This window comes from Mobula birostris, chromosome 31 (assembly GCF_030028105.1).
Source record: "Mobula birostris isolate sMobBir1 chromosome 31, sMobBir1.hap1, whole genome shotgun sequence".
NCBI lineage: Eukaryota > Metazoa > Chordata > Chondrichthyes > Myliobatiformes > Myliobatidae > Mobula > Mobula birostris.
This window is the reverse complement of record NC_092400.1, coordinates 20,648,444-21,787,090: the sequence shown is the minus strand read 5'-3', so window position 1 is coordinate 21,787,090 and position 1,138,647 is coordinate 20,648,444. Positions and strand designations below refer to the sequence as shown.

General features: G+C 41.8%; 12 protein-coding genes and 2 long non-coding RNA genes across 33 annotated transcripts; 8 read left to right on the top strand and 6 right to left on the bottom strand.

The window, feature by feature from the left end:
• The first annotated feature begins 9,725 nt into the window (after positions 1-9,725).
• On the top strand, positions 9,726-16,328 carry LOC140190779 (zona pellucida sperm-binding protein 3-like). Its single transcript, XM_072247612.1, has 10 exons — positions 9,726-9,806; positions 9,887-10,071; positions 10,156-10,265; positions 11,166-11,257; positions 14,308-14,488; positions 15,146-15,257; positions 15,477-15,565; positions 15,732-15,826; positions 15,904-15,984; positions 16,155-16,328. The coding sequence occupies exons 1-10, from the start codon at positions 9,743-9,745 to the stop codon at positions 16,262-16,264; spliced, it is 1,119 nt and encodes a 372-aa protein (XP_072103713.1). The 5' UTR covers positions 9,726-9,742; the 3' UTR covers positions 16,265-16,328.
• Positions 16,329-24,909: 8,581 nt separating this feature from the next.
• mtfp1 (mitochondrial fission process 1) lies at positions 24,910-43,118 on the bottom strand. Its single transcript, XM_072248039.1, has 4 exons — positions 42,767-43,118; positions 34,482-34,609; positions 30,531-30,763; positions 24,910-25,931 (listed from the first exon to the last, which is right to left on the bottom strand). Exons 1-4 carry the CDS (start codon positions 42,837-42,839, stop codon positions 25,865-25,867), a joined length of 501 nt encoding a protein of 166 aa, XP_072104140.1. The 5' UTR covers positions 42,840-43,118; the 3' UTR covers positions 24,910-25,864.
• Positions 43,119-48,576: 5,458 nt separating this feature from the next.
• Positions 48,577-111,194, bottom strand: sec14l8 (SEC14-like lipid binding 8). The gene is made up of 13 exons (XM_072247696.1): positions 111,112-111,194; positions 110,517-110,744; positions 98,837-98,912; positions 91,854-91,897; positions 85,990-86,052; positions 80,098-80,286; positions 78,120-78,215; positions 77,127-77,187; positions 71,377-71,460; positions 65,579-65,685; positions 62,918-63,057; positions 61,530-61,699; positions 48,577-52,902 (listed from the first exon to the last, which is right to left on the bottom strand). Exons 2-13 carry the CDS (start codon positions 110,568-110,570, stop codon positions 52,739-52,741), a joined length of 1,248 nt encoding a protein of 415 aa, XP_072103797.1. The 5' UTR covers positions 110,571-110,744; positions 111,112-111,194; the 3' UTR covers positions 48,577-52,738.
• Positions 111,195-113,071: 1,877 nt separating this feature from the next.
• rnf215 (ring finger protein 215) lies at positions 113,072-140,440 on the top strand. The gene is made up of 10 exons (XM_072247667.1): positions 113,072-113,396; positions 124,991-125,125; positions 127,622-127,693; positions 127,966-128,051; positions 130,284-130,338; positions 131,515-131,619; positions 132,304-132,423; positions 133,333-133,470; positions 135,217-135,319; positions 137,397-140,440. The coding sequence occupies exons 1-10, from the start codon at positions 113,109-113,111 to the stop codon at positions 137,417-137,419; spliced, it is 1,125 nt and encodes a 374-aa protein (XP_072103768.1). The 5' UTR covers positions 113,072-113,108; the 3' UTR covers positions 137,420-140,440.
• Positions 140,441-146,510: 6,070 nt separating this feature from the next.
• LOC140190700 (coiled-coil domain-containing protein 157-like) lies at positions 146,511-179,851 on the bottom strand. 5 transcript variants are annotated; one of them, XM_072247513.1, is made up of 11 exons: positions 179,831-179,851; positions 172,793-173,134; positions 164,409-164,568; positions 161,761-162,472; positions 161,393-161,470; positions 159,867-160,057; positions 155,471-155,647; positions 152,445-152,613; positions 149,755-149,894; positions 149,379-149,473; positions 146,511-146,833 (listed from the first exon to the last, which is right to left on the bottom strand). In XM_072247513.1, the coding sequence occupies exons 2-11, from the start codon at positions 173,038-173,040 to the stop codon at positions 146,587-146,589; spliced, it is 2,217 nt and encodes a 738-aa protein (XP_072103614.1). In that variant the 5' UTR covers positions 173,041-173,134; positions 179,831-179,851; the 3' UTR covers positions 146,511-146,586. The 5 variants fall into 5 exon arrangements, with proteins under 5 accessions (XP_072103614.1, XP_072103612.1, XP_072103613.1 ...); XM_072247511.1 differs by having other exon boundaries at positions 179,269-179,847; XM_072247512.1 differs by having other exon boundaries at positions 179,306-179,847.
• Positions 179,852-180,161: 310 nt separating this feature from the next.
• sf3a1 (splicing factor 3a, subunit 1) lies at positions 180,162-200,803 on the top strand. Its single transcript, XM_072247555.1, has 16 exons — positions 180,162-180,289; positions 182,972-183,084; positions 183,178-183,370; positions 184,613-184,870; positions 185,138-185,212; positions 186,292-186,442; positions 189,245-189,441; positions 189,683-189,800; positions 191,112-191,297; positions 192,711-192,832; positions 193,414-193,656; positions 194,557-194,764; positions 195,509-195,657; positions 197,849-197,950; positions 199,218-199,289; positions 200,328-200,803. The coding sequence occupies exons 1-16, from the start codon at positions 180,239-180,241 to the stop codon at positions 200,427-200,429; spliced, it is 2,340 nt and encodes a 779-aa protein (XP_072103656.1). The 5' UTR covers positions 180,162-180,238; the 3' UTR covers positions 200,430-200,803.
• A 14,016-nt stretch (positions 200,804-214,819) lies between these two features.
• tbc1d10ab (TBC1 domain family, member 10Ab) lies at positions 214,820-285,270 on the top strand. Its single transcript, XM_072247597.1, has 9 exons — positions 214,820-215,349; positions 247,866-247,965; positions 263,356-263,463; positions 264,139-264,245; positions 265,319-265,433; positions 270,223-270,288; positions 272,070-272,259; positions 273,389-273,543; positions 283,287-285,270. Exons 1-9 carry the CDS (start codon positions 215,138-215,140, stop codon positions 283,773-283,775), a joined length of 1,542 nt encoding a protein of 513 aa, XP_072103698.1. The 5' UTR covers positions 214,820-215,137; the 3' UTR covers positions 283,776-285,270.
• Positions 270,846-303,225, bottom strand: LOC140190765 (uncharacterized). The gene is made up of 3 exons (XR_011883680.1): positions 303,178-303,225; positions 302,201-302,286; positions 270,846-275,207 (listed from the first exon to the last, which is right to left on the bottom strand). It is a non-coding gene; the product is annotated as an uncharacterized lncRNA (long non-coding RNA).
• A 40-nt stretch (positions 303,226-303,265) lies between these two features.
• Positions 303,266-343,124, top strand: brap (BRCA1 associated protein). Its single transcript, XM_072247727.1, has 12 exons — positions 303,266-303,461; positions 307,931-308,095; positions 309,529-309,760; positions 317,573-317,762; positions 317,874-317,987; positions 318,434-318,582; positions 319,296-319,371; positions 322,167-322,305; positions 327,484-327,593; positions 336,818-336,907; positions 337,133-337,236; positions 340,601-343,124. Exons 1-12 carry the CDS (start codon positions 303,386-303,388, stop codon positions 340,956-340,958), a joined length of 1,803 nt encoding a protein of 600 aa, XP_072103828.1. The 5' UTR covers positions 303,266-303,385; the 3' UTR covers positions 340,959-343,124.
• A 6,649-nt stretch (positions 343,125-349,773) lies between these two features.
• atxn2 (ataxin 2) lies at positions 349,774-487,529 on the top strand. 4 transcript variants are annotated; one of them, XM_072248016.1, is made up of 24 exons: positions 349,774-350,182; positions 371,569-371,605; positions 395,189-395,248; positions 400,229-400,300; positions 406,990-407,149; positions 422,908-423,029; positions 430,366-430,457; positions 431,997-432,194; positions 434,827-435,005; positions 441,452-441,649; positions 452,257-452,433; positions 465,359-465,580; positions 466,014-466,112; positions 466,492-466,562; positions 469,813-470,135; positions 473,040-473,106; positions 475,294-475,446; positions 475,621-475,693; positions 481,857-482,044; positions 482,393-482,522; positions 483,887-484,035; positions 485,225-485,452; positions 486,255-486,426; positions 486,934-487,529. In XM_072248016.1, the coding sequence occupies exons 1-24, from the start codon at positions 350,094-350,096 to the stop codon at positions 486,960-486,962; spliced, it is 3,288 nt and encodes a 1,095-aa protein (XP_072104117.1). In that variant the 5' UTR covers positions 349,774-350,093; the 3' UTR covers positions 486,963-487,529. The 4 variants fall into 4 exon arrangements, with proteins under 4 accessions (XP_072104117.1, XP_072104118.1, XP_072104120.1 ...); XM_072248017.1 differs by having other exon boundaries at positions 475,621-475,687; positions 486,934-487,528; XM_072248019.1 differs by lacking the exon at positions 441,452-441,649 and having other exon boundaries at positions 486,934-487,528.
• Positions 487,530-494,794: 7,265 nt separating this feature from the next.
• Positions 494,795-669,481, bottom strand: sh2b3 (SH2B adaptor protein 3). 4 transcript variants are annotated; one of them, XM_072247477.1, is made up of 9 exons: positions 669,225-669,408; positions 665,477-665,597; positions 657,611-658,435; positions 539,641-539,742; positions 531,734-531,840; positions 520,653-520,747; positions 514,169-514,383; positions 513,173-513,344; positions 494,795-495,395 (listed from the first exon to the last, which is right to left on the bottom strand). In XM_072247477.1, exons 2-9 carry the CDS (start codon positions 665,486-665,488, stop codon positions 495,103-495,105), a joined length of 1,821 nt encoding a protein of 606 aa, XP_072103578.1. In that variant the 5' UTR covers positions 665,489-665,597; positions 669,225-669,408; the 3' UTR covers positions 494,795-495,102. The 4 variants fall into 4 exon arrangements, with proteins under 4 accessions (XP_072103578.1, XP_072103577.1, XP_072103579.1 ...); XM_072247476.1 differs by lacking the exons at positions 665,477-665,597; positions 669,225-669,408 and adding an exon at positions 669,417-669,481; XM_072247478.1 differs by lacking the exon at positions 665,477-665,597 and having other exon boundaries at positions 669,225-669,407.
• A 9,037-nt stretch (positions 669,482-678,518) lies between these two features.
• On the top strand, positions 678,519-689,169 carry pheta1 (PH domain containing endocytic trafficking adaptor 1). Of its 2 annotated transcripts, XM_072247721.1 has the most exons (3): positions 678,519-678,603; positions 679,153-679,208; positions 683,132-689,169. In XM_072247721.1, the coding sequence occupies exon 3, from the start codon at positions 683,142-683,144 to the stop codon at positions 684,024-684,026; it is 885 nt and encodes a 294-aa protein (XP_072103822.1). In that variant the 5' UTR covers positions 678,519-678,603; positions 679,153-679,208; positions 683,132-683,141; the 3' UTR covers positions 684,027-689,169. The 2 variants fall into 2 exon arrangements, with proteins under 2 accessions (XP_072103822.1, XP_072103823.1); XM_072247722.1 differs by lacking the exon at positions 679,153-679,208.
• Positions 689,170-730,967: 41,798 nt separating this feature from the next.
• cux2b (cut-like homeobox 2b) lies at positions 730,968-1,092,783 on the bottom strand. Of its 9 annotated transcripts, none has more exons than XR_011883734.1 (23): positions 1,092,431-1,092,783; positions 900,207-900,317; positions 894,665-894,712; positions 862,741-862,819; positions 835,370-835,507; positions 819,221-819,350; positions 817,326-817,402; positions 810,151-810,217; positions 799,876-799,924; positions 794,353-794,451; positions 790,772-790,963; positions 788,830-788,888; positions 786,550-786,598; positions 786,217-786,319; positions 766,882-767,550; positions 764,003-764,104; positions 762,748-763,514; positions 759,052-759,211; positions 756,282-756,557; positions 751,588-751,776; positions 745,037-745,310; positions 734,717-739,740; positions 730,968-733,860 (listed from the first exon to the last, which is right to left on the bottom strand). XR_011883734.1 is itself a non-coding variant. In XM_072248032.1 (22 exons), exons 1-22 carry the CDS (start codon positions 1,092,491-1,092,493, stop codon positions 738,891-738,893), a joined length of 4,551 nt encoding a protein of 1,516 aa, XP_072104133.1. In that variant the 5' UTR covers positions 1,092,494-1,092,783; the 3' UTR covers positions 730,968-738,890. The 9 variants fall into 9 exon arrangements, 7 of the variants coding, with proteins under 7 accessions (XP_072104133.1, XP_072104134.1, XP_072104135.1 ...); XR_011883735.1 differs by lacking the exon at positions 730,968-733,860 and having other exon boundaries at positions 735,423-735,445; positions 736,593-739,740; XM_072248032.1 differs by having other exon boundaries at positions 730,968-739,740.
• On the top strand, positions 922,857-926,056 carry LOC140190900 (uncharacterized). Its single transcript, XR_011883714.1, has 2 exons — positions 922,857-922,956; positions 925,619-926,056. It is a non-coding gene; the product is annotated as an uncharacterized lncRNA (long non-coding RNA).
• Positions 1,092,784-1,138,647: the final 45,864 nt, after the last annotated feature.

The following is a 1,138,647-nucleotide window of genomic DNA, read 5'->3' as shown; positions in this document are numbered from 1 at the left end:
CATGAGCCTCCTTTGAACCTCTGCAGCACATCCTTAAAGATAAGGGGCCCAAAACTGCTCACAATACTCTAATTGAGACCTCACCAGTGCTTTATAAAGTCTCAAATTACATTCTTGCTTTTATATTCTAGTCCTCTCTCATTAAATGCTAACATTGCATTTGCCTTGCTCACCACAGACTCAACCTGCAAATTAACCCTTGGGGAATCCTGCACAAGCACTCCCAAGTACCTTTGCAGCTCAGTTTTCCGTATTTTCTCTCCATTTAGAAAATAGTCAAACCTTTCATTTCTTCTACCAAACCACATGACCAAACACTTTCCGACACTGTACTTCATCTGCCACTTCTTTGCTCCTCCTCCTAATCTGTCTAAGTCCTTCTGTAGCCTCTTTACTTCCTCAAAACTACCTGTCCCTCCACTGATCCTCATACTGTCTGCAAACTTTGCAACAAAGCCATCAACCCCATCATCCAAATCATTGACATATAATGTAAAAAGAGTCGGTCCCAAGACAGACCCCTGTGGAGCATCACTGGTCCCTGGCAGTCTCCTGTCATTGTCAGGCACGACGGACAACCACCATATTTTATAAATCGTACACAATGCAGCCACTGTGCATTACTGGCAAAGGGAATGAATAAGCATTTATTCAATCCTAACTCAGGTGTTTTAGTAATTTATACACAAAAATACCCAACATGTTATCGTTAAAGATATACGCTCCTGAAACCTCTTTCCCATATGGAAAGCATTTTTAATTTGGCATGAATTGTATCAGCTTATTTTAATGTTTTGAATACAGACACTTACTTTACTTTACTTTATAGTCGCCAAACAATTGATACTAGAACGTACAATCATCACAGCGATATTTGATTCTGCGCTTCCCGCTCCCTGGATTACTAATCAATAGTAAATTTTTAAAAATTAAATTATAAATCATAATTAGAAAATAGAAAAATGGGAAGTAAGGTAGTGCAAAAAAACCGAGAGGCAGGTCCGGATATTTGGAGGGTATGGCCCAGATCCGGGTCAGGATCCGTTCAGCAGTCTTATCACAGTTGGAAAGAAGCTGTTCCCAAATCTGGCTGTACGAGTCATTTGCCTTTAAACTCTCTTCAGTTAACCAAGTAATTAACGAACACCAATCTGCAAGAAGAAACTGATCCAACTAACTGGAATAAAGCTAACAGCCCCAGTAGCATAGCGGTTAACGTGATGCTATTACAGTTCGGGGCGTCGGAGTTCGGAGTTTAATTCTGGTGTCTTCTGTAAGCAGGTTGGTAGTTCATTCCGGTGTGCATGCGGGATTCCTCTGGGTGCTCTGGTTTCCTCCCACAGTCCAAAGACGCAGCGCTTAGTGTTTATTTAGCGACAGGCCCTCTGAGTGGTGCTACCCCAGCAACTCCCCAAAACTCTGATTAAACCCTAACCTAATCATGGGACAATGCACGATGACCAACTGAGCTACCCGGTAGGTCTTTGGACTGCGGGAGAAAACCAGAGCGCTCGGGGAAAAGCCACGCGTTCAAGAACATCCGGCCTCCTTACAGATGATGCCGGAACTGAACTCTGAACTCTGCCGCCCTGAGCTGTAATAGCATCACACCAACCGCTCTGCTACCAGGGCGCCCCGCAGTTAATCAGTCATTGTAAATTGTCCCATGATTAGGCTAGGTTTAGATCAGTGGGTTGCTGGGTGGTGCTGCCTGAAGGGCCAGAAAGGCCTGTTCCACATGGTATCTCTAAATAAACAAACAAACAAACAAATAAATAAATGTGCTATTAATAAGAAAAGAAAAAGAAACTGTAATTCAACTGGCTAAGCTGTAAAGTTGAAGGCATACTATTGGAACACTATACCTAATGATAACATCGGGGAACTAGAACAGAAGAGCGCCTCCCAATACCGAGGCCTCTAAACCTGAAGGTCCAATCGTTTGAAAAAAGAGTGAACTGAATTCAGAGGATGGCAGAGAGATTCCTTTGGGCGTGTTCATGTTCCCAGCTCTGCCAGCAGTAGAACCTAAGGTTGCCTTCTGTCCTGATTTCAGATTGCTTGCGTCGAAGTTTGCACTCCTAGCAAAGGCACAAGAGTTCGATTTTATTAACCCATGTCTGTTATGTCACATTAACTCAAAGGGAGGAAAGGCTTTGGCATCGGCCTTCTGTGGCTGATGGCAGGCTCCACAGTAACACCTGACAGGTCCTAAATGCTGAATAAGTCTTTGTAATGAGGCAAATTACGTGTGGGGTAAAATTAAAATGAGGCATTGCACCTTTGCTGGTTCTTTGTAAGAATTTTCCGTGTGGGATTTCGTGCCACAGCCAGCTGTGGTGGTCAAGTCATTTGGGATATTTAAAGAAGAAGTGGATAGGGTTTTGACTAGTAAGGGTGTCAAAAGAAGGCAGGAGAATGGGGTTGAGAGGAATAATAAATCAGCCACGATTGAATGGCAGAGCAGAACTGATGACCAAATGACCTAATTCTACTCCAATATCATATGGTCTTACAGTCTTCCAATTGGCTTCTCCCTGTTGTGATTTTCCCCTTGTCTATTATGTATCCAACTCCTTTTTAAAGCTGTTATTTTGTCACCTATTCTGGGAGTGAATTCCAATCTATAAAAACATGGTGCAACAAAAATGTTTCTTCCGAATCCTTCTGGTACATTTAATTATTAACCTAAATTGCCTCCCCTGGTTATAGACCCCCTGTCAGTGAAATAGTTTATCTTTATTTATGGAACAATTTATAACTTGGAGCAAAATGTCTTACAAGTCTCATTGTTTCACAAAATGAATTTGCCTCCATTTGTATGAAAAAAGGTGAAAAATATACAAAGTGCTGAATGAAGGGGAACATTGGTAAGGATCTAGAAACACACGTTAATTACAATAAAAACTTCTATTTCTTGTTACTCTTGATTTTTCTCACTTATATTTTCTACTTGTTATCTCTTGTCTTTGATCCCCTTCACCAAAGGGTATGGTCTCCCATCACCCAACCCTTTACCTTTCCTACCCACCTGGCTTCACCTATCACGTTCTAGCTATCCTCCTTACCCTCCCCTCAACCCTTTTATTCTGTCGCTTACCCCTTGCCTTTCCAGTCCTGATGAAGGGTGTCAGCCCGAAACATGGACTGCTTGTTCATTTCCATAGATGCTACCTGACCAGATGAGTTCCTCCAGTATTTTATGTGTGTTTGCATTGTCCATTTTATTCAGATTATCAAATACTCCCCCTCAGAATTCTTTTCTCTAAAGAAAATAGTCCCAGCCCCTTTAATCTATCTTTGTAAATAAATCCTTTTGCAACCTTCCTAACCAACTTCACAAACTTTCTATGAAGTGGGACCCAAAATAAACACAACAATCTAGCTGAAGGTGTGTTATAAAGGCACAGTATAACTTTGCTGCTTTTCCACTCTGTGCTTGTACTGACAGATCCCAGAGTTGTACATACTTTACTAGCTGTATTTTCATTCTGTCTGCCACTTATTTATATTTTTATATATTTTATATATTTATTTTTGTTTAGTGATGCAGCACAGAGTAGCCGAGCTGCCTCAGCACCACCTTATTAACTCTAACCTAATAATGGGACGAATTCCAACGACCAGTTAACCTCCCCGGTATGTCTTTGGGGTGTGGCAGGAAACCGAAGGACCCAGGGGAAACCCACGCATTCCATGGGGGGGACGTACAGAGACTCCTTAAAGGGTGGCCCTGGAAACAAACTCCGAACTCCAGTAAGTCCCGATCTGTAATAGCGTTGTGCTAACTGCTACATGATTGTGTGTGTGTGTGTGTGTGTGTGTGTGGTGGAACCATCCATCCGTCCATTCCTACACCCCTGTTAGAAATGTACATTATATTCCACATCACCTCTCCTTTTTCTGCCCACCAAAATGCATCTCTTCGTATTTTCCACTTTAAGTTTCATCTGCCTCTATGCCAGCCTATTGCGCCCATCTCTTCATTTGGCTCCATTCAACCAATATCCTCTTCAAACTGCCAGGTTTTATGTAGTCCAAATTGTATATATATTGGATGAAGCATTCTTGTTCCTTTGAATAATTCATTATGGGTTATATGTAGAAATACAGGATTTGTATATACCATCACATTACCACTTGATACGTGCAAGCCTCGCTTAAAGTAAACCTGAATTTAGACTGCATTTTGGACTCCTGTGTCTTCTTTTGAATTGATTTAAAGTTTTGAAGTTACAAAAAGCAATGGCGTAACTCCAGTCTCAGGGGAACACCACCAATTATCTTCCCCCATTTGGAAAGGTAACCATTAAACACCATTCCTGGCTATCTATTACTTTGCCAATTTCCTGTCCACGTTATCAATGTCTCTTTTATGCATATACTTCAACTTCGTTAATACACTTCCAGGTGACAACTTATCAAAAGCCTCTGGAAGCCCATATAAACCAATTCAACTGCATTAGTCTCATCAATTCTGTTGCTTCATGAAAAAAAATCAATTAAATTATTTAAGTCTGACTTACTCTCAAACCAATTCATACCATTTGCCTTATTTAATCTATTTTCCTCCAGATGACTGTTAATTTATCCTGGATCAATATTTCTAAAAGTGTTCCAACTTCCAAGGTTGAACTGTCTAGTTTATAGTTCAACAAACTACCTTTATCCACTCTTTTGAATAAACTAACATTTGATAAGCTGGCACCACTTCCATATCCAAAGAGTTTTGGAAGTGGTTGGTCTCCACGCCTGTAAGTTCCTCTGCTACTTCTGTTAAAATCCGAGAAGACATCCCTTCTGGTCCTGGTCGCCTAACTTAAGTTCAGCTAATTTTTCTAAGACAGTTAAGTGGTAACATTTAATGCATCCAGCATCTCAGCTATCTCCATCATCAATAGTACTTTGAAAGTACTCTTAAAAAAGAAGAAAAGAAATAGGAACAGGACTATGCCATCTGTAAACACAAAATAATCTGCAGATGCTGTTGTCAAAGGAACACTCACAATGCGCTGGAGGAACTCAGCAGGTCAGTCAGCATCAGTTGAAAAGATTAGTCGACGTTTCGGGCCGAAACCCTTCGTTGGGGTAGGTGAGGCAACACTTCACTTGCGAATCTGTTGGGGTCATCTATTGCATCCAGTGCTCCCAGTGTGGCCTCCTCTACATCGATGAAACCCGACGCAGATTGGGGGACTGCTTCATCGAGCACCCCCACTCTGTCCGCCACAACAGACAGGATCTCCCGGTAGCCACCCACTTCAACTCTGCTTCCCACTCCCATTCAGATATGTCCATATATGGCCTCCTCTACTGCCATGATGAAGCTAAACTCAGGTTGGAGGAGCAACACCTCATATACCGTCTAGGTAGTCTCCAGCCCCTTGGTATGAACATAGAATTCTCCAACTTCCGGTAATTCCCTCCCCCTCCCTTCCTCTATCCCTATTTCACATCACCTCCCTCATAGTTCCGCCTCCTTCTACTACTGCGCATTGTTCTCCTGCCAATCACCTCCCTGCTTCCCCTCCCCCACCCCTTGGTCTTTCAAATTACTGTTTTTTTTCAACCACCAGCATTCTTCAAACCCTCCCCAAAGTTCTTCCTTCAGTCCTGACGAAGGGCTTCAGCCCGAAACGTCGACTAATCTTTTCAACTGATGCTGACTGACCTGCTGAGTTCCTCCAGCGCATTGTGAGTGTTACTATGCTATCTGGTCAATCGAGCCTGCTCCACTATTTAATAAGATGATGGCTGAACTGGCCATGGACTTAAGCTCTACCCACCTGCTTTTTCCCCATAACCCTAAATTTCCCTTCTATGCAAAATATCTATCTAAATGTGTCTTACATATATTTAATGGGGTAGCCTCTACTGATTCTCTGGTCAAGGGATACCACAGTTTCACTTCCTTCTGTGAAAGAAGGTTCTCCTCATTTCTTCTCCCGAATTCATAAATCTATTTCCTTAAATCGTGAGATATGTCCCCTAATTCTAATCTTACTTACCAGTGGAAACAACTTTTCTGTCTCTGTCTATCCCTTTCATAATTCCATATGATTCTACAAGTCCCCTCTCGTTCCGTTGAATTCCAGTGAGTGTAGTCTGAGGCAACTCAAATCTCTCCTCATAGGCCAACTCCTTCCCCAGAATCAACCCGGTGAAGCTCCAATGCACTGCCTCCAAAGCCAGTATATCTTCGCTCAAGTAAGGAGACCAGAACTGGTGAATTTTCCTGGTGGAAAAGATGCAGAGTATTTACTTAGTACCTTAACACCACTCTCCACTCTGCATGCATGTTCACTTTCTTTTCCTTAGTGACTACAATCTTCCGTGCACTATCATTTTACTGCTTCCAACTCTGTGCAGCACTTCTAAATTTCCATTTACATTGGCAGCTAATATGCTCTCTTTGCTTCTTTATTTACATTTCATTCATTTGATTCTTTTGTAATCAACTTGGTTCTCACTGGAACTTACAACTCAAAATTTGAGACTTTTTCTTGCTTTTTTTAAAAAAAATGTGCATCTCTTTCATTTACCACAGAACTCTAGGTTTGTTTGTTATTCCATTGGCTTTTATGAAACCATGCTTCAAATGCTTAAAGATTTACCTGTCCACTTTCGTTTCCAATTTACCTGGGCCAGCCCCACTCTCAACCTTTTGAACTTAACCATCATCCACTTAATTAACTCTTATTTTGTAATGCATTTTCTCCCTTTTTCGCTAGTGATCATAGCATCTTATTACGCCGTGATCACTATTCCTTAAATGTTCCCCAACCTAGAGTTTGTGTTCTTGATCATTTCATTTCCCATAAAGAGGTCAAGAAATGTCTTCTTCCCTGCTGGACTTGAAAGTTATCCTGATTGTATTTGAGAAACTGGTCACCAATACTTCAATACTGTTATTAACTAAGGTTGCATTAGGCTAATCAATGTCTCTTGTAACAACTACCTGAGAGTTTTTGCATTTCTCTACACTTTGCCTGTATGTTTGCTCATCTATATCTCTCCCATTTGTGTGACCTCTAGACTACAACCAATAGAGTAGTGTTCCCACTAACGTTTAACAAACAGATTCTGTCTTTGACCTCTCTCTGTGGATGTAGGGTGTTTGATCAGTAAGTCTGCAGATGACACAAGGATTGGCAGAGTTGTTGATGATGCTGGGGGTAATCTTGGGCTGCAGGGTGATATTGGTGTGTTGATGAAATGGGCTGAGAAATTGCAGATGAAGTTTAATCCAAACTGATGTGAGCTGATGTATTCTTGGAGTATCAGTGAGGTAGGACATACACCACGAGTGGCAGTATTGAGGAACAGCAGAACTTTTGTGTAGAAGGTCCTTGAAAGTGGCAGCAAATGTGGTTAATGTCATTCTGGAGGCTCCTGGGATGCTAGCCATCATTAGTTGGGGCACTGATTACCAAAACAGGGAGGTTGTGTTCCAACTCTTGGTCCAACCCTCAGCTAGGGTGCAGCACGCAGCTCGGCTCACCACACCACAGGGACGATGTGGTAGCACTGGAGGGGTTGTAGAGGAGATTCGCCAGGATGTTACCTGGGATTGCACAGGGAGAGGCTGGGGTTGTTTTCTCTGGCGTGGAGAAGATTAGGAGAGGACATGATTAAGATATATAAATTATGAGGGTATAAATAAGGCAAGTTACTGGAAACGCTTCCCCCTATTACAGGTGAATAAAAGTAGAGGACATAAATTCAAGTTAAGGAGTCAGAGACATCAAAGGGATTGGGGGAGGGTCTTTTTCACTCAGAGAGTGGTGAGTACCTGGAATGCTCTGCCTGAGAGAGTGGTGGAGACAGAGTTGCTAACAGTATTTCAAAACAGTTGAGAGGAGGACTTGTGTGACCTCGGCCAAGTGCTGGAAGACAGGAATAATACAGTTGGGTAGCCACTGCTAAGCATCGACGCGATGGGCTGAATGGCCTGTTTCCCTGCTGTTCTACTCTCTGGGTCATGGCCTTTGACTCTTCACCCTCTCGCTTCAAGCTACGCAGTAACATCTTTGGGCCCGGCACCACTGGAGGCAACCGACCCCTCTGGGAGCCCGGGAGCCATGGCTACGGCCTGTAACACAACACACCGCCAGGCGCGTTAGCCCACAGTCATCAGGGTTATCGCTGTACCGGGCTGAGCCAATGTGGGTGGCGGAGCAACTCAGTCAGATCAAACTGGCATGAAGAGCAGTATTAAATGGCACCGCCTGGCAGTGTTCGGATATCCCGTGCCAAGTAAAGAAACTCTATGAGATGAGAGGCTGCCCATTTTTTTCAGCTAACAACTGACACCGACAGGCTGGAAATGGTAATGAAGTAACTCATGAGAAAATAGTGAAGTATTTTAGGATGATATCTAACTAGTCCCTTTTAATTAAAGTGTGCAAATCCTTCGTGAACAACACGATGTTAACCTCTGTATTACCTATGACTTTGACCTGGCACACTGTTGGCAGTATTACAACAGTGAGGCAACTGTTAACTCTTCTCTTTCCACTTCTGACTACTTCCAGGATGCGTTGGTGGTGGGTCTGTATCAGACCTTTTGCACTGGCTGTGCAAAGCCTTCTCGCTAGCCCCCTTACCCCCTACACACACACCTTGTTATTCTGGCGTCTTTCCCGTCCTGAAGAAGGATCTCGGCTGGAACTGCCGACTGTTCATTTCCACAGCTGCTGCCCGACCCGCTGAGTTCCTCCAGCATTTTGAGTGTGAGTGTGAGAGGGTGTTGCTTTGGAGTTCCAGCAAATGCGGCTTTTCTCGCGTTTCGAGGGAAGGTGAGGCTGGACAAACTTGAGTTGTTTTCTCTGGACTAAGCATCGGAGGCCGTGGGGAGATCTGACAGAGGTTTATCAGATTCCGAGAGGCGTGGATAGAGAGTATCTGTTTCCCAGGGTTGAAATGTCAAATACCAGGGAGCTTGCATTGAAGGCGAGAGGGCGCGGGTTCAAAGGGGTTGTGAAGGGCAAGTTCTCTACTCAGAGAGTGGTGGGTACCTGGTATGGTAATAGAGGCAAGTGCATTAGAGGTTTGTAAGAGGCGTCTAGATTGGCACATGGATGCGAGGAAGATGGAGGGATATGGACATTGTGTAGGTAGGAGATTTGTTTTTTTTTGTTGTTGGTTCGGCACAACATTGTGGGCCGAAGGGCCTATTTCTATGCTGTACTGTTCTATGTACGCAAACACGAGGAATTCTGCAGATGCTGGAAATTCAAGCAACACACATCAAAGTTGCTGGTGAACGCAGCAGGCCAGGCAGCATCTCTAGGAAGAGGTACAGTCGACATTTCAGGCCGAGACCCTTTGTCAGGACTAACTGAAGGAAGAGTTAGTAAGAGATTTGAAAGTGCCCACTTTTAAATCTCTTACTAACTCTTCCTTCAGTTAGAGATGCTGCCTGGCCTGCTGCGTTCACCAGCAACTTTGATGTGTGTTTCTGTTCTCTGTACAATAATCAAAAATCTTGCGCCGTGAGAAAGGGATACACTTTCAGCGGTGATATCTCAGGGACCTCGATGCGCGTTGTCACATTAGGCATGGTAGTGAATTAAACGAGGGAGAATTCCTGCGTGCCTCTCCTTCCATCCCTAGACTTAAATGTTTTTGACCTTGACTGGCCCAATAATTGGATCAGCAGCGGTCTAGCTCAGGAATTTTAATGAGCTAGTTAGTAGCGCCTGGTATTTGCTTGCAATCGACAGTCTACTCTTTGGTGAAGATGGGTCCGGTGGTGAGTTTAGCGGCGCTCTTGGTGGCTACCGTGATGGGGCAGGAACAGACAGGTTGTTTGGATTCTAGTGTCCTTGCATCTTCAAACTGCGGCGTGTTCTCTTCTCCAGCGTCACTTTCCTTTTTATTTCAGATCTTCCGCCAGGTATCACTTACTCCTGCGGTAAATCCACCCTGACGGTGTTTGTAGAGACAGCTGTGCTAGCTGGCGCTCCTGCCTCGCTTCTGCGGCTGGGAACTTGCCCTCCTTCGGGCTTTAAATCTCCCCACGTTCTCTTCTTCCAGTACGGACTCCAGGATTGCTGGGGAGGTCAACTGGTGGGTGTCACCCTTCCTGCTTTAGTCAAACTCCAATTTGCGTGCCTTTCCTATTTCCCGTTTTGTTTTTTTTTTCCCGATCAGGTATCGGATACGGAGATAATTTTCTGGAATTACCTGAAATTTGAAGAGAGCCCAGCCATTGGGGTGGACTGGCCACAACTCAACACTCGCCTAGAATGTCGCTACCCAGTGTAAGGGCTCTGCACGACAGTGAGATTCCCACTTTGACCAAGAGCTCAAGTTTGTCTGTCAGTGGCTGATTTACAACTCAGTGAGATAGAGGCAACTTGTGATGGGGCAATTTGGTTAAAAATGGGAATATTTATCCCGTTTTACTCAAGTACAAGGGATTTTGCAGATGCTGGGAAATCTGGAGCGTCACTGGCAAAGTTGGAGGAATTAGGCAAGTCTGACAGTGTCTCTGAAGGGACATTTTGGGGCGAGGCTCGTCATCAGTCCTGATGAAGGGTCTTGGCCTGACATGTTGTCGATTCATTCCCCTCCATAGATGCCGCCTCCAAGAGGACAACAACCTTGTAGGGTTTGGAGGCTGCGGACTTCAATGACCCGGAGTGCAAAGTTGGCTGGAATCGGGGCTTTTTACTTCGGATCTTGGTAGGGTCACCCATGCCAAACAGATCAAAGGGTCGGGGCCAGACTAAAAGTGGTCCACTAGTCGTCCAGGTTCAGGGGTTCATCTCAGGGCTAACAACCTTGACTGGTGAAGCAAAACTGTTAGCGGAACGGCAATGAAGAATCCTTCTACATCTGAGTGTGACGGTATTCCTGAGTCTCCACCCCCGGGTCCTGCGTGACTAACAGCAGTGAAAACCGAGAGGAAGCTACTGACATGAAGAAAGCCCTGACCACCACCAGAGATGGAGGACCTTCATTGCTGCTCCATAATGGGCATTAAGTTTAGATGTTACCTGACTTGCTGAGTTCCAACAGCATTTTGTGTGTGATCCTGTTTTAACCAGATGATCCATGCATTCGATGACTGCATTTGCTTAAGTTTGAAATAATATTTTGTGTTTAAATTTGCCAATGAAACTCCCTTTGCATTGAATTGATGAATCCCCTCTCCCTAGGAATGAGGTAGCAATGCCTGAGACAACGGTTCCAGTTACTGGTGTACTATCTGGAGATGGCAAACTGATCTTTTCAATGAATATAATGACAGGTGAGCTTTGCTTTAGATGGTGACATCTCTTGTACCATGTACCTTGAAGTGGCAAGACTTCAATTCTACCTCTTGCACTTCTGTGCTCGGAGTACCTGGTCTGTTGGTATTGCATGGAGTCATCCTCGTGGTCTTTAGATGAGTTTGATGTACTGGTCAAATATGTCTTTCAGATAGGCCTATGACTGTGAGGAAAATGGCAAGATATAGACATGGTGTAGGCAGAAGAGATTAGTTGGCTGTTTGATTACTAATTTAATTGGTTCTGCACGGCACTGTGGGCCAAAAGGTCTGCCCTATGTAAATTCCCGACCAAACTCAAAATCAATTTTAAAGTTTATGATTGGGTGACTTCCAACCCTTGTAGGTGTTCAGAAAGAGTAATTGCCTAAAATGCCTGCCCTAACAACCTAGATTGCAGTTAATTGGTCTGTTGTAAAACATTAGTAACGAGCAGCAATCCTCCACCGCCCCCCCCCCCCAGACTCATGCACTTGAACCCCATGAGTCTGGGCTGGTTCCTTGATGTATCAAATTCTGAAACTGGTGTGAGGGAAGAGACAGTCGAAGCTGGGCGGCAACTGTAGATCAACATTTTGGGTTAAAGATAATTTCCTGGAACTAGGAGGGAAAACCAGTTTTCTGCTGCTGAAAATAGATTGGGCAAAGATTTGATGTCACTAAAAAGGTGATGAGCAAATTGGTGGACATGTAGATAAACCCCTTGGTCCAGCGTACTGAATGAAATGGCAAAAGTTGTAATAGATGCATATGTGACAATTTACCTAAATTTACTTGGAACTTGTTATTTAAGTATATATGTCACCATATACAACCCTAAGGCATACTCAATAAGTCCATAATAGAATCAAAGAAAGACTGCACGAACTTGGGCGTTAAGTCAATGTCCAAAAGGCGGCAAACTGTAAATTAAAAAAAAATTAAATTAGCAATAAATATCGAGAACATGAGGTGAAGAATCCTTGAAAGTGAGTCCATAGGTTGTGGGAACAGTTCAGTGATGGGGTGAGTGGTTATATCCTTTGGTCCAAGAGCCCAGTGGTTGAGGGTAATAACTGTTCCTGAACCTGGTTATGAGAGCCCTGAGGCTCCTATACCCCCTTCCTGATGGCAGTAACGAGAAGAGAGTAAGTCCTGGGTGGTGGGGGTCCTGATGATGGATGCTACTTTCCTGTGACAGTGTTTCATATATAAGTGCTCAGTGGTAGAGAGGGCTTTACCTGTGATGGACTGGGCCGTATCCATTTCATTTTGTACGATTTTCCATTCAGGCTGCAGTACAGCCAGTCAATAGGAGGATGAGAGGAGACATGATAGAATTGTACAAGATAATAAGAGGAATAGATAGAGTGGACAGCCAGCGCCTCTTCCCCAGGGCACCACTGCTCAATACAAGAGGACATGGCTTTAAATTAAGGGGTGGGAAGTTCAAGGGGGATATTAGAGGAAGGTTTTTTACTCGGAGAGTGGTTGGTGCATGGAATGCACTGCCTGAGTCAGTGGTGGAGGCAGATACACTAGTGAAGTTTAAGAGACTACTAGACAGGTATATGGAGGAATTTAAGGTGGGGGCTTATATGGGAGGCAGGGTTTGAGGATTGGCACAACATTGTGGGCCAAAGGGCCTGTACTGTGCTGTACTATTCTATGTTCTAATATACTCTCCACCACACATCTGTATGAAATTGTCAAGGCTTTAGATGTCACGTTGGATCTTCGCAAACTCCTAAGCAAGTAGAGGTGTTGCCAAAATTACCAGGGCCTGGCAGATGGGAAGACAGTGAATGCGAGGCCACTTTTTTTTTAAAAAAAGGGATACAGGCAAAAGGCAGTTAACTATAGGCCAGTTAGCTTAATGTCTGTAGTCGGGAGGCTATCATTTAGGAATATACAGTGAGCCGCTTGGATAGTTGTTCCAGCATGCAGAAGCAGCATGGATTCATGAAGAACAGCTCCTCTTTGACAAACTTACTGGGGTCCTTTAGGATGTAACGAGTGCAACTGGTAGTGAAACAGGTGGATATTGTATACTGTACCTGGATTTCCAGAAGGTGTTTAAATGCCCCGTGAAAGATTTATCCACGAGGATGCATGAAGTTGGCTGCAGTTTATTCGCATGGAAGGAGGATTGGTTCACCAGTAGAAGGCAGAGCTGGAAGAAAAGGCTGTTTCTCTCATCGAGCAGAGTGCTGCTGGGCCCCCCAATGGGCACAATGTACGTGATTAGGAAGAGGGATCCAAGTGTAGCCCACTCAAGTTTGCTGAAGACATAACACTTAGTGGAAAAACAAATCGTGAGTTATTTCTGGAGATAGGGTAGATGGGTAAGGGTCTTGAAGATGGAAAGGAAAAACAGATGGTCAGGTTTTTTAAATGGAGAAAGATTGCAGTATGCTCATGCAGAGGGACTTGGGGATTGCATGAAAGTTGGCTTGCATTTATCAAGAAGGCAAACAGAATGCTGACTTTCATTACCAGAGGGATTGAATTTAAGAGCATGGAGGCTGTGCCACAGCTGTACAGGGTACTGGTCGGCCACTCCTGGATTCATGTGTAGTTCTGGATAGATCCGTTATGATTTTAACCAATGGTGGAGTGGGTTGGATGGTCTACTCCTGCCATCCCTGTCCTTGAGAGTGGGGACTAGGGGTACCACTGGTTTGGTCCAGTCAAGTAGTGTCCTTTTCTGCACTGCCTTAGCAGTAGAGAGGCCATGACTGCATTCTTTACCCTTGTTTGGCTACTTTCCTCTCGCAGTTGTGCTATTTGTTGTCCCTGCAGCTAGAAAGCTCAGTGATGAACACTGAGGGGAATTGCTAATCTAAACAGCTGGGTCTGGCTTGGCTTCTTGCTGGAAATACTTGCCTTGTGTCCAATTTGATGTATTTTCATCTGCAGCAACTAGTTTGTCTGGCTGGAACCAACACTTTAGATTAAACCCTGACTGATACTTTTTTTTCCCCCCTGTTGTAGGGATAACTTGCATATAGCCTTGTAGCAAAATCCTAATGATACAATATCTGCTGCAGATGACTGGGCTGCTGAACGGCCAGATTCTCTGTTCTTCCTGGGAGCTTCCATCAACCTACAAGCCTCGGTCCTTGCCACATATCACCAGGCCCTTCGTCTCTACATGGATGAATGTATTGCCACACCAACGAGCTCATTGGGAAAGTCTCCAGAGAACTATAGCATCATAAACAATCATGGGTAAGAGTGAAAAGATAGAATTACTTGATTGGTTATTAAATTGACCGTGGCTTGCATACAAGACCACAAGCCATAGGAACAGAATTAGGCCATTTGGCCCATCCAGTCTGTTCCACCATTTCATGATGGCTGATCCATTTCCCTCTCAGCCCCAATCTCCTGCCTTCTCTCTGTGTCCCTCCGTGCCCTGACCAATCAAGAATCTATCAATCTCTGCCTTTTAAATATGCTCAATGTTTTTGGCCTCCAGAGCTGCTTGTGGCAAAGAATTCCACAGATGCACCACCCTTTGCCTAAAGAAATTCCTCATCCGTGTTCTAAATGCATGTCCCTCTATTCTGAGGCTGCCCTCTGGTCTTGGACTGCCCCACCATAGGAAACATTCTCTCCATATCCATTCTATTGAGGCTTTTCGACACTCGCTATGTTTCAGTGAGACCACCCCCCAATCTTCATTCCAGTGAGTAGAGGCCCAGAGCTATCAAATGCTGCTCTTATAGTAAGCCTTTCAATCCTGGAATCATTTTTGTGAACCTCCTTTGAACCCTCTCCAATGTCAGCACGTCCTTTCTTGCCTAAGGGGCCCAAAATTCAGGTGAGGCCTCAACAGTGCTTCATAAAGCCTCAACATCGCATCCTTCTGTTTCTCTTCCGCAGCTGTCTAATTGATGGGAAAACTGGAAACTCCAAGTTCTTGCCCAGAAATGATGGGTCACTCCTTCAATTTGTTGTGCAGGCATTTAAATTCAACAGTCGAGAGGATGCTGATGTGAGTTGGAAAAGTTGTTCAAGTCTCAAGCGTGAAGAAACTCTTTATTAGTCAATATAACTGACAGTGTTTGAGTTTGTTTTGGCATTGTATCAGAAGGCATTAACATTGATTAAACAGATTCTGACCACTTTATGAATCTGAGCAAATATAGTATTTCAAATCATTATATACACAGTGCAAGAGTTAACATGAGTGGCACTTCATTTAATCTTCCAGATTTTCATTCACTGCAAAGCCTTGGTGTGGGATCCTAAGTGGGATGACCTGTTGCATAAAGCTTGCTTTTTTGACCAGCAAACAAAAAGGTGACTAAGATTTTCAATTTAGTAAACTCCAGCAGGAAAGCCTGCTTTGAGCTTGGTATCATGAAGTGAAGTTCCCCCTGCCAACCCACCTACAAAATCACCAAATTGTCTTCCCCAAGTTCGAATTATTAACATTTTACGTTTGCTTTATTATTTTTCTTCTTAGTTGGCAGCTTTTGGATGCCCCATTACAAAGCTCCTTCTGTGACTGCTGTAACGCAGTCTGCCAGCCTATCCAATCCCGTCATAAACGAGCCAAAGGTAATATTCCCATTTCTGATGATGGTTTGGATAATGGCTTTCATGACATTACAATAATTTCTCCACTTTTTTTTTAGAAGCAGAGACTAGTGTTGCTCACGTAATCAAAGTGGGTCCCTTGAGAGTAATCAGCAAGCAATCTAGATCCAAGACTTTGGGTAAGAAACAAGATTTAAATCTTGTTTAATATTAAATTTAATTTCATTTTAACCTAGTAAGCATCTGGGTTCATGGAATCAATGACGCTACTGTAAGAAACTTCACAAAAGATCAAATTTTGGATAGATCCATTAAACAATCCTTGACTGACTTTTTTTTTCTTTTGTAGAAAATCAAAGGGTTCTGCTTTTGGCTACACCATTGATAGCTTGTGTTTTGGGAATTGTGCTTCTATTCCTGTATAAATGGAAGATCAGGCATGTACAGCGTAGCTGCTGAAACAGCAAAGGCTGAGCTGCAGACAATCTTGATCCTAACTGTGTATTTAATGCTGGTGTTTGAATAAAGTCTCATTTTGCAGACTTGTGCATAGTTTCCAGTGTTGGCTGTGTTTAATCAATCTACCTTTAGATCAGTCAGTGAACTTTACACTATCTGAACGGAGCCTTGTTTCATTACAAACTTGAGGCCAAAGTGACCGTCTCGGCCTGAAACGTCGACTGTACCTCTTCCTAGAGATGCTGCCTGGCCTGCTGCGTTCACCAGCAACTTTGATGTGTGTAGGCCAAAGTACTGAGTACTTTCATCTTGCAACTAATTGTTTAATATTTGATTAGTTTTAAATAAGCAGTTATGACTATTAGCAAATATTTGCTGTAAGGCCTAGTTTGAACATAATTTGACTCTGATCATGGCTACCCCTGGGCCTTGACTCCTAGCTATAAACACCAGGCCACCGTCTTCTATGCTGGCACATCTCTTGCACTGCAGGAGATCTCCCTTCATGATCAACCTTAAACTTCCTTCTATCTCTCAGATTTACAACCAGAACTGTGCCGAGAGGCCCGTTGTTTCTGTCTGCTTCTACCACCCCCAACTCCTCTCATTCTTTAACTCCACCCTCTCTCCCCCTTCTTCCCCACCCCTCCCACTGTCTCTTCTTTACTGTGGATATCCACTCTAAAGCTAAAACCATCTACTTGCTGCAGTGAAGATCTGACTTGCCCTACCAATTACTCTTTTGATTCCTTTCCTACAAATCAAAGATGACACTGGGCCCCAGCTACATCTTTCTTTGGCTACCGGGGATGGTCTTTGTTCCAAACTTGCAGTAAAACTCCAACTGTTAACCGGCCACAGGAGTGGTACTACCGCACAGAACTTGTCAATTGTATCACCAAAACTACTAATGTCCACATTGCTCTCAATTTTGCTTGGACCATTGCTGGCACTCTTGTCCTCCTCCTAATCTTCTGCCACCCTGAGCCAAATTTTGGTAGATGAACTATCAACTGACAGGAGCTATAAATCCATTTATCTCTTTTTGCCACAAGGGATGACGTCCTTCCTTCCTGGTATCTGTCTTGGCTCCATCTACTTTCAAGTTGAGGCCTTCCATTCCATACATCTGAAACGTAGTTCTTTAATAACTATGGCTACTGGTCTACAGTGAATGTTGCAGCATTCCCCCATAAATTTTTTGCCTGGTTCTCGTGCTGCTCATTTCAGATTTCCAGCATTTTTTGACTGATTTCTTTTATTCTTTGATTTGTTACAATTTGTTACTAGACTGGTAGACCTACCAGCTGATGGGTTGATTCTTCATTGTAAATTGTCCTGTGATTAGGCCAGGGATTAAATTGGGGGATTGCTGGGTGATTTAGCTCAAAGGACCCACTCTGCACTGTATCTGAAATAAATAAATTTCCTTTATATTTTGAATTTTCTGGAATTGTATCTCAGCACCATTCTGATAGTGAACCTTGGGGAAATGGGAGATTGCAGTTGGGGCATTTTGCAAGCAATGGTGGACTTTGCACAATGATGTCCTGGTTCTCAGCTGCCCATTAGACCTGGCATATTTTACAACATTTTCTCTAAGTCCCAGTCTCTAGAGAATTCTGCTTGTCAATTGTGGAGTTCCTGATTCAGTAGATTAGGCTTTTTAAAGGCTTTAAATGATTGATGGAGTTGATTAGATTTTTGAGCTAGTGTAGAATCAGTGGGCTGAATGGCCTCTGATAGCATAGGGAGATCTACAAAAGTTGCTTTCAAGTAATCTTGTCCCCTGGGCTGCTGATCAGTATTAGTGTTTTAGTATACGAACAGACCTTTCAGCTCACAATGTCTAAGCATGTTGATGCAAGTTAATCCTATCTGCCTGTACATATTGTATATACCATCATTTTGTGGTTGTTCATGTGTACCTAATAGCTTCTTAAACATTACTATTGTGCCTGTTTCTCACGACAGCACCTACTACCATGTATACCCAAAAACAAACTTGCTTTGAATCTCCTATACCCGCTAGTATTTTGTATTTCCACCCTGGGGGGGGGGGGGGAACACTTATCGACCCTTATCTGCACCTCGTGATTTTTGTATTGTCTATCAGGTCACCGCTTGGCTACTGATGCTCTCTAGAGAAAACAATCGCAGGTTGTCCGACTTCCTCATAGTTAAGCAACACATAAAAATTGCTGCTGAAAGCAATTTTTATTTGTTGCTTGAAATTCCAGCATCTGCAGATTTCCTTGTGTTTGCGTTCCTCATAGTTAAAGCTCCCTGATCCAGGCTACACCCTGGTGAACTTTTTCTGTGCCTTCCCTCCTACAAAGACCCCATGTCCCTTGTGTAAGGTCGTGATCAGAACTGTGCACAATACCCCAAATGTGGCCTAAGCCAAAGTTTTATCTACAGCAGCAACATGACTTCCCGTCTTTTATACTGATGTGAATGTGGTATGCCTTTTTTAAACCACACTATTTGTGCTGCCACTTTCAGAGAGCTTACGAACTTGCATGCCAAGATCCCACTATGTATCACAGCTCCTAAGTGCTCTGCCATTTGCTGTACAGGTTCTGCGACACCTCACACACTTGTCTGGAATTAACTCCATCTGTAATTTCTCTGCCCACATTCCTAACTAGTCCTTTGACAGCCTTCCTCACTATCTATAAACTCTTCCAATTTTTGTGTCATTTGCAGTTTTCTAATCAGCTTATCTATGTTTCTGTCCAAGTCATTCATATCAAGGTTCAAAAATGCCAACGTAGTCTGGTGTGCTTATATTTAGAGGACTCATTTCTCTCATAGAATCTACGTTGAAATGACTTCAACATGGCAAATAGCAGCATAAAAGTAACCTGGGACAATGTTTAATTACTATTAAAAAAAAACAATTGCACGTCAACATGTTCCAATTGCATAGTGTCATTAAAAGGCAGCTGTTAGTCTTGCGAGACCATGGATCTGCACCTGGAAAGTCTTCACGCTCCAGAGTGCAGGCCTGGGCAAGGTTGTATGGAAGACCAGCAATTGCCCATGCTGAAGGTCTCCCCTCTCCATGACACCAATGTTGTGACCCATACAGCTTGGCACCAGTGTTGTGGCAGAGCAATGTGTGATTAAGTGCCTTGCTCAAGGACACAACACGTACCCTCGGCTGGGGCTCGAACTCACGACCTTCAGATAGCTAGTCCAATGCCTTAACCGCTTGGCCACGTGCCCGCATAGTGTCAATACTCTGTGAATGTGCTTTCATTGGCCCTCTGCCTGGCGTCAGCTCCAATATAACCTGTCAATTTTTTTCAGAATCCAACAATAAGTCAATCAATATCATCAGAACTTTCACCTTCCTCACCTCACCTGATGCCTGTTAAGAGTTGGCAAGTAAATATGCAACTGAGTGTTCAGTAATACAAAAAGCAACACAGCAATGGTGGGAATACTCTGCAGTCAGGCAGCATTTGTGAAGGAGCAAATCTGAGATAACTTAGACTGATGTCCTTTCATCAACCGGAGCATTTGAGCTGCGTTCCACATGTATTTCAAGCATTTACATTTTTGAATACCTGCAGTATTTTTTGCCGCAAGCTCAATTTAAATACAAGTGAAAATGTAGAACACACTTTCCTGACATTAGTTCAAATTGTTACAAGTTAATGCATTAGGTCCATGAAATTATTGAGATTTGCTGAGGCTTAAAAAATGAAATTGTAGGCATGTCATCATTCATCATCATGTGGCATGTCATATGACATGAGGGATCAAGGTGTCCATGACCATGATTGTTCTTGCCAAGTTTTTCTACAGAACTGCTTTGCCATTGCTGCCTCCTGGGCAGTGTCTTCACAAGACGGGTGACCCCAGCCATTATCAATACCGTTCAGAGGTTGGCGTCAGTGGTGGCAGAACGAGGACTTGCGATATGCACCAGCTGCCCATACGACCGCGACCCTGATCGGCAGGGGGAATAAGCAGCCGCTACTCCTTGCCCAAGGGTGACCCGTAGGCCAGCGGAGGGAAGGAGCACCTTACACCTTTTATGGAGACATATCTTCACCCACCACCTAGATGGATTTCCATATTAGGTTGTACTATAACACTGCATCCTCAACAGGGTAACTGCAGCTTAAGCAATTCTTTCCTGCTAAACATTAAAAGGTTCCTTCCCTCGAGCCACACTGCACTGGACAGGAAGGACAGGTTGCTTTTGTATGTATCATGCTAACATTTCAGTTTCTTATATCCTTTTTTTTTTGCAATTTACTACTTCCATCTGTTTTCATTGAAAAATTAGTTTACAGGAAGCTATTGTAACTTTTATAAATCTCCATTTAGATTATCTTTTTAATAGCTTTCTCAGGATCTGGTTAGTAGGGGTGAGACCCACACCTAGAGCCTATCCTAATTCTCCTTGAAATGGTGGTAGTGAACACGTCCTGTTAAATAGGAGGCTTCTCTATTTGAATGTTGCAATAATGGCTCAAAGGAGTAGATTAATGAACCGTTTTAGAATTCAACAGCATAGGATGGATCTGGAGCCAAATATGGATCCGATGGGGCAAAAAGAGCAAATTTCCTCCCCTAGTGCTGATGGAATACTTTGGTAGATTTGTAATCTTGGTAACTAAGCAGTAGTTGTTTACAAAATTCCAACTTATGAATCAAATATAAATTCCACTATGCCGGAGTGGAATTCAAAGTTCTAGTTCAAAGAAAATTTATTATCAAAGTACATATGTTCCCATATACAACCCTGAGATTCGTTTTCTTGTGGGGCACGCTCAGTACGCCCAAGAGCCATAATAGATTCAATGAAAGACTGTGCCCAACAGGGCGGACAAACAACCAACATGCAGAAGACAACGAACTGTGTGAATACAAAAGGAGAACAGAAATAATAAATAAATAAGCAATAAATAGAGAACATGAGATGAAGAGGCCTTGAAAGTGAGTCCATAGGTTGTGGGAACTGTTTGGTGATGGGGTGAGTGAAGTTCTCCCCTCTGGTTCAAGAGCCTGATGGTTGAGGGGTAATAACTGTTCCTGAACCTGGTGGTGTGGGTCCTGAGGCTCCTGTATTTTCTTTCTGATGGCAGCAGCGAGAAGAGAGCATGGCTTGGGTGGTGGGAGTCCCTGATGTTGGATGCTGCTTTCCTGTGACAGTGCTCCATGTAGATGTGCTCAATGGTGGGGAGGGCTTTACCCATGATGGACTGGGCCTTTTCTTTTACTTTTTGTAGGACTTTCTGTTCAAAGGCATTCGTGTTTCCACACCAAGCTGAGAAGCAACCAGATAATATACTCTCCACCAAACGTCTAAAGAAGATTGTCGAAGTTTTAGATGTCATGCCAAAATTTTTGCAAACTTCTAAGGGATTAGAGGATTTGCTGTGCTTTCATTGTAATCGCACTTGAGTGCTGGGCCAGGACAGAATCCCTGAAATGATACCATGGCCCTCCGTTTCCTCCTCCTGAAGTCAATAATCTGCTCCTGATCTTGCAGACGCTGAGAGAGAGATTGTTGCTGTGGCAGCACTCCCCCAGTTTTTCAGTCTCCCTCTTATATGCTGATTTGTCACCACATCTGATTTGGCTTATGACAAAGTCCCGAGTTCGAATCCGGCTGGCTCTCTTGCACGCCCTCCATCCGTGCCTGGGTTGAGTGTCAAGCTAACAACGCGACCTCGTAAAAAAAAAACCTGGAGAGGGATGGGGTCCACCAGGTTTCAGATGCCCAAGTCACACCGTACAATGAGCAAACCAAAAGCTTGTCATTACGGCACCCTGACGACTCCACCAGGACACACACAGACACACACACACACACAAACACACACAGTGGTGTCCTCAGCAAACATAAATATGGCATTGCAGCTGTGCTAAGCCACACAGTCATCAGTGTAAACGGAGCAGAGCTGGGCTAAACACACAACCCTGTGGTGCACCTGTGCTAATGGAGATCGTGGAGGAGATGTTTTTGCCAATCCGAACTGACAGGGGTCTGCAAGTGAGGAAATCGAGGATCCAGTTGCACAAGGAGGTACTGAGGTCAAGCTTATTGCTTAATTTTGCGGGGATGATGGTATTGTACGCCGAGCTGTAGTCTATAAACAGCATCCTGATGTATGCACCTTTTCGTTGTCCAGACGTTTCAGGGTTGAGTGAAGAGCCAAATGAAATGGCATCTGCTGTGGACCTGTTCTGCCAGTAGGCAAATTTAAGGAAATCCAAGTCATTGATGTGTTTCAATGCCAAACTCTCAAAGCACTTCATTACAGTGGATGTAAGTGCTACCAATGATAGTCATTGATGCAGGTTATCACGTTCTTCTTAGACACCGGATAATTGAAGCCTTCTTGAAGCAGGCGGGTACTTCAGACTGCCAAAGTAAGAATTTCGGTGAACACTCCAGCCAGTTGATCAGTGCATGTCTTTAGCACTTAGCCAGATTCCCCCATCTGAGCCAGATGCTTTCTGCGGTTTCACCCTTCTCCTATTGGCCTCGGTGACTGGAATCACAGGGCCGTCACGGGCTGTGGGAGTTCATGAAAGTTCCCCCATATTTTGAAGGTCAAAACGAACATAAAAGGCATTGAGCCCAACTGGGAGCAGAAGCCTCTGTTGTCACTCGTGTTGCTTGGTCTCACTTTATAAGAGTTGACAGCATTACAGCTGCCGAGTATCCTTCAATGATTCAAGTTTATCTGGAATTTCCACTTCATATGTGAGATGGCTTTCTGGAGATTGTACCTGGACCTGTTGTATTTCACTTGGTCGCCAGACCAGAATGACACTGACCTGGCTCTCGGCAGATTGCGGATCTCATGGTTCATCCAGGGCTTCTGACTGGGGAGGACTCTGGATGATTTTGTAGGGACACACTCATCTGCAACTGTTTTTATAAAGTCTGTGACAATCAGGTCATTCAGCCACCACCCGAACCACTCTCACAAATCTCAACATAATCCTCTATTAATACTCTCACCATTCCTCCCCCACCCTTACATTATTCATTCCACTTGTAAATTAGCTTTTCATTGTGATTAATAAAATTGGTCACTGAAGCTTATTGCAGAAGTGAATATATTTGCATTGTAATTCTACTTGTAGTACAATCATAACAGCAGCTATAGGTGTTCAAGGTTTTAATATCAAGTTGTGTCTGAAGTTCAGGTACAGACATACAATCTCCCATTTTGACGACTTAGCTGAACAGAAGACAAAGTTCTACTTTATAGTCAGTGGGAAGTCACAGATAAAGACAAACACTGAATGTTTTGACTTCAACTGCTGGCTTTTTCCAGACAGCATTTTTGTTGACATTTGTATGATGAACCGACACATCTGTTCATTAAAGCCTGACATAGAGGGAGTCCTGTCTGAATCCTTTTCATGAAATATAGCTGTCTAGAAAAGTAACGCAGTCTGAAACTCAAGAATTCGGCTCTGTCCTGAAACGAAAAGTGTTGTCTTCTGATGTGTCTAATTTTATTAAGCTGATAAACTTCTGAGCCTAACAGGCTTTCCAAGGTATTATTGTTCGGAAACAATATTCCTTCTTAGGGTAATTGTGCAGTACACTACACCGCTAATAAAACACCTGGTTTCTTTGGCACTACCTAAGAATTTGTCTATCTCCAAAGCAATAACATTCAAACCAAGGGAATAAAGCCCTTCCAATGAAATACACTTAGAAATGTTAACTTTATGATCTTGTGGGTAAATGACTTTAAGATGAGGAGTTCATCAAAACCATCTTTCTCAAATGATATTAGACAAGGATATTGATTTGACTAAGAAACTAATATACATTTAGACTAAGACAAAACTCTACAGGCTTTATAAGGCATTGGTTAGGCTACACGGAGTATTGTGAGCAGCTTTGGGCATTTTATCTCAGAAAAGATGTGCTGCCATTGGAGCGGATCCAGAGGGAGTTCACGGAAATGATTCCAGGAATGACAGGGTTAATGTATGAGGAGTGTTTGATGGTCTGGGCCTGTACCCACTGGAGTTTAAAAGAATGAGGGGAAGATCTCACTGAAACCTATTGAATATTGAAAGCCCTAGACAGTGTGGGTGTGGAGAGGATGTTCCCTATAGCGGGGGAGTCTAGGACTCAGAATAGAGGGGCACCCATTTAGAACCGAGACGAGGAGGAACTTCCTTAGGCAGGCGGTGGTGAATCTGTGGAACGCATTGCCAAGTCATTGTATATTTAAAGCTGAGGTTGATAGGTTCACAATTAGTCAGGGCATCAAAGGTTATGGGGAGAAGGCAGGAGAATGGGGTTGAGAGGGATAATATATCAGCCATGATGGAATGGTGGAGCAGACTCGATGGGCTGAATGGTCTAACTCTACTCCTAAATCTTAAGGTCTAAACATAGCTAAGAGAAGTTAATACAAGTTGATAGTTAACAACATACCCATGATGAGAAAGTGAATTGGACAGATGTTGTCACCTCTTGAAAGTTTGAATCAATCTTTGGTTTGCTAATATATTGGACGCTAACTATATTTTTTATTCCAACTGCTTATAAGCACTTTGTGACGCTCAGACCTATGTCCGATTTCTCCAAGGAGGGATGCTGTTACAGAGCAGACTTCTCCAATCATCTCCAGGCACTACAAGAGTTACGTTTCTTCCAACTTTATTGAGGTATAAGGGCCAAAGTAGTGCATAGTGTACAGTGGACAAATTGCGATTATGAGCAGTTCAGATTTACAACACAATTGTGGCATGCTGTTGTGTTTATTTTCTCTTTAACACATTAAATTGTGCACCTTTAAGATAAAGTACAGTTGGAAGCATACTTTATAGACCATAACTTGTGCAAGTTAAGATACCATTTAGAGGTGACTGAGTCTGTGAATTGCTTAAAAGGAATGGAGTAGCTAATGAGGATGGTACAAGATACTAATTGTCTTTTGTGAAAGCTGATACAGTGTTTCCCCCATTAATAGGTTTGAAAGCATAATGTAGATACAATTGTTTCAGCAAGTTGCTTTGCACAGTGTTAAATCATACAACCCTAACTGCTTCCATTTTTATTAACATTGGAGTTTTGATCCACACTCGCACTCGTGACTAGCAGCTCAGATGGGCCCCTGCCCCTGGTGTCAGACAAGAGACTGTATAAAACTTTAAAACAGATATGTGGCGAATTCAACAAAACTCTGGCAATTGTGCTTAGATGGTTAAAAGTAACCAAATCTGTACATTTGTTATTTTAATTGCTATATAAACAGAGTATCTTTTAAATAGAAGAGCTCGTCCTGTTCAATTATCTATTTTAAAAAATCATCTTTTCATGAATATATTATATATAATATATATAATATATTCATTAGAAGCAAAGTTATAATATTATATATAGAAAGGCACATAATTCTATACTTTGGCAACAGACTTCAATAATGTATCAAGCACCCGGATCTCCATTATAAATCACCTCATACTCACTTGATTGGAAAAAATCTCCAGAGTTGGAGAACAGGAATCAATGCCTTGCAATGTTACCTAAAGCTACCGTGTATACGAATCTCACTGTTAAAATTGGCCCATGGCAAAAGTTCCAGTTGCCTTTGGTTATGGCTTGTGTTCTTCTGTTCCATACAACTTTCGTAATGTAGAATCCAAAAGAAAATCTACTGACCTGGAAGTAGCAATAAGAATGTATTTTTAAAAACGCACACACTGGAAGAAGCATTGCTGTAAACCAGGGGTTCCCAACCTTTTTTTATGCAATGGACCCCTACCATTAACTGAGGGGTTGTGGCCCCCAAGTTGGGAACCCCTGCTGCAAACAGAGACACATTGGAATGAGGTAATATAATTTTCCAAAGCACTGCTTTCTTAAGGTTTAATAACTTGCAGAAATGACAAATAACTTCCCCTTACCACCACCTACTGGAATAAAATAACTGATCTTCTCAATAGCTATTTACCTGGGAGAAAATTGTTGAAGATACAATCCAAATGCATTCAGGTTCTACGTGATAAAGCAGCATTCTAACTTCCATATTTATCAGGCAACTTCTGCTTCAAAGCAGACAACTCTAACTATATTTTCTTACAACATAGGGGGCCAGTTGGCCCATCAAGTCCCTACAAACTCAGATTGATCCCCTTCTCCCACTAATGACACTGTAGCTGTTCTCTTCACGTGTTCATCACCTTCACGCTGACTTGTCTGTTACCCACTTTCACCAGAGGTCATTTACAGTAGCAATTAACCAACCAGCATGTCTTTGGGAAAGACCTCAAAGCTCTCCGCTTCTCTCTCAATAACTGAACCAGCCACCACCACCCTCCTCTGTCTGGCAGAACTGGTTCTCACCCTCAACAATTTTTTCCTTCAGCTCCTCCCACTTTCTCCAGACTTGAGGGGTGGCCATGGGCACTCGCGTGCGCCCCAGCTATGCCTGCTTTTTCACTGGCTACGTAGAACAGACCACGTTCCAAGCCTTCCACAGTAATGCTCCCTAACTCTTCCTCCGTTACATTGATGGCTGCATTGGTGCTGCTTCATGCACCTGTGCTGAGCTCATCAATTTCATCAACTTTGCCTCCAACCTCCACCCTGCCCTTAAATTCACTCAATCCATTTCTGAGAGCTCCCTCCCCTTTCTCGATCTCTCTGTCTCCATCTCTGGAGATGTCAATCGACATCTTTTATAAACCCAGTTCCCACAGTTATCTTGACTATACCCCTTCCTACCCTGTCTCCTGTAAAAATGCTATTCCTTTTTCACAATTTTTTGTCTCCACGCACCTGCTCCCAGGATGAGGCTTTCCTTTCTGAGACATCAGAAATGTCCTCCTTCTTCAAAGAATGGAGTTTCCCTTCCTTCACTATTGATGCTGCCCTCACACGAATTTCCTCCATTTCCCGAACATCTGCGCTCACCCCATCTTCCCACTGTCTTAACAGAGACAGACTTCCTCTTGTCCCTACCTACCACCCCATGAGTTTCCACACCCAACGCATCATTCTCCGCAACCTTCACCATCTCCAAAGGGATCCTACCACCAAATATATCTTTATCTTCCCCCCCCCCCACACTGCTTTCTGCAGGGATCACTTCCTCCATGATTTCCTTGTCCATTCATCCCTCCCCACTAATCTCCCTCCGGCACTTATCCCTGTAAGTGGCCAAAGTACTACGCCTGCCTATACACCTCCTCCCTCATCTCAAGTCAAGGCCACAAACAGTCCTTCCAGGTGAGGCAACACTTCAGCTGCGAATCTGCCGGGGCCGTCCATTGTGTCCTGTGCTCCCAATGAAACCTCCTCTACATTGGTGAGACCTGTCACAAATTGGGGGGAGCCACTTCGTCAAGCACCTCTGCTCCATCTGCCAAAAGCAGAACTTCCCCGTGGCCAAATATTTTAATTCCAATTCCGAGTCCTGTTCTGACATGTCAGTCCATGGCCACTCCTTGTGCCACGGTGAAGCCATGCTCAGGGTGGAGCAGCACCACCTTGTATTCTGTCTGGGTAGCCTCCACCATGATGGCATGAACTCGATTTCTCCTCTTGCTAATAAAAAATTCCATCCCCCTCCCCTCTTCTTCTATTCCCCACTCTGACCTCTCACCTCATCTCACCTGCCTACCACCTCCCACTGGTGCCCCTCCTCCTTCTCTTTCTCCTATATCCACTCTCCTCTCCTGTCAGATTCCTTCTTCTCCAGCTCTTTATCTTTCCCACCCACCTGGCTTCACCTATCTCCTTCTAGCTGTCCTCCTTCTTACTCTGGCATCTTCCCCCTTCCTTTCCAGTTGCAAAGAAGGGTCCTGGCCTCGACTGTGTCCTCATTTCTATAGATGCTGCCTGACCTGCTGAGTTCCTCCAGCAGCTTGTGTGTGTTGCTTTGGATTTCCAGCGGCTGCAGAATTTCTGGTGTTTTATGTCTCCGAGTTGTTGGAGGAACTGTCAGAAGTGATTGAGGCATGTAAAGGACACTCAGACAAGCGCACGGATAGGACAAGTTCAGTGGGTCAAATGCAGGCAAATGGGACCAGCTCAGTGTTGATGGGTTTGACTCAGGGGGCTGTTTGTGCTGCATTTCTCAACGGCTCCAAGGAAAATCTGGTTACAGGGAAAATGTGTAACTTCCACGCAGACAGCAGAGGTCAGGATTGAAAATGAGTCACTGGAGCTACAGAACTGTGACCTGTTTTGCAGACATCCCACCTCTCCCGGAAGTTCCGGGAGTCTCCCGCATATTGATAGCGGCTCCCTGATGCCTGGAATTCAATTTTTTGACAGAGCGAGAGAGCGAGAGAGGGAGAGAGAGATGGCAGAGTGTTCCAAGAAAAGAAAATATAAAACGTACATCACCCCAGACTACACTAAAGTGTACCCCTGCCTAATAGGGGTCAAAAATAATGACAGTGTTGCTCGCTGCACTGTTTGCAACAATGACTTTTCTATTGCCTATGATGGGTTAAGACTCTAAAAGACATGTTGAGGTGAGTTAACAGGTGTCATTCCTTCATTAAAATAGCTAACATTGTTTAATCTAGCTGGCTAGCTGCTAAGGAGCTACTCTATTGCAGACATCCCACCTCTCCCGGAAGTTCTGGGAGTCTCCCGCAAATTAATGGTGCTACCTCCCTGAAATGAGTTTTTGCAGGGTGGGATGTCTGTGTTTTGCCACTGTTCCCAACCTGGGGTCCACGGACACCTTGCTTAATGCTCTTAGTCCGTGGCATAAAAAAAATGTTGGGAACCCCTGTGTTAAACAGATCCTTTCAGGCTTTGAAAAGCAAAATTACCAGCTGAATGGGAGGGTGGTTTATGTGGCGTACTAATTAGAATTCCAGTGTGGTTGTGAATAGAGCTTTATAAGCGGGCTGATGAGAGTTCACGTTACATGTGGAAACTTCTTTCAAACAAAAGACAAAATCAGACAATTCCATGTAAATTCCATCACCCATGTCTACTTTAAAAGCCAAGCCTCCTTTTAAGCTGCAGCTCTTTGATCTTCAATTTTTATGATTCAGACAGAAATGTATACCCTTGTCCCTGGTGGCAAATGTAGAAGGATAATGATTCTATTAACAGCATCTACTATTGTCACCTTAACTCGATGATTAGCTGCACTGAGACAACTTGTTTAGTGAACCTGTAACAACAGGATAAAAGACAGAAAAAGATATTCTGTATCCTGTTTAACCTAATTCCAGAATCAATCTATTAAAAGTTTTCAAAACCCTGTTTTGAAGGTTAAAGACCTCGGTAGCAAACCAGCTACCAAGTGGAACGTGGGAGTAAAAATTACTCTGGTATCAGTAGGGAGGAGATTCATAAGAAACTGAGCATGTAGCAATGTTAGAAATGTAACATGGAATTTCAGCACATCAAGCACATACTTTGGTCCCTCCAGTTTTTTTTGCCCCTCTTCTGAGCTTAGCCTCCAAGAGGATTACAACCTTGTCATGGTTTGGAGGCTTATGTGTCTCAAAGACCCAACAGCTATGTTGGCTGGAGTCAGGGCTTGATGCTTTGGCTCTTGGTAGGGTCAACCATGCTAAACAGGTCAAAGGGTAGAGGCCAGACTAAGAGTGGCCCACTGGTCCTCCAGGTTTGGGGGTTCAGCACAGGGCTAACAGCCCTGAATTGTTACGGAAACAGTAATGAAGAATCCTTCTACATATGAGTATGACAGTATTCCCGAGTCCCCACCCAGGACTTGCATGACTGACAATAGTGAAAACTGAGCTCCCGACATGCTGCACTGTAACGCCAGTGGCGTTACGGGCAGTAGGGAGAGTTTAGGTTCTGCGAGTTGGCGAGTCCAGAGTCCTTGAAGATTGAGTCTGCAAGTCCCAGCCAGGAGCTGGGGGCTGGAGGCCCGATGTCTGCGTGTTTGAGAGTTCGAGACCAAGGACTGGAGGCCCTGAGGCAGCCTGTCCGAGGCTGAAAGGATGGGTGATTTGGAGGGTGGGAAAGGGGCTTGTTTTCTTGTGGTGGTCTTGTTCTGTTCTGTTGTTGTTGCTCGTGTTGTTCTACTGAACACTGTGGGCAAGCTATGTTGATGCCAGAATGTACAGCAACACTTGTGGGCTGCCCCCCACAAACTGCTTGGGTGTGTTGGTTGTTAATGCTAGCCATGCACTTCACTGTATGATACATTATACGTGTGAAAAATGTGTCGGAATCTGATGGTAACCTCCACCAAAAAGCCAAGCTCCGTGGTGGGCTTTAGATTCATGAGGTCAAGAATGACACAAGACAAGGCCTTACCTATCGATGGGAGTTATAATAACTGGAATGGCAGACAGCCCAATAGCCGTGGTTGTCCACTTCCTCACAGGCAGTGGCCACCTTGTAGTTTTCCCCAGGAGGAAAAGGGAAGCTGCACACAGTCGATTGATGGTGAAACCCGGAATCGCAACTGACGCCAAAGCCTGCCAGATGAAGGTGTCCACGACTGCCGCGCTGACCTTCACAGTTCTCCCAGGCCTGTCTCCGTGAGCCTGGGGAGGGTAGAGCGAGGATGATTAGGATCAGAAACACTATCAAAAATATTAAACCTTCAATCATTTTTTTTTTGGCAGCAGCACATTGTGATTCTGTGCTACATTATTGTGACTGCACTGCAGACGTTAACAACAGGGAGCTTTAGGATTCCATTACTGTTGAATGGTGTCTATCTTTACTTTCTCCCAGTATAGTGCCTACTTATCAATTGTCTCTTTCCTCTCTTTTAAGCTGGCCCCATCTCATGTTCTTGCTGTGAGGTTGTGCGGCACTGAATATCCCAGTCACTCAGTTCCCTTACGTACTCCTCAAACTTCAATCACTCTCAAGTTAGCTCTTTAACTCTTTAAGTTAGTCAGCTGCTGCAACAAATCACCGACATTGCTTCTGTGACTTAGCTCACGAAACAAGGAGAATTTGTGAGCGCTATCTCCAGATCAATGTGATCCCCCATTACATCTAACTCATTACCAGGTGCTGCATGAAAACTGTACAGAATGTTCCATGCCATTGCTGCATCAGTTAAAGACACTACAGTGCGGCAAAGTAGCGGTTAGCCTAACGCTATTACAGAGCCAGCTGTAAGACAGGGGTTCGATTCCTGCCGCTGCCTGCAAAGAGATTGAATGTTCTCCCTGTGACAGAGAGGGGTTCCTCCCACATGCCAAAGACATACCGCTTGGGGCTAGTAAATTGAGGGCATGCTACGTGGGTGCCAGAAGCACAGCGACACTTGCCCGGCACAATCCTCGCTGGTTCGAGCTGACATAAAACAACACATTTGCTGCATGTTTCAATACAGCAAGTACCGCTAATCTTTAGATATTCTGTGTGGGGCGGATTGTTCAAAGTCAGGTTCATTGTCACTTGAACAAGTACCTGTATGCAAAGGTGCAATGAAAAGTTGCGTTCCTTACGAAAATGGTTTGATTTCTTTTTCTTGTGAATGCTGCTTTATGAGTCTGCCTGTGATGCTTAGTGTGAGAGTCCCTGTATCCTGGGGTTGTCTGCTCTTATTTCCCCTGATTTTATGAATTTTCCTACATAATTAAGTTCTGTCTACAACCTATCGTGAAAGACTGTAAGTGTTTCAGTTTATGATGAATGGATAAAGCTACACAGCTTTATGTTCACAACTTTGCTTATCTAGATCAAAACCTGTAATGAGCTCAACCATACTCACTGCTTTCAAAGTGTTTAAATTAAAATATTTTAATGTTTTATTAAGATCTGTGTTTAGAACCACAGAGAAAAACATTAAAGTTCAAAGAACATTTATAATCGAAGTTTGTATACTTTATACAACCTTGAGATTTGTCTCCTTACAGGCAGCCACAAAATAAAGAACCCCTATAGAACCCATTAAAAACAAAAGATCATAAAACACCCAATGAGCAGATTAGATTAGATTAGATTATGAGGACACTCAGTCCTCGTTTATTGTCATTTAGAAATGCATGCATTAAGAAATGATACAACGTTCCTCCAGTATGATATCACAGAGACACAGGACAGACCAAGGCTAAAACTGACAAAAAACACATAATTATAACATATAGTTACAACAGTGCAAGAATACCATAATTTGATAAAGAAAAAAAAGAGAAAGAAAAAAAAACAAATCATTATTTATCAAAGCTAAAATATTAATGGGAATTACCCCCAACACTCTTGAATTTCTGGCATACTGCTGGTGCCTTCCACAGTGAAGACTGATACCAAATACTTACGTTTATCTATTATTGTTTTTGTCCCCCATTACCTCGTCTCCAGCGCCATTTTCCAGCTGTCAGACATCCATCTCATCTCTCTTTTACTGTTTATATATCTGAAAAAAACTTTTGCTATTCCCTTTCCCCCTTATGACATTGACCCATCTACCTGCCTCCTGCATCTCAGGAGTGACTACCTCCCTGTAGCTCCTGTCTATCACTCCTCATTCTCTTGTATGAGCCGAAGGTCACCCAGCTGCAGCTCCAGTTTCTTACCGTGGTCTCTAAGGAGCTGCAACTTAATGCACCATGCAGATGCAGTTATCACAGAGGCCGGAGGTCTCCTCAAATTCCCACATCTCACACAGAGAACATACCACCAACCCTGGGTCCATTCTCAACACACTAGCTATGTGCTAGTAGACAAAGAAAGAAAAAGAAAAACTCACGAGAAACTTATGTAGAGCGTTCACCTGTTCTCACTAAAGCCTGTTGAGCCAAAGCCTCTCACTCCAACCCTACTGGCCCTTGCTAAATTTCTAATAACCCAAGCAATCTTCCACTCCACAGACAAGCTATGCTTGTAGGTTACGGCTCTTCAGGAGCTTGTCTACTTTCTGAATACAACAGGGATTCCTACCAAACCCTCAGCAACTGTTTTTCCATTAAATTAATCACAAGAAGGGGAAACAATATCAGATGGTATACTTCTCTCATCTTGAATGCCGCTTGTTTGCACCAAGATTGGTTCTGGGCAGAGCAAATTTCTCTCTAATGCAGAACGGAACCTATGGCCTAAACCATTCATGCTGGCTCTCAAGGCTATCAACACTAATCCATTTGCTTACAGTAGGCCTAAATTCTATCCAAATACCTTTGTAAATGCTGTGATTTTATCTGCCTCCACCCCTTTCTGGCAGGTTGGTTGGGGATCTTTATTTTGAAGGTGTTAACTGCAAAGTCCATCCTATAATTTGTTTATAGTGAGTAATTTGTTGAGTTACCACACCTCCAGGTTCAGGAGCAGTTATTATCCTACAGCCGTCAGGCTCCCCAGCCAGCAAGAAGTATAAAAAGAGTTTGGGGCCTTTCAGCAGGCTTCAATCATAATGATCTATAAGGCGCTTGGCAACGGCCAATAAAAAGAAATGAGGTGTAGGTGGAGCAGCCATTGTGGGCGTGGACTAGTGTTAGAGTGATCAGGCTTTTGCTCAGCAGGGAGGTAAATTTGAGACTCTAGTTCCTGTTTGCTAAGGTTTGGAATGTCAGTGGGGATGCCTTTGGCTCCCCAGTCTCTTCTTTACACTTGATATATGGCTTTTCACTTCCTTGTCAGTCACAGGCGACAGCAAGGCTGGACAAGATAGTTTGCAGAGGGGATAGAGTCAGGGACACATGTAAAGGTCAGTAACGATTAAGGATGTTTTCACCTTCCTTTGTCCTCCAAGTTCACTTTCATTCACGGGTCTCAGCAGAATGAGTCCCTGGATACTTGGACCAGAGACGGCCTTAGAAAATCCGTGTACGCCACTGCAGAACCTGATGCGGAGCTGCGGAACTGATCCTGTCGGGATACTTTGAGGCCAGGGTCGGAAGTGATGCAAGCCACCGGAAAGGTGTGTTTGACAAGGAAGTTAGCTCGAGCTGGAAACTCTAGCAGCATTGAGGGGAAGGAAAAGGGCATCTGCAGGCTGAGGCCCAGCAGAAGGTCTGTGATCTAAACAATATACGGTGGAAGAAAAGAGACACAGTAACTTATCGAGTAAACCTACTGAAAAAACAAATGGAATCTACTGAGATAGAGTTTGGGGACAGGTTCTAAAGTGTGAAACAGTAGGTCCATAGGTACCTCACTTGTACCTCAGTCGCGAGCATCTAAGTAGCAGATGAACAGAAAATGCTGAACCTTGGCCAACCTAACTTAAAACAGCTGCTGATAGGAATATAAGAAGAAAAACAATAATGTTCGACATGTTAGAATTTGTACCACATCAGTACTTACGGCAGCTGCTTTCTTTCCCTTGTCCACTGCATCAGCTGTCACATATGCAGTTGATATTCCATAACTGGCCCAGACCAGACCTACAGGTACCAGTGCCCGGAATGCTTCACCAACTTCATTAGCATATCCTTAAGCAAAGAGAAGACAGTAAAAAAAAAAAATTGCTGCAATGAACAGTTCTATATGCCTAATAAAATACATTCTGCATTCATGGAGTCACAGAACTGCAACCATCACCACTAATCTTGCTCCCCAAAACAGAAACCAGGAGATGCAATCTCTTGAAGTCCAGGACTGTGGCATTCAAGTCAAGCGACCTTGACCTTTACAAGGAATCGAGATATGACCTCCATAAAGCTATCAGGGAGCCCAAGAGACAATGCCAGTCCAAAATAGAGTCCCAGACCAGCGGTCAGCTCTGGCAGGGCTTACCTGCCATAATGGGCTACAAAGCAAAGTCAGACAGCATTGCCGACAACAGTGCATCACTTCTCGGCGAGCTTGACGCATTCTACGTCCATTTTGAACAGAAGGGGATTGGAACGTCACCACCTGCCCCAACAGCTTCCATCGTGGACCCAGTCTTTCGGAGAATGATGCTACAGAAAGCCCCTGGCCTGGATGGCGTTCCTTGATCTTGTTTACATCCGCATGAGGATATGCAGATATTTTTAACCTCTCCCTGTTTCAATCTGTAATTCCACCTGCTTTAAGACCATTATTACCTCGGTATCCAAGAAACACACGGTAACCTGCCTTATGACTACCACACAGTGGTTCTGACATCCAACATCCTGAAGTGTTTTGAGAGGCTGGTCACGGCATGCATTAATTCAAGCCTTGCAGACATTCCAACCTTGTCTATACTCCTCTCTGGAGCATCTGGACAGTAAAAGCACCTGTGTTAGAACACTGTTTATTGACTACAGATCCAGCTTCAAGACCATAACTCCAAGCAGACTCATCTCCAGACTCCTAAACCTGTTACTCAAAGTTCAAAGTAAATTTTATTATCAAAGTACACATATGTCACCTCATACAGCCCCGAGATTCATCTCCTTGTGAGCGTACTCAATGAATCTATAGAATAATAACCATAACAGGATCAATGGAAGGCCACTCAACTAGGACGTTCAACCAGAACTGCTCAATAGCTCCCTTTGTAACTGGATCCTCGCCACCCTGAGCAAGAAACCACTGAAACGTCCACCATGATGATTCTCAACACTGATACTCAAGGCTGCATCCCCTACTCACAATAGATCCCGTTCTAACTCCATCTACAAGTTTGCAAGTGATACCACCACAGTGGGTTGTATCTCAAATAACAATGAGTCAGAGAACAGGGAGGAGATTGAGGCTACGTCCACACTAGACCGGATAATTTTGAAAACGCCGGTTTCGAGTAAAAACAACAGGTGTCCACACTAGGCGTTTTTCAAAATACCTCTGTCCACACTAAAACAGATATCTGGGCGAATCTCCTCCTACTGGGCATGCACAGACACACCTACAGAAAACAAGCAAAGAGGAAATGGTATAATATTTACGTTTCCGCGGCGGCGTTGTGTTATTTCCATTGGTCAAAAACTAGAATACCAACAACAACAGCAAAAGGAAGTTTTCAAAAATGTCTTCGAGGAATACAAAGAAAACCACCGCTGGAGAAAGCAGACCGGACTTCTTTGTTTAGACAGACAATGAAGTCGAGCTGTTTCTGCAAGTTACAAACAACTACAAAGTCAGCAAAGCAGTGGAGATGTTTAATTCCAAACAAGCTATTAATGTAGACAATAAAGTAAAGAACACATGCATGAAGCCATCCTCTATCCAAGATCAACATTATCAACAATTACAAAATGTTAAATGGTCATAGACTACCAATCCCACATCAAACCCAAATCTATTAGGAGCAGACGAGGGCACTCAACTCAATTTGAAATACTAACTACTAAGTCAGATGTGTACAGCAATTCATTTGTCCCCTGCACAATTAAAGCATGGAATAATCTTAATCCTAACACAGTCACACAACCAAACCCAATTACATTTAAGGCAGCTTTTCGTCTTCAAAAATCTCCTTCTTAAGCCCTCCCTCCGCCACCTCCAGTTTAAATTCCATGCGGAATATTTTGGAGGATCAAGAACCAAGAACCAAGAACAGCCGCCTGGCAGATCTTGCACAGTCCCAAGCAGAAGCAGAAAAAACATTGTTGCTGTCATGTTGTCATGACAACGTTTTTAAATCTCTCCGTTTACCCTGTCCACACTACAACGCGAAACAATCGTTTTCAAATTTACACACTCTGGAGAGTGTTTTCGAAAATCTCCGTTTTCGGGAGATGAAAACGCCATTTCAGTGTGGACAGAAGGTCAAAACGAAGAGAAAAAGCTTTGTTTTCAAAATTATCCGGCGCAGTGTGGACGTAGCCTGAGAGCCTAGTAACATGGAGTCATGACAAGAACCTTTCCCTCAACGTCAGCAAAAAAGGGCTAGTCATGGACTTCGAGAGAGGGTGGGATGTGGGCAGAGCACATGCTGCTGATTATGTCAACAGTGCTGATGTCAAGAGGGCTGAGTTCCAAGTTCTGGCAATGAACATTACCACATTACTCTTTACCTGTGCTGCGCACTTCACATGTTTTTTAAATTACATTTTATCAACTGATTTGTGGTAATATTTTGTTCATGTGCTGTGCGTGTTATATGTCGTGTGGGTGCACTGTGATCCAGAGGAACTGAAATAAGGAGGCTGGTCTGGAAAGGCAGAGCAAAGTGACACAAGCTGTCCTGGGAAAGAAAAACAAAATGCACAAACCACTTCCAATCCTTTTCATGATTAGAAAGACACACTATGTTCCGAAAAATACTTCGGCATACAGTTTTGGGACTGTAAAGGATACCTCAGGGATTTACATACAAGCCATTTTATACTTGTAAATTTAGTATCAAAGTAAGTATTTGTCATCATATATGACCATAAAATTCATTTTTTCGCAAGTACTTCCAGGAAAAAATAACTGCAATATTGCCACAGTTGTCTGTACGATTTCCCCGTGACTGCGTGGGTTTCCTCCAGGTGCTCCAGTTTTCTCCCACAGTCCAAAGACGTACCGGTCAATAGGTTAATTGGTTCATTGTAAATTGTCCCGTGATTAGGCTAGGGTTGAAATGGAGGGTTGCTGCGCGGCGCAGGTCAAAGGGCCAGAAGGACCTCCTCCGCACTATATCTCAATAAATAAAATAGAAATCAATGCAAAACTATACGTAAACGTAAGGAGGAGGAGAAGATGGCAGCGTGACATCCGGTGAATGATATCTGTAATCTGTCAAGTAGGGGACCGTGCACAATTCTGATTTGATGGAGACAGATGTGAGAGTAGGGAGGAACATCTGGAGAAACTTCTGAAATGCCTTCTTCGCTGCCGCTGCTACTGTGTGGTAACCGGAATCTCTGGAGCAGAAGGCCCCGAGTCCTCGGCTTTGCTTGTTTCGGCGGCCGGGGCTAGGTCGAAGGCGCTCGGGAGGCTGTATCGGAGAGGCTGGTCGGAGGCTCAAAGATTTTGGATGGACGGACTCGATGTCGGCTGTGGTCGGCTGCTTCCAAGGCATCAGCAGTTGTCGGTGCCTGGAGGTTTATGGCAGGGAGATTCTCCCTTTTGCCGCCTGCTATCGGGGACTCGGGAGTCGATCGGGACTTGAGACTTTTTTTTTACCGTGCCAATGGTCTGTTCTTTATCAATTATGGTACTGATTTGCACTGCTGTAACTATATGTTAGAATTATGTGGTTCTGTCAGTGTTAGTCTTTGGTTTGTCCTGTTTTCTGTGATATCACTCCGGAGAAACATTGTATCATTTCTTAATGCATGTATGCATTTCTAAATGACAATAAAAGAGGACTGAGTGTCCTCATAATCTAAGACCGAAAAACAACCAATGTGCAAAAGAAGACAAACTGTGCAAATAAGAAGTAATTCTGAGAAGTGATATTACTAACTTCAACAGCAGCTATTCATATAGAAGTAATATTTTGCACAAAACTTAGGCATACAAAGTTCAGCTTCTTTAATGAAGATTAATATCTTCAATCAGGAGCTTGAATCAACGTAAAAAAATTATCGATGCTGGTGTTCTAAACTAAGAGCAGAAACAGCTTGAAATATTTACAGTTTTAAAGAGTAGATAAAAATTAATGACATTTCAGTTTGGTTAACTTTTCTATTTCCAGGACGTACCTTAACACTTCATTCTTTTGTATGAGGCACTAAACCCCAAACAGATCAGATACATAGATGTTCTGATGCTGCTTCAAGTTGTTAATTGCAATTGTGCATAAGTGTATTTGTACATTTGACAATAAACGACTTCTAATTTGACTTACTTATGCAATGTAAACTGCTGATGTGATGTAAATTAGTTTGAAAATAAGAGAGGGAACATGAACCGTTTCAAAATCGCTGTGATCTATTGCAAGGGTAATGCTATCTGATTCTATGATAAACTTACAAAAGATAAATTGGACATGTAGTTAAAAATGATCAAATTATAGGCACATGGGAAAGGTGAAAATTGCATTTTTTTTTCCAGTCAGAATCAACATGATAATCCAAATGGTCTCCTTCATTGCCAAAAAATTCAAACTTATTGGGTAATTCACCTGATGCACATCTTAAATTGATATCACTTATATCACCTTAGTATCTGGGTATTTTTAGTTTATTTCAGTATTCACCACATACTGAATGATCACAAGGTAATGATGACAGAGGAAATAATTCAGACTATTTTAATTCAAGTATGCAGAAATACCCTAAGTTTCCTCATTGTGCAACTAATTGATTCTTCTTAAACACAAGAACGTCTGCAGCTACTGGAAATCCAAAGCAACACACACAAAAAGCTGGAGGAACTCAGCAGGCTGCCTGAGCCATTGAGTTCTTCCAGCATGTTGTCTGTTGGCTTACTTGGTTCTTGAAAGATTCCAAGTTTTCCATTTTCTACTTGGAAGTTGGTGTATTTGTGATTACTTTGTGCCAGGAACCCGCAGAACTTAAATATGAAATTTGCTTTTTATTAGGATGAAGTTCCAAATTAACTTTTGTTTTGTTGTACTTCTAAGATGTTGTCTTATTCTCTACAACTCCCTTAAGTTTCTCTTTAACTGCGATCTGGCTTCCACTGGCAAAAGCGGCAGTTATTTTCCATCCTCAATTGCCATCAAGGAAGCAGTTAAGCAAGTATTCCCAATCTGGGGTCCACGGGCCCCTTGGTTAATGGTAAGGGTCCATGGCAGATAAAAAGTTGGGAACACCTGCAGTAAACTTTGTTGAACCTATAAAATAACACAAAAATGAGTTGGTTAAATTATACAAACGGGTTTTCAGTTAAAGAACCTCAAGTTCCTTTGAAGAAGATTCTCTGACAATGCTACTGGATAGGAAGTTCTAGTACTTAGAACAGCTGTAACAGAGGTATATATATATTTCCAAGTCAGGATAATGTGTGACCAGAAAGGGAACATGCAAAGAATACTGTCCCCATGTGCTTGTTGAATCTGTCCACACAAGTGGACGATGCCTTTAGAATATCACCTGGCTAATTATAGTTTGCTTGTGAAACCTTATCTTGTAATTATACCGTCAGCAGAACTGTGTGGTGATCTTCAAAAATGGGATCACAGATATAGACTATAAACTAGTTAGCATCGTTAACCTGTTTCTTCCAATAATGAGCAGGTGGCACCAAAGGTTAATCTTGGGACCACAATCAATATAGCAGGTTCATTTTGGAAGCATCCCAGTGTAAGGGCATTAGAATCAGAAGTGCAGAGAGCAAAGTTGAACAACGTGTACAAGTGGAAAGGTTCTGTTAAAGAATGCTAGAAAAAATTGCTGGTGTGTTTTGTAAAATCCACACTGCAAATAGATAGATAGATAGATATACTTTTTGATCCCGAGGGAAATTGGGTTTCGTTACAGCCGCACCAACCAAGAATAGAGCATAAATATAGCAATACAAAAACCATAAACAATCAAACAACAATATGCAAACTATGCCAGATGGAAATAAGTCCAGGACCAGCCTATTGGCTCAGGGTGTCTGACCCTCCACGGGAGGAGCTGCAAAGTTCGATGTTTAGTGTGGAGGATCAGGGAGCTGCAAAGTTTGATGTTTAGTGTGGAGGATCAGCTGTTGTCCCCTATAATTCGTAACTCTACAAATTACATTTATGATTCTTCCATGTATTGCACCAGGACCTGGAGAAGTCCTTTGCCTCTCAGCGACAGCAAAGAGACACAGGCAAAACTAATACTACATGTTGATAAACATGAGAAAGTCTGCAGATGCTGGAAATCCAAAGCAACAGACAGCGTCTATGAACGTGAATAAACAGTCAACGATTCGGGACAAGACCCTTCTTCAGGACTGAGAAGGAAGGGGGAAGACAGGAGAACAGAAAGGTGGGGGGAGGGGATGGAGGCTAGCTGGAAGGTGATAGGTGAAGCCAGGTGGGTGAGAAAGGTTGGGGGCTGGAGAGGAAGGAATCTGACAGGAGAAGAGAGTGGACAATAGGAGAAAGGGAAAGAGAAGGGGACCTAGGGCGAAGTGAAAAGCAGCTGAGAAGAGATAAAAGAGTGGGGAATGGGGGGGGGGGTTCCTATATATTTAATATTCTGGCTTTTATGTTTAGCATTGCTGACAAACGCTATTGATTAACTGAGCATATCAAACATAAAACTGTTGCAAATTTTGAGGCCTTTCACGTCTCGAAAAATGATGTGTACCACCCACTCCTCTGAGCTATCCATAGACTGAACACTCAAATTTTGTCTAGTGTTTACTTTTTACAGTATTTCACATCCACTCCTGGTTCTTGATGCAACAAGAGGTCCAGAAAGCCACCTCATGGGTGCATTGTTGTAGGGAAGCAACATCTAACATCAGAGAACCCCAACCATCCAGGTCATGCTCTCTTCTCGCTGCTGCCATCGGGAAGGAGGTGCAGGAGCCCCAGGAATCACACTACCAGGTTCAGGAACAGTTATTACTCCTCAACCATCAGGCTCTTGAACTGAAGGGAATAACTTCACCCAACTTTACTTCCCCATCACTGAAATGTTCCCACAATCTATGGACTCACTTTCATGGACACTTCATCTCAAGTTCTTGATATTTATTGCTTAATTATAATAATTCTATCTTTCTTTTTGTATCTGCCCAATTGGTGTGGTCTTTCACTATTCTATTATGGTTATTGGATTTATTCAGAATGCCCACAAGAAAATGAATCTCAGGGTGGTATATGGTGACATATAAGTACAGTAATTTGATAATAAATTTACTTTGAACTTTGACCTGGAGTTTAGTATTTTTGCAAACTGAAGTAAGTTGTATTGACTAGTGGTATCAACAAGCTTTATTTTGATGCTCCCACACTTAAACAGTTTGCCTCAACAAACATTTTAAACAGTTGAATATACTGCAAAAGGTATCAGTAGATAAGTTTTATCTACTGATTAACACAGTGTTGTTAACTGATACACACAGCTTTGTACTAGTGTTCAGTTCTGTCCCAGGAACAGTCATTTTGCCTAAAATATTTAATTTCTCTCTCCATTGATGCTTCCAGACCTTTTGAATCTTTTCAACATAAGCTGTTTTGATTTTTTTTTAATTTATTCTCTGCTGAGTAACAAGACTCCAGAATTTATAATTACTAGGGAGGCTAAAATAATTGAGGGTTTTGGTTCTGCATATAAAGAGGAAAGAGCGGGATTCTGGGTCGGACAGCGGAAGTGTTTGGTGAAAACCGAACTTCTCAATCACACAATACAGGAACTTTTACGCGACAACAAAACAAAGAACTGGGATTTCAGAGAAACTATTGCAGATCGCAGATTAACTGTCACTGATAGCTGCTTTTACATTATGTCTTATTAATACATGTTTGTACGCAGCGTTCGGGGCCGGGCTCGTTCGGCGCACACAACTGCAGGCAATCTTTATACGTGAATTACTGTATACGGGGGATGCCGGAGGGTAGGAGGATCGATATGAATTATCCTCTGATTTGCTAGCTGAGGCCGCCAAGGGGTGCGGCGTTGCACTAATTTTACTTGAGGACATTTACTGGGCAGGATTGGGCCGTGAATAAAAATTAAAAGGCGTCCCTTTAGAGGGGAGACTAGTGTTTAGTCAGGCCGAGATCAGCCTGATCTATGACGGGTTCCCTCTCCAGGAACGCCGATCCTTTGCACTCAAATTGCCCCAGCGCCCCTTACCAAGGAAGCGGACCCACGTGTCTCGGTAGATGTCGACCTTCCTCTCGCTAGCCGCAGATTCCGGGCCGTCCATCCCGGTTCCTTTTCACTGGACTCCTCGTCCCGCCCGGAGGGAGCGCCGGTAAAGAGACGGGGCGGGGTGGCGGGGTGGCGGGGACGCCAGGAAAATGCCGGGGCCGTGGTGACTTCCTGCCCAGTGGCTCACGTCAGAAATACCTCCGCTCTGGAGTGCCGGGGCGTCTGTCTGTATCTCGTTTTACGGCGGTTGGCATCCAGCTTAATGGTGCATTACCGCCACCCTCCGCTCCAGAATGTGCAGTAGACATACATTCTAAATCCCTTCACACACACACACACACACACACACACACACACACACACACACACACACACACACACACACACACACACACACACACACACACACACACACACACACACACACACACACACACACACACACACACCTACCTACCTACCTACACTTCACCCTCCCATCTTTGACCATCCTAGTATCCTATTCCTGTTTATTCGTCATATTCTATTAAAAAAAAACCCTGTACCCCTTGTGCCGGGGCGTCGCCGAGCTCCCCGGTTTAAAAACTCGGGTGAGTCACGGCGCCAGTGACCCGATGCTGGGCCAGGAGAGCGTGATCTAGTCCAGTCGCAACGTGCCCGCGCACATTTCATCCAAATGACCTTGGTAAACACACACATGCTGCTCACACACAGCAGCAGCAGTAAAAATAAGGCTCACTCAGGACAGCTCGTTGAATATCCTGCTGCAGGAAACGTTGTTTGTCCTCCCTCCCTCCCTCAACCCCAGCTCTCTTCCATTAGTGCAGTGCTTGCAAAATCAGTGGAAAATTACATGCCAACCGGCACCTCTGAAGCTGGTCCAAGGCAATTTCTCCATCATTATTGCACCAGTTATAGGGATGGCATCTCTCACTCGTTTGCTTCCCATTTTCTTTCGTGAGGTAACTCACTCATCGTGGTTGGCATCATTCCCATGACAAATCAACCTAATTAACGCAAGCAACAGATGCCAAATGCTGGTGGAATGCAGCAGGCCAGGCAGCATCTATAGGAAGAAGTACAGTGGACGTTTCGGCATCTGCAGATTTGCTTGTGTTTGCATAATTAACACAAGAATGCCACTCTTCCCGAGTAGACTTTCCAGCTAAATCGTTGAATTTGTTTCAATGCAGTAGATAGCGTCCGTTGCTCACAATGACACTTCTTTACACCGAGGCGGCCAAACGCAGACTGGGTGGGTTGCCTGTCGTTTGCAGATGTGATTGAGGCGATTTTAATCCGCCGAACACTTCTGCAATCTCAGCAACACACGCAAAATGCTGGCGGAGCTCAGCAGGCCGGGCAGCAGATAAACAGTGCAGTCGACGTTTTGGGCCGAGACCCTTCGGCATCCTGGGAAGATTTAAACTTCTTCAGGGTGGGCATCTGTGAAAGGGACTTAACAGTGTGGTAAACCATCAACTTTGATCTCTATCGTCACTCTCCTGTACTACAACGTTGCCATGAAGATCAACCTTGGGACAATATGTCATCTTTTGATTGGACATTTTGAGGTCCTTTGGGCAATAATGAGTTCAGGAGTTTCGGATACAACCAATGTCTCCGTTTTCTTTCAGACTCAACTACTAGTATTTCCATTTTCACCTCTTCCAGGCCTTACTGTGTTTTAACCAATCTCCCTTATGACCTTTTGCCTTGGAGGATCATGAGCTTTTGAGGTTAATTGAAGTATCATGGCAGATATTTTCTTTGACTGCCACTGAAGTTAAAATCGTATTCTTAAATGCACAATAGTACAGGCAGTGTATTATTTCAGTGAAATATTTGATGAACTTCCATCAGAATTGGGAAAAGCTAGAAGTACATTAGTTTAAAAGTAAGTTCGGGGGACGTGTCTGTCTTGTATTGGTGGGTGGGGGTAGCTGAACGTTTTATACCGTGTTGGCCCCTTGTTCTTTCCTTCCCTAACTTTCTCCCAGCTTTCTCCTAACTTAATATCTTTCTATCCTGGTTTCCTCCACCTGTTTCAGTTCCCTCTATTTTCCAAAGACATACAGGTTATTACGTTAATTGGGCACATGGGTGTAATTGTGCATCATAGGGTTGTTGGACTGCAAGGACCTGTTGTCGTGCTTTATCTCTAAATAATAACTTTTCCTAATTCTGATGAAAGGCCATTAACCTAAGTTCGCTTCTCCTTCCTTCCTCAATGATGAATTGGGATGGTTTCAACAGCAAACCGAGCAGTCTTCCAGCTGTTCCCAAAGATGCTGCACGTGGGCAATCACTGGAAAAAAAACAACTCCAGTTGAAGTTAGGGATGGAATCAGATGTACATCAGCTCTGGCTGGGTTTGCAGGTGAAACCTAACACCACGAATGGCTGTGATGTTTCACTCCCAGATGAACTCAACACCTTATGCACACTTTGAAGGGGAGAGTAAAACTACAGCTGTGTAAATCCCTGCACCTTCTGGTGACCCTGTGACTCCAATCTTGGAGGCCAATGGCAGAACATCTTTCCAGAGGACAAACTCTCGCAAGGCACCAGGGCCTGATGGTGTATCTGTTAGGGCACTGAAAAGCTGTGCCAACTGACTGGCGGGAGTGTTCAAGGACATCTTCAATCTCTCACTGCTGCAGTCAGAGATTACCACCTACTTCAAAAGGGCAACAATCATAGCAATGCCCAAGAAGAGCAGGGTGAGCTGCCTCAACAACTATCACTCAGTGGCACTCACATCTATGGTGATGAAGTGCTTTGAGAGGTTGGTTATGGCCAGAATCAATAGTGGTGTCATTGGCAAATTTATAGATGGTGTTTGAGCTGTGCCTAGACACACAGCTGTGGGTGTAGAGAGATTAAATCAGTGGGCTAAGCAAGCATCCTTGAGTTATGACAGTGTTGATTGTCAATGAGGAGGAGATGTTATTTACAGTCTGCTCTGACTGTGGTCTCCCAGTGAGGATGTCATGGATCCATGGATAATTTTGCCTATGCACAGATCTAGACCTGCTGCATTTTGCTGTTTCCACAATAGGTCTACAGTGGATGCATTCTCATTGGCTCTCCACTCAGCCTTGGATTACCTGGACAATAGTAATACCTACATTAGACTGCTCTTTATTGATTACACCACATAATCATACCCTCATTTCTAATCAATAAGCTCCAAACCGTGAGCCTCTATACCTCCCTCTGCAACTGGATCCATGACATCCTCACTGGGAGACCACAGTCAGAGCAGATTGTAAATAATGTCTCCTCCTCATTGACAATCAACACTGTCATAACTCAAGGATGCTTGCTTAGCCCACTGACTTAATCTCTCTACACCCACAGCTGTGTGACTAGGCACAGCTCAAGCACCATCTATAAATCTGCCAATGACACCACTATTATTGGCAGAGTTTCATATGGTGACAAGGTGGTGTACAGGAACAAGATGGATCAGCTGGCTCCTTAACTCTACCCACAATGATTCTATATTTTTTCCTTCCTATGTGCACTCTTTCTAAGGATTTAATTTCTTCTTTTTTATCAGCAGAGCCACACCACCCCCTCTGCCTCTCTGTCTGTCAATACAATGTGTATCCTTGGATGTTAAGCTTCCAACAATAATCTTTTTTCAGCTATGATTCAGTGATGCCCACAACATCATACCTGCAATCTCTGTGCTACAAGATCACCTGCCTTATTCTGTACACTGCATACATTCAGGTATAACACCTTCAGTCCTGTATATATTGCCCTTTTCAATTTTGTCCCTCATTATATTGCAATTCATTCCACTGACTGAAATTTTGCCTTATCATCTGCCTGTGCTTCCTGACAGTCTCATTACACATTGCTCCTGCTTGTATACCAATTGCTCTATCCTCAGCCCTATGACGTAGTTTCCCATTCCCCTGCCAAATTAGCTTAAGCCCTTCCCAACAGTTCTTACAAACCTGCCCACAAGGGTATTGGTTCCCCTCGGGTTCAGGTGTAACCTGTTCCTTTTGTACAAGGCAAAGATTCAAAATACATTTATTATCAAAACGTGTATACAGGACACAACCCTGAGATTCTGTTGAAGGTCATACCTTCACTAGAAGAAATCCCAATGATCCAGAAATCTGAAACCTTGCCCCCTGCACCAGTACCTCAGCCACACATTCATCTGCCAAATCATCCCATACTTACCCTCACTGGTGTGTGACCAGCAATTACGACCCTGGAGGTGATGATTTTCAGCTTTCTACCTAGCTCCTTAAATTCTCTCTTCAGTACCTTTGTCATTGGTGCCAACCCTTCCCCTTTTGAATGCCGTGGACCAGATCTGAGTCGTCATTGACCAAGGCACCTGCAAGCCCACATACCATCCGGGTGTCTCTATCGCCTTCTTAGAATCTCATGTCTACTCCTCGAACTATGGAATCCCCTATCACCATTGCAGTCTTCTTCCCTCCCCCCACTTCCCATCTGAGCCTCAGTGCCAGAGACCCAGTTACTGTGGCTCCCCTCCCCCACCCCGGAAGGTTGTTTTCCCCCTCCCTCCCTCCCTCCTAACAGTATCTAAAATGGTATACTTATTATTGAGAGAATGGCCACAGGGTACTCCACACAGGCTGCTCATTTCCTTTCCCACTCCTGACAAGTCATCCAGGTCCCTGCCTCCTGCAACTTAAAGGGTGACTATCTCCATGTAACTCCTATCTATCATCCCCTCAGTTTCTGGTATGAGCTGAAGGTAATCGAGCTGCAGCTCCGGTTTTTTTACCATGTTCCCGGAGGAGCTGCAGCTCAGCACATGTGGTTATCCGGAAGGCTGGAGGTCTCCCAGAATTCTCACCTCTCACAAAAAGAACACAAAACAGCCCCTGGAGGCAGTCTCACTGCTCCATGTACTAACAGATGAAGAATGAAGAAGAAACTTACTTCGCTCAAGCCCGTTCTTGACAAAGCCTGATGAGCCAAAGCCTCCTCACTCTAACACTGGTTCACTCCAACAATGGCCGCTCTGCTTGTCTCTGCCTTGTGTTTATTTGCCCTTGCTAATGAATCGTGATTTGATCGGGCTACCAGAAAATGCCTAAAGTCCATGAACGCTTCCTCTTAAATGTCACTCATGGACCTGTGAGTCACCTCCTCTCTTGCTCCTGTTTTGATTGAGTTGCCAGAAAAATGTCAAAAGCCTGTGAAAAGTCCTTTTAAACCTTACTAGCAGAATTGTGAGTCATCTCCTCTCTATCAGCCTTGGGTAATAAATCTAATATTTACACAATGAATAAAAGATTTTTTAGGGGAGTGGTCTTGGAATATTACAGATTCAAAGACTGCTGAATTGTGAGAAGAGTTGAAATTATTGTGATCATACTAAAAACGCAAAATGTTCAAAATAATCCTAAAATGCAGTAAATCCTAATGGTAAACGCAAACTGATTTATAAGGAGGGGAAAACAGAGGTCATGGCTAGATATATGGAGAAAAGCTATAAACTAAATGGTCCTGACGAAGGATCTCGGCCCAAAACGTTGACTGTACTTTTTTCCATAGATGCTGTCTGGCCTGCTGAGTTCCTCTAGCATTTTGTGTGTGTTGCTTGAACTAAACTCAGCATAAGAGGCAGCATCCTTGCATTTAAAATTGTCTTATTTTGACCAAATACCATCTATTGGATATATTTCTTTACATATTCTTATTTAGAGTAGAAGATTAAAATCAGGAAAATAATGTTGAAAGATTTGATTCTCCAGGGAAAGGATATTAGAGGCCATTAGATCATCTGAATAGTTTTTATTCCACTTCCACATTCTTGTTTGGTAATCAAACCAGATACAGTAATGATTAATCCAGATCAATTGCATATTATTTCTCTGTAAACAGCAGCACAGATATAACAGACTGATAACTCTTCTGTGACTGTAAAATTGACATACACATACTCAAAACAGCAGTAATTCAGAAACTGGGTTATTTCAGATAAGAGTAAACTCTTCGTGGCTAATATATTAATTAACTGACTAACATAATCCAAAAATGAGTCCAGCAAATACTTTGAAGAGTACATTGTTATTCAACTTTGCAGACACAAGATACAATGGTTAAGATAACAATTACAGATAACATTACTCAGCCTTATTATAAGTAATGCATTTAAGGATCTGGAAAAAAAACAAGCTCAGATTTTTGGAATTCTAATAAATTATTCTTGATATCTGTGATCTTATAAGAACCAAGGCTTTTATACCGCAGTATTTCAAAATTACCTGATGTCAATAATCCATTCATATTGTCAAGTAAGAAAGTAAACCCGGAGAAATTCCAAAGTCTTTTTTAAAAAAAAAATCTCTTCATTACAAATTACTCTTCAGTTATTTTTAATATTAAATTACAAAGTCTCAGTCTTGATACATAAATATTAGGTACTTATTCTTTTGTAGATTTTGCATTAAATAAACTCCAAAATGAATGGCACTTCAAGTAACAGAGGTACTGAGATGAAAACAGTTATGTATAATGGGATCCTGTCAGTACTGTGCAAGCACATCTGCAGCTTCAAATCAATATACTGACGCAGAACCAACTGTTGTCAATCTTCTGCTCTCATTCACCTGAAGCAAACTTTTGGTTACTTTGGAATGCAGTTGCCAATAAAGAAAATGTTGGCATAAATAATATGTGTTGTTCTTGCAGGGAGAACTTGTATTCAGAATGAATGGTTACAACATGTTAACCCAAATTAGTGCTCCTGTTAGGTGAAAGGAGAGCTGGAAATTTATTATCAGTAGTCTATTTCTTTAAAGGTAATGACTGGCATGCAACTTTCATAAAATGAGGGAAAGTAATAGCTTTTGATATCCCTGGTGTTCCATTTTCTCTTAACTTCTTGATGTTGTGGATGCATGCTGAATAGACAATACCATGGATACAATCCTTCACCACCTTGCCCCAATGGTCATTCAGTTATGAATCTAGATAGGAAGGTCAGCGGGATAAACAAATAGAAGTGCAATGAGGCCAAAGCAAATCAACTGGCACCATCTTCTGATCTGAGACCAGCCAACTCAGTACACTGCAGAAGAATACTTGAGAACTCCTCTGGGGAAGACCTGAACCATTGAGATTGATAGAATTTTCAATTTGGCCCCGTTGGAGCACCAGCAAATTAAATGAACTTTCTCTTGGAAAGGCACAGACTATTGTTGCTGATTTATATCAAGCAGTTATCAGTTATATAGTCTTGATCAGTAAACAAAAGTAGTGCAGGTGTAGATTTAAAGACTTTGAGTACTTGAATCATCTGTGGCAGTCCACTATTAGAACTTGGTGCACTAGAGTAAACTTTCTCAATCTTCGTTAACCTATTCATTGCAGATCAGCACCAAGGTAAGTATACTATTAGTGCAAAACAAAGTCTGGCTTCCCTTGGAGGTCTCAATACAGCTACAGACCCTGGAAGTTATTAATGCTGTTTGTGCCAATCTACATAGCCTCACCTATCATTTCTTACTGAATAGAAGTAGAGAAAGCTCAGTAAATATTGATGTATCAAACCTGAAAACTAAATCCTTACAGTTTCTTAAAAAGGAAGACACTCAAAACAATAAAGCAGCTTTAAATGTCTACTGAACTAAAATCCTTCATATAGAATAACTCATAGCTAGAGACACGTACTTAAGTGCAGGCTTGTTATGGAGTTAATTCAATACATTTAGTATACCTAGTCAATTATTTCTCATGTTGCAAGCTGTGGGTCCAATAACAGATTTAATTTTTTTTCAAAGTATAAAGTTGAGAATGTGAAGATTTTAATGCAGTGGATAATTAATGTAAAAGGTCATAAGTCTGAAGGACCAACTCCAATGCTGCCTGACATTTAGACGGAGACGTAAAGATTTTTACTCCTCATGTATGAGAAGGATGCAAGAGATAAAGTCAATTCAATTCATATCTATGTTTTTTTCAGCATTTCTGTTTTTCAGATCTCCAACATCTTGGAATTTTACTTTTTGCAAAGCGAGAGCAGATTTCCTAAGGAAAGATGCCTGATAATTTAATCTAGTTGGCATTCATTAAGACTTCGAAAGACAACTGAACGTATTGTGTATTGCCAATGGTACTGGTGGGTAGAATAAATGGACCAGGCAAGTGCAACAAGTAGTTAAGAGGGCAAGCAATATATTGGCCTTTATTGTAAAATGGTTGGAACTTAGCAATAGGGAAATTTTGTAACTATTGTACAGGGTGTTGTGGTCCCCTTACCAAAGAAAGGATGTAATGTACAGTAGTAGCATTTGAGGTGGTTCAAAGATTCACTCAGCTAATTCCTGAGGTGAAAGTATTGTCCTGTCAAGAGAAGCTAACAGGCTGGGCCTGTATTCTTTGGAGTTTAGAAGAATGACTTTTTGAAACACATAAAATCCCAAGAGAGTGTGATAGTAGATATTAAGATGCTTTCACCAATGGGACAGTCTCAAATAAGGGGACATAGTTTCAAGATAAGGGGCCAGTCATTTAAAGTCAAGTTAGATAGATTCCTACAGATGCTGCCTGGCCTGCTGCGTTCACCAGCTTCCTACAGATGCTGCCTGGCCTGCTGCGTTCACCAGCAACTTTGATGTGTGTTGCTTGAATTTCCAGCATCTGCAGAATTCCTGTTGTTTAGATAGACATGTCTTCTTGCAGAGGGTAGTGAATCTCTGAAATTCTCTACCCCAGAGAATAGTGGAGGCTAAATCCTAGTAAGTGTTTAAAAGTAGAGGTAGAGTCTTTTTTTAACAAGATCAAGGGATTTAGCATAGAGGACTTGAGGCCTGGAGTGGATCAGCATAATCTATTAACTGGCGTAATAGACTCAAGGGGCTGGATGGTCTATTCTAGGTCCAAGTTTCTTGTGTGACATTGCAGTTACGGTTATTCATGATCTGAAATTTGACAGCAATAAGAGGCATTGAAGGACATTAAAATGAGCCAGTGAATAGGAAAGTTTTCTATTAATAAAGAATTTGATCTATGTGGAAAGATATGTTTATAAGTTACTAGAAATCCATAAAGAAACAATTAATTGTGGTAATATTTTTGTTCATACCTCCAGACCAATTCATAACTGCCCATTTAATTTGACACAGTAAGATAAATCACTCGTCAGTAATCTTTGTAAATCCTTCTACCTTGGATCATAGGTAGGCCTTCAAGAGAAATGAGAGAGGGGCAATGGGATTGATGCAGACGGCTGGTTGGTAATTAATGGATGGAAGAGCCTATTTCTATCCTGAACAACTATGACTGTGGCATTAAACAGTCCAAAAGCCAAATATTCTGATATATCCATAACTGCAGACCAATTTGGCCATTTAGATAAAAATAATAGACTCCATGAAGAACATTAGATGAGGAAACACTTGTCAAAATGGTTTGGTGTATCCTGTTGGTCCTATTTATGGTACAATTAGCATGCATAATTTATATATTCCAATTTTGGCTCGATCTTTATAATCCCTAGCTCTCCCATCGCCAGTCCCAAGCCCAGCTGCAGGAGGAGGAGGGTTGACCATGGGGCTAGCAACTCTACCCTGTAAAAACTCAAGAGCTGCAGGAACACCAACCAAAGCTCCAAAGACCTCATCCCTGGGAGAGGAAGCTCTTTGCCTCGAAGACATATGAAGTCGCATGGTGAAGGTGAAAGCGGAAGCCACAGAAGCGATCAACCTTCAGCGCAGGACAGGGGGCCCTGGCGAGTTGCTGTCAGCAGCCTATGCCCCAAACAGGGGTGACGTGCTTCAGAAGAAGAATGATAACCCATGGATTATTCAACGGCATCCCATTTAGGACAAAATATACACATTACTGATAGCTGTTCATGAATCATTACAACATGCCATTGCGTTCACTGTCCACACAGCACTAAAACAAAAGTCAATTCATTATAAAATAGCCTCACAGTCTCCTTTAATCATGACTTTGCAATTTTTCATTGACGTCCATTTCTTCCGTCTTCTTCCCAAGGTCATCCATCTGTGCTTCCGACCCCTTATCCGGGAGCAGCACTTCCACCGAGTAGCTAACCTTCTTGGAATGGATGATGCTGTATGTATTGTCAAACCTTAAAACATCTGGGGAAAATCAAATCAAAGTGACAAAAAGATAAATGCTCTAATTTATCACTTGTAAGGTCATCCAAATAAATCAATGAAATTCTGCACAGTTTGTGTTAGGACTATTTATTCCTTTAGTGATACAGCACAAAGTAGACCCTTTGGGCCACGTCGCCCCAGCAATCCCTCAACCCTGATTAATCCAGACCTAATCATGGGGAAATATCCAATGACCAATTAACGTTAGGACTGTGGGAGGAAACCAGAGCACCCGGGGAAAACACACGTATTTCACGTGGAGGACGTACCAAGACACCTTACAGAACGGCGCTGGAATTGAACTGCAAACTCTGGAAGACCCCGAGCTGTAATAGCGTCTAACTGCTACACCACCATGGCAATAATTTAAAAAAGGAATAGAAAATGATAGTTGGTAAAGTATTATTCTTAAATAACTTGAGTAGTGTGCATAGATTGATGATTAATTTCAACAGTCATACTGTTTGTACTGGAGAGGGTAGGCATTGGTGGTGCATTGATATAGGATTTAAGCTCAATTTCAAATTCATTTTATTGTCATTCAGCCATACACATGTATAATCGCCAAATGAAACAACGTTCCTCTCGACCAAGGTGCACAACACAGTACATATAACTCACACACAGCACAAAGTAACATTACCACAAATAAATGAATGAATAAATGTATATGCAAGTTAAATATAAACACCGTAACACTAATGGTGCTTCATACATGATGAGACGTGGGTGGTGGCTGGGAGTGCAGTAGCCCTGTGGGCCGGGGCAAGAAGCTGTTTCCCTTCCTAACAGTTCTTGCCCTAAAGCCACGGTACCTCCTGCATGACGGTAGGGGGGTCAAAGAGATTGCTGGACGGATGGGAGGGATCGTTGACAATGCTAAGGGCCCCGCATAGTTAGTTCTCTTTGTCAAGCCTCTGCTCATTTCCTTAAATAGCTTCTTTGATAGTTGGTTTGCCATCACAATGGGGGTATACATGCGCCATATCTACCCATCTGCAGTAATTTAGAATACTGTTCTAAAGCCAGTGATCAATAAACAAAGCAAGAGAAATCAGGATGTAAATCTGTTGTGATGTTAAAATCCAACTGGACTTTTTCCAGAGGTGCACATTAAATGGCAGCTTTTTGCTGGCAGTTGAGAGGAAATAAACAAAGGTAACTAGAACAAAAAAATATTATTTTAAAAATATTGGGGATGATGTGCTGGTTTAATTATCCTATTAACTGAAGTTCACACCTCAGTGTACTTTGAGAAATTGCAAGATGAAATTTACATTTGTAACCAGCCCCTGAAAAACTTTACTACCTATAAAGTTCAAACTTAATCAGATGTAAAGAAGCATGTTTAGGAAATGGTGCAGGATCTGAAAATAATGAACATCCTGCATCATCACGATTTTCAGCACATGGTGCATTTGGTCTCTATACATCAATGTACAGGAAAATGAAAAATAACAATGAATATCTGGAATTTGGAAAGTAATGGATCAAAAATGTGTTAGAGACAGTATGCACTGAATCTTTTAGAACACAGAACTGTACAGCTTAGGAACAGTCTGCACAGCCCACAATGTCCACACCCTAATCCTGTCCTGCAAATTTCTAACTCCCACCCAACATTCACAAACAGAACTGTTCAGGTAGGCCCATTGTTTCTCTCTGCTGTTGCCCCATTTAACGCTTCTCTTCATAATCATGTCTTGTAGCTCCTTAAATAGTCCCTCCCAGCCCACACCAAAAACACCTCACATGCTCTCCACTATTTCAACAACTTTCAATCCCCCGGCCATCTTTCCCGTCCCTATACACTTCCATCCCCCATCAGGAAAGATTTGGGGCTCTCAGATTCTTCCTAGAACATTTCTTCCACTTCAGATGAAGGGTCCCTCCACAGATGCAGTCTGACCTCCTTTCCTCCAGCAGTTTGCTTACTGCTCAAATGTATGCAAATTGTTTATAATATTTACATATTATTTGTTTCCTTCCAATCAAATGAATAGAATTAGTTTTACATTATCAGCCAAATGTACGGCAGCTTTTCCGTGGTAAATCTGAGCAACTACTGCAGTTTGATAATCTGATGCTGAACTCCAAGAGGTGTCCTATTTACATATTGACATACCCCCTTTCCGGCCTCTCGAGCCTCATCACCCAGCAATCCCCAATTTAATCCCAGCATAGTCACCCCACAATTTACAAAGACCAATTAACCTACCAACTGTACGACTTTGGACTGGAGGGGGGGGGAGGGAAACCCACACATTCACGGGGGGAACATACAAACTCCTTACTGGCAGCGGCGGGAATTGAACCTAGATCAGATTTCAAGAATACCATTTAAACCCATTTCCTCATCTGTAGCATAACCTGCAGTTTAAACATTCTACTCCTAGCATTAAACAGTAAACAAGGGATTTTGTTGATACATCCCATAGTTCACCCAACCTTAATCTAGTTAATTTAAAAAATTAATTACATTTACTACCAGCAGCTCCTCTGCGCTTGCCAGCACAAGTGAAACTATACACCAAGTGAAACAGAAACTAGATTGAACATGGCTGTGGAATCACCCTCAGAGGTTCCTCTTTCACTTCTTCCCTTCATATTTGTGTTTTCCTTTGTTCTATTCACACCCTCTGCAATTTAAAACAAGCTTGTTTCCTCTCTCCCCAATTTTTGACTTGAAATCTTAACTAGATTTCTTTTTCAACATCCGCTGCATAACCTGACGAGTCTTTCAATCATTTTATTTTGTATTAGATTAACATATCTGCAAATATTTTTTTTTCAAATGAGAGAAGAAAGTTGCAGAGGGAGATACAGACGTAAGGACAAAAGGAGTCATCTCTGTGATCGGGTGGAGACCAAAGCTGCTCAAGTGACACAATGCTTTTGCAACACTGACAACACGCTGGAGGAACTCAGCAGGTCGGGCAGCATCCGTGGAAACGATGAGTCAACGTTTCGGGCCGGAACCCTCCGTCAGGACTGTAGAGGGAAGGGGCAGAGGCCCTATGAAGAAGGATTAAAGTGACAGGCAATTGGAAGCTGAGTCACCCACATGGACTGAAAGGAAGAATTTTGCAAAATGGTCACACCCAAGCTGCATTTGGATACTCCAGCGCAGAAGTTCATACATTTTGAGTACTGAATGCAATACACTAAACTGAAAGATGTGCAAGCTGCTTCAGCTGAAAAGACTATACAGATCCTTGGATTGTGGGAAAGATCTTATAACTAGTACAGCTGCGTGGAAAGTGTAGAGACAAAGGAAGTGGCTGGTGATGATGGAAGAGCAAACCAGGGAGGCAAGGTGAAGGGTCCTTTTGGAATGCTAAAAGAGGAGGTGTTTTCAATGACAGTGAGATGAATTAGGGAGGATGATTTGTTGAACTTGGAGGCTGGTGGGCTAGAAGATGAGGACAGTGGGGAACCCTGGCTATATTCTACATGAGATATCTGGAGAGACAGAAGAAGTTGATAGCAGAATTGGAGAAATAGAGATATAATTGACAGACAAGTTAAGGAAAGGTGAAAACATCTCAGAGACACTGAAAAGAGATATGATGCAGAGAGAGAACCTGGGAGAATAGAGTCTTTACGAGAAGCAAGTGCAGGGGGAAGATGTTATTGAGATGCACATTTCATATTCAATCTTTTTATAATGAAAAAAGATGAGTGGAGTTAAAGGAACAGTTATTCAAGATATGAATAAGTTCAGTCAGATGAAGGAATGTAAAGGATGAAGTGGAATGGCTGGCTGTTGAATGAGTAAGTAAAGGATCCTCAGGCCATCTTTGTGTAGGATAAAGGTGTAGTCTCAAGAAATAGGACATCTTGTGAAGGTAAGCCAATTGCATCCTGAGAAAGGTAAAATGTAGATTGGTGGAGGACATCACAAATGCAAATGAAACAATGACCTCTCCTTGTCCCAGAAAACCCAATACCAACAATAGTCCCAATACCACATTTTATGCTAAAGTTTACTGAGCATTTTCCTAGGAGTGGTCAGATATCCTATCAATTAAATGAAGGCATTAACTTGTAAAACAAGTAGTTGGCTTGCTTTAGTAGTTCACCCAGCCTTTTGCCTACATTTATGAGGTCGCTACAGAAAGAATTAATCAATGAATTGGTCAGCAGGCTAAGGCCTAGGTCCTAACTAGTATGATGGCTGTTTTGACAATTAGATTGCTTTCACAACAGAACTCATTACAGAAAAGAGACGCTCAGCCCAACATTAAATAAAATTAGGGTTGAGCTATGATTTAACTCGCATCATCATGTATTACTTTGGTTAACAAAAATCTACCAGATTCATGCTTAAAGTTAACAATTGATCACTTGTCATTCAGAAAATGCTTCCCCACCCTTTGCTACCACAAATTATACCATGCTTTGCAGAATTATGCTCTAAATTCACTTCTGGAAAAATTAACTTCACTGTTTAGACAATGAATTCTAGCCCCAGTGTTTCAGCCAGTGAAGTAGATCCATTGTGTTATATCAATTAAATCACACCACAATCTTTTACACTCTAAGGAATTCAACCTAAATTTGCATATTATTTTCTTGTAATTTGACTGCTAGGATTCTAAGTATTTTTCACAAATCTACGTCACACTTCCTCATAAGACCAATAAGGTCTGGCACCTAAAACTTTTCCCTGTACACAGGATATGGTCTAATCATGGCTCTGGATAGTTGTCACAAGAACTTTTTTTTCATTTATTCTAGACCTCTAAATATATGAACGGCAGTATTCCTTTCCTTTTGATAATTTTCTTTTCCAGTCCATGATCTTCAAGTTTCTATGGATCTCCATATGTTCCAGTTATTTCTCTAGAAAGTATCTGTTCTATTTGGGTCCAAGGTGGGTGCCTTTGCACATTCCCATTGACCAAACTGTTCAATATTTATCTGCAGTTTTACAATCTGCTGTTTACAACATCATCGTTCTCGTGTTGTTAACAAGGTTGGATCTGCAGATTTCTATCCCATCATCCAAACTGCTAATACATGTGGTGTCCCCAGGGAGACCCCATGACTGCAGATGCTGGAATCTAGAATCAAACCCAAATCCTGGAAGAAATCAGTGGATCAAGCAGCATCTGCAAAGGCAAAAGGTGTATGTCGATATGTTGGGTTAAGACACTGCATCAGGATTGAAAGGAAAGGGAACCTCTTCAGACACCAGATAGTTTCAAGATGTAATGAGGAAAAGTTATCATTAGTGTCAGTCTTCTATCACTCAGACAGTTTTCCAGCCAACCCATGAACTGGCATTCAATTCCATGAGCTTCAACTTCATCTAATAGTCTCTTATAAAGGACTAGATTAAATATCTTCTAAAGGTTCATATGTATTTATACATATATACACAGTGGATTCCAGTTAATCTTGACACATTAGGACCAATACATTTTAGCAAAATTAGGTGACTTCCCCAATTAGCCGGTTTCATAGAAATATTTAAAAAGATGTAATAAAACTACTGTTTAACTGATTAACAAATTGTTCATTTAAATGAAATACAGAATAAATTAGAACACTACTGAAACTACTGCAGTAATATAAAGTTGTGTACTAGTTCCCAACAATTATCACCGGAGGAATTCATCCAGTGTACGCTGCCGCGTTCTTTAGATTGATTGTAAATTGACAAAATCAGCGCAGACACCTAGTGCAGGTAGTGGACTATCTTCAAACACTGCTTATGACGACTGCAATCTTGAAATCTTCATTTTCATTTAATGTTCAGCTGATTATCGATACCTTCATATTCTTTGTAATTTCCAAGTTGAAGGAGTGCAATCGTTTCATTTTCACTCCTGGCTTTTTATGGTTTCTTTAGGAGGGATAACGGCGCCTAACGGCAACTCCTCTGCTTGCATCTTCGGAAGCAGCTCTATTTTCACCTTTAATATCTTTATTTTTTCCCTTTCAGGGTTCTTTTGAAGACCCTGACCTGGAGTTACACACAGGCTTCGGTTCTTTGTGGGAATAGGACCCGTTATCGGGGTTCCACGACTGGCCGTTATTTGACATGCCAAGGGTGTGGCCTGAGAGTCTCGATCGTATTCGGAAGCCTAAGATCTTGGGGCTCCGGAGTCGGGCAGATGCGAGGATCGGTGTCACAGCAGGAGACTCGTGTGTCGTCGGGGAGGCTGGAAGATCTTTCGCTGTGGGCCCAAAGACCCGAGATCTTTGCTACCTTTGGACACAGAGCTCAAAACAAGCGACGAAATGGACTTTTAACATTGTAAACCAGCGGGTTGTTGTTATGTCTCCCGCTCGCTGTGAAAATGGGGGACATCTCCCTCTCCCTTATTAAGGAGAAAGAGAACCTGTGGTTTGTTGAATGTCGGATGAAATGCGAAGCCTTTGGTCTGTGTCTTTGCTATTGCTTAGCACACACACGGGCTCGGTGATGGTACCGATGCGCTTTTTTTTGCTGGTGGGGGGAGGGGGGATCGTTGCTCGCTGCCGCTTATGCGCGGAGGGGAACTGGGGAGGGACTTTGGGGCTCTCACGTTTAACTGTCGTTCATTCTTTGGAGCACTTCTCTGTTCTTGTGGATGTTTGCAAAGAAAAAGCATTTCAGGATGTATATTGTATACATTTCTCCGACATGAAATTGGACCTTTGACCATTAAGCCTGAATGCTTGAAACACAGTCAGCAAACCAGTTCTGAATTGTCTTACTGCTTATTACAGGTTTCTGGGGATGGAACTGGATTCCCTGGTGGTTGTGACTGAGTGGAGCTGCAGAGGCTATGGAGCATGATGGACAATTCCTCTCACCCCCTCCCTGACATACTGGACAAACAGAGGAGCACCTTTAGTACAGACTGATTCCACCAAGGTACACCACAGGAGATCCTTTCTCCCTGTGGCTACAAGACTCCACAACTCCTCCTCCTTAAGTATATAAGTATATGGTTTCAGTGCACATCTGTACTTTGCACGATGACTTTTTAATGCACATTTTGTTTCTTTCGTACCACAATGCTTATATTTTGTATTTTAAAGTATATATTTCTGATGGTGCAACCTTGCAACAATAATTTCCTTTGGGACAAATAAAGTTTTATCTTATCTTTTCTTCACTCTAGGCACGATGTAGTGTCTACCAGCCACACGACCTGCAAACAACTGACACTAATTAGAAACTGTTAGACAACAGTCTCCTGTCCCAAATGAACAGAACCCCAGCTATTTGCTTCATTTGTTTTTGTTCTTCAAGAGTTGTCCTAAATAAGTGACTGCCCCAATTAACCGACAGCCCAACTAACCAGAAACCACTGCACATACAGTGGATTCCAGTTAATTGGGAGACCTTGGGACCAATATATTTTGGCCCAAATAAGCAGCTGCCCCAAATAACTGAACCTTCATGGAAATAGTTTTTAAAAAGCTACCATTTAACTGAGTAACAAATTAAGTATTTAAATGAAATACAGAACAAATTAGAACACCACCAAAACTACTACAATCCTATAAAACTTGTGTATTAGTCCCTAATAGTTATCGATGGCAGATTTAATCTAGTGCATGCTGATGTGTTCTTTTTGATTGACTGTAAATGAACAAAATCAGCATAGCATAGATACCTAGTGCAGATAATGGACTGCCTTCAAACAGTGCTGTCGACAATTGCATCCTCCAAATCTTCACATTTATAGCAACATTCAAGGTGATTGTTGGTGCCTTGAAGTTCTTTGTAGTTCCTAACTTGAAGTAGTGCAGTCATTTCATTTTCACTCCTGGCCATTTCTGGCATCTCCATGCTTGAATGCTTGAAACTGCAGTGAGCAAAACAGTTCTCAATTGTCTTGCTGCTTAATGCTAGCAAACTATCAGTGACAAAAATCTCTGCTGTCTGAACACAAACACGTGCAAAAGACACCATTTAAAAACTGTTCACTTTAAGCACAGTGTCTGATGGCCACCGAATTTGCAGGCAAATGATGCTAGTCAGAAACTAAAACACACAAAATGCTGAAGGAACTCAGCAGGCCAGGCAGCATCTATGGAAAAGAGTACAGTTGACGTTTTGGACCCTTGTGTCCTGTCTTAATTAAGTGGCAGAGTGTCCCATATAAACAAGGCGAATCCCGGCTACTTTCTCGATTTTAGTTCTTTAAGACTTGTCCCAAATAAGCAGGTGCCCTGGTTAACTGATAGCTGAATTAACTGGAATCCACTGTATATAAAAAACCATCCATAGATACTTCTTTTTTCAATTAAAAAAATTAAAAGTACAACATGCTTTGTCAACTGTAACAATAAAGAATACAATCCCATTGCCACCTTTGACTACAATGGAATCAAAGTTATCAAAACATTACCATAGGTCCAAGAACAATGCCCTGGACGTGCCTTACTATTATAAGCAGTTAAGCATCAGTGGGAGAAAATGTTTAGAAACTGTAAATGTTGATGATCAAGTATTATCAAATTTTGTAAATACACTATGTCTAGATATTATAAATACACTCAAAAGTTTTTAGAAGTACTACAGTAACTGGGACCTGAAAACACTGAAAGGATCTGGTTTGGAATTGAAAGAAGGCACATCATTGTTAAGCTTACTGACGTACAGATTCCAGGTTCCACGCAAGTGAGTGTTCCATCCTCAGGCACCAGGTGACTATTGTATCGCTGGTTGGCAACCATTTCCACCATTTCACCAGCCCTCTGTCGTTCTCCAATCTTTGTCTTCAGATATACACCAAACCCAATGTCTGCATTCTCAGTCATGAACTGCCACCTAGAAACCCAGAATAAGAAGTCAGAGGCCATGAAACAGCCCACCGCTTTATATTTACAATTTCACCACTGTATTTCAAAACTTCTCTATCCCTTTAATATTCTTCAGTTCTATAATCTTCCATGAAATGCACTCTTCTAACTCTGTCCACCTGTGCATCCCATAATCTTGTTGCCACACCATTAACAGATGTTCATGGATATTTGACTATCTGCAACACAAGTTCTGGAATTTCCATCAATATACCTACTACTCGTTTTTTCAGAGTGATTCAGTTTTTGGACATTTTCCTGTCATCCCCCTTAATTTGATGTTGACTTTTCTCAATTATAGTACTAATTCAATAAAATATATTTTCAGAACTACTGTATTGACTGAATAAAAACAATGTATAACAAATTAAAAGTCATTGTGTAAGTATAACCATGAGTTAAAGCTGTAGTAAATAATAAATTTGTAATTTGAATTCTACTGACACTCCAGTCCACATAATTCTGCTACTGTTACTATTCTTCCCCTTAGCAACAAGTGAAGAATTCTTTGCTCACAGCTGCCAGCTCTGAACAGTTTTGCAAAAATTTCCATTCTATCTGACTGCGCAATAGGTGTCTCACTATCTAACAGATAAGAACTTTAACTGTGAGAGGTGCTAAGATTCAAGTGTCAGTGCAGGGTAAGATTCAAACTCAGCCACTGTCTATGAGCATTCAATAGCCTTTCAGAGAGTTGAACGGTATTTCTATAGGGGTGGGGGGGAAATGGAAAAATATGTATCGAAAGACAAAGCAACAATTCCAAGCAATACACATCAAAGTTGCTGGTGAACGCAGCAGGCCAGGCAGCATCTCTAGGAAGAGGTACAGTCGACGTTCGGGCCAAGACCCTTCGACACTTTGTTAGTCCTAAGTGTTAGTCCTGACGAAGGGTCTTGGCCTGAAACGTCAACTGTACCTCTTCCTAGAGATGTTGCCTGGCCTGCTGCGTTCACCAGCAACTTTGATGTGTGTTGCTTGAATTTCCAGCATCTGCAGAATTCCTCGTGTTTGCGTTTTTAAATTCTAAGCAATATTTAGAGTTTCTCTATCATTTTGATATGATCTTCAGGAAGAGTTTTCATTGTTGATACAGGATACAAAAAACATACATTTTGAGTATCATGGAAGAACATTTATTCTGCCCAGAACTTCAATACAAATAATACAATAGGCTTAATCTCACCTCAAAACACAGCCGGGGAAGAGAATCTCATATTCAGATTGAAAGGAAGATCCTCTGTTCACTGTGACTATGTTGTCATATTGTTGTTTAATAGAGTCAAGGATGTAATATGACTTTGGTACATCACCACCAAAGTTTATCTAATTAAAGAAACACAGATTTTTAATTGTATACATTTTGACATTTTTAGAGTCAACTTTTAAGTGAGCATGCATGTTTGCTAATCTGAACACTGTACACATACCATCTTATTGTCCTGTTGCTTTGGGCCTATCTTCTAATTTAAAGGAATCATGTAAATAGAAATCATTTTTTTAAATACTATTTCTACATTTTTATTAACAGCAATGTTAAAAGTTCCTCACAAAAGAAGCTTATTTGCATATCCATGCTATTTACCAGATTGAAATACTTCACACGAATGATCTTCCTGCATCTTTGACATTCGGTCTAATTTTTGCTCTAGTTCAATTAAGAGGCTTAGGGTTTTTGTTAAACATAATATCAAAGAATAGTTCCAAGGAAAAAGGAATTAAGCTACACTGCCAATCCAATGCAATGCTAAGGAAGTGCTGCACTGTTGGAGATACTACTGTTTGGATTAGGTGTTGAAGCTTTTTTCTCCCCACTTTCAGATGAATGTAAAAGATTACATGGCATTATATCAAAACCAAGGAGAGCTATCCTTGATTTCATAATCAATATCAATTTCTCAAACTATATAATTAAAATAATTGTTGTATGGGAACTTGCTATTTGCAAACTGGCCACTGCATTCCCGCACTACACGAATGTAAATTGCCCAAAACTGCTCCTTTATTAACTACAGCAAAATGTTATGGTCAGATTTAGTTATCAATAACTAGTCTTAAAAACTAATTTGTTCTAAATATTAACTAGAACATGTTTTCAACCAAGTCTACTTTTCCTTCCATTTCTAAAGATAGTACTTTCAAAACCAACAGGTCTGAAGTAAAGTGAGAAAGTTTCAAAGATGTTTATTTCCTGCGAGTTTATTTTATGGATTTCCTAATTTACATTTCCGTACATTCACCATTGAGCAGGCATTTAATTTGAACATCTGGCTGCAGTTCTCTGATAATGTTCACACTTAAGCATGTTCACACGAAAGCCATTGGTGCTTCAAAATTTAACTTAAGTATTTAAAGTTCAAACTAAATTTATTATCAAAGTACATGTGTGTCACCATATGCAACTCTGAGATTCATTTTCTTGCAGGAAATAACCGTAATAGAATCAATGAAAGACTGCACCAACAGGGTGGACAAGCAGTATACAGAGACAACAAACTGTGCAAATATTCAAAGAAAGAATAAGTAAATAAACAAACAATAAATATCAAGAATATGAAGAATCTTTGAAAGTGAGTCATAGTTGTGATTTGAAAAGATAACTTATATATACATAAATTTCCTCTAAAACTAATCAGAATTCCAGTGGATAATTCTTTATTGGTGTGGTTAAGGAGTTTTTGTCTAATCTTACACTCCATCATAAATCTCAAGTTTATATGTTTCCTGATGTTGACAGCTTTGCCCCAGAGACAGAAGGAGTAATGGACAATTGGTAAGTTTAGTCATCTTTTTCTCATCGTGGGACAGAACCTCTGCTCGCCTAGCGGCACAATCAAAATCTGGAATTCATCAACTGATGAGCAACTGTGTAAATTCCCGTTTTATCATTAGATAAGTTATTGCATCAGTGATTCTGTGACAGACAATTGCATGCTTCCTATCACCTTTTCATTTATATAACTAAATTTTATTGAAACTGTTAGTGCCTATTCTATAGGATGTAAGATTACAGTAAAATTAACTGAATTTAAGGATTAAAAGAAACACTAAAACTTGTTCATAAATGAATACATTATTTAATGAGTTGTCAATTTCTACAAAATCATTCCAAGGAGAAACTAGGTATTTACAGGAGTGAAAAGTGAAAGTTGAAATGCTAAAGTGGACAGAATGGAACTAGACTTGTGAAAAGTTAGGGTTAGACAGAATATAAATACCAGCCAGACTGGTTAGACTAAACGTACCAATTTCTTTGCAGAGACAAATACAAATATATCAAACACTAACGATACTTGTTAGTTTTTGTATAGTGAAATACGACACAAGAACAATTTTGGATGCACTACACTGACACAACAAAGGTCTTAGTTTAAACTATTATGAATATTGCTTACCCAACGCATTCTATAAATCTCCCTCTCCACCCACCCTATAAAAAGGCATACCAACACAGGCAATGCTTATATACACAGCTTGGGAAGTGTCATTTCTCAGTTAACTAATTTATATTGCACAGCAAATCTAGAATACAACATTGAACATCTTTTAAGATCTGTGTCAGGGACATAGTGTATTAGAACTAACTGGACTCTGAGATTTATTTTAATGAAATAACAGGACTAATAGGATAAGAATAACAAGGCATAAGGAGTATGGGTTTGGTAACTTGAAACAAAGATGAACATCAATCAAAAGTCTTTTTCAGTAATAATAATATGGATTTTATTGAGGAAAAATGTACTATTTTGGGTTAGATTCTTCAAAGAGTACAACATAGATAGCACTTCTCAAAATCAGTGGGTATTCTTCTGTCCACAAGGAGCTCCAAAAGGAATAAAGAAATTACCTTGGATGTACACCGAGGATTGCCATCTGGATCTGTAAGAGTTCCACCATAATAAAGAGGAAGTTGTTCTGCATCAATATTTTGTAATAGGACCTCCTTCCAATTACCTACCAATCAAACAAAGTACACAAGGACTGAGGACTGGGCTGCAGGTCTGCACAGATAAAACAGTGTCACTTGTTTTTAAATTAGCTGTGACACATTCCTGCCAGAGATGAACGTGCTCACTACTGAGCCCCCATCTGCCTGGAAGTGTTTTTGCCCAGGAGGAGCTGTTCGTATGTTCAAATCCCAACATGAGGTGAAGACATTCCAGTGTAAAAGGTTCAAAAGAAAGGGAATGATTGTTAATGTTGCCTCAATATAAAACTTAAGTTATTGTATTACAAGGTGGTCACAGGCCTCTATTGGATTGTGAGGATCTTATAACTCAGGATTGGTATAAAACTAGATTACACTCTACAATTTCACAAAGAAACAGTTTCACGTTGCACTTCTAGAATCCATTTGACATCCACATGAAACCCAGCTCTCTCTGACTGACGACCCGAAGCCTCAGGTACGTTACCACATGAGCCTTGCCTAACACCTGCTCAAACAATCTTCCCAATAATTATCACCCCCATGGAGTAGAATAAGGCCCAATAACACACAGTTATTCTTGCACTATCCATCCCATCAATCCTCACGTCACATGATCTGGATTGACCTCACCGCACTTTTTTCTTTTTGGAGGACATGGGTATCACGTGTGTTCCCCATCGAAGTTTGGCTCTTTATATTGCAAATGTCAGACCACCTTCTCTTGTCTCCAAGGGACTGTTTTCAAAAGAACAAAGTGACCCTGTGGCCAGCAAAACAAGGCTGTGGCCTGCAGCACTTCTTTTACAACATGACTTAATTTACTCCTGACCCTGCTGAAATGGAACGACTGAACTGAATCATCATGTTGCACTTTCACCGATAGTTCTTCTACACAAATTAACCTGGACAATATATTCATAACAGGGGTTGGCTGTCAGTTTGGGTAATGTTTTGGCTTCCTTCCATTCCTCCAATCCAGCTTGTTGGTGAAACTGTCGATTTACTGACTGATGGCTAATTGGATTGAGAACATTGGGTGTAACAGCAATGTTATATACAGGAGCCTGTGGTTAAACTTGGTAGACTAGAAGCCAGAAATCAAAACATTGGTGGAGGGACATCACACACAAAATACTGGAGGAACTCAGCAGGTTAGGCAGCATCTCTAGAGGAGAATAAACAGTTGACATTTCGGACCAAGGCACTTCATCAGGCCATGAGTTTGAATCTCACCATAACAACTAGGTAATTTAAATATAAATAAATGAATCCAATTTTCTTAAAAAAACATGTATTCTCAATAATGGTGCCCATTAAACCTCAGATCGTTGTGTACAAAAACTATCAGGTTTCATAACATCAATCAGGGAAACTAATCAGTAAATCTGTGATACAGACCCCATCAGACTTACAGGTGACTGTAGACCCAGCAATATATTTGACTTTTAAAAGTTCATTTCAACTGTGGCATAAATGAAACAATCTTGAAAGTTAGATTAGAGACTATATAGTATAGAGTAATTGTGAGAACTAATGGTAAGAAAGTCTGAAATACTTATTGCACAGAAGTATTGACCAAACGGGTTATAACATTTTAGTCCAGCACCCTTGCATCCCACTGGTCCATTGAAAATTCAGACAATAGAAATTGCCTGCAATCATCTTCTACTAAGTTGGAGAACTGTTCTTTTGAAGTATAGCGCAGGTGAGACTTGTGGCCGTAAGCAACCTCAGGTTCTGGACCTCCTCTGTGGTGCTTGTAGGAGATGACTCTGGGACAGTAGGAAGTGGTTCTGACAGTTCTGTATACCTTTCTTCCAGACGTGCTGGCATCCCAAAAGGTGCATGGCAAGCTGCTCGATCTGCTGATCTATACCCAGGCCACCAGACAAAGCTTTGAGCCAACACTTTCATCTACACACCTAGATGACCGGCCTGTAGCTCCTCTAACACTTTGGCTCTCAGCTTGGATAGTACAACTCGCAATCCCCACATAAGGCAACCACAGTCAAGGGCGAGTTCATCCTGGTACTGGTAAAAATAGGGGAAACTGAATTTTTGCTGCACGTGGGTTGCCATGTAGACCTCGAACTAGCGACCTTCAGATCACTAGAAGAATGCCTTAACCACTTGGCCACTCGCCAACACACTGTATAGATGTACACCACAGATTTCAAAGCATGCCAGACCACAAAATGTCAGTACTGCGCCGTACTGTACTGCTCTATGTTATATGTGGTGTTCCAGATGCTTTTTGTATAAAAGCAGTGGTTTGTGCCCCTGACATCAGAGGTCACATTTCCACTGAGAAGATAAGATAATTATCCAAGGATACAGAAAAAGTAAAGGGAAACCAGTCAGAGTCAAGTCAATTAAGAGCATGAGACATACGAGTAGAATCAGGCCATTTGGCCCATTGAATCTGTTCCACCATTTCATCATGGCTGATCCATTTTTCCTCTCAGCCTCAATCTCCTGCCTTCTCCCCGTATTGCTTAATGCCCACACCAATGAAGAATCTATCAGTCTTTGCCTTAGATATACCGAATTATTTGGCCTCCACAGCCTGCTGCGGCAACAAATTCCACAGATTCACCACCCTGTGGCTAAAGAAATTCCTCCTCAGCTCCATTCTAAAAGGACGCCCCTCTATTTGGGGGCTGTGTTCTCTGGTGCTAGACTCTCCCACCATAGGAAATATCCTCTCCACATCCACTCTATCAAGGCCCATGTTGGGTCTTATGAAAGGAATCGTCCAACCAGGATATACTCTGACCACTTGAGTAAAGCTGTATACTCTAACTACATTGTAAAGTTAGGGAGCAGTTATTTAGATGGCTGGTAGTTGGCCGTTTGTGCCTGGTTTATTAATGGAGTGAAATAATTAAGAGAGTGATGGACAGACTAACTCTTCAAAATTGAGCATTTAACATCATGCAAACATGATGAAAAGAGCACAGCCACTTTGGTGCAACTAATGCTAGTTTTGCGTTAACAGTTTAATGGAAATCAAAAGGATTATCAACAATACCATTGTTGCTGCCTCTATTCAACACTGAAAACCAGCAAACTGAATCAGAGTCAGATTTAATATCACTGCATATGTTGTGAAATTCCTTATTTTGTGGCAGCCGTACATTGATAAACAAAAAACTATAAATTATTAATATATTTTATATATAAATATTTATAAGTAGGGCAAAAATAGAGCAAAAAGTGGATGGGTTCATAGAAACAACTATGACAAATGCATTATATCACAAACAAGAGAGAATCTGCTGGAAATCCAAGTAACATCCACAAAATGCTGGAGGAAATCAGCAGGCCAGGCACTCTCTTCTATGGAAGAGAGTACCGTCGACATTTCGGGCCGGGATCCTTCAGCAGGAATGGAGAGAAAAAAAAAGTATTATATTGTACTGTTAAACTCTGATGATCCACTGTCTAACTACTCAGACATCTCCGTGGTTTGGCATCAGGCTCATCAAGTGAAGTTGGTCACACTCACCATTCACTCACTGAGTCCCAGGTCCTCTGCTCCCTCCCCACCCTCTAGGTCCCTGGTTTCATTATCCCTTTACATTTATTTCTTGTCTTGTTACATACACCTGCTTTTTACTGTGTGAACTAAAGCGTGAAGTGTTAATAAAATAACATCCAATAGTCTGAAATATATTTGGTCCGGTACACTAAAGTCCCAAGCATGCCAGATTAACTGAATCTTACTGTATTGTGATCATTATTCTAAACGTCACTTCTTCATGTGAGCAAATAAATCACTGTATTTCTTAAACCTTTGGATAACCCTTGATCCTTTGTAGAATTAAGATCTTACACATGACTATATACAATGTGATTGCTGCTGTTCCGGATATACCTTGGCAATCGCAGTGTTTACTGGGTTATTTGTTCCAATTAAATCAGATTTTACTTAGAATAACCCTTTTAAGGGGTTTGTCCAGCAGAGTCTGCTTCAAACACAGCAAAATAAAGGGAGCAGATTTCCATGATGAATAATTAATAATGCATTGGAAGGCATGTAAGAAGAACTGTTATTTATTGTTATGCTACTGTGCTTTAAAGTAAGTTCAAGACATCCAGTAATGACAGCAATGTGACCATGAATCCTACATCACAAACTGCTCTACTTTTGCCATACATTTTGGCAATGCTCCAACTAATTAGGCCACATTTTATAATGTCACACTGTGTATAAGTAGGCCCTTTGGCCCATCAAGTCTGCACTGACCATCAAGCATCCATTTATGCAACCCCACTTTATTTTCCTCATATTCTCTTCAATCGTTCTGGATTCTACCACTCACCAACACCCCTGGGCAATTTACAGTGACCAGTTAACGAAATAACCTACATGTCATAGTGTGTTGTGGTGTACTAAATTTTGTAAAAATATTAGACTCGGCAGGATTTTGTAAAAATATTAGACTCAGTCCGAAACATCGACTGTACTCTTTTCCATAGATGCTGCCTGGCCTGCTGAGTTCCTCCAGCATTTTGTGTGTGTTGCTTGGATTTCCAGCATCTGCAGATTTTCTCTTCTTTGCGATTTCTTGCACTCTAGGTCTGTTACGTGTTTGCTAACAGCGGCTGGATTCTTTTTGGACTTGGGCATTAGTGGCATGAGAACAAAAGACTGAAGAGCTTATCCGTCTCTGCGCATCTCTCAATGCTGATGGATTGAAACCCAATTTATTGAGGCATATTCGCTTGGTTCTTGGGACTTCACCTCGACTGAGAGATCAAGACTGGTGCCTTAGATGGACCCGGGGTGATTTCATGGGTCAGAATTTGGCGTTCCCCCGACAACAGTGATAATCAGTTTCCCCCAGCCACAGCAACAATCAAGTGGATACTACGAATCGTGAGCCTGAAATTTTTGTAGCTTGCTACATAGTATTTAGTGTGGTTTATTTGTACTTTCTGTTTTATGATAATAAATTAAGCTTAAGTTAATTCGTTGTGCTGGTATGCTTATTACTACATTTCCTGGACACCCAAATTGGTTTAGGTCTTTAGGGTCTGATCAACACAGCCCATTACATATAGTTAGTTATCTGCGAAGAAACTGGAGACTGCAGAGAAAATCCATGCAGTCGCAAGGAGAATGACTTCCCCTGGTCATCACCGGAAGTCAGGACTGGATCTGGGTCAAAGGATCAGTAAGGTAGCAGCTCTACAAGCTCCGGACTAGTCTTTGTTCACTCAAAGGAAATGGAGTACTTTGCATTACGGCCCTCTGTGCCTTGGAAGTGGTGAAGAATTTTGTGAGTCACTCACTACAGTCGGCCTTTGGCATTTTCTGCCTGGTTATTAATGGTGGAAGATGTAACAATGATAATGCCAATGGACTGTAGCAGGGTAAGTGGCGAATGGGATTGTTTGAAGTGTCGGCAATTTCTCAATGGTCTCTTGTCTTGATAAGAAAGCCTGATATATGAAATATGAAATAATGAATATGAATGTCATGGGGTGGCATTCATTGCCTTAAGAACCTTGAACATTCATTACCCTACCATTAACACTGCATACCTGGGCCAGTACCTTGCTTAAGAAGCACTATTACATCTTCCTAAGGCTTCTTCAATAGCTCCTCCAAATACACCTCTAGAACGTTCAGGATAATTTATACCTTGACATTCAAATTAAAAGACTAATATGTACAGCTTGCAATAACCATCGCATAAGAAGCTTACCACCTAGAACCTGGATTTTCTTGCGCGTGTCTTCACTAAGAAAATGTTTTATAAGGTTGTAGGCCACAGGGAAAATTTTTGGTGCTGTTAAAAAAAAACACAGGAAGAGTTAGTAACCAAAACACTGAAAATCCGTTAATAATTCAAACCAACATAACATTTGTCTCTTCATGTCTCCTGAAAACAGCGATTCCCATTAGCAACTGCAGTTCAGCATTATTCTCCAGACACTGGACTGGATTTTAAGTGAGCTCACCCAGAGTGGGATAGCTTAGGGCTAAATTGTTATTCTCTTTCCCAGTTTTTCTATGCACAGATTTCACGTTACTCGCTGATAGTTTCCAAAATTTTCTGGTTTTATTTCAGTTGGATTCTTTCTGCCGTTGATAAATCCCAAACAAAGTTGCACTCATACATGCATCCTAGCTTGCACGCAATATCAACTCTAAATCAAAGAAAGCTCAACACAGTCATGGATTGGAAATTATGACAAGAGGAGATCTAAGTAAATATTTTCGTTTGAAATTTAATTCTGGGCCAGGAATGTGGTTTTCTCACAGCATTTCTCAGACAGCAACAGTACCAGAGGGTGGAGACTTGAGTGAGGAGGGTCATAGAGTAATAGAACATAAATAGGCCCTTTGCCTCAGCTTTTTGAGTGCCTGCTCACATTTGCTTGAATTAGGTCCATATCCTTCTATTCAAATGCCTCTTAAACATTGTAATTCTGCCACTTTCAGTTATCAACTATTCTCAACTTTAACCTATTTCCTCTTGTTTTTGATACACCTACCATGGGAAAATGATTCTGATCATCTGTCCTATTGATAACTCTTATCATTTTATGTGCTGCAGCATCCTTTGCTCCAGCAAAAACAAACCCAGCCTATCCAATCTCTCCCTATAACTAAAATCCTCCAATTTCAGACTGCAGCCTGTTGAATCACCTCTGCATCCTCTCCAGTGCAACCACATTTTTCCAACCAAAACTGCACATAACACTTCAAGTGCTGAATAACCAAAGTTTTGTAAAGCTGGAAAGTAATATCCCAACTTTTACATTTCATGCCGCAACTCATGAAAGCAAGCATACCTTCTTCATTAGCCTAGTTATGTGTGTTGCCACTTTCAGGAAACAATGGACTTGAACCCAAAGGTCCATCAACATTCCTTCGTGCCTTAATTGTCATACATTTTAACAATTTTTTTAAAAGAATTTAGAAAGTAAGATTTGCAGATGACATAAAAATTGCAGTTGGTAACAGTGAGGAAGATTATCTTAGGCTACGGAGCAATATTGCTGAGTTGGTAAAATGGGCAGGACAATTGCTGATGGAATTTAATCCTGATAAATATGCAATGACACACTTTGGGAGGACTACAAAGATAAGACATACACAGTGAAGGGTGGGACCTTAGAGGGACTTGGTATACAAATGCTAATATTCTTGAAGGTGGTCGCACAGGTTGTTAAGGTACTGAAAAAGCATATGGGATGCTTGAATTCATTAGACAGGGCAAAGAGTACAAGAACAGGAAAGATACGGTATAATTCTGTAAAGCATTAGTCAAGCGACAGTTGTAGTATTATAGACAAAGCTGTACTAGAGTCCTATTCTCCATTGTACACATTCACCATTCTATGAGGTGGATGCATTGGACTGCAGAGGTGATCCATCAGGATGTTGTCTGGGTTGGAATGTTTCCTCTACAAGGAGAGACTGGACAGACTGTATTTGCTTTCTTTAGGGCAGAGGAAACCGAGGGGGACCTAATATCATAAAAAATTATAAGGGGAATAGATAGATAGCTGGAGACTTTTCCCCCATGGACTCTAGGGTAAAGGGTAAGAGGATTACTGGGGTTCAGAGGAGCAATGATTTCTATCCAGAGAGTGGTTAGATATTGGAATGCATGGCCTGGGAGGGTAGTGGAGCAGGTATCTCACAATGGTGAGAAGTATCGAGACGGGGACTTGAATTGCCGGGGCAGAGAAGGATATAGGCCAGGTGCTGGTTTAAGGAATTAGATGGGTACTTGATGGTGAGAATAGACATGGTGGGCTGAGGGGCTTGCTTCTGTGCAGTTTGACTCAGTAAGTAGTAGTAGTCCAATAAACAGTTTAACTTATCTTTTATCCATGCCTGATCCGTTCACATTCTGGATCATTGCAACAATGTGCTGTCTCGTGTAAAAATAATTAGCAGAATTACAGTAATTCACCTTGAGTGAGCATGTAATAACATAATGAATAGGCACAATCACTTTTACATCCTCAAGCTATCCCAAAGAGCTTCACAGTCAATAAAACTGTTGACGTTTAATCAATGTAGGTATTTCATAAACAGCAAGTAAAATCAATTATCACAAAATCTTTTCTGAGTGAAAATGACTATCAGCCCATTATTGAAAGAACACCCATGGGACTCTTACATGATCCATCAAAACATTGTCCTGCAATCCCCATTCATCATAAAAGATAATCGTGTGCTTATTCATTCAAATAACACTGTATGGATTGGGTCAAATAAAGCCTATAGATCTCTTTGACAATACAGTATTTTGATTCTCACTATTCTTGATATTAGCTTTTAAATCTGGATTATATAGTTATTTAATTTAATTTCACCTGTTGCTCTTGAGGCATCTGCCAGTCTCTTAATCGAATAATTTAATCACTTTGTTTGTCATGTGCCATGGTGTATGACATGGGCGATCACTCTCTTTCCATGATTATGATTGTTATTGGCCTTTTCTTCTACAGAAGTGGTTTGCCTTTGCCTTCTTCTGGGTGGTGTCATTACAAGACAGGTGACCCCAGCCATTATCAATACTCTTCAGAGATTGTCTGCCTGGTGTCAACGGTCACATAACCAGGACTTATGATATGCACCAGCTGCTCGTACGACCATCCACCACCTGCTCCCATGGCATCACGTAACCCTGATCGGGGGGCTAAGCAGGTGCTACACCTTGCCCAAGGATGAACTGCAGGCCAGCAGAGGGAAGGTGCACCTTACACCTCCTTTGGTAAGAATCTATCTTCACCCCGCCATCCAAACTAAACTAGCCAAAAGCTCCTCCAATGAATAAATCATCAGAGTGCACTATATATAAAACACAAACTTTGAAGCTGCTCTCTTCAACAACAAACATCATCCAAGGCAAGTAGCACAGCTGATTAGCAGCCCATTCACTAGTTACACATTCATTACCTACACTGGTTACATACTATGGCTATAGTGTGTACCGCTTACAAAATGCAGGATTTGATCAAGTCTTTGACAATTCCCAAACTCACAATCTCTACCTTCCTTGAAAGGCAACAGAATGGGGTATATGGGAATGCTGTCTTTAGTTGTTAACCATTTTAACTTTGTTTAGCACTGTACTGAAGTTTTATTTATGCATTTATGCTCCGGGAACTTCAGGATATTCTAATGCGTAAGTGATACTACATAAATGTAGGCTGTTATTGGAGGCAAGAGATGCTATTTTCCATTCAGCAGGCTGACACTTAAATTTGAGTAGTAGCTTAAAGAAGTGCTTTTATCTAAACACCAATCAAAGCTTATACACCTTCCGCTGTATGTAAAGCACTGAGGAGCTTGGAACATGGCCAAATCCCATTGTTCATATGCAACTGTATTCATACAGTTCACATTTCTCTTCTCACTGTTTCTGACTCCACCACAAACCTAGTCATTGGTTTATAATTAAACTATTTCTTTTTTCATTTTCTACAGATGGCAAAAGCTTTATTTCCAGTAGGAATGATTCAGTAATGCCCAAAGCTTTTTGCCACTAGTGCTATAGAAATTACAAGTGGGCACTTACAACCAAAATGGTCATTGTCCTACTAAGCAGCAACCACTTAATGAGCTTACATCACTCCCACAGCCCCCCCAATGACCCTGTGATTTCAGTCGCTGAGGCTGACGAGAGATCACCCTTCAGGAGGGTGAACCCACAGAAGGCATCGGGCCCAGATGGGGTACCTGACTGAGTACTAAAGACCTGTACTGATCAACTGGCTGGAGTGTTCACCAATATCTCTAACCTCTTGCTTTGGCAGTCTGAAGTAGCCACCTGCTTTAAGCAGGGTTTCATTATGCCAGTACCCAAGAACATGGTAACCTGCCTCAATGACTATCATCCCGTACGACTTGCACCTACTGTGACAAAGTGCTCTGACAGGTTGGTGATGAAGCACATCAGCTCCTGCCTGAGAAGTGACTTGGATCTGCTCCAATTTCCCTACCATCACAACAGGTCCTCAGAAGATGCCACTTCAGTTGATTCTTCACTCAACTCTGAAACACCTGGACAGCGAAGGTGCATACATCAGGATGCTCTTTATCAACTACAGCTTGGCATTTAACACTACCATCCCCTCAAAATTAATCAATGAGCTTTAAGGCCTTGGCAACACTATACCCTTATGCAATTGGATCCTTGTTTTCCTCACGTGCAGACCCCAGTCAGCTCTGGTTGGCTACATCTCCTTCACAATCTCCATCAGCCCAGACGCACAATAATCCTGTGTTTACAGCCCTCTGCTCTACTCACCTTATACTTACCACTGTGAGGCTAAGCTCCATTGCCATATTTAAGTTTTCTGACAACACCACTGTCGGCCAAATCAAAGGTGGTGATGAATTAGCACACAGGAGGGGGATTGAAAATCTGTCTGAATGGTGCCAAACAACAACCCTTTATTCAATGTCAGCAAGACCAAAAAGCTGATCGTTGACTTCAGGAGGGAAAAACTGGACATGAGCCAGTCCTCATCAGAGGTGGAAAGAGTCAGCAACTTTAAATTCTTCAATGTTATCACTTCAGAGGACCTGTCCTGGGCCCAGCACATAAGTACAATTATGAAGGAAGCACGGCAGCACCTCTACTTCCTTAGAAGTTTGCGAAGATTTGGCATGACATCTGAAACTTTGACAAACTTCTATAGACCTGTGGCGGAAAATTTATTGACTGGTTGCATCGCAGCCTGCTATGGAAACACCAATGCCCTTCGACATAAAATCCTACAAAAAGTAGTGGATCCATCACGGGTAAAACCCACTCCTCCACTGAGCACAGCAACACAGAGTGCTGTCACAGGAAAGCAGCCTCCATCATCAGGGACCCCCATCACCCAGGCCAAGCTCTCTTCTCACTGCTGCCATTAGGATGAAAGCACAGGAGCCCCACCAGGTTCAGGAACAGTTATTACCCCTCAACCATCAGACTCTTGAGGCAGAGGGGATAACTTCACTCGACCCATCACTGACCTGTCCCCACAACCTTTGGACTCACTTGCATCTCATGCTCTCAATACTTATTGCTTATTAATATTACTTATTTTCTCCTTCATATTTGCAGTTTGTTGTCCTTTGCACATCCGTTGCTTGTCCAGTCTTTCATTGATTCTGTTGTGCTTCGTGGATTTACTCTGTACACCCATTAGAAAACAAATCTCAGGGTTGTATATGGTCTCATACAGTATACAGTATGTACTTTGATAACAAATTCACTTTGTACTTTGAGTTTTATCGCATTAGCAAAGAATTGCATTGCACCCTGGTTTATAGGACAATAAACCAATCTGAATTTCTGTACTCACATGAGAAATCTTAGGAATTCATACTTCTTAAAAATATATTTACTGTAATCTAGACCATAAATAGGCACAAATTTAGAAAATTCGCAAGCATTCTCCACCCATGTGGGAATGTAGTCAATCTAAAACAGCTTACCTTTGATAATAAACAATGACTTTAATCCCTCAGGGTAATTGTCCTCAAACATGGTAAGTACCTGGTTAAATCACAATAGTTATGATTGATTAGCTTCAGTCAATGTCTGTTTAGGAGACCAGTCCGTTCACTTTTACCTCACAATAGACCTAGAACACTCCCTGTTGTAGCAGGGATTGTACACCCAGCCTTTTTTCTTTAATGTATTGCAACATACAGCAAAGAGATCAAGCATTGTTGAGGATCCCCACCACCCATCCCACAATCTCCTTGACCCACCACCGTCAAGGAGGAGGTACAGAAGCATCAGGACTAGGACTGCCAGACTGGTGAACAGCGTCTCCTCACAAACTGTGAGGCTAATGAATACCCTGCCACCACTGAGGTCTTGTCACTGGGACAGCGAGCTGTTTACTGTTTACCTGTGCTGCGCTTTGCTACATGCATGTTGAATATTTTATTAATTTATTCATAGTATAATATTCTGTTTTGTGTGCTGTGTGTGATACATCTTGTGTCGGTGCATTGTGGTCTGGAGAAACGGTTGTTTCATTTAGTTGTATATATGTACAGTCAGATGACATTAAACTTGAAATTGAGGCAGCAAGTTACATCCTAACACCTTTGTGCATATTGATAGTCACTGTATGATATGATAATTCTATACCAGGTAAAGCAAGTTCAAACGGAACTCACCAATAAATATTAGAAAACTATAGTACCATTGTAATCTGACCTCCAGAATCAGGTGACAAATTATATGTGGATTAATACAACACATTATTTTCCATGATCCACTCAGTTACTATCATTGTCACCTTTCTCAAAGAAATTACCAGTCACAGCTACTGGATTACTGCCTATGAACACATCACCTTTTAATGCATTAAGGTTTATATAACAAGCTATCAGAAACCTTGGATTAGTATCGTTTAAACGTTATTCTTCAGTACAAATGGATTTTTTCACATGCTGAATTATATGTTGCCTTACTTCTCCGTACAGTTCAACTGCAGGTTTCCATAAATGCTTCATTCCTAGATTCTCACAGTCATAGATCATTGTGATTGTTTCAATATGCTTCCCATGCTGCAAGAAAAAAATCACAGAATCAATATTAGCTGGGAAATTAATTTGTCAACCATGTCAGTTTCTTATTATACCAAACAGGAACTCTCTTTTGGTGTTCAAGTGTAATTTAAATTAATAACTTGCTTTTGGCATAATGAGATTCAATATTAGCTCAAGACATTATAACTGACAGAATTGGCAATATTTACAAACACAGGAAATTCTGCAGATGCTGGAAATCCACAGCAACACACACAAAACGCTGGAGGAGCTCAGCGGGCCAGGCAGCATCTATGGAAAAGAGTAAACAGTTGACGTTTCGGGCCGAGATCCCTCTTCAGGACTGAGAAGGAAGGGGGAAGATGCCAGAATAAAAAGTTGGGGGGAGGGGAAGAAGGCTAGCTGGAAGGTGAAGGGTGAAGCTGGTTGCGTGGGAAAGGTCAAGGGCTGGAGAAGGAAGAATCTGATAGGAGAGGAGAGTAGACCATGGGAGAAAGGGAAGGAGGAGGGGACCCAGGGAAAGCAATAGGCAGGTGAGAAAAGCAAAAGGTCAGCGTGGGGAATAGAGTAAGGGTGGGGGGGGGGAAGAATTTGTTTACTGGAAGTTGAAATTGAAATTCATGTCATCAGGTTGGAGGGTACCCAGACAGAATACAAAGTGTTGCTCCTTCGCCCTGAGGGTGGCCTCATCTTAGAACATGAAGAGGCCAAGGATCGACACGTCAGAATGGGAATTAAAACGTTTGGCCACCAGGAAGTCCCATTTGTGGGGGATGGTGCGAAGGTGCTTCATGAAAGTGCCCCTCAATTTACAACAGGTCTCGCCAATGTCCAACAGGTCAAAAGCACAACTTTAAAACCAAACCAAAAGAGATTTCAAGGATCATACACAGCCAAGAAGGCTACAAAGACATAGGCTCAACAATTAGATACAGATTTCATGTATGATCATAGCAGGAAATAAACAATTTTTTTCCACTTCATTCACTATGATCATATTTTCTTACCCTAGACACTATTGACTCGTACGGTAAACATACAGCAAAAAAAATAGTTAGTTCACAATTCAGATAACAGAAATCTGAAGAGGCATTTCTTTAAAACATTTAAGTTCACAGTGCAATCTACAGTTAAATTGGACTGAACTATATATGACTACACCTATACATGAAAAATTGTGCCTTAGTTACTAAATGTCAAATTTTAATCTATGCTAAAGAGGAGAGAAATTGAGATGAGGATTAATGAATCCCAACAATGTTATCTACTTTCACTCTCACCTCATTGTTGCTTTTATTTTGTGTTAAGAACCTACAGCGAAACTGGGTACTTCTCTCCTGACAGATTGTAAGGGTGCCTGACCAAGACAGTATATAAAGTCATACTAAGAATAAAATAATTCTGAAATTGTAATGGATCAGATTTGCCTGCATTTAGAACAATGCACCAGATCCCTATGATGCAACCAGAGTGCTGCGACTTTGATTAACGAATATTCTTTCTTAAGCTTATGAACCTGAAACCTCCATTCATTGATGTTATTATGTGGAGATTTCATCATTTCTGAAGCATATTTAGAATGCCATATTTTCATAATCTTTTATATGATGATTTTGTTCTGTTTTTTTAAACTCCTTCACTAGAATAAAAGTAACTACTTAAAGTTTATTTTTAAAATCCTCAATTGCTCAACATTCAAAACTAAAATGATTATTCCAGCATTAATAATAAATGAAAATCAATGTACTAGATTCCTTAAGAGTTAAACATAATTCAACTTTTAACCTGGAAGAGTTCCAAATTTCTAACGTTATGCCTAAATTCAAAAAACTAGAAAGTTTCATGATTCTGCACTGCTTATCCAGATGGTTTCTATTTTCAATTCCAACAGACTCCTTACCTTTTTTGATTGTTTAATACACTCTTCTCGCAGCCGTTCACAGTCTCGGATTTTTGTTTTTAAAAAATCCTGTTTAGAAGCTGAATGCATCAACCCTTTTGCATCCAGAGGGCCAATTACATCATACCATATAGGGCTGCCATCTTTGTCATAGCCACACATGCCTCCAGAAAAGTAACGAATGATAACCTGGCAAAAAATATCCTACAGTCAACGTTCTTTTAAAACATTTTATCTACTTTCCCTGATTGCCAATACTTTCCTACCCATCTTAAGAACTCCCAGAAAGAAGGGGGTTTAGCACATGAACTTCTGCATTGGTAAGTCGAATGTGTACAGAACTAACATAGTTAATGCTAGTTACTTTACTTTTAAGAGGATATCAGTTTTTTAAAGCTGCCCCTTTTAGTTTTTAAAATGGATTAAAAACCAGCAGATGTGGCTCACATTTGTCTAAAAATGCATTAAACTAAAAATCCCTCAATAGGATTAGAAAAGAATACACAAATTAGGAGGCCCTTCCAAACACCTAACTAATCTTTCCATATTAACTTGAAGAGCTCCTCCCTCATTAATCTACCTTTTATGCAATCATGAACTTGTCTTATTATTAATCTTTCTGAATGCATTCATGTTCTTACTTCTTATTAAAATCATTAACAAGATACATTTTCTATTGCTTCTTGTAACTCAGTCCTTTGATACTTATCAGTCAATGAGCTGATGGCAGCTCTTTTATGCCGCAGAGATGAGATAAAAATCACAAAACATACAAATTAACCACAACGTTTACTCTTCATCTACCACCATCACATGGAAACTATTATTCAGAACAGTTTCATTTTAATTCCTGTCTAATTACTCAGAGTACACACTACCATTTTTACACTTGCCTGTTTGATATTTTATTGCCACTGTCATCTAACTTCTAAGTTGCTTGCCTAGATACTAATTTATGATCATTTATTCACATCAAAAACAGTAGCAGCTATTAACGCCGTGTTCCAGAACAGTTAGTTTACTTCATTGCCCCAGTCCAACATCTCCTCCGTAAACGTTACTTCTGTTGCAATTATTTCTCATCCATTTTCATTTCTTCTCTGTGATACCCACTGTATTAATTTCAAATAGTAACCCTTCACAAGGAACTCAAGACCTTATCTTTTGCTAGTGGTATGACTTCCTCAATTAAAACAACACACACAAAATGCTACAGCTTCCCCAGCATTTTGTGTGTATTGCTCTGGATTTCTAGCACCTGAAGAAATTCAGAGGTAAAGCCACTTCTCACCTGCCTATTACTTCCTCGTGGGACCCTCCTCCTTCTCCAATGGTCCACCCTCCTCTCCTATCAGGTTCCTTCTTCTCCAGCCCTTCATCTTTTCCACCCGGCTGGCTTCACCTAACGCCTTCCAGCGAGCCCCTTTCTCCTCCCCCACTTTTGTTATCCTGAAGAAGGGTCTCGGCTCAAATCGTCGCTTATCTGTTCATTTCCATAGATGCTGCCTGACCTGCTGCATTTTGTGTGTGTTGATCTTCAGAGTCTCCTGTGTTCCTCAATTAAAGGATGCCAGTCAAATGGAAAATCCCCATTTTGAAATCAAATTGGCCACTGTTTGTTTCTTCTTTTTGATGAAAGTGCTCCTCAACTTTGTTCACAATTACAGGTTAATTTACCTGGTCAGTTTATTGCTTTCCTCAAACGTTGGTAACCTGTTTTATTCATGACTCATTTCTGCTGCCAGAATTACCAAGAAGAGCAAAGATCCTACAAATTTTATAGCAGCATTCAATAGAATGTTTTGTTCCATTTCACGTCCAGGATCAGACCAGACTGAGGAGCTAACTCAAAAGGTTGCCGCTGCCCGTAAGAAGTTTGTACGTTCGCCCCGTGACCATGTGTGTTCCTCCGGGTGCCCTGGTTTCCTCTCACCGTCCGAAGATGTACCACTTGGTAGATTCATTGGGCATTGTAAATTGTCCCGTGATTAGGCTAGGATTAAATCACGGGGGACTGCTGGGCATCGCGACTGAAGATGAGAGGGACTCAGTAAAGATGGAGGTTTACATTGCACAGAATATGTTAAGATGATGGAGGGGATTGTATCATGAAAGGGTTCATGAAGAAAGCACAGACAGGTAGGGATTCCCAAAAAGCAAGAGAACATAGATGAAACAAATGTGCATGGGGGGTGGGGGGGAGGAGTGAAAATGCAGGAGTAGGAGCGGCAATAATTAAAAGCACCTCACTCAGTCTCTTTCCCAGCTGTTATTGCAAAGAGCTCCCAAACTTGAAGAACAAAGCATCCTTACTCACTGCTCCACAGATATATCTAAAACCTCTACAGTTGAAATGGAAGACAACAGATCTGTGCTGCACTAGCAAGTTTCAATTTAATCCTCAATCCACTTGTGCTTATCTTGGAGGCGGAGTGAGTTTGTGCATTGCTAAGCGGTGATAAATATTTCTCCATTATCATGCTGTTTAGGATTTAGACTATATTTGGGCTAAGAGGGTACCCATTTAAAACAGAGATGAGGAGAATTTTTTTTAGCCAGAGGGTTATGGATTTATGGAATTCATTGCCGCATACAGCTGTGGAGGCCCGATCATTGAGGGTGTTTAAGGAGGAGATTGATAGGTATCTAATTAGTCCGGGTATCAAGGGATATGGGGGAAAAGCCGGAAATTGGAACTAGATGGAGAATAGTTTAGCTCATGGTGGAGTGGCGGAGCAGACTCAATGGGCCAAATGGCCTACTTCTGCTCCATTGTCTTGTGATATTGTGAAGAAATTATTTGTCCTCTAATATATGCTTTAAAGGTATCCCATATGACAAGGCTATAAGTCTCATCCACCGTATTCTCTTCAAAAAAGAGAGTAATTTGCCTCTCCAAGAACTTTAAGAAATCCTTGTCAGATAACAAAGTTAAATTAAAATGCCAGAATCAAACCAGGAAGATTTATGGATAAAAGCACAGGAGCATGGTCAGAAATAGCAATCTCTTTATATTCACAAGATTACCACCCAATAAACTGAAGGTACAGTGCATATGTAATAGATGTGTTCAAAACAATAAATAATTGAAGAAGGGATACGAGGATAAAGCGGGAGCTTGGCTGCTCTTCAAGTTCACTAATGTTGACTCAATGGACCAAATGGGGCCCTTCCATTTGCAGCATCCAATGAGTCTGTCATTGCTAGTTCACCATCAATATCTCCACATTCATAAATTTTACTTCAGATGACTTTGTTCAGGCAAAAAGCAGTACAGTCAAAATATGCATTCTTCGCCCATTATCTGCCAAGCAGGCATCTGTAGATCAAAAAGGGAAGAAAAACTGCAGACGTTGGAAATTGGAAATAAAAGAATAGAAACCACTAGAAATGCACAGCATATCCATAGAGTGAAGAACCAGCAACAAACAAAGGTTAAGGAAGAACTCAGCAAGTCAAGGAGAATTTGTGGGAGGAATGGAGACCTGATGGCATGAAGATTGATTTCTCTAACTTCTAGTACTGATGTCCCCTCCCTCTTTCTCTCTTTTTCCATTCCTCATTCTGGTTACCCTCTTACCTCTTCTCCTCAGCTGCCCATCACCTCCTCCTTCCCTTCCTTCTACGGTCCGCTGTTCTCTCCAATCAGATTCCTTCTGCTTTAGCCCGTTACCTCTTCCACCTATCACCTCCAGCTTCTTATTTCATCCCCTGTCACCCATTCAGCCACTTTCCCTTTCGCCTAGTCTCACCTATCACCTGCTAGCTTGTACTTCTTCCCCTCCCTACTTTCTTATTCTGGCTTCTCCCCTTACTGTCCAGTCCCAATGAAGGGTCTTGGCCTGAAACGTCAACTGTTTATTTCCCTCCATAGATGCTGCCTGACATGCTGAATTCACTAGCATTTTATGTAAAGTTACTTAAAATTTCAAGCATCTGCAGAATCTCTTGTGTTGATGGTGAGACCTTGATAGTTGCAGTTGATCATTACAGCAGGCAGAAGGATGAGAACACAGGGGAAAGGAGGAAAAGAAGATACTCCTAGAATCATGAGTTACAGAACAAAGTTCAATCATTGAATCTGATGCTGACTTTGAAATATACCTAGGAGAAAGATGAAGTGTTGATTTTTGATCCTATACCATTCCAATCAATCTGATCTAAGATGCCAAAGAGAAGACTCTGTTATCAGTCCTCAGTTAGATTTTCAGCAACAAGTATTTTCCAGAAAATCTGGAACTTATGTGTTTGAGCAAATGACTCTCAGAAGTGATGCAGATCTAGCTGCCCCTAAAAGTACCACTGGGCCTCTGTACCTCCCTCTGTAATTGGATCCTCGACTTCCTAACTGGAAGACCACAGTCTGTGCGGATTGGTGATAACATATCCTCTTTGCTGACGATCAACACTGGTGCACCTCAGGGGTGTGTGCTTAGCCCACTGCTCTACTCTCTGTATACACATGACTGTGTGGCTGGGCATAGCTCAAACACCATCTGCAAGTTTGCTGACGATACAACCATTGTTGGTAGAATCTCAGGTGGTGAGGAAGAGGGCGTACAGGGGTGAGATATACCAACTAGCGGAGTGGTGCCGCAGCAACAACCTGGCACTCAACATCGGTAAGACGAAAGAGTTGATTGTCAACTTCAGGAAGGGTAAGATGAAGGAACACGTACTAATCCTCATAGAGGGATCAGAAGTAGAGAGATTGAGCAGCTTCAAGTTCCTGGGTGTCAAGATCTCTGAGGATCTAACCTGGTCCCAGTAGTCATAAAGAAGGCAAGACAGCGGCTCTACTTTATTAGGAGTTTGAAACGATTTGGCACGTCAACAAATACACTCAATAACTTCTATAATTACACCGTGGAGAGCATTCTGACAGGCTGCATCACTGTCCGGTATGGAGGGACTACTGCACAGGACCGAAAGAAGCTGCAGGAGGTTGTAAATCCAGTCAGCTCCATCTTGGGTACTAGCCTACAAAGTATACAGGACATCTTTAGGAAGCAGTGTCTCAGAAAGGCAGCGTCCATTATTAAAGACATCCAGCACCCAGGACATACACTTTTCTCACTGTTATCATCAGGTAGGAGGAACAGAAGCCTAAAGGCACACAATCAGCGATTCAGGAACAGCTTCTTCCCCTCTGCCATCCAATTCCTAATTGGACACTGAATCTTTGGACACTACCTCACTTTTTAAAAAATATACAGTATTTCTGCTTTTGCACTTTTTTAAATAATCTATTTTGATTTACTTGTTTAGTTATTATGTTTTATTTTACTTTTTGTTTTTTTTTTCTCTCTCTCTCTCTCTCTGTTAGATTATGTATTGCATTGAACTGCTGCTGCTAAGTTAACAAATTTCACGTCACATGCCGGTGATGATAAATCTGATTCTGATTCTGAAGTACTGCCCACCACTATTCCAGATTCTCAATTTAAGGTCTTTGAGGATGCAGCTAGAGGATTTAAGACCTACAAACCATAAAAGCAGATTAATACTCATACCAAATTTAGCATGGGGAGGATAGTTATAAAATCTTGAAATGTGACAATACCATTTGTGATTCTCAGTCAAAGCAAGTTATCACAAAAAAGGTTTGTAGTTCCTCAAGTCACTATGCTGCTGGACTTCCCATGGCATTAATTGTATTCTATTCCATTATAAAACAAGCAATTACTTTTCCATAAAGTGTAGACTGAATCAGGTAGTTCATGCTAACCTTTAAAAATCTTTATAGCATTTAATCAGAGTTAGGTAATATAACTTATAAAATTGCTGATTAGAACGTTGAATTTCTTGTTCAAGGTTCACAGATCTGTTTAATCAGCTTTAAGTCATATCATAAAGTTCCCTCTCCCAACATACACAGTACTTCAGTATTACCTCCGGAGGTTCCCAACCACTAGTGAGTGTGTCAACTTTCATTTGTCTTCTGAACTCTACATGCTAAAAATAAACATGAAGACAAGTTAACATTCAACACAGCTCCATGTCAAGCAGCTGAACTTCATTATCCATTAGCATAAAATTAAATAATTGAGTCAAGCAGCTTTGAGCTTTCTGTAGCATAAATTTAGTATTTCCTTAGGTAATGAAACAGAACAGGGATAACATTTAGGTATGAGTATGAGGTGGCAAATAAAGTTCACATCACACAAGTACCAGGTACTGACCAATCTGGGAAATGGAAATTAAATTGGTTTATTATTGTCACATATACAGTGAAAAGCTTGTCTTGCATTACTGTTCACACAGATCAAATCATTACACAGTGTATTCAGTTAGTTTGAAGTATGAGTGCAGAATAAAGTGCACCAGCTACAGAGCTGCAGTCAAGTAGACAATGAGGTTCAAAATGAGTAGAGTAGTGGTTAGTACAATGCTCTACAGTACAGGTGACCCAGGTTTAACCCCTGCTGCTGCCTGTAAGGAGATTGTATATTCACTTCATGACTGCATGGGTTTCCTCCCACAGTCCAAAGGAGTACTGGTTGGTAGGTTAATTCGTCATTGTAAATTGTCCCCGGTTAAATCAGGAGACTGCTGGGCAGTGCAGCTGGAAGGTCCTGTTCCTCACTATATCACAATAAACAAGCACATATCTAAATAAATCAATCTTAATGCACTAGCGTTTAAAGCAGCATAACCACCTTCTGTTGATGTTCACCACTATAACCATCAGCATCAGCATTCTGGGAGATCATCACTGATTAGAAGCTAACAGAATCACTCACAGAAATATTTCAACTTCTCACGAACTGCTCAGAGCCTGGATACTACACGGGAAGTGACTCATTTCCTGGCTCCTCTAAGTCATTCCAATTACAAGGCAAAAAAACAGGACCATTATGCAATACACTCTAAAAACTGTTTTACAGTAGATCAACTCTATCCAGGCAGGCAAAAGAACCCATTCACCATTCTAAACGTTCTTTCATCACCAGTGCAACATGACTGTAAGCTGTACTAACACGGTGTCAGCACCTCCAAAATCTGCAACATGCATCTTGAATCATTGAGCTGTGCAACACAGAGACAGCCTCTTCAGCACACTACATTCACGCTATCCTTTTTGGCCATCTGCACAAATCTCATTTTCCCACATTAAGTTTATATCCTTTTTTGTTTTAATCACCTGAACAAATGTCTCTTTAACATAATGATAAGTATGATTTCATCAACTCTACATGCAGCAAGTTCCAGATACCAACTACTCTTTAGGTAAAAAGCTTTCCCCTTAAATCCCATTTAAAAATGCTACTTCTAACATTTGAATGTATGCCCTCTTCCTCTTGATACACTTATCATGGAAAAACGATACCAATTTTATACGTATCAATCAGGTCACCCATCTGCCTTCTTTGCTCGAGGGAAAATAAGCCCAAGCTATCCAAACTTTCCTCTGTAACTAAATTTCTCCAGTCAAAATCTTAGTGAATCTCCACTACACTTTCATCAGTGCAGCCACATTCTTCCTTTATGGTGATGACCAGAAATAAATACAATGGTCCAAAGTTCGAAAGTTCAAAGTTCAAAGGAAATGTTATTATCAAAGTACATCTATGTCACCATATACAATCCTGAGATTCATTTTCTTTGGGCATACTCAACAAATATATAGAATAGTAACTACAACAGAATCAACGAACGTACACCCAACTGGAGCACTCAACCAGAGTGCACGAGACAGCAAACTGTGTAAATGCAAAAAGAAGAACCAACAATATCAATAGGTAAGCAATAAATATCAAAAACATGAGAGGAAGGATCCTTGAGAGTGAGTCCATTGGGAACATTTCATTGATGGGGCAAGTGAAGTTGAGTGAAGTTATCCCCTTTGTTCAAGAGCCTGATTGCTGAGGGGTCATAGCTGTTCCTAAACCTGGTGGTGCATGAGTCCATGTGCAAAATAATCAACGTCTTATAAGGTTACAACATAATATCCCAACTTCCAGACCAGATGAAACATCTCAACCTGAAACGTCAGCTGTCCATTTCCTTTTACAGATGTTTCCTATTACAGTTCATCCAGTGGATTGGTGAATGCAGCAGGCCAGGCAGCATCTGTAGGAAGAGGTGCAGTCGACGTTTCAGGCCGAGACCCTTCGTCAGGACTAACTGAAGGAAGAGTGAGTAAGGGATTGGAAAGTTGGAGGGGGAGGGGGAGATCCAAAATGATAGGAGTAGACAGGAGGGGGAGGGATAGAGCCAAGAGCTGGACAGGTGATAGGCAAAAGGGGATACGTGAGGATCATGGGACAGGAGGTCTGGGAAGAAAGACAAGGGGGGGGGTACCCAGAGGATGGGCAAGAGGTATATTCAGAGGGACAGAGGGAGAAAAAGGAGAGTGAGAGAAAGAATGTGTGCATAAAAATAAGTAACAGATGGGGTACGAAGGGGAGGTGGGGCCTTAGCGGAAGTTAGAGAAGTCGATGTTCATGCCATCAGGTTGGAGGCTACCCAGACGGAATATAAGGTGTTGTTCCTCCAACCTGAGTGTGGCTTCATCTTTACAGTAGAGGAGGCTGTGGATAGACATGTCAGAATGGGAATGGGATGTGGAATTAAAATGTGTGGCCACTGGGAGATCCTGCTTTCTCTGGCGGACAGAGCATGGATGTTCAGCAAAGCGGTCTCCCAGTCTGCGTCGGGTCTCGCCAATATATAAAAGTCCACGTCGGGAGCACCGGACGCAGTATATCACCCCAGTCGACTCACAGGTGAAGTGTTGCCTCACCTGGAAGGACTGTTTGGGGCCCTGAATGGTGGTAAGGGAGGAAGTGTAAGGGCATGTGTAGCACTTGTTCCGCTTACACGGATAAGTGCCAGGAGGGAGATCAGTGGGGAGGGATGGGGGGGACGAATGGACAAGGGAGTTGCGTAGGGAGCGATCCCTGCGGAATGCGGGGGGGGGGGGGAGGGAAAGATGTGCTTAGTGGTGGGATCCCGTTGGAGGTGGCGGAAGTTGCGAAAATGGACCAGGTAAGCTTCAGGGCAGGATGAAAGTTGGAGGCAAAGTTAATAAAGTCAACGAGCTCTGCATGCGTGCAGGAAGCAGCGCCAATGCAGTCGTCGATGTAGCGAAGGAAAAGTGGGGGACAGATACCAGAATAGGCACGGAACATAGATTGTTCCACAAAGCCAACAAAAAGGCAGGCATAGCTAGGACCCATACGGGTGCCCATAGCTACACCTTTAGTTTGGAGGAAGTGGGAGGAGCTGAAGGAGAAATTATTAAGAGTAAGGACTAATTCCGCTAGACGGAGCAGAGTGGTGGTAGAGGGGAACTGATTAGGTCTGGAATCCAAAGGTGGAGACGGAAGAATTGCGAGAAGGGGATGGCGTTTTTGCAAGGGCGGAGACGGAGGAATTGCGAGAAGGGGATGGCGTTTTTGCAAGGGTGGAGACGGAGGAATTGCGAGAAGGCGGTGGCGTTTTTGCAAGGGCGGAGACAGAGGAATCTGCTCTCAGGATGAGGCTTTTCATTCTAGGACGAGGGAGATGTCTTCCTTTTTTAAAGAAAGGGGCTTCCCTTCCTCCACTATCAACTCTGCTCTTAAACGCATCTCCCCCATTTCACGTACATCTGCTCTCACTCCATCCTCCCACCACCCCACTAGGAATAGGGTTCCCTTGGTCCTCACCTACCACCCCACCAGCCTCCGGGTCCAACATATTATTCTCCGTAACTTCCGCCACCTCCAACGGGATCCCACCACTAAGCACATCTTTCCCTCCCCCCCCCCGCATTCCGCAGGGATCGCTCCCTACGCAACTCCCTTGTCCATTCGTCCCCCCCATCCCTCCCCACTGATCTCCCTCCTGGCACTTATCCGTGTAAGCGGAACAAGTGCTACATATGCCCTTACACTTCCTCCCTTACCACCATTCAGGGCCCCAAACAGTCCTTCCAGGTGAGGCAACACTTCACCTGTGAGTCGACTGGGGTGATATACTGCGTCCAGTGCTCCCGACGTGGACTTTTATATATTGGCGAGACCCGACGCAGACTGGGAGACCACTTTGCTGAACATCTACGCTCTGTCCGCCAGAGAAAGCAGGATCTCCCAGTGGCCACACATTTTAATTCCACATCCCATTCCCATTCTGACATGTCCATCCACGGCCTCCTCTACTGTAAAGATGAAACCACACTCAGGTTGGAGGAACAACACCTTATATTCCGTCTGGGTAGCCTCCAACCTGATGGCATGAACATCGACTTCTCTAACTTCCGCTAAGGCCCCACCTCCCCTTCGTACCCCATCTGTTACTTATTTTTATGCACACATTCTTTCTCTCACTCTCCTTTTTCTCCCTCTGTCCCTCTGAATATACCTCTTGCCCATCCTCTGGGTACCCCCCCCTTGTCTTTCTTCCCGGACCTCCTGTCCCATGATCCTCACGTATCCCTTTTGCCTATCACCTGTCCAGCTCTTGGCTCTATCCCTCCCCCTCCTGTCTTCTCCTATCATTTTGGATCTCCCCCTCCCCCTCCAACTTTCCAATCCCTTACTCACTCTTCCTTCAGTTAGTCCTGACGAAGGGTCTCGGCCTGAAACGTCGACTGCACCTCTTCCTACAGATGCTGCCTGGCCTGCTGCGTTCACCAGCAACTTTGATGTGTGTTGCTTGAATTTCCAGCATCTGCAGAATTCCTGTTTGCGTCCAGTGGATTGTTTTGTTTTTGCTCTAGATTTCAACATCAGCAGTCTCTTGTTTCCCAGCTTTTATATCTTATGCTTCAACCTAGGAAAGCAAGCACAAGGTAAACTTCTTCATGGCCCTGTCTACCCACGTTGCCACTTTCAGGGAACTTAGAACTTCAACCCGAGGATCTTCAGTTTGCAATATTTCTTAGCACCCTGCTACTTTATGTATATTTATATCACTGACTGAATGACTGAAATGCATCACCTCACACCTAAGATTAACTTTAATCTTTTTATACTCCACACAACAGACTGAATATTTTGTCTTTAATTTGTTATTTCTGAAATTGATGTGAACATTTGCAAGTAGAGTGAAACTGTGGTCTTGTTAGTAAATGTGAAAACAAACCCTGATTTAATACTATCTGCGTGCCTACCAGATTTATCACAACGTTCAGTGAATCATTTAAGTAACCAGCTAAGAATTTGATAGAGTCCTGAAACAGCTTTGGAAAATATGAAACTGGAGATCTCCGATGGGAAAGATGAAGCTACAAAATAACTTGATATATGAATCTAACCAGTGTTAGTGCTCATACTTTGCAACACATGATAGGATAAAGTTATGAATCTTAAATGACCCAAACAGCAAGCTAATGATTTTGGCCAGTCTAGTGACTAGAGTTTCAATCATGGAGTAATGGAAATTTGAAACAACCAGGGCATGCACAATTAACTTACAAGAAAACTAAATAAAAGGATAAGGTACTAGGAGATGAACAATGTCCTTTCAATAGGACTCAAATCTGTGTTAAGATTTTTACCATTTAGTATTCTTTCTCTCCTTTTAGAGTCCAAAGTAAATGATCTTAACATTGGTTTAACAATTAAATCCATTTGCCACTTTTTTTAACCACTCTTTTTTTCAATTTAATCACAGCTTTGGAAATACAATATTTGCCAATTCCTCCCATCAGATCTAGGAAATGAATTGAGAGGAATGGTTGCTTTTCCCAAAAAAAAGTAGGGAAGGTCTGGCTCCTATTGAAGAAAATGAGAAACACCAGCAGTAGTATATCTAACAGATTTTCCTACCTTGCGAACCATATGCTCTGCCTTCTGAAGATTGAAACTCCTGGCTGTAAATACAAGCTTACAGTTACTTTCTTTTATTTGCAGATTAAAACATATTTCTTACTTGGAATGCAAATAAGATGAAGCTTTAGCTTAAACAAAATAGGAGAGCAGTTTTAACTTATAAAAGTCTTTGGAGGTTTAAAGTATTTAAAGTAGTAAAGTAGCATTTAAGATAGTAAACCAGATAGAACACACTTCATTTCCTCAGCTTTGTTAGCTAGTCACTATTTTAAGTCACATATTCGGCTTCCTCAACCTAGGATTATTGGCCATTTGCTCCCTACTTCTGCTCATATCCACGGCTCGTCTGGAAATCCAGCATCACTTTCACTCGCCTGATATTTACTTTCCTCTTCTGATCTGAAAAATTGTGAAAATCTAAGAATATATTTAAGGTAAAAATTCACTTATTCACAAATCCCATTTTACATATTTCAAAGCATTGGAGCAAAATATGTTTAATGGAAGTTGTAATTTTCTACATACTACAAATCCCATTAATTGGCAATATGTTTCTGCCATTATTTTAATTTTATGTTATAGAAAGTAAATGCAAAGCATGTCACTTATCCCACATTATTTTTTAATATCAGTGTTCCATATTTATAATTTTCTTGGTTGCTGTGATAGTCACATATAAAATATATAAATGACCGCATTGTCTTTTCACTTGCTCCAAACTGTTCAAGCTCAGAATTATCATTTACCCAACTAATGTGACAAAATTCATTGTAAAACTTAGTTACTTGTTTATCTTTCACTTTAAACCATGTGTAATCAAAATATCTACATGCACATAACTGATATCATAATCAATGCAAAGGTCAACCATTTATCAATGTACAGGAGAAATATGGAAAGAAAATGAAGTAACACAACATTGCTTTCTGGATACTCTATTAGACATAGTTTGGACAATTTTAATGGCATTAGGCAGAAATGTATTGAGGAAGTTTCTATGAATCACCAAGCACTCCACTATAAGTAGTGATAGTTATTTATAGATTGCAATTCACTTATTCAGGTACAAAGTGCAGACTTTGACTCATGGTTTCAAAGGGAAATGCCTGCATTCAGCAGATCCCACGTACTTAAGTCCAAGATTTACATGACACATATTTTTTTAAAAAGCTGTAGCTCTGCAGTAAAAACAGAACACATTGAATGCTTAGGAAGTCTGGCATGATCTGAAGAAAGAAAGAAAAATATCAACGTTAACATTTCTCTTTCCACAGATGCGGCCTAATCTGCTGAATATTTCCAGCATTATCTGTTTTCATTCCAGATGCACTGCAGGTCCAGAATGTGTTCCAGTAGGCAAATGCTACTGAGTTTTCACACATTTTTAATATTTTTTGGGGTTTATATTTTTATTAGAAACTGATAAAACTTGACATCATCTTGGACAGAATGCGCAACTCTAACCCAGTGTAATCTCCTGTCAATCAGGCTATTCTTTGGGTGGGGCTCAGGCCAACTCTCAGCAACAGAGTGTCAGCTCAATTTTACCCACCTTACTGAAACGTGCTTTAGACTTTTATCCAATAATAAGTCATATAAGCATCTCTACATCAATAAAGCACTTCATCATATCAAACCTGCTTTTCTCCATTTATTGCATTTTTGGAATCCGAATCAGGATGGTGCATCCTTTGGAAACTGCAAGTGGAAGCACACCCACACGCTTGCTGCCTTTGTTCCTCGAGGTTTTGGTGGTGCTGTCAGAATAGCCAAGGCTAGTCACTGCAGTGTCTCTATAAATGACACGCATTGCAGCCACGTGCATTGGAAGTGGAGGGAATGATTGTTGAGGTGGTTTGATGAAGTACCACTCAAGTTCAAAGCACTGTACATATGTCATATACAACCCTGAGATTCACTTTCTTGCAGGTATATGCAATAAATCCATAATAGAATAATAACTAAAACAGAATAATGACCATAATAGAATTGATGGAAGACCACACCTACCGGGGTGTACAACTAGTGTGCAAATACAAAAATAAATAATAATAATAATAATAAATAAGCAATGAATATTGAGAACATGAGATGAAGAGTCCTTGAAAGTGAGCCCACATGTTGTAGTGATGGGGCAAGTGAAGTTGACTGAAGTGAGCCACTTTGTTCTGCGTGGATCAAATTTCTTGAGAAACATGGGAACTGTAACCATCCTACTGCAGATTGTTTCAGCAGACTCCTGAAACGTGCCTCGTAAACAGTAGAAAGACATTGATAAAGATGACCTGAATTAGCATTGTACCTTTAATTAAAAAGCTTCTTAATTTTTCATAAGCTCCCCAGACTCGCCCAGCTAATTCATGATACTTTTTCATCTGACCTGGTCTTCTGTTATGGTGGACTTCAGCCTGTTTCCTAAAGCCCTACTGTATCTCAACCTCCTGCAGGTACCCATGCAGAAAAAAAAGATGTCTTTAATCAACTTGTTTTTTAATCACTTTAAGTACAACACCTGTCATTTTAGCAAATACAACAGTTACTCTTCACTCTCAGTCCAAAAGAGACCAGTTAATCTATTTCTGATGCAGCAGGTTGAAAAAGGCATGCAAACCAAGATGGTTTGTTCCTCTTTGATTCATACCATGAGAGCTTAATCATTTAACTAAGCAGGTAAATACAATGCCATCTTAACTAAAGTATAACGTGACATATTGTCAATGTGCATTGCTAAAGCAAATTGAGCATCTGCCAAACACGTTCAGTTAAAATTATCTACCAAATGCCTAATGTTGGGTTCAAGTACAAAAGCAGCCTACTTGATTAAATTGTGTAGTTGTTTTCTCACAATTTCTATAGATGCACCGTGGAGAGCATGCAAACTCGCTGTGTCACCGCCTGATATGGGGGTGTGGGGTGTGCTACTGCACAGAATCGAAATAAGCTGCAGGAAGTTGTAAATTTAGACAGCTCCATCATGGACACTAGTCCCCACATAGTATCCAGGACGCCTTCAAGGAGCGATGCTTCAAAAAAAAAAAGGCAGCATTCATCACAAAGGACCCCCATCACCCAAGTTATGCCGTGTTCTCATTGCTACTGCCAGGAAGGAGGTACAGAAGCCTGAAGGCACGCACTCAACAGTTCAGGAACCGCTTCTTCCCCTCTGCCATCCGATTTCTGGACAGATATTGAACCCAAGAACACTACCTCACTACGTTTTTATTTTTGCACTACTTGTTTAATTTAACTATATATTGTTTTTCCACTGTTTTTGCTCTATTATTAAGCATTGCGCTGCAGCCACAAAGTTAACAAATTTCACGACATATGCCGGTGATAACAACCTTGTTTCTGATTCTCATTGTGTAGACTGACTGAGTGACTGTGATTATGAATGGGGCAGTATGGCAGTGTTTGATGAATGGTTATCAATCAAGAAGCCCATAACACTCTCCTTAATTTCCATTTCAAAGAATATCAGAGAAAACAGAAGTGTGACACGCGTGCATTAGCGTGATGTGCAAGTGCTGCTGAAGGTTGATGAATGTGATGAAACCTTAAGGCAATGGTTTTCAAACATATTTTTAGGTGACCCTGTTTAACTAAATGGCTCATAGAAGAGGACACGATAGTAATAATAATAGTAAGTTCTCTGGTCAGCAGACTAGCACTTATTTGGAGGGGTGGAAATAATTAAGCATTTTTTAAACATCTCTCATCCTTCCTGTTCCCCTCCATATTGAAAAGTCACTGTCTTAAGGTCAACTATTGCAACTTCGTATGTACTATGCTATTATCAATGGAAGTCAAGTGTAATAAATAGATGTTTGTGATAATAAACTACCTGGTACAGTCGCACCACACTCCAATCAACAATCAATCATAAAAGTTGCATGCTAATTAGAAATAAGGGAGAAGACATTGTGCCTCTTGAGGTTCTGAAATTTGGTGAAGAGAAAATCCAGTCACAAATTCATAATTTATCTCCATATCTAGGAAGACAAGGGCACAAAAGGGGAACTCAGATACCATTAATCATAAAAGAAAGAAAATGAATTCAATTACACTACTGTAATCAAAGTCATCACAGCAAGAAAGATCCTTGCCAGGGTCTTCCTTGGTCACCTTCTTTCGGCAGCTGAAGAATCGTCCCTAATATTACAAAGCAGGTTCTATCCAGAGGCAAAAGGGCAGGAGGTCCATTACATATTAACTCCAAGAGAAATGCAGGAACAGGATACATGGCCTTTTTTTCCCACCTACCAATGTATTTAATCCATCATACAAAGAGTGTTCAATTGCACGTGCAAATTTATCTCTGCTTCAGGTCTGCTTCATGGATTGCATGCAAGCAGTGAATTTCTCTAACAATGTCAGTGCAAGGTTGCATTGCGTCACTGCCCCAATCCCGTCCTCAAACTTTTGCAGTGTAAAGCTACACCTCATCTTCAAGAAGCTGCTAAATGAAATAGAGCTAATCCTCAGGACAAATGGGAAACAGTTTAACCAACACTCAGTCCACCTCGAAGCCAAAATCATCCCAACAAATTGCAGTACCGTCTCAGGTAAACCTTGATTGCACTTCTGTTGCATGTATATCTTTCCATAAGAAGGGAAACCTGATCTACACACAATATCCATGTGCAGTTTTATTAGGGCCATATTTAATTTCAGCAATCAACACCAACATAGTTTTAGTCTTCTTAGGTGCTTACTGTACTGCAGATTACTTTAAAATGATTCCTGGAACAGGATAATCAAACCTCTCTGAATAGCAATACTTTACAAATTCTCGCCCTTTAGAAAATACTCCATGTAGATGACCTTGCATTTTTCTATGTTATTTGCAACCTGCCACATCCTTTCACTGAGCCAGCCTACGTCCTCCTCGTAACCCACAATCTCACTCATTCGTCATGGCTTCCGAAGCCAAAATGACTTTTCTTTTTATTCCCTGTCTGTTGTCCATTATTACAACCAACCAGTTCATTATCCCAATCCAATCCTCTAGTTTTGTTAAATAATCTCTTAGTTGGCACTTTACCTGTATTTGCATATATAGCTTATCCATTTATTGTCCATCAATTCTGATTAAACCTCAGAAAACCATAAGCGGATCTGTCAAACCAATTTCCTTTTCATAAATGTATGTAAACTCTGCCCAATCATATTTTTAAATTTCTGAAGGTTCCAATTATTGTCACAGTTTTGTACCGTTGCTGTTACACAAATAGGAGGGAGAATGAAAATCTTGTTAGGTGGGGACACAACGACAGTGTCAGCAAAACCAAAGAGCTGATTACTGACTACAGGAGGAAGAAGTCAAAAGTCCATAAATTAGCTTTCATTTGGGGATCAGTGGAGAGAGTCAGTAACTTTAAATTCCTTGGTACTAACATACAAGAGAAACTGTCCTGGGACCAGCAATTAAGTGTCATCACAAAGAAGGCATAACAGTTCCTCTACTTTCTTGAAAGTTTGTATAGAATTGGCATGTCATCAAAAACTTTGACTAACTTCAATAGGTGCACATTGGAGAATGTCCTAGCAGGTTGTATCACTGCCTGGCATGGAAACACCAAAGTCCAAACATGGGGGGAGAAAAACTACAGTAATTGGAAGGTACAGCCCAGTCCATCACAGGTAAAGTCTTCCCCACCATTGAATATATTTACTGTACATGGAGCCGTTATCAAAGACCACTGCCATACGGACCATGCCCTCTTCTCACTACTACCATTGGGCAAGAGGTACAGGACCTTTATTCCCACACCTGGAATAGTTACTACTCTGCAACTACCAGGCTCCTGAACTGGCATGGGTAACTTCGTTCACTACTCTGAACTGATTCTACAACCTACTGATTCATTTATAAGGACTTTTTTAACAACTCATATTCTCAGTATTATATGTCTTGCACATTGATTGTTTGCCAGACTCATCTGTTATGTCCATTTTTTTGTAAAATGCATTGTATTTCTTTTTTCCTGTAAATGCCTGGAAGAAAATTAATCTCAAGGTAGTGTATGGTAACATATACATACTTTGATAAGTTTACTTTGTACTTCTGAACTTTGAACTTGTTTTCTGGCTTATAGGACTATACAAAAGCAAGTTATGTTCCAATAACTTTTCCAAAAAATGGTAAAGATGTAGTGGCAATTGAAATATTATGCAAAGTACAAGTTTATATTCCAATAATGTTGATTATATTCATTGGGTTGCGCTTAGCTCTAACACTTAGTAAGATTTTAGCTATTTAATTAGTTATTAGAATCTCGGTAGTTAATGAAAAATCTAGATGACAAACATATATTGATGTGACCTGCAAAATCACGCAACTGACAGAAATGCTGAACAAGCAGATTTGCTAGCATTGCATTGAAAAGTGCCCTGTAAACCCACACAAATGATTCAGTGGCCTTCAACTATAAGGCTTGCAATAGTGTCAAAAGAATTTTCTATACAGTCCACAATGATAACAATACCTCACAGTAAAATAGACTGATTGTCAATGAAACACAGTCTGGTATTCTCCAATGTTGGCAAACCATTAAAAAAAAGCAAATATTTAAGTAGGTTGGCTAAAATTAACTAACATAATGGGATAAATTATGATGACGAGTCATTTAGACTTTCAGAGATTATAAAACAAAGTGTTTGAATTGCCTAGATCCTGAGAAAGCAAGTTGAGCCCGACTCTGCTAACACTTCTAGCCTTTTTGTTTCTGAATTATGTGGATGCTGATCCACATTTTCCCTGAGCATGATAAAGTATTGATAGTTTACCCAGCACCACATACAGCACGAGGAGAACAGTCTCACAGCTTAGGCTGGGGCCTCTCGGTTGGTTATTTTTTGAATTCTTGGTGTACTGTATACTTTGGTGAAAACTAAATCTATGCGCAAAGCACGGGAAAACAAGAAGGAAAGAAACAGCATAATTTGCTATTTTTAATATATTTGCTAAAAGTCGGCACCTCTAAGCCATCGCAGCAGGAAGTGGTCATCCTGAACAGGAAGATTGGGCAAGATATCTTGAATATTCTCTCGGAACTGTAAACATAGAGAAAAAAATATATAATCAGACCGATATCACATTTATAACTGTAGGTCCAAATGCACGACAATCAGCAGTATGTAGTGTTTGCTAATACATGCAGAACTTAAAGTGTAGGACAAACAACAGCAATGCTTCACAAGCACTTGGCCCTGTCATATAGCTAATTCCATTAAACAGCATGCAGATAGGATCTCTTAAGCTTTGATAAATTGTTTTCTATCCACACCATAAAAAGTTCTGTGTACACACTGTGCACACTCACCTCTGTTTGGCAAGCACCACAAATATTTGGAATCAAAAAAAAAGTGCTCTATCACAGCCCTTAAGAAATATAGAACTTAGCGTAAACTGATGATGTCTACATGTATTGTATTTGTTACCATATGTAAAACAACAGTCATTAATGTGTTTCTGACTATTTGAAGAACGTGTCTAAGTAAAACATTGGAATCTTAAATTAATTATAATTAAGCACAAACCAGTTTGTTACAGTGAAAGACTAATGAAGATAAACTAGTGAGCGCAGATTTGTGAGAAGATTAAAGTCCAAATATTTCAGTACACATGCAAATTTAATTACAAATTAGATTAATTCCTATATGTTTTTGGGACATTTGTTATGGCTGGAGGGTGCATTTTCAAAATGTTCATATGACCTTTAGTTCAATGAAGAATTAGCTCTATTGCATAAAATTACATGCTGATTTTCTAATACAGAAAACAGTTATAAAGTAAAAGGAGGTCAGGTAATATTTATGGAAAGAAAAACAGTGATTGTTTCAAGTCAATTGTGTATTTAATATTTCAGTAACATTTGAGTAATATTGTAAATATATTGTTTGATTGAGCATTCTTTGTTGTTTACATAATTCATTACAGATTATATGTAAAAGCACGTGAACGACATAGGTCATTATGCCACCACGTCATAAATGCACGCGTCACTAAAGTGATAAAAGAAGTACACATGAATTTCCCAGCTCTGCGATTTTCTTTCAACTAGTTTTATGTTTTGGAGTTACAAAACATAACAGCAATGAGCTTCTGACAGAACATTGAAAATTGAGCAAGTTGGTTAAAATTGTTGAGCATCAATGTTACTGCTAATAATTATTAGTGATAATAATAAATAAAATTGATTAAACAAAAACTGATGACCTCCTCTATTTGAAAACTACACTTTCACATTTTGTTATTTGGAATTTAAATCAGCCCAGATACTTCTGAATGATCAACATTTCTTCCACGCTAGTTGAAATTTCAGATACTTTTTGGCTTATGGCATACATGAGCAAGACTGTAATGATGGGCTGTGCATGGAAAGGAAGCACCGCCCAGATGCTGTGAGTATGCTCCAGGTACGCTAAGCTGATGTCTTTGAAGAAGTATAGGATGGACTGTATGCAGTACATACTCATTCAGCACAAGCTCTAGGAGTTTTCAAGGCTGAGATGAAAACAAAAATGTTTCTTTCCCAACACTATCATCTCTCACCAAGATCAGCATAAATGGGTTCCTTCAGCCAATTTTGTATATTTTGTTCAAGCCGATCTCCATGATTTCCAGGAGTTGCCAATGGGCAGAGTTCACATTTTGCTTTTCTTCACAACTACACTACCTTGTCACACAGTTAAATGGAACTCTACTGCCCAGAAATCACTGTGGTAGAGATACTCGCGATATTATAAATTCAGCTATTGTACTTGTCTGATATTGTACTTATACAGTAAAACTGCATTTAGGTCCAGAAAAGTGTACGGCTGAAAACACATCTTACCATGGCAACTGCAAATTGAAATTCAAATAATTAAATAAATCTGGAATAAAAAACTGATTTTAGAACTGTTGGCTGTGAAATTTTTTGGGTTGTGCCATCTGATTTACTAAGATTTAAAGAAAAGGAAGTCTGTCATTTCCACAACAGAGTGGTTAACTCTTTGATGGACCTCATTAGCTCCTTTATCACCCAAAAGGTATTTCATGACAGATAATAAATTTTGGCCCTGCTGGAAGATTATAAGTGAATTAAAATGCTGGAAATGTGAATTATAGTTGTGTCATGCATGGAAAAAAAAGCACCAAGCAGTGTTCATTTGGGAAAGGCCAAGTGTGCTTTTTGTGTTTTGCTCTTTGTGAATTCTACCGCATAGAGGGACAATATCACAATTGTAAGTTTGCTTGGAAACCTAATGCTATTCTTCCAACTATGGATGAACGTTGTTGCCATGCCATAGGTGCTGAATACAATAACCTCCCGCAGTTATGGTCAACTACATAAAGCAAGCAGAGTAAGTGGTAGTGAGTATGGGAATCAGAGAGTAAAGATCAGATGAACATGTGCCTATTGCTTTAGTCATCTGGATCAGTGGGACCAGTTCAAAAGTACATAGTTCAAAGTAAATTGTATTATCAAAGTACATACAGTTGAAGTCATAAGTTTACATACACGTAGGTTGAATTCATTAAAACTCATTGTTTAACCGCTCCACAGGTTTCATATTAGCAAACTATAGTTTTGGCAAGACGTTGAGGACATCTACTTTCTGCATGACACAAGTAATTTTTCCAACAATTGTTTACAGACAGATTATTTCACTTTTAATTGACTGCATCACAATTCCAGTGGGTCAGAAGTTTACAAACAAAATCAAAAGAAAACAGCCAAGACCTCAGAAAAAAAAAATTGTGGACCTCCACAAGTCTGGTTCATCCCTGGGAGCAATTTCCAAATGCCTGAAGGTACCACGTTCATCTGTACAAACAATAGTACGCGAGTATAAACACCATGGGACCACGCAGCCGTCATACTGCTCAGGAAGGAGACGCATTCTGTCTCCTAGAGATGAACGTACTTTGGTGTGAAAAGTGCAAGTCAATCCCAGAACAACAGCAAAGGACCTTGTGAAGATGCTGGAGGAAACAGGTAGACAAGTATCTATACCCACAGTAAAACGAGTCCTATAGCGATATAACCTGAAAGGCTGCTCAGCAAGGAAGAAGCCACTGCTCTAAAACCGCCATAAAAAGGCCAGACTACAGTTTGCAAGTGCACATGGGAACAAAGATTTTACTTTTTGGAGAAATGTCCTCTGGTCTGATGAAACAAAAATTGAACTGTTTGGCCATAATGACCATTGTTAAGTTTGAAGGAAAAAGGGTGAGGCTTGCAAGCTGAAGAACACCATCCCAAATGTGAAGCATGGGGGTGGCAGCAGCATGTTGTGGGGGTGTTTTGCTGCAGGAGGGACTGGTGCACTTCACAAAATACATGGCATTATGAGGAAGGAAAATTATGTGGATATATTGAAGCAACATCTCAAGACATCGGCCAGGAAGTTAAAGCTCGGTCGCAAATGGGTCTTCCAAATGGACAATGACCCCAAGCATACCTCCAAAGTTGCAGCAAAATTGCTTAAGGACCACAAAGTCAAAGTATTGGCCATCACAAAGCCCTGACCTCAAACCAATAAAAAATTTGTGGGCAGAACTGAAAAAGTGTTTGCGAGCAAGGAGGCCTACAAACCTGACTCAGTTACACCAGTTCAGTCTGGAGGAATGGAACAAAATTCCAGCAACTTACAGTGAGAAGCTTGTGGAAGGGTACCCAAAACGTTTGACCCAAGTTAAACAATTTAAAGGCAATGCTACCAGATACTAACAAAGTGTATGTGAACTTCTAACAGTGTGATGAAAGAAATAAAAGCTGAAATAAAATCATTCTCTCTACTATTATTCTGACATGTCACATTCTTAAAATAAAGTAGTGATCCTAAGACAGGGAATGTTTTCTAGGATTAAATGTCAGGAATTGTGAAAAACTGAGTTTAAATGTATTTGGCTAAAGAGTATGTAAACTTCTGACTTCAACTGTATATACCACCATATACAACCCTAAGATTCTCTGCAATTATCTGCAAATCTATAGAATAAGAACTATAACAGGATCAATGAAAGATCATCTAGGTGTAGAAGACAACAGTCTGTGCAAATGCAAATATACAGTAATAAACAACTAGAACATGAGATAACAAGATAAAGTGTCTTTAAAGCAAGATCATTGCTTGTGGAACATCTCAATGGATGGGCTAGTGAGTGTAGCTATCCCCTTTTGTTCTAAAGCCTGGTTCTTGAAACTCCTGGTGTGGGTGCTGAGGCTCTTGTCCCTTCCACTTGGAAGCAGCAATGGGAAAAGAACATGGTCTGCTTGGTGTGGACCTTTGATGATGGATGTTGCTTTCCTATAGCATCTCATGTAGGTGTGCTCAACAACTGGAGGGCTTTACCCATGATTTACCGGGTCAAATCCACTATGTTTTGTAGGATTTTCCCTTCAAAGACATGGCTGTTTCCGTACCAGTAAAGACAGGACTGGTTGCATCTGAACAAAAACGGGACTAATGCCCCAACAGGGAGATTTGCTAGTACTGTCGGGAGAAGTTTAAACAACTTGGTTGGGGGAATGGGCCAGAGGAGAGATGTAAAGTTGAGGAGATGGAGCAGTCAGAAATAGAAAGTAAATTCAGTCCAGTAGTCAGGGCAGTCGTGGGGCGGATAAGACTTACGGGAGAAATGCAAGACTAAATTGCATTTATTTTAATGCAAGCAGTCTGATGAATAAATAAGGCAGAGATTGTTAACCAGCACATGGGTAGAATTTAGGAGCAAAAAGGGAGGCCAGGTACCTAATAGAGGAGTAGATGGAGGAACAGTTACATAGATGAATTAGAGAGATGCAAGTAAGATTCAAGTAATAGTGGGTTTCAATATTGATTTTCAGTGTCAGAGGGGATGGAATTTTTAAACTACATCCAGGAAAGGTATTTGAGCCAGAACACAGACCAAAAGAAGGGCTAATATTCCCAGGACAGAAATTGGGAGTCCATTGGAAGCTGTAGGGCATGGCAGAGAGATGTCTCTGCCACTGCTCCGCCAACAGGAGATGTACCAGGGCTAAGGGAATGAAACGTCACCGTCATTGAGCTGGCTAATGGGGCCAGCTGGTGGCCTAATGGCATCAGCACTGGACTTCACGCAGATGAATGCAAACCCAGTCGGGTCCCAACCTGGGCAGCAGCAATATCTGCGCGGAAGAAAGGCCTGGCAATCTGCTTCCGTATCTTGCCATGAAAACCATGAGGTCACGAAGAATCAGACTTGACTGAACGACTGAACAACACCAAAACTTGGCTAATGAGCCTGCAGCTGACCCAAGGACACTGATGGAGGTGCAGCAAGCAGCAATACCAATCAGGAATCAACGTCCCGTAAATCTCATTGACCAAATCGTAGAAATTATAGCCAGTGGGAGAGTTTATCTGAGACAGCGACTATAGCTCAAACACTTTAAGTTAGTTATGGGACAAGATAAGGATCATTTAAAACTAAGGGCCTGGTTTGTGGAAGGCTGTTTGCCAAATAAAAAGGTAGAACCCGGCAAAAGTAGATTGGGGAAAGCTATCTGCAGCAAGGTCTACACTGACAGGTGGAGAGCATTTATATGCAAAACTACGAAAATTCAAGGCCAATGTGCTCCCAGAAAGATGAAAATACAGGGAGCCCTAGACATCAAAGGATATCAAAATCTGGAAAACGAAATATTTGGAAGCATACAACAGGAATGAGAACTGAAAACAGAGGAGGCCCTTCATGAGAACACGAACTTAATAAAAGGTCAGGGCAGCAAACAGGGTGCATGAATTATCATATTGAACAGAATTAAGAAAAAGTACAAAGAAAGGTATAATTAAGACCAAATTGGGTAAACAGAGAATAAGAAGGGCCCATTAGAGACCAAAACAATAATCTGTGTGTAGTGTTCAGAAGACATACTTTAGGTGAAGTTGTAAATGAATACCTGTCATGTTTACTCACTATGAAGAAACATAATGCAACTTGAGAATTCAGTGACAGGAAGAGTGAAATTCAAAACATTACCATCAAAGAGGAGGTATTAGGTGTCTGGCATGCTTAAAGGTTGCTAAGTCCCCAGGGCAGGGGTAGAGATTTTGTGGGTCCTGCTAGAAAATTTTAAATCTTTGCTGGACACAGATCTCAAATGACTAGAGGATATCAAATGTACTACACTTATTCTAGAAGGGCCCCACAGACAAGTCTGGTAGCTACAGGCCTGTGAGCCCAACATCAGTGCTAAGGCAGTTATTAGAGACAGTCTGTGGCACAGGATTAATCCACACATGGAAAGACAGAATTAATTGATTATAGTCAGCATGGTTGAGCTATGGGTAGATCCTGTCTGACAAAGTTGACTGAATTTTTTGAAAAGCTAACAAATTAAATTGATAATGCAGTTGAAAGCATACATAGACATAAGTAAAGTCTTTGACAAGATCCCATACGAGGCTAGTGACAGTCATTCTGAGACTGAACAGATTTGATACTGCTTCCCAATATCAGCTGGTGGAAATCTTGCTAGTAAATCAAAAGGTTGCCGCTCAGTGCAGTATGCTCAGAGGTGAAAGAAATGAAGTCCGCCCTACTTTTTCAGCTGGACAGAAAAGTCCAGGACAATATCTTAAGGAGCAAGAGTTATCCTTTGTTTCCTGTCTAATACTATCCCTATTTCTTATTTAATAATTTCCCACTCTGGATCAATAAAATATTTACTATTGTTATTATTTTATCATTGCTAAAATAGTCTATTTTAAAAGAAGCCATTTTAAAATTCACCCTACTCAGAAACAAATCACCTGTCATTATGTGAACACTCATTTTTTAAAAAAATACATAAAATTTACTTGTATTCTAATCTAATCACTTACAATTTTAAGGAGTTCATGAATATTTTAATGATTTTTTTGTGTGGATTCTTCAAGATACAGTCACAACACTGGCTGTCGGCTAGTTCACACTGTGACAGTGGTCAAAGAACTGCCAAATATACAAATTAGATGGTATTATAGACTTTGGGTAAAGCTATACAAAAAATCACTTTTTTTTAAACAGGGAACACACAGAGTTGTGAATCACCGCAGGAAATTCTGGTATGCTATAATTACTAGTCCATGTCATTTGGTTTTACTATCTTGGAAATGGCATAGAGTGTACCATAGAGGACTTTATAGGCAATCCCTCAAGATTGAGTTTTGTGGGATAGGAGATGGCTGGTGAGCACTAAATGGGAACTGCCACCTATGGGGCAGCTGGCATTTGATGGGTTTAGAGAAATATTATTTATACCTTCTATTGTTGTGTGCACATTTGTTCCTTGTTCTCCTGTCACAGAAATTCAAGGCACTCAGTATGTTCACATATATATCCCTTTTCCATGATGAAACCTTAATGTAGTTACAGGTCAAGATCAGGGCTTTACAATTGTTTCAAGGGGATTTTGAGAACATCCTTGAAGCAATTTTCTGTTCTGGGGAGTTCTTGCTGTGATGGAACTTGAAGTAAAATGCTTTTTCAAGATGGTACTGAGCTGAGGTCTCCATTGAGGTTATAGCTCAAATTTAGTTGTTTTTTTTTTGGTTTGTAGGATTGGTTTTGGGGACGGAAAGGAGGTTAAGGTTTACGGAGAGGGACGTGGGGGAATTAGAAGTCAGGCCGGAATCTAAGCCTCCACTCTGCACTCGAAGACCAGCAATGAGGATGTGGGACATCCGTGGTCAGATATTGGGCTGGCTGATCAATGTGGACGAGGGTCAGCGATTTGTCGGCAAGTTTTGGAGTCGGAGTTCAATGCGGACAGGAGTAACCAGGTTCGATATCCCCCCTCCACCCCCACCAGGTATGCAAATTGGGGAGGTTGGAGTCCAAGGCCTAAGCTCAGAGGGTCCTGTCATCTGCAAGTCTGAAGTTCGACGCCTAGTGTTCGCAACAGGGTCCTGGGGATAATGCTGAGTATAGAGGTCTGAGGGTCAATTCAGAACTTCAGAAATCAAGGCCAATAGCCTGAGTTTGCGAATCTCTGCAAGTCTAATGGGGAGGTCAAAACCTGTCAGCGAATCTGTGTCCAGGTCTGCTGGAGGCTGCAAACAGCCTGTCCTGGGATTGGGGGACTGTGCGTATTCATGTTTTGCCTTTGTTGTTTTGTCACTTGTTGTGCTCTATGTTGTTCTGCCAAGCATTATGGGCATGCTATGTTGACGCCAGAATGTGTGGCCACACTGGCATGGCTGCCTCCATCACATCCTTAAATGTGTTGGTTGTTTACACTTAAGGGGAACATGAGGGCAAACTTCTTCACCTCGATAGAGGGTCATTGGAGTATGGAATGAGCTGCCAGCACAAGTGGTGCATGGAAGCCCAATTTTTCACCATTTAAGAGAAGTTTGGATAGGTACATGGATTGTAGAGATATGGAGGGCTATGGTATCGGTACGGGTTGATGGGAGTAGGCAGTTTAAATGGTTTCAGCATGGACTAGATGGGCTGAAGGGCCTGTTTCTGTGCTGTACTTCTCTATGACACATTTCACTGTATGTTCTGATGTACACACGATAAATTAATTTGAATATTGAATCTTGGTTTGGAAGTCTGCTGTCATGGTATAGCCAGTACAACTGAAAAAAAAACAGCACAACAGCCTCACTGCTGAAGCTGGTTTCCCTAACCTATGAAAGAATTTGTAAAATTATGCACAGAGAGCATAAGTGCTTTAAGGTTCCTACTGTACATTGTCTATGCCACTGAAGCAATCAGTAGACCACAAGGCTTGGTGTCCAATTTGAGGTCTTGACCTTTGAAAGCATGTCCTTGACTGACTGCTGAGAATGGTGAATTTCATCATCTGTTGAAAAGACCACATTAATAGATGACTCCCAAGATTGGAAAGTACCCCATGTTTTTGAGTCTCACCATTGCTGGGTGACAGTATTGCATGGTGGGGGCAAAATACAGAAGACCTCTGTTTAGTGTAAGATCCATCCTCGTTTGTTTCTCTGAAGGAGCCAACAATGACCCAGCCAGGTCTCCAAATGCGCATACAGTATGCACAAACTTTGTCCATGAACTGTAAAGCAATGATCGGATTTGAGGTGATTTTTGGGGTTTCCAGTTCAACGTGTAGACCAGCTGCACTCCAAGGGAAGTTTGTGGGAGGTAGAGTGTTGTGCAATAATCCTGGTGGAGAGAATCCTATTACATCTCAAAACCTGTGCCATCAACTGGCTGGAGAGTTCAAGGACATCTTCAATTGTCACTACTTCATCGGGGGTTCCCAATTGCTTCAAAAGGACAGCAATCATGAAGGAGAGCAGGGTGAGTGAGCTTCTATAACAGCTATCGCCTAGTAGCACACACGTCTACTATGATGAAGTGCTTTGAAAGGTTAGTCATGGCTCGAATCAACTCTTGCCTGAACAAGGATCTGGATCTGCTGAAATTTGCCTACCGCCACAACAGCTCTACAGTGGATGCGATTTCACTGGTTCTCCCTTTGCCCTTGGACCACCTGGCAACATTGGGCTGTTATTTATTGAATGCTGAGGCATGATCAACACCAGCACCCCCTCAGTAGCTTCCTCTGGACTTCCTTATCAGGGCACCTCAGTGCGGAAGGGAAATAACATCTCTTCCTCATTGACAGTCAACACCGGCACACCTCAAGATGCATGCTTAGCCCACTGCTCTGTTCTCCCTACACCGACAACTGTGGCCAGGCACAGCATCAACACCATCTATAAATTCACTGATGACTCAACAGCTGCTGGCAGAATCTCAGGTGATGACAAGGAGGCGTACAGGAGTGAGACAGATCAGATGGCTCACTGGTGTCACAACCACAACTTCCCACTCAGCATCGGTAAGACGGCACACCATGGCATGGTAGCGGTTAGCGCAACGCTACCACAGCTCGGGGCATCAGAATTCAGAGTTCAACTCCAACATCATCTGTAAGGAGTCTACCTCCTCCCCATAGAATGCACAGGTTTTCTCTGGGTGCTCTGGTCTGAAAGATGCACTGGTTAGTAGGTCAATCAGTCACTGTAAATTGCCCCCTGATTAGGCTAGGGTTAGATTAGGGGGTTGCTGGGCAGTGTGGCTCATTCCACGATGGATGGATGAATAAATAAAAGACTAAGAAATTGACAGTAGACTTCAGGAAGGGGAAGGCAAGGGAGCAAACAGCAGTCCTCATTGAAAGATCAGCAGTGAAAAGTGAGCAGCTTGGACTTCTGGGTGGCAACATCTCAGAGGATCTCTCCTGGACCCAACATATTGATGTGATCATGAACAAGGCACGTCAGTGGCTATATTTCATAAGGCGTAGGAGGAGATTTCGTATGTCACCACAGACTCGAGCAAGTTTCTACAGGGGCACTGTAGAGAGCATTCTGACTGGCTGACTGGCCGAATGGCATGGAGGTTCCAAAGGCAGAGAATCAAAAAAAAAGCTGCGGAGGACTGTAGTCTCAGCCAGCTCCATCATAAGCACTGGCCTCCCTACCACAGAGGACACCTTCAAAGGTAATACGCACAACCTGCCGGAGGAGCACAGCAGGTCAGGCAGCATCCACGGATGGGAATACTGTAAACAGTAGACGTTTCGGACCGAGACCCTTCATCGAGACCGGAAAGGAAGGGGGAAGAAGTCAGAATAAGAAGGTGGAGGGGGGGAGGAAGAAGGGGTGGTGCCTCAAGCATTTGTTATTAAGGACGGTCAGCACCCAGGAGAATGTCCTTTTCTCATTACTACTATCAGCAGGGAGGTACAGGAGCCTGAAGGTGCACACTCAATATTTTAGGAACAGCGTCCTAACACCATAAGATTTTTGAACAGTCCACGAGCACTACCTCCCTATTTTGTTCTCTGCTTGCACTATTTTATACATTTTTTATTGTAACATAGGAATTTATTCCGTATTGAACTGAACTGCTGCCGCAAAGTAACTAATTTCACGACATATGCCAGCCGTAATAAACCTGATTCTGATTTATGAACAATTTTCTTCATTTCGAATTACTGATATTTTACGATACTATAACCAAATATCTTTAGATTTAAGTAATGACATACCAATCGACACAAAGAAAATTATGCAGCATTGATTGCATGGCTAGAGGCAATACTTGCTACAACAAGGACAATAAATTAATTACGTAAAGCCAGATTTGAAAGCGAAAGGATAGCCATGACCTTCGGTCGCCTCCAAGCTAGTCTCCTTCCCAAAACTTCCAGTTCAGATCTCAGCACGGGGAAAGCAATACCATCTCGGCGGTTATCAAAAGCGGAGTGTGTGCAAACATTTGAATGTCGTTCCATGACCACAGATGACCTGTACTAACTTTCGCCCTTGCGTTTTGCTGATGAATTCTTCTATCTCGCAATTGGGTTTAGTAATCTTAATCTGATTGATGTAGTATTGAACTCTGCACGCACAACACTTTCAACCTTAATACTGTCAAACCGATATCCTCGGTTTACTTTCCATTCCTACAAGGCCTGGGGATCATAGCCGGTATACAGTACATCTTCCTAGTTTTTCAATTAAGGGGTGAGCCGTTATTCGCCAGAAGGTCCCTAACCCAGCGTGAGAGGATCTAATGTTGGGTTATACACACAATATAAACCCCGTCCTGACCGAAGCTGGTTGGTTTGATTCATCTCTGAGCCGCACTCTACTTCACCCGCTTACCTTAGCGAGAGTTTCCGCCTGCTTGGGACTTAGGTCGCCGACTCTGCCGCTCATTGCAACCTCTGCGGTTGAACTGACAACACGCCTCTGGGTGAAAATGTAGCTACGCTTCGCCTCGCCCTTGACGCATCGCGCCGCCTCTCCAATCTATTCCTCCCTCTGCTGGCCTGACCCGAGTGTGTGTATATAAATGGAAAACGTCACGCTGGATTTCTCAGAAAACAGAATCTGTTCCAAAACACAAACAGTGCCATCTATTTAAACTGAAAAGATTGTTAAAGCTGCAATTATATCACACGGCAGGAGAAGAAGAGCCTCGGTGTTTCAAAACGAAATACACGGGGCTCAAGTGCAAATATCGCGCTGAACTATTTAATAACAAACAGTCAGTCAGCTTCCACAAATATGCTGGTGACACCCGGCTGTTCAAGCCGCCGCTTCTCCGCTTGTCCAATCCAGGATGAAATTCAATTACCTAATAAGGGAATAACGAAGTAATTGTCTTTGTACCACAACATAAAACGCTGTATCATTCAAGTCAATTATTTCTTCCTCCACAACATCTAGCTCTTTTATTTCGAGTGGGTGTATCTACCTTTGAAAGTCCTCTCCATCTCCGGTTGACTATTACAATGCTCATACAGTCTGCAAATTGATGGTAGTTCAAATCCCTGTGCGTTCACCAGCCCAATCCACTACCTGACTCGCATTTCCTCCGTTTGCAATTTAAAGTACGCAATTTACATATCGAAGTACCCTCTGCCAATCCATCGACCTTTCACGTCAGTCCTCTCCTTAAACCTACTTTTTGAGCAAGTCTTAGTTCCACCCTGCGTTGATTATACATCTCACAATCGGCATTTGTCGTGAAATTTGTTAAACTGTACGGCAGCAGTACAATGCAAAACATAATAGAAACGAAATTGAATTACAGTATATATATAATTTAACTATTATATATCGTTAAAGTATATGTATAAATTTTATGTCTGTTTTTGCACTACTTGTCTAATTTAACTATAATTAAATTAGACAAGTAGAGCAAAAACAGATATGAAAAAGTAGTGAGTTAGTGTTCATGGGTTCAACGTCCATTCAGAAATGTAACGGCACAGGGAAAGAAGCTGTTCCTGAATCGTTGAGTGTGCGCCTGATTAATCTTGGAGCACTTTGTTTAATAGAATGAGTAATTGTTAACATCGGTTGTGGCATTGTTGTGGGCTACCATTGACTATTGTCTACCCTGAAGTCAATAGGAACAGGTGTGCTGTGGTGCAAAACGAAAGCGCTCATTTATTCTTTCACGTATGGGGTAGGTTCATTTCCCCATCCATCTGGGTGACCCAGCTGTCCAAGTGGGAGCAAGTAAATGTTTTTAGTACCACCGTTCAAAGATTTCTCGCAAAGCAAAACATTTATGTAGACTTCGGTTTGCACCGCTAGCAAACCATTCCCTATGTTGGTTTAGTGGTTAGCGCCACGCTTTACAGTACTAGAGACCCGGGTTCAATTCCTGTCCAGTGAAAGTATGGGGTTTCTTCGGGTGCTCCAGTTTCCTCCTACTGGTTGGTCATTGTAAATTGTCCCGTAATCATATAAAATAATGAAATAAAATATTGATTAAAGTTAAACTCTCTGTATACGGGTATATCTTTAAACATTAGCGGTATACTGCAATTGGTCTATATTGTATTTCCATTTTTTTGCCTTGATTTACCCTTAATACACTGTATCAGCCCCACTCCTAGTCCCAAAGTAGCTTGAGACATGCTAGGCCGACCCTTTCTCTTCGTGGAAATCTGTTTACTCTGAATCTCCTTACACTATTCCCAAAAAAAATCTATTATAATGTTTTAAATTAGATGTCACAATTGAGTTTAGTGTAAATTATTTAGCTTAAATATTATTTTCTTTCCTAATTTTTTTTTGCCCTAGTTCGGATACCATGTTTTCTTCATCAATATCTGATACATTCTGAAAATGCTCCCTTAGTTCCCCCATAAAATGTGCAAACGCGTTATAACAAAAAAAAAGAATTTTATGTGAGACGAATGAAAACAAAAACAGAAGATGCTGGAAACCCTCAGCCGGGTGAGCTGCATCTGTGGCAAGAGAAACAAATCTCTAATGTTCAGTTTCACTTTCTTTCCTCGCTATCAGATGCTGCTGACTTGTAGCACCCTCCCTTTTTTTTGGTTTCAGTTGTGACATCGCCGTTTGCTCCGAGGGAGCAGGTGAAGCTCCATCGCCTTTCGAGGCCAAACTCTTTATCGCACCTTATGTTGCAAAGATTTTGATCACTTGCCTCCAAAGGGTGTCCGTAATCCGGCAAAACGGTGACATCTTAATATTTATTCATTTGCGGGTCTCTGATTCCAACAAAAGACTAATTTGGCCTAAGGGGAGACTTTTACCTTCCTTGATCTCTCTAAAGCTCCCTTAACTCTAAGTAAAGAGACTGGCCCCGGGAACCCCAGGCTGGCTAGCGCCGTTGCTCTGGTAACGGGCGACCTCATCCGGTGTCAAGCGCCGGTGACCCGGAAGGCATTGTGCTTTGATGGGCAGGCGACGTGGGTTTGGGGCGGAGAGAAGATGGTGGTGGGCTGTTGGAAGCGGCACGGCTTTTATTTACTGTTCGCCGGCTGCTTCTTACGCTGGTGCGCGGTGGCAGCCGAGAAGGTGGCGTTGGTGGACGTCTTGCTGATGGATTCGCAGAGAGGCTGGTCCGCGGAGCTTGGCTTCAAGTCGGGCAGCAACTACCGCCTGCAGGGTACTGTGTTAGCCCTTGGCAGCGGGCCTGACAACCCCGGCCAAGGTAACAAGCGGCTGGGCGCCTTTCCCAAACATAACCAGGACAGCTTAGAAGGAAGCTTAATATTAGTAAGTGTTGCATTGCGTCCCTTTGTGGATGTCCGATGCATAAAATGTTAATGTAAATGCTCTCATCTTGGTGCCTGTCTGTATCCTCTGCCCTTTCTCTCTTCACCCAGTCCTCTGAAATCTGTAGTTTTATTGTGAGTTGGCTAACCTTATCCCTTCTTCTTAAAAAAAAATCCCAGAAGTCATCCCCACACCCTATATTAATACCTCACATCAAAAGTCATCTTATTAAAGCATTGTTGGCACATTGTTATCTGTTGCAATTTGTGGGTGCATCCCGGTCGCTGCATTGGGGGAGGGGGCGAATTGCTGTACTCGCCAACGAATCCTCATTGTTTGTCAAGTTGCTTTTGTGCAATACAGTAGTGAACGTAAGTCTTTCTTTCTATAACGGTAATGCAGTTGCTTAGAGTATTTTGATATGTCTTCGCCTTAGAGATCTTGTAAAATTTGTGTTTTGTTCTGATCACATTCGGAATACCCGAAGGAGCATCAGAGTGTTTACGTTAACAGACAAAGAAGCGTGGATTTTCTTCCTCCAGTAACTGCAATTTTTATTGTAGTCAGAGGATGTTCTTTATAAATTGAGGATTGTTTGTTTGTTTCATTGATTTTTGGAATATGCTGTCACTAACAGAGGCAGCCTTTATAGACCATCCTAATTGCTCACAGAATAATGGCGAGCTATCTTCTAGAGGTGGGTTGCAGGGGATTCGTTGCTACATCTACGACCAGTCTATTGAAGAAGATGGGGGTGAGGGGTCACTCCCTTCAACAAGCAATCAAGTCCTTGTCAAATGCAGCAGAAGAAAACAGCAATTGGATTTGGATTAAAAGGAAAGACAACAACTGGGCTGCAAGATGAAGACAGGAGGGTATGGAACTGAGGGGGGTGTATCTGGGACACCAGGTAGCACAGTTGAGCCTTCTGGAGACGTTGTGGGCTTATCAATGAAACGTCAAAGAAGGAGGGGGCCCACCTGATGACCCTGATGATGTACCCACCCTCCCTCCTTGTCACCACTCCAAGCCCACTGCCAACATCGAGAGTGCCGATTTACCATAGGGATTGAAACATCAAGTCCTAGTAGCTCTACTCTACTACTGAGGTGGACTCTGTGGCAGAAATTGACATAATATTTAGATTCAGTGATAATAAAGGAAGTGCCACATATTGCCAAGTTGGATCAGTGTGTCATGAAAGAGAACTTGCAGGTAGTGGAGTTTAGATGCCTTTGTCCTTCTGGGTAGACAGTTGGAACTGTTGTTGAAGAAGCCTTGGCAAGTTGCTGATTGTACATGTTGTGCTGGCTGTGGATGGAATACGAGTCAAATGGGTTACTTGTGTTGGAAAGGTGTTGGGTTTCTTAGACTGTTGTTGAGTTGAACTCCTCAAGGCAACTGAAGAATATTCTCTTTCATTTTTAATTTGTAGATGATGCATTGCTTTCCATAGAATATCTTGTTTCTGCTATGGTCAGCTAGCCACCTTTTCATGCAATTATTTGTTCGTTCATTATGTGTCATGTTGTATGACGTGGGTGATTGTGCTCTTTCCATGACCATGATTGTTCTTGGCAAATTTTTCTACAAAAGTGATTTGCCTTTGCTTCTTTACAAGACAAGTGACCCCAACCATTATCAATACTCTTCAGAGATTGCCTGCCTGGTGTCAGTAGTTGCATAACCAGGGCTTGTGATGTGCACCAGCTGCTCCTGTGACCATCCACCACCTGCTCCTATGGCTTCACGTGACCCTGATCGGAGGGCTGAGCAGGTGCTACACCTCGCCCGAGGGTGACCTGCAGGCCATCAGAGGGAAGGAGCACCTTACATCTCCTCTAACTGGAAAGGTCAGTTACAAGCCAAATTGAGGCAGCAAGGTCCAGGCCCCAGACCATAATGATTGGAGTGAACTCGATGTTTGGACGGAGAATTGAGCGCTGTGCCGCATTGGAAAGGTTGGTTACAGGCTGAATCGAGGTGGTGAGGTCCAGGCTCCAAAGCGTATGGAGGCTCTTGAACCTGATGTTTAGTCATCGATTTAGGCAAAAGGGTCAGGGTGTTGGGGCCCTGAGGCTAGGGGTGGGTCAGTTCAGATTGCTTCTCTGCGAGGCTTACTGGGCTCTACACTGAGCTATGGGACTCTTGCAGGCTTCATTTCAGAATGCTACTTGCTTGAGGTTTTTTCCCTCTGTACATTGGGTTTCTTTGTTTCGTGGCTGCCTGTTTGGAGATGAATCTCAAAGTTTTATAACTTCGATATTAAATGTATTTTGAACCTTGCTGGAGATGTATCTCCACACCACCACCCATGCTTAAATTATTAACCAGTGATAATTTCCAGGATGTTTCTGGGAAGTCCAGTCTTATTAAATTCAGAGGATGAGTGATTACATTTTTTTGTTGTTGCTGTTGAAATGGTCATTACACAGCAGTTGTGTGCCTTGAATGTTACCTAACACCCGTCTGTGCTCAAGCTCAAGTGGCTTCATATGTGGAATTAAATCTTCTTAAATCATTTGCAATTATTCTCACTTGTTGTATATGATGACAGATAAGTCTTTAATTAAGAAGCTTAAAATGATTGGGCATAGGACACTGCCTTGAGAAACTCGCGCAGCGATTCCCTGGGGCTCCAGCAGTCCTGTGCGTCTTATAAACCTGAGAAAGTCAGTAGATACTGGAAATCCAATGCAACACACGCAGAATACTGGAGGAAATAAATAATCAGTCGACGTTTTGGGCCCATCCTGAAGAACGGTCTCGGCCTGAAACGTTGACTGTTCATTCATTTCCATAGGTGCTGCCTGACCTGCTGAGTTCCTCCAGCATTTTGTGTGTGTTGCCCTGTACACCTTACTTGCTAATGAACAAATTATTTTCAAGCAGCAATTTACTGGAAAAAGATAGGTTTTGTCCTACCTATATTAGAATGTACTATATTGATGTAATATAATTTGATTCAAAAGATTTAAAATGTCCCGTGTACAAAGGGAAGAGTAGCCACTTTGCTGTTTTATGACCTTAGATGGAATTTGAAGTATTTTGTTTTCTGTAGAAATTCACCATAATTTCAAATTTTATCTTTTGCTTACAATGTAGGAGGCCATTTGGCCCATCAGGTCTGTGTTACCTTCTTGGCACAATCCCATTCTCCTACTGATTTCCCTGTAAACTATTCTATCAGACATGCCCAGTAAGACCCTCTCCCTCAGTTCTCCCAGACATATACACAAGGGGTCATTTTTGTCACAAGTTAAACTGGCATTCAGCATATTTTTGGAACATGGGGGCGGGGTGGGGGGAACCTTAAAGACGTAAGGAAAATACGCAACCTTCACATAAATGGCTTTTCTGTTCTGATCCTGGGGATTAATGTTTCCATACCAGGTTATGATGCAACCAGCTAGGATGCTCTCCACTACAGAAGTTTGTCGAAGTTTTATATGACATGCCAAATCCTTACGAAAGTGGAGGTGCTGTTGTGCCGTCTTTTTGATGACACTTGGGTGCTGGTCCCAGGACTAATCTTCTGATACGACAACACTAGGGAATTTAAAGATACTAACCCTCTCCACCTCCAATCCCCTAAAGAGACTGCAGGCTAAAAACGGGCACATTCGAAGCTACTTAGCCACATTACCGCCTATCTATAAGTTCAGCTGCTCAACCCTTTTCATCTTGCACAATGTAATTGCCTTTTATTTAAGGTTTTTGAACTGCATTTGCAACTCTGAAATAGAATATGAAATTCTATCATGTTGCTCATGAAGATTTTTAATCATGTGATTGCTAGTTGATCCAATCTCATTACACGTGTTACAAGCAAGAGAAAATCTGCAGATGCTGGAAATCCAAGCAACACACACACAAAATGCTGGAGGAACTCAGCAGGCCAGGCATCTGTTGTGGGGGGTGGAATTACAGTCAACGTTTCAACTGCCAAAGGATTTTGGCCCGAAACGTCAACTGTACTTTTTTCCATAGGTGCAGTCTGGCCTGCTGAGTTCCTCCAGCATTGTGTGTGTGTGTTCGTTGTACATGTTAAATTTATGTAAATTATATTTGTCATGTTTTTAATGTACTGCGCTGCTCTTCAAAAAGCTAATTTTCATTGCATTTATATTTGGGATATGTATGCTCATAGCTGGCCTGTGGCATCAGCACTGGACTTGGAGGTGAGTGACCTAAGGTTTGTCCGGCTCCTTGAAGGCTTTCCATCTGTGCTGGGTTGAGCGTTGAGCTAGCAACTCGGCCTTGTGGAAAAAAAACTGAGCAAAATGCTAAAGGCACAGAGAGACTCGTGATGAAAACTTTGAAGTTGAGATGTACAATAGACTGTTTCCTGTTGGCTCCGCAACATCAGTTGTAGATATGGGTTGATGTGAGTTTTCTGGTTACTGCAGTCCCATCATCTGTAGTCCCTTTTCTGTGCTGTTGTCTCCAACCTTGCAGACTTCATTAAAAAAAATTACTTCAACAATTAGGCCAGCCGTGATGATATTAATTTAATTTTAATTGCAAAGTAAGCTCTTATGAATTCAAAAACTTCTTGGGAGCCCTGCATCAATCTCCCACTGGGCTGTAGTGTCCTGATTTAATTGGCTTGTGGACTTTATTAGCCTGTGGGAAAACATGAATGTATTTTTTAATATAGTTTAATGGTTTATGATTAGATTATGAGAACACTCAGTCCTCGTTTATTGTCATTTAGAAATGCATGCATTAAAACATGATACAATGTTCCTCCAGAGTGATATCACAGAAAAACAGGACAAACCAAAAACTAACACTGACAGAACCACATAATTATAACATATAGTTACAGCAGTGCAAAACAATATTATAATTGATAAAGAACAGACCATGGGCACGGTAAAAAAAAAGTCTCAAAGTCCCGAGTCGATCGACTCCCCGATAGCAGGCGGCAAAGGGAGAAACTCCCTGCCATAAACCTCCAGGCACCGACAACTGCCGATGCATTGGAAGCAGCTGACCACAAACCTTCAATGCATAATGAGAAACTAACCCACCTTGACTGTCCATCAGACTTGTAATACTTCCATTGTGGTTAATTCATTGCAACTTGCTGATCTCAAATCAGTCAAAAGCCTGCACTTTTCGCCTGTATCTAGGACAGACTCTGTTGCCGGGGTTCCCAACCTGGGATTCGCAGACCCTTGCTTAATGGTATTGGTCCATGGCATAAAAAAGGTGGGAAGCCCTGCTCTGGTGTGTGTTCTGCAATATGTGCATTGTGTTTAAAAATGCTATGAGAATTTGATAGCACCTTAGGGCATTACTTCATCTGCCATTTCAGAAGAAAGCAATTAAAATTGGCTAGAAGCAGCTGCTTTGCGCCATGTAACTGCAAGGTTAATTAACCAGAGTATAACAGAATATGTTTGCTTGTTCTGATTTATCTAAAAGCAGGTCACAGGCTATCACTGTGCATCCTTTGGCTGATATATTGTAGGTCGGGTTTTGATTAAAGGACAGTTATTTTTATTCAGCCTTTGGAATAAAGACAGTGGATTCTGGTCAATTGGGACCAGTACATTTTGGCCCAATTAAGTGGCTGCCCCAATTAGCCGAAGTTTCATGGAAATAGTTAGAAAGGTATAAAAAAGGCAAACTGTCGTTTAATTGAGTAACAAAATATGCATTTAAATGAAATACTGAACAAATTAAAATATTACCGATATTATTATAGTACTATAAAACTGGCATGTGGGCACGTGGCCAAGTGGTTAAGGCATCCGACTAGCGATCTGAAGGTTGTGAGTTCGAGCCCCAGCCGAGGTGACGTGTTGTGTGTTATGTCCTTGAGCAAGGCACTTAATCACACAGTGCTCTGCGACGACGCTGGTGCCAAGCTGTATGGGTCCTAATGCCCTTCCCTTGGACAACATCGGTGGCGTGGAGAGGGGAGACTTGCAGCATGGGCAACTGCTGGTCTTCCTTACAACCTTGCCCAGGCCTGCACCCTGGAGAGTGAAGACTTTCCAGGCGCAGATCCATGGTCTCGCAAGACTAACGGATGCCTTTACTATAAAACTGGCATAAGCACTGGCCTGATGGGCCACAAGGCTCGTGACAGACTTTAAAATAAAAAATAAAACTATGTATTTGGGTTCCTAATAGTAATTGACAGAGGAATTCATTCAGTGTATACAGCCCTGTTCTTTTGATTGACTAAACAAACAAAATCAGTTCAGACCCCTAGTGCAGATGATGAACTACCTTCATACAATGCTTTCGACAACTACATATTGCAAATTTTTTATTTTCATTGTAACATTCAAGATGATTGTCAATACCTTCAGATTCTTTGTAGTCCCTAACTTGTTGAAGTAGTAAAATGGTATCATTTACTCTCATGGCTGTTCCCGGCATCTCCTGAGCAAAACGGTTCTGAATTGCCTTACTGCTTATTTCTCACCAACTATCAGTGACAAAAATTCACTGCTTTTGAACACAGATGTCGCTTTTTAAGAACTGTTTGCTCTAAGCACAGTTTAGTGTCGAGCAGCCACACAAATGCACACAACTAGTTGGAAAGTATTCAGCAAGTCTCCTGTCCCAATTAAGTGGCACAATGTCCCATATAAATGAAGGAAATCCTGGCTATTTTCTTGATTGGTTTTTGTTCTTTAAGAGTTGTCCCAAATAAGTGGCTGCCCCCATTAACCGTTGGCCCAACCAATTAAATGGCGAATCTGCAGGTATTTAAAAAAATGATTATGCAGAAGGCCATACTTACCACACAGGTTATCAAAACTATCAAATATGTTACCAGTGTACAAACCCTTAATGCGCATAAGACCGTTCAAACCCCATTGTCTAAAAGCTGAATCGAATGTGGAGGGAGGAAATAAATGGTTTTTATGAATGGGGCCCAAAACTGAAGCTGATATGAATTTATAGTGGCAGCGAAATTGATTAAAAATTTTGAGGGTGGAGAGCACGACTGGGTTAGATGTGAATTGAGAGGATTTCAATGGTAAGGAAGAATACACCAAAGCTGGGAGAGACGAGGAGTGGCAAGACCGTGACTCAAGCAGGCACCAGATTATATCTGGCCGGTGAAGCCAAAATAATACTTTTTGAATGTTCGATGCCCAGTAATAATGAATAAAGCTGGGAAGACCCACTCCACCTACGTCACGACCTCTTTGAAGAGTGTGCTTATTAACCCTTGGGACCTTATTTTTCCAAATAAAGGAGGTTATAGCTTGATCGACTGATTTAAAAAATAACTTAGATAAGAAAACTGGCAAACACTGAAACAAATAGAGAAATCTAGGAAGTATAGTCATTTTCACTGACTGAATTCTCCCAGCTATAGTAAGGGGTAAACTGCGCCATCTCTCGAAATCAGCCTTCATTTGGTTAACCTGAGGCCTGTAGTTAACTTCAAACAGAGATGTAAAAGAGCGAGTAATATGTATTCCTAGGTATACAAAACCATTTTGAGATAAAGGAAAGGGCAAGGATTCCTGTCGGATCTGTAGGGCCAAGTTATTAATGGGAAAGCATTTGCTTTTTTGAAAGTTCAGTTTATAGCCAGAGAAGGCTCCAAATTGACCTAGTAATGACACAATAGCAGGACTACTACCTACATGGTCGCTAACATAAAGTAAGAGGTCATCAGCATACAGGGAAACACAGTGTTCCATGTTCCCTATTCTAACACCTTGAAATAATGTAGTTGACTTAAGTGCAATAGAAAGATGCTCAATTGCAATTGCAAAAAGAAGAGGGGACAATGGCCTTGGTGAGTGCCATTTGTTAATGGGAAATAGGCAGATCGAAAATAATTTGTCTGTATATCTGCTAAAGGCGAGTGGTATAATAGCTTAGCCCAAACTATAAATATTCTGCCAAATCCAAATTTCTCCAAAACACTAAACAAGTATACCCATTCCACTCTATCAAATGCCTTCTCCGCGTCCAAGGAGATAACAACCTCTGGACTTGGAGAATCACTGGGTGAATAAACCACATCAGCCAGTCGACGGATATTAAAAAAAAGAATAGCGATTTTTAATAAAACCTGTTTGATCATCTGAAATTATCTTGGGAAGGGGATGTTCTAAACGACATGCAAGCACTTTAGCCAAAATTTTCACATCTACATTCAAAAGTGAGGTGAGGTGATATGATACACATTGAGTCGGGTCCTTGTCCTTTTTAAGAAGTAGTGAAATAGCTGCCTGTGAAAGAGAAGGGGGTGAGGAGCCGTTCTCCAAAGATTCCTGAAACACTTCTAGAAGGACCGGTATGAGCTTATCCTTAAATTTCTTATAAAATTCTATTGGATAACCATCAGGACCTGGGGACTTACCACTCTGCATAGCCATAATGGCATTATTAATCTCTTCCTGCCCAAGAGCCCAATCTAGGTTCTCCACTTCCTCTGGTTCAAGAGTTGGTATTTCCAAATTATCTAAAAAAGTTCCATATTTGTTTTATCTGAGGGGAACTCTGAGGCATACAGAGAGGAATAAAAAGTTGCAAAGATGTTGTTAATCTCTTTTGGATTGCTTGTCAAGTTCTGGTGCATGTCTCTTATCTGGGGAATAAGTCGTGATGCAGCTTGACATTTCAACTGATGAGCCATAAGCCGGCTCGCCTTGTCACCATATCCATAATAGAGGCCATGTGTCTTAAGAATTAATTGTTATGATAGGTTTGTAGATAGAAGATAAAACTTCGCTTGCAAATCAACCCAGCTTTTATATAATTCCACAGTGGGTGCCTCAGAGTATTTTCTATCCAGGTCCCAAATAGATTGCAATAACACTTGCATTTCCTTCCTACACTCTTTATTGGCATGTGAAGTATAAGATATTATTTGACCCCTCAAGTAAGCTTTTAAAGTTTCCCAAAGTAAGGAGTACGATACCGACTCAGTTTTGTTAGTGTCGAAGAATGTGTCAATGTTAGCCAATATATAACTACAAAATTTCTCATTAGAAAGCAAAAGGGGGTTAAGTCTCCACAGAGGCCGTTCTCTGACGTTTAAAGGAAAACATAGGTCCAGTTTCACGGGTGAGTGATCAGATATAACTATAGCTGTGTATTCAATTTGTCTAATCCTAGGTATCAAGGAGTTATCTATAAAGAAATAGTCTAGCCTGGAATAGGAGTGAACATGAGAGAAGAAAGAGAATTGCCTGACTGATGGATTCAAAAATCTCCAAGGATCCATATAACCATTTTGTTGCATAAACATCGAGAAGGCCTTTGCCATACCAGAAAATGTTCCCCTAGGGCAAGACCTATCAAGCAGTGGGTCAATAGCACAGTTCAAATCTCTGGAAAAGATTAGCTTATGTGTATTCAGGTTAGGTATTAATGACAAAACCTTATTTGCAAATTGGACATCGTCCCAATTAGGAGCATAAACATTTACCAAAATAACAGGTATCTGAAAGAGAGAGCCAGAGACTATAATAAAGCGACCATTAGGGTCACTGATTACATCAGATGGTGTGAACTGCATTCTTTTGGTGATTAATATTGCCACCCCACTGGACCTACTATTAAATCTGGAATGAAAAACCTGACTAATCCATGCTTTACGAAGTCTATTATGGTCCTCCACTCTTAAATGTGTCTCTTGTAGAAATAGTATATCTGCTTTTAATTGTTTCAGATGAGAGAAAACTTTAGCTCTTTTAACCGAGCCATTGAGCCCCTTTACATTCCAAGAAATAAACCTCACAGGGTGGCCTCCATCAGCAGCACTCACGTTAACCATATCAAAAGGCACACAGGGCCTACAATCCAAAACAGTGCGAGGGCATAAGTTGCACACAATAATGCACAATGAAAAGAAAGTCTGATCAATCTGTAACACACAAAAGAATAAACTGCCATGGTAATCCCCCTAAACACTCCCCCCACCCCTTTACGCAAACAAAAAAACCCAATTAACCCCCGAAACCTAGATCTACCTCCCCAATTGAGGATGATCGCAGGCAGTACCCAACAAAAAACTTCCAAGGTGTTCCCCATACAACCCAACTTTCAATCTAATCTAGGGTGGCTCCCCTCCTTGACATTTATCCTATCACTTATACTACTTTTAATATAACATATAGGCTAAAGATGACACAGGTCAAGCTAAGCATTAAAAACAAAAAAAAAACACTAGGCAACTTAAACGCCGGAGATACAAATCCCAAATATTTACATTTTGCTGGTTGAAAGTTTTCGTTAATCAGTTTCGGCAGCATAGCAGTTCGACCCGATCGCGTTCCACAAATTAAACTGGAAAAAATGAACAAAGAAGTGGATTGTGAAAATTAACAGTTTGCTTCGGCATGAGGCCCCTTCAATGCTGCATAAATAACCTAAAAAAAAAGTCATTGCTCTTCTCGTTCTTCCACTCCCCAGCACGAATGGTAAAACTCTTTGGCCACCTCTGGTGTATGGAAATAATGCTTTTCACCTTCATGCACGACCCGGATCCGGCTGGGCAGGATACAAGAGGCTAAACCTGACCCCTTTCCCGTAAAGCAGGGATTTCACCTCCCTGAAAGCTGCTCGTTTTCTCCCCAGCTCCGCACTAAAATCTTCATAAAAAAACACGCGGTGTCCGCGGAAATACAGCTCCTGCTTCCGTCTATTGATGATGCGTTGCTTATCTTGAAAGAAGTGAAAGCAAACCAGGAACGTTCTTGGTCTCGTTTGCTTGGCTCCAGAGACACCGGATGGTTTACGTCCGACTCGGTGAGCACGCGAAAGTACGAGAGGCCTTGGGAAAAAATCTGTCCCCAGCACTTCGTCAAAAAACTCAGTCGTAAATTTAACAGGGTCCGAACCTTCCAAGTTTTCAGGAATGCCGACCACTCTCAAATTGGATCTCCGCGACCGATTTTCGAGGTCATCTAGCTTTCCCTTCAGAAATGCGTTTTCGCTCTGCAACGCTGCAATGGCGGCTTCGGCGCTCACCAGTCGGTCACTGTAATCATTCAGGCCGTCTTCAACCTCACGAATGCATTTGTCGTGTGACTCGTAAGCAGACATAATTTGTTCCATGGTAGCAGTCACTGGTGATAAAGCATCTTCAAGTTCTCTTTTTAGGGCAGAATGCACTGCTTGCGTCATGTCAGAAATAAGTACTAAATGGAGCCTCTCCAAGTCATCGGGTAGCGCAGGTCCGGGTCCAGGTCCAGCAGCATGCACCGGTGCCATTACTGTAACATCCGCCTTCTTGCTCGAGGCTTTGCTATCTTTTTCCCCAGTTTTACTTCGAAGGTACATTCTACTTGCCATTTCAATGTCCAGCTATGCCCGCGTTGTTCACAATGGTAAATATTCAGTTATCTCAAGCATACGGCAAAGATAAACAGGTAGACTTTCAGTAAAAATCGGGAGCCACACTCACACACACCAACTCACTCCATTCTCGACCCCGGAAGTCCTGAATCATGTCTTTTATTGTACTAGAATAATATTGAGCATGTATGGTGAAGTATTATTGCATTTCAAATTTCTTAAAGCATTATTTTAATACAATTTTCCCCAGCTTTCAGATTTTTTTTTTGGTAAATAAAGCGGAGGTTATTGGTTATTTTAAGGTTAAAGATGAGCCATTGGATATCCAGCCAAACAAGGGAGAGAAATGGATTGGAGTTGTTTCTGTTGATGAAGACCAGGTTGAAAAAAAAGGAAGTAGCAAACAGGAATCATTTGCTGCTGCAGTTATCAGTAAGGCAAGTATCACAATGTGTTTTTAATTTTGAAATAAGCTTGCTAAACCCTATTTTGTAATTCATAAGTGCAGAGTGGTATACTATGTAGAAATTAACCCTCTGGACTTTCATACTTATATAAATACTGTTCTGAACTCCGTTTCGGGCTGAAACCCTTGGCAGGACTGGAGAAAAAATCTGAGGAATAGATTTAAAAGGTTGGGAGAGGGAAACACCAGGTGATAGGTGAAACTTGGAGGGGGAGGGATGAAGCAAAGAGCTGGGAAATTGATTGGCGAAAGAGATAGAAGGCAATGGAAGAAAGTAAAAGGGAGGAGGAGCACCAGGGGGAGGTGATGGGTGGGCAAGGAGACAAGACGAGAGAGGGAAAAGGGGATGGGAAATGGTGGTGGGGGCATTACCAGAAATTAGAGAGATCGATGTTCATGCCATCAGTTTGGGGGCTACTTAAACAGAATATAAAGTGTTGTTCTTCCAACCTAAGTGTAGCCTCATCACAGTGGAGGAGGCCATAGATGGACATATGGGAATGGGATGTGGAACTAAAATGGGTGGCCACTGGGAGATTCCACTTGTAGATAATTGCACTTGTGTTCCTCCTTGCCTTTTAGCTTTAATTTATATGTTGTAAGAAATCAGTCATACAGCCTAATTCTAAGATAATTTCATTACAAACGTTATTCTGTATCAAAAAAACTGTCATAAGTTACAAGATTCAATAGTTATCATATACTTTAACAAGTGACCCTTTTAAAGTGCAATAATTAGAAATAAGGTACAAACACTTCAAAAAGACAATATTTGCATTAATTAGCAATTTTATTTTAGGAACTCGTTTCAGGGTGCAGTTTCATCCATAGGTTTGGAGAACTGTCTAATTATGTCTTTTGTGTATGGATGGAGTTTACCATCATAGTTTTGACTGTGACATCTCTAAAATACAGTTGAAACTAATAGAAGACTATAAATCAGTATTGTTGGTGCAAGACAGTTATTAACTCTCATTAAACAAAATTATCTGTTATTTGGACTATATTTCCATGAGTTATTTTCCCATTCTGTTCAATTTTCTCACTTAAAGACAACATTTGAGGATCTTGGCAAATCCTGTATCATATGTGGGAATTTGGATGCCATTTAAAAATGGGTGTTCTTATGTTATTAGCTCTGTAAATGTTTGTATTTCAATACTGCATTCATATTTGGCATGGAATATGACAGGAAAGTTACTGGAGAAGATTCTTTGGGATAAAGTATACCAGCATCTGGAAAAGTGTGAATTTATTAGGAATAGTCAGTATGCCTTTGTATTGGGGTGGTGATGTCTTACAAACGTGATAGCTTTGAGAAGCTGACGAGGATGCTTGTGAGGATAAGGCAGTGGCTATTGTATATATGGACTTTAGATTATAGTAGACTGATCCAGAACATTACAACACATGGGATCGAAGCAGGTTTGGTAGATTGGATTAAAAAATTGACTTGGCCTTAGAAGACAGAGTGTAGTAATGGAGAGATGTTAGTCTGACTTGGGGTCTTTGATCAGTGATATGTAACAGGGACAACTTTTATTTGTGAGATAGAAATGATTTGGTCAAAAATACAGCTGAGCTGATTAGTAAGTTTGCAGACAACACAAAAAAATTGTTAAGTGTTGTGGATAGTGAGGAAGGTTGTCAGGAAACAACAGGGTATAGATCATTTGGAAATACGGGAAGATAAATGGCAGATGGAGTTTAATCTTAGCTAGTGTGGAGTGCTCTACTTTGGGAGATCTCATTTAATGTGAAGTATGCAGTAAGTGGCAAGGGCTGTTAGGATCATTGATGTAGAGGGGGATCTTCGGGTGCACATCCATAGCTCCTTGCAAGTGGGAATACCAGTAGATAGGGTGGTAGAGAAGACATACAGCTTATTTTCCTTCATTGTTGTGGGGCATTGATTATTAAAAAATTGTTATGTTGCACCCTGGTTGGGCCACACGTGGAGTATTGTGCGAATTTCTGATCACTACGTTCCAGAAGGATGTGGAGGCTTTGGAGAGAGTGCAGAAGAGGTACACCAGGATGTTGGCTAGCTTAGGGAGCAAAGGTAAAAGTTGGACAAACTTATCAATGTTGAATTGATAAGCTGTAAACACAACTTTGCCCCTGCAGAGATTTTTAATGGCATAACGTTGCATAAATGGTTAAGGACATAGGTCTGTTATTTTAAGTTTTCCTAAGATTGAATTTGCGTCTTTGATCATTTATTATTAGCTTGTATATTAATCCCAATTCTTGTTCAGCGGGTTATATTCGTCACTGAATCCTTACCTGAACTTCAAATTTGAAGAATAGTAGAATCAAAGAATCAGCAGATCTTTCCAGTTAAATATATATTACAGCAAAGCCTAGAGATTGTTAATCTGATGTTTTATAGATGTGCATTTTGTCAGACTTGATGCTAAAATGTGCTTTCTAATAGTTGAAGTAAAAGGTGACTTTTTTGTTGCAGATGAAGAGAGCCCTTGTTTTGGGAGCATCAGCTCTGTTTATTTTGGTTTTAAATCAAAACACCTTCACTGAGGTAACTTTTTTAGTTACACAGATTTTATTCACAGTGATCTCCATATTCCAGTTGAATTGTCTAATTATGCAGTTATTTAGTTTTGCACTTATTTGCTTTAGTGTTACATGATAAATCCAGAAACAAATAGCAATTCAGCCTTAATTTTAAGAAGAGTGTAAGAAGATGCAGCAATTTTCTAATCAGATGGTAGTTGTGAAATGTTCTGAAATTTGTGTATTTCATGATGCATGTTGTTACCATAATGAGAGATTTTAAAAATTCTTATTAAGATGGACATCTCTCAAGTGCTTTCGAAACCTGTGGTTGTAATGCAAAGCTCTGAAAATGTAACCAAACTTCTGGGAGCCTTATTGAGGTGAGCCAATACATGATGGTGTTCAGTTGTATTAAGTGAATCTCATTTACATTTAGCATTGTGGTCAAGTCTGCAATATTTTCATATTATGCTAGGAAATATTTTTTCCAAATAAGTCCGTTTATTTAAGTACAAGATAACTCCAAGACACTTTTTCTAATTTTTAAGTCATTATATAGTTCATCTTATGACTTGCATCTTGAAAAGTTAACACATTAATACCCACATTTTGCTTAATGGTATGTTTTTTTTTTACTGGTACAGTGCTACTATCTTCCCCCTTTCTCACTTCACTGGTGCAATGACTGTATCCCACAATCAACGCCTTACTAAGTTCATCTAGGAAGTAATGAGGATGGCTGAAAGAATACAGTGGATTGCAGTTAATTGGGACACAGTAGGACCCATTTTGGCCCAATTAAGCAACTGCCCCTATTAGCTGAAGTTCCATGGAAATAGTTAAAAAGGTATATATAAAAAAAAGACAAACTATCATTTAACTGAATAACAAATTATGCATTTAAATTAAATATGGAAGAAACTGTAATACTATCAATAATACTACAGTACAATAAAACTTAGTTTCTAGCAGTTATTGATGAAAAAAATTCATTCAGTGTATGCAGCCATGTGTGTAAATGAACAAAATCATTGCGACACCTAGTGGGACCGCCTTCATACAATGCTTTTGACGACTGGATCCTCCAATTCAAGATGCTTGTTGATACCCTCAAATTCTTTGTAGTTTGTAACTTGTTGAAATGTAAAATCGTTTCATTTTCACTCACAGCTGTCTCTGGCATCTCCAATTCTGAATGCTTGAAACCACAGTAAGCAAAAGAGTTCTGAATTAGCTTTCTGCTTATTTCATGCCAACTGTCAGTGACAAAAATCACTGCTTTTTGAACACAAACACATTCAACTGACAATATTTAAAAACTGTTCGCTCAAAGCATTGTGTAGTGTCTAGCAGCCACACAAGTGCATGTGACTGGCTTTAGAAACTGTTTGGCAACAGTCTCATGTCCCAATTAAGTGGCATAATGTTCCAAATATATGAAGGATATCCCGCTATTTATTTAATTTTGATTCTTTAAGAATTGTTCCAAATAAGCTGTTGCCCAAATTAACTGACAGCCCAATTAACTGGAATCCACTGTGTTGTCTTTTCTCGTAATCTCAAATACTGCCCTGGGATAAATTTTCTTGTTGGTTAAATTGAAATAGGGAATAAAAATTTGCTTGAGGAAATTTATGTGAGGAGAAAAATAACTAAATATGAACTGTGAAAGAAGCAACAAATTTTGTCAGTTTTTGTCATGGGTTCGCATTATAAGTCTTCTCGGAACGCAACCCCTCTGTACCACGGTGTACAGTACAAAGGAAGAAAACGTGTTCTAGTCCTGTCTGCTCTGAATAGAGAAACAGGAAGTATTAGTTCATCGATGAGTTTCTGTATGGGTAATCCTGAAAATTTAGCACTTAAGTCAAAACCTTTGAGTCGTTACATATTCTCCAAACAGCAGAAGAATTTTGATTTTTATAGCAGTGTCAACCCACATCTCAACCTACAAATACTAATTTTGCTTTTGAGATCTGTCATATTTCAAGAGTATCAATGGGTTATGAAATTACTGCTTTAAAGTTGGGAGTTCACTATTGCATTATTGAAGATGTACAGTTAAGTCAAGTTTATTGTTATTTAACTATATACATGTATATAACTATATAATGTATATAAAAACCTTTCTCTGAATCGGTGTAAAGCACAGTGGTGGATATAACACACGCTAACTTATGGAGTTAAGGATAAAATCAGCAGATGAATCAGACATGAATAACAAGCTAAAGTGCATTAATGTTAAATATCGCAAGGAATGGAACAAATTAACCAGTGACAAAATACGATGCGGCAGGGAGTTCAGAAGCCTAATAGTCTGGGGGAAGAAAGTGTTCCCCATCCTGACCATTCTTGTTTTTATGCATCGGAGTCTCCTGCCTGGTGGTAGAAAGTCAAAGAGGATGCTGGATGGATGGGAGGGATCCTTAGTAATATTAAGGATATTCAGTAGAATTCTTGCTGCTCTTTAATGATGCAGCAGATATCTTAACAGGAGGTTAGGGCAAATTATGCTGAGCATAATGTCCTAATTTTTATGTAAATGAACTATGATCATAAATAAATATTAAGCATACAAAAAGTGTTTTTCATTCTTTTTTTTCCAATTGCAGTGGTCTTCGTGCATCTGCTAAAATAACTTTTAAAAGCATAATTCAGAATGATCTGGTATGTTAATTTATTTCATTTAGAGATAGCAGTTTAATTCCTGAATAATTTTAAAATGATTGTACCTATTTATTTTTATTTGTGTCATGAATTTATCTAAGTTGTTGCAAGTGCCTTCAGATGAAATGTCTTCAGTTCTGTATTTTTATCAAATTACTATCTCCTCTGCACAAGACAGTGAATTCTAATGCTTCTGTATACTGTCTTCTCCTGACAGGTTTTCATTATCGTCATGGAATTAATTACCCATTTGTCTTGTACTTTCCTTTTTGCTTTCCAAATTTTTCACTCGCCCGAATGCCCTCTGTAAAATATATTTACAGCCTGGATGCTGCTCCAAACGTAATTCAAAGGAAATTCATCCCAAAGGAGCGGTTTCCTCTTTCCTCTGTACAAGGGCCAGCTTCTGCCACATCAATTTTTCTGCTTGTTTAGCACAACATCCTTTTTCCTATCTCTGTTATTAGTTTTCACATGGAAAATGATGACTGGATCCGCCCCCTTCCACTCCATGTTCCTCTCCTGCCCTGAAATGCCCTTAAACCTAGCACGGGGCTATCTTCTTGCCTCGTACTCCTGGTTACGGAAACCTATGTCTATCCATCTCAATAGACATATATACTAGATTCCTTTCTACTGCTGAGTAGTCCACGTACCACTTATTGTTCTCTGTGGATCAAGGTGGTTTTCATTAACTGCCATGGAGTACGTTTGCAACACATAAGTTGCCCTGCTGTATATGTCTTAATTTAGTTATTTAATTATTTTAATGTAAAGCTACACCATTGCCTTTGGCTCAAGGTCCACATTCTGTCAACAGTGCATTCTGTAGCCAAACGTGAAATGCACCAAACCTGAATTTGATCACGACCAGTGTTGCTGAGTTCTCCTCACAAGCGTGGAGACTGGTTTGCCTCTGCTACTAAGGAGGCAGTGAACACCTAGTAATCCCACTAAATGTAACCTCAATGATTTGGAAATGCATATTTCTCCTGAAGCTGAAGAACTCCCTCCCATTTGCAACAGAATGTACCTTAGCCAGAGGACTGCAACAAACCACTGAGCGGTTCACCTTTAACTCTGAGGAGCAGTTATAAGTGGACAATAAACTTTGGCTTTGTTGAGATGCCTGTCAGGTAAAGTGGTTTTAATAATCATCTTTCTCATCACTATCAGGGAGTAACATTAACACTGTGGTCAACCTGTGGGCGTTCACGAGGTGGACTTTACGGGGAATGGCAAGGAGTTATTTGTACAGGAGAGAACAGCTCTCAGGTTCAGGTAAGGAATAGAATAATATCCTTGCAGACTTGCTTGAAGAAGATACTCATTTCTGGTGTAGCACCCATTTCAGTAAAAAGTAAGAAAAACCAAGAGACTGTGTGAGATTATAGTGCTGTCAAACAACATAAAGATTGGCTCTATTCGTCACATATACATCAAAACGTGCAGTGAAATGTGGTGCTTGCTTCAGCAACCAACACAATCCAAGGATGTGCTGGGGGCAGCTTATAAGTGTTACCGTGCTTCAGGTGCTAACATAGCATGCCCACACCTTACTAACCCTAACCCGTGTGCCTTTGGGATGTGGGAGGGATCTGGAGAGAACCTGTAAACTCCTTATAGACAGTGGCAGAACTGAAGCTGGGTTGGTGGCGCTGTAATAGCGTAGTGCTCACCATGTCGCTATTAGTAATCATTTCTGAATTATTATTTGTGTGGATTATAGATCTCTCATCACTAGTCCACTGCATTGGTTGATGAGGTGTTCAGTAAGAAGCCAAAATATTTCAAACAAATAACTTAAAATTGAGAATAACTTAATAAAATGAAATAGAAGCTGACTCACAAGGTGATAAGTGAGAAACTTAATGCATTCCAATCAAACAAAATATATTGTTAAACTATAATTAACTATGTTGTCCCATTTGTGGTTTGAGAAATGCATTTCATTTTCCTTTGCAGAAATATCTACATCAGCTGTGGAACACTGTCCTGTTGGTGGGTTTAATCTTGTGTACTGGAGTTATTGTGCAGGCCCAGTGGCAATATAGACACTATGAGTCAAGCGCTGAAGATTTGGAGGTTTGTGTTGCATCCCTGTGTAAACAGAGTAAGCTGTGCTTAAAGATGCAATTATGTGAATGGATCTTATAATAAATTTTTTTTAATTTTTGAGTCGGAGAAAATGGGACTTTAAATATGTTCAGAAATATAAAGATGAGGAGCTGTGTTTAGTACTTGGCGATTTTGTGGAGTTTATTTGAAGTAATATTAATGGGCTTTAAGGAATTAATCTGGCCTGTCAATCACTTTTCGTACACCAAATTTTTCTCACAGCTTCCTGCAGTTCTGATTGAGCTGAAGGCCTGTCTGTCATTGCCATAGCCAACCTACGAAACAGAGTTGGCAGCAAGCAGCCACCTGATCTAGAGGTCCTGTTCCTGACTGCCTTGATGGTTATTTTGCTATCTCGTTGCCATAAAAGGCCTTTGCACTGTTTTGATCTCTGATATTCAAATAGATAAAAGTAATTAAAACACAAACTATTGAAAGAAATTTACATTTACTTAATAATTAAAGTTTAAAATCAAAACCAACACATGCCCAGACTTAGCTTTACAGTCAAGGTTGATGAACCCATTCAAATGAATGGTTTAATGCCATATTAACCATGCCTGGTGTAATGTTGAGGAGCCAGATGCGAAGTACTTCCTACACATTTGTAATCAAAGTCTTCTGTCAGTGCAGAGTCAGGGAGTGATGAAGGAGGTCAAGTGTGCTAATATGACCTCCAGCTTGTCTCTAATCTCCATGTAATAATGTACAGGTATGGAAGTTAGAGATCCGTTAACGTAAGAAACGATCCTTGCTTGTAGTTCTCTGCTGAAGTAAAGGAGAGGATAAATACTTTTCAGGCCAATGAAATCTGCTTTACAATTTAACTAAATACTATTAACAAGAATAATGATTTCTCTGTTCAAATATTTATAGATGAGCTTGAAGCAACAAATATTAAAGCAGTTATCAGCACTGAAAACAAGGAAATATTTTCCAAACAAAAGACAGAAAACACAGTCACAAGAACATGAGAATTGTGCAGTGTGCTTGGAAGAATTCCATAAAAATCAGGTGTGTTTCATGTTGTGATTATAAGGACACAATTGAAATGTTAACTTCTCTTTCACATTTTTAGATTTTTAATTTGGTTACATTTTGCTGTTGAGCATCACAATGGGTTAATAGCTCAGTGACTTTAAATTGAGAGTTAAAACAGTAGCTGTGGTTTAATAGTAACCTGTGAAGTCAACAATGGCCTTGTATTGTGAAACCAACATACACAGTAGAGTTAAATATAGAAATGTTGATGTTTCTGGCAGTGATCTGCTACTCCTTAGGAGATAGGAGTCGGTTCCTACTAGTATTTTCAGTTGTAAGTTCTAGGAATCAAATGAATTGATGAGAATTAGAAATATAATACAAATAATTCTCACTGTAAGGCATTATGAAAATGCTATTCTTGTATGTAGTATGAGTGTTACTAATTCATAATAATCGATTGACAGCCCCTTTTTAATTATCTGTGTGTGGAAATACTTCCCTCAGATCAATATTGTAAGATTGATATTTTAAGTTATTTCAACTTTTGCCTTAATCTCCTGTATGTTTCGGTTTTCTCACTATAAGATATTATTTGTCGTCTATAAGCATTCTTCACTGCATAAACATAAGATTCTGCAAATACTGGAAATCTTGAGCAACATGCACAACACAGTGGAGGAACTCGGCACGTCAGGCAGCTTCTGCGGCGGGGAATAAACAGTCACCGTTTCAGGTCCTTCAGGATTGGAAAGGAAGGGGCAAGAAGCCTGATAAGAAGGTGGGGGAAAGGGAGTACAAGCTGGTGGGTGGTAGATGAAAGATGGGTGGTTGGGGCGGGGGGGAATGAAGTAAAAAGCTGGGAGGTGATGGGTGAAAGACATGAAGGGTTAAAAAAAAGAGGAATTTGATAGGAGAGGACAGTGGACCATGGAAGAAAGGGTTACCAGAGGAAGGTGGTGGGCAGGTAAGAAGAAAAGAGCTGAGAGGGAAACCAGAATGGGGGAAGGAAAAAGAGAGAAGGGAAGGGGGTGAAATTAGCAGAAGCTTCATGCCATCTGGTTGGAACCTACCCAGATGGAAGATGAGGTATTGCTCCTCCAGCCTGAGAGTGCCCTCATTGCGGCAGTAGCGGAGGTCAGGGATCGACATGTTGGAAAGGGATTGGGAAGTCGAGTTAAAATGAGTAGCTACCAGGAAATCCCATCTTTTGTTGCAGATGGAGCAAAGGTGAATTCTTCAAGTGATTTCTTCAATTGTTAATTTGCTGTGAGTGTTCAATGTGATTGGCTTCTCAAACTGGGGAATGGAGATCTCCTTGATCTAAATGTTAGAAAAGGGGAAGTCCTTGGTACAGAGAATGAAAGCTATTTGTGAAAAGTTTTCTTCAAGATCAGCAATGAGTGCTTCTAACAGCAAAATCCTGGACATTGGTTTCTGGTTGAACCTTCAGACCACTATGAAAATCTGATTTTTCTGTTGAAATATCAAAAATCTCTGAAATTTTCAAATTATTGTGTGTCTTTATTTGATATTCACACCATGTAAGTCTTCTGTATATCTTTTTATTCTTTATGATTTGGCTTCGCTTAACTGGATATGGTTATGGTACAAGCTAATAATGTAATTAAGCCAGACTACGATGTTTGAGGGTTATTTAGTAAATTTATTGAGCATAAGTTAATTGATTAAAATTATTGTTAGAAGAAAATTAAGAATGTTTGATTCAGCTTTTTTATTCAAAAGAGTAAAAGGAGTTTGATTTTTTTTTATTTCTAGTGTTTGCGAGTACTACCTTGTCTACATGAGTTTCACAGGGACTGTGTTGATCCTTGGTTGCTACTTCAACAGACTTGCCCCCTGTGTAAGCGAAATGTACTAGGTAAGTGTCCTTCATTTGTACAAAGGTTATCAAACTAATATTAATAAAGTAGTTGAGAGGAATGTGTTGGATTGTAGGTGGCCAAGGTAATTCAATTTAAGGCAACTTCTGAAAAGGACTGTGTGACTCCTGGTTTCTGAATAATGGTTACGGGATACAGTGACACATACAAAATGCTGGAGGAACTCAGCAGGCTAGGCAGCATCTGTGGAAAAGTACACAGTTGATGTTCAGGCCAGGCCCAAAATATTGACTGTACTCTTTTCCTGGGCTGCTGAGTTTCTCCAGCATTTTGTGTGCGTTGCTTTGGATTTCCAGCATCTGTGGATTTTTTCTTGATTGTGATGGGATGCAGTGACTTATTTCCCTTGCCTCTTTACTAATAATGCAGACTTAAAATTCACCATACCATTTGTAGGATCGGCTGTCAATGAACAAAGCAATACCATGACATATTACATCAATAGTAGAAACCATTATTAGCTAAGAAGTCAAACAAGTAGGTGATTTTCTTCCAAAAACTCTTATTGTTACTGCTCTCTGGTGGGCAGAAGAAAATTTTTTTAAAAAATAGGTTGAAGCAGCACAGACAAAATGCTGGAGGAATTCAGCAGGTCAGGCAGCACCTATGGAAATGAATGAACAGTTCAACATTTGGACTGAGGCCCTTTTTCAGGACTGGAAAGAAAGGGGAAGATGACAGAGTGAAAAGGTGGAGGGAAGGGACAGAGGATAACTGGAAAGTGTGTATGAAAGTTAAAGGGCTGGAGAGGAAGGAATCTGATGGGAGAGGAGAGTGGATCTAAGGAGGAGGGACCCAAGGGGGAGATGAGAAAAGGTGAGAGGCCAGAGAAGGGAATAGAAGGAGGAGGAAGGTATTCTTTTTAACCAGAGGGAGAAATTGATATTCTTGCCAGCTGGTTGGAGGCTACACGGACAGAATATAAGGTGTTGCTACTCCACCCTGAGGGTGACCTGACCTCATCATGGCACAAGAGGTGGTCGTGGGCCAACCAACGTGTTGGAACGGGAATGGGAATCGGCATTAAAATGTTTGGCCACTGGGAAGTTCTGCTTTTGGTGGATGGAGTGGAGGCCCTTGACAAAGTGGTCCCCCAATTTATGATGGGAACTAATACTAAAAAAGCTGGCTGGTGGTGTAGTACATCCGCACCGGACTTTGAGGCAAATGGTCCTGGTTCAAATCTGACTGGCTCCTTGCACATTTTCCATCTGTGCGGGGTTGAGCGTTGACTTACAACTTGGCCTCGTAAAAAAAAAAGAAGAGACAAATGCTAAGGAAATGCCATGGTGCTGCACAGTGCGCCACATGGCACGGAAAGGAATATGTATAATTTTTTAAATGGGTTCATTGATCTGACTTTTCCTGTAACTGACAGAAAAAGTCAGTTGCTAGTTTGACGCTCAACTTCACACGGATGGAAAGCGTGCAAGGAACCGGCCAGATTTGAACCCGGGACCATTTGCCCGGAAGTCTGGTGCTGATGGTACTAGGCTACTGGCCAGCTTTTTTAGTATTAGTTCCAAGCATAAATTGGGGGACCACTTCGTTGAACACCTCCACTCCATCCACCAAAGTGGAACTCACCAGTGGCCAAACATTTTAATTTTGACAAGTGTTTAGAAAATTCTGGGGTCTTGTTTCATTTGTTAAAGATACAGGTGCTAAATTTGCAATGAAATTGCTTCTCTTTGGCTCATTGGTAGCTGGGAATAAGTTACTGAATTCTACAGAATAGCAACATCCCAGACTTGGTCTACATGCCTTATGGAATATTGGGATTATTGCAGGGAGCCATGGCATTTCTGAGTTAATACTGTATTAGGTGCCTGTTCTGTCTTTTTACTATACAAAATGTACAAAATGACCAAGAACAGTGCCATTTCTCCTTTGAAATTTGCCGTCCTGCATTCTCTTGAGATCTGTACACAGAAGAATTTAATTTATGGTCATACGTCTATCTGAAGTCCTGCAATGTTACAGTATTCAGCAAAGTTCTGGAATAAGGAAAAGTTCACAAAATTAACCTTTACCTGTTGTCTTTTTTTTAACAAGGTGATCCATATGGGAACAGCTGACTTTATTCTTCATTTGAAGAGAAGGAAAAGCAGGAAACTACCTTGACTCCATTCCTGTAAACAATTTGAAACCTTTTATATTGCACTTTATTTGTATAATTCTGCACAACCAATTAAATTTGGGGAATTAAGTGAACATTTGAGCTTAAAATTCAGAGCAAGATATTCTCCGTAATCGTGTTTGTAATTCTAAGTTTATTGACTTGCACAAACATGATGTGAAGTATACCAGCTATAATAAATCTGTGATGCAAAGTTGACCTGTTTTGGAATTATTCAGGAAGAGCTAGTTAGTGTGTACTTTTGTGACTCGTGGTTAAAATTTTAGAGCACTGTAAATATATTCAATGTTCACACTAAAAGTAGAGATGCTCATTCTACCCTTTATATCGTGTATGCATTCTTTATAGCTAATTTTGTATTGCAAAAATGCACTGAAATTTATTTGGTGTGTGTTGATAAACCATCAGTGGCTACTGTTGGAGAAGAATATAACCATCTGTCTAAATCCTTACAGACAGATGATGGACACATCTGCATCTGGAGCATTAAAACCTCTGAAAGCTGTTATTAGTTTTTAGTAATTTGAGAACCGGGCTTGTGGTTTAATAGTTGCTGTACCCAAGAGTTAATTCTGAACAATTAGTTTAGTATCCCCCTAAGAAGATTGTATGTTATTATTTGCAATCTTCAAAAATAACATCAAGTTACTGAGAAGCTTGTAGTTCACCATCCAACCCTCTAAAATTTACAGTACAATTGGTAAAGAACTTGTTAACTGATCTTCCTCATGACAACTTACTGTTGTAAACTGATCAGGCACTTGTAGAGTTAACTACACGACCACTGTGATCTGGATTTTAAAAAAAATAGAGGCTCACCTGAAGAAGTTGTTCTGAGGTTTCTTTAGCAGATGATAAAATAGAATTGGTGGAGCATTCCATATCTGACCAATTATTTTTCAGAAAGGGTTAAAAACATTCAATAATAGTTGAAAGCATTTATTTTGACAAGAAAGTACAAATTCCCAAAGTATGCATTTTGCATTGTAACACATTCTTAAATTTTGTGAGCGGAGGCATTAACAAGTTGACGATTGTGATAACAAAACGTTATATTTTCTTGTTGTTACCTGAAAAGTACCTGAACTCAAACATTTAGTGTGCCTCAATATGTATTTTCCTTCCGGTTCCCCATTTTCTGTCATCTTCTGCCACTGATTCTCCACATTTTTGGAATGCTTTATATTTTGTGGTAACCTACCCTCAAACAGACATTAAATGAAGTGAGCAGATCAGAGAAGAATGTCTTAAAAGTAATTCTTTAGAACTCAAATATGGTTTAGATAATTTAAACAGTTGCATTTCAAATATTATTTAAAATTCTAAAGGACTTTGATAACGTAGCAAAGGAAAGGAATGCAGAATTTCAATGTAAAGTGAGACTACAAACGAGCACAAGAATTGATTGTGGATTTAATTTAAAAATACCATAGATATCTGTAATTTGAGTTTTTTAAAAAGTAATAAATGCAAACTATTCTGTTCATTAAATGGAATGATTCTCTAAAATTATACTCACATCCCATTTACCTTGCTTTTCAAATATTTACCCACTTCTCAATGAAGTAACCAATTGTGCATAACTTGGCACTTGCTTTTGAGCTCATCATCTGCAGGTTGTTCCTAACAGTTTTGTGATGCCATAGCTAGATAAAAACACTAGATAGAAATGTTAGTGGATGAAGGTCAGGCAGCAGATCCTGGCCTCTGCTCCCTGCATCACCCCGAAGGCCTTCTGACAGCTTGTGCTGTCTTTCCATTCTTTCTAATCACTTTTAAAATGCATTTGATTAACGGCACACAGTAGTGCAGCAGTTAGTGCTGTTGCCTTGTGGTTCCAGAGACCTGTCTTTTCACCATAAACTTGATTCCATTTCTGGAGTTTGCATGTTCTCCTGCAAAGATATGCTGGATGGTAAATAATTGGCTACAATTGCCCCTATTATGGTGACATGTCACGGTTTATGTAGATAGTTGTCTGATCATCAGTGCAAACATGACGGGCCAGAGAGGGCTTGCTTCCATACTATTTGGTTCTGTGATATTAACATAAATGAATTAAAGAAGAAGAAAATCGCAAAATACTTGTCCTTTTCCACCCAGGTTGGAGATTCCATTTGGTTGAATGAGCTTGTGCAGATATGTCAGTTGTGGATATCGTGAAGCTGAAACTTACTTTCTGCCCATTACCCTGCTGGTGTTTAGGGCAGCAATGAAGGTCCTCTATTTCTGTCTGTCCATACCATAAAATTTTCTTTTTTCACCCGACAGGGTTGTTGGCCCTGAGCTGATCTCCCCCCCCCCCCCCCCCGCGCAAAACCTGGAGGACTGGTGGACCACTCTTTGTCTGGCCTTCACCCTTTGACCTGTTTGGCATGGGTGACCCTACCGAGAGCTAAAGCACAAGGCCCTGACTCCAGCCAACAGAGCTGTCCGGGTCATTGAGGCACACAAGCCTCCAAACCATATGACAAGGTTGTGGTCCTCTTGGAGGATGAAGCTGAAAGGCCAGATAAAAATCTGCCCCACCCCTTAGCTTAGCATCTTACAGAATCTACAGTGACATTTTGCTGAGGCCATGTGTACAAGAGGTCTGATACGCCAGTAGAAATAAGCAAAGCATTAACAGGTCATCTATAGATCGGTTAGCTCAACATTAGTGCATTCCAGACATTGTATTTGCCATCTGTAGCTTTTGATCTTGTTTGTACTTTGTGCATGAAAATAAATCCGTAGATTTTGTGATTTTCTTTGCCAGGTTTAGGAAAAGCCAGTCGAACAAATGTTTGATTATTCACCCTGAAAATGTTTCATAATTTTACCAAGTTCTGTCAGATCTTTATGAGCAGTTGGTAATTTTTGTACCTTTCTCTGTGTATTTCATTTCTGTTATTGCTCTGCTGACTATTTGTGTTTACTTTCTTCATATCTTTAATATTACTTAAATTAATACGTCCCATGAAGCTTAAAATAAAGTTTCAAATGTATCTTTTTATTTGTTGTTATTATACATAGATATAGAGGGAATCAATTATTTTCTTTACCTTTAATTTCCAAGCTTCTTTGAGCTAACTGAATTCTTTTTATTTCTGGGATACAGCAACAAGCTAAAAGAGCAATGTTCTGAATTAGGATCTCTGTTCAAATACATGTTACTTAATGAAACAATGCCGTTTGAAAATCCAGAGCATCACACAAAATGCTGGAGGAACTCAGCATTCATTTTTAAGGAATCCATACATGCTACCATCCACTAAAAATTCCTTGGGATATACAGCGCTGAGAACATCAGCAATTTATTATGCATGCTCTTGAATGTAAAGAGTCAGTTTCTTGAACCACCATTGTAAATTTAGTGAAGACACTTGTATGGTACCATTGGTCAGAAAATCCACAGCTTAGAGCCAATGACAGAATGACTCAAAATTTTGTAATGCAGATGTTGAGTAAATTATATTTGGTGTTAATATGTGATTGAAATACAAAATACTGAGTTACTCTGTCATTATCATTGGTTCTAAGTTGTCTAAGGGGGCTTCTTCTCCTCTGCCATCCAATTCCTAAATGGACATTGAAGCTTTGGACACCACCTCACTTTTTTAATATATATTATTTCTGTTTTTGCACATTAAAAAAATCTATTCATGTGCATAATTGATTTACTTGTTTATTTGTTTTATTAATATTTTTCTTTCTGCTAGATTATGTATTGCATTGATCTGCTGCTGCTAAGTTAACAAATTTCACGTCACATGCCAGTAATAATAAACCTGATTCTGATTCTGAACTCTCCACAGAGTACACAACACAGTAAATCTTGCATTAAATTGTCAAAAGAGATTGCATGAATATTTGTTTTCTAATTGGTCATTTGGGTGGCAAAATAGCTGGTCATTTTCACCAACTAACACTACAAAGGCAAAGCAATTTTTCTTGAAACTTATTTACATCTTTCTCCAGTCTTACTGATTTAATTCACTCGACATTGTACAGCATAGTTGCTGTATTTAAAATAGGATTAAGTTGCATCATTTCATATCAAAAACAAATTTTCTTTTGGGTTTGGGACCATGAGCCAACTCTTTTCAGACAATATATACTTTCAAGTTGTTTTAACAAAGGACATAAATTGGGATTTTCTCCATTTTGTTGTTGTACCTTGTATAATACAGTAGACTTAGAAATGGTAATTTTGTTTTATCATCCAGTGCTTAATGCACAATATTTTGGTGAAGGTAAATTAGTTTTGCAGATTTTTATTGGCCCAGGATGAACTTCATTTAAGATATTTATATTTCTGCTACTGAAATTTGAGAGTTTTCTTAAGGGTTGGAAAAATGGGAAACAATATAGGTCAGACAAGTTCTGGGATAATCCGTGAGCAGGAGTTGGTACAAATACCTGAGTTTTAGGTGAAGTTGTGAAGAATAGGAGGCCAGCCTAAAAACATTTAAGTAGGTCTGGGAGTACGAACAGAAGATAAGAATGCAGCTTTTGGGATGCAGAATTATTTTATATATAGACCATGAGACTTGTACCTTGAGAAGTTTCCAGGGCGCAGGCCTGGGCAAGGTTGTATGGAGGACTGGCAGTTGCCCATGCTGCAAGTCTCCCCTCTCCACGCCTCCGATGTTGTCCAAGGGAAGGGCATTAGGACCCATACAGCTTGGCACCAGTGTCGTCGCAGATCAATGAGTGGTTAAGTGCCTTGCTCAAGGACACACACGCTGCCTCAGCCAAGGCTCGAACTAGCGACCTTCAAAGCACTAGACAAACGCCTTAACCACTTGGCCACATGCCAACTCTGGGAGGCAGAGTAAATTAGCTCAGACTAATAAAGACAAATAGGTCACAAATGCTCTAATATTTACTGCTGGTTTGGTAGCTTACTTGCAGCCAAGATGTCAATATACTGTATTTATTTTTGTTCAAAAACTGCAAGTGATCACTACAGTTGCTAGAAAACACAGATTTTCAAAGTTCCTGCATTTTATGGCCTTGTATTTGCAAACTAGCATCTCCGTTAAGTTCAGAAAATTGTTCCAGGATTGTCAACCTAGATGGGTAAATTCTGGTTAGTAAGAACATAGAAGCCTAAGCTACCTTCTCACCCAGCATCAGTTCAGAGCATGATCATTAGTTGGAAAATATGTTTTCAATGGAAATAAGTAGGTAGCACATTGGGGCAGCTAGTTTCATAGCTTCAAAAGCCTGGCTCCAGTTTCTTCCTACATCGGCTGCAGTTTAGCAGATTAATTGGTCATTGTAAATTTTGCTCCTAGTGTGAAGGTGAGTGGTAGAATCTGAGACGGAGCTAACGGGAATGTGGGGAGAATAAAGTGGTGTCGGGTAGGATTAGCCCACTTAACCTGTAGTGGTTAGTACAATCCCTTTGCATTGCCATTAATCACTGATCGGGGTTCGATCCCTGACACTGCCTGTAAGCAGCTTGTATGTTCTCGTGACTGCATGGGTTTCCTCCGAGTGCTCCAGTTTCCTCCCACAGTCCAAAGACATATGGTTAGGGTTAGTGAGTTATGGCAGGTAATGGTGGTGCCGAAGGTATGGCAATTCTTGGGGGTTGCACCCAGCACAATCCTAACAAGATAATGTAATTCACTATGTTTCAATGCATGTATGACAAATAAAGTTTGTCTGTATCTTTATAACCGTGTAAAAATGGGTGTTTGATGGTTGGGATAGATTTGCTGGGCTGAAGGGTCTGTTTCATAGCTGTTTCTGTTTACATCTGTGTGGAAGGATGTTAAAACCTGTCGATGCATTTAAGCACAAGCTGAATAAGGATTTGGGTGGGTGGGTAGGGAGGGGAGAAAAGAAATAGAGAAGTGTATTGGTTTGGTTAAGGTGGCAATAGCATCCTATGAAGCATTAATGCTGTTGACAATTGGGCTGAATGTCGCCTCTGCTGTAAATGCTTCATGGCACTTAATGTTAATTTTGGTGCATTTTATTTTTTGCTGCAGATTGAACTTTATCCTGTGTGATTCGCCCAATAGTTTTGCAGTTGAACGTTATTCAAGATTTAAGATTGTTTAATGACATTTCCACTACACAAATGTAAAGGAGAATGAAATAATTGTTACTGTAGATATGATGCAGCACAAAAAAACGCAATAAGGTAAAGAGCACAATAATTAAAAAAACAAATACTATACATAAGATAGCTTATATACATTGATCGTATGTACATAGGGAGTGTCTGTACATAAGGTGACTGACAGGAAATTATAAACTAGTGGTAGAGGGGTGGGTGAGTGGGTGGGGGTGTTGATCTGACATACTGCTTGGGAAAAGTAACTGTTCTTGAGTCAGGAGGTCCTGATGTGGATGCTACATAGCCTCCTCCTTGATGGAGTGGGATGAACAGTCCATGAGTAGGGTGGGATCCTTCAAGATATTGCCGGCCTTTTCCAGCATTTTTCTGTATATACATCCTTGGTGGCGGGCAGGCTTGTGCCAGTGATGCTTTGGGCAGTTTGACTATCCATTGTGGAGCTTTCCTGTCTGCCAGAGTGTAGTTTCTGTTCCATGCAGCACGTGAGGATGCATTCTACTATGCATCTGTAGAAGACGGTGAGTATTGATGTGCATAGTCCCGCTCTCTTCAGCCTATTCAGACAGTAGAGGCAACGGTGAGCTTTCTTGGTTGTGTAGGATGTTTTCTGGGAACATAAGAGGTTGTGCAAGATGGGCACTCTTGGGATATGTTACTTTATTCTCATATTTTCCTGTCTTAGCCAACAATTCAAACTATATTCCATTTAAATCTACTCGATGAAGTATTATATTTGAACTCCAATACATATGTATTAGCTTATTTCATCAGTGATCTGAAACACTTGGAGATCATTGCTCCTTTAAGTATTAGTTTGACTGCTCGAGTATTTATCTGAAATTCAGTGAAAAAAAATAAGACAGCTATAATTAGCAAGCAGCCAAGCTCTTTATTTTATTTGATAAACTAAAAACAGATTTTTAAAACATGGATCAATCCCACCAATTGCTAGTGTTTGACAAGCATAGATTCAATTTTTGAAATTCCGAGTAAAATACCAAGTAACCATTTGTATGTGTTTAGAACAAATTGGCATTCTCAATTGCGCTCGAGAGCATTCAGTTTTAGTGTAGAGGGCAGAATTTAGAATGGTTATCATGTGATTATCTTCTGATCTTGATTGGGTCAATTGAAATGCTTGTTCAGCAGGTTATAGCAAATAAAAAGCTGTCCTAGCACCAGAGCTGCAGAACCTTGACAACTGAATTTGCAGGCTAATTACAACTTTGCCCCAGAGTCATGGTATAGTTCAGAAACAGGCTAGTTAGTCTATGCTGGCTTTCTTGCCCATCTACACTAATCCCATTTGTTCAGATTAGTTCTGTATCCTTCTATACCTTGCCTCCTGAAGTGCCTGTGTAAATGTCTCTAAAACATAGTAATTGTGTCTGATGCCACCACATTCTCTGGCAGTGAAGACAGAAAACTCCTTCCCCTCACCTTTAAAAGATTTGTTTTTGATAACCCAGCCTTCGGGAAAAGATTCATACTATCAATATTGTCCACATATTATAATTTTATATACCTCAAGTCACCTCTCTTTTACTTAAGGAAAACGAACCCACCCTATCCAGTCTTTCCACATGACTGAAGTCCTCTAACCCAGGCAACCCTGGTGAATCTCCACTGTGTTCCTTCCGGTGTTGCCATACACATCCTATTGTGTGAGAACAAGTACTGTAGACAGTACTCCAAGTGCAGTCTAACCAAAGTTCGTCACAGCAAGTCAGAACTTCGTGGACAACTGGTAAAGGCAAGCATGACCTATGGTTCTTCACTATCCTATCTACCCCTGTTGTCACTTTCAGGGAACTATGGTCTTGAACCCCCTAGAGGTGCCATGGTATTGTAGTGGATAGCACAACGTTACTAGAGATCGAGTAATTCCAGAGTTGGCAATTCAATTCCGGTGCTGTTCTGTAAGGAGCCTCTGTACGTCCTCCCCGTGGAATGCATGGGTTTTCTCCAGGTCCTTCGGTTTTCTCCCACAGTCCAAAGACATACCGGGTAGGTTAATTGATTGTTGTACTATAAATTGTCCTGATTAACCCGTTTGGGTTTATTGGGGGTTGCTGGGATGGGGTGGCTTGAAGGACTGGGAGGGCCTTCTCTGCGTGATATCGCTAAATAAATAAACAAATCTCAACTTTGCCTAATGTCCTGCCAATTGCTTTATATCCAACCCTTGCTTGACTTTTTAAAATACATCACCTCACACTTCGCGTGATTATTTCTCCAACACTGCCCAACTCTGTCTGATCCTGTATCCAGCTGTACTCTTTGACATCCATTGAGGTGTTAGATTATCCACATAACTGATATTGTATATATGACTTCATCTGTATTATTTAGTGAAAGTCTCATGACTTTTCTAGCACTTGATGCTAATGCCAGTCAGCTATGCATGGCACTAGCTCTGGAAATTCCCACTCTGCTAACTGTAACCAGGTTTAGCTTTAACATATAATTTCCAAGATATCAAACAACCAAATAATTATACCTATAAATTTTAATTATATAAATATTATAAATTGACATATTTTATTCAGCTTCCAGAAAATTAGTTAAAAATCCTAAAAATGTTTGTTAAATTAAGCATTCCACAACAACTTCAAGTCAACTTTATGTCCCTTTGACATGCAAGCCTCCTGTGGACTACTGGGGTATGCATGTTTAAATCAGTTTCTTATTGCACTAAAAGTTTCAGTTATGAAGCGCAGGAATAAAATGTTCCAAGCATACAGGCAGTGGATTTCAATAAATGTAGAATAATCATTTATGGCCTTTATTTTACATTAGAAAGAAACAATTAGCCAGCAGCCAACTTCAGCAATTTCTTCCCCTTCAATCTTCCATTCTAAATTTTTGTCGAGTATAACAAAAAACCTATATTACACTAGTTATCCTCTAGATCAGGGGTTCCCAACCTGGGGTCCATGGACCCCTTGGTTAATGGTAAGGGTCCATGGAATAAAAACGTTGGGAACCCCTGTCCTATGTTACAGTATTGTTCACATAATTACATAACCCTAATGTAATTTTCTGTGGTGGTTCTTCGTGTTGTCAGATACAGGTTTGTTACCCATTAAAGCCCCAACCTTTTTGAGCCTTGTATAAACACCAATAGCAGATATTTCTGGTGGATTGAGGACATTTGTTGCAGGCTCATTTTGCTGTTTGGTAGGAGGGGAAGTTCCCCTTTGCTCATTCCAGAATCTTTGGTTGGATGGTGGTCTGGTATTTACATCTTCACTTCTTGTAGCTTTTGATGTCCTTCTGTAAAGTTGATATTTAAATTGTTTACATTTTGTTATTATATCAGAAAAGTGCCTATCTCTTATTCAGATTCTAGCCACTTCAGCTAGTTTCAATATTCTCCTTGTATTAGGCCTGCTGAGTTCTCTATGAACTCTCAGATTTAATAAAGCCTGTGGAAGGTCTGGAGGGAGAGTTCTTGTCTACTCAGTCTCTCCTTGTACAGCAAATCCATCATCCCCGAAACCAATTTAAGAAATCACCTCTGTACATCTTTTTCAACAAATATATCCCTTATTAGCTAAGTAGATCAAAAATGGTACATAATTCTCCAAGTGTCATCTCACCAGTGGCATATATAATTGCAGTATTACACTTTCACTTCTGTAGTCACATCTTCTTGTAATGCAGCCCAACATACTGGATGCCTTCCTAACTGATTGTTATATCTGCGTGTTGGCTTTCAGTGACTTGTGTACACAATTAAGTCCTTTGAAAAATCACCATTTAAATAATGCCTTACTTTTCTGTTTTGTACACCAAAATGGATAATTTTTACATTTTCCGAAACTAGATTGTGCTTGCTATGTTCTTGCCAATCGTCCACTTTGTATTGTCTTTAAGCTTCTTTACATCCTAGTCTGCTTCTCAAATCCACCTGATTGTGTGGATCATCAACAAATTTGATGTTTCCTGTAGTGCAGAAGTCTAGGACCAGAGGACACAGGGATACATAGGAGGTTATCCCTTTAGAACAGAGATGAGGAGGAACTTCTTTATCCAGAGTATGGTAAATCTGTGGAATTCATTGACACAGATGGCTGTGGAGATCAATTAGGGTGTCAAATGTTACAGGGAGATGCAAGAGAATGAGGTTGTGAGGGGTAATAAATTAACCAAGATGGAATGGCGAAGCAGACTTGAGCTGAATGGCCTAATTCTGCTCTGTCTTTTGGTCTTTTTTTTTTGTAGAGTCTCCTTTATCAAATTGTTGTTATATACTGTGAATACCAGGGCACAAGGTCCAATTTCTATGTTACTATAGTAGTCACAAGTTCTCAATATGAGAAAAATATGTTTCTTTGCACTCCTTGCTTTCTGTCCAATCGCCGATAATCTATGACCAGCCTCATGGGAGACCTTATCAAAAAGCTTCTAAAAATCCAAATACATCACATCCATTGGTTAACCCTTGTTTAATGTATTGTAATATCCTCAAAGAACTGAAATTGAGTCATTATACATGACTTTCCTTTCACAAATCCATGCTGGCTCTGTTCAATTCCTCTTTTCAAGGGTTTCAGTTATTATATCCTTCATTATAGAATCCATCACCTTCCCTATCACAAGCGTTAGGTCAATAGGCTAGTATCACCTATTTTCTCCCTTATTTCTTAAATAGCAGGGTCATATTTACTAATCTGCAAGAACAATTCTAGAATCTACAGAATTTTAGACAGTAGCCAAAGAACAAGATTCTAGGATCATTAGATCCTTGGGATTCATCATCTTTTAATCTAAATAATCTATCTAGCACTTTTCTCTTACTTAACCTCAAATCCTTCAATTCCTTGTTCTCACCAGACCTTTGGTTCTCTGATATTTCTGGGGTTTGTTTTCCATGAATATAGATACAATATTGGAGGAACTCAGCAGCTCAGGCAGCATCTATGGAGTGGAATAAAGAGTTGACATTTCGGGCCAAGACCCTTGTTTAGTTATCTCCCATTTACAGATACCTATAGAAGCTCTTTCAACCCATGTTCTCACCAGTTTACTCTTTTATTATAACTTAAACTTCTTCATGAATTTGTTGGTCCTGATTTGCTGAGTTCCACACATCCAAGGAAGAGTGTCAAACAAAACTAGAAGTTGACACCTGTTGGGTTTGTATGTCTTAAAGGAATATATATATTTTCTGAAAAATGCTAGCCACTGCCTGTCTAAGTCATGAAGAACTCTTCCTCATACCTTTATTGTTTCCTTTCTTTAGATTTAAGACCCTAGTTTCAGATTGAACTACATCGATGCAAACTTAAATTTGAAAAATTATCTTATCATATGGTCACTCTTCTCTACTAGTCCCTTTACAAGATCAAAGCTGACTCTTTCTCATTGCATAAAACCAGATCTAAAATACTTCTTACCACAATATATTAATATAAAATAAATACTGATAGATGTTCCCTGGATTTGTCCTCTAGCTTATTACGAATGAATTTGATTTGTCTAGCTCAAATGTAGATTAAAGTCCTCATGTTACTTCTGTTACATGTTCCTCTAATTTTCCTGGTTTCCACTCAGCCCAAAGATACAACTAGTTAACTCCTACTTTCTTCCCACTTAGCTGTTTTGTAGAGCGATATATTCTCCCCACTGGACTGGTCGTTTGAGGTTTTGACTTCTCACAACCTCTTAACACTTGGATATATTCATATCTAATTAGTTTGAAATAGCAATGCTAGTATTTTGCAATTATTAAATTGTAATAAAGAATTTAATGGACCCATGATTTCCTCCCTTACCCACCCCAACCATCCTGGAAAGTGGAACGTGGTTCTCTTACATTGTGTTATGTCTGTTTCTCTCTTCACTCCCATCTGGTTTTAGTCCATCTTCTGATGGCTCTGTGGATGACCAAAGTTTTGTCTGTGGAATGACCTTAAACCATGAGAGAAGAAAAAGTTCATATTAAAATGAACAATTTTTATATTATGTATATTGTATTATTACAGTACATGATGTAAAATTGTTACAAATATTATGCTAAGAAATGGTTTTATTTTGCCAGGAATAAGTTTCCAGTAAGGATACAGCACCATCTCATTAAACAAGGAGATTTTCTGCAGTTTTATTTTGATGATTGCACACTGAAAATTTTTTAAAAAGGTACTATATAAAGGACTGGAGACTTTGACTGATTTAGAACTGTTGGATTTCACCTTCAAAGCTCCTTGTTGTGTAGTTTTTTGCAGCATTGTGAGAGTGTTTCTCAATCGAGAGTTCTCTTCTTCCAGGATATTGATACGTAAGCTGTTTGCTTGCAATTGCTTCTCCATGTCCAGTGCAATATCACCGGTACCTAACAGGAATAAAGTTACAACGGCTAAACTGCATTTATATTCTAAACTTAAACCACATCATTTTTCCCTGTTTGCAATATTTATGACTCCATTCTCATGACACCTTTGGCCCAATTAGTGGAGTTGAGTTGCACAGGTCAATCATCCTCAGGAACCTCACCCAGCTGCCTGTTTCAGTATGTGAGCTTTCTCACTGAGTATCAGTGGGACATGCAAATATTCAGAATATAAGGATTGAAAATCAATCACCCTTTCACACATCTTCATTGACTTAATTAGCATTGCTGATGTGCCAATAAAAAATAGAACAAAATTTAAAATTAAAAAGCGTAGGACAAGATCGTTTAATAAGTGGTGAACTGTTGCACCCAGAAAAACTGCTCAAAATATATTTGACAGATGGCTAATCCATGCCACCTTGCATGACCAAATGTGAAAATTCTCCAAAACACCACTTCTGAATGTCTGACATTTGAAAACAGCCTTTAAAAATAAAAATACTTAAACATAATTATAACATCACAGCACAGGTACGGGATTTTTGCCCCACTATGTACAGGTACATGTTGACCATTGTACTTAAACTAGTCCTATTTACACACTTTGGTTTTATAACCTTCTGTGCCTTGGCAATTCATGTGCTTGTTTAGATGCATTTTAAATATGTGAGAGTACCTGGACCCATTACCTTAGGTGGCCTATTCCAGGTCTGAATCATCTGTTGTGTGTGTGGGGTGGGTGGGGGAGTTGAGGGAACTCCCTCAGTTATCCTCTAAATCTCCCACCTCTCACCTTGTACCCATGATCTCTTGTTTAAAGAATTTCCACCAAGCAAAAACACCCCTATATTTTTCTTTACCTCTGTTAGAAAACCTCTCAGCTTCCTCCACTTCAGGATTAATAAACCCAGACCATCCAATCTCTCCAAGTGAGGCAACATACTGCAGAATCTCCTCTGCAACCTCTCCAGTGTAAGCTAAGGTGTGGTTACTGGAGCTGCACACAACACCAGTGTGGCCTAACCAATATTTATGAAGTTATAACATGATGTTCTTGCTGCTACATTCAATGCACAACTGATGAAGGCAGCATCACTTAGGGAGCATGCCTTATGAAAATAGGTTGAGTGAACTCAGCCTTTTCTCCTTGGAGCGACGGAGGATGAGAGGTGACCTGATAGAGGTGTATAAGATGATGAGAGGCATTGATCGTGTGGATAGTCAGAGGCTTTTCCCCAGGGCTGAAATGGCTAGCATGAGAGGGCATAGTTTTAAGGTGCTTGGAAGTAGGTACAGAGGATATTTTGAGGGTTAAGTTTTTTTACGCAGGGAGTGGTGAGTGTGTGGAATGGGCTGCTGGCAATGGTGGTGGAGGCGGATACAATAGAGTCTTTTAAGAGACTCCTGGAAGGATACATGGAGCTTAGAAAAATAGAGAGCTATGGGTAACCCTAGGTAATTTCTAAGGTAAGGACATGTTTGGCACAGCTTTATGAGCCGAACTATCACACATGCCCATTCTCACTAGCTGTACTTCCATATTCAGGGACCTGTAGACCTGTACCGCAAGGTCCTTCTGTTCACCAGTTCTCCCTCAGACTCTTATCAATTCTTATCCATATTTGACCTTCTAAAATACATCCATTTGCAATAACTTAAACAAAATAAGTACATATGAACAAAAGTGATTAAAAGATTTATATCAACTGTTAATGCAGAGGAAATTGTTGATATTCTATTATTGTTTAACACTATATTAACTAGTAAAATAGACTTTTTAATTGCTTGATGGGCCTTATTTTTCTGTAAAGTAACACCTTTCAGCTTTCCATTCACTTATCAAAGGGCTTATCAAAGATTGATGCTCCCCATCCACATAATCAAATTTACCTGATGCTTTGAACCTCCATGGTTTAAACACCCTAAATTTAACATATTGGTTGAATATATGTTCTTTCACATTAACCATAATAGTTGGACTGCAATCATATCAAGCACATATTAAAAATTCATTCATAAAATATAGATCTCCAAGTATCATTCATTGTTGGGAAGGGGAATGGGCATTCAGCAACAGTATCAAGAAAGGAGGTCTAAAACTTCCTCTCAACTATCATGGAGAACTGGATTTATCCAAGAGTAAAAAAAATGCTGGAGGAACTCAAGGGGTTCAGCAGCAACTGTAGAGGCAGAAGGATAGTCAAATGGAGACTCGAGACTGCCGCAAGAACACAAACTGTTTGCAGAACTTGGTGGGAAATGGCTTTATCCAATATGTCCAAGTCAAGAAGGTGTGTGACTTGAGGATGATAGTGTTCCCACATACCTGATGGCACTGTCCTTAGAGGTTATGGATTTGGTTTTTAATATATGAATTGTTTATGATGTCCTAAATTTGCCTATCATCTATCTGTATTTCTCAATTTGGCAAAAGGTTTTATTGATCAATCAAAGTAACAAATAATTCATGTTTCATTTTGAATACGTTATTCTTCAATATTCAGATGTTTAACTTGCACTGCTATTCGAATATTTAAAATAATCTCTTACTCTCACACTGTGCTTCCTCTGGCATGTTCAAGTCTGGAAAACTGACTAGAAGCCGTTGCTGCTCTTTATATTGTTGAACCTGATTTTCCAGCTGGGTCAGGTTATGTTTCAGCTCCAACATGGTTTTCTCCAGACCACGCTTTTCTTCCCGTAGGTGCTCTGTGTGCTGCTGTGATAAGAAAGGGAAGGAAAAGCAATTAATCTGCAGAGTGCACATTTGATTTTCACTATGTAGTAGTGTCTGGTGGATGAAATAATCCTAGGAGAAGTATTAGTACATATCGTTTAAATGTACTGTATTTAGTCCATCTGACATGAAGATTACAAGTAATTCCACAAAAGGATTGTGTTCATTTAAGGTTGGGCTAGAATTGAGACCCAAATGAGGCTCTTGCCTTCCCCACATTTGATAATCGATACAAATTAATTATGAGTGAATCTTGATTCAAAGGCTGCATTTCATCTTAACTTTTAAGCTACCAGGTGTGAGGATATCTTCTAGCAGTAGCAAAGATGAAATTGCTATAGTAACACTGTACCTAATAGAGAGGCATGGCAAAGTGGAGAAATACAGCAAGGATTCAAAGTACATTTATTATCAAAGAGTGTATAAATTATACAGCCTTGAGATTCATCTGCTTACAGGCAGCCACAAAGCAAGAAACACCAAAAGAACCCAATTAAAGAAAAGACCAACACCTAATGTGCAGAGAAAGAGAAAAAAAAAACCACAATCATGCAAACAATAAAAGCAAGCAACAGCATTCCGAACCGGATTGATTCCATAGACCCAGAGCAGCTGGAATAGGCCCGTAGCCTCGATCTCAGTTCATCAGTTTGCCGCAAATTGTCGCAAAGCTCGGAGATACAAAGCGCGTAGCAGCTAGAACAGTCTCACAACCTCAGTACCGCAAAGAGAGGAGTGAACATCACAGAAGAGCGAGTGGAATTGGCCCAACTTTCACCTCTGGTCCCAAAACCCTGTCTTTTCTGCCTACTTGGGCTGGTGTTTAAATCGTTCAAACACTGGGTCGTGCCCCACACTCGGACCTGGGCCCTACCGCAGTGATACACATTGAAAGCATTTCCAAGCATCCACTGTTACTCTAATCCTATCGTGACCCATCTCATTCTCCACCCATTCCCATTAACTCTGCCCACCAACCGCCCTCCACCCCACCATATACATTTGAAGTAATTTACAATGCAATGGCCAATTAGCCGAGCAAGCCGCATATTTTTGGGATGTGACAGGAAAATAGAGCATCCCAAGAAAGCCCACACAGTCGTAAGAAAAAACAGCAAACTCCGTGAACCAATAGTCACTCTTGAACCAGGTCACTGGAACTGTGAGGCAGCAGTTGCTCTGCCACTGAGCTGGCCGAGTGCACCACTGTGTTGGTGATGCACCTACTTACTGCCTGTTACACCACTGGTGATTAGGGCAATAATGAAGGTCCTAAATCTTTGTCTGCCGTTGGCCATCTTCTCTACTGTGCCTCAGGGGTGGCTCAAGGTCCTCATTTCTGCCTCTCTGGTACGGTGCCAAGTTGTCTTTAGTCTCCCACACTTCCTTCACCCTTCAGGGATCCAATGAAGTGCTGGCTTGATGGCCTCTCTTCTCATCATGTGCCCAATCCATCTCCAACATTTCCTCATGATGATTGTGGCCATGTCCTCTTAATGACACTGGAAAAGTAGGGTGTAGTTAGAGACCTTTCTTGGCCAGAAAATATGGAGGATCTTCCAGGGGCTCATGGTGTGGAATGACAACGACTTGGCAAGGTCGCTCTCTGTCATTCTGACCCATACAAGAGTGTGGATAGAAAACAGCTCTGGTACAGCTTCACCTTGGTGTAGATGCTGTACTTGGTTAATCCCCAGTTGATCTGAAGACATTTCTAGCTCTGATGAGACTGCACCGGATGTCGTCCTTGATCCCACCACCCTGCCGAAAGATGCTGTCCAGGGAAGTGAATCTGCTGGTGCAGGGTAAGTCGATGCCATGCGCCTTGACAGGAGGAGGAGACTTTGCATCGAGGGTCATGGTCTCAGTCTTTCTCTGGCTGACTCTGAGTCCAGCCCGTCCACCAAAGGTATACAGGTACCAAGTTTTCTCTTGCATTGTGTGTATGATAATAATGCAAGGTCACCTACAAAGGCAAGGTCTTCTAAAGTAGCAAATAGAATCCACCTAATGCCTCTCTGCTTATCTTTCTTTGTTTGCCTAACCCAGTCAACCCCCAGGTTAAATAATATCTCCGACATCACACAGCCTTGCCTGACTCCTGAATTGACTTCAAAGCTCAAATTGCAGACCCCAACTGTTCAGGTAAAATGAGCATAGAAACTCGTTACCAATGTCCTTGGATAAAGTTTTCTAGATGTGTTTTTCATTTGCCAGTGAAGAAAGAACAAAGTACGCCACTGCTCCGGAATGTTCTGAGATGCCATTTAACATAATCTTTATTATGATGGAGACAGATACACTAGTGAAGTTTAAGAGACTACTAGACAGGTATATGGAGGAATTTAAGGTGGGGGGGTTATATGGGAGGCAGGGTTTGAGGGTCAGCACAACATTGTGGGCCGAAGGACCTGTGATGTGCTGTACTATTCTATGTTCTATAACATGGAGTTATGTTGATAGCAAAATGCATGGAGCTGCAGGGTGTTATATCATAAAATAATACAAGTGGTACATGGGATTAACTTCATTTACTCTGAAACTGTAGTTTGCAGGGAAACTTAAGGAGAGGAAGAAAATATCAGAGGATTAGTAACCCCACCTGTGACACATTGTTCTTTCCTGTTGTGTGGTATTGTGTTAGATGAAGAACATCCTGCATATTCAGAGGAAGATTTTAGAAGCCTAAAGGGTAAATAACCAAGATACCAAGATAACCCGGGGGGGGGGGGTTGGAGTTGGAACGATACCCAATCCAAGTAAAGAAATTAGTTTAAGAGTTTGCAACAGGAAGTAAATTCAACATTATTAAAAACAACCTCACAATCTGTGCACCTACCAGTTGTTCTTGGAGTTGGCGCTGTAGGTTGCTTCTCTCTTCATTGACTGTCTTTAATTGCTCCTCCAGTTGATCAATTGCGGCTTCAGACTCGGCTAATTTTGTGTTCAGCCCTACACGTTCTTCATCCAATTCATCAACTTGCTGTAGCAGAACTTTAATCTTACCTTTCAGAGACTATGAAGTAAAATAAAACAAACCACAAACACTTTCCTCTGCATCCCTAATGGCCTTTTATAAAATCTGTAACAGGTTTTTGTATTTAACAATACCTTTTCAATGTGAATATTATTCAAACTGTAATCATAAGAATACTGTATTTTCTTAGGCCAAACTTTTGCAAGATAAAGCCCACTTTTTCAGATGTTTAACCTCTTTCCTTTCCCACCAAAACAAATTCCTAGCCTACTTCATGCATTGTGTAGTTGGAAAAGGTAGAGAGGTTGGAGAAGAGGAGAGAATCAAGACTAATGTCGATTTTGTAAGATTTTTAATAGAAAACTGACATGAACTCTGTGTGAGAAAACAGATGGAAGTAGAAAGGTAGATAAAGATTATATACCATTAACTGAATTCACAATTCACCTTCACAGCGGTGGTGTTTGGTAATGACTATGCTTTGGAAGTATTCTTCCTCTAAGGCATTTCTTTGGGATCAGAAATAGCATGTTTCCCTGCTGGGAGAGAAGAGTTTTATTTCTTAAGGATGGAGTTTGTTACAGCAGTGGATGCATGTGTTAGCAATCTGAGGTAGCTAATGAAGACAATGTGGAAATCACAACTGGAGCTCGTGGCAGATAGGATGGGGAGAGTAGGAAGTTAGTGAGGTGGAACATTCCTTCCATTGCTTATTCAAGGCTTCAGTGAGCTTCCAGTGCCTTAAGGTTGTTAGTACCATCCAAAATGGACTCTCTCTGTATTGTGCTGTCATTGGACAGAGGTTCCCAGATGTCACTGCCGGGGATGTTGCATTTCTTCAAGAATTCTTCCTTTAATCTTTTACTGTGTCTGCCTAGTAATCTTCTGCCAATGAGGAGTTAGAAATAGTGCATCTGTTTTAGGAATCCGGCGTTTGGCTTATGAACGATGGGACTGAGAGTAACCATGTCTCAATGCTTTTGATGGGGGAGAATTCTCACATGGTTTATTTACCTTTTAAGTGAATGTGGAAGATTTTGGAGTGGTAGTATTGGTGGTGTTTTTCCAACACCTTGATAAGCTGCTGTAGGCCATATATGTCTCAGAAGAACATAGGAGAAAAGGATCACTGCTATCCAACCAGTGGTCCATGAAATTTGCGCCAGGTCTGAGGTTCTGATTTTCATAAAATCAGTTCCTCAATCAACCAAAGGTTGTGCTGATGCATTGGGGACAATGATGAATTCCATCATTAATGTCTGCTTAGGAGCTGGTTCTCAACATGTGGGAAATGGTCCACATTTTCCAGGGTCTTATTGTGAATTTTTATAGAATCAGGGCATCATAGTGAGAGATTGGTAGAGGATCTTTGTCATGTGAATGCTGAATGTAAAGGCCCATCCTCATATATGCTGTAAACAAGTTGATGATGGATCAGAACTCAGCTCCTGAATATGTACAGTACATGTATCACCTTCATACTCTAATTTGATGGTTGAGGTTTAGGTATCATTGGCTCTATGTGTAATTGCCACAGGTTGACCAGTATCCCATTATTTCTAAAGATAAAACCTACTCCCACAAGAAGTTTGTCGGAGGTCAGGTGCACCGTCACAGTGATCAAGATTGAGAATAGTGTGGGAAAATGATGTGCTCCTGTTTGACACCAGTCTGCACTGAAATTAATTCAGCTGAGGTAGTGCCATGGTTAGTGAGGTTGAAGAATATCATGTATTTTTCTTAAAGGTGAATATTATGTTAACGATGCATCTGGATAGAGAGATCCCTACTGTGATGTGGGAAGCAGTGCTTTGTCCTCTGGGATTGGGTGGTTGAGGAAGATCCTGTTGTGATGAAAGAGGGTTACAAAAAGTACACATAGATTAAGATGTTAACTGTCCTGTGCTGGCACCAGTGGGATCAGCAGTTGATCTGCCACCTGTCTTCAGGAGAAAGAGAGATAAGGAAGACAACGGAGCAGCATTTGGAAATGTTAATGAAGAGATGAGAGAGTTTAACGGAAGGAGACACCGGTCTGAGAACTGTCAAGATCGGCTCCTTTTTGAAACCTGAACTGTTTGAAGAGTGATGGACAGGCAATACCCCAGCAGGGGGATAAAAAGGGACAGGTTCGCTAAGGCAGCACACACGACACCACGAGGTAACGAGACCCTGGAAGCGGTGCACCTCCCGCAAGTCGGTGGGAGTTTTTGGAGAGCTGGTCGCGGGACCAAGCCATAGACGCACAGGGTGGAAAGGTACGATCGGCGGGAACCTGGTGTGTGTCCGCCCTTGCCTGGGTGCCAGGTTCACTGCAGAGAACCGTATCTGAAACGGAGGGGTCACAGTCGGTGACCTCAGAAGACATTACAAAGGGCTCGCCTGAAAGCTGACTGTGAGGAATATCGAAGGTCTGTTTGGAATCCGATTTGAATATTCATTCGCTCTCTCTCTCTCCCACAGCGACGGCGATTACTGCGAACTGAACTAAACTGAACTCTGTCACTTTGAAACTGGTCATTTACCCCTAGACGACGATAGAGCGTGATTGATCCTATTATCCTAGTTCTGTGTACATGTGTGTTTATTCATTGCTAACCTGTTGCATTTATATCCTTACTATTAGAGTACTGTGTTGCTTATTACTTTAATAAAACTTTCTTAGTTCCAGTAATCCAGACTCCAACTGAGTGGTCCATTTCTGCTGGTTTGGCAACCCAGTTACGGGGTACGTAACACTGTCAATACATGAGATCACTTTTCATGTGGAAACAGCAGCAAGACCCCTTTAATAGTTAGCACAGTTAAATCAGTTTCCTTTCTTGAAGATGGTCGCGATACAGCAACTCCATGATATACCCTCTTCCCAGAAACGGAGAAGGAGATGGTGGGTTTCTGACTGAAACAGCTCACTGCTATGCTTTAAGATTTCAGCAGGATTCTGACTGCTTTGTCATTTTTTCAGCTGGAAAATGGCATACTTAACTTCTTTCTAGAAACAAATAGTAGCAACACAACTCAAATAAATTGCTGTGGGATGGAGTCCAAGGTGCTCATGTTAAGCAAAAAAGCTGTGGTTAAGGAACGCTGTAGTGTTCTTTACCAGGGGCATTGACTGACTTTCTGTTCTTTGTGAGTTCACCCTGCACTTGGCTGTCAGTGGTGAGGCCTGGGTGTTTGGACCATAGGTGACTTTTACAGTTCATTACAGATGTTAGTGATTTTCTGAGCCTTGGTGCTTCCTTCATCAACCACTCTTTCTTTAGTCCAAGGGTTTTCTGTCTGACTTCAGTCTTCAGGTTCTCATTGAGCTGTTTCTTTTCCTTTTAATAAAGATGGAGCTTCCAATCCAGAAAAAAAAGGAATCATCTTCTTGTCATTCTCACCAAACCAGTCCTTGCTCTTTTGGATAGGGAAGCCGAGAGTCACTTCACAGGTGCCATTCATGGTGAAGCCCATGATCCGTGGACATTCGGACATGACTCCGATGGGCTGGGATTTAAAGGGTAGGTTGCTGCAATGATGCAACAGCCACCATGATCTAGCACGAGCATTTTACATTTTAATACATTATTAATGATATCTCTCAGATACAAATATGATTAATACAGGTGAAAATTATCTCTAACATATTTTAAAATAAGTGCTATCCATGACTCTCAATAAACCTGATTTTAATATAACTGAAAATAACTTTTTAAAAACTTAAACGTTATCTTAGAATACATTTGTAAATTAAAAATAAAAGTAATTTAGAACACTTCAATGTCAATATCCTTGCTCCCAAAAGTTCCAGTTTGATTTTGGAACCTCCTTAAAGGCCCAAAAATGAACCCAAGAACCCAGATAATGATTGATTCACACTGAAAATAGTGGTAGCTTCTAATAATGATTACATTTTTGTTTGCTAACATTGTTTTTTATTATTTAGTGCACGGAATATATAACTTTGTTTACAAATGTTTGACTTAACTTTCTTGAATCTTCAATTTACAAACTTCTTCTTTGCAATAAATAGCATGCCACTCTGTGTGTAGGAATACACTGTATAAGACTAGTCTGTTTGTAACCTTTTACTAAATTAAGTGTTACAGGAATGTAATCTGTGTAGATCAAGTGATGTACCCATGTGTACAATTCTGGGATCGTTTACATAGGTTCTTCAAATATCAGAAAATGATGCCAAAGAATAATCAAGAAAATGGAGCAGAAACTCAAAGTAATCACAAAGTATTGTGCTTTTTATATTCCCATTTACCTCTTCATGTCTCAGCATGTTGTTAATTTTCATTTTTTCCTTTTCCAGTTCTTTGTTAATCATCTTAAACTGCTCCGTTGTCCTCTCTAATTGATTAGTTGTTAGTCTAAGTTGTTCTTCAAGAGCCAGCACCTCACTTCTATATGCCATCTTGGTTCTCATTTCTTCCAGCAAACTCTGCTTAGCGTCCTCTGTCCAGGAATAACAGCCAAAGTAAGAATAATTCCTCCTGTATTCCTCAGAGCTCAGTATTACTGAATACATTCTTGGCATAAGTAACTAAACGCTTGATCTCAGACAGTATTATAGGCACATAATACAGGTTACATCTAAGATGATACCATATTTAGCAGTGTAAATGCAAGGAACTGGTACATAGACGCCAGTATTCCCCGACTACAAATTAAAAGGCACATTATAAATATTGTTAACTATTAGACAGTTTGTTCCAGAGAGGAATGATGGATCTTATTTAAAAGCATTTTTATAAGCTTCTAATCATTTTTGGAGTACGGGGATCTCTAATCAAGATTAGGAACCAGCGTAAGTTTCTATCAATGATGATAAGGTATCAAATTTTTAAGAGACATTGATTCTTAATATTGTCCTGTTTTACAAATATCCCAAGTGCTTCTTTAAGTCTGTTTCCTGCATTAATTAGGAAAGCCATATTCCTTGGGTTTATTTAAGAAAAACATTTCCCCTTGATTACCTTTTAACATTTTTGCTGTTTATAGTCTTCAGGCATAGCCTCTAGAGCGTGTTTATAAGGAGTTAAATTGTAAAGTTATCCTCACGTTTCTGGCCAAACATAATCCACAACATAAATCACCTTATGTACAGGCACTCCTGTACCTGGTGTCACTTTAAGCACATTCAATCTATATATATATATATATATATATATATATATATATACACACACTATCTTACGTATTTATATTTATTGTGTTTTTATTATTGTGTTCTTTATCTTATTGTGTGTTTTAATTTGTGGTGCACTGGATAATGGAGTAACAATTATTTCATTTTCTTTTACACTTGTATACTGGAAATGGCATTAAGTAATCTTGAATATGTGTACTGGACTTTGTAAGCATTGGGTCTGTTGCCAATCACTGCAGGTCAATCAGAATATCATCAGATAATGTCCATAATCATATGGTGATTCAGATTTTCTGTTTTGGAGACGTGGGCTTTGAAAGTAGTGCAGGCATTACTAAATGATGCCCACTGGTATTTCATTAGATATGCTGCCATCTGCTTGATTTTAAAGCTACGTAGGTGGTAACTAGTTGTACAGAAAATTATGGAGCACAGGTGAGCTAATGGTGAAAATCAGATGATATCAAAGCAGCACTGAGGGAATGAGAGACCTGATCACCAGGTATGCACTGATGATCGGGTCCAAACACACACATCCCACAAAATCTGATAAATCAAGATTTTTTTTCTTAAATTTCACTCATAGCTGCTTCCTCCCTAAAGAATCAAAAAATACGAGGACTGGTACTTTGCAGACTTACCAAGCTCTCTAATGAGCACGTGTTGTGCCTGGATTTCCTCCTTTAGAACTGATAACTTTTCTTCCAATGTAGCATTTCCTAAAACAAACCTGTAGAATTAACATCAGGGAATCTAAAGACAATAGTTCATAGATTTACAACCTACTAGACATAAATTATTGAATACCAGACTACGAAGGGAAGCAACCTGTTTTTTACTGTGGGAGCAGCAAGCAAAGTGGTTTTAAAATGACAGTATTGCTTGAAATAAAGTGGATTTGCCCAATGCATTAAGTTGAATAAAGATTAATGCCAAATGATTTCCACATTATTTAAAATATATATTCTATTTTCTCACCATCCAGTAAATATGTCAAATCTTGGTTTACCTTTTCTGAGTGTCTCTTTATCTTTCTCGAGTTTTGCGACTGTCTCAGAGTTGTTCTTTTTAATCTCCTCTATTTGGTTGTTAAACTCTTTTATCTTCAAGAGCTGCTGCTCTTTCTCCTTTTCAAGTTCTTTATTAAAATTATCTACTTTCTTCTTCATTTTGTTTTGCTGCTCTTCGGTGGCTTGTAGCTCAGCCTTTAGTGGGTTAATGCTGTTCATGAGTTCAGTGAGATGTTTGTTGATTCGTGCTAAGTCTTTGTTCTGCTCAGAGGCCCAGTAAGCCACGTCAGTTGCTGTCATTATTCCATCCCCAAGGGTTTCCTTCACCACATCCTGAAACCTGCTTATAGCAGATGGAATATTCTGGTTATGGCAAATAGTGATAATGGAATTGCTGACATTTTTAAGGGTTGCTTGTGTGCGGGCACAGGCATCACATGGTACCAAGGCTGATTCCACTGTCTGTGAGCCAATGCTTCGAGTGTCCGTGGCTATACCTGGTACAGAATTCCTTGGAGTTCCACTTAGTGCAGAATGAAGGGTAGGTGTAGCAGACATCGGCACCTGTGTCATCACAGCAGATTTCATGCTGCTGGTGGTGGAAGATGAACCGGGAGATACAGGTGAACAACTCTTCAACCTTTCAATCTCTGCCTTGGAGTTCATTAAATCACTTTGTAGTTTAGCAATGTCATCCACCATTAACTTTTTCTATTAATAGAAGGCATGATTCATCAGATTTAGAGGCAGGTGCAGTACATCCTATTCAAATTCAACTATAACAAATGCATAATATAGTACTTTGGCAAGGTGGGTAATGTTTCACTATTTATGTAAAAATAACGCAAGACTAGCCCTTCACAATTCTTTAGCCAGTAGGATGGTCTAGTAACAGTACTTTTGTGTGTTGTTGTGAAGTCTGCCACATAACCCCACCTTGGTAATTCCACTCTGAATAAAAATCTTGACTGATACTCTTACCATTTCCAATTCTCACATCAGATAAGTGCAATTCTTCCCAAACGAGATGCTATCAAAATAAGTGGTTACACCATCAGCATAGCCTAAGAGAAACAGTGTAAACTTGATTTTATTTGCAGATTGGGAAGACTTGTATCTGCTGGAAATTGATGTAAATGTGGGAAATTGCAAATCAGTTTCTAATCAGAGGTATGTTGTCTGCATGGATTACCAAGAATTTTGGAGAGCTATGTGGTTAAACTCTAGATATTTCACATAAATTAATCTGTCATGGTGCGCAATTGAGATGCTGCAGTTTTAGGGTGATGTCTTTCTACTAAAATGTTAAAAGGAATCCTTAAGTGTCTCCCTTATAAAAGATTTCATGGCATTGTTTCAAAGAAGAGCAGAGGGTGTTTCCCCTGTGCCCTGTCTATATGATATTTATTTCTTAACCAAATTCTCCATTACACCAAATGTATTTGTATCATGTCACTACATGGTCACTATACTTTACAAGGCTGCAAAGAATTTTGAGATACCAAAAGTGCTAAATAAATACGTTTTTATTTCCTTTTTACTGCATTGTCGAAAACAGCTACAAATTTCTGCAGATCCTTGTAAGTGGAACAAGTGCTACACATGCCCTTACACTTCCTCCCTCACCACCATTCAGGGCCCCAGACAGTCCTTCCAGGTGAGGCAACACTTCACCTGTGAGTCGGCTGGGGTGATATACTGCGTCCAGTACTCCCGGTGTGGCCTTCTATATATTGGCGAGACCCGACGCAGGCTGGTTGATCATTTCGCTGAACACCTACGCTTTGTCTGCCAAAGAAAGCAAGATCTCCCAGTGGCCACACATTTTAATTCCACATCCCATTCCCATTCTGATATGTCTATCCACGGCCTCCTCTACTGTAAAGATCAAGCTGCACTCAGGTTGGAGGAACAACACTTTATATTCCGTCTGGGTAGCCTCCAACCTGATGGCATGAACATTGACTTCTCTAACTTCTGTTAATGCCCCTCCTCCCCTTCACACCCCATCCCTTATTTATTTATTTAATATATATACTTTTCCCCCTTTTTTTTCTCCCTCTTTTTTCTCCCTCTGTCCCTCTCACTATAACTCCTTGCCTGCGCTCCACCCTCTGGGCTCCCTTCCCCTCTTCTCTCTCTCCCCAGGCTTCCCGTCCCATGATCCTCTCCCTTCTCCAGTCTGGTATCCCTTTTGCCAATCACCTGTCCAGCTCTTGGCTCTATCCCTCCCCCTCCTGTCTTCTCCTATCATTTTGGATCTCCCCCTCCCCCTCCCACTTTCAAATCTCTTACTATCTCTTCTTTCAGTTAGTCCTGACGAAGGGTCCCGGCCCAAAACGTCGACTGTACCTCTTCCTAGGGATGCTGCCTGGCCTGCTGCTTTCCACCAGCATATTTTGTGTGTGTTGTCTGCAGATTTTCTCTTGTTTGTGATTCAACAACCTAGGTACTTTGACCTTAAAACTGTACCTTTCAGAAGAGGTTAATGTCAAGGAGAAACACAAAATGTTATGTTGGAATACTATACATTAAGAATTTCTATTTTCAGTTTGTATTCAATTTTCATCTTTAGAGTTTATGAATTAAATGCAAAGGAGTTTTACAAATATTGTAACAATGAATCCTAAGTTATCTCAGTGCTTACCTGCTGGTAGAAGGAAGCAAGTTTAAGCATGCTGTTCCAATACTTTCTTACTACCAGGCCCACAGACATAGACGGACCAACTGACTTGGAAACAGGGATAGTCTGATCCTTTATTAAAACATCAACATAGTGTGTGAAACTCTGAAGCAATAGCACCAGCCTAGAAAATGAAGTACAATTATATTAGTATCCATTCTAATATAATTTTATTTCAGCATAAGTTTGTTTGATTAAGCCAGCTATATGCAAATAATGCTAAGTTGTAGAGTGTTGTTACATTTATGAACAAGGGTAACTAAAAATATGTCACAAAATAATTTTTTTTGGTTAATGGCTTGGAAAAATGATGGCATGTTGATTACTGTTTTAAATAGGTGCTAGTATCTAATTAAACAAATTCATTCCAAGTTTTCTGCTTATCCTGTTGGTGAGTTTCCCTTATCTGTCATATGTTTGAAAATTCCTACTACAAAAGGCAAATGATCAGAATCATTTGAATATTTCATGTGAAGTAGTGCTAGCAGCTAAGTCTTTTTAAGGATTTGAGGATCATGTCCATTTAGATTCGTTTTAAGAAATCTCTAAAGGGGAGGGATGTCTAGATGGTAAACTTTCATTACAAATCTAATTATTGGGAACTACTGGGTCAAGTGCCTCTGGGGATGTCAAGAATGGCAACTAGTTCCACCAAATTTTGAATGGCTTCATTGGGAAAGAGAAAGCATGTTCAGATTGATCTGATAGCGATTTCAGAGAATAATGTTATATATCAAAGTCTGCAAACCCAAAATGTTAAGCAAGTTTAAATATGATACTGACCTTCGTCCTCCTTTACTTCCATGCAGTACCAGATCATCCCACTCCAAACTGCTTTCAGACTTTTTGAATGTTCTTATCAGTTTAATTTATTATTGAGTGCAGGAATTTTAGATATTTAATGCTAACTTTGCATGCTACCAGTGGTTTCTATAATTGTTTGCTCAATTTCTCTGAAACTAGTGAGTATAATCACATGTAGAGGGGACAGAAATCTTATCCAAGTAGAAAGTGCTTATCAAAGTTCAAAGTAAATTTATTATCAAAGTATGAATATGCCACCATATACTACCATGATATTTATTTTCTTGCAGGCATTCACAGTAGATGCAAAGAAACGCTATAGAATCAATGAAAACCGCCAAATGACAAAGATGTGCATAATAAGGCGATTACAAAAAATAATTAAAAATAAATAAATAACAAGTAATACTGAGACCATGAAAGGGAGTCCACAGGTTGTGGAATCAGTTCATTGTTGAGGAGAGTGAAGTTATCCACACTGGTTCAGGTTGAAGGGTGATTAAGGCTCCTGTACCTCCTTCCCAATAGCAGCAGTGAGAAGAGACCATGCCTTCGATGGTGGTGATCCTTGATGATGGATGCTGCTTTCCTGTGGCAGCACTCCCTGTAGATGTGGGAGGGCTTTTCCTGTGATGGACAGGGCTGACTGTATTCACAACTTTGTATAGGCTTCCCTGTTCATTGGTGCTTACTTAGAAGAATTCTCACCAGATTGATTTTAAGATTCCTGTGCAATGTGATTATTTCCAAGCCATAAAATTACCTGGAAATGCTATTTTTATTGGTTTAGTCTGCTTTTGTACATTTTACTGCGAAATCTGTTTCAAATATTTACTTCTCAGACACATTGGAAATTTTGAGAATCTGAAACGTAAGCAAGAATTCTGGAAACACATTTAACGATCCTGTCAGCAGTGAGTGTTGCCAGGTCTCAGGAGAAGAAAAAGCAGCACACCTGTTGAAATCAGGCCTCAGTCAGCACCTTGACTTCAGATGCTCCAGAATTTAAGCCAATGTTTTCCTGACAATGTACCTGAAACTTTTTCTCTTTAATTAAAAATGTTCAGTTGGAAGGCAAACCAGCTGAGTGACTGGAGCAGCACTGTATCACAGCAAAGCTGCTTCACAGCTGAACAGGTGAGAAGACAGCTGAAACGTCTCAACCCAAGCAAGGCTGCAGGACCGGATGGTGTCAGTACCAGGGTGCTCAAAGCCTGTGCCCCACAGCTATGTGGAGTACTTCGCTATGTATTCAACCTGAGCCTGAGGCTCCGGAGGGTTCCTGTGCTGTGGAAGACGTTCTGCCTCGTCCCTGTGCCGAAGACGCCGCACCCCAGCGGCCTCAATGACTACAGACCAGTGGCATTGACCTCCCACAACATGAAGACCCTGGAGAGACTTGTTCTGGAGCTGCTCCGACCTATGGTCAGGCCACACTTAGATCCCCTCCAGTTCGCCTACCAGCCCCGACTAGGAGTTGAGGATGCCATCGTCTACCTGCTGAACCGTGTCTACGCCCACCTGGACAAGACAGCGAGCATTGTGAGGGTCATGTTTTTTGACTTCTCCAGTGCGTACAACACCATCTGCCCTGCTCTGCTGGGGGAGAAGCTGACAGCGATGCAGGTGGGTGCTTCCCTGGTGTCATGGATTCTTGACTACCTGACTGGCAGACCACAGTACGTGTGCTTGCAACACTGTGTGTCCGACAGAGTGATCAGCAGCACTGGGGCTCCACAGGGGACTGTCTTGTCTCCCTTCTCTTCACCATTTACACCTTGGACTTCAACTACTGCACAGAGTCTTGTCATCTTCAGAAGTTTTCTGATGACTCTGCCATAGTTGGATGCATCAGCAGGGGAGATAAGGCTGAGTACAGGGCTACGGTAGGAAACTTTGTCACATGGTGTGAGCAGAATTATCTGCAGCTTAATGTGAAAAAGACTAAGGAGATGGTGGTAGACCTGAGGAGAGCTAAGGTACTGGTGACCCCTGTTTCCATCCAGGGGGTCAGTGTGGACATGGTGGAAGATTACAAATACCTGGGGATACGAATTGACAATCAACTGGACTGGTCAAAGAGCACTGAGGCTGCCTACAAGAAGGGTCAGTGCCGTCTCCATTCCCTGAGGAGACTGAGGTCCTTTAACATCTTCTGGACGATGCTGAGGATGTTCTACGAGTCTGTGGTGGCCAGTGCTATCATGTTTGCTCTTGTGTGCTGGGGCAGCAGGCTGAGGGTAGCAGACACCAACAGAATCAACAAATTCATTCGTAAGGCCAGTGATGTTGTGGGGATGGAACTGGACTCTCTGACGGTGGTGTCTGAAAAGAGGATGCTGTCCAAGTTGCATGCCATCTTGGTCAATGTCTCCCATCCACTACATAATGTACTGGGTGGACACAGGAGTACATTCAGCCAGAGACTTATTCCACCGAGATGCAGCACAGAGTGTCATAGGAAGTCATTCCTGCCTGTGGCCATCAAACTTTACAACTCCTCCCTTGGAGGGTCAGACACCCTGAGCCAATAGGCTGGTCCTGGACTTATTTCCTGGCATAATTTACATATTACCATTTAATTATTTATGGTTTTATTACTATTTAATTATCTATGCTGCAACTGTAACAAAAACCAATTTCCCCCGGGATCAATAAAGTATGACTATGACTATGACTGTGACTAAGTTGAAGTCAGTTATTAAAAAAAAACTGTTAACAAACTTACGAATTTAAAGAAATGTATTTCTCAAAATATCTGAAGTGATTTTTCCCTTTCAAAATAAAAAAAACTATGGGCACTATAGTAATGTAGCAGTTAGTGTGACACTATTACAGCTCAAGTCATTCTGGATTTCATTTCTGGCACTGTTCTGTAAGCTGTCTATGTACATCCTCTCCCTGGAATGTGTGGGTTTTCTCCAGGTCCTCATATTTCTTCCCACAATCCAAAGACTACTGGGTAGATTAATTAGTCATTGTAAAATACCTGTGATTAGGTTAGGGTTAATTGGGGTTGAGATAGCTGGGGCAGCGTGACTCAAGAGGGCCAGAAGGGCCTATTCTGTGCTGTTTCGCTAAATAAAAGACATAAGTAAAATAAAAGTCGCAGTATCATTGAAGCAAATTTTAAATGAATATGGAAGCTGTGACCTGGGGAAAAGAACATAAGAAGTAGAAGATGGAACACACCATTTGACCCTTGATTGCCTATTCTGTCATTCAGTGAGAAATATGTGATAAGAGGAGGGGAGGGAACGTCGACTCAGATCATGAGAGAGAGGCTTGCATTGGGCATTTTCATGCCTTACAAGGCGTAGATTGGAAGTCTGTGTGGGGCGCCACTCCTCACACAGACTAGAGCAATGTGTGGTTAAGTGCCTTGCTGAAGGACACAAACACGCTGCCACAGCTGAGGCTCGAACTAGCGATCTTGAGGTAACTAGACGAACTCCTTAACCACTTGGCCACATGATAAACTGGAAGATAAAAGAGATGGGATGATGAGGCAAGGAAAGTGAGGAAGGCAAACAAATTAAAGATGCATCAGGAAGTGTGAATCATTACTGGACTGGCACTATTCTTTGAGTTTCATTGAAAACGTGTGAAAACTTAATGATAGAGATGAAGGAGCTGGTGAATTAAAATGTTAAGGGATTGGTAGCTTGGGAACCAAATAGAAGTGCAAAATGATTGCCTATGTTTCTTTGGTCTTCTCACCGAGGAGGAAACCATATCATGAACATTAAATAGAACAGTGGTACACAATATACAGACAGGGAGTTGGATCCAACTACACACATTTATGGCCTGTCCCTGTCCAATACTCCCTTTTGCAGTTATCAATATAGTACTGGCAGTTTGGTTCCTGAAGCCAGCCCGTGATTGGCGAGGCCCAGTGCAGGAAACTGTTTTTATACTAAAAATAACAAGGTTCCCCAGCTTGGCAACAGTCAAAAAACTCTGACTACACATCTGACTGCAAATGTCTGTGCGATTCAAAGACAATCAAGAGTAATAAAATATTTAAATGTAAAACATTTACGAGAAAGAGTTATGTAATACCTGGAATTTACCCCATCACTTGGAACCATCTCTCCCCATTGAAATAAATTAAGTCAGGTTCAGAGAGTAAATTTCTCAGTTAAAGCAAAAAGAATCAAAACACTGTTGTCAATTCAACCTAAACATAACTGTTTCCCTTCCCGCAGATGTAGCCTGATCTGCGGAGTATTTCCAGCATTTTTTGTTTAAACTTCGAGCATCAGCAGTTTTTAAAGCACATGTATGTGCACTTCTGGAACAGAGTACATTAAAGTTTCATCTGGAAGGGGAACTTTGGGCTCACGATAGTAAGAAAAGAGGACGTGAAAGTGTGGATGTCTGATCTCCTACCTCTGTGTGGATGAGTATCAAGAGAAATGGAGTGGGCATTGGGAGTGCTGGATGAGTGGCCGAGATGTTTGTTGTGCAGAGAATGCTAGGAGGGGAAGAGAGAAGATTTCGTGCTTATGCAGAAATATTGGAGAATATTCTGTTGAATTTTGAAACTGGGAGCAGAGAAGGGTCAGAGGTAGTTGTAGCTGGTATTGCAAGGTTAGGGTAGGGTAGGGCAGGAAGGGGTGAATAAAACTGCAGTGAGGCAGAAAATGGTGCCCTTCTTAAATCTGGCCATTGATCTGAAACGTTAGTACTATTACTCATTCCAACATGTTGTTTATTTTTTTAGCATTTTCAGTTTCTAATCTATCTTTCAGAACCATAATATTATTAATCTATCAGGTACTCTTGGAAAGTAAGACACCGGACCCTACTTATTTTGCAACCCAAGCCATTTTCAAACTGCAGCAGTGACATCTGCTGGTGAGAAAGCACATTAAAATTTTATTCAGCAAAATGTATTGGTGATATAAACAAAATCAGGTTTATTAACATTGACATATGTTATGGAATATGGTAACATATAATTCAAAAGTATTTTAAATTCAATAGATATTCTTGATAGACGCATGAACATGCAGAAAATGGAAGGATATGCACATTGTGTAGGCAGAAGGCATTAGTTTAGTAGGGCATTTGATTATTTATTTAATTAGTTCAGCACTGCATTGTGGATCGAAGGGCATGTTTCTGTGCTGTACTGTTCTACATTCCATTTCATAAACATTTCATATTGGTGAAATGTATATAAAACATGAATAAAAGAGCTGAAGAATTGAAAGTGGGTTTCTAAATGTAGATATCGTAGAAGCTGAAGAGAAATATTAATGGAGTGGAACTTAGAGACTCAGGTTATGAGAGCATCTTGGTCATTTAAGGTTGATTTGAAAGAATCCTTCACATTATTATTCGCCAGTGTTGTATGATCAAAGGGTACAGGCTGAAATATAGATACAGAATCAATAATCGCAGGAAATATTCAGCAATGTTTCAGATTAATGTCAGTTTTCTGCTTTTTTAAACTGCAAATTAGGTCTAAATGTATTTAGAGAAATAGGCTGGGATAGATATGGTGCACTGAAGTTGTTGACAATTAGGTCCCTGTATATGACTATACTGAACTCCACCATGGACGATCCCTAGCCCAACTGCAGAAGGAGGAGGGTTAGGCACGGAGCTAGCAACCCATTCCGTGAAAACTTAGAGATGCGGAAATGCCAACAAAAGCTCTGAAGGAGAGAAAGGATCTTCGCCTAGAAGACATATGATACGCTACACCTGGGGAAGGTTGAAAGACTGACCCAGGACCGAGGATTCTGGTGAGCTGCTGTCAGCAGCCTGTGCCCCAGTAGGGGTGATGAGCTTAAGAAGAATATGAGTATATTGAGCAAAGAAACCTATTAAGGGCTTGCATGATAGAAGGGCTGGACTTCTATTCAGTGCTGAATTGCTTACCAGCATTCTTTGGGGCCAAAATGGAGACATGATGTTTGTGCATGAAAAAGTTAAGGAAGAGGTCAATAATTTAATTGAAAAAAAAACTCTTGACATTAAAGGAATGCTGGTAAGCAATTCAGCACTATTAGCCGAAGCCAAGGCAGAAATGGTGAAGCTGCAGAGAAGGTGATAGACAGAATAAATGTTTTGAATGTGAATTTGTCATTGAATAGTAAAACTCAGTAAAAGATTTTGGAAGGAGCTAAATTATGTCACTTTAGTCTTCCCAATTTTCTCTCATCCATAATAAAAACATGCTGGAATCACTCAGTAAGTCAGGCTCACCACCTTCTCTGCAACTTAAAACGTATTTTTCCCTTTCTCAATTCTGATGAAGAATCTTTAATCTGTTTCTCTTTTCAGAGTTGCTGCTTGACCTACTGAGCATAGCTGGCATTTTCTGTTTTAATTTCACATCTCAGGCATCTGCTTTTTTTTTGGTTTTCATTTACTTTCTTATCCATTATTTGAACGACATTGTTATAAAGGCACGTACTTGCTCATTATGTGCTGTATTGTATGACAAGAATTTTACTGGCAAATTTTTCTACAGAAGTGGTTTGCCATTGCCTTCCTCTGGGCAATGTCTTTACAAGATGGGTGACCCCAGCCATTATCAATCCTCTTCAGAGATTGTCTGCCTGGTGTCAGTGGTCACATAATCAGGACTTGTGATCTGCACCAGCTACTTATATGACCACCTGCTCCCATGGCTTCATGTGACCCCGATTCTGTGGGGGGGGGGAATAAGCCCACACCTTGCCCAAGGGTGACTTGCAGAAGGAAGGGGCACCTTAGACCCCCTTTGGTAGAGACAAATCTCCACCCCAGCGCCCAAAAGGTATGTAATAGAGATGCTAGAATTTTTTTTAGTTGAATGCCATCTTTTATTTTCTTAGTTACACAAGGCTGTTCTCTCCACCCTTGCTTTTTTTTAAAGTTTTCAAATGTTTTTTATTGTGAAGCAACATCAGCTTAACCACAACTGACAATGTCCTAAAGTACAATGCTTCTTTTTTTCTTTTCTTTCTTATAACAAACATAATGAAAGTCAAATGAACATATGTAAACAAGCAAAAAGAAAAGGAAACCCTACCACCCCGTCTCCTTTCCCCTTCCCAGCCCTCCCCTCCCCTCACCCCTCCCGTATGTGCCGTTTAGGTCCTACCGCCCCCCCCCCCCACACTTAGTTCAGCTGTCGGTCCCTTCTAAATACAACAGTAATGGTTGCCAGATTTTTTCAATTTCCTTGAGTCTGTGAGATGCTAGAATTTTAAGAGAACAATTTTAATGATAGATGAAATTTACAAAATAGCTTAAATGCTTTTTAAATATATTGCTTTTATTAGGGAACTATAAAGCAAATCTCCATTTGAAAATAAACTGTTACTGGAGACCAGAGCTAAAGAAATAGCTCTAGAACTTTGATATGTCATTGAGTACAACCTTATTTCATGAAAAATAGAAGTAACTTCTTGCAAAGCAAAGGCATGATGTGGGCATGAAATAAGTCCTTAAAGAATAGTCACTGTGTGTACATTGGTCAGAATTCCATTGAAACCCAGTGCATTCTGAAGAGAAAAGCCAAAGAACAGATTGTATTTTACCTGTCAATCACTAGTTCAAACAGCACAACATGAGAATGCTGTGTGAATTCTGGGTCATCTTCCATATAATCAAAACGCTCCAATAAGGTAACAAGATCCAAATCACATGAAGTTTTGTCTGGAAATTTCCATGATGGATAACGAACTGCACCAACCCGTGAAAACACATCTACGATTACTCCTTGTAGGTCTGTGACATCCTTGCGCAGACCATCCAAACAGTTTTGACTTCCTAGAAGTAGTGTCATTTTAAATATTCTCTGACACACTATTTCACCACAAACTTAGATTATTTAGTCATAAAGGAACTCTTTATGCAGCAGTTGAACAAGTACGATTAATCTGTACGAAATAGAAAATATTTTGAACAAGAACGTTACTTTCAGTAAAACAAGTTGGCATTTCAACAAAACAAGATCATACTTTTCTTATTTTCTCCTACACAATTTATGCACAAAAATTTAAGATATTTACAATAATTAAAATAATCTATGTTTTCTAAAAGGCTATTAGAATATGCCACAGTAAAAATAAAGGCAGTCCTTTAGGAGAGAGGAATGACTTGCTTCCTCTCCAGTTCTGTGGGTTCCATGGTGGCCGATGAGGCCAGTGTGAAACCTACAGGCTCTATTACACTGGGGTAGTGGGTCCACAATGGGACAGGGTGATTGGTCCTCAAATTAATATTTTCATATTTCCTTAATGCTATTTGGCCCTCACAGTACACCTGTCAGTCCCATTCCAACATTTATTTCCCTGAAATATCTTTTTTCACATCCCTGTCAACTCTTTCTAGTTTTCCTGACACCCACCTGCACTATAGACAATTTACAGTGGTCATATCTTTCAGATGTGGGAGAAAACCCAGACTACCTAGGGAACTCCATGCAGACAAAGAGTGTTCAAATTCTACACAGACAGTGGCAGAATCAAGCCCAGTTTACCGGAGCTGTGCAGCAGCAGCACTAGCTGAAGAGATGCTGCACTCTGTCTGCCACTTTTGCTGGACTTTTGGTACTTCCGACCCATGACTCTGAGAACCATTTCAAATGCACACTCACAATGCGCTGGAGGAACTCAGCAGGTCAGTCAGCATCAGTTGAAAAGAATAGTCGACGTTTCGGGCCGAAACCCTTCGTCAGAACTGAAAGAACAACTTTGGGGAGGGTTTGAAGAATGCTGGTAGTTGTAAAAAACAGTAATTTGAAAGACAAAGGGGTGGGGGAGGGGAAGCATGGAGGTGAATGGCAGGAGAACAATGCGAAGTAGTAGAAGGAGGCGGAACTATGAGGGAGGTGATGTGAAATAGGGATAGAGGAAAGGAGGGGGAGGGGATTATCGGAAGCTGGAGAATTCTATGTTCATACCAAGGGACTGGAGACTACCTAGACAGTATATGAGGTGTTGCTCCTCCAACCTGAGTTTAGCCTCATCATGGCAGTAGAGGAGGCCATGTATGGACATATCTGAATGGGAATGGGAAGCAGAGTTGAAGTGGGTGGCTACCGGGAGATCCTGTCTGTTGTGGCGGATGGAGTGGAGGTGCTCGACGAAGCGGTCCCCCAATCTGCTTCGGGTTTCACCCCCTTGGTATGAACATAGAATTCTCCAACTTCTGGTAATTCCCTCCCCCTCCCTTCCTCTATCCCTATTTCACATCACCTCCCTCATAGTTCCGCCTCCTTCTACTACTTCACATTGTTCTCCTGCCAATCACCTCCCTGCTTCCCCTCCCCTACCCCTTTGTCTTTCAAATTACTGTTTTTTTCAACTACCAGCATTCTTCAAACCCTCCCCAAAGTTCTTCTTTCAGTCCTGACGAAGGGTTTCGGCCCAAAGCGTCGACTAATCTTTTCAACTGATGCTGACTGACCTGCTGAGTTCCTCCAGCGCATTGTGAGTGCTCCTTTGACAACAGCATCTGCAGATTATTTTGTGTTTACCATTCCAAATGCTCCTTCTTCACTTGCATAGTTAAAGGGCAAAGATTGCCAGGGGCTATCAGAGATGTTACATTTTTAAAGGGTGTTTTGAGGACTTACTTCATGGAATCGGCTTCTTTACCTGATAATATCTTTCCAAGACTTAAAATATGCATGTAGTATACAACCCCAAGATTCATCTTCATCACAGACAGCCACAAAACAAAGAAGAACCACCGAACTCATTCAAAGAAAAGAAACATCAATCTCCCCCACTTGCAAAAACTTCATGTAAACAGCAACAAAAAAATGAGTGAAAACACAGGATATAAAACATATAATCAAAAGGCATATTTCAGTTCAGCTCAGTGTTCATTATCAGCAGGTAGACCAAATCAAAATCCAGGAAGCTAGAACACATCATAAATGTCCACAATCCACAAACTGTCGATTAAACCTTGTTCCAGCACCATCCTCCTCGAGGGAGAGAGATGATTTGAACACAACAACCTTCCCTCAGGAGCAGTGAGTGAGAGGGAACAAAGTTCAGAATAGAATCTCTGTATTGGGAGTCTGCTGTCAGCCATATGAGTGAAATGGACAAGGAAAAAGAGCTGATTGAATGTAATTAGGGTTTTGATGTGGTTAGGGCAGCAGTGAAGGTCCTCCGTCTCCGGCAGTGTTCAGGGCTTCCTTCATCGTATCAATAGCTTCCCCTTGGTTTTTAGTACTATCAGTCATGCAAGTACCCGGTGGAGATCCAGGAATACCACTACACTCAGGGGTAGTTGTTTCATTGCTGGTTTCCATAACTCCTGGTGTGGGGGCCTGCTGACTTGGATTTGCATCACCTAAGAGGAGGAGAAGATGGCAGTGCAACGACAGTGCACGCAGCCTCTCCGGTGATGAGTATCTGTTATCTGTCAGGTAGGGGACCGTGAACGATCCTGATTTGATGGAGACAGACGTGAGTGCACAGCAGAACATCTGGAAAACTTCTGAAATGCCCGCTTCGCTGCCGCTGCTACTGTATGGAAACCGGAATCTCCGGAGCAGAAGGCCCCGAAATCCTCGGCTTTGCTTGTTTCAGCAGCCGGGGAGAGGTTGAAGGCGCTCGGCAGAGGATGGCGCTCGGGAGGCTGTATTGGAGAGGCTGCTCAGAAGCTTGGAGTTTTCGGACGGATGGACTCAGTGTCAGCTGTGGTCGGCTGCTTCCAAGGCATCGGCAAGTTGACGGTGCCTGGAGGTTTATGGCAGGGAGTTTCTCCCTTTTGCCACCGCTATCAGGGACTCGGGAGTCGATCGACTCGGAACTTTTTTACTGTGCCTATGGTCTGTTCTTTATCAAATTATGGTATTGCTTTGCACTGCTGTAACTATATGTTATAATTATGTGGTTTTGTCAGTGTTAGTCTTTGGTCTGTTTTGTTTTCTGTGATATCACGCCGGAGAAACATTGCATCATTTCTTAATGCATGTATGCATTTCTAAATGACAATAAAAGAGGACTGAGTGTTCTCATAATCTAATCTAATGGTTTCTTTACAGCATCTTAAATTGGCTGCTGTAAGTTGCCCAATTCTCTGAAGCCGGAATCACCGCTGCCAGGCAGACCATGAATTTTTCCTCAGACGAATAAATGTTGTATTGATGTTCTGAAGACCATGGTGTATTTCATCACCAACATTTATCTTCACTGATATCTGATTGTCTTCCTACGGATCTTTATCGTGGGGGCAAATCATTTGAGGACCTCTACTTTTTGAGTATTGAGCATAAGACATATTTTTTCATATGCTTCAGTGTACAAACAGTGACAATGACTTAGAGCCCAACCTCCAAGTGCAGACAAACTCAAACACTATTTGCATTCCTCTAATGAGACTACCGAGAATGGGGTGATCCTGATTCTCGAGGAAAAGTAGCGCAAGTGAGCAATTTCCCATCAGTTGTTGAGATTAGTTCCATTCTAGCATGACGTTTGCTGGAAGAAAGGTGCAGCATTGTGGTGAGAAACATTGACAAAAGCGTTGGGCTGTTGATGCAGCCCTGCTTAATGTCTACTTGCACCAAGATTAGACCTGTTGTAGTCAGGGGCTCATGGCTTGTTCGCTATCATCAAGTACAGAATTAGGAAATGTCTGTGGGCAGCCAAATTTGAGGAGAATGATCCACGGTATTTCCTAATTAACGGAATGACAGATTTCGGTAAATTTGAAGAAATCCACATACTCTGGATGTTTTACTTCCTGCATTTCTCCTGGAGCTGTCATCTGATTAAGATCAAATGCAATGTGCCTCAAGATAGATGGAATCTACGTGAGATTAAGGTAGCAGCTCGTTAGTCACTGGGAGGATTTGTTCGAGAAGGACACTGGTAATGAAATTCCCAGTGGTATTATATTCATTGTAATAGTAGTGTTTCCAAAAGATGTCTGACAGAATTTTCTGCCCTCAAGAATATGGCTGGAACCTATGTTGAGCTTGGGGTTGGTAAGCCATTATGTATCCTCTGTATAGGGTGTCCTGGGAGGGGCAGCACCTCTGGTGAAGGGGCTTGTCGTGTCCATTCTAGGACAACTCACTCACCTTTGGGCTCCTCTCACCTCTCTCTCTCACCTGTGACTCCCAGTAGCAGGCGACAGCGACCACAGCCCAGTACACCACTTCAACAGATGGGCTTAATCAGGTGATGGTCACCAGCGGGCATGATACACCGGATAGGGACATGCCTGTCCTATCATGTGAAGTCAGCTCTGGCGGACTGGGAGGAGGAGATCAACAGTGAGATCCAACGGCCAACAACCCCTCCCCCAGCTCCCTCATGGTTCCGTCTCCTTCTTCTACTACCCATTGTCTTCAGGGCTATGACGTCAATGCTTCCCCTCCCCCACCCCATTGTCTTTCAAATTACTGGTCTTTCAACTGAAGCTACAAACATTCTTCAAATCCTTCCCCATCTTTCATTCTTCAGTCCTGACGAAGGGTTCCGGCCCGAAACGTCCACTCATCGTTTCTAACTGATGCTGCCCGACCTGCTGAGTTCACCCAGCACACTGAAAGTGTTGCTTTGATCACAGCATCTGCAGATTATTTTGTGTTTGTGAAGGCGGTTCTACAACGCTCCATGGAGAGCGAAGAGTGTGTCAAGGCACAGAAGTGGTCATGGCCATCTACTGCAACCAAGGAAGACCCCCAGTTTACGATGACTACTCATACTGCTGCATCCATACTTCCGAGATCAAGAAAGTGGAACTGCCCTAGTGCGATGGCTTTTCCATTTTAAAAACTCTCCCTCACAGGTCTCCAGTCATTGTTGGACATGGTGAACAACCAACATGTATCCTTTACACAGAGGGAGTTCATCTCAGCATCATTGCAGTAAATTTGTACTAAAATTACAATCATTTACGTGGTCCATAATTGGATAAAAATTTCCTCTAGAGAAAGATCTTATTTGTCACTTAATGCACTAAATGTTATGACACCCCTGCTCCGATCAAGTCCTAATTAAACCTGACTATTCTAAATTTATGAAACACAAGGCAGCTGTTTACTAGTCTTGAATGAGTTCATCGTTTCAAATAGCAATTTTTGTCAGTGTTGAAATTGATTATAAAAGGTGATTGGGACCACAAAGGGATCCCTGAAACCATATGGCAAGTTGGAGTTCAGGTAAAGCTCAATGGATGCAATTACCTCAGCTATCATAACAGTATCCATACCAAAATCAACAGTTCATATTGTCACGGAACACATTAAAAATAATCTGAACCTTTACCTCTAGTTTCATTGTTCAGTTTTACCAGATTTGTTAACAGAATATGGGTATGTGGAAATGCGAATCACCAATTACTACTTATACTGTATATGTAAATGAATTTGCTAGAACCCTCTATAAAATAATCGTCCAGCATAATTTTTTAACAGGATGCACACAACTCTGTCCGAAGTTGTAAACAAATAAAATTAGCAGCCTGGTCATAACTATGTTCCGTATTTCCAGTGGAATGAGACTAGAACATCACAATGAGCTGGTACTGATAGGATGGGTCAAATGGCCCCGATTCTGAAATCCATTCTACAAGTCTGTGAATAGTTAAGAGAGGTTATTAGATAAAGCTTCTACTCCTGGTTAGTATGCATGAACCTCCTACTTTCAAGTGTCTTCGGCTGGACGAGAATGAGGACAGGATTATGTTTGGCTGCAGAGCCGTTGTAATTAACTACGGAACACATTTTAAAAGGAAAGAAATGAGGTGGTGAGGGTTACATTACATTCCTGGTCTTCAGTTTTCCTCAGCGGGGTGTCATTATGCAAAAATACACTTTTATATTTCTGAGCACAAACAAGAGAAAATCTGCAGATGCTGGAAATCCAGGCAACACACACAAAATGCTGGAGGAACTCAGCAGGCCAGGCAGCATCTATGGAAAAGAGTACAGTCGACGTTTCGGGCCGAGACCCTTCTCTTTTCCATAAATGCTGCCTGGCCTGCTGAGTTCCTCCGGCATTTTGTGCGCGCTGCTTTATATTTCTGAGACAGGGATTACCTTCAGCAGCCATATCAAAACACTTGAAAGATACTACCATTAGGTTCTTCACAACATCTTCCAAATTGTTTGGAAGAACAAGTGAACCAATGTCCTCTCCGAGACCAAAATCCTTATTCAATTCAATCGGTTGCTTTAGGCAGATTAGGTTGTTTGCGTGCTCCAGATCAGACGTTTTATCTCGAGTTCTGCCACAGGGCGAGATTGCCAGGCCGAGGAAAAGACGGAAAGATGCGCTGGAAGTTTATTTGAAGAAATACAAGATTTTCATTCACTTCTGGGGATCTCTGACCCATGGCTGTTCACAGCTGCACCGGGAGCACACTGAAGCCCTGCAGAAGCAGCGCACCAAATTTACACGGGCCGCCTGACATCTGCTGCTTCAGGCGTGAAAGATCCTCATCGACCCGCAAAAACCAGAGTGTCGGCAAGTCATCCTCGACTCAGAGGAACTGATCAAGGAGAATAAAACATGTTCTTCCCTCCAAATTAACGAAGCACTCAACTGCCCGGCTCCTATTAGGCGACCGTTCAATAATTATCGGGACCGTTCGATACCTACGACAAACCGTTCTTTGGCCTCGATGTTTGAGGCGCGTTGTCATGGAAGCACGCAAGCGTGTAATACGAGATGACGTATACTCGGTGCGTTTATCGTCCGGGTTGTACCATTGAAACCTATGATACACTTGGAAAGGTGGGGATAATTATTTCAAACCCTAATTTGTAGCAAAAGTAACATGGGAAGAGAAAATCACAAAATTAATTCTTAAAATTAACAAATTATAAATTATTATTGGAGGCTGAGACATAAACAGTGCGGGCTTAGGCACTGACTGTAAAAGAAATGCTTCCTGTTCCTCCCCGTGTTCGGGGAGCGGGTGGTGCAGCCGGCGGTCGCCATCTTGTTTACGCGCAGGTTTGTGGCTGGCGGACGAGGTTGGTTTGAGGCCGTCCAGCTGCATCGACGATGCCGGCCGGACCCGTGCAGGCGTTGCCTCCCCCTCAGACTGAAAATCAGGTGTGTTCTTCAAGCAGCAATGAAACGTTTGGCACCGGTGCCGAGGCCGGGCCAGGCACGGGGGGGTGGTGAACCTGACAGGCCGTGATGGAGGCCCAGCGTCTGTACTCTGGGCCCCCGTGGCCTGAGACCTGCAAGGAGATTCGGGGTTAAAGTGACGTGCAAAAGCATCGCACCAGTGCCCTACTAGTTTATTACTGTGCGAAGTTAGCCATTTCTGCCGCCCGAGTTGCGCTCAACGCTTCCCGGTCACTGAGGTTTCCTGAACCGTTGGGTTCCTCTGATGATTTATGCGTTGATTCGGATTCCAGCGATTGCAATCCTTTGTATCTGGTCAACGAGGCTCATTTGTACTTGCGCCTGTGCTCTATCTTTCCGTGCATATGAAGGGCCTCAACCCGAAATGTCGGCAGTCGATTTCTCTCGGTAAATGCTGCCTGACCGCCTGAATTCCTGCGGCCTTTCATATGTTGCTCCAGGTTCCAGCAGCTGCGGTCTCTTGTAACAGCATCAGTGCATTGCTGTGGACAAATCTATGGACACAGAAGTACAAGATCTATTATTAAAGAATACGATTAAAGGTCTAAAGTGAAATGCATTATAGAATCGTTAAAACAATAATTCTGATGGGAAACTTTTTTCTTTACTGAATAATTGCGTAGTTTCAGTGACACTGGAGTAGATATGAATATACCTTGCAGTAGAGAAGGAAGGAATCTTAGAGGATTTGAAATAAACCTTATTGATACCAGTCAAATTGTGATAGAAGTAAAGTAGTTGTGAATGGAGTATGCATCTTTGAAAGCAGCAGTTTCAACTCGAGCTATTGTTTGCTGCACCGACTTGTGGGGGGAAAAAAGGATGTGAAGGACCAGGAATTGCATCTCCTGTGTTTTGACAGTAATTCGCGAGTTAGAGGAGTGTTCTGGTGTAATGGATTGGGCTGAAGGGGGCTCCTTTGGAAATCCAAAGACTACTGCAAGATCTGGTGGCCTTCCACTGTAAAGTGTTGTAAAAGATAAAGATGAACAATCAGGGTGGAAGAAACTGAGAGGGGAGATCTTTTGTGGCTGTGTGAACGGAGAAAGATGAAGGAGATACAGTGGAAAGGAAATTGAAAGCGTTTGTACAAAAAGTGGCATTGTTAGAACAGTTGCAGTAGAGAACTTGGAAGAATGGCTAAAATCCTTACTGGAAACATGATTAAAGGAATCAACATAGTTGAGAGTTGAATGGATTGTCGTCTTGTTCATTTGAGATGGAAGAAGACAGGAGTTGGCCAAATTAGAGAAAGCTTCAGGGAAGATGGAAATTGAAGTGTTTTTCTTTCATGCAGTTGTTGACATTTTCCAAATCATTGCAAAAGTATGAATTGCCATTGATACAGCCATCATGGTGCTGAGAAAGGTGAAAGAAAGTTATGATTTGATCAAAGAATACTCGATTGTTAAATGAAAGGCTCAATATACCATGGCTGAGGTGGACAGATTTTTGAACTTGGTTGGCTGATGATATGGAAAACGGGTGGGAAAATCGAGCTGAAGCCAAGATCAGATCAAAGTGATCTGATGCAAAAGCTGGTGTGAAAGGACGTATGACCTCTTCCTCCTATTTCATGCTATATTAGGCTGGTAGCAATTCACTTGACTTGTTAGATGACATGTTAGTTACATTGCTATTTGAAAGAAATTAATGGTGTCTGCTATTCACATGAGAGCTCAGATTTATGCTTGTGCGATTGTTTAATTGTTTTTAGGATAAGGTTGGAGATGAATTTTGTTTTATGATCACTGACCTGAAAAGAGAAGAGTGGAACCTACTTTAGATAACTCAGTTTGCTTCAGAATGCTTTTGCTTCAATTGTTTTTTTTTTCAATTCTCTTTTGCATTAGGTGTTGGTCTTTTTTTTTATGTTTTTCTTTAATTGGTTTCTTTTGGGTTTCTTGCTTTGTGGCTACCTGTAAGCAAACCAATCTCAAGGTTGTATGCTTTATACATTCTTTGATAATAGTATACTTAGGATCTGAGAATAATGTACAGTAGTGTGCAAAAGCCTTGGGCACATACAAACATTTGTAAATGATAATTGGGCAAACTGGGCACTGTGGTACAGAAAAGTTCTTTACCGTGCTGTAATTTGTGCATCTAACTGGGACTAATAAAGGAACGAATTTTATAGTTGAGTAATTTTATACTTCTAGCTAATTAGAATTTAGAAGCATCCCAAAACATGATAGAATAGTTTCAGCTCGGGTTTGAATAAGTCTATATTTGTAGGGAATTATATTTGTTTCAGATTAGGCAGCCAGCTAGCATGGGATTACCATGATCTTAAACACAGTAATCGGCTGGCCAGTGGTGTAGTAGCATCAGCAATGGACTTTGAGGCTAGTGGTCCCTGGTTCGAATCCAGCCGACTCCTTGCATGCTTTCCATCCATGTTGGGTTGAGCGTTGAGGTGGCTATTCGGCTTCATAAGAAAACAGACAGAATGCTAAAGAAGTGGCCAGGTTGCTGCCGGATGCGCCACAGGCACAGAGAGGAATAATAAACACAGTAGTGGATTTACACACACAAGTGCCTGGTTTAATTTTTTTTTGAAGTACTTGTATGAGTGTGGAGCACAGCTAGATTATATAAATTCTGGAATTTTTAATTTTGTGTTACATCTTTATTTTAAAGATACCAGAAGAAACAAAAGATGAAACCTTATCTTCCAAACCAATTGTTGGTATTATCTACCCTCCACCTGAGGTCAGGAACATTGTTGACAAAACTGCTAGTTTTGTCGCCAGGTAAGCAGTAAATTCAGTTGAATGTACATATGCATTTGCTGTAGCGCTATTATAGGCCAAGTTTAAATGTGCATGTTCTTTTGTGTTGACCAGAAATGGCCCTGAATTTGAAGCCCGTATTCGTCAGAATGAAATAAACAACGCCAAGTTTAATTTCTTGAATCCAAATGATCCTTATCATGCATACTACCGACACAAAGTTAATGAATTCAAAGAGGGAAAAGGGCAAGAGCCTTCAGCTGCTATTCCAAAGGTTATGCAACAACAGCAGCAGCTGCCACAGAAAGTAAGTAATTTCACTGACAAGAGTCAAATGCACAACTAATTTCTTAATATGTTAAAAATGTAACAGACATGAAACAAACAGTGGAAGTTGTGGTCAAACAGTCCTCAATGGTTGGTGTGATATACATCCATTTATGAGGTATAAACACAGAAAATACACAGGTAGCAAAGGCAGAGGATTTAAAAGCAGCCATTTAATGGAGGATTGAGACAAGATCATTGTTGAAAATTAGTACATTTATTGTGTGCACTACTATTTTCTAGAGGATATTTTCACAAGGAGGCTAGTAAGCCAGTGGCATAGGTATTAGCATGGCACTTTACAGTACAAGTGATCCAGGTTCAATTCTGGCTGCTGCCTGTAAGTGACCGTGTGGGTTTCCTCCGGGTGCTTCAGTTTCCTCCCACAGTCCAAAGACTCATCAGTTGGTAGGTTAGTCGGTCATTGTAAATTATCCTGTTGTTAAACTCAGATTAAATGGGGGAGGGGGGCTGCTGGGCAGTGTGGCTCGAGGGGCCAGAAGGGCCTATTCTGCACTGTATCTCAGTAAGTAAAATAAATGAATATTGCTGCACAAGTTGAGATTTGTTACATTAGCACAAGGAAAATAATAACATTAAGGAGGCATAAATGGTTTCATTTCATTGTTCTAAAAGGAGTGTTTGCAAATATTGTTGAGGTCCTAACTGATTTTCCAAAATTCTTGCAGTTGAAAAATTCAGCATGTCACTGCATTGTGTAACCAAGGTGAGAGGATAAACCAAGAAATTTGATATTTTCAGTCTTTGTCAGAAACTTAATAGAACCTGAGGTTTAGGATGGGTTGGCTTAGCATCCTGAAAGTTTTCAGTTGCTTGGATAGAATGATTAGGAATTTTTAGAGCGTACATGTCAAATGTGAATAACTTATGTAGTAGTCAAGTGAATGTTTAGGAAATGTCAGTGGATGTTATTTCAAGACATTTGATAAAAATCTTCTGAGAGGCTTGTCTTAAAAGTTGAAGCTTGTAGAATTGAAGGCATCTTATTCATTTGGTTAGGAAACTGGCAGGGTGCAGGAGACAGAGAGCAAGGATAATGGTCAGGCACTCTGATTGGCAAGGGTGACTAGTGATGTCATGCAGGAATCTTTCTTGAGGCCTTTCTTATTAGAAGCCACATAGCCAAGTTTGTTGATGACATCGTGATAAATGATCTTACAAATTCTGAGATTTTTTTTCCTCTTCCATGAACATTAAACAGGTGCAAGCTCAAGTGATTCAGGAAACTATTATCCCCAAAGAACCACCACCTGAATTTGAATTTATTGCTGATCCTCCATCTATCTCAGCATTCGATCTGGATGTCGTGAAGCTAACCGCTCAATTTGTTGCACGAAATGGTCGTCAGTTTTTGACTCAGCTGATGCAGAAAGAGCAACGAAACTATCAGTTTGACTTTCTGCGACCACAGCACAGTTTGTTCAACTATTTCACCAAACTAGTGGAGCAGTATACAAAGGTAAAAAAACTAAAACACAAATTGTTATATGTGAATGAAGTCAAGTACAGTGAACTAAGCCACACTAATAGATCATGCTCTTCATAGGATTGACCTTTGAAACTCGGGTTATGACTTGAAGGGTTGGGTATTTCCAAATATGCGATTATTCTTAATAAAGGAAATAAATTCTACTAAGTGGGGATTGTTAATGAATCGGTGAGTACTGTGATCAACTGGCAGGTATCCCTTATTGCCAGAGATGATATTTTTTCTTTATTTTTACAGATCTTAATACCGCCGAAGGGCCTACTTCTAAAGTTGAAAAAGGAAGCAGAAAACCCTAAAGAAGTTTTGGATCAGGTGAGACATTAGTGTTTTTTTTTGTTGTTGATAATATTTAACTAACCACAGTGATTGCTTAAATATTTGAACCATCTGTTACACATAATATTTGTAATTCATTATAAGGTATAAATATCTCAAGTAATTTTTTTTAGAAGGTTAGTAGTCCCTTTATTGGCTTTTGAAGTATAATACTTTGTAAAAAGGTTTAAATATTAGTTGTATTTGGTACACTGGAAGAAGTCCCCAGGCTTTCTCATCTATACATCTGTGATTTAATTAGAGATGAAATAAAGCAATAGATTTCTCAAACCTTTTCTAGTGTTCAAATAAACCAACCTTTTTTATGCCATGGATCAATACCATTAAGAAAAGTGTCCATGGACTTCAGGTTGGGAGCCTTTGTATGACCTGTATCTTTTCATCTATGCAACCTTGTGTTTTATTTTGTTTATACCTTTGATTTGGACATTTTAATTGATCCAGTCTCAGTAGCTTTTTTTGCAAAGTATATTTTATATTTTGAATTGATTTTCTTGTAAGCAGACAAGTTCGTATTTGAAGATTTCTAATATACCCCTCTTTCTAGATTTCTCCACCTGACTAAACCAAAATTTAATCTAAAATACCTAAATCAGATCACACAGTAAACTTCTACACTCAAGAACAGAAAGTTGATCTCTAACAATCTGTAACTATCTTGATCTTTACCTTATTTATGAGACTGCTGCACCGTCTCCTTGATCAGCATTTATTTCCTGAAGTACTTTATGTAAGACACATGAGCAAAAGGTCTTGCTATATCATAAGGCCTTGCTGCTGAGTTTAAACATGGTACTTTGCAGTAATCCATCACTAAGGGATTATGTTTGCTGGTTATCATTCATTAAATCCGCTTATTCCTGAATGTTAGTCATAATTAGTTTTGTCGCTCTACTATCTTTTAACTCCCAAGTTCCTAAACCTCAGCTGCCTGCCTTGTCATAAATACCTTGTGTGTTATGTATGAAATTATTCTTTATGAACAAAAGTTTTTTTTCCCCTCTGGAATGGAAGGCCAAGTCTCTCAGTTGTGCATGAATTGCTTTCCATGACAGGTGAGATACCGAGTTGAATGGGCCAAATTTCAGGAGCGTGAAAGGAGGAAGGAGGAGGAAGAACGGGAAAGGGAAAGAGTAGCCTATGCACAGATTGATTGGCATGACTTTGTGGTGGTGGAAACTGTTGACTTCCAGCCAAATGAGCAAGGTAAAGATTAATACGATAGTCATTTGATTTTGCATTGGAACCCAAATAAGTATGTTCTAGTGACCATATTTCCCTTAGCCTGACTTGGATATCTTGCTTAAACTTGATTTGGTTTTGCATTAAATTGGTTTGAAAGACCAATGTTCTAGACACTTTGGGTCTGCTTGTTTCAAACATTTAAATACAAACATTTCTAACCAGTGATGATTTTAAACATAAGTTGCATTTTTTTATAAAGTGTAATTATGCACTTAACTTTTGTGTTGCATGAAACTTGCCCAGTTACTAAAATTCAGTATGCCTTGTCTATAATAAGAGTTAAAAAGAATCTTTGTGCAAATCAATTATTTTCAAATGTTTAGTTTGAATTCCATAAAGTCTGATTTGTTTTCATTCAACCAAAAATGCAATTTAAGTTGTATATCACACCAAATTGCTGTACAATATTATTAATTTGTGCTTCATATACAATCTTGGAGTTTGGCAAAAATGAGATTATAAACCTTGGAAAACTTTGGCAATGAAGGTCGGGTGATTTTTTTTATTACTATATGTTGTTTTCTTCCGAGATTTGTAAATCTGGAATTCCTTACCAGATGACTCTGGGTGCTTGGTTGTTGAGTATTTTGAAGGCTAAGATAAATAGATATTTGGACACTAAGAGATATAAAGGATCTAGAGATTGAGTGGGAAATGAACTTGAGGTAAAAATAAGTCATTATATTTTAAATGGAAGAGCAGGCTTACAAGGCTCTAAGGCCTACACTTTTGTGTGACTACTTTTTTTTTAGGTAAAACTCCAAGTCAGTCCTTCCAGGAATGTAAATTGATACTAAGAAATGTACCTTGGACACGTGAAGCTCTGCTAGGTTGTACTATTCTATTGAAACCATCCATGACCCTTTGGTTGCTTTGGAGGTCTTGAAGCAGGAACCTTTTGTATATCACTTAACAGCTTTCTAATCCAGTTAGCAATTCACGGAAAGATTGCTGCCTTTGCTTGGCAACGTCGTCCTTGGTTCTCTATATATCCCAACTCCATACTGCTCTAATTTATCATTGTTATTTTCAGTTCTCCAACATTTGCTTATCGATAAATTTGACCCACCCTTGATTCCATTGGCATTCAGCACCATCCCACAACTCACATGCTAGGTTATTTTGCAAATGACTCCTTTTCCATTTTACAATTGCTGACACTAATTTTCATTTTTGTTGTTCATGAAAAGCTAATTCTTTTGCTTTCTAACCGTACTAACAACCACTCACTTTCCTTCTCATCAGACCCAAGATTCCTAAGTATGATATTTATGATACACATTTGTGTTAATTTCCCTTGCCTTTCTGTTGGAGTCTCTTCAATCAGATTTCCTTCCCTCCTACATATAGGGAAATATCCCGACCAAAGTTGTTGAATGTTTTCTACTATCTTTGGGCATAATATGTTTTCTGCTATCTTTAGACATAATTGTGCTTATACTTGTTTGTGATCTTCAGTGTAGAAAACAATTGCATCCTCCTTTGTCTAGTTTGACACAACTACTGTTTGTTTTATTTTTGCCCAGTTGAGTGTGATCTCCTCTTAGAAATGTTTTCTCTTGTGCCATCACCTCAGGAGTCCATTAAATCTATTCCTCTGTCCCTTATTACTCTTCGTTAATACTTTCTTGTATGTTAGTGATATCTAGCTCTATAATTCAATGCTGTGGTTATCTCTGCTACCAGGTGGCTCTCTCCTGGGTGAGCATTGCTTTCTGTGAGCTAAGCATTAGGATAACACAATAGTTGCATCTTCAGCCCTGTATAAACTGCATTATCAGCAGTAACAAGGCGTCACCTTGTCTATGGTTTTAGAAGTAAATTGTTTATACCCCCCAAACTCAGTCCATATTTCTGATTTTCTGAACATTCTGATCCTTCTCACTAATTTCAACCTTAAACATAAATAAAAATCAGTCCTTTTATTTTCTTCCTCCTTTGACCTTTCTTAAAACCTACCCATTCAATTATTTGGTCTCGGGCTGAAACGTCGACTGCACCTCTTCCTACAGATGCTGCCTGGCCTGCTGCGTTCACCAGCAACTTTGATGTGTGTCGCTTGAATTTCCAGCATCTGCAGAATTCCTGTTGTTTCCATTCAATTATTTGTTGTCTCCATTCCTTGGAAGAATTCAAACTTTTCCTTGCACTTTTTTCCCCCCCACATTATGTCATATAAGCAGGAATTTGTTATAGTTCATGCAAATCATTGAATATATTGTAATTGTCAACTTAATTCTGGAGAAAAGTTTATCATCAAAACAGCCATCAGTGTTCAGTTTGAGTTGACAAGGCAGTTGGTTAATTGTTCAAGTGGTGGAAGATGTCTTGTGCGCATAATCTACATTGAAGAGCCATGGCTTGTTTTTCAACAACCAGGGCTTTGCCAGGTTTGCCCACTTCCAATTAGTGAGTAAGATGAGACGTTAAACTGCTCTTTCCTGATGCTGGAAGGCCTGTGTCAATATTCATTGAGAATTGGGAAGCCAGGCACTTGTTCTCTCAACAAAATTTTCCATGAGGATGTGGATAAGTTTATCTACTACTATAAAATGCAAAATTTTAGCAAATGATAATTGAGTTCCATTCTCCTGAAATTCCCCATGTAACCAAATAATGGAATGGCATTTTCTGCCTTGAAGAAAATAGTATAATTTGAGATGGGTCTTTTTGTGAGGGGGAGGGGGGGAGAGAGAGAGAGAAACAGATGAAGTAGAGAAACAAAAGGCATGCAATATTAATAATTAACCTTTCTACTCGAAGGACATTTCCCTCCACCGACTACCCCAGAAGAACTTGGAGCGCGTATTTTGATGCAGGAGAGATACGAGAAGTTTGGTGAGAGTGAGGAGGTTGAAATGGAAGTTGAATCTGATGATGAAGTTGAAGAAACAGAAGAGAAGACAGAAGAGGCTCCAGCACAGTTGGATCAAGATACTCAAGTACAAGACATGGATGAGGTGTGCTTCTAAATTTGATCATGTTGTATGTTTAAATTGTGCTTTATAGTTGAATATTTCTAGTTCACTTTCCTTATCTAAGAAAGGGATGCTAGCAAGTTTATGTCCACCTGTGGAATAGCTGATACAACTAACTGTTAAAAATCTGGATTGATTTCAGTCCTCAAAATAGGAACAGAATATTAATAACTGAAAACTGCAAACATTTTTATAATTTTGTATCTGTATATGTTTCCCTTAGGGATCAGATGAAGAAGATGAAAGTCAGAAAGTGCCTCCACCACCTGATAATCCAATGCCTCCACCTCTCCCTCCTACGCCAGATCAGGTTATCATTAGGAAAGACTATGATCCAAAGGGTGAGTTTGCAAACACTAGAGGAAATTTAAGTTACATGGATCTAAAAGCTACTGATCCATCTGAAATGGTTGTAGTCACTCAAGTGCACTGGTAGTTTGAAATAAGTTAAGGGAATGGAACACAGGACACAATATATTCTTCCTGCAAAACTGCTGATTTTTTTTTTCTGCATGGATTTGGAATATCATTAAGTTTCCATTCTAAAGCTAAAACTTAAGTTGATCCTTTTTCTGCCGGCTCGATAATGCTAAATGCCAATTTCTCTTGTAGCTGTGTAATTTTGTATCTTTTTGCCTTCATCCATTTGACATTGGAAGCATAAAATTAAAAAAGGGGAAATTGGTAATCACTGAATTCTGTCAAAAAGCACAGGAGAATGAAAGCCCAGAAGCAATTGCTTACATTTGATTTGTCCTGCACCATGTTAACTACATCCACAGTATCAGTAAACTGAAAAAAAAGGTGGTTGAATAGCAGTCATTGACTTGTGTTTTTATGGTCTGTAGCTTAATTTAATGGTTTTATATTTTGAAGAACAGTGTGGCTTTCTATCACCACCATTTCTGATCCATCTATCTTGAGTATAACTATCCCCATTCCACAAAAGGTAGATCTTTTATGAACAGGCAACATGTGTAGTCTTGGTTTATCACACCTTCATTTTGAACCAGAAGATGAATTGTTCAAGTAGTATTATAAAACTTGATTTCATAGCCCAGTATTCTATAGAAATTGTTTCCTAGCCAGAGGACCAGTCCTGAGTTTGCTCTTTTGGACATGTGCGCCAATTTTGATGCCTTGCATACAGTGTGGGTAATACACTTCATTTGTATACTTAGCAAATATCTGGTTTTATTTAGTAACAGCAAAGGAAACAATTTGTTTTTTAAAATTCTAATTGGCCTCATGAATAGTGATTATTACATTGGGCAACATTATCTCCTGCTTCCTCTGGGTTCTCAAATATATATTAAGATGGCATTGGCAATACTGGGTTGAGATGGGAGTTCTACCAAAATGCAAAATTGTGAAACTATCTACTATCAGGCAAAGCAATTTGTCATTGCTTTTGATTTCTACCATTTAAAAACATTTATTCTCAGTACTCCTGGAAAATTTGTATAGTGTTAACATTGAAAGATGCTCATGCAATACTACAGATCAACTGTGTTCAGTGGGATTGGTGTCAGAGGTGGGCACTTGTGTGCATGCACGGGCACACACGCATACACCTTTTCTTAACTTGTATTAAATTGTGTAGTTTGGGTTTGGAGAATGTATGCTTATTTTCTTATCTTGGATTCACTTAGCTTCTAAGCCAGTGGCTGGCACTCCTGCACCTGATGAGTATCTCATCTCGCCAATCACCGGAGAAAAGATTCCAGCTAGCAAAATGCAAGAACACATGCGAATTGGGCTGTTGGATCCACGTTGGCTGGAGCAGCGTGAACGCTCCATCAGGGAGAAACAGAGTGAAGATGAGGTATATGCCCCAGGTGAGTATAAGTAATGATCAGCACTCTGGAGCACTGCCTAAAATTTGAAAAAGACTTGTTTTTATTATGTGGGTGAAGGTAGGGGGGTATCTTTCCCGTAGCTCACCACTGTTCACACTTGTAGTTGAGACAACTTATCCAGCCTTTTTTTAAATACAATTTACACATACAATGATGGATACAAATCAGATAGTTATTTTTGATCCCTTTGTATCAGCTCATTGAGAGCTCTCAGCCCAGGTTTCTGCCAATGATGCTGTGTGGACAGGCTGTAAGGATTTAAGAGTAGTTTCTGATCCTGACCACCTCATGATATCTCTTGATCAAAGAAATTGATTTTGTCAGGGGGTTATGGGAACATGTGCTTTCATTGAATTCTCAAAAATAGTGTATCCTGTGAAAAACCCTAAGTATTTTGATATTTTCAGTGTTCACTGCTTCTTGTGCTGTGGTCTACTGTGCTTTAGACAAATTACTGGCAGCATAGTAACATATGTTTTGTGTAGACTGGTGTAGTGTCAATTTGGCTTTATTGGTTTTATTAACGGGAGACATAGTGACATGGGAGAGGGCTATTTGGCCCATGCTGGCTTCCAGCAAAGCAATCCTGTCTGTCCTAATTCTTTCATTTCTCTATAACCCTGCAGCTTCCTCGTTATCAATTCCCCTTTTGATTCTTTTGACATTTACCTGCACCAAGGGGTAATTTACAGAAACAGCATAACCTTTCAGCCAATCTTGAATTCAGGCAAAACACAAGCAATCACAGTAAACACGAGTTAACTCTGAATCGAAACCAGATACCTCTAAGTTAGTAACATTAACTGCTGACAGCCCATACAGATGCATACAGTCGACCTTCACTAATCCGACTACCTGTAATCTGGTTCCTCAATAATCCAGCACTGATTATGCTTAATGTGATCCTTCTGTAATTCGGCATTTTCACTAATCCAGCTCTCCTCAGACCCCAATGGTGCCGGATTAGTGAAGGTCGACCTGTAGTAACATACATTCAGTGGCCAATTTATTAGGTACACATTAATGCAAATATTTAATCAGCCAATCATGTGGCAGCAATTCAATGCATAAGAGTATGCAGATGTGATCAAGAGGTTCAATTGTTGTTCAGATCCAACATCAGAATAGGGAAGAAATGTGATTTTTGTGACTTTTCCCATGTTGGTGCCAGATGGGGTGGTTTGATTATCTCAGTAACTGCTGATCTCCTGGGATTTTTCTAGCACAGCAGTCTCTGGAGTTTACAGAGAATGGTGTGAAAAGCCAGAAAAACTTTCAATGAGCGGCAGTTCTGTGGCTTTGTTAATGAAACAGGTCAGAGGAGAATGGCAAAACTGGTTCAAGCTGACGGGAAGGTGACAGTAACTCAAATAACGTCACTTTGTTTAATAGGTCTGGATATTGAAAGTAGCCTGAAACAGCTGGCTGAACGACGTACTGATATCTTTGGTGTGGAGGAAACAGCTATTGGAAAGAAGATTGGTGAAGAAGAAATACAGAAACCAGAAGAGAAGGTATGAATTCCCATCATTGTACAAATTTTAGGTATCATTTCACTGCTTGTATAGTATTTTGGGGTTGCTTGTTAATTCTGCAGTTTTACAAGAGTAATCAAAAACTTTTTCTTGTATAATCTCCACAGAAATAAACACTTAAGACTAACCTAAATTCACCGACCACGCCATACTCTCACAAAACTAGTACCAGAAATGAGTGGCAATATTGTAATTGAAAGTCTTTTCCAGTTTTCAGAGGTAGTTATATTTAAGGTAGTTAGCAATGTAAATTAAACTATGAAAATGCTGTCACAGTATAGAGAACAACATATATAAAGTTTGCTTGATTAACTCATTTAGAACTCATTTAAATGAACTCATTTAGAAATCAAACATAATTGTCAATTGCCTCAGTTAAAGGAGGCAGAAATCGTAATTTATGTGGATAAATTAATAGCAAATTGATTTGATATGAAATTATTCTACTCTAAAGTGATTTTTTTTCAGCATGTATGGACGTAGTTTTTATGTCTATTACCTTAAAAATGTATAAATGCATCAGTAAACTTGGCTTGTGTTTGTTCTTTCTTGTGGTCAAGGTTACTTGGGATGGGCATTCTGGCAGCATGGCACGTACACAACAGGCTGCACAAGCCAACATCACACTGCAGGAGCAGATTGAAGCTATCCACAAGGCCAAAGGATTAGTTCCAGAGGATGACACCAAGGAGAAAATTGGGCCCAGCAAACCTGCTGATTTACCACAACCCCCACCACCTTCATCAGCCCCAAATACTTCAATGAATGCTCCTCCAATTACATCAATGCCCAGACCACCTTCTGTAAGTTTGGCAGATATTTTGAAAATGTTTGGACGTTGTTTACAGTTAAGTTGAGATGCTTAGGATTGTGAGAAACAGTAAGGCACACAGAAGTATTATTGCCTCACTAACATGAAATTCCTCTGCATAGTTGGGGTTTCCACACGTGGCAAAATAGCCACAGCCCCAGTATTTATTAGTTGTAATTAAATAAGCAGCTGAATACTACTTTCCCATCTGTTTTGTGGTTTCAAATATGGGACTATTTCCAGTACGTATTTCTATTTCTGGTACTGCATATGCTGGGCAAATGAACTACATGATGCAGTGTAAGCAAGCTACTATTTTACTTATTCCTTTCATCAGCAACAGGAGAGGAAATCGATGAGAATAACCCTTTAAAAGAATATCGTTGAATCGCTTGTATTTTTCCACCTTTTCAGGTTATTTAATTATATTAATCATAGCTATTTCAATTACCTTACAGTACACTATTGTGAGTGCAAAATATTTTGTCAGCTATTGAAAATCACCTACCTGTATAATATCAATGTATAAGAAAATGTGAAAGTTAAGTAATTTGACCTTAACAGCATGGCTAAATGTTAGACTTGTCTCAGTGACACAGAAAACAAAATCAAGATTGTATGTAGTTTTATCAGACCACCCAAATTGTACTTCAGATCCTGTTGTTATGTGTATACATATTTTTCACTTAACATGTTGATTAATATTATTTATATTCAAATACAAGTATTAGAAGTGCTACTGAACCATTACAGGCCTGATGTGATTACAGCATGATCAGTTCATAAAGAGCATAGTTCTCCACAGACGGTGAAAATGGGAGAACTGGGCATTAAATTATTGTATTTTGGACAGTAAGTGAAAGTGCAATTATGTTGTTTTTTGTTTGTTCAGATGCCACCACCTGTGCGCAATATTATGTCGTCAATGCCTGTTATCCCCAGGCCACCGATGTCTCCTGTTATCCGTTTAGCACCAAGTCCTGTTTTATCAGCTCCCATGCCACCAATGATTCCTGGACCACGAATTAATGTAGTACCTATGCCTTCTTCGGCGCCACCTGTTCTGACTCCCCGACCACCACCAATGGTGGTACCATCTGGTAATGTTATTTTGGACATTTATGAATATGCATCTAAAACTTTGGTTATCAGTCATACCGGCAAGTGTAAGATTGGTTCACATGAGGAACGTCACATCGGTGAGATGTGTATCTGACATCGAACTGTAGTCCTCTTTACAGATAGATTAAGAATTTTGAAAAGAAATGAGGAAATAGGAAGGTTTTTTTTTAGTCTTGGGTGACAGCAAGGGTTATTAATAAAAGTTGCTCTTTTATCAAAAAAGTCTTTCAAACTGTATGGGGAATGGTTGGAGGGTAGAGGTGGGACGGTAGTGGGGGAAGAAGAAGACTTGTAAGCCCAGAAGCAGGGACTTAATCACATTATCTAGAGTAGCACAAGTGTACATTGGAATGCTGGGTTCCGATTACACAATGCTGGTGCTTAGTCTGTGCCGGCTGATGGACGTAAAAGACTAATGGGGGAGCCAGATAGTGTTCTTTCCAACAGCAATTTATTTCAGCCAACTCTATCCAACCTGGGGCTCCCAACCTTTTTTGTGCCATAGACCAGTACCATTAAGTGAGGACCCCAGATTGGGAACCCCTGCTCTGAACGATAGGTTGCAGATAGGATAGTAATTTTCTACTAACTCCCCTTGCATAAAAAATCACATGGAAAGATGTGACCTATTCATTTTTTTTAAAACACCTTTTTAAACATTAGAGAAGTTACAATTTAAAATAAGAATTATAAAGTTCTAATGTGTTTCTTTCACATTACAGCTTTTGTACCTGCACCTCCAGCAGTTCCTGCCCCAATGCCTTCTGCAATTCCACGACCACCTCCACCACTAGATGATGAACCAGCAACAAAAAAGATAAAGAGTGAGGATAATCTTATTCCAGAGGAAGAATTTCTACGAAGAAACAAGGTATGTCATACCACTGATTAAAGATGAAGCTCAATGTCCTTACATTTGAAGGATATTGGGCAATAACTCCAAACTGTCATATTTCACACTGTTGCTCAATCATTCATGTTTTTATGAATCCCTATCAATATTTCAGTAAATATTCATGCTTTATCTATGATTGTCTAAAATTTTCATTTGAATTTTAAGCTAATTTTATTTTTGATTTTTTTTTAAAGCGTAAAGGCATCGTGTTAGAATTGACAGGTTCTGGCTAATTATTTTTTAAAAATTCCATTGCTGGAGGGTGTCATCCCCTTAGCATTGTCTCACTGTTGGTCTGGGAATTTCTCAGAGCCTTGTCCTGATGTTGACCCAGATGCCCCAGCAGTACTCTACTTCTGGCTCTGAATTGGTGTTTACTGGAGGGCACCATTTTGATAATTGGGTATTTATTGTTTATATTTTTAATTGAAGTGACAATTAGTTAATAACAATATGCTAAATTTTCTCTAAGTTGTTTCTTTTTATCTTTACCATGTTCATTTTCTTAGCTAAAGAACATGCATTACCTGGATACGTTGGTGAATCAATGTGTTAATACATTAGACTAATCAAGCCTAAATGAGCCTCATTTACCTTTTTTTTAAAAAAAAGTATGATAGAACCGTACAGTCTAGAAAGAGGGAATTCATCTCCTTACAACTTTGATTTCATGGAGTAATCTGACAATCTGTTTTTATTTCTTTACGCCATGTTACCCACCTAAATCTCCATACCTTGTCCGTCCTGAACTCATCCAAATTTTTAGAAAAATACAATGATCTGTACTTCAACAAAGCACTGCCAGAGAATTAACAACGACTTGCCTTCCCAGCCCTTCATGTTTTTTGTTCCTGTTGTGCTCCATAAGTATCTGTCCTTGGCTCGCTTCTGTTTCTCGTTCATGTGAAGTACCTTCTGCTTCATTATGTGAAGATAATGTCAGTTTTCCTGTGTGCACTGACAGTGTCTAGCTCTCCTCTATTAACAGATGTTGACCTGTCCTCTGTCACTAAGTTGTCAGGCTGCTTCATCAGTACCCAATACAAGGGAATCGGAACATTTCTGTAATTCGATATTTGGAAAATCAATTGTGTTATCTTTGGTCCCTGTCACAAGATCCACTCCAAATCTTTCTTTATGGCAAATGCCTAAAATTGAACCAGGCTGTAGATGTTGTAAATTTAATATGTATTTAAAAAAAAAACAATTACTGGAAATGCTCTGGTCTGATAACATCTGTGGACAGAGAATAACAATTAGCATTTCAAGTTGATTTGCTTTCATTCGATGCAGTCCCAGCCAGGTTCCTTCTTTTTCTACTCCTCTTGAATCTGAGATGATTGAAAACTTTTATAACCAGGATAAAATCTTATTCATATAGTCCCTAGTATGGCAATATCTTTAAAACATTCACCCTTGTTCTCAATCTTTCTAAAGCTTTACTTCTCCCTGCCTGCGTAATCTCCTGTAATGTAAGATATTTTGATCTGTTTATCTTCTCTGAAAATAATTATGCCATCACCTATGATTCTTAACACCTACCAAAGCTCTAAATTCAAATTCCTTTCATACACCTGGTGCCTGTTTACCTTTTCTCCTAAAAAATCTTACCCTGGGGATTATGGAGGCTAGATCTTTGGGGGCTATTTAATGATTTTTAAAAATCAAGGAATATGGGGAACTGGAAAATGAGGCCTGGAGTAGATCAGCTATGATTATATTGAATGAGGGGGGCAGCTTGGGGAGTTAAGTTGCCCCCTCCTGCTCCTAAATTCCTAATATTATGTTTCTAGTCCTTTATTTATTTGAATCTTGCGGTGTCTTGACCTATCTACATCCTTGTATATACTAATTTTTAAATGTTTTGGCAGCATTAGTACTTGTTTTTTTCATTTTAAATGTAACATTATAATGTGCTAAGTACGGCAGCATATTAAAATAGATTTATTAGCAGAAGGTAAAATTTGTAATCCAGATTTGTCTGTTTAATCTAATAGTCATGGAGATCACATTATACAACTGTTTCTATTGTCATAGTTTTGAATTAGATGAAGAATTGTTGAAGTGTGATTATAGGTCCATATGAAAAATTATGATGCACACAATGTGAATCTTATATAAGAAAGTTAGTTGTAGCTTCAGTTGTATCCCCTTGTTTTTCTTTCAGGGCCCAGTCACGGTCAAGATACAGGTACCTAACATGCAGGATAAATCGGAATGGAAGTTGAATGGCCAGGTCCTTGTTTTCACACTTCCTCTAACAGATCAGGTATGGATTCATTGGGTAAAAAGGAAAATGCATCAACTGTAATAAGGATTATAATACTAGCAAAATAATGAACATTAATATCTTACTACCTTTTGGTTTTATGCATGGCCACTTCATCCATTATTTCATTTTATCCAGTCATCTCAAATACCTCTGGTAATACCAAGTTCAAAGGAACTTGATGTCAATTTTTCTGGTAGGAAAGCCCAGGTTAACAGGTAATTAAAAATAAGCATCTGACAGCCTGCTGCTGGAATGCAGAAATCACATCTTTCTAGTGATTTCTTTATTGCTGACACTGACTTTGCTCTGATACTGGATTCTTTATCTGGTCCAGCAGCAGATGCCATTCTTCAGTTTCCCAGCAGTTGTACTGGCAAATTTGCCTGCTGAACCTGGGCCACAATAGATGTTGCCTGGGTTCGACAATGGCATTCATTGCAATTGAAAATGAAAGGCTCACAAGGAAAGTAAGCTTTGTTTAATTTATCTTTGAATTAATTAAATTAAAATGTTAAATTGTTAATTTAGATGTACTTGAATGTCTTTAATTAGAATTATATAATGATTCTGACAATGAAGCCTCCATAACAAGTCTATGCTGACTCTTCAGTAATAAGTCCCATTCCTCCACTCTTTTATTTCCCATTGCCTGCAAATTATTTATGCTGTCAAAAGATTTGTCCAGTTCTTAAATAAAATGAAAAGATAAAAGAGCATTTTTTTTTTTTTTACTACCTTGCCAAAAATTTTAAATCTGTGTCCCTGGTCCATTAACCATTTGTTAATTGGACAGGCCCCTTCTACTACCTAAACCAAACCAGTCATGTATTACTTCACCTCTATCTTCGCTTCAAAGAAAACACCTCTCCATGTCCATTCTAATTTGAAACTAAATATTAACTTTTTTTTATTTGTAATGACTTGATTATTTTCATTATACCAGAGATATTCCCAAACACGTAACATTTGCTGGCCATTCAGACAAGGGGCACAAGTTTATTAGCTGTCAGAGCATTTTCAGGGATAGGGCTTGCTGTTTTCAGCAGGAAGCACCATTCAAAGCCTAACTGCAGGGGCAGTAAGTGGTGACGTTAGGTTGCTTGTCACTTACTAATGCTGAACGGGCTATGTCCTCTGCAAACTTTAGGATCAGAGGGTTCCCCCCCCTCACCCCCAATTCTTGTGCATTATTTTCCAAAATAAATTGTATCATTGCAGTATTTTGTTTTGTATTGTAATTAGAAGTGTTGAAATAATTTTTCAGGTGTCTGTTGTCAAGGTGAAAATCCATGAAGCTACAGGAATGCCTGCTGGTAAACAGAAGCTTCAGTATGAGGTACGTATTGGATTTGTTATTTGTGCAACAACATACTTGTGGAGTCTGCACTTGTTTGGGTAAACATAGGGACATGTATGTTGGTATCATTGATGGCCTGTTTCTCTCCACATTATGTTCTTTTAACTTCTTTCTAGCAGAAATGTTCTTAAATGATTGAATTGATGAGAGCTTTGTAAACGGTTCCTCGCTTTTAAGGTTTCTCTCAATAGCCCATTAACTAAAGTGCTTATGCTTTTAAGATGAACAATACCTCTGATACTAAAAACTAATTTAAAAATTACTCTAACTCCCTCATCTTTTTCCATAATTAAACTTTCATTTTTATTTTTTAAGTTTGCTTATTTACATCTTCTAGTTTAATTACGTGTTTTCCTTTCCCCTCCAAAATAAGATCCATATTCAATTCAGTTCAAGATAGAGGAGTTTTTTTTTGTTTCTTGGGTGTGAAGATTATTCAGTACTAGTGAATGATATCATTGTTGCTGGGTACTATAGATCCTCCACAGCTGAGTTATCACAAAGATCATTTGACCTTCTGATCAGCTTTCATTGAGGATAACAGCAAGTATGGTTACTTTGCTCCTAACTATTCATAGTTGGATCTAAGACATTCTTGGTCTTTGCACAACAAACAATAAAAACGCCCGCTTGTAAGCATGCCAGCCAGAGTAAGGGATTAGTCCATTAAGTTGATTCAAAATAATGATACACAATACTTAGGTTTTTATGCACAAGGTTAAGGTTTTTCTGATTCTACATTCTTAAGGTAATTAGTTCTTGGTGATGCCACTATTTCTAATTCTGCCTTACCTTTTTTTTTTCTCCTGAGTACTGCTGTTGAGTGGGTTCATTAGAAGATCTTAAATAAATTGGGGCCTCAACATGTATCCTTAAATGCTTCCATATATCCAACCTGACCTGTTTAGTGCATTTTGTGTATTTGTTTCAGGTTTCTATTATCTACTTTTTTTCCAATTTTCATTTCTAATTTGTTAGACTCTGCTTAAAAGTTTAACTACTTTCTTTTTGTTTTAGGGTATCTTTATTAAAGATTCGAACTCTCTGGCCTACTATAATGTTACAAGTGGTTCGGTTATCCACCTTGCCTTCAAAGAACGTGGAGGTCGAAAAAAGTAGCAAGTTACTGCAAATTATCACAATCTTTCTACACATATATGGGAATTTGAATCCATGCTATTCATTCTTAAATTAATAATATTAACTTGATTAGCAGGCTATTAGTATGCGGTTTTTTTGTTTAGAAAATAAAGCTATAGCGGAAATTAAAGAAACAAGAATTTTAAATTATATTTCATGTAGTTTCTTCGGTATGATAGCCTGTCATAAAGTCTGAAAAGATGTGGCAATTGAACTAAAATTTGGTTTGACTTCTGGTGCAGCTCCATTCATGACACCTGAATTGGTTATGTTTTCTTCCCTGTTCCTGTGTAAAATTGTTGCATTGTGTTTAGCTCTGAATATTTTTAATAAAACAATATTGTTACTTGTGACTGTAGATTATGATTTGTGTGAACAATTTTATAAATTGTCTTCCTTTACTGTACTTGAGTTACTTTAGCCATTCCATGATTCCAGTGCCCTTCGGTTGCAAAATCTAACCACACTAAAATGTTTTTGGAACTTTTGCTCAGCCTCTGACTAATGCTTCTATGTTTTGAATATAAATTTTCTTTCAGTCCTGAAATTGCCTTTAAGTTCCTTATCCTGATTCTGCAGTTTAAAGTAATTTTCTGAATTAATTTTTTGTTTTGATCAATATGCTGAGTATATCTTTCTATATTACTCTGTTCCCATTTGCTTTTTCTCTTTAGATACAAGTATTAACTTTTATTTTTCCTCCATTATATCCCCTCATTCTGCAGTTTAAGACATTTGTATACATTCCAGTCTTCCTTTATACCACACAGTAGCTTCATGTAACAATTATTTCAGTAATATAAAATATACCCATTTCTCATTATTAGTGGATTTATTTGGAAGTTGTGACTTTTCACACCAGCATCTTTGAAATTCTGGAAAAATTATTCCTGTTATTAATCATTGTCTGTATAAATATGGTAATTAGTTTCCAGACTACTCTTCTAATAGTGGCTGGATACTTGGGGGACTGTGCAGCCCAGTTAACTGATGTTCTAAAAGACATCAATATCCCTCTGGAACAGTCTGCTGTCCCTTCAGGTGATCATAATTCTGGTGCCCAGGGCCACAGTAACCTGCCTCAACGGCTACCGTCCAGTGGCACTGACCTCAACAATCATGAAGTGCAATGAGCGGCTGTTCATGGATTGCATTAAATCCCACCTTCCCGCTACATTAGGACATTTCCAGTTCACTTATCGCTCAAATCAGTCTACTGATGATACCGTAGTCTCTGCACTCCGCTGTCCTGTCCCACCTGGGGAAATGTTGCCTCATCTGGCAGGATGCTGTTATACCTCAGTGTTTAATATGATCATCCCTCAGAAGCTGGTGGGTAATCTGCTCTCATTTGGTCTCAACACCTCAAGTGGATCCTAGACTACTTGATAGCAAGGACACAGTCAGTCTGTGTTGGCAGAAACATCTCTAGCTCCAGCGCTCCCCAAGGCTGTGTGCTCAGCCTGCTGCAGTTCACACTGTTGATGCATGACTGCATTGCTAGATCCAGTTCAAACTGAGTCGATGTTTGCTGATGGCACAACAGGGTTGGCCTTACCAACAATGATGAGATGGTGTACAGCAACTGGTAGAATGGTGAGATCACAATTTGAGTCTCAACATGGACAAGACCAAAGAGATAAATGTGGACTTTAGGAAGGTGAACTGACCACTCCTCACTGCACACACACACATATATATATATATATATATACGGCTCCTCCTTGGAGAGAGTTAGCGCCAAGTTTCTGGGAGTGCACATAACTGAAGATCTCATCTGGTCCCTCAATGCCACCTCTTCGGTCAAGAAAGCACAGCAGCAGCGTCTCCACTTCTTGAGATGATTAAGGTGAGTCCAGCTCTTCCTCCCACCTCACCCCCCCACCCCATTTTAACTCAGTTCTTACAGGAGCACCATCAAGAGTGTCCTGAACAGCTGCATCGCCATCTGGTATGGGAATTGCAAGGCATCTGACTGTAAGTCCCAACAAAGGATTGTGAGGACTATCAAGGAGATCATCGGGGTCTTTTTTTCCACCCATTAGAGATGCCTATCAGGAGTCCTGTGTATACAGAGCCCTTGGCATTGTCAATGTTCCCTCCCATATGTCCAATAATCTCTCTGACCACCACCATCAGGTACGATACGAGGTACTGTAGCATTAGGACAAGAATAGTTGGGTGGGAAACATGGAATGGGGAACCTTATTGAACTCCCTGCCACCACCCAGGTCTCATCATAAATGAAGCGCCAGTAGTGTTACATGATTTTGCTTTTTAATTTGTAGATGCACCTTATTTATTAACTTATTTTGTGGTAACATTACTTTGTGTTGTGTGTGAGTTATATGTATTGTGTGTGCACGTTGGTCCGGGGGAACATTGTTTTGTTTGGTGGTATACGTGTGTACAATTGAATGACAATAAACTGAACTTGAACTTTGTTTGCACAGCTGCACATTAGATGTCAAAACTTCTCATTTGTTTCAAGATTCAATACATTCAATGGAAGTAGTTATGTTGTTCTGGCTTATATCAATGATTCCTATAATAACCATGTGCCCTCTGACTATTGCTCTCTACTCCCTAATGGGCTGCACCTACTATTTAAAAATAAAGTTGGTTCACAGATACTGCCTAGTTTTTCCAAACCCACACACTTAGTATGTCACAAGTTCAAAAAGAAACAGTATAATTGTTTATGTACTGTATTTAATAGCTTATTTGGGTATTAATAACTATGACCATTTTAGTTGTGGGCATTAAAATGGATTTATTTAGGCTAAAATTATTATTTATCGAATGTACTAGTCAAAAGCATTTCTGGAATGTATCTCCTGTGAATAAGAGATTAATTTAATCCAAAATGAATATTTAAAGAAAAAAAAACTGAATGGATAGGAAGAAATAGGATGAAGTAAATAACTTGAGGTAAAGTAGGTCAAACAGCTTTTCGCTTATGAAACTTGAGAGCATTTCCTTGGTCCTTGTTCTGCAATAGCCTCTTCAGATCAAGTGACGCACCTTCAACTAGCCAAGGTCATAACCAGCATTGTCTCAGTCATACTGGAATTTGTTTATTATTGTCACGTGTACTGAGGTAGAATGAAAAGCTTGTCTTGCATACAGATCAGTTCAGTACATCAAGACAGTACATGGCAAAACAATACAAGGCAGTACAGCAGCTACAGAGAAAGATTAGTGCAGTTGCAAGATCATAACGAGGTAGCAATACACACAAAATGCCAGAGGTGCTCTGCAGGCTGGGCATCTATGGAAAAGAGTAAACAATCACTTACAGGCATAACGAGGTAGACTGTGAGGTCAAGAGTCCATCTTATCGTACCAGGGAGCCATTGAATGATGTTAAAATGTTGGAAGTTGTCCTCGAGCCTGGTGGAATATGCTTTTAGGTTTTTGTCTCGTCTGCCCAAATGGAGAAGGGAGAAGAGAGAATGTCTGCAATGGGTGGCGTCTTTGATTATGTTGGCTTCTTCACTGAAGCAGCACATTGTATAGACAGAGTCCATCAAGGGGTGGCTGGTTTCCATGATCTCTGTCCACGACTCTACAATTTCTTGTCGTGGTTGGCAGAACAGTTGCTATAACAAGCTGTGATACAGCCAGACAGGACACTTTTTATGGTGCATCAGTATAAATGGGTAAGGGTTGATAGAGACATGCCAAATTTCTTTAGCCTCTTGATGAAGTAGAGATGATGGTGAGCTTTCTTTCTCGGCTGTGACACCAACAGGACACACAATTGATGTTCACTCCTAGGAACTTGAAGCTGTCAATATCAGCATCATTGATGAAGGCAGAAGCACATGTTTTGCCCCCTTCCTCAAGTCAATGACCAACTGTTTTGTTGACATTGGGAGAAAGGCTGTCATGACATCATATTACCAAGCTCTCCATCTCCTTCCTGTACTCCAGTTTACTTGAGATACAGCCAATTGGTGGTATCATCTGCAAAGTTGTTTTAGATGGAGGTGCAGCAGAAGCTGGCCACACAGACATGAGTGTATGGAGCTGAAGCAGTTGTGGGCTGTCAGTGTTGAGAATAATCTTTGTGAAGGTGTTGCTGCTGCTTATCCTACCTGACTACAGTCTATTGGTCAAGAAGTTGAGCACTGAATTCCAGGTGTTGAGTTTGGTGATGATTTTTGATTGGAATTATAGTAATGAAGGTGGAGCTGTGATCAATAAACAAGAGTCTAATATAGATTTACTGTCCAGATGCTCCAGAGATGAGTGCAGGGGCAGAGAGATGGCATTTACTGTAGAATTGTTCTGGCATTAGAATGCTCTAAACTGTCCAGGAAGGGATGTGCTGTTTGCAATGCTGGCCAACTTAGTTTTGTAGCCCATTATAGGATGCTACAACTGGAACTCAGTTTTGGATTTCTATTATCTCTAGGTATCTCTGACAGCTTTATGGAGGTTATATCTCAACTTCTTGTGAAGGCAAAGTCAGCTGTTTTGAATACTGGATTTTATGGAATAAGTTGTGAGCTATCTCCCCAGTAGCTCTGAGAACCTGTCTTTTCTTGCCACCTTAAAATCCAGCTCTGATCTAGTAATTGTACCCAGATGATTGAAATGTGGGGGTGGGGGAGGGAGGGTAGAGAATGGGACACTAAAAGCAATCATAAGACCAGACAGCACTAACAAGCAACATTTCAGGACAAGGACCCTTCATTAGGACTGGTTTAATTAGCAGACATGAGAGGAGCTGGAGTGACTGGGGAAATGCCACAGGTATAGAGACAAAATTTGTCAAGATTACAAATACTTTAGAAAGCTGCAGTTGGAGATAGAAAAAAGGAACACACCTTGAAAAGGAAGTTACAACTATAGCGGGGAGAGAAAGAAAATGTGTGTTCAAACTGTACAGAGTCAGGGAAGTGACATGTATCCCCTCACTTTATTGACATGTATCGTAGAGAGTAGAAATGTTTTCAAGTGGCTGAGTTTTGTTTCAATTTGGATTAATTATCATGAGTTTTCTTTTGTGAGAAAATTATATAATGTAAAAGGAGATACGCTTTATCACTTTGCTATGAGGTAAGAGTTCAAAGTAAATTTATTATCAAAGTGCATATCACCATATACAACTGAGATTCATTTTCCTTTGGGCATATTCAATAGATCCATAATAGAATAATCTGCAATTACATCCTGTGCAAAACCAATAAATATAGTAGTTTTGACATTTGATACACTATGGTTAACAATTTCTGAATGTGTTAAATACATACATTATTTGACACACATAAATGCATTAGAATCAAAAAATATGCACAAGTTTGGAATTACATTATAACTAGTGTACAATCAGCTGCTAAATACTGTGAGAATACAAGCACCTTAAATGTGATGACAAATTATTTTCTTTTTACTTTTTTATATAATATTTTTATAATGAGTTCTTGCTGTTATTTTTTTTACAAGCACATTTCATTTCTTTCCTCAATATAGTTGCTGGGTTTTACAGTGTTCAATTTAAAAGAGACTCTTAGAACACCATCAAACCAGGCATATAATATGAACTGCTGATGGGAAGGATTGGTTTCATTGAAGAGACACAGCTGTATAACGTTCCTGCACATACAAGTTTAAAAAAAAATAGACAAACTCTGGTGTCTTCTGGCAAAGGGAGAGAAACAAAAAGAAAATTTAAAAAAAGGTTTCTATTGTTTTCCCTGAGTTTTTTTTTAAACTTTGTGGCAGGAAATGGATATTTGCATTGTTAGCACTGGATGAGAAAACAGACAGTGGATTCTTGATGCCAATTATGCATATTCTTCCTTGCCTGAAATAGACCAGACTTCTGCAACAGATCTTTATGTCTGTTATTATTGGAATGTACTGTAGGAGGAGCTAAAAATCTGACTAAAACCAAAATATACTTTGCCAAACTGTTCATTATTTCAGATTCACATCAATTATTAAACCAATGAATAATTTATTAATGAAATTGCTCTATACAACTTGAAGCAATATTTTGAGATGCTTGAGTGAAATTGCTTTATTCCGGGCACTTGGCTTTCTCTTCATTCACAAGCTTGCCCTCAGATATAAAAAATATATTTGCTGGTAACATCTTGCTCTATCTCTCTGCAAATTACTTGATCCAACAATCACTTTTATTCCTGTGGTGTCTATTTTATAATAAGTTATGGTGAAATCAAAATCATCTCTAAATTTTGCAAAACCTAAACCTGTTAGTGTTGGGTTACACGAATGTTCCCTGTCACTGACAACCTCGCTAACTGTTCGTCCTTCCACCTTTTCTATATTGCCCACCTTCACTATTTTTTTACACCTCATACAATGTAAACTCTCATTCACACTTGTACAAATTTTACACTCAATTCTTCATTAATCTTCGCATTGGTATTCTAATATTCTACAAGTTGCCAATTTCTCCCAAACTCTATTCTGCCCTCAATGAATCAAAATTGTTCATTACCCTGTTTTTCACAGACTTAAGAGATGCTATACAAGGGTAGAATCTTAACATCAAACACAACCTTCATTGATTCAATGCCAGCAGATCCAATTGATGCATAAAAGTGGCAATTTATCTTGATGTGAGCCTACACAAGTCTATATCTGAAAACCGTCCAATTTTAGTTCAACAAAGGAAAAATCAAACCAAATGGACTGTAAAAAAAATCCTTCTGATGATTTAGTTCATTTCATTATTTCAAACAAACAAGTCTGAGTGTCTCTCAATAGATCTTTAATTCAGCAACTGACTTTGCATATTCCTGTACTGAAATACCTTTTGAAGAAGGGTCTCAGCCGGAAACATCAACTATTTAGTCATTTCCATAGATACTGCCCAACCTGCTGAGTTCCTCCAGCACCTTATGTGGGTAGCCTTGAATTTCCAGCAATCTGCACACTTTCCAGTGTCTTTAACACTTGCATTGCTTTTATTTCTTTTCATAACTATATGCAATGATTTTGACATTACCAGTAATATTTGATAGAAACAATTCTTGTCCATTGTTTGATTTTAATTTATTAATAGACTATCCACAAATATACCACCTTGCTACCTTATTTTCAAGAATTGCTGGCCTCTCTCCATTGTGCAAAGGGAAATCATTAGTAGAATTATTTCCTGTACAATCCAATTATTCCTAGTAACTGGCATTGGTTTTGAAAATGACACCAACTCTTCATCTTAGATTATATGGAATGCTATCTGGAAAGCCAATTATAGCAACAACGTATGAAGTAAAGTATAAATGAGTGATTGCATCTAATGCCACCAATTAGATTATGTAATTCTACTGTGATCTAACTGTGCCACTAGTCATTCAGTGGGACTATTTTGATGTGCTTCCCTCACACATACCATCCTTAGCGTTCTTGGTGGGAGAAGTCTTGGGTTTGGGAGGTGACAATGGATTTGCTTAGCTATGTAACTGCAATGCATTTTGTGGATGGTACACCCTGAAGCTGCAGTGTGCCACTGCTAAAGGCAATGATTGTTTAGGCTGGTGCATGGGATGTCAACCAAGCAGGTTGTTTGATCCTGAATGGCATCCGGTCTTCCTGTTCTCCAACTCTATAACTTCACATAAACACCAACTTATCTTTCTCCCCCTTCTCAATGTATCTTGCCTTCAAACTTAAAACCTTTAATTTCATTTGTGATCCTATCTCTGCCAGTGAACTCTCTCCCAAACGCATGAAACTTCCTGACGTTAGCCTCTTTTGTATCCATTGCTCTATTCCATTCAAATTAGCAAATCTCTCGCATGCTAATCCTTCTCCTTTCCTTTCTCTCTGAGTAAAACTTCCTCAATGCATATTTCATTAACCAAGCTTTTAATCATCCACCAAATACAGTGGATTCTGGCTAATTGAGACACATTGAGACCAATACATTTTCGCCCAAATAAGTGGCTGCCCCAATAAGCCAAAATGGAAATTGTTAAAAAAGTATAAAAAAAAGACAAACAACTGTTTAACTGAGTAACGAATTATCTAATTAAATAAAATATAAAATAAATTAGAACACTACCAAAACTACTACAGTACTATTAAACTGTTTATTAGTTCCTTAATGGTTATTGACGGAAGAATTTGGTGTATGCTGCTGTGTTCTTTTGATTGTCTGTAAATGAACAAAATCAGAGCAGACACCTAATCCAGTAATGGACTGCCTTCGAACAATGCTATCAATGATTGCATTCTCCAAATCTTTGTTTGCATTGTAATGTTCAAGATGATTGTTGATACCTTCAAATTCTTCATAGTTTCTAACTTGTTGAGGTAGTGAAATCGTTTCATTTTCACTCCCGGCCATTTCTGGCATCTCCAAGCCTGCATACTTGAAGCCGCAGTGAGCAAAATAGTTCTGAATCATCTTACTGTTTATTACACACCAACTGTCAGTGACAAAAATAACTGCTTTTTGAACACACACAAGTGACGGTATTTAAAAATTGTTCGCCCTAAGCATGGTTTAGTCTTTAATGGCCACATGACATACATGCCAGTTAGAAACTATTCAGCAACAATCTCCAGTCCCAATTTAGTGGCACAGTGTCCCAAATTAATGAAGGGCATCAGGGCTATTTTCTCGATTTGATTTTGTTCTTCAAGAGTAGCAGTTAGCGAGATGCTATTACACCTTGTGGTGTTGGAGTTATGAGTTCAATACCAGTTAGAAATCTTTGCACATCCTCCCTGTAGAATGTCAGGTGCTCCAGTTTCCTCCCACAGTCCAAAGACGTATTGGGTGGGTTAATTCATCATTGTAAATTATCTTGTGATTAGGTTAGGGTTAAATTGGGGGGTTTTGGGTTGGCATGGTTCAAAGGGCTGGAAGGGCCTATTCCGCGTTGTATCACTAAATAGATAAAAGCATTGTCACAAATAAGCGGCTGTCCCAATTAACTGGTGGACCCATTAAACTGGAATCCACTATGTCTTTTTCTGACTCGGTGCATTATAACAATATTTACATGAAAGGTAATGTAGGTGCAGTTATAGATGTTACTCTACTTCCAATTGACATCTTTAGTTTTCTGTTGTTGGGACCATAAATTGTAAAATAAATCATAGTCAGGTGTAAGCGATTTTCTGAAAATTTTGAATGTTTTTAAAATAGGCACTGGACCCACCAGAGCAATTTGCATTCCGCGCAAAATGAAAATTGTGCTAAATTGTTGCAGAGGTAAGCTTTATCACATGATTGAAATACTGTAAGTCTACCAATAGCTACATTGTTTTGCTTCACTGATAAACAGTTACATTTTGAAACTTAGCAAGGTTACTTTGGCAGCACCACTCTCCAACCAGGAAAAACAAAAAAGCAGTACAAATGGAACACCATTCAATTTCTGTTGTCAGTCACACAGCATTGTAGAGCAGTAGCCCATCAAGTTCATGCCAACTATTATATATCTATTACTTAAGCAACACACACAAAATGCTGGAGGAACTCAGCAGGCCAGGCAGCATCTATGGAAAAGGGCCATTTAACATTTTGGGCCGAGGACCCTGAGTTCCTCCAGCGTTGTGTTGCTTGGATTTCCGGCATCTGCAGACTTTCTTGTCTTTTAACTATTATCTATAGTAGTTATATTTTATTCTCCCTCTATTCTCATCAACTTCACCCCTCCCCACCACAGCTGCCAAATCTACATTAGTGGCGATTTTACCTTGGCCAATTAACTTACTAACCCAGATCTTCAGGATGTTGTAGAAAAGCAAAGCTATCACAGGGAGAACATACAATCTCCACACAGACAGCACTGGAAGTCAGCTGTGAGCGTGTGTCACTGGGGTCTACCAACTACACTACTATGAATGTATATTTATCACAGTCCTACAGTGTCATACAGCTAATATTCAGAAATTCTTTATCCTACAGCAGACCAGAAGGACTGGAGGAATCCAACAAGATCTTCTCAAACCAACTAGAATGGACAATAAATGTGCCTTTGCTTATGCCAAGAATAGACAAAGTGTACAATAATAACCAAGTTAATCTCGGCATTACTTATGTCATTAGTCATTATCAGCTTTTCAGCGATAATAACTTCAGCAGCTATACGAAGAGCATGTCTTATGAGTTCTGTCATTAATATCTACTCACATGAAATCAATTACATTAAAATAATTTTAAGTTTTCCTCTAACACACAGTATATTGTGTTGAGATTAGATGTGTAGCTAACGGTGACTTCATAGGAATTACCCTAATTACTACTTTCATATCTCAAAGAAAAAAAAACAATGAAGAGGACTGAAGAACAAATTTAGGTCTGAAGGTACACTGTGGGATGTAGTGGTGTTGGTGCAAATTTGGATCTTCTGTGTTGATTTGCCATTCCCGAGGTTTTCCCAGTGACTGTGTTGAAAGCCGCTCCTCAGCATTACTATGGTTTCACTTAATATTCAAATATGAATTCTAAAAGTACTATAAAAATGTAAATGAAGCACGAGAACCTATGTAGCATCTTTTACTCTCTCTGGATGGCAAAACCCCTCATCAAGGCTAACAAAATATTTGTGATGTGCAGTCAATGTTATAATGAAAAGGAAAACAAATACTAATTTTATGCAGAGGTCCCACATATTGGCAGTGAGATAAATGATCAGATAATTTGCTTGTTGGGGAACAAATACTAGTCAGGATATGAGGAAAAAGGACTGAAGCTAACCGAATTGCTTCAAAAATCTAGAACAGTCTTCAATGAGGTGTTAGCAGTGGGAAATGTGAGCAGCTTCAAGTTCCTGGACATCAGTATCTATCCTGGGCCCAAGACATTGATGCAGTCACTAAGAATGCACACCAGAATCTCTACCTTGTTAGGAGTTTGAGAAGATTCAGTTTACCACAAATTTCCATAGACATATGGTTGCATAACAGCCAGATACGGAGGCTTCAATGCACAGACAGCAGTAGGCTGTAGGGGCTTGTGGACTTGAGCCAACTCCCTCAGACACAACTTTCCATAGGTGTCCTCCATCAAGGACATCTTTAAGAGGGCAGTGCCTCAAGAAGGCAGCATCCATCATTAAGGACCTCCACCACCTACAGCGTGCCCTCTTCTTACTACCATCAGGAAGGAGGTATAGGAATCTCAGCACCCACAAACACCAATTCAGAAACAGCTTCATGGACACATGAACACCAGCTCTTTATTCCTTTTTTCGTAATTTATAGTCATTTTATGACTTTGAACTGCACTGCTGCCACAAAACAACAAATGTCACATTATATAACTCAGTGATAAAAAAAATCTAATTCTGATTTTGGGCAGAATAATCAGTGTAATGTGTTTTTCAAACTTTATTATTTGTTTTATCCACAGATATCTGATTTTCTTATGCGAAGTAATTACTTACCCAAAAGACAATACTTCTGTAAAGTCAAGCTAAATGATCTCCATGGTAGGTTCTGACACCCAGTTTTACCTTATTTCTCATAACAGCTCCATTGCTGCATAGCTCTCAGTAGATGAATTTCCTTGAAATAAATTCTGAGAAGACAGTTATCCATTTCTTATCCTGACCATTTGTCTTTAGTGCCTGCAGTAATTTGCTTGCTACTCTGTCAATGATACATCTCCAAAGTTGAACCAATGCCAGCAGGCTTCGTGTTATCCAGCATTCAAGTGTGTCCAACATCAGTACTATCTCTGTCACGCTATATATTTGCTGATCTGTCTTTGCTGGTTTTTGTTGAAACCTCATCCATATCTTTTTTCTCCTTTTCCTATTGATTTATTATTGTCACACGTACCAGGGTGCAGTGAAAAGTTCGTCTTGCATACTGAGGTAAAAAAATAACAATGCATAATAAAGTGTCAAAACTACAGAGAAAGTGCAATGCAGGTAAACAACGGCGGGCAAGATCATAATGATGCAGATCGTAAGGTCAAGCGTCCATGTTATCGTACAAGTTGTACCAAAGGTCTGTTCAAGAGTCTGATAACAACCTTTTAGAAGCTGGCCGACATCAGATCTTCCTGAAATTCTTTTTCTTCACAGACATCCGCGAAGACAGAGGAGTGCCCCAAAGAACGAATGACAGTTAAAATGTCAAATGTTATGACCCCTAACTCCCCCTCCCAAACACAAACAGTAGCAAGGCAACCCCCACCAGCAAAAAAGTATCAGTGCCCTCCACTGAGCACTCAGCATGCAGCAAAGCATCAATAAAGAAACAGACTTGCACAACCCCAAGAACTACTCGTTCACCTTGTAATTTGAAATACCACAGACTCTCTCTCCCCCAATAAGGGAAAAAGAGCTGTCCCTGTTTCACAGCGAAAGGGGAGACATAATAAATAACTCGCTGATATATGATGTTAAAAGTCTATCACATCGCATTTTGCGAGCTCTGTCTCTGGAGAATCAGCAGAAAAGAGCAGGGTAAAGAGCTCACAGAATAGTTAGAGCCCTGAAAAAGTATTCAGCCCTCACAACTATTTTCACATTTTACTGTCTCATTTTCGAGATCTCAAATATATTGAAGTAGGATTTTTCAGCTTAATCTACAAAGCATTGTGCATCATGTCAAATCAAAAGAAGAATTCCAGAACTTGTCAACAATTCACTAGAAATTAAAAACTAAAATTGTGAAGCTGTAATTACTATGCTAACTTTCCTCAGGTGCAATACTGTATAAGGTAATATACCTTACCCAACTACCCAATTTGTTGATTGATTGGAGGATCACCTGCTTCCAATGAATTCCTAGGAATAATTACCCCGCCCACCCCCAGTAAGATCCACCAGTATGGTAGATATTCAACAGACCAAACCAAAATGAAGGCAAAAGAGCATTAAGACAAGTCAGGAATATGATAATAAAGCACAAATCTGAGGAAAGCTACAAGACCAATTCAAAGACCTCAGAGCTCAGTGTAGTCCATCATGAAAAAGTGGAAAAAATATGAAACCACAATCACACTGATGAGGACAAATCACCCCTCTAAACTCAGTTGCTGGAGAAGAATGGTATTTGTAAATGAGGCTGCTATGATGCTAACAGTCATTATGAGTAAACTGCAGAAGTCAGTGGCTCCACAATCTCTAACGCCTTGCACAAGAAGGGTATTAATGGAAGTGTGGCAAGGAAGAAGCCCTGGCTAAAACAAAAGCAGATCCTTGCCTATAAAAACTTTGCGAAGTATCACTTAGAAGATACTGTGAAGATGTGGGAGAAGGTCTTGTGGTCAGATGAGACTAAATCAGAACTTTTTGGCCTCAACATTAACTGGCATATGTGACATAAATCTAATACTGCACATCAACCAGGTAACACCATTCCTGCTATAAAGTATAGTGGAGGTAACATCTTGCTCTGGAGATGCTTTCCAACAGCAGGGACTGAAAATCTAGTTAGGATTGATGGGAACATGAATGCTGTTAAATACAGAGAGATCCTGGAAGCTTGAACTGGGGAGGAAGTTTATCTTTCAGCAGGACAACGACCCAAAGCAGACTGCCTGAGTAACCATGGAGTGGAGTGGCTTCACATGACATCCTTGAGTGGTCCAGTCAGAGTCCTGACCTTAACATGATTGAACATCTCTGGCGAGACCTCAGGATTGCTGTCCATCACCACTCCACAGATAACCTGGCGCAACTTAAGCAAGGAGAACTGAGCAAATCTTGCTCCATCACATTGTGCAAAGCAAAAAAGAAACTTATCCAAAATGACTACTGGCTGTCAAGCTGCAAGAAGTGGTTCAATTAGGTACTGAGCAAAGGGGGATGAATACCTTTGAACAGCTAAAATTTCAGTTTTTGCTTTTTTTATGTTTTACACTTTTCCCTGTTTTTTTTGGGCTCTACTGTGGAAAAAAAAGAGCATATGATTCACAAATAAAAATTCTCAGTTAAATGAATCAAAATCCTTGGTTGTAGTTAGTGCTTACTTATGCGAACAAAGAGTTGGGGCTGAATACTTTTTCCAAAGCAACTGTATTGCGAGTTGCAAGATTCATTCTACTTTAAGTTAAGCATAAACTATATGCTTGGAAATTTCTGGGAAACTGTCAAAAACAATTGGTAATTTCTAAGCTGGTTTAAGAAGCAAATAAAAATAAAATCACCAAACCGCTTGCAGATGGATCTGCATGCACAGCCTGAGTTTTATCTCCGAGAGCAATAATTGGTGTCTATTTATTTCTCATCGGCCAGTCAGGATGCTATTTTCTGCCTCAGATCCAGAGGTTTTTTTTTCCTCTCTCTCATTCACTGAAGTGGAAAAAACTCTTATCTGCTGTTTATTATTTCAGTGACATAGCCTGGAGCAGTTCTCCCTTTTTTTTCCGGCAGATTTCGGGCGGAGCCTGCCGGCCAGACGCGCATGCGCACCTGCTCGTTAGCGGTGGGTGGTTCTCTTTCGGCAAGCCGGACGAGTTGGCAACGGCGACCCGTGGAAGGAAACGGCCGGTCGCGTATCGGGATCCAGCGCCGTCGCTCGGCTCGGCTTTTTCCTTCGCTGAAGCGAGCGATGCCACGCGAGTACCGGGAGCGACGTGACGGGACCTTGGAAAAGGCGAACGGCGCCGAAAGCGCCTGAGATCCCGGAGCGGCGGCGGCGGCGCGAGAGGAGGTTTCGGGGGGGAAAAGTTCCCGGGTGGTCGCGGGGGCAAAGAGATTGGTTCCGCCCGCCCCCTCCGCCCACTTCACCTGGCCATGAAGAAGAGCCGGGAGGACGAAATGAACGTGTCGCCGGAGGCGGCAATCAGCTCGCGGGGCACGACCGAGAGTCTGGCCGACCCTGACTCCGGCCTTCGCGGGGATGTCAGTTCCTTGGGCTCCGACTCCGAGATCAATGGCTTCGTCAACGGGGACCAGAAGATCGACAAGTACGGCTTCGTGGGCGGCGCGCAGTACACAGACGAGATGTAAGTAACCGGGCTTCAGCCACCTCCGGCCCGAACTCCGCGGTCCATCCGCAACCAGCATCGGTTACACCTATCAGCGTTAGTGCAGCCTGCAGTCTGAAAGTTTTGTGGAACTTTGCCCCAAGTTCTCACTTTCTTCTGTATTCTATTTACAAATTTCACTAGGCTTCTCCCCTAGTTTTTTAACTTCTTTCCTCCCCTCAGACTACTGAAGTTGGGCACTGATTCTCTTTAGCGAGGCCATTTCTTTTCCGGAGCAGGAGCAGAACTGCCCAAACTCTGATAGAGTGAAGTAACCATCAACCGTAACCATCTGCACCCTGCCAACCATACACTAGCTGGATTACACATTGAGGATATCCGTTAAGCCAACATGTTGATGCCGAAAGGTAATGCCGCTGCTTTCTTGCAAAAATAAAAGCCACTTGGCAAAAAAAAGATAAGGTCTAAAATCGTGGAAAATCTCGAGCGAAGTGAAAACAGTGCAATGCAACAGTATTTAGAGATGACATGGGAATAGTTGGAGCTTCAGTCGAGGTCTGGAAAATACATGTTTCGAGCCCTGTTTTTGCTAATGGTGGTAGGAAGCCACGAAGGCGTTAGTGATAAGTACCTTCTTGAATGTAAATACGTTTTCATTAATAAATGTATAATAGATGTAGTTTTAAAAAAACCTATTTGAAATGGATTTAAATATTTGGTATAATGATTAAGTGTTTTATTGTAACTGGGGTGAATTTAAAACTGAAAAGTTGCTCCTTAGAAACAACAAAAAAAATCCTAAGTAGGCCATTTGGCATCTGAGCTTGCCAAATTTGATCATAGTGGTTGATTATTACTGTATTTAATTATTTAGAGATTCATTACAATAACAGGCACTCAAAGGAGCCTGCACTCATGTGATCTGTTAACCTTGTCACTCTTTGGAATGTGGGAGGAAAGTGAATTACCCTGAGGGAACCTATGCTGTCACAGGGAAGACATGCAAACTCCTTACAGTGGTGGACTTAAAGCCAGGTCACTTGGCACTGTAATAGCATTACACTAGCTGTATTCCCTTCTCCCTGTAACCCTTTGACCTTCTTATGATAATCTTGCACCAATAGGCAGAATAAGTCAAAATAGTAGAATGGATTTGCACGCTATTTCTTGTGCTGCTGCTGAGATTATAAGCATTAATTGTTTTGCAAATAGCATCTGAGTAACCTGGAGGTCTCTTTGTCCTTTGTTCTGGTTGTCCTGTTATCTGAAACTGAAGGGGACGGTGAGAGAAAATACAGATTGGTGCATATGCTAAACTGCGCCGGCAGGTTACCTAAAATATTTATTTGTCTGCTCAAAAATTAGAACAGAATCATCTTTATTTCATTATTAAGGAAAGGATTTTTCAAAGGATTTACAGAAATGCTATTATTCTAGTTTGAGTTTTATTGAAATCATTTAATTGTGTGGCTGCAATGTTTAAGATAGAAATAGTACCGCCTGGTTCACATGTACCTCACCGCAGATTTATTTCTGAAAATAATCAGTCGCCAGACAAGTAATGCCAGTGCATCTATGCTTAAAAAAATTAGTAGTTCAAATATAAGCGCAAGTTGGCAATTTGGGTCCTATCTTAGTTCTTGGTTTCGTTGTTGAAGTGATGTTGACTTCAGCTCTACAGGGTCTATCACATAAACCCTTGATTTGCCTATTGATCAATAACTTTTCTTTCTCGGTCTTGAACATATTGAATAATGACATACAATGAGCATGAATTGACTTGACCTTGTCTTATCCCAGCACTTAACATAGAATCGTTTCTGAACTGCTTCCAGTGCAGGTTTATCTTTGCTATTAAATTAAGAGACCAAAACTGTGTGCATTCATCTTGGCACGTCCCTGCACTCTATCACAAGGAAATTTCCCTGCTTTTATGATACCTTTGCAATGTTCCTTTTTTTTTTTTGGCTATTTACATGCTGTACTGGAATGCTAGGTTTCTATTTCATGAATGTCAGAATCGGGTTTAATGTCATTAGCACATGATGAAATCTTAGTTTGTTGATGCCATATTCTTCAGCACTACATCATTCTTTAGTTTACCTCCATTTAATTAATATTTTACTGTCTTCCTATTGAACTAGGTAATATTTTTACACACTGTTTTCCAAATGCCAAAGTATTTGCTTTGTCTATACTTCACTGCAGGCTCTTCATGCCCTCCTCACAATTTAGTTTCCCACTTAATGTTTGTATCACAAGCATATCTGGCTACAGTACAATCTGGCCCTTCATCTACAGTATTATAAATTGTGTACATAGTGCCACAGCATTGATCTCTGTGCTGTCCTTCTAATTACAGATTACCAGCCTGAAAGCTGATTATTTATCCTGACTCAAATTTTTATTAATTTGTCTATTCTCCATAAATGCTAATGTATTGGCCTCGACAGCAGGAGTTCCTACCCTTTTTGTGATATTTTATGGCATCTACCAACTTGCAAATCCAGATAAACAACTCTCTTCACTCCACCAATTACATCCTCAATGAACTCTTGATGTGCTTTTCTTATCTATCATAAACCATATCAGTTCTGCCTGATAGTGTTACGCTTTTCAAAATGCTACGTTATTAGTTATTTAGGAGTTAGAACATTTTCACCATGACAAAACATTTGGTGAGTTAGTTTGTAAACCTGGTGTGAACGAAAGATGTTGGGAATGGTGAGGGTGGAGTGCCTCTCTGGAGGGGTGTGGAGAGGTGGCAGAAAAGGAGTGCCAGAGGTGTTTGGTGGGGGTGGGGTGCGGGTGAATGGGTGCAGACACACCTATCCCTGAGACACCAGGCAAGGTTATTTGATTCCAAACAGTTGGTTTATCAAGCATTACAGAATGTCTCTCTGGTGCCTCCCTCTCCCTTCCCTTTTTCCCATCCATGATTGCCCTCACCCTGCCCCTTCCCACTCAGTTCACAATAGAGACCCAATCAGAATCTGGTTTATCATCATTCACATGTGTCATAAAATTTGTCTTTTTTCTGCAGCAGCAGCAGTACAGAGTAATGCATAAAATTTCTATAATATTGTTCGAAAGTCTTGTGCTCCTTAGCTATGTATATGTGCCTAAGACTTCTGAACAGTACTGTACTTTACAGAACAGCCAGCACAGAGCCAATTGTTCTTGAAGAGGTGGTAGTGAGATACCATCTGAAATCACTGTGCTTCCTCTGGAGTAATTACTTCCACAGTAATCTTATTCATGGTAATCCAGGCTTTTGACCAGACAACATGCTGTATGAATTCAGGATTGTTTAATGTCATTTCCAGTACACAAGTGTAAAGGAGAATGAAGTAATTGTTCCTCCAGATCCAATGCAAAAAAACACAGTAAGATGAAGAACACAATGAAAATCACACAAAATATAAATATGTAAAGTAGTTTATCTACATAGATTGTACCTAAAAGTGACGCTAGGCACAGCAGTGTCTGTACATAAGGTGACTGACATGAAATTGTGTTGATTGGGAGTGTGGGTGGAGTGGGTTAGTGAGTGGAGGTGTTGATCAGCCTTACTGCTTGGGAAAAGTAACTTTTTTTGAGTCTGGTAGTCCCAGTGTGGATGCTACGTAGCTTCCTCCCTAATGGGAGTGAGCAAACATTCTATGAACAGGGTGGGTGAGAGATCCACTGGCCCATTTTCCGGTCCCTTTCTGTATATTTGTTCTTGATGGCAGATGGGCTGGTGTCCGTTATAGAGACTTCCTGCCCGCAGTGTAGTTTCAGTACCATGCAGTGATACAGCATATTAGGATGCACTCTACTGCGCAACTAGAGAATGACGTGAGTATTGACGTGCATAGTCCAGCTCTCTTCAGTCTCTTCTGAAAGTCGAGGTGTTGGTGAGCTTTGCTGATCATGTAGAATGTGTTCTGGGGTCGTGAGAGGTTTTGAGATGAGCACTCCCAGGAGTTTGAAACTGTTCGCAGTTTCCACTGCTGTGCCACCAGTGCAAAAAGGGGTGTGAGTTTTCCTGAAGTTGATAACCATCTCCTTTCTCTTATTGACATTGGGGAAGGGATGATTTGCGTGGCAACGGGCCCCTAGTTCTTCCACTTCCTTTCTGTACGTTGTCTTATCATTGTTGGTGGTGAGCCCCATCACTGCTGTGTCATTGGTGAACTTGACAACGTGATTACTTGGGTGTTTGGCTGTGCAGCCATGTGTGAGTATAGTGTACAGCAGTGGAATCAGCACACGGCCCTGGGAGACACCTGTGCTGAGGATGACTTGAGAAGGTGTTAGTTCAGGAGCAAATTTGGCTACATACCGACGGTGGAGGTTGTAGATTTGCAAATCACTGTTAAACAAGCTTTGCTTCTCAGGAGTTAGATATCAAGTCTTTCCTTGCAGATTATTCAGCCTCTGACCCCTTCTAGCTACGCTACCAATATAGCTGATGCAAGTTAAGTTTCTGATCACCTGTGGGTCTCGACTGAAATGAAGGGATTCAACATTTGTAATGCTATTTGAAAAAGGAGGGTGAATTAGGTTTTCTTGAGGATGGGGATTGTGTAGTATGAATGATGTGTCCCAGTTATCTTCTGTGGCCTGGATGTTGTCTAGGTTCTGTTTGCTTCTGGAACTGTGTTATTGTGTGAGAATTGTGAATGTTGCTCGACACCTTGCAGTTATCAGCCATTATCCCTGTTTCTGACAATGTAATTCAGTGAAGGAGCTACAGATAGTCAGGGCAGGAATAGGATGATAGTACAAATGAATGACTGGCTGAGGAAGTGGTTTAGGGGGCAAGGTTTTGGATTCTCTTCTGGGGTAGTTATAACCTTTACAAAAAGGAAGGATTACATCTGAACCTGAGGGGGACCAATATCTTTGCGAGCAGGTTTGTGAGTTGTTGGGGAGGGTTTAAACTAAGTTGGCAGGGGTATAGGAACTAGAGTGATGGGGCTGAGGATGGGGCAGTTGGTATACAAGTCGATACAGTGTGCAGTGAGATTGAGAAAGGACAGACAGGTGATAGGGCAAAATTTCAGTCAATGGGATGAGGTGAAGTGAAGGTAGAATCAAAAAGGGTGACAAATTATAGGACTGAAAGTGTTATATATGAATGCACACAGTATACGGAAAAAGGTAGATGATCCTGTAGTGCAGTTAGAGATTGGCAGGTATGATGTTGTGGGCATCTCTGAGACGAGGCTGAAAGAAGATCATAGTTGGAAGCTTAACATCCAGGGATACACATTGTATCGAAAGGACAGGAAGGTAAACAGGGGTTGGATTGTCCTGCTGGTAAAATACAAAAAATGAAATCAAATCCTTTGAAAGAGGTGACACAGGATCAGAAGATGGAGAATATGGGTAGAGTTAAGAAACAGCAGGAAACAGAAAAGGCATGTAATAAGGGCAGTGTTATGATAATCATGGGGAATTTTAATATGCATGTAAATTGGGAAAATCAGGTTGGTGCTGGATCCCTAGAGAGGGAATTTGTAGAATACCTATAAAGTGGCTTTTTGGAGCAGCTTGTGGTTGGGCCTACCAGAGGAAAGTCAATTCTGGATTGGGTGTTGTGCAATGAACCAGATTTGATTAGGGAGCTGAAGATAAAAAGGAACCCTTAGGAGACAGTGATCATGATACGATAGAATTTACCCTGCAGTTTGATAGGGAGAAGCTAAAGTCAGATGTATTGGTATTACAGTGGGGTAAAGTGAATTACAGAGGCATGAGAGAGGAACTGGCCAAGGATGATTAGAAGGGGATACTGTCAGAACAGCAATGGCTGGAGTTTCTGGGAGAGGTTCAGGAGGCGCAGGGTAAATTCATCCCGAAGAAGTATTCTCAAGTGAGGATGAGGGACCCGTGGCTGACAAGGAAAGTCAAAGACAGCATGAAAGCTAAAGAGAGGGCATTTAATAGAGAAAAGATTAGTAGGATTGAGAAGTTTTTAAAAATCAGAGGGCAACCATAAGGAGAGAAAAGATGAAATTTGAAGGTAAGCTAGCCAATAATATGAAAGAGGATACCAAAAGTTTTTTCAGATATAAAAAGTAAGAGAGGTGACAGTGGATATCGGGCCACTGGAAAACGGTGCTGGAGAAGTAGTAATGAGGGGACAAAGAAATGCCGGGAGAACCTAATAAGTATTTTGTGTCAGTCTTTACTGTGCAAGATACTAACAGAATGCCAGAAATGCAAGGGTATTGAGAAGTAAGTGCAGTTGCTGTTACGAAGGAGAGGTGCTTGGGAGCTGAAAGGTCTGGTAGATAAGTCACTTGGACCAGGTAGACTACACCCCAGGTCTCTGGAAAAAGGTAGCTGAATAGATTGAGGAGGCGTTAGTACTGATGCTTGAAAAATCAATAGATTCTGGAATGTTTCTGGAGGACTGCAAAATTGCAAATTGTCACTGCACTCTTCAAGAAGGGAGGGAGGTAGAAGGGAAAAAAAAATAGAGACCAGTTAGCCTGACTTTAAGCGGGAAGATTTTGAAGTCCATTATTAAGGATGAGGTTTCAGGGTACTTGGAGGTGCAAGATAAAGTAGGCCAAAGCCAGCATGGTTTTCTTAAGGGGAAATCTTGCCTGACAAATCTGTTGGAATTCCTTAAGGGAAATCAGGCTGGATAGACGAAAGGAGTGTCAGTGGATGTGGTTTATTTGGATTTTCAGAAGGCCTTTGACAAGTTGCCACACACGAGGCTGGTTGCCAAGATAGGAAAATTGGCTGACTGGCAGGAGACAAAGAGTCAGGATAAAGGGGACCTTTTCTGTTTGACTGCCGGTGACTGATGGTGTTCCACAGGAGTCAGTATTGGAACAGCTTCTTTACATGTTATGTCAGTGATTTGTATGATGGAATTGATAGCTTTGTAGCAGATAGTGTTGAGGAAGCAGGGAGTCTGCAGAAGGACTTGGACACATTGGTAGAATGAACTAAGAAGTGGCAGATAGAATATAGGGCATGGAAATGTATGGTCATGCACATTGCTAGAAAGAATAAAGGTGTAAACTGGTTTCTAAATAGGGAGAAAACTCAAAAAGCCTGGGTGCAAAGGGTTCCCCAAAGGTTAATTTGCAGGTTGAGTCGGTGGTAAAGAAGGCAAATGTAATGTTAACATCCATTTTGAGAGGACTAGAAAGAGCAAGCATGTGATTTTCAGGCTTTATAAAGCATTGGTTAGACCACACCTGGAGTATTGTGAGCAGTGTTGAGCACCTTATCTAAGAAAAGAGGTGCTGGCATTGGAGGGGGTCCAGAGGCGGTTGACAGGAATGATTCCAGGAATGAAAGGGTTAACATATGAGGAACATTTGATAGCTCTGGGCCTGTACTCACTGGAGTTTGGAAGAATGGGATGGGTGGGGGGGGGGGGGGAAATCTCTTTGAAACCTGTCTAATATTGAAAGACCTAGATAGACTGGATGTGGGGAGGATGTTTCCGTTACAGTGGCATGCAGAAGTTTGGCGCCCCGGTCAAAATTTCTATTACTGTGAATAGCTTTTCTTTCTTTTCTAATATTTTTATTAAATTTCATAAATTTACAAATTTACACAAATACAGAATTCATAAGGATACTTATTATATATCAAAATAAGGTGGCACAAAATGCACTATATATAAATCACACTGATACAATCACGGTATCCCATATTTGTGATCAATCAAACAAAATAAATTGGATTATGAAATACAATAGTATGGCTAATTATATTATTAAAAAAAAATCTACACCCACTACCAAGACAAAGCTGGTTGGTTTAAAAAAAAAAGAAAAAAGAAATACTTTTCCATATGTGTCTTTTATAATAATAGTCCAGACCTATATTTTAATAACATTAACAATTTGAAGATTTTCAAAATAGTCCAGAAAGAGTCCCCAGAGCATTTGAAAATCTTGATTAGTTTCAGAAATCGAACAACAAATCTTCTCTAAAATTAAACATAACATAACATCGCATAACCATTGAGCATGTGTGTGTGTGTGTGTGGGGGGGGGGGCAACCTCCTTCCATTTAAGCAAGATCACCCTCCTAGCCATAACAGAAATAAAAACCAGTACCCGCAATTGAGAAGGCTCCAAAATGATAGCTCTTTCCTCAACAGTACCAAATAAGGCAGTCAAAGGATTGGGCTTAAAATTAACTTTAAAAAGTACAGAAAAAATTTGGAATACATCTTTCCAATATTTTTCAAGGCTTGAACATGACCAAAACATATGAATTAATGAAGCCTCTCCATTATTACATCTCTCACAGTAAGGAGGTTACTGTGAATAGCTAAGCAAGTAAAAGATGAACTGATTTCCAAAAGGCATAAAGTTAAAGATGACACATTTCTTTAATATTTTAAGCAAGAAAACTTCTTTATTTCCACCTTTTACAGTTTCAGAATAACAAAAAAGGAAAAGGGCCCGAAGCAAAAGTTTGGGCACCCTGCATGCCAGTACTTAGTAACACCCCTTTGGCAAGTATCACAGTTTGTAAATGCTTTTTGTAGCCAGCTAAGAGTCTTTCAATTCTTGTTTGGGGGATTTTTCCCTCATTCTTCCTTGCAAAAGGCTTCTAGTTCTGTGAGATTCTTGGGTCGTCTTGCATGCACTGCTCTTTTGAGGTCTATCCACAGATTCTCGATGATGTTTAGGTCAAGGGACTGTGAGGGCCATGGCAAAACCTTCAGCTTGCGCCTCTTGAGGTAGTCCATTGTGGATTTTGAGGTGTGTTTAGGTTCATTATGTAGAAGCCATCCTCTTTTCATCTTCAGCTTTTTTGCAGACGGTGTGATGTTTGCTTCCAGAATTTGCTGGTATTTAATTGAATTCATTCTTCCCTCTACCAGTAAATGTTCCCTGTGCCACTGGCTGCAACACAAGCCCAAAGCATGATCGATCCACCCCCATGCTTAAGAGTTGGAGAGGTGTTCTTTTCATGAAATTCTGCACCCTTTTTCTCCAAACATACCTTTTGCTCATTGCAGCCAAAAAGTTCTATTTTAACTTCATCAGTCCACAGGACTTGTTTCCAAAATGCATCAGGCTTGTTTAGATGTTCCTTTGAACCTTTTGAATAGAACTTTTTGACCACAATGAGCAAAGGTATGTTTTGATAAATGATTACTAACGCGTCTACTATAACCTCCACCAATGCCCTCAGCACCCTGGGGTGCATCCCGTCAGGACCAGGGTACTTATCTACCTTCAGGCCCTCTAGTTTGTTCATCACTATCTCTTTAGTGACAGTGATTTTTATCATGGTCCTCACCTCCCATTTCGTCCATAACATCCTTCTTTGGCATATTAAACATGTCCTCCACCATGAAGACTGACACAAAATAGCCGTTCAATGCCTCAGCCATTTCCTTATCACCCAATATCAATTTCCCCTTCTCTTCTTCCAAGGGACCTACATTGACTTTAGCCACCCTCTTCCGCTTTATATATTTATAAAAACTTTTGCTATCTGTTTTTATATTTTGTTAATTTACTTTCATACTCTATCTTCCCTTTCCTTATTTCTAGTTTAGTTCTTTGTTGCTTTTTAAAGTTTTCCCAATCCACCAGTGTCCCACTACTCTTTGTGACTTTGTACACATAAGCTTTTAATTTGATACTATCTTTTATTTCCTTAGTTATCCAAGGCTGACTCTTCCCACACTTACTGTCCTTAGTTTTGACTGGAATATACTTTTGTTGAGCACTGTGAAAAATCTTTTTGAAAGTATTCCACTGTTCCTCAACTGTTCTACCAAATAGCCTGTGCTCCCAATCCACATTAGCTAACTCCTCCTTCATTCCGTTGTCATCTCCCTTGTTCAAGCATAATACACTAGTTTTAGATCTAACTATTTCATCCTCCATCTGTATGCGAAATTCAATCATACTATGATCACTCTTTCCAAGAGAATCCCTGACTACAAGATCGTTAACCTTACCTGTCTCATTACACGGGACTAGATCTAAGATAGCATTTTCCCTTGTAGCTTCACTAACATGCTGCTCAAGAAAGCCATCACGGATGCATTCTATGTAGTCCTCCTCAAGACTTCCTTGACCAACCTGATTCACCCAATCTATGTGGAAGTTAAAATCCCCCATGACAATTGTCGTTCCGTTCTTACAAGCCTCAGTTATTTCTTGGTTAATCACCTCTGCCACTGCAATATTTTTATTAGGTGGCCTATAGACAAGTCCCACCAGTGACTTTTTTTCCCCCTTTACTATTCTTAATCTCTACCCAGATGGACTCAACATTCTGCTCCATAGATCTTATATCGTCTTTAGTAGGTAAGTCTAGGACTAGAGGGCACAGCCTCAGAATAGAGGGACGTCCATTTAGAACAGAGATGAGGAGGAATTTCTTTAGCCAAAAGGTGGCGAATCTGTGGAACTCATTGCCATAGACGGCTGCTGGGGCAAGTTATTGGATAAATTTAAGACGGAGGTTGATATGGCTTTGATTAATCAGTGTGTCAAAGGGGCGATGACGGGAGAATGGGGTTGAGAGGGATAATAAATCAGCCATGATGGAATGGTAGAGCAGACTCGATGGGTCAAGTGGCCTAATTCTGTTCCTGTGTCTTATGGCTTATGGTGTAAAGATAACTGTTGTTAAATGGTAACCTATGCTGCAATATTCTTGGCTCTTATAATTGGCCTGTAATGGTAGCAACTTTTAAGCCATGTATAACTTTCCCATTTCCCTTTGACTCCCACTTTGGCTTCTTGAAGCTGCCTTTGATCAAATGCAGTCCTTGATGTTCTGCTGAGCTCAGCTGTGAAATTCAGTTCTTGACTAGGTTTGACCAAGGCTGCAATGAGCTCCGAAGTGAATGCTCCTGGAAGCCGCAAATAAGGCAGAGGTGAGCATCCGTGAAGGGTGAATAAATGTACTTTCTTCACCTTGCTCATAATTGTGAGTATACTTATTAGGTGAATGGCTGAATTAGATTTGTCATGTGTTCATGAGCAACTTCTATTTGTCTATGAGCAACTTGGACAGTGTGTTAGTGAAGTGGTAAATGCAATGCTTTACAGTGCTAGCTGTAGGATCGGAGTCCAATTGCCACTACTGTTTGTAAGGAGTTTGTACGTTTAGTTTTGGTGTTGTAATTTTTTTTGGAAGTAGGAAAGAGTTAGCAAGCAACAGACCATTCTCGTGACCTTGAAATTGCCATTGGAAGTTGAATGATATATTGGATGGCTTATTTTTTTAAAATTGTACCCAATAGCTTCAATATTGGATTCACCTCTGCCTTCAGTAGAGCACTGGAGGTAGATTTGAGGTGCATAAATTGGACCTTCAGGCATCTGAGAACTCCTCATCTAAAACACCCTGGCTCTGCCTCTAACTCCACTGAAGCATGATCTGTGTGTTCAATTCTGAGATTGAGGGTTTGAACTTGACCTTTTGACTTGTACTTGTGTGACTAACTTTAGGACCAAAAGTTCAGTTCTTGTATTGGTACTTGAACCTTTTTTTTTGTATGTTCTCAAATGAAGTGCCAAGACATTAAAGGCTTGTTTCTCTTCGCTTCCTTGGTTATTGAATAGTGGTGGATTGATAAGTAATTGTAGTACAATTGCAATACATGTTACTACAGTAACATCTGAAGTTGGTTATCAATTTTAATTAGATGTTCCTATTCCATGTGAATTGTTTGATCTGTAATCTCTTCAAATTATTATAACTTTAGCCAAAAGAGCTTTTGTACTCATGGCCATTTGATGTGGTTGCCAATTATATAATGTGCAAACAATAAAACTGAGCCACAAGTATGTTCTGATATATTTACAGAGGAGGCTATTTAATATCATTATGTGCATTTCTTTGGCATAAGTATTTATATATACATAAAATATAAGTATTTTTGACTGGTCAGGTGGAAGGAGCAGCAGTGGAAGAGATTACCTTTAGAAATCATAGTTGTTGGACTTGGCAGAGTTATGGAGATGAACAACATAAAATGGGAGTTGGATGTTTTGAAGCAATGAGAGGCCTCAAAACACACACTCAAGAGATTTGGAGTAATTTTTTTTCCACGGAGGCAAAAGATGGGATTGCCAAATTCATAGCCACCTGGGTGATAGTGGTGGCGATGGAGGCAGGGAAGAGAAGGGCGCCACGTTACCATGACACTATTACAGCTCGGCGTCATAGTTTGGAGTCCAATTCCAACATCATCTGTAAGGTACTTGTGCATTCTCCCTATGACCACGTGGGTCTCCTCTGGGTGCTTCAGTTTCCTCCCACATTCCAAGGGTGCACTGGTTAGTAGGGTAATTGGTCATTTTAAATTGTCCTGTGATTAGGATAGGGCTAATAGTTGGGTTATTGGGCTGGAAGGACCTGCTCGCAGTGTATCTAAATAAATATCAGCTGCCATGCTTAAAACTACAGTGAGCTGGAAAGAAGAATTAAGAAAACAGATTTGGGTGGGTAGGAGAAGCAGCTTTTTATATATAGTTACATAACGAGCAAGAGAGTAAGGAAAGAAAAGAACTTAATACAGTCTGAAATGGTAATGAATATGGAGGCAGGGGACACAAAAGATGGAGGATGCTGATGTTGCATTTGAGGATGAGATAATAGGAAGTATTAAAGGTTTTAGTATCTTTTGAAAATGAATACATTTCTAGGTCTAGTTAAAGTATAGAGAAACATGGGAGGGAATTAGAAATGCTGACTATCATTTTTCAATTGTACAAGTCTTCAGGACTGGTGATTACATTGTATTGTCTTTGGAAAGAGAAGAATGGATACATCAAGTCAATTATTTAGACACATTTGGAATTCATTCTGAATGTTAGTATAAAGACAGATCTTATTTCGTGAAGGTCCTGATGCAGGGTCTCAGCCTGAAACGTCATCTGTTTGTTCATCTCCATAGATGCTGCCTGCCTGCTGAGTTCCTCCAGCGTTTTGTGTGTGTTGCTTTGGATTTCCAGCATCTGCAGACTTATGTTTAGGTCTTATTTCTAACTTGATTGAATTTGGTTGAACGATTTAAGAGATAGCAAGGAAAATCTGTGAGAACAATTCATTTCATGTAGCTTGCGTGGATCTTCACAAAGCTTTTAACAAGGCCCAACTGAGTACCATGGTCAAAAAAAAAAGTAAATGCTCGTGGGATCTGAACAGTTTTGGGAATCTCCAACAAAATTGGCCCAGTGGCTGGAAGAAAAGGATAATGTTTGCCAGAAGTTTGTTGCAGCTGAAACATTGCTGGTAAGGTTCTGTCAAGCTTAGTATTTGTTCCTTTGTGAATGAGAGCTAAGAGCAGAAGTAAGCCATTTAGTCTTTCAAGATCATGGCTAATCCAACACCTCAATACTATTTCCCTTCTCTATCCCATATTTAGTGAACCTTGCTTTTAACTAATATCTTTTTGTCTTATTTTCATGTTTATTTTTATTTTCATGTTTGCACTTTATCTCTTTCTAAAGCACTTTGAATTACATTCTATGAAAAGTGCTGTACAAGTAAGTTTATTCAACTCCCTTGTCCATTCGTCCTCCCCATCCCTCCCCACTGATCTCCCTCCTGGCACTTATCCGTGTAAGCGGAACAAGTGCTACACATGCCCTTACACTTCCTCCCTTACCACCATTCAGGGCCCCAAACAGTCCTTCCAGGTGAGGCAACACTTCACCTGTGAGTCGACTGGGGTGATATACTGCGTCCGGTGCTCCCGATGTGGCCTTTTATATATTGGCGAGATCCAACGCAGACTGGGAGACCGCTTTGCTGAACATCTACGCTCTGTCCACCAGAGAAAGCAGGATCTCCCAGTGGCCACACATTTTAATTCCACATCCCATTCCCATTCTGACATGTCTATCCACGGCCTCCTCTACTGTAAAGATGAAGCCACACTCAGGTTGGAGGAACAACACCTTATATTCCGTCTGGGTAGCCTCCAACCTGATGGCATGAACATCGACTTCTCTAACTTCCGCTAAGGCCCCACCTCCCCCTCGTACCCCATCTGTTACTTATTTTTATGCACACATTCTTTCTCTCACTCTCCTTTTTCTCCCTCTGTCCCTCTGAATATACCTCTTGCCCATCCTCTGGGTCCCCCCCCCCCCCTTGTCTGTCTTCCCGGACCTCCTGTCCCATGATCCTCACGTATCCCCTTTTGCCTATCACCTGTCCAGCTCTTGGCTCTATCCCTACCCCTCCTGTCTTCTCCTATCATTTTGGATCTCCCCCTCCCCCTCCAACTTTCAAATCCCTTACTCACTCTTCCTTCAGTTAATCCTGACGAAGGGTCTCGGCCTGAAACGTCGACTGCACCTCTTCCTACAGACGCTGCTTGGCCTGCTGCGTTCACCAGCAACTTTGATGTGTGTTGCTTGAATTTCCAGCATCTGCAGAATTCCTGTTGTTTTTGTTTAAGTAAGTTTATTATTAATTTAACCCTTGATTTATCATATATATCCTTTGATTTTTTTTTGTCTAATATCCAGTAATCTGTTGACTTCCATTTGCAAAGTAATCAATGTAATAATCATCTGCAGTTCTTTGGAACGGATAATTCCAAAGACTTGCCACCTTCTGAATGATTAACTGATTGATTTGTCCCTGAAAAGCCAACCATTTATTCCCTGTTCTTCTTTCCTTAGCCATGCAAAATATCCATCCTGCAAATGCTGCATTGAGTCCTCCAAAATTTTGTTTGTGCCTGTGAAGCCATCTTATTCTACTGAATTTTAGAGAATTGGGGGAGAGCCTCAACCTCCTGATGGACCCACTGAGCTGGGAAATGTTTGAATCTTTCCCTCTGCATTCCTTCCTTTGAAAACATCCTTGTACATATAAGTAAATCAAAGTTGTACATGATGGGTCCTATATAGTTATAATAATTGTTGATCCACTTCATGGTTTGTGGTGCATCAGGTGGCAACCTTGCTGTTTCTTTTGCACTTGCCTGTGTTTTTTTAACAAGGCCGACCTAGCACAGATGGGAAAGCGGGCAAGAAATCAGACCAAGGACCATTCGCCTCAAAGTCCGGTGCTAATGCCATTACACCACCGACTGACAATTATAATAATTATTCTAACATTTTTACTCTTGTTTTTACTCTCAAATCATCAAGTAATAAAGGCCAGTATAACATTTGCCTTCCTAATGGCAAGTTAGCTTGCATTGACTTTTGTACAAAAAGTGTTCAACTTTTTTTAAAACTGAAATGGTTAACCTCTCATTTTTCCAGATGATACTTCATCTGTTTTGCTATTGCCCATTCACTTGGTGTTGCCTCGCTGGTAAAGTTGTATTTGACCCCCTGGCTAAATCCTCATTGCAGAATGTCGAAGTTCAGCCAGTCACCCCAAGAAGGACTCGTTTATTTGTAACCTTACTTTCTATCTAAATTTTTTTGTGCGTATCATAATTTACATTTAAGTGTAAAGGCCATAATTAACGTGCAGATATTGCAAATGTTGGCTGTACAGTTGACAGTGAGGAGGAAGCTACCCCAAGTTATAGATGATTGATGGAGAAGTGGCAAATGGTATTTAGCCCAGAGGTGTGAGGGTAAATGTTTGGGAAGGCACAACAAAGCAATGGGAAAACACAATAAACTGAGGGGTACAAGGGGAGAACAGAGGAAATGTATGTGTGCAGATCCTTAGAGGTCACAAAATGGGTTAGAGTGGTGTTTTCATTTTTTTTAAAAAAGCACATGGGGTATTTTCCTTGCTGAACCAAGGGATAAAACTTAAGTGTATGATGAGGTTATACATATAACACCAGCTCTACCACAGCTTGCTTATTGTGTGTGTGGTTCTGATTATTGTATTACTGTATAGGAAAGATGCAATTGTTTTAGATGGTGCAGACCTTTAAGGGGATGTTACCAAAACTGGGAATTTTTAGCTTATTTGTGTGATTTGAACTTCAGTGGAAATTCCTCTGGAGCAATAAAGAATGATTGGATATGTTTTTCTTCTAGAACGGAGAATGTGAAATGAGACTTAATTGACGTCTATAATGAGAGGCCTAAATAGAGTATGTAGAAAAGATCTTATTTTTATACTTGGCGTGTTAAGGGTCTGGACTTTGTTTCCTAAAAGTCTGGTAGTGTCAGAAACCCTGATCATATTTAAATAGTACCGCAGTAGTTGTTTGAACATCTGTATGGCTGCTAATCAAATGTCAGAGACATGGGACTAAGAATAACTTCTTTTTGACTGACTTGGGTATAATGAGCCAGTAGTTGTTTCCTTTGCTGTTTATTTTCTATATTAAAAATACCAGAAATTAAGACATATTAGATCTTCATATCTTTGTGCTGCATACTTGTTTGGCATTATTTCTATATCCATTGATGTAGCTGAAAAAGTTAACCAAGTAGGAAGCAGTGGGCGCTTTTACCGTTAGCCTTGTAATACGTATTAAGTGCTGTCTCTTAGCCAGTCTTTTCTCTCCAATTACCAGTCTCCCTGAACATGCTGAAACATCACCTTCACCCAATGCATGTTATTTCTTTCATCTGATTTGTATTCCACCAACAGTTTGGACCAACCTTGTCAAAGCTTGGTATGATGGATCTTGCTCTCAACTACCTTTTCTGCACTACAGTGTTCCATTGTCTCTGCTCTTGCTGAAATCTACACTCACACTGTTTGTTCTCTTTGCACTTAGTATTTCTTACTACCAATATCCACATAAAATTCCATTGGTTTACTGCCCACGTCATTGCTGATTTCTGTTACTATCCATCCAACCTACTTTATGTTCATAGCTGTAGTTTACAAATGCCTTTCCCACCAATATTGCTGCTGCTACTACTGAAATTCCTCCCATCTTGCTATATTCCTTGAATTAGAAAAGTACATCTCTTATTTCACTGCTGTTGCAATTCCCATGATCTTCATAAGAATGTTTGCGTATAAAGGTACCATTAACTGTATTAATTGCACTGCAACTTAACATATCAAATTGCCCAGAAATTTGGAGCAAGAGATTCCAACCAAACTTCCAAGATGTAAATTAACTTTGTACTGGCTAATGCACTATAAATTAGGTCTCCCTTTCGCTACTTTTGTCATCTATGTTGCACGAGGGACTGGTAAAAGACGTTGGTAACAACATCACAAAAGTAGCCTTAATCTTAAAAAGGGATTGTAAAAATGAAAAAAGGCCATTGCAACTGACACAGAATGTAATAACTGTGGACATCAGTGTCCTAAATTGCCAGACTTGGACTTTTTTGGGAGTTTAACTTAAAACTTTTGAAGTGGCTAAATTTTACCATCATATAATCTCTGGTTCACTGTCATCCATTCTCTTAATGAAGTAAATTTTTAAAAATCTATCTGAAGCAAATAAAACAAAACTAATTGTGGCCTAAGAACAGAACTGAGTCACAACTTGTTCCTGTTGATACTTCCTCTTTCTATTGCTAAGGGGAAGAATAAATTGTCAATGTATGCTCACCAATTTATGGTATAATTAATTGTAAGATAGTTATAGTGTAAAGCTTTAAAGTGTGTAGTTTGTGAAGAGAATTTCTGAACTTTGGTCTACTGCCTATTAATGGCAAATGTATTCCACCAATTTGCCTTCAGTCTGGAATAATGCACTTCTCAAAGGTTTGAAAGGGGAAGTGTTACTGTGGTGGCAGTTTGGGTTTTGTTTTGCATTTAGATTTGATTTCTTTTAATAACATTCTGATTTGACCTCAGAATCCATCCTCCCAAGTTCTCTGGAACTCAGCCTACCCTGGATATACAGTATAAACAGTCTTGCAGTAAAAGCTTGTTACTAATGCTGCTGAGGAGTGGTCAGAATGTATGAATTTCAACATGATACAAATGTTCAAACTGTGTGTGGGGGTTGGGAAATTAAGCAGTACCTTTTAAATCGTATCTCTTAGGTTTCACTTGATATCATGCCTTAGTTATTTCCTTTTTGTTCTCCTTAAATCCATTATGCTGTCTCACATCTATGTTAAACAATAATTATAGTTTGCTCCAGCAGGCAATGGGCATGCAATTAAATTACTATTGTACTGTTGCCATTATCTAAAATTAATAGACATTTCAGTGATAAATGGAATCAAAAGTACTGTCCTTCTTCCCTTTAGGTTTTGCTAACCATGACTGCTTAGAATCATTTGATGAAGTAATAGTTCCAATATTATTCCCAGCTGCATTGCATTAAATGGGAAGATTTAGCCTCCAGAATAGATGTCTTAATGGTTTTGGAAATTCAGTCATTTGATTTCTGCAAAAGTGACTTCTCATTTTCATTTGTTTTCATGGATTCTGTGAAGTTTCCCATTCACTGTTAAATGCACTTACAATTGTAGTACTAAAATCTCTTTGCTCAACGTTCACAAAATTGGAAATTAGCTGAAGTAAAAAAAAAGAAAACTTTGCTGTACGGACATAAGAAACCGTAGGAACAGACAAAATAAACAGGTAATATTTCCAGTGAATAACCTTTCATCAGAACAAGGCGTAGCAATCAAAACTGTCTGTCTGCTTTCCTTTTGCTCCACATGTTGAGGCAAAACCTGCAAAAGTAATGGGTGGGGTAGCGGGGAATAATTTAAAACATAATTCATGGATGGATTATGCCTCTACCTGGTTCAGAATCAAAATTGGACTCACTTTAAGGCTTGAGCAATAACTTTAAGATATTTGCTGGATTCCATAATGGTTTCTATATGTGACTTGCAGGCAGATTTGAATTTAAGCCAGTCCCTCTTTTGGGTGTATATTTTGTTTTCCTTTCTCTTATTAGTTGAGGCCAGTATTATCCAGCAGTTTAAGGCGGCTAAGAGAATGGGTAAGAAACAAGGTGTGTGTACATATAGTTGATGGCTGATTTCTTTGAAGTTTAATTGATTCATTTTCTGGACTGGTTTATGTTGTTATTATTAGGCTAACAGTATACATGTATGTGCATTTTGCATTCAAAGTCTATTCCCTCTATTCTGAGACAGAATGTAATATCTACCTTGGATTTGGCATAGTGACATTTGTTTTTTAATTTTGAAGTGTATGATAAGCACTTACGCTATGCAAACATCTTTGTTCTTCAGCATTGGTTCATGAGTGCTTAAGGTTAATCAGAGCCATTAAAATGAAAATAATGGGTTTGAGAATAAAACAAAAATTTTACAAGTTGTACTGTAGTTATTGGTGTGCTACATTTTCACTGTGGGTACAGATATTTGGGGAACATATAAATTGCGAGGGATCTCTGCTACTGTCGCTCTGACTCTGCTATGACATTGGACCCTTCGTAGGTCCATTAGTGGAGTGACAACTTGTAGTTGCTACCATCTGTACTGGAAATCTGCCTTGTTTCGTAATCTATGCTGGAAATCTGCCATTCATCCAGCAAAAAGGAATGATTCCAAGGGGAACAGAATGATTTCCGGGAAACTCCCACTTTTTTCTTTAATTGTTAATCTATTTAATTGCTCTAACTGTCTTAATTTTAAAAAGCGCTCTGATTTGGATTATTTTTATTTGTGCGAGACATTGACAATCTTTAGATGGCTGGCAATACCCCATGTGTGTAGGCTGTTGCAGCAGTTGAAGAGACTTATTTTCATCAAAAGCTAAAACAAAGTTGCTGGAGTAACCCGTCAGGTCAGCAGTTTGGTTTGTGCTGCAGTTTCCAGCATTTACAGTTTCTTGTGTTTCCATTTTCATCTGAGACCTTGCTACTCCATATCATCTCCCTAATGTGTTACCTTCAGGGAATGAGTTGTTGTCCAAAAGATGAAGCAGGAGACCTTGATAATTGCAATGAATTAATATGATTGACATATTTCATCTGTGTAATGTTGGCTTTACTTTGGCCTTCTTGGTAGCTGGGTAGTTAAATTTGCCTGTTAGCTGGTGTATGCGTCGACTGCTCCAACTATTGTGGTGTTTTTGTTTTTCTTTGAAACGGTGCTGTGTTTCAAATGCAAATAAAGCTGAAATCCATTTGTAAGATCTGAACTGTTACAGTGTGTGTGATGGTAAAATATTTCAGGAAAGCAAACAGCCTGGTGTTACGGTATTGGTTTACTATTCCCACACAGGGGTTCTGAATCTTTTCTGTCATGGACGAATATCGTTAAGCAAGAGTTCCGCGGATCACAGGTTAGGAACCCCTGTTGTCACATGTTCCATAATACAGTGAAAAGCTTGTCTCCTTGTTCAGATCACTGTGCATTGAACTGGAATAAGGTAAAACAAAAACAACGTAAAATAAAGTGTAAAAGCGTCCAAAGTGTGATGCAGGTAAACAATGAAGTGCAAGATTATTACGAGGTCGACTGGGGCCAAGAGTCCATCTTATGCAAGAGGTCCGTTCAAGAGTTTGACAACAGTGGCTATGAGGCTGTCCGTGCACTTGCTGGTTTGTGCTTTCAGGCTTTTCTATCTTCTGCACATTGGGAGTGGGGAAAAGAGGGAATGCCTGGAGAGGCCGGAATCTCTAGTTATGCTGGCTGCTCTACTGAGGCACAAGAAGCATAGGCGGGTTGGTTCCTATGATGTGCTAAGCTGTGTCCACAACTCTGTGGTCTCTGGCGGGTCAAGTGCAGAACAGTTTCCATACCGAGCTGTTCATGTATCCAGATAGAAAATGATTTCAATGGTGCATGGATAGAAATTGGTAAGGGTTGATGGGGACATGCCAAATTATTTAGCCTCTTGAGGAAGTAAAGCTGTTGTTGAGTTTTTTTTGGCAATGACGTCCAAATATTTAGATCAGGACAGGCTGTTGGTAATGTTCAAACCTAGGAACTTGAAGCGCTCAACCCCCTCAATCTGAACTCTGTAGGCATAGCCCGCCTTTCTGAAGTGGATGACCAGCACTTTCTTTAATATCGAAGGAAAGGTTGTGTCTTGACCCCTTGTCACTAATATATCTGTCTGTGTGTGTGTGTGTCTCTTTCTCTCCCCCCCCCCCCCCCCCCGACTCATTGTTATTTGAAATGCGGTCTGCTACAGTGGAAAAATCTGTAAATGAGCAGAGAATATGGCCACACAGTCATGGGTGGACACATCTCTATTAAATTTCATTTGCCAAATTCTGAAGCACTGAACTCTTGGCAAGGCAGGGGAGTGAAAATAAAAGTAAAATCTAAATGTTAGTATTTTATTCGGAAACTGGGTTCCGAGGAATTTAGAATTATACACTTAATTCCTTAACTGATTTAACTGCCTAGATACCAAAAAGGCCAAGGTAAAGCAAGCATTACACAGATTAAAATATGTCAATCGTATTAATTCTTGGCAACTATCAAGGTCTCCTGCTTCATCTTATGGAAAACAATTGGGTAAGGATATTTCTATCCAGGACTACTACAGCTGAAATCCAGTCACAGCCATGGGTACTTCAGTAAGCAACAATGTTTTAAGACATTTAAAAAATATATATCGATACTCAAGCTCAATGGATCCTTGACAGCAGACTCAGGATTGTGAGTGCAGTTTCTCTTTAATAAAAAGGAAGAGTGGAAGGCATGCTGGGCTGCAAGTAAGATTGGAACGCAGAGGCTTTATACCCCCCGCTCCTGACTATTCTTCCGGCAAATGGACAGTCTTTGGAAAGTAAAATTAAACACCTTCAAGAGCAAGATTGCTGTACCACAGAGACATCAGTGCCTGCTGTGTACTTTGCTTCACAGAAACTTGACTATCCCTGCCATTACAGATGTAGTGCTGCAGCCTGATGGATTCCCATCCTCCACAAAGACAGGACAGCTCAGTCTTTTAAAGGCACAGGAGGTGGAGTGTCCTTTATAATTAACTCATTGTGATGCACAGATGTGGCGATTCTGTCTCAGTCCTGCTCACACAAACTGGATCATCTAGAGATCAAATGTTGTACTTTTTATCTGCTGAGGGAGTTTTCTGCTGTCATCCTGGTAGTGGTGTGCATTCTGTCTCAGGCCAGCGTCACGCAGGCACTGGAGGAGCTAAGCTCTGTAATCAGCAGGCACGAAACAGTGCATTCTGATGCTTTCCTTATCATTGTGCAGGATTTCAACCAGGCCAGCTTGAATTCGTCTCTGAACAACTACCACCAACATATTACCTGTGGACCCACAGGAGCCAACGCACTTGATCACTGTTACACCACCATCAAGAATGCTTACTGTGCCATACCGCACTCACACTTTGGAAAGTCCAATCACCTGGCTGTACTTCTACTCTCAGCATATAGGCAGACACTAAAGACTGCAGCCCCATTGGTGAGGATCAAGAAGGGAGGTGGAAGAGCGCTTTCAAGACTGCTTTGAGTCAGTAGACTGGACAATATTCAGGGATTCATCTTCGAGTCTTAATAAATACGCTGACTTCATCAAAACCCATGTGGATGAGTGTGTGCCTTTGAGGTCTTACTGGACATATCCAAATCAAAAGCTGTGGATGAACTAGGAGATTCATAAGGGCCAAGACCGGTGATCCAGATCTATACAAGAAGTTCAGTTATAACCATAAAAATAGAAGGCTACTTTTAGAGCAAAAACAATTCTGATTGAAGTTAGAGATGGAATTGGATGCACATCAGCTCTGGCAGGAATAGCAGGCCATTACTTCCTACAAAGTGAAACCTAATATTATGAATGGCGTGATGCCTCACTTCCTGATGAGCTCAATGCCTTTTATACATGCTTTGATAGGGAGAATAAAACTGCAGTTGTGTGAATTCTTGCAGCATCTGGTGACCCTGTGATCTCTGTCTCAAAAGCCGACATCAGGGTGTCTTTCAAGAGGGTGAACCCTCGCAGGGCATCACACCTGATGTTGTAACTGGTAGAGCTTTGAAAGCCTGTGCCAACCAACTGGCAGGAATGTTCAAGGACACCTTTCGCCTCTCACTGCAGCAGTTAGGATGCCACCTGCTTCAAGAGGCCGACGATCATATCCGTGGCCAAGAAGAACAGGATGAGCTACCTCAGTAGCTGTCACCAAATGACACTCACATCTACTGTGATAGAGTGATTTGAGAGGTTGGTCAAGGCTAGAATCAACTCCTACCTAAGCAAGGACATGGACCCACTGCAGTTTGTCTATTGCTACACTAGGTCTGTAGCGAATGCGATCTCTCTTCCTCTCCACTTGGCCTTGTATCACCTAGACAATAGTAATACCTATGTCAGACTGTTTATTGACTACAGTTCAGCGTTCAACACAATCATGCTCTCAGTTCTAATAAAAAAAAGCTCCAAAACCTGGGCCTCTGTTTCACCCCTCTGCAACTGGATCCTTGACTTCCTCACCAGGAGACCACAGTCAATGCAAGTAGTAAATAAAATCTCCATCTCATTGATAGTCAACACTGGCTCACCTCAAGAATGTATGCTTGGCCCACTGCTTTACTTTCTACACCCACGACTGTGTGGCTAAGCACAGATCAAACAGCATCTATAAATTTGCAAATGACACAACAATTGTTGGCGGAATTTCAGATGGTGATGAGGTGGTGTACAGGAACAAGATAGATCAACTGGTTGAATGGTACTGCAGCAACAACCTTGCATTCAACATCGGTAACTCCAAGGAATTGATTGTGGACTTCAGGAAGGATAAGTCGAGGGAACACACACCAGTCATCATGGAGGAATCAGAAGTGGAAAGAGTGAATAGTTTCAAGTTCTTGGGTGTGAACGTCTCTGAGGAACTAACCTGGGCCCAGCATATTGATGTAATTACAAAGAAAGCATGACAGTAGCTACATTTCATTAGGAGTTTGCAGAAAGTTGTGTCACCAAAGACACTGTCAACTTTTTACAGATGTGCCATGGAGAGCATTCTGAATGGTTGCATTACTGTCTGGTACGGAGCGGGCACTACACAGGATCAGAAAAGGCTGCAGAAAACTGTGAAATCCATCAGCTCTGTCATGGGCACTAGCCTCCCCAGCATCCAGGACATCTTCAAAAGGAGATGCCTCAAAAAGGCGGCATCTATCCTTAAGCAACCCGCCCCCCCCCCCCCCAATCACCCAGGGCATGCCCTCTTCTCATTGCTACCATCAAGGAGGTGGTACAGGAGCACAATGTTTCAGAAATAGCTTTTTCCCCTCTGCCATCATATTTCTGATTTTATTTGCCCTTTCTTTTTGCCCTTAATTTATTTTTATACGCAATTTATAGTTTTATTTTTATATGCAATTTATAGCTTTTATTACTATGTATTGCAACGTACTGCTGTCTCAAAACAACAAGTTTCACCACATATACCTGTGATATTAAACCTGATTCGGATTTTGGATTGGAGACTTTCTTCCCCAAAGAACATTTGTGCACCAGATGGGTTTTTACAACAAACTGTTTACATAATTATCATTTCTAAGACTTGCTTTTTTTTAAATGATAAAACAAATGAACTGGTGTGGAACATTTTTCTTGTTTCCAGAGGTGAATTGTACATGTTTTGGCAGAGGCTTAAAATAAGTATTACAACAATTTTAGGCTGTATTAATGAAAAATGCATGTTTCTGTTCATTCTATTACATGCTCAATTTCTGTTTCATTACTTAGTATGTTAAATTAAACAGTAGCACCTTTGCGCAAAAAAAGGACTTCAAGTAACTGTTCACTTAAACTTGCAAATGTTTGACTTCTTGCTTTTGAAGTTGAGACTTTGGAAACTTAATTTTATAATTTTTTTTATTTCTCCCATCTCTGCCATTCAAGGTCATTAACATTTTCCTCTGCAGGCCACCATTTCTTGGACTTTATTGGTAAAGTTCTAGCAAGACACAACAAGAAACACTCTGCAGTGATTAATATTGTTGTTTCTGATATCAAGTTGCAAATACCTTCTAGTTTTCCCAGTTGAGAGTACTATGTCATCATCATCTATTCTTTATTTCAGCCAAAATTTGACCCAGAGTTACATTTTCAACCTATATAATATTTCATTGTTATTGTTCCATCCCCACTTGCAAGGAAAACCTTCATCCGTGGCATTCGCTCTTCTTTTCATAACAGCAAGTGTGGTTATCTCCTAGAAATAGTTATCATTTTTGGATGGATTATGCCTAATTCCTTATTAACTTGTGAGTTTTAGAATCAGAGTTCAGTTTAATGACAGTAAAAACACTGGAGGCATTCAGTGGATCATTCAACATCTATGGAGGCAGAGGGATAGTCAGTGTTCTGGTCAGACGCTCTGCGTCATATGTCAACCTGAGTTCAGATGCTGTTGAGTTCCTCCATCGAGTTGTTTTTTTAAAATCGAAGTTTCAAGTTTCACGGTACATTTATTATCAAAGAATGTCTAAGTTATACAACCTTGAGATTTGTTTGCTTACAGGTAGCCATAAAGCAAGAAACCGGAGAGCCCATTTATATATATTTTTAAAAAAAGACCAACACCTGATGCACAAGAGAAAAGGGGGGGAAAGAAACAACAAATCATGCAAACAATAGAAGCAGGCAACAACATCCTGAACCAAATCGAGTCCTTAGATCCAAACTCCAAAGCAGTCTGGAGTAGGCCCAAAGCCTCGGTACCAATTCATCATATTGGCGGGCATGGGGCACAGTAGCCTGGGCAGACTTCATAGCCTCTGCACGTGGAGAGAGGAGTGAACATCACGGAGAGTGAGTGAAATTGACTCTCACCTCCGATCCCAACACCCTGTCTTTACAGTCTATCTGGGCCGGTGTTTAAATTGTCTGAACAGCTTATTGTACCTCGCTTTGGGATCTGGGCACCGCTACAACAAAGGCTCCAGGCCTGGACCACGCTGCCCAGCGACTTGCTCCAGGTCCAGATTTCGCCACCCAGCCTGAAGCTGCTCTAAAGCTCTTCAATTCAGCTCCAGATCCCGCATCTGCAGCCTTGTCTTTGGTCTTAATGAAGTTTATTTACTTCAATCAGTTCCAAACCTGACTTCTGAAGGCACGTGATGCATTGGGGGGGTGGGGGAATGAACATTTTGGTTTTTGGGGGGGAAAATGAGCTACAGTATATCATCCAATCCATTTATCTGCAGTTACTAGACCAAATGACCATATATGCATTCTTTCTGGTTGGAAGGTGATGAGTCAGACGGGTAAAATGATTCCTAGCATCGTAGCCAGGCGTTTGAATCTCTTGATCTTTATGACAGTGAGCAGCCCTTACCATTTGGCAATCCAATTTTACTGATGGTGCAACTGGACTCCAGACTGTTGGAGTATGGGGAGGGAAATTATTAGGAGGGGTGTTGTGATTAGGAGTGACAGTTATGACGTTAAGTGCTGAACACTTTGAGTGTTTGTGTGTAAACAGCAAGATGGGGGTATTTGCAATGAATGGTTAGGTAAAGACACAACCTGCTATAACTTCTAAAGGTTGTTTGAATGACTGTCCACTTTTTGTTTCCTTTCAGTTGATTGATGTGAAAACCACAGTGATTTTTCTTAACTGTCTTTAAGTGGCTGGATATTAAACCATGCTGCACTCCTCCTCAGAAGAACACCACACTGACACAGACTCTGTATGAGTGTATTGTATTTCTATGTGTTACGGTAATTTATCATGTGGGTTGGGGCTTGGTAGAAGCAAATAAGTATAGCCATATATTCACACTTTGTCCTCATTAGTTTAGTTGAGAGGGAGTGAGTCAGGGAATGACTATTTTTGTTGACTCCTTATTTATAAGCTTCACTTATTTCACTAATTCTGCTAATTTCACTAATAAAGCTATACAGTACTAGATCATTTGTCTTTGCTGGTGTTGTAATAAAGAATTGAATGCAGTTTTTTCAACTTGGAAGCATGTTCTATAGCGTTAATCCCCTAACTCAGTCCCTCAGTGGTTTTGGTTTGTTTTTCAAGTAATCACTATAAACACGGTTTTAAAAAAAACTTCTCCAGGGATTTCCACACCAGTGGGCTGTGAAACAAAGGAAGTTGTGTTGCCAGTGCCCTTGAGGTCCAGTCACATTACAGCCCTTTGTGTTGCTGTTGAGAGGGGACAGTATCAACATAAGGGTCGACTCGTGGTGGTAAAATTGTAAAGTTATTACAAACATTTAAAAATTAGGACAACTTGTGTTTTAATTATTTACAGAAAATATCTGCATCTTGCTGAATGCATGGGTAAAATAATGCATCCTTTGCGTTGATTTTTAATTGGCTATGCAAAGCTGTCTAATTTTCAGTCATGATCTGAACCCTTTGAATGTTAAACCCAGAAGGTTGCTTTCATTCATAAGATGTTTCCTGTTTGTATTATTTAAATAGAAAAGTGAGATTGAGAATTTCACTATGGACCAATCCAGTGCTGTTTTGCCAGAAATATTCTGAGGCCTATTTTTGGAACAAAGTCAGATATTAAATAATGTACCATATTTAATAGTCACTTCCTCATCAATACAAGGGATGCCATACGAGGAAGTGACTGCTTGTTAAGAGTTGTTCCTTATTGTTCATCTTGTTAAAAATATAAGTAACTTGACTGGCATGTAGAATTTGTGTAGGTAACTAATTAAGATTTTTGCCTTAATTAGCTACTTCTACTAGGTGCAAAAGGGTAGAAAATTTAGTTTGCATTGTAAAGTTGTAACTTACTGCCTCTCTATCAACTTTGAAATGATTGACCTACCTTGGGAGGCACAGTGGTGAGGCTAGTGAAGTCACTGCATTACAGTGACCTGGGTTTGGTCCTGATCTTTAGTGCTTTCTACGTGGTTTTTGTGTTCTCCCTGTGACTGTATGGGTTTCCTTGGGTGTCCCAATTTCTTGCCACATCCCAATGAAGTGTGGTTTGCTAGATTGATTGGCCATTTTAAATTGCCCCTAATGAGGAGGTGAGTGGTATAATCAGGGATAAATAGAGGAGAATGTGGGATTAATTTATTGTATATCAATGGTTGGCATAGACTGTGAATTTGAGTCTATTTCCTCACTATGAACCTTTGAATTAATCCAGTGTCTAATTCAGCCTTGCATATTGAGAGATCCCAATTTAACCTGCTTTGTTAGGTAGTGTCAGTGGAGACACTACTAATTGACCATTGGAGTTACTTTTGAAATGTTCTTCAGTGTGCTAACGAAACTGATTTCAAGGAATTTGAGCTACTCTGAATATTCTGGTCCTGGGTCTCTTTTTGATGCTACCCCAAGCAGATGAAGATGGTATCTGACCTCAATCAAGTTTTTAATTAAAAGATTTACAATTCTAATTTCAACAAACTAAGATTACTTTTCAATCTTGCTTTCAGTTTATTGCAGATTAGGAATGAGATGGTTGCTTCTTGCCAGTCCAAACTAAAGTATTTTCTTAATATCTTTGGTATTTGATCAGTAATTTTTACTTTTAGAGTTTAAATGTTTTGCTTTCAATTTATGAACTTTTTAAAATCTAGAAATATGATTGGTAAATGGAATAGATTGTATGCTCCAAGTGTTTAAAAAAAAAACAAGCTTGTTGTGGCATTCTGATATCTTTAGAATTCGTTTTCAGACTCCTTGGGGACCAGTGCTCAGCAGTGAACTATATAGCAAAGCGAAGACAATTAAGATGTGGGCTTTCTGCAAACCAAAGCAGCAGGTGCTGTCAGCCTGCAGCAACTGCCCGCACTCACTGAGCTGTATTGGTGACGTCACTCACCCCTGCCCTTACAGGCAGCTTTTGCGTATCACTTCATTGGCTCCACGTTGAAACAGGTGGCAATGAGATCGCGTAATAATTTCAGTGTTATGGGAGTAACAGTTCAGGGCTGAATCCTCAACTTGGTTGTGAGCACAGCAGCAAGCGAAGGCAGGGACTACTGCTACATTCCTGACACAGCTGTACTGTGGTAAACATAGAAAATAGGTGCAGGAGTAGGCCTTTCGGCCCTTCGAGCCTGCAGTGCCATTCATTACGATCATGGCTGATCATCCAACTCAGAACCCTATACCTGCCTTCTCTCCATACCCCCTGATCCCTTTAGCCACAAGGGCCTTATCTAACTCCCTCTTAAATATAGCCAATGAACTGGCCTCAACTGTTTCCTGTGGCAAAGAATTCCACAGGTTCACCACTCTCTGTGTGAAGAAGTTTTTCCCTCATCTCGGTCCTAAAAGGCAAGAAGTGGTAGTGCACTTCTTGACTCCATTAGTATGCTTGAACTTGGGAATGCGCCTCAATACTAAGCAAAGTATTTTCTATTTATTAATGATGAAATTTTTCCAGCAATCTTGCTGCAAGGACAACTCCCACTTATCTAAGTCAATAAAATTGGCGGCAACATTGAGTTATCTGGCTTTCAGTAAACAAAGGACTACCATTTGCCAACCCTCAACATTTTTCAGCACAGCTTGCTAATGTCCATTGCTGCTTATGACTAAAATCATTGAATTAAACCAATTCTGCAAGTCAGTTTCTGTAAAATATCATTATCTGGGTGGTGGGTATTCCCATTCATTTCCAAATGTGCAGTTGTGCTAACTTGTGGATGTCAAAGAAGGTCAATTAATCCAGTGCCAGGTTTACCTTAAAAATGAAGGTGCATTTACATCGTTGCAGTTTTGTTTTGTGATGAGACCAGGATACTGTTCATCTGAGAATTTTCCTGCTAAGTCAGGGGTTGTTTTTCTAGTCCTGTGATAGCCATTCAACCAGAACATTAATACACCTCAGTGAAATAGCAATGGGTAGTAATTTGTGCTCTGCTTAAAGGTCAGCTTGTGGTTAAATAGTGTTTATAATGCTGCAAAGGAAATGGTTGCAACACACACAAAATGCCCGAGGACCTCAGCAGGCCAGGCAGTAGCTGTGGAAAAAAATCGTCGATGTTTCAAGCCAAGACCCTTGGGCAGGACTGGAGGAAAAAAGGGTGAGGACTAGATTTAAAAGGTGGGGTGAGGGGAGAGAAAAACACAAGGTGTTAGGTTGAAACCAGGAGAGGGATGAAGTAAAGAGCTGGGAAGTTAGTTGGTAAAATCGATACAGGGCTGGAGAAACGGTAATCTAATTGGAGAAGACAGAAGGCCATGGAAGAAAGAAAAGAGGGAGGCAGCCCAGAGGGAGGTGATAGGCAGGCAAGGAGATTAGGTGAGAGAGGGAAAAGAAGATGGGGAATGGTGAAGGGTTGGGGAGGGAGCATTACTGGAAGTTTGAGAAACCAATGTTCATCCCCTCTCTGTAGTCTGACTTTGCTGCTATGGCTTCTGGTTTAACTATCACATCCTTGCTTTCAGCCAACAGTTAAGTGTGATTTAAAATTTGTTGTAAACACCTGTCCCTCAAATATAATTATCTTTTATAACACAAATGTGGTTTAAGATTCAGAAGGGGTAAGAAACACAGATAAACTCTGTTCAAGTTAAAACTCTGTTCAAGTTAAGGCTATAAGCACCTGACGAGAAGTAATTTGCAACCCGTACATGATGTAATCATCTGACTATTGCCTAGTTCATCTGGACTATGACAGAATTTCCAAAATCATTGCTTATAATAGTATATGATAAATAGTACTTCCATTTTTCCCAAAAGGCATTAGTCTATGCAGTACCAGTAGTTTACATTCTCGGTTAATGGCCTATAGGGCATTTTCTGAAAAATCTTTAATAGAGTATTGGAGCAATGTTTTCTAATGTGGATGGAGATTAAGTAACTTAAATGTTGGTCCAATACAATGTGCATAATTTTTTTGGGGTGGGGTATAAAGGCAAATTTTCTCATATGGACAAAGATTTGGAAGTCACGGAGGTAGATCTCACTGACTCACACCTGAGTGAAATGTCATTGGGAGGTGGGGACAAATGACTTTGGTTAGATGAGAATTATAACCACTGCATAGAGTTCTGGGCATATTGTATGACAAGTATTAAAGCCTTCAGAAGGGATCAGTGAAGAGTAATACTGGATTACATTTGTGAAGGATTTTGATCTTTTCACTATCAAGGGAAAAAGCTTTGAGATTTAAAAGTCAAAGGCGCCATCAAAATACAAATTCTAATATAATTCATGTGGAACAAACCTTTCTGGGGTTTGAATTAAAATCAAAAGAATAATGGAGGAAATGAAAAGTTATTACTTTAATAGGCAAATGAGGCTCATTCTTTTCAAACAATTGGTAAGCATTTTAAAAATGTATAGGAGTATATGGGTAAGTGTTGAGAAATGCATTGTTCTGTGTTGAACATTACGTGCATGCTATGTTGGTGCCAGAATATGCGATGATGCTTGTGAGTTGCTCCAGCACATCCTTGGGTGTGTTGGTTGTTAACACAAATAACACAGTTCACTTGTATGTTTTGATGTGCATATGATAAATAAATCTGATTTTCAGAGGAAGTGGTACATGATGTATTAAACTGTTGTCTCCTTGGCAATAAATTCAGTAATATTTCTGTGGACCTGGGATATGGCCCAGGTCAATAGGTGAGGCAAAATGGTGCCAGTAAATGCATGGACACATGGAGCTGAGCTGGTTTAGAATGGCAAATATGTAAGAAATATCTTAAAATAATGGTGCAAATTCTGTGTGTGCATATGTGTTTAATATTTCCCTTCAAACCTTTAAATTATTTCTGTACCAAAGGAAGGTGACGGTTGAATGTTAAAGTGGCTGTTCTTTATACGAACTATGAGAAAATGGGCTTCAGGTGCCTGTTTCAGAAACCATTCATGTATCTGTGGAGCTATGAAATTTATTTATTTTATTTAGCAACACAGCACAGGGTAGGTATTTCTGGCTTTTTGACCCACCCCGCACCACCCCAGCAACTTCACAACTCTGATTAACCCTAACCTAATCACGGGACAATTAAACAATGACCAATTAACCTACCCGGTATATTTTTGGACTGTGGGAGGAAACTAAAGCATCTGGGAAAACCCACACATTCTAAGGGTAGGGTGTACAGAGACTCCTTACAGAAGGGTGTTGGAATTGAACTCTTGAGTACTGGAACACCCTGAGTTGTATAGTGTCACGCTAACCACTGCACTAGCATGGCACACAGAACCATTCAGAAAATAGTTTCTGAAGCAGGCACAAAGCCCATTTTCTCATAATTTCTATAAATTCTGAGCTACTGTCTCAGTGTCTTCCAGCAATGCCATCAAAAGCTGGCCAGTCATAGGATCTTGGCTGTAAAATAGTTTTCATATTTGCTGACGTAAAATCTTGTACTAAAGTGCTGCTTTTTAGATGTTCAATTCATTGAAGCTTGAGATATGGATAAGTGTTTTAATGTTTTTTGTTTTGAACCTACTTTCAAAATCAATAATTTATATTTCTTGGTAATTATATGTGGTGCTGTCTTTTTATGCTCCAATGCTTGAGTCCATAATATTAATTTAGGTTTTCTTAGCAATGCATTAAGTATTGAATTTTTAAAGTCTTTCATGGTACTTTTGGATGTACTTGGGCTATTTTTCCCTTCAACACTAAGCAAAATGTAAAAAAAAAATAGAAAATCAATTGTTTGAATGCTACACTTTATTTATTTCAATCTCCAATAACAGTAGTCTATATTTTGCATTCAATGACAAAGTAACAATTATTTTCACTGATCAAAGCTTCCACTCTTAAGCATGATATTTAAATTGTTTCCAGGCAACCTGAAATACCTCCTGAGGTACTTCGACAACGAGAATCCAAATGGCTGGACATGTTGAACAACTGGGATAAATGGATGGCCAAAAAACACAAGAAGGTAAGGCTGATCTTGTATAGTTTCTGTCTGAGAAAGCAAGGTAATCATTGAACTCAACATGCTTCAAAACCTTTGCTGCACTGTTTGTTTAGGTGACCCATGAGCAATTCATTTTTTTCCTTTACATGTTTTTGAACTTGGATGTACTTAGTCATAAATTGTAGTTTTCTGAGCTTTGATACTTCCATTAATATCAGCTACCTACTGGTCTTGTGGTTTCCAGCTGACTGGGGTTGGGGGATGGACATCACACAATTAATGACTCCATATCAAGTTAATGTAAATTAAGGGAAGGAATTGTAATCATTTATCTCCATGTATAATTAGGTTTAATTATAGTGAACTATAATATACCAGTTGTAGAATGACTGTATGGCTGATATATGCTGAATCATCACAAACCCAAAGGCGCATAGTCTATTTGCGTGGTGGATAAGATTTTGTAGGATGTCTGGCAATTGGATTCTCATGTCTTCGTAGACACATCAGCAGCTATTGGGGAAATGACTCCAGCACAACTCACTAATTATTACTTTTAATTTTGTTCCTGGTGTTTATATGTTGCCTTTCTCCTGGCTGTTGCTCCATTCTGTGCCTTGAAGCACATCAGGCAGCAACCGTACCATTTCTTTAGCAGTTGTCTGGTTTTATGAGGCAGAGTTGCTAGCTCAACGCTCAACCCAGCACAGATGGAAAGTGTGCAAGAAGCTGTTCGGATTCGAACCTGGGACCATTCACTTTGAAGGTCTGGTGTGGATGCCACTACTCTACCAGCTGGCTTTCTTCTCCTGGTGAACGCTGCTTGATTTAGTATTTGAGTTTCAGACTTCGATTCATTTGCTCTGGCTAGGTGATTTTTGCAATTTTCCAGTCTAAAGGGCAACTTGAGTGTGTTTCAGAGTTGTACTTTGAATTGTTATCACTTTGTCGGTTGGAAGTACAATATGTATCACCTGGAAACTAAAGGCCTCTCCATTCTTGGAGGAGGGAAGAAGAACTTATTGTCACCAGATGTGTAACCTAGCTAGAGTTTAGTCGTTTTGTTGCCATGGTTGCTAAACATGTCTGAAAGAATGGAATTGCTCCAGTTGCATAGCTCAATCTGTTTTTAAAGATTGTTGAACAATGTAAATTAATTGTATTAAGTATCTTTAAATTTTGAGTGTATCTACCAGGGCTTTACAATGTGACCTGTTTTTATTTTTTTATATATACATATATTCATTTTTATAGGAAAATTTTCTTCAGATTGCTCAATATTGGACAGTAATCGTGTACTAATCTGAATAATGGATAAATGGTAGGATGATAAATGAATTGAATTCTGATCAATTTTTCCCCTTCAACATTGAGCAAAATGTACAAAAGAAAATGGAAAATCAATTGCTTGAATGCTTTTGATTCAACACTGATCACCAATGGCAGTAGTCCAGATTTTGTAGTAAATGGCAAAGCAACAATCCTTTTCACTGATCGAAGTTCTCAGCTAAGACCTAGAAATCCTTTGTTTAAAAAAAAGGGGGGGGAACTTGCTCTTTATTCATGTCTGTTGTTATCAAGCTTGATTTAATTGGATCTCTGGTACCCAGCATTATCAATAAGTTGGTTAAGCATCAAATTATATTAAAGAATTATCAGGAGAAGATATGAACGCAAGAGATTTTACAGATGCTGGAAATCCAGAGCAACACACAATGTGATAGATGAACTCAGCAGATCAGGCAGCATCTATGAAGAGGAACAAATAGTCAATGTTTATTCCTTTCTGTAAATGCTTCTTGACCTCCTGAGTTTCTCTACTGTATGCGTGTGTGTGTTGCTCACAGGAAACCAGTTTCTCCAAATACTCCATATGATTGGGAGATCTGCATGGGACAAATTCATCTGGAATTGAGCTGCAGTGCTGTCCATACCTCCAAGGTATCTAGTAAGGCTTAATGTAGTCTCTGGTGGCACAGTGCTGAGGCCTTAGCCAAGAGGTGAAGCTTCCCTCAAGTCTTTGCGATAGTTTTAAACTTCCCTGATATTCAAAAATGCTAACATTGCTTGAAGTAAAATGATTAAAAATTTAAAAATTCATTCTAGCATGAAAACAATTTAAAGCATTGAAATAAAATATAAAGAGTAAATTACTCCTGAATTCTAGAATGGAAGTCCTTATTCAAATGAATGGGAATTCCTTTCGTATTCTAGGCCTGATTGGCACAGAAACAGAGAAACATTCTGCAGTATGATGCTGGGACTGGGAAATCTTAAGTGCAATTGATCTGGAATTTTGGACTGCAGCATCACAGCCATTTTCTTCTGAGCATTTCCTCCCACTCTGCATTTTGCAGCTTTTTGCATTTCTTATTTCATATTCTCTGTGTGAATCTCTTGTATATCAACAAAATAACTTCCAACAGCCTTCTCCAAGGCAATGTAAACTTGCTCTTGTAGAATGATTTCCTTCATCCTGTCTGACCCTTCTGGCTCATCCCACTCTTGCTTCAACTTGTAAGTTTTCTTTCCCTCCCAGTTCTGTTGGAAGGGTAATAGACGTGAACTCTGTTTCTCTTACCACTTTCTGTTTTTATTTCAGATTTCCGTGATTTTTTAAAAAAATTTTCACTTCAGAATTTATTTCAGTTGTTATGAAGTGAACCATCTTAACAGTTGTTTCACGTGGCTATCTTGGTGGTCTTTCCTGTTTGCCATTGTCTGTAAAGCTAAACGCTCGGTCACATACAGCTCCTACCATGAGAGAATGTTTAAGAGTGCAGTAATCTTGCTGTTTTACTTATTAGTCTTATAAAGTTTCTCCGTCTCAAACTGTTTGAATGTCCACTATGTTCCAAGTATGACCGATGTGTCACTACTACACAGGCATGCTTGAAACAATGGTGACACAGCTCTTTAATAGTCCAAGCTTTACAGAGTAATATATTTTGACTATTATCAGTTGAACAATTACTTATCTCTATAAAAGTATTGCATGGACACAATAATTAACATTTACATAACATGCTGCAATGAATTTCTGTCATGTAGTACAACTTTATCAAACATTCCACTTTAAAGGGTATTGGTTGATTTACACTCTTGGAAAATGGGGCTAGTTAAAGTTAAGTACATGCATGTGATTGCAGAGTAACTTTTAAAATGTTATATTAGTGAAGATGCTATTATGTGTGCAGTTCAGTTCGCTCAATACCTCTCTTAGATCTGCAGGTATTCAGTGACTTCCTTGTTCCCGCTGCAATCTAGATCTTAACATAAAATTATTCTCTAGGGCTTTACTTTAAAATAAACTTTATTGCATAACTTGCCATTCTTTTCTTGCCTCCTTCCCACCTTTCTTTATCATTTTCCCCTTTTCTTTCCCCACCCCCACAACCCTGATAAACGAAGATTCATTGGGCTGCTACATTCAATATAGTAGAATATATATGCGTGGTCAGATTGTGTAGGTCAAACTACGGTAGGGCAAGCTGACTGTAAAACTGTACTCTTGTATGAACTACCATCTTCAGGAAAAAGCTGTAAAAGGGAAAAAAAAAACAGCTTTAGATGTTTGCGGTTGGAATGATTTGGTTGCTTTTAGTAATGTAAAACTAGATTCTTTTTGGTTAGTGTGAGCCATTCCATTTAAAGGCATAACTCATGGCAATTGGAGATGAGGTCTCCAGTTGGAGAGCAGCTTTTGGTTATTTCTGCACTCTTTATTTATGATGTCCATTTGTCTCCAAGCAATTTTCCTGCATTTACAGATGGTGCCATGTAACTTAATTCTTTTTCACCAGTCTGCTTTTCATTAGAGAAAGAGGAAACATGGGCTGCTTGCTTGAGTTGCATATTCCATTCCTGCATTGATAATAACTTCTGCCAGCAAGGCAAGCCATCTCCCAAGTTGTTTTAGATAAGCCACTGTGAATCTTCATCCTGAGCTGCCACAGCATTTACTAACCTGTTATTCCTACAGTGCTGTTAAAAATAAGGATTCCATTATACTAATCTGACAACAATGAAGGAACTTTACAGTTCGGGATAATTTGTGGTTGGAAGGAAAGTCGGAGCTGGTGTTGTCACTAAAGGTTTAGATAATCACTGATGTATGAAGAAAATCTGCTGTTAAGCGATTTTGTTTTCGTTTTTGTCTGAGGTTTTAATATTACTGGATTCCCCTTTCTCTCATGAAGTTTTTTTCTAACAAAAAAAATACTGGCCAAGCTGCTTTAGACCCCGTAGTTTCTTGGAAACTGAAAATATGGTGTAATATGTATATTGATGCTTGAAGTCAGTAGAATACTTTAAGTCCTCCTTACAAATGCAAAATTACAGAATATACTTGTGGATATTTGTCCAAAACACAGGATGTTCTTTAGTTTGCATGTTTTCAAATCCCTGAAACGGTTTCCTTTCATTGTGTTTGGCCCTGAAATTCCTTTCCACACTCTTGGCCTCATTTATGAATTGGAATTGGTTTATTATTGTCATATGTACTGAGATACAGTGACAAGTTAGTCGTGCATACTTGTTCATATGTTATACTGCATTGAGATAAAACAAGGTAAAAAAGTAAGAGAACATAGAATTAAAGTGTACATTTACAGAGAACGTGCAGATAAATAAGGTACAAGATCAAAATGAGGTCAAAGTCCATTTATTTGACTACGGAACCATTCAGTAGTCATAACAGTGAAGTGCAAGCTGTTCTTGAGCCTCGTGGGACATATCTTCTGCCCAATGGAAGAGAGAATGTACAGGTTGAGTGGTGTCTTTGATTATGCTGGCTGCTTTAGTGTGATACTCTGAGCTGTGTCCTCAACTGTCTACTGTTTCTTGCAGTGATGAGTTGAGCAATTGCCATGCCAAGCAACTTATGCATCCAGATAGGGTGCTTTTTATGGTGCATCAGTAAATATTGATGATGGTGAATGGAGACATGCTGGAATTCTTTATCTTTAGCCTCTTGAGGAAGCAGATGCCTCGGTGAGCTTTCTTGGCTTTATCTTCAGTGAAATTAGACAGGACGGTCTCTTGGCATGTTCATTCCTAGGAACTTGAAATTCTCAACTTTAAACCTCAACAACATTGGTGTAGACAGGAGCATGTGCATTGCTCCCCTTCCTGAAGTCAATGGCCCGCTATCTTGTTTAGATGACATTGTGGGAAAGGTTGTTGACATGACATGACATCACTTGCCTCTCTGTCTCCTGGAGCTCTGACTTACTGTTTGAAATATGGCCCACTGTGATAGTGTCGTTTGCAAGTAAGGTAGAGTTGGAGCAAAATCTGGCCACGGAGTTGTGTACAAGCTGTAGAGCATGGGGCTGAGGACGCAACTCCGTGGAGCACCAGTGTTGAGAAATTGTGGCAGTCGTATTTCTGACTATCCTTAATGATTGTAGTCTATTGGCCCAGGAAGTCAAGGAGGGAGGCATTGATTAGTATTGAACATTGAGCTATAGTTGGTAAAGAATAGTCCGAAATAGTTATCTTGACTGTACAGGTGTTGCAGAGTTAAGTGTCGGGCCAGGAAGGTAGAGTCCGCCTTAGACCTATTTCAGTGGTAGGTAAGTCGCAGTGAGTTGAGTTTGTCTAGATGGCAGGAGTTAATACAGGCCATGATTAGCCCCTCAAAGCTGATGACGGTGGAGATCAGAGCCACTGGGCAGTAGACATCAAGGCACACTATCTTGATTTTCTTAGGTACTAGGATGATGGTGGTATTATTAAAGCAGGTGGGAACAACTAATTGAAGCAGGAAGTGGTTGAAAACATCTGCAGATACAGCTGCCAGTTGATTTGTACAGGATGTAAGGACACGCCTGTGGACTCCATCCTGGCCTCGTATGTCCGAAATGGGGACTGTGGATTTAGGTGCATTGAAGACAGTCGGGGTAGCTGGTGACATACCAATCTCCTTCTGTTCGAAATGTGCTTAAAATGCATTAAACTCATCGGGAAATGATTAGCTTTTGTCAGCAATGTTGCCCAACTTTGTTTTGTAGCCCATTATAGCATGTAAACCCTGCTACAACTGATGGCTAATCTTGGGCTCTATTTTGGACTGATACTGTCTCTTGGCATCCCTGATACCTTTACGGAGGTCGAATCTTGATTTCTTGTAAAGGTCAGGGGTCACCTGATTTGACCTAAACTCCAGTAGGGAGTGAATCTCCCGATTCGACCTGGGTTTTAAAACCTTAAAAAAACAGATTGTACTCTTTGTTACACAGGTCCTAACACACTTGCTGATAAAGTCTGTGGTGGTGGTGGTGAAATAATCATCTAGGCTGGCGGTTGAGTCTTTGAATGTGGACCAGTCTACTGACTCAAAGCTCATCTGTTTTCACAGTCAGGCACTGTATGACTTTCCGTGCTGGATCCTCCCGTTTCAGCTTCTGTTTGTGTGTGGTGATTAGGCACACAGCCTGGTGGCTTGATTTACAAGAGTGTGAGTAGGATAGTTAGTGGGTGGCCCAGTAGGCACCTTTGGTTTTATCACAATGGTCTAGGGCCCTAGGTGGCACAGGAGACATGCTGGCAGTATTTGGGTAACACACACTTGGTGGTGGCCTGGTCGAAGTTACTAGCAATGATGAAGAGGACTTTCAAGGCTTTAGACCACACAGTATTGTTTGTTGAGTGTGGGCTTCATGTCTGTCTGAAATGGGATGTAAACTGCCACCAGGATAGTTGAAGTAAGCTCCCATTGTAACTGATATGGGCAACACTTCACCGTTAGATATTCCGAGTTGGGTGAGCAGGAGCTCGCCAGGACCCTCACATCCTCTGCCTCTATCTCGACCCAAGGGCGCCATGTGGTGAATTGAGAAGCCAGCAGGTTGAATGGTAGAATCTGGTGAATCAGATATAGGCAGACTGGGCCTCTATTTTCTTTTTTTTTTTGTGTGCCTTATTCCAGTGTGTTAGAGCCGTGTCTGTTACTCATTCTGTACTTGCATTTAAACCAGGACTTCTGTCTCAATGCTCTGTTTTTGAAAGGGGTACCGGAGAACACAAGCACGCCAACATGTTTTTCCTCTAAGGGTCACTACTTAATCCTAATGACAAATTTATGGGTATACATTTGTATCATGCCATCTGGATACAGGCCCCTGTAATGAAGTGAGTGCCTTTTCTGGTTAGCTTCTTTCTCCTGCATTTAGAACTATGCTACCAAAACTTGGTTCCTGGGCCAAGATGTGAATATGAAATTAGTAAAGCCTAAAACTAAATTTTGTAAGTTCAGCGTTTCAGTAATGATAGCTGGTGTCTTTTTGAGCTTTGGTGAAAAGGTTGATGCCCTGTTCTGTTGTAATATGGAATGTTTTCAGTAACTAAGTCAAACATCCACAATAAGTTATTTTTTCTTTATGCGCTGTTTGTTAAAATACAATATCTTTTTGTTGTACATAGATGACTTTCTCCAGCTTTATGTTTCCATTGATAACCTCTAGTTAGAATGTTGTGTTACTTCAGTAACAAGTGTATTTTAAGTTTTATCCTTTCCTCCTGTAATAATTTAATTTTAGCTTAAAAATACTGTAATTCTTCAATTCTGGCAAAAAATTCTGCAATCTAAGCATTTGTTGCAATTTTATTCTGGCTTCCAAATATGAGCTCGAGAACACAATACCCTACAGGATTTTTAATTATCTTGTTAACCTTCCTGGACTACGATTTTACCAATATTAAATAATTATTTAAATATTCAAATTAATATTACACAAATTAAATTTGTGTAATCTGTAATCAGACCTCAGAAATGAGAGATGAATATCATTTTAAAATCATATCAATTTCTCCTTCCGGTGAACAAAAATCACCCCCCCCCCCCACCAATTCCCTACTCTGACCTTTTACTCTCACCTGCCTATTACTTCCCCCTGGGTCTCCTCCTCCTGTCCTTTCTCCCATTGTCCATTCTCCTTTCCTATCAGATTCTTCCTTCTCCGTCACTTGACCTTTCCAATGCAGCTGGTTTCACCGGTTCTGTTGAGAGTCTTGGCCTGAAACATCAACTGTACTTTTTCCCCATAGATGCTGCCCTGGCCTGCTGAGTTCCTCCAGCATTTTGTGTGTGTTGCTTGGATTTCCAGCATCTGCAGATTTTCTCTTGTTTGTGGATTCACCTATTACCTTCCAGCTAGTCTCTTTCCCCTCACCTTTAACTCTGACATCTTGGCTCTTCCCTCTGTCCTGAAGAAGGGTCTCGGCCCGAAATGCTGGTTGTTTACTCTTTTCGATAGATGCTGCCTACTTGAGTTGCTCCAGCACTTTGTGCGTGTTGCTTTGGATTTCCAGCATCTGCAGAATTTTTCGTGTTAGAAATCATGTACATCTGTGAAAAAAAAATCTTCAAATCAATATCATGCTAGGAAACATATTTGACTTGGATTTCCATGGTATCTTGGAGGATTAGAAATATGAATTGTTTTGAAAGAACCGATGATTTAGAAGCTCAAGTTTTTGAATTTGGTTAACATGCACGATTTCAAGGTAGATTTCTTTAAAAGAAGAAGTACAGATTTTGAAATGTATTAGTATTAAAAGGGTTAATGTTTCATGTGCATGACACGGGTTAATGAGTGTAAGATGTGAAATCTTTAACAGCCATATCTGTAAATGTGCACAATTTCTACAAGTTCTGCTTTTGAACTTTGAAAGATTTCTACTTAACTACATATTAAAGTCCATTCTTATGATACTGCCTGACTGAAGCCAGTACTATTCACGCCCTTTCTTGCTTAGTAACTGTTGCTCACAAGAATTCTTATCTGCCGTGTTTTCAACAGCCAGCAGTGTTTTTGTATGTTATCTAATAGTGGGTGTTACCTATTTTTTTTGTTGGTATTTTACACTTCATCTAATCCAGACTTGGAACCAGTTTACTGCACATTACTTTAGGAGAGATAGGAATCTCTGGGTAAATTACTTCTGAACACTTGGGAAATGTGCAGACTGGTACAGTGTAGTTGAAATAAATGTTCAGTGCATAGTTTCCAAATAGTTTTCCTTCCTGAGTAATTGTTCAGTTATGGTTAAATGCAAGAAGTGCCGCCTTTAAGCCATTACAAATGGAGTAAGTCATTAGAAGAGAATTTTTCACAAATGGCTCAAATTTTTTTCACCTTTCATTTTCAGAATATATTACGTGCATTAACCTCTAGAAATTACCACAGGCATTATTAGTCGTAAGTAATGAATGGGCTTGTGTGGCTAAACTTAGTAGATCTTGATGTGTTGGGTGGTGTAAGTTAGGTGAGGAGTAAGGTGCTCAAAGGGAAGAGTTTATTTAGGGAAACAACTGGCATGAATTGATGGCAGCTCGTGCAGAGCAGATGTCCAAGACTATAACTCACCAGGAAGCCTTTGGTAAAAGTATCAGCTCCAAGTCTGAATTTAATGAAAGCCGGTGTATCAGAGCAATTATACTGGGGGGGGAGGGGAGTGGAATTTGTAGATAACAAGATTTAGGTTTACACGCAAGTGAATATTCTACATAGACATGGATTGGAACGAAATGATAAGGAACAAGGGCATTAGAGAGACTTCTAGAGGGTATATATGGACTTGTCCAAGGGAAGTTTGAGGCTGGAATTTTTGGCGGGAGGTCAGACTATTGAGGAATAAAAACTGATTTGTTGAGGAAGTGATAAGAAACCCAAGGTCCTGAAGTGAGGAACTAGCGGTGGCAGTTCTGGGCTGATATCAGGCCTTGATGCAGAACTTTAAGTAGATTAAATAGTTGTCAATTAGAAGTGCTTTATAAAACTTTTTTTTTCTTCTTACTTCACATCAGTCAGTATCCTATTGAATGTTTGCTGTATCGTGTGCTGCCTTCTGTACTGTAGAGTCCACAACTGCCCACATTGTTCCTGTTCTACCACAGCTGTTTAAAGAAATACAATTGCATTTCAATTGTATCAGCTGAGGCCCCATATCAAAGAAAGGATGTTCTGGTGCTGTAATGTGTGGCAATCCCTGCGGACTTCTACCAGAATACCCTGGGTGTGTAGATTGTTAATGGAAATAGCACAAATGAGCTTGAATTTTCCATGGGAGAATGCTGGAGGAGGCTTACGAGAATGATCTTGGGTTTGAAGGGTTAATGTATGAGGAAAGTTTGATGGCTCAGGACCTTTGTATGCTGGAGTTTAGAAGAATGAGGGGCTATCTCACTGAAGTGTACTGAATATTGAAAGTCCTAGATAGAGTGGATGTGGAGAGGATGTTTACAATAGTGTGTCTCAGACTAGAGAACACAACCTCAGAATAGAAGGGCATCCATTTTGAAGTAGATGAGGAATTTCTTTAGACAGAGGTTAGTGAATTTGTGGAATTCTTTGCAACGGACATTTGTGGAGGCCAAGTCATTGGGTATATTTAAAGTAGAGGTTGGTATGTTCTTGATTAGTCAGAGTATCAAAGGTTACAGGGAGAAGAAAGGTGAATGGAGATGAGAGGGAAAATACATCAGCCATGATAGAATGGCAGAGCAGACTTGATGGGCCAAGTGGCCTAATTCTGCTCCAATGCCTTATGATAAGTTATTTTTCTCTGTGCAGCTAAAATGGATGACTTACATTTTTTCACTGGAGATAATCTTAAGACTTTTTTTTTTAACCTAATCTACAAATGCCCATTGCCTAGTTCCCCCTTCATTCTTTCTTTTATTTTAATACCAAAATGTGATGCCTCCTGTTTATAGTTGAAATCCATCTGCCACACTGTGTCCATTTGCCATCTTATCGATATCCTCTTCCAGGTTTCTTTCCTCCTTGAAATAGAGAAACATAATGTATTTGACCTTGTGTATTTCTGAAATTACCCAAAATGCTGTTACATTGAATGTATTACTACAAATATACATCAAAATTTGTAAGTAAGTATTCATTGTAGCAGGCTCATAACTGGCACTTCCACAAATAGTTCAAGCTTTAATTTGTCATTCGTGATTGCCTATATCAGTTGGATGAGACATTTTAATGCAATCTAACATTATTTTCAATTGGGTAACTTTATATTGGAACAAGTAAAAAAAATCTGTTGCATAGTTTGGCGATATTGTTTATATTTTGAAGAGGGATGAGGAAACTTTGCCTCTCAGTAATTATCAAAGCTTACTGTAACAAACTAAAGAAATGAGGAATTCTGCTGTGGAAAATGCACCAATGTTAGGGATAGTGATGACTGGAGTACATGTTGATTAAAGGAAAAAGATGGGAGGAGCAATAAAAAGACTCCTTTTTTCTGATAGGAATCAAATACAGTTTGTTTTCCCAAAAATTAGTATTTGGATCAGTTCTCTCTTGTTTATAAGTAACTGACTTGGGCTTGGTATAGTGTAGAGATTGAGTCTGTGGAAGATACAAAGAACTATAATGTAGTGAGAGAGCAACATGGCAGAATTCAGGAGAAAGCCGACTGGTGAAATGGTGTGTGGAAGGGAAATGTAACACAGTTAAGTGACTCAGTTTGGGAGGAACAGCATGGAAAGGCAATCCAATCTATTCTGCATATTTTCAAATTTTTCATAGTGGCAGGACAATTGATACAATAATCAAATAAGCATACATGGTATTCATTGCACTAATAGAGCATTACTAATACATGAACAAAGTAGTCTCTAAGCCTGGTAAGTTGTTGAAACATCAGTTGAAACAAGTGTAAAATTTTACATAAGCCACTTTTGGCTGCAAGCTTGAGGGATTTCAGAGACACCGGAGGTGTTGGAATTGTTCTTTGATCAGTACAGGTCCGGTAGAGAGGTTCAAAATTATAAGGTATTGATCAGGCAAGAAGGGAAAAGATGTTCTCTTGGGTAAGTGCACAGTCAGTTTGCAGCCATAGATTGAAAGTACTGGGAGGGGGGTGTTGCTGGAAAAGTGAAAGAAAATTGATTCTCCCTCCACCCCCCCCCCCCCCCCGCACATGCCTCAAGAATGCATTGCTATTAGAATCTGAATTTGTTCGGTGCTTTCATCTCCTGTCATGCCTTGGGTGAAGCCTTCTCCAGTTTGCAGTCTCCATACTCTTGGTCATCTTGCCCCATCAGATGTTAAAATGACCATATTAAATATTTTTTTCCCTGAATTCTCTCAATTACTAGTGCAGAATATGTGATTTTATGACACATGCTAGTGATATTGATTCTGTTAACTGATTTAAAAGAAAAAATTAAATCTGGAAATTGCTCATTTTTCCTAATATTTTCAGCGACTACATGTTCACAAACTGTTTCTTCCATTCCTTGTTTCCTCACACCACGCTTGTAGCCCTCCTAAATCTTTTAGTGGCATCTGATTTATAGGTTTTTCCAAAGTCCATGTCTGAGACCTCCCATGATTCCCAATACAGTACTGGTAAGTTCGCCTCTGCTGGCTCTTCCAATGCTTGATTATTCAAGCAGCAACAGTAAAGAGCTACTTTCACAATTTTGGCATCATGTTTCAGCTGCTGTGCCACTTGAGGGAGTAGCAGAATAGTGATCTTGTGCAGAGAAGGTGGTGAATGGGGTGTTCTGATTAGAGCAGAAATGATGCCTGGGAGCAGGTATTTCGAAAACAGCTTTATGGGTACAGGTGGTCCTAGCCATTCACTCTGTACCAAGGTGTAGGAATGTTGTCACGGGCAAAGGCTGTCATCAAGGTCAAGGGTGAACACAGGACTGGGAAATACGATGACAGGTGAGGGGAGAATGATGATATTGTGACGGAAGCTCCAAAGGCAGAAAACAACGAGCCCAACGGCACTGAAGATGCAGAGGAGGTCACCTACACTTGTATTTTGCATCCAGCAAGCAGTGCCTTTCATGCTTATTGTTGCACTTGTGTCCAAATAACTTAATTTGGCTTAGTACAAGATTAACCTGTGAATGTGGGGTGGGTTAAATGTGCTCAACTCAGCATGCTGTACCTCAGAATCATCAGGTTTATTATTACTGATGTGTCATGAAATTTGTTTTGCAGTAGAGTGCAAGACTTAAGAATCACTATTGTTACAGAATCAAAAGATGAACATTCAGAAATCTGATGGCGGAGGGGAAGAAACTGTTCCAAGAACATGGAGTGTGCATTTTCAGGCCCCTGACTTTGTCCCTAGCAGTAGTAACAAGAGGAGGTCATGTCTGAATGGTGAAGGTCCTTAACAATCTCAAATTCCGGCTGCTTGGGCTGGCAATGAAATACTCCAAAAATTTCCTTGTACATTACTAGACGTCCACTTCAATATCGAAGTAATGAACATGCAAAGTAATTTTAAGGTTTATGAGGGAAAATGCAAAGTCTTGTTATTCATCTTAAGCTGATATATTACAATAATTCCGTTGACAATCCAAAACACTGGCACTTCCCTTGGGACTTGTAAAAGTAAAGCTTTTGGCTCCTTGTGGTAATGCTTAGAATTTAAGCGCTGTGTCTATTTTATTTATTTGGATGTCAAGTGCCAAAAGAGGATACTAAATGTATTCCTTGGTCCTTTTTGATAACATGCAATTCTTAGTTGCAGAAAAGTTGCTACATCATCGGCTTTATTTCCTCCCTTTGTTTAATGAAAAACATATGAATTAATCTACATCAAAGTTGCTGGTGAACGCAGCAGGCCAGGCAGCATCTCTAGGAAGAGGTGCAGTCGACGTTTCAGGCCGAGACCCTTCGTCAGCTGCGACTCCAGCCTTGAACTCCAGGCCCTTTTTTTTTTATTATTTGCCGCTTCCTAGAGATGCTGCCTGGCCTGCTGCGTTCACCAGCAACTTTTATGTGTGTTGCTTGAATTTCCAGCATCTGCAGAATTCCTGTTGTTTATGAATTAATCTGTTCCTTTGCTGTTGCATTTTCAAATTGTGATTTTTTTTTTTAAATTCCACTCTTGCTAACCTATGACTTCACTTAAAAACTAATTGAAAACAGATTATTTTAAATGTCTGTATATGAAGTAAGTTACAAAGGCCAACTATTTCCTTTGGTTGATTTCAAGTTTTTAATTTTGCTACAAAAGATTTTTCTTGCATCTAGTAAGATGTATGCACCAGGGCAATGTAATCTTGTGTAAGCTATAAACAGTGTTCCAGTGCAGTAGAGTTTATTCACATCTCCATGCATGCAAGCTTGTTCAATTTACAGACAACACTAAAATGAGTGGAGCAACCAACTTTACTCGGGGGAATTTAATAAGTTATGTAATTGTGCAAAAATTGAAATATAATACTAACAAAGAATACTGTGTGTGTTGTAAATTTGGCTCAGATGCAAGTGGGATATGAGGGCAGTGGTAAACTTGTGATCACGTTTTGCAGATTTCTTCTTTAAAACAAAAATATACTTGCATATATTATAAATCTATTAAGGTATTTCTGAAACTTCTAACAGAGCAGTTTAAATTACATGTGTAGCCCTTGTAACAGACTGGTCATTATGCTTTAAAATCAAGACACTTGCTATTGGTGAGGGTAGAAAGGAATATAGTAATGATGATAATAAATGAAACTTCTGATCTTTAAAGACTTTAGTTTAAACAAACTTAAAGGTGATCTCATTAAAGCATTAAATAGAAACTCATCCATGATCTTTACTTTCCACATTGAATATTTTGATACTCTTGCCGTTGTATGTTAATCTCCTCAGAGTAAACGTGGAATGTCCAAAATTCAGCAAAATGAATCAAGTTCTGTTTAGCCATTATCTCTCTACCTGATGATCAGCCTTGGCTCCCAATAAAGTGTCTTGAATTTTAATTCTTCTTTTGAAACTCCTCCAGTGATCTTGCCTTTCTAGCCCCACCGTCATTAAGATGTTGATACTTTGCCAGCTGAGACCTTATTGCCAAATTTAATTGCTCCTCCAGTTGAGGTGAAGCTTACCAACATCCTAGTCTGTACTGAAGGACTGCCACTTTAGTAAAAGTTTTGCTTTGGTCATCCTCCTGTAAAGTACCTTGTTGTTTTGTAAAGATAGCTTTCATTTAAATGCAGTTTGATGCTCTTTTTGCTGAAGTTCATGGATCTTTTGTTGCATTAATAGTGTTGTTAGTGTAACCCTTTGAAATTAATGTAGAAACTTGCTTCTAAGGCCTGTAACTAAGATTGCCAGAAATTTAAAAGAAGCACTGGAATGTAAACATAAAATGGAATTCGGAATTTTTTTTTAAGAGTAGGAAAAATGTTTGAAATTTATGGAAGGTTAGCCAACTGGATTCATCTTGCAAAAGCTAAAGCAGGCTTAATGGGAGAAAACAATGGCTTTTTTATATAAAAAATCAGGTCAAAAATATTAAGTGCATTCATTCCACATTCAAAAGTTCATGTAGGTATATTAAAATACAAGGAAGATGAACCTTGTATGTTAAATCGCTTAAAGAAAACTGAATCTGTACTGTTTTTTGTTTCCTGTCTTTCTGATACAGGTGAAACTGCGGTGCCAGAAGGGAATTCCACCTTCGCTGCGTGGGCGAGCTTGGCAGTATTTGTCAGGGAGCAAAGTGAAAATGGAACAGAACCATGGGAAGTTTGATGTAAGTATAAATGGAAAACTTGTTGCATTGTATGCTGGTATTAGCAATGATTTTATTAAATGGTTTGTTGACATTACACCACTATCTGTTTCAAAGTGCTTTTAGTGCACCCTTACCAAACCCTGAGTCACAGGAGTGAAGTCATAAAATATTGTTCAGCACCTTAACCAAGTGCCTTCTAGTCAGTCTTGGCATTGAGAGCTGGCAGACTGTCTGCTGTGAGGCGCTTCATGTAGATATTCTCTTCGAGGTTACACTACAATGATTCCATACAGGAGTCCTGTTACGTTTTCTACATCAGCTATGTCCATTATAGACATCATTGGCCTAATTGGGGTCTGCTAAATCAGCAAGCCTCAAAATAGAATCCAAGCTTTTTGTATGGATAAGATGTCTTCATAATAATCTCTCTACTCCACCCACTCTACTCCAAGCCATAATAGCTGTTGTCAGCCCTTGTTCTCACTCTCATTTATAATTACTTCTAGCCTCCCTTCCTCCTTCAGTCCTGAACTTATTGTCATCATCTAAGTCAAAGTGAAGATTTTGCTTTTCAACAAGCATGGTTTGTACTTTGTATAACCTTCTGAAGTATTTGGAATTTTTGAAACTTTTTTTCTATCTATCAAAATAATAAAATATAAAGTTGATGATGTAATGATTGCTGTTCACTAGGAGATAGACCAGTCACCTGGAGATCCAACATGGCTTGATGTAATAGAAAGGGACCTACATCGCCAGTTTCCTTTTCATGAGATGTTTATTGCTAGAGGTGGCCATGGGTATGTTCAATCTTTTTTTAAATTCAATCCTTTGTGTTTTTCATTTAAATGTTAAAAAGATTATTTCAGCCTGTAGAACGAAAAGAAATCTATGCTAAAGCGTAAAACTGTAAATCTATCTATCTATATCGGTACATCACAAGTAGCAAATCTGAGAGTAACGTGGAGGCACTATTTAAACTTACAACAGTGAATACAAAGAAAACTGCAAAAATTAACAAAATGCTGCTCTTTTGGGACTGGATCATTATCCATAAAAATATATATTTCTTTTCATAGTATCTACTTATGGACGTTTCAATGTTGGGGCATCTATTTTGATCACATATTTTAAGAAACAGAAACAGAAATTGGTTCTCTGTATTACTGATGTATACTGATCAGCTTTGAAAAGTGTAAAATCAAACTATTGATAACTTGTATTTTAAAGGTTATTGAGTATATCTCAAGTTAAAAATGGAAATGTGACTGTAAGGATTAAACTTGAGGAAGTTTGAGCGAAATGTGAGAAGTTATTGAAAGAACCATTGGTAAATTGGGAGATCACCAAGCAGCAATGCTATAACTTGTGCACGGTAACGAAGCAACACAATTGCGTTAGAACACAGGTGATCACCAATCAAGGTTCAATTCCCACTGCTGCCTGAAAAGAGTTTGTAGCCCATAACTGCATGGGTTTCCTCTCAGTGTCTTAGTGTCCTGCCACTTTTCAAAAAGGTTAACGTTAGTAAGTTGTGGATATGCTACGTTGGCACTTGGAGCATGGTGACATGTACAGGTTGTGTCCAGCACAATCTTCCCTGATTTGATTTGATGCATTTCGTTGTATGTTTCGATGTACGTATGACAAATAAAGCTAATCTCTAGCCTCCAAATTTCAACTTTGTTCCTGTCCTTAAAATGGAAATGGAATCTGTGGATGTTCACGGTATGGTATAATGAAGAGGAAAATGATATTATCAGGTTAAAGCTAGATATACTGTAGAATGGCAATGCTTTCTTTCTTATTCTCCTTTTTTGTTTTACTTGTATCCTCTCAAAATTCAGTTGATTTTATTTTTGTTTTTATTAAGGCAACAAGACCTTTATAGAATTCTGAAAGCGTACACAATTTACAGACCAGAGGAGGGGTACTGTCAGGCACAGGCTCCAATAGCTGCTGTTCTTCTAATGCATATGCCTGCTGAGGTAATTATTCATCCTGTTTTATGTTTCCCTCATTGTTCAATTTGAATTTGGAATGTCTATTTGGAAAAAATGATGTCTGAGTGTTAAAAATGCTTGCAAAATGGGAAGCTCCACGGCCAAGTGTTCTTCCTAAGTAGAGGTTAGCACAGGAAAGGAAGGAAAAATAGGGAGAGTCACCTCCTCTTCTGATCACGGGAACTTTGGTCTTTGCAGGGAAGCATCGACTGTGAGTGCACAAGTGATCTAAATGGAATTGTAAGTCTGTGGAAAGAGGAGTAAACAATCTAAGAAGTTGAGAGGTGTGGTTATTATTTATGGATCCAGTTCCCTTTCTTTCCTTTGAAGATAGTTTCAAACTTATATGATGTTCCACAACTGACAGCTGCCTTGTACCATGGACAAACGGCTTTACTTTCTCATGTATAAAGATGCCCAAGGCGTTGAACTTCAGTGGATACTAGTGTACACCTTGGCACATTTCAGATGCCGCATGCTATCTAATGCATTTTTTTGACTATTACATTGACCACACTTGCTCATATTTCATGTTCACAAAACACTGATACACGTCATTTTTTAGAAATATACAAAGTGAGGGAGTTTAAAAACTACCAAACATTGTTCAAAGTAAATTTATTGTCATAGTACAAATATGTGACCATATACAACCTAGGGATTCATTGGCAGGGAAATAAATGAGCAGCCACCAGTTAAAAGCTACCCATTTAGAATTATCACAATGTTCAGAACTTTGCAAAATACTGTTCATGGACAATCATTTAATTTGTAATTTTTGACTTTTTTAAGATTTGAACTGGCTGTAGCGTTTACTGAGATCTTTAACCTCTTGCTTAGGCAGTCTGCGGTACCCTCTTGCTTCAAGCAGACTTCACTTGTACCAGTGTCTAAGAAGAACATGGTAAAAAAAAACTATCATCCAGTAGCACCTACCATCTACAGAGATGAAGTGCTTTTGAGAGATTGATGAATCAGAATCATTTTAATATCACCGGTATATATCATGAAATTTATTAACTTTACAGCATCAGTACAACAATATACACTGAATCACTGTATGTCTTCAAGCTTCTGTAACAATGAGAAGAGGGCATGTCCTGAGTGGCGGGGATCCTTAATGATGGATGTCGACCTCCTTGGGCACCGCTCCTTGAAGATGTCTTCGAAGGCTAGTACCCATGATGGAGCTGACTAATTTTACAAGTCTCTGCAACTTATTTTGATCTTGTGCAGTACCCCCCCCCCGCCATACCCCATACCGACAGTGATGTAGCCAGTGAGAATGCTCTCCATAGTCATAGTCATACTTTATTGATCCTGAGGGAAATTGATTTTTGTTACAGTTGCCCCAACCAGGAATAGAGTATAAATATAGCAATATAAAACCATAAATAATTAAATAGTAATATGTAAATTATGCCAGGAAATAAGTCCAGGACCAGCCTATTGGCTCAGGGTGTCTGACCCTCCAAGAGAGGAGTTGTAACGTTTGATGGCCACAGGCAGGAATGACTTCCTACGACGCTCAGTGTTGCATCTTGGTGGAATGAGTCTCTGGCTGAATGTACTCCTGTGCCCAACCAGTACATTGTGTAGTGGATGGGAGACATTGTCCAAGATGGCATACAACTTGGACAGCATCCTCTTTTCAGACACCACCGTCAGAGAGTCTCTATGGTACATTTGTAGAAGTTTTTAAGTGTTTTAATTGACAAACTAAAACTCCTCAAACTCCAAATGAAATATAACCACTGACTTGCCTCCCTTACAGCTGCATCAATATGTGTCCAGGTTAAGTCCTCAGCAATATTGACACCCAGGAACTTGAAATTGCTCACTCTCTCCACTTCTGATCCCTCTATGAGGATTGGTTCCTGTTCCCTCATCTTGCCCTTTCTGAAGTCCGCAATCAGTTCTTTGGTCTTGCCGACATTGAGTGCAGAGTTGTTGCTGCGACACCAAGCAATGAACGGGTATATCTTATGGTTGAAGGGTAATAACTTCACCCTTTCGAAACCATCTGAAATTCTGTCAGAAGTGGTTGTATCATCAGTAAATTTATAGAGAATTTATGATGAAACGTATCAACTCCTGCCTGAAAAGCAGCTTGGATACGCTCTAGTTTGCTTACCGAGGGCAACAGGTCCACAGCAGATGCCATCTCATTGGCTCTTCACTCAATCCTGGGACATCTGGACTGCAGAGATGCATACATCAGGATGCTCTTTTAGACCACAGCTTGGCATTCAATCTATCATCGCCACAAACTAATCAATAAGCTTCAAGATCTTGGCCTCAGTACCTGCTTGTGCAATTGAATCCTCGATTTCCTCACTTGCAGATCCCAGTCAGTTCAGCTGGCAACAATATCTTTCCACAGTCTCCATCAGCACAGGTGCACCACAAGGCTGTGTGCTTAGCTCTCCACTCTTACTCATTTTACAATTATGACTGTGCGGCTAAGCACAGCTCCAATGCCGTATTCAAGTTTGCTGACGACACCACTGTTGTAGGTTGAATCAAAGGTGGTGACGAATCAGCACTTGGGAGGGAGATTGAAAATCTGGCTGAGTGGTGCCACAAGAACAATCTCTTACTCAACATCAGCAAGACCAAAAAGCTGATTATTAACTTCAGGAGGAGGGAACCCAAGGTTCATGAGCCAGTCCTCATCGGGTGATCAGAGATGGGGAGGGTTAGCAAATTTAAATTCCTCCATGTTGTCATATCAGAGGACCTGCCCGAGACATTTCAGAGGACCTGTCAGATTGCAATTACATAGAAAGCGTGGCAGGACCTCTACTTAGAGCTTGTAAAGATTCTGCCTGACATCTAAAACTTTGACAAATTTCTATAGATGTGTGATGGAGAGTGTATTGACTGGGTGCATCACAGCCTGGTATGGAAACACCAATGCCTTTGAATGGACAATCCCACAAAAAGTAGTGGATTTAGCCCAGTCCATCAAGGGTAAAGCCCTCCACACTGAGCACATCTACACAAAGCATTATCACAGGAAAGCAGCATCCATCATCAGGGACCCCCATCACCCAGATCATGCTCTCTTCTTGCTGCTGTCATCAGGAAGAAGGTACAGGACCCTCAGGACTCACACCACCAGGTTCAGGAACAGTTATACCCCTCAACCATAAGGCTCTTGAACTAAAGGGATAACTTCACTGAGCTTTACTTGTCCCATCATTGAAATGTTCACACAACCTTTGGACTCACTTTCAAGGACTCTTCATCTCATGGTCTCAATATTTATTGCTTATTTATTATTATTATTATTATTGTTTTCTTTTTCTATTTACACAGTTTGTTGTCTTTTTCACATTGGTTGAATGCCCAGTTGTTGTGGCCTTTCACTGATTCTATTATAAGTTGTTATTCTATTATGGATTTATTGTGTATGCCCACAAGAACAGGACCAGCAACCCAGTTCAATCCCCGCAGCTGCCTGCAAGGGAGTCTGTGCATTCTCCCTATGACTGTGTCACTTTCCTCCAGGTGCCTCCCATCATCCAAAAGGCGTCCCAATTGGTAGGTTAACTGATCATTGTAAGTTGTCCCCTGATTAGACTAGAGTTAAATCTGGTTGCTGGGCAATGTGGCTTGACTGGTCGGAAGGCCTATTCTGTGCTATATCTCAATAAAATAAATAAAATTAATCTCAGGATTGTATATGGTAACATATGTGTATTTTGATAATTTACTTTGAACTTTGAAGATCTGTAACATTTCACATTCTTTCCACAGTAGGTCTTGTACAACAATTTGAAACCTGTGTTTAAAAATAAATAGTCTCCCTACTATCATTATAGTCTTTGTTTTTGGTAGTCATGCTTGCTTCTCTTGCAAAGGAAATTAAGGTCTGAAGTTAAACCTTCTGCTTTGTACTTGCCTTTCTCTGCATTCAAACACCAGCATGATTGCAATCACCAGACTTTATTTTCTCTTGAAGAAAAGATTTCTGAGAAACATCAGTGTTCAACATGAACAGTTAAACAAACCTGTGGTTAGACTGGAATGTGGTGGTCAGTTTTTGGCATAATTCCTTGAAAAATATATTGACCAGAGCTAATGTAATGGTTATTTGATAGAATGGTATCTTGAATCCAGAAGGTTAAATTATAAGTAGCAATTATATATGATGAGAGGGGAAGAGATGACTTGGTCAAAGTTTCCAAAGTAATCTGGTAGAATGAGAAATAGCTTCTGGTAAGGGAATCCAGGACTAGCAAATCATGACTTACCAATCAGGGCTGGTGAGGTTAGGAGACATTTCCAAGTGAAGGGTTGGAACCCTCCTCTGCAAACAATAACTGATGTTGGATCAGTTGTTAATTTTAAATCTGAAGTTGATTGTTGTCAGGAGTTATAAGAGGATACGAGGTAAAGGTGGAGTGTGAATTTGGATCACAGAAAAAATCAAGGTTTCATTGAATGATAGAACAGGCTTAAGGGGGGGCTAATTGTCATTGTATTTCTAAATTTTTTTTTTCTTTTACTTGCATATTTTACCTGGTATAGAAACTTGCCATTTTGGTCCTCCTTTCATAGTTCAAAGGCTTTGTTCGTCCAGTTTGCCTCTTGAGGCTTGCTGGGAGAGTCAACTAGCATACAACTCTAAATCTGATAAATTGACAATGTAATGATTATACCAAAATAGGCCAGCATTTCCTAATGCTGCACTTTTGTATTCTACTCTCAAATTGCTTCTGATCTCTGCATGAACATGTCTGATTTGTTGTCTTGTTCCATTATGCAGCAAGCTTTTTGGTGCCTGGTTCAGATTTGTGAGAAGTATCTTCCAGGATATTACAGTGCTGGATTGGTGAGTTTTAAAAATCAGGTGGGATTATTACATTTTTGAGACAATGCAAAGAAGAAAGTATGGCAGAAAAATGTGGTGAGAAATGTTGTTTTGTAGCCATACAGAATAATGTGGATGTACTGTTCTTTTGTAACTGAATACATGGGTCTGAATATCTGAGGGAAGTATAGTCAGAGATATCCCTTTGCTCAGCATATTTAGTATATCGTATGTTAGCTTTACAGACTTGATTTTACTACATCAGTACAAGATCCTTTGGAAAACAATGGATATTTCAGTTCATGTTGGGATTTGGTTTGTATATTTGCTCTCTCCTCTCTCCAATTGAACTGGTATAGGCCAGGGATAGGAATCTTCTCCTGGTTTGAATCACCAGCAGGTTGCTTCTTGACGTTTGCAGAGTTACTGTTGTGATGAATTTTTATGGTAATTTGATTGTTAGCAACAGGGAACTTGTTATTTGACTAATCAGATATTTGCATGTCACAGGAATGTGACAATCTGTATTTTTTATTAAGAAAAAGTACAACTTTTATTCATATGAGAATTGTACATCCTTTTAAGACCTTACAAAGTGGCAAAGATGTGTTAAAATCTTATATAATGTTCTAAGTAAATAGTTCAGATAAATTTCTAATATTGATTTCACAATGACATCCTTTTTTTAAATTCTATTTTTAAGGATATTACTGAAATATTGTTCGTCAATTGTAAGTTTACCTTTATTTTCCCAATGCACCAGAAAGACCTGCTCCGGAAGGTAGAAGTTAATCCTTAAACCTCTACTTGCACAAACACTAAGATATTATACATTCCTTTCCCTTTGGTTATAAGCTTTTAAAGTTCAGGGTAGACCTAGCATCCCAAAACTAGTTGTTGAACACATGTATTAATTTGGCTGCAATGCCATTCTGCTGTTTTCACTTTGTGAAGGAGCTAAGTTTTGCTCTCAGGCATTCCAGCCACTGTTGGTAAAAGTGTTCTTCCAGTTAGATTGTATTATGTCATATACAGTAGTGGCATTGTACAGAAAGCTCTTGTGTGAAACTAATACACTGCCTGGATTGCCACCTAAAGCTCTATAAATGAGATGAAATATATACTGTAACTGTCAAGAGATCGGCTTAGATACAGTTCCTCAAATATTTGTAAGTTCCACAGATATTAATGTATCTAGTTGCTAGTTACAGAAAAGTGACTTGTTTTTATATTGTTGTTCATTGGATTAGGTACCAAATGAGCTCGATTCTATTCACAACAAGTTTCTGGCCGGAATGCTGTTTTTCCTTGACCTTTGATCTCTGAAACCAGTTATAGCACTGGGACTGTCTTGGAACAAATTAAGAATTGAGGCAAAGAGTACAATTGCATGCCTCTCACCAGTTTTGGCTTTGCAGTAAACTTTCTCTACGGTTAACACTCAATATATTTTTCTATTAATTGTTTTTGATTTTTTGAGTTGGAGCATCTAACTCAGGTTATCTCTCTGTATCTATATCTGCTCCATTACCAGAATATAAATTCAGTTGACTACAATCTGTGTTGTATTTAAAGATTGGTTATGTAACAATGATACAGATTTTTGAAGTGCATCAGAGGCTTTATAGTTCTGGACCAGGGGTTCCCAACCTTATTTATTGCATAGACCAATACCATAAAGCAAGAAGTCCGTGGACCCCAGAATCTAGATGATTAGAGTTATAGTTAAATGTGCTGCTGAGCCACATTAGACTTTTTCAGAGAGAAGTGGAATAATTCATGCATCTGTGGTATCTTTTCAGGAAGCGGTCCAGTTGGATGGGGAAATCTTCTTTGCCTTGTTGCGCAAGGTTTCACCAATGGCATATAAGCACCTTAACAAGTACAAAATTGACCCCATCCTCTATATGACCGAGTGGTTTATGTGTGCTTTTTCAAGAACTTTGCCATGGGCATCTGTGCTGAGAATATGGGACATGTTCTTTTGTGAAGGTATGTAATTAAAATAATCTTGTATACACCAGCATCAGCCAGCTGACAACTATTGCTGAAGTACTAACTTGGCAGGAGAAGATGGGTAATTCCAGAGTGCCTTTTATGGCTTGGCTGCTAACCTATCCTCCTCCTTTATGAAGCATTTGTTTTGCTCAGCACCTTTCCAATGATGTAGTTTCAGAATTCTTCAAAGAATTCAGAACTTCTGCTTTCCATGTAGATATGTTCATATATCCACGTTCTTTTAGCTGCTACCGACCTTGTCTACACAGTGAGGTGAATTTATGTAGTCTTTGGATGATTTGTAGAAATTGTTGAGCCCTAAACAAAATTGCTTCTAATTGCCACTGGTCTTAATTGGCCTCAATGCAAAAAAAAAACATTACTAATTTTTTTATGCTGAGTCTAAGGTGTATTTTGCATTGCATTATTGTGGGATTAATGCACTAAAATTGTGGGTGGCAATGCTAAATGTAGCCGTGTCTCATTTTGGAAAAGCTATAAACAATGCTATAAGTATCAAATATGTTTCAGTTTTTAAAAAAATTGTCCAAAGTCATACAATAGTAGCACTTTCAAAGAAGGAATTTTTCAAAACCTGCCAATTAGTTTGGATCAATCACTTACTTAGAACTTTGAAACTTGCAGTGCACAGTTCCATGAACATTTCCTTTTTGCTGACATTTTCATATCCTGTTTTCCTTTCGTAATTCATAGACTTTGAATTTAGTTCTGAAATCATGATTGCTTTGTAAGTATTTTACAAGTGAAGGTTACTTTTGTACAGTTCTTCAGCAATTTTTTCCAGACTACCTTGAAGTCTTTGTGATCATGTTGAATAAAACACTTCTCTTAATGATTTGAAGGCAGGGGCACTACCTTTGTTGCTTTAAAAGCATTGTTTTACATTTTTTTTACTGTATGCTCTTATTTTAAGATCTGCTTGAAGTGGTCATTGTTGTTAAATTGTGAAGTAATTTGCAGGAAGTGAAATGAATGGTCAAAGTTCCAGGTTTGAAGATAATTCTGTTCCTTATTTAACTTAGCAGTTCCTTATTTAATGCAGCAATGGAGCGATCCTATTAGCTTGGCCAATTGCCATTTTCCTTGTTTTTGCTTTATCCAGGTGTAAAGGTGATATTTCGTGTTGGTCTCATTCTTCTGAAGTACACTCTTGGCTCATCAGACAAAGTGAAGAAATGTCAGGGCCAGTATGAGACAATGGAAAAGCTTCGCAGCATTGATCTCAGATATATGCAAGAAGCCTTTCTTGTTCGGGAGGTAAGAAACTGATCACAACTGTTTGATGTCTTAATGCTACGTGTTGGAATGTCTGTTGCAGCCTGTGCTTGAATCCGTGCTTTGAATGTTTTCAGGGGAGAGAGATGATTAAACTGCTAAAATTTATGGAGGGGGAGAAATGATGTTGGTCAGCTTTAGTCACATACTGTAGTAATATGGTGTATACCTAATATCACAAAACTTACTTGGCACCCTGTTTAAGAAAGAACAGAAAATGGTGGATTTACTCAGCAGCTTAGTCAGCACCACAGATGAGACAAACCATGTTCACATTTCAGATCAACAACCTCCTGAATGTTTCCAGTATCTGCAATTGTTTTTTGCATTTTGAGGCAGTATTAATATTGGAGGAAGCAATGTGACAAGCGTTAAAGGAAGAATTAGGAATAATGTCCAAATGCCTGATCAAAGGAATAGAATTGAGGATTATCTTTAAAAGGGGGACACTTGTTGAGAGTTGTTGAATGGTGTTTAATGTCACTAATGTGTTGCAAAATTTGTTTTTGCAGCAGCAGTACAGTGCAAAACATTAAAAAATACTATTAAATTACAATAAGAAATAGTGGATTCTAGTTAATTGGGACACATCGGGGCCAGAACATTTTGGTCCAATTAAGCAGCTGCCTCAGTTAGCCATAGATACATAGAAATAGTTAAACAGATATAAAAAGGACAAACAACCATTTAAATGAATAATATATTAAGTATTTAAATGAAATGCAGAACAAATTAGAACACTATCAATACTATTATAGTACTAAAAAACTGTATTAGTTCCTAATAGTTATCGAGAGAGGAATTCATCCACTGTATGCTGCCATATTCTTTTGATCACTATAAATGAATTAAATCAGTGCAGACACTTTGTGCAGATAATGGACTGCCTTCATACAATGATTTTGACGGTTGCATCCTCCAAATATTTATTTTCATTGTAACATTCGAGGTGATTGTTGAAACTTCATAATTCTTCATAGTTCCAAACTTGTTAAAATTGTGAAACAACAGTTTCATTTTCACTCCCGCCATTTCTGGCATCTCTACCCCTGAAAGCTTGAAACTGCAGTGAGCAAAACAGTTTTGAATTGTATTATTCTCCAACAAAAACACTGGTTTTGAACACAAACACACAAGTGATGCTATGTAAAAACTGTTTGCTCTAAGCACAGTGTAGTCTGGAAAATCTACTAGACTGGCAACACCAAAGTCAAGGTGGCAGATTCACAGTGTTTGACTGTGACGCTATCTCCATTTAGTAGGTCTCATTCTCTTGTGGAAATCCAAGGTTTATCGAAGTTTGCTGCAGTTTAAATAGCTGAATGTCACAACTTCCAGCTGGTGAAATTTGCCCCGGTGGGAAAATAGATTTTGTTCCTGCTTCTAATAATCCTTGTGTACTTTATCTTGTAGAAGTTGCCATACTTCAGATTTGTTTTGAAGTACAATAGCCATAGGTTTCTTGCAGTGGACTTTATGTAGCTAATGTAATTAATGTTATCTTGTAGAGGAAGTTCTGGGAAGTGTTACTGTCTTTCAGAGAGAGCTGCTGTTGTCCATTGCAGTGCTGAAGCCATTGTTTTCACTTAGATAATTTAACTATACAATTGCATTGCATTTTGTTTCAGATGTTATTTTTTGTTTACCTGCGAGTTAACCACAGAATAAACAATTATTCACATGTTAATTCATTACATGCCATCAGACCTAAATTTGTATTAGTGGTGTGATAACTTACATAATAAGCATTTGTTCATGTAGATGCAAATTATTTTGGGCATGGCATCTTAGCATTTATAATCCTTCAGTACATTTTCATTTGTATTTAAAAAATAGATAATAGGGTAATGTTATTTCATTAACTATATATAGTAGCAGAGTTATGTATTAAATATCACAATTTAATCAGAATTTATTTAAAAAATTAACTGTTTGGCTCAAACTGTCATGATTGCTCAAAAATGCTCAAAATTGAAAGAGGATACAGCTAATTAAAATAAAGTAGATAAATATGTTCCTAACAGACAAATTTATATCTAGTGGTATAGATGTGTGCACATGTGTCTCTACAATCTTTTCTGAGTTCACTTCTGTTTCTGCTTTGCATTCTGTATTTTTGACATTTGTCTTTGTTTACAGTAACTAGACTTAGTTCAATTTTCACATCATTATTCTCAGTCTCCCCTTCCTCTAACTTATCAGGAAGTTTGTCTGATATTCAGCACTAAACAGCATCTTTCTCCAAATACGTATCATACCCATTGTTTTCAATCCCTATCAGATTCTTTCTCAGCCACCTACTCCATTTCAGTCCCTGGCAACTTCTGAGGATAAACCAGGCTGCTTGCAACCTTGATGCCTTTTTTGAGCTTGCTCTTAACAAAAAAGATACAGTGTCAGAAGTTATCGAAACTATAAACTTCCACTTCTGCAAAGTTCTCTGACTTTACTCCTGTTATGCTTCTCAAGTATCCCTGTACTTTTCTTTTTGTGGATCACCTGTCTTTCAAATAAAAAGGCAAATTATTGTAGTTCGTCTTTTCATTCTTTTTAAAGATTCAAAGTTTCAATTATTATTGAAGTATTTGTGCAGTATACAACTGAGATTCTTCTTCTCCAGACAGCCACGGAATAAAGGAAACCATGAAAGTCAAAGAAAAACAGCAAACTCACCCAGAAACATGATCATCAACTCCCACCCCCCCCACCCCCCCAAACTGATGCCAAGGCTCCCATGATAATTCAATTTTCAAAACACTGGCAATTCTTGTATGGACTCATTGCTCATAATGGCATCATGAGTTTAATATAAAATGTCTTCTAAATGTTTATAATGGAGTGTATTAATGAACTAGTTCTGACTGAGTAAGAGTGAAGTTCTGCATATTTTTGAAGACTGAACTGCTGGGAAGAGTGCTTTTTAAGTAACTCCCTCACTTGGGTAAACACAGCCATTTTGATTCTGTTAACATATTTCTTTAGTTGATCAAATTTGTTCAGGAATGCATAGTGTGCACGTCAAACGAGTTGAGTTACAACATTCCAAAAAGTAGTGTCTCATTACAAAATCCGCCAACTACCGGCACACCCAGTAATTTTGTGATAGAAACTAGGGTTGAGAAGCTCAGGCAATCCAAAATGGAAATACAAGTTTCATCTTTGTCTACCAAGCTATGAATCAGTCACATCCACAAATTAAAATGAGGAGTAGGGTTAGGTTGGTGACAGATTTGCAAGGCTGCTCAAAAAGATTAAAATGAAAGTAAAAATCTTTCAAATTCTGAGGCCAAAATGCTCAGCAGCTTCTCCAGCATTTGTGCCGAATAAGTGCTTAATATTTTCATCAAAATTGAATAAAATAGCAACAATTACTAGGGAAAAAGACACACCAAGAAGTGTCTGTGAAGTGATTATTAGACTAAGTAACATCTTAAAACTGGAAAGAATATGTGCAGAAATTTAAAGTAAATGTTGTGGTAATAGCAAACTGAGTCAGACATGAAGTCAAAGCACAAAAAATGAGAAAGCTGGAAATGTACAGCTTTGGTCATTTAAAAAAAACAGAATACTGGCTAAATATAGAGGATTTACCAATTCCAAACAGAAAAGGAACAGTGGTGAAGTTCTTGTGTTCTTTCCGCACACAACCCTCTCCCTCCCTCCCATCCTGATAGCCACATAACTTTTACATTTTCAGATCAGTATAAAGTTATTGATCAGATTGTTGTAATGTCCAGCTAATTCACTGTTCTTCAGGAAAGTAAGTCTATCCCTTCTTACCCAGTGTGCCTTGATATGCAATTCCAAATGCATCAATCTGCTTGACTCATAACTAACATTTGGACTGGCCTGACAAGCTTCTTTTTAGGAGGTAATTAGGGATGACAATAAATGCTGGCTTTGACAGCAAACTCCACATCCAGTGAATGAAAGTGACCTTTTGTGGATGCATGGTAGTCAACAAATTTGTATTGTCCAGTCACTAGTGAGTGCAGGTGATTACAGTTACTTTTAAAACTCTTCCATCAAACAATAGGGCCATCATGCTGTCTAACAGACTCTAAGGAAGTTGCACTCCCTGACTTGTACTTCTACAGACAGATTTTCTTCCAGTGCTAGTCAGGCTATCATGGTGCTTCACCAGAGTTGTGGGATCTCAGCATCTGAAAGCATGCCAGGTTTTTAATTTAATTGTGAAGATCTTGGCCTTGTATTTATCCAAACACAACTGCATACTTGATTATCATTTAAAACCAGTCCTATTTGGCTTGGTTGCAGATTTGTTGTGCCATTCATGTTGCTGTTTTCTCTGATGACCATCTGACTGTGGATTCCTCTGTATCCACAGTATCATTGGCTCAAGTCCTGTCTCCACAGAAACCCCTAATTTAGATTCTGTAAGCACTTCACTTGCCCAGCTTTTCACAGACTAAGAGCTGGCAACAACATCCTGACAGTGATTTGGGAATTGTGGAAGCAGTCTTTGGCCATTGCTACATGAACTAAGACACAAAGTGGGTGTGTGGGAGAGATGAGAATAATCTGGAATCCTAATAAGAAGTTTCTGAAAGAAGTGGGATGAAGGTGTCATAATCTCGGCCAGCGGATGGAAACTAACATGCTCAGTGAAAGATGGTTGTTATGGTGAACTAAATGTTTGACCAACGGGAGTGGGTCAGAGGTCTAGTGCAGGGGTCTCCAACCTTTTTTGCACCACGGACCAGTTTAATATTGACAATATTCTTGCAGACCGGCCAACGGGGTGGGGGAGGAGGTTGTTAATCACAACCGGAATATAGGTAATAAGTCAACTATAAGTCACTTATAAGTGGCTAATAAACTCAATTTTGTTTCTAAAAGGGTTTAACAAATTTAATGTTAAACACAGCGCATATTTTCCTCACATGAATATAGTGATAAGTCACTTATAAGTCAATAGCATAACATTTTAAGTAACGTTTGGATATTAAACACACAGCGCATATTTTCCTCGTATGAACATATAAAATCATTGCAACACACCAATATCACTGAATCAGTGGGAGCCCTGGGCTTGTTTCCGGTAACAAGACGGTGCCATCAAGGGGTGATGGGAGACAGCAATACTCAAAGGGGGTTCCTTATGTCCAGTCTATTCCACTTGGCAGAGATATGTTGGAAATGGAAGCAATGTTTTCAGTGCTTTCGTGGCTATCTCAGGATATTCAGCCTTGACCTTGATCCAGAATGCTGGCAGAGATGTTATGTCAAACATACTTTTCAGCCCGCTGGCATTTACAAGCTGAAGGAGTTGATCATCTTCCTGCGCTGACATAGCGCGTGCGTAATGACCTCGCGTGCATTCAAGTTCAAGAGTGGGCATGACAGGGATTGAGGAAAGGTGCAGCTGACTCATACAGGGTTACCAGATTGGCTGTCCAATTCCAGAAATCTAGCTTTTTCCCAACTTGGTTGGCATCAGAAAATTCATTTGGCTTTTGGGCTTTTTCCTGGCTTTTTTACATGCTAAAATAATCTGCACAAAAATTACATACCATCCTTTTTCTAAAACATTTTCCTTTAAGAAAAATGTTTTTTGGTCAGTTACATTTGGCAATATTTCTGCCACCAAGAGTCTGGGCTGAAAGGCGCCAACCAGCAAGTCGGCAGCACAGTCACATCGCCAAATCATATCGTTTCCTCGCGGCCCGGTAGCATATGCTTTGCAGCTCGGTACTAGTCCACGGCCAGGTGGTTGGGGACCACTGGTCTAGTGCACCTGTCATGTGCAGTGTAATACTAATTCTGATCTTAAACTAGATGGTCAAAAACATGCAGTGAATTCAGAGCCACAAAATATATTAAAGAGACCATTATGCTTGATACAGTCTTTATGTAAGGTCTTTGATATAAAGTGTCACAGGTAGACTGGTCCAAAAGTTTAAAACCCATGGGCAAGTTGGTAGATTTGTTTTCAGAATTGGCTTAGTAATATAAGGTAGCAGGGCAATGGTGGAGGGTTGTTTTTGAGATTTGATGCCACTACCTGGGGTTACAACCCTGTCCAGTTTGTTAATGTATAATTAGTAAGGTCACAGAACAAGTATTGACATTGAGAAATGTTGTATTAAGCTGAAGGATACCAAGTTGGTAAGATGGATAGAAAACGACAGATGAAATTTAATCATGCTAAGTCTAAAGTGATATATTTTGGGAAGACTAGAAGACTAGGAGATACACAGTGAATGGTGAGGCTAAGGAAATGAGATCTTAATTTCCCAATCTAAGGGTCCCTACTGGAGGCAGTACACAAATAAGGTGGTGAAGAAACCATTGAGTTTCTTTGCATTTGTTAAGTTGGTTCATTAAATATAACGGCAGGGAGGGTCTATAAGACAATGTTTAGGCTACACCTAGATTACTATGTGCAGTTTTGGTTAGAACAATTTCAGAAGGACATGATTGTCCTTGAGAGTGTCAAGATTGAACTCACCAGAATGAAGCTGTTCAGTTGTGAGGTGAGGCTGGGTTTGCTTTATTTGGAACAGATAAAGCCAAGGGGTGGCAGGGTGGAATGAGTATCTACCAAAGGAGGTGTATGGTGCTCCTTCCCTCCACTACCCTGCAGGTCACCCTTGGGCAAGGTATTGCACCGGCCTAGTCTCCCAGTCAGGGTCATGCAAAGTCATAGGATCAGGTGGTATGAGCTTGTTTGTGTTTTAAGTCTGGAATACAGAAACCTTGGGAAGAAAACTGGTGTCACACACAAAATGCTGGAGGAACTCAGAAGGTCAGGCAGCACCTATGGAAATGAATAAACAGTTGACATTTCGGACCAAGATCCTTCAGGACTGGAGGAACTTGGCCCAAAACATCGACTGTTAGTTCATTTCGTAGATGCTGCCTGACCTGAGTTCCTCCAGCATTTTATGTGTTGCTTTGGATATCCAGCATCTGTAGATCTCTTGTATTTTTTTAATCTGGTTGCTACCTGGTTTGCTCATATGTTTTTTAAGTTTTCTCAGCCTCAGGCTATCCCAAAATGCCTTGAAGCCAGTGAGGAATTTTGAAGGATCACTCTGTATTTCTAAAAATTTCTTTTTGTAATGTCAGAGACATGGCAGCTAATGTTTGTGCACAGCAGGATTCTATTTTTTTCTGACAAGGAATGGGAAGTTTTAGTTTCGCTTGCAGAATAAATGTTTACCATCATCATCAAAGCCTGTTGCCATGTTCATGCATAAGGAACTTGAAAGCCAGATCCCTGTTCAGCATACACGTTCACCCTGGTAAGATTTTGGATCTTGCTTGAAAAGCTTGTTCAGATTGACTGCAACCAAAGAAAAAGGTCAATCCAAAATTCCAGTTGGCAAGCATCCCTAGAACAATAGTGGGCAACTTGTATGGAGGCCTGGTAACTATGAATTTGCCAACTTCCTTTTTGGGAGCTAGTGTTATTCCAGAAATTATTATCATAACCTAAAGTTCATCTCTAAAATCTCAGTGCTCATTTGACGAGGACTAAAGGCAACGCCCTTGGTACTTGCCCCTTTTTTCGTATCTAACTCCTATTTACTCTCAATACTTTGAACTTTTTTTTGTGATGGATCAGAGCTAAATCTTTCTAACACTGAGGTCACAACTTAAATTATTTTTGAAAGCTAATCAGATTAGAGATCTGCAGTAATAGCTTTTTGAATTTGCCTCTGTATGGATAAGCACATTTTCTCCTCATACAAAGCAGTTGGATTTACTACTACAGCTTAAATGTTGACTCTTTTACTTACTTGTCATATGGTAGCTATTAGAATAACCATTCTATTTATTCATAACATTTATCCATTACACAATATAACCTTTTTATTCAGTACACACTGTAGCAGTATGGAAATGTCTGGAGCCTTGGCTGTTTTGTTGGCTTCCTTCCAGCACATACCACAGCCATCTGGAGTCTAATGGAAATCTAAGATGTGGTTGGCTTAAAAAAAGATGACCAACTTTAAGAGATGGAACACTGTAGACAGCTTGAATTTTTGTTAGAAAGCCTGGGTTCACTTCTTGTCTGTTTGCATTTTGACATCCTCGGGCTTTGGGATAATATATTTTGTCTTGATGTCACTAATTTTGAACTTTAAAAAAATCATTCTGAAACAAAAGCAGAATTCAGCCAGTGACACATTTATGGAAAGAGAAATAAGTCAAACCTTTGGGTCAGTTACTCTTCGTCAGAACTGAGGAGAGGATGAAGGGTTTACAGTTTTCAAAGCAAAGCTGGGAGGTGGAATGAGGTGCAAGACAAAACTTAGAAGGAGATAACCTAAGACAGATCAGACAATGGAGAACATGTATACTGAAAATTAGCAAGACATTTTAAAGCAGGGCTCCCAACCTTTTTAAAACCATGGACCAATACCATTAAGCAAGGAATCTGTGGACCTCAGATTGGGAACTCCTGCTTTAAAGAAATGGGGTGAAATGTTAATCTTTTAGTTTGTGGGCCTCACTATGCCAGTGAAAGTGACCACAAATAGGTTGGAGTAATTGAGAATTAAAGAGGCATGCAACAGGAAGCTTATGATCAGCACGGGGGACTGAGTATAGGTGTTCCACCTGGTGATTACGCATTCTGTGATTTCTCCGATGTAGAGGAAACCACACTGTGGACACTGAATATGGCACACTAGGTGTTATCCATTACTCTATTCCCAATTGGACAATGTGTGTTAATAACAACCCCTCGCTTTCTAGCTTATCCTGGCAGTTTGCCTTGAATTCTTTTGCATTGTGGTCAAGGTGACTATTGCATAACTGCAGTATTTACAAAAAGAAAGTATTTAAAATTTGCTCTACATGAAAAGTATTCCAAAAAGGGCAAGTTTGATTTGTGTCTACCCTTGGAATAATGACTATGAACAGAGAAGCCCAGTGTTCATCAAGTTTAACAAAATTTAAAAACTGTCTAGTGTTCACAACACATGCTGTTAAACCCAATTACTCCACACTATTTATGCTGCACCACAGCTTCTTCCACCCTCCTCCAATTCACCCCAATATACTGTTTTTTCCCCTTTAGATGCATCAAAGTTATAACCTCAACTTAAACCTGTCTCCACAGAAAGATGTATCCTGAATCTCAAACTTGTTAAATTACTCTCTCCTTCCCCACACACCCCATGTGGTGAAGCCTTCTCTACTTCCACCCGAACCAAAATCCTTTCACAAGCTCAAAACTTCGATCAAATTACTTCTGTCTTTCCTCCTACAAATAATCCATATCTGTAATTTATGACATCTACATGCTAGTTGAGTACATCCTTGGTACTTTCTTAGCCTTCTTTTTCACAAAAGAAAATATTTGTACTACATATGTCACAAGTTAGCTCTTGAAATAATGTTTAAGTTTAAATAGCTATTTTAACATCAGAAATGTAGGAAAGAACTTGTATGCAAACAGAAAAGTGACAGTAAGTTAGTGATACTGATTTAAGGGATGATGTAAGCCAGAATACTGATCAGAAAAGATTTCCTTTAATGTGGTGCCATAAACATCATTTGTAACTACATCAGCTGGCAGACATGATTCCACTTTAACCACTTATCTGAAAACTGGAATGAGCCTAATTGCTCCCAGCATAATATAAAGGGAAAAAAATGAAAGTAGACACCAGATCAGGTTGTGGGGCCAGAGTTCCCAGTATTTTCATCAGTTCAAAGACTAATAAAATATCTTTACTGTATTTTAACAGGTAATTGATCTTCCTGTCACAGAAAGGGAAATTGAAAAAGAACATTTAATTCAGTTAAAGAAATGGAAGGACATGCATGGTGACCTCAAGTGTCATCCACCCCCAAGACTACATGGTGCCAAAGCCATCAACGAGGCAGAACCACATTCCCATAAAGCCTTGGTGCAGACACCCTCCATTGTGATACAGTCACCACCTGTCTCTCCCTCTTCAGATTCAAGCAGCAATTCAAAGAAGAACAAGAAAAGTTCAAAAGAGCAAAAGAAGGAAAAGAAGAAGCTGGAGAAAAAGATGGGGAAAACGGAATCAGTAGCAAATGGATCTGCTCCTGATGAGACCAAAAGAATTTTGAAAGACGAACGACATGGTGCACAACCGGCAGGTATTGCAGAGGAGATAAAGCAATCAATGCTAAAAAAGGACTCTCAACTCCAGCAGTCTGAACAGAGCCTCAGTTCAGAGGGAACAGAACAGGACACGTACTTGTGAAGTGTATCATTGGTATCTAAAGAAAGTATCATTCGGCGTTAAGTCATTCCATTAAATGGATCAATTGTCATTAACAAAATAGTCACCTTTGTGACCTAACTGTCTTTAAATGTAAGGCGTTGGAAAAAGAAACGAGTGTCAAAGACTAGTCATAACTAAGAACATGATTTCAAAGCTGGTGATTTAGGAAAAATCTGGTTAACAAGTTTACCTTTAGTGGGTTATTATTTAACTCTTAAAACTCTAATTGAACATTGTAAGCTGTTAAGTGTTATTTTTTAAGGGGAAAATGTAAATAGTTTTATACTATACTTTTCAGTCAGTGTAACTTGAGTGGAGATTATACAGTAAAGAATTCCTCTTGGCATTCATTCCAAGTTAAAATGAATTTATAGGACTTTATGCCTCGATTATTCTTTGGTCAGATACTGTACTACATCCATTTCCATTTTGAAGAAACAAAGTTTTCCATTAGCAAGGGAGAGACTTGTGAACTTAGACACAAAGTGTAAATTACAATTATTTGAATTAATTTAATCTTATGTCTGTGTATGCACACATTTGTGTTCATGTGTATTTGCTGAGGGGGAAGGACTTGGAAGAGTAACTTGCCTTTTTATGATCATTAAGTCAAAGTGACTTTCTGACTGTGGTTGAAGGATTTGTTTCCCTAATGTGTGATTTAAAACATTCAAAATGCAGGTTCACTTATTTGTAACATTAGTAATGTACAGGTAAAATATTGATGAACGTTATGACTGAGTTAAAAATGCCACTTTAGTGAATGTTTTCTGTATAATGTTGAATGCCATGTGTACAGTACAGTACTGAGAAGGATAGGTAACCACAATGCATAATAAAAGCAATGTACTTTATAATTTAATTTTCTAGCACTTTTTCCTTAATTTTGAGGAATGTAAATTTATGAAGCTGGTTTACAGGAAGTTTGATAAACTGACCACAAACAGTATAGGTGTTCGCTGCTCTTGTATAACCCAGCTTTTTTAAAAATTACCAGTGCACAATTGATTTGCAGTTATTGTTGATCTATTTAAGTGCTAATATAAACCTACATGGATCAAGCAATTTTTTCTGTGTAGAATACAAGAACATAACCGTATTATGCCTAATTTTGATTGGTGTTTCATTGATCTACATTCCTTGAGTCTATTAAAATCACCAAATATATTGATGTTCAAACACAAGGTTAAATCATTTAGTTGATGAGCTTTTCTGTTTTTTTGAAGAGTGATAAATTATGTGTCAATTTGTTTTGTGACATGCAACCTACAAAGAACAATATTGGACTTAACTGAATATTGTCTGATTCTGTGTGACCATTAGCGTAAGTAGCACAAGCTTAACATACCTTAAGTGATTTTTGTGCTGACCTACAAACTGTTACATGCATTAATAAGTTCATCCAAGCGACACAGCTTTATTTTATCTTGCTTATGCCATAGATTAATAATTAAACCCAATAAAATAATTTGGAAAGCATTTGTCTTTGTTTTGATTTGCATGTAACCTGCAGCAACTCTCATCTGAATGGATCAAAATAGAAAAAGTTTACAAGATCATTAAGAAATAGAAAAGCCTGCCCTGTCATTCAATAGGATCCAAGATATGATTTTTCAAATTAAATGTCCTTCCATTCCACCACAGCAGAGCAGTTAGCATAATGCTATTACAGATGGAGTTCAGATTTCAAATCTGCGCCGACTGTAATGAGTTTGTATGTTCTTCCCCATAACTGTGGGTTTCAAGCTAAATTTGTTATCGAAGTGCATATTGTGCACCCTGAGATTCATTTTCTTACAGGCATTAACAGTAACTACAAGAAACAATAGAATCAATGAAAAACTGCACACAACAAAGACAGACAAACAACTAATGTGCAAAAGACAAACTGTAAATACAAAAAAAATATCGAACACAAGTTGTAGAGACCTTGAAAATAATCTGTAGGTTGTGAAATCAGTTCAGTATTGGAGTGAGTGAAGTTCTCTTCTGGTTCTAGAACCTGGTGGTTGAGGGGAAATAACTGTTCCTCTGGGTGCTCTGATTCTTTCCACAGTCCAAAGATGTACTGATTATGAGGTTAATTGGTCATTGTCAATTGTCCTGTGATTAGGCTAGTATTAAATAGGTGGGTTGCTGGTTCAAGTAATATTTTAATCTTCCCATAAAAATACCTTCATCTTCTCACTATATTCCAAATGTCCACTCTTAACAATATTTGTAAATGATGACCATCTTGCAGTTTAGCTTCTCACCCATTTGTTATTTTGCACATTAAGCTAACATTTCTTTCTGTCAAATTAATAAATACCTTGTACACAGTCAACATTCTAGCTCTTGGTGAATGTTTTCTGGAAGTTCACATACCTAAGACATGGCCTAATTCTGCCCCTTCGTCCAGTCGAGTCTGCTCTGCCATTTCATCGTGGCTGATCCATTTCCCCCTCAATCCAATTCTCCTGCTTTCTCCCTGTTAACCTTCCATGCCTTGACTAATCAAGAACCTTTCAATCTCCACCTTAAATATACTCAATGACTTGGCCTCCACAGCTACCTGTGGCAACAAATTCCACCAATTCATCATCATCTGGCCAGAGAAATACCTCCTCACCTCCATTCTAATTGGACATCCCTCTATTCTGAGGCTGTGCCCTCTGGTCCTAGACTCTCTCACCATAGGAAACATCCTCTCCGCATCCACTCTATCTACGCCATTCAAAATCTGATAGGTTTCAAAGAGATTCCTTCTCATTCTTCAAAATTCCAGCAAGTACAGGCCCAGAGTCATCAATTGCTCCTCATAAGATAACCTTTGCATTCTGGAAGTCATTCTCTTGAACCTCCTCTTAACCCTCTTCGACGTCAGCACATCCTTTGGCCATAAGGGGCCCACAATGCTCCAAGTAGGGCCTCAGCATTGCACCCTTGCTTTTATATTCTAGTCCTCTAAGAATGAATGCTGACATTGCATTTGCCTTCCTCACCATCAGCGCAACCTGCAAATTAACCTTTAGGAAATCCTGCACAAGTCATTTTGCACCTTAGATTTTTGAATGTTCTCCCTATTTAGAAAATAGTCTATGCCTTTATTCTCTACCAAAGTGCATGACCATACACCTCCCAGCACTATTCCATCTGCCACTTCTTTGCCCATTCTCCTAATCTGTCTCAGTTCTTCTGCTGCCTCCTCAACTCTACTTGCCCTCCATCTATCTTCATATCATCCACAGACTTGGCCACAAAGCCATCAAGTTAGTCATCCAAATCATTGACATAAAATGTAAAAAGGAGTGATTCCAACGCAGACCCCCTGTGGAATACCACTAGTAACCAGCAGCCAATCTGAAAAGGCTCCCTTTATTCCCTCTCTTTGCCTCCTGCCAATCAGTCAATGCTCTATCTGTGCTAGTATTTTTTCCTGTAATACCATGAGCTCTTATCTTGTTAAGCAGCCTCACGTGTGGCACCTTGTCAAAGGTCTGAAAATCTAAGTACACATCCACCGATTCTCCTTTGTCTATCCAGCTTACAACTTCCTCAAATAAATCCAACAGATGTGTCAGTCAAGATTTTCTCTTAAGGAAATTATGCTGAATTTGGCCTATTTTATCATGTGCCTCCAAGTACTCCAAAACTACATCCTTAACAATCGACTCCAACATCTTCCCAACTGCTGAGGTCAGGCTAACTGGTCTATAATTTCCTTTCTTCTGCTTTCCTCCCTTTTTGAAGAGTGGAGTAATACTTGCAATTTGCCAATCCTTCGGAAACCTCCAGAATGTATTGATTCTTGAAAGATTGTTACTAATGCCTCCACAATTACTTCAGCTACCTCTTTCAGAACTCCATCTGGTCCAGGAGACTTATCTACATATACTGGTTCCTCTCTGTCCACTCTCTGATTGGGACTTCTCAAAAGGATTAGTATAACAAGAGATTAGCGTAAATGCATTGTTGATTATAAGCACGGACTCTGATCTGTCCATTCGTCCATCCAGAAATTCTGCCATCTACTCTAGATGCCCCCTCAAAGAAATGAATTTGAGGGGGAATTGCCTCTCATTCAACTCTGTCTCACATCTTCTCTTGCAAGTTCACAGACTGCAGATTGCAGGTGTTGGAAATCCAAAGTAACACACACAAGATGATGGAGGAACTCAGCATCTATGGAAAACATTTGATGTTTCAGGCCAAAACCCTTAATCAGTCCTGATGAAGGGTCTCAGCCCGAAACATCAACTGTTCACTCTTTTCCGTATATTGCCTGGCGTGCTGAGTTCCAACAGCATTTTGTGTATGTTCCCTCGTGAGTTGATCCCTTACCAACATTTAACCTGGTGTGTCTCTGAATGTCCTCCTGTGCAAATGTATTCATTGTTATACCCAGATCTGATTTCACAATGTAGCAAATCTTTCCTCCTTCATCGCCTTGGCAATACAGACCAACATTCCATTTCTCTGGCCAGTAACTTGCTCTACTTCCATGCAAACAGCCAGATCCTTCTCTGTCAGCATTCTTTAGTCTCTTTCCACTTCAACAATACTCTATTTTTATCCACTATCCAAATTGCTGGTCTCATTTATTCCCACATTATCACCATTTGCCAAATTGTTGTGTACTCATTGGCCCATAAATCAACCCATCTGCCTCTATGTGCAATCTGTCACTTTTTGTTTACATCTTGAGAGTTCCACCTAATCATTTTCATTTCCCTATCAATATCCTTTTACAGACTCTGCATCTAAATAATTTCTGCCCACCCTCACTCTAAATGTCTTGTGAATAATGTACTGTATTCTTTTGGATCTTTGTAGATCTAATTAAGTCTAGGCACTGCATTATGGAATTCTAATTGTCTAGACTATGAATAGAAATTAATTTAATATGATTTAAGGTGTCTGACTAAGAAGGTAATGACTACTTAAAGATAATCAAACAGCTAAACAAATGGAAAAGAAAACGGCAGATAAAATGTCTTATATATAATGCCAGAATTGCTGAACTGTACAATATCTTAGTAGCAGGCCTCTGCTGGTTGTCCTAGCTATCTACATAAGCCAATATGCAAGCCAAGCCAGTAGGAAATGGAGAGCAAGCTGTCGTCCATGCAGCAGGCTTCCCTCTCCATACAGCTGATGAATCCAAAGGAACGGCAGGGACCAGTACAGTATCTACCATAAATGTAATCTATTGTATTTTAAAGGTTACCATCTGTTTCTTTTTAAAGCATCTATACCAAAAATGTTTTAAAATCATCATTCTGCTGAGAAAATAGTAAGATGCTCATTCGGTATGCATCAAGTACTATGTGGGATTGAAATCAGTTAACTTTGAACAGGTTTCTAAGTAATCTTACAAATGAGCAAGTACAACTGTTAACAACCCTTATCTATGTCACCTAGTTCTATTTGACCAACAGTAATGATAACTAAAATTTTGAAAATAAGTTACTATCTGCATATCTAATTCAAGGGCTTTCAGATATGCACTTGGAATTCACGATATACTTGAACAGCAATTGCTGCATTTTTGGGAGAGATCTCTACCAAGAACGCCAGAGATTGTGGTAGATAGGCAAGGAAACGTAAGATGACAAAGCTCTTGAGTGGGGAAATTAAAGTAGCTGATAGGTGGTTATACAGGGTAAATAAAGATCATGGTAATGGACAACACAAGGAAATGTGCAGATGGGTAGTGAAGTATAGGAGTAGACAACCAAACCATAAAAAATGATTTTGCATGATGACTTTTAGAAATAGAGTTCATCAAATCTTGACTGAAAGCTGCTTGAAAAAAGTTCCACAGCAAGATGTTGAAACCATGCCAAGGCAAAAAGGGGCTTAAGTTTCACTAAATAACAATAGTCTATGGTGAACTTTGCTTCAGGCATGTGATTATATTCCAGACTGTGTAGTTGCACCTATCTGTTTGTGGTTCCACAAGTGTCTATAGATAATTACACACACATGAAGTTCTTGCAGATTTGAATTAAGAAAAATGTTTAGTAGGTGAGTTATTTTCAGATATAATCACTGAATTGTTGACATGTTATGTTGCTGCGAGAAGTGTGGCAACACTTGCTGGCAGCCCAGCACAATCCTTGTTGATTTGATTTAATGCAAAATGATGCATTTCACTTCATGTTTCAATGTACATGTGACAAATAAAGCTAATCTTTAAAAATATATTTAATCATTTGAATTGGAACTCAGTTTAAGATTAAAACAGAATTTAATAGCACAAGCACAGTGTTTAATTGGAATATCGATAAGAATTAATCATAAAGATCTCATGGAAAAGCAAACAAAATTGCTATACACGCAAACACAAACCTACAGTCTGATAAATTTAGACCTAAGCTTCCTATTATTTGAACACCAGGACTTACAGTTTTAATTAATCTTGTACTGATTGACCTGTGTTTAACTTGATGCTGCTAGTAAGAAAATTAAAACACTGGAAGTAAATATGAAAAAAAAGATGAGGTCCATAAAATTAATTTATCAGCACTGATAACCACTAGAATACGGTCCATTCCCAGTTTATTACTGATAATTGATTTCATTAAATTTTGTTTTCATTATTACCTGTTTGTTCCAGTTTCTGTAAACATTGTAGCCGGAAATCACGGAGCAGAGGTTATCAAAGTATAGTGAAAAAAATCTTTTTACACTACCACTGTAGAAGAGAACGTTTAATACTAATGATTACAAATGTCTACAGCACAAACATTACTGGTCTATTATATATTGCATTACATTTTTACAATATCACTGAAAACATTTACTTTAACTCTCCAGCTTATAGTTATGTACTGTACAACAATCTGCTGAATATGAGCAGCAACTGTGGGGGAACGTTTGGGGTTGAAAACCCACATTGACTTGCTTAGTGTGTCCAGCAGGTTGTTGCTCTGGATTGCAGCACCTGCAATCGATTATAGACAGACAAGCTATGAACATAACAGGGACTACAGCATCGATGGGCTAACAATATGAGAAACTTACTGAAAAGCAGGTATTAAAAGGATCAATTTTGTCTGAAAAGGAGGAAATGTTAGTTACACATATCTTTGTCAGACAATATTCAATACTAACCAATAACAATTTCACTGTCTAATAACACTCAGTCACAATCTCCAAGTTCCCTAATTATTATTTGAATATCATTCCCCATGTGAATATTTGGTGCCTTCTTATCTCAAGCACAAGTCTGCAGGTGCAAACTCTTTATTTGAGGGGCCAGATGATACTCAGCCAAGGAGTATCACTGCTTGTCCATGTGTATTTTGAAGGTTACCATCAGGTTTTTCTTACACTGTATACTATTTTCAAAGATTAAATATTAGTTTTGTCATGTAAACATTGAAACCTTCAAGGGAATGCATTAGAAAATGTTTGTGAACTCTTAACCTGAGAAAATCTGCTGGAATTCCAAAGCAAGAAACACAAAATGCTGGTGGAGGAACTCAGCAGGCCAGGCATCATCTATGGAAATGAATGAACAGTCGATGTTTCAGGCTGAGACACTTCATTAGGACTGATGACGGGTCTTGGCCTGAAACATGGACTTTTTACTCTTTTTTCCATAAATACTGCCTGGCCTGCTGAGTTCTTCTAGCATTTTGTTGCAGGAAACACATATTTTCTTCTAGGGATATTCATTATCCAGAACGGGTCACTAGAAAGTACTCATGAAAAGGAACTTTCCGATTTCTTTCCACTGTATCTGGGCTTCCCAACCTTTTTTATGCCATTAACCGGGTAGTTTGTGGACTCCAGGTTGGGAACCCTTCCTCTCTATCCAACTAGCTACACATCGTTGAATCTGGGGTGTTATTTATGGACACACTGAGGCAGAATGTAACTGGGGCTGTTAAAGGAATTTCATGTCAAATAAGGAGCAGCTTTTTGATGATGAGTCATGGAAATCTGTAACGTTACTCCAAATGGCAGAGGATATTGGGTCATTTAGTATTTTCCAAGTCAGCTGCCCCTTCTGGAAAAAGAGTCAAGGTTCAGAGACTAAAGGCAAATCAATGAACTGGAGATAATAGGCTGAGGACCCATTCTCTTGTTCCCATGCTAACTCAACATAGACCAACAGATAGATTTGACACTGCTTGTCAACATGATTTAGTATTTGTACATAAATAAATCAGTAGAAGCTAAGAATAAAGGAATTATTTACAAATATAGTACTGTATGTTTGATTCCCTTGAGGTCAGTAAGTTCAATTTTCCTCCTCCCTCTTCTCCTTACATGGGTCTGATCTGAATTCCTGGCATTCTTCCATAGACATTTGTGTATAAAAGCCAGTCTAATCAACAATAGATGTTAGTTACAGTGGATTGGATTCTGACTTCATACGGCTTCCAAATACATACTGCCATCATAAAGCACCAGTAGACATCTGATTATTCTCCCAGATTGTTGATTGTAATGCTCACCATAAAACACATACTGAACTTTGAATTTTGTAGTTTGCATGGCTCAGTCACACACTGTCTTTGCCAAATGAATGCTCAAAACAAATGGAAACACATCTCTGGACTCATTCTTACATATAGTCAACGTGTCGCAAGGTTCTGATCTACTAGTGCTTTTACCCAGTGTCATCATTCTGATTGTCACATCTGCTTCTATTTAAATTCCATTAATGACTTTAATGTAGACATTACAGAAGTAATTAGTACACTTGCAAATACATAATGATTTTTTTCAATCCTGATGCAGGGTCCCCTGATCCAAACATCCTTTGCTTCCACCCACTGAGTTCCTTCAATAGCTTGTTTTTTTTGCTCCAGCATCTGCGGTCTCTTGTGTTTTTGTGATTCTTGGAAGTTTGTATGTTTGGGCCCATATATTGATATCCTGATATGTTAACATGTTTACAGTAATGCATTCAAAGTAGGGAACCTGCAGGTTTATTTATGCAGGGAAGCCACTGAAAAATTACAAGCTAAGAGAGAATGGGTGATAATATTGACAACCAGATAAATTGCATAAGTAATGTAAAGCGGCAGAAATGACAGATTAGGATAAATTGCTTTAAAACAAAGGCAATCTATAGGGACAATAATAAGAAAGTTCTGCAGATGATATCATAGAGGGTGACCAGAATAAAACCAAGCCTTGGAGCTATTAGTTCCTCAAAAAATTCAGAAATAAATTGTGAGAAATACAATTTACAAAGGTTAAAATTTAAATTTTAAAATAATGGAAGAATTAGATGCCACCCGGTTCTGTTAGTTTTCTTGAACTAGGTAAGGATTGTAGGCCTGAAACTCAAAACCATGCTTCAAGAGCATCAAGTTCAATGCAGGACTTTTTTTTTTTAACTAAAAGATTCAGCTTCAGCTGAGAGAGATTTTATTATTTTGAAAGGGAACCACAAATAGAAGTCAGCAGTGGCAGATTCCCATTTGCTCAAATAAAGATATAAAGATTATAGGTTTTCATAGATATAGAGCAATGAAATAGATCCTTCAGCCCATCCAGTTCATGCCTAACATCAACCACCCATTTTCATTAGTACTATATTAATCTCATTTTTAATTCACCCACATTCTTACCAACTCTGCTGAGGAGATTCTACCATTCAGCTAAACACTACGAGCAATTTATAATTAACCAATTTAACCTAACAACAACTTTGGGGGTTTTGAAGCACCTGAGAGAAACCAACAGTGGGTACATGCAAACTTCACATAGACTCCATCTGAGGCCAGGATTGAACCCTGGTCTCTGTGGCTGTGCATGATGGCTCTACCGGTTGTGCCCTGATGCACACAGTATTTGGGTACTACTTTTAAGGAGGCAGAGAAAGGAAATTCCCGAGTTTTTCTTTCTCAAACATGGTGTCAGATGATGTTTCTTGGTTACTCAGGAAAACGCAGAAAGCCCATCCTTAGCTGGCTTTGAGAAGGTGATGGTGAATCACGTTTGAACTGTTGCATTTTCATAGCTTTATGTAACTTAGGTAAGAGACCACATTCATAAAAACATAGAAGTGAAAGACTAAAAAAAAATGTGCAGATATTTATAAATGTAATCCTCACAGAATGGCTACTTTCAGATCCATCGTTATAAACCAGTTCCTGATGTAGAATCACTTCTTGATGAAAATTTTGCCAAAGGCATTGTCAAACCATCACATTGGCATAGCGGTTACTGCGGTACTATTACAACTCGGGGCATCGGAATTCGGGGTTCAATCCCAGCGGCCTTGGCAGTCAAAGTGAAGGATAATCCAAAGAGCTTTTACAAGTATATTAAGAGCAAAAGGATTGTAACAGATAAAATTGGTCCTCTTGAAGATCAGAGTGGTCGGCTTTGTGCGGAACCAAAGGAAATGGGGGAGATCTTAAATAGGTTTTTTGCGTCTGTATTTACTAAGGAAGCTGGCATGAAATCTATGGAATTGAGGGAATCAAGCAGTGAGACCATGGAAACTGTACAGATTGAAAAGGAGGAGGTGTTTGCTGTCTTGAGGAAAATTAAAGTGGATAAATCCCCGGGACCTGACAGGGTGTTCCCTCGGACCTTGAAGGAGACTAGTGTTGAAATTGCGGGGGCCCTGGCAGAAATATTTAAAATGTCGCTGTCTACGGGTGAAGTGCCGGAGGATTGGAGAGCGGCTCATGTTGTTCCGTTGTTTAAAAAAGGATCGAAAAGTAATCCGGGAAATTATAGGCCGGTGAGTTTAACGTCAGTAGTAGTTAAGTTATTGGAGGGAGTACTAAGAGACAGAATCTACAAGCATTTGGATAGACAGGGGCTTATTAGGGAGAGCCAACATGGCTTTGTGCGTGGTAGGTCATGTTTGACCAATCTGTTGGAGTTTTTCGAGGAGGTTACCAGGAAAGTGGATGAAGGGAAGGCAGTGGATATTGTCTACATGGACTTCAGTAAGGCCTTTGACAAGGTCCCGCATGGGAGGTTAGTTAGGAAAATTCAGTCGCTAGGTATACATGGAGAGGTGGTAAACTGGATTGGACATTGGCTCGATGGAAGAAGCCAGAGAGTGGTGGTAGAAAATTGCTTCTCTGAGTGGAGGCCTGTGACTAGTGGTGTGCCACAGGGATCAGTGCTGGGTCCATTGTTATTTGTCATCTATATCAATGATCTGGATGATAATGTGGTAAATTGGATCAGCAAGTTTGCTGATGATACAAAGATTGGAGGTGTAGTAGACAGTGAGGAAGGTTTTCAGAGCCTGCAGAGGGACTTGGACCATCTGGAAAAATGGGTTGAAAAATGGCAGATGGAGTTTAATACTGACAAGTGTGAGGTATTGCACGTTGGAAGGACAAACCAACATAGAACATACAGGGTTAATGGTAAGGCACTGAGGAGTGCAGTGGAACAGAGGGATCTGGGAATACAGATACAAAATTCCCTAAAAGTGTCGTCACAGGTAGATAGGGTCGTAAAAAGAGCTTTTGGTACATTGGCCTTTATTAATCGAAGTATTGAGTATAAGAGCTGGAATGTTATGATGAGGTTGTAAGGCATCGGTGAGGCCGAATCTGGAGTATTGTGTTCAGTTTTGGTCACCAAATTACAGGAAGGATATAAATAAGGTTGAAAGAGTGCAGAGAAGGTTTACAAGGATGTTGCCGGGACTTGAGAAACTCAGTTACAGAGAAAGGTTGAATAGGTTAGGACTTTATTCCCTGGAGCGTAGAAGAATGAGGGGAGATTTGATAGAGGTATATAAAATTATGATGGGTATAGATAGAGTGAATGCAAGCAGGCTTTTTCCACTGAGGCAAGGGGAGAAAAAAACCAGAGGACATGGGTTAAGGGTGAGGGGGGAAAAGTTTAAAGGGAACATTAGGGGGGGCTTCTTCACACAGAGAGTGATGGGAGTATGGAATGAGCTGCCAGACAAGGTGGTAAATGCGGGTTCTTTTTTAACATTTAAGAATAAATTGGACAGATACATGGATGGGAGGTGTATGGAGGGATATGGTCCGTGTGCAGGTCAGTGGGACTAGGCAGAAAATGGTTTGGCACAGCCAAGAAGGGCCAAAGGGCCTGTTTCTGTGCTGTAGTTTCTATGGTTTCTATGGCCTCTGTAAGGCATCTGTGCATCCTCCCCTTGGAATGCGTGGGTTTCTCCCGAGCGCTCTGGTTTCCTCCCACAGTCTTGTAAGTAGGTTAATTGGTCATTTATTGTCTCATGATTAGGCTAGCGTTAAATCAGAGGGTCCCTGGGTGTTGTGGCTCAAAGGACCGAAGGCCTGCTGTGAATAAATAAAATAAATACAAATCCTGTGATCTCAGAAAGATCACTGGTGAATTTTTATGAAGAGTGAACCTTTAGCCAATCAAGATGCAGAAATTTTCCACATTATGAAGTCACTATGTAAATGTAATACTTAACCATACGACATTATCACTTCCATCATGGAGCTCCAGCATATCAGATTTACCAGACACACGAGGAAACACTCAACGAAAAAATTTTTAAAAAACGCAAGGAAGACTTCTGGTCTGGTTAAAGGTAATAATTAATGAAAAATTACATTCAATTACTCAAATATAATTCCTGGTGTAATCAGTGTTTGAACATTACTATTACTTTGTATATTTAACTCTATTGAAGTGAGCTACAATGGTCCAGCAGTGACCTCTTCTGTCAGAAAATGAAATTACAACAATGTCACACAATGGACAGAAGGCACAGAATCAGAATAAACGTTTTTTAAGAGCTGGAATGATATAATTAATAGTCTACCAAGAGAAGAGTTCTTGACACTCAGTTATTTACTATTTATTTTAAAGACTGGACGAGGGCAAAGTATTCAAGTTTGTCAGTAACACGCTGACAAATGCAAGTTGGTGGGAGGCCATGGTATAGTAAGGATTGTTGTGTTCGGCACCAGGATATACTGTAGATCAATTGAGTGGACAAAAACTTGGCAAATATGGAAAAGCGTGAGGTCATGCATTTCAGTAAGGGGAAACAAAAAAAGACAAATAATTAGCTAAATGGAGAGAAATCTTGGAGGCAGTCTATCTGAAAGAGAGTCACGAGAATAATTCCTGAGATGAGAAGGTTGTCCTATCATGAGCAGCTACAGGAGTTGGATCTGTATTCCTTGTACAGATTAAACATACAAGATTGCAATAGATAAAAAGTTTTCATTTAAAACTTAAGTCTGTAGTAATATCTTCCTGCAGAGGGTTGAGAATCTCTGAAATTCTTTCCTCCAATGATTGTGGAGGAAGATAAAGTTTTGGAAAGATTGGGGAATTCAGGGTTGTGAGGAACTGGCAAGGAAGAGCAGTGAAGTCTTGAGTAGTGGAGCAGGCTTGAGGAGCCTGGTAGTTTACTCCAGTTATTACTTATCTCATTCTTAAACATTACAAGGATTAAGGAGAGACAGGTACAGTGGAGTGGTAGGTGAATGGGATTAGACTAGGTACGTCTGCAATTGAACTGTGAAAGCATCTATTCAGAGATATGAAGAACAACAATAAATTAGAGTCGAGGTTGCTGAAAAGCCTTGGAGGATATTATTATTAACTGTTCCAAGACAAAGAAAATGATAATGCAATGCAAATTCTCAATCTGCACCCACAGCTTGGTTGAAGGGCTCAAACATGCACATGAAACTACACATAATCTGTCGAGATGAGGACATGGAGAAGCTTCATGAGGATATGAATAAGCTTAGTGATGGCAGGCAGAGCACTGAGTGGAAAATACATGGTTATCCGCCATGAAAGAGAAGAGATAGAAACGCTGTATTGATATTTTGATATTCAAGGAGTCCAGGGTACCCCTACACAAAACTGTAGATGCGGCAAGCAATGAAGAATGCAAATGGTATGTTTCAGTCCAAAAATATTTATTTATTGAACAAGCAACACACATCAAAGTTGCTGGTGAACGCAGCAGGCCAGGCGGCATCTGTAGGAAGAGGTGCAGTCGACGTTTCGGGCCGAGACCCTTCGTCAGGACTAACTGAAGGAAGAGTGAGTAAGGGATTTGAAAGTGGGAGGGGGAGGGGGAGATCCAAAATGATAGGAGAAGACAGGAGGGGGAGGGATGGAGCCAAGAGCTGCACAGGCACCTGTCCAGCTCTTGGCTCCATCCCTCCCCCTCCTGTCTTCTCCTATCATTTTGGATCTCCCCCTCCCCCTCCCACTTTCAAATCCCTTACTCACTCTTCCTTCAGTTAGTCCTGACGAAGGGTCTCGGCCCGAAACGTCGACTGCACCTCTTCCTACAGATGCCGCCTGGCCTGCTGCGTTCACCAGCAACTTTGATGTGTGTTGCTTGAATTTCCAGCATCTGCAGAATTCCTGTTGTTTTTATTTATTGAGACATAGTTCGGAGTAGGCCCTTCCGGCCCCTCAAGTCGCACCACCCAGCAATCCCCCGATTCCATCCTGGTCTAATCATGGGACAATTTACAATGACCAATCTACCAATCATTGGACTGTGGGAGGAAACTGGAGCTCCCAGATGAAACCCCTGCGGTCACGGGGAGAACATACAAACTCCTTACAGGCAGCAGCAGTAATTGAATGCGGGTCGCCTGTACTGTAAAGAGGTGACCTGATAGAGGTGTACAAGATGATGAAAGGCATTGATCGTGTGGATAGTCAGAGGCTGAGATGGCTGGCATGAGAGGGCACAGTCTTAAGGTGTTTGGAAGTAGATACAGAGGAGATGTCAGGGGCAAGGTTTTTTTTATGCAGAGACTGGTGAGTGCATGGAATGGGCTGCCGTCGAGAACGGTGGAAGCAGATAAAGAGTCTTTTAAGAGACTCCTGGACAGGTACATGGGGCTTAGAAAGATAGAGGGCTATGGGTAACCCCAGGTAACTTCTAAGGTAAGGACATGTTCGGCACAGCTTTGTGTGCCGAAGGGCCTGTTTTGTACTGTAGGTTTTCTATGTTTCTATGTTGTGATAACCACTATACTACCATGCCACCCTAAATATCACCTTGCCTAAAAAAAAAGTACTGGCTATAGGGGAAGTGCAGCAATACTTCAAAGGATGCTGGGCTTGTCATATGAGGAGAAATTGACAAAACAAGGCACAGTTCTCTAAATTTTAGAGGAGTAAGAAGATGTTCCCAAAACGTTGCGTCTGCGTGTCTTTCAGCTCTTGTACCTCCTCTCTGCTGGTAGTAATGAGAAGGGGGTGTGTTCTGGGTGATGGGAACCTGCAATGATCGATGCCGTCTTCTTCATCCATCGTATTTTGAAGATGTCCTTGATGTTTGGGAGGCTAGTGCCCATGAGGGAACTGGCTGGGTTTACAAAATTCTGCAGCTTTTTCCAATCGTGTGCATTGATACCTCCATACCAAAGGATGAAACAACCAATCAGAATGCTCTCCACGGTACATCTGTAAAGATTTACTAGAGTCTTTGGTGTCATACCAAATCTCCTCAAACTCTTAATGAAATATAGCCACTGGCATGCCTTCTTTGCAATTGCATCAATGTGTTGGGACTCAAAATAGATCTTCAGGGATGTTCCAGCAAGATGGCGGTGTGTTTGAAAGCAGGGTTTCAAAGGTGTTGTTTTCTTTGTAAAATTTTTTTTTTTGTGATTGAAAGACAATTCTATTCCAAGAACTTTGGGTACTGCAGGGCTACTGCATCAGTGAGCTGCTCATTGATCAGAGTAGTTGGACTGGTGTCGGCAGTGGAGCTGGCCAAGATGCCGAAGGGGCTGGCCAGAATGCTGGGGAAGCAGCCGGTTGGGATGGAGCCCGCCTCGATATCGGGAAAGGAGCCTGCTAGGACGTCGGAGAAGCCCGTCGGGATGTCAGGACAGCAGCCAGTCAGGATGTTGGGAAAGGAGCCGTCTGGGATGTCAGAGAAGCCCATCAGGATGTCGGGAAAGAAACTGCTTTGGGTTCAGAGGAACTGACCTGGCTGCAGACCATGTTGCTGACTGCTACTCACAAGCATCGGCGTTGGTGCGTGAAGGCAGCGTGCAGTATAACTGTGGGAGATTGTCTCGGACATTTCACTCACAATCACAAGACTATTAGACAGTGATAATGTAAGTTACCACAGACCTGTTACCCTTGTCTGGTGGCGCGACAGATGACATGGCAGCTCAATAGCCTTGATTATAATGAGGACTAGGCCTCGAGCCCTAGGCTCGCCTACTGGTGCAGACCAGGTGAGGAAATGCGCTCAGCTGGGGGCTGGCCTCCTGTGTTCAAGTGGTGGAATGACAGGCTGGATTGTGTGCATCTGCGCCCATCAATTGTGGGACATGTTGCTCAAGATCTCGGACTATATATATGTTTTTTTTGGGTAACCATGCTTCTTTGCTCACTATTTTGAATGTTGCTTGCTATTCTGACTATTTCTCGCTATTTTATATGTTTGCCCGCTATTCAGAATGTGCATTTTTTGTCTGTTTTACACCTTGGCCCCAGGGGTACGCGGTCTCATTTGGCTGTATCTATGGATGGTGAATGACAATTAAGCTTGATTTGATTTGTCACCAAGGAACTTACCCTTTTCACTGCTGATCCCTCAATGAGGACTTGTGTGTGTTCCCTCAACTTACCCCTCCTGGAAGTCCACAATCAACTTCTTGGTCTTGTTGTCGCAACACCTCTGTGGTGACATCACCGAACCAGCTGATTATCATGCTTCCTCGTCACCATCAAAAATTCTGCCAACAACAGCGTCATCAGCAAATTTATAGATGGGATTTCAGTTGTGCCTAGTCACGCAGTCAAGAGTGCCGAGAGTAGAGCAGCAGGCTAAGCGCCTGTGCGGACTGGTAGTGTGCAGGAAATGTTATTTCTGATCCACACTGACTGTGATCTCCCAATGAGCAAGTCATGGATCCAGGTGCAGAGGCCTGGGCTTTGAAGCTTGTTGACTGGTACTGAAGGCATGATGGTGTTGAACACTAAGCTATTATAACTAAACAGCTGCCTGTTGTAGGTCTCACTGTTGTCCAGCTGGTCAAGGTGTCCAGGTTAATTTTCTAAACAGCGAGAAAATTCAAAATTTGGAGCTGCAAAAGAACTTCAGAGTCTTTAAGGGTTAATTTGCAGGTTGATTTGCTGGTAAGGAAGATAAATGTAATGTTGGCATTCATTTCAAGAGGACTTCAATATAAGAGCAAGGATGTGATGCTGAGGCTTTATAAGGCACTGCTCAGACCACACCTGGGGTATTGTGAGGAGTGTTGGCAGAATTTTTGATATGACAAGGAGGCGTACAGGAGCATGATAATCAGCTGGCTCGGAGATGTCACCACAGTGGTGTTGCAACAACAAGACCAAGAAATTCATTGTGCTGGCATTGGAAAGGGTCCAGAGGAGGTTCATGAGAATGGAAGGGTTAATGTATGAAGAGCATTCAAAGGCTCTGGGCCAGTACTCACTGGAATTTAGAAGAATGAGGGGGATCTCACCGAAACATTGAAAGGCCTAGATAGAGAGGATATTTCCTATAGCGGGGAGGGAGTCTGAGATCAGAGGTCACAGCTTCATAATAGAGAACATCCGTTTAGAATGATGAAGAGGAATTTCTTTAGCCAGAGGGTGGTAAATCTAAGCAATTCATTGCCACAGATGGCTGTGGAGGCCAAGTCATATTTAAAATGGAGGTTGATAGGTTCTTTATTAGCCAGGGTGTCAAAGGTTATGGGGAGACTGGGGTTGACGAGGATAATAAATCAGCCATGATGGAATGCTAAAGCAAACTTGATAGGTTGAATGGCCTAATTCTATTCCTCTGTCTTATGGTCCAAGGCCCAGTGGAGAGCCTGAGAGCTTGCCTGCACCTATTGTGGCAGCAGGCAAGTTGCAGTGGGTCCAGGTCCTTGATTAGGCAGGAGTTCATTATAGCCATGACCGACCTCTCGAAGCACTCCATCACAGTCAACGTGAGTGATAGTCACTGACGCAGCCCACCCTGGTCTTCCTGGGCTTTGGTATGATTGATGCCCTTTTGAAGCAGGTGGGAATCTCTGATTGAAGTACTGAGAGATTGAAGGTGGCCTTGAACACTCCAAGTTGGTTGGCCTACCAGCTACACCATCAGGGCCCGACAACCTTGCGAGAAATCACCCTCTTGAATGTCGGCCTCTGAGACAGATACCACAGGGCTGCCAGATGGAACAGGAACTCACACGGTTTTATTTTCCCACAAAGTGTATTTTTACACTTTTTATTTTCATACACAGTGTGCATGAAAGGTGTTCAGGCAGGAAGGTAGAGCAGAGGCCAAATTCAGGTGAGCTCTGATCTTATTGAACGTTGAAGGAGATCAAAGTGACCGAACAGGCCGCTCTTGATTCCTTTTCACATGTTTTGTACAAAAAAAATGGAGTTTAGTGGAGGGAATTGGGACCAAGAGTTGGCAGCAAGTATTATACCAAGCACAGATATCCTACCTTTCAATGTGTGTAGCAGTGACAATCAGGAGCTGGATATAAGCCGGTAGGAAGGTCCATCACTTCAGTAACTTTCATTTCCCTGGCTAGGGGGAAGGAAAAGAACTCTCACTGCTCATTTACCTTCCTCTCAGGCATGTTCGCTCTGCCTCACCTTGTTCTCTCCCCCCCCCCCCCCCATTCATCTCTTGCCCTGGTTACCCTTGTATTCACCCACTCCTGCATCTTCACTCCCTCCCCCTCTCACTTCACACCCTCTCACCCTCTCTCCTCTCACTTCACTCCCTCTCACCCTCTCACTTCACTCCCTCTCACCCTCTCACTTCACTCCCTCTCACCCTCTCACTTCACTTCCACTCCCTCTCACTTCACTCCCTCTCCCCTCTCACTTCACTCCCTCTCCCCTCTCACTTCACTCCCTCTCCCCTCTCACCCTCTCACTTCACTCCCTCTCACCCTCTCACTTCACTTCCACTCCCTCTCACTTCACTCCCTCTCCCCTCTCACTTCACTCCCTCTCCCCTCACTTCACTCCCTCTCCCCTCTCACCCTCTCACTTCACTCCCTCTCCCCTCTCACTTCACTCCCTCTTCCCTCTCACTTCACTCCCACTCCCTCTCACCCTCTCACTTCACTCCCTCTCCCCTCTCACTTCACTCCCTCTCACTTCACTCCCTCTTCCCTCTCACTTCACTCCCACTCCCTCTCACCCTCTCACTTCACTCCCACTCCCTCTCACTTCACTCCCACTCCCTCTCACCCTCTCACTTCACTCCCACTCCCTCTCACTTCACTCCCACTCCCTCTCACCCTCTCACTTCACCCCCTCTCCCCTCACTTCACACCCTCTCCCTCCTCACCACTCCCTCTCCCCTCTCACTTCACCCCCTCTCCCCTCACTTCACTTCACTTCACTCCCTCTCCCTCTCCCTCTCCCCTCACTTCACTCCTTCTCCTTCTCCTTCTCCTTCACCGACCTTCCCTCACCAGACCGCTCCCTCAGCTTCTGGGTTGCCAGGGAAGCGGCGCCGCGTCAGCGGGGTCAGAGGTGAGCTCGCCGGAAGTGGAAGGCCCGTCCCGGTGTTTAGCTTTTGCCGCCGCCGCCTGGGGCTCCGGGCTGGATGCTACTCCTCCCGTCCGTTTCTTTTATTTTCAGCCCGATCAGCAGATCCGCGGGTTTAACATATGAGCGTTTCACTGGTCGCCATACGTCTGGAGCTAGCGAACCACTCGCTCCATCCGGAGGGTTTCGAGTATAGCGGTGAGTGGTGGCCTGGGTGGGACCGGAGCCGGGTGGCCGAGTGGCTGGGTGATGGGTTCGGAGCGCTGACGCACTGGTCATCGCTGCTCCGGAGACACGGTTGCGTTTTAATCCCTTTTTCTGAGCTGAAGTCTGAAATTAGAGACTGTCGTCCCCAGTGATTGACTTCCAGAGTAATACAGTATAAATTGTGAGGCACAAGGCTCAGTAGATGTTGGAATCTGGAACAACTATCTGCTGGAGGAGCTCATCGGGTCGAGTAGCATCTGTGGGAGGAAAGGAATAGTCTGCGTTTCAGCTCAAAATCCTGCCTCACAATTCAAGTTATGACCATTTTGTACTACAGCAGGTTTTGTTTTGTACTAATTATGTTTTTCTTGCTTTAATTGTTTTTCTTTTGTATCACTTTACATAATTTGTTTATTTCTTTCTTCTGAAGTTGGTGTTTCTGGTGCTGTGTGCCCGTGGTGCTGCTAGCAAGGAAGTTTTTCGTTGCATTTGCACGTATGTGTACTTGTGACTGAATTTGAAATCCTGATACCTGATAAAAACAAGTTTCTGTAAAGTGGACAAAATCTTAAGAAAAGTTCAAAGAGGTGTGAGTTTTTAAAAAAAAAATAACCTGTGTTAAGGAGAGGAATACTTGAATCTAAATCCATGTTAACGTGAGCAGTGGAGTTCCCGCAGTCATAACTTGCTGTCAGCTGGGTAGCAATTGTAGAATGGGTCAGACTTGTTGAAATATAATTCAATCTCCACAGTCCTCTGGAAGAGAAAAATCTTTTAAATTCCCTGTAATTCTCTGAGATAAATTCCTCCTTGCCTGGTTTTATTAAAACAGAAGAATAAAGCACATCAGATACAGAGTAAAATTTCCAAGCGGTTTATGAAGGACCCGTGAAAATATTGTTGCAGGTGAGGAGAACAAGAAATGAGTCAGCAAGTATTAATAAAGAAAAAGAGAGTTATTGTTCTTCTGTTCACAAGGCTCTCCCTATTGAAACCCATACTACTGTTGTAGAAATGTGAGAGAGAGAGACTGGGGGAAGGTGGAGATGGTCTGACTGAAGGAAAGAAGAAATGTGGAGGCAGAAGAAGAGCAAGCTGAGAGTGGACTTAGGAAAGGGGGAAGCTGAAGGAGGGAATGAGACCATAAGACATAGGAGCAGAATTAGGCCATTCAGCCCATTGAGTCTGCTCTGGCATTCCATCTTGGATCCCAGTGAACTCCATTCCCATCTTCTCACCATATCCTCTGATGCCTGACCGATCAGGAAACAATTAACTTCTGCCTTAAATATACGCACGGACTTGGCCTCCACCGCAGTCTGGTTAACAGAGCATTCCACAGATTTACTACTCTCTGGCTACAAAAAAAAATTCCTCCTTCCTTCTGTTCTAAAGGGTCACCCCTCTATTTTGAGGCTGTGCTCTCAAGTTCTGGAACCCTCTGCATTCTTCTAAATTCCAGTGAGTACAGGCCCAAAGCTGCCAAATGCTCCTCATATGTTAACCCCTTTGTTACCAGAATCATCCTTGTGAACCTCCTCTGGACTCTCTCCAATGACAACACATCCTTTCTGAGATATGGGGCCCAAAACTGTTGACAACTCCGATATCAGTTGGGATGATGAGGAAGTGGGGCCAGAGAGTGTAGATAGGAGCATGTGTACCTCTATATATAATTGGTGTGCGTCCTGGGCTAATGTAGTTTAAAAGCAATCAAACACAGCCGTCTTCTGCTGTGTCATGTACTGAAGTGAAAGCAAGCCTATACTGGGGTGGGGGGGGGAATGTATGATCATGTAATTGAGAAAATACAATGGGTTAAGGATGAAATGCCTACTATTTTATCTGGGAATGGATGAAGAATCAACCTTTAGACTGTGAAGAATGAGGAAGTGCATTGAAACACCAGCAACTAATGTTATTCTCTGAGGAATGTGGATTTACTGCATGTGCAAGTATATTCACGCAGCTTTCCAGCAAATGCCCTTTTGAGCAGATGCCAGATCGGTTACTGCAGTTTGTGCTTCTGCAGGTGCCTGAGCTGCATCAGTGACATAGAGAATCGGTTGCATTTTGCTTTCATTGGGATAGGCAGTGCCATGGAAGTCTTCAAAATGAGAGCAAGAGTCATTAAATATAATTGTAACTTTGAAATCACACCTAGGTAATTCAATGGTTTGCTTTCCTTCAATAGTTGAATGAGAATTGAAGGACAGATTCTTATGAAGTTTTTGTTTCCAGGAGCTAATCAGAATCAGGTTTATTATCAGTGGCATGTGTCGTGAAATTTGTTAACTAAGCAGCAGCAGTTCAATGCAATACATAATATATAAAAGAAAAACAAAATATAATAATTAAATCAATTACAGTATACATATATTGAATAGATTAAAAATCGTGCAAGAAACAGAAATAATATATATTTAAAAAGTGAGGTAGTGCCCAAGGGTTCAATGTCCATTTAGGAATTGGATGGTAGAGGGGAAGAAGCTGTTCCTGAATCGCTGAGTGTGTGCCTTCAGGCTTCTGTACCTCCTTCCTGTTGGTAACAGTGAGAAAAGGACATGCCCTGGGTGCTGGGGGTCCTTAATAATGGACGCTGCCTTTCTGAGTCACCGCTCCTTGAAGATGTCGTGGGTACTTTGTAGGCTAGTACCCAAGATGGAACTGACTAGATTTACAACCTTCTGCAGCTTCTTTCAGTCCTGTGCAATAGCCCCTCCATACCAGACAGTGATGCAGCCTGTCAGAATGCTCTCCATGGTAAAACTATAGAAATTTTTGAATGTATTTGAGTGCTGCATGTTTGGATTCTGAAAAATTAATTAGTGCCATTTTGTTAGTCCATCATGCAACCAATACTAAGCATTTTTTAAATGTATTCATTTGTGAGATGTAGATGTCATTGGAAATACAATGTTTTGTCTGTTACTCATTGCCTGTGAACTGAAAAGTCTGTTCAGGACAAACCACATCAATGTATCCAACTTGCGATTAGACCAGGCTGGGTAAGTTTCCTTAAGAGACAATGTGGTGATTTTTATAACAATCTTGTAGTTTTCTAAGACTTTAACAAAAAGATAGCTGTCTACATTTGAATGTGTTTCTATATGCAATACTTTGTCCATGGGTGTGACCCCATTGCTACTGTACCTCGAGGTAAATTAAGAATTTGTAATGGATAACTACAAAATAAATGGTTGTATTATTAAATTGTTTTCTTCCATGTTGTCACTAGGTTTTAGAAAAGCACACTTCATGTGTCCAAAAAGTATCAGGTCATATCCACTTACACAATGCAAAACATTCATTGACTTTGGCTTCATAAGAACATTGGCTGTATTTCAAGAGATAGCTGAGTTATATAATAGTAGAATGATTAAGTTAATGACATAAGCCACCGCCTGCAAGGAGTTTGTACGTTCTCCCTGTGACCGTGTGGGTCTCCTCCCATAGTCCAAAGATGTACTGATTGATGGGTTAATTGGTCATTATAAATTGTCCCGTGATTAGGCTCGGGTTGCTGGGTGAAAGGCTGACTCCTCGCTGTATCTCAATAAACAAATCAAAGTTAGAGCAGATAGTTTAAATATTTTTTTTTCTCCAGTGTGTTAGCACTGGTCTGCTTTAGTAACTTGGAAAGTAGGCTGTTTGCAAGGCATAGGCTTGATTAATTAAAACAATTGAAGTATTAAGTAACAGTGGGTTATGATTTATAGTTGTGAAACAGAATGTTAGGGTTGCTAGGAGAAGTGAATTTGTATGCAAGGTAAGCAACAAATTAAGAGAGAATTGAATCTTGGCAGAATGCTCCACTGACTATTGAGTTTGGCTTAATAATTCTTTCGGGTCATTTATTCCATCTGTGCGCTTAAAGTAACTTTTTACCTGACAATGTTTGCTGAAGTGTATTGCCTATGGGGAAAGAAAAGAGTAGGACCATTCATATCATAAATACAGCCAGTGTTCTTTGTTGTTGTTCTATTTCAGCCTTGCTTTAATTAACAAAAAACTATATACATTCTCTTAATTGAAACCTCATTGAAATATATTGACTGTTGAAAGGCCTCGATAGAGTGGATGCGGAGAGGATGTTTCCTATCGTGAGGGAGACCAGAGAACACAATCTCAGAATAGAGGGGCGTCCATTTAGAATGACGATGAGGAGGAATTTCTTTCACCAGAGAGTGATGGATCTGTGGAATTCGTTGCCACAGGTGGCTGTGGAGGCCAAGTGACTGGGTATATTTAAGATAGATTCTTGTTTAGTTGGGGTGTGAGGTGATACGGGAAGAAGGCAAGAGATGGGGCTGAGAGGGAAAATAGGTCAACCAGCCATAATGAAATGGTGGAGCAGACTCATTGGGCCATATGGTCTAATTCTGCTCCTATATCTTAGGGTCTTAATAATGAAAATAAAGGTACAAAATATGACTCTGCTTTGTTTTCTGCCTGCTTAGCTCTCAATATGGCAGATGACGAGAGTAAAGAGAAGAAATCATTAAGTTCAGCAAAGCTGTTGCTGGAGGGTAAAACAACTGGAGAGAAATCCACTATTTTGCATCAGCATATTGGTCGTCGAGAGATGAGAGACATGGTAATTGAAACTATAACCTCCAGCAAAGGTACAGTAAATAATAGTGCAATGTGTGAATAGAGAAAAATAAATCTTAGCAAGTCCTGGAGAAAAATATAGCTGTAGTGGCAAAAATTGATCCAAAATTAAAACAAAACAATTGCTGCCAACCTACAACCCCACAGAGTTGTTGTACTTATATGACATGCCCACAGCTCCAGTAATTGCTCCAAAGAGTCATATTCCCTATTTCAATCCTTTATTAGCAATTAGCAAACATTCATATAATTCATATTCTATGTGGTCTTCAAGAATAAAAGACCGCCTACGTAGGACGCACAGAACGAACACCCTATATACAATTCCATGCGCTAACTGTCACAGGAGTACATTCAGCCAGAGACTCACTCCACCGAGATGCAACACAGAGCGTCATAGGAGGTCATTCCTGCCTGTGGCCATCAAACTTTACAACTCCTCCCTTGGAGGGTCAGACACCCTGAGCCAATAGGCTGGTCCTGGACTTATTTCCTGGCATAATTTACATATTACTATTTAATTATTTATGGTACAACTGTAATGAAAACCAATTTCCCCCGGGATCAATGAAGTATGACTATGACTGACAAGAATTATATTGGACAGACTGGTAGGAAGCTATCAAGGGTACATGAACACCAACTGGCTGTAAACCATCATGATCAACTTTCCCTTGTATCTATACATTGTGACAGCGAAGCAGATCAATTCGACTGGACCAATGTCACTATCCTAGCCCAAGCCCCTCAACAACAAGCCCAAGAATTCTTAGAGGCTTTGTTCTCCACACAGAATTCTACAAACATGTCAAAATGAACCCAGTTTACATCCCACTTCGGCATCAAGTCATCAATCCAAAACCAAGAGCCAGTTCACACCTGATTACACACGTCAATCAATGAGGACACGTTAATCCTACGTAACGGTTGGTTGACTAACCCAACCTGGACAACAGTTATCACCTAATCGATTTTAATGAACCAATCGCGGATTACATAATCGGTAACCAATAGAAATGGCACATATACCCACACACGCAAACAGACTAATCACAGGACACTTAAAAGACAGACAATGCAGATCACCAGCACTTCATTCGAAGTTGCACTGATGATATTGCCTAGCTGGATAATGAAACATCGGCAAGCCGTTCACCTCAACCCGAGCTACAGATCTTTTCCAACATCCTAAAAGGTTGTAAAGATGAGAATAGAAGGCAAATCTCACAAGATACAACAGAGTATCTTTGATCTGCAAATGGAATCATCCAGTCTATACATAATTTATTAGATTATCTGACTTTGACATGGCTGCTATGTTGCTCCTTATTCATTAAACCTGTGAGTTGTGTTCACCAGATCTTTACCCCTTGAATTCTTTGTGCTTTTTTGATTTGTAGGTTTCTTTTTCCATGAGTGCCCTGACAAATTTGTGTTTTTACAGACAAAGATACTGTGGAATCTGCACTGAAGCCTGACCAGAAGACAACAAACAGTACTGACCCTATGGAGAAAACAAGTACCATTGATCCAAATGACAAGAGTAAATTGTACAAAGACCAGAGTGGGAATGCACCAGACTCACCATCTAAACAGCTGCCTGATCAAATCTCATTCTTCAGTGGAAATTCATCAGTTGAAGTAGTACATGGAATCATGCACCTCTACAAAACTGAGTGAGAACTTTTAAAGTTATCTTGCCTTCATAAGTTGGGGCATAGAATATGTGAGGACAGATACGAGTGAGGCCAAATTCAGAGTAAGGAGGATGAAAGGAGATGGGCAGTTGGTGCAGAGTACCCCTGTGGCCATTCCCTTCAACAATCGGTATGCCGCTTTGGATTCTGTAGTGGGGGATTGACCGAGCAGAGGAAAGCCACAGGGTCAGCTCTGTGGCCCGGAAGGGAAGAGGGGAGAAGAGGTGAGCTGTAATGATAGGGGATTTGTTGGTTAGGGGAACAGAAAAGAGGCTCTGTAGTTGAGAGCGAGATTCCTGGATGGTTTAGGCAGCATCCGTGGAAAAGACTGGTGGACGTTCCGGCCCGAAACGTGGACCAGTCTTTTCCACGGATGCTGCCCGACCTGCTGAGTTCCTCCAGCATGTTGTGAGTGTTGCCTTGACCCCAGCATCTGCAGATTATTTTGTGTTTCCTGGATGGTTTTTTGCTTCCCGGATGCCAAAGTCGGGGACATCACGGATCAAGTCCACAGCATTCTTAAATGGGAGGGTTGACAGCTAGAGATCATGATGCACGTCAGTACCAAAGACATAGGTATGATGGGTGATGAGGTTTTGCAAAGGGAGTTAGGTGATAAATCCCCAGGGCCTGACAGTGTGTTCCCTCGGACCCTGTGAGAGGCTAGTGCAGAAATTGCAGAGATATTTAAAACATCCGCAGCCACGGGTGAGGTGCTGAAGGATTGGGGGGTAGCTGACATTGTTCTGTTGTTTAAGACGGGCCCTAAGAATAAGCCAGGAAACTAGAGGCTGATGAGCCTGATGTCAGTAGTGGGAAAATTATTGGAAGGTAATGTCAGAGTCCTTCTCTATCTAAAAGTATCTTAGATAGAGAAGGACTGATTAGGGATCGTCAACATGGCTTTGTGCATAGTAGGTCGTGTCAGACCAATCTTACAGACTTCTTCAAGGAAGTTACCAGGAAAGTTGATGAAGGCAAGACAGTGGATATTATCTACATGGACTTTGATAAGGTCTTAAATTGGAAGTTGGTCAAGAAAGTTCAGTTGCTTGGCATTCAAGATGAGGCAGTAAATTAGATTAAACATTGGCTGAATGGGAGCAGCCAAAGAGTGGTTGTAGATGGTTGCTGCTCTGACTAGAGGCCTGTACCCCAGTGATTGGTGCTGTCATCTTTATCGATGATCTGGATGGTGTAGTAAACTGGATCAGCACATTTGCAGATGACATCAATATCGGGGTGTAGTGGGCAGTGAGGAAGACCACCAAAGCTTGCAGCGAGATCTGGACCAGTTAGAAAAATGGCAGATGGAAGGTAGTGCAGACTAGTGTGAGGTTTGCACTTTGGGAGGACCAACCAGGGTAGGTCCTATACCATGAGCGGTGGGGTACTGAAGAATGCGGTAGAACAGAGGGATCTGGGAATACAAATCCATAATTCCTCGAAAGTGGCATCACAGTTAGAAGGCTTTTGGCACATTAACCTGCATAAATCAGTGTCTTGAATACGGGAGTTGGGACGTTATGATGCAATTGTATAATGCAATATGAAATTGGTGAGGCCTAATTTGGAGTACCGTGTCTAGTTTTAGTCACCTATCCACAGGAAAGATGTAAATAGGTTTGAAAGAGTGCAGAAAAAACTTACAAGGATGTTGCCGGGACTTGAGGACCTGAGTTACAGGGAAAGATTGAACATATTAGGACTTTATTCTGTAGAAAGTAGAAGATTGAGGGGAAACTTGATAGTGGTATTCAAAATTTTGAGGGGTATAGATAGGATAATTGCAAGCTTTTCCCACTGAGGTTGGCTTAGTTGGTCATAGGTTAAGAATTGAAGGGGAACTTCACGCAGAGTGGTGAGAGTGTAGAACAAACTGCTAGTGCAAGTCGTGCATGCAGAGTCGATGTTAATGTTTAAGAGAAATTTGAATAGGTACACGGATGGGAAGGATATGGAGGGTTGTGGTCCGGATGCATTCATTCGAAGATGACGAAAATATAAAAGCAAGGACGCAATGTTTTATAGTGTTTCAATTTATAGTACTTGGATGAGAGAGTTGGTAGATGGAACTGGGCAGAAAACCAGGTTAGTATGGACTAGATGGGCTGAAGGGCCTGTTTCCCTACTGTAGTACTCAATCATTCGTATGGTACAGCTTTTTAACATTTTGGGTATTCCGTGCAATTCTGGTTGCCATGCTATATGAAGGAAGACATGTTGGAGACAGTTCAGAGGAGAATTACTGAGATGTTGACTGGATTGGAGCACTTTAGTCTGTGCTTCGTTTCCCAGGAGGGAAGTGGGGGGGGTGACCTAATTAAATTGTGTAAGGTAATGAGATTCACAGATAATTTAAATCTTTTTCACGTGGTGGAGGTGTCTAAAACAAAAGGTCAGAGGAAGTAGTTATGAAGGAGATCTGAGAGGGAAATTTTATTTTTACATGGAGAGTGGTTTATATCTGGAATGTATTGCCTGAGGAGGGGATAGAATTGGATACATCTAATACACTTGAATAAGTTAAGTAAGCTTTGAATAGGCATACTGGTATTTATTTATATATTCATTTATGCACATTTTATTCCATATTTGTCATCTAGCTTCAAACTTTATTAGCTTTTTTATAATTGTTGAATTGTTTTTGTTACATGTCATGCATTAACCAACACACCACAGCAAATACCTAACACATTTAAATGTATATGGTGAATAAAGTTGATATTTGCAAGCTCATGTGGTCCTAGTGAAGATAAATGGAATCAGTATAGACATCATGGGTCAAAAGGCCCTTTCTGTTCTTTATGACTCTTAATCTTTGATATCTCATTCAAATATTGCTTTATGGTTTGTAAAATGCAATCTTTCTTGTATTTCTTTTCCTGCTGGACTTGGTATGCACTGCATCAAAACAGTCCATGCAGTTGGAGACCTTTAGATATGACAGCAATATTGGGGGTGTAGTGGACAGTGAGTAATTCTTATCATGGCTTGCAGCAGGATCTTGACCAGTTGGAAAAATGGCAGATGGAATTTAATGCAGCGAATGCGAGGTGGTGTACTTCAGTAGGACCAACCAGGGTAGGTCTTACACAGTGAATTGCACGGCATTGAAGAATGTGGTCGAACGAAGGGATCTGTGAATACAGAGCCATAATTCATTGAAAGTGGCATCACAGTAGATGGGGTCATAAAGAAAGCTTTTGGCATATTGGTCTTCATAAATCGAAGTATTGGGTACAGGAGAAGGGATGTTATGTTGAAGTTATGTAAGGGGCCTAATTTGGAGTATTGTGCAGTTTTGGTCACCTACCTACAGGAAAGATATAGAGAAGGTTGAAAGAGTACAGAAAAAATTTACAAGGATGTTGCTGGGCCTGAAGGACCTGAGTTATAAGGAAAGATTGAATAAGTTGGGACTTTATTCCTTGAAATGTAGAAGATCAAGGGAGATTTGATTGAGGTATACAAAATTATGAGTATAGATAGGCTGCAGGGCCTGTTTCTCTGCTGTACTTTTCTATGACTCTATCTCCATATTTTGTCATTCAGGCTGTCCATGTACAAGAGTGAAATATGGTGACCTTAATATTGGAGAAAGATTATGCCAGTAGTTATGATGGCATTTCCTATTATTATTATTATTATTTTATTTTTTTCTCAGCTCAAGCTGGTGAAACATGAGATACAGGCATAGCCAAGCACACTCATTTCTCAATTGCTAGGAACTTTCTAGTGATGTTTAGTATTGTGGCTTTCTGAATATTTATATAAATATTCCTGTGTATCCCGAATTGTTTAATGCTATTGTGTAGTGACTTTGGGATGATACCAGTTGCAGATATTACTGTTGGGACAATGTATACCCTGTTCATGTTCCAAAGTCTTGCAGTTTCCTCTTATTCAGTATGTTTCTGCTGTTTTTCACTTACTAATTTCTGTAAGTTATGTGTGTTTGGAATGGCGATATCTATCAAGTTCTTGTTTATCCTGTAATATTATTATTAAATGCTCAATTTACATCTGTTCCCATCAAATATCAAGTAAATATGGTCACCCCTGGGATGTCTAGATGTAACTATTGATGGCAAGTAATAAATTAAAGTGCCTGCTGTTTTCTAACTCTTATTAACAAAATCGCCATGATCCATTCTTGGGCCTTGTATCTCCTCCTGTTTGCTCACTTTTACTTGACATAATTTTAAAAGGCTGTGTTGATTTTGATATCCCTTGCATTTCTTTTCATATTCTTTGGTTGCTCCTTTTATCCACCTTTCCACCTCTGATGTGCCTTCTGTCTGAAAGTTCAGCAACTTTTAGGTGGGATATAATGGAATTCTTCTGTAATATTTGGAGTTTTTTGTGACCTTCATTCTAGTTTTGATGCAGAAGTGAACCAATTCTGTTGCTGCAACTAAATTACATTTTCTGTAAAACAGCAAATGCTAATTAAGGAACATCTGTGAAGAGAAACAATTAAGTTGTTAATTTTCCATAAGAACACACTAGATTATTTGTGTTGTCATTTAAAATTAATATAACTTTGTTATGCATTTATTTCAGGTTACTCTTAGCACTAGAAGTGTTAGTTCCAATTATCTGTAGGGACTCCCAGCTTGATTCCCTATTACTCTAAGCCTATCTGGCTGGTATACTTGAAGCTGGCCACGCTGGACAAGACAATTGTGGAACTGAGTGACTTTTGGCCTCAACAATAATGTGGTCAGGAAAAGCTCCTGTCATGAAGTTTGGCAAAAGACAAAGCCACATTCTTGACCTTAATTTATGGTGCCTATAAAAGTATACCCCTCCCTCCGCCTGCCGGAAGTTTTCATGTTTTATTGCTTTACAACATTGAATCACAGTGGATTTAATTTGCTTTTTTGACACTACTAACAGAAAAAGACACTTTTGTGTCGAAGTGAAAACAGATCTCTACAAAGAGATCTAAATTAATTACAAATATAAAACACAAGATTATTGATTGCATAAGATTTTACCCTCCTCTTTAATATGACACACCAAATCATCACTGGTGCCACCAATTGGTTTTAGAAGTAACATAATTAGTTAAATGGAGATTTGTTTTTAGAGACGAGTGTGCAGTCAAGGGGTTTCAATTGATTGTAATAAAAATACACTTGTATCTGGAAGGTCCAACTGCTGGTGAGTCAGTATCCTGGCAAAAACTATGCCATGAAGAGAAAAGAACATTCCAAGCAACTCCGCAAAAAGGTTATTGAAAAGCACAAGTCAGGAAATGAATACAAGAAAGTTTTCAAGTCACTGAATATCCCTTGGAGTACAGTTAAGTCAATCATCAAGAAATGGAAAGAATATGGCACAGCTGTTTATCTGCCCAGAGCAGGCTGTCCTCAAAAACTGAGTGACTGTGCACGAAGGGGACTGGTGAGGGAGGCCACCAAGAGACCTATGACAACTCTGGAGTAATTATAGGCTTCAGTGGCTGAGGTGGGAGAGACTGCGCATACAACAACTGTTGCCTGGGTGCTTCACCAGTTGCAACCTTATGGGAGAGTGGCAAAGAGAAAGGCACCGTTGGGGGAAAAGAACTTATGAAATCTCAGCTAGAGTTCGCAAGAAGGCACGGGGGAGAGTCTGAAGTCAGCTGGAAGAATTTTCTATGGTCTGATGAAACAAAAATTGAGCTTTTTGGCCATCAAACTAAACACTATGTTTGGCGTAAGCCTCATCAAAAATACACCTACCTGAAACATGGTGGAGGCTGCATCATGCTGTGGGGATGCTTCACTGCAGCAGGCCCTGGAAGGCTTGTGAAGGTAGAGGGTAAACTAAATGCAGCAAACTTCATGGAAATCCTGGAGGAAAACCTGATGTAGTCTGCAAGAGGACTGTGACTTGAGAGAAGAGATTTGTTTTCCAGCAAGACAATGACCCCAAGCATGAAGCCAAAGCTACACAGGAAAGGCTTAAAAACAACAAAAGTTAATGTACTGGAGTGGCCAAGTCAGAGTCCAGACCTCAGTCCAGCTGAGAATTTGTGGCTGGACTTGAAAAGACCTATTCACTCACGATCTCCATGCAATCTGACAGAGCCTGAGCAGTTTTGTAAAGACGAATGGGGAAAAGTTGCAGTGTCCAGATGTGCAAAACTGGTAGAGATCTATCCACACAGACTCAAGGCTGTAATTGCTGTCAAAGGTGCATCTACTAAATACTGACTTGAAGGAGGTGAATACTTGTGCAGTCAATTATTTTGTGTTTTGTATTTGTAATTAATTTAGTTCACTTTGTAGAGATCTAGTTTTACTTTGACATGAAAGTTTTTTTCTGTTGATAAGTGTCAAAAAAAGCCAAATTAAATCCACTGTGATCCATTGTTCTAAAACACTAAAACATGAAAACTTCTGGGGGGGGGGGGGGCGGGGTGAATACTTTTTATAGGCGCTGTATGTCAAATTTTTAAAGTTATTCAGTATATTCAGGAACATTAAATAAGTTAAAAGAAAAAGAATCTAGTTAAAAGAAACTCTAACGTAATGAAATCATTAAAAGTTGTAAGGGGGAGAAAAACATTTAAAAAGACTTAACCTACCCTATTCCTACTTTTCATCCTTGCAGTGGTATATGATTGTATATCCAGACTTAAGAGCCATTTCTTCCCCACTGCTATCAGAGTCCTGAAGTGATCACCCTTTGAATGATTCCCAATGGTGCTGCTATGTTCTCATAATCCCTTCAGTTATTCTGCTATTGTCACTTTAATATTCTGTTGTGGCATCTTAGCTATATTAGGCTGTTTTGCACTTATCAATGTATTTATTGTTGCATATTGTGGGGGAACATATTGCGTCCTTTTCAAGGCGGTTAGTCCACCTTTGGTCCCCACCTGGCACTCAGCTCTCACCTGTGGCTCTCCGTAGCTGTTTGCATGTGACAGCGGCCACACCCTGGGCAACGGCTTCGACAAGCCGGCTAAACCAGGTGAGGGAAGCCGACGGGTCTCAAACCCTCGGTGAGATAGGGAGTTGTCTATCCCAGCATGCGAAGACAGATTCTGGCGGATTGAGCGGACGAGACCAATGGAAGGTCCAACGGTCAAGAAGGCGGTCTGTGCAAGCGTCGTGGAACGTGTAGAGCAGGAGAAGACACAGAAGACGTCCCATCTCCAGCCGTCTCGACTCTGTCTTGCCACTGGATCCAGATGGGAATTGGGAAGAGAGAGTGAGGCTGACGCTGCGCAACTCTCCCTCACTTAAATCCAAATCACGCGCTAGTCTCGACACCATCACCATCATGTCGGAGTCCCCATCGACGTTGACGATGGACGAACACACACATTGTTGCATTTATTATGACCGTGTATACTGTTAACTCTGAGAGCTTCATAAGAAGAAGGACTTTCATTACACCCTGGTGTATATGACAATAAACAAATGTAAATCAAGGTAATCGTCAGTCAAATGGATTGGCTGTCATATTCCATACAAGTTATGAGAGCAGATTCCCTAGTCACCCGTTTCTCCTTTGGTGACTAAGTGCACAGGGAAAAGGCCATCAGAGCTCAGCGGAGAAGTGGTCAGTCTATATTTCTTGGTATAGTCCTGCCATTTTGCAAGCAGCTGGATGGGTAAAATCACTGTAAAATGGCAGGCCCTTTGCTATTACTGAATTCTGAATATATTTGTACTCTCTAGCTTTAACCTTGGAGCTAAATATTAATCTGTTATTAGTATTCATGAATATTCATCATTATTATGCAATTTTTAAGCAATCCTAGTTACGTTTTCTGTTCTTTTCCCATAGCAAGATGACTTCCTTAAAAGAAGATGTGAGGCGCAGTGCCATGTTGTGTATTCTAACTGTTCCAGCCACCATGACCAGTCATGACCTTATGAGGTTTGTGGCGCCATTTGATGATTCGATTGAGCACATGAAAATAATAAGAGATTCCACCCCAAACCAGTACATGGTTCTTGTCAAATTTTGTTCTCAGGTAAGAGCGAAGTAATTGAGTTCCGGGCAAAATTGAGCACTTGGTTGGAAAATGGGTTAAATGTTTTGATTTTTTAAATTCATGTTTCAATCTTTGTACGTTCAATTTTAGGCAGAAGCAGACAGTTTTTATACTGCCTGTAATGGTCGGCAATTTAATTCCATTGAGGAGGATGTATGTCAGCTGGTGTATGTGGAAAGGGCCGAAGTAATCAAATCGGAAGATGTAGGTATTTTATCCTATTTATTAATATGAAAAGCATTGTAAAGGAATTAAATACTGTAGCTTAGTAGCAGCAGTGAATGCTGACTGGTGGGTTATGATATTTAATTGTTAGGATTTGCCAATAGATGACTAGACAAAACAAGTGGAGCACCCTGCCTTCTGCTTTATATTAACTAAGGGTAATGAAGCAGGAAATGATTGTGAGCAACTCCCTCCCCATTGAGAATTGATTGAGTAATCCCGGCAAGTGTGGAAAAGAAAAGTCTTTCACTGGCTGTCCTCCACCACCACCATATCCTTAATTGGAAGTCCGAATAGAGTTGAGGTTTATTTATTGTATCTTGATAGTATATCAATATTGTTTACCAGTTGGATTTGAGCCAACTTGCCAGAGTTGGACTTAGGACTTCATTTGGAATTGTTGATGTTGTGTTTTCTCTCTTCAGGGAGCAAGTCTTCCTGTAATGGGGGTAACTGAACTACCACCCTGCATTGTGTGCCTGGAAAGAATGGATGAGTCAGTAAATGGCGTTCTAACAATACTCTGTAATCACAGCTTTCATAGTCATTGCTTACAACACTGGGAAGATACAACGTAAGTTGCAACAAAAATAAATGATCAGAGTGAGATCTCTATAGGGTTCCTACAGTCTTCACAATTATTGTATGATATATTGCGCTATGGGGAAGGAATGTATTAAAGGTTTAATCGGTGGAAAGAATGTTGGATTGTACGCAATATTGTGAAAAATCCTTCAAGGAAATAATTTGGTTGAAATTGTCTCAAAATCTGAGAGCTATCTTTAAAGCTGGAGCAGCTGCAGAAGTAGTGTGGGACTACCCCGAACAATGCACAGGAACCACAGTTATACCGGTGCAGATGTGCAAGAGCCCAACTTCCACTGAGCTGTGGAAGGGTCTCGGCCCGAAATGTCAACTGTTTACTTATTTCCCTAGATGCTGCCCGACTTGCTTAGTTCCTCCAGCATTTTGTGTGTCTGTGTTGCACTGTTTTATATTGTTAGTTTGAGATAAAACTTTTTCACCTTATGATTTGGTAACTTGATTTGCTATCATTTTCTTTTCTTTGCATTAGTCTTTAATCATTATCATTTGGTAATTTATCTTCATGTAAATATTCAAATCAGAAAATGTTAGCTACCTTCATTTGGCTTTAGCGCAGAGAAAGTTGCTGAAATGTAAGGCATTACAATGCTCTTGTGACTTTAAAGAAAAACATGTATTTACCCCATGTAAAATGTCAAGTGCTGGACTTGATTAATGACCGGAGAATTTATTTTGTTTCAGGTGTCCGGTTTGCAGGTATTGTCAGACTCCAGAGCCAGTTGAAGAGAATAAATGCTTTGAATGTGGTGTCCAGGAGGTAAGATTTACAATGTAAATCTTTTTGTAATGCACAAAATGCTGAAAGAACTGATGAAGGGTCTCAGCCCAAAACCTCGACTGTTTGTTCCTCTCCGTAGATGTTGCCCGACCTGCTGAGTTCCTCCAGCATGTTTTGCGTGTTATTCTGGATTTCCAGCATCTGCAAAATCTCTTGATTTAATGTACTATAAATCTGTTAATGGGATTTTTTAAAAAAACACCTCAAGGTACTGATTTCTTTCCTTTTTAGGACTTTTGCCACATTAAGTGTTGTCTGGACACTGGAGTGAAATATATTACAGTTTTGGCATGATTTTCTCTTCAAGCTTTATTGCTCTCAGTTGGTTTGGAGAAAAATCTGCCTTAGCAATGTGCTTAATAAAAAAAAGAACAAGTAAATCCCTATTTTGCCAGGGTAAAAATTTCCATTCCTTAGGACTACCAAGAGGGATTGCTCACTTAAATTGAACCAAGGTCAACAATGTGTAGCAGTGTAGAGTGATAACACACTTGATTGCATTGCCCCAAACCCCTTGACATGACAGTTGTAGCCGGTTCTATCCCAAGTTTATCTTCTATGCTAATTTACTTAGAATAGATTCAAGCCCAAATTTCAAATTGAAGGGGTTGTACATTTCAGGTATCAATAATTTTGTGGTCTTATACTATCTGTGTTTCGTTACTGACCCTTTTGAACAAACTATTTAAAATGGGGATTAAATTCACTTTGCTGCTGATACTTGGATTATTCAGTTGAAACTGGGAAAAATAGATTCAGTACTGTAGCTTTAAAAATATTTGTTATTCTCTTCGTGTAATAATATTAAGTTAAATAAAGCAATTTTAAAAAGCATTTCAATTGCAGTATACCTGTAAGAGATGCAATTGTTCTAAATTTACTGTGTAAAACTGTGCTTGTCTGTGAAATAAACCACTTTCAGTTAATTCTCAATGGCTTTGAAGTGCTGGGTTATTTTCAGTTGGTGTGCTATTTACTTTGTGAGAAAAAAGGTATTATTCATGTTGTTATCTGCCCTTATCAAGACTCATCAATATGGTTGAATCAGTTCTTTGAAATAGTGATGTTATTTGCTGTGTGTTTTGTTGGCTCATTGTTGATTTCTGATTCATCCTGTGAAGATTTTAGCCATTTTCTTTGTGTTGGTAACCCAAAACTCTCACACAGATGTATTATTTAATATTTTGGACTCTGAATGATACATTAATTTCTGTATAAACTTACTTTGTTCATATATGTGAGAGAATGTGCAAATGTGTCAGATAAATAGTGAGATAATTAACAGAAATGCAAAACAGGCCCAAAATACAAACTTATAAAAGAACAAGTAATAAATTGTTATAAATTTTGAATAAACAAATTCAAAATGAAGTGGAGAACAACTGAGAAACATGGAACAAGTCAAAAGGGAAATATTAAAATGCAATTGAAAAATTAGCAACACAGTAAATACTGAACTCTAAACTGAAAACTAAATGTTAAAGATACTCAATTAGCAATGATGGAGAGAAAAAACTAGTCAACATTTCAGATAAAAAGTTCTTATAAAGTTACCAGTCTGAGGAGTTGTTTGTCTTCACAGATGTCTCCCTACCCGCAGAATTGTCCCAGCATTTTCTGGTTCTATACCAAATAATTGGATAGATAAATTTTCCCTTTAATTCTCTTTGTGAGAATGGAGTGTAATATTAGCCTTTAAACATGGTTGATGATTGTAAATGAAAGTTATTTTAAAATTCATTGTGTTCTTTCCTGGTTCAGCTCAGGGTATTCATAAACAAAGGAGACAGAACACTTGTTCAAGGCCAGAAGAAGACACTTTATTAGCACTAGCACAAATGCAATACAGAAAAATACAACAGATCTCTACAGTAGTAGCAGTACAGAAATCAAAATGATACTTATCATTCTCTAAATGAGCTGATCTGCAGAATACGGACAGACTCCTTAAGTCTCTCTAAGTCTAAGCCTAACTTTGATTCTTTCGAGGTACTATTCTCTATCTCGGCACTGGCCACTAGCCGTGACCTAGTCTAGGACAAAACTCTCTTTGCCCCCTTGCCCCTTTTATTCCCTTCAAGACCTCTTACACTGGTGCTTTTCCATGCATTTGGTACCTGCACCTGCACAATGACCTTGCCTTGCTGTGGAAAAAAATATTTTTCACCATCTTCCACCGTTATAACTGGAGACTTGTACTCCCTTAACTTTCTCAAAACATTGCTGTTACTTGTTCTCTTGTACTTTCTCAAAACAATCCCTCTCCAAGCTAACACCATTTTGTCTTACAGACTTCAATTTTATTTTTAGCATTTACCAAGGAGACAAACTTATAAAAGAACAAATAATGCTACTGTGACACTGTAATTTCCTTTGGGATCAATAATCTATTTATCTATCTACTTATCTCAAACAAATTCAAAATGAAGAAATAACAGAAACATGGATCAAGCCAAAAAAGGGAAATAATAAAAAGCAAATGAAAGATTAATAACACACAGTAAAACTGATACTGGACTCTAATCTTTAACCTTTTCCTTACAATGATTTATATTTTCTATTCATAATAACATGTATAATGAGGAGACCATTATAATGGAGTATCTCACAATTGGATAGAAGATGCTTCCAATTTGCTGAGATGATACTAGATCAGTGTAATTATAAACCTTGCAAAAGTTATATGCAAAGAATAGAAGAATATTCATGATTACCTTATTTAGAATGTAAGTTCTTTTATCGCATTTTTTCCTTCTATTTCTATCCCTCTGTAGAACCTGTGGATCTGTTTGATATGTGGACACATTGGATGTGGTCGTTATGTCAGTCGTCATGCATATAAGCATTTTGAAGAAACACAGCACACGTATGCCATGCAGCTCACCAATCACAGAGTCTGGGACTACGCTGGCGGTAACTATCCTTATATTGTTCTAGTTATTCACAAGCAAAACTTTTTAGACAAGTTGGTCCTTTAGCTGAATAAATCTCTGGCAGTTTCACTGTACCATGATTCAGATTTTGATTGGGGCAGCAAAGGAGTTGATCTTGAAAACATTGTATTATTATATGGATGAATTTATGGTGCTAACTTTTGAAACTTGATGTAGTACTGAAATCAGTTTCTTGAAATGTTCTTTTTTATTGCTATTAGAAAAGAAATTCTAGAGAAATTAATACTGAAATCCGATAAATCCTTGGACTCTATCTTCTTTATAGAAGTTTGAAAAATATGGCTACATTGAGATCAACTTCAAAAATTTTATGATTTCTCAAAAGGTTCTTGTAGCGGGGAGGTTAGTAATTTTGACCATGGTATTGAAAAGGAAATGAGAGAGAAATAGAACAGCCAACTAACCTAACCAGTCTTATTGAAAAAACAAACAACAGGAATCTGCAGATGCTGGAAATTCAAGCAACACACATCAAAGTTGCTGGTGAACGCAGCAGGCCAGGCAGCATCTCTAGGAAGAGGTACAGTCGACGTTTCAGGCCGAGACCCTTCGTCAGGACTAACTGAAGGAAGAGTTGTGCAACCACCAACTGCGACTCCAGCCTTGAACTCCAGGCCGGGTCTTTATGTGCTGCTATTGTGACTCCCGTCTCCCCTTCCCCCACCAATACTCTGCAATCCCGTCTCCCTCAGATCCCATCGTCAGCTCCTGGATACTCAGAGACTCCATCTTCCTCTCACCCCAACCCTCCCCTCTCCATTGACATCCCCAGCCTCCCCGCTCTCCCCTCTGATCACAGCTTTCATCCATGCCGGGTCTTTACCATCCCCTCCGACCTTCAACTGTCGGAGGCAGAACGCTCTGTTCTCAGTAAGGGCCTCATCTTTGTCCCCCTTCGCCCACACCTCAGCGAGTTCCGTGTTCGCCATGATGCAGAACTCTTCTTCCTCCGTCTCTGAGCCTACTTCTTCGGCAAGGACACTTCCACCCCCACCAATGACCCCTTCTCCTGTCTTCAACCCTCCTCTTCTTCATGGACACCCCACTCTGGTCTTCTGCCTGCTCTGGATCTCTTTATCGCTAACTGCCGACGGGACATCAACCGCCTCAACTTCACCGCGCCTTGTCCCCATTCCAACCTCACTCCTTCGGAACGCTGTGCTCTCCACTCCCTCCGCACTAATCCTAACCTTATTATTAAACTCGCCGATAAGGGGGGTGCTGTTGTAGACTGGCGTACTGACCTCTACCTTGCCGAGGCACAGCGACAACTCGCGGATACTTCCTCTTATTTACTCCTCGATCGTGATCCCACTAAGGAGCACCAGGCCATTGTCTCCCACACCATCACCAACTTTATCAGCTCAGGGGATCTCCCATCCACCGCTACCAACCTTATAGTTCCCACACCTTGCACTTCCCGTTTCTACCTCCTACCCAAGATCCACAAACCTGCCTGTCCTGGCAGACCTATTGTCTCAGCTTGCTCCTGCCCCACCGAACTCATTTCTGCATACCTCAACACGGTTTTATCCCCCCTTGTTCAATCCCTTCCTACCTATGTTCGTGACACTTCTCACGCTCTTAAACTTTTCGATGATTTTAAGTTCCCTGGCCCCCACTGCTTTATCTTCACCATGGATGTCCAGTCCCTATATACTTCCATCCCCCATCAGGAAGGTCTAAAGCTCTCCGCCTCTTTTTGGATTCCAGATCTAATCAGTTTCCCTTCACCACCACTCTGCTCCGTCTAGCGGAATTAGTCCTTACTTTTAATAATTTCTCCTTTGGCTTCTCCCACTTCCTCCAAACTAAAGGTGTAGCTATGGGCACCCGTATGGGTCCTAGCTATGCCTGCCTTTTTGTTGGCTTTGTGGAACAATCTATGTTCCGTGCCTATTCTGGTATCTGTCCCCCACTTTTCCTTCGCTACATCAACGACTGCATTGGCGCTGCTTCCTGCACGCATGCTGAGCTCGTTGACTTTATTAACTTTGCCTCCAACTTTCACCCTGCCCTCAAGTTTACCTGGTCCATTTCCGACACCTCCCTCCCCTTTCTAGATCTTTCTGTCTCTGTCTCTGGAGACAGCTTATCCACTGATGTCTACTATAAGCCTACTGACTCTCACAGCTATCTGGACTATTCCTCTTCTCACCCTGTCTCTTGCAAAAACGCCATTCCCTTCTCGCAATTCCTCCGTCTCCGCCGCATCTGCTCTCAGGATGAGGCTTTTCATTCTAGGACGAGGGAGATGTCTTCCTTTTTTAAAGAAAGGGGCTTCCCTTCCTCCACTGTCAACTCTGCTCTCAAACGCATCTCCCCCATTTCACGTACATCTGCTCTCACTCCATCCTCCCACCACCCCACTAGGAATAGGGTTCCCCTGGTCCTCACCTACCACCCCACCAGCCTCCGGGTCCAACATATTATTCTCCGTAACTTCCGCCACCTCCAACGGGATCCCACCACTAAGCACATCTTTCCCTCCCCCCCCCCCCCGCTTTCCGCAGGGATCGCTCCCTACGCGACTCCCTTGTCCATTTGTCCCCCACGATCCCTCCCCACTGATCTCCCTCCTGGCACTTATCCTTGTAAGCGGAACAAGTGCTACACATGCCCTTACACTTCCTCCCTTACCACCATTCAGGGCCCCAGACAGTCCTTCCAGGTGAGGTGACACTTCACCTGTGAGTCGGCTGGGGCGATATACTGCATCCGGTGCTCCCGATGTGGCCTTCTATATATTGGTGAGACCCGACGCAGACTGGGAGACTGCTTTGCTGAACACCTATGTTCTGTCCACCAGAGAAAGCAGGATCTCCCAGTGGTCATGCGTTTTAATTCCACATCCCATTCCGATTCCAACATGTCTATCCACAGCCTCCTGTATTGTAAAGATGAAGCCACACTCAGGTTGAAGGAACAATACCTTATATTCCATCTGGGTAGCCTCCAACCTGATGGCATGAAGATCGACTTCTCTAACTTCCGCTAGTGCCCCACCTCCCCCTCGTACCCCATCCGTTATTTATTTTTATACACACATTCTTTCTCTCACTCTTCTTTTTCTCCCTCTGTCCCTCTGACTATACCCCTTGCCCATCCTCTGGGTCCCCCCCGCCCCCATCTTTCTCTCTGGACCTCCTGTCCCATGATCCTCTCATATCCCTTTTGCCAATCAACTGTCCAGCTCTTGGCTCCATCCCTCCCCCTCCTGTCTTATATCATTTTGGATCTCCCCCTCCCCCTCCCACTTTCAAATCTCTTACTATTCCTTCAGTTAGTCCTGACGAAGGGTCTCGGCCTGAAACGTCGACTGTACCTCTTCCTAGAGATGCTGCCTGGCCTGCTGCGTTCACCAGCAACTTTGATGTGTGCTTATTGAAAAAATGCTGGAATCAGTAATAAAACATGGGGAAAAATAAAACTCCATTACACAATCTGCTTTGTGTGTATTATGAAAGGAAAATCATATTTACTTTATCTATTACGAGTTCATTGCAGATGTACCTAATAGAGTAGATAATGAAGAACTTACAGATCTGATCACAGTGGATTCCCGTTCATTAAGGCACATCGGGACCAATACATTTGGCCCAATTAAGTGGCTGCACCAATTAGCTGAAGTTTCATGGAAATAGAGAAAAAGGCATAAAAAAGACAAATTACTGTTTAACAGAGTAATAAATTATGTATTTAAATGGAATACAGAATAAATTAGAACACTACCAAAACTGCTACTGCTATAAAACTGTATTAGTTCCTAATTGTTATCGATGGAGGAATTTATTCAGTGTATGCAGAAGTTTACAGAATTATGTATTTATTATACGGAATAAATCAGAAAACTACCAAAACTACCACAGTACAAAAAAATGCATTAGTTCATAATAGTTATCTGGAATTCATTCAGTGTACACTGCTGTGTTCTTTTGATTGACTAAATGAACAAAATCAATGCAGACACCTAGTATTGATAATGGTCTGCCTTCATACAATGCTTTCAATTATTGTATCCTCCAAATCTCATTTTAATTGTAACATTTAAGATGATTATCAATACCTTCAAATTTTTCTTAGTTCCTAACTTGTTGAAGTAGATTTTTTTTTCCCCCATTTTCACTCCTGGCCATTTCTGGCATCTCCAAGCCTGAATGCTTGAAACTGCAGTGAGCAAAATAGTTCTGAATTGTCTTACTGTTTATTACTTGCCAACTATCAGTGACCAAAATCGCTGCTTTTTGAACTGAAATATGCAAGTAACTTATTTTAAAACTATTTGCTATAAGCACAGGGTAGTGTCTAATGGTCACATGACATGCACATGACTGAAGCTAGTTAAAAACTGGTTGGCAACAGTCTCCTGTCCCAAATAAACAAAGGGAATCCTGACTATTTTCTTGATTTGCTTTTGTTCTTTACGAGTTGTCCCAACTAAGTGGCTGCCCTGATTAACTGATTGCTATATTAACCAGAATCCGCTATATTTGGATTTTCAGGGTGGTTTTGATCGTATTCCAAACGGGAAATTACTGAGTATAGTTAGCGCAAATGAGATTGAATGATTTTAAGAATCTTAGTTCTAATAACTAAGATGCATAGATGAGATATTCTATTCACAATATCATTGTCACAACTGCATACTGAGTTACTAATATGTCCAGTTCTCAAAAAAAAAGTATGAATTCTAATCATATTCTTGACCAGAACTGTCTGATATCCTCTCTAGGATTCTGATTCTGTTCCACAAGCCTCCTTTTGTGAACCACAGATGCTGACACATATCAGACTAGTCCATATGCAGACTAATTTAAACATGGGAGAGACATGTCTATTTTGTCTCTCAAGTTACTGGTTAAATTAACTGAAGGAAAAACTTAGTTATTTTTGAAATATTTCCTCTAACAGAGGAACGTAGTAAAGAGTCAAGACACCTTTTCTTAATTCATGGAACTTCTGTTTTTATAATTACCAATGTATGTTTTTAAAAAATTGGTTTTAAATTAGAGAATTGGTAAATGCTATTAATTTCTGAGTATACGAGCTATGAAGAATGCAGATTAAAAGATATCAGGAAGATATTCTGTCAGACTCTTCATGATATCAGATTTTGAAGTTGTAATGTTTCTTCCAGATAACTATGTTCACCGCTTGGTGGCCAGTAAAACAGATGGAAAGATCGTGCAGTATGAATGTGAGGGTGACACATGTCAGGATGAAAAAATTGATGCTCTTCAGTTAGAGGTTAGTCAATTTTCCAAATCACTGTTCAAATTTCTCCTTCCTGTTGTCTTAGCACTTCCTCCCCTCCCCAACCTTCAGTTGGTTGGCTACCTCAGCCATGACAGAACTCTATTGACATTTTTTAGTCAGATGGAAAATGTAAAGATAGTGATTGTTCATATTAAATTATTGCTGTCCTTAACTCACCCCTGCAGGAAAATGAAATTTGATCATTATTTTGACCACACTCCAGATACAACACAATGATAACTTGCTGTCCATCATTTATTCCTGTAACTTGCTTTTTGCCCTTTGAGTGAGCTCAAAGTAGGAGTCCATTACCCCTACTAGGGTGTAGACTGCTGACAGCAGCTTAGTAGAGTCCTCAGTCCTGGAATATCGGCACAAGACTTCATACATGTTCTAGGTGAAGATCTTTCCTCACCCTGGGATGAGGCCTTTGGAGCTACTGAGACTTTGGGTTTTTACAGGATGGGGTTGCTACCCCCCCCCCCCCCCCTTTTGCAGCCAGGCTTGAGACTGTTCATGGCGTAGTTTTGGGTGAGCTTTAGCTATTAGTAACTGAAACACCAGATGGAGTGGTTTGTGGACACTTCAGTTGTTTTGGAGCAGATATGTTGTTGTAAAGCTGCAAAGTCACCTCTGCTTTCTATCAAGTGAGTTTAGGTTTTCAATTACAATTCCATCTGAATAAGATCCAATAGTGAAAAGCAATCATAGCATGCGATTTTCAAATAAATTGTTTTATCATTCATTCTTGGAATATAGGACTAAGTAGTTTCCAATTTGGATTTTGTGTTTTGTTCTAAATAGTTTTGTTTTACTACTGATATCTTGTTTAGAATAAAACCCACAAGGAACAAAGATATTAACATCCTGCAGCTTTTCTAGCTGAAGTCCTCCTTAATTGTATTGTATTATGTGGGGTTTCTATGGTGCTGGTAGAGGCCTCAGAATATGTTTAAGGGAAACATGAGTGGCGGGAGTGCGTAATGAACAGCTAGTTCAAGTGGTGGATAGAGCTTTGATTTCAATATCCAAAAAAATTATGGTTAGATACATGGGTGATGGTAGTGGAGGGCTACAATTCAGGTGCATGTCGATGGGATAAGGCAGATTAATGGTTCAGCACAGACTAGATGGGCTGAAGTGTCGTATGACTCCATAAAGTCTACAAAAAATAAAACCCTTAGAATGAGATTAAATCTTGTGCAGGATGCTATTGCCAGACAATGGTTATCCCAGTGAGTTCTCTTTGAATTCGTATAGTTGAAGTGATTAAAGTCGGTGTCTGATATCAATTGGTGCCTTTTTTTGTGGGCAATAGAAATCACAATGGTTTTTTAAATGTTCCTAGATAATCAAAAATACAGTGAACTAAAGATAAAGCGAGAAAACCATCAAATGCCTAAACCTTTGTTCCTGCAGTGAACTGTTTAGGCTCAAATCTGAGTACTTAAAATACAGAGGATAACTTTTGTAGGTTCTTTGAGACATTGATGTATTTAAAGTAAAGAGTTACAGTACATCAGTTCTCTGCTTAAACAGTGAGATTACATAATGAATGTAATCAAAGCAGTGAGATTACTTGGTGAATATAATGAAATCAGTGCATATAGAGGGCATAAAGCTGAAGTATTCAGGCTGGGGAGTCTTAAGTGCCGAACTATGGAAAACTATTTAAAGATCGAGTTACAGCTTTGAACTTGCTTAATAGCTTAAGTAAAAATCGTGTTAGTCAATAATTAGGTTGGCAAGCAGCACTAGAAAGTATGCGGCATAGTTTAGGTTGTGTATACATTATGTATACATTGTCCATTATCAAGTTTCTTCCAGTGGCTGAGTGCCGGATACATGACTTTGGTATGTACTGATCTCTTGACGATAATCTGGGTTCTTCCCCTGACCCTAAGTAAATGAGCCAATGTCAGCCTAAGTGCATATTCCCATCATTCCCAGAAATGTACAGACCCAAGGGCAGGTCTTACCTCAGTTATCATAATTAGGTGATGTTGCCTGTGCTTCAGTATTCTTCTGATGCTCACAGACTAGACTTGCAGATTAAAAACCAGCAACTGGGAATAGGCAGGTTGGTGATATGCAATTTTCCTTGAAGAGGGGAAAAAGGGTAAAGAAGTGGCATAGAGTATAGCTGCATCATTGACAACTAAGTATGGCGGGAACCCATGTAGTGCGGACCCACAGAGGCTCAGTTATTAGGGCAGTCTTGTTCCTGGAGTTTGAACATGCACAATTACATATACCCAACCCTTATCAAAAAAGTTAGCCACTTAGACATTATGGTGCTGTGTTGGAAATGTGGCACAAACACCTGCACTCCCACAGCGATAAAGTGAGACTGTAAGACCTTAAGATACAGGGGCAGAATTAGGCTATTTGGCACATGGAGTCTACTCTTCCACTTCATCATGGCTGATCCAATTTTCTTCTTAGACCCAATCTCCTGCTTTCTCCCCGTGTCCCTTCATGCCCTGACCAATCAAGAATCTACCAACCTCTGATTTGGCCTCCAAAGCTACCTGTGGCAAAGAATTCCACAGATTCACCACTCTCATGACTAAAGAAATCCCTCCTCATCTCCATTCTAAAATGACGCCCCTCTATTCTGAGGCTGTGTCCTCTGGTCTTTGACTCTCTCTCTGTAGGAAATAGCCTGTCCAAATTCACTCGATCAAGATGTTTCACCATTCGATTGGTTTCAATGAGGATTCTAGTGAATTCAGGCCCAGAGCCATTCAACACTAATCCTGAAATAATTTTTGTGAACCTCCTTTGAACCTTCTCCAGATCCAGCACACTCTTTCTAAGATAAGAGGCCCGAACCTGCTCACAATACTTCCAGTGAGGCCTCACCAGTGCTTTATAGAGTCTCAACATTACATCCTTGCTTTTATACTCTAGTCCTCTTGAAATAAATTTGTATTTGCTTTCCTCACCACAGACTCAACCTGCAAATTAACATTTAGGGAATCCTGCCTTTTGTGCCTCCACTTTTTGTATTTTCTCGCCATTTAGAAAATAGTCTACTCTTATTTCTTCTTCCGAAGTGCATGACCATACACTTCCTGGCACTGTATTCTGTCTGCCATTTCTTCGTCCATTTTCCTAATCAAAGTCCTCTGTACCCTCTCTACTTCCTCAAAACTACGCTGCCCTTCCACCCATCTTCATACCGCAACAAAGCTATCAATTTCATAATCAAAGTCATTGAAATATAACCTAAAAAGAACCGGTCCCAAAACAGATCCCTGTGGAACTCTCACTAGTCACTGGCAGCCAGCCAGAAAAGGCTCCCTTTATTACCACTCATTGCCTCTTGCCAATTATCTATTGGCAAACCACGGGCTTGTAGCTTGTTAAGTAGCCTCATGTGTGGCACCTTGTCAAAGGCCTTCTGAAAATCCAAGTCCTAAACATCAACCGATTCTTCTTTGTCTATCCTGTATGTTATTTCTTCAAAGAATTCCAACAGATTTGTCAGGCAAGATTTTTCTTTGAGGAAACCATGCTGACTACGGCCTATTTTATCATGTGCCTCCAAGTACCCTGAGACCTCATCCTTAATAATTGACTCCAACATCTTCCCATCCAGTGAGGTCAGACTAACTGGCCTATAGTTTATTTCCTTCTGCCTCTATCCCCTCTTGAAGAGTGGAGTGACATTTGCAATTTTCCAGTCTTTTGGAACCATTCCAGAATCTAGTGATTCTTGAAAGATCATTACTAATGCCTCCACAATCTCTTCAGTCACGTCTTTCATAAACGTGGGGTGTACACCATCTTGTCCAGGTAATTTGTCTACCTTCAGACCTTTGTTTCCCAAGAACCCTCTCTCATGTTATAGAACTTCACACACTTCATGACCCCTGATACCTGGAATTTCCACCACACTGCTAGTGTCTTCCACAGTGAAGACAGACGCAAAATACCTATTTGGTTTGTCTGCATTTCATTGTCCTCCATTGCTACCTCTCCAGCATAGTTCTTCAGTGGCCCAATATCCACTGTCGTCTCTCTTTTAACTTTATTGGCTCCTTACTTTGCTATTCCATCTTTACCTTCTCAGTGACATTTTTAGTTGCCTTCTGTTGGTTTTTAAAAGCTTCCCAATCTAAAAACTTCCCACTAATTTTTGCTTTATTGTATGCCCTTTCTTTGGCTTTTATTAGATTAGATTAGATTCAACTTTATTGTCATTGTGCTGAGTACGGATACAAAGCCAATGAAATGCAGTTAGCATCTGACCAGAAATGCAAAGAATAGTGTTATTTACAAGCATGCAATTTACAAAGCCAACATCCCCTGAGGTGGATTTTCCAGGGTAATCATTAAGGGATTGGACACGCTAGAGGCAGGAAACTTGTTCCCGATGTTGGGGGAGTTCAAAACCAGAGGCCACGGTTTAAGAATAAGGGGTAGACAATTTAGAACGGAGTGAGGAAAAACTTTTTCACACAGAGGGTTGTGGTTCTGTGGAATGCTCTGCCTCAGAAGGCAGTGGAGGCCAATTCTCTGCATTCTTTCAAAAAAGAGTTAGAGCTCTTAAACATAGCGGAGTGAAGAGATATGGGGAGAAGGCAGGAAAAGGGTACTGATTGTGGATGATCAGCCATGATCAAAGTGAATGGTGGTGCTGACTCGAAGGGCTGAATGGCCTACTCCTGCACCTATTGTCTATTTACAAAATAACTGCGAATAAAAAGTAAGTGCTACAGCACACAAATATAAAAGTACTGAGACAGTACAATACAGATGCTATACTGCTTAGCGCTGTGATGTGAGGTTCAGCAGGGTCACTGCCTCAGGAAAGAAGCTCTTCCTGTGCCTGCTGGTGCGGGAGCGGAGGCTCCTGTAGCGCCTACCGGATGGGAGGAGAGTAAAAAGTCCATGGTTAGGGTGAGATGCATCCTTGATAATGCTTTTCGCCCTGCCCAGGCAGCGTTTATGGTAGGTGTTCTCAATGGTGGGCAATTGAGTGCCGATAATCCGCTGGGTAGTTTTCACCACACGCTGGAGTGCTTTGCAGTCCGATACGGGACAATTGCCATACCACACTGAGATGCAGTTGGTGAGTATGCTCTCAATGGTACATCGGTAAAAGTCCGTCAGTATCCTGGGACAGAGGTGAGCTTTCTTGATGCTCCGCAGGAAATAAAGGTGCTGTTGCACCTTTTTGATCAGGAGGGAGGAGCTCAGGGACCAGGTGAGATCCTCGGAAATGTGGACACCAAGGAATTTGAAGCTTTATACACACTCCACTACAGCTCCGTTGATGTAGCGTGCCTAAAGTCCACAATGTTCTCCTTGGTCTTCTGGGTGTTAAGGGCCAGGTTGTTGTGGGCACACCACGCAGCCAGGTGCTGGACACGTTGGCTTTGACGACTCTTATTAGCCACAGCCCTCTTTGGAATGTATACAGTGTATCCTGTGCCTTCTGCTTTGCTTCCAGAAATTCCAGCCATTGCTGCTCTGCTGTCAACCTTGCCAGTGTTCTTTTCCAATCAATTCTGGCCGACTTCTCTATCATACCTCTATTTCTCTTTACTCCACTGTTATACTGATACATCTGACTTTAGCTTCTCCTCAAATTTCGGGGTGAGTTTGATCATATTATGATCACTTGCCCCTAAGTGTTCTTTTACCTTAAGCTCTAATCATTTCTGGTTCATTGCACAACTCTAAAAATGGCATATTGTAGACATTCCAGAAATTCCCCCAGCACCAACCTGATTTTCCTAATCTACTACACATTGAAGTCCCCCATGACTAATGCAACATTGCTTTTTTGGCATGCATTTTCTATCTCTCATTGTAAGTTGTAGGCCACATCTTTACTACTGTTTTGGGATCTGTGTACAACTCCCATCAGGGTCCTTCACCCTTGCAGTTCCTTAGCTCTACTCACAACGATTCAACACCTTCTGACCCAATGTCACATCTTTCTAATGATTTGATTTCATTTTTTTACCAACAGAGCAACACTGACCCCTCTGCCTTCCTGCCTGTCCTTTCAAAACAACGTGTACCCTTGGACATTAAGCTCCTAATTATCTTTCAGTGATAATTCAGTGATGCCTATCTATCTGTCCCCGCTGTCCCCTCCTGGAATAGGCCCTTCCAGGCTTTAGAGCTACACCTCCCAGCAACTCCTAATTTAACCCTACCCTAATCTCGAGACAATTTACAATGACCGATTAACCTTGGTACATCTTGGACTGTGGGGAGGAAATCCACCCGTTCACAGGGAGAACGTACAAACTCCTTACAGACAGTGGTGGGAATTGAACCCAGGCCGCCTGTACTGTAAGGTGTTGTGCTAGCCACTAACCTACCGTGCTGCCTATCTTGGTGTTGAATGAATTACCAAGGAAGACGCTGCTGGTATTGGGTGGGCTGGGGAGAGCAATGGGGACACAGCGGCTTTCTCATCTCCAACTGGAGTCGATGGGAGAGACTGTAGCATCCAGCTGCTTCCTCAGTAAGGGGGGCAACAATAGCCTGCACTCATCACAATCACCAGGTTGCAACCCTATGCCGTGCATTGTTATACTGAGTGGGCACACTGCTTGCGCGGCCCGCTTAACGCCTGCCATCCACAGGTAATCATTGCACATTGCCTCTGTGGCTCACTCCACACTGAATCACGCAGCAATGAGATTACTAAACTAGCCAAGGACTGACCCCTTAATCACGTTCCTGGCACAGCAGCACTATCATTAACACATTACTTTAACGATTCCTTTCAGCATTGATTCCATGAGCTTTTCATTCCTGACTACTAAGGAGAGTACCACTGTACCTTTATAGTGGATAAAATGCTTAGTTAAATTGGTACTCACAAATGAACATTTGAATTCAAGAAACAAAAAAAGCTACACAACTCTTTGCAGTCATCTTTGTTCTTTTTTCACCTATTCTGAAACAGACGATTTTTCCTTGCTCTAATCCCAATGTAAGCTCTGCAAATTGCGATCTTGCTTTAATGCTCTTTAAAGTGGCCATTGAAGATCAGGCATGAGCCCAATCATATTATAACCTATGTTATTAAGGAAGATTTGGTAGATGATAGTTAGGAGCAGGGATCTTCTTCCAACCTCTTTGTTACCAAGGTAACTTACAGATCTTAAAACCACCATGCTGAGCTTGGTAACTTTTGCACTGGAAAGCGGTCATCTTCTGATGTTTAGTTTCGCATTCATTGAGTCATTGGAACTGTTTTTAAATATTATATCATTTTTTAAAAAATGTTTTCCTTTAAGGGATGTAGGTTTTGCAGGGGCAGCCTTTCTGGATCACCCTTAAAAGGGTGACAGTGATCTGCCTTCCTGCTGACTTACAGGTAGTGGACAAGCTTCGAGGAGTTAATAGATGAGCTACTTGCCACATGATTCCTAGCCTTTGACCTGCTCTGAAGCTACGTTGTGTATACAGCTCCTCCAATTCAATTTCTGCTCTAAAGTAATCCTTGTGATAGTAATGCCATTGAGCGACAGAGTGATAGCTGGATTATCTCCTGTTGGATATTGTCATTGCCCTGCCCTTGTGTAGTGTGAATGTTATCAGGTGAGACCCAAATATTCTCCAGGTCTTGCTGCATTATCTGAGGAATTGCAAATGGTGCTGAACATTGTGCAGTCTTCACTGGGGATTACTTTGGACCTTATGATTGAAGGAAGGTCATGTGGAGCAATTAAAGATGGTTGGGCCCAGGATACCACCATGTGAAATGTTTGCAAAGATGTCCTGTGAGTGAGGTGATTGACCTCCAGACACACAGCATCTCCTTTGTGCTTGGCGTGATTCCAACCAGTGGAGGGTTTTCCTTTATTCTCATCGATGCCATACTTGATTAAAAGCTGCCTTGACCTCAAAAGGTCATTCATTTGAATTTGAATTTATTGAAATCTTACATCCATCCCACAATGTGAGGGAGTAAAAATCTTTGCGTTATGACTCTGTCGCAATGTACAACATGAATTTATAAGTCTAATGGCTTGTTAGGAAGAAGCTGTCCCATAGCCTGTTGATCCTGGCTTTAATGCTGCAGTACCCTTTGCCAGACGGAAGCAGCTGGAACAGTTTATGGTTGGTGTGACTAGTGTCCCCAATGATCTTCCAGGCCTTCTTTCTGCACCTGTCGCTATAATTGTCCTCAGTGGAGGGAAGTTCACATCCACAGATGTGCTGGGCTGTCCATACCACTCTCTGCAGTGCCCAGTTATCAAGGTTGGTGCAGTTCCCGTACCACATGGTGATACAGCCAGTCAGGATGCTTTCAATAGCGCCCCTGTAGAAGTTCTTGAGGGTTTGGGGGCTCATGCCGAACTTCAGTCGCCTGAGGTGGAGTTCAGCTCTAATGTTGATTTTAGGATCTAAATATCAGGAGCTGAGCAACTGGGTCAAACTCAAACTGGGTTCAGAGTACCATTCACTACCCTTCCATCACATTTCTAATGATCAGGTGTAGACAAATGAAGAGACAATTGGCCGGGTTATATTTGTCATGATTCTTGTGGGGAATTTTCTACATTGCTAGTGTTACGGCAGTACTGAAACAGCTACAAATTAGTGGGGGGTGACGTGGTAACGTAGCAGTTACCAATCCAAGTTCAATTCTGCCCTCTCTCAGGAGTTTGTACATTCTCCCTGTGACCACTTGCTTTCCCCAGAGTGCTCCAGATTTCAAAGGCACACAGGTTAGTAGGGTAATTGGTCACATGGGTGTAATTGGCTGGTGCCGGCTCGTTTGGCGAGAAGGACCAGTTATCATGCTGTACCTCTAAATAAATACATACAATTTAGATCTTATCTGTATTGTAAATGCTGTAGTATGCAAAGGAAGTGCAGGAAATTTCATAGTTATAAAGTTTCAAACCAAATTTCTTGGTTTGAAAGTCATTGAATTGTTCGTGGGAGTTTTGTACAGTGATCTTTGAAGCTCCAGCTTGCTGCATTAAGGATGAATCTTTACTGTTATTAGCTTCTTTGAGGGCATGTGGTATTCTCTGGTACAATGAACAGCTTTTGGTTCAAGTGTATTAATGAAATCTTCCCTCAGAAACAGCAGATCACAATCTAATTTTGGGAAAAGGAAAACGAGAAACAAGTGTTGATCTGCATTTCACTTGAGCAGGTTTCAATTTCTGTGTGAATCAGTTACATTAAAATGGTATAATATATCTTGAACGCTTTTTTTGAAACAGTATTCATACCTCCTTACCAGTCAGTTGGAATCTCAACGCATCTACTGGGAAAACAAGATCGTCCATTTGGAGAAGGATGCAGCAGAAGAGGTAAGTTGCTTTTGTAGGATTGCTTTTAAAAGGATGTCTCACAAATGCAGTACAAATATAGCTTGTATAGAAAATGATTAAATCCAAAAAATGATTTGTGCTAAAAATGTTGTGAAGTCCAGACCGAGTGTAGCTGGATGAAGGATTGTATAAACTTTGAAACATTTGGTAAATTGACTTCAGTGATGTTTTTCCAATTTGCTCTAATTTGGTTTCATCTTCCAGATCAACAACATGAAAACAAAATTCAAAGAAACCATTGAAAAATGTGACAGTTTAGAGCAGAAGCTGAATGAAATCATGAAAGACAAACAAGCTCTTGAAAGAAAGTAAGGAATTTTGCAACACATGTTCTGTCAGTACCTTTAACTCCAGAGAAGTAAACATTGGTTAAATGTGGCAGTGGCACATTCTAAAGGAGATGTGATAGGTTTTCCTCCTGTCTTGTATGCCTTCCCACCTAATGGTTGTCTGCAACCAAGGGTCAAGGCAGCTTACAGTATGGTTATATTTATGAACTAGATTGGTTTGTGTGAACAGGCTTTTAATTTGATAGGGAATGGGTAACTATCCTAGTATCCTGACTTTATCTGGTTTCACACATTGCCATGGATAGCAATCGAGAAAACATTTATATTCATTTTCTTGCAATCCTTCCCTTCTCCAAGTTATGGATAATGAATCCAATTACAATGTTCCACCTCGTCTTTCTTTTTCAAAAAAAAAGATCAGTGTCATTTATTATTTCATCATCGTTAATTTATGTGAGATTTCCCACTCTGGAGGGTAAAATAATTAGTACAGCTGAGACTTGACCTAAGACCATCAATCCACTGCAGAGTAATTAATTGATTGTGCCTATTGATCATGAAATTTTGCTGTTGATCTGTGTATATGGATAGATCTCTCAACAATTTGCAGCCAAAGTTTGGATGCAGGAAGACAGAAATTTTTAGTGTAGCGATTCTAAGTGGAATTAAGTGATATATAATCAAACCTTACATATTAGTTTTGGGGAGTTCAGTTTGGAACTGTGCAATTTTTTTGCAGCTATTGACAAGCTTGTTAATCTGTGTTTTGTAAGATGGTGAGAGTATCCATCTTGTCTGTAGAGAAAACAGATTTTTACTCCGTTCCCATTAACGTAAAGTTCAACTTGCCATGTTTGTAAAGTAGAAGGGAATTTTCTCAGGAATTGATATACTTTCAATAGCTGATAGGTTCATGTAAGCATTTTCATAAACATTTCTAGAAATACTTGTTTAAAAAAGAACTTAATGGTGGACAGATTTTTTTCTAAGGAGAGTCAAGTTAACTTGAATCACTTTGGGAAAGCTTTCATATGAAACATATTGAATTGACTATTTCTTACATGCTTCACATACATCAGGAGTAAAAATCTTTATATTATGTCTCTGACTGAATGTGTAAATTAGTAATTTGTAATAAATAGTATAGCAAATAGAATAGTATTTGTAATAATACAGTAAAATATACAACAGTACAGTCAATATAGCTTAGAAATACAATTGTGTCAGCATGAATTAATCAGTCTGATGGCCTGGTGGAAGAGCTGTCCCGGAGCCTGTGGAAGCAACACACACAAAAGTTGCTGGTGAATGCAGCAGGCCAGGCAGCATCTCTAGGAAGAGGTACAGTCGACGTTTCGGGCTGAGACCCTTCGTCAGGACTAAGAGCCTGTTGATCCTGGTTTTAATGCTGAGGTACCATTTCCTGGATGGTGGTAGCTGGATCGGTTTGTGGTTGGGGAGACTCGGGTCTCCAATGAAACTTTGGGCCTTTTTACGCTGTCATCGTAAATGTCCTGAATAGTCAGAAGTTCACATCCACAAATGTGCTGGGCTGTCTGCACCACTCTCTGCAGAGTCCTGCGATTGAGGGAAGTACAGTTCCCATACCAGGCAGTGATACAGCCAGTCAGGATGCTCTCAAATGTGCCCCTGTAGAAAGTCCGTAGGATTTGGAGACTTGTGCCAAATTTTTTATTTACTTGAAATTATTTTACAGTTTAAAATATCTGAGATGGATCCTAAAAAACAAGCTGGGTGTTTGATGTGTACTGCAGCTCCCATTTATAATTTTAAAGTATTACTTTGTGATAGTATTAGTAAGTACAAATTTATCTTGCTGCTTGCAGTCATTGGGCTGTTGAGCATCAGATTGAGTTCCATGTCTAATACAGTTCCATGCCTGAGTCAACATCAGCAGTTCAGATTCCTCACTAGGCAACTTCCATGTGAACAGTGAAATTGTTGATTTGGTGTCTTATCTGATGCATGAGCATTTCTGATATATGCTGTAGAAGAGATCTTCAACTCTCAACAGATATATTATTTGAATTACTAACAAAAATGTATTATTGTAAGCAAAGAATATTTTAAAATAATGGGAGATGTAGGTTGGATCAAAAAGCTAGCTTGTAATTTAGTCTGAGGCTGATAAATTTTAAAAAAATACACACAACCAAACATATTTAATATTTATATTAGTTTATTACTGTCAAGTATACCAAGATACAGTGAAAAGCTTGCCTTACAATCTGTTTATACAGATAAAATCATGACACAGAGCACTGAGTTAGAATGAGGTAAAGTAACAACAATGCAGAGTAAAGTTTAAAAGCCACAGAAAAGATGCAATGCAGGTAAATGATTAAGTGCAAGATCATAATAAGGTAGATCGTGAGGCCAAGACTCCATCTTATTGTTCAAGAAGTCCTTTCAATAGTCTGATACCAGTGGAATAGAAGCTGTCCTTGAGTGTGGTGCTGTGATTTCAGGCTTTTGTATCTTCTGCCGAATGGGAGAGAGGAGAAGAAACATTATCTGGGATGGGAGGGATCTTTGATTACCTTGCTTCTTTACTGAGGCACCAAGAAATACAGACAGAGTCCATAGAGGGGAGGCTGGCTCCTATGATATGCTAAGCTTTACCCACAACTGTCTGTAGTTTCTTGCAGTCACTTGCAGAGCAGTTTCCATACCAAGCCATTATGCATTCAGATAGAATGATTTCTATGGAGCATGGATAAAAATTGGTAAGAGTTGAGGTGACATGCCAGATTTCTTTAGCCTTCTGAGGAAGTACAGGTGTTGGTGAGTTTTCTTGGCCATAACTTCGGCCTGGTTGGACCAGGACAGCCTGTTGGTGATGTTCACACCTAGAAACTTGAGGCTCTCAACCTCAACACCATTGATGTCGACAGGAGCATGTGCACTGCCCCCCCCCCTTCATTTCTGGTGTCAGATTGCTATGCTATGCATCCATTTTGCATATCCACTAAAGAATTAAGAGCAAGAGTATATCGTAAAGCCTGGTCTACTACTTGGTAAGATAATGGTTGATCTGCTACTTAAATTTTAATTTTAATTTCAACTTCACACTCTATTCCCATTCATGAATTGTCAGGCCATATTAGATGATTTTGTCAGTGAAGATCTTAATCTGGCAGCATATTCTGAGCTACAATTTTTTTCTGTGAAAGCGAATACTATAATGATTAAAACCTTCAGTTAAGGCAATTTCCCAGTTCAGATGCAGATTGAGTTTGGAAATCAAGATGCCTTGCAGACTCAGACTTGAAAATCAAAAAAGCATTCAGCTCTTGTAAATTTCTGAATAGTATGTATCAGTGCTATTTGTAAGATGCCTCTTTTTGTGCTGTTATACTAGGTGTTCGCAGCTGAACAACAGAGTTTTGAAACTAGGCACAGAACTGAGAGAGGAGCAAGAAATGAACAAGTACTTGCGAACTAATCAGATCCAGCTGCAAGCCAAACTGAAAGAAGAAGAAAAAAAGCTGAAGGACACATGTGATGAGAAAGACAGACAGATTACTGAAGTACAGGAGCAACTGCGAGATGTCATGTTCTACCTGGAGGCTCAGCAGAAGATCAATGAAATGCCAGCAGATACACGTCAGGAGATTCAAGAAGGACAGATAAACATTGCAGTGGCATCTGCTGCACCTTCAACTGGAGCTATAACCAAACAGACACCCAGGAGGGGGAGAGGCAAAAGAAACAAATAGTTAAACTTTCTCATTTTTGAAAGAGAAAGGGAAAAAAAAGCAAAAAACATAAAAACCTCCTTGGAGGTGTGTGTATATTTGCTTAATTTTCATGCTGACTAGCAAGGTGTTATTGATTCAGAATTTAAGAATTGCCAGTTTTTATGGCAGTTGGGCTATATTCTGCAGTGGGCAGAAAATAATTATTTAATACAGCATTATTGATTTGTATTTGTTGGTATTAGAGTACGAAGCTGTCTAATTTAAAACTTTGCTGTACATCATCAATCCACTCAGACCATTCTCATAGAACAAATAATTCACATCGATTTACTGCTCCTTAAAACTAAAACTATTGGCTTGCAGATTTTTCAATCTGACATTTATTCTTTCAGTTTCTGTGAAGCCATTGTGTAGTAGTCTGTATGTATGGTTTAAATAGGAACAACAATATTGTTGACACTAGACTGAGAACTGCACACATTGTAAGGCACTGAAATCTTATATTAAAATATCATTTAATTTCTCATGTAGTCTTGTTTTTGAGGACCAGGCACTTCGGGTGATCTGGAATTCACCATGATTCCATGTCTGCCTATAATTTCAAGTATTCGACAAATACCTAAATTAATTTCAATTAAAATATTTAAATTTAAGGGCAAGGGAGAAATGTAAACATAATTTTAATGTTGTGGATTTTTTCCATAAGATGGATAAGGAAATAGTACAATGGTGTATTGCATTTGTCTACAAGTGAGAAATGTTGGCTAAGGGAAAAGTGATTCTTCAGGATCAGATGCCCTATGAAAGGAACAAAAATGTACATTTTCTACATAAGAAATCAAGTTTACTAAACTTCCTGATGCACTTAGTTGAGTGGATAAAGACACATCAAGTTAACTAATATACCTGTTTTTCAATGTTAATTTCTAAATAAATGTTATTCTAAGGATAGTTGACCAAGCCATTTAAAACGTGCATTATTGCAGGGTTTTGTGACAGTAAAGCCACTTTTGTCCAGAAATAAATGAAATGTTGCAGAAATAAAGATACCTGTCATGAACTATAAACCATACATCCAGACAATAAACTATCTCAACTATTGTTACTAGGTATTGCTTTATTTCAAGACTTTTGCAATTCATTTGCATATAGCAATCCAGTATTTCTATGCTAATGGAGAAACCTAATGGTGAACAGGCTCTTTTTTCTGAGATATTTTCTACTTCACCTAATTTTGTACTTGTTGACTTACATAACATTTTTTTCTTGTAACTCATTTGTGTTGATACCCTGAGCAGAACCCTATACAAAATATATTGGCAAGAATGGGTAGGAGCTTGACAAATTAGCAAGCCACCCAAGGTTCTTCCATTATCTCTGTGGTTGAGTCAGCAATAAATATTTTTAACTTGTAATATGAAGCTTAGAACACTTGAAAGGCTAGAGACAGGTGAATGTGTAGTTGCTGTAAACAATCAAATTTAGAAAGATTGTTATAACTAATATATTATGACATTTTAAAGAACCTTTTGAGTTCATGTACTTAATGTTTTGAATGAACCTTTATTCTCTTATTATGAGCATCCTGCTGTTAATAAAGTACTCTAAAAGATGTAAGTTTACATCCAACGTTTAGTGTGTAAATATAATAGTAAAATATTATGGATGATGTGTTAGCTGTAGATTAATAGATGTAGTGTGAATTGCCAAGGTGTAAATTGGAGCAATGTTGCCTGTAAGAAATATCTTCCACAGGTTTTTGAGAATGACTAACATTTACCCAGTTCACGTTATATGACAGCAGTTTACAAAACTATTTTTGCAGACATTTATGGGAAATCTTTGAAGAAAACACACAATTGTAAATTATGTGCAGCCAAACTGCATTACCACTTAATAGAGGCATAAAGAAAACATTTTGTAAATAACTTATTATGTGCTCAGTTATTAGTTGAGGGCTGTTGAAACTTGAAGTGTAAAATGATATATTTGGTGTGAAATTTTAAACTGGATCAGTGTATTTTAATTTTACTTAATTTGTTTCCACCTAATTTCAGTAAACTCAGCAAACTGCTGTAAAATAGGCAGACAGACATGACTGTCTATTCAGAATAAAGCAAATATGCTCTTTTGTTGCCTGGTTATGAATATTTTGTAGGAATGTTTAAACAGAATAAAAATTATTCCACAGAAAATGCTCAGTTATTGTCTTTTCTGTTGTCCCTTCCATATCATTTAATTTAATTCCTTCAGTCAACTGCATAAAGTAACCAACACAATAAGATGTTTTTATAGCAACACACACATAAAATGCTGGAGAACGCAGTAGGCCAGGCGGCATCTCTAGGAAGAGGTACAGTCGACGTTTTGGGCTGAGACCCTTCATCAAGACTAACTAAAAGAAGAGATAGTAAGAGATTTGAAAGTGGGAGGAGGAGGGGTGATCTGAAATGATAGGAGAAGACAGGAGGGGAGGGGTGGATCTAAGAGCTGTAGAAGGGAAAGGATCATGGGATGGGAAGCCTGGGGAGAAAGAGAAGGGGGGAGGGGAGCCTGGAGGGTGGAGAGCAGGCAAATAGTTATAGTGAGAGGGACAGAGGGAGAAAAAAGGGGGAGGGGAATAAAAAATATATATTAAATAAATAAATAAGGGATGGGGTATGAAGGGGAGGTGGGGCATTAACAGAATTTAGAGAAGTCAATGTTCATGCCATCAGGTTGGAGGCTACCCAGACGGAATATAAGGTGTTGTTCCTCCAACCTGAGTGTGGCTTCATCTTGACAGTAGAGGAGGCCGTGGATAGACATATCAGAATGGGAATGGGACGTGGAATTAAAACGTGTGGCCACTGGGAGATCCTGTTTTCTCTGGCGGACAGAGAGCAGGTGTTCAGAGAAACAGTCTCCCAGTCTGTGTTGGGTCTCGCCAATATATAGAAGGCCACACCAGGAGCACCGGACACAGTATATCACCCCAGCTGCCAGTGAAGTGTTGCCTCACCTAGAAGGACTGTCTGGGGCCCTGAATGGTGGTAAGGGAGGAAGTGTAAGGGCATGTGTAGCACTTGTTCCGCTTACAAGGATAAGTGCCAGGAGGGAGATCGGTGGGAAGGGTTGGGGGGGGGGGAACACAAATGAACAAGGGAGTCGCGTAGGGAGCGATCCCTGCAGAAAGCAGAAGGGGGGGAAGGAAAGATGTGCTTGGTGGTGGGATCCCATTGGAGGTGGCGGAAGTTATGGAGTATTATATGTTAGACCCAGAGGCTGGCGGGGTGATAGGTTAGGACAAAGGGAACTCTATTCCTAGTGGGGTGGCGAGAGGATGGGGTGAGAGCAGATGTGCGTGAAATGGGAGAGATGCGTTTGAGAGCAGAGTTGATGGTGGAGGAAGGGAAGCCTCTTTCTTTAAAAAAGGAAGACATCTCCCTCGTCCTAGAATGAAAAGCCTCATCCTGAGAGCAGATGCGGCGGAGACGAAGGAATTGTGAGAAGGGGATGGCATTTTTGCAAGAGACAGGGTGGGAAGAGGAATAGTCCAGGTAGTTGTGAGAGCCCATAGGCTTATAGTAGACATCAGTAGATAAGCTGTCTCCGAAGACAGAGACAAATGTTTTTTATAATAAAGATTATTTAAATTCATTAAAGTAAGGACTTCTAAGATATCAACTAAATAAAACTGGCCAAGATATGTAAATTATGGTCCCATTCAGAAGGAATGTGTGGAGGTCTAGACTGTATTATGAGAGAAAGTAAATGGGAGGGTGCTGGGGAAGGAGTGCAAGTGATCAGGTGTGGTTAAGAATGGAAAAGGGAGAGAGAGGAAGAAGATTAGTGGAAGGGGTGATCTTGTTAGAGAAAGTGGAAATGGCAGAAGATAATCTAAATACAGTAGGTAAAAAACACAATAATCCCTCTCAGGGTACTGTGCTGAGGTGAGGGTTTAAGCAAGGGAAATGATATAAATCTGGTCACAAGTCCAAGGAAAGCCCACAGCTGAAGAAAGAGGAGGATATTTTTGAAGCAATGCATTGTGCATAATGTAATTGTAGTGGACTAGCTAGGGACAGTAACCAGAGGAAGGAAATTGCGTCCTTTTAGGAGTGGGAAGTAATACAAAGTAGGCGGTTGTTAGAGATAATGATCTTATAATTAATGCTCTTCTACACGAGTAAGCCATGTCCAGGAAATAAAGAGCAAATTTGAACTGGTTAAAGGACGAGGAGGGGTGAAAACTTAAAAGAAAATTAATTATTTCCAATGTGGTCCTTCATCTATTTGACACCAGAATGGAAGCTGAATGAATAATATCAGAGCAATGATGTATGTACTGAATTCCAATTGCAAATTCCAGAGCAGGTTTGAACAAATGAATAATTTCACATTTACAGTATGTAATTAGTTGAACATTTATCATTAACTAGTCCATTGATTAAGAAAAATATTGCTAACAGAAGTTGAAAAGTGTTCTGTTTGTGTTCAGTACAGGCTTCAATAGAAGCTCTACAGCAGCAAATCACTCCTTATCAAATGTAAAAATTGCATGAAGCTGTAATTAATGGTTACTGGTAAGAAAAACATACAATAGCTATGTGATTGTAGCAATAACATAAATGGTGGTGAATCATATCCTCCTGGGAAGGGAGCCAGTTATCTACTCCACCTGGCCTATATTTCAACCAAAATATCATGGTTTCTCTTTATTGCCTCTTGCAATAGCCATGGAAGCTATTCAAGTTTTATTGCCCAATCAGCATTATTCAAGTCCTGAGAACAATATAAAAATTAAATTAAATGGACCAACTTTAAGTGGATTGAGTTTCTTGTAAAATACTTGAAAAAATACACATTTGCATAATCAAACATAAATTATACTAATATCACAAGAGCTTCAATGCTACTGAGTGCACAAAGCAATACTACTCAGCCTCAGTAATTGTTTTATCCCAACTTGGCCAAGGAAAATACAAAAAGCTCAATGGAAATGATAGTTGTTAGGAAATCGGTTAGACTTGTTGAGACCATTTGCACCAACTAACCAAAAAATACTTTATGTTCTGATAAAGTTTAAAGTTCAGGTTTCTATTTCTCCAGAGGCGCTATATTCGTACTAAGTATTTCTAGCATTTTCTATTCTTGTTTCAGATTTCTAACATCCATAGTTTTTTAAAATTTAATTTTACCATGATTAATCAGGTCTAATTCACTCAATACTTCCTTATATTATTAATGAAATCAGGAATTCATCCAATAACGTTCAGGCAATAGTGCTGAAGATATTTTTCAGAACTAGCTACACTTCCGGCTAAGTTCTTCCTACATTTTTAGTTACTGCACATGGTGTAGTTGGATGTGTGGCTAGACCAAATGGTTTGAAATATGGTTATGTGTACAGCCAACTGCAGCTGAAGGCTGGGATTGTGATTAAGCGCATGATTGGAGTCTCTGGGAAGGTACCAGACCTTGACAGGATCTGGGAGCTCGGACTTAGTGCTTAGTCAATGATTAAGCAGGTGTGTGTATATAAGCAAGTCTGGTAAGATGGGGTAACTCTTGTACGGTGGCAGTCTGCTTGAGTGCAGTGGCCACTTCGGGTTCAATCAAAAATGCATTTGTTCATGCTGTGTTTTTTTTATTCGCAAGTCACTGCTGGATACTAAGAACATCAGGTACTGCAGGTCTATGCCATCAGTGAATTGCTTGATAGTGACTAAGTTGGATTTATTGCATACTTTTGTTTAGTTGTCTGGACTTGTTCCATACTGTTGTGCTGAGGTGTGCAGTCCACCAAATGAAGCAAGTAATTGTCTTGGATGTTTTTATTGGAATCACAAGACCCTGGTGGACATTGGTAATGTAAAATACTGCAAGTCAGTTCACTGGTTCATTGGCGAGACTGGCAGTGGGGGAGTTGCTTTGCCATGGCTGTGGTGAGGACTAGGCCCACACTGCAGGGTCACCTGTTGCAGCTGACCAGGAGAGGCGATGCCAAGGTAGAGTGGGACTGCATCTGTGGGGCCCGCTGGAATCTATACTGGGTTCATGGCTGGCCCCTCCTGTTGGTGCTGCCCTCTGGTGCTCAGTGAGTGAAAAAACAAGCTGGGCCAGGATAACTTCCCATAAGTCTGCAGTCATGCAACTCAAAGACTTGGGCTGTATTATTTTTTGTGACACATGACTATGATTTCAGAAAAACATATGTGCTGTTGGTATTGTGTTTTGCACCTTAGCCCCAGAAGAACCTGTCACAGTTGGCTATATTCATGTATGGTTGAATGATAAACTTGAAGTGACAGCGAACTTGCAGGTATTAACCCCATGCAGCAGGCCCTAATCTCCAATCATTTTCAGCCCCTCTTGGCAACCTGCTCTGTGGTGACTAATGTGAAGCAAGTTAAAAAGGAACACCACAAAAAGTAGTTTGAGATGTGGGATATCAGGACCGATGGACAATTCTACCAGCGGGAGACCTGAACACAGCTTTGTCATCATAGCTTGTGCACTCAAGACACCTTAATATGAACATTATCACCTTTTCATACAAAACAAACTAGTTTGCAGTCTTAGTAATTCTTCCTGTGAATTGAAAAAAAGGCATTATATTTTAACTCACTTTGAAAGAAATCAACACTGTGGTCATCAGTGCATATGCTCCATTGTAAGTTTCTGATTACATCAAAGAAGACTTCTACTCAGACCATGACAGACACTCTGGTACACCTCCAAAAAGACCAACAGATCCACTTCAATGCCAGGTACAGGGACAAGTCATAGACGTATACAAAGCCTTCTTGAAAAAATGTAGCATCTCCAATTGACTCTCGGGACTCTGGCCCATGATTGCTCAAAGAAGAGAAGGGCCATTCAGGATGAAATTGAGAACCCTATCCCCATGCATTGGGAGCCCAGAGGTCCTGCTTAAGCAGCAGATGACCTCACAAGCAAGCTATCCAGCCACCATCTACCTTTTTGTGGCACTCACACTAGAACCCACAATGGACTTACTAGCCATTGCATAATCCACAAAACCCGCCTAGAAGTCATCCTGAAGCCCAAAGAAGCTTTCTATGAAGATTGGGAGGGGGGGGGGGTTACTACAGAAAAGTGGCATCCACTCAACAATATGGAAGGATACCCAGGGATGCCTTTCCTCAAAAAAAAACCCAAGACAAATCCCTTCCAGCCACAGTCTACCCTCAAATATCAACAAACTGGCTGAAAATGCTGCTGGAAATGACATATTCACCAATTGCCTGCTCACCAAGATTCACCACAGACTCACCCTGAAACACAGACGCTGATGTGCTAGCAAAAGTCCTGAATTCCATAGGTTACAGTGACTGCCCTTTACATCAAGCAGCCTTAATAAAAATTAAGTTAATGGAAATTAATAATACTTATGACTGTCTGAAGTTACAACTTGCACAAATGGGAATGTTAACAATAAGAAGTAACATCTGTGCTGCAAGTATTAGGCAAGAGTCTAACCACCTCCAAATGGCCAGAACATCAAGTCTAATACAATCAATACTCTGGGTGTACTCGTTCAACAGAAACTCAATAGGCTCAGCCACATTAAATGTTACAGACACAAAAGTAATCCAGAAGCCAGGTATCTGTGGTAAGTTACCTTCTGGCCCTCCAAAATATTTCTGTCACACATAAGACATACCAAGAGTGATATTAAAAGTGTGATCTCCTCAAATACTTGGATAAATGTAGCTCCAAAAATCACTCAAGAATTTCAACAGCATTCAAGACAAAGCAGTCCAATTAATTTGCACTTGGACCCTACTCCAAACACTTTTTTTCCCCTCCCACCTCAGTTACTACAGTATACAGCTGACAAAATAGACTGCAGTGATTTATCAAAGCTTCTTTCCAAATCAGTGGTCTCGACTATCCAAAGCAGAATAGCATCAGCTGCAAGCACCAGAGAAAATAGGCAGATGCTGGAAATCCAAGCCACACACACGAAGTACTGGAGGAACTCAGCAGGCCAGGCAGCATCTATGGAAAAGGAGCATATTCACGTTTCCAGCTGAGACCCTTCAAGCCCCCCCCCCCACCTTATCATACATGACCCTATTTTAGAATTATATCAAAATTCTTCAGTTACTCTGGATCTAAATTACAGATTCCCTAAATAAAGGATTTATATAAGGATTGCACTCGAAGGCCAATTTCCTACCACTTGCTCAATTAATTAGTATCCTTACCGGTGCACTACCCATTCTGTAAATGAATAAAATAAATGGTAACGTTCTATAATTAATGAACTAAATTTAGTTGGCAGTTTAAGAGACACAAAACCCTTCAGAAGATGGAATCTGCAAAGGGGAAGAAAGGAAGCTGCGGAAGAACTCAGCAGGTCGAGCTGCACCCGTGAGAGCACCGGGACGGCGAACGTTTTAGGTCGAGACCCTCCACCAGGGCAGTTTTAGTGAAAGAGCGTCGGGTTTTTTTTTTTGCAGAACACTTGATTCCTGACGTTATAAGCAGCTGTGTCTGAATTTAACCCGCCGGCTCCCAGCTTCGAGAGCCGCGTTCGCCATCAACCTTCCCTCAGGTGCCGCAGCCACCGCAACCCACCCGCCCAAAAAAAAATCTCCGCCACTGACAGTGAGGTCAAAGGAAGCCAATTATATACTATTATAACAAGAAATACATATTATATCTCGTATTGCAAGCAGGCAAAGGCTATATTTTTCGGTGGAGGGGCGGCACTTTATGCGCGCATGCGCGCTGGGGGCGGAATGGGCTCGGCCTTTCACGCTCTCCGGGATTGGTGTCGCTGCGCCGGGCGGTGCGCGCGCAGGCCGGCCCGGATCCTGTTTTCCCCTCCTCCCCTTCCCCCTCCCCCCGCCTCTCCCGCCCGCTGTGTTTTGGTGGCGGCTGAAGCTTTGCGATAGCAACGACGCCGACTAAACGGGCTCGCTCGCCCACCCACCCAGCCAGCCAGCCGGCCGGCCACTGAGTGAACCGGGACAGCCAGGGCGGGGTCGCGGCTCGCAGCCTCGCAGCTCGGGGCAGGGCTGACTTGCCCGCACGCCGTCACGTCCTGATCAGCCCTCCGGATTTACCCGCAGTCGTGGATGCCGGAGCGCGGCGTGTGATAGAAGGAGGATCTGAAGCGAGTCGAGCAGCGTCCTCATCATGTCCATGAAGCAGGCCAATAGCCGAAAGCCTGGCGGTGGCCTGGGCGCTGGTGGATCCGGAGGAGGAAGCAGGCAGTCTGGCGGCAGGTAATACACACCCCCTTCTCGCTGGCCTAGCATCGCCAGGCCCCGCGTTGCCCTTCAACGTGCCGGGCCGGCGTGAAGCGGACACGCAGAAACTTTGCTCGGGCCTAGTGTTCGGGCCTAACCTTCTGATGCCTAGCGGCCTACCACCAATCGTGGAGCTGGCACAGGCTGTTGTCCGCAGGAGACTTTTTGAAGTTAGTTGATTAAAGATCCAGATTTTTAAAAAATACAGAGGTGTGACTCCTTAAGGTAAAGAGCCATTAAGGAACGCACTGTCGGCCGCCACTGTTCAAAGTTTCAAAATTATTTTAGGTCTTGTTTCATCTCAGAAAAGCTATTTAAAAAGTAAGCGATGTTTTCTAAACAGTGTAAAGTGAAAGGCAAAATATTTGCAGAAAAATGCAAGACGGCATTTTAAGGGTTAACCGCATTTAATTTGAAGAGTAATAATGGGTATTTAAGTGGGTTGCTGTATAGTGATGGTTCTGAAACATGACATTCAAATCAGAACAATCTTGTAGCTTATTGCATAATGGAATGATCAAAATCAGTAGTGCTGTCATAGTTTATTGATCAGTGAAAGCCAAGTGTGGGCAAAGATACAAAACTTTCATTCCAGCTTAAAATGATACATGTATACTTTCATAATGAGGTACATGATTACCTTTTCCAAAATATTGTGCAATCTGCTTTTAAAGCTCTGACGTAATTATACTCTTCATTGGAAAAAGGCTTGGGTAAATGTAAGCTTTTATTTTGTGGTAACACGCAAAATGCTGGAGGAAAAAATGTAGGTCAGAGTAAGAAGGTAGGGGAGGAAGAAATACAAGGTAGTGGGTGATAGGTGTAACAAGGAGGTGTGAAGTAAAGAGCTGGGAAGTCAATTAGTGAAAGAGGTAAAGGGCTGGAGAAGGGGGAATCTGATGGAGGACAGAAGGCCATTGTAGAAAGGGAAGGGGTAAGGAGCACCAGAGAGAGGTGATGGGCAGGTAAGGAGATAAGGTGAGAGGGGAATGGGAATAGTAGGGTGGGGGCATTTCTGGAATTTCGAGAAATCTATGTTCATGCCATCAGGTTGGAGGCTACCCAGACGGAATATAAGGTGTTACTCCTCCAACCTGAGTGTGGCCTCATCGTGACAATAGAGGTGGCTGTGGACTAACATGTCAGAATGGGAAGTGGAATTAAAATGGGTGGCCACTGGGAGATCCCGCTCTTTCTGGCGGACAGGGTGTAGCTGCTTGGCAAAGCAGTCTCCCAATCTACGCCGGGTCTGACCGATATACAGGGGGCCGCACCAGGTACAGTAGACGACCCCAACAGATTTGCAGGTGAAGCGTCGCCTCACCTGGAAAGCCTCTTTGGGACCCTGAATGATAGTGAGGGAGGAAGTGTAGGGGCAGGTGTAGCACTTGTTCAGCTTGCAAGAATAAGTACCGGTAGGAAGATCAGTGAGGAGGGGTGAGTGGACAATGGAGTCATGCAGGGAATGATCCCTGTTGAAAGCAGAAAGTGTGGTGGTGGGGGGGGAATGGTGGTGCTTGGTAGTGGGATCCCGTTGGAGATGGCAGAACAGAGAATTATGTGCTGGACACAGAGTTGGTGGGGTGGTAGGTGAGGACAAGAGGAACCTTGTTCCTAATGGAGTGGCAACCTGATTGCATGAATATTGATTTCTTGAACTTCCAGTAATGCCTCCCCCTCCATTCCCTATTCCAGTTTTCCCCTCTCAGCTTATCTCCTTACCTGTGCATCACCTCTTTCTGGTGCCCCTCTCCCTTTCCTTTCTTCCATGGCCTTCTGTCCTCTCCTATCAGATTCCCCCTTCTTCAGTCCGTTATCTCTTTCACCAATTGACTTCCCAGCTTTACTTCACTCCCTCACCCTTCCCCGTTTTACCTATCACCCACTACCTTGTACTCCTTCCTCCCACCTTCTTACTCTGACTTCTCAGCTTTTTTCCTCAGTTCTGATGAAGGGTCTCGGGCTGAAACGTTGGCTGTTTACTGTTTTCCATAGATGCTGCCTGGCCTGCTGAGTTCCTCCAGCATTTTGTCTGTATTGCTTTGGATTTCCAGCAACTGCAGATTTTCTCGTCTTTTATTTTGTGGTAGTTACTAGTTTGCCATTTCAATCAGTGAATCTTTATTTGTGTTTGTAGTAAGTAATCGGGTTTAAAATTAACTTTGAAAGAGAGAAAGCCTTGTTTACAATCTTAGGTAATCCCGAAACATGTAATAGCTAATGCTTTTTGAAAAGTAGTCACAGCTGTGATAGGGAAACACGTCACTTAAATTTCATTTACTTTCACATAGCACGTTGGCCTGAATGCATCAACATAAGTATTGTGTTAAGTACTTTAAAATTGTTTGATATGAAAGATTAAAAAGATAAATTGGGGGTATCAATGTTATTCTACCTGTGTTTTCTGGAGTGATGTGTGTCCTATCTCAAATATGCTGTTGGAAATGTTAAATTAGACTTGATACTTTTAAACACAGTGGTAAGATTCCCTACATATGGGCTCATGTTTTTGGTGCTTGGAACTGTGTTGTGACCATTCAACAACAGTTTATAAAACTTTTTTTGTGTGGTGAATCATTCCACGGTAATTTACCATAACGTTGACAAATGTTTAAGTTTTCAAGGCTGTTTTTAAAAAGTAGCAGGTTTGGGGAGACCAAGTTTAGATTGGGAAACTGCTTTATCAAGCATCTTTGCTCCATCCACCACAAAAAGCAGGATTTCCCGATGGCCACCCATTTCAATTTTACTTTCCATTTCCATTCCGACATATCAGTTCATCGAGTCTTCTGCCATGATGGGCCACACTCAGGTTGAAGAAGCAATATCTTGTATTCCATCTGGGTAGTCTCCAACCTAATGTTATGAGCATCGATTTCTTGAACTTCCGGTAATTGCTCCCCATTCTCCTTCAGAATTCCTCATTCTTGTTTCCCCTTCGCACCTCTTCTTACCTGACCAGCTTCCTCTGATGTTTCTTCCTATTCCTTTCATCCATCATCTTCTGTCCTCCTCTCAGATTCTCCCTTCTCCAGCCCTTTATCTGTTTCACCGCTTAACTTCCCAGTTCTTTACTTCACCCCCACCCACTCTCCCGGTTTCATCTATTACCTGCCATCTTGTACTTTTTCCTCTCCCCCCCCACCTTCTTATTCTGACTTCTCCCCTTCCTATTCTGACTTCTCCCCTTCCTTTCCAGTCCTGATGAAGGATCTCAGCCCAAAACGTCAACTGTTTACTCACTTCCACAGATGCAGCCTGACCTGCTGAGTTTCTCCAGCATTTTGTGTGTGTTGTTTTGGATTTCCCTCATTCGCAGATTTTCTTGTGTTTGTGATGGGACTTTCTATTCGATACGGTACTAGACCTGAGGCATGAACAATAGGTAGGTGAGAGTTAGTAGAAACAAACACGTGGATTTCAGAGTTCTGAATAATATTTATTTAGGGTATGATGTGGCAGGCCACAAGTGCATTGTTATCATGAAGGCCAAATGTAACAAGATATAAAAAAGTGTTTACACTGCACATGAGCTGAGATGTAAGTATTACTGTGGGGAAATACATCAGTACATTGTGGTTGCAAAGTTTACTTTGGGATCAGATCTAACATAAAAGTTGTGCATTGACAGTTTACTGAGGTGGATGTCTGGAGGGGCATAGCATTTGTAGTTAGAGAGCAATTTGTGACAGGGATGGGGCTGCTGACATTGGTGTTCTCAATATGTAATTGGAGGAAAACTGTTCTTCAGACTGGATGAGCAGCAAGTTGGCTGGGGTAATGAAGCAATCAATAGATAGTGGGGGGTGGAACTCGATGTCAGCTGTTGGAGTCTGACGCTCTCTGGACCATGTTGCTGACAAGGAACAACTGGTAATTAAGGTGGGGAGGGGCACCTGAGGTAAATTTTTGAGCGGGAGGTAGGGGTTTAGCAGGGTTCATACTGTTGGATTGTGAAGAAGTTGGAAGAGTCCAATGAAGTTGATTTCTGTCTATGGTGGAATATATTAGAATAGAGCTGAGTCAGTGCAATTCCACCAGCTGCATTACGCATAAAGAGCCATTTGAAGTTGTGATTAACTGGGTCAAAAGGTTGAGAAAACTGAAGGGGCATAAATTAATCTTGTCACATAAGCTGTCATTTGTGACTTGCAATGAATGATATTTAGCAGGGGTGCCAAATTCATTCATTACTTTTATGAACATAATGACTAATTTTTGTTAGGGATAATGGATTTACGGTTGCATGCCAGCTATTAGCTAAAGAAAACTGAAGTCTGAATTTAAATCATTGGGTCTTTAACCGAGATGAACCTTGTACTGTTACAAGATCAGTAGTCTCTCTTCTATGTGTATGCAGTTTATTATTGATTACCTGTAAAATCAAAGTCCCTAATTTGACACCAGTGTACAATTTAAGGTTTCAAGAATTTGCTTGATCTTCAGTGGGGCATTGTAATGGCTGAGATGACTTAAAACATTGACTTTTATTTAAGTTAGATGTATTGTGTAAATATTTGGTAAGTCTGCAGATTTGTAGGCCAAGAGCAAGTAAGAGAAACTTGTATATTTAGTGCTTGAAAGGATCGGTGTCCCAGACCACTTTATAAGCAATAACATAAAATATTTGCATACAAGTGTCCCCGATTCATGTCACTGAGGCAGCCAATCTGTTCACTGAACATTTAAAGCAATGGGGCATAACTAGATAATATGATTTAGTATTATCAGTTGTTTAACATGGCTGAGATATTGAAGCAACATACATAAAATGCTGGAGGAACTCAGCAGGTCAGGCAGCATCTATGGAAATGAATAAACAGTCAACTTCTTGGACCAAGACCCTTCTTCAGGATATTGAAAGTGCATTCCTGCTCATCTTCATATAATGGATTCTTTTACATCCACTTTGAGAAAGCAATCAGTTTAGTTTGATATTTGACATGTAGCAATCTACTGATGCAGCACCAGAGTGTGTGCCTATATTGTCACATTCTTTGTGTTGAATTTTTTTTGTACTTGTATTTGCCAATTGTAGTGAGAGTAAATAGCATTGGAACTAAGTTGGTCAAACCTTTATTTTTTGCTTCATTGTTCAGTTATAGCATATACAGGTAAAAGTTCAATTTATCATGCACTTCTCTTAGCACAAAATAAAATTTTAATGTATTTTACTCATTAATTTAACTATATTACAGTACATTGTGTGAAAATGAGTTCTTAAAGAGCAGGCTTAAATTCTGATTCCCCAAACAAAATTTTAAATGTGTGAAAGGGCAGTATAGTAATTCATTTTGGTACATTCTTATCTTTGAGTTCATTTGGTACGTTCTTATCTTTGAGTTTCAGGTATAACATGTTCATTACAGTTCTATGAAATTTCCTATCCAAATTTTGTGTTGTCCCAGTTATTTGGCATTTGACAGTAATTAGTTTTCTTTTGTGGAATATTGGATGGGCTAGTTTAAGAGATGGCTGAAGAGGTACAAGATAGTCTTATTGGGTGAGTATGTCCTCTGCTGTGAGGTTCTACATTAGGTCACTCTTTAAGAGAAAGGAGTCATCCATTTAAGTTGATTTTTCTGAGGATTGTGAGTCTTTGAAGCTGTATCTTGTTTTACGGCGGTTGGCATCCGAAGCTCCCGAGTGATAGTGGAAGCAGTGACTTTGAATACTTAAGACAGAGTCAGATTATATGTCGTGAAATTTGTTAACTTTGTGACAGCAGTGCAGTTACATAATAATGGGGTGGGGGGGAGAACACCACTCCTTTGCTCCTTGAAGATGTCCTGGATACTGCAGAGGCTAGTGCCATGATAGAACTGAGTAATTGTACAACTCTCTGCAGCTTGCTTCAATCCTGTGCAGTAGCTCCCCCTCCATACCAGACAGTGATGCAGCCAGTTAGAATGCTCTCCACAGTACATCTGTATAAATTTGTGAGTGTTTTTGGTGACATACCAAATCTCCTCAAACTCCGAATAAAATATAGCTGCTGTCATGCCTTCTTTGTAGCTGCATCGATATGTCGGTGGTATTGGCACTGAGGAACTTGAAAGTGCTTTCCCTTTTCACTTCTGATCCCTCTAAGAGGACTGGTGTGTCTTCCCTTCTCTTGCTCTTTCTAAAGTCTGCAGTCATTTCTTTGGTTTTACTGACGTTGCGTGCAAGGTTGTTGCTGCGACACCACTCAACTAGCTGGTATATCTCACTCCTGTACACCCTCTTGTCACCATCTGAAATTCTGCCAACAGTAGTTGTGTTGTCAACAAATTTATAGATGGCATTTGAGCTGAGTCTAGCCACAGAGACAATGGGTGTAGAGAGAGTTGAGCAGTGGGCTAAGCACACATCCCTGAATGCGCCAGTGTCGATTATCAGTGAGCTGGAGATGTTATTTCCAGTCAGCCCAAATTGTGATCTTCTGGTTAGGAAGTCTAGGATCCAGTTGCAGAGGAAGGCACAGAGGCCCAGGTTCTGTAGGTTTTTGATCAGAACTGTAGGAATGATGGTGTTAAGCACTGTGCTATACTCAATAAACAACATCTTGACACTGGGTATTTGTGTTGAAGAATCAGAATCAGGTTTTATATTGCTGGCATATATTGTGAAATTTGTTATTTTGTGGAAGCAGTTCAGTGCAATACATGATAAAAGCTATAAATTAAATATGTATATGATTCCAGTTAATTGTGACACATCGGGACAGGTATGTTTTGGCCCAATTAAACGGCTACCCCAATTATCCAAAGTTTTATGGAAATAGTTAAAAAGGTATAAAAACATAAAGTACTGTTTAACCAAGTAACGCATTATGTTGTTAAATGAAATACAGAACAAATTAAAATGCTACCAATATTACTACAGTACTACAAAACTGTGTATTAGTTCGTAATGGTTACCAGTGGAGGAATTCTCAAGTGTGGGCTGGCATAGTACTTGATTAGTGAACTATTCATTCTTAGCCCCTTGAGGCATCACAGTTTAACACTTTTTACAATAACCAACAATTTATTTTTATCAGATCCCGACATATTTGCATAACACAACAACTAATGCGATCCATTGCTTTCTTTGAACCAGATAGTATTGTGTGTTTATAGCAAAGGTAACCATCCAGCATGGAGCAATAAATAAAAGGCCTGTTTCATTGGCATTGTAGATATCTGCACAAAACTTTAGAAGCAAATTAGGGAGCCTTGTAGATTTCCATTTATCAGCACTTGTAGCGTCAGAACTACTTTTCTTGCCATGTGCTTTCTTGAACTTAATGTGGTGTCTACATTTCCATCGAGACAACCAACCATCTGTTGCTTTAAAATCTTCATGACCAACTTCTTAGCTAGCTCTTCTGACTTGTTTTTTGTAACATTGTTCCACTGAAACGTACCCCCTGTCCAGTTATAATGGAAAACCATTGACTGAGATCCTCTTCGACATCTGTATCCCTACAATCATGCTTTCTGTTTTGGGTCTTCCCTGTTGTCCCTGAGTAATGTCCATACTTCTCACAGTTGATCTTGCTGATGTATCAAGCGTGTAATTGTAAATTTTGGCTCTCCAGGTATATATATCAGCTGAAGATGAATGGTGTTAGGCAGATGGCTTTGAATTTGGTTCAGTCTGGAAATTTTTTTTGGCTAGAATCAAGTTTTTTCATAGCAAGAGTCTCAAAAAAAGTTAAAGTCAAAATTAAAAAAACTAAATGATCAGATCACTGCTTTTTGAATCAGCGTCCATCGGCTTAAATGAGTAACATTACACAAGCCCGTGCAACTGACGCACCTATTCGCTCTAAACACGGTGTAGTGTCTAACAGTCACACAGCTGCATGTGACTGATCAATTCCTGCCCCAGTTAAGCAGCATAATGTCCCAAATGTGGTTGCCCCAATTAACTGATGGCCCAATTAACATATATGAAAAGTAAAATAAATAAGTGCAAAAAGAGATTGAAAAATAGTGAGGTAGTGTACATGCATTCATTGTCCATTCAAAAATCTGATGATGGAGGGGAAGAAGCTGACCCTAAAATGCTGAGTATGTGTCCCTCATGCTTCTCTGACACCTCTTTGGTGGCAGTGAGAAGAGGGTATGTCCTGGGTGATGGGGTCCTTAATGGTGGATGCTGCCTTTTTGATGCATTGCCTTTTGAAGATGCTCTTGAGCCTAGGGAGGCTAGTGCCCGTAATGGAGCTGGCTGAGTTTGCAACTTCCTGCAGCATCTTTCGATCCTGTGCAGTGGCCCCTCCATACTACACGGCGATGCAACCAATTAGAATGTTCTCCGCGGTACATTTGTAGAAGCTTGCTAGAGTCTTTGGTGATATATCAAATCTCAGCAAACTCCGAATGAAATATGGCTGCTGGTATGTGTGTCTCTGTATTTGCATCAGAATGTTGGACTCAGGTTAGACCTTCAGAAATGTTGGCAGATACTTGATGAGATGAGTTCTGGCTGCATGTTACAGCAGGAAAATCTATATTGTATGCGCTAGAGCAATGGACCTTTTTCTCCTACCAGTTGAGTTTGGGAATCAACACATTGCTGACTTGCATTGGTTAACCAGGACTTTGTGACCATTGGGTCCTCAAGATATCCTGCTAGTAGCGTGCTGTTGTCAAAGCACCCTTTGATATGCCCATTAAAAATAAAACTCAGAAACTGCTGGAAATTCTTAGATCAGGATTCTTGTATGAAAATAAGCATTATTTATTTAATCAGAATGGGGGAAATAGTTAGAAAACATGAGTTCTAAGATTTAGAGATTGGTGGAAGAGGAGGGATTAAATAATAAAAAGTACTTAGTACAAAGTAATAAATGCCCAGGTTAGATGAAAATGCAGAACAATGATCTGAAATTATGAAAGCAATTAAGGAGCAACATTGGAATAGAAATGCTGATTATTCAAAATTATTGAGTTTGATTTTGAATCCCAATGACAGTGAAAGTGCTGTTCTTTGACCTTAAAAGTAATTTCATTAATTGTAACAAAATCAGAAAATACTGGAAGTTCTCAGCAGATCAGACAGCATCGGTGGAGGAAAAAACGTTTAAAGTCAAAGACTTGCGTCTGGAAAGGTTTTCATTAATCATAAAGCATTTTCAGGTGACTTGAGATTATGAAACGTATTATCAATGAGAGTTTTTCTTTAATAAAACTGCTTGTAAATCTAAAGTGCTTACATATATGAACTTTAAATTTAGGGGATGGAGGTGACTGGCAAGTGAATATTGCCTGCATACCTACTTAGGAATGGATTGCATGGGGGGCGAGGGGGTGGAAATGAAGTGCCGGCAAAACAATGGACTTGTCATATCTTTGGGCAGAAATGAAGAGACATTGAATTCTCTTTTTCTGTTGTCTTGAATCTTAAAGCTAGGCTTGATCCCTGACCATCTAATTACCAATTATGCATATTAGTTATCTTGCTTATTGTTTTATACTTTTTAGGGTTTTGATGGTCATATTTGAGTGTATATTTTCTGTTATTATATTAAGATAGCAACATCACTGATAGCTATTCACAGCATACCATACTGTCCAGGTTGCCTTTTTCTATCATATACAATCAGGGTTTTCTATATTACGTAAATCTGTTATGCATTTGATAACCTTTGAATTATAGACCTGAAAAGTTGCAAGTACAACAATATTGATCAGAATGATGCACAATAAGGTTATGGGCCAACTTGTGGTGAATTTACCTCTTAGTCTGTGGTTCTAGTTGGTCCTGGTCAGCTGTACATACCCATGCCAGAACCAGATCCCTGACTTCAGTGACTGTTCTGGAGTTATAAAATTATGGAAATAAAACCTGTACATAATTTAACTTTTGACTGATACCTTGTGGGACATATTGATTCTGTCCCATTGAAACAACGTAGGGGGAGACAACAGAAGAATGTTCTTGCTATTAGCACATTGTTAAAGGTGTATTCCTGTTACTTAATGCAAAGTTCAGGACAATCCTGTTTTTTTGTTACTTTGGTTACATCCACACTAGACCCGATAATTTTGAAAACGCCGATTTCGAGTAAAAACGACAGGCGTCCACACCAAGCGTTTTTCAAAATATCTCCGCCCACATTAGAATGGATATTTGGCCGAATCTCCTCCTACTGGGCATGCGCAGGACACAAAACAAGCGAAGAGGAAGCGGTATACTTGGTGCGCGTTTGTCCAGTTACGGACTAGAAAAACTTTAAAGGAATTGCTGTTGGCTCTCGTGCAGGAGGATTTAAAACTAAAAAAACAACAAATACTGGAGGGTATGGAGGCAATCGACTGGGAGTTCATGGACAGTATGACCCGGCTGACGATGAACATTGAAAAATTGACTAACTCTGTTGCTTTAATAAAGCACCTTGTTAAATGTATAAAACATGTCTGCATCAGTGTTATCTTGTATTTCCATACAATGTTACATTAGGCTGTTACACATCTATTGTCAGAGAAGTACTTGCATAAATAGGTAAACCACCTTCATACAAACAAGGACAGAAAACAGGGCAAAGTGAGTATACTTATTTATTCAGTAAGCTATGGGTCAAAGTATTTGGTGAGTGCATTTCTAACTCTTCTGGCTTCAGTCTCGTTGCCGTCTGTTCCGAAATTGTTAGGTTACGTGGGGGGTTGCGTTCAAGAAAACAACGAAATGCCGCGCTACGGCTGTCTTTTCTGGCACGTCATGACAGCGTTTTTAAATAGTCAAAAAAGCTCACTTTACAATTTAACTCTCACGCCGTTCACACCGACTGCGCGTTATAACAGCTGTCCAGCAGTGCTTGCGCAGTACCAAGCAGAAGCAGAAAAAGCATTGTTGTTGTGGTGTTGTCATGACAGTGTTTTTAAGTATCTTCATTTACCCCATCCACACTACAATGCGCAACAATTGTTTTCAAATTTACACACTCTGGAGAGTGTTTTAGAAAAGCTCCGTTTTCGGGGGATGAAAACGCTGTTTCAATGTGGACGGAGGGTCAAAATGAAGAGAAAAAGCTTTGTCAAAATTACCCTGCGTAGTTTGGATGTAGCCTTAACCTTCTGGTTAGTTGTATATTCATAGGGTCTTCAACACTATAACAAAAAGTGTTTTTTTTTTGGGTGTAAGGAGTTTGAACTCAGCAGGTTTTGGAGCAGACACTAGTATCAAATAGAAACAGAAAACATACAGCACGATACAGGCCCTTCGGCCCACAAAGTTGCGCTGAACATGTCCCTACCTTAGAAATTATTAGGCTTACCTATAGCCTAGTTCAAAGAAGTTCTGCTAGTAGAATTGTGCTACCACTGTACATAGGTGATTCTGTAAAGTTTCTGACTATATTCAAAATGTTAAGAGTTAAGTAGATGATAGCAATTGGAGCTGTTAATAATTTATTGTTATATTTGTGTTGAAGTAAAGAGCATTGAGTCGGCAGAGTTAGATTCTGGCCTGAAGATTTACTGTGTGAATAAAGGTTTTTACATTTCCTTGTTACAACTTTTGTGGTTCAGTCTTAAGCCTGATTTATACTTCTGTGTCAAATGTACGCCGTAGGTACCGCATACCCTACGCCGTGGGGTGACGTTCACCTCCCCAAAAAAGTAACTCATATGTCGTGGCGACGAAGACCGCAACAACTGTGATTGGTTGGCTTGGTAGCACCGCATTTCGTCCTACGCATTTCCGGTTGCTTTTCTCCGCCATGTCTGTATACTGATGCGAAATAAATGGTTGGAGACGATGAAGTAAAACGTCAAGTCTACCTGCCGACATCCAAAAATATTTGAAATGCATTTCCTTGTCCATGTCTCTCACGAAGAAACTCAACACAGTGGCTTAGAAACCCCACCACGAACTAGTGTTTTAGTGGTGAATTGCAGAGCGACGCAGACACAAAAATGCATGCTCGCTATGGCGTAGGGCTATGCAGAGGTATAAATCAGGCCTACGGCGTAGCCCGTACACATAAGAATAAATCGGGCTTTAGTTATATATAACAGTGATCCTCCGCAGTGAAACCTTTGCAAGATGTAGGCCTTTGACTGCATATCTCAGCTGGAGAATGCCATGACAGTCTTTGAGGCAAAACTAGGTTGAGAACATTGTAATATCACACAAAATGCTGGACTAATCCTGAAGAAGGGTCTCGGCCCGAAATGTCACCCATTTGTTGATTTCCATGGATGCTGCCTGACCTGCTGAGTTCCTCCAGTGTTTTGTATTTTACTTTGGATTTCCAGCATCTGTAGAATTTCTTGTGATTATGTTATATTAAACTTGGATGTCTTTGTTTTAGCTATTCAGTAATACTTGAAAACAACAACATTAAGTAAATAGTAAATGAAAATTAACAACGCAAATTAATGAAAGTATCAAACTAGCATAAAACAATTACAATTACCACACACACACACACACACACACACACACACACACACACACACACACACCCCCACCCCCTGTTGGACACATTGCACAGTCTCATTAATTGAGCTTTTGCTAGAAGGAATGGTATGACAGATGGAGTAGTTTGATATGTTCATGGGTCAATAAGTTTGGAACATGCGTGAAAATAGTTGAACATGAGTAGTTTCCTTTGGAACTTCTGGGCACAGCCAACATAATTTAGTCTTTTGTTTCAGCTCATTACAACCAGGTGTTAGAGGTATAACTTGCTGCATTGTACGTGAAATGATTCTTGGTAGAATTAAGTCAAGTCAAGTCAAATTTATTTATAAAGCACATTTAAAAACAACCCATGTTGACCAAAGTGCTGTACAAACCATAACAGGTAGCTAGAATCACAAATACAAGAAACACAGATATAAACAACAAGGCACACAGCTTGTAGGCACAAAATAAGCCTAGACACAAGCCAAAAATCAGCCACATCAGGAAGATTCAAGCATTAGTGAATAAAGGTAAGTTTTGAGCCTGGACTTAAAAGAGTCAATGGAGGGAATGCTGTTTCACAGACTAGGGGCTATAACAGCAAAGATGCGGTCACCCCGAACTTAAATTTAGATTGAGGGACAGTCAGGAACCCCAAGTCAGCCGACCTGAGGGACCTGGAAGTAGAATAAGGGTTTAGAAGGTCTGTGATACAGGAGGGGGCCAACCCATTTAGGACTTTATAAACAAACAGGAGTACCTTAAAATCAATTCTAAACCATATGGTAGCCAGTGGAGAGAGGCTAGGATAGAATTAATATGGTCCCTTTTCTGGGCACCTGTCAGGAGCCTGGCTGTGGCGTTCTGGACCAGTTGCAGGTGGGACAGGGACGACTGACTAATCCCAGTATACAGGGAGTTGGAGTAGTCCAAGCGGGAGGATATAAGGGCGTGGATGACTTTCTTGGGAGAGAAAAGACTTGACTTTGGCAATAGTACGAAGCTGGAAAAAACTGGCTTTTACTACTGCACTAACTTGCTTGTCAAGCTTAACGGCGGAATCAAATATCACACCAAGGTTTTTGACATGGAGTTTGACAAGAGTGGACAGGTTACCAAGACTGTCGATAATCACTTTGATGGAGTCAGGGGGCCAAATAGGACAACTTCAGACTTGCCTTCATTCAGCTGTAGGAAGTTTTGTGCCATCTAACACTTTATGTCCTCAAGGCAGTTCATGAGGCTGACTAGATTTGACTGGTCATTTGGTTTCAAGGGGAGATAAAGCTGTGTGTCATCAGCATCACAATGGAAGGAAATACCGTGTTTTTGAATGATTTGGCCGAGGGGAAGCATGTATATAGAGAAAATAATGGGACCTAGGATGGAACCTTGTGGGACTCCGCAGGAAAAACTAGCTGTAGAAGAGGATAATTTGCCAATGTTGACGGAGTAGCTTCTATTTTTGAGGTAGGATGTGAACCAGTTCAAGGCAGTGCCATCAACACCAACCCAGTGTTGGAGACAGTCTATTAAAATGGCATGATCCACAGTATTGAATGCTGTGCTGAGGTCAAGAAGAATTAGGATGGCAGAGTCACCTGAGTCGGTAGAGAGGAGGAGATGTTGCAGTACTTCATTTCTGAGAATATCCCCACATAGTCAATGAATTGCAACTAGACCTGAAGTGACAAAAGCCTAAGGGCCCACTTCTGAATTACCATTCTGCCTTCTGATGATTTACACTCTCAAAAGACCTTTTCAACTAACTGTCTCAGTCTCGGATTATCAGCATCACTCTTGATTGTATTTCAAACAGAAGTAGTTAAACTACTGTGAATTAAAATACACTACCCTTCACTTCAAACTAATGGGTCTGTGCTAGATCACTTGCTGTGGGTGGCATGGAGAGACAAGGTAACTGCATTCAGACTCTTGGGACTGCCCAGTGCAGTCTTTTCCTCAGTGATCAATCCAGTAGTGGTGCAGAAGGTCATTTGCAGTTTATCTAATCTTCAGTGCATTTCCTTCTTCCTCACTGTAATACTAAGTTTATGAATGGTTTGATCTGTAGAAAGGATTTTGTCAATAGTTCCCTTGTGAATAACTTGCCAAATGTAAACATTAAGTTTTGATTTGCAGAGAAAGACTGGGGGAAAAGGGAACATGAAGGGAATTTGAAGATAAATTTGATGCTAGCGTTAAGGAGAAGATAATAGAGAAGAGTGGCATATTGGCACAGCAGTTAGTGTGATGATTACATTATCAACCTTGCAAAGCGACACAAGATGGGTCTAAGCAGGTGCTAATGGAATCAGCAGAATGCTTACCTTCCATATAATGCTTAGGTTTGAAAGTAGTGTATATTTTGTAAAAAGAAGTGATGCCATTTGGAGGTCATGTTCAGGATGGGACTGGAAATGGATCTTTTCAGGCAACTTGTATACTTGGCCAAGTTGCTTCCCTAGATTATTCTCTGGCATAAGGTGCAGAAACTTCTGATTTCATTCTTTCCATTAAGGTTGCCAATGCATTTATCATAACATTTTCTTTACTGAATACTGTTTGTGAAATTTTGAGTTCTAGTTTCAGTTTACAAAGAAGCATAGAAAACCTGCAGCACAATACAGGCCCTTCGCCCCATAATGCTGTGCCGAACATGTACTTACTTTAGAAATTACCTAGGGTTACCCATATTTTTCTAAGCTCCATGTATCTATCCAGGAGTCTCTTAAAAGACTATCATATCTGCCTCCACCACTGTTGCCGGCAGCCCATTCCACGCACTCACCACTCTCTGCGTTAAAAAAAAATACTCCTGGCATCTCCTTAGGCAGATGAATATAATGTGTGAACTTTGCGTCTGTCTTCACTGTGGAGGACACTAGCAGTGTGCCAGTGGTCTGTGAGTGTCAGGGAGTAGGAGTGAGTGCCATTGCTATTACAAAGGAAACAGTGTTAGGCAAACTCAAAAGTCTTATGGTGGATAAGTCACCTAGGCCAGATGGACTACATCCCAGAGTCCTGAGAGAGGTTGCTGAAGAGATAATGGATGCATTGGTCATGATCTTTCAAGAATCTCTCGATTCTGGCATGGTCCCAGAGGACTGGAAGATTGCAAATATCACTCCACTTTTCAAGAAGAAAGGAAGGCAAAAGAAAGGAAATTATACACCAGTTAGCCCAACCTCAGTGGTTGGGAATGTGTTGGAGTCTATTATTAAGGATGAGGTTTCGAGGTACTTGGAGGCTAATGATAAAATAAATCAAAGTCAGCATGGTTTCTGTAAGGGAAATCTTCCCTGATAAAACTGTTAGAGTTCTTCGAGGAAATAACAAGCAGTTTACTCTAGAAATTCCTTAGAAGGTTTTAAAATGTGGCTTTTATTTGTAAGTAGTAACTTTTAAACAAACCTGAGTGCAAATCAAATTAAATATTTCTTTTGCTTTGTATCCTAATCCTTACAATTCCAATAGATAGCACTGTTCTAGGCTTTCTTAAATCTTTATTGTGTAAAATAAGTCTTCAGGTAAGACTGTGATATGGATTTTCAGTAGGTTGGCTGAAATGGGTCAAACAGGCACAATAAAGGTTAAGGAATTTTGGGTACAAATCCCAATCAGCAGAGTTTTTCTTGTGGGGGCGAAAAATCCTTCCACTGGAAAAGGACCTTGGCTCCATATCAAAATAATAACTATGGGGAATTTCCACAGGGTTGTCATTTGCAGACCTTTGCAGGAGGTGAACTAGACATTGATTAAAATATTCTTTTGACAATTAAACTAATTTTCAGCTGTGTTAATAAGCATGCAATTTTTACCGTGATCACTGATTGCGACAGTGGCCAGGAACCCCTGCTTATTTAAGAAATTTCTTTGTACTCTTCATGACTTACAAAAGAAAGTATTATGCTTTTAAAATTCATATATAGTCTACTAAAATATAACAAATTGGACCAAAGGCTGCACCTCCCCCCGACCCTCAATTCAAGGATTTCATGTTGAAAAGTCTACATCCTTTCAATGATAGTTTACATATAAATACATTTTATTTAGCAATTTATAAATTGGCAGTGTGGTGTAATGTAGCTCAGTATCTTGCCTGGAGGACAATTAGAGCTTCTGATGAAAGTCAATGCGTAATGCACATCTGGGTCTTATTAACTACTTGAGCATTTTTCTCGGGATTATATATTGTTTCCAATTCTTCAATGAAATTTAAAGACCAATTTTTGCTCTGTTAACAAGGTAGTATTTGATGGAACTGATCTCCATAAGGAAGCAAGGCTGTATTATCAATCAGCAATTTGTATATATAGTTGCAAGAAAAAATTGGTGAACCTTTTGCAGTTATCTGGTGTTCTGCATAAATTGCGCATAAAATGCAGTCTGATCTTCATCTAAGTCACAATAATAGACAAACACAATCTGCCTAAACTGATAACACACAACAATTTTACTTCTCTTTAATACTGAGCACATCATTTAAGTCTAGGTTCAAAAAAAATAAGTGAACCTCTGGGGTAATGTCTTCTACAAAAGCTCTTTGCCGTCAGGTATTCCAATCAATGAGATGAGATTGGAGGTGTTACTGTAGAGGTGCCCTGTCCTATATTAAAAAAAAGGCACACAGTCTGGTTACTGACAGAGACTACTCTTTTCGAAAAAGAGATCTGTTTATGTGCAGCATGTCTTGATCAAAACAACTTTCAGAGGACCATAGAGGAAGAATTGTAGAGATGCATGAAGCTGGAAAAAGCTACAAAGGCATTTCTAAAGACCCGAGTGTTCATCAGTCCGCAGTGAGGAAACTCAGAACTGTTGTAGGAGTGGGCATCCTGCAAAGATCACACCAAGAGCACAATTTGCAATGCTGAAAGAGGACCCAAGTGTAACAGCAAAAGACCTGCAGAAATCTCTAGAACTTGCTAAGGTCTCTGTTCATGTGTCCACAATAAGAAAAACACTGAACAAGAATGGTGTTCATGGAAGGACAGCACAGGGGAAACCAGTGCTCTCCAAAAAACAAACATTGCTGCACATCTCAAGTTTACAAAAGACCACCTGGATTTCCACAACACATCTGGGATAATGTTCTGTGAATAGATGAGACAGAAGTTGAACTTTCTGGCAGAAATGCACACTGTTATGTTTGGAGGAAAAAGGTCACTGCATACCAACACCAAAGCTTCATCCCATCTGTAAAGCATGCTAGTGGTTTGGGGCTGCTTTGCTGCCTCAGGGCCTGGGCAGTGTGTAATCATTGTGTGAACAATGAATTCAAAATTGTGTCAAGACATTTTACAAGAGAATGTTTGGGTAGCAGTCCATCAGCTGAAGCTTAATAGAAGTTGGATGATGCAAAACAAGACAATGATCCAAAACACGAGTAAATCAACAACAGAATGGTTTAAAAAGAAGAAAATTTGTGTTTTGGGATGGCCAAGTCAGAGTCCAGACCTTAATCCAATAGAGATGCATGACCTGAAGAGGACTGTTCCTCAAGATATCCCAAAAATACTGATGAACTGAAACAATTTTGTATGGAGGAATAGTCTAAAATTCCTTCTCGCTGTTGTGCAAATCTGATCAGCAGCTGCAGGAAATGGTGGAAGTTATTGCTGCTGAAGGAGGTTCTAGCAATTATTAAGTAAAAGGGTTCACCTGCTTTTCCCAGCCTGGGCTGTGAATGAGTGTTCAATAAAGACATGAGAAGTACAAATGTATTTGTTATTAGTTTGGACAGATTGTGTTTGTCTATTATGGTGTATTGGATAAAGATCAGACCACATTTTATGAGTAATTAATGCAGAAAATCAGGTAATTGCAAAGGGATCACAAACTTTTCTTGTAACTGGAAATGGAGATAATTTATTCAATAGGGTAATTTAATCATGACACATGTACACAATGATTTGGTAGGGGAGACAAAAATACCTAAGCTAACTTATAGCACTAAAGTAACTTGGAAATTCTCTTCTGAACCCTGAGGTCTATTAAAATGTAATCCAGCAGACCTTTGAGCACTGCCCACTGTAATATCTAACTATATAAAAAGTGCAAAGTAAAAGTGTATTATTGAAGTACACATATGCCACCATATACTACCTTGAGATTTATTTTCTTGCAGACATTCATAGAAAGTATAAAGAAACACAATAGAGTCAATGAAAGACCACACACAAAAAACTCGGGCAAACAGTAAACTGTAAAATACAAATAAAAGCAAACAAAATAATAAATACATAAGCAATATACAAATGTTTGTATATCGGGAACACGGAATGATGAGTCCTTGAAAGTGAGTCCATAGGTTGTTTGATCAATTTAGTGTTTGAGTGTAGTTGTCCCATCTGGTTCAAGAGCCTGATGGTTAAGGGATAATAACTGTTCCTGAACCTGGTGATGTGGGACCTGAGGCTCTTGCGCTCCCTTCCTGGTGGCAACAATGAGAAAAAACCATGGCATGGATGGTGGGGCTACTTTCCTGTGACAGCACTGTTTGTAGATGTGCTTGATGGTGGGGAGGACTTGACCCGTGATGGACTGGGCTGTATCCACTACTTTTTATAGGCTTTTCTATTCAAGGGCATTTGTGTTTCCATAACAGGCCATGACGCAGCCAGTCAGTATACTCTCTACTATATACAAAAAACTCAAATCTTCTATGACTGTCTAAGTCAAGCTATGTGCAGCAATTCTGATCCCTTCAGGTGCCATAGTCTACTCATTTTTAAATTGAAAAGATTTGACTTTTTAAATCCCATTGTAGTAGTAAGTCTTTTTTTCTAGTTCTGTGACCAGTGATTCTTTTCTGAAGCTCTTCTGGAGATTCATCATCGTATCAAGTAGTATTGAGGGAGCAAAAATATGATGCTCTTTTACATTATGCCTAATGAAAGAATAATAACCAACCCCCCCCCCCCCCAAACCTAATGGTCTGTTTTATTTCTTCCTTTGCAGATTTATGAGATGACAGGAGCCTGTTTGGCACATTGGCTCCCAAAACACCATTCCCCCACTCATTTCCTTTTATGCCAGCAATTTATTATTTCTCAAGCATCAACTCCCTTTAATTTTTTGCCATTAACTGACTGATGCATCTTTGGAAAGTGGGAAGAAACTCGTGCACCTGCTGGAAAACCATGTGATTGTGCAGAGTGGTCTAACCAACATTTCATACACTCAGTGGCCACCCTACTTGGTACCTTCTGTGTATTGCAGTAACCTTGGTTGCAGTTCTCAATGGCACAGGGCTAAAGCTTTGGTGCACAACATATGACCCAGTGAGTTACAAGCCATATATGCTCACTTACCCACACTTAACTGCAGTTGCTCACATGCTGTTCACTACCTGCATGAATGGAGGACATGGATTTCCTTTAACATTCAAGTTATGAAATTTTAGGCTCCTGCCTTTACTTGATCTGAAATGTAACAACATGAGGTGGAAGTTAATTGATGGTAACAAGTGAACAGGAATCTGGATGTTACTGTGCTGATACCTCAATATAGTTTTAGTATTCCTTTATGAATTTTGTCCATCACCTGAGTTTTCAAGTGATTGCTTTGTAGATGCAAGGAATTTTGTTTTAAATAGTGGTTTAGATTATTTATAAAATGTAAATGTTTAGCTGCCCCCAGAATTGCTTTGACAGCCATTTAAGACCTATGTACATTAAGGCTTGGTAGCTAGCAAGGATATCAATGTTATTTGAAAGTCTGAGAGTGTCCTTGACATTGAAAATTTCTTACAATATTGATCATAACCTTTAATATTTTTTATTTATTTGATGTGTGGTGCGGAGTTGCATACGGGTCAGAAGGGCGACAGATTTCCTTCTCTTCCTGAGCTCATCGTTGAATCAGATGGGATGTTAAAACTGTCCACTAAGTACATAATTACCTTTACTGATGACTAGCTTTTTAAAATCCCTGATAAATTTCACTACTTAATTGGTGGTATTTGCACATGTGTAGATTCTAGTTCAATGACTTTTTGTTTTGTTAGCAAACGACTAAACAGCTTGAAGAACTGCTTTTGTGGCATATGATGTTGTAATTTAGATGGTTATTGAAGTGCAGTAAGCTGTCATTGTTTTCGATATGTTTATTCTGTGAATGAACAAAATGAGATTCTGCAGCTGCTGGAAATCTTGAGTAATGCACATGTTATGCTGGAAAAATCAGGTCAGGTGGTATCTATGGAGGGAAATGAACAGTTGACATTACAGGTCGAGACCTTTCATCAGGGCTCGAGTGTTTGAAATGAGTGTTTCAAAGTTTGCACTCTTTACTTACTGCTTATTACGCCACTGGTATTTCGGGCAACAATGAAAGGCCTCCATCTCTGTCTGGTTTTGGCAGCCATGCAAGTCCCGGATGGAGATCAGGAATACCGTCGCACACAGATGTCGAAGGATTCTTTATTGCTCTTTCTGTAATCAGTTAGGGTTGTTTTGTTTTACCAGTTAGTGTTGCTAGCCTGAGCTGAATCCTCGAACCTGGAGCACTGGTGGACTACTCTTAGTCCGGCTGCTACCCTTCAACCTGACTAGCATGCGTCACCCTAAGAGCCAAAGCACAAGGCTCTGACTCCGGTACAGGTATTGAGGCAGTCAAGCCTCCAAACCACGGCAAGGTTGTGTTCTTCTTGGAATTTGCTTACTTTGTACATATATATTGCAGGATAGGTTCAAAGCAATTTTCAGCTCCATTCCAAGTAAGAAAAATTGTTGCCAGTAGCATTGTCTTGAAGATTGATGAGGGTAGCTGCACTGGAGTTTTATTGTTGTGGCAGCTGAGTTCTGTTTGCTTATTTGTAAATGATTAAGTGTGCATGTTCAGGCAGTCTTTATTATGAAAAAAATGGAGTGATATTTGAACATTGCTCAATTCAAGTTTCAAGGTATTTTAGATAATTATCATACAACTTTACTATTGCTTCTGATCCTAACATGAGTCTAATAATGTTGTTTCAGAGGACGCAGCAGTGGAAAAGGAACTCCACAGCCTACAGTAAGTATAGTGTTTTGTTAATATTTTATGATTTAATGTTTTTTTTGGGTATCCACTAAATATAGTTAAAGTTTAATGAGTTATATGAGTAGGTAAAATTAACTAATTTGATTGTTATCGATTTTGTTTGTAATTGCATATTGGTGTAATGACATTTTTAGCATGCTAAATGGGGTCCCTTGTTTCCAGCAAATAAGTGTTTTGCGTAGCTAATTTAAGTCAAAAGTGTGAACTTTAAAGCTAGATGTTATTATTTCCAATACTGTTCCAAACTTCTGTGCAGTGGCAAGTCTAGGTTCTTGTAGAGGTTATTCATTTTGCGAAGATTGTTTCTGGCTTTCTCGTTTAGAAAGTCAAGAAATCCCCAGGAAAAAAGTAAAAGTCATCCAATTCAAATTCAAGTTCAAGTTCAGTTTATTCTCATTCAACTGTTCACATGTATACCGCCAAACAAAACAATGTTCCTCCAGTCTACGATGCACAACACAGTACATATAACTTCCACACTCAACACAATGTAATATTACCCTGCCATAAATTAATGACAAATAATAATTGCAACTTATTTTGTAACTAATGAACATTAAAAATTTTGAATTTTGAATTGGCAGAATAAACATCGAAAGCCATGCCTATTTTGTTTCTTGTTCAGAAAAGATTGAGTGTTTAGACAATGATTGATGACAAGCTAAATATGAACTCTTGATATGTGCTTCCAGCTGAAGTTGCTCAGCAAAATTAGGATCAATATTGCTATCACCTTGGAAGTCCTAGTTTGTAATATTTTCCTCCTTTCTCTATGCTCTCTGTACATGTTTTATTATTGGGTTAATTCCCAGTTCTGCAGGGTGGTACTCTAGAAGCAACAGCACCTTCTGCGATGCCCAGAAATTGGTGTTGCTGTAAAGTGTTGAAAGATGAATATAACACTCTATAAAATCACTAACATGCTAAAACAATGTATGCTTGCCACATTTGTGTACAGATTAGTTTTGAAGTTTAATTTTGTACAGCAGTTGCTCAGATTTATGATACTGGAATGTCTTAAGGCTGATTTATACTTGCGCGTCAACTCGACACTGTAGGTATGGCGTCGCGGCGAACCCTATGCAGAGCCTATGCGGATCCCTACGCCGTAGCCTGACGCGCACCTCTCCCAAAATGTAACTACGTGTTGCAGCAACGCAGACAGCAAGAACTGTGATTGGTCCACCTGGTAGCATCACATTTCCTCCATCGCTGCAATAGCTTCCCATTGGGCGACTGAAGGGCAGGGAAGGAACTCTGGCTGCAATGCTTTCCATAAAGCTTTACAGACCTCCGAAATTATGGAGGATGCACTTCGCTTTTATGAAAAAAGATTTTCGCTTTAAACTTGTTTACCTGGAGAAAGACTACCACAACCATGAAGTTTTGCGCGGGCAGGTGTGTGCGCATGCGCGACGTGCCGGAATTGCAGAGCGACACAATCACACCAACACAGAAGTATGAATGCTCACAATGCGCATAGGCCACTTGCGTAGGTTACGGCATCGAGTTGATGCACAAGTATAAATCAGCCTTTATAGTTAGCACGTGAAATTTCATGCAGTTAATAACATAACTAGGAATGAACATTAGAGACGGTACCATGGACTGTTTAATGTTTCCTGAAATTTTTATTATTACAAGTAAGGTAAAGCAACTATATTGCCAAAAAATTGTACTATTTGTAGAAAATATAAGCAGCCAAGTTCACTCTATGGAATTATTTATAACGTGTACTGCTCTGACAGCTAAGCAAATATATTGATAATTTGTAAAAGAGAGCATTTGAAAGGCATTAGTGAGGAATATCTAGACATTACAGAAGTACTTATGAAAAGAGATATGTGGTAATTCATTAGAGGGTTTTTAAAAGTTTATGATAGAATAAACCTTAGTCCAAAGGTAAAATAATTCTGTTGTAGGGGCTGGAAAACTATAAGTAGAAATTGAAGAAAGTAACAAGTAAACTCAATAGGTTGTCATTTTGAAAGCACTACTAGTAGTTGTGAAGAGCATTAGTGCATTGATGCAGAAGCTACATAAGAGCATATTGAGGGAAAATAAATGGAAGGCACTGGTAATAATATTTTTCTGTAGGAGATTTGTGTGAAGCACATCCTAACAAAGACTATTTGGGCCTAGTATGTACAGTTGCAAAAAAAACTTTGTGTACCTTTTGCAATTACCTGGTTTTCTGTATTAATCACTCATAAAATGTGGTCTGATCTTCCATCTAGGTAACAATAATAGACAAACACAATCTGCCTAAGCTAATAATACACAAAATTTGTACTTCTCATCAATACTGAGTACAGTATTTACACCGTTCATAGTCTAGGTTAAAAAAAAGTATGTGAACCTTTGGGGTAATGCCTTCTGCAAAAGCTATTTGGAGTCAGGTGTTCCAATCAGTGAGATGAGATTGGAGGTGTGGAAGACACACAAAGTAAGGTTACTGACACAGCCAGCTTTTCTCAACAAAGGTCTGCTTACGTGCACCATGCCACAATCAAAACAACTTTCAGAGGACCGTAGAAGAATTGTAGAGATGCATGAAGCTGGAAAAAGCTACATAAGCATTTCTTAAGACCTGAGTGTTCATCAGTCCACATTAAGAAGAAATGTCTACAAATGGAGGAAATTATGTTCTGTTCCAACTCTCCCTAGGAGTGGATGTCCTGCAAAGATCCACCAAGAGCACAACGTAGAATGCTGAAGGAGGTGAAAAAGAACCCCGTGGTAACAGCAAAAGACCTGCAGAAATCTTTAGAACTTGCTAAAGTTTTTGTTCATGTGTAAATAAAGGCATCCGTTAGTCTTGCGAGACCATGAATCTGTGCCTGGAAAGTCTTCACTCTCCAGGGCGCAGGCCTGGGCAAGGTTGTATGGAAGACCGGCAGTCGCCCATGCTGCAAGTCTCCCCTCTCCACGACACCAATTTTGTCCAAGGGAAGGGCATTAGGACCCATACAGCTTGGCACCAGTGTCATCGCAGAGCAATGTGGGGCTTGAACTCACAACCTTCAGGTAGCTAGTCCAATGCCTTGCATGTTCGTGTGTGCAGTATAAGAAAAACACTGAACAAGAATGGTGTTCATGGGAGGACAGCACAGAGAAAACCACTACTCTTCAAAAAAAAACATTGTTGCATGTCTCACGTTTGCAAAAGATGTTCAACAGTGTTCTGTAGACAGATGAGTCAAAAGTTTAACCTTTTGGCAGAAATGCACATTGCTATGTTTGGAGGAAAAAGGGCACTGCACACCAACATCAAAACCTCATCCCAACTGTAAAGCATGGCGGAAGACGCTTCAAGGTTTGGGGCTGCTTTGCAGCCTCAGGGCCTGGACAGCTTTCAATTGTTGAGTGAAACAATGAATTCAAAATTGTATCAAGACATTTTACAGGAGAATGTCAGGGCAGTTGTCCATCACCTAAAGCTTAATAGAAATTGGATAAATCAACAAGACATTGATCCGAAACACAAGAGTAAATCAACAACAGAATGGTTTAAAAAGAAGAAAATATGTGTTTTGGACCGACCAAATCAGAGTTATCCCCGAAGTATTGGTGAATTGAAACAGTTTGTATGGAGGAATAGTCTAAAATTCCTTCTCGCCGTTGTGCAAGTCTGATCAACAGCTGCAGGAAATAGTGGAGGTCATTGCTGCTAAAGGAGGTTTTACCAGTTATTAAGTACAAGGGTTCACCTACTTGTTCCAGCCTGGGCTGTGAATGATTAAACAATGTGTTTAATGAAGACATGAAAGGTACAATTGTTTGTGTGTTATTAGTTTGGGCAGATTGTGTTTATCTATTATTGTGAACTGGATGAAGATCAAACTTCATTTTATGAGTAATTGATGCAGAAAATCAGGTAATCGCAAAGGGTTCACAAACTTTTTCTTGCAACTAAATTTCAGTACTGCACTAGGTACCTAATGCAGAAGGTGACCATGCAGTAACAGTATTATTTGAACAAAATCAGAACGTCAGTAGAATGTGAGTAGAGGGCAAGTCATAAGTGGCCACTGTTTCATAAAATAGGTCGTTTTTTCTGTATAGTGGTCAGTTGGGATTTTTTGGTTGACTGCATAACAAAGCTTATAAAGGATCAGCAATTGTATTACTTACCTCTGCTTAAGCTGTATGTTTGCACATGATTCAAATTGAAATTGGAAACAAAACTCGTACATGCTTAGCAACACGGAGTGGAATGGGAGCACTGTTTTTACTCAAAAGTTCTACTAGGCAAATAAATCAGATTTAGTAGGTTTGTGGTTGCAGTAGATTGCAAAACATAATTTAAAAACACTATAAATTACAATTATTTATATAAAATTGTAATTTATGGTGTTTTTTTAAAAGAAAATATATATATATATCACACTTAGACAGACCCAGACATAGACACACGCAAAAATAGTGTACATGGGTTCATTGACCATTCAGAAATCTGATGGTAGAGGGGAAGAAGCTGCTCCTGAAATGTTGAGCGTGTGTCTTCAGGGTCCTGTACAACCTCCTTGATGGTAGTAATGAGAATAACACATGTATTGGGTGATGGAGGTCCTTAATGATGGATGCCACCTTTTTGAGGCATTGCCTCCTGAAAGTATTCTTGACGCTGGGGCCTATGATAGAGCTGACCGAGTTTTTGCAGCCTTTTCAGACCCTGTGCATTGGCTTCTTCATACCAGATGGTGATTCAGCCAATCAGAATGCTCTCCATGTAGAAATTTGCGAGAACCATTGGTGACATGCTAGTTCTCCTCAAACTCCTAATGAAGCATAGCCATTGTTGTGCCTTTATCATTGCATCAATATGTTGGGCTTAGGATAGATCTTCAGAAATGTTGACACCCAGAAACTTGAAACTGCTCATTCTATCCACTGCTGATCCCTTAATGGGAGGACTGGTGTGTGTTTCCTCAACTGCTCCTTCTTAAAGTTCACAATCAATTCCATGATCTTGCTGACATTCAGTGCAAGTTTGTTGTTGTGACACCACTTAACCAGCTGATTTATCTCACTCCTGTACACTTCCTCATCACCATCTGAAATTTTGCCAACAATAGTTGTAAATGGATGAATACTTGAGCTGCAGTTTGTGTCATTGACTTTCATGAAACCTTTTCATTCCTTATTTGCAATTTAAAATTGTCAGTGTGTTTGTTTAGAGTGAGGTAAATTGCTCAGGTTGAAGATCAAGTTCCCATTGCAATTTTGCTCTCTAAAATAGGTACTGACCAGATTATGTGGGAAATATTACACAGAAGCTATTCAGCCCAGCATGTCCATGCAGTAGTAGATACTCCAGTCGTAATTTTCCTTACTTATATTCATTATAATCGTCTGTGCACTTTATCCTCATGCACTTTCCAGCTTCTCTTAAATTCATGTATTTTATTTACTTTAAGCACACTCTATGGCAGTGCATTCCACAGTATCACTGTAAACGTAACTTTGCTGGATCAAATAACGACAGCACAAAAAGATCGTTACTTATCTTTTCACCCGCTTATTTCTTCGAGCTCAACCGGCGAGTGAACTTCGACCCAACATCAGGGAGAGACCCTTTCTCATCTCCCCAGCGGTTCTACAAGTTCACTGCCAGATGTCAGAGTTGTCAGAAGTTATAAGGCCACCGATACAAAAGAACAATGAGTTTGATAACCATTCTGGTCAAGTCAATGGACTATTGATACAAAAGTACAATCAATTTGTTGGACACTCCAGCCACCTTAATTAAAGAAAAGAATGTCCTACCTGGTTTGCTGGAGCCACAACTTAATGACAAAGATAAGAACATCCATCAGATTTGTGCTTTAATTAAGAAAGGAATGTTCTGTCTAATTTCCATCAGGTACAGCTTTTTGTCAAAATCAAAAGGTGTGAAAAGCCCAGATACATCTTATGTGGACCTGGACAAACTTTAACCCATATCTTGCTCTAAAGAAAGCAGCTGTGAGACTCTATTCAAACACACTGCAGTCACAGACATAGTCAGTACTGAATCCATTGTTTACAGGAATCTGAGAATTCCCCCATTCCCTTAAACTTTATCATCACAATTCTTCGTGCAGAGAAGGTTCATCTGAACTCCTGATTTCTTGATGACTTAACTCTGATGCTTCTTCACTTCTCTCCACCCCATATGGAAATATTTTCTGTATTCTTTTGTTTTACTGATCTTCTTTGGATTTTACCTCAGCCTCCTTTTCTTAAGATTAAAGACATAGTCTGTTCATCCTTTCTTGTATGTATGTCTTCACATTTCCTGTGTTGCCATTGTGAAGTCTTCTCTGTTCCCTCAGTTACTACTTTATCATTTTCATAATATAACAGCAAGTTCGATATTGAATTTGCATGACTCCCCTACTTTACAATTCTGTCACTCTAGAAATAAACTCTTGTCCTTGGTTTGCATAGTTATAATGCACTGTTTATTCACTGTTGTGTTAGTACTCCAAGATATCTTTGTTCCTCATCTATATTTGCACCTTCCAAATAATAAGTAACCTATGTATTTATCTGATTTATAGGTATATTGTTGCAATTATTGTAGGTTTAATAATTTGTTGCTGTTCTCCCCTATATTGCTTATCTCCTTAAATTTCTGTCATCTTCAAATTTGGAAATTATGTTCTTGGTTCCAATTATTAGTGCAAGTTGTGAAACAGCTTTTTATTTCAATTTTACATCTTCAAGCAAACTGGGAATTTTTCCTGCTGATCTTTTAATGAAGATTTCACTACTTTTTAATGCACTAACATGTAAAATACTATTTGGTTGTTTGCATATCCTAATGAATTGGCATCTGGTTCACTGCTTCTGTACTCACTTTAAATTCACTGGAACCCCGGTGCCCATGCTGCTGTGAAATTTGCTCTGTTCAGTGGAAAAGTTATATATGTTGACCTTCACTAATCTGGCATGATTGGGACCTGAGGAGTGCCGGATTAGTGAAAATGCTGAATTACAGAAGGATCACATTAAGCAATGGCTAACCTTCACCCATCCGGCATGATTGGGACCTGAGGAGTGCCGGATTAGTCAAAATGCCAAATTACAGAAGGATCACATTAAGCATAATCAGTGTCGGATTATCGAAGGAACCGGATTACAGGTAGTCGGATTAGTGAAGGTTGACCTGTACCAAAATGTATAATCAAAAAAGTGATTTTAATAATGTAAAACATAATATCCAATAGTTTGGAATCCTTAAAGCAGGGCACCACCAAACCCCTGATCTTGTCAGATTAATGGATTTTTATTGGTGCTATTAGTCTGTGACTGCCTTTACATTTTCCTAACTGTTGTCTTACACATGAGGTTGTGTTAACTATCTGATATTATAGTTTTTTTTCTAACAAATGACTGTGTAGTAATGCCTCTATTTATCTCTTTCCTGCATTCCTTTATGTTGCAGTCTATTTGGATTTAAGTTTTTATTGCTTCATTAGTTTATTTAATATATCCCTATTCTTCTCTATTAAAAACATGTTTGTTTTGCATCTGAGCATCTGATGTCATGACCACTGTTTAATCTCCTGGTTAAAACCTGAAGCTAGGTGCAGGTAATCCCCACGTTATGGGGAGCGGGGGGGGGGGTGCGGGGAGAGAAGAGAAGAGAGATTGCGTTCCTACAAAATTGCCAAGTCTCTTTTTTGTAATTTGGAGTCACATCTTTGGCACATGCTTCAAGAAATCTTAGTTAAAATGCATTTTGTTTGTTTATTTACCTTTTTAACATAAATTTCATAGTCACAAATTTTATTTTCTTCTTATCTCAGATTTTTGCTGGTGATCTGTGAATTTAGTAAGGGCAAATTTCCGTTACCTGAATGACAGAATTGCAGGGGTTGTCTATATAATATGTCTTTAAAATATTTTGTTTAATGTTCATTGATAATTTTATAGTTCCTCTTTCCCTTCTTAATTTTGACTTCACTCCTGATTGGTAAATTGATATTATTGTCACGTGCTGAGTCACCGGTACGTATAAATAAATTCTTTACATCAGTGCATTGAGTAGTACAAGGTATAACAAGAATAGAATGGCAGAATAAAGTGTTATAGTTACAGAGAACGTGCAGTGGAGGAAGATAATAAGATGCAAGGTTATAATGAGGAAGATTGAGATCAAGAGTAAGAGAGAACTGTCCACAGTAGTCCTGTAACAGCGGTGCTTTCAGGCTTCTGTAGCTCCTACCTATGATGGGTGGGTGGGTCTTAACCAAGGCTATAATAACCTTTGGAGGGCAGACTGGTTGCTATGATGTACTGAGCTGTGTCAATCACACCTGTGGTTTCTTGTGGTCATGGGCAAAACATTTGCCATACCAAGCTGTGATGTATCCGAATTAGGTGTTTTCTATGATGAGGCTCAAAGGGAACATGCCAAAATGTTTTAGCCTCCTGTGGAAGAAAAGGCACTGATGAGTCTTCTGGGCTGTAGAATCAATGAGATTGAACAGGGAAAGGCTCTTGGTAGCATTCATTCCAAAGAACTTGAAGATCTTCACCCTCTTGACTTTGGCACTGTTAATATAAATAGGAGCTTATGAACTGCAGTCCATAACCCTCCCTTTCTTGAAGTCAATGACCATCTCTTTTGTTTTGTTGACATTGAGGACAAGGTTGTTATGACACTGTCACTAGGCTCTCTATCAATTTCCTGTACTCTTGACTTATTGTTATTTGAGATAGAATCTGCAAACTGGAGTAGAGTAGAATCTAGCCAATAATGAGGGTATAGATAATAGCGGGGGTTGAGGACAGACTGTAAATTGTCTTAACAGTTACCAAATAGCTCTCAATTACCACTAGGCTAATACAAAGCTTAAGTACTCTTATTTCTGTTTCCAACCACCTTCCTATTTTAATGAATATTAAGTACTGTACAAAAGTCTAAGGCATCCTAATGTACATTGGTTCCTGAGATTTTGGTACAGTGCTGTATGGGATTAACTTGAATATATGTCTTGGTCAACAGGGACATGAATAGGCTGTAGGGCCTTTTTATGTGCTGTATGGCTCTGATTCCATCCAGCTCCTCCCTCAGTCCTGTGTGACAGAGTGGATCCAACTCCCAAATTCAGCTTAATGACTGAGCTGGAGATACTTATACAGATTGGAATAATTTGTTTTTGTGGCATTTTAGAGAAAAGCCCCTAAGTTGTGAGAATGTGGAAGATGGGCTTGCTGGGGAAGGTTTAGTTTGTTCTGTGTTAGAAAATTGACCACACAGAATGCAGAATAATAACTCAGATACTTTGAGTTGCATTACAAAATTGGGAGCTTATTGGGGGAAGAGCACGAGGGGAGACAATTATAAAAATGGGTTGATGCCCAAATATACAAATTAAGAGGGGAAAAGGTTGATCGTATTATTGAAGGGGTTGAAACCTCCACTAGGGGCTAGATTTTCGCGTCTGTGCCAAATAATTGTTTTTACAATGCTGTAGTCTATCTGAGGGAGGAAATCGTAGGGAGCTGTGTATGTCGTCTAAAGTGGATCGTCCTTACTTCTTGGACTTGGCACAATGCAGTAAAGGTGGAAAATACAGACAACACTCAACTGGTGAGGCAACACCTAGGGAAAGTAAAACAGTTATTGAAACAGAGTTATTGTTTCAGGGTGAAGACCTTTATTCTGACATTCTGAAAGGTTAACTCTGTTTCTCTTTCTACACATGCTGTGTGACCTGATTGTTTCTAATATTTTTATTTTTGATACCTACCATTGAAAGTTTTATTTTCACCAGCTGTGTTGATAATGCTGTCAGAGTAATTTGTTTTGTATGGAGGAACAAGAGATTGCAGATGCTGGAATCTTACACCAAATATAACCTGCTAGAAGAACTCATTGGGTTAAACAGTATCTGTGGAGGCAAAGAGATGGTTGATCTTCTGGCTATCAAGACAGAGCAGAGAGGAGATGGCCTATAGAGGTAAGAGGGAGCGATAAGATAGAAACTAGTAGATGATAGGTAGAACCAGTTAAGGGGAAGGATGATAGTCAGATGGACCCAGACAGGAGAGGGGATAAGAAAGGCAAAGCATGGAAGAACAATGGAGGCACACAAGATGGCACATGCTGGAATCTGCAGTAACAAAAAATCTGCTGGAGAAACTCAGCAGGTCAAGCAACATCTGTAGGAGGGACAAAATTGTAACCGTTTCATGTTGAAGCTGTATCAGGACATGATGCAAGGTTTTGGCCCAAACCTTTGACATTTCTGTCCTTTCTGCGTGGTGTTTACCCAGTGAGTTTCTCCATCAGATAGGCAGATGGAACGTGGTGATGAAGTTGATGGGGGGGGGGGGGGAGGGATGGAAAAGGTGGAAAAAGGAATAGAGTCTCTGGGTAGACTGATAGGAATGGGAAAAGAACATTGGGAGAGTGTGCTACCTAAGATGCTCATGCTATTGGGTTGTAAGCTACTTGGGTTGAATATTTGACACTATTCTAGTTCATATTGCCCCAACGTGGCAGTGGAGATGGCCAAGGACATACAGGGCAGTATGGAAAACCATGGGGAGTTGAAATGACATGCAACTTAAAGCACAAGATGGCTGTTGCAGACAGAGTGAAAGTGCTCTGTAGGACGGTTACGTAAACTATGCTTGTTTTTGCCAGGATAACGTAGGCACACAAGTGAGGCTGCTTAGGTCCCTAGATGGTGATGAGGGAGGAGGTGAAAGGATAATACAGTGCCTCCTCCAGATGCAGGGGAAAGTGCCAGGGAACAGGAGGGGAGTGAGGGAGGGATGAGTGGTCCACTGAGTCATGGAGAGAGTGGTCCCTGTAGAAAGGGAGAGGTAGAGGAAGATGTGGCTGGTTGTGGAATCTTGTTGGTGTTGGTGGAAGTGGCGAAGTACGAATTTCTGTAAGCTGAAGACCAGAAAAGTTATATCCCAATTCTCTCTGTGGATAAAAGGTAGTGAGAGCAAATGCGTGGGAAATTGAGAAGCTGGAGAATGCATGCAAAGGACCATCAACTACAGCAGGAAGGCAGCTGTATTTGCTGAAGGAGGACTTCAGAAGTCCTAGAGGGGAGAGCCTCATCTTGAGAGTAGATGCAGCAGAGGTAGAAAAGCTGAGAGAAAAAAGGATGACACCCTTACAGTAGCCAGGAAGGGAATAGATGTGGTCAAGGGAATCCAGAAATTTGTAGCAGAGATTAATAAATAAAATGCCTTTTCAGATGGGGGGAGAGAGATCCAGGAAAGGAGATGCAGAAATGGTCCACATGAACTTCAGGAAGTTGGTGGCATGAGTGCAGGAAGCAACACCAGTTGATATAGCAGTGAAAAAGTGTGGGAGGGGCATCAATGCTGTCAATTTCAATGTACACGCCAAACTACGTAACCAAGATATTACAAAGAATTCATCAGATGTAATCATGTCTCAGGCTACATCAGCTATTAAACAGGTAGAGATAAGGGTTTAGAGTTAATAACTGCGGGACAGAAAAAAATAAGCTTTTTCCACCATCACTTGCTTGCCTCTGTACTCTTGCTACTAATTAAATTCACTGGATTGGATAACCAGTATTATTTTGATCCATTGAGTCATATTTGACAATTTGTTGGATGTTGCAATATCCTGTACTGTTTTTGTGGTAAAAGCTACACTGAAATACAAAAAAAAATTGCCAGCTCTCAATAGCTTTCTAAAGCAATTATTGAAGCTATATGGTTGATTGAGCTCAATGGCCTAATAGTTTTCTTATATATAGTGGATTCCTGTTAATTTGGACGTTGGTTAATCAGTGCAGTGGGAAAACAGTCAGGATTTACTATTTGCTAAGTAGGCCCGCAGAAAAAGAATCTCAGGGCTATATGGTGACATCATGCACTCTATTTTGAACTTTGATTCCCTTTGTTTATTTGGGGCATTCTTTCACTTAGTTGGGACAGGAGACTATTGCCGAACAGTTTCTAACTAGCGTCATTCATGTTCACTTGTGTAGCCATTAGACACTACAGTACATTGTTTTGCGTGAACAATTTTTAAATAGCTTCAGTTGCACGCGTTTGTGTTGAAAAAGCAATGATTTTTGTCACAAGATAAGTTAGTGAGAAATGAGCAATAAGACAATTCAGAGCTGTTTTGCTCAATGTGGTTTCAAGCATTCAGGCTTGGAGATGCCGGAAATGGTCAGGAGTGAAAGTGAAACTAATTCACTACTTCAGCAAGTTATGAACTAAGAAATTTTGAAAGTATCGACAATCACCTTGAATGAGTCAGAATCAGAACCAGGTTTAATATCACTGGCATCTGTCATGAAATTTGTTAACTTTGTGGCAGCGGTACAGTGCAATACATAATAATTTAGGGAAAAAACTGAATTACACTAAGTATGCGCATCTCTTTCTGTCTGTTCCATCTATCCAAGTATCCGTACAAAAAAGTAGTGAGGTAGTGTTCATGGTTTCATTGTCCATTCAGAATTTGATGGCAAAGGGGAAGAAGCTGGTACTGAATCACCGAGTGTGTGTCTTCTTCCTTCCTGTTGGTAGTAATGAGAAGAGGGCATGTCCTGGGTAGTGGAGGTCCTTAATGAAGGACACTGGCTTTTTGAAGCACTGCTCCTTGAAAATGTCTTGGATAGTCTGGAGCCTAGTACCCATGATGGAGCTGATTAATTTTACCACTCTCTGCAGCTTACTTTGATTCTGTGCAGTAACCCCCCCCTCCCCGCCCCAATACCAGACCGTGATGCAGCGAGTCAGAATGCTCTCCACAGTACATCTGTAGAAACTTTTGGGTGTTTTTGGTGACATACCAAATCTCTTCAAACTCCTAATGAAATATAGCTGATGTCTTGCCTTCTTAGTAGCTGCATCATTGTGCTGGGACCAGGTTAGGTCCTCAGAGATATTGACCCAGTAACTTGAAATTGCTTCCTCGGCAAGGATTGGTGTGTGTTCCTTCGTCTTACCCTTCCTAAAGTCCAGAATAAGCTCTTTCAGCTTACTGACGTTGAGTCCAAGGTTGTTACTGCAACACCACTCAACTAGCTGGTACATCTTGCTCCTGTATGCCTTCTCATCACCATTTGTGATTCTGCCACAATGGTTTTATTATCAGCAAATTTATGAATGGCATTTGAGCTGTGCCTAACCTTACAGTCATGGGTGTAGAGAGAGTAGTGCATTGGGCTACGCACATATCTCCGAGGTGTGCCAGTGTTGATTGTCAGCAAAGTGGAGATGCTGTTATTAATCTGCAGTGATTGTGGTCTTCCAGTTAGGAAGTCAAGGATCCAGTTGCAGAAGGAGGTACAGAGGCACAGGTTCTGTATCTTTTTGATTAGGACTGTAGGAATGATGGGTTAAACGCTGAGCTATAGTCAATAAATAGCACCTGACATGGGTATTTATATTGTCCAGGCGATACAAGGCAGCTTGGAGAGCTAATGAGATCGCGTCCGTCATAGACCTATTGTGACGATAGAGAAATTGCAATGGGTCCAGGTCCTTACTGAGGCAGGAGTTGATTCTAGCCATGACAAACCTCTGAAAGCATTTCATCACCATAGAGCAGCCTTTCCCAACCTTGTTGCCCTGGAGGAACCCTTTAAATTATTTTCAGGGCTTAGGGAACCCTTGCATAAAAATTATTATATCTAGAGCTCACACTATGTTAGCATTGATCAGTAAGTTGTAGATAGAATAATCCAAAATAATTGTCAATGCTCTTTTGAGTAGAGAATGAATTTTTAGCCAACCTTTCTTGATAAAAATCATAGTTAAGCTTCGCTTACATTTAACTTGAGATAAGCACACACGGATTTCACCTTCAACTGAAATGAGATGATTTCTGACCTTGCTCTTGATGCTTGTTAAACAAAAAAAAGCTTGTTCACACATGTAAGAAGTTGAAAGCTGCAGCAAAAAGTCCGTTGCTTTCCAATGAATGCTAGGATACTTCTTTCACAGAAATCCAGAACTTGTCCAGGTGCAAGTCAGTAAATCTCACCTTGAGTGCAAGATCAGAGTGCAGCTCACAAAGTTCTTGATCTTCTCTCAAAGTCAAGTTCTCAGGCTGAGCAGAAGATTCAGAGAAAGGGTCACTCACCCACTCATGCACTTGTGTTGAAAGGGAGGAAAAATATTGTTCAGTTTTGTTTTGCAGTTCTACCAGGTGGGTTTCCAATAGGACTCAAGGCTTTCTGATCTCCTTCCTCACTCTCAAGCCCAAGCAGTGGAAACATTTCAAGATTTCCTTTTACAGCATGATTTTTCCAAAGATTCGGTTTCCTTTTAAATCCAAGTATCTTGTCACTTGAAATCAAAACGTTTTCTCCACGGCCTTTCAGAGACTTGTTCAACTGGTTCATATGATAAAATATCTCTGTTAAGTAGGCTGGTTACTGCAGCTATTCTTCATCTTCAAGGCACTTAGCAAAATCTGACGCGCTATTTTCTTGAAAGTATTCCTGCAATTCACCTTTCAGCTCAAACACCCTGCTGAGAATTCTTCCTATGCTAAGCCGCTGTATATCTGTATGTAGCAGGAGATTGGTGTGCTCTTTGTCCAGGTTTTCACAGAGATTTTTTTAAAGCTACTAAATAACTTGCTTCTTGCTTTTTTTTACTGTGACTTTATTTTCAAAAGCTTTAATCTGTTTGTTTTGAGATTCCAATAGTTTTTTTAAAATAATCAGTACTTTAGGTGTCATATAGCTGTGCTTTGTAGTTAACTGTCTGTTCAGCTTTACTGGAGCCATTGCTACATTTGTAAGTTGTTTGCCACGGACTAGGCACAATTAAATAGGACAATTTGGATCACCAGTCCATGTAAAACCCATTGATAAGTAGCTTTCATTGTAAAGATATGGTATTGGCTCATTAATTTAGACCTGCTCACTGCTTTTGTCTCCAGGACTCGGAAGAGGCTGGTGGACTTCTTAGAAACATAAAAAACCTACAGCACAATACAGGCCCATCGACCCACAAAGCTGTGCCGAACATGTCCTTACCTTAGAAATTACCTAGAGTTACCCATAGCCCTCTATTTTTCTAAGCTCTATTTACCTATCCAGGAGAGTCTCTTAAAAGACCCTATTGTATCCGCCTCCACCACCGTCACCAGCAGCCCATTCCACGCACTCACCACTCTCCGCGTATAAAAAAAACTTACCTCTGACATCTCCTCTATACCTACTTCCAAGCACCTTAAAACTGTGCCTTTTCATGCTAGCCATTTCAGCCCTGGGAAGAAGCCTCTGACTGTCCACGCAATCAATGCCTCTCATTATCTTGTACACCTCTATCAGGTCACCTCTCATCCTCTGTCACTCCAAGGAGAAAAGGCCGAGTTCACTCAACCTATTCTCATAAGGCATGCTCGCCAATCCAGGCAACATCCTTGTAAATCTTCTCTGTACCATTTCTATGGTTTCCACATCCTTCCTGCGGTGAGGTGGCCAGAACTGAGCGCAGTACTCCAAGTGGGGTCTGAGCAGGGTCTTATATAGCTGCAATATTACCCCTCAGCTCCTAAACTTAATCCCACAATTGAAGAAAGCCAATGATCTATATGCCTTATGCCTTAACGACAGAGTCAACCAGCACAGCAGCTTTGAGTATCCTATGGACTCAGACTCCAAGATCCCTTGATCCTTCACACTGCCAAGAGTCTTACCATTAATACTATATTCTGCCATCATATTTGACCTACCAAAATGAACCACTTCACACTTATCTGGGTTGAACTCCATTTGCCACTTCTCAGCCCAGTTTTGCATTCTACCAATGTCCCGCTATAACTTCTGACAGCTTTCCACACTATCCACAACACCCCCAACCTTTGTGTCATCAGCAAATTTACTAACCCATCCCTCCACTTTCTCATCCAGGTCATTTATAAAAATCACGAAGAGTAGGGGTCCCAGAACAGATCCCTGAGGCACACCACTGGTCACTGACCTCCATGCAGAATATGACCTGTCTACAACCACTCTTTGCCTTCTGTGGGCAAGCCAGTTCTGGATCCACAAAGCAATGCCCCCTTGGATCCCATGCCTCCTTACTTTCTCAATAAGCCTTGCATATGGGGTACCTTATCAAATGCCCTGCTGAAATCCATATACACTATATCTACTGCTCTACTTCCATCAATGTATTTAGTCACATCCTCAAAAATTTCAATCAGGCTCGTAAGACACGACCTGCCTTTGACAAAGCCATGCTGACTATTCCTAATCATATTATGTCTCTCCAAATGTTCATAAATCCTGCCTCTCAGGATCTTTTCCATCAACTTACCAACCACTGAAGTAAGACTCGCTGGTCTTAATTTCCTGGGCTATCTACTCCCTTTCTTGAATAATGGGACAAGATCTGCAACCCTCACCCGTCCCCATTGATGATGCAAGGATCATCGCCAGAGGCTCAGAATTCTCCTCCCTTACCTCCCACAGTAGCCTTGGGTACATTTCATCCGGTCCTGGTGACTTATCCAACTTGATACTTTCCAAAAGCTCCAGCACATCCTCTTTCTTAATATCTACATGTTCAAACTTTTCAGTCCTCTGTAGGTCATCCTTACAATCACCAAGATCCTTTTCCGTAGTGAATACTGAAGCAAAATACTCATTAAGTACCTCTGCTGTCTCCTCCAGTTCCATACAAACTTTTCCACTGTCACACTTGATTGGTCCTCTTCTCTCACATCTTATCCTCTTGCTCTTCACATACTTGTAGGATGCCTTGGGGTTTTCCTTAATCCTTTCTGCCAAGGCCTTCTCATGGCCCCTTCTGGCTCTCCTACTTTCATTTTTAAGCTCCTTCCTACTAGCCTTATAATCATCTAGATTTCTATCATTACCTAGTTTTTTGAACCTTTCATGAGCTTTTCTTCTTGACTAAATTTACAACAGCCTTTGTACACCACAATTTCTGTACCCTACCATCCTGTACCTATGCAGAACTCCACGCCAATATCCCCTAAACATTTGCCACGTTTCTTCCGTACATGCCCCTGAGTACATCTGTTCCCAATTTATGCTTCCAAGTTCTTGCCTGATAGCCTCATATTTCCCCTTACCCCAATTAAACACTTTCCTAATTTGTCTGTTCCTATCCCTCCAATGCTATGATAAAGCAGATAGCATTGTGATCACTATCTCTAAAATGCTGTCCCACTGAGAGACCTGACACCTGACTAGGTTCATTTCCCAGTACCAGATCAAATACAACCTCTCCTCTTGTAGGCTTATCTACATATTGTGTCAAGAAACCTTTCTGAACACACCTAACAAACTCCATCCCATCTAAACCCCTCGCTCTAGGGACATACCGATCGATATTCGGGAAATTAAAATCTCCCACCACGACAACCTTGTTATTATTACACCTTTCCAGAATCATCTTCTTGACTAACAGGAGGAATTGTGTCTCTGCTGCGGTCCTGAGTCTTCCAATCACAGAGGGCAGTCAATCATGGTGTGTGTGCGCACTCAACGGGCGGCTGTCCGCTTCAGGACCCTGCAGAGATGCCTGTACAATGACCACCCTCCGAGATGGCAGGTGCTGGCGACACACTTTCTCTGCCAGGGGTACTGCCTTCAGGAGGACATGTGGGTTCCAGCGGATAGCATCAGCCGTGCTGCTTTGAGGGAGCTGCCTCGCTTCTACCAAGAGCTGTTGAGAATATGGGGTCTAGTCTCATCCAGATAGGGTACTCCTGTACCAGTGGGGAACGGTGCTCCAGCTGCGTGGGGGACTATGTCCCCCACCCCTGTTCCATCATGGTGAGGGTCGAGGGGTCTTAGGGAAGAGGAGGGGTTCCCACAAAATGTGAGCTGTCTTATGGGGATGCCCACCATGCCCTTCTGTGGCGCTTCAAAGTGTTTCTTGTACGGACTGCTCTTGTACACCTTTCACTTCCTTGCCTTCATCTGCAGACCAGACTCTCCTTGGCAATCTGTCTTACCAGCTGGCAATGAAGGAGTCCCCAGTGAAAATCTCTTTATGCAGTGGTCCTTCCCCTGTACTTTGGGGACCTGGGTGGAAGGTGTTGCATAGGGTAGTACCCTGCAATAGGTTTTTAAGCAGATTCACTGGCACCCTGTCCATTCTGTGGCCATGAGGAGTCAGTGTGCCATGCTTACATGAAGTGTGAGAGGTTGCAGCCCTTGTTTGAGTATCTGAAGAGGACGTTGCTCAGGTTCTGGTTGCACTTCAGTCCCGCGCTTCTTGTCTACGGACACCCAGTACGGAGGGGGGTGGTTTGCAAGGAGGATCTACTGGTGGGCTTGCTCCTGGGCCTGGCCAAGATGCCCATTCACAGGTCTAGAAGGTTGAAAGTCGGGGGTTCTCCCAGGAGCCTGCCCCTCTTCTGAGGTTATGTTCGTGCCTGCCTGATCTTGGAGAGGGAGCATGCGATCACAATGGATAGAGTGGGGCTTTCTGGGAGCAGCGGATCCCCCCCCCCCGCCCCCAGGGAATTGACTGTTTTATAGATGGTAATAATTTGAAATTGTTCACTGTCTTGTAAAACTTGACATTTGTACTTTGTCTATTTGTCGTATAAATAAACTTGTGCAGTTTTGTAAAAAAAATGGACTTGTTTGTGTCCATTGTTGCATTAGTGCAGTGAGATTACTGAGAAGATTGTAATTCTTCAGCCATGACCTTATCAGAATTGTCTGTAGGCCTAGGCCAAGAATCCTCTTATTCTATCTCACACTTTCTCTTCAAAATTCGCCACACTGGACCGTCTTTAGAATGAAAATTTCCCTCTAATTTTCTACTACACCAATAGTTTGTTTGCTTCCATAGGTCAATCAGTGGCAAGCAAGGGGAAGTTGGGGGAGGTAATTTGGGAGGGAGAGGCTGACGTCACAGCCCAAGTTGGGCAAGTCGATCCAATGCTCAGAAAACACACCACGCTCCTCAACAGCCCTCTGTCGTCCTCTCCGTGTAATACAGTGCTCACCAATCATCTGTCCTCCCCTCCATGCAATACAGCGCGCACCAATGTCATGGCCTCCCCTATCTGGCGACAAAAACTGAGAATGGACTCATCGAAATAAATACTGTCCTACTGCACACTGCCATACTGTGCTGAGAGACCTCTAACAAAACTGCTAATGGGGCTGTTCAGTCACTGCCCACCACTGCAGGTGTTAGCATCAGGCGTTGTGCAAAAGTTCAAAAACTGATTTTTAAATTTTTTTAAAATCATGATCTCTCGTGGAGCCCCTATGGAACTCCGGTTGAGATGCCCTGCCGTGGAGTGATAGTCGTTAAGGCAGCTCAGACTGCTGTTCTTGGGCACTGGTATAATTGTTTTTGAAGCAGGTGGGATCTTCTGATTGTAGCAGTGAGAACTTGAAAATATTTTTGAACACTCCCGCCAGTTGGTTGGCACAAGTTTTCAGAGCCTTACCAGGTACTCCATTGGGGCCTGCTGTCTTGTGAGGGCTCACCTTCCTGAAAAACAGCTTGAAGTTGGCTTTTGAGACTGATCACAGTGTCACCAGCTGCTGCAGGAATCCTCGTAGATGTAGTTTTATTCTCCCTTTCAAAGTGGACATAAAAGACATTGAGCTCATCTGGTAGTGAAGCATCACTGCCATTCATAACGTTGGGTTTTGCTTTGCAAGAAGTAATACCTGGAAAACCCTGCCAGAGTTGATGTGCATCTGATGTTCCTTCCAACCTTGCTGGGAATTGTTTCTTAGCTCTTGAAAAAGCCCTCCACAAGATGTGCTTGGTTTTCTTGTACGGACCTGGGTCACCATACTTAAATGCCAGAGATCTAGCCCTCAGCAAACTAAAAACTTCCTGGTTCATCCACAGCTCTTGATTTGAGTATGTGCGGTATGTCCTTCTAGGCACACGTGCATCTGCACAGGTTTTAATGAAGTCGGTGACATCTGTGGTGTATTCATTCAGGCTCAAAGATGAATCTCTGAATATAGTCCAGTTCACTGATTGAAAGCAGTCCTGTAAGCGCTCTTGTGCTTCCTTTTTCCATGCCTTCTTGTCCTCACTACTGATGCTGCGGTCTTCAGTCTCTGCCTATACTCAAGGAGTAGAAGCACATCCAGGTGATCAGACTTTCCAAACTGTGGGCGTGGATTAGCATGATAAGTGCTCTTGATGGTGGTCCATCAGTGGTCCAGTGTGTTGGTTCTCCTGGTGCGACAAGTGATTTGTTGATAATAATTATTTACGGATTTTTCCAAGCTGGCTTGGTTAAAATCCCCCAGAATAATAGGGAAGGCATCAGGATGTGCTGTTTCATGCCTAATGATCACGTCGCTCAGATCGTCTAGAGCCTGTTTGACATCAGCCTGTGGTAGCATGTACACCACTACCAAAGTGATCACTGAAATCTCCCATGGCAGATAAAATGAATGGAACTTGATTGTGAGGTGTTCTAGATCTGGCAAACAGGACTGGGCCAGCATTGCCATGTTTGTACACCATGAGGAATTGATCATGAAACAAACCCACCTGCCCCTTTAGCTTTAAAGGATTCGGTAGTCTTGTCTTGGTGGTGCATTGTGAACCCATCAGTCTGAATTGCTGCGTCTGGAATGGAAGGGGTTAACCAAGGTTTGGTGAAACAAAATATGCAAGTGGTCTAAATGTCCCACTAATACAGCACGCTAGCTCTGAGATCTTCAGTTTTATTTAACAGAGACTGTACGTTTCCCAGCAAGATTGTCGGTATTGGGAGTCAAAAACCTTTTTTTAAAAGCGCACATTAGCCCAGTGCGACAACCTCATTTCCGCTGACATCTTAAGGTTACAGTGAAAATGAAGATTCAAGGATGCACTCGTTGTAGCATTGGTTGAAGGCAGTCCATAATTGCACTAGGTGTCTGTGCTAATTTTGTTCATGTACAGTTAATCAAAAGAAGGCAACAGACTGCACTGAGTGAGTTTCTCCATTGATAACTAATAGGAACGGATACACAGTTTTATAGTATTGTAGTATTAATAGTGTTCAAATTTCTTTTTTTCATTTAAATACGTAATTTGTTACTTCTGTTAAACAATAGTTTGTCTTCTTTATACAGTCGGCCCTCCGTATCCGCAGATTCATCCAACTGCAGATCGAAAATACTGAACAAGTATCCCCCGCTGTCCGAAAGTAGAGCGTTCCTATGAAACCTTTCATAAGCCGAACCCAAAAAATAACCTACCAAATCATACCAAATAACACATAAAACCTAAAATAACACTAACATACAGAAACATAGAAAATAGGTGCAGGAGTAGGCCATCGGCCCCTTGAGCCTGCAACACCATTCAGTATGATCATGGCTGATCATCCAACTCAGAACCCTATACCTATCTTCTCTCCATACCCCCTGATCCCTTTAGCCACAAGGGCCTTATCTGACTCCCTCTTAAATATAGCCAATGAACTGGCCTCAACTGTTTCCTGTGGCAGAGAATTCCACAGATTCACCACTCTCTGTGTGAAGTAGTTTTTCCTCATCTCGGTCCTAAAAGGCTTCCCCTTTATCCTCAAACTGTGACCCCCTCGTTCTGGACTTCCCCAACATCGGGAACAATCTTCCTACATCTAGCCTGTCCAATCCCTTTAGAATTTTATACGTTTCAATCAGATCCCCCCTCAATCTTCTAAATTCCAGAGAGTATAAGCCTAGTCGATCCAGTCTTTCATCATATGAAAGTCCTGCCATTCCAGGAATCAATCTGGTGAACCTTCTTTGTACCCCCTCTATGGCAAGAATGTCTTTCCTCAGATTAGGGGACCAAAACTGCACACAATAATCCAGGTGTGGTCTCACCAAGGCCTTGTACAACTGCAGTGGTACCCCCTGCTCCTGTACTCGAATCTTCTTGCTATGAATACCAGCATACTATTTGCCTTTTTCACCGCCTGCTGTACCTGCATGCCCACTTTCAATGACAGGTGTACAATGACACCCAGGTCTCGTTGCTAATCGGCCACTATTCAGATAATAATCTGTTTTCCTGTTCTTGCCAGCAAAGTGGGTAACCTCACATTTATCCACATTAAATTGCATCTGCCATGAATTTGCCCACTCACTTAACCTGTCCAAGTCACCCCGCATCCTCTTAGCATCCTCCTCACAGCTAACACTGCCGCCTAGCTTTGTGTCATCCACAAACTTGGAGATGCTGCATTTAATTCCCTCGTCTAAATCGTTAATATATATTGTAAACAACTTGGGGTCCTAGCACTGAGCCTTGCGTTACCCCCCTAGTCACTGCCTGCCATTCTGAAAAGGTCCCGTTTATTCCCACTCTTTGCTTCCTGTCTGCCAACCAATTCTTTGTCCGCTATATAGTAAAAGCAGGAATGATATGCTACTAGCAGAACCAATAGTAACATCAGCAGCTTTCAAGATTCTTTCTCTCTGCATGTAAGTAGTACGAATGGTGGACGCAAGCAAGTTCAACTCACGCACAATGTCTTTATTTTGTTCATCACTAGCAAAACGCTTAATTACATCCAGTTTTACGCTAAGCGTACACCGTTACGAGCTCTGTTAGGCTTTTCTGATACCTTAGGAAACACCTTGCTAACAGATACACAAAATAAATCGAGATAAAGCACTCTTGCTGCTCGGGGTGCACGCTGCCTCTATAACGGCTTGCTGCAAAACAAACGCTGAATGCTATTTTCGCTTTTCATAACACCGTTACAAGCTCTCTTAGGCTTTTATATAAGGGACTTGAGCATCGGCGAATTTTGGTATCCGTGGGGGTTCCCGGAACCAATCCCCCGTGGATATGGAGGGCTGACTGTACCGTTAACTGTTTCCATGAAACTTCAGCTAATTATGACAGCCATTTAATTGGGTCAAAATGTACAGGTCCAAAATTGTCCAATTAACCAGAGTCCACTGTACTTGTGTTTGTAAAACTCCAGCAATTATAAATTTGGAAATTTAAACTTTTGATTAATTTGAATCAAGATCTGTATACAGTTCTTATTTTAATGCATAAAAAAGAGCCTTATGTATTTTGTCCAAAGGAGAACTTAAGCATTCTACAAATATTTGTATTGTATGGTAACAAGCCTGGACAAGAATCTGTTGTTTCTGAGCATGTTTTTGGAAAAGTGTACTGCCTGCTTTTGGGTTTATGTTCTGACAATCGGAATGAGAAAAGCGTCTTTTTTATCCCATAAGTCCCTACCATTAACCAAGGTGTCTGTGGACTCCAGGTTGGAAACCCCTGGCTTATAGTTCAGATACCATAGGCTACATTGAAGGGAATTGAAGGAATTTGTGAAGAGCTGTTAAAATTTGAAGATTATTCTGTTCCAAAAAGATTACACACAAACAAATTTAATATTTATTGTTAGTGTGAGTACAAATTTATAATTGTAACCTATATTTACTAGTAATAATTATTGCTGTCTTTTGAACTTGCCAATCTATATAAGGGTTCTATGTTATTAAACAAAATGTCAGGAAGGTATGATTCAGTGATTACTGTACTTAATTTGGTTGAGCATGTGTACTTAAATTATTAATGTTTTCAAAAAAGTGAATGTCTTAAATATGTTTCCTTTCTCAGATTCAGTACGATGGAATATACGCAAACATGCGTATGGTTCATATTCTTACATCAGTTGTAGTAAGTATAACATTTAAATTATTTTTAATCTGTTTAATTCTAAAGTGTTTTTTAGTTTTAGTTTTGAAGTTTATTGCAAAAAGCAAGCTTAGGGGTAGTTTTAATTCTAACAGCTTTTGTAATCATGGAAGATGGTGAATGCTAAATATACAATACAGAAACAGTTTTTATTTTGTTGAAGGGTTACCTGTTTAAAATTGACCTTTTCCTGATTCATGTTGGTTCATAATTTGCTACTATAAAGTGAATAACTACATTGCTACCCTCAATTAAGCTTAAATGATACTGTTTGAATTCTGCCCCCCCTCCATGCACCTTGGTTAGGATCTTTTAACTGTATATGACCCAAATTACAAGAATAACGACAAAGACCTTAATATTAAGCCTTCTGTGAACAGAGATCTTGACTTTCTCATCCTCCACATAAGTCAGCATTATTGGGTGCTTAAGTTTGAAAAGAATACCCTTACTGCTGCAATTAGCAAAACACAATGCTTGGTCTGGAGTTCTTAGTTTTTATTCGTATGTGTTTTGGATACACACATATGGGGTTGAAAAATGGGCTATATTGTGGCTGCACTTGGGTTTAGTAGTAGGAGGTATTTGTGGGGAGACTGAAAGTAATTGCTTCAGATTCTGTTACAGTACTTGAGGGGCAAATAAAGAAAAAAAATATTTGTAGCCAAGAGTCTGCTGGTCTCAAATTATCTAATATTTTCATAATACAATTGTGGATAATATTTGCCACCTTTTTCACTGTCATTGCTTACTTTAGAAATAAGAATACTTACCTCCATTAAAAGAGATTGTGATAAGATTAAAATTACGTAAACTGTAGAAATTTGCGCATCCTTTTCATTATCATTGTCAGGTCAGCATTTCAGATGAAAGAATGAGAGGAGTGACAGTGACGAAACAGCTTCAATATCAAGCGTGACCTTTCTGCTTTAAATGATGTGATCTTTTCCTGAGAGCAGATCTACACATGAAACAAAATTTGCCATGAATGCTAGGAAACCAACTTTCTAGTTTAGTATTCACAAATTACATCTAGAATTTTTTTGGAATTCTGCGTTTGGCAAGAAATTGCATTTTGGTTGCATCACCATAAAGATGATTTTTTCCGTTGATGCTTTATGAGGAGCATTATGCATTAGGGTTCCATTTGCCACTTAGTTAGAACGTGACTCATTTGCAACCAATTTTTCTTTGCCTTTACTAATACTTTCTCTTGGTACCCTTGCTTGATGAGAAAGTCTGTGGACCTCAGATTTGAAAACTTCAATTGTCCTGGCAGGCACAAATTTTTTTTGGTGGGGGGTGGCGCTACACAGAAGTATTCTTTCTTTGTGTGGAAAATGAGCTTCCTATCTTCATTCCTGAACGGCCTTGGTCTTATTTTATGTCACCTTGTTCTTGATTTCTTGAACAAAAGAAATAACATTTTAGTTAATCCTCTCAACGCATGCAGAGCATGTTTATGGAAATTATTTTCATAATTTAACCTTAAGACTTAGTATTATTTTGAAAGTGAATACATGTTCTCAAACTGACATGAATGATCTAACATTCTTTAGGATCTTGCACCAGAGCATAAGTTTCTTTATTGACATAACTCAAACTACATTACTCATGAGAATGATTACAGTATCTTGAAATTAGTTGCTTTGAATAATAAGAGTATTCAACGAAGAAGGGGCTGCTTTGCTTTCATGTCTGATTCTGAAATCCTCAGTTGGAGGTTTACAATTGAAAATCGTTCTGGAACTGTTTTCATTGGCTCTCCTCAAATACTCAAATGAATTCTGTTTCAAACAGTATCAAAATTTGTGTCTTCTGTTTCTCCATGTTTTATAAGTTCAAATTGAACAAATAATGAGCTTCCCTTTCATTATTCCCATGAATATTTGTTGTCCTGAAATTGATTTGCCATACAGTGGCACCACATACCCATTGTGTTGACTTGGAACTGGTGGTACCACTCTTTTCCAGAATGATATTGTGCGGTGTTGCCTCAAGCTAGCAGCACCTAAGTTGAAACTACCTGAAAAGAATGTCTACAAAAATATTTGACTGCAATTTTTGGGGGGAATTTTTTTTTTCTTTTTCTTTTTGCAAATCCTTTAATGAACGGTTTCATAATGCCACATTACGGAGGAAGTCTGGTGCTTCAGAACATAAGATACATTATGCTTTATTGCCCCTTTTCATCTTGCCAGATTCTTCACTCCGCGAATCTTCTCTTCTGCTTTGCCTCATTATTTGATCCTTTTTGTTTCTTTGCTGCTGTATCTGATATTGTGCAAAAGCCGATAAGGGTAAACTTAATTTAAAAATAAGTTTAACATAGTTAAACTTAAAACTTAAGTTTTAAACTTAACGTAATTTTTCTAATAAAATAAGGTACCTTATTAGAGAAAAAAATAAATATTCACAGAGGTGCTAAACTATACACAGTATTTACCATTACTATCACTGAATGTCCAGTGTTCACTCAAACAACAGAAGAAAATATATAAACAGAGCGAAGCTAATGCCATCTGGCCCAACATTCACTATTCAAATGCTGATGTGTAAACCAAGTCTATGACATATCATCCAACATCATGTGTTGTTACAGCCGTCCAATTGGCACTGTGCTGGTGTGAGACGTTTCTTGTAATAACATCTCACGGTTCTTGGGTTCTAAAAATCATTTACTGCTTCATTTGGCAGTAAAGATCAGAGAATCATAGCAAAATGCAGCACAGACCATTTAAGGTGCCTAGTCGCATTGACCTGCACCCGGACCATAGCCCTCTACACTCCTCCATACCCATACCATCCATGTACCTATCTGGACTTTCTTAAACGTTGAAATCGAGCTCGCACGCACCACTTGTGATGACAGCTTGCTGCACACACTCACAGCCCTCTAAGTGAAGAAGATTCCCCTCATGTTCCCCTTAAACTTTTCATCTTTCATCGTTAACTCCTGACCTCTAATTGTAGCCCCAGCTAACATCAGTGGAAAAAACCTGCTTGCATTTACCCTATCTATACCCCTCATAATCTTGTATATTTCTATCAAATCTCCCCTCAAAATTCTACGTTCCAAAGAAGGAATAAAGTCCTAACCTATTCAATCTTTCATTTATAATTCAGTTCCTTCAGTTTTAGCAACATTGTAAATTTTCTCTACCTTATTTGCATCCTTCCTGTAGGTGGGTGACTAAATTTGCACACAATGCTCCAAATTAGGCCTCACCGATGTCTTGTACAGCTTCAACATAACATCCCGTCTCCTGTACTCAATACATTGATTTATGAAGGCCAGTGTGTCACAGGCTTTCTTTGAGCCTATCTATCTGTGCCACCACATTCAATGCGTAATGGACCTGTATTCCCAGATCCCTTTGTTCTACTGCACTCTTCAGTGCATTACTGATCACTGTGTGAGATCTACCCTGGTAGGTCCTACCGAAGTGCAACACCTCGCACTGGGTCTGCATTAAATTCCATCTGCCATTTCTCAGCCCATTTTTCCATCTGGTCCAGATCCCACTGCAAGCTCTGATAGCCTTCCTTGCTGTCTACTACACCTCCAATCTTGGTGTCTTCTGCAAATTTGCTGATCCAGTTAACTGCATTATTATCCAGATCATTGTTATAGATGACAGACCCAGATAATAATGATGTATCTTTTTATTATGAATATGGTTTAAAGAATTGCAGGGTAGTACTGCTTGCCATGTAGCAACAAAATGTTTGCATGCACTATGTGTTCACCACCCCTGACCAAGGGAAATGTGCTCTGTCAGGGAGAAGGTGCATTCTCCATACTGACAGGGCTGGAGATCTGATTTGAATCAAGTCGTAGGAGCTGGGCAGTGACTGTTCCAGTAGCTACACCACTGTAATACCCCTTTATCTTATTCGTTTGCTTTTAGTGGCCTGCTATGTGTCAGTGATCCAAGATTAAATTTGAATAATTTGACTTGATTGGATACCCACATTCTTAACGTGATGCAATTTCTACACACAGATGCTGTCCAATTTCTTGGCTTAATTCTTAAATCTACTTTGTTACTCACACTTCCATGCTAATGTCAGATTCTCTCGTCATTTAACTACCTCTAACTGAAGTAAGGAGTCTAGTTGGGGCAACATTTGGCCCAAATGAGATTTGATTCAGGAAAACCTGTTTTTTAAAAAAAACACAAACACAAAAGATTCTGCAGATGCTGGAAATCATGAGCAACACACATAATGCTGAAGGAACTCAGCAATTCAGGCAGCACCTATGGAGAGAAATAGTTTTTTCTGGGTGAGTCCCTTCATGGGCAGGAAAGGAAGGGGGCAGAAGCCAGAACAAGTGTGAGGGAAGGAGAAGGAACACAAGCTGGCAGGTGATAGTGAGACTAGGTAAGGGGGAAGGGGGATGAAGTATGAGTCTGGCAGGTGACAGGTGGAAGAGTTAAGGGACTGAAGAAGGAGGAATGTAACAGGGGAGGACAGTGGACCATGGAATAAAAGGAAGGAGAAAGGGGTCCCAGAGAGATGAGATGTGTAAGTGAGCAAAAGAGGAGTGAGGGGGGATTCTGAATGGGGAATGGCAAAAGAGGGAAGGGGAAGAAATTACTGGAAGTTAAGAAATTGATTTTCATGCAATCAGGTTGGAGTCTACCCAGATTGAATATGTGGTGTTGCTTCAGATTGCTAATGCTGACACATCTGATTGGTAACCAGCTTGTCAAAATAGTACAGTTAACAATGATGCTGGGGTGGGTCCTTAATTTTATTTCAGAAATGTGACATAATCAAGTTGCACAAAACTGCAAATTCAGAATTGCCAAGGACATTTCAAATGCAGTTTTGAAATTAGTACTGAACTGCAGAGATTTGACTATGGTATTGTAATGTATCAAGACTAACATTGGTTAAGGGGCTATTTTATTTGTGTTTCTAAGTTAATACCAGATTTACTGTTTGCATTTACAGGGTGCAAAATGTGAACTAAAAGTGAAAAATGGTGGAATGTATGAAGGAGTGTTTAAAACTTATAGCCCTAAGGTAAGCATGAAATCAACTTTGTGTTTTTACAACATGTAAAATAAGCTATTTTATCATATAATGTATTTAATATTTCCCATTCATGATTACAAACTGTGGCATTTTTAAGCTGCGGTGTTCAATGTTTCTAGTAATAGCCTGATTGCATTGCAGAATTTGCACAGTCAGTGATAATCAGATATTTGAATGGTATTGCAGTGTTTATTTATAGTAGTTTATTTACTGTAGCGGTAAACTAAATTCTTGTGAAATTCACTTTTGCGTCAAACTTGTAACAAACCATTTTGTATTGCTAACATCTATTAATTATTTTAAGAGAATACTTAATTTGAAATTCTGTAAATGGTAGGGCATTGCAATCTCAATTATAAATAGTAGTGCTATTTTAAAATTTTTTTTTTGCTTCCATCTACTAAAAATACTGTGATTTCTGTTTGTTTGAGAGTGGTATAGTCCACTTTTTGTGGCAGTGAAATAAGCAGTTTCATGCAATTGCCGTACTTTTTTAGTAAGTAATAAGATCTGAAAAGTGAGTATTTAAATGTAGACGATTTCTGATAGTCAGGGTCTATTTTCTTTACTCTTTATCAGCTTAACCATAGTAGCAGTTTTTTAAAAAGCTGCAATTAATCATTTGAGAAATAGGATTTCTCTAAAATTTTTATTGGAGGAACAATTAAATTGTTCCTGTGTTTAAGCACCAACCTGCATTTAGTGCAGGAACTGAGAGTGGGAAGGTGACTAGAGTAGCAGAGCGGTTTGATGTTCATCTAACTGGTCAGTTTCTGACATCCATTTGTCTGTGAGTTTGGTTCCTTACCACACTGCTAAAGTGTGAAATTTTTTATCATTTGAGTTGGGAGGCATTCCTGCCCTTTTTTGTTAGGGGAGATTGCAGTTTAATGAGATACTGATCTGTTTCAGGAGAGTCTCTGTGATAATACTGGGAAGTAAATTTTATAAATATTGTATGCTGGCGTAATTGTTTGCTTGAAATACCGACCAATCAGGTTCAAAGTAAATTTTATTATCGAAATACATATATGTCACCATTTACAGCTCTGAGATTCATTTTCTTGTGGGCATACTCAATAAATCTATATAATCATAAATATAACAGAATTCATAAAAGACTACCTAACTAGGGCATTCAGTCAGAGTAACAAACTGTGCAAATACAAAAAGAAGAAATAATTGATTAGTAATAAATATCGAGAACATGTGGTTAAGAATCCTTGAAAGTGAGTCCTTTGGTTGTGGGAACGTTTCAATGATGAGGGAAGTGAAATTGAGTGACGTTATCCACGTTGGTTCAAGAGCATTTTGGTTGAGGGGTAGTAATTGTTCTTGAACCTGGTGGTGCGAGTCCTGAGGTTCGATGTCAGCAGCGAGAAGAGAACATGTCCTGGTTGTTGGGGGTCCCTGATGATCTATGCTGCCTTCCTATGACAGCGTATCAAGTAGATGTTCTCAATCTCAAAGGTTGGGAGGGCTTCACACGTGATGGACTAGGTCACATCCACTGCTTTTTGTAGGATTTTCCATTCATCGGTAGTGGTGTTTCCATACCAGGCTGTGATACAGCCAGTCAGTACACTCTCCACTACTCATCTATAGAAGTTAGTCTTGCCAAACCTCTGCAAACTCCTAAGGAAGCAGAGGTGCTGCCTTGGTTTCTTCGTAATTGCACTTAGAGGGCCCAGGACGGGACCTCCAAAATAATAACACTTCGGAATTTAAAGTTGTTGACCCTCTCCACTTCTGATTCTCTGATGAGGACTGGCTCATGAACCTCTCCTGAAGTCTATAATCAACTCCTTGGTCTTCCTGACATAGAGTAAGAGGTTGTTGTTATGACACAACTCCGCCAGGTTTTCAGTCTCACTCCTATATGCTGATTCATCATCACATTTGATTTGGCCTGTGACAGTGGAGTCATCAGCAAACTTGAATATGGCATTAGAGCTGTGCTTAGCCACACAGTCAAAAGTGTAGCACGAGCAGAGCAGGAGGCTAAGCACACAGCCTTATGATGCACCTGTGCTGATGGAGGTTGGTGATAAGGTGTTGCCAATCTAAACTGACCGGCGACTGCAAGTGAGGAAATCGAGAATCGAATTGCACAAGGAGGTATCGAGGCCAAGGTCTTGGAGCTTATTGATTAGTTTTGAGGGAATGTTGATATTGAATGCTGAGCTGTAGTCAATAAGGAACATCCTGATGTATCGGTGGCATCCGTTAGTCTTGCGAGACCATGGATCTGCAACTGGAAAGTCTTGCTTGTCCTCTCCAGGGCGCAGGCCTGGCCAAGGTTGTATGGAAGATCGGCAGTTGCCCATGCAGCAAGCCTCCCCTCTCCACGACACCGATGTTGTCCAAGGGAAGGGCAAGGGCCGATACAGTTTGGCACCAGTGTCATAGCAGGAGTTGACAGAACGAGGTTGAAGGCAATGTCGGACTGTCTTAGGGACTCCAGCTCCGTATTTGTCCTCAGGGCTTACTCCCGAAGCCTTTCCCATGAGTGGGTATGGCTGCAAGGCAGCGGAGGTTTGAAATCAAGAGTTTTCCCTCTCTTAGATGGACTGCCTTCCCAGGCTGACAAGCTCCATGTACCCAAATCCATCTATCCTAATGTACAATGCCTATAAAATGTATTCACTTCCTGTCTCCCCTCCCCCTTGTAAATTTTCAGTTTCAATTTTTTTTGTTTTACGATATTAAATCACAGTGGATTTAATTTGGCTTTTTTTTGACACTGATCAACAGAAAAGTGAAAACACATCTCTACAAGGTGATCTAAATTAATTACAAATATAAAACACAAAATAATTGATTGCATAAATGTTACCCCCTTTAATATGACATACTAAATCATCACTGGCGCAAGCATTTCATTTTCGAAGTCACATTGTTAATTAAATGGAGATCACGGTGTGCAGTCAAGGTACTTCAATTAATTGTAGTAAAAATACATCTGTATCTGGGAGGTTCAACTTACCTGTGAGTCAGTATTCTGGCTAAAACTACACCATGAAGACAATGAAGACAAAAGAACACTCTAAGTAACTCTGCAAAAGGTTATTGAAAAGCACAAGTCAGGAGATCGATACAAGAAAATTTCCAAGTGACTGAATATCCCTTGGAGTACAGTTAAGTCAATCAGCAAGAAATGGAAAGAATATGGGACGCGGTAAATCTGCCTAAAACAGGCCATCCTCCAAAACTGCATGACTGTGCAAGAAGGGGACCAGTGAGGGAGGCTACCAAGAGACTCATGACCACTCTGGAGGGGTTACAAGCTTCAGTGGTTGAGATGGGCGAGACTGCACATATGACAACTGTTGCCCGGGTGCTTCACCAGTCTCAGCTAGGGTTGGCCAGAAGGCATGAGGGAGACTCTGAAGTCAGATGGAAGAAGGTTCTATGGGTGATCAAAACCAAAATTGAGCTTTTTGACCATCAGACTAAACACTATGTTTGGCATAAGCCAAACACTGCACATAGTCAAAAACACTCCATCTGTACCTTGAAACATGGTGGTGGCTGCATCATGCTGTGGGCATGCTTCACTGCAGCAGGCCCTGGAAGGCTTGTGGATGGTAAAATGAATGCAGCAAAATACAAGGAAATCCTGGAGGAATACCTGATGCAGTCTGCAAGAGCACTGCGATGTGGGAGAAGATCTGTTTTCCAGCAAGACATTGACCCCAAGCATAAAGCTAAAGCTACACAGGAGCTTAAAAACAACGAAGTTAATATGCTGGAGTGGCCAAGTCAGAGTCCAGAATTTGTGGGTGGACTTGAAAAGGGCTGTTTGCTCATGACCCCCATGCAATCTGACAAAGCTTGAGCAGTTTGGTGAAGAAGAATGGGGGAAAATTGCAGTGTCCAGATGTGCAAAGCTCACAGAGAACTATCCATACTGACTCAAGGCTGTAATTGCTGCCAAAAGTACATCTACGAAATGCTGACTTGAAGGGGTGAATATTTATGCATTCAATTATTTTGTGATTTATGTTTGTAATTGCATTGTAGAGATCTGTTCTCACTTTGACATGAAAGTCTTTTTCTGTTGATCAGTGACAATAAAAGCCAAATTAAATCCACCATGATTCAATGATGTAAAATAATAAAACATGAAAACTTTCAAGAGAGGGTGAATACTTTTTATTGGCACTGTTGCATTTTTGTTGTCCAGATGTTCCAGAGTTAAGTGAAGAGCCAGTGAGATGGCACCTGCTGTGGACCTGTTGCTCCATTAGGCAAATTGGAGTCGATCCACGTAACTTCTCATACAAGAGTTGATATGTTTCATCATGGACCTCATGAAACATTTCAGCACTGTGGATGTAAGTGCTACTGGGTGATAGTCATTGAGGCAGGTCATCACGCTTTTCTTGGGCACTGGTATCATTGAAGTCTGCTTGAAGTGGTGGGTACACACGCTGCTGAAGTGAGAGGTTAAAGATCTTAGCAAACGCACCAACTAGCTGATCAGCACAGGTCAGGTATCCCATCTGGGCCGGATGCTTTTTGTGCCTTCACCCTCCTAAAGGCTACTTGCACGTCGGCTTCGGAGACTGACATCATAGGATCATCAGGGGATTTGGGAGTTCGTGATGTTTCCTCCATGTTCTGATGGTTACAGTGAGCATAGCAAGCATTGCCCTGCTGTCACCTACGTTGCTTGATTTAACTTTATAAGAGGTGTTGGTGTTCAAGCCCTGTCACAAATGTCAAGCAACCTTAATTGTTTCAATTTTGTTCTGGAATTGCCACTTTGCCTGTGAGATGGCTTTCCAGAGATCTTACTTGGACCTTTGTAACTTTCTTGATCACCAGACTTCATTGCCTTTGCTCTGGCTCTCAGTCGATTCCAGATTTCATGGTTCATCCAGGGCTTCTGATTGGGGAAGACTGAAAAATTTTGTGGGAGCACATTTGTCTACAGCCATTTTAATAAAGTCGGTTACAACCATGGTGTATTCATTCAGATCCACAGAGGAGTCCTTGAACATGGCTCAGTCCACTGACTTGAAGCGATGCTCTAACTGCGACCACCTCTTTGTAGTCCAAATCTCTGGAGCGTTGCTCTTTAGCCTCTGCCTTTATCCAGGTAGGAGAAGAATAGCCAAGTTTTCTGATTTACTGAAATGCAGCCTGGGCCTGGAACAGTAGGCATTTTTTGTCTGAGTGTAATAATAGCTGTGTTGGGACCTCTGGTGTTACAGGTTATATGCTGATGGTAACTGGGCAGGGTTTTCTTCTCAAACAAGTCCGGTTGAAGTCTCCAACTATGATTTGAAATGCGTTGGGATGGACTCTTTCTTGTTTGGAGATGGTATCATGCAGTATTGCATGCGCGTGATTATAGTCAGCCGCTGGTAGTATGTAAACTCCAGTGATCAGAATGGACGGCATTTGATCGTTAGGTGTTCCAGGTTGGGGGAGTGCGAGTCTGCCAAAACAGCCACGTTAGAGCACCACCGAGAGTTTTATCATGAAACGTATCTCCACCTTTTGCCTTTTCTGATTTACCAGTTCGGTGCTTCCGGTAGACCGAGAAGCCTTCTGGTTTGACCACTGTAGCTGATATGCTGGGAGAAAGCCATGGCTTGGTCAAACATAGAACACAACAGTCTCTCATTTCTCTCCGATACAACAACCTTGCTGTTAGGTCCTCAATTTTGTTCTCAGCAACTACACATTTGCCAACAAAATGCTCGATAGAAGGAGCTTCATCCACCTCCGTTTCAGCCTGGCTTGCTGTCCCCTCTCCTCCCAATGGCAGCTATATTTTGATTTAGTTATTGAATAAATTTAGATTCCCTCTTCATCGCAGATGATTGGCATGGCAGGAATTGCATTGTTTCCTGGTTATCTAATTTGGCATGTGTGGCCACTCCCCCAACTTCCACCTTCAAAAAAGAACATGGCTGACGAATATCACCAGGCCTTCTAGGTCAAATATCTGAAAACGGAGGCCATTTGTGGGTGGAAAGACAGTCATTTGACTTTTCACAAACACTGAAGAAGAATACACCATAGGCTTGCCCTGCTGAACTTAGTTGAGATTTTGGCAGGTTTGTCGATATTTCCCCACTAGTGGGTATTGCAGCTATGATTGCAGGGTGAGTGGCTGCCAATGACTAAAATAACAACAGGCTAGAAAGCCTTCCTGCTGTCACCTTGTTCAGTTTAAAGAGTGTTGGTACAACCTAGTAGACAAGATGGGTAACCTAAATCACAGCTTGTGACTACTGAGTGGGTGAAAAATGCTGACCATTTTCAATGTTTAAAGGACAGGGTTATTGCATCAAGTAGAGTTTCTGTCCTGGATTGTATAAACAGGCAGCTATCAGGAAATCCGGAGAGAGTAGAGGAAGGGAAAAAAAAAAAGGAATCATTTAAATTGAAAGCTACATTGGGAATTGTTTGGATCACTCTAGACCAGGAGCTCTCAACCTGAGTCCATGGACCCCTCGGTTAATGGTAGGGATCCATGGCATAAAAAAAAGTTGGAAACCCCTGCTCTAGATGAATATATGTATGCAACAGTAGACTTGTACATACTCTACATAGTTCGCATTTGTGTTCATTTAATTATGGAAAGTTTTTGTTTTCTGAAATGTTTTTAATTTGAGAAATGAACATCGCTATGGTTAAGATTTCAAATGTTTTTCTTCCAGTGTGACTTGGTGCTTGATGCTGCTCACCGAAAAAACTCAGAATCCAGCTCGCGAGAACTGGGCCCAAAACGTGAAGATATTGTTGAAAGTATCATTTTTAAATCTGCAGATGTTGTAATGCTGCATTTTAAAGATGTAGATTTAAATTATGCAAGAAGAGGTATTGACATTTTAAACTACTTTAACCAATGTGAATTTCATATAATAATTGTTAAGATTTGATTAACAAAATATTAATTAAGTTGATGGAAAAGGTTAAAATGGAAATATCATGAGTTACAGTAATTTAGTTACAAAACCCGAGTCCCACCATCATGAGGAAATGTGTTCTCGGCAATCTGCCAAGACCCCAAGTAATAAAGTTATAAAATAAATCAAATATTAAAAATAAAATAGTATTTCCCTTCAAGCATAGCTGAAGTACAAACCTGCTGAATTGACAGAATTTAAGAAGCATGAGCTCAAGTCTACCCGGGTAGGAATGTACTTGTTCAGTTCTATTCTCGCCTATTCAATTACAGCTGGATAATGACCAGTAGTGATTTCTTTTTGCATGCAAGTCCTTACCTCTACTGTCTCCTCTTTTTTTCGCGTGCGTGCGAGTCTGTGTGTGTGCGTCTGCATGTCCGTGCGTGCGTCCGTGATGATGTCTTTTTCATGGCTTTTACAAGGCACGGAGCGAGAGAGACTGTGTGGCGCTCCACTCCTCACACAGACATTTCCACAGTACTTTCCCTTTATTTTATGAGGTCGAGTTGCGATCTCGACACTCAACCTGGAAAGCGTACTCGGGAGTGGACCTGACTAGTTTCGAACCCAGGAACCTCCGATCCTGGGTCCTGCACTGATGTCGTTGCGCCACCAATCGGTCTATCTCTACTGTCTCCTAACGGCCTCTTGATAATATCTGAAAGCACATTGTCATTTGTTTCACCTGTACTGATGACTCTTAGAACTTTATTTCACCCTGCCTTGAACTCTTAAATTGCCTTTTTTTCTTTTGCTTGATATCCAGTAGTATATGCAAGAATACCTCCAGCTGTATAACTTGTGACAAGTTTTGTTCCTTGGCCATAACTCACTGTGAATCACCTTGAGCAGAATCAGTCTTTTTGGGAGTGGTTTCATACTTGTCGCCCAAGATGAACTTTCTGCTACATAATTATGCCACCACTTCCATATGAACACCGAAGGCCTATATTACATTATAACTATTGTTTAGACTCTTATTCATGCTTAGAATGTTTTTAGAATCAAAACATTGCATATTTTGTCCCACTCTTGTCAGCTCTTTGACCCATGGTTGGTGACATACATTGACCTCTCATCAGATAATAGGTCAGCATTAAAATTCTCTATTTTCATATGTCTTCATTTTCTTGACTCTCCCTCCTCCTATAATTATTTTCAGCTCTATATCCTTTCAAGATTTCTATAGTCCTCAGATTTTGACCTTGTGCTCAGCCACAAAAATTATTATTGTAGCGTTAAAGAACATGCCTGGAGTTGCTAATACACAAAATTGTGGCATTACTCTGTACCTCTCTACTTTTAAGATGTGTCTTAATACCCCCCCCCCATCAAACTTTTCCCTATGTCCTTCTTATTTAATAACACTCCTATGAATTTGGCTAGGAACATTTTAAAGTTTAAAGGTTCTATACGCATGGGCGTGGCTGCTAGTTTCATCATGCTTTTCCTTTCATGTTCTTTTCCATTGAAGTTGTATCTGAAATATTAAAATTCAAGCCGGAACTATGCCTTGATAATCTACACACATACAGCATCTTGTATGAAATGCCAGATGCAGTTTTAACACTTTTATTTCATGAACATGTAGAGTGTGATATCTGCTGAAATGTTCGGCTTAGAAATGGCACTTTAGGGGAGAACTTTAGTACAAAGACTATGGAAAGAGGAAGTGGTTTTTTGTTCAGATCTGGATATATTTTCATTAGATATTTAGGTTTGAATGATTCAATGTCATATCTGATTGAAATATTAGTTCCCATTTATTTTTGAGTTCAATTCTATTTAATCTTACTTAATATTCTCTGCATATCTTAGCTAAGGGATACTACTGTCTGAATTGGAAGGTTCTGGATTCATAGTTTGTTTGAAAAATTTGATAGCAAAATTTGGGCACCTGTTCCTGTGTACTATTGTTAGTGTTATCTTCTGGATGAGATATTAAGAAAAGGACGACTTGAATGAAGGTTCACGAGCCTGTACTGGAAAAAGAGTGAGAAAAATTTCCTGAGATTAAAAACAAATGTTTGCAATATTTAGTGTACTTAAGCAAATATGTGGAGAGAAAAGCAGTTTGTGTTTTGGTTTAATTAGAATTGGAAGAGATTAGAGATAAAACCAGGCTTAATACGGAAGTTATTCTTCTGGTCTATTAACTAACACTTAAATTTTCTGGCCCTCTTGGTCTGTGCAGTATACCAAGATATGGTCATTAATGAACCTCAATATTTTTCTATGTTGATTCTGTGAATGTGGTGGTTTTTTAACCTGAAATAACTTCTGCTTGAAGTCCTAAAACAAGAGTAACCTTCAGAAAGAATACTTTTCAAAGAATATGTCATAATGCAGTTTTGGGAGGCAGGGCTGAGAAGTTAAATACTTCACTGGAAATGTTTAATAGTTGAATGCAAAAACAGTACTGACTTATGTGCAATGTATTTTACGCTGGTCTTGCATTCCCAATGTTAGTAATTCTAAAGAATTACATTGACATAAATTATTATATTGTTGGAATATTTGATTGGGCATTGGTGTTTTGCTACCTGAATTGTGGTAGATGGTAGGAATTGAACTTGGCCTATCTCTTATTCTTTTGGCATGTTTTCTCCTTGTTTTAGTACTTTTTTTTCTACTTTTCTCCTTGTTTTCAAACTTTTCTATCCTTGTAGCAACCAAAAGGTAAATAGCACTGCCCATGTTTATTCTCCATTTTATTAATATGAGGAGAGGCAATAAAAAGAAAAGGGATCTGTTCAAGAACAGTTATCCACTCAACAGTTTTGGCATATCTAATTAGAAAGGTATGCTGGTTTACAGTTTTGTTGCAACAAACAATCTGTTGGAAGTATTCAGTGAATCAAGCTGCATCAGTGGAGGAAACTCCAGCAGACTGTCATTCTAGATTCTGGTATCTCCAGTTTTTTGTGTCTCCAGTTTATAGTTTTGCTAATTTGGTTTCCTATTGGAAATAATTTAGACTGAAAGAATCCTTTGTTAGAGGTGGGAAAGTGTTCAACAGCAATATGGGCCAGGTTAGTCGCAGATCTGATTGAACAATAATATTATGTCAATACTTTCAAAGGCTTTAGAAAGGATTGCTACCTAAATTTGGTACGTTGAACCATTCGTGTATCTCTAATATAGCAACATAACATCCCCAACAAAACCTTTTAAAAATACTTTTGCAGGCATATGTTGTCAACGATAGTAACCAATTTTACATTAATGTTCTATCAATTGTTTACATCTTAATGGAATGCATAGCAATATAGGTACAGTTATAAATACTTGGTGTTCAGAGATATAGCTGTTATCAATTTTTTTTATAGTTTGAATGCATATTGGATTATACTCATTCTAATAAAAATGTGTCCAAATAAATTTCATAAATTGGAGAAGATCCTTAAGATAGGATCTATTTGTATTTGGAAAAGCTTAGACATATCAGGGACAGTCAAGCATGGCTTTGAGCAAGTCTCACAAACTTAATTGAGTTTTTTGAGAAGGAGCCGAAGATGATTGATGTTGTTTACATGACATGGTCTTTGGTAACATTTTCATGGTAGGCTTATCCAGGAGATTAAGACACATGGGATTCTACATCATAGACTTGGCCCAAGGATACAGAGGGTAGTGGTGAAGGTCGGTGAATAGTGGTGTTCTGCAAGAGTCAATGCTAGGACCACTATTTTTGATAAATAATGTAGTAGGGCTGGTTAGTAAATTTGCAGATGATGTGAAGACGAACAGAATTGTAGATAGTGAGTAAGGTTGTCAAAAGATTGAGCAGAACATGAATCAATGGAAATATATACAGAGAAATTTCAGGTGGAGTTTAATCCAGATGATAATGGTAAATGGGTTGACCTCTAACAGCACTTATGTAAAGAGGGATCTTGGGGTGCAAATCCAAGTCCCCTGAAAGCAGTAGTGCAAGTAGGTCGTAAAGAAGGCATGTGTGCCTTCATCAGTCAGGGTGTTGAGTATAAAAGTTGGAAGTCATGCTTTAGTTATATGAAACATTTGTTCGACATAACTTTGTGTATTGTGTGCAGTTCTGATGTGACCTATTGCAGGAAGGATGTGGAGGTTTGTGGGTGGATGCAGAGATGTGCACAAGGATGTTGCCTGGTTTAGAGAGTATTAGTCCTAAGAAGACAAACTGGCATTATTTTCTCTGGAGTATCAGAGGCTAGGGGTATATAGGAATCTATAAAATTCTGAGGGGCTTGGAAAGAGGAGATAGTTAAGTCTTATTCCAAGATGGAAATGTCAAGTACTAGAGGTCATAGATTAAGGCAAAAAGGGAAGAGTTGAATATAGATCTACGAGGCAGTTTTTACAAACCAGGCATTTATGTGTGTCGCACGTGCCTGAATGTACTGCAGGGGAGGTGGTTGAAGCAAAAACAAAAGTAATGTTCAAGAAGCATTTAAATTGGCACATGGGCAGGTAGAAATTGAGGGATATAAACTAGAGGTAGACAGATAAACCATGTGTAGTTTAAATTAGCATCATGGTCAGCACAGACATTGAGCTTCAGGCCCTGTTCTATTTCCTAGCCCACAAATATTCATAATTCAGATATCCTGATTTATTCTTGCTATATAAATGCTCATTTAAAGTTTAAACTAGTCTAATTAATAAATAAAATGACCAGTTAAAAGAATGAATTATTTCTTTTGATCAAAGTTCTTACAGAGAAAGTATCACATGTTAAGTACATAATCGTAGAACACCAAAATTTTTTTTAAAGGGCTGTTTATTTGTTGTATGCCTCACTTTTATACCTTTAAAACTATTTGATCTTGGATGCTTGGCAAAGTTGTGGTTTAGGATAAGTTCAATCCATAGACCGGTTCATAGAAAATCTTGTTAGTAGTGGTTTGTCTTGGTTTGTTATGCAGTTAAAACTTAAGATTTTTTTTATTATTACATTCCAGGTTTAAAAAAAATTCTAAACAAGTTGTTGATAATTAAGCACCAGCAGAATCAGAAGATAATGCTTCTGTCAAAAGTTTGATTCTTTACATACAAGCACAGTGTAGAAATATTACAAGTCTAATCCAAGTTTTATTTTTTTGGTTGGTCATTGAGTATACCGAAAAAGTTTGCAGAATGCTTTTGAGCTCAAATATCAGATTCATTTAGCACTATTTTTATCCACAAATTTATGCTCAATTTCATTTGATGGGCAGGGGTCCAATATGGTTTGTGAAGAGTTTCTGAAAACTTTCTGAGCTCTATCCAATAGGCAGACATCAACAACAAATCTTCAGTGATGGAGTGAGAATGTGTTAAAAAGGCCTGGTGCCATTCAAACAGATATATGATCTGTATGGTGTTGAGATAACTAAAAATTGCAAATACATCCAGCTAGGCAAATGGAAACTTATTTTTTCAGAGTGCTAATGATGGGAATGTGATAGTGGAAGTGCCATTGCAATGATTTGTACTTATTCTTTCTCCCGTTGGAAGTGGATATTTGTTGACTCTTGCATGGCACTACTTAATAGCTTGCAACCAAAGCCTGGGGATTGTTGTAGATTTATGCTTACAGGCATTAACTGAAAGCAGACATTATCTATAGAAATGCAAACCTAGCCGAACAATGCACTAAGTAACTTAGACAGAAGAGACACCATTGACGAGGTGGCTAAGAATAATTAGATATTGAATCTGTTGCCCTGGCATTAAAATATATTTATTTTAGGGGCATAGTTGTTAGAAGTAGAATCCTAAAATGTATTTTTTAATAATTGAACCTGTTGGTAAATGTTGAAGATCACAGTGAAATAGTTTAGACATGCATAGTTATCCTTCCTTTCACCAACAACAACTTGATAAATAAAATCCTGTATAAATATTTATTGAAAAAGGAACATTTCCATTTTTTTCCTGTAATTCTTTAATCTCCATTAAAGTCAGTGTAGTCATAGATCCTGTGCCTGGTCAAACCTTTTGCTGGATTTCCCAATTGTAATGACCTTAAAATCTCAGTTATGTTTCTTGACAGATACGATATTCATTACTGCACAGTAAGTTTGAGGCTTCCACATTTCTCTGTGAATTTGCAGAGGTTTTGAACTTTCATCATCATCAGGTGCCATGCCCAATTTGAGCTTTGACTGCCATGGCCCACACACTCCTGTTTCGGGTCAAGTGGATCAATTCATTGGTATTCATTTCCAGTTCTCTGGCTGCTGTCTCCATCATCATTTGTCTTTGTCTTCCTCTTGCTTTCTTCCCTTCAATCTTTCCCATAATTACCGTGCATTCTAACTCCTCTTTCCTAATCACATGTCCAGTGAAGTCACATTGCCTTTTCATGATCTCATACATTATTTCTCTTTTTGATCTTTACTGACATTTAAACAAATAGAGTAGGTACTGATGGTTGTATTCTGTTTATTTGACCCTTTAAAATTGTATATGGAAACCTATTGATGAGAATTTAATACTGCCATGAAGGATTTTGTATAGATTAGTTCAGGAACAAGACCTAATGATCTCTCCTGAATTTTGGCTTAATTTGTGCAAAAAAAATGGATGATCCTCTAGCATATTCAAAAAGGATGCAAGCATTGTGTTGGAATCTTTGGTCAAGTACAGGATGTGAGCGTGCATTCGTCTACAACACAGTCTTAGCGCCCTGTCAAATTAGAAACACCCTCCCCTTATTTTCTGCATTGCAAACTGCTATCAAGAAATAGGTGCTGTTTTCTAGCTACTGTGTTAACTGCTATACCTTCATTGTAAAGAGGGTATTAAATTGCTCCATTCATAGTCATGTCCCATTTTGAGTACACAATGCACAATATTTTTAATAAGCAAATGTTGCTGTTCATTAAACCTGACAGCTGATTGATCATCTTGATCCTTAGTACATATTTGGTTTACTGATATTTTTTCTTTTTTCCACCCTCTCTTTCTGGTCTCTGTAGTTCCATCTGAAACAGGTAATTCTGTTTATTGTTTGTTTATAATGTGCATATGTTTACGCTGTCCCTTTTGGTTTCAAACTGATTCTGAGCTTAACTTCTGCTTATACGCTGCTTTAAAGTGGCATAAATCTTAGAAAGCATTGCATGTTCAATTCAAGTGACCCTCAAATTACTAAAACAAAATCATAACTGCTCTAGGAAAAATTCACTTAATTTTTACTTTGAATTATTTGTGACTTTTTTGTACTTAAACACATTCTGCAAAGATATCTCCAACTTGGTGAACAGAAACTGGAAAATTTATGAATACCTCTTTGCATGTGTTAAATAACCTTAATGAAAATCAAGAGTACTTATCTAAAATTATGTAATTGTACAAAAGAGATTGTTTTCAAGGTGATGGTATAAAATAACTTGCATTTTAAACAGCTTTTTGTACTTGACATCTTAAAATTTTCAGCTGTTTAAATCACTAGATTCGGTACTTTGATGAATTAGCTTGACTTAAAAGAAATCTTGCTTGGACATCGGTTCTGTTAAGATGGGAGAAGGATGCGTATGTCACAGTAAGGCATAACTTTTGCCAAATTATGTTGGACTTTAACAAAGGTTACTATATCACCTGGTAAAATTGTGAGCATTATAATTGGCAAGAGAGCAGAACCTTTATTTCCATTTTGACAAGTCTTTAGTTTCTTTGTGGCATTTAGTAAAAGATGTACTTTATTAAATACTCCACAAATTGTTGTAAAAAGAATGGAGATATTCTGGTATTTATACAGCTACTTGTTGGCACTGATTTGGCTACAGTAAACCAAGAAAACATTTGCCCCAATGCATTTAGTTATTCTGCATTGCACTGATGTGGGCTTTCCAAAGGAAAGGGAGCAGCATATAATATTTGTATGTTTTTAAAAATTTAATTGCAGATTCTGAATTTTGGCTACTTTCTGAGGAATAAAATTTGTGTTGAGTTTCCTTAAAGTAAAAAATTGTAACATTTTCATTGTCATGACCAAGCCAAAAAATACTGCCTGACACTTGCACAGTTCAGTAGAATTAGAGTATGGATTTTGTCTGGTATCCTTTGTTGCTTATGGTTCCATCTCATGGTGATCCTTGAATTTATTGTTGCTGTGTACTGATAAAATTATTTGTATTTGTTTGCATACTAGAAATACTTACAGGGCTGGTTATATTTTAAAAAATCATGTAGGAAATTTTTAACTTGTATTTTACTGGAAAGAGGAATTCATTGATACTCAAGTGAGGATTATGGGAAAACTGGGAATGGACTAGATTGCTCTCAGAGAGCTGTTACGGGTTGAAAGTGCCGTCAGGAACCAAATGTTGAGGCAAGCAAAGCATCCATTGTATTTTGATAATCAAAAATGTGAAAGTGGGTTGATGTAGAAGGGTTGCGATGTGCACAAAACAGCACTTTAATAAGGATCACATTTTAGTGAATTAGAAAATAGTTGACTAGCAAATAATTTACTGTACCAGGTTTAGTAAAACATTGGCAACATACTTAGGTTATTGTATTGGTTTGTATCTGAGATTATTGGATTGGCAGAATGTATTCAGGTGGAAAGGAAACATTCTTGAAAATAACTAAAATAATAATTCTTCAGAACTGGCAGTGAATTATTGTATCACTGAGGTTTGGCTGCTTTTGGGACATGACACATTCTTTCAATTGTAATCAGCAGAGTGATTGCTTAGGATTTGTAATTTGCCAATTTAAAGCAGATGCAGCTCCAATTATACATTTCTGATCTTTTTAAAAAGCAGCTTGTTCCCATAGTTTCCTTACCTGAAATGACAGCTGCCCACCAATTAACCCCAAGTTCTCAACAACTTGCAGTTTTTTTTTTCATTTCATTATTATTATTATTATTAGTAAAAATCTTCTGAGGTGTATATGTTTCAATGCTAGAAGTATTGCGGGGAAGGCGGATGAGTTGAGAGTGTGGATTGACACATGGAATTATGACGTTATAGCAATTAGTGAAACTTGGCTACAGGAGGGGCAGGACTGGCAGCTTAATATTCCAGGGTTCCGATGTCAGGGTTCCGATGTTTCAGATGTGATTGAGGCAGCGGAATGAAAGGTGGGGGAGTAGCATTGCTTGTTAGGGAAAATATTACAGCAGTGCTCAGGCAGGACAGATTAGAGGGCTTGTCTACTGAGTCCTTATGGGTGGAGCTGAGAAACAGGAAAGGTAAGGCCACATTAGTGGAATTGTATTACAGACCACCCAATAGTCAACGAGAATTGGAAGAGCAAATCTGCAGAGAGATAGCAGGCAACTGCAGGAAACATAAAGTTGTGGTGGTAGGAGATTTTAATTTTCCATATATTGATTGGGACTCCCATACTGTTAGGGGTCTAGATGGTTTAGAGTTTGTAAAATGTGTTCAGGAAAGTTTTCTAAATCAATATATAGAGGGACCAACTAGAGGGGATGCAATATTGGATCTCCTGCTAGGAAACGAGTTAGGACAAGTGACGGAAGTCTGTGTAGGGGAGCACTTTGGTTCCAGTGATCATAACACCATTAGTTTCAATTTGATCATGGACAAGGATAGATCTGGGCTTAGGGTTGAGGTTCTTAACTGGAAGAAGGCCAAATTTGAAGAAATGAGAAAGGATCTAAAAAGCGTAGATTGGGACAAGTTGTTCTCTGGCAAGGATGTGATCAGTAGGTGGGAAGCCTTCAAAGGAGAAATTTTGAGAGTGCAGAATTTGTATGTTCCTGTCAGGATTAAAGGCAAAGTGAATAGGAAAAAAGAACCTTGGTTCTCAAGGGATATTGCAACTCTCATAAAGAAGAAGAGGGAGTTGTATGACATGTATAGGAAGCAGGGAGTAAATAAGGTGCTTGAGGAATATAGGAAGTGCAAGAAAATACTTAAGAAAGAAATCAGGAGGGCTAAAAGAGGACATGAGGTTGCCTTGGCAGTCAAAGTGAAGGATAATCCAAAGAGCTTTTACAGGTATATTAAGAGCAAAAGGATTGTAAGGGATAAAATTGGTCCTCTTGAAGATCAGAGTGGTCGGCTATGTGCGGAACCAAAGGAAATGGGGGAGATCTTAAATAGGTTTTTTGCGTCTGTATTTACTAAGGAAACTGGCATGAAGTCTATGGAATTAAGGGAAACAAGTAGTGAGATCATGGAAACTGTACAGATCGAAAAGGAGCAGGTCCTTGCTGCCTTGAGGAAAATTAAAGTGGATAAATCCCCGGGACCTGACAGGGTGTTCCCTCGGACCTTGAAGGAGATTAGTGTTGAAATTGCAGGGGCCCTGGCAGAAATATTTAAAATGTTGCTGTCTACAGGTGAGGTGCCAGAGGATTGGAGAGTGGCTCATGTTGTTGCATTGTTTAAAAAAGGATTGAAAAGTAATCCGGAAATTATAGGCCAGTAAGTTTAACGTCGGTGGTAGGTAAGTTATTGGAGGGAGTACTAAGAGACAGGATCTACAAGCATTTGGATAGACAGGGACTTATTAGGGAGAGTCAACATGGCTTTGTGCGTGGTAGGTCATGTTTGACCAATCTGTTGGAGTTTTTCGAGGAGGTTACCAGGAAAGTGGATGAAGGGAAGGCAGTGGATATTGTCTACATGGACTTCAGTAAGGCCTTTGACAAGGTCCCGCATGGGAGGTTAGTTAGGGAAATTCAGTCGCTAGGTATACATGGAGAGGTGGTAAATTGGATTAGACATTGGCTCAATGGAAGAAGCCAAAGAGTGGTAGTAGAGAATTGCTTCTCTGAGTGGAGGCCTGTGACTAGTGGTATGCCACAGGGATCAGTGCTGGGTCCATTGTTATTTGTCATCTATATCAATGATCTGGATGATAATGTGGTAAATTGGATCAGCAAGTTTGCTGATGATACAAAGATTGGAGTTGTAGTAGACAGTGAGGAAGGTTTTCAGAGTCTGCAGAGGGACTTGGACCATCTGGAAAAATGGGCTGAAAAATGGCAGATGGAGTTTAATACAGACAATTGTGAGGTATTGCATGTTGGAAGGACAAACCAAGATAGAACTTACAGGGTTAATGGTAAGGCACTGAGGACTGCAGTGGAACAGAGGGATCTGGGAATACAGATACAAAATTCCCTAAAAGTGTCGTCACAGGTAGATAGGGTCGTAAAAAGAGCTTTTGGTACATTGGCCTTTATTAATCAAAGTATTGAGTATAAGAGATGGAATGTTATGATGAGGTTGTATAAGGCATTGGTGAGGCCGAATCTAGAGTATTGTGTTCAGTTTTGGTCACCAAATTACAGGAAGGATATAAATAAGGTTGAAAGAGTGCAGAGAAGGTTTACAAGGATGTTGCCGGGACTTGAGAAACTCAGTTACAGAGAAAGGTTGAATAGGTTAGGACTTTATTCCCTGGAGCGTAAAAGAATGAGGGGAGATTTGATAGAGGTATATAAAATTATGATGGGTATTGGTAGAGTGAATGCAAGCAGGCTTTTTCCACTGAGGCAAGGGGAGAAAAAAACCAGAGGACATGGGTTAAGGGTGAGGGGAGAAATGTTTAAAGGGAACATTAGCGGGGGCTTCTTCACACAGAGAGTGGTGGGAGTATGGAATGAGCTGCCAGACGAGGTGGTAAATGCAGGTTCTTTTTTAACATTTAAGAATAAATTGGACAGATACATGGATGGGAGGTGTATGGAGGGATATGGTCCGTGTGCAGGTCAGTGGGACTAGGCAGAAAATGGTTCGGCACAGCCAAGAAGGGCCAAAGGGCCTGTTTCTGTGCTGTAGTTTCTATGGTTCTATTATTATCATCATCATCATATTATCCCATCCATCATGACATTGAAGGAAGTAATTTGGTACTTTCAGTCCATTCTGGCTTCAGAGCAATCCCATTCCCCCATCTATTTATTGGTAACCTGTTGTCTCTCATCTGCACCAACTCTACCCGAGTTCCCATCCAACTCATTTACAGTAGGGACAAGTTCTCAGTCACCAAGTGTGGCGGACATGGGGCAAACTTCACTGTTTATCTATGTGAATGTATGTGGAACATACAAGAATACATACACAGTATCACAGGATCAAATCTGAGCCTCTGGGACTATGATGTAGCTGTTAACCTCAGCAGGATCAAAATTTTGGCAGCCTGTTCTTAGGATCTTGCTTTGTTTTTTCTCCTTCCAAATGATGAAGTAATGGGTTTTCATCATGAGATTTCTCAATATGGCCCAGTTACATTACTTTTTGGAAGAAATTGGCTGCACCTCAATATCTCCTAACTATCAAAGCACATTTCATTTACAGCAAATGCTTGCGTTCAGTGAGCTAAGAGTATGGAATAAAAAGGATTAAGGGAATCAGCATGACCCACTGGGATGAAGCTCAAATCTGTCTCCTTTAGAATTAGGGAATCCTTTAGATTACTACCCAGGCCTGGTTGCTGAAAGGTCATCATGGTGTAGATCATATTTAAAGGTTGTTTAAAATTGGAGCTGGTTTAATATTTTGAAAATCAGTAAACTGTAGACTCTGGCATTTTTGGCTTTGTGTATGGGAAGAGAACACTTGCTGTTTCAGGTTAATGAGCTTTAGTCAAAATTGGGAAGGAAAGGTTCTTTTAAACTGCCTCTGCTTTTCTGATAGGGTAAAACTGGGGTGACCATGGGTATAAATTGAAAACAAGATCTGGTCATTGAGAGTTCTGGAGTGGTGAAGTATTCCTTATTGGATAATTTCACTAAGATAATTTGCTGAAATTGTTCATGTCTGATCCCCTTAAATCTTCATTTTTCAGTCATTGACTTTTTCATTGTTTTAGGTTTAGATTTTTCATTTTGAGCTTTGGCAAATTTCATATTGCCTTTTTATAAATCATACCAAGTTTATTTTTCTGCCAAATTTATCCTCAAGTTCTCAAAATACTGATTCTTAAGTTACCCTTTTGTTGGAGCATTGGTTATTTTTCACACTTTTTGACTGCTGAATGTTAAGTTTATTTGACCATTTGCAGTCCAAGCCCTTCCCTGAGGGTCACAGGTATAGAGTTTACAGCATGGGTCCTAGGCTGTGACCATAAAATTTCTTTTGCTGATCTCCTTTCTCCTTTCTGTTTGCCAATGAGACCCAAGACTGGTGGTACATATCGGACATCTGAAAACTGGAATTGCCTGATATTCAGTTCAATGAAATTTGGACATTATTTTCCAAATACTGGAGCATTCAGCTTGGTACTGGTTCATGACAGCATTCTAGACCAGTTAAAGTTTATTGTTATTATGTTTACAATTCCACACCACTCTATACACCTGAAAAATCCTCAGTCCAAATCGCTCATCCTCTTTCAATTTTTTTTGTCCACGGTCATGTGTTTTTTTTTAATAAAGCAGCCTCTCACCTAGCACTGTAAAAAAGAAGCAAAATTCAACCTGTCCACGGAGTACAAAAATGCATTTTTCCTCAAAACTGTACATAGTCCATACTACAGGGGAAAAAATGGCTTTGATCTCACTCCTGAGGATGTTGTATTTTGCATGTGTGATTTGTAGTACTCAATGTTTGGATTTCTTAATTACATTCTGCATCACTGAACAACGTCTGTATTTTTTCATTTACAGTCTTATGTGTTTAGTTCTGCTTGCCTCATTATAGGAAGGGTATCAAACCTTTAGAAAAGGTGCAGAAGAGATTTACCAGGTTGCTGCCTGGATTAGAGAGCATTTCTTATGAGGATGGTTTTAGGGAGCAAGGGCTATTCTCTTTGGAGTGAAGGAGGATGAGAGATGACTGGATAAATGTGTATAAGATGATAAGAGGCATGGACTGATTACATAGCCAGAGACCCAGACAGAGCAGTGCATGTAGTTCTGTTCGCCAAGGTATAGGAAGGATATGTTAGGATTTGAGGAGGTGCAGAGAAGATTCATCATTGTGTTGTCAGGGATAGAACAGTTCAGTTACAGAGACTGGAGAAGCTTGGCCTGTTTACCCTGGAGCAGAGGAGGTTAAAATATGATATGATTGAGGCATAAAGTTGAATATTGATAGGGTGGACCACAGCAAATTTTTCCACTATGTTAGAGATAGATACATCTAGAGAACATGACAGGCAAGAGATTTAGAGGAGATGTGAGGGGGAGACCCTCTTAACCCTGAGAGTGGCAAATACCTGGAGTGCACTGAGAGTGGTTGAAACTGAGTCACTGACATCACTTAAGTCGGTAGATGAGCATTGAATTGCGTAGGCATAGAAGCTACAGATCACATGCTGGGCGATGGGATTAATATAGAAGGGCGGCCATGGCAAGTGTACCTGAATTTCTCCATTCTGCACTATTCTATAATTCTGTGATTGTCATCTAGTTTCACTTTTCTTCCAACCTTTGAATAACATCTGGGAGGTGCATGATTGCAGCAAGGATTACCCCTACTTTCAATCAATCGACCTGTGATCTCACATCAGGATCAGATTTATCAACACTGGCATATGTTGTGAAATTTGTTGTCTTGTGGCAGCAGTGTAGATGTAATTATAAGTTACAATGAATAAATAAATATATAGTGCAAAGAGGAATAGCAAGGTGGTGTTCATGGACCATTCCGAAGTCTGACGGCAGAGGAGAAAAAGCTGTTCCTAAAACGTTGAATGTGATGTGGGTCTATAAGCTCCTGTACCTTCCCCCAGTGGTAGTAATGAGAAGAGGGTGGTGGGGATCCTTAATGATGCATGCAGTCTTCTTGAGGCACAGCCTTTGGAAGGTGTCCTTGATGGCTTGGGAGTGGGACTTGAGGCTTGTGCGTGTGATGGAGCTGACTGACTCAAGAACCCTCTGCAGCCTCTTTGAATCCTCTAAATTGGAGCTGTACAACAGGCGGTGATGCAACCAGTCAGAATGCTCTCCACTCCCCTTCTGTAGAAATTTCCTAGTGTCTTTGGTGACATTCTAAATCTCAAACTCCCAATGAAGTATAGTCACGTGATTGCATGGGCTGCCTTGGCTTCTGCTTGCCTTGGAGAACTTGGAGATGAGGCCAAAACCTGTATCTTTTCATTTAAAAGTATATTTCAAAGTCAAGTTTATTGTTGTATGCACATGTGCAATGAAGAACTTGAAGCAACATCGCAGGCACATAGCATCTATGATCTGTGAGCACTCACTATTCGATGTGCTATCTCCACAATATCTTTGAATCCTCTTTGCAAATGACCTTATTTTCATGGATGAAAATTACAAATGTAAATGTCAATTCTTAAACGCTTGCACTGTTTTTATTATATTGAATAGAAACTTCCTCTTGTCCATCAGGTTTATCACTTAAATGAGGTGAATCATCTATCATATAATTACAAACAGGATATTTTCGTTTCCACATTTAGTCTGCAAATTTCTAAATGATCCTGTCATTTTTTCAGTGGAATTATCATTGTGTATACACATTGTGCCCCAATGTAACATATAATGGATAATACAATTCCTTATACTTTAACTTAAATAGTTTAGTGCATAATTATTTAAATAAACATTTAATACCTAAATTTATACATACATGTTCCTGCTTTAATTGGTATGTCTGTGGTCTCCAGCCACGGTATCGATGCAGCTGGATAAAAAGTTACTTTAATTCCATTAGTATCTGCAGGTGATACTTTGAATTATTTCATACAGTAGGGTAATGTGTTGGCTTTTTAAAAAACAAACTATAAATTTAATTTCTGTTTCAGATGCCTTTACTGATGCTGCCATTGGCTCGAGACTAAATGGTGAGCACAAAGATAAAGATCTAGAACCATGGGATGGTGGTGATAGTACTAATGAAGATTTAGAAGCTCTGGAATCAGATGTGGTAAATATCTTTATGGTTTAATCCTCTAAAGGAAGAAAAAAAAACAAATAGCCAAATATAAGTTAAAGTATGCCATTGGGTACGTAACATTACACTGTACATTTCCTCAAAAGCAATAAAATTATACAATTGCAGCATTTAGTTTACTTGCATAGTTCTCCACAGTGATGGTAAGCTTTTACGGGAATGAGGTGAGCTTGCAATCTTGCCTGTATCTCCTTCACAGTCACATATGATATGACATGCAGCATGATGCAGAATATTGCATATGAAAAGGGTATTTTGAAGCAAAAGATGGTTTTGTATTACCATCTAGAGAAAATATGAATCAAATATTGTTTGATTGCAAAGCCAACTTGCATCTGGTAAAATGTTTTTTTTAATGAATTGTGAAAGAATTAAATAACTGTTCCTTTGAAGTTGGAACCAAAATAATTTAATTATAATAAATAATTTTATGAAGGCTATTGAGGTATGTAGTCTTCGTTTACTAAGTAATTCAATGAAATACATGTTGGTGATGAAAGTTTAATTTTCCTTATATACAACTTACATGATAGTCTGACATCTATCATGTAAATTGTATATAAACCCAGAATGTTAATTGCTCAAGTAAAGCATATCTTGTTGGTGTGACTCCATAATCTCATTGGATATTGAGCAACCTGGTTATCTACTTTTGCTTCTACCTGGATTTAATTAATATTTTATTTTGTAACCCACAAAATTGAGAGCTGAAATTATTGTTTCAATGTACAAGTATAAATCTTGATGCAATAAAAAAAAATTACATAGCTCTTAATCAGAAGGATTGAACTATTTTATGATGATCACTGTGGCCCGGTAACAAATCTAAATGATGTTTATTAATACCTGAATTCTGGTTCTTTATAAATAGTTTCTACTTGAATAAGTTTACTACATCTCTTTTCAGTAACACTTTTAGACCAACCTTTTAAAAGTCAAAACCTGAGAATAATTTAGCCATTCAATTCAAAACATTCTGATCTATTCCTATTAGTAACAATACATAAATCTTATTTCTTGGGCAAATCAATGTGTCATGGTGCGCTATAAACTTTCCACCTTTTTTTGCCCCTGCATCATTAGCATTTAAATATCACTGGATCATTTAAAAACAGAAAATTGATCAACTGTCATTTTAGATCAACACATACCCTCCACCACTCCCACACCATGTTTATATATCTGTAGTTAGCCTCGTCTTCAATGCTGAATAGAAAGTACAATTTCTATCTAGGAGGTCCCTCAGGACTGAGGATGACTTGCTTTTCATAATAAAGTTCAATTTATTAATAGTTAATTTAATAGCCTAATTTATCAACATAGTTTTTTTTTCTTTTTTGTTACTTTTTTCCATTTCACTGATGTTTTTATTCTTAATATTTCAAATTTATACAACTTCTGCTGTTAATTCCTGAGATACAGCTATTTTTTCTTCAGTTTTCAGATATTTTCTATACCTTTCAGCAGCTGGCAATAAATTTGACTGGGATTCTCTTTAGTGTGGGTTTATGTTTGCAGCTTTTAGCAAGAATTCCAGAAACTTCATAACTGTTAAGTTATCCAATCACAAATAAGAGAAAATCTGCAGATGCTTGAAATCCGAGCAACACACACAAAATGCTGGAGGAACTCAACAGGCCAGGCAGCATCTAAGGAAAAGAGTACAGTCGACGTTTTGGGCCAAGACCCTTTGGCAGGACTGTTAAGTTACTAAGGTATAGAAACAGCTTAGCCATTCTCAACTCAATATTGAATTGGACAATTTCTTCTACCGCAGCGTTACTCTCCATATTTAGAGAAAGCAACTTTTGGCTTTTTGCAGTAGAAAAGAGAGGCCTAGAAACTCAAAACTCATTGACACTTGGGGAAAAAGTGCTAAAAGGTTATGATGTAGAGTATCAGCCAATGTTTTGAATTGGGTTTCGTACTTCACAGGAGTGCTGTTGAAAGGCTCTGATACATTTATTTTATATATTCGCTATTGCAGGGGACATGAAGGAAAGTTTAGTTAAGTACTGGGAGATGTGGGGAAAGAGAGGGTTTGGCAGTCAGTTTTGGTCTTCTGGGAATGGGAAGATGGATACTGTGAAGTTGTCAGGATGAGTGCCATGTTAAATTAGGAGTTAGACTGGGATCATTGGTAGGAAGGGTAGCAGGAAAGATTGTAGTTTAGGGTCAGGAGGTCTCCAGGGGATTGAGTCCAAATGGAAGAGTAGGACTGTATGAAGAAGAGCTCTATGCAGTAAACTGCTCTGAATTATCTGATACTTTTCCAGAATACTGAAGGTATGCACATCAGATTAATGTTGAAGTTAAAATGTCATGAAAATATTTTGCAAAATCTGTTTTAGTTTGAGACATTACTAGTTACTGGTGGTATTCTGTAGGGATCTGCACTGTTTGTGATCTGGAGTATATGATTATATTATGATATTATGTATGAATAAATAAATAAATAAAACTTGGATGAAACCTCCATGGATGGGTTGGTAAGTTTGCAGATGATCACAGGAAATATGTCAATTGCAGATTTGGATGGAGAAACAGCGAGATGTGCAGAGAGATAGAGAGATCGGGGGAGGGGGGGTCCAAGTCCATAACTCCCTGAAAGTGGCTATGCAGGTTAATAGGGTAGCAAGTAAGATGTATGGCATACTTTATTAGTCAAGGCATTGAGTTCAAGAATGAGAAAGTTAGTGTCTCCTAATTAAATGGCCACTGCTGTATTCCATCCAGTTCAAGATTCAATAGGTTGGCGGGGGGGGGGGGCGCGTCATGTGATGATGTAGGATTGAGATGTGTAAGTCCAGCTCTCCCGTAAAAAATCAGCAAAGTACCGTTTAAACAAAGTAAAGTTAATAAATACTTTCCGAAAACTACTTATAAACTTCGTAAGACTACTCTACAATATGCCTCGTAAACCACAACAGAAGAAGTCTGTTGTTGTGAAGTCATCGCGAGATGGGAAGAAAAAAGGACCTACTGCAGCGATGGAGCCTCGGATTCAGGTTGGATCTCCTTCAGAGGAGACGCATTTTATCTCTGGCATAGAAGAATGGGGAGCAATGGCGACAGTAGCGGTCTCTCGGAAGAAGATGCCAGAATTGCGCATGCGCAAATCGACACAATTTAAACTACAAGAACCGACGGCCACTGCAACTGAAAGTGACTCAGAGTCAGAATTGGATATCGCAGAGAATACAGATGAAGAAGAGGAGGAAGAGCTGGAAGAGACGAAGTAAAGGAGACGATGGAGACATAAGAGAGGCTTTATTGCAGTTAACGGCTGAATTAAGAAAATTAAGAACAGAGCTTAGAGACGTGAAGATGTGCTATGATAAAGCTATGAAAAGACAGGATAAAATGGATAAGAAACTTCAGAAGATGGAAAGAACAATCGAGCATATTAACGATAGAGTGGAAAAAACAGAAAATAATGTGCTTGTCTGGAACACGGAAAGAAATCGACTCTTGGAGAAAGTGGACGTGTTGGAAAATTTTAGTAGACGTAATAATATTAAAATTGTTGGTCTTAAAGAAGGTATAGAGGGAGATAATCCAATAGAATTTTTTCAAAGATGGATCCGGAAAACCTTGCAAATGAAAGAGGAAGACCGATCAATTGAAATTGAGCGGGTACATAGAGCTCTAAGACCAAAACCACAAGATGACCAATATCCACGATCAATTTTAATAAAATTCTTAAAATTTCAAGACAAAGAAAGGATTCTACAGGCTGCTGCCCAAGCTGCCAAGAAGAGAAAAGGGCCACTGATGATAGAAGGGAAGAAAATTTTTTTCTACCCTGACATAAGTTATGAACTTTTGAAAAGAAGGATGAAGTTTAATCCAGTGGAAAAAACCCTATGGGATCACGGTTATCAATTTATATTGCGTTATCCTGCAACCTTGAAGATTTTCTTGCCTGGTGGAAAAAAAAGATTTTTTGACAATTACCGGAAAGCGGAGGAGTTTGTGCGAGATTCTTGGAATATCACCGGATACAAGAACAAGCTTAGGGGAGCGAGATGGATTGAAGATGAAGACTGGATCAAGGATTAGGCCTGTTGAATTTTTAGGCGGATGAATATATAAATATATTATTAATTATATGAGGGAGGGAAAGAAAGGTTAAAATTTGAGGAATGTTAGCTGGGAATAATAACATTAATTTTTTTCTATATTATATATAATTTTTGTTACGGGGGAAGCTGGAAGAAACACTGTCCAATCGCTACGTTATTCATGTGTGCAAGCGTGGCAGTAGCCACGACCAGCACAATGGAGCGGGATAGTGTTGTGTATCTTTTCATTCACAACATTAGTGGGGGGGGTATTTTGTGTTTTCTCTTTTTGTATCTTATCTATCTTTTTTTTCTTTTTGCCTGGATGATTGGGAGGGAAACACATAGCAACATGGTGAAGTTCAAAGAGATTCCCTAGGGTACTGTGAGAGTTGAGAAGCTAAGTAATGTTTTAGATTTTAAGAGATAAATATGTAACATTTTTGAATATTTGGAGCCCTTATTTATAGCTCCGATGATGAAGATCATGGTTCCTTGGGGGAAAGTAACAAATATATATTAAATCTATTTTTATCCCATGGAGCATGTGCAAACCTTCCAATATTCAGGCAGTTCCTTGTTTTTTCTTTTCTTTTTAGGTACGAGTATATATCGGGGGGGGGGAGGGTTAAGGGGAGGGGGAGGGTAGATTTTTTTTTCTCATGTATCACTTGAAAACTCAATAAAAATTATATATTAAGATTCAATAGGTTGAGCCCTAGGAAAAAGTCTCTGGCTATCCACTCAATCTGTGTCTCTTATCTTGTACACCTCTATCAAGTTGTCTTTCATCCTTCTTCATTCCAAAGGGAAAAGCCCTAGCTCGCTCAACCTATCCCCATAAGGCAATCCCTATAGTATAGGCAGAACTCTGGTAAATCTTTGCACCTTCCCTAAAGCGTCTACATCCTTCCTATAATGAGGTGACCAGAACTTAATACAATATTCCAAGTGTGGTCTAACCAGGATTTTATACACTCAGCCGCCGGGTACTAGATACCTCCTGAGCATATGTCCGTGGTCCTTGGCTGCTGTGGCCCATTCACTTCAAGGTTCAACATTGTTGTGTGGTCAGACATCCTCCTTTTCACACCACTGTTGTTATGCATACTGTCACATTCCTGTCAGTTTGAACCAGTCTGGCCATTCTCCTCTGAGTTCTCTCATTAATAAGTATTTTCACCTACTGAACTGCTGCTCACTAGATGTTCTTTGCTTTTTACACTATTCGCTGTAAACTCTAGAGACTGTTGTGATCAGGAGATCAGCAGTTTCTGAGATACTCAAACCACCCCAGCCGGCGCCAACAATCTTTCCACAGTCATTGCCACTTAAGTCACATTTCTTTCCCATTCTGATGTTTGGTCAGAACAACTGAACCCCTTGGCCATGCCTGTATGAGTTGCTGCCACATGATAGGCTGATTAAATATTTGGATTAATGAGCAGGCATACCTAATCAAGTAGCTATTGAGTGAATGTTGCAGTTTTATAAAAATTTTGTCAGGCCACTTCTGGGGAGGGTTCAGAATAGGTTTACCAGGATGCTACCTGGATTAGAGGGCATGTACTATAAGGAGAGGTTGGACAAACTTGGGATGTTTTCTCTGGAGTGGCAGAGGCTGAAGAGAGACCTGTTAGAAGTTTGTAAGATCGTGAGAAGCATAGATAGTACTTTTTTCCCCCAGAGTCACAGTGTTTACTAAAATTCATGCATTTAAGGAGATGAGAGGTAAGCTTCTTCACCCACTCAGTGTTGGTTGCCTGGAATGTGCTGCCAGGAGTGATAGTAGAAACAAATACAATCAAAGCTTTAAAAAGCCTCTTAGATAGGCACATAAATATGCAGAGAATGGAGGGATATGGCCATTGCCTAAACAGAAGGGATTAATTAGGTGTTTAATTTGACATGGTCTGTTCCCATTCTGTTCTATGTTCCGCTGTTCATATAAAATAATCTGTTTTTGTGGCTGGGCTGTGACTATGATTTAGTCTTGACATTTAATAACTTGCACATCTCAACAAAGCATGACATTTGAAGAGTATTTTATCTAAATAGCTCATTGGTTATTTTACTAATTTATTTTTTGGAGAAGACATGAAAAGGCTTGCACCTTTTAAGGTTCACTAATTTACACAATTTGTTGCAAGTGTTTATACTCTTGAAGTTGTCCATTTCATAGCATAAAGCTGACAATTTCACTATGACATCCACAACATTGCAATGATACATTGATGCAGCGGAAAATGTGCCGGTGACCTGGTTTGATGTTGATCTTGAGTGCTGTGTATGCACATTTTCCCTGTGACTGCACGTGTTTTGCTGAATACTGTAGCTTTCTTCCATGTCCTAATGAAGTGTTGGTAGCTAAATTACTGCTGTAAATTGTCCTAGATCTTAGTAAACGTTGGTGGCATGAAAATCTGGGGGAATTAATTGAAGGGCATGCAACAGAAAATGGACTCTAGGGAAATTAGTGGAAAAATGGAACTGACCAGATTTATTATTAGAGTATGTACATAGAACCCCGAGATTCTTTTTCCTGCAGGCACGCTCAACAAATATAAAGAATAGTAACTGTAAGCAGGATCAATGAAAGAGCAAGTGCATAGAAGACAACAAACTGTGCAAATGCAAATATAAATAAATAGCAATAAATAACGAGAGCGTGAAGTAACAAGGTAGAGTCCACCAAGTAAGATCACTGGTTGTGGGACCATCTCAGTAGATGAGTGTAGTTATCCTCTTTTGTTCAAGAGCCTGATGGTTAAAGGGTAGTAACTGTTCTTGAACCTGGTGCTGAGAGTCCTGAGACTCTTGTACCTTCTATCTGATGGCAGTAGCACGAAAAAAGTGGTGAGGATCTTTGATGATGGATGGTGCTTTCCTACGACAGCTGAGAGCAGATGTAGACCTAATGGACTGAGTGACCTCTTCCTCTATAATATGAAGATACCATAAGTATTGACATTAGTAACTGAGCGTAATTTAACATTCAGTCACCTTAGTGCTACATTTTCTTTTGTAGCTATTCTATTCAATGGGATTAACAGAGTGGCAAACTTATTGTTTTATGGTGATCAGATTGAGCTTCAGTAGTTATCATGAAAGCAAGTAAATTGATTAGCATTTAGTTAATAATTATTTTAAGAAATGCCTTTGTCAGTTGTAATTGAAAATTTAAGTCTGTTGGTAGATTTAAAAATAGGATTTTTTAACAGAAATGTCTTTTTTTTTGTTCTCAGTCTAATGGTTGGGATCCTAATGACATGTTTAGATTTAACGAGGAAACCTATGGAGTAAGATCAACCTATGACAGCAGTTTGTCTTCATATACGTGAGTACACAAATTTTAATAAACCTAAATTTTTGTCTAAGCTGTAATGTTTGTAAGGCCTTCTATTCATATTAATTGTTATCAAATTGTTTTCAAATGTTTTTGGAAAATTGGCAGTAAATTTATATTTTTTAATAATGCCTGTGTTATCTTCTAAGAGCTGAACCAAAATAGTACATTGTTCCTTTGTTTCTTTATTGCTTAGCCTTTTTTTATTTATATCAAAGGTACTGCCTTTGTACAGGGATGCTCAAAGCTTTATTGCAACTTAAAGTGATGGAAGTTACTTCCTTTGGATTTTTTGCCATTGTTAGACTGCTGTGTTTTAAAGTACAAACTTAATTTGTCTCATTGCCAAATAAAATTTTGTAATAAATTGAAAATAGTCCTGTAGCAGATTATCATCTAAATGGAAATAGATTGTATGAAATACAGGGTGATTCAAGCTGCAAGAGAGTTACTGGCATTTGGCCTTTATTCCAAAGGCACTGAACTTAGAAATGGGGGTTCTTTCTGTAACAATTGTACCGAATGTTGTGAGACCACATTTGATATATTGGGCACAGTTTTAGTCCCTTTGTTCACAAAAGAATACAGCAACATTGGAGGCATTCCAAAGGAAATTAGCGTGGTGAATCCATAGGATGACAGAATTGACCTATCAAGGGAAGCTGAATGGTTTAGATCTGTGTTCCGTAGTTTGGACTAAATGAATATGACAGGAGAGATTGCTGAAATGTTTTTAATAGTGAAAGACACTCAAATGAGAGACAAGGTTTCAAGGTGTTAAGGGGTCAGTCATTTTAAAACAGATCATAGAAATTTCTTCTTGCAAGAAGAAGTGAATCTCTGGAATTCTTTGCTCCAAAGAGTCGTAAAGGTTAGCTCAAACGTTCAGAGTACATATATGTCACGATATACAACCCTGAGATTCATTTTCTTGTGGGCATACTCAATAAATCCAACAATCACAGTAGAATCAGTGAAAGACCACACCAAAAGGGCGGACAACAAACTATGCAAATACAAGAAGAAAGAAAAAAATTGAAAAAAATATATTGAGAATATGAGATGAAGAGTCCTTAAAAGTTAGTCCACAGGTTCAGTGAAGGGGCAAGTGAAATTGAGTAAAGTTATCCTCTCTGGTTCAAGAGCCTGACGGTTGAGGGGCAATAACTGTTCCTGAACCTGGTGGTATGAACCCTGAGGTTCCTGTTCCTCCTTTCTGATGGCAGCAGTGAGAAGAGAGCGTGGCCTGGGTGGTGCTCTCTGGGTGATTCTATCTCTTTAGAAGTGGAGATACATAATTTTATTTGAAAGTTAAGGGGACTGAGAGCTGCAGGGAATTGGTGCAAGTGAGAAGTTGAGGTCTGCTTTAAACCGGCTAATGTCATATTTGATGGCAGGGCAGGCTTGAAGGGCCAGGTACCCTGATTCTGCTCCTATTGTTTTTTTTGTTTACAGATTTTTTTCAACATTCCTTAACACTTATGCTCTGAGGAATGTACTTTCATCTAACATTTCTCCTGTTTCTTACAGGGTACCATTGGAAAGGGATAATTCTGAAGAATTTTTACGGCGGGAAGCTAGAGCAGCTCAACTTGCTGAAGAAATTGAATCAAGTGCCCAGTATAAGGCAAGAGCTGCATTAGAAAATGATGAAAGGACAGAAGAGGAGAAATATACAGCTGTCCAAAGATCTTCCAATGAACGCGAGAGCCATGGTGCCAACTCTAGGTATTGTCAAGTTCAAAACCAGAATATCTGTATTGTACAACCTCAGTCGCAAAAAATTGGAATCAATACCAATTGTGTGTGCGCACGCGCATCAGCATGCATGCATGGCCGCACAGATTGTTTTGTGTTGATTGAGGGGAAATGCTATAAATGGCTAGGAATCACTTCTATTCTGCTTTTTAGGGCAGTGCTATAACAGGTTTAACCTCCACTTGAGATCATAGGCAACGCATTGCTTTATCATCTCATTGAAAATTTGATGTTTTACAGTTAAGCCTTTTGACACAACACATATGGAAAGACTTTTTTTCCTCGAATAGGGAAAATAAATTACTGGACACAGGAAAGTTGATGAAGGCAAGGCGGTGGATGTTGTCTACATGGACTTTAACAGGATCTTTGACAAAGTCCCGCATGGGATGTTGGTCAAGAAGGCTCAGTCACTTGACATTCAAGATTAGCTAGTAAAATTGGATTAAACATTGGCTTCAAGGAAGAAGATTGAGAATGGTAGTAGATTGTTGCCTGTCTGACTGGGGGCCTGTGATTGGTGATCAGTGATCTGGATGATAATGTGGTAAAATGGATCAGCAGGTTTGCAGAAGACATCAGGATTGTGGGTGTAGTGGACAGCAAGGAAGACTATTAAAGCTTGCGGCAGGATCTGGACCAGCTGGTGAAATGGGCTGAAAGATGGCAGATGGAATTTAATGCAGGCAAGTGTGAGGTGTTGTACTTTGGTAGGACCAACCAGGTTAGGTCTGACATGATCATTAGTAGGGCACTGAAGAGTGGGGTAGAGCAGAGGGATTCATCATTCCTTTAAAGTGGCATCATAGGGTTGTAAAGAAAGCTTTTGGCATATAAATCATTGTATTCAGTTCAGGAGCTAGGGTATGATGTTGAAATTGTATAAGGCATTGGTGAGGCCTAATTTGGAGTATTGTCACCTAAAGATGTAATTAAGATTGAAGGAGTGCACAGAAAATTTACAAGGATATTGCTAGGTCTTGAGGACATGAGTTATAGGGAAATTGAGGGGTACAGATAGGGTAATTGCAAGCAGGCCCTTTCCACTGAGGTTGGGTGAGACTACAACCAGAAGTCATGGGTTAAGGATAAAAGATGAAATGTTTAAGGGGAACATGGCGGGGGGGGATCTTCACTCAGCGGGTGTTGGGTATGGAATGAGCTGCCACTGCAAGTGGTAGATGCAGGTTCAATTTCAATGTTTAAGAGAATTTTTGATTGGTAAATGGATGGGAGGGATATGGAGGGCTATGGTCTGGGTGCAGGTCAATGGGACTAGACAGGTTAATGGTTTGACACATACTAGCTGGGCCGAAAGCCCTGCTTCTGTGCTGTAGTGTTCTATGTCTAATTAATTGAGGAGAGAAAGTTTGATTGGATTACAAAACATTTTGGCCACAGAATGGTTGAAAATTGGATAAATACTTTGTTTGGAAGGATGATAAATGGTTATGAGTATTGCATCAGTGTTGGATTGTTAGCTTTGGCATAGTCATTATGTCATTAATGTTTCTGTTACTGTAAGCTTTTATAGTTTTAGAAAATTGAATCTTTATGTAAAGAGGGAATTATCAAGGATATGGAGAATCAGCAGGGAATTGGGGTTTGAATTGGTGGTTCCAGAGCAGGCAGTGCTATTAAGGATAAATGGTCTTCCTATGATTTTCTACTGTTAGGTTAGTACTTATAATTTATTTAATTGAAAACCTATCCAAAAATTTTTTTTAATGGGGATTTCTTTTAATACAAGAAACTGACAATCATTATGAGGTTAATTTTTCTCTGCAAAATTCAGTTGTTTTTAACAAACAAAATAGCAGTTCCATTTAACATGAGAATCAGAGTTAGATTTATCATCACCAGCATGTGACGTGAGATTAGTCAATTTAGCAGCAGCATTTCAATGCAATACATAATCCAGCAGAGAGAAAAAATTAACAATAATAAATAAACAAGTAAATCAATGGCATATATTGAATACATTTTTAAAGTGCAAAAACAGAAATGCTGTATATAATGAAAAAAAGTGAGGTAGTGTCCAAAGCTTCAATGTCCATTTAGGAATCGGATGGCAGAGGGGAAGAAGCTGTTCCTGAATCGCTGAGTGTGTGCCTTCAGGCTTCTTTACCTCCTCCCTGATGGTAACAGTTAGAAAAGGGCATGCCCTGAGTGCTGGACATCCTTAATAATGGATGCTGCCTTTCTGAGCAGAACCAACATTATAAATGTAAGAAATATCTTGCAATACTGTTGTAATGTTTGATGGTGCAGCAATTAAATAAATTTTATTTGGTTTCTGAGCAATAGGTTTGAGTGGGGTAGCCATCCAAGATTGTGATTGCGCTTTAGTGATCCTTGTTGAAAATGTAAATTTGTAAACATCAGGTTAGAACATGTTTCCAGTCATGCCATCCATTGATCTGGTTCACATCTCCATAATGGAGATTAGGGTATTTGATTCCTATAGGAACAATGGTTCAATTTGTGTTGCCTGTTTATGATATTATTATATTTGTTAATTTGATCCAAAGTTAAAGTGTACTCTATTATCTTTCTCCTTCCCTTCTCCCCTGCCCTACTCCACCACGCTTCCTTCTACTAGAGAAAATAAATATATTCCACCAGGGCAAAGGAATAGGGATGGAATGTCATGGGGAAGTACACGACAGCACTCACCAAGAATCGGGCAGACTGGTTCAGGTCCACCACCTTCTCGGGCTGGATCTCATACATCAGATTACAGCCCTAATTCTGGAACAGACCAAAGAGTTGTGAATGGAGGCAAGTATTCATATTCTATATAAGAAGACGACAATAATATGTATAAACATTGCAAATGCGGTCGATAAGACCTACAATGTTAGTAATCAGGCAGCAAGTTCATTGGTGGGTTCTAACAATTATCTGTGTTCTTTTAACCAACACACACAAATTGCTGGTGGAACGCAGCAGACCAGGCAGCATCTATAGGAAGAAGTACAGTCGATGTTTTGGGTCGAGACCTTTCGTCAGGACTAACAGAAAAAAGAGATAGTAAGAGATTTGAAAGGGGGAGGGGGAAACCCAAAGTGATAGGAGAAGACAGGAGGGGGAGGGATGAAGCCAAGAACTGGGAAGTTGATTGGCAGAAGGGATAAGGCTGGAGAAGGGGGAGTATCATTGAACGGAAGGCCTTGGCAGAAAGAAAGGGGGAGGGGAGCACCAGAGGAAGATGGAGAACAGGCAAGGAGTAATTGTGAGAGGGAAAGAGAGAGAGAAAAAAATTAGGGATGAGGTAAGAAAGGGTGGAGGGGCATTAACGGAAGTTAGAGAAGTCAATATTCATGCCATCAGGTTGGAGGCTACCCAGACGGAATATAAGGTGTTGTTCCTCCAACCTGAGTGTGGTTTCATCTCGACAGCAGGGGAGGCCATGGATTGACATATGGGAATGGGACGTGGAATTAAAATGTGTGGCCACTGGGAGATATTGCTTCCTCTGGCAGACAGAGCGTAGGTGTTCAGCGAAGCGGTTTCCCAGTCTGCGTCGGGTCTCACCAATATATAGAAGGCCACACCGGGAGCACTGGACACAGTATATCACACCAGCAGACTCACAGGTGAAGTGTCATGTCACCTGGAAGGACTGTCTGGGGCCCTGAATGGTGGTGAGGGAGGAAGTGTAAGGGCATGTGTAGCATTTGTTCCACTTACCAGGGTAAGTGCCAGGAGGGAGAGCGGTGGGAAGGAGTGGGGGTGGGGGGGAACGAATGGACAAGGGAGTCGCATAGGGAGTGATCCCTGTGGAAAGCGGGGTGGGGGGGGGATGGAAAGATATGCTTGGTGGGATCCTGTTGGAGATGGCACAAGTTACTGAGAATTACATGTTGGACGCGGAGGCTGGTGGGGTGGTAGGTGAGGACAAGAGGAACCCTATCCCTAGTGGCGGGAGGATGGGGTGAGAGCAGATGTACGTGAAATGAGAGAGATGTGTTTGAGAGCAGAGTTGATGGTGGAGGAAGGGAAGCCCCTTTCTTTAAAAAAGGAAGACCTCCTTTGTCCTGTGTTCTTTTATTTTGTGTAATGTAGTATTAGTGAAATTTTGGTATTAAATCCATATTGATAGATCATAGGCATTTAATTTTTTTGACAATTGTACATGGTTAAAGATGGTTCATTTGAATAGAAAAGGCTTATTTGTTTTTCATTAATGGCCTCAGAATAATACTTTTCATTGGTTGACATACAGTAAGTAGATTGACAAGCATCCCTGTGAGGTGGAAAGTGTTGGCATTGTAGAATGCAAAGCTTTTAGCTAGCTATTTATAAGTATCCAAGTACTACTTGATGTTCAGTTTTTGTTTAAAGATGTTGAATTTATTTACTCGTTTGCAGTTGAAAACACTCCAATTTTTATTCGATTGTTTTTGTTGTAATATTAGTGAGGTCTCTGTCAATCAGGGTCAACCATGGATGTTATATCCCAGCTGTCTAGATGTGCAAGCCTGGGCAGTACGATATGAGGAGCAAGCTCCCCCTCTCCACGCTTCTGATGAACCCAAAGGAATAGCAGAGACCAATACAGTTTGGTATCAGTGGCATCGCATGAGTTGCCAGTCAGCGTTGAACTCAACGTAGGACTGTCTTCAAGGACTCTTGCTCCGGATTTTTCCCTCTGGTTTACTCCCATAGCCTTCCTCATGAGGGGGTATAGCAGCGAGGCAGTGGAGGTTTTAGATCAAAGTTTTCCTTCTCCAGGATGAGCTCCCAACCACGGCTGATGGGCCCCATCTGCCCAAAGTGACTGGTTTTAAGGTGCCAGTAATCTGCCCTTGCCCCTTCTTCTGTCAGTAGAAATTGTTCTGTCGAGCTTAGTAGCTAAGCCACACGTGACTTGGGAGCTGGACTTGGTTATCTGAGGCTATTTGAGGCGACGTCATTGGGAGTATTTAATAGGTAGTGGGAGTTTGTCCCCATTATCACCCCTGGCTATAACAACCTTAAGGAACCAATAATATTCATGCTACCCTGATCTATGCAATATTACATGCCCTGATACTAATACTTTTATAAATAGATTCTTCCCTCCCCTTCCTTCCCTTCTGTAAAACTTGTCTTCAAATCTGCTTCAAGTTATAAATCACAGGAATCTGTTTTACTATAAATGCAGACATAAGATCCCCTGTTGTAATATACTGTGAATATGTCATAATAAATATCTGGGTTATTAAGCATTCCATCTGCGCCAGTGCCTTGGAATTGAAGTTATTACCTAACAGGCTTGGTAGATCTGAATAATCTTGATTTTAGCTGCACAGCTTCTTCAGTATTGAGGGCATGGTGTTTCTCAGAAGTGGGATTTGGAGCTTGGAGTCGATTGCCTTCTCCATCCAGTGTCCTTCCTCAGCATGGAGTTGCTGGATTTCAAAATGGCGTGTACCTTAATAGACCAGATGGTACCATGCTTTTGGTGGCTAGCGGCATGTTCTTCCTAGCCATTAGTATTGATACTTCCCAGCAGGAGAGCAATTTTGAGTGTAACTTTGTATAACTGAATCACAAGTGCAGGTGCATTTTTTTTCTAATAAAATTTAGTTATAACTAGACTTGAATTTCTCAGGAATTGCTTGGGAAATGTCATTAACATTGTAGATAACAAGAATAGTTCTTCAAGCAGTTACATATTGAAATTTCTAAATATTTGACTATAAAGAAATTTTAAAAAAGATAGTGGATTTATTATCTCCCTCATTTAGTGTTTGTGATAACTTAGCTTCTGTATTTTAAAATGCTGCATATATTGAGGGAGTATAATTTTAAGGTTAAGATTTAATTGAAATGAACACCGCTGGATTTGTTTTAACACTATGCATACTGATCGATGTTCTATATGAGTGAGGAGTAGGAGCAAGCTATCCAGACCCTCAAACAATAATAATTCATTGTCTTTTCCTGGATGGCTGGTCAAAGTAGTTCAAAATACTCATGACTCGGGAATTTAATTTGCCATTCAGACCAAAAGGATATAAATATGAAAGCAGAACATAGCAAGAATAGGCTTTCAGCAGTTCAGTATGATTATAGATGTACATCAGTCTTCCCCTTTCTCTATATTCCATTGACACCTTTCACATTTAGAAATGTATCTGTCTTAAATATATTCAACAATCCTTTGGCTTTTACAGTCACCTCCAGTAGTAAATTCCACAGGTTCACCACTGTCTGAGTTAAGAAGCTTTTCCTTGCCTTAGACCCAAATCTCTTGTCATGCGGCTTGTGACTATGATCTATTATTCCAGCCTCTTCAGTTAGGGAAAATATCACTCCTGCATTCATTGGCTAGCCCTGTCAGAATTTTCTAAACTTACAATTAAATTTCCTTGCATTTTTAAAAATTCTAGTCAAACTAATCCTTCCTCATTCAATGGTCCTATCATCAGGCCCTGAGAGATGGGTGCAGAATTAGGCCATTCGTCCTTCGAGTCTGTACTGCCATGTCATCATGGCTGATCCATTTTCCCTCTCAACCCCATTCTCCTGTCTTCTCCCAATAGCTTTTCATGCCCTAACTAATCAAGCCTATCAACAACCGCCTTAAATACACCCAGTGACCTGGCATGTACATCTGCCTGTGGCATTGAACTCCATATATTTACCATCCTCTGGCTAAAGAGATTCTCCCTCATCTCCATTCTAAATGGATGTCCCTGTATACTGGAAGCTATGCCCCCTGGTCCTAGAAACCTTCACTATAGGAAATATCCTCTTCACATCCACTCTATCTAGACCTTTCAATGAGATCCACCCTCATTCTTCTAAATTCCAGCAAGTGTAGGCTCAGAGCTATTAAACAATCTTCATATAATACCTTGTTCATTCTTGGAATCATTTGCATAAACTTCCTCTAATGTCAGCTCATCCCTTCCTAGATAAGGGGCCCAAAACTGCTCACAATACTCCACGTGTGGTTTGACAAATGCCTTACAAAACCTCAACATTGCATCCTTGCTTTAATATTCTAGGTCTCTCGAAATGAATGCTAACATTGCATTTGCCTTCCTCATCAACAGCTCAACCTGCAGGTTAACATTTAGGGAATCCTGCATGAGGGTTCCCAAATCTCTTTGCACTTCAGGTTTTTGAATTTTTTCCCAGTTTAGAAAATGGTCTATACTTTTGTTTCTTCTACCAATGTCTATGATCATACATTTCCTGACACTGTATTCCATTTGCCACTTATTTGCCCATACTTCTAATCTGCATAAATCTTTCTGCAGCCTCTCTGCTTCCTCAGCACTACCTCCCCCTCCACCTATCCTTGTATCATCCACAGACTTGGTCATAGAGCCATCAATTTCATCATCCAAACCATTGACATGTAACATTAAAAAAAAAAGCAGTTCCAACACCAACCCCTGCAGAACACCACTAGTCACCGAGAGCCATCCAGATGGGGCTCCCTTTATTACTACTCTTTGTCTCCTTCCAATCAGCCAGTGCTCTATCCATCTTTCCAGAAATGCCATGGGCTCTTAGGAAGGTATGTTTCCTCAGGTGTGGCACCTTGTTAAAGGCCTTCTGAAAATCCCAGTACACAGATTGACTGATTCTACGTTGTCTATTATGCCTGTTATTTCCTCAAAGAATTCCAACAGATTTGTCAGGCGCGATTTTTTCCTATGGAAACCATGCTGACGTTGGCCTATGTGTCATATGTCTCCATCTATCGTGAGACCTCACCCTCAACAATCGACTCCAATATATTCCCAACCACTGAGATCAGGATAACAAAGTAGATAATTTCATATTTATGCATGCTTTTACCAATATGCTCAGTTGAAGTCATTTTGGGATCTTTGTGCACGCTCCTTGCAATTCACAGTCCCATCCACTATAGTGTCATCAGTGAACATCCAAATATTGTTCATTGTCCTGCAGAAAGATTTCAGCCCGAAACATCGACTGTACTCTTTTCCATAGATGCCGCCTGGCCTGCTGACTTTCTACTGCATTTGTGTGTATCACCTGGATTTTCAGCATCTGCAGATTTTCTTTTGCTTATGGTCTAAATATTGTTCTGTTTTTTAAATTGTTGAGGTGCAAATAATTATCCTTACTTTTCATCTCCAAAAATTCACTTGTTCGTACTGTTGCCTGTCAATTCATGTCAATATGTTGCTTCCAGTATCATGCAATTTAATTTTACAGACTAGCAGTTTGTGGCACTTTATCAAAGGTGTTCTAAAAATCATGATTCATCATCCACTGGGTTTCCATGGTCTATTCTACTGGTTACATTCTCAAGTATTACATTTTTCAACTGTCTGTTAACTCGTCCCTCTTGCCTCTAGAAAATTCCTACCTCTAACATTAGGCTGGCTGGTCTCTAGTTTCCTATTATTTCTCTCTCCCCTTTGAAATAGAGTAGTTACATTTTCTACTGTCCAATCTGCAGGAAGTATTCTATAACATGTTGAATTCTGAAAAAGGATAACCTATATAGTCACTATTCCACAGCCACCTCCTTTTAGTTATCTGAGATGCAAATTAACTAGTCCTGGAATTTTATCAACTGTCAGAGCCATTAGATATTTTCACCAATGAGAAATATATTATTCCTATTTGTTTGCTCTTAATGTTTTGTGCCGATAACTTTTAATGCAGCATTTCTGATATTTAATTCAAATTGAAATAAATGATGATGGGATACCTACCAATTTAGGCACCTTGATGCCCTGATCATTTTATTAAATGCAACACACACAAAATCTGGAGGAACTCAGCAAGTCAGGCTGCGTCTATTGAAATGAATAGATAGGTGATGTCCTAAAGAAAGGTCTCGACCTGAAATGTCAACTATCAGTTCATTTCCATAGATGCTACCTGATCTGCTGAGTTCCTCCAGCATTTTGTGTGTGTTGTTTTGGATTTCCAGCATCTGCAGGATTTCTCATATTTAAAATGCAGGATTGATACTTATTTCCATTTATCTTTAATTCCATTTGTAATATATCCTAATTCAGGTATTTGGAAATTCCTAAATAAACTACATTGGTTTTTACAAAATGCTGAATATTACAATTAATTTCTGTAACATATGGTCAAGTTTTAAGTCTTGTTTGTGGGAAATATTAATGTAAATTGTCAATATATGCTATTTTGTAATTTATGTATAATAATTTTCTGTTGCTTATTTTATCATAATTTTCCTTAGTTTTTACTTTCCTTCATATCATTTGTCCTGTCAGGTGTTCCCTGGCCATCGCCTTGCCCATCTCCTTCCTCTCGCCCACCTTCTCGCTACCCATCAGTACCCAACTCTCTTCCACTTCAGGCAGCCTCTCCTACCAGACCCCCCTCGCGGCCTTCAAGGCCTCCATCTCACCCCTCCACTCATGGTTCTCCAGCTCCTGTCTCTACTATGCCTAAACGCATTTCTTCAGAAGGTACCATAGATAGCTTTCTTTCTTCATATTTGTTTTCTTTTACTTGATTTATATTTTAACCTGTTTGAAAATTAAATATTTAATCCATCTAACTAGATGGTTGCAATGTATTGAACCTGACTTTTCTTGAAATTTATGTTTAATATTGTCATATATGAACGGCTGCATGGACTGTTTATGATGAGCTTGCATGTTTAATTGTACATGATTACACAAAAATTGACTTGGAAGAGGTAATTAATTTCCAGAAAGATACCACAGAGGTGTTGATTTGTGCTTATTAAAGTATCATTGATAGTATATATAGATTAGATTTTTGGTAGGATGGGATTAAGAAAGAAGAATAAACCTTAAGTATTATTCACAGTTAAACGTGGTAAAAGGTGAGAGAGTCTTTATGGATTGGAAATAAGCAGCACAGATACTTTCAAAAGAATCATTAAAAAATATAATTATCCATGTGGGGGAGAGTTTTTTAAAGAATTTAAATGGGAAGTTTATATCATGTTTCTTGATGCAATACATTGGAGTTTAATTATGAAATGCTCTAAGTGAATTGTGTAGAATTTGACAGAGATACTTGTTCAGATTCCTATTGGCACACTCTTTATTTTTTAAGCAGGTTTATGGATATTGACTAAAACATGAAAACAAAATACAGTGGAAATAAAGTTTAAAAAGTGGTTTGTGGAATAAGTGCAAAATATGAGAAAGTGAATTTTTGTTATTAGCCATATTGTAATTCCATAAGAATTTGAGTGATGTCAAATTTAGGACTAATACCTTCCAGTATATTACTTGATGTTTTCGTACTTAAAACTAACTCTGCGCTTAACCCTAAATGTATGGCAAGTTCACTGCATGCATTTCAAGTTGACACATTTAAATGTTGGAATTGTTTGTTGAAACAAATAACTTTCAGAAAATGGTGCTTTATTTCGAACGATGAACAGCTGAAAATGGTTGATTTGCATATTTTAAAGAGAAGTGTAGCATGCAGGTATGAAGTTGTGGTATTGGAAAAACCTATGTGAACTTGTCAAACCATGTGCTTCACAGATTGCTGAGAATAAATAAAATTATAAGGTATGCACTTAGATTATTTAAATCATTAATATATTCCCTTATGTGTAAGAGTTGGTCAGTGGTATTTTCAATGGAGCAGATAGATGTGTCTGATGAATAAATTCACTCTTTTCTACACAAAATCCCTGCTATATTACAGTTTGTAATAGCAGATCCCTGTGATATAGATATTAATGATACAGGTGAATAGAGTCTAGGAGACACCATATAGAAACATAATGATCCTTCTCTGAATCAGGCAGATACTCACTGTTATTTTACATGGGAAAACAGAATGAGGTAGTAAAAGGCTTCTGGCATTTGTGGCATCTGAGAATGAACTATTAGTTTTGGGAGGTGGATTTCTGGCATAAGAAGCCATTTGACCAGTTACACCTATGCCAATCATAAAAGAGCCATTTAGGTTTATTCTGTCTTCCAGAACGGAATCATAATATGCAAATTGTAACCATTTTGTTTCTCACCCCGCCAAGTACTAATAAATGTGTAATGGGTTTCTGCCTCAACTCCTTTTTTAGGCAGTGAGTTCACCAATCATTGAGTGACACTTAAATAGAATAATGATTTGGTGAGCAAAGTCAGCTCAGATTTATGAAAAGAAAAGAATGTTTCACCAATCAGTTGATATTGTTTGACGATGTGTCTAGTAGAAACCACTGATATATTTGGTACTAAAGAAGGCTTTTGATGAAATCCATTACAAGAAGTGTATGAAAAATCCAGAGCACTTGGAATTAGGTTTAATATACAGGAGCTCCGTGGATTATGAGGTAGCTGATTAATGGAAATCTGACTTTGGTCAAGGTTTCCCATTCATTTCTAAAGATTTTCAAGCTGCAAATAAAAAAATGTTTCTTCAATGATTGGATGCAGCATATATTTCATTAGATTAACTCTGGGTGGTGTTAGGGTGAATATTCAATAAAATGAAAGATTTATAGCATGTGTACAATGATATGATATGGATAGTTTTCAGGAAAGAAACCTTGCAGTTATCTCTACCTTGGTTTGAGAGTTAGTTAACAGATAAAAAACAAGAGCATGATATACAGTGATCTGTGAGGTACCCCATGCCACAGTGATTGATGCTTAGTCTCAACAGTCAAGTCTGTTTCATGGATTGTGTAGGTGAAATGTAGAATTTCTAAGTTTTTAAATGATGTAAAACAAAATGTGCGTGGGAATAGTGATGAGGATGCAAAGAACGGTCAAGAGGATATAGACCACAAGACAAACCAGAAGTGGGCTATTTAGCCCATCAAGTCTGCTCTGCCATTCAATCATGGCTGGTCCTTTTCTCCCCTTCTGCAGCCCCACTCCCCTTATCCCCGTAATCTTTGATGCCGTGACCAATCACTTAGACAAGGTAAGTGAGTGAGTAACAACTTGGCAAATTGAGTACAGTATGAAAAGTGTGTAGTTATCTTCTGAGGAGGAAAAACAGCGTCTGTGAGGTTTTTTTAAACTAGTGAGAGATTGGGAAATATTGATGTTCAAAGGAACTTGTGTATACATATGACTGAAAACTAAGATGCAGGTGCAGCAGACTGTTGAGAAGGTAAATGGTACTTTGTCATTTATTGTAATAGGATTGAAATGCAAGAGTAAGGATGTACGAGGGGTGATTGATAAGTTCGTGGCCTAAGGTGGGGGGAGTCCATTTTAGACAACCTAGCACATTTATTTTTCCTACATTTACACACTTAGTCCAGCGGTCGTGGAGCATATGGATCCCTTCTTTGTAGAAGTTGGCATCTTGGACCTCCAGAAAGTGGTCCACAGCAAGGGTGATTAATAAGTTCGTGGCCTGAAGTAGATGAGGAAAAACTTCAAACTTTCTGCATTTTCACTCAGAGTTGAGCTGCACGTGCATGTAACGAGAGCTGTATAACTCATCTCCTTCTACCTTAGGCCACGAACTTATCAATTACCCCTGCTGTGGACCACCTGGAGGTCCAAGATGCTCTCATTACATGCACGTGCAGTTCAACTCTTTGAGTGATAATGCAGAAAGTTTGAAGTTAGTAACTCACCTCCTTCTATCTTAGGCCACGAACCTATCAATCACCTCTGCTGTGGACCACTTCTACAAAGAAGGGATCCATATGCTCCATGACTGCTGGACTAAGTCTGTACCTGTAGGAGGGGATTATGTTGAAAAATAAATGTGCTAGGTTTTCTAAAATTGACTCCTACTTTAGGCCACGAACTCATCAATCACCACTCGTATAGCTACAACTATATTAGTCCTCAGTGATATCACGCCCCATTATGTGTAGATTTGATCTCCATTTCTAAGTAACCATGTCTGTGGTGTAGATGGAGTGCAGCAAGGATTCACCTAACTTTCTGGCATTGACTAATATGTCTTGAACATGAGCAGACTCTGTTCTCTAGATGTTAGAAGAATGAGCAGTTAGATAGTCGACATATGTTTCCTTTGGCTAAAATGCCTGGAACAAAGGATCACCACCTGAAGATGAGGGAGTAGCCATTTTAGGACAGATGAAAAATATCTTTGTTCAAAATAGTAACAGATCTTTGGGAGTTTCTTCTCCTGTGGTTATTGTATTTAAAAGAGATGGATAGATATCAGGATATTAATGAATTATGGTGGATAGGGCTGGAAAATGATGCTTGAGGTAAAAGATTAGCCATGTTCTTGTTGAATGGTGGAATGAGTTGAGGGGTTGAACAGCCTTCTCTTACATTTTTTCCCCCTATCAAATTTATCTCTATTCTACAATCTTAAATTCATACTCTATGTACAGTGGCATGCAAATGTTTGGGCGCTCCGGTCAAAATTTCTGTTACTTTGAATAGTTAAGTGAGTAGAAGATGAACTGCTCTCCAAAAGTCATAAAGTTAAAGATGAAACATTTTTTTTCAATATTTTAAGCAAGATCAGTGTATTATTTTTGTCTTCTACAATTTTAGAGTGGAAAAAAGGAAAAGTGCACCATGCAAAAGTTTGGGCACCCCAAGAGATTTGAACTCTCAGATAACTTTTATCAAGGTCTCAGACCTTAATTAGCTTGTTAGGGCTATGACTTGCTCACAGTCATCGTTAGGAAAGGCCAGGTGATGCAAATTTCAAAGCTTTATATACCCTGACTCCTCAAACCTTGTCCCAACAATTAGCAGCCATGGGCTCCTCTAAGCAGCTGCCTAGCACTGTGAAAATTAAAATAAATGATGCCCACAAAGCAGGAGAAGGCTATAAGAAGATAGTAAAGTGTTTTCAGGTAGCCATTTAGTTCGTAATGCAATTGAGAAATGGCAGTTAACAGGAATGGTAGTCAAGTTGTGGTTTGGAAGACCAAGAAAACTTTCCGAGAGAACTGCTCATAAGATTGCTAGAAAGGCAAATCAAAACCCCCACTTGACTGCAAAAGACCTTCTGGAAGATGTAGCAGGCTCTGGAGTGGTGGTGCACTGTTCTACTGTGCAGCAACTCCTGCACAAATATGACCTTCATGGAAGAGTCATCAGAAGAAAACCTTTCCTGCATCCCCACCACAAAATTCAGCGTCAGAAGTTTGCAAAAGAACATCTAAACAAGGCTGATGCATTTTGGAAACAAGTCCTATGAACTGATGAATTTTTTGGCCGCAATAAGCGAAGATATGTTTGCAGAAAAAAGGGTGTAGAATTTCATGAAAAGAACACACCTCCAACTGTTAAGCATGGGGGTGGATCGATCATGCTTTGGGCTTGTGTTGCAGCCAGTGGCACGGGGAGCATTCTACTGGTAAAGGGAAGAATGAATTCAGTTAAATACCAGCAAATTCTGGAAGCAAACATCACACTGTCTGTAAAAAAAAAAACTGAAGATGAAAAGAGGATGGTTTCTACAACAGGATAATGATCCTAAACACACCCCAAAATCCTCAATGGACTACCTCAAGAGGCGCAAGCTGAAGGTTTTGCCATGGCCCTCACAGTCCCCTGACCTAAACATCATCGAGAATCAGTGGATAGACCTCAAAAAGCAGTGCAAGCGAGACAGCCCAAGAATCTCACAGAACCAGAAGCCTTTTGCAAGGAAGAATGGGCGAAAATCCCCCAAAAGAGAATTGAAAGACTCTTTGAGAAAGCGATTATGAGCTGTGATACTTACAAAATGGGGTGTTACTAAGTACTGACCATGCAGGGTGCCCAAACTTTTGCTTTAGGCCCTTTTCCTTTTTTGGTTATTTTGAAACTGTAAAAGATGGAAATAAAAAAATAATCTTGCTCAAAATATTAAAGAAATATGTCATCTTTAACTTTATGCCTTTATGGAAATCAGGTCATCTTTTACTCGCTTAGCTATTCACAGTAACAGAAATTTTGATCAGGGTGCCCAAACTTTTGCATGCCACTGTATTTTTTTTTTAGCTCTGCTAAGAGAAATGGGTTCTGTTAACCCTGAATAGGCCCTTTATAACTTTATTGACCTGTTAAATATTTCTTCAACCTTTTGTCCCAAAGAAATGACTTAAAATTCTTCAGCTCTTTCAATGTCTTCTAAACCTTTTTTTTAGAACAACAATATCCATTCTGTAGATGACCAGAAGCTTACGCAGGATTCTAGCTGTTTAGACAGTTTCAGCATGACTGAAAATGAAAATAAAAATTACCGGAACCATTTTCAGGGTCATGCAAGGTCTGTAGTTAGAGAAACTGAGTTAACATTAGAGATTGAAGACTAAAGCTATAACTGAGAAAATTTAGTTTTAAGCTGCAGATAATAGAACATAGAATAGTACAGCACAGTACAGGCCCTTCGGCCCACAATGTTGTGCCAACCCTTAAACCCTGCCTCCCATATAAGCCCCCACCTTAAATTCCTCCATATACCTGTCTAGTAGTCTCTTAAACTTCACTAGTGTATCTGCCTCCACCACTGACTCAGGCAGTGCATTCCACGCACCAACCACTCTGAGTAAAAAACGTTCCTCTAATATCCCCCTTGAACTTCCCACCCCTTACCTTCAAGCCATGTCCTCTTGTATTGAGCAGTGGTGCCCTGGGGGAGAGGCACTGGCTATCCACTCTATCTATTCCTCTTATTGTACACCTCTATCATGTCTCCTCTCATCCTCCTCTCCAAAGAGTAACGCCCTAGATCCCTTAATCTCTGATCATAATGCCTACTCTCTAAACCAGGCAGCATCCTGGTAAATCTCCTCTGTACCCTTTTCAGTGCTTCCACGTCCTTCCTATAATGAGGCGACCAGAACTGGACACAGTACTCCAAGTGTGACCTAACCAGAGTTTTATAGAGCTGCATCATTACATCGCAACTCTTAAACTCTATCCCTCGACTTATGAAATCTAACACCCCATAAGCTTTCTTAACTACCCTATCCACCTGTGAGGCAACTTTCAGGGATCCATAGACATGTACCCCCAGATCCCTCTGCTCCTCCACTCTACTCAGTATCCTGCCATTTACTTTGTACTCTGCCTCAGAGTTTATCCTTCCAAAGTGTACCACCTCACACTTCTCCGGGTTGAACTGCATCTGCCACTTCTCAGCCCACTTCTGCATCCTATCAATGTCTCTCTGCAATCTTTGACAATCCTCTACACTATCTACAACACCACCAACCTTTGTGTCGTCTGCAAACTTGCCAACCCACCCTTCTACCCCAACATCCAGGTCGTTAATAAAAATAACGAAAAGTAGAGGTCCCAGAACAGATCCTTGTGGGACACCACTAGTCACAATCCTCCAATCTGAATGTACTCCCTCCACCACAACCCTCTGCCTTCTGCAGGCAAGCCAATTCTGAATCCACCTGGCCAAACTTCCCTGGATCCCATGCCTTCTGACTTTCTGAATAAGCCTACCATGTGGAACCGGTAATGGGGAGGCAAGGAATAGACAAAGCTGATAACGGGTGGTGTGCAGATTGCTGAGGTGATTTCTAGGTTTAAAATGGCATCTGATTTATAAGTCTGCTTTTGGCAGATATGCTGTAAACACTTCGGTCACTTGTATTAGTTACTTGTTATGTTTGCACTTGGTAGCTTACCATTTTCATGTATTCTCTAGTTTGCTCTTGCCAAGTATATTGTCACTGGTGAATTTATTTTTAACACCGGACAAACTAGGAAAATTTCCTCGGTTAAAGCAGTATTTATTTTGCTATCATGTGGGAGAAAGATGCAAAATCCTCTAGCCTTGATTCTTTTGTTCCAAATGCCTCTTTTGTGTGGTTTACGGAGTGCAGTATATTATGTTTTTAAGTACTTAATTTTCTCCATGCATAATATAACTAATGATAACTGTAAGATTGTCCCAATAATTATTTCCTTAATTTCCTCACTAGGTTCCAATAAATTGGTTAAATGATAATTCTTTGTGATCGTTAATTGTTGCCGTGTTCTTTTGATTCATTGTAAATGAGCAAGATCAGTGCAGAACCTAGTGCAGATAATGAACCGCCTTCATTGCCTTCCTGAAAATGTCAAAAATCACTGCTTTTTAATTTGGTGTCAGTTGTCCCAAGTGAATAACATAACATAAGCATATACAACTGACTTTATTTAAAAACTGCTCACTCTAAGCACGGTGTAGTGTCTAACGCTAGTTGGAAATTTTTATTTCCTCCAAATCTTCATTTTCATTATAATATTCAAGATGATTGCCGATACCTTCAAATTCTTCGAAGTTCCTAACAAGCTGAAGTAGTGAAACCGTTTCATTTTCACTCCCATCCTTTACTGGCATCTCCAAGCCTGAATGCTTAAAACTGCAGTGAGCAAAAGTTTTGAGCTGTTTCGCTGCTTATTTCTCACCAGCGGTCAGTGACAAAAATCACTACTTTTTGAATACAACCTCATGTAACTGACACTGTTTAAAAACTGTTTGCTTGAAGCACTCTGTAGTGTTTCACAGCCATTCATGTGGCTGGGTTGAATTGTTCTCCAATCTTCCCAATCCACTTGCAAACATTTCATCACCATACAAGGAGATATCATCAGTGCACTGTTCACTTGTGTCCCCCCCCCCCCAAGTGCTAGGCACCACAAGTGAACAGTGTACTGATGATATCTCCTCATATGGTGACGCAACATTTGCAAACAAGTTGCCGAGATTGGAGAACAACTCAACCCAACCATCATCCACCTGAGCTATGCATTTAGAGAGTTATTTCCACCGCAAGTGCACTCGGCTGTCGCTAGTTGAAACTGTTCAGCAACAGCCTCTTGTTCCAATTAAGTGGCATAGTGTCCCAAATAAATGAAGGAAAGCCCAGGTATTTTCTTGATTAGCTTTTGTTCTTTAAGAATTGTCTCAAATAAGTTGCTGCCCCGATTAACTAATTGCCCATTAACCAGAATCCACTGTATTCATTTTTCAGAATGCAAACGTCGCTGTCAGTGCCAGTATCAAGTGCCCACCTAAAATTGCCCTTGATTACATTACCTTTATAATATCTTACTGACATGTAAATTATACAAATATTAATTTATATAAATGCTTAATTTATTGAATTTAACAAGGATCTGGTGGTTGCATTTTGTGCACTCTTACACATTTGACTCTCTCAAGTACATGCACAATCACAGTGTTAAAGAGAGAGGACATAAAGTGTGTATTAGTGAATATTCTAAGTGGGCAGTAGTTGCTCTAGATAAAAGTCAAGTGTATTGTCACTTAATTATATACATGTATACTGTGAAAGAAGACAATATTTCTCCGAACCAGGGTATAAAGCACGGTAGAATACATAACACACATATAACATGCAATAACTTAGGAAAATAAGGATGAAATCTATAGATAAATTACTCATAAATAAACAAAGTGCATAAATTAAATGTCAGGTACAGAACAGGTTAACCGGTGACACTTCAAATGTGATGCGGCAAGGAGTTCAGAAGTCTAATAGCCTGAGGGAAGAAGCTGTTTCTCACCCTGTCTGTTCTTGTCTTTATGCATCAGACTCTCCTGCCTGATGGTAGAAAGTCAATGAGGATACTGGATGGATGGGTAGGATTCTTGATAAGGGTACTGCGTGCTCAGCGCTCCTGATAAATGTCTGCAATGGATGGTAGGGAGACCCTCTGATCCTGTCAGCTATTCTCACACTCCTTTATAGGAACTCCAGTCCAGTGCTTGGCTGCTCCCATACCAGATGGAGATGCAGCTTGTCAGGATGCTCACAATGATGCTCTGCTCCTGAAAAATGGGGTAGTGGGGGGGAGGGGGAGCTCGTCTGCTTCAACGTTCTTCGGAACTGGATGTGCTGGAATAATGTTGACTACTTGTGATGTATGATTAAATCCTCAGCCACTTCTGAATTCCTGCATGAGGTGTTATTCACATGTGTTATCTCATGTTATATCACAAGCCTTCTGGAGAATGTCACAAAAGAATTTGTTTATTTTGTCATTTATTGTTTCAGAAGAGTTGCAATATTTTAAGTGAAAATCCTGCCATTTTCCCCAGGTTTTAGCTGTATTGTCTTGAAGGTCTCAGGTTCAGTTTCCATCATAAAGCTGTTTAGTCAGCAAATGGGTTAATTAACTGCAATTTCCATTTTTAAATTAAATTCACATTCAATGTGGGGAAAAATTATCATTTAGTTTTTAGATTTCCACCTTGTTCACATTTATGTTAAAATGAGTTGTCTGTCATTTTAAAAACAACTCGAATTTTATGTTGTCGAAGTTGTCAGCATACTATTTGATATTACACCTTGGGATGTCTTACAAAGTGTAATATTACAGAGTAATTGCATATCAGGAAAATGGCCATTAGTATTTATAAACTTCTAAAATATAATATGAATGTTTTTTTAATCTGTCCAGCTTGATTCACCATTTAGGTCTTTACAGTATATAAAAATTAATTTGCTACCTCTCTTTTCTCTCATTGCAAGGTTCACTTTACTCCCCACAGACAGCTAGGTAAATATAGAAAGGGGGCAAGTTATGGATTAACAACAGTATGGACCTGCTTACATGAGGGGCTTACTTTGGAGCTGGGAAGTGATCGGGAATGATGTCTTTTTTTTTAAGACACCTGAAGTACCATGTAGCATTATGTGAAATATGGAAATATTATGAAATGCTTATTTATTTCAATTTCCTTGGTTTACTTCTGGTTCAGCATGAGGTGTGTGTGTGTATTCATACATATATATACATACACTCAAAATGAAAATGGTCAACTGTGAGCATTCAGTTGAAAGTGTTACTTGTCTTTACTTGTCTGTGAATATTTGAGCAAAGGAAAACATGCCATTATTTCATAGTTTGTGATATCAATTCTTGAGGGGTTAAAGTTTCATTTAATTATATAGGTCATGATTTTAAGCCGTCTGATGTAACTGACAGTTAATTCAATGCACAGAATAGTTCCTTTTTTAAAAAAGCCTATTGTTTTATGAACCAGCAATTTGATTTGCTGAAATTACACCTTAGATTTGTAGGACTGTATCATCTAACTTTGTCAGCTTCTCCATTTTACTTGCTCACTGCAATGAATGCTTGTATTTATCATGTTTTGTTCTATCATTAAGGTCCTCCACGAATGTCTCCAAAGGCCCAACGCCATCCTCGACATAGAGGCCCCTCTGGTCGAGCTGGAATGTCTTCAGGTTTGGATTATATACCCCACAGTGTATCTGGAGAAATTTCTGCCCCTGTACCTCGTAACAGTTCTTCAGGAGGAACTTGGTCATCTGTAGTTAGTGGTGGTAAGTCGTCTTAAGGTGCCCAATAAAGTCAGGTATTCAAGTTCTTTAAGGATGTTTAAAAGAAGCATCTTGCATTTAGGCAAAATCCTTCAATATGGACAAATGTTCCAAAGAATAATTGTGCACTTGTGGATGACTATAAGACAAAGGAGCAGAAGTAGGCCATTCGGCCCATCGAGTCTACTCCACCATTTTATCATGAGCTGATCCATTTTATCCTATTTAGTCCCACTGCCCCGCCTTCTCACCATAACCTTTGATGCCCTGGCTACTCAGATACCTATCAATCTCTGCCTTAAAGACACCCAATGACTTGGCCTCCACTGCTGCCCGTGGCAACAAATTCCATAGATTCACCACCCTCTGACTAAAAAAATTTTTTTGCATTTCTGTTCTGAAAGGGCGCCCTTCAATCCAATCCTGAAGTCATGCCCTCTCGTACTAGACTCCCCCATCATGGGAAACAACTTTGCCACATCCACTCTGTCCATACCTTTTAACATTGGAAATGTTTCTGTGAGGTCTCCCCTCATTCTTCTAAGCCCCAAGGAATACAGTCCAAGAGCGGACAAACGTTCCTCATGTTAACCCTCTCATTCCCGGAATCATTCTAGTGAATCTTCTCTGTACCCTCTCCAACGTCAGCACATCCTTTCTTAAATAAGGAGACCAAAACTGCCCACAGTACTCCAAGTGAGGTCTCACCAGTGCCTTATAGAGCCTCAACATCACATCCCTGCTCCTATACTCTATTCCTCAAGAAATGAATGCCAACATTGCATTCGCCTTCTTCACTACCGACTCAACCTGGAGGTTAACTTTAAGGGAATCCTGTACGAGGACTCCCAAGTCCTGTTGCATCTCAGAACTTTGAATTCTTTCCTCATTTAAATAATAGTCTGCCTGTTTATTTTTTCTGCCAAAGTGCATAACCATACACTTTCCAACATTGTACTTCATTTGCCACTTCTCTGCCCATTCTTCCAATCTATCCAAGTCTCTCTGCAGACTCTCCGTTTCCTCAGCACTACCGGCCCCTCCACCTATCTTCATATCATCAGCAAACTTAGCCACAAAGCTCCCTATTCCATAAACCAAATCATTGATGTACAATGTAAAAAGAAGCGGCCCCAACACTGATCCCTGTGGAACACCACTGGTAACCGGCAGCCAACCAGAATAGGATCCCTTTATTCCCACTCTCTGTTTCCTGCCAATCAACCAACGCTCTATCCACGTATGTAACTTTCCTGTAATGCCATGGGCTCTTATCTTGTTAAGCAGCCTCATGTGTGGCACCTTGTCAAAGGCCTTCTGAAAATCCAAATATACAACATCCACTGCATCTCCCTTGTCGCCTACTGGTAATTTCCTCAAAAAATTGTAATAGGTTTGTCAGGCAGGATTTTCCTTTAAGGAATCCATGCTGAGTTCTGCCTATCTTGTCATATGCCTCCAGGTACTCTGTAACCTCATCCTTGACAATCGACTCCAACAACTTCCCAACCGCCGACGTCAAGCTAACAGGTCTATAATGTCCTTTTTGCTTCCTTGCCCCCTTCTTAAATAGCGGAGTGACATTTGCAATCTTCCAGTCCTCCGGAACCATGCCAGGATCTATCGACTTTTGAAAGATCATCGCTAATGCCTCCGCAATCTCCACAGCTACTTCCTTCAGAACACGAGGGTGCATTCCATCTGGTCCAGGAGATTTATCGACCTTTAGCCTATTCAGCTTCCTGAGTACTTTCTCTGTCGTAATTGTGACTGCGCACACTTCTCTTCCCTGCCACCCTTGAGTGTCCGGTATCCTGCTGTCTTCCTCAGTGAAGACTGATGCAAAATACTTGTTCAGTTCCTCTGCCATCTCCTCATCTCCCATTACAATTTCTCCAGTATCATTTTCTATCGGTCCTATATCTACTCTCACCTGTCTTTTACTCTTTATATACTTGAAAAAGCTTTTAGTATCCTCTTTGATATTATTTGCTAGTTTCCTTTCATAGTTAATCTTTTCTCTCTTAATGACCTTCTTGGTTTCCTTTTGTAAGGTTTTAAAGACTTCCCAATCCTCTGTCTTCCCACTAATTTTTGCTTCCTTGTATGCCCTCTCCTTATCTTTAACTTTGGCTTTGACTTCTCTTGTCAACCATGGTTGCATCCTTTTTCCACTCGAAAATTTCTTCTTTTTTGGAATATACCTGTCTTGCACATTCCTCATTTCTCGCATAAACTCCAGCCACTGCTGCTCTGCCGTCTTTCCCGCCAGTGTCTCTTTCCAGTCAACTTTGGCCAGTTCTTCTCTCATGCCACTGTAGTTTCCTTTACTCCACTGAAACACCGACACATCAGATTTCGGCTTCTCTTTTTCTAATTTCACAGTGAACTCAATCATGTTATGATCACTGCCTCCTAAGGGTTCCTTCACCTCAATCTCTCCAATCACCTCCGGTTCATTACACGATACCCAATCCAGTACAGCCGATCCCCTAGTGGGCTCAACAACAAGCTGTTCTAAAAAGCCATCTCGCAGACATTCTACAAATTCTCTCTCTTGAGATCCAGTGCCGACCTGATTTTTCCAATCTACTCGCATGTTAAAATCCCCCACAATTATCATAACACTGCCCTTCTGACAAGCCTTTTCTATTTCCAGTTGTAATTTGTAGTCCACATCCCTGCAGCTGTTTGGAGGCCTATAAATAACTGCCATCAGGGTCCTTTTACCCCTGCTATTCCTTAGCTCAACCCATAAAGATTCTGCACCTTCCGATCCTATATCACCTCTTTCTAATGATTTAATATCATTTCTTACCAATAAAGCCACGCCTCCCCCTCTGCCTAACTTCCTATCCTTCTGATACACCGTGTATCCTTGGACGTTCAGCTCCCAGAGCCATGCATCCTTTAGCCAGGTCTCAGTGATAGCCACAATATCATACCTGCCAATCTGTAGCTGTACAACAAGATCATCCACCTTATTTCTTATGCTGCGTGCATTTAAGTACAACACCTTAAGACCAGTATTTGATACTTTTTGCTTTGATTTCACTGCAACTTTATTGCACTGCAACTCATCCCAATGGCTACACATTTGCCCCATCACCTGCCTGTCTTTCCTGACATCTTTACTGCTCACTATCTTAGATTTATTTCTGTTTTCCCCTTCCTCCGCTCTATCATTCTGGTTCCCATCCCCCTGCCAAATTAGTTTAAACCCTCCCTAACAGCTCTATTAAACTTTCCTGCCAGGATATTGGTCCCCTTCGGGTTCAGGTGTAACCTGTCCTTTTTGAACAGGTCATACTTCCCCCAGAAGAGATCCCAATTATCCAAGAATCTGAAGCCCTGCCCCCTACACCAGTCTCTCAACCACGCATTCATCTGCCTGATCCGACTACTCTTGCCCTCGCTAGCACGTGGCACAGGTAGCGATCCCGAGATTACTACCCTGGAGGTCCTGCTTCTCAACTTCCTTCCTAACTCCTGGAAATCTCTCTTCAGGACCTCCTCCTTTGTCCTATCTATGTCATTGGTACCAACATGTACCAAGGCAACTGGCTGCTCACCCTCCCCCTTTAGAATATTCAGGACCCGATCCGAGACATCCCGTACCCTGGCACCTGGGAGGCAACACACCATGCAGGTGTCTCTGTCAGGCTCACAGAATCTCCTGTCTGTTCCCCTGACTATGGAATCCCCCACAACTACCGCATTTCTCTTCACCCTCCTTCTCTCCTGCACAACAGTGCCAGGCTCAGTGCCAGAGACCCGGTCACCATGGGCATCCCCCGTCAGGTCATCCCCCTCAGCAGCATCCAGAACAAGATATTTGTTGCTGAGGGGGACAGCCACAGGGGTGCTCTCCACTATCCGGGCATTTCCCTTCCCTCTCTTGACAGTGACCCAGTGTTCTGACTCCTGTAGCCTAGGGATGACTACCTCCCTGTAGCTCCTGTCTATCACCTCTTCACTTTCCCTGATAAGCACTAAGTCATCAAGCTGCAGCTGCAGATCCCTAACACGTACATGCTGGTACATACACCAATATTTCAAGATATGACAGAGTGGTCTAGGTCTAAAGATGTTTTCCTTGTGAGGAAGGGTGACCAGATACAGAGAAGCAGTTCCCTTTGATCAAAAGCAGTTAGTTCAGAGAGAGAAGACTAGAAATAGTAATTTGAGGGGGTAAAGGTGTTTGATTGACATGAGAACAGGAAGAGTTCAGAGTAAAAGGAAAGGTAGGATTACATTCTATGGATTTAAGAGCAGGGAATTATGCTGCAACTGTATAGAGTACTGGTGACTACTCTGGACTACTGCATGCATTTCTGGTCTCCTTGTATGGAAAAAAGGTATATTGGTTTTGGAGAAGATGCTAAGGAGGGCCACCGGGTTGATGCCAGAGACGAGAGGGTTAGCCAGTGAGGAGAGATTGAGCCACCTGGGACTGTATTCACTGGAATTCAGATGAATGAGAGAGAATTTCATAGAAATAAATCAGTGCTTGATGGCAATAATTTTGAATGCCAGGCTTGGGCATAGGCTATGAACACAGGTTTTGATAAAGAGTTTGTTAGCAGAGGGTGCAGGAGATGTGGAAAAATGGAGAGATGAGGGGCAAGGTAGGAGACCAATCTTAACATCACTCTGGTGATACAGATTCATAATCCTTTGGCTCATTGAGTCTGTGCTGGCATTCAAGCATCAATTTATACTTACTCTACAGTAATTATGTTTTTTTAAGTTCTTGCAGTGGTCGAGGAGGGAAACTGGAGCACCCAGAGAAATTAGTGGGGTCCCAGAGAGAATTTGCAAATTCCATACAGATATGGAACGGTCTCCTCAGTGAAAATGTTAATATTTCACAGCTCCAGATACTTTTTAGCGGAATAGTGTCCTAAATAAACGGCTGCGCCTATTAACCAATGGCCCAATTAACTGGAGGCAATGCACAAGTGGTTCACCAGGTAGATGAGGGGAGTTGACCTATGAGAAAAGAGTGAGTTGCCTGGGACTATATTCACTGAAATTGTAGCATTTTTTGAATAAGACCTGTGAGTTGTTTTGTGTGCTTAGACACAGCCCTTTATTGACATCATTATGTCAAACACCATCTCTTAAAGTGAACACAACAACACATTGATGGTGTTTGTGAATTATGTAGAACAATTTCTATTATGAACAATATGTGTCATGTGTCACCCAATGCATTAACCATTACATTACCCTACACAGGTCTGTCTCTCTCTCTCTCTCTCTCTCTCTCTCCCTCCCCCCACCCCCCAAAGAATTATCCAAAACAGGCATTGAGTCTGCTTGCAGCTTGGCTCCTATGTGCCTTGGTTGGAATAACAGGAGGTGCCTTTACCTTGTTCATGGGTGTGCTGACACACACACACGATCACGTCGTGACGCAGGGGATATGGTTGTGGAACTATCCAGGTCTTGGTGAGGTAGTTTAAAGTGATCTACAGAAATACATTTAGGTTTACCCTTCCTGCCTACAATAAAAATCTTCTTGCCTGTTCCAAAATGTGGAATGGGCCATCGTAAGGGCACTTAAGGGACCTTCAGTGCCATTATGGTGGGCAAAAATGAACGAGGTAGAACATAGGTCATCTGGAAGCCAAGAATGTTGTTTGCCATGATGGGAGGTAGGAATAGGTGAAAAAGAATTGAGTTTACTGAGGAGGGTGGAATGCTGCTGGACACCAACCAGGTGGTTGTGGCATCAGAGATAAAATCACCCGGTACCTGTAGCAGCTGCCTGTATACCAACTCAGCTGCGGAGGACTGCAGGTCCTCTTTTGGAGCCACACACAGGAGATGATCATGCCAATACTCATCTGTCAGGGAGGCCCTAAGGGCAGCCTTTAGGGAACAGTGAAACCACTTGCACAGGCCATTCGGTAATATACTATGGTGTGATGCAATTTAACGCCGAGATTCTGGGTCATTGTGGCCCAGAGGAAAGATGTGAATTGGGAACCACTGAACTGAGTGACCCAGGAGTTGATGAACATCTGAGCCATGTCTGCAGCCATTGTCGATGTTAGAGGGACAGCCCTGGCCATGTGGTGCTACCGGGCGAGAGGATCAACCAGGTCCACGTTGACCTGGTCAAACCTTCACTCAGAGACCTTGAAAGGTGCCGATGGTACCTGAACATGATTGTTAACTTTCGGCCGCTGACGAACAGCACAGACTGCACTCTAGTTTTTCACGTCCTTCCTAAGGCCATGCCACACAAACTTTAAATCAACCAGTTTCTGCAAAGCCATCCTGCCTGGATGTGAGAGGCTGCGAATGGAGTTAAAAACAGTATGCCTCCGGACACCATGGGGCGAGAGTGACCGTCTGAGACATTACACAGGAGTGGAATACCTGCATGTCCAGCTGCAGACCTGTGATTGCTGTACTGTGAGCCTGCACCTCTGGGTCAGTAGCTTGGTTGGCTGCCATACCATCATAGTCATTCCTGATATGTATGCGGCATTGATGGCAGGCCATGAGAAGCAATGAACTACAGTGTTATTTTTCCCTTTGATGTGCTATATGTCAGTAGTGAATTCTGAAATGTAGGCCAGGTGTCATTGCTGTCATGCAGACCAAGGGTCAAATGCTTTGGCCATGGCAGGCATGAGTGGTTTGTGGTGAATGAACACTATGAAATGCCAACACTCCAACAGAAAATGAAAATGGCAGACAGCCAGAGACTGAGAAGCTCACTCTATACTTCCTCTCCTCTCAGAAAGGGGAACGGAGCTGCCAACTGTAGAAGGCGAGCTCATGCCTCCAACCAACTTTTTGTGCACAGAAAACACAGTCTGAGACGTCAATAGTGATGGCTATAGGTGCATTGGGGAGTGCGTGCACCAGTAGGGTTGCCTATGAAAGAACCATTGTGTCATCAAATGCTCTGGTCATGTCCACAGACCTCTCAAGCTTGTGACTGGGGCACTGCCTTTAATGGGAGAATAAGTTCCGCAGCTTACAGAATTAGACAGTGATAGAAATTCCCCATACCTAAAAGGTCTTTCAATGCTTTGGAAGTGCAGGATAGTAAAAAGTCTATAATAGTGGCACCTTCTGCAGAGATTTGGTGGCCGAGAAAGTCAATAGTAGACGACTGAAACTGGCATTTAACAGGGTTAATAATCAGCTTGTCTTGGCTTAAGCGCTTGAAAAGTGTGTGGAGTTGTGATAAGTGTTTGGTTTCGGATGCACTGGTGGCAAGTATATTGTCCAGGTAAATAAAAAGAAAATTGATTATCATTAGTCGCTGGAAAGTCTATATTGTATTTTTCAGCCCAAACAGCATATGTAGAAACTCAAATAGGCCAAACGGGGTTATGGGAACTTTTGGAACCATTCTCAGTGCACACAGGCACCTGATGGTAGCCCCTGACTAAGTCCACTTTAGAAAAAAATGTATTTATGCCTTGAATATGTAGTGAACAGAGGTGGAGGCCTTATTAAGGCTCCGGTAATCGCCACATGGATGGCAGCCACCAGGCTTAAGTACCGTGTGGAGGGGTGAAGCCAAAGGGCTATTTGACCTGCGTACAAAGCCAAGCACTTCCATGTTATCAAGCTCAGCCTTCATGCCAGCCAGCTTTTCTGAGTCTAGTCCACACACGTAGGCGTTGACCAGTGAGCCAGTTGTGGAATTGTGGTGCTCCTCTCCATGCTTTGTGGCTATTGTGAAAAATGTGGGCTTGGTGAGGTTTGGGAATTCGCCCAGCAGGCGACTGAATTCACATGCGGTGGTGCATGTGCTAGACAGAGTTGTCGTGGTGAACTTACTGGGGGTACAAGGCAAACAACCCAAAGTCCTTTGCATCCACAAGCCGGCAGTCCTTTGGCAAAAGTAAATCTGTGTCGAGCAGAGGTCTAGCAACTTTAGCCAAGACAAAGTTCTGTGTGTAGCATCGCCCACCGAAGCAGAGCATCATGTGTCATGTCCCATAAGTCTGGATTCTGCTGTAATTGACTGCCTTCAGCAAGGGTCAGTTGCTCTGTCCCTTGTATTCGAAGGGCAATGTTGGCAGCACACTCACTTGAATGGCCGTGGAACACAGGAAGTGTTGCGCTCTAAGTGTGTCCGTAATGAAGAATAGATGCCCCTGGCAGCTGGAGTCCACAGTGTTCACAGATCTCCGATACCCTGATGTGCTGGTGCTGTCAAAGTTGCATGGTGTTGTCACCTATTGGCATTTGCGTAAAAGCGTGCATGATTAAAAGCATAGATCTGATGTTGTCTGGTTGGAGCTGCATGCCTGAGTCTGCTGGAGAATCTGCTGACGGAAGTGAGGAGGGAGGATGCATTTCACCTGGCTGAGTGTAGAAAATTGGCCATTTTAGTAAGCTCCCTATAGCCCTTTACCAGTGTATTAACAAGGGCTGTGCAAACTTGACCAGGTATTTGTTGCATAAAGAGTTCCTTTAAAATAAAACAAGAATGGTGATCTCCCAGAAGAGATAGCATTCGGCCCATTAGTTCTGAAGGCCTAGTGTCACGCAGGCCGAGTGAGAACAACTGTTTGGTATGCTCAGACTCAAACAGTCCAAAAGTCTGAAATAGGTGAGTTTTCAGAGTGACATATTTATCCCGTGTGGGCAGGTGTTCTGGTAGACTCACCACTCTGGCTGCAGTGGAACTATGTAGAGATGCTACGACTTAGTAAAGTTTGGTGTTGTCTCGCAATGCGAACTGGGCTTCTGCCTGTGCAAACCACACGGTAGCATGCTGCTCCCAAAACTCTGGCAGCTTCAAAGTGACCACGTAGGTCGACATGTTGTTGAGTAACTCTGGAATTGTTTGATGCTGTTGGAGTCATCTGTGTAGGATTTTGTGAATAAAACATGCAAGAGTCATTTTATGTGCTTAACAAAAGCTGCAGTCCTTTACTCCCATTATGAACAAACCAAAAGCAGTCGCCTTGTACTGACATCATTACATCAAGCACCTTTCCAGAATCTTAATATGAACTCAACCACTCAATGATGCTGTTTATGAATTATTTAGAACTGTTTCTATTATGAACAATATGTGTCATCTTTCACTCATTATATTACCCCACAGAATATAGAGATAATTTTTATAGAAACAAAACTATGAAAGGGATAAGATAATTAGGAAAGTTGTTTCCACTGGTAAGTGAGACTAGAGCAAGGCGACATAACTTCAAGATTCTTTTATTTATTTAAGAAAATTGCGTTGTAACATGCCTTCTGGCCCAATGAGCCCATACTGCCCAATTACACCCATTTGACAATCAACCTATGAATCTGTACATCTTTGGAATGTGGGATGAAACTGGAGCATCTGGAAGAAACTCATGTGCCCACAGAGAGAACATATAAACTCCTTGCAGACAGCAGTGGAATTGAACTTGGGTCGGCTGGTGTTACATTAGTGCATCGCACAGACTGCTATGCTATACATGGTGTGTAGATTGAGGATAGGGATGAGGAGAAACTGCTTTTCCCTGAATGTAGTTAATCTGGAATTCTCAGCCCAAGGAGAAGTAGAGGCTACGCACAAAACGCTGGAGGAACTCGGCAGGTCAGGCAGCATCTATGGAAATTGGTAACCAGTCAATGTTTCAGGCAGAGGTCTTGAGGACTGGAGAAGGAAGGAGGAAGAAACCGGAATAAGAAGGTGGGGAGGGGGAGGAGTACAAGCTAAAGATGAGAGGTGAAGCCAGGTGGGTGGGTTAAGGGGGGATGAAGTAAGAAGCTGGAAGGCGATAAGTGGAAAAGGTAAAGCGCTGGACAGGAAGGAACCTGATAAAAGAGGAAACTGGACCATCGGAGAAAGGGAAGGAGGAAGGACACCATGGGGGGGCTGATAGGCAGGTAAGGAGAAGGGAAGAGGTAAGATGGGGGGCAGAGTGGGGAATAGAAGAAGGGGAGGGGGGGAAAGTTGCTAGACGTTGAAAAAAATCAATGTTCATGCCATCAGGTTGGAGACTACCCAGACAGAATATGAGGTGTTGTTCCACACCTGAGAGTAGCCTCATTGTAGCAGTAGTGGAGACCATGGACCAATATGTCAGAATGGGGATTGGAATAAAAAAATTAAGAAAAGTGTTGGATAGGTAAGAGTTAGATGGTATGAGCATTTACTTGGAAGCTGGCTCCATGTCAATAGATAAATGCCATCAGTAAAAGCATGTAGATGAGAACTTAGAGGTAGCAAGCAACTATTTGTTTGCTGGGAGAAAGGGCAGCAGCTGGTGTGAAGTTTAGGGGGAAAGAGTGAGCTCTTTAGAGAAAATATGAGGTCAGAGGAAAAAAGGATTTCTGAAGGTACATTAGCTCTGATTGATAATTAGGTTGTAAATCAGTTGAGGGCAGGTTCCACAGAAGTGCACAGTGAAACTAAGGACTTTGCATAAGTGAATAAATAGTTTGGTATGCTCATTACAGTTGAAGGTATGACCCAAAAAAGAGGTTTTATTTTTGAGCTATTTCAGTTTTTGCGTTTTTAGTGAACCCTCCCACACGTTCAACAATTTCTTTGACCCCCTACCATCAGGCTGGAGGTAATGTGACATCAGGACAAGAACTGTGAGGATGGGGCATAGCTTCTTTCCTCAGGCCTTAAGACTACTGAACTCCCTGCCACCACCCAGGTCTCCTCATGTGTGAAACACCATTTGCATTATACTGTTTACTTTTTAATTTGTATGTGCACCTTATTATTTGTTAATTTATTTGAGATAATCTTACTTTGTGTTGTGTGTGAGTGATATATGTACTATGTTGTGCACCTTAGTGTGGAGGAACATTGCTCGTTTGGTGGTATACATGCTGAATTAACAATGAATTTAGTTACGAATAATTGGAAGAGGGAGGGAGGAAGGAAGGGAGTATGGGAGTCAAGCAAAGGCTATTAAGATTTTAAGACATAAGAGTAAAATTAGGCCATTCAGCCCATCAAGTCTGCTCCACCATTCTATCATGGCTGATCCCGGATCCCACTCAACCCCATACACCTCCCTTCTTGCCATGTCTTTTGATACCCTGACCAATCAGGAAACCATCAACTTTTGCCTTAAATATACCCACGGATTTGGCTTCCACTGCAGTCTGTGGCTGAGCATTCCACAGATCTATTGCTCTCTGGCTAAAAAAATTCCTCCTTACCTCTGTTTTAAAAGGTCACCCCTCAATTTTGAGGCTGTGCTCTCTAGTTCTGGATAGCCCCACCAGAGGAAACATCCTCTCCACATCTACCCTATCTAGTCTTTTCAACATTCAGTAGGTTTCAATGAGTTTCCTCCTGCATTATTCTAAATTCCAGTGAGTACAGGCCCAAAGCTGCCAAATGCTCCTTGTATGTTAACCCCTTCATTCCTGGAATCATCCTTGTGAACCACCTATGGACTCTATCTAATAACAATACATCCTTTCTGAGATGTGGGGCACAAAACTGTTGACAATACTCCCAAGTGCAGCCTGACTAGTGTCTCATAAATCCTCAGCATTATCTCCTTGCTTTTATATTCTATTCCCATTGAAATAAATGCCAACATTGCATTTGCCGCCTTTACCACAGACTCAACCTGTAAATTAACCTTCTGGGAATCTTGCATGAGGACTCCCAAGTCCCTCTGTACCTCTGATGTTTGAACCTTCTCCCCATTTAGATAGTAGTCCGCAGCATTGTTTCTTTTACCAAAATGCATTATCATGCATTTCCCAACACTGTATTGCATCTGGCACTCACTCCTGCTCTCTGACATTCATGGACCTCTGGCACCACTGCTGGTGCCTTCCACAGAGAAGACTGATGCAAAGTACCCATTAAGTTCATCTGTCATTTCTTTATCCCCCATTACTACCTCACCAGCATCATTTTCCAGTGATCCAATATCAACTCTCAGCTCCCTTTTACTCTTTATATAAACTGAAAATCTTTTAGTATCCTGCTTTATATTATTGGCCAGTTTGCCCTCATATTTCATATTTTCCTTTATAGTTTTTTTTTTAAGTTGCATTTTGTTGGATTTAAAAGCTTCCCAATCATCCAAATTCCCACTCACTTTAGATACCATATATGCCCTTTCCTCGGCAGTCCTTAACTTCCCTTGTCAGCCACGGTTGCCTACTGCTGCCATTTGAGAACTACTGCTTCTGTGGGACATTAGCTATCTTGCACCTTGTGAAGTATTCCCAGAAACTTCAGCCATCTCTGCTCTGCCATCATCCCCACCAGTATCCTCCCCCAATCCACCTGGACAAGCTCCTCTTTTATGCTTCTATAAATCCCTTTATTCCACTGTGATGCTGCTGCATGTGACTTGTGCTTCTCCCTCTCAATTTGCGGTATGAATTCAATCACAATATGATCACTGCTTCCTAAGGGTTCCTTTACTTTAATCTCCCTAATAAGATCTGGGTTTTTACACAATACCCAATCTCAGATAGCCTTTCCTTGAGTGCCCAAGCAAAAGCTGCTCTAAAAAGCCAACTCGTAGGTATTCAACAAATTCCCTGTCTTGCAATCTGACACCAAACCGATTTTCCCAAATCCCTTGCATATTGAAGTCCCCCATTAAAATTGTGACATTACCCTTATTACATGCCTTTTCCAGCTCCCTTTGTAATCTCAACCCCACATCTTGGCTACTATTTGGAGGTCTATATATGATTCCCATAATGTTTTTTCTACCCTTGCAGTTTCTTAATGCCACTCACAAAGATTCAACATTCTAATGAAAAAGATAGTAATCGGAAATTGTAATTCTCTTTCTTCACGAATGCTGATTGCTGAGTATTTTCATTATTTTTGCTCTTGGGTTACCATTTTGAAAGTGTGTAGCTGATTGCCCATAAATCTCACCTGAAATAATTCTGTATAATATTGATGCATAGTTATGTTCCTTGACATTGCATTTTATTTAATCTTTAGGTTCAAGTACCCGTTTATCTCCCAAAACACACAGACCGCGATCTCCCAGACACGGCAACCAGCCATCTCAGTATAACCCTGGAAATGCACCAAGTGGAATGATCCTATCTTCTCCCCAACCTGGCAGTGTCCCAGCTGAACCTTTAGCCATACCTGCTACAACAGTATCTCCTACACCAGCCAGTCCAGCTACCAATAGAGCTGTTACTCCATCAGCTGAAGGTGAGCAATTTATTTTTGCCGCCTTCTGCAGTCACATCTGCACAGTATTGAATGTTATATATACATTGATATGACAATGAAAGTGGATACTTTAATTGATATTTTCTGAAACACCATCTTAATTAACATTGCTTCTCTTTCTTACAGCTGAAAACCATCTACTTTTCATCACGGTAGCTATTTTTAAGCCTTGGATTTGCTTCACTATTATTCCTTATTGTTCTTGTCCCCATTTTAAGTGTTATTGGTTCTATGGCTAAAGTTGCCATAATAGTAGTTGATGTGCTGAAGACAAAAATGGGTTTGTGGATTTTTGGGATACGGAAAACTGGTTTTACTGTTAAATGCTCACATGGAATACAAATACCTATTCTATGCTTTAATGAGTAAATTTTTATTTTAGAAGTAATTCTGATTATTTTTGTGTTTACAGCTAAAGATACAAGGCTTCAAGAGCAAAAGCAGGGTTCACCCTCTGCAAAGAAAGAGACTCCCAAGACTTCCCCCAACCTAACCAAAGCAGGAATCAAGGGTTAGTGATGCATATGCGTGTATGCAGCCAATCGCTTCATCCCGTGAATTTTCTCCAGTTTATACTTATGCCATTTAGTTGCAAAATTATCAAATGTAGTTGCCGGCGTTCAATCTCATGAGCAACAGAAGTCCATTCACAATCTTCTAACTTTTATTAGGTTTCAATACTTTACTGCAAAAGGCAATCTTATCAGATTAAATAAATTAACTATATCTTTTGCACATGTTTTGATTATGTCCCAAGTTTTAAGTATTATGTTATTATACATTATACATTGATTATCAATTATATTATACATTATTATACATTGATTATCAATAGGATGGTGCACAAACATTTGTCATTTGGTTTTTGAGAGTTTCCATTCTTTTTCTAGCTGCATCTCCAATGGCTTCAGATCATGAAAAACAGATAGCAGATTTAAAGAAATTTAGAGAAGATTTTAGGGTGAGTACTTCTTCAGAGCAGCGCATGTGCACTGTGGAACAAAAGATAGATTTTGTAAATTTCTTTATCATCGTGTTTCATATGTTAATGTCTGGAATTTATAATGAAAACTAGTTACTCTTTATGAAGAAATTTGAGTTTTTTAAGATAAATATTACAAGTGTAATGCTTCTCATTGACTCAATTCCCATTCATCTAATCCATATAACCATATAACAATATAACAATTTCAGCACGGAAACAGGCCATCTTGGCCCTTCTAGTCCGTGCCAAACGCGTACTGTCACCTAGTCCCATCTACCTGCACTCAGCCCATAACCCTCCATTCCTTTCCTGTCCATATACCTATCCAATTTTTTTTTTAAATGACAAAATTGAACCTGTCTCTACCACTTCTACTGGAAGCTCGTTCCACACAGCTACCACTCTCTGAGTAAAGAAGTTCCCCCACGTGTTACCCCTGAACTTTTGCCCCTTAGCTCTCAACTCATGTCCTCTTGTTTGAATCTCCCCTACTCTCAATGGGAAAAGCCTATCCACATCAACTCTACCTATCCCCCTCAAAATTTTAAATACCTCTATTGAGTCCCCCCTCAACCTTCTACACTCCAAAGAATAAAGACCCAACTTGTTCAGCCTTTCTCTGTAACTTAGGTGCTGAAACCCAGGTAACATTCTAGTAAATCTCCCCTGTGTTCTCTATTTTGTTGACATCCTTCCTATAATTCGGTGACCAGAACTGTACACAATACTCCAAATTTGGCTTCACCAATGCCTTGTACAATTTTAACATTACATCCCAACTCCGATACTCAATGCTCTGATTTATAAAGGTCAACATACCAAAAGCTTTCTTCATCACCCTATCCACATGAGATTCCACCTTCAAGGAACGATGCACCATTATTCCTAGATCCCTCTGTTCTACTGCATTCCTCAATGCCCTACCATTTACCATGTATGTCCTATTTTGATTAGTCCTACCAAAATGTAGCACCTCACACATCAGCTTTAAACTCCATCTGCCATCTTTCAGCCCACTCTTCTAACTGGCCCAAATCTTTTGCAAGCTTTGAAAACCTACTTCATTATCCACAATGCCACCTATCTTAGTATCATCTGCATACTTACTAATCCAATTTACCACCCCATCATCCAGATCATTAATGTATATGACAAACAACATTGGACCCAGTACAGATCCCTGAGGCACACCACTAGTCACCGGCCTCCAACCTGACAAACAGTTATCCACCACTACTCTCTGGCATCTCCCATCCAGCCACTGTTGAATCCATTCTACTACTTCAATATTAATACCTAATGATTGAACCTTCCTAACTAACCTTCATGTGGAACCTTGTAAAAAGGCCTTACTGAAGTCCATACATATAGACAACATCCACCGCTTTCCGCTTGTCAATTTTCCCAGTAACCTCTTCAGAAAATTCAATAAGATTTGTCAAACATGACCTTCCACGCACAAATCCATGTTGACTGTTCCTAATCAGACCCTGTCTATCCAGATAATTATATATACCATCTCTAAGAATACTTCCCATCAATTTACCCACCTCTGACGTCAAACTTACAGGCTGATAATTGCTAGGTTTACTCTTAGAACCCTTTTTAAACAATGGAACCACATGAGCAATACGCCAATCCTCCGGTACCATCCCCGTTTCTAATGACATTTGAAATATTTCTGCCAGAGCCCCTGCTATTTCCACACTAACTTCCCTCAAGGTTCTAGGGAATATCCTGTCAGTACCTGGAGACTTACCCACTTTTATATTCCTTAAAAGCACCAGTAGTTCCTCTTCTTTAATCATCATAGTTTCCATAACCACCCTACTTGTTTCCCTTACCTTACACAATTCAATATCCTTCTCCTTAGTGAATACCGAAGAAAAGAAATTGTTCAAAATCTCCCCCATCTCTTTTGGCGCCGCACATAGCTGTCTACTCTGATTCTCTAAGGGACCAGTTTTATCCCTCACTATCCTTTTGCTACTAATATAACTGTAGAAACCCTTCGGATTTATTTTCACCTTACTTGCCAAAGCAACCTCATATCTTCTTTTAGCTTTTCTAATCTCTTTCTTAAGATTCTTTTTACATTCTTTATATTCCTCGAGCACCTCATTTACTCCATGCTTCCTATATTTATTGTAGATCTCTCTCTTTTTCCGAACCAAGTTTCCAATATCCCTTGAAGACCATGGCCCTCTCAAACTTTTAACCTTTCCTTTCAATCTAACAGGAAAATAAAGATTCTGTACCCTCAAAATTTCACCTTTAAATGACCTCCATTTTTGTATTACATCCTTCCCATAAAACAAATTGTCCCAATCCACTCCTCCTAAATCGTTTTGCATCTCCTCAAAGTTAGCCTTTCTCCAATCAAAAATCTCAACCCTGGGTCCAGTCCTATCCTTCCCCATAATTATATTGAAACTAATGGCATTGTGATCACTGGACCCGAACTGCTCCCCAACACATACCTCTGTCACCTAAACTATCTCATCCCCTAACAGGAGATCCAACACTGCCCCTTCTCTAGTTGGTATCTCTATGTATTGCAAAAAAAATCCATCCTGCACCATTTTAAACAGTCTAATCTCTGTGGTTTATTTGATGGTCGCAGTGCACTTTGAGAACTTACCACTGCTATATTTTTCAGAATGCTAGTGCGTTCCATGCCATTTCTAAAGTGGTTTTTCCTCTTTCTTTCTTGTCAATTAAAAAAAATACTTTTAACCATAGTGTGTGAGGCATTTCTTGCTTCATTTACCTCCATTATATATATTTTTTCGGTCAGCACAAGAGCGTTACTGTTAGCGCAATGGGCTCAATTCCCCCCTGCTATCTCTGAAGAGTTTGTACATTCTTCCCTGTGACTGTGTGGGTTTTCTCCTGGTACTTTGGTTTATTCCCACATTCCAAAGATGTACGGTTAGTAGGTTAGTTGGTCGCATGGGTGTAATTGGGTGGTGCAGGCTTGTGAGCTGGAAGCTTGTGGTTACTGAGTGCTATCTCTAAATGAATAATAAATAAAAGTATAGTTAGGCTTACAATATCATTTGTAGGTGAAATAATACTGATGTAATAGATGATGCTCATTGTTGAATATGGTTAATATTAGACCAATTAATATTAATGATTCCTAAGATACTTGTGCTTGCTTGTTTTGACTAACGCTGACAAGTTAATATGTGTATTTAAAGTTAACTTTTTTTGTTATTTCTAGCTACAGACTACATCAACCCCTGATCCAGTTGTGGAGCAGTTCAGTAAGCCAAGAGAGGGTGTAGATAATCAGCCTAAGGATTCAGTCAAAGAAAAAGTAACAGTGATTGAGCCAAGCAACAAAGAATCCGCTAGTGACAGCAGCTCCAATGCCAACACCAGCAATGGTAGTAGTAAACCGAGCAGTCCCAGCACTACCCCAAATATCATCAGCTCTGAGCAGAAGAGAGGGCCTGATGTGACGTCCCAAGCTGTCCAGACCACTGGTCCGAATACCAAGACAGAGAAGGAGGAAAAAGAGGATAGAAAGGAAGGTACCCCAGAGTACGTATGCACACCAGAAATAACATCCTTAAATCGCACATATGGTGCAAGCTACAAACTTGATTTTCAAACACAGGTTTTCCACTTCAGCATTCTGCAAGTACGTCTGTTGAATACAAAATCACCTTCATCTTCAGTGAAGTTAGTGAAAGATGGGAAGCATAGTTTCTGATGTTGGTCTATAACAACAGGTGTCATAAATTAGCATAGGGCCATAATCTTAAAACTCCCTTGCCAAAGTCAAAGTTTTCTGCAGTGAGGAAATCTCTGATTTGTATTGTAAGTAAGTACTTTTACTTCCCAAAGTAATAAACACTAAATATGACTGCTGTGATTTGAAACACACGTATTTTGCAACTGTAATGTTCAGTATTGGATACAGCTACTTTGAGTTATTAGAGTGGCAAAGCTGCTTTTCTCAAGGGTTATGAGGAAATGCTCTAAAGGTTTTTTTTCCCCTTTGTGACTGGTTGGACAAAATATGCCTTTCTACCAAGTTGAGATGAGAGATACTTTCGTGGCATTAAATCTAGTTCAGGTTATGGTTCAAAAGCAATGAAAGTAAATATATACAGTAGCATGCAAAGGTTTGGGCACCCCTGGTCAAAATTTCTGTTACTGTGAATAGTTAAGTGAGTAGAAGATGAACTGCTCTCCAAAAGTCATAAAGTTAAAGATGAAACATTCTTTTCAGCATTTTAAGCAAGATTAGTGTATTTTTGTTTTGTACAATTTTAGAGTGAGAAAAAGGAAAGGAGCACCATGCAAAAGTTTGGACACCCCAAGAGATTTGAGCTCTCAGATAACTTTTACCAAGGTCTCAGACCTTAATTAGCTTGTTAGGGCTATGGGTTGTTCACAGTCATCGTTAGGAAAGGCCAGGTTTTGCAAATTTCAAAGCTTCATAAATACCCTGACTCCTCAAACCCTGTCCCAACAATCAGCAGCCATGGGCTCCTCTGAGCAGCTGCCTAGCACTCTGAAAATTAAAATAAATGTTGCCTACAAAGCAGGAGAAGGCTATAAGAAAATAGCAAACACGAGGAATTCTGCAGATGCTGGAAATTCAAGCAACACACATCAAAGTTGCTGTTGAACGTAAAAAAGAAAACAATAAAGAGATCCAGATCCTGACGAACGGTCTCGGCCCGAAACGTCGAATGTACCTCTTCCTAGAGATGCTGCCTGGCCTGCTGCGTTCACCAGCAACTTTGATGTGTGTTGCAAAAAGATAGCAAAGCGTTTTCAGGTAGGCATGTCCTCAGTTTGTAATGTAATTAAGAAATGGCAGTTAACAGGAACGGTGGAGGTCAGGTTGAGGTCTGGAAGACCAAGAAAACTTTCTGAGAGAACTGCTCGTAGGATTGCTAGAAAGGCAAATTAAAACCCCCGTTAGACTGCAAAAGACCTTCAGGAAGATGTAGTAGACTCTGGAGTGGTGGTGCACGAATATGACCTTCATGGAAGAGTCATCAGAAGAAAACCTTTCCTGCGTTCTCACCACAAAATTCAGCGTCAGAAGTTTGCAAAGGAACATCTAAACAAGCCTGATGCATTTTGGAAACAAGTCCTGTGGACTGATGAAGTTAAAATAGAACTCTTTGGCCGCAGTGAGCAAAGGTATGTTTGGAGAAAAAAGGGTGCAGAAATTCATGAAAGAACACCTCTCCAACTGTTAAGCACGGGGGTGGATCAATCATGCTTTGGGCTTGTGTTGCGGCCAGTGGCACGGGGAACATTTACTGGTAGAGGGAAGAATGAATTCAATTAAATACCAGCAAATTCTGGAAGCAAACATCACACACAGTCTGTAAAAAAGCTGAAGATGAAAAGAGGATAGCTTCTACAACAGAATAATGACCCTAAACACACCTCAAAAACCTGACTACCTCAAGACGCGCAAGATGAAGGTTATGCCATGGCCCTCACAGTCCCCTGACCTAAACATAATCGAGACTCTGTGGATAGACCTCAAAAGAGCAGTGCATGCAAGACAGCCCAAGAATCTCTCAGAACTAGAAGCTTTTTGCAAGGAAGAATGGACAAAAATCCCCCAAACAAGAATTGAAAAACTCTTAGCTGGCTACAGAAAGCGTTTACAAGCTGTGATACTTGCCAAAAGGGGTGTTACTAAGTACTGACCATGCAGGGTGCCCAAACTTTTGCTTCAGGCCCTTTTCCTTTTTTGCTATTTTGAAACTGTAAAAGATGAAAATAAAAAAAGTAATCTTGCTTAAAATATTAAAGAAATGTGTCATCTTTAACTTTATATCTTTTGGAAATCAGGTCATCTTTTACTCGCTTTGCTATTCACAGTAACAGAAATTTTGACCAGCGGTGCCCAAACTTTTGCATGCCACTGTACGCGTAAAATGTTGCTCAAGATTTCCAGCATCTGCAGAATCTCTTGTGCACTTGAAAAAGCAAGTTGAGATAGCTGCAGTGGAAGGGACAGTAGCAATCTGATGGCTTGAATGATCTTTGTTATAGATTCTATGTAGCAAAATATCAAGTACTCCAGTTTCTGTGATCTTAATGTGGAAACGAGAGTTGTACTTAAGTGCTTTAGCTTTGCGATGGAAACATGTTTGAAAACAAATTAAAATGTAAATTTGTTTGTACAGTTTTTAACTAAATTTTTATGCCTGCTTCATCGTTATTTTGCTTTTAAACACTTGATTACATATTTATTCAAATGATTTAAGTTTGTTGCTCCTGTACATTCCTGGAAATATTACAGATTCAAAATACTATATGAATAGATTATTTTTACATGCAGAACACAAATGTAATAGCTGCGACTGAAAAAATAATGTTGAAGGTGTTTGATGCATTTCCAACAAATATTACATGCGCAAGGAATATTTGTACGAGTATACTTAATATTTATTTTTTTTATTTCAGACAAGTCAGAAAGTCTACATTGAATCCCAATGCTAAAGAGTTCAATCCCAAGGCTTTCTATACTCCTGTAAGTGATTTCACTTATTTTTTTACCCCCACTCCCCTCCATACACCTTTTTATATTAAAAATTTAAGGGCACCTTCTACAGGCTCCCAAATGAAATGAAGAAATATTCTTATCTATTTACCTTTGCTTTAATCTTGACCAGGTTCTTCATTTTTTGTAAAACTTTCTAGTGTCATTTATTTCAGAAATGTGTACCTACATTTCAGAGTTGCCTATTTGAAAACATTTGAGGTCAAGAAAGGAATCTCTGCCTGATAGCCAGAGAATCATGTGAACCGCTACCTATTTGCATAATAAGGTCAATAGGTTACTCTTGAAGAAATTCATAAGCTGCCTGACACAAAGAAGCAATGATGTTGCTGGGGCATTTGTTTGAACTATTGGGGCTTCGTTTGCTAAAATCATAAGAAATGGGAGTAAAAGTATTCCTGTTCCATCTACCCTGCCATTTAACAAAATCATGGGTAGTCTTCTGCCTTAAACACCTTTTTCCTGCTATCTCCTCATATCCTGTGTTTTATTTAATGTCAAGAAATCTATCTTTCTCTGTTTGAATTCAAGGCTTCTAGGGTACAGAACTCCAAAGATTTGCCATACTTTAAATGAAGGCGTTACTTCTCGAGAGTCCTAAATGGCATATCCCTTTAGCCTTTTAGTTCCAAAATCTTGTTCAGAGAAGATAGCCCCATGTATCTGTACTGTTGAAGCCGGAAAAGAACTTGAACTGTTAGTAAGATCGCCTTTCATTCTAAGGAAGAGAGACCAAAATTGTGGATGCTGCTTTAGATATGGCCCCATTAATACCCAATCTAATTGTTGCAAAACATCCTTCCACTTGTACTTAAATTTCTTGCAATAAGGGCAGCATACCATTTGTTTTTCTGTCTGTCTTTTAGCTTTTATTGGTGACTTATATTCCCACTTAGTTTCATCATTAAGCTTGGAAACTTTACGTTCAATCACATCTATCAGAAAGTGAATCAGAATCGGGTTTCATTATCACCAGCATATGTCATAAAATTTGTTGCTTTGCAGCAGCAGTACATTACAATACAAATAAGACAATAAATTACAGTGTAAGGAGTATATATTAAAAATAAATAAGTGGTGCAAAATAGAGGGAGAAAATACTGCGTAGTGTTCATGGGTCATTGTCCATTCAGAAATCTGACAGCGGAGGGGAAGAATCTGATCCTGAAATGATGATTGTCTTCAGGCTCCTGTACCACTTGAAGCCTGAGATAAGGTAGCAACGAGAAGAGGTTCTAGGAATTGGACAATTTTCACGTTTTTCATTACCAATACTGATTTATTTTTGAATCCTCTTGCACTGGATCCTCAGTTCTCTGGGAAGTAATTTTGTTCTGTGAAGTAATTAATTTATCCTACCATGCATTTATTCCTCATTATAAGTTCTTCCATCTTTGTATGTAGGACTTGTATTTGCCTTTGCCCATCTTCCATTTTTACATGATTGTAGAGGCTCTTGCTCTTTGAAGCTCACCTATGAGGAACGAGGTCTTTATTATTACTACTGACAATCTATATTCATCCCGTATGGTAAGGGAGAGTAACTTGTTCTGTAATTTAGGCAATAAAACCAATAGTATGGTGTAAAGAAGTAGGATTTCCTGAATTATTTTCATTCATTCCTCTTATTATTTAGTATGTTGTTTGTTACTTTGCAAAATCCAGAGGCAATGCCTTTCATTGTTTTGTTCTATTTTGAAATTTCTTATCTTCTGTGTTAGTTCACAGCCATCTAAAATTTAGACTTTCATTAACTTGCATCCCTGAGTTACCAATTCTGTCACTGAGACAATGGTCCCAATTAGATTGGTTCTTGTATCAGTCTATTTTATTAGTACATTCCTTTTGAGTGACTTTTTAAGGTTTGCAGTTGAAATGCTAATTTGAATTGTGAAGCAAAATCGTTGCTTTGGAGGTATATAATTAGATATCTAAATTTTTAACTGCATTTCTGAGTTTGGTGAGCTTTACTGAGTTTCTTCTCTTGCATTTGAGCATTTTCACTGTCACTTTGTCTTTTGCTGTACAATCATATTTTCTGTTTACATTGAAATAACAGGATAATATATGCCACAATTTTCTTATAGTTTTTTAATGAATTTATTTTGTGAATTTCTGTAAATTGAGACTTGAATTGCCCTTCTTAAAATTTAATAGCCTAAACCAACAACTACACCAACGCCACCACGTCCTCAAGCCCAGCCTAGTCCATCGATTGTGGTACAACAACATCCTCCTGCAGTGTACAATCAACCAATGTGTTTTACACAGAACATGGTGTACCCAGTTCCAGTCAGTCCAGGAGTGCAGGTAATCTGTATGAAATCTTGTTTTCCTGTTTCGATTCTTGTCTAATTGGCAATTTTTAAATTGCTCTACAGACCATTTTGATGATAATTAGTTCTATATTTACATGTGTGACAATTTCTATCATTGCTTGATTCTGAATGATGAGATTATTTCCTCTGTTTCCTTTAACTTTAGACTACACATATGTACCACGTACCAATGACTCCCATGCCCATCAACCAAGCCAAGTCATATAGAGCAGGTAAAGGTGAGATTATGTGGTTTTGTCTTGTCAAATGCAGACTTTTGTTTTGATGGAATTGTGCAGACTAATTCTGAACTGGTTTTCAATGTACCCGTAAATGGTGTACTTCATTTTGATTTTAATAAATTTTGAAGTATCTTGTATTTCTATCATATCTTGAAAGTTGGTATGAGCAAACCAGAATGCATGTTTCATGCATTCCCATGTAAATCATTCTTGTGTATTTGAAAACTAACCTTTTGTTACCTCTTGGATCAGCTCCAAAGTTGCATAAGGATTCTTTCTTTATAGTTAATGATAATTCATGCTGCTCATATTGGCAAAGTTATTGTCAACTGACTTAATTTATTACAAGCAATAGTTGAAAAGCAAGGAACCAAGTAAGGACAGGATATTTTAAACATTGCACATAACAACAACATTAACAAAGTAATTGTGTATTGAAGAATCTTTCTGGGCTGTTTGTCCATGGTTCTGAAAGATTCCATGTAAATTTATGATGGATGTGGTGGCTGAATTTGCATACTGGAATTATATTTGAACTAAGGTAGGTATGTATAAGGGGTAAATTGGCTAAAGTTCATTGGAAGTTAGGTTAAAATGTGAAGGAAAATTATGCTAGGTATTTTTAAGAGATAATTTATAAATTCTGTGTTCTCTAATAGGAAATTCTATGTAGAAAAAGTGGTTTGATTATAGCTAAATACTAATGTTAAGAATATACATGAACTAAAGGAAGAGCACTTCTGCCTCAGAACTCTAGGTTCAATCCTGGCCTCGGATGCTGTTTGCATTGACTTTGCACATTCTCCCTATCACGTGGATTTTTATTGGATGCTCCAGGATGATCCTACATCTCATGTCAATTGTCTGCTTTAAATCATCCTTTCATGTACCTACATGGCAAAAGAATCAAAGCTGGGGTGGAAGTGTGTGAGAGAATCAGCTGAGGGAAGGTATTGCGGAACTCTCTGTTTTGATGGAAGATAACACATTACAGTGCTGTTTTTTCAAGAAAGAGAGAAACCGGAGGACACCCTTGACTAGTCAGCTCGACTGACAATCAAAAGTAAAGAAACTGCTAGACTGTTGTTCGGGATGTAATAGTTGCATCTTGCAAAATCATAATACACGTAAAATATAATTTGAAAAATCCTAATTTTTAGTGTTACTAGCATGGTAGCCGTAAGTGGTACTATTCAAGGCAGTGTGTTTAAATCTTCATAAGGTACACAAGACTATTACTCAAGATAAGTGGTTATTGGAATGAGATGTGCTTTAGCTTGGATGAGTATGGTTGCTGGACAGAATATGAGAGTAAACATTTGTTGTTAGTCAGTTGGCTTATTGCAAGCAGAGGAATATCCTGACAGTCATTGCTTGTGACTCAGCAATTTACAATTCTTATCAGTGATTTGCGTAGATGCAGATTTGATGCAAACTTCCTACAGCTTCTGGTGACCCTGTGATTCCTGTCTCAGAGGCTGATGTCAAAGCACCTTTCAAATGGCTGAACCCTCGCAAGGCATCAGGCCTTGTTGGTGTGCCTGGTAGGGCACTGTAAACCCGTACCAACCAACTAGTGGGAGTGTTCAAGGGCATCTTCAATTTCTCACTGCTGCCTCCAGAAGTTCCCACCTGCTTCAAAAGAGCAACACTCATACCAGAGCCCAAGAAGACCAGAATAAGCTTCCTTAACAACTATTGCCCAGTTGCACTCAAGTCTACTGTAATGAACTGCTTACAGAAGTTTGTAATGGCCAGAATCATCTCCTGCCTAAGCAAAGAACTGGGCCCGCTGCAATTTGCCTAGTGCTATGACGAGTCTACAGTGAATACAATTTTCCTGGCTCTCCACTTGATCTTGGATCACCTGGACGATAGCAATGCCTACCTTAAGCTGCTGTTTATTAATTACAACTCAGCATTCAACACAATCATATCTCAATACCCCCCTCAGCAACTGGATCCATGATTGCCCTCACTAGGAGATTACAGTCAGAGAGGATCGGAAATTACATCTTCTTCTCCCGAACAGTCAACACTGGCTCTCCTCAGGGATGTGTGATTGGCCCACTGTTCTACTCACTGTTCTGACTTTGTGGCTAGGCACAGCTCAAACGCCATCTATAAATTTGTTGACGACACAACTATTGTTAGCAGAATTTCAGATGGTGATGAGGTGTCGCAATAACAACTTTGCACTCGATGTCAGTAAGACGAAGGAATTGATTGTGGACTTCAGGAAGGGGTAGACGAGGGAACACATGAAGGGATCAGCAGTGGAAAGGCTGAGCAGTTTTAATTTCCTGGATGTCAACATCTCTGAGGATCTATCCTGGGCCCACCATATTGATGTGATTACAAAGAAGACATGACAGCAGCTATGTTGGAATTTGAGGAGACTAGTATGTCACAAAATACTCCTGTAAGTATACTGTGGAGAGCATTCTGAGTTAGCTCCATCACCATCTGGTATGAAGGGGCCACTGCACAGGATCGGAAAAGGCTGTGGAAAGTTGTAAACTCAGCCAATTCTACAGTGGGCACTAGCCTCCCCAGTATTCAGGACACTTTCAAAAGGCAAATGCCTCAGAAATGTAGCATCCATCATTAAGGACCCCTGTCACCCAGAGCATGCCCTCTTCTCATTGCTACCATCAAGGAAGAGGTACAGGAGCCTGAAGACACGCTTGGTGGATCTGGAACAGCAGATATCTGAATGGACAATGAGCCCATGCGTGCTACCTTACATTTTATTTGTGTTGTTCTCTTTTGTACTACTTGGTTTAATTTAATATTTTATATATACTTATTGTAATTTATTTTTTATGTGCTCAGTATTTCAATGCACTATTGCTGTAAAACAAATTTCATGACATTTGCCAGTGATATTAAGCATGACTCTGATAATATACTGTATCCACGTTTGTTAATGCCATAATAGGCAGGGTAGGAAAATTATAGTATAAAGAGTATATTGTAATTTATAGTATTTTTATGTACTGCACATGAAAAACAAACTTCATGACATGTCAGTGATAATACACCTGATTCTGATTTTTAGAAAAAAAGCTGTGCAGATGTTTTTTTTAAAAAAAAAGTAAGTTTGTTGGGCACTGTTGTAAGGTTAAGAGAGCAGATAAAGTGGCAGTTGGAATATAATGTGGGAACTTACCCAAGAATGATGACTTCAGAGAAGGACATAACGATACGGAAGGCGCTGGCCTGGAGGGCTATGAACGACACGAAGGAAACCTGGAAGTTGAACCTGACCAGAGGGCTTAAAAAGAGAATCTTCATAGCACTCGTAGAGTCCATTCTCACGTACGGATGCAAGACGTGGACACCCACCAAGACTATGCAAAAGTCTCTAGATGGTTGCTATATGCAAATGCTCCGGATGGCTCTTGACGTGAGTTGGCAACAGCACATGATGAACATCGAGCTATATGACGACCTACCGATGCTGACCACTAAAATCAAGGCGGGAAGACTGCAACTAGCGCGGCACTGTCTATGCCACCCCGAACTACCTGCCAGCCTAGTCATCATATGGGAGCCCAAGCATGGGAGGATGAACCCTGGGTGCCCTCCCAAGAATATGGTCAACACACTCCTAGAAGACAGCGGTGCAGCTAATGTAGATGAACTGAACACATTGAGGGAGAGGGAGAAGTGGAGAGTCCATCATCGTGCCCAACGCCGGTCCCCTAGGCCTGAGTCAACATAGTAGTAGTACCCAATTTTGTAATAATAAGAATGTAGAACGATAATAGAATTCTTGGCATAAAAGTGATGAAGGAATGTGTGGATAGAGCTGGAAAGTGGATTTAAAGTAAAATACAGCAGTTTCTGGTTAATTAATGCAACTGCTTATTTGGGGCGACTCTTTTAAAGAATAAAAACTAATTGAGGAAAATAACCAGGATTCCCTTTGTTCATTTGGGACACTATGCCACTTAATTTGGACAGGAGATTGTTGCCAAACAGTTTCTTAACTAGCATCAGCTGTGTGCACATGCTTTAGAGTGAACAATTTTTAAATAGTGTCAGTTGCGTGTGTATGTTCAAAAAGGAATGATTTTTGTTACTGATGGTGGAAAAATAAACAGTAAGACAATTCAGAACTGTTTTGCTCACTGTGGTTTCAAGCATTTGGACCTCAGTATGCCAGAAACGATTCAGAGTAAAAATGAAACGATTTCATTACTTCAACAAGTACTTGAACAAAGAATTTGAAAATATCTGCAATCATTGAAAGTATTGCTTGAAGGCAGTCCATTATCTGTACTGGGTGTCTGCTGATTTTTTTTCATTTGCAGTCAATCAAAAGAACATGGCAGCATATATTGGATCCATTTCTCCATCAGGAACTAGTACACAGTTTTAAAGTACTGTAGTATTAGTAGTGTTCTGATTTGTTCTGCATTTCATTTGAATGCATAATTTGTACTCAGTTAAGCTGTAGTTTGCCTTTTTTTTTAATACTTTTTTAACTACTTCCATGAAATCTTGGCTAATTAGGACAGTTGCTTAATTGGGCCAAAATGTACTGGTTCTGATGTGTCCCAATTGACTGAAATCCACTGTATATAAGATTTAATTGAATAGCAGAACAGGCCTGAGGAGCTGTGTTTGCCATACTGCTATCTTGTGTTTTTATAATAAGTTATAATAATGAAATACCATGAAATCCTTTGAGTATGGCTTAGCACTTCAGTTCCTTTGAACCTTCACATCGTTGTTGGTTAGAAAATAATAGCTAAACTTCTCAATTTAAGCTGAAAAGTTCACTGAGCAAAATAAGTGCAGGAATGTTGCCTGTGCCTGATAAGCTGATTGCAGTGCTTTCATCAGTGCCCAAATATTCATTTATGTATATTTGTGCCAACTGAGCAATTTGTGATTTAGAAAAGACGATTATCCCCTCAGTAACTGCAGCAAGTAACAAGGCATGATTAATTTATTGAATTGCTCAAATTACTGGCATTATTTTCCCATCAATAATGGTACTGCTGTAAATGACTCCCTTTTCCCTTAAATGAATTAAAAATGTTATTTGCTATTTCTTCAACTTCGATTTGTTCAATGTTGGCAGCCTCCCATAATCTCTATGACAGTAAGTGGTGTCACGTACCCTGTGACAGGTTAAAGAACCAGCAGAAATGGAAAACATCTTGGAGTCTGGTATTGCTGTTAACTAATGCTATTTATTAGTAACTACGCAATACAGTAATATAAAATCATATATATCAAACAGGTTAGCAAAGATTATATATAAGTGTGGAAATATAAAAACCAAGCTTCTTCAAGCCTAGGAGTAAATGGATACGGTCTTATGGTGATAAGTAAAGGGAATCAGTTCAGTTCAGTTCAGTTCGTGGTATTGAGTTGAGTAGCGATGGAGAGAGAGAGGTGTTGTGGTCGTCCGAGTAAGCTGATGCCGTCAATTCTTCCCGTTGTCCTCCGAAATCCTTTAGAAGTCACCAAATGTGACCACAACAAGGGGACCATTTTCTGTGGTGAATTCATCAACCCAGGTGAAGGTTGGACACACTAATAACTTCCCACTGGTCACACCTTTTCCACGGTGCGAGAGCCACTGATCGATTCTCCCGATCGTTCCTCTAAAAACCCACTTTTCTGAGGGCACAACGAAGTTCTTCCAGTGTCCAAAACCATGTGTGTCTGACAACCAGCTGACCTTGTATTTATCTCAGCATGCTGAACACCAGCTGTCCATCAAGAAGCTCCTCCCTTCCCTCTCTGTAGGAACTCAGAAGCTGGCAGTGTCCTTGCAGAAATTCCAAACAAACTGTGAGCAGTCTTTGCCTGTTTCTCTCTTAGTAACAAGGTGTTTGTGCTGTATGCTCTCTCTCTCTTTTTAAAAGCACAATTCATAAGGGATAATTCAGGATCCCATCACATTGGAGACACAAAATAAAATAGAAGTAGTTCACGTGGCCACCCCCCAGACCATAATGGTTTTTCTGTGTCAGTTCTTTAAATGCTTTCTGTAGTGCTTTTATTGAAAATTTGCTGCTATTGAAGGAATGTTTATCCAGCCATATCAACATTTGAAATACTCTGTCCTGCCTGTCTTAGATTATCTTGTACACTGAGTCATTGAGTAATTTATTCTTGCTAATTATTTCTTTTTCAGTACCAACCATGCCACAACAGCGACCAGATCAGCACCATCCTCAAGGCACACCAACTATGATGCATCCAGTTAGTGCAGCTGGCCAGATTGTTTCCACTGCTCCAGCTTATTCGCAATATGTTGCTTATAGCCCTCAGCAGTTTGCTAACCAGCCCATAGTACAGTCTGTAGCACATTATCAGTCACAGGTAAATTGTCAAGACTGCTTTCATGCAAGAGCTTCCAGTGAGTAATTGACAATATTTGAATAAATTTTTGCTAAATTGGAATAACAGTTGCAAAGATGACATTTTAAATACAAGACTGTAAGCAGCAAACATTATGTTGCATTTAAATGTTAAATTGGTGTCTTACCCACTTGATTCAAAATCATTAGTCTTTTGGAAATCATGGATTTTGTCAAATTACTGAAATTTCCATTATTTGAACTATTATTAAAGTATTATGAACATTACTAAACCTGACCCAAAGTAATATAAAGTCTCATTACCTCATCTCTGTATATTTTGTTATTAATGACATTTTTACCCCTGCAGCCTCAAATGTACAGCCAAGTAATGCAAAGTAATGCTCGCATGATGGCGCCACCTGGTCATGGACAGCCAGGAATGGTCCCTTCATCCACAGCTCAGTTTCCTACTGCTGAACAAACGCATGCTATGTATGGTAAGTTAATGCCAGATACTGTTTTGAAGAATTGGTTGAAACCATTAATTAGTTATCCTCAGTTATCGTACATGATACAAGGATCACTGGCACTACAATAGCATGGGACTTTAGAATGATGCTCTCTGCCTCAAATGAGACTGCATTTGTTGTTAGATCCTTGCTGAAATACTGCTTTTGGTTTTTGCAATTAAGATTCATTAGAATGAAATGAAGTTAAACAATGCTGTTTATAACCATAGTGGTCAAGTTCAGTTAACTAATGAAATATTTTTGCTTTTGCCTCAAGCGACATTAAAGAGGGCAAGTTTCAGCTCACTACAGTATCTTCAGGGTACAAGAGATTTAAAATTTAGTTTTTTTATGTTTAAAAGTCCATTAATTCATTAAATAAAACATTAGACAATAAGATATAGGAGCAGAATTAGACCATTTAGCAAATCAAGTCTGCTCTCCCATTTCATCACAGCTGATTCATTTTCCCTCTCAGCCCCAACTCCCCTGCCTTTTCCTGTAAAACATTGTTGAACTTGACATGCAGGAAATTTATCTGCATAATTACTGCAGCATTTGATCTTGTATATTACTGTGGAGCAGGGATTCCCAACCTGCTATGGCTCCATGGCATAAAAAGGATTGGGAACCCCTGCTCTAAAAGTAATTATATGTCAGTGCTGTGCTATTATGTACAGTAATTAGAGAAGTTTTGTTACTCTTGTCCTATCCCCAACCCATGAGGGTGCACTAACGATATACTTGCATTGGTTAAATTTCACCAGGTTGAAGTTTGAAGAGCAATTGTCCCTAATTGGAGATGATCTTATTAAAGCTTATAGGATAATTAACTGGGTAGATACTGAGAGGTCAATTCTGACACCAGTAATGTAGAACTAGGCATTCTTAATTACCCCAGAATAAGGAGTTCTACATTTAAGATGGAGATACAGAACTACTCCTCCCAAAGGGTTGTGAATCATTTGGAACACTCTATCTCAGAAATTGTGGAGGGAGAGTAACAGTATGGGTATAAAGCAGAGAACAAATAGATATTTGAGCACAAGTACCAAGAAGTATGGGAAAGGAGGGTGGAAAAGAGAAGTTACTTGGTGCATCGGATCAGCCATGATCTTATTGGCAGAAGCTGATCAGCCTCCTGTTTACAATTGTTCTAACAGTTTCTTCTTTTCAAATATCAGTTAGTTTGACTGTTTCAAATTAGCTATACTTAACATTTTTACTAAAAGTGGATGTTTCAATATTCTTCATTTATTAACAATAATTTTTTGCATGCTATTTTGAAGTTATCAATAAATGAGTGAGACTTATAATTAGAACACTGGCTAAGAGTTTTGCTTTCTCTCTAGTTTCCCCTGGCCCGATCCATCAGCAGTATGCACCGCACCCAACTGCTACCTTACATCCACATCCTCCACATCCACAGCCATCTGCTACTCCCACTGGACAGCAACAGGGACAGCATGCGGGAAGTCATCCAGCACAAAGTCCAGTCCAGGTAAGGAACTCCACCTTCATTCAGTTAATTTACTTCCCAGTGTGTGTGTGTGTGTGATTTTTTTTAATAGAAAACACAAAATCTAGCCATCAAGTTTATGCTAAATTCAATTCTTATAATATAGAAGATAAAAATGATATTTTGCACTGATAATTGTGTGCTTTTCCAATGCTGGATTGAGCTGTGTATTCTTGATGGCTTATTCAAGAGGAATACCGTTCCAAATTCAAAGTACATCTCTGTCACCATATACATCCCTGAGATTAATTTTCAGCTAGTGGAGTGCTGCCTCACAGCACCAGAAACCTAGGTTCAATTCTGATCTTGTGTGTTGTCTCTGTGAAGGTTGCAGTTCTGTGACCACATGAGTTTCCTCCAGGTGTTCTGGTTTCTCATCTCAGCCCGAAGGTGTATAGGTGCATAGGTTAACTAACCACTGTAAATTGTTCCTAGTGTGCCAGCAAATGGTAGAAATCTATGGGAGGTTATGAGGACACGGCAAGGGAAAAAAAATTGTGAATAATTTAGGATTAATATAAATGGTGATGTTAATAATAGATCCCAACTCAGTGGGCTAAAGGGCCTGTCCATGCTGTAGTTCTCTGACTTTGTGACTGTTCCTTTCCAAGAAGGCTTCAGAATCTGAACTGGGTGACTGCTGTGCAGTAGGAATATTCACAAGAGAATTGTGAAAACTGTCACAGAACTTCAAGGCTTTTTTCTCCTACCTAGGAAACAGCAGGAGAGTTTGTTTTGAATTAAGGCATTTACTCAATTGTTTCACTATTTTATATTGTCTCCATAATCCAGAGAAAGCATTACATAAATCTTCCGGATTACTCTGCATGAAAGGGGCAAGAGTCACATTTATTTAAGACAATCATTACCACAGAATAGGCCAAGGCCAGTTTTTCCACATTCATTGTGAAGAAATGGTATGAACAAGAGACAGAAGATGGTGATCAAGTATGTTAAGAGTTTAAGTCTTTTGCAGTCAGTCTGTAGAAGATGCTGGAGTAACAAATAATGAGCTTAGTTGTTGCATGTGTCTTCAGAACTTTTTATTACTGAGGAAAAGAGTAGTCCTTTGGGACCACCCTGATTTTCTAATATAGTTTTTTAGAAGAATGTATATGAATTCATATGTTTCATGTGATTTTTTAAAAATATATATATATATAAAATACAGCATCCTCAACATCAGGCTCCTCAGACCCTTCATTTGGGGAACCCTCAGCAGCAACAAGCAATTTATCACACAACTCTTACACCAACTCCACCCTCGATGACCCAAGGTCCCAATCCACAGTCTCCTCAGACCAGCTTCCCATCAGCACAGCAGACTGTCTATGCTCTTCATCCTCAGCAGGTTCAGCATGGATATTCAAATCCCCCCCATATGGCACATGTACCTCAGGTAAGGAAGCCTAACTCTTGAGCCAAGAACTCATGTAAGCCTTCAAGTGCAATTTTTTAAAAATATAAATTGCTAAATGTTAATAATTTGATCAATTTGTTTGGAGGATTCAAAGACGAGGATTGAGTTAATGAGAGAATATTCAGTTTTCAGGTTGGTAGTATGTGCTAATTTCACAAAGAAATCAGATACAACTTTTGCTGCAAGGTTGCTTTAACTGAATGATTACAAAATCAAATAAAAGATCTATAATAGTGAGATGAACCTGAGAAGTTGAGTATGGGTTGATCAAAATCATATTTGCATTATTTCTCTTAATTTGCTAAGCAAAATATAAACTATTTCTTTGGATTATTTAAAAAGCAGAGTTAATAATATCTGACTGTTTGAGAAATCTAAGTTAGTGTAGGGAAGTCTTGCATTATGGGATGCCAGCGTGTGTGAAATTGAACCCAGTGTACTTGCAGTGTTTCTGCTTGGGACCACAAATGGGCATTGAGCTTCAAAACACTGTGCCTTGCAATTTTCTTTTCTGTTACTGTTACATCACGTTTGATGGCAGATGAGGTGGTATTGTATCCGAAACTTAATGCATTATTATGTGAATGTGGGTAGGTATTTGTGACCCATGCTAGGTCAGACATTGGTATGTTAACAATTAGACTAAAAACAGAACAAAGATAGTATTGTGATTACTAAGTTAAATTGTTAACATGAAATGAAGCACTGCTTTTAACGCAACACTTTGTATAGTTGCAGCAAGTCATTTATTTGAAGGAATGTTCTTTTTTTTTCACTGTAGGCCCATGTACAGTCTGGAATGGGCCCTCCACATCATCCTGCCACTACCCATCCGCATATGATGCTGATGCCAGCACAACCACCTGGTGGGCAAGGTGCCATCCCTCAGAGTGCACTGCCACCCATTCCAGTTTCCTCAACTACACACTTCTCCTACATTGCACACCAACAGGGTGAGTACTCGCAAAACTGCCAGTTGAAGTTGATGATCATTTTCATAGGTTGTAGCAAAGTTGACGGTAATGTTTTACAGCACGACTCTTTTAAGCAGATTAATAGTAGGGAATTTGGTTGCCTATTTATGAATTTGTAAACCTACAGCCTTACCACGGATGAACATATTAAATGCAAAAAAGGACTTGGATTGACTGTGTGCCTATTTTTCATCTCGATCCACACAACAGCTAAGGTTGAGCGGCCATCATCTAATTCTATATCAACGCTATCCTGAACTTGACCCTGCAAGAATATCATTCGATCTTTCCTCCCATACGTACACTGCTACACGGGTTTTGTCTAGCCCCTCTTGAGTGCAAGGCTTGATATATTTATAGATTAGTTTTGGTCCTGAACAATAGCTAAGAAGGGAGTTAGTGGACAGTTCAAATTAAATAATGTCTGTTTGATAGTGCTTGCAAGAGGAAACACTAACTTGCAACTTTCTTCTCATCTCTCAATAGTGCAAGCCCATCATCAGCAGCAGTTGTAGTCCTGTTCTACACTAAGCAACAGGCTGAAGCCACTTATCCTTCCCCACCCTAAAACCTGGAACCAGAAGCACAGAGTATTAAAATTGTTCTCTCATGCTAAACGAACGTGCTCACACATACTTCCAGTTGTAATCAATTGATTCAATGGCTGCTGTTCTGAAGAAGTGGACTGGAGAGAAAGAAATGAGAATTACAGATATTCTGGAATAAGTGTGTCCTGTCAACAGATCTACAGAATGCCCAAAATCTGCTTTCCAATAACTGGAATGTATTTATTTTGCCTGACCCTTCTAAGTTATGAACTTCCCATGGTGAAAAGAACTAATAAAGTTGTTTGTTCCTGCTGCAAGCCATTCTGATTTGGGAAACCAGAATCCTCTGCTTCTAACCAAACTTGAACTCCATCTATAACAAAATCCGATTGTGAACTGGTGGATTATTTATGAATTGAGGTTGCTGGAGAAGAGTGCTGTCACCAGACAGTGGTGTAACTTTTAAGTTAAAAACTTTTACTTTGTAGATAATATAAAAAAAACATAAAAAAACAAAAAAATAAAAAGTTTTAAAAACTGACAATGTGATATATTGCAACTTTTTCTACAACTTTAATGGTACATAACTTTGAAGAAAAACATTAGGTTATAAAGGCTGTTTGACTCCTGAAGAGATCACATACAGTTATCTTTGCAATAATTGTCACTCATTTTTCTCCTTTACAGCTGTATGAAGAAGATTCATAATGAAACTGAGTGGAGAAATAGGAAATTGAGTATACATTGCCAAACAATTTTCATTTTTATAATTTTTGTTATGTCTAATAAGCAGCTAGCCAAAAATTAACCTTCTATGGGATAGCACTGACATCTCTCCTTTATTTCTTTAGGTGCTTTTGCTAAATTATGAATCTTAACATGATTTGTTGATTAAATCTGGGTTTGATGGTGTGATATTTGTTGCAGAGATGCTTTGGTGATCCAAATCTCTGTATAATCCACTGCTTGCAGCTAATGGTATTGATTTAGCTAACCTGCTTATTAGCATTGGTTGGCCAGACCAAAAAGGTTAAGTAAACAGCAGCTTATGTTTAAAAGAAAAAAATAGGGAATTTTTCCAGATCATAAGCAGTTACTAAATGTAATCGTCAAGGTAATCCAACTTTAACAGTTTGTAAGCAGCTCATTGAAACGGTTTGAAGGCCTGGCTTTGCCCAAAATTGGTAAGTATAATATATAATACAATACGCGGCGTGAGCGTCTGATAATAAATAGAGCTTATATCAATGAATAGAGTAAGTAATTATTTGAAATAACATTCTTGATGTTTTAAGTGATACTTTTTAAGTGCCCAATCTCTTTCGATGATGAAGGTTGATGTTAAGCAACGTTAGCCAATGTAGGTAGCTGCCTTATTATTAAGATGTAGATTTTTGGGAAATAAAACAAAAATCAGGGCAATGAGCAACAGTAATTGAAACGATCACATAGTGGGTTCAAGTTGATTACTTTGTTGGGGTGGAAGGAGTTTCCCCTTCTGATACTTTGACTTCATCTTCTGCTTTGCTGCTGTCTTTTCTGTGGAGAAGACAGTTACAGGGGTCTGCAGGTATACATGTTATGGTTTTCTATTTGGTGCATCAGGGAAGCTTTAGATCGTTTTTCAAAACTTAATCTACATTCTTTTTAAATGTTTACATGTTTAATGGGAACATTTTTCACTCAGAGGGTGGGGTGAGTGTGGAATGAGCTGCCGGCAGAAGTGGTTCGATTTCAACACCTAAGAGAAATTTGGATAAGTACATGGATGGAGGACCATGGTCCAGGCAGACTGATGGTTTGGTATGACTAGATCAGGTGAAGGGCTTGTTTCTGCACTGTAGTTCTCTATAGCTCTGAGGATATGTTTGTCTGCATTAAAAGGGATGTTTTTTTTTACTTTAATTGACTGTTATCTGTGTCAGTCTGTGTAATTTTATGAAATGAGTTTGTCTCTGGCAGTTTTGTGAAGATATTTGGAAATTTGCATATTATTTAACATAAAAGAAAAAAGTGAATTCTATTGTGCCATGAATAAATCCAAAAGACCAGGAGATATTTGTGAATGTTGTACGAGGTCTATTATTTTTCTAGCAATTGTGTTGAAAGTGATTTTGGTCTTGAGATTGTGGGCACAATGGAAAAAGGCAAATTTCAGAATGTTTTATTTTAAAGTTTCAAATAAATGGATCAATTTAATACTTGAAAAGAGGCAATATGCATATTCCAAGGTTGCAGTCTTGATGGTAGGAGAGCTAATTGCACTACACTTGTGTGGTTGTAAACAGAGTGACCTCAATATTTGTCTAAAAATATACATCATTTTCTTGGAATTTAGGCCTTGGAGTCCAGTTACCATTTTGATTTGTGCTGCTCTCCCTTTAAAGTCACAGGTATGATTCAAACAGGATTTTGTGGAGCTGCAGGATTATTTATACCTCTTTATACTCTGTTTCTCAAACAAAAAAACAGCATTACAATCATCTTTTTCAATATTTATGCATGCAACACAAAATTCTGATACTGTCTTCTCCCCGGTCACTACTCTTCTGATTTTTCCAGCCTTGTTAAGACGGTTGTTCTTGCATCATTATTTACATTTTGCCAGCAATATTGTTATTACGTTTCTAATGTCCAAGAAGCAATCATCTAGTGCAAGGTCAGAAACTGTTATGAAGCCTTCAGTCATTTCTTTGAAAGTGCCCCTTATGAAATAGGCAGGGTTGGCACAGTAGCTCAGCGGTTAGTGTATCACCAATACAGTGCCAGTCACTTTGGTTCAATTCCACTGCTGTCTGTAAAGAGTTTGTACGTTCTCCCATGACCATGTGGGTTTCCTCCAATGTTCCAAAGACGTACCAGTTAGTAGGTTAATTGGTTACATTGGGTATAATAGACCAGCACTGGCTCATGAGGCTGGAAGGGCATGTTACTGTGCTGTAGCTGTAAAATATAAAAATGGCAACACAATTGGAAGATTGAGATTTATGCATGAGAGAGAAGTAAACCAAGCATTAATGAATGAAGGTGTAATGAAGTGATTTATATGGGACTTATTGTATACAAAATTCAAATGGCCCTTTGCTATGAAATTGACATGGTAATCTGGTTAATTGACATTGCTTTTAGGAATCTTGCTCCTGCTCTCTGTTGGCTGTATTTTTACTCTTCTTGCAGTAAACTTCTTGACCTACAGATGGTGCAATGAGTCTGTACACTGCAAAATACTTTACCAACCATTTTTCTCATTAATATTCACAAGATAATTCTGTAGAAGTACTGAGAGTGTAAAATGAAATCTTGCTATGGAGCAATCTCAGATGCAAGATCATTCAGGCATTGAGCAGAGGCAAAGTGTCCACGTTTTAACCTCTGGTCAGTCAGTATTGCACAAGCTAGAACCAGAACTAAGGTATACCCAGTAGAAAAACTGCATTTGCCTTCCTCACCACCAACTGAACCTGCAAGTTAACCTTTAGGGAATCCTGCACAAGGACCCCCAAGTCCCTTTGTACCTCCGATTTCTGCCCGTTTACAAAGCAGTCCACACCTCTATTGTCTAGCAAAGTGCATAACTATATACTTTCCTGCACTATATTTCCATTGACTCTTGGCCCACTCTCCTAATCTGTCTAAGCAAATTCTCTGCTTCCTGAACATTACCTGCCCCTCCACCTATCATCATATCATTTGCAAACTTGGCTACAAAGCCATCAATTCAGTCATCCAAATCGTTGACTTATAACGTGAAAAGAAGATGTCCCAACACCAGCTGCCAACCCAAAAAGGCTGCCTTTATTCCCAATTTGTCTCCTGCCAGTCAGCCAATCTTCTATCCATGCAAATGTCTTTCCTGTAATACCATGGGCTTTTATCTTGTTAAGCATCCTCATTGTGGCAGCTTGTCAAATGTCTTCTGAAAATCCCAGAAGCAACATCTACTGACTCATTTGTTTATTCTGCTTGTTGTTTCCTCAAATAATTCCAATAGAAATAAAATAATGCTATGATTATGGTCACTTAAAAAAGTGTGCAGGAAAGTTGTCTGTCAATATTAGTGCTCGGTTATACAGTATTATATTGTGGCTTCCCGTCAGATGCACGGATTACTGAGCAGTATTCTGCAAGTCCAAATCAAGATAACATCTGTGCATTAATTTGGTTTTGAAGGCTTCAGTAATTAATGATAGAAAGTACACATTTAACTAACTTGAATGAATTGAAAGAAATCTTCTCTAAATCCTGCTCTGAATTAGATTATTTCATCCACATTGAGGCAGACTGAAATATTATTGCCCATTTCCATTGCAAATAGTTTTGTTTTGGCAGAATGAATGTTTTTGCTAAATTTACAAGTATCAGTAGAAAGAAAGCTAATTTCTGCAAATGCAGTTAAAGATTTAACAATGCAGCAGCTGGTTTTCTTCTCCACCTCCAAATACAATGTACAATTGATTCCAGTAGAATCAACTAAAGAGAATTGCCAATAACGATAATTTGGACAGTTTTATTAATTGATAAAAATACAGCATAGCAGTCATCATGTAAAATAATCTGAACATTTGTTAACACTGCTTGGTAACTTTGAGATGAGCATTTCTGAACAATGACTGCACCATATAAATTTAATCTAGAGAGTGAACAATCTGATAGAATCTTGAACATGCATTTTCATGATGTAATCCCCTAATTTTTAATAAAGTCCAAGTGCACTTTTCAATTGTATACAGCAGCCACTAAATGAAATTTGGTATTGATACATTTTAATTTTTAATCTTGCTGTGTTCTGTTACACTTTTTCCTTGCTAAAAACATTGACAACCAAATAACTGACTAAAACTATACAATTACAATTCTTTTATTCAAATAACCATTTGACTACCAAATTTCATTTAATGTTTGCATTCTTTACATCGAATATTTCAAAATAATTACGGATACCTGTAGTGTATCATATCAGTGCACAATTTCTATGCTTAGAAAACCAAATCTACAGTTCACTGAAATTCAAATTGAGACTGGGCTTCATTGGTGTAATGATTGAAAATGAAAGCGTCTAGTACTTTAAAACTGAAGGCACGGTTCATACAAAAGATATAATAATAAAAATAGTGTTTCCTGAATTACTATAAATTCCATAACAGGAGCTCAGAATTTCTTCAACTGTTATTGGAACATCAAAGGCAAATAAAGCATTTTTCCCCTGACCGGAACACCTTTGTCATAGATAAAATATTGACAATAATTATTTTATTTTTGGGAAGTGGGCAGTGCTGCCAATGCTAACATTTAATGTTCATTCAGAATTATCCTTGAATTGAACCTGCAGTTAACTATTTCAGAATCACATTGCACTGAGAGACTGGAGTCTCTCTGTTGGCCATTTGAGGTATAAGCCGATGAGGGTCAACAGTCAAGTACTTCCCTGATTATCATTGTTGATGCACTTTTTAAATTCCATAATTTGTTTAATTAGCTGAACTTGGATGGCAAAGTACTTTAGTGGCATTTGAACTGGGCTCTGGTTCAGAAGTGTAGATTGCTGGTCCAACAACTGCTCCAGATCGTTTCAATAAAATCTTAAGTAAAGGAATGAGTTCACATTATCTGGTGCACAAAAATTGATTGCCATTATTATTGCTGTTATTGTTACTAATTAAATACAAGTTTAATAGTCACTGGTTATTTATAATGCATCTTCCTCCACACAGGTTGCTGGATAGTTTGTTCAACAATAAGCCTGACATATGGTGGACCAGAATTTGTAGAGGAATTAAGTAACACTCAGAGTGACTCCTAAGTTCCATTGCTGCCGCTGCAAACCCCAGAACGATATTTGTGGAAGTTTAGATCCTAAGACATAGGAGCAGAATAAGCCCATCAACTCAATGGTCTGAATAGCCTTGTTCTGATCCTATGTCTTATGATCTTTAGACCCTGTGGGAAGTTTGTTGTGGCTCACCTTCCCACAGTATCTGCATTCTTCCAGGAGCAGAATTTGAATAAAGTTTTCCTCTCCTAAGTGCATAGAAGTCATTCCAACAAAGATCTATCAAATAATAGTTCAAATAGATTACCTCCAAATATAATAGTTATTACTGATTCAAATGTGCAATGTGAAACATGAATATTTTGGGGAAAAAACACTAATGTATTTGCCAATTCTAAATAAAACATGCTTTTAGTTATCTCAAGGTTGGTTGCAATGCTGTTTAATGGACTGCAACATTTAGAGCTTTTGAAATCTTAATTTTCAGTCTTTACCTCTTTGCAATTCAACTCTGATTGCAGACAATCTGTTATATCTTGACAGATTGTATTTTTGACTACCCAATCAAAGGTAGGATTGAAATTTAATCAGTAAATACTGGATAAAAGGTTTTATCTTGAAATGTGTCCTGGATAAGAAATAAGTTTTTAATTTAAGCTTGAGATAGCTTTTTATAAATGTGGCAATTCATGAACTGCTTATCCTTTTTCTTAAAAAAAACACAGACCAATAGATACACACCATCTTTATGCTGTAGACAAATCAGAAGAATAATCAGCAACAAGTGCAGTTTTTGTAGAGGCAGCCAGATTAATAATTCAAAACAAAGCAGAAAGCTTTGCTGCTCCTTTATAGGGTGCTGATGCAGTTTTCTCTCCCTATTTAAGAATATATTTGTATTACAGGCTGTGCAGAAAAGTGACTCTGTTTGATTCCTGGAATGAAGAGGTTGACAAAGCCAGTTTAGCTGATTAGCCCTATAGTCACTGGAGTTTAGATGGCAAGCTGCAAGATGCTGTACTGTGCACAGCTATCTTTGGGGACCAAGTCGCTGTTCCAGGTAAGAGGGTGCATCCGAACCTTAAGAGGGATTCTGCCCTCTGATGTATTCTGCACACTTCAAGGACAACAAATCCTAAATAAGCCAATTAATGTTAGATGGAGATTGTCTTATGTTACTTTGGCTTTTGTGACACCCACACAGGAACCAATTTTTGCAGTTCCACTAGTCTTATGGCCCAGGGCATGATTGTTTTGTGTCCTGCTTCTGCACTTTGAAGAATACAGGATAACACAATACTTTTAAAGCAATTGGAAAGCATTGACTTAATGTAGCAAACTCAGTTTTTAATAACTCAATATTCTTATGCTTATCTACTCAACATTCCCATTGCCCCCATTCCCCAAACTTGCAAGCCGAAATTACTCTCACCCAGTACATTAGATCCAGAATGTCTACGAATTCTTTACTGACCTAGTCATGCTAAAGCAAGTCAAATTTATGAATTTTTTTTTGGAAAGGTCATTAACTTGTCTTTTGCTTTCCTTGCTTCTCATTAAGGCTACCCCAGTATTTGCATTTTCCATTTAACTGGTCTGCATGTTGACAAAAATAAATCCACTATTCTTTATACTGTACCTCAGAGACACTACTTGTTTTCACCCTTCAAAAACCCCAGATTTTATGCATGTCATTAAATATAACCAAAACTATGTACCCAACCGCTCATTTGTAAATTTTGCAGTAGCCATAATAGGGAAGGGATGCCCAGTTCCACCTGTAGTTTGCAAAACATTCCAGAAATTACATCACCTTAGTGTTTACAATCCTGAACTGTCAGTTAAACCTTTTCCAAAAGCACAGGCAAGTGAGGCATTCTTAATTACAGACATTAAACTAGATAGAACATGTAAACTGAACAAAATTGCTGCAAATTAGCCTTTAAATGCTGCAAGTGCTTGTATTGTAAAATCATGAACTTTTACTACATTTTAGTATGGTTAATAGAAATAACATTATATAAAGAAGTACTTTAAACTTTTTATTCAATACATATGTACAAATTGTACAAGACAATCATTGTGATGCCCAGTGAGGACATAGTTAAACATGTTAAGAAAAAAAAATGAGCAAAGCTACAAAAATTAATGCTGTAAACAGACCCTTCAACAGGCCTAATAGAAAGAATACATTTCAGAGTAAACAAGGATTTGGTTTGAAGGTTTCTCACCTTTGCCTTCTGCTCAACCCTGAAACAGAAAAATACATTCATGTTTTCAGAGAAAACCTGAAACCATTTTCAGTGTTGATTTATCAAATGTGTCTACAAGACCTGTTCAAAGGAACATGTACTTATTGTCAATAGCCCGTGAATGACCCCTGGCAGCTGATTCCATGTCATAGTCTGAGTCTCGTTGGTGCCGAGTTGGCACAACTACTGAACCACTGCGTCGCAGGCCGCTGAAAGATTCCTCAGGAGGGGGCACTGTGTGCAACACCTGTTCTGGGCCAGCTTGAGTAGTTTCTGATACATTGCAGCCCGAAGGACTCAAGTGGGCAAGGTTGGGTTCAGAGTTTGAGCGATGGACAGAAAATGGCAACACCAATGCACTGCGCGGAGAAAAGGATCCTTTGAAAAGAAAAATAAATAAAATGTTAGGAATTGCTGATGAAATCTTACAAGCATTCTCATAATTGCAAAGGTATTCATTTATTGTAGAGAATTGGATGTAATTGCTCAATTGATAAACACTGGCTTCATAACCAGTCAAGGCACCCTTACCTTTGCCTAACCAGAAATAACACCACCATTTATACATAACACATTCATTGCTATTTCAAGAAAAACTAATCTGAATACTTACCACAGATAGTTTCAATTCCCAGTACATTTGAACACTTTTACAATCACTACAAGTAAACAGTTTCAGTGTCTCTGAAACACGACAACTGTCAGAGTCAGAAATGCCATAGATATTAACAATCAGTATTTGGATTTGCCTCACTGATGTTATGAATACTTATCTTTGGTCATATTCAAATAACACCACAGACGGAGAGGGTTACAGGCTCACTTAACTCACCTATTACAAATTATGGGAACTCATCCAATTGATATCCTTCAGGTGTATAGAGGCAATTGAAACAGTTTTAATTCAGAACGTTTTTACAAGGGAAGTAGAAACATTTCCAGTTTCCTGGTTGAAGAGCACCTTCATGGTGGAATCCCAATCGTTTTAACACTTACAGCTAAAGGAACTTTGGCTTCTGACACAGCCTTCTGACTGAGGGAACATTCCTATCTGAAACAGTTGTACCTGGATACCACTGCGCCTTCTCAAAAACTTCAAAAAAAAAAATACTGTTCTGTTTCAAAAACATTTCCAATATTCCTTGTAGATTGATCCTTTTGTTTGTTCATTTATGTTGACCTAACACCTCTTCTTCTCTTTTCATGCTTGCTGCCGTTAATCACCTTAATATTTCCTAGATTTTTCTAAATTTTACTCTTCAAGTATTAACATTTTGCTTTAAGGTAGCTTGGTTTATGGAAATCATAGGCTTAAGGTCAGATAAAGTTGTATTTATAACATTTCCCTTCATGAACTCAGGCCAGTACTTGTGAAATGAAGGCATTAAGAACAATGAGTATTAAGCAACTTACAAAATGTAATAAAACACAGGAGCAGGATTAAGCTATTCAGCCCATCAAGTCTGCTCTGCCGTTTAGTCATGGCTGATTTATTCTCCCTCAACCACATTCTCCTGCCTTCTCCTTGCAACTTTTAATGCCCTGACTAATCAGGAACCAGGCAACTAACACTTTAAATATAATAAGACCACAAGACATAGGGCATATGTACCCAATAACATGGCCCCCACAGCAGGCTGAGGAAATGAATTCCATTGATTCACTATCCTCTGGTCCTAGACTCTCTCACTTATCAAAACGTTTCTGCATGTCTACCTGATGCAGGCCTTTCAATAGCTGGTAGATTTCAATTAGATGCCCCCCTCAATCTTTTAAACTCCAGCAGGGCCATCAAATGGTCTTCATATGTAAACCCTTTCATTCCCAGGATAATTCTCATAAATCTCTGGAGTCTCTTCAATGCTAGCACATAGTTTGTGACAAAATTATTAATTGGAGCATTGTGCTATATCCGACTATTACATACATTTAACCCTATGCTTTTTTGTGGCACTTGTATTTCAAACACCATCCTGTCAATTTTTCTATTAATATTCCATTGTACAGTTATATACTGCATAGACAGAACAAGCCTCCAGCCACTGCATTTTACATGGTTTATAGTCATAATGACGAAATATCTTTGTTTCCAGAATCAAGTACTATGAGGCATCTCTAAAACCATCTGTCATTTAAAGCTCATTATACAACCAACTTAACTAGTTTTTGGAATTTTTATATTTAGCTTAAAAGAATGCAAATTATTTTCTGCTTCATGATCTTTTGTTCCTTTGTTAAGAAATGCACTTGTCAATTAAAGATTATGGAGCAAGTTCAAAAAGTATTCCATTGGGTACTGAGGGTTAGATGAAATGACTGAGTTCAGGTGTAGGTCTATACCCAAGTTATTTAGATTACTATTCACTCCATATAAGACAGGACCTGGCAAAGAGGCTTTTCTCCCCACTCATGTTTCAAAGAGAATTGCAATATAACCGTAATTAACAAGAGTGACAAGATCAAGCCAGCAAAATTAATGTGACGGTAACAGAAAGGAACAGAGAATAAGAATATTCAACCGCAAGCTCATTTTTCTGTCACTTGATGCCAATATTGAATGTTTCCTTTTGGATCTCCACTGAGAAATTATCAACACAATTTATTTAGAAAAGAGATATAGAGCTCAAGACACAAAGTGCCTCAATTCATATTGGGGCTAAATTCAAGTTTAGCATTTTAACAAGATATATTATGACCTTTCAGGGAAAGATAACAATGGTTACCTAAAGCAACACACATCAAAGTTGCTGGTGAATGCAGCATCTCTAGGAAGAGGTATAGTCGACGTTTTGGGCCGAGACACTTTGTCAGAACTAACTGAAAAAAGAGCTAGTAAGCTCTTCTTTCAGTTAGTCCTGACGAAGGGTCTCGGCCCAAAACGTCGACTATACCTCTTCCTAGAGATGCTGCCTGGCCTGCTGCGTTCACCAGCAACTTTGATGTGTGTTGCTTGAAATTCCAGCATCTGCAGATTTCCTTGTGTTTGTGAATGGTTACCTAAAATTAGTTTTATCCCCATCACTTCATTTCCCCACACTCCATTAGTGGAATACAGCAGGCACCTGTCTTTATTATCTGTTTACACATGCATTACTAACAAGGCCCCAGCATTTATGGACTACTCCAAATTATTCTCAAGCAGTTGTTTGCTTCAACCACTTCAGCCTGTCATGACAATCTACTCACAGTCCTACTGTGTAGAGTTCCCTGGTGTAAAGCTCCCTTTACACTCTCACCAATTTGGTTCAGCTCATAAGCAACACTTTGAGCATTAGGTGATTATTAGCCAAATTGAACTATTACTGCTTTTTGTAGGCAAGACATATCTTCAACATTTTTACATCAGTGGTATTTATGATGATGTCACTGTACCAAAACAGCCTGGTTAAAAGCATGGCCAGTTTCTGGCAAGTGTATCTTCAGTATTACAACTACAATGTTCTCAGATCCTATAACCCATATTATATCATAGAGTTAGAGTCATACAGCACAGAAACAGGCCTTTCAGCCCACTGTGTCTATGCTACCTCTGAACCTCCAGATCTTTTTAATGAGAACATTGCAGTAGCCTACCATTGCTGAGGCTTTACCAGGCACTCGGAGTATTGTGAGCAGTTTCAGACCCTTCCTCAAAAAAGATGTGCTGGCATCGGAGAGAGTCCAGAGTAGGTTAATGAGAATGATCCTTAGTGTGTGAGAAGAGCTTGGTGGCTCTGAGCCTGTACTCACTAAATTTAGAAGGATCTCATTGAAATCTATTGAATATTGAAAAGCCTAAATAGAGCGGATATGGAGAAGATGTTTCCTATACTGGATGAGTCTAGCACCAGAGGGTGGGGAGAATGGGGTCTTGGGGTATAATAAACCAACCATGACAGCTGGTGGAGTAGACTCAATGGGCCAAGTGGCCCAATTCTGCTACATTTTTATGGTCTTACTAAGTTTTACATCAGGTAATGTAAACTGATGTCCATCATCTTCTACACGTTTCTATGGGACACTACACTGGTGGGCAAGTTCGACACGTTCCTAGCTCACACAGCTGTCATACCCAGATAAAGTGGAGTGCAGCCAATTGCAAAATAAAGTTCCACTTACACTCTCAGCATTCTACCTCAAGCTCACACACAAGAGGATTTGTCTACCACACCAAAGAGTTACTGAGCAACAATGTACAGAAACAGACCCTTCAGTCAACTAGGCTAGCCCCATTTGCTTAGTAATGGCTGGAGAACAATTTAGAACCAGCCTTTCTATGATTTTAATAACACTTTAGATGGTTACCACAGAAGGAAGTCATTTGTAAATTAGTAGAACTAAGAAGTTCATCACTGCTCTGTGATACTTAGATAATTTATGTTACTTTGGGTGCCATAAACATTGTTGAGCTGAAACTCCCTGTAGATAATCCAGCATTTGACTGTTTGGAAATGCTGACAGCCACTGTTCTACCGCATTAGTCTGAAATGTGAGCTGGGGAACGTGTAGCCAAACCAGAGCTGGTGACCTGAACTGGGGATAGGCTATGCAACATGTTAAAAATGAAATCAAAGTGTGTATGATTATTAATATGGGCAACTTTCAATAATCTGGAAAATCTGAACACTCGTGGATTAATGGTGAGGAAGAGGCTTCAAGCTGTCAACAGTAAGTGACAAAGCCTTGATTCTCCATGGTCCCTGCTGAAGTCCTTCCTCCCGTTTTCCTGTTTTGTACTTTCTCAGCACAGTCATTACAATATTGTAACATCTCATCCCCGTGAAGCTGTTCATTAAATACTCTTCAAATGCACATAAGGTTATGGAAATCCTAACATTAATTTTAATGCATAACATTCATTCAAGACCTTTAACAGATTGGGAAATTACTTCAAAGTTTTTATAGTTTTAACTGAAGACACTACAGGCTACTACACTGGGTATTCTGTATAAATGTGTGGCTTCACCGTCTTACAACAATTAAGTTTGTTGGAAAGGCTTTTTTATGACTATACATACAGTGATAAGCCTCAAAGAAAATTCCTGGAAGTGACAGGGTGCATTCTTCACGCCTCCTGCAGGTGGCGATATCACTCAAGAATTACATTACAGTCTTTAACTTGCTCCTGAACCTGCAAAATTAAACCCTTTTAAGATACAAGAGCAGAATTAGACCATTTGGCTCATTAAGTCTGCTCCATGTTATTTTATAATTTTATATTATATTAAAATTCAGATCTCTTGATAATACTAGAATATGGATTCTTTACCATAATAGCATTTTTCTCCCTTAGTTAAGTTCTGGCAGATATCAGGCTGCAGCAAAGATGCTGGATTTGAGTGACAATGTTTCTGCTTTCTGCTTCATATTAAAGACTTATTTCTTTCTTTGGCATTAGAAAGAATGGGGGAGTGATCTTACTGAAACATAAAAAAAAACTTTAATCAATTTGAGGCAAAACAAAGTAGAGATTACACTATTAGGAGAGTCTTGAACAAGATACATGGTGCTGAAACATGGGTTCTCTCTCAGATCCACTCATTAATTCTATTCGTTCTACTCTTTTACACCTATAACATTTGCTGTATTAGTTAACCTTGTACCATCTCAACATACCATTTAATGAATTAGAGGATATGCAAGACAAGCTTTTCACTGTACCTTGGCACAGGTGATGATAGTAAATCAGTTTATTTATTTGAAGGGAACAGTAATTTAACCCAAGCTGCATAGGAATTTCTCCTCACAAGGTAAATTCCAAAATTCTATACCCCAGAGGGAAGTGGAACTGGTTTACTGGGGGCATTTATTTTAAAAAGTGGTTTAATTTTTGTAAGCTCGAGAAATTGCGGGCTACAGAAAAGTGGCTCAGAAGAGGAATTGATGCCTGGAGTAGCTCAGCCAAAGATCACACTGAATGGTGGGACAGGCCTGTGCTCCAGCTGTCCTGTGTGTATCATCACTACTGTTAGTGAATAACCTTGGATGTACAGGGAACTGAAAATGATTCATGACCTAACAGCCATAAGTTAAGGCCAAGTCAGCTAGCAATGGTTTATTTAGTAGATATATAATATACATTCTGTACATTTAATAAACTAGATCAAGGAAGTGATGCTCTCTGTCAGAGATTAAATTTGCACAGTACATCAAAGTCACACTAAAACTGGGCTTGTGGCAAGTGGTTATGGTAAGATGTTCTTGTTATGACGCCACAGTTACCGAATTTGGAAGAGGAAAGAGCTGAGAAAGTTTCATCTATTCCCGAAACTACAAAGCCATTTCCTGTCACCAACCTATAAACGCCAGATATTGTTGAATCATACAATATAAAACGATGCATCACTGACTGCAGTAGCAATTGTCAGAAAGCTCAGAAACTGAAAAGTCATGTATTATCAGATTCACCAAGTACATGGCCCATACAAAGATTTGGGATAATTGTTGCATATGGTTGAAATTAGTAGACTTAACACACTGATCCAACTTGCGTTACCTGACTTACAATAGATTCCTTTCAATAAACTTTAGAGGATTGCTGGTAACATCAGATACAATGAGAGAAATCACTACAAAGGAAACTGATGATGTTTTGTTACCTCAACGATACAAATTCTAACACAATGGGGCAGAGCCCACACTAGACCCACTCAGCATTCCATTCCAGACCTTCCTGTTAACATGCAGATTAAGCCTGTCATTGTGAATTTACTAATCAGCAAGCAGAACACATCACTGCAGTAATAATGAAAGGGGTTTCAATTCAAGCTCATCAGAAGGCATCAGAAAATGCAAACGTGATCAGACTCAAATAAAATTTAGTATTCTTTACAGTTCTGGGTTGCATTTCCAGTGGAAATTCCAGGCCAGGCACTAGAAAGAACAGGCCAGATTGGCTGAGGCAAGTTCTCATTTCCATACATAATGATAACATTTAAAGAAGGCTATGCTATATCCAGACAACGGCAAGTTGTTCAAACCTGCACACTGTGTCAAGGCACCAGGGTGGGGCAAAATAGATTTTGCCAAGAGTGTTGTGGATTCAAACCTGTCCTGTAAGCAGATCCACAGTTTTTGCAAAAGCAGTATGTATGTAAACACCTTATTCTCTAGTCTAGAGGTATCTTCTCAACACACGAGGTGGAGAACAGCAATATGGCCAGGAATGCACAGTGTAGGTGCCAGACTGCAGTGAGACAATTATTTTTAGCTGCCGACATTTTAACCATACACAAAAACAACCGTGTATTTTATTACCACAGGTGAGGTATTACAACATTGAAGGATCTGCAGGCACCAGTCATCACTAACACAGGAATGCTGTTTGGAGTTGCCCATTGACAAATGCCAACCATTTATGATGGATGCTGGCTTTGAAGTTTGGCCAGCCCTACCTAATTGAAGTGTTTAGCATATTTCTGTCCATTTCTTCTAGATGAACCTACCCCTGATCCATTCCTCTTCTCCAGCCTACTGATCCATCGTCCCCTTCTTCCCCATACACTGGGACCCCCATTCATTAACCCACCAACACCCTCCAATCCTTGTCAACAACCCAACCCCACCAATCCATTGCCCTGCCCCTGCCAAGACTTCAAGATGCAGTCAGCCACATTTGATATCAAGGCAGCTGCTCCAGTATTGCACTCACCTCCAGAGACAATATATACACCAAGTACATCCCTGTGCAACCAGATTTTCTATTTCCTCACTGGCAGACCCCAATTAATACGGATTGGCAACAACATCTTCCCCATACCATCAGCAAAGATGTACAGTACCACAGTATGCCTAGGCACCTGCTCTACTCACTTTATGATTATGATAGCGTGGCTAAGTTTAGCTCCAGTGCTGTATTTGTTGACCAAATCAAACTTGGTGACAAATCGACATATAGGAGAGGAAACTGAAAATCTGGTTGAGTGGTGCTACAACAACCACCTCTTGCTCAACGCCAGTGAAACCAAAGAGCTACAGGAGGAAGAAACTGGAGATTCATGAGCTGTCCTCGTTAGGTAAACAGAGGTGGAGAGGGTCAGTAGCTTTAAATTCCCTGCTGTTGGGATCTGTCCTGGGACCAGCAAGCAAGTTTCATCACAGAGGTGGCATAACAGCATCTCTGCTTTTTATTTTTAGAAGTTTGCATAGATTCAGCATGCCACCATAAATTTTGACAAACTTTTATAGATACACAGTGGAGAGTATCCCAATTATTTTCTGGTATGGAAACATAGTGCCCGGGAAGAGAAAGTGGAGGTCACAAGACAGTCCATCGCAGGCATCTCCACCATTGATACATTCACATGGAGAGCTACCACAAGAAAGCAGCATCCGTCAAGGGCCCCCCACTGTCCAGCTCTGACATGTCCTGGTTTAGGAACCATTATTGCCCTACAACCATCAGTCTCTTAAACTTCAACCACCGCTACACTGAACTGATTCTATGACCGGCTGACTCACTTTCAAGGACTTGTCCTCAGAATTGTTCTTTTTTAATTTGCTCAAGTTTGTCTTTTTCTCATTGGTTGTCAGTTTTAGTCTGTTTATGTATAGTCTTTCATAAATTCTATTTCCCCTCATAAATGCCTGCAAGAAAATGAACCTCAAGGTAGTGTATGGTAAGATATGTACTTTGATAATAAATCTACTTTGAACACATTGCAAACATTTTCATGGTAGTAGAGACAAACATTGTTTTGTGAAGTCAGTACTCTGGTGATATTTTTTCTCCAGTTCCTATGGGATCAGTTCTGACAATAAAAGGCCCTTGTTCTGCCCCATCCAAAAACACTAAACATAATTCATAAACTAAACATAGTCCTGATGAAGGGTCTCAGCCTGAAATTCAACTGCTTACTCTTCTCCATAGATGCTGCCTGACCTGCTGAGTTCCTGCAGCGTTCAGTGTGTGTTGCTTGGATTTTCAGCATCTGCAGAATTTCTCTTGTTTGTGATTAAACATAATTCAGAACATCAAAGAGGGAAATGTTTCATTAAGTAGGGAATTACATAATATTAATCTATTAACATACTGACCTTGCATATACAAACCCCATTTCCAGAAAAGTTGGGATATTTTCCAAAATGCAATAAAAACAAAATTCTGTGATATGATTTTTGTTTTACTTAACTGACAAAAGTACAAAGAAAAGATTTTCAATAGCTTTACTGACCAACTTAATTGTATTTTGTAAATATACACAAATTTAGAATTTGATGGCTGCAACACACTCAACAAAAGTTGGGACAGAGTTAAAATGAGATTGAAAAGTGCACAGAATATTCAAGTAACACCGGATTGGAAGACTCCACATTAAGCAGGCTAATTGGTAGCAGGTGAGGTATCATGACTGGGTATAAAAGTAGCGTCCATCAAAGGCTCAGTCTTTGCAAGCAAGGATGGGTCGTGGCTCACCCCTTTGTGCCAAAATTCGTGAGGGAATTGTTAGTCAGTTCAAAAGGAACATTTCTCAACTCAAGATTGCAGAGAATTTAGGTCTTTCAACACCTACAGTACATAATATTGTGAAAAGATTCAGAGAATCCAGAGACTTAGTGCGTAAAGGGCAAGGTCGGAAACCACTGTTGAATGCGCGTGATCTTCGAGTCCTCAGGCAACACTGCCTAAGAAACCATCATGCTACTGTGACAATTATAGCCACCTGGGTTCGGGAGCACTTCAGAAAACCATTGTCACTCAACACAGTCCGTCGCTGCATCCAGAAATGCAACTTGAAACTGTATTACGCAAGGAGGAAGCCATACATCAACTCTATGCAGAAACGCCGGTGAGTTCTCTGGGCCCGAGCTCATCTCAGATGGACCGAAAGACTGTGGAACCGTGTGCTGTGGTCAGATGAGTCCACATTTCAGCTAGTTTTCGGAAAAAACGGGTGTCGAGTTCTCCGTGCCAAAGATGAAAACGACCATCCAGATTGTTTGCAACGAAAGGTGGTATGGGGGTGCATCAGTGCCCACGGCATGGGTGAGTTGCATGTATATAAAGGTACCATTGACTCTGAGGCGTATATTAGGATTTTAGAGAGAGATATGTTGCCATCAAGGCGACGTCTCTTCCCGGGACGTCCATACTATTTCAGCAGGACAATGCCAGACCACATTTTGCACGGGCTACAACAGCGTGGCTTTGTAGACACAGAGTGCGTGTGCTTGACTGGCCTGCTGCCAGTCCAGATCTAACTCCTATTGAAAATGTATGGCGCATCATGAAGAGGAGAATCAGACAACGGAGACCACGGACTGGTGAGCAGCTGAAGTCTTATATCAAGCAAGAATGGACAAAATTTCCAATTGCAGATCTACTACAATTAGTATCTTCAGTTCCAAAACGATTAAAAGGTGTTATTAAAAGGAAAGGTGATGTAACACAATGGTAAACATGCCTCTGTCTCAACTTTTGTTGAGTGTGTTGCAGCCATCAAATTCTAAATTTGTGTATGTTTACAAAATACAATTAAGTTGGTCAGTAAAACTATTGAAAATCTTTTCTTTGTACTTTTGTCAGTTAAGTTTTGTACTTTTGTTGGAGTTTTTCGAGGAGGTTACAAGGAAAGTGGATGAAGGGAAGGCAGTGGATATTGTCTACATGGACTTCAGTAAGGCCTTTGACAAGGTCCCGCATGGGAGGTTAGTTAGGAAAATTCAGTCGCTAGGTATACATGGAGAGGTGGTAAACTGGATTGGACATTGGCTCGATGGAAGAAGCCAGAGAGTGGTGCTAGAGAATTGCTTCTCTGAGTGGAGGCCTGTGACTAGTGGTGTGCCACAGGGATCAGTGCTGGGTCCATTGTTATTTGTCATCTATATCAATGATCTGGATGATAATGTGGTAAATTGGATCAGCAAGTTTGCTGATGATACAAAGATTGGAGGTGTAGTAGACAGTGAGAAAGGTTTTCAGAGCCTGCAGAGGGACTTGGACCAGCTGGAAAAATGGGCTGAAAAATGGCAGATGGAGTTTAATACTGACAAGTGTGAGGTATTGCACGTTGGAAGGACAAACCAACGTAGAACATACAGGGTTAATGGTAAGGCACTGAGGTGTGCAGTGGAACAGAGGGATCTGGGAATACAGATACAAAATTCCCTAAAAGTGTCGTCACAGGTAGATAGAGTCGTAAAGAGAGATTTTGGTACATTGGCCTTTATTAATCGAAGTATTGAGTATAAGAGCTGGAATGTTATGATGAGGTTGTATAAGGCATTGGTGAGGCCGAATCTGGAGTATTGTGTTCAGTTTTGGTCACCAAATTACAGGAAGGATATAAATAAGGTTGAAAGAGTGCAGAGAAGGTTTACAAGGATGTTGCCGGACTTGAGAAACTCAGTTACAGAGAAAGGTTGAATAGGTTAGGACTTTATTCCCTGGAGCGTAGAAGAATGAGGGGAGATTTGATAGAGGTATATAAAATTATGATGGGTATAGATAGAGTGAATGCAAGCAGGCTTTTTCCACTGAGGCAAGGGGAGAAAAAAACCAGAGGACATGGGCTAAGGGTGAGGGGGGGAAAGTTTAAAGGGAACATTAGCAGGGGCTTCTTCACACAGAGAGTGGTGGGAGTATGGAATGAGCTGCCAGACGAGGTGGTAAATGCGGGTTCTTTTTTAACATTTAAGAATAAATTGGACAGATACATGGATGGGAGGTGTATGGAGGGATATGGTCCGTGTGCAGGTCAGTGGGACTAGGCAGAAAATGGTTCGGCACAGCCAAAAAGGGCCAAAGGGCCTGTTTCTGTGCTGTAGTTTCTATGGTTCTATGGTAAATAAAGGTTCACGTGAATTAACATATCACAGATTTTTGTTTTTATTGAATTTTGGAAAATATCCCAACTTTTCTGGAAATGGGGTTTGTATAAGTGTGTCTGTCTTAAAGCAAAAATAATTATCCAAGGAGGAAAGGAAAAGTACATCGCATCCGGAGTTTCTCCGGTTAGCGGACGATTTCCCTTCACACCTCTCTGACGTAGTGGGAAACCACGTACGAGGCAAGTTACAGCAGTGGTTTGCCATTGCCTTCTGCTGGGTGAGTTTCCAAAGAGATCACCAGCTCGTAACCCAGCATGGATGGAAAGCGTGCAGGGGCACCGGCTGGATTCAAACTCGGGACCTTTCGTCCCGACGTCCGACGCTGATGCCATGACTCCACCAGCCGGGTTGATGAAACTACTGAAAGATTATTTTTTTGAAAAAGCGATCTTAAAACTGAAGTTTTGTCAAATCAGTGACAGCAGCACTGGGTTCTTTGTCCAATAAGGGCCAAATCATTGTGGGGCACATGGATTGCTGCATAGAACTGGAAGGAGATTTTTAAAATGCAGATTTCTTGTATTAAGTTATTTAAATATTTCTGAATCATGATGTAAACTGACTGAAGTATTCAATGATTGCACAAATGTGCAAAAAAAAAAAGAAATCAGTGTTTCTAAGGACAGTCTGTAAATTATTTTTTAAATATAAAGAAGAATTTCACATGCAGTATGCAGAAATGTAGTTGGGGAAATGGCATTCTGACAGTAAAAGATATTTGAGGACACGGGTTACAGCAAATGAAACAACATTGTGTTGAAATAGGAAGTAATTTTTAGCAACAATCCAATTGTTTAATTCACTTCAATGGAGTTGAATGTGGGATGGTTGCAATGGCTAAATTCTATCCTCACCAAATAAAAGAGAAAAATGGTCACTCATCATTAAAACTGATGTCACCGGTTTAATCAAGAATACTGCAATTCATTGACATTTGTAGCAGGAAATGCTTTTTCATTATCAAATAAGTACGTTGTCTGTTGCAATCAAAAAAGTCAATGAACATTACACTAAGATTTGATATAAAGTGTTCAGTTGCTTTTACGTTATCAAATGTTTGTGATTATTGCCTTTTATTGAATTTCTTGCAAAACTGACATCTCACTTTTTGAAAAGTATTTGTTACTTTATAAACCACTGAGAGTGTAACTGTTATAATATCGCTATCTGCTCTTAATTTCTTCAAGATGTCTACAATTAATTTAATATATTCAGACAGCAAGATTTTAAATTGTGAAAGTAGGTTTCAAAAACAGTCTTTCAGAAAAAATTGATACAGTCGGCACTCTTTCAAAACTTTGTAAAGTACTCTTGATCTACATGAACCTGTAGTTTGTTGTGGTACATTATACACAAAGACCAAGCACTCTCACCGTTTCGTTATCATCAATTCTTCCTCTCATTACTCTTGCCATTCCCAGGAGAGCTGACTGACCACAAAAACAAGTAGCAGCCAAGAAATATGTAAGAAGCTAAATTCATGTAACAGCCAAAAGCTACTGCTGCTAGAAGTCTGAAATAAATGCAGAAGATGCTGCGCTGTTCAGCAAGTCAGCCATTGTCCGAGGACACAGAAGCAGAGATGACATTTCAAGTCGGTGACATACATAACAATGATGAGCAGGCAGATGCAAACAATGATGTGACATCGCATAAAGAGCTGGGAGCATTTCTTTGGACTTCAGATTAATATTTACCTCTATTCAGGTCGATGAAAGATCAGCAATCTGAATCACTAACTGTTTCTTTTGCACAGAAAACAAATTATTAATGTTTCCTTTCACTTTCTAGTGGAGGAAGATAAAGGAGAAGTGTGAATGAGGCTCAGGGGATTGCTCAGTTTGGAACTGGCACATAGCCTCATCTTTGTGTTGTAATAAATGAGTGAGTAGTTTGATGTATGTATATACTATGATGTCATTATCAGCATGCACTTCTCACCTTTGGTCAAGTTTGAGACTTCAGTCTGGTCAAATCCCATCAGTCCACAGTACAGCCTCTGCAGATGGAGCAGAGTTAAGGCTGATTTATACGCTGTAGGCCTGATTTATACTTTTGCGTAGCCCTACGCCATAGCGAGCATACGTAGTCGTGTCTGCGTCGCTCTGCAATTCACCACCAAAACGCTAGTTGGCGGTGGGGTTTCTATGCCACTGTGTTGAGTTTCTTCGTGAGAGGCATGGACGAGGAAATGCATTTCAAATATTTTCAGATGTCGGCAGGTAGATTTGATGATTTGGTTCATCGTCTCCAACTGATTATTTCGCGTCAGTGTACAGACATGGCGGAGAAGAGCAACCAGAAATGCGATGCAACCAAGTGGACCAATCACAGTTGTTGCGGTCTGTGTCGCCGTGCGAGTTACGTTTTTGGAGAGGTGCACATCACCCTACCGCATAGGGTACGCGGTACCTACGGCGTACGTTTGACGCACAAGTATAAATCAGCCTTTATAGATCAGCCACAGAGAGGTGCTGAATGACTTCACTGTGGGATTTAGCACCAAAAATGTCCTCCATCATAACACTTACTGCTTAGATTCCCAGGCTACAACCAAAGAAACTGTATTCACATTCTGACAAAGCCAATTCAACAGTTATGCTGAAATGAACAGGGCCTTTGCAAAAAGGAAAATTATCAAAGCACACGTGCCAAAGTCAAAGAGCTAAAAGTGCAGAGCAAGTTGGTCGGTATGAAGAAACATCGTTACAATAAACTACAATTTGGAATCTCGGCAAGTCTCCACCACATTTTCTGTACTTGTTCTCTTCGCATTCCAGCGAACCTGTCCTCTTCCCTCCTCCACCTTTTGCTGCAACTTACAGGTTGTTTTATTTCTAACTTTTCCCCCAGTGGGTCAGTGATTGGAAATGTGAAGTCTGTTCTACTCTCATTGAAAACCTGTTTAATGTTCCAGAATTTTATACTTAAAGTTTCCAGCATCCAGAATATCTTGCTTTTAAACCATGATTTATGTCAGCTTAGTTGGTAGCACTCTACTCCAATCCAAATCCAATTCCTGCAACAAAAACCTACATGAGATGCAATACCTTGTCAGGCTGTTGCTCAGGACCAAGGCCAACTTGCTTCCACTCTGGATACACAAGGTCAATGTGGGAAACTCAGACTCTCTCACAGATGAAGCAGATAATGGTAGAAGGGAGGTGTGGGTGGTAAGTTTGTGAGGCGTTCCTAGAGAATGACGAGATGCTTTCTATTATCCTGAATGCTCCTGCCCACTTCAACTGGTTTTGGCCGAGATTCCCATTTAACCACAAAGCTTTCACCCACATCCCTGATCTGTTTCTTCTGTCTGATCTCCTACTGTGATAGGGATTAGAACCAACTCTTTTTGATAAAGAGTCTGGTGCCAGGCATGTGAATGAATGACGTCCAATGCAGCCAAGTGAGTCTACTTAAGGTTTATGGTTCCCTTGTCTTTCTGGTGGACTTGGAGAAATTTTGCAGAAATAGCATCACTGGCTATCTTTAGTATCTTGAGTTGACATCTGTGGGCAGACCTAGTGTCAGCAGGGATCTCTGCCGACTGAGAGACCAAGTGCACTCTACCAAGTCTCGATCTTCAAGCATTCTTTTCCTCAAAGGGCCAGCGGCTATGCAGGTGCACTGAAAGTGATGGTGAATTACATCAAAGATGCTCACCTTTCAAATACTCTGTTAAACTAATGCCCTGTGCTCTGTCACATAGAAAGAAAAGGTACCATGGCACTATTTTGAAGAGTAGGGAAATAAAACCTGGTCATTGCAATATTTACCCTTCACTTGCCCTTACTCAAATATATTACTTGCTCATTAGCATCACATTGTTATTTGTGAGAGCTTGCTATGGCAAATCACTTTTCCAACTCTACAAAAAAGGGAAGAAATAAAATGCTTTGGAACATTTCTAACTGCTAATGGAAATGTGTTAGTTTTTCTTTTAAAAAAGATGATCAGAATTTCATTCATTACACAAGAGAAAAATAGTCACTTGCATAAATCTCTGTTATAATCTCTCGCTAACTTACAGCAACATAAGAGGGGAGCAAGTGAAACCAACCTAAACTAAAAGACAACCCTTCATTTACCAACAATAAACACACAATGCTGCTGGAGAAAGAGCTCAGAGAGATAACAGACATTTATATTATCTGTAAAGAACAACTGGTTTTAGAAAGAATATTTTCCCCCTCACCAAAAGAACTTTAATTTTGCAAAATTTAAAATTATATGATCTGCTTATTTTCTTTTTTGTTCTCTGCCCATAGCCCTGCTACTTTCCAGATTTTGGACATATCCCCATTCAGCCTCCAAGCCCACCTCTGCCCTTAATATCCATCAGGGATACTCTGCTCTTGGATTTCTTTGCCCTTTGCATCTGCCTCATATGTATCTCTAATGTTAATCAGACTTAATTTCTCAAATTTTAAATATATCAATGCGAAACAGTTCACCCTGGACTCAGTAACATACAGAGGGGTCTTTAGTGTTTAAAATGCTAGCAGTTTGGTACAGGACAAGGACTGGATTTCAGCTATGGCTCGTGCGCTCTCTCTCTCTCTCTCTCTCTTCCCCCTCTCTGTGGTTTTGCCATCACAGTAGTGACTGCAGCTGGGGGAGAGGTGCTAAGAACTGCGGACCACTCTAGGATCACTGCCAGTACCATTCAGTGTTCCGGTAACAGGAAGGAAGCTTGTTTGTACTGGGTGAACTGAACAGCCAGATTTCACTCAGTAACAGATGGAAAGCTTTATCATAAAGCAGTACAGACTGAGAAAGCCTGGTCGGAAATGACAACTCATCCCAGCTGTGGCAGGCAGACCAAGCATTTGGCTGCTCTGGGGATTTGAACTTGTGGACATCAATGCCGGGAAGCTAGATCTGGTTGGAGGCAGTTTGCGAATCCCCCGATTTAGTATGGACAATGTGTTACAGTGCTCCACTTTTCAATCAAAACTTTTAATGAAGATCCAGTTGGTTCTCGTGAACTGCCCCTTTTCCTAACCACAGCCCAACCTGCTACCACTGCCTTAGAATCCTAAATTCAGAGCTTAGGCTCCAACTAATTCCAATGATCCAACAGCTAAGTTATAACATCTATTAACATTCATTCCTTCTGCATGGGTTCTTGAAAACAGGCTCATAAAACTGGAGCAACAAACTATCTAATAGAACAGGGGTTCCCAGCCTGGTGTCCACGCACGATGGGTCCATGGCATAAAGAAAAAGGCTGCACACCTCTGTAATAGATGAACTTAGCCAGAGGATTCAGGCGGGAGGAGAGATAGCAGCACGCCGTGCGCGCACAGCCCTCCGATGAATATATTGTACCCGTTAAATAGGGGCCATGGACAATTCTGATTTGATGGAGATAGCTGTGAAAGCACAGAGGAACATCTGGAGAAATTTCTGAAACGCCAGTTCGCTGCTGTTGTTACTGCGCGGTTGGGAATCTTCCAGAGGGAAGGCCTCAAAATCCCCGGCTTTGCCTGCTGCTGGTGACCGAAGCTGAGGTCGAATCGTGCGGACAGGGATGGCGCACAGTACTCGGTGTCGGATAGTTGATTGGAGGCTCGAAGTTTTCGGATGACTCAGAGTTGGACTGTGGTCGGGCATGGTAGGGAGAGTTTTTCTTCCTTCTCCTGTCTGCGTGAGATGTGGGACATTTGAGAGACTTTGAACTTTTTACTGTGCTCATGGACTTCTTCATCAAGTTATGGTATTCTGCACTGTTGTAACTATATGTTATAATTATGTGGTTTTGTCAGTTTTTTCAGTCTTGGTCTGTCCTGTGTTTTGTGATATCGCACCGGAGGAAATATTGTATCATTTCTTAATGCATGCATTACTAAATGATAATAAAAGAGGACTACATGTCTTCATAATCTAAATCTAATGATGAGTTTCAACCCGAAACATTGACAAGTCCTCTCCTTCTGCAGATTCTGCTCCAAAACCAAGTTCCTCCAGCAGGTTGTCCGATGCCTCAGATTCCAACATCTGCAGAGCCTCCATTATAAAACTGGAGGTTCCATTTTACTGGCAATATACTGGTTGATTCCATATGATGTGCAAAAACTGGCCAATATCCCTGGGTACCAGATCAAAAAAATCCTAAGGTAATTACCTGAACTTAAGTGAGAGATCAAGAGAGTGTGTCCATGCACAAACCATAGACTGTATCAACTTTGGACCTTTTGCTAGGCCTGCCACAAATTAGGAATTGTAAAATATGAAGCTTGAACTAAGTTTCAGAAATGCCATCATCCATAAAGACACAAGGTCTTTATCTCAGCTGTTACGATGTAAATCTTACGTCTGCACTTAAGATGTAAATCTGGTCTTACCTTGCTGTGAAGGAATTGCCACCACATAACTAGATAGTTTGACTTCTCGAGATGTACCACACTCCAAGGGGATTGCAAATGTTCCAAAATAGCTCAGCATTTCTGTGACAGAGTGGAAACGGAAATGTTGGACGAGGCACTTCCCAGTTTCGGTCACAAGCAGTCGTAGGTGCTTGAAAAGTTGAAACAAAATTTGTCAATCGCTGGACAAAATTACTGCACATCACTTATTGAACAATGACTAGTTTATGTATCTTAACAAATATGAACAGTCCCACAATGCCAGAAGGCTGAAGAAAAAAAATCTTCAGTTTTGCTTCCAATGGCCATTTAGATCTGCTTTTAGTCGAACTCACAGACCTGAACATGTGGAACATATCAATACCAACAGCTCTGAAGTACAATCTCTTGGCCTTGGCAATTTCTTCCCCTCCAAAGGTCTTTCAATCATAAATACCCCTCAATTATTTAATACAAAGGATGAAGCTACTAGGTTAATAGTTGAAGCAAGTTATCGAAATCTTTTAGAAACTCAGTGCGTGAACACCTAGGCAAGCAGGAAATCGAGGCACGAGGGATTCGTGGACAGTTGGCTACTTCTGGCTGAACTAGTTTGTGATAAGTGGTGATATCTGGGCATCAGTATTGTGTCTCAGCTTTGTCACAGCAAGGAAGATTTGTTTTCTTCAATACAGTACAGAAGATGGCCATTCAGCCCATCAATGGAAGCAATCCTATTAGTCCCATCCCCTCTCCCCACTTATGGTCATAAACCATATTTTCCAAGATAACTCAGCAGTTAGAATCTGTTTCTCCTAGTTTTAAAGGATCTTGGGAAACATTTGAAATCAAAGACCAAGTGCACATTGCAATTCATTCCCACTTTTATCTATACTTCATATTTATTAATGCAATGCCACAAATGCATATGTATTTGATGCACACAGCCAGTGAATATGTTAATGTACACAAGGTAAATTGATTCTTGCATTGTACCTTTGCTCTCCCCTGGTAGTTGAATGTGAGGACGTATTCTCCTCGCTGTGTTTCACTCTGCCGCACAAGGAAGACCCCGTGACCCTCGGTTCCTGGAATCTGTACCAGCTGAGCTGCCTTGAATCGAGAGATTGGACCATGAAACCAGGCATAGGATGAGAAGAGCTGGTCCGTCTTGTGGTAGGGCTGTTCTGACGCGCAGTGATGTGCGGCTCCTGACAACAGAAATAATTTTTCTTTAAATCCAGAAATTGCTTTGGAAGATGAGAAAGTTTTAATGGGAGTGGAATTCTGGTCAATAGTTTTTGCAGAAACTCAGCGCAAGATTGCATTGTTTCTTTCAACAGACCATCTACTAAAATTACCAAAATGACAATGTTTCATTGTGTGAACTGAATGCACTTCACTAATTAACTTAAACCGAACTAATGTATTTGAAGCTGGCTGGTGGTGCAGTGGTATCTGTGCCGGACTTTGAGGGAAGTGGTTGCGGGTTCAAATCCAGACAGCTCCTTGCACGCTTTCCATCCGTGTTAGGTTGAGGTTTGAGCTAGCAACTCGGCCTCGTTAAAAAAAAATAGACAAAAACAATAAAGAAATGGCACAGTTGCCACCTGATACGCCACAAGGCGCAGAAAGGAACGACGACAATTGAAGTGAAGAAATACTTGGAAAAGCTCGGCTTGTTACAGGTCAGTCAACACAAATTCACGTTAGGGTGGTTGTACTTAGCCAAGCTACAGCAGCTTCTCATCAAGGTTCATGACACTGTGAAAAAGAAGCAATGAAACTGAACACCAGAGATTCTACCAGATGCTGGAAATGCAGAGTAACACACACACACACACACACACACTCTCTCTCTCTCTCTCACTCACTCACTCACTCACGCCTGGCCTGCCGAGATCCTCCAGCAGTCTGCGTGACAATGAAACTAAGATGGTGCCAGTTAAAATCATTCTGACAAAGTCCTACATCTGATTAAAACGCTACTGGTGAACAAATAAACTGCATCATTGAAAGATTGGCATACAAGCAGCTAAGACGAGAATGTTCAGACTGCTAAGAGGTTACTGCTGGAGCATTGTATTCCAGGCTTGTACCAAGGGACCTTGTTATTTTTAATGATTGCCTGACCTTCCAATAAGCAAGCAAGTAAGTTTGCAGATTGCACCAAGTTGGGAAAAGCCACTGACCAATAAAAATAATTCAACTCATTCAGATCAGTACACAGGTTACAGTTCATTGTGGATACAGTCAATCTAATGGGAACAAGGAACCTCAAGAGGGCTGTGAGTCAAACAGAGCACTGGTTTGAAGCCATCAATGGAACTGAGAATGGAAAATACTGCAGAGGTTTATTTTGGGGATAGACACTTCACTGCGGCTGCAATTTGAAACATCTGATCATCAAGAGATTTCCACTGCCTTCCAGGTAACATCGAGGTCAAGGGTTCCCAACCTAGGGTCGATGGATCCGTTGCTTAATGGCATTGATCCATGGCATTAAAAAAAAAATTGGGAACCTCTGATCTAACAAAAATGAAAATTGAATTCATTTTTAAAAAAGTCACTGCAGTTAGGTTATGAGGTCTGGTGAAAGTTTCACACACCCAAGGGTAAGAGAACTCAACAAAACTTTTTCAGTGGAAGATTGATTTATTAAGAAGCGAGGCAGTGAGTAAATATTCAACCAGATCAAGAATCACATGAACATTTTTGACGAGGTTGCGAACTACCCAAAACCCACTCAGCCTTCATGTTTAGTGTACGGCAAGATGGAGCAAATTTGTAAACAATCATTTCCCGACTTAAAATGGAAATACAATGCGAGTCCCCGCTCCCAACACATTCCCTTCTGGCTTCCAAAGTGTCGACACAATGATGTAGGGTACCATGGTGGTGTGGCTGCTAGCGCGACACCACTGCAGCTTGGGGTGTCAGAGTTTGGAGTTCGATTCCACCGTCCTCTGTAAGAGGTCTGTACGTCCTTCCCGTAAGCTCCCTCTGGGTGCTCCAGTTTCCCCCCGCGGTTTAGTTGGCCATTGTAAATTGTCCTGTGATTAGGCTGGGGTTAATTAGGTGGGTTGTGGTGCGGCCTGCTAGGCTGGAAGGGCTTGTTCCACAACTGTACAAAATAAAATGCTTCTGCAAACATGGCATTTCCCTGCTTCATTCATGTACCAGTGACCCCCTCAAGAAGGGAGCTAGTGGCAGGGAATGACGGCAGATTTTTGGCCAATGGAAGACACAAAATAATGCTCCATTTCAAAAAAATACCCAAAAGGAAATTTGTCCAAAAAGGGAGTCTGCCATTCATCTACTCACCTACTCATCTGCTGACTGCCAGAGAAAAGCTGCTCAATAACACACCCAAGTAACCCCAAAGCACATTTCTCCTGATTAAACACAGTCTGAACTAAGTAGGTCAGATGAATAATAGGCATGTTTCCTCTGCAGAGGCTAACCAAAGGGAATAGTTAAAAAAGAAAATCCATAAAAAGTTATTGTGAAGTCAGGAAAATTGATAGAGCAGCCTTCAATTAGCAGTTTTCTCAGTGTCCAATTGCCATGCCTGCAATTGTGTGACCTACCACTGCACTGGCTTCTGAGAGACATGTTGCCAGATTAAACATGCACACTGCCTCAGTGCTGGGCTGGGGGGGTTAGAGAAGAGGGCTACCTCAGGCTTCACAGTGCTCTCCTGGGGTTGGATTTTTAGCAACGAAAGGAGTCCTCGTAGAGGGCTGAGAAGTGGAGAATGAGCAATTTCAAGTTCCTGGGCATCAATATCTCTGAGGATCTATCCTGGACCCAACATATTGATGCAATTATAGAGAAGGCACAACGGCAGCTATATCTCTTTAGGAGTTTAAGGAGATTTGGTATGTGACCAAAGACACTCGCAGATTTCTACAGAAGGACCATGGAGAGCATTCTAACTGACTGCAACACCGTCTGGTATGGGGAAGGGGGAGCGTTAACTGCACAGGATCAATGCAAGCTGCCGAGAATTGTACACTTAGTCAGCCAAATCCTGGGCACCAGCCTCCCCAGCATCCAGGACATCTTCAAGGATCGGTGCCTCAGAAAAGCGGCATCCATCATTAAGGACCCCCATCACCCAGGACATGCCCTCTTCTCATTGCTACCATCAGGGAGGAGGTACAGGAGCCTGAAGGCACACACTCAGTGATTCAGGAACAGCTTCTTCCCCTCTGCCATCTGATTTCTGAATGGACATTGAACCCATGAACACCACCTCACTACATTTTTCCCGCTCTTCTTGCACAACTTACTTCACACACATACATATATACACATTCTGTACATATACCTTATGTAATTTAGTTTTTTTATTATGTACTGCTGCCACAAAACAACAAATTTCATGACATATGCTGGTGATATTAAACCCGATTCTGACATGACCTAGTTAAGCGCTGTACTTTATCTGTATTACATTTTCCAGTGAATTCTCAACCCTGTGACAATTCAGAGAATTACTTCTTTGGTATCCTAAAGCTTCGTGAAAAACACCGAGTCACAATTGGCAGAATTCAGCGGCTGCCATCAAGTTTCACTGAACAACCAGAGGTCCTCAGATCATTGTTAGAATTGAAGACAATGACCTCATACAATGTTACCCAGACCTGTTCAGTAACAATGGAAACGATTCCATTCAAAATTTTCCATATGTTTAGAAAAACTGCTGCTGTTTCTCCTTTTCCAATATGGAATCCACTGTAAGTTGCTTTTAGGTATTTATTTAAGATTCTTGCAGCCAACTCTTAAAATTTTAGACACCAGTTACAGGTACATATGCATACCACAAAAATGAGGCAACTGTGTGATATGAAATTTAACTTTTTCTTATGGCCGTGGACACCAGGTTGGGAACTCCGGATCAAGTGCCATTATGTTGTGGTGTCAGGTACTTCACAGATATTATCTCCCCTAAGATGGATGTGTGTTATTCTATTTCAGTATAGGGGGAGTAAAGTCCATTTCTGCTGTGCATGGGTACACAATGTTGCTAGGTTCTTTTGTTCAATTAACCTCATTAGATTTACGAACATAAATTAATTGATGGGGCAGGTTTATAGCACAGAAACAGGCACTCCAGCCCATGACATCTGTGCTGATCATAGTGTTGATTTAAACTTCCCCATCTGCCTGCACACTGTCCATATCCCTCCTCTATTAATGTGTTTGCATAACATTGCTGTTATATCTACTTCTCCCACTTCTCCTGGCAGTGCATTCCAAGCACCTACCAAATCTGCAAGTTAAAGTCACTGTACTCTAGAGATTGTCGGGGGCGGAGGGGAGGAATCAGAGTGTATACATTTGTCTCCTGCTTTGCATAGCTTCCAGGGATTTTATGCCTCCAGCACTCACCCAAGTCCAACAGAGGCAGTAACATGCCCAAGAGAACTGAACAGACCTCTGACAATCTAAGTACTGAGGAGGCAGCTCTCCTGTGCTGGTGATCTGCTCGAGCTACAGGGGGTATATAGAAATGGGAGATGGAAAACAACAAAGTGGAGTGGGTGTTGGGGAAAATCGCTGCAAACTTTGTGTCTAAGTACTTCAGCAAAGGTAGGAGCTTTGGGATAAGGACCCCTGTAGGGGGGAAATGGCACCACATGACACATCTTCCATAACCAAGACCCTCAGGATCGATACATCTTCCAGGTTGGGCACCCCGTTATAGAGCATCAAGTGAGACGCATTAGACTGCAGCCCCGATGTGCATCCGGATGAGGGATCTTGGCCTGACACATCGACTGTTTGCTTCCCTTCTCAGATGCTGCCTGACCTGCGGCGTTCCTCCAGCATTTTGTGTGAAAAGGAAACTGCAGATGCTGGAATCTGGGGCAACCAGCAAGGTGCTGGAGGAACTCAGTGAGCCAGTCAGCATCTGTGGAGAGGAAAGGCAGTCGGCATTTCCAGTCGAGACCCTACACCTGGATGAAACGAGGAGGAGATGGCCAATATAGAGTTGTGACGGAAACTAGTCCCCATGCACCCATATTTTAATTGAGGCTTCACGACTGTACAAGATAAAAAAAAACCTTCCTTTGTAGCTAACAATAGTGGTATGTCACAAACATGAGAAAAATCAGCAGATAGTAGAAATCGAAAGCAACACATACACACAAAATGCTGGAGGAGCTCAGCAGGTCAGGCAGCGTCCATGGAAATGAATAAAGAGTCGATGTTTCAGGCCGAGACCCTTCTTCAGAATGAAGGTGAGGGGGAGGAGGGAGGCTAGCTGGAAAGTGATTGGTGAAGCCAGGCGGGTGGGAAAGGTGACAGGCTGGAGAGGAAGGAATCTGATAGGAGGGGAGAGTGGACAATAGGAGAAAGGGAAGGAAGTGGGGGGGGGACCCAGGGGGGAGTGATAGGCAGGTGAGAAGAAGTGAATTGTCTGAGTGGGGAAGAGAGGGAATTTTGTTCAGCAGAAGGAGAAATCGATATTCATAGTGTCAGGTTGTGTTTGAGGACCACAGGTGCAGATGACAGACTGTGGGGAATGGATACAGGTCTCAATCAGAGCCGCACAAAGCACTGTCTCTTTTGCTGCAAAGTAGAATCCAGGTGAATGTCGACCCCCCTCATGTTAAAGGACAAGACTGAAATAAATATTACACAGTGTGCAACTTGTTGGCATCACCAGTTCTTGCTGTTTGCAGTTGGCTGGTTTGGTACAGGACTGGATCTAGAGGATGAAACAAGGCAACGAAGGGTTAACCTCAACTGGAGTCAGGCAGGATGTTTGTTACTTTTGAATTTTATTTCTAAAGCTCCATGGTAGCTTTTAGAAACATTTACAAAAATAAATAAATTGCATGCAACAAACTGAAGACTCCGATCTAAAGTAAACCACCTCTCTGGAGGTACACATTCACTCAGCTTGTTTGCGGGCAGTCTCAGCCCTGGGAGCAGGGGAATGGCCTGTTGAGGCTGTTTCTCGGGGTCTGACCCGACGATTAATGAAAAGTCAAGGTATTTTGCTGGCTCCAGCCTCGTCCCATCACATACATACACACACACACACACACACACACCCCAAACCAGCCAAGCAGGATGCACCTCCAGACACACACCCAGCCCTCCAGGAACTTTTTTGATGTGCATATTTAGGAGGAGAGGAAGAAAAAAATAAAAGACAAATGGAGCATGCTTCAGCACAACACCCACACCATTCACAGAGAAAAGAGGAAATTAGTGATTACGACACAAGAATCAAAAGAAACTAATAAGGCATCATACAACTGTCGCTGAGTGATAGATGGTGGCTTCCACTTACTCAGCTGTCTGACGTATCATTAGGCTAGCCAGGTGAGGAAAGTATAGGTGGTTGGTCTGCATCATTGCCTTGGTGTGGTATTAATAGGAATTCCTCTGATGTTTCAGAACCACCCCAAAGTCAAACTGCAGTACAATGAGTAATGAAAGGAAAGTGCCAATCACTTACCCTGGTGAACTGGATCCGTGGCACAGTCGACACTGCCCGTCTGCACAGAGCCAGGACGAGGGGTAGGGAGCAGCTCCACCTCACTTCTCTCCGACCTGCAGACAAACAAGACGAAACGTTTCACACCGCTCACGTGAAGGCTTCCTGTAAATGGCCCTTCAGAGCAAATGGAAAGTGGCATCAAACAAAAGCTTGTGCCTGAAGAGCATAAATTCCCATTCTTTTATCTCTGAAAAACAGTTCCAATTTTACTTATTCCTAATCTCCCATACACAATGGCTGGCTCCAGCAAAAATATCTCCCAGGCTTTGGCGCCAAGTTGATGCAAAATCCAGCATTTTCTTTCAGAACTACTCAGAGTTTAATATGTATCTGAAATGTAAAAAGACTTTGTCAGAGTGTCATCACTGAATCTGCACGATTTTAGTGTGAAAATAACTAGAATGTCAATGAATTTCCCTTACTGATTCCCCTGTTGCTAATTTTCTCTTCCGACTCAACATTCAACTGCTACCCTGACACATTTACCAGCATCCAACCACAGGAACTGGCATTCCAGGGCCTCTGACACAGACACCATTAGCCAAACCGATAAACAAGTAGTTCACAAGGTTAATACTCTTTGTGCATTCAAATTCCTCCTGCTACTTTCCCAGCAAAATCAGAGTGGCATCAGCAGCTAGATATGGGCTTTATAAAAGCATTAGATCCCTGCCCTAGTAATATTACCTCTGCCTTTGCTTTCTATTGTAGAATCGTGCCAGGACTATACCTTCCAGCCCCTGCCACCTTCACCCTCCAAGAGGACCACAACCTTGTCGTAGGGTTTTAACCCAGGGAGCCAGGCTGGCCGGAGTCAGGGCTTTTTGGTAGGGTCACCCATACCAAGCAGGTCAAAGGGGAGAAGCCAGACTAAGAGTGGCCCACCTGTCTTCAGGGGTTCAGCTCAGGGCTAACAACTCTGACTGGTAAAACAAAATCATTACTGAAACGGCGATGACGAATCCTTCTACGTCTGAGTGTGACGGTATTCCCGAGTTTCCACCCAGGACTTGCATGGCTGGCAGTAGTGGAACCCGAGAGGAAGCTACAGACACAGTGAAGGAAACCCTGAACATCGCAGTAAGTGCCATATTCACACACCATGGATCCCACCACACCAGAATTTTCTAGGTATAGTGTTGAGAACAGGAAAAGGCTTCCCTGACGCCAACTTGAGTAACGGACACAAAATGCTGGAGGAACTCAGCAGGTCAGGCAGCATCTATGGAGGGGAACAGACAGTTGGCATTTCAGGCCAGGACCCTTCATCAGGGCACGGTCAACCTGAACTTGCATCCAAACGAATCAGTGGCTAGTGTGGGCAGCAGCTACGTGCGAGGAGGCACCGATCCCACTCCCCGACCCACCGATGCACCTCTGCTACCACAGCCAGAGCCGCCAGCGGTTCAGCAGAGACACAGTGGATGGCAACAGCACTCTCATTAGCTTGTAAGTCACAAGCCGGAGCTTCTTGCCCGCAGAATGCATCACGAGCTAGACCCCTCATTAGATTCCTGGCCTGGAACAATATTCAGGTGATTAGCAACGTAGGAGGAACAGAATATTTCCAATAAGTGGGGGGGGGGGGGGGTGGATTTTACTGGTTTATAGACAGGATTGAATTAAGTGTCTCACTGGCAGAGGGAAAAAGCAAGACATAAACAGCAGCTGCATTTCCACTCCTCACACAAGAACGATCATACTTATGGTGCCAAGCTTGCAGCCGAAAGCAGAAAACCATGCCGACTTCTCTATCTAAATAAAATCAAAGCATTCCACTCATTACTGATGAACCAATATATAAAAGACTATTTCTGTCCCTCATTACTGGGAAGATGTCCGAGTTATTGCCGCACCGTGGAGTTCTGCTGCTAGAATAAACACCAAATTTTGCCGGCAAACGTCACCTTCGAAGATTGCTGTCTATAACACCATGAGCATGTGAAATAAGGCTCGGTTTAAAAAAAAGAGTAAGGAGTTCAGGATATGGGTTCGAGACAATCTGTGCGTCAGTAAGATCAGGGCCAAGCCAAGTTATCATCAGCTTTCACAGAGACGGTCAGGAAACGTGCATCTAATTCATGGAAACAAGGAAAGCAGCTGCAAGAAAACTAAGTGTGAAGTTCTGTAAATCAGACCAAGATTAATTGCTGACACAATTCTTGGTATTTGAATAACAGGAAAAACCTCTCACCGAAGCAATCAGGAGGCCCAGATAATGTACAAGCCTAACAGACCAACATGTGCTTCCTGAGTTTCCTGCACTAGAAGCAGCAATTGTCACAATCAATGGAGGTGACTGCAAACCAGATCTTTTATTGTTGTTAATCCTTCCCTTCTCTTCTAACCTTCACCTCCAGACTTCTTTCTTGTTAACATTTCAATGATGAATCAGACTCTCCCCTAGATCCAAATGGAGACCTACGTGCAAATCAATCATTACCAGTGGCAAATTTGCATTGCATAAGGCTACCCAAAATTGAACGTTATTTTAATAGACAGATTCAGAGCAAGTCCCAAAATTCACAGTTTTAAATAAAATTACAATAAATCTCAATATCCAAGAATATTTCAAATTAATTGCGGTATTTATACTGCCACGTGGTAATAACTTTCGGGGTTGAGAACTTAAGTTTGAAGGCACACACTCAATGATTCAGGAACAACCACCAGATTCCTGACATTTGCCAGTGGTATTAAACCTGATTTGGATTCCGAATTCAGAGTATTTGGAAGTACACCAACCCCATGGAAAAACTGTCTATTTGAGACAATGGGCAGTAAGCCTCACTCTCAAAGGCACACGCTACATCGGACTCAAATCCAGTTTAAATAGGAGCTCAAAATGCTACAGGAACCACATGTTGATATCAAGGTTTTGATAGAGAAGCACATCTGTCAACGCAGAAGGCATATCAGGCCAAAGTGCAAGTTCAGGTACCTCCCTAGCAGCTGCCCAGCTCAGAACTTTGCCTTGCCCTTCCCATACTCAATGCAGGCAACCCTCACGTTATAGAAGGGGATTTATGTTCCCACAGAACAGTCTATATATTGCCATTTGATGTAATGTGATGATGGTCATCCGCCAAGAAGTGAGTTGGGGAAAAATTTTTATTTTACTTTCACAGACTAGAAGGGCCGAGATGGCCTGTTTCCATGCTGTAATTGTTATATGGTTATCCCCCCCTTTCTAAATTCTCTAAGAGCAAGCTTTATTCTGTTCTCCCCCTCCACCACCACCAACTAAATTTTTGGGTAGTGATTTGTAAATTCTACAAGGCTGAATTTTTATTCCCCCCCCCCCCCGTAACACTGGGGTGGGTCACTTCCAATCTTCCCAGTCCCACACAACTGGCCAACCCAACACCCCACTGCTCTGTTCGAACCTGCTCACCTTCTCACCTCCACCACCTCCTTCTCAGCTCCTACCTCCTACATTCTCAGGAGTTTGCTTCAGCCTTTGTAGCGCGCGCGCACAGACACTCATCCAGTTCAAATGGCATTTGAAACTCCACATCAGCTTCATTTCTCCATTACCCCACCAAAAGAATAGCACGTTCGTTGTAGGTAATTTGCCGTTAAAAGATGTATGCCGGCCTTTCCTCTGTAATCAATATTTGTCCATGCGACTGTGAATTTTGTCTCCTTTTATTATCTCCAAATGTTTCCCCACACCACGTTGAAAAGTACTGGCCTCCCTTGTCGGGTTCAAAGAACATTACAGCACAGAACAGGCCCATCGGTCCACAATGTTGTGCCAACCTCTTAAACTACTCGATATCAATTTAACCCTTCTCTCCTACATAGCCCTCAATTTGTCATTAGCGGGAGGAGAAGATGGCGGCGCAACGCAACTCGCAGCGGCCACTCCGGTGGTGATGTCTGTTATCTGTCAAGTAGGGTGCCATGCACAATCCTGGTTTGATGGAGACGGACGTGAAAGCACGGAGGAACAGCTGTGAAGCTTCTGAAATGCCTGCTTCACTGCCGCTGCTACTGTGTAGTCCAGAATCTCCGCAGGGCAAGGCCCCGAGTCCTCGGCTTTGCTTGTTGCTCAGCGGCCGGGGCAGGGTCGAAGCGCTCGGCAGAGATGGTGCTCGGTGTCAGAGGGCTGGTCGGAGGCTCAAAGTTTTCAGACGGACTCAGAGTTGGCTGCGGTCAGGTGCTTCCAATGCATTGGCAAGTTTGCGGTGCTTGGAGTTCATGGCAGGGAGAGTTTCTCCCTTCTACCATCTGCATGAGATGATGGGGCTATTGGGATTTAAGACTTGTTTTTTTACCGTGCCCATGGTCTGCTCTTTATCAAATTATGGTATTGCTTTGCACTGTTGTAACTATATGTTATAACTACGTGGTTTTGTCAGTTTTAGTCTGGGTTTGTCCTGTGTTTCTGTGATATCTTTCTGGAGGAACATTGCATCATTTTTTAATGCATGCATTTCTAAATGACAATAAACGAGGACTGAGTGTCCTCATAATCTAATCTAATTTTTCTATCATCCATGTGCCTACCCAAGGGTGGTTTCAAATGCCCCAGTGCATCTGCCTCTACCAACAGGTTCTACGCACCCACCACTCAGTGTAAAGAACTTACCTCTGGCATTGCCCCTTCAAAGGGGTGTTTATCGCCACCTCTTTGGGAAAAAATTTATAATGTTTGGAGCTTATCCATCACCTCTGTACCATAAACACAAGAGGTTCTGCAGATGCTGGAAATCCAGAGCAACACACACTGAACGCTGGAGAGAACTGGAGCAGCCAGCAGTCATGGGGAGAACATACAGACAGCAGCAGAAATGAACTTGGGTTGCTGGCACTGTACTCACATTACACTAACCACTATGCTATCGTGCATGGACTTAGGATAGGAAAGAGGAGAAAATGTTTCCCCCCCAGCCCCCCCGAGTGCAAGAAATCTGGAATTCTCAGCCCAAGGAAGCAGTACACAGGCTACAAACATAAAATGCTGGAGGAACACTCAGCAGGTCAGGCAGCATGGACTGAAATGAATAAACAGTTCACGTTTCGGGCTGAGACCCTTCCTCAGGAATGGAAAGGAAGGGGGAAGAAACCAGAATAAGATGTGTGGGCAGCAGTGAGAAAGAGTCTCATTGAACTCGGTGCCATAATGTTTGGAAGATAATGGACAATATCTTAGTAATTCCTACCATTGCTCTCCTCGGTAACCCAAAATTCCTCCCATCTGGACACTGGTAATTTAGGTACTGTCAGCCTTTCTAATGATCCCATATCAAGATAAATTGGTAAACTGGGTCATTATTGTCAGATGCATCAAGCTACGGTGAAAAGGTTTGCTCAGCAGATCATTTCATTACCACAGTGCACTGAGGTAGGACGAGGGAAAACAATAACAGATTGCAGAATAAAGTGACACATTTACCCGGGAGAATAGCGTGGGCGGACGATAAGGTTCACGGCCATGACGTGGTAGATTGTGAAGTCAAGTTGGTCATGCTAGGGGATCGTTATGAACAGGAAGAACAGAAGCGGGCTTTAACCTATCCAGTTTCATATCATCAGCCTTTGCCTGAATTTGACGAAACAGCATCTTCCTTAGTAGAGACTACTGGCAGAGTTTTGCTTGGCACATGGCAAAGGTGCTCAGGACCTCACAAGTTACCAAGACAGCATAGCCCAAGCATCCTTTCCGACGACAGTCCTGGCCGCTACCCAATATTTCTGTGTAAATATACTTGGTTGCTGAATCTGTGATTGAAACAACAAGAAGTTGGTACTCTGCAAGATCATTCCATTGGAGATATTTTGTTGCTTGGCATTTTGCCAAAACACGGAGTGCAATTCACTTGCAGCCTCTTTTAGCCCATCCCATCCAGTACATTGCTCCAGAGATCGGAATGAGCTGAGCTCATGCATTGCTAGAAACTAGTACATTGTCACTCAGCTAGGACTTTAACCACAGTAGTTACCACCATTCTGTACTAACCCCAAATATATTCATTCACATTCACAGAGGCTCCACAGTTCATAAGCAGTGAATTTCTCTCTTACAATGAAATAGACATTGTGACTGGCTCTAGTCACCCCCATCAGTAGGGATCAAACCAGAGGTATCTTTGGTCATGTCCCTTGTTACTTGCCAACCTTAACTTAAGCATTGTCCTTAGTCCTCAGTCCTCATTGCTCCCAGCACAAGAGCAACCTTCAATGCGTTAAAGCACATTGCAATCAAGCCATTCTCAACATGCACCGAAGTGAGTGAACCCAACGCTTGGACAAAAATTTAAGCATCGGGTCGAATCAGAACGATCAGGAACAAGGCCAATCGAGACAGTGGGGTCCAGGCCCCACAGCGTATCAAAGCAAATGAACCCATTGTTTGGATGATATTTAAGCGCCAGGCCAGATTGACAAGGTCCAGGGCAAGGAAAGGGCCACTGCTCTGCGACGTTCACTCAACTCTGTGCTGAACTAAGAGTCTGGGAATGGACTCTCTGTGGAGTTCAGTACAGAACACTATTTGCTTGCGTTTATTGTTTGCAAGATTTGGTTTTCTTTCTACACGCAGGGTGTTTGATGGCCTTTTTCCTGTGGGTCCTTGTGGGTTTCTCTGTTCCGTGGCTGCCTGTTAGGAGACGGATCTCTGTTGTATAGTGTGTACATACTTCGATAATAAATGTACTTTGAACTTTGAAGCCATTGTGAAAATGTAAACTGGGTGAAGTAGGGATTCGTACAGGAAAGTGACACAGAAGTAAAGAATCAATCAGAATCTAACTGAATAGCAGAGGGCTAAATGGCCTACTTTTTAAAAAATATCCTTTTGTTTTTAATATATTATTTACGTTTTTGCACAATTTTAATCTATTCAATATATGTATACTGTAATTGATTTAATTATTTTCTTCTTCTATATTATGTATCGCACTGAACTGCTGCTAAGTTTACAAATTTCACGACCCATGCCAGCGATAATAAACCCGATTCTGATTCTATATTCTCATTATTCCTTAACCCTTTCTGTTACTGAAAACGATCACAGGTGGAAACCTGCCTCATCTCCACTCCGAATTTCCGCCAGTCAATCTCATGCCCAATTTGACCATAAATCAGCACTTTGGTAACTTGGGAGGCTGGACAGCGTTATCCTTTCCCAGTATTGTGGCAAACAGAACAGGAAACCCCCTGCTTACACGAGGGCTCCACTCCTTGGAGCTCCCTCCACACCTGTCTTCTGACAGCTACCCGTATTCACATTGATCCAAATCTGTGCGTTATAATTCACCCTGGCGTGACCTTTAATTAAACAAATAGAATATATGCTGTATCAAACATTAGTGAATATCATAAGACATTTCATTACATCGTAGGGAAGAATTTGGATGAAGCCATTATTTCTGCAAATCAGGTGATCTGCTATCCGAGAAGCCCCCTGTGCTTTTAAATAGATCAAATGTGTCAGCCATTTATTCAATTCATAATGTAGGGTAATACCATGGGTGGAAACATTCATAAACCACCGACTTAAAGAGGGTGGTCTGGTGTGATGATGTAATGCTGTCAAGTTTTTTTTTACAGTGTTTTATGTTCTGTGTTGAAGGACAGTAGAGGAGTTGTTACGATTTCCCTTAAACTTAAAACGCCTCTGCCTTTCTATCAAAATCAGGTTCAATATCACTGGCAAATGTTGTGAAATTTGTTAACTTAGTGGCAGCAGCACAATGATACTACAGAAAAGTAAACAAGTAAATCAATTACAGTATACATATTTATTGGTTGAATTAAAAACAGTAGTGCACAAACAGAATTAATTAAAAAAGAGTGACGTAGCATTCATGGGTTCAGTGTCCATTCAGAAATCGGATGGCAGAGGGGAAGAAACTGTTCCTGAATCGTTGAGTGTGTGCCTTCAGGCTCCTGTACCTCCTTCCTGATGGTAACTATGAGAAGTGGACATGTCCTGGGTGATGGGGGTCATTAGTGATGGACACACCTTCCTGAGGCATTCAATATTACTATTAACACATTAGCAAATTCAGTAGAATGCAAATTTAGCTCCCTACTATTCACTACAAATGCCCTGGATTGATTCTTAATGCACTCATTTCAAGTGGGTAAGGTTTGGGGGGAGAAATAAAGGCCATGGGAAGATGTCGGCCATTGGCTTGGTGCTGGTTCTTGCCTGAATGAAGCACATCAGATCAGAGAGTTGGTTTAGCTGTGACCTTTTTCATGTTTAAAAAGCCACAGAATGTACTGTACTGTCTCACCAATGGATACTTGGCAAGATAGCAGAGGCTGTGGGTGCCAAGCTCACGTCACTGAGTTCAGACAGGGAAGGGGAAAAAAAAAGCAGCTAAGTAAGTGAATCTATTTCAGTAATACCTTCAGCAGTTGACCCAGTTTTACGTGCAGTACTACCCCGACACCACACCCCGGCCTATTCACCGGCTGTTCCTCTCCTAGCAACTTTCTCACTTCTGTTCAGGTGTCACACACAGCTGGAAGGCCAATTCCTGCAGGAGATTGCTTGGGATTCAGCCGATTAATACAGTCCTGGGTTTCGTGAGAAACTGAAACGTTTGTCACATAACAAATGTTGTGGTTGCAACTTTTGTCACTGATTAATGCTGTGGTTTTCCCCTCCCTGTTTTGTCTGATCTATTTTCAAAAAAATAAAAATGTACCAATTGGGCCTCCCTGTTGGCTGTAAGGCCAAAGTAAAGCAAGCCTTGGTGATTCCCGTCCCAGGAAAACGCCAACAACTTCAGACGAGATGCCACTTAAATACTTGCCACAGAAAGACCCCTGGAGCAGCAGAACTAGAGAGGGTATTAGGACCCTGCATGGTGCCCCTGATGGTACTGGTGGCACCCCGTGCCAAGTGGTCTTTGAATTGAAGAAAGGGGGCGGAACAATGGAGTTTCTCCTTCTCTCAGGCGCTTTGTGGAGTTTGCACGTTCCCTTGAGACCACGAGTTCTCCACTTTCCTCCCAGATGGCTCCAGAGGTTTTCGCAGACCCAATCGACTTCTTCCATGTTTGTCCGCCAAACAGCTTACTCTTCTTTCCTCTTGCCTTTCTTTTCTTTCAAAGGTGGCCGGGGTCCTGGGTCGCGGAGTCCGTGGTCTACCGCTGCAGCTCAGACTGCAGTTCCCCACGAGCGCTGTGTAGCCAGGCGTCCCGGTGTCTCCAGGTGCGTCCTGGGAGGTGTGCGCCTTCGAGGCGCAGCCCCATGTACGACTCGGTTCCTCGCCAACGGTATCGTGGCGGGAGATTGAAGCATCGAGTCGACAGGCAGTGGGTGCTGCCGCTGGAAGAAGGCCCGTGGTCGAGCGATTTCTTTTCTTCTTTCTCTCTCTCTCCCCCTCCCTCTCTCCCCCCCTCCCTCCCGTTGGTCCTCGAGTCGGGGGACTAGAAGCGGCGACATCAAAACAGCCAAATGCCCAACTCCAACTCATTGTTGCAGGAGCGATCTCTCCCTCTGGCTCGGGATACCGAAGCGTTGAGATGGTCTGTAGTTTTTGATGGACTCTGGGTCAAAGTCTCTTTGGGGGCTTTGCTGTTGCTTGCATGGTGGGGGTTGTGGGGGGGGCTTGGTGCTTTCGCTGATGCAAACGGGTGGAGAGGTCGACCTCCGTATATACTGATCTGTATTGAACTAACATCATTTATTTGACAGAGGGACAGCAGTGGGCACAGCTGCCAATGTGGACACCACAGGTCTGACGCAGAACTCGTACAGGTTGGAGGGTTGGAGATGGCAAACTCACAGAGCCACTGGACAGAAGCACTGTGACAGCCGGCAGACCCGGGAATTCGAAGGGAGGAAGACGGGAGGCCAGCCGGGCTCAGCTTTGGAGGTCACAAGGCATGGGTGACAAGTCCAGGAAGGAGGTAACCCAACGTCTATTCCACAACGCCACATCAGTCAGAATTCCGTCACGAATTTTAGGGGTGATCCAAAGCCCAAACATATTTATGTCTTGATAAACCAAAACAATTTTATTGACATTTGAAACGCTCTAATCTGCGGCGTCTATGCATGTGATGTTTATAGAAAACTGAAAGTCATGTTGTAAAACATCCGTGAACAGTAACATGCAATTGATTTACACAACAGTGACACTGGCTTTCGATCAATGGGGGAGAAAGAGAGCTTGGTTTAATCTTAAAAATGAAAAAATAAATTAGAATCTTATACCAGTATTTTTCTATGTTCATTTTTTTTGCAAGTCGTTTTCTGTCTAATTTCCCAAAAGAGGGCACTTTGGGACATCAAGGATTTTGACCAGAAGTTCTATAAACAATACTCCTTCCTTTATTTCCCCCTCTCTGATCCTGAATATATATTTACAGACAGTAGACTTCCAATTCTAAAACTGCTTCAAGATAAATACTTTCTCCCTTCCTTATCTCTTAGGACAAACTAGATACCATGTTGGAAATAAAGCTGGAGTATTGACCTGTAACATATCCTGTGTCCCTTCACAAATCCTCGAGGATCAAGTGAAAATTCAGCATTAAGTGAAAATTCTTGCCGCTGCTCAGTGTGCCAATCGAGTTTCCTTACTAGCTGTCTGACTGAGTTACCAATTCACCATTCTCTCGAAGTTCATCCTTCGTGTCTGTGTCACATTACAACCGCGGTTAGCTCTACGCCATTACGCCTCGAGCCGTTCCAGAGTTCAGAGTTCAATTCCATCAAGGCATGCAAGGAGTTTGTATGTTCTCCCCGTGACTGGGTGCTCTGGTTTCCTCCCACAGTCCAAAGACTTACTGGCTGGGAGGTGAATTGGTCATCGCAAATTGTCCTGTGATTAGGCTAGGGTTAAAGAGGTGGGTTGCTGGGCAGTGCAGATTGTTGGATCGGAAGGGCTTGTTCTGCGCCCTACCTCTAAAATCAATAAATACAATGATTCAGAGAGCTGGCTGAATGTCAGAGATTTAGAAAAGTGCTCAGAGTGAACCAGAGGGAAATAAGAGTGGAAACCCAGCAGCTTTCTGCCACTTTGGGAAGGTCGTTTGAAATAGGCTACAGGAAAACATGTTCAGCCTTACCACGGATTTATGCATTCTCTGATATTTGTTGTCCACAGATTCAACTGCTGATCATTGACGGCCTCAAAAATCACCTCCAAGTGACTTTTGACCTGAGTCTGCAGAATCTGTAATTGGAGAGAGAAATTTCAAATGCAAATTTAAAAAAAACTCATTGCTCAACAGAGACTGAAGATTCCATTTCACCTCAAGCTCATTTCAACATCCTTTCTGAGAATTGTTGTTTTTGTGTTATTGCCCCTTTTTCCTGTTCTATGAAAATGACTTAGGCAATCGGCACAATGCATAATATCACCATACCCTGAAAAACACTTTGCCCACTTCTCCTTCTGAGTTTAGCCATTTAAGGCATTTCATGGGGGGAGATATATTGCTTCATTCAGGAGACCAGCTAGATAAGCTCAGGTCTCCCCTCAATACTGTTCCAGAAAGAACTGAGAGAGTTCAACTCCACCATGTTAGTCGTAACTCAACTGACCTCCTTGCTTTCCCATTCCCTGATGAAACTGATCGTCATTAAACAACAGCGTTTATATCCAGAGTTCATACCCCAGCACTCAAAGCACCACCACACCCGAGAGGTTGGAAATATAACATCAATCACTTGTTGACAGTAGAGGCCGAGTTCTTTGAGAGGCTGGGTGTAGGATGTAGGAATAGGAAATCTCCTCCTGCGTCAGGAGAAAAATCCCTTCAAAGATTTTATTCAAGTCTACATTTATAAGATGCTTCAACACAAATGTGGACATCTGCCACGGATCACAAAACAAACGTGTTGCGATACACGGCTTTATTCAGTGCTGGTCTTGTCAGAGGAGCTACGCAAGTTGAGTTGGTTAACAAAAAAAAGTAAAATTCTGCAATTGCTGGAAATTAAAACGCAAAACAGAAAATGGTGGAGATACGCAGCAAATCAGGCAGCACCTAGAGAGAGGGGGGAAAAAGGTGATTGTGAGAACCCATTAATGTTAAACTCCACAGCTGCTGCCCGACTTGCTGAGTACCTTCAATACTTACCACTTGATCAATTCTGCTCATCTTAGCGACCGTCTCTGCATACTTACGGGGGTGAGAATTCACCTGCACTGACAGGCTTGTGTCAACCCTTGCGGAGTGACAGACGCCGATTGCCAGAGCCTCAAGGCTCTTGACGAGGGGCCATTGAGGAGCGGGGAAGACGAAACCACAAGTGGGTCTGAGAACAGGGGTAAGTACGGGGGAGGAGTGGAGAAAGGGGGATGTGACCATCAGTCCTGAACTGAGAGTGAGGTGCCAAAGAGAATTAAAAAGGAGACCAGGCAGAGTCCGTTTTCCCGAGGCAGTCCGGATTCTGCTCGTCCACACCCCATTCAGCAGTGCTGTTCAAACCTTCACACGGACAGAAATGCTGCCCACAGGGCAGCTGAGGCCATAGCCACGTAGACCCCCCAGTTAATGGTAGGGGTCCACGGCATTAAAGAAAAAAGCTGGGAAGCCTGAATGAATGTAGAGGAAAAGAAGTTAGTGTTTTTGGGTCAAGGACACCTTCAACAGAGCTGGAATTGTGAGAAAACCATTGGAGCTGAGAGGACAGGGAATACCTGGGTTGGGGGTACGGACCAAAGTTGCAATAAAAAAAAACGACAACAGGTTAAAACTAGATGCTACAATCTGCAAAAACACAGAATTACTGGAAGAATTCAGCTACACAAGTGGAACGGAGGATGCGTCTCCACCCTGAAACACTGACTGGTCTCCCCTTTCCACACATGCTGCTCAGCTTGTCTGTCTTCTCCCCAACATTTCGGCTTTTGTAGCAGAAGGAAACACATACAACAATCGCTCTTGAGCAAGAGCTCGGTTTTTTCGCTCTCTCAATCAGGAAGTTGTCAGATCTGCTGAGCGTTTCTAGAAATGTTATTCTTCAGATTTCCATCATCTGCAGTTGTTTTTTTTTGCTTTTCAGTTTAAAACGCTGCCCAATTTGTTCGAATATTGAGCATCGAGGGACTTTTGTGGTTTTATGGTGGGCGTGCTTTTCTGTTATGTTTACGTGTAATCTTTCCGAGGGATGTCGGCTGTGCCCGTAGTGCAAGGTTCAGAGCTGGGGAAATTAAATTGGGGTCCAAAGAGTACGGGCAGGGCCTGAAGATCAAGAGTACTGAGAATTAATTAGAAGGGTCCCTTGACATTTTCTTGCATTCTAATTTGTAGCGTCAACTTCCCAGGCAGCCCCTGGTTGAACAACCCAGTGGGACCTCAAGAGCTTGACTGGATGGGCAAGTCGGTGGATGGCGATGTGCTGCTGCTCTGCTGTTAATGTTTGTGCTGAGTAGCTACGGATGCTGGTTGGCAAGATGCTCAGGTGTTTCCCCAAATGCATTCCCATGAGACAGAGTGAATTTCTTCCCCTTATACATACCTCCTCAACCCACCCAAGGATTCCTCGGGCACACCCTTGAAAATTGTTCCTCACTTCTCCATAACTTATCTTGTTCTGATGTGCCACAAAAATGGCCCAGAGTCAGCTGGTTTGTGCAGGGTCCGGGATAATATAGAGCAATGGCCAACTAGTGTTAGGGTGAATGGGTCACTGGCAATTAGTAACTCGTGGGGGTGTCACAGGGATCAGTGCTGGGGCCGCGACAACTCAATCTAGATTAATATTTTGGAAGAAGAGACCAACTACACTTGTCACCATTTGATATTGATACAAAATTAAGCGAGTTAGCAACTTGTGAGAAGGATAAAAGACCTTAACTGTATTCCTCTGCAGGTGAGGTGAGTGGGCAAGTCAGCAGACAGAAGACAGATGTCGGAAAGTCTCAGTCCTGGCCTCCTTGTTCAAGGCAGGGACTTGTAGACATTTTAAGCTACAAGGAAGTCCAGGGGTATGGGAAGGTGGGGGTGGGGTGGGGGGTGGTAAAGTGGTATGGACGCCAGGATTAGATCAGCCATGACCTTGTTGAACAGCAGGAGGACAGATCAGCTCCTCTATTTCCTGTGAGCAGTGCAGTCCACACACCAGAGCTGGCTGAATGTTATCAGGGCATCATTGCTGGGCTATTGGCCTGACTGCACCTACTCTGCCACTGGATTTGGAAGACTTTGTTCAGGCAAGGAGGGACTTGAACCTCCAAGGCAACTCCTCGAGCTACCGAAAGAGTGGCTATGTTGCAACAGCTCCACCAGGTGGCCTTCGGTTACAGCGTGACATGCAAATGCTGACATTGGCTTTTCCTCCACTTTAACATGTTGGCTGACTGACAATACGCAGCTTCGAACAAAAACTGTGACACATGAAGATTATACAAAACACTTTCCATCTAATATGGGCAGCTTATTAAAAAAAAAATTGGCTTCCTTCTCTCCCCTCCCCCTATTATCTCCAGAGAAAAATGGCTCCAAAATGCGACATCTAAACTATCATCATGTGTGGTCCTCGTACCCAACAAGGGCCAACCAAAAGTCTGAGAGACTACCATCCAGTGTCCCTGACCTCACACATCATGAAGATCCTAGAGAGGCTGGTCCTGGCTCACTTCTGACCCCTGGTCAGATCAGCCCTCGATCCCCCGTAGTTTGCCTACCAGGAGCACACTGGAGTTGACGATGCTGACATCCACCCACTGAACAGAGCCAAATCCCATTTGGATCAGCAGGGCAGCACTGTGACGATCACGGCTTTTGATTTCTCAAGTGTCTTCAATACCATACAGCCCTCATTGCTGGGGGAAAAGCTCCATTCAATGCAAGATGGCACTTCCACTGTCTCCTGGATAATGGACTACCTGACTGGCTGAACACAGTATGTGCGGCTTCAGAGCTGTGTGTCAGACATGGCTATAAGCGGCACTGGGGCCCCACAGGCAACTGTATTGGCTCCCTTCTGGTTTACCCTGTATACCTCGGTCTTTAAATACAACACTGAGTCATGTCATGATGACAACAATAGTTGGGTGTATAAAGGGAGGACAGGAAGAGGAATACAGGTCCTGGTGGAGAACTTCATCAGTTGGTGCAAGCTGAATCATCTATCTGCAGCTTTGTCAGTAAGACAAAGGAGGTGATGATGGACTTTAGGAAGACCAAGGCTGCACTGCTCCCTGTTACCATTGATGGTGAAGATGTGGATGTGCTGAGGGCCTACAAGTATCTTGGGGTGCACATGGATGCCAGACTTGACTGGAGCACCCACACAGCAGCCGTGTAAAAGAAGGGCCACAGACACCTCTACTCCCTGTGGTGACTGAGATCCTTTGGAGTATGCAGGCCACTCCTTCATATGTTCTACCAGTCTGTTGTCACCAATACAATCTTCTGGGGCAAAGGCACCATCATGAGTGATGCCAACAAGCTCAATAAACTGATTAGAAAGGAGTCAAACTGGACTCACTGGAGGCTGAGGTAGAACAAAGGACCCTATGGAAAATCCTGGCAATTCTGGACAACATTTTTCACCCTCTGCATGCATGCCACCTTGGCTGAAAAGAGGAGCACTTTTAGTAGTAGACTAGGACAACTGTGCTGCTGCAAAGAGCGCTAAAGGAGGTCATTCTTACCCTCAGCCATTAGGCTCCATTATGAATCAATCTATAACTGGGGAAGTGATGACCCCTTCCTGTGAAGACTGTTTGAGGAAACTTATTTTCTTATTCTTTCTTACTTTTCTTCTAATATTTGTATATCTGTGCACTTGTAATGCTACTAGGACACTGTCATTTCCTTTGGGATCAATAAAGTAACTATCTAAATTTCACTCATACTCTAGTGGCCCATCCTGGCTGCGTGATGATTGAGTTACTGTAATATTTAAAAAGGTATACACTAAATAATGTAAGCAATTAGAGAAGTCGATTGTTAGGATTCTAAATAAAAGCAGAATATTCAAAAACTTCAAACAGGGAGGGAGGAGAAGATGGCAGTGTGACGGCAGCGTGCGCGGCCACTTCGGTGATGAATATCTGTAATCTGTCAAGTAGGGGACTGTGCACAATTCTGATTTGATGGAGACGGCCGTGAGAATACGGAGGAACATCTGGAAAACTTCTGAAATGCCCGCTTCGCTGCCGCTGCTACTGTGTGGTAACCGGAATCTCCGGAGCAGAAAGCCCCGAAATCCTCGGCTTTGCGTGTTTCAGCGGCCGGGGAGAGGTCAAAGGCGCTCGGCAGAGGATGGCGCTCGGGAGGCTGTATCGGAGAGGCTGGTCGGAGGCTCGAAGTTTTCGAATGGATGGAGTCAGTGTTGGCTGTGGTCAGCTGCTTCCAAGGCATCGGCAAGCAGACGGTGCCTGGAGGTTTATGGCAGGGAGTTTCTCCCTTTTGCCGCCTGCTATCGGAGACTCGGGAGTCAATCGACTCGGGGACTGTTGAGACTTTATTTACCGTGACCATGGATTGTTCTTCATCAAATTATGGTATTGTTTTGCACTGCTGTAACTGTATATTATAATTATGTGGTTCTGTCAGTGTTAGTCTTTGGTTTGCCCTGTTTTCTGTGATATCACTCCGGAAAAACATTGTATCATTTCTTAATGCATGTATGCATTCCTAAATAACAATAAAAAGAGGACTGAGTGTTCTCATAATCTAAAGAAAAATCAAATTCCTTTGCACTGTCTTCCAGAAATTTGGGAAAAAGCTTGCTAGGCACAGCATCCTGTTAAATTATATGCACCTGCATAATTTTTCTAGCATTTAACATGGAGAGGGCTCCTCCATGGTGGATTGTGGAGACTCTTGGGGAAGACAGCTTTGGGCTTTGCACTCATTGATCAGATTATCAGATTCTCGCAACTGAAATCTCACGGGGTCTGCAATTTGAGGGCCCCAGGGATGTCATCACTGCCTCTCGTTCGAAAATAAATACTGGATATATAAGTGATACAGGGTCGTGTCATGGCGCGATATAAAGACGGCGGCCCATTCAGCTGCAGCGACCACTCAGTCTCTGGCTGGAATAGTTCACCCGTGCCCTGTACATCTTTGTTACGATCGGATTGGCAATGCCAGCTCGCTAGTGAACTGTTGGACTCCAGAAATGCTCTGCAGCTTGAGCTTACTGTGCAAGAGAAACTGTTTCTTCCCTCTTGGCCATTAGGCTTCTGAACTCCCCGCCTCGTCGCATTCCAAGTGTTACTTGTTAATTTGTTCCATAACCTACATTTAATTTATGCATTTTATTTAAACATAATTCATTAGTAGATTTAATTCTTACTTTCCTAAGTTATTGTGCATTGTGTGTATTACTGTGCTCTACTCCCTGGTTCTGAGAAACATGGTCTCGTTTGACGGTGTACGTGTATGTAGTTAAGTGACAATAAACTTAGTGCAAGAAGTTGTTTGTCTAATAATGCTTTTTAAACACAAAGTATTATGGACTCCTTAAGGTTGTTCTAGCTGGGAGAGGTAGTGGAGACAAGCTCCCACTACGTATTAAATGGTGCGCACCTCAAATAGCCTCTGACAACCAAGTCCAGCTCCTGGCCTTCACGTGTGGGTTAGCTACTAAGCCCCGCAGGTTCGTTTCTACTGACAGGAGAAGGGGATAAAGGGGGTTACTGAAGCCTTAAAAACAGTTGCTTCGAGGAGATGGGGCTTGTCAGCTGTGGTTGGCGGCTTATCTACAAGAAGGAAAACTCTGCCTCCTTGCGACTATACCCATTCATGGGAGAAGGCTGCGGGAGTAAACCCTGATGGAAAAATCCAGTGCTGGGGTCCCTAAGGCAGTCCTGCATTGACTCCTGTGACACTGCTGCTGCCAAACTGTATCGGTCCCTGCCGTTCCTTTGGGCTCCTCGGATGCGTGGAGAGGAGGAGCTTGCTACATGGGCAACAGCTTGCCTTCCATATTGTCGTGCCCTGGCTTGTGTATCTAGACAGTGAGGATGTAACATCCTTTGTCGACCCTGATTGAAGGAGCCTTTTCATGGTGCTGTTGTGTAAAATGCCTAGAGCACACAACACTGACATTTAACTCATCAAAGCCTCCCAGCCCAAAGTGTCCTGTTCATTCCTTTTATTTGTATTTTCAATTGCTCATCCTGGGCTCCCTTAATGTTACCATAACGGCAGTCAATGAAACCCGGTTACTTCACCCATTCACTCCCGTGATTATACAGCCACTGATCCTCAAATGTTCCTTATTCTGTAGAGGTGATAACTATCACAGACCAAAGGCTAACACACAAGCCTGAATTAATTGTGCTGTAGGTTTTCTATGTTTCTACGTTTATTCAAGGTATCAGTTTAATAGTATATTCTAAATCCTTCATCCTTCAATCTTCCCTTCTTTGGGATATGAACCGAGATCTACAGACTGTGTTGTCTTTACAGAGAGACAAGTGTCTATAAAGTCTTGAAACTGGAGATATCACCTGCCCATCTACAAGACCCCAATACCCTGGCAGAATAATTTCATACTGTACATGATAAAGCAGCTGGGGAATTCTGAACTGAACTTTAATGAAACACCCCCTCAAAGATCCAGTACAAACTCGGGTACTATTGCACTTCAATGAGAATATTCGTCACAAAAATAAAAGATTTCAGATTGGCAAGGTGTGGTGTTACTTTGCTGCGACTCTGAAATATTTGTGGCTTGAAGACAATAGACTACAACACAAGCCAAGAGATAATCATAAACCAATGTCCTCAACACAGTACTTTTATAATCAACTGATACTATCACCAAGACTTTATCACCGATGGGTCCCTCTGCCAAATGTTGGACTCCTGTTGAGTTCTTTATCACACAATCGTCTCAGTTCCAATGATACAGGAAATTAATTCATTCAAAACTGTCAAACCAGGGCAATTTCATAGAATCAAACTGCTTAAGGCACCATTAAGAAATTAATTAAGGCATTATTAACGATGCTTAGTGTTCTGTTGCTTCACCCAGTCACTAGCTATCTAATGTCACTCACCTTAAGTACAAATGTATATAGTTTGTCTGGAGTTTCCAGTTGAGTGCATGCTCTGATTTCCATAATTGCAGAACAAGGAGTGCTGTGCTTCGGTTTGGAACACTAAATAAAAAAAAAAGAAACAGATAGAAAAATATAAATACACATTTGCTGCAAGATTTACTCTTTCCATTATTGCAATCTATTTTACTTTGATGTGGCTTAAGGTTTCAGTGATTTCTCTCTCTCGACACGATAGCAATAACATTCCCAGTACATCACGGGCAGAGCCCTCACAACCGTTGAGCACATCTACATGAAACACTGTCATAGGGAAGCAGTATCTATCAGAGATTCCCGCCACCCAGGCCATGCTCTTTTCTCGCTGCTGTTATCAGGTAGAAGGCACAGGAGCCTCAGGACTCGCACCACCAGTTTCAAGAACAGTTACTACCCCTCAACCATCAAGGTCACAAACAAAAGGGGATAAATATACTCAGTTGCTCATCCATTCAGATGCTCCCACAACCAAAAATCTCACATGAAGGACTCTATCTTGTTATCTCATGTTCTCATTATCCATTGCTATTTATTTATATTTGCATTTGCACAGCTTGGTGGCTTCTGGTTGATCTTTCATTGATCCTGTTCTAATTACTATTCTATAGGTTTGCTGAGGATGCCCACAAGGAAATGAATCTCAGGGGTTGTATATGATGCCATATACGTATACCGACAATAAAATTTACTTTGAGCTTTAATATTCAAGTCCAATACACCAACAACTGAGAACATAAAGGAACACATGACTGCAGCCAAAGGAATTCACTTGATAAGAAGACAGTTAAACATGTATGGAGATTTAACTAATGCATGATTTCATGATGAATTGGAGCCAGGTTTTGGAGCAACTAACGATAGAACATGTCTGGAAGTGGCTCCCTGGTTAATGACACGATTCTTATCGCCGCTACGAGAATAGCTGAAAATTACATGAGTTGAACCGAAGGGGGTTCTGTACACTGGTAAGTTTCTGTATTAGCCTATCACTTGCTCACAAGCCAGACGTCAGATGGGAAAGTGCACCTTGAGACAATGTTGGCCAGGGTTCGACTGCGCTCTTTGCCCATAGCCATCTCACGAGCACGACACTGTGTGAGTCCCATTCAGCTGTGACTACATATTAATAACAGCAGATAAAAAGAATGGCACGCTCAGAATCTTCAGGAGTCACGATTTGCTAATGCGCATTTCCTGATTTCCATTTGGCAGGCCGGGAAACCTTTAGGGATCCAGCTGAAAAACACTACAAGCCTTTTCTACCAGAAATGACTGTCATTCGTGTAATTAAGAGAGGCCACAGAAAGATAAGTGCATCTTAAACACATCATCACCATGGAAACTATTTTAGCCATGCTCTAGTGAACAAATCATCCAGCTGGTTAGTAGTTAACAGGTACAAGTTGGCTGGTTGCATCAAGCAACTTAAAGCCACTCATTAATTTATAGTGCCTACTCAAGCAATTGTGTACAGTCTGTATATAGTACACTACAAATAAAAACCTTTAGCTGTTGATCATACAGAGATAGATTGTTAAACAGAGGAGGATTCAGGAGACCACTATTTTACAAAATCCCTTCAGATCTTTGACGATAGAAGTTTTGACTTCACCTGCCACGGTTCTTGAAGCACTTGTACCCCATTAGGTATATTCTATAAAGCGCTCTCAAGTTTTTGCCATACTGCAATTCAATTATAATTCATCAGTTCATAGTTTTGACAGTAGTCAGAGACAGAGAATATATCTTTTGTTTAACCACAATATGCCACAGTGGGCTAAGCAGTATGTTTAAATAGGCAAGAGGACGGAGTGCACAGCAACAAAATTAAGGAGCTAATCAAAGTTACTACCTATCACTGTTCCCTCTAGGCTGAGTGGGTGTACAGCCGCACAAGAACTGAAATATTTCCATGCACATAGCCTTTATTGCTGCGCAGCTAAGATTTTCTTTTATATATATGTTAATATAATTTTGAAATCTATATAATTGAGAAATGCCCTGTAATTATGTTAACAAATATAAATCCATGAATTTTCTAAATAATAAACGTACCACAACCTTTATTTTGAAACATTTTAGAGCTTCAATATATTTAATTGTTGATGTTTCAAGCTACAACACTGTTACAAATTGTAACAATAAACACAGAATGGAAGTCAGTAGCTTATTGTTAATAAACCTGCTGGCCTGCTGAATGCCAACGTCATCTAGTCAAAACAATTTACTTATGCCATTGTGCCTGTCTGTTGTTTTGACTACCTGACATTGTTTACTTCTGTTGTGAGCTGTGGTTTGTGTTTGTTTGATGTCAAAAGGTCAATAGTCTGACTTTCTTGATAGTAATCTTTCAACAAAGCACATTATATATAAAAAAATTTAAAGTGCCACAGGGTTTTCAAGCCATGTAAAAAACTTCCTTGCTCAGAGAAATAGATGATGTGCACAGCTGTTAAAATCAATTCAGCGGGACTGTTGTTTGGTATATAGATTAACACTAACAAAACCTGCACAGGCCATTTAACAGATATTGTCTGCAAAAGGTAAAAAAATTCAGAATAAATCTGATTGATTCCAAAAGGCACAATGAAGTGTGAGAAAATAGTCCTTCAATCATCCTCGTTACAAAGAACCAGTGGAGTGGATCCAAATATGGCCAAATTTGCAAGAAATACCCTGCCAATGAACTCAATCTGTAGTATCTTTACGAGACCATTTCTGAAATAACTATAAATAACTATATGCACATTTGTTAATATAGATTAGGTGCAAATTATTTACAAGATCAAGCAATTGCTTGAAATTGAACTAATAAAACAAAAAGGAGTGGATTTATGAAAGTTCTGGCAGGATTGGAGAACATAGTTACGACAGGGGTTCCCAAACTTTTGTATGCCACGGACCCCCATCATTAAACAAGGAGTCCGCAGCACCCAGGCTGAGAACTCCTGGTTTACAGGGGAAGAGTGAGCGAAGTAAGGCTTTTCTCTTTGGAGCAAAGTAGGATCAGAGGCATACAAAATAGAAGTGTTCAAGATTAGGAGAGGCATACATAGAGTGGACAGCCATCACATCTTTCCCCGTTACAGCAATGGCCAAAAACCAGAGGAATTCAGCTTAAACAGTGAGTGAAGGAAAGTGAGGGGAAATGTCAGAGGTAGTTTACACATAGAGAGAGTGGTGTGTACCCGTAACATACTGTCAGGGTTGGTGCGAGAAGCTGATCCAATTGGGACATTTAAAAGACTGCAGAGCAGAGCAGAGGGTTCCCAAACTGGAGTCCACAGTTAATGGTAGGGCTCTATGGTGTTAAAAAAAAGGTTGGGTACTCCCTGCTCTGGACACATGGGTGTAAGAAAATGGAAGGTTATGGACTGCGTAGCAGTGAAGGATTAGAAAGTCAATCATGAAGTAGGTTTATATACGTAGGTCCGCACAACATTGTGGCCCTACTCTTCTATGTCCTTGTCAGTTCTCAGAAGTCACAAGGCATCTTTAAACCCGTCAATGAAAATCACAGCTGTCTCCAGTAGAAACCCACTGGTCACTGCAAATACCTGTGCTCCACAAGCAAGCAGTGTCACTGCTGTAGCATCTACAAAATGCACCATAAATCAGAGAACAGGCCTTGACCCTTAACATTAAAAACCAAAGGTTCTCTTCCAATCAGTATGACAGCACCAAGGTGACACTAGAATACACAAACTGATTATACTTTTGAAGGAGAACTGTCCTAGGCAAGGCAGACATCCATGATTATGTTCATCGTTGCTTTCAATTCATTAAGCAAAAGGGTTTTTTTTGGTGTTTTTTTAAGATCAAGACCTCAAAGCCAGTACATTATCCATGGTCTACCAGGCAGCAGCGAGACATCGATATCTAGCAGGGTCGTCTCAAAGCACGGGCAGGAGAACATCAGGTGTCCTCTCCAAGGGTGATTAGCACAAATTACACTCAAACAGTTCCAGTGGGCAGGCCAAATCACTTAGAAATCATCGCCGTGACCTTGTATTCTGAATTCCTTCGAGGAAAGAAAATGGTTCAAGAAGTTCTCAAAGCTTCCTTGAAAAGCAGCCAACATCTGACATAACCCACTAATTCATAGCATTCCTTGGTCATGACCCTTCAAAGCAGAGGAGGAACATCTGTGCTGGTAGTGAGAACCTAGTCCATTTGTTGACAGTATTCAAGCTCAGCATATTTGCAGCTCACCATCTCCTGCCCCATCTGTGGCAGAGTCTTGCAGGTACCACACTGGCCTCATCAGCCACAAAGACACAGAGTAAGACAAGTCATTCACAATCACAAGGTATTGCCCACGAAGAATACAAGATGCAAAGCTGCTTTGACAGCATCTCTTGGAATCATAGAGCAGTACAACACAAAAACTGGCCCTTTGGCCCATCTAATCAATGCCAAACTGTTATTCTACCAAGTACCATCTACCTGCACCTGGACCGTAGCCCTCTATACCCTTTTCATCACTTCCACTGGCAGCCTGTTCCACACTTGCACCAACCTCATGTTCCCCTTAAATATTTCACCGTTCACCCTTAATTTACGTTTCTAGTTCTAATCTCACCCAACTTTAGTGGGAAAAGCCTGCTTGCATTTATACCGTACTTTGCTGAAAGCCACATGATAGCACAACTGCTAAAAAGCATTCATTACTTTTGTTGTTCTTCTTCCCCGTGCCTTGTGGCGCATCGGGCAGGAACCTTGTTGTTTCTTTAGCATTTTTGTCCAACTTTTTTTAAATGAAGCTGAGTTGTTAGCTTAACACTCAACCCAGTACGGATGGAAAGCGTGCAACGGGCCAACCAGATTCGAACCTGCGATCACTCATCTCGAAGACCGGTGCAGATGTCACTGGACCACATTCATTAGTTTATCCATTGTATGAATTAGTACAAGAATCTGTGGTCAATTTCATTTTGGATTTATAACACTCAGAATCTAGCAATTCCAAGTATAAAGCTGATGAACACTTACTGCTGAATCAACACAAATGAAATAATTTTCACTAGTTGGAATTTCAATAGTTGGAGGTTTCCCTTCATAATCTTGTACACCGCTATCAAACTTCTCCTTATTCTCCTATGCTTCAGGATTCACTGTCACCCAGATTAAGGACAAAAGGTGAATCTCTGAAAAGTCATACAGTGGTGGGTTTGACACATATCTGCAACAATGAATGCATGTGATAGAATGGAGAGAGACCATTTGGCCCATTGAAACTCTGCTAGCTCCATGATGCAAACTAACTAATCCCACTGGATCAGTGGTTCCCAACCTGGGTTCTCGGACCATTTGGCTTAATGGCATTAAAAAAAAAGGTTGAAATCCCCTGCACTAGAAACATAGAAAATAGGTGCAGGAATAGGCCATTCGGCCCTTCGAGCCTGCATCGCCATTCAGTATGATCATGGCTGATCATCCAACTCAGAACCCTGTACCAGCCTTCCCTCCATATGCCCTGATCCCTTTAGCCACAAGGGCCATATCCAACTCCCTCTTAAATATAGCCAATGAACTGGCCTCAACTGTTTAGATTGAGCAACTGTGTCAATAAACTACAGCAATGCAAATTGCACCCTTTGAAATTTAAATAATTTTTAATATATGCATGGAAATTTAGTCTCCATTACATTTAAAGAATAGATTAGTTATACCCATTTCTTATTTTGAAATTTAGATATCACATGTGCTTTATTTTAAAATGCTCTGTTGAAACTGGGAATTAAGATTTTTTTTAAAACCAAGTTCTATCTTTTGAAAGCACTAAAGCATGCAGCATTAAAGAATTCATACACTTTCAGAAGTAAATTCAACCGAGATATTGTTGTAGAAAATACTCATGAAAGTAGGTCAATTGACAAAAGGTCATTGATCCAGAATGTTTTCACTCATCTCTGAGGCTGCTTGAAGTGCAAAGTGTCTCCAGTTGTTATTTCATGATACAAGGATCAGAATAAATGCATTACAGTGACTGAAGACATCAAATTTAATGCTTATTACAAGATCTGGGGATTTATAATAGTGCTTGACAGTTTACAGTTGAGCTCACTTCTAGATATGAGAGCTTCCATGTGGGATTTGCTTTAGGAGATGTTCATGTTCAATTATTCTTTGTGTAAGACTCTGGGTTACAAAACAAAATGCAGTTCCTATGATACAGGAGGTGAGAACATAATTTACAGAAAATCCTAAAAGTCTGCTCTGCTGCAGAGACTGGGAAATGAGCATGTTTCCTCCATGGTTCAAGTGGAAAAGGAAAGAAACCATTCATGACATCCCAAACACTGATATCCAATCACAAACACTAGGAAGTCTGCAGATGCCGGAAATCCAAAGCAACACACACAAAACGCTGGAGGAACTCAGCAGGTCAGGCAGCATCTGTGGAAAAGAATAAACGGATGACATTTGGGGCCATGAGCCTTCTTCAGGAGTAAGTACTTTGGATGTGCAGTTAAACTGCAGCCAATTTATACAATTATAACATTCAGATAATCTTTGTCTGTGATGTTAACTACAGGCTCCATTTCATCTGGACAACGGTGATCATTCCCCTGCTTGCCCTAAAAACGAAGGTATCATCTTTTCTTCCCACCTGAAAGACTGCATGTAAATGAAGGCACCTCCACTCCTTCACTCTGGCAGTGAACTGACGCCTGGATTTCATTGCTCAAGTGTTGTGAAAAGTGCTAACCACATTGCAATGGCCAACACAAAGTTCCCACGGCACAAAACAAGCTCTCCCGGTTTCCCAACCCACATCCTTCCCTCAACCAACACCAATAAAATTAAAGTAAGCTTTACATCGACCTCACCGGTTCTTGTAATGAGAGAAATGGCTTGTTTACTTGCATAACATTTGGACAAAGCTCAGGCAACATGTCCGAGAAGTACAAAGTTCCTTTTTCCTTTAAGATTTTGTGAAATACTATAAATCAGTGACAGTAGTGAAACCCAGTCCAAATTAAGAATAGTCATAACTTACTTCCCCCTAAGCCATAAGGTTGATCAACATCTCTACCCATTAAACTGCCCCACTGCCACTGCATACACATCAGCAATCATTTAATGTACATACAACCAGCCTAGGTAAATACAGTTACTAGTAATTTGTGTTTTATAGGATTGCTTTCATATTTATCTTTATTGCATTCTTTATACCTTGTTTTTAAAACAAAAACACTTTGTGTTGGATCCGGAGTAACAGTGGTTTTGTTCTCCTTTACTCGCGTATTGAATAATGACAATAAACAATCTTGAAGTGCTTGTCAGTCTTAATTTCCCCCAAGAAATTCCTCTTTCTCAATGTTTGAGTAAGAGTAACACGGGAATAAAATCCAGCATACTAACTTAAATACCGTTTTATAAATTTTCCTTCCTATTTAAACTTCTATAATAGGGCGATGGTTAAAAAGTCCAACAATGTGGAATCATACCACTTACCCTGCCTAGTTCACTCCAACTGTTGCACCCATCCAAAATTAATTCCATCTTCCAGTGCATTGCCCACATGCTTCTAAGCCATGACAATTCAAGAGCCTGTTTAGACACTTTGTAAAACCCTTTCTACGACTGTTTCCATGACACTCTTAGTTCCTTCCACTAAGTTGGCACAGTGGTGTGGCAGTTATCAAATTGCTTTACAGCCACTGCTGCTCAGGGTTCAATTCACACTGCTGTCTGTAAAGAGTTCGTACATTCACCCCGGGACCATGTGGGTTTTCTCCAACCGCTCTGGCTTCCTCCCAAAGATGTCTGGTTCAGATTAAGTTGTGGACACGTTATGTCGGCGCAGGAAGCGATGATGCCAATAGCACATTACAACGTACCTTTTGGTCTACTTCTGCCAAATAAAAACTAATCTAAGAGCGTGCACCAGTGATGATAGGTGATGAATATTTACTGTGTAGCAAACATCCAAATGAGAACAATTTATTTATCCAGAGGCAAAGGATGGAACAAGCCCTTCTGGTCTTCAGAACTTGGGAGGAAACCGGAGGACCAGGAGAAAACCCCTGCACACCATAGGGAGGATGTACAGACTCTTTACAGATGACACTGAGATCCGACACCCCGACCAGTAGAAGTGTCACGCTAGCCACTACATTAACATGACGCCCAACTGCTGTACTTAGCTGAGGAACAACCAGGGTGGAAAAGGGTGGAAAGATATGGCTTCACTTGCAAAATTACCACACCCTGTATTAATTTACATTTCATGGCAATGTACGACCCAATAAATAACTGCTTATTTGCGGTTTTATCTAGACATCAGAGTGTGGAGTAGAGAGGTCTCCAACCTATATGTTTGCACTTAACTCCACCCTGATTATAGCCAAAGTGGGAACAATTGCACTGCCTTGCAGCTCATTTCAGACCTCAATGGGAACATCTTTGGAACCGTACTTTACATGAGTATTCGGACCACTACTCTTCATATTGTTTGTCAATGATTTGGATAATGGAATTGATGGTTTTGTGGTAAAGTTTGTGGATGATACGAAGATAGGTGGAGGGGTAGGTAGTGCTGAGGAAGCAATGTGATCGCAGCAAGACTTAGACAAATTGGAAGAATGGGGAAAAAAGTGGCAGATACAATACAATGTTGGGAAATGAATGAGAATGTATGTTGGTAAAAGAAACAATGGTGCGGACTACTACCTAATTGGGGAGAAGGTTCAAACATCAGAGGTACAGAGGGACTTGGGAGTCCTCATGCAAGATTTCCAGAAGGTTAATTTACAGGTTGAGTCTGTGGTAAAGAAGGCAAATGCAATGTTGGCATTTATTTCAAGGGGAATAGAATATAAAAGCACAGAGATAACGCTGAGGATTTATGAGACACTAGTCAGGCTGCACATGGAGTATTGTCAACAATTTTGGGCCCCATATCCCAGAAAGGATGTGTTGTCATTAGATAGAGTCCAGAGGAGTTTCACAAGGATAATTCCGGGAATGAAGGGGTTAACGTACGAGGAGCATTTGGTAGCTTTGGGCCTGTACTCACTGGAATTTAGAATAATGCAAGGGGAATCGCATTGAAACCTACCAACCGTTGAATGGACTACATAAGGGGGATGTGGAGAGGACGTTTCCTCTGGTGGGGGGTATCCAGAACTAGAGGGCACAGCCTCAAAATTGAGGGGTGACCTTTTAGAACAGAGGTAAGGAAGAATTTTTTTTTTTTTTTTAAAAGCCAGAGAGTAGTGAATCTGTGGAATGCTCTGTCACAGACTGCGGTGGAGGCCAAGTCCGTGGGTATATTTAAGGTGGAAGTTGATCGTTTTCTGGTCGGTCAGGGCATCAAAGGATCTGGCCAGAAGGCAGGTGTACGGGGTTGAATGGGATCTGGGATCTGCCATGATGGAATGGCACAGCAGACCCGATGGGCTGAATGGCCTAATTCTGCTCCTATATCTTCTGGTCTTATCTTTAAAATTCACTCATCAGTCAGATTTTAGCAAGGGCTGAATGAAATTTTGATGGCATGGTTACATGTTTTCTTTTCCCCTGAACTTTGACACTAAGGCACATAAGTAAAACACTGAATGCTAAAAACCTGAAAAAGAACAGTTTCCAGTACCGTTTGTTCTTATTATGTCAATGCAGTCCGATTGAAATCAATAGAACAATACACTATGCTTTTATTAAAAAGATAAAACATTTTACATTTTCAACAATTTATGTTAATTTTAAATTTTTTTATAAAGCAATACATACTCTTCCACCACCTACCTGCACTTGAAATGTTTTCTTTTGAATCAGTTTTGGGTGGAGTGGGGCCATGGCCAGGGGAACAGAAAACAACATCTCAAAAATGAAGACAGATGTGAGCTCTATTTAAATTAAGGCAATTGGATGAGATTTCCTAGTGGGCATATTTTTTTTTGTTTGTTTTCATGACCTAGGAATCAGGGACAAACTCAGTATTTACTGCCCATCCTTAACTGCCCTTGCGAACACCGAGCATGATACAATGCCTAGCCTTGACGGAGGGAATTCCTTTTATCGGAAAGAAACAAACAACTGCTGGACACTAAAACATTGAGCACTCCAGTGCGGTGCACACCCCTTGGTCCAAAACATCATACTAATACCTTAACCTACTCTAAAATCAAATCTAACCCTTCCCTCCTACATAGCCCTCCATTTTTCTATCCTCCATGTCCGTATCTTAAATGTCCCTAACGTATCAGCTTCCACCACTGCCCCTGGCAGGCCATACCCACACCTACTCTTCTCTGTATAAAATGTGTACCTCTGACAAATTCCTATACTTTGCTCCAATCACCTTAAAATTATGCACCCTGGTATTAGCCACTCCCACGTTGGGAAAAGTTCTCGGGCTACCCACTCAGTCCATGTCTCTCACCATCTTGTACACCTCAAGTTGCCCCTCATCCTCCCAGGCTCCAAAGAGGAAGCCCCCTAGCAAGCTCACAAGAAGCTGGTAAGGCGCCATCTTTAAGAGTTGGAGTCCCACTGGAGAAGGCATCCTCCTTCAGTGCGGTTGGGTTGGGAGTTCCGTGCTCCTTCAGTGCTGTTGGGTTGGGTGTTCCGGGAGTTCCAGGACTTCCAGGTTTAGAACAGTGGTTAGAACTACTTCATCCTGTAAGGTCAGAGTCATATCCTTCAGTCCACCAGGTCCATCTACATCAGCATCAATTACCAGCGTCCAATCCATGAGAAGGCAACTCCAGAGTTCAACCAGATACATCTTAAATATTGTGGGTCCCCCACTCTACCACCCAATCAGACAGTATCCCAGATCCCATCCGAAAGAAAAAAACATCTCCTTATTACTTCATACAAATCTCCCGCCCCTTCATCTGAAATTTGCGCCCTCTGGGCACGCCTGCTTTGGAGAAGAGTTTTGGACCATCTAACTTCCCTTTGCCCTGTCGGATGCTAGCACTGACATGATGGACAACAATTCACTCCTTTGAGTGTTGTAATAGAAATGAAAGCAGCAAGTAATTCTTGCAATTATGGTGTGAGGCTTATAATTTGGCCTCATACAATCACACCTTCAGTGTTTGTTTTTGACTGCCCAAAGTTTTTTTTTTTGCTCGGACTTCTTGATGCATTCCTTGACTCACTGAAATGCAGTCTTAGAGTCACAGGCAATCACTCTCTAGAATACAGCTTTCATCCACTTGTTAAGCAACAACCATCATGAGAACTGGAGCCAGGCGACCCTGGCAAAACCCAAACTGGACACTAGTGAGCGGGCTAACGGTGTATAAATGCCACTTGACAATGTTGTCATTGAAACTCTCACTTTACCACGCAGCAAGAGGATAGCCTGGATTCTTTCTGCATGGCTGTTACATCTGACATGGACAGACTACTTGGTCGCATTGAATCGTGTCTATTAAAGCACAAAAAGCATTCAAAACAGTTCTGGAAAAGAATTGCAGAAATATCACTGTACATGTTTTCTGCAGATCCTAGAAAACTGGAGAGGGTACAAGAGGAAAAGTGTTGGGGGGGGGGAGAAATGGACCACTTTCCTGTTACTTCTAACTAGAGAAAAAAAACTCCAAGTACTGGAAGTTTGAAAAAGCGGAAGTACATGGTATATCAAGCAGGATCTGAGAAGAAAGGAACAGAGTTCACAGCCCAGATCACGCTGACGGTCAACAATTCCACGCTGATCTGTCAGCCATTTCCTCTCCATGGTCAAGTGTTACTCTTAGTTCCAGTACGGCCTGTGGATTATTTGCTGACAGACTGAGCAGAAGTGAATCCCACCCTCTACAGTCCACTAGGGATCTTTTTATGTGATTAATACCAAGAACTTCAGGTTTTATTTATTTTTCAAATTTATTCGAGCCTATTAAAACTGGCTTTGCATTTCTCTGGTGATCTGAAAGATTGAAAATAGCTCATGGGCCTTGGAGAATGGTGGGCTGTTATAACATCGGACCCTTGCGATCTGCCCCAAACTGAAGCTCGAGGTCTAATCCAGTTTGCAAAATGCCTCATTGGTACAAAGGGACAATCCTCTGGACCAATACCTGGTTGCAGTGGTTGGTAAACTCTGTTAATGGCAAGCAAGGTAGCATACAACCTTGGCCAAGTATCTCAGGTCTATGATGGAACTGAACTTTACTTTCTTTTTTAAAAAAATGCTTTTGTTCAGCAATATATTTTGCTAACTAATGTTTAATGTATAAAACAGGTGCAAATCAGAGTTTTTATAGAGCATTTATTGCAGTTTTTTTGTTTCATTGCCAAGTTAGATTCGGTTTAATCAAAGGAAAGCATTCAAAGCCAATTGCCAATTTCTGGTACACAAGTCAAATTGATAGATATTAATCGGTTCTTGATTAACATCGGGCCTCAATCCAATCCTCAGCAGATTGCTGCACTTTGATCTGAAAAAGAGCCACCAGGAAACAATTAGACCGAGGGTCAAGGCTGGCACCATGACGGTTAATCTTGCTCCTGGCACCCTGGCTGCTACACACCATGAGACTGGATGCATGGACCGGGATAACTGCAGGAGGGTGCACCTTGCTTAGGACCAGGAATTACTGGGAAATAGCAAACAACACCCTCGGGTTTTAAACAAGATGCCAAGTGCTGTGAATTAATGGCCAAGACACTTTCCAGGCTGAATGTTCCCAAAACTGAATATTGATTAGTACACTGTAACCTGAGTGACATATCAAATGCACTTAGAATTTTCAATGAATTCACTAGGAAGAGAGGGCAGACGCAAGATCAAAATCACCATTAGAATAAAACATTGTTTATGACTACTGGTAACAAAATGCAAATACTGACAAAAAAGGTACATTTGATGATAACCCTATTACTAATTAATTTATCTTTAGCCCAATTAGGTCATTATTGGTATAAAGATGTCATCTATCTGATTTGGAATGATCCAAGGCTACTTAATAGAGCTACTACTGAAAGATCTGGACGGCAGGGTGGAGATACGTCTCTACCAAAGGAGGCATAAGGCGTTCCTTCCCTCCGCTAGCCTGTGGGTCACCCTCAGGCAAGGTGTAATGCCTGCTTAGCCCCTCGATCAGGGTCACGTGAAGCCTGATGGACAATCATGTGAGCAGCTGGTGCACATCACTAGTCCTGGTTATGCACCCACTAACGTCAGGTAAGACAAGCTCTGAAAGGTATTAAGAATGGCTGGGGTCACCTGTCTTGTTAAGACGCTGCCCAGAAGGCAGCAATGGCAAACCACTTCGGTAGAAATATTTGCCGAGACCAATCATGGTGATGAGATCATGATCGCCTACAGTGTACAACACAGCACATAATGATGACGACGACTAAAAGATGAATTTTCATCATCTAAGCACGTAGATGTGTTAAAAGAGATTAAAAGATCAGCTTTACTGTAACGTGCATCGAAACACAGGCAAATGTGTAATTTGTATCAAATCATATCAGCGAGGACGGCGCTGGGCAGCAGACAAGTGACACCATACTTCCAGCGCCAGTATAGCGCGCCCACAACTCACTAACCCTAACCCATCCGACTTTGGAATAAGAGGGGGAACCAAGAGCATCCGGAGTCAAAGGAAGAACGTACAAACTCCTCACAAACAGCGGCGGGAATCTAACTGCAATCAGTGACCACTGGTGCTGTAATAGCGGTAAAATAGCCGCCGTGCTACCACGTTGTCAACCTCCGTCAACAACACAACCATGGTGACCATTCGGACAACAGAGCTCCCTCCTGGCAACAAGCTACGATCAAAAACAGAGAATCACTGAGCTATGAGAAAAGAATTAGAATACGGGAGGGCCTGATTTCAATAAAAGAATATGATCTGAGCAAATAACATACCAGGATGATTTAAAAAGTGAAACAGTACAAGTAGTTAATTCCGCAGTTGCCTTGCCCATCTTCCTGTATGACAACTGCTGGCTTTGGTTTTACACACAAACCCAAATAGCTTTCTCATCATATTTCCAGCACTATGTAAAGATTTCAATGCCGGGCAGTTCTGTTTGTTCAGTGATAAATAACAAGAGGTATTTTGTTTGAGAAACATCACCAGACCACATAACCACTGAGGTCAATTCCTTACAATATCTCAATATTAATCTCAAATATAAACAAGTGAGTCTCTTGGATTGACAATTCCAAAGTTTCGGTATCTTCTGAGAGAAGAAATTCGCTCTCACCTCTGACCAGAACAGCTGACTCCTCAACGTGTGTTTGTGTCTCCAGTTTTAGATACACCCTCCCTTTCAAGCACATAATTTGGTACATAGAAGGCTTTTTTGGGGCTGACGTGTCACTGCTGTCACTTTAGCTAAAGTGATTCACTGTGCAGCAATATTCCTGGTTTTCCAGCTAATTAGTTCTCTTCAAATACATTTCCATTTTCTATACTATCATTCATTCTAATGTTCAAGGTCCCAAATGGCCTCTATGAGAAGGAAAGACAAAATTATGAGGGGTATAGACGGGGTAAATGCAAGTGGGCTTTTTCCACTGAGTTTGGGTGGGACTCCAACACGAAGTCATGGGCTAAGGGCAAAAGGTGAGAAGTTTAAGGGGAACATGAGGGGAAACTTCTTCACCCAGAGGGTTGTGAGAGTGTGGAATGAGTTGCCAGCACAAGTGGTGCACGTGAGATTGACTTCAGTGTTTAAGTTTGGATAGGTACATGGATGGGAGTGGGTGGAGGGCTATGGTTCCGGTGCAGGTCGATGGGAGTAGGCAGTCTAAATGGTTTTGGTATGGACTAGATGGGCCAAAGGGCCTGTTTCTGTGCTGTACTTCTCCACGACTCAACTACTGGAAGTACACAGTGGGTCAGGCAACATCAGTGAAAGCAGAAAGTATAAAGCAATCTTTCAGGTTAGGGCCCTGTATCAGGACTGAGGGAAGAGGAAAAATTGCCCGTCTACGAGGAAGGCAGTGGGTTTTGAATAGGTGATAAAGCAGCTTCCTTTAACGTCATCCTGCAAGACCATAAGAGAGTAGATATATTTCTAGATAAATTGTTATATATCATTTAGAACTTGGGCAGATTCTAACAGAGGAAATTTTTCATGTTTACTCTTGTATATTTTCCTCCAGGAACCTGCCTGATATTCAGGTGGATTCATCCTATTCCTAAAATTCTTTCTAATCCTTTAGTAACAACTGTTTGAGAGGGTAAACAAATATAAAAGAAAATGGGGCCAGCAACGAGAAAGCATGCACACTTACCTCCACCTGCTGAAAGACTGACACATGCGAATTTGCAGATCAGTCAGGAAGCAGAGTACAAATATCTATATTCTACATCTTTGCATTGACAATCAAATAAGTTACCAGGAAGCATCACTCAAATTAAGGGATGTTGTTTGTTTGAAAATTTCAATTATTCCTAATACTGAATTACGAATCAATATTACCTTTGAAGTTTCTGAGCATAATTACTGGTCCAATGAGAAACAAAAAAAAATTACTCAAGTCATGACAACAAAAATCTTAAACAAAAATATATCAACTGCAGTGATATTTCTGAATGTTTTCTTTTTAAATGTTCCTTGGTATTTTGTTTGGCATTTTACAGACTCATTTTACTCTTGTGACATGAGATCAGACGGCATTTTATCAGTGACCAATTAAAGTGACACTGTAAATATCTTAAACACAATAGATTCTGCAAATACTGGAAATCCAAAGCAATACACACAAAATGCTGGAGGAACTCAGCAGGTCAGGCAGAGTCTATGGAGATGAATAAACAGTCAACGATTTGGAACAAAACACCATCTTGCAGTTGTCAAGTGAACATCTATTATGAAGTAAGTTTATTATCAAAGTACATATATGTCACCATATACAACCCTGAGATTCATTGTCTTGTAGGCATAATCAGTAAATCCAAGAACTATAATGGAATCACTGAAAGACCGTGCCCAACAGTAAGGTCAAGCTACCACTGTGAAAACTGAGCAAATACAAAAGAGAAAAAAAACTACTACTACTACTAATAATAATAATAAATAAGCAATAAATAGAGAACATGAGCCAAAGTGTCCCTGAAAGTAAGTCCATAGGTTTTGAAAACATTTCAATGACAGGGTGAGTGAAGTTATCCCCTTTGATTCAATAGCCCAATGGGTGAGGGTTCCTGGATCTGATGATGTGAGTCCTGAGGCTTCTATACCTTCTTCCTGATGGCAGCAGTGAGAAGAGAGCATGACCTGGGTGGTGAGGTCCCAGATGATGGAAGTTGCTTTCCTGCGACAGTGTTTCATGTAGATGTGCCCAATGGGTACTCGCGATGGCCTGGGCCGTATCCATTGTTCTTTGTGGGATTTTTCATTCAAGGGCATTGTTGGTTCCATAGTAGACTGTGATGCAACCAGTCAATACATTCTCCACCGCCCATCTATAAAGTTTGTCAAAGGCGTATTTCAGTGTGGCTGCTAATTCATCAGTTCAAAGATCTTTCATGCAACCTGGGGATGTCCAATTAGGCAACATGAACCAAGCATCATCCATTATAACTACCAAAATCACTATCACATTGTACTTTCACACAGTCCATAACAAAGCAACTTTTCCATTAATTTAATTTTCTTGTGCATTTGAATTTTCATCTTCAAATTGCAGGTGCTGTAATTAAATGGAGCTTGTAAAATCTGTTCAAATTCCAGAGCTTCTTCATCAAGCATGAATGGGAAGAAAGGAAATGACATGGCCTTCTGACGAACCTCAATACCAGTACTGAGGTACAAATTTTGTCATTTTGAGGTGTGGATCAGATAGCATATCAGCCATCTCTGTTTTCCATTGACATCATATCTACAAATCAGGTAGGTTGCAACATTCATGACCTCTTTTCTATCACCTGAGATTTCCTATCACAGACTTTACTTCAGAATAGTGATAAACATTTTTTTTAATGAATAATTGTTATTCTTTTGAAACACCCTGGTTTCCTTGGCTGCCCAAGTCTAGGGAAGACACGCTCAAGTCCTGCCAAACTCGTGAGATTGAGACAGCTTGATCCCACCTCAAACCCCAGTTTGTGCGAATGCTGTGCAATTTGCTACCCTGTTACAATTTCGTGCCATGAAATAACCAACGATACACTGCATACGACTAAAGGAATTATATTTACGAATCTTAATTTAAAGGGTTAGTAAAGAATAACAAAAAGAAAAGGGCCCATTCTAATTAACCAGTCACATATGCACAAATTGGAGCTCATTTTGAACTTCTCTGTCACTCACACACTGGGCCCTCGGTCAGCGTGAACGCCCACACCATCTTCTGAACGCCGCTCGCAATCCATCTCAAACAAACGGGTCTCCCACTGGATCATATGCTACCACTGGTTCTCCCCAGCGTCTTCTCTCTTCATCTCCCCCCAAACAAAAGCCCCAAGCCCAACCTTAGTGTCCCTCACCAGAGAAACCTCCTCTTAATCTGACCATCCCAATTAATCCTCATTTCTTATCTCAACAATAACCCAAGCAAGCTGCTCTTATTGAACTGCCAAAATGAAAAACATTCAGCATAACAGTAAAAAATATGAACCAGGGCATTACACTTTGTATCAAGAGCAAATTGATCTTTCCAATGACAGCAAAACATATACAAAGGAGGAATTTCCTGAGCTGGAAGGCATTGAGTTTATCGGCATTACTGGCTTTGTTTCGGGACAGCAGGAACAATAGCCACCATCGTCTTCCGCTCACCTTGGAAAGGCACCATCTGTATGTATTTAGCAGTTATTTCAGCGACCCACTCCTAACACAGACTAGCTACATATTTGACCATGAGCCAGTCTGTTATTAATGGTGACATTAACACAGTCTATTATAGTGGCGACATTAAACTGCGGAGACTGAATGTGGGCAACGTATCAACATTTCATGCTCTCCCAGATATTACGTTTAGTTTCTGTGGCTATCTCAGCATGCTTTGCACTTAATAATATTGTTATCACAATATGTATGCTTGAGTTTTTACAGTGGGAATTAACTGCCCTTATTACTACACAGTAAAACATTACCACATTGCGTGTAACATATGAAAATACTTTAATACCCAGGCAACATGGTATGCTTTGTCCAAAGCACTTTTAGGCACATTGCCTGGATACGTTACACACCACTGCCTTTATTACACCCAGAACCAGAGGCCACATTTACTTCATATGGAAGCAGTGGTATGTAGATGATATCATTTGAATCTCACGCAATACAGTAATAGATTACAATGGCACCTTAAAAGTATGAATTAAGGGCAAATAAATCTGAGGCTCATTAGTTAAATCTGCACGCTGCTAAGTGTGTTTTTAAATGTTGCTGCTGTAATGAAAGGATTTCCCACACGGGATCAATAAAGAACTTACTATTATTATTATTAACCTTTCATTGGGATGTGTTAAACTTTGGATGTGATAGAAGTCACTGTCTCCATCTCTATAAACAGGGATTTTGCAGATGCTGGAAACCCAGAGCAACGGACAAAATGCTGGAGGAACTCTGCAGGTTTGGCAGCATCTATGAAGAGGAATAATGAGTCAAGATTTGGGGCTGAGATGTCAACCCTTCATTTGCTCTCCATAGGCGAGTTCCTCCAGCATTTTGTGTGCATCTTTCTCTCTACGTTTGCCCGGAGGGCTCTCCCCAGCCTGTAGGCTTACTCCAGAGTAACAAATTCCATGCTGGGTCACTGGGCATAGAACAGCTTTGATCTACGCTGTCTGGCTGATTTGAAGTACAGTCCATGCACGTTATATTTAGAGTGTGCCGAAATCCTCTCAGCTGCCCAGGTGAGCCCAGCTCAGAGCAGCCCACGCGAGACGGTACTCTGAAGGTAGGGTCTTCAGGTGCTGAAGAGACCGATGATCAGCCATCCCTCGGTCCCCCAGGACCCAGACCATCTGTTTGCATGGCAGGAGCCCCCAGGCCACCAGGAATCCGAGGTCCATGCCGGTCTGCAAGTCCGGGCCCAAAGGTCAAACCCACAATTGTTGAGTCCTGGGTTCAAGTCCCAAAGGTCAAACCCATGACGGGAGAGTGCTCGATACTCAGAGCTCAGCAAGCACAGAGATAGAAGCCCAATATCTGCAAGTCCGGGGTCAAAGACTCAAGACCCTGTCATGGGGTTGGAGGTGTGTGTGCATGAAGAGGGGATGGGGGGGGTGCTTGGTTTGGTGTTAAGGCTTGTTGTCACCCCGCTTGTGTTGTCCTGCTGAACACTGCGGGCATGCTACACTGGCGCTGGAATGTGTGGTGACACCTGCCGGCTGCCCCCAGCACATCCTTCGGTATGTTAGTTGTCAATAAAAACAACGCAATTTACTGTATGCCAACACAAGTCTGAACCTGAATCACATTACTTGGCACCAAGGATACCTTCCAAGACATGGAAATGCTAATTGACTCATCATTATGGGGGGGGGGTGTCATATTAAGCCTTCCAACAGATGAGACTACAGGACGTGGGGGGTAGTGAAGGCCTGCACACATTGCTCCAGGATGCAGCCTTGAGCACCACTCCTCAGTACCGGGCAGCCTCCCTGCTTGTTCAAATTCGGCCAGCACCAGCCTCTCCACAGCAAGCCCCAGACCAATTCATTACTGCAAAAGTGCAGGCAAGAGCTCCTGCCAAAATCCCCACACCAGGTCCCCAGCTCAGTAACACTGTCACTAATGCAGCTCTTGGTGTGTAACACTACAAACACACATTTTTGAGAATCAGATTTACCATCACTGACAAAATGATAGGAGATCATTTTGGATCTTCCCCTCCCCTTCCCACTTACAAATCTCTTACTAGCTCTTCCTTCAGTTAGTTCTGACGAAGGGTCTCGGCCCGAAACGTCAATGGTACCTCTTCCTAGAGATGCTGCCAAGAATGCTATCTTGTTCAGCTGTATCTATGTCTGGTTTGAATGATAATTAAGCTTGATTTGATTTTGATTGATTTGATTTAAAGTGCTTTTTTTTAATGTTTCACTTTTGTAGAAAGGAAAGTGAAAGGAAGATCATCCTGGAAATCATTTTGGTCAATCTTCTAAATGGTTTGCATCTTTTTTGTTTTATAAAGATTCTTCATAATCCCCTTGCTCTTCCACTCTTGTAAAAACCAGGATCTCCAGGTTCTCAATGTACCCTGTGACTGTCCCTCTACCCAAGATCTCCTGTAAGAGTTATGCCCTTGTGTTTATTTGCCTCAGCACATTCTTCCTACTCAAGTTAAATAATTTGCATTTCCCGGCATTAATTATTAGCTGCCACCAATCTGTCCAAGGGAAGGGCACTAGGGCCAATACAGCTTGGTACCAGTGTTGTCGCAGAGCAATATGTGGTTAAGTGCCTTGCTCAAGGACACAACACGCTGCCTCAGCTGAGGCTTGAACTAGCGACCTTCAGATCACTAGACCGACGCCCTAACCACTTGGCCACGTGCCAACAATAAAGTAAATAAAATTATGCAAAAACAGAGTAAAATAGTGAGGTAGTATTCATGGGCTCATAAACCTTTAGTCCTGATTCTATTAGTACTCTCATTCCTAGGAAGATATTCTGAGCACAAAACAGGGAACAGCTGCAACTTACATCATCAATGCAAAGCATGGACTGTCTGAACCTGTGCTATTCATAGCTTTGTTTGACTTTGAAGCACGATAGTTTACGGGTATTGTACTTCAATCCATCATCAAAGTTCTATTCTGGTGGATTTCTCACCGTGTGCCAAAAATTCGCAGCTATAATAACTTGCGAAAGAATTTAAAGTGATAACTTTTTTTAAAGTGCTGGAGTTACAAGGATAAATTCATAACTTACATATGGGCTGAAGGATGGTAACTTTAGGGATAGTTTGATTGCTATTCCACTTAGCAATTTTGATCATGTCGACACCGCAATACAAATAGATCAGAGCAAAACCTAGTTTTACAAGAATGCCAGCTGTGGTCACATAGCACAGTCATCAAGTTACCTCTGCGTATTCTAAAAACAGACTTTTTTGAAAAGGAAATTCTCTTTTCAAAATAAGAATGCATCATTTTTTTCTGATTTTACTCACAGATATTTCTAGCAAATCAGCTCCGGTATCCATTGGAAAACTCAGCCAATCAACGAGTAAACTAATCTACCAGAAATGTGGGTCAACTTTAAGACATTGATTACACTCAAGAAAATAGATTCCATCCACCGCCAACGCCCCAGCTCTCTCAGCATGTATAGGGGTGGACATTTAGTCCTGAAAATTTGTTCTGGATTCAGTTGAACAAATAATTGCCAACAGCAACTTTCAGCTCCACTCTGAAGGGGATCATTCTGCAAGACTTCAATACTGTATGCAGTGGATTAGAGTTAATTGAGACACACTGGGATCGGTATGTTTTGGTCCAATTAATCGACTGCCCCGATTAGTTGAAGTTCCATGGAAATAGTTAAAAAGGTATATAAAAAAAACAAATGACCGCATAGCTGAGTAGTAAATTGTATAGTTAAATGAAAAAAGAACAAATTAGAACACTGTCAATACTACTATGACCAGCCAGTGGTGTAGTGGTTTCCACACCTGACTTTCCAGGCGGGTGGTGTCGGGTTCGAACCCAGCTAATGCTTGCACACTTTCCGTCCATGCTGGGTAGAGCATCAAGCTAGCAACTCTGTCTCATAAAATAACAGATAAAATGCCAGAGAATGTTGCCGCCCAATGTGTGGAGAGTAACAATGGCACTACTACAGTACTACGAGGGGTGATTGATAAGTTAGTGGCCTAAAGTAGGGGGAGATGAGGAGAAACTTCAAACTTTCTGCATTTTCACTCAGAGAGTTGAACTGCATGTGCATGTAACAAGAGCTGTATAACTCAACTCCTTCTACCTTAGGCCACGAACTTATCAATCATCCCCGCTGTGGACCACTTCTACAAAGAAGGAATTCGTATGCTCCACGACCGCTGGACTAAGTGTGTACACGTAGGAGGGGACTATGTTGAAAAATAAATGTGCTAGGTTTTCTAAAATTGACTCCTTCTACCTTAGGCCACGAACTTATCAATCACCCTCATATATATTAGTCCCTACTAATTATCGTCAGAGGGATTGACACACTGCCGTGTTCCTTTGATTTACTGTAAGGGAACTAAATCAGCACAGACACCAAAGTGCAGATAATGGATTGCCTTCATACAATGATTTTGATGATTTCTTCCTCCATTATAACATTCAAGATGATTGCCAATACCTTCAAATTCTTCATAGTTCCTGACTTGAAGTAGAGAAATCTTTTCGTTTTCACTCCTAGCCCTTTCTGGCATCTCCAAGCCTGAATGCTTGAAAACGCAGCTAGCAAAACAGCTTTGAATTGTCTCACTGTTTATTTCTCACCAACTATCAGTGACAAAAATCATTGCTTTTAGAACACCAACATACGCAACTGACGCTATTTAAAAGCTGATATAGTGTCTAACGGCCACACAAGTGCACGTGACTGATGCTGGTTAGAAACTATTCAGCGACAGTCTCTCGTCTTACATCGTGTTGCAAGTAAACAAAGGGAATCCCGGTTATTTTCTCGATCAGTTTTGGTTTTTTTAAGAGTTGCCGTAAATAAGCAGCCGTCCCAATTAACCAATAATCCAATTAACCGGGATCTACTTCATTACAGTGTACAAGGGATACTGTGCAGCAAAATCAGCACTTTGTTCTTGATCTTCCTTGCACAGATAATGGCTTAAACAAATGGTGGAGGGGATCACCAGGAAGGATGGGGGTCGGGGGGGGGGGGGAATTGGTGGTCAATTGGCAGATGACATCAGTAACTGAATAGGGTTAGGTCAGTCTGAATATCTAAAATACCCTCAGAAAACAAAGAAGTGTGAGCTGGTGGTGAAGTATGGGATTAACATGTCACGGCAGTGACAACGACCTGGCTAAAAATAAGAAGTTGCAGATAAAACATGTTAGTCAGTGAAGAGGAGGTGAATAAGAAACTTCAAGGAAATAAAGACATACTGGGTAGATTGGTGGCAGATAAAAATTAATGCCGGGAAATGCAAATCATTTAACTTGAGTAGGAAGAATGTGCTGAGGCAAATAAACACAAGGGCATAATTCTAAAGGAGATCCTGGGTAGAGGGACAGTCACAGGGCACATTGAGAACCTGGAGATCCTGGTTTTTACAAGAGTGGAAGAGCAAGGGGATTACGAAGAATCTTAATAAAACAAAAAAGATGCAAACCCTTTAGGAGATTGACCAAGATGATTTCCAGGATGATCTTCCTTTCACTTTCCTTTCTATAAACGTGAAGCATTAAAAAAAAACATTTAAATCAAATCAATCAAAATCAAATCAAGCTTAATTATCATTCAAACCAGATATAGATACAGCTGAACCAGACAGCATTCTTGGCAAGTTTTGACCCTCTGGCAAAGGTGTGCTTCATTCTTCATAGAACTTTGTGCTTCTCGAGCAAGATTTGCAAACTGGCCTGTTCTGATACATCTACCTGAACATTAGCTTAATATTTCCTCTCTACATAGTTGCTGCCTGATTTGCTGGTTAGTTCCAGTATTCCTTTTTTTAAAAAAAAACTTCAGATATCGGGCAACAGCTGTGCTCCATTTCTGATAATTCTGGCATGTTATCATTTGTTTCTATGTAACTATCCCCTACTTGTACTCCTCCCAATACATTAGCTATGATTAACTACTTTAGTTCAAAGTAAGCTTATGATCGAAGTACACTGTTGTCACCATATACAACCCTGAGGTTTATTTTCTTTGTTCCATCCCATCACAGATATCCTTTCTATTCTCTCTGCTCCCACACCCACTTTGCAACTTAAAACATGCCTGGTTTCCTCACTTTTCTAGTTGTGATGGAGTGCCATTGGCAAACATTAACCATTTCTTTCACCACAGATGCTGCCTCATCAACTGATAACCAAGCAATTTTCCCATCCCCTTTTCCCTCTCTCACCTTATCTCCTTACCTGCCCATCACCTCCCTCTGGTGCTCCTCCCCACCTTTACTTCAACAGCCTTCAGACTCCCCCTTCTCCAGCCCTGTATCCCTTTCACCAATCAACTTCCCAGCTCTTCACTTCATCCCTCCTCCTCCCAGTTTCAACTATCACCTTGTGTTTCTCCCTCCACTCCCCCACCTTTTAAATCTACTCCTCATCTCTTTTTCCTCCAGTCCTACCACAGGATCTCGGCCCAAAACGTTGACTGTGCTTCTTTTCCCCCATAGTTGCTGTCTGTCCTGCTGAGTTCCTCCAGCATCTTGTGTGTGTTGCTCTGGATTTCCAGCATCTGCAGATTTTCTCTTATAAGCAATTTCTCTTTTTGATGGCCGACTTCCGGTATGAGCATATTTTTGCTTTTCCAATTACTCCTTGAATCATTCTTATTTTTACCTCCGAGGTGAAGTGGCAATAGACCAAGTCCTCACACGTAAAACTCCCTTCCTTCCCTGTCCAAAGCTCCTAAGAGAAGAAAAACTCAACTGTCTTTATCAGTTCCTGTACAGTACTGTGCAAAAGTCTTAGCAACGCTAGTTTTTTTTTCTAAATATATTGTTTCAGATAGCGTGGCCTCCCCAGAACCCTGATCTCAGCATCATCGAGGCTGTCTGGGATTACCTGGACAGAAAGCAGCAAGCGAGACAGCCAAAGTCTGCCGAAGAACTGTAGCAAGTTCTCCAAAAACAACCTACCAGCCGATTTTCTTATAAAACTGCACAACAGGGTAGCTAAGAGAACTGATGCAGTTTTAAAAAAGCAAAGGGTGATCACACCAAATATTGATTTGATTTAGCTTTTTTTTACTGTTCACTGTTCTTTATAGTAATTTTAATTGATATTTAGAAACTTTCCATTATTTTCAAAAGCATCTTTGCTTTACAGATTTTTTTTTTAAACATGTGCCTGAGGCTTTTGCACAGTACTGTATCTGTGCAATGACTTTTAGTGATGTTGTTCATGTAAAAGTAAGATTCCTTTGGGGTAGAGTTCTGTAAAAAGGTGCTCCGGCAATAACAGAAAGAGGACTCTCCAGGAGTTCAATCGCCAATATCTTGCATTACTGCTTTAGATCAAACTCTAGTTGTTCCCTTGCAAAAAAAAAGAGCCAAGGTAAAAGCACACCAACCAAAAAAAGCAATATCATTGTAATTTCTGCAAATATCATTTAAGTGTGTATGTGAGCCAGACAGCAGTACAAGCTGGAATTAATGGCTCCAATGTGGGAACATAAGGGAAATAAAAACAGATTTAAAATCTAATAGAATTATTTTTTTCTTTTCATACTACATGGTTAAATATAACAAGGAGCGTGTATGGCTCAAGTGGTTTATTCTGGGTCTTACACACCACATGGAGTTCTCTGAATGTATCTTGCTCTCAGGTGCAAGTTAAAAACTCAAAACGACCGCAGAATGTGCACTACACCTTAAAATCCTATCCACCCTCGAGTACAATTTCCCCTCAGTCCTTCGCACTCTCATCAGGAACCAGAAATAAATTTACATGCCATGCACCCAGCTGTCACTCACCAATGTAAGCACTTGCAATTCTTTCCAAGTGTTCCTTGAGTGCCTGGAATGTAGAATAGCAAGTTAACCAGGACAACTGTGTCCATGTTTAGAAATATCAGAGGGAAAAAAAAATTGCCCACGTGAATCTGTACAAATCCTGTTGCCAAATTCCGAGACAATATCCGACTGTTGCTGTGCTGTACAACTTTGGGACCATTAACTCATTATAATGGTTTATGATTCACAGTTTATGAAAAGATACTTTTGGCTGAACAGATGCAGTGGCAATTCTCAGCTCAGTCAAGAAAAGCACATCAGTTAGAATCCTTACTATTTTTGCGTCGACCAGAAGTCAGCTTTGTGTCGACGTCTGAAAAAGGACCCATTGACTCCGTTGCTGCAGGCTATTTCATTCAATAGGCAACACAATGCTTGCTTTCGAATTAGGACTGTGGGCCACTTCTCTCCAAGTTAAAAGGACATTTGTTTTATTTCCAAGTTTTTGCTTTAACACACCAGCATCCACAGGATCTACGGATAAGCTGCAGGTGCATGCTTGTCTCGCCACGCTGTTCAAAGCGCCAGCGTTGCCCCAGGAACCAAAGTCGCTCCTCCTCCATCCGGAAACGTGAACTGACAGAGCTCACAAGCCCGGTGGAGATACTGATGACAAATTGCTTAGTTTATAGTTTTGGTGTGCGTGAAGGAAGTTAGCAATGATGTAGGGTTCCAGTGCCAACAGACAGATGAAAAGATCAATGGATAATAGGGAAACCGATCCATAAAAAGGAGATCACCCTTTGCTTCTTTAGCATTGGAGTATATTAATAAAGGCCATGACATTTTTATACCCAACACCAGTCTCTCGAAAACATGCTTTATCCAGAGATTCAAGGTCATTGTCGAAGATTTCTTGAAAAAGAAAAAAAAATCTGAAAGTGACAGCTTTATTTGTCACACGTACATCAAAACATAGCGAAATGTGTTGCTTTGAGAAAAAGACCAACGCAGTTTGAGGGTTTGCGGGGGGCAGCCAGCAAGTGTCACTACGCGTCCAGCACCGACACAGTTTGCCCACAACTCACTAACCCTAACGGCACGTCTTTGGACTGTGGGAGGAAACCCACGCGGTGACGGGGAGAACGGACAAAAGGCAGATATCGAGCACCGGTCAGAGATCGGTGGCGTCAGTAAGCGACTGCGCTAACCACTGCACTACTGTGCTGCCCCACATCCCCTCAACTCTTGGGGGGAGGGCCTTCCCCATAAATGCACAAAGTGAAGAAGGAGCATTCAGGATGGTATGGTATTGAGAACTTTGAGCCCATGCTTTGGAGGCACATGTAAGCCTTGTGGGGTTGGAGCACCCCACCCCACCTTACAAACTGGGCTTCTTGCATCTCCTTTTCTATCTGTGGAAGTGTCAACCAGTCTCACACGAACCCACAAAACCAGAGTGGAGAGAGTCACCTTCAGTCTCAACAGACCACCCCCCCCCACCCAAAGTGATGGTTGTTGCAGCACAATATTCTATTAGATCAGACAATTTCAGCTTCTCAATTCAGTAGTCTATTTTACCAGCACTGCTGCTAACAACGTCCAACTTTCTAATAACACCACATCACACACTGCCAATTCATAGGTCCAGATACACAGTGGAAAAAGTTTTGGACTTTAAAACTTTTCCACAAATCAACTATTCCGCGCCCCCCCCCACAACTCAATTTACACCCAAATGAGAAATACTTCTGCATCTGCATTTGCCTCTCCCCTCCCAAGATCAACCAAAGAGGAAGAGAAAAATGAAAGTAGAAAATAGTTACCAGTCGGGCAGCATCTGTAGCAGGGAAAGTAGAATTGATGCTTTATCCGAGCACTTCACCATTTCTCTCCCCCACAGCCTTTCGTGTTCAGATGTCAGATATACGGAGTTCTTTGGCTTTGTAAGACAGTCTCCAGAAGTTTTTTTTTCCATACTCTCCCCTCCAATTATGCCCGTTAACAGTAACTTACTCAGAATAGCAACAGGGATCATATCTGGCCAGTAAAACCAAAGCCATCCTGTAATTGCCTGCCCAGTTCTCTTTATTTTAAAGAATAGGAGTTGAAATCAAGTTTACTGACGAAACACTTGAGACACCATGACTTATATTTACGATCCACCGGACTGTGTTGGGGAAGCCTGCTCTTCCTTTGGTCTCAAGAAGCCTGAAAGCAGGGGAGTTTGCGCTTGCCAAGAATGTTTGGACAGGGATGCACTGGTCTTTGTGAAGATTTATCCTGGGCAGCTGCACAGAACAGGATCTGACCTGGATACCGTTCGTGTTCCAGTGCAAGGGTGGGGGTTTGACTGTAAATAATTGTTGCATCAAGGCACACTCCGAACAATGCAAAACCACGTGCTGTGGCGTGAAATGAAACTTGGTACAACCATCTCATAGGTTATGTTGGGAAAGGCCATTGTGCAGGGTTGTCTTGTCACTGGACCATGTGGAGACTGGCCAAAGAATAACTTCTCAAACCTAACACTAGTGAAACATTATATGGTGCAATATTCCACTACAGTTCATTTTCAAATATAGTATATTTTTGGGTTACTTAAGGTTGTTATAGCTGGGGGTGGTAATAGGCACAATCTTCCACTATCTAATAAGTGCTCCCAATGGCGTATGCCTCCAATAGCCTCTGACAACCAAGTCCAGCTCCTGGTCTTCATGTGTGGCTTAGTTACTGAGCTCTGAACCAGTTCTACTGACAGGAGAAATGGCGCCTTAAAACCAGTCGCTTCGGGCAGATGGGGCTCATCAGCTGCGGTTAGCAGCTCATCTAGAAGGAGAACTTTGATCTCAAACTTCCGATGCCTTGCGACTATACCCACTTCTGAGGAAGGCTTCCTGAGTAAACCAAGAGGGGAAGATCTGGAACTGGAGTTCATTAGGCAGTCCTATGTTCAGTTCAACGCTGACTGGCAACTTCTGCTACGCTGCTGGTACCAAACTGTATCAGTCCCTGCCGTTCCTTTGGGTTCACCAGATGCATGGAGAGGGGGAGCTTGCTACATGGGCAACAGCTTGCTCTCCATATCATACTGACCTGGCTTGCGTATCTAAACAGCTAGGACGCAACATTCATGATTGATCCTGACCAACGGAGGGCTCAGATTTTTTTGGGCGGAAAATAAGTTCAACAGTGGGAATAAGTCATAATTTTTAAAATTCAGATTGCTATCCACTGACTTTAATCATCAGGCCAATACAGAATTAGGTTTAGGCACTGGTATGAGACACGTAACACATACATTCCTGTATTGGTTACAGTAGCTGTTTCTTAAGCAATACCGCAATTCAAGAAAAAAAATTGCATTTCTAAAATCACTCCATTTCTGCTCCTGCCTGCCCCACTCCCAACACAAATAACACTACTTTTCTTAATATATTTGCATTCTAAATCTGGCTCTCAATCCCCAGATTTAAAAACTCCATCACAGGTGATGATGCCTTTAACTACCAAATCCTTAATCTATAGAATGTGTTCTCTGACAGGTCTTTGGGTCATCTGCCCTTAACAGCTCATTAGAGCTCAGTGTCAGTGTTTGTTCAATAAATGTCTCTGTGATGCGAATCTCATCACCTTAAAAACTGGGATCCTTGCTGAGTCTCAGCTGATAGACTCAAATTACAAAGTTTAACAGGATTGTTGCGGGGAAAATATTATCTTTGCAATGGAACTTGAAGAAATATTACACACAGATATATAACTAAACAGTGAATTAACTATTTTACTGTCTGCATCATACTTCACAGTGAATAGGAAGTCATTTCATTTAGATGCATGGTTATAACTGCGAATGAGAAAAAGAACTGAGCTTTCAGGAATGAGGAACGAGTCCTTCTAAAGGGTCTTGGCCTGAAACGCTGACTGTTTACTCTTTTCCATAGATGCTGCCTGGCCTGCTGAGTTCCTCCAGCATTTTGTGTGTGTGTGTGTGTGTGTGTGTGTGTGTGTGTGTGTTGCTTGGATTTCCAGCAACTGCAGATTTTCTCTTGTTTGTGAGTTGTTAGATTCTGTTTAAACCAACATTAAATATAAATTTTAGAAAAATGTAAATTTTAGAAACCATGGGCATACACACGAATACAAATGAGAGAGACTCTACAAAGAAAAATGCTCTCATTATACCACACTTTCTCATATATAGAATACTCCCTTCCTGAAATTCATGTTGAAAAATATTTTCAGACAAAATCTGGAACTGTTAAGCCCAGCCTGTGGAACAATTAGTGTAACCCCTACTCAGAATGAACAACTGCTGTACTATGCTGGTGACAACATTTTCCGGAACAACACAGCTACTGTGCATAACCAGCCTCCCATCAAACCTTTGCCTGTTACCAATTAAGGATTTCCAAGACAGCAAAATAATACCTGCAGAGCCCAATGTAATTTCACCTGGTCCTCAACATCTCCTCTTTGGTCACGAAAGCACAGCAGCGTCTCCACCTCCTGAGGAGGTTGAGGCAAGTGAGGCTCCTACCCTCCCCACTCCCCCTTTTTTTTTTTACCATCAAGTGTGTCCCGACCAGCTGCCTGGCTGTCTGGCATGGGAATTGCATCTGACCGCAAGTCCCGACAAAGGACTGCAAGGATTCCAGACAGGATGGTCGGTGTCTCTCTTCCACCCATTAGAGGCAGCTGCATATGCAGGGCCCTTAGTGATCCCTCCCATCCATCCAATAATTTCTTTGAACCCTTATCATCAGGCAAGAGGCATCAGGACAGGAACTGTTAGGATGGGAAAGAGCTTTTCCCCCCAGGCCGTAAGACGACTGAACTCCCTGCCACACCCAGGCCTCACCCTGCATGAAGCACCAGTAACATTGTACTGTTTACTTTTTAATTTGTATCACATACACACCTTATTATTTGAATTAATTGTGGTACTATAACTCACATATATATCATATGTACTGTAAGGTGCACATTGGTCCGGAGGAACTTTGTCTCGTTTGACGGTATTCATGTGTAATGCTGAATTGACAACAAACTTGATACAAATGTACATTTTGATCATTTACAAATGGCCACCAATCCTTTACCAAAATGGTCAGTTTCGTTTTTCTACCTACAGTCCAAAGATACAGATTCATAGTAGAAAAATTTAAAAATGTTTTTATTTGCCAATTTCGAAGGCAGGCTTGCCAACTGGAGAACAAAGGTAACCACCCTTCAGCATCTTTATGAAAACGAAACTTGAATCAAATTCAAAACTCAATGCCAAAACGCCTCATCTTACAGTCTGGGTTGTTGGTAGAGGGGGGAAAAAAAAGTCATAGAATCTCTCCTATCATTAGGCTTGGTAACACTTGTTGCTGGGTAAAATACAAATAGTAATAAAGGCAAACGTCTTTCCTTGTTTATTAACTCACTAATTGGCTGGTTGATTGACGCCACACAACAACAACTGCCTTGCACTCAGCATCAGCAAGACCAAGGGACTGATTGAGGACTGTAGGAAGGGGCAATCAGAACACGTTCCAGTCCTCGCCCAGAGGTCGGCGGTGGAAAGGGCGAGCAGCTTCAAGTCCCTCGGCGTTGACGACTCTGAGGATCTAACCTGAGGCAACTCCATGGAAGCCACACCAGCAGCTGGATTTCATTAGGAGTTTGAAGAGATTCAGCACGCCGCCAAAGATGGCAGGATGCAAGAACTTTCTACGGATGTACCACGGAGAGCACGCTGACCGACGGCGTCACTGCCTTGGCACGGAGGCACCGATGAACGGGATCAGAAGAGGCTGCAGAGGGTTGTAAACTCAGGCAGCTCCATCATGGGGATGAGCCTCCCTGCTGAGCACATCTTCAACAGGCAATTCAATATTAAGGATCCTCACCAGCCAGGACATGCCGTTTTCTCACTGCTACCATCACATAGGACCCTGAAGACACACACTCAACATTGTATGAAACATAGAAACATAGAAACATAGAAAATAAGTGCAGGAGTAGGCCATTCGGCCCTTCGAGCCAGCCTCTTTTCCTCCCACCATCAGATTTCTGAACAGACCTGAACACCACCCCTCTTTTGGCATTACATTTTTATATTTCTTGTTGTAATTTATAGTGATTTTTTAATTGCACTGTACTGCTGCTGTAAAATAACAAATTTCATGACACAGCGATAATGAAACCAATTCTGATTCTACACATTGCAAACCATATTTTTTTTAAACCAGAAGTAAATTTTGAAGCCATTTCAATCACAATGTTCTCCAACTTCCAGCCCTTTTCACCAAATTGTATTTCTTTACAACATGGGAAGATGACAAGCAAGTCTTTGCCAGCTGTCATGGCACCAGTATTAATGCAGATCTCTCATTTCCTCTCCTCCTGTAACACATTTTCTCTCACTCGTTTCTTCATCAGGAGTCGTGTCGTGTGACGTGGGCAATCATTTCCATGATCATGATTGTTCTTGGCAAACCTTTCTACAGAAGTGGTTTGCCACTGCCTTCTCCTGGGCAGTGTCTTTACTATACGGTTCATCCCTGCCATTATCAGTACTCTTCACAGATTGTCTGCCCGGTGTCAGTGGCCGCATAACCAAGGCTTGTGATGTGCACCAGCTGCTCATACGACTATCCGCCACCCGCTCCCACGGCTTCATGATTAATTTTCCTCCAATCCTAAAGACCTCCTAACTATTCAACTTCCGGTATCCAACTATCAAATCGTTCATACGACTTTATTCAAAATGCTGTGAGATTGGCTCAGCTGAAGGCACCATGCAAAATGTATTTTAAAGCAATATCTGGGAAAGGACCCAAGATTTTGTCCTTGAACTTGTGCATTTTCCAGTAAAGGAATGGAAGGCACACAATAACATACCACTCAGAATTCACTGAATTCGTCCTGGGTTTATGCTAAAACTTCCTCCAGGAGGACCACAACCTTATCGCAGTTGGAGTCTTGCGTGCCTCAATGACTCGGAGGGCTACGCTGGCTGGAGTCAGGGCCTTATGCTCTGGCTTTTGTTAGGGTCATCCATGCCAAAGGGTCAAAGGGTAGAGGCCAGACTGAGAACGGTCCCTCCAGGTTCAGGAGGGGTTCAGCTCAGAGCTAGCAACCCTGACTGTTACAGAAACAGCAATGAGGAATCCTTCAACATCTGGGCATTGACGGTATTCCTGAGTCTCCACCCGGGACTTGCAAGACTAACAGTGGTGAAAACTGAGCTATTGACACAATGAAGGAAACCCTCCACACCGCCAGATGGAGGACCTTCATTGCTGCCCCAAACACCAGCGGCATAACAGGCAGTAGGTATGATAAATCTGACCGAAAGTTCTTCGGATTTAATATTAGTTTCCTATCCAGCAAAGATGAGAAATCTTCCTGCTTTGGTTTACAGTATGAGCAATCACATTCACATTTTACAATCCATATAATAAAACCACAGACGTTGATTTTGTCAACTGCATCAATCTCAGCAATGGTATATCCATTAAAATGCCGCAGTTAAAAGTGTAAAGTAGTAAGATAGGTGAGACCACATAAAGGAAACTCAATACTTTGTAAGATTTCATATCCAAATGCAGTTTCACTTTGACTACTGCAATATAACAGAGGTGGCAGTTTCAGAACTATTCAATGAATCACATGCTGAAAATCTGATGCAAAATTTCCAATGTTGCTCATAATAAAGACATTATAATTCCTCTTTCACTGTTGCTTGTCGGCAGCAAGGCAGAAGATGAAACTCGTTTCATGAGACATCAACATCCTTTATTGATGAATCATTTGCAAAGTGGAGTGAGCTTTCTTTTTAAGAACAGGCACAAAGCAAAACAAAAAAAAATAAGCGCTTTTGATTCAAGATGAATGCCAGCTATTAAAAATAAATCTGACAACAAAATAGAAGTTTGCAAAGTCTGCACTTTACGTCTGCCATCAAGGGTGCAGTCTATCCAAAAAGACTTAGATAATTTTTGCTGCGCCCACGTTCACTTTTACATTGCAGTCTTGGATCTTGCAAGGTAATCCTAGTGCATTGGCATTGAAGGCATTCCATACAAGGTCCCTGTGAACACTTAAATGGTGACTATTGTTCTCTCAGAGAAGGTATAATACAAAGAGCCCAGAAGTGAAAATACAACATTCAAGTAGCAACTTCATGCTCCATTTCCAAAACAAATCCAAACTTATGCCTGCGCTCAAGTTGTTCCGAACTCTGTCACAGAACTCTGCTTGAGGGGACAGTAACGTGGCTACACTGGGCAAATGTGGTAGTAAATAGGCCGATAAACTTGAACTTTCTGACTGCCCGCAATGAAGATAAACTGGGGAAAGGTCATTGCTGTAATTATGGCTGGTAAATGTAAAAAGTCATCAGTCTTCTGGAGAAGCTATCCCTCCTCCTCTCCCAATACATTGCAGAACAAAGTTCAAAGTAACTTATCAAAGTACATATGTGTGACCGTAAACTACCTTGAGTTTCATTTTCAGGATAAGTAATACAATAGAATTATGAAAGACTATAAATAATAAAGGCTGACAATCAATGTGCAAAAGGAGACAAATAATAAAAAGTAAATAAATAATATTGAGAACACGAGTTGTAGACCCTTCAAAGTGAGCCTACAGGTTGGGGATCAGTTCAGCGTGGAGGTGGGTGAAGTTATTCATGCTGGCTGAGGTGACTGATGTTTGCAGAGTAATAACTGTTCCTGAACATGGGCTTCTGTACCTCCTGCCCGATGGTAACAGCAGTGATGCTTTATATACTTGTTAAAACCATAAGATGTAGGTGCAGAATTAGCCCAGTCGGCCTACCAAGTCTGCTCCACCATTCCATTATGGCTGATTTATTGTTCCCATCAACCCATTCTCCTGCCTTCTCCCCATAAACTTCGACACCCTGATTAATCAACAACCCATCAACCTCCACCTTAAATGAGCAGAGTGATCTTGGGTTCCAAGTTCATAGCTCTCTGCAAGTGACTACACAGGTAATTAAGAAGACATATGGCATGCTTGCTTTTATTATCTGAGGCATCGAGGTCAAAAGTCAGGAAGTTGTGTTGAAATCCTATTAAATTCTAGTTAGGCTGCATCTAGAGTATTGCATACCGCTCTGGTTATCCCATAGGAAGGATATTGAGGCTTTGGGGAGGGTGCAGAAGAGGGTTACCAGGACTCTACCTGGATCAGAGGGCATGTGTCATAACAAGAGTTTGGACAAACTTGGGCTGTTTTCTCTGGAGCATTGCAGACTGATAGTTAATAAGGTTATGAGAGGCATAGAAAGAGTAGACAGGGAGTAAGGGTAGAAAGGCACAATACCAGAGGCCACACATTTAAGGTTAGAGGGGGTAATTTCAAAAGGAGTTGTGAGGGGCAAATTTTTTCTAATACATGAACAGAGTGGGTGGGTGCCCAGATTGCACTACCTGGGGTGGTGGTAGAGGCAGAAACATTAGACTTTTAAGAGATGTTTAGATAGGCACATGAAGAGGGAGGAAAATGGAAGGATATGGGCATTATGTGGGCAGAGGAGATTAGTTAGACCTTTGGTTACTAGCTTACTCGGTTGGCACAACATTGTGAACTGAAGGGCCTGTTTCTGTGCTGTACTACAGTATTCTATGTTCTCAATATTATTTGTTTATTATTAGTTTCTTTTTTTGTTTGCACGGATTGCCCCTTTTGCACATTGGTCCTTTGTCAGCCTTTGTGTGTAGTTTTTCACTGATTCTATTGTGTTTCTTTGCTCTACTGTGAATGCCTGCAAGAAAATGAATCTCAGGGTAGTATACAGTGACATATATATACTTTGCTAATAAATTTAGTGTGAACTTTCGAATTCAAATAAGAACAGCCGACTCCTTAATTCCATCACTCCTGAAAGATGTCCTAAGTTGTATGCTTGGAAAACCAGTCAAGAGCCTCACATCCACATGTTTAAACTAGACATTCCTTCAAACTTAAATCTCACTGAAGTTAATCCCCAACATTCATGCACAGTGTTAAAAGAATACCTGACATAATGCCAGTGTTACAATACTTCCAAAATAAATTACAATAAATAAAAACAAGCTCTCCAAGATCTGATTGGGGGGATCTGATTGAAACGTATAAGATCCTAAAGGGATTGGACAGGCTAGATGCAGGAAGATTGTTCCCGATGTTGGGGAAGTCCAGAACGAGGGGCCACAGTTTGAGGATAGAGGGGAAGCCTTTTAGGACCGAGATTAGGAAAAACTTCTTCACACAGAGAGTGGTGAATCTGTGGAATTCTCTGCCACAGGAAACAGTTCATTGGCTATATTTAAGAGGGAGTTAGATATGGCCCTTGTGGCTACAGGGGTCAGGGGGTATGGAGGGAAGGCTGGGGTGGGGTTCTGAGTTGGATGATCAGCCATGATCAGGCTCGAAGGGCCGAATGGCCTACTCCTGCACCTATTTTCTATGTTTCTAAGAACAAGCCCGTGTTTCAAACATAACCAATGGAGGTCAACACTTGAATCCACAGGTTTGCAGATTGGACTTTCCTCCCATTTCCAGCCGTGCCTTGAAGTTGGATATTCACGTTGCCAAGGTCAATAGCACAGGGCTATTTTAAACTATATTTGGTTCTTGTATTCAAGAGTACAACAGGGAATCCCAAAAGTTTGCCGCAACGTTTGCACTGATGACACAATGTTAGAAGGAAGTGTGCCTTATACAAGGCAATGTTGGCATCAGCAAATTCACCTTGGTCCCAGACCAAGCTGGGAAAAGCTCTGTGCCACAAGGAACATTTTTGTACAAATCTCTATGGTTAAGTGGACGTGCCCCCAATCCATACCATAAGCACAATGGAAGTGTCAACTTTGTGTTTCAACAAAAATAAGGGATAGCGTTTCTTATGGGTGGGACTTGGTCTGCCTTATCATGAGGGCTTTCGTCCCAGATGGCTTGTTGATGATCTCTCAAAAGGATTGAAAGATAGTGATGCGTTTTTCCCCCAAGGAGGAGTTTCTGACAATCACTAAAGGTGGTGGGGAGAAATAGTAAAGAGGCCTTACCTGACAATTCAAAACAAGCTCTGTAATGGCCAGACTTTGGCCTCAATGACAAAAGTAATTGCTGGTCTGAACTGCCTTTGATTTGTGTTTTTTTTTAAGCCTGTTCAATGAGTACTGATCCTCTCTCCATTTTAGATTCCAAATGTCCCAAGTCCAGCAATCGTTTCCCATTTGCACTCCGTTACTCTAAGACTAGTTTGCCATGACATGCCTAGTTCCGCACTTAAATTCCTCAAATTTTAAACACAGGAGTTCCCAACCCTTTTTTTTAAATGCTATTGACCCCTACCATTAACCAAGGGGGCTGTGGACTGCAGGTTGGGAACCCCTGTTTTAAACTAACCTCGATGAATTCACCCTCTGCTATTACTTGACATGACCTCACAGGGCTCTATTGGTTAGTGCTCCTGCCTAGTGTTTCACACACTGAGGTCCCACTTCTGGAGAAGTTGCTGCCAATGACTTCTCTTGGTCCTCTAGCTGATTTTGCTCACCTATTTGCTCCTCCTTCTGGTATTCTACCTTCAAACAGCTTCGAGTCTCTCTTCCTCACTAAATATTGGAAGCTGAAATTACAGTACACATCCTTTGAGATATCAAGGTTCTATAATAACTATTGCTACCCTCTAGACACAATGGACTCACTTTAAGGTTATACCACCCTCATTCAAATTCTTTGCAGAAGAATCCCATTGCATGATATCCCTGAAGAATATAGTGGCCATGTTACTAAATGGAAAAAGTTTAAAGACTCAGTAAACCTTTGCTAGAACCAAAACAGTCCCAGAATAGAATTGCTGTCTTACATAAAAATATGATTAGAACCAACTCATTCATCCTTTAACCCTGAATTATGTTCTCACCAATACTTGGTGGTTTTGTTTTTGGTAAACCACAAGGACCTGCTAGATACATTTTATATTATTACAAAACAAGAACACCTCGACAGTGATCCATAAATATTTATGAGTCAAGCAGTTTCCAGCTTCTCAACTATTTTCACTAGCTCTCTAAACAAGGCAAATTTACACTATTCAAAGGTTCGTTTTAATATCAGAGGATGTATACAGTATACAACCTGAAATTCTTACTCTTCACGGACATCCACAAAACACCCCTCCCCCAAGCAGCAGATCAACCCCAACCCCCAAATTCAGGGTTTCCAAATTATTCAGCATAGGTATAACATGGATTTTAAAATAATGTATAAGGATGATTGGAGCTCAGTATTAAGGACTAAAAACTTGCTAATTCTCTGACCTCCAATCCACTCCTGAAGTACGATGTTGGATGAGGGAAGGGAGACAACCACAAAACAAGGACATAAGAAAACATGAGCAGGAGTTGGCCACTTGGCCCCAAAAAAACCTGCTTCCCTATTCAATGTGACTTTGCGTTCCAGGCTGCAACCCTTTCAGTTCCACGTGTCCCTCAGTTCTACAATCTTTAAAAATGTATCTTCCTCCTCTTCAAATATCTTTTAAAACATTTTAGCTTTCCAGGAGAAAATGACATATGGGAAGTTGCTTCAAACAAATCAAATTTACTTTTCTTAAAACTCAGTCATTACAGTAAGGAGATATCTGTATTGGTCAGAATGATTTATGATTGTCTATTCAACTGATGCCCAAAGTGGCAGTAGTATTTCATTAATTTGATTTATTTGTGGTAATTTGATTACATTCCTTTGATTTATCATGCAATTAAGGTTAGGCAATTTCAGAGAATGTTGAGCTTCAATTTTTCCACCATCATTCAGGCATTGTTGTGAACCCACATACAGGGTCAAAAAAACACACACACACACACATTTGAGGAGTGTAAGAACATATTGCTGTCTTGCAATTTTTCCCTAAGTTATTGTACTAGAATCCAATTACACGAGAGATTGAAATTACTAAATGGGAAACAAAATATTTTCTTGTGATGTTCTGAGTACATCATGGCGTTTTTTTCTTAAAAGGATGAAGCTTTCTCTTTCAGACTTTCAATTTACTATAAAAGGTATATTAGAAAAGGAGGAAGCCGGGAATAAGGACGCCTAGCAGCAGAATCAAGCCACAAAGGTTACCTGAACTTGCCCACAGAATCAACAGTGACAGCTTTTTTGGCAGCAGGATGAGAAGTTTAATCTGCATCAACAACACCTTCTCCTGTTAAAAAGCGACAGCTAAAGTTTACATCCTGCCATGAACTTGAATGGATGAAAGGAAAAAAAAAGGAGCAAAATCCAAGAATTGTTAAACTAAACTCATGGAAAAAAAATCTGTTTAAACTTTGAATAAGCCTTCCAGGATTAATAGACTTAAGTATACTAAAATATAAGTTCATACATTATAAAACATAACATTAAAAATTGTGTTCACAAATCATGAGGAGGAACTGCAGGGAGAAAACCAGGTCCCTTTATAAATTAACCAATTCTGAGTAGAGAACTCAGTTATCAGAGTCCTCCAGCACAGAAACAGCCAATCCACCTGTAAAAACCAAAACAAAAAGCACGCATACTAATTTTATACTAATGCCATTTTAATCTCCCTGCTGTCAGATCCTCCCATTCACCTACCCATCTGGAGAAATGTAGTGGCCAGATAACTTACCATCCAGCAACATGCGGGCAGAAACTGGGGAAATTTACATGGTCGCAGGAAAGGAAAGGCAAACTCCATACGGGAAGTAAAGGATCACTGGAGCTAGGAACAGCAGATCTGCTGGCAAAAGTCCTGACTGCTCACCAAAAACAAGGGATATACACCTATACCATCAATAAACACCCCAAGCGCGCAATATAACAAATCATGATTTTGTAGTATAGTGTTTGGCACTCTAAAGCAGGGGTTCCCAACCTGAGGCCCACAGATCCATCGGTTGATGGTAGGGGTCCATGGTATAAAAAGGGTTGGGAATACTTGCTCCAAGGGAATCCCTCACACAGCTAAATCAAGAACCCGGCATAATTTCTCGCCCTCCGCTGGATCACCCCTAGTTAGCTCCGTGTGGAGAGGCAGCCCCCGAGGGCCAGGGCAAACAGTTTGGTGGGTAGGAAGCTGCACCCAGCACAGTGAATGCGACCCATTACTGGCGATTGTGAGCACGAGGACTGGATATTGACAGACACCCCAAATCCTTCAGTCTCTTCTCAAAGCACTCTGGTGGATGCAAAAGGGAAGCTGCCATCTCCCCCCGCCCCCTCTGCTTGGCTGCACAGTTCACCGCATCCTGAAGATTTCCCTGCTGTTGAGCTCGTTACCATGGCGAAGTTATCGTAGCAGAAACCTGCCAATATTTCAGGTCACTACTGCCATTGAATGACCTCTTCTGGAAGTCCACGCTGTGCTTGGCCGTCCTCTGAAGAAAGGCTGTCGCAGTTTAAGAGTTGTCTTGGGGACTTGGCAGCATCTGCCCAGTGCACTCGGGCTGAGCAAGCCGAGCGAATCCCGAGACTGCTCCGCACCTGTCGCCTCGCACTGGCTCTTCCTTTGGGTGCTTACTCTGTGCTCTAACCATGCAGCTCGGCGGCTGCTTGACTTGGCACGGGTGGCAACTTGCCGAGTGGACTGTACCACACAAAGCCAGCTCATGCCCATTAACAGAAAGGCAGTAGGATAACAATGGAACAATTGTTCCACCGCAGAAAAGCTGAGATTTTGTGGGGAATGTCACTCGCTGGGCCTTTTAGATGTTGCACTGGCATTCTTGGAGGTGTTGGTGCAGAGGTGGAAGGAGATCTGTGATTTGACCATCAATAACCAACAGGCCTTGACTGACAAGGACTGGGGGCGGGGGAAGAGGTAGTCAAATCTCTAAGGACATGGATTCTCCTTTGGACTGCAACTTTGCTCACTCAATACGAAAAACAACCCAGTTGTGCCACTGAAAATTGTCTCAATCGGTTCAGACATTTTGTGCACGTTGTGGGGTGTTTCCGTGCCTGCTGGGAAATTCAACTCCTAACTTTTTAAAAAGTTAGATCTCTGCCCCTTTCACTCCCTCCTCAGTTCAAAACTTCCTCTATCCCAAGTATGCACAAAGCAAAATTTAACTGCAGAGATTTTCGACCTCAATGGTCTAAAAGGCAAGTGAAACAATTAGTTCTCGCTCACAAAGTTGAAAGGGCCTGCACTCAGTCAGATCTCTTGTCTCCCACGTCCTCCGACACCAGCCTACAGCTACCTGGGATGTTTTGTTCATGAAAATCAGGGTCACAGTCACTCTCAGCTTCCCAGCCATTCGAGGCTCCAATGCTATTGATCTTGGTCACGTTACGTGGTCTGGTACTCATCGCTGGTTAAGTGTGGTTGTCTTTACTCCATTACTCAGCAGCAACTTTGACTGACATTTCTTCATCATAAGGGAGCAGGTAGAATCACTTGCCCCCATTGAGGGCTTCCACAGAGTGGAAACGTTCCTTGATAGCATACATGCTCTTACAGACCTCTCAGCAATCTCCACCAGGACCACCGAGTTGTAGCCCTGATGGCAGTGTTCCCCACCCCTGGGAACACTCCCACAAGCAGGGTTCAGAACCAGGTCTAATATCACTGGCATATATTGTGAAATTTGTTGTTATGTGGCAGAGGTACATTGCAATACATAAAACTAAATTACAGTAACTACTACTACGTGGACTCTGGCCTGGGGGCTGGCATCGGGCACGATGACGGACTCTCCACTTCTCCCTCTCCCTCATCAGTGTGTTCAGCTCATCTACATTAGCCGCGCCGCTGTCCTCTAGCAGCATGTTGGCCATAGTCTTGGGAGGGCGCCCACGGTTCATCCTCCCGTGCTTGGGCTCCCTTGTGATGACTAGGCTGGCAGGTAGCTCGGGGTGGTGTAGACAGTGCCCCGCTAGTTGCTGTCTTCTCGCCTCGATTTTATTACAGTAAGATATACTGCAAAATACAAGTACAATATACAGAAATATGTGTTTCTATATAAATAAAAATATGTGCATTTAAAAAGTAAAGTTAAGTAAGTAGGTCAAAAAGAGGGGTAAAAAGTAGTGACTTAGTGTTTATGGGTTCAATGTCCATTCAGAAGTCTGATGGCAGAGGGGAAGAAGCTGTTCCTGAATCGTTGGCACAGCATCGTGGACTGGAAGACCTGTACTGTGCTGTAATATTCTACGTTTTCCACCATCCTGACCCCAGCCTCCACTCCCCCTCATCTACCGACATCCAGCATCACACAATTCATTCAGTACCAACTCTCCCTTCCCTCGCAGCGAACCATGCGCTGAGCACTGGGGTGAGAACTGTGGTGGCAAAAATTCAGACCCGCAGGACTACATGCCGACAACTGCGAGGAATTTGCAACACGTCAGGCGAGAACAGCATGCTGAAGCCAACGTCAGCTTCATTACACTGGGAAACCTGGAAACGCTGTTCTATTAAATCCTAATACTGGTTTACACATTCCGTTCCATAAAGCCTGAATGCATTTCTGCATAACCCTAATACTTCCAACATTTAGGGTGCCTCACAGCACTTTGTAAGAGGGCCTCTGGAGGAGGCAGGAGCAGGTGGAATGTTCAGCAATAAATAAAATCCATCAGGGTGATTAGCTGACAAATTCTAAATATATCACCATCATCATGTGCCGTGTCGTATGACATGGGCAGTCATGATCTTCCACCCGTCTTTAATGTGAGAACTTCTAATAAACTCTTCAAAAACTTTTGCCTGTCCATTCCGTGATGCAACTCATAAATATCATGCGCTGCTGACCACGACCTTTTTCTTCCATCAGTTTTTCCCGTCACTGAAAGTTGCTCGAGCTTCTTTTTCCTCCGTACACGTCCCAGAAATTACAGGGGCCATTTCCTGATGGATGATATCAGCTCTCTTCTTATTCCAGCTTTTCGCAGTACTTCCTCATTGGTAACTCTGTCCTTCCACGATGGCGCCAGGCAGACAATCCAAGTATATAGCAATTATTAACATATCAATTTGGTTAGAAGCACTGGTGAGCAAAAGCAGTGGGGGGAAGATACATAATGAGACAACTGGAGTTGTGTTTCCTGGGCTCAGAGTTGGGCAGTCTGGCCACAAAGGGGCCCATCTAGACCGCCCTATCCCTTTCTCCTCTTCTCACGCAGCTGCTCGCCATTCGGGAGGCAGAGCTGTATCCACATGGTATCAAGACCGTACACCGAGTGGCCTGGGACAAATCTTATCTACTGTAGTTCTGAAGCAATGGCCATAATTTAGAGTGGCCACAGAGGGCAAACAGGTTTCAGCATGCCAACAGCCTGATCCACGATAGTCTGTGCTAAAACAAGGTTGCTGCTCCAGAGTTCCACAGTAGTGTCACAGGTCACGTCACTCATGGTTACTTGAGCCTGGTTAATATAACACACATCTGTTAATGAAATCATCACTGCTGATCTGCAGCACAATGCACTATGTATAGACACACACGTCTTTGTTCAGTACATAGAAGCAGACATGCAATGCGTTCAAAGTGCACGTTTCATCAGAACTCCATGAGAAGCGGACAATCCTCCAACAGTTGCCTGCATACTCTGTCTTGCCTGTTGCTTCTCTCTAGCGAGAGAGAAAATGAAACGTTGTCAGCCAGCACCCATGACAATCCAGAACGCTAGTGGATGGCAGACAGGGATGAGATGTGATATTCAGGCCGGAAAGAGGCAAAACAGATCCCCATAATGAGCAACACACACACACACACATTTACACAAAATGCTGGAGGAACTCAGCAGGTCAGGCAGCATCTATGGAAAAGAATAAACAGTTGGTTTCAGGCAGAGACCCTTCTTCAGGACCTGTTACAAGAACTGGCTCAACTGTCACCAAGTAAAAAAATGCAACCCTTTACCATTTCCTGGAGGGCAGACCAAGGAACGATAGGAAGGTATACATTGGAGAAGTCTAGGACAAACCAAGGCCGAATTAGGCAATGTTACAGAGATAGAAATAGGAGACCTTTGTGTTGTCATACGGGGAAGGTCCAAAGATCATCTCAGGGTCAAGCCTGAAGTCATCCTCACCCAAGAGCAAATATTGTTCCTCAGTAGGGTTGGAGGTGAAGAATTGGTGCCAAGTACTTTGGGAGAACGTGGTCACTACTCGTTCAGTTACTGAGTAGCAGGACCCCCCACCTCCCCCCGCAAATGTACCGAAGACTGAGACGCACTGGAAGCAGGAGACTAGTAGGCCCCCATCAACACTAATATGTAAAGATCAAATCACCCAACTAACCAAGTCGTTGATGCTCCCCTTCATGGAGTCAGCAATAAACAGCATAGAAACAAACCCTTCTGCCCTACTTGTCCATGCGACCAAGAATGTCTGCGCAAGATAATCCCATTGCCCTTGCTCGATCCATTTCTCTCTAAATCTTTTCTACCCATATACCTGTCTAAACATCTTACAAAAAATTGCAGCTGTAACCATGTCTACAACTTGGTTCATATACTCACACCCCATTCTGTGAAAATGTCTTGAGTCTACTCTCCCCAGTTTTAGACTCCTCCACCTTGGGAATGAGTAGTGGGGCGGAGATCTGTGTTTATCAAAGGAGGTGTAATGCACTCCTTCCCTCAGCTACCCTTGGGCAAGGTGTAGCACCTGCTTAGCACCCCACCCCACAACCGTGAAGCCATGGAAACAGGTGCTGGATGGTCATACAAGCAGCCGATGCAGATCACAAGTCCTGATTACGTGACCACCTACGCCGGGCATACAATCTCTGAAGAGTATTGATAATGGCTGGGGTCGCCCGTCTTGTAAAGACACTGCTCAGAAGGCAGCAATGCAAAACTTGGGTAGAAAAATTTGCCTGGAACAATTATGCTCATAGAAAGACCATGATTGCCCACATATTATGAAATTGCACATAACGAACAAACCCTGGGATAGGGACTGGGCACATCCATTTTATCTACTGATTTTATAGATCCATTTTAAATAATGATGGAGAGATCTGTTCCCCAAAGTTAAGCACAAGTCCTACATAAATGTTAGGACATGACACTCTCTGGAGCAAGCTCTAGAGTCAGCTCAGCACTGCAGACCGATTTCCACCCAGGGTCTGCCACATGCTGTACTTCTAAGAAACAAGAGCCGTGGACACAGGCAAGCCCTCGACGACACCACGAAGATCTGCACACTGGCTCGAGCACTGCTGACGGACCACAGCCTCTAGAGCTGGGCTTTGCAGATGGAGACTTGGAAAAAGGGAATGAAAAGTGGAAGGAGATGATTGCATTCTTGGTGTTCTGCACACTACTGGGCATTACCTTAGCAAGGATTTAATGTTCTAAATAAACAAGGTAAAATTGTCATTCAGCTGTACACATCAATACAGCAAAGGTGCAAACACAGAACCACAGTCACACACAGCCCGGAGAGCACATACAATTATGGTAACAGAAAAACATACTGTTACAAAAGTATATTAAGAAAATAATGTAGCCCCAAGTTCTTGAGTGTCATAACCTGTAGATTGCTGGTGCATGGATGCTGTAATGAGTTATGTTCCTGCAAAGATAGCCCACAGCAGTTCCTCATATTGCGCAGTGCAGCTGCAGTCGAACGCAATCTAGCTCATCTCCCAGAGCAAACACTGGAGGGCAGCACTGATGGGAGGGGGCAGCCCCCACCCAGCGCAGAATCAAGCAACCCCACAGCCGGCTCTGGGATTTCCTTCCTTGGTGCAACAGGTGGCCCTCAAGGCACGAATGAGGCTGGTCTGCGCTACAACCGAGGCCACGCAGCTTCCCTGCCATCAGTCTCACCGATACACCAGTGGATTGGATACCCAGTATTCTACATTACCAGGGTCTTGTGATCACAAAAAAAGCCACCTAAGACAATCAACCCCATGCACACCACAGCTGACTCCTTCTTCCCTGGGCGGATGGAGCAAGCTGCAACAAGGAGTGCAACAAGTTCAGCTCCACCACTATCCAGCAACTCGCTAGTGGGGTAGACTTGAAGTACTTGATGCCCTTGATAACCAGTAGCATCTTGCGATTGTGAAAAAGACAAAAGGACGAACAATCACACCTCTGGTTGGACCCAGACAGGCAGCTACGCCAGAGTGCACTGCCTTCTTACCAGAAGATGAACAAATTCAAAACTTTAAAATTAACTTGAAATTAATGTTTGTGTTTCTTTTGTGGAGGAGTGGGATGATACTGTACTATTTTTGTACAGAGAAACATTGTAAATAAGCCAGAATAATTTGCAGTGTTCAATGTTAGTATTCTCCAAATCCTCGTCTCAATGTTCAGCCAGATCGACACTGGGACAACAATGGGATTTCCTAATCATGGAACAGTTTGCTTAAAACCTTATTATTGATTTGAGTTGATAAGAAATTAATATCCATCTTCCTATGGGAAATAATGGTTTTCTAATTTTATATGTGACTGATACTCAAGAAGCCCTTTTTAAGAAAAGAAAGAACAACTTCAGTTAACCATAACCTATTGTGTGGTTTCAAGGTCAAATTGTTTATTGTGTTGGAACACTTTGTTCAAGGGGATAAAGCTCAAAAAACAAAAAAAAACCTGAAGGATTTGTGTCAGTCAACAGCCATAAAGAGAAAAGGACAATAAAGACAAAGATACAACGCAAATGCTGGAGGAGGAGTCATTTTTCATTTCAGGTACCCAGTATCAGTCACAATCTTTGAACATGTAAAGAATGTGAGGTGGAATTGTAAAACCCTCTTAAGTTGCCACAGCTCGATGTAACATTGGTTAAGCATTCCTGTCTGTTTAAATAATTCATTACAAGTTATATGTATAAATACATGAACTGCATACTTCAACACGCTACCACATGATACATGTGCCTCACTTAAAGTAAACGTGAAGTTAAACTCCTATTTGGGACTCCCATATCTTTCTTTGAATTAGTTTAATTTTTGCAAGTGACAAAACACAACATAAATCAGTATCTCATTTTTTTTTAAAAAGCTTTAAGATGTAAAACTTTCTTTTTAAAAAAAACCATATGACCCATTTCAGGTGGCACACTCTGCTACTTGCTTTCAGTGTGCAGCAAGCTATCCAAAACAACTTCGTGAAAGAAATCCATCACTATTAGTCATGAATCACGACACCTGCCCAGAAACATCGGATGAAGACAAGCGCCGAGGAAGAAAGCAAACTTGACTTTGCTACTGTCTCGCTGGGGGGACAGCTCCATGCCAGGTCCCTTTCTTCAATACAGGGGATTAGAGATAAATCATCGATAAATAAAAGCCAGACTGAAATATTTGCTGCAACATCTCCTGTAATTTGAAAGCAGGTCGGGAAATGAAATGCTGCTCATTCATGGTGCACATCCTGAGTGTTTAATACAGAACATTGATAGCGAGACACTGTCCCTCTCAAGCATCTCAGAAAGGAAATAGTAATGACGGGCTGATAAATCAGCCAAGGTAAACTGAGTTTGGGATTTGAAAAAAAAGTGCAGCCACAAGCCAGGACCACCTCACCTAAATATTCATCACCTTGGTATATGTGATTCCTTACACACCAAGATAATGCGATGAACAATGGATAAAATTAAATAAACTCAGCCTGAATACTTGTAATCTTAACAACTGGGGGGAGAAAAAAGAAAAACAGTAAGTAATAAGCACAAGAGATTCGGCTGATGCTGGAAATCCCACAAAATGCCCGTGGAGCTGAGCAAGTTGTGCAGCATTCATGGAGAGGAATGAACAGTTGATGGTTCAGGCCAAGACCTTTCATCAGGTCTCAAGAAAAATGCGAAATTGCTCCACCAAAACAGGATACAATATTTAATTATTGGAACATATAAAGGCCTGATAAAGCGAATGACAGAAACACTTCCTTCATCCTTTTTTAAAAGTGCAGGGGAAAAGCTGGAGGCTGTTAAAAGTTACTTTCTAGGTAATCTTCCTAAATATTATCGAGCTGGTCTTATCTAAATGCTTAGGGACACCCAATGGCTTTCCTTGTGGGAAGAGGAGGAGGTGCCAACAAACACCACAACGTCCTTCAGACAGATCACAAAACTAGTTTTACTACTTCTTTCAAATATGACCCTGCCACTCAGCTTGGGACCTGTGATGGTGTGTTTTCGGCCAATTGGGCTCTGGCGTTCCAAGAGAGTTCGGTGAGGCTTTGAGAGGAGTGTGCGGCCTGGAGGCAGGGGTGCAAGCCCACGATCGACTCCATTTCTCGCGGGTCCTGCCGATCAGAACGTCGAGCGAGAGTGAAATCAACGAGGACGCAAGCGGAAGGCGAGTGGGTGCTCAGCGCCGTCTGCCTGCATTTGACCAGTCTCTCTCCCACTTACTGCCGGAGTTCTGGGTTATAGGCGAGGTTTAATTAACGTGGTTTGTGGTTGGACTTTGTAATTGATGTTACACGTGTTTCCAGTTACTCACTGTATCGCTATTTTGTGCGATTTTGATTGGGCGGACTGGCGCTGCAGCCAATGAACGACACAGTGCTAAACTGAACTGAACTAAACATTCCTACACTGTTTCAATGACTCTGCGGTTTAATGTCTTATATTCTCTGTCACTTGTTTTTTTTTCGCTATTTGCTCAATTTGTTTTCTTTTAGCACATTGGGTTCCATGGTGTTCCTTTGTTTCGTGGCAGCCTGTGGAAAGACTGATCTCAGGGTTGTATACTGCGTACTGCACACATACTTTGATAATAAGTGTACTTCGAATTACTTTAAACTTTAAAAGTGTGTACAATAGATAAACACTGAGCTTCTAGCCTTCTGAGACCTTGGTAGCAACAGGCACCAAATGACAACCAACCTTCCAAATCACGACAAGTCCCGTCCCATCTTCCATTTTCTATGCTCACCACACAGAGTCCAATTATGCATTGATTTCTGCTCAAGTTGGCCTTTATTAAAAAGGCAGCACCCCCAATAATGCAGCAATCCCTCAAGTATTACACTGAAGTGGCAGCCCACTTCCCCTACTCGTATGGAGATTCAACCTACAGTTCACTAGCTCAAGAGAGACTAGAGGCTCAAATAAAGGATTATACCTCTGGAGCCAGTGAAACAAAGAAAGCACGGGAGAAGTTGAACCTCTGGAAGAGACTATGGGAAGGTTTGATAATAATGTTGGGATAAAGCAGCAGATTAGAGCAGATAAAAAAAAGTTTCTTCCAGATTAAACAATGACCACTTTCAGTGCCTGGACAAGGAACATAGAAACAAAACTAAATACTGGAACTTGGACAGACAAAGGAACTATTTTAAGCAATGAAAAGGTTATGGACCGATTTTAATTCTCAATAACAATATTAAAGGCAAGTTAATAGTTCAGAAATGATTACCAGGCAGTTGAGGATACAGGCTGATACACTGAGCATCTGGTTGTGTAAAGGACAAACACCAATAAGGCCTGGTTGTTCTGTTTCCCACGTCAGCACCTTCCGTCAAGGCCCGCAGCCCTGCCGACACCCGAATTCTCAGCCGCTGAGCTTCCCGTGTCCTCACCCTCTTGGGCCTCCTGCACTTCCTCTTTGCTCGTTTCCCAGCACTGTTTCTCCAAAGTTCACTTAGAAGGGCAAATAGTTTTGTTTTTAAACTGATGACACAGAAGGCTGGATCTCCCAGCTCCCACTCGCAGGCACCATGACTTCCCTTTCAGACCTTCACTCGGACCACACCCAATTCACTCCAGCATTTGGCAAATAGATGCCAGTGACACTCGCTGATGCCATTTCCTTTGACCACGAAAGCCCAGGTTCCATTTTCTAAGTTGGGCATTGGTATTTTTGGTGGGGGAAAACCTAGTCATGTTACTCAGCTCTGCACAGTAAACATCAAGAATATCTACAACCATCAGGCTCCTGAAGTCACATAACTTCACTCAACTCAACTCTGAACTAATTCCACAACCTGCAAACTCACTTTCAAGCACTCTCCATTCCCGTTCTCAGTATTATTTATTTTTTTTTGCCATATCTTCTTCTGCACATTAGATGCTTGTCAATGTACAGATTTTCATAAATTCTATCGTATTTCTTCATTTTCCTGTGAAATGCCTGCAAGAAAAGGGATCTCAAGGTAATGCAAGGTAAACATATATACTTTGACAATAAATTGATTTAAACCAACCCAAATCTGGGATGCAAGACAGAACCCAGCAGTCATTCTGGATAGTTGGGGTGATGGAGGTGTGCGGTTTAAACCATTTAAAGCCAAGTTTGGTCATTACTAAAGCAAGTATTTTTGTTTCATAGACTTCACTTCCTTCTCCACACCACTCCAGAGGTCCCATGGTGTAGTAGACGTGCCCTTCCTTCCAAGACCTCACTCAACCAGAGCAGCCACCCCCCCTCCCTCAGCCCTCCCCAGGCCCCTGCAGTTCAGAAAGTGAGGGCGAGGCTTGAAAGATGTTCAGGTGGTCAGAAAGTTGGAGTTCAGGCCATTGCTGGTCACATCCACTGTGCTATCAGTCTTTCGACTAGGAATGCAGATTAATACCAGCCTTTAGTACAACTTTGACAAAGCAGCCAAAGGGGACAAGAACATTCTTGGTTGGGAGTGATGCAGGAATGATGAGAGAGATGATTAGAACAGAGACACAGGAACAGGCATAGGCCAGAGGAACCCTTAATTCAGCAAGATCGTGGCTGATCTGACCTTGGACTCAATTCCTCTTTTCTGCCCAGTTTCCCTTAACCCTCAATTCTAATTCAGCTTTGAATGTTTTCAATGCCTCCAGCACCAGTGCTCTCTGAAGTAAAAAAGTTTCCATGCATTCTTGGCCCTCAGAAAAAAAAACTCCTCCTCAGCCGTTTAGAATGGATGACACCTTAGTTTGAAACTAGTCCTGAATTCTCCAATAAAAGGGAACTTCACCTCGGGGAGAAGGGCAAAGAGGAAGAATGAGACTGTGGCGATGGAACAATGGGAGAAGAGAACACAAGATCAAAAGCAAAAATAAATATGCAAGTTGGTGGCATGGGAATTAAGGGCAAGGAAAATTTTAAAAAACATTCTGCACACAACTGGCATAAGGCAGAATGAATGATACAATCTTCTTGTTAATTTGAAAATATGCTAACATTTGAATAATTCTTGGAAGGTTATCTGAAAATAGTCAGTGAATACTAAATTATCTACAGGCTTGGTGCAGAGGCAAGTCTAATTAAGAACTTAGCTTCATTTCCTGTAACACCAGACCACCCATTTCAAAGTAACAATACATAGGCACAAGCAACATAAAGGCCTATTAATTGGCACTTAGCAGACAACCAAAACATTCGTTTGAGCATTTTCTTTGAATTGCAATGGATAGAACTCAAGGTCAATAGATAGCTTTCTGACATTTTTAAATTGACCACTTCTGTGTGTTTTTTGCATCAAAATGATAAAAGCAAACCCCACAATAGGATTGTGCAGGAAGAAGAGACAACAAAGAGCACTGCTTTTACTTATGCCTCACAAATCACCAGCAACTTTATATGCTCATAAGTTTTAATGCTAGAACCGGCAGAGCAACAATTTTTTTTAAAATGAAGTGCCGGCCTTTCAAGCAGCACTTTTAAAAAGGCTGTTGAAAGTGCTTTGAATCAAATTTCTGCAAAAGATATGCCAACACTGATTGCAAATCTTCCCTGACAGCAGTGCAAGTTGTCAGCAGTCTACAATCTTGTAACTGAAATTCAGCATGCACTGTGTGCAACAGACAGGTGCAAAGTGGCTCTCCCTCTTTTACTCACTCCTGTTCAGTCCTGACTTTGGATCTTTCATTCATTCTGTAACGGTTATTATTCTATTGTGGATTTATTGAGTATGCCCATAATAAAATTAATCTCAGGATGCCACATATGTACTTTGATAATAAATTTGCTATGAACTATGAAGCTTTTGATGTGGACTGGTGGGTTTTAATCATCTTCTACTAGAGTTCCCAACTGCTATTTCAGCGAAATCCTGTAACAGTAAGGGTCAGAATAAATCTGGGGAAAGTGACAGTCCATCTGCATCTTAATTTCACCAACACCGAATGGAGAAGGTTTGCTTTGAAATTGGGTTTTAACCCCTTCTGGTGAATTGAACATGTTAGGTATAGTGCCACCATCCACAGGATCTCGCTACAAAAACCGCAGCAGAACCAGAGCCGAGGCAGGTCGCACACGCGGAATCACCACATGAAAACAGGAGCACTGCGCTTCCCACTGGAAGCAGTTTTGCAGCCGCTGTGGTGTTTGCTAGGAAAAGTGACCGAGCCTAAAGAGGTCACAGATGCGGGGAGCGGGGGGGGTGAGGACAGAAAAGGGTGATGGACGTGGCGTACAGCAGTCATGGAGGTGACAGAAGCAGAGGGATGGAGACCCAGTAAGGTAGGTGGGAGATCCCCTCAAGCAATGGTGTTCTCCTATTAAGCCCTGGATGATCCCAGGAATGAAATGGTTAACATATGAACGAGGAGTGTTTGGGGGTGGTGGGGTAGTGGTGTTCCACTGAAACCTATCAAATATTGAAAGGCCTAGATAATATTGGACGTGAAGAGGATGTTTCCTATATTGGTGAGTCTTGGACCAGAGGGCACAGCCTTAGGAGTACAAGGACGTCCCCTTAGAACAGAGATGAGGAATTTCTTTTGCCAGAGGGTGGTGAATCTGTGGAAGTCATTGCCACAGACGCCTGCAGAGGCCAACTCATTAGGTATATGTAGAGCAGAGGCTGAGAGGCTCTTGATTAGTCAGGCATCAAAAGCCACGGGGAGGAGGAAGGTGAATGAGTTTGAGCAGGATAATAAATCAGCCATGATGGAATGGCAGAGCAGACTTGAAGGGCTGAACGGCCTGACATTTCTCCTCTGTCTTATGATGTTATGAAACACCACAAAACACTGCAAGGTGCAAGTGGTTATCAAGCTGAACATCTCAGCTCTGATGCTATTTGTACAAGGAGGCCACGAACAGTGAACAGACACCCATGATGTAACACACATCAAAGTTGCTGGTGAATGCAGCAGGCCAGGCAGCATCTCTAAGAAGAGGTACAGTCGACGTTTCGGGCTGAGACCCTTCGTCAGGACTAACTGAAGGAAGAGCTAGTAAGAGATTTGAAAGTGGGAGGGGGAGGGGGAGATCCAAAATGATAGGAGAAGACAGGAGGGGGAGGGATAGAGCCAAGAGCTGGACAGGTGATTGGCAAAAGGGATATGAGAGAATCATGGGACAGGAGGCTCAGGGAGAAGGAAAAGGGGGAGGGGGGAAAAACCCAGAGGATAGGCAAGGGGTACAGTCAGAGGGACAGAGGGAGAAAAAGGAGAGAGAGAGAGAGAGAGAGAGAAAGAATGTGTGCATATAAATAAATAACAGATGGGGTATGAGGGGGAGGTGGGGCATTAGTGGAAGTTAGAGAAGTCAATGTTTTGATAGCATTTTCGATGACCAGAAATAATGACACTGGTCCTCTCTCCACAGATACTGTCGGCACTGCCGAGTACTTCCAACGATTCGTTGTTTTTATGCAGGTAAACCATAAAGTACACACCTCAAAAGTCGCTCGCCAAGTCAAACAGCATCCTGACTTGAAACTAATCTTGTGTTTTTGTCACCGCTGCTGATTAAAGCCTTTGCATAGATTCATCACCTGCAATTTCCCGGCTCATCACCACCACCTATGAATGCTCGCCTTACCCAAATCCCACAATTCTGATTTATTATTTTCTTAAAAACCAGGAATCACTTCAAAACCCCGAATGAAGATGCAGACATTATCAAGAACCATAACAGATATTAACCAAACGATCAGTGCAGATCTAGTTATCAGGCACAACAGCAGTTTTGTTTTGTAGTCACACTTGTCAGATATAAAAATATCAATATTGATTGCAGATAATTCATGCTTCCAGCTTAAGGAAAAGTTGACTTATTACTTGGCAAGCTTTGTCACTTCTTCAGAACAGATGAAAGAAACAGAAATACTCAGGCACTTTACAACTGCCTGTTTCTGTATGTATTTTCACACATTAGGGATTAGGGATGTAACCATACAAGAGTCCTTGTGATTTTGACAGATTATATTGATTGGCAGTTTTTTTTTCCACCTGAAGCAATATAGAAGCATTTAAAAATCAGTTAAAATTTTATTTTTAATTCTATCGCCTTGTCCAGTAAGAGTTTAGACACCCATTGTGTATCGGCAGATACTGGAAATCGAGGCAACACACAAAAAAAGCGTACAGTCAACATTTCAGGCCAAGACTCTTCATTTGAGTCCTGATGAAGGGTCTCGACCTCACTGTACTCTTTTCCATAGATGCTGCTTGGCCTGCTGAGTTCCTCCAGCATTTTGTGGGTCTTGCTTGTGGCCCTATTAACCTCAGTTTGTCATTCCTCCTATGTGACACAGTCAAAAAGCAGGAAAGTCCAAAACCACTTTCACAATTGGAAATGAAGATGCAAAGACACTTATCAACACTTATTCTTTCCGAATTCTTCCACGTTTGCTATATTTCTTTTAACTCCAAATGCATTTTACAACTCCTGCATAATCTGATTTGAATCCCTTATCATAGTACACATCTCCTAAAATAAATATTCCTCATGTTGTCTAAAAGGCAGGCATGAATTTGTTTTGACTTTTAGTAATCCAAAATGATTAAGCCTTTTATTTCCAAATGTGTAAATCTGAAATTATACAGGTTAATCTGCGCCAATGACCGACGTCAATACTAGATACTCTGGTAGATATACTACTACTTTTGAACTGTGATAGCTGCAGCCTGCGATTTTGCTTTTAAGGATGTCCTTTGGAACTGGCTAAAGGATCTGGCACTTTTACAATCTCCTAGGGTGCCTGGCGAACGAGACTCTCAAAAGTGCAGGTACAGCCAGGGCAGCTAACGCTGGGGTGGACAGCGCGTCAAGGTTGTGATGGTAGAACTCACAGTTGGCTCCTTCACTTCGCTCCAATTAAAGTGTTGTTAAAATCGCCGAGGGCAAGAGTGGAAAATGAAAAGGTGTTCAGTGCCATCTGCCAGAGTTTGACTGGTCTCCCTCTCTTCTCGCTAATACTGTTGGTGGGAAGTACAGGGGTCAGGGGTTCCACACTGCCAGGGTCAGGAGCAGTTCCTGCCCTGCAGCCACTGGGCTCCTGAACGGCTTTCATTCATTTTAGTGCTGAACGAGCTCTCTGCAGCTGAGGACCCACTTCCAGGGTCTTTGGAGTTCTCTTCTCTCCCCCCCCCCCCCACTATTTGTGCCATTTGATCAAAGCACCAAGGTTGAGGTTTACTCGCTTCAGCACTGAACTGACTCTGCAGCTGTGGCCTGCAGCAAACATCGGCACTCGACTCGGCGCTGAACTGGCCCCGTGGCTGCGGCCTGCAGTCACTGGGCTCTGGGACCAGCTTCACTTGCCTCAGAGCTGAACTGGCCCCGTGGCTGTGGCCTGCAGTCACTGGGCTCTGGGACCAGCTTCACTTGCCTCAGAGCTGAACTGGCCCCGTGGCTGCCGCCTGCAGTCAACGGGATCTCAGACCGGCTTTAAACCTCAGAGCTGAACTGGCCCCGTGGACTCTGCAGTTCATGTTCTCTGTGTCATTTGTTTTTAATGTAACATCAGCATCAACAATTGGGAAACCAATGTCAAGGACAGGAAACTCTGGCAAGCCATCATCCGAGAAGGAACAGCAACTTTCGAAGCCAACAGATGTGCAGAATTAGAAGAAAAGAGAAGAAAATGGAAAGAGAGGCAGCAGCAACCAAAGCCCAATCTGCCATCTGGAACTACCTGTCCTGAATGCAGAAGAACTTTCAAAGCCAAGACTGGACTCATAAGCCACTTGAGAGTCCATAAGTAGATCAACAGAACGAAGACCATCATCCTCGACCTCGAGGGATAACCATGATGACGACGGTTATTGTTTTTTTTTTATTGTTTGCGAAATTTGTTCTTTTTTCTCCCCCTCCCCCACACGCACACTGGATGTTTGACAGACTTTGTTGTGAGAGAGTTTTTTTTTTAAAAAAAGGGTTCTATTATGGTTCTTTGTTTCATGGCTGCCTGCAAGAAGATGAATCTCAAGGTTTTGTACAGCATAACAAATGTACTTTGAACATGTCCATACAATATTGAGATATTCTCAGTAATTTTTTTTGCACAATTTGTCTTGTTTTCCACATTGGCTGCTTGTCAAGTCTTTGTCAATGTATAGTTTTTTTTGTAAATTCTAATGCATTTCTTTATTTTCCTATAAATGCCTACAAGATAATGAATCTCAAGGTAGCTCATCATAACATACGATGTACTTTGATAATAAATTTTACTTTTATATTCTGGTACTTTTCAAAATTTTGATTTATTCAAACCAGCTTTGAATGCATTTCATATGGTCCAGAATAAAGCAACAAATAGAGGTGAATGCAAGAAGGTACTGCCCAAAATCTAAAGAGAGGCCATCAGAACATTATAGTACAGGCCCTTCAGCCCACTATATTGTGCCAACCACTTAATCCACTCATTGCTGTATTGTGGCATTGTCAAGGAATAATAGGTTCTATTTTTAAATCTTGTAACAGCAGAGTCAGTTTTATGCTGCAAATCCTCAGATGAGAACTGACTAGGAAACAAACGAAACTTGAAATGAAGTTCCACTAATCCAATGAGTGACCTCAAACTGATTCTCTGCAGTCTTGTCGTAACTTGTAAGTTAGTGGGGTTGGGGGGGGGGGGGATGTATTTGCTGATGTTCTCTTGCACTTCCTGCCCGCTTCCTTTTAAGGAGGTACAGGTTGTGGCTTTGGGGGTGCTATCCTAAGAATGTTATTTACCAGAAATGTACATTTTTCTCCCTGGGAGAATAGGGCAGCATATCAGCAAATCATTCACTTCCTCCTTATCTCCGTTCTGAGCAAATATAAAATCTGTACCAGGAATGATAAATAATGCTCCTCCTCCCCATTCAAGTTAACGAGAAGCTGGCACACGACGGAATGGGTAGATGGCGTACAAGCTCTCACACAAATTTGCCTCACCCACAGTCTGACACTAGGCTACATGCAGGGACCCGCCTGAGAAGTGCAACCCTTATCTTTGTCAAACAGCCACAGCTGGACTTTGAGAGAAAGAAAACAGACTCGTTTCCACAGGAATGAGCAACAATTTTTAAGGGTTTTTTTTAAAACTTGAGGAGAAAGCAAATACCTTTCATAGAGTTTTGACATGCTTTGTGTACAGACACATACACAAAAAAAGTAGACTATTCACCTGGTGGTAGAATTTGACTGTCAGCATAGGGGCTAGCAAATTTAAATTCAAGTAAATCTGGAATGAGAGAGAGGCTGGTTTCTACACTAAATTTGTTTAAAAGTGCATGCTTTCAACCAGTCTAGCTCACGCATCTCTCCAAGTCCACAAGACAGTCAACTCCAAGCTGCCTTCTGATATGGCCTTGCAAGGCTCTCAGTTCACGGACAAAGACGTTCAATAAATGCTAACGTTTATTTTCAACGACCACATCCTGTGAACGAGCAAGTGAAAATGCAGAGGAAACTAATTAGCATAGACATTCAGCGGCCACTTTGTAGCACTTCTGGTACCTAATAAAGTGGCCACTGAGAGCATGTTCGTGCTCTTCTGCTGCTGTAGCCCGTCCACTTCAAAGTTTGACGTGTTGTGCGTTCAGAGATGTCCTTCTGCGCACCACTGTTGTAACATGTGGTTATTTGAATTGCTGTCGCCTTCCTGTCAGCTTGAACCAGTCTGGCCACTCTCCTCCAAACTCTCTCATTAACTATCTCCGCCCACAGAACTGCTGCTCACTGGATTTTTTTTTTGTTTTTCCACACCATTCTCTGTAAACTCTTGTGTGAGAAAAGTCGCAGGAGATTAGCAGTTTCTGAGTTACTCAAACCACCCAATGTGGCATTAACAATCTTCCCACGGTCAAGCAACACACATCAAAGTTGCTGGTGAACGCAGCAGGCCAGGCAGCATCCCTAGGAAGAGGTGCAGTCGACGTTTCAGGCCGAGACCCTTCGTCAGGACCCACAGTCAAAGTCACTTGGATCTCATTTCTTCTCCATTCTGAAGCTCAGTCTAAACAATGGAATCCCTTGACCATGTATTGAGTTGTGATTAAATATTTGTATTAATAAGGTGTACCTAATTAATATGCACTCAGTGGTCTCCTTAAGGAATGAAAGTTTGGGGTCTTCTATGAAATTAAGGTCAGAGTCTGATCTAGTCCTATCCCACCACCACCACCACCCTAAGACCTTACTTTCCAGTCACCCAGATTGCTTGCATTCGGCCTCGTACCACCAATACTCTAAACCCCGAATCTACCGCTTTGTCAACAAAGCTCAATAGGCCCAAAAGAGCATCATTCTCCATCAACATAGATAAGTTCTTTTTTCTTACAGCAGGTCCCTTCATCACCTTCATCTGATCCACGCAACTGTCATCTTAAACAACTCCACACATTTTCTTTCTGCAATTCTTCTCAGCCTTCCACCCACTCGACTTCAGTTATTGGCTTATTTCTGGTTTCCCCACTATGCTGGCTCTTGAAGCTCCATCTCTCCCACAAGGTGTATAATCCCAACTTCACGCTTACAAACGGTCCATTAAGTACGAAATAACGACATTCAATTTCATACGATTGGCCAACTTCTGATTCTAGACTGTGATAACCAGCCCTGTGTTTCTCCCCAGAATGTTCCTTTCAAAAAAAAAACAATAAAGTAATTATTAGTGAATTTTCTATTCCCATCGAGTAGTCACTTTCTGATTAGCTAACACTATGCATAGATACCACATATCACAGTTGGGTTTCCAATTTTGTTCTTTTTTGTTCAGAATCTCCCAGTCTTCTTCATATTTTAAGGAATTTTGGAACTTGGTTGTGTTTTGGGGGCTGATACAGTAGGAAAATACAAAGGCTCTGGGATTTCATATGAAGTTAACACAAATATAGCATTCAAGGAACTTTTAACAAAGTAAAACCTAGGGTTCCTGACCTAACAATATTGAGGATATCATATGAAAATGATTCCAGGATTGAAAGGCTCATCTTATGAGAACTGCTTCATGGCTCTGGGCCTTTACTTGCTGGAATTCAGAAGAACAAGGCGGTGGATCTCATTGAAACCTATCAAATGGTGAAAGGCCTCAATAGTGTGGAATATATAGGAATACATGAGCAAACTCCGCAGAATTTTCCTCTCACGCCTCAACATCTAGAGAGGAAGATCTGTTAATTATATCACCTCACCTCTCTGTGTGGTGGTTGTCTAACTTCTACTCAGTATCCACCTTTAACACCAGGAAAGCATGGTGCAATCATCCATTGGTTGGAACATCCAATCATATTCAATTTTGTATCACATACACACACAGGCATTATGCATTTACTGCAGAAAAGTGCGGAAGAATTTTGGATAGAATGCACCTCAAGTTTATTTCCTGTTGATGCTAACAGGCATTTGTATTTCAGAGTGTTTGATACGCTTTCTGTATCATGTATTGCATTGTATTGCTGCCGCAGGTAACAAATTTCACGACATATGCCGGTGATATTAAATTACTTCTGAATAAGAATAGAAGAGCCAGAATAGGTTTGATGAAAGCTTGTAAACACTTGGACAAATAAGAACAGCTTTGCTTTGCACTGTAAATAGGCAAATAATTTACTGTTAAAGACAAAGTGTTTAAAAGCATGAAGCAATGACTAACCCTGCCACTTAATCCTCACTGGACAATTAGGCGTCCGGAATAAAAAAAACATACAAAGAAAATTGAGATTTTACAGATTGTTCAGTGGTTAGTTAAGTAATGGCTCCTACCACCACCACAGCCTAGCCCAAGAGTGTTGTAGTTTCTGCACCTGGCTCCTTTGTTGTGCTCTGTGGTATCAAAGGCACCCATTTGGAAGCGGTCCTTCCTTTAAAGTGCTTCCAGCAGGAATTCCAACAGCCTGACCCATTCAACAAACTGACTTTCAGAAAACGAAAGTAAACATGCACTACACACACTAAACGTAAACATAGCACCAGTTTTCTGACCACCAGAAAGGGAGATCTGATTGTGAAAAAAAAATTGGTTGCCTTGCAGCTTTTCCCCTCCAAAGTTCAAGAAAGGTTCAGCAAAGAATGAGCAAGGTCACAGAGGAGGCAAAAAGAAATTTAGCTGGGGTTTCTTAAGGCAATAAAGGACGTCTAACTTCAACTGAATATGAACTTTACAAGATCACTTCTCTTTGGCAATTTATCAATATTACCAATTGTTTAAAAGCTGAAACTAGCAGTCTCCAATGGGTTGGCAAATTCATAATAGCTAGTGAAAAAAAAATTGGCCACAGGCCACTATAATCTCATGTTTCAAGTAACACATACATTTCCCGACAAGCAAGCTTCAATGAGTCTGGAAATCAGATTTGGTTTTATGGATCTGGTTTTTGGTAAATGTGAAAAGAATATGTTAACGATTGTTCCCAGCTATCTCAGAAACACAGACTTCATTAGACTTTTGCTGAGATGCAACTACTAACCGATTTTGAGAACTTTGCTTTCAGCTTGTTTGGCAACACTGGGAAAGAGGAGCTGGTGTTGCCAGATAGTAGATGAGATCAATGTTATCCTAAAGTGTCAGCAATTGCCATCGATGACTACTCTACATTGGATTTTTTTAATAACACAACCTTTCTTTGTGTGGTGTATTATTTCACAATTTCAGTGTTAGGTGCACAGTTGTTTGAAGACAAAAAAAAATCTCATTTTCCAACACAGCCACCCCAAAGGAGGAAGTTCTCCAACGAATTGGAGAGATAATCAGAAGCCTTAGTTCAAATAAGGTTGAACTTCATGCCTGAAACATTAAAGTTCAAACAAGAGGCAGAAAGAGATGGTTTATCTTGGCCCAAGGACATAGAACACAACAGCACAGTACAGGCCTTTCAGCCCACAATATTGCACCTACCCTAAGATTAGTCTAACTCTTCCCTTCCATCTTTGTTGTTGTTCAGTCATTAAGTCGAGTCTGACTCTTCGCGACCTCATGGACCATATGCATAAGGTTTCCTTGGCAAATTACTGGAGTGGGTTGTAATTTCCCACTCCAGTAACTTGCCAAGAAAACCTTATGCATATGGTCCATGAGGTCGCAAAGAGTGTGGAATATATGGTCGCGAAAATAAAAACTGAACTAAACTGATCGAAACAGAAACAAGGCTGGGCTAATATATTACATTGAATACAATCATTAATGTCGTCAACTCCGCTCCTCTATTCATATACTCTAGGTTAATAAAAAGGATTTGGAAAAGGTCAAGCTACATCATATGAAAGTGTTGAATAAATGGCTTCCAGGTCTCTTCAAATTTAACTGAAGGATCAAAAATGACACTTCTAATTTTTTCTAAATTTAAAAATGATATAGTTTGGGGAAACCAGTGATAGCAAAATCAGTGCAGAGGCATTCAGTATTAAATCAAGTATATGAGTGCATCTTGACTGGCTGCACTGAGGCAGACAAGTGTTTGGGGCACGTGCTCCCATTTCAGATATTGCCAGCCATCCAAAGGGTGACATCCATCAAACAGGGTCACAAAGAAATTACACAGAGAATAAAAGCTGAAAAATGAATAAAAAGGTCTCAAAGGATTTGAGGAAGATCTTCACTTGGATATGGTTGACACAGAAATAGCTTTGTCTACTGATCTAATATTCACAGCATCTGGAAGAGTCACCAGCAAATGCCCACTGTACCAATATCTCAAGATACAGCTACTAAGAATACCACTCTAATGTGGAAGTGGCCCTTCCAGCTCCTTCATGTCAATATTTAAAGGTGCAGACAGCCATTCTCCTTACAGCAAACCATTGATAAACAAAAGGGAAACTGGGATCCATTTACGTGGCACATGGACTTTCATGGAGATCTGTAATCTGACCAGTTAGCAAAATGAAATGTGATTGAGCTTCAGTTCACATGGATTTTTCATTCAGCATCTGCAGATCAGGACGTAATTGTGCTGCACATAAGTGCACAGGACAGACAAGTTAGGAAGTTAGGAGGTCATCAAAAGTCTCCTGTCCCAATTAAGCAAAGGCTATTTTTCTTGATTGGATTTGTTCTTTAAGAGTTATTCCAAACAAGTGACTGCTCCAATTAACTGATGGCCCAATTAACCAGAATCCACTGCATCCTTAAAAGTCAACCAGCAATCTAAAGTTCAAAGTTCAAGTTTATTATCGGAGTGTGCATACCATTTACAACCTTGAGATTCTTCTTCCCGCAGGCACTCACAAAACGAAGAAACACAACAGAATCCACGAAAAACCACACACAACAAAGACCACCACACATCCTAGGTGCAAAAAGAGGAGAAATCATGCAAACAGTACAAAAGAAAAAGTGAAGTAACACGTGGAACGTGAACTGCAGAGTGCCCACGAGTGAATGCACAGACTGAAGAGTCAGTCCAGTGCTAAGGCAAGTGGAGCCAGCCCAGGTGCCCGTTGGCCATGGGGCAACAACAAAATGTAGAAAGGAGGTGCTCAGCGCACAAGATGTGATGGGCTCCCCTTCCCAAGGGGGAGCTCTCAATTTGTCTTTCTTCCTAAATAATGCTCTTGTTTAATTGCATAACAACCCCACTCCAATTTCAACAAGTCCTATTTCTAGTACATTCAGTTAAGAGAAAAATATTAGCCTCATATAAAACAGATCAGCTTATTTCACTAGTTTCAAACCCGAAAGCAATCAGTTGATCCACAGCCAACTATCTTCCCCGAAGTCTGCGGTTGCAGTTGCCAATATCGAGAGCCAGCATAGAACCATGAAGTCATTGTGTTGATTCACACCAACCATGAGAGATTTTAAAGTTGTGGGTTGCATTATTAGAACAGATATTCTGTGCTGATATGAGGCACATGCTAGACCATAGATTAAAAAGAATTCAGTGATATATGCATACCACTGAAATACTTCTAGTCAGATTCACAAACGATACACTTACTTACAACGAACAATCCCTTTTCCTTCGACATGTCCTTTCTGCAATCTTTTCTATATTTGCTTGTACTATTCTTGAACAACACTTCATTGCTTTCCAGACTCACTGGATTACTTTAACTATCTAACCATGGCCAATGCATCTCTGATAATGGCTTCCCTTGCTGGTTCAAAGGTGAATTTATTATCAAAGTACATACATGTCACTATATACAACCCTGGGATTCATTTTCTTGTGGGCATTCTCAATAAATCCATAGAATAATAACCATAGAGTCAATGAAAGACTGCACCAACTTGGGCGTTCAATCAGTGTGTGGACACAAATTGTGCAAATATAAAAATAAAGAAATAATAATGAATAAGCAATAATATTTATCTCTGTAATCCCCAGGATTTATCAAGAAGGACCATCTTTATTGGCCATGTACATTTATATGGATTGGGAATTTGCTGGCCATTGGTCAGGGCGTAATGTGCAACAATTAACAATTATAAAGAATTATATTACAACATGAAGTTAGGGGGGCCCTTCTCTTCCTCAAGCAAGCTAAGTGGGGAGTGGGGTGGGCTAGAATTCCCCCCCACAGTTAAATACCGGGAAGCCTGGACCCATCTTCATGATCCTCATCCTCATAGTCACTTCCATCTTCCTCTCCAGCTATCATCTCCAATTTCCTCCTTGACCCTGTCTCAAGACTGCCTCTTTCACTTCAAAAGCCGCCTATCTTCCAAACAAAAAAAGGCTCATCTCAATGCACAATGTTTTTACTGTCACCCTCCTAAACTGCTCCAATGCTCCTTTCATAATTTGAACTCATCCATATCCTATATTGCCCATGCCCTCTGTCGTTGACCATCCTTCACCCCAGTGTCCTGGCTGCCTTACAGCGGCACAGAGATTACCAACACCAACAACGTAAATATCGTCCTCCTGGTGTTTATCTCTCTTCATTGGCTCACCTTCCCCCATTTTTTTCCCCTCCAGTCCTTCAACACCTCCCAAACACAGCATTCCGTACTGAGATCATCTGAGCGTTCACCTGTCCCTTTATTCAATCAGTAAACCAGGTCACCACTGACTAGGCTTTAGGACCTGCCACTCTACCCCTACAGTTTGCCATTAACGCAAGGTCCAGCTCGTTCACAGAGTCTTCGGTTACCTCAAACCTTCCAAGAGTGTATCCATTCAAATTCATCTAGGAAGCACCCATGAAGATACTGCCTTCCACCCTCTCAAAAGTTCCTTTTCCTAGCCATCATATTAATCTCACAGGCTGGCAACTTGCCTGGAAACAAGCTACTCAACGTCTAATATTACATTTGCTTCAGAGTTGACTTTTGGCATACATAACCCTACCGTCCACCCTAGCCTCAGCTGTTCTGAAGTCAACCCAAATCTTTGCCACTGGCGGATATTTTCACTGCACACCTCATATTATTGGGTTAACTTGGTTGTTCAAACCTCTGCTGCTCACCTTTCATCAGAATAAGCCTCAAATACCAAAACCCCGCTTTAAACCTCACCTCCTCTCTTCATTGATGACTCGCAAGAGCTCTACCTTTCACCCAGCTTTTGGTCATCTGCTCCGGAATCCCCTTATGTTGCTTCAAAGTAATATCAAATTTAAATAAAATATTTAAATTCTAGCTCCATACAAACTTGTGCATAAACGGAAGCTCTTTTACTGCTCAGTGGATCACAAAGTAACAGCTCTATAGCACACAGTCCACTTACAAATGCCAACTTAGGGCTAATCTATGTGGTTTCTCCCTCCCGAAATAAAAACCTTCCCAAGTCAGAAACAAGAGAAAATCTTCAGGGGCTGGAAATCTGGCAACACACACACAAAATACTGGAGGAACTCAGCAGGCCAGGCAGCATCTACGGGAAAAAAAAGAGTACAGTCGATATTTCAGGCTGAGACCCTTCTGGAAGACTCCAGCATTTTGTGTGTGCTCCTTCCCAAGTCAGTGTCATTTCCCTTAAGGAAATGTACTGGAACATCAGAGTCCCCAAAAACCTGCTACTGCCAATCAGGAATCACCTAAAATTTAGGTCCATAATGAAGAACGATTTGCTGAGTGGAATACAACATGCAAACTCTCCCACCCCAACTACAATCTCACCAAAAGTCAGTACCTACTGGCATGGGGTTCTGCTGCGGAATAAGAAAAGAATAGTTTGCAATTTTTCCCCCCTCCAGAGCATGAAGGAGTTAAGTTATTTTGCAAGAACAGGCAGCTACAGAAAATGGAATTATATGCAGATCTGATCTGTTACATGGGGACATTCTCATCCTGTACAAAGATTATAACACGCTTACGAGAAATGAAAGGGGATGTTAGAGAGATAAGCTGATTCAACCACTGTTAATACATGTCAGCGAAAGTAGCGATGCAGCCATAGCAAGAGTGAAACAACCTTCTGATGGTTTTCCTTAAAATCATTATGGTAGCTGCACAAACAATAAATTAACAAAGTCTTTTAAAAAGGGGCTATTTTGTTTCAAAACAGGCTTTGTGCAATCTTTGCACCAGACCAGCTATCTTGCTCATAATATCCTGTTAGGACCCGAAGGTTAAAAATTCAGAAGTGTCTATAAATTCGTATGATTTCCTATTTTTACAACCTCAAATAGATTTGCATCTCCTAGATACAGTTCATAGGGTGTGGATATTGCTTGCCTGTATTCTGCCTTTCAATTGATAATAATGAAAAAAATCAATATCTAACTCCTTATATAGACTGCTGTTGGAATTGGTACGGTATCAGCTATATGAATGGTGTGGTAAAACTATTGTGTATTCTCTCTGCTGCGAGCAGTGCAGAAAATGTTCTCTCTTTTATCTCCAGGTCACTTCAGCCTTAACATCACTGGACCAGCCATTATTTGAAAGCAAAATGCTGCAAATGCTCAAGTCAGGAAGCATGGAGATACAGCAAACATAACATTTCAGGCCAATGAACATTAATCTGAATGTGCAAGAAAACATTACACAGGCAGAGAAAATGGGAAGAGGAAATGAAGAATGTTTTATATTCAAAGGCACAATGATTACAAGTTCAAGAATTCAAGATTCAAGATTGTTTAATATCATTTCAAGTTTTAAAAAAGTGTAAAGGAGAACTAAATAATAGTCACTCTGGAACTAGTGCAGCATGTAAAAGTCACGGCAAGTTAAAGAATGCGATAATAAAAAGCACAATAATTATAAATGCATAAGATAGCTTATATACATAGGTGATGTATATCAGTGATGTTAGGTACAGGAGCATCTGTACACAGGGTGACTGACAGAAAATGATGGAGTAGTGGTGGAGGGGTGGGTGAGTGGCTGGAGGTGTTGATCAGCCTTACTGTTTGGGGAAAGTAACTGTTTTTAAAGGCATCCGTTGGTCTTGCGAGACCATGGATCTGCGCCTGGAAAGTCTTCACTCTCCAGGGCGCAGGCCTGGGCAAGGTTGTATGGAAGACCAGCAGTTGCCCATGCTGCAAGTCTCCCCTCTCCACGACACCAATGTTGTCCAAGGGAAGGGCATTAGGACCCATACAGCTTGGCACCAGCGTCGTCGCAGAGCAATGTGTGGTTAAGTGCCTTGCTCAAGGACACAACACGTTGCCTCGGCTGGGGCTCGAACTCACGACCTTCAGGTCGCTAGTCCAATGCCTTAACCACTTGGCCACGTGCCCACAAACTGTTTTTAAAATCTTGTAAACATGGCTTAGATGCTACGCAACCTCTTCCCAGATGAGAGTGGGAGAAACAGTCCATGAGCAGGCTGCTTTGTGATATCGCCGGCCTTTTTCCCGACACCTTCCCGTATAGATGCCCTTGGCGGAAGGTAGGGTGGTGCTGCTGATCCATTTGGCAGTTTTGACTACTGTTGTAAAGCCTTCCTGTCTGCTGCCGCAGTGCAGTTTCCACAGCATGCAGGCGTGCAGCTCCCCACGGCCCATTCGTAGAAGGCTGTGAGTAAATGGTAAGAAGGGCATTATTGCAAGACAAAATGCAACAGAAATTGTTTGAGAAACAAGAGCTCAGGGATGACACAAATGGGAGGTGTGGAATTATCAAACATCCATGATTTTTGAATAAAACAGGGACAGTGGGTACAACGAGAGCAATAAGCTGATGTGGAGCCTATGAAATGCCAACTTCAAAGATGCCATTTCTTGAATTTACATTACTTTAACGGAACAGCATGGGAGACCAGAATGAGGAAGAAAACGGCAAGTAACCTGAAGATTGGGTTAGAATTGCACACCAAGATTAGGTGGGTAAAAGTGATCTGATCAGCAGCCGATCTTGCTCAGGCGGCTGGGGGGGGAGGGGGGAGCGATGTCACAAGTAGTGACTGCAGTACACTGAACTGACCGTAAAACAAATCCGCACTTCGCCCAGGAGAAATGCATGGGACTAAGTGGGAAGGAGGTGATGAAAGTGTGACAGTGATTTTAAAGTGCAGCAAGTGAAAGCTCAGAGCGAGGAGTCCGGGAGAAGTGAAACTCAGGCACGGCTTTGCAACAAAGGGGGAAGGAGCGACAACTCTGGACGTCACTTTGCTGCCGATTACAAAATCCAAGCTGATCATATTTCTAGTCCAAGACACGACAGACTAATAAGTCTGGTCCCTCTCAGATTCGATCTTTTACCCAGTTGATCGGCAATGGAACAATTGGCTAATATGCTGGAGAAAGGAAACCCGCATAGAGTCAGGACCAGGAACATCCCATATATGCACAAACAGACATAGCTAGTGACCAAGGGCTTCCAGTTGCAAACTTATATACTTGGAGGCACTAAGAGTGAAAGAGGATTTTTTTTTCTCAAAGGCAAAAGAGGCTAGTGATAAACCGGGAGTTGGTGGTCCTCCATTCGGGGAAGCAGCAGGGCTGTGACGGTGGATGAAGGTGGTGATTATGGACTGGTTGGTCATCTTCTCAGCATGGACAAGGTCAGAGGCAGATGGCAGCAAAGAAACGGTGAAATTGGATGCCAAGAGACTGAGCAAGGACAGAAATATAGAAAACAGTTCCCTCTTATCCATGGGCCAAGACGTTAAATATCACCACACGAGTCACTCAGCAAATTCTCATCTGGCCTCACCACCATTACCAGCAATCATCTCCTTCCTGAGTTTAAAAAAAAACATTGAGACTTCCTAGCATCCCTGTGTAACTCGGAGAATAACTGTTCACTGGAAATTTCACAACTCAGTGGATTCAACTGTGGCAACAAAGTGAGGTTGGTTCAAAGTATCTCTATTTAGGCCGTGTCACAAGTTTTCTGGACAACTATAAACACCAGGCTCTACATATTGACACAATATGGAATGGTTGGCTACTGCTGATATGCCATACTGGGAAGTGGCTGCACCAAAAATCAGCACGGGCAGGGATACTAAGCATTCTTTTCAGTCCCAGTGCTTACACTCAAGACTAAAATAACTGCCACGTGGCTGTCGCACAGACTCAAGTTGGTAATGTGTATTCAAGGCAGAGGTTGGTAGATTCTTGATTGGTCAGGGCATGAAGGGATGCAGGGAGAAGGCAGGAGATTGGGGCAGAGGGGGGGAAAAATGGATCAGTCATGATGAAATGTCAGAGCAGACGCAACAGGCCAAGTGATGCTCAATTCTGCTCCCACGTCCTACGGTCTTATGATCTACTCAAAAACTTCTACAGATGTACTGTGGACAGCATTCTAAATGGCTGCATCACTGTTCACTGTCTGGTATGGGTGGGGGGGGGTGCTACTGCACAGGATCGAAAGAAACTGCAGAGAGTGGAAAACTTAGTCATCTCCATCATGGGCACTAGCCTCCGTAGTATCGAAGACATCTTCAAGGAGCAGCGCCTCAAAAAGACAGCGTCCATCATTAAGGACCCCCACCACCCAGGTGAGGGCCCCTTCTCACCGTTAATGCCAGGAAGGAGGTACAGAAGCCTGAAGAGATTCGAGAACAGCTTTTTCCCCCTCTGCCATCTGATTTCTGAATGAACACTTAAACCATGAACACTACCTCACTACTTTTTTTTAAGAAATGTTTTTGCATTACTTAACCTATTTGATATGCATATATACCCACTGCAAATCAGTTCTTTTCCCCTATATTATCACGTATTGCCTTGTACGGCTGTCGCAAAGTTAACACATTTCATGACATTTGTTGGTTCTGTTTCTGATTCCAAAGAGAAACGAGCCACAAGAAAGTCTGAGCTTTAATCAGAAATGAAGTCAGCTGAAGTGATGCTAGGAATGTTACGCCACAAGAGGCCAGAATGGACCTTGGCACCCCTGGATTGTGGGGGGGGGTAGAGGAAAAAGTAGGAGGGGGGGGGAGAGAACAGAACTCCTAGAAAAATGTAAGCATTTCGCTAAGAAGAGCTTGGAATTTCGGATGTCAGGTGGCTTCCCGTAGAATCATATGCATGTCGGGGCTTGTGGGAAACTTAGGCAAAGGGGCAGGTAACATCAAGTTCAGGGGAAATAAGTTCCAGCGCAGGTTCATGTATTACAGGGAAAGGTTAATCAAAAGCTTGCAAAATTACTATCCACATTCATCAGGACAGATCACTGGGATGAAAGAATGGTTATCGCACAGAAAGCAGCTATCAGGTCCTTTGAGATTCTGCTGGTTCCCAATGGACCACCCAAATAGTACCACAACCTATTCCTGCAGGGGAGGAACTAGGTAATCACCTAGTTCACACATTTCTCTCTGGTTCTGTGGCAAAAAGTTGCTCCCATCACTAGTGTGCATTACTAGGTCTGAGTATATTATTTATCTGTTCAAATTTCACCTTCGAATTATTGCACTTGACCTACAGACACTTCAGAAACAAGAAAAAGTTGGTAGAGAGCAAATGTCATCTCCCCCATACAGCAAACAACATGGTAGGCACCTTTTTGATCACCTACCCAAACGATACACAAAAAGAAATTACGCTGCACAGATCAAGTAACCTGAAATTCAAGTGGGTTAAAGTCAAAACATTATAAACCAAGATAGCCCAGATTGTCAAATATGATCTCCTAATATTAAGCATACAAAACAATCTTTTCTACATTGTTTTTTGCAATCTGTGTTTTCATCTATTCTTTCTTGTTGCTGATTGGTGTGATTTTAAAGTTTTCTTGTGTGAGGAAGGGGTTTGGGGGTTTGGGATTTGCTATTCTTGTTGCCATTTTCTGTGTGGAGTGATCTGTTAGTTTTTCTGTGTGAGAGAAGGGGTTGGAGGTTTGGGATTTGCTATTCTTGTTGCCATTTTCTGTGTGGAGTGATCTGTTAGTTTTTCTGTGTGAGGGAAGGGGTTGGGGGTTTGGGATTTGCTATTCTTGTTGCCATTTTCTGTGTGGAGTGATCTGTTAGTTTTTCTGTGCGAGGGAAGGGGTTTGGGGTTGCAAACTTTTTTTGCAGGGGAGGTGTTGATACTTCTTGAATGACTGTCATGGTCTTCTTTGTTTCTTGGCTATTTGAAGAAGACGAATCTCAGAGTTGTATGCTGCATACATACTTTGATGATAAATGAACCTTTGAAACCTTTTAAAGCCTTTAATCTTTTGCAGTGGATGATTGTGACAGTTTCGTTTTGTTCCCAGGGAGCCCCTCCTCTTCAAGGAAGGTTTGCTTTATGATCCAATTCTGAGGGTTCTGTGGTAATAAAAGAGGCCAAGGTGGGAAGTACAGACTCTTTCCCAGATGGGCATGAGACCTCCTGGGCACGAGATATCTGATAAGGCCATGGGGAGGACAGTTTGAGGTTCCCAACATTATTCAGGACTTCTGTATAATTCCCAATGTAAAGGCTTGAGGTTCTCAAGACCAATACTCCTTTGAGCAGACATAGCCCAGGGACAACTAGGAGTTCAGTTGGGTTATTGCGTACTTTTGAAGCATTGAGCTCATCCTCGAATCTTTATTCCAAGCTCTGTCACAGGAAGCCCCCATTTCAGGAGTCTCACAATAGTTTTGTGAGCGATATGACCTGTCTGTGAGCAAGTGAACGTCACCAGAGTCTTGATGCTGGGGATGTTGGTCTGGAAAACGGGACCCTAGTGTTGGTTTATCTATCCTTTGGAGAACTGTCCAAAGCACTGGGCATACTGCTATTATGTAACCACTGCACAAATAAAGCTGCAGTCACACACACACATTCTAATACTTAACATTTTAATGTTTCAGATGCTGTCCAGCTAAATAAAGACTGCATTGTTTGTCTAAGCTCTTGTCCCTAAGGAGAGTGAAACCACAAAATACTGCTATCACTTCATCCCATCCCAGCCTCTCGAATTTGCCCTCTTGAAGAATGTCATTCTAGCTAAATTACTAATCTATGCATGTACCTTCTGAACATGAACCTACTTAAACCTCAATGACTCTGCTTTCTAAACAAGCAGCACAGGCGGGCTTTTCAACTGCCAGAGCATCACCCAAGCTATATTCTGCCTCCCTTGGTGCTTTTTTAGCCACTTTGCTAGCGTAAACAATACAGAGAAAATTTGGAATTAGCTTAGCTAATTAGAGTATAAATAATGTGCACTGACAAAGCCTGTTGAAGTTGAAGAAGGGAAAGACAAGAATGCAGGAACTGGATTTTAATACATTTCACTGCCGCTGGAAGTGATTTAGAGAGGGAGTAAATGGCAGGGTGTTGGTTATTGGGGGAGTGGAGGAGAAACAGCCATGATAAGAGAGAAAGAAGAATTCATAAGTTGTATCACATGGCTTTTACTTGCTGTTTATGTGACTGAAGGCATTTCTTTCCCACAGATTTGTCTGCTGCCTCTCTCCTCCTTGAGTTTTGAGGCACTACAGACTGCTATTTAACCTAAGACATCGGAGCAAAATTAAGCCATTCGGCCCATCAAGTATTCTCCACCGTTCCATTGTAGCTGATTTATGAACCCTCTCGTCCCCATTTTCCTGCCTTCTCCCCGTAACTTCGATTCCCCTACCTATCAAGAATCTATCGACCTCTGTTTTAAATATACGGAGTGACTGGGCCTCCTCTCTGTGGCAAAGAATTCCACGGATTCACCACCCTCTGGCTAATAATTTTATTTAAATTTTGGCAATACAGCGCGGTGCAAGTCCTTCTGGACCCTCAGGCCACACCGCCCCAGCAGCCCCCGACAAACCCCACTAACCCTAACCCAATCCTGGGACGATTTACAACGACCGGTCAACTTACCCGCTGCGTCTTTGGGCCGCGGGAGGAAACCGGAGGACTCGGAGAAAACCCACGCGGTCGCGGGGGGGAGAGGACGCACAGACAACTCCTTACGGAACAGCACCGGAACTGAGGTCCGAACTCCAGAGTTCCCGGAGCTGTCGCAGTGCCACGCTAACCGCGGCGATCGGAATATCTTCCCTCCTAAAGTGCAGCCTGGATCCAGAGTTAAAACCTCACACTGGCTAGCCATGGGGCTCGGGGGAAACCAACTGCAAAACTATGGGGCAAGTAGATATCCCAACACATCAGACCACCTACGAGTTGGGGAAGTGGTGGTGATTATCACTCGCCTTCCTCCCCCATTAATAGCCACTCAAGCAGAATCACCATCAAGTTTAGAACATAGAACAGTAAAGGCACAATGTTGTGCCAACTTTTCAACCTCCTCTAAGAGCAATTTAAACCTTCCCTCCCACATAGCCTGCCAGTTTTCCATCATCCACATGGCAAGAATCTCTTGATTGTCCCTGATGTATAAACCGTACCTCTACCACCACTCTAGCAAGGGGCTCCGCAAACCCACCATACAGTGCAAAATTAAACCGACCTCTGTCATCTTCCTTTACTTTCCACCAATCACCCAAAAATTATACCCCCTCATGCACATATAAAAAAATTTTCATGCACATGAGGGAAGGATGATCGTGCAGAGAAGAGGGAGAGAAAAAAAAATCTATTTTAATCATTTTGGCTGTTCATCAATTTTTTTTTTTGCTTTAATCCCCATCTGACTTGTGGGCTTCATCATGTGTAATAGCAGAAATTCTCAGTTTCAATTCCATTCCTTGGTCATTCCTGCTCACGTGCATTTCTCGGACCAATAAGCGATTTGCGTAAAAGCACAAGAATCGCGTCATCAAAAAAAAAATCTTAAGGGAAAAGCAAGTTAAAAAGAAATGGAACACACAGGGAAACTCAAAACGGAGAACTGATTAAATGTTGAAAGTCCTCGACGAAGTAGTTTTAGAAAGGATGTTTCCTATGGTGGAGGGGAGTCTAAAACCAGAGGATACAGCCTCAGGATAGAGGGACGTGCATTTAGAATGGAGAGGAGGAGGGAAACCGATCAGCTATGACAAAATGGCACAGCAGAATCAATGGGCCAAATGGGCAAATTCTGCTCCTATATCTTATGGTCTTAAATAGAACACAAAGAATGGCCGACATGCATTGGAATTGCTTGCCCTGAAGATACTTCTCATCACAAGAGCTGTTTGCCAATTTACGCAACACGACTACTACTCCAAATTAATCCCAAAGTGTTCTACAAACTTTCCAAGCATTAAGTGAACTGTATCATTTCACCCTTTGGCCTAATTCTGCTCCTACATCGTTCTGGTTTGAAGTATGGACGGCCCAACAATGTGGTTAAGTAGCAGCAAACTAATTGCAAAACAGTGGATTTCTCTACCATTTGTTTAAACTATATGGCTTACAGTATATCACTAGAGTGCTTCATAAACCACTGGAATTATCAGTGGACCAGAACACTTCCTTTTGGATAAACCTCATTGCCACATGTTTAAATGCTTGCAAAACAACAAATGGCATGACATCTGATGATTTTTCCGTACTTTGCAGCTTTCTAGAGAACTCCATCTCCTCTACCCTGCCCCCACCCACCTCCAAAAACAGTATTTTCAGTCAATCAGGCATAAAATCACATGGAACCCCATTTTGCTGTTAATTGAGCTTTCATATGTACAAGTAGTTACTGAAGATCAAAAAAAGCTGAAAGAAACATGTGCTAAACCACAGGAAGAGAAAAAAGTTTGTAAGCCACACCGAGTACATGGAGGCAAGGCAGCAGAGATCATCCTTAAACGGAGCAGAGGCACGGTACACCATCACAGATCTACTCAAAGCCAAACTGTACGGCTTTCAGCCATGAAAGACAAGCGTTGAAACACAAACACAATATGAAAGAAGCTGACATTGAAATTGGTGGATGACAGTAGAAATGGCTTCACAAGAGAAAGAAAGAGGGGAAAAATATTGCAGACAGGCTTTTCAAGCAAAAAGGGGGAATTCCCCCAGTTCTTGTTGAGTAACTGACTTCCAGGGTTTGTTTCAGTTGTACTTTCTGTCACACTGCTAGAGTGCAGAAATTGATGATTCAAGGGAAAGACCTGTGCACTGCAGTCCTTTATTCACCTTCAAAACTCACGGCACGAAGCATTTTAATAAGTAAAGGCAAGTCAGCAGCCTGTACCGGACAACTCTCAGCTCCTATGCTGTATGTACACTAATAACGACCAAAACTCTCTCTCTGCTCCCACCACCTACCATCCTGCAACACAATCTTTTTCCGTGTAGCTCAACTTGCTCACTTAAACCCCCAGGCATTTTCTCACCACAATATGGTTCAATGGAAGGACACCTCTTGCCACTAGATCCAGACCTCAGGGTATGGCTCCCCTGTTTGATCGGTCCACTCTCCTCCTCTGCTCCCTCCTCCCCACTCTGAGCACATCTACGCAAAGAGCTGTTGAGGGAAAACTGCATCCATCATCAAGGACCACCACCACCCATGCCATGCTCTCTCCTCACTGCTGCCATCAGGAAGGTGGTACAGGAGCCTCAGGACTTACACCACCAGGTTCAAGATCAGTTATTACCCTTCAACCATCAGGCTCTTAAACCAAAGGGGATAACTTCACTCAAATTAATGTCTGTAGATTTCTATGTTCTATGTTCGCTTGCCCCATCACTGAAACGTTCTCAGGACCCATGGACTTACTTTCAAGAATTCTTCATCTCATGTTCACTGTTTATTGCTTTTTTTTTGTATTTGCATAGTTTGCTGCTTTTTGCACACTGGATCAACACCCAAGTTGGTGTGATCTTTCACTGATTCTATTTCACTGAGTCTGCCCTCAAGAAAATGAATCTTAGGGTTGTATATTGTTACATATATGTACTTTGATAATAAATTTACTTTGAACTTGAACTGTGGCTAGAGAGGGCGGCTAACTAAAAAGTATGACTACTGCAGTAAAACTGTTACACATGACAATATGTGGTTGTGTTTTTATAAACCGTTCCATGATGAAATGCAGTAAGCTTCATTACTTCAAAATATGGCCACAACAGTCACATTTTTTTTTCTTTACAGTTCCTCAGTTCTCAATTGCAACCAGGTGCAAACAAAATGGAAGTCAGTTAAAAGAAAAACTCCTTGAACAGATTTCAATCCCAATACAAATCCATAAAGATGGAGATAAAATGATGTATTATCATGCATCACACACTTGGATAGGAACTATTTTCACTGCATAAGTAGTGAACCTGAATAGTAAATAGTTTAACCAATTTCCCCCGGGATCAATAAAGTATGACTATGACTATAAGTTAGCTTCCATAAAAAGGACTTCCTGCTGTGTACATACATCTATTGATGCTTCTGGACACATCTTCAGTGATGTTCCTAGAATCATCGGGTGTTTCGGGTCTTTCAACATCATACAATCTCCTCCAGGTGACCCAGCCGGGGCTGATCAGACCCCAGCTTGTGTCCAGATGGCTAGCTACTTATGACTCCATGGCTCCCCTCTTTTGAGCCACAGCCATCTTGAGGCCCTCTCTGCCGCATCGGTGGTACTGCAGATGGCTCTCCTCTTCCTCTCTCCCTCGATGCCCAAAATGCTGAAGGCTCTCACTAAGGAACGGGCTACGAATCCCTTACAACCAAGCTCCACTGGGCTTGCAGCTTCCTATCAACCCCTCCCTTCGCCGTTGCCTCCAGAATTTGGTTAACATCTTCATCAAACTGCTTCCACAGTGAAGTCATGTTAGCTGCAGGCCATTTGATCCGCCTCGTTAGACTTCATGTTCGAAGGATTAGTTTGCAACACTTGGAGGTTTCGGGCACTATGGGGTGACTCTGGGCCTGGCCCCTCCTTCGTCTCACCAGGTTGGACACCTGACGAACTTAAAAACTTATTCTACTTAGAAGGGAAAAACCCTTGCAGAATTTCACATTTGTAACTGAAGATAATCAGTTTGAGGTGGTTAGGGTCCTTTTTATTTTAAAACTGGGTCAGTCGGGTTTCTTGCTTTGTGGCTGCTTATAAACAAACACATCTCAAGCCGAATAATTTATATATTCTTTGATAATAAATGTACTTCAAATAACACTTCTCTTTTGACCATGTGGCACAAACGATTTGGAAAAAGGACTTACTGAATTCTCATTTGGAATCACATTCCATAATAATTATGAAAATAGCACTCAAATTGTTGTTCCTTTCTGCACCTTGCATAAGGCAGCATTTTTGCCATTTTCCAAGAACGTCACTTTTTTTTTTAAAATGAGGCCCAGTTGCTAGCTGAACACTCAACACAGCACACATGGAAAGCTTGCAAGGAGCCGGCCAGATTCGAACTCACGAACATTTGCCTCAAAGTCCGGTGCCAATGCCACTACGTCACCAGCCGGATCTCTCATATCAAATGAACGTGCAAAAGATTGGAAACCTGAAGGCATTTAATATTCAGAAACAGCAGATATGATTGCTTTTTGACTAAGTGGACTAGATGAACCTATTGCCCATCCCCATTCACTGCGGTCTTCTTATCTGCTATAAAAACACACGAATTGTGTTGGGTTTCTAGATTTAGCAGATTCCACCAAGACAAGCTGCCCAAGCTGTGCTTTGCAAGCATAAAGATTCAAGGTGGTCAAAAATGGAAGACTACTTGCGGCAGGAAGTAGCTCTCTCATACTGGTAACATTTCCAACTCTGCACTAAACAAATTTGTTCAAGTTGAAAGTGAGGGAACAAGTTTTACAGTTCACCTTGTTTATGGAGCAACTCTACAAATCTACTGGCAATATAACAACTCAAGATCAAACTTTTCCCACTTGTAGTTCCAAGTTAACTCCTGGTATCTGTAGCACACTCTCATTTGAATTTCATTATTTGTACCTTACAGATTTTTACTGTGGTCCCTCGTGGCTCAGTAGTCTACAAATAAAGAAAAATTAACAATTTGACCCAGTATTATCTGCTTGCGAGTGTTATTTTCATGTTTAGTGGGTCATTAATGCCAAGAAACAAATTCACATGCCCAGCTTGCATTTTAAAAATACACCACTGCACTATTTCATCACACTAACAGCAATGTTTGGAGAAGCTGGTTCTCGAAAAATCGGGTGATTTTCAATATTAAACAATACAGTGAAAGTACATACTGTATTCTGTAATACCCAATGCAACATTCAGAAATCAGTCAGGTTCCTGAGTTTTCGAATGTGGCCAGCAATAGCATCAATGCAAAAGTAACACTGATTTTGAGATCCACAAACACAAGAAAATCTGCAGACACTGGAAATCCAAAGCAAGACGCACACAAAATGCTGGAGGAACTCAGCAGGTCAGGCAGCATCTACCGAAAAGAGTAAACAGTCGGCATCTCCGGCTGAGACTCTTCACCAGGTCTGATTGAGATATTATTCAAAGCTCTGGCTGATGAACTATGGTATCGTATCAATTATGGCTAAGTGAGAAGTGAGAACTCTCAGTTAGCTATAAGTGACTAAGTGAGAACACTTGTCTCAGAGCTTTAGCCTCCTGCACAGAACTCTATGCTGATAGTCCACTGCAGTACCAAGTTGTACCAGGCAACAGAGGGAATGTAAAAATAGCTCCTGTCTGCTATCTCAGATGGTCATAAAAGGATTCCATGAACTTCAAGAAGCAAGGAGTTACTCGCAGAGTCCTGGGTCACAATCAATACCATCAGAGCTGATTACCCCAGTCACTGTCACATCGAAAATTGTTGGTAGTTTGAACTTTGCTCTGCATGTTGGCAGCTGTTCAGGCAAGAAAGGGCGAGTAGCACGTACACTTCATTAGACTTCTCCAGACTCCATGAAGTTTTTGATGGACTGTAGACCACGGTCTCTCTTTGGGACTTCGCTTGCACGGTGGGTGGTGGGAGTGCTGATGCTTTCTACTAGATTAAGTGGGGTAAGGAGAAAGGCTGCTGCTTGTGTGTGGCAGGGGGACGGGAGCTTTGGGGTTCTTACTTTTTTTTCTGTCATTCATTCTTTGAGGTGAGTAAGAATTTCTGGTATACATTCTCTGATTTTAAGTGGAACCAACTGAAAAAAGTAAGCTGCTTGCTACCTATTTTCTAGTATGCCAGCTTTATCAAGATACATGGACCCGTTAAGTAACCTACTGACAGAGAGCTCGACTGTTTTTTTTAAATTGAAAGGAGGAACGATTTCATTAAAATTCATTTGGATTCATTATTTCTTCCATCTAAAGATGCACGAATGAAATTAAGGAACTTTAAACTCTTAGAACATTTAGAAGCTTCTGCTGCACTTTACAAAATGTCTGCACTCTGACAAAAGAACTGGAGAGGACAGTCTGCATCAACAGTGAACCATTGTGGTTTGGCAGGAACGGATGTGTAGAATACAACCAAAAATATTGGACTTGAATACATACCTGAAATCAACACAGGAAGATGCAAGTAAACAGGAAAAGGAAAGTATTCTCAAGCAAAGAAATGACAGCACATTAACTCATTTCACTGCATTTGTAGTATAAGGATACATTTATCTCCAAGTACAACTTCAGGGAGCTTTACTTTATAGATTTCTGCACCCGAGCTAAAACAACATTCTGTTTGTTTGTATTTATTCTAAGACTTGGTTCAGAGTCAGGAGCAATGCACGGTGCTGGTCATGGTCTTTGCAGATGTTAGGGCAAACAAAGGCTCATGTGTTTTGAAAGCTGAAAGCAATTCAGTGTTCACAGGGTCTCTCAACATTACACATGGGACTGAGTACTTAAAGGCTTCAATGTGCCAGTCCCAAGTGAGCTTCTGTGGCCCACACTTCCGTTAAAGTGAGATTACATTATTGTCAGACAACCTGAAGTAAATGCAATTGTGAATAGTCACCCTCCAAGAGGGCCAAAACCTTCTTGTAGGGTTTGGAGGCTTGCATGCCTCAATAACCCAGAGAGCTATATTGGTTGGAGTCAGGGCTTTATGCTTTGGCTCTTGGTAGGGTCACCCATGGCAAACAGGTTGAAGGGTAGAGGCCAGACTGAGTGGTCCACAGTCCTCCAGCTCAAGGCCGACAACTCCGACTTGTCAAAAGAAAATTATTACAGAAACAGCATTTGCTGCCCTAAATGCCAGTAACAGGCAGTACCTAACTGTGAATAGTCACACTTGTGGAATCCTTCGTGTTCGATCAGATGTCCAAATAATATCAGCTCGCTGCCACGCCACACATAACCAAGTTCAAATTTCCCCAGTGAACAGATGGAGATGGCCAACCTGCACCATCGCACAAATCAAATTCAGATTCAGGACCTATTTACAAAGCTTCAACACTGGTGCCAAGTGCTTTATAGTTCACAGGCATGAGGCCATCAGCTTGCGCACTTAGCTTAATTCCAGCAATCAGAATCTGACCTATTATCCAAGTGAAGAATGGAGGGGCTTGTATTTCAGTTCACCTCAGGGCTTAATACCACAGAGGGCAAATGGCAGGGCAGAGCTCTTTGTAACAATACCAAACCAGCACTGGAAACACAGCATCGCTCTGAGCCAAGACAGGCAGAAGAAAAGGTGGCCAGCTTAATTTATGTCAAAGAATTGACGACAGATCAGCTATACAACTTCCAAAACATACAGGGCTGATGAAAAGGTTTTATAACCATAATCTAGCAATTACCCTGTTAATTTGATGAACTGAGACAGAGTCTTGAGCCTACTCCAGGCTGATCTGACTCCGGGTCTATGGACTCAATTTGGCTTGGAATGCTGTTGTTTGCATAAGTTGTGTTCTCCCCCCACCCCCACTTTCCCTGCACTGGTCTTTATTTTTTGAATTGGGTTCTTTCGGGTTTCTTACTTTGTGGCTTCCTGTGAGCAGACAAATCTCAAGGTTGCATAATTTATAATAAATGAATCTCCTGAATCTTTGATCATGGCATTTTTTTTTAAACCCTGGGTAATGTATGCCCATGACCATAAATTTGAACACCGCTTCTGGTCAGTGGGCTGACAAAAGCTTTCATCGTATCATGTTGGATAGAGGCAATGTAGCATTATTCCACGTCACTTTAATCTAATGGCAATACACGATGATGCACTTTTGGATTCAGAGGAGCAAAACAACGTTCCATTCCTACGCCACCCAAACAAAAATCAGGACAGGAAGCATCCAGTTTTCCATGTGGGGTCAATTGAAGCAGTAAGATAGCCCAATCCTCTCCAAGAAATGATGTGGGACCTGCTGAGGCTCCATGACACCACGGAGGAATTGTTAACTAGGTCCCAATAAAGTCAGGCATTGGACTTACAGAAGCCCCGTATCCAAGACTAACGAACTATCAACCTTTGCCAGTGAAAATGATGTTCAGCAGTTCTGTATGTACACAACCATGGCTACTGTCAAATATTTACTTAAATTAGATTTAAGGGCACACACACAAGAAAATCTGCAGATGCTGGCAGCTTTCTGGAAGCCACCCAAGTTACTGAAGGGAGCAAAAATTAAGCAAAAGGCAGCACACATTACTTAATGTGGGATTTTAAAGTTCGTCTACCTGAGAATTTTTGAACTAGTCTTCCCTTTTGGCAGGAACAGTATTTTATTCCAGACTGATTAGTCAGGGAGTTCAAAAGGCTTAGAGGCCAATAGATGTGACATCTTCATACTGAATTGTAATTATTGCAGGCTTTGAAGAAGCAACATGAAAGCTGTTTCATTAAGATCTCAGATAACTAGAGTCCTCTATTTTTGGCCTTGCAGCAATTCATGGTGTTAGGGAAAAAACATTTTAATCAACTTCTTTACAAACCTTTCTTAAAAACATGCTTCAAAGATGCCCAGCCATAACACAAGTTTAAAGCCTAATCATGTCTGAGAGATCAAGTGACCGACGAGTTCTGAGAATGATGTCCTTTAATCTCTGCTGAGCATGATAAAAAAAGATACCACAAAAATCAATTATTAAAAGCATATACAGTCAGTGGCTATTGTATTATGTACGCTTGCTTACTAATGCAAATATCTAATCAGCCAATCATTTGGCAGCAACTCAATGCACAAAAGCATGCAGATGTGGTCAAGAGGTTCAGATGCTGTTCAGACCAAACATCAGAATGGGGAAGAAATGTGATTCCAAGTAACTTTGACAGTGGAATGATTGTTGGTTGCAGACAGGGTGGTTTGAGCATCTCAGAAACTGCTGATCCTGAGGATTTCCACTCACAACAGTCTCTAGAGGTTACCAAGAATAGTGCAACAAATAAAACACATTGTAACTCCGAACACTTGACGCCCTGAGCTGCAATAGCCTTGCACCTTCTCCATTTGGTTACAGTTGCTTCAGACGTTTTTGACGCTCTTCAAGCTGGCTGCATGCACAGCATTGGAAACGTCCAGATTTTTAAGTCTTTTGCTGTCCTCAGTCAGTAATTTCTCTGGAGAATTTAGAGGGGACACACTGGAAACATGGTTTCAAGTTCAGCTTTATGTGCAGCATTCAGCAAGCTTCTTTCAAAGCCTCAGTAATTAGCGAACGACACCACAGGCACTGCTTTCGGGTAAAATGATAACATAGCACCAGCTACCGACAGTGACGTCTTGCAGGCAGCTTACAAAACTACTAGATACTCCTCTTCTGAACTGGCATTGACTGTAGCCTATAAAGTTGCTTTCACAAATGCATTTTTGCGCTGACTAAATCATCTGGCGCTTCTGCGACCTGCTGAGGGATTTGGCGTGGATTAGGGCGGAGAGTGCAGCTATGCCCGTCGCCGTGGCGGTGTCTACTGCGGCGATTCCCATTGGTGGGATATGAACTCCTGGTCAACTCCATTACTCTTCACTGATTAAAGCACTGGGCAAAATTAAAACCATCGGGGACGAGAGCAGAAAACAAAAACAGACAGGTGATCAGCACCATCTGCCCGTGTTGGACCAGTCTCTTCTCGCTGGTGGGCAGAGGGTGCTGGAGTCTTTAGTGCCATGGGGCCAGGTTTGGGAGGAGCTGTACCCTGCTGCCTTCGGGCTTCCGGGCGGGCTCGCCTCAGCGCTGAACGTGCTCTGCAGCTGTGGACTCAGCTGGTGTTATCGTTCACCTCTTTTCTGCTATTTGTGCAATCTGATCAGGGTGCTTCAGCACTGAATTGGCTCGGCAAATGTGGCCTGCAACCACGGGCACAGAACTAAGGGCTCACTCTCGGGGACTCTGCGGTTAAGGTCACTCCTTTACTTTTTATTGTTGCACTGTTTGTTCTTTTTCACACATTGGGTATTTGATGGTCTTGTGTGGGTTTTTTTTAAAAAAACAGGTTCTATTGTGTTTCTTTGATTTATGGCTGCCTGCAAGAAGTCGAATTTCAAGGTCATATACAGCACAGATAGATAGATATTGACCCCAAAGCAAATTGCAGTGTCACAGTAGCATTACAAGTGCACAGATATACAAATATTAGAAGAAAAGTAAGAAAGAATAATAAAAAAATAAGTTACCTCAAACAATCTAACAGGAGGGAGTCATCACTTCCCTGGCTATAGGTTGACACATTATAGAGCTTAATGGCCGAGGACAAGAATGACCTCGTATAGTGCTCTTTGGAGCTGTGCAGTTGTCTTAGCCTATTACTGAAAGTGCCCCTTTGTTCTGCCAAGGTCGCGTGCAGAGCGTGAGAAACAGTGTCCAGAATTTTCTGTGGTGTCCCTTGTTCTACCACAACCTCCAGTGTGTCTAGTTTGACTCCTATAACAGAGCCAGCCTTTCTAATCAAGTTTATTGAGCCTGTTGACATCATCCATGTTGTTGCCATTGTTCCAGCACACCACAGCATAGAAGATTGTATTGGCAACAACAGACTGGTAGAACATGTGAAGGAGAGGCTTGCGTACTCCAAAGAACCTCAGTCTCCTCACTCTGACCCTTCTAGTACACACGCTCCACGCAAATGTCATCCAGGTGCACCCCCAGGTACTTGTAGGTCCTCACCAACAATAGTATCAGGGAGCAGTGCAGGCATAGTCTTCCTAAAGCCCATCACTATCTCCCTTGTTTTACACCCTTTGATCATAAATGTACTTTGAACTTTGATTTTAATTGTTTATTTCGACTGTCACTTTGCTTATCTTCTTTGACAAACTTCTCCCTAGGTTAAGTCACCGTGCAAAGCTGAAGCAGTAGTAAGAGAAAGACAGGTAAAAGCCCTCCTCAGTCGGCAGAAATCAGCCAGTTTCTAAGAAACCTTACTGACTGCCATGGAAACATCTCTGATAACATCATCACACTGAGAAATAAAAAGGCTTCAACTGAAAACCTCAGCCATATTAACAAGTCAGCACTGGCAGCTGGGCTCCATAGTGTACATACACCTACACACTTCCTCTTCCCAACAACTGCAATCAAACTTTCACAACAGAGTTATAACTGCTTTCACCATTCCATTCGCACTCAATGGGACTCTGGAATTTATTAGCTTTTATTACGTTTGTAGATTCATCACATACAAGTGACATACATCCCTGTCTGGGTTAGAATTGGCCTTTTCGCAAGTCTGGCCCACCATGGAAAGCCAATACCACATTACAATTTTCTTTTAACCATTCAGTGTCTTCTCTGGGATTAAATATTTATGATGCCCTTATAACTTAAGAGGCAGTTTGAAATACCAGATGTGAAAAAGAGCCAATGGTACAATCACTGCTAATACATTTTCAGGACATCAGTCCAATGCAGCGAATTAGAATTTTCAACATTTGAATATAACGGTAGCCAACTAACTTTTTAAAATCCTTATCATTTACTTATTTCAGTGTTTACAAGAGGATCATTCTGACCTGATTCTGCTTTGACTAAAATATCATCCCCAAAAACAGCAGATACAAAATCCATAAAATGCAACTGTAAATCATGTTTTTGTTTTATTCATTTACGGGACGTGGGCTTCACCAGCTAAGCCATCCCTAGTTGCCCTTGAGAAGATGGTGATGAACTGACTAATGATGGCAATACGATGATATCAATGGAGTCTGGCCGCTGCCTTGTGCTTGTAATGTACGAGACAATGACAAAGCACAAGTTAAACCAACAGGAGCAAACCAGATCACTGATTATGGGAACAGCCACAATTGAAATTGTTGCACCTTCACCAGGTCCTGCAGACATCCACATCAGTTTCTTCTTGATATATAGAAGGGTATCAGTTGCAATTGGTTGCCATCTACTCTGGAGTTAAAACAAGCTGGGGGTTAAGTGCTGATCCAAAAAGCAAGGACAGCAAGCAGGTCGTGTGCATATTAATATGGAGGTTTGATATAGGTATTCAAAAGTATGAGGGGCATAGGTAATGGAAACAGTCTGCTTCCATTTACCCTGAGGCTGGGTGGACCACAACCAGGAGGTCATGTGTTAAAGGTGAAAAGTGAAAAGTTTAAGGGGAACATGAGGGGAAACTTCTTCACTCAGAGAGTCGTGAGGGTGTGGAATGCACTGGCAACACAAGTGATGCAAGCGAGCTTGACTTCAATATACGAGAGAAGTCTGGATGGGTACATGGATGGTAGGGGTTTGGAGGGCTACGGTCCTGGTACAGGTCAACGGGAGTAGGCAGCTTAAATAGTTTGGCACAAACTAGATGGGCCAAAGAGCCTGTTTTGTGCTGTACTTTCCTACGACTCTATGGATTCAGCTAAAAGACTTCTAATTTTCTATAGACAGTTGTCCAATGGATTAGAGTATTTTCAAATGAAATCCAGAACCATCTTAGTTTTCAAGTACTGCAAGCATACCTGGGCAGATTTAATTGAGGCATGCAAAATCCTGAGATGCCTATATAAAGTTGATAGAAAGGAGATACTTCCTTTAGAAGAACGATATAGAAACCACTCCCACCACCCCCCCAAAAAAAAAAGAGCAATATATATATTACAGGTAAATGGTAGAAGTAGTCAAGAGGAGAAATAAATAAGTTCTTTATTTGTTTCTACCAAAACTCTAGGACTAATTATCTGGGATGGATAGCCAAAGTACAATTGAAAACTACTTGGATGGACATGTATGTCACATCCCAAGTTACTGACCGAGAGCTGGATAACTTTCTGGCAGGGATGGACAAGATGGATTAAGTTCTGTAAATTTCTATAACAGTGCACAGCAGGTAGTACAACTGTGGTCTGCCTACTGAGCATCCCATTCGCACACAAGACTTTGGTGCCTGAAGTATAACAGAAATCCTGAAATTTTGCTCAATGTTTCTATCTGCATTGTTTAAAAGGTTTTACATCAGTTAGCCAGATTTCAAATTCAACTTTCAGTTTTCTTAAGGTGGCCTAGCCAGATATTTAAAGACAATAGGCTTTATATTTTATTACATTTGGTATGAATTTTGCAAAATCTATGGACGTCAATTCCATTTACTCATGCGTATCGCCTTTGTATGTTCTACAAATATTCCATTAGTGACCCCAGTAGCTAACACACAGGATCCCTCCACCACAAGATCCAATCCCTCGTGCCCACGACCCTCATCTTTGATCCAGCACTCAGAACCTGAGTAAGCCTATGGCCTGTAATTTTAACCACCACATCTAGTCTTGGATCTAATGACTGGGTGGTATTCAGTGTTACAGACCCCGGTCATGGGCAGTAATTGCTTTTGGCCACCAGGATGCAACTGCTACTATGTGTGCGCCTTTTCAATATACTAGAACTTCCTGCCCGTGATCAACTCTGACCAGCGGAGGCCTCAGCAGCAGAACTTCCTGCCCATGATATTCAGGAATCTGAATTCAGGTACTAGATTCTAAACCCAATTAGTACAGTAACAGCAGGAGAGGGGAGACAAGACAATCTCTCGAGGAAGGAGAAAGGATATTTAAGAGTGATCTGTGCTTACAGACCTGTAGAGAATGGACAGCAGGTATAGGCAGTGAGTAATGGATCAATTGATCACTCTTTGGGAACAGCCTCTGAATAGAAGGATGTCCCTTTAGCACAGAGATGAGGAATAATTTCTTTAAGCCAGAGGGTGGCGAATCTGTGGAAGTCATTGCCACAGATGGCTGTGGAGCCAAGTAGTTGGGTATATTCAAAGTGATGGGTTCTTGATTAGTAAGGATACCAAAGATTACAGGGAGAATGGGGTTGAGGGGGAAATTAAAATCAGCCATGATGGAATGGCGGGGCAGGTTCAATTGGCCAAATGGCTTAATTCTGCTCCTGTGTCTAATGGTCTTTCAGGAAATAGAGAATGAGAGAGGGATGCAGCAGACAAATTTTAAAAAAAACACAACTAAAACTCAGACTCATTCAGCAGAGGATAAGGCCGTAATTTGAAAAAAAAACACTGAATTCTTGGTGGAGTAAACTGAAACTGCTTGCACATGGTTGGTTTTAACAAGCAAGCTGCAGAGTCATTCACCACACCGTGACTGCAGAACTTCAAACCTATCAGTGACAGACACTGAAACTTTATTTCGTGGAAGCTGTCACTACCTGTTACAATGCAATACAAATAAAATCAATTCGGCCGAGCACAATTCCTCCTTTGACTTCCACCTAGTCCCCTGCGGCAGTTTACTTTTTCTCTGCAGAGAGAGCCAACTCTCCATTGACTGGGGCAACAAGTACACTGCTGCAAGAACTTCAAGCAAAGGCAAAAGGAATGGTCGGGAGCACAGAGGGAAGGCGGCCAGTACAAAGATGCGAGAGAGGGGCGGAGGCTGCAACACGATCGCCAGAACCAGGGCTTTGGGGAGAAAGGAGAGGGGAATGGGGGGTAGGGGTGTCCGTCTTTTTTTTTTGCCTTCATTTGCTTGATTTGAGTCACATAGAGTACCACAAAATTGACAATGATTCAAGATCACAAGCCAGATTTCATTCCTCCTCACGTGCCACCACAATAACACAAGCACATATGGTAACCTTGACCTGGCATTTTCCTTTCAACTGCTCAGCTCTTATATTTCAGTCAGGTGTCCTGCTGTGCCGGTTGAAAATAGCACAATGATCCTCACAAGGCCAACTGATTTATTTCCAAATAGGACACGTAGTCAGCTACAATCACCTGTTGTCAAAGTTAACATAGCCAAGGGTCTTTGCATAGCTACCAATTCTCCAAAATGTTTTTTTTAAATATACACACCATTTGCAGCCATTTCACTCCCACCCAATCACTGAGCTCTTTTCCTCATTGTCCCATTCAAGAATTCACACAAACAGCCATTTACACACGGCACAAGGCTCGGGACAGGCTTTAACTTTTTAAACTCAGCCACTGGGAGAAGCGTCGGAGAGACAAGCACTGGCCCTCACACGAATGAGAGACTGCAAGTACTGGACTCTGGAGCAACACACAATCTGCCAGAGGAACTCAGTGAGTCAGACAGCATCTGAACTGATGCAAGGCTTCCACCCAAAAACGAAAATAACTCCTTTCACCACCCTCCTACCTCACGCGGAGTCCCTCCAGCAGATTGTTTGTTACTGCTATAGAAATTAACTTCCCAAAGAGCTTTCCAGCGAAGGTCAAGGGAAACCAGTCAGCTTCCTTCTGTCCTTGTACAAGATATATGGCTTTGGTAACCAAAATTGAGAAGTCAAAATAATGGGGGGGGGGGGGGGACTTACAAAACAAGTTACTGATCCCCAATACTAGCAGATGGCTGTTGCTAAGAGAGTATCTGGATGCTAAGATTGGCTACAGTGAGCAGCTTGATTACAAGGTCTGCTGATGCTCATGTTCCGAATTACTTGCGACCCCTTGGGCAAAGAGGCTCGAGTTCCCCCGACACTCACAAAAGCAGATTTCAGTAGTAATTTCTGGCTCGGAAGTGGGCAGGGCAGCCGTGATGCACAGCAAGGAAGAGCGGCAGATTCGGTGATGTTGATAAAGTTTAAGGGAATGGGGGATTCTCAGATCCCTGTAAACAATGGATTCAGTACTGACTATGTCCGTGACTGCAGTGTGTTTGAATAGTGTCTCACAGCTGCCTTCTTTGGAGCAAGATGATTAAAATTCACCCAGATCCACATAAGATGTCTTTGGGCTTTTCACACCTTTTGATTTTGACAAAAAGCAGTACCTGATGGAAATTAGACAGAACATTCCTTTCTTAATTAAAGCACAAATTTGACAGATGTTCTTATCTTTGTAATTAAGTTGTGACTCCAGCAAACCAGGTAGGACATTCTTTTCTTTAATTAAGGTGGCTGGAGTGTCTAACAAATTGATTGTACTCTTGTATCAATAGTCCATTGACTTGGCCGGAATAGTTACCAAACTGATGGTTCTCTGTATCAATAGCCCATTGACTTGGCCCGAATAGTTATCAAACTGATTGTTCTCTGTATCAATAGTCCATTGACTTGGCTGGAGTAGTTATCAAACTGATGGTTCTCTATATCAATAGTCCATTGACTTGACCGGAATGGGTATCAAACTGATTTGTTCTTTTGTATCAGTGGCCTTATAACTCCTGTCAATTCCGACATCGGGCAGTGAACTTGTAGAACCGCCGGGGAGATGAGAAAGGGTCTCTCCCTGATGTCGGGTCCAAGTTCACTTGCCGGCTGAGAAAGAAATAAACGGGTGAAAAGATAAGTAACGATCTTTTTGTGCTGTCGTTATTTGATCCAGCAAAGTTACGTTTATAATGTGGTGAGCAGGAATGAGAGCCGGAGGAGAAATTAGTATAGAGGGAGACTTGGGGGGGGGGGGGGGGTTATGGGTAAACAGGGAACGTTGATTCCATTTGACAATTGAAAAGCAATCGAGGACCAGTGTGCAGAAGGGCACTTGTGCTGTAAATTCACACGTTGAGTTCAAGCTGGAAGTAAACTGGGGCTGCAGACTTCACTAAAATCAACGGCAAATACCTTGCACTACATTCTCTGTGATCCTGCAACCGCCCCTCTTGGTGGGGGGGGGGGGGGTGGAAAAATAGCTGGAACTTACACAGCACCCAGTTAGTCCCCAAACCAATGCAAAAAATTGTATGCACTTTTAAAAAAAAGATTCAATTCCAATTTCAAACAGGTGTCAGTAAGGCCTGAAAGTGAGCTGGGCCAAGGTGACAATGGTTATGCCACTAGAAAAGGTGAGATATAGTACTTCGTACCCAAAGGCCATTCTGCACTGCACCCCCCCTTTACACCACAAACCTAGGCCAAAGTTACTTCTGCTAAATACTGCCTTGTGCGTGCTTGTACAGGCCCAGCACACAAACAATTTTAAACATCTCAGGTTTAAATCTAAAACGCTAACCAGTCTTTTCTCTTTACCTTTGTTAACTGACTTACTGCACAATTCCTAAAAGTCGGCGTTAGCTGAGATCTTAAGAGTTTCTTTGAAAGCACGTGCATGTCTCATAGTTCGAATCCATGCGAGAGCAAAACTTCGAATAAGGAGGCTTAAGGACCTTGTTTCTTTTTGTGTGAATGGGGGGGGAGGGGGGGAAAAAGTGCTGTAAAAAGATACCTGTTGCATATACTTACAAACCATTCACGGCAAGTTATAAACAGGGACTTTCCAAATGCTGAACAAGGTCAGTCAGATAATACTGTGATTAAGAATGGAACCTTAGCTACTGCATCTTACTGCTTCTCTTTCATAACTCGAGTTGTATTTGCTAAGATGCCAAGTTTACAATACATGAAACCAGAGAAAGTGCTTCAATTCAACTACAACTTTGCTTTTCATTTACTTGAGATCTCAAGAGGACATTACACGTACGTCTGAATTGATCAGCTGGGACTTTCCAGAGTGCTAAGGACAGCAAGATTAGTCTTCTGATTAAGTCTGCAGAGAGCCCACATCGTTTTTGTATGAAGATTTGTAAAGGACTGAATTTCAGAAATTGTGCATCATTATTGGAGTGAATAGCCATATAATTTTGAACAACTAGCCAGGAACAGTAAGGAAGGAGACTCTTTGGTCTGTGCTAACTTGCTGGAAGAGTATTGCAGCTGGCTCCCATCACCACACTTTCCTCATACCCCTGTTATCTTTTCTTCCTTCAAGTACTGATGCACTTCCCTTTCAAAAGCAATGATTTCCAACTGAATACGCCTTTTGGTCATGCAATGCTTGTTCGCTTTAAATAATTCAGGCACGGACAGTGGGCAACTCTGGAAGAACATTTCCTGCCCATCCATTCAGTGTCCCTTGAACTTGGCCATTTTCCTAACTGACCCAGTAAACCACGAAGAGTAAACCATTTCAGTCACGCATCATAGACCAGCAAGAGCCATTCAGTTCGTTGGTCCAGTGGCAGTTCTTAACAGAATATTCCTGTCAGTCCTATTTCCCAAAGCACAGCAAATTATTCTGTCTTGCACCTACTCAATTTCCCTTTGAACAGTAGGGGATATCTTCTTGCCAGGGAACCAGGAGAGTTTTTAAATGATAATCATTACTCACACCAGTTACGTGGAGTAACAGGAATGATTGGGGATTTTCTTCTCTAGACACAACACCTGAACAGAAGCCTTGGGTAACCACTCCAGGGCCCCAGGCAGTGTGTTTAAGATTGAAGGGGAGAAAAAAAGATTAGCTTTATTTGTCGCATCTACACCGAAACATACATTGCTTGCATCAATGACCACAGCCCAAGAACTCACTGGCAACAGTCCACGAGCGTCAGCATGCCCACAATTTACTAACCCCAATCTGGACATCTTTGGAAGGTGGGAGGAAACTGGAGCACCTGGACAACAGGGAGACTGTACAATTTCCATACAGACTGCGGTGGGAATTGACCCCGAGTTGCCACCGCGGTAACAGCGTCACACTAACCACCGTGCTGTTATCTTGCCCTTTTTAGGGGCCTGCAGCAGATCTGAAGTTCAGAGCAGAACAAGGTTGCAATAGTATTGCCAGGATGGAGCAGGAGTTCCCCACCTGGGGTTCACAGACCCCCTGCTTGATGGCTTTGGTCCATGGCATAAAAAAAAAGGTTGCACCCCCCCCCCAAGACAGAGCAAGGATTATGCCACCTCCTGCCACACTGCAGAAATCACGGCCAAAGGCAGATGACAGAAAGGGAGAGAATTATTTCTTCTGACTGGCAAGTCCCAGATGAAGGGGTATGACAATGTAACATCATTACACGGAAGGGGAATGGGAGTCAGAAGCACTGCGCCTTCTAAACCTGGCCAGGCCATCAACTCATCCCTCAGTTCTCCTGCCCCCCCCCACCCACGCTAGGGGTAATTGGTAATTTCACCGACTAACCAAGCAAATCAATGGGAGGAGGAAATGGGAACATCCAGAAAGACCCATGGGGTCAAGGGGGATTTGTGGTCAGTACTGAGCAGAGAAAACCGGAGGACAAGAACAAACTCAGATCACTAGAGCAGTGCAGTGCCACACCATCTTTAAGAATAATGAAACTAGCTGAGAAAGTCATTCATTATAAATAACTCCTCACATTGAAAACATCCTAAAGTGCTTAATCAATTAAATGGAAAGGATTAGAAGGATATTAACTCAGAACAGCCATGGCAGAACAAAATGCTGGAACTAAATGCATGTTCCCGTACTCATTGCTAAATCATGGTTACACATCTAAGCACAAGGCAGATTTGCTTTACTAAAAATTAACCCTTGCCTCCCGAATGAAATGCATCTCTGTACTGATCGGGAGGTCCTCGAGAGAAAAAAAATCAATTGCAGGAGCAGGAAGTGCAGGTTTACAGCTAAAACTATGCTGCGTGCAGCCCATGAGATAAGCAGACACGCCTCTGAACTGCTGGAAGTACCAAAGAGAATAAATCCATTCTGCGTGTGGGCCTACCCTCGAGAAACATACGTTGCTGGTTCCGTAATGACTTCAAAAGGTCTAGTGCAAGGTCTACGGTTTCAAAAGATCTGAATTCATCACGTTTCAAACTGAAAGTTTCTAACTAGATCCAACAAGCACTGTCCAAACCTCCTTAAACAGAATGACAATATTGGAAGGGCATTTTGAGAGACAGCAACTATGGAACCAAATCCAGGTCAGATCAGTTCCTCTCGGAAAGAAGCGAGAGAAAACAGGAAGATATCAGTGTTGCAGTTCATATAAAGCCACAGAAGGAAAGTCAGTAACCACCTCAGCACTACTACTTAAAATGTATACAAGTCTTGGACACATAAAATGTAGCTAGGATGCCCAAGACTTTTATACAGTACTGTATTTGACATTCTGGAGCAGAAGGCAAGTTTGTAAATCTGGTGGGAGCAAAGGAGGTTAGAAATAGCAAGGGTTGAGTGCCGTGGGAGGGGTGCAGGACAGGTGTCAGAAGAGGGGGTCGAGGCGGGGGTGGGGAGATGGTGCGGGTGCAGACACACCCAGTCATGATACTCCAGGCAAGATCATTTGATTCCAAACAATTGGTCTGTTGATCATTACAGAATGTCTCTCCAGTGCTTCCCACTCCTTCCCTCACCCTTTTCTCAACCATGATTTCCTTTCCCAACCTCCCTCCCATAATAAAGACCCATAACAGAAGCAGGTTTATCATCGCACACATCACAAGATTTGTTTTTTTCTTTGTGGCAGCAGTACAGAGCAATACACAAAATCACTACAGTACCGTGCAAAAGTCTTCGCGACACATATATACATACACACACACACACACACACATACCTTTTTTGCACAGTAAAGGCCAAATATGAAATCCTATTTTTAAATTGTTGGTCTTTGAAAAAATCCAAATCTCCTTATTGAAAGGGATACAGAGCACTACATTCATGCACACCCTATTTACAGTAGTCAAAACCAACAGATGATTAGCCAATTACTGGCAAATGTTGAAAGGTGGGTTTTAAAAAGGAGTGGCAGACAGTTAAAATTTACCAGGTACTGAATTCACTAGAAAAATAGGGATTATTTTATTATGCAAACAATTAACGTTTAAGCTAGGTACACAACTCAAAACCAAAAGAAAAAAGAAAAATCAGGCAACAGAACGGAGGATATTTTACAGGCATGACTCAGTAATGCTGAATTATTTCAATATCTGGTTATTTCTCGATCACTGTTCAAACAGTACAGCACCACTACATTGAACGAAAAAGTTTCTCGGAGCAAGAAGTGGGTTTGAATTGTCTACTTCAGCTCCACATCAGAATGGGAACGCTCACGGTTTGACTGAAATGCTATCCTGCCTGCTGATTCAATTCTGCACTTTGTGGTTGGTCTTTTATGATGCTGTGAATGTACTCAGAGCAGGAAGGAACCACCGTGCAAGGCCAGTGACGAGATAAAATCATCTTGTATTCATTTTGCACAAGGACAATAATATTTCTAAAGAACCACCCACTGAGTGGCAAAAGTTAGCAATCTGGGGATTCAGACACTTTCCTACCTTCCCAGATCAGGTTAGGTCAATTCAAAGCTTGCACTGGAACTGATAAAAGAGTTTTGTTAGCCAAGGTTATAAAGCCACAGGTCGGTCTGAGTATAATTGAATGGCATATCAGGGTTAAGGGCCAGAATCACCTATTCATGGTGTTCTGATCTTCAGAAGTGCTGCACAAGCTCAAAGTTCAAAGTAACTTTATCATCAAGGTATGTATACATCACATTCATTTTCTTGCAGACATTCAAAGAAGCTGCAAGCTTGCACAATGTATACCGTACACATCTTTGTGGACCTGGTCACTCATTTTACTGCTACACCAGCAAAAGCCAGTAGTTCTCCAGACAACTTAATAGTCAACAATTTTAGTGGGTTTAGAAATTTATACCTAGCTTTCAGCTTTTATCAAGAACACCTTCAGCATCAAGACAGCACTGCTGGGTGAGATTATCAATATGAAGGCAGAAAAAGATTGTTTAACCATTTTTAAGAATGAATTGTTAACTGAAATAATGGCGACACTACGTGTAAATGTGGAAGTTGAAATATCAATTCTTCCCTTTTCTAAAGGTCATACAGGAAGCAGAGACCTGAAATGGAAATGAATCAGAGGAAACACCCTCCAGCACAGTTCACGTCAAAAAAAAATTACATACCTATCAGCAACTGCTCCTCATGCCGAGTCTAAATAAGGTGATTCTATTTGCTTATATCTGTAGATTCACTCTGAAACTTCTTTACAAAGCAAATCTACAGAGAAAATAACTGATTTGTTCAACAGGCTTAAATTTACAGACTGGACTTAATCTGAAAGTACTTTGAGAAAAATCTATACCTTAGTTTTCATAACGGCCGTTGATCTGGTAACTTTGTGGCCAAAAGTGAAATTTGTAAAATGCTTTCTGTACCTTCAAACCTCAGCAATGATAATACATTTATAGAAATGACACAAGGAGTTTACATGCTGAAAAAAGAAATCTACGTCAAAATTGAAAATTAGCTGGAAATTGAGAATCAGGTTACACTCTACCAATAACTAAAGCTGTAATTCAAAAATCCACTTCTGAAATACCATGGAGATTTAAAACCCTGAGTGCCCTATTGTAGGTTTCTTGACAAAACTTGCTCACATCTCTTAATAGGTCACAACAATCTTCACAGCCAACTTGTTTTGTCTTTTCAAAGTTATTTTGCAGTTTCTAGTACTTACGCCTGCAATTAAAAAATGTTGAATTCACATTTTAATTTTATGTTTCATGGCATGTTGTCCAGAGCTTATTGTGTGCCAGAGGGCTGCTGAAAAAACAGAGCAATTTAAGAGCAGCAATAAATCCCAATTCCACCTTGCCTATCATCAATGCTGTTTAAAAATCACATCACATTTTTAAAAACCTTTTTGCAACTCACTATAAAAGTGCCCTCCATAATCTTGTGGGACAGTTTTCCTTCTGCACCTTATAGCCCTAAACAAGAACCCACCCCAGCACCACCAGCTTCACTCACCCCACATCCCCAAAACTCTTAACTCCAGGCAGACAACTGCACAAGACAGCACTGAGATTTTCACTGTTTTTATGTAAAAAGAGAGCCAAAAGATATGTTTACATTTTCTTTGTAGGCTTCAATGCAGGTGTTCCTCGCCATCAGCAGCTGTGCCAGCTGTTCTTTGACTTTGAAGCCAATCAGGAAAACAGATTTTTTTAAAAAAAAGGGCACCATTCTATCTCCTCCAGCACAGATTTAAACTTTTTCCCCAATCAATTATCTAGCTCTTGGTCTGGCAACATGTGCAAGTGCTGTAGTATTCCTGAAAGCCTCCAATCTCCTTTCTCTGGACACATCATTCTTAATAGAGGAATCTGACAAGACTCAAGTTTGATGCGGAGCTGTGTTTGTTGGAATGATGCCCAGCGTCTGCCCCCAGACCATACTCATTCCATTCCCCTGCCACCAGGAACTGGGAGCAAATTCTAGACCGCTCTGTTTAGAAAAGGAAAGCGTTGGAAACACCCCAGTGGGGAACTGTACCCCAAAACTCTAGCAAGTGCTGCACAACACGTTACAGTACCAGTGAACGGGGTTCGATTCCTGCTGCTGCCTGTTAAGGAGTTCGCACGGTCTTCCCGTGACCGCGTGGGTTTCCTCCCACAGTCCAAAGATGTACTGGTGGTCATTGCAAATTGTGCTGTGGGGGGGGGGGGGGTGGAGAATTACTGGGCAGCGTGGCTCAAAAGGCCATTAGTCCCTTCCCCGTGCTGTGTCTCAGTAAATAGATAAGCACCTAGCACAACCTTACAAAGGGGAATGGCCATCTCATTCCATGCTCTGCCTTCAAGAGAATTTCATGATCAAACTTGTTCATATCTAACAAATGAGTCACAATAACCTTCAGAAACACCTCACTTGGCTTGTTCAAGTAATCATTTTGCAAAATTTTGCAACCACTTCCTTCACAACTACCCCCCACCCACTCTATTTTCCCCCCCCATACCTTCCTGGAAAGAAGTTAAAATTAATGATACAGAATCCAAAGCTGTCTATGTAACCCAAGAGGCAGGAGATGGCCAAATATAGAAAGGCAGAGCAAAGGTTTGTAGGTGGTAGATGAGGAATGAGGGGAAAGAATGGCGGAGCAAGGAATAAAGGGAGGGAGGTGGGGAGGGGAACCCATGGGAGGAGTATGTAGGTGATGGGCAGACGGAGAGGGAGAGGGAGGTGAAGGAGAAAGACGCAGGGTGATGGGGGGCAATTGAACATCATATTCCATCACTGTCAGCCCTTCTCACGTCCACCCATCACCCAGCTTCTGACTTAATTTCCACCCTTACCTGCCTATTTCAACCCCACCTGCAATCTCTTACTCCAATCCTTCTCTTCCTTTCTTTCCAGTCCGGAGAGGAGTGTGGACTCGGAACATCTAATATCCATTTACCCCCATCGATGCTGCCTGACCCCTAGCATGTCTCGTGTTGCCGCAGATTCCAGCATTGCAGACTCATGGCTATAAAGTAGTCCAAGAACTCAGTATGAGCATTAATAAAAAGAACAAAAACTTATTGATGGCACTGACTAGATGGGCTGAAGGGCCTATTTCTGTGCTGTACCCTCCTACGACATCACACATCTATAAAGGTGAACCACTGCAACCTTTTATGACCACTGCTCAAAGTGATAACCCACCTTTCCCCCGAGTAGCCAGGGATTTCTAACACTTGTGTCTCAATTCCATGGTATTTCACCACAGAGCTGGAAACAACTTTTTAATGCCAGTTTTCTGAGTGAACCACCCCACTCCATTCAAAACCACTTTTACAGTTTTCTTTAAATATTTATCCTTTTCCACTCCAGAAAGCTATTATGAACCCTACTTCCACCAGACTTTCTGAGGAAGAATTTTAAGCATGTCCTGTCTTAATAACAGTAGAGCAAGCAAAAACCCTGAACACTCTCTTGGGAGCTATAAAATCTTTATCCTCTACTTCATGTGTTCCAAGTCCATATGAGGGTAGTGCTGCACTGAGACAACTGTACATTCAAAATGAACCTTGGGTGACTTTTGAGGAAAGTTAATTACCCTGTGTGAAGTTATACACGTATTACTTGACCTCATTAGCACAGGTGCAAAATTACAGGATCCATAGCATTCTACTAAGCTTCCCATAATGCTTTTTGCAAATCAGGATTTTAATCATAATTGCTTCACCATTGCTATTAATAAAAATAGTTTGAAGACCATAAGACATAGGAGCAGAATTAGGCCATTCAGCCCATCAAGTCTGCTCTGCCATCCCATCATGTCTGGTTTATTATTCCTCTCAACCCTATTTTCCCGCTTCTCCTCCATAACGTTTGACTCCCTGACTAATCAAGAGCCTATCAACCTCCGCTTTAAATATACCCAATGACTTGGCCTCAACCTCCATCAGTGGCCACGGTTTCACAACCTTCTGGTTAAAGAAATTCCTCCTCATCTCGGTCCTAAATGGACATCCCTCCGTTTCCTCCAAGTCCTAAACTCCCCCCACTTTCGGAAATATCCTCTCGACATCCATTCTATCTTGAACTTTCAATATTCAATAGGTTTCAATGAGATCCTCACTCATTCTTCTAAACTCCAGACTCAGAGCCATCAAATGTTCCTCATATGCTAACCCTTTCATTCCCAGAATAATTCTTGTGAACGTCTGGACCCTCTCCAAAGCCTTCTAAGATAAGGGGCCCAAAACTGCTCACAATACTCAAAATGTGGTCTGATTAATATCTTGTAAAGCCTTAGAATTATATCCTTGCTTTTATATTCTAGTCCTCTCAAAATGAATGCTAATATAGCATTTCTTACTGCAGACTCAACCTGCAAGTTAACCTTCAGGGAATTCTGCATGAGGACTCCCAAGGCACCTCCAATTTCTGAATTTTTCTCCCCGTTTAGAACGGGGGGGGGGGGGGAAGAAACAGTCTGATGTTTAGAAACAATAACTGCTGCCTCACAATTTCACCCAGAAATCTCAGCTCAAGTTATTATACACTACAAAAATTTGCTGGGCTTTGGAAGAACGGGTCCCAGACCATTTTCTAGAATTTCTCAACCCAATGAGCCCTCGAAAAGCTGAAGTCATTACACTTAAAAGTAACTCAAACAGCAGTCTCTTATCAACACAAGAAGAAACTTGGAACAGAGTACCTGGCTGCCTTTTTAGTTTGCTAATGATGCGTGAAAGGAGGGGAGAGGAGAAAAAAAAGCAAACGATACACCATCTGTTTCTTTTGTAATACACTTATTTATTGTATAAATACACATTCATCTGAGGCACGGCAAGCCATACACAAAGGGATGAACAGACATACCAAGAGTGCAAGCTGCATCCTGTAAAGATTTGTCATCAACCACACAACTAGGTAGAAAGTAACAAAAGGATTAACCTCAGTCATATTTTTGACTTTCTAGAAAACAAATTCCAAAAGCTGTAACCCTATAGCACCTTCAAATGACGGCTTTTGTATTCATGCCAGCTCAGATCACAGTCTCGTTTACAGGAGTGCGGGGTGTACTTTCACAGGAAGAATGAACTTCATTATTTAACGCAGTTAGTTAAATGTAATGTGGTTTAATGCAAGATTTTACCCCGTTAAAAGGCTCTAAACTACAAATTAAACCATCAAAAGTGCTGACCCCAAAGCAGACAGTTGCCAAAGGGCAAAACAAAACCTGGCCAACAGGCGATTAACATATTTAACCCATAACCAGAAATAATTCACGATACTGGATTAATCTGCAGCAAGATAAAAACTAATGTTAGTTGGCAACTACGCCAAAGTTTGGCCAAATAAATAACAGCTGCATGACTCTATGGAATCTTTTCAAACTATTTATAGTGCCTCCCCATACATTGAGACGGGTATTTTGAAAAGCAAAGTAATGGATAATATATGATACAGCTACTCATTCAGCCCCTCACACACACAACACCACAGGAAAAAAGACAGCCTGCTTCAAAAAGAAGTCCCCCCCCCCCACCCTGATTCCTGGGAGAGGTAAAAATAAACAAATAAAACACATTTCCATTTGCGAAACACACACACACACAAAATGCTAGAGGAACTCAGCAGGTCAGGCAGCGTCTATGGAGAGTAATTAAGGTGTTACCATTTCAGGCCAAGTCCCTTCATCTGGAACACGGAATCCTGATGAAACACCTTGACCAGGTTCTTCTCCATAGATGCTACCTGACCTGCCGAGCTCCTCTAGCATTGCATGTGTGTGTGTGCGCGTCTGTGTGTGTTACTCTGGATTTCCAGCATCTGCAGAATCCCGAAATGTCATCTCTTTATTCCTCCCCACAGATGCTGCCTGACCTGCTGAGTTTCTCCCGCCTTTGTTACTCTGGATTTCCAGCATCTGCAGAATCCTGAAATGTCATCTCTTTATTCTTCTCCACAGATGCTGCCTGACCTGAGTTTCTCCCACCTTTGTTACTCTGGATTTCCAGCATCTGCAGGTTCTTTTGTGTTTCCAAATGGGAAAACAATCTAGAGAAGAGAGGAAAAAAAACTCCCTAGAATTCACTCTGATGATCTAATCTAGTTGAGAATTTAACACTAATTTTACCAAGGCGTGGCCAAGTGGTTAGGGTGTTGGGCTCACGATCTGAAGGTTGTGGGTTCGAGTCTCGGCCAAGGCAGCGCCGTGTGTCTTTGAGCAAGGCACAAACCACACACTGCTCCAGTCCACCCAGCTGAAAATGGGTACTGGCAAATGCTGGGGGTTAACCTCGCAATAGACTGGCATCCTATCCGGGGTGGGGGGGTCTCGTACTCTCAGTCGCTTCACACCACAGAAACCAACATAAGCACCGGCCTGATGGGCCACAAGGCTCGGGACAGACTTTAACTTAACTTACCAAGGTGATGAGACAGCATCTCCCCCAAGCAAGAATGAATCTCAAGATAGTACATGGTGACATATATGTACTTTGATAATAAATTTACTCTTAACTTTGAAGTTGTTTTCTGCAGAGGTAGCAGCCTGATCCATGATTTACTGTTCCCAGAGAAGAGACCAGGTCCAACTGTTCCCACTCAACATAAATCAAAAAGAAACTAACATTCTTAACCCAAAACCAGAAGTAGTTCCCTATTTTCTTCATCAGGGCTCTGAACAGCAGTACAGCCTCAGCACAAAAATCAGAGGACAAGGATCAGGCAAAACAAGCTCTTCCTATTAAATTCCTCTGAAAACATTTGACAGACAGTAAAGTCTGGCCACTGGCTTTGCCATCTCTAAAAGCTGTCTAGGTGCAAGGTTTCTGAAAATGATGTTCAGGGAAAGTCTTTTTTTAAAAATAGAAGCTTCAAAACAATTAAACATCTAACTAACTTGTTTTAGTCTTACTTTTCCCCAAATCTTTTCAATGATTGAATTCACGGATTCCACGTCAGATCTAAAGGCAGAATTTCCCCCAGCGAGGAAAATCATAGCTGGAGATCTGACAGCAAGATAAGAGTGTGCACAAGTCCCAGACTTTCCAATTTCTGTGGGTAAACGGCATTTAGCACTGCCAACATTTAACCACAAACCTTGGCCTGCCTTACCCATTGAAGCTCCTAACATTAACCTAGCTTAAAAATCACAAACAAGAGAAAGTCTGCAGATGATGGAAATCCAAGCAACTCAGCAGGCCACGCAGCATCTATGGGAAAAGCGTAAAGGGTCGACGTTTTGGGCCGAGTCCCTTAACCTAGTTTACTCAGAATTCGGACGTGGTGCAGATAGGAAGTTAAAACCATTTAGATTTTCAAGGGAAAGATACATCTGGCCAAGGACGGCAACATCCTTTGTATCAAGAGCACGTCATGTTCGACTGATGTCAGGATCAGCGTGCCTTTTTTAGCTGGTGGACTGAACCGAAAGCTGACTCTGGTTTCCCAGAGAGACAAGGCAATAGGAGGTGCTCTTCCAAGCCCCAGAGTAAAGCTGGGTCTTTTGTTACTATTTCTCCCATTACCTCCTTGTCACCCCGCCCATTCCGATACTTCCCAAGTGCAAGTTCCCCATGAAAAAGCTCCTCTGGCTGCCAGTCTCCCAGCACTTCCTCAAAGAGGGCAACGATAGTGGTGTCGTCAGCAAACTTCAGCACAGCTCCAATTCCATATTAAAATTTGCTGATGACACCACTGTCGTTGGCTGAATCAAAGGTGGTGACGAATTAGCATGAGTTGAAAACCTGGCTGAATGAGAGCACAAAATATCCCTCTCTCTCAAACCAAGGAGCTGATTGTTGACTTCAGGAGGAGGAAACCACAGGTTCATGGGCCAGTTATCACTGGGGGTTCAAGAGGTGGAGAGGATCAGCAACCTTAAATTCCCGTGTCATCATTTCAGAGGATCTTTCCTAGGCCCAACACGCAAGTGCAATTACGAAGAAGGCGTAGCCATGCCTCCAATTCCTTTGAGGTTTGAGCAGATTCAGCATGACACCTAAAACTTTGACAAACTTCTATAGATGTGCAGTGGAGAAAGTATTGACTGGCTGCATCACAGCCTGATATGAAAACACTTATGCCTTTGAACAGAAGATCCTATCAAAAAGAAAGCATACATGGCCCAGTCCATTGCAGGTAAAGCCCTCTCCACATTGAGCATGTCTAGATGGAGCATTGTCACAGGAAAGCAGGGACTCCCACCACCAAAGTCATGCTCTTTTCTCACTGCTGCATTGGGAAGGTGGCACAGGAGCCTCAGGACCCACATCGGCACGTTCAGGAACAGTTATTACCCCTCAACCATCAGGCTCCTGAACCAGAGCGGATAACCTCACTCAACTTCACTTGCCCCATCACTGATCTGTTCCCACAACCTATGGACTCACTTTCAAGTACTCTGCATAGCATGTTCTCAATATTTATTATAAACACAAAATAATCTGCCGATGCTGTGATCAAAGCAACACTTTCAGTACGCTGGATGAACTCGGCAGGTCAGGCAGCATCAGTTAGAAACGATGAGTGGACGTTTCGGGCCAGAACCCTTCGTCAGGACTGAAGAATGAAAGATGGGGAAGGATTTGAAGAATGCTTGTAGCTTCAGTTGAAAGACCAGTAATTTGAAAGACAAAGGGTTGGGGGAGGGGAAGCACTGATGTCATAGCCCTGAAAACAATGGGTAGTAGAAGGAGGAGGCGGAACCATGAGGGAGCTGGGGGAGGGGGTAGAGTGAAATAGGGATAGAGGAAGGGAGGATTACCGAAAGTTGGAGAATTCTATGTTCATACCAAGGGGCTGGAGACTACCTGGACAGTATATGAGGTGTTGCTCCTCCAACCTGAGTTTAGCCTCATCATGGCAGTAGAGGAGGCCATGTATGGACATATCTGAATGGGAATGGGAAGCAGAGTTGAAGTGGGTGGCTACCGGGAGATCCTGTCTGTTGTGGCAGATGGAGTGGAGGTGCTCAACGAAGAGGTCCCCCAATCTGCATCAGGTTTCACCGATATTTATTGCTTATTTATTTAACATTACTTCTTTTTTCTCGTTTGCATGTGCACAAGACAAACTGCAAACATTGGGTGCTTGTCCGTCCTGTTGGGTGCAGTCTTTCATTGACTCTATCATGGTTCTTGGATTTACTGAGAATGCCCGCAAGAAAACGAATCTCAAAGTTGTATGTGGCAACATACATGTACTTGGATAGTAAATTTGCTTTGAACTCAAGGAATAGGAATTTAAATGAAACCATAAAGTAGCCAAGGCCACATTTCTGGACTTGAGGGAGAAGACGCCAACCCATCCTGGCGCCCATGTCCAGAAATGAAGGGAGTATACTAGTTTTTGCCCTACTCTAATGCTGGCCCTTCACTAATCATTTCATAAGTGGCACATATACACAAAAAACTTCAGAATGCAGCCAAAATTCACAGAAACCTATTAAGTAAACATATGTATATACACACACACACACACACACACACACACACACACACACACACACACACAAAATAAACAGGATTTTATTTAAACCTTGTATTTCGGAACTAATGCATCTTTATCCAGGGGGGTTACAGAAACAGTGGCTTGAGCCTGTTTAGCATATGGCTATTTTTAATAATACAAAATTGTAATGATGACTCATAGAACATGGAAATCTACAGCACATTACAGGCTCTTCGGCCCACAATCTTGTGCTGACCATGTGACCAACTCTAGAAGCTGCCTAGAATTCCCTACTGCATAGCCCTCTATTTTTCTAAGCTCCATGTACCTATCTAAGAGTCTCTTAAAAGACCCTATTGTATTCACCTCTACCACCACTGTGTATGGAAAAACTTACCCTTGACATTCCCTCTGTACCTTTTTCCAAGCATCTTAAAACTATGCCCCCTCATGTTAACCATTTCAGCCCGGGGAAAAAAAGCCTATGGCTATCCTCACGATCATTGCCTCTCATCATCTTATACATCTCTATCAGGTCACCTCTCATCCTCCGTCACTCCAAGGAGAAAAGGGCCAAAGTTCACTCAGCCCATTCTCATAAGGCACACTCTCCAACCCAGGCAACATCTTTGTAAATCTCCTCTGCACTCTTTCCATAAACAAAAAAAACTGACGAGCAGGTAGCCAAGACCATATGAATGAATTATCAACTGACACTGTATATCTGAGCAAACAAGATTTAGTCAATTTAAGCTAATTTGAAAATAAGTTGGAAATCTGACAGACAAGGGTTATGCCTGACACTAAAATCTGATTTGCCTCCACATCTGATGCCTTGAAAGAGCCACAAATATTAAAGGTACATGAATCAATAAAACTAGAGTCACCTGTACTCTTCACCAAAAGCAACTAACACCTTGACTCATCTAAGTTCTCACAGAAATCTCCCAACTTTCCAAACAAAATTTAGGAAAGCAACATTGTGATTGAAAATAACCGTGTTTACGCAGCAGCTTCTCGAAATGTTATATTTACCCTGGAACAAACCTTGGACGACAAAAAGAATGGTGAAATATAAAAGCAGTCATCTGATATCAGATTCACTGCTAAGAAGGTATTAGAACTACCAGAGTTTTTAATTGAATCTCAAATTTAGATTTGTGAAAACAGTCCTTCACAACAACTTGGAATTTTTTCTGCTTGGTTAGTTGGAAAGAAAGAAAAATCTGTACATTCAAAATAATCAGTTAAGCAGCAGCAAATACAAAATTGAATATTGTGGGCATAACTACAACCAAGTTTGATTATTCAGCTTGCTTCATGCAGTAGTGACACGATTTAGCCACCAAAAATAATATATCATCTGCCTAAAACGATTTAAATATCCATGTGATATATTTGAAGCAAAATATTATACAATGTAGATAACACACGTCTTGCCTTAAAAATAAAAGCAACAATTTACAAAGGCTGAAATTATGTAGAGTTGTGACAGGAAACATTTGAGGTTGTACTTCTATGAACAAATTTGCATTTTTATAGCACCTTATATCCGCAAGGCACCCCAAAGATCTATCTAATCAATAGCATTATTCAGAGCTGAAGTGCTGTTGTACAGCCCTTTCACACAAAACAAGACCAAGTACAAATGAATAATGACACTTTGACAATTTGACACTGTTGACTTCAAGGAAATGAAATATTAAACTCATTGAAAATACGAGACATCTGACAACACAGCACTTTTTCATTGAAGTGCGATCTTAGATTATGTGCTCAAATCAGAAAGATTCTTCAGTTTCAGAATGTCCCACACCTCATCTAGATAAAGGACATAGAGACTAAATGCAAACTAGGGAAAACAAGGCGTTTACGATCTCCTATCGCCTACTTAGAAATGCTGAGAGGAAAAAAAAGTTCAATATTCTGCATGATTGAGTTTATACAGCGGACTAGATGCAATTAATGCAATAGGGACATCAGCAAACGTTCTCTGGTCTCTTAATTTGTCAGTGTTGCACACCAAATCCCCTGCAAAAAAACACACTTTTTTGCTGACAACATATTTAAGCAGACTATTGAGTCACAATCTTTCAGCAATCTATCTGCAACACCTGCTTCCTCGTAAGTCATTTCAGAGAAAACACTTTGCTTGTTTTCTGAGAAATGTGACAACAAGCATAGCTTTCGTTTATGAAACAGGAGATGTGGGACTTTGATTTATATTTTAGTAGTCAAAGGCACACAAAGGGGTTGTGGGTGGGAGAGAAGGTGATCTTATATACAAAAAAGGGACAAACTGTATCAGCTACGCAGCCACACCATCATCTGACGGTGCATTGCGGAAGAGCAGAAATAAATAGGTCAGCGTGCTTAGTAGTCGGAGGTTCAGCTCATGCATTCAATGAACGCTGGACACTGTTTCACTGAGGTTTCTACATTTAAAAATAAAATTGCCTCATTAAAAAAAAACCTCCTTTCCCAACCCACTGCCTCTGACAGGATGGAGTGGTGAAACAGGCACACCAGCAGCTTCCATTCCAGTCAGCCAAGCATCTCTTCTCGATAGCAGAATCAGCGAGCACTGGTCAACTAGGCAGGGTAGCGACAGGCCCAGCATTCCCCCCGAAGAGCTGCCGCATTGACACCAACACCATCATCACACAAGGAGGGAGAACCATGATTTTGTGATGTTGTACACAAGATAGGAAAGGCTTACAGGGGTTTTCTCCAAATCCTGGGCAAGAGGAAGTCTCGTCGGGTAGGCAGTTTGGTCATCATGAACGGGTTGAGTGAAAGGGCCCGTCTGCATGCTGGTTAGCTCTCAAATTCTATGGTCAGTAAGGCACCATGGAGCGTTTCTGCCTGTTTGATGATTTCACAGATACTATGTTTTCTTTTCTTCATTCCCCCCCCCCCCAACGCCCCCGCTATTGCCTGCATTATTAAATTAAAGGGGATGACTCCGATTAAAGCAATGAGGGAGATTGGAACAGAGGCAAACGCAGAAGATGAGCACCAGCTGCCTGCCTCGCGGGATCGCTCAACATGTGGCCTACGGATTTGAATTTGGACTATGGATTATAGGTTTCTTTTTCTACCCCCCCAGTCTTATAGCTTTTATATTCTGTGTTTTCACCCATTCTTCTTTTCTTGTTTTTTTTGTGTAGGGGAAGCAGATGGGGGGGGGGGGTCAATGTCCTTGTTGTGTTTCTGTTAATTTTGTGTGCAGGGAGAGGGATATTTGGGGGTCAATACATTTCCTGATGGGGAGGGGTTGATGATCGTTCTGTTTTTTTTGTGCAGGGGTAGGGGGCTGCTGTTTCTCACTGAACCGACTTCTATGTTTTTTGTTGGTTTCGTGGCTACCTGGAGAAGAATCTCAGAGTCATATACTCCATACATAATTTGATAATGAATAAACAAATGAACCTTTCGATTCTTTACTGATACATTCACCACAATAAGAAACAATGTTGTTGTGAACATATTAGGCACCAAACTTCAGGAGACACAGCTTTACCAGAATGACAATAAGGCTTTAAAAGTTAAATGGGGACAGACTGCATAAACAACTTATATTTGTTAACTACCTTCTCGAGCAGGTTTTTTTTGGCGGGGAAGTGTTCAGCATAAAATAAGTGATTGACATATTTAAGTTAAAGCTAGGTCAATTAGGAGAGAACTGTTGTGCATTGTTAAAGCCAAAACTAATAAAAAAAAATTGGAACCATTTTCCTAAGCCTGCCCAGTCAATTAAGATTAAGGTCAAAAAGATTTTGATTGGCATGTGTTTGACATGGGAAGAGACAGTCGGGAGTACTGGTTAACCAAGACTTAGTGTGAACCAGATAAGCTCAGAAGAATGATGACCTTCTTTGGGGCTGGTGCATCAAACCTAGGTGCTTCACGAGCCACACAAGTCAGCTGTTAACAGTAACTTGCAAAGAAATTGAGGGGGTTTACACGTGGCTTACAAATCTGGTGCTTCTCGTGCAGTGTTTAAGAAAACCATTGCCCTGTACAAGAACTAAGTACGTCAAGCCAGCCCGGTATGGTTGCTTCTGTGTGCAACAGAGTCCTAAACCACAGTAGGTGTGTGACCCTACATTACTCATATGGTATGTAAAACATCTTACCACAAGGAGGGATACAGAACTACGGACATAACACCTGTTTGACCCCACAGTGAGCTACAAATAGCACTAGCTGAGGCTCACAGCCAACTACCATTACCCTGAGACACAAGGGACTGCAGATGCTGGAATCGGAAGTCAAAAAAAAAGCACACAAAATGCTGGAGGAACCTCGTGGGCCAGGCAGCATTTTGTAGATGTTGTTGCTGTTCCTCTCCGTGCCTTATTGGGGGGACGGGGACATCATCGGGTGGCAACCCTGCCGCTTTAGAATTTGTCTTCGCCCCCCCCCCCCCACCGCCGTGTGAGGCCGAGTTGCCAGCTCAACCCAGCACGGATGGAAAGCGTGCAAGGAGCCGGCTACATTCGAACCTCGAAGTCTGGTGAGGATACCACTACACCACTGGCTGGCTACTTTATAGATGGACAGGCAGTATTTCAAGTGGATAGTTGGGTAGTCCACATGAAGGGTCTCCTCCCAAAATGTCAACCTCCACAGATAATGCTTGATCCACTGAGTTCTTTCAGCATTTTATTTATTGCTCAGAGACTAGCTTGATTTCTTTAAATGATATCTGTTGTTATGAATAAACTTTCTGGAAAGAGAAAGAAATTTCCGTAATTGCAAATCACTGGAGCAAAAGACAAATTTATTTTAGTATAATCATGTACTGATCCCTTCAAATCGGTACAAAATCAGTAGCCAAGTTCCATTCAAAATAATGGGAATTCCTAAGATTCTTAGACATGGAAAAGCTTCAAGCCCTGTCTGCGTCTGAATAGTGTTTTCTTCTCTTGATCCATATTAGGCTTTTGTTCAAAAGATGAAGAATGCACATCGTTTAGACTTATTGAACAGGCAAACTTCCAAGTCGTCTGCTCGATCCACCACATTTCTTTCAAATCACATTATTAGATAGGCTTTCTTAAAAGTGTCTGTGACCCTCTGAATAAATCCGATCACAGTTGATAAATGTTAGCGAACAATCAGGAAAGCAGCACTTTTACTAGAGGTTCTAAACACCCCAAGGATCCGGCTCTGGATTACTGCACAAAGACCACTAGAGAAGTGCAAGTACTCTTATCAGGTTCAAATGTTATGTCACTACAATCGAACAGCCCACTAATTTTACAATGAAAAGTGTGACATGGATGAGATCCTGCTGCTTTAGGAATGAAGTCTCCACAAGCGTTTAGCAAAGGAGGAAATTACTTGGATAAAAAAAAAAGTGTTACAGAATGGAAATTTAATATCAGGCCTGAGTGTTTAGAATTCTATTGAATTACTGGCCAATGGGAAGGTTCAGTAAAGCATCAAGAGGTAATACATAAGATAACTTCAAATTTTAACGTGATTTTTTAAAAAAAAGTCAACTGCAAGAGCTCAGAATTTTACCAAAAGCTGAAAAGCAACACTCTCCGTACTCAGTGCAAAAACACTCTGGTTTCCTGATTACTGTTTACGTGTTATTCTGCACTGGTACAAACAGGGTGTTGGGGTGGGGGGGGGGGGAGGAGGGGTTGAGGGGGTGGCAAGGGTGAAGGTGGAAAGGTAGCAGGAGAACATAGAGTGGTAGTCTGTCATCCCACTTGAGATTTTTTTTAAACTGAACCAACTGTGCAGGCCTTTAATGATGGAGATATTTAAATAGGCCCAGGAGCTGCACAGATACAGACAAATTTAAACATGCATGACCTTCAAGCACCATATCCTGTATGCATCAGAGCAGCACAGGAAAATTTGCCCTTGTAATTCTCTGCTTGGAGGGATAGTAAAATTGACCTTGTACTCTTTGGCTGCAGGATTTTAGGCAGAACCTTAAGGAACAGGCTGGAAAATTGGTGAGAGTTCACCACTCAGATTGCTGGCTTAAGCCTCCAATAGATGAACTGATTTACCTTTGACCCCAGGAAGAATACACTTTAAGAGAAATACGGGTTCCAGTGGTTTGTGTGGAAACAGAGGGGAAAACAGACGTCTGGTCCTCAGCAGGGATTTGACCTTTTGGCTACAACAGGTCAATTCCATAAGAACTCTTGTCAAGCGTGGTATTGTTAGTAAAATTTGAATACTGTATTTAGGAAAAGGCTAAAAAGAGAAAAACAATGGGGATGTTGACATTAAAGGAAAACAGCAAATGGAAATTTCACACAAAATCAAATAGGATTTCACCCTTCCATCAGAAATATTCTACATTCATATATAGAAAAGAAACACCATGAGGTAATATTTGAAGGTACTCCTGTTAAATTCTGCGAGATTACCAAATAACAAGTGTGCTCTTAAAGCATAGGGAAGGGAAAGAACAGAGGAATGTATGAAGCTTTCAGGGCCGTGGTTTTAGCGTCCAGCTGCTTTTTGTTTATTCATTTCTTAACTTCAAGTACAGTATAAATTAAATGCTGCTTAAATGGTTGTACTACTTCTGTGTAAAGCTGCCATTTGTTGTCAGGGAGCAAAGAATGATGCACCAAGAATAGAAGCAAAATCCAGATAAAGGGGAAAAAAAAACATTTCCAGGGTAGAACAGGAAACAGAGAACATCAAATGTTTATCTGAATGTCAAAGGCTGCATGCAGTCCAGCCAAACCACTACACACAGCTTAAAGACAAATGAGGGCATTCTACATTTGCCCGAAATGTTAAAAAATACAACATTTAGCCTTAATTTTATCCAATATTTTCACTTTTGTTCCCTTGCAAGGGCACCACATAGAAATTGTACTATATCAATAGATCAAAGGTTCACTGTACACAACAAAGAATACTGCAGGGCTACAAGTGACGTTGCTGATGAGTGCTGATAATTGGAGATACTGTTAAGATCTTGTTCAGAATGGCTGAACTTTCGCACAGTTCCAGAGCTGAAGACCTAAACCCACATATTGAGGAAGCTGATGCCTCCAAGGAGTGCCTCGAAGAAAATAGCTACAAAGGTATATGCCACCGTTACTTTCTGAGATACAAAATGTGTAGGAAATTCTGGGACAACAAAGCAGTGCAAAGGGGGAGTGGGGCTAAACCAGAAATGCCAACTCCCAAGGAAGGAAAAGAGATTTGAGAAGAATATAAAGAGAAGCCCCACTGACTATTCACCTGAAAAAAATCAATAAGTGAAAATTAATCAACGCGAAAAAAGAGAAATGACACTATCCAGCAGAAATTAGGCTATTCCAATGTCACACAGCTCCCTCTCCAGAATTTTCTGACATTCTGGCTCTCCTCCCTTCCTGCTCTCCAGATCTTGTACACTTGAATGGGTAACAGGTCACTTCAATGTGGCAGACACAAGAAGTACTGCAGATGCTGGAAATCTAGAGCAATACACACAATGTGCTGGAGGAGCTCAGCAGGTCAGGCAGCAGGGAATATTTCAGGCCAAGAAGGCAACATCCATCTTCAGAGAAAGAAAAATTCCCTCCCCCTCCTGCCTTTCTCTATTCCCCACTCTGGTCCCTTACCACTTCTCATCTGCCTATCACCTCCCCCTGGGTCCCCTCCTCCTTCCCTTTCTCCTCTGGTCCAATCTCCACCCCTTATCAGATTCCTTCCTTTCCAGCCCTCTGCATTTCCCACCCACCTGGTTTCACCCATCACCCTCTAGCCAGTCCTCCTTCCCTCCCCCCACCCCCCACCTTTTCATTCTGCCCTCTTCCCCCTCCCTTTCCCGTCCTGAAGAGGAGCCTCGGCGTGAAACATCGACTGTTTATTCACATCCACAGATGCTCCCCAAGAACTGCTGAGGCTGTTGCAATCCGTTATCTTCAGACACATCTTCCTTTCCCTTTCCGGAATTTTCCAGCTCTCCTCCCTTCCTGCACTTGAACTTGAATGCATGAAACAGCAGCGCACCAGTACCTGTTTCAATGCACGATACATTGCACTCGTCACATTTAATTCTCCTCAACATAGAAAAGGCCAGTCCAGGAATGCGTCCACTTAGCAAGGGACAACAGGAACTCCCCAAGCTTCTCACTATTTTAATTCCCCATCTCACAAGGGTTGAATCCTCTACCCTAGTTCCGTATAGGAGTGCTTTCAGTTCGAATGTGATTTTGTCTTCTTCACCAAAACTACGTCTGAATGAAACTCAAAGCAAGCTCAATTTTCAATTGGGAACACTACAGCTTCAAGGGCTCAAAGAGTTCAGGTAATGTATAAGCAGCAACATCAAGGATTCCCTCTTGAATCTTTTTATTTTGTTTGATCTTTGATCTTGCTAACCTCTCCCATCTTCCACCAGTCACATCTCTTCCCTCCTCAGTTTCTCTGCATCTTAAAAACCTTCTAATCACTACCCGTCTTTCAGCTGTGGTACAAATCCACTGACAGGAAATGTTAATTTTGCTTCGGTCCACCATTTTCTGTTTGTAATGCAGTGTTTGATAGCAATATAGTGGATGAAAGTGAGCTCCACATAGACAGTAGGTTTGAGATTGGGGGCATTCATTGTTCATGGAAACCTAAGCACATCAGCTGGCAGAGTTCACACACCAAACCGTACATGGCAAGAAAATGATTGCAATTCTGGGACATATTCACAACAAAACCATCGATCAGGACAAAACAGTTTAGATACACAAGGGGATATTTCCACAAAACATGAAAGAATAATCTTGAAGCTCAAGTTAATACAAGCCAAACATCAATGGCTTGTACCTCCGTGGTCTTCTAAATTGGGAAGAAAGATCATTTGAACCCAACATTATTGCATAGTAACCTTGAGATTCAAACAGAGAGCAGTTTTTTTTTCACATTTCTGAAAATCTTTCACATAAAGTGGGAGTTCCCAAACTGGGATCGGATCTGTGGACCCTTGCTTAATGGTATTGGCCCATGGCATAACTAAAGGTTGGGAATCTATGCCCTAGTGTCAAACACAATGCAAACGACCCTGGAAATTCAACCTCACATCCAACCATAATTCACCTCGCATGTCTGGCGAGACTGCCTCATTCACTTATTGAGATACAGTGTGGAACAGGCTCTTGTGGCCCTTTATTAGCCTAATCATGGGGCAACTTACAATGACCAATTAACCTACTAACCGGCACGACTTCGGACTGCGGGAGAAACCGGAGCACCCGGAGGAAACCCACACGCATTCCATAGGGAGGATGTAACAGACTCTTTACAGAACTCCAACGCGCGGAGCTGTAGTAGTATCGTGCCAGCTGACTAATTGTGAATAAAAAGTGAGGTTGCTCCCAGTGCAAAGCAAACACAAAAGTTATGGTGGAATTTAAACCAAATTATCAGGGAGCAACCCTGCCCAGACATTCGAGACAGCTCATTGCAAAAGACGTCTCCACAAATTTCAAATGGTCATTGACTCCATCCAGAATATTTATAAGAATACTCTAAAATTACAAGGCCTGCTTTCTTGCTGTTTACTTGTTTCATATGGCCCTTCTTATGAAAAAAATTCTCTGCCCAGAAGCGAATGTAATGCTTGCAAAGCAGATTTTACATTGGCAGCTCAAATCATATCTCTGACACAGGAATTCAAAACCAGCTCAGAGATTCATCCCGACCAAAACTTAAGCTAAGGGAATGGCAAATCACCAACCCAACTAAGCAAGTCAGATAATAGAGAAAAAATATATTACTGAAATCTTAATTATTAATATCTATCGTAATTCTCCTATCAATTATTCATCAAGATACATGAAATGTAACAGATTGGCAAATCGCACAGCTGCCAATTCTTCAGGCTCATCATTTTACAGAGAATTTTCTTGACAGAATCAGTCTATTATCATCAGTACGGGACGTGAAATTTGTTAACGGAGCAGCAGCAGTTCAATGCAATACATAATATAGAAGAGAAAAAATAAATATAATAATAGATAAGTAAATCAATTACCATATACATATATTGAATAGATTTAAAAAAACAGAAATACTGTATATTAAAAAAGTGAGGTAGTTTTCCAAGGGTTCAATGTCCACTTAGGAATCAGATGACAGAGGGGAAGGAGCTGTTCCTAGATCACTGAGTGTTACATGAAGGACAAAGGTTTTGAAAGTCTGTTGGGAGGAGACAAGGTAAACAACCCACAATAATAATTGTAACACAACCAAGAGGACCACAACCTCTACTGCCACAAGGAGGCCACGCTCAGGTTGGAGGAGCAACACCTTACATTTCATCTACTTAGCCTCCAACCTGATGGCATGAACATCAACTTCTTGAACTTACGGTAATGCACCACCCCACCCTGCACCTTCATCATTCCCTTTTCCCTCCCACACCCCATCTCTTTACCTGCCCATCACCTCCCTCTGGTGCTCCTCCCCCTTTCTTTCTTCCACGGTCTTCTGTCCCCCTTCTCCAGCCCTGTATCTCTTCCCAGCTCTTGACTTCACCGATTTCACTGTCACCTTGTATTTCTTCCTCCTCTCTCCCCCCGCCCTCTAACTCTGACTCATTTTTCTTTTCCTCCAGTTCTGATGAACTGCCTTGGCCCGAAATGTCGACTCTACTCTTTTCCATAGACGCCGCCTGGCCTGCTGAGTTCCTCCAGCATTTTGTGTGTGTTGGTTGGATTTCCTGCTTCTGCAGATTTTCTCTTGTTTGTGATTGGTCCACAACCTTGTCGTAGGGTTTGGAGGCTTGCGAGCCTCCACGACACAGAAAGCTCTGTCGGCTGGAGTCTGGGCCTTGCGCTTTGACTCTTGGTAGGAAACAGGTCAAAGGGTAGAGGCCAGACTAAGAGTGGTCCTCCAGGTTCAGGGGCTCAGCTCATGGCTAACAATCCCAACTGGTAAAACAAAACTGTTACAGAAACAGCAACGAGGTATCCTTCTACCTCTGAGTGCGATGGTACTCCTGAGCCTCCATCGAAATTGCATGGCTGACAGTAGTGACAAATCAAAAGGAGGCTAGTGACATGATGAAGGAAGCCCTGAACACTGCCAGGACCAAGATCAAAGTTGGTTTTGGACAAGCTGAAGTGGAGGACCTTCACTGCAGCCCTAAAGGCCAGCGGTGTAATAGACAGCACAGTAGTTATGAAACCACCATATCAACAAGTGTACTAATGCCAAACAAAAGATTGTACCTTGCATTCTCATCAGACGTTCAAGTCTTTTATTGTCTAAAAGGAAAAGAGGAGTTAGATAACATATCATTATAGCAAACCCTTCAGCCCAATGACCCTAGACAGTTTCTTTAAATCAGCCTCCTTCGCTGCGCGGTGTACTGCAATCCCTACTCTGGCTGAATAGTTTAACATTATTGTGAAAAGTCACACAGGAGAGAAACGCTTTAAGCCTGATTTATACTTCTGCGTCAACTCAACACTGTAACCTACGCAAGTGACTTACACGCGTTGTGAGCATTTATACTTGTGCGTTGGTGTGTCTGTGTCGCCCTGCAATTTGGGCACGTCACGCATGCGCACACACCTGCCCATGCAAGGCTTCATGGTCATGGTAGTCTTTCTTGGGGTAAACAAGCAGCGAGCATCTTTTTTCATAAAAGCGAAATGTGTCCTCCATAATTTCGGACATCTGTAAAGCTTTATGGAAAGCACTGCAGCCAGAGTTCCTTCCCTGCCCTTTAGTCGCCCAATGGGAAGCTATTGCAGCGTAGTAGGAAATGCGATGCTACCAAGCAGACCAATCACAGTTGTTGCGTTCTGTGCTGCCACGACGTGCAGTTACATTTTGGGAGAGGTGCGCGTCAGGCTCTGGCGTAGGGATCCGCGTCAGCTCTGCGTAGGGTTTGCAGTGACGCAGTACTTACGGCGTTACGTTGACGCAGAAGTATAAATCAGGTTTTACAGTCCCTGCCACCCAGGCTCTATTCCCACTGCTGCCTGTAAGGAGTTTGTACGTTCTCCCTACAACCACGTGGGTTTCCTCCGGGTGCTCCTGTTTCCTCCCACAGTCCAAAGGCGTACCAGTTTGTAGGTGAATTGGTCATTGTAAACTATCCCATAATTAGTCTACAGTAAAATCAGGAGCTGCTGGGTGATGCAGCGTGAGAGGCCAGAAGCGCCTACTCCACATTGTATCTCAATAACTTTTTTTAAAAAAGAACAGAATGATCAAGCACACACAAGATGCTGGACAAACTCAGCAGTTTGGGCAGTGTCTATGGAGAGGAATAAAGAGCTGGTGTTTCGGATGGAGACCCTTCATTAAGACTGGTTCCTCACCAGCTCCTCCAGCATTTTGTGTGGGTTACTCTGGATTTCCAGCATCTCTTGTGAAAATGATATTGAAAAGAGGAACAAACCTTCAGCAATCTTAATCGGAAATTTAGGAAACCTTCCCCAAATTTTCCCGCCTGTCTACCTCTCTTTAAGACCCACTTCCTTCTCTTTGCTTTGTCATTTCATTAGCTTGGTGCTGACCTTTCTTTTGGTCTAACTACAGTTAATGAGACAAACATGTATATTTTTTGAGATGAGTAAGAAATTTATCATCACGGCTTTAGAAAAGATGAGAGGGAAAAAAAATTGTTAAAAGGGGACTCCCTGAAAACGCAGTGACTCGGAATCAGGACAGTTAACTATTTATGTACCATTCAGAAGGGTATAACTATGATAATGCTACTGTTTGTAGGATGCCAGGGAACACACTAATCAAGCAATAAGCCTCAACACCTCCTCAGAACCTTCATTTGTCTTTAAAAATAACCAAAGGAGGAAATAACCAGCCAGATAGTAACTACAGATGTGATGAAAATGATTGGCTTCTATCCATGCAAGAAATGGTATATTAAGAATTGATTTGTAAAGAATATGCCATTTCATTTAACTGCTTTGAATTCCTTCACAGAACAGAGCAGATTTTTCTCCCCCTGCTTAGGAAATATGATGCATAAAATGGCAATTCAACATGGTTTGAACCAAAGAAATTAACCATTAGAGATAATACAGCATTTGAATAGTTCAAAAGAAAATTCAATTATTGCACAGTATTTTAGATAGTTAGCAAAATTACTTTCTCAACATCATACAGTGATACTTAAAAAGGGCTTACCATACCACAGTGAGCCATCCCCAATGAACAATGGTTATTATTCCACCATGGATTTATTGAGTATGCCCGCAAGAAAATGAATCTCAGGATTGTATACAGTGGCATACATGTACTTTGACAATAAAATTACTTTGAACAATTATCCAGATTTCTCTTTTTTGAAATGTTGTAATCTTTACACCATCATACAAAAAGGCTGAACAAGTTTGAAAACACGAAGTACAGACTGGGGCACTGACCAGTACTGCACTTGAAAAACCAAAGCACAGCTCCTTGCCACCTTAAGTTGTAAAAAATATTTCAAGTAGAGAGATACGAGCAACAAAGCTATCACTCTTTGGTTTGAAACACCAATGTTCATATAAAATATAGCTGTCACAAATAATAGACACACTTGTGTCCACTGGCAAATATTCTGGGGAATAACCTCCAAGAGGATGACAACCTTGTCATAGGGTTCAGAGGCTTGCCTGCCTCAATATCTCAGAGAGCTATGTTGGCTGGAGACAGGGCCTAGTGCTTTGACCCATGCCAAACAGGTCAAAGGGTAAGAGTAAGCGTAGCCCACCGGTTCTCCAGGTTCAGGGTTCAGCTCAGGGCTAATAACCCTGACTGGTAAAACAAAAAAAAACTGTTATGGAAACCTTCATTGCTGCCCCAAACTCCAGCAGCGTAACAGACAGTAACTAACTAACAAGGGCAATAAAGATTCTTCAAAATCCCTGCTTAGGGCACCCAGAATAATAGGTACATTAACAAAAAAGATAGGTTTTTAAACTGTACATGTTTTGTAAGCAGCAGGGAGAGAGACAGTTTACACAATTCAACACAAGTTGAGCACAGAGGCCACACAGATTACCAGTTATAGGACCACATCCCAATGGTTCATTCTTTACTGTAAATGGGAGGAAATAATTAAAAAAACATGGAAATTAGATAAACTTGACTGCCGATAATTCATTATCCTTTCAACAAATTGTGTTCAGAGTGATGGTAAGCTGAGGGCATCTCTCTGACTTTCGGTTTCCAAAGGCACTAGTGCTGCTGCTGGTTGGGTGGGGAGGGGTGAAAAGCATTGAAGAAGTGAAAATACCGGCAAAAGCAAAAGAACTGGACATGGTGCGTCAGCAAGGACCAGAACACTTGACTCAAAAGGACCGGCAGGCATCACTAGCACTTCCCCCCTCCCCCCGCCCCCCCAGGAAGAATTACCACACAAGGCAGAAACATGCGAGATTGGTCAAGGCTTGGTATATGAGACCCGTGCATGGCATTGGCTCTATAATAAGTGGAAGTGATACCAATATCTAGCTCACAAACAGCAAGTCGTGGACTAGAGCCACACTACCCAAAGTAGTCAGTGTCTGGACAGAGAGGAGACTGTGTTATTATGTGTGCGTAATAGAGACGTCCAGTTCCCAGTGGGAAGTTCACCTGGAGCCAGGAGCTTCGATTGGCTACAGAATGTAGATATCTTTGTTGGAAAGGCTTATTTTTCCTCGCCAGTTTTATGAAGGCATAGCGTTGTGTCTGTTTTTCTTTAAAGGGGGAAAAGAGGTGTTAATAAAGAACTTCAGTTCCCAGCGGGTAATTCACCCTGAACTGGAAGTTTCGATGGTGACCTGGTCACATGTGCTCAGTGTTGAACAGTGTTCTGTAATAAAATGTTCTAGCATTTACCCACACCAAGTTGGTCTTTATTAAGAACAAATATAACAAAGACTATTAAAGCATGGAGTGCCTGGAAGAAATATCAGTCATGGATTTGGTAGATCTGAGCAACTCGACTATTATTGGACCTACATTTCCTGCCAAGTTAATGGTTAAAATTTTGTTTAAAAGCATGTAACCTACAGCACAAACCTTACCACAAAGATTTCATATGCTGAACTTCTAAGCCACCACTGAATGGCAACTCAAAATTCCTACTCAGTCATAAGTTACAAGGCACATCTTTATCATGAAGGATTTAGAAACACCTGCTCTCTGCTGGCAGGAGACCAAACCCAATGGGAAAACAGATGCTGACTGTCAGACACCTCAGACAAATGTTCATCATCTTACAGGCTGGTGGATTTCTTGCAATTACTTAAGCAGATGCCTCGTGTAGGATGATGCTAACTCCAGACCCCCGTATCAAAATCTTCATCACAAGCTTTTGTTTAACCTGAAAATAATCCTTCAATTGTTGTGTTACAAAGGAGAACTACCCCCCCCCCTTCTGAAACTGCACCTACCTTTGGTGGATCAAACAACTCCAAGACGTATCCACCGCCTTCGTACGACTTTGCTCTTCGCACAAGCAGCCTACATTTTTGCCATCGTGTCCCCACATCCATGCCAACGTCATCCACCACCATATAATTTAAAGTATCTTCCTTGCGGATGTCATGAACCTCTTCTTTCGAAAGGATTCTTGAACGACTGAACTTGTGAGTCAGATTTCTCAGCCATTCTTTTTCAGACGGGTTGGCCACTGAAGAAGCCCCTCCTTTTCTTTCAACCACTGTAGAATCTGTGGATTTTCTCCGGAACAGACCCCGTATATTATCCCCCACAGTTTTCGTAAACTGCGTCAATGCTTTTGGCCGTTCAAGCGAAGGGCATGCAGAAGATGAAACGTCTTCAGAGCTTCGAGTTTTTGATGAAAACAGAAGCTGTGTGTCAGAACCCCTTTCAGACGCCTCCGCACTGTTCACCTCAGCTTCTGTCTTGGGTAAAACCAGACCCGAGGAGCCATCGGGATTCTTCCTGCCCGTCTCCCTGTAATCCTGTGCTCCCATAAAGGGCACGATGGTACACCTGTTCATAATAAATCCTTCTTTTACCTCATTCCTGAAGTACTGCTGAAAGAGATCAGTAAAATATGAAGAAAAGTTTTCAGCCCCTTGCAAGTCGTGATTTGGATTTTCATTTGCAAACAGCAAATACTGCCTGGCAAGTTCCTTAGCAGCAGCGTAGGCATGTAGCTCACAGAACTCCTTCCAGCTACGTGGCTGTGTCAGAGACCCTTGTTCTACAGTGTCGCCATTCATTGCAACATCTGGCACTGCGGAATTATGCTGAAAAAGAAACAAAATGCTACGTTAGTCCTTTTGCAAAGGCGAAAGCACAAAACCAAAAACTGGCAGATTAAACCCATCATAGCAGAAGCCTCTGGGACAAAGGCATCCCTCCATCTGATTACCCATTCAAGAAAGCAATCTTAAAAGTTATACGGCAATCAGCAAAAGAAATAAATCTTTGGAGTTAGTACTAAGGACACAAGGACCATTCAAGTTCAAATTTATTGTCATGGGCACACATACATATCCAGGGTATAAATACCATGAAAATTTGCTTTTTACGGTAGTCTAGTGTATTATGTAATATGTGTCATCATGTTTGCAAAGTTAAATTTCAGTTCAGAGATAAATTTATATAATTAAATCAAAAAGACGCTCACATGATCTGCAACCTCCAAGGAGGACCACAAACTTGTGGTAGGGTTTGGAGGCTCGCATGCCTCGGTGACCCAGAGAGCTGCATCGGCTGGAGTCAGGGCTTTATGCTTTGGCTCTTGGCAGGAAACAGGTCAAAGGCCGGACTAAGAGTGGTCCACCAGACCGCCAGGGTTCAGGGGTTTAGCTCAGTGCCAACAACCCTAACTGGCAAATCAAAATTGTTATGGAAACAGCAATGAGGAATCCTTCTACATCTGAGTGCAATGGTATTCCTGAGTCTCCACCCGGGACTTGCATGGCTGACAGTGGTGAAAACTGATAGGAAGCTTCTGACGTGATGAAGGAAGCCCTGAACACTGCCAGAGATGGAGGACCTTCATTGCTGCCCTAAACGCCAGAGGCATAAAGGCCAGTAGGCAAGTTGATCTACAAAACCCAGTGTTAGAAATCAAAGTCCACAGGTAAGTATGCAAAACATGCTTCATTTTGTTTTACACTGTTATTATTTGTACATTATACAGCATATGAGAATAATGTCCGCAAATCAAAGTCTGTTCCTAGAAGGCAGCACTGCCTTGGAGAATTAGCTTGGACTTTTTCCAGTGGTTTAGTTGGTAGACACACTGCAGTGTTGTGGAACCAGGCCATGAATACTGGAAGGATAAGATTCAACCTGCAAACTGTCATCGAGTCTTTTGGCATCAGTCCTAGCTAAAGGTAACAGGAGATGAAAAACAACATATACCCTACACAGGAGGAACTCAGCGGGTCAGGCAGCATCTACAGAAATGAATGAACAGTTGATGTTTCGCATCAAGGCCCTTGTTCAGGAAAGGAGTTGGGGGAGCAGCCTCACAGCCGCAGAGAGAGGAGAAAACATTGCGGGAGAGTGAGCGTATTCAGCCCACACTTTGCCTCCAGTCCCACCCTGCCTTTTCAGTCTATCTGGGCCGGCGTTTACATTGTCCAAACAACTAGTCCCCTGCACTAGGACCTTGGCTCCGCTCCAGCGAGACTCTCTGGGCCTGGACCCCATCACCTCCATTAAATCAGAGGAAACACATTTACTACAATTGACTACTAGAAACTACATTCAAAACACCCAACAATAAGTCTAAGTGTGTGTGTGAGATTTCATTCAGGGATGACACTCTGTATAACATGATTAGCAAAGTGACCAAATCAGTTGCTTGCACCTCCAGAGAATGACACTCAGACTGACAATACATCAGCAGTGAAAGGAGAACCATTCATCGCACAGGAATTCAAACAACAATAGTTAATTCAAAACATAATCGCTAACTTGCAAAGAAGCAAATCAACACACATCAAAGTTGCTGGTGAACGCAGCAGGCCAAGCAGCATCTGTAGGAAGAGGTGCAGTCGACGTTTCAGGCCGAGACCCTTCGTCAGGACTGACGAAGCAAATCATTTGGTTTTGTTTTTGCGGGAGGGGACAAAGGTGAAAAAAGGTAGCTTTAGAGGTTGGTGGGGGGTGTTCTGCATTCGCAGGAGACAAAACTAAGAGAATGCAACATTTCCTGCCTTCTAGTGCACTTTGCTGGACTTTCACTTGGCAGAGAGTGACACAAACGGTGCTCCCGGCGCGGCCTCCTGTGGATCGGTGAGACCCAACATAAACTGGGAGACCGCTTTGCTGAGCGCCTACACTCCATCCTCCAGAAAAAGTGGGATCTCCCAGCGGCCACCCATTTCTATTTCCCTTTCCCATTCCGACATGCCAGTCCATGGTCTCCTCTGCTGCTGCAATGAGGCCACACTCGAGGTGGAGGAGCAACACCTTGTATTCCATCTGGGTAGCCTCCGACCTGATGGCATGAACATCAATTTCTCAAACTTCCGGTAACTGCCCACCACCTCCCTCACCATTCCCCGTTCTCATTTCCCTCTCTCCTTTCCTGCCCATCACCTCCCTCTAGTGCTCCTCCGCTTTCCCTTTCTTCCATGGTCTTCTGTCCACTCCCATCAGATTCCCCCTTCTCCAGCCCTGTATCTCTTTCACCAATCAACTTCTCAGCTCTTTACTTCACCCCTCCCCCTCTCCTGGTTTCACCCATCACCCACCACCTTGTACTTCTTCCTCCCCTCCCCCCACCTTCTTGCTCTGACTTCTTTTAATTTCCAGTCCTGATGAAGAGTCTCGGCCTGAAACATTGATTGTTTGCTCTTTTCCATAGATGCTGCCTGGCCTGCCGAGTTCCTCCAGCACTTTGTGGGTGTTGCTTAGTTAGCACTGAGTCATTTTTGTAGCTTTATGCCACTATTCAACAGTGTATGTTTTCTGCTCATCTCGTTAGTGTCAGAGCATCAATTCCCAAACTTACTGAATGAAAGCCCCACTTGTTCACACTCGGTAAAACATGCACCACACTCCCACCCCCGTAAATACTTGAAATTGCCAAGGGTTGTTTCATTTACAGAGTTGGGGCTCCCCCAGGAATTTCTGACTCTGCTAGCACTCCCACAGTTAGGATGGTCAGCATGCCTAACGTATTTACCTCTTTTTTTAAACTTATATTGTCAACTATTTAACTTAATTAGCTCAATGCTTTGAAAACCTCAGAATCCTTGCACATTTTAGCATTCCAGTCTGTGGGTGCAAATTTATTAATTGGGAAAGAACTCAGAATAGGCTTTCCCAGCCCTTCAAGCAATCCCCAGATTTAACCCTAGATTAATCACAGGACAATTTACAGTGACCAATTAACCTAACAGGTATGTCTTTGGACTGTAGGAGGAAACTGGAGCATCCAGAAATTGACCCGGTCACAGGGAGACCGTACAAACTCCTTACAGGACAGGGGTGGGAATTGAACCCAGGTCGCCTCTACTGCAAAGCGTCCCGCTGACCACTATGCAACTGTGCTGCATTAAATGCTTGTAGCCACACTAACGATTACTTAAGACTTATTATGAATATGGCATCATACAATCCTTTTGGTTCTGATGAGCAACCGTATTGACCTACGGAATTTTCTTTTAAATATTACATAAACATGCGCAACCACAAGAAGTTACACATTTGTCACAGGAAAGTGGGCTTTGAAACCTTCTGGAGAAATAGTGCACAAAACCAAAAAAAAAAATTCTTCGGATTCACAATAATCTTGTGATAATTATAAACAATCCAGTTTGGCTTCATGACTTAAGTTTTTTTTAAAAAACAATTGTTTGTGCAGTCATTGCAGAATTAAACAATGAGTGTTTGTAAGGAACTTGTTTACCATAAATTGTGCCCAGTAAGTACACATGGATTCATTGCCCATTTTCATAAGGACTCCTGCCCTCACTTTAGGCTACACCCACATTTATTACTGGCAGATAGATAAAACTCTCTCCCTCTCAAAAGTCTGGCCGAAGTAAATGATTATGGACTGTGGTCTGTCTTTGGAAAGACTCTAATGAAATGAGAAATTTATATAATGATTCCTGATGACCTTGGAATTCAGGAGTTAGCGAATACTTTTGAAGGCTGATTTATTGGGGTACAAAACAGGCCCTTCTGGCTCCTCGAGCCATGCTGCCCAGCAACCAACCCCCCCAGTTTAGTCCCGGCCTAATCACAGGACAATTTACAATGTCCAATTAACCTACAAACCTGTACGCCTTTAGACTGTGGGAGGAAACCAGAGCACCCAGAGGGAATCCACGCAGTATGTACAAACTCCTTACAAGCAATGGTGGGAATTGAACCCAGGTCACCAGCACAGTAAAGCTTTGTCTTACGTCTATGCTACCGCACCGCCATCACAGCAGTGATTATATATTTGCAGAATGGTCTAAAGTAAAAATCAGATTACGCATGCTATCGTCAGGGCAACAAACTTAAAAGAACAACAGCAGATCTGCCTGATCTTAAAGGCGCATCGACTAAAACCAACAGTCTGAGATTTAATGTCTTACCATGAAAATGAACACGGCACTTTTTACATAACACCTCACAGCCAACTGAGGGTAAAATCACCATAAGATTATACTAAAGTTCTGGATAGGCCCAAATCAAGGGTCAAGGTCTGAAGAGGGGCTGTAAAATTTGACAAAAAGGGAAAAATACCAACAAACATCAAGTTCTCAAACTAATGAATGAAAGCATCAGAAGGAAATGGAATTCAAATAAAGCCAGCCAGCTAGCTTGAAATGTCTTGAGAGGAGTCATGTCATTACAGGAAAAATAGGTTGTGTTTCAAATTCAATAACATTGGAAGCATAGCTTCTCAAGACAACACAAGCAAATTGTGTGACCTGCCAAAGCGTGCAACCTTCCACACATCTGTCAATACTGGGCGCCACGGTAGAATAGCTTGGAGTTCAATTCCCATGTCACCTGTGAAGAGTCTGTAAGTCCTCCCCGTGGAATGCTTAGGTTATCTCCGGGCGCTGCGGTTTCCTCCCACAGTATAAAGACATAGCGGTTAGTAGGTTAACTGGTGATCCCGTGATTAGGCTAGGGCTAAATCGGGGGTTGCCAGGCAGTGAGGCTCGGAAGGCCAGACGTACTTAGCCTGTGCTATATCTCAGTAATTTTTTTTTAATTAACCAGTTTTGTTCTTAAATCTCAAGTGCCTTGCACCTTGAAAGCAACGACTGGTGTCCTATGTACATGTGACCAGAGGATTATAGATACAGTACGGTCTAAAAATCTTGTCAAGCAACTGGGTAATCCCCACTCCGTCCCCACAGCTGAGCCAGCATCAGCCATTAGGACAACTACTTCCTCCCTTTAACTGTGGGTTAGAAATGTCAAGCATAACAACCTGAATCAGACCAAATGAAACACCAGGCCGACCTTTTAATAAAGAGCATCCCCATTGTCATCACTTCACAGAACTGAGGCAGGGGAGCCTTTAAAAGGTAGGGCAGGCCTGAGGAGCAATTTGTATTTCTCCTGTTTTTACTTGCATTTTTTTAAGGGTAAAAATATTTATTCACATTATTTCAGGATCCAAGGGCACCAGCTGCCCCTTTGCTACCTCAACCATATGGGAGAGGCTGTGTATTACTCTATTCAATGTCAACAAACACAATCCTGCTTCAACATACACTAACTGGAGTAGACCCAGATATTCAGTGATCTATCAAGTACCCTTACACAAGTCAAACAACAGAAGGCAATCAATATCAAACAGGGATACGCTGCTTTGTCCAGATTCACTACAAACGGTGTGAGAACTTCATTTTCAGTATCAACCAAGAGTCAGGTTTAATATCACTGGCATGTGTTGTGAAATTTGTGGACTTTATGGCAGCAGTAGAATGAAATACATGACAATATAGGGATAAAACTGAATTAAAGTATGCATGTATAATCAAAAAGTTAAGTCATGCAAAAATAGAAATAAAAAAGTGAGGTAGTGACCACTGTTTCAAAGTCCATTCAAAAAAAAAATTGGATGGCAGAGGGGAAGAAGCTGTTCCTGAATCACTGAGTGTGTGTCTTCAGGCTTCTGCACCTCCTTCCTGATGGTGGCAATGAGAAGAGGAGATCCTTTGCGATGGACACCACCTTTCTGAGACACCGCTCCTTGAAGGTGTCTTGGATACTAAATTTTTTACAACTCCCCATCAGAGCCTCTGAACGAGTTGCCTTTAATTCATATACCAGATCTGATATGTGAGGCTTCAGCTTAAACATCACTGATCTGTACCACTGTGAACTTTCTACCACTGCTTGCTGGAGCCCCTGATGCTGGATTCTCACACACACAGCATTACTGATGCACAAGGACCACAACCAAGTAAACTAGAGTGCAAATATTTCAAGTGACGCAAGGCTTCTGATATTAATAATTTGGAGTTAAATATTGGTGGACGTCACTATTTTTTAAAAAGTACAAACTGTTCCATTTTCAAATCTGACCTGTTAAGTTAGCAGAGCACTTACACATCAGGAACAGTTCAAGAAAAGAAAACTTATCTTTACTAAATTCTCAAATCACCACCAAAAAAAAGTTGAGATACAGAACAACAATTTGCTTTTATTAAATTTATGCAAGAGAAAAACAACTAAAAATGTGAAAGAAACAACAAATTCTGTCAATTTATACAAAGGATGGTATAATGGAAAAAAAATCTTAATCTGGGCAGTTTTCTAGGAATGCAACCTTTCCAATAATGTACAGGTTCACTGTATATAAGACACAGGAACAGAATTAGGCCATTTGGCCCATTGAATCTGCTCCACCACGTCATCTGGCTGATCCATTTCCCCCTCAATCCCAATCTCCTGCCTTCTCCCCATAACCTGTCTTGCCCTGACTAATCGAGAAACTACCAACCTCTGCCTTAAATATACCCAGTGACTTGGCCTCCACAGCCGCCTGTGGCAATGAATTCCACAGATTCAGCACTCTCTGGCTAAAGAAATTCCTCCACACCTCCGTTCTAAATAGACATCCCTCTATTCAGAGGCTGTGTCCTCTGGTCCTAGACTCCACCACCATATGAAACATCCTTTCTATCAAGGCCTTTCCACAGTCAATAGGTTTCAATGTTGATACTGATTTACAATGTTGACGATGTTACATGTTACTGATTTTTCCCACCAGAAAGTTGCTAGATAAACATTCCTAACATTCGCTACATTTTACATTTAATTTCATTGGATATTAATTGACATCCCAAAAATGGCATTAAAGTTACCTGAACAGTCATCTCAACATGTAAACAATTCCCAATTTGCTGATGTTCTTCGTCTCAGGCGGAGTGTAGTGGAGTGTGTATTGACTGGCTGTATCACGGTCTGGTACGAAAACACCAATACCTGTGAACAGACAATCCTACTGAAGGTAATGGGTTTCGCCCAGTAGATCAGAAGTAAAGCCCTCCCAACCATTGAGCACACCTACATGAAACACTGCCGTCAGAAAGCAGCAGCCATCTTCAGAGATCCTCACCACCCAGGCCATGCTCTTTTCTCGCTGTTGCCATCAGGTAGAAGGTACAAGAACCTCAGGACTCGCACCACCAGGTCCAATAACAGTTAGTCCCCCACAGCCATCAGGCTTTTGAACAAAAGGGGATGGCTACACTCACTTGCCAACCATTGAGATGCTCCCACAAATAACGATCTCACTTGAAGGACTCTATCTCGATATTTCATTTTCTGGGTATTTATTGCTATTTATTTATATTTGCATTTGCACAGTTTGTTGTCTTCTGAACTCTACTTGATCTTTCATTGATCATGTTATAGCCACTATTCTATAGAAATCTGAGTATGTCCCCAGGAAAACGAATCTCAGGGTTTATGTGTTGTACTCTCATAATAAAATTTACTTTGAACTTTGAATGCCATGCTATTGCAGGACACCCTACCATACACCTAACAATAAACCAATTAAACTTATCAGGACCTAAAATAAAAGATCATTTTTCATAATAAAAGAGGGCATTTGATTGATCAAGACTGTGTCAGCAAACAATGGGGGGGGGGGGCAGAGACTTTACCCTCATCACGTTTTAACCAGTACCTTGGATGTAAACTTGAACAGCTGTGACCTGAGAGGCCATGGAACAAGTGCTGGTAGGTGGGATCAAACCGGACAGCTCTTTCTGAACTCGCAGAGAGATGATAGGTTGTGTTATAGATTTCCTAAGATTCTAGGATACAATAAAATGGGCTATCAAATGCATGCTTTTTCACAAACCTTACTTCTAAAAATAACTGAATGAAACACAGTGTAACCATTCAACTTGGTTACAATGCTGGGAAATTCCTCTTGTGCAAGAAAGAGGAAGAAGGCATTACAATGAAAGACTGCTGTGCACGTGAATTACACAATACCGGATCATTAAATACACTTCTCTTTTCCGAGTTATAGCTACTGCAGATCAAAAACGAAACCAATTAAGGGTGATCTATTAGCAAATCGTCTGATGAAACCTCTGTAAAAGGGAATCTACCAACACTGGAAAAGTTACCATAAAGCCCAACACAAGTACACATATACTGGAATACTTCATCTACAGATCTCCAGGAAAGTTAGGTGTGGACGTGTTTGCCTGCGAATATTTTTGCCATATCCCCTTCCCTGGCCCCTACGTAAATGCTTTTATCAGGCTCGACAGCCCATGGATGACTCAGCTCCTTACCAAGCATGGCTTCCTATACAGAACTTACTATTCAGCTGAAGGCATCTAACAGAAGTAACTGGATTAAGCTGTTTCACAAGCCTTGCAGCACATCCATTTAAGATGCTTTCAACAAATTCTACAAATGCAAAAAAAACTAAGACTAATTACAGACTCAAGCATACCAGTACTTTTCAATTACAACTATGATATAGATTGTGCTGCAATTGTTATATGGTTATATTGTGCAGCCATTTATGGCAGAGCAGGTGATAATGGAATCTTACTGACAACCACAGCTAAAGTCATTGCTCTTTTTATATAAAAAAAAGGCAAAAAGGCCATTTAAATATACCCCAGTTTTCAGGAATCAAGATACCAAGTGTCACTGGATGATTTATTCTCACATGCCATTATAATCAAGGCAAAATTGGGTTTTCAACCAGCAATCATAAAGGCACATTAGCCAGGAAGAGTCACGATAGAAATATGGATAAAAACTGTGTTTTCAAACTTAAGATATATTCTCATAACTGGTACTTAGAAAGTTTCTGTTGAAATCCCATTTGCCTGGTTAACTATACAACCCACCCATTTTCCAAGGAATTTCTGGGGTGACTAAACCTCTAATGATCTGGAAGGCCCAACTCAGATGCTGATTTTACAGATTCTCAATACTAGGTCCCTTTCCAGAACGTTAGGCCCTGGTCATCGGTGACAAGTGCTGACCCCCCCCCCTCACACACACACACACAGTCTCTTTCCACCTACACCTGGTCTGCAAAGGGGGGACGTGAAGGTGCACAGAGGAAATGGTGGTGCGATGGACCCAGGGCATGCCCTCTTCTAGTTACTACCCAGCGAGAAGAGATACAGGAGACAGAAGGCACACCCGCAACTTCTTCCCCTCTGCCATCAGATCTGACGATGAGGCCATGAACACTACCTCCCTGTTTCGCACTATACACACACACCTTGTCATAATTTACAGTGAATGTCTCGTATTACATTGTACTGTTGCCGCAAAGCAACATGTTTCACAACCTCTGTCAGTCATAACAAACCGGATTCTGAGTAAGTGACCATCACGGACTGGGGAAAACGGTGGGTGTGGTGGGTCGACTACAGGGAGTCAGCCCGCCCTGGCAGTGATGGATTGATGGGACCTAGTCCCTGGGGTCGTATTGGAGCCACACCACTTCCCGGACCGGGTCTGGGGGGGGGGGGGAATGAAGAAGCCCTCAGGGTCATCAGGGTTCAGCGCTACCCTGACCCTCACTGAGGCGCGATGCAGGCCGGTTGACGAAAGACCCTACCTAGCTAGCTGGTTTTCAATGAGCCACAAGATGACTTACAGTACACAACACAAAAGTGCTTACGTAGCTTAACCTGCATCTCTTCCACTACAATGAATACGCTAGCTGTAGAGTAGCACAATTAGACAAAGGTCAGCAGTACCGTGCTACAGCTTTGCCGTCTAATTCACAGCTGAGCGCCTCAGTTTCTGAGGTACATTCCGCGACCAAAGCAGGCTTTCAGGCACGAGTAACATCTTAAGAAGGGTTCCACGTGACGATCATCATAGTTTCGACAAAATGTTGAATCAGGCAACTTACAAGATGATTAAACCTGATTTACGTTTTAGCGTTGATTCAGTTATAGTTACCCTTCGATAGCATATTAAACAGTTCATTTACAATGTTGTACCCGTGCGCTCAACCTGTGTGTAAAACAAAATCGCTCACCTGACCCAAATGCCTTTACAAACCGAAGTTCTACTCCTGCAGCCTCAGCGGTGGGAGATCCTGCGTTTTGCAGAGCATCGTCCACGCGATGCTGGCTAGCTTGGCTTCAGCGCAAGGTAGTGACATCCCGTGGCGCAGCAGGTCCTCGCCGACCCAGGATCTCTCCCAGAGCAGCGAGGCAGCGGCGGCGAGCAATTTCTGACACCACCATGTGGTCTTCACAGCCGCGGACCGCGTGAGTCACTGGAGCCAGCCTCCCTCTCTCTCTCGCACACACACACAAGGCACGCGTTTATTGGGACCGTGCCGGCACTACAACTGGCCAGCACGGCTCCCCTCGCAGGATCTGTTAAAAATACAACTCCGACCTACACATCAAAACGTTTCTGGCAACCGAGACCCGCCACGCGCGCGAAGCGACCGCTATCCCAGTTCAGCAGACAGAGACGGAACGGTGAGAGAGCACCCTGCCCCAGAACCCGCTGGAGAAGGGCTTTGTAAACAGTAACAGATTCTCCAACAAACTCACACGCGGGGGGGAGGGAAGAGAGAATAAAACACGCAGTCGCTACCTGCGGGAGAATTCTTCACGACCTTGCTCACCCATGTTGTCTAAACCTTGCTATTTCAGGAAGGAAATCCAAGCGCGGAAAAAAAAAGCTAGACCCATCATTTCCGCTGACAAATTGACAGTTGAATGGAGCTCGAGTCGATTCCGTCAACATTTAAGCTGCGACAACAAAACAGGCGCACTTATCTTTCACCTTCTGCACTTCTCGCGGCTGACGATCACTCATTGGAGTCCGCCTGGCTCGGCGCGGCCAATCATCTTAATTACGTAACTGACGAGTTCAACAGAAGTTAAAACCCCAATTTGTTAGCCAACAGTGACCTCTGTACGCAGTTCCGTCAAGGTATAAAAAAACAATTAACTGATAGGAGAATACCATCCGACCCCTGAAAGGGCAAATTCCCATTAAACGCCCTCACCCCCAAAATGTAGAAGCGAATCAACCGATTACACGCTCTTATTTTAAAAGCGAAACACTAAACACAACGGTATCTGCAGTTTAATCAAAAGTGTCCAAAAACGGGGCAGTCCCCAAGAACTTTAACGCGACACACCAACTTCTTAGCGAGTTTCAAAAGTCTGAATTTCACTAATATTATTTACCTTTGAGAAACGCTCCTTACCCTGCTGGCATTGGTAAACGCCGACTTACATGTGCTCGACGCGTTGAAGTTTTAGTTTCATTCCCAGCAAGGGAAAGTTAAACTTCCCCTTTTTTAAAAAAAAGTTGCACTATGAGAAGGCAGTAGCAGAGAGACCTTTGAAGTGTTCCATCTGTCGTTGGTTATTGCACATCATTACCTACTGTACATCGCTAATAAACCGTGTCAGAATCACCAAAACGCCCTGAATGGAAATTCGTACGTATTAAACGGTTTAATAAAATAATGAACATAACGCGCACGTTAGTAGTTTTATATTTATTCCTTTATTTTAAGCAGATGTGTAATTATATTTGCATTGACAATAAACTTTAAATATAATTAAATATTCGTTCGTTATGTGCCGTGTCATATGGCGTCGCCGATCATGGTCTTTCCATGACCATGATTGTTCTTGGCACATTTTTCTACGGAAGTGGCTTGCCTTTGCCTTCTTCTGGGCAGTGTCCTTAGCGGAGGGGTGACCCCATACGTTATCAACACACTCCGGAGACTATCTGCCTGACGTCAGCGGGCCAGGACTTGTGATGTGCGCCAGCTGCTCCTACGACCTGCCCCCTCCCCCTCTGCCTTCACGTGACCCTGATTGGGGTAAGGGTGGGGTTGAGCCCGGTGCCCAAGGGTGGCAGGCTAGCTGAGGGAAGGAGCACCCGCGCAAGAATAGGGAAGAGTGATCGAGCAGTATGGATGCCTCACCAGCAGTCTTAAAGGCCCGGGATAAAGTTCAAACTGGTATTAAGATGATGTTGTGGTGCTATTAAATCATCCCAAATTTCAGCATTACTGGTAAAAATGGGTGAGGTATCTTTACATCTACACAAGGGAACATAAAATTGGTCATCCAATATTGGCAACTTTAGTAGAGTCTTGGGAGCACTGCATTCATAAGGCAACACACATAAAAGTTGCTGGTGAACGCAGCAGGCCAGGCAGCATCTCTAGGAAGAGGTGCAGTCGACGTTTCAGGCCGAGACCCTTCGTCAGGACTGCTGCGTTCACCAGCAACTTTTATGTGTGTTGCTTGAATTTCCAGCATCTGCAGAATTCCTGTTGTTTGCATTCATAAAGCCTTCAGTTTTGGATGGGATGGGAGATGAATAGCACAAATTCTTGGGTGGTTTAGTGTGGAATATGATCCCAATGTACCCCTTAATGTCACTCCATGGTGTTTCCCTTTGCCTGTGGTTTTTTTTGGGCCTTCAGGGAAAAATGAGGAGTGATTGTGTATCAGTGGAGAGGAAGTTCAGCAATATAGACAAGGCAGATAATATGGCTTCTTACATATCTACACAGATAGTTGAAAAGATCCAGTGACAGGTCATTCAGGTGTTTCTGTTTATTATCCAAAGTTTCAGGTGACTATTAAGATAAGATAAAAGGAGATAGAAGGAGATGAGTTATACAGCTCTCATTACATGCACATGCAGTTCAACTCTTTGAGTGAAAATGCAGAAAGTTTGAAGTTAATCACTCATCTCCCTCTACCTTAAGCCACGAACTTATCAATCACCCTTGCTCTGGACACTTTCTGGAGGTCCAAGATCCGTATGCTCCACGACCACTGGACTAAGTGTGTAAATGTAGGAGGGGACTATGTTGAAAAATTAATGTGCTGGGTTTTCTCAAATTGACTCCTTCTACCTTACGCCACTAACTTATCAATCACCCCTTGTAGCAAGCAATCACTTTAAATTAAGGATATAAATGTCGTGGTGACTTTGCATAAAGGGGAGGTGAGGGCCGTAATTTAAAAAGTATGTTCAATCACTGTGGCAACAAAAATGGGATAAGGAAAATAAAAGGACAGCATTTATATAAAATTCAGAAGATAGTGGGAATTCGACTAGGAGCTGCGTATAAAAGGTGTGAAGAAGTTACACTCACAGGTTTACGTACTAGGTTGAATAATTCCTTGTTCAGAATTAATACGTATGATATGTGCATTTGTAGGGAGTGCACTTGTCCAAGAAAAGGTGCAGCATATATTGTTTGAATGCATTTCCTATCAGATGCAAAGGAAAGATTCAATTGCTAAATTGAGATCCTTGGAATAGGCAGTTTAACATAGAAAATTTGTGAGGAAATCATTGGCATCATGATATATAAGAGTGTGTGTTCGACTTTCTGAGAAGCATTAGTTTTTTTATTATTTTGAGGGTTTTTTTCCAGGGGGGGCTATACTTCCTGTCTCTTTGCTCCACACTCCAAATCAGTAGGTGGCAGTAATGCATCTTATGTTGGTCTGCCAAACACCATTAAACTTTATGAGGAGGAGGAGGCGTGATTGAACTGAGAGGAATGGTGGGGTGGGGTTAAGAGGTGGGGCTAATAGGAAAGAGAAGGGTTGGAGAAAGCAGGAAGGTGGTTGTGGGAATGGGGTGGATAAGGGGAAGAAGTAGTGGGAAAGGGGAAATAAAATGATACTGGGTATGGGAGGAAGAATGGGTGGAATGGATGTGAAGGGATGAGGCTGGGCTGAGGAAAGGCAAGAAAGGGAGAAGCATTTAGGGTGAGAAGAATGAGGGTCAGGTTAGAAGCAAAGAGGTGGAAGGGAAGGGCGATGGGAAGAAAGAAGAGGGAAGCAGAAAGGAGAGTGCGTGGAAGGGCATGAAGGTGAGAATGAAGGCAGGGGAGTTGAAGACAAAAAAAAGGAATAGATGGTTGCATGAAAGAGGGATATGCGCGAGAATGGGAAAGGAGGCACTGGGATGAGGGAAGGGTGGAAGGGAAAGGAGTGGGAGGCCTGATGTCTGCAAGTCCGAGCCAGTGACTGGAGGTGGCCTGTACTGGGTTTGGAGGCCTGTCCATATGTGTGGGAGGGAGGAAAATGGAATTGATGAAAGACTGCACCCATCAGGATGGACAAATGACCAATGTTCAATCTGTACCTCATCCCTGACAGTAATAATGAGAAAAGGGCAGGTGCTGGGTGACAGGGGTCCTGGATGGTGCCCCTTTGCAGCATTGTCTTTTGAAGATGTCCTCAATGCAGGAGAGGCTAGGTACCCGTGATGGAGCTGGCTAAGTTTGCAACTCTCTGCAGGCTTTTCTGATCCTGTGCAGTGGCCCCTCCATAACCGACAGTGATGCCACTGGTTAGAATGTTCTCCATGGTACATTCACGGTGCTCTCCATGACGTTATACTGTATTTTCGAACACTGCTATTGATGAAGAACAGGAGGAAAACTAGGGAGCTGAAGTTGAATCACTGGAGGGAGTGGATGCAGCAGACAGAGTGCGGCAGGGACAGGCGGGCAGTATTAGAAACAGTGGACTCGGGACTCGCTCAGTGATAAAGAAATAGAAAAGCTTCCGGATCTTGCAGAAAGCGAGGGTGAAAAGAGCAGAGAAGAAAGTTTCTTAGTGACACCTAGTTGTGGAAATAATCCTGCAATGAAGAGCAATTTTCACAGACAACAGCAGAGCCCAGAAATTCTTTGTGATCCAAACCTGAATATGTGTTTGAGATATTCATAACATTTCACTTCTGCCTCAGCAAAGTAGAGACATTCCAGAGTCGGAGTGAAGAGGACCTCAGCTGAGCATGAGGGCACAAAAAGTGCACTTAAGGACTTCCACCATTAAACAGGATTGACCGGCGTTCAGAGGAATTAAGAAGAATGAGAAGTGGTCTGACTGAAACAAGATTTTGAGAGGCGACAGACGACAGATGCTGAAGTATGGAGCAGCAATCAAAATGCTGGAGGAATAGCAGGTCAGACAGCACCTGTGGAGGGGAACAGACAGCTGACGTTTTGCGTCAAGACCCTTCATTGGGACTGAAAGGTACAGGGGAGATAACCAATACAAAGGGGTGGGGTGGGGGAAGGGTGGAACAATGGACGCCACAGAGTGACACCATTACAGCGAAAGATCTATCCTGGCCTCCTCCGCAAGGAATCTCTGTGTTCCTCCCCGTGGAATGCGTGGGTTTTCTCCGGGTCCTCTGGCTTCCTCCCACAGTCCGAGGACGGAGCCAGGTAGGTTCATCGGTCATTGTGAATTGTCCTGTGGATTACGTTAGGGTTAAATGGGGGTCCAAGGGCCATTTCAGTGCTGCTTCTCTAAACTGGCATGAGACACAGCGTTGTGGATCCAGGTGAAAAGTAGTGTTTGATGCAGGAGGGGAGAGCGGATGGCGACAGGAGCAGCGAGAGGGATGGGTGGAAGCGACAAAGAACTGCGGGTGACAGGAAAGGAAGGCGGAGCATGGAATCAAAGGGGAGACAGGGTGGGCAGATGGAGTGGATTGACGAGGGGAGAAGAAACAGGACGACGGGGAGTTAGATGGATCAGGATGAGGGAGAAAACGGACAGGGGAGAAGAGTTTTGAGAGGGATTGAGATGTAGATGTAGAAGGATTGGCCACTTATGATTGAGGTGACAAGTAATTTCTTTCTTGCAGGGCATTGCAAATTCCATTGCTCCACCTCTGTGTATTTAGGACCAACATAAGGATTTTTGAATACGACAGGAATTATATCAATTTATTGTCTATTGTAAATGAGGGTTAATGTAAAAAAAACTAAAAGGAGAGTTGATAGGCACACCTGAGATGAGAATAAGCTACAGGTCTCAGGGAAATAATAAGAAATGCAACGCTCCCTCGGAGTTGACGTGGGCCAAATAGCTTCCTTGTGGTAAGTATAATGAGATATAGGATATAGACTTGATGCACAGCATCAACAATAATCTTATAGAATGGCTGGGCAGTATTGATGGATGAATAGCCTACTCCTCCTTTTGACTTTTAAGATTTTAATATCTGCTTCAGTGACACAAATTAAAGAGTAAATATATTTCACCTTTATTTAGAACTGCTTCACTATGAGTACCTTCATCAGAGCATTATTGCAGTAAACAGGAAGGAAATCAGAAACATATTAAATTGCATCATTAAACATTTATTACACATTAGCAGGATATTAATATGTAAATAGTTATCAATGAGTTATATAACTCTAGAATTAATTCTTTCCCTCAAGTCATTCCCGTCCAACCCTTTCTATCTTTTCCCTTGCTCTATCCTCATCCAAATCGCTACCTCTCACTCCCATAACTTTATCTTACACATTCCCCTGTGGTGTCTTGAGTTTCTGACTCCAGCAGATCTTTTGATCTCTCAAATGTTGTGTCAATATTTTAAAATACCTTTCAAACGAGGTGGATTTGCAGTGACCTATCAAGTGTAAGCCATCGCTTGCCATCAAGTGCGTATGTTAACAGACATTTTCACAGATGAATGTGGGCGAGTCCTGTTTCTTCCCATTGATGAATACCTGCTGGATATCTTTTGCTGATTCAGAATAAAACTGGGACTGTGAATGAAAGACTGCTGTTGTAAATGTGCTAAGCTGTCACATTGTGAATGACTGCACTGTTATCCAATAGACACTTGTGTTAGAAAGCAAACATTCTGGTAAAGAAAATGATTGAATAAGATGCATTCAATTCCAATTGCACCTTACTTCAAAATGCCATAATTATGTGCACTCCCTAAATTCAAAGGTTGCAATCTGCATTGTACATGAATCAGCATCAGGTTTGTTATTACTGGCATGTGTTGTGAAATTTGTTAACTTAGTAGCAGCAGCAGTACAATGCTGTACATGATAACACAGAAAGAAAAATAAATAAATCAATTTCAGTTAGTATATGTATACTAATAGATTTAAAATAGTGCAAAAACAGAAATAATATACATTTTTAAAAAGTGAGGTAGTGTTCATGAGTTCAATGTCCATTTCGGAATCGGATGGCAGAGAGGAAGAAGCTGTTCCTGAATGGCTGAGCATGTGCCTCCTTCCTGACGGTAACAATGATACAAATTATGTCAGAAGTGAGTAATTTTGCAGAGAGCTGAAAGGCAACAGATCAACTGAAAAGAAGCAAAGTCAATATTAGACACAACTGGAAGGATGGAAGTTAAGTGCCATCTATTGGGAGAAATATGATGGGGCATCTGAAGTCTGAAGTTCTCAAAGTCATGTACTTGATCATACCAAGTCACAGAAACGGTCTGTTAGTACATCGATGATTGCTGTAATACAAAATCTTACGTAATATATTTAAAAAGCCACAAGGTGATGGTGTGTACAGTTCTGAACTGGAACACAACTTTAAATGAAATAAAATATATAGTGTAATAAATTGTTTTGCTGGTCCTTAACCAGAAATAATTTCAAGCCGAAGTAAAAGGAATCAGTTTTTAATTAAAGGTCAATTATTACATTGGTGTTGACACATTTATACCCGAATACAGAGCTTTCAAAAGCCATTGGCTCACACATCAGCCAAATGCACTCAATCAAAATATATAAGTTGTGAGCTTTACATTCCCAGTGTGTAGATGAATGGTAGAATCCAGTGAAAGTTGATGGGAACAAGGGGAGAATATCGTTGATGGGATTAGTGTAGATGGATACTTCATGGACTGATTGGACTAAATGACCACAAGACATAGGAACACCACCAGGCCATTCAACCCAGAGCTTGCTCTGCTACCCCACCATAATCGATCTCCTGCTTTCTCCCCGACTCCACGCTGAAAACCTCATTCCTGTTCTTCTTGTGAAAATCAGTTATCGTACAGCCGAAACCTATGCCATCCCTTGCTGCAATTCTTCTCCTCTGTAATCTTCTCTCCTTTTAAAATGTATTTTTATTTTAAACACATTCATGTAAATTTTCGTGGCCCACTTCTTGCTATAATCCCCTTTACTTCTCTAATGCTTCAGTTTTTTCAAACTTCACTCCTTTGACCTCTGGTACTGATATGTGTATCTTTTGTAATTTAACCTTAATACATTTGACATTTGCTCATGGTTGTTAATTTGCCGGCTGGTGGCGTAATGGCATCAGCGCCGGACTTCAGAGCAAAGGCTCCTGAGTTCAAATCCAGCCGGCTCCCTTGCACGCTTTCCATCCATGCTGGGTTGAGCATCGAGCTAGCAACTCGGCCTCGTAAAAATAAGAAAGCCTGCTAAAAAAACGCCATCATGACGGCGTCCTGATGACTCCACTCGGAGTTAAGGGCTTTCTTCTTTATGGTTGTTAATGCTACCAAGACACATTCCTGAAGATTTCGTCACACTGCTTCTTGCTGCCAAAGATCCCAACAAATCAAATCCCTTTTAGTCCTTTTCCAATATTATTTCAAACAAAAAAAACTGTCTTAAGGAAATGAACAAAAACAAATGATACTTCTAACCTTAAGATTTTTGCTTGGGATATTAACTTATTAGTTTCTGGAGCAACAGGACAATCCCTTCCTGAGCCTGTATTTCCAACTCAAATTTCTCCCAACCCCTTCACTTTGATTAAGGTTCTGGATATCCTTCCAAGTATCTCCTCTGGATTGACATTCATTTATTATAAACTTTAATGCTTTCTTCCTCAGTACAAAATTGTTGTTGTTCTGCTTGCTTGAATTGTTTGGAAGTTATTTTTTGTAAAAACAAAATTTTTAACTCACCTAATGGCGGGGCATAAAACAATACAGCTGTCAATACAGATAGTTTGGCTTAATTTCCCTTCCCAAATTACAGAGTTCATAGTCTGCTGCAACTGAAATGAGGCCTGATTTGAGCACAGAATAAAAACTGAATCAGGCATAGCCCCTGTTGATTGGAATTAGGATTCCTCGACTTTCAGTTAAAATGATACTTAACCTAAACATTTAGAAATATTTGCATTTATGCAAAACTGCACCGCAGAAACATCTAAAGTGCCCAGAGGTTATTACTTTTATGCACCATTAAGCTGGATGCCAACCACCGTAAAACAAGATACAGACAGGTTATTACTTTTAAGTAGCACATCTTTAGACTCTGCTCCAGTGCCTAGTTTCCACAGTGTTTGTCTCCGAGTTTGGTTGGTCAACACGGTATAAACCTATTTTCCCCTTCGGAATGCTCCAAAAGTGAGCGAGTGAGCGTGAGTGTGAGTGTGTGTGTGTGTGTGGAGGGAGGGGGGCAGTAAGTAGAAAGACACTGAAAAGTGGGGGGAAAAAAAAGAAACATTAAACATCTAGGGATGGTGTTATCAAATGATAATTTTCTCACCTGGCCACTGGCCTGCGACCTAGGGAAGTCTAACGGGAACACAAAAAGGTTACACTAAATCAAAGGGTTGTGTTATTATCTCACAGTGAATCCAAGTGTTTCTCTTTCTTACTGCCCTTGTCCAGGATCAGGCCTGTTTATGAGCATTTCAGCAAAAGGTGCAAACCTGCGAGCAGATGTTCAAATACGGTCAGTAGAAGACTTGGCTGCATTCTCACTGGCATAAGATGCACTTCTCCTCCTAAAAAAATAGTAAAATTGCCAAGATTGTAGTACGTTTTAGGGTACTACTTGAAACGATTTTAATTTTACATTTTATTAAGGAAGAATGAGAGAGAGAACAGGATCTTAACTGGAACTTAACTTTGCCACGTTTTCACACAGTGGGAGGCAACTGTTTCAGTGGACTGATGAAAAGTTAATTACCTGAAAAAAATTAATGCTGTCTCCAGCAGATTCCCCTCCTTTTTTTAAAAAAAAAAGTAAATAGGCAAGGCAATGTTTGTGCTGAGGGAGGAAATAAGATCTGTTCACTTGAATGAAGCCGTCAGCTCGGTTGGGCGGTGACGTCACGCGGTTCGGAGTGAACCAGACGGGGACAAGAATGAGGACGAGCGGGTGATGAGAGTGTGCGGCCGCTGGGTGAACTGGCGAGTGAGTAAATTAATAGAACCGTTATTCGCTCACACACACACCGCGGAGCGGCTCTGTCAAGGCGGCCAGAGATTCCTGCTCCTTCGGCCCAGTGTTAGCCTCCTCACTCCCGGTGAGGCGGAGGCCTGGGAGTCGGGATAGGCAGGCGGCCCGCCCGCCCTCCAGCAGCCGAGGGCTTCTTAAGAATCAGTAGTCGGGCCGTAGAAGGGGTCGGGAGACAAATCGCCTTCCGACCCCCGCCCCTGTTTATTTTTATTTGAAAATAACCGCCCCTCTTCGCCGAGTTTCCTGCTGTCCACGGCGCATGCGCGCCGGTCGCTGCCCAGGGCTTTGTTTGGGTCAATCTGCTCTTTAATGGGAACAGCTGACGACCGCGCCGTGATCCCAATCCATCTCCCCCTTCGCGGCTTTGTCTGCCTTTAGAAACCCGAAGTGACCAGGACCGCGGCTCTGAAGTGCTCACTCTCCCGTCAGGCTTAAAAGCAGGTCTGTGTTGGCGTGAACTGCACCATTGGATCCCATCCTGACTTTCCTTGTTTACTTCCACAGCCTCTCCTTCCCACAACCACTTCCTCTAATGAGTTCCAGCAACTCGCAACTTCTAGGTAAAGTTTTTATTTTAATTTGGTGATTTCTTAGTGACGCTCGTATTAGTCACCTGGAGTTTTCTATTTTCCCTAAATGTGGGAATACTTTTTCCTTAATAAGAACTTCAGTAATTTTAAAGAATGTTATAGAACCTTACGTTTACAAGAACAAAAAAAAGACCCAGAATGTTCATGCATTTGTGATTAGCATAACTTAATTTTCAACTATCATCTTTGGAAATAACTTCTGGACCCCCTATATCTACGCATAAAAGTCTACACATACAAGTCTAGTCTAACAACTGACCAAATTCCGCAACACACATCAAAGTTGCTGGTGAACGCAGCAGGCCAGGCAGCATCTGTAGGAAGAGGTGCAGTCGACGTTTCAGGCCTCGGCACCTCTTCCTACAGATGCTGCCTGGCCTGCTGCATTCACCAGCAACTTTGATGTGTGTTGCTTGAATTTCCAGCATCTGCAGAATTCCTGTTGTTTGCGACCAAATTCCGCATAGGTTTACTAGGACTGTAATTGTATGATTCAGTCCTGCCTGAAGAAAAGTAAATTCTTGATACGATTTTTCAAAAAATACACAAGCGCCACTGCTTGCGTTCTTGACCTGAAACTCTGCCACCACAGATGCTGCCTGACCTGCTAAATTCATCCAGTAATTTGTTTTCCTTTCCTCCTTTGTTCCACTGTACTGTCAATATTTTAATTTTCTGTGTAGTAATATGTAATTTTATTTCTTTCCACTCCCCACCCCACACATACTACAAATTTATGGTAGGAGTAAGTATGCGGAGCTAATATTAAACATTTACACATGAGGATACAGGAAATCTGAAATAAATTGATCTTTTTAAAATGCTTTAAATGTCAAGAGATATAATTTTTTTTCAGTCATTCAACATAATCTCTTGTGCAAATAGTATTTTTACATCCAGCTGAATGTTTCGCACAACCTCCGAGTCCTTCCTTGGCAAACTCTCTTCCTCTTACACCATATTGCCCACCTCTTTTAGTGTGGTACAGAGTCTGAACACGTATAGGTTGTGAGCATTTTTGGGCATTGGTATTATTCAGGATCCATCACTGAGAAACAGTTTTGGATTCCTGAGGAAGATCTGTGGGAATTGAAGGACGGTCAATGTCAAATCGGGGAATAATTTAAACAAGAAAAAGGGCGTTCACTGGTCAATTCCTGTTATAAATAGAATTTTAAAAATGACACCATAACAACATTATACCAGTGGACTAAATATATTGACTCGAAGAATGGTAATCACATTTTTGCTATTGACAAAATTGCAGTTGATGGCTACGAAAATTAGTTTAGAATTTTCAACCACTATGTTGCTTCATTATACATAACACAGCAGAGTAGTTTTGACAGCTTCTGTGGTTAACCATAATTGTAAAATATAATAATCAGATTGATTAGAAAGGATTAGGTTGAAAGATAATGCAGAGAATTAATAATTTAAGTGGAATTAAAGGGAATCCTGCACAAGTAGGATTCTTGACATGGGTACAGGTAAAACGGGAAAAGCAAATACTCTATTCGCATTTTGTACAAGGCAATAGGAGTTAGCCATTCAGGTAGATGCTACAGTTACTGTTTCTAGACTAGTATTCAAACAGCTTGAACGTTAATCTAAATTTGATAAATAAAAATTTGAGTATCACCAGACCCGATGGGGATTCTAAATTTACATAAATAAATCTGGAATAAAAACCTATATTGACCACAAGATTACTTGAATGCCATAAAAACCTTTCTTGTTCAATAATGTAATTTGCTGGCCTCCTTTTACCCCAACTACCTTTTGGTGAATCCGGAGTCTCACACACAATTGACTCATTACAGCCACCTTGGTTCAGAGCCCAAATATTGACTTGGTACAACAAAGGGAGATTGAATAGAGTTCTTCTATTAGAGAATCAACATTGCAAAGTGTTGACGTTGGTGGTTGCTGAGAGACTGCTTTCCTTTGCTTCCAGAGTTTTGAGTCCATGATTAAGGCTATTTGCGACTGAGATGAGAACATTTCTAATGATTGTGATACTCGTTTTCTACTATAGAAGGTTATAGATGATCTGGTGCGGTACGTGGCCAAATGGTTAAGGCATTCGCCTAATGATCTGAAGGTCGAGAGTTCGAGCCCCAGCCGAGGCAGCGTGTTGTGTCTTTGAGCAAGGCACTCAATCACACAGTGCTCTGCGACGACACTGGTGCCAAGCTGTATGGGTCCTAATGCCCTTCCCTTGGACAACATTGGTGTCGTGGAGACGGGAGACTTGCAGCGTGGGCAACTGCTGGTCTTCCATACAATGTTGCCTAGGCCTGTGCTCTGGAGAATGAAGACTTTCCAGGCACAGATCCATGGTCCCGCAAGACTAACGGTGCGGTATGCATTCACAGCTGAGGATGATAGATTGTTATTAAGGGAATTGAGATGTATGAGAATCAGCTGTTGTATAGCTGAATAATAAAGCAGTCTTAAGGGTCTAATTTGTAAACTTGTGCGTCAGTTTTTTTTCTTCATAATTTCATCCAGACATAGTCTAAGTCTATGGTGTATTATTTTGTATACTACAGTAGATTCTGGTTAATTGGGACCAGTACATTTTGGCCCAATTAAGCAGCTGCCCAAATTAGCCAAAGTTTCATGAAAATAGTTTAAAAGGTATTAAAAAAAGACAAATGACCATTTAACAGAATAACAAATTATGTATTTAAATGAAGTACAGAATAAATTTGAACTCTGGTCAATTCTACCACATTACTATAAAACTGTGTATTGGTTCCCTACAGTTATCAACACAGGATTCCCTTTATTTCCACTTGACTGTAAATGAACAAAATGTGCAAAGACACCTAGTGTAGATAATAGATTGCCTTCATGCAAATTTTGACAATTGCATCCTCAATCTTTATTTTCATTGTAACATTTAAGATGATTATTGATACCTTTAATTTCTTTGTTGTTCCTAACTTACTGAAGTCGTGAAATTGTTCCGTTTCACTCCCAGCCATTGCTAGCATCTCCTTGCAATGTTCCCTCAAGCTGCACGGATGCATGGCCCCGCAGTAAGTCAAAGGTTCCCATGCACATAGCCTTTATTGCCACGCAGTTGGAATTTTCTTATGTATAAACATTTGAAGTGCCGCTGTTTTCAGGCCATGTAAAAACTTCCTGCTCACCTCAGAGCAATGGTTGGCCCATGCAGCTGTAAAAAATATTAGAGGGAATGTTGTTTCCAAGCCAGAATGCTTGAAACCGCAGTGAGCAAAATGGTTCTTTGAGTTGTTTTACCTATTATTTCTCACTAACTTTCAGTGACAAAGATCGCTGCTTTTTTAACACAAGCACACGCAACTGATAGATGCTATGTAAAAACTGTTCACCCTAAGCACGGTGTGGTGTCCAACAGGCATGCATGTCCACGCATCAGACACTAGTTAGAAAGTGTTCGGCAACAGTCTCCTGCCTGAATTAAGTGGCAGAGTGTCCAAAATAAATGAAGGGGATCCCAACTATTTTCTCAATTAGTTTTTATTCTTTTAAGAATTGTCCCAAATAAGTGGCTGCTCTGATTAACTGAAGATCCAGTTCACCGGAATCCGCTGTACATCCTGGGTATATCCACCTAACCTCAGCCAAGTTTTAGTGAATGCAACATAACATATTAATCCATGAACCTGCATACTCCAACGCTGAAACCGAATGCTATTTCATTTGGCTGTATTTTTGTATGTGATTGAATGACAATTAAATGTGAGCATTTATCTGTCTTTCTGATATCTGCAAGTCAAAATGAACTACTCAAATGCCAACAAATTTGCAAGCTATTTTAGGGTGAGATTTGCTCTTTAGAATGTGTACTTTAAAGAACTATTTTCTCAGTTTTGGATGTCATCTTGTTTTGATTACAGAAACTGAAGAATGAAGTTGAATGAAAGAAGTGTGGCATACTATGCCACCTGTGATTCTCCAACCGATAAGACTGGATACTTGCATAAAAAGGGAGAACGAAACACTGCTTATCACAGGCGTTGGTTTGTTTTGAAGGGTAATCTGTTTTTTTACTTTGAAGATAAGGAGAGCAAAGAGCCAATTGGAGTAATCATACTGGAGGGATGCACAGTGGAATTGTGCGAATCTTCAGAGGAGCATGCTTTCGCAATCAAGTTTGATAGTGTTAAATCGAGGACATATAAAATGGCTGCTGAGAGCCCAACAGAAATGGAAGCCTGGGTTAAAGCTTTATCCCGTGCAAGCTTTGACTACATGAGAATAGTTGTGAGGGAACTTGAAAAGCAATTGGAAGAGATGCTGCAAAACAAAGCCAGCAGCCGTAAGGGCCAGAGAAAACCACTTCTGCGAAAACACCAAATCAACCCTTCTAGTTCCCCACAAGTCTCAAATAGTTGCGCTGTACCTCATGGTACTTATAAAGAAAATGGCTATGCCCCCTGGAGTACTACACCAGACCAAATGCTTGAACTGGAATTAAATGGCAAAGCTCATGCCATTAGTGATAATAGTGACATTGCAAAATATTTCCCAGATCAGATGCCTGAAAGACCACCACACACCCAACGCTTGCCACCCCCTTTGCCCCCTAGGAGGAAATCAGGAACAGGAGGGGTAATGCCTGGCAGTGGTAGTGTGATGACCACCCATGATCATGCTGCATCAGCAGCAGGAACCTACAGCTTTAGCAGATTGCACGAATGGTTTGGCCGGGATGTGATACAGCTGCAAAGACAATGGCAAGAGCACAAGATCAGAAACGATGGCGGATCACAGCCAGATCAGATAATCTGAATATGTCTTGCACAGTTTCTTCAAAAGGACAGTTTCAAATCCAATTCAATCTCTTTGAATTCATGTTCTACGCATTTGGTGCTTTCGAGAAATATACAAATGGTATTCTGCATCTCTGTTTTAATTAGTGTTATAATCTGGCTGGATCCAGCAAATGAATTACTTAATATATTTCAGTGTGCATTGGCCACTGTTGTACAGCATTTGCTATTTTTCTCCTCTTAACTTCAGCATCTATGGCAGTGAAATGAAATGCACACAGAAATTAAAATAATTACTATCAGAACTCTTTTTTAAGTGGGCTTATAAGCTGCGGTGCAGGGGTAAATCGAGTGCACCTGAAGATTTAAGCGTGGCACATGGTAAATGCTGCTTTCAACCGGGAAATTAGGATAAATAACTAGGTACGGAGTGTAGGAGTTGGCAATCAACCAAGCTTCTATAGTTTACATTGATTTTTGCAAGCACAAATCTTGAAGTCTGCTATCTACTTTTATTTGGATAGTCTAACGATATTCACAAACCCGCATTACAGAAACGTTAGGGGTGAGGAGGGGTGTGGAAAGAGACACTAATCTCAGGACTTTCTTCCCTTTCCATCATTGTGCTCCCAGTTATTGTAGGTTCTGTTCCATTAACCATTTCCCCCTCCCCCCTCAAGCCTAACCCTTGCTTATTGAATGCATTCTAAACATAGAACCAGCAGCTTATCAGCAGTGCAGTGCTGCTTGTGCAGTGACTTGCATTGCCACAACTAAGGGTTCTGTGTGACCAGCTGAAGTAGTAACAGACTGTTTACAAGTTCATCAAACACTAAATACAACGTACACTATTCATTTCTGAACACTCAACAACACAAATGCTTTGCTGTTTTATATTGTCAGAAAATATGTCCCAGCCAAACTGCACTATACAAACAAATTGTACTTGGAAAAATAATCCATTTTCTTTAATAATAATGCTTCCTTCTGCAACTGCACACTTGGCGAGACATATGAATATAGTGCAAGAAGTACTCTGTAGTTGGGGTTGTTCGTTCTAGTTGTGCTGTCTGTGGGTGAGTTGTAGCTGAGCTTAGTTTAGCTAAATTGAAGTTGTGCATATGGAGAAGTGGGAGAAGGAGTTCCAACTTCAGATTTTAATTAATGATTGTGGTTAGAAATCTGATTGTTGGACAAAGATAGAATTATACTGAACTTGATCACTTTCACATCTATTGGCCCCATCGCCCAGGGAAAAAATACTAAATCTTAATATTGCTAAAAGCATTGTTTAAGTAGCTATTGGAGTAAGTATAAAGAGAGGTGTTACTGAACATCCTAAAAGGCATCTTTCACATTGCTGCGACAATAAGGCCAGGTTATGTGAAGATACATAATGTGAAGGACAAATAATTATTGGTACTTTAAATGTAAACTTTTAAGTAAAATGTGAAATGCCACTAATACAACTTTGTGCCTGCAAGAAAATACTCTCTTTTACAATTTGATGTAACAATGCAATCAATACCATTGAATGCAAACATCACAAGATCTGGCACGTGGCAAGTGAAATCCCTTCCTATTTCAAACAAGAGCTAGCATTAGAGTCAAATCAACCCCCCCCCCCGCCCCCAGTCAGTATTTAATGCTTTTAGTGTAATGTTAATTCAACTTTTGGAAAGATTAGTTTTATTTATCACAGGTACATCAAAACAAAGTGAAATGTGTTGCTTGTGTCAAATCAAATCAGCATGGATTGCCTGCAAGTGCTGCCGTGCTTCCCCGCCAATGTATGCCTACGTCTTACTAACCCTAACCAGTACATCTTTGGAAGTGGGAGGAAGCCCACACAGTCTCAGGAAGAACATACAAATTCCTTGCAGACAGCGGTGGGGATTGAACCGCAATCACTGGCACAGTAAAGTGATGTGCTGACAGCTATGCTACTGTGCTACCCCATATATGCTTTAGTTATGATGCTTATAATCATTTTAAATGAGTTCCCCTTCTCAGCAACCACAAATCAATGCATTATCCATGTTTATATGTTTCATTTCTTTCTTTCTTTGCTAGTTTTCAGAACAAAGATCATGAGATGCTGTACTTTTAACTGAAAATTCACGATTTCAAAAATGTGTTGGAGTCATTAGTTGTGTAACAGTATTGGGGGTGTTGTCAATTGTATTTAGTATTTTTCATTTTAGCTTGTGTTGACGCATTTCTGTTTGCTTGTTACTTCATTTCTAGCTTGCAGAATTTTACAAATCTAATACTTTAATGCTGCAATCTATTGTGGTTAGCACCTGAAATAAACTACGTCAGGCGCAGGAGAGAGCTTACTGTGGCCATACACAGAATCTGAATCTACTAATATGCCAAGGCGTTTAATTAATGATTTTTGCATGAGACCGTGAAGTAATGATAAAGAAAAATGGATAGAGCTAAGGGAAGAGTCTAAATGGTTTAATGGTGCCATTCTGTAGGATTAACGATAGCTTTTAAGATCAGGACTGTTTTCCTAAATCTTTGTGCAGAAAAGAAGCATTTTTGTAATAATTCTGAAAGTAATTACAGAGATGTGCCAGGAGCTGTTAGTGAATTAATGGAAAATTAGTAATTGCACTTTCCGGTCTTTCAGTGTAGACTTCACTTCATATCAGATAACAATAATACACAAAACACTAATATCTGAATGTCTTCAAGTATTTATTAGTAATAATGAACACTAATAATAAACCAACATTACCTTTAAACACAAAAAGATGCTTTTCTTTTAACAATAGTACTTTTCCTCCAGACTGCAGTTATCCTTTCAGTAGTTGCTTCAAGTATCACGTTATTTTCAAAAATATTTTTACATGATTATGCATTACATGTTGTTTTAAAAAAGCAATTTTACAAGTTTAAGTTTGAAAAGATGGTCCCCTGATTTCTTGAATATTGTGGAAAATTTTAACATATGCCATTCCTGGTTAATCCATTAATGTAGTAAATCATTTTTTAAATGAGCAAACAGACTTAAAAATTAGAGTATTTAATTTACTTACCTAATTTTTAAAATATTTTTGATTGCATGAGTTAATTTTCAGAAGCTATTATTTTGTACTAATTAATTAATTGCCATACATAAACACTTGTGTTTAGGGCTTTCAAAGCACACAAAATCAACTGCAGTAAAATAGAATATGCCGTAAAATAATATTGTCCAAAAGCAATTGCTGAATAAGAACAGTATTGATGCAACATTAGTTACATTAGTCATATATATTACAGGCCACTCTGGGTATATGTAAAGTGCAGGTACACACTCAGGGTAGTGAAGATGATTGCTGTATTTTCTCTGCCCTGAGACCATACAATATCATTATATGGTATAAAGTCGGGTTGCTCAAAAGAGAAATCTAGATTCAGAAATAAAGAGTTAACACATTCTCCCTGTGATATCTTGGGCATCCCCAAGTGCTTTGTTTTCCCCCTTCACATCTCTTGATGGTTTGTAGGATAAATATAAGTGGCTATTATTGTAAATTGTCCCTATTTGGACAGAGAGTTGATTGGTATTTGAGAAAGAATAGATTGCGTTGGAAATAAAGGGAATGAGATTGAAAGGATTGCCCTGAGAAATGGCATAGACTAGATGGTCTAATGGCCTTCAGTGTCAATAGGAGACACAGCTTTGAAAGCATATTCATGGAACTGTAAATGTAGCTCATGTGATTTCCTAAAGGTATACTGTCACTCTGTAACTAAAGAAATTAAATAGTCATCGAGGTATACACATCTTACAACATTACCAAAAAGATGTGTCACAATCATATGACATGCCAATAGTAGCATTAGAGAAAATCAAATTGCTGCTGGAGGAACTCAGCGGGTTGAACAGTATCTAAGGAGGGAAAGAAATTGTCCGTATTTGAGGTTGGGACCCTGCATCAGTTCTGGGAGTGGAGAGAGAAGCTAACCATTATGAAGAGGAGCAGGGGTGAGATGGGCCAGTTTGTGATAGGTGGACTTGCTCTTTCCCTTCGGAGATGTTGCTCAAACCACTGAGGTCCTCCCAACAGTTTGTCTCTTTTAGCTCCAGATTCCAGCATCTGCATGCTCCTTACTCTCCAGTAGCATTAAGATCACATAATGGTCTTTCTCTAAAATTTGTACTTAACTAATGAATTCCCAATTAGATTCAAGCTATTCAGTGTTAACATTTTAATCAATGCACTTCAGTTTAGATCCATGTAATTATTTGTACAAATCTGGGTTTGCCTGTGTACTTTGTTTTTAAAGTTCTTTTGAATGTGCCTGAAGGAAACAACTCCATGAATAAATACAACCATTATAATCAAAAACTCCAATAACCTTAAAACATACAAACATTTTGCAGAAGACATGCCTTTCATACAGTTATAATCCATATGGCATTATAATAAAAGTACTCTGTTTATATTGTGGAAAGTTTTAGTAAATGTAAATATCTCAATTTGAGTTGCTTCAGTCAGTGACTGGAAAAACATTAATATTTTTTATTTTTGGAAATCAAATTCCTGAATGTAATACTGTCTGACAGAATTACTGTTACATCTTTTAGAATAAAGTCTTTGTGGATCATCCCACCTTCAATGTTAGTGGGAAAAATGTAAAGCAAAATCAATGACAGCGATTTTACTTGATTTAATAATGTAAATATCATCCTAATTTTTTATATTTGATTTTTTGTGGGAACTATCAAAATTAAGTGTATTTGTTGAACTTTCTTAGTGGCCTGAAAATGTTAGTGGTCTTTTGAAAGATTAGATCTTTTATGATACTGATTGTATAATATGAAAGTCCATGCATAAATGTGCCATACAAATGTTTTGTACTTTTTTGAAGAATTACTACGTTCTCTTATTACATTTGGAATCATTTCCAAAATGTAAAGATACTTAACTTTTTACAAAATGGATAGTATTCTTCATTTAATGTAGATCTTTTTTCCAATTTTATCCAAAATGTATGTATTTTTGTAATTACACTTTCAGTTTGCATGGAATATTCATCATCTCGATGTATTGGTTACTGCATGATTGCATGAACAATCAATCTATAATTTAGCTCATAGTATTGAGAATCAAATATTCTATTTACTGGTCATTTATACCACAGTAAATGAACTGAGAAATGAATGCATTTGTGTTTCATTTGTCCAAAATTAACAGCTTTAGAGATGTCTTGTTATAAAACTAAATTGTAAAGTACAGAATATGTGTGAACCCCTTGCATTTGCAGTTTAGCTTCATGCATGTAGAATAAGCTATTCCCAAATCGATTTATTTAGGTCATATGCATGTACAGACATGCATTAATAGGTAGTTAATGGATGTTTAATCAAAACTTTACTAATTTTAGAACACTTTTATTGAATAGCTGGAGAAAGTGATAGGAGCACAAGACAAGGAAGGGTTTGATAATGAGGTTTTTATTTAATCGAGGCTTATGAATTACTGTTGGCTGATAAGCTGAGGGTTTGGGCGAAAAGAAGTTGCAGTGAAAATTCAGGGCTGTTACAGGATTTCTTTTTCACCTTGAAGAAGCATGACAATGGGTGGCAGTGCATGTTTTGCTTAGTTCTTTTTAAATGGCTACCAAGATGATGCATAGAATGATAAGAATTGATCTTAGTACATCAATCGCAGGTAAATGAGAACAAAATTTGCAGCACTCTCCTACCATTTACCAGTGAAACAGGATGGAAAGATCCTGAAAAATGTCATTGGATTGTCTTATCAGAAGCATGTTTTGAAATATGAAACACAAGAGATTCTGCAGCTGCTGGATATCCAGAGGAACTCAAACCAATTGCAACTCAGCAGGTGAGGTAGCATTTATGGAAATGAACAGTTGATGTTTTGGGTCGAGACCCTTCCTCAGGACTAGAAAGGAAGGGGGAAGATGCCAGAATAAAAAGGTGGGGCTGGGGGGAAAGGAGCAAGCTAGAATGTGATAGGTGAAGCCTTGTTGATGGGAAAGGTAAAGGGCTAGAGAAGAAGGAATCTGACTGGAGAGGAGAGGTAAGGAGAAGGGTTAAGAGGCTAAAATGGGGAATAGAAGAAGAGGAAGGGGAAAAAATTACTGGAAGGAGAATCGATATTCATGCCATCAAGTTACCTAGATGAAATATGAGGTGGCGTTCCTCCACCCTGAGAATGGCCTTATTGTGACAAAAGAGGAGACTGGGACTGACATGTTAGAACAGGAATGGGGATTGGCGTTAAAATAGTTGCCAGGAAATCCTGCTTTCGGCAGATGGAGCAGAGGGTTCCCAACAAAGTGGTTCCCCAATTTACATTGGGTCTATCCAATCTAGAGGAGGCCACATCAGGAACACCAGATACAATAGACGATCCCAACAAATTTGCAGGTGAAGTGTTACCTCACCTGGAAGGACTGTTTGGGGCCTTGAATGGAGGTAAGGGAGAAGGTGAATGGGTAGGTGCAGCATTTCTGTCACTTGCATGTATACGTACCTGGAGGGAGTGATCCCTACAGACAGTGGAGAGTTGTTTGCGGGGGGGGGGGGTGCGCGGAATGACAGAGTTAATGTTCTGTTTGGTGGTAGGATCCCGTTGAGGATAGTGGAAGTTATGGAGAATGATATGTTGGATACGGAGGCTTATGGAGGTAGGCAAGGACAAGAGGACCTTTATCCCTATTGATAGGATGAGTGCTGATGTCCAGGAAATGTAGGAGATGCAGGTGAGAGCAGTATCAATGGTGGAGGAAGGGCAACCCTGTTCTTTGGAGGAGGAGGACATCTCTGAAGTCCTGGAAAGGAAAGGCTCATTCTGGGACAGATGTGGTGGAAACAAAGGAACTGAGAAAAGGGAATGGCATTTTTACAAGAGACAGGGTTGGGAAGAGATATAGTCAAGATAGTTGTGGGAATTGGTATTTTCATGAAAGATGTCAGTAGACTGTTTGTCTCCAGAGATAGAGACAGAGAGATGAAGAAAACGGTGTCAGAAATGGACCAATTGAATTTAAGGGCGGGGGGAAGTTAGGGGCAAAGTTGATGAAATTGATGAGCTCAGCATGGGTGCATGAAACACTGATGCAGTTGTCAATGTAGTGCAGGAAAAGTTGGGGAGCATTATCAGGGATGGCTTGGAACATGGACGGTTCCACATAGTCAATAAAAAGGCAGACATAGTTGAGGCCCATGCAGGTGCCCATGGCTACCCCTTGAGTTTGGAAAAAGTGGGAGATTTGGAGAAATCTGCCAGATGTAGAAAGGTGGTGATAGAGGAGAATTGGTTGGATCTTTTGCTGTGAAAGAAGCAGAGTTTTAACACCTTCTTGATGGGGTATAGAAGTATATAGGGACTGGACATCCATGGTGAAATGAGGTGGTCAGGTCCTGGGAATTGAAAATCTTTGAGGAGATCGAGAGCATTTGAGGTGTTGTGGATGTAGGTAGGAAGAGACTGAACCAAGGGAGATATAAGAGTTGAAATATGCAGGAGATCAGTGGGGCAGCAGCAGGCAGAAGCAGTGGGCCTACCCAGACAGTCAGGTTTGTGGATCTTGGGTAAGGCATAGAAACAGTGTAGGGTAAGGGAACTATGAGCTTTGTGGTAGTGGGTGGGATTTCCACGAAGTTGATGAGATTAGCGATGGTGTTGGAGACAATTTTATGATGGTCCAAAGTGGGGGTCCTCTTCAAGGGGCAGGTAAGAGGAGATGTCTGGGAGTTGTTGCCTGGCCTCAGTCCACTACACTCCAACTGCACCCCCTTTGTGGGTTTGATGGTACGCTTGGAATTGGTGTGGAGAGAGTAGATGGCAGTGCGTTCAGAGTGGGTAAGGTTTGAGGAAGTGAGAGGAGTGCTGAAGTCTCGTCGGCAATTTGAGATGAAGAGAACCAGAACGGGATGTCCAGAATGAGGAGGCGGGTTGGAGATAGGAGAAGGAGTCATCAGTATAGGGTGGGGAATTCTGACCTAAGAAGTGGGCTCGGAGTCGGAGGCGATTGAAGAAGAGCTTGGTGTTGTGGTGGGCAGAACTCAACAGGAGGTGTGGGTGGAGGGGGACAAAGGTGAGGACAGAACATTCCACCTCAGAGAGGAGAAGGTCAGAGGGAATGGTAAAGACACGGCAGGGATTAGAGCTGGGATCGGCGGGGGAAAGGAGAGTTAGTGGCATCAGAGGAGGGAGGGAGGGTTGGGGTGCTCAGGGAAAGTAGGGGGAGGAATATGGAGGCTCTGAGGATAAAGAGGTAGAAGTACTATTCAAGGAAGAAAGGAAAGAAAGGTAAATGGAAAACAAAAGGTTAGAAGTCTGAGAAAGGGATTAAGAGGTGATACTGTTGGAAAGCTCTAACCTTATCTAGTACCTCTGTTGGAAAATATTTCTGTGTTACATTTGTAATACTCTAATGGAAACTACCAACTTCTCCCAAAACAGGCAAGTTCATTCCTGAAGGTTGATCTTGTTGTGCAACATCTGTAATAATGCTACCCGAATCCTGAACAGGAGGAGGACTACAATCCTAGCCGGAAGGTTCGTTAATGCTGCACGGTGGGGTTTAAACTAGAGTTACAGGGGGTTGGGAACCAGAGTGGCAGGACAGTTTGTGGAGAGGTTGTGGAGGCAGATGTTGGTAAGACTTCAGACAAAGTTAGGAATCAAAAGGTTGAGCATGGTGTGACTAGTTCCCTGAGCTGCCTATATTTAAATGTAAGAAGTATCATAGGAAAGGCAGATAATAGTACTGAAGATGAGGTAAGCTGGTTTATAAACAGAGGCAATGTGTAGTGAGGAGAGGCTGCTGACAGTGCAAAATTGCAGTCAACAGCATGAGGGATATCATAAAAGATAGATAAATTTGAAAAATGTGAATACAGGACTGAAGGTATTATTTCTAAATGCACACAGTATACAGAATAAGGTAGATGAACTTGCAGCACAGTTGCAGATTGGCAGGTATGATGTTGTAAACATCACTAAATCATAGCTGAAAGAAGATTATAGCTGGGAGCTTAACACATGTTGTATCGAAAGGATAGGCAGAGAGGGCTGTGTTACTCTGTTGGTAAAAAATGAAATCATATCATTAAGAAGAGGTGACATAGAGCCGAAGGTGTTGAATCATTGTGGATAGAGCTAAGGAACCGCAAGGGTAAAATGACCCTGATGGGAGTTGTATACAGACCACCCCCCCCCCCAAACAGTATATGGCTTGCAAATTATAACGGGAGATAGAAAATGCATGCCAAAAGGGCAATGATACAATAGTCATGGGGGATTTCAATATGCAGATAGATTGGGCAAATCAGGTTGATGCTGGATTATAGGAGGGGGAATTTCTAGAGTGCCTATGAGATGGCTTTTTAGAGCAGCTCGTGGTTGAGCCCGCTACAGGATCAACTATTCTGGGTTGGGTGTTGTGCAATGAACCAAAATTGGTTAGAGAGCTTAAGGTAAAAGAACCTTTAGGGGTAAGTGATCATGCTATGATCTAATTCACCCTGAAATTTGGGAAGGAGAAGCTAAAGTCAGGTGTATCAGTAATACAGTGGAATAAAGGGAATTACAGGGCCACGAGAGAGGAGTTGGCCAGAATTGATAGGAAAAGAACACTGACAGAGATGACGGCAAAGCAGCAATGGCTGGAATTTCTGGAAGCAATTTGGAAGGCACAGGATATATACATCCCAAAGAGGAAGAAGTATTCTAAAGGAAAGATGACACAACTGTGGCTAACAAGAGAAGTCAAAGCCAACATAAAAGAGGGCATATAATAGAGCAAAAAACAGTGGGAAGTTAGAAGATTGGAAACCTTCTAAAAATAAACAGAAGACACCTAAAAAGTCATTAAGAAGGTAAAGATGGAATACAAAAGTAAGCTAGTCAATAATAGAGGATACCAAAAGTTTCTTCAGATACCTAAATTGTAAAAGAGAGGTGAGAGTGGATATTGGACTGCTGGAAAACAATGATGGAGAGATTGTATTGGGAGGCAATGAAATAGTGGATGAACTGAATAAGTACTTTGCACTGGTCTTCACTGTGGAAGACACCAGTAGAATGGTAGGAGTTCCAGGTGTCAGGGGACATGAAGTGATGAAGTTACCGTAACTAGAGAGGAGGTTCTTGGGAAACTGAAAGGTCTGAAGGTAGATAAGTCACCTGGACCAGATGGTGTACACCCCAGAGTTCTGAAAGAGGTAGCTGAAGAGACCATGGGGGCATTTGTAATGATCTTTCAATAATCACTAGATTTTGAAATGGTTTCAGAAGACTGCAAAATTGCAAATGCCACTCTACTCTTCAGGAAGAAAGAGAGGCAGAAGAAAGGAAATTATAAGCCAGTTAGTCTGACCTCAGTGGTTGGGAAGATGTTGAAGTCAATTATTAAGGATGAGGTCTTAGGATACTTGGAGGCACCTGATGAAATAGGCCATGGTCAGCATGGTTTCCTCAAGGGAAATATCTTGCCTGACAAATCTATTGGAATTCTTTGAAGAAATACAAGCAGGATAGACAAAGGAGAATAGGTTGATGTTGTGTACTTGGAGTTTCAGAAGGTCTTTAAAAAGGTGTCACAAATGAGACTGCTTAACAAAGATTCTAGCATGGTAAAAGCAGTGGCTGATTGGCAGGAGGCAACGCATGGGAATAAAGGGAGCCTTTTTTGACTGGCTGCCAGTGACTAGTGTGTTTTCACAGGGATCTGTGTTGAGACCAATTCTTCTTACATTATATGTCAATGATTTGGATGATGGAATTGATGGCCTTGTTGAAAAGTTTGCAGAGGATGTGAAGATAGGTGGAGGGGCAGGGTAGCTTTGAGGAAGTAGAGAGGCTACAGAAGGACTTAGATTAGGAAAATGGACAAAGAAATGGCAGATGGAATACAGTGTCAACAGATTTGGTAGAAGAAATGAAAGGGTTGACTTTTTTTTAAATGGAGAGAAAGTACAGAAACCTGAGGTGCAAAGGGACTTGGGTCTTTGTGCAGGATTCCCTAAAGGTTAATTTGCAGGTTGATTCTGTGGTGAGGAAGGCAAACACAATGTTAGCATTCATTTTAAGAGGACTAGAATATAAAAGCAAGGATATAATGTTAAAACTTTATATAGCACCGATGAAGCCTCACTTGGAATATTGTGAGCAGTTTTGGGCCACTTATCTTAGAAAGGATGTATTGAAATGGGAGAGGGTTCAAAGGAGATTCGCGAAAATGATTCCAGGATTGAATGGCTTGTCATATGAAGAATGTTTGATGGCCCTGGGCCTGTGTTCACTAGAATTCAGAAGAATGAGGGGTGACCTCATTGAAACTTATTGAATGGTGAAAGGCCTTGATAGAGGGGATATAGAGATGATGTTACCTATGGTGGGAGAGTCTAAGACCAGAATCAGAATCAGGTTTATTATCACCGGCTTCTGACGTGAAATTTGTTAACTTAGCAGTAGCAGTTCAATGCAATACATAATCTAGAAGAAAAAAAACAAAATAATAATAAACAAATAACTAAATCAACTACAGTATCTGTATATTGAATAGATTGAAAATTGTGCCAAAACCCAAAATAATATATATTAAAAAAAGTATGGTGGTGTCCAAGTGTTCAATGTCCATTTAGGAATCGGATGGCAGAGGGGAAGGAGCTGTTCCTGAATCGCTGAGTGTGTGCCTTCAGGCTTCTGTACCTCCTACCTGATGGTAACAGTGAGAAAAGGGCATGTCCTGGGTGCTGGAAGTCCTTAATAATGGACGCTGTCTTTCTGAGACATTGCTCCTTGAAGATGTCCTGGGTGCTTTGTAGGCTAGTACCCAAGATGGAGCCGACTAAATTTACAATCCTCTGCAGCTTCTTTCAGTCCTGTGCAGTAGCCCCCTACCCCCATACCAGACAGTGATGCAGCCTGTCAGAATGCTCTCCACGGTACATCTATAGAAGTTTTTGAGTGTATTTGTTGACATACCAAATCTCTTCAAACTTTCTGCTGTCTTGCCTTCTTTATAACTGCATCGATATGTTGGGACCAGGTTAGATCTTCAGAGATCTTGACACCCAGGGACTTGAAGCTGCTCACTCTCTCCACTTCTGATCCCTCTATGAAGATTGGTATGTGTTCCTTCATCTTACTCTTACTAAAGTCCACAATCAGCTCTTTCGTCTTACTGATATTGATTGGCAGGTTGTTGCTGTGGCACCACTCCACTAGTTGGCATCTCTCACTCATATACACCTTCTCGTCATCACCTGAGATTCTACCAACGATGGTTGTATCGTCAGCAAATTTATAGATGGTATTTGAGCTATGCCTAGCCACACAGTCATGGGCGTATAGAGAGTACAGCAGTGGGCTAGGCACACACCCCTGAGGTGCACCAGAGGATGCAGGCTCAGAATAGAGGGGCATCCTTTTAGAATGGAGATGAGGAGGAATCTCTTTTGCTAGAGAGTGGTGAATCACAGGCAGCTTTGGAGGTCAAGTCTTTATATATATTTAAAAAGCAGAGCTTGATAGATTCTTGATTGGGCAGGACATGAAGGGATACAGGAGGGAATGCAGGAGATAGAGGCTGAGAGGAAAGTTAGATCAGTCGTGATGAAATGGCAGAGCAGACTCGATGGGCCAAATGGCATCATTCTACTCCTATATCTTCTGCTCTTATGAACCCCTACTTTCAGAGGGGCAATGATAGAACATTTGGGCTGGAGGTTCCATGCTTCACTAGTATCTGCTCAGAACTGCTAATTTATTCCAAACAAAATATTAAAATGGTCGAAGTTCTCATTGACAGATAGGTTAATGGATAGTTTTGCTGCTCAATATTTGATTACAGGTGGAAATGCAACTTTGTTTCTGTTGGTTATCCAGCAAACATGAAAGTGGTGCGCAGAAGCAAATTTCTGTTTACTTAATGCGACATTCAATTTGAAACATTGCTTTGTTGAGATTCAATTGATTGAGTGTGGGTGTGTAAGGAAAACCTTTGAAAACTGCAGGTGACACAGAACTTGGTGTGATATATGGAGTTAAGGACTGTAAGAAGACATTGGTGGGAAGAATGGGCAGACAAGTGGCAGATAAAGTTTAAAGTATGAATGGGTCTTGTGCATTTTGGTAGAAAGCATGAGCACTGACAACCATGACAAAAAGGGTATTGTTCCAAAGGATGTACAGAGTAGAGACTGTACAAGTGTATAATTACTTGAATGTGATGGAACACATTGAAACCAATATTACTAAAATCCAATGCATGTTGAATGTTCAGAAAATATTGGTTAGGTCACAAGTGATGTATCACACCCATTCTAGTCACCACAGTTTAACAAGAATGTAAAGGCCCTCAAGAAAGTGCAAAAAACAGTTCCTAATTTAGTCCAAGGGAGGTTAGGGTGAAGATACCTATTTACACACCCAAAATGCTGGAGGAACTCAGCAGGTCAGGCAGCATCTATGGAGGAGTATAAACAGTCAACATTTCGGCACGAGACCCTTCGTCAGGACTTTGATGTGTTCTCCTTGAAGCAAATGGGATTGAGAAAAGGTTTGAGAAAAGGTACACATGATCTGTTTAGCTGAAACTATCACCTTTATACTCAAGATGACAGAACTTCCTTAGCAAAAGATAAACCAGTTAACGGTTCCACAATCACATCATGTGGCTAATGTGCTAACACTTAGCCAATTAAAGAATGACAAGGTATATGTAACTGCTACATCGCCTCCTGCCAGTAAGTGGGGACGAACCACCATGTACTGAGATACATACACGAGTTTGTTAAAGATACTAATTGTTAGAAATAAAAATTATGCCAGTAAAAAAGAAACTACGATTTTACTCTTGCATTAATTCAACAAATATCTTATAAAAAATATAAAAATACAACTGATTCCAACAGTGTTTTCAGTAGAAGATGGTTCAAGGACCATAGAACAGATAGCAACAAGAGTAGGCCACTTGCTCTCCCAAACTTGCACAGCCTTCGTGTTAGAACATGGCTGTTTAGTCCCAGTTCTTCTCTGTGCAAGTCCCGTGGTCTTTCCTTGCCTTGATTCTCCGCTCTTTCACAAATTTATCTGCATTGACTTTAAATAGCCACAACGATCTCATCTTCTCAGCTCTCCAGAGTAGAGAATTCCAGAGTTACCAACCTTTGCAACTAAGTGTTCAGTGACTGCCGTCTAATCTTGTTGCTTTGTCTCCTCATTTGTGTCATGGATCTGGATTCTGCTCCTCAAACCACTCCAGCCCATGCTTCTGCCTTTAAGCCCATCCCTATGTTCTGACAAGCGGTCACATCCAATACAAATTCTCACTCCAGATGCTTACTTTTGACTACGCCCTTGTGACATTAAAGGTAGTTTGTACATTGTTTATTTAAATTATTTTTTTTTAAAGGGGAAATATACAGTGCATTAAACTTGTGCTATATTTTTCATGTCCTTCAGGTGGACCACACCCTTGTCGTAGGCTCTGGATACTTGCGTGCCTCAATGACCCTGAGAGCTATGTTGGCTGGAATCAGGGCTTTATGCTTTGCCTCTTGATAGGTCACCCATGCCAAAGAGATCAAAGGCCAGACTATTTGTGGTCCTCCGTTTGAGGGCTCTGGACTAACGACCCTGACCGGTCAAAAAGCAAATTGTTATGGAAACAGCAATGAAGAATCCTTCCATACAGACAGAGGACCTTCATTGTTGCCCTAAACACCAGTGACATGTATATGCATATGTATATATGTCTGTCTGTATATATCTCTCACACACACACACACATATATGCTGTGGGCTTTTAAAACCTTTTGACCGATCGGCAGGTAGGATGAGCCAGAGCACAAGAGGTTCCGTTGTGTCCAGGTGGGTGGGAAAGGTAAAGGACTGGAGAGGAAGGAATCTGATAGGAGAGGAGAGTGGACCGTAGGGGAAAGGGAGAAGGGGAAGAAGGCTGCCATACGTCGGTTAAGTAGCCTCCAACCCTGACACATGAATATCGATATCAATTTCAACTTTCAGTAATTTTTTCCTCCCCCTCCCCTCTTCGTCTATTCCCTTCTCCGTCTTTTTGCCTCTTCTCACCTGCCCATCACTTCTCTGTGGGTCCCCTCCTCCTTCCCTTTCTCCTATGGTCCACTCTTCTCTCCCATCAGATTCCTTCTTCTGCAGCCCTTGACCTTTCTCACCCACCTGGCTTCACCTGTCACCTTCCAGCTAACCTCCTTCCACCCCTCCCCCAGCTTTTTTTAATTCTGGCATCTGCCCCCTTCCTTTTTATTCCTGATGAAGGGTCTCAGCCCGAAATGTCGACTGCTTGTTCATTTCCATAGATGCTGCCTGACCTGCTGAGTTCCTCCAACATGTGTGTGTGTGTGTGTGTGTGCGTTCGCGTTCCTTCAATGAACACGAGTTCAGTCTAGAAGGGGAAGGGTCACCGTTGTTTCCCCACTTCTGATCAATATTCTCTCATTCTGCCACCTACTGCCAATAGAGCGAACGTCAGATTCCAACTGAGAAAAAGATGTGATTCCCAAAACACGTTGTTAAAGAATACCTTTTCCAGCAAGGCTACTTCCACATTAATCCTCAGTAAGTATGCTTTTAAAAACAAAGCTAAAACTTTTATAATTTAAATAACTCCTACCTCTGAGCGGGATCTCAGCAGCAGGAATCTTCCCGACCACAAGTGTACTTAGTGGGTGTTCTCAACACTGTAGTCTCCATAAACATCCTGCATGCAATTCAAACACATTCTCAATTGTAAATCACAGTATATTAAACAGATGACTGAAGCTTTAAAATAAACTGCGTCAGAGCTAGGTTTGAATCTGACTCACTGAGTGCCCCCACCCCACAAATTCCAGTTTCTTCATCCCAGTCAACCATTTCATTCTCAAGGCTCAGAAACTCATTCAACACTCTTTGCATAATACTGTGTTGGTTTAATACTTCTCCCACAAAGAGACTATAGTTACGAAGAGTCACTTCAACAACTTGTTGGGACGTGCCTGATGCTGGGATGTTATTGATAATCCCTGAAAGGATGAAGCTGCCAGTCTAATGTCTCAGGAATCCCGATACTAATCCTGTAATTTTACCGACCCTCCGATACAAGCAAGCAAGCAAGCTCTGGCAAGCCGAGACTGAACCCTTTCCCGGTCGAATGCATGTGTTTTGTACGGAATATAACAAAGGTTCACTTGACTGATTGTTGCCCTGGGACACTTGTCCGTGAGAAGAGATTGAGCACACGAGCCCTAAATTTCTCAGGCATTATAATGGGAGGGGTCATTAAACGCTTAAAGGATTGGTTATTGTTGATGTTCATAGTCACACTTTATTGATCCCGGGGGAAATTGGTTTTCGTTACAGTTGCACCATAAAAAATTAAATAGTAATAAAACCATAAATAATTAAATGGTAATATGTAAATTATGCCAGGAAATAAGTCCAGGACCAGCCTATTGGCTCAGGGTGTCTGACCCTCCAAGGGAGGAGTTGTAAAGTTTGATGGCTACAGGCAGGAATGAATTCCTATGACGCTCTGTGTTGCATCTCGGTGGAATGAGTCTCTGGCTGAATGTACTCCTGTGCCCATCCAGTACATTATGTAGTGGATGGGAGACATTGTCCATGATGGCATGCAACTTGGACAGCATCCTCTTTTCAGACACCGCTGTCAGAGAGTCCAGTTCCATCCCCACAGCATCACTGGCCTTACGAATGAGTTTGTTGATTCTGTTGGTGTCTGCCACCCTCAGCCTGCTGCCTCAGCACACAACAGCAAACATGATCGCACTGGCCACTACAGACTCGTAGAACATCCTCAGCATCATCCGGAAGATGTTAAAGGACCTCAGTCTCCTCAGGAAATAGAGACAGCTCTGACCCTTCTTGTAAACAGCCTCAGTGTTCTTTGACCAGTCCAGTTTATTGTCAATTCATGTCCCCAGGTATTTGTAATCCTCCACCATGTCCACACTGACCCCCTGGCTGGAAACAGGGGTCACCGGTACCTTAGCTCTCCTCAGGTCTACCACCTGCTCCCTAGTCTTTTTCACATTAAGCTGCAGATAATTCTACTCACACCATGTGACAAAGTTTCCTACCATAGCCCTGTACCCAGCCTCATCTCCCTTGCTGATGCATCCAACTATGGCAGAGTCATCCGAAAACCTCTGAAGATGACAAGACTCTATGCAGTAGTTGAAGTCCGAGGTGTAAATGGTGAAGAGAAAGGGAGACAAGACAGTCCCCTGTGGAGCCCCAGTGCTGCTGATCACTCTGTCGGACACACAGTGTTGCAAGCACACGTACTGTGGTCTGCCAGTCAGGTAATCAAGAATCCATGACACCAGGAAAGCATCCACCTGCATCGCTGTCAGTTTCTCCCCCAGCAGAGCAGGGTGGATGGTGTTGAACGCACTGGAGAAGTCAAAAAACATGACCCTCACAGTGCTCGTTGGCTTGTCCAGGTGGGCGTAGACACGGTTCAGCAGGTAGACATAGCATGCTGCCAGGTTGTTTCCCTTAACTGAAGGGTCTGCAACTGATAGTCTTCAAAATGACATGAAGCAAAATCTCAATCATTAGCATATTGACGACAGAGACCGATTGATAGTTACCTAGTCAGGGAATCGCACCCTGTGGATTATCATCTTGCCTTGGTGGAGAGGCTTGTGAGTTCCCGAGATCCCAATCTGGAGTTTAGTGATCTGGCGTGGAGCTCCGAGCAAGGTCACCCATGGCGGTAAGGTCGAGGGGGAAGGTTCCAGACAAGAAGTGATCGAAATGAGACCTCAACGGCGGAGCTGGCGGAAGAGTATGACTCATCACAAAGGCAGTGAAGGGCCCCCAGTCGTCTTGCATTCCATGCTACTGGACCCACAACCCAATCTGTCAGGGACTGAGTGGCAGCTGCCCGTGTATCAGTGCCTCCCCCCCCAGGTTAAACAAAGTCACACATCAGGTAAATAACATCACAGAGTAAGTCCCAGGGTAGCAAAGCAGGCAGGCCTGGATCGGCTCTACAGCCGCCTGAGGACCCACCAATAGACAAGCCCCGAGGAGAACTTCAGACCCGACTCGAGTGACCGCACTACCACCAGTGAGGGAATGATTGGATTCAGAAAGAGCTCTGGTTCTTCAACCCATCCCTGACCCTATTAACCAGTACTCTAATCTCAGAGGCCAGAACGCCTCTGGTACTACCTTGTTTTATACTTCAACACCGTGGATAGTTTCATCCTCTGGTTCCTAATTTGGGGACCACGGACCCCCCTGGTTAATAGTACAGCTCCATGGCATAACAAAGGTTGGGAACCTCTCCTCTGGAGGGAATAGTGGTCGCTGTTTCAGTGGATGTTTTGGCACTACCTCTTGGACAATTGGGTCTACCTTGAAACTTCCTGGTATCTCAGGATCCCAGTGCATGCAGGGAACGTTAACAGGTATCAATACATCCCAAGAGATCGGACAACAAATCTGGTGAAAAGTCTCGGCTGGAAAGGTCATCTGTTTATTCTTCTCCATAGATGCTGCCTGACCTGCTGAGTTCCTCCAGCATTTTGTGTGCATTTCTCTGGATTTCCAACATCTGTAGACTCTCTTGTGTTTATGACAATAAATCTACTCTCTAAAAGCACTTCATTATTTTCTGTTGGATCTGATTGAGACAATAAGACTATAGGACATGGGAACAGAATTAGGCCATTTGGCCCATCGGGTCAGCTCTGTTAATCTATCATTGCTGATTCATTATCCTTCTTAAGTCTATTCTCCTGCCTCCTTCACCATAACCTTTGATGCCCTGACCAACCAAGAACCTATCAATTTCTGATTATATATACTCACTGACTTGGACTCCACAGCCGTCTGTGCTGTGGCAATCAAATCATCTGGCTAAAGAAATTCCATCTCATCTCTGCTCTAAACGGACGTCTCTCTATTATGAGGCTGTGCCCTCTGGTACTAGACCTACCTATTATAGGAAACCTCCTCTCCACATCCACTTTGTCTAGGCCTTTCAATATCCAATTTGGTTTCAATGAGATCTGCCCCTCATTCTTCTAAACTCCAGTGAGTATAGGCCCAGAGATATAAAATGCTCTTCATGCATTAACCCTTTCATTTCCGGAATAATTTTCATGAGCCTCCTCTGGATCCTCTATAATGCAAGCATATCTTTTCTTAGATAAGAGGTGCAAAACTGCGCACAATACTCCAAGTGAGGCCTCACCTCTGCCTTATAAAGCCTCAGCATCATAACCTTGCTGTTTTATTCTAGTCCTCTCAAAATGAATGCCAACATTGCATTTGCCTTCCTCACCACTGACTCAACCTGCAAGTTAACCTTGAGGGAATCCTGCACAAGTCCCGTTGCACCTCTGATTTTTGAATTTTCTCCCAGTTTAGACAGTAGTCCATGCCTTTATTCCTTGTATCAAAGTGGATAACCATACACATTCCTACACCATATTTTATCTGTCTCTTCTTTGCCCATTTTCTCAATCAGTCCAAGTCCTTCTGCAGACTCCCTACTTCATGAAACTACCTGCCCTTCCTCCTATATTTATATTGTCTACAAATTTAGCCACAAAGTCATCAATTCTGTCATCCAAGTCATTGGCACATGATGTGAAAATACCAATCCCTGCGGAACACCACTGGTCACCGGTAGCCATCCAGAATAGGCCCCCCTTACCCTGATTCTTTGCATCTTGCCAATCAAGCTGATGCTCTATCCATGCTAGTATCTTTCCTGGGATACCATGGGCTCTTATTTTGTTAAACAGCCTCATGTGTGGCACTTTGTCAAAGGTCTTCTGAAAATCTAAGTAAATGACATTCACTGAATCTTCTTTGTCTGCCCTGCTTGTTTTCTCCTGAAAGAATTCCAACAGGTTTGTCAGGCAAGATTTCCCCTTAAAGAAATCATGCTGACTTTGCCCTACTGTTTCATGTGCCTCCAAGTATCCCAAAATCTCATCCTTAAAATGGACCCCAACATCTTGCTGAAATCAGGCTAATTGGCCTTTAATTTCCTTTCTTCTGCCTCCCTCCCTTCTTGAAGAGTAGAGTGACTTTTGCAATTTTCCCAGTCTTCTGGAACCATTCCAGAATCTAGTGATTCTTGAAACATCATTACTAATGCCTCCACAATCTCTTCAGCCACCTCTTTCAGAACCCTGGGGCGTAGTCCATCTGATCCAAGTGACTTATCCACCTTCAGACCTATCAGCTTTCCAAGCACCTTCTCTTTAGTAATGGCAACGACACTCACTTCTACCCACTAACACACTTGAATTTCTGGCTTATTGTTAGTGTTTTCCACTGTGGAGACTAACACAAAATATTTATGAAGTTTGTCTGTCATTCCTTTGTCCCCTATTACTACCTCTCCAGCGTCATTTTCCAGTGGTCCAATATTCACCCTGGCCTCTCTTTTACTCTTTATACAGTATATCTGAAGAAAACTTTCAATATCCTCTTTGATATTTTTGGCTAGCTTTCCTTCATATTTCATATTTGTCTTTATGTTTTTTGTTGCCTTCTGTTGGTTTTTAAAAACTTCCCATTGTTTGCTATATTAATATTATATTTTCCTTCTATGCTGTCTTTGACTTCCCTTGTTGGCCATGGTTGCACCATCCTGCCCTTAGAATACTTCTTCATCTTTGGGATGTATCTATCCTGCACCTTCTGAATTTCTCCCTGAAACACCACCCATTGCTGTTCTTGGAACAGAGACGAATCACCACAAATGCTCTCCCACAAACATCGGCAGGAAATATCCACATCACACGATTTGTACCAGCAGGCCAACCTCCAGAGCACCATACAACATCAAAAGATGTAAGCATTCTGCAGGTTGCTCGGGATTAGAAAATGGATGTGGACTTGGAAAAAAAGCTTGTGTTTCCCCCGGACATTGCGGCTACAACACTCCGGCCAGACATGGTCCTGTGGTCCACAACAGCCAAGCTGGCATGTGTTGTGGAATTGACAGTACCTTGGGAAGATGGTGTCGAACAAGCTTATGAGAGGAAAAAGACCAAGTACTCTGAACTGGCAACTGAAGCTGCCCAGAACAGCTGGAAGACCAAGGTTTTCCCTGTAGAAGTGGGATGCAGGGGATTCGTTGCTACATCTACGACCAGTCTATTGAAGAAAGTGGGGGTGAGGGGTCACTCCCTCCAACAAGCAATCAAGTCCTTGACAAATGCAGCAGAAGAAAGCAGTAATTGGATTTGGATTAAAAGGAAAGACAACAACTGGGCTGCAAAATGAAGACAGGAGGGTATGGAACTGAGGGGGTGTATCTGGGATACCAGGTAGCACCGTTGAGCCCTCTGGAGACGTTGTGGGCTTATCTACGAAATGTCAAAGAAGGAGGGTGCCCACCTGATGACCCCGATGACGTACCTGCCCTCCCTCCTTGTCACCACTCCAAGCCCACTGCCAACATCGAGAGTGCCAACTTACCATAGGGATTGAAACATCAAGTCCTATTAGCTCTACTACTATCTACTACCATCATCCCTGCTAGTGTCCCCTTCCAATCAACTTTAGCCAGCTCCCCTTTCATGCTTCTGGAATTCCCTTTAATGCACTCTAATACTGATACATCTGACTTTAGCTTCTCCCTCTCCAACCGCAGGGTAAATTCTATCATATTACCACCACTGACTTCCAAGGATTCCTTTACCTTGAAACTCCCTAATCAAATCTGGTTCATTACACAACACCCAATCCAGAATCACCTTTCCCCTAGTGGGCTCAGCCATAAGCTGCTGTAAAACTTCCCTCTCTTGGGATCCATTACCTATCTAATTTACCCAATCTACCTGCATATTGAAACCCACCATGACTAATGTACCATTGCCCTTGTTACACACCTTCTCTATTTCCCATTGAAATGTATATCCCACGTCCTGGCTGCTGTTTGGAGGCGCGTATATAACCTTCATCAGGTCTTTTTTACCCTTGCAGTTTCTTAACTCTACCCACAAGGATCCAAGATCTTCTGATCCTATGTCACCTCTTTCTAAGAATTTGATTTCAATTTTTTTTACCAATGGAGCCATCCCACCCCCTCTGCCTACCTGCATGCCCGTTCAAAACAATTTTAAGCTCCCAACTATGATCTTCTTTCAGCCTCATCTCAGTGACGTCCACATCATACCTGCCAATCTCTAACTGCGCTACAAAATTATCTACCTTATTCCATATACTGCATGCATTAAAATGTAACACCTTCAGTCTTGTATTTATCACCCTTTTTGATTTTCCCCCATGTTACACTTCACCTCATCCCACTGACTGCAATTTTTCCCTATCATCTGCCTGTTCTTCCTCACAGTCTCACTACACACTGCATAGACTTATATACCAACTGCCCCATCCTGCAGTTCCCAGTCCCCTGCCAACTTCATTTAAACCTTCCCCAACAGCTCTAGCAAGCCTGCCTGCAAAGATATTGGTCCCACTCGGGTTCAGATGTAACCCATCCTTTTTGTGCAAAAACAATCCCAATAATCCAGAAATTAAAGCAACACACATCAAAGTTGCTGGTGAATGCAGCAGGCCAGGCAGCATCTGTAGGAAGAGGTGCAGTCGACGTTTCAGGCCGAGACTCGTCGTCAGGACTAACTGAAGGAAGAGTGAGTAAGGGATTTGAAAGTTGGAGGGGGAGGGGGAGATACAAAATGATAGGAGAAGACAGGAGGGGTAGGGATAGAGCCAAGAGCTGGACAGGTGATAGGCAAAAGGGATACGAGAGGATCATGGGACAGGAGGTCCGAGAAGAAAGATAAGGAGGAGGGGGGGACCCAGAGGATGGGCAAGGGGTATAGTCAGAGGGACAGAGGGAGAAAAAGGAGAGTGAGAGAAAGAATGCATGCATAAAAATAAGTAACAGATGGGGTACGAGGGTGAGGTGGGGCCTTAGCGGAAGTTAGAGAAGTTGATGTTCATTAACATGATTCTGGACTAGTTCCTGAGGATTGGAGGGTGGCTAATGTAACCCCACTTTTTAAAAAAGGAGGGAGAGAGAAACCGGGGAATTATAGACCGGTTAGCCTAACGTCGGTGGTGGGGAAACTGCTGGAGTCAGTTATCAAAGATGTGATAACAGCACATTTGGAAAGCGGTGAAATCATCGGACAAAGTCAACATGGATTTGTGAAAGGAAAATCATGTCTGACGAATCTCATTGAATTTTTTGAGGATGTAACTAGTAGAGTGGATAGGGGAGAACCAGTGGATGTGATATATTTGGATTTTCAAAAGGCTTTTGACAAGGTCCCACACAGGAGATTAGTGTGCAAACTTAAAGCACATGGTATTGGGGGTAAGGTATTGATGTGGATGGAGAATTGGTTAGCAGACAGGAAGCAAAGAGTGGGAATAAACGGGACCTTTTCAGAATGGCAGGCGGTGACTAGTGGGGTACCGCAAGGCTCAGTGCTGGGACCTCAGTTGTTTACAATATATATTAATGACTTGGATGAGGGAATTAAATGCAGCATCTCCAAGTTTGCGGATGACACGAAGCTGGGTGGCAGTGTTAGCTGTGAGGAGGATGCTAAGAGGATGCAGAGTGACTTGGATAGGTTGGGTGAGTGGGCAAATTCATGGCAGATGCAATTTAATGTGGATAAATGTGAAGTTATCCACTTTGGTGGCAAAAATAGGAAAACAGATTATTATCCGAATGGTGGCCGATTAGGAAAAGGGGAGGTGCAACAAGACCTGGGTGTCATTATACACCAGTCATTGAAAGTGGGCATGCAGGTACAGCAGGCGGTGAAAAAGGCGAATGGTATGCTGGCATTTGTAGCGAGAGGATTTGAGTACAGGAGCAGGGAGGTACTACTGCAGTTGTACAAGGCCTTGGTGAGACCACACCTGGAGTATTGTGTGCAGTTTTGGTCCCCCAATCCGAGGAAAGACATCCTTGCCATAGAGGGAGTACAAAGAAGGTTCACCAGATTGATTCCTGGGATGGCAGGACTTTCATATGAAGAAAGACTGGATGAACTGGGCTTGTACTCGTTGGAATTTAGAAGATTGAGGGGGGATCTGATTGAAACGTATAAAATCCTAAAGGGATTGGACAGGCTAGATGCAGGAAGATTGTTCCTGATGTTGGGGAAGTCCAGAACAAGGGGTCACAGTTTGAGGATAAAGGGGAAGCCTTTTAGGACCGAGATTAGGAAAAACTTCTTCACTCAGAGAGTGGTGAATCTGTGGAATTCCCTGCCACAGGAAGCAGTTGAGGCCAGTACATTGGCTATATTTAAGAGGGAGTTAGATATGGCTCTTGTGGCTACGGGGGTCAGGGGGTATGGAGGGAAGACTGGGGCAGGGTTCTGAGTTGGATGATCAGCCATGATCATAATAAATGGCGGTGCAGGCTCGAAGGGCCGAATGGCCTACTCCTGCACCTATTTTCTATGTTTCTATGCCATCAGGTTGGAGGCTACCCAGACGGAATATAAGGTGTTGTTCCTCCAACCTGAGTGTGGCTTCATCTTTACAGTAGAGGAGGCCGTGGATAGACATGTCAGAATGGGAATGGGATGTGGAATTAAAATGTGTGGCCACTGGGAGATCCTGCTTTCTCTGGCGGACAGAGCGTAGATGTTCAGCAAAGCGGTCTCCCAGTCTGCGTCGGGTCTCGCCAATATATAAAAGGCCACATCGGGAGCACCGGACGCAGTATATCACCCCAGCCGACTCACAGGTGAAGTGTTGCCTCACCTGGAAGGACTGTTTGGGGCCCTGAATGGTGGTAAGGGAGGAATCCAGAAATTATATTTGAATGCACGCAGCGAACAGAATGAAGTAGCTGATCTTGTTGCGCATTTGGAGACTGGTAGGATTTTGCATCTGTCTTCACCATGGAAGACACTAGCTGGAAGTTTGTAAGTGTCACGGTCAGAAGAGAGACCAATTGCTATTATTAGGTAGAAGGTCCTTGGGAAGAAGTTGCTGGCATGGTTCCGGAGGATTGGAAAATTATAAATGTCACTCTATTCTTCAAGGAGGGAGGAAGGCAGAAAGGAAATTAAAGGCCATTGATCCTGACCTCACTGGTGGGAAGATGTTGGTGTTGATTGTTAAGGATGAGGTCTCAGGGTACTTGGAGGCGCATGATAAAATAGCCCAAAGTCAGCATAGTTTCCTCAAATCTGCTGGAATTCTTTGAGAAAACAATATGCTGGAGAGACAAAGGAGAGTGGGTGGATGTTGTGTACTTGGATTTTCAGAAGGCCTTTAACGAGGTACTGCACATGAGGCTGTTTAACAAGATAAGAGCCCATGGTATTACAGTAAAGATACTACACTGGCTGATTGGCAGGAGGTAAAGAGTGGGAATAAAGGGAGCCTTTTCTGTTTGATTGCTGGTGACTAGTGGTGTTCCACAGGGGTCTGAGTTGGGACCGATTCTGTTTATCTTATACCATCAATGATTTGGATGGTGGAGTTGAAGGCTTTGTGGCTAAGTTTGAGGATGATACTAAGATAGGTGGCGGGTAAGTAGGGTCAAGGGAGGCAGCAGAAGGACTGAGACAGATTAGGAGAATGGGCAAAGAAGCAGCTGAAGAAATACAGCGTCAGGAAGTGTACAGTCATGCACTTTGGTAGAAGGAGCGAAATCATAGACTATTTCCTAAACATAAAGCAAGCTAAAAAAATCCGAGAGGCGAAGGGACTCGTGAGTCCTCGTGCAGGATGCCTCAGTTTGAGTTGCTGATGAGGAAGGCAAATGCAATGTTAGCTTTCATTTTGAGAGGACTAGAGTATATGAGCAAAGATGCAGTGCTGATGCTCTATAAGACACTGGTAAGGCTTCACGTGGAGGACTGAGAGCTGTTTTGAGCCCCTTATGTGGGAAAGGATGTGTTGACGTTGGAGACAATTCAGAGGAAATTCATAAGAATGGTTACAGGAGTGAGACGGTTAAGGTATGAGGACTGTTGTCTCTGGGCCTTTTATTCGCTGGAGTTCAGAAGAATGAGGGAGGAATCTCATTGAAACCTATCAAACTTTGAAAGGCCTCGAGAGAGTGGATGTGGAGAGGATGTTTCCAGTAGTGGGGAAGTCCATGACCAGAAGGTACAGCCTCAGAATAGAGGTACATCCATTTAGAACGGAGGTTAGGAGGAAATTCTTTAGCCAGAGCCACAGGCAGCTGTGGAGGCCAGGTCATCCGGTGTATTTAAGGTGGAGGTTGATAGGTTCTTGTTTAGTCAGGGTGAGAAAGGTTACGGGGAGAGGGTAGGAGGAAAACTGATCAGCCATAATGAAGTCACGGAGCAAATTCGATGGGCTGAATGGCCTAACTCTGCTCTGGTCTCTTATGGTTTATGTCTCTTGGATTATGGAATAGATGGCTTTGTGGCTAAGTTTGCTGATGATACGAAGATAGGTGGAGGGGCTGATAGTGCTGAGGAAACGGAGAGTCTGCAGAGAGACTTGGATAAATTGGAAGAATGGGCAGAGAAGTGGCAAATGAAGTACAATGTTGGAAAGTGTATGGTTATGCACTTTGGCAGAAGAAATAAACGGGCAGACTATTATTTAAATGGGGAAAGAATTCAAAGTTCTGAGATGCAACAGGACTTGGGAGTCCTCGTGCAGGATACCCTTAAGATTAACCTCCAGATTGAGTCGGTAGTGAAGAAGGCAAATGCAATGTCGGCATTCATTTCTCAAGGAATAGAGTATAGGAGCAGGGATGTGATGTTGAGGCTCTATAAGGCGCTGGTGAGACCTCACTTGGAGTACTGTGGGCAGTTTCGGTCTCCGTATTTAAGAAAGGATGTGCTGACGTTGGAGAGGGTACAGAGAAGATTCACTAGAATGATTCCGGGAATGAGAGGGTTAACATATGAGGAATGTTTGTCCGCTCTTGGACTGTATTTCCTTGGAGTTTAGAAGAATGAGGGGGGACCTCATTGAAACATTTTGAATGTTGAAAGGCACGGACAGACTGGGTGTGGCAAAGTTGTTTCCCATGATGGGGGAGTCTAGTACGAGAGGGCATGACTTAAGGATTGAAGGGCACCCATTCAGAACAGAAATGCAAAGAAATTTTTTTAACCAAAGGGTGGTGAATCTATGGAATTTGTTGCCACGGGCAGCAGTGGAGGCCAAGTCATTGGGTGTATTTAAGGCAGAGATTGATAGGTATCTGAGTAGCCAGGACATCAAAGGTTATGGTGAGAAGGCAGGGGAGTGGGACTAAATGGGAGAATGGATCAACTCATGATAAAATGGTGGAGCAGACTCGATGGGCCGAATGGCCGACTTCTGATCCTTTGTCTTATGGTCTTATGGTCTAATGGTTGAAATCCGAAACCCTGCCCCCTGCACCACTTCCTCAATGACGCATTCATCTGTACCATCATCCTGTTCCGGTCGTGATTAGCACGTGGCACTGGGAGTGATCCAGAGATTCCCACCTTGGATGTTCTGTTCTTCAGCCTCTTCCCCAACACTCTGTACTCACTGTGCAGCTCCTCTTTCCTCTTTCTCCCAACTGCATGGCATTGGTGCCAGTGTGCACCGCAACCTCTGGCTGCTCACCCTCCCTCGTGAGAACCTTCTGCGGCCGCTCTGAACATCCTGGGCCAGAGCACCTGGGAGGCAACACACCACCCTGGCTTCTCTTTTGCAGCCGCAGAATCTCCTGCCCATCCCTCTAACTATCGAGTCTCCTATCACTATCACTCTGCCTGACTTTACCCTTCCCAGCTGAGCCTTGGAACCAGCCACAGTGCCACTGGCCCAGCTGCTGCTGCTCTGCCCTGATAGTTCATCTCCTTCCAGCAGAATCCAAAGCGGTATACTTGTTGCTAATGGGAACGGCCGCAGGGGAACCCTCTACTGACTGTTTACTCCCCTTATTTCTCCTGGTGGTCTCCCACCTCCTATCTGAAGCCTACACTCTGGGTGTGCCCACCCCAGTAAAAGTTTCATCTGTGAAGTTTTCACCCTCCCGGATGGTCCTGGGCGCATCCAGCTCCAGCTCCTTGATCTTGTCAGTCAGAAGCTGAAGTTGGGTGCACACTTCCTGCAGGGGTAGCCATCATAGAGACCGCTAGGTACCCCAAAATCCCACACCTCACAGGAGGAGCATTCCGCTGCCAAAACTTACCATCCTGCTGACACTTGTTATGCCTCTATCTTCTCAAATTTAAGTTCTAGCCTGCGCCTGCTCTCGCCCAAGCCTGTCGAGCCAAAGCCTGACCACTCTAACACTGACCACTCACACAATGGCCGCTGACGCGAAGGAGCATCATAGCTTGGCCTGGTGCCAATTTTACCCTCTTCCCTACTCACAACAGCTTAAGTAAAGGATTATGGAAAGTAATACCTGAGCGACAATAATAGAAGCATCATTGAGAGTCGAGCTGTCTTATAATCTGATACCACAGGAGGGAGCAGGTGGAGAAAACAATTAACCAGCAGGCTTGGCTTGGCATTTGAATCATTATGGAATGATCCTCTGAAATTATAATTCAAGTCTTCAGAGTTTATCCTTCTGGGAAGATGAAATCTATGGATGGAACTGACAAAATAGTAGAGAAATATTTTAGTTACAAATTACAGTACATAAAGTTCAGAAAAAAAAGATGGAAATGAGTGGCCTCATTTCACTTCCTTTCAGGAAAGCGAGATAGGTTCTGCGTAGCACGTTGAACAGTATCAGTACACGTACGGTAGTGGGCTGCTCTCTGTCTCTCCAAGAGCGTGCTCCCTTCTCCTTACTGCTACCAGGAAGAAGGCACAGGAGCCTCAGGACCCACGCCATCAGGAACAGATATTACCCCTCAACCTTGGCTCTTGAACCATCGGGGATAACTTCACTCAACATCATTCACCCCAACACTGAACTGTTCATTTTTTAAAAAGAACTTTAGGTGCATCCTAAAGGAGATGAGACATTTAGCAAGGTAAATCCAAAGCTCGGGGGCAGAGGCAGTGTCTGTAGTCCATTTAGGCCCACTAATGGACTGATAAATGTGGGGAATGACATCTAATTAATTATGAGGGGGCCAGTTCAGAATAGTGTGCAATGATTCAAATTACTTTGGTAGCTTTCTCGTGAGGCAGTGTTGGAGCATTAAAGCTGTAGCAAACAATATTCCGAGTTCAATGCCAATGTCATCTGTAAGGGGTCTGTACGTCCTCCCTGTGGAATGCATGTGTTTCCTCTGGGTGCTCCAGTTTCCTCCCTCAGTCTAAAGAATTCTGTAAGTAGGTTAATAGGTCATTGGAAATTGTTCCGTGGTCAGGCTAGGGTTAATCGGAAGCTGCTGGGCCATGCGGCTGGAAGGGCTGGAAGACCACAAAAAAATTGCACACTGGGCAAAGTTAAAATCAGCTCAGTGATGAGCAGAATGATTAGGCCCCTTTGCTAGAAATACTTAGTGCTATAGAGGAAGAATAATCAGGAACAAGAGCAAAAAGATAAAAATTATCAACACAGTTTGCAGTTTCAATAGGAATATAGGCACCTTGAATAATTGGTTAATCTTTACCACCATGCAAACACCAGGTGGCAGCAGAGGACTGCAGGAGAGAGTCATCTCCAACTTGGGTTTAAAAAAATTATAAAATATGATAACCATCTCAATTCTTTTGTTGAAATAAAATCTAAAACATATGCACAGCATAATTTGTAGTTGGTCAACATCCTCTTATAACGTGAGAATTCACATACTGCAGATTAAAAATTGATTCTGCCATCTGAAATTAATTCCCGTAAGGGAAATGTTAGTTGTGAGCAAGAAGCAAACTGCAGGAGGAACCAACAGGTCAAGCAGTATTTGTGGAGGCAGAGGAATAATCTATGTTTCAACTCGAGATCCTTCATCAGGACTACTGCAAGTTGTGGACATGATTGTCTTTAATGTTTTATATTTGCCTGTGTGAGCAGCAGCAACACAAAAGTATCGACAGACGCCAGACTTCTCACCCAACTATTGGCTCTTCCTTTAATTGATAAGAATTCTTCCATCACAGTTCTGTTTAATTCTGATTCCAATTCCGACATGTCGCTCATGGCCTCCTCTTGCGCCACGATGAGGCCACCCTCAGGGTGGAGGAACAACACCTTATATTCTGTCTGGGTAGCCTCCAATCTGATCACATGAATATCAATCACTCCTTCTGCTAAAAGCAAATTTCCCTCCCCCTCCCCTCCTCTTCTACTCCCCACTCTGAGCTCTTACCTCTTCTCTCCTGCCTATCACCTCCCTCCTGCGTCCCCTCCTCCTTCCCTTTCTCCTAATGTCCACTCCCCTCTCCTATCAGATTCCTTCTTCTCCAGCCCTTTGCCTTTCCGACCCACCTGGCTTCGCCCATCATCTAGTTATCCCCCTTCCCCTCCCCTCCACTTTTTTATTCTGGTGCCTCCCCCCTTCCTTTCCAGTCCTAAAGAAGGATCATGGCCTGAAACGTTCACTACCTATTCTTTATCACAGACACTGCCTGAACCTGCTGAGTTCCTCCAGCATTTTGTGTGTGTTGCTTTTTGTTTACTCAAATTGTTTATCACTGGGCAAGCTTATGTATATAACTTATGGTTTCTGGGCATTGCAAAGGCAGTTATAGAGTCATAGAGCCTTCGAGCACAGAAACAGGTCCCTCAGCCATCTCACACATGACTGCAGTATGTTCCGTCTGCCATTTTTCAGCACAGTTTTCCAGCTGGTCCGGATCCCACTGCAAGCTGTGATAAGCCTTCCTCGCCGCCCGCCACGCACCCATTCTTGGTGTCGTCTGCAAATTCGCTGATCCAGTTTACCGCACTACAATCCCGACCATTGGTATAGGTGACAAAACAACAATGGACCCAGCACCGATCCCTGCAGCACACCACTAGTCACAAGCCTACAGCCGGAGAGGCAGCCATCCACAGCTACTCTCTGGCTTCTCCCGCTAAGTCAATGTCAAGTCCAATTTACCACCAAATCCTGAACAGCACACAACTGAACCTTGATGACCAATCTCCAATGCAGGATTTTGTTAAAGGCCTTGCTCAAGTCCACATAGATCACACCCACTGTCTTTCCTTCATCAACTCCCCTGTTAACTTCCTCAAAAAGCTCTATAAGATTGGTTAGATACAACCTACCATGCATAAAGCCACACTGACAGCCTCTAATCAGGCCCCGTCTATCCCAATACTTACACTGCGTGGCTACTTTATTAGCTGTCTCCTGTAGCTAAAGAGTGTCTGATCATAGTCCTCTGCTGCTGTAGTTCATCCGCTTTAAGGTTCGATGAGTTGTGCTTTCAGAGATGGTCACTACTGTTGTAATTAGATTAGATTATGAGGACACTCAGTCCTTTTATTGTCATTTAGTAATGCATGCATTAAGAAATAATACAATGTTCCTCCATTGTGATATCACAGAAACACAAGACAGACCAAGACTGAAAAACTGACAAAAACCACATATTTATAACATATAGTTACAACAGTGCAAAGCAATACCGTAATTTGATAAAGAACAGAGCATGGGCACGGTAAAAAAAAGTCTCAAAGTCTCTCGCAAGTCCCATCATCTTACGCAGACGGTAGAAGGATGAAAAACTCTCCCTGCCTTGAACCTCCAGTGCCACAAACTTGCCGATGCAACACCCTGGAAGCACCCGACCACAGCCAACTTGAGTCCGTCCAAAAACTTCGAGCCTCCGACCAGAACCTCCGACACCGAGCACTGAGAACCATCTCCACCAAGCGCTTTGACCCCGGCCCCGGCAACAGGCAATAGGCAAAGCCGAGGATTTGGGGCCTTCCCCTCTGGAGATTCTCGATTGCACAGTAGCAGCGGCATGGTTATTTGAGTTACTGTCACCTTCCTGTCAGCTTTGAACTAATCTGGCAATTCTCCTCTGACCTCTCTCATTAACAAGGTGTTTTTGCCCACAGAACAGCCACTCACTGGAAGTTTTTATTTGGTTTTCACACCGTTCTCTGTAAACCCTAGAGACCATTGCATGTAGAAATTCCAGGAGATCAGCGGTTTCTGAGATACTCAAATCACCCCATCTGGCACCAACGATCATTCCACAGTCAAAGTTACTTAAGTCATGCTCCTTTTCCATTCTGATGTTTGGTCTGAACAACAACTGAACTTCTTTAATGCATTGCGCTGCTGCCACATGAATGTCTGATTAGATATTTGCATTAACAATCCAAGATTGTATCCAATAAAGTAGCTGCTGTGTGCATAACCTGGCCCTCGGAATACAATCCAATAGTGTACCCACTGCTAATGTTAGGTTCACCGTCCTATCATTTCACAGGTTATTCTTAGAGCCTTTCTTGAACAACGGAAAGATGTCTATTCTCCAATCCTCCGGCAGCTCACCTGTAGCTAAGAATGTTTTAAATCCGTCTGCTGGAGCCCCTGCAAATTTCTGCACCATCTCCCACAGGGTCTGAGGGAACACCTCGTCAGGCCCTGAGGAATCTATCCACCCTGATTTACCTCACGACAGCCGGCACCTCCTCCTCTGAAATCCGCTGAGGGCCCACGGCCTCGCTGCTGCTTTGCCTCACTTCAACAGACTCCGTGACAGTCTCCCGAGTAAATACAGATGCAAAAATTCCACTTAATGTCCCCTCCCATCTCTTTTAGCTTCACGCACAGATGACATGCTGATTTTCAAGAGGATAACTTTCATCCTTTACACTTAATACATCCATAGAAGCCTTTGAGATTCTCCTTCACCTTATGCCTTCTTTTAGCCTCCTGATTTCTATCTTGAGCATTCTCTTATACTCCTCAAGTACCTCATTTGTTCCTTGCTCTCCATAACTGCTATGCACCCCCTTCAGATCGGATAATGCGATGCTATTACAGCTCAGGGGGGTGGTCAGAGTTCAATTCCACCACTCTCTGGAAGGAGTTTGTACGTTCCCCCCGTGACCGCGTGGGTTTCCTCAGGTGCTCTGGTTTCCTCCCACCGTCCAAAGACCTACCATTTAGCTGGTTGATTTGTCATTGTAAACTGCCCCGTGACTAGGGTATGGGTAAGTAGCTGGGTTGCTGGGTGGTGTGGCTGGAATGACATCCTCCACGCGCTGGGAAACTTCCCTGAACACATTTGACAAACTCCACCCCATCCCGTCCTTCCACAGTATGGGATCCCTGCCAGTATGTGGAAAGATGAAATCACCTACTATTACTACCTTACTTTTCTTGCGACTGTCTGCTATCTCTCTGCAAATCTGGTCCTCTAAATCTCGCTCTGGGGTAGTCTATAATATAATCCCATTAATATGGTCACCCCTCTTTACCCCCTCATTTCCATCTATATAGCCTCAGTAGACATGCTATCCAACCAGTTCTGTCTGAGCACTGCCATGACTTCTTCCCATGTCTAGTAATGATACCTTTCCACCTTTTAATCCCTACCCCTCTATGATGCCCAAGACAGCAGAACGTTGCAGTGCCCCTCCTGCCACCAACTCTCACGAATGGTTACAGCATTATAATTCCACATACGTCCTACCATACTCAACCTTTCAGTTGCTGTGATGTTTGTCAACTTAACTTCTACTTTCCCCGCAACCACTGCTCTACCTGCCCCAGGACTCTGGTTCCCAACGCACCCCCCCACCCTGCAACTCTAGTTTAAACCCCTCCGTACAGCACCAGCAAGCCTTCCCGCCGGGATATCAGTCCCTCTCCAGTCCAGGTGCAAACCGTCCTGTCTGAAGCCCTCCTCTCGCACCAGGAGCTTTAAGTTCCTCGGGGTCAATATCACAAATGACCTGACTTGGACCAACCAAGCAGAGTTCACTGCCAAGAAGGCCCACCAGCACCCTTACTTCCTGAGAAAACTAAAGAAATTTGGCCTGTCCTCTAAAACCCTCACTAATTTTTATAGATGCACCGTAGAAAGCATTCTTCTAGGGTGCATCACAACCTGGTATGGAAGTTGTCCTGTCCAAGACCGGAAGAAGCTGCAGAAGATCATAAACACAGCCCAGCACATCACACAAACCAATCTTCCGTCCTTGGACTCACTTTACACCGCACGCTGTCGGAGCAGTGCTGCCAGGATAATCAAGGACACGAACCACCCAGCCAACACACTTTTCGTCCCTCTTCCCTCTGGGAGAAGGCTCAGGAGCTTGAAGACTCGTACGGCCAGATTTGGGAACAGCTTCTTTCCAACTGTGATAAGACTGCTGAACGGATCCTGACCCGAATCTGGGCCGTAACCTCCAAATATCCAGACCTGCCTCTCGGTTTTTTTGCACTACCTTACTTCCCATTTTTCTATTTTCTATTTATGATTTATAATTTAAATTTTTAATATTTACTATCGATTTGTAATCCAGGGAGTGAGAAGTGCAGAATCAAACATCGCTATGATGATTATACGTTCTAGTATCAATTGTTTGGCGACAATAAAGTATAAAGTATAAAGGATGCAAGGTGTTAAATTGTATTACCTTCCTATTTCCGGCCTCACTTGCACGTGGCACAAGTAGCAATCCAGAGATCACAACCCTGGAGGTCCTGCCCCTTAACTTAGCACCTAACTCCCTGAACTCATTTTGCAGAAGCTCGTCACTCTTCCTACCCATGTCATTGGTACGGGAGTGGAGCACGACCTCTGGCTACTCACCCTCCCACTTAAGAATCAACCCAAGGTATCCCTGTGAAAATGTGTGCAACAGCTTTTACCCATCAAGAAAGATTGAGTTCCTATTGAGACAGGGCTCTATGGGAATGATTTGTAAACCATTCCACCCACCAAATCGAAGACTTTGAGAGAAAATGTGGCACCACTAGCACAACCCAGGCTTGTCCTTTCCTTTATTACAGGGAAGTTACTAACATGGTTAGAGTATTGACTGATTGGTAGGAGGCAGCGAGTGGGAATAAAAGGATCCTTTTCTGGTTGGCTGCCAGTGACTGGTGGTGTCCCACAGGGGTCGATGTTGGGACCACTTCTTTCTATGCTGTGTATCAATGATTTAGATGCTGGAGTAGATGGTTTTGTTGCCAAGTTTGCAGATGATACGAAGATTGATGGAGGAGCAGGTAGTGTTGAGGAAACAGGAAGGCTGCAGAAGGACTCAGACAGTTTAGGAGAATTTGCCCGAAAGTGGCAAATGAAATACAATGTTGGAAAATGCACAGTCATGCACTTTGGTAGGAGAAATAAATGTGCAGACTATTTTCTAAACGGGGAGAAAATCCAAAAATCTGAGATGCAAAGGGACTTGGGAGTGCTTGTGCAGAACAGACTAAAGGTTAACTTGCAGGTTGAGTTGGTGGTGAGGAAGGCAAATGCAATGTTAGCCTTCATTTCAAGAGAGCTTGAATGCAAGAGCAAGGATATGTTGCTGAGGCTTTATAGGGCACTGGTGAGGCCTCACCTTGAGTATTGTGAGCAGTTTTGGGCTCCTCATCTCAGAAAAAGTGTGCTGGCACTGGAGAGGGTCCCGAGGCAGTTCACAAGGATGATTCCAGGAATTAATGTCTCTGTGTCTGTCTCACTGGAATTTAGAAAGATGAGGGGGTGATCTCTTTGAAATCTTTTGAATGTTGAAAGGCCTGGACAGAGTAGATGTGGAAAGGATGTTTCCCATGGTGGGGGAGTCTACATGGAGGGCACGGCCTCGGGATCAAGGGGCGTCCATTTAAGACAGATGTGGAGAAATTTCTTTTGCTATAGGGTGGTGAATTTGTGGAATTTGTTACCACAGGCAGCTGTGGAGGCCAGGTTGTTGGGTGCTTTTAAAGCAGAGATTGATAGGTTTTTGAATGGACACAGCATCAAAGGTTATGGGAAAAATAGAACATAGAATATTACGGCACAGTACAGGCCCTTCAGCCCACAATGTTGTGCCGACCCTTAAACCCTGCCTCCCAGATAACCCCCCCAGCTTAAATTCCTCCATTTACTTGTCTAGTAGTCTCTTAAACTTCACTAGTGTATCTGCCTCCACCACTGACTCAGGCAGTGCATTCCACGCACCAACCACTCTCTGAGTAAAAAACCTTCCTCTAATATCCCCCTTGAACTTCCCACCCCTTACCTTCAAGCCATGTCCTCTTGTATTGAGCAGTGGTGCCCTGGGAAAGAGGTGCTGGCTGTCCACTCTATCTATTCCTCTTAATATTTTGTATAACTCTATCATGTCTCCTCTCACCATCCTTCTCTCCAAAGAGTAAAGCCCTAGCTCCCTTAATCTCTGATCATAATGCATACTCTCTAAACCAGGCAGCATCCTGGTAAATCTCCTCTGTACCCTTTCCAATGCTTCCACATCCTTTCTATAGTGAGAACTGGACACAGTGCTCCAAGTGTGGCCTAACCAGAGTTTTATAGAGCTGCATCATTACCTCGCGACTCTTAAATTCTATCCCTTGACTTATGAAGGCTAACACTCCATAAGCTTTCTTAACTACCCTATCTACCTGTGAGGCAACTTTCAGGGATCTGTGGACATGTACCCCCAGATCCCTCTGCTCCTCCACACTACCAAGTATCCTGCCATTTACTTTGTACTCTGCCTTGGAGTTTGTCCTTCCAAAGTGTACCACCTCACAGTTCTCCGGGTTGAACTCCATCTGCCACTTCTCAGCCCACTTCTGCATCCTATCAATGTCTCGCTGCAATATTCGACAATCCTCTACACTATCCACAACACCACCAACCTTTGTGTCATCTGCAAACTTGCCAACCCACCCTTCTACCCCCACATCCAGGTCGTTAATAAAAATCACAAAAAGTTGAGGTCCCAGAACCGATCCTTGTGGGACACCACTAGTCAAAACCCTCCAATCCAAATGTACTCCCTCCACCACGGACCTTTGCTTTCTGCAGGCAAGCCAATTCTGAATCCACCTGGCCAAACTTCCCTGGATCCCATGCCTTCTGACTTTCTGAATAAGCCTACTGTGTGGAACCTTGTCAAATGCCTTACTAAAATCCATGTAGCTCACATCCACTGCACTACCCTCATCTATATGCCTGGTCACCTCCTCAAAGAACTCAATCAGACTTGTTAGACACAATCTGCCCTTCACAAAGCCATGCTGACTGTCCCTGATCAGACCAGGTTTCTCTAAATGCCCATAGATCCAATCTCTAAGAATCTTTTCCAACAGCTTTCCCACCACAGACGTAAAGCTCACAGGTCTATATTACCCGGACAATCCCTACTACCTTTTTAGAACAAGGGGACAATATTTGCCTCCCTCCAATCCTCTGGTACCATTCCTGTGGACGACGAGGACATAAAGATCCTAGCTAGAGGCTCAGCAATCTCTTCCCTCGCCTCAGAAAAAGGCTGGGGAAATGGGGTTGAGGAGGAGAAAAAAGGATCAGCCATGATTAAATGGCGGAGCAGACTCGATGGGCCAAATGGCCTAATTCTGCTCCTATGTCTTATGGTCTTGCCCACAACAGACTGGGGCCTGCCTGGTCTTTCCACCTTGGCAACTCACTGGATAAACAGCCTTGTTGCTGCCAGGGTTCTCATGTAGTATCTCTGAAATCATTTTACAACCATTCATTTTTTTCTTTATATTAGAGTAATTACAATACACCATTAGGATTTTAAAACTAATGGTGGTTGATGAAGCATTTCAGTGAGTCTTGGGAAGCTGAGCATTTTGAAGCGTAATATAATGGCTCATTGCATGAAGCTTGCGCACGTTATTGATAAATGACAAAAGGTTGTAAAATAAAGCTGTCAACTGCAAAACTTAACCAGTATTTCAGTGGAAGGACGGTGTTATTTCATCACTAGTCCCTATTCTTATGTTGCTGATTAGTGATATGCCATATAATTTTAATTTCTCTTAATAATGGCTTCACTTAGAGTAATCACATCAAGTATTAATTATAATTACTTATCTCATTAAACAAAGAACTTGTTTAAGGAGTATCATTTTTCTTTTTTCTAAATTTCCTCAGATTCTCCATATTCAGTCATGTTCCTTTCTAAAGCTGTGAGAATGTGGCATTTTATGTCGACCAAAGGTGGAGCTAATAATTCTGTTAGCAGCACGAAAGGCATGGGTACGTCAGCTGACATTCACTCCATCCCCTCGTACAGACATCTGACCAGTGCTGAACAATCCCTTGTATGGTTAGCTGAGGTAAAAGTTGTCTGTAAAGTGGATAGAACCTTACTCCTTTATGTTGCTGTCTTTTAAATAGCACCACCACTTCAACCTCGAGGCAGGCCTGTTCGGGTGTTTTTGAGATTAGGATGCATATTGACTTCAGCAGCCAACCTTCAGATCTGAATATAGATTGTAGATTAAATTTAAACTGCAGATCAGTACGGTAAAGTGCTGATCAGGAAACAGGCACTTAACTGATTGTCTGAATATGCGTGATCCAATCAACATCCCCGTGCATGAATACAACGGTAATTGAACTTATTTTGTGCATGTTGGTGGGAAGATCCAGGTAGTTGAAAAGTTACATGCAACTCAAAGGAAGCTTTGTGAAGGCACTGTAGCTATAAGATTGTCTTGTTACCTTTGTCCTCTAACATATAAACATGAACTGTAATGTTAGGTTGGGGAGCCTCTTGAGTGGCTGCAAAAGACGGTCAGCTTATTTATGAGTGTTTGTAACAAATAAAAAGACTATTTTTATACCTTCCAGCTGCATCTCTCCAGGGTCTTTGTTCATGCAACAAACACACCCTACTCTTTCAGTGTCACCAAGAGGACACGGCCACAATTACCATGAGGAAACGCTGGAGATGGGATTGGGCACATGATGAGAAGAGAGACCAACTCTGCCATCAAGACAGCAGTTCACTGGAGCCCTGAAGGGCGGAGGAAACGCAAGAGACCAAGGACAACTTGGCGATGTAGTGGCAGAAATGAGGACCCTGAAACACACGTGGGGCACAACAGAGAAGCCAGCCAGACAGAGGCAGAGGACCTTAATTGCTGGGTTAACCACTGGTGGCATAACAGGCAGTAACTAACTAACTAACACCATTCTCACTGTAATGGCAGTTCTAGTGGTAGCTTCTGGAACTCAGGCGTTTTCTTTCTTAACCCGGCATTAACTTTTCTTATCTCAAGGAAGACTTTAGCTAACCTGCTCACAGATGCAAATGGGTCGATGGCTGGAGTGGTGGGGATCGGGATGGAATTGGAACGGGATCAGTGAGGTACATGAGATGTTCGCAACAGCTGAGACTTGTGAACGCGCTTCGCGGTCAGAAGCTTGAGGGAATTTTCACGGGAGCTTTTCGGGAAGACTTTTTAAATTTTATTTTAAAAAAACTTTGCAATTTGCTGGTCACTGGGCTACAAGGCAAAATATGGACACTTTTTGTTCCCATGCGAAGGAAGTAATTAAGAACTGCAGGCCATTTCCAATGGGATTTCCCACATGTAATTTAAACAGGATGAAGAAAAATTCAGGATGTACAGTGGAAGATATGGGTTTGTCTTAACCGCAACTCTTTACAAAGAATCCACAGGCCAGGCAGATTGTTTAAAGGCCCCTCTGAGGAGTGTTCTCCTCCAGCGCGGTGGCTGTGGCATATCAGCTGCAGCATAAAGAACATCTGCTCTAGCAGCTGCAGTTTTAGTTTGGAAAAAATGACTGGTTTGTGCTTTAAAGTTTTACGATTTATATCAGTTCACCATGAGTGGTCTAATATCACGTCCGATCCAGGCTCACAGTCAACAAGTACTGATGCATTTTCCAGGGTTTCATAGTTTGGCACAAGAGCAAAAGGATCATTGGATTTTATGCCATAGCTTGAGTTCTCTGAAGGATGAGATAGATGGCATCACATCGCATTTGGCCCTCCCAACTCATTGAATGCAGGCTTGATGCCAGCACTATACAAACACCTCTGTGCCTATGTAGATAAGTTAGAAACCATAAAGAAACATTTATTCCTAGAATTACTTCTCTACCAAGCCCTTCGAGAAACACAGCCAGTGAATAGACTTTGAAATGTGAGATGAAACCTTACTTTCACAGATGACGAGTCCTCCAGCTACGCTGAGCTCCATATATCCTGGAGTACTGTAGTTACAAAGTCTTGAAGGGATATTTTTCCTTCCTTGATCGATCGGAAGAACTTACTCAGGATTATGTATCTCAGAGCTTGAAGGGGTTTGCACTTGGATCAATTTACCAAAGGGTTTGATAGCTGCAGATGTGTCCTGTACTATTTCCCATTCCCAGGAAACGGTTCCAGCGATTCCACCGCTTCCTCTTTATTACAGGCTCCCTCTAAGCCACCATAATTACACAGATATTTCCTACAGCAAGAATACTTAGAGTTTCTCCAGACAGTTGTTGCAGTTGGCCTGGTATTTACATCACTTTTAAAACGTACAAAAGTTTTAAGTTTTTCAATTCAAGTGTTTGTGAAAGCCTTAAAGAGAGTGCAGAGGGTTATTTATTGACATTTGATGCCCTTTAAGGAGGAATAGATACGGCAGCCAGGCCATTATCTCACATAATGCATTGACAGAGTGAACAACCAACTTCCACCCCCCCCCACCCCACCGGACAATGGCTAATAGCAGAGGATTTTCTTTTAAGGTGAATGGGGGGAAGTTTAAGGATGAATTCAGAGGTAGGCATGTTTTTTTTTCCACACACAGTGAGTGACAAGTGCCTGGAATGCACTAGGGGGAGTGGTGGTCGAGGGGAGTTGAAGAGACTCCTAGATAGGCACACGCATGAAAGAAAAACGGAGGGTTATGAGCTGTATACAAGGCGAGGGTTAGATTGATCAGGGACCAGGGGCCAACATAACATCGTAGGCCAAAGGGCCTAACTGTGTTGCACTGCTCTCTGTTCTGTAACCTTTCTAGAAGCTCTGGGGGTGAGAGAATACTTCCCTCGACATCCATCAAACACTTCTTCCAGAGAATCTTCCATGAAGGAGGAAGATACATTCAGATTGATTTGACAATTCGTACTTTCCTTTTCTGGTGCACCTAATCCCCTGGTTTATTGTTTACCCTCCCACCCCGGATCAAGTCTTCTACTTGAAGGGGTGACATAAAATCTCACAAGGAGCCTCAGTTGCTCCCACGAACCAGTTAGCTCAGTCCTTCCTGCCACAAGTTTCATCCATTCTCAGCTTTGTACTGCCTGCCTCTCTAATTGCCCTTCCTTCCCTTGCTACACAGGAACTGTTCCGGGCCAATGCTAATAAAAAGGGCAGTCTCCGCATGCTGATGTCAGCACCGTTTTTGGTACTGGGAAGAACTCTTAAGGACGTAACCCTTAACTAAATAGTTACATCCACGTCCTGAAAAAAAATTAATCAAAATAGAAAAGAACAGCACAGGAACAAAGTTAAAGAAAACCTTCTATCAAAATATATATTTGTTACCATATACTACTTTGAAATTTATTTTGAGATGACATCCTTTAAGCCCTCAGTGTCTGTGCCAACCATGAACCCACACTAAACTGAGCCTGTCTCTCTGCACACAGTCCAGATCCCTCCTGCATGCCCAAAGTTCAAAAATTCTAAGTAAATTTATTATCAAAACATGTAAATGATACCAAATACTACATTGAGATTCATTTCCCTACATGACGTTTAACTGCGATGAAGGGACTCTCAAGACCGTACAGAATGATACCATTAAGAAAGTCTTTGACTACAAGTACCTTGGGTCAAGAATGATGAGTTCAGAGAAGGACATAAAGATATGGAAGGCGCTGGCCTGGAGGGCTATGAACGACATGAAGGAAATCTGGAAGCCGAACCTGACCAGAGGGCTTAAAAAGAGGATTTTCATAGCAGTCGTAGAGTCCATTCTCACGTACGTGTGTGAGGCGTGGACACTCACCAAGACTATGCGAAAGTCTCTAGATGGTTGCTATACACGAATGCTCCGGATGGCCCTTGACATGAGTTGGCAACAGCACATGACGAATGTCGAGCTCTATAACAACCTAACAATGCTCTCCACTAAAAATGAGGTGAGAAGACTGCAACTAGCAGGGCACTGTCTACACCACCCCGAGCTACCTGCCAGCCTAGTCATCATATGGGAGCCCAAGCACAGGAGGATGGACCCTGGACGCCCTCCCAAGACTATGGTCAACACACTCCTAGAAGACAGCGGCGCGGCTAATGTAGATGAACTGAACACACTGATGAGGGAGAGGGAGAAGTGGAGAGTCTGTCATCGTGCCCGACGCCGGCCCCCTAGGCCTGAGTTGATGTCATAGTAGTAGTCCCTGCAGGGACTTACAGGAAAGAATAAATACAATAGGATTTCATGAAAAACTATACATAAACAGACACTAATGTGCGAAAGACGACAAACTATGCAAATAACAAAAACAAAATACCGAGAACAAGAGTTGTAAAGAGACCTTGAAAGTGAACAGGTCGTAGAATCAGTTCAGAGTAGTGGTGAGCGCTGTCCAGAAGCCCGATGGCTGCTGGGTAATAACTGTTCCTGAATCTTCTAGAACCAGCTCTGGCGGGGTGCTCCATGTACCAGAGAGAAAAAAAAACCCCACCACACATCTCGTTAAAAGGTCATAGATACAGCACAGAAATGGGCCTCTTGGCCTACCAAATTTATGCTGGCCACCAACCTTTATTCTCCACACGCTCCAAAGAAACCCACTCTCCAGACTGTACCACCTACACAGGCGCAATTCACAGCAGGCAACTAACCTACCAGCTTGCACACTGCTGTGGACAACTTGGGCAGCTGTCTGCAGTCACTGGGAGAAATTGGAAAGTGTAAACAGAGGGTGTTGGTGAGGCTGGGAGGCAGAAGTTCCAGTGGCCTTGTCACTGTGGTTCCCTCAAGCAGACAAATCCTTACAGAATCCTCATCCTTCTTGCACACAAAACCATTTTAACCAAACCGCAGTTATATGCTGCTGCATCTTGGCATATTGCAGGGGTACGGTTACCCACACATCTCGTTAAAAAGCACAGAAATGGGCCGATGACTTCAACGGTGAGATGGAGCTAAGCCCTAACTGTGCACTCAAACTATTAACGAGAAAAACTTCTGAACAGCAGTTACTTGGCGAGCAAAGAACTAATGTCATCGCCCAGCGTTGCAAACAATTAGATTTGCTTGATGTGTGGAGGAATGAGTCATCTGAGAGATGGCAAGTTTACATTATACCCATTGATCTCTCTCCCTCTCTGATGGTGAGTGAGAGCCCATCGGCCCTTGAGTCGGGGGTCTCGGAGATGCGCGGTGGCAGAAACAGCGAGCTGCTGGTCTCCGCTCTCGTGGTTGTTGGAGGTGCCATCTCTCTCTCCCATGCTAGCCTGACGATGGGCAGTAGCTTCTTGATGGACTCTAGGTCATGGTCTCTTTGCTTGCGTGGTGGGGTGGTGAGAAGGGTCAATGGTTTGCTGCCCCTTGGGCATGGAAGAGCGGGTGTCTTTGGGGTTCTAACGTTTCTGCCATCCATTCTTTGGGTTTTTTCTGTTTTGTGAATGTCTGTGAAGAGTAAGAATTTCGGGTTGTATACTATACACTGTGCACTCTCTGATATTAAATTGAACCATCAAGGAGCGGGTATAGACGCCTAAAGACACTCACTCAACATTTCAAGGGCAGATTTTTCTCCTTCACCATCAGATTTCTGAATAGTCAATGCACCCCTGAACATTTGCTCTGTATTATTTGCCTCCTTTTTTCAGAATCAGGATCAGACTCAAAATGAGAATCAGGTTTATTACCATCAGCGTATTTCAAGAAATTTTTTGCACTCCTCATTTATTACATATACTTATTGTAATATATGTTTTTTTATTACAATGTACTGCTGCTGCAAAACAACAAATTTCATGACATATGCTGGTGATATTAAACCTGATTCTGATTATTCCAATCCACATTACATACATGTCTGTATAGATAACTTCCTCACAGTGGGAGAGCACTCGGGCAGTTGCCATACAGTCATACTCTGAGCATCAAAGCGTGCCTACATGCCCTGCCTCGCTGAGCACAATGCCCACTTGTGCATGGGTACATTGTGGGAATAACTCCAGCACTGCAAGGAGCACCACATTGTGTGATCAGTGATTTTAGGCAAACATTAGCAGTAAGCCGAGCTGATAACCTGCAAGCTGTGAGAATGGGAGCAGTATTCACAAAACTTCAGGTGGAATGACTGTTCTGGTTAGCACCAGCAGCTGTTTGTGAAATAGCTAGGGCAACGTTCCAAATGACCGTAGTGGCCGCAGGCTACCAACAAGAGTGGGACGCCATCACAATTTGTAAACTAGCTTCGATGGCACAACATATCATTTCATTTCATTCACAACATGTTTCTTGATCACCATCACGCCAGAAGGTTGACTCTGCTTCCAGGCGGTGTGGAGAAGGAATGGAAGAATGCAAATGTCGACAGCACTGTGTGTACATTTGCCAACCAGTCTTTTACCTTACCATATCTAATTTAGGATGATGGCAGACCATAAATGATCAGGAACAGGAAGCTCCAGGCAGATCTCTACCTTTGCCTCTCCTCAACTGCCAGTGTCCATCAAAAGACATGCATTAGAAAATACTCCAGCCAAACGTAGCAAAGTGGGCAATTTTATTTGGTCTCCTTCCAATGTCCTCAACATGGTTGCTAATTTCCTAGCCAACATGCAGGCCAATATTTAGACAGTTTGATTTTCATAAGGAGCAACCAAGAGCAATGCATTCTCCAAGAGGATCACAACCTTGTCATAGGGTTTGGAGGCTTGCGTGCCTCAATGACCATGAGAGCTACATTGGCTGGAGTTAGGGCTTTATGCTTTGGCTCTTAGTAGGGTCACCCATGCCAAACAGGTCAAAGGTTAGAGGTCGGACTAAGAGCGGTCTACTGGTCCTCCAGGGTCGGCGGTTCAGCTCAGGGCTAACCATCTTGACTGGTAAAACAAAATAGTTACAGAAGTAGCAATGAAGAATCCTTCTACATCTGAGTGCGATGGTATTCCTGAGTCTCCACCCGGGACCTGCATGGCTGACAGTAGTGAAAACCGAGAGGAAGATACTGACATGATGAAGGAAGCCCTGAACACCGCCAGAGATGAAAGATCTTCATAGCTGCTCTAAACGCCAGTGGCGTAACAGGCAGTAAGAGAGCAATGTATGGAGCAAGGGCCGTGGGCTGGGCAGCATACATTCAGATGAATACAGACCTATGCTGTAGGTCCATGGCCCCCTTGCTTAGTGGTATTGGTCCCCGGCATAAAGAAGGTTCTACCCACGGTGTTTAATTAAACCTATGGTCAGGGATCTCGGTCTAAAGTAAATTGTTTTAGAGGGGGCGCACCAGGTCAAAGTTCAAGTTTGAAGGTGTAAATATCACCAGTAGCCTGTCCTGATCCAACCATGTTGACGTCTTGGCCAAGAGAGCTCAGCAAGTCCTCTCGTTCCTCAGGAGACTGAAGAAATTCAGCATGTCCCTGTCAACTCTTACCAATTTTTAATCAAAGCATTCTGTCTGGATGCGGAAGGGTTTGATGGGGCACTGCTCAGCACCTCACAGGAATCAGCCACCCCTCTGTGGACTCAGCCTGTGTTTCTCACAGCCTCAGCGAAGCAGTCAGCATAATAATCTGAAATACCATCCACCCTGGGCAATCCTCTCCCAGCCCCCTTCCTTCAGGCAGAAAGCACTAACCACCAGGCTGACCTCCTCATGGTAATGTCAAGGAGCAGTGAAGCTAACCACCAATTTAAAGGCACAACCCCTACTCCATTAAAGTCTGCAGACCATTTCAGAGAACCAAAATATTTGTAAGACTTATAATTAAACTATAAATGCTTTGGTAAAGAAATTATAATCCCAGAACTAGGGTTATTTGTCCATAAATGAATGACCCAAACGTTGCTATTATTTCCACCCCATACTTGGATGGGTAAATAAAAATTCAGGACCCAACAGTTTTGGGGCAAGTTGTAAGGTATCAACTCACTCATGTCATGGACTGTGGAGCATGGAAGGTCAGACGAGATACTCTGGCGCTAGGATCTCATCAAAGCAATGATAGACTCTCTCCATATCCCAAGCGCTATGTACCTGATAGCTTTACATAACACTGGCAACAAAATGGGTTTAACACTTGACAACAGCAGTATTAAATACTGACATAATTAGATAACACTGCTTGTAAAAGCTGAAATGCTGGGATCATTGTCTGATATCTCCCATAAATTACCCACACAGCAGTAAAAAAAAAACCGGAGCAGCCAATTAATGAAGGTTTTGGCAGAACAACAACTACCCTTTAAATCAATGTACAAGCACATTGGTAGTCAATATACCAATTACTTATTGGAGCGTTTTCTTCCGTCATATCAGAGATAAACTATTGGGAAAAATCAGAAGGATTGACCACTGTAGGCAGGGACTTCCAGGTTTTAATCTTTGTCATCAAAAGCAGTAAACATCAGAAACTGCACAAGAAGCCTGCGATTATCTATAATTATAAGGACAGGACATCTACCAACATTTTTAAACAGCTTTTATTATTGAATTTTCTACTTTACAAGGGAAAGGTTCAAGACCTATTTTACAAAATCTATATGGACTCCCAAGGAAAGATTCAGCAAATTGGACCCTGCTTGCCTGAGAATATTTCTCTCCTGCTACAGCCTTCTGTGAATTATTTGCTTTAAAATTGTCTACTCCCCTCAGCTAGGAAACATCTTCCTTCTGCACTTCTTTCAAAGAATCCCGGTGACTAAATTCATAGGCTCCTACATTTGGTCATTCAAACTTTTAATTTTCACAATACTTGTAAACCCCGGTGTATAATTTGTTATCGAGTTTAAGTGTATTTGTGGAGGGCAAAATGCCTGTTTAAAAAAAGATTTTTTAAAAAAAGTAAAATAACTACAAGCGTTTTTTTCAACAGTGAATATTGCAGCAAATTTCTGATGCTAAGAGTTTTAAAATTAAATGAGTGCTTATAAATAACGACAGTGAACAGATACTTAATGGATTGTCTCTTGAATAGGTGTTTTGATATTTGCAACTCCCATTATCTTTAGTTTGGAATAATGCACTTGACATGAACTGTGCAGCTCCCAGCTATTTAGGACCTTGATATTTAACAGGCGTCAAAAAAAAAAACCCATTTCAGATCAAACATCAATCATCTTCAGTGAGGCTCAGGATCTTTGCATGGATACCATCAATGAAACTCCTGGTTATCGCAACTTTAGACATAATTTAATTGTTCAGTAAAGCATTTTACAGATTAACATGGTATCATTGTCCATCCTCAATTCCACCTTGAACTAGGTAGCTTTTACGGTGCAGCCAATGGTCAACTCTGATGGTACGTGGTCACAAAAGAGGACAAGAGTCCTTTTGCCATTGGACACCAGGTGAAAGAAATGGATTTTAAGGCCATGTTATAGTTCTGTGGCACTTACTTTAAAAAAAAATAGATTTTAGTTAACTGGCTAAATTCCCCAGCTACTTGGTTGGGGTTTGAATATCTATCTTGGGGTTTTATAACCAGGCATCAAGATCATTAGTCTAGTAATGCGATCAGTATGGTGGCCATATATAAAACAGTGTATAATCCCACATTGATGGAGTCTAAAGCAAGCCTCCAGTGTGACAGCGTCTGCTGAAGCAAGAAGTTCATCAAAATGAAGGAATAAGCGGAGCCTTATGACAGCCAGTTAGAGGTCCCAGCTTTCTGAAGATTCTGCACAGGTCATTGACCCGGTTCAATAATGATGTAAGCTGTAGAATGGCTGTACTGGCAACATAAATGTAAAGGGGATTGGGAGGATTCAAGTAAGAGCGAATAATTATCTGGAAAATCTTCTAAGACAGAAAGGCTCAAAACGCAAGCAACCATGACAACAAAAGACAAGATCTTATGGCATAGGACTTAACTCTTCACCCAGCTTTATAAATCAAAGAAGTACCAGTAAGCAGCGGCAGCAAAAAAAAAAATCTATCAAAAATAAATTGGAAAGCAAAATTGGTTGATTCTGCAAATTCAAACCATGCCTTTTAACCCAACAATGGTTAAACACAGCCAAGATTGACAAAGTGGATCTTAAATGCGAGAAATTCTGCAGTTGCTGGAAATCCAAAGCAACACACACAAAATGTTGGAGGAACCCAGCAGATCAGGCAGCATCTATGGAAATTAATAAACAGCCAACGTTTCGGGCCGAGACCCTTCTTCAGGACTGGAAAGGAAGGGGGGAGACACCAGAATAAAAAGTGGTGGGGGGGGAAGGGATGGTTAAGGAGGATAGCTAAAAGGTGATAAGTGAAGCCAGGTGAGTACGAAAGGTACAAGGCTGGAGAGGAAGGGTTCTGATAGGAGAGGAGAGTGGACCATAGGAGAAAAGAAAGGTGGAGCCCCAGGGGGATGTGATAGGCAGTTGAGAGGAGGTAAGAGGCCAGAGTGGGCAATAGAAGAAGAGGGAAGGGGCAAGGAAAACAATTACCAAAAGGAGAAGTCAATGTTCATGCCATCAGGTTGGAGGCTACCCAGACGGAATATAAGGTGCTGCTCCTCCACCCAGAGGATGGCCTCACTGTGGTACAAGAGAGCCAACGTGTCGGAACCAGAATGGAAATCGCAATCAAAATGTTTGGCCACTGGTTTTAGCAATGGAACGGATGGTGGTCCACCAGAAAAATCTGCTATCTTTACCAGGTGCCTTCCAGAAGCAAGTTTAGGGAGGACTTGATGTGATACGATTGCAAAGTGCAAGACTGTAAATAAAGTGGTAGACACACAGAGGAAAATAATCAGCAGCTTGAGACAGGGAAAGCAAGTTTAAAAATATGAACACGCTCAATACGGCAGCAACAGCTCTGTAATCCATTGAAATACACCCCCAAAACCAGATGGATTCAATTTGGAACAGGTTCAAAGGATTAACTCATCTCGGCTGCTGAATTGGCTCAAGACTTGAGAGGTAAAAATGCATCTATGAGGCTTTATTAAAAACAATAGGAAATAAATTAAATCAATTCCAATGTAATTGAATGATCTGTAATCGAGTTAGGTGATGTACATCCTGATTTATAAAATTTCAAGCATTTTAAACCATAATTTGCCTGACTGCCTGATAAGTTAACATTACTGTAGGATTTCGTTACACAAAAAAATAGCAACTGAGCCTGTACAACTGGCAAATTCCCTATTTAACACAGAACTGTAATGTCCAGACCAGGAAAGCACCACATTTCTTCTATGATGATCCACAAATTTAAATCTGCAGCAGAAAATGAGATAAGACTATCCATACATAACTGTGTTTACCAATTCACAGAAATTATTTATTTCCTATTATGTCTTCCAAAGCAGCAGTGTTAACTATCTCAGACTCCTTTGGACTTGCTAACATTGTTCCTTCCCAGAAGCAAGTTGTGCAGCTCTCAGCCAGGACAAACCAGCAGGTGTAAAGCAAGGGAGCAGGTCCTGCGTTACTGTGTTTCATGAGCTGCATTATCGTGGCCCAAGGGCGGCATTCAGCCTACAGACTACACAAGTGACCACCGCTCGCAAGTGGCTTGGGTGACGGAAATTCGTCCTTACAGAATTCACAAGTAAAACAGTCAGAGTTTAAAAAAAAATTCGCTCTCAGGGAATCTGTGCGTAAATGTTTTATTTTTTCAGCTGGCATTTCTCGGTGCATGCGCGGATGATGTCATTTTGCAGTGCGGAAAATCGCAATACAGACGGTTATCTGGGACTGCAATCCTCCCCCTCCTCCCCGTAACATGGAGGGTCTCCTGGAATTTGGGTATTCTTGCTCTGGTCGCCATTTTAACTTGCATCACTGGTCCTGGCAGCACGAGGAGTGGCTGAGTTGATTAATTCTGGAACAGTTATGTATATGAGGAGAAGGGGTATCTGACAGAATTAGATTAGGAAGAGTGAAAGGAAGTTCAAGTGAATTTTATTTGTCAGCAAGGGTTGACTGGGCCAATTAACTGTACCTTCTTTATAATTCTTTGCCAGGTCAACCATTTTTGAGTTGGATTTGCCCTTTTCCACCCCTCTTCTTATTTTCTTGATTTGTTTAGGCTTACGATTAGTGCAGGGGCTTGTACCTGGTTCATTTTCTCTGCAGAATGTTCACATCCTGAGACCCTCACTGAGCAAATGAGTGAACAGTCCTGAGTAACTATTAGGTCCAGCTGCTGGGTCTTCAAGGAAATTAAAAACTATGAGCAGCTTGATTTTAAAGACATCTTTTTTGTTTTAAATGCACATTAGGACTGTGAAAGGAGATTGACTTTTGGGATATTTAAGGCTAAACCCTTTTTTTTTTACAATTTCATATTTCTACAAAGTACATCGGCTGTGTCAGCCAAACCTCCACCAATAGTTTCACGGTAAGGATCTCATTCATACTATGTCATTCTGGGGACAGGGCCATTTTAGAATGGGTAACTGATGTGAAATATTGTTCTCTTGGACATTATTTTGAAGGATCCTTTTCTCTGAAAATAAAAACTCAATGAAATGAATTAATTAAAACACATCCTTTTAATGGGCTCCAATGGAACAGTATTCCTTAATTAGTGGCTGCTGTAGAATTGTTAATAGTGCTATTCTATCTGTAACATGGCAAGTAAAATATTTTATTGTTTAAAAATAAATGAAAACGTACCCACTTATGGGATCGGCAATAAAGATTATTGCTCATTTAAATTAATTTTAAAAACAAACCTCTATAAAATATTGAACCATCGGAAGGTCCATTCAATCATAATGGCTCACAAGCCGCTTGATCAGGCGAACAGGCTGTTATAGCAGCATTGAAGTACTGTCCTTTTGCCACTGAGTCCTGGGATTTAATAGAAACTGATTAATTTAATAATGATCCACAGTGTAATGAGCTTGAACTAGCTCCTAATGGATGCAAGCACAGAGCAGAAAAATGCCGATACTGAAGAGACTGCTCTCATAACTATCCCTGGATGAGTTTCAATTAAGTCAGGGTTTTGGAAAGGACGACGGAAGGGTTTGTCAGAAAGGTAAGAGGGTTGGGGACCACTGTTCTGGGGAGCAGAGGGGGACCTCGGAGCTCTTCAGAACCTCGGGGTTTTGATACAGATAAATAGGGAGAACTCTTTCCACTGCGCATGGTCAGTAACTCGAGACCAGAGCCTTCAGCTAATCTACAGAAGAACCAGGAAGCCACTGAAAATCATTTACACTCATTTCACATCCCAACCAGGTAGAATCATTTGGAACAGGATGAGGCCAATCGTCCATCTTGCTGGATCTCTACATGCATGTACATGAGCTGAAAGGCAACTCAAGTCCTGAGGAAGGGTCTTGGCCGGAAACTTCGGCTGTTTATTCGTTTCCATAGATGCTGCCTGGCCTGCTGAGTTACTCCAGCATTTTATGCGTGCGTGTTGCCTTGGATTTCCAGCATCTGAAGACTTTCTCCTGTCAGGGATATACACTTGGAGAATAGCTGGGCTAAGGCAATCGAAGATGAGAATGGGACAAGTTGGACATTTCTTTCAAAGGACTGATAAACACAAGATGGGCCAAATAAATCTGGTGTTGCATGGTTCCACATCGCTGGGACACCGGACAGTTTATTTCAAGTTTAATAACCAAAATACTTGCTTAAACATTTTGTAACCTTCTTTTCTTAGCCTCAATTTTCTTTTTCTTTAGATTGCTTGAGAGCCTTCACTTTTGGTCCCTTGATATTACCCCGCTGGGTTTCCAATCCCCATGGTGAAGACCAACATGCACAGTTACATAAGAACTACAGCAGGGAATTTACACCCATTACAATGAAACTTGTTTTGGACTAAATCCCAGATTATTAACATCACACTGACAAAGTTAAATGCGTGGAATTTGTGCTTTAAGGCAAAGATTATACTTTGATACGTGAAGAGGACTTTGTATTGCCAAGCATAGCAAATAACAATGATTACCAATAAACCCAGAGTTAGAAATACAAACTACTTGCTAATTGGAATTAGCAAATTAGATGAGGAAGAGCAAGAATTAAATAAACTACCACTGACAGTACTTAGTTAATCCTGTTGGCTTGGACTGTACAGTTACATTAAAGCATCAGAACTCATTTATTTTTAATTAAATTAGACAGCAAGTCCCAATGTCACCAGATACACAGTTCAATTTAGGAATCAGGAAGCAATTGTCTGAGTTGCTCTGTTAAGCCAGAATCTTGACAGGATTTGACATTTTAAAATACACGGAAGTGTGGTACTTCACCATGAGATACTCTTTTAATAGGCCAGAAAGGGTAGTTGGCTTGTGAATTTTTAAACAGCGTTGAGGATTAATTATAACCTCTCTGCAGCTGAATATTTATGGCTACCTGAGTGGAGTATCATTTCTTTAGAATTTGCTTACAGTTGGATTATTTTAAAAATGCCTTCTTCAATGAAACCTTTCTCCCTTTCCACCTCACTTCATGCTGAATGACTTTACACTCAATTCAATATGCTTAATATTGATTATACATTGAATTCAATATGCTGTTAATTGCAAAAACTGAGAGTATAGTTACAGAGCATATTCCCCGTTTTCTTTACCAGGATGTACTTACCAGCCACTGGAGTAAAAATGCAGACTTAGAGTGTTTCAAATCTGCGTGACTGAAAGAATTTGGCCCTTCCAGTCCTCAGTTGAGTGGCAGAGTACTCGTCCTTCACCAACAGGTAAATAACAATCGTCGACTGGACAAAGACAAACTTAATTGAAATCTCTTCGTTTCTGCTGAACTGTGTCCAGGCCACAGCTCTAAGTAGAGGATGCTTAAAGAGAAATTGATTTCCAGCATTAAGCAACGTAATGCTATGGATCCAAAGAGTGATATTAGCCTGTGTGTTCATATTTCCCGGCCTCAAACAGTGTTTTGTGAAGGCAACCTTTCTCGCTGAATGTGCTCGATAGATTGATTGTTAAACATTGATTGTATTGGCTCAACTGTCACACTGAAGCCTGCACATCTTTAATTCAGCAACAGCTGCACAGAATTTTTATGACAATTGGTTTAATACAGTTGCCATCTTGAGATTGATCTGCAGGGTAAACCTGCATGTATAATGGGAACAAAATGCATATTTTAGGATCAGGTCAAATAGACTGCAGAATCTCGGCCTAAAAAGGGCACATCTAAAATGGCTGATTCGCTTAGTATCTAATGTTAATTGTTCTGACTCTTTCTTATATTGAGGATGAAAATACATCCGCTAACTTTTAAAGATTTAACTATAAAACACCACTGAGAACAGCTTAAATTCAAACGTGTACAAACAATGTCACGAAAGGAATAAACTCATTGCGCATGGCTTGCCTTCCTTTGAATTGCTCTTTAGTTGTCCTTCCTCTTGGACGGTTGCAGCCTGCAGTATCTGAGGCAATTAATGTAAAATAGTGACCCGAAGGACTATATTTGGGACAGCACATCAGAGAATAAATCAATCTGCATGTCAAAACTCTTACACAATACCAACGGAAATATATTGTATTTAGAGGCTAAGTGCTGAGAAAGACTACAAAGGCTAGATAGGGATCAGCCTTCATGTTTTTGTTTTACAAATACAAAAGATAAGGTAAGATGAACGCAGGGATAAAAAAGATCAGTTGAATCTGATCGAGTGCATTACCGTAGCCTTGAGCAAAACAGGATTTAAATCTGTTGCAAGACAAAATCAAGTGCTGCAGGAAACCCTGAAGAGCCAAAACCCACATCAATCTTCAGCAGTGAGATTACACCAAACATCATCACATCGACTACATTTTAAAAAGGTGGGTGGTGGGGGAGGGGGGGAGGTGGGAAAGAAACCCTTCAAAATGTGGATAGAAATCAGGATTGATCTGAAAGAGGCCAGCTGCACTGTTAGGACTGGAAGATGCTCACGCAAGGATCAGGGTCCTGTTGCTGAGCGCCAGGCCGTGGCAACGTGGGAAGTGAAATTTATTCTCCTCCATCGGAGATTTTTGTCCGCTGCCCCTTCTGCTTTACTGAGTTTGATTCATAGTCCCATAGTCAGTTACAAACACAAAATGTAAACTCCCAAAATTACTTCTTTTTGCTGGGCAACGTTCTGTTCAATGGACATTGGTATTCTTCAGAACACCACAGGCGAGTATCTAACAGGAGTGAAGAGTTAATCACGTACCATGCTTTAGCTTGTTCAAGAAAGGCTATTGCAGAAGTTTCTACAACATATACAATTGCACATAACACCCTGTGTTACAAATGTTTGAAAACACATGATCAAAACTAAGAACATAGTTCCTGGTGTCGAGGTTCCTATTTTTAGAGTCTTCTTGACTATATCAGAGTTTACTTCTGGTAATTATGAATTAATTGTCTTGAAGACAAAAATTAAGAAAACAATTTCTATCCATGAGCTAGCAAATTTGGTCAGCCTTCTGGATCATAGTGCTGTTTAATGGCTTTAGACTATAGTCTTTAATCTCTTCCTGTGGCAAAGTACAGGACTTCAAGTGTGCATTTAATGGCACTGAAATCAATGTTCGTTATTTTCATTCTGTTGCTAATGTCAAATAGGAAAACTGCTACAGCAGAGTTTTCAACCAGTCCTTAATATAAGACATGTACAAATAAATATTTCTTTTTCTAAAAGTTGTTTGATTTTTTTTGTTTAAAATAGTGGTCAATATTTGTTTCCTCAGATGCTAAACGTGATTCTGGAAGATTAATTGAAGAATGAATTCAAAAAGTTCAAAGCTTTCTGCACAAACTGTTGCAGTTTTGTCTTTCCCCAAGTCTCAACTTAAATTAAACATTTAAAATTCTTTCTGCTCTTGACGAGTTCAATTGTCACCTCTTGTGGTTTTGTGTCAAGTTCACTGACCGGAGTAAAACCTCTCGTTAGAATTCCCAGTCTGTGGGCTCCTCTCGATTGGCCGCCTTCTCCAGGCGGTGAATGATGTTATTCAGGTTTGCCATCTTTGCGTGGCGTCTCTGGATGCTTTTCGTTAGCTTCGAGTTTGGCTGTAGAGGAACGTTATCCGTCCCAGGAATCAAGCACTGCCCCTGTGGGGCACTGGGAGGCGAGGGAGAGATGGGAGCGGAGGAGGATGGGACTGGTGAAGCTGGCACGAGGCCCGGCGAAGAGGCTGCAGGAGAATTCAGAGCCACCTCCACACCGCCACACGCAAGCTCAGAAATTGCTTTGAAACCGTTGCTTTCTGCCATGTTAGGTGCAGGGACGTACTCGTCTGGCTTTGGAGACTTGCCAGGAGATGCCAGATCCGATGAATTAACGTGAAACTTGTCATAGTTAGATGTACCAATGATCAAGCACTGAGGATTCTGGATATGCAGGACTGTGGTAGTTTTTAATGAATGGATCTCATGGTTACAGCCTGCTCGATCCTGTTTCAGAGCGGCAGGGAAGTGCGCAGATGAAGCCATGCTTCCTATGTCCTCTTCCACGCAACAGGTCGCACAGTGGTCATAATCCTCCTCTTCACCGCGATCCTGGAACTCCTGTTTAATCTCCATTCCAGCTTCCGCGTGCGTCACTGCAGCCGGCGGCGGCCTGCCCTTCATTTCGGCAAAGACGACCTTCTTGTCTTCGGGCTCCGAGTCAGAACTCTGTGGCTGGCCGCCACTCAGAGAATTGTTGTGGTGTGCGTACCCTTGGCAGCTGGTTGGCTCCTGGTCTGTATCGTTCTCCTGGAGATCCTCAACAAGCGTTTCCCTTCGAACACGGGACCTGCAGACACCATTAAACAGGATCATTAAGTAAACCAATAAGGGTATCTGAAGTTCAAAACGAGAAAAGATCAATCCGTTCCACATATTTTTTTCCCAGTACTAAAAATACTAGGAGTAAAAACTTATGTTAGAAGGAATTCTTTTCAGTTAATTAACATCTTTACATTTTCAAATGCACTCAGTGGCCACTTTATTAGGTACACTTCCAGGCACACAACCACTACCATCTAGAAGGACGAGAGCAGCAGATACCTGGGAACACCACCATTTGGAAATCCCCCTCCAATTCACTCACCATCCTGACTTGGAAACATATCACCGCTCCTTCATTGTTGCTGGATCAAAATCATGGAGTTCCCTCCCTAACAGCACTGTGGGTGTACCTACACCTCAGGGACTGCAGCTCATCACCACCTTCTCAAGGGCAACTAGGGATGGGCAATAAATGCCGGCTTAGCTGGTGATGCCCACATCCCGTAAGTGAATTTAAAAAAAAAATTAGTGCAAATATTTAATCGACCAATCACGTAGCAGCAACTCAATGCATTAAAGCATGCAGACACGATCAAGAGGTTCAATTGTTGTTCAAAGACTAAAACATGAGAACGGGTAAGAAGAATCACCTAAGTGACTTTTGACAGTGGAATGATTGTTGGTGTCAGATGGGGTGGTTTGAGTATCTCAGAAACGGCTGATATCCTGGGATTTTCATGCACAAAAGTCTCTAGAGTTAAAGAGGATGGTGATAAAAATAGGAAAAAACATCCAGTGAGTGGCAGTTCCAGAGGCGAAAATGAAAAGGTCACAGGAGAATGGCCAGATTGGTTCAAGCTGACAGGAAGTTGGGAGTGACTCAAATAACCACACGTTGCAACAGCGGTGTGCGGAAAAGCATCTCTGAACGCACAACACTGAACTTTGAAATGGACAGGCTACAGCAGCGGAAGACCATAAACCTACACTTAGTGACTACTTTATCAGGTACAGGAGGTACTTCGTAAAGAGTCCATTGAGTGTATGCAGGCAGCTACGAAGAGAAGGACATGTTTGATGGAGTTGGGAAGAGACGTGGATGAAGCTCCATTGAAGAATAAACACTAGGACAGATTCAAAGTTCGAAGTACATTTATTATCAAAGTATGCACACTTTATACAAGCTTGAGATTCATCTCCTGACAGGCTGCCACAAAATAAGGAAGCCCAATAGCACCCATTAAAAAAAGACTGTCAAACACTCACTGCGTAGAGAAAAATAAAACCACTCGTGCAAACAGTAAAAGAAAGCAAATAGCATTCAGAACTGAAGTTCGTGGAAGTGAGTCCACAGACACGAAGCCAGTCATTGCAGTAGTCGATTCAGGAGCCTATTAGTTGCCGGCCACGGCAACAGTTCAGCACAGAGTTGAGCAAACTTTGCGAAGCAACCAGATGAACCAGCCCGTTCTTCGCCTTACTATGTTATCAAAAATCATTCAGCAATGTTTTTGCCAAATCCATTCACCATAAATGCATGGTGCAATAGTTTAGGGTTACTGGATAGGGAGATAATCACGTCAAAAGTTGCAATGGAAACAAGGGATTGTGATTTGCAAGAAACCATTTTTGTTTGAATTTCATCTTATGGTAACTCTGCAGTTCCTTCTCTCACTTTGAAAGTCAGAAACCTTTCAAGGAACTTGAAGTAATCTGGAGCTGAGACCTCTCAGATTTCATGTCAACACAAACTCCAGAAGCATTAACATTGGAAACTAGTTTTTAAACCTTCCTAAATTAAATAGAACCTGGTTATTAGGAGCGTATTAATTCCCAAGTACTATTGAACAACCTGTCTGGCCCTGAGAAAATAACTTTAATACTGCGGTTAGCTTTCCTCCGGCAAAGTATTTTATACCTTTTGCCTTTAACTTCACTTGCTGTAGAACGATTATGAAGTATATTATGAGCTGTGCTTTTGACCTTCTGATTTATTTGAGAGTGTTCTTCATTCTGAACGAGTGATCTCACCTCTTGATTACTTCCATTGTTGGAAGCCACAATCTCCCTTGAGATAGAGATACATTCAATGTCACAGTGGAGATGGGGAAAGAGAGAGCAGCTTAGTATCTGTGGGCAGCTTATGAGTGCCACGTCGCTGCCAATGACTCCAAAGTTCAGGCCCAAGTACTTTCATAGACATTCCAGCTTGATTCTTCACCTTTTAATGCAAGCTACATTCCTGAACGAAGCCTTTGACACCTTTAACCTTGATTTCTTAATCTTCAAAAGAAGATTGCTATCTTTGAGTTATTGTCCATTTCTCAAGCTACAGTGGTGTGGTAATAGAATACATTCAGGAGAATGTGTTATTTTCCTTCTACAACTCTTTCCTGCATACTAAAAGATCAAAGCCTTAATCTGCAAGTCTGTCTCTGCAGGCCCAATTTGTACACACCTCTGCTCATTAGTTCAGCAGTTCCCCTCAGAATTGTGACAAGTAGTGTGGATAAAAGGAACCAGAGGACGTATTTGTAGAATACTTCTGAATTTGTAGAAGGCATACATCATACATGTGATCAGATGCCAGATGGAACGTCACTACAGCAGGGGTGCACTTGTAATTGCAGGTTACCCTTGGGCAAGGTGTAACACCTGCTTAGCCCCCTGATCAGGGTCAAGTGAAGCTATGGGAGGAGCTACAAGTCCTGGTTATGCGACCACTCAAGCCAGGCCAGGCAAACTCCAAAGAGTATTGATAGTGGCTGGGATCACCTGTCTTGTGAAGACACTGCTCAGAAGGGTGCAACGGGGCAAATCACTTCTGTTGAAAAATTTGCCTAGAACAATAATCGACCATGATCGCCCAAGTCATTAGACACAGCACACAACAAATAATATTAACACGGTCAGAAAACGGCTAACAAACAGGTTCTGGATAAACAGATCACTTCCAGGTCACCAGACTGTAACTAGTGAGGTCCAGTGTGATCAGTCCTGGGTTCTCAACTATTACTAAGGACTCAAGGGGCTGAGAGTATCTATTGATGAAAAGTGGAGAAGGGTGCAAAGGTTCTGGAAAGATGTATAGCAAAGCTAAGTGAGTGAGTAAGACTTCTGAATTTGGAGTAGATGAGGCTATCAACTTCAGTAGGCAGAAAGTAAAACAGAGCATAAAAGGGGGTCATAAGCCTTTGGAATTGTCAACCCTAGGAGCTATGGAGGATCTATTATTGAATCTTTGTCTGTTGTGATACATAAAATAATATTTCCTATCAACCAGAGAGAAATATAGGAGGGTTCAATATTTAGCATCGAGATGGACTCCCCTGTAGATCAGAAGTCAGTCTAAGGTTAAGAGGACTGGCAGGGAAGTGAACACTGCCCTGAGTGCCACACTCCTACTTCCAGTGGTTTAGTGTCAATGTTAGGTCCGTGGTAACAAAAAACAGAAAACTCATCTGTAGCTAAAGCTGCCTCAACTCTGATGCGCGTCGTTCTCCTCGCGGGTTTTCTCAGTTCACTCCAGCCCTATCAATCTGTGCTCCACAGCCCTCCTGTATTTCCCTCAGATTGACAGGATATCTTATTTTATATGTGACAACAGATCATTAATGATCACAGGCTGCTTGACCATCAGGTACATCACATCCCAGCTGAGCTTCCAGCACGGTAGCAACCCAGACTGGTTTACAGGACTGCTTTTATACGTATAGTTATTGTGGTTTTTATGCTTATTGTGTTCCTTTATGTTGCCTCAGGTCCAAACAATCATTCTGTTCTTCATGTAATGAAGAATGACAATAAATAATCTTGACTCTTTTATCTTGAAACCCCCTGGTGACTAATTCTTTGCTTGGCTGCCCAAACTGTTTGCTCCAATACGTGAAGACAATCGACTCAGGAGAGGCTGAGCTTCGGGTCCTAGGCCCAGAGAAGAAGGGCAGTGTGGAGTCCAGCACTGGTTAGTCTATAAATGAACTAAGGAGCTGGAAAGTCCTGGGGATTAGCAATATGAGATCCCAGCTCCTAACAGAGAATGGTCACTGCAACGATTGCCAGCCACGGGAACATCGGTGAAGGTATCAGCACAGACGGTGGCCGAGAGGAGTCCATCAAGTGCGCACCAGGCTGCCTCAGACAGAAAGCAGAGCTCCTCCTCAGGTAGGAGGTGAGGCCTTCCGGAGGAAGCACCCTCCCACATCCCAGAACCTTCAGTTGAAACAGATTCACCCTCAGTCAGGGGCTCAGGTTGAGACTTGATTCCAATTCCCTCACTTCCTTTAGGTAGATAATCAGATTGAAAGATGGAGGCAAAGTGTAAACTGTTGAAAGGTCAGAAAACTGAACTCAAATGACAAATACAAACCATTTCCCTGAAAACAGCCGTGGAAGATTCCATTAAAATTATTAAAACACAATTACAATTAAAACGATACCGCATTAAAGTGAAGACAAGGTATATGCCTTAAAATATACTGAAATGAAGGCACACAATTTAACAGACAAATGTTATTCTTACCTTCATATCAAGGCATCAACTATTTTGTTTTTCACAATGCTAAACATATTCATAATGCTATAAAATAGTTTTAGTTGTCATAGAAAAAAAGGTAAGTAATAAAGAGAATAAAATCAGAACTGAAGCAAAAACTGTGTTAAGTAACACACAGAAAACACTGGAGGAACTCAGCAGGTCAGACAGCATCTATAGAGAAAAGTGTAGTCGACGTTTCGAGCAGAAACCCTTCTCAATGGAAAGGAATAAACAGTCGACATTTCGGGCTGAGATCCTTTCTCAGAGCGGAGAAGGAGGGAGAGGATGCCAGAATAAAAAGGTTGGGGGGTGGGGGAGGAGCAGGAGGCTAGCTGGAAGGTGATGGGTGGGAAAGGTCAAGGTCTGGAGAAGACAGAATCTCAGAGAAGAGGAGAGTGGACCATAGGAGAAAGGGGAGGAGGAGGGGACCCAGGGGGAAATGAGAGGCAGGTGGGAAGAAGTGAAAGGTCAGAGTGCAAATAGAGGAAGTTGGGTGGGGGGGGGTTGAGATTTGTTCACTAGCAGGAGACATTGATATTCATGCCACCAGGTTAGAGGGTACGAAGATGGAATATAAGGTGTTGTTCTCTCACCCTGCGGGTGGCCTCATCTGGGCACAAGAGGAGGTTCTTGTATCCAGTAGGACAGGCAGCAATAGGTTCAGATCTAAAGCTTGGTTCAACACCAGAATCTGCTGCTTCAGTTTCTGATGCACATTCTCCCACAAATAGGTAAAAAAAAGAAAACAAAGCTTTGTTTATAAACCTTTGAACAGTGCACTGACCTGTAATTGTGGAACCAATTGATGACCGTGCTTGTCTTACGGTTGAGCTGAGCAGCAAGGCTCTCAATGGTCTGCTGGGAGGGGTATGGCTCCAGCTGATAGGCTTTCTTTAGGGCCTCCTTTTCCTCAGGAGCAAGCACCACCCTGGGCTTCTTCACCTGGTAATGATGGAATACTTGGTGCGGAATGCTTGGGCTGGCTGATTCTGATCGGGTGCTGGGAGAATCACTGTCAGATCCCGTGTTTATTAATCCATATCTACGCTTCAGATACGCTGAGGAAAAAAATTATAAGAATAATTAGTACCATATTGCTATTCACTTCCTCCTCCCTCCTGCCTGACACTGGAGTCCCAGGCTTCTCTCAGACACAGGCCCTCTGAGAGATGTGGAGCATGCTTGATGTTGGAGAAGTTTAATTCCTCTCCTTGCAAACATTAAAACATTTTGGAAGACTGTTGTGGGGTACAGTGGCAAAGAGTTACTGAACCAGTAATCATGATTAATGACCTGTGGCTAGGTTCAAATCCCATTATGGCATCTGGAAAATTTAAATTCAGTTACTTAAATAAGTCAGGAATAAAAAGTTGATTTCAGTAATAGTGACCATGAAATGACCAGATTGTCACAGAAACCCATCTAGTTCATTGAATGCTCTTTAGGGGATAGACATGTCACACTTATAAAGTCTGGTCTATAAGGTGACTCCAGACTGAGGAATGTATCTCCCCCCTGCAAAATGACCCTTAGTTCATGGACAATCAGGGGCAATACATTAAATAACAGTTTTGCCAGCAATACTCAAATCACTGCATTCAACACCAAGTGTTTTCAGTTGGGAGTCCAAGACAGATTGCTGTTTAGCCTATTTTGTAACCCTTCAATTCTGAGTTATTACACCTTCCCAAATATGAAATTTGACTTGACTTTAACACTCCAGCTGTGATGGACAGAGAGACAAATGATGTGCAAAGCCTCTGTGCAGACAATGATATGCATATTGGCTTGCTGAAACATCTTTTGCATCCAGCATAAATTGCATTTAGTATAGTAGTGGTGGCTGCCATTGGAAACTGGCATGATAAACATTTTCAAGAGTAGGTGTCTCTTTCCGTGGCACTAAGTTCATATTCTGAGATTCAGGTTCTTGTACTGCTTGCAAGTGCTTTACAAAGGAATTAAACTACTGGAGGAAGGGATGGAAAAAGATTAAAAAGAAAATAAAATAATTAGTTATCTCTCTTGTTTTGTTGAAAGGAGATTGCGGATTATATTCTCTCTAAGCTGTGCAGGCCACACAGTAACTGAAATGCTCCCGCACACATAGCCTTCGTTGCCACGCAGCTGGAAAAGGTTTATGAAATATGAAAGATTTTCTTTGTTGTACCGCACTTCATTATACCCTTCAATTAATAAATAAAATTAGAAGTATGTTATTTTTCAATTTTCATTCTAAATATTCATAGTAAGGGTATTACAAAAAAACCATTTAAAATGCCACACAATTTACAAGCCGTGTACAACTTTCCTGCTCAGAGCAGTGATTGGTCCTCACAGCAGTAAAAAAAAATTGGAGGGAACATTGTTACATAAACATGGGAGACAGAAGGGTTAATTTTCAATTTACCATGGAATACCAAACCGTTAAGCCTGATGGTAAACATCATCTTGAAATTAGCTTTATGCTGCAATGGTTTATTGAAAATTAAGCCAAAGATTCTAGCTCAGGGGTTCCCAACCTTTTTTATGCCATGGACCAATAGTATTAAGCAAGGGGACTGTGATGTCAACAAAATTGAGAGAGTACAGAGAAGATTTACTAGAATGATACCTGGGTTTCATCTCCTAAGTTACAGAGGAAGGTTGAACAAATTGGGTCTTTATTCTTTGGAGCGTAGAAGGTTGAGGGGGGAACTTGATAGAGGTATTTAAAATTATGAGGGGGATAGATAGAGTTGACGTGGATAGGCTTTTTCCATTGAGGGTGGGGGATATTCAAACAAAAGGACATGGGTTGAGAATTAGAGGACAAAAGTTTAGGGGTAACACGAGGGGGAACTTCTTTACTCAGAGAGTGGTAGCTGTGTGGAATGAGCTTCCAGCAGAAGTAGTTGAGGCAGGTTTGATGTTGTCACTTAAAGTTAAATTGGATAGCTATATGGACAGGAAAGGAATGGAGGGTTATGGGCTGAGTGCAGGTCCATGGGACTAGGTGAGAGCAAGAGTTCGGCACGGACTAGAAGGGCCGAGATGGCCTGTTTCCGTGCTGTAATGTGGTTATATGGTTATATGGACTGCAGGCTGGAAACCCCTGTTTAATGCCCTTGAGATAGAGGGAGAATTTGGAGCAGAGAGACAAATACCAGTAGTTTGATATATTCCTTGGGTCATTTGGGGTAAATGAGCCCCACAGGATTTAATACTCTGCTCTTGCCAGCACCCAGTCTCTATCATTTTGTCTGAAGCTCTAAGATTGGCAGGCATTGACAGGAACTCCATCAGTGCTTGGAGCTTGGGGATAACACGATCTGAATGTTATCTTGCATTGGGCAGTTTCTGTCATGCTCATGTCAAAAGCATAGAGAATCTAACAGTGTTCAAGAAAGAGACAGTGCAAAGGGACTAGAAAAGGCCCAAGGCAAGAAGGAAGGAGCGATATGCAGTAAAATACCATGGGGCAATAGTCCAGTTATCATGGGCTCGATCATAGAAGTCCACAGTTCGTATGATAAGAGGGAAGTCGTAGTAAATATGAATCCCTTTCAGTCGAGGATGCTCACCATCCAGGTCTTGCCCTCTTCTCATTACTAGTATCAGGGAGGAGGTACAAGAGACACAATGACTCTGAAAGCAGCTTCTTCCCCTCAGCCATCAGATTTCTCAATGGTCCACGATTAATATCTCATCATTCCTTTTTATTGCACTATTTGCTTTTGTAATTTATAGTAATTTTATGACCTTGCACTACACTGCTGCTGCAAAACAACTAATTTCACATCGTACGTCGGCGATCATAAATCAGGCCCTGCTTCAAAGCAGCAGACAGGCACCGAGGTAGATCGCACCCCAGCACGTTCAGCCCCAGCAAGACTGGCCTCTGCCCTGCAGTCACCACGTTCACAAACGAGAAACACAGAGGCTCCAAGAGGCAGAGTCTATTGAGGGGCTGTTCACATTTCTTAATGGCAGTGGTCACAAGAATCTGCCTGATGCAGATACTCAGACCAGTAACTTAATCAAAGTTGATTCTGTAATGTATTAATTGTGACTTTTGTCAATATACCGTTCTGCCCCAAGAGCTGCCGAGTCCCCATCACAAGACCATAAGACATAGGAGCAGAATCAAGCCATTCGGCCCATTGAGTCTGCTGCGCCATTCCATCATGGCTGATTTATTACTCCCTTTAATCCCATTCTTCTGTCTTCTCCCCATGACCTCTGACACCCTTGCTTTAATCCAGAGCCTATCAATCTCCGCTTTAATTATACTCAATGACTTGGCTTTCACAGCCGTCTGTGGCAATGAATTCCACAGATTCACTACCCTCTACCTAAAGGAATCCTTTCTCATCTCTGCTGTAAATAGACAACCCTCTAACATTCTGAGGCCGTGCCCTCTGGTCCTAGACTCACCCACTACACGAAATATCCACTCTACCTATGACAGGTCCTGATGAAGACTCTCAGCCCGAAATGTCGTATCTTTTCCACGGGTACCGCCTGGCCTGCTGAGTTCCTCCAGCATTTTGTGTCTGCGTGTTGCTTGTCTATACCTGACTAATCTGAGCTCTCTCGAGTCAGAATGTGACCAAAACTCTCAGGCAGTGGGGTCTGAGTGGCAAAAGCACAGAGTTGGTGCATCTCTCCATTACTCTTCTCACCTGTCCCTTTTATGGGGCTTTTTTGATTTATCTAAAAAATTTTCATCTAAACTGCATCACACCCATGTGAAAGACAAGGTACTGTACTTCCAACCTATGCATATTACTCCTTGCTAGGACAAAGAAGGTCAGTATGGAGAGGGAGCAGGAGGGAAAATTAAAGGGGCAAGAAGTTGGAAACTCAGGCTTATCTCCGGCAGACAGAACACAGATGCTTCACAGAGGAATCATCCGATTTGTATTTAGTTTCTTCACCCCACTGTGAGGACTGAATATAGTGCAGAAGATTGGGCAAAGAACAAGCGAGGGGTATCTGGGCTCGTCTTCTTCTTTTTCCCATTCTTACGAAGAATATAAATTCTGCTTCCTTTCCACCGAAGCTGTCAGATCCCTTAGCTGTTGCTAGGATTTTCCACTTCAGTTCTTGAACTTGTCCATACAGATATTTCCTTAATCATCAGTTAGTAGGTGCTGTGTCGTACGACGTGGGTGATCATGGTCTTCCATCTGTTGACCATGAGTGTTCTTGACAAATTTTTCTACAGAAGTGGTTTGCCATGACCTTCCCCTGGGCAGTGTCTTTACAAAGCAGTGACCCCAGCTATTATTCAGAGATTGTCTGCCTGGTATCAGTGGTCGCATAACCAGGACTTGTGATCTGCACCAGCTGCTCGTACGACCATCCACCACCTGCTCCCATGGCTTCACGTGACCTTAATTTGGGGGTGGGGGGGGGTGGCTAAGCAGGTGCTACACTTCGCCCAAGGGTGACCTGCAGGCCAGCAGAGGGAAGGAGCACCTTCCACCTCCTTTGGTAGAGACCTATCTTCACACCACCACTTTTTAAAAAGAAACATGCCTAGTTATCTCTTCACTCTGCTGACAATCAAATAACTCTTGAACCGAAAGCACATGTATATTGGAGAAGGGATACTGCAGAAGCTTTCAGTAGATTATCTATTTATTGAGATACATTGCAGAATAGGCCCTTCCAGCTCTTCGAGCCACACCGCCCATCAGTCCCCTGATTTAATCCTACCCTAATCACGGGACAATTTACAATGACCAAGTAAACATCCAGCCGGTCTGTCTTTGGACTGTGGGAGGAAACCAGTGCACCTGGAAGAAGAAACCCACACAGCAACGGGGAGGACATGCAAACTGCAGAGGTGGGAATTGAACCTGGGTCGCTGGTACTGTAAAGCGTTGTGCTAACCACTATGTTACTGTCGCTCAATTGATGAAAGAAGATAGGCTGTATATTGTGTTATGAAGTAGTACCTTTACTAAACTTGAATAAGACCACAAATAGAAATGGAACTGAACAGCACACACATATTGTGGGAAATCAGAAGGAGTTTGACTAACAAAATGCATCTGAATTAGCCTCATCAGCTAAATCTACAATTAGCAGAAGCATAAAAACGGAGAACAACGCAGAAGCATACACTTAAGCTACTCGTTGGTGCGCAAAGCAGGTGGCATACTTTGAAGACAGATTACCTACACTGTATATTAAAGAGAAGTGGGAGAAAGAAGCGGGGTTGGTACTTTCAGAGGAGGCTTGGGGGAAAATATGCAGCTTTCAATGGTCCTCGACTAATTCTTTGACTTGGAGAGAACATTGTTGGAAAAACATTATAAGATACTTCAAGACCCCATATCAGGAAAAATATAAAGATACAAATGTGATGTGTTGGAGAAGGTGCAGCTCCAAGGAGGCAAATCATTTTCATATTTTTTGGGATTGCCCTAAATTAAGTCTATTTTGGGAAGGTATTCATAGAACATTAGTTAAGGTACTTAGGTCCCAGATACCTCTGAACTTTGAGACGCTCTATTTGGGGCATGTATTGTTTCTTGAACAGAAGGAAGATATAAAGTTGCTGCAGGCCCTCTTAGCGGCAAGTAAGAAATCAATCACTAGAAAATGGCTAAATCCAATACCACCTACATTAGAAGATTGGTACGAAATTATCTTGGAAATATTTAAAATGGAAAAGTTGACTTACTCCCTGAGAACTCAAAAAGAAAAATTTTATCATATCTGGAATAAATGGATTGAATATATAACCCCAATGCAAGCAGACTTTAGATGACTCTCCTAATGATTTATACTGCTCTTCTCATCAACACAGTAATATTGCTAACGTAAGCACCCCTAGTCTAAATGTTTGTTTTTTTTGTTTTCTTTTGGAAAATAGAGAATTAACACAAGTAAAGGGAAAGATTTGGGAAAGGGATAAAGAAATGAAAAAATTAAGTAAATAAGTACATAGGGATTGGATAATTATGTCTGCGGGCAGGAGCAGGCATGAACAAATTAGGATATAAACACCTACAATGGTTGATACATAGGCTTATATACAACATTTTGGACCAGTGGAAATGGTCCAGAAGGGTTATATGGAAACTATTATTACCATTTTTCTTAACAACTAATTCCATTACTTAGCCTAATAGGTTAGATTTACCACAGTACATAATTATCTATTTAAATGTTTATTTTCCTTTTATATCATCTCAATGTGTACTTAAGAATGTATAAATAATTGTAGTTTTATACATATAAAAAAATGGAAAAGGTTATATGTGTGAAAAAAGTACATGATATTTGTGAATTCCTTATCCAAATAAAAATAAAATTTTAAAAAAAATGAAGACAGATTACCTTTTTTCTCCATCTTCTTCATGTCTCTCAGCTTCTCCACATTGAAGGGATCATTCAGCCAGAGCTGCATGCGAACGAACGGCTCCCTCCCCTTCAAGCTCAGCTTGTGCCAGGGCTTGGGTCGAGAAAGCAAGTCAGAGACAGAGCCTTGTGTCAGTCCTAAAATGCTCTCTCCAAATAACCTTTGACCTGGGAGGGGTGGTTGTCACGGAGTGTGGGGGGGGGGAAGAAGAGAAAATAACATTAGACATGTTTTAAGGTTTAAAAACAGCAACGAGTTACACAACTTTCTTCAAGGGTGCATGACATGTCCATCACTGCAGCCACTTCAGCGTGTGGATCATGCTGATTAATATCCGATTTCCCTTGGCACTATTCACGCTAGGTTGGATGCACTGCTCATGGGCAGAGGAGTTACACTAGCTAAAACATGGTGTTTGGTTCATGGGAAGCACAACAACAACGGGAGAGAATTTTCTAATCAACTGGGGATCTTCCCCGAACCATCAGAAAACTAATGGTTACTTTTCTTACAAGATTGACTCAGAAATCTCTGCCTAAATGAAAATTAATTACAAATCAATGGGCAGGTTTCAAAACTTATCTACGTGTGACATTGCCTGGCGTGTGTTATTTTGTAATAGGGTTTTTAAAAAAAAAAATCAAAACAGTCTGGGGGCAAAGTGTTGCAGTAAGTGACAGAGTTGAAGCTACCCTGTACGCTGGTCACACCTCATGTCAGGTTACTACAAGATGGATGCTGACGTGGAGAGCCCCTGTCTACAACTGAAAAATGTACAGAAGCTACAGTATCTGCTTTTTATTTCCTCTGGAAAATAAGTAAAATTGCTTTCCTTAGCAGATGAATAATAAATACCACAGAAATCTTTGAAAAATATGGATGAACTTTAGAAAGGCCATCTGTTTAGTGCATGGAGATTTATGACAGGCACACAATAAAATACCGAAAACCAAACGACTTAAACAATTTGGATTTGCTCTGTAAATGAATTATTTCTCTCCTGGGCGCTGAGCTTGCTGCACAATTTAATCATCTATAAACTTTTATTCAATACTCTCTCAAGTTGGTACAGTTCTTCCCAGAAGTCTACTATGTACAATAAACAGCTTTTTAACTTTGATGTTAATGTAAACAAACACAGCCTCTGTAAGCATTTAGAAAACTGCACAAAACAAGAGATTAAAGGGGCTAAAATTCAAAGCAGAATGCTGCACTTGGAACAGAAACAACACATGAAAGACAAGGCACTGCCTCGAATTGTTCTCTTCAGACGCATTATCTCAGTAAATGTCAGAGTTCGTATCTGATTTGCTCTAATAACTTGTGCACACACACAACACAGAAACTTCAATGTTTCTGGAGAAGACCCTCTTGCAGTCAGGTTTTAGCAGCCAGGGAAACAGAGACAAGTACAAACTGAGTGTGCAGACTTCATCATAAATATTTCCCAGAGCTGCATGGGCCTCCAAGGGATTACCCCACAATCTCAATTCCTTGTACAGTAACTTTTCCCGGTTCGCTTTACTGGAAAACCTACTTGCAACGGCAAATGCTGAGTATAATGGGGGATAGGAGTTGCTATTTAAAACATTTTGAATGTTCATTCACTGCTTTGCATTGATAGCATCCAACCCATCTTTGTTCCTCCCCCCCCCCATGTTCATGATTGGTTATTTTTGCTCTTGCCAAAGAATAATGTTCAGACATGGCCCAATGCCATGAAACCCGTAGACATGCACATACAGACGCCAATAAGATTCATTAAATCCCATTAATTCATTAAATCCTCTTGGCAACTGAAGAATTATTTATTAAATGATAAGGCTATCTGCAAAATTACTCACGCCAAAACAACAACTGGATCTCAGAGTGCTCAGAACTATTTAGATACGAAGGTCAAAGTGCAAAGGTTAAACATGAAGCCATACACAAGGGAAACAAGGACAAAGGAGAATGTAAGATGCTGGAATCTGGAAGGGAAAAAACAAACAAAATTTCGGGAAGAACTCAGCATGGCTGCAGAATCCTGACAGAAAATGCTGACATTTGCTTCTTGCCTCCATAGATGCTGCTTGACCCACTGAATTCTTCCCCTGATTATATTATCGTTGTACTGATTCAGAAGAGAAGGCTGTGGGATTAACTGCTAGCAAAATGGTAGGAACAGAAGCCCAAATTAGGCTCCTTCCAAATCTTCCCAATCCCAAATTGAAAGTCTCAAACTGAGCAGTTTTCCAACCACTCAGGCCGTGCTCTTTTCCCACTGCTGCCTGGTAAACTTAGGTTTTATCAGATTCCCATACCCCACCCACCCATTGTGAGCAGAGATCTAATGAAGAGATCCATAGACTCGTTTGTTACCCAAGTGCTTTCAGTAAATACAAAAATGCATTTTTGCACCACTTTCAGATGGCCCAAAGCTGTACACAGATTATAATAAAGTGTTTTGAAATATTTTAGTTACCGGGTTTTGTACAGCAAGGTTTACACACAACAACAGAAAACAACCAAATCTATTTTAGACATTTTACTTGATAAGTAAATATTGGCCAAGACACTAAAAATCTCTCTTGCTCTTCCTAAATAGTGTGGTGTGATCACAAGCATTCACTTAAGATGGAACTGTATGGTACGGATGGTGATGTTTCAAAGAGCCAGAATTTAATCCTTTTTCTTTGCCCACTCACCGAGTCTCCTCAAGATTTTTCCTTCAGGATTTACCGGACCCCATTTCGAAGCCAACTGAACCTACTCTTAATGAGCACTTAGGCTGCATTTTCTGAATCTCAGCAAACTGCTGCATAAAATATGGTTTTCCGCAGCCCTGCTTCTTTTGTTGAATACATTAACCCTTAGCCCCCCCCCCCCCGGTGTCTGACCCTTCAGTAACTCAATAACATCTTCTGTACCAACAGTTGATATAAACCCTTCACAATTCTAAACACCTCCACCAAATCAATACAGACTTGAAATACCCAGCAGGTCAGGCAGCGTCTGTGGGAAAGTGATGCTGCGGGTCAGTGATGTACGACCCTTGCTCTGTGACGTTAACTCTGTTTCTCCATCTACAAAGATACCCAGCATATCGAGTGGTTGTTACATCAACAACTTTGCACTCAACGTCAGAAAGACCAAAGAAATGATTGTGGACGTCAGAAAGAATAAGACAAGGGAACACACACAACAGTCCTCATCGAGGGATCAGGAGTGGAAAGAGTGAGCAATTTCAAGTTCCTGGGTGTCCACAGCTCTGAGGATCTAACCTGGCCCCAACACAGAGATGCAACTGCAAGGACGGTATGGCAGTGCTTACATTTCATTCGGAGTTTGAAAAGAGTTGGGATGTTTCCAAATACACTCGAAAACTTCTACAGAAGTACGGTGGAGAGCATTCTAATTGGCTGCATCACCGTCTGGTATGGGTGGCGGCTACTGCACGGGGTCGAAGCAAGCTGCAGAGAGCTGTAAACTCAGTCAGCTCCATCATGGGCACTAGCCTCCGTAGTATCCAGGACATCTTCAAGGAGCAGCGCCTCTAAAAGGTCCATCATTAAGGATCCCCACCACCCAGGTCAGGCCTTGTTCTCATTGCTGCCATTAAAGAGGATGCATAGAAGCACATAAAATGATTCAGGAAGAGCTTCTTCCCCTCCACCATCCAATTTCTGAAAGAACATTGAACCCATGAACACTACCTCACTACTTTTTTAATTTCTATTTTTGCACTGATTTAATTTAACTATTTAATATATACTTACCATGATACACAGTTTTTTTTCTGTTATTATGTATTGTATTGCTGCCACAAAGTCAACAGATTTCATGACAAGTGCCAGTGATATTAAACCGGATTTTGATTATTTCAGATCCATAGCATTTTATTGTGTACCAAACCTTCTCATAGACTTCATTCTTCAGGGGGATAATGTAGTTTCCCCCTCAGTTCTGCAAGAATTGTAGTGATTCTCTTTTATGCCTTCAAAGCATGTATATCCTTATTAAAGAGATGCGTGCATTGCTTCCCCTAAGGGGGTTTCGAAGGTGTCCCTCCAACAGTGAAGCACCTTCCTCCGTGATAAGTTCAAACCTTTGCAGGGGGTCTTGTTGCTACGATCTCCCGACTGAGGTCAGAATGTTATCATTGTGCTAGGGCCAACAGAAGAATCCAATTCCTTAAGATGTCCACCTTAAACGCTCTCCTGCCTTGAAAACACATTAGTGCCTGTGATCTTGATCATTTTTACAACAAATTTCAAAATCCAATTGAAGAACACAATTTAAACATGAGAGGGACAGCCTGGGCCTCATTCTGTTTTTTCCTGTCACCAACCAATTTATTTTAATCACTTCCTGGATTCTTCCCTTTCAAATCGTCACTACTTTATATTTAAAGCAGCAAACCTTCCTAGAAACTACAAATGCTTCATGCATTCATGTACAGTAGGGTTCCAGTGCAAGTGGTATATTACTTCCCCAAAAGTCCAGGGGATCAGGGTAGGAGACAGAAAAAAAATCTATTTACTCTAAACCAGTGTTGTTTCTGGATTTCAGAGGATGAAAGCTGCATTTCTAAATAAAACAGCCCAAGATACATAAATGCATCAGTAATGTATTAAGAAAATGCAATTCGATGGACAAGCCACACTGAAAGTTACCGGAAAATGTACAATACCTAAATTGTTGTCCGTTAGCACTTCTTTAACCTTTTTGGTGATAGCGTAAGTGTCCAGCTCTGAAGACATGGCCACCATTTCTTGAATGCCTGTAGGTGACTGGCCATTGGACAGACCCTTACCGCACAGTGAGTGGGAAGATGATTGGCTCTCGGGCTGCTGGTTCTCTTTTGTGCTTTCCAGAGCAGCAGTGACTGGTTCCTGTTGGCCCTTCTCACAGACAGCGGGGCTGGACGGAGGCGACGGAGAATATCTGGGCTGAATGGCATTGTTTGCTGTTTTAATTAAGTCAGAGAGGGGAAAAAAAATTTGTAACGACATCTTCCAAATGTTTCTTTTTGAAGTTGAATGCATTTTATTAATTAGCAAAACCAAACTCTGTTTGGCACCGAACCATACACTTCAAAAGTAGTTCTCAAATCTCAGAGCATGTGAGCACTTGGGGGGGGGGCGGGGGCGGGCCAGGAATTCTGCCAGGTCTACAGCCCTTCCTTTTAAATGCTACGGTCCAAAGGACCCCTGTTCTTGGCCTTCACGCTGGCAGAGCATCATGACCGGACTGCAAAGAGCAACGCAAGATCGGGGGGAGATAGTGCAGAGAGGATGAATGGATCAGGCAGTCTGGGATCTGAAGGAGAGGCACAGGACATTGCAGCAAGCACAGAGTTTTAAAAAAAAAATCAAAGAACTGCAGATGCTGGAAATCCAAAATAAAAATAGAAAATGCTGGAAACACTCTGCAGGTTGGGCAGCATCCGTGGAAAAAATAAACAGAGTTAATTTCTTAGTTTAGAAAAGAAGGATTTTCGATCTGAAACGTTAGCTGCTTCTCCTTCCGCAGATGCTGCCTGATCTGAGTAGTTTTAGCATCTTCTGGTTAGATTTTAACCAGAGAGGCAAGTTTGATTACTGTAACATTGAGGGGATGTGGAAATAAGCTTACTTCCACTACTTCAGTTTCCTGTGGAAAAACATGAATCTCCTGGCTAACAGTCAGTCCAAGACCTGATTCTCCTGAATGCATTGTGATTGCTTCGGGGTAATCAAAGTCTTCAAATGGAGGTTTTGAACTGGCATTAAAGTCCGCTGTACAGGCACTAAGTTATGAATGAGGAGTCATTGGCCTGAAATATTTATTTTATTTCTCTCTCCATAGATGCTGCCTGTCTTGCTGAGTATTTCTAGCATCTTATTTTTAATATATAAACTTTTCAGATATTAGGTCGGGTACAGGATGAATAAAGGCATCGGGGTCCAAGCCCCTGAGCATATCAAAGCAACTGGACCCAATGTTTGGACAACGATTGGAGCTCTGGGCCGGATCGAAAAAGTCAGGGTGTCGGGGCCCAGGGCAAGGGACAGGCCGGTTCAGTTTGCTGCTTCTCCTCTGTGCTGAATGAAGGTTTTGTAGACCGACCCTGTGGACTTCAGTTCAGGACACTATTATCGTTTGCATGATTTGTTTTTTTTCCCCCTCTGCACATTGGGCGTGCTACAGTCCTTTTTTAAATGGGTTCTTTTGGGTGTCTTTGTTTTGTGGCCGCCTGTTAGGAGGCGAATCTCAATGTTGTATAATGTATACATACTTTGGTAATAAATGTACTTTGAACTTAAACCCTCACTTATATTGTGAAAGTTTGAGACGTGGTTAACGGATATTTACTTGCACTATTTCCCATGGGGAATTTGAAATTCATTGTGCAGGAACATGGACTTCACTGACAATGCCAGCACTTGTCATACATCTTCAGTAGCTCCTAGGTGAGTGGTGAGCTGTCTTCTTGAACCTCTGTCACCCTTCAGGAGAAGGTTCTCCCACAGGGATCAAGGGTAGGGTGGAGACACAGTGACTGTGAAGGACCAGCGACATATTTCCAAGTCATGATGTATGTGACTTGGTGGGAATCCGCAGGCGGTAGTGTTCCCGTGTTTTTTTTATACCCTAAGGAAAACCCACATAAACAATTGCAAGAGAATCTGATGTTTCTTGGAAGTTTTAAGAATCAGTAGCGCAGTGGTTAGCACAACGCTTTACAATACAGGCGACCTGGGTTCAATTCCCATCGCTGTCTGCAAGGAGTTTGTACGTTCTTCCCGCGTGGGTTTCCTCCGGGTGCTTCAGTTTCCTCCCGCAGTCTAAAGATGTACCGGTCGGTAGGTTAATTGGTCATTGTAAATTGTCCTGCGATTAGGCTAGGGTTAAATCAGGGGTTGCTAGGCACCATGTCTCGAAGGGTCGGAAGGGCCTATTCTGCGCTGTATCTCGATAGATAGATTAGATATATTAGATAGATAGATGAATAACTAACGAATAAATAGAAATCAGGAAGAAAACTTGTTATATACTTAGCTTAAACACGATAAAGTCGGCAGATGCTGGAAATGCAAAGCAACACACACAAAATGCGAGAGGAACTCAGCGGGCCAGGCAGGATCAATGGAAATTAATAAACAGTCAGCGTTTTGGGCCGAGGCCCTCCTTCAGGACTGAAGAAGGGTCTCGGCCCAAAACTTCCCTTTGCTTACCTTATCTGGTTAATGATCAAGTTCCATTATATGGTTTCAGAGTCCCTAACAGAAAAGGACTGAGGGTGGGTTTCATTCACCACCTACGTTTCTGTGTGTTAGGGATTTACTGTGGTGTGCTGGCGTGACATGCAACAATGAACAACAATTATGAAGAATAAAGAACTGTATAAAAATAAGTTAGAGGTTAAAGGGTGGAATAAAACGTTCATTAATACCAGCATGAACAACAAAATATCTTACCTTGTACAGGTTGTGCGGGGTGCGTCGCGTTCTGGCCTAATTTATCAATAAGCCACAGCTGCATACGGATGAAAGGCTCGCGGCCTTTCTGCGTCAGTTTACTCCACGGCTTGGGTCTAGACAGCATATCACTCACACTGCCCTGGGACAGGCCCAGCACCTGACACAGAGGAAAGATGAGGGGAAGCAAATTATTTCCCAGCCTTCAATCCAGTCCTGTTAATAGCTTTACTGAAATGGGAATATGTTATATGGGACAGATTACTTTACAGGAGAATGACAATCCCATCGCTCTGTGGATTTTATTGCGGTATTTAAATGGATTTTTAGTCTTGCCCATCATATTACTCCTGTATTATAGGAAATCCACTTATAGATGTTTAGCTTTTGACAAATGAATATTCTTCACAGTTTTGCATCAGGTGAGCATGCTTTTCATTGCAGTGAAGATAGATTACTGAAAGCGATGGGTTTGGACAAGTTTATTAGTTGCTGTTTTGAGGAGACCAGTGAGAAACAGAAGCATAAAAATTTGTTTTATACCTCAGCAGCTTTCAAGGCAATACAGCATTGGAATAATCATTTTTCTTCAGCTCAGCTCTCATAATTAGATTGGAAACTCTGGTTCAGGGGAGAAAAAAAAAACAACTGTGCTGGCGAGTAAAGGAGCTTGCCGGGGACCAGCTGTGTACTAACTGCGTACGGGCTGCCCCCACTGGGGGTGGGGGGGGGGAGCTCGCTGTCAGCATCGAGCATGGATCGCCGTCACTGTAGTTCCCTGCGCAGCACGTGCAGAGCTAGCACGCGGTTCGATATTTCAGCTATGATGAGCTGCAGCGTAATCTCACATTTGCATCAAAGCTATGCATCTGGGCACTGGAGGCACTTCGGAGCACCGACGAGCAGATTACAGAGAACCACCGGAGGCCAGCGCAGTCGGTCGCTGTTGGGTAACGGCTGCTTTTCAAATACTCAAATCCCGGAGGAGCACGTCCCGGTCAGAGAGCGGAGAATGAGCCCGTATACGGGAGGCGGCTCGATGCGGCAGAACTGAGACGAGGTGCAGCGAGGGAAGACCCAAGGTTTGCTTGAGTTGAGAGCTGAGCCGACTTGGAAAGGTCGTGTATGGGCTGAATTGAGGTGGCAGGGCCCGGGCCTGAAAGCGCATCAAGGCGAGCTCATGTGCACCACTTGTACTGGCAGCTCATTTCACACTCTCACCACCCTCTGAGTGAAGCAGTTTCCCCTCACGTTTCCCTTAAACTTCTCACCTTCCACCCTTAACCCATGACCACCCCTCAGTGGGAAAAGCCCACTTGCCTTTACCCTATCTATGCCCCTCATGAATTTATATGCCTCTAACAAATCTCTCTTCAGTATCCTACATTCTAGGGAATAAAGTCCAAAGCTATTCAATCTTTCCTTATATCTCAGGTCCTCCAGTCCCGGCAAAAAAAAAATGGTGTTCAGAGGCAGGCTTATGTTCATAACCCCAGTTCTCCTGCAACCCTTCGAGCTGCATCGTTGACTGCAGTAACACTCACCATGAACAACTGCTGACTGGTACGCAGCCCCTCATACACATTCACTGGCTCGCTCCTTCAGTGGTCGCACCTTATCTGGGTTGGGAGGAAGATGGGTTGGGCAGCTCAAAGTGACATGGACTGCCCACGTCAACGGATGAGGGACAGGGCAGATGGACGATGAAGTGGGAAAGATGATGTCATCCACTTTGGTAGAAAAATGTACGATAGAGAGTGAGCTGGAAAGGTGCTGACATTCATAGGGTCCTGGGTGTTCTTGGACACACCTGGACATGACTACCCAGGACCTCAGGTATGTCATAGCAAATGGACGTGACTACAAGAGTAAAGTTGTCTCTCTGTGGTATACAGAACACAGGTTGTACATGGAGTAGTGCGTACCTCTGGTCTCCCTACCAAAGGGAAGGGCGATGTGACAGAAGGAATGAAGCAAATAATCACTGATTGATTCCTGGGATGGTGGGTAGTCAAGGGGTTTATCCTTCCTCGGGGGAGAAGTTAAGCAACTTAGGCCTATACCATCAAGCTTAGAAGAAACAAAATTCTTCCGGGCTTGACAGGACAGGTCCAGGAACTACTCTTCTCAAGGGTGGGGTGTGAAAAAACCAGTCCCAGCAAATAATGAGTCAGATATTCAGCACTGAGGTGAGAAGAAGAAAAGGTCCTCACTCAAGATCTTTGGGATTCTTTATTGAAGAGAGCTATGGAATTCCTGTGTGTTACTAATTCAGAGGAGTGCAATTGTGAAGAAAGCACGGCAGTGCCTCTACTTCCTAAGGAGTTTGCGGAGACTGAGCATGATATCTAAAACTTTGACAAACTTCTACGGATGTGTAGTGTCGAGTATATTGACACGTTGCTTCACAGCCTGGTATGGAAACACCAATGTCTTTAAATGGAAAATCTTACAAAAGGTAGTGGATTTGGCCCAGTATATCACGGGTAACGCGCTCCTAACCATTGAGCACATCTACATGAAACGCTGTCGTAGGAAAGCAGCATCCAACATCAGAGATCCCCACCACCCGGGCCCTACTCTCTCTCACTGCTGCCAGCAGGTAGAGGGTACAAGAACCTCAGGAGTCTCACCATCAGGTTGAATAACAATTACTACCTCACAACGTCAGGTTCTTGAACAAAAGGATAACCACACTCACTTGCCCATCCATTGAGATGTTTCCACAATCAATGGTCTCACTTTAAGAACTCTTTATCTCATTATCTCATGTTCTTGTTATTTATCGCTATTTATTTATATTTGCATTTGCACAGTTTGTTGTCTTCAGCACTCTGGTTGATCTTTCATTGATCCTGTTATAGTTACCATTCTATAGATTTACAGAGCATGCACTCAGGAAAATGAATCTCAGGGCTGTAGACGATGACATGTATGTACTTTGATAATAAATTTACTTTGAGGTCCAGTCACTGGGGTCAGAGGTCGATAAATATTTGGATATTAATTAAACAAAGGGATATGGAGTTAGTGCAAGAAACTGCAGCTCAGCTGAGGTAGAAGATCAGCCTCGATTTTACAAAATGGCCAAGCAGGCATCAGAGGCCGAGGCCCTCTCCCGTTTCTTATGCTTTTGCATTGTAACTGTGTGGCATTGTGTGACACCTATCCTCGCGCAACGCTTACCTTGTCCTCTCACAATAAGAGAGCCGGCAACGTGATAAAATGGAGGGAAGGGTTAGATTGATCGTGGAGTAGGCTAAAAGGCTGGCACCACATCATGGGCTGAAGGGCCTGAACTGTACTTTTCTATCTCCTACGACAGCTAACCACCCCAACTGGTAAAACTACGGAAACAGCAACGAAGGATCCTTCTACATCTGACTGCGACGGTATTCCTGAGTCTCTGCCCGAGCCTTGTATGACTGACAGTGGTGAAAACCAAGAGGAAGCTACTGACACGATGAAAGAAGCCCTGAACACCGCCCGAGATGAAGGAACTTCATCGCTGCCCTAAATACCAGTGGCATAAGTAATGACAGAGTGAGAGACCGTTGATCTAGAAAGGTCCCTTCCGCAGTTCTATTTTATTAAAAAAAAATCATGAACTGGCCCTCTTCACGGAGCATTGCACAATCTCTTTAAAACTTGATAAGGCTGGGGAAGAGTTGTAAATTAATCCGTATCAACTCTTACCTTTTCACCAAAGATCCTCTGGCAGATCCCATTTTTGGCCAGCTTCTCTTTAACTTGTCTGGTCAATTCCAGAGTGTCCACTTCCCGATACATGTACATTTCGTACTGTTCTGGAGTCAGCGGAGGTACTGTTGGTTTCAGCGACCGGGGGACGTAAGCAGGGAACACAGAGAGTTGTCCCATACCTTGAGAGTCCGGGCTGCCCTCTGATTTTACACCCACAAGTTTATTTGTACTTTCAAGTCCGGCTGACTGCTCCTCACCGCTCCCACTTTTGCCGCTCTCGCTGGGCTCCGCTCGCCACGGTCGGACGGTTCCTGCCCCAGATGAGCCGCAGGAAGAGGATGACGGTGAGGGCGACACCGAAGCGTACAGGCGATGAGCCACGTTCCTGTCGTTGGCCCAGTGCTGGTCAAAGTACGACCCAGCGTCACCGATCTCGGACTTCACCTTTCGTATTATGCTCTGCACAAAGGCTGCAGGTGAGACGACACTGAGAGGAGTCTGTGAACTCTTAGTTGCAATGCCTTCCTCTTGTTTAATCGAAGAGGAAAGAGGGACTTTGTTTGTGGCTGGTGAAGTTTCGACGTGTGGGGTTATCACGGCATTGCTGTTGCCTCCACTGGTCTCCATCTCCAACAGAACTTGCTGCTGGGCCTGCATCTCTCGCCGGGCCTGCTCCAGAATAGACCGAATCGCCTCATCTGAACCGGCAATATTGCTGGAACTTGTGCTGCACACAGGCAAGGGAGAGCTCTTACATTCAACTAAAAAGGAAAGAAAGAAAGTCAGTGCTTCTTTTCTTTCTCCCTTTCCTCCGAGTGCTAATAACTATTTTCTTTCCAAATTAGAATGGAAGTCCCATCTCAGCATGCAAAATTTTTTTAAAAAACTATTTTTCAAAATGCTCAAGGAGTTGTGGACATGAAGTGTATACAGAAACTCAAAGCTCTCCAAAAATGCATCGTCAGGTGACTTCGCTATTTCCAAACTGTTGCCTTGTTCCAAGTTAGTTCCAAGAATACATCCCTGACGCAAAGTTCAATTAACAGCCTTTCTTCACCCTGGATTAGATCGACAGGCGGGTTAACTGATGAACTTCTCCATGAAGATCTCATTTGCCTTTATGTGGTTAAGCTTTAATGACTTGCATATCCAAGCACAAAGGGACAATCTTATTAACTGAAGTACATTTTGGATTATTTATTCCACCCTCTCTCCTCCTCCCCCCCCCACCCCCCGTGCAATTACTCACCAGATTTTTGAGTCTGAAGCTCTTTCTTTGCCTGCTCCAGGATATTTTTAATGGCATCATCTGATCCGGTCTCTGGAGTCCGAATCCTGGGAGTTATACTCCCTACAAAACAGGAAAATCACAGGCGTGATGCATGAAAGCTCTTTCACCATGTCAGTTAGAAGACATTAGGGCTTGATTTCATTACCATCTTTGCTGGACAGGAATTAATTCTCCCAAGAATTTAGTTTTGTTTTTCACTCAACCTATATGGTCGTGGCAGCGTGGCCCGTTCCTGCTCTAAATCCATCTACAAGTTTGTAGGTGAGACCATTGTAGTAGGCAATGATGAGTCAGCGTACAGAAAGGAGATGGAGCTTAGTAACAGGGCGTCATGACAACAACCTTTCCCCCAGCGTCAGCTGTCATTCATTTCCAGAAGGTGGGTAGTACACAAGCTCCTGCCCACATCAACGACGTTAGGTTGAGATGGTTGAGAGCTTCAGGTTCCAAGAAATAAACATCACTAACGGCCTGTTCTGATCCAACTACGTAGACACCATTGCCATGAAAGCTTACCCGTGCCTCTCCTCCCTCAGAAATTTGTTGTGTACTGTCGACCCTTACCAGCTTTCATTGATGGACCATAGACAGCACCCTATCTGGACGCACGGCAGCCTGGTGTGACTGCAAGGAACACGGCTCAGGACATCACGGAAACCAGCCTCCCCTCTGTGGACTCAGTCTATACTTCTCGCTGCCTCAGTAAACCAGTCAGCATCATCAAAGACGCCACCCTACCCAGATATTCCTCCCTTGGAGGGTCAGACACCCTGAGACAATAGGCTAGTCCTGGACTTATTTCCTGGCATAATTTACATATTACTATTTAATTATTTATGGTGCAACTGTAACGAAAACCAATTTCCCCCGGGATCAATAAAGTATGACTATGACTATTCTCCCTTTCCCCCGCTTCCACTGTGCAGAAGATAAAAATGCCTGAAAGCACAAACCACTATGCTCAAAGACAGCTTCTACCCCACTGTTTTTAGACTACTAAACAGTACCCTAGTACGATAAGGCAGCCTTTTGACTTCACAATTGATCCTGTTGTGATCTTGTATTTTGTTCATTTGCACTGCACTTTCTATACAGCTGTTGCACTTTATTCTGCACTGCTATTCTTCTACCTCAATGCACGGTGTAATGATTTGATCTGTATAACAAGTTTTCACAGTACCTCAGTACGTGACATTAATAAACCAATTGCAGTAAGATTTCAGCTTCTGGAACATGAAGCAAAGTGTAATTTTAGAATGTTTAATTTGCTTTCTTCTCCCCTTCCCCCTTCCCCCATCCCCAACCTCCATATACTAAATGGTGCTGGTACGAATTCAGACAATTTGGTAAATCATACCTGGAGGGATAACCTGCTCTGTAAACTGTGCCATCTGAATAGTCGCTGTGAACGATTACAAGTTGCACTGAACTGAGGTTGTGGTCTGCAAATTAACTCACTTTCACGAACTTCAGTTCTGAATGCTATTTGCTTACTTTTATTTTTTGCACAATTGTTTTTTTTTCCTCTCTGCACATTGGGTGTTCAACGATCTTCTTTTGTTTTAATGGGTTCCATTGGGTTCCTTTGTTTTGTGGCTGCTTGTAAAGGGACAAATCTCAAGGTTGTATAAAGTATACATATTTTGATAATAAATCTACTTTGAGCTTTGAAAGAAGACGTACTGTATTATGTGTAGAAGAGGGTTACTGCTCAGCCAACTAGGCGCTACTTTAATTTACATACATGCCAAAAGAATTTTTAAATTGGATATTAGAAAATAAAGGATATTAGCACAGTGGAGAAAACCCATAAAACAAAAACCATCCACTATTACTTGCCCAAGAACGATAGCTTAGTGTAAGATAGAACGTCTGAAGGTAATGATGGAGTACCGACTTAGTTGTGAATTCGGCTTTAACTGCTCAAAGCTCTCCCACAAATTTAGATGGTTTTAAAGCTGCAAGTCACAATATAAATTAATTTGAAAGCTTCCTTAAAATGTACAAGATCAATAACTGAACTAGATCAGTGTTAGGACGTATTCTGGGTTTATGGTATAGAGCAAACATTAATATTGACAGCAACCAGTCTTTAGATCTGAATATGGATTGTAGATTGAATTTAAAATGCAGCTCGGAACAATGGCCTTCCATTGTTGTATTTTAGAATAAACTGCACACCAGGAAACACCCCATTAACTGAGATGTCTGCATATGCATGAATGCAATCATCATCCCATTGACCTGAGATTCTGTGTATGCACAAATATGACTCAGAGACCTGAGTAAATAACACCCATTTTCAGTATGTTGGTGGGCAGATCCAGGTATTTGAAAAATTACATGCAACTCAAAAGAAGCATTATGTAGGCATTGTAACTATAGAAATTGTCCTGTTACCTTTGTCCTTTAACATATAAAAATGGGATGCTGGGTTGGGGAGTCTCTCTGTGTCTCTCTCTCTCTCGAATGACATCAAAGCTTGTGCGTTTCCCAAATAAAGACTTTTATATCTACTAGCTGCATTTCTCTGGTGGCTTTGTTCACAGTAATGACAATCAGTTGCTACTGACAAGTCACAAATTGACATGCTAACTCTCCTTCTCTTTCTACATGTGCTGCCCAGCTTGCTGAGTGTTTGCACTTTTTGCTTTCATTTTGGGTCTCATCCCTCTCCTAGTTTATTTATCTCTTTTATATTAAGCTTCTCTACATAGTTTGTCACTTTGAAGCTCTACCACTCCTCTTTAGCAACATGCTCTGCTCAAAAGCAACGCTAATTTTACCAGTCCAAGTTATCATTCCCACAGACAGCTGACATTCGCCTGTGAACGTACCTCTCTGTCGCACTTGAATAGTTCGAAGGGCGAGGATATTTTGCTCGTCAGATAAAAACTGCTTCATCTTAATAAATGGCTCCTTCCCTTTAACAGTAAGCTTATGCCAAGGCTTGGGTCTGGCAAGAATCTCACTAACAGATCCTTGCGATAATCCCAGAACGTAGTGTCCAAACACTCGCTGTCCAATGTTGTGCTTTAGCAGCTGGTCTTTAACCTGAAATGCAATGTCAGCTGTCTCCAGATATTCCTCGTCAGCAGCACTCGAACTGCTGCCTTCTGACTGGTCACTGGGAGGAACGGCCTCACTGTTACTGGAACTGTTCCCTGCAATTAGAGCTCCCTTAGCAGAGTAGAGCGCAGTTGGATAAACAACTGTATTTGCAGCCTCTTTTGAGTACAAAGGAGACATCAAGGGCCGATGGTGCAGTGGCTCTGCACAGAGCTTCTCATTTGTTTTAACTAAGGGGATTGGAGAGAGGGGAAATGCTCCTGATGTCTCCGGTCCTTGGTTTGACACGTGTGCTGGTACGACCTTCGGAGAGACTTGCTCATCTCTGCACCAAAGTGGAACAGGCTGAGGGGACGGCGAAGAATGCTCAGCACTTGAGGAATCCTTCACTCTGCTCAGAGCGTCTCTCACAGCATCTTCTTCAGGCTGCGCCTCATCTGCGGGACACAAGTAGTAGTTTCAATTAGACCCTCCATCCACAGGCACCATTTCACTCACACACATAAATCATCCAGTTGGAATTACGGCAATTAGAGATGGAATCACCTGCTGGATTTGGAGCATATCTGACCAGGACAAGACCACGGGTATGGAGAACATCTCCAAATGAAAGTTCTCACGTTGGGGCAACTTCCATGTGTTGGCACTACAGGTAAAGAAGCTTGTCTGTCAGCAGCAGGTCAGTACTTTGGCACATGCCAGGCATAATATTCCACTCGTTTAACTCCAGAAAATGGAGGTTTCGGTACGATTAAACCTCTGAAACATGCTGATGGGCAGAGCTCCCTTCTAGAAGAGCAAACTCAAAATGTATTGGCCCTCTTGTGAAGAACTCTGAAAATCCTAAATGATACTGATCGATTGCCTTTATTACAACGTGAATTGGAACCCAAAAATTCACCAGCTAAAATCACTGCTCCATCCCTGCAAGAATGCCGAGACCTTATAAGGAAAGGGTGAGCAAGCTAGGGCTTTTTTCTTTGGAGACGATTAGAGGTGTACGATAATGAGAGGCATAGCCAGAGTAGACAGCGAGAGACTTTTTTCCAGGATGCAAATCGTTAATATGAGGAAGTATAACTTAAAGGTGTTTGGGGGATGGGTTCTTTTCTTAGACGGAGAGTGATGGGGCATAGGGCGTGCTGCCCAGGGTGATGGTGAAGGCAGATACATTAGGAACACTTAAGAGAATCCTAGATGGGCACATGGATGAAAGAAAAATGGAGAACTATGTGCGAGGGAAGGGCTAGATTGATCTTAGAATAGGTTGAGGGCTCGGCACAAAACCGTGAGCTGAACAGCCTGTACTAAGCTGCAGTGTTCTATGTACACCCTGACTCCAGCTGCGGACGCTTGTCTACGGTGTGAAAAATAGAGGTCCCATTGGAAGCTCAGGCAAGAGAAGCCCTGCTTTACTCTCAAGTGGTGCCTAGGAATTTGGTAGGGAAGATATAAAGTGGAAATTCTAACAAATAGTTACAGTACCTTTAAAGTCGTCAGGGAATAAACTGTGTGTTGTCGCACCATCTTCCTAAGCAATTATTAGAACCCCGAAAGGCAGAAACAAAGTCCTAGTTGCTCGCAAGCCGTGGTAAACTGGGTTACCTGTCTGGACACGCCCCTCTGCTGACTGCTCCTGTGGCTCCTCCCACAGACCCCTGAATAAAGGCGATTATGCCACTGCTCCTCCCTCAGTCCAGGGCAGATACTCAGCAGGGACATGTGTCCATTTACTGTTAATAAAAGCCTTTCAGTATTCACTCTACTTCCAGTCTTTTGGAGTAATTGATAGTGCATCACAAGCACTTCCAATGGAATGGTCACGTGGCAGATATTACAATACTTCAAGGGCATACGGGTTAGTAAGTTGTGGGCAGGTTACATTGGCGCCAGAAGCACAGTGACAATTGCAGGCTGCCCCCAGCACATCCTCGGACTGTGTTGTTTATTGATGTAAATGACACCCTTCACCAAATGCTTCAATGCATACTTGACAAGTAAAACTAATCCCTCAACCTTAAACCCTCTGAAGCAGTTGCTTGCACTTGCAAACTCAGTAACTACTGGCAGTGGGTAAATGGGATACAGGAGAATGCACAAAGAGTTAGTCTAGATTTGACAGGCCAAATGGCCTTCTTACATGCCATAACAAAACACAAGGTTACCCCATCAGTATCCAATGCAGGTCCAACAATATAAAGTCACTTTTGAACTTCAAACTTTCTTACTCTTCCACAATTCTAGAGCCTGAAGGCTCCCTCCCAGCATCATCTGAAGGGATCATGATCTACCAACAGGTTTTTAAAAATATATAATCTACTTATTAATTTATTAGTTGATTGAAAAACAGGGTGAAACAGACTTTTCCAGCCCCACGAGTGGCACCGCCCAGAAACCCCTGGTTTTTAATCCCAGCCTAATTAGAATCAGGTTTATTATCACCAGCACGTGTCATGAAATTTGTTTACTTAGCAGCAGTAGTTCAATGCAATACATAATGAAGAAGAAGAAATAATAGGTAAATAATTCAATGACAGTATACATACATTGAATAGATTAAAAATCTTGCAAAAAGCAGAAACAATATATATTTAAAAAGTGAGGTAGTGTTCATGGGTTCAACATCCACTTAGGAATCAGATGGCAGAGGGGAAGAAGCTGTTCCTGAATCACTGAGTGTGTGCCTTCTGGCTTCTGCACCTCCTACCTGATGGTAACAGTGAGAAAAGGGCATGTCCTGGGTGCTGGAGATCTTTAGTAATGGACGCTAATCATAGGACAATTTACAATGCCTAATTAACCTACCAACTGGTACGTCTTCAGAATGTGGGAGGAAGCCCGTGTAGTCACGGGGAGAGTGTACAATCGTCCCTACAGGCAGTGGCGGGAATTGAACCTGGGCTGTCTGTACGGTAAAACACTACCGTGTCACCTCAAACACGGGATTATTTTTTCTAGCCACCGGTATAAGCTCTCATCTATCGGTCTCACGTTTTAGTGGTCAGACTTGTATAACTAGTGCCAGAGTACTTTTTGTTCTGTTAGTTCAAAGGTTTGGCCAGACACGGGTGTCCCAGCCGGCCTCAGAATGGAATAAGACTGAAAATGGGGCTACTGGAAGAAGGATGAGGAGATTGGGTTGAAAGGACTCCCAGCATTTCTGGAATGTATCACTGAAGAGCAGATGTCCCAACACTAGAACAGGCAGGGAATAGAGGGTTATAGTAGATTTGTAGAAGGTAGGTTTAGTTTTGATCAGTATACACCATGGGCCAAAGGATTGGCTCCTCTGCTGTACTATATTCTCAGGGACCATCTCCTGAAATCGACTTCACTGAAGGTTTTGACTCTGAGATCTGCGGATCTCCATACTGCAATCTCAAAACAGGGCAGCGCAGCCCTTGTCACCAGCTGTCAAAATAGCCATGGCTGACGTCTGCTCCATCTGAGTGGCGGATGAAGATGAGGTGCTTCAGAGGTGGCAGTGCATTGCTGCTCCCAAAAATCTCTCCATCACAGACACTCACTGTGAATCAGTGAAAGGAAGAGGCCACAAAGGAAGAGAAACAAGTACATCGAGACGAAAAGGAAAGAAAGAATGCAACTGACATCTCTTTTCTTCCTGCTCCTGCCAGAATCAAATAACTCAAGTAGTGACAGTGATCTGCCCCAAAATTCACCAGCATCAACCCTTCTTACATTCCACGTGGTACTAATGACCTTATTATCACACAGTTCTTTCTCTAGTAGACACAAAATGGCATCAGGAAATGCAGTTTAATGCAAAATTATGTATTAAATCATATTACTCAACAAAACAAACCAACTATCCTGTGCTTTGTCCTATCTTTGGCTCTCCTGCTGCTTCTTTGAGCTGCTTCGCTTGTGCCTGCACAGGATGCTGGAGATTTGTCCAGGTACAGGCTGGCTCTAGGTCTGAGCGTGACCAAGACGCCACGCCACCCCTGAGCTCTGGCGGAGGAAGAGGAAGTGGAAAGAGAAGGCAGGTGGGAAAGTCTGCACAAAGCCCTGCGTGCCTCTGCTAATTTTCTGCTAGGTTTTGTGGTGCAGCAGCAGCATTTGGGTGTGTGCACACATTGACCTGCTAATAGGAGTGTAGGAACTGGGTTAATATCTCAGTTCAAAAACTCTTCATCGGCTTATGCCGATTCTAACAAAGACTCATTGATATGATGGCTTTTCCTTCCAAGATGCTGCCTGACTGCTGAACATTTCCAGTATTTGTTTCAAAATTTCCAACATCTCCAGTTTGTGTTTTTTTAAAAAAGTTTTAACCTTCTCTGTTGCCTGATTTCAAAATCCTCAGCAGGAGTATGCAACTACGAGCTGGTTCTTGTGTGAATCTCTTCCTTGCCCATAGATTGTTCCATCATCAATCGCAGCCTATGTGCAATTCCTGCGAGTTGAAACATGTTTGCCCAATTCTTCAGCAGCCTGCTGTTGTGCACCATCGTCTCCTACCACGAAAAGGGATAGCACCAACGAGTGCTGCACGTGAAGGTGCCATGAGATCAGAGTTAAGAGTTTGAGGTTTGCAATTATGCTGTATACAAAAGGATGAAGTAAATCAGTATATAAAGCTGGGTAATAATAGTTAGTGGAAGTGAAGTCAGCGATCGGAGTTCATCGAGCGGATGTGGCTACAGTACTGGTCTGATATAGGATAAGGTATTAATGGAAGCAGTTACTAACCTTGACAATTTATATGAAAGCTTCCATCTTCTTTTTGGCATTCCCCCCACATTTGTCAGAGAATAGCCTTCATTTGCTATTTTCTCAGCTCCTGTCTAGAGGTCAATCTATTGCTCAATGCAGATACCGCTACACCATCGGTCAGCGTTTGTGCATTTAGCAACTGCTCGAAGGATCTCCACTATGATACATTTCTTAAAAAGCAGTTCCAACCACTGTTTGGAGCCAAGGGGTATCTTCCATTCAAGAAATCCAGCAATGTTTTTATGCAGCAAAAGACCACTCATCACACCAGGTCAACCCACAATGGGCTCACATCTGAAAATGTGGTGAATTGCTAGGCAACCAATGTTCCTCGAATTTGTAATGACCAATGTTTGCAAAAATCTCATGCTGTGCAGTTTTTTGCCCAGTGACATCAACATGTGTGCACTGAATAACTTCTTCAATAAAAACAGTATAAATAAGCCAGTTCTAAAATCTGCAGACAAATCATAGCGAACTCCTCATTGTCAACACCGCCCGCATCAGAAACCGGAAAAGGAAATCTGATTGTGAAATATACTTAACATGCCAGTGAGGTAGAGGATGACAACCTTTTGTGCGCAGTTTAAATTCCTGTGTGCGCTAGTAGCAAAAGGTATGTGCGCACGTGCACACCTTAAAGGGAACACTGCCAGCAAGCCCCAATTTAACCCTAGCCTAATCACGGGACAATTTACAGTGACTAATTAACCTACCAACCAGTGCGTCTTTGGACTGTGGGAGGAAACCGGAGCACCCGGAGGAAACCCACGCAGTCACAAAGGGAACGTACAAAAACTCCTTACAGGCAGCAGTGGGAATTGAACCCAGGTCGCCTGTACTGTGAAGTGATGTGCCAACTATGTTCTTTGATTCTCAGATCATTTAAAAAAAACTGCAACTGAACTAAAATGTACAGTGATGTTAGTCAATGCAAATTTATTTTGGTATTTCTAGTTGCAGAACAGTTCCTTTAACAACTTGGCTTCCAAATATGTTTTTAATAAATTTAAATGTGAGAACAGCTATTTTGTTTTCAAAGTTAACATGGAGAATAAAGACAAAAATTTATTTTCATTACAGACCCAAGCATAATTCCACTCCAAGTTCAAAGTAAATTTATTATTAAAGTACATATGTGCCCTTGGGACAAAAATTGTGCTTTGAAATCTGTTGGCATTGATTCCGCATGGACAAAGCATGAAGAATCACCCGTGTGTCGCTTACGGCAGAAAACCAAAGGAGGTGTAAGGTGCTCCTTCCCTCTGCTAGCCGACAGGTCACCCTTAGGCAAGGTGTAGTACCTGCTTAGCACCCCCAGTCAGTCACGTGAAGCCGTGGGAGCAGGTGGTGGATGGTCGTATGGGCAGCCAGTGCCAAGTCCTGGTTATGCGACCACTGACGCCAGGCGGACAATCTCTGAAGAGTATTGATAATGGCTGGGGTCACCTGTCTCGTCAAGACACTGGCCAGAAGGAGGCAATGGCAAAACACTTCTGTAGAAAAATTTGCCAAGAACCATCATAGAAATGGGACCACGAACACCCACGTCACATGACATGGCGCATAATGATGATGGTGACATAAACACTACCCTGAGACTCATTTTCTTGTAGGCATTCACAGTACATACAAAGGAACACAATGGAATCAACGAAGAACTACCCATAACAACCAATGTGCAAAAGATGATAAACTGTGCAAATACAAAAAGATAAACAAAATAACAACAATAATAATACACAGCAATATCTATGTAAATCCCCAGAAAGCCACAATACTAATGTAAGGGGGTTTCGTCTCTTATGTTACTGTGTAGGCTAATTAAAATGACTTCTTTGTTATGTTATACTTGGGAATGCTTCTTTGTTATGATAAATGCTGAGAAAGCTTTGCACTAGCAGCTTGTTGTGGGTTAGGGGGTGATAAGAGGATGTTATGAACCAATTGGGATAGTTGTTATGACTTTCGTGTATCTGGAAGATTCATATGCGCAGGGTTTTAAGGCAGAAGGCAGGAGAGAGAGACAGAGGATGGAGCAGGTGCTGTGAATCCACTAATGGGGTTGGACCCCGAGCGGGGTGTTCAGTGAGGAGAGGAGACGGAGACGGACTCTTGTGGAGCGTCTGGTCGACCACCGTTGTTGGTCCCAGGTGGCCGGTCGAGGTGGTCTGAGGGGTCGCAGGGTGAAGAAGAAGGGTCCTGAGCTCCAACTGTTTGTGCACGAAGAGAGTGAACTTTGATAAGTGTGGCACCTTTTATTTTCCTTTTTGATTTTATTCTCTATTAATTATATAGTTCCAGTAATATCTATAAACTGTAAATCATTTAATCGTATCTGGTGTATTGTCTGTTATTTGGGCGGGGTGGGGTACATCACACAGCATCCACACAAACTATTACCCAGTTTGGCAGGGCCGAGGGCTGTTTCCCTAGACGACAGCGAGCCGAGCGACCCTGAGGGTGGCCAGGGGGGGCTACACTAAATACCACTAGAATAGTCAAAAAGTTCCTAGCGATTGAGAAATGAGCATGCTTGGCTATGCCCGTACCTCAGGTTTTTCCGGCTTGATCTGAGAAAAAAAATTCTAAAATAAAAATATTAATAAAAATAAATAATATTGAGAACATGAGTTGGAGTCGTTGAAAGTGAGTCCGTAGACTGTAGAATCAGTTCAGTGTTGGGGTGAGTGAAGTTATCCTCTCTGGTTCAGTAGCCTCTTTACGAAGGGTGCCAAGGAAAGTGGTGGAAGCAGAGTTTAATCTGATTTCAAAATATAAAATCTTCATATCATATTTATGTGAAATGCTAGATGGTTAATTTTGTGAGTCTAAGTGATTCTGTATCATCTGCACTTTCATGTATCATTTCCTTTTAGTGTGTATGTGTGTGTGTGGGGGAGCACGACACAAGACTAATAAAAGAAGAAACATAGTTCTGGATTTAAATGATTAAGCAACTTCCCGGAGGAATACCATTACATCAAAAACTCCTTCACATTACTGAAACATTAATTGTATTCCAAAGTAGCATATATCTACATCCCTGGACACACACTGCTTCTTCTCTCTGCTAAGCTACTTGCCATACATCTCAGATTTCAAAAAAAAATTAGTCTAGAATGGAAGTTATTACTGTTGTACTCTTAAGCCTCAGCATCTTAATTTGTTTATTTTCTTTATGGCTCGTGGTAAAACTCCCACTGCATAAATATCTCTCTCTCTCTTGAAAAATAACCAACTGGTTAATGTGTTTGAAATGGGAGATCTCAATGCTGGATACACTTGCCAGCCCTTTCTGTACATTAGACATGCTGTTTCAAATAATGAATTGCATGTTATATTAATTAGGTTTTGATTTACTTTACACTTGAAGATTATTTTGATTTAAAAATGCTTTCCTCTAGAACTGATATACTGCAAATGCCTGTTGGGCAAGAAGACAGTCAAAGAACATACTGGATGGAAATAGCAATGTTACAAGAAGTATTTGTACGAGCAACTGTCACTATGAAGAGTGACTGTATCCATTATCTACAATAACAAAAATGATAAATAACATAATAACAGTACAGCATTCAGCCTCTCTAGCTACTGATTCAACATTCAGTAAGATCATGCCTGATCCAATTAACCTTGAATATATTTAATAGCTTTGCCTCCACAGCATTCTGGGATTCAGAAATTCACAACCTCCGAAAAAGTTCCTCCGTATAAGACCATAAGATATAGGAACAGAATTAGGCCATCTGGCCCGATGAGTCTGCTCCGCCATTTCATCATGGCTGATCTAATTTTCCTCTCAGCCCCGATCTCCTGTCTTCTCCCCACATCCCTTCATGCCCTGACCACTCAAGAATCGGTCAACCTCTTCCTTAAATATACAGGTTTCCCCCGCCATCCGAAGGTAGAGCGTTCCTATGAAATGGTTCGTAAGCCGAAATGTCGTAAAGCGAAGAAACAATTACCATTTATTTATATGGGAAAATTTTGTGAGCGTTCGCAGACCCAAAAATAACCTACCAAATCATGACAAATTACACATAAAACCTAAAATAACAGTAACATATAGTAAAAGCAGGAATGATATGATAAATACACAGCCTTTATAAAATAGAAATACTTCTCTACAATGATTGCCTGCACAGATCTCCGTAGCGAAAATCTCACGTAAGCGCTCTCGGCAGAAAATCTCACGCAAGCGCTGTTGGCATAAACGCGCTCTCCAGTAACCTTTAAGCTATGAAGCTGCCAAATCTACCAAATAACATGTAAAAATACACAGCCTATATAAAGTAGAAATAATGTATGTACAGTGTAGTATCACTTACCGGAATTGAGAAAACAGCTTGCCGAGCAAACTGATGATGGTGTGTTAGGCTGAGTCGTCGCAGGTTGGGTGGTGCAGTGGCCTCCACCCTCCGGGCCGCCGACCCGATACATTGCCTCGAAGAATGCAGCAGTAGCTGGGAGGCACACAGCACAACTTTAAGAAAAAAGCCGAAATAAACATGCTAATTAATTAGGTGCCGCCGACACGTAATTGTCGGCCCAGATCAGAGGCGATGCAATCGGAAATCGGTACTGATCTGGGCCGACAATTACGTGTCGGTGGCATCTAATTAATTAGCTTGTTTATTTTGGCTTTTTTCTTACAGGTGTGCTGTGTGCTTCCCGGCTACTGCTGCATTCTCCGTGAATTGGTACAGTATCTGTCCGGGGCCCAGGTGTTGGGGTGGTGGGACACGGGGGGTGTCATCTCATCGTTGATCAGGGCAGGCAGCTCATCTTCTCCTATGACTGCCCACCTCGATGTCGAAGATTGAGGTTCTGTCATCTGCTGTGGCTGATGTGGAAGGCTTGCTTGACTGCTGAGCCTCGCACATTTTTCTATCATACAGTTGTTTGTAAGGACTCGAGCCATCCTGCAAATATCCCCTAAACCTACGTACCCTTTCAAAATTAAAGTCGTACTTTATCATTGCAGCGAAAATCTCACGCCGTTGCTTCATTTTCTGCATTCGGTTTTGATTGTTATCTTTTCCTCTTCCAATTGCATCAGCTCTTCATCTATCAGTTCTTGGTCATGGGATGCCAAAACCTCTTCAACATCACCTTCGTCAGCTTCCACAAGCCAAACTCACTTTGTCCTTGCTTCGTTCACAATCGAAACTCTTAATTATGTCTAGTTTTACGCTAAGTGTAACACCCTTACGAGCTCTTTTAGGCTTTTCCAATACCTCAGAACTCATCTTGCAATCGGCTGCTCAAAGGCACGTGTTTAAGTAATGCCACTCCGAATCCGGGGGAGAGCAGCTGCTCGGGGCGCGCGCTGCCTTTTATCGTGTGCTGATTTTTTATTGCACGCTGCCTTTCTTCGTAACAGTGAAAACACCTTCTGAAAGCAAAAACAGGGTACTAACGTAGGTCTTTCGTAACAGTGAGGTTTCGTAAAGCGAACGTTCGAAAAGCGGGGGACACCTGTACATAAAGACTTGGCCTCCACAGGTGCCTGCCTGTGACAAAAAGTTCCACAGATTTATCACTATCTGGCTAAAGAAATTCCTCCTTATCTCCATTCTGAAAAGATGTCCCTCTATTCTGAGGCTGTGAGCTCTGATCTTAGACTCTCCCACCACAGGAAACATCCCTTCCACATTCACTCTATCAAGTCCTTTCACCATTCGATAGGCTTCAATGAGGTCACCCCTCATTCTTCTGAATTCTAGTGAATACAGACCCAGAGCCACCAAACGCTCTTCATAGGACAAGCCACTCAATCCTGGAATCATTTTCACAAACCTCTTTTGAACCCTCTTCAATTTCAGCACATCATTTCTAAGATAAGGTTCACAATACTTCGTGAAGCCTCACCAGTGCTTCATAAAGTCTCAACATTACATTCTTGCTTTTATATTCTAGTCCTCTTGAAATGAATGCTAACACCACATTTGCCTTCCTCATCACAGATTCAACCTACCAATTAACCTTTAGGAAATCCTGCACAAGGACACCCAAGTCCTTTTGCGCCTCAGTTTTTTTGTATTTACTCTCCATTTAGAAAATAGTCAACCTTTTAATTTCTTCCACCAAAGTATATGATCGTATACTTCCCAACACTGTATTCCACCTGCCACTTCTTTGCCCATTCTCCTAATCGGTCTGTTCTCCTGTGGTCTCTCTATTTCCTCAAACCAACCTGCACTCCACCTATCTTCATATCACCTGCAAACTTTGCAGCAAAGCCATCAATTCCATCCCCAAATCATTGACATATAATGTTAAAAGAATTGGTCCCAACATGGACCCCCATGGAACATCACTGGTCATTGGCAGCTAACTAGAAAAAGCTCCCTCTATTCCCAATCTTTGCCTCCTGCCAATCAGCCACTGCTTTATCCATGCTAGAATCATTCTGTAATACCATGGGCTTGTAGTTTGTTAAGCAGCCTCATGTGTGATACCTTGTCAAAGGCTTTCTGAAAACCCAAGTACACAACGTCAACCGATTCTCCTTTGTCTATCCTGCTTGTTATTTCTTCAAAGAATTCCAAAAGATTTTCCTTGAGATTTTCCTGACTGTGGCTTATTTTATCATCTGCCTCCAAGTACGCTGAGACTCATTCTTTATAATTGACTCCATCATCTTCTTAAGCACTGAGGTCAGACTAACTGGCCTATAGTTTCCCTTCTTCTGGAACCATTCCCTAATATAGTGATTCTTGGAAGGTCATTACTAATACCTCCACAATCTCTTCGGCCACCTCTTTCAGAACCCTGGGGTGTACACCATCTGGTCCAGGTGACTTATCTACCTTCAGACCTTTCAGTTTCCCAAGAACTTTCTCTCTACTAGTTCCTTAACTCTAGCCACAATGATTCCCCCTCTTGGAATCCAACATCAACCTGATTTTCCCAATCTAACTGCATTTTGAAATACCCCATGACTATTGTAACATTGCCCTTTTGGCATGCATTTTCTATCTCACACTGTAACTTCACACACTTTATGACCCCTGACACCTGGAACTTCCACCATACTGCTGGCATCTTCCACAATGAAGACATGCAAAATACTTACTCAGTTCATCCACTATTTCATTGTCCCCCATTACTACCTATTCAACATTATTTTCCAGCAGTCCAATATCCACTCTTGCCTATATTTTACACTTTAAGTATCTGAAGAAACTTTTGGTATCCTCTTTAATATTATTAGCTAGCTTTCTTTTGTATTCCAACTTTATCTTAATGACTTTTTTAGTTGCCTTTTGTTGGTTTTTAAAAGCTTCCCATTCTCCTAACTTCCCACTAATTTTTGCTCTATTATATGCCCTCTCTTTGGCTTTTATGTTGGCTTTGACTTCCCTTGTTAGCCACGGTTGTGTCATCTTGCCTTTAGAATACCTCTTTCTCTTTGGGATGTATATATCTTGTGCCTTCTGAGTTGCTTCCAGAAATTCCAGCCATTGCTGCTCTGCTGTTATTCCTGCCAGGGTTCTTTTCCAAGCAACTTTGGCCAACTCCCCTTCTCATGCCTTTACTCCACTGTAATACTGATCCATCTGACTCTAGCTTCTCCTTCTCAAATTTCAGGGTGAATTTGATCATGTTATGATCACTTTCCCCGAGGGTTCTTTTACCTTAAACTCTTTAATCAATTCTGACTCATTGCACAATATCCAGTCCAGAATAGTTCATCCCCCAGTGGGCTCAACCATGAGCTGTTCTAAAAAGTCATTTCGTAGGCACTCTAGAAATTCCCCCTCTTTGAATCCAGCACCATCCTGATTTTCCCAATCTACCTGCATTTTGAAATACCCCATAACATTGTGCTTTTGGCATGCAATCTCTATCCCCTGTTGTAATTTGTAGACCACATCCTTACTACTGTTTGGGGGTCTGTATGCAACTCCCATCAGGGTCTTTTTACCCTTGCTCTATCCACAATGATTCAACATCTTCCGACCCCACGTCACCTCTTTCTAATGATTTCATTTCATTGTTTACCAACAGAGCAATGCCTCCCCCTCGGCCTTCTTGATTGTCCTTTCAATACAATGTGCACCCTTGGACATTGACCTCCCAGCTATAATCTTCTTTCAGTCATGATTCAGTGATGTCTGCATCATACATGGTCAGACCCCACTTGGAGTACTGTGCTCAATTCTGGTCGCCTCACTACAAGAAGGATGTGGAAACCAAAGAAAGGGTGCAGAGGAGATTTACAAGGATGTTGCCTGGATTGGTGAGCATGCCTTATGAGAATAGGTTGAGTGGAGCAGCGGAGGATGAGAGGTGACCTGATAGAGGTGTATAAGATGATGAGAGGCATTGATCGTGTGGATAGTCAGAGGCTTTTTCCCAGGGCTAAAATGGCTAGCACGAGAGGACACAGTTTTAAGGTGCTTGGAAGTAGGTACAGAGGAGATGTCGGGGTAAGTTTCTTTATGCAGAGAGTGGAGAGTGTGTGGAATGGGCTGCTGGCGACAGTGGTGGAGGCAGATACAATAGGGTCTTTTAAGAGACTCCTGGACAGGTATATGGACCTCAGAAAAATAGAGGGCTATGGTAACCCTAGGTAATTTCTCAGGTAAGGACATGTTCGTCACAGCTTTGTGGGCCGAAGGGCCTGTATTATGCTGTAGGTTTTCTATGTTTCTATACATGCTAATCTGCAACTGTGCTCCAAGTTCATCTACCTTATACTGCGCGCATTCAAATACAATAACTTCAATCGCCTATTCATTCTTTTTGATTTTGTCCGCCTTTCACATTGCAACTCATCCTCTTGACTACAATTTTGCACAATCAACAGCCTCTCCTCACTACACATTGTCTCTGTTTGTAAACCAGCTACCTCATCTTCATCCGACTTTTCTACGATACCTTGCATGAAATATATATGCAGCACATTTGATGTACAAATATATGCTCTTTTCTCACTGCTGCCATCAGGTAGAAGGTACAAGAGCCTCGGGATTCACACCACAAAGTTCAAGAACATTACCACCCCTCAACCATCAGGCTCTTGAACAAAAGGGGATAACTACACTCATTCTACTTCTGGGGTTCCTACAACCGATAGTCTCACTTTTTAAGAACTGTTTTGTTATTTCATGGTCATTATTTATTGCTATTGATTTATATTTGCATTAGCACAGTTTGTTGTTCATTGATCAGGCTTATATGTAGTGACATGTATGTATTCTATTAATAAATCTTACTTCGAACCCAGGACACTAGTCACACCTTGCTCAACCTTTTGATTTCTAACTTTGTCTGAGGTCTTACCAGCATCTGCCTCCACAACCTCTCCACTAACTATTCTGGCACGCTGGTTCCCACCCCCCTGCAACTCCTTGTCTCCTTCTTAAACAGATGACCCCCCCTTGTTCTGAAACAATGCTCCTTTTTCTCGGTTACCCCACCAGGAAACACAGGCGCTCGGTATTCACCCTTTCAACCCACCTGTTTCTGCGAGATCCTCTTTCACGGTTCTGTGTCCAATAAATACAGGTTAACCTCCTCAACCTTTTTCCAATCTGCACATCAACGTTTCATCCCAGGAATTAGTCACCCAGTGAATCCCTTCTGCACAGCCTCCAATGCTAGTGCATCTTTCATTTGATATTAAACCAAAACTCCACATAATACAGTGTAGTGCAGGAGGAGTGACTTGATAGAGATGATAAGAGGCATAGGTAGATAGATAATAATTTTCAGATGATTGGAGGAAAGAAGAAGGGGCTCATCAGAGCCACTTTTTCTTCTTTTTTATTTTACACAAGAGTGGTGGGAATGTGGAACACTAGCCAGGGCTGGTGGTAGAGGCAGACACATTAGGAACATTTAAAGACTCTTAGATCCGCACATGGATGAATGAAAAATGGACAGCTATGTGGGAGGGAAACACAAGATTGATTTTGAAGTAGGTTAAAGGATTGACAGGTTGGCAGAACATCATGGGCCAAAGGGCCCATACAGTGCCGTACTGCTCTATGTTCTAAGCACCCAGGATGCAGTCACATTAGGCCCTGTAAGTTGGCATCAAAATTTCTCCACTTTTATTTTTCATACCTCTTGTAATAAAACCAACACTCCATTAGTTTTTCCCTCTTATTGGCTGTATCTTTTAGAGCTTCAGGTACTAGAAACAAACCCACTTTCTTCTTCCACGGGAATTGGATTTAAAATCTAACTTTTTGCAGTCTTTACAGACACAGGCAGTACTTGGTCGTGGGTGGCAAAATAGCAAAGCAGGGCAGCACGGCAGCGTCGCCGGTAATGCCAGTGCTTTATAGCACCAGCGGTCACCACCATGCACTGCCAACTATGTGGGTTTCCTCCAGGTGCTCTGGTTTCCTCCCACGTGACAGAGATGCACGGTTACGGTTAGTGAGTTGGTGCTGGAAGCATGGCGACACCTGCACAATCCTCACTGATTTGATACAAACAACACGTTTTTCTGCATGTTTCAATGTACATGTGATAAATAAAGCTAATCTTTAAATATTTCCACCATTTCCTGTTTTTAGGAGATGTTTTGATGTCCTTGAGACAAAGGTTTGAGCCAGGTAACCCACTTCTCTTACTGCTAATTCATTTATCTGCATGCTTGTACATTTCCATATGTTGGAAACACTAACCAAAACATTGACTGTACCTCTTCCTATAGATGCTGCCTGGCCTGATGCATTCCACCAGCATTCTGTGTGTGTTGCTTGAATTTCCAGCATCTGCAGATTTCCTCATGTTTGAACTTTTTAAAATAATATTTTTATATAGATTTGTGCACTTTAACAAACTCATGTATTTTTCACACTCACCTGGCAGAAAGCAGTATAGCATCTAAACTAACGATTTATCACTTTTCTCATTTTTCATTGGCTAAGTATTAGCATATTACACACTTGATTTAATTGTTTTAGTTATGTAGACTATTAACTAATTCATCACTAAGGTATTTTCCTTATCTATAAAAATGATAGATTTTTCAGAAGTCTTTATTCCTTTGTCTTACACCCAGAACCAACTAAGATGGAGTGGTCATGTTGTTCAGATGAAAGACAAACGTCTGCCGAAACAAATCTTCTACTCCCAGCTTAAAGAAGGCAAATGTAAAAGAGGCGGACAACAGAAGAGATTCAAAGACGTCTTAAAAACCAACATGAAGAAATGTAACATCAACAATTGGGAAATCAATGCCAAGGACAGGAAACTCTGGCAAGCCATCATCTGAGAAGGAACAGCAACTTTCAAAGCCAACAGATGTGCAGAATTAGAAGAAAAGAGAAGAAAATGGAAAGAGAGGCAGCAACAACTAAAGCCCGATCTGCCACCTGGAACTACCTGTCCTGAATTCAGCAGAACTTTCAAAGCCAAGACTGGACTCATAAACTACTTGAGAGCCCATAAGTAGATCAACAGAACGAAGACCATCATCCTCGACCTCGAGGGATACATGACCGCACCCTTTAGCATTAATTTCCCTGTTAGCATTGTTTCTCAGTTATTTATTTAGCTTGCTTAGTATTTGTACATTTGTTTGTACTCTGAAATAAACAGAAAGCTTGGAGTTAAGATTGCTTGCCATTTTTGACTCCCGGAAGAACCCCAAAGATCAGAAATTAAACAGAGATCTGACACATGTTTGCATGTTCAGTACTTTGACACCCTCTATTCACAGTACCAAGATGTTCTTTCACTTGATGATATCGTAAGAAATCGGGTTCTCAATGAAGATGAAAATCACATGACGTTACTCCACAGTTGTCTGAGAACTTTAGGGATTGATCTTGAGGGACGGATGCCTGTAAGGAGTTTCCCCGTGACTGCGTGGGTTTCCTCCGGGTGCTCCGGTTTCCTCCCACAGTCCAAAGACGTACAGGTTGATGTGTTAATTGGTCAGTGTAAATTGTCCTATGATTAGGCTAGAGTTAAATCAGGCGTGGAGTGGCTCAAAGGGTTGGAAGGGCCTATTCCACACTGTATCTCAATAAAATGATGGAGAGCATTCTTAACATGGAAACAAAATGATGAAGTTAAACAGAAACAAAATGTCAGATGAAGAAAATAGTGGAAGGCCTAGAAAGGTCAGACAGAGTAGGGGAGGCATTCAGGTAATAAAACCCCAAATTTTCAAATTACAGGGAGTGAACGCTGGAGGAACTCAGCAGGCCAGGCAGCACCTAGGGAGATTAACGAGACCCATCTTCAGGACTGAAAGGGAAGGGGGAAGATGCTAGAATAAAAAGGTGAGGGGAGGGGAAGGAGGATAGCTAGAAGGTGCTGGGTGAAGGCAGGCGGGTGGGAAAAGGGCTGGAGAGGGCGTCTGATAGGAGTGTGGACCATGGGAGAAAGTGAAGAAGAAGAGGCATCAGGGGCAGGTTATAGACAGGTGAGGAGAAGATGTCAGAGACCAGAGTAGGGAAGGGAGAGGGAAGAAATTACCTGAAGTTGAAGTCAGTGCTCATGTCATCAGGTTGGATCTACCTCGATGGAATATGAGGTGTTGCTCCTCCACCATGAGGGGGACTTCATCATAGCAAAAGAGGAGGCCATGGAGCAACATGTCAGAATAGGAATGGGGACAGGAATTAAAATGTTTGGCCACTGGGAAATTCCACTTTTGAAGGATGGAGAGGAGGTACTTGACAAAGCGGTCCCCAAACTTACGTCGGGTGTCACCAATGTAGAGGAGGCCACACTGAGAGCACCGGATACAATAGATGACCACAACAGATTCCCAGGTGAAGCACTTGTGACCGGTTAGCCTACTAACCCCCGTACGCCTTTGGAGTGGAGAACCCGGAGGAAATCCACGTGGTCACAGGGAGAACGTACAAACTCTTTACAGGAGGCTGCAGGAATCGAACCCATATTGCTGGCACTACAGTAGCACTGGCCTAACGCCTATGCTACAGCGCCTAAATTTCAAAGTAAATTTTATTATCAAAATACATACACTCCTGGGATTCACTTCTTGTGGGCATACTCAACAAATCTATAAGAATAATTATTATAACAGGATCTATGAAAGACCGCCCAACTATATATTGAAACCAATTTTGTTTTTAACTCTTACACCTAAGACTTGGTACAGAACGAGGAGGTACTACGCTTTCACAATTCTTTTATTTCTGGTAGGTGTCAACATGATCATCAAAAAGGAGCTGGCCTTATCCTGACTAATATTCCTCATCAGTCAAAACCTCCCTAACGGTCGGTATGTTAATTGACCATTCTAATTTACCTTGCATATGTAGATGTGTAGGGAGAGTTGAAAGGAGCGTGGGGAGAATATAATAGGGTCACGGAAGGGTTAGTATAAAGAAACATCCACTGCTCATCCATGGATGCTACCGGACCTGCTGAGTTCCTCCAGGATTTTGTGAGCTGCTTTGATTAGATTAGATTCAACTTTATTGTCATTGTGCCGAGTACAGATACAAAGCCAATGGAATGCAGTTAGTATCTGACCAGAAATGCAAAGAATAGTGTTATTTACAAAATAACTGCGAATAAAAAGTAAGTGCTACAGCACACAAATATAAAAGTACTGAGACGGTACAATATGGATGCAATACTGCTTAGTGCTGTGATGTGAGGTTCAGCAGTGTCACAGCCTCAAGGAAGAAGCTCTTCCTGTGCCTGTTGGTGCGGGAGCGGAGGCTTCTGTAGCGCCTACCGAATGGGAGGAGAGTAAAAAGACCATGGTTAGGGTGAGATGCATCTTTGATAATGCTTTTCACCCTGCCCAGACAGCGTTTATGGTAGATGTTCTCAATGGTGGGCAATTGGGTGCTGATAATCCGCTGGGCAGTTTTCACCACACGCTGGAGTGCTTTGCAGTCCGATACGGGACAATTGCCATACCACACTGAGATGCAGTTGGTGAATATGCTCTCAACGGTACAGCGGTAAAAGTCCGTCAGTATCCTGGGACAGAGGTGAGCTTTCTTCATGCTCCGCAGGAAATAAAGGCGCTGTTGCGCCTTTTTGATCGGGATGGAGGAGTTCAGGGACCAGGTGAGATCCTCGGAAATGTGGACACCAAGGAATTTGGATTTCCAGCATCTGCAGAACTTCGTGTTTGGTTCGAAGGGAAGCTCGACAGACAGTCAGCACAGACTCAATGGGCCGAACAGCCTGCTTCTGTGCTCCATGACTCATTATTTCACCATATCCAAATGCTTAGAGATGAAGAAGGGTTCCTTGACAATTACATCTGAAACAAGAATTAAACTACCCCACCTTGTCTTATCCCACTTGACTCAGGAAGAACAATCAACTTAGTACTTCCATACAACCTTATCCAATTTGGCACGGAACATATTAAACTAAAGAACAGACTGCAATCTTACCCATCTCTGCATATGCATTTGGTTTCTCTTGTAAACATCTCTTCTCAGGTGCAAGGGCCATCTCTTTTTCTGGCAGATAGTTCTTGTTATCTTTTTTCCTATCCTGGGCAGCAGGAAATAATTATTCTTCAATCTGGTCATCACTTTGCACATCAAATGAGCTTAGCTGATTTCAATAGAATACCATTACAAAATTCCTTTGGGAAATGCATTCTGGCAACTCTTACTGAGCGGCTAATTATAGTGAAATGATGGCAGGTGATTCAACATTAATATTGATGTTATGTTTAATCAAGCAAAAGGGTGTAAATCACAAGAAAAGGGAATAGTTACCTGGGATGTCCAGTCGTCAGCAGACACTGGGTTCACAGATTTGAAAACACTGTAAAGAGAATATACAATTAAATTCATGGGCCCTTGCAGTTCTGATATGCTCTGAGGCTGCATCTTCCACAATTAATTTGACAGTCTTTTTTTAAAGATTTCCATATACAGAATCTAAAAGTTCAAAACCAAATACTGGATAAGTAACATTAATTTTCCATTACTAATATTTGTTACATGTTGCAGGTGAGTTCCGTGACCTTATTTTGTGATGGTCAGCAGTGACGTTGGTCATTTACAAGCTTTAAGGACAAGACACCAGCATCACCTGCTTGGATTTCAGGACTAGCGTCCTTCGGGTGGACAAGGAACCACCAAGAGCCGTGTTTGCATTGCTGATCGTCAACCATCACCCCGACAGAATAGGTAGTTAGTGCTCAGATTCTGAGACAAAAAGGCATTACTTTCACAGAGGTCACAATAAAAGGCCTTGTTCTCATTGTGACCATCAGGAAGGAGGTACAGAAACATGAAGGCACAGACACCCACCCAACAATTCAGGAACAGCTTCTTCCCCTATGCCATCCGACTTCGTAAAACCCATGAAAACTACCCCACTATTTTTTTATTTCCATTTTTGCACTACTTATGTGACCATTAAAAAATTATACACACACACACACACTTACAGCAGTTCATTTTTTCTCTATTATATATTGCACAGCACAGCTGCCGCAAAGTCAAATTTTGCAACATATGCCGGTGATATTAAACCTGATTCTGATATGGAGACCATAGTAATGGTTACCAGCTAACCCAAATCTTGCAGAAAGAGGAATATTTGTTCTGGCTAAACTATAAGGATCAAATATAATCATAATGAAGAGAATATAGAGTTTATCTATACTTAAGAATCTGCAGTCTTTCTGTAGTTATGTAACCATTGTGGCGTAATGATTCAGTTAGCATTGATTTAGTGTTAAGTTAAATTATGTCATTTATTATCAACAAGAAAATGATTCCTCTCTTAAACAAACATAATAAAAAGCTCCAAACGTTGGTAAGGGGTCATTGATCTGAAACGCCGACTCCGTTTCTCTCTTCTCAGATGCTGCCTGACATGCTGGGTATTTTGGGTATTTGGTCTCTATGGACTAAATTGGATTAAAATGCAAAAGTATCTTAAATCAACAAGATTTAACCTTTCCCACCCACTTGACTTCACCTACCACTTTCTCGCTCGCCTTCTTGCCCTCCCCTCCAGCTTTTAGTTCTGGCATCCACCCTCTTCCTTCTCAGTCCTGAAGAAGAACATGGGCCCGAAAGGTCCACTGTCTATTCATTTCCACAAATGCTGCCTGGCCTGCTGTCTTCCTCCAGCATTCTACATCCGTTGCTGAGCTACCTCAGCAATGTCAAAAAACCGCATTAGGCATGTTTCTTTTAGATTTAATTTTTGTTAGATGCGTAAGACCCAATAAATTGAGCAAGAATGTCTCAGCAGGCCAGGCACCATCCCTAGGAAGAGGTACAGTCGACGTTTCGGGCCGAGACCCTTCGTCAGGACTAACTGAAAGAAGAGATAGTAAGAGATTTGAAAGTGGGAGTGGGAGGGGGAGGGGGAGATCCGAAATGATAGGAGAAGACAGGAGGGGGAGGGATGGAGCTAAGAGCTGGAAAATTGATTGGCAAAAAGGATATGAGGCTGGAGAAGGGAGAAAATCATGGGAGAGGATCATGGGACAGGAAGCCTAGGGAGAAAGAAAGAGGGGGGGTAGTCCAGAGGATAGGCAAGGAGTTATAACGAGAGGGACAGAGGGAGAAATAAGAGAGGAAAAAAAGGGAAAAGGAAATAATAATAATAATAAATAAATTAGGGATGGGGTACGAAGGGGAGGAGGAGTACTAACGTAAGTTAAAGAAGTCAATATTCATGCCATCGGGTTGGAGGCTACACAGACGGAATATAAGGTGTTCCGTTTGGGTCAACACCTTTAGCCACAATTAGACCGTTAAGATTAGATAGGGAAGTAGAATGCAAAAGCAGCTGACTAAAATGACACATTTGCAAACTGACCCACCACAATCTAAAGGTTAGGAAAGCTAACGGGTATATCAGAATACTGAAGGACAAGTGAGGAATGAAGCTCGCTCAGGAAAAAAATGTACATCGCACATTCCACATTAGAGGTCACCTTATGGAATATTATTTCTGCTGGAATATTCAAAACCTTACTGTCTCGGTTCTAATTAACTTTGAGGACAGCACGCCGCTATGAAAGCACTTACCTTGACTCGGTTTTGCGTTCTTCATGTTCTAATTGTGCACACAATTTCTTTTCTAACTTCTGGAGAAAAGGAGAGAGTAGCGGTTAAAAAGTTATACAGTAGGTAACATTCAACACACGCTACAAACCTTTGGAAGTCATAAGGAAGCTAAGGTGACAATATGGGTAGAAAGGTGAAGGTGGCAAAAGAGCTTCTTGACCGTAACAATCAACTGAACAGGATACATGAGACAAAGGGTTATAGAAAAATTATGTTGATAGAGATGGAGAACCCTTCAGTGAGTTGCGGGATGGTGGTTGACAGAAATAAAAGAACTACAAGACGTCTTTATGACCCCTTGAGCCTTCCCTTTCATCCTGTGAAGTCATGGTTTCTGGGTTTGAAAGAGGGGAAAAGATCTACTAAGCCTCCTGGCCCTTGGCCACACTGCAAAATAAAATGATATCAAATCCCACCAATGACACACACCCACCAACTCCTGCTCCACTTCCTCTTGTCCCCTGCAAGTCCAATTTTCTCCCTCCCTCTTTTCCCTTTATTCCCGAGACACAAACCCAAGTTAACCTTGGCCTTGAGATTCAGCGCCTGAGCATCTGCAAGCCTTCCAGAAAGAGTTCCATAGGTTCATGAATCTTTGAGATAAGCCTGTACTTGGCCAGGTCCTTACTCTGTAAATATGCCCCATCACTTGCTAGTCTAAGGAAATAGTCTCTGAGCACCTAACCAATTAAAGTCTTTCATGAAGACCAACCACAATTTGCATTTTACTCCATTATAATGACTTTGCTGCCCCCATTGTTTCCTTCCCAGGCTTGGTAGGCTTGTCGTCAGCACCTCTCACGAGATAGTATTACGTCACACTGTGCCATCTTAGCAGCTACTTATTCTGTTGGTTTATTTCAAGTACAGATAACTGTAAACACTTCCGTGTTTTGCTAGATTTAATAGGAACAGCTATTTCAAAGCAAAATTTACAATTTCACAATACCTCTCTCCTTACCCTTGTGAGGCTGAAAGCCAAACAAGTCCAGCCCAATTCCTCATGAGATTAGACCACATGAAATTAAGATTTTCTTGCAATTGATTCAAGTATTAAAATATATAAATAATAAAAACTGCAATGTTATGTTTCATGGATTCAAATGATACAGGATATATTAGTAACACTGAGGTAACTCAAAAGACAAGGTCCATCACATTCAACAACTGCTTGCGTGTCCTGGAAATACACTGGTGATGTTCATTCAGACGGAAACAAAACAACCGAATTTATTTTCTTATTGATTGATTGAGATATAGCACGGAGTAAGCCCTTCCAGCCCTTTGAGTCACACCACCCAGCAATCCCCTGATTTAATCATAGCCTAATCATGGAACAATTTACAATGACCAGTTAACCTACAAGCCAAGCCGAAATCCCCTGACTTAATCCTAGCCTAATCACGAGACAATTTACAATGGCCAACTAACCTAACAAGTAACCTACCAGCCAATTAGCCTTCGAGCCACGCCACCCAGCGGTCCCCCGATTTAATCCTAACCTAATGATGGGACAATTTACGATGACCAGTTAACCTACCAACCAGAGGGCCATTGGACTGTGGGGGGGGAACCCACGCGGTCACAGGGAGAATGTACAAACTCCTTACAGGCAGCAGTGGGGATTGAACCTGCTTCGCCTGTACTGTAAATCATGGTGCTAACCACTACGCTACGGTGCTTCCCACTGGTTCACAGCAGCCAGTGATGCCGTTCACAAGAGCAGATATTTTCCAGCCATTCTTTGAGAACAGGGGTTCCCAACCTTTTTCTGCACTATGGACCCCTACCATTAACCGAGGGGGTCCGTAGACCACAGGTTGGGAACCCCTGATTGAGAACTTCATTTATGTTAGAGAACTGTGTCAGAAGATACAATGGTTTCCACTTGTCAATCCATCACCTCCACAGCTTCAGTTTTCAGAGCTAGCTGCTGCTCCAACTCTGCAATCTGATTGGCCGAGCTCTCCTGGAGCTCATGGAATGCGGTCTGGAGGTGTTGAATCTCTTTCAGCAGTCGGATGATCTCTCGGTCTTTAGCAACCAAGGCTGTTTCCAGTCTCGAACCAGGGCACATCAAAACATTTGCTTGATCCTGGATAGGAAAAGAGAGAATCCTTTAGCACCTTACACAGTCGTTTCCTCAGACTTCATTGGAAAATTGCAGATCCAAACTAGAAGTAACTTTACACATCTTTCCTACCCACCCGGCCTCACAGATCACCTTCCAGCTAGCCTCCTTCCCCTCCCTGCACTCTTTTACCCTGGTGCCTTCCCCCCATCATTTTGGGTCCTAAAGAAAGGCCCCGGCCTGAAACATCGAATGTTTATTCATTTCCGAAAATGCTGCCTGAGCTGCTGAGTTCCTCCAGCATTTTGTGCGTGTTGCTTTGGATTTCCGGTCCAGCGTCTACAGACTTCCTCGTGTTTTTGTTTCTCAAAGTTTAATTCCACTACTATGAAGGTGAATACTTATACAATGCAAGTTTATAGAGAAAAAAAATTGGATTTTTAAGTAAGTGAAATTAATGAAGAAACAACGTAGTGGGTTTATTGAATGTCAGGGTTAAGTTTAGAAACACCAGTCAAAGAATTTAATTGTTAAAGCAAACAGAAATGCATTGTGTTAGGTTATTCAGCACCAGAGAAAAAGGCTTCGTTTATTGAGAGTCAGCTTTGGCTTTTATTCCACAGGATGCTTTGATGTGAATGAAATGTGGTCATTGATACCAATCTGATACCACAGTCTATATTGCAAACATGATGTTTTAGAGTTTATACTGTAACTAAAATCAGCTTAGTTACAGGGCCATGCTAACTGGAATTTTAATGGCTATTTTTCCTTAGGAAGATGCAAAAACTTCAGGCCCGGCCATCGATTCTCCGGACATTTTATAAATACTACTTTGACTCAGTATTAACCTACAACCTCACTGCATGGTTCGGGGCAATGAGCACTGTCAATCTCAGCCCACCCAACAGAGTTGTCAGAATAAGCAGCAAGATCATTGGCCAGGAACAAGAATCTCTCAGCAGCATCCATAAGAGATGGACAATAAAGGACATCAACGAACAGTACAACATTACACATACACTTCACGTATACTACACTCTCTTGCCATCTGAACGCTGTTACAGGTCCCTGCCCATCAGCACCAGAAGAGCCTTATCCAGTTTTGTGCCTTCCTCCATCCACCTTCTCAACCCCCAATTTCCAGCTTCTTTCCAACTGCGATAAGACTGCTGAACGGATCCTGACCCAGATCTGGGCCGTACCCTAAGTACCCTCCAAATATCCGGACCTGCCTCTCGGTTTTTTTGCACTATCTTACTTTCCATTTTTCTATTTTCTATTTATGATTTATAATTTAAATTTTTAATATTTACTAATTTTTACTGTTTTTAATATTTTTAATATTTGTAACCCAGGGAGCGGGAAGCGCAGAATCAAATATCGCTGTGATGATTGTACGTTCTAGTACCAATTGTTTGGCGACAATAAAGTATAAAGTATTTTGAATATATAGTATGCACAGCACCTTTGACAGTAAAAAGAGTCAGTTTTAGTATGTGTATTTGTATTTTAAATTCCCTGCATTAATTTCTAGTATTTATTATCCATTGTGAGTATTTTATCGTGTTTAACTATATATGCAGTGTGGTGTTGTGTATCTTAAGTTCTGTGATGTAGCCCTTACCACTGCACAAAGTTCCTCATGGAAAATAAAGCGAATTGAATTGAACATGTTACTCACACTTTTTCCTCTTTTGGCCTGATGATGAATCCCAATAAAGCAGTCTACTTACAGCACATGTGCAGAGTTGCATTGGTTTTCAGTCGGATATTTAGTCTTGAAAAAAATACCACTGGCAAGTAACTTAAAGTCAAAGCACCATATTATTGCCTCAGCTTTTAAAAGACAGCCCACTTTGTGGATCTGTGATAATGGAGAGCTTAACCACTATCGTGTGCATTTCCTTTCCATGAGCTGCACCACGCCAGTTTTCCATTTCTCTGTAAATGTTTTGATAAAGCTTTGGTGCTGATACAAAAATGCCCCAAAAATACCAAGCATTTAAATTTAGAACAACATCTTGCAAACATCACAAAAAAAGCAATGATACGTGATAGAGAGAAAAAAATCCAGCTGTAAAGCCTTAAACACATGGGAAGTTCAAAGACTCAACAAAAGAAAAAAGTTACTATTGTGTTTCAAATCACATTATTTAACTCAAATCAGATATATCAGATAACATGTTCCAGCTTCTGACATCTACCATCAAACAGATTATCTGGAAGAACAGAACTGGCCTACAAGATCAAGCCTGAGACAGCATGACCAAGGTCATCCAGTTTTATCCGTGCTTCCTACAGTTGCCCCCCTCCCCACTCCCCATTTTGTCAGCTAATTGTTTCTTAAGTGATTTCTGGATTTCCATCTTTACTGCTGACCCACGGTGATTTCCTACATCGGCCGCTTCCTCCCACAAGGGTGGAAGCCCTAAATCTGCGACTTACCTGCCCGTAGGGTTTGAAGATTTCTAAATCTGCCATTTATCTGCTCGTAGGGTTTGAAGATTTCGGCAGTAGGCTGAGTTGTTGTGCAAGCTGTATACTTCAAACCACACCTCGCGCCCCCCACCCCCCGGACACTCTTTTAAAATTTTTGTAAGCAGTATTGTACTGTATTATAGATTCTTTACACAGTTTTGTTTAGAATAGTTTTATTTTTCTGAAGCTAAACTTCCAATGTATGTGCGAGGAATAATTGACTCCTGGAGTATACCTACTCCAAGGACTCACGACCTCACATGACACTCCAACAAGTACCTGCCTCTTTCAGTGAGCTAAAATTCTCTTTCATTCAGTATTCAAGTATCCCACTGCTTTAAAGTTTAATTATCAGTTCTACCACAAGACACTCTGAAAGCCCTCCCAACCATTGAGCACATCTACAGGGAACGTTGCTGGAGATAAGCAGCAATCCACCATCAAAGATCCTCACCACCCAGGCCATGCTCTTTTCTCGCTGCTGCCATCAGGTAGAAGGTACAGGAGCCCCGGGACTCGCACCATGAAGCTCAAGAACAGTTGCTACCCCTCAACTACCAGGCTCTTGAACAAAAGAAGATAACTACACCCATTCTATTTCTGGTGTTCCCACAACTGATGGTCTAATTTTAAGGGCTCTTTATCTTGTTATTTCCTGCCCTCATTATTTCATGCTATGTATTTATATTTGTATTCGCACAGTTTGTTGTCCATTGATCCAGTTTACAGCTACTGTTTTGTAGATTTGCTAAGTATGCCTGCAGGAAAAAGAATCCCTGGTTGCATGTGGTGATAATAAATTTTACTTTGGCCTTTTGTGCTTTTCAAAAATTTATTTCCTCAAGTTGGGCAGTCGGGCAGCGTCTTCGTGTGCTCTGAATCCACACAGGCTGCTAGTCACCAATAATTCTCTTTCGCTCTCAGATCCTTACCACTGCACCAATCCGTGGAGAACGACAGGCCAAATGAATGGAGCAATTCACAGACTGTTCCCGGAGACTCTCCACTTCCCTCTGAGCAGCTTCAGCCCTCTAAAACAGACAAAGATGTTAAAAACTGAATTCCAACATCACAGTTTGTCTGTGATTCTTCACTTCTCATTTTTGTGTTTATTCTGCTTGCTTATTGGCCTCAGTTATAAATTAATTCTGGACCAGAACTGAAAACAACCATCTAGTACATAATTTGCAGTGGGCTTTGAACTATTGGATTTTATACTTTAGGAAAGTTCAAATAGAAGCTCAAATGCCTCTCTTGATGCGCTAATTATACGCATTAAGGTGGAGTACCAGCTGAGGGTTCGGGGTACTTGAAAGATCAAAACCAAAGCACAAGCTTGTACATTGTATTGCAAACATTTATCATTTAGTAAGTGACAATTAGATAAAAATTCACACTACCATCCATCAAATAGAAGATACTGCTCTGCAATATCATGATAAATGTAAATGAGCAAAGTTATTCAATTTGGTTCAATGTGGAAATCAAGAATTCAACTAAAGTATTTTATCAATGTGCGTTCACATATTTTACTTAATTGGGAACACGTAAATGTTACATCTCAGAGAAAGTTATCCAACTGGATTATTTAAAGTTCAAAGTACATTTATTATCAAAGAATATATAAGTTATACAAGCTTGAGATTTTTTTTTGCCCATAGGTACACAAAGCAAGAAACCCGAAAGAACCCAATTAAACAAGAGGAAAAAAGATCAACATCCGACACGCAAGAGAAAGAAGAAAAATACAAATCATGCAAACAATTGAAGCGGACAATCCTAACCGAAAATTGAGTACTCTGATCCGAACCCTGGAGCAACCCAGAGTAGGCCCGAAGCCTTGATTATTCCTAACTACTAAGAATGCAGATGAGATTTAATCACCAGCTCCCAAGCTCTTCAGAACAGTTACCGGTTCTTTGAAGACGTTCAATTAAAGTTCTACTTCAGTCACAGTTCTGCTTACTAATTGCTATGTTGCAACCATTAGTATTAATGCTGCATACTTTTACTATAAGAGCGTCTCTCGCTGCGGGCCCACCCGCACAAAAGTAAAGCTTTAGCAATCTCAGCAAATCAAAATAATGCAACTGGAAGCCATACAGAGGTTCTCAGGATCCACTGAGATTTGGTGATCTTGGAGTACATAGTCATAGTCATACTTTATTAATCCCGGGGGAAATTGGTTGCAGTTGCTCCATAAATAATAAATAGTAATAGAACCATAAATAGTTAAATAGTAATATCTAAATTATGCCAGTAAATTATGAAATAAGTCCAGGACCAGCCTATTGGCTCAGCGTGTCTGACCCTCCAAGGGAGGAGTTGTAAAGTTTGATGGCCACAGGCAGGAATGACTTCCTATGACGCTCTGTGCTGCATCTCGGTGGAATGAGTCTCTGGCTGAATGTACTCCTGTGCCCACCCAGTACATTATGTAGTGGATGGGAGACATTGACCAAGATGGCATGCAACTTAGATAGTATCCTCTTTTCAGACACCACCGTCAGAGAGTCCAGTTCCATCCCCACAACATCACTGGCCTTACGAATCAGTTTGTTGATTCTGTTGGTGTCTGCCACCCTCAGCCTGCTGCCCCAGCACACAACAGCAAACATGATCGCACTGGCCACTACAGACTCGTAGAACGTCCTCAGCATCATCCGGAAGATGTTAAAGGACCTCAGTCTCCTCAGGAAATAGAGACGGCTCTGACCCTTCTTGTAGACAGCCTCAGTGTTCTTTGACCAGTCCAGTTTATTGCTAATTCGTATCTCCAGGTATTTGTAATCCTCCACCATGTCCACACTGACCCCCTGGATGGAAACAGGGGTCACCGGTACCTTAGCTCTCCTCAGGTCTACCACCTGCTCCTTAGTCTTTTTCACATTAAGCTGCAGATAATTCTGCTCACACCATGTGACAAAGTTTCCTACCATAGCCCTGTACTCAGCCTCATCTCCCTTGCTGATGCATCCAACTATGGTAGAGTCATCCGAAAACTTCTGAAGATGACAAGACTCTGTGCAGTAGTTGAAGTCCGAGGTGTAAATGGTGAAGAGAAAGGGATACAAGACAGTCCCCTGTGAAGCCCCAGTGCTGCTGATCACTCTGTCGGACACACAGTGTTTCAAGCACACGTACTGTGGTCTGCCAGTCAGGTAATCAAGAATCCATGACACCAGGGAAGCATCCACCTGCATCGCTGTTAGCTTCTCCCCCAGCACAGCAGGGCGGATGGTGTTGAACGCACTAGAGAAGTCAAAAAACATGACCCTTACAGTGCTCGCTGGCTTGTCCAGGTGGACGTAGACACAGTTCAGCAGGAAGACGATGGCATCCTCAACTCCTAGTCGGGGCTGGTAGGTGAACTGGAGGGGATCTAAGTGTGGCCTAACCATAGGCCAGGAGCAGCTCCAGAACAAGTCTCTCCAGGGTCTTCATGATGTGGGAGGTCAATGCCACCGGTCTGTAGTCATTGAGGCCACTGGGGCGCGGCGTCTTCGGCACAGGGACGAGGCAGGACGTCTTCCACAATACAGGAACCCTCCGGAGCCTCAGGCTCAGGTTAAATACATGGCCAAGAACTCCACATAGCTGAGGGGCACAGGCTTTGAGCACTCTGGTACTGACACCATCCGGTCCTGCAGCCTTGCTTGGGTTGAGACGTTTCAGCTGTCTTCTAACCTGTTCAGCTGTGAAGCCCACCGTGGTGGTTTCATGTGGGGAAGGGGTATAGTCATGAGAGCAGGGTGGGGGACTGTGTTAGTAACACTACACATATTAGACAGTATTCTCTGCTTCCAGTCACCACCAGGTGAGCTCTCTGGGCAGGACTATATCTGGGGACTTCAGAGTCGAAAATTAAGGGATTTCACTGCGATGCCACACAGTGAAATCAGGGTTGCCAGAATTTCTAGGAGCTGAAGGTCAATCTCAAAGGCTGGAAATAGTTATTTTTTAAAAAAGTTTCTTCAAATATTTCTGCCAAACATTCCAGGTATGTAAAACAAAACTGCTGAAGGTTGAAAAGACGGCATCAGGAGGGCAGACAGATAAATCAATGGGGGAGGCTGGAAAAGCAGGTTTTCTGGTGGGAGACAATTTGACGGAGCCTCCATGGATTTACATACAAACGGCTTGCATCCTACAAGTCAGACTGAAGAGCTTCCTGGAGCCTCCTGTCCAGCAAAAAGGGTTCCCCACCTTTTTTTTTGTGTCATGGACCAATACCATTAAGTAAGGGGTCCACGAACCCCAGGCTGGGAACCCACATGACACACTGCAGGCCGGGGGGACCCATAACAAATAACCTGTTGCTCGGAAAGCTGGTGGGTGGGGTCTGATTAGGAGCAGTAAAAGGCAACTTTAATGGTAAAAGCTCTGTAGCCACTAGTATCTGATAGCAACATAATTCAATATTCAGGAACATCTCAAGAGGCTTCATAGCAGAATCTCAAAGTTAGGGCCTTAACAATTGAAGGGATGGTTGCCATAGATTGCATACTTAAAGCGGAGGTGGATCAACAAATACCTGAATTGGAGGAGTATATGCGATCTAAGGACTGGAGACTGCTGGGGGGAGGGGGGATATGGCGGTGGAGATATTATTCGAAATTGGTCAAGTTGACTCGTTGTTTAAATGGGAGCGACGCCAGTCTAAAGGGCACGAGGACATTGGTTGAAATGGACGGGGAAAACTCGTGATATTGACAGGCTGGCCAGCTCAAGAGTATTCAGTCCCAAGCATTGGAAAGTATCAGGTTGCTGGGAAAGAAAGGTGCTCATGGTGATGCTAGACATGTGGTCCAAAGCTCCTCAGGGCTAAAAACAAACCTGTCCGGTGTCACCAGCCACGTGCTTCCTGTGGGGAGACTGGTTGTTATGCAGGGGGTGTCTCTTTACCCTTAGTGGGACACTTCTGGTCGCAAATCCCTAAACTCCCTTCGCACCCCCTCCGCCCCCCGAGCATGGTATCCTAGACATCTCCTCAGTAGTGTAGTTTTACAGCTCCAGCCACACACTGGGGTTCGGTTCCTGCTGCTGTCTGGAAGGAATTTGTATGGTCTCCCCGTGACCACGTGGGTTTCCTCCCGCGTTCCAAAGGTGTACTGGTTAGGCCTGTCAAGCTGTGGGCATGCTACACTGGCACTGGGAGCGTGGAGACACTTGTGGGCTGCTGCCAGAACGCCCTCGGACTGCGTTGGTCGCTGATGCAAACAGCACGTTTTGATGTACGTGTGTCAAATAAAAGCCATCGGTTGTGATTTGTTGTTTTGCCACCAGATGGACCAGTTTTATGATGGATTCTACTGCTCTTTTAGGGTTGTAGGTAAAATCCGGTCTTCAGTACAAGCAGGGTATAATTTCATAAGAACAGCAACTTAACCTCATGTCAAGTTAATTGCCGATCACCATTTTCATTAGGGCCATTTCCAACAGTACAGAAATACTGCCGCTCTTCTCCACGTCGTGCAGCAATACACAACATTGCAATCCCCTGATATTTATAACACCAGTTAGCAACTGTAAACATGCAAAACTAATGCATAAAGCTGCATTATGCAAATACCCATGAGATTTAATTAATCAATAAATTATACCATTTTATTTTGCAGAGTAACACACACACATGCACAAAACACTCTGGAGGAACTCAGCAGGTCAGGCAACATTGATGGAACGTTTCAAGTCAAGGTTATTGTCATTTAGCTACAGTATGTACTTGTATACCATTGAATGAGACAATGTTCCTCTAAACCAGGGTGCAAAGCACCACAAAACACATAAGACACAATAACACACATAAAAGTTGCTGGTGAACACAGCAGGCCAGGCAGCATTTCTAGGAAGAGCATCTCTAGAGATGCTGCCTGGCCTGCTGCGTTCACCAACAATTTTTATGTGTGTTGCTTGAAATTCCAGCATCTGCAAATTTCCTCGTGTTTGCGTTTTTAAGATACAATAACTTGGGAAAGCAAAGACAAAATCTACAGATGAATTACGCATAGGTAAACAAAGTAAAGCGCATAAATTAAATAATGTAGGGTACAGAACAGATTAACCAGTGACACTTTGAATGCAACGCAGCAGGGAGTTCAGAAGCCTAATGGCCTGAGGGAAGGAACTGATTGCCACCCTAACCGTTCTTGTCTTTCTGCATCGGAGTCTCCTGCCTGAAGGTAGAAAGTCAAAGAGGATGCTGGATGGATGGGTGGGATCCTTGATAATACTAAGGGCCTTGCATACTCTGCGTTCCCCATTTCAGGTTGAGACCCTTCATCAGGGCTGTCTGACCTGCTGAGTTCCTCCAGCATTTTGTGTGTGCGTGCGCGTGTTACCTTGGATTTCCAGCATTTGCAGAATCTCTTGAATTTCTTATGCGCATTCCTTTTAAAATAGAATCTTACATGCTTGATATTTTTTTCTCTAACAAGCTGGATTCTGTTTCTTACCTGATTAGCTTTCTCTAAATTGGTCATGATCATCCCAACTTCATCTGCCCTAAAATAGATGCAAAACGTCAGTTTGACAGGAAACAACCTACAATCATGTGAAAAGGCTGCAAAATAGCAACTCATTACTTACTGCCGCAGTTGATTCACACCTACGATGCTACACTTTGCAATAGTGCTAGCCAGGCAAACGCTGATGCCAGGGCCACTGAAGTACCAGAAATTTTTAGGAAATGTAGTTCAGTTTCGAGGAACAATTCTTAATATGGTTAAATCAACTTGCATGTTGTTGTACATTTCGTGAGAATTGCAATTTAAAAACGTAATGTGCTATGCACCATTGGGAATTTCAATTGTATCAATAGTACGCTCTGAAGCACCTGGAATCGTGTTACAGTGTATATTAAGTCACATTGGTAACAGAGGAAAGCAGTGGTTTCACTTGTATTCTGCCTTCGATGACACTCTGCTCAACGTTAAATGAAGCTGCAGGTAGCTACGTATGATACCTGGCATACTGTAAATCATAACAAAAATGAAAACACGGACATTCAGATCTCTGTTATTACTATAGATCTTTGACACATGCATACAAAATCAGCTGGTGTTACAACAAATAGAGAATTGACTCAAGTAGGAAATTGGCCCCCAATTCAATTTTCTTCTCCTGTTTATCTGATGGTCAAGTTGAATTACACATGAAAACCTATTCCATTATTCCCAAGCTCTTGGCAGATTTGATTCCGTATAAAGTTTCCCCAAACGGAATGCATGTCCGATCCCCGTGCCTGGAGCTATCGAAATGTTCGGCCAGAATGAAACCAAGGAAACTGCTCCTGTAGGTTCTCACGAATAAAATGGCGGAGGCGTCTAAGTTTAAGAGAAACCGTAACAGCTCCTGTACTGCCAACCAAACATAGAACAAAAAGCGCCGTTAAAAAAACTTCACCTGATTACGTCATCATGGTTTGTTCTTCATCAAATTATGGTATTGCTTTGCACTGCTGGAACTATATGTTATAATTATGTGGTTCTGTCAGTGTTAGTCTTTGGTTTGTCCCGTTTTCTGTGATATCACTCCGGAGAAACATTGTATCACTTCTTAATGCACGTATGCATTTCCAAATGACAATAAAAGAGGACTGAGTGTTCTCCTAATCTAATCTAACGTCAGACCAGCCTCTTAAAGAGAACCCCAAATGAATATTGGTGGTCGTGAGTTACGCACGTTTCCAACCATTACATTACCCCACACCCTGACTGAGCACCATCAATAAACAAAAACAGCACTTAGAGAGCCTAAAAGGTGAGGTGGTTTCCCTTTTTAGTCAAGGTTATATATTTACTGAAACCCAGGGGGCCCAAGAATCTGAAAGTGATTACTGATATTTGAACAGAGAAACAGAAAGTGTCAATGCCAGCATCAATGACGTCGTCAGTGAACAGGCAAGTTGCTACTTCGGGTATTTACTCAACGCAAGCAGCTGGTGCTATATTTAAGGGCCGCACCCTACACTTTTGCCTGCTTCTTTCACAATGCCAATTACACTATTAGACCGCCAAAGTGGCGGGTTCAATTCCCGCCACTGTCCGTAAGGAGTTTGCACGTCGCCCTGGGACTGCGTGGGTTTCCTCTGGGTGCTCCAGTTTCCCTTCCACGTTTCAAAGGCGTATGGGTTAGTAGGTTAGTTGGTCACATCGGGCCACGCAGGCTCGCTGGGCTGCACGCAGCCTACCTTCTTTCATCAGTCGGGCAGTGGTTAGCACAGCGCTTTCCGGGTTCAATTCCCGCCGCTGCTTGTAAGGAGTTTTTAACATTTCCTCGTGACCCCGTGGGTTTCCCTCCGGGTGCTCCAGTTTCCTCTCACAGTCCAAAGACGTACCACGTCAGAGGTTAATTGCTCATTGTAAATTGTCCATGATTAGACTTGGATTAAATCAGGGGAGTGCTGGGCGATGCAGCTGGAAGGACTGGAAGGGGCTATTCTGTGCTGTAGCTCTATAATTAATACATAGATAGATAGATAGATAAATAAATAAATAAAGGTTTCTTACCATGCTGCATCTCTAAAATAAAAATTAAAATTGCCTGCTTTCTGTGTATGCTTAAGATTTTAACAACCTATTTCTACCTATAATTTATCATACGTAAGAAAAACATTTAACTAAACAAGCCAACTACATTAGTTGTTTCACATTAGTTTGATAGTGTAAATTTCACAGTTCCTAAACAGTTGATCAATTCACCTGAATTTGCTAAATGTCAAACTCAAGTACAGCATTTGGTAAAACCAATTGAGAAACATTCCTGATCTTTTGCAAATAACTGGATTTGTGCTAATCTTTTAAAAAGTTATTCTATTCTGCTCATGTTTTTGACTTGGGGCTGTGTTTATTTTCTGCTGTGAATAAATCCCAAGAAGCTTATTAGTTTTAGGAATCTTCATCAGAACTGTAAAGTGATGAAAGAGCTGCCAATGATCTACGAGCAATTACTGTGCAAATATTAACCAGTGCCCCCAAAGAGGGCCACAACCTTGTCGTAGGGTTTGGAGGCTTGCGTGCCTCAATGACTTAGAGAGCTACATTGGCTGGAGTCAGGGCTTTGTACTTTGGCTCTTGGTAGGGTCACCCGTGCCAAACAGGTCAAAGGGTAGAGGCCAGACTAAGAGTGGTCCATCAGTCCTCCAGGTTTAAGGGGTTCAGCTCAGGGCCGGTCAAACGAAACTGTTACGGAAAGAGCAGCAGAGAATCCTTCTACATCTGAGTGCGACAGTGTTCCTGAGTCTCCACCCGGGACTTGCGTGACTGACCAGGAGGAAGCTACTGACATGATGAAGGAAGCCCAGAACACCACCAGAGATGGAGGACCTTCATTGCTGCCCTAAACGCCAGTGGCATAACGGGCAGTAAGTAAGTAATCAACCAGTGACCTGCTCAAGACCAACATCCATTCAGGTCAGTTCCAGAGGCAGACATCCCACCTCTCCTGGAAGTTCCGGGACTCTCCCGCATATTGATAATGGCTCACTGATGCCCGCAAATTATATACAATATCCCGGAAATCGATATATATATATATATATATATATATATAGATATAGATAGAGATAGATAGAGAGAGATAGATAGAGAGGGAGGGAGAGGGGAGGGAGAGGGGAGGGAGAGGAGGAGAGGGGAGGGGAGGGGAGGGGAGGGGAGGGAGAGGAGGAGAGGGGAGGGGAGAGGAGGGAGAGGAGGAGAGGGGAGGGGAGAGGAGGGAGAGGAGGAGAGGAGAGGAGAGGAGAGGGAGGGGAGGGGAGGGGTAGGGGGAGGGGGAGGGGGAGGAGGAGAGGAGGGGGAGGGGGAGGGGGGAGGAGGAGAGGAGAGGAGGGGAGGGGGAGGGGGAGGGGGAGGGGAGGGGGAAGGGGAGGGAGAAAGAGAGAGCGAGAGAACGCACACGCACCATGGCAGAGTGCTCCAAAAAAAATTATAAAACGAACGTCACCCCAGACTACCCTAAAGGGTACCCCTGCCTAATAGGGGTCAAAAATAATGACAGTGTTGCTCGCTGCACTGCTTGCAACAGTGACTTTTCTATTGCCCATGGTGGGTAAAGACTGTAAAAGATGTGCTGAGGTGAGTTTAACAGGTGTCATTCGTTCATTAGCATCGCTAACGTTATTTAAACTAGCTGGCCAGCTGCTAAGGAGCTACTCTATTGCAGACATCCCACCTCTCCCGGAAGTTCCGGGAGTCTCCCGCAAATTGATGGTGCTACCTCCCTGAAATGAGTTTTTGCAGGGTGGGATGTCTGCTGAGGTATCTTGCCCGGTCTCTGACTGCACAAGCTCACGGCTGAAAGTGGTGAAGACTGAAAGATGCCTCCACAGGGAGATGATATAGAACCAGCAACAGTCTGCATGCAAACATTAACAACCATATAAGAATCTCAACACCATCCAGGATGTTTAAAACCCTGCTTGATTTCCACATTATTCCACCTTGATCCCAATTCTTTCCTGTGGTTTTTGGTGTGCCAATCAAGACTGGATACATATGTTGAATTTTGGGTGGACAATCTACCTTTGGAAGAACTGTAAAACCGGGATTCCCACCGCCGATGTAAGGAGTTTGTGCGATCTCCCTGTGACCGAGTGGGTTTCCTCCGGGTACTCTAGGTCTCTTCCCACAGTCCTGTGGCTAGGCGAGGGTTAAATCAGGGGATTGCTGGGCAGCGTGGGTTGAAGGGCCAACTCTGCCCTGTACCTCAATAAATAAGTAAACCAACAAACCGGTGCTTTCTTGCCATGTGCTACCTTCAGGATACGCGGTGCTACTGGACAATCGGAAACTGGCAAGATCTTTCAGGAGTGCCACCATCACAGGCGCCTGCCCCCAAGCTTTGTCCATTGAACAGAGCCCTTCACCAGGCCACACCTCCTGTCAGACATCCTGCTCTCCGGACCTTTGTCTTGGCCTCTGAATCAGGGCAAAACCTTCCCTCTCTCACCACCTGCAGCAACCCCTCCACGTGGCCAGCCCCAAACTAGAACCTGCCCCCTTTGCTCACTTTGCTTCCACTTTTATTCTGAATGACCTTGACTTTGATGGAAGCTTTGAAGCCAACATCCTTTCTCCCAACCCCCACATCGCCATGGTAAAGGCAGAAAACTCAATTATGATAAACTTACAAGTTAGTTTTACCGCTCTAACTTTATATCCTTCGGATTTTACCCTGTTTTGCATTTTTAAGAAGTTACTGACATACAGTAGAACCTTTGGGTGTATGGGATGTCCTGGGAGGGGTAGCCCTTCTGGTGAGGGGGCTTGTCACGTCCATTCACTCACCTTTGGTCCCCAACGGACACTCAGTTCTCACCTGTGGCTCCAAGTAGCTGTTTGAACGTGACGGCAACCACACCCCAGTACACTGCTTCAACCGGCGGGCTAAACCAGGTGAGAGCAGCAGGTGGGCCTCATATCCCCATGAGATGGGGAACACGCCTGTCCTAGCATGTGAAGTCGGCTCTGGTGGACTGGGCGGATGAGATCTACTGGGAGATCCAACCGCCAGGAAGGCGGTTCTGCAACGCTCCGCGGAGAGTGGGGGGGGGGGGCTCGGCAAGGTAGAGCAGGTGTGACGGGCGTCGACCGCAACCAAGGAAGATCCCAGTTTGTGACGCCTGTTCGTACCTATGGAGCCGGACTTCCAAGGTGGAGAGAGTGGAGCTGCCCAAGTTCAGCGGCTTCTCCACTTTAAACTCTCCCAAACAAGGTTTCCCGTCATCGTCGGACATGACGAACGACCACCACTGACACCAATTCCTACCCACAACTAGCAGTGGAAGCTTTGGTCAGGGAACTCAGCATAACTACTTAAGTGAGCCTGAACTTGAGGAAATAAACTGCCGCTACCCTGCATGTCCAGCCCCTTAATTCTGCAATGGAAAGCCAGACTTGTGTGCCCTGGATGTCAAAAAGCGGGAGTTCACTCCTGGTCAGTTTAACAGTTAAAAAACTAAACATCAAAAACAGAAAACACCAGTTATGCTTACACTACTTATAGCCGTGCTGCAACTGTTAATTAAAATATTTTATTTTACAGCCCAATTTCACACATTAGCATTTTCAGCCCCATTTGTTAATAGATGCTCATTAATTCTCTCCACTCGAGGATTAGGAGAACAATCTCCAGACCCAAACTAGTTCAGGAAGTTTGGACAATTTCCATTGTTCAGTAATTTCTAAATGCATCAGCAGCAGAAAACTAATACCTTGTGAAAGTGCAGCTACTTTCAAAGGACAGAAAACTTCCTGTATTTTCCTCCAGTCGTCTTTCAACGGATGAGTTCACATACCCCGACATCTCTTACAATCCCCCGCCCACCTCAATATTGGCTTCTTTTTTCTACCATTTCTTTTTTCCCTTTCGTTTTACATACCAGCTTTAGGCTACAAAGACAGACTCTCATTCAATGTGTGATCTCATCTTCATTCCCCTGCTAGTCTTCCCACCCCTATCCTCCTACAACACGAAACTCGTGCGCTGGAAGTATATCTGCTTAAGGCAGTGCTTCCAGCACCTGCAGTTTTCTGTCCAATTAATTTCGCCCTGCAAAAGCTAAACTACAATGTTCCTGACGCAACCAGAAATAAAACATGCTGAGTGCGATCGCTTGTAGGCATGTGGGGTCAACATATTAAACGCCTTTTCTTCTTGTTCTGATCTAAACATTGCAGCAGTCAAACACAAAGATTATTAAGCACAGAGTTCCCTCCTACTGATCCAACTGTGCTGCACAAGCAGGGTACTCCGATCAAACCTGGTCACAGCACCACAGAGCTTCATACATTGCTACGTACCTCTATTCGTTGACCAGCTAGTAGAGAGCATAGAACATAGAACAGTTCGGCACAGAAACAGGCCACTCGGCCCACAATGTTGTGCTGAACCAGCTAAAAAGCCAATCAAAAGCCCCCAGACCCCAATAGATAGATAGATAGATATACTTTATTAATCCCGAGGGAAATTTGGAAATCCCTCCCACATACACAATGTCTGTATCCCTCCATCTTCCATGTGCCTATCTAAACGTCTCTTAAAAGCCTCTAATGTATTTGCCTCTACCACCATACCGGGCAGCACATTCCAGGCAAAGACTTTTAATATGATATGCTGGCCAGTCCTGTAATTGGGCGACAGAGCTGCAGCACTGACTTCTGATTATTGAAAGCACCACTGACCTGTTGTTTCTGTTAAATCTGATATCCCAATAGACTGTATTTTATTAAAATAATAAGTGACATTTAATTATAACGCACAGAATGTCGCGTCCTAGGCTTAGCTGCTAATTTTCAATCAGCTCCTTAATTAGAACAAGTAATTTGCTGAGGGCAAAAAGAAAATACAGCTCAAAATTGCCCAAGTAGTTTTGTACATTGAGTTCCTCGGCCTCCGCTCACCACACCAGTCTTACCCCTGCTCTATAGAATGGGCAGCAGATGCACATCGAAGGCGATCAGGTCCTCGTTGAACTAAGTTTTGTTTCTCCCACTTTTGTTTTCATTTTGTTACTTGCAATGCAACTCCCTCTTGGCCTCCACCGAAAATGTATGTACGACCATGCTAACTGGGTAGCACATCATTTAGACGGATATAGGATTTGTCACAGGAAATTACACTGCAATAAATCTTGAATGTATGTCACACCTATTGCCAGCATTCATTCAGTCATGTAGCTTTCGTAGTTACTGTTACAATAATGTGAATAAGATCAGGCTTTGCAGTCCCTACCTCTCAAAAATGATCTAGTTAACCTTCTATTTCACTTTCCAACTCTAAGCCCACATCAACTGGTTCTACTTGAATCCAAATATCCATTGGTCTCAAATCTTAAAACACACTCGGAGACTGAGCATGCACAGGATCCTGGGATTTAAATTCCCAAGGATTCACAACCTTTCCCATTTCAATCCTAAGCCATTTTGAGACTAGTCATCCCCGGCTCCTGGGTCTCCAGATGGGAAAACAGCCCCTCAAACCCTACCTTAAGAGGCTGACAAGAATTTAAATGGAGTAACGAAATCCATTTAGTTCACTCAATAAAAGAACCCCAGGCTATTAAACTACGGAGAATAAACCTGGTGAACTTTTGTAACCACGGGCAAATCTCCACCTAAGTTAGGATACCAACAGTGAACACAGTACAGCATAGCACATTAACTTCACAACAGATTCTAAGTGGCCATTTCAGCTATAGTAACATTCATTAGTGTTCTGTAATGGCTCAGAGAGCCACCCAAAAATTGGGTGTGAACTGTTTTATGAATTCTCCATTTTTGCTGATTTTTAAATAGACTGCTATTAATATTTTCTCTTGGATTGATATAAGAATAACATTAATACTGCTAATATATATTGTTTGTTAACAACACATAATTCGACGGTGGATACTGGGGAAGTAACCACCCCATAAAGAAATGATTCTGAACATCCAGCCAAAAGGTGGTAAATCACAGGGCTCATTAACTGCAGCTAAAGTAACAACATTTTCCTGCAGGTCACCTACCTACAGGAAAGATTCAAACAAGGTTGAAAGAGTAGAGAGAAAATTCACAAGGTTGTCACTGGGTCTGGAGGACCTGAGTTATAAGGAAAGATTGAATTGTTTAGGACTGTATTCTTCAGAATGTAGAAGACTGAGGGGAGATTTGATAGAGATATACAAAATTATGAGGGGTATAGATAGAGTAAACGCAAGAAGGCTTTTCCCACTGAGATTGGGTGGGACTACAACCAGAGGTCATGGGTTAAGGGTGAAAGGAGAGAAGTTTAAGGGGAGCATGAAGGGAAACTTCGTCACTCCGAGGGTTGTGAGAGTGTGGAACGAGCTGCCAGCACTAGTGGTGCACATGAGTTTGATTTTAAAGTTTAAGCGAAGTGTGGATAGGTACATGGACAGCAGAGGTATGGAGGGCTATGGTCCTGGTGTGGGTCGATGGGAGTAGGCTGTTCAAATGGTTTCGGCATGGACTAGATGGGCCAAAGGGCCTGTTTCTGTGCTGGGGTTCTCTACAACTCTAATCACTATGAGGTTTTAGCCAGAAGGGCATGCTTCCAGATGAAGGGAAGATGAAAACTAGCAGTGGGCTGTTCTGCTGCGGAGCACCATCGTGGCTTTACGAGGGAAGGGGTTGGGATCTGACTCTCGTGCTGTGCCTCTGTTTAAAGGCAGCAGGCTCGCCATGGAAAGACTTATGTGATTACAGAAACATGTGATCCTGGCTTTTGCAATTAAGAGGGTTCATCCCACTTCCTCTTCTCTGGTCCGTGTAAACATTCTGTATCGGACTGCTGGTGGTTATTTAAAGCAGCTGCACATCTTTGGCAAACAGGGAGTTGCTTATAAAATGTCAATTGGAATTAAAAAGAGTCAAACTTTCAAAGTAAATTGAGGAAGACGAAATTGTGAAAGTAAAAAAGGAATTAAAAAGGGACCACAGTTTTTTGACTGAATGAATTATTTGGGATCTTTTTTTAAATCCCCATGGGCTTCTTTTAACCTTCACACTGGTCAGAACACATATAGTGACATCAATGATCCAACACTATTGAAATAACAGACTCAGCAATAATGCTATTTCGTGTCAGATGTAACCTAAATAATAAGTGGTTTAATAAAGAAAGTTGCTACTTGGGACTTCACCGGCTCATGTTTAAAAATAAACCTACAGAAAAAAAATGTTGACTGAATGCCAAAATGTATTTTTATAGCATGAGAGCGTCTGACTTCTGAGGCAGGGTCATTTAATAAACACAGTCCCGAGGACAGCTTGCACTGGAAGGCAGGCCACTATCAATCTCATGCCCACCCAACACAGTATCATTCACGTAATCTGTCCAACATCAAGACATTAATAAAAGGCTATATTGTCAGACGTTAAGGTAAAGATCCATACTGATAGAATTGCGTACAGATGCAGAAAGCTGCTGAGTGTGACATGAGAGACGCAAAACATAATTCATGATGGCCATCATGTCACAGCACAGTCAAACAACCTCCAGGCAGCTGTTTCCGGTGTGAATGGTATACCTCAGTTTTTTACGAAACTAACTAATCGCCAAAAAATAGAGTTTGGGCCCCAGATCAGAGTTGAACTCATTTAGCTAAGTTCCCACCATATCCAATGTCACCCACGAGGGACCTGAGGAATTCTGAGTGATGCCACTCAGAGAGCCAAACGGAGCAGACGCCCTGCAGGTACAATGGGGCAAAAGGAAGTGCAAACATAAGCAAGCAAACGCCAAATACACTGTGAGCAACAGCCATTACCTTTGCTCATGCAATTCTGGACCAAAGTAGCACAAAGCCCCCGAAGCAATCAATACCTGGGCAGCCTTTCCCTCCCTCCAGAGTGAAGACCTGAGGTAACAATGCAATTTGCATTCCAATAGCATGTCAAAGAACGTTATCTCCCATTTATCAAAGTTTGACAAGTATAAGGTTGCTCGTCGTCGAATTATCTTGACCCTTCCCTCCTCATGAATGTGAGCTGAAGCAATGGCTGTATTGTTCTACGATTACATGAACTACTCAACATTCCTGGAAGTTGATTTATATGGAAAAGAGAGAAGCCTTGTATAACTTTTAATAATGCAATATTAACGTTGTGCTTGGCTGATTAAATTAATAATTCTTCTCCTGAAGCCACTATTGGGTGAAATATTCCTCAATTCCTCTCGGAGCGAGCACACTTTAGGAAGGAAAGATTGCGCGAGTTGCGATTACTTACTTCACTGCTGCCTCTTCATCATATTTACACTTCAGGTCCAGGAGCTCTGTTTGTGTTGTCTTCAAAGCTGAACAGTAGATAAATAAAGCAAAATGATGATAAAGAATCACATGACTTAAATCTGCAATTACTGTCATACAGAAAGCTGCATAGTTCGTTTCATCAGATGCCTCTACATACTTAAAGGGGCTGGATATATTGTCTGCTGTGGCATCAGATTTAGACTGCATGGTAACACACACACACACACACACACACACACACACACACACACACACACACACACACACACACACACACACAAAATGCTGGGGGAACTCAGCAGGCCAGGCAGAATCTACAGGAAAGAGTAAATAGTCGACATTTCGGGCCGAGACCTTTCAGCAGGACTGGAAAAAAAAGAGATGAGAAGTCAGAGTAAGAAGGTGGGGGAGGAAGTACAAGGTGGTAGGTGATGGGTGAAACAGAAAGGGAGGTGAAGAGCTGGAAATTCGATAGGTGAAAGAGATTAAAGGGCTGGAGAAGGGGGAATCTGATAGAAGAGGATAGAAGGCCAGGGAAGAAAGAAAAAGGGGGAGGAGCCCCAGAGGGAGGTGATGGGCAGCTGCAGAGATAAGGTGAGAGAGGGAAATGGGAATGGGGAATGGAGAATGGTGAAGGCGGGGGGACGATTACCGGAAGTTTGAGAAATCGATGATCATGCCATCAGGTTGGAGGTTAGATTGCACGGTTGTATGCTACAGTACAACAGCAATAGCCACACTTTGTAGCATATAATTTGGCAATGATTTTTAAAATATTTAACCATTGCAAACGACAGAAAAATTGTAGCTGCGTGGGATGACTCAAATATTCTACAGAGAGCAGACTGTAGAAACGGTGGGATAACTATTGCAAGATGCTGCATCAGAGGCCAATACATGCAATTGTTGCAAATAGTCTGACAGCCAGCAGTCAGTAGAAATGGTAGGATAAATTTTGCATGAAGATGCTTGAATATGATGGAGTTGGGGGTGAATACTGCACTGTGGAGAGCTGCAAACAGAGTGAGTGAGGTCAGTAGGACACTGCAGCAGAAACGTGAGTTGGAACTGCTGGGCAGAAGTTGTACAAGAAGTTGGCGAGGTCGCGCCCAGAGAAACGTGCAGAGTTTTGGTTATACTGTTGTTATAGGAAAGTTGTCAATCAGCTAGAAAGCATGCAAAGGTTTGCAAGAGTGTTGCCAAAACTTGAGGGCTTGAGTTGTCGGGAGAGGTGGATTAGGTTAGCACATTATTTCTTGGTGTGTAGGATACTGAGGGGTGACTTTATAGAGAAGTGCAAAACCATGAGGGACACAGAGTGAATGGACAGTCATCTTCCAGAGAAAGGGAATTCAAAACCTCGAGGATATAGGCTGAAGAGAAAGGAAAGATTTCAAAGGGACCCAAGGATCGAATTCTTCAAGCCGAGAGTGGTGCAGATATGGAACGAAGTGCTAGAGAGAAGCACAGTAACATTTAAAAGGTACTCACACAGGTACCTGAATAGGAAAGGTTTAGAGCAGGGATTTCCCAATTTTTTTTTATGACATGGACCAATACCATTAAGCAAGGTTGGTCAAATGCAGACAAGTGGGGCTAGCTTAGTTGTGTATCTTGGATGGCATTGACAAGTTGTGTTGAAGGCCTGTTTCCATGGTGTATCTATGAATAGGGAAACAGCCGTTACTTACAAAATCCTTTGGGACAGACGATGACTGGCTTCCAGTCAGGTTCTAAAGTGAATGTTAAGATGAGTCCGGAAACTGAAGACCCCTTCAGCGATGAGGCAGGTGGACTATCTATGAAGTGCTCCTCCCATTAAAATTTATTCCTGATTTCTGTGTGCTCCTGCCGTACTGCCATCCTCTTTCTCCTCCTCCACCTTGAACAGTCATGGGCCAAGGCCTCTGATGAAGCAGGGACGGGTATCCAAAAAGGCTTCGAGAACAACTTTGAATCACCCTATCTGCTTGGCAATCTCTTTCCATGACAGTGATCAGAATAGTATGTCTGAAACTAGGTGTGTGAATGCTGTGCTCTGCCAATGGACTCTGGGACCATCATTAGAGTCCCACTACTGGGGATGCTGACTTGGGCGAGAGTGCTAACTCTGGCTCACTTTTCCTTCCACTGACATGAGAATTCTGCAGCGACTGCATTGGTGGCATCTTGCCAGTGCCTTGAGGAACCTGCTACAAGTATGTAGAAGAGCAAGAATCAATGCTGACAAGTGTTACTTCCACCTCTGAGGTCTTGACCTTCAAGCACACTTTTCCCTCATCCAATCAAAGGCAGAGGTGACACACTGCTATTCACCACCACCTTCTTCTTCATCATCTGCCACCAAAACTGCCTACCTGAGATAGTCCCATTTGGCCATGTTTGGCCCAGATCTCTCTAAAGCATTTCCATTTACATACCTCTCTTTTAAATATTGTAACTTGTACCCAACTTCACAGCTCATTCCACATTGCCATCACCTTCTGTATTATGAGAAAGTTGACCCTTAAATCCCCCTTAAATCTTTTCTCTTTCTCCCTGTATCCATGCCTTCCAGTTTTAAAACCCTCCCCATCCTGGGAAGATGGACCATTTACCTAATCTAAGCCCCTCATGATTTTTACCTTCTATAACTTCATCGTCCAATACTCCCACCAGAAAAAACACTGTAACACGATTCTGAATCTTTTCCATGACGATTCCAGCTTAAAGACATCCTTCCAGACATGCACACAATATTTTCGGTGCAGCCTCACCAACTTCAACATGAAGTTCCATACTCAATGTCCTGACTCATGATGTCCAATGCCTTCTTCAGTGCCCCAACTACCCAAGTTATTTTCAGGGAATGATGGATCAATCCCCATAGGTTTTAACTGATCTACAACAATTTTGAAGTCTCTGCTGTTTACAATACAAGCTGTGCCCTAGTTTTATTTAATAAAATGCAATACTTTGCACTTGCTAAGCCTTGCTGGAAGGGATCTCCTGAGACATGTTTCCCATGATCCTACCATGAACCATTACTGTTGGCGGGCTATCTTGTACAGTAGGGGGAGGTCAGTATGGGGCCTTGGCCTTGCAGATGTTGAGTGCAGCAAAGCCCATCTTCCCACATGCCTCACTCAATGAGACAATGAAAGCCTGGAGCTCAACTTTCCAACACTTGCAAACACAAGCACTGACTGAAAACTGCAGTTTGTCCAGTGAGGCTGGTGTTGGAAATCAGCTTTTTTAAATAATACTTTTTATATAAGATTTGTACTGTTAACACACTCACTGGCAGAAAGCAGTACAGCAGCTAAACCAACCATTTATCACCTTTCTCATTTTTCATTGGCTAAGTATTAGCACATTACCCATGTGATATAAATGGTTTAATTATGTAGCCTATTATCTAGTTTTACTCCTATCTAAGGAATTTTCCTTATCTTATCTATAAAAGTAATGGATTTTTCAGAGCCATCATCCTTTTCTGCTTGCTTCTTTTATTCCTTTCATCTCTCAGGTCTTTAGTTTGCTTCATATTTGTATATTTGTTTGTATTCTAAAGTAAACTATCATTGGGATTAAGACTGCTCGTCATTCTTGACTCCCAGAAGAACCCTAAGGATCAGAAAGTAAACAGAGATCCGAGAGAGTACTGAGGTCCTTGTGGGAAGCTACTATCAGCCGATTAACTTCTCCATTAGTTCTGAGAATTAGCTCCAATCCCACAGGGCTCTTGTTGGAGATGAGGTGCAGCATTGCTAAAGAAAATTCAAAAGGAGTGTCTGTCGTGGGAAATTCTGAGACTCTACTGCGGTGATGAGGCCACAATCAGGTTGGAGAAGCAACGTCCTATGTTTCAAATGGGTAACCTTCAACCTGATGGCATGAACATCGATTTCTCGAACTTCCAGTAATGCCCCCCCCTTCACCATTCCCTCTCTCAGCTTATCTCCTTATCTGCCCATCACCTCCCTCTAGTGCTCCTCCCCTTTCTCTTTATTCCAAGGTCTTCTGTCCTCTCCTATCGGATTCCCCCTTCTCCAGCCCTTTATCTCTTTCACCAATCGACTTACCAGTGCTTTACTTCACCCCTCCCCCTCTCCTGGTTTCACCTACCACCTAGTACGTCTTCCTCCCTTCCCCTCTTCTTACTCAGACTTCTCATCTCTTTTTCCAGTCCTGATGAAGGGTCTTGACCCGAAACGTCAACTGTTCACTCTTTTCCACAGGTGCTGTCTAGCTCGTTGAGTTCCTCCAGCATTTTGTGTGTATTACTTTGACTTCTAGCATCTGCAGATTTTCTCTTGTTGGAAATTCTAAGATGACCTCTTTTGTGAAGAGAGCTCCACAACCCCTTCCAGTTAATTGAATCAACAGCTTCAGTGACATTTAAAACAAAAATGCCCTGTATGTTTTAAACACGAGAGATTCTGCAGATGCTGAAAAATCCGGAGCAACACACACAAAATGCTGGAGGAACTCAGCAGGTCAGGCAGCGTCGAAGGAAATGAATAAACAGTCAACGTTTTGGGCCGAGACCCTTCATCCAGACCAGAAAGGAAGGGGGAAGATGCCAGGATAAGAAGATGGGGAGAGAGGGAGGTGGAGAAGCTGGAAGGTGATAGGAGAAGCCAGGTGAAGAAAGAAGCTGGGAGGTGATAGGTGGAGAAGAAGGAATCTGACAGGAGAGGAGAGTAGACCATGGGAGAAAGGGAAGGAGGGGGACCACCAGCGGAGGCAAGAAGCAGGTAAGGAGAAAATGCAATTGAAGAGGGAAAGGGGAGGGGGAAGAATTACCGAGTGTTGGAGAAATCGATGTACATTGCTTGATGCTGCTCCCTGCGTTTCTCCTAGAATTACTACAATGTGAGCATTATGCCGCTGTGCCTCCAGATCAGGGGGTTCCCAACCTTTCTCATGCCATGAAGCCTAACCATTAACCGAGGGGTTCATGGACCCCAAGTTGGGAGTCCCTGCTCTAGACGGTCAGAACCTACACTATGTTTCCAAGAGCATCTACTCCATCACCAGGATGTGGCGGCTACAGGGACTTTGATAATCACTCACCTTGTTGCAGTGATGCCTCTTTGATAATCGCTTCCCTTGCGGCAGTGATGCCTCTTATAGAGATGCATCTCTGAGGTCTCCTGGTTCATCCTCGCCTTCCCAAACATGAGACTGCATTGGTGATTGAAAGCTCTTCACTACACTATCTCAAATTAAAACTGTGGGATAATAAAGCAAGGGAGCAGATTATGGAACAAGTGATGCAAGTTTGGAGACAGCTGCATTTGGAAATGGCATATTTAATATTGCACCACAGTGGAGCGATCAATATGGATCTAGTCAGGGGAAAATATGGAACTTTGGGTAATTAATTTGCATATGAACTGTGGATAATTGTCAAACAGGAGCAGACAGTTGCATATGGAATTGCCACTGCAGATTCTTGCCAATGGATCTAGCCACGTAAATAATTGCACTGCAGCAGAAAATGGCAGATTGAAATGGTTGGATAAATATGTCACAGTATTGGTAACTGGGTCAACGGACTGGCTGGAAAGCACAGCAGAGTAGCACGTGGAATCAGGAGCTCTGTGCTGTCAATCCCACAGTTTTCATTTGCAACTGAAAGAGCATAGTGAAGAGCTTTCAATCACTGTGTCGTGTCTGGGAAGACGAGGGTGTCCCAGGGGACCTCAGAGCTGCTGAATCTTCACCATCCTAAAAGAAAGGAACCGTCTGAACTGCAACAGCAATGCTATAGGAGGCATCAGTCCTTCTGGAACTAGATCCTTGATTTCCTCACTTGCAGACCCCAGTCAGATCGGATTGGCAGCAACACCTCCTCCACAATCTCCATCAGCACAGGTGCACCACAAGGCTGTGTGCTGAGCCCCCGGCTCTACTCACTTTACACTTATGACTGTGAGGCTAAGCACAGCTCCAATGCCATATTGAAGTTTGCCGATGACACCTTCGTCGTTGGCTGAATCAAAGGTGGTGACGAATCAGCATACAGGAGGGAGACTGAAAATCACAACAACCTCCCACTCAATATGGCAGCAAGACCAAGGAGCTGATTATTGGCTTCAGGAGACAGAAACCCAGAATCCCGAGGCTATGTTCCCTAGTTCTAGTCTCACCTACCAGTGGAAACAACTTTCCTGCCTCTATCTCATCTACCCCTTTCATAATTTTATATGTTTCTATAAGATCTCCTCTCATCCTTCTGAACTCCAGCAAGTACAGTCCCAGGCGACTCAATCTATCCTCACAGTCTAACCCCCTTGTATGATGCCAGCAATCATGGTCTATCCGTGACCACGACTGCCCTTGGCAAATTTTTCTACAGAAGTGGTTTGCCATTGCCTTCTTCTGGGCAGTGTCTTTACAGGACGGGTGACCCCAGCCGTTATCAATACCCTTCAGAGGTTGTCTGCCTGGCGTCAGTGGTCGCACAACCAGGACTTGTATCTATGGTGCACCGACGAAAGTTGGGAAAGGTCAACTGGTATAACAGTAGAAAGTGGCACAGGGAGGATAGAGATTGCGTTGCTGATATGAATTCCATATGGAGACAGTGGCGTAAAATGTATTAGAGTAGAGTATTGTCGACAGAAAAGGACCAAGAATAACAATGTGAGATAGGTGCATCAAAATTTGACAGCGTTCATAGTTAACTGCAAAACGTTGCTGCTGGGTAAATACAGTACTGCAGTAAATAATTTCAAACGGAGCTGAAAGACTAAGTACTTTATTACAGGCAGTTTTCTATATATGATGGGGTAAATATTATACTGGAGCAGGGAAATGCCTGTGGTCTAGTTGGTAAGTGTTTCACTGTGCAGCAGACAGCTGCTTTTTGAAGTACTGGATGAATATTTTGCTGCAATTGTGCAAGAACACAATTAGTTATTAATTCATTGCAGCAGATAGCTGTGCAACTTCCGCAGTTAACAACTGCTTCAATGGTTGCACGTGGAGCAGGCGTGGTACACGTTGCCCAAGTATTGGTGTACGAGGAACTGACAACTTTCGCTGCACACCACACCAGACTGGCCGTAATGCGGAGTGTGGTAAGGGACAACACTTAGCTTCTAAATGACCACTCCGACAACGTTAGCGTTATTTATGTAACAATTAGTGAAAGTCAGCTACCTGAGTGAAGGACCATTATTTTTTCTTCTGCTTCCCCGAGCCTGGCAGCCAAGGTGATCTGTGCCTCCTGCAGTCTGCTGAAGAGAAAGGACACTGTGCTCCTTCATCAGAAATTCACACCAGACTTTGTGCAATAAGACTTAACAATCCAGGGACACGCTTTACATTTTGTTGCAGTCTGTGGAACAATTTGCAGCAATTAGAGTGCGTGAGCATGTTTCAGAGGGATTTTCCAGCTGGGGTTGGCCAGGCGCTCCATTTTTGTCACCTGGCAAACTGGCACCTCCAGCATCCTCAAAGAATTCCCAGAAACAGGGATTCTGTCTCCACAGAATGGCAGGCCAAATATTTGACTGTCCGGCCAACCTTTTTTCACAAAAGGAAGCCCAAACTGTCTGCCTCCATGAATTCACATCCAGTAATAAATGATTAAACACAAGTCACGTCACCCAGTTCAAAGGCAGCAAAAGAATCAAACTAGAGGCCCTTTTTTTTATATATTTTTATCTTGCAACAATGCAGAAGATGGCCTGGAGCATTCTTCCTATCCACTGCTGATTTAAAACTAAGCCATAACCCAGGCTTGATGCTTTCTTCATGTTTATTCATGTTCACAGTATTTGGACACGGTTATTCATCATCCCTGTTACAGCTACCTTTGCCTCAATTTAGCAAACCACAGCGTTATCAGGTAGACAACTTTTGATTGGGATAAAAGTCTCAGAAAGCTACCACACACACTGGGCTCTCAGCAAGCACTCGTGTCCTTGCAGTAATCTGACGAAGAATGCAGGAACGGTCCATCTGTTCTTTAGCTCCGTGTTTGCGGCATTATGTGGTTGTTTTGAAATCATAAAATCTTAGCAAATAGTTTACATTGGTAACAGCTGCTATTCAGAGAGATTCATACAGGGATTCTGTGGTGACCACGACCACATGCCAACAGTGGCTTCTTCACCAGATCACTGAAATGAGAGTTCGGCTTCAAAGAAACGGGGAACGGTGGCGTAAGTCGACAGAAGAAATAAGAGGGAGGGGAGGAAGGCACAGATACATAAAAGGAAATTAACTGTAGTAGAGAGAGAAAAGAGAGATGCAGAAAAAACTGAGAAGGGCAGGAAGGAGAGGGAAAAGGGGGAGGGGAAATGGGGTATGAGGGGGTGAAAGAGGGGAAGGGGAAGGTGGGAATGGGTAAAGGGTGGAGGGGGTGGAGGGAGGGGAGGGGGGGAGGGGGAGGGGGAGGGGGAGGGTAGAGGGTAGAGAGGAGAGAGGAGGGGAGAGGAGGGGAGAGGAGGGGAGAGGAGGGGAGAGGAGGGGAGAGGAGGGGAGAGGAGGGGAGAGGAGGGTAGGGGGATGGGGGAGGGAGGATGGGGAGGGAGGATGGGGGGGGAGGATGGGGATGGGGAGGGAGGATGGGGGAGGGAGGGAGGATGGGGGAGGGAGGGAGGATGGGGAGGGAGGATGGGGAGGGAGGATGGGGAGAGAGGATGGGGAGAGAGGATGGGGAGAGAGGACGGGGAGAGAGGACGGGGAGAGAGGACGGGGAGAGAGGATGGGGAGAGAGGATGGAGAGAGAGGATGGGGATGGGGAGGGAGGATGGGGATGGAGGATGGGGAGGGAGGATGGGGAGGGAGGATGGGGATGAGGGATGGGGAGGGAGGATGGGGAGGGGCAGTCAGAAGGGGCAGAAGAGGTGAAGAGACCATGCGAGATAGAAATAAAGGAACCACAAGGCAAAAAAAAGATGAAGGAGCATGAATAGAGGATAAAAACTTTTCCAGTGAGACCACGCATTGTACAACATTAATTATTGCAGCTTTGTGTGTGCTGCCACTCGCAGCCTGGATTAGACTTTCCTGAAGATTTACTGGGCAATTATCTACTTCACATGTACCTTTCTTTTTCTGCCTCATTTTTCTGTGACAGGTTATCGCTTTTAAGTGGTGTGCTGTCTATGATGGTCTTTTGTAATTCTTCAGACACCCTGATCCTAACTGGAGAGGTTTCTGCTGATTGTTCGGTGGCTGTAGAAAACAAGACAGAATTGTGATCATATCTGTACAACACACAAACGATTTGGAATGTTGTTATGCAAATCATTATCTACAACTTACCCAACCCCTTTGAGGCAAGAACTCGTTAAAATACAACAATTTTAACTGCAAGCATAAGCAAACTGAATATAATTGACCCACCTTCTTTGCTCTTTCTCCCAGAGCATTTTTATCACCAGATTTTGCTTTAATTATTATCACATTGTGAATTTAAAAAAATCAATTGGTAATTTAAAAAATATTTCCATATTCGCCGAATTTTTAATGTCTCTTCTGCACTACACTACACGAGTGGGATTTCTACCTCCCAAGTATTTTTTTTAGGGGCATGAATCTGTAAAAAGGAAGCCATATACTAAATTAAAATCTAATTAAACTCCTAACTTATTACACACAAAACTCTACCCCCTCCAAGGTGTGATTGAAAGAAACCAGCCTAGAGAGGGAAGTTTATGATTACAATGTTACAATGTAAACATCAGATAACATTATATAATGTGTGAGAGGACTGGAGATATCAGGGAAGTGTGGGCAGTCCAAGGACTAGTAGGGATTAGAATTTGAGGCCTTGATCGACCACACTGTTGAACGAAAGGTCAAAATTGTCCCATTTAATCAAAATGAACAACAATGAACCACAATTATTATCACTGACATACATTGTGAAATTTGTACTGCTGCCACAAAACAGTGCAATATTTTTAAAAATAATATAAATTACAATGGGAAATAGATCCAGAAATTTCCATCATCCTAAGATCCTCACCACCCAGGCCAAGCTCTTTTCTCGCTGCTACCATCAGGTAGAAGGCACAGGAGCCTCAGGACTCGCTCCACCAGCTTCAAGAATCGTCACAACCCCTCAACTATCAGGCTCTTGAACAAAAGGTGGTAACTACACTCACCTATTGAACATAGAACACAGAAATCGACAGCACATTACAGGCCCTTCGGCCCACAATGTTGTGCCGACCATGTAACCTACTCTAGAGACTACCTAGAATTCCCCTAGCGCATAGCCCTCTAACTTTACTAAGCTCCACGTATCTACCTAAGAGGCTGTTAAAAGACCTTGTTGTATTCACTTCCACTACCACTGTCTGCAATGCATTCCAGGCACCCACTACTTATTGTGTGAAAAACTTAGCCCTGGTATCTATTACCCTCAGTACCTATTTCCAAGCACCTTAAAACTATGCCCCCTCGTGTTAACCATTTCAGCCCTGGGAAAAAGCCTCTGGCTATCCACATGATCAATGCCCCACATCATCTTGTAGACCTCTATCAGGTCACCTCTTATCCTCCGTTGCCCCAAGGAGAAAGGGCCAAGTTCACTCATAAGGTACGCCCTTCAATCCTTGTAAATCTTCTCTGCACTCTCTCTATAGTATCCACATCCTTCCTGTAGTGAGGTGACCAGAACTCAACACAGTACTCCAAGAGGGGTCTGACCAAGGTCTTATATAGCTGTAATATTACTTCACAGCTCTTGAACTCAATCCCACAGTTGATGAATGCCAACACACCACACGCCTTCTTAACAACACTGTCAACCTGCACAGCAGCTTTGAGTGTCCTTTCGACACGGACCCCAAGGTCTCTCAGATCCTCCACACTGCCAAGAGTCTTACCATTATTATATTCTGTCTTTAAATTTGACCTACCAAAATGAACCACCTCACACTTACCTGGGCTGAAGTCCATCTGCCACTTCTCAGCCCAGTTCTGCATCCATCGATGTCCCACTGCAATCTCTGACAACCCTCCAGACGATCCACAACACCCCCAACCTGTGTCATCAGTAAACTTACTAACCCACCCTTCTCCTTCCTCATCCAGGTCATTTATAAAAAATCATAAAGAGGCGGGGTTCCAGAACAGATCCCTGCGGAACACCACTGGTCACCGACCTCCATGCAGAATACGAACCATCTACAACCACTCTTGCCTTCTGTGGGCAAGCCAATTCTGGATCCACAAAGCAAGGTCTCCTTGGATCCCATGCTTTCTTACTTTCCAAAGGAGCCTTGCATGGGGAACCTTATCAAATGCCTACTTTGAACTTTGGAAATAGCTCAGGTCGCTGATGTTTGGGTTGAGTTGTTCTCCGATCTTGCCAATTTACTTGGAATCGTTTCCCCACCATGCAAGAAGACATCATCAGCGCGCTGTTAATTGTGGTGTGTCCTCCAAATGCTGGGCCTTTATATCCCTAAAAATCAGCTGGTTGGTCGTCATTTCAGAAAAGCAGTTGTGATGTGGGGAGGAAATCTTGTCACTGATTGATTGTCGCTGTGGTCTGGAACTTTGTCCGCATCGGCTCATAAACAGGATCAATAGGTAGTGCAAAAAGAGAGAAAAAATAGGTAGTATTCATGGCTTGGTTCATTGTCCGTTCAGAAATCTGATTGGACGGGAAGAACCTGTTTCTAAAATGTTGAAAGTGTCCCATCAGGTTCCAGTACCTCCTCTCCGATGACAGTAATAAGAAGGGAGCGTGTCCTCGGTGATTTGGGGGGGGGGGGTGTCCTTAATGATGAACGCTGCCTTTCTGATACCCCGCTCAAAAAAATTCACATCGCTCGGTCTCAGAGATTCAGTCAATATCACAGTGTATCCTTGAACAACCTTTTGTTCTGACGCCACTCCATTCAAAGATGGCAGCGAGGTAAGATACTACATCCATACACATATCAGACTGGCTAAATATTGGATTAAATAATATAATTCCCAATGCGCTGACCTGCTACTGGGCTCGAAACAATGAATTAAGCAGAACTTTAAAGTACGGTAAACTACATTTCAGAAAGAATCCTAATCAGCAAGGATGAGGCCGACTGTTTCTACATTGTTGTTTCACATGTATGAATTGGTGCTCAAAGAAACCACAGGAACAGGACTAGGTTGCTTAACCCTGCAGATAATTCTGTTGCAGAGTACAACCAACCTGACAAAATTAAAGCATAGATACCCAGTGGTCTGGAAGACTTCCATATGAACTGATTATGACCAATCCAGCAAAGTTCCTAATGGGCCATTGTCATACCTGCCTTCTAATAAAGGCCCTAAGCTAAAGACGTTGCTGCCTTTAACTCAATAAACCCCTGAAGTACGTTGATGGAAGAAAGACATGGTGGCCAAGCAGAGATTCCCGGCCAAAAACTCATGTGGGGACAATTCCACTGTGGATATAGTTAGGATACACTTCAGGGTAATAAAGGAGAATTTTCTTCAGTGACCAGGACATGTCACTGAGCTGAGGCGCTTAAATATAGAGTGAGGGCTTCTAAAACTTTTGCACAGTACTGTATTTGTCAACGTGGAGCAGAGAACGAGTTTGTAAATCTGGCAGGAGCAAAGGATGTTGGGAATGACAAGGGTGGAACAGAAGGAGAGCCAGGGCAGGGGTTGGCGCGGGCGCAGGCACACCCAGCCCTGGGCACCAGGCAACATCATCTGGTTCTAAACAATCGGTTTATTGATCACTACAGAATGTCCCTCTGGGGCTTCCCACTCCCTCCTCTCTCCCTTCCATTTTCCCAACTGTGATTCCCCTCTCCATGCCCCCTTCCCACTCTCAGTCCACAATGGAGACCCATATCAGAATCAGGTTTATCATCACTCACGTAGGTCATGAAATTTGTGTTTTTTTGTGTGGCAGCAGTACAGTACATTAGATAAAATTACTACAGTACTGTGCAAGAGTCTTAGGCACCCTAGCTATATATACACGTCCTGAAGACTTTTGCACAGGACTGTAGCGTTAACGGTCTCTGAGAGCTGTCAATGTGATTTCTTTAATTGGCTATCAGTTTTGATAGTAATGCCTCAAAAAGACGACACCCATCACTCAGGACGTGCTCTCTTATTACTACCAACAAAAACTGGAGGAAGCCAGGATGAATAGGGAATCACTTAGTACCTGAAATGAAGATAAGCTGTGCCAAACTTTGGAGGACAATATTGGAACAACTTCAAAGTACATTGATTATTAAGTTATGTACAAATTATAAAACCTTGGGATTTGTCCACTCACAGGCAGCCACAAAACAAGAAACCTGAAAGAGCCCAATTAAAAAAAAGCCCAACACCGGATATGTGGAGAAAGAAGGAAAATCAAACACAAACCTTGCAAACAATAGGAGCAAGCTACAGCACTCTGTGAAAACAGGTCTAGTGCTTTCCCAGCGTATATGAAGAATAAACTCTTCTCTGGCTTCCAGCCGGGTACAGATATCGATTTTAACTGATGTTTCGATGACAAACTCTGCCATCTTCATCGGGGATGATGCCCAGGTACGTCTAGCCCCGTGGTAATTATACCCCCTATCGTATGTCCCTCCTGATTGGTTAGTCCTCATCCAATCAGGTTTCTGCTGTCCAACCTCATTTACAATCGAATTCCAGTTCTTACTTAGAGCGAGACCTTCGTCTTGCACTCCAAACCAAACTGAGTGCATAGAGACGAATCCCAGAGCAGGCAGAGTAGGCCCATAGCCTCAGTCTCAGTACATCGTACTGCGGCGCAAATTGCCACGAAGCTCACAGGTACGAAGTGCACCGCAGTGCCGCGGAGAAGGAGAGAACGTTGCGGGAGAGCGAGTGGAATCGGCCTGACCGTAGCCTCTGGTGCCAACACCCTGTCTATTTAATCCATCTGGGCCGGCGTTTAAATCGTCCAAACACCAGATCGTGCTGCGGACTAGGACCTGGGCCCCTGCTGTAGCGGCGCGCTCTGGGCTCGTACCCCGCCGCCCAGCCCAAGGCCGTTCTCCACCTTTCCAAACCGGCTCGGCGAGCTGGATCCAACTCCACTCCCAGTTTAGGTGGACGGGCACCGCAACAACTCCCCCCTCAAATCGCTTGCATTGAATTTCCCCCCAAAAAAAAGACATTTTGGAAGCAAGATGAGAACAGCGTGGAACTACGGAATGAAAAGCACCTCAAAAGTAGGAGGCAGCTGACCTAATATCACATCATTTGAATTCATGTTTGGTCTAATCACCTGGTGCCCTTTTCCAGATCTGAGCGGTCACCGCGTGCCCTCGTTTCAAGCTGAGAGCGAGTCGTCCGCTTTCATGATGAAGATGGGTCGTGGTTGCATCTGTATTAAGCTGTAACTGCAGCAGCACTGTTTACAGAAGTTGACAACAAATGGGTATTCGGCTTTGTTAAAACAATGCAGAAGTTGCTTCCAAGAAACATCAAAAAACCAGATGGCAACACTTCACATTAAAAGTCTGCTTACAAGGGTACTAAATCTTATCACTGCTGTAATGGCCTAACATCCGATCCGTATAAAGCAGCAGCTGTTTAGTAATACCATAACAACATCAGTATTTATTTGGATTTTAATACAGCCGTAAAACAACTAATTAGATTCTGAGTATTAGCTTAAGATTGTGTAATGCAGTATTAATTTGTAATAATTACTGGCTATGAATAAAAATGCCTTGTCGCCTCACTGAATGATTATATTTTGATGTTTTATCCTGAGTCTCGTTAAATTAAACTTAATTCAAATAATGAAATCAATAATTGAGTAAATTCGCCGAATTTCTGTGTTAACAGCTACTCTTAGCAGATTGGCCAACCTTTTGATATTTTACAATTGACCTGAAGTTTACATGAAACAAGTTGAAACACTCAATTCTAATTTTATTAATTTTAATGCCAGAAAAAAATAGTATTTGATTGACTTGTTGATGGAGGAAGGGTATGGTGGTGATTTTCGTGCTGACTGAGGCAGCAAGAACTCACTTTTTCTTTTCTGTTTTTGCACTATTTTTAATACATTATTTTTTCTACTGTAACTGATTTATTTTTCCATATCTATCAGGTATTGTATTTTACTACCACCTCTATTAACAAATTTTATGAGATGTGCCAGTGATATGCTAGTCCTGGCACGTGGACGTCAAACTTCTAAACTTTTAAAAAATTCAGGTTTTTTATTTTTTAAAAGTTGACAACTCTCTACAACACTGACACCACAATCATCACAAGGAAACGTTGGAGATGGATTGGGCACGTGCTGAGATGAGAGGTCAACTTCATCCAAACAGCACTTCACTGCGCCCCTGAAGGGCAGAGGAAACGCAGGAGACCAAAGACAACTTGGTGCCATACCACAGAGGCAGAAATGAGGACCCTGAGCCACACCTGGGGCACAATAAAGATGGCCAAGGACAGACAGAGGTGGAGGACCTTCATTGTTGCCCTAAATGCCAGCGATGTAACAGAGTAATTAATAACACTAACACAGAGTTCATCCCACCATGAACTAAACCCTCCATCCGTCAGTGTGCTGGTTGAAACACTACCCTAGCCCTTTGAGATTTACATCTTTCGATCAGTGGCAAAGTGATGTCTGTAGCTAATCTTCTGCTCCTCGTTTCAAGGTTATTCCCAAAGTTCTCAGTGCCTCATTAACGGTGACATCTTCAACTTTCCTTCAAGCAAGGATCCATTTTATTCAAAGAAGGAAACATTGCACTGTGCGACTGGTCAGCACGCTCCTTGTCCATACTAGAACGGGATGGAATGAATGGATGTTGGTAAGAGGTATCCTAGCCGGTTGCTGCTGATGGAACAGACGACAGGACTTGTGAAAATTACACGACAAGTGTGAGAGAGTTCAAGGAAGGGAAACCACCTTGGCGATCCCCTCTTCCCGAGTTTAGACAAGTACACCAAGATGCTTTGTGATTTTGTCTGATCTGTTGTTCTGGAGTGATGCAGATGCTGGGAATTCCCATGAGGCGGGGAACAGATGAGGCAGTACCGCATCACAGCGGTTTACATGGTATCTTACAGGACAGGCAATTCCTGACGCTACCTGTAAGGAGTTCATATATGTTCTGGTGTCCTCCCACAGTCCAAAGATGTACTGGTTGGTAGGTTAATTGGTCATTGTGAATTGTCCCATGATTAGGTTGGGGTTAAATTGGGGTTTGCTGGGCACTGTGGCTCAAAGGGCCAGAAGGGCCTATTCCTCTCTGTATGCCAATAAAGAAATCCAATTGTCCTCCGGAGCAGGATAGAAAAGAACATTATCATCATTGCTCAAGACAAGATCATAGTACTACCAATCCAGTGTAACCAGAAGTTTCAGGGGGAATTCCTTGACTGATATTATGGACAGGTAATGAAGCTGCATCAGCTTCCAAGTAAACTCCCCAACCTGACCCAAAGATCTAAACTAAAATACAGAAAATGTTGGAAACAACACGTCAAATACTTGCCATGAAGGGAGAAAGACGAAATTAACATCTCAGGTCAAAGACCTTTCCTCAGAACATGTCGTTCTTCTTACTCGTTTCAATTGCCAAAGCAGGCTCTGTGTTAACTCGAGCTTTGGTGGGTCAAAAGGCTTGACTTCATTTCAAATTTAAAGTTCAAAGTAAAACCTATTATCAGAGTATAAACCTGCCACCACATACAACCTTAAGATCCTTTTTCATTAGTGCAGTTGCTGCTCTGTGCATATTTGCTGATCCCCAACAATTCTGGCCAGAAGTTTGTTGAATAAGGCATATACATACACAGAGGTGGCATTGGTGATATTTTCTGAGATCCCTAGTAAGGGTGCTCATAGGTGGTGTACCAAAGGAGGCGTAAGGCGCTCCTTCCTTCCGTTAGCCCACAGGTCACCCATGGGCAAGGTGTAGCACCTGCTTAGCCCCCTGATCAGGGTGATGTGAAGCCATGGGAGCAGGTGGTGGATGGTCGTACGAGCAGTTGGTACAAATCACAAGTCTTGGTTATGTGACCACTGACGCCAGGCAGACAATCTCTGACACAGTATTGATAATGGCTGGGCTCACCTGTGTTGTAAAGACACTGCCCAGAAGGAGGGAATGGCAAACGAGTTCTGTGGGAAACTTGGCAAATAATGCTCATACGACCATCCACCACCTGCTCCCATGGCTTCACATGACCCTCAGCAGGTGCTACACCTTGCCCAAGGGCGACCTGCAGGCCAGCGGAGGGAAGGAGCGCCTTACACCTCCTTTGGTCGAGACGTACCTCCACTCCACCACTCAGAAATACACACAAAATGCTGGAGGAACTCATTAAGTCAGGCAGCATCTATGGAAATGAATAAATAGTCAACGATCTGGGCTGAGACCCTTCTTCAGGACTGGAAAGCAAGGGGGAAGTCACCAGAGTGAAAAAGGTGGGGGGAGGGTAAGAGAACTAACTGGAAGGTGATAGATGAAGCCAGGTGCTAAGATAAGAAGAATCAGGTTTAATATCTTTGGCATATGTCATGAAATTTGATGTTTTTGCAGCAGTATTCTGCAATACATAATAATAAAAATGAATTAAAGTAAATATATATATGTATGTATATAGTTTCATTAAATGAGCAGTGATGTAGTGTTCACAGGTTCAATGTCCATTCAGAAATCTGATGGCAGAGGGGAACAGGCTGTTTCTGAATCATTGCCCGTGCGCCTTTTGGTTCCTGTACCACCTCCTTGATGGTAACAATGAGTAGAGGGCATGTAACCTTGGTGATGGGGGGTCCTTAATGCTGGATGCTGCCTTTTGGAGGCACTGCTCTTTGAAGATGTCCTGGATGCTTGGGGAGGCTAGTGCCCCTGATGGAGCTGACTGAGTTCACAATGTTTTGCAGCTTATTTTGATCCTGTGCAGTAGCTCTCCCAATACCAGACGGTGATGCAGCCAGTTAGAATGCTCTCCACAGCACATCTGTAGAAATGTGAGTGTCTGAGGTGACATACCAAATCTTCTCAAACTCCTAATGAAACGTAGCTACTGTCGTGCCTTCTTTGTAACTGCGTCGATATGTTGGGCCCAGGACAGATCCTCAGAGATGTTGACACCCAGGAACTTCAAATTGCTCACTCTCTCCATATCTGATCACTCTGAGGACTGGTATGTGTTCCCCTGTCTTACCCTTTCTTTATTCTTACTGACATAGAGAGCAAGGTTGTTACTGCAACACCACTCAACCAGCAGATATATCTCGCTCCTGTACGCCTTCTCGCCATGATCTGAAATTCTGCCAACAATAGTTCTGTTGTCAGCAAATTTATACATGACATTTGAGCTCTGCCTAGCCACACAGTCATGGGTGTAGAGGAAGTAGAGGAGGGGCTAAGTACACATCCTTGAGGTGAGCCAGTGCTGATTGTCAGCGAGGAGGAAATGTCATTTCCAATCTGTGCAGATTGTGGTCTCCCAGTTAGGAAGTTAAGGATCCAGTTGCAGAGGGAGGTACGGAGGTGCGGGCTTTGGAGCTTTTCAATCAGACCTGTAGGAATGATGGTGTTAAACGCTGAGCTGTAGTCAATAAACAGCAGCCTGCTGTAAGTATTAGTATTGTCCAGATGATCCAAGACCTCGTGAAGAGTCAACGAGATCGCATCCGCTGTGGACGTACTGTGGAGATAGGCAAACTGCAGTGGGTCCAGGTCCTTGCTTAGGCAGGAGCTGATTCTAGCCATCACCAGCCTCTAAAAGCACTTCATCATTGTAGATGTATGTGCTTCTGGAGTGCGGTAGTCGTTAAGGCAGCTCACTAGGCCTGTTCTTGTTGGGCAATGGTATAATTGTCACTCTTTTCAAGCAGGTGGGAACTTCCAACTGTAGCAATGAGAGACTGAATAAGTCTTTGAACACCCCCTCCAGTTGGTTGGCACAGGTTTTCACAGCCCTACCAGGTACACCATCAGGGCCTGTCGCCTTGCGAGGGCTCACCCCCCTTGAAAGACGTTCTAATGTTGGCCTCCGAGACAGAGATCACAGACTCACTGGATGCTGCAGGGTTCCCCACAGCTAATAGTTTTATTCTCCCTTTCAAAGCGAGCACAAAAGTTGTTGAGTTCATTTAGGAGCGAAGCAAAACTGACATTCACGATATTAGGTTTTGATTTGCAGAAGTAATGGCCTGCAAACCCTGTCAGAGTTGACAAGTAGGTGCGAAAGGTAAAGGGCTGGAGAAGAAGGAATGTTTAAAAGGAGAAGAGAGTGGACCATGGGAGAAAGGGAAGAAAGGGGGGCACCGGGGTAGGTGATAGGCAGATATGCTATTGGTCTATGGCCTCCTCTTTTGCCACAATGAGGCCGCACCAGGGTGGAGGAACAACGCCTCATATTCCATCCACGGTGCCTTCAATCTGATGGCATGAACCTTAATTTCTCCTTCTGTTAATTTTCCCCCCCCTTCCTCTTCTTCTATTCCTCCCTCTGGCTTCTTACCTCTTCTCACCTGCCTATCACCTCTCTCTGTCGCCCTTCCTCCTTCCCTTCCTCTCATGGTCCGCTCTCCTCTCCTATCAGACTCCTCTGTCTCCGGCCCTTCACCTTTCCCACCGATCAGAATAGAAAGGAGAATTCTCTATCTTCAGCAACCTCCTAACAACTATACGTGCATGAATGGGGAGTGGGTGTAGGGTTGATTGCAGAGATAATCCTCATATATTGGGCATGCAGAGATTCTCAGAAGTCCTGACTTTTCATGACTTGTTTTTGCTGTAGATACACTCTCCCAGCTCAAGGGGCCTGGACCCTCCTTCAGTGAGTCGGAGCAAGGTTTCTGGGTCAAAGTAGTCCAGAACAGACAGGAAGAGATCAGACTCAGATTCTGAAGAGTCAATGCTGTCAGCATCCATGTGGAATGACTCAAGCTGGTGGAGAACTGGGCATGCACATGCTGCAGTTAAAGATGGCGGTGCTTCTTCTGGTTAGAGAGTCAAAAATGGATGTTGGTGTGTATAAAAGGCTGACAAAATAGCAGCAATTTTGCATTGTTTAAATAACTTACATCTAATGCATTAAGCACGGGAGAACTGCGGCAAGTCTCCAACACTGATATAAACTAAAAATTATTACAATCAGCTTATTTTTGTCAAATACATAACTGTACAAGTCATAATCCATTTAAATAAAACTCCTTAGTTTGATGCCGTCTGGGAATAATATGAGCAAAAACTACACAGCTAGTAAATTTAATATTCTCACTTTCATATTCCACATGTCTGTTCTTCTGAAGTGTTTGGTCTTTCAATCTGAATCTCACACAGAATGGGCTGTGAACCACTGATCACAATTATCTGTGACCAGCTTCACACCGTGCAATGAATTGTAATAGCCCCTGAAATAGTCAACTAGTTCTACGTCGAGCACACACAGGAAATCTACAATAAATCTATCAGTGCCTGCTTATGCGCTAAGTTAAGGTAATGGCAGCCTTCGAAAAGCTGCCCCTACGATATTTGCCTCAATGGCGGCCAGTTGTTTGGCTCGTCTGTGGTACAAATCTCGCACCTTGGAAAGGGAGCCCAATGTTGGAAGAACTATTAAGTAGACCAGCTAGGCAGTAGCTTGATATTGTCAGTTTTTACAATATCACACCATCATACAATCATCAAGCTCTACTGTACAGAACAGGTCCTTCAGCCCATCTAGTCCATGCCAACTGTAATTCTGCCTAGCCCTATTGACCATGGCTCTCCATAACCCTCCCATCCACATACTCATCCAAGCTTCTTTCAAAATGCATCCACCACTTCCACGAGCACCCCGTTCCACACATGCACCACCCACTGAGTGAAGCTCCCCCTCAGGTTCATCGTTCACCTTTCACCCTTAGCCTGTGACCTCCAGTTCTAGGCTCACCCATCTTCAGCTTGCATGTACCTTATCTATACCCCTCAAAACTCTGTACACCCCTCTGTGCCCTGCCGTTCACTGTGCAAGTCCTACCCCTGCTTTGCCCTCCCAAAGCGCAACACCTCACACTTGTCAGCATTAAACTCCATCTGCCATTTTCCCAGCTGATCCATATCCCGTTAAAGCTTTGATAACATTCCTAATATCTCAGCTAACATCCCAGATTATGTCCCACCGGAAGAGGTAGAAACACACAGAGTAAAAGGGAAATCCTGACAACATGGGAATTCATGAGGCCCAATGCCTAATACAGCTACAAGTCAAAAACCAGCCATCGTCTTCTCAGGGAGAGCTTGAGATGGGCAAGCTTTCATCCTTGCTAATCTCCCAAGCTACTAATAAACATTTATTTTTAAAGGATAGAACAATTTCATTTCACTCCCAGTTTGGGCACAGACGTACAGGGAAATTCCCTCAATTTTGTCCCAAGGTGTGCTTGAAAGTCATTCTACGACCAGAGACACAGAGAATGCAGATGCGGTTACCTGAAGTTACAATGAAACTGCTGGAGAGACTCAAGTGGCTTGAGAAGTATCCGGGGGAGGGAAGGAATGGGTAGCGTTTCAAGTCAAATGGTCCTGGTGCAGATAAATCCTTCCTCACCCTCCGCCCCCTTGCCCCGCTGCCATTCAACCACTGAGCTCCTCCAACTACTTCTCCTTTGACCCTGGTGTAGGACGGTTTTTTTAAACTTCACACCAACACAAATCTTGCTTGTAGCTCTCCTCACATCTGCAGCTTATCCAATACCTCAATACTTAGTAAAAGCTAGCAATCCCGATGAAATGGAAACCAAACAGCATAGTTTGCTGGACTGAGTTTTTGGCTCTAATATTACACACAGTTCTTATACACAGCAAGAATGTACACATTAAAAACATTCAGAATTAAACTCATTTCCATCCCGAATTAACAGCCCCCTGAGAATATTACATTATTACAAAAGATGATTTTGAACCCTGATTCATTTGGTGAAAACCTGGCTGTTATCATGGTTTAGTGTACTCATATCCCAGTTAATGCAATCTTTCCATTGTACTGAAAATATTTATGTGCTGCATAACTGATTAGCTGCAGAATCTGTGTTCAATCAGTGTTTTAATAGCTCAGCACATTTATGATAATAAATTTATTGATACGGTAATTACCTTGAATTGACATATAAATACGATTTCTAATTAAAGTGAAAACCACTAAAGAGTTGGCTTCACTGGAATTAACTTCCATGCAGAGAGGAGCCACAGAGCAAGCACTGTATGCTTTCTGCTCAACGATAAAACAAACTCTATAGATCATTTGTCACTGAGCAGATTGGCCACACGAAGGAGATCAAGGCTATCATGTTAAAAAGATAGCACCTTTCCAATCATCATATTCCCAGGCAGTTCATTGTGGATGATGAACTTTTATAATGATCACGAGCAGGATATGAATGCCAAGGCTGTCCTCGTGGAATATTTGTTTTTAAAGCATCTCACCCATACCTTCAACTGTCTGCTTAATTACAGGACCCGTCCCCGACCTGAAAGTTTGCATTTCTGGTTTGCAAGGCACAACCACAGTACTGTGGTCTGCTAACAGGACTTAAATGTCAGAAAACAGGCCCGAACAGATCATTACTGCTTCACAATGCTGCCGCTAATAATGATGAATGAAATCAAAGGAAACTTAATACAGCTTTACAAAAGAGGGGTCATAATTTACCGGTTTGATTACTGGTTGGGTTGAGTTGATCTCCGATCTCGGCAATCCATTTGCAAATGTTTCGTCGCCGTACGAGGAGACATCCATCATGAGTGCGAATGAACAGTGCACTGATGACGTTCTCTCCAGTGGTGACAAAACGTTTACAAGTGAATTGCCAAGATCAGAGAAACAGCTCAACCCAACCACCAACCACCCGAGCTACACATTTTCCAAGTTATTTTCAATTTGAGTTTTCTGAAGGTGGCCCCATGTTAACAAGTATTTAAAGTCAACTTGGATTTTCATAAATCATTTGATAAGATACCTCACAGTCGCCCATTTAATTAGTGGGAAGCTGTTCCAATTTCTAGAGAACTGGCTGAAAGTCAAAAGATGCTAGCACTGGTTGTGAATCTGTCTGGGAATCAATGTTATGGGGCCATTAATTTTCAACATCTGCATCATTGAACTGAACAAAGGTGCAGAATGCAAGGACCTGCAGGTTTGAAAATGAGACTGATACTTGTGCTGCTTTGAGGAGAAGAATTAAATACAAGGAGGTCTCCAAGTGTTTGAGACATAGGCATCCATTTGGAAAGTCACATCTAATGCTCACTAGTGGAACAAGAAGCAGAACTTTAGCTTGTGGTGAGAGACAAAGATCTTGGTTTCATATATCGTCATAGCATTGGGATAGCAACCTAGAGGCACAATTCAAGGACTGCAAGCAAGTTGTCATACTTAATTCAGGTGACATTTGGATCAACACCAGAAAATTATGAAAATCTCTAGAGCTCCTGAAATAGTCAACTGGTTGACTAATGTCGTATTGCTCCTTTGCACAAAGATCTAAACATGCCCAATATGCAGGATTGTAAATAACCTGAACAGGCTCTCATTTGCAACTCTGACATTGTACCCGTATAAACTTACGGTAATCGAGGCTTGGTTAAATACATGTTCCTTCTCGTTAAATGCAATGCAATATTGGCACTTGCTTCAAGGGGAATAGAATATCAAAGCAAGGATTATCAAATAAGGAATACCAAAGCAAGGAATATCAAAGCTGAGGCTTTATAAGACACTAGTCAGGCTGCACTTACAGTATTGTCAACAGTTTTGGGCCTCATACCTCAGAAAGGATGTGTTGTCATTGGAGAGGGTCCAGAGGAGGTTCACGAGGATTATTCCAGGAATGAAGATGTTAACATGAGGAGCGTTTGGCAGCTTTGGGCTGTACTCATTGGAATTTAGAAGAACGTGGGGGGTTCTCATTGAAACCTACCGAATGTTGAAGGGCAAACAACAGGAATTCTGCAGATGCTGGAAATTCAAGCAACACACATCAAAGTTGCTGGTGAACGCAGCAGGCCAGGCAGCATCTCTTCGTACAGTTGACATTTCAGGCTGAGACCCTTCGTCAGGACTGTACTTCGACTGTACCTCTTCCTAGAGATGCTGCCTGGCCTGCTGCGTTCACCAGCAACTTTGATGAATGTTGAATGGACTAGATAGGGAGGATGTGGAGAGGTTGTTTCCTATGGTGGGGGTATCCAGAACTAGAGGGCGCAGCCTCAAAATTGAAGGGTGACCCTTTATAACAGAGGTAAGGAGGAACTTTTTTAGCCAGAAAGTAGAGAATCTGTGGAACGTTCCGCCACAGATTATGATGGAGGGCAGGCCCGTGTGTGTATTTAAGGCAGAAGTCGATTGGTCAGGGTATCAAAGGATATTGTGACAAGGCAGGTGTATGAGGTTGAGTGGGATCTGGGATCAGCCATGATGGAATGGCAGAGCAGACTTGGTGGCCTAATCCTGCTCCTATTATGGTTTTATTAGTCCAAGCTGTTACACGTTCTCACATTCCAATATCTTTCACCAATGTTTGTCTGAATCCAGTCTTACCCATAGGCTTCACCTCCCAGTGTTGGGGATTCAGTGAAACAATTGCTATGGGAATGGTACATGGTATCCTTCGAACTCATGGCTGTATAGGAACCCTGGGAAAGTTGCTGGCTTCAGATGATTTGACTGTAATCAGTGCAGAACCTTCGCTTGGTATGACCTTTCACTCAAGGTTGTGAAAACGCCTGTCCTCGTGAACAGCTACCTGACCTTTCATACATGTCAGGGCAGTATGGTAACAACACTTTAAAGTACTAGCGACTCGGGTTCAATTCCCGTTGAGTTTGTAAATTCTCCCTTTGACCGTGTGGATTTCCTCCGGGTGTTCTGGTTTCCTCCCACAGTCCAAAGCCGTATCATATGGTAGGTTAACTAGCCACTGTAAACTGTCCCGGGATTAGGCTACAGTTAAATTGGAGATTGCTGGGCGGCACAGATTGAAGTCTACTCCACGCCGCATCTCAATTAATAAGCAAAGTTTGATAACTTAAGCAACTGTAGAAAACTATCAATACAATGCAAAAAAAAAATTATTAATTGATACTTTCACATCAATCACCACTTCCACAATCTCTTCAAAATACAGAAACCACGTAGCCAGACACAACTTTTAAAAGTACAAATTCTGCAGATAGTTCATTATTTGAGGGCTTCCCTGCAACAGGTTTATTAATCGTCTGGAGTTTACCATTTACCTTCGCAGCTGAGCAGCTCAGATTGTTTCTTACAGCACTTGAAGGTCTCCTTCTCTATCTGAGTCTCGGGTTCATTGTGTTGGAGTTGGAGCAGCGTCTCCTCCAGATTTCGAGCTATTTCAAGAGAAGGGGTAGGATCTGGAAAGAGTTATTACAGAAAGGGCCTTTATGGAGTCATCTGACAATTACAGTTGTGCCAATATTTTGATAGTTTCAAAGCGATGTACAGTTTTGTCAGTCTTCGGTTAGAATAAGATAAAATGCTTAGCTTTTGAAAGAATACTCATGTTAATAAATGTACCTAAAAGTTAGCCAGGTTTTCAACTGTTAAATTAATAACTAGTCCCTTTGTAAAAGAATGTTTCATCTTCCTGGACTCAAAGTTTCAATACGTTATCCATTCGGGAATCTAAATGAAGCTTCACAGTACAGCAAAGAGCTTACAAATAATTATTAAAAAACACCTTGCTGATTGACTGAGATGCACACACTGATAAAACGTACTGGAAAAATAAAATTCTATGTTTCAATGTACAAGCTGACTTCTATCTCCAGGAACAGGCAAGCCCAGAGTATGGAATTGGGTGGGTCAAAACAAAACCCAAGAGAGGTCGAGATGTTGGCGAGAGACACTGGGAGTAGATGGAGATCCCAGAAGCAGTAATGAATTTAATGATCCAATCCCTTCTGTTCGTTAATGTGATATCAGCAATATTGTAAATTAAGATGAACTTAACTTTATAATATAATGCTCATTCTAAAGGGAATACAATTACAATTAGTGGAGAGATGTGCTTAACTGTGCAGAGAACTTTGGGGCATAGTGGGCTAATAGTTACATCACTGGATTAGCCAAAGTTCTGGACCATAGATCTGAAACCAAATTCCACCAAGGCAGCTGTGGAATTTGAATGCTATACCTGCCCATTCACCTACTCCCTCACCTCCATTCAAGGCCCCAAACAGCCCTTCCAGGTGAGACAACACTTCACTGGGAATCTATTGGGGTCGTCTATTGTGTCCAGTGCTCCCTCCTCTACACTGGCGTGACCCAACGTAAATTGGGGCCGCTCTGCCAAGTGCCTCCACTCCACCTGCCAAAAGCATCATTTCCCGGTGGCCAGCCACTTTAATTCCTGTCCCCCTTTCCGCTCTGACACGTTGGTCCATGGCCTCATCTTTTGCCACTATGAAGCCACACTCAGGGTCACGCCATATTCTGTCTGGGTAGCCTCCAACTTAATGGTACGAACATTGAGTTCTCCTCATGGTAATTTATTTCCCTCCCACCATCCCTCTTTTCTTCTGTTCCCCACTCTGGCCTCTTACCTCTTCTCACCTCCCCCTGGTGCCCCTCCTTCTTCCCCAGCCCTTTACCTTTCCCACCCACCTGGCTTCACCCATCACCTTCCAGCCAGTCCTCCTTCCCCTTCCCCTTCCCAGCGCTGAAGAGGTGTCTCGAAACGTTGACTGTTCATTCATTTCCATAGATGCTGCCTGACTTACTGAGTTCCTCCAACACTTGGGGTGTGTTGCTCTGGATTCCCAGCATCAGATCAATCTCGTGTTAACAAAATAAGTAATCCCAGAATCTGAGTAAATAAAATGCTAGTCTCGACAATGTTACCCTTGAAATGACCAGATTGTGGTTTGTAAACTCAATCTGCTTTGGGCAGGGAATCGACCATCCTCAACTGGTCTGGCATGCAGATTACTGCAGACTTACTCTCTGTAGTGGACTTTTAATGCATTTTTCAGTGCAGGGGCAATTAACAAAGGACAATTAACAGCAGCCATAAATGAGTCAACAAATAAAATTTTCTACAGTCTGACCACCAACAAGTCTAACTTTCACTTTAACTTTGCACCAAATAAATCAAACTCAATTTCTAATTGACGTTGAAACAGTCTGGCGAGAAACTGCAAAAGAAAACACAAAGTGAGATACATCAGGCCTTCCTCCGAACGACAGGCTGCCATATGGCCAGCTTAGCTGAGCTGAGAACTCCTGCTTCAAGATTTTTCAAGGGCTGAATGGACACCTATCCATCTGAAATGGGATCGACTGAAAATTGTCATTGGGATGAGAAATAATTTAAAATATATTCATTAAAGAGGACTTAAAACTGGTTGAATGGAACTTTGTTATCTGAACAAACTGCATCCTAACCACATCAACAGTCATAGTAGTTTTTAAGCTGCATATTAAATGATATGCAAGGGCCCAGAGCAGAAAATCTATGCACAAGCACACTTTGGTGTCTATTTGCACATCTACATATGTTCCCCTAGGAACAGAGAAAATAAAAATTGCACGGAGGCTTCAAATCAGAGAACTTACACATTTTCTATTGATTATTCAGATCCAAAGACAGAATGAAAAACTATTATACTATATCTGCTGAAATTTACTGTCTGTGGACCTCTGTGCTGTCAAATAGATTTTCTAATCAAAGTCCCTGTTAAATTATAGCCTTGATTGACAGAATGCCACACAGATCAGAAGGTTAGAGGACAAGAAAGCAGAGTGCAGTAGAAAGCAAAATAAAGCTTTAAGGTATACTTCAGTCAAACCTCAGACATGCAGATTACAGAGCTGTTAAAGAGGCACAAATATGGACGATTCTTAACTTGCAAACGAAGCAACTATTCCGTGCTATAAATGTTATATTGTTTAACCTCAAAAAATTAAATTAATTCAAAGGAAGACACGGGAGGCTGAAAATACTGGTGTAACTTCATCTTTAAGTGAGGTGCGCACGTATCACATGGTAGCGTGATGACGCAAGCAATTCACGTATTTATACATCTAATCTGCAATTTATTTAAATGAACAAGAATATATATAAATAACAGGCCGCAGGCAACCTTATCATTTCTTGAGCATTTTTGTCTTTTTTGTTATGAGGCCGAGTTGATAGCACAGATGTTCAACCGAAGCACAGACGAAAAGCGTGCAAGGAACCTGCTGGATTTGAACCTGGGATCACTTGCCGCAAAGTCTGGTGTGGATGCCACTACACCACCTGCCAGCATTACACAAGACTACTCAAATACCACTGAAATTACTAAATACACAACAATAAACTAGGTGTAAAGTGACTAAAAAGCTCATTTTACCATTTGTTTTCAAGAACGATACAAAATTTGCAATGTTTTGCTGGCTCAGAGGACGTGGCTGCTGTGCTTGCCTTTGGAGTTCCTATTGCTGTGTAGAAACAGCACTGTAGTGCTGATTGGTTCATCGTTTGTGGCACAGATTTCTACTCCATCTACTTGTCTTAATTACCAGAGAGAAAGATTCCTAATTGGATATGACAAATCTTAATCAAAGATGGAAAATTCCAATCAAATCTGGACAGTCAGGGACCAAGACAGCAAAAACATGCAAACCTACGCATCAGTAATCTGAACCTTGAGGCAATCTATTAAAATCTTTTCAAATAACCGTTACAACACTAGAAGTGAAACTATAATTAAGTTTGTGTTGTCCTGAATTTGAAATTTTATTTTCAAATAAACCGTATTTGATCACACTATGTAATGCTAACGACTGTAGGCAAATTCCAAAATCAGATTTCTTATAAGTGAGCAGCACACATAAATTGCTGGAGGAACTCAGAGGGTCAGACAGCATCTATGGAAATAAAATGGCTGGAGCAAAGGAGCTAATGGCGCCTAACGGTGACTCCTTTACTTGCATCTTCGGAAACAGCTCTATTTCTACCTTTCATATCTCTATTTTTCCCTTTCAGGGTTCTTTTGAAGACCCTGACCTGGAGTTACACGCTGACTTCGGTTCTTGGCGGGAATGGGATCCGCTCTCGGGGTCTCACGACTGGCCGTTATTCGAGATACCAAGGACGCGGCCTAGAAGATCAGCTCGCCTTTGGAGTTCCGGGATTTCATGGCTCTGGAGGCAGTCGGTGCCTCTGTAGGAAATCGTTGTGTCGTGGGAGACGGGAGATGGAAAGCAGCAAGCCGGCTGCCGGCTGTGTACCCAGAGACCGGAGTTCTTCAGGCACAGGGCTCGGAAAAAGCGACCCATCGGACTTTTAACGTTATAAATCAGCGAGTTGTTTGTTATGTCTCCCCTCTCACTGTGAAACAGGGATACCTCTTTTTCCCTTGTTAGGGAGACAGAGAGCCTGTGGTATGTCGAATTACTGGGTGAACGAGTAGTCTATGGAGTACTGCAAGTCTGTGTCTTTATTGATGCTTCGCTGCACACTTGAGTGCTCGGTGGGAGGTGCCGATGCTTTTTTATTTGCTGCTGGGGGAGGGGGGATCGTTGTTTTGCTGCTGCTTACGCATGTGGGGGGAGCTGGGGGGGCCTTGGGGTCTAACATTTAACTGTCATTCATTCTTTAGGGGCACTCCTCTGTTTTCGTGGATGGTTGAGAAGAAAAAGAATTTCAGTATGTATATTGTATAAATTTCTCTGACATTAAATGTACCTTTGGATAAGCAGTCAACGTTTTGGGCTGGGGCCATTCATCAGGACTAGAAAGGAAGGGGGAAGATGCCGGAGTGAAAAGGTGGGTGGGGATGGGGGTGGTGGAGGGAGTTGTCAGGTGTTTGGAATATAGTTAACACTTTTTCATGATTTTATTACACAACATTACATGCTCTTACTCAGGTGGCTCTGCAGCCTCTTTATTCCCATTCATACCCTTGCAGAACCAGCAGTTATTAATTCTCCAAATGCCCTGGTAGATGGTGACAATGATGTGTTGAACTACTGCAGTTGTCTTGTGGTCCCACACCGCCAGGTTTAGGAACAGTTATTACCTTTCAACCGTCAGCTCCAGAACCAGTTTGTACAGCTGCATTCACCCTAACTCTGAACTGATTTCACAACCTACGGACTCACTTTCAAGGACTCTACAACTCATGTTCTCAATATTATTTACTTACTTGTTCATTTATTTATTTTTAAATGTGCAATTTGCCTTCTTTTGCATATTGGCTGTGCGTCAGTCATAGTGTTTTCAGACGTTCACCGATTCTACTGTATTTCTCTGTTCTACTGTGAATGCCTGCAAGGAAATGACTCTCAAAGTAAATTTTTTTTAAATCAAAGTACATATATGTCACCATGTACAACCCTGAGATTCATTTTTCTGTGGGCATACTCAGCAAATCTATAGAATAGTAACCATAACAGGATCAATGAAAGATCAACCAGAATGCAGAAGACGACAAACTAAATGCAAATATAAGTAAATACCAATGAATAATGAGAACATGAGATAAAGAGTCCTTAAAGTGAGATCATTGGTTCTGGGAACATTTCAATGGAAGGGCAAGTGAGTGTAGTTATCCCCTTTTATTCAAGAGCCTGATGGTTGAGGGGGTAGTAACTGTTCTTGAACCTGGTGGTGCAAGTCCTGAGGCACTTGTATCTTCTACCTGATGGCAGCAGCGAGAAGAGAGCATGACCAGGGTGTTGAAGATATTTGATAATGGATGCTGCTTTTCTACAACAGCGTTATATGGATGTGCTCAATGGTTGGAATATATGGTGACATATATGTACTTTGATAATAAATTTACTCTGATCTAGGATCTCACTGTTAGCAATAGCTGAGAAATTGTGGTCATAATGAACAGAACAGTGCTAAATATCTAAATCAGCACTGTGTTACTTGTGGAACTTGACAGTGGTGACACTAACATACACCAGCTAAACACCAGCTCCAACCTGAGACCACACTTAGGTTGGAGGAGCAACAGCTTGTATTCCATCTGGGTAGCCTCCAACTTGATGGCATGAACGTCAATTTCTCGAGCTTCCGATAATGCCCCCCCTTCACCATTCCCGTTTCCCTCTCACACCTTCTCTTCTCACCTCCCTCTGGTGCTCCTCCCCATTCCCTTTCTTCCATGGTCTTCTTTCCCATATCAGATTCCGCCTTCTCCAGCCCTTTAACTCTTCCACCTATCAACTTTCCCTCAGCTTCACCCCCTTCCCCTCTCCCAATTCCACCTGTCACCTGCCACCTTGTACTTCTTCCTCCCATCCCCCCCCCACCTTCTTACCCTTCCTTTCCAGTCCTGATGAAGGGTCTCGGCCCGAAACGTCGACTGGTTATTCCCATCCATAGATGCTGCCTGGCCTGCTGAGCTCTTCCAGCACATTGTGCATATCGCTCTAGATTTCCAGCACCTGCAGTACCTCTTGTGTCTGTACACCAGCTATACTTGTCTCTAGTTGGCAAAGGTCATGAGCCTGGGAGGTGCTGCCGAGAAGCATATCGATATTTGCAGCAGGTTGACAAAGGATCTTGATAATGTAAACACAGTGGTCCACTGCATCAGTAGTTGGCAGAGTACAAGATTCAAGCAAGTTACTTTCCCTTGGGTGATAAAGTTTCTGGAAAGCCTTCTCCTTCCCACCCTCCCCCCACCTTCTTTATAGGGCCTCTGCCCCTTCCCTCTACAGTCTTGACGAAGGGTTCCGGCCCGAAACGTCGACCGATCTTTTCCACGGATGCTGCCCGACCTGCTGAGTTCCTCCAGCGTGTTGTGAGTGCTGCTTTGACCCCAGCATCTGCAGATTATTTTGTGTTTAAAGTTTCTGGAGTAATGTCCGGCGAGTGTAGGGTATTCCACCGCAGTCCAGACTTGTGTATTGTAGCAAAGTGGTGAGCGACTCAGTGTAGAACGTTGTTTGACGGTACAATGAATTCAGGTCGAATCACTCTGCTCCAGCGTACTGTGGTCTTGAATCTGTTCTATCTAATTAATTGTAAAAAAAAATAAATCTAAGATCTACAATTAACTAAGATTTGTACTAACCTGCAGTTAATTAACCTGCCGGTGCAACTTTTGCGATCCCAGCTGACAGCAGTTTTGACTTATGGAAACCAGATTACTGGCAGTCCTCAGAAATCTTACATGACCCTTCAAGTTTACAGCTCTCCTGCTTAGAGGAAGTCAATTCAGGGTCCGCCTCCGTGGTCTGGAACCAGTCAGGTCCCAAGGGTGCCAGACTAGAGTGTTTCAAACTGTAATTGAAAATTGTAGAGGCACGTCTTGGTCTTCATTCACAGGGTACATTGAGTGCTCTTCCACTATGTTAGTTAATGCTGGCGCCTAGCGAGAGGCGCGTACAGTTTTCATGCATGTGATCAGAGTGTCATCAGAGCCAAAGTTCTCACTGCATCCTGTGCCCATACAGACTCTTCCTATCGAGGTGCATCCAGGCAACCAGCTTTGCTAGCAGTGGTGTTCCCACGCCACTCTTAAAGAACAGTTTCATTTGCCACGGGTATATCAAAAAATACAGTGCAACGCGTCGCTCGCGTCAACGACCAACGCAGTCTAAGGTGTGCTGAGGGCAGCCTGCGAGTGTCGCCGTGCTTCTGGTGCCAACAGAGCGTGCCCACAACTTACTAACCCGTACGTCTTTGCAACACGGGAAGAGGGCAGAGCACCAAGAGAAAATGCACGCAGTTATGGGAAGAACGTACAAACTCCTTACAGATATCGGAGAAACTGAACTTGGGTCACTGGCGCTACGTTGTTGGGCTTGTCAATCGACATTAAAGTGCCCGGTTCAGTTTAGGATTTATGCCCTTGTTAATATCATTGCTTTTACTAAATCCTGTCTGTAATAAGTAATAAACAAGGGCAGTAGGTAGCAGTCACTAGGAGTCTTTCTTTGCCAAATTGAACCTAACATTGTGACATCGTGGATTCTAGAGTCAATGGTGTACTTCACCGAATCACTGCCTGCCCACTCTGCTCGAACAAGTGCCAGCAGCCAGACGCATAAGCTGGTACATTGCTGATCAGCTCATGTCATTGGAGTACAACTCCAAAATGTACCACCGATCTCCTCCAATCCAATCACAAACTGTATCAGCAATTTCCTCCAATCACCAATTGTATCAATTTCTTCCAATCTCCAACTGTATCAGCAATTTCTTCCAATCTCCAACTGTATCAGCAATTCCCTCCATTCACCAACTGTATCAGCAATTCCCTCCAATCTCCAACTGTATCAGCAATTCCCTCCATTCACCAACTGTATCAGCAATTTCCTCCAATCACCAACTGTATCAGCAATTTCCTCCAATCCAATCAATCACCAAATGTATCACCGATTTCTTCCAATCACTTTGGAATCCATTGATAATCTTGCACACAGCCAAATCCATGCTCTCCACTTTCCTCCAATCACCAACTATATCACCAATTTCCTCCAATCGCCAATTGTATCAGCAATTTCCTCCAATCACCAATTGTATTAATTTCCTCCAATCACCAATTGCATCAGTAATTTCCTCCAATCATCAACTGTATCAGCAATTTCCTCCAATCCAATCACCAAATGAATCACCAATCACTTTGGAATCCATTGATAACCTTGCACACAGCCAAATCCATGCCCAACTCTTGCAATTGTAATTACCACTCATTGTCTTTACTGTACAATTTGACGAAGATTTATACCAACTATTTTTGTTGTGAGAAAACACACTGCTGATCACAGAGGGAGGCGGCATTCAATTCAAGCTCTACTTTCCCTGCAGCCTGTTGACGGACTGATCCCCAGCAGTTGTCGCGCTTCTAGTTGCGAAAAGCAGATTTCTACTTGGGGCCATGCATCCATCCCCGCAATTAGGCCCCGGGCAAGACCGTGACTACCATGAGGCAACAGGAAGCCCACAATCAACTCAGGGAGCTGAGCTGGACCGCAAAGAATGTCACGCAGTGGAAACCTGACAAAGGAAATTGCCACGTCAAAGCCAGACCCTAAAAAGGAAAGCTCACAGAAATACCAGCCAACATGCATTGTTAACTAATCAATTTGCAGTTATTTTAAGCAGTTTGCTTTTTAATGCAGAGTGTAACTGATATTATTTGTTTATTTAAATGCAGATAGATGTATGGATAATAGAGGTAAGCAGCTGCATGCAGAGCTGCAAGTCTTTTCGCTGTCAGTTTTACGCCATCATTAGCAGGGCCCTGCTCAGCAGGGTATGCCATTATGTCTCCTAGGGGCAGTGTAATTATGCTTTGACATAATTAACCCAGTGAGCCCAAGAGGCAGGCCAGCAAAAAATTCAGCTCTAATTATTTGTTATGTGCATGCTAATGAGACCAGCTGTGCTACCATCATACAACACGAGCAAATTAATTTACATGACTACATTTTAAGGCTTTAGCTGATGCCTCACATTGGGCTGTGTGATGACGATTCCTTTTCACTGAAAGGAAAATAAACTCCAAGAGAAACAATCTGTTGACACGAAACATACAAATACCTCATTGGACTGAAAATACATGGGAAACATTAGACCATCTAATAGAGGAATATTTCTAATTAAATGGAGATACAAGTCCAATACAAACACTAGAAAGATTTAACACTTGACACAGCCTTATTGTTTCTGGGTATAGCACAAAGATAATTGCGGAACTAAATTGGAAAGCACAACAAACCCGAAGTAAAGGTTGCGCTCCTAACACGTCAGCTAAATTGTTTTGAAGGACATTCTCGTCAACAGCAGAACTGAGGTATTTGACTGTGGTAATAATGAGGCCCTCTGGGCTGTTAATGACAGTAATACTTGCAGAAAATGATTTTAGAACTATTAGTATCTGTGCCGGTGTTTCAGGTTTAAGTGCTTGTTACACTGGCCAGAGGTTTGGTTTAAATGCGTATAGACCGTGCAGGACTAGAGTTGTCTCTGTGGGTCTTTTGAACAATGCCCAAAGAGAGGGACCTTTGCTGTCAGTTCACCAAACGTTGTTGAGCTCTCAACTGGCCTTGCGTCACATCGTGCCACTCTATACTGATTACGTATCGATAGTACTTCAGGGGCTGTTCGGTGCTTTGTAATATCCTGAGGTCTGAAAGGCACTATTTCAGCAAAATTTGTCATCTCACTCGGCCTTATAAATTGTACAGCCTGGTAACCAACAATATGTTCATTACCATGATCAAAACTGATCACAACTTTTGTTCTTCAGAGATGGATGTCAAAGTTCAAAGTAAACTTTATTATCAAACTACGTATCTGTCACCATACACAACCCTGAGATTCATTTTCCCGTGGGCATACTCAACAAATCTATGGAATAGTAACTATAACAGGATCAATGGAAGGTCAACCAGAGTGCAGAAGACAACAAACTGTGCAAATGCAAATATAAATAAATAGCGATAAATAATGAGAACATGAGATGAAGAGTTCTTAAAAGTGAGTCCACAGAATGTGGGAACAGTTCAGTGATGATACAAGTGGAGCTAAGTGAATTTTTCCCCTCTAGTTCAAGAGCCTGATGGTTGAGAGGTTGTAACTGTTCTTGAACCTGGTGGTGTGAGTCCTGAGGCTCTCGCACCTTCTACCTGATGGCAGCAGCAAGAAGAGAGCATATCCTGGGTGGTGGGGATCTCTGATGATGGGTACTGCCCTCCTACGACAGCTTTTCATGTAGATGTGCTCATTGGTGGGAAGGGCTTTACCCGTGATGGACTGGGCTGAATCCACTATTTTTTGTAGGATTTTCCATTGAAGGCTCGTGGTGTTTCCTTACCAGTCTCTGATGCAGTATGCAGTCAGTCAATATACTCTCAACCACACAACTATAGAAGTTTGTCAAAGTTTTGGATGTCATACCAAACCTCTGCAAACTCCTAAGGAAGTAGAGGCGCTGCTGTGCTTTCTCTGCAATTGCACTTACATACTGGGTCCAGGACATGAATTCATAAATAACTTGCTGCTTTTCAGAGAACTTTGCTGAAATAAGGATTGCTCGGAACTGGTTTTTAAAGTTGCAGCAGCTCTCAGCTTACTTCATGGTTGCAATGAATATTACACAGACCAGACTAAAATCATTAATCATAAACACAAGAAATTCTGCAGACGCTGGAAATCCAAAGCAACACACACAAACTGCTGGAGGAACTCAGGAGGTCAGGCAGCAACTATGGAAATGAATAACCAGTCAACGTTTCAAGCTGAGATCCTTCTTCAGGACTGGAAAGGAAGAAGATGGTGGGGGGAGGGGAAGGTGTACAAGCTAGAAAGTAATATAAGGTAAATCAATAATCATTCCAATTTTTCTTGTTTCAAATAGGACAAAGTTTTGTTGTGTATTTAATATTTCAATAATATTTGAACAATCTTGTATATATATCATTCTATTAAACATTCTTGTCTGTTTAATTAATTAATTACGGGTTATGCACACACATATACATACACCTGAATTGCATACATCATCACACTACCACGTGAAACGTGCACGCCTCACTAAAGTAAACTCAAGTTAGACACACATTTTGGACTCCTGTGTCTTCCTCTGGATTCAATAGGTTAATAGGTACGTATACAATATACATCCTGAAACTCTTTTTCTTTGCAGACATCCACGAAAACAGAGAACTGCCCCAAAGAATGAACGACAGTTAAAATGTTAGAACCCCAAAGCACCCCCCCCAAACTCCCCTTCCCATGCACAAGCAGCAGCAAGTTTAATGTTTAGAAGTTACTAAACATATTAAGTTTCAAAAAAATAATTTTTGTAAATGTATCATAAATACAGAGATTGGGAAGACAAATGGCATGCACTGGTTAAGAGAGGAGCCTAAAGCACAGCTGGAAGCCCCACCTGGCTAAACTGACAAATAAACACTAGAACCAACAGAGGCTCCATTTCATTGTAATACGAGGCTTTCGTTAAGCATTAATATTTTTGTGTACTTCCATGCTAAGATACGTGAATCACACCAACCAGTCACACTCTCTTCAAACTAGTCTGTGAAAAGTTAAGCCATGGTAAGCAGTTGGTTCAAAATATTCTCTCTGCTGAACTGCCTTATATAAAAAAATCTGAAGGGCTGTTCTTGAACTTTATAAGAGAACAATGCAAAAAGTTGTATCAACAGGAAGGGCAATCAGGAAAAAGCCCATTAAAGAGCTCAACAATGCCTCGAGGAAGACGAGGGCTCATTAAACTTTGACCCACATGGAAAATCACTGCAATAATGAATGCACGATGAAAGAAAGAGACAGAGAGAGAGAGAGAGAGAGAGACAGAGAGAGAGAGAGAGAGAGCGAGCGCGAGCGCGCGCGTGTCTGCATAAATACAGACTCAGAGTAAGAATACTCACATCACAAATTATTAAATAGTCCATTTTAATAGGGAGGCAAAGACTACTTGAGGATGCTGATGGGGGCAGAGGAACAGAGGATGAAATATTTGCCATCTTCCGTGTTAGGAAGAAAATGCAAAGTTACTCAGACAGGAAAACTTGAAACAAAATCAGAAAATATAAACCAAGAGCAATAAAAGGTAATGAGAAAAGAAAGTAGTCACTTGCATTTTCACTCTGTATTGACAACGGGTACAATGCCAGCAACGTCAGGTACTGGCTGTCAGCACTAGACCCAGTGGGGTGCCATCATCACCGAAACAAAACTGAACTGAGAGACAAAGAGGAACTGGCTGAGATATGGCAGTGAATCTGTCTGTACTCTTCAGCTACTAAATTCTGTAAGCAGTTGCACCAACACAGCAACTAAAGTGTTAAACAGCAAAGCCATCCTCGGCTTGGAGCCTTTGTTGTAGATCTCCCACACTGGCACTGGTATACTTACAATCACAGACATTTTCTACTGTATTGGTTGTAAAGTGACCACGAGTTAAAATTAATTACGGCATTCTTTTTAACCATTTTATTCCAACATATCAGATAAACAGACAGATATAACATTAGGAATACGAGGAAGTCTGCAGATGCTGGAAATCCAAAGCAACACCCACAAAGTGCTGGAGGAACTCAACAGGTCAGTCAGCATCTACGGAGAAGAGTAAACAGATGACGGTTCGGGCTGAGACCAACATTAGGGCAGGGGGTCCCAACCTGGAGTGCATGGAACCCTTGGTTAATGATAGGAGTCCATGGCATATTAAAAAAATTCGGAACTCCCTGCGCTAGGGAATGAAAGCGATTCGGAACAGGCAAAGTATAGAATTTTGCTGAAGGCTATGAAAAATCCTTAAATATGATTGAGAACCATTTACAAGTCAAGTGACGCTAAAGGAGTGTCACTGATTCAGATAGGGGCCCATGGATTCAACTCATATTCCCTACCAGCGTGGCAAAGTCTTGAATGGACCAACAGCAGGGATGGTAAAATTTAGTTCTAACTGTCCAGTTGGTGAAGGAGGGATCGAGGCTTAACTAGACGTGTTGTCCAGCAGAGGAAATGGGTACTGGAGCAAATGCATCGGGGTCTCTTTTCCCGCTATTACAGACATTTATACCACACGCTGCACCCGCAAAGCTAACAGCATTGTGAAGGATCCCACGCACCCCTCACACAAACTCTTCTCTCTCCTGCCATCTGGCAAAACGTACTGAAGCATTCAGGCTCTCACGACCAGAATGTGCAACAGTTTCTTCCCCCGAGCTATCAGACTCCTCAATACCCAGAGTCTAGACTGACATCTACATCATTTATTATTATATTGTAATTTGTCCTCTGCTGTGCCTATTGTCTTGTTTATTAATTATTGTACCGTCCTGCACTGTTTTGTGCACTTTATGTAGTCCTGTGCAGGTCTGTAGTCTAGTGTAGTTTTTTTTATGTTGTTTTATGTAGTCTAGTGTAGCCTTGTGCTGTCTCACATAGTCTAGTGTAGTTTTGTGTTGTTTCATGTGGCACCATGGTCCTGGAGGAATGTTGTTTTGTTTTTACTGTGTACTGTACCAGCAGCTAATAGTCGAAATGACAATAAACTTGACTTGACTTGAGACGAGAATGTGGCCACTCTCTTTCAGGCTGCACAGGAGTCGAGCTGGGATTATGGCTGAAGACTGCGCACGACTTCTCGGCATCACTTCGAGCCGCAAAGGGGAGGCTGATGGGTTGGCTGGGGAAGCAGGATCAGAAAACCTGCTCCTTGTAGTCGTTATTAAATGACAGATTTACTTCAGCACAGCGAACTGCTCTGAATTGCACAGCACTTCATAAATATCGAACAAGTATTCAGACACGGCACGATACAGGAAAGAGTATGTTTAACCAAATGTTTAAGTCGTTATGCACTGGGTGCCAGGTAGAGCAGTGGTTAGTGCAGCTCTTTACAGTGCCCGGCGATCGGAATTCAATCCCCGCCATTCTCTGTACGTCCTCCCCGTGACTGCGTGGGTTTCCTCCGGGTGCTCCAGCTCCTTGACACATTTCAAAGGCGGCTGGCTAGGGTTAGGCTGTGGGCACGCTGCGTTGGCGCTGGAAGCATGGCAACACTAGTGGGCTGGCCCAACACACCCTCAAACCGTGTCAGTCATCAATGCAAACAACGCATTTCACTGCTTATGACAGAGAACGCTAATCATATTTATTAAGATGAGAAAATCTGCAGATGCTGGAAATCCAGAGCAACACACACAAAATGCTGGAAGAACTCAGCAGGTCAGGCAGCGCCTATGGAGAAGAGTAAACGATTGACATTTCAGGCTGAGACCCCGCTTCGTGACTGGTTATAATCTCCAGAGATTAATAAGAACCAAATGAATAAGATTATAATCTTATTTATTGCTGCATGTGTATGGTTGTGCAAGAGTATTAGAATAAAGTTTGTGATATCAGGAAACAACGCCTGCTTATCATGGAAAATGCTTGCAAAGCTACCTTGCACCAAAACCACAGAGTTAAAACAGCACCATTCCCGATTAGTCACGGAAAGTAAATGCGAACAGGAATATTCTTTCTCACCCTGGATGCCTGGCAGTGCTCTGCAGACAACAAAGGTGTGTGACCACCTGCAATTATTCCTCACAAAGTTCCCATTTCTGCGACTCACACTCCAGTCAGCCAACCGCGTTATCACGGCAGTGCACAACAGGACACGGGAACTAACACCTCCTCTTGTAAACAGCACGGCTCATGATCTGAGGGACTTTGCTGTGATCTCCGAGGGTGTTGGACCAATACCTATGGGGAAGGTAAGGGGGCAGCTTCACATTTGGATAAAATGATTAAAGAGATGTTGTAAATAACTTTAAGAGGTGTTTATGTAACTATATAGTGGTAAATTAAAAAAAATGTCTATAGTCTGCTTAGCAACACGTGGTTGATTTAAATTTAAATGCAGGAACCATTAGCTGAAGCATGGTTTGTAGAAGTTAGACTGGAATGGAATTTCAGTTCTTTTTCTCACCAGAACAGAAATGGCTTCAGGAGTTCTGGAACCTTCTGGAACTCCAGGCTCTGCCACATGTCAGACAGAGCCGTGTATCAATTCCTCACACAAACCATGGTTAATTGTTAGCATGAGAAATTCCGCAGACACTGGAAATCCAGAGCACAACACACACACACGCACAAGCACACACACACAATGCTGGGGGAACTCAGCAGGTCAGGCAGCGCCCGTGGAAATGAATAAACAGCCGACATTTCAGGCTGGGGGGAGGAAGAAGGCGTCCCCCAGAAATCGGTCAGGGTCTATCCAAACCGGAAACTGTTCTGTGTGAGCAGAACGTACCACACGACACAGAGCTTACGTTGCTGGTGACCAACAGGAACTCAAGAAATACAGCTACGATCTGCGCGAAGTCATCAAGGCAGCGAAACAACAATCAAGGAACAAGATCCAGACACAACTCTTCACCAACAACACACGCAGCTTACGGCAAGGTCTGCCCACCATCGCAAACTTCAAAGCTAAATGCAGTGGAGTTTCCAACATCGCTGCCTCTCTCCCAGATGAGCTAAATCTTTTTTATGCTCGATTCGATCTTGCCAACACTGAAGAGACCTGCACCTTGATCATCTCTGAGGCTAGTACCCAGGTGTTTCCAACGAGTGGAGAGTCGCAAGGCTGCAGAACCGGACGGCATCCCAGGGCAGTTACTCAGGATGTGCGCAGCTCAACTGGCAGGTGTGTTTACAGACATTTTTAATCTCTCTCTCTCCCAGTGTAGAGTGCCCTCCTGCTTCAAAACGTAGACCATTGTCCCTGTACCTAAAAAGACCAAGGTAACATGTCTGAACGACTGGCGTCCTGTCACACTCACCTCAGTAATAAGCAAATGCTTTGACAGGCTGGTCAAGGACTACATATGCAGCATGCTACCACCCACACTGGACCCCCTACAATTCACCTACTGACACAACCGATCGACAGATGACACAATAGCCACAACTTTACACACTGTCCTTACACACCTGGAGAAGAAGGATGCTTATGTGAGAATGCTGCTCTTGGACAACATTTCAGCATTCAACACCATAACTCCCTCCAGGCTCAACAAGAAGCTCAGAGACCTCAGCCTTCAACCCTGCCTTGTGTAGCTGGATCCTGGACTTCCTGTCAGATCGCCAGCAGGTGTTAAGAGTGGCATCCCTCACCACTGCCCCTCTGACACTCAACACAGGTACCCCTCAGGGCTGTGTACTAAGCCCCCTCCTTTACTCTCTGTAGACCCATGACTTTTACTGACTACACTACACAATGATTGGCTTATAATATAGGCATCCGTTAAGTCTCGTGAGACCATGGATTTGCGCCTTGGAAGATTTCCAGGGCACAAGTCTGGGCAAGGTTGTATGGAAGACTGGCAGTTGCCCATGCTGCAACTCTCCCCTCTGCACACCACCGATGTTATCCAAGGGAAGGGCATTAGGACCCATACAGCTTGGCACCAGTGTCATCGCAGAGCGATGTGTGGTTAAGTGCCTTGCTCAAGGACACAACACTCTGCCTCAGCTCAGGCTCAAACTCACGACCTTCAGATCACTAGACCGACGCCTTAACCACTTGGCCACGTGCCAACACAACTGATTGGCTTAATCTCAAATTATATTGAGGTAGCCTAGAGAGAAGAAGTCATCACCCTGGTACAGTGGTGTCAAGAAAACAACTTCTCCCTCAGTGTCGCAGAAACAAAAGAGCTAGTTGTGGACTAGAGGAGGAATAGAGACAGGCTAACCCCTATAGACATCAATGGATCTGGGGTTGAGAGGATGAATAGCTTTAAGTTCCTCAGCATACACATCACCAAGGATCTCATGCGGTCTGTACATACCAGCTGTGTGCTGAAAAAAACACAACAGCGCCTCTTTCACCTCAAATGATTGAAGAAGTTTGGTGTGGGCCCCCAGATCCTACGAACTTTCTACAGGGGCACAATTGAGATGATCTTGACTGGCTACATCACTGCCTGGTATGGGAACCGTACTTCCCTCAATCGCAGGACTCTGCAGAGAGTGGTTCGGACAGCCCAGCGCATCTGTAGATGTGAACTTCCCACTATTCAAGACACTTACAAAGACAGGTGTGTAAAAAGGGCCCGAAGGATCATTGGGGACCCGAGTCACGCCAACCATAAACTGTTTCAGCTGCTACCATCTGGGAAAAGGTATCGCAGCATATAAGCCAGGACCAACAGGTTCCAGGACAGCTTCTTCCACCAGGCCATCAGACTGGTTAATTCACGCTGATATAGAACTAAAATTGTGAGGACGAAAAGGTGTTCATCCCCTTTGTAATTATTATGCTAACTTTCTTCAGGTACAATACTGTATTACCTTACCAACTCACCCAATTTGTTGGTGTAGAAAATAGGAAAATAACCTGAATAAAGACCACCCCCCCCCCCGGCAATCTCTGTAAAGACCAACAGTACGGTAGATTTTTAACAGACCAAAACAAATTGAAGGCAAAAGACCATTCAAGACAAGTCAGGGAAGTGATGGTAAAGAAACACAATTCTGGGGACGGGTACAAGGCCATCTCGAAGGAACTGAACTTACCTCAGAGCTCAGTGCAGTCCATCGTGAAAAACTGGAAAAAATATGAAACCACAGCCAAGGTCAGGACGCCCCTCTAAATTTAGTCACCGGAGAAGAATGGCACTTATAAGAGAGGCTACTGTGACGTCAACAGTCACTCTGAGCAAACTGCAGTTCAGTGGCTGCTACTGGAGATGAAGTTCATGGCTCCACAATCTCTACGGCCTTGCACAAAATCGGTATTTATGGAAGAGTGGCAAGGAAGAACCCCTGGCTAACAAAATCCTTTTACCAGGATGTTGCCTGGATTGGGGGGGGGGGGCATGCCTTATGAGAATAGGTTGAGTGAACTCGGCCTTTTTTCCTTGGAGCGGTGGAGGATGAGAGGTGACCTGATAGAGGTATATAAGGTGATGGGAGGCATTGATCGTGTGGATAGTCAGAGGCTTTTTCCCAGGGCTGAAATGGCTAGCACGAGAAGGCACAGTTTTAAGGTGTTTGGAAGTAGGTACAGAGGAGATATCAGGGGTAAGTTGTTTATTTTTACGCAGAGAGTGGTGAGTGCATGGAATGAGCTGCTGGCAATGGTGGTGGAGGTGGATACCACAGGGTCTTTTAAGAGACTCCTGGACAAGTATATGAAGCTCAGAAAAATAGAGGGCTATGGGTAACCCTAGGTAATTTCTAAGGTAGGGACATGTTCGTCACAGCTTTGTGGGCCGAAGGATCTGTATTGTGCTGTAGGTTTTCTATGTTTCTAAAATAAGGATATCCTCGCCTGTAAAGAAGTTGCAAAGTGTGAGTTTGAAAATACCGTAAAGATGTGGAAGAAGACTTGTGGTTGAATGAGACTAACGTGGAACATTTTGGCATCAACTCAAAGCGGTAGGTGAGGAGTTATTCCTAATACTGTGTATCAGCCAGGGAACATCATCCCTTCTATAAAATATGGTGGAGGCAGCATCATGCAGTGGGGATGCTTTTCAGCAACAGGGACTGGAAATCTTGTCAGGATTGATGGGAAGATGAATGCTGCTAAATACGGAGAGATCCTCGATAAAAAAAACCTGCTAGCCTCTGCCAGAGAGCTTAAACTGCAGAGGAAATTCGCCTTTCAGCAGGACAATGAGCTAAATCACACTGCGAGATCAACCACAGAGCGGCTTCAAACGAAGACACATTGACGCTTTTAAGATTCCTGACCTTAACCTGACGGAAAATCTCTAGTAAGACCTCAAGACTGCTGTCCACCACCGCTCGCCAACTAACCTGCCACAGCTTGAGCAATTTTGCAAGGAGGAGTGGGCAAATCTTGCTCCATCATGTTCTGCCAATGGAGCTAATAGACACTTATCCAAAAAGACGACTGGCTGAAATAGCTGTGAGAGGCGGTCCAACTAACTACTGAGCAAAGGGGGACAAATACCTTTGGACAGCTGACATTTTCGTGCTGTACAATTACCAGTTTGTGGGCTCCTCTCAGATAAAAAGAGCATGTGATTCACAATTCAGAATTCTCAATTAAATTGACCAAAAGCCCTGTTAGCAATATTCATTTACATGAGCAAAGGGTTGGGGGCTGAAAACTTTTTACAAGGCACTGTATACCAGTCCCAACATTTGAATCAACCTTTCCCACGGTAAGCAAGATGAATTCACCTCTGGGACAAACCTATCTGTCTTTTTGTAGAGCAGCAAGCGTGCCTTCCCTCACCCTGCTGACTTCCAACCTCAGAGTTCTCCTCTCACATGCCTGACACTGACACCATCCGATCCTCCCACAGCATCCCACATCACACTGCTAATAGATCATGCCTGTCTCCATAACCCAAACATATTAGCGCGCCATCTCTCTGCATCCTCTGCTTTAGACATGTTTTGCATTAAAACAAGGGAAAATATTTAAATAAGAGTCATGCATTTATGAATAATAATCAAAGCCACAGTTACAGTTTTCAGAGAAAAATTAACATACTCAGATTTTAATCCCCAGTACACAGATAAAAATCTCATTATCCTATGTAATAAAAACAGAACTCGCCTAATTCAGTCACCACGAGCAACCAAATAACATCCATTTGAATCATCTGCCACATTTCACAATCACTAGTTACATGTGCAAAACGCGTCTCATGGATAGAGCCACTTGGGTCCAATTAACAGATGAACACAAACAGTTCGCTATTGATCTCTGGCATCCCCGTCTTTTTTTTAAAAAAAAGGGACGCTGGTGTTTTCTCAGTTCTAGGTGACCTACAACATGCCCAAGAACAACCTGCCCATGGAATGAACGTAATGGTACAAGCTGGGCAGGGAGGTGGTAAGGCTGGGGGAGAGGGGTAAATTCCTTTGCATGATGATTCCCCCAATAGTCAAATTTAATTGCTCAAAAGGCTCTCTTATTTTGCAGGTTTTCAGCAAAACATAGGATTTTCCCCCATTCCCATTCCAACATTGGCCTCCTCTACTGCAGCGATGAGGCCACACTCAGGTTGGAGGAGCAACACCTTATATTCCGTCTGGGTAGCCTCCGACCTGATGGCATGAACATTGATTTCTCGAACTTCCGATAATTACACCCTCCCCTTCACCATTCCCCGTCCTGTTTCCCTATCTCCTTACCTGCCCATTACCTCCCTCTGGTGCTCATCCCCCTTTCCCTTTCTTCCATGGTCTTCTGTGCTCTCCCATCAGATTCTACCTTCTCCAGCCCTTTAACTCATTCACCAATTAACGTCACAGCTCTTTACTTCACCCCTCCCCCTCTCCCGGTGTCACCCATCACCTACCACCTTGTACTTCTTCCTCCCCTCACCCCACCTTCTTACTCTGACTTCTCATCATACTTTTCCAATCCTGCTGAAGAGTCTTGGCCTGAACATCGACTGTACTCTTTTCCATAGATGCTGCCTGACCTGCCGAGTTCCTCCAGCATTTTGAGTGTGTTGCTTGGACTTACAGTTTCTCCAGAGTTTCTCATGTTTGTGTACAGGATTTTCCTCTACTAATTCTACTGCAAGGTCTAGAAAGCCACAGATCTGGAGCGATGTTGGGAAGCACAGGCACACAAAGAGAATAAAAGAGATCGGCAAAGAGGACATATGACAATAGGAAAGCTATTGAAGGAAAACTCAACTAGGATGCCAAAAAAGGAGAGTAGCTGAGTGAAGACCCTTCAGTAACACGCATCAAGGCAGGTATCAGCTCTCAAAATGTTTCATGGCCTCCCTGAAGATACATGCTATATGTACAGTATTCCAACAATCTAAGGACTTACATTAAAGGTGGTTTCATCTCACATTCTCGACATTTATTGCTTACTTATTATTAGGTTTTTCTCCCTTTCTTTTTATATTTGCACGGTTTGTCTTTTGCACACTGGTAGAACACCCACATTGGTGCGGTCTTTCATTGATTCTGTTATGGTTATTATTCTAAAGATTTATTGAGTATGCTTGCAAGAAAATGAATCTCAGGGTTGTATATGGTGACATATATGTACTTTGATAATAAATTTACCTTGAGCTTCTAAATGTGTGGCGGAGAGTATATTTACTGGTCAGCTATGGCAAAAATAATGCCCTTGAAGGAAATATCCTACAAAAAGTAGTGGATATGGCCAAGTCCATCATAGTAAAGCCCTCGCCACCACTGACCACGTCTACACAGAATGCTGTCACAGTAAAGCAGCATCTATCATCAGGGACCCCCACTGCCTAGGTCATGCTCTCTTCTCATTGCTGCCATCAGGAAGATGATACAGGAGCCCCAGGACCCACACCACCAGGTTCAGGAACAGTTATTGTCCCTCAACCATCAGGTTCTTGAACCAATGGGGATAACTTCACTGGCCCCACCACAAACTACGGACTCATTTTCAAGGATTCTTCATCTCATGTTCTCGATATTTATTGCTTATTTATTATTATTTTTCTTTTTTTGTAATGGCACAGTTGTTGCCTTTTGCACATTGACTGTCCGTCCTGTTGGGCGCAGTCTTTCGTTGGTCCTATTGTGTTTCTTGGATTTACTGTGCATGCCCGCAAGAAAACAAATCTCAGGGTTGTACACGGTGACACATACGTACTTTGTAATAAATTTACTTTGAACTGATCAGCTGGGAATTGATCAAAAACACCTTAAGAATGGAGGGGGAAAAGAAACAAATGGCAAAAGGCTGACACGCGGAAAAAGCATGCCGAATCACAAGACAGAATCATGGGACAACGTTGGGCATGAGGGAGGGGAAAGGAGTACCACCAACCTGTATCACGATAAAATTCAATGCCGTCTTGTGATAATAACAGGATAAAAGACAAAAGTAAGGGAAGAATGGGGGGGGGGGGAAATCGGAGAAAAGAGGCAAGACAGTAAACCTCCTCCATCTGGCCGGCCGGTGGTGTAGTTGGAACCGCACCAGACTTTGGGACACGCGGTCCCAGATTTGAATCCGGCCGGCTACTTGCACGCCTTGCATCTGTGCTGCGTTGGGCGTCGAGCTAGCAACTCGGCTTTGTCAAACAGACAAGCGCTAAGGAAATGGCCAGATGCGCCAAACAAGGCACAGGGAGGAACTTTACCTCACCTCCTCCATCTAGGCCATGCCCTCTCCTCACAGCTGTCAATAAACAGGAGGTAAACAGAAGACCTTCAAGGTTCAACAACCGGTTCTTCCCCACTGCCAGCAGTTTCTTGAACCAACCTGAAAAACCCCAACACTACCTCAGACTGTATTTCTTCTCTCTCTTTCTCCCCCGACTTGCACTGGTGTCATGATGTTTATTTTGTTGTGTAACCCATTTATAATCTATGCTAATTTAAGTTTATGTTAACATACATTTGTCAAGTTTGTGCAGTGAAAGCCAAATTTTCATGGTGTTAATACCCTGCGTATGTCTGCCTTTTGAGAATAAAACTGAACTTGAGCTATGGATCTGACTAATAACAAAACATGAAGCCAAGAAAGGGAGAATGAGCAAGAAAAGCCACATGAAAGAATGAGAGAAGGGAGACAGACAGAAGATCAAGTAAGGAATAAATAAGAATGGACAAATAAATAAACAGATCAATAAAAGAGGAATGAAAATCTGTGCAACAAGATGGGGTAGAGAACAACACGAGTTAAGAAAGCAAAAATAAGAGAGGCTGGGGGAAGAAAGAAATCATTGAGTTGTTTCAGATTCCTTTTCCTATTTATATTTAATAGCCCTATAATTACCCCTACAAAAATAAGCAGCAGAATTCATTTAATTACATCAGGCCCAGTAACTTTTCACAGTGCTCAAATTTGCAGCAATATTTTCCATTGGAGCCGTCTGCAAATTATCTCCTTATACAGAAATCATCCACTGTTTGATTTGATCACTGATTGAGCTGACCTCAGATACAGGGTGATCACAGAAAAACACAATGTTTATATATCTTAACAGGACGAGCGGTTCTCCACATTCAGCCAAGCAGCCCAATCTGTCTCTGGCTTTAATATGGAAATTTGGGAAAAATATTTTATGGAATTATTGTAAAATGATCAAATAGAAATAATAAAAGTCATTCATTCATTATTACTCAAGTAGGTGCTCTAAGGTTAAATAAAACTTTACCAATTTATAAATTTTCACCTTTTTTTTGGAATAATTTTTCTATGTAGAGATTCACGCTTTAAATATTTTGGGAAATTATACTAACGCTGGGTCATGTAAGCTTGCTGAGCTGGATAGAGCCTACCTTCTTCCGTCAATTGGGTGGCACGGTTAGCACACTGCTTTCTAGTTCAGGTGACCTGGGTTCAGTTCCCGCCGCTGCCTGTAAGGAGTTTGTACGTTCCCCCCGTGACTGGGTGGGTTTCCTCCGGGTGCTCTGGTTTCCTCCCACAGTCCGAGGGTAGTTAAACGGTTGGTAGGTTAATTGGTGATTGTAAATTAACCCACAATTTGGCTAGGGTTAGATTGGGGTTTGCTGACCAGAAGGGCCTACTCCGTGCTGCGTATCAAATAAATAAACAAACCAATAGATAAATAAAGGACAGTTCTTAAAAAAAAAGTTTAAACAGGATTATTTTTTTAAAAAGTTGATCCCTTGATAATCATGGAATAGAAACATAGAAAATACAAGCCCTTCAGCCCACAATTCTGTGCCGAACATGTACTTACTTTAGAAATTACCTCAGGTTACCCATAGCCCTCTATTTTTCTAGGACGTTATGTAATGTTTAGCTCACTTAATCCTAAGCACTCAGGAGAATTTGCCAGTTATTCACTGAGCGAACTGGGTAATGTTCCCCCCCCCACCCCTTTTTAAAAAAATAGTCCAGGAAACCCCTGGTGTAGAGTTGCACACAAGGACAGGTGAAAAGGATGGAGGAGGAGGAGGAGGAGAGTGGGAAATTATTTTGTTTAAATCAAGCAAGACAAGGCACTGATGTGGGGAAGTATAGTGTGGTTATTATGTTATATCATTAGGCAAAGGGAAGCTGCACTGATTAAACTTAGTGAGGCTGATCATAACTGTTGCTTTGCTCAGTTACTGTGAAGTAAAAGAAGCTTAATAATTTCTGTCCGGCCTTGTGTTACCAAGTGTTTCACCAGTTTGCTTTCACAAAGACTGAGGAGGTGCTTGTAACGAACACCTCTGTTCACAAACTTTGCATTGTGTACTGCATGGCAGAGGCCTGGCCTTAAATGCAATGATCTCAAAGCTCCACAAAGGATTGAACCCAGCGGAATATCCTATCAATGCTGAAATGCCTAGACAGAGTGGATGTGGAGAGTGGCGAGGATGTTTCCATTAGTGGGAGAGTCGAGGACCAGAGGGCACAGCCTTAGGACACCGTCTCCTGAGGACATCGATGGGGAGGAATTTCTTTAGCCAGAGCACGGTAAATCTGCGGAATTCATTACCAAAGGTGACTGCGGAAGCCAGGTTATTGGGTATATTTAAAGCGCAGGTTCATTAGTAAGGACAAGGAAGTTTATGGGGAGAAGGCAGGAGAATGGGGTTGAGTGTGTTGCGAATTTAATATTTCAGTTATATTTGAGAGATCGTGTATATATATATATATATATATATAAAATGTTGGTTAAGCATTCTTGGTTGTTTAAATAATTACAGGTTATATGTAAAATACGTGAATTGCATATGTCATCACGCTACCATGTGATACGTGCGCATCTCGCTTGAACTAAACTCGAAGTTACCCCCGTGTTTTCGGACTCCCATGTCTTTCTTTGAACTAGTTTGATGTTTTGAAGTTATGAAACATAAGAGGGGCATAATAAATCAGACACAGTGGAGCAGTTTCGATGGGCTAAATGACTAATCCTGCTCCCATGTCTTATGGTTTAGATGGTCATAATACTAAAAGCAAATTCCCATTTGTAACAGAACTACATATGGGTCAAAACTAAAGTCATATTGCCGAGTTTATAGTCAAACACTCTTTTGCATCTTTAAATTGACAAAATTAAGAAAATGCCTTTGTAGATCTTCTATAAACAGAATATTTACCAGTCTTTAATTCACTGTGAAGTTGTGCCCCTCCCCAACAATTTTCCGCAAATGCCAATCTGCTTAACAGCAATTACTGGGCACAACAAAAAAATCATAGGGAAAGTACTTCTAACACCAGCAGGTAATTTGTCTGTGAACCATAAAATACTGCTACAAGTGGACATATCAAACTCTTAAACTAGATACGTGTAACCCAAGTAAACATCAAAGCCCCTAAATCAACATCAAAGCACCCGAACAAACATCAAAGAAGAATATCATGCTGAAGAAACTCCTGTCTGAGACCCGGGTGGGGGAGATTGTTCAATTTGTGCCACTACCTGCAGGTGGAACTCGATGATGAGAACCTGGCATTAAAACACCTTTGATCCTCTGGAATGAAAACATTTTGTCTGCATTGTAACTGGGGAAGGATTTTTTTTAGCGTTCTACACTTTCAGTGGAAATCTTTGCATCTACAGATGGTTATTTTAAAAGCCAGGTTTTCCTGGGGGCACAGCTGCAGACGTCAATTTTGGTGTGACATCTAATACACGTCAGATAACACAATATTCATTCAGCTCATCACTGCAAAGTTTACGCTATTGTGTCTTTTGCACGTCCTTTCCTTTAGTTTCAAATTACAGAACAAAGTTTCCGTAGCCCTTTAATCCTTCACGTTGATGGGTCATTTATAGTTCTGGCCCCTTCTGTTGACATCTGTCAACTTGACAAATCCTTCTCAAAAGCCTTTGCACAGGACCTCAAAGGGACAGCATTCAGGTCCGATATCAGCAAGGGGGCTTGCAAGTACAAGTGACAGGCACAGACGCAGGTATAGAGTGAACGATTCAAAGCAAGTTTATAATGGAGAGATCAGCACTGACAAAAGCAGGCAGTAATTTACAGCCAACAATTCACTTACCACCTCTCCACCAGTCTGACATTAATTATGGTATTTGCACATTTCAGAAGTCTTTTTAGTTACTCCCACCTTTATGAACAATTTTAAAAAGAATCTAGATTTAATACTTTAATTACATATGTACAGATGCCGTGATCATATACTTGCTAAATTAAGATCTGTCCCCGCATCCTCTCGGAATTTGTGATTTCAGCCTTAGTCAAGCCTTTTAAAGTGACAACCGTGAATGGAAATGTGTTAAAACCACAGGAGCATTACAACCTGTCAAGCAGGTGTTTGTGAGTGGCCGTAAAGAGTAATTACTAACAGAGAGAGAGAGAGTTCAAGGTTGTGAAGTAACATCTAGTTCAGATGATGTTACACAGTGTGAGGGCCTTGAAATCTTTCCTTGATGGCTCTCGTTCCTCCTCCACATTATTCTACACTTTTAGCTTGTATGTGGGAGGATTATTTTCGTACCAGCTGCGGTTTCTAACCTGCCCTTGATGTACGAGGAGATTCAAAGTGTATTACTGGAACGTTGAGGGGGAAAAAAGAGAGCATTGCATTTCTTGCAGGAGTACTGTAAATTCGGCATTCCAATGTTCCAACTACACAAAGCAATAACAAGAACTTCCACTTATAATGAGATAGCAAGGATCTTTGCTTTGTTATCAGACAAAAGTGGATGCTAGGACAGACAACTCAAAATGTGATCAAGGAGGAAAGTTAGGAAAAAAATGGAGCATCTTGAGACAGTAGCAAGGAAAATTTAAGTTAGTCATGATTTGTTATGAGAGCTCAACGTTGTTTGCAGCTAAGAACACAACTGCTATTTAAAATTCAACATTTCTTTTGTAATTGTCTGCTCAAACACAATTCAGATCTGAAATAAATTGATTTTGTTGCCGGTAGTAACCTGTCATTGACTTGTGATGCTGGCAACTTCATGTTTGGACTCCCATGCTAGTTTATATCTTTTGTGTTCTTATAAACCACAGCTTTTCCATTGCACATGCTGTAATATTAAATGACTATCACGCTAGAACATATTAAACAGCAGCAAGGTATGCTGAACACAGACCAATAGATCTCAATGATACAGATTTGACATTCTGAGCTGAATGCTGAATAATGCATAGAATTGCTTTGCATGGGCATTTAGCCACTTCAGAAGAGCTAATTATTACAGATGGATCAATATCTAAATGTCTTCTTACCTGGTGCTTCTATTAATTGCTTGTAAACATTGAGAAAGGCAGTCTCAGCCTCTTTGCTTCTTTTCCCAAGTGCTACCACCTGGAAAAAAGAACAATTACTAAAGGTTTATATCCTCAAATAATTAAGATGATTTACATTAGATTACTTGCGCGGACCCAGACCTATACCTTCAAACAAATAGGAGTAACGGCAGCAAACTGATTAATGCCCAAGAATCACTTTGTCAAACTATAGTATTTGCATTAAGGTTTATTTAGGAAACAAAATGAAAGACCCCAAGAAACATGAGCCTTTTTGAATCCCGTGGGTTCCCCCACCGTCTGCAGGGCACAGCGCAACCCACTTGAACGTTTCCGAATCCTGGCTAAGCTGAGGGAAACTCTCCAAGAAAAGTTCAAGGAAGTTACCCAGAGCTTGGCTGTTGATAAATAGATCACTGGAAGGAAAGCCAGATGTAGCAAGAAAAATTGGAACTGTTGGTCTCAAATTAGCATTTCAGAAAGATTACTCAACCCTTTGCAAAGAGTTGTGTGCTATGCTGTTACCTGATAAAAGTGTGCACAGGTGAGCTGTGCAATTGGCGACATCAATTGATCACCTGGATGGGTGCATCCGGATTGATTCCATCAGATTCTCAGTGTTGGCGCAATTCCAGTGACAGTCACTTACTTCTCCTTTTTGCATATGGCTCCTCAAGTTGCAATGTCCAGTTTAATGATTCACTCAACACAAGGACCTTTAAAAATCTCACCACTTAACCCAGCTTACAGTTGCCAGGCTAAACTCATTTTCGGGCTCTGCTTCTGCATTCCATCACGGAAGTCAGCAACACTGCAAAAGCCAGAAGCCCTATCAACGTCAATCAAGGGATTAAAAAAAAGAATGGCTACAGCCCCTCATTAACTGTTTTATAGAATTGTTGTTCCTTTCCGCGCCTTTAATGTTTCCTCCGCATTTGTCTGTTTTTGTTAAAACAAGGCTGAGTCGCTAGCCTGACACTCAACCCAGCACGGATGGAAAGCATGCAAGGTGCCGGCCAGGATTTGAACCCAGGACCCCCTCGTCTCTAAGTCCGGTCTGGTGCGGACGCCACTACACCACTGGCAGATACAATGGTGGGGTGAAACAGTACACAGGCATCTGTGCTGTTTCAAAAGTGTTCATCCCCCAGATGCTGGCAAACCTGTCCTAAAGCTTCCTGTAGTTCAGGGGTTCCCAACCTTTTTTATGCCATAAAACAAGGGGTCCATAGACCCCAGGTTGGGAACCCCTGCTAGTTTCATTCTTTATTGAATATTTTTAGAACTGGTAGCTTTGGTTTCCTTTACTTTCAATTATTTATTATTTATTAGTTAGGTTTTCTTATGCATAACCATCCTGAGTTGCAGTACACATTTTAGTTCCTCTGTACTTCCCGCATCTGTGGCACATCGTGTTTACAAGTTTAAGAGTGATGCCCTTGTTTGATATGACGCTAGCACCTCAAGTCACTGAAACTGACAAAAACAAATGCTACAGAAAGCCTGCGGGCCTGGCAACTCCACAAGTGCAAAAGGGTTGAGGTCTGAGTACAAGGCATCTGTGCAGCTTTAAGTGATCTCTAGATACACAACTGCCTGTATGCTTTATGCAATCAATGAGACTCTACGCTTGACATACATATTTACCAACTAAGGCTGCAGAATATGAAAATTAAAGAATAAAATTCAAAAGCAACTTTGTTCAAGCAAGGCCACAGCTCAATAACAGAAGCTCGGAGGCTGGCAGCCAATGGTTAACTCCCATATTTCCTATAAAGGTTAAAGTTATCCAGAGACAACTATCGTATCGATTATATCCCAGAGTAAGATTTTAAAAATTTAAGCTTTGTTTCCATATGCCAAAATAATGAACTGTGCAGAACACACAGATCAATGAAACACACAATTATTATCTGTAGGGACTGGCAAGGACTTAAGTGGCCTCCACAAAACAATTCCAAGCAGAATGGGGATAGTCACAGATTGATGCCTCTTTCTGAGAGAGGCTCGATGCCCTGCTGATCATTTCAGATTTTAAAAACTGTCCATTAAACGGCTCCCTGACAATCCCAATGAACGAATCACAAACGGATTAGAGAAGTTCACCGCGCGTCTTCCTCTCGTGTTACTCTGTGCTTAGCAGCCCGGTGTCTGCATTTTGCACAGACCCAGACCTGGTAAAGGACAAGTGCTTCTTCCCACGTCAAATGCAAATCTGGCAGCTTTTCTTTCTCTTCCCCGCATAAAAACGCTGAATGTGCATTCCTGAGGCACGTAGCTATTTATAATTGACACCCAAGGTTTCACTAAGTAATCTAACAATCAATTATTTAAACAACTTCTATCCCAAGGAATGTGGATGATAGGAAATGCTGCTTGACAATTCGATGTGGATTTTTGATACCGTGTTACGTCTGGACACAGATCCTCAAACAGTGGAAAACCCAGTGGAAAGAAAGCTGTCTGAGGAATGGATGGCTTGGCATTAGTTCTCATTAATCTGCCTATGTGCTGCAGCAGCAGAGTCTGGTCCTGCGGCTCCCTGCGCAAGCAGAGACCAAGCACTCCCTCAACAGGGAGGAAGGGAAACAGTGGCCGACCGCGGAACAGCAACAGCGGGAAGCTGTGGGGAATCTCCTGCCTGTTAGCTCGGAGAACGCTGCGAGACACAAAGATTTAATTAGGAACTCACCTGACATCTGGCTGTACGTTTTCTTCCAGTGGGGAGGGTGGGTGCACGCAAGTGATCACTACAGGCAGGGCTGGGCTGATTTTCGCCCTCACTTTCTCAAAGGCATCATACTGAGCCCATCTTTATCTGGAACATTCCATACTTTATCACCGGATTTACAAATGGGCTGCCATCTTATGAATGACCACAACAGAAAGTCATAGAAACAGTAAATGCAAGGATTAGATTAGATTATGAGGACACGCAGTCATGCATGTATTAAGGAATGATACAATGTTCCTCCAGAATGATATCACAGAAACACAACACAAACCAAGACTGAAAAACTGACAAAAACCACATAATTATAACATATAGTTACAAAAGTGCAAAGTAATGCCGTAATTTGATAAAGAACAGACAATGGGCACGATAAAAAAAGTCTCAAAGTCTCTCAAAAGTTCCATCATCTCATGCAGACAGTAGAAGGAAGAAAAACTCTTCCTGTGATTAGCTTCCAGCGCTGCAAACTTGCCGATGCAGCATCCTGGAAGCACCCAACCACAGTCCAACTCTGAGTCCGTCCGAAAACTTTGAGCCTCCGACCAGCCCTCCGACACCGAGCACCATCTCTGCCGAGCGCTTCGACCCCGGCCCCAGCAACAGGCAATGCCGAGGATTTGGGGCCTTCCCCTCCGGAGATTCTTGATCGCACAGTAGCAGCAGCAGCGAAGCAGGCATTTCAGAAGTTTCTCCAGATGTTCCTCTGTGCTTCTCACATCTGTCTCCATCAAATCAGGATTGTGCACGGTACCTACTTACATATACGATATAATTTCGGAGCGGCTGTGCGCGCTGTGTCACGCCGCCATCTTCTCCTCCCCTCCTAGAGAAATAGAGGGCTGAGCCATCACCCCTACGTTCTTAGCCACTGCTCTGAGCAGCAGATGTAGCCTTCATGGGTTTCAACCCTTGGCTGGTTTACCCAGAGAATTACTGCTGCATTTGGAGGACAAACCGCACTTTGAGGATGTGGTTGTAATCCTGAGGGTGTGGTTTGTGCACTCCTGACCATGTGCTTAGTCAGTGTGGTCAGGATAGCCCAGCAGAGACTGGTTCTGCAATACTAAACTGCCTTCTGCTCACTTCATTCAAAAAAAAAAGTAGTGTCGGTTAGTGCAACACTACTACAGCTTGCGGCGGAGTTCAGGGTTCAATTCTGATGTCGTCCGTACGTCCTCCACATGGAGTGCATGGGTTTTCTCCAGGTGCTCCGGTTTCCTCCCACAGTCCAAAGTTGTACCGGTCGGTAGGTTGATCGGTCGTTGTAAATTGTCCCGTGATTAGGCTGGGGTTAAATTGGGGGGTGGGGAGTTTGCAGGACAGTGTGGCATCGGTTGAACTCTTGACTTGGGAGGTTACTGATAAATGAAGTAGAAACCAAACCGATGTTCAAGAAATCTTAACCAGATCACAAACTCATTGTATTCAACCGTACCTTTGATGTAAAATGGCCAATGGACCTAAAGTACCTCAAAGAAGATCTTGCAAGTATTGAAAATATCTTGTAAGCGATTCAGATCCTTCAATAAATACATCGGCAACACTTATTTGCTTCCTTATAGTATTCCTGGGTTCTCCACATATATTTAATATTCGTTTTACCATCCTGGTGCAGGATAATTGATTGCACTGTGAATTCAATCATTTACTCCTTTTGGAAGCACTGCTCAAACTTGCTTTTGACCAGAATGTTCACTTTAAGAAAACCAACCCTGCGCACTGTCCCTTGCCAGATTCTGCACACGGGGAGTCCCAATGTGAAAGCACCAGGCTTGCTCTGGTTGACGATGGAGGCCCGAAGTGAAAGAAAGCAGCATTAATTTAACTTATTGCATGAGGAGGCCTTAGCCAGACCACCGACACACCGTATTCAACAGGACCCCGGATGTAAAAGGGCCAGTTCAATCCACCTCGAAGAAGGTCAAGCGTTAACGTGTCTTGCAATTCCAAAGACATTCGGTTAGGGTTAGTCGGTTGTGGGCACGCTATGCTGACGGCGGGAGCGTGGCGACACTTGCAGGCTGCCCGGCACAGTCTTCGTTGATTTGACTTGGGGCAAGTGACACATTTCCCTACATGCTGCGACGTACATCCTTCAATAAATGTCAGCAAAACTCACTCACACCCTTACAGCATTCCTGTGCCACACCCGCCGCTGACTGTAAGCAGTTTGTGTCTTCTCTCCGTGACTGCGTGGGCTTCCTCCCACATTGCGAAGACGTACCAGTCGGCAGGTTAATTGGACTTTATAAATTGTCCCGTGATTAGGCTAGGGTTATACCGGAGGCTTGCTGAGCGGTGTGCCTCGAAGGGCCGGGTTGTAACTCAATAAACAGGTTTCCATGTGCAATCCAGCATCAGCCTCCTCATCCTCAAGGATTTCAAACTGACCGTCCATGTACGAGGGCAGCAAAGGTCAAACTTTAAATAGCTAGCGAAATATCTGAGCTTCATGAACAGAACGCCAGAAACCTCCCACCAGATAGACACTTTTTACCTGCTCACTTCAACCCCACTGATTATTTCGGCTTCAACAGGACAACCACCTGCCTTCCAGCATCACCAAACCTCGTTAGGAAACCCAGTTTATAACCAGGCTGCTGTCCAAAGAGATGAAAGCCCATCTCTCACCAGATGCCTCTGTTTGTTTGTGAAAAAAAATACTTTCCCTGCTGCTGGTTGAGCGCTAACCCTGGATCTCAGAGGTAAGGAGACGTTGTCAGACAAATACTGAACATTTTACTATGCTGAAAAGATTTCACCGTTAATTGGAACCCAACCTGTAGCTCTTGACAAACCTCTCCAGCTTCTGAATCCAGTTGTAATTACAACAGGAATTGCTGCTCCCTTCTGTGCAATGCACCTCTGAGGAGGTGTATCCACACAGAAATGTGACTGTTCCCTCAGTTTGTCAAAGATGCTAAAAGAGCTCCCAGTGTTCGCAGAACGCTGACATTTGACATCTACCAGGTGAAGGGCCAGAACATGAGAGAAGTGAGAGTTAAATAGTATTTAAGGAATTACATTAAATCAGTAGCAACAAAGCAAGTCCGGTAACACCTAGGGGCCGCATTCCTCATGTTTCTTTGCTCTTTCACCGTTCAAGATTAGTGAACAAGATAAAATTCATAAAAGGTAACTAAGGTCTATAATATAGAACGAGGAAGAGAGAAAGATGGGGGGAGGCGATGAGAGAACAAGGCGAGGAAGCTGAGAGAAAGAGGGAGAAGCCGTCAGGATGACGGGGGAGATGAGAGGAGGAGGAAGTCAACAGAAAGGGGTGGAGACGAGAGTGCAAATGGAGAAATATAAGTGAGAGAAAAGGAGTTTCAATCCATTCACCCACCGACTTTGAAGCAGAGAACGGAACTCAGCTTTTGTTCAAGAAAACTTCAGCAAACTAGAAAGGGACAGTCACAATTTTATTTCTTTTCCTTAAGACAAGCAGGGTCCACAAGGACTGCAAACCAATAATTACTTCAACACCTCTACGGGGTGCCTTCTTCACCTGTCCTTTTAATAACCGAAGTCTAGTTTCTTTAGAGAAAAAATCTGCCAATTACCATTATAGATCTCTACAACTCCATAATTCAATACACTTCTCTTGGATATTTTCCAGCTGCATTCACTATTATTTATATAATCCTTCTCATACATGTGTTAATCAAACTCCAGAGCGGATCCACAATATGTAGCTCCCTAGCTCAACCAAGTGACTGTTGATGTGCCAGGCTGGCAGGCTCGCCAACAGACTTCCCCACCCCATCAAACCCACATGACTTCCATCAAATGACATGGAAAGTTGAAAACCAGGATCACTGCCTGAATTTTAAACACAAAATTAAATTCCAGGAAATAAATTACAGCTTATTTACTAATTAGTCAAAACGAGCACATGTACTACCTTTGGCACAAGTGGCAAGAGAAAAAATTGATGCAAGTGAAAACTCTGATGTTTTGTTTTTGGTCTTAAAATACTTCTAGAACCTTAAATTGTTCTGATATACTGTGTGTAAATTTTGCTCAAAACAAAATGCAGTATATCATTTACTTGATAGTGTGAAAATATGATTAAAATTACAAAATTACAAAGGTAGTATAATAATTTCCAGCCAAGCTGCATGCACATCGGAAGAGGCAAACTTAAACGATCGATGAACATGGCAATTAGACCATACCAGCTGCTGGAGGGAAATTTAGCCAATATATTCTTCGAAATGCAACACGTTTTTTTTATCAGCAAGGCAGCAATCTTGGTCTTCAAATTAGATCCATTATAGCTTTTTGTAAAGAGGAGCAAGATAATGCAATAATGCTTGAAGTTATTGAGCTAGACATCTTTCTGCACCCAGTACAATGCAAAGTGGCCCACAGTAGGGGGTTGTCGCATCAATTAAAGAGTCCAGGACTTGTTCATCGAAGACACAAGAAGCATTATCCAGGATAGCTTCCTTTAGTTACCAAGTAACTGCTACAAGCTAGAGAAATGTAGCTTGTTTTGACCCACTTATTGACAGTCAGGAGCAGGTTCAGAGGTCAACCTAGAATGAAGGGGTTCAAATTTCAAAGTATATTTATTATCAAAGTATGTATATGTCACCATATACAACCCTGAGATTTATTTTGTCCTATGAGCTGGTATTTTCTATTGTGGGGGAATCCAGGAACAGAAGCAACCTTCCCTTTATTTATTTGTTTGTTTTTTTTTACACAACTGCGCAGACCACTGCTCTGAACAGGAAACTTGTACACGGCCTGAACACTGCGTGGCACTTTTTTTTGTTGTAATATGCATACTATGAATACTTAGAATGAAAATTTTAGAAATCACATACCTCTGATTTTAATTAGATTAGGAGAACACTCAGTCCTCTTTTATTGTCATTTAGAAATGCATACATGCATTAAGAAATGATACAATGTTTCTCCAGAGTGATATCACAGAAAACAGGACAAACCAAAGACTAACACTGACAGAACCACATAATTATAACATATAGTTACAGCAGTGCAAGGCAATACCATAATTTGATGAAGAACAAACCATTGTCACGGTAAATAAAGTCTCAAAAGTCCCCGAGTCAATCGACTCCAGAGTCCCCGATAGCAGGCGGCAAAAGGGAGAAACTCCCTGCCATAAACCTCCAGGCACCGTCAACTTGCCAATGCCTTGGAAGCAGCCGACCACAGCCGACACTGAGTCCATCCGTCCGAAAACTTCGAGCCTCTGACCAGCCCCCCCGATACAGCCTCCTGAGCGCCATCCTCTGCCGAGCACCTTCGACCTAGCCCCGGCCGCTGAAACAGCAAAGCCGAGGATTTTGGGGCCTTCCGCTCCGGAGATTCCGGTTACTACACAGCAGCAGCGGCAGCGAAGCGGACATTTCAGAAGTTTTCCAGATGTTCCTCCGTAGTCTCATGTCCGTCTCCATCAAATCAAAATTGTGCACGGTCCCCTACTTGACAGATTACAGACATCATCACTGTAGAGGCTACGCGTGCTGCCGTCAATTATTAATTGAAGGGAATAATGAAATACAGTACAGCAAAGAACATCGTTCACGTTTCGTAAACTTCTGCCAGCTGCGTCCAGTATCAGCTGCATGGCAACGACGGCTATGTGCATAGGAACATTTCAATTACCATGCGGCTGCGCACCCACGTACCCACAAGGGAACAGTGACCAGAAGGCATAGCATCACAAACAAAGGAGGTGGGTCAGTAGTGGGCAGTGAGGAAGACTATCAAAGCTCGGCAACAGCGAGGAAGACCAAAGCTTGCAGTGAGATCTGGACCAGCTGCAAAAATAGGCTGAAAATTGCAGATGGCGTTTAACTTAGACAAGTGTGAGGTGTTGTACTTGGGGCGGGGGGGGGACAAATCAGGGTAGGTCATACACAGTAATTGGTACAGGTCCATAATTTCAGGAAAGTGGCATACCTGGTAGATAGTGTCACAAAGAGGGCACATAATTCTAAGTACGGAGTACAGGAGTAGAAGTTGGTGAGGACTAATGTGGAATATTGTGAGCAGTTCTGGTCACCTACCTACAGGAAAGATATCAATAAGATTGAGAGAGTACAGAAAAAATTTACAATTTTGCCTGGACTTGATGACCTGAGTTAGAGAGAAAGATTGAATAGTTAGGATTTTACTCCCTGAAGCATTGGAGAATAAGGAGAAATCTGATAGAGGTTTACAAAATGATGAGAGTATAGACAGGGTAAACGCAAGCAGGCTTTTCCTACTGAGGTTGGTTGAGACTACAGCTCGAGATCACATTTCGCGGGTGAAAGGAGAAATATTTAAGGGAAATCCGGGGGGGGATTTCAGAGAGTGTTGCAAATGTGGAACGAGCTGTCAGCAAGTGGTGGATGCTGGTTCGATTATAACGTTAAGACCATAAGACAAAGGAGCAGAAGTAGGCCATTCGGCCCATCGAGTCTGCTCCGCAGATTGATGAATTCATTCATTTATTCATCACCTATAGCGTGCCCGTTCAGAGCTCAAGATAAATATATTATCAAAGGACCTATTTCACCCTATACAACCCCGAGATTCATTTTCTTGCGGGCATGCACAGTCAATCCAAGAAACACAACAGAATCAATGGAAGTCTGCACTCAAGACAACAGACAAACAGCCAGAACAAACGGTGCCAATTCAAAAGCCGGAAAAATCATAAATAAGCAATAAATATCGAGAACATGAGATGACGAGTCCCTGAAAGTGAGTCTGTCGATTGTGGAGTGATGGGGCAAGTGGAGTTGAGTGAAGTTATTTCTCCTGGTTCCAGGTTGATGGTTGAGGGGTAGTAGCTGTTTCTGAACCTGGTGGTGTGAGTCCTGAGGCTCCTGTACCTTCCCACCCTCCCCCCACCTTCTTTATAGGGGCTCTGCCCCTTCCCTCTTCAGTCCTGGCGAAGGGTTCCGGCCCGAAACGTCAACTCATCGTTTCCACGGATGCTGCCTGACCTGCTGAGTTCCTCCAGCGTGTTGTGAGTGTTCTTGTACCTTCCTCCTGATGGCAGCCGTGAGAAGAGAGCACGTCCTGGGACAGAGGCCTCTGATAACGGATGCTGCTTTCCTGTGACACGCTCCATACAGATGTGCTCAATGGTGGACAGGGGGTGGGGGGGGGCTTTACCCACGATGGACTGGGCCATATCTACTACTTTTTGTAAGATTTTCTGTTCAAAGGCATCAGTGTTTCCATACCTGGCAACAAAGCGGCCAGTGAATATACTCTCCACCGCACATCTATAGAAGTTTACCAAAGATTTAGATGTTGTGTCGAATCTTGGCAAACTCCTAAGGAAGTAGGGGTGCTGCCGTGCTTTCTTTGTAAGTGCACTGATGTTCTGGGTCCAGGACAGGTCCTCCGAAATGACAGCAATGAGGAACTTAAAGTTGTTGACCCTCTCCACCTCTGACTCCCCCGATGTGGACTGACTCATGCACTTCCGGTTTCCTGAAGTCAATAATCAGCTCCTTGGTCTCGCTGATGTTGAGTAAGAGATTGCTGTTGTGGCACCGCTCGGCCAGATTTTCACTCTCCCTCCTACATGCTCACAGGACACGCAAGGAACAACAACAAAACGACAGCAACAGGCCCTCTTACCTCCCTACCACTCAACCCCACACACACAAGGACAGGCTGTTCCTGGGCCTCCATCTTCTAGTGCAGTAAGACTCACAGATAATGGACCTTCGACTTCCCCAACAGACTTGCAGACGCAGGCTTTGGCCATTGAGCCTTGACTTCCAGAATTCCAATTGAGCTCCAGTCTTCAGTAACAACCCCAGGACTCACCGATGACATCGAATGAGGGAACTCCAGTCTCACTGACTCGTGCACCTAAGGGGTCTCCTGCCCGCATGGAACCGTGATCCCGGAACCCGCTGACGACTCGTGGAATTGGTGGGGAGCACCAGCCCTCGTCCTCGATGGTCTTCTGGCCCAGCATCCAACTACGGATGCGCTTCGCCACACTTCCACGTCACTAGCCGTCGGACACGGAGCAGAGGCCTAGGCTTAGGCCTAACCTCTAACTCCCCCACATCCCTGTCAGTAAATCCTAAACCTGATCTCTAACTCCACTCTCTGCCCCAAAAGCATACCTACCATCCTACATAAAATGAACTGTGAGCCATGACCTCATCAGAGACTATACCTCGACGCCATCTTGGCTGAACATTTAAGAAAAATTTGGATGGTGCTTGGATGGAAATGTTATAGATGGCTACGGTCCAGGTGTGGTTTAATGGGACAAGGTAGAGTACACAGCTTAGTACAGACTGATTAACCTGAAGGCCTGTTTCTGTGCTGTAGTGCTTTAAGACCCTATGACAGGAATTATTTCTCTTAAGATCATTGTAAATATTTAGAATTTCACAGCAATTCTAAATACCGTGAAATACCGGGTGGTACTGTAGCTTCTGGTTTGGTCGCCGGCCGCGCAACCACGGTTTTTGGTTGGGCGCCAGGAGCTCGGAGAGGTTCGGTGGGGGGGGGGCGGGCACCCGGTGCTCAGCTGGGGGCCGTGGTCGAGTGGTCGGTGACTTGGGCCGGCTCGCCCACCGGACTTAGTCTGGTGAGGAGGGTGTGAGGACACCCAGCAGGACTAAAAAAAATACAAGACCTGACAAAGGGCGGATGAACTCCTTGTGAGCCAACGACCATTTTCCGTGGAAGAGATTAAAGCCTCACCACGTATCTATGAATCGTACGCTATGCACCTAGTTAGAAGAGACATGATGAACTTGGGCGCTGCACCGTGTGCCTGGACCTGCCCAAGGCCTCTGCCTAAGGAAGGGCCGAGCTCGAAGAAGCGGCCGTGGCTGGAGGCCAACATGGCCTCGGGCTTGAGTTCGGCAGGCGGTGCCAAGGCAGCCAGCAAGAACAAACTGGAGGAGAGGCTGTACTCGGTGCTGTCGCAAAATCGAAGAAGATGGAGGTGCATACCTACCAACCACGGATTCGGGATGGCACCCACTGACTGACTGACTGTAGCACAGTGGTCATCACAACACTTTTCAGTGCAGGCGACCCAGGTTCAATTCCTGTCGTTGCCAGCAAGGAGTTTGTACGTTCTCCCCTTGACATTGTGGGTTTCCTCCAGGTGCTCCAGTTTCTGCCCACAGTCCAAAGGCGTCGGTGGATTAATTGGTCATTCTAAATTGTACCATGATTAGGCTAATTAAATCGGGGAATTGCTAGACAGTGCGAAAAGGTTTATTCTGTGCTGTATCTTGGTAAATAAATTTGACCCGAAAGAGATGTGGAGCCTGAACTACTAAATATATTCTCAGACGGGGGTAGGGTGGGGTCAGGTTGGATAGAGGAACGAAAGCTAAGTTGAGGTCAGCCATGATCTTGTGCCATGACAGAGCGGGCTCAAGGGGCTGGATGAATTCCTTGTAGTTCCAACTTTTATCTTTCGATGTTTTGAGATCCACTTCAGACACCAGAAAATCTGCAGATGCTGGAAATCCTGATGAAGGGTCTTGGCCCGAAGCGCCGGCCGCTTACTCTTTTCCATTGACGCTGCCTGGCCTGCCGAGTTCCTCCGGGATTGTGGGTGTGTCAATCGGAACAGGCCAATTTGCCCCAAGACCCTTTTTGCACTGATTGGAGCAAAGAAAGGTCCAGGTTAGAAGTTGGCGATGCTTCAGTTTTACGTTTCTCACTAAAACCAGCAGACACAGGTCCCAGTGTCAGTCTTCACTTGACCAAATTGTGTTAAAGAGTTATTATATTCACCCAAAATTGGACATGACTCACGTAGCATGACCCACATTTAAAGGGTTATCCAGTAATTTGTGCAATTGCTGCCCTATTTAAACGCTACAAGCAATTGAGGTGATTCCCGTTTAACATTTGATTTTTCAGTAACTCCGAGCCGAAGCCAAGCTGGGGATGAGTGAAGAGGTAATTCCTAAGTACCTCCACCTTCAGACAGAATTACAGAAATATTCAACAAGAGGGTTTTACTTTTAACGGAAAAAGACATTTCCCAAATAAATGTGTAAGCATCAGTGGAACAATACTGCTGGGCACCCAGTTTCTGGCAGTTCCTTTAAAACCGTCAGCCCTGGCACAATATGAAAAAGTAGAAGATCTATTGAAAATCCCAGCCACTTAGATTGGCAGAACTGTAATTAGTAATTATGTAATCATGAATTATAATTACTACAACTGGTGATTATGCAATTATCAGTTAAATTACTGACTTCTAACCTTGACATTCTGGCAGCTGAAGGATTCGCTCCAGTCAAACACAAACTCTCCAAGAAGCATCAAATCCCTGTCAGCAGACAATAGTGAGAGGTCATTTGTAACTCACGGGCCCGTCTCAACAAATTGCCTAGCCGCACCTCGGAACGCAGGCTACACTTCAGCGGCCCGCCGGGAGGCCAATGAACAGCTCCGCCGCCCCGACTGAAGTGCAGCTCGTCCGTCACGTTCGCCAGTTCCAGAAAATTACACGTTTCACTTCCAGAATCAGGAGACACATTCCCTGTCAAACAGCCCGTTTCAGGAGGAGCGCAGAAGAAATGCCATTACTATTAAACAGCTTTAATAACCATTAAATCCTCCAACAGCTTGCAACATGCCAAGTAATAGATATTATTTATTGATGTATCATTAATTTTTGTGTTCCTAATATGCTGTACAATGAGTCAAGGTGAAAAAACACAGCTGTGCTGAAAACACTCTCAGTGATGGATTGCACTCATACTCCTGGGCTTTTCAAGGCTGGTGCCTTTCCAGCAAAGCAATTATCATTGTGGAATGCATAATAGCCTAATTAATTACCTTTGTCAGTTCGAGCCATGTGTCATTATTACCATGCGTCACAGCAACTTCACAATCATTTCTAAATGAAAATAGGTTATTAAGTCCCATTTTAATAGCTGGTATAACTGTGAATTGGCGAGTAAACTGCACCATTGAAAAGATGTACAGGCTTTGCATAACACGCCGAGGAGAATGTGGTACATTCAGAATCAGCATTCCAGATGGCAATGTCGTCCTAATGTAAACACTTTAAAGATTTGAAAATAATTTTGCCAAGAGTTGGACACACTTACTGAGCAACATCCTAGCAACGGTCCACCTGCGTGTGCACTTCTTGGGATTCCTGCAGCTTAGAAATCCTGTGCACTAAACTAACGTCTGAAAATTTCAAATCCGGGATTAGAAGCAAAACGGTTAATTTAAATTACCTCTTTCCTCATTTCATGTACATGGCGACAGGGAGGCACTAAATAAAGGCTGAATGCAGCTTTGTTTGATAATGCAGGGTATTTATCAAATACTATCCTGCTCCACTCCGGCTTGGTTGGCATGTAAAAGCAGGTTTCTAATGTTATGTCTCCAAAGAAAGAGATAAAAGGCATGTTCCTCCTGCCGGTGACAAATTTGAGAGGGAATAAATATCTTCCTGCCCTCACAGTGATTTTTTGCAGATCTTTCAGTGTCCACTCCACATTCTTTATGAAAATCCAGATTCTTGGGGCTGGGCACGCTTGAATTCCTAACTGCATTTGTTACTTCCACACGTGCACCCGCAGAGATAATAGATGTCTGTACGGAAATCGGAGTATTTTCTGAGTTGCAGACAGGCACAGCATCGGATGAAGTCCAATTTGTGCAAAGCCCACAGCATCCCCATTAGAAGGGCCAACATTTTCCCAGACATCCTTGAGGCGTTGCAGGAAAAGACTTGCTGCTTACTATACGTGTTACTGCTTCTACTCAACAATGAGCAGTTTTGCCAGGGGCTTATCTTCATAAGGAACCTGGTTCCTCAGACTGTGCAAAATAAGTCTGGCAGCTCAAGTAATCGTCGAGCCATCTTGGGATCAATCCAGGCCTGGTCCAAGTCTGGGGTTAAACTTGGCTGGAGCACAGCACGGGATCAGATTGAGGCCGAGCCGGGCCTGGCACAAGCCCAGGATTGGGATTGGTCTGAACTGGATTTAGGCCCTCTCCTAAATGGTGAAAGTCAGTTCCCCAACTCCACTGCGTCACCCAGTCCCCATGGTGGGCCAACATTTATACTGACAGTGCTGACGTGAAAAGCATTTGATGTAAAAAGACATTATTTCCACTGTAAACAAGATACCCAGCTGGAGACTTCAACTCTACAATCTACAGCGCAGAACCAGACTTGCAAACTTCATTCGTCCTTACAGTCTGATAATTGCCGTTCTCCTTCATCCCTGGAAGGAAAAGACAAAGTTGGAAGAATTTAAACAGAAATCAAAAGGCAGAAGGAAATGAGAGTGAGACAAAGAGGTGCGTTGGAAGTTTCTGGGTGGAGAGTGAACGAGGGGCTCTTACATGGTGATCCAATGGAAGCCCCTCATTCCGGACCAAGGCGGTGGCACTGGCCCTGTGTGCAGAGTATGTGAATGTATGAGAAACTTGGTTTCCAGCACTTTTTATTTATTTACTGAGATACAGTGTGGAATAGGTCCCTTCAGACCTTTGAGCCACGCTGCCCAGCAATCCTCCCATTTAATTAGCCCAGTCACGGGACAATTTACAATGACCAATTAACCTACCAGCTGGCAGGTCTTCAGACCGTGGGAGGAAACCAGAGCACCCCGTGGAAACCCACACACGGAAATGGAAATACATATAAACTCCTTACAGGCAGCGGCGGGAATTGAACCGGGTCACCGGTACTGTAAAGCATTGTGCTCACCACTGTGCCTACCGTGCCATTTCAAATGATATTAAATGTGGTTCACAGATTCAGTTCTTTCCAAATACTTAAAATCTGAATATTGAACAGTTGGCCCCAGAACACATCTTAAATTTCAAAGGTAAAATTTCTGACAAGCAACATTTGGTGGCACCAGAGCTATAAGTAACACCTATTATTTTCTTTAAAAGTCCAATATACGACACCAGATGAGTTGATGGTCGAGTTGGAGACTTTGTACGGTCATTGTATGATCATCAAGAAATCATGTACCGGGCCGGCTGGTGGCGCAACGACATCGGCGCCGGACCCGGGAGCAGAGGTTCCCCGGTTCGAAACCAGTCGGGTCCGCTCCCGAGTACGCTTTCCATCCACGCCGGGTTGAGTGTCGAGATCGCAACTCGACCTCGTAAAATAAAGGGACGATACTGCGAAAATGTCTGTGTGAGATGTGGCACGCCACACAGTCTCTCTCTCTCACTCCGCGCCTTGTAAAATCCATGAAAAAGACATCATCACGGACACACGCGCACACACACACACACACACACACACACACACACACACACACGCAGACACTCTCACACAGACACGCACGATGCATGCGCACAGACTCGCACACAGCAAAAAAAAAATCACCCAGAGCAGCTACGTAACTGTAATCAGGCAGTTAAATTAGAGTAAAGAATACACTGGACTTGCGTTTAACTTCTGAGATGACCCATATTGCGGCAATTTTAACTTCAATGCACACATTGGTATGGTTGAAAACTGCCTTAAGCTCTTGGCCACTGAAGGCCAAATTCAAATGGTAGAGAGAGTGATCACCTTGTTGGTACTGTCCATCCAGACACTTGCGGGGGGGAGTGGAATGAGTATCCCCAACTTGCTATCAACAAGGCATGATATCACAAGTCTGCTTAATAAACACAAGGATGCAATGCTGAGGCTTGCTAAGGCAATGGTCAAACTGCATTTGGAGTATTGTCAGCAGTTTCAGGTTCCTTATCTAAGAAAGGAGGTGCTAGCATTGGAGAGGGTCCAGAGGAAGTTCATGAGAATGAAAGGGTTAACATATGAGTAGCATTTGATGGCTCTGGGCCTGTACTCACTGGAATTTAGAAGAATGCTGGGGAAGGATCTCATTAAAACCTACCGAATATTGAAAGGCCTAGATAGCGTGGACTTGCAGAAGATGTGTAGTATAGCGTGAGAGCTTAGGACCAGAGGGCACAGCCTCAGATTGCAAGGATGTCCCTTTAGAACAGAGACAAGGAGGAATTTCTTTAGCCAGAGGGTAATGAATCAATGGAATTCATTGCCACAGACAACTGTGGGGACTCAAGTCAGTGGGTATATTTAAAGCGGAGGTTTATAGGTTCTTGATTAGTCAGGGTGTCAAAGGTATGGAGAGAAGGAAGGAAGAATGGAGTTGAGAGGGATTAAAAAAACATCAGCCATGATGGAGCAGACTTTGTGGGCCAAATGGCCTAATTCTGCTTCTATGTCTTATGACATCCTGCTTATCTAAAAGTACCGTGACTCCAGCTGCCTCTGATGATAGCTCAACATTACAATCGCTGCCCTGGCACAAGGCATGGCACGTGCACCTTTTGTGAACATCAGTCTCTCTCCCCCCCCACCCCCCACTCCCCAGGAGGGGCCAGAATTACAACAGGAATGACTGAATGAACAAATCATCACTTCAACGGCAAGTGGGACTGGTTAATGACATTACAGATTTCAGGGTTTAGGAATGCGGCATGTTGGGGTGTGATAATAAAATTCACTTGATGGCCAAAAACACAAAAGAACACATAGATGTGTACACACACACACACACATCGCTGACTCTATTCGAAACTTCGCATCTTCCAAAATGATGATACAGGTATCATTTGTTCGTTATGTGCTGTTTTGTATGACGTAGGCGATCATGGTCTTTCCATGACCATGATTGTTCTTGGCAAAGTTTTCTACAGAGGTTTGCCATTGTTTTCTTCTGGGCAGTGTCTGTACAAGCCGGGTGACCCAAGCCATTATCACTACTCTTCAGAGATTGTCTGCCTGGCGTCAGTGGTCACATAACCAAGATTTGTGATCTGCACCACCAGCTCTCATAGCTTCACGTGGCCCCGAATGGGGGGGGGGGTGCTAAGCAGGTGCCACACCTTGCCCAAGGGTGACCTGCAGGCTAGCAGTGGGAAGGAGCGCCTTACACCTCCTTTAGTAGAGATGTGCCTCAACCCAACCTGCCACCCTTGATCCAGGTGTAAAGGATAGAACATATTAATAATATGAATTTGAGTACCATTTAGGTCATCTGCTGACATCAAAATGTAAAAAAAAATCTCTAGAATATTTTAGTAGCTGTTAGCGGAAGCTGCAACCTAGCACATCTCCAATGCCTAATGCCTACCAGAAGCAGGGCCCTCCCACGTTACACAGTGCCTGACCGGAGTGCAGAGCCAAGGAGCTCCAGATCAGCATTCAAGTTCAGCTTCACCTGCAGAGAGTGCAAATTCCTGGCCCCAAGATACTGAGACACACACACACAAAAAATTGTGTAATAATCTTTCAAAGGCCCACAGTAAGACATCAAGTTATTATATGTTACAATAAAATAATTGGAAATACATAGTGTGAAAATCTTCCAGTAAGATGGTGGTGTGTTCGGACGCAGCAGCCTCCCAGGGGCCAACCAAAGGTGTTTTTTTTCTTTGTTAAATGCGGTTTTTACACTAGACTCCACAGATCCCTGAAAGTTGCCTCACAGGTGGATAGGGTAGTTAAGAAAGTTTATGGGGTGTTAGCTTTCATAAGTCGTGGGATAGAGTTTAAGAGTCATGATGTAATGATGCAGCTCTATAAAACTCTGGTTAGGCCACACTCGGAATACTGTGTCCAGTTCTGGTCGCCTCACTACAGGAAGGATGTGGAAGCATTGGAAAGGGTACAGAGGAGATTTACCAGAATGCTGACTGGTTTAGAGAGTATGCATTATGATCAGAGATTAAGGGAGCTAGGGCTTTACTCTTTGGAGAGAAGGAGGACGAGAGGAGACATGACAGAGGTGTACAAGATATTAAGAGGAATAGATAGAGTGGATAGCCAGAGCCTCTTCCCCAAGGCACCACTGCTCAATACAAGAGGACATGGCTTTAAGGTAAGGGGTGGGAAGTTCAAGGGGGATACTAGAGGAAGGTTTTTTACTCAGAGAGTGGTTGGTGCGTGGAATGCACTGCCTGAGTCAGTGGTGGAGGCAGATACACTAGTGAAGTTTAAGAGACTACTAGACTGGTATATGGAGGAATTTAAGGTGGGGGCTTATATGGGAGGCAGGGTTTGAGGGTTGGCACAACATTGTGGGCCGAAGGGCCTGTACTGTGCTGTACTATTCTATGTTCTACGTTTTTAACTTCAGGTACAGTTGGTCTATTGCATTAGTAAGCTGCTTGTTGATTGGGAGTAGCCGGCCGGCAGGTCAATGGAGGAGCCGGCCAGCATATCGGAGGAGCTGCCTGATACTCAGAAGCATCGGAGTTGGTGGCAAAGGTGGTGTGCGGAGTAGCCATGGGTGATTGTCTTGAATGTTACCCGTGCGATCACAAGACCCAGTAAGATGCTGCAAGCCTGTTTCCCTTATTAGGTGGTGAGGCAGGCGGCGCGGGAGCTGCGTAGCATTGGTTGCAGTGAGGACTAGGCCTCAAGCTGCAGGCTTGCCTGCTGCTGCAGTCCAGGAGAGGAGACGCCGGAGACACACATCTGTATACTGCTGGGAGACTGCACCATCAATTTGTGGGACGTGCTGACATGGTCTATATACGTATTTTTTTTTTGCGTGACTATGTCATGTGCTGTGCATGTTTTGCACTTTGGCCCCATTTCATCCAGCTGTATCCATGCATGGTGGAATGATAACTAAACCTGATTTGATTTGAAAGTGGAATAGCAACAGAGTGCCCCTGGGTTCATGGACCGGTTAGAAATGGTGGAGGGGAAAAAGCTGTTCCTGAAACATTGAGTGCTCCCTTCAGGCTCCTGTATCTCCTCCCTGGTGGTACTAATGAAAAGAGACAACGTGTCCGGTGGTAAGTGTCCTTATTGATGGATGCCACCTTCTTGAGGCAAAGATATGGGTGGCATTGCAAGTCCTTTCCACATTTTTTAAGATTAAACTCTGTCACGAGTCTTGTGACACGCCCATCAGGCCGGTGCTTATGCCAGTTTCTGTGGCGTGAAGCAACTGAGAGTACGAGACTCCCCCCTGGAGAGGACGCCAGTCTATCGCGAGGTTAACCCCCAGCATTTTTGCTGGTACCCATTCTCAGCTGGGTAGAATGGAGCATTGTGTGGTTAAGTCCCTTGCTCAAGGACACACACGCTGCCTCGGCCAAGGCTCGAACCCACGACCTTCAGATCGCTAGTCCAACGCCCTAACCACTTGGCCACACTTGGGAAAAGGCTATTCAGTTTATCAAATCTACCCTGTGGTTCAGACAAATCCCACCAGCCTCAGTTCTATTCTCTCGCATTAAGACCCTCCATTCTTCAACCAGACACTTTTACAAGCAACCTGCAATTTAATAACTTTCACACCTTGGGATATGGGAGAAGACCAGTGTGCCCAGGGTAGAACAAGCATTAGGTGCAAACTTCAACCACAGAGCGCCCAAGGTCAGAATCACGTGCAGATGATCGACTCCTGCAATACTTGTAGCACCACTGCACTGGTTGGACGGCTGAGGGGGGCTTGGAACCGATGCGAAGGGGCAGAATTTGTGGTAGAGGCTTTTTTTGGGGGGGAGAAAAGGGTGGATGATCAAGAAAAACAACTCAAAACAAAAAAAGATCCATATAGATTGTGTTTCTATGCCAAGCGGAACAGTTGGGAGTGAGACAAAATGCAGGAAAACGCGGCTCATTTAGCTCCTAACATGCTGCCATGACAGATGTGAAGCCGGCGTTAAAGACATTATGGCAGGGATCTTAGAAAAATTCAAGATAATCAGGCAAAATCAACGTGCTTTGTAAAAGGGAAGTTTGCTTGACTAATATATTAAAGCTCCTTTAAACAGTAAAACGTAATCCCTCTAGTGCAGGGTTTCCCAGCCTTGGGGTCCATGGACACTTTGGTTAACGGTTGGGGTCCATGGCATCAAAAAGGTTGGGGGAAGCTCTGCTCTAACGGATAAAAGTTAGTGGGGTGGGGAGAAATGCACTTAAATTTGCAGAAAGAATCTTTTTTAAGTTTACAGCAGAAAAATAAAAGCTCATGGCTCAGGGGTCATAGAGGATTGGCTGACTAACAGGAAAGGCAGAATATGCATAAATGGGCCTTTTACTGGGAAGCAAGATGCAATGAGGAGCATGTCACAAGAATCAGTCCTGGGACTTCAACATTTTACAACCGATATGTATGATTTAGATGCGGGAACTGAAGGAAAAGTTGCTAAATTTGCTGATGATGTAAAGGCAGGCAGTAAATTACAAAGACTTCACGAGAAGCTGGAGGGGAGGGGGGGCCAGTTCAGCTCGCTGCTCTGCAACATTCTCTCGGCTTTGCACTGAACTCAGGCTGAGGCTTCGAGTCCGTGCTTGGACTCTCTTCCACGGACTTCACTTTGAATGCAATTTGCTTGCTTTTACTGTTTGCACAATTTGTTTTTTCTTCGCCCTCTGCACATTGATTTACAAGATTGTATAATGTATACAACTTTTGATGATAACGTTAATATACATACTTTGATAATAAAGGTACTTATGAACTTTAAGAAGCTGCAAAGGTAAAATTAAATAACTAGTACAAATACTAGTGAAATAGTGTTCTTGGGTTCAATGTTCATTTAGAAATCTGATCCTGATGAACCCTCTCAGCCTGAAACATTGACTTTTTTTTTCTTTTCCACAGATGCTGCCTGGCCTGCCGCGTTTCCCCAGCATTTTGTGCGTCATTCCCTCTTCCCATTGCTACCATCAGGGAGGAGGTACAGGAGCCTGAAGGCACACACTCAGTGATTCAGGAACAACTTCTCCTCCTCTGAACAGACATTGAACCCATGAACAGTACCTCACTACTTTTTAACTTTTACTTATACACACACTTCTTACTCTAATTCAACTTTCATTATGTATTGCAATGTACTGCTGCTGCAAAAACAACTTTTACGACATTACGGCAGTGATATTAAATCTGATTCTGAGTTTTCATCCTGCGATATTCTCCAACAGCCGTTGGGCAGAAGCACACCTCAAGTCCTACAGTGCCTCCCAGCAAACACACACACAGGCTGGTCTTTCTTGCAAGGGAAGCAAGTCAATAAGTTTGTGTTATTAACCACAGTAGACATCAGAAGAATCATATGTTTAACTTTAGTCTTTAGGGGAAGAGAGAAAAAGCAGACCTCAAAAGCTCTATTATTAAACTTTTGAAAATGGAAAATGTGAATTGACATTTAGACAAAACCCTTCAATAAACATAATATCACTTTGAATGTCAGCTGATTGTTCCAATCAATACACATTTCAAAAGATAAACATCAGAACAGAGTGGTGCTAAAATTCTAACCACAATTACGTTTTTAATTTTCATGTTTTGAATTATTAGGTTGGAAATTACTGTAAGCAAAATTTATTGCATTGGTACCAATTTCCTTTTTCCATTAGGTTAACGGTAAACTTCTATAAAATAAAACCTTCACCTGAAATTGAACAGTAGTCTACTTCAGATTTCTACTTGTCAGAGTTAAAACCCTCACGAGATCCGGACAAATTAATGTAATCAACTTCACTTTCCTTTTTAAACAGCATTACGGTGCAAAGCAAGTTTGAAATTAATGACTACTATAAATTACAATAATTGATTGTAGTTTTTTTCCTTCTGAAGTCCATGCAATTTCATTTTACCTTTTTCTATTAATATTACATTTTTTTTTTATTTTGTTGCTCTGGGGTTAATGATGCATGGCTATAATAACTATCAGCTGTATGTTACATGTTCCATCAAACCCCAGGTCTCCTTGCTACTGTATGGCATTTACCAGTCAACCTAAAAGTAGTAGTTACTCCTTTCAGCGTACAATGGAAAGAAGATTATGCACGGAGTACTAAGGGTTTTACTAAATGGCACAGCATTTTGCCGCACAGTAGTAGGAGGACAATGCAAAATCCTAGAGCAGATTTTTTTTTAGACAAATGCAGTATTCCATGTATTACTGGAAATCAGTCAACAGCACTAAATGGCATTGTCCCAGAATAAGTATGAAGTGCCACACTTAATACATCTCTGCCAAAAACGGAAGGGATAATGCAGAAAGCAACAGTTTTTTTTTTATTGCTTTATCTATTGAGTTACAGCGTGGAATAGGCTCTTCCGGTCCTCCGAGCCACGCCATCCAGCAATCCCACAATTTAATCCCAGCCTGATCACGGGACAATTTGCCATGACCAGTTAACCTACCAACAGGCTGCGGTGGGAATTGAACCCAAGTCACCTGTACTGCAAACCGTTGTGCTAACCACTATGCTGCCAAGTCACCCCATGCTGACCTTGGTGGTGAACAAACTGGGTTGCAAACTGCTGAATAGTGGACAGTTTCTAAAAAAAAATATGGACCAATCAGGGATTCGTCTGATGGCACGAGGCATTTGATTTATTTAAATTTGAGAGAATAATGTAAAAAGAAGGCAAGATCAGGAAATGGTCTTTGTAAAAGGGTTTACATGAGGCATCTGACTAGGTGCCACAAAGCAAAATTATTTCAAAATGGGGCAGGGGGTGAAATTGCATTAAAAGCACTGAAACAAAGTAACTTGGAAAGAGACACAGGGAGGGAGCACGAATGAGTGGATATATTTGGGGTGGCTGGCTCATGACTTGTGATATACACAAAGAGTATTAGCCGGGATTACTTTTGCTTTCTCTTTATTTTCATAAATTAAACAAAGGCAACATAAGATTCACAGAATGCTTACAAGCGTGTGTTTGTCCCAACCAGCAGTGTGAAAGCACTCCCCCCTCCCCACCCCACCCCCCCCACACATTAAATTCCTGCCAATTCTTTCCTTTCAGATACCTCTTCAGCTCCCTTTTGAATGCTGTGGTTTATTCTGCATCCACTGCTACACCCCCCAGCTGTGCCTTCAAGATATTAACTGATGTGTAAACATTTTTTCCTCCTGTCAACTTTGCTGAGATGAACGTCAATTCAAATGTGCAGCAAACAGAAGAAACTGGAGGGGTTATGGGCTCTGCCCAGCACAGTGGATCCCAGTTAACTGGGCCATTGGTTAATCGGGGCAGATGACGCCTATTTGGGACAACTCTTAAAGAACAAAAACTAATCGAGAAAATAGCTGGGATTCCCTTTTATTTACTTGGGACACTCGGCCGCTTAATTGGGACAGGAGACTGTTTTTTTTTCCTAACTAGCGTTAGCTCCATGCACGCCACGTAGCCTCTAGACACAACACCATGCTTAGAGCGAACAGCTTTTAAGTAGCGTCAATTACGTGCGTTTGTATTCAAAAAGCACCGATTGGCTGGAAATACGTAGTAAAGACAATTCAGAATTGTTCTGCCTCAGTGCACTTTCAAGCATTCAAGGCTTGGAGAGGCTGGAAACGGCCAGGAGCAAAAGAGAAAAGATTTCTCGACTTCAACTCATTAGGCTCACTTTCAAGGACTCTACAACTCAAGTTCTCAGTATCAGTCACTTTTTAAAATTATGAGCATGATTTGTATTCTTTTGTCCATTGGTTGTTTGACATTCTTGGCTCATTTTCATAAATTCTATTATATTTCTTTACGTTCCTATAAATGCCTGCAAGAAAATTAATCTCAAACTAGTATAAGGTGATGCTCCAAGAGGGCCACAACCTTGTTGTGGATTTTGGAGGCCTGCGTGCCTCAATGACAGACAGAGCTATGCTGGCTGAAGCCAGGCCTTTATGCTTTGGCTCTTGGCAGGGCTACCCATGCCAAACGGGTCAAAGGGTAGAGAGGCCAGACTAAGAGTGGTCCAGCGGTCTTTCAGGTTGGGGGTTCAGCTCAGGGCTAAGAACCCTGACTGGTCAAGCAAAACAGTTATAGAAACAGCAATGAAGAATCTTTCTACATCTGAGTGCGACGGTATTCCTGAGTCTCTACCTGGGACCTGCATGACTGACAGTGGTGAAAAGCAAGCTACTGACACGATGGAGGAAGCCCTGAACACCGTCAGAAATGGGGGACCTTCATTGCTGCCCTAAATGCCGGCAGCATAACGGGCAGAAGAGAGTACCTAGTGACATATAAGTGATAATAAATTTACTATAACTTTCGGAATGACTACATCTAAGAATAAAGTTTAAAGCAGTTTCATGAACAAATTTAAGGATGCAGAAAACCTGTGTGAAAATTCAGAAGGTCAACAGTACTATAGGAGTGGGCAGATAGATGGCAGATACAGTTCAGTACTGAGACCTGTCAATGTAGAGCATGAAAATTCATTTGACCTCAAGGTAAAACTCTAACTGGGCGGAATAGGACAGATTTTTGAAATAAGAATGTAGGTATTACAAGCACCATCCGTTAGTCTTGCGAGACCATGGATCTGCGCCTGGAAAGTCTTCACACTCCAGGGCGCAGGCCTGGGCAAGGTTGTATGGAAGGCAGGCAGCCCATGCTGCAAGTCTCCCCTCTCCACAACACCGATGTTGTCCAAGGGAAGGGCATTAGGACCCATACAGCTTGGCACCAGTGTCATCACAGAGCACTGTGTGATTAAGTGCCTTGCTCAAAGACACAACACGTTGCCTCGGCTGGGGCTCGAACTCACGACCTTCAGATCGCTAGTCGAATGCCTTAACCACTTGGCCACGTGCCCAAGCACCAGAAATAAGGCAAATGGGATTCTATTTTCTTTTAATGCATGTTAAAAGCAGAGTAGATAAATTGGGAAGATGTTATTTAAATTATACATTGCATTGGTTGAGCCACACTATTCACTTCTGAATAACCAAAAAGCTGAAGCCAAAGGAAGAGTAGCAAATTTTCATCAGTTTGTATTAACCAGAGCAGAAGGAAGGAGTTAGAAGCTTTGAAAGTCACCTATGAGGGACATAAGAATAGAAAATAATCAAAATTTAGATATCAACCGATAGCTGTTAGGGACTGAAACCATCTTTCCAAGGGGGTTGATTAAACAAATTGAAAGGGAAAAATCTAAAAATAAAACAAGGAAAGGCAGCTTTGGGAATAACTGACCACTGAAAAACTTGGGAGAGCCACAATGATTTTTTATTGTTTCTCTCTGTGCAGCACTTTTACGATCTGACGCAAGAACCAAAGTCACTCAGCAACAGGTTCTAGCAGCTGCACCACAGTAGAAGAAAGCAGCCCCGGTCTTACCCAGCTTTTGCTGCAGAAACATAGAAGGCAGAAGGACTAGACCTTGACTTGTACTCTCTTAGTAACATGCTCCAACACGAGCCTAACACTCCCTGACGCCTACCTACCTCAAATACATTCAGCTATTTGGCTTGCACCGCCTTCAACTATCAACAATTCCACAGGTTCACCAGGCTCTTAGTGAAGAAATATCTCTTTACCTACAGGCTAATGTCTTTTCCCATATCCTACTACTGTGATCTCTTGTGCTAAACCGTATCCTCACAGTCAATGTGGCTGGGTCAGAATTTATAATTATTTTAAAAATTTTGAGATACAGACTGTTAGCAGGCCCTTTTAACCCAACAAGCCCACGCCCCTCAGTTACCTACTAATCTGTACGACTTTGGGACGTGGGAGGAAGCCGGAGGAAAGACGAGGGACAGTCACAAGGAAAATGTACAAACTCCTTACAGACGGCGGTGGAATTGAACCTGGGTCGTTGGCCCTGGAGTAGCGTTACCCTAACTATTATGCTACTGTGCCGTTTATGAATTTTGTAAATCTTAACAAGATCTCCTTTCATTCTTCTAAATTCGAGGGAAAACAGGCTCAGTCAACCCAATTTCTACTCCTATGACAGGAATCTCCCAATCCCAGAACGCAGTGTTGTGAACGTTTTCAGCATTTTGTGCAAATGTATCTGCTCCCATACAACAGTCTAGACGGGGACTTTGGCAACACATCTGTGCTCTTGCATTTCAAACCCCTGACAATGAGGACCACTGCCCATTCAAATGAGACAACCTTTCTCCAGACCAGGGGGTGTAAAACACAGTAGCACACATATAACACACAATAACAGGAAAATTGTGTGCTGGGGCAGCAGGCTGAGGGTAGCAGACACCAACAGAATCAACAAACTCATTCGTAAGGCCAGTGTTGTTGTAGGGATGGAACTGGACTCTCTCACAGTGGTGTCTGAAAAGAGGATGCTGTCCAAGTTGCATGCCATCTTGGACAATGTCTCCCATCCACTACATAATGTACTGGTTGGGCACAGGAGTACATTCAGCCAGAGACTCATTCCACCGAGATGCAGCACAGAGTGTCATAGGAAGTCATTCCTGCCTGTGGCCATCAAACTTTACAACTCCTCCCTTGGAGGGTCAGACACCCCGAGCCAATAGGCTGGTCCTGGACTTATTTCCTGGCATAATTCACATATTACTATTTAACTATTTATGGTTTTATTACTATTTAATTACTTATGGTGCAACTGTAACGAAAACCAATTTTCCCCGGGATCAATAAAGTATGACTATGGCTATGACTATGACTAGAATAAAATCCACAAGTGAATTATGCAGAAATAAACAAAGTGAAGTGCATAAATTAAGTATTGTAGGGTACAGTACAAATTATCTGGTGACACACTGAAGGCAGTGCGGCAGGGAGTTCAGGAGCCTACTGACCTGAGGTTTCCCACCTTAACCGTTCTTGTCTTTATGCATCGGAGTCTCCTGCCTGATGGTAGAAAGTCAAAGAGGATGCTGGGTGGATGGGTGGAAATTACCACATGCATTTTTTAGAAATTGTTCCATAATCTACAGCGGGAGTTCCCAAAATGAGATCCACGGACTCCTCAGTTAATGGTAGGGAGTCCATGGTATAAAGAAGATTGAGAACACCTGATCTTTGGACTTCTAGAAAATGATACCAAACTAGTTCAATGGCTTCACCTTTGAGAAATCTAGGATGCATTTAATCTTGGCCAGGGGGTTCATTGCTAGTAATTTCAACAAAACTTTGTGTTTAGAAAAAAAGTTTCCTAGAAGGCACACTGTTCAGTTTTGAAATGCTCAAAGAGAAACACTTATTAGTAAAACAAGACTTTTATCGATATTTACAGATGTGACAGTATGTTAATAAGACGGTTAAAAATGTAACCAAGACAAGTACATGTTTGATCGAGCTAGTTAGAAAAGCATATAATTCAGACAACAGTAGTAGAATAATTTCAAGCGTGTATAAGGGCTTGTCAAATCTTAAAACATATTCGACTTCATACATTAAAACAAAATGGGAGAAGGAAGAAGGGATAATAATATCTGAGGAAGAATGGACAATAATATGGAGGTATCAATGGAAGTGTACCAGTTCACAGAAATGGAGGGAGTTCGGGTGGAAAAACTTGATATTTTATTACGCCCTCTCAGAAATCCCATTATGATAGTAACCTCCCTGTTTGCTGGAGAAATTGTGGAAATCAAAATGCAAACCATCATCATCTTTTCTGGGAATGCCCCGTTATCAAAGACTATTGGAGTGGGATACACAATGCCCTACAAGACATCTTTAAATGTGAAATAACCTTAGAAAATAAGACCATATATTTTGGGTATGTACCTCAAGAATGGTTGAAAAGGAGATAAATATTTAATGAATATACTGCTGGTGGCTGGTAAAAAGACCCTTACCAGGAAATGGTTATCACAGGAGAGCCCAACTTTAAATGTATGGATGGAAATTACAATGGACATTTACAAAATGGAGAAGATAACAACATCTGTTAATCATAAGTTGGAACAATTTGATTCATACTCGGAAAAATGGTTTAACTACATAACACCTCATAGGCCTGATTTTAGTCAATGAATATGTTGTAAAAAAAAAGATCACTCCCTACTTTGAACATAGTTTTCTTCTTTTGTTTGTTCTTTCTTTCCTCTCCTTTCTATAAGTGTATACATCAGATAAATATTATGTGGAGATTTGTGACAAATATGATTATATGATATACATGTATAGTATCTGAAATACATCTTATGGAAAGTTTTGTTTGATGATGAACTTCAATAAAAATAAATTACAAAAAAAATGAAAAAAAGTTTCCTCAATTCTAGTTTCCTCTAATTTCTCCTTTTCAGTAAATGGGAAGTTGTATGTATTCTCTTTGATGAAAACAGAACCAAACAACTTACTTAACTGCTCTGTAATTCCTTTGTTACTCTTAGTACATTTGATGTAAGGCACCTACTTTCTGGCTCAGGAATAATTTAATTCTCACACACTTACAGAGGCTTTTATAGTCCACTCACGTTCCTTGCTAGTTTACCCTCATGTCTTTCCTCTCAATCTAATTCTTCGTCCTCTTCTGTCAAATTCCAAATTATTTCCAATCCTCAGCTTTATTACTTAATTTTAAACTTTATACATCTTCTCTTTGAACCTTCTCTCTGCAACAGGTCCACAGCAGATGCCATCTCACTGGCTCTTCACTCAACCCTGGGACATCTGGATCAGTAAAGATGCATAGACCAGGATGCTCATTATCAACTACAGCTCAACATTCAATACTACCATCCCCTTAAAACTAATCAACAAGCTTCAAGACCTTGGCCTCAATACCTCCTTGTGCAACTGGATCCTTGATTTCCTCACTTCAGACCCCAGTCAATTCAGATTGGCAACAACATCTCGACAATCTCCATCAGCACAGGAGCACCACAAGGCTGTGTGCTTAGCCTTCCGTTCTACTCCGTTTACACTTACGACTGTGTGGCTAAGCACAGCTCCAATGCCATATTCGTGTTTGTGACGACACCACCGTCGTAGGCCAAATCAAAGGTGGTGACAAATCAGTACGTAGGAGAGAGATTGAAAATCAGGCTGAGTGGTTTCATAACAGCAACCTCTTACTCAATGTCAGTAAGATCAAGAAGCTGATTATTGACCTCAGGAGTCAGAAACCAGAGGTCTATGAGCCAGTCCTCATCAGAGGTGGAGTCAGCAACTGTAAATTTCCCAGCGTTATCATTTCGGAGGACCTGTACTGGGCCCAGCACACAAGTGCAATTACAAGAAAAAGAACAATAGTGCTTTAAGATTTGGTGTGACATCTAACATGACAAACTTCTACCGATGCGTGTTGGAGAGTATACTGACTGGTTGCATCACAGTCTGGTATGGAAACATTAATGCCCTTGAATGGAAAATCCTACAAAAAGCAAAGTGCATACAGCCCAGTCCATCACGGGCAAAACTGCCACCATTAAGCACAACTGAATGAAACACTGTCACAAGGACGCAGCATCCATCATCAGGGACCCCCGCCACCCAGGTCATGCTCTCTTCTTGCTGCTGTCATCAGGAAGGTGGTAAAAGAGCCTCAGGACTCACCTCACACCACCAGGTTCAGGAACAGATATTACCCCTCAACCATCAGGTTCTTGAACCAAAGGGGATAACTTCACTCAATTTCACTTGCTCCATCACTGAAATGTTCTCACAATCTATGGACACCCTTTCAAGGACTCTTCATCTAATATTATTAATATTTATTGCTTATTTATTTATTACTATTATTTTCTTTTTGTATTTATAGTTTGTTGTCTTTTGCCTACTGGTTGAATGGACAGTTGGTGGGGTCATTCATTGATTCTACTATGGACTTATTGATATGCCCAACAGAAAACAAATCTCAGGATTATATATAGTGCATTTATGTACTGTGATAATAAATTTACTTTGAACTTCGAACCGAATACTTTTTAAAACTTTTTTTTGTCAACTATTGTTATGTTCCATTTTCTCTGTGTTTTTGCTCCAGAACAAAGGTCAAAATGTTCAATGGTTCATTGTGTTATCAAAGTACGTATGCAGAATACAACTCAGACATTTGTCTTTTCCAGATAGCCATAAAATACAGAGAGCCATTGTAGTAGAAAGAAAGACATCAACCCCCTCATCCTCTTCCTCGCACTAAAGCTAACAGATCAGAATATAAAAATCCCAAACTCCGAACCCACAGATGGATGTTGTAGATGCTACCTTCATTGCTTAAAAGTTAGCCATTTGCTAATCCACTGTCGTGCCTTTTGGTGAAGGCCACTAATTTATCAACTTGTTCTTCAGACCTCTGTAGTTTCCTTTGGTTAAAGACCAGACCCTCGGCTGGGATCGAATAACTTCACTTTCCATCTTAAAAGAAGTAGTGAAGTGGGTGGAAGGAGCCAAGACAAGACCCACTGAAATAAAAACATGTTTTTGTGGGACAGCAATAATACAGACTGAATGTTAATCCCTTCAATTTATTCCTGAAAAAAAATGTCACTAATAGATTTTTCATGACCCAGGTAGTTTGACCTGATAAGGCAAAATCAAAACAGAGTTACAAGACGCTGTCCTCATGTTACAGATAAATTGCTGGTTTTTAACAAAGCATACAATAATTTTATTTGATTTGATACAGCTTCTCATCAGCATCGTCATGTACAAGTGATGAGATTTTCACAGCATAAATTGTGAACAATTAAGCACATTGTTGTAGAAATCCAGGACAGATGTTGAAAGAAATTGATTTGGAAGCTCTTTGTCTTTAACAAAAGACAGAATTCAATATTTTTGAATAGATGCAAGGGGTAAAAACATACAATTTAGAATAAGCAAACAATGAGTTAACACTATGTGGATCAGTAACACTGCAACGTTGTGATATTGTCTCAGTCACTTGACATTAACCAACAGCAATAAAATGCAAAAAGGAAAATGAATGAAAATGAGTCAAAAGAACAATTTCAAAATGCTAGAGGAACTCAGCAGTCCAGGCAGCATCTATGGATAACAGCAAAATAAACAGTTGATGTTTCAGGCCCAGACCCTTCATTAGGACCCTACTTCAGCAGAAGAAGGGTCTTGGCCCAAAACGTCGACTGTTTTTTCTTCTCCATAGATGCTACCTGGCCTGCTGAGTTCCTCCAGCATTTTGTGTGTATTGCTTTGGATATCCAGCATCTGCAGAATTTCTCATCTTTGCAAGAGAAGAAATTGTGAGATTTACGAGGAATCTCAGAAGTGATCTTAAGTGCCCCAAGGATCACTTGAATTAAAACAACAAGTATTTTCAACAGATAATGGAAGCCATACCTCTTGGGAATAAAGTGATGACCCAATAGAAATTGAGCAAAAAAAAATCTGGCTCAATGGTGACATGGAGAAAGAACTTCTACATTATGGACTATATATTTAGTCAACAGCACACTTTTGACATTATTTTGTCAGACTATTAACTTGGAAATCTTACCTCGGCCTGGAAGGTCTTCAAGAGAGGTGCGACCATTTCTCTAATCTCCTGAAATACAAAGTTTAAAGATAAACTTGTAACAATGTCCTCCAACACAAATGCACCCATGCTAATTAGACATTTGACCCAATGTTCCGCCTTTGCATCAGAGTTCGTGAAGCATAAGTCAACAATGAAAATGCTTGCTTAGGCTCAAATCCCAAGGTTGTGCAAATAATAGCATTGCAAATCTATTGTTCCTTGAGTTAGCCAAGGAAAGACAATCAATTTGGTGAATTTATTTCTTCTGTTGCACAAGGGGAAAAGTGCTATGAAATCAAAATAGGAGAGGTTTCAACTTGTTTCATTCCTTTTAAAAAAGGTGGAAGGCTAGCAGTATTTCTCTAACAGGTTAACAGACATGGACAACCCTAAGATGCAGTACTGTGTAAAAGTCTTGCACACCCTAGATTTTTATATGGTTTCAGTTGGTATGACGTTCACAGAGCCCTGATCTCAACTTCAGTGAGGCTGTCTGGGATTACCTGGAGAGCCAGAAACAAGCGAGATATCCAAAGTCTGTGGAAGAACTGTGGCAGGTTCTACCAACTGAATTTTTTTTATGAAGTTGAACTATAGCGTACCTTAAGTGAATTGATGCAGTTGGAACGGTCAAAGGTGGTCATGCCAAATATTGATTTGATTGAGTGGTTTTTTTTCCTGTGTACTGCTCTTTATAGTAAATTTATGATTTTTTTGAACTTCTTAATTTCATTAGTTTTGAAATCAACACTTTACAGTTTTTTTAAACATGTACCCAAGACATTTTCCTCCACAGTACAGTACTGTATAAAAGAAGTGAGAAAGCTACTTCTTTGCTAACTTTGCACGTATACCAGCAGTAGAGCAAACATTATCTCTCCTGTTAAACTGCATCACAATGGGAAAGGACAAATATTACTGCTCAGCACCCAAGAAAGGGAAATATGGATCATGTGAATAATACCCAATTTTAGCAAGGTGCTTCAGGGTAAAATAAAAAGATGGCACAAGTAAATATGCCAATCAGAAGTAAAAGAACACAGCTCTCCAGTTAGTTGCACAAGTCAATGCTGGCACAACATGCAGTCAACACAATTGCATAGTCTCATTTAACACACACACACACAAAAAATCTAAACTTCTCACAAATGCTCGAGGATAATTTAAACACTGAAGTAGAGCTTAGTATAGCTTAGTTAAGAAATGTTCTTCAAGAGTTCTAGGAGGTAAAGAGACAGAGACCAGCGTTCGAGGGGTGTGAATTTGGAAGGCTGTTTTGAGTGGACATAGAGTGAAATGGCTGGTTGGAAAAGCAAGGTCAAAAAGAAATCAGAGAAACATACAACAGAGGATCAGCCCACTTAATCTGTGCTGACTGCAATGCACATCTATGCTAATCCCATTTGCTTGTATTAGGCCCATATATCTCCACGTCTTCCCTTGTCCACAGGCCTTTTCAATATTGCAGATGTATGTGCCTACACTGCCTCCACTGGCAGCTTGTTCTGAAGAAGCTCCAATGAGAATCTCTACGTACATCGAGAAACTGAGTAAAGATACGTCAATAAAGCCAAGTGTGAAAAGCTGCAAAGACAGACAGCTGTTTTGAACAACTCAGTTCTTCACGCTTTCATGTCATTGTGAAAAATAACCCAAGCTCTTCACGAAAATAACTGGCGCATGTACAACATTCATTTCCACAAAGTATGTCTTTCAGGCAGAGACCAAGTTAAACAAGCCTCCAAATTCAATTGGTGTCATTGCAAAATAGTTTTCAAGAACTGATCCAAGCAGTCTTAAATGGCAATTGGCTGGGTCATATGATGTTTACGTCTCAGTTCCAGCTTTCCCCCTTCACATTGAGGCTTCCATTACCACCAAACAATGAGTGACACAGTTTAAAGCAACAACCTCCTGGCAATGCAATAAACAATCTCCTAAAAATTCTGTGCAAACGTCAGCAGGTCACAATGACCTTGAGATCATGGGGGCACTGTATTTTGATCAGCAATACAAACTAAAGTTAGGGCTGGTTTATACCCTTAACACCTCTTCGCTCAACAACGTTCAAGCAAAGCACCATCAAATGGCTACAAACTTCCACATGGCCACTAGTGACCTTGCCTTTGAACCCTTTACGAACTGCAGAGCCAGATCAAATGATGTAAATTCACACTTCTAACTTTCCACACCCGCACTGAGCTTGCATTAACACCATTTATTAAATAACAGTGCTTCAAAGCATCTCCAGAGTTAGAAGTCAAATTCTGGTTTGTATATGTGTGGTGCACACACTTAAAAAAAACACATATATGCATGTGTGTAAAATATATAGAGGGGCATCCTTTTAGAATGGAGATTAGGAGGAATTTCTTCAGCCAGAGAGTGGTGAATCTGTGGAATTTATTGCTACAGGCAGCTGTGGAGGCCAAGTCTTTATGTATATTTAAGACAGAGGGTGATAGATTCTTGATTAGTCAGGGCATGAAGGGATAAGGGAAGAAGGCACGGGACTGGAGCCATGATGGAATAGCAGAACAGACTTGATGGGCTGAATGGCCAAATTCTACTCCTCAATTTCAAGATTGTTTAATTCATTTCCAGTACACGTGGAGAGGAGAACAAAATAATTGTTACTCTGGAACACCAAACAACACAAACACAATAATTATTTTTAAAAATCACAATATAAATACATAAGGAAGCTTATATACATGGATTGATTGTACATTCATAAAGTGACACTAGGCACAGGAGTGTCTGAACGCAAAGTGGCTGACGAGAGCATACATATACATATCATATACTAGTGTCACTGGAGCGCTCTTGTGTGGCCATTAGACACTAAACCATGCTTAGAGCGAACAGCTTTTAAATAGTGACAGTTTTGTGTGTTTGTGTTCAAAAAGCAATGATTTCTGTCACTGATTGTTGGCGAGAAATAAGCAGCAAGACAACTTAGAACTGTTTTGCTCACTGTGGTTTCAAGCATTCAGTGTCAGAGATGCCAGAAACAGCTGGGAGTGAAAATGAAATGATTTCACTACTTCAACAAGTTAGGACCTATGAAGAGTTTGAAGGCATCAACAATCATTTTGAATGGTACAATGAAAAGGAAGATTTGGAGGATGAAATCGTCGAAAGCATTGCATCAGGATAGTCTATTATCTGCGCTAATTTTGTTCATTTATAGTCAATCAAGAGAACAGGACAGCGTGTTGGTTGTCGTATCTGACAATGGCAGTAAAACCTGTACAGGAGAGGTTTTAAAGTGGAAAAGCCATTGCACTGGGAAGGTTCCACTTCCTCGATCTCAGAAGTCCGGGCCCAGTGGTATGAGTAGTCGTCACAAACTGAGGCCTTCCTTGGTTGCAGCGGATAGCCAGGACTACTTCTGTGCTTTATCATGCCCTTTGCTCCCCACGAAGAGTTGCAGAGCTGCCTTCTTGGCCATTAGATCTCAATGTTGATTTCACCCACCCAGTCTACCAGAGCTAACTTCATACGCTAGGGCAGGCATGCCCCTATCTCACCAGGGTATTAGGCCCTCTGGCTACCCTCACCTGCTTTAGCCCACCTGTCGAAGTGGTGTACGGGGTGCGTTTGCTGTTGCATGCTTGGAGCCACAGGTGAGTGCTGAGTGCCTGGTGGGGACCAAAACTGGGTGAGCTGCCCCAGAATGGACACGACAAGCCCCTTCACCGGAGGTGCTTCCCCTCTGGAAGTACCAGTGAGTCATTCTGTTTTATAATCAATAAACCAATTGTTTGGAATCAAATGATCTTGTCTGGTGTCTCAGGGCTGGGTGAGTCTGCTCCTGCACCATCCCTGGCACTCCTTCACTGCCACCCGTCCCACATCTAGCCCACAGCACCCTACCCACACCATTCCCAACATCCTTCCCATGCTGCCCCACCCGCCCACTACGCCCCACCATGGATTCCCAACATCCCTCCCACGATGCCCCACCCGCACCATTCCCAACATCTCTCCCATGCTGCCCCACCCGCCCACGACGCCCCACCATGGATTCCCAACATCCCTCCCACGATGCCCCACCCGTACCATTCTCAACATTCTTTGCTGCTGCTAGATTTACAAACTTACTCTCTGCTCCACGTTGACGAATACGGTGCTGTGCAAAAGCCTTAAGCACCCTAGTTATATACATGTGCCTAAGAATTTTCAACAGTACTGTATGCCCTGAGGTTTGTTGTTCTGTGGCTGTTTAAGCGGAATAGTGAGGCACTATTCATGGTTCAGAAATCTGACAGCACGGGAAGAAGCTGTTCTAAAACGTTGACAGTGAGCACAGGAATTGGTTTTATAGTTACCCGGATGATGTGGAAGTTCTGAGGGCCTCATTGGCCTGGACTGATCCTTGCTAGAAAGTGTCTAAGTCTAGTGTGATGTGCCATCAGTTAGACAGGACATTCAACTTTGACAGGACAATCCTTCGTATGATCTGATTTCCTCCCACTGTCCACTATTAGTGGGCTGATCAGTCATTGTAAATTGTCCTGTGACTAGGCTGGGGTTAAAGAGGATGGTGTGGCTCACTGGGCTGGAAGGGTCTGTTCTGAGTTGTGTCTCTAAATAAAAATTAAAATCAATAAACATTCTTCTACCTTGGGACTGTTACCTGGTGAAAGTCAGACCCAGAAAGAGGAGAGGCGGAGAAGGAAAAATTTGCAGAAGAAACCAGCAATTTAAAGACAGATTAGCTGGTTCGAGAAGTGAAGCTTTGAACTAATGATCATCATTTGTGCTGGGGGGGGGAAAAAAAAGTCAGTGATCGTGAGGATTGATGAGATCAGGGTCACTAATGTAACAAATCTGAATCAAGTGACACAGAATGGAAATCTCGATACTTCTACTCTACAATTCCAGGTCTGAACATCATCATGCATTTAAACCACCAAGTGCTAGACCCCAATTTGACAAAACTATAGAAAAGTACAATTGCCATTAGCTCCTCAGCCAAACACAAGACAAGCACAATATTAAACCTGTTCTTACCTATTTCTTAGTGAATATCCTCCATCTTCCCTAGGGGTACACCATACTCCTTTTTGGCACTGCACCAAAGCAGTCATTAATAAGGAAGCCTTGTACCTTACAGCTATTGGTCCATGTTGTGGAGAGGGTAGAGGATGGCACTTCTGCAGAATGAGGGGCAGGAGGAGGGAGAGTGGTAGTGAGGCGACAGAGCACCAACTAGAAAAGGATATCTTGGTAACCTTTCCTTCAGTAACCCACAGACAGGTATCATACCAAGAAGATGAACACTAATTTGGTGTTCAAACGATATTCCTTCCTGCTAGGCTCAGGTCTCATTGAATAAAAATTTAAGCCAGTGGAAAATATTCTCCTTTTTGGAAAACCAAGCCTAACTGAACAGATACATATTCTGGCTAACTTAGGTACGTTTCAAACCATTAATTTACAATTAACACTCCATTTTTCTGCAACTTACTGAAACGTTAAGGATTGGTTAGCTATTTGCATTAGAGTGATGTACCTCTGGCACATTTCTTTTGAATTCTCGGCTCAGTTCTATTAGACGCTTGTGAGATTGTTCACTCTCTTCCTGTCGAGCTGCTAGTTCTGAGGCAACTGCGTTCAGCTCCTTCTGTAAATGAGATAAGAGACATGGCAAGTTATTACTGGGGAGGTTAAAAGTCTGCTTAAAAAGTTTAACACAAAACAGGCCCCAACTAGTACTGATGCTGAGCTGCCAAAAAGGATGAGGAGTAAGAATCAATGGAAGTCTTTTAGATGATCAGATATTTTAGATAATCAGATGTTCAAGATAAATCAGTCTTCACCTGCAGAGCTTTATCACTAACCAATCGCTAAGATGCTTCAGGGACTGAATTTAGTTGAAAACTACACCAGTGAGCTGCACTAAACGCAGTATAAATTAGTAGATTTTTTTTTAAAAGCATCACAGTTGAGAAGCAAGCACCAGTTTTGCTGCCTGCTTAGTAGGTCAAAGTGATTAGACGGTATGACCAACGGAAAAAATCCAATCATTGACTCTGGTGCAAGGTCATCGAATCTCGGCTGGGCTGTGTAAAAGATGGCAGCAAATATTCTGGGGAAGGAGAATAACATTTCAGGGCATCTGTTCCAGAACGAAATTCTGAACCCTCAGTTGGAAGGACAAGGTTTGGTTCAGTCTCATAATAGTTATTAATACTTCAGGTGTGGGGTTTGGCCACTTGAGTATCCTGACATAAATACTGTCCATCCCTCAGCAAGGAATCAATAATGGAGGGTGAAGATGGAAGAACATGTTTCGGTGGAGGGTGAGCACACACAAGGGGAGAGAATGAAGTGAAATAAAATATTCAGGAACATAAATAAAGAATTTATATTCATCAGAAAATTCATGAATTCCAACTTCACACAATTTGAAAAAATGTCATTCAACTTGATGTGGTGTTTCTTTGTCTATACCACATTGTGAAGTATACAGCCATTATAAAATATTCATAAAACAAATGAAAGTGTTCAGCTATCATTTGCATCAACTGCTAAACACAGCAGGATCAGGAATTATGACAGATTATATAGTTCAAACCACAGAAACAAAGTGAATTTCAAACTTAAACGAATCAATCACAAGAAATAGCATTTTGCCACTGAGAAATTTAACGGATGCATGAAAAAGTTGTTCTATCTGCAAATTACTTTTAAAATGTGAATATAAAATATTGTTTCTGTATGGCTTTTGGAACATTATAATATCATTCTTGAATCACCTTATCCCAATGGAGCTAATTTTGTTTGATGTCTCAATTGTCAAATGGCTTTCTACATGATTAAGCATCCTTTCCATACTTTATTTAGCAAGTGATCTAATAGTCTTACTATGGTGTTATTTTTATTTCATTTTTATTTATTTATTGATATACAGTGTGGAATAGGCCCTTCTGGGCCTTCGAGCCACATCACCTAGTGACCCCCAATTTAACCCTAGGGCAACCACAGGACAACTTATAAAGACCTATTAAGCTACAATCCAGTAAGTCTTTGGACTGCGAGAGGAAACCTACGCATTAATGAGAGAAAATACAAACTACTTACTGTCAGTGGTGGGAATTGAACCTGGGTCACTGGCACTGTAAAGCGTTGTGCTAACCACTACACTACTGTGCTGCCCACACAGATAATCACACTCGTATGTAGGCAATGCTCCACAGTTTCTGCTAATTCCAATCGGAAACGTTCCAAGAAATATGTAAATAGTCAATACAACTGATCAAAATAGCAGGTCTGCGAAATTATTCTCCCAGTTACCAATCAGGAGTGTTTGCATTAAACAACTCAGACAGAGATTAGTTTTCTATAATCAGTATTATTCAGTTGAACAGGCAGTAAGAATCTTTACAGAAATATTAGTTCAACCTTCATAAACAAAATGTTGGGTGGGAGAATTTCATAAAAAGGCAACATTTAGATTGCTGCTACTTTTGAAGCCTTTTCCTGCAAACATCAATACTCCAGAAACACAGCTTGACAGGAAAGTTTAAGCCTGTTCATTATATGCCATGGCAACATTGCACACCATGCATCTATTAAGCTATGTATGAAGTTACAAGGTGTGAAATGAATTCAGCTATAGATAATTACTGGCAGGAAATAAGATGACTTTAAAGAATTAATGAGTAAACTGTATAAAGATGTAAGCTTGGAAGATTAAAAATTAAAATCAGCATTAGAAGTGAGCTCCATCAAAAGGAGATCCTTCAGGGACCTGGCCAATGCCTCGATGGGTTTAACCAGTGCAAGACTGGCTGGGAAGCTCAGTTTCTAATTGCCGCACATTGACGGCAAAGGATAACACAAATCCTTCAACCAATCCTGGCTTCCTAGGCATGGAAATCACCAAAGGAGATATTCATTATGCAGCCAAAGCCTGCTGGGAAGACACTCAGGGGCCATTTTATTAGGAAGTGGAGCGGAATCTGGTGCGGTCTGCTGCTGTAACCCATCTACTTCAAGGTTCAACATGTTGTGCGTTCAGAGATGCTCTTCTGCACACCACTGTTGTGCCTTGTAGTTATCCGAGTTACTACTGCCTTCCTGTCAGCCTGATCCAGTCTGGCTATTCTCCTCTCATTAACAAGGCATTTTCACCGTAGAACTAGCATTCACTGGATGTTGTCTGCTCTTCACACCATCCTCTGTAAACTCTAGAGACTGAGAACTCGTCAGAATCCCAGGAGATCAGCAGCTTCTGAGATACTCAAATCACCCCATCTGGCACCAACAATCATTCCACGGTCAAAGTCACTCAGATCACATTTCTTCCTCATTCCGATGTTTGGTCTGAACAACAGTGGAACCTCTTAACCACCTCTGCATGCTTTTATGCATTGAGTGCTGCCACACGATTGGCTGATTAGAGATTTGCATTAACGAGCAGGTATACAGATGTACCTAATAAAATGGCCAATGAGTGAACATGAATGTCAAGCAAAGCCAAGAGTAGGCCAGGCTTCCTCGTCCCTATCAAGGAACAATCCACCAACAAATACAAGGAAGGCTCACACTTCTCAAGATGGTGGAATGGGTGAAGCAGAGGGGTAATGCGCTCCCATAAATTACAACTCCAAGATGTTTTTGAAAAAGGGGGAGGGGGCAGAACGAGAGCTCTTCTAATGAAGGACAATGGTCTCTCTCCTCTGACAAGTTCCTTGACTCACAAGGGAGCAGCAAGAATCTAAATAATGCCATTTATCCCCACCAAAAAACAAATGGTAACCCATTCACAGCCACGTTTCCCTCCGTTCCACGCCGTGACTAATTGCAATCAACAGCAGATATCTGACACAGCGACAGCATCAGCAAAATTGTTGCTGAGAGCACAGAATCTTTGTCTAAAAATAATCAGACATTCTGCGCACTGCTGTTTGTTATAATGGTAATCGATGCTGGGGGCTTTAGATTCCATCAATTTATAGATCTCTACTATTCTGCCTCGCGATTGTGTTCCGCGCACACTGCCAAGGCAGTGCAAGGCACTGGATGATGAAGATAAGCTCAGATCCCAATCAGGCACCCTTTATCAGCTCTCTGCTTTCTGCAATGCAAAGATGGCTTGAACACACAAAGATTAGTTTACCTGCTACGATGTCAAATTTAAGAGTATTGATCAATAAATCAAATCACACAAAATCAATCAGCCAATCAGACAAGCCTAGCAAATCCATTATTGCTGTTTCCCAGAGGCGGCAGCCAGAGCACGAATTCCATCTAAACTGCATTTCCTGGCGCGCTGCCAGCCACTCGTCCGTCTAATAGACTCGGCAGTAGACGAACACAAACCCAGCAGAACAGCAATAAATTTCTCATCAAATAGCAGATACAGACATGAGATGAACATCTGCTCTGCTCCGACAAAGCCTTTGTGCTCAAACTGAAATAAATAGTATCTGCAGGCTGTGCCTGACAGACCACCCCAAAAGGCAACCTTATCCCTGTCCACAGCAGCAAACAGGAACAATCCCTCCATTATTCCAATTGGTTCATTTAAACTGACTGAAATTCTCTTCCTTCCAAAGTGAAATCAAATTCGAACAGTTGCTGGATCCAGGCAGTCAATAAACGTTCCATCTAGGGACTGGCACTAGTCAGGAAATGGGACACAGACCTTTTTGTAGTTCTTATCAAGCAGTGATGACCTTAAAAAAAAACAAATGCCGTAATGTGCTTACCAATAAGACCCAACTGCACTAGAAAAGACTTTGAACAAATTGCTTCCCACTAGGAAAGGACTTGATTGATTAAAAGCCCTGTTGTACTCAAAAGTTGTTCTGCACTAAATCCACTACAGGTTCAGCTGTGCTATCACATGCATTCACACCAGCACGGGAAAAAGCGAGGGGCGGGGAGGGCAGGGGAGAAATCAATCATCCATCTGAAGTCTAACCCTTGAGTCCTACTTCTCTGATGTCTGGAGGCCCAACTTTGTGTAGCGCTGCATTTCACACTACAGCTGCTCAGCTCTACAAATGAAGAGTGTTGGTGTGGATATGATGCGAGCCAAGCTCGAGTTTCATGCCTTGCTATTTTCTAAAGACAGCGTAGAGCAGGGGTTCCCAAGCATTTTTAAGATATAGAACCCTGCCCCCAGGATGGGAACCCCCCTGGTGTAGAGAAAGCAACTGCTGGATCTAGATTTGATTTGAGGAGACTTTGATATTTCACTAAAAGCACTTGCAAGTTTCTGCAGAGCATGGAGAGCATTCTGACTGGCTACGTCACTGTCTGATATGGAGGAGCCACTGCACAGGATCGAAGTAAGCTGCAGAGCATTGTACAATTAGTCAGTTCCATCATGGGCACCAGCCTACAAAGTATCCAGGACATCTTCAAAGAGCGGTGCCTTAAAAAGGCAGTGTCCGTCATTAAGGACCCCTCATCACCCAGGATGTGCCTCTGCTCATTGCTATCTCCAGCATTTTGTGTGTCATACCCTCTTCTCACCGCTACCATCAGGTAGGAAGTACAGAAGCCTGAAGACACACACTCAGTGATTCAGGAACAGCTTCTTCCCTTCTGCCATTCGATTTCTGAATGGACATTGAACCCATGAACACTACCTCACAAATTCTTTTTTTGCACTGCATATTTTAACTATTTTATATATTCATACTGTAATTCACAGTTTTTTCCCTCTATTATTATGTATTGCATTGTACTGCTGCCTCAAATCAAGAAATTTCACAACATTTGCCGGCGATAATAAACCTGATTCTGATTTGGATCCTGTCAAAATCTAATCCAGGTTATTAGGTAGTGGTTATATCATACTCATCTGAAGCGCAGAGCATCCAAATACATTCCGCAGGTAAAAATATTTTCTGGTTTGGACAAAAGTGGCAGCAAACCTGTGCGCCACAAGGTCCTATAAACAGCAACTTAGAAAGAGTCAAAATGCCCTGGCAGTGCTGGCCGGCGGTTAAGTGTCGGTAAGGGACACAGAGCTTCTGTAGCTTGCTCTGAAGCAACAGGGTCTTTTGGAAGGTGACGCTTCATGAGGAACCGACATCGCAGGTGCCACAGTACCCACACTGCTCTCCGGGATGTGGTTAGAATCCCGAGCCACGAGAGGCACACTCTGAGGTAAGCTTTCCGTTAGGGTGCACAGTTTGGAGTTCTGCTGACAAAAGTACTAAATCAAAATCACCCAATGCTTCAAGTATTAAAGGAGCAAAGTTAAAAGTCCAAAACCAATAATAGCAGTTTATATTTTTAAAAAATTGGAAACACTGAAAGACACCCTGACAACTAGAACTGGAGAGGAGACAAGCATCAGACTTTTGACTGGACATTGAACCCATGAACGCTATTTTTCCCCTCTTGTTGCACTAATTATTTAACTTCTTAAAAAAATATATATACACTTCTTCCTATAATTTACAGTTTTATCATGTATTGCATTGTAATGCTGCCACATAACAACAAATTTCACGACATACGCCAGTGATATTAAACCTGATTCTGGTTCTGGTAAATGTGATGATGAAAAGCTGGGCTTTGAGGACAATTGGCAAGCATCTGGCTGAAAGATGGGCCGCGGGTGCTGAAAGTTTTATTGCTCACGAAGGAAAACCAACAGGAGTTATGAACATACGGTACAAAAAAGAACATTGGATCAATGTAAGTGGCTAGCAGATAGGGTAAGGTGACGTGGTAAAGGAACAGGAAGACACAGGTGCAGATTTTACACTTGAGGTATTGGAGAGCCAGACCGTAAGTTACAGGAGCAGAATTAGGCCATTCAGTCCATCAAGTCCAGCATTTCATCATGGCTGATCCATTTTCCCCTCAATCCCAATCTCCAGCCTTCTCTCCTCCCCTTCGTGCCCTGACCAATCAAGAATCTATCGACCTCTGCCTAAAATATTACCAATGACCTGGCCTCCACGGCTGCCTGTGGCAACGAATTCCACCCCTGGCTAAAGAAATTCCTCCTCACCTCCATTCTATAAGGAGGCCCCTCTATTCCGAGACTGTGTCCTCCCCGTCCCCCACAGTAGGAAACACCCTCTCCACATCCACTCTATCGAGCGAATACAAGCTGGAACGACCAAACAGTGCAGTGTGACAAAATAAAATTCAAATAACATGGAGGGTAATGGAAGGCTAGTTAAGGCAGTCAATGGGATAACGAAATGATTCAATGGCAAAAGGACTGATAAGATAGCCTAGAGTTGTGTACCACCATAGAATAAACAGTGCTGGTGATTGGTTAGTGGTGCGTTTGAGCCAAGTTATGACTTAAACGGGCTACTAGACTTTGTTTTGAAAATGCTGGACTCTCTAGAATTTAAGTCAATCTGCATTCATTACCACTAATTTTCCCCCAGGAGGTTTTTCTAGTTAAGATGGGACTTTTAATTTCCGTCAAACATGGGAGCAAACAGCTTACATTCAGCATTAAATGAACAATAAGCACATAAAACAATGCTACAACTCATTATGCAATTATGTGATTTCAGTTCAAAGTTCTCTCCCTCGTGCTTACAGAGGGTTAAATAATGTTTTCAATTCCCGGAGTCTAGGTGCCAATGACCGCAATGTTCTTTCACATAAGAAAATGTGAGGGAAAAAAAACCTCCAAAAGTGAAAGTGTTCATAAATATAATTCAACTAGAAACTTACTTGGACACGGTGACTTCGTAAACACTCACCTACACATTAGGAACCTGCACAAAGCCAAGAGAAACTCTGGTCATTTTAACTGCGCGATTTGATGGGTTGGTTGCTGAGCGGAGAAGCCATAAATCTGACGATGTCACAATATGCCAGAGTACGGTAGGACGATGAGCAACTGTGAACATGTTTATGCAAATAGCACTGATGCACTGATCCAGGAGCAGATTTTAGCGAGCTTTAGCACAGAGGAGAGTGAGAACCTTCACAAGTTTTACTTCCAATCACCAGAAGACTTTCACCTCACTATCCATCAAAATCAGAATCATGTTCAATATCACTGGTGTACATTGTAAAATTTGTCTCAGCGGCAGCAGTACAATGCAATACACAGTAATAGAGAAAAACGTGAATTACAATAAATATATCTAGTTCAATTAAATAAGCAGTGCAGAAATAAAAATTAAACAAAGTAGTGAGGTAGTGTTCGTGGGTTCAATGTCCATTCAGAAATCTGATGGCAGAGGGGAAGAAGTTATTCCTGAATCACTGAGTGTGTGCCTTCAGGCTCCTGTACCTCCTTCCTCATGGTAGTGATGAGAAGAGGGCATGTCCTGGATGATGGGGGCCCTGAATGACGGACGCCGCCTTTATGAGGCAGTGCCCCTTGAAGACGTCCTGGATACTACAGAGGCCAGCGCCCCCGCAATAGAGAAAACCGTTTCATTTGTCACACGCACGTCGAAGCACATGGTGAAATGCGCCACTTGAGTCAACAACCAACGCAGTCCAAACATGCGCTGGGGGCTGCCTGCAAGTGTTGCCAGCAAGGCATGCCCACAACTTACTAATCCGTACGTTTTAGGAACGTGGAGGAAACCAGAGCCCTCAGTGGAAACCTAAATGGTCACAGGGACTTGATCATTATTACAGAACTGAAAGTCCCAGATAACTGATAACTAGGACAACACTTAATTCTTGAAAATAAAAGAACTGCAGATACAAAGCAGAAAATACTAGAAACAGAACAGCTTTCTCTGGGTCCCCCAGTTTCCCCTCACTGCCCAAACACATATTGGGTAGGTTAATTAGTCACTGTAAATTGTCCCTGATTAGATTAGGGCCAAACTGGGTTTGTCATCCCAGAATTGTCCGGAAAGTCCCAGGGACAGACGGCTTTGGAGGTCAGAGTTACTGGAAGAAGAATCACGAGCTTCCAGTGAAGAATGGAAGAAGAACATCCACACCCTGATGACTTCTACAACAAACTGCATTTAGACCGAGACTAAATGCAGCAACACGTCCCAAGGCATTGAAACACCAAATAAAATCTGACAATGAAGTGAGGCAGAAGTGAAGCCACAAAGGGATTTGAAAATGACGACAGTTAAATCAAGGAATTTATTTACTTGAGCTGCAGAAGGTCACCAAGCACTAGAGTGAGAAGGACATTGTGCAGGTTAGGCCACAGCAGTAAACTTGTGGATTACCTCAGGTTTATTGAGAGCAGAAGGGAGGTCAAGCAGTGGAGCTTTTGGATGGACACAAGGTAACAAAAAGGTACAGGTGAGGAGTTACTGAGTTGGACAGCATAGAAACAGGATCTTCAGCTGACCATACCCACAATGATCTTTTTGACCATCTACATTCACCCAATTTGTCTGCAATTAGTCCATTTCCTTCCAAATACTTGTCTAAGTGTTTCCATTTAAATACAGTGATTGCACCTGATCCCACTGCCTCAGTTTCTGATATCAACCAGTCTTTGTACAAAAAAAAAACTCGCCTCTCAAAACCACTCGAAATCTCCTTCCTCTCACCTTAAAACTTATGCCCTCTTGTTTCTTGGGGAAATTATTCTATCTACTCCCAACAGTGCCCCCTATGATTTTGTACACCTATCAAGTCACACCTCAGATGCCTTGACTTCAAGGAAATCAACCTCTGCCCACTACTGAAGTCTACCAAGCCAGGCAGCATCCTGGTAAATATCCTCTATACTCTCTGCAGCAAACTGCACACTACGCTGCAAATGTCCTCTAACCAGCGTTTTGCAAAGTTGTAACGTCACATTCTAACTTGTATATTCTATGACCCATGAAGGCAACCATGCTATTTGCCTTCTATACCTGCCCCATGTACCTGCGAGGTAACTTTCAAGGAACAATAGACTTAAACCCCAAAGTTCCTCCATTCATCAATATCCCTTAGCACCCAGGTGTAAAATTCAGCAGTAGATGAGCAGAGGTTCCTTGAGGTTGTTATAGCCGGAGGTGGTAATGGGGACAAGCTCCCGGTACTCATTAAATGCTCCCAATGGTGCACACCTCAGATAGCCTCTGACAACCAAGTCCAGCTCCCGGACTTCACGAGTGGCTTAGCTACTAAGCCCAGCAGAACAGTTTCTACTGACAGGAGAAGGGGCAAAGGTGGGTTACTGGCGCCTTAAAACCAGTCACTTTGGGCAGATGGGGCTCGTCAGCCATGGTTATCTAAAAGGAAAGCTCTAATCTCAAAGCTCCACTGCCTTGAGCTACACCCACTCAAGGGGAAGGCTTCGGAAGTAAACCCCAGGGGAAAAGTCCGGTGCTGGGGTCTCTGAGGCAGTCCTATGTTGAGTTCAAATGCTGACTGGCAGCTCCTGAGCTGCCACTGGTTCCAAACTGTATCAGTCCCTGCCGTTCCTTTGGGTTCATTAGATGCGTGGAGAGGTGGGGGAGGTTCATTAGATGTGTGGAGAGGTGGGGGTGAGGGGGGGGGAGCTTGCTACACGAGCAACAGTTTGTACTGCCCAGGCTAGGATGCAACATTCATGGTCAAGGCTGACCAACAGAGGCCTCTCGGATGAGCAGAGGCAAAGGAAAAGCTGAACAACTTCACAGTTGGTAAAGGGTGATCTGGAGGATAGCAGTGGTATATGTAGCACAGCGTGTCTTGGGTTGCTATGATACCAAAATGGCAACCACCTGCTTGAGAGTGTTACTACGGAAAGGATTGGATTTAGTGGCAAAAGAGCAAACATCCCAATCGAGAATTGAGACAATTATTTCCTCAGTTTGAAATTATGTTGGAAGTCTGCCTTCCTCAACAGTGTAGATTACCAATTAAGTTTTTTTTTAAACAAAGCTTTTGAACCAGAACATGCCACCTTTAAAAATTCAGCAAAAGAACAGAACCTCAATAAACAGCTTAACACCTAGTTCACTGTTCTTTCATGTTTGGTTGACTGAGGAACGAGATAATTGAAGATCAAGATCACACACAAAGTGCTGGAGGAACTTGCACAGCGTCTACAGAGGAGAATAAACAGTTAACAATTTGGGCTGAGACACCCAAATCATCCATCTGAAACATCAAAGTTTTATAAGGCTGTGGCCTGCTATGGCAGCAGTGAGGCCTGGCTTCGTGTCTTTCATAAAACTTCAGTTCTGAATGCTATTTGCTTACTTTTACTGTTTGCACAATTTTTTCCCCCTCTGCGCAATGGGCGTTTAACAGTCCTTTTTTTTCAAAAATAGGTCCTTTTGGGTTTCTTTGTTTTGTGGCTGCCTGTAAGGAGACCAATCTCAAGGCTGTATAATGTAGACATAGTTTGATAATACTTTGGCCTTTGAACCTACCAAACTACCAATCAGAGAGAAAGCATGTCACCTTTCTTCCCCAGCATCTGCTCAAGAAGACAAGTGCACACTAAGTCACAGTAAACACACTACACTTCAGGCTGCCGACTGCAAACTTAAACTGAATTCCATTTATTAAGCCAAACTGTTGGAAAAGGTACTGGGGGGTGGGGAAATGCAACTTCTAAAGCTTGCACTGCGATTGTTCCTTCCCTCCAGAAGCAACAACGTCTATTGAAAGCCTTGTGCATTTTGAAGTAAATAGGTAACCAGTGAACCTTCTGTATTTGATTTATTACCATTAGTGGTAAGATTGAGAGAAGGTAATTGCAAAAGGAAGCAAGTCCTTAAAATCCTCTAACACCACCCTTCCCTGCTCCCTCCCCCCCCCCACCCACCATATACACAATATGTTCCACAGTCTTCTTACTTTACACTGTAATAATCAGTTGAAACGACTTTGCAAGGCTTGGGAGATAGACGTATTAAACTGGAAAACAGGAACTGCTGTGTTAAGCCAGACAAAGGAAACCTTGTAGAGCCGGTCTGGCATTGCCAGTGCCCACTCACCAGTCACCGATTTAGAACTAGTCTTATTCCATTCTAACTCCATTCAGCATCATAGACATCAGGTTAAAGAGATTAAAAGCCGCCTCCTAAATAATCTGCCCAGGGATTTCCCCACTACGAGAGTGTGATGCACAGCTTATGCTTCACCTCAATTTGGATTAAGCGGCACTATTCCCAAGTCCATGGACGATCATTTTCAGCGTGGAACATACCAGAGGAACACTTCAACACGGTCTAATAATAATGGCTTAATTATATTAACCTTATTATTGCAAGTTAAGCTGTTAACTCTTTGTAAGCTTTCAACATTTTCAGTTTGCAATGGTAACGAGATCCTAAACCACTGGTAGTTGTTTCATTAACAAAGGGCTTCTAATAACCTCAGTGCTGAGATCATGCTTTCCATAACATCCATTTTGTCCACTTCCAAAAATCCTGCGTCCACCTGGAACGTAGATCACCAAGACGAGAAGTGCAGAGGTAAGGGAAGACTGTTTTCCAAAACCGTATTCAATTCAAGAAACCTTGGTGCGGCCGCACACGGCGCAGATGAGGCCACATCTGCAAGAGCGAGTGCAGCCTTGGACTTCTGTATTTACGAATTGTCTTTGAGCCAATGTAAAGCTCACCAGGGATGTGGAAGTTGCCCATTGATTCGTGCTGCCAACATTGCGACCCAAGGACAAGGAAAGCTTGTGGTCGACGCTTGGCTCGGGCAGATTTTGCCACAGTTGCATCAAAGGTGTCTACACCACACCAGGAAATATCAAGGGGAGTCTCCTTGGTAACTCGTGTCTTCCAAACAATGTGCAGAACACAAGTATGCAATAACCAAGCACCAATATCCGAATATTTTACAGAACCTCCTTGGCACATATAGCTTTCAGTAATTCTTAAACACATGCACCAAGATTATTCTGTCCCTCAAGTACCACCATTCAATAGAACAGTACAGCACATGAACAGGTCATTCAGCTGGCAATGTTGTGCAAACCCACTAAAAAGCAAATAAAGAACACCCAAATTCTAATCCCTCCTACCTACACCATGCCTCTATCCCTCCATATAACCATATAACAATTACAGCACAGAAACAGGCCATCTCGGCCTTTCTAGTCCGTGCCGAACGCTTACTCTCACCGTCTCACTGAACTGCACTCAGCCCATAACCCTCCATTCCTTTCCTGTCCATATACCTATCCAATTTTTCTTTAAATGACAATATCGAACCTGCCTCTACCACTTCCACTGGAAGTTCGTTCCACACAGCTACCACTCTCTGAGTAAAGAAGCTCCCCCTCGTGTTACCCCCTAAACTTTTGCCCTTTAACTCACAACCCATGCCCTCTTGTTTGAATCTTCCCCACTCTCAATGGAAAAATTCTAACCACGTCAACTCTGTCTATCCCCCTCATAATTTTAAATACCTCTATCAAGTCCCCCCTCAACCTTCTACGCTCCAAAGAATAAAGACCCAACTTGTTCAGCCTTTCTCTGTAAAGGACAGGACAGGACTCCCCTTCATCTTCCTTACATCCATGTGCTTATCCAAACGTCTCTTAAAAGCCTCTAATGTATTTGCCTCTACCACCATTCCAGGCAGTTCATCCTAGATTCATCAGTACTTCAAAAAAAATGTATCACATTTTGTGTATCATTTACCATCACCCAGTCAAACTTAACCAATTTATTAATATTGTTCTGTAATCAAAGACTACCCTACCCAACAACGCCCCTAATCTTTACATCCACTGCAAACTAATCATTTGTATCGAGGGAATGATCGTGTTGAACGCCGGGCTGTAATCAATAAACAGCAGCCTGAGGTACGTCTCGTTGTTGTCCAGATGCTCCAAAGCCAAGTGGAGAGCCAGTGAGATTGTGTCTGCTGTAGATCCGTTGCAGTGGTAGACAAATTGCAGTGGGTCCAGGTCCTCGCTGAGGCAGGAGTTAATTCCAGCCAGAACCAGGTGTTACCGGTGAGCGCGACCGGGCGGCCATTGCTGAAGCAGCTCGCTCTGCTCTCCTTGGATACCGGAATGATTTCTGCCCCTTTTGGAGCACTTGTGACCCTCTGAATGTGGCAGTGAGAGACGGAGGATGCCATTGCATGCTCTGGCCAACTGGTCAACACAGATTTTCGGTCCCCAACCAGGCACACTACAGGGACTGACACTTTGCGAGGATTCGCTCCTTTTTGAGGATGTTCTGACACCGGCCTCTGAGACAGAGATCACCAGGTCGCTGGATGCTGTGGGACTTGTAATGTTAAGTTTGTCGGGGAGTGAGGCATCACAGCCACTTATACTGTTGGGTTTCGTCTTATAGGAAGCATGGCTTGGAGACCATATCACAGCTGTTGTGCATCCGATTGTCTCTCTAGCTTTACTTGGAGTTGTTTCTGTCACGCTCATGATGGCCCTCCATTGGGCATACCTGGACTTCTTATGGGATCCTCGACCACTATGGCCCCCAGCAGACTTCAAATCCCATGGTTTATCAAGGGCTTAAGTTTGAGAAGACCGATATATTCTGGAAATCAACTCCAGTTCCTTTTACTTAAGTCTCAGGATAACGCAGTAATTTAGAACTGAGCTGGGAAATTTCCTTACATAGAGGATTATAAACCGTTGGAATTCTTCATCTCAAAGGCCATGGATCTTCAGACATTTACTGTTAAAACATACTTTCCATCCACTAAGAGAATCAGGAGTTGAGAGAAATGGGGTGGATGCAGGGATTTGGGCAGGAAAGTGCTTGCATAACAAGTAAGGGAATGGAAAGACCCAGCCACATGACCTCCTCCTGCTTCTTTGATTCTCCAACATTTGGGAGCTCAATTCCAAGGTTTACTGATTTGTAACCAGGTATCCCACCTCTCCCGGAAGTTCTGGGAGTCTCCCGCATGCTGATAGTGGCTCCCTGATGCCCGCAAATTATATGCAATATCCCGGAAATCGATTTTTTTGAGAGAGAGAGCAAGCGAGAGAGAGAGAGAGAGAGAGAGCAAGCGAGAGAGAGAGAGAGAGCGAGAGCGAGAGCGAGAGAGAGAGAGAGAGAGAGACAGACAGAGTTCCAAAAAAAGAAAATATAAAAATACATCACCCCAGACTACTCTAAAGTGTACCCCTGCCTAATAGGGGTCAAAAATAATGACAGTGTTGCTCGCTGCACTGTTTGCAACAGTGACTTTTCTATTGCCCATGGTGGGTTAAGACTGTAAAAGACATGTTGAGGTGAGTTTAACAGGTATGATTCGTTCATTAGCATCGCTAACGTTATTTAAACTAGCTGGCCAGCTGCTCAGGAGCTACTCTATTGCAGACATCCCACCTCTCCCAGAAGTTCCGGGAGTCTCCCGCAAATTGATGGTGCTACCTCCCTGAAATGAGTTTTTGCAGGGTGGGATGTCTGTTTAACTCCAGTGACTTCTGAAAGATCTCGAGCAGAATCAGCTCTCCAGGCTTTTTATTTTTCTTGTTGAGAACTGAATGTTTTCACCTTGTTAGTTTGAGTAATTACAACCTTACCATGCCCTTCGCTAAACAAAGAACAGCTAAATATCTGGGATAAGTTAGCTATAAATGCCAAGAAGCTAAATTGTCCTCGTCAGTAATTTTAATTTTCAAAGTTCTTAATTGCCCCACTTTATGTAGCTATAATGTAATAAAGATCTGCTCTGTGAATATTTAATAAGGTCATACTTCTCCCAAAGAAATTCTGGGGACTGTTAAGTGAAATATTTATCTGCAACTATACCCTTCCAATTTTCACTCCTTAAGTTGCAAGTACCTCATCACGTAACAACAAATTAAAACATATTAAGGCTAAGCTTTGAGACAAGGACTGTAAAAGTATTCTACTCCCGTTAAAAAAAAAGAGCAGGTACAAATGATAGCAAACACATGTAAATCATTTTCTCCAGAAACACACGGAGAGAGATTTGAGAATACAAATCAGACAGCAAGTTATCCTCATTGAAAGTGAAGTGTACAAATAAGACAGGGAAGATTCAATTCTATCTGGATTCTATCAGAGAATATAAATTAAAAGACAGCTTCACGTAATGCTTTAAATTTGAAAAATTGTCAACTATTAAACATATATGGGAAAAATAATCAATAGGATTCATATTGGCTGTTGGATCCATGCATCTGTTCTCTATCTGCTTTGTATTCTGTGCTGAGCATTTACTACGGTAACTAGTCACATGAGCGGGGAGAGGTGTGGTAAAAGCAAAGGGAATAAGTTATGTTGTCATTGCAGTTTGTACCTTGGGACCGGCGGATGTCATAACTTCTGCAGAACGCACAACGCCTCACTTATACTTGGGTATGCTTAAGTTTTATTGTTGTATATTTGCTAATTGCTAACAAGTGCCGCAGCAACAACCTGGCACTCAACGAGAAAGCTGATTGTGGACTTCAGGAAGGGTAAGACGAAGGAACACATACCAATCCTCATAGAGGGATCAGAAGTGGAGAGAGAGAGCAGTTTCAAGTTCCTGGGTGTCAAGATCTCTAATGGTCTAACCTGGTCCCAATATATCGATGTAGATATAAAGAAGGCAAGACAGCGGCTATATTTCATAAGGAGTTTGAAGAGATTTGGCATGTCAACAAATACACTCAAGGACTTCTGTAGTTATAAGGTGGAGAACATTCTGACAGGCTGCATCACTGTCTGGTAAGGGGGTGGGGGCTACTGCACAGGACCGAAAGAAGCTGCAGAAGGTTGTAAATCTAGTCAGCCACATCTTGGGTACTAGCCTACAAAGTACCCAGGACATCTTCAAGGAGCGGTGTCTCAGAAAGGCAGCGCCCATTATTAAGGACCTCCAGCACTCAGGGCATGCCCTTTTCTCACTGTTACCATCAGGTAGGAGGTACAGAAGTCTGAAGGCACACACTCAGCGATTCAGGAACAGCTTCTTCCCTTTTGCCATCCGATTCCTAAATGGATGTTTTAATCTTTGGACACTACCTCATTTTAAAAAAAATACAGAGTATTTCTGGTTTTGCACATTTTAAGAAATCTATTCAATATACGTATACTGTAATTGATTTACTTGTTTATTCATTATTTTATTTATTTTCTTTTCTCTGCTAGATTATGTATTACATTGAACTGCTGCTGCTCAGTTAACAAATTTCACGTCACATGCTGGTGATAATAAACCTGATTCTGATTTTGATAAAGGATTTGACACTTGGAGTTGGGGGCACATCATGCAAATGTAACACCTGTAGGATTGCCAGCAGCAGCAATAGTTTTGGTTTGGTTTTGCCACTACACCAGCATCTGAAACACCGTTTGCTCCTAAGAAATTATTTTTCCCTTTGGAGCATTGAAATTCAAGGTAGTTAAAAATATCCAAAGTCTGAACCGACACACGTTTACGATCAGATAACAATCATGCTTGTGTCAGAGGGGATATCATAGTATTATTTTGCCAGGTAGAAGTCTCACCCCTCAACCAAAAGTTGCCTCCTCCAGAACAAAAGATCAAAGTGAAGTTATCAAAGTTCATATATGTAGTCATATGCGACGTTCAGATTAATTTTCAACACAATCCAGGCTCTTGTCGGTGCCTCGTTGCTCACCCAGGACCCTTTGCGATGAATCTGAGGGAAGGACAGTTCCCCCAGTGTATTAGCTGACCTCGACTTGAACTCAGCAATGATATCCTTTCAGCCAACAGTTTCATCGCTTTGGGAAGGATCACTCGAGCAGCTTGTTTTCTCATTGTCTTATGGTTGTTTACAGAACAATCGCGCACACAAACTGGTCATTATATTGCTCTTCATTACAATACTGGCCACCCTGTAAAACTACTTCAGTAGGAGAGTTTTGAGATTCAAGATTGTTTAATGTCATTTCCAGTACACACACACATATACATATATATAAATAGACACACACACATAAGAACAAAATAATTACTCCAGTTCCAATTCAGCAAATTTAACAGTAAGATAAACATAATAAATATAAATACATACAAAAGATAGCTTTCATGGAGATCATGACTCAAAGATAAATCGTTTCTTCATTCCTCATGTCACTTCTTTTGCTCTCAACTTTGAAACTGGACAGGAAACGCCCAGCCAGCTGTCACGAGCATGATATACACTACACACCATCAATATCCTCTCTCTTTTCCCCTCAGCAATTGACATCGAAAGTCTGGTCACTTCCTGGAGAAAGGGGATCAAAATATCATATGCAAGTCTCCTCAGCTCAGTCTCAGGATAGCATTTGCCACATTCCTTTTCTAAGAAAACGAGCCCAAAGCAGTATCTTTTTGATATCTTTGTTAATCCATCTACTTTGAAGATGTTCTTCACTAAGAAAAAAAATTATCAAACTTCTTTTTGAAGAGACGTAAAGCAAATTCATATTTACAAAGTCTTGACAAACTACCTAGGAGGTTGAATCTGCTCCTCAAAATGAAGTGACACCCAGAGAATTATCTGACCAGATAGTCATTATTGTTTTCAATAACCACGTGCCCTTTTCACCTTTACTGAGCATAGTCCTTTTTTCTTTTTGATGCATTACAAGACCATAAGCTATAGTCATAGTCACAGTCATAGTCATACTTTATTGATCCGGAGGGAAATTGGTTTTCGTTACAGTTGCACCTTAAATAATTAAATAGTAATATGTAAATTATGCCAGGAAATAAGTCCAGGACCAGCCTATTGGCTCAGGGTGTCTGACCCTCCAAGGGAGGAGTTGTAAAGTTTGATGGCCACAGGAAGGAATGACTTCCTATGATGCTCTGTGTTGCATCTCAGTGGAACGAGTCTGGCTGAATGTACTCCTGTGCCCACCCAGTCCATTATGTAGTGAATGGGAGACATTGTCCAAGATGGCATGCAACTTGGACAGCATCCTCTTTTCAGACACCACCGTCAGAGAGTCCAGTTCCATCCCCACAACATCACTGGCCTTACGAATGAGTTTGTTGATTTTGTTGGTGTCTGCTACCCTCAGCCTGCTGCCCCAGCACACAGCAGCAAACATGATCGCACTGGCCACCACAGACTTGTAGAACACAGGAGCAGAATTAGGCCAATAGGCAAGGTTCATCACGGCTGATCCATTTTCCCTCTCAGCCCCAGTCTCCTGCCTTCTCCCCGAATCCCTTCATGCACTGACTAATCAAGAATCTCCAAGGAGAATCTCAAATCAACCTCACCTGCCTGCATGCATCCTGGAGTTAATGGCTTTGTGTCATAATCACTGAGGCTAGAGCAGGGGTTCCCACCCTGGGGTCCTCGAACCCCTTGCTTAATGGTATTTGGTCCATGGTAGAAAAAAGATTGCCAGCCCCTGGGCTAGAGGGTTTTTCTTGCAAAAAGTATATTTTTAAAATCCCAAATTTCCTCCAGGTTTACATGTTCAGCTCATCAATATAATCGGGTAGCTGTGAAATTAAAATGGTACCATTGACAATAATGATCAATTTCTGCATCCACAGTGCATGTTATAATTGAGACAAAATCATTTCTCATATCTGTATGTAGCACAAGAGGCAGAGAGAGACAGCATATAAACAGGCCACTGTATCTGTGCTGACCATCAACCATTTTATTTACTTAAATTCTACCCTTTTATTTTCTCCAAATTCCACCTTTCATCTACATAATTGGAACAATTTAAATTTGTGGCCAATTACACTACAAACCTGCACGTTGTGGAATGCGGGAGGAAAGCAGGGAAGCAGAGATATCAGAGAAATGTGTACAATAAACATCCCAAAATGCTTTTTCTTCACAAACGTCCACAGAAACAGAGAAGTGCCCCAAGGAATGAACGACAGCTAAACGTGAGAACCCCAAAGTCACCCCCCCAGCTCCCCCTCCCACAAGTAAATGGCAGCGAGCAACAATCCCCCTTCCCCCACCAGCAAAAAAGAGAAAGCCCCTGCCCCATCACCGAGCACAAGCACGAGCAAGGCAATAGCAAAGATTTCGCATTTCATCCGGCATACGACAGACCTCAGGTTCTCTCTCGCCCTAATAAGGGAGAGGGAGGTGTCCCCCATTTTCAAAGTGAGCAGGAGACATAACAACAACCCAATGGTTTACGATGTTAAAAGTCCGTTTCGTTGTTTCTTACAAGCTCTATGTCTGAAGATTGCAAAGATCTCAGGTCTTCGGGCCCACAGCAGAAGATCTTCTGGCCTCCCTGACGACATGCGAGTCTCCTGCCGTGACACCAACCCTCGATCCGCCCGTCTCCAGAGCCCCGAGATCTTAGGCTTCCAAAGACGAGTGAGACTCTCAGGCCAAACCCCTGGCATGTCGGGTAACGGCCAGTCCTAAAACCCCCGAGAATGGGTCCCTTTCCCGTAAAGAACCGAAGTCTGCGTGTAACTCCAGGTCAGGGTCTTCAAAAGAATGGGTGTTTCCAGGTTTGCAACCAACTCCAGTTTGAGGAAGACCATTGTTCAGAACTGCATCTTAAATTCAATCTGCAGTCCATATTCAGATCCGAAGACTGGTCGATGTTGAAATTAATACTTGGTACATAACCTAATTCCAGAATACGCCCTAACAGTCCCATGCATAAAGGCCTGATAAGAATTAGCACAGAACATACCAGTTTCACTAATTTGTCACCATATTAACTCACTTATTATTGAAGCAACACTGATCCAATTTAAGAAATAACTTCATCCAATTAAACTGATTATCCTTCATTAGGTTACATTTTGTTGTAATGTTTGGCTATGGCTGGAGCAGACTTAGAGGCAATTCAATGCAGCAGAACCAAGGCAAGGCAGAGTTGAGGCAGTGGGGACCAAGACCCAGGAAAGAGCCAAGGTATGGCTGATCTAAGTGCTGGGCCAGATTGAAAAGGTCAGGGTGTTGTGGCCAGAGGCTTACTCATCTCTGTGATGAACTGAGGCTATGGCCTGCAACTAAGGGGCTCCTGAATGGGCTGCAGTTACGTCTGGCTTCGTGCCTGTGGAATCACTCTCATGAACTTCAGTTCAGAATGTTACCTGCACAATTTGATTTTTTTTTAAACTGCACATTGGGTGCTTGACCCAATGGGTTCTACTGGGGTTTCTTTGTTTTGTGGCTGCCTGTAAGGAGATGAATCTCAAGGTTGTATACAGTATATATACTTAGTTAATAAATGTACTTTGAAGGCAACTTAATTTCCTAAAGCTATCCTGGACTGAATTCAGTTTAAATCACTTGATGGTGTCACAGCTCCCTACCCCTAATACCCTTCAGTCAACCATCCCATCCACAAAAACTTCTTTTACTCCCCAGACCACTTTATCCTTTCCCATCACTGAACTTCTTCACCCTGAATCTCACCCCTTTCACTCCCATTTGTGGTTATGTCTTCTGGTAGATAGACCACAGAGATTCCCCTGTACCTCTTCCAAGAGGTGCTGCCTGGCCCACTGCATTCAACAGCAACTTTTATGTGTGTTACAGAGATTCCCTTTGGCCTTTCCACCTCCTCATCTCAATCCTTTAAAACTCCCCTTCAAACCAAATTTAACAAGCTTGCAGTTATGACTTCAACCAACCTCTTCTTTCCTTCAAACATTTCTCGGGCAAAATTTCATTTAAAATACGACTGGCCATTCTCTATGTGGATACTATTAAAACACAAATTGTTAGTTACAACTGAAATAAATACAGCATTAAGCAAATACCAATATCTGCTCTGATATCCCAACTCAAAGCGCTTAAAGCTTCAATCTGGCCTCAGAGGGGCTTACTGACAAATTGTAACGACAGCTCAGGCCACAGAACTTCCCCATAATCCTTGTTCTCTATTCTAGACAAGGGTTAAAAAGGAATATAATTGACTACTGCTATGATTATGAGGCGAATATATTATGTTCTGAAATCACCTGGCACAAATAGGAACTTCTCTTCCCAGTCTTGCTAATGCTCAACTCATTTAATTTATATGAGAAGTCTCACAAGAGACCAGAACATATTTAACATGCGTGAGGTGTTCCTTGCTGTGATTTTAAACGGGATTCTATAATCCTTGAAATATTCCACAACAATGGTTTAGATCCACCTTGTAAAGAATTTAATACACACAAAATGACATCAAGAACAGAAGGAACCAAATGTGATCATTATCTAAATTGTAATTGGGTTTGATCCACCATAACAGCCAGTCCTTGGATCTTATTAAAAATGTTAACAGCAATGCCTCAATTCAATCATATGAAAGGAGCCTTCTGTGGACTGAGATCAACTAAATTTAGTAGATGTTGCTTTTTGTGCTCCTTCTGTAAAGTGACAGGGCCCAACTGTGTCTCAGGTACGGGAAATGTCCAGGTCTGCTTTCTATCAACTTGCCACAACTGGAATAGATGAATTCAACCATGAACTAAGTCATCCTCTTTCCAGTCCAGTGGGCCACTTGGATTTTGTTGTACCAAGCAGAGGAGAAAAGCTCCCCCTTGTACAAGCCAGTTGTGAAAAGGGGGAGGGGGGGTTGGTTATGGAGCTAGTAACCCCACCCTGTAAAACTTAAAAGCTACAGATACACCACGAGAAACTCCAAACGTCCCTGGGAGAGGAAGGATACAGACAGGAGATGGGCTATACCTGGAGACAACTTGAAAGACCAGCCCACGACAGAGGATTCTGGCCTGCGGCCTATACCCCAGTATGTGAGGTCGGCTTAAGTAAGAGCGAGCATAGGCGAAATCTTTTTCTCTGTCAAATCAAGGTACCTCAAATACATCAACTACGATTCAAAAGAACTAAATCTAAATATTAATCGGTAGAATTTAAATAAATAACATTTCCTTTCTACCTGTTAATTATGCACTACAGCAGTGGTCCCCAACCACCGGGCCGCAAAACCTGTGCTACCAGGCCGCGAGGAAACGATATGATTTGGCGATATGAAACGATATGAGTCAGCTGCACCTTTCCTCATTCCTGGTCACGCACTGTTGAATGTGAACACCACCCCCCACCCCATCAGCCAGTCCACAAGAATATTGTCAATATTAGACTGGTCCGCAGCGCAAAAAAAGTTGGGGACCCCTGTACTACAGCCGACAGCCTACCATCTCCCATTTCTAGGACCCTACAGAAGCAGTTCCAAATTAAGTGTTCTTACACCAACCGAAAACCACATTAACCAAAAACAGGTTTTTTGTTTTCAAAACTTGATAGCTTTGTTGCAAAACTGTACAATATGTGATTAATTGTACTGTTGACAATTTCCTCTTTACAATCAAGACTTCTTGTAACCACTGGGTACTTCCCTGAATTACACAAGAGGGTCCTTTTGGTTAATACAGATAGCGCATTGATGTCTTGATTGAGAATGGGCACAGGAAGGACAGTTTCTACAATTTCGCGCATAATCAAACTGTAAAATCAAACTGCCAGCAGCGTTAAGGTCAGTAATACCGTTGTCTCTCGGCTCCCAAAACCTGGGTTCTATTCTGACCTCTGGTGCTGCGTATCTGGGGATTGCACGTCTCTTCCTCTAACCACGTGTGGTGTCACCAGGGTACTTTGCTTTCCTCTGACATCACAAAGTCTTGCTGGTCAGTTGGTTATTGGTTTACACTAGATTACCCCGAAGGTGGATGGCTGGTCGGAGAATTCGGATGAAGGAAGGCAGGGAGAATAGGATACAGGGAAATTAGTAGGGAATAGGATTAATTCCCATTTTCTATTTTCTATTTATGATTTATAATTTAAATGTTTATTATATTTACTACCGATTTGTACTCCAGGGAGGGCGAAGCGCAGAATTAAATATCGCTGTGATGATTGTAATCTCTAATATCAATTGTTTAGTGACAATAAAGTAATAATAATAATTATTATTATTATTGGATAATCCCTGATTGTTGACATAGATGATGGGCTGATCGGCATTTATAACACATAGACATTTGGAAAACAAGAATAGAGTAAAGTGACAAAGAATATGAGGATTGATGGTATAAGATCATAAGACATAGGAGCAGGATTAGGCCACTTGGCTCATTGTGTCTGCTCTGCCATGCCACCGTAGCTGATTTACTATTCTCTCAACCCCATTCTCCTGCCTTCTCCCTGTAACCTTCGACTCCTTTACTCGCTAAGAACCTATCAACCTCCACTTTCTCCGGATGCTCCAGCTGCCTCCCTCAGTCCTCATTAAACAAGGACGCATCAACCTCTGCTTTAAATATCCCCAATAAATTGGCCTCCACAGCCATCCATGGCAATAAACTCAAAGTCAAAGTGCATTTATTATCAGGGTTGTGTGCAGTATACAAACCCTGAGATTCGTCTTCCCGCAGGCAGCCGCGAAACGAAGAAACCCGCAAGTTAACTTTTAAGGAATCCTGCAAGGGGGCCCTAATTTCTGAATTTTCAAACCTTTTTGAAAATGGTCTTTTATTCCTTCTGCCAAAGTGCATGACCATATACATCCCTACACTACCCTCAGTCTGTTACTAGTACAGACCTTCGATAAGACTCCCCACTTCATCAACATCACCTGCCCCTCCAACCATTTTTGTATTGTCCACAAACTTGGCCACAAAACCGTTAATTCCTTCATCCAAATCATTGACATATAACGTGAAGAGAAGCGGCCCCAACACAGACCCTTGTGGAACATCAGCAGCTAAATTAGTTTTCAAAATCTTCACAGCAGGTCCTGCTGATCTTGCAAATACTTCCAGCAACTTGCATCATTATTTTATTAAAGAAACATGGTCATTATCAAAAATACAGTGGATTCCAGATAATTGGGGCATCAGTTCATTGGAACTATCGCTTATTTGGGACAACTGTTGAAGAACAAAAACTAATCGAGACAATAGCTGAGATTCCCATCATTTATTTGGGACACTATGCCACTTAATTGGGACAGGAGACTGTTTCCAAACAGTTTTTAACTAGTGTCAGTCGCATGTACCTGTGTGGATATTGGACACTATATCATGCTTCGAGTGAACAGTTTTTTAAAAAAAAAGTAACAGTCATGTATGCTTGTGTTATGTTATTTATTTTGGCCAATGAACACTGATTTAAAAAGTAGTGATTTTTGATTTTGGTTTTTGATTAAATTGCAGACCCTTACCAAGATGCCTCAAAACAATTTGACACTCGGTGAAATAATTACCCCAAGTGTCTGCAGTGATTTTGTTCATTTACAGTCAATCAAAAGAACACAGCAGCATTCACTGGATAAATTTCTCCATCAATAACTACTCAAAACTAACATATAGTTTTATGTTACTGTAATAGTATTGATAGTATTCTAATTTGTTCTGCATTTCATTTCAAAAAACAATTTGCTACTCAGTTAAACGGTAGTTTGTCATTTTTATATTTTAACTTCATAGCAGTAATAGAGTCCATTCTCACGTACGGATGTGAGACGTGGACACTCACCAAAACGATGTGAAAGTCTCTGGATGGTTGCTATACACGAATGCTCCGGATGGCTCTTGACGTGAGTCGGTAACAGCACATGACGAACGTCGAGCTCTATGACGACCTACCGATGCTGACCACTGAAATCGAGGCGATAAGACTGCAACTAGCGGGGCACTGTCTACGCCAACCTGAGCTACCTGTCAGCCTAGTCATCATATGGGAGCCCAAGCACGGGAGGATGAACCCTGGGCGCCCTCCCAAGACTATGGTCAACACGCTCCTAGAAGACAGTGGTACGGCTAATGTAGATGAGCTGAACACACTGATGAGGGAGAGGGAGAAGTGGAGAGTCCGTCATCGTGCCTGACGCCGGCCCCCTAGGCCTGAGTAGTAGTAGTAGTAGTAGTATATCTTAACTATTTCCATGAAACTTCAGCTAATTGGGCCAAAATGTACTGGTCCCATGCAAAGAAGCCAATTCTTACACTGTGAAGATTCAGCATGACATCTAAAACTTTGACTAACTTCTATAGGTGTGTGATGGGGAGTACATTGACAGGTTGCATCATTCCGTGTAGATCTGCTCGGTGGTGGTGGGGGGTGGTGGCTTTACCTGGGTCATATCCATTACTTTTTGTAGGATCTTCTGTTCAAGTGCATTGGTGTTTCTGTTCCAGGCCGTGATGCAACCCGTCAACACCATCAGGGACTCCTACCACCCAGGCCACGCTCTCTTCTCGCTGCTGCCGCCATCAGGAAAGAGGTACAGGAGCCTTAGGACCCACACCACCAGATTCAGGAACAGTTACTACCCCACAACCATCAGGCCCTTGAACCAGAGGGGACAACTTCACTCGCCCCATCACTGAACTGTTCCCACAACCTACAAACTCACTTTCAAGGACTCTTCATCTCATGTTCTCAATATTTATTTATATTTCCATTTGCACAGCTTGTTGTCTTTTGCATATGAGTTGTCTGTCCTGTTAGGCGTGGCCTTTCCTGGATCCTATTGTCTTTCTTGGATTGTCTGTGTATAACTGCAGAAAACAAATCTCAGGGGTGCATGTGGTGACAAGAGTGAGTTTTGATAATAAATTTACTTTGAATCTGGATTTCCTAACAGCATGAAGCCTCACATAAATGCAAATCTCTTTGTAGGGTTTACTGGTTTGAATGTGAACAATGATAGAAATCCAGAGATAATATTAATACTGAAAAGACGGCAACAGGGAGACTGAGGATGCCAAATACACTAAGGTATTAAGCACTCTCTTATCGATAAAGGCAATAGCATCCTTCCTCCAGGCCAACATTGCTAAGATCCTTTCCGCATGCACGGTTGTCTAAAGTAGGATATGATTGAGGGATTTCATTCAAAAACTAAAGATTCTGTTATCTTTTTCCATACGCTTTCAAATTCGAGGTAACTATGCAATTATTCACGTAGCTCAGCCTGTTATTTTAGCTGGCTCCCAAAAAAAGTTTGTCACATTTGTGCTTAAAAGTATATAATTAATACAAGATTTAAATAAATGCTTCTGGGAGTTCACAATAGGGCAGGCAGACTCTGGGTCAGGGGTCATTTACCATGTCATCAGACAATAAGTTACTTAAAGGGTGTTCTTGACAACAAGGTCCTTTTTATATAAAATTCCATGTTCATTGAAGGTGATATTTAGTTTTATTTTAGTTAATGTGTAACACTCTTGAAAAAATTAGTAACTTTTCTATACTTACACCTTATTGCAAAGCAACAGACTAATACAGACACTATAATTGCGATCAAGCTAGAGTTTAAGGCAATAAGTAATGTCCACCAAGAACTACAGATACCTTCATATAGCTGAATTGTGTTGCCTACTGAAACAAAAGTGACTTAATAAACTTAGTCAGCTCCATCATGGGCACTAGCCTCTGTAGTATCCAGGACATCTTCAAGAAGCAATCCCTCAAAAAGGCAGCGTCCATCATTAAGGACCCCCATCACCCAGGACATGCCGTCTTCTCATTGCTACCATCAGGGAGGAGGTACAGGAGCCTGAAGGCACACACTCAGTGATTCAGGAACAGCTTCTTCCCCCGCCATCCGATTTCCGAATGGACATTGAACCGATGAACACTACCTCACTACTTTTTAAAAATGTTATAGTTAAATATACACACTTCTTCTTCGGCTGTCCACCGATTTCAATGTTGACTGAGGCCTGGGCAAGGTCGTATGGAAGACTGGCAGTTGCCCAAGCTGCAAGTCTCCCCTCTCCACGCATTATGTTATGTGTATATCTATATAGATGTATAAAATAGTTAAATTAGTGCAAAAATAAAAACTAGAAGGAAATAGATATAGAATGGAGAAAAAAACATGAATTGCAGTAAATATATTTACTGTAATACAGTTTTACCCCCTTTTATTATGTATTGCATGGTATTTCTGCTGCAAAGACACCAAATTTCATGACACGTGACAGTGATATTAAACCTGATCTTGATTCTGAAAATTCATGCCAAAACAAACTGGTGCTACAGAAAGCGTAGTGCAAATTAATTTCCCTGGGAGTTTCTGCCTACCAGTGTCTTCCAAATTCCTGATCAGCCTTATAAATAAAGTGTATCATAGAATGATTATGGCACAGAGTCCATTCACATCATCAGATGTATGCCAGCTGCTTGTGGAGCCACCTTTTCATTCCCATTCCCCTGGCAATCCCACATGTTACTTTCTCTCAACTGGCTTATCAAAGGCCATAAATGACTCCATCTCCACCACACGCAGAAGCAGGAAGACCTTGTCATCAACACTCTGCATGAAGCAGCTTTATCTCACCTCTCCCTCCTGGGTCTTTTGCTTATCAACAGGAATTATAACATGATCCAAATTACTATTCACTGAGCCTCCTTCCCAGGTGCCTCACAAAATCAGCCCAAAGGTGCTTCCTCAATCACTTGGAAATAACTGGATCTTAAAAACGTATTCTGTTCTCCAGACCTGTGGCAAAGAGTGGGCCTAGAAACCAAAGAAAAGACGGGAAATAAAGGAAGGGACATAATGAAAAGTGCCTCACAAGACTGGCAGCTCCAGTGACTCGGCTTTAACGCCAACCTCCAGTGATGAGTCCATGGAGTTTGCCCAGCGTGCTCCAGTTTCGCAAAGACCTGCTGGCTGTTAAGCACCTTGGCTATTTTTGAATTGCCCCAGGTGTAAGTGGATACTCGAAGGGCAGGATGGATTGAAAATAGGAATGTATCTCAGAATAGTTCAAGGGAAATGGTGAGGAAGTGGGACTGATGAAATCACTCTCGGCCGGTATAGATTTGATGGACCAAACGGTCTACTTCCAAATTGTAAAAAAAATAGGATGAATGAATGACAAACTCTGTACAGCTACCTTAATTAAGTTATCTACTCTTTTTTTTCTTAACTGTGTGCTGGCTGATTTCCATTAGTATTTGAGTGGGGCTTAAATTCTGTGCTTTATTGGATTTGGCGCTTTGACCAGCAAGCATTAAACCTTTGAACCTCTGGCAGTCATTTGCTTCTTTGCTGCTTTTGTGAATGGCAGCTACCTCCAAAATAGTGACATTGTCAAATTCTTGCTGACAGAATATTAACGTGCGCTGTCAGAACCAATGTAGTGAATCCCAGCTGATTGAAGTCACAGCTCAGGCCCCACAATGTAGGATAGAGCACTGTGATTTAACACGTTAACCAAACATGAACTGGGTCCCCACAGAAGATGTTAGTGTTAGATTACAGCTTAAAGCTCATCGACTACAAACGTGCATCATTAAGACTCATCTTGGCAGAGAATCATATGGCCCTTTCTTGTTTTCATAGCTCCTTGTCACCGAATCCATAACTGTTAAGCATCATGCCATGTACAAGGTCAGACAGCCACTGCTTTATTTCCAGTAGTTAATCTTTCTTTTGGTTCTGGCCCTTTCTTTTGGCGTCAAGGAAGTGAACTGAGACCACAAATGTCAGCTTCAGCTCGAGGTCACTCAATCTTCTGGCTGCGTACACAGCCCAAAATGCCAGGTTTTTTTTATTACAGCCTTCACTAAGTTTAAAAAAAACACAACACCTTTCAATCAAAGGTCAGAACAAACTACACACACACACACACACACACACACACACACACACACACACACCCTCCAAAAATCTACCAACTACAAAAACGTGGCAAGACCAGTTAATAATGCTCAAACCACCAAAAAGCAAAGTATTTTTCAGTATAACCAACGTGTATTATTTTCAAACAATAAAGGCGATACTCATCTCAATTTTACTACAACAAAATTTGAGCTGATTTCAATACACCTAACAGATCATTGTCACAATACACCTCACAATTCTCTTGTCTGTCAGTATCTTGAGTAAAGCAGTTCAAAGTCACCCCATTGATTTCTGTTTACTTAACTGGCTTATATTGTACTTTGTCAACCAGATTTTAAATATTATTTATCTATATCTTTTTGGCAAGCTTTATGAACAAAAATCTAATCTACAAGGGAATTGTATTAGGAAACCAAATGCTTCAGAATCACAGCTTCCATGAGGGAGTTTTCAGGATGTCCCAAGTTACGTACAGCTGATGACATTCTGTTCAACCTCCATTCCTGGTACATATTAAACTCGAAAAAAGCCCACTAAATTCTACCACGTTAGGAATAATGAAATCACCCCAAAGCAGAAACAGAATTTTATTATGTAGTCACCCTTGCAGACAAAATAAATTCCCTTTAGCTACAGAGCTGGTTAGTCATTACAGGGCATAACATTTACATAATCCTCCAAGAGGACCACAAGCTTGTCTCAATGATCTGGAGAGCTATGCTGGCTGGTGTCGGGATTTTGTGCTTTGGCTCTTGGTAGGGTCACTCGTGCCAAACAGGTCAAAGGGTGGAGGCCAGATCAAGAATGGTCCACCGGTCCTCCAGGTTCGGGGGTTCAGCTCAGGGCTAACAACCCTGACTGGTAAAATAGAACTGTCAGAGAAACGGCAATGAAGAATCCTTCTACATCCGAGTGCAACGGTATTCCTGAGTCTCCACCTGGGACTTGCATGACTGACACGAGTGAAAACCAAAGCTACTGACATGATGAAGGAAGCCCTGAACACTGCCAGTGATGGAGGACCTTCATTGCTGCCCTAAACATCCATAGTGTAACGGGCAGTAGTGAGAGCAGGATGCAAACTGTGAGCACCAGTTAGAGTGGTGAATCCCAGCTGATTGAAGTCACAACTCAGGCCCCACCAAGTTGGAAACAGCACTGTGAATTAACATGTTAACTTGCAAGCTTGCTGCATGCTCCTCCCAATAAATTCTGTTATACTCCGCTCCTTTAAGATGCAAGTGGTCCATGAGATGGCAATATTTACAAGAAACCTATCTGCTGGACAACATGACATCTGCTTCATGAAGAAATGTTTTAGCTTAAAGAGAATCAGTACTCAACAGGCAAGCCAGTGTTGCATTCCCATGGGAATGTACGACCAGGGAGAAGCCATTATCCACTTGAGGTTGCTACATCCTTGTGCCTTTGCCGTTATAAGATTATGACTAATTTGTGATCCAATTCCATATATCTGTGCTTTATAGACATTTCTTAATAACTCTGGCATTTCAGATTTAAAATTATTTACGCTAGTATGAATTGCTGTTTGTGTATGAAGTTCAAAACTCTTCTCAGAGCACGAAAGAGGAATCATGGCCAAACTCTATTCCCGAGACTTGCCAGCCAGCAGAGATATAGTTTCTGCACCTTACCAATCAGTGACATAGAACATAGAAACCTACAGCACATTACAGGCCCTTCGGCCCACAACGTTGTGCCGACCATGTAACCTACTCCAGAAACTGCTTGGAATTTCCCTAGCACACAGCCCTCTATTTTGCTAAGGAAAAAAAATTCTCGTTAAAATAAAGTTCTTGTTAATATTTTGAGAGTGTTACTCAGACAACCCCTCGACCTTCAAAATCCCACACAGGACAACATTACAACCCTGTACCAATTCAACCCAAGTGCCATTCTGTTTAACTTGGGTTGAATTGGGTAAATCCTGGCATAAGAGCCTAGCTACCTGATCAGAGGTCAGCAGGACCCAGCTACAGGCTGGCTTTGACTCTGACTAGAGAAATACATTCTGGTAATACACTGCAGCTGCTTATGCAATGACACATTTCAATATGTCACAGTGACTGCTTAGTACTACTGCATGGTGTTCTTGACCAATCTTTAGTCTTTTATCCTCAAGCAGAATAAAAAACAAGTTTGAAAGAGTTACTGCGCTACTTTTTGGTCAAATATTGAATATCGTGATATATTTCAGCCTCCATTTTATACTTATGAGAACCTAAGGATCTGGTCTCAGAACAAGGCTCTATCTACGCTGAGCTGTGCACAGCCACAACACTGCTCCCATACACCCCCCTCCTCGAACAACAGACAAGAGAAAATCTGCAGATGCTGGAAATCCGAGTAATGTCCACAAAATGCTGGAGGAACTCAGCAGGCCAGGCAGCATCTATGGAAAAAGGGTACAGTCGATGTTTCGGGCTGAGTCCTGCTGAAGAGTCTCAGCCAGAAACGTCGACTGTATTCTTTCTCCATAGATGCTGCCTGGCCTGCTGAGTTCCTCCAGCATTATGTGTGTGTTACTCCCATCCTCTAGAGCAGGAGTTCCCAACCTTTTTAAGCCATGGACCCTTACCATTAACTGAGGGGTCCATGCACCCCAGGTTGAGAACACCTGTTCAAGGTATAAATCACAGATGATTTTCAGCCTCTATATGCGGTCTCACACGTATTTTTTTTCAGGGGGTTTCATTGCTTCCAACTTGCATTGTGAAGGACAATTCAATACTCTCCACAATTCAAAGTTGATTTGACTTTCCCAACAATGAAACCCATCTGGCAAGGTTGCAACCAGTCACTTGATCTTATTAGTAAACACTAGAGATTCTGCAGATGCTGGAAAATCGAGCATGATCCACACAAAATGCTGGAGGAGCTCGGCAGGTCAGGCAGCATCCATGGAAATGGATAAACAGTCGACGTTTCAGGCCGAAACATCGACAGCTTTCTTCCCCTTCGTAGATGCTGCCTGACCTGCTGAGTTCCTCCAGCATTTTGTGTGTTATTTATCTATTAATCTCTCTTTGCAAGTTAATGCTGTTACTTATATTGCACAGCAAGGCCAATATTCTCCTATAATCAAACTAGTTCTGACACTCCCTAACTTGCAAACTCTGCCCTTCTTTATTCTATCTATCTTAAATATCCTACCACATAAATATCTACCACTCTCCCCAACCTTCAAATTTTCAAACTTCTATCAAATATTTCTTCCAACCAACATATCTGTAAACAAAGGACTAACCTAGTGCCAAGCCCCACCCATAACGTTTCCAAACATTCAACAGCAGTTTGCTCAGTACTAACGATGGGGAAACTGTTGCCATTCACTCTAACTGCACTTCAACTTGACAATATCCAGGTGAACATTACAGCACAAGCCCTTCGGCCCACAATGTTGTGCCAACCTTTTAACCTGCTCTTAACATCAATCTAACCCTCCTAAGAGTTGATACCTTTTCTTTCATCAACACCCATGGTCTTCCTGTGTTTAAATGGCTATCTGTAGAAGGCAAGTATCAGAGTTGTATTGTAATTGCATACTTGTGACAATAAAACGAGCCTTTGAACCCCCCACACGGCTCTCCATTTTTCTACCATCTACAGTAGGGGTTCCCAACCATTTTTATGTCACAGACCAACGCCATTAAGGAAGGGGTCCGTGGACCCCGTGCTTCCAACTCCGATTTAGAGTCTCCTAAATGTATCTGACTCCACCACCATCTTGGCAAGGAGTTCCAAGCACCCACCACTCTGTCTAAAAACAAAGCCTGTCTCCGGAGGAAAGCATGGGAGAGGGGCATCAATCACCTTAAAATATGCTCCCTCGAATTAGATACTTCCACTCTGGGAAAAAGTTTCCGGCTATTCACTCAATCTATGCCTCTTATCATTTTGTAAACCGTGATGCTTCTCAACCACTGAAGCTGGGGAAAAAACAGGAATTACTGGAAATATTCAGAATCAGGTTTATTATCACCAGCATATATTGTGAAATTTGTTAACTCAGCAGCTGCAGTTCAATGCAATACATAATATAGAAGAGGAAAAATTATAATAATAATAAATAATTGTATCGTATCATTTCTTAATGCATGCATTACTAAATGACAATAAACGAGGACTGAGTATCCTCATAATCTAATCTAAATAAGTAAATCAATTGCAGTATACACATGTTAAATACATTAAAAATTGCGCAAAAACAGAAATGATGTATATTAAAAAGGTGGGGTAGTGTTCATGGATTCAATGTCCATTCAGAAATTGGATGGCAGAGGGGAAGAAGCTGTTCCTGAATCACTGTGTGCGTGCCTTCAGGCTCCTATACCTCCTACCTGATGGTAACAGTGAGAAAAGGGCATGGCCTGGGTGCTGGGGGTCCTTAGTAATGAACACTGCCTTTCTGAGACACTGCTTGTTGAAGATGTCCTGGGTACTTTGTAGGCTAGTACCCAAGAAAGAGCCGACTAAATTTGGTCAGAAAGCAAACAAACATCGGAAAAGGGGCAATCCACACCCCAGAGATTGCTTGACACTAACCTGCAGCTTTCTTCAAGGTCAGGGAGTGCCATTGCTTCACTACTAACTGTAGGATACAGGCCAAGATCTCCTACCACATGGGAGAACTTGCATTTTGCAAAATCCTTAATGTCTTTATTATGGTCTTGCGAACGACAAAATTATTTGTTTTGTATTGAATTGTGTTTCCAATGCAACTGGTAAATCCTTGGTATTTGAAAACTCTTCGTGCCATGGTTCATGAATTTTTAAGGACTAATCTTTCCCTTCAATTACTGAGTTCAGTTTGATACCCAAAAGAACAGCATTGTGCACTTGGGCTGTTCTAATATTAAAGGCAAACAGTACTTAGCAACGTAAACCCATTTCGGTTTGCCGCAGCATGGATAGATCCAAATGTATATGTTGATGTCCCACTACTTGGGAAGACAGATCACATCACCAATTCCCACACAGCATCAGTAACTAGGCTCTAAGCACATCAAAATCCATTGACAAATTTTTGCCTGAGGCAGTCGAACTCACAATCAATTCACAGTGGAGGATTTCCACCATTTCTGCAGGAGTCTGTCTTGGGCAGCAGCAGCCTCTTAGAAGGTCCGATATCAAAAACTCTTTTCCCAAGTTTCCAGTAGATAATGCAGACTAATGTAGTAACTCCAGAAAAATTTTGAAGAAAAACAAGCTTTTGCTTTTGAAGCAGTTCGCCAGGCCGAACTGGAAGGGCCAGGTACGGGCCGAGTTGAAGCGGCAGGGCCCAGGTCCGAGACTGAGGAACCGCCCGAGGTTTGGACGAGTTAAGCGCCGGGCCAGATCGAATAGGTCAGGGTGTCGGGGTTGGAGGGGAGGGGTGGGCCAGCGTCCAGCTCACTGTTCCGTGAGGCCTACTCGTCCCTGCGCTACACTGACACTGTGGCCTACAGGTAATGGCAGACATCACGCCTCTCCTGGAAGTTCCGGGAGTCTCCTGCATATCGATAGTGTTTCCCTGACGCCCGGAAATTACATACAATATCCCGGAAATAGATTTTTTTGAGAGGGAGAGCGAGCATCCTGATTGGTCTCTCTTTGTGCTAAGAGTGGTCCCCAACCACCGGGCCGTGAGGAAACAATATGATTTGACAATATGAAACGATATGAGTCAGCTGCACCTTTCCTCATTCCCTGTCACGCACTGTTAAATTTTAACACACGCGAGGTCATCAGTGACCCAAGACGTGCAAAGGAATGGGTCCGTGACCCATTTGTGAATGTCCCCGGTGAATCATCCATGTCAGCGCGGGAAAAAGATCAACTCCTCAAGCTTGCAAATGACGGTGGGCTGAAAAGTATGTTTGACATAATATCTCTGCTGGCATTCCGGATCAAAGTCAAGGCTGAATATCCTGAGATAGCCACGAAAGCACTGAAAATGTTGCTTCCATTTCCAACATATTTCTGCGAAGCGGAGTTTTCTGCAATGAATGCACCAAAAACTAAATTGCAGAATAGACTGGACATAAGGATCCCGTTCGAGTATCGCTGTCTCCCATCACCCCTCGATAGGACTGTCTTGTCACAGGGAAACAAGCCCAGGGCTCCCACTGATTCAGCAATATTGGTGTGTTGCAATGATTTTATATGTTCATACAGGGAAAATATGCACTGTGTGTTTAATATCCAAACATTACTAAAAATTTTATGATTCTATTGACTTATAAGTGACTTATAATTCAGCGGTCCCCAACCTCCGGGCTGCGAAGAATGCAGCGGTACAGCGGTGGCCGGAAAGCCTCTTTAAGAAAAAAGCCGAACTAAACAAGCTAATTAATTAAGTGCTGCCCGGCACGTAAATGTCGGACCAGATCAGAGATCACTGCTGCAGTTCTGAACGTTATTTGCTGACTTTTATTGTTTGCATGTTTTTTTTAAATCTGCTCGACTGCTTTCATTCTTTAATGGGTTTCTTTGCTTTGTGGCTGTCTGTAGGCAGATGAATCTCAAGGTTGTATATAGTATACATACTTCGATAATAAATGTACTTTGAACATTGCAAACTCCAAGTACTAATGTTTACCCATGCTCATGAACCAGCCAGCCAGCTGCTAGTTAATCTTGTTTTGCTACTCCCACTAACCAAATAAAAAGAAAAGCACAAATCCTCTGTGCTTTCTGGTAACTTGAGATTATCATTAATGAATCCGTGAACCAGAGCCCACACTTCCATTCTTATTTCCCTTCATCAGTGCACTTTGCAAACAAAAAAAACCCAGAGAGAAACAGAAAAGCCTCTTTCTCTATATCAATGCAGCGAGAATTTCATTCCAGATTCAACAAATGATTAGAACTGAAAGCACTTTAGCAAAGCAATTACCCTGCAATAATTCTTCACAAATACTCTTGATCTTGTTTCAATCTGATAATTGCTTTTATAACTTTTTTTGAATAAAGGCAATGAACACTTCTACATGTGCTGCTGAACCTGTTGAGGTTTCCCTTTTTCTATTTTTATTTCAGATTTCTGGCGCCTGCAGACCTCTGTTTTGATTATGGTTCTATTCACTGCATCCGTCTTTCCGGAACCTCCATTGTGAAGAAGCTGTGTGATTTAGAGTCATAGAGACAGAGCACTACTACACCAAAACAAACCCTTCGGCCCATCTAGTCCAGGTTAAACTTATTTATTTATTGGCATGCTGCATGGAGTAGGCCTTTCTGGATCTTCAGGCCACGTTGCCCAGCAATCCCCCAATTTAATCTTAGCCTTAAAACAGGACAATTTACAATTAATCTACCAACCAGTACGCCTTTGGACTGTGGGAAGAAACTACCACCTGGAGGAAATCCATGCGGTCACAGGGAGATTGTGCAAACTCCTTACAGGCTGCCATAGGAACTGAACCTGGGTTGCCTGCACTGTAAAGGATTGTGCTAACCACTACGCTACCGTGCCATCCTAAATATTTCACCTTTCACCCTTAACCTATGACCTCTAGCTCTAATCTCAACCAACCTCAGAGGAAAAAGCCTGCTTGCAATTAGTCTATCTACAGCAGGGGTCCCCAACCTTTTTTGCACTGCGGACTGGTTTAATATCGACAATATTCTTGCGGACTGGCTGACCTTGGGGGGGGGGGGGTGGTAGGGTTGCCAATGGACAAGAACAGCAGTCAAATACGTTGTGTTTACCCAGAGAAAGACTACAATGACCATGAAGCCTTGTGTGGGCACCAGTGTGCATGCGTGACCTGCCCATGCGTGTACCTGCCGATGTTTTTCCCTGCAAATCATTTTTAGTGATTCTGCTCGGGGGGGGGGGTGTTAATCACGACTGGAATATAGGTGGTAAGTGGCTAATACACTCAATTTCGTTACTAAAAGGGTTTATCTAACGAATTTAATATTAAGCACAGCGCATATTTTCCTCGCATGAATATAGTGGTAAGTCAATTATCAGGGGAGGACAGGGGAGCTTGAAGTAAATGTTTAACAAACTTCCAGTAGAAGTGGCAGAAGCAGGTTTAATATTATCATTTGAAGAAAAACTGGATAGGTATATGGACAGGAAAGGAATGGAGGGTTATGGGCTGAGTGCAGGTCGGTGGGACAAGGTGAGAGTAAGCATTCGGCACGGACTAGAAGGGCCGATATGGCCTGTTTCCGTGCTGTAATTGTTATATGGTTATATAAGTAAGTCAATAGCATCATAACATTTTAAGTAACGTTTGGATATTAAACACACAGCACGTATTTTCCCCGTATGAACATATAAAATCATTGTAACACAGCAATATCGCTGAATCAGTGGCAGCCCTGGGCTTGTTTCCCTGCAACAAGACAGTCCCATCGAGGGGTGATGGGAGACGGTGATACTCGAAGTGGGTTCCTTATGTCCAGTCTATTCCGCAATTTAGTTTTCGTTGCATTCATTGCAGAGATATGTTGGAAATGGAAGCAACGTTTTCAGTGCTTTCGTGGCTATCTCAGGATATTCAGCCTTGACTTTGATCCAGAATGCCAGCAGAGATGTTATGTCAAACATACTTTTCAGCCGGCCGTCATTTGCAAGCTCGAGGAGTTGATCTCCTTCCCGTGCTGACGTGGATGACGCGCGGGTAATGACTTCACGTGCGTAATGGTTCAACAGTGGGTGTGACAGGGAATGAGGAAAGGTGCAGCTGACTCATATCGCCAAATCATATCGTTTCCTTGCGGCCCGGTAGCGCATGCTTTGCGGCCCGGTACTGGTCCACGGCCCAGTGGTTGGGGACCGCTGATCTACAGTGCACTCCTCATAATTTTGTACAGATCTATCAAAGCTCCCTTCATTCTCCTATGTTCTTTGGGATCCATTTCCTTCACCTTAATCGTCCCTAATAATTTTGGATAAAGTTGCTGACCAAAACTCACTTCTACAATGGCATCACTTCCTAACAAATGCCTCTGGCTCCAACTTATGAGGGGTGATTAATAAGTTTGTGGTCTAAGGTAGAAAGAGATGAGTTATACAGCTCTCGTTACATGCATATGCAGTTCAACTCTGAGTGATTATGCAGGAAGTTTGAAGTTAATAACTCATCCCCTTCTACCTTAGGCCACGAATTTATCAATCACCACTGATGAGTTATTAACTTCAAACTTTCTGCATAATCACTCAGAGTTGACCGGCATGTGCATGTAACAAGAGCTGTATAACTCGTCTCCTTCTACCTTAGGCCACAAACTTATCAATCACCCCTGCTGTGGACACTTTCTGGAGGTCCAAGATCCGTATGCTCCACGACCGCTGGAACTAAGTGTGTAAATGTAGGAGGGGACTATGTTGAAAAATAAATGTGCTAGGTTTTCTAAAATTGACTCCTTCTACCTTAGGCCCAAACTTATCAATCACCCCTCATAAATACCACCCATCAGAACTCAAGTCTTCAGGTCCAATCCCTCTCGCAGTCACAAGGCAGTTCCTGGGTTACCCGAGAACGGTTCACAGTCCAAACCATCTATTCAGCTGGAAGTGAGGAAAACACATGTGGGAGAGGACCACAGAAGCAGCAGTGATGGGAAAGCTGGCTGCCCTTCCTGGGGAAGTAAGGGCAAGTGGAGATGTCCAGTTCCACCAGGCAGTCCCACAGCAGTTGGCAAATCCACCCCCACCCATCCCAGTGGCCTCCCAGTCACAGGTGTCCCTAAGTAGAGAGTTTGAAATGTGGGGTGGACCTGTGCTTTGTGCTTCCAGGATCTCTGTATCCTGGGTTCCTTGCTTCACACTTTGTGTCAGAAAACACACGCTCAACTGCTCTCTGCAATGGCATCAGCTCACAATCTCACAGCTACCCTGGTCTGCAGTTCCACTCCCTCATTCACCATTGTCAGTGTTTCAACAAAAACTACCCCCCCTCACCCTCCCTCTCAGAGAGCAGAAATTTCCAAAGCTCCTATCTGTGAGGGCGCATTCTGGAGTTTTGCAATATAGCAAACACTAATTTCAACAGTAATCAGTCTTCAGATCTGAATGCAGATTGTAGAGAGAGTTCAAAATGCAGCTCAGAACTATGGCATTCTTGGCGTTACATACTGTGGTTGACTGCAATACCATTGACCTGAGATGTCTGCATCTGCATGAATGCAGCTTAGAGACAACAGTAATTAACATTCACTTCTGGTGTCTGGAGTGTTGGTGGGAAGATCTAGGTGTTCGAAATTTATATGCAATTCAAAGGAATCATTGTGGACAAATTACAACGATAGAATTGCCCTGCCATAACCTTTGATTGTGAGCACATAAACATGTCATGTAATATTGGGCAGGCCAAGCCTCTTCCAAATGTGTCTCCAGTATGATGCCTGCTTGTTACGTTAAATAAAGACTTCTCTATCCACCAGCTTCAGTGTCTCTCCAGTGACTTCATACAGTCACAACACCATCCATATCCCATGATGTTGAGTTTTTCCTTTATCTCTTATTCCATACGCATCTCTTTGTGGCCAAAAGTCTTCAGCCCGGGCCCCTTCCTTTCTCCATTATCGTCATGGAATATTGGGCTTTCATGGTTCAAAGTACATTATCAAAGTATGTATACATTATACGATCTTGAGATTTGTCTCCTTCCAGACAGTCACATAACAAAGAAATCCCAAAAGAACCCATTAAAAAAAAGACCGAACATCCAATGAATGTGCAGAAAGAAAGAAATTTTGCAGACAATAACTGTAGGCAAGTAACATTCAGAACTGCAAGTCTTATGAAAGACAGAAGGCCAGGTATCACTACAATCAAAGTAGGTCACAGCCTCAACGCACACAAAATGTTGCAGAAACCCAGCAGGCCGAGCAGCACGTACAGAGTACAGTCAATGTACATTGATTGTACTCGCTTCCACAGATGCTGCCTGGCCTGCTGAGTTCCTCCAGCATTTTGTGTGTGTGGCTCGGATTTCCAGCATCTGCAAGTTTTCTCTCGCTTGTGTAGGTCACAGCCAGCCTCAGTTCATCGCAGAGCTGAGTAAACACTGCGGGTCCACAGACACGAAGCCGCTCATCGCTGCAGCTGGAGCAGGCCACGGGGGGCCAGGCGGAACTGACACGTGCCTTGTCTCCAGTCCCAACACCCTGACCCCTTCAGTCCGGCCCGGTGGTGGGGATAGAAGAAAAAAGACTGCACATGTCCTAACAGCCAGGTTGATACGTTGTCATTTTGCTGGTCTGTGTACAGTAAGGAATAGAATACAATTCACAAACACAAGGATGGTCTACTGCCATAGCAACAGTCTTTCTTTGTCCTGCCTCAGTGCTGTAAATGGCTCTACAAAATTACCTTTGGTAATTCAATCCAATTCCAATTATGTATGAATACACAATAACAATCATACCTCCATGAATGAAAATAACTAGCACCTTCTTTTTCTGAAGGATGATGAGCTTGGCTGGAGAAGACAATGGCATCGAACCCAAACCTGCCCCTCAAAAGACAAAACTGTACTACTTGGTTGGGATTGGCACATTATTAAAATGGAAGGAGAGATGATGTGCTTACTGTGGGCAAAGTGGGAAAAAAATACAGAAACATTATAGTTTCACCATCCAGGATATGGTATCTTCTCAATACCACCACAAGGAACCTGCAGATACTCAAAGTTTTAGGAGCAGCTTCTTCCCTCTGCTATCAGATTTCTGAAAGGTCCATGAACACTGCCTCACTAACCTTCCTCTCTTCACTGTTTACTTGTTCTATATTCTTACTGCAACTTCTCGTAACTTTATTGAAAGTATGGATCTGTACTAACGAGGCAAAACAAACGTCACCACATACGTCGGGGATAATAAACCTGATTCTGGTTCAGTTCTCAAAACAAAGTCGTTCCGCTTGATAAACAAGAGAAAAAAAATCCCCAGAAATAAAAACTCATAATTATTCAGGTACAAGTAGATAAGAAACAACAGGCGTCATTCCGCTTAAAGCAGGCACAAAGGGAAAAAAAAACCTAAGATTAAAAAGATACAATCTTGTTCATAAAAGACCTCTAATTATTTAGGAAAAGCTTTTAACAGTAACATTCACATGAAATGGCATGGTATACTAACACAAATTTTCTCCTCACCGGATTAAAGTCCCCTGACCCTCACACAATCAAGCCAAGGCTTTTTCTGTTCTGGATTCACTAAGTTACAGGGTGGGACGCTATCTCCTGATAAATGCCTGAGCTGCTGAAAGGAAATGGCAAAGTAGGACAATTTTCCTCTGTAGTGAGTATACCTCCCGTCCGATATGAAATCACAGGCTAAGGGATCAAAGCTATGAAGAAATCTGTCAACAGTTCATCCTCTTCCAAAGTTCATCCAAAGGAAATGGCAATATAAGAAACTTGCGAAGGGGATTTTGGTAAAAGGAGAGATTAACACACTAGAGTACATGACCTATATGGCAATGCCAGTGACATCATGAAGGATCCCACCCACCCTGCTCATGGACTGTTTGTCCCACTCCCATTAGGGAGGAGGCTATGTAGAATCTACACCAGACTCAAAAACAGTTACTTTCCCCAAGGGGTGAGGTTGATCAATACCTCCACTCATTAACACCCCCAACCCACCACACACCAGCCTCCCCCCCCCAACTACTTTATCATCTCCTTTCAGAATCACCCTCATGTACAAGCAACACACATCAAAGTTGCTGGTGAACGCAGCAGGCCAGGCAGCATCTCTAGGAAGAGCTACAGTCGACGTTTCAGGCCGAGACCCTTCGTCAGGACTAACTGAAAGAAGAGCTAGTAAGAGATGTGAATTACAGTTTGTGTATAATGGGGAGGCAGGGAAGCATAGTGGCTAGCACAACGCTTTACAGTACCGGCAACCCGGGTTCAATTCCCGCCGCTGTCTGTAAGGAGTTTGTACGGTCTCCCCCTGACCGCCTGGGTTTCCTCCGGGTGCTCTGGTTACCTCCCACTGTTCAAAGGCATACCGGATGGGAGGTTAATTGGTCATTGTCAATTGCCCTGTGATTAGGCCAGCGTTAAATCAGGGCTTGCTGAGTGTCACGCCTTGAAGGGCAATATTCAATCAATAAACAGCAATGCCAGCAGTATTACGTGGAACCCCACCCTCCCTGTTTGTCCCACTCCCATCAGGGAGGAGGCCATGCAGCATCCACACCAGGACCAACAGACCTAAAAAGAGTTATTTCCCCCAAGCCGTGAGGCTGATCAACACCTCCACCCACCAGCATTACTTGGTCATTTCCTGTCAGATACTCCCGTACCTAGAATCACTTTATGTACATACAGTTTATGCTTATATTTAGTACTTATATTTGGTGTTTTTAGATTTGTATTCTTTATGCTTATTGGGTGCTTTTTGCTGCATTGGATCCAGAGTAACAATAATTTTGTTCTCCTTTACATTTGGGTACTGAAGAATGACAAGAAGCTATTTTGAATCCTCTGAAGTAACTATCCTCCATGCATCTAAACCAAATCTCAAGTGTTTGAACAAAGCCCGTCCTTTCATTTTGGTGGATTCATCGAACTTGATGACAGTTCGCAATCGAAGTGAGACACTTGGCCACAACTCGTCAGTAGGAGGCTAAAAAGGTAGGTACAATTGGCAATTATACCTACCAGCCCAGCTGATAAACAATTGCTCCAAGGAGTAGGTGAAGCCATCTTAGCAATTAGGATTCAGCATTTTAAATTGTAAGACCATGGTAATAAAACTGATGGATTGCAAAGACAGGATAGGGAGACCAATGAGCTTTTTTTCCTTCCTGCTCAAAACATTACGATATTTCAATGAATCACTAGCTAAATATTTCCAGTCCTTCAAGGTTTTTACTCATTACAGGCTATAAAATAGTCATTGTTTAATGGTGGCAAAGTGCTTACACCAACTGTAAAATTCACAGCTAAAAAGCACCTTTTGTGAAACTTAATCATAGTCTGCATTTGCTTGGCTCTGCTTTAATGGGTTCCAATATGCTCAAACAACCGCATTTAGATGGACAAGAAAAAAATAAGGTATATACAGAAAATTCTGGTCAGGAGTTCAGAGTAAAATTATTTCATGAGTTCACGTCGTGCATTTCATTTGTCACCAGGTTTAGCAACCTCACCTGCATCTGAATTCCAAATGAAAATGGTTTTGTTCCCCCCCTCAGTCAAGAAGTTAAAGGCACAGAGATCCCTGTGAAACGGAGCATGTTCAAAAGAACCAAGAAAGTTAGCGGGACAGAAGCACAGCCAAAGCAGCAGAGCAGAAGTCAAAGGAAAACTCTGATCAAATTGTACCAATCACATCAAGAACTCTGCTCCGTTCCGGCTACAAGGCACAGTCATTGAGTGCAAAATGCAAGGTCCGAGTTGGCGAGAAAGAGCAGATAAATGGACTCCCTGGCAACCCTGGATACTTTTATTATGGTTACACCAGAAAGTTAAGACCACAGACCCAAACTGGCAAAAGAAAATCTTGCGGCAGTTGTCAAGAAGTTGTTGATTTCTTGACACACACTCAACAACTCAGGAACAGCTTCTTCCCCTCTGCCATCCAATTTCTGAATGGACATTGAACCCACGAACACTACCTCACTACTTTTTTATTTCTGTTTTTGCACTACTTATTTAATGTAGCTATTGCATATTCACTGTAGTTCATGTTTTTTCTAAATGCATCATGTATTGCATTGTACTGCTGCCGCAAGGACAACAAATTTCACGACATATACCGATGATATTAAACCTGATTCTGACTAACATCTAGAAAGACTTCCAGATAAAGCAACAAAAGAGTTAGCAACTCAAAGCGACTACTGAACTACTGAAGAATCAAATATATTTTGCAGTAGGAGGTTTGGTGGTGGTGGGGAGGGGTGTTTGAGAATAACCAAGTCATTCTGATCAGAAGAATCTTGCTAATGATAAGATTCAATGGGGGGGGGGGGAGAATAATAAAATAAATCTCAGTCAAGCCACCCAATTGTCTTGCTAACACCACCATCCTGTTTCTAGTTCTGCAGGCAGTACATATAGAGACCAGCTGATGGCCTTCCCCATGGAGGTGGAGACACAACCTTTCAGGGCAAGTAGGACACAGGACCGTATGGCATGAGGCAAGACCTCTGACCCACTGTCTGCATGCACTGACAGTGATGGCAATCTCAGCTAATCTCATCAGCCTGCGCTGGTCCATATCTCTCCATCCTCTATATGTCCACGTGCTCTGTAAGTGTCTCTTAAACAATGCTATCAAATTTGCTTCTACCATCTCTTCTCCCAGCACATTTTAGGCTCCCACTATCACTCCAAGGGGAGATTAAAATTTTTTAAACGTTCATGCAGTCTCAGATGAAGTGGACTTCAGAAAGGTACAAATTAATGATCCACAGATACAAGTTTGACATCCGGGAACTTTTAATTCAGCTAAACAATCCTGGATTTGAAACCCTGTTACCATGAATGGTGATCATGGAACTGCCATTTTGCTATACATAATTATGCTCTCTGGTCTGCAGGCAGCTCTAGACACACAAAGGAAGTCAACTAATTGTCCTTCAAAATAACCTCACAAGCCACAGAGTTCCCAGTCAGTTGCAATGGACAATGAAAGCTGGCTTTGCTGTCCATAACCCTCAACCCATGAGCTGGCAAAAAAATCAAAAAAAAGGAAAAGGGAAAAAAAAACATTCTTCAGCATGTCATACTGCTAAGTGGAATGACATTTCAGTTATTACAATATTAAACATGGAGTTATGCATCAGCAGGAAATAATAACTTGCCTTTAATTCTCTTGCAAAAGAGACACTAGTGATCGAATCAATACCACACTTCACCTCTTTTCTCTGCTCCAAAGGACAGGTTCTAGGTCACACAAATTAGCAAGTTAAAAATGCGTTGGAGATAAAATGGACATCCTTGGAGCTTGGAGTGATCCATTATCTACAGTTTAAGGTACTAGGAAGTCAGCACTAGAAATTTGGCTACTAAGTATTGTGTGGGTTGATTACGATGAAAACAGTTCTTTAATTTTTCAATGACATTCAAATTCATTCTACAAAGCACTCCAGGTTTATATATTTAGCTTGTGATGCTCATAGTGTTCGGATCCTCTTCAAAAAAAAATCAATATTCCTAAAAAGTAAAGTTGATCCTCAGTTTACATATGTTCCCAATTTTATTAATGGAAGATTTCTCAAGTAATGATTTTAAAATTCAACAAGGATGGATTTTTTAGCAGATTTAGGAATATTAGTCCCATCACCACCAAATTCAAAGCCCAATGTCCCCCTAATCAAAGGATACAAATAAAGTGCAACGCAAATATCACACGATGGAAATGCCATTCTGCTCTTTCGTAATTGCTAACTAGTTATCCTAACTGGAGTGGGAGGGATTTTCCTCACTCCACCACCAACGGCCATGCCTCGAATAAAAGCTCCAGAATTCTCACGCCAAATGTAACTGTCTCTTTCGAACTTCAAAGTCTCTCTTCAAATATGTCTCTGATTAAAGTTGCTATCTGCCCTCACGGCTCATGTGGTTTGTTGTGTAATTTTGGCAAGCCATCTGTAAAGCACCAGTAATTTTTGTACTTCAGAAGGCACAAAGTACATATAAAACGCTGACAAAGGTGAAAGAATACAGGCCCAACAGGGGCACCCTCCATGGCACTCAAATGTCTGGCCTTAGGCAAGATGAGCAGCCATGTATTACAAACCAAATATTAGATGTTGTCCAAGAAACTTACTGCCATAGACAACTTCAGCTACACCAGTGATATAGGCAACTCCACACCAAAACAAATCACTCATTCTTTAAATCTCAATTCTGACCTTTGACCTCATATTAGCATTTGTTGAATGCAAATGCCCACTTACACGTTCCACTTCATATATATATATACACACATGAGTGAGCAGGCTCGTGATCAGAGTCCAATTTTGGTACACTAATTAAGGAGCTATTCTTCAGAAAGAAGCTGGATTCCAAATTTCATAAGAATAAATAATGCTATTCACTATTAAACCAGAGAATGGATGAAGCCATTTCCTTCACTAAATTATGGACTATGGTAGCTATGCTCTCAATGCACTCTTGTTGGAACACAGGCTCCCAAATCACTTTTAGAAATGTGCCATACATAAACTAATGCTCTTCTAGTTGAGTATCACCAAGGAAAAATGCATATGATTTATTCATGTTGTTCAGCTCTGTTATGCCTCGTAACTCTAAAATATAAAACTATTTGAAAGAAAAACAAATAAGCCCGAGAGATGTGTGTAAACTTCATTTTCACTTTTAGCAACGCGCAGTTCTGATGGAGTGGTGTAATGTCATATGCCATTCGCGTACTTTTACATATATGTAAACAAAGAATGTTTCATCAGACAATATAATCTCAAATATTGCTTAAATATTAAATACTAAACACCCCTCTATGATTAGCTATAAACTCCAATACAGAATGCATCTCTCTCACATACATATACACATATACACACACACACATATATATACACATACACACACACATGTATATACATATATGCACATATATATGTGTGTGTGTGTGTATGTATATATATATATATATATGTGTGTGTGTGTATATATACACATATGTGTGTGTGTGTGTGTGTATATATATACACACACACACACACACACACACACACACAAACATACAGTATACTACATACTGCAATACAACTACTATACAAGATCATAAGACCATAAGACATGGGAGCAGAATTAGGCCATCTGGCCCATCGAGTCTGCTCCGCCATTCAATCATGGCTGATCCTTTTTTTTCTCCTCCTCATCCCCAGTTCCCGGCCTTCTCCCCGCAACCTTTGATGCCATGTCCACTCAAGAACCTATCAATCTCTGCCTTAACTACTCCCATCGACCTGGCCTCCACAGCTGCATGTGGCAACAAATTCCTCAAATCCACCACCCTTTGGCTAAAGAAATTTCTCCGCATCTCTGTTTTGAAAGGGTGCCCCTCTATCCTGAGGCTGTGCCCTCCTGTCCTAGACTCTCCCACCACATAGGCAGCCATAGCATAGTAAATTTTAAATTGTCCCATTCAGGCCTAAATCCACTATGGAGGATTTCTTATTCTCGTGGCATGATGCCTCTCCTGACCGAGGGGTCACTCTGTTTAGCAGGTGGCTGTAAAAACTATCTCAGGTTCAGGGGCCTCCTCTGTCCTGGTTGTAGGGGTTGACTCTGGGACTGTAGGAAGTAGTTCTGAATGCCTTTCTTCTGGACTTGTTGGCATCCTGAACAGTGCATGGCAAACTGCTTGATCTGCTGATCTCTCCTAGGCCACATGACAAAAGCAGTGAGCCAACGGTCTCATTTTGACCACACCTAGATGACCAGCATGCAGCTTCTCCAGCACTTTAGATCTCAGCTTGGATGGTACAACTACACTCAATCCCCATGTCAGGCAACCTTCGGCAAAGGCAAGTTCATCCCGGCGCTGGTAAAAGTGTGGGAACTGGGATTTCTGCTGCACATTCCATTTTGGGTGGCCATTCAGACTGAGACAGTGCAGGGTCTAGTCCCGCTTCCCTTTGGATCATCTCTGCCGAAATAGGGAGACTTTCCATTTGTGTTAGGAAGAATACGTCAAGAGGAGTGTCTTCTTTTGTAAAATATTCAGCCATTTCCTTTTTCAAGGGTAAACAGGACAATCCATCATGATTAGTTGTCCTCTGGAATTCAATCTTCTAGCTGTGTCCTCCCAAGAAACAGCGCCCATCTCTGCATTCGTGCTGCTGCTATTCTGTGGATTGAAAATGGACACTAGCGGTCGACTGTTAGATGACACTTGATAGGAGCAGAATAAGGCCCTTTGTTCCATTGAGTCTGCTCCACCATTACACCATGGCTGATCAATTTTCCCTCTCAACCGCATTCTCCGGCTTTCTCGCTGTAACCGCTCTCACCCTGAGTAATCAAGAACCTCTCAGACTCCACCTTAAATACTCCCCAATGACCTGGCCTCCACAGCCACCTGTGGCAACAAATTCTACAGATTCACCACCCTCTGGCTGAAGAATTTCCTCCACATCTCTGTTCTAAATAGACATCCCCCTATTCTGAGGCAGTGCCCTCTGATCCTAGACTCACCCACTACAGGAAACATCTTCTCCACAGACACTATCTAGGCCTTTCAATATCTGGGCAGATTTCAATGATATCCCCCTTCATTCTTCTAAATTCCAGCAAGGACAGGCCCAGAGCCATGAACTGCTCCTCATATGATAACCTTTTCTTTCCCAGAATCATTCTCGTCAACCTCCTTTGAAACCTCTCAAATGCGAGCGCATCCTTTCTTAGATAATGGGCCCCAAAACTGCTCACATTACTCCAAGTGAGGCCTCACCAGTACCTTACCAGTGCCAGGGCCTTGATGATCAGCTATGAGGGTAAATTCTCTCCCATACAAGTACTGCTTGAAACATTTTACACCAAACGCAAGGTCTTTGTCAATCACTGGGTATTTTTTCTCCGCAGCAATAAACGAACGTGATACAAAGGCTATGGAGCTTTTACTTCCACCGCGCATAACACTTGAAATGACTGCTCACGTTCACTTTCATTCCTGACTGCAACTCAATTATATCTCTGAGTGCTGTTTCCATTGATACTGGTTTCAACTGCTCTTTTAAATGTGAATTGCTTAGGGTCATTTTTGTAAGATTCCACAATCTAAATGATCTATGGGTATAACATCATGCTATTATTGAACTGACAATGCTCATACAATCTTTTCAATTCAGCTACGTATGCTGAAATGGATTCCCCTTCCTTTTGATTCCACCTATGACACGTAAAGTGTTCAGCAAATCAACAAGGCTTTCATTTCTAAATGTTCCCGCATTCCTTTCACTATTTCAGCAAATCTTATTTCAGCTGGTTCGGCTGGAGCAGTGAAACTTCTAAGCAAACTGTGTGTTTTTCCACCTAATGCACTCGGTAAAACTGGCACTTGCTTTTCATTTACTGTTTCATTTCCTTCATAATAGTGATCAATTCACTCAGTATGCAATATCCAGTTACCTTTTGTGCACTCGAACACATCTATCTTTCCAATGTAGCCAGCCATTTCTGTTCTTCTTTTCATTTATAATTATCACACGGTACTCACTGTATTTGAACCCATAAATTTGTCCATTTTCTGCCTTTTCTTTAAACTCAATCACCTTTCTCTTCCCCTTGCGAAGAAACAAACATGCTGTGCTTTTTTAAAAAACCTGAATGTCTCATTGCGCTTTTTAAGAACTTGATTGTCTCGCTGCACTTTTTCAAGAACTCAAACAACTCGCTGCGCTTCAACAGGTAGTTAGTCATCTCAGATTAGTTTAAAACTCCCTTGTCACCACCAATGTCTTATAACTCCAAAACATAAAACTAATTGAAAGAAAAACAAGGAAACCTGAGAGATGTGTGTAAACTTCATTTTTACCTTTAGCGAGGTGTACTTATGACGTAGTGGTGTAATAATGCATGCCGTTCATGTGCTTTTACATAAAACCCATATGAACTATGTAAACAAAGAATGCTTCAAACAATATATTTACAATATTACTGAAATATTAAATACACAATCTCCTGTGAAGCATCAGGAAGGAGATACAGAGGTACCTAACAACTTCAAGGAATAGCTATTACGTTTCAACCATCAGGCTCCTGAACCAGCATGGTTAATATTACTCACCTCAACTCCGAACTGATTCCACAACCGATGGACTCACTTTCAAGGACTCCACAACTCATGTTCTCTGCATTATTTATTTATAAAATTATTTTTGCATCTTTGCACAGTTTGTCTTCTTTGAACATTGGTTGTTGTCTGTCTTTGTGTGTAGTTTTTCATGCACTCTATTGTATTTCTCTGTTCTACTGTGAATGCCTGCAAGATACTGAATCTCAAGGTAGGGCATGATGACATAAATTACTTTGATGATAAACTTCCTTTAAACCAAAACTAGGGAGTTAAAAATATTCCTTGGCGTGAGTGTCCTGCAGGCCACAGTATCTGATCCCGAGGTAAGCGGATTGAAATTCACCCTTTCATAATGAACAAGATGGCCAGCAGCTCACCGAGGCATCATCAAGCGTGAGGGACATGAATTCCTGGGAAGTGTGCAGGCCCACATGACATCCATATCAGTCATGGAAATTCAAACCATATCAGTCCCTATAAAGTGACAGCAATGAGTTAACGGCCATCAAACAAGGACTATTATTTGCAGGCTGTGTCACTTTGCACCGAATTAGTCTTATCCAATGACAATTTCTCCTTCACCCATTGAATCTTCTACCAGATAACATCAGTCCAGGAAACTTCATTAAAATGCTCAGGGACTGAAGGCCATCACCAGATGAAAACAGTGTTTTCCTTTATCTAGTTTTAGTTGTTTTCTCAGGGACACTGTCATCAAACAACTGAGAACAGGAGGGGGAAATGAGCCTGGTTTTGTTATTGTACATATTTCTGCAATTGGTATTTTGTTTATTGGTAATTTGGGATCACTCTCGTTGGGATTCTGGTGGGCCATCTACATATAAATTTAAAAATTAGTCTCAATTTATGATGCTTGAATAATTCTGAATTTAAGCTGTCAGAATTGCACATCACTTTGTAATATACATTTTGGTGAAAGGCTTGAATTATATCCCGTTCATGATGCAATTAAACACTTCACTGGAAATCAATGTAAAACTGATGAGCCCTGAAAATGGTGCATATGGTTTAGAACATTATAACATATTGCCTTCACTGGAATCCTTTTCAGTAGCAATTTAAATCTACTTACAGCTACTGCTCCTAATGGTAACCCTTCAGCAGATTCATGCAACATGATAAAAAAAACGAACATTTAAAAAAATTAGTCAACTACTAAATTGTCCATAATAACAGAATATTAGTGTAGAATCAGCCGAATAATTTGTTCAAACTACAGAGCTCCATTTTCCTCCAAGGATCGCAGCTTACAACAAATATTAAAGAGCTTCTCAGCGACAAAATGACTCGTAACAAAAACACCATCGTATAAATATAGTCAATCTACATAAGCACTTTCAAACCTTTTATTGTCAGGATCAAATTGACAGACCGACTCTCCATCACTTCTCAGGCAGACACTGGGTTCGAGTCCCACCTCAGATCAGCCCATTTCATCTCCACACACACACATTGCCAGAGTAACCAGCAGATCCCAATGAACAATACAAATTTAATAATATACAAGTGAGGATCCTGACCAGCATCCATTTTTCAAAAGGACAGAAATGTCCAATATTGATTAAACAATTGATTGGTGAAAACTAGAAACTGTTCGTGTGTTTTTTTAAAGTAGAAGCAACAATTAAAGATGTAATGAAGCCAAAACTTCGTCAAAAGTGGAGCACACAATAGACTTTGCCTTCTCTCTGAGATACTCAAGAAAGAATATAAAGTTCAAAGTAAATTTATCATAAAACTACCTACAGCATATATCACCATACACCACACTGAGAATCATTTCCTTGCATGTATTGACAGAACAAAGAAATAAAATAGAATTCCCTTCGCTGCCTGTGAGGAGTTTTCATGTTCTCCCTGTGGCCGCATGGTTTTCTTCCCACAGTCCAAAAAGGTACTGGTTGGTAGGTTAATTGGTCATTGTAAATTGTATCATGATTTGGCCAAAGTTAAATTGGGGGTTGCTGGGCAGTAAAGCTCAAAGGGACAGAGGGTCTATTCAAAATTCAAGATTCTTTTATTACCAGAGCAGGTACAAGCTATACAGCCTTGAGATTTGCTTGCTCACGGGTAGCCACACAGCAACTAGCCTGAAAGAGCACAATTTTTTAAAAAAAGATTGAAAATAAAAGACCAACACTCTATGCGCAAGAGAAAGGAGAAAAATACAGATTGTGCAAACAATTGGGGGGAACAGCATTCTGAACCAAAATTGAGTCCTCAGATCGGAACCCCGGAGCAGTCTAGAGTAGGCCCAAAGCCTTGCTTATCAGTTCATCATATTACTGGCACTGAGCGCAGCCGCTAGGGCAGTCTTCATAGCCTCAGATGACCATCGCGGAGAAAAAGCAAAATCAGCTCTCATCCCCAATGACAAGCTGCCTTTTCGGCTCTGTATCTCAATAAATTAATTAAATAAATAGCAGTTACACGCGATGACTGACAAACAACCATTGTGAAAATGACAAACTGTGCAAATACAAAAAAAAACAATAATAAATAAGTAAATAAATAATACCGAGAACTTGAGCTGTAGAGTCCTTGAAAGTGAGTCCATAGGTTGGGAAATCAGCTCAGAGTTGGAGGTCAGAGTGCAAGATGGGCTGGAAGAACAAGGCAAGGTAAATACTGCTCGAGACAAGAGACCAGAGATGACGTGAGGAAGAAAACATGCTGGATATGGAAAACACTCACAACAGAACAGGAAGTCCGGGGGGGGGGGGGGGGTGGAATACACCAACTTGGAAGAGTTTTCACAAGAACTACACAGCATTCCAACATGATCTAGGAACCAGATGAGGAACCAAATCTGTTATTATTCCCAGAAATAGGGAAGTGAATTGGACACCCTTTATTCTCATTATTACAGTCAGAACATAATTATAGTACCTTGCTTGGTCTTTAACTCTTCACATTTTGATAAAGGTCTTTGCAGAGCCTTAGGTGTGTTTTAAAGCCAAAGTACTCATGACATGGAAGCAATATTGTTGATTGGTACCTCTGATAAAGCAAGGTAGTAATCAGCAGACAAACTTTTTTTTTAATAGATTCCCTCCTGGCACTTACCCTTGCCAGCAGAACAAGTGCCACACCTGCCCCTACACCTCCTCCCTCACTACCATTCAGGGCCCCAAACAGTCCTTCCAGGTGAGGCGACACTTCACCTGTGAGTCTGTTGGGGTCATATACTGTGTCCAGTGCTCCTGGTGTGGCCTCCTGTGTATTGGTGGGACCTGACATGGATTCGGAGACCGTTTCGTCGAGCATCTATGCCCTGTCTGCCAGAAAAAGCAGGATCTCCCAGTGGTCACCCACTTTAATTCCACTTCCCATTCCGATACGTCTATCCATGGTCTCCATCACTGTTGTGATGAGGCCACACTTAGGTTGGAGGAACAACACCTTATATTCCGTTTGGGCAGTCTCCAACCTGATGCCATGTACATTGATTTCTTGAATTTCCTGTACTGCCTCCCACCCCTTCTCCTTCACTATTTCTCAGCCCCTTTTCCTTCTCTCACCTTATCTCCTTGCCCGTCCATCGCCTCCTTCTGGTGCTCCTCCCGCTTTTCTTTCTTCTGCCTCCTGTCTCTTTCACCTAACAACTTCCTGGCTCTTTATTTCATTCCTCCCCCTCCAGGTTTCACCCATCACCTTGTGTTTCTCTCTCCCCTCCTCCCAAACTTTTAAATCTACTCCTCAGCTTTTTTTTCCACTCCGGTACTGCTGAAGGGTTTCGGCCTAACATGTCGACTGCACTCTTTTCCATAGATGCTGCCCGGCCTGCTGAGCCCCTCCAGCATTTTGTGTGTGTTGAATCTATTTTAATGATGTTATTTGAGAGATAAACATTTGGCTGGATTCTGTGAATAATTGCCCTGTTCTTCAGCAGAATACAGTGCTCTGGGAACTTTTAGAATTTTGCTGCGGAAATAGACAATGTCTCTGTTTAAACAACCCATCTTAAAAATTGCCATCTGACAAGGCGCACTTCCCCAGCACCACAATGGAGAGGCAGGCAAGATTTAGTGCTCCACTCACAGGAGAAACAGAGCAGATTTTACTGAGCCAAGCTGGTGGTGACTACATGTCAAATGGTGCTTCGATCAGTTGAATATCAGAAGCTTCATCAATGAGTTCTCCTCTTGAAAGTAAGTCACGATTGAGAACAAAGCCTGACTACCAGTAAGAACCATGGGAGGATTCCACAGCGGTCGGATTACTAGATCAGCATCTGGACGTTAATGAGATAGAAATGCTGGTTTAAATCTCACCGTGACATTGAGCATTACTGAAGACTGAAACAGCAAAAGAAGGCAGCACACAGACCCAAGAGTCTAGCGAACTGGACTCAGTTCCTGATGTCTATCACTGTCCGTATAGAGTTTGTGACCGCATAGGTTCCCAAAAATTACCAGTGATCTGCTGGTTGGTAGGTGGCTGATAGGAGAATCAGGATGGAGTTGACAGGCATATGGAATATTGGTCGTAGGGAAAATCCTGGGAGAATGGGGCAGAAAGGTTCACACAGACTCAATGGCCTAAATGACCATCGCTGTGGCAAGAGAACACAAATTATACTTGCAATCAATTCGTGATCAGATCATCTCATTAATGTACTCCAAGGAAGGAAATTTGATATATTTATTATTCTATTATGAATTCATTGAATACACGCATTAAGAAAATGAATCTCACGAGTTGCACATAGTGAAATATATGTACTTTGATAATAAATTTACTTTGAACTTTGGTTTGGACTTGACTCAAAACCCACCAATATAGTTTAGACTTGCTTCCTGTCTGAAACCCACTCAGTTTAAGGACAATCAACTCCGGCTTTGTCAATGATGCCGAAATTCTGTGAAGGAAAGAGTCTGCTTTGCAGGCCATCTTTCCAAGCCTCTCCGTTGCAAAAAAAACCTTCGGACAGATGAAAACATTTATACTGCACTGACACAACATTGGTATAGATACAGAAGACAACCTATAATGAGGCTTATAGGTCGACCGTTCACGGAAGTGGCTCACAACAGCATGTGTCTACCACAAGGTGGAAAACCCTCAGGTCAGAGGAGGTCCCAATACAGTCTTTCCACAGACAGGTCAAAAGAAGCTTCACTGGCATAATTAGACTTCCTAACCACAAGAGGACAAGCATTTGACATAGTGTGTTCACAACTGCATTGACACATGGTTTCAAAGGAATACTTAAATGCATATATTTATTATCTTTATAATGGATTCAAGTTACATAAGAAGATAAGAACATAAGAAACAGGAGCAGGAGTCGGCCATCTGACCCGTCGAGCCCACTCCGCCATGCAATATCTGATGGCTGATCGCCATGGCTGATCTGGCTGTCGACTCATCTCCACCTACCTGCCTTTTCCCCATAACCCTTAATTCTCCAACTATGCAAAAATCTATCTAATCCCGTTTTAAGTGCATTTACTGAGGTAAGCTCCACTGCTTCATTGGGCAGAGAATTCCACAGATTCACCACCCCCTGGGAAAAGCAGTTCAGAATAAGAATTCAGAATCAGAATCAGGTTTATTATCACTGGTATGTGACGTGAAATTTGTTAACTTAGCAGTAGCAGTTCAAAGCAATACATAATCTAGCAGAGAGAGAAAAAAATAGATAAAACAATAATGAAGTAAATCAAGCAATACACATCAAAGTTGCTGGTGAACGCAGCAGGCCAGGCAGCATCTCTAACTGAAGGAAGAGTTAGTCCTGACGAAGGGTCTCGGCCTGAAACGTCGACTGCACCTCTTCCTAGAGATGCTGCCTGGCCTGCTGCGTTCACCAGCAACTTTGATGTGTGTTGCTTGAATTTCCAGCATCTGCAGAATTCCTGTTGATAAAGTAAATCAATTACATATATTGAATAGATTATTTAAAAATGTGCAAAAACAGAAATACTGTATATTAAAAAAGTGAGGTAGTGTCCAAAGCTTCAAAGCCCATATAGGAATGGGATGGCAGAGGGGAAGAAGCTGTTCCTGAATCGCTGAGTTTGTGCCTTCAGGCTTCTGTATCTCCTACCTGATGGTAACAGTGAGAAAAGGGCATGCCCTGGGTGCTGGAGGTCTTTAATAATGAACGCTGCCTTTCTGAGACACCACTCCCGAAAGATGTCCTGGGTACTTTGTAGGCTAGTGCCCAAGATGGAGCTGACTAGATTTACAACCTTCTGCAGCTTCTTCTGGTCCTGTGCAGTAGCCCCTCCATACCAGACAGTGATGCAGCCTGTCAGAATGCTCTCCACGGTACAACTATAGGAGTTTTTGAGCGTATTCCTCCTCATCTCTGTCCTAAATCTACTCCCCCAAATCTTGAGGCCATGTCCCCTAGTTCTAGTGTCACCTATCAGTGGAAACAACTTTCCTGCCTCTAATCTATGCCTTTCATAATTTTATGTATTTCTATGTTTGTATGTTTCCATAAGTTCTCCTATCTGCTATAAGACAGCATATTTATCTTGGAAACTAGCAGACCATTCAGCTGTCACTACAACCCGTAACTTGAGGATGTGATCTCACATATCTTCAATATCACCACTCCACCAAAGGAGACAGAATACGACACTTGGGAGTTTACTTTCTTTCTTACTGCCTGTTACATCGCTGGTGTTTAGGACAGCAATGAAGGTCCTCCATTTCTGGCAGGGTTCAGAGCTTCCTTCATCGTGTCAGTAGCCTCCTCTCAGCTTTCACTAATGTCAGTCATTCAAGTCCCTAGCGGAGACTCGGGAATAAAATTGCACTCAGATGAAAAAGGACTCTTCATTGCTGTTTTCGTAACAGTTTTGATTTACCAGTTCAGGGTTGTTGGCCCTGAGCTGAACCCCCGAACCCGGAGGACCGATGGACCACTCTTAGTCTGGCCTCTACCCTTTGACCTGTTGGGCATGGGTGACCCTCCCAAGAGCTGAAGCATAAAAGCCTTGACTCCAGCCAGCATAGCTCTCTGGGTTATTGAGGCACGCCAACCTCCGAACCCTACAACAAGGTTGTAGTCCTCCTGGAGGAAGCTTGGGAGCACCCACCACTAAACTGCTGCTGAAAGGCCAAAGTATTGAGGAAAAGACAGAGTAAACGAACACCTCATGGACAGCGACTTTCTACCAACTAATCTGAAAACAAGATTTTCCTCTCAGGTCTCCAGAGAAGCCTACAAGTTAAAGCAAAACAACCTTGAAACTTGCTGCAATTATTCAGAGTTGTTTGAAACAGGCGCTGCAGGATTATTCTATCTACTGCTGATCCACACACCGCAAACAAGATGAATGTCAGATAACTTTCTCTCAGTTCTCTTCTGAGAGAAATGTCTCATCTGCCTGGAATACAATTCCTGGACAAATTCCAAATGATGGATTCCCAGATTTCATGAAAACCAGGAGTAGGACAAGAATAGAAGCCTTCTGGATATCAGTCACAGCAATGAAAGTGCTAACGGATTTCCTCCGTACTTCAAGATTCACATTCAGCACTTTAAAATAAAAAATACAAAATACACCCAATATTCCTCCCAGTGCTAGACCAACTGACCCTTTCCAGTCTGAGGTCTAATGTAATTACCGGCCTAACCCCCAAGTGCATTCAACAATTTTGGCACAACCTTTACTAGTTAAAATAGGGTTGTTGTGTTGATTTGACTTCTTCCTAGTGCACTAGTTTACTTAGACCTGGGATCTGCACACTTTTCACCACTCTTACCATCTCCACACAAAGGACTGCTCATATGTTGTCCAGGTCATGAGGATGGCTTCATGGAGCTTATCACCCATTGGTGCTAATCCAAAATGAACCATTTTGGCCACAAAACCAACAGAGGATAGTCTTTTGAAGGCTCATTAGTGACAACACATCCTTGATGAGTATAGTTTTCTAATCTTGCATCATTTCTTTGACAAGTTCCTCTGTCTCCCAAATAAATACATTAACTTTCATTGCAGTTAGTTTTCTTTCTTAAAAGACTATTTATTTCAACTCAGCTTTTCAGTATTATTTATGATTATTATTAGTTTTTTTTCTTTTTGCACTGCTTTTCTTTTGCACGTGGTCTTTGTGTGTAGTTTTTGTCATCTATTGTATTTCTTTGTTCTACTGTGAATGCCTGCAAGAAAATGCACCTCAGAGTGGTACATGGACTTCAGGTGCCAGGTTTAAAAATTGACCAAGATTTGTCTGCCAAGTGGGACATCATTTGGGTTATTAGTGAATTAGCAAGGGCCAATAAAAAGAAGCAATTTGCAAGTGGAGTGGCCACCATGGGAGTGTTAGAGCAGTCAACCTCTGGCAAGAAGAGGCAGAGGTTAGGGGTGCAGAGTCATTTGAAATCGTTTAGTTGATTGTAGAGCATAAGAAGTTAGAGCCAAAGGTATAACAAGTATAGACAGGATGGTAATGTAGGCAGTGGAATGGTGCTCCTCTAAGATATGGGATTGCAGGGTACCTAATGGTCTTCCTGATGACTGTATTTGCAAGAAGTGCACCCAATTTCAGCTCATGGAGCTGGAGGTACTTAGGACCATCCGGAAGGCTGAAAACCTCATGGATGAGACTTTACTTGGTGGTCACACCCAGAGTGCAGGTTTCACTTAGCAGATGGGTGACCACCAGAGAATTAAGGGGAGTAGACAGTCAGTGCAGGGCTCCCATGGCCATTCCTCTCAGCAACAAGTATGCCACTTTGGATACCGTTGGGGGAGGGATGAACTATCAGGGCAGGGCAGCAGTAGCCAGGCCAGTGGCACTGTGGCTGGCTTCGAGGTTCAGCTGGGAAGGGTAAAGTTAGGTAGAGCCATAGTGATAGGAGACTCAATTGTTAGGGGGTGGGACAGGCGATTCTGTGGCCAAGAAAGAGACACCTGGATAGTACGTTCCTTCTCAAGTGCTAGGGTCAAGGATATCTCAAGTGCAGCTGCAGAATATTCTTAAGAAGGAGATTGATCAACCAGGGGTCGTGGTGCACATTGGCATCAATGCCATTAAGTAGAAAGGGAGAACAGGTCCTGCACTGTGAGTATAGCAAGTTATGGAGGAGGCTAACAAACAGGACCTCCAAGGACTGCTGCAGGGGACAGTGCTTCAGATTTCTGGATCATTGGAATCTCTTCTAGTGAAGGTATGACCTGTGCATAAAGGACGGGTTAAACATGGACCCGAGGGCAACCGATATCCTTACGGACAGGTTTGCGAAAGCTGTTGGAGAGGGTTTAAACTAATTTGGTAGAGGAATAGGAACCAGAGTGATAGGGCAGAGGACAGGGCAGTTGGTATACAAGTAGATGCAGGACAGGCTGATGATAGGGCAAAATTGCAGTCAGTGGAATGAGTTAGGTGTAACATGGGGGCAGAAATTGAAAAGGGTGATGAATACAGGATGGATGGCGTTACTGTATATTTGAGTGCACATAGTATACAGAATAAGGTAGATGATTTTGTAGCGCAGTTAGAGATTGGTAGGTGTGATGTTGTGGGTACCACTGAGTCATGACTGAAAGAATATCATAGTTGGGAGCTTAACATCCAAAGATAGACATTGCATCGAAAGGACAGGCAGGTAGGCTGAGGGGATGGGGTGGCTCTGTTGGTAAAAAAAAATTAAATCAAATCCTTAGAAACAGGTGTCAGAGGATTGGAAGATGTAGAATCCTTGTGGATAGAGTTAAGAAATCACAAGGGTAAGAAGGCCCTGATGGGAGTTATACAGTGGCATGCAAAAGTTTGGGCACCCCGGTCAAAATTTCTGTTACTGTGAATAGCTGTGGAAAAGATGAACTGATTTTCAAAAGGCATAAAGTTAAAGATGACACATTTCTTTAATATTTTAAGCAAGAAAATTTTTTTATTTCCATCTTTTACAGTTTCAAAATAACAAAAAAGGAAAAGGGCCCGAAGCAAAAGTTTGGGCACCCTGCATGGTCAGTACTTAGTAACACCCCCTTTGGCAAGTATCACAGCTTGTAAACGCTTTTTGTAACCAGCTAAGAGTTTTTCAAATCTTGTTTGAGGAATTTTTGCCCATTCTTCCTTGCAAAAGGCTTCCAGTTCTGTGAGATTCTTGGCCTGTCTCGCATGCACTGCTCTTTTGAGGTCTATCCACAGATTCTCGATGATGTTTAGGTCGGGGGACTGTGAGGGCCAATGGCAAAACCTTCAGCTTGCACCTCTTGAGGTAGTCCACTGTGGATCTTGAGGTGTGTTTAGGTTCATTATCCTGTTGTAGAAGCCATCCTCTTTTCATCTTCAGCTTTTTTACAGACGGTGTGATGTTTGCTTCCAGAATTTGCTGGTATTTAATTGAGTTCATTCTTCTCTCTACCAGTAAATGTTCCCTGTGCCACTGGCTGCGACACAAACTTCATCAGTCCACAGGACTTGTTTCCAAAATGCATCAGGCTTGTTTATATGTTCCTTTGAACCTTCTGAATAGAACTTTTTGGGCGCAATGAGCAAAGGTATGTTTGGGAAAAAAAAGGTGCAGAATTCCATGAAAAGAACCCCTCTCCAACTGTTAAGCACAGGGGTGGATCGATCATGATTTGTGCTTGTGTTGCAGCCAATGGCACGGGGAACATTTACTGGTAGAGGGAAGAATGAATTCAATTAAATACCAGCAAATTCTGGAACCAAACTTCACACCGTCTGTAAAAAAGCTGAAGATGAAAAGAGGATGGCTTCTACAACAGGATAATGAACCTAAACACACCTCAAAATCCACAATGGACTACCTCAAGAGGTGCAAGCTGAAGGTTTTGCCATGGCCCTCACAGTCCCCCACCCTAAACATCATCGAGAATCTGTGCATAGACCTCAAGAGAGCAGTGCACGCAAGATGGCCTAAGACTCTCACAGAACTAGAAGCCTTTTGCAAGGAAGAATGGGCGAAAATCCCCCAAACAAGAAGTGAAAGACCCTTAGCTGGCTACAGAAAGTGTTTACAAGCTGTGATACTTGCCAAAGGGGGTGTTACTAAGTACTGCCATGCAGGGTGCCCAAACTTTTGCTTCGGGCCCTTTTCCTTTTTTGTTATTTTGAAACTGTAAAAGATGGAAATAAAAAAGTGATCTTGCTTAAAATATTAAAGAAATGTGTCACCTTTAACTTTATGCCTTTTGGAAATCAGTTCATCTTTTACTCGCTTACCCATTCACAGTAACAGAAATTTTGACCAGCGGTGCCCAACTTTTGCATTCCACTGTATACATGTCTCCAAACAGTAGGCAGGATGTGGGATACAAATTTCAACAGGAAATAGAAAAGGCGTGTAATAAGGGCAATGTTACAATAATCATGGGGATTTCAATATACAGGTAGATTGGGAAAGACAGCTTGGTGCAGGATCCCTCGAGAGGGAATTTGTAGAATGCCTATAAAATAATTTTTTAGAGCAACTTTGCTGGAGCCAACTAGAGGAAAGGGAATTCTGGGTTGGATGTTGTGCAATGAACCAGATTTTACTGAGGTGTGAACATCGGAAAGAAGCTCAGCATTTATTACCCATCCCTAAATGCCTTTGAGGTGGTGGTTACAAGTTGCCTTCTTAAAGTGCTTTTAAAAAGTGCTTCTGCTAAAGGTACTCCCAGTATACAGTTACTGAAAGGTCCACGATTTAGATTAAGTAATGATACGTTTCTAAAACAGGGCAGTGTGCTTCCTAGAAAGATTTCCACCAATTCAGCTTTTTTATTTTAATTTAATTTGGTTAGGGGATCACTTCCTCCATCTTGACTTCCTAAGAACTTCTGGATCAATATCACCATATCCAACAGTACGTTACCGCTCCTCCAACCATTTAAAACATTCTTTTAACCTCTGTTTACTTGGTACTTTCCTCACAACTTTCTTTATCCCTTCAGCTATTCTAGATCCACAGAACGCTGTACACCCCTTCCTTTGACTACATCCCAGGACTCTCTCTACTCATCAGGGTAATCAGCAGACTTTGATCAGGGAAGATTCATTGCTGTTAAAAGCTCCTGGATCAGCTGAAACTCAGCTTCTCCTCTAGACAGTGCTGGGCCAATTCTACATGCAGGAGTCAAGCAGTATTTGGGATCTTTCAAAATTCTTCTGTGAAGTGCAAGGGTGTCTCCGGGGATAAAACCTTTCAAGGAATTCTAATCCATCCCCACCACCACCACCAGCCAGACAAGTATGCCAGAACAGCCTAGGCAGGGCACCTGTCTGCTTTATGTTGACGGCTCAGACTAGTCAGCTCACTAAATGCAATAACAGCGTATCTTTCAAAATCCTAAACCTCTTCTGTTGTGTTAGGGAGTACTCTGGAGTTATGTGATGAAAGCAAACATTAACTCTAACAAGATCCAGTCTTCAGTTCTTATTGGAAATTGCAAGCAGTAAATTGAAGTTAAACTGGCCCACAGACTTAAGGCTGATTTATACTTGTGCGTCAAATCAACGCCATAGGTACGGCATCGCCACAAACCCTACGCAGAGCCTACGCGGATCCCTACGCTGTAGCCTGACACGCACCTCTCCTAAAATGTAACTACGCGTCACGGCAACGCAGACCGCAACAACTGTGATCGGTCCGCTTGGTAGCATTGCATTTCATCCTACGCTGCAATAGTTTCCCATTGGCCGACTGAAGGGCAGGGAAGGAACTCTGGCTTCAATGCATTCCATAAAGCTTTACAGACCTCCAAAATTATGGAGGACACATTTCGCTTTTACGAAAAAAGACGCTCGCTTTAAGCTTGTTTACCCCGAGAAAGACTACCATGACCATGAAGCCTTGCACGGGCAGGTGTGTGCACATGCGTGACGTGCCCGAATTGCAGAGCGATGCAGGCACACCAACGTATAAGTATAAATGCTCACAACGCGCGTAGGCCACTTGCATAGGTTACGGCGTCGCGTTAACGCAGAAGTATAAATCAGCCTTAAGAGATCAGTCAAATCTAAGACAAATGGGGCTGTGTTAATTGCCCTGCATCAGCTACAGGTTTAAGGAACTTGCATCCTTGTAACTAAGTTCAGGGAGGCCAAGGTATTTCAATTTTCAGAGATACCTCCCACTGTAGATATGCAATTCACAGTAAGCACTGTCAACCCAAATTGAAGTATTAAGGGTATCAAAATGTACTTTGGGTTTGTGAGACTCCAATGAGAGGTTGTCCGGAAGGACGCCTGCTTGTTATAATGAGTAATGACTTCTGTATCAACAGGTTCAGTGTCTCTCGTGACTTTGATCACAGTCACAACGCACTGGTCCCTACCTCCTTCACCAGAACAGAGATAAAATCTCAATATAGATTAAATAACAAAACCAGTTCATCTCTTTACAGCATCTCTAGTTTCGTATATACTTTTAAATGAAGGGTTCTGAACATTTAAAAAGTCCAAAATCTACACTTCTTTTGAAAAACATCTTTCAAATTTTCCAAATGAGCACTCAATTTTCTAACTTGGTTTCATCATTCAGTCAAACCAACTTATTCAAACTGTAACCATCTACGACAGCACGCCTTCTCAATCTACACAGCACAATCAGCACAGAATGAATACTGGGAATGCAGTGTTATGTGTTTCACTGAGACGTGGCTGCACGAGCAAATCTCGGATTCCAACACCACTGTGAATGAGTTTTCAACGCTACGAGCAGACAGAGTTAATCTACAGCGCAGTAAGAAGAAGGGAGGTGGGCTTGCTGTGTTTGTGAACAACAGATTGTGTAATCCCGGTCACACTTCTGTGAAAGAATGAATCTGCAGTCTTGGACATCGAACTGCTTGCTGTGAGTTTCCACCTATATAATCTACTGCGCGAGTTCAGCTGCGCCATATTGTTTGCTGTCTACATTCCGCCTTTCCGACGCAGTCCTGATGCTGCGTGTGACATCATTACCACTACCATCGCGAGACTCCAGACTCAACACCCCAATGTGTTCATCGCAGTATCGGAAGACTTCAACCATGTTTCTCTCTCGACAACCCTACCCATCTTCGTTCAGTTTGTCAAGTGTCATGCAAGAGAAAATAAAACACTGGATCTCTTGTATGCAATTGTTAAAGATGCACACAGCTCCATGGCTCTCTTCTCCCCCCCCCCCCCCACCACATGGAAGATCAGGTCACAATCTGGTTCACCTCATGTCCTTGTACACACCCAAAGTTCAGCATCAGCTAGCTACGAACAACACAGTAAGGAAATGGTCTGCAGATTTCATTGAGGCTTTGAAGGGCTGCTTTGAGGTTACTGACTGGAATGTGCTTTGTGAACCATATGAGGAAGACATTAACGGACTTACTGATCGCATTATTGGCTATATCAACCTCTGTGTGGACACTGTAATGCCATCAAGGGCTATTCACTGCTTCCCTAACAGCAAACCATGGGTCACCAGTGACCTGAAGGCTCTTCTCAACCACAGAAAGAGAGTCTTTAGATCAGGAGACAAGGAGGGCTTGAAACATGCACAGGGAGCTAAAGGAGAAGATTAAAGTGGCTAAAGAGGAATACAGGAGCGAGGTGGAGCACAAGCTTGGGTGGACTAGCATACAGGAGGTGTGGAGAGGCATGAAGAACATTACTGACTTCAATCAGCCTAGCCGTAGAGCCTTAGAATGCAGCCATGAATGGGATAATGAGTTAAACCAATTCTTCAATAGGTTTGACAATTTCCCTCCTGTTCACACCCCCCCCCCCAGAACATCAACCCAGGTGCCGAGGTACCCAATGTTCCCTCAGACCCAGGGCCTCCCTCCCCTCCTTCCTCCGATTCAACACATGGATAAACAACACAGGCTACCATTGACTTCACCCCGCTCCTTCCCCTGCTCCTACCATCCACGTCTTCACATACCAACTGCTATCGTCCCGACCTTCATCTCTCCCAGCCCCACTTTCCACCAACTCCCCAGTCATCGTGAACTCAGCTTCACTACTGAGCAGGTGAGAAGGGCCCTGGGGAAACTCAGGCTCAGCAAAGCATCGAGACTAGATGGTGTGAACCCCAAGGTCCTGAAAGAGTGTGCTGAGCAGCAGTGCAGAGTTTTCCAGTGCATTTTCAATCTAAGCCTCATCATGCATGGCTCCAGTACCCAAGGAGGGCCAGCCGAAAGTTTTGAACAACTACTGTCCTGTGGCCCTGACTTCACACATCATGAAGACCCTACGGAGGCTTGACCTGGCTCACCTCTGACCCCTGGTCAAACCAGCCCTCCATCCCCCGCAGATTGCCTACCAAGAGCACATTGGAGTTGATAATGCTGTCATCTACCTGCTGAACAGAGCTGATTCCCATATGGATAAACAGGGCAGCACTGTGAAGATTTTTTTTTTTTTAATTATTTCTCAAGTGCCTTCAATATCACACAGCCCTCATTGCCAGGGGAAAAGCTCCATTCAATGCAGGTTGGCACTTCCATTGTATCCTGGATAATGGACTAACTGACTGACAGACCACAGCTGGTGCAGCTTCAGAGCTTTGTATCAGACGTGGCTACAAGCAACACTGGGGTCCTACAGGGGACTGTATTGGCTCCCTTCCTGTTTACCCTGTATACCTCGGACTTTAGATGCAACACCAAGTCAAGTTATTTGTAGGAATTCTTTGATGACTCAGCAATAGTTGGGTGCATAAAGGGAGGACAGGAGAATGAATACAGGGCCCTGGTGGAGGACTTTGTCAAATGGTGCAAGCTGAATCATCTGCAGCTCAACATCAGTAAGACAATGGAGATGGTGATGGACTTTGGAAAGGCTAAGCCTGCACTGATCCATGCTACTACTGATGGTAAGGACTTACAAGTACCTGGGGGGGTCCACCTGAATGACAGACTTGAGTGGAGCACCAACACAGAGGCTGTGTACAAGAAGGGCCAGAGTCGCCTCTACTTCCTGAGGAGATTGAAGTCCTTTGGAGTATGTAGGCCTCTCCTTCACATGTTCTACCCGTCTCTTCTCCCCAGTACAATCTTCTATGCGGTGGTGCAGAGGTGTGCTGGGGCAGTGGCAGCAACACGGCTGATGCCATCAGATTCAATAAACTGATTTGAAAGGCTGGCTCTGTTATAGGAGACACACTGGAGGCTGTGGTAGAACAAAGAACCCTCCAGAAAATCTGGGCAATTCTGAACAATGTTTCCCACCCTCTGCACACCATCTTGGCTGAACAGAGGATTAGATTAGATTAGATTATGAGGACACTCAGTCCTCGTTTATTGTCACTTAGAAATGCATACATTAAGAAATGATACAATGTTCCTCCAGAGTGATATCACAAAAAAAAACAGGACAAACCAAAGACTAACACTGACAAAACCACATAATTATAACATATAGTTACAACAGTGCAAAGCAATACCATAATTTGACAAAGATCAGACCATGGGAACGGTAAAAAAAAGTCTCAAAGTTCTGATCGGCTCCCAATAGTCCCCGATAGCAGGCGGTGGAAGGGAGAAACTCTCTCTGCCATAAACCTCCAGGCACCGACAACTGTCGATGCATTAGAAGCACCTGACCACAGCCGACTCTGAGTCCGAAAACTTTGAGCCTCCGAGCAGCCCTTCGACACCGAGCACCGAGCACCATCTCTGCCAAGCGCTTCGACTCCGTCCCGGCCGCCAAGCAACAGGCAAAGCCGAGGACTCGGGGCCTTCCCCTTCGGAGATTCTGGATCACACAGTAACAGCAGCAGCGAAAAAGGCATTTCAGAAGTTTCACCAGATGTTCCTCCGTGCTTTCACGTCTGTCTCCATCAAATCAGAATTGTGCACGGCACCCTACTTGACAGATTACAGATATCATTCACTGAAGTGGCTGTGCAAGCTGCGTCGCGCCACCAAAGGAACACTTTTAGTACTAGATTAAGACAACTGTGCTGCTCCAAAGATCGCTATACAAGGTCAATCTTACCTTCAGTCATTAGGCCTTATAATCAGTCAACCTATAGTCAGGGAAGTGATGACCCCCTCCTGTTAGACTGTTATTAACCTCCACTTACCAAAGCTCAGTTTAAGCTCTGTTTACCACACCCTGGTGTGCTATACTGACATCACTTCTTATCCGGATGGTGTGAGTGTGCACCCATTACTATATAATATTATGGTAATTCTTGCACTACCATCTTATCAGTGTGAACTTGAAAATCTTGGAAATCTTTGCCTTGTAAGTCTTGTGCATCTTATCTTTAAGGTAACTTGTTTTTTATTCTTTCTTACTTCTAATATTTGTGTATCTGTGCACTTGTAATGCTACTGTGACACTGTAATTTCCTTTGGGATCAATAAAGTATCTATCTCATAGTTACTACTTTGATGGTGGACACTCAATAGTCTTGTCCATTTCCATGTCAAACCAGTTTCTTTGCCTTTACTACTTTCAAGTAATGAGGGAGTCTATGAATAATCTAGCAGAATGACTTTAAACCCAAGCTATCAAAGAGTTTTGTTAATAAATAAATAAAAGTATCTTTCAAGGCAATGTAAAATCAGATCTCAAGGGTAATTCAGCAACATCACTCCTGCTGAGTTAACGGGTCCAGAACAACTATTGAATTGTTTCGTCCATTACATTTCCAAGAGAGTGATATTTAATGTTGGATTAACTCAGTGTTACACACATTGTCCACTTATAAGATACCATGTTAGCAATTACAGGACATGCAGATCCCTTGGGTAGACAGGAGTTCAGTCATCCATCTCTTTTAGGTTCATTTTGTGATTAAGCGACTGGTTATTTCCCTGGAGCAAAGGAGACCAAGGGGCGACCCGGTAGAGACGAAACATCATGAGAGGCACAACCACAACAGATGGCCCGAACTTTATCCCCATGGTAGGAGTATCCGGGAGAGGAGCTTGAAAGGGAATCTGGAATGTGTTCTCTCAAAATCAGAATGACTGATCTCTAGACCATGCTGCCGGAGGAGGTGGTGGAATCACACACGATCAATACTCTTAAGAGACAATTAGGTACACTTCTATGCCTAGAAACAGGGGTAAATGGCGTTTGTGTAAAATGGAAAAGAGTTATCATGGACATGTGGGCAGAAAGGCCGTTTCTCTGGTGTACAACTCTTACCACTCTCAGAAAGACATCAAATTAAGTTTATAATGTAAATACACAATCTTCAGTTCTGTCATAAAGTATGAAGTTCCAAGTAAACTTATTTTAAAGGTACATATATGTCACCATACACAATCCTGAGATTCATGGTCTTGCAGGCATACTCAATAAATCCATAGAATCATAACAGAATCAATGAAAGACTGCACCAACTGGGTGTTCAACAAATTATGCAGATACAAAAAGAAAAAAATAATAACAACAAATAAATAAGCAATAAATATTAAGAACTTGACATGGAGTCCTTGAAAGTGAGTCCGTAGGTTGTGAGAACATTTCAATGATGGGGCAAGAGGAGCTGAATGAAGTTATCTCTACTTGCCCTATCATTGAGTGAAGTCTTCCTTACAACAAGATACACAAGATGTCATGTACTAGGAAAGGATTGAAGTTCATTTGAAGCAACAGAGATAAATAATACCTTTTGTAAATGGGGATGGGCTGAGACACTTTCATTCTAAGAGTTAGTGGTGGTATCTTTTCCCTCTGCGGTCCTGCTCCTGCCTAGTTAGCAATAGATCTAAGTACTTGCACATCATATCGAGCAATACCTGAGGTAGTGAGTCAGAATTTTGTGAAAAGATGAACCACATAACACAAGAGGTAACCCCAGAAAATTTATGAACAAGGATTCAAAGGTCAAAGGTTCATTTATTATCAAGGTATACAACTCTGAAATTCTTCTTCTCCAGATAGTCACGAAACCAAGAAAAAAACAGCAACACGATCAAGAACCCCTAAATTCCCTCTCCTTTGCACAAAAAAAACAAACGGAACAAGAACATCGATTCCCAAATCCCCCTTCCCTGCACAACAAAAAAAAGGGAAAAAAAAAGAAAAAAGAAGTCCACAGTCCATCGTTCAGATCCATATCCAAAACACAGAAAACTTCAAAAAAACATTCTCCGGGCACAGTAGCAGGCCGCACAGCGTTCCCTTTCCGGCAGCTGAGCGATCCCACCAGCAATCAAAAGGCAGGCAGCCGACGGTCACCTTTCACATTCTTGCTGGTGTTTCAATCTCCCTCATCGCTTTAATCGGTGAACAATGGAAGATTTAATCGGAGAAATAGAGTCGAACATCAGCTCGCCCGCAGCCTTCTCGCCACGAGGCGAGTACTCACTGCCTCCCAGAATCCCCTTGGAGACAGCAAAGCGCGGGAACATCCAAACGGTCTCCAAGCTGCAAATCACAGACTCCAACAGACCCAGAAACACATTCAAGGCAAAAAACAGACCCAAAAGAAGTGAAATAAATAATTTCGTAGTTTATCTAGAAACTGTCAACCGTGGGAGCGTTGTACATGGGTGCCATCTTGACTGGAAGGCTTCATGATAAAAGGCAAAGTCGGGCACTCATTGAGCAACAGGTACAAGGGTAAAGTCAACCTTTATCTGGCCCACACAGCCCCAGCAACTGTCCACTTAGCTGAACACATGCCAGCAATTCAGCACAAGACACAACCGAAGCAGCTCTAACCCCATTTCTGGAATCAACAAATGAACCTTGACAGGTTCTTACTGGAACCCAGTAGCCATTTATTCCTCCCAGACAAGAACAATTTAGAAGCTGTAGGTTATAGGTTATAAGATGCACCAAACCCACAGTTACTCGGCAGCGGTTCCCATCCTGAGGCTTGCTTAACGGTACTGGTCCATGGCATAAAAAAGGCTGGGAACCCCTGTTCCAGAGGGAAGTATTAAGCAAAAGACATCTTCAGGGAGCGATGCCTCAAAAAGGTGGTATCCATCATTAAGGACCCCCATCACCCAGGTCATGCCTTGTTCTCATTGCTACCATCAGGAAGGAGGTACAGGAGCCCAAAGGAACATACACAATGATTCAGGAACAGCTCCTTCCCCTCTACCGTCTGATTCCTGAATGGATATTGAACCCATGAACACTACCTCACTACATTTTTATTTTTGCACTATTTATTAATATATAAATCTATTATATGCATATTATATTATGTATAAAATATATTATACATAGTGGAAAAGAATTTCTGTATTTGTGTTTTTCCATTACAGGTTTCCCCCCCATCCGAAGGTACAGCGTTCCTATGAAACTGTTCGTAAGCCGGAATGTTCTAAAGTGAAGAAGCAATTACCATTTATTTATATGGGAAAAATCTGTGAGCGTTCGCAGACCCAAAAATAACCTGCCAAATCGTGCCAAGTAACACATAAAACCTAAAATAACAGTAACATATAGCAAAAGCAGGAATGATATGATAAATACACAGACTATATAAAGTAGAAATTCTTTTCTGAAATCATTGCACTGTCCACCGTAGTGAAAATCTCACGCAAGCGCTCTCAGCAGAAACACTCTCTCCAGTAACCTTCAAGCTATGAAGCTGCCAAATCATACCAAATAACACATAAAAATACACAGCCTATATAAGGTAGAAATAATGTACGTACAGTGTAGTATCACTTACTGGAATTGGAAAGACAGCGAGCACACTGATGATGGTGTATCAGGCTGAGTCGTTGGAGGTTGGGGTGGTGGGACACTGGGGTGTCATCTCATCGTCGTCTGTTTCCATCAGGGCAGGCAGGTCATCTTCTGCTATGTCTGCCTGCCTTGATGTCGAAGGTCGAGGTTCGTCGTCTGCTGTGGCTGATGCGGAAGGCTTGAAAAACGACAGTATGCTTGACTGCTGAGCCTCGCGCATTTTTCTACCATATAGTTCTTTGTAAGCACTCAAACCATCCTGCAAATATGCCCTAAACCTATGTACCCTTTCAAAATTAAAGTTGTACTTTTCTGCAATCATTGTTGTCAATTGCAGCGAAACTCTCATGCAGTTGCTTCACGATCAGTTCCTGGACGACTTCACTTTTGGTCCGTTCGCTACTGCATTCAGTTTCGATTGTTATCCTTTGCTCTTACAATTGCATCAGCTCTTCATCTATCCGTTCTCGGTTATGGGATGCCAAAACCTCTTCAACATCACCTTCATCAATTTCCACAAGCTAAACTCACTTTGTCCTTACTTCATTCACCATGATCGAAATGCTTAATTACGTCTAGTCTTACTCTAAGTGTAACACCCTTACGAGCTCTTTTAGGCTTTTCCGATACCTTAGAACTCATCTTGCTAACGGATGCTCAAAGTAAATCGACATAAAGCACAGATGCTCACAGGCACGTGTTTAAGCAATGCTGGCTAGAATGCAGTTCCAGGGGAAGAGTTTGGCTGCTCGGGGCGCGCGCTGCCTTTTTTTGTAACAGTGAAAACACCTTCTGTTAGTGAAAACAGGTAACTAATGTAGGTCTTTGGTAACAGCGAGGTGTCGTAAAGCGAACATTCGAAAAGCCGGGGACACCTGTATTATGTATGCATTGTCCCGCTGCCGGAAAGTCCAATAAATTTCAAGACATATGCCAGTGATATCAAACCTGATTCTATTCCGAAGTGGTTTGAAGAAAGTCGAATACACAACATAAATGATCATGCTGCCTGCAAACTGCAAAAGGTTCCTTTCTGAGCAACACAGTAGACAATGGTCCACACAGGGTCACTGAATAAGCAAATGGATCGGCCAATTTTTTTACACAATAGGCAATCCACCGCTCAAAAGGGTAGAGAATCCATCCAACCACATGGACAATGGATGTAAAACAGACTGGGGAAAAGGTTGTCCTGCTGTGGATAACGAGCAGGACAGTGGCAAAAGCAGCAGAGTTTTGAAAAGCCAGTAACAAGGATGGGCCAAATAGCCTCTCAGGGATGCAGTACTTTATGATTCTATAGGTGGACTGGAGGCTTTGTTAAACAACTCAAGTGAAGACTTCAGATACAAAAGTGACCTCCACCATTATGCATAAACCTTTGGTCCAATTTGCCAAGATCACTCTTCAACACAAGGTAACAATCAATGAATCCAGGAGCAATGAGTTTTTAATTTGCTCAATGGCCTTTGTAAAGCACCTTCTACCCATCCAGAGAGGCTGGAGGAGTACTTCTGCAGAATCTGAACATCTTTATTAGAAGTATTTTCCTACTAGATCAGAGGGACCTAGTTCCTGCTCTGCTTCTTCCTAAGCCCCGCGTTGACCCAAATAACTGAGGGGGGAGGGAGTGAATGTGGGCCGTGCGTATGTATTTCATTATTTGGTTGGTCTACTATACAAACGGCTGCATATGTAGTCTTGGCATTTCCATTGTTTAGAAAGCCTCAGGCACTTTAACAGGAAGACCATTCTTAATTACTTCATTAATGCACAATTTAATATATATAAAAGGAGGGGGAGAAAAGCCACAGATCCAACAATGCCTTTCATTTTTTTCAGAACACACTCAAAAACGTACTTGTATGTCAAACAGGGATATTAGGGTTGAAGGACAGACACAACAGAAGTAATCCGATCTTAGTTCTGTCAGCACAGTGCGACACAGGGGGAAATCAGGGCTGGCCCCTCAAGTATTTACAGCCTGTAATATGGATTGATCAAGATTGCCCACATTGGTCTGAGCTAAGTTTGGCCTACAGCAAGCCTTGGCTTGTTCTATTAAAGAAAACCCTTGGTAGAAAGGTTCACATTCCACATCACACTCAAGGCCCAAGAGCTCCTGTTATTATAAAAGGATGTAGGTTGCAGAGAAAGAGAACAGGGAATAGCTCAAGTGAGAAGATGAGGTACTAACAGCAAGGATGAGGAGCTGGTTTTCAGTGGAACCTTACCTGGGGGAAGATGGACACCTCAGACACGGAGTCCAAGGTCAGGCTCTTAAGATGAAGGTGGAATCAGCCTCAGCCTTCCAAATAATAGTCTCTTCCATAATCCAAATTCCAGAGGTTTGTAAACATAACCAGTTTCATCATGAGCAGAGATCCTCCTCACCATCGAAGTCACCTTCAATTGACAATGCCTCAAAAAGGCAGCACCCATTATTAAGGATCCCTACTACCCCAGACATGCCCCCTTCCCATTGCTACCATCAGGGAGGATGTACAGAAGCCAGAAGACACATACTCAACATCTCAGGGACAACTTCTTCCCCTCCACAGTCAGATTTCTGAACAGACAATGGACCGACCCATGAATACAACCTTGCTATTTTTGTTCTTGTTGCACTGCTCATTTAACTTAATTTTTACAATATAGTTCTTGCTGTAAAGGTTTTTTTTATGTACTGCTGCCGCAACAAATTCCACAACATATGTCAGTGTTAATTAACTTGATTCTGATCTATTGGTCCTTGTATGCATGGTAGGATTTTAGAAGTGACATATAAAGAGAGCAATCAAGGCCCTCTGTAAGCTATTAGCTCAAGGAACCGCCTGCAACAACTTTAGCCCTCAGTCTCAACTCTGATTTTCCAAGCTCACTTGTCCGGGTCCATATAACGTCTTTAATGTAATGAATTATCCCAAGGTGCCCCCATATGACCTCCAAGAGGGCCACAATCTTGTCGTAGGGCTTGAAGGCTTGCATACCTCAATGACCCGGAGAGCTATGTTGGCTGGAGTCATGGCTTGGTGCTTGGTTCTTGGTAGGGCCACTCATGTCTAAAAGGCCCAAAGAGTAGAGGCCAAACTATGAGTGGTCCACCGGTCCTCTGGGTCCAGGGGTTCAGCTCAGGGCCAAAAACCCTGACTGGTCAAACAAACTTGCTATGGAAACAGCAAAGGAGAATCCTTCTACATCCGAGTGCGACGGTATTCCTGAGTCTCCACCCGGGACTTGCATGACTGACAGTAGTGAAAACCGAGCTACTGACATGATGAAGGAAGCCCTGAACACTGCCAGAGATGGAAGATCTTCATTGCTGCCCTAAATGCCAGCGGCATAAAGGGCAGTATTAAGTAAGCCAGCCCCATAGGAGAGATACTAATTGAAATTTGATACTGATACTCCTAAGTTGAGGGTAGGTCAAAGATTTTTTTTAAATCTAGCCAGGACGTGGGCAACCTCTGCCATGATGGGAGATGAGCTTGCATCTCTGGATAATTGGTTCAAGCCTCTGGCTTGTAGGTCCAACCAAGGCACAGCCACCAACAGAGCCTTCATGAAAACCAGGGATTTGCATTAGACCAGGACTGAAGAGTCAGGCAGGGAGAAGCAAACAGCACAGGGGTATAAATAGAGGCAAAAGAAGCAGTGGGACTCTGCGGATTTGGGAAGGACAAGCAGAAAAATAGTCAGTCAGCACCGCATCAATTAATCGCAAAAATAACAGACAATTACTGGGTTAAAAAATTACCTCCCATTATTATGCTGCCTAAGGCTCACCACAATAGACCATAAATGATCGTGCAGGCGGATATTGTGCATAATCTCAAGATTTCTTACTAAGAATATTTAAATGTCCATTGCTGTTCATTCATAATTAATTTTAGCAGGCAAGGATAAGTATTTAGCCATGTAAATCTTGTTGAGCAGTTGGCCAAAGGGAACAACTCTATAATCGATTACATGCTTTCATCCTTTAAAATACCCTCTATTCCTTTGTCCGCATCACCGCGGCTTGTCAACATTTTAAGAGAACAGAGAGCATCTTGCAAGGTTATCTTGATGTATGAGGTGTATTTAAAAAAAATCTGGATTGATTGTTTAATTACTGATATGAATGAGGAAGACAAGGGTGTTCAACAACATAATAGTCAATTTTCTTCAACAAGTAATTCCTGGTGCGAAGCACTTTGGAACATTGATGTGATAAGGTGCTCTATTAATGCAAGTACAGTCAATCAACTTCACACAAGTCAAGGTAGCTAAGAGCATTCTCTCCTCCCCAAACCCTTACCAGGTCTGCAGAGGGAACAATAGGAAGGAAAATGACACGGAGCAGCAGAAAGCCTGCAGTACCCATGCGAAATGTACAAAGCAAGAGATAAGGGGCGGATTGCCAGTACCCTCCACCCTTCTGGCATGAACATTGCTTTCTCCTTCTCACCCCCCTCCCACTCTGACCTTTTACTTCTTCACACCTGCCTATCGCTTCCTCCATGGTCTCCTCCTCCTTCCCTTTCTCCTATGGTCTACTCTCCTCCCCTATCAGATGCCTTCTTCTTCCAGCCCTTGACCTTTCCCACCCACCTGGCTTCACCTATCACCTTCTAGCTAGCCTCCTTGCCCACCTTTTTATTCTGGCATCTTCCCCCTTCTGTCTGAAACATCGACTGTATATTCTTTCCTTCGATGCTGCCTGACCGGCCGAGTTTCTCCAACATTTTGAGAGTGTTGCTTTGGATTTCCAGCATCTGCAGACTTTCTTGTGCTCTTATACTTTCATAACTACATAGCCAGATCCTGCTCCAGGTTAATCTATAGCAGGGGTTCCCAACCTAGAGTACGCAGACACTTGCTTAATGGTAGTGGTCCATGGCATAAAAACGGTTGGGAACCCCTAATCTATAGGTTTGCAGTTGAAACCACCGTAGTGGACCACAGTGATGAGTTGAAGCTTAGTGACATGGCGTTGTAACAACATCCTTTCCCCCTCCCCGCCTAACGTCAACAAAACAAGAGCTGGTCATTTACTTCAGTAAGGGCAGTTTGCATGTTGCTGTCTACACCAACAGTGTTGAAATTGAAAGGGTTGAGAGCTTCAAGTTCCTTGGTGCGGACATCACCAGTGTGGATCTGCATGTGACCTCCAGAAACTGCAGGGAGTTGTGGACACAACTCAACACATCATAGGAAGCCAGCCCCTCCTCCATGAGATCTGTCTCTACTTCTCACTTCCTCAGTGAAGAAACTAGCATAATCGGAGACCCCAGACATTCTCTCTGCTCCCCTCTCCCACCAGGAAGATACAAAATCCAGAAATCACATTCCATCAGGATCAAGGACTGCCTCTATCCTACTGTTATCAGATGCATGAATGGACCTCTTATTTTACAAGACGGACTCTTGGCCTCACAAACTACCTCAACATGATGTTGCACTATATCACCTACCTACACTACACTTTTTCAGTAGCTTTTATACTGTACTACCTTACTCTAGGTCAATGCACTGTGTAATGTTTTGATCTGCGTAAACAGTATGCAAGAGAAACTTTTCACAGTGCCTTTGTACATATGGCAATAATAAATAATTAGCAATATTATAAGATGTAAAAACTTGCTTTTACTGACTGCACTACTCAACCCACAGTACTGTGCAAAAGTCTTTGGCACATTCAGTGGCAACAAAAAGTTTGTGAACCTTTTGCAATGACCTGGCTTTCTGCATTAATTACTCATAAAATGCAGTCTGATCTTCACCTAAGTCACAATAATAGACAAACACAATCTGTCTAAACTAATAACACACAAATAATTGTACTTTCCATGTTTATTGAACACATTGTTTACTCATTCACAGTCCAGGTGGGAACAAGTATGTGAACCCTTTTAGTTAATAACTGGTAGAACCTCCTTTAGCAGCAATAACCTCCACCAAACATTTCCTGTAGCTGCTCATCAGACTTGCACAACGCTAAGGAGAAATTTTAAACTATTCCTCCATACAAAACTGCTTCAGTTCATTAATATTTCTGGGATACCTTGACGGTACAGCATTCTTCAGGTCATGCCACAGCATCTCCACTGGGTTAAGGTCTGGATTAGCCATTTCAAAGCACAAATTTTCTTCTTTTTAAACCATTATTGTCAATTTACTCTTGTGCTTTGGATCACGGTCTTATTGATCATCCAACTTCTATTAAGATTCCGGTGACGGACTGCTGCCCTGACATTCTCCTGTAAAATGTCTTGATACAGTTTTGAATTAATTATTCCCTCAACGATTACAAGCTGTCCAGGCCCTGAGGCAACAAAGCAGCCCCAAACCATGATGCTCCTTCCGCCATGCTTCACAGTTGGGATGAGGTTTTGATGTTGGTGTGCAATGCCCTTTTCCCTCCAAACATAGCAGTGTGCATTTCTGCCAAGAAGTTCAACTTTTGTCTCATCTGTCCACAGAACATTGTCCCAGAAGTGTTCTGGAACATCCAGGTGGTCTTTTGAGACATGTAGCAGTGTTTTTTTTGGAGAGCAGTAGTTGTCTCCATGATGTCCTTGCATGAGCAGTGTTTTTTCTACAGTGGACACGTTAACAGAGACCTTAGCAAGTTCTTGAGGTTTCCACAGGTCTTTTGCTGTTACCCTTGGGTTCTTTTTCACCTCTTTCAGCACTGCACTTTGTGCTCTTGGCGTGATCTTTGCAGGATGCCCACTCCTAGGGAGAGTAGCAAAAGTACGAAATTTCCCCCATTTGTAGACAATTTCTCTCACTGTGGAATGATAAACACTCAGGCCTTTAGAAGTGCTTATGTAGCCTTTTCCAGCTTCACGCATCTCTACAATTCTTCTTCTAAGGTCCTCTGAAAGTTGTTTTGATTAAGGCATGGTGCACACAAACAGATCTTTCTTGAGAAGGGCAGGTTGTGTGTCTTTTTCGTAGGTTAGGGCGCCTCTACATCCCACACCTCCAATCTCATCTCATTGATTGGAACACCTGACTCCAAATAGTTTTTGTAGAAGACACTAACCCAGAGGTTCACATACTTTTTGAACCTGGACTGTGATTACTTAAATGGTGTACTCGGTATTGACAAGAAGTAGTACAATTGTTTGTGTGCTATTAGTTTACACAGATTGTGTTTGTCTATTATTGTGACTTGGATGAAGATCAGACCACATTTTATGAGTAATTAATGCAGAAAACCAGGTCATCGTAAAGCATTTACAAATGTTTTCTTACAAATGTATACATAGCTAGGGTGCCTAACATTTTTGCTCAGTACTGTAGTATTTTATGTATTGCACTGTACTGCTGCAAAAAAAAAAACAAATTTCATGACATATGTGAGTGATGATAAACCTGATTCTAATATGGGTCTCCATTGTGAGCTGAGAGTGGGAAGGGAGCAGGGAAAGGAGAACTATGATTGGGAAAAGTGGGAGGACGAGGGGAAGAAGAAGGAAGTACCAGAGAGACATTCTGTAATGATCAATATTGTTTTGAATCAAATGACCATGCCTGAGGTCCCAGGAGTGGGTGTGTCTGCACCTCTGCCACCCACCACCCCTGGCACTGGCACTCTTTCTCAGCCATCCATCCCACACCCCTCCCATGATGCTCCACACCAGCCATTCCCAACATCCTTTGCTCCCGTCAGATTAACAAACTCACTCTCCGCTCCACGTTGACAAATACAGTACTGTGCGAAAGTCTGAGGCACCCTAGCTCTGTATACGTACCCAAGCCTTTTGCATGCTACTGTATGTCCTTAACATAGAAGACTGTCAAAGGGCAGGCACAAAAAGAAAATCAGAGATTGGATTTGTACTTAATTTTGAAAACTGTGATTGTATAACTTGTAAAAAGGGTCTGGGGCATCTAAAAATTCCAAAAGGTAGACCAGGAAAAGTCCAAACGGATGCTAATAGCATGGAAGAGTGTTTTGTCCATTGTTTCATTCCTGAACAAGAAAGGATGATGGATGTCATGGTAGTACAGATTCTGGGTTGCCAAAGTTGGAAACAGTGTCCTGATCATTTTTGCTGGAGAGTGTCTTTTTCATGAAGAAACCACGACAGGCTGAGTACCCATTATTCAAAAATTCCAAAATCTGAAAACCTCAGAAATCCAAAATCTTTTTTGAGCGCTGACACGATGTCGCAAATGGAAACCACCACAAGGCATTGGGAAGGTGCCTAGGCGATGCACAGATCTCTGAGCACCACAGGCAGTTCTCTGAGAATTGACCCCACATATGTAATGAACAGAAGTTAACGAAAAACAGGAAAACACTGCATAAAGTGAAAAATGAAGATCTTGATCGTGTATTGAAAGAGTGAATTCATCAACGTCGGAGTGAACATATGCCGCTAAACGGCATGCTGATCATGAAACAAGCAAAGATCTATCACAACAAACTGAAAATTGAAAGTAACTGTGAATATTCAGCAGGCTGGTTGCAGAAATTAAGAAAAGGCACGGCACTAAATTTTTAAAGAGTTAAAAAATTTTGAAGAGAAAGTGTCTGCTGATCAAGAAGGAGCAGAGAAACTCATTGATGAGTTTGCCAAGATTGTCGCTGATGAAAATCTAACACCAGAATAAATCTACAATGCTGATTGCTACCCTGCAGACATTATATTTTCATTAAATTAACAGAATGCAATAATTTTTACTGCTAAGTTCATATGTTTGATGAACAAGTGTAAGACAAAGACTTCGTATCGATACAACATAAATTCAAAGTCAAGAATGATGGTGATCTCAAGCCATCTCATTATAGATTCCAAAATCCGAAATACGTCGGCCCAAAGCATTTCGGATTAGGGCTACTCAACCTGTATCATTTATCTGTTAGTCATTCATCCAAGCTACTGAAAAATCAGTCAAGTCTGCAGTGTTCTGGGTGAAATTTAGCAAAACTGAGGCTCATGTTTCACCCATTCCGAGTACGGACAGGGACACATCCATGCCTCCATTTTGGAGGGTGCATCTACCATGAGAATAGGTTGAGTGAACTTGGCTTTTTCTCCTTGGAGCGACGGAGGATGAGAGGTGACCTGATAGAGGTGTGTAAGATGATGAGGAGCATTGATCGTGTGGATAGTCAGAGGCTTTTTCCCAAGGCTGAAATGGCTAACACGAGAGGGCATAGTTTCAAGGTGCTTTGAAATAAGTACCGAGGGGATGTCAAGGGTAAGTTTTCCCACACAGAGAGAGGTGGGTGTGTGGAATGCACTGCCAGCGGTGGTGGTGGAAGCAGATACAATAGGGTCTTTTAAGAGCTTCTTAGGTACATGGAGCTTAGGAAAATAGAGGGCCATGCGCTAGGAAAATGCTAGGCACTTTCTAGAGTAGGTTACATGGTCGGCACAACATTGTGGGCCGAAGGGCCTGTAATGAGCTGTAGGCTTCTATCTTCTATGAGAAAAGGAACAAAGCCAGTTGCAACTCTCAGAGCACATCTGGCTGATGCTACAGTATCCATTAAGAATGTGGTTTCCACGACCCTAGTGTTAAAGAACTATAGTTGCAAGTAATGGATATGTCCTTCAAAGCCCATTAATGAGACAGATTTATTAGTTTAATACCATCAGCTGCCTGGTCTACTATAGAACCGCCTGATTTGGAGACTAGATTACAAGTCTGCTTTAGAAGGAGAGCTAGTACCAAACTACATAGGCAACAGGGCTCAATATTAATGAAGTACAACTCATTCCAGGGAGTTGCCAACATGGGGACGCAACATATGCGCATTCCACTAGTCAGAAGCGAGCTCTTCAATGACAGCTGGGTGGCTCTCTGCAATTCAAACTATGGTATGCGTCCACGGTTAGATGTGCAAGCCAGTCACAAGTTGACATGTTAGGCAGCTGGCCTTCATATCCCAGCATTCGGCATCAGCTTTGGGGCAGGTGCCCATCTGCAGCGCAGTAGTGGAGCAGAGGTGCCTACCTGAAAGCTCCAGGCTTCCCCTAATGAGGGACTTCATCATGACAGTCAATCCGGGTCAAGTGAGCGGCTTTGGTAAAGGCCCAGCTGGGGGGGGGGGGAGATCGGGGGTGGATGGAGACACACAAAATGCTGGAGGAACTCAGCAGGCCAGTGGGGTTGGCTTCCCCTCAGCATGCCTGGTATTAATTCAGAGCCCACTCTCCAAGTGGGCAACTTCACATCTGCCCATTTAATCCTACAGATCAGTCAAATCTACCCATCAAGCGCCCTGGAACTTGGAGTCCAAAAAAGAGAACAGACATGTGAAAATCTTTGCAGTTCTAATCCACCACCCTCCCCAGGCACTGATACAAATCGAGAACTGGGCAGCTCTCCCTGCAACCTCCAATTTGAAAAACTGAATTTCCTGTAGGCCATGAAAAAAAATAGAACAGTCTTGGGACAACAATCCATCATACTGACTGAACAGCATTTCTGCATTCCATTACGGCGCGAGCAGTTGAGATATCTTTGTGAGATTAAAAATACCAAAAGCTTTGCAAGAAAGAGCACCCCAAACCATTTAGATGTTCTCCCAAGACATCACACATTCATCTGTCATAACTTAACCCAACACAGAATATAACAACTACTGGTCTTCAGGGAACAGCTCCACTGGCCCTCATTTCCCCTGGAAATCAAAGTACATCTCTATTATACAATCCAAAACATTTGACTACCGTTCTCCTGCATAAGTATACACACAAGGCAAATTAAAAGCCATATAAAAGTAATCAAGAGCTACTTTAATGAGATTACTCGAAGCCAAACAATGGCCTAGAATAAAGCTACTGAGGACACAGAACATCTCTTTCAGGTTAGTCTCTGTGGTCCCTTCATAGCCAAGATCCATGCTCCAGCAGAAAACTTCTGAACTGTGCACATCTGAAGTTCTTCAGAATATATGAGCTTCTTTGATCTCCCTCTTTTAGTACGATGTGTTTTAAAATCAAAGCTTAAAACAAATTAATAACCCAAGTACATCCATGTCACCATATACAAACCTGAGATTACTGATTTAGTGAGATGCAGCATGGAGTAGGCTCTTTGGCCCTTCGAGACCGTGCCACCTAGCAATCCCTGGTTTAACCTTAGCCTAATCATGGGATAAGTTACAATGACCTATCAGCTGGTACATCTTTGGACTGCAAGAGGAAACCAAAGCATCTGGAGGAAACCCATGCAGTCATGGGCAGAACATACAAATTCCTTACAGGTGGTGCTGGGAATTGAACCCAAGTCATCGCTACTGCAAGGTGTTGTGTTAACCACTACGCTACCGTGCTCTTGCATGCTCAATAAATCCAACAACCATAATAGAATCAATGAAAGACCACACCCAACAGGGTGGACAAGCAGTGTGCAAAAGCCAACAGACTGTGCAAACACAAAAGAAAAAAAAACAAATAAATAAGCAATAAATTTTGAGAGAATGAGATGAAGAGTCCTTGAACATGAGACCGTAGATTGTGGGAACATTTCAATACGGGGCAAGTGCAGCTGCGTAAAGTTATCCCCTTTAATCCTGGAGGGGTAATGCAGATTAATTTTCAAAAAAACTTAGTTAACTAGAAATATGGTGCTGTTGGACTAGAAATTAGTGGAAGGAATTGGAACCGAGCTCAAATACACCTGTTGGAATAGGGGCAAATCAAACAGTACCCAGTAGGGGGAGATATTTGAATACGAGATGGAAAATTAGGAGTGCAGGTGATTTATTTAAACCAGGTGTTTCCAAAGATGCAGCAAGATAGCAAGAGAAGAAAAATGTAAAAAGTAGCATGTTGCAAACATTGAAAAATAGGAGAAGTCTTACAGCAATCAAAAAAAAATTGGAAAATTGCAAAAGAACAAGAAAGAAAATTGGTCAGACAAAAGGGGATATCAAAGGTTACTTTTAAAACATATATGATAAAAAGGGCAGCCGAACGAGGCGTGGAAACCTAAGTCAAATCTTAAACTTGACCTGGAAGTAATATTTGATATGCATTTGAAGAAGTTTGTTAAGTTATGCAAAAGGGTGAAAATGAGGAGGTGGGGGAGAGAGGGTAAATAGATATATCAGAGGAGTGTGGGTGTGTGCTGTTGCTCAAGATAAATCTTCAAAAGAACATCAAGTTATTGTGGCTATCAGGTTCTAAAAGTCTTCAGAGCCAGATGATGTGCATTATAGAATACTGAAGCTTGCTGTAGCATAAGGAGATAATACACTGGTATACATTTTCCAAAAGACATGTCTCTTGGAAGGACTAGTATTGTGGAAAATATTCAGAAAACGAGGGAAAAGCCTGGGGGGAAAATGCAACAACCATAAACTTCCACGATGCAGTTTTCTGATTTCATGTTTCTCATGCCATTTTGCAAATTTGCAAGGTGGTGTGCCCCACCCCACTGAATGACACCCACATGGAAAAGGAAAATTCATTCAATGGGATGAATAAACATAAAAATGTAAAGACACCTTAATGAGCTTTTAAAGAATGCATTAGAGATTTTATATGAACAATCTCAGAGGTCATGGCAATTGAATAGTACTAAGGATTGAGAAAAGTGGCCATATCGAAGGAAGCAAAGACTTCGAAGTTTTTCATGTTGGCACACTATGGATGATGGCAGCAAGATGATGTCCCTCTGCTATCCTATTGAACTTTTTGTTCTCCGTTTATTTAAATGACACAAAGGTGGTACAGGATGGATTACTTCAAAGCTTGTCAACTATTATCAAACTTGTGAAAATGTAGGAAGGCTCAGGGGAGCATTAGCAGACTGGGCAGTCAGATGGCAGCTGCAGCTCAATACAGAGAATCATGAAGCAATGCATTAAAGAACGAACGAACACTGGGAAAAAATAGACAGCATAATGATCAGACTGCTAATATATTGGAGTAGGGGTTCCCAATCTGGGGCCTAAAGATCCTTGGCTTAATGGTATTGGTCCATGGCATTAAAAAAAAATTTGGGGACCCCTAGTTTAGAGAAACAAATTACATAATTCAGACTGAAGATAAATTGATTTTTTAGATAGATGAGCAGACAGAAAGAGCAATACATGCAAAAAATTGGATTCTAGGCTTTATTCACAGGAATACTGAAATCTAAAGCAAAGAAAGTAGGTTTAGGGGAAGAGGCAAACCTTTCCTAAATCATGGAGGGGTAGAAATAAATTGAATGCACTCAGTCTTTTTCCTAGGTTGGGAGATCTAGAACTAGGAGGGTATCGGCTTAAAATGAGAGGAGAAATATTTATTAGGAGCCCAAATGCCAACTTATATTTGTTTAAAAAAAATGCAAAGAGTGGTATGTATATCGAACGAGTGGCCTGAGAAAATAGCTGAGGTAGATTCATTAACAATGCTTAAACAGGATGGGTACGTGGGACAAGCTTGGATGGACAAGCATTGACCAGTAGGGCCGAAGGGCCAAAGCTTCCATGCTTCATGATTAAGAGTCTTGAGTAGTTTATCTAATGGACGCCACGGTGGCTTCGCAGTGTGGCAGTTAGCGCAACGCTACACAGATTGGGGCGTCAGAGTTCAGAGTTCAATTCCGACATCATCTGTAAGGAGTTTGCATGTCTTCCCGTGGCTGCATGGGTTTCCTTCGGGTGATACGGTTTCCTCACAAATTCCAAAGACATAGCCGTTAGTAGGTTAATTGGTCACTGTAAATTATCCCATGATTAGGCTAGAGTTAAATTTGTGGGCTGCTGGTGGCATGGCTTGAAGGGCTGGAAGGCCTATTCGTGCTATAGCTCTAAATAAATATAAAATTAATATGCTAATTTCATATAAAGTGGATGTTCTTCAAAAACAATAGCACAAAAAATACAAAAATGATTGAATCCTCCCTTTTTAACCAACTTAACTCCTCATCCAACCCTATCCACCTTAGTGATTTAGATATATATTAGACTATAATTTGAGCTGCCTTGATCTAAACCAACATTCTAGTACAGTCCTGCACAATTAGGAAGAAGAATAAAACAAAGTCAATGTTTCTTTACAAGAAAGTAAAAAGATAGAAGGCCAGGACACAGATGTGAGACATCCATGAACCGGGCCGGGAAGTCCAGACAGATGACGGGTCAGCTCACCAGCGTGGATTAGGGCTGGTGAACCCCACCAACCCAAGGTCAACGAGGTGTCAGTGGGTTCTAGAGGCAGGGTTCCATGTGGGCAGGAGGAATGAGTCCGATGACCCCCTCCCTGTGTTCACGATTCGATGGGACGAAGCTCAAGGCCTAGTGTTTGGGATCCCAACATCGGCGAGCCCAGAGTCGCGGCCTAGTGTTCTGTGGTTGGTAGGTCCTTGGGTCAATGCAGAGGATTGAGGCCCGATGGTCAAATCGGAAGTCCAGGAGTCAAGGCCCTTTGGCTGAAGCCCCGAGTCTGCGAATCTCTGTGAGTTCGCTGAGGAAGTCGAAGCCCAACGCTTGTAAACCAAGGACAGAGTTCACTGAAGGCTGGAGGCCGAGAAAGACAGCTTGTCCTGGGGTTACAGGACTGTGTACGTGTGTGAGTGGGAAGGAGTAAAGGGGCTGGTTTTGTTGCTGATTGCATTCTGCTTCGTTGGGTTCTGCCGAGCACTGTGGGCACACTACGTTGACAGTGGAATGTGTGACGACACTTGCGGGCTGCCCCCAGCACATCCTCACGTGTGCTGGTTGTTAATGCAGATGGTGCATTTCCCTGCATGTTTCGATGTACACCTGATAATTAAACTTAAATCTTGAAACCTCTTGGCACTGATCAAAGGAAAATTTATTTCAATGGCCAACGTTTCTCCCTGAATTCATACTACCACTGCACCAGGTCTGATGGCTATTCACTCCAATATTATTGATAATTGTTTGACAAGGACTATGAGCATTTGTGCCCAATTAGATGGCGATTCGGAAAAGGTTTCACATACAAAAAAAGTGTTGCTAGCGAAATAAATCAATACGATTATCTGGCTCAGGGAACATTCTAGAAAAGAAGGAATTGAGATGGTGATCCAGAACAAAATGTCTCCCATTCCATGTGTTCAGTGCATGAAAAAGCACATAATAGTATTAAAGAAATACAATCTAGTCTCGGTTTTTCCAAGAGCTCTGTATATTGTCAGACCGACAGGCTGGAATGCCAGCTGCAAATAAAATACGAAAGCAAATTCATCCATCTTAAAATCTCAAAAAATAAATAGATCAGAGACTGTAGTATTTCCAAAGATTATTCATTTTGTTCAGCCTTATTGATTTATTAAAAAGAAAGAGGTTCATGTAGCATTAATAAGAGCAAGATATTTATTGAAGCAGTGATGTAATAGGTGAAGAATGTGTGTTATATAGTTCAGGTGCCATTACACCATGCGGTGAAAACAGATTAATAGCGTTAGATAAATCCCTCGAGACTTATTAATATCCATAAGATTAACTACACAGTTATGGATGAGATGTCACTGCTGAATTGAAGGTGTTTATATGAAGTGCATGTTAAACAATATCAATTGCCTTACAGTCTACATTTTGGTATTAATACCCCAATTGGAAAAAGTGCTAAATTGAGAGATGTGCTTTTGCACAAAAGAAGTTTAACAAGCAACATCATCACTGTATGAAAAAGCAGCGCATTGCTTTTATGCTGAAATATGTAAACTTTCCCCCTTCGGGACAAATAACTATTTCTTCATCACAGGAGCATGTGAACCTTATTTTTAAATGAAACGGGCCACCGAATAAATCATAATATTTGCACCCGTCTTCATTAATCAAATAGTCTGTTACAAATCAGCATTTATTTACACTATTCTATTGTTTTGGGACCTGCTTTTATTAATTAATCATGAAACCAAATGTTTCTTTAAAAAAAAACTCTATTTTTTAATGGATAGAAACAATTTACTAAAATATATATTATATAAAATATACATCACACACACACACACATATGTATATATACATGCATGCACACACACACACACAATGTACATATACATGCATGCGCGCACACGCGCACACACACACACATATATATCATATATATATATACAAATACACACACGCACACACACACACATATATATCATATATATATATACAAATACACACACACACACACACACACACACACACAAATCAAATGAAGATAGCTCAGCCAGTTTTTCAATGTACCCACTGACATTAAGAATCTTCCCAAGAGTATTGTGGCTCTTGAAATAAAATAACAAAAGAGACCAATATAAAATGTAAACACAGGTGGGATCAAAGATTTAAAATAAAATTTAAGTACAAGTGAGAGGCGATCTATATGTGGCTTCAGTTTATATTTTATTAAGCAGTTATAATGGTCAGCAATCTGCCCCGATGTTCTGTCAGTCTTCAATACTGTATTATTGCTTGAAAACATTTGCGATTTGATACAAGGCATTCTCCAAATTTTCCAGATGAAACTTTTTCTTCTGTAAATCTATTTATCTAAATTACTATCTTAGAAATTCCATCCTCTTCCATGTTTACACAGCTGCTATATTTTTTTTCTCCAGAGCTAGAACATGTGTTAAATTTTTATTCAGTATTGCTTATAAATGGCTATTCTTTTTACCAAATGTCATCAGCCAAGTTGTGGTTTGTTGAAGGTAATACAGTATTACTCCTTTCTCTTCCTATTTTCACTTCTATTAGTGAAGCTTGAACGTTTATACTAGTGGGTATTCCATTTGCCAGAACAATTACAGTATGACAAATGGCACATCAATGTAATCCATCTCTTAGCCCTTGACAGGAAACCTATACACAGGACTGCCATTAATTCCTGTCTGGATTCTCAGGGGTACCATGTGTTAGTAACCATGACAACAAGTAAGCCGCCTGGTGAGGATGCCACCTCTGTGTGAAGGATGGGCACATTATTGCCGCATTGGAATTTAACCCCTGACACTTGGGCCTTTACTTACTCTTACTCAGAGTTACAGTCGCGAGTGATCCAATCCTCGCACAAAGGGAGGAGGACAAAGACAATCAAAACAAACAGCAAGCTCCTGAAGTAACGCTTTATGATAATCCCTCATGGACTATAGTAGCATTTGTAAACGTTTGTGTATTGTACACAAGAGAGATTATTAAGATAGCACGTCTGCCTCAGTGCCGGCAATAACAATGCCCGAATTCCATTCCACAGCTTAAGAATTCATTTGCTCCCATTTCGCCTCATTTCCGAAGTCAGGAACCTTCCAAAAATAACCCGAGTTCTGCAGACAGCCAGGTAGGACGTTTACCTGCAAGAAAATTGACAACTTTCCAATTTCTGGCAATGAGGGCCAGCAACAGACACTCCCTCAGCAGGTGCTGCGCAGTTAGATTCAGAGTACAGATGTTCCATTCTTTCCTCGCGCAGGGGGAGGACTGAGTGACGACTAGGTGTATCAAATATTATAAATGCTCATGTTTTTAATTTTGTTCCACCTAGTCAATCAAGAAATGGCTTTTTATCTCATTAGGGATCAACACCGGTGGTACTTCACAGTCGAGTATTCGTGACAACTGAATTCTCCAAGCTTGTATTTGGCTTTCATATTTTAACTGATCAATGACCTTGAGTAAGAAAATGTCGGATCACCTCTCCCTGGCATTCGCTGGCTCCATCATTTAATGTCTCGGTGAATGGTCTCAAACCCAGAACACTGACTGTCCATTTTCCTCTACAGGTGCTACCTGACCCTCCGAGTCTCTCCAGAATCTCGCATGTGGCTCCATCAGCAGTCTCGTTTCCCTTCTGACCAAAGCCAACTGGACCAGCGACACTAACGATGCGGCCCTAAGCGCAGGCGAGGGGGAGGCAAGCGCTGAAAGGTGTCGTCCCTCCCAGCACCTGAGAGTATTTCCACCATTTGCGAGTCAGAAAAACGATGAATGCACTCCAATTTCAGCTCCAAGACAAGACCACCCGAGGCTCCACAATGAAGATTTCTTCTCCCCTACACTGGGAGACCATGCATGCACGAGACTATAACGCACAGGAGCAGAATTAGCCCATTCGGCTCATTGAATCTGCTCCACCATTCCATCATGGCCGATTTGTTAGCCCCCTTAATCCTGCCTTCTCCCCTTACAAATCAAGGACCTGTCAACCTCCACTTTAAATATACCCACAGCCTTGGCCTCCACAGCCACCTGTGGCAATGAATTTCACAGACGCACCACCCTCTGGCTAAAGAAATTCCTCCTCATCTCCATTCTAAAGGGGTGCCCTTCTATTCTGAGACTGCACCGTCTGGACCTAGACTCCTCCACCACGGGAAACATCCATACAACACTCAGTCTGAAAAATGCACAGCTGCAGCTTTTCTCCAAAACCGTCTCCCAGACCTCTGCCATCTAAAAAGGGAAAGGAGAGCAGGCAGATGAAAATAACATCAACTGCAAGGTTGCCTTCCAATTTCCACATTGAAGACAATATGTCATGGCAACATCACCCCCACAACCCAGCTCAGTCTTCTATTGATTAAGCATCTTTGTACCACACTGCAAATGACAATTTGAGCTTATGTAGACAATTTACACACAACTATTCCTTCACAGTGCATTTTTCCAGGGGAAATTAACTTACTGAGAGCAGTTGCAGTACTTTTGCTCTGTATGGAGACAATATATTCTGTGAACTGACTTTGCCACAAATCCTACATTGTGTCACCTGACTGGCTTAAGAACAAGTCTCCAAATGTGAAAGCGCATCACTTCTGGGTCAAAAAAATCCAAGAATTCCTTAACAGGCATGAATGCACATTCATAGGGCTACAGATTTTTTTCCTGGGTGGAGGTCACCAAGTTTCTAACAACCCAAGGGCTCACTGGAGCTAGCTGAACTAAGCTCTGACATCTCCCCATAAATTCAATTCCAGTGTTGTTACACACCGAACTGCCAGCATTCCTTAATCTGTGCCTTCAAGCTCCGGATTTCTGTGCAAGAGCCAAAGACCTGATCTTGTCGGCCATGTTTCGCCGTGGTCCAGAGTTGGGTTTCTGATACAGTCCAGTTGTAGAGCACCGATTTCTAACCTTCCCCAGCATTTCCAGCATTACTTTACCACCCTGTCGGGTTTCACTACTTAGGATTGGGAAGGCTTCAGGCTGATAGCCGACATCGGCGTGTTCAGTATAAACAACGGCTAGGCGCAAACACATGAAACTCACTCCCACAAACAAGCTCTCATCCAATCAAGAGAGAGGATTTTGATTGCCTCAACTGACAGCCAAATTCCACAAAACCTTCTGAACTTGATTATACAAGGATTAAGCGCCCAGGGCTCTCTGTAATTGAGAGTGTTTGCTGCCTAGGAAGGGAAAACAAAGGATAGAGGATGGGTACCAGACGCTGAAGATCGTGGGGGGAAAGTAATAAATGAAACATACATCAGGTACCTTCAGTTTTTTCTTAAAAATAGGGACTTTTATTTCTCCGTGGGTGATTGAAGGCCAGACTGATTTGAAATTTAAATCCAAAAAGGCTTGTGATCCCTACCTTAACCTCCAACACTGAAAATTCCCCACACACTACACTGGAGTAAAAACTAATTTCTGACACCAGCACAGCTGTGACCTCTAAATAACAACGGCAAATTTAGTGCCTATCCTGTCCTTCAAATTCAATAAATTATATTTTGAAGTGTGGCATACTATTGAGATGCCAGTTAGCTAACTTGCCAATATTAAACATATTGAAATTATGTTTTGAAATAAATCTCCTGGAAATAATTTTATAAAGTATTGCCAATACAATTCACATCATAAAAAAACTTATCATTACAATATCAAATTAATCAAAACAAAAAAACACTCATTTGACTGAGATGGTAATTTCCATCTTAATGCCAGACTCTCTCAAGGTGATAATCTCCTATGAAGGACTCAGGATATTAGATTATGTTAGTTATTGCAAATGACAAGTAAACCACTGCAATATTCTTTCGCTTCCTTCTGGCACTGATCTCACCCTTACACATCCTTCTTGCTTCTAGGTGTTCACTATTACCATTCAGCTGACCTCTCTGTCCTGAGCCTTTAACAGAGCTGACCACACCTCTCTATAGTAGTCAAAGTACATCGCAATTCCATCTCAACAGCATCGCCAAACCCTGCCCTGCTTGGCTCACTCATTCCAGCATTATGGCCGATTTGACCGGTCCAGTGGACTTCTGACCAGCCCCACTTGATCCACCCTCTGCCAATTTCCATACATTCCACAGACCATGGCCAATGTCATGTCACAACCGCTATCTGGCCTGTCCTCATTTCCCTAACTAAGCCAATTTTTGTGTTTTTGAAGTCTCTCCTTGACCTCAGCTTTTTTCATCTTTGTAAACCTGTTCCAGCAACATCTACAGAAAAAAACATTCCATTCTAATTATCAGAACATTGTACAGTACCATAAGGCCCTTCTGCCCAAAATACTGTGCTGACCTTTTAACATACTAAAATCAATCTAACCCTTTCCCCCAACATACCTTCCATTTTCCCTGTATTCACATGCCTAAGCGTTTCTTAAAATGTTCCTAATATTTCCATTGTCCTCAAATTTAATTACTTCACCAGTGATTTCTACAACTTAAGGTTTTAAGCTGTGGAATCCTCTCAGTGTTTCGTTCCTCATTTCAGATGCTATTGAACACCTACCACTTTGCCAAGCCTACCAGCACCTGCTCTTCCATTACCTCATGGGGCTTAGTGTCAATTTCTCTTTTGAGAGCAGGCCTACGAATTGCCTTGCAACTTTTTAACCAAACTGCTGGATAAATATGTTGTTGTTTTTGGACCACTCACGCAGGTTGGTAAGGGCACTCTGGAGGTTTATCAACACTTTGCATCAGGCGAGGCTGCGAAGCTCGAACAGGGCGGGGGGGGGGAGTTGTCTCAGGGTGGAAGCAGTCACTGCGTGGGATGACCTAAGTTCCTCATTGGTCCCCAAGCAAATTTGACGCCCTGTGCTTATTTTAAAATTGTTTTTGTCTTAGCAGTTCAGGAGAAAATAAAAAGCCACAACAGAAAACAACTTTTATTTGCAATAATGCAAGTTTTTTTTAAAAAAATCCACAAATGCACCAATTTTACCACATCTGCAGACCAAACCACACCAGCCTCGGAATTACCTGCCACTCCACTTGAAACAGCATATTTCTAAGGGTGCTTTGCAAGAACTGCAGCAATAGTTAGTCTTTGCAGTTGTGTCAAAAATTCCCCCCCCCCCAAGACACAGCATCTAGTGACTTTTGATGGCAGCAATTACTCCAGGGGTTTACTACAGGTGGGCCCAGAACAGCAGAACCAGGCTGATTCATTAAAGCACCACTGAGGAAGATGTTGTTCAATGATGGCGATAGACAGCTTCACCGACTGAATCAAATTCTTGTTAAAAGCACCTATCGTCCAAAACGCGAATAAAATAAATCAGCCAGCAGCATAACTAGAGGACGTGTCAGGGCCAGCACTGGGGTGTAATAAATTATCTTCACAAGCGAAGCTGATCGGATAACTCACAAGCAAATACGTACATCTGGTTGATTGAGAATTACATGGATAGAATCTGGCAAAAGTGTTAAGCTATCAAAGAAACGCTAAGACTTTAGAATACTGAAACATCAGGCTCTAAACTGTACAATGAAATATATTAGCCATTGTACAGTGAGCAGATAATGGAGTCTGTGTACTTAAAATCTGCACTATAAAACAACAGTAGTGCCGTATTGGGCTCATATGGTTTATTACTAGCTCACACTGACAATTCCACAATTTTGAGGATCATTCCTGTTAATAGGAATTTGTATTTCTATTACCTTTTACAACCATTTTTTTTGAAAAGCAACAAAGAACCATACTAGCAACACACTCCTCGAAGTCCATACCCACATTGAATTAAAAGTGAAAAAACCTCTGCCTGTGTCTCGCCCTCTCTCCACTCAGCACCTTTTACAATCTGCAGCTTGGTGTCATGGGGAGGGGGGGGGAGCCTGAAGACTAATCAAGATCAGACCCAAGAAAATTGAATGCATGCAATTACCATTGGATCTTAGCTCATCACGTAATGTTGATTTAAGCAGTTACCCACTGAACGGGGTCCAGGTGCTCTAAAAGCAGCTGCCCTGAAAGATAGACCCAGTTTTCCAGTTCAGAAAAGAGAAAAATACCCTCAAACTTCAATAAAAATTGTTTAAATTGCGCATTTTCCTCCTACGGTATTATCCTTTCAGAGAAGGTTTTCTCCAGCATTTTACAACAGGAAGGAATGAATGGATGCGTTAATTCGACTGTTTACTATTACCCTGAGAAATGCCTCGTTAAGGTGGAATTTACTGAAGGACTTTAAAAGCTGCCATCCTCAAAATGAACATTTACCTTTCTCCTGTACCATGTGAAGGTCAGACTGGTGCTTCAAGGAAGGCTGAAGAGCAACGATTTACGATGGCACGACTGACAAAAGGAAGAATACAACTGAGTACTGGACTGATAACACTTCTTCTTGTAAAATTTGTGGCAAATGGTTGCCACAAACGAGGGCGAGGCTGAGCCGAGGGTCGGAGCATGCAAGTGCGAGGCATGCTCGAGCAAAGCAGAGCAGAGGTAGATTTGATGCCCGTCCACCTAAACCGAAAGCAAGGTCTGATCGATCTAAGCAACAGGCCGATTTGGAAAGGTCGGGTACGGCCCGGAACTTGGTGGTGGGGTCCAGGCCTAGAGCGCATCAATGTGACAGGACCCGGGTCCCAGTGCGAAGAACGACCCGACGTTTGGACAAGTTAAACACCTGGCCAGATAGACTGAAAAGGCAGGGTGTCGGGACAAGAGGTGAGAGTCGGGCAGTTCTGCTCGCTGCTTTGCGGCATCTACTCAGCTCTGTGCTGAACTGAGCCTGAGGCTGCGGCCTACTCCGGACTCTGTGCCTGAGGAGTCCATGATGTTTACACAGCTCTGTGCTGAACTGAAGCCTGCTCCAGGCTTCATGCCTAATGACTCCCTTTTGTCCTGAATGCCAATATTGTTATTGTTTGCATGATTTCCCCCCCTCTCTCTCTCTACTCCACACACACACACAGTGTCTTGACAGTCTTTTTTGTGCATTCTTTGTTTTGCGGCTGCCTGTAAGGAGACGAGTCTCAAGTCTGTAAAAGTATACACACTTTAATAATAAACGTATTTTGAACTTCGAAATTAATATTGTTCAGTTTGAAAAGCTACAGTCAGAAATAATCAAAAGCAGGAAATAAATTTTCAACCCACCTACTTTAGGATATGAAGACAAAAACATGCATGACTATTTCTTTGAAATTTAATCTGGAGAACAGCCAAACTTTTAATTTTCTCCTGCGACTTTAAACCTGAAATATTGTTCACCTGTTGTAATGTAGCCCTCTGACAACACACGCCAACTTTCGTAAATTTATGGAAAATTGAGCTGGAAAGATACTTGAGCATTTTATAGAGATGCAAATGACAGCCAGAGGGCTGGTGGCTGTTTGAGTCGAGAGGCTCCAATAGGTTTTCAGCCTCCTCACGTTTGTTGCATTCACATGGGACCGTGGAAAGTCTCCTACAACTCACCCTGACTGTCATATGTTCTGCACATTAACCAAGGTCACATAAACCTGCCACCTCACTATATTAATGCACACACTGCCAGTTATATTTCCACCATAAACACAGAGGGAGGCTATTGGGTAACTTGGAACCTGAAGGGAGAGGTTATTTGAAGGTTATATTTACTTCCATATTTGCCTGCATTCTGGAGAAGTGAGTCCATTTTAAAGGTTGTTAAATTTCATTATATTTTCAGTCTATTATTAAATAAAATTGGCAAACCTATTTAATTGGCTTTGGTAACTTGCACCTTAGCTTAGTGTGTATAAAGCCTTACACGCCCCCAGTCAGTGCTTACATAAGCACTATACAATGTTATACAGGCATTCCCAGACAGAAAAAAAATCCACTGCTCGCTTCCAAGTTAAGCACCTTTGAATGAAACTATTGTTATGCCTGCAGTTCATAGAGATCACACTGGGTTCCAATGCCCAGTCACAATAGCAAGCTGTAGGCTGCTGGCCCAGAGGAATAGTCCTTCGGATGTTGACCATTCAATGGATTGTTCATGTTCCAATGAAGACACCGTGGATAGACCCCAACATCCCGACTGCCTGTAATTAGGTTCGTTCTTGCCAGACGCTGTTCTTACTGGATCACTCCATGTCTTCAGGTACTTATGTACTGCCCGTTAAGATACTGGCATTTAGAGCAACAAATCTCCTCCATCTCTGACTGTGAGGCTGAGGGTAGAAGGCACCAACAGAATCAACAAACTGATTCGTAAGGCCAGTGATGTTGTGGGGATGGAACTGGACTCTCTGACAGTGGTGTCTGATAAGAGGATGCTGTCTAAGTTGCATGCCATCTTGGACAATGTCTCCCATCCACTACATAATGGACTGGTTGGGCACAGGAGTACATTCAGCCAGAGACTCATTCCACCGAGATGCACCACTGAGCATCACAGGAAGTCATTCTTGCCTGTGGCCATCAAACTTTACAACTCCTCCCTTGGAGGGTCAGACACCCTGAGCCAATAGGCTGGTCCTGGACTTATTTCCTGGCATAATTTACATATTACTACTTAATTATTTATGGCTTTATTACTATCTAATTATTTATGGTGCAATTGTAACGAAAACCAGTTTCCCTCGGGATCAATAAAGTATGACTATGACTATGGCTATGACTATGTTCCAGGCTTCCTACATCATATCAGTAGCTTCCTCTGGTTTTCACTACTATCAGTCATGCAAGTCCTGGGTGGAGACTTGGGAATACCGTCGCACTCAGATGTTAAAGAATTCTTCACTGCTGTTTCCTTAATTTTGTTTGACCAGTCTGGGTTGTTAGCCCTGAGCTGAACCCCTGAACCTGGAGGACGGGTGGACCACTCCTAGTCTGGCCTCTACCCTTTGACCTGTGTGGCATGGTGGAACGCACAAGTACTGGATACAAATACACAAAATGTCTCCTCAAACTCTGCCCCCAGAAACCTTAAGTGAGCAGAACAATTTGGCAGACGCCTTTATGATGTCACCAAAGGTGTATCACCGATTCACAGTATACTTTATATATTCCCCCCCCCCGCCCTTTTTCTCTCCCTTTTTTCTCCCTCTGTCCCTCTCCCTGTAACTCCTTGCCTGCTTTCCACCCTCTGGGCTCTCCTCTCCCCTCTCCCCTTCTCTTTCTCCCCAGGCTTCCCGTCCCATGATCCGCTCCCTTCTCCAGCTCTTAGACCAACCCCTCCCCTCCTGTCTTCTCCTATCATTTGGGATCTCCCCCTCCCCCTCTCAAATCTCTTACTATCTCTTCTTTCAGTTAGTCCTGACGAAGGGCCCCGGCCTGAAACGTCGACTGTACCTCTTCCTAGAGATGCTGGCTGACCTGCTGCGTTCACCAGCATTTTTTGTGTGTGTTGCATACTTTAGTCCTGATTTTAAGTGCAAGATTCCCAATTTTGCTTTAAAAACATTTTACATTGATGCCATAATTTACTTGACAATTCCCCCACTCTCAAGCCCAGACTACCCTCTAATTAAGAAAACTGAACCCTCTAATTTCAGTTGACAACGCAGAGGGTCAGCTGCGTTGTTGAAGTGGTGTGTTTTCGATGATACAGCAAACTAAGGCTTGCCTATCTTGTTCAAGTGAATTTTGATCAGAGCTCACACATCACCTCCTCAGCACGCTGGCCTGGGATTATTCACTGCAAGAGCTTCACCAGAGCACCCGAATTGAAATGCATCCTTAAAAAAAAGGGGAATGCAATGGCTCAGTGTGTGTGCACACCACACAGCCAATCACTGGGCAATTCAAGATATTGAAGGTCTGGCTCAGATTAGTGATCCCATGAGAACCAGACCTAGTGATTTGCAGAAGGTCAAAGAGCAGAAGGACATGGAAATCTCAGCACCACAGTCTTTTTGTGTTCCATCTGAAAAAAAATGTGAATGCTTGCACTAGTCAGGATCTCTGATGTTGTTTCTTCCCTGGGTTTCAGGGGCACCCAAGTGGGGGTGCCTCTTGGGTTAGTGTGACTCTCATACAACTTGGGGCTTTGGAGTTCGGAGTTCAGAGTTCAAAGTTCAATTTCATCACGACCTGTAAGGAGTTTGTACGTTCTCCCCCTGACCCCGTGGGTTTCCTCCAGGTGCTCCGGTGTCCTCCCACAGTCCAAAGCCGTACCGCTTAGTAGGTTAATTGGTCATTGTAAATTGTTCCCTGATTAGGTGAGGGTTAGGTGGGTTGCTAGGCACCATGGCTCACTAGGCCAGAAGAGCCTGTTCCATGCTGTATATCAGTCCTGAAGTTTATTAAATTCATAATTCTCACAATCAAATATTATAGCAAAATTTTTTTTAAAAAATCAAAGAACTGCTGATGCTGGAAATTTGAAATGAAACCAGAAATGCAGGAAATACTCTGCAGGTCTGACAGTATGTGCGGTAAAAGAAATAGAGTTAACAGTTTAAGGGTAGGACCATTTGAGAGAACAAGGAAAGTAAAAACAATTAGTTTTATGATGCAGAGAGGGTGGAGGGGTGGAGATAGCTGTGACAGGGCAAGGCCAGGTTGCCATGGTCATCTCCATGTTTTCAGAGCCACAAGATAGGTTAATGAGGGCAGCAGGAGAAAGCAAGATCAAAAGGGAGATGTGGTAAGGATATGAACTGCAAGACTGGTGCTGAGACCCGAGACCCGAGACCCAAAGTGGGGATGCTGAAGGCATGCAGTATCTGAAAGGAGGGGAAGCGCTAAGTTTATGATTCAGATGGATGGCCTTGCAGCAAAAGTGACAACCCTGACAGAGGGAGGGTTATCACATATTGTTGAATTTCATATCACGTCCAGACGGTTACAATGCAGTGCAGCCTTTGGGACATGTAATATCAATATGGGATAATTCTTCAATATCAAATTCAACAATGTCCGTTTGAGGGAAGGTACCCCAAAAAGATGAGGAGTCTTCCCTCAAGCTGACATCAGGTCTTGTGGAAAGAGAAGGCAGATTGGAAATGAGATGGAGAACTGAGGTGACTGACTGCTGGCTATACTGAGTCACCACTATTGCTTGAGTTCCAGGATTCCAAAAGCAATTCCCCCCCAACACAATCTGCAATGGGATTCTCCAACACTGAGGAATCCACCTTGTAGACAATGATGATCATTAGATTGTCTACAAAGACTGAACGAAGTGCTAGTGATTCTGGAAGGGCACCTTGAGCAACTGAATGATGGGAAAGTTAGAGATGGCGATGTAACATCTCCCGCAACTGCATGGGAAATTGCTGAGAGAGGGAGCAGGTGAGGAAGCCATGAACAAAACTGTCCTTTCAGAATGCAGGCAGAAAGAGAAGACCAAGGGAGCCTCTAAACCTTGCTCTGTCCGGTTTCAGCTGGCTTAATGCTCTCCAGCATCAGCGATCTCGGTTCAATTCCCAGCACTGACTGCCAGGGGCTTGTACGATCTCCAGGCGCTCTGGTTCCCTACCACATTCCAAAGACACGCGGGTTAGAGCAGGAAGTTATGGGTAATGCTATGTCAGTGGCGGAAAGACGAAGTCACCCGTGGGCTGTACCCGACACATCTTCAGACAGTGTTGCTTGCTGATGCAAACAATGCATTTTACTGGGTATTTTCATATTTCAATGTACATGTGAAGGTAATCTAAAAATAGGGTGAGGAGGTACAGGAAATGGATGAGGTAAGCTGCTTTTCAGCACCTGAAAGCTGACCCATTTTCTCATCTTTCCAGATCTGATGGCAATATTAGCTGCTCCTCTCCCCAAAGAGGCTTCCTGGCCCAAGTGTTTCCAGCATCCGCTGTTTTTTTTATTTCAAACGTTACAGTCAGCAGCTTTACCATCACAGTGCTCAAGTCCACCCAAGATGATGCCGACATGTTAGTGAGATGTCAGGTTGGGCTGCGTTCAATGACTTTACTTCTCTGACAAATGAGGAGAACAGATTCTCAAAGAGACCTGAAAGCGAACCAACTGCCAAACGTTCAGAATCAGGTTTAATATCACCGGCATATGTCACGAAATTTGTTAACTTCGCAGCAGCAATAAAATGCAATACATAAATCAAGAAAAAACCTGAATTACAGTAAGTGTGCATATATAAAATTAAATAAATTAAATTAGTGCAAAAATATAAATAGAAAAAAGTAGTGAGGTAGTAGTGTTCATGGGTTCAATGTCCATTCAGAACTAAAACGGCAGAGGGGAAGAAGCTGTTCCTGAATCACTGAGTGTGGGCCTTCAGACTCCTGTACCTCCTTCCTCATGGTAACTATGAGCAGAGGTCATGACCTTGGTGACGAGGGTCCTTGACGATGGACGTCGCCATTTTGAGGCATAAACGCTTGAAGATATCCTGGATACTACAGAGGATATTGCCCATGATAGAACCAAGTTTCAAACTCTTTGCAGCTTATTTCAATCACCACCCCCCCACCCCAGACCAGACTGTGATGCAGCTAGTTAGAATTCTCTCCATGGTTCATCTGCAGTAATTTTCAAGTGTTTTTGGTGACCTACCAAATCTTCTTGAACTCCTAATGAAATATAGCTGCCACCATGCCTTCTTTGTAGCTGCATCGATATGTTGGGTCCAGTATAGATCACCAGAGATATCGACACCCAGGAACCTGAAATTGCTCACTCTTTTCACTCTGATCCCTCTGCGAGGTCATTGAACATTGAATTCTCCAACTTCCGGTAATTCCCTCCCCCTCCCTTCCCCCATCCCAGTTTCTCTCTGCCCCCTCCCCCAGCTGCCTATCACCTCCCTCATGGTTCCACCTCCCTCTATTACCCATTGTGCTTTCCCCTAGTCCTTCTTCACCTTTCCTGCCTATCCCCTCCCTGCTTCCCCTCGATCTTCCCCCTTATTGACACCTACCAGCCTTCTCCTTCCCACCCTCCCCCCACCTTCTTTATAGGGCCTCTGCCCCTTCCCTCTTCAGTCCTGACGAAGGGTTCCGGCCCGAAACGTTGACTGATCGTTTCCACGGATGCTGCCCGACCTGCTGAGTTCCTTCAGCCTGTTGTGAGTGCTGCTTTGACCCCAGCATCTGCAGAGTATCTTGTGTCTGCGAGGACTGGTGTGTGTTCCCTCATCTTACCCCTTTCTGAAGCCCACGGAATCAGCTCTTTGGTCTGTTCAAGGTGGCACTGGGGAATGGGAAACCCAACTCTCACTTGCAGGGCTGTACCTTCCTGCATGACACTCAGTACAGGAACCTGTCCTTCTTAGTGCCACACAACAAAATACAGTAAACCAGAGAGGAGGGCAAGTGCTTTGCACTTTTTATTTCCTCTTAATAAAGTTGCACTGTAATATTTAAGATCACAGCCACCAAGTGCTTGAAATTTACAGTGGGGCCCCACTGCAAGTGTTAAGACAAACACCAATTCAGCGATTATGAGAAATCCTAGATCTGGTCTCTTTTGGAGCTTCAGTTTGAACTTTTTGCAGTCAATAAAACATACTGACATTTCCAATTATGATGTTATTGGGCTTTTATGTCAAAATATCAGGCCCTCTGTGCCACACTGCCTAGTTCAGACTTCTAGGTTGTATGCCAAACCAGCTATTCATTAGTTTCAGCAACGTATTAATAATCCGATATACTTCTTAAAGAGATCTTCCATAAATCTGTCCAAAAAAGCCCCTGAAAACACTGTACTTGCTAACCTCACTACACTGAACAAACACTACTATGATAGTAGGTTTATCGATTAAGCCAACACTGTGCAGCAATGTAGCTGCTTGGCAGCCTTCTACACTTGTGACTGACAAATCAATTTAACTCAATCCCACAGACTCGGTCTGACAGATCAGGAGCTCCAACTGCTTATTAGCTCAACGTCAGAAATTTCTGTGATTCTCCTTAGCAGCCGTCAATATGCTTGATAATTTCACCAAAACAGTCTCAACTCCTGCGGGAATGCAGCACGCAGCAGCTACCCTTTCATTTCTTGACCACATTTTATGAATCAGGGCAAACTCCGCAGTCCAGATTTTAAATGGAAAATTTCCCTTAGCAATCTAGTTTGAAAGGTACATTAGATACAAGTCAGATTTCTGTGAATATTGGTTGTGAAAATCAGTGTCCTTTTGTTGTGTCTGTGAACGGAGTTACTGAAGAGACACCAGAGCTGGTGGATATAGAGGTCTTTAATTCAGCAAAACAAGCAGCAGGCACCATATTCAAGACACTCTTGGAAGAAGAGTCCTCCTGCCCAATATTACATGATATTTTTAAATGCTAAAGATCAAAGCTAACAGCAGGACAATTCTATATTTACAATGTATCTAGAATGCTTCCTTTGAATTACATACAATTTTCAAACACCTCCTCAACACCAAAGCTCCAGACACCCAAAGTGAACGTTAATCCCCAATGACTCTGGGTTGCATTCATGCATATGCAGATATCTCAGGTCAATGGCATGTTTTTTAATTTGCAATCAACCCCAGCTCCAAGAATACCATTGTTCAGAGCTGCATTTTAATCTCAATCTACAATTCATATTCAGGTCTGGGGACTGGTTGCTGTTGAAACTAATAACTCCAGAATACATTCCAACACTTTTTCCTAATCTTCTTGATCTACTCCATGTACAGTAAAACTTCGAGTGTTGCCAACCTCAACACACAGTGGCAAGTGTGTGTAGCTTTCTGCCGCGTGGAGTGAAGGTAGTCACATAATTCTCAATTTGGATTGATTGTGGCTGTCTTAACATTAATGCCTGACAGAGACACAAAGAGAATTCAGATGTTGGAATCTGGATTAACAAACAATCTGCTGGAGGAACTCAGTAGGTCAGAAAGCATCTGTGGGAAGAAAGGAATTGTTGACATTTTGGGATGAAACACAGAGTTTCAACAGAGCTACATAAAAGTACAGCACAGAAACAGGCCCTTCACCCCATCTGTTATGTGCCGGGCCATTTAAACTGCCTGCTCCCATTGATCTGCACTAGTACTATACCCCTACCATCCATGTACCTATCTAAACTTCTCGAGCATTGAAATCGAGCTTGCATGCACCACTTGCACTGGCAGCCCGCTCCACATTCTCACCACCCTCTGTGTGAAGTTTCCCCACATGTTCCCCTTGAACTTAACTATATTAATGCCTTCGGGAACAGAAAAAAAGGTAGATTTCCCACCTCCACCCTATCAAAGTCTTTCATAATAAGTTTACATAGTGTACACTTATCTCTTTTAAAAGATCCCTAGCCTACTCATTTTCCTTTTCAGTGTAACTTCCCAATCATGGCAGCATCAGAGGAGGTGTAGAAACAAACGGTGCACTTCCTATGGTTGCAGGAAAAAGTGTCGGGTGTAGAGGAGAGAGGAGTGGACCTGGGAGGGGCTGGGGTGGGTAAGGAAAGACGTGGGATCCCACTGCAGATGGAAGTGATGACGGAGGGCATGGAGGCGAGGTCAGGTGAAAACAGCAGGACTAGGAGTTGGAATCAGAGGCTGCTGGAGGCAGGAAGTCAAAGACGATGGGCCGTATTGGGGGTTAGAAGACTGCTTGTGTGAGTGGGAGGGAGGAATGGGGCTTTGTCTTGCTGTTGGTAAATTGGTTGGCTTGTCGCGTTCTGTGTTGCTCTGCCAAGCACTGTGGATGTGCTATGCTGCAGCCAGAAGGTCGGGTATACCGGCTGTTAATGCAAATGCTCGCGGGATAAATAAATGCAAATCTTCTATCTCTGTCCTGTCTGGAGGCACGAGGTTTGAGAGCACAAATCCAGGAAACAAAAATGTAAGAGAGGCACCTGATGAACCACAATCAAAGGGAAGCCACACTTACTGAAAAAGGAGGACATTTCAGATGTCCTGGAATGGAAATCCTCATCTTGCAACAAGGATGGAGAAACTGCAGGAAAGGAATGGTGTCCTTACAAAAGAGACAGGGTGGGAAGAGGTGTAGCCCAGCTATGGGTTTATAGGGACAAATTCCCTCCTGAGGTGGAGGCAGTGGTGAATTTGAAAGTGGAGTGGAAGGAAGCAGCAAAGGTGATTAAAAATGGAAGACCCACATTCAATGTTTCAGGAACAGCTCTTTCCCCTCCCCCATCAGATTTCTGATGGATAAGGAGCCTATGAACAGTTCCTCAGTACATCTGCGGTATAGTGGCATCAGCGCTTGACTTTGAGCCAGGTGGTCCTGGGTTCGAATCTGGCCAGGTGACAAGGTGAGCAGCAGCAGTAGTAGTATCTGTGCGGAAGAAAGGCCTGGCATTCTACTTCCCTATCTTGCCACAAAAACCCTCTGGACAACTATACTATGTAGTTCCCAAGACCTGTGCACAGTAATTTTATGTATTGCACTGTACTGCTGCCACAAAAACAAAACAAATTTCATGACATATGTGAGTGACGATAAACCTGGTTCTGATATGGGTCTCTATTGTGGACTGAGAATGGGGAGGGGTCAGGGAGAGGGGAGGGAGCAGGAAGCATCAGAGAGACATTCTGTGATGATCAATTAGCCGTTTGTTTGGAATCAAATGACCTTGCCTAGTGTCTCAGGGTTTGGCGTGTCTGCATTCATGTCAGACCCCGCCTGGCCCTCCTTCTCTGCCACCTGTCCCACACCCCTCCCGCTGTGCTCCCTCAGCATTTCCAAGATCCTTTGCTCCTGACAGATTTTATAAACTCGTTCTCCGCTCCACGTTGACAAATACAGTACCGTGCAAAAAAAGTCTTGGACACCCTCACTGCACATCTGTGCCTGAGACTTTTGCACAGTACTCTATACTAATTATTGCAACATATAATTCGTATTAGGTATTGTAATGTACTGCTGCTGCAAAGCAATATATTTCATGACACGTCACTGATATTAAACCCAGTTCTGATTTGACTCAAAGCAGCACTTATGTAATGCAAAGGGTTAGGGAGTGGGTACTGGAGAAGGTTTGGAACAAGGACTGTTCGACAGAACCAACTAAAAGACAGGCGTAGCTGAGACCCTTGCGGGAACCCAAGGCTACCCATTTGGTTCCTAGTAACTGAAAGGGATCAAAAGTTGCTCAGGATAAGCACCTTTAATACCTTCTTGATGGTGGAAAATGGGAGGTGTATAACGATTGGGCATCCGCAGTAAAGACGAGGTGGTGGGGGCCACAGAAACATCAATAAAAAGTGGACAACCACACGCAAAATGGAGGAACTCAGTACATCAGGCAGAATTAAAAAGGCAAACAAAGACAAAAGTCCAAATTTAAAATAAATAGATTTCAAATCTCCAAAAAATAATAACTTATTTATAGAGCACTTTTCATATAACTCAGTTCAAAGTGTTTTACAATGGGATAAGAGTGCAAATACAAAAATAAAAGACAAATGTGTTCCCACACTTGCAAAGGTTATTCTCAGCGCAAGTAAGGTTGTTAGGCAGTAATTAAAGTTAATAACTGTTAAAAATGTTCTTACATTGCAATGGACAAGTCTAACTATTTTTAATACTTTCTGTGTATATCATGCAGTTCATGCCATCACATGTACTTCAATACCCAAGTCCCACAGCGATATACCAGCATGAGGCAATGTCTGGGAGGAGCAGGACAACTTTACACAGCAACTTGCTGATTTACCCATTTAAATCCACATGTACATTCACTGACCTCTCTTATCCACTCCAATATCCTTTCCATAGAAAAGAAAACAAAATCCTCCTAATGGAACTCAAATGTTTTAACAGCTGGTTTCCTGTCCTTCAGTTGCATTAAGGGTGAACCCTAGCACACCATACAGTGGAAATCATTTTAAACAATATTTTGGAATTTGACGTTATTGATCTGCATTTCCAGGTTGATTTAATGTCCTTTTTTGACACCAAAATTAACACCTCAAGAGTTCAATTAGCATTCCTGTGCCTTTATATTTCGATTCAGTCCATTTAATTGGGAGTCAACAACTTGGCATCAACTGAAGACTTTGAAACCAGCCTGCTGATCCTTGAATCCCAAATACTAGCACATCACCACAGAAGCAGAAATCTTTCAACTGATCCTTGAAAGTTCCCTCACATTTTTGTCACTAACAAGAGAGAATCTGCAGATGCTAGAAATGCAGGCAACACACACACAAAATGCTGGAGGAATTCAGCAGGCCAGGCAGCATCTCTGGGGGAAAAAGTACAGTCAACGTTTTGCGCCAAGACCCTTCAGCAGGACTGGAGAAAAAGAAGAGGAATAGATTTTAAAGGTGGGGGAAGAGGAGAGAGAAACACAAGGCAATAGGTGAAACTGGGAGAGGGAGGGATGAAGTAAATAACCTGGGAAATAGATTGGTGAAAGGGCTAGAGGTGAGGAGAGAAGGCCAAGAAAAAAACTGGGGAAGATTTGCGTCTTGTAGCCATCAATCCTACAAGCAAATCCATGACACCAGAAACATTAGTCTGTCAAAAATCTTTAATGCTGCATCTTTTAAATACTTACTGAATCTATGTGTTCAAAACTACATATTCTATTGCTTCACACTCGTCGACCCTGCTTTTCAAAGCTCCTCAACTCTATTCAAGAGAATAATGGCAAGCTGCCTTCTAAAGCACCTCAGTTCTTGCAGTAAAAATCCTCCCACGCTGCTGTTAGAGATCCAAGATTCTAACTCAGTGACGAAAGGTGATTCTTCCGGTGACCTGAAACCGAGGTAAGCTCAAAAGGTGGTGACATTCCCACACAACCATTATCAGGTCTACGAGCTGCTGTTGAAGATGATTTGTCAAGTTGCGGTCAAACAATTTGTAGATTGTTCATTCTGCAGACAGACTCACTGAATGTAGAGACAGGGAGCATTAAGGTGGAGGCTAGGATACCACTCATGTGGGCCTTGAGATTCTTTAGTGTGGTTGCTGCTGGTCTCTCATCCACTGTTCTCGAAAGGGTTTTGGAGTACCATGTAATGCAGAAGTTACACCTGAGGTGCTCCAGTATTTTGGGTCAACAATGACTCTCTGGACTTGAGCATGGGAGTATGACAATGGTATTTATCATGTCGTATAACAATGGTATTTATCATGTCATATAAGCTGTTTGGCTTTCATTTTGGGAGATTTGGTGTAGTGGTAATCACCACTGGATCAGTAACCTAGAGACCCAGTTATACGTTGGGGACACAAGTTCATAGTCATACTTTATTGATCCCGGGGAAAAATGGCTTTTGTTACAGTTGCACCATAAATAATAGTAATAAAACCATAAATAATTAAATGGTAATATGTAAATTATGCCATGAAATAAGTCCAGGATCAGCCTATTGGCTCAGGGTGTCTGACCCTCCAAGGGAGGAGTTGTAAAGTTTGATGGCCACAGGCAGGAATGACTTCCTATGACGCTCTGTATTGCATCTCGGTGGAATGAGTCTCTGGCTGAATGTACTCCTGTGCCCAACCAGTACATTATGTAGTGGATGGGAGACATTGTCCAAGATGGCATGCAACTTGGACAGCATCCTCTTTTCAGACACCACCGTCAGAGAGTCCAGTTCCATCCCCACAACATCACTGGCCTCACGAATGAGCTTGTTGATTCTGTTGGTGTCTGCTACCCTCAGCCTGCTGCCCCAGCACACAACAGCAAACATGATCGCACTGGCCACCACAGACTCGTAGAACATCCTCAGCATCGTCCGGCAGACGTTAAAGGACCTCAGTCTCCTCAGGAAATAGAGATGGCTCTGACCCTTCTTGTAGACAGCCTCAGTATTCTTTGACCAGTCCAGTTTATTGTCAATTCATATCCCCAGGTATTTGTAATCCTCCACCATGTCCACACTGACCCCCTGGATGGAAACAGGGGTCACCGAAACATAGAAAATAGGTGCAGGAGTAGGCCATTTGGCCCTTTGAGCCTGCACTGCCATTCAGTATGATCATGGCTGATCATCCAACTCAGAACCCTATACCTGCCTTCTCTCCATACCCCCTGATCCCTTTAGCCACAAGGGCCATATCTGACTCCCTCTTAAATATAGCCAATGAACTGGCCTCAACTGTTTCCTGTGGCAGAGAATTCCACAGATTCACCACTCTCTGTGTGAAGAAGTTTTTCCTCATCTCAGTCCTAAAAGGCTTCCCCTTTATCCTCAAACTGTGACCCCTCGTTCTGGACTTCCCCAACATCGGGAACAACCTTCCTGCATCTAGCCTGTCCAATCCCTTTAGGATTTTATACGTTTCAATAAGATCCCCTCTCAATCTTCTAAATTCCAACGAGTATAAGCCTAGTCAATCCAGTCTTTCATCATATGAAAGTCCTGCCATCCCAGGAATCAATCTGGTGACCCTTCTTTGTACTCCCTCTATAGCAAGAATGTCTTTCCTCAGATTAGGGGACCAAAACTGCACACAATACCACCATGGCAGACGATGAATTTAAATTCAATTTTTAGAAAAAATCATGAAACCATGTCGACTGTCATAAAAGCCCATCTTGTTCACTAATATCCTTTAGGGCAGGAATCGTGTCTTCCTTACTTTGTCTGACCTATACGTGACTCCAGACCCACAGCAATGTGGTTGACTCTTAATAAATGCTGGTTTAGCTGATGACGGCCACATGCCATAAATTAATAAATTGAAAAAAATTCATCAAAGCAAGCAACATGTAATGAGCTGCTGACCTAAGCTGCGCGGGTGCATAACTGCACAGTAGCTAAAATGCTCCCACACACATAGCCTTTGTTGCCACGTGTGTATTAAATTTTGTAAAAATATGAGATAAAAGTCTGAACAATTCCAAGCGACACTTTAGCTCTTTTGTGAGCTCGCAGCATACAAGGTGCCTGTACAAGTTAAATGCTGTAGATTTGTTAAATGTTTGTTAACAGCGGTTGTATTCTTACACTGTAGGTTTGTTAAGTGTTTGCTAGTAGCCTTTGGATTCATTCTTAGCCTCAGGCGTTAGTGGCATGAGAACAAAAGACCATAGAGTTTATCTGTCTCTGCGTGTCTCTCAATGCTGGTGGATTGAACTCCTATTTACTGAGGCACCTTTCACTTGGGACTTTCACTAGACCAAGGGATTGCAATCGGTGCCTTGGATGGACCCAGGGTGATTCACAAGTTCGGAGTCCCCCCCAACAACGGTGACAATCAAGGGGTGCCTGAGAATAGTGAGCCCAAAATATTTGTTGAAAGATTTGTAACTTACTACGTAGTATTTGGTGTGGTTTATTTGTGCTTTCTGTTTTATGAGAATAAGTTACTTTGTTGTGCTCGTACCTTATTAGCACATCTTCTGGACACTTGAATTAGTTTGGGTCTTTTGGGTCTGATCAACCCAGCCCATTACATTGCACAACTGGAATTTTAATATAATGTTAATATAAAGTGCCGGGCAGTTTTCAGGCCATGTAGAAGATTTCCTGCTCAGAGCAGTGGTTAGTCTACGCAGCTGTAAAGAAAAAAAAAATAAGAGGGGAACATATGGTGTATCAGTTCTTAAAATGTACAACTTTACTCCTACCATACCTATTCATGAATGATGGTAGACTATTAATGGGAAGAGGCAGCCCAAGGGGCCTCCACCCTCAATGATGGCAGGGCCCAGCACGTCAATGACTGAGGTACTCACAACCATGGTGAGGCAGAAATCCTTTCCAGCACCTTCCCCAGATCTCCACCATCAGTGCAGCCATTCTGCAGCCAATTCCAATTTCTGTTCACTCTCCATGTTAAGGAGCATCTGAGAGCACCGGATACAAAAAAAAAAGGCTACGGAAGCAGATAACATCCTAGCTGTACAACTGAAGAAATGAGCTCCAGGAGGCCTCTAGCCAGCCTATCCGATAAAGATAGCAGATTGGCAGCTCCACTGCAATATGGATCATTGCCCAGGTATGTTCTGTACACAAAGCAGAACAACTCCAGTCTGGTGTATTATTGTCCAAATTAATCTACCCTCAGCCACGTGAGTCACTGTTGTCAGCAATAGTTACTCATTAATAACTATTCACTGATGCCCAATGTGGGTTTTCACAGAAATTGAATCCTTCAGCATAGAAATACGTTCTTTGGCCTGTCAAGGCCATGCCAACTATTAAAACATTTATTGCACAATGTTCAATTCCATTTACAACTCGTCAACAAGTGAAGCTGCCCACAACTGAACCAACAACCACAAAACAAATACCCAGGCTACACAGAAAGGACAAAAACACCACAAAGCTGTCTACCATCTGTCATGATGAGGCCACACTTAGGTTGGAGGAACAATACCTTACATTGTTTGAGTATACTCCAACCTGATGGCATGAACACCAATTTCTCAAACTTCTGGTAATGCCCCCCATCCCCCTCCTCCATTTCGCATCCCCTTTTCCCTCTCTCACCTCATCTCCTTGCCTGCCCATCACCTCCATCTGGGCTCCTTGCCCCTTTTTCTTCCATGGCCTTCTGTCTCTTTCACCAATCAACCTTCCTAGCTCTTTATTTCATCCCTCCCCCTGTAGGTTTTCTTGTATCACCTGGTGGTTCTCTCTCTCCACTCCACCGTCCCGCAATCCTTTCAAATTTACTCAACTTTTTTTTCCTCCAGTCCTGCAGAAGGGTTTCAGCGCGAAACTTCGACTGTACTGTTTTCCCTCCATATGCTGCCTGGCCTGCTGAGTTCCTCCAGCGTTTTGTGAGTCTTGCTCGGATTTCCAGCATCTGCAGGTTTTCTCTTGTTCGCCATCTACAAGGCACCAGTCAGGAGTGTGATGGGGTATTCTCCCCTTGCCAGAATCAGGGCAGCTCCAAATGCTCTCAGGAAGCTGATCATCGTCCAGAGCAAAATGGGCACCTCAAGAACAACCTAAACATCTGTCCCCCCTCCATCACCCGCATACGCTGCCTGCTGCTCATACAATCTGCGAGTACATGCATCATCTCCCTGCCTGGGACCTCAACCCACTAAGAAACAGAAAGAGCAGGGGTGCTGGAGCACCATCTGCAGTCTTCCCTCCAAGCCGCACACCACGCTCACCTTGGAACACACGCCAACTCTCGTCGGTCACTGGGCCCAGGCTCTGCAACGCCCTCTGCAGAAGTACGGCAGGTGTACCTTTACCAGAAGGACTGCCACGGCTCGAGGCAGGACTTCACAACTACATTCCCAAGAGAAAGTGCGTTGGGACCCAACTTTGACTATATGGGGGCATGCACAGAATGAACAGGGAGAGTCCACTTTCCTTAGCAAAGGCGGAGGGGTGGGGGGCAAAAAGAGAGAGATTTAAAGAAAGATGAGAGCAAGGAGTCCCAACATTTTTTTAATGCCATGGACCAATGCCATTATGGAGTCCATGGACCCCAGGTTGGGAACCCCTGGATTACAGGGAAGATGAGAGGAAAATTCTGATTACCATAGTGACCCAGATCTCAGCACCTGATGAAGTTGGTAGGAGCAGAGGCCATTGTCACAATTAGGATTTGATGAGCTACAGGGCTATGGAGCAAGGGCAGAAGACAAACTAAGGATCCATACAGCACAAGAGCAGGCCCTTCAGCCCAAAGTCTCCATGACAACCACAAAGCCCCCAGGCCTGTATGCCACTTTTGCCTTGGCAACTCAACTGATCATCCAGATGCTTCTTAAATGTGAACATGCCTGCCCTGTCCACCTTCTCAAGCAGTCTGTTCACATTTCCACCTTCTGAATGAACTTCGTTTACTCAGAAGAGGAAAATCCCCTCTAAATCTCTTATTTCTCGCATCAAAAGCTATGCCTTCATTGTCTTAGACATCACTACCATGGGAAAAAGTTTTATCTTTCTCTCTCTCTCGCACATAATGTTGTAATCTCAGCTTTCCTACACAAAGGAAGCTAAACCCAGCTATCCAGTCTCTCCTCACAAATGAAATATTACAACAATGTCTTATTGTAGGCCAATATGCAGTGACTCTGATATTTCAAGCTCCAAATCAATTATATTATGTTGCTCTGTAAGTACAATGAAGTATTAAATTTGGTTGCATAGTAATTGGTTCATAATAGCATACTGACGTGAACACGTACTAGTCTAAATGCTTGCTGGTGGCGCTTAACCAAGTATCTTGTGCCTCAAAACCGTGAGATCCAATTTAGAAAAAAAGCTGAGGAATGAAATTCTTAATGTCCACAATTCAGCACATCAACAAGGAACATTGACACTGGAAGGCAGCATCCATCACGGACCCCTACCATCCAGGCCGTGTTCTCTTCTCACAGCTGGCATCAGGAAGGAGCTGCAGGAGCCTAATGTCCCACGCCACCAGGTTCAGGAACAGTTATTAACCTTCAACCATCGGGCTCCCGAACCAGCTTGGTTAACTTCACTTAACACTGAACTAATTCCACAGCCCATGGACCCACTTGCAAGGACCCTCTAACTCATGTTCTCAGTATTATTTATTTATTATTTATTTTTATTTCTGTATTTGCACATTGATCATAATTTTTCATTGAATCTGCTGTGTTTCTTTGTTCTACTGAAAATGCCTGTAAGAAAATGAATCTCAGGAGAGCATACACGCGTTTTGGTAATAAACTTGCATAGAACTTAGAATGAATTGAAGCTGAGCACAGGAGCTGAAGCCCCCTTGGACAGAATGAATGACAGCTCCTGATGAAGCATTCTGAAGGCCCCAAGACCTGTATTCACCTGCAACACAAAAAATCCTAAATCATCACCTCCCAGTGATAGCTCTCCATGAAGGAACATTGGAAGCATTACCAATTGCTTGTCAGGAATATTTAAATCCGTGACTTTAGATGCATCAGATGATCAAAGAGGAAGGTGGATCCACAGAAAGAATCCAGACCAAAATGGGGTACCTGGCCACATACTAAGGACCTGTGCTGATCAACCGGCTGGTGTGTTCACTGAGGTCTTTAACCTCTCACTTCGGCAGTGTGTGGTACCCTCCTGCTTGAAGCAGGCTTCAATTGTACCGGTGCCCACAAAGAGCGTGGTGACCTGCCTCAGTACCATCATGCAGTAGCACTGACATCCACTGTGATGAAGTGCTTTGAGAGGCTGCTGTTGAAACAAATCAGCTCCTGCATGAGAGACGACTATGATCCACTCCAATTTACCTACTGGAGCAACAGATCCATGGCAGATGCCATCTCATTGGCTCTTCACTCAATCCTGGAACATTTGGACAACAATGATGCATACATCTGGATTCTCATTATCAACTGCAGCTCAGCTTTCAATACCATCATCATCATCATCATCATCAGGTGCTGTGCCCAGTTTGCGCTTTGACTGCCATGGCCCACACACTCCTGTTTCAGGTCAAGTGGATCAATACATCGGTATTCATTTCCAGTTCTCCGCCTGCTGGCTCCATCATCATTTGTCTTTGTCTTCCTCTTGCTTTTTTCCCTTCAATCTCTCCCATAATTACCATGCATTCTAACTCCTCTTTCCTAATCACATGTGCAATGAAGTTACGTTGCCTTTTCATGATCTCATACACTATTTCTCTTTTTGTGTTTGCTGTCTCCCTCCCGTATGCTGATTGATCACCACCTTTGGTTCGGCCTACGGCAGTGGTGTCATCAGCAAACCTGAATATGGTACTAGAACTGTGCTTAGCCACACAGTCGTAAGTGTAAAGCGCGTAGAGCAGGGGGCTAAGCACGCAGACCTGTTGTGCACCTGTGCTGATGGAGATTGTGGAAGAGATGTTACAGTCGATCCAAACCAAATGTGGTCTGCAAGTGAGGAAATTGAATATCCAACTGCACGTGGAGGTGTCGAGGCCAAGGTCTTGGAGCTTATTAATTATTTTTGAGGGGAAGATGGTACTGGTAAAAGAAGAATAGGGATGGCAAAAGACACCTTAACGAGAATGAAGAGTACTGACCAATACTAAACTAGGCATGACAACCTGCCTCAGAGTTCTGAAATGTTACGTTTATCGAGTTATGTTATATGGCTCAGAATGTTGGACAATATCTAGTAACATGAGGAAACAAATTGTAGCAGCAGAGATGTGGTTTTTGAGGAGGATGCAAAGAATATCGTGTACGAAACGGCTGAGCGGTGGCATAACAACAACCTCTCACTCACTGTCAGCTAGACCAAGGAGCTGATTTGGAGACTTCAGGAGAGGGAAACCAGAGATCGGTCAGCCAGTCCTCATCAGAGAATCAGAGGTAGAAAGGATTAGCAACTTTCAACTCATAGCTGTTAAAATTTCAGAGGACCTGTCCTGGGCCCAGCACGTAGGCCCAATTGCGAAGAAGAAAGCACAGCAGCGCCTTAGGAGTCTGCAGATCAGCAGGATATCTAAACCCTGACAAACTTCTACAGATGTGCAGTGGAGAGTATATTGGCTGCTTGCATCACAGCGTGGTAAGGAAGCACCAATGGCTTTGAACAGAAAATCTTCCAAAAAGAAGTGGCTTCAGCTGAGCACCAGGGGTAAAACCTTCCCCACCATTGACCACATCTACATGAAACACTGTCGAAGGAAAGCAGCATCCATTATCAGAGATCCCTACTACCCGGGCCGTGCTCTTTTATCGCCACTGCTATCAGGTAGAAGGTACAAGAGCCTCAGGAATCGCATCACCAGGTTCAATTAGAGTTACTACCCCTCAACCATCAGGTTCTCAAACAGAAGGGAATAACTACACTTAACTTCCCTTGCCCCATTATTGAAATGTTGCCACAACGAATGGTCTCATTTTCAAGAACTCTACCTCATGTTCTTGTGATTTATTGCTATTTATTTATATTTGTACCGTTTGTTACCTTCTGCACTCTGGTTGATTTTTCATTGATCCTGTTATAGTTACTATTCTATAGATTTGTTAAGTATACCCACAAGAAAATGAAGCTCAAGGTTCTATCAGGTGACAAATACAAGACCATAAGATATAGGAGCGGAAGTAGGCCATTTGGCAAATTGAGTCTGCTCAGCCATTTCATTATCGCCAATCTAATTTCCCTCTCTGCTCCAATCTTCTGCCTTCTCCCCATAAACCTTCATGCCCTGACCAATCAAGAATCTATCAACCTCTGCCTTAAATATACATAAACTTGTTCTCTACAGCTGCCTGTAACAATGAATTCCACAGATTCATCACTCTCTGGCTAAAGAAATTCCTCCTCATCTCCGTTTTAAAAGATTCCCCTCTCGTCGGAGACTGTGTCCTCTGGCCTTAGACTCTCCCACCATAGGTAACATCACATCCACTCTATCAAGGCCCTTCACCATTCGATAGTTTTCAATTAGGTCACCCCCTTTTCAAATTCTAGAGAATACAGGCCCAGAGTCATCAAACACACTTCATACGACAAGTTGTTCAATCCTGGAATCATCTTCATGAATCCCCTTTGAACCTTCTCCAGTTTCAGCAGTGTTTCTAAGATAAGAGGCCCAAATCTGCTCATAATACTCCAAGTGAGACCTCACCAGCGCTTTATTCCCACTCTTTGCCTCCTGCCAATCAGCCACTGCTTTTGCCATGCTAGAATCTTTCCTGTAATGCCATGGGCTTGTAGCTTGTTAAGCAGCCTTATATGTGGCACCTTGTCAAAGGCCTTCTGAAAATCCAAGTGCACAACCAATTTTCCTTTGTCTATCCTGCTTGTTATTTCTTCAAAGAATTCCAGCTGTTTTGTCTGACAGATTTTCCCTCGAGGAAACCATGCTAACTACGGCCTATTTTTTCATGTGCCTCCAAGTACCCTGAGACCTCATCCTTATTAATTTATTCCAACATCTTCCCATCCACTGAGGTCAGACTAACCGGCTTATAGTTTTCTTTCTTCTACCTCTCTCCCTTCTTAAAAAGAGTGGAGTGACATTTGCTTTTTTCCAGTCTTCTGAAACCATTCCAGAATCTAGTGATTCTTGAAAGATCATTACTAATGCCTCCACGATCTCTTCAGCCACCTCTTTCAGAACCCTAGGGTGTACACCATCTGGTCCAGGTCACTTATCCACCTTCAGACCCTTCAGTTTCCCAAGAACCTTCTCTCTAGTTACGGTAGCTTCACACACTTCATGACCCCCGACACCTGGAACTTCCACCATACTACTAGTGTCTTCCACAGTGAAGACTGATGTAAAATACTTACTCAATTTGTCTGCCATTTGATTGTCCCCCATTACTACCTCTCCAACATCATTTTCCAGTGGTCCAATATCCACTCTGGTCTCTCCTACACTTTATGTATCTTAAGAAACTTTTGGTATCCTCTTTAATATTATTAGCTAGCTTGCTTTCATGTTCCATCTTAATGACTTTTTTTTAGTTGCCTTCTGTTGGTTTTTAAAAGCTTCCCAATCCTCTAACTTCCCACTAATTTTAGCTCTATTATATGCCCTCTCTTTGGCTTTGATGTTGGCTTTGACTTCTCTTGCATGTACTTAGATAATAAAATTTACTTTGAACTTTTGAACTTTGAATAAATTTAGTCACAGCTTTGGGGATTGAGAAAGAGAAAATATTAACACAAGGGATTCTGCAGATGCTGAAAATCCAGATTAAAGCATTCTAAATGCTGGGGGAATGCAACAGGTCAGGTAGCATTCATTTCCTCATTTATATAAAAAAGGGCATTCATTTCCACCGTTGGATTAATTTGCCGAAATGCTTCTCAAAAGATGAAAAGGAAGAATAAATGTCATCACAAATAGAGAGTTTTGGAATAGCAGACAGATACTTTTTCAGAATAAGAATTTAGAAGTTATAGAAATGATTATTAACCAGCAGTGATTAGTTGTACTGAATAATAAATTGGGTTCTATGACAGCTTTTCAATCCCGAGGAAGATAGTCTGCTGATAACTTTTGCTGGATTTGAGACACTTGACTGAAGATGTCAGACAGGGGCCAGCCATAAAGACGCCAGCAAAGCAAGCTTCTTTCAACCATGTTAATTATCTGTAACCTACAACAACAAACTTCCTGGCCCCACTGCCTGTCAGCACTGAACGATCCAAGATGGAAAGACAGATTATCATGATAAGTTGCATGTGCCCAACCAGTTCATTTTTTTTTTACACACATGCACTTCTACCTTGAACAGCAACTAAAGGAAAACACTGAGGATTAACGGGAAGAATAAGCTTTCTGGGGGGGAAAGAAGCAAAGAAATGGAATGTTAAAAGTGGCCTGATTTAAAATACACTGGAACCTCAATGTGTAACAGGAGACTGGTGGCAAACAAAAATGAAACAGCTGCTTAGCTCCAGACTGCAATAAAAGTCTCGGCTCCCAACTACCTCTCATGCAAAGAATATATTGGGATTTCAAGAATAATTTTCAATAGATCACAAATGTGCTTTTAACCAGATTGCATATTGATTGGACTGGGTCTCTTCCTAATAAGTTTGTATCTTTGACTGACATGTATTGGAAAAACAGCACGATTTTTAGAAGTGCATTCTTAACCTGCTGGAGTAACAGTTCTTTTTAATAAATACGAAAAGGATGCAGACCAAGTAAACCCACATTAACATCGGGGTGTGTGATGAGAGCTCTGTGAGATCGGACATGAACTGGCTCACCGGCTCGTGCGCTGGCATCAGCCAATTTTGCAGAATCGACTTTATTTGGATTAAGTGGAGCAGTTTGCAACAGGCCCCCAAAGAGGCCCCCAATAAAAAGGACCAGGTAAAAACCTAAAAGGAAAAGCCCAATTAAAAATTTAAATAGCTACATTTAATAAGGATTCTGAAGCATTTTGTGTACCTCGAGATCTTTGCAAATACTCTCTGGGGAATGTGAAAAAAACACCCTGGGATAGAGTGAAGAAATGTGGAGATTAGATACCTGGTCTTTGTGCTAGGGATGAAGTTGTGAGAAGACAGGTGACTTCAAGGAAGAACTAAGGAATTCCTATAGCACTAGAGGAGGCCTTCCGTCCCACTGACTCCACGCCAGCTCTTTACAGAGCAATCCAATCAGAGCCATTTGCGTTCTCTTTGCGCATGGTCCTGCTATTTAAAAAGGATTTCATTTATCCACAGTAACGCGGTTGGGGTGGCATGGTAGTGCAGTGGTTAGCACAACGCTTTACATTTTAGGCGACCCGGGTTCAATTCCCACCACTGCCTGAAAGGGGTTTGTACGTTCTCCCCGTGACCGCATGGGTTTCCCCCGGGTTCTCCCTGCACCCCAAAGACAGTTCGTATCAGTAGGTTAATTGGTCGTTGTAAATTATCCCGTGATTAGGATAGGATTAAATCGGGGGTTGCTGGGCAGTGTGGCTCGAAGGGCTGGAAGGGCCTATTCTGCACTGTATCTCAATAAACAAATCAGTCAATCCTCATTGGAGAGCAACAACTAAATCTGCATCAAGTACGTCTTCAGTCAGTACCATCATTTTAAATTATAACTACAGACTGTATTTAAAAAGTTTTCTTCATGACACTTTTGCATCTGCTGAATTGTGTTTTTGTCCTTGCTCACACCTCTCCCTCCCCCCCCCAGTTAAACGGGAACACTCCAGACCAGTTAAGATTGAGTGCATCTCCTCAGCCCAGCTTCCCTCAGACATCCCTTTACTGTCAATGGAAAACAGCAAATCCACTCAACAGTAGCATGAAGGACTGGGGCCCTGGCCAGCCCTACAGCGGGCTGTACAGCTGACAGCCAGCGCTACATTAAAAAAGCATAAGTAAAGCAGGTCTCCCACAGGGCAACCTCTTCAAATAATCTTAGGCATGTTCCAAAAAAAGACTGCCAAAACACTTGGCTCAAAACAACAAAATATAGCAATTATGTGCAGACATGGGAAAAAAAAGGCCAACAAATAAACTCTCAGAAGGCTGGGACTACAAAGTAAGAACAAGACATAACTGTTTTGATGTAGTCCCACATATTACAGTGCCCACCATCTTAAATCCCCATTTTATACTGATGCCATTTCTAAGAACCGCAGAGCCACTGATTGAAATGAGACCCTGACGACAGCGGGCGAGCAAAGTTGGTGGAGGGTTGGCGATTCTATGTTAAGCAACTTCCAAAGACATTTCTGATTGGTAAAACCATTTTTGTTGCCCGCTTAATCAGGCAAAAGAGCAAACTGAACATTGGTTAGAATCATGAATTCCCTGCGGACACTTAGAAATTTTACATGCAATGAATATCTAAGAATAAAAGTTGAAAAGGATGACATGGAGACCCCAGAAGCAACTGAATCAAAGACTATTGAAGGTCATGTTTCTGTTTCTGGCTTCTTCCCACTTCCTCTCCAGAACCGATGTAGGGTCTCAGCCTGAAACATCAACTTTTTATTCCTCTCCATTGAGCTGCCTGACCTTGAATTTGCTCTCCATAGATACTGCCTACTTTTGAGCTTGAACTTTGAGCTCTGCGTAGATGCTACCCGACCTGTCAAGTTCCTCCAGCATTTTGTGTGTGTTGTAGTGGTTGTCGCTGCATTTCCCTGGAGGCATTATGTAGTGAAGACCACAGCTCCTGTTGACCTTCATGGTTCTACCCAATAGACCAAATCCCAGTGTGGACTAGGATCAAACCCCAGAACTTTCCTTCATCATCATGTTGCACCTCTCCTCAATTAGCTTTCTGCTGCGGTGGGACCAGGTTGCAGAACAAATGGGTAAACTGTTTAACCTCCACCTCTACTGATGAAGCAAGGAGACTCTGACTTCCCTTCCCAAGCAGCAGTACACAGACAAGACGTGCACGCTTCAGGAGAGGGAGTTCCAAGTCATCACTGGATGTGATTCAGGGCACAGCTCTTTGCCACTGAGATGAGGCTGGTGATGACTTTCCAGTAACAGCAATCGGGGAAACCCGCCTATCGTCACTGCAGTTTGATGCATCTCCTTTACCAACGACAGGCCCTGGTAAGACCTTCAGTTTTCTGCTGTTGGAGACCAGGCTCCAAAAACAAACACAAACACTTCCTCAGAGCCCAAATTTACACTGGAGAAGGATAGAGGAATTGAAATCCTATAAATAGTTGCAGAGTCCCACCAGAAGCAGTTGTTATGCTCCACCAACTTGTTTTGCCACACAGACTTGGCATGCCCTGATTGGAATGCTTCGCCCGATTTGTACTATGCAAGCTTTTGCCAGGAGTAGTGCTGCTGTTCGTGGCCCTGTTTCAGCACCTCTGAATACAAGGGTTGTGCTGCTACGTCCCATCCCAATGAAGGGCAGCAGCCTTAGGCCTCCACTCAACTGTGCACACTTGTGCCAAGCGGAAGAGAAAATTAGGACATAAGTGAACTCATTCAATAAAACTCTCTTCAATTTAGCATTATTTAATCTAGTTGTCAATGGTAAGAGAGCTTGCTGCTCTAAAATGCAGCGATTAACAAAAAGCACATTCCAGCATTGTGTTCTTTGTGCAAATGGATAATCACCATTCCCTCCACTCACATCCATTCCAGCTGCTTTACTAATTATCGACCCACACTGCTTTTAAGATCCTTTTGGTGCTTCAGAGGCAAGTTGCAAGAGCACATTAGAATGTTCACTAGGCAATTGTCAGGGACTCTCACACACTGCGACCCAGGGACGAACAGCTTTTTTGCGTGGCCATCTGATATCTGAATGGACATTGAAACCATAACACTACCTCACTAGGTTTATTTAAAATTATTTTGCATTAATTTAATTTGAATATATGAATATGTTAATGAATATGTATGTGAATGTTAATGAACATATGTGATGTTAATGAATATATGTGAACATGTTAATGAATATATATGTGAATATGTTAATGAATACAGTTTTTGATTCACAGTTTTTGTATCCTATATTGTTATGTACTGCATTGTACTGCTGCCGGAAAGTTAACAAATTCCACGACATATGCCGGTGATATTAAACCTGATTCTCATTCTGAGACAGAGGACAGGGCAGTGCATGTGTGAACTGAATGAGAGGAAAAAATACTTCTGCTGTAGGAGGAGTAGCAGGTTTAAAATAAAATACTAAAATGCCAACAAAAGAAAACTCGGTTAACGCCCTGGATTAATTTTGAAAAGAAAAGCCAGTCACTCATGTAATCTGCATCAGTACACCATGATCATCTTTAAGTTGCTCAACCAAAAGTAGGAAGTTTGAAATCACTGTATTCTAATTAGCAACATAAAATTTTCCCAAATCCTTTATGCACAAAACACAACTGGGTTTTGTAAAATGCTGGAGGCTGTTAAGGCAGCACACACACAAAATGCTGGAGGAACTCAAAGGGTCAGGCAGCATCCAGGGGACAAGGTAAATAGCTAACGTTTTGGACCAAGGCCGTTCATCAGGACTGAGAGGGAGGGGAGACGATGACTGATGATGTTCCCTCTAATTTGTATGCACAAAAATCTTGTGCTGTGCAATTTTTGGCCCAGTGACATGTGTGCACTGGATTTTTTTTAAGTGGAAGTAAACCTGAAGCTATTCCAAGGATAATAAACTACCCAGCGTGTTGTTCATTGTTTAAAAGAAATAAGTTATACACTTCAATGAAACTTATTTCTCATGTACTATACGGCAGTGTAGCAGTTTCTATTCTTTCTTTAGGCCATTCTGCTTTAAATGAACCAGCAGTTCTTTCATTCTTCAAACTCTTTGCTTCTTTGGAATCTGACATAATGAGTCAATAATTTCTTCAATAAAAACAGTACAAGTATACAGATTCTAAAATCTGTAGACGCCACCTTGTCAACACCGTCCGCATCAGAAAACGGAAAAGGAAATGTGATTGTGTACGATCGTAAAATATACTTAACATGCTATTGAGGTGGAGGGTGACAACCTTTTACGTACAGTTTAAATTCCTTTGTACGTTAGTGGCAAAAGGTGTGTGCACGTGCACACTTTAGGGGGAACAATGGCGCCTCAATTGAAAGGTGGGTGGGGGGGGAGGTGAAAGGGGCTAGCTGGAAGGTGATAGGTGAAGCCAGGTGGATGGGAAAGGTCAAGGACCTCTGATTGGAGAGGGGAGTGGCCAATAGGAGAAAGGGAAGGGGAATGGTCCCAAGGGGAAGTGATAGGCTGGTGAGAAGAAGTGAAAAATCAGTCGGGAATAGAGGAAAGAAGAGGGAAATTTTATTCATCAGAAGGAAAGATCAACACTCATAACAAGCTGTAAAACATCTTCTGAAACTCGGGAAGCACAACATACTCAGTGCTTTGAATCTCCTACGAGCATTTGAGAGACAGACCACTTTGCTAAAAACTATCAGCAGAATGGCCATTTCTATAAGGTGGGTGCAGTGTAACATCGCCCTAAGATTATCACCTACCCTTTGCCACACACACACACACACACAATGCCGGAGGAACTCAGCAGGTCAGGCAGCATCTAGGGAAATGAACAGTCGATGTTTCACACCTTTGTCCAGCATCAACTTTGCAAGAAGATCATTGATTTAGCAGCATGAACATCTGCCGACTTTTGCCTGCCTACATATAACCCATCAGAACTGAGATTAACTGTAGTCATGTACTGCTCCCTGGCTGTGAGCATCAACCTCAGTGGGAGCCAGGACTGATGCCTGGCATCTCCAGGTCTCTGATGCCCTGTGAGTAAACTCAAAATCTGGGTATCCCAGGCCTTTTAAAAAAAAATCAAGATCTTAAAATCTGACCCTTCAAAAGTTAAAAAAAGTTATTTAAACACTGTGCCAATGCTTGTAACTTGTCAGTTCTTCACAACAATAGAAATCGAGAAAAAAAATTGCTGCTTTTTTTTACATTAACTTAGAATAGGCCAGTAAATTTAAATAGGCCAATAAAAAATATTTTCCATTGTCTGAGAGCACAGTTCATTAGCCAACTACAATGGTACAGTTTTCACTCCCACCATTTAGAAAGCAGAGTGTTCTCCAGTCTCTGGAGCTCTCTAATTAATGTCTGGCTTAGCCTAATTCAATCAACAAGGCTAGGCGCCAGTTGAAACTCCCATAATAATCTTTGTGACTGCTGCAATTTACATCACAAAAAAAATTGTATTACCAAAAATATACGGCTCTTCCTTTCAATGTTTTTCATTTTTAAATCTTGCGCTTTTTAAAAAAGAAATGCCAAATTGAAGAACAAGCTTGGGGCGGGGGGGGGGGAGCAAAATTCTAAATGGAAACTATAACATTGGGCTGCATTCGCTAATTTTTTCTTGCATCAGAAAATATATCCATCAAGCCAGACTCCACTACAACGCAGACATTTCTTCTTAATGCCTTTGCTATCAGCAGCTTCTTACAAAGTGTTCCGAAAGGACTGCAGTGCACGCCTTCAAAATTATATAGTTTTATACAGAAAAAAAAACATTGCCTCAAAAGTCAAAACAAGAATACTGATGCTGGAAATCTAAATGTGCACTGCATTCCAGGCAGCAGCAATGGAGAGGAGAAGGGAGAATTAATGTTTCAACTGAAATAAATTGCAAAAACATGACAGGCAACAAGTTTTCAGAAGTACTGACAAAGGTGGTCAGAAAAAAATGACCAGATATACTGATAACAGAGCCAGGCAGAGAGGTGGCTGGATCTGTCCCTACCTGGTGCATTTTTCACCCCGCCCCCCCCCAGACCCTGCCTTCAATAAAAGTTGTTATAGATTTGATTCTGCTCTTTCAACAGACTCTCGTTTGTTGCCCGACAACAAGTAATCATCTTGCAGGTACGACTGAGGCATTTAGGACATGTTAGGCACACAAATATGCAGGGGCTGGACAGGCAGAGGAGACTCAGACACTCTGGGCTGAGGGTTCCGTCCATGGGTGGCACTCCTCAGCGTCCTATGTACACTCCTGCCATGAGCACATCAACCATTACAATCCATCATTAAAGACCCCCACTTTCTGCAGCTGATTTCGATCCTGTTCAGTGTCCCCCTCCCGCCTATACCAGTCAGTGTTGCAGCCAGTTAAAATGCTCTCTGCAGTAACCCTGTAGAAATTTGCGAGCATCTTTGGTGACACAGCAAATTTCTACAAGCTCCTAATGAAATATAGCCACTGCCGTGCCTTCTTTGTATCAATATGCTGGGCCCAGGTTAGATCCCCAAGAGATGTTGACACCCAGGAACTGGAAATCTTTCCACTACTGATCCCTCGAGCAGGACTGATGTGTGTGCCCTCATCTTAACCTTCTTGATGTCCACAATCAACTCTTTGGTCTTACTGATGTTGAGTGCAAGATTATTGCAGCAACACCACTCAACCAGCTGATTGATCTCACTCCCATACACCTTCTCATCGCCACCTGAAATTCTGCCAACAATAGTCGTGTCGTCAGCAAATTTACAGATGGCATTTGAGTTGTGCCTAGCCACACAGTCATGGGTGTAGAGAGAGTAGAGCAGTGGGCTAAGCACACACCCTTGAAGTGGACCAGTGCTGATCAACAGCAAGGTGGAGATGTTACTTCCAAGCCACACAGACTGCGGTCTTCTTGTGAGGAAGTCAAAGACCCAGTTGCAGAGGGAGGCACAGAGGCCCAGGTTTCTGGAGCTTTTTGATCAGAACTGCAGGAATGATTGTGTGAAACAATGAACTGTAAAACAACGAACTGCAGCCCGACATTTTGTATTGTCCACGTGAGCCAAAGCCACTTGAAGAGCCAATAAGTTCGCATCTGCTGTAGACCTATCGTGGTAACAGACCATTTGCAATGGGTCCGGGTCCTTGCTTAGGCAGGCACAACCTCTCAAAGCACTTCCTCAACATACACATACTTTAATAATAACTGTATTTTGATAATTTTACTTTGATAATTTTATTTTGAGCTTTTTGATGAGTTTCAAGTGCAGGGAGCAGTACAAAGCACTATATTTAACCCTTTTTAAGTCTTTGACTCCAGTAAATCAGAGGGATTTTGAAACAGAACTTCTCAAGTTCAACAGCCCATAGAAACTTGTCTCCATTCTAGTTACACTGTAGTGACATGAAAACTGTGACCCAACTGTGATCTTGGTGAAACTGGGGTGAAACAACTCTACATCATCCCAGCAACAGTCCTCAATCATCCTCCCTGCAATATTATGTCTCACCCACACAAACACCCCGTGGGAGCAGGCTAATCTTCAGAACAAGTGGGAATCTAGCCAGCCTACGGTGCGTGGCTGTACTCCAGAATCAAGATTACCCAAAACCCTAGGGGTTGAGTGGCTGTATGCTTCTGGATTCAAGGAAAAGCTCCATGTCACTATAAATTCTATGAGACAAAGGGCCTTACATTTGATACACAAAAGAGAGAAGACCTTTATCCAACTGCCCCCTGCACTATCTTCTCACAAATGGGTCAGGCAAGGCTAGAAATTGGGGACCACTTCCCCTTTCTCAAAAGCCACCTTTCAGTTAAATCCAGAGTTGGATGATGAAATTCACCATCATGTTCAACACTCTCAAGTTTTTGACAGATTAAGGGAAACTATATTTAAGACTAAAACCTCAGACCGTTGCCCTCCTCAATGCTTCCAAGACCTGGAAGTTCTTTTTTAAAAAAATATCACTGGGAGGACACACAAGATAACACCAGTTGTCCTCTCTCAGGCCACCTACCGCTTATCAAAGTCATACTCAGCTGACCACACTGCCCGGTCCACGTCACCGGGATACCCACTGAACTCGTGAAATAGGTACTTTACTCAGAGTTCTCACATGGAACATTACCAGCCAGGCAGAGCAAGAGATTTCAGAACACTATCACCCACCCCCCCCCCCCACTTGCTCCTCTGCTGTGGTGAGGACCACTGTCCCACCACATCCACGGGCACTGAGGCAGGGCCAAACCTCCCGGGAATCCTCCTAGAAACCCACAGCCTGATTACCGGGAAAGGAGTGGGGTTGTGGGCAGGAACGTTAGATGATTGTGCCTCTGGCCTGCAGCCTGAACATTTTCTAATTAATGTATCTGTATGTGTGACCGTTGCCCACCCTTTGAGGTCCCGTGGTGAGATGTTTCCTTAATCCACTGCAGGCTTAAGTGAAACTCCTCACCACATGGGTGAGGGTCAGCGGTGAAATCTGGGGGAGTCGTCGGGAATTTGGGAAGGATAAAATGGAATTGGTGGTTGACGGTCAGCATGGATTCAATGGGCCAAAGGGTTTTCCCCAACTGTAGCTCTGACTTTATGAATATGCTCAAAGCCTTTGAAGAAATTCAACATCTCCATCCCCTGGGAATCTCCAGCTCACAGCCACTCAGCAGCGATAAAGCATTCGGGATGGCATGGAGAACCACCGGGCCACCAACAGGACAGAGTCCCCAAGGCAAGCAGCAGGAGGAGGAGGAGGAGGAGGAGGACTGCCCCACCTTAAACTTTCTGCCCAACCATCCCATCTGCAGGCCCCACACAGGCTTCACAAGCCACCTCGGAACCCACAAAACTAGAGCACAAAGATGTCACGCTCAATCCCAAGTGACCGCTTGCGGTGACATCTGGTGTTGTATTGCCAGCAGAAACACTTGCGTGGGGGTGGGTGGGGCACGTGGAGCGAAGATGGAGAGGTTCAAAATCCTATAGGTAACAATAATGAGACAAGAAGCCTTTACATGTACTGGGGATAGTCACTGATATCTTGGGGGTGTGGGGGAGGGGAGATGTTGAGCTAATATTTATGATCTGAAGTTGATAAACTTAAAATGAGGCCAGGCAACTTAAAGTGGCGCTTTAAAAAAACAACAATGGAACATCATTCCTTGGGCCTGAGGGGGGACAGAAGGTCAGAGTTCGAAGGGTGCAGGCAATGAGAGGACTGGAAACTCAGGGTCAGACTTGCAAATGTTTACTAATCTGCATTGGTTCCCACAATGCGAAGACCACATCAGTAATGTAAAGAGCAGTTCAGGTTTGTAGAAAACCTACAGCACAATACAGGCCCTTCGGCCCACAATGCTGTGCCGAATATGTACTTACTTAAGGATTACCCAAGGTTACCCACAGTCCTCTATTTTTCCTCAACTCCATGTACCTATCCAGGAGTCTCTTAAAAGACCCTATCATGTAGGAGGAGAGTCTGGGACAAGGCCAAGGACAAGAGAAAGGAGAGTTAAAACAGCCGGACTTGATTCACTTGTTGGTGCACGCAAAGACGCCACGAATTGTGTGGGGACTCGGGCTGAACGTATTAACATCAGAAGGAGAAAAATAGCAGAGATCAATTTCATAGCTTGGAGACTGGTGGGGGTGGAAGGCGAGAGGAACTTTCCAGATCTCAAGGAAGGGTTGAGAACTAACAGCAAAAAGAAAAGGAAGGCAGTGAAAACACTAGTAAGGAATCACCACACCAGAGGCAAAAGAATCAGAGAAAAAGAGACCTTTCAAGGGGCAGGGCTGAAGGAAATGCAGTCAGCAAGTTCACGGCAGAGAGATAACAAGGGTAGTTTGTGCCGTTAGACGTAACACTTCTGTATCAGGGGCATTTCCTGTAAACGCATCAAATTCATTCCACAATGTAATGGCTGTAATGGCTGCAAAGTGTCACTAGACGAATCTATACATTTTTTTTTAAAAAGTAAAAATACTAACTTCTGCTACGTACAGAAAACCTTGATGAACTTTACCCATCTCCATCAGCTCTGGAGACTCTGCATTTGGCAACTTTTGCTTTGTTATGTGACCTGCTCGTTGGCGGGTTTTAATAGAGTCCGGGCTCTTATGGTGCTGTCATCATTTCAGAGCCAGGCTTTTTACTGGCCACCGACAAATCAGTTATGTTTGATGCAGTTTGCTCAAAGCTTGACAATCAACAGATTTGTTGAACACATCACTGTTTTCACCAGAGGTTAACAAAATCTGACAGGGCCAAGTCTGTTCTGATTAGCTCTCTGTAAGGATGTTCCAACAGTTTACAATGGGTCATTATTGTATTTGCCAATTTCACCACTGTCAAATCCTCAAAATTTAATGCAAGCCTGATGTAAACTGAATATTAATCCACGAACAGCAGCTATTTTTCTTACATTAAGGCAGTACGATTTTTTTTTTAAATCCTCAATTTATTTCTCTCCCCACAACACACTGCAGTTAGTAGAAAGCTAACCATTTAAACCAGGATGAGGTCATAGAATCGTAGAAAAGTGCAGCACAGAAACAGGCCCTTTGCTCCATCTAGGCTATGCCAAACCATTTGAACTGCCTAGTTCCAGACCATAACCCTCCCATCAATGTACCTATCCAAACTTCTCTTAAATGTTGACATTGAGCTCACATGCCCCACTTGCACTGGCAGCTTGTTCCACACTCTCACCACCCACCAGAGTGAAGAAGTTTCCCCTCAGTTTCCCTTTAACCTTTTCACCTTTCACCCTGAGCCCATGACCTCTGGTTGCATTCCTACCCAACCTCAGTGGAAGAGGCCTGCTTGCATTTACCCCACCTATACTCCTCATAATTCTGCATCCTATTCATTGGCAATACAGTGCCATTAAAAATACAATTTACAATAAGAAACGTATGTTAACAATTTAAATTAAGTAGTACAAAAAGAGAGGGACAATAGAGAGGTAGTGCTCATGGGATAGCTCATTGTTCATTCAGAAATCTGATGGTGGAGGAGTCTCTTCAGGCTCCTGTACCTCCTCTCTGATAACAGTGGTAAGAAGAGAGCATCTCCTAGATTAGGTATTCCCAACCTCAGGTCCATAGACCCCTTGCTTAATGGTATTGGTCCACTGCCTTTTAAAGACGGCCTATACGCTGGGGAGCCCTACCATGGCCAATATTGAAGCTAATGAAGTATATACCGTATCAAGTCAATAACGAACACCACAAGATATTTTATTATTGCCATCTTGATGATATTTATGGAAGAGTATACGGAGCCTGATTTCCTAAAGTCATGTGATTTGTAACCTGTACCTGGATGCGCAAAGATCAGCTGGGCCTCCCATTCCTAATCAGCGTCCAGTGACTCTCGCTAGAGTGAGCGGGTATGGCTAATGTTGGAAAGACGTTACAACTAACTGGCATGGCTTCAAAGGTTGGAAGGGCCTCTCACACACGTGGACTGAAATAGAGAAAATGTGAGCGGCTCCTCCCCGAAATGTTTTAAAATGCAAGGTCACCTGTAACCTCTCCATCACAAGAACAGGCAATTAGTAAGCAGTCAAGTTATTTGGGCAAATTCATAGTGATGGACTGGGACTAGTGATTCAGTGGCAACGTTAAACACAAGAGATACTGCAGATGCTGGAAATCCAGAGCAATGCGCACACAAAATGCTGGAGCGGAACAGCCGATGCTTCCGGCTAAGACCGCTCGTCAGAACTGGAAAGGAAAGGGGAAGAAGCGAGAATATGAAGGTTGGAGGAGGGGAACAAGTGCATGCAGGCAGGTGACAGGTGAGATGGGGTGAAGGGGAAGGCAGGTGGGTGGAGGACAGGGGATGAAGTGAGAAGTTGGGGGATGATGGATGGAAAAGGGCAAAGGGCTGAAGGAGGAGGAAAAAGATAGGAGAGGAGAGTGGATCATGGGAGAAAGTGAAGTAGGAAGGGACCAGAGGGAGGTAAAAGATTAGTGAAGAAAAAGGAAGGGGGTTAAGATGGGAGTCAGAATGGGGAAAGGAAAAGGATAGAAGGGGGAGGGGAGAAATTACCATGAGCATAGAATACTGAACAAACCAGTGTTTCTTTAATTTTTCCTGGCATACATTTCTATAATATGCATCATATATTAGTCAGACTAAACAGAAACACAAAACAGATTGCAGGACAAAATCCCATGGTGGGACTACAACAAGTTGAAGTCAGGACTTCAGTATAAACTATGATTTGGCAAAGATCTTTTTGCAAGCAAAATATTCTGTTTTGTTAATTAGTATACCAAGTGCTCAATTCCAAAAGCAACCTCCGGACATAATGCAGGAATGCTATGCTCTGGCATTGAATCCTTATATCAGAGAGGATCTGAAATTTCCCCTGGACTTTTCCTCCTTGGCTCACCTCAGCTGGCAGCACTCCCAAACTGTCAAGTTGAATTGAGCAGTTCAACTTCAGTGTCAATACCTCAGAGGATCTATCCTGGACGCAGCACTTCGGTGCAGCTACAAAGGAGGCAAGATTTCATTCAGAGCTGGAGGGAGATTTGTTATGTCCCTCTAAAAACCTTGCAAATTTCTACCAGTGGATCATGGAAAGCATTCTAACTGGCCATGTCACCGTCTGGTATGGGGTGTGTGGTGGGGGAGATATCGCACAGGATTGAAGCAAGCTGCAAAGAGTTGTTAAGCTCACCCAGCTTCACCATGGGCACTAGCCTCTCTGGTATGCAGAACAAGGAGCCACCTGTCAAAAAGGCGGCATCCATCATTAAGGACCCCCATCACCCAAGTCATGCCTTGTTCTCATTGCTACCATCAGGGAGGAGGTACAGGAGCCTGAAGGCACACACTCAATGATTGCGGGACAGCTTCTTCCCCTCTGCCATCAGATTTCTGAATTGACATTGAACACATGAACACTACCTCACTACTTTTTTTTTTTTAAAAATTGCACTACTTATATATCTATATCAATATATATTCATATTGATATTAAATATCAATCTCTATATCTACATAAATATCTCTATACATTACACACATATATACTTACTGTAATTCAATTCCCCCCCCATTATGTATTGCACTGTACTGCTGCTGCAAAGTTAACAAATTTCACGACTTACGTTGGTAATATTGAAGTGTATAATCTAGGGTTGGCATTTCAGCAGTGCTGAGAAAGAATGGAATTATTTGAGGTTTGGTTCTTCAAGTAAGCAACAGATTTTGTCTATATCGCTGGCTTAGTCAAATCAGGAAAACTGAATGACACAATGCAAAGAGCAGAGTTTCTCTGTCAACCAGCATTTCCAAGAAACAGACAAACTGGTTGCAGATCTCGTTACCAACTCTGGATATTCATGGGCGCGAACTAGCTGCTGTAGTGCTCCACAGAGCATCAGTTGTTGCACACTGAGCACCTATAGTTGTTGTTGAGAGAGCTGTCTGTTTTAACGTGAACAAAGTCACTGGACAGACACTGAAGCTAGTGAATATTGAAGTGTTTTATTCAACAAAAGTGAGCAGCAGGCATCATAGTGGGACCTGCTGGCCCAATATTACATGACATTTTTATATGCCAAAGATAGCAGCAGGACAATTCTCCAGTTACAATGTATCAACAATGCTTCCTTTGATTTACATATAGTTTTTCCACACTTCCTTCTTCGCACCCACACTCCAGACACCCAAAGTGAATGCTAATTAGCATCTTCTGCTTTGCAATCGGCTCTATTCTACCATTCCATGAAAACTACTGTTCAGGGCTACATTTTAAATTGCTTGCTGGTGAAGTTAATACTTTCGACATGCCCAGTGCCAGGATACACCCCAACAGAGTCAGGACACAAAGTTGTTCAAAGAACACTGAACTGTACTTTTGTGAGATGGAAACTCCCAATGTGTAAGCAGGCTCATGTGGCACAAAAACCACATTTGCACTGATGGATATTAATGATGACTACATCTTTAAAGTTGAACAGGCTCGCCTAAGGAATAGTCCAACTCTTATCGCCGATCTGCCCACATTGAGGTCTTGGGGTGGGGTGGGGAGAAGCAAAATTTCATTCCCACTCCATTTCAAAATGTCCGTAGACTTTAACTGTTGCTCTCAATGGATAGGGGGGCTTTGCATTTCATTCCATTAGGCTGGAAACCATGGATAAGGTATTGACCATCCTTCCCAGGCTGCTTGATAAAGTGCTGACAGGCAAAATCTTGAATCACTGAAATCTGTGTGATTATGGTGCTTCCAAAGTGCTTTAGGTTGGGAGTTCCAGGGCTTTAACTCTAAAATCAGAATCAGGTTTTATATCACCTGTCATGAAATTGAAAAATGATGGAAGGAACATGAATCCAGGGTCAGGTTGGTACTTCAGAGCTTACAGGGAAAACAAGGACACAACAATCTGAATGGACAATGAATCCATATTCACACCTCATTCCTTTCTTGATTTTTTTTTGCACTATTTAATTTAACTTTTATTTGATTATCTACAGCGGGTTCCAGGTAATTGGGACACATTGTGACCAATATATTTTGGCCCAGTTAAGCAGCTGCCCCAATCAGCCGAAGTTTCATGAAAATAGTTGAAATGGTATTAAAAAAAAGACAAACTATCACTTAACTGAGTAACAAATTATGTATTAAATGATAAAGAGCAAATTAGAATTATAACAATACTACTGTCCATCGTATCCGATGATGACAGGAAAACTATTGGGAAAGTTTTAAAGTGGAGAAGTTAAGGCAGTTCCACTCTCTCGACTTCGGAAGGATGGGTCCAGTGGTATGAGTAGTCATCACAAATGGGGTCTTCCTTGGTTGCAGTGGGTGACCATGACGACTTCTGTGCCTCATCGCGTCCTTCACTCTCCACAGAGTCTTTCTGGCTGTTGGTTCTCAATGTTGATCTCACCTACCCAGTCCACCCGAGACATTTGCGCATACCAGGACAAGCATGTCCCTATCTCACTGGGGTATGAGAGCCACCGGCCACACTCGCCTGGTTTAGTCCACCTGTGGAAGTGGTGTACCGGGGTGTGGCTGCTTGTTGTGCGCTTGGAGCCACAGGTGAGAGCCAAGTGTCCAGTGGGGATCAAAGATAATGTTCAAAATGATTGTCGACACTCTCAAATACTTTATAGTTCCTAACTTGTTGAAACAGTGAAATCATTTCACTTTCACTCCCGGCCGTTTTTGGCATCTCCAAGATTTGAAAATTTGAAACCACACTGAGCAAAAGAATTCGGAATTGTCTTGTTGCTTATTTTTCACCAACTCTCAGTGACAAAAATCACTGCTTATTTGAACACAAGCACACACAACTGATGCTACTTAAAAATTGTTCTCTCTTAGCACGGCGTAGGTCTAATGACCCACACAAGGGCACTTGACTGATGTTAGTTCAGTAACTCATTGGCAACAGTCTCCTGTCCCAACTAAGGGGCATAATGTCCCAAATAAACTAGGGCAATTCTGGCTATTTTCTCAATTTGTTTTTCTTCTTTAAGAGTTGTCCCAAATAAGCGGCTCCTCTGATTAAGTGATAGCCCAAGTGACCAGAATACATTTCTTACTGTAATTCATATTTTATGTATTACAATGTACTGCTGTCACAAAACAACAAATTCATGACACCTGCCAGTGATATTAAACCCGATTCTGAATTAATATCAGAGTAGCCAACCACAAAACAGAATTTGCCCTGCCAAGACAACAATGCCAATGATTGACTGTGCCCGGCTAGAACATGTGGGCAGGATGGCATTCAACTGCAGTGCCCATCTACATACAGAAGCCACCAAAACTCTTCACCAGGGTTCACGTTGCCTTCTGATGAACTGTTTCTGGACAGGTGATTCTACTCAAATTACAGAAGGCTCCAGGTAGATCAGACAGCCAAGGGGTTATGTATAAAGCTGTAAAGTATGATATGTAATATATGCATAAATGCTAAGGTTTATACCTTATGGTTCCTTAAGGTTACCATAACCAGGGGAGGTAGGAGGTTTTAGCTCCCTCTATCTATTAAATGCCCCCAAATAGCCTCTGACAACCTAGTCCAACTCCTGGCCTCATGTGACTCAGCAACTAAGTCCGGCAGACCTTTTTTCACCCGATAGGTGAAGAGGCAAAGGCGGGCTGCTGGTGCCTTAAAGCCAGCACTTCAGGCAGATAGGGCTCATCAGCTGCAATCGGCAGCTCATCTCGTAGAAGGAAAGCTCCGATCTCAAACCTCCACTGTGGCTATACTCTCTCACGGGGAAGGCTTCTGGAAAACTACAGGCCTGGAGCCCTAAGCTGAGTTCAATGCTGACTGGCAACTCTTGTGACACCGCTGGTGCCAAACTGTATCGGTCTCAGCCGTTCCTTTGGATTCAGCAGCTGTGTGGATGGGGAAAGCCTGCTGCACAGGCAACAGCTTGCTCTCCATATGGTTCTGCTCTGGCTTTCATATCACTTAGAGAGCTAGAACACAATATCCATGGTCGACCTTGACCTCGACCAACGGAGGGCCTCAGAGAGACTAAGGTTTGTAGTGCGGCAACATTAAAAATCAGCAAATGGGGAAAGTGGCAAACAGTGCAACTGTCCTGATTAGAACTAAAATTCTTCAAAATGAATACAAAAGCAGAATCCATGTCCAAATTTGGAGCCTGCAATCGGCTGGACACCCAAAAATAAGGCTCCCCCCGTGTTAAATATCTTTCAGTTCTCGCGAATGTTTTCATCTCAGCATTACATCATGAATAAAATTCAATGCGCCTTTTCTTTCAGCTCATCCAACTTAGAAACTACACAAAAGCTTTACTGTAGCCTCGCACCCTCACTCTGACCTCTGTCCTTGGCTGCCTACGCTGTTCCAATGATGCTTGAAGAACGGTTTATTATCTTTCATCTGGGTACATGGCAGAATTCTAACAGAGTTTGACAGTTGGAGCAAGACTGTGTTTCTTTTAGACTTTTAATCTCTATTTGATCCCAATATCAATACAGTCCCGTCGTCTCTTATCATTTCAGATTTCCACCTTCCACACGATCACAGACCCCTCTCATTCTCTTCTCTGCTTCCCACTTTTGCTGGCCACGTCACACGTCTCTGTTCTGACGAAAGGCCATCAACCTGGATCATTCATTCAGTTTCTCTCTCCACAGATGCTGCCCAGCTTGCCAGGCATTTCCAGAACCTTTTATTTTATTCTTCACTGGAAACCCTGCAAGTTAAAATGACTAGTTGGCAAAAGGGACCATTCAGGGTAACAAAATCCTGCAAGATTTCATGGCCAAGCAAAAACCACAATAATGGTTATCAGGGATTACGGAGAATTGAAAGAACTTCATCCAGAAGTCCCAACAATGGAGAATGAATTGAGAGTTCAAAGAAAAATTATTACCAAAGTACATATATGTCATCATATTTATTGAGATACAGCGTGGAATAAGCCTTTACTGCCCTTTGAACCACGCTAACCAGCAATCCGATTTAATCCTAGCGTAATCACGTAATGACCAATTAACCTACCAACCAGTACATCATTGGACTGTGGGAAGACACCAGAGCACCTGGAGGAAACCCACATGGTCACGGGGAGAACATACAAACTCGTTACAGGCCACAGCGGCAATTGAACCCCGGGTCACCTGCACTGGAAAGTGTTGTGCTAACTACCCTGAGATTCATTTTCTTACAAGCATTCACAGTAGAACAGAGAAGTACAATAAAATCAGTGAAAAGAATTACACGTACTGACAAAAGCAATGAACATGCAAAACAACACCAACAGTGCAAATAAAAAACAGCAATAAATAACTTACATGAAGTAACAAGATAAAAGAGTCCTTTAAATGAGTGTAGTTATCCCCTATTGTTGAAGAGCCTGATGGTTGAGGGGTAGTAACTGTTCTTGAACCTGGTGGTGCGAGTCCCGAGGCACCTGTACCTTCTACATGATAAAAGCAGCGAGAAAAGATCATGGCCTGGGTGGGGAGGATCCTTGATGATGCTTTTCTATGGCAATGTTTCATGCAGATGTTGGGAGGCTTTTACCTGTGATGTACTAGGCCAAATCCACTACTGTTTGTAGGATTTTCCATTCAAAGGCATTGAAGCCGTAATGTAGCCAGTCAGCACACTTTCCACCACACACACCCCTACAGAAGTTTGCCAGGATTTTTGATGTCAAGCCAAATCTCCAGAGACTCCTGAGGAAGTAGGAGGAACTGTCGTGCTGCCTTCACAATTATGTGATCAGTCCAGGACTTGTCCTCTGAGATAGTGACACCCAGAAATTTAAAAGTTACTGACCTTCTCCACCTCTGATCCTCCGACGATTAGACCTGGAATGCGCCACAGAATCACAGGCCTGAGCCTGGCACCTGGATTTAAGATGGAGGTTTGCAGTGGCTCCAGCATATCACACCAACCCAAGCAGCTGGCATTGTGAAATCCTCCATGTCAAGCCCCCCCTTTCATAAAATGTAAAAGGTAGCCAAGAAACTGGAATAACACGGACAACTTTATCAGATCATGTTCAGCAGATGGATGTAGTTTCCAATTAACAAATCACTAATTCTATTCTTATGACAATAACTCAGAGTCCTGTATTATCCATCTAATCCTTCTTTCTATTCTACTTACAGTAAACACAAAGCAAACTTCAAAAAGGCTTTGTCAAAGAACATCAATTAACATTACTTCTGGTCTAATTTCATTAAATATCTAAAAAAAACTGCTTGGCTTAGTTAATATTCTTCACTATAAATATCAGCACTGGGAGCCTGGAGACTCGTTAAATGCATTTCCAGTCTCCAGAGAAACTCTACACTTCGCTGATCAGATCCCAGTCGGTATGCTTCCATTCCAGCTGACATTAGCACCCAACAAAATAAACATCTACACTTACAGGGCAAGGTGCAGCGAGACTTGCCCTCAAGCTTGGGAGGACCAAGGAATCATGAGGGAAAGTAAAGGAAGGCTGGTTGGCAAAAAATGCAACGGAAGAGGAGAGGAAAAAGCGCTGGGCGAGGTAGAACAGGAGGTGGCTCATGTGGAACAAAGCATCAGTGGGGAATTAAAGATTAAAGATCTTTAATTAAGGATTAGCTTTTTTTTGGTCATATGTACATCTCCAACTGGCACGGAGGGTGCTACTGCACAGGATCAAAATAAGATGCAGAGAGTTGTAAAATTAGTCAGCTCCATCATGGGCACTAGCCTCCATAGTATAGAACATAGAATAGTACAGCACAGTACAGGCCCTTCGGCCCACAATGTTGTGCCGACCCTTAAACCCTGTCTCCTATATAACCCTCCACCTTAAATTCCTCCATATACCTGTCTAGTAGTCTCTTAAATTTCACTAGTGTATCTGCTTCCACCACTGACTCAGGCAGTGCATTCCACACACTAACCACTCTCTGAGTAAAAAACCTTCCTCTAATATCCTCCTTGAACTTCCCACCCCTTACCTTAAAGCCACGTCCTCTTGTATTGAGCAGCGTCCAAGGCATCTTCAAGGAGTGGTGCCTCGAAAAGGCAGCATCCATTGTTAAGGACCCTGGTCATGCCTTGTTCTCATTGCTAACATCAGGAAGGAGGCACAGAAGTATGAAGGCATACACTCAATGATTCAGGGACAGCTCCCTCCCCTCTGCCATCTGATTTCTAAATGGACATTGAACCCACAAATGCTCCCTCACTTTTTTAAAATTTCTATTTTTGAACTACTTGTTTTATACTGTACTTACTGTAATTCATATTTTTTCTCTATTATCTACTGCTGCCGCAAAGACAACAAATTACTAAACCTGATTCCGATCCTAAAACATACAGTGAAATGCAACACCTTCGTCAACGACCACAATCTGAGGATGTGCTGGGGCAAGTAGGCAAGCTTCGCCCCACTTCCAGGGCCAACATAACATGCCCACGACTTACCAATCCTTACCCATACGTCTTTGGAGTGTGGGCAGATACCAGAACACCTGAAGGAAACTTTTATAGTCACATGGAGAGCATACTAACAGTGGTGGGAATTGAACCCAGATTGCTGGCACTGTAAAGCATTACACTACCATGCCACCACAAATAGATGAAGAGAGGGCTGCTTTTAAATATATTCATGTTTCAAGGAATGACAGCTTTTACCACCCATAGCTGATCAACTATTCCAGCAAACCATCAGGAACATCACAATAAACATGAGGCCAAATAATGCAAGGACTATCTGATCTCTCTCCTCTCCCTCTCTGACAGAAAGTCACAAAAGCAACATCTCATTTAAATGACAATGCCGCGGAAAAGCGCTGGAAATGTCAAGGTCTAGTTAGGAGCAGAGCTTGAACCTACAAATCTCTGGCTCAAGAGGCAAGGACTCCATCAACCTAGCCATGACTTACACAATGACATTAAAATGGTTCAAGTGAAAAAATGACTGCTGCTGATACAAGATCATTTTCATCTCCACTTCAAAAGAAAGATGCCCAAATAAAACTCTCCAGTGTAAAACAAAATCTAACTTCTAGTCTTTGTACAGATTAATGCCTTTCCTTAACGTAAATTAAAGCTTCAGGAAAAAAGTACATGTAATATTTTTCCCTTAAACATTGATAATTATAGATTATAGGCTATAATCTGAAGTTGAAACACAATTCAAACTCCTCTATAAATTAAAATGGCACCAAAGAACCAAACCTTTAGCCCTTCAATTTGCATTCAACATACAAAGAGCTCTCAGCTTGAACAGGAAAATTAATTCCCTACAAAAATGAAGCTTCAACACCAAAGCAAAAAGAATTTCTTAAAAACAATCTAATAATTGAACTGTAGCATTACTATTCAAAAAATAGAGGAACTTTCAGCTGTATAGCATCTATTGCTACCTCAAGATACCTTATAGAAAATTAAATACTTTAAAAAAAAAAATCTGCGCCTTTTAAGGCATGAAAATGCCCGACACAGGCCTCTCATGGTCTGAGTCAACGTTCCCTCCCCCTCCCCTCTCTTTTAAAAAAAATGGGGTGTATGGGATGGCTAGGGAGGGTAGCTAGTGAAGGGGCTTGTCGTGTCCATTCCAGGGCAACTCACTCACCTTTGGTTCCCACCAGAAACTCAGCTCTTACCTGCGGCTCCAAGTAGCTGTTTGCACGTGACAACAGACACGTCATAGTACACCGCTTCTACAGGTGGGCTAAACCAGGTGAAAGTAGCTGGTGGCCTCATACCCCGGTGAGACAGGGACACACCTGTCCTAGCTTGCGAAGTCAGCTCCGGCAGACTGGGCGGATGGGATCCAACAGCCAGGAAGGTGGCACTGCAACACTCCATGGAGAGTGGAGGGCATGACAGGGCATGGAAGATGTCATCAAAGTTGCTGGTGAACGCAGCAGGCCAGGCAGCATCTCTAGGAGGCGGTACAGTCGATGTTTCAGGCCGAGACCCTTCGTCAGGTTAGTCCTGACGAAGGGTCTCGGCCTGAAACATCGACTGTACCTCCTCCTAGAGATGCTGTCTGGCCTGCTGCGTTCACCAGCAACTTTGATGTGTGTTGCTTGAATTTCCAGCATCTGCAAAATTCCTCGTGTATGGAAGATGTCATGGTCGTCCACTGCAACCAAGGCCCCAGTTTGTGATGCTTGTTTGTTCCACTTGACCTGGGCTTCTGAGATACAGAGGGTGGAACTGCCCCAGTGCAACAGCTTTTCCCACTTTTAAAAGCTCTCCTGCACAGGTCTCCTGTCATTATCAGACAAGATGGACAACCATCACAACCAAACACTAAGTGTAGATATTGTTGTAAAACAGAGATGACACAACCTCAGTGCTGTTTCAGCAAGTTCCTACAATCTTTATTGGGATGTTGTACTCCTGACAGTTTCCCTGAATAAACTTTAGCCAAGTGGTGCCCCGAGAAATCAAATCCCCTCTCTCCTTCCCTAGCCCCACACCTCGACTGAAACAACAGGAGGATGTCTTCAGGAACTTGAGGATGTTTGAGAGGGCCCTGAGAGGGGCAATCCTCTTCATTATAGTTTTTTAGAGCATTACCTAATTTACTTAAAAACTGAATTCAACTAAACAGAAATTTGAAATCTTAAATGAACTGCTGATTCACTGATTGGTGGAGAGAGGAGAGGAGGGTCAGTAACAAGGGGAGTCCTCAGCTCTTCACTTCAATGGAAGCAGACGCTCTACAGGTTATTAAAGTGTATGTAGGTCCCAGACACAGCTCGTCAGAGAGAGAGGAAAAAGTATTGATCAATTCTTTAGAAATCACAGGGTTCTATCATTAGCAGTTTCAGGGAAAGTAGTACTAATCGTTTAGTCAGAATTTGCCTAATTCTATTGGTTAACATTCCTCGGCATCAAAGTACCGGAGCAGATAAACAGGCAGCAGAAAGGAAATCAAACAATTGGTTCCAAATGCGTACTAGGTTCGAGAAGGCAATACAGAGCATTTACCTGAAATCTATGTTTCTTTGATTTGCCCCACAATTGAAAGGCCTACTTTTGGCCAGAAAATATGGAATTTGTGCCATATTTCTGTGCCAGCATTCTCCTTCCCATTTCCATCTTGCGTGCAGCATTAAGAGATTCCAACAGAGGGGCCATATTGTCGTCTGGTTTATCACAGCAGGATTTTTGATTCTTCGCTCACTGGTTCATGTAGCGCATTTAGAATAATTTTTTTTATATATCCTTGGTAACCACCTTGTCCTTCTCCAATTCCCCCTCCCCTTCCCGAGTTTTATGATCAGAGTAGCTCCACTAGAAGTGCGGCTCATTCTTCACAGGCACAGCTGGGCAATTATCCAGTTCAACAACATTTGAGGTATCTAGTGCCTCAACTGTCTCTTCACATCATGAGGCTGAAGACTAGTTTCTGTAAATATGGGAGACCACAGGGGCAAGCAGAGATGGATCATCCAATTCACTGTCTTCAGTTATCATTTCCTGGCTAAATTACAGCCTTTAATGAACTTCAAATTTCTTGCCAATGTAGGATAAGATCAAGGCTATATCTTCATTTCTATTACAAACCCCAATCATTCTACCCACCCTTCCTCTCCGAAAGAGTAACCATTCCAATTTCAACCAACACAACCTTTATAATGACAAGGTAAGTGACAGTCAAACCTCCCACCCCCACCTCTGGCCATCCACAATTGTAACCCTGGCAGCTTCTCTCATCTAATTCCCAAAGTTTCACACCATCCAGGCAGTAGCGCATCCAAAACTCCAGTCCTCTCACTTCCATCACACCCCTACCTCCACTCTGGCTCCTCATCCACACTGCACAATTTCTTTTTGAAAAACTTTACAACTTGGGCTTAAAATGCCTTCGTGGTTTTGCCCCTCACATCCTCTGACTGTCAGTCTTCAAAGATAGTCAATAATCAGCTCTACAGGAGGAGGAAACCAGAAGTCCATGAGCCAGTCCTCATCAGGAGACCAGAGAGGGTCAGCAACGTTAAATTCCTCGGCTTTATCATGGCACACGATCTATCCTGGGTCCAGCACGTAAGTAACATTACAAAAAGGTCTGTAAAGATTCGGCATGACTTCTAAAAACTTCAATAGATGTGTGGCAGAGAGTATATTGACTGGCTACATCACAGCCTGGTATGGAAACACCGATGCTCTCGAACAGAAATGCCAACAAAAAGTAGTGGCTACAGCATAGTCCATTACAGGAAAAGCTCTCCCAACCACTGAGCACGTCTACCCCTGCCATCCAGGTAATGCCCTTTCCTCGCTGCTGGCATCAGGGAGTTACAGGAGACGCAGTACCCACACCACCAGGTTCAGGAACGTTATTCCCCTCAACCATCAGGCTCCTGAACCAGAGGGAATAATTTCACTCAACTTCACCTGCCCCATCACTGAACTGTTCCCACAACCGACCGACTCAATTTTAAGAACTCTTCATCTCATGTTCTTGATATTTATTGCTTATTTATTTACTATTATTTTGTTTTTCCTCTCTTTTTGTATTTTGCACATTTTTGCCCGTCTTTCTTGCGTGTGGTTTATCATTAATTCCATTGTGTTTCTTTGCATTTACTGTGAATGCCTGCAAGAAAACAAATCTCAAGAGCGGTATATGGCGACCTAAATGCACTTTGATAATAAATTTACTTTGAATTTTGAAGAACCACCTATTTGGCCAGTCTCTCTGGGCCCCTGGCTACAGAGTGCGCTCTCAACCCTTCCATTTCCTGCATCTTAAGGGCAACTGCCTTGGCCAGGTTTTGGGTCACCGTCCCACCTACTCTGGATCAGTACCCACTTGGAAACTTCCTCCGCAAAGCATATTGGAAAAGAAACCTCAGACATCTCACACACAGTTGGTGGCTTCCTGGGCATTCACCCAATATCATTAACTTTCGTCTCAGATACAAACTAGCCAATGCACACTACACACAGTCTGCCTGGCTCTACTACCAAAGTGATTATTGAGAAACTGGGAAATGATTTACCAGGACGGTTCCTCTCAGCCACCGGTTGAGCAACCGCTGGGGGAGGAAAAAAAAACAGAGAGCTCCAAATAGAGATGTGGGCTCAATCAAAAGCCGATGCTCGGGAAGGTTACCGCAGGCGAACCCTGACCTTAGAGGGGCCAGGTTATAAAATCAGCAGGAAAGCTCTCACTTTCTTTAATATTCATGAAGCTTTGAAGTGTTAAATCTGAAGTTAGACTGATGCATACTAATATAAAAGCAATTATATGTGACAGGTGGAACTTGCACTAATCTTCCTCCCACTAGGACTCTAATGCAATGAACCACAATTCCTGACTGATTTATTGTCCAGCATGGGAGAAGCAGAGGCCACAGCTGCATTGACTGAGGGCTCCAGCACTCAAACAGAAGAGCAGCAAGTCAGAAACACGGCCGATGCTGGGAAATCCAAAGTAATGTACACAAAACACTGGAGGAACTCAGGGGGTCAGGCAGCATCTACGTAAAGGAATAAACAGCCATTGTTTCAAGCCGAGGCCCTTCTTCAGGACTGGAAGAGGGAAAAATGCCAGAATAAAGACGTAGGGGAAGAAGGGGAAGGAGGATAGTGAGAAGGTGATAGGTGAAACCAGGTGGGCGGGAAAGGTAAAGGGCTGGAGAGGAAGGAATCTGATAGGAGAGGAGAGTGGTCCGTAGGAGAAAGGGAAGGAGTGGACCCAGGGGGAGGAGTTAGGCAGGTGAGAAGAGGTAATAGGCCAGAGTAGGGAATAGAAGGAGGGGAGAGTAACTTTTTTTTTGTCCAGAAGGTGAAATATATTCGTACCACCAGATTGGGGGCTACCCAGGCAGAAATTAAGGTGTTGCTCCTACGCGCTGAAGTTGCCCTCCTTTTGTGCCAAGTTGAGGCTAGGGACTGGCGTGTCGGAATTAAGATGTTTGGCCACCGGGAAGTTCTGCTTTTGGGAGACGGAGCAGAAGTGCTCAATGAAGCAGTCAACCAATTCACGAAGGGTCCCGCCAATGCAGGCGGGTGTGTGGGAGCAGTGGGTAGGGCAGAGCAGAACTCCGTGAAGAGAAATGGGAAAGGATCAAAACGGTAATGACTGGGATCTCCGCTCCCAAGTATGACCACAGCTCCATCGTCACAGTGCAGCACGGAGTCAGATTCATACAGCACAGAAACGGGGCTCACGGGCCATCAAATATGCATCTACACCAATCTCCTCTACCACCACTTGGTCCATACTCTGCCATAGCCACTTGTTGCCTCCACCGCCTTCCCAAGCTGTTGTTCCACACCACAACCAGCCATTGCGTGAAATAATCTCTCATCAGTCCCCTTCTGACCCTCTTATCCCTCAGCTTAGAGTGGCAGGGTGGAGATACGTTTCTACCAAAGGAGGTGCAAGATGTTCCTTCCCTCCATTAGCCTGCAGGTCACCCTTGGGCAAGGTGTAGCACCTGCTTAGCCACCCCCCCCCCCACCAAATCAGGGTGACATGAAGCCATGGGAGCAGGTGGTGGATGGTCGTATGAGCAGCTGGTGCAGATCACAAGTCCTGGTTATGCGACCACTGACGCCAGGCAGACAATCTCTGAAGAGTATTGATAATGGCTGGGGTCACTCGTCTTGTAAAGACACTGCCCAGAAGGCGGCAATGGCAAACCACTGAAAAGATTGCCAAGAACAATCAAGGTCACTGGAACATGATCGCTCACGTCATACGACACAGCATATAATGAAAGAATCCCTTAGCTTAAAACTCTGCAGCAACAGTAACCAAAAGCCCAGGTTTCTAGGCCCACAACTCCCAAATCTGCAGCCTACCAATATGTGCACATCCCAATATGGAGCCAATTTTAAACTCCTGTGAACACTAAACAATAAACTAATTTGACAAAGGCAAAACTAGATGACAAACCTCAAATTAAATTTAGGGGGTGCAAACTATTTGTGTACTGAAAGTAAGCTGCTAGTGAAAATGAAGCTGCTGCAAACAGTTTCCATCTGGCAGAAATTTCACATGCAATACTCACTTAAAACATATCCAAGCAAACATCAAAACAAAACTGACTGACTGCTGTGGCACTGAAGTTGCTGGTTTCAGAGATGGAGCCCAATCTGCTTTAGCTGAGTGTAAGGTTCCACATTTCAAAAGGAAGGTAGAGTTAATCCTGATGAAGGGTCTCAGCCCGAAGTATCGACTGTTAATTCTTTTCCACGGACCAAGTCAAGTCACTTTTTATTCTCATTTCAACCATAACTGCTGGTACACTACACAGTAAAAACTTTTTTCAGGACCATGATGCTACATGAACAATACAAAAAACTACACTGAACTACGTAAAAAACAACACAAAACTACACTAGAGTACAGACCTACCCAGGACTGCATAAAGTGCAAAAAAACAGTCCAGGCATTACAATAAATAATAAACAAGTCAATAGGCACAGTAGAGGGCAGTAGGTTGGTGTCAGTCCAGGCTCTGGGTATTGAGGAGTCTGATGACTTGGGGGAAGAAACTGTCCGACCTGCTGAGTTCCTATCCGTTTTGCTGCGTGTGGGGGGGGGGGGATTTGGGGGTTGATGTCCTTGTTGCTTTTTGTTGGGGGAGAGGGGGGTTTGGGGGAATGATGATCGGGATGCCATTCTTTTCTGTGCCCGGGTGGGGGAGTGGGTTTGATGTTTCTCTCTGAACATGTTCTTTCTTTGCTTCATGACTATCTGGAAAAGACAAATCTCAGAGTTGTATATGGGTGCATTCGTCAGTAATAAATGGTTGAGCTCCTCCACCATTTTGTGTAATGCGTATTTATATTTTAGAAATGCAGCACCGTGTGGCCTAACAAGCCCACACTGCTCAGTTACACCTATCTGACCAATTAAATTAATAACCTTTACGCCTTTGGAGCGTGAAAGGAAACCAGAGAACTCACACGATCATGTACAAAGTCCTTATAGAGAGCAGCGGAGTTGAAACCAGGTCACTGGTGCAGTGATATCGTTATGTTATACTGTGGCCCATCTTTAGTCTTCAACAAACATCAAGAGATGTCCTGGTCTTTACCTCGACACTGGGCAAGGGCACTTGGTGTGCACCAAATGTCTGTCATATTCCCAAATCTACCATCGTGACTACACCTCAAAAGCACTTCACTGGTAGTAGGGATAGTCTGGGTAATTATAGACCAGTGAGCCTTACGTCTGTGGTGGGAAAGCTGTTGGAAAAGATTCTTAGAGATAGGATCAATAGGCATTTAGAGAATCATGGTTTGATCAGGGACAGTCAGCATGGCTTTGTGAAGGGCAGATCATGTCTAACAAGCCTGATAGAGTTCTTTGAGGTGACCAGGCATATAGATAAGGGTAGTGCAGTGGATGTGATCTATATAGATTTTAGTAAGGCACTTGACAAGGTTCCACACGGTAGGCTTATTCAGAAAGTTAGAAGGCATGGGGTCCAGGGAAGTTTGGCCAGGTGGATTCAGAATTGGCTTGCCTGCAGAAGGCAGAGGGTGGTGGTGGAGGGAGTACATTCAGATTGGAGGATTGTGACTAGTGGTGTCCCACAAGGATCTGTTCTGGGACCTCTACTTTTCGTCATTTTTATTAACGGGTTAGAAGGGTGGGTTGGCAAGTTTGCAGACGACACAAAAGTTGGTGGTGTTGTACATAGTGTACAGGATTGTCAAAGATTGCAGAGAGACATTGATAGGATGCAGGAGTGGGCTGAGAAGTGGCAGATGGAGTTCAACCCGGAGAAGTGTGAGGTGGTACACTTTGGAAGGACAAACTCCAAGGCAGAGTACAAAGTAAATGGCAGGATACTTGGTAGTGCGGAGGAGCAGAGGGATCTCAGGATACATGTCCACAGATCCCTGAAAGTTGCCTCACAGGTGGATAGGGTAGTTAAGAAAGCTTATGGGGTGTTAGCTTTCATAAGTCGAGGGATAGAGTTTAAGAGTCGCGATGTAATGATGCAGCTCTATAAAACTCTGGTTAGGCCACACTTGGAATACTGGGTCCAGTTCTGATCACCTCACTATAGGAAGGATGTGGAAGCATTAGAAAGGGTACAGAGGAGATTTACCAGGATGCTGCCTGGTTTAGAAAGTATGCATTATGATCAGAGATTAAGAGAGCTAGGGCTTTACTCTTTGGAGAGAAGGAGGATGAGAGGAGACATGACAGAGATGTACAAGATATTAAGAGGAATAGATAGAGTGGATAGCCAGTGCCTCTTCCCCGGGGCACCACTGCTCAATACAAGAGGACATGGCTTTAAGGTAAGGGGTGGGAAGTTCAAGGGGGATATTAAAGGAAGGTTTTTTACTCAGAGAGTGGTTGGTGCGTGGAATGCACTGCCTGAGTCAGTGGTGGAGGCAGATACACTAGTGAAGTTTAAGAGACTACTAGACAGGTATATGGAGGAATTTAAGGTGGGGGCTTATATGGGAGGCAGGGTTTGAGGGTCAGCACAACATTGTGGGCCGAAGGGCCTGTACTGTGCTGTACTATTCTATGTTACAGGCGCCACCCAAAAACAAGTCTTTCTTTGATCATTGAATTAATTAACTAATCGAGGAGTGTAGTGGAGAGAAAAAAAAATTCAAGGCAAATCAATTCTCATCCACCATGTACCCAATGCTGATACTGAATCAGGACTTGCGCTTATGATTTCCCAACATAGAAAAACTTGTACAGATAAGTGCCCAGCTTGGCTCTGCAGTTCTCACATATTGATGAGTAAGATGTTCCACTGATTAAAAATTGATCCTCCTCAAATTCTAATCAACAGAATAGGATTCATTCATATGTTATCAAGTCAGCACCTGACAGTGAAAACCAAACCTGTTATTAACCCCTGAACCCCGCCAGGAAGACCAGGAACTGTAAATTATTCAATAGCCCAGGCACAATATTGCTAGCCTGATGGATTTATGTTGAGCCCAGGGCAGAGCAAGTTACCACCAATATCACAATCCTACAGGTCTCCAGAGAACAAGGGGTTCACGACATCCCGACAGTCTGCACTACAATGCTGCATACATAAGCCTCTGCTCTCATTAAGCTACAGGCACACGTATTCTACTTCACCTAACAAGAATTTAATTCAGAGCAAGGGGGGGGGAAAAAATCACCCAAAATTTGTTTTTACTTTTCCCAAAACCATTCTAGCATCAACATCAGTAGCACTCACACCTAGTAAGTGGGTTTGCTTGACCCCTTGCTTTTGACCTGTGTAAAGTTTACAGGCAGTTACTATCAGTTAATGAAAACGACACAAAATACAAAGTAAATAAGACGCAATAGTTAATGTCACATTAAGATATTCTGCCATCCAACAGAATTTAAAACCTCTTTCACATTTAAGAGTTCTCATATTCATCATGGGCACTGAAAGAGTTTCTATCTTCTAAAGTATTGTAGTATTGCTGACAATTGACATCTGGGTCTTCCTGACAAAAGCTTCCCACCCCGCGCCCCCCCCACCCCACTAGGTAATCATACTAAAGCATGGGTCTACAATTTTGTCACTGGGATAGGAAGCTGGTTTTAGTCACATAACCACAGACACACACAAAAATAAGGTTCCCTTGGTTTATTCTGAGGCTTAGCAGCAACCTTTGGACATACAGGCAGCAAAACTACTCACCGAGTTAGCCCCTAAATAACACGGTGTAGCTCAGTGTGATTCTTCTCATTTAGCCCCATTCACTACCAAATGAGGGGAACAAATCTACTACGAACAACATTCATAAATCCAGCCAAGAGCAATTCTGCCCCCAACCAGATTTTGCTTTCTCAAATTATTTGATACTTTTTGAGGAAGTCTGGCCGAGATTGCAGGTGCAAACTTGACACCTCGCTTATTTGTACACAGCATCTCAGCAAATGTGATAGAAACACCTAGTAAACCAGAAACATTAATCGTTTCTCGTCCCGCAGACGTTGTCAACCTGTTGAGGTTTCAAGCATTTTCGGCTTCTGTTGTAGATTTCCAGCATCTGCAGTTTTTTTTAAATCTCCGGAGTAAACAAGTTTACAGGACTGGCAAGCATTAATCAGAATCAGGTTTAATATTGTCAGCATACGTCATGAAACCTGTCTTTGTGGTAGCAGTACAATGTGATACATAATAACAGAACAAAAAACTGAATTACAGACACACACATTAAATTAAATAAGCAATGCAAAAATAGAAATAAAGTAGTGAGGTAGCCTTCATGGGTTCAATGTCCATTCAGAAATTGGATGGCAGAGGGGCAGAAGCTGTTCCTGAAATGTTGAGTGTGTGCCTTCAAGCTTCTGTACCTCCTTCCTGATGGTAACAAGAGAACAGCACATCCTCAGTGATGGACACCACCTTTTTGAGCTTCTTGAAGATGTCCCAGATACAATGGAGGCTAGTGTCCATGATGGAGCTGAACGAGCTTGCAATTCTCTGCGCAACGTTCTCAAAGTGCACACTGTCACAGTACTGCCTTAATCTATTCGGAGCAAGTTAAATCTTGGGAGAATGCTCGCGGACACCTGATTGCTCAAGGCAATGCGTAACTGAACAGTACGCCAAGGAGCAATACTTTCCAGATGACAATGGGACGGTTGGTGAAATTCCTCCTCTTCCTCCTACTGGTAAAGACAGTAAATGGTCCGTTTCCAAACACAATGACATTCTTAAACCCTAGTGAAACTCAAGGCACTGCAGAATACACGAAAGAGAAAAAATATTCAAGAAGTTCTGGAAAGCAAGAACATTTGAAGTTGTGGAAGATGATGCACAGTAGAGAGAAACTTTGAGATTTTATAACACATGTTGTGAGACTGTAACTGTCTGTGCAGGGAAATCCAAAGGATCGTGGCATCAACACACACCAAATCAGGCAAAGTTCACAAGCATGGTGTAAGAGCTCCAATCTGCTAATTAAATTTGCTGACGACACTACACTGATTGGCCTAATCTCAAATAATAATGAGGCAGTCTACAGAGAAGTCAAAACCCTGACACGGTGGTGTCAAGAAAACAATCTCTCCCTCATTGTCGCAAAAACAAAGGAGCTGGTTGTGGACTACAGGAGGAATGGAGACAGGCTAACCCCTATTGACATCAATGGATCTGGGATTGAGAGGGTGAACAGCTTTAAGTTCCTCGGCATACACATCACCGAGGACCTCACGTGGCCTGTACACAATGGCAGTGTGGTGAAAAAGGCACAAAAGCGCCTCTTTCACCTCAGACAGTTGAGGAAGTTTGGTATGGGACCCAGATCCCAAGAACTTTCTATAGTGGCACAATTGAGAGCATCCTGACTGCCTGCATCACTGCCTAGTATGGGAACTGTACTTCCCTCAATCGCAGGACTCTGCATAGAGTGGTGTGGACAGCCCAGCGCATCTGTAGATGTGAACTTTTCCTACTATTCAGGACATTTACAAAGACAGGTGTGTAAAACAGGCCCGAAGGATCATTGGGGACCCGAGTCACCCCAACCACAAACTGTTCCAGCTGCGGCCATCCGGGAAACGGTACCATAGCATAAAAGCCAGGACCAACAGGCTCCGGGACAGCTTCTTCCACCAGACAATCAGACTGCTTAACTCATGCTGACACAACTGTATTTCTATGTTATATTGACTATCCTGTTGTACATACTATTTACTATAAATTACTATAAATTGTACATTTAGATGGAGATGTAATGTAAAGATTTGTACTCCTCATGTATGTGAAGGATGTAAGTAATAAAGTCAATTCAATTCAAGAGGACTTAGCCTGGCACATCTTGCAGCAGGCGTTTGCTTTAGTCACACCAGGCTTTAAAACACTTCAGGAAATCAGTTTTTGTTGAAGGTAAATAAATGAGCCTGTAATTTGATGCCACTGAGGTACTATTACAAATGCATATGTATTATAAACCTCAAAAAAAAATTTTAGGTTCCGTAAGTGACAGGACTGACACTAAATCTTATGTAATCCACCATTTCCATATTTGATACACACTCAGTGGTCACTATCAGATACAGGAGTGGAATCCAGTTTGCTCTTCTGCTGCTGTACCCCATACTCTTCAAGGTTCGATGTGTTGTGCGCTCAGGGATGATCTTCTGCACACCACTGATGTAGCGTATGGTTATTTGAGTTACTGTCACTTTCCAGCCAGCTTGAACCAGCCTGACCATTCTCCTTTGATCTCTTCCATTAATAAGGTGTTTCGCTCACAGAACTGCCACTCACTGAATGCTTTTTGGGTTTTTTCTCTTTTTGCATCATTGTCTGTAAACTCGAGAGACTGTTGTGCATGAAAATCCCATGAGATCAGCAGTTTCTGAGATACTCAAACCACCCCATCTGGCACCGACAATCATTCCATGATCAAAGTCATTTAGATCACATTTCTTCCCCATTCTGGTGTTTGGTCTGAACAACAACTCAACCTCTTGACCATGTCTGCATATTTTTAGTTGCTGCCACATGATTAGATACTTGCATTAACAGTGCAAATACAGGTATATCTAATAAATGTATACAGGTATACAACAGGTGTACCTAATAAAGTGGCCACTGTGTAGTCTGATCCCTGCATTTTAAGAATTCACAATGAAATTTGAAGACGATATGAAAATTATAAGACCATAAGACATAGGAGCAGAATTTGGCCATTTGGCCCATCGAGTCTGGTCTCGATTGATCACGGTTGATTTATTTGCCCTCTCAACCCCATTCACCTTAATCTTTGACTCCCTTACTAATCAAGAACTTTAAATCTCTGCTTTAAATTGACCCAACGACTTGGCCTCCAAGGCATTGACATACAGAGAGATCTTGGGTTCCAAGTTCATTGCTAGTGAAAGTGGCCACACAAACAGATAGGGTCACATCAAAACAAAGGGAAACGCGTTGCTTCCCTCAAATCGGTGAGGTTTGTGCTGGAGGCAGCCGGCAAGAGTCACCAATGTCAACTTAGCATGTCCACAATGTACTAACCCTAACCTGCAAGTCTGGGGAATGTGGGAAGGAATCAAGGATTTCAAGGACCCTCTTAAAAGGCAGATGAGTGGCACCAAGATCCAGCAACAGAATTTGAAAGCCCAGGGCCCATGCAAGTGGTGGCCAATGATGGAGTGACAGAAATCAAGCAAGATTAAGGCAAAATAACTGAGGACTCAGAGAGATCCTTGGGCTGAGGGATACAAGGGAGAAGCAAACAGAGTGGAGCTTGGGTCCTCTACTAAACTGATGAGAGGCCTGTTGGAAGTCCTCAGAATTACAAAAGAGCTCGAGGTAGGTGTGAGGTTGGTATCCACGCACAGAGGGTGGGGATCAAAACTTAGGAACACAAGATCGCTACTAAGACTGCCAACAGTGTGTTTGGGGATTTGGCTTTATCTAGGGCGGATAAAATGCAGAAACCAGGGGCAAACATGGGGCAGATCCAACTCAGGAGAAGGATGTTTATCCAAGTGAAACAAAACACAAGGATAATTTGAAAAGGGCTAAAAGAAAATGGACTGGAGGGCACAGCATAAACTCCAGCTTGGTCAAATTAGGACTGATGCTTACAGGCAATGGTTTTCTTGGTGCTCGGTACAATTCAATAAAGAGGACCAAATATACAAGCAATTTTTTTTATTGCTGTAAGATGGTAAACAATTGTTGAATTTGATGAATATAACCAAAAGCCACTGTTTTCTTTTCCACGTTCAGGTTCTGAGTCATACCGAGTAGCTTGTGGTTTCTGAATCAGAGAGTTAATCTTCCATTTCCACTTAATTCAATGATTTAGAGTCAAACAATTCAGCATCTGAGATTAATCTTGACCAGAATTGCTCAGCGTCTCTCTAGAAAAAAAATACTTGCCTCGCAATTTCATTTCCATCTGTAGTCCACCTCAGAAAGCCCCAAACCCAAGTAATACCAACTGCCCACCTCAAAAGGATCAAACAACAAAAATCCCAGCAGACTTCTCTTAATCAAAACTAACTTCAGTAGCTAACCAAACCCCCGAAGAGCAATTAAATGCACAACGTTCCATTCATAAAACATTCAGCAATAGAGGTTGAGATGTGGAGAAGGATAGAGAGTGTTCACCTCACAAAAAGATTAAAATGGGAAATGAATGGGCAACAATATCGCCTTTGCTCAACACATTGCACACTATTTAAATATTAGAGCCACTCACAAAAGGACAATGAAGTTTCCTAATGGCAAGAGGTGATATAATCAAGCAATCAGCTGCTTTCCATGAAAATTGTATGAATTTAATTAAAGATTACAGAGTTCAGTCACCCAAAAATTGCAGATGCAGGAGTGCTCGAGAGACCGTGACATGCACACTGCACCACATTTCAGACACCGCTGCAAGTTTCGAGCTCAGAAAAAAAAAAATCCCAACAGGCCACGGTGGGCTGATGACATCAGTTGCCACTCATTACCAGAATAAGTAGTGGAAAAAGCCTGTTCCTACACTTTTTCCAGCCTTCAATCCACCCCACCCTTCTGCCAAATGGCAAGAGGGATAATTAATGAAGAATGCTAATTAGCTGCTGATCGTCGAATGAGCTGGTTAGATAAAGCATTGTTCACCATTAAATTAATTCTCCATAATCATCTTGTCCTCGAGACACACTAGAATATAGCTCTGTACAAACAATTCATTGTAAATCCAAGATATTCCAAATATTTATGGTAAGTATAAAACTCCCTGCAAACACTGGAATTTTTAAAGTATCAAGTGTCGTATCAATTGCTTTACAGCCCTTAAAATTATAATGCTTAAAATATTTAATATGCCACACCATCAGCATTTCCCCAAAAGGCAAAAATATAACAGTTCTCTCCTCACGGCCCTCCAAATAGTGCTTTCCTATTCAAAACAAGTCCACGAATCAGTGTTAAAATTCGCACCGAAGGATGTGGTGAAACCAGCTTCCCACTTAATAATTACTTCAGTTATCCAGGGAAAAATGGTTACAAAATTCACTTCACTATTGATACGAGTCTGCTTTTGTATTGAAAAAACAAATTAAACAACATATTTGGAAGCAAAGAAAAGGTGCAAACTTGCTTTCCCTAGTGTAAACTTTGTATTTAAGGAGATTTGTGTTAACAATAGAATATTTGGTCTATACCATGAACAAAAATATATTCAATTTTGTACATTCCACTTACAAATCCAGGCTTCAAGTAGATTCACACTATTAAATAAAGCAATCAAATTCAGCTCTGAATAGAGACCCCCTGCTTTCAGCGCAGGTTGAAGAATCGGTGTCTGTGGTAAACTTGTTCAAATCAGATGTTTTAAAATGTTTCGTTTTGCAATTTGATCTTTGACAAATTCAAATGCAATCCAAGCCCTACTGCACTGAAATAATCAGCAAAACTTAGCAGGTTAAAACCCATTTACCCATGCCCAAGGGATGCAGCAAAGCTCTAGAATTCTCTGCCCGCATGTATTTGCTGTCTTGTAGCTTAGTCTATTAAAATACTGCAATAGATGGGATTCCCCCCACCCCCAAGAGATTTTCTTGAAAAAGGTATCACCAATATAACCTGCAACACCAAACTGTCAAGGAGTTAGACCCTCCAGGGGCAGACTGTCAGGATTGAACATCCAAAACCCATTTCACCAGACAGCTGTGGAAACCAGGCCTCAAATCGACAATCAGGATCACGAGAAAAGCTCGGAGGGCAAGTGTAGTTGGTAGAGTGCATTGGCCACGATCCATCCCAGGGATCTGCCGGCCAGTGGTATAGTGGCATCAGCACTGGACTTTGAGGCAAATGGTCCAGAGTTCGAATCCGGCCGGCTCCTTGCAGGCTTTCCATCCGTGCTGGGTGCTGGGCTGAGCATCAAGCTAGCATCTCAGCCTCGTAAAAAAAATAAGTCAAGTGTTAGGGAAACGGGACAAGGCGCGAAAAAAAACAACAGTAAATCCCAGGATCCATCTAAAAGATATCATTGGCTGTTACCATGTTATAAACGGGACACAAATCCTCCTTATTGCAAAGTCAATAGGGGAGGGAGAGGAGGAAGAAAAATCACACCAACAAATGAACTGCAAGGATTTACAGTGCTCTGTCATTAGGAGCCAACACATAAAGGGACCGATGCCTCTCCAATAACCACCCAACTGGGACAGACAGACGAAGACATCAGAAGAATGATGACAATCCTACAATGAGACATAAGACTTTGAACTCATTTGCACCATACATTTCACCTGTTTTTTTTTGTAACACTCATCCGACCACAACCTTGGACAAACTTGTTAAAGATGCACCTTGTGAAAGACAAATGCTCGAGTCAGGAAGCCTGTCATTCTGTTTTTATTTGTTGCCTCACACACATACGCTCGGTTGAGACAATATAAAAACAACATTTATAAGAATTCTAAAATAGCAAAATTACTGTCCTCTCTATAGCAATTTGCTCAATAAAAAACTCACACTTTAACGTCACCTACTAAATTTCACGGTCTATGCACACACAAAACAGGAACGCTAATCTGGAGTGCAAATTCTTAGACAGATCATAAACTGAATTAACAAAATTTGTACCAACATAACTCTTCAGCAGATCTTAAGAAATCATAAAGATCCTCATCTATAATTAGCTACTTTGAGTGCTGGATCAGTCATGCACAAATAGCCAGCCAACTGGCACGCTAGAAATACTCGTTCTTCCAAATCTCTTCATTGGATCAGCAGAAAGACAAAACATGGTCACGTTTGTAAAGGTCACCCACAATACAACAATGCTGAGGCTTTGGAAAGGGTACAGAAGGGGTTCAGCCGGACGGTGTCTGCACTGGACGACTTTAGATCGTCTTCCATGGAGCAGAGACCAAGGGGCACACGCTGAGTATATAAAATTAATGAGGACCACAACAACACAAGTTCTTTTCCTAGGATGGAAATGTCAACTGCTGAAGAGCGGAGGGAAGTTTAAAAAGATGTGCAAGGCAAATAATGCTCTTTATTCACAGAGGACTGTGTCCCTGGAACGTGTTACCTGGGGAGATGGTGGAAGGCGATTAACAATAGTAATATTGAAGTGCTACATCTACTCCCTCCTCTCAAGGCCGCAGGCAGTCCTTCCCGCGAAGCTGCTGGGGTGGTCCATTGCACCCAGAGCTCCCGGTGCAGCCTCCTCCACATTCGTGAGACCCATCATAAATCGGGGTCCACTTCATCAATTATCTCCCCCCCCTCCCACCACCCGTTCCATCCGTCAGAAGTGGAACTTCTGATGGCCAACCATTTTAACTTCCACTCTCACTCCTGCTCCGACATGTCTGTCCATACCCTCCCTTTAGGCCCGATGAACCCACTCTCAGGGCGGAGGAGAAATACCTCATATTCCACCTGGATAGCCTCCAACCTGATGGCATGAATATCAATTACTCCTCCCGCTATTTACCCCCGCACCCTTCCCTCTTCTTCTATTCTCAACTCTGGCCACTTACCTCTTTTCCTCACCTGCCATTGGTGTCCCTCCTCCTTCCCTTTCTCCCACGGTCCACTCTCCTCTATCAGATTCCTTCCTCTCCAGCCCTTTACCTTTCCCAACCACCTGGCTTCACCTATCACCTTCCAGCCAATCTGCATTCCTTCCCCTCCCCCCACTAGCTTTTTATTCTGGCTTCTTCTCCACCCCCCTCACCCTGAAGAAGCGTCCCAGCCCGAAACGTCGACTGTTTATTCATTTCCATGGATGCTGCCTGACCTGCCTAATTCCCCCAGCACTGTGTATGACACAATAGCGATGTTCAAGATGTATTTAGACAGGCACATGAATAGAGGAGATTGAGACCATGTACAAGGAGATGGGACTAACTAGATTGCCATCTGAATAGTCCATGATCACCATCTCTTGTACTTTTTTTTTAAATTGCAACTTACAGCAATTTTTGTGTCTTGCACTGTCCTGCTGCCTCAAAACAAATTTCATGACACGTGTCAGTAATAAACTTGCTCATGGTCAGCACAGACATGATGGGCCAAAAGGCCTATTCCTGAGCTGAGTTGACATGAGAATATTAAGCATTTTGCATACTGTCATAAAGCTAGACTGTAAAGAAGGTTGGTCCAGTTGTTGGGTAGTTTGGATGAAATATCTCTTTTTTAAAAAAAATGCAGATTTCATCCTATATTGGTTTAATTTGCTTTACGTAGTAGGAAGCAAAATTCCTGCTTATGGGCAAATTGAGGGAAAAATCTTTGTAAATTGTCCTTGAGTTTAGGCTACTGTTAAAAAGGTGGGTTGCTAGGCAATGAGGCTTGTTAGGCCTGGAAGGGCCTCTAAATTAATAAAATTTTAAAAGATAAATAAAAACATATATACAGTGTCAGTATTTCACATGTGAATTGACCACCATCTCCCCAGTTCATGTATAGTTAATGCACTACAATATGGGCTTGTGTAGTTGAAAGTGCAACTCTAAAAACAGCAATCACAGGCTTTAGTGAAAGGTTACGATAAGCAGCTCGGTGAATCTTCAAGTGTTTTGCTGTGTAACAAGACAGTAAACCAGGGGTTTCCAACCTGGGGTCTACGGAACCCTTGACCGATGGTAGGGGTCCATGGAATATATATTTTAAAAACAGGCTGGGAACCCTGGCAGTAAAAAAACAAAAATAGGTTAATTGGAGAAATTATTCCAAAAAAAAAATTAAGAAATAAGCTGGGAACGTTTATGCAGGCATGCAGATGCTGCAAAACAAGTGACATCCTTCAATTGACTGGAGACTATTTGTATCAGTCTTCACTCTTTACAAGTGAATGGAGCCCATTACAAATACATTTTCACTTTCCTCATTCCATCAATTTGACTCTTTGCTGCAGTAATTTTAGATTCACACCTTCACTGATGTTTGGTGCCAAGAGTATGTGGGTGTGGACATGTGATCCTGTTGGTCAAAAGGCGGAGAAGAGGTGCGCCATATTGCAAAAAAGAAAAGCTGGCTAGAACAGTCTGTCACTGGGGTGAGAGGGTACAACATGAACGACTGTGTCCTGATGAAGGGTCTCGGCCCAAAACATCAACTCTTTGCTCCCTTCTACAGATACTACCTGAGATGCCGAGATCCTATATTTTCAGAATCTTTTGTTTACTTTTGTTTTTTTTATTTATAGATAATAGTACAGGTCAGGGCCGTCTGGCTCAACAATCTGCACTGCCCAGCAACCAAATCGCAGGACAATTTTCCATGAATTTGCAGGTACACCTTTAGAATGTGGGATGCCTTATTCTCATCGCTACCATCAGGAAAGAGGTACAGAAGCCTGAACACACACGTACACACGATTCAGGAACAGCTTCTTCTCCTCTGCCATCAGATTTCTGAATGGGCATTGAACCCATAAACACTACCTCACTACTTTTTTAAATTTCTATTTTTGCACTACTTGCTTACTTAATATATACACTTACTGTAATTCAGAGACTGTTTTCCATCACGTATTGCATTGTTCTGCTGCTGCCAAGTCAACAGATTTCACACACACGACAGTGATGTTAAACCTGATACCAATACCCAGAGAAAACCCACGTATTGCAGACGATGTCGGAATCAATCTCCGAAATCCGAAGCGGGGGGGGGGGAGTGGAACCATTTCATGCCGACACCTTTCTCCGGCAGCAGCGAGCAAGAGGCCGGTAGACGGCGTTGGACACTCGCCCGGCTAAGTTTTCAATCCTCCCTGACACTTCAATCGGCACTATCAGCAAGAAATGGGAGTCAACCACGGGCTTGTACCCAGACTCTAAAGCCTCTTGTCCTCGAGGCCACTCACCTCCCAGAACCTTCCCAGAGACAGCAAAGCACCAGATCGTTCAATCGGCCCAAAAACAAACCATCAACCTGTAGATCACAGTCTCCAACAGCACCAGAACCACGTTTGAAAGAAAAAGTAGTGAAGAAGGCAGTCTGGAGGATGTTGCCCATGGTAACATTGTTTGCTGGCGCCATCTTTATAAAATAATTTCTAATTTGGACTGACAAGATAGCTGAAAAGAAATATCTACGATCAGTGGAAAGACAGAGGAAGACACTTGGTGCCAATGAGTTACAAACATAATCAAGCTTGTTCTGAACTGAACTAAATTAATGATCTTCAGATTGAAACTGATCACACAAAAGGATAAATCACACATTAAGGAGGGCAAAGAGGAGGTACAGAAAGTCCAAGCAACACACACACAAAATGCTTGCATTGGAGGGGCTGTGACTGTCATGTGACAGCACTGTCCATTTACCTGGTCGAAAGACACACCACCTGCCAATTAAGGTTTGACCCCTCCTCGCCCATCAATGCACACCTAACCATTGGCCCCTTTAATTAGCCTTGGACTTGACTTCGGGCAATTGGCCTTTGTAATCAGCTTAACCCTGCTGGCACCTAGCCATTGGCTTCCCTGTGAACCACCTGGGCTGGACTCATCAGCCCTGCTCTCTATAAAGGAAGCCACGTGTGCTTGACCCTTTCTCTTTTTTGTTACCTCCGAGGGATCACCCTGCCGCTGGCGAGTCCTGCATTGAATAGGGTTAGGGGTGTGGGTATCGTCCCTAATGTCATAAGAGCCGTGCCCACACAGAGTTGAGGGGGTGTCAGGTATCATATTGACTTTTCCTGGGGGGGGGGGTGCGCACACGCACTTGTTCCCATGCGATTTTATTAATCATCCGCGTGTTTTATTGCTGATCCAACTACTGTGAATTGTGTGCGTGTGTGTTGCTTCTGTCGCGATTTTCCGATGTATGCCTTCTGTAAATAAAATCCTTTACTACTAAGACTGTGTCCAGAGTCCTTGCTTTTCAGATCTATCGAATCTGTTTCCTCACTTACAACAACGCTGCAGGAACTCAGCAGGCCAGGCAGCATTGCTGGAAAAGAGCACAATCGACGTTTCAGGCCGAGGGGTGTGTCTGTCTCCGGGTCTCTGGATTTCCAGCATCTGCAGATTTTATCTTTTTTTTTAAAAAAACAAAGTTCACACTGGCACGATCTCTACATGGAGGCAAACCGGCCATGAAGTAAGGGTCCATTACATCGTAGAACAAGAGACCAATTGTTAAGAGGAAGACTGTGTCTGGGTGGAAGAGATCATATCGACTGCGGACCTAGCCAGTCACCTTGCATGGGTAATATCCCAACTAACTTGTTTTAGTGAGAGTATTATTAGTGAGATACTTGGATATTAGAGATAACATTTATAAACACATTCCATCGCAGACTCTGTCCGGAGTGCCTCTGCAAGACGTTGTGCAAAGCTTCCGCCGGGAGGATGGCGTGAACCGGAATTTCACACAAGCGATGGTAATATGAAGATTTTGAAGAAAACTCCTTCAAAAACATCTACGTGTGATCTGCTCGTTTCCTGGATGGCAATGTATCAGTCACTGTAGGGGGACATGAACTACCTTCACATCAGCTGCATTGCTTAGCAACTTTAAAAACCAATGTTTCTACCCTCCAAACTAACTCAGCTTCTTTTATTTGAAGTCGCTGCTATACATGAAACCTTCTACCGTCACCCAAGACGACTCCTTCTTCTACAATCTGCCAATATAAATACTTCTCAAAACAGAACATTTTTGGAAATTAAAGATCACCAGGGAAACTCATGGTGGTAATTTAAAATTTCCTAACAAGCAACGGTCTGTTTTTAAACAGTAAGACTTGTTGCTTTTGCTTGCTTTGTATAACATCTCCATTAAACTGACAATGACTCCATGGAGTAATTATTCCAGGAGGGCCAGGGAATATTGGGATCTGCCCTACTGCATTTGTGCGACATCGACAGCACCGTAGATCTCCAGATCTCTCATATCTGCAATCTTCTATTCCCACTTCACCTAGAGTTTCGGCTAAGTGGGTAAATCAGCTGCACTGTGCAGGTAGCAGAATAGCAGCCAGGTTGTTGCTGTTACAACCAGAGCTTCGGTCCACCTCCAAGTACGAATCCTGCCACAACACCTGTGGGGGGGGCGGGGGGGAGAATTTCAGGAAGGTTGGATTGAGTTGTTCTCTGATCATGGCAATCCACTTGCAAGTGTTTCATCACCGTACGAGGAGACATCAGCAGTGCGCTGTGTCCTCCGAATGCCACTTTTTCCTGCTTTCCTGAAGCAGATTAAATTTAGGTTTGGGCCTGGGAATGACATGATAACCTAGTTTGGAGATGCAACCTCAAACTGAATTTGGATTGAATTAAGCGTATGCAGCTTGTCCAATATGATGAGATTATTCAGTGCCAAATTATTTTAAAAGTAATTATCTTTCTTAAAATCTTCAAGCACTTTCTGTTCAGCATGCACAACACCCAGACATAAAATGGATGTTCTCTGCTCAAATCCAATGAACGGTGATTCCTGGACACCAAAGACCTTTCTTGAAGGGACCACGCAGAAGGCAGTTTGAGCTCATGAAAAAGACAGCACAGCGGCAAGGACACAGGGCTGGTTCAAAGTGGAAAAGAAATGGCCTCCCCTACTGTCATGATGAGGGCCACACTCAGGTTGGAGTAATACCTCATATTCCGTCTGGGTAGCCGCCAACTTGACAGCATGAACGTCAATTTCTTGCACTTCCAGTAATTGCACCCCCCCTCCTCTCCTCTTTTCCCCATTCTTGTTTCCCTCTCGCACATTCTCTTCTTACCGGCCTATCACTGGTGCTCCTCCCCTTCCCTTTCTTCCATGGTCTTCTGTCCTCTATCAGATTCCACCTTCTCCAGCCCTTTGTTTTCCAATCAACGTCCCAGCTCTTTACTTCATCCCCTCCCCCTCTCCTGGTTTCACCTTTCAACTACCACCTTGTACTACTCCCCCCCCCCGAACCTTCTTACTCTGACCTCTTCCCCCTTCCTTTCCAGCCCTGTTGAAGGGTCTCGGCCCAAAACCCATTTATTCCCATCCATCGATGCTGCCCTGGCTCGCTGAGTTCCTCCAGCATATTGAAGAGAAAATCTGCAGATGCTGGAAATCTGAAGCAACACACACACACACACAAAATGCTAGAGGAACTCAGCAGGCCAGGCAGCATCTATGGGAAAAGAGTTCTGCCAAAGGGCCAAAACAGTCCTGCCAAAGGGTTTCGGCCTGAAATGTTGACTGTTTACTCTTTTCCTAGATGCTGCCTGGCCTGCTGAGTTCCTCCAGCATTTTGTGCGCGTGTGCTGTTCAGATTTCCAGCATCTGCAGTGCCTCTGAGATGGGGCCAAGAAAGAGTCAAGGGGAAAATGTAGTGGGAAGGTGAAAAACATGTCATCTTTATTGCAAACGCAGCCTGCAACATTGTGGCTTCTTGTTTTTTCCCACCACCTCTAACCCAACAGGAAAACGAAGAGCAAGAGACACAAAAAGATCTAAGCGAGAAGATAAACAGAACAAAGAGCGACAGACAATTCAGTAATCAGTGTCTTCAGCATGATGTGTTATGTCATACAAGAGAGATTAGTTAAAATGAAAACCAGGATCATTTAGAACAGCTCATTCTGGTACATCAAGAAATGAAAATGTGTTGTGAACCAGCATGCTGAGTATACACAGAGCACTCACTGAACCTGTAAAACAAATAAACTTTCTAACTGCCTCTCATATTTTCCTCCAGTAAAACAAGCAACCTGCAAGTATGATTATTCAAAAAGAAGAGAAAGCTTTGAAAACGGTAGAAGGGGATGGGAAATGGGCAAATTTGAAGCACAGGTCATCTCCGAGTTTCACATCAGGTTTTTTTTTTACACATTAGTACAATTTGCCTCAGTTGCTATTTTCCCACATGAAGTGCTACTCATGAAATGTCTCAGTCCAGAATAAACCAGGCCAGTGCACAGTTACCACCATACTTACACCGTTAGCTGCCATCGGAATGAACCCAGCATTTCCTAGAATTAGCCACCAACTGTGCATGCTGGTTTCAAGTGACACACTTGAGACAGGGGCAGGTTTCAGGCTGGAAATAAGACACTGTAATTTAATGATATTGTGTAATAAACCCCAGTGTCTCAGTCTCACCTGGAGATTTTAGGTCAATGTTTGAGCAATGGTAGCCTTTAAACAGGGATTACCAAAACCACAATACACAGGACCAAAAATATTATTAAATAAACATGCATGGAGGTTAAACTTAGATACACAGAACTGGTGGAAGGTACCTCGAAATAAGACTGTGTGTAAATACAGTAATTATTTTCTCTCTGGGATAAACATGGCCTGGCCAAGCCAATGCCCCTTATCGTCCTTTACATTAAACAATTTTGATACACTTCTCATTTTGCTTTATTAAAAATAGCAGCTGGAATGTAAAGAACTAATGTTTAGAGGCTTACCTGATTTATAAAGGTATATAGATTCAGCCCCTTAATCCCTCTATGGCCTTTCAAGCCAGGCACAACACATGGGCCACGTACATCACCCAAAAGCTCTTCACAATAACACCAAATTAAGAACACATCCATTCAGAAACGAAAGCAGATATCCAAGCAAGAGCCTGGTGAGAAAAGGGGCCTGTTTTGTTGTTTCAGTTAGTCCTGACGAAGGGTCTCAGCCCGAAATGTTGACTGTACCTCTTCCTAGAGATGCTGCCTGGCCTTCTGCGTTCACCAGCAATTTTTATGTGTGTTGCTGTTTTATTGTTGTTCTACAGAATCAAAAGTTATAGAATGTTGAAAAATTAGTCCGTGCCATCACGAGTACTGACCTCCGTAGTACCCAAGACATCTTCAAGGAGCGGTGCCTCAGAAAGGCACTGCCCATTATTAAGGACCCCCATCACCCAGGACATGCCCTCTTCTCACTGTTACCATCGAGAACGAGGTACAGAAACCTGAAGGCACACACTCAGTGACTCAGGAACAGCTTCTTCCCCTCTGCCATCTGATTCCTAAATGGACATTGAACCCGTGAACACTACCACACCTTTTTGTCTGTTTTTGCACTATTTTTAATTTAACCATTTAATATACATATACACTTACTGCAATTGATTATTTTTTCTGTATTTATCATGTATTGCCAAAATAAATTTCACAACATAGGCCAGCAATATTAAAGCCGATTCTGATCCTGTTGTTGGTGCTTGCGGTGTTCTGCTGAACGCTGTGGGCATGCTACGTAGGCGTCGGAATATGCGGCGATACCTGCAGGCCGCCCCCAGCACGTCCTTGGGTGTTAAACACAAACACCATACATCTCTGTACGTTTCCATGTACGTGCGATAAATAAATCTGAAATCAGAGTTCACTATTCCACTGACGCCTTCGTCTGGCTGTGTATTGACCAAGGAGGTGGGGGAGAAGCAGGGTGTTCCAGTCTTGGCACTCGGCGAACTGCGGCGAGCGACATTTGATCCCTGCTCCGTTCAGCTCTTTTGCAGCATCAGCAGCCCTATCATTTCGAGATCTGGGGCTTTGTGGCAAAGCCGAAAGGAAATGCAGCAAAGAACATAGTTGAAAACTATTTAATAAGTTTGTATTAATGTGAAACTGACTGAGGACAGAAATACAAATTCCTTAAATATTGTGGAAGAAGTGACTTGGGGGGGGGGGGGAAGAGGCGGAGAATGAATCTGCTCGGAGAAACATTGCATGGCTCCCAGAAGAGACCAGTAAAAATTTCTGTTTGCATCAAAGTTACCAGAAGTTAACTTTTCCCCCCTTTAAAGCTCTACCCTTTCTCCACCCTGATGGCATGAACATCGACTTCTCTAACTTCCACTAAGGCCCCACCTCCCCCTCGCACCCCATCTGTTACTTATTTTTATGCACACATTCTTTCTCTCACTCTCCTTTTTCTCCCTCTGTCCCTCTGAATATACCCTTGCCCATCCTCTGGGTCCCCCCCCCCCCCGTCTTTCTTCCCGGACCTCCTGTCCCATGATCCTCTCGTATCCCCTTTTGCCTATCACCTGTCCAGCTCTTGGCTCATCCCTCCCCCTCCTGTCTTCTCCTATCATTTTGGATCTCCCCCTCCCCCTCCAACTTTCAAATCCCTTACCCACTCTTCCTTCAGTTAGTCCTGACGAAGGGTCTCGGCCTGAAACGTCGACTGCACCTCTTCCTACAGATGCTGCCTGGCCTGCTGCGTTCACCAGCAACTTTTATGTGTGTTATCCTTTCTCATTACCATTTTGCCATGACAACTTTGCGCTGAATAAATAAGTTAAAATTGTGGAGAACTGCTCGGAGTTAAGATTCCAATGATAAACTGTAATGTGTGAAGCGGTTATATTATTATGGAAGCGATATTTCAGATAATTAAAGAGACATAATTACTACAAAAGAGGACAGGTTCAGCAGTTTTTTTTTGGCAGCCACAGACCAATTTTCTTGCACCTGGTTCAAAACTTGTGCCATATGTTACATAGCTTGATGTATTTAACACACTGACTTGCTGAGTTCCTCCAGTATTTTGTGTGCTGTTATATTTGAATTTTATTAGAAAATTAAAAATAAAATACTTCACACAATGAGCAGCAAGAATAGATGTATGCACAAAGATACATGCCTCACATTTTAATGCTTTCATCTATTCTTAGTGGTATCTTTCAATATTAACTTCCAATCCAGTTTTTCAAGATTTGCCATAAATGGTGCATAAATGACACTGCATCACAGCTTTCAGATTTAGAACAACATTCTTGAAAAATTTAAGAACACTTTTCACTGGACCGAATGAGAAATAGACTCAAAAAGGTCTGGTGGTTCACAAAAGCAATTTTGCCGACTGAAGAAAAAAAAAATGCAAACTTGAGATGGCCACAAAAATCAAAAGCTTGTAAAAGCATCTTTACACAAGACCGAACACTGATATCACTGCCACAAAAAAAAAGTTAAAATAAAGTTATTTTATAAAATTAGTTAGTTAATTCAAACAAGGGGACAAAGTCATGGTTGCTTGGAGAGACAAGTACCAGAGATTTGATACGCTGAAAATGCTCAAATCCAGTGCATTCTGCCACAAATAATGGGCAGTTCTCAAACAAGATTGCTAGCCAATATTCACAAGATGACTGAGTGATTCCCTTTATTGAATGACTAGTTTTATAATTGCCCTGACTTGGCTTAAGGGGCAGTTCAGTGCACTTTGCTCGCCTGTGGGTCAGTAAATCATAGAGCTATCCAGCAGTGTAGCTAATAGTAAACTGGTGTGTTTTGACAGAACCTTCCTCCAGTCAGACCGGTGACAGAAGGCTGGTGCCCCAGTTAGACCTCTTGCTGCTATCGTTGTAATCGAGAATGAGCAGGAAACTCTGCAGTCAACTGGAGATGATGCCGAGGAATATTTGGGTTTGACAAATACAGGCTTGCACAATGGTGCTTTAGAAACGCAACCCCAACACGTCCAAAAAACATTCAGCGTGTTTACAGCCATCAGAAATAACTACTGAATCACTACACCCAAGTTCTTTTCAAAAGTTCTTATTTTAAAGCTTTAATGAAAATGCCCTACCCTCATGGGAAACATCCTTGAAGAAAGCACCATTTCAAAGAACCAGTGTTACAGTAAAGTGCTTCTAGTTCAAGAGGTTCATTTTATTATCAAAGTATGTATGCAGAATACAACTCTGAGATTTGTCTTCTCCCGATAGCCATAAAATATAGAAAAACCATATAAGTAGTTGAAGCAAAGACATCAATCCCTGGCCCGAAAAGAAAAAATAAAAACTTGCAAACCCACAACCCCTCCCTCACACAACTAACAGATCACCCATATGGAAAAACAAGAACATCAAACACCAGACCCCCAGCCCTTGAGTCAGCAACAAGAAAGAATGTGTGAGAACATGAAAAACAGTACTGAAAAAGAGGCCAATATGAACTACAGTCCAATCCATAAACTATAGTCCTATTAGGCCCAGCATTGGAGATGGAAGCGTGGAAATTCCCAGATATTCATCTGGTTCCCACTGACCTGTAACATCTCACATTAGACTGGGACCAACTAATTACTTTTGCAATTGAAGCAGTAAACCTTTGTTCCATTCTATTAATCAGTTTTCCCTGATCCATAGAAGAACCTCCCTTAGCTACCTATATAGTGCTGACTACTTGCAACCCCAGAACAAATGCAGAGCCTCCGAATTCTAGTAATGAGTCCTGGTATGTTCCGATTCTAATTTAAAACAACTTCTGCATTTACTGTCTCCCCTCAACTACTCCATCCTCAAAAAAACCAGACTGCTCCTGACAAATAATTAATATTTTTAACGGTATTGCTCAGTGTAGCTCAGAGATGAGAACTCAGTGAATTGAAGCAGAGCCATAGCGGTTATAGCACAATACTATTATAGCTTGAGGTGACGGAGTTTCAATGTTCTCCCCATGACCGCCTGGTTTCCTCTGGGTGCTAAGATTTCCTCCCACATTCCAAAGTCACACCGGTTAGCAAGTTAATTGGTCATTGTACAAATGTTTGTAAATTGTCCCGTGATTAGGCCAGTGTTACAATAGTTGGCTTGCTGGGTGGCACAACTTGTTGGACTGGAAGGAAATGTTCTGCACTGTATTGCTATGTCACACTACTGGGTAAGGAGACACTACATCAAAATGGCAAACAACATTATACAGAAACTTGGAGATCAAAAATGGTAAACAGACAACAGCAGTAATTGATTGCGGGGATGAAAGCATAGAAGTTATAATGAGGTTATAATGCTCTAACAAAGATTTTCAGAAACATAATGCAACTTGTTTAAAGTTGATGAGACTAAATTTCCAATTATACCACATGCAGCAATTACAAAGATTTTCTTTTAGACTTAACAGAAGCCTTCTGAGAAAGAATACATGGGTTGTTTGATACCTTCAGTGAAGGAGACATAATTAGCTCGAATGCACTGCTGTGATTCCAGTCAAGTACAAATTTTAGCAGAAGTCCCTCCCTAAAAGTTCAAACGTTCACCATGACTAACACAAGGGCTCAGAGTTTTGTTCCAAACTGCTGATCAGGTTTAAGCTTGTTCAAGGGCAAATGAACTCACTCGTTCCATGACCGCTCTCTTGCAGACTAAAGCAAGAAAAACACAAAGAAATTAACTTTCTCCTCTTCCACTTCTACTTCAAAATTAAATATTTAAGTACCGCAAGACTGGGAAACCTACCCAAATTAATTTCATCCTAAAATAAGACATTTGATCTTTCTTCTCGATCAACCATTAAAAAAAATGCCGGAAGAATAACGGCAAGGCTATTGGCACTTGTTGTTACACAGCAAGGCTGATTTCAACTTCTAGAGATGTAGAGAATCTGCAACATTTTAGCTAAGATCAAGTGTAGCGTCTTGCATGGCAGAATCATTCAGTGATCACCAGGGCTGGTATCCCAGGACGGTGATCGTCAAGGCTGATCCATGAAGCAGTGTCGTGGGTGGACAAACTGCCAAGGAAAATGACGGTACTCGTTTGTGATTAAGTGGCTACCTGATGAGACTTAACCGGCTGGTGTAGGGGCAGCTCACAATGCTGAATGGAAAACCAATTCTATTGTAACCAACCAGCTCAGGATGTCAGAATTAGAACAACGTTTAGTAGCACTGGCATGCATCATGAAATTTGTTGTTATGGAGCAGCAATACATAATAATAAAAACTGTAAATTGGAGTAAATATATTTCAAAGATTTTAAAAAGATAAATTAAATAAGTAATGCAGCTCTTGGGCTGTATTCCCTGGAGTTCAGGACAGTTGGGTGTGGTGGGGGAGGAATCTCAAAGAAACATTCCGAATGTTAAAAGGCCTGAATAGATTAGATATGAGAAAGTTATTTCCCATGGTAGGGGAGTCTAGGACAAGAGGGTATGACTTCAGGATTGGAGGACGTCCAGTTAGAACTGAGATGCGGAGAAATTACTTCAGTCAGAGGGTGGTAAATCTATGGAGTCTGTTACCATGAGCGGCTGTGGAGGCCAAGTCACTGGGCGTATTTAAGGCAGAGATAGATAGGCTCTTGATTAGCCAGGGCATCAAAGGGTATGGGGAGAAGGCAGGGGAGTGGGGATGACTGGAAGAATTGGATCAGCCCGTGATGGAATGGCAGAGCAGACTCAATGGGCCAAATGGCCTACTTCCGCTCCTATATCTTATGGTCTTATAGTGTTCATGGGTTCAATGCCCATTCGGAAATCTGAAGGCAGAGGGGAAGAAGCTGTTCCTGAATCATTGTGTCCTCAGGCTCCTATACCTCCTCCCTGATGGCAACAATGAGAAGAGGGCATGTCCTGGGCGATTTTGGGGGGGGGGGGGGTTCTTAAATGACACAGTCCCTTTTTATTTCCATAGTTACTTGTTCTGTGACCCACAGCCTTACGGAAGGGAGAGGGTGGCTCAGTAACATCATGACGTGCTGAGATGATGCCTCCTGGTCTGCCCCAAACTTTGTTTTTCCACCCCTGTGAAGCAGGGGTTCCCAACCTTCTTTTATGCCATGGAGCCTTGCCATTAACCGAGGGGTCCGTGGACCCCATGTTGGGAACTCTTGCGGTACGAGAATGGCAGCGTCCAGGTTGCAGGAGCACTTGGTGACGTGCTGAGGGATACAGTGAAACCTGTTGCATGTTAGGTCTCTGCGTGGGAAGGACCACGTCTAAAGGTCCTTTTACTACCCCCACATGAAGGGGCAGAGTGGGGCAGCCCCCACAAACAAAAGAGCCTGTCACTGCCAGGCGCAACACACCCACCCGCACCACTTCGCGTTCAACTTTTTAAAAAAATGTCTACTCCTGAATGCAACAACCATGAATGTAACAAGCATTTTTGCACTGTTTTTCTTTTCTAAGTAAAAACTTTATTCATAATGAAAAAATACTTCCGAAATAAAAATCACTACCCAACATCATGAAATGGTGTTTTCACCTCTGGGGCCAAGTACCAATGGCGCTTATGGTTTTAAAAGAAGTACATAAGTACTAATTAATGTAATGACCAGGAATCTAAAGTTTGATTCCGTTCTGGTTATTATTCTATAGGTTTATTGAGAATGCCCACAAGAAAATGTATCTCAGCACTGTATATGCTGATATATACGTATTTTGACAAAATTTGCTTTGACTTTGACATACAAAATACTGGAGGAACTCAGCAGGTCAGGCAGCATCTACGGAAACGAAACAGTCGACATTTCAGGCCGAGACCCTTCATCAGAACAGGAACCTAAAAGTTTTATACTGTTTCTGCTTCTGTATATGTTTATCACACAAGATTTTTTGTTTTTAAAAAAATACACAAATAAATCACTGCCCAACATAATCCACATGCTGATGGCCAGGTTTGTATGTAACTCTGTAAAGCTGTGCACCGAGTCAGAGTACAGCACCACACCAAGGTCCTATCTACTGCAAAGCGTGAACTCTGACCTCCTTGCTGCACAATATTTCGTTCAGTCGGACCTTGCTGCTTACCCATCCTTCACAGGAAGGCTTCTGCAGGAAGACATCAGGCAGCAGTTGGTGTAGAATATCCTTCAAGCCTCATGGGAGAAGGGAACAGTGGAGATGGTGGAATGGTTCCCCAACCAGACTCAAAAGCCATCGGACACCATTGCCAGAACACAAAAAACAGCCAGCGGGTCTTCGCTTGGCAAGCAGTGAAAGGTGCCCCTCCCTGTCAGAGTTGGGGCCTCAATCCCACCACATGTTGGCCCAAAGACGAGAAGATAATCCACCACCTCAGGGACCATGCACTTGTGAAAGCAAAATTCCAGAAAGGGATGCGATAGTCATTATCCAGGCTTGCCTCAATCAGCTGCCTAGCAGACAGCTCTGATCTGATTGATGTTCCTAACTGAGACAAACCTTACTGAATGATGAGCAGAATGGCAAAAGATGCATTTCTATCTGTCTAAAGCTTATTCTGTCTTCCTGTGTGAAGCGGTGTCCGCAGGTGAATACCGACTGGCATATTTCAACGTGTAGGGACGCTCCAAAACTTGGTGCATTTTTGGAAAACCTCTGCCTAGGATCCTGCCACTACCAACAACACAATCTAAAGATTGAAGGATTCACTTTAAGACAAGATGGATCCAAGAGCACAAGACAAGCTGAAAAAAGTCATGTTTACAATCTTAAAAACAAACTGGTTCAAGAGACCTACTTTAGACACCAGGAGGATTAAAATGTGGAGATTATATTAACATTGAGAGGCTGGGTCCTGTGCAACACTTCTCAATTGCATTGTTCAAGGACCAAACAAGTGTCACTGACTCATTTGTAAGAAAATATATTCAATTGATAGAGCCAAGAATGTAATGTACCAACTGCATTTTTTGGAACAAGTTCCTCTTCTTCGGCTGTCCATCGATTTCGATGTTGACTGTGCTGAGAGTTTAGTCTCTGCAGGCACGTTTATGGGCCACAAGACCAGTATTGGATCGGCACTGTCTCCCACATCAGTTGCATTTGTGATTTGACTGGTCTAGCACCGAATGTCTGCGTTCATGACCTGCTTCATATTTCTTCTGCCGTTTCTCCTCGATAGCTGGGATTGACTTCTTGACATTGCAGTGCCAACTTCTTCTGTCCAAAGCATCTTTCTCCCAGGTGTTGACATTCATGTTGGTGTTCTTCATCTGGTGCTTGTGCACATCTTTGTAGGGCAGCTTCTGATCACCATGCTTCCTCTTTCCTTCGAGTAGCTCGCAAGAGAAAACAGCTTTGGGTAAATGATCATCGCTCATTCTTGTGGCACGACCAGTCCAACACAGCTGAGCTGTAATGAGCGATTCTACGCTGACTGTCCCAGCACGTTTGAGCACCTCTACATCTGGTACCCTCTCTTGCCACTTGATGTGTAATATTTGGCGGAAATGCCTGTGTTGTGTCTCGGTCAATTTCTTGATGTGCTTCCGATAACAAATTAATTCCTCTGGGAGCACTACTTTGCAAATCTCTACCAAGACCTCAGTAAATAAATAAATCAATCAATCTAGATCAGACAGGAATTTTACACACTTACTATTATTGTAAAGTTCCCTAAAATGAGAACTTTGGGGAACTTTACAACATCTGTTTTTAACAACATCTGACTTTGTCCCATGAGATGCAGCCTACATTTTAGACCTGTACTACCACCTCTCTAGCCCCAAAATAAAAGAGTATGTGGATTGCTAATCAATCCGAATCATTTAAAAATTAAAAGATTCAAAGTGCATTATTAAAGGTATAAATTATACTCCTTGAAATTTGTCTGCTTATAGGTAGCCACAAAGCAAGAAACTTAAATAACCCAATTTTTAAAAAGACCAAAAACCACTGTACGGAGGAGAAAAATAAGTGTAAGCCAACAGCATCCCGAACCAGACTGACTCCCAGATCCGCACCCATAGCAACCGGAGTAGGCCCAAGCCAAGCCTCGGTCCCCAGTTATTACACCAGCGGGGCAGAAATGCACAGCAGCCGAATCAGTTCATAGCCTCGGCGTCAGGAGAGGGAGTGAAATCAGCCTGATGCTCGTTCAGTACCTGACACTCTGGCTTCTAGTCCATCTGTGCCAGCATTTAAATTGTCCACACTTTAACACTGCACCCTCTTCCAGGTTCTCCTCTGGTAAAATGCGCACTTTTTACATTCTTTGGAGGATTTCTCTGCTGCTCGCTGAGTTTGCTTAAAGAACACATACCAGAAGTCCAACAACAATCAGTACCGAGAGACAGAAAATTCACACAGAGGTGGCTGGATCTCCCCAAGCCAATTTGAGGTCAGTGGCAAATACTGACAAGTCAATGCTAATTGCAAAAGTCGGGCTAGTGAGCTCTAAATCAATTAATATTTGGTTGGTTGCTACCATTCATGTTTTAATGAAGATTAACTTTAATTGCTGCGTGTATTTCGAAACATTCAGTGAAATGCATTGTTTGCATCAAATCAGATCAGTAAGGATTGTGCAAGTGTCACCACATTTCCAGTGCCAACGTGCCCAAGCGTACATCTTTGGAGCATGGGAGGAACCCAAATAGTGGCCATGCGGAGAATGTATAAACTCTTTACAGACAGCAGCAGGAATCGAACCACAGTGATGGGATAGTAATTGGAGTTCTTAGCTTCCTTCAATCTCCAAAGGCGAAGAAAATGTGGTTAAATTTCCTGTAGCTCTCTCATTCAAATGATCACAATGTTTAGCCCAAAATGTAGAACCCGAATTCCAAAAAGCAACCACCCCGGAGGACAACTTGAAATCTGCCCAATGAACTTCCAAAACTGCTTCAATCAAGCTCGCAGTGTTCATTCCACTAGTGCAATGATGTGATGTATCAAACAAAAAATTGATCAGTAGTTATGAAGTACTGAGCTGAAGAAAGAATTTCAGGATGCATATTGTATACATTTCTCTGTCCATATTGACCTTTTGAAAAGATAACACCACAACCCAATCATTAAAGGATTCAAATTAGGACAACAAGATGGATCCCAAAAGTCTTTAAGAAAAACACACGAAATGTCAGGTTTAGATTTTAAAAACAAATTTGTTCAGGGGTCTCCTCTGATAGAAGGTGGTGCAGATTAAGCTAAATGGAGTAAATAAAGCCTTCTCCGACCTCCCCCTTTAGTGCCGCATCCATTCTTTAAGCCAATGCTACTTCAAAAACACCTTACAAACATTACAGCTAAAAAGGCACTATACAATCAGAAGTTACTTTTGGAATGAACAAAGCTGAGATACATCTTAGGATGCGTTGGGACACATCATCAGTGAAGTAACCTGGGGTCATCCAACATCAGACACCCTCGCCCAGGTGACCCAGTCAGGGTTGATCAGGCCCTGTCTTCTGTCCCCGCAGCAGTGGTCAATGGGTCACACCTCTCGATCCATAGCCATCTGGAAGCTCACTCAGCAGCCTCTGTGACCATCTCGATGACTCTCATCTTTGCATCCTTCGTAATGCCAAGGAGAGCAGCCAGCAAAACTTCTACGCCCCACCTCGATAGGTTCACATCATACCCTCCACCCCACCTCTGGCACCACTCAACCAGCTCCCGGTATTTGGCTTTCTTACATTCAAATGCCTCCTCAATCCGGTCTTCCCAAGAAACTGTCAGTTCTACCAGGATCACCTGCTTCAAAGTTTCTGAACAGAACGACCGTGTCAGGCTCCAGTCATGAAATTAAGTCAAATATTGAGAAGTACATTAAATTTGTTCAAAGAACAGATCTTTGGATGGGCTAAAAAAAAAAAGTCACAGGCCACAGGTTCAGGTAAATTGTAGCATATTATGCATTGATGCACTGATTCGATTAGCTGAATGACCTTTCCTGATATTCTTGGTTGCATATAGGACCCGGAGGAGAAGATGGCGGCGCGACACAGCGTGCGTAGCCTCTCTGGTGAAATGATATCGTATTTGTAAGTAGGATGTCGTGCACAATTCTGATTTGATGAAGACAGACGTGAGAACCAGAGGAACATCTGGAGAAATTTCTGAAATGCCCAGTTCGCTGCCGCTGCTACTGTGCGATTGAGAACCTCTGGAGGGAAGGCCCCAAAATCCCCGGCTTTGCCTGCTGCTGGTGACTGAGGCTGGGGTCGATGCGTTCGGCAGAGATGGTGCTCAGTACTCAGTGTCGGAGGGCTGATCAGAGCTTGAAGTTTTCGAACGACTCAGAGTCGGACTGTGGTCAGGCATGGCAGGGAGAGTTTTCTTCCTTCTCCCATCTGCATGAGATGTGGGACTTTCGAGGGACTTTGAACTTCTTTACTGTGCCATGGTCTGTTCTTCAAGTTATGGTATTGTTGCACTGTTATAACTATATACTATAATTATGTGTTTTTTGTTAGTTTTTCAGTCTTGGTCTGTCCTGTGTTTCTGTGATATCACACCGGAGGAATATTGTATCATTTCTTAATGCATGCATTACTAAATGACAATAAAAGAGGACTGCATGTCCTCATAATCTAATCTAATCTTCAATTTGAACGTAAAATTGCTTGGTATTCTGATCAGAGGCTCTGGAGTAAAAAGATCCACAACAACTATGGCAAACTTAAAATTCATTTAAATATCATTTGTGAAGAGAGCAAGTCCACTGCCCCAACTTGCTTCCATTCCAGTTCTGTGGAATAAGGTGCCTTACTTAAGAAGTCCTTCATGGGGTGCAAGCTTGCTACAGATGGGCAGAATGGACTTGAGGCTTCTCTGTGTTTCTCATTTAACTTTTGCAAGATGGTGGCAGGCCACCTACAGTGATTGGTGCGGCTCCCTGTATTTTCCTATGGAGCTGCTACATGTGGATGATCACACTCTTAAGCTTGTTGATGGACGGAATCAATTTTGCAATTAGGGAGTTATTCTACCATGTCTGGGAGGTGATATTTGAGCAGACCCTTAGGATGAGTTTGCCTGTGCCAGAGAACCGGGGAAACATCTTATAGTTATCCCAGTCAAATGTGGCTATCTTCTTGAAGGCCATCACAATGACAACACTGCTGGGGGAGGGGGCGGGTCCTTTGGCATAATCTCCTCCTCCCAGAATTGGGACATGACGTTGCAAATTTATGTCAGAAAAGTTAGACATGTGTAATCCACCCATCTTATGAAAAATATTCACGAAAGCAGCAGACTGTTTATCAATATAATAATTTAGGTAATATTAAAGATAATTATGTATCCTCTTTCACTTCTTCAATCATAAAACACTGATTTTCATGCAAAACAATCCCATGGCACATCACTTGTCAGGCTCCAGATGCACAGAAGTATTACTTTAATGAAAGAGACATAATTGCAGCAAATGAATAAAAAGTGCTTTGAACATCTTCAAGTACAATTTATGTGACCAGTAGGTGAGAATATTACCACAGACAATCAGGAGTGTTGGAAACCACTGTCTTTTTTAATAATGCTTTTTATAAGATATGTACTTCTTAAAACAAACTCATGTATTTTTCACTCTCTGGCAGAAAGCAGTATAGCAGCTAAACTAGCAGCTCATCACCGTTCTCAGTATTCATTGGCCCAGTACTAGCACACTGCCCACGTGATGCAATTGTTTTAATTAATTAAAAGAGATACAGTGTGGAGCCTTTGAGCCACACTGCACAGCAAACCCCGATTTAACCCGAGCCTGATCACAGAACAATTTACAGTGACCAATTAAACCGGTACGTCTTTTGACTGTGGGAGGAAACCAGAGCACCCGGAGGAAACCCTGGCACGCGGTCACGGGGCAGAAGGTACTAACTCCTTACGGGTAGCGGTGAGAATTGAATCCAGCTTGCCTGTACTGTGTTAACCGCTACACTACTGTGCTGCCCCTTTGCCTGTATTAATCATTTAGCCAATTAATTCATTCATATCCAAGGAATTTTTTTTAAAATCTTATCTAAAAAAAGTAATAGATTTTTCAGAAGCGCCATCTTTTCCCCCTTTGCCTTACATCCTTCAGCATTAATTCGCCTCGTCATTATTTTTCAGCTCTTTATTTAGTTTGCCTAGTATTTATATATGTTTGTTTGTACTCTAAAATAAACTGAAATCTTGGAAGTAAAATTGCTCGCCAGTTGTTTTTTTTTTGACTCCTGGAAGAACCCCAAGGATCAGAAAATAAACAGAGATCTAACAATAATGATGGCCTGCAATTCCTTCCACATTCAAAATGTATTGGGGGGTGGGGTGGAAAGAAAATTACAAATAGATATATAAACCAGATAATGAAATGAAACTAGGTTGGTGAACTGCTGCTGCTAAGTTAACAAATTTCATAATGCATGCCGGTGATAATGAACCTGATTCTGATGAGTTGCAAAAAGCAGCATCCTTAAAAAGCTGAAAACCTTTGAAAGTAGTATGCAAACAAAAAAAAAATTAAGACAAATCCAAAGTGCAAGTTGCAGCTAGGAACATTAAAAAAAACACAATAATGCACTGCAGGCACCTTCAAAGAACTTTCTAGAACAGGAGACATTAAAAACTGGAATGGTCAATACAGCAAGCCACCCCTCAACTACCCAAGTCACCCACCATCTTGGCTTGAAAACAATCACAGCTCTGCCATAATGCGAGTCTAAATCTTCAAATACTCTGCCCACAGCATGTCCCTCCAAAAAAAAAATACAATTGTTAAATTGGATTTATTATCACTGACATACTGTACCTCGTGAAATTTGTTGTTTTGCGGCAGTAGGACACAATTACTGTAAATTAGAAACAAAGTGTAAAAGAGCAAGGTAGTGCTCCTAGACCATCTGATGGCAGAAGGAAGAAGTGGTTTCTAAAATGTTGAGGAAAACACACAAAACTCAGCAGGCCAACTTCTCCAGCACTTGGTGTGTATTACTTTGATTTGCAGCATCTGCAGATTTTCTCTTGCTCCCAAAAATGTTGAGTGTTGGTCTTCAGGCTCCTGTGCCTCCTCCTCCCTGATGGCGAAATGTCCTGGCTGCTGATGGGTTTTTAATGATGGATATCACCTTTAAGGCACTGCTTCATGAAGATGCCCTCAATGGTAGGGAGGCTTGTGCCCGAGTCTGAGCTGGCTGAGTCTACAACCCCCTTGAAGCCTCTTTCAATCCTGCACGTTGGAGCTGCCATACAAGGCGGTGATGCAAAGGCAGTCAGTGCTCCCCACTGAACATTCACTAGAATCTGCAAGAGTCTTTGGTGATGTACCAATCCTCCTCAAACTCCTAATGAAGTAGAGCCTCTAGTATGCCTTCTTCATGGCTGCATCAATGTGTTGGGTCCCAGAGAGATCCTCTGAGATGCTGGCCCCCAGGAACTTGAAGCTGCTCACTCTTCCCAGCACTGAGCTCACAAGCAGATGATTCACCATTTCCTCAAGGGCAACTTCAGTAACTGAACTTTAGATTAGATTATGAGAACACCCAGTCCTCTTTTATTGTCATTTAGAAATGCATACATGCATTAAGAAATGATACAATGTTTTTCTAGAGTGATATCACAGAAAACAGGACAAACCAAAGACTAACACTGACAGAACCACATAATTATAACATATAGTTACAGCAGTGCAAAACAATACCATAATTTGATGAAGAACAGACCATGGGCACAGTAAAAAAAAAAGTCTCAAAGTCCCAAGTCGATCAACTCCAGAGTCCCCAATAGCAGGCGGCAAAAGGGAGAAACTCCCTGCCATAAACCTCCAGGCACCGTCAACTTTCCGATACCTTGGAAGTAGCCGAACACAGCCGACACTGAGTCCATCCGTCCGAAAAACTTCAAGCTTCCGACCAGCCTCTCCGACACAGCCTCCCGAGCGCCATTGACCTCTCCCCGGCCGCTGAAACACGCAAAGCCGAGGATTTTCTTGCTAACGATATCCAACTTCTTAACTAGGATGCCAGATCAAGGATGTGGTTCTGCCCACTTGCTCCTTGCTGGACAATCCCATTACCCGATTTCACTGTGGTCCACCAAGATATTCTCTTACATCATTCCCTTCCTAATCCTTTTGCCACTCATCCACTCTAGAGGATAAAGGAACATCTCTGGGTTGAGGGAGGAAACAAAATCACCCAAAGGAAACCAACACAGTCACAGAGTAATGTGCAAATTCCAAACAGACAACACATAAAGTCAGGACTGAACGCGAGTTGCTGGAGCCATAAAGCACCAACACTAATAGTTGCCAGCACAAATGAAACGTATTTTCAGAAAATCACCTTGCAGTACGACAGAATAGGCAAATAGAAATTTAGAGGTATAAATTGTGGCAAGCTTTAACTTTTTAAAAGTTAAAAAAGACTAAATTTCAGAATTCAAAGTAAATTTAGTAACAAATTATGTGTATGTTCCTTCAAAAACCTCAACTTTGTCGTTGGGTTTGGAGGCTTTCATACCTCAATGACCAGGAGAGCTATGTTGGCTGGAGTCAAGGCTTTGCATTTTGGCTCTTGGTGGGGTCACCCATGCCGAACAGGTTAAAGGGTAGAGGCCAGACTAAGAATGGTCCACCAGTCCTCCAGGCTAACAACCCTGACTGGTAAAACAAAATTGTTATGGGAACAGAAACGAAGAGTTCTTCTACATCTGAGTGCAGCAGTATTCCTGACTCTCCACACAGGACTTGCATGGCTGACAGTAATGAAAACCCAAGAGGAAGTGACTGACACCATGAAGGAAGCCCTGACCATCGCCAGCGATGGAGAACCCTAAAGGCCAGCAGCATAACAGGCAACGTGTACGTTACCATATACCACCCTGAGATACATTCTCTTTCAGGCATTCACAGTAGAACAAAAAAAAAGACCATAGATATAGGAGCTGTTATTAGGCCATTTGGCCCATCAACTCTGCTCTACCATTTCATCGACTGGTCCATTTCTCTGTCCCAAATCTCCTGCCTTTTCCTCATATCCCTTCATGCCCCGACCAATCAATAATCTAAATATACGTAATGACAGTCTCCACAGCCAACTACGGCAATGAATTCCACAGATTCACCACCCTCTAGCTAAAGAAATTCCTCATCTCCATTCAAAATGGAGGTCCCCCTATTCTGATATCCTGTCTTCTGGTCTTAGACTCCCCTGCCTTTATGGAATCCTCCACAAGGACTCAAATCCCTTTGCACCTCAGATTTTTTAAACTTTCGCTCCATTTAGAAAATAGTTTACTCTTTTATTTCTTCTACCAAAGTGCAAGACTTCCCAATACTGCATTCCATCTACCACTTCTTTGCCCAGTCGCTTAATGTGTCTAAGTCCTTCTGTGGGGCACCTCTGCTTCCTCGATACTACCTGTCCCGCCACCCACCTTCATATCACCCACAAACTTGGCCACAAAGCCATCAATTCTGTCATTGACATATAATGTAAAAAGCAGTCCCAACACCAACCCCTAACAAACACCACTAGTTACCAGCAGCCAACCAGGAAAAGTTCCCTTTATTCCCACTCTGCCTTCTGCCAACCAGCCAATGTTCTATCCATGTTAGTATCTTTGCTGTAATACCATGAGCTCTTAAGTTGTTAGGCAGCCTCACGTCGTACCTTTTCAATGACCTTCTGAAAATCCAAGTACCACAACATACACCAATTCTCCTTTGTCAATCCTGCTTATTATTTCTTCAAAGAATTCCAACAGATTTCAGGCAAAATTTTCCCTTAAATAAGCTATGCCAACTTCAGTCTAATTTATCATGCGCCTCCAAGTACCCTGAAGACACATCCTTAACATCAACTCCAACATCTTCTCAACCACTGAGGTCGGACTAACTGGCCTATAATTTCCTCTCTTTTGCCTCTCTCCCTTCTTGAATATAGTGATATTTGCAATTTTCCATTCATCCGGAACCATGCCAGAATCAACTGATTCTTGAAAGATTATTACTAATGCCTCCACAATCTCTTCAGACACCTCTTTCAGAACCCTGGGGTGCAGACCATCTGGTCTGCTGACTTATCTACCTTCAGACCTATCAGCAATGGCAACACGAGGAATTCTGCAGATGCTGGAAATTCAAGCAACACACATCAAAGTTGCTGGTGAGCGCAGCAGGCCAGGCAGCATCTCTAGAAAGAGGTACAGCCTCACTCACTTCTGCCTCCTGACACACTCAAACGTCTGGCATACTGCTACTGTCTTCCACAGTGAAGACTGATACAAATTACCTATTCTGTTCGTCCACTATTTCTTTGTCCCCCATTACTACCTCTCCAGCATAATTTTTCAGCAGTCGAACATCCATTCTCACCCCTCTTTTACACTTTATGTATCTGAAGAAACTTTTAGTATCATCTTTAATATCATTGCTGAACTTGCCTTCATATTCAATCCTTTCCTTCTTTATGACTTTTATAGTCACTTTCTGTTGGCTTTTAAAAGCTTCCCAATCCTCTAACTTCCCACTATTTTTTTGCTCCATTATATGCCCTTTGTTTTTTTTTAAATGTTGGCTTTGACTTCTTTTGTCAGCCACAGTTGTGTCATCCTGCCTTCAGAATACTACTTCATCTTTGAGCTGTATTTATCCCGTGCCTTCCAAATTGCTCCCAGAAACTCCAACCATTGCTGCTCTGCCATCAACCCTGTTAGTGTTCCCTTCCAATCAATTTTGGCCAGCTCCTCTCTCAGACCTCTGTTATTACCTTTACTCCACAGGGTGAATTCTATCAGATTATGTTAAATTTCTCCTAAGGTTTCCTTTACCTTAAACTCTCTAATCAATTTCTGTTCCTTACACAACATCCAATCCAGAATAGCTGGTACCTTAGTGGGCATAACCACAAGCTGCTCTATAAAGCCATCTCATAGGTATTCTACAAATTCCCCCTCTTAGGATCCAGCACCAACCCGATTTTCCCCATCTACCTCAATATTGAAATCCCCCATGGCGTTCATAATATTGCCCTTTTTGACATGCATTTTCTATCTCTTGTTGTAATTTGTAAACCACATCTTTATTACTGTTCAGAGGTCTGTATCTAATACCTATCAGGGTCTTTTTATCCTTGCAGTTTCTCAGCTCTACCCACAATGATTCTACGCCTTCCAATCCTATGTCACCTCTTTCTATCACCTTGATTTCATATTTTTGTAAACCGACCAAGCCATGCCACTCCTTCTGCCTATCTACCTGCCCTTTCAAAACAACATACATCCTTGGACGTTAAGTTCATCTTTCAGCCACGATTTAGTAGTGCCCACAACATCATACATGCCAATCTGTAACTCTGCTACAGGTTTGTCTATCTCATTCTGCATACCGCGTGCATTCAAATATAAACGGCTTCAGTCCTGTATTCATCACCCTTTTCCATTGGCCCACCATGTTACACTTCAACTCATCCCACAGACTGCAATTTTGCTCCGTCATCACCCTCTCCTTGCTAGGAGTCTCACTTCCTCGGTTTATAAACTAGCTACCCCATCCTCAGCACTATCAATCCAGTTTCCATCCTTCTGCCAAATTAGTTTCATTTAGCTCCTCCCAAACAGCTCACGCACACCTGCCTGCAAGGATATTGATTCCCCTCAGGTTCAGGTGTAACCCGTACCTTTCATACAGGTCGCACCTTCCCCAGAAGAGATCCCAATGACCCAGAAATCTGAAGCCTTGCCCCCACACCAGTTCCTCAGCCATGCATTCATCTGTCAAAATCCACACTCCTTGAGTGAAAATGTAGTCACTGAAATCACATAGAGTGAGAGTTCTTTCTTTTTAAATCTTTTTATTAATTTTCAAAATTATAAACACAGTAACAATGCTGATACAAAGAGATTGGAATAATCTTAAACATATACAAAGAAGATTTTAAGTAACATAGGTATAATAGACTTCCAAACTCATAATGAAATTAGTCATAAAGAGAAAAAAGAAATAAAAAGAAAATATATAAACAAAGAAAAACCCCCAAAAGAAAAAACTGAATACTAAACCCAAAAAAAAAGCAAACAGAACAAAACAGGGCTAGACCAATATCTTGAATCAGACACGTCCAGTAATGTTGTCAACTCTACTCCTCTTCATGTATTTTAAGTTAATAAAGAAGATTTGGGAAGGTCAAATTACATCATATGAAAATGTTGCATAAAAGGTTTCCAAGTTTCTTCAAATTTAACCGAAGGATCAAAAATATCAGAGTGAGAGTTATGCAGCACAGAAACAGGGTCTTCAACCCAAATCATCCACCGCTGGCCAAGTTACATAGCTGAGCATTTGGCCCCCATCCCTCATTAACCTTCCTAACTATTCACCTGACTAAATGTCTCTTATTTGCTGCAATTGTGTCCACTCTACCAGCTTGCTCCAAATACCTACTAGCCTCTGGAAGAACTTGCCCCTCAGGTTCTCTTTCAATCCAGTCACTCTAAACCTACACCCTCTAAATATGGACTCCCCTCTCCTGGGGAGGAAAAAGACAGACCACAGCCATTCACCCTCATCTACACCACTCATGATTTTGTACACTTCTAAGGTCATCTCCTACACTCCAGGGAAAAGAAACCCCAGCCTATCTAGCCTCTCCTTTAACTCAGACCCTCCAGATCCAGTAAAAACCCTTGCGAATTTTTCTGCGCTCTTTCCACCCACAACGGCACACAATACTTCAGCAGCAGCCTCACCAACGTATTGACAGCTGTTGGAAACACGGCAGTACGTTTTCACACAATAATTTGATGAATGATCAAGATCATCTGGTTCATTTACGATTGGGTGTAAATACTGGCCAGGACAGTGGAGAGACAAGAAAATATGCAGATGCTGGAAATCCAAGTAACTAGCACACACGCAAAATGCTGGAGGAACTCAACAGCCCAGGCAGCATCTATGGAAAAGAGTAAACAGCCAACATTGCGGGCCGAGACCCTTCATCAAGAAAATGGGGAGAATAGTTTGTGCCTACAAAATCCAGAACCTCAATTTAACAACTCATCTCTACACTCACTTTCAAGGACTCTTCATGCCATGTTATCGAAATTTATTATGTTTGTTCCTTTTCCTCTTTGTACTTGCACAGTTGGCTGTCTTTTGCACATTGGTTGTCTGTCTTGTGTGCTGTTTTTCATTGATTCTATTGGTACTTACTACTTTCAGTGAATGCTTGCAAGGAAATGAATCTCAGGGTGGTATACAACAGCATATGTACTCTGATAATAAAGTTACTTTGAACTGTCATATGACACTCCTCCGTACTACACAGACAGATTTTATTTATGTGTCTAAGCTTCTGGACTGCAACGGAGGTCACAACCTTCCAATTCAGGAGGCAAAAGTGTTACCAACAGATATTTCTCATACAAGTGACACTGGACACCCTTTGGAAGGCTGACAACAAGCTTCCTTGAGCTTGCTGTCATACGCTGATGCGTATGGAAGACAGCTAGGGAAGAGATCTAATTGACTGAATCGTCGACGTATTTGCACTATTTTGCAGGATTTTTAATTCCTTCATAGTCAAAATTTGGGATGCACAGGACATTACTAACAAGTTGCTATGCATTGGCAAGTTACCAAAGGATTAAAGGAAAACCTACTGCCCAAATATTTAAATGAAGGCATTCCAACACAACCGTAGGCAAATTAAACCAAATTGAATATCTGAAAAATAACAGTGGAAAGTTTAATATTGACAGATGAAAGAATTATCTTTATGGAATAATCAACCAATGGACCTTTAGATGAGAGGTGGTATACTTAATCAGCTTTCCACTACAGGGGGAAAAAAAAACAGATGATGAAATTCTTCAGGTTTTCTTTTATTTTTAATTTTTATTATTGAGATATAGGGTGGAATAGGCCCTTCGCGACATACCACCCAACAATTCCCCCCCCCCCCATTTAATCCTAGCCTAATCACCGGACAATTACCAGTAACCAATTAACTTTCGCACTTTTGTCAAAAGGGTGCCATGGTAGCGTAGCAGCTAGCCGGAAGCTAGGACAGCTTGGGACGTCCCAGAGATCAGAGTTCAATTCCGGCGCCACTCTGTAAGGAGCCTCTGCACATCCTCCCCATGGAATTGTGGGTTTTCCGGTTTCCTCCCAGGTCAATTGGTGATTGTAAATTGTCCCATGATTAGGTTAGGATTAATTGAGTTTGTCGGGGGAGGGGGGGTTGCTGGGGGGACATGGCTTGAAGGGCCAAAAGAGCCTAATCTGTGCTGTATCGCTAAATAAATTTTTGTTTAAAGTTTTAAGTCTCTTAAACCAGTACTGTTTTTGATCTAGACAAACTTCCAGTGTTTCTGTCCACCTCCTGCAATGAAAGTACCCATCCTGCCTCCCATACCAGGACTGCCTTGGGACATTAGTTCTTGCACTTTATACCTAAACTTGCTACGTGATTTGCTTTACACCACCAGTTTATTCACATTATGCACTTTCCTTTTATTTCCTCCTTTCAGCCCTAAAGAAGTTTCTAATAAAAAGTCCATTTGATAATTCAATTTGACAGTTGGCTTCGGTTTTAACAATTCCACACTGCTTAATGTTTCCATGTTTGAGAAGTCTGCTTTGAGCAGAGAGGACCAAGTACTGTTTATAAACATGCAAAAATAAACTGAAGCATAACACTGGATTATGGAGGGCAGGGGAACAGACCTTTATTGCTGACTCAGCTTCTCATTTAATTGTTCATTAATGACCTGGATACCAAATTAAACTTAATTTTCAACAGGCAATTGACAATAAGAATATTTTATGCAAACGACCAAGCAAATCAGTAACTAGAACAAACCAACCAGGAATTCTCCCACTGTAACATGAAACAGGGAAATCAGACCTAGAGTGACATGTCTTCAAGTGAGGCAGAACTTGACAGCAGAGAATAATTGAGTAGAATAAGCAGGCACGATTTAATCTCTATCTGATGATCTTGGTGTTAGTTCTTATCTAGAATGTATTAAAAATGTAGTGTCTACAAACATTTAACATTGCAAGTTCTTCACATTCATAATTGCACACGCTCACGTAAAATTGTCAACCTTCTGGGTGCTCCCGCTGCCAAGACAGTACAATCGTAACCTTGACAGACTTACAAGTGGCATTCAATATAGAAAAACTCTTGAAATTGGAAAAGCCGATGGGAACAGCGTGCAGACATTAAGACATCGCAAATACGAGAGAGGAAATGCAACATACCTGACAATGATTTACTTCAGTATGCAAAGAAATGAGCACAGATGATGTTTAGGAAACTACTAGATGGTGTGCAAATAGCAATGACATTGGACTATACTTCATTAGGAGTTTGAAGAGATTTGGTAAGTCACCTAAAACATTTGCAAATTTCTACAGATGTACTGTGGAGAGCTGACTAGTATGGGCGGTGGGGGGGGGGGGCTACCGCACAGGTAAGCTGCAGAGTTTTGTGAAATTAGTCAGCTCCATCAAAAGCACTAGCCTCCGTATTATCTAGGATATCTTGAACCCCCCCCCCAATCACCCAGGTCATGCCCTCTTCTCATTGCTACCATCAGGGAGGAGGCACAGAAGCCCAAAGGCACACACTCAATGATTCAAGAACAGCTTCTTCCCCTGTCAGCCGATTTCTGAATGGACACAGAACCCATAAACACTATCTCACCACTTCTATTTCAAATGCAAGGAGGATATGCTAACATTAAAGTGGATTCCCTCCAACCAGAATCAAATATGTCACAGCCCCTGCTGCAAATCTCTCTCACACACACACACACACACACACACACACACACACACACACTTCAAGCGCATCTCCAAACACAAAATCCAGCTGTGTGGCTCATGGGGGGGGAGGGGGTGTAATTTTAAGGTGATTGGAGGAAAATATAAGGGCGATGTCAGAGGCAACTTTTTTTTTAAAAATGAACAGAGTGGTGAGCAACAGACATCAAAGTTGCTGGTGAATGCAGCAGGCCGGGCAGCATCTCTAGGAAGAGGTACAGTCAATGCTTCAGGCCGAGACTCTTCGTCAGGACTAACTGAAGGAAGAGCTAGTAAGAGATTTGAAAGCGGGAGGGGTAGGGATGGAGCCAAGAGCTGGACAGGTGATAGGCAAAAGGGATACGAGAGGATCATGGGACAGGAGGTCCGGGAAGGGGGGGGGGGGGAACCCAGAGGATGGGCAAGGGGTATATTCAGAGGGACAGAGGGAGAAAAAGGAGAGTGAGAGAAAGAATGTGTGTATAAAAATAAACAACAGATGGGGTACGAGGGGGAGGTGGGACATTAACAGGAGTTAGAGAAGTCAATGTTCATGCCATCAGGTTGGAGGCTACCCAGAAGGAATATAAGGTGTTGTTCCTCCAACCTGAGTGTGGCTTCATCTTTACAGCAGAGGAGGCCGGGGATAGACATGTCAGAATGGGAATGGGATGTGGAATTAAAGTGTGGCCACTGGGAGATCCTGCTTTCTCTGGAGAAAGAGAGTGGTGAGCACGTGGAATGTGCTGCCAGGACTGGTGGTAGAGGCAGACACATTAGGGACATGGATGATAGGAAAATGGAGGTCTGTGTAGGAGGGAATGTTTAAATTGATCTTAGAGTAGGTTAAAATGTTAGCACAACATTGTGGGTCAAAGACCCTGTATTGTGCTGTGATGCTCCATGTTCTAAAACAAATGCACGTGCCCACCTGCCCCTACACATTGCCTTGACGTTCACAATTGCCCAAAGCCTCAGCAAGTCACCGCTGATCCATGAACCATGACAGTAAATCTGGTCACGGAAAGCCTCTATTCGTGTAGCTAATCTAGTCCACACCTACACTCCAGCAGGGAGACACTGGAAAAACAGTGCGGTAACACCAACTTGTGGATTCTAGGATATGGTTCACCTATCAATGCCTCTGCTGCACAAATCAAGATACCCTGGTTTATGAATTCCTGAACCATCATGGATCTCAGCAAATGGCAACTTTCAAGGAGATTGTCCAACGGTAAAGGATGAAGTCATGGCATTCCTTCTCTCAGAGTTAGACTGGAATCAAGTCCAAGCAAGTGTAATGTAACAATTTAGCCACCACAGAGGCTAACTGGGAGCCCTGGTTGATCACAAATGTTACTTGTCAAGAGTAGTTAATATACAGAGCTGAACATGTCCACTCACTCTCTCTCTGCTTTCCTTGTACTTGCATTGCTTGTGCAGATTAACAGTAACCAATCCTGTGCCAAATCTGAAACTTTACTGTTCACTAACTTCAATAATTAAACTGTGTCCTTATTAGCACAAGGGGTCTCAAGCAAAAAAGGGTCCAAATTCAGCACCATAGGGGAGACCAACACTAAACTATCCAAAAAGAGGTCCAGAATTGGCAATCACACTTACATCCAGATAGTGTAGGAGACAAATTTCCCCCAGTGTCATAAAAGTGGAAATCAAGTTCTTCATACGGTGAAACTACTGTTTACTGGAAAGATCCTCAGTTTTACTGTAAACTAACTGACCTAACCAATTGACAATAATTTTGTTAGATGTTTAACAAAAGGAATTTTCCCAAGAGAAATCAACCATTGAAAGTTTAAAAAATTTTGTTCACAATGATTTTAATCTTGTATATTCATGACTGCGTGGCCGGGTTCTGCTGTAATTCCATCGATAACAGGAGTTCCCAACCCAGGGTCCAAGACCTCTTGCTTAATGGCGTTGGTCCATGGCATAAAAAGGTTGAAAACCCCTGATCTACAAGCTTGCAGATGATACCACCATAATAGGCCACATTTCAGATAATGAGGCGGAGTAGAGAAAGAGATTGGTAACTTCGCAACATGACAACAGCCTTTCCCTCAACATCAACAAAACGCGGCTTCAAGAATGGAGATGGTGCACATGTTCCCATATATATCAATGGCTAAGGTTGGGAGGGTTGAGAGCTTCAAGTTACTAGGAGCAAGCATCACCAATAGTCTGTCCTGGTCTAACCACAATGATATCATGGACAAGACAGACCAACAGCACTTCTACCTCCTCAGGAGGTAAAAAGAAATCTGATGCATCCCTGCCGACCCTTACAAAAAAAAATAAATAGATAAATCACAGAAAGGATTCTGACTGGACGATAACAGTTTGATATGGCAACAGGTTTGCAGGGGTCCTCAAGAAAGTTGAGCACATCACAGGAATCAGCCTCCCCCTATGGCCTCCTGTCTATAATTCTCACTGCCTCAGTGAAAGAGCCAACATAATCAAAAAAGCCCACCCATCCTATCCCAGACATTCTCTCTTTTCCTCTGCCCCATCGGGCAGGAGATACAAGAGCCTGAAAGCACACACCACCAGGCTCAAGGACAGCTTCTATCCCATTGCTAACAGTCAGAATGGACGTCTTGTACAATAAGATGGACTCAGCCTCAAAACCTAGCTCGCTATGATCTTAAAGCTTATTGTTTACCTGTACTGCATTTTCCGGTCGCTTTTCCACTTTATTCTACGTTGTTATTGGTTTACCTTATTCTATCTCAAAGCACTGTGGAACGATTTGATCTGTATGAACAGTATGGAAGACAAGCTTTTCACTGCATCTCAGTGCATGTGACAATACCAACACATGAAAATGCAAATTTACTTTAAATGACTGAAAAGCTATTTTGTTTTAAACCTAATAGCACATTATTCAGCACCCCTCCCTTGTCAGCTGAAAATGACACTTCCCGGTAGCACTGCACATGAGACATTCAATTTGAGTGCATGATATTTCAAATTAAGCATGCAACTAATTCTCAACCTGGCCTGTGCTACAAGGCAAATATGATACTGTAGTAATTCCTAGAAGAAATTCCAAACCACTGGCTTCCTTCCCCAAGTCTTAAGGTTACCTTCACATTCCAGGTTGATGTCCAAGGTCACATGATGAAAACAGCGCAATGCTACCTTCTGTAGAATTGGTTGGTATATAAAAAAAATCAGCAACCCAGACAACATGTGAATAATATTTGCTGCGGTCACCTCAGTCCAGCCATCTATTAGAATACAACACATTAGTGTTTAATGTACTAATTTACATCTATTGATGTCAGCACGTGGAATTCACAGCTCAGGTTTCAGGCCTAGGTGTTTGAATATTCTGTGTAGCTGTGTGGGGTTTTCATGAGTTCTCCCGTTTCCTTCCAAGTCCCAAAGACACACAGATTGATAAGTTGGTACAGACTCCATAGGCTAAAGAGAGTCACAAAGTACCAGAGAGGACTACATGCTCTCTTGTGACACTGGGAGGAAAAGCATCAAATTTGATCCCAGGTTGGGTGTTGGTTGACCTTAACTGAAGGATCCTGCTGGAATAAACACTACGTACATGCTGTGTGCCTTGAACCATGATTCGCTGCCTCTGTCTTCTACATTCCCCACCTCAAGCCCACTTAATACTAACACACACACCTCCCAAAAGACATCAGAGGTCGCTGTGGTAGGGGGGTAGGCCTCTCAGCACTCGTGCGGCAACTCTCACTCTTCGATGATGGAGGATGTTACCGTGGTTCTGCATTATGGATTGGACTATTGTGTTTACGGACTGTGGACTTTCTTAATAGTTTTTATATTCTGTGCTTTGCGCCCACTTCTTTCCGTTTTGTTGTGCAAAGGGAAGAGTTTGAGGGTTGATGTTCCTATGGCATTCTGTTAGTTTTTTTGTGCGGGGTGATGAGGGGATTGGGAGTCGAAGTTCTTCTTCTGCTTTGTGCCGGGGGGGGGGGGGGTAGGGATCGACGTTTCTGTTCCTTTTTTTGCAGAAGGAGGGGTTTGAGAGTTGATGATCGGGATGCTGTTTGGGGGGTGGGGGGAGGGGCTGGGTTTGATGTTTCCCTCTAAATGACTTTCATGTTCTTTCTTTGTTTCGTGGCTGTCTGGAGAAGAAGAATCCCAGTTGTACTTGGATAAATACTTTGATAACAAATAACCTTTCAGTGAAACCAGCTACTTACATACTCCAACAAAGCTGCTCCCCAAAGCAGCAACACCTGCAGAGGTGGAGATAGGAAAAAATAACTGAGTAAAAATGTGGAACACACACACACACCCTTCCTAGCATCAGCCATTGCCCACTGAAAGCAAATTCGCCCAACTCAAAGCTGTCGAACAAGTATTAGCTAGATCTTGTGAAATACTGAAGACTTTGAAAGGTTGTTTTCCCAATGAGACATTTGAACAAAGCATATTCATCTCTCCAGGGCAGGTATAAAATATGTTATATCTCAGATCTCTCTCTCTCTCTGGCATCCAAAAGATGATCTAGTTACTCACTTCACAGCCGCATGGGGACCCACATTTCCTGCACTGCTATTCCAGCTCGATACTAAGAATGGGCCACTCACAAAATGTGCTTTGGAATTACAAATTTGTCCTTTCTCGTCTCAACCTTAAAAACTATTATTTGTGGAAACCACATCGCTTGCATATCAAAGTCCAAAATAACTTTTCCCAAAAGTACTTAACATTCAGCAAAATAGAAACTCACACATACATTTCAAAATTTCCTGTTACACATCGAACACAGTCTGTAATGGCATATACGGAATGGCATATTGTACAATGACATAGAATCAAAAAATATGTACTATGTCCTTATTAATTATTTAATAGACACCATTATTAATCGTCATTGCCACTGAACATTAATATCATTTAAACTAACCAAAGGTCTCACTGAGTTAACAGATAAATTCAAAAGTAAGGATGTCAAAATAACAAAACCTCTTTCTGCGCAAGGTTTATCAGGATTTGTTTAGGCATTGGAGAGAATCTATCAGGTCAGATCTGCAATGCAAAACAACTCAATTCCATCCTGACTATCAGTCCAGTTACAATTTAACAGTCAGTACATCTTTAAAGCCAACCTTCACGTGAAATGCTTTATACCAGTTAGACATTACCTTTTTAAAAGCAGCACTGCTCCAAAACAATTATAGCATGTTTAATTTCTTCACTTGTGCAAACTCAGGTTGCTGGTCTCATGCCACAATATTAGTTGTAGTTCATCACACAAAGTTTTATAGATGTGCCAAGGTATCCATCTAGACTAGATCACAAATCAACACCAATTCCCGGTGACACCAAACTTAACCATTCCGACCCCTCTCATAAATGAATATTCAAAAATCAAAATGGGTACATTCAGTCTAGAATTGGATTACATGCTCAGTTATTAAAAACTTCATTAAAAACAGTGATTTTAAATTTAATGCATCTCACTTCCACAAATCAGTAAATTTTGGGCAAGTAATATTTTCTTCAGAGAACTGCCCCCTCTTTTAAAAAAAAAGTCACAACTTCTGATCAGATTAACCCACTGCATCATTCCCTTTTCCCAAACCCATGCTCTGACACTGTCAACATTTCTGTGACAATCCAATTTATTAGTAAAGGCAAATGGAGAAATTAGATTAAACGAAACTTGCCATTTGCCTTTCTGTCTTGCACATCACCCATTCATTTTTTTAATGAAAAAAATCTGACATTTAATTAACACTTGCAAATTTAGTCAAATATTTTACTACTCATTAAAAATTACCCAAAACATCTTCAATTCTAGTAAGTAACAAACTGAAAAAACATCTATCACTTGTCCTGCAACAGATCAGCTATTCCGCCAGCCCCTCAGCATTCCTTACTATCAACTGTGGAGTAGATCTGATGCAGATCTAACAAAGCAAATGCTGGATGCCCAACTCAGCAAACGGTGAAGCTCAACAAAAACTTGAAGGTACCATTTTTAAAACAAAAAAAAGATTTAGATTGACATTACACAGTGAAAGGGGAGCCCAGGACAAGGCTACCTGGCTGATCACCTGAAACGAAAAACGTCTCATCCTGGTCACAGATAACTGCTCCATCAACCTCACTGCAAACATCTCCCTGAAGTAGTCTCCCAACACTACCTGGCAATGTATTGCTACTCTAGAAATGGACTCCCCACTCACCAGAGGAACTTAGCAAAAAAAAACCTGCAAAAAAAAAGGTTACATTCAACAGAGTCAACATCAGCAGCTTTAAAGACTGACAAGTGAAGTACTGAAATGCAAAAGGAACCAGCGCCATTCAATGTGATCACCAGATGTTAATGTTTGTACATGGGATAAAGACAGCAACTACTGTTGTCCCATTTCATCTTATAATAAACCACCACGGTGCAGTTAGAAAATATAACAGTTCGAATGGAAGCCCACAGACAACTTACACAATGTTGCCCTTCATGTTTAAGTTGATGAGACAAAATAATCCCAAAACCATTAGTCTATGCATCTTAGTTAATGTGTTCAGTTTCACAAACACCCCTGGAGCTCCTCCAGTACAACATTGGATAAAAGGCTCATTCCTGATCCAAGCAGCAATATTCCAGTCTAGTTCACACAAGAATAGGTTCATTGCAACTGGTGTATTGTCTCCGATTAAGGTTTACAAAACACACACACACACACACACACACACACACACACACACACAAAATGACGGCCAGCATTCCCCCACTCAATGACCATCATCATCCAGGAGCTACTACTGGAAAGGACAACTGGACATCACCAACCTAACCCTGATACCCCCCCCCTTCATCAAAAATGCCCGCTTTTAACACTCCACAGAATCACACCCCAATAAAGATCGGTTCTTTAAAGAGGGGAGGGAGGGGAAGTAAGGAAAGGTGGCAAATGAAAAGAGTCTAATCTGACGTTAAAAAGATAAAAATGTGATCAGCGATTTAAAAGTTATGAAGCTGCAGAATTGTTCATTCCACTTCTGAAGTATTTTGGTGTTTGGTTTTTGGAATCTTCAATTCCCCGCTGAGAAATAATTCCCTCCAAAAAAATTATTTTCAAAAAAAAGTGATTGGAAACTTCTGAAACTTGAAATTACTGAAGTTATTTTAATGTGATCTAACCGTTGGTGAGGAAAAAATTATCTTAAAATACTTTTCAGGGAAGGGGATAGGAATCAAAAATAGTTAACTTGCAAATTATTAATTAATCTGTGAAAAAGACATTAAATTCTGCGATTCTCACTTCTCAAATGTCCTCAGTTTTCACTTACTGACGTGACTCACCCAAATTTGGAAAATCGGGAGGGTGGGGGTGCAGGGAGAAACCCACCGGCTCGACAGCAACTATAAACAGATTCAAACCTACACTCCGAATTGATGACGGTCGCATGAGTCGTGCTCAGTTCACCTGCTGTCTGGATAAACAATCTCTTCAACTCTGCAGGCATGTGATTCTCAAACAAACAGAAGAATTTGGAGGCTCACAGGCTCGCTTTCAGGGAGGGCAGCAGGCTAGCAAGGTCACCTTCCATCTCCCCAGTCTAGGGGCGGCGCCAACAGATCCGGCCTGACCAAGGCGACACGGCTGCTCACTTCCCAGCTCCCAACACATTCACAACATCCCAGTGAAACAAGACAGCAGCAAACAGCTAGGGTGGGGGGCAGATTTAAAAAAAAGACCACCAATCTGCATCCGGCAACTCCAGCCCAAATTAAAATAAACTCCCCGCCACACCCTTGCCCCACGGTAGGAACTTCAGGTAAACCCAAGGCAATATTTTATTCCCTCCTTGTAAACTCTTCTCCATCACCCCCACCCCCAGCCTTTTCCCTTTCGTTTGAAATGGACTTGTCATTTCCTATGCTGCAAGACATCAATCATACTGAGTGTTGGTATCTCGGAGTGCCGGGGTCTTTGATTTACAAAACATTAGGAACCGAATAAAATTACACAGCCAAGATGAACTACCCAATCCCGCAGATAGTTACATGGCAATACCAGAAGCGATAGAGACAATTGTCTGCTGCCTAAGTTGCGTTGACTGGAACCGGAACACTTGAAATCTAAAATTAGCCCGAAGACCGTGTCTTCGGCAAAGATTACAAAAACACAAGTGGCTGCGACATTAAAAAAACGTCCCTAACTGCTCTTTAAATAAGAGCTCAAATCGCAGTTTCGTCGATTTCCTCGTCTCTCGTGGCAACTACGGTCCATTCGGAGGGGGAGGGGAGAGAAGAGAAAAATAACCGTTTACTAGAGACAAAAGTTATCTAATTAATCCGCCGCAGAAGTTCCATACAAGCGAACGGCCACTGCGATACTGCAGATGAACTACAAATGAAAGTGCATTCCGGCATATGTCGCTAACGTGGTTAAATCGTAAATAGAAGCGGCGGGGGGAGAAAAAGTTAACAACATTTAGGAAATATAGCCCAAGCGATTAATTTTCCTGATCTCTGTTGAAATAAACCAAGCCAGTACTGGTAGTCAGTAAACCGCGACTGTACCGAGCAAACCAGACGGTAGCAAGGCTAATTTCTACAATCCAATGGAGAGCCATTGAATGATCCGCCTGCCCTATTTATTTAAAAAGCTATTTCCCTAAACATAATAAGACGAAGACCCCGCGCACACTGCACGGACCACTCGCGATGTGTGTGTGTTGGGGGGACGGAGGGGGGAAGCTCCTCGCTCAGTGGCCGGCAGGAGCGGCGCGCAGCCCGACAGCCAGCACCATGTTAGCGGCGCCGCTGATCGATGATTGAACTGAACAAAGGCAGAGATCAATTTCTAATACGTATCAATCGGAAGCCGTGAGTTTCTGCCCGCAAAAGTGCCGCGCCAAAGCTTCAGGCCGCGGTCAGTACAGCGGGTACTTGTCCCGTTCTCCGCCCGCGGTAAGCCGGCTCTCCCCTTACTAACCTGCAGCCGCCGCAGATCCAATTTCTTCCAATATTGAAACATCGATCCCACATTGGCGGCCATCTTGGGGGATATTGAAGCGATATTTTCTCTTTATTTTCCTTCGGCTCTACTAAATATCCGGGCTGGATTCCCGCTTCAACTGGCCACTTGATAGAAATGCAAGGAAACTACACAGTGACCGGCACAGGGGCTAGGGCGCCCAGCTCCCGGGCCATCTGTTTAAAGGAAACTCTTCCTGGCTTTTATCTTTGTTGAACTTCACTTTAATTTTCTCGCAGAGAATGCACTTGATTTTGATCAGATTATTATCCAGCAAAGTGAACAATTATCAGTGGGCGGGCCATGTAAAAAAAATCTGAGCAAATTACAGCACTTTCTCCAATATTACACACGGGAGGAGGGAGACTACATATGGGTTTTTTTTAATCCCATTGACATATGCAATGTTTTGATGTTTAACTTTCAATCCGAGTCGCTGTGTACAAAATACGTTCCGACTGCAGAGTCCCGCTTGTGATAGCAATGATACAACTTTCGGTAGGAGTTTCCCCTATTGCAATTTGCAAAGAATTATTGTTATAGAATAATAATAAATAATCGATTAGATTTAAATGAGGGTGCTTTAAAGGGACCTGTGATCATTTACTCGAGTGGAGCGGCAGAGAATTTTTTATTGGGAAGGGATAACTTTATCACAATGTCTAATCTTCCCACAAAGGGGTTGAGACAGTTACTCCCCTGGGATGCCGAGTAACTAACTTCTGGCTTTGGTAATCGTCAACTCTCCGGGAAAGAGTAGAGAGTCCTCGGCAAATGTCTTAAGTTTTTTTTTACTTTTAATACATTTTAGAGGGACGACGCAGTGAAACACCGTAGGCGATAAAGAGGCAGCCTGCTCCCGCTGATTACTGATGTGTGCAATTTCTTGGGGGCCACTTTAGTTTCTGAGGCGGCGACATGAAAGGCTGCAAATTGCCTCCGGGCAGCGCCACCGACATCGATCAGTCAGTCGGTGTTATATCACGGACCACCCAGGCATCACCGCTGCCCCCCACCCGACCCCTCGCAGTCTCATCGGGGGCTCGGGTTGACTCGTCGTGAATTTAAGGAGCAGTCCCGCTCCGTTTCCGATCCGCCTGCGTGCTGGAACCGGGAGCAAAGTGGCACCGGCGTGGAGCCGATGGCAACAGCTACGACGTCGCTTTCTCCGCTTGACCGCGTTTGGGGTGGGGTAGGGAGGGGAGGGGCGCACAACGCAAGACTTTAATAATCAACGGTTTAACTTTCTGCGAGGCGATAAATCTGTTGTGTAAGCCGCAGATCCAGGAAGGATAGAGGCAACACTTCAGAAGTTCACCCTCCCCCTTTAAATGGCGCTCATCAGGTCTCCACCCCCTCCCGCCCACATGCTGCCAGAGGTTTTCAAGGGGAGGGGAACGGCACGTTTCTTTAAAACGTTTTTCTGGTTATCTGATATACCCTGCTTAATTTTGGAACGCGTTTTATTCACTTTCGAGATAATCTATTGTAGTAAAAACTGTTTTGATGCATTTCAGAAATAAACCCCGTGAGAGGCTCCATAATTTTTTCCCTGATGATTTTAAACTCTGAATTTAATAAGCCATTCTATCAATATTGTATTGATATTCTAGGCGTTATTATTTATTTTTGCAGCTAACTTCGCTTCAGACAATTTGAAATATGTAAAGTAAGCAAATTAAAATTCAATGTTTTCCAGAGGCTGGTAAACACCGCATTAAAATGTTCTGGCTTGCACAGTTTTCTTCACGTGGGTAAATAATGAAAGTGACGTGTCTGCAGTTACAGGCGTGCAGCGGCTGATGCATTGTGACTGCTGTTTTGTGTTAAGCAAATAAAGCCACACATATAGTCACCCCACTAACAGATTTGGCCCAAGGGAATTGGTTGACCCCCCCCTTACCGTCATTACAATATGGACCACCTCCCCCGTCCCAAACCAACAATGTGGATCCCTCCACGTCTAAGATCTAAAATAGGACTTATGTTCCAACTGGATACCATAGATTCAAAAGCACGAACAGATACTCTTGATGGAATGTTTGTTAATATTATTTTAAGTTTCTCTCTCCACAGATGCTGCTTGGCCTGCTGAGTATTTCTAGCACTTTTGTTTTCATTTTATGTCATGCATCTGAGTTGTGCTTTTGTACTGCTGGATGTTGCTAGTACTGGCTGGTTACTTGATTTTATTGATTGTTTATTTATTTTATTTGTTGTTTTATAGCATCAAGTATGAGAGTTGCAAACTCATTTTCGCTGTACTGGTGCATGACAAATTGTACTATGCAATGACAAAAAGATATTTCATTTCATTACTAGAGTTAAAGGTTCCTTAATGTTGTTATAGCGGGGGCGGGGGTGTTGGCAGTAGTGGGGACAAGTTCCCACTACTAAAAGATCCCAATTGCATGCACCTCAAATAGCCTCTGTCCAGCTCCTGGTCTTCATGTCTGGTTTAGCTACTGAGCCCGGTGGAACCATTTCTGCTGACAGGTGAAAGGGCAAAGGTTACTGGCACCTTAAAACCAGTCGCTTCGGGCAGATGGGGCTCATCAGCCGTGGTCGGCAGCTCATTTAGGAGAAGGAAAACTCTGATCTGAAACCTCCGCTGGCTTGCGGCTATACCCACTCATGGGGAAGGCTTCAGGAGTAAACTCCGGGAGGAGAAATCCAGAGCTGGAGTCCCTACAGCAGTCCTGCATTGAGTTCAACTTACTTGCTGCCCGTTTTGCAGTTAGGACAACAACATAGGTCCTCCAACTTCATTACTGTTTCCGTAACAATTATTTTGGACCAGTCAGGGTTGTTAACCCTGAGCTGAACCCCAAACCTGGAAGACCGGTGGACCAGTCTTAAATCTGGCCTCTACCCTTTGTCAGGACATGGGTGACCCTACCAAGAGTCAAAGCACAAGGCCCCGGCTCCAGCCAGCATAGCTCTCTGGGTCATTGAGCCTACGACATGTTTGTGGTCCTCTTGGGGGATTGAGTTCAACACTGAGCAGCAACTCCTGCTTTGCTGCCGGTGGCAAACTGTATCGGTCTCTGCCGTTCCTTTGGGTTCATCAGCTGTGTGGAGAGGGGGAGCTTGCTACAGGGGCAACAACTTGCTCTCCATGTCGTACTGACCTGGCTTGTGTATCTAGACAGCTAAGGTGCAACATCCATGGTCCAGATTGGCCAACGGAGACAAAGAGGAATGCATTATAGAAGCAGGCTCCTTGTCCCAACTGGTTCGTGCCAAACGCAGTATCCCTCCTGCTAACCTCAGTTGTCTGTATTCAGCCCAAGATCCTCCACTGAGTGCTCATTCCAGGTACTCACTAACCCGCTGTAAAGCCAACCCTGTCAGTTCTCTTTTAAACCTCTCCCCTCTTGTATCTGTGCTTTCTAGTTTTAGACTCCCTCACCCTGGGGAAAAGACTATGACTGTCCACCTTATCTATTTCCTTCATGATTTTATAAACTGCTATGAGGTCATCTGTAGTATTTTTGCTTCTTAATTACTGTAGCTATTAGGGGACCGATGCCACACCCAGGCACTATCTCATGCCAACATGCAGTCTCATTTTTGCCCATTTTCAGAACTAACAGGCATTCATTATTCCAGCTGTGTTAATCTCTATACTAACAAGTGTTTCCTTCAAGAGGACTACAACCTTGTCGTAGGGTTTGGAGGCTTGCATGCCTCAATGACCCAGAGAGCTATGTTGGCTGAAGTCAGGACTTTATGTTTGTCTCTTGGTAGCCAAACAGGTCAAAGGGTAGAGGCCAGACTGAGAGTTCATCCCCGGTCCTCCAGGTTCGAGGGGGGTGGGGTTCACCTCAGGGCTAACAACCCTGACTGGTCAAACAAAACTGTTACGGAAACAGCAATGAAGAATCCTTCTGCATCTGAGTGCGACGGTATTCCTGAGTCTCCACCCGGGACTCGCGTGATGGACAGTAGTGAAAACTACTAAGACGATGAAGGAAGCCCTGAACACCACAAGGGATAGAGGACCTTCATTGCTGCCCTAAATGCCAGCAGTGTAAAGTAAAGCATGAATAGAACAAAATTTAGCTCAATGGACATCTCTTTGAAAGGAAGTTCTTGGAATATTTTCAAGAGACGTTTGGATAGGCACATGGATATAAGGAAGGTGGAGGGATATGGACATTGTGTAGGTAGGAGGGATTAGTAATTGGGTGTCTGTGCTGTACTGTTCTATGTTCTAAATATCAACTTGATGTGAGCATTGAGGATTAGCCTTCCATTGTAGATTCAGTTCAATTTTCATCTCTAATGATTTCAAGCAAAATGGAATGGTTGCACCTACAAAATGCTAGAGGAACTCAGTAGGTCAGGCAGCATCTATAGGGAGAAATAAACAGTTGACGTTTCAGGCCAAAACCTTTCATCAGAACCTGATGAAGGGTCTCAGCCCAAAACGTTAGCTATTTATTCTTCTCCTTAGATGCTGGCTGACCCAGGCTGAGTTCCTCCAGCATTGTCTTTGTATTACTCTGAATTTCCAGCATCTGCAGAATCTCTTTGGTTGCACTCAAGAGGCAAATGGAAAATCCACCTTCTTTTTACTGCAGGGAGATTTCTTTGCTTTTGGCTTTATAGACAAAGAGCGTACAAACATCTCAAATTGGATAGTTAATATTGGTCACCTTGAAGATAGATTTAACAATAGGATTAAAAGCAATACCAATACCTCCACACTTACATTCCTTGGGACTCAATTTCATTCTGGATTCAATTTTATTTGCTCCTTTTAACATGTGCCAGAAATCCTACTTACAAAATTATCTGGTATATAACATGAACTGTAAGGAATAGTTTTGTGACCAGGATTGCCAAGGGCCTTGGAGGTGAAAACTTTAAAAGGCTATTGCATGAGAATCTTTGCAACCAAGCTTCACCGAGTTCCTCAGCACCAGCTCTTGTATGGACTATGAAATATGCCGTTCTGCTCCTTGCACTGCCAGACTAGTGAATTTCAGGCAGGGTTTCCTGCAGCAAGTTGATAACTTTTTGGCAGCATTAAGCATTTGTCTTGATGTGTGTCCCTGGAAACAAGCTGCAGAGTAGAAAGTGCTTTGCTACACCACTGATTGGGTTACATCTTCAATACCTCCACACTTCCAAGCTCAAGTTCAAGTTTATTGTCATTCAACCCACATGCGTACCACCAAACAAGATGTTCTTCTGGACCAAGGTGCACAGCACAGTACATATAACTCACACACAATACATAAATCAGAACAGGAATCAGATTTAAGATCACCAGCATATGTCGAAAAATTGTTGTCTTTTCAGCAGCAGTACAATACAATACATAATAATTGAGGAAAAAATGTGAGTTATATGTAATTAAATAAGTAGTGCATAAATAAAAAATGGTAGTGAGGTAGTGTTCACGGGTTCAATGTCCATTCAGAAATCAGATGGCAGAGGGGAAGAAGCTGTTCCTGAATTGTTGAGTGTGCGTCTTTAGGCTCCTGCACCTCCTCCCTGATGGTAGCAATGAGAAGAAGGCACGTCCTGGGTGATGGGGGTCCTTAATGTTGGATGCCGCCTTTTTGAGGCATCGCTCCTTGAAAATGTCCTGTATACTACAGCAGCTAGTGCCAACAATGGAGCTGGCTGTTTACAAATCTCTATATTTACATAAAGTAATATTACCACAAATAAATTAACAAATAGCAAAATGTATTCCAGAAGATTGACATTTAACATAAGGTGCATTTATGAATCAAGTAAAACATTACTGGCACTTCATAAGTGATGAGATATGGATGGTGGCAGGGAGTTCAATAGTCTCATGGCCTGGGGGAAGAAGCTGTTTCCCATCCTAATGGTCCTTATGGTACCTCCTGCCTGATGGTAGAGGGTCAAAGAGATTATTGGGTGGGTGGCAGGGATCATTGACAATGCTAAGGGCCCTATATATGCAGCGCTCCTGATAATATCTCTAATGGGTGGAAGAGAGGCCCCGATGATCCTCTCAGCCATCCTCGCTATGTAGGGACTTGTGGTCAGATGCCTTGCGATTCCCACACCAGACGATGATGCAACTGGTCAGGACACTCTCGATGGTGCTCCTGTAAAACTTGGTTCAACTTGGGGAGGTGGGACTCTCAGTCTCCTCAGGAAGTGGAGATGCTGCTGTGCTTTCTTGACTAAAGAGGTGGTGTTGAGGGACCAGGTGAGATCATCCATAATGTACTCTCTCAGAAACTTGGGTGCTCCTAACTCTCTGTGGGCAATGAGGAGGGGTCAGCTTGAAACACTCCACACCCCTATTTACTACATTCCTTGGGCATCAATTTCATTCTGGCTTCCACTTTAATTGCTCCTTTTTAACATCTGCAAGAAATGCTGCTTCTGAAATTATGTGGTGCATGACATGAACTGTGAAGGATATTTATGTTTCCAGGATCACCAGAGGTACAGGATAAATTCACTCACCAAAACATTGAACCGATCACTGAACACAACCTATGGACTCACTTTCAAGGACTTTGCAACTCATATTATTTACTTATTATTTGCACAGTTTGTCTTCGTTTGCAAATTGATTACCTATCAGTCTCTGTGCATAGTTTTTCACTGATTCTATTGTATTTCTTCATTCTACTGTGAATGCCTGCAAGGAAATGAATCTCAGAGCAGTTTATGGTGACGCATATGGTACGTACTTTGATTATAACTTTGACCCCCTTCCAGTCTTTCTCGGCAAACGCACATTCCCGAAGGAGATGGATGACTGTCTAACCCAACCATTCCTGCTCTCCCAAGTACAATACGAAAGAAGCCAGAATAGTACAGTCGCTGCTTTCTCCGAGTGAAGGTGGGGCTGGAAATACTATCCTTCATTCACAACACAATGAGCAGGCAGAAACATGTGGAGTCAGGTTGCCCACAGGCTTGCAGACGTTAAAGGGAACTTTCTATCACTTTTCACTGCTTGCATAGTCACAACGTCTATCGAAACCTCTTGGGGTAGTGCACATAACAACGGTTAAAGCTCAAAAAAATCAATAATCAAAAAGTTAAACACATTTCACGTACAAACTGTGGGTGTCTACTCTCATCTTGAAGTACAGACTAAAATTGTGTCAATATTTGTCCTTTGGTACAATAGGATGATTAAATTACATTATTTGGGAGGGGTAATTCAGCTTCTTTTCTTCAAAGGAAGATAATATTTAGACATTTTTGAAAGGTGGGGGTCCCATGAAGCTTATGAATTCAGCCAGAATGTTTATCCAAATTATAATGTAGATAATACACTACATATCAGTAGTTTTGCACATTACTCCAGTGTCTCCAGTTCTAACATCTTATTAACTCTCCCTCCTGAATTAATCTGCTAAGATGTACTCATATATAATAAGCCACAAGCTGTTCCACACTGCATTCTGTCATTAGCTACCAGTTTTGCATTTAAACATAACAGCAATAGGGATTGAGACAGGGTGATATGGCCCATGAAAATTCCTTTATGCAGTTCATTCCCTATCCCATTATGGCCTGCATAAATAAACCCCACTTTCTTCACTGTTGCTAGTTTATACTCTACAGCTGTGCCATCACTTGTGCTAGTACCATGCTTTTTACACGTAGTTAATTAACTGCATGAGAAACTTCAAAAGGTCAATATTGTATGTGTGCTATGATTGGCTATTGTGCTTTGTTATCATAAATGAAATGACGTGCTGAGGCAGCACACAAAAACCTCATGTTCCTGTAATTGTGTCTGTGCTCCATCAAATTACGATTAAAAATTTAATATGCGTCCATTTTCCCCTCTGAGGAGAATTTGTCCAATTGTTACGTCACTGGAGAAAGAATGTTACAGTACATTGAATATGTGCGCACGACCTGCTGAGTCGCAATGATTGGAAAACCTCTCGAAGTAAATATTGTTGGATGGCCAAGAGGACCACAGCCTTGCTGTTGGGTTTGGGGGTTTGGGGTCTTGTGTGCCTCAAAGACCCGGAGGGCTATGTTGGTTGAAGTCAGGGCCTTGTGCTTTGCCTCTTGGTAGGGTCACCCACGCCTAACAGGTCAAACATAGAGCTCACCAGTCCTCCAGGTCCAGGGGCTAACAACCCTGACTGGTAAAACAGAATTGCTACAGAAGCTGCAATGGAGAATCCTTCTACATCCGAGTGTGACAGTATTCCTGAGTCTCCACCCGGGACTTGCATGACTGACAGTGGTGAAAACTGAGAGGAAGCTACTGGCACAATGAAGAAAGCCCAGAACACCGTCAAGACCAAAATTGGTTTTGGTGGCCAAGGACAGACAGCGATGAAGGACCTTCATTGCTGTCCTATACACCAGTGGCCAAAGGGGCTCTCTCTATCCTCGCATTTGCAACAAAAAGTATAAAACTGACAAACTGGTTCAAATCTTTTGTTTTGGTGACTTCTGCATTAACCAAATCAATTCTACAAGACATGTTACTGGTTGTATCTGCAGCACCAGGACAGCAGAATGAATATAATTTACTTGCATCATTGCTGGCTGGTCTAAAAGTTATTGGTTTAATTTTCTGTTAATACAAAGATGACAGATGTTCTTTTAACAAACAGAATTATATCTGGGTTTTCCCAGGAAGTGACAATCATTAACAAAGTCTATAAGTGGATGGAGGTAATTGCAAGATTCACTGCACTCATACAACTTGCAGTTGTCTGAATTTTGACATATAATTTGTACCATGTTTCCAGATCTGTATGGATGCCTGTGTAGCATTTCCCTGTCTTAATCAGGTCGTCAGTAAGAAGTGACAAGGGTATTCAGAGTGAGAAAACTCTTTTCTACTTGGATATGTGCAAGTCAATGAGCTCTCTGTCTCTCACGAGTAGAATCTTAGTAACCTTTCTCAAGGTTATACAAGGGAATAAGCTGCTCGTGCAATATATGATGCTTAGAAAAGGCAGCATTCCAAATAAGAATTGTTTTGTGAATGAAACATATTAATTAGTCAGAAAAGCTTGCACGTGATTATTTTGTCATTGCACCCAGTGTAATCACAAAACAATCAAGGCCACTTTATAGGTACAGGAGTGGAACCCGGTGTGGTCATCCGCTGCTAGAATCCATCCACTTCAAGGTTTGACACGTTGTGCATTTAGAGATGCTCTTCTGCACACCACTGTTGAATCGCCTGGTAATTTGGGTTACTGTCGCCTTCCTGTCACCTTGAACCAATCTGGCCATTCTCCTCTGACCTTTTTCCTTAACAAGTCTTCTCACCCACAGAACTGCCTCTCACTGGATTTTTTTTTGTTCCTCACACCATTCTCTGTAAACTCTAGAGACTGTAGTGTGTGAAAGTCCCAAGGGATCAGCAGTTTCTGAGATACTCAATCCTCCCTATCTGGCACCAACAATCAAAGTCACTCGGATCACATTTCCTCCCCATTCTGATGTTTGGTCTGAACAACAGCTGAACCTCTTGACTATGTCTGCATGCTTTTGTGCATCGAGTTGCTGTCACACGATTGGCTGATTAGATATTTGCATTAATGAGCAGGTGTACCTAATAAAGTGGCCACTTAGTGTAAATATCAAATACGTTTCACTTAAGGTTGATAGATTCCTGATTGGTCAGGGCATGAAGGGATACGGGAAGAAGGTAGGAGATTGGAACTGAGAGGGAAATGGATCAGTCACCAGTAAATGGTGGAGTAGAACTATGCTCCTATAGCTTATGGTCTGATATACAATCTGCAAAGTTAAAGTGAAAAATAAAAAAGTAGCTACAAATCTGAAATATTGAGGTGTGAAGTCATAGTGTTCGAATATAAAGGGAAGGAAACAATTAATTAATTAATACATGGGGAAGGGTTAGATTTCACCTCAGTGGAGGGGCAGTACATTGCAACATGGTGCAGTGTAGTGGAACTCCAGAAGGTAGGAAGGATGCAGGCTTGTGTCAATAATTCTTCTCCCAGCAAGATTCACCAATGCTGACAGCAGTGGATAAAGTACAGAAAGCATGTGCCTCTAGCATAGTGGAAGAAACTAAAAGCAAGAAACTCACCAATGAATTCCTTGCAATTTCTATTAGCTACGTTCAGAATAGTACTGGTTGGAGAGAGCTTGGCATATTGGAAAAGGAAATATAAAGACAAGTACATATGAAGTAACTTGCAGAATATCCAGATTATACTTATGGTTGTTATGTTATTTGGAAACACTGATTGATAGGAGCATATATTTTTATCTCTCTCCTGTTATGTTGCAATGACATCATTGGCCATTGAATCACTGGTCTATTACCTGTCAGCATCATTAATGGTTGACTATAGCTCACTGTTGTCAATTAGTAAGCAATAAAATGATTCTCCCCACAGCATAATTCCTCATACTTACACCTGTGCTAGCTCAGTCCTGGTGTAAAGTTTAGTAAAGTGTAGCACATCGTCTTTTCCCCTGAAAACTCCCCTTTTCTGTTAGATTAGCTTAAAGGAAATATATCCAACCTAATGAGAGCTTTAATTTAAAAACTAATCTGTCACCAAGGTACAAACAGGAGCTGTTGTATATGAATCTTAAAAGATAATTTCCAAAGAAGATATAGTACATAATTAGACCACACACAAAATGCCCCCCTTCACCATTCCCCATTCCCATTTCTCTCTCACCTCATCTCCTTGCCAGCCTATCACCTCCCTCCTGGTGCCTCCTCCCACTTCTCTTTCTTCCATGGCTTCCTGTCTTCTATCAGATTCCCCCTTTCAGGCCCTGTACCTCTTTCACCAATCAATTTGGCAACTCTTTACTTCACCCCTCACCCCCTCCACGTGTCACCTATCACCTTGTGGTTCTTCTTCCCCTCCCCCCGCTTTCTTAATCTGACTCTTCAACTTTTTCTCCAGTCCTGATGAAGGGTCTCGGCCAAAAACATCGACTGTACTCTTCTCCACAGATGCTGCCTGGCCTGCTGAGTTCCTGCAGCGTTTTGTGCCTGTTGCTTGGATTTCCAGCACCTGCAGATTTTCTCTTGTTTAGACTATTTGGCCCATTGAGTCTGCTCCATCATGAATTATTTATTATCCCTCACAACCCCATTCTCCCGCCTTCTCCTGGTAACCTTTGAATTCCTTACTAATTCAGAACCTATCAACCTCCGCTTTAGATATACTCAGTGATTTGCCCTCCACAGCTGTCCTAGGCAATGAATTCCACAGAGTCACCCCACTCTGGCTAAACATATTCCTTCTCATCTCTATTCAAAATAGCCGTCCCTCTATTCTGAGGCTGTGCTCTCTGGTCCTGTACTCCCCGACTATAGGACACATTCTCTCTGCATCCACTATCTAGGCCTTTCAATATTCAATAGGCTTCAATGAGATTACCCCCCCGCCCCCACCGCCAGCAAACACTCCACGACTGTTAACCATTTCATTCCCAGAATAATTCTCATGAACTTTCTCTGAAGATGCTTTCACATCTTTTCTTTGATAAGGGGCCCAAAACTGCCCACGATACTCCAGTGCTGTTCCTTTTCGTGCCTTATGGCGCACCGGGCGGCATTTTTTCTGGTTTCTGTAGCATTTGACTATTTTTTTATGAGGCCAGGTTGCTAGCTCGCTGCTCATTCCAGCAAGGAAGAAGCTGGCTGGATTCGAACTCGGGACCATTCACCTCAAAGTCCGGTGCCGATGCCATCAGCCGGCTCTCTGACAAATGCCTTATACAAATAGATTAAACAATAAAGGAGAAAATCTCATTGTCCTAAAACCAAACATCTCATCTGAATAATTAAAGCTCAAATCTAAAATAGACTGAATCCTTCAGCGAACAGCGAACTCAAGCCCAGGAGGTTTTGGGTTTAGATGTCACCAGAATTCATATAGCCTTTGATCCTTGCAACGTAAAAATATTGAATCATGCGCCTTGGAATGTGGGGAGAAAACAAGAGACTACAGGGCCCACTGTTGGCATTTTTTGATAAACACAATAGGAACTGGAATCTAAGCTATGCTCAGTATTCTGTTTCAAATGAAAAAGAAAGCTTTCATGAATAATCTGCGTTTATGAAACAAACGTTGTGCTCATTTCTAACTGTGATAGAAACCAGTGATTTCTTATTATTTACATGATCTTTATCATTATTATAGTATCCACTCGGTACCATCACTACTTTGTAAAATCCATACTCCAAGCAGCAGTTAAATTTTGGCAATGCCAGGCAAATAAAGCGATGAAATATTTTCATGTGAACTTCTATTTCTGTCATGACTCACTTGGTTGTTCTCTATTTCCAATATTTGAAGTTCAAAGTCAAAACATTCTGCCAGAGAACCTGGCTGGTTTGGGTTGGAGGAGCTGGCCTGGGTGCAGACTGTGCTGTTGCCTGCTACTCGAAGACATCAGAGTTTTGCACGAAAGCAGCATGCATTGTAACTGTGATTGACTGTCTCAGTCACTTCTCTCGCGATTGCAAGACCTTGGTGGACATTGGTAATGTGAGATGCAGTAGGCCTGTTTCCCTTGTTCAGTGGGGAGACAGGCGACAAGGCAGCAGCGTGGTCTCCGCTGTGGCGAGGACAAGGTCTCAAGCTGTGGGCTTGCCTGCTGCTGCAGCCCAGGCGAGACAATGCAGGAGACGGGTGTAGCATGGAGTCTGCATTCGGTTGAGAGCTGGCCTCTCCCGTCAGTGCTGCCCTCCAGTGTTCAACTGGTGGAAGGACAGGCTGGATTGCTGGGAGCTGTACCATCAACTTGCATGTCGCTCAGGGATTTGGACTATACAAGTGTTTTCTTGCGTAATGATGTGTGTGTTTTTTTTCCTCTCCCCCTCTCTATTTTGAATGTATCTTATGCACCTGGCCCCAGAGGAACGCTGTCCTGTTCAACTGTATGGTCTGAATAATAATTAAACTTGATTTGATGTTATATTCATGCATCTTCTTTACACTACTCTGCAGAGTTATTGTTATCTGAATGCTGTACATTAAATATCTGGATACCAGGAACCTGGGGGCAAATCCCTGCCCTGTGCTAGTGAGTATGGGGCTCAGGGCAGCGTGCTGTCTGACACGGTGAGCGTGGGGTCACCCTGGGCACTGTCGGCACCTGCTTCACGTGTTGGCAAAGTGCTCAAATCCTTCCTGTCGGACGTGATGGGAATTTCCCCCCCCCCCACCTTCATTTGAATGCTTCAGTCTCCCTAACTCTGGCAGTCCCAGCAGCAGTCAGATCCATCCTGGGCACCGGCCTCCTTCGTGTCCAGGACATCTTCAGGGAACAATGCCTCAAGAAGATGGTGTCCATCATTAAGGACCCCCAACACCCGGGACATGTCCTCTTCTCATTGCTACCATCAGGAAGGAGGTACAGAAGCGTGAAGCCATCCACTGAACAATTCAGGAGCAGCTCCTTCCCCTCTGCCATCTGATTTCTGAATGGACATTGAACCCATGAACGCTACCTCACTACATTTTTATTTCTATTTTTGCACTACTTATTTAACTTAATTCCTCACAGACAGGCCCCAGGCTGTAAAAATAGGGGACAAGCTCTCCTCCACAATCACTCTGAACACCGGTGCCCCACAAGGCTGTGTACTCAGCCCCCTGCTGTACTCACTGTACACCCATGATTGTGTAGCCAAGTTTCCATCAAACTCAATATTTAAGTTTGCTGATGACACAACAATTGTAGGCCGTATCTCGGGTAATGATGAGTTTGAGTACAGAGAGGAAATTAAGAACCTGGTGGCATGGTGCGAAGACAATAACCTATCCCTCAACGTCAGCAAGACGAAGGAATTGGTTGTTGACTTCTGAAGGAGTAGTGGACCGCACAACCCAATTTACACCGGATCTGGGCCATACCCTCCAAATATCCGGACCTGCCTCTCGGTTTTTTTGCACTACCTTACTTCTCATTTTTCTATTTATGATTTATAATTTAAATTTTTAATATTTACTAATTTTAACTATTTTTAATATTTAATATTTGTAATCCAGGGAGTGTGAAGCGCAGATTCAAATGTCACTGTGATGATTGTACATTCTAGTACTAATTGTTTGGCGACAATAAAGTATAAAGTATTTAAAGTATTTGTATACATACAGTAATTGATGTTTCCCCCTCCATTACTACGTATCGCATTGGGCTGCTGCCAAAGACTACAAATTTCACGACATATGCCGGTGATATGAAACCCGGTTCTGATTTTGATTCGCTGTGCTGGTCGAGGTGCAGTCCTGAGCCTGTGCAGTTTGCTCCAGCTTTGCCACATATGATGAGTATGGGGGTGACTCGTTGCTGGTTTTGCCCCAGGTTCCTTGCCCTGTCTGTGAAGTATCTCTCCATACATAATGCTACTAAAAACCTCCCAACCGTCCAACAATCTCTTTGACCCCTTACCATCAGGCAGGAGGTACTGTAGCATTAGGACAAGAACTGTTGGGATGGGAAACAGCTTCTTCCCCCAGGCCATAAGACTACTGAACTCCCTGCCACACCCAGGTCTCATCACTTATGAAGCACCAGTAGCATTATACTGTTCACTTTTTAAACTTGTATTGTACGTGCACCTTATTGTTTGCTAACTTATTTGTGGTAATTTGCAGCTTGCAGTGGCCACTCCGGTGGTGATGTCTGTTATTTGTGAAGTAGGGTGCCATGCACAATCCTGATTTGATGGAGACGGACGTGAGAGAACGGAGGAACATCTGGTGAAACTTCTGAAATGCCTCCTTCGCAGCTGCTGCTACTGTATGGTCCAGAATCTCCAGAGGAGAGGCCCCGAGTCCTCGGCTTTGCTTGTTGCTCGACGGCCGGGGCGGGGTCAAAGCGCTCGGCAGAGGATGGTGCTCGGAGAGGCTGGGCGTAGGCTCAGTTTTCGGATGGACTCAGAGTCTGCTGCGGTTGGGTGCTTCCAATGGTGCTGCATCGGCAAGTTGGCGGCGCTTAGAGGTTCATGGCAGGGAGAGTTCCTCCCTTCTCCCGTCTGCGTGAGATGATGAGGCTATCGGGACTTTGAGACTTTTTTTTTACCGTGCCTATGGTCTGCTCTTTATCAAATTATGGTATTGCTTTGCACGGTTGTAACTATATGTTATAATTATGTGGTTTTGTGAGTTTTAGTCTTGGTTTGTCCTGTGTTTTCTTGTGATATCATTCTGGAAGAATGTTGTATCATTTTTTAATGCATGTATTTCTAAATGACAATAAACGAGGACTGAGTGTCCTCATAATCTAATATTACTTTATGTATTGTGTGCAAGTTACATGTACTGTGCGGTTCACCTTAGTCTAGAAGAAAGTTGTCTCATTTGGTGGCATACACGTGTGCAGTTGAATGACAATGAACTTGAACTTCAGCCTCATTCCTGAGCTTGCATCCTGCCCTCTACGTAGGGCAGCACAGTAGGTGGATGGTGTGGCATGGTGTTGTGGTGCTCAGTGCATCATTTTACAATACCAACAATCACTGAGCGGGGTTCAATAGCCGCTGCTGCCCATAAGGAGTTTGTACACTCTCCCCGTTCCCACACGGTTTTCCTCTGGGTGCTCCGGTTTCCTCCCACATTCCAAAGATGTACAGTTAGGGTTTTTGAGTTGTAGGCATACTATGTTGGTACCAGAAGCATGGCGACACTTGCAGGCTGCCTAGCACAATCCTTGCTGATTTGATTTGATGCACGTTGACCCATTTCACTGTATGCTTCAATGTACATGTGACAAATAAAGATAATCTTGAATGTTTTAAAATTACTTTTCAAAGCAAAGAAAAACCATGCCTAATCTTATATACTTGACTGGAATTCCCTTTGAAATCAATGGGGTCTAGAATCTCACAAAAAGGCAGCCTGAATCCGAATATCGCTGGGGATTTTCCAGCAAGACCAAGCTCCAGCTCCGCACTTCACGTGGATCAATGACTGACTGGCTTAAATGGTTTAGCACCCGCAATTCCTAACATAGGCTCCAGCCACAGCCAGGACAACTTATCCTGGTAAGAAAATGGCCCCTCTTCCTTAGCTTTATTGTCCTGAAACATACCCACGTTTCTTAATAATATGATCGTCCAAATTTGTATCCATCCTAGCCCTAAAGATACTGAACATTGGAGTATCTATGACCTTTATTCATAATTAATTTCACAGATTCACTCTTAATTTCTATGCAGAGAGGCAAACACCTTATCCAAAGACCCGGTTCATGACTCACCATCCAAAAACAGCCTCCTCCTTCTTCCCATTTGTATCTATTAAGAATTCCATGTCTTTGTCCAAGATCACAATTCATTCCTGTAACCTCTTCAGAATATGTCTCATTCCCCTCAAATCTCTGCTCAGGTGGATAATCTTCACAACAGGAATCCATTTGATGGATCTCACCAGCTAAGTACAGCCTTCCTTAAATATGGAGACCAAACTCATGCACAGTTCTCCTGGTATGTTTTCACCAAAAGACTTCCATAATTGGATGTTACATCCGTGTACCTCTGTCACTGCTTTTCCTTTCATCATTCCATGTTGGATCATTTTACCGTTCCCATGTCACATTCCATGTGCCACCTCCCTTCCAGCTCATCTAACCCACCTCTATCCCTTTGCACCCACTTTCCCACTGAGATTTGTTTCATCTGCAAACTTGGATACTTTACACCTAGTGCCGACGTCTAAGTTGATGATATAGATTGTAAATAGCTGTGGCCCATGTATCGATCTTTGCTCACTTTATAGCTGCCTAGCCTAAAAAAAAAATGACCTGTTTTCTGTTCATTAATTCAGGACAAAATGTAACTCCCTCAGCCCCACAACTCCAAAGCGTGTGTTTGTGCACACACTCACACACTCTCTCAAAAGACCCTTAAATCACATTTTATTTCTATTTTTGTCCCATTTCAGAATCAGGTTTATTATCATCGGCATGTGTCATGAAATTTGTTAACAGCGCAGCAGTTCAATGCAATACATAATATAGAAGATGAAAAATAATAACAATAATAATAAATAAATAAATCGATTACAGTATACGTATATTGAATAGATTAAAAATCATGCAAAAAAACAGAAATAATATATATTTAAAAAGTGAGGTTGTGTTCACAGGTTCAATGTCCATTTAGGACTCAGATGGCAGAGGGGAAGAAGCTGTTCCTGAATCACTGAGTGTGTGCCTTCAGGCTTCTGTACCTCCTACCTGATGGTAACAGTAAGAAAAGGACATGCCCTGGGTGCTGTGGGTCCTTAACAATGGACACTGCCTTTCTGAGACACCGCTCCTTGAAGATGTCCTGGGCACTTTGTAGGCTAGTGCCCAAGATGGAGCTGACTAGATTTACAACATTCTGCAGCTTCTTTCAATTCTGTGCAGTAGCCTCCCCGCACTGCCCCCCCCCATACCACACAGTGTTGCAGCCTGTCAGAATGCTCTCCACAGTACATCTATAGAAGTTTTTGAGTGTATTTGTTGACATGCCAAATCTCTTCAAACTCCTAATGAAGTATAGTTGCTGTCTTGCCTTCTTTATAACTGCATCGATATGTTGGGACCAGGTGAGGTCCTCAGAGATCTTGACAACCAGGAACTTGAAGCTGCTCACTCTCTCCGCTTCTGATCCCTCTATGAGGATTGGTTGTGATCCTTCGTCTTATCCTTCCTGAAGTCCACAGTCAGCTCTTTCGTCTTACTGGCGTTGAGTGCCAGGTTGTTGCTGCGACACCACTCCACTAGTTGGCATATCTCACTCCTGTACCCTGCTTATCTCCATCTGAGATTCTATCAACAATGGTTGCATCATTAGCAAATTTATAGATAGTATTTCAGCTATGCCTAGCCACACAGTCATGGGTATAGTGAGAGTAGAGCTGTGGGCTAAGCACACACCCCTGAGGTGCACCAGTGTTGATCATCAGCGAGGAGATGTTATCACCAATCTGCACAGATCGTGGTCTTCCAATTGCAGAGGGAGGTACAGAGGCCGAGGTTCTGTAACTTCTTAATCAGGATTGTGGGAATGATGGTGTTAAATGCTGAGCTATAGTCGATGAACTGCATCCTGACATAGGTGTTTGTATTGTCCAGGTGGTCTAAGGTCATGTGAAGAGCCATTGAGATTGTGTCTGCCGTTGACCTATTGTGGCAATAGGCACATTGCAAATTACAATCTTCTGAAGAATACAAGTATTATCTACCCTGCTTGTTACATATTCTAAAAACTAACACAATTTCCCTTCTATAAATCGCACTCAATCATAATCGTGAGTTCTGTGTACCCTGTTATCACACTCTCTAATAATAGATTCCAGCACCTACTTGGCTACTAAGAAGATATCATTCCCTGTTTAATCTCTCTCTCCTTTCTTAATCATCATTTGCTGAATTATAACTGCAGAAATGAGGAAATTGTATAAGATCATAACCCATCCACCCGCGGTCCCTGTGGTCATCTCCTCAACCCCCATAATTAAGTTTAGGGGATTTGTTAGCCTTTAGTCCAATTACTTTCTTCTGAACTCTTTATACTAATTGTCATTACTTTAAGTTCATTGTTCTACTATCAGTGACTTTACTTTTGTTCCCTCTCTTCAGTGAAGGCTGATACATTTTCTTTCCATACGTGGGGGTCACAGTTTGAGGATAAAGGGGAAGCCTTTTAGGACCGAGATTAGGAAAAACTTCTTCACACAGAGAGTGGTGAATCTGTGGAATTCTCTGCCACAGGAAACAGTTGAGGCCAGTTCATTGGCTATATTTAAGAGGGAGTTAGATATGGCCCTTGTGGCTACGGGGATCAGGGGGTATGGAGGGAAGGCTGGGGCGGGGTTCTGAGTTGGATGATCAGCCATGATCATAATAAATGGCGGTGCAGGCTCGAAGGGCCGAATGGCCTACTCCTGCACCTATTTTCTATGTCTCTATGTTTCCTTTAGCTACATTTTACTCACAGTCTTTCATTCGTTATGCGCCGTGTCGTATGACGTGGGCGATCATGATTGTTCTTGGCAAATTGTTCCACAGAAGTGGTTTGCCCTTGCCTTCTTCTGGGCAGTGTCTTTACGAGACGGGTGGCCCCAGTCACCTCGGAGACTGTCTGCCTGGCGTCAGTGGTCACATAACCAGGACTTGTGATCTGCACCATCTGCCCCACCCCCCATGGCTTCACGTGAGCCTGATTGGGGTCTACACCTTACCCTAGGGTGATCTGCAGGTTAGCGGAGGGAAGGAGCACCTTACTCCTCCATTGGTGGAGATGTATCTCCACCCCACCACCCATACACCTTTTTCGATCTCCACCTCAACTATTCATATGCTCTTTCTTTTCACTAATAGAAGCTATTCCAAACTGCTGTTATGCTTCTTAACAGATTGATCTGATCTCTCATCCTTCCTGTTTAAAAACTTCTTGCTCACTCTTTGCTGGATTTTACAAACTTCTCCACCCACAGACTTACTGCTGTTTTCACAAGGTCGTGAGCATTGCCTTCCATTCTAATATTTGCAGAAGAAACCATTTATGACAGATAACCTGTTATCTTATTTTTTATGATATCAAAGTAAATAGTATTCATAATTAAAAATATATATTTACAAGAATAAACCATGCAATGAATTTTATTCTTCCAGTCAAAGACTAAGTCTTAAGTAGTGTTCTGCTACAAACTGATTGCCAAGCTCTGCAACCACAGCAACATCAAATGCTTCAACCTGAGCTATGAATATTCACCAGCATCCTAGTGTTCAGTTACATTTCTTAAAATCAAGAGGACTGTTGCCACTTGTGTGGCCCTCTGGGGGGCAGGTACACTATTACAATCTTATTTTTTGGAAATCCCAGTGGTTTGGTGTCTGACACCTGGTTTTGTTTCCTGCCCTCCCCAGGACCCCATTCCCACACTTCCTCCACACTAACAGGGGCTCTTTCCTCTTCGTCATTTAAACTCACTAGGACCATGGTACAGGCATTTGTTTTCACCTACTCCCATTGGGAGCAGGCTACATAGTGTCCACACCAGGTCCACCAGACTCAAAACCAGCAACTTTCCAAGCAATAAGGCTGATCAACACCTCCACCCACTAACCCACCCCTCCACTGCTACTTTCTCATTGTTTGTCTGGTACCTTTATGTACAGACACTCCTGTGCCTGGTGTTCCTTTATGGACACACAATCAATGTACATAAGCTATCTTATGTATTTATATTTATTGTGTTTATATCTTATGTATTTATATTTATTATGCAAGCACCGGCTTAGCCCCCCCCCATTCAAGGTCATGTGAAGCCATGGCGGATGGTCGTATGAGCAGCCGGTGCAGATCGCAAGTCCTGGCTACGCGACCACTGAGGCCAGGAAGACAATCTCTGGAAGAGTATTGATAATGGCTGGGGTCACCCGTCACCACTTTCTTCAGCCAATGATTGGTGCATCAAGGCCGACCTGGACGGGAAAGGCAGTTTCCTGGAGCAAATAGCTTTCACAACATTGTGTCCAGATATAATCGTATGGTCTGACACCAGTAGAGAAGTGGTTATTGGTGAACTCACAGTCCCCTGGGAAGACAACATCGATGAAGCCCATGAGCGTAAGTTAACCAAATATACAGAATTAAGATCAGAGTGCAGAGACAGAGGGTGGAAGGTCTCATGCTATCCATTCGAAGTAGGCTGCCGTGGGTTTATTGCGTTCACTTTCCAGAAGTGGCTGCGTGACCTTGGCTTCACTAGAAGAGAGATCAAGTCAACCAGCAGCGCTGTAGCTGAGGCAGCAGAGACAGGATCAGCATGGGTGTGGACCAAGTATGTCCAGAGGGGCAGATAGTCAGACAGTGTATACATATCTTGCAAACCCTTCAGTAGTTGCATAGACACCCGAAGAGCAGACTATCTGTTGGATGGAAGTGACCAACAACTCTGATAGAGGCAGATGCCAAGTTTTTAAGCTCACCAGTGGGAGGTGGTGCTTTAGCACTGCTGGCCCACCACCTCGAGGGAGTCTTGATCATAAGCGGGCCGAAACTCCTGAAGACAGGTGGCAGATCAACTGATGATCCCACTGGTGAAAGCACAGGACAGTTAACATCTGTATTTTTATGTGTATTTTTAAACTCTTAACTGGTCACGGTAAGGCCATGATCGCCCACATCACACGTCACAGCACATAATGAAGATGACAACGTTCCTTATCTTACTGTGCTTTTCCTCGTGTTGCATCGGACCATGCAATTTCAAATTCACCACAGCACCGTTCTCACGCTCCAATTAAACTCACCAGGGCCCCATAGCCATGTTCCTTTTATACTCACCGGGGCCTTGTTATGCTGCTTTTAAACTCTTTGGGGTCCCATTCCCATGGTTCTTTCAAACTCACAGGAGCTCTTCTTCAACTCTCTTCCAACCCACCCAGTTTGCTATGAAATGTATTGTACTGCTCTGTCACATCTAAAACAAAAATAGGTTTTAAAGTGTGTTAGATATTAATAGAAGTCAAAATCAGAATTAGGTTTAATATCACCGGCATATGTTGTGAAATTTGTTGTTACGCAGCAGCAGTACTTTGCAATACATAATAAAAACTATATAGGTAATAATATAATATATATAAAATAGGTAGTGTAAAAAAAGTGGGCACGTGGCCAAGTGGTTAAGGCATTGGACTAGCGACCTGAAGGTCGTGAGTTCGAGCCCCAGCCGAGGGAACGTGTTGTGTCCTTGAGCAAGGCACTTAATCACACATTGCTCTGCGACGACACTGGTGCCAAGCTGTATGGGTCCTAATGCCCTTGGACAACATTGGTGTCGTGGAGACAGGAGACTTGCAGCATGGGCAGCTGCTGGTTTTCCATACAACCTTGCCCAGGCCTGCGCCCTGGAGAGTGAAGACTTTCCGGGCGCAGATCCATGGTCTCGCAAGACTAACGGATGCCTTATCGAGTGTTAAAAAAAAATAGAGATAGTGTTCATGGGTTCAATGTCCATTCAGAAGTCTGATGGAAGAGGGAAGAAACTGTTCCTGAATCGTTGAGTGTGTGTCTTCAGGCTCCTGTACCTCCTCCAGGATGGTAGCATTGAGAAGAGGGCAGGTCCTGAGTGGGAGAGGTCCTCAGTGATGGATATGCCCTGTTTTGATGATGTCCTGGATGCTGGGGAGGCTAGTGCCCCTGATGGAGCTGACTGAGTTTACAACTTTCTGCAGCTTGTTTCAATCTGTGCAGTGACATCCCCCACCCCCACAACCAAATGGTGATGCAGCTAGTTAGAACGCCTTCCATGGTATGTCTGTGGAAATTTGCGACTGATATCCAAGAGTTCAGAAAGTCTGCCTGTCCAGCAACATCAAAGCCTCAGTGGTGGCGGATTATCAGAGTTTTACTCAACAAGCTTTCTGACATGGCAGTCAGCCAAGCCCTAGAACCATTGTTTGAAAAGCTGCTTTATGAAAGGAACGGGTAAGGGATGAAGGTGCAGTTTTGAATAAAGAGAGATTTTGAGTCTGCAGTGTGATTACTCAGCACCAGCGTGTACGAGGCAAGTAAGGATAAAAGAAGTCATTGTTTTCTGCATCTACCATTACTAATTCTGCAAATTACATCTTGTATGAAATATTGGGTCAAATTCCTCTCATAAGTTCCTTGAAATGATTTTCAGTGCACTTTCTTTAAAAGACTGAAAAGTGGAACTGAGGACATTTGGAAGGCAAGGGAATCAAAGGAGAAATGATGGATCAGCTGGGAATGGGACATCTGTCTCAATGTCCCATGAAGGCAAGTGATCCAATAAAAGAAATATTATCTGTATGGTGGGATCCCATTCACTGTCTGTATCTGTATGGTGGGATCCCCATTCACTGTCTGTATCTGTGTGGTGGAATCCCCATTCACTGTCTGTATCTGTAGGATGGGATCCCCATTCACTGTCTGTCTGTATCTGTATGGTGGGATCCCATTCACTGTCTGTATCTGTATGGTTGGATCCCATTTACCATCTTGTCTGTATCTGTGTGGTGAGTTTTCATTCACTGTCTGTCTGTATCTCTATGGTGGGATCCCATTCACTGTCTGTATCTGTATGGTGGGATCCCCATTCACTGTCTGTATCTGTATGGTGGGATCCCCATTCACTGTCTGTATCTGTGTGGTGGGATCCCCATTCACTGTCTGTATCTGTGTGGTGGGATCCCCATTCACTGTCTGTATCTGTGTGGTGGGATCCCCATTCACTGTCTGTATCTGTGTGGTGGGTTTCCATTCTCCGTCTGTCTGTATCTGTATGGTGGGATCCCCATTCACTGTCTGTATCTGTATGGTGGGATCCCCATTCACTGACTGTATCTGTAGGATGGGATCCCATTCACTATCTGTATCTGTATGGTGGGATCCCATTCACTGTCTGTATCTGTATGGTGGGATCCCATTCTCTGTCTGTCTGTATCTCTATGGTGGGATCCCATTCTCTGTCTGTCTGTATCTGTATGGTGGGATCCTATTCACTGTCTGTCTGTATCTGTATGGTGGGATCACATTCACTGGCTGTATCTGTATGGTGGGATCCCATTCACTGTCTGTCTGTATCTCTATGGTGTGATCCCATTCACTGTCTGTATCTGGCTGGTGGGATCCCCATTCACTGTCTGTATCTGTCTGGTGGGATCCCATTCACTGTCTGTATCTGTGTGGTGGGATCCCATTCTCTGTCTGTCTGTATCTGTATGGTGGGATCCCATTCACTGTCTTTCAATTAAGTTTTTATATCAAAGCTGACAACATTTTGTGGCACAAGTACTACATATCTCTTGACACCAGTCCAGGAAAACAATTCTGCTGCTCAAAGTTTGTCTAAGGAAAGCGTGAGATTACGAAACTTCTTTGGTCACTTCTAAGGTTCCAAGATTAATTAGTACAGCAAATTGATTCTCATTGGTGGAGCTACACTAACTTGTACCAAGCAAGAAGTGTATCACAAATTCGTAAAGAATTGCAGGATAATTACAGAAGAAAGAGGCCATTTAGTCCCATTCTAATTAATCCATTCAAAGAGATTCAGTCTCGTGTGCTGTGTAGCATCCACTTGTTTAACCAAAAAATGCTCCTGCTTGTTAATAGTATTTATCCCACATATTGGTTACTTTCCTTCTGAAAGACTTCCCGACATTGTCCAAAATGATGTGTTGCTTGTCTGTGTGTTACAAAATTATCTGCTGTCGTTTTTGACTCTATGCTAACTGAAAGCCTCAACCTGACAGCGTTGTCTAAGCATTTCCATTGCAAGTACGTCAGTGACTCGAGGCAGTGGCTCATCACCAAGCACAATCGGATAATAACTGGTGGCCTTGCCAATGATGCCAGCATTCCACTTATCCAATGATGAAGTTCTGCTCTTGTTTCCTGGAAGCCAGAAATAGATTCAATATTGAAATCCAACATCAACAGACGATGGTAAAGTTTCATGAGTACCACCATCCACCATTGTACTGGTCTTCCTTTGGATGAGCAGAATGTGTTTATTCCAAGACACCCGAGTCTCTTTGAGTTGACTGAGAAATGTTGTTCTAAATCTTTTCAAACTTAAAGTATACCAAGTACCATCTTAACGCAAACACGAGGAAATCTGCAGATGCTGGAATTTCAAGCAACACACATAAAAGTTGCTGCCGAACACAGCAGGCCAGGCAGCATCTCTAGGAAGAGGTACAGTCGATGTTTCAGGCCGAGATCCTTCGTCAGGACTAACTGAAGGAAGAGTGAGTAAGAGATTTGAAAGTGGGAGGGGGAGGGGGAGATCCAAAATGATAGAAGACAGGAGGGGGAGGGATGGAGCCAAGAGCTGGACAGTTGATTAGCAAAAGGGATATGAGAGGATCATGGGACAGTTGGCCCAGGGAGAAAGAAAAGGGGAAGGGGGGGGGAAGCACAGAGGATGGGCACGGGGTATAGTGAGAGGGACAGAGGGAGAAAAAAGAGAGAGAAAAAGAATATGTGTATATAAATAAATAACGGATGGGGTACGAGGGGGAGGTGGGGCCTTAGCGGAAGTTAGAGAAGTCAATGTTCATGCCATCAGGTTGGAGGCTACCCAGACGGAATATATGGTGTTGTTCCTCCAACCTGAGTGTGGCTTCATCTTTACAGTAGAGGAGGCTGTGGATAGACATATCAGAATGGGAATGGGATGTGGAATTAAAATGTGTGGCCTCTGGGAGATCTGCTTTCTCTGGCGGACGGAGCGTAAGTGTTCAGCGAAACGATCTCCCAGTCTTCCTGGAGATGCTGCCTGGCCTGCTGCATTCACTAGCAACTTTTATGTGTGTTCCAAGTACCATCTTCTTCCTTTCCTCATGAGAAGTTTCTTTGTACACATTAAGTCCCAGAAAATGTTGTCAGGAAGCACAGGGAGGTAGGGGACAATGAGGGAAAAGAAGCCTAAGGGAGATTGTAAACACTGAAGTCCCCGGAGGTTGTTTCTTTCTAAAATGAGTTACATCCAGTTAGATTCCTTCTCCTAATTTAATTATGTTTAGTCATCATGGATTAAGTTGTCATATGTTCTGTACACTGGCCACTAATTTCCTCTCTGTAGCATTCGTGAATTGGAATCAATCAGAAGTCTGCTTGTCATACATTCCCATTATGAGTTATCTTGTGAAATTCCTGTGAAACCTGTTAAACCTATCCATGCTCCAGCCTATTAAGTTCAAAACCTTCCTAGTTTCAGTCTGCTTGTTGCAACAAATTTTCCAGCTCTATGAATCGAGCGGTCAGAAAATCTTGGCCGTCTGATTTAAAATTGCTTTGCATCCACCACTCTCCCTCTCTGAGAAGACTAACTTTACCAGACAATTATAGGAACACCTCTTCGAAGAGGACCACAACTTTGTCGTAGGGTTTGGAGGCTTGCATGCCTCGGTGACCCAGAGAGCTTTGGCTCTTGTTCGCGTCACCCATGCCAAACTGGTCAAAGGGTAGAGACCAGACTAAGAGTGGTCCACCGGTCCTTCAGGTTTGGGGGTTCAGCTCAGGGTAAAACAAAATTGTTACGGAAACAGCAATGAAGAAGCCTTCTACATCTGAGTGCGATGGTATTCCTGAGACTCCACTCAGGAGTTGTATGACTGACAGCAGCGAAAACCGAGAAGAACCTACGGACATGAAGAAGGAAGCTCTGAACACCACCAGAAATGGAGAACCTTCATTGCTTCCCCAATTGCCAGTGGTGTAACAGGCAGTAAGTATAGAAACATATAGCATAGAACATGCACTTAGCCTACTTTGTCCAGACCGACCATAATGCCTTTCTACACTATTCCCATTTGCCCATATTGAGCCAGGATCCTCCTACGCCATTCCTATTCAAGTTCATGGTCCAGTTGCCTTTTAAGTGTAATCGTATCTGCCTCCACCACCTCCACTAGCAGCTTGTTCCAGATACTCACCAATGAGAATGCACCCAAACTACTCAATCTCTCCTTTTAACAACAGCCCTCCATTGCCCTGGTGAGTCTCTGCTGCCCTCATCCATAGCTGTACATAAGACTCTAAGTGAGGTCTAACTAATGTTTTCTACAACTACAACCTGTCCTTTCAGCTCTTGTTCTCAATGTGTCAGCCTGTAGAAGCAAACATACTAAATGACTTTTTTTTTTACTACTCTCTCCACTTGCGTGAACACTTTCAGAGAGATGTTGGCTTGCACCCAAAACTCTTCAGGTACATTATTTTTCCTAAGGTCCTTGCCATCTTCTGTAAATGTTCTCTATATCTCTATTAGAGGCAGATACAATAGGATCTTTTAAGAGACACTTAGATAGGTACATGGAGCTCAGTAGAGGGCTATGAGGTAGGGAAATTCTGGGCAGCTTCTAGAGTAGGTTACACGGTCGGCACAACATTGTGGGCCGAAGGGCCTGTAATGTGCTGTAAACTTTCTATGTTCTTATTTTGACCTCCCAAAATGCATTACCTCACTTTGTCTGAATTAAATTCCTCCTACCACTGCTTTGCCCAGCTAATGTATATCCTGCTGTATCCTTAGACAACCTTCTTAGCTATCTACATTAGTCCACCATTTTTGGTGTGGTCTGTAGATATGCAGATTTTACCCCTAACATTCTGATCTAAGTCATTTATATATATCTATTACAACCAATAAAGATCCAGCGCCAAACACTGCAGAACAACAGTTATTACAGATTTCCAGTCAGAAAAATACTCATCCAATATTACCCTCTGCTTCCGATCACCCAGCCAGTTTTGGATCCAGTTTGGCAACGCCTCTCGGATTCCTGGGGCCCTAAGACCAGTCGGCCATGTAGGACCTTGTCAAAAGCCTCACTAAAATACAGTCCATCTCATCTACTGTTAAATTTACTCATAATTTCCTCAAAAATTCATTTAGATTTGTGGGACATTATCTCCCCTCCACAAACCATGTTGCCTCCTGCCTTTCCAAAAGAACATAACTCCAGTTCCTCAGAATCGTCTCCAACAACCTCCTGGCTCTTGGACATGGCACTTCCATTCCAGCCTCATCCCTCTGCCCTTTTTGAACAATGAACCCTCCAGTTTTCCCGTTCCTTTTTGCCACATTATTCCACAACACTTTTCCAAAGTCATCCGGCATGCCTCTCTTTTATACCTCAAAAGTGTCATTGAAATAAGTCCCTTTGATTTTACTTACCATCTCTTCCCCTTCCATCCTTTTCTGGTATTATCTTTCCCCCCTTCCCTCACTGGAGGCATCATTCCAAACAAAGATGGTATTTCTTATCCATAAATGTCCTCGGTAGTGAGTCATTCCCACTCTATGATCTTGAGGTAAATACTTACACGCACAATCTCCTTTCCATGCCGATAAGTCACTAAAAAATAGCAACCACCAGAAATCTCCCTGAACCGAAGCTGGCTGTACAATTACCTCCTCCTACAATATATTAGTGCTCCAAGGCTCTGTGCCTGCACAAGACTCCTGATATTTTTAAGGTCAAGAAGATATTTACAGAAGCGAGCCTTTGGCACGTTTGCTGATATGAAAAAAATGTTCATATGTGATGCTGGTGCACTATGAAATTTGGGGTGATACTATATCTCAATTACAGGCAAGGTTTGTGTGCATTGCTGAATTTGTGCCTTGTATTCTCTCCTATCTGTCCAAAGAACTTGCATTATTCTTTTTTTTATTTCCCTTCAGCCTTGCAGTATGAATTATACATGACAAACATGCCTTTCGTGCGCTTCCTTTAACATTCAAAGGGGGTCAATATAAAAGGAGGGATATTATCCATTACCTGCAGTCACCACCACTTTTCAGTCAGCCTTATGTACTGCTCTGCTTTGAGATTGTTACACATTTAAAGAAAGCAACCAGTTAAAAAAGGTTTAATGAGTTTTTAGAAAGATATATATATTAGATGTTGTAAATATTACCTCTGTGAAATGACGCAGTGGTAAGTGAATAGATCAGTCACAGTTCCCACCCTGCACATTCCAGCAAACAACCAAACTCAGCAGCTGATTTGGTGCACCATGAACGATTGTTTCCGCTAATACAAGTTGAAGGCTGGGAATTTATGCTTAAGGCAACATCCATTCCTTTTAATAATTTAATGGCACAGTGCTACCTCAAATAAAACTGACATCTGCAGCTCCAGTGACAGATTCTAAATTATTTTAGGTTTCTCTTAAGCCTATTTTGTTTTCCTTCGTTTCTGTTTTGAAAGAGGCATGGTTCATTTTCATAGATTCCACAGATTCCTGCAGCTCTGGACCCCCCAATCTTTGCCCTGTCTCTGTTTCAGTGTGCTAGCCAGGTATTTCAGACCATAAAACCTAGCAGCAGAATCAGGCCATTTGGCCCATCGAGTCTGCTGCCCGTTTCATCATAGCTGATTTATTATCCCTCTTATCCCCGTTCTCCCCGTAACCCTTGACTCCCTGAGTAATCAAGAACTTATCAGCCTCCACTTTAAAGACTCGGCATCCACAGCCATCCTTGGCAATGAATCCTACAGACTCACCACCTCTGGCTAAAGAAATCCCTCCTCATCTCTGGTCTAAAGGGATATCCCTCTGTTCTGGGGCTGTGCCTTTTGATCCTAGACTCTTCCCATTATTGGAAACATCTTCCCCACATCCACCCTATCTAGGCCTTGCAATATTTGATAGGTTTCGGTGAGATCCCCCTCATTCTTCTAAACTCCAATGAGTACAGGCCCAGAACCATCAAACGCTCCTCATCTATTAACCCTTTCACTCCTCATCATTCTCCTGTTCCTCCTCTAGACTCTGCACATCTTTTCCAAGATAAGGCGTCTAACACTGCTCGCAATTCTCCGAGTTTTTCTAGCATAAAGAAACATAGCTCGCCAAATGTTCCTCTTCAACCTACTTTGTCGAGGTAAAATTCCTGACCGATGCTCCTCTTTTTTTTTGTTCAGGGACAGTGGTAATACCTCTCTTATTAAACTGGTTAATTTTTGGATACGTCCAGAACAAAGCAGCAGGCGGTGAAATCATTAGCAACACACCTAAAATGCTGGAGGAACTCAGCAGATCAGGCAAGCATCTATGTAAATGAATGAGCAGTCGACGTTTCGAGCCGAGACCTTTCTTCAGCACTGGAAAGGAAGAGGTGAGGCGCCAGAATAAAAAGGTGGGGGAGAGGAAGGAGGAGGCTAGCAGGGAGGTGATAGGTGAAGTCAGGTGGGTGGGAAAGGTAAAGGGGAAGAAGGAATCTGATAGGGGAGGAGGGGACCCAGTGGGAGGTGATAGGCAGGTGAGAAGAGGTAGAAGGCCAGAGTAGAGAATAGAAGAGGGGAGGGAGGGGGAAAGATTACTGAAAGGAGAAATCGATATTCATGCCATCAGGCTGCAGGCTACCCAGACGCAATATAAGGTGTTGCTCCTCCACCCTGAGGGTGGCCTTGTTTGCATAAGAGGAGGCCATGGACTGACATGTTGGAACGGGAATGGGAATGGGAAGGGGAATTAATGGTTTGCCGTGGGAAAGTTCCACTTCTGGTGGATGGAGTGGAGGCACTCAATGAATTTACGATCACAAAAGACAACTCCAGCAGATTCACAGGTGAAGAGTTGCCTCACCCCAAAGGATGCCACCCATCTTTTCCCCAAAAGCTTCCTCTGGAAAGTGCTTTTGGGCTACTAAAACAAAGATGTCACAAAACTTCCTTCCCCCAGGCAGTTAATTAGCACTTTCCCCTCATTCCCCTCTATCTATTGTCCCATTCACTGCACTGTAAATAGCGAGTCACTTTTTATAATGAAGATAACATTGTAAATACATGCTGGTATTTACTGTATGTATTTATACAAATTTTATTCCATAGCAGTAAACTTTAAACCTCTAACTTTATTTTTTTTAATATAACTCTTTAAAATTGTTGAACGTTGCTGTTTTTTTTTGTTGCATATCACAGCCCGACCAATGCAAGACAGCAAATTCCAAATAACTGTGGCCACTTTATTAGGGACTGCCTGTCGAGTAGATTTGGTTTATATATTTTATATAAATAAATAAATAAATAAGTGTGTGTGTGTGTGTGTCTCTGTCTCTCTCTCTCTATGTATATATGTATCTGCCTACTCCTTATTCCACAACTTTAAGTAGCAACCCCTTTTGCTGCCATCAAAGTTAAACAAGCACACAAAGTAAATTCGACTTTCCAAGCCAAGAACTGAGTTGATGATTGATGCTTCATAGGATGGATTACCTACAGCACCCACCGTGGAGAAAAGTCTTTCAGGTTAACTTAAACTCTGACATAATTCCCAAACTCATTTTGTAGATATTTCAGATTCACAAGTATTTCCCTAGCTGAGAAAACATGTTAACCCAAGTGTGGTGGCTTGAACAAAAGTCAACAGAGAGACACAGTTGGTAGTAATGAAGCAGTTTCTTGATTTGTCAAATGAGACACAGCTGGCATCATGTTGAGACCCTTTTGCAGGAAGAGGTCTTCTTGATCCAATACTACACGACATTTTATATGCTAAAGATCAAAGGACATTTCCATATTTACAATGCATCCACAATGCTTCATTTGAACTACACATCGCCTTCGCACCTCCCTCTTTGCACCCACACTAGAAATGAATTCTAAATCAGCATTTTCTGGTCTTCCGATTAACTGTTGTTCATGGCTCTTAGGGACCCATTGTCCAGAGCTGCATTTAAAATTTAATCTACAGTCCATATTCAGATCTGAAGTTTGGTGGCTGAAGTTGGTTGCTACATGTGCTAAACCCAAACAACACCCTAATACCAAGGTCAGGCTTTATGATTTTCTTGACAATTGACAACACCAGGCTCTGATCACCAGTGGTAAGGACTATTTAAGGAGGGTGGATAATCTTGCCTTACATTTTTCCTTCCTCATGATTCAGAATAGTTTTCACCTGGTGGCACATGTTACACATTTTTGGAACTGGGGAAAAAATGGCCATTTGAAGGAACATACCCAACTGACAAGCAAATGCAGCCACAAACTTTACCCCTCCTGAGAGAAGGTAGATGAGATGTTGAGGTACTAATGATAGAAGAGATTAAAAAAAAATCAGGGCACTTGCATTTCAGTTTGAACTTTGACCAACATGCAAACCTTGGCTCCAGTTTCCATTATAAAAGCTGCCTGTTGGCTACAGATTTTCCTAGGAGATGCATCTACAGGCTGCGCACAGCCCATTAGAATGAACATTCTTTTTATTGTAGACAGTTTATTACATTAATCAGTCTGCCACTGAACAAAGCATCAAATATAGATGCAATATCCTCAGGATAACACAATGCACAGCTCAGAAAAGGGAAAGAAAGAACAAAATAACAATAAAAAACAAAAATAAAATATTCCCATTTTAAGATCAATAGAGCAGTCACAAGTCAGAGAACAAAAATCTCTGGAAGCCTGAACGTAAAAGGAGAGCTTACACTTACTTGTTTTAAGCATAAGACATGGGAGCAGAAATAGGCCATTTGGCCCATCGAGTCTGCTCTGCCATTTCTTCATGGCTGATCCATTTCCCTCTCAGACCCAGTCTCCTGCCTTCTCCCCGTATCCCTTCATACGCTGACCAAACAAGAACCTATCAGCCTCTGCCTTAAATATACATAAAGATTTTTTTCTATAGCTGCCAGTGGCAATGAATTCTGCAGATTCACCACTCTCTGGCTAAAGAAATTCCTCCTCATCTCCATTCTAGAAGAATGCCTCTCTGTTCTGAGACTGTGTACTCTGGTCTTAGACTCTATCACCATAGGACACATCCTCTCCACATCCACTCTGTCGAGAGCTTTCACCATTCAATAGGTTCCAATTAGGTCACCCCTCATTCTTCTGAATTCTAGTGAAAACAGGCCCAGAGTCATCAAATGCTCTTTATACGACAAGCTATTCAATCCTGGAATCATCTTCATGAATCTCCTTTGAACCTCTCCAGTTTCAGCATATCCTTTCTAAGAAAAGGGGCCCAAAACTGTTTGCAATACTCCAACTGAGGCCTCACCAGTGCTCTATAAAGTATCAACATTACATCCTTGCCTTTAAATTCTAGTCCTCTTGAAATGAATTTGCCTTCCTCACCACAGTATCAACCTGCAAATTAACCTTTCGGGAATAAGGCACAAGCACTCCCAAATCCCTTTGCGCCTCAATTTTTTGTATTTTCTCTCCATTTAGAAAACAGTCTCCCTTTCATTTCTTCTACCAAAGTGCATGAGTATACACTTCCCAACACTGTATTCCATCTGCCATTTTGTGTATGATTACTGATGGCTTGAAGTTGTGAGTAAGAATACGCCAGGTTTCAAATTTAAATTGAAACATTAAATGTTCCCAGTGTTCTCTTTAGTGCAAAATAATCATTTATATAACTAGTCCAATTCAATTAATTGCCTGAAATATGATTATAGTAACTTTTGAAAATGATAAAACAGTTAAAAGTAAATTTATTATCAAAGTATGCATATGTCACCATCTTAACTTCATTTTCTTGCACACATTTACAAGAAATACATTTGTTGGATAGAAAGGCTGTTCCCCTCCCTATAGCAGTCCACAGTCAGCCTGGTTATAATGAGTCATTATAAAATGTCAAATTTCGCATGAACACAATGCTTGAATTCAGCTTGACATGGAAAATCATGGCCAAGGAGCCACAGTTAGAGGGCAACGACACACAACCACAGCACAGTCAGATTGAAGAGAGTGAAAATCACTCCTGTAAAGGTGTAAAATGGTGGATTCATCTCATGTTATCTATTATTATAATTATTTTTCTTTTTGTATTTCACAGTTTGTTGTCTTTTGCACTCTGGTAGAACACTCAAGCTGGTGCAGTCTTTCATTGATTCTATTATAGTTATTATTGAGTGCGCCTGCATTTTAATCTCAGGGTTGTATATGGTGACATATATGTACTTTGATAATAAAATTAATTTCTGTGGCTTGCTTGCTTTTTGTTCCCAAGAAGCCAAGAGTAAGGAGGTGGTCAAGAGACAACACAAGCACTCTTGCCTCACCAGTGCTGGTCCTCACCTTCGGAAACTGTTGTTACTGGCTTACAATATTAAAGTCAGAAATGTGGAACTAACTGCATTTACTCAGCCAATACATGTCATGAAAGATCACAATCACAGGAGATGCGGACGCTGGAAATCTTGAGCAACACACTTAAGTGCTGGGAGAACTCGGCAAGTCAGGCATCAATCTGATAGGAGAGAACAGCGGACCTCCCAGCTTCCTCCCCCTTCCTTTCCGGTCCCGATGAAAGGTCTCAGTCTGAAATGGGGACTCTATTCCTCTCCAGAGATGCTGCCTGACCTGTTGCGTTCCTCCAGCATTTTGTGCGTGTGTTATCATAAAAGATGGTACACACAGCACAAGCGTGTCGTTGTTTATTGAAAGTATTTAAAGCATAGCAATAAATGGCTAAGAAAATAGACAACATTGTCACAAAAGTTAAATATAGTGGACGTTAGAACGCTGAAATAAAAATAGAAAACGTTATAAATACTCAGTGGGTCTGTGAACATCGCACTTCAGACAAAGGGTCATTGACCTGAATTGTTAACTGTTGCTCCCTTCACAGATAGTGCCTGACCTGCTGAGTATTTACTGCATTTCCTGGTTTTATTATCATGGGGTCAGTTTGGCTTCATTGGCAACGATTTTTCTTCGACCTAGAAGAGGATGAGCTCACTCCAGGGACTAGGTATATCATGAAGATAGGCACTTGGCACAAAGCTTGAAGGAAAGCCTATTCTTGCCTCATTTCTCATCAGCCAAGGTTACTCATGTTCACAGACAAGAATTGAATTTTTACCCCCCGCCCCCAAGTCCTCTGGCTGCATTCCTTTCTAATCCAAACTATGCAGAAACCAACTTTTGCAATAAACTATATTGGGTGGGTGGTCCAGATACCAGCTTCAGTATCTCACCACTTTATTCCACAGGAAAGGGAATGAAAGCGCGCCAGTGTCAAGCATCAGAATTCTACGTCAAATGATAATAAAATGTAGTAATGGCCCTAGATTCTTCCTCTTAATCCCATCTCTCCTAGTGGGGCATAGGACGCTGACAGCAGGTCACCAGAGTTCTCTATCCTACGCCAGTCTTTCAAGGTGTAGCCCATCGAAAACCCTTCCTTTCCAGGGATGAGGTCCTTGGAGTTTCCATAGCACTGGGTTATTATGGGATGGGGTTGCTAGCCCCCATGCCAAACCCTCCCCTCCTTTCACAGCTGGGCTTGGGACAGTCCGTGGCATAGTTAATGGTCCTCCCCATTTACATACTCAGAAAATCCTTTGTCCACTTTGCAGCAAGTCGAGCTCCCAAAATTTCAGGATGGGGTCAAGGTCTTGTGATTTCCCAAAGATTGCCAATCAGGCCAGAAAACCACGCAACCAAGCTGTGATAGTGGTAAACAAAGGATTTTGGATGACAGGAATAGAAATTCGAGCAATTTCATGGTTTTGTGACTGTCCATGGAGAAGACAAATCTCAGGGTTGTATACTGCATACATACTTTGATAATAAATGTACTTTGAGTCTTGAAAATCCAAAGGAAAGGAGGTTTTTCATCTCCCTATCTCTCCAAAGTGCTAAGGAAGGAGGAAATACTTGGTCCATGAAGTACCCCTGGATTTGATTGGCAGCGACAGATGCAAAGGGAACATAGATTATCGGATTACCCTAGACAAAGCAGGGGAAACACTCGCCTCTCTTTATTGGGACAATATTTTCCTATCGTTATTCTCTTTCCCTATAGGATGGCACAAAGCATGGGAAGCTGGATCATTAATTAGCCTGACCGTCAGAAACCAGAACACTTGTTCTGTGGCAATTACCAGCTTCATACCAGCAGCCACGACGACAATCTCAAAGCGACAAGGGGCTCCAATGGCGTCGTAGTCCTCCCCGTGGAATGTGTGGGTTTCCACCGGGCACTCCGGTTTCCTCCCACAGTCCAAAGACATCATGGTCGGTAGGTTAATTGGTCATTGTGAATTGCCCCGCGATTAGCCGAGGGTTAAATCGGGGCCGGAAGGGCCTGTTCTGTGCTCAGTAAATAAATAAACAAACAAGAACAAGTAGACAGGGCCGGGCAAATATTCCTGGCAAGGGTATTCTGGAAGATGGAAGACACTAAACAGATTGAGAGACACAATTCTCATCTCCACTTACTCTCTTCCAAGCATCCCACAACTCGCATTCTCAGTATTATTTAATTTTTTTTGTGTGTTTGTACAATTTCTTCTCCTTCGCCCATAGAAACACAGAAATCTACAGAACATTACAGGCCCTTCGGCCCACAATGTTGTGCTGACCACATAACCTACTCGAGAGACTGCCTAGAATTTCCTTACCACATAGCCCTCTATTTTTCTAAGCTCCACGTACCTAAGAGTCTCTTAAAAGACCCTATTGTATCCACCTCCACCACCATTGCTGGCAGTGCATTCCACGCACCCACCACTCTGTGTGGAAAAACTTACCCCTGGCATCCCCTCGGTACCCATTTCCAAGCACCTTAAAACTATGCCCCCTCGTGTTAGCCATTTCAGCCCGGGGAAAAAGCCTCTGGCTATCCACATGATCAATGCCTCTCATCATCATATCCCCCTCTATCAGGTCACCTCTCATCCTCCGTTGCTTCCAAGGAGAAAAGGCCAAGTTCACTCAACCTATTCTCATAAGGCACCCTCTTCCAAACCAGGCAATATCCTTGTAAATCTCCTCTGCACATTGGTTGCTTGTCAGTCTTTCTGCAGAGCTTTTCTTTGATTCTGTTGTATTTCTTTGTTCTACTGTGAATGCCTGCAGAAAGATGAATCTCAGGGTGGTATATAGTGACATGTACATACTTCAATAATAACTTTTCTTTCAACTTCGGATCTATTTGGAGCAGGGTTCAGAGCTGTCAACTTCTGGGTCAGAGCCGGGAATGTTACCACCGCCTTGAGAAAAACTTGCTTCCTATCTGAGTGGGCTATTACAGATGTACTGAAAATGTTTGTAGTCTGTAGTACTCATTAATTATGTCAGGTTTTTTTTTGATGTCTCTAATCCGTCGCTAATCCCATTTTCCATGGATACGAACAGCCAGGCCTACACTCTTCATTGTTCAGCTACAAAGATAGATGAAAGGAGATTGTTTGTATACTTACCAAACTCACTGCATCAAGCCCTGACCTCGGTGTTCTCCTCAGACTGCATTGTGTCCAGTTGTCCAACAACAGAATCTGAATTTTTAGGCAATACTGCACTACAGAGCAAAGTCAGATTCCAGGTTAGTTGCCACTGTCGCAGATTTGGAGTAGGACACTGCAGATAGAACTGGCCAAAGAGGAACACCTCAAATGTTCTTATTTGGTCAGATTGTTTTTCAGTTAACCAGAAGTATAAACTGTTTACATAGACACACAAGAACTTTTGAACTCTTGCAGTCATTCATTTGCACAATTGTGCCGCTTAGAAAGGACAACTGTTCTGCAATAGTGTGCTCATGCAATAAACCATCATCACTTAACAAAGGTGGATTGTCACTTGGAGCCAATATCCCTGAGGATCTAACCTGGACCCAGCATATAGATGCAGCTGTAAAGGCAAAACAGCAGCATCCGGTGTCCCATTCCCACCAAGTACATCTTTCCCTCCCCCCTCCTTTCTGCTTTCTGCAGGGATCACTCCCTACTCGACTCCCTTGTCCATTTGTCCCCCCCCCATCCCCTCCCACCGATCTCCCTCCTGGCACTTATCCTTGTAAGCGGAACAAGTGCTACACATGCCCTTACACTTCCTCCCTCAACACCATTCAGGGCCCCAGACAGTCCTTCCAGGTGAGGCGATGCTTCACCTGTGAGTCGGCGGGGGTGATATACTGCGTCCGGTGCTCCCGGTGTGGCCTTCTATATATTGGCGAGACCCGACGCAGGCTGGGAGATTATTTCACTGAACACCTATGCTCTGTCCGCCAGAGAAAGCAGGATCTCCCAGTGGCCACACATTTTAATTCCATGTCCCATTCCCATTCTGATATGTCTATCCACAGTCTCCTCTACTGTCAAGATGAAGCCACACTCAGGTTGGAGGAACAACACCTTATATTCCGTCTGGGTAGCCTCCAATCTGATGGCATGAACATTGACTTCTCTAACTTCTGCTAATGCCCCAACTCCCCCTCGTACCCCATCCGTTATTTATTTATATATTCACACATTCTTTTTCTCTCTCTCCTTTTTCTCCCTCTGTCCCTCTCACTATACCCCTTGCCCATCCTCTGGGTCCCCCCCCCCCTTTCCTTCTCCCTGGGCCTCCTGTCCCATGATCCTCTCATATCCCTTTTGCCTATCACCTGTCCAGCTCTTGGCTCCATCCCTCCCCCTCCTGTCTTCTCCTATCATTTCGGATCTCCCCTTCCCCTCCCACTTTCAAATCCCTTACTAGCTCTTCCTTCAGTTAGTCCTGACGAAGGATCTCGCCGGAAACGTCGATTGTACCTCTTCCTAGAGATGCTGCCTGGCCTGCTGCGTTTACCAGCAACTTTGATGTGTGTTGCTTGAAATTCCAGCATCTGCAGATTTCCTCGTGTTTGCGTTCACTTAAACAAAGGTGGATTGTCACTTGGAGCCAATATCCCTGAGGATTTCCCCTGGACCCAGTGTATCGCTGCAGCTGTAAAGAAGGCAAGACAATATTTCATTAGGAGTTTGAGGGGAATTTTTTGGTATGTCACAAAAAAAGACTCAGAAATTTCTACAGGGTTACTGTAGAGAGCATTCTAACTGGCTGCATCACTGTCTGGTATGGGTGGTGTGGGGGGGGGGGGGGACCCTGCACAGGGTTGAAATACGCTGTGGAGAGTTGCGAACTTCGCTCCATCACGGGCACTAGCCTCCGTAGCATCCAGGACACCTTAAAGGAGCATTGTCGCAGAAAAGCAGCGTCCATCATGAAGGACCCCCACCACCCAGGACGTGCCCTCTTATTGCCACCGTCGGGAAGGAGGTACGGAAGCCTGAAGGCACACCCTCAGCGATTCAGCCTCTTCCCCTCTGCCATCCGATTTCTGACTGGGCATTGAACCCATGAACACTACAAAACATCGACCGTCTAGTCTTTTCCATAGGTGCCGCCTGGCCTGCTGAGTTCCTCCAGCATTCTGTTGCTTTGGATTTCCAGCACCTGCAGATTTTTTGTTCTTTACAGCACAACCTCACTACCTCTTTTATTTCTATTTTTTGCGCTACTTATTTAATTTAACTATTTTATTTCACCACGGCTGACCTGCCAACTGGAGAGTGTAGCGGTTACGGGTCGAAACGTTCTACGAAGGTTGATGGCATCCGCCCTGGCCGAAGGCAACGGCTACTCCATCAGGTAACCGAAGAGAGCACCCTGGTGTATAATGCAAACAGGTTTTCTCTCTATTATCACGTCTTTCATTGCACTGCTGCGGCCAAGTTAACAAACTTACGTACGTTGGTGATGTTAAACCCCATTCTGAAACATTCTCCCCCTTCTTCAGTGGAACACCAAGCTGCCACGCAGGCGATCTGCAAGACCCAGTCCGACAGCTTGCCATACCCCCTTCACCAACACCGACCATTACCATGCAGAAGGACCAGAACATCAGCTGTCACATACTTACCACTGGGGAACATTGCCATACCCCTTCAGCATCATCAGATCTAAACACAGGTGCTTACAGCAGTACCACAGAAATACGTTCACCCCCTGGACTTTGATAGCTGGATGCAACTTCCACAATGGAGCTGAGGGACAGGAATGCATGGAATATACTTTTGTTCTGGGAAAAAAATAAAGAGACTAGATGTCAAATTGTTTTTGGTTGCGAGCATCATTGTAGCAGACCCCTATCATTTTCATTCCTACAATGCTAGGAAGGTATTGCTGTGGACCTTAATTAAATAGGACAATGAAGAGTGATTGTTAACACCATTGATTGGCTTATTGCAGGGTAAGCGCTCGATAATAAATTGCAGCTGCTGAGGAAAACGTGAGGCAAAATTTTTACCTGTGGTACTAACTAAATCTGATTTTATTTCCCCGGCTTTGAGGGATGACCGAAAATCTTGTTCCCAGCGCCATCTAGTGGCGATAGTGTTATAATACACCTCCACAAAGAGCAAACAGAAAATTGTGGAATAAAGGAGATTTTCTGTTTTTCAAACTTCGGCTGAGTTCATGGCGGCCATCTGATGCATATATTCACTAGCCATTCTCCACATGGTGCTAATATGTGAGTACCTGTAGGCTACTCATCCATGGGCTGAGGTGTGGGGTGGTGTCAGGGTCACTAGCAAACTCAAGTGCGGGAATTCCAGAGGCTTCGGCAATTCAAACAAAACATGAGATTTCTCATGGCAATTGACCAGCAAGACAAACGAGAACGTAGGCGAACTATACAGCATCTTGAAGAACTGAAATCACTCACAGTACACAGAAGAACTAGTTAAGAGTTTCACCAGATAAGGATCTACAACAAGCAAAAAAGGATTGGCAAGACCCCCCCCCTTCCCGAAATACACCCTGAAACACATAGGAACTCGGGACCAATTAGACAGCCCCAGTGTCCATTCAGACGAAGCAATAACCCCAAAGACTACAACTACAACGCAAGACATTGAAAATCCTATGTTAATTAAATGAATCCAAATTGAACAAAAGTGATAAATACAAAAAGAGAGTTTAACAATCCCCATGATCCCAAAGGAGACACCTGCAAAACAAAGTGAAAACCCAGAGCTAGTCCAAAGACAAACAATTAAACATAAAAGGTAAACAATCTTCAGCTCGTCAGATGGTTGCATTTCTTACATTAATGGCTAGAAGATCCACTTTGCTGAATTGGAAAGAGATCAATCCCCCCACCACATTTCATTAGCTCTCTCAAACTATGTTGCGTTTAAATTTAGAAAAAAATTAGAAGTGTCATTTATGATCCTTCTATTAAATTCGAAAAGACTTGAAGGCCATTTATTCAACACTTCCATATGATGTAATTTGACCTTTTCCAAACCCATTCTATTTTTTTAAAATATATGCAGAGAGGAGCAGAGTCAACGACACTAATGGTTCTTTTTGACGTTACACAACAGCCCATGTCTTTTTCTTTTCCTTAGTTTAGTTGGTTAGCATTGTTAGCTGAGGTTTCTTTGGGGGTATTTTTTTTTCCTTTTTCATGCTATTTCTGTTTTTCTTTGTATATTATATTCGTATTTTGTACAATTTTGGGAGGTTTTAATACCTGTATGCCAACTGAGTTTATATTTATATATGTTAATTATTAACAATGTAATCCCAATAAGTGTGGGCACGTGGCCAAGTGGTTAAGGCATTGGACTAGTGACCTGAAGGTCGTGAGTTCGAGCCCCAGCCGAGGAAATGTGTTGTGTCCTTGAGCAAGGCACTTAATCACACATTGCTCTGCGACGACACTGGTGCCAAGTTGTATGGGTCCTAATGCCCTTCCCTTGGACAATATTGGTGTCATGGGGAGGGGAGACTTGCAGCATGGGCAACTGCTGGTCTTCCATACAACCTTGCCCAGGCCTGAGCCCTGGAGAGTGAAGACTTTCCAGGTGAAGATCCATGGTCTCACAAGACTAACAGATGCCTTTAATCCCAATAGCTTTGTATTTATACTATGTTATGTTTAACATTTTGATATTAATAAAAAGACTGAAAAATAAAGAGAAGGTAAACAATCCAAGGAACATTGCATACCCAAGACAAAACAACCCACGTACTTACTGAAAACTTTGGTTGTGACAAGGGGAGAGAAAGGGAACATCACAAAGCACCCTAGCCCCAACTAAATTTCCAAACATAAGTCTTCCTATCAGGAGTCACTTTACAATGATCAGACATGCCTGTGCTCTTCTCCTCTCTAACTCATTTCAGGTGAACACTTTAGAAGTCATCATTAACCAAGGTTTGAAATCTATAATCTTCTGGGTCTCAGGATCCTATCAAAGTCAGTCTTTGAAGCTCACTCTTAGTTCTCTAAAAGATGGCACAGTGATTAGTGCTGTCACCTCCAAGCTCCAGAGACGTGGGCTCGATCCGGACCTTGGTTGCTGTCGGTGTAGAGTCCGCGTGATCTCCCTGTAACCAGGTGGGTTTCTGGGGCTTTTTCCTGCATCCCAGAGATGTGCTGGTAACTCAGCTCTTATACGACAAGAAAAAAGTCAAGTTTAGCCTGATGAGCTGTGAGAGAGGGTTCGCAGTAGTGTAGTGATAGTATAGTGGTTAGCACAACGATTTACAGTACCAGTGACCTGGGTTCAATTCCCGCCACAGTCAGTCCTGAAGAAGGGTCTCGGCCCGGATCATGAACTGTTTACCCTTTTCCATAGATGCTGCCTGACCTGCTCATTTTCCCCGTGTTCTGCGTGCACTGTCTGTAAGGGGTTTGTACGTTCTCCCCGTGACCGCATGGGTTTCCACCCACAGTCCAAAGGCGCATCGGCTGATAGGTTAATTGGTCATTGTAATTTGCCCCGTGATTAGGCTGGGGTTAGATCGCGGGATTGCTGGGCAGCACGACTTGAAGGGCTGGAAGGGTCTAGTCCGCGCTGTATCGCAATAAATAGAGATTAGTTTCAGGGCTACAAAACCAGGAGAGAGGGATTAGGGCTGCTGGGATTGATATGCTGGGAGCTGGCATGATGCTGATGGGCTGAGTGTCCATCTGAGTTGAATGCTTAAAGCAGGATCATTTGCACCAGTTAGAACAAGGCTTGCCACACTTTCAGAAGGGAACAGCTCAAATCCTTTCTTTAAAGTAACTGTAATCCACCTTTGCTTATTATCTAGATACTCAATGATGAACTCTATTAAAAATAGTAATTGTCTAAGTCCTCTGTCAGCCTCCTTCTAAGTACCAGGAAAGTGATGAACAAGCCTGTAAGCACCACTGTAATTTAAGCCAGTGGTAATCTGCTTGCTGGCTCTCAGCTAACTCACTGTTGTCCAGAACTACTTAGCCTTGGACCTTATGACAACCCTGATCCAGACAGTGGCCTGAAGCTAGTGGAGATCATGGAGCTGCTCTTCTGTAGCTGCAGCTGTCGTAACATCTGACTCAAAGAAACAAACTTGTGTGCGTTTGAGACTGATTACCTCAACCCCAGAACTGGCTCCCTTCTTACTTCTCTTCTTCTCACCTGCCTATCACCTCCCTCTGGTTCCCCCCCTTCCCTTTTTCCCATGGCTCACTCTGCTCTCCTTCTATTCCAGCCCTTTACTTTTTCTACCTATCACCTCCCAGCTTCTCACTACATGTCCACTCCCCCTTACCTGTCTCCACCTATCACCTCCCAGCTTCTCACTGCATCTCCACGCCCCCTTACCTGTCTCCACCTATCACCACCCAGCTTCCCACTACATCCTTACTCCCCCTTACTTATCTCCACCTATCACCACCCAGCTTCCCACTACATCCCCGCTCCCCCTTACCTGTCTCCACCTATCACCACCCAGCTTCTCACTACATCCTCACTCCCCCTTACCTGTCTCCACCTATCACCACCCAGCTTCTCACTACATGCCCACTCCCCCTTACCTATCTCCACCTATCACCACCCAGCTTCTCACTACATGCCCACGCCCCCTTACCTATCTCCACCTATCACATCCCAGCTTCTCACTGCATCTCCACGCCCCCTTACCTGTCTCCACCTATCACCACCCAGCTTCCCACTACATCCTCACTTCCCCTTACCTGTCTCCACCTATCACCACCCAGCTTCTTACTACATCCCCACACCCCCTTACCCGTCTCCACCAATCACCACTCAGCTTCCTACTACATCCCCACTCCCCCTTACCTGGCTCCACCTATCACCTCCCAGCTTGTACTCCATCCCCTCCACCCACCTTCTTATTCTGGCTTCTTCTCCCCTCCTTTCCAGACCAGATGAAAGGTCTCAGCCAGCAAAACCAACTGCTTATTCCTCTCCAAAGAAATCACCTGGCCTGCTGGGGTCCCCAGCAATGTGTGCATTGCTCTGGATTTCCAGCATCTGCAGAATCTCTTGTGCTTATGAATTGCTATAAAAGTTTCTCTCAGTCCAGTGTCCTGGATGGCTTGTACACTTCCTGTAAAAGGACCACATCAGTTGCTCCCCGATGTCTATGCGCGTTCTGTTAAATTCTCCATTCAGTAGATAACAAAATATTCCATCCCCCACTTGGCATGACCTGATGAAGAAAACTCAGCAAGTCAAGCAGAATTTATGGAAAGAAAAAAACTAACAGAGCTTTCGGCCTGTGATGGTTTATTAGAACTCAATGAGAGTGTGATCGCCTCCCGTTCTAGAGCTTTCTGCCAGCCGGTGGTGTAATGGCATCCGCATCGGTCTCATAAGTGAGTGGTCCCGGGTTCGAATCCCACTGGCTCTTTGCACGCTTTCCGTCCATGCTGGGTTGAGCGTCGAGCTGGCAACTCAGCCTCGTAAAACAAAACAGACAAAAATGCTAAAAAGAAATGGCAAAGTTGGTGCCCGGTGTGCCACAAGGAACAACAATTCCATAGCATTAGCAAGTGAGGTGAGATTGAACGAATTTGGCCAAAGTTTGGATCAAGGAGCCCAGCAAAACTGAAATCGAACAACTGGAGCTGAATCTTGCACAGTAGGGGATCCTGTGGATGTCACAGTGCGGACCTTCTCGAAGTCCCGGGCCCAACCATTTTCAGCTGCTTCGCCAACGTCACGGTCGCATAGCAGTTCGTCTGAAGCTACTACAAGTCGGGGTGTCGGAGATCAGAGTTCAGTTTCAGTACTGTCTGTGTGGAGTTTGTGAGTTCGCCCCGTGACTATGTAGGTTTCCTCTGGGTGCTCCAGTTTCCTCCCATAGCCCAAAGATGTACCAGTTAGTAAGTTAATCGGTCATTGTAAATTGCCCTGTGATTAGGCTGAGGTGGGTTGCTGAGCAACATGACTTGTTGGGCCAGAAGGGCCTGTCCCACACTGTATTTCTAAATAAATTAAACCTCGGGTCCTCCCAATCGCATGTTGTCTCAACGTACTGATATCCATTGCATAGTACCTGATGTGGTTGTTTGCAGGGGATGTTACAGTCACCTGGTCACATGTTCACCTCCGACCTCATGCTCACAGGTCGCACTTTGTCTACAGAAACTCCTGCTGGCCAGTTTCAATCACAGCCTTTGGCACTGGGGCATAAGGGAGAGGATCAGCCCACTCCCTGATCCTATATAATCCGCCTCATCGGTGTTGTGATCTGCAAACTCTCCTCCAAGTCTTGGAAATGTATCAACGTCACTAGGTCTAAGTGATGGAACTCCATACCAACCAACACATGGGGGGTACTTTCTCCAGAAGATAGCTCGTTCTCATCCTTCTCAAGAGTAGCTTGAGTTGGAAAATAAATGTTCACTTTACCAGTGTTGGCGAAAAACATGAATAATTTTAAAAAAAATCACCTTCAGATATATTCAGATTAGGGTGGCATGGTAATAATGGTTAGCACAACGCTTTACAGTACAGGCGACCCAGGTTCAATTCCCTCCACTACCTGTAAGGGGATTGTATGTTCTCTCCGTGACCAAGTGGGTTTCCTACGGGTCCTCTGGTTTCCTCCCACAGTTCAAAGACGTACCAGTTCAAAGGATTTAAAGTACATTCATTGTCAAAGTATGTTTGCAGTGTACAACCCTGAGATTCTTCTTCTTCACAGACAGCCACGAAACAAAGAAAACCATGGAAACTGCTCAAAGAAAGAACACCAACCTCCCCTATGCACAAACAAAAAACAAATTGTGCAAACAGCAACAAGAACGTCAAAACCCCCTCATAAAAAACAAGTCATGCAAACGGCAACAAGAAGGAACATGTGAAAACGCAGAATATAAAGCACAAAATCGAAGAGTCCACATTCAGTTTAGTTCAGTGTTCATTATCTACAGGCCACCCCGATTCAAAGTTGCCCCAAAAAAGCAACAGGAAAAGGAGCAACTGGAAACCAGAAAACACATCATAATGTGAACTGCAGTCCAATCCACCAATCAAGTCGATTAAAGCTTGCTCCACCACCATCCTCTGACAACATCGAGGGCGAGAGAGGTCTTTCGAGGGCAGAAGTCTACTCTCGGGGGCAGCGAGTGAGAGAAAGAGAGAGAGAGAGAGAGGGACCATCTCACGCAGACACCTTTCTCCAGCAGTAGCGAACTAGAGGTAGAAGACAGTGTTGAACACTCGCTCGCCTTCTGCACTCAGCTCCATGCTTTCAAACTTCATCGGCACTTAGGTCATCGAGAAATGGAGTTGATCATGGACTCTAAACTTCTTGGCTTCGAGGCCCCTCGTCTCCTGGAACCTTCTCTGCCGGTAGGTTAATTGGTCAGTGTAAATTGTCCCATGATCAAGCTGGAATTAAATCAAAAGCTTGAAAGGCTTATTCCGTGCTGTATCCCAATAAATAAATAAAAGCATCAAGATTCCATGTGTCTACATTTTTGTGCAGCTCAAAAGCTGTCACCAACCTCAAAGCAAAATTCTCCCTGGTTTAATCATAAACAAAATCTGCAGATGCTGGAAATCCAAGCAACACACGCTGAATGCTGGAGGAACTCAGCAGGTCAGGCAGCATCTATGGAAAAGAGTACAGTCGATATTCCAGCCGAGACCCTTCATCAGGACATC

Excerpts from the sequence above, each read along its gene's own strand:
- LOC140190779 (XM_072247612.1), top strand. The coding sequence starts at position 9,743 with ATGGGTCCGGTGGTGAGTTTAGCGGCGCTCTTGGTGGCTACCGTGATG. Across the intron at positions 15,827-15,903 it reads CCGTCATAAACGAGCCAAAG|AAGCAGAGACTAGTGTTGCT; the intron begins GTAATATTCCCA and ends CTTTTTTTTTAG. Across the intron at positions 15,985-16,154 it reads ATCTAGATCCAAGACTTTGG|AAAATCAAAGGGTTCTGCTT; the intron begins GTAAGAAACAAG and ends TTTCTTTTGTAG.
- mtfp1 (XM_072248039.1), bottom strand. The coding sequence starts at position 42,839 with ATGGACGGCCCGGAATCTGCGGCTAGCGAGAGGAAGGTCGACATCTAC. Across the intron at positions 34,610-42,766 it reads CACGTGGGTCCGCTTCCTTG|GATATGCTAATGAAGTTGGT; the intron begins GTAAGGGGCGCT and ends TCTTTGCTTAAG. Across the intron at positions 30,764-34,481 it reads AGGGAAAGAAAGCAGCTGCC|GCTCACGGAGACAGGCCTGG; the intron begins GTAAGTACTGAT and ends TACCCTCCCCAG.
- sec14l8 (XM_072247696.1), bottom strand. The coding sequence starts at position 110,570 with ATGAGCGGCAGAGTCGGCGACCTAAGTCCCAAGCAGGCGGAAACTCTC. Across the intron at positions 86,053-91,853 it reads CAGAGCATATGGTTCGCAAG|CATGTAGAGTTCAGAAGACA; the intron begins GTAGGAAAATCT and ends GTTTATTTTTAG. Across the intron at positions 63,058-65,578 it reads ATCCTCGGTGTACATCCAAG|ATAAACTTTGGTGGTGATGT; the intron begins GTAATTTCTTTA and ends TTCTTTAATTAG.
- rnf215 (XM_072247667.1), top strand. The coding sequence starts at position 113,109 with ATGGTGGTGGGCTGTTGGAAGCGGCACGGCTTTTATTTACTGTTCGCC. Across the intron at positions 125,126-127,621 it reads CTGCTGCAGTTATCAGTAAG|ATGAAGAGAGCCCTTGTTTT; the intron begins GCAAGTATCACA and ends TTTTTGTTGCAG. Across the intron at positions 128,052-130,283 it reads CTTCTGGGAGCCTTATTGAG|TGGTCTTCGTGCATCTGCTA; the intron begins GTGAGCCAATAC and ends TTCCAATTGCAG.
- LOC140190700 (XM_072247513.1), bottom strand. The coding sequence starts at position 173,040 with ATGACACTACTTCTAGGAAGTCAAAACTGTTTGGATGGTCTGCGCAAG. Across the intron at positions 162,473-164,408 it reads TTGCTTCCTTCTACCAGCAG|AAAAAGTTAATGGTGGATGA; the intron begins GTAAGCACTGAG and ends TTCTATTAATAG. Across the intron at positions 146,834-149,378 it reads AGAAACAGACATAACACAAT|AAGGACATCAAAAGCTACAA; the intron begins GTAAGAGAACCA and ends TCAACTTTACAG.
- sf3a1 (XM_072247555.1), top strand. The coding sequence starts at position 180,239 with ATGCCGGCCGGACCCGTGCAGGCGTTGCCTCCCCCTCAGACTGAAAAT. Across the intron at positions 184,871-185,137 it reads TAGTGGAGCAGTATACAAAG|ATCTTAATACCGCCGAAGGG; the intron begins GTAAAAAAACTA and ends TTATTTTTACAG. Across the intron at positions 191,298-192,710 it reads AGATGAGGTATATGCCCCAG|GTCTGGATATTGAAAGTAGC; the intron begins GTGAGTATAAGT and ends TTTGTTTAATAG.
- tbc1d10ab (XM_072247597.1), top strand. The coding sequence starts at position 215,138 with ATGAAGAAGAGCCGGGAGGACGAAATGAACGTGTCGCCGGAGGCGGCA. Across the intron at positions 247,966-263,355 it reads TGGCCAAAAAACACAAGAAG|GTGAAACTGCGGTGCCAGAA; the intron begins GTAAGGCTGATC and ends TTTCTGATACAG. Across the intron at positions 264,246-265,318 it reads ATTGCTAGAGGTGGCCATGG|GCAACAAGACCTTTATAGAA; the intron begins GTATGTTCAATC and ends GTTTTTATTAAG.
- brap (XM_072247727.1), top strand. The coding sequence starts at position 303,386 with ATGAGCGTTTCACTGGTCGCCATACGTCTGGAGCTAGCGAACCACTCG. Across the intron at positions 303,462-307,930 it reads GGAGGGTTTCGAGTATAGCG|CTCTCAATATGGCAGATGAC; the intron begins GTGAGTGGTGGC and ends CTGCCTGCTTAG. Across the intron at positions 327,594-336,817 it reads TTGATGCTCTTCAGTTAGAG|TATTCATACCTCCTTACCAG; the intron begins GTTAGTCAATTT and ends TTTTTGAAACAG.
- atxn2 (XM_072248016.1), top strand. The coding sequence starts at position 350,094 with ATGTCCATGAAGCAGGCCAATAGCCGAAAGCCTGGCGGTGGCCTGGGC. Across the intron at positions 466,113-466,491 it reads AACCAAAGCAGGAATCAAGG|CTGCATCTCCAATGGCTTCA; the intron begins GTTAGTGATGCA and ends TTCTTTTTCTAG. Across the intron at positions 482,523-483,886 it reads ACAAACGCATGCTATGTATG|TTTCCCCTGGCCCGATCCAT; the intron begins GTAAGTTAATGC and ends CTTTCTCTCTAG.
- sh2b3 (XM_072247476.1), bottom strand. The coding sequence starts at position 669,449 with ATGAGTGATCGTCAGCCGCGAGAAGTGCAGAAG. Across the intron at positions 531,841-539,640 it reads TATATACATTTGTACTTAAG|ATTCTGCAGACTCAGGTCAA; the intron begins GTGAGTGACATT and ends CTCCAATTACAG. Across the intron at positions 514,384-520,652 it reads CACGGATCCAGTTCACCAGG|GAGCCGCACATCACTGCGCG; the intron begins GTAAGTGATTGG and ends TTCTGTTGTCAG.
- pheta1 (XM_072247722.1), top strand. The coding sequence starts at position 683,142 with ATGAAGTTGAATGAAAGAAGTGTGGCATACTATGCCACCTGTGATTCT.
- cux2b (XM_072248032.1), bottom strand. The coding sequence starts at position 1,092,493 with ATGGCCGCCAATGTGGGATCGATGTTTCAATATTGGAAGAAATTGGAT. Across the intron at positions 835,508-862,740 it reads GCAATTAATAGAAGCACCAG|ATCCTACCCCTTCTCTTGAA; the intron begins GTAAGAAGACAT and ends AACTCTTTCCAG. Across the intron at positions 790,964-794,352 it reads CTCCACGGATTGGTGCAGTG|GATCAAGCAAATGTTTTGAT; the intron begins GTAAGGATCTGA and ends TTTCCTATCCAG.